This window comes from Felis catus, chromosome B3 (assembly GCF_018350175.1).
Source record: "Felis catus isolate Fca126 chromosome B3, F.catus_Fca126_mat1.0, whole genome shotgun sequence".
In the NCBI taxonomy this organism is placed as follows: domain Eukaryota; kingdom Metazoa; phylum Chordata; class Mammalia; order Carnivora; family Felidae; genus Felis; species Felis catus.
In genome coordinates this window covers 90,432,152-91,316,793 of record NC_058373.1, presented here as the reverse complement: position 1 = coordinate 91,316,793, position 884,642 = coordinate 90,432,152, and the positions used below count along the sequence as shown (strand labels likewise).

The 884,642-nt window shown below is 35.1% G+C and overlaps 1 long non-coding RNA gene and 3 pseudogenes across 1 annotated transcript; 1 reads left to right on the top strand and 3 right to left on the bottom strand.

Annotated features, from left to right (window-relative positions):
- Nucleotides 1–32,412: 32,412 nt before the first annotated feature.
- On the bottom strand, nt 32,413–33,631 carry LOC123386057 (annotated as a pseudogene).
- Nucleotides 33,632–245,744: 212,113 nt separating this feature from the next.
- Nucleotides 245,745–245,925, bottom strand: LOC111561260 (annotated as a pseudogene).
- A 59,700-nt stretch (nt 245,926–305,625) lies between these two features.
- LOC123386056 lies at nt 305,626–843,118 on the bottom strand. The gene is made up of 4 exons (XR_006599552.1): nt 842,684–843,118; nt 549,794–550,043; nt 312,342–312,458; nt 305,626–305,764 (listed from the first exon to the last, which is right to left on the bottom strand). It is a non-coding gene; the product is annotated as an uncharacterized LOC123386056 (long non-coding RNA).
- Nucleotides 394,691–394,791, top strand: LOC123386383 (annotated as a pseudogene).
- Nucleotides 843,119–884,642: the final 41,524 nt, after the last annotated feature.

Sequence of the window (884,642 nt, the reverse complement as noted above, 5' to 3'; positions counted from 1 at the left end):
ATCAAAGAGATAGTGAGGGATGGTTGACCAAACACTTTGCAATTGGAAGTGATATGTCAGAATAGATAATATTTAAGATTTAAAAAAATGACTTACACACACACACACACACACACACACACACACACACACACACACATCTAGAATTAAAATTCACCATAAAAAATGGTGGGGAATAATTAGTGAGAATATCCTAAAACTCTTCTCTTTTTAGTAAATAAGTGGTATGGGCATCTACTATGAAATACATGTATAAATGATTAGAAAATAAAAATAAAACTTATACAGATTTTTTCATTAACTTTTTGGAGTATTTTCAAATAACTTCTATTACAACAAATGTAAATGTACCAAATTCCATTCTAAGATTTGATTTAAATAATGTCTGTTGTTCTTTATAAGAGACATCTATAAAGACTAAGTAGTCAAGGAAGTTGAATGTGAAAGTATGATATAAAAATATGAGGCTAATAACAGTGAATAAAAAAATCTGTGGTTTAGATATATTAAGATTATATAGACTTTAAAAATCAGTATTAGGAATAAATAGGGTTATTATATCATCAAATTTTTAATACATCAAAATTAGATAGAAATTAAAAATATGTTGCAACAGAATAGATTCATCATGCATGAAATAAAATTGATAAAATTAGAGTAAAAACTGGTAAGTCTATTAAACAAGACATTTTAATTCACATCAGCCATTTATGGATAGGTTGAATAGAAAAGGTAGAGACAAGAAACAAACAAATAGAAATGTACAAATAACCTGAACATACAGGGAGAAATATAGAATTTTGCAACCAACAATCAGAAAGTAAGATTCTTGCAAATACATTTGTAAAATGTACACAATTTTGTATGTATTAGGCATTATCAAATAGGTATCATGGTGCATGGTTGGGGCTACTGAAGTTTATGTGTTTGTAGGTATATTTGTGCATATTTTATAATCACATATATATTTTATTTTTCCTAACTTATTCGGACCTCATATTTAATAAATATTTTTAATAATATACAAATGTATTTATAATAGTTGTTTACATTTTAATGGTGATTATTTTTAGTAGCCTGCTCAATTGTTATGTTTTTATGTTTAATATTTTTTCACTCTTTATGTTGGTATATTGTTGTAGTTACTGATTTTTGTCTATTTTAAATGGTTAAAGATTTGGTACCAGATACGTTAATAAATCAAAATGTTATAATTACATAGAAATTTAAATACATTAAGGAGATTAGCAAAAATTTCAAAGAAATAAAACAATATAGAAAATAAGCTAGGAGGAAGTAATATAGCAAAATATCAGCTATATTAGCAATATATGGGGAAAGTAAAATACAGAAATAAATGAATCCAAAATTCATTTGCAGCATTGAAAGCAAATGAAAGACACTCTCCTGTGTATCTAACTGGAACACTTACTGTAGTTTTGTTTGTTTGTTTGTTGTTTTGTTTTTTATGGTACAAAACCAATGGAGCTGAATTATGTGTCCAAAATTGAGGTGGGAAGCTGACAAGAAAATACCAATGATACTATTTAACTCAATCTGCATTGCAGATATATAAATAACTATGAAAACAAGCATTTTCATAGTTTACATTGCTTCCATATCAATTTAGGTGATAGATTTAAAATATAAAGTATGTAAGTATGAGTTTTGTGACCAATGTAGTTATTTAGAATAGTTTATGCAAAGAAAATTTCAAGAATGAGGCTCTGCCAGTCTATTTTCCTGCTCAGTCACTTAAATTAGGTTACTACAATATAGCATTATTCTCATCACTATGACCAAAACACCTTATTTCAACCATCTTTCTAACGCTTCCGGTATGTAGTCAGAAGCTCTCCAGAAATGAAGCTTTTTTCCCTTGGTTATAGAAATCAAAGCACCGGCAAAAAATATTTTTGAAAAAGTCTTCCTGTTTATTGTCAGCAAATAAATGATAGCTTGGCCCTACGAGAAAACTGAATTCTGCCAACAATCTGAAGGAAGAAACAATTTCTTCTTTTTTCTTTGTCAAAAAAATATTTTTATAGTAATAACACAATGCTTTTGTCCTGGAATAACCAGTATTATTCTAAAGATTTATTTCCTAGTGACATCGGAGGGTGAAAACAATAATGAGATGATTGACATCTGTAAGGGGCAACAGCTATCAGTAAGTAAAGTAAGAACTTCTACAAGGCCATAAGTGCATTGAATTTAAGTCCTTAGCTCAAAAATTAATTACTACAGGTACTAACATGTATAAAATAATGAAGTACTTATCGATTTATTTTATTTTTTAAGTTTTTTAATGTTTATTTATTTTTGAAAGAAATAGAAACGGAGTATGAACAGGGGTGGGAAAGAGAGAAGGGAAAGACAGAATCTTAAGTAGGCTGGAGGCTCTGAGCTGTCAGCACAGAGCCTGATGCAGGGCTCAAATCCATAAACCACAAGATCATGACCTGAGATGATGTCTGACATTTAAGGGACTGAGCCACCCAGGTGCCCCAGTACTTATCTGTTTAAGTGAATTGCTTTTTTCACATTAGCTTTAAATCCTTAGCTGAATTATCAAAACAAAACTTAATATTTTAAAAAACTTTAGAAAGAGGTTTGGGTGTTTAGAAAAGGTTATGGATCTTTCCATTGTTATTATAAAATACTATTTAATGTTTATCTAAGATTTACATTATTTTTATATTATATTGTTCAAATCTCTTATCTTTTTTTATTTTTTTTACATTTATTTATTTTTGAGAGACAGAGACAGAGCACAAGTGGGGGATGGGCAGAGAGAGGAGACACAGAATCAGAAGCAGCCTCCAGGCTCCAAGCTGTCAGCAGAGAACCCAACGCAGGGCTCAAACTCACAAACCGGAAGATCATGATCTGAGCTGAAGTGGGATGCTCAACTGACTGAGCCACCCAGGTGCCCCTCAACTTATTAATACAGCTGGATACAAGGGCAAAAACAAAGGATATAACACACAATCCAAGGAGTTATTTTTAGATTCAGTTTCTGGAACTTGTAAAAACAAGTGCTGAATAAAATAATAGGCATGCATATTCTTAAATAGTTCTATTTTAGTTAACAATTGTTTTTCATTTGAGTTACTTGCACAGTTATTTGAATACTCCAGAGAAATTTCATGATCTTTATTCCCCTGAATAACAATATTTGTAAGTACTGTTACAGTAACTATAAATTGTTACATTTTGTTAAAATAGTGATGTTGGATATCAACAAGTTCAACCTGAATTATAAGAAAGCTAGTAAGTTTATGAATAAAATTGAATTTTAAAGTAGGTGTTTTAAATAAACTTTAATTTTATAATTTTCAGACAGGCTTATGGTCAAGAAAGTGGTAAGACACATTCAGTAACAAGAATCATGTATACTTTAACGAATGGCTTCACTTTCTAAGAACACTATGAGTTTTCTGTGCTTCTTTTATGATATATGAAAGGATATTGTTTTGTTGTAGACAGAACTAATGAATAGCATTGCAAGAGAGTTCTAAAAATATTTAAAATGAGCATCGGATAAATCAGTTAACATATCATTTTAAGAAAAGTTATGGGGTGCCTGGGTGGCTCAGTTGGTTAGGCATCCTACTTCAGCTCAGGTCATGATCTCATGGTTTGTGAGTTTGAGCCCGGAGTTGGGCTCTGTGCTGACAGTTGACAGTGAGGAGCCTAGAGCCTGCTTCGGATTCTGTCGTCTCCCTCTCTCTCTGTCCCTCCCCTCTTCGTTCGTTCTCTCTCTCAAAAACAAAACAAATCAAAACAAAATACTTAAAAAAAAAGTTATGCCATTTGGAGTTTGCAGTTCAGTTTTTTGCTTTCTATGCTGTGACACATCAGTCATTTTGACACTTAACTGCCCCATGATCCAGAGAAATTCTTTCATCCCTTCCTTTATTTTCTTGTATTAATGACTCTAAGATCCCAAGTCTCCTATTTCTTGCTTACTCTCTTATTTTTGAGGAGTGCATGTTCTTTTCATTAAACATGCACTTCAGGGACACCCGGGTGGATCAGTTAAGCCTCTGGCTCAGTTTTGGCTGAGGTCATGATCTCACAGTTGTGAGTTGAGCCCAACGTCGGGCTCTGTGCTGACAGTGCAGAGCCTGCTTGTGATTCATTCTCTCTCTCTCTCTCTCTCTCTCTCTCTCTCTCTCTCTGTCTGCCCTTTCCCTGCTTGCACTCTCTGTCTCTCTCTCAAAATAAATAAATAAAAAATGCACTATATTCCACATACTTTATATATACTAAATCTTGTAATCCTTTAAACCTTATGAGATAGGTAGGTTTAATTATTATTGATAATCATTCCTATTTTACAGATAGGGAAAATGAGGATTACAAAGTGGACACAACTTGTTCAGGTTCCCATAGTAAAAAGCTGGCAGGGCCAATTTCTAATGCAGGCAGAGAGCATCCTAAGGTACACTTTAAACCCATATGAAACTCTGCCCTTAATTTTGTTGGAGGGCTCTGATTCATATATCAAAATTATTTCATGCCATTATCTGAACTGTCCCTATTATTATTATTCCGGTTGAATCTGTCTAATGGGAGAATTAGTGTTCTCACATTTAGTTGATAATTCACATTTTGGGGTAAAGTTCTGGGTTTGTGGATACTTCAGAAGGAAATATGAAAAAAAAAGTATACTGGGATCAGAAGGATGCTTTTTTGATCCATAAAGGAAAAATATATTTATTTTATTTTTTTCTGAGTGAGTGCACATGTGAGCACAAGTAAGCAGGGAAGGGGAAGAGGGAGGGGGGGAGAGAGAGAGAGAGAGAGAAAGAGAAAGAGAGAGAGGAAGAGAGAGAGAATCTTAAGCAGACTCCATGCCCAGTGTGGAGACCAAACGCAGGACTTGATCCCACGGACCTGGGATCATGACCTGAGCAGATCAAGAGTCAGATGCTTACCTGACTGTGCCACCCAGGAACCTCCAAAAAATATCTTTTTAAATAGCTTTTATAACTCCTATATTTATGTATCTTGTATAATTTTTGTTGTGGAAATTGTTTGAACCTACTTAAAATTTAAAAAAAGATTATAGGGAAATTACAGGTAAATTAATACTTTTAAATATACCAATGCAAGAGAGTTTCTTCTGGTAATGGGACTATACAGGTTTGTTCAAACTTTCAGTTGAGAATAATTAGAAGAGCATAGAAAGATCATATCCTTGAAGCGACTGAAGAACCACCAGGTTGATAAGAAGTTGCTGGGATAAAGTTTAGGAAAGGAGTAAATAACTGAGTCTAGAATTGGTAGCTATTTCTCTAGAGACAACAGCTGATTCCAAATTGGTGGTGGAGGGTTTGGGAAACTGGGCAGAGAAGCAGAAAAACTTAGAGTAAATTAATTGGGATGGGGGTGAGGGAGTAGTGGTGTATTTGAATTACACATATTGCTAAGAGGGGGCTCCAAATAGCATCTTGTAACCAATAATAGACTTCGATTTAAGTCTCAGAATGGTGAAGTGTGAGCTACAACTACACTAGCAAGAAACAGAAAAGAACTTTAAATCATTTAGCTTCCTAAATGTATTAAAGTGATATGATATATTAAATGCCCCTAGCACAGTTCTGGCAAGAATCAAAAAGGAAAAAAATGAATAATATTCATAGATTCAAGTTTTCTGTGTACTATTTTTACATACAATTTTTGGCATACTTTGTGAGGGATTGGCATCTGTGATAATAGACTCTAATGTGGTCTTAATGATCTTTGCCTGACGGACTTCATCATCTTTTATAAGCACATAAAAAATAAAGCCCAAGGTAATAAGAAAGCCTGAATGATTTACCAGTGTAGATAAAATGAACCAGTTTTAGATGTATACAGTCTAGCACTTATGTAATCAGAGGAAAGAAGAATATACCAATGGTGCCAGCTCCTATGATTCTAAGAATCTCACCAACTAAAAACATGATGCCGAAACAAAATGGGCTAGATGACTACAACACAATTTGCTCTATTGCTGAGGAGGTGATTTTAGTCTGCAGCTAAGCAGCCATTTTCTTGACGTCTAATCCACGGGGTCATGACAAAGGCATTCAGGAACGACTAAGATAAGCTGAAATTCAAACCTTTGTCTGTAAATATGCAGGCAAACTCTCTAGGGGACCATGGTAATATTATTCCTCTATAATGTCAAAATTAGATGTTTACACATAAGAAAGTATGATGTATTTTGGGACTATATAAAAATCAAAAACACTTCTGCACAGAAAGGAGTCAACAAAATTAAAAGGCAACCTACTGAATGGGAGAAGGTATCTGCAAATTATATATCTGATAAAGGGTCAGTATGCTAAATATATGAAGAACTGATGCAACTCAACACCCAAAAAGCAGTACAATTTAAAAATGGGCAGAGGACATGAACAGACATTTCTCCAAAGAAGATATCCAGATGGCCAACAGATACATGAAAAGATGCTTAACATCACGCACCATCAGGGAAATACATATCAAAACCACAATGAGAGATCACCTCACACCTGTCAGAATAGCTAAAAAAAAAAAAACAAAAAACAAAAAACAAAAAACAAAAACACACACACACAAGAAACAAATGTTGGTGAGGATGTGGAGAAAAGAAAAACCTCTTTCATTATTGCAAAGTGGTGCAGCCACTGTGGAAAATAGTATTGGGCTTCCTCAAAAATTTAAAAATAAAACATTACAAATAAAACTGCCCTATGAGCGAGTAATCACATTACTGGGTATTTATCCCAAAATTACAAAAAACTAATTCAAAGGGATATATGCACCCTTATGCAGCATTTTTTACAATAGCCAAATTATGGAAGCAGACCAAATATCCATCAATAGATGAATGAGTAAAGATGTGGTATGTATATTCACCCATAAAAAAAAAGAAATATTGCCATTTGCAACATGAATAGAGCTGGGGGTATAATGCTAAGCAAAATAAGTCAGTGAAAGACAAACACCATGATATCATTCATATGTTGTATATAAGAAACAAATAAAGGAAAAAACACAGAGAATAAAACCAGAAAGAGATTCTGAATTACAGAGAACTGATAGAGGAGGGTTGAGGGGAGGGGTGAAATAGGTGATGAGGATTAAGGAGTGCACTTGTCCTGATGAGCGCTGGATGATATATGGAATTGTTGAATCATTTTACTGTACATCTGAAACTAATATAACACTGTATATTCACTGTATAGGAATTAAAGTTAAAAAATATAAATTTTAAAAAGAAAATGCATTTATTTTACTTGTTCTTTTCTTTAAAAAAAGAATTAAAAAATTGTAGAGGATTTCTACTTCTAGTAAAGATGAAGTACCTTATATAGGACTAAACATCTGTATATAACACTTATAAATTTAGGATTAAAATATTACCAATAACTAAATAAGCAAGAAAATTTGGAAAAAACTAAAAGTAAGTGGACACTCAGAAGAGAAAGATCTGGGTAATTTTCTCATTCTTAAAGCTTTTCACCTGAGGGTAGACCTCAGCTTGTGCTACGTGAAGAAACTAAGAGTACTTCGGTCTTACTGATTGACAGAAAGAGGTCAGAGTTTTGAGTGATCTCAGCAAGAAAGGAAATCCAGTGAAGGAGAGGTTCTGAATAAATAAACTACTCAAATCACTGATTGACCCTTGAAATACGAAGGTGAAGGACAAAGTCCATCAAGAAGCACAGCTGAGACCTCTCCTAATCTCGTCTCCATCTTTCACAGACTTTTCAACTTCTTCCTTTGCTGTTTTTAATAACTTGGCATTTTCTGTATAACTTTATACCACGCAGCACAACCTAACTTTCTTAATTCCCTAGAGTTAATGAACAAAGGCTGTGGGTAGAATAGATCCTACTAAATATTTAGTGCAGGGAAGCAGAATATAGTTCAGACTATTATAGGAAAATTATTTGTATTACTTAAACACTTGCTTTAAGTAGTTTCTTATTGGCCATTTTTTTTCATCTAAGTCATTCATTTACTTCCTTTTATACTTTCTGGATCCCAAGCTCCATGCTAATATGTGGGATATGATGCTGACTAACAAAAATAGCAATAAAGTTGATCATGTCCATAAAGGTTAAATTCTAATGGAGAGAGAGGAAAGAGACAAACAAAAAGAGCTAATTTGTCAACAGCATAATTACATACAAGTTTAGATAAATGCCATTCTGATTACACATACAGAAATAAAATAGTTTCAAGTGGGAAATAAATTAACAAATTTACGTGAACATAAAATTATGAAATTATACACATTAAATTAATTGAGGATATAAGGAAAGGAAATAAAAAAGCTATTTTAAGAATTATGTTCCAAGTGAAAATTATTTTTACCAGCACCAAAATAGATACACATAAATACTTAAAGCATGTTAGAATTTGAAAATACAGAAATAACATTTTATTTAGAGAAAGGTGGAATGGGCAGGATGAAATAAAATCTTAATTAGAAATGTTGATTCTAACGAGAGCTACAACTACCTCCAACTCTGGGATCAAGGAACTATGGATGGACTCTAATATCAACAACTGTCTTGAACAGGAGGCGCCTGGGTGCGTATAAACGCATGTATATGGATGAATATATATATTCATTCCTATATGTAAGAAATTCAGTCCTATATGTAAGAAATATAATCAGCATGTGTGCATTTAGGTAGCTTTTATCAACCTAAATATTCTTTTCATGTCCACAAAAAGTCAGAGAGAGGAAGTTTATATTTAGATTTCCTCTGACATCAGGGAAAAACCAGACTAAACCAGCTGCGAGGTTTCATATGGAAAGAAATTATATCACCAACCAAACAAAACACAGTAGTAATTTACAGACAATAATTTCTCCTCAAAGACTGTAAACACGGTAATTGTACTTAATTTTTCATTTAATATTAGAACATTTTCTATAAAACCTAAATTTAAACTAATTTTCTTTGATTTAAAATTTGTAGGGGCACCTGGGTGGCTCAGTCAGTTAAGCCTCCAACTTCAGCTTAGGTCATGATCTTGCAGTTGGTGAGCTGGAGCTCCACGTCGGGCTCTGTGCTGACAGCTCAGAACCCCGGAGCCTGCTTCGGATTCTGTGTATCCCTCTCTCTCTTCCCTTCCCCTGCTCACACTCTCTTTCTCTCATAAAAATAACCAAACATTTAAATTAATTATTTTATTTGTAAAATATTAACTTATCTTTCCTCAGAATTTTTTTTTCTTTTGGAAGACTAATTCACTTGAAATATAAGCTTTTATGTTTGCAAGTTTTCATTTTCATTGGTATACAAATTGTTTTATATATGTAATGATGTAATTTAGACACATTTTATTATGTAGCTGGTATCACCTATATCCACTTATATCATTTACTTATGATTATAAGACTATTTTGCTCATCTTAATCTGTGTCATTTCAACTTCCTAACCTGGTAAAACTCTTTTATTGACAACAAAATATTGTTTTTCTTAGTTTTGCATATCTTTGCCATAACTTAATAAGTATTCTAAGATAATGTTGCTAAAATACATCCCTATAGTTTTCATTTGAGTTTACTTATGGAGGTTTTAAATTATTTATTATATAGGCTCATGAAAAATCTGTTGTATTTAGAAATTTTAGAGGCAAAATAAGTTTTGTGTTATATCTCTCTAAATTACATTCCCATTGGCTATTTTTAGTCATAATATAAAATCAACCACAATTTTATACTGTAGCAGCTGTCTCATGTTCCAATCAAGAATAGTTTTCCTCTCAAAGGGATAAAAATCTATACATAGGGGTTACAAATATTTTAATTTTCAGGTACTTATCAATGTGTCAACACACTGAAAAATTTTGACAGAAATTATTTTAACTATAAATCCTTTATTCTAAGCCAAAGAACATATCAACTTTCTCCTAATTTATCACAAGGTAATTTTCACATTCAACTTTCGTGGATTTGAAGAAGGAAATGAATTATGACTTTACTGAATGAAAGGAGAAATACAGTATACTTCTATTTGAAAATGAAGTGTACATCATTACATCTCTTTGTAGAGACGTGCTAGAGATTGACTCTTTCAGAGTGCAATAATTGCTACAACTTGCAGAATACTACGTTTTAGTCTGGTAAAATGCACTAAAAATGGGAGGATCAGAGAGCAGAAGAAGAGCTACGTTTAGAGATGCTAGGGAAAAAATGCATGATCTGAAATTGTACATAAAAAGGACTTCAGGAATATTGCCCAAGGTGGATTCTGCTTAAATTTTGCTCAAATGGACAAATAACAAATGTCCTCATTGTCAAAATATGCCTGTTTCGACAAAAGAGTGGCTTTTTTATGTTTGTTTCAGACTGTATATCACACCTAACATGGCTAACACTGCATACAGTAACTCACTCCCTGAGTTATCACTGGATTGCATTATATTTTTACAGTGTACAATGCATAACTTCAAGAAAGAATTATGTTTTCAGATGGAAATGATCATATCACGCTTAACACCACTGTATCTATAGGCACTGTATTTTAAAGACTTGAAGAGATTCTGTAAGCATCAGAACAGCAAACTCCCTGAACCTTATACAGGAGGTCACAATGAAGAAAAATGTCTAGAAGGCATTTCTAATTTAAACGAAGAAAAGTGCACAATTCTATTGTCAAGAAATTAAAGAAATAAATGGCCAGTGCATAGAAAGGTTAGGTTATATAGCAGAGTTGTAACTGCTCTGTGACATTTCTACTGCAAGCAATAGTGATACCAACATTCTTTTATTTTTCATCTACCTCACCTCTGCATCCCCAGAGATCAATTTTCAAGATTCTTTTTACCAAAAATAGAGATGAAAGGTTTTTTTCTGGTCAGCTAACAGAACTTATTGTTTCTAGACAAAAATATCTTAACTATAAAATGTATGTCATATGGTTTTTCATAATTATAAAACCTGAGGAATGGTTTTCTTGGATTCCATTATTTCCTAAAAGTATTAATCATGTGTGGAGCTTTCATTAACTCTTATACGCCAACCAAACACTGAATCACTCTTCACAAAATTAATCAAACCGTTAGTCAAGACCTCTTACAATAAATGCATCAGGGGCGCCTGGGTGGCGCAGTCGGTGAAACGTCCGACTTCAGCCAGGTCACGATCTCGCGGTCTGTGAGTTCGAGCCCCGCGTCAGGCTCTGGGCTGATGGCTCGGAGCCTGGAGCCTGTTTCCGATTCTGTGTCTCCCTCTCTCTCTGCCCCTCCCCCGTTCATGCTCTGTCTCTCTCTGTCCCAAAAATAAATAAACGTTGAAAAAAAAATTAAAAATAAAAAAATAAATGCATCAAGCACAATGCAGACTATTGTTACCACTTGTAACAAATGGTATCCTCATGTCCTGATTTAGTTGAACTTTATTAGCAAGTAAATAAATGAATATTTAATAAGCAATTACTTGGCTAAATTACTATACAAAAATATATTTGTAAATATTTTTAGAGTAATCTCTCTGTAATCTCAGAATTAATAATAAAATGCAGAAAACCAATACGTTAAAAGATCCATAAAGAAAAAGGGATATAGCAGGTAGGGAAATGCAAGTTATTTAGTGGACTAAAATTGATAACCATACAAAAAATGATTCAGTGGCATTTCATGATCAAAGAGCAAACAAATAAACAAAAAACATTTTTGCTGCACTAGAATCACATACAAAGGGTCACTTGGGATCCTGAATGAGATAAATCCTAAATGTATGGCCTTTATTTTACTACTTTCCATATTGCTATAGTTAAAACAATGCATGGCACAAATTACACATTCAACACCATATTGGATATAGTATCTAATTTAAATCTAACAAGGCCCTGTGGGTATAACTGGAGGAAGAGGTAAATATTAACACATTATTGATAGTAAGACTGAAATATCAGGTTTAATCAAGACTATGAATGAAATTCCACATAATTTTGAAAAACTGTTGAATAATTTCCAATAGAACTTAACCAAAGGTCAAAGATAACAATAATGAGAATAGAAAGAAAGAAAATGATGAGGCAAAGAGTAAACCAATTACCCATGCTGAATAATGTATCAACAGAGAAGATGGAACAGTAATGATGAATTGCAGAAATAAATAGAAATTGAATTCCCAGGACTTAGTAGTTGGTTGTAGGGTTGAAAGATATGGAGAAACAAGTAGGAATCCTTATCAATATGGTGACATAGGAGGCTTCTGAATTTGTCCTCCCACAGATGAACGAAATATAAAGCTACACATGAGCTGGTTCCCTCTGAGCAAAATCCAGAAACTGGTTGACTGACTCCTCCACAAGGGGCAAGTGAGAACATACAAACATTAAAATGGGTAAAAATGACTGAGACACACACTCGCCATAAACTCAAGCCCAGAAGGAACTCTAACTACCTGTTTCTCTCTAAGGAGTGAAGGGTTTGGACCACATATATAGCACCCTAACCTTTAAGGCTGCCACCTGAGACATGAGCCCTCAAGTCAGCTAGCACTGAAAACCAAAGAGGCTGGTGTCCATGAGTCCCACAGGACTATAACTTTATAAGAGGGAAAGAAGTTGCTAACAGTGTGAGAACACTCCCTGCAGCTCTTCCCTCCTCCTCCTTGCTTAATGCAGAGATTGCAGACAAAAATATCAATCTCACATTTTTTTCCCCTGGAAAGGGTTTGAATACTCTACCAGCTGCTTGAAGATCCAGTTTCTGATTAGCCTGTGTTTAAGGATAAGAAATGAAGAGAGAAGACTCAAAGAAATAAACTAAAATGAAAGAAGAAACATTACAATTAATAACATAAAAACATTAAGATCATGAGAAATTGATATGAAAAATTATTTGCCAACAAATTAGAAAACCTAGAAGAAATGGTAAAATCCTAGAAACATATAACCTACTAAGACTGAATCATGAAGAAATAGAAACTTGAATAGGCCAATTGCTAGCAAGGAGATCAAACAATCAAAACATTCCAAGAAGGGCCCAGGACCAGAAGACTTCATTGGTGAATTCTACCGAACCTTTATAGGGTAATTAAAACGTTTTCTAATTCCTCTAAAAACCTCAAGAGGAGGAAATATTTTAAAACTCATTTTACGAGGCCAGCATTACTCTGATACTAAAAGCAAACAAAGACACACACACACACACAAATTACAGGCCAATATCCCGGATGAACATAACATAAAGATCCCCAACAAAATATTAGCAAACCAAATCAACAATAAAGAATCATATAACATGAGCAAGAGGGATTTTATTCTGTGATGCAAAGCTGGTTCAACATATGCAAAACTATTTTTATTTATTTATTTTTTTAATTTTTATTTTTAGCATTCATCCTGCCATTTATTTATTCAGCACCACCTCACTGGAGAAAAACATCTTTACTATATCAAGAACACAAGCAAAGATTTTTTTTTCAAAATTCTCAATTTCTTTTTTAATATGAAATTTATTGTCAAATTGGTTTCCATACAACACCCAGTGCTCATCCCAAAAGGTGCCCTCCTCAATGCCCATCATCCACCCTCCCCTCCCTCCCACCCCCCATCAACCCTCAGTTTGTTCTCAGTTTTTAACAGTCCCTTATGCCTTGGCTCTCTCCCTCTCTAACCTTTTTCTTTTCCTTCCCCTCCCCCATGGTCTTCTGTTAAGTTTCTCAGGATCCACATAAGAGTGAAAACATATGGTATCTGTCTTTCTCTATATGACTGGAACTGGAGAGTGTTATGCTAAGTGAAATGAGCATAACTATTTTTAAAAAGGTGATATGCCACAATAATAGAATGAAACATAAAAATCATAAGCTCCTCTCAATAGATAAATGATAAAAATTCTCAAAATTAAACATAGATGAAATGTATCTCAACATAATAAAGGCCATAGAAGACGGTCTCACAGCTAACATCAGACTCAACAGTGAAAACCTGGAATCTTCTCCTCTAACACAGGAACAAGTCAGAGAAGTCCACTCTCACTTCCTTAGTAGAGCAATTATATAAAAATAAAATATCAAATATAATAAAGAATTATATATAATTGTCTCTATTTGAAGATTGACAGATTATATTATTCCATATAAATTTTGTATGTTTTCATATTACATATAGAAAACTCTAAAGACTCAGTCAAAAACTGTTAGAATAAACCATTTAGTGATGCCAGAGGATATAAAATCAATGTATAAAAATCTGTAGCATTTCTATATAATGATGAACTCTCCAAAGGAAATTGAGCAAGCAGTCCCATTTATAATAATATCTAACATCAAAAACAATAAAATACTAAGGAAAACAATTTAAGGTGAAAGCTCTATAAACTGAAAACTGTTTAAACACCAATGAAAGAAACTAAGGATAACACAAATAAATGCACAGATATTCATGCTCATGGATTGGAAGAATGCCTATTGTTAAAATGTCCATACTGCCCCAAACAATCACCACATTTAGTGAAATTCCTGTCAATATCCAATGGCATTTTTCACAGCAGTAACAACAAAAAATTGTACAATTCCTGTGGAATTACAAAAGACCTTGGAATAGCCATAACCATCTTAAGAAAAAGGAACAAAGCTGGAGGCATTCCACTTCCTGATTTCAAACTATATTACAAAGCTCTAGTAATCAAAGCGGTACGGTACCAGCATTAAAACAGAGACAAAGAGTGGCACCTGGGTTGCTCAGCTGGTTAAGTGCTGGGCTCTTGATTTCAGCTCAGGTAATGATATTACACTTTGTGAGATCAAGCCCATTCTAAGCTCTACACTGAGAACATGGAGCCTGTTTGGGATTCTCTCTCTCTGCTGCTCCCTGCTTGCATGCATTCTCTCTCTTCAAAATAAGTAAGCAAACATGAAAAACATTAAAAAACTAAAAGGGGGCACCTGGTTGGTTCAGTCAGTTAAATCATGATCTCACTGTTGGCGGGGCCCAAGCCCCACGTCGGGCTCTGCGCTGACAGTGCAGAACCTGCTTGGGATTCTCTCTCTCTCTCTCTCTCTCCCCCCCGCCCCCACATCCCCTGCACAAGTGCTCTAGCTCTTTCTCTCTTTCTCAGGAATAAATTAATCTAAAAAATGGAGCTATAGATCATTGGCACATAATAGGGATCCCAGAAATAAACTCATACATACATGGCCAATTACTTTTCTTTTTTTAATGTATTTTTAAGTTTATTTTTACTTATTTTGAGAGACAGAAAGAAAGAGAATGAGCTGGGGAGGGGCAGAGAGAGAGGGAGATAAAGAGAATCCCAAGCAGGCTCTGCACTGTCAGCACAGAACCCGACTTGGGACTTGAACCCATGAACCATGAGATCGTGACCTGAATCAAAACCAAGAGTCAGATGCTCATTTGACTGAGCCACCCAGGTGCCCCTATGGTCGATTACTTTTTGATAAAAGAGCCAAGAATATACAAGGGGGAAATGATAGTTTCTTTAATAAATTGTGTGGGGATAACTAGATAGTCACATGCAAAGGAATGAAACTGGGCCACTATCTTACATCATACATAAAATTAAACTCAAAATGGATTAAAAACTTGAATGTAAGACTTGAAACCATAAAACTCTGGAAAAAAAAAACATATTGTGTAAGCTATTTGACATTGGTCTTGGCAATTACTATTATTTTTTTTTTTATATTTGACACCAAAAAACAAAGCAACTAAAGCAAAGAATCAGCAAGTGAAACTACAACAAGGAAAAAGCTGGGAAAGAACAGGAAATCAAATCATCAACAAATTAAAGGCAACCTATGAAATGGGAGAAAATATTTTCAAACAACATACCAATAAGAGCTTAATATCCAAAACACATAAGAAACTCACAAAACTCAAACAACAAATGAAAAGTCTAGTTAAAAAATGGGCAAGAACCTGAATAGACATTTTTCCAAAGAAGAAATTATTTTATGAGGAGCCTCCATACTGTTTTCCATATTGGAGCACCAATTTACATTCCTGCCAACAATGTCCAAGGATTCTTTTCCCACAGCCACATCCAGCATTTGTTATCTTTTGTCTTTTGTTAATAGAAATCTTACAGTGTAAGATTATATCACTGTGGTTTTGTTTTGCATTTCACTGATGATTAATTATGTTGAGCATCTTTTCGCCACATGTTGGCCCTATGCATGTCTTCATTAGAAAATTGTCTATTCGGGTCCCCTGCCCCATTTCTCTTTGTCATACCTGATATTATTAATTCATTTATTTGGTTCAGGGGTCACAAACTATTTCTGTGGTTACATACTGTACATTTGTTAAATTTTGCTGGTCATACCAGCTCTGTTGCATTTATGCTAATCTACTGTTGCAGCGTGATAGTAAGCTATAGCCAATATATAAAAGAGTATGTGCCTGTAGTCCAGTGAAACTAATGGACACTAAACTTTTAACTCCTTATTTTTTTTCACCTGTCACAAAATGTCTTTTCATTTGATTTATTTTAAGCATTAAAAATATTTCTGAAGCAACATAAAAACTGGAATTTCTCAAAACGTTTGATGACATTTTTTTTATATATTGCAGATTGAGTATTTCACAAAACTCAGTGCTAAAGTGTTGCTCATTTGAAGATTTCTCCCTTGTTGCAAATCTAAAATAATGCTTTTATTTTGTAATGACTTATATATTTTCATTTGAATAAAAAACTTAATTTAATTTATTCAATAGAATTAGTGGGTGATTATCAGGAAAATATATTCTTTAAAAGATATTAATAAGAACTATAAACCAAAAGCCAGATTTAGTTTAACATTAATGTAGCCTCATATATATCACTGTATGCTATTTAATTATCGGAACCATTATAGAAGACTGCAGATTTCAAATGTATTGACATGACAAATACGAGGGGAAATACTCTTAAAAATGACAATTCCCAATTTTCCTTGGAAGGATACAGTAACATTAGTCTAGTAATCAATAAATAGCCTAAAATGTATGAAAAAACAGTAAAAAGTAAAAGTAGAAAACATGAATGAAATAGAAAATCCAGTATTGTAACCTGTTAAACAATATTTCCAATGTTGCAATTATTATTGTTAAATAGAATCCCATTACACTTTAAAACACAAATTTAATAATCAAACATAAAGATATGTATTAAAATAAGAAAATATACTGAACATTACAAAATAATGGATGGTGTATTTTAACAAAACATAATTCATAATTACTGGATAAACTAATAAAGTAAATTAGAGGAAAGTCATACTTCATTAGCTACTCACAGTACTACCAAAATATGAAAGGGTTAACTTGAGTAGTAAGCACAATCAGTTGATGAAGGCAGTAGCCGGATTTTTGCATTGACTTCTGATATTCTACATATCTATAATTTTTCAAATACTATAAAGGCTTTAGGAATGTTATGATATATATATATATATATATATATATATATATATATATATATATATATATATATGGTCATGTTATGTGGCCCACATATATAATATGAAGATAGTGTTTTTTTTCTCCTTATCCATAATGGAGAGGACCATTAGCACAGAAACTCACAACGTAGAAATTATGCTTTGGAAAAGTAACTGAAGTTGGTAAAACTATAATGTTAGTATCCACTATTTCACTTCCACTATCTCAGCTTTTTGGAAAGAATGACTTTTCATGTGATTTGTCGTAAGGGGCAGGCAGAGTGACAGGAATCTGAGAGAGAGAGAAAGAGTAAGAAAAAAAAAGTCTCATCCATCTAATAATAGTCATTTCCAGAAATTAGTATACATAGTGAAGAGGTCATAAGTTTTAAAACTGTGCTTATTAAAAGCAGAAAATATTCAACATATTATATTTTTCCTTGTATTTTATACTTTGATACAAGGGGTACGTGTGTGTCTATGTGTAAACTTTGAATACGAAAGCTACAAATGCCAGTTAATGCAAGTATGTTTTTTTTTATTTATTTTTATTTTTTTTTTAATTTTTTTTTCAACGTTTATTTATTTTTGGGACAGAGAGAGACAGAGCATGAACAGGGGAGGGGCAGAGAGAGAGGGAGACACAGAATCGGAAACAGGCTCCAGGCTCTTGAGCCATCAGCCCAGAGCCCGACGCGGGGCTCGAACTCCCGGACCGCGAGATCGTGACCTGGCTGAAGTCGGACGCTTAACCGACTGAGCCACCCAGGCGCCCCAATGCAAGTATGTTTTATGAATGATCAAATACTTCAGAAAGTATGTTGTCATCATTTGTACTATATTCTGAAATGACAACTCTTTCAGAGAAAGAGACACTGTGTGCATTTACCCAATATTGTATTCTTGAAAAAAAATCAGTATGCATTAAAACAGTGCAAATAAGTGTTATCTTTTATGTAAAATACAATCAGATAATACCATCAGACAATTACAAATGTATTTGACCTCATGATTCTTGACGAGGATTTCAAAATCCGGACAGGACACAAAAATCTTCCATATATTGCACCAATCTGTGTTCTTAAAACATGAAACATAAACAGCTCCTGCCTATAATATTTACATAATTATTATGACAACTGAAAACACCTCCATATGCTTCTAAAATGCATCTTTGTGGGAAATACTTTCTCCATTGACAAACATGTGTAAGATTCTGAGATTCGTAGTTATTAAATACGAATATTGGATTTACTGTAATTATATCTGGACATCATTCTATATTAGTACAGAATAACAATTATATGTACATGATTATGAATATAACATATACTCATAAACACTTATACAGATACAGTTTTCGTTTTGAAAACTGCCACATAGATCCATTATATTTCAGATGCGCTTAGCTTGAAACATCACACTAAGTATGAGGAACAAAGGCAAATAGAGAATAAGAAAGAAATGAGTAGCATTAATCAATGTTAAATGAAAGCAAACAAATCATAATTTTAAAAGGGTTTGAGTGCCTTTTGAATGAGTTTCCCTTTTGATAAATGTTTTAGACTGCTGCAAAGCCTGTTAGACATAGAACTCCTAAATTTGGTAAATATGATTAATATTGTGCTTTTATTTCATTATATACTTCTGGATAAACTACAAAATTGGAAACAGGTTTTCTTTAGGGTTGATTAAAGGAAAACAAGACTTAGACCAGGTCTTTGTACACACTGATTTTAGTAATCAGAGTAATTTCAAAAAGGATACACATAATTCTGAGTCTTCTTTGCCTGCTTCTTTCATTATACCAAAAGCAAAACTGCTGCTGTGGAAAGAATTGGCATCTCCTACAAGGCTCTACTCAAAGGAGAGCCTGGAATCAGAACCCCTACTCTTTCCTCAGTAAACTAAAGGAACATTGATTATTGCAGTTTCTTTGTGGCACAGGCCACAGGCAGACCAGAACAATGACTAATGTTCCTCAGCGCAATCATAGGATGCCATTATGCTCACAGGACAGGGCCAAATCCTTCCTAATGAAGGGACTGTTCTTTCTTCAATATGCCACAGAGAGAAAATGATGCTTTTTGACAGAGGTCTAACTCAGAGGATTGCGTAAAGAGGTTGGCAGAAATACCTATCATTCTCCGGTAGGGTAGCTTTGGGATAGAACTCTTCACTGACTAGCATTCATAGGCTGCTTTGGTCCTTTCCATCTTTTGCAAATGCACCTTAAGACATTTGATGTTAGGTGAGAATGAGAATTCTGATAGGAATTACAAAGCAACACTTTGTCCTGTAAATAGGGGGTGACTTGACTAAGAGTAGGAAAGTATGTTTTTAGACTGAGAAAGGCTTCAAGGTGAGGAGAGAGCCAAAGAGGTGTGTGTGTTGGTGGGGGGGATGCGGACAGAGGGAGAGAGAATATATCCAAGTATGAACATTTGGAAAGAAGAATGAGATAAGGAGTTAAAATGAGGTTCATAGATAAACACATCTCTGGATGGTATTTAGGTTTGAACTACCTTCCCTTATATAGAACAATAAAAGTCTGACTTTGTTGAGAACTTCAACTTTGTTCTTTCTAATCTTAATTCTTCTCTAGGGACTGCTCTAGCACATACACTTTCAGTTTATAATTTTTCTATGTTCATATCACTCCTTTGTATTTATAGTCTTCTAAAGGGAAATGATAGTTAGAGAATCATTTTGGTTTTTCTTCAGAGGTCAAGGTCATCACCCCCTTGAGGGAACTATGATCTAGAATCCCCAATGACTTTGAGGGACAGTTGCCCATCTCAACAGAGATGTCCCATCTCGTCCATGGCAGCTAAGGGAGGGAAATATATTGAGAGGTAGAACCACTAAGTCTTCATTATGTTCTTGAAAGGAGCAAAGAGAAAAAAAATAATGGACCCACCCACATTTGGGCTACTGAAAATAACATGTGAAATTGTCTTCAAATCATTGGGGCATGTTACATAAAAACTCATGTTTGAGGTAGTAGTCACATGCCATGTCTAATCCTTTTTTTCTTCTTCTCACAATCCTAGACATTTTGTGCTCTAATTATTCTAATTATTACCTTATTTTTTTCACCTTCCATTTCCTTCCACAATCTCCCCTCTACCCCTTAAAAAGAGATGGAATACAAAAACAAAACCTATAAAATATGTATTTTCTTATACTCTAATAAGGAACTGATGTCCTTGTTACTTGTATTCATTAGGGTAAAACAAATTTTATGTGCCTTACTTAATACCCAAGTATAGTGACACATTTACTGACATCGCTGCACAATGGGTCAAGGGTATTGACAGAAGGGCTATAAGGAGGTCAGTTAATAGCACGACTCATGGAATTGTACATTACTGTCACAGTGGACTGAAACCTAGGAGATATAGTGCTGCAGGCATGGGTTCAGGAGCTCTACTCATGAGAGCAGTAAGTCTGTTCTGAGAATTTGAACATCTAAAGTGTGCAAATTCAAGAAATGGCAGACCCGGGCACCTCAGTTAAAGATTTCAAAGCATTCTCAAATAGCTTGCTACACTGAGTGCAACAACAGACATTTGTGCTAAAAGGCAAGAGTATGCATGTATAATACGTTGATGACTTAAAATAAGGATTGGCAGTTTTTATTAATAAAAATAAATTGCTTATATTGATTGTATATTTATCATGTAATAGCCACTGTGATGGTTTATAAAAATTACGTCCTTTAATTTAACACCAAAAAAATCTATGATCAGAACCACAATCTCATTATATAAGCAGTTGGAAAAGTAATATTCATTTTTTTAAGTACAAAAATACCACAAGGTAGATTTTTCAGTAGCTTACAGCATCCCAGTTTATGATTAGGTGCTTCCCACTGGTGCCAATTTAGCAAGTGGAATCATTGCCTGCTCCTTAATCCTGATCCAGGAAAAGTTCTGGAAATGAGTAAATCTCTAGACCCAAACTTTAAGTGTCCAGCCTTCCCAATTTCTAAGTCACCTCAAGACTCAATGGGTCCATCAGGAAGGCGTCTCCATCCTGATAACCATCTATAGGAATACAGAGAAACATCTTTATATATAACTACTATTCACTTCTCAATGCACTTTACTAAAAAGGAGAAGGTCTTATAGGCATGCCATATTACTCTCCTAGAAAATTTCAGAGTCCACGTATCTACATGCTGCAACTGAAGCCATTGTTTTGGGGTGAGAACTCAAAGAGGGGTGAGCACAGTAGCACCTTTATATCTGTCAATCTCTGGTCATACTTCATCATGCAGAGCATTTCCTACAGATTAGATCCAGACACCCTCCATCTTACCTAATATTTGAGCAGCTCTTCACTGACAGTACCACAGTGAAAGAGTTTTCTTAATATGGAGATAAGGAAAAGCCTAGTAACTGTCTTCAGTGCCATATTAGACTTTATTATTCTTGTGATGTTTCCCTATTTTCAATTCATTACATTATCCTAAGACCATATTCAGTTTGGTAGCAAATAGTATCTGCCAGATGCCCTAAACTTAGTGACTTCTTCACTGTAGGAAATAGGTCCTTGGTTTTATATGCTTTGACAGCCAGAGGACCTATTCAGCCCAAGAATTCTTTGGATACATGAGGTAGATAAAGAAATTCCAAACATGCTTTGCTTGGCTTACCATCTTATTTTCTGCATGCCTCCACACACATTACATTGTGGAGAAATCACTTGCTCCTAATCACAGGATAGTGATTACAAAGCACTTCACATGCATGGCTTTTCATCTGAAACGTTTAATTTCTAATTGTATGCTGCATAGCCTTTAATGTCGATTACAAAACACTTTCTATAACTTCATCAGATTGCAATGATATCTCATGAGGTATGAACATAGCCTGAGCTGCGATAATTAATACGCTCCATAATCAGGTATTTAAAGTTTGTCAGTCATAATAAAAATATTGTCCAGGCTTAATTCTAGGGTAGTAATTACATTAAAGATGGTTGTTTACAACACCAGGCTCAAGGGATCTCAGGTGCATAACCCAACTGTCAGCTCCAGTACCTTGTCCTTTGAGATCCAAATGTAATTTGTTCAAAATCCATTACGTGTGCGGTGGGAAGTCCTGCCTTCTTGATATCTCTGTTTTGTTTGGGTCTATGTTTCTGTTCCCACTGAAGTAGTTCATTTTTGGAATTATTTCACTAGCTTACCTCTGTGTTAGTTCATGTTAGGTTTAATTATATTAAAAATACTCCCTTCATCTCAATAACCTTTTAGACACTCTTCCCTCAAGATCTCTCTGTAAAATCATTACTTTGACATAGCCACTATTACCAATAAGATCAAAGTAACTATTTTTCTGGATCACACCACAACTACTGAAAAAAATGCTCCATGAAATTTTCACACAGATGTAAATTCATATGAGAAGAAAGAATACCATCAAAGCAAACTGTATGCCAGTATGTGCAGTTCTGGAATTATTTGGAAACTCTTTTGCAACAGGGAGGTATTATAATAATGATGTGGTAAAATTAAAATGTTAAGATGAAAACTCTTGTTGCTCTAGTAAATGCTAAAGCAATTCAAGCCAAGATACTATAGTTACTCAAATATATTTCTGTAAGCGGGATTTTCTGTTATTTTAATATTTATGATTCTGTATGAAGTGTTATTTGTAACAGATATAGCACAAGATAGTAAAAGACAAAAAGGGTGTACTGACTCCAGCTGCTTCCAATGTCAGGAATGGATTGTTTGAGGGATAACTCAGCTCATGGACTTGCCCTATAGTGAGAAGTTGCTAAGATATTTCAATTTGTCAATGTGGCAACAGATTTAAATTTACACACATACATACATATTCTGAAGCCCCATGTTGGGGGTTGTTTATACTTGAGAAAGAGAGAAAACAACAACAACAACAAACCGCTAATGACTGCCAGTAGCAAATGGCCTAGAACTAAGAGATAGGACACAGTGTTCTCCTGATGATCAGATACTTTTGCAGAATACCAATATCCAAGAAGGTTATTCATAATCATGATGGAGAGAGTTAAAACAAGACAAATTATGTCTAAACACAGACAAGAAGAATCTATGAAGACCACAAAACTCTCTGATATATCTATCTATATCTATATATCTATATATATTTCCCAGCTTCTTTACTAAATTCAGCTTTAGCCCTACTTCATTCCTCCCACTTCCATATAAAAATAGGAGTATTGATTCTGTTTTCTAGCAGTATTTAACCTAAAGGTAAACCATGCCCCCTTAAACCTTTCACCAGTATCACTTAACACAATCCCAAATCTCCTCAATATCTCTCAGAGGCACTCCATGAGACAATATATTGTCAAAAGGGAGAAACTCACTTTTTTGGTTTTATGAGAGTTTAGGGACCCTTTCTACAGACCACGTTGCTCTGACCAAATGCCCTCAATTTTATAAGCCATTATGATGAGACTGAGGCTAATAGGTAAAAATTATTATAAAATTCCACAATCTTGAAAAAAATTTATTCCAGTATATTTTAGTAAAATTACTTAGGTGACTACTCTATGTTTTAACCACATTAACTGTATGCCCCTGAACTATGTTTTCGTAATAAATTCTAGGGCCAGACACATTTATGCTTCCCACTTATTTATTATTGATACTAGGGTTTTTACTCTTGCTACATCAGACAGAAATCTTCTTTTTCCCTTTCACAAGACTTAACACATTCTATACCTTATCTTTAATATTCTGATTTCAAACACTTTGAGGTTATCAGATTAAGTCTGATGTTCTAACAAAATACACAAGTAACAAACTACCAACATAACAAGTAGCAGATCTGAGTTAGAGGAAGAGTACTTCAGCTAACTTAAGAACCAAGAAAATATGCCTGGTCATTTTATCACTGGGCGAACTTTGGTAAGGATTGTGGTTTTACGAACAAAACTAAATTTAATGCACTATTTTTTCTGTTTATTTTCTTTTAACAATAAATATTTGAAGACCCATTGCATCAGGATACATTTGTTAATAATATTAATGGATCTTCACTGATTTTGAAGCATGCAGGATACCTCCATATACTTAAACACATATTCCAACAAGCACAGACTTGTGCAACTGTATCTTGTAAGTATCTCTTGGATCTCTTTCCGCGTCTTCATTTTCAGTGCATTCTGGCTTCTTAAAGTAGATCCTTAAATGGGCTCTCATGGTTTAGTCTTGTTCTACTATCACTGATTTTTATTTCAGCTTTGGTTATATTTCTAAAATGCAAATCTTATAATGTTTCTCCCTTGCTAGAAGCCTTCCAGAAGTTTATTACTCTGGTAATAAAGTCCATCCTTTTATAACACCTTGTGATCTGTATTTGTCTTGGTCTCCATCTTTCTCTCTTACTATTCTTTTAATAAAAATGTACACTACATAAAATGCTTATATTATGGCATTTTTTTAGAATTACATTTTATGAATTAATGGTGCTTCAACAAGATGTATAACAATTAATTATCCTTTCTGTTTTCACTGTTGTTGACTTTTATATTAGATTTTCCCATTAACACTCGAGCTTTTTAAAAACTATTTGTCATAGTAAATCTTCATGTATTTTTTTAAATATTTAAAATTTTCATTTTTATAGACATAATTATATTTTTAATTCACACATGTTTGTTAGACCCTTGTGTAACTGAAAATTTGATAATGACTGTTAAAGATCAGCAAATTAGATTTAAAATCCTTGAATGAAAAAAACTTATGTTCTTTTAGCTATATTTTTTCTGTGCTCAAAAGTTTCTCACAATTTATTTGAGGAGTGCATGTTTTGAAGTGCTTTCTAAAAATGAGATCTTAAATGTGTTTCTGAAGGCACATATGGTTTTTCTTTATCCTTAGACTTGCAAGAATATTGCCTAGTTCCATATAAGTATAAACAGGTTTTAGTTCTTTTAGCCAGTCTACTTATGACATTTTTGTTCAATTCAGAGTCTTATTTCAATCATGTTCTCAAGTATAGTTCCCCTTCCAATGGCTCAGCTTTTACTTTCTTCAAAGAATCAATAATCCTTGATTACGTGTCCACATATACTCGGTGTCAAGTCAGTAACCTCTTTTTCATTGCTTTAAGGTCTTTGTTATCTTCCAACATATCCAGTTTTTCACATTCAATAGTCATGCTTCTGTTCTATATTCCTCCATATGAAGCTGAAAACATCCATGTCAAATCCCTCCCTTTATTTGCCATTTTTCTTATCTGACCTATTTTCAGGTGCTTTGCTGGACTCTCTCCCTACTTAACCAAAAGGAAAACCAGGCCCCCTTAAATCTTTCACCAACATCACCTAACACAAGGCCAAATCTCCCCAGCATCTCTTTGAGATGCTCCATACATCTTAGGTGTGTTTCTGAAGTTCTTGACTGGTAGCCACCTGCTATGTACTGAATGCTTGTGTCCCTTCAAATTTTATATATTAAAATTCTTCCCCCTTCACCCCTGCAAGGTGATAACATTAGGAGATGGAACTTTGGGTGGTGCTTCCGTCATGAGGATGGAGCCTTCGTGGATGGGATTAGTACCCTTACAAAAGACACCCTAAAGAACTCTGGAACCCCTTCTGCCTTCTGAAAAGAGAGTCATCTATGAACCAGGAAGCAGGCTTTCACCACACACTGAATGAAGCCTTCAGAACTGTGAGAAATAAATTTCTGTTATTTATAAGCCAGCCAGTCTATTCATAGCATCTCAAATGAACTAAGACAGGATCTATACACCTTTGTAAGATAATTGCTAAATCCCAATACCAAGGCCTTAATATTAGATTAAAACATTTTCTAGCCTTCTTGTTAAGTATATGGGTGTAGTAAATTATAAAACATGGATACAAATTTTGTATCCTTTGGAGTGTCCTTCCATCTGATCTGGGCTAATTTTGTGAACTTATTTTGGCAATGAGACAGTAGGAAATGACACAAAATGACATTTGTAAAGTATTACTTTGCAGTTGTTCTCTTGCTGCTTTTGGAACCTACTTGCCAGGTGAAGAAGCCCAGCCTAGCCTGCCATCAGCATGGTGAGACACACAAGGACATGACCAAGTTAATCCCATCATCCTAGCTGGTATTGGGCCAACAACAAAATAGAAGAGTAGTCTGTTCACACCATCCCGTTCCTATACAGCTGAGCTGGTCTAAACTGATATAAATACTCAAGTAAACCATAAGATTGTGAGAAATAACACATGCTTGTATTTTAATCTGCTAGTAGGTATGGGATGATTTGTTGCATAGGAAATTTAACTAGTAACAGGCAAGACAGTGTTAACTATAAAAGGAACCATTTAGTATGAAAACCCTTGAGTAACACCTGCTCTATTTACGTAGAATGGAAATTATAAGCCTGAGAATGAGATATCCGTAATGCATTAAGAAGTCAGTTAAGGAAATGGAGGTGGTTCTTCAAACAAGGCAGAAACTCCTATGTGCCCTTCATTTACCCCGAAAGCCATGGGCCTCATGGGACCAGCCTATCCATGTTGTATATTTCAAAGATAAGCATACTAACCAGGAATATTTCACCTGAGGATAGCATATTTGCCTCTATGTAGCTGTTCCTAGTGATATTAAACTTTCCTTGCATATCCTTTGCAAATAAACTATGCAATGGCTAAATTGTGCAGTGAAGAAAATCTCATATTTCAATCAATTTTAAATAAAGTTAGAATTTCTTGTGTCCATATTGGGCCATCAATTAATTCATTTTTCTCCTAATGGTTGTATTACCAAAAATTGTGATTCTTTTTTTAACAGCTCTACAATACTTTGTATATTTAAATTTTCAAAAGAAAAATTAAAACATCTGAGACAAAGATTGATACATAATGAATGTATGTTCAATGAGAGAAATTCACTTTTCAGTTTTAGGACAGTGTTTGTTTACTCTTTCTACAGACCATGTCATTCTGACCAAATACACTCAATTTTATAGGTCATTATAATCAGACTAAGACTAATAGGTAAAATTTAGGTTTTGATATAATCATCTCACAATATTGAAAAAAAATGCTAGTATATTTCAGTAAAGTTACTCAGGTGACCACTGTAAGTTTTAACTTATATCCCTGGACTGTGTTTTGCTAATAAAATCTAGGGCAAGACCCACTAATGCTCCCTACTTATTATTGATAGTATAGTTTTCACTCTTACTCTATCAGAAAAGGAACCTCCTTTTCCCTTTCACAACATATTCTGTATCTTTAGTATTCTGAATTCAAACACCGATTCAAGTTCCTGCAGTTATCAGATTAAATTTTATGTTTAAAGTCTTTGTAATATTTCAACATATTCAGTTTTTATTATTCAATAGACACACTTCTGTTCTATATTTCTCCACATAAAGCTGCAAGCATCAATGTCAAAACCCTTCCTTTCTTTGCCATTCTTCTTATCTGGCCCTTCTCCCACTGGTTTGCCATACCTTCTTCCTATAGGTCCCTCTGATTAGATATAGCCATTTCCCAATTGTCAAAATACTACATTTACTCTTACAGGAAGATAAGTAGTGATTATTATGACTTTTACATTCAGATGGTGGCTTTGGTTCTAACACCCTTTTTAAAGTTTATGTTTCCATTATTAAGGTTTGATTAATTCCCAGCAGGAAAACTTTCCAACCATTGGTATTATTAGTACTATCCAGCAGTTCTGTGTCATGCAACTTCATATTTAGGCCTCCCACTTTCCTATTTACTTCATCAGCATGTTAGGTTTCACTTTAATATCCACGTTAATTTACAGATTTATTCATTACACATAGAAAGTCAATCGCTTCTTGATATTGATATTATTTGTAGCAAAATGGATGATTTTTACTTTATAGCATATTTAGCAACTCTCTGTTTCAGGATAACCTTAAATAAAAGACAATGTAGTCAAAATCACATTGTATATTCAAACAAGTTGACATTTGATAATTATTACATATTGTCTGTTTGTAAAACAAAAGACTTCTCAAAGTTTAACTATTATTTAAATAGTAATATGAAAAAAAAAAGATAGGACCAGTAATTAAAATTGGGTTGAAGGGAATCAAAATATCTTTATAACATACGCAAACTAAAGAAGAAGTGAGACCCTAAAAATCATACTGTTTATAAAATTGAGTAGCTAAATAAATTCATGTTGTAAAGCTTAATGGCATCCCTGTGATGTTCCCCGTGGGTATACAGAGTATTGCTCTCTAAAATAGTATACAGTCATTATGCTAAACAGAGGAATTAACATTTGCAGAGAACTTGTGCTATGTAAAACCCATTACCTAATTTATTTTAAAACCAATCCTGTCATGTAGATATCACATTCCCGTTTTACAGGTAATGGACTAGGCCCAGACGCAGTGAATAACATATTCTGTTTTAGTCAGACCTAACGGTGCAGAACCCAATGTTCATGTGTGCACAACCCAAGGAAGCATCTTCCTCCATCTCTGTTTCCTCCACCACCAGGAAGTGTACCTCCTTCATCTCTGTATAGATCATGAAACTTCATCATGTGAATAACTCTACAATGCAGGGAATACCATGTACTACATTCAATTATAATGCAATCTACGATTATAAAGATGCTACTTAAAATCACCAAGAAATATATTTCTATATATGCCTTTAAATCTTGTGACCAACACAATTTTTATAAAAGGGTTCCATCATATTTGATCATGAAATATATTTAACTATTAACTATCAAATTTTAAAATATATGGTTTTACTTACTCCATGATTGCAGATATAATTCAATAAAATATTTATTTGTAATTATTTAGATAAATGTAAAAATTGCATGGGCTAAATTACTATTTTATTTTTTTGTGGTCTAAAATATGGTGCCCATTAGACATATTTTTTTCTGTTGAGTTAGATTTAATGTGGTTTTTGATAGAACAAAAAAAGTAAAATAATTTGAATAATAAAAATAAATTTTAAGTTTAGAAGCCTTTATAAAGGCTATGGGAAAAGATTTAATGGAAGTCTGAGGAAATAATACCTAAGATATTCTGGAAAAGGAAACATTAAAATTTTCCACTCTAACATCTTTCACATTTTTTGTTTTAAATTTATATAGACAGGGGCGCCTGGGTGGCTCAGTCGGTTAAGCGTCTGACTTCAGCTCATGTCATGATCTCACAGCTCGTGAGTTTGAGCCCCGTGTTGGGCTCTGTGCTGACAGCCCAGAGTCTGAAGCCTGCTTCTGCTTCTGTGTCTCCCTCTCTCTCTGCCCCTAACCCACTCACATTCTGTCTCTGTCTCTCTCAAAAATAAATAAACATTAAAAAAAAATTAAAAAAATAAATTTATATAGAAAACAGAAACGTAACTGAAAATAAAAATGCATATTTTCAAAAATATTGGCATATTCAAATAGATATAACTCTAGATTCTTTATTTTTCAAAAACATATATATATTCCATGAAAGACATTTATTAATTTCCTCAGGAGTACTAGTTCATCTGTGAGAAAGAACTAGCAAATAATCAACATTAGCCATTGGGAACATTTATGGTAGCATCGCCTGAGGCAGGTTCTCTGAAGATTGCTCACAGAGAATTTCTGGAACTCATCAGCAGACAATATTCTCTTTAAGTTGTATATTAATAAGGGAAAAAGAAAGTTGTATCCAAGTTTGGTTGTCAAGAATAGTTTAGGATTTATTATCTGTAGCACCTTAAAAGAAGGGGCTTTAAGTGTGCTTATCACAAATTGGGGATGATTAGAATGTGTAATTAAAATATATACTTTGGAAGTAGGCTAATACAATGGAAAGCAAAACATTCAATAATGCAGTGAGTTTGGCAATGAATGCATTGTTTTATGTGCTGAGTGTGGCTGACCACCTGAAATAGATCAGAAATAATTTTGATTATAGGAAAACCACAGGATCCCAGGAAGACAGAGTGAGATCTTCTGGGAAATATTTAATTGTAGCCATGTGGCAAACATACTTTAATATTTGGCTGACTGATTAATTTCTGTGTGTATTCTTTAGTAGAAAACAGATCTCACTAGGGCTCAATCTAACACTGCATTCAATTCTTTCATGCTTCTGAAAAGTTTCAGCTGTATATTTTGGATGCAATTCTGTCAGTTGCATAAAGAAATACAGATGTGATCACTTATCATGAGAGAAAGCTGGTGCTGGAAAATTCCCAGGGAAGATGGGAGATAAGTCTCACCTTGCAGAGTATCCTGATGATTATCAAACACCATATGGCACAAAGACAAACAAATGGTGTTAAAACAACATAACCATTGTTCAATACTTTCAGACATTTATGTCAGTATAGCAAGGAGGAATGATAATAAGGATGGTTGGTGGAGATGTATGCATGATGGTGTGAGGCAGAGTTGTCCTAAAACATATTAAGACATAACAGTATTGGAACAACTGGATTGTAGTTCTCTTTGACTAACTACCTGTGTGAAGTTTACCAAATCACTCTTTTTCTGGGTATCATTGCAAAAATCCAAGACTGAATAATTAAATGTTTCAAGTTTCTTAATGACTTCAAAAATCCATTTATTTAAAAACAATCTCAGTTTTCACTTATTTATGTTTTCTGGTGTAAAAAAATGATTCTTTACTTATAAAATAAGTTATGGTAAAGCGAGGTACAGCATGGTGATTACAGTTATATTGTGTATTTGAGAGTTCCTAAAAGAGTAGATCTTAAAAATTCTTATCATAAAAAAATAACTATGTATGGCAATGAATGTTAACTAGACTTACTCTGGTGGTCATTTTGCAGTATTTCCAATATTAAAACCTTATGTTGTGTACCTGAAACTAATATAATGTTTTAGGTCAATTACATCTCCATTTATATTATTTTGTTTACATTTTTAAAAATATTTGTATTTTTTTTTGAGACAGAGAGAGACAGAGCATGAGCAGGGGAGGGGCAGAGAGAGAGGGAGACACAAAATCCAAAGCAGGCTCCAGGCTCTGAGCTGTCAGCACAGAGCCCGGCACCAGGCTTGAACCCACAGAGTGTAAGATCATGACCTGAGCTGAAGTTGGATGCTTAATCGACTGAGCCACCCAGGCGACCCTACATCTCCATTTAAAAAAGAAAGAAATCTTTTTCTTTAACCATAAAAATTAGATAGTAAGTTGTCTATTCAGTAGATTTAATGCATTTTAATACTATTTTAATTTATAATTCTTTCTTATTATTATTTCTTTCAGTTGAGTTTTGGACTACATTTATTTTGACATTTTAAGTAGGCTCCACGCCCAAAGTGGGACTTGAACTTATGATCCTGAGATCAAGAGTTGCATGCTGTACTGACTGAGGTAGTCAGGTTCAACTGGACTACATTTTTTATAACTAAATCTGCCCACCCCCACCCACCCCCACCCCCCACACACAAACACATATTCAGAGTAGAAAATATTTCTGGCTACATGGTAAAATAGCAACTAATAAAAATGTAAGTAAATCTATATCTATTTTAAAGTTGCAATCATAGTCAATTAATATGTCTTTTAAAGTTCTATTAAAATGTATTTAATAATTAATAGATTTTGAGTAAAAGGAAGACTAACACTTTGATTGAAGATGATTTTTTGGTCTTGAATAAGTGTGAATGGTGTCCTTGAATTGTGAACAATGTTAAGTAGTTAATTTATTTTTCTTCTTTGGAATCTCGTAACTATCAATTCTATTTCCAAAGACTATTCACAAATAGGGTGTATTATCACACTCATCCATCAAATTCAGTTACTATCCAACCAAGTAGTTGAATTAGGTGTTGCCTATATTGGATATTGATTTTTTTTTAATTTTTTCTTTTTCTTTCTTTTTTTTTTAACAAGAAAAATATTTATTTAGGTTTGGTCAGTATAGGTAAGATATACTGGAGGGCCACCTGGGTGGCTCAGTCGCTGAAGCATCTGACTCTTGATTTAAGCTCAGGCCATGATTTCACAGTTGGTCATGAGACTGAGTCCAGCATTAGGCTCTGAACTGGGCATGAAGCCTGCTTAAGATTCTCTCCCTCTCCTTCCCTCCCCACCTCTCTTTCAAAAAAGTTAAAATTTTTAACTACTATAGGACTTCATCAGCAAGTCCAACTTTTAGTGATAAAACTACTGTACTGGGCAAAGTTAGCAGTCAAAAACCCACATCTACCCTAAGTACAACAGCATGACCGAGAAGGTCCTTACACAACACAGATTCTAGGATAAACACAGATTTCTACAGACATCATTGTGTTACACTTTAAGGAAAGCTTTCCATTCACAACTGCACATTAACTCATATACAAATAACTTGACCCTACATAAAAATGTCCTTTCAACAACATTCAAGGTAATTAATTGTCACAATTTTCAAAGTAGCAGAGGTATTAAAGAAAGGAAAAAAAAGAAAAAAAACACACTCACAAAAAGGTAAATTGTGACAAAAGTACGCGTTAATTTTCTGGACAGTATCCTGTCTCAAATTAAATGACACTATATAAAGTTTGCTGGAAAAAATATTCCAAAACTGAGCCCTGTACATTTACACTTGAGCCTGAGCCACTCTGAATGTGGCAGGAACCTGTAGTTCAGTTACCTTTCCCATGCACTTTTTTCTCCTCTTGAGGGTCATGATTGCAGTCTGTGTCGTTTGAGTGGTGTGTGAGAGAATTTTCACTGCCCGCGGGAAAGTCTACACTTACGTACCCCCACACTGAGTTGGTTTCCATAACTACTACTTCCTCTGCAGGTTCTCTCCTCTGAGCTCTTGGAGGATTTATTACCATTCCCCGGAGGAAAAAAGCTATCTTCTGCTGTGTCCCTCCCCCTGCGAAATCCAGACCTAGATGTGCTCTGCCAGGAGGAACACCCATTACTTGGACCGTTGGCCAGCCGACTGCAGTCTTTCCCTGTGGCCTCTGCCTGTCCTTCAGGCTCAGAAGTGTAGTCTTGCTGGTACTTGGGCTGGAACCTGAGATTGCTGCTATTGGTACTAAGCCAGCTGCTGGCGTGTCCCTGTCAGTTGCTGCTGAAAAACTAGCCTGGTGCTCAGCATGCCCTCTACTTCTTCCTCAAGTTGAATGATGAAGTCATTCAGTGCATCCTGACTGCTTTTAAGTTCCTCGCTGTTTTCTTCCGTAAAGCCAACTCTGCTTCAAGTTGTGCGACACGTCCCTGTGACAGCTGACTTCGAAGCTCTTGAAACACTTGGTTAAGCATTCAACACTTTGCCATTCACACTTTGCCTGTTTGGCTCATTCGAGTGTAGACCCAGAAGTTCAAGAGTCACAAAGTCCACATTCTTATTGGCAAAACTGATACACAGTGTCTCTAAGTCACTATGCTCATGGTTCGGAGCAATGCATGTTCCCTTTTTACAGTTTACTGGACTTTTACGTGTTCAAATCACGATTTTAAATCTCTATGTTTTCATTCCTCCAAACTATCTGAAGACACAGTGTGCCACATAGACTTGAGACTTCGGTTTTTCTATTTGCTTCCAACAGAAACATTTCTCAAGTGTCTACATGCTCTAGAAGGGGAATTTTGGGGAGGTGGCTACTTCTTTGGAATAGTCCCATACCATCAGGACTCTGAAGCAAGGGGAGGGTAAAGAGAAAAAAGCTAAAACACAAGGTTCATCTGATAAGTTTTACATTAGTCATGATAAGCTGAAAGTGTAAGATTGTGGCTTTGTCTCGAATAGCCCAAGTCTTGCTGTGAAAGTACTTGGCTGTCCTACTATAGCTTTTTCCTAGTGGGATGGTCATTCAAGTCTTGGCTGGGGAGAATGATTTGTTTACCTAGCAGGCATAAACTTCTAGGCACTCAGTTCATTTGGGACTTGCTCCAGTTTGCCTTAAGTCTGTTCATTTTTAGGAAAAACAGGTTGATCACTGGGTCTCAGATCTTGTGGATCTCAGTTGGGTACTGCTAGGCTGTTGGATTTGCCTGAGGTACTGCATTTGGGTAGTTCGCTCTTGTGTCTTTTGCTCCTTGGTTGCTAGTCACATTACAAGGATGTCTTCCATGAGTGCAGGCTCTTACAGCTTTAGTTTTTCATCAGACTTCCTTAAGCCAGGTCCATCATTATAATTAAAATCTGGAGTGCCTGGGTGGCTCAGTGGGTTAAGCAGCCAACTCTTGACTTCAGCTCAGGTCATGAGATTGAGCCGCATGTCAGGCTCCATGCTAACAGCATAGAGCCTGCTTGGGATTCTGTCTTGCTCTCTCTCTCCACCCCTCCCCTACTTGGAGGTGCTCAAAATAAATAAACATGTAAAAAAAAAAATCTGTGTACTTGCCCTCCAAAGCCTGGACAAATAGTTCATATTGTTTTCATCTTAAAATTAACTCATTTCCTGCATTAACTATGAAGTCTGTTTTACTCAAACCTTTTTGGGAAGAGGTTCCTCCTTGGTCAGCTTGAATCGTCTCCAGACAGAGGCTGTGCCAGTGCCAGTCACATAAGCCAAGGCCGTGCTGCTGGCTTGCAACCCAGGCTGCCAGGCCCTGCTACCTCTGGCCTCCCAACTCCTCCTCCTGCTGCAGCCCCTGTGCTCCCGCTCCCCTTTCTATATCATATTTATTTTTGGTGTCTCTGAAACCTTAATTTTCCCCTGAAAATTAAAAGTTCTTATTATATATAGATGGATCCTCCTAACACTGGATGACACGAATGAAGACACTGTTAGTCCACACTTGTGAACCAGATAATACTATACCAATTAGATCAATTTTGACAAATTTTATTTGACACTATGACACAGATTTTCAGTTTATGTTAGCTAATTATATATAATAGTTGTGCATATATGCATGTATACGTATATATACACACATATTTGCATACATATATGGTCATACTTACAATTTTATAGCTATAACTTGTGAAGTCATGGATGTTTAAGGATCATTCTATAAAGCAGGTTATATTCAAACACAGTATTACAATTTTTAAAAGTAATGTACACAAATTCCAGAATGTCAGGATTTCCTTGACAGATTGCTGTAATAACGAAGAGATATATAGGACTGCTGTTTCTATAGTAACAGGATAGAGTCAGGTAATCAAATACAGGATATATATATTTTTAAAATTTATACCCACCCATCCCCATCCACATACATGATAAAAGTTTCTTCTTTGTCTATACATTATTGGTTATACCTCATAACCAATAAATTAAAAAAAAAAGTCTTGACCATATTCCTCTAATATTTCTAATAGGTTACATCTAAAATTTTTGAAATGACAGAAACTGGTTTTCTGATTACTTGCTCTTGTTTGTGTTATGGTTTGATTTTCATGAAATACTGTATTATAGACATAGGATAGATAAATGTAGAGATAGAGATTTATATTTTTCTAATTTTATATGCAGATTAATTCTTACCATTGAGAGAATTAAATTAGATCTCTCCAACTCAGATGTGAATGCCTATTTATGTATATCTGGGTTCTCAACATTGCCATAATTGACACCTGGGACTAAATAATTCATTATGGGAGGTAGTCCTGTACAATGTAAAATATTTAATAGCATCCCTGGTCTCTGTCCACAAAATGCCACCAACACTCCCAGTTGAGACAAGCAATGAATGCATACATCTCAGGCAATGTGTACCAAAGATGTCTTCAGTTCTTGCCAAATGTTCCCTGGGAGACAGATTGGCCCCTGTTGTGAAAAGCTGGTCTAATGTTTTAAAAGTATTCATTACCAGTCCAATACATATTAAAGATGATCAGGAATAAATTGATTCAAGCATTTGAACTATATGAAAATTAAATACAAAATTTTGAGTTTTCACAGACTCTTCTAATCATTCAAATCCTGGGTCTTTAAAATATTAGCTACATCAGTAAATTTCTTTCCTAAAAAAAAAAAATAAGTTATTTAATAATATGTAATAAAAAAATCACACAATGTATATGTGATTTTTAAAGGAAATTTAAAAGGTGTAAGATTTTGTGCTATGTACAAGCTAATTAATTTGCTTGCCATGTTTTCATGTATGCTGGTGGATGACATGAGATTCCTAAGTCAAAGACAGTTTATTGCCAATCAATAGCAGTAGCCAGATTATCTGATTTATATAAGTTCCTGAAGTCCCATTTTTTTTACAGGGAGACACAAAGAGAGCCAGATGATAACTACATACGTAGGGTGGATTATATTATGGGAGAAAAACTCTGAGACTAGAGAGTTCAAATCTCATCTAATGGGGAATTAGTATACTGTCCCTTTGTTCTAAAGGTGACAGTATATCTTTCAAGCCTGTTTACTATGAAAATATCCTATGAAAAAAGTCTGGAAGAAAGACAGCCCATGCTTTGCCCCAAGATATACAAAAACATGAGACCCAGGGAGAATTGTTTCTCAACAGGTCCTACATACAGGTAGATTACATCAAATATAAACTCAAATTTAATTACTGCAAAACAAACGTTGAAACACTTTGAAATAAAGAAAGACTGGCATATACTGACTTTATCACCATTATAAAAATATAAAACCTATGTAAGATGTGTAATGGCTGGCCCTAAATTTTAAAATAAAATTAACCATGCTTTTAATCGTCTTCCTGTTTTCCACTTCCAGAAAGAGTGTCCTGTGGTAATTACAGAATCATATTTGAGAACTAGCCTGCCTAGATTCAAATTCTGGGTTAGGTACTTACCAGTGATCCGACTTGAGAAGAGTTTTCTTTTTTTAACTGTTCACTCAGTTTTCTGTAAAAGAAAGATGCCAATAGTTGTCACATCAGCTGTTTCTAAAATTATGAATGGTAATTCAACGTATACTGCATAGAAAATAAATTCTCAATAGATACTATTATTTTTCACTGTATGAGTGCATCCAGTTTGCAAGTCACTGAAGCAAGCATTGAAATGCCAAGATAAATAAGACACGATCCTTGTCTTCATGAAGATGATGGTTGTTAGATGAGAGAAACATTCACCAAAAGTTAGTTATGTTATCTTTAAATATGGTAAAGTTATGTAGAAAATATTATACTTTCTATTAAGGTCTTTTTATGCTATATAATTAAAGAAAATATGAGTATAATTTATAAATTAAAAAAAATTATTTTAACTTGAAAAGTGAGTTTCCCATATCTCAAATAACCATATATAAATATACAAATATACAAAATAACTATATTTTGTATCATGGTGTTTGGAGGTTGAATGAAAATTAAAATGCAATAATATTATTGCTTCTTTAAAAAAATTTTTTAGTGTTTATTTTGGAGAGGGAGACAGAGAGTAAGCAGGAGAGGGACAGAGAGGGAGAGACAGAGAGACAGAATCTGAAGCAGGCTCCAGGCTCTGAGTTGTGACCACAGAGCCCGAGGCGGGGGCTCGAATTCACCAACCGTGAGATCGTGACCTGAGCTGAAGCTGGACGCTTAACCAACTGAGCTGCCCCCATTACTACTTCTTTTAAACCATTTAACATAGACATGGATATAATATTCATTTTAAAACATTGGCGATGTAGTAAAACATTGCTATATTTTAGCAGTCTAGTGACATAAGAGATGGCTCTAACATTTATTACCATTTCCTTAAAACACTTTTAAAGTTATTTTTAAGTTTTTTAATGTTATTTATTTTTGAGAGTGACAGAGCATGGGTGGGGAGGAAGAGATGGAGAGAGGCACAGAATCCCAAGCAGGCTCCAGGCTCTGAGCTGTCAGCACAGAGCCTGATGCGGGGCTCAAACCCACAAACCGTGAGATCATGATCTGAGCCAAAGTAGATCAACTGACTGAGCCACCAGGTGCCCCTAAAGTTCTTTACCTTCTACATACAATTTCTAGAAAACTAAATTTATCTCAGATTGGGCCTTAAATTTTTGTTTCTCTGAATATTTTTGTGATGTTTCTGGGTTTAATTACAGGCTATTTTTTTTTAATTTCTAACTTTTCCTTAGCATTAGTATTCCAGAATAGACAGTTAGACTCATATTCTTGATATTTTCTAATATCGCTTCAAATTTTCTTTGTCTTTGGCAATTTGGGATGCTGTTTCTTTTACTTGACTCATCCTCCACGTCCATGATTCAGTTTACATACTAACTCAGCAAAAATTCTCTTTGATCTTCCTAATGAAAAATTTCTGTAACATGCTTCTATCTTTCACCCATTATTTTTTTTTTCTAACCAACATTTGCTGCATTTTATGGGCCAAGCACTCTACAATGTGCCTAAAAGAGAGATTAAATAGGATACCACTTCTTCCTCTCCATGAACATGAGGTTTAGAAGTGAATATTGATTTTTAAACTTACTATTTTCATTTCAGACAATGACTTTCTGTAGCCTGTTAGCTACACACAAAGGTGGGGAATAAGCTCATACTTGAAAGTACTAGGAAACATCTAATGAATAAAATAGGAAACAAATTCTAAGGAGAAGAGGGGGGGAAAAGAGCATTTTAAAACCAGGGTATTTTTTACTGAAATCTTACGTTTGGTAGGCCTGGAATACAGGTTATGTTACAGGTGAAAAGCTGATGTAGTTCTTTGGAAACGTAGATATTAGATCAGGACAGGTTCAAATATTTAAAAAACTCACACCAGGTGCTACAATTGTGTTAGACTTCATTAACTCTGACAGTAACATAGACACCATATATGAGCTAATACTAGTTAATTAGAATGAGGATACCTCTGTTTGACGTTATACTGACTAGTGCAAGAAAAAACTGACAATTCCCCTCAAGATTTGTTTTCTCAGTTTCTCTTTATGTCCATGTTATGTCCTTCTTCCCTTTGACTTTTACCTCTTTATAGAACAGAAACAATGGGGAAACCTGAGATATTTGAGAAACGCAAAGCTTTCCATGTGGCTGGAGTGGACTGAGAAGTGGGAACAATGGAAGGTAATGAAGTCAGGGAGTTAATATGCAATTAATCATATTTTGTATCCTTCTATGGATTAAAATACATTTCCAAAAAATACATTTAAAATTTTCAATAAAACTTTTAAAATATGTGAATACGAATAGATTTCTAACAGATGACCTCCCTGTAGTCAATACCGTGGAGGTTCCCCTCAAGAGCACACTATTTTCTTAAGGGTTGGTTATCAGTTTAGAGATTTTGTTATCACTACTATAAATGCAAATAGTATCTGTGGATTTTCAATTCATAAGGATTTCTAGGATCCACACTGGAATGAAGTATGTTTAATAAATTAGCACAAAGAATAGAAATACGAAGTTTTCATATTCAATTATTTTTGTTTGTAGTATTGTGCCAGTTAGTGATAAATTGCCCTCCCGCTCCGAAATGACCCTGTTAGATTGCTCTGTGAAAATGATACTTGCCTTTCTGCAATTTTTTTTTTCCTGTTCCAGCTGGCAAGAAGTTTTGTCAGTTGAAGGGACTGAAGAGGCGTTCCAGGAAGTTTTTCTTCCCAGTTCGCTTCTGCTCACCCACAGCAGTCGACTTCTGCAAGCGTGGGCACACCTTCAGGGCCCATCCCTGGGGCTGCAGCAGGGCAACACAGAGCAGGCAGCAGCTTGCCCAAGCGCCCAGCCCCCTCCGCTTCCTAGCGGAGTCTCTCCAGCTCCGCCGGCGCTCGCTTGCAGATTCTTCTACTCCGGGCTCCTGCAGTGCACACCTGTGCGCACTCCCCCGAGCACGCAGCCCCCTCCGCCTCCTAGCGGTGTCTCTATGGCTCCGCCAGCCCTTGCTTGCAGATTCTTCTACTCGGGGCTCTTACAGTGCGCACCTGTGCGCACTCGGCTGCAGGCGCCTTCCTCACTGCCTTCCCACACCACCGTGAGGTTTTATGGCAGAGTCCCTCAGACCCCTGAATCACACTAGGCTTCCCCAGCGCCTTCCTCCTCCAGTGCGTGGCAGCCTACAGCACCCACAAAAGGACAGCTTTCCCTGTCACCCAAGAGGGCAGAGTTTTGGCAGGTTCTACTACAGGGTTAAGGTTAGAATTAGGGGTAAGAGAAGGGTTAGATACTTCTCTACCATTCGATGAGCCACAGCTGTGACTTCTCTAACAAGGCCCGCATGTCAGCCTGGGGGGAAGGAGTCTCCTACAGGCACTGGGTCTCAGCCCTAGAGCTAGTGACTGCTGTTTCTATATTTAGAGTTCTCTACTTCTTACTAGCCAATCTCTTCTTACTCTAATCTTCTATTATTTTTTTTATTGTTTACTTATTTATTTTGAGAGAGAGAGAGAGAGAGAGAGAGAGAGAGTGAGAGAGTGAGAGAGAGAGAATCCAAAGAGGCTCCGTGCTGCCAGCACAGAGTCTGGAGCGGGGTTCCAAGGGACAGACTGTCAGATCACGACCTGAGCTGAAATCAAGAGTCCTAGGCTTAACTCACTGAGCCACCCAGGTGCCCCTGATCTTCTGTTATAATTAAAATTATTTATATTAAATTCCCCTGTCGAAATTACTGTACGGTTTCTTTCTCCTAATTTGACATTAACTGATATAATGCAGGACAATGCAAAAATCATAGTCCACAATTCCATGTATTGATCTTACTCCGTAAGTTTAAATTTGACAGTCTCCAATATTCTAGCATCATCAGTATTACTATAAGCCTTAACCTTCATTTTGTAATGAATATGCAATATGAAGCTGGCACTGTTTTAGTACATTCATATATGTGTCAAGTCAGTGAATCCTTACAAAAACATATAAGACAATATTATTTTCCTATATTTAATGGATGAGTTAACCGACACTAAACAGTTTAAGTATCTTGTTCAGTATTGTATAACTCAGTTAAATGGCAAAGCTGATATTCACATACGGTGTTTCTGGCTACAGAATCTATGTTACTGTCATACCCTGTTAAGGTTTTATTGCCCTCAATATATGCACATCTCTCTCAAATAAGAACACACTTGTGTTAGTTGTATTAATAACACAGATAAATAATATGTAGAAGTATCTTGGAATATTTCTACAAAAGCCAAGGAAGATGGTGAAGCCTTAGCACATTGCTGTATAATCTCAATTACCATTAATTATAGGTACTGATCATATCTAAACCTGTATTAATGATAGACATTTAACCAGACACAATAAGTAAGTTTTCCAGAGCAATAAACTGTCTTGTTGCCTTTATATTTTAATTAGATTTTCATCCAGAATTAATTACTTCAATTATTTTTCTCCTTGTAAATATGTGTTTATTTTCATTATTGTTATAAAATATCTGGAAAAAATGTAGTGTGTCCAAATTTCACAAGTCACATTCTCAAGCTCTCTGAATAGCAAATTCTTAATGTCCGGGATTTTCCTTACTGACACTTATGACTTATTAGTACCTGACTTGTATATAGGTAAATAAATGTCATCAGCCTCATCTCATAGAATATAAGCTACTTCTGGGGAAGAGCCATGTCTGTCTAATTCTTTAAAGCTTAGCACAGAGGCAGTTTGTATTGAATGAATGAATACATAACGAAAACTAAAATAATTCTCCCCAATTTTATTTTTCATTTAATACCTTTAAATCTGGGATGAGCTTTTCTTGGGGAGGAAGGGAGATCTGTTCTTATACATATAAATAATTTAAACCACATTGCGCTTTTAGTCCTTCCCTCTTTACCCATGTATGTTAACATCATTCTCTCTTTTTTTAAGTTTATTTCTTTTGGAAGAGACGGGAGGGGCAGAGAGAGGAGATAGAGAATCCCAAGCAGTTTCCACACCAGCAGCAGCAGCACGGAGCCTGACACGGGGCTCGAACCCACTAACCATGGGTCATGACCTGAGCCAAAACCAAGAGCTGGATGCTTAACTGACTGAGCCACCTAGGCGCCCCAACACCATTCTCTTGAAAACAAGTTCTATCATTCTACTATTAAGTCCTGCCTCTTTTTGATAGGTTCTGAACACTTTGTGCTTGGTAAGAGTTGATGATGGATTCTTTCAACTACAGTTTCTAACTAAACGAGGAAGTATAATGATGTAACACAATGCATTGCATTTTCTAGGTGTCAGTGTGTGGAATTATGTGCTTCCTCTAATGATGCTATGTTGAGGAAATGGAATGTAAAGTATCATTTTGAGCCTGTAAATGTGGCATGTTGCATAATGAAAAAGAAAAAGTGGCAGTTGTTCAGAGATATGCTGGTGGAGCCTTACTGCAGAATTATAACAAAGAATACTGAGGGTGAGCTAGAGGATATTTTAAGCTCTGCTTTCATCTTTTTTATTTGTTTCTTCTCCAGTGCTATGTTTTAATTAAAAGAGTAAATTGAAACAGCCTGAATCTTTTAGCACCAATGTTCTCTAGGGATGTTACACAGCCAATTGGGTTAAGAACCAGGCATCTGCAACATAATTTTCAGCCAACTAGTCAATGACTAGCACTCTGGCCCTGGATAAATCTCATAATCCCTTTGTAACAGTTTCAATACTGGCAAAATGTAAGGACAAGTTTGTCAGCACATAGTTCCACTCACTAGGAATAAAATGACTCTAAGGCAACACTCAGGACTAAGGGCTATTGAATTCACTCCAAACCCAGTATTACAAAGGGAAAAAGTTGACAGATCTTGATGATTTACTTCAAATCATGATACAAGGAATTAATATTTAAGAGGAAACTGAAACATTTAATCAAAAAAATAATGAACATGCAATATGTAGTTTGCACAGGAGACTTTTGCATATATGCCAAATAGATTATTCATTTCAGCAGACCATTTGACTGCCATTTTTTCACTTTCACTTACTTATTTCTATGTAGTCAGTTAGTGAGATTAATAATTTCAGATATAGGGGCACCTAGGTGGCTCAGTCGGTTAAGTGTCCGACTACAGCTCAGGTCTGATCTCACAGATCATGGGTTCAAGCCCTGCATCGGGCTCTGTGCTGACAGCTCAGAGCCTGGAGCCTGCTTCAGATTCTGTGACTCCCTCTCTCTCTCTCTCTCTCTCTCTCTCTCTCTGTCCCTCCCCTGCTCATGCTCTGTCTCTGTCTCTCAAAAAATAAATAAACGTTAAAGAAAAAAAATTAAAAAAAAATTCAGATATAAATGTGGCTTAGAATATCAGGTTGGACATTTAGATTTAGATTTAGGCAGCTATGGACTTCATAAAATTGAGGTACACACACATTGCTCTTTAATAGACTCAAGGGCCCAAAACAAACATAATTAACAATTAAAAATAAACTCTATCAAAACAAAGTGGATACTCTGATAGAAAAAAGCAACAAAGCATTCCCGCCAATTCCTTGTTCTGGTGGAGTTGCACATGTAACATTCAGGGAATCAGAATTTATATTTTCAAGATAATCTGCACAGAGAAATCTCTGTTTAACAAGCATATACAATAACACCTTATTTTGACTAAAGTCCTGTCACCATTCCTGAGTGAATTCTCTTAAATTGCAGATGCCTAATATTAACACTCTGAATTGGTATTAAAACCAATGGTAGAGGGGCGCCTGGGTGGCGCAGTCGGTTAAGCGTCCGACTTCAGCCAGGTCACGATCTCGCGGTCCTTGAGTTTGAGCCCCGCATTGGGCTCTGGGCTGATGGCTCAGAGCCTGGAGCCTGTTTCCGATTCTGTGTCTCCCTCTCTCTCTGCCCCTCCCCCGTTCATGCTCTGTCTCTCTCTGTCCCAAAAATAAATAAACGTTGAAAAAAAAATTAAAAACAAAAAACAAAACAAACAAACAAAAAAACCAATGGTAGAGAACTGGAATGATCTCTACTCTTTCCTGTCCTTTCCACATACTTCAAATTGTTTTTATTATTCATTTCTGTTTCTTAGCAAACATTGTGTGTATGTATTTGTGTTAATGAGAAATAAAATTTTGTTCCAACCAGAAGACTAGATTGAGTTTAACAATCTTGAATTCTTAGAATTGCTACAAGACTAAAGAAGAAAAAAAATGAAAGCAAAGGAAAACAGACATTATTAAAAAAAAAAGAAGAAGAAGGAAATTAAGAAATTGAGAAAGAATGAAAGCAAGGGGGGAAAAAGGAGGAAGGTAGTGGAAAGGAAAGGGGAAAAATGGTATCACGATCCCTATCAAAAGGAATTTGATTTTATATTTTTAAACATTTGAATTGTTTAAGTGATTGTTTACTAGTCTAGAATCATTTTCTTTGAGACAAAATGTGCTTGTGAATAAATGGATAGTTAAGGGAAAGCTCAAGTGTTGTTGCATTATAAGTCACAGGTAGCTGAGTGTGAGGTATTTTCCTTTTTGGTGTAAATTTTTGGCTCCATCTAGTTTGACAGCATGGACCCCAGGCTTTCGCCACACCAAGTCAAGCCAATTGCACACTCCCACTCTTTATATGCTGCTATCTGGAGGGCTGTTCCCATTTATCATGAACTAACTTGGGCTCATCCGTCAGATGCTATTTGATGCGACACTATGAATCGAGCTTCCTTTGCACCCGCAAATTCAGGTCAGACATCCTACTTCTGGGATTCCATAAAACCTAGTACTTCCATGCAATATCAATAACACAATATATCTTTGGTGTCTATTGTTTTTCTCTCATTCAATTGCAAGCTATGCTCTAAGGCTACAAAATATGGTTTATGATAATATATGTCTTCTATAAAACTTCCTTTATGCTGAGCACTGTCCTTTACACAGATTATAATCCTAAATTCCTTATATTTATTTAATTCTCAAAATGATCCTGGAAGATAGGTGGTATTACCTTCTGTTCATCATTAGAGAGAGAGAACCAAATAGAGATTAAAGAAGTTTTCCAGGGCATGTAGTAGGTGATTAAGTCAGGGTTCTCACACAGAAAAACTGGTAACAAGACTTTCATCTAATATTTTTTCCCACTATTTTAGCCCTGAGTTATAATCTGGAACATAATATGCACCCAGCAGATAGTGCTTAAAAAATGATTGTTCTACTATTTGCACAACTACATAGAAAATAAATCTACTATTTTCAGGTATTTTGATTTTATTGCCAAAATCCTTATACTGACTCTATTTGCTCTACTGGCATTTTGCTATCACAAATGAGCAATGAATTATTCCCCCCTTAAATAAATATCTAAGAGGTTTCTGTTCTGTTTATCTTGCTAATTATTTAAACTAGAGGACAAGCAAAAGAATATCAAAACAGCCTTTTATATAGAGGAGCTTTCTGTAGAATTGTGTATGTGGTGGTTTCCTCTGAAAAAGAAATAAAGTTACAACATGTTTAAAGTCCATTCATCCATCTACTAGTGCATAAATCCATTATAAAAATATTAGCTGAATTCCTACTATAAGCCATACACTGTGTTAGACCTTGGAGTTATGATGGTGAGTTGTAAAGCATAGTCTTTCCCTCATGAAACTTGGTGGATGAGTGATACAAATAAGCATAAACAAAATAAGATATGCATGTGATTCCAAACCCTGACAATGCTTTGAAGGGGAAATACACAGAACTGACAAAGCATATAAGCAGGGATCCTACCTCAGAATGTGAGACCAGGGAAGGTCCTAAGTCAGGAAGAAGCAAGAGTAACTGACCAGTCTGGAAATGAACTTGGAGAGAAAACTGGAATCACATGACTAATAATAAAATTATTAATTTTATTTTTATAGATGAGGAAACTGAAGCTAGGGTGATATGTAGCTTGCCAAATGAAAATTTAGGTAGCGGGCAATTTTGTCTGTCTTAAAGCATCACAGCCAGATGTTTTGCCAGTTTAAATAGAAGACAGGAGTTACTTGAGTGTTGTCTAGGAGGTAAGACATGCCACAGTGGTAGATTGATTTGGGGAAGGTCAGAGTGGTGAAGGTAGAGATGATGCTCAGGTTTATTACTTGTGAACTAGATGTAAATGGTCCTGCTCATTATGATGAAGAAGAGAAAGTAATTGTACAGAGAAGATCAAATTTTCAGCTTTGGATATAGTGTTTTTAGATGATTTGGGGATGTTGAAGATGCCATACCAGTGATTCAGATGTAAGATCTGTGACAGAGGAGGTACTAAGTATTTGGGGGTCCTAAATACTGACAGCAGTTATTGCCAAAGGCAGAGGCATTATCCCCTTGAAGACAACAGTATCCACATAAATGTAGCAGGGCCTACATTTTTAGAAGTTCCAGGATAAAAGGTAGATCTGTAAGTTCTAAAAGAAGCCTGAGGGAAAGTGGCTATACTTGTAAGGAAAGCTTGGGGAATTATGGATGGAGAGTGTTTCAATCTGGACAAATTGTCAAATGTGTGATGATACACACAAATGATGATACAAAGTTACATAAAAAAAAATCTTTAAATTTCGGGGCGCCTGGGTGGCGCAGTCGGTTAAGCGTCCTACTTCAGCCAGGTCACGATCTCACGGTCCATGAGTTCGAGCCCCGCGTCGGGCTCTGGGCTGATGGCTCGGAGCCTGGAGCCTGTTTCCGATTCTGTGTCTCCCTCTCTCTCTGCCCCTCCCCCGTTCATGCTGTCTCTCTCTGTCCCAAAAAAAAAAAAAAAAAAAACGTTGAAAAAAAATCTTTAAATTTCAATTAATAGAGGTAATTGCTGACCTTAATGATAGCTCATTCAGTGTACGGATAGAAACAGAGGCAAAGTAAACTGAGAAGTGTCAGATGAGAAAACTGAACCAGAATTTGGGGATCATTTAGGCTGTTAAGAGAATAGCCAGAATAGCAGGAAGATAGGGAGTGAAGTTGAAGGAGTATGTTTGACATTTTTTTTTTTAAACAAACAAAAATGACTTGTGTGGGAAATCAAATAGCTATATCCTGGGTTAGGAGACTATAGAGAACACATTGCAAAGCAGAATACTGCTTTCTGGCCTTGCTGAAAACAGCGGGACATGCTTCATTTATCTAGTTAATGTATATTTACGGGGCACTCACTTCTTATCTCGTTAATGTATATCTGGAGGTTTGGTCCTGCCGACCATGTTATCACATGGAATATGCTTACCTTGTCTTGTTTTTCTGCACATTTTCTATATGTTCTTACTGGCACATAGCTCCCTGAGTATTGAACAATGTTTCCTTAAATGTATGCTCAATTAATACGGGAGCTTGGGAGCAGTTCAGGGAGACTTCCCTTAGCCTCCCCCTCACCTCTCTTGACTTGTGGAGTCCTGAGTAATCCTTTCTGCCATCTCGGCCTTGCTTGACAAAGCCAAAAGCCATACTCACAATTGGTGACCTTGATGTGACAGTGATAGCCTTGGGAGGAAGATTTTCAGGCAGCAGAATCAACATGTTCAGGAGAAGAAAGTGAAATGTTCAGGAGAAGAAAGCGAAATTGTCCTCACTTCAGACAGACCTCATCCCAGTAAGGGACAGCAGTACCCACTGGGGATAGCTGCCAACATGTCTAGTTTTCAGTGAGAGTATTTCTTCTCTCTTTCTCTACCATGGGCCAAAACATGATAAAGGAACTGCTATTATATTTTAAAACTTTACAGCAGCTTTTAAAGGTGGCTCTGTCTGTTAAGAAAGATCAATTAAGTAAATTGTTATGAACAATGTGAGATGCCTGCCCCTGGTTTCCTGACCATGGTACAGTTGATTTAAATCTATGGAAACAAGTGGAGAAAATTTTAACAAGAAAACATGAAAAGGGAGAGAAGGTTCCCACTTCATTTTAGTGACCTGGAGTTTACTCCATCTGGCATTATAACCATTAATGTATCTCCAGAGAAGGAACAAATTAAGAAAGAAAGCTTAACACCTGCCTCCCCCCACTTCCTCCTGTCCCTATTCCTCCTGATCACTTAAAGCCAATACCTATATTGGAGGGACATAAACCATTAGCCATGCAGCAACGTTTACAAGAGGGATATGCTGCTGGGGTGTTTCATGCCTTCCCCATCATTACCACTGCTGGACATCAACATAGGCATGAGTTCCTTCCTTTTATTGTCTTTAAGGAATTGAAACAAAGGGTTGCTGAGAACAGTGTCCAAAGCTCCTTTATAAGTCTATAATTGAAGCAAAAGGAAATGGATATGAAATGACCCATTGCGATTGAAAGGCCTTAACAAAAAGCATGCTTTCCCCGCGGCTCAGCATGCTGTTTGGACTTTTGAAATCAAGAGGGATGTGCCACACAGACAATTCATATTCCGATAGGGGTAGAAATGCTACAGGGCTCCGAGTCTTTTTCATCAGGACTCTGAGCCGGTGCAAACTTGATGACAAATTTTTCTTTTCTTCTTTACTCTCATGTTAGGGGCTCTTCAAGGGGTAGGGTCTTATTGGAACACTTTCTTGTCAATTGCGCAGGCTGCAATCCTCTTGCCCTTGGCTACTCTACAGGGAGGAGGAAAGCCTGCCTTTTGGCTGGAAGTTAGTGCCCTGTTCGGAATGGTAATAAGACCCAGAAACTTGATACCCTCTCTTTATTCCTGTCCTTATACAAAGTTGTCTGTCTTGGGCACAGGACAGCCACCTAAGTCACCAGGACAGCTGTCAATCTTAAGACTCCCAAGTGAGGTTTCCTCGTCATGGGTCTAATGTGACCTCCTCCACATCTTTGGTCTAGCCACTTCTGGCCTCGAGACCTCCACTTGGAGCCAGCCAAAACCAGCATCCAATTAAATTAAAACCCAGTCAGGGACTTTTACCTAGGTAAAGACTAGATGTGTTGGAATGTCACTTAGAGCAACACAGATTTCTGTCTTTACTGTTTTCTCTTAATGCCCTCTACCAACTACCTAAATTACAAAATTGGGTAACTTCCCCTGTAAAACTTTTCCAGTGTTTACTATGGGTTAAAAATGGCAGTTTCTTCTTGGCCTTCTCAGTAAGCCCTCTCCCTAGGACAAGCATGGGAGCTTCTCTTCGGTGCCCAAGGATGGACTCTTGGGATGCCTTTTTTAACCCACTGGAAATAATTCGGGTTGCAAAATGTAGAAAAGGACTGATCTGTAATACTGCAGGGCCTTGTGAACAAGGCCAATGAACAGAGGTACCTAGGTCCAGGCCTTCACTGTTATAAATCAGGACGAAGACCTAAGGGTCCCTAGCAGAACGTGTTTGGTCAGTAACCAGGCCAGAAAGCAGTTCTCTGCTTTGCAACACATTCCCTATAATCTCTGAACCCAGGGCATAACTGTTTGATTTCCCACAGACTTGCATTTAAATTCTATATAAGAAGGATCAAGAAGCCAAGGTGAGATTAAAGACAGAGAAAAGAGGTGGGAAGGTCAGAAATATACAAGTCATTAGAGGGCCAGAGAAAACATGATTGTGTCTAAGAGGAGGGACACTTTCTCACTGAGAAACAACACTAAATAATAACCATGCCTATGTTTAAAATAGAGAGTTAACTAAAGAGAAATTATAATATGTGGTGTGATTATATTAGGAGCATGCTTTATCTTCTAAATACAAGTAAACTCTATAGTATAGCCTCACCAATTTAACATATTTGAAAACATACTAAAGAGAGCTCTACACTTGTAGAATTCTCTTCTGAAAGGTGGAAAAAACTAACCTAGAAGGATGTGTGAGGGACCCATTGCTTAATGGAGAAATAAAATGGAAATATGTGGTGTGAGTTCAGATGGCAGAAATTTTGTAGGATATAATGAAACTTGTCCATGTCACATTTTAAGACCAAATTCAAAACTCATTAATTTCTAGCAAGGGAGGCAAGCAAACCACCTGGAAATCAATGCTTATAAGCAATCCTGTTTCTTGATCCAAAGAAATTAGCACCAACTTCCATCTAGACCTGCATGATATACAGATTTTGAAACTTCTTTTGGGGCCTTGTGTAGGAGAGCAGGGAGTGTGCTATTCGTACCATGGCTTTTTCCTATGCTTTGTTTGCTTATTTGCCTTTTAAATATTTAGTTATTGGCTTATAACACCCAGACATACTAGTCTTTCATCCCTCATAGAAGGCCCAGTATTGAGTACTCCATTAACATATGAAGGTAGGCTATGAATAATTTGCATGGGGGTCCTTTCATTTGCATTGCTTAAAAATCCATCCTCCTGTAGGAAGAGTGGTGGCCCTGAAGGAAAAGCCATGTATTTTTACAGGATAAAGGTAGATGAGAAGAACGTGGTAGTTTCTAAGTCTTACATGTATATTTACAATAAAACAGGCTTATGATAGGACTAATAAAACATGTAGTTTTTATATGATGAACATAATTTATAATGGACATAACCCTACCAAACTAGATTTCACTGCAAATCAACAAATACTGTGGGAGTCTGAGGATACTCCAGTTGATAAGTTAAGAAACCCTTTTAAAGGCATATATATCTAATTTAAACATATTTTAGAAATGCATAATGTACATTTTCGCCAAGATTTTTATAGGCAAATAATTCAATTAAATATGTTTTTCATTATAATAGTTCTCGGGCAAAATTCTGGAAGAAGACATATCCAAACTTCATCTACTGATATTTTCATCTTTAAATTATTTCTTTACAAATAATCAAGAACTTAACAACAAACAAATGAAAAAGAACCTCAAAACACTTGTGAAATGATGTGTGCATAGAATTCTTTTTTTTTTTTTCATTTTTTTCATTTTAGACAAAGAGAGAGAGGTGGGGGGTAGGGGCAGAAGGGGAGTGCGAGAGAATCCCTAGCCGGCTTCATGCCCAGCACAGAGCCCAACATGGGGCTCAATCCCATGACCTTGGGATCATTACTTGAGCTGAAATCAAGAGTCAGATACTCAACCGCCTAAGCCACCAAGGCGCCCCTGTGCATAGAATTTTATAGTTTTAATTATTTTTTCCATTATATACTTGGCATATATAGCTAATTTGAAAGTCTTTACAAATTTTAAGAATATTTCAAAATGATTTTATAGAAAAACACTCTTTCCTTTTCAAATTATAATTTATATAATATTTAATAAGATGGTTTTAAAATATTTCATTAAATAACTACCATAAGTAAAACTAACAGATTTCAGAGCACTCAGGAAATTCACACTTAAACTAATGGTTTTAGAAGAGACCATGAAGTAGCCCATCATATGTGAGTCTTTGAAGTTCATAAATACGACTCAGTATGTTTAGGCAAGGGACAAGAGTGCTTTAACCACTAGTCAAAAAAGTGTATGTTTATTCTTCCACTCATTAATGAATGTATTCATTAAAAATAAATATCATCAACTGACGAATGTATAAAGAAGATGTGGTTTATATATACAATGAATACTACTTGGCAATGAGAAAGAATGAAATCTGGCCATTTGTGGCAATGTGGATGGAACTGGAGGGTATTATGGTAAGTGAAATAAATCAGTCAGAGAAAGACAGATACCATATGTTTCCACTCATAAGTGGATCTTGAGAGACTTAACAGAAGACCATGGGGGAGAGGAAGGGGAAAAAATGTTACAGAAATGGAGGGAGGTAAACCATAAGAGACTCTTAAATACTAAGAACAAACTGAGGGTTGATGGGGGTTGGGAGAGGGGGGAAAGTAGGTCATGGGCACTAAGGAGGGCACTTTTTGGGATGAGCACTGGGTGTTGTATGGAAATCAATTTGACAATAAATTATATTTAAATAAATAAATAAATAAATAAATATGCTTGTTTTTGTTTGCTTGGTTTTTAGGTGTTGAGTCTTATAAGTTCTTTATAAATTTTGGATATTGACCCCTTATTGGTTACATCTAATTAAAAAAATGGGCAGAGGACCTGAATAGACATATCCCCAAAGAAGACATACAGATGGCCAAAGGACAACATGAAAAGGTGCTCAACATTGCTAATCAGCAGGAAATGTAAATCAAATTTAAGAAACAAAACAAATAAGGAAAGGGAAATTTTTAAAAAAGAGAGAGACAAAGGGAGGCAAACCAAGAAAGACCTTTAACTATAGGGAACTAATGGATAGTTACCAAAAGAGAGGTGGGCTGGGGGAAGGGTAAAATAGGTAATGGGGATTAAGGAGTACACTTGCTGTGATGAGCATCAGGTGATGTATGGAAGAGTTGAATCTAGTATTACCTGAAACTAATGTTACACAGTATGTTAACTTGAATAAAAAAAAAAAACTTAAAAAACACAAAAATCCATAATGAGATGCCATCTTCCACTTGTCAGAATGGCTAACACCAAAAAGATAAGAAATATCAGGTGTTGGCAAGGATGTGGAGAAAAAGGAATACTTGTATAATGTTGGTGGGAATGTAAATAGGTACAGACACTGTGGAAAAGAATATGGAGTTTCCTCAAAAAAATAAGATAGAAATATTAGATGATCTGAAAATTTCACTATTGGGTATTTACCAAAAGAAAACACATACAGTAATTTGATAAGATATAGGTACCCCTATGTTTATCACAGTATTATTTATAATAGCCAAGATGCGAAAGCAACCTAAGTGCCCATTGATAAATGAATGGACAAAGATGGTACGGTAGGTATGTGTATGTATACACATGTACACACACAATGAAATATTATGTAGCCATAAAAATGGATGAGATTTTTCCATTTGCAACAACATGGATGGACCTAGAGGCATTATGCTAAGTGAAGTAAGTCAGAGTTACAAAGACAAATACGATTTCACTCATATATGGAATCTGAAAACAAAACAAAGAACAAGCACACAGAAAGTAGAACCAGAGTCGTAAACACAGAGATCAAACTGATGGTCGGTAGAGGAAAGAGGGCCAGGGGAAGGGCAAAATGGGTGAAAGAGAGTGGGCTTCTAATTAGGGATTAAAGAAGTCATAGAAATAAAAGGCACAGCATAGGGAATATAGCAAATAATAACATAATAACATTGTACGGAGACAGATGGTAGTTACACTTATAGTGAGCATAGCGTATCATGTAGAGTTGAATCACTACACTGTACACCTGAAACAAATATAACTATGCCAATTACACTCACAAAATAATAATTCAAAAATAAATAGGGACATCTGGGTGGTGCAGATGGTTAAGCCTCAGACTCTTGATTCTACTCAGGTCATGATCTCTCAGTTGGTGAAATTGAAACCCATGTCCGGCTCCATGCTATCAACAGAGAATCCCAGACTCTTTGAAATTCTCTCTGCCACTGCCCAGTTCACACGCACTCTCTCTCTCTCAAAATAAATAAACAAACAAACAAACAAATAAATAAATAAATAGGAAGAAATTTAAATGCATTATAATATGATCCCAGTGAGTAGATTGAGTTTTAAAAGTTTTATCGTATTAAACAAAACTAAATGATTTTTGACAGAATTGCTAAATATATATACTGACATATCTTGAAGTTATTAGAATGTTGAATATGATGTTAGATATAACATTATGCAAAATTTATTCAAGTTGATTGGGACATGAACACTGTCATGAAGACTGACTGGAAAATAGCATAATGTTTAACAATAAGTGGCAATGTGTCAAGTATATGAGAAGACCTCCAGCTTAGTGCCACAGAATCTGTAACATTTCAGACATGCTAAAAACTGTCATGGGATCCAGAAGAGAAGTAATAAAATAACAATTACAGATGAATTCCAAACTTTCAACTTTGTGGGTTTTTTTTAGTATGCCATGTTGTTAAAATAAAAATCCATAAAACATGTGGATATATTCCACTGTACATACTTTATGATGTATCTCTTTTATCTTCTTCTCAGAACTTTACAATATCAGAAAAATTCTCTGCGAACTTAAATTTTCATTAGAATGAACAAATAAAATATTACAATAAATGAGCCTTACAACCCATATTATTACCTATAAGAATTTCAATTTAAAATAATTATAACTTTTATCCTGTCATTATTTATTTTGTATTAGTGGTAAGAAGAAACATTACGTAGAAAACATTTTAGTAAGTGCCTATAGCTACATTTATAACAGTAACTATATTCAAATATAAATTACATGTAACATCTTTGACTATTTATAAATAAATTTCTATAAGAAAAATATGTCAAGTTTTCCATTATCAAAGGAAGAAATACTATTATATATTAAGTAATAAAATCATGCCCTTTTTTCTTCCTAATATTATTTTCTTTTCACTTTTTCTTGAAAAATATTATTGGAGATTTATTGCATAGATTTTGGAAGGTTTTTTTGTTAACCTCTTACAATCTCTTCACTTGTGTTTTTCTATATTATGATTTCTTCTCCTGTTATTATTCCTCCTTTATAGTTACTTTGATTAATTTTTATAATGTTATTGAATTATTCAGTAGAACATGTTATTAACTGAATATTTGTATTCTCACCAAAATTTATGTTGAAACCCTGTTCTTCAATGTGATGGCATTTAGGAGACAGAGTTTTGGGAGTTAATTAGGATTAGATAAATTCATGAGGATGGAGCTCTTGTGAATGGAATTAGTGTCCTTCTAAGAGTCACAAGAAAGCTTGCTTCCACTCTCTGTTTTCTGTCATGTAAAGATATGAGAAACTGGTAGTAACCAAAAAGAAGATTCTTTAGCCTTCTTTTAATTCTTATAACCAGAATTGAACCATGCTGAAGGGTACCTGGTGACACAGTTGGTTAAACATCCAACTCTTGATTTCAGCTCAGGTCAAGATCTCATGGTCATGTGATCAAGCCCCAGGTAGGCTCCCTCTGGGTATGGAGCCTGCTTAATATTCTCTCTCTCTCTCTCTCTCTCTCTCTCTCTCTCTCTCTCTCTCCCGCTCCCTCTCCCTCTCCCCCTCTCTCTCTCTCCCTTAAGAATTCTTAAAAGTTCCCTTAAGAATCTCTCTTGCTCTCTCTTAAGATTCTGCCCCATCTCCCTCTCTCTTTCCTTTCTCTCTCTCTCTCTCTCTCTCTCTCTCAAACAAACATATTTATCTATAGGTGTGTATATGTTCAACAACTTAGGAATTAATGGTCCTATAAAATAATGCAACTAAATATGCTAAAAAAGTCCCTTTTTAGCTCAGATAAATATTCCATTGCTCTCAGTTATTTTTCATCATTTTATTTTTTTTTTAATTTCTAGAATTCCTATTATTTGCCTCATAGATGTGATACATCTTCCAAGTCTCTTCTCTTTTCCCTCCTTGTTTTATAATTTCTCTCAAAGTTGCCTAATATTTCTTCCACTTTTATTTTAATTTGGTTCCCAGCAGTTATGTTACTCTATTTTAGTTCATTAACCAAATGTTTAATTAAATTTAAAAAATATCCTGATTGCTTATCTGGTGAGCTTCAGAAAGTATTTTTATTCTTTAGTCAGAATTTTCTGAGTTCATATTTTACTCCATTTTGCACCTTATACTCCCTTCAACATATTTCAATAGCCATTAATTCCATAATAAATATTCAGCTTGACCCTTTTTCCATTAATTCTGCAACTCAGTATAAGTAAGTTTTTATTTTATGGCATCTTAATATCTACAAAAAGTCAAGCTATTATTTTTTAACCAGAGCAAACTTGTAAGTGCTTGAAAATGGAAACTCACAGTTGCTAATTATCTATGTTTATCAAAACATAAAATGTGTATTCTTTTTTTTGAGAGATAAAGTTGTTCTCTGTGTAGATCCCCTGAAGTGTTAATTGCATTCTTTTCCTAAGCAACAAATTTAGAAGCTAATTCTTCTGACAAGGGAACTCTTATACAAGTAAGCTGGGGTCAAAATGATCTGGAAGACCTTTCCAGGCATACTGAATGTAAATTAAATATTTTCTTAGGCTTTGGAAGATTTCTGTGTGTCAGGCACTTTCATGGAAGCATAAAACCTAACCTAAAGGCTTAGAGGTAAGATTCCTCCCCATCTTTTTTTTTTCCTTTTTTGTGCTATAAGCTTCTAGTCCCTCATATGGCTTTAAGGAGAAGTATGTCTCATATGTCTTCCTCATCCATGAGAGTCTGCAAACCCAGGGGTGCCTGGGTGGTTTAGTGACTTAAGCGTCCACATCATGATTTTAGTTCAGGTCATGATCTCATGGTTCCTGAGTATAAACCCTACTTGGGTTCTCTCTTTCCCTTTCTCCCTTTCTCTCCCTCTCTCTCTCTCCATCCCTTCCCTGCTTGCAGGCACATGCGATCTCTCTCTCTCTCTCTCTCTCTCTCTCAAAATAAATAAATAAACTTAAAAAAAATGTGCAAACTCAAGGAGTAAAAGACATGGGTTTTAAATTGAGAGACTGAAGACTTGGAGAGATTTGGTTTTGCCCTGTGTAACTTCTGAGTATATCCCTTCATCTCCATTTTACACTCCCCACTTTCTAGGAAACAGCTGTAAAATCTGGCCAATCTCTTGTTAGAAAGATTGAAACAAGCCTCCTTCAACATAGAAGTTATCTCACTTCTAAATATTGAGAAATTATGAGAGATTTTTTTTTCTTTTTTCTCTTATTGTGTCTTTAAAGTACGTAGCAGGGGTGCCTGGTTAGCTCAGTCGGTTAAGGGTCCGACTTTGGCTCAGGTCATGACCTCACAGTTTGTGATTTTGAACCCCACGTCAGGCACTGTGCTGATAGCTTACAGCCTGAGTCTGCTTCAGATTCTGTGTCTCCCTCTCTCTCTGGCCCTCTCCTGCTTGCACTCTGTCTCTCTTTCTCTCTCTCAAGAATGAATAAACGTTAAAAAAGTTTTTATAAGTATGTCCCAGAGCACCCCCCACCCATGCCTCTAGTGCAGTTCCCAGAAATTAATAAATGTCCACTAGGTAAATCTGACTAGGTGTTTGGACCTCTTCATATTCCTCTTGTGTCAAATTGGATAAGAAGTCTACTATTAATTTTTACCTTTGCTCCTTTGTATATAATGTTTTCTTTTGATATCTTGCTGATTTTAAGATTTTCTCCTTATTGCTGGTGTCTAAATAAATGGACTATGATATGTATTAGGAGTTGCACTGTGTCCCCTCCTCTCCAGAAGTTTATATGTTAAAGTCCTAATGTTTAGCACTTCAGAATATGAGCTTATTTGGAGACAGGGTCTTTTAGGGGGTAATAAAATTAAATGAAGTCATTTGTGTAAGCCCTAAATAATATGACTGGTGTCCTTACTGAAAAAACAAAAGTTGGGACCAAACATGTACAGAGGGAATACAAGGTGAAAACACAAGGAGAAGATGGTCATCTTAAAGCCTGAAGCAGATCCTTCCCTTAACAGCCTTCAGAGGAACCAACCCTACTAACACCTGATCTCAGATTTCTAGCCTCTACAACCGTGAGAAAATAGATATCTTTTGTTCATACCACTAAGTCTGTCTGTGGCACTTCGTTCCAGCAGTCCTTACAAACTAATACAATTTGCCTTGGGCCATTTTCTTCATGTGTCTTTTCCTTGAGGTTCAAGTTTCTTGGATCTGTGAGTTTATAGTTTTTATCAAGTTTGTAAACATTTGATCACTGCATTAAAAACACCGGCTATGTTTTGAGACTTCCACTTTCCAGTCCAACATTAAAGGAGCTTGGAAGTTATAACTCCAGTCTGTGCACAACAACAAAAGCTAAGCAACGTGAAAACCAACAACTCTTCTTAGATCCATGAGCACTGATCTCACAGGACAAACTGTGGTGCTGAAAATAAGAGAGGCAGGCTGATAGAATCACAGCTTGCTGGAGTACAAGCTCAGGAACAGAAACCCTCTCTGCACTGAAACACTGTTCCACCCATTCAGTTATGTGTTATTAATGGCCGTTTTCACACCACAGTTACAACAGGTCCTCCATGGCTCACAGAACTTAAACAACTGAGGAATTGCTGAGGGGTCAATGTAGCCAAGTTTGAGAGTTAAAAATTCCAGTAGTTCTTAAAATTAGGAGGGGGGCACCCACACATTTGTGAATTTTACCTCCAGAAAACCTACCAGGTTTTCACAGTGAGGATCAGAAAGAAAGAAAAAAAATATGAATATAAATATATATATCTGAAATATATATATGAAATATATGTGTATATATGAAATATATATGAAATATTTTTGTGTATATATATGAAATATGTATATGAAATATATGTGTGTATATATGAAATATATGTGTGTATATATGAAATATATATATGAAATGTATGTATGGAATATATATGTGTGTATTTATATGAAATATATATGAAATATATGTATGAAATATATGTGTGTATATCTATGAAATATATGTGGAATATATATATGAAATATACATGTGTGTATATCTATGAAATATATATATGTATATATATTTCTCCTTGTGCTTCCAGTGGATGGAGGGAAAAAGTATCTTTAAATATGTCCAGAGCATTCTATACTATTTTTAAAGTATATTTATTTTGAGAGAGAGAGAAAGTATGAGGCAGAGAGAGAGGGACAGAGAGAGAATCCCAAGCAGGCTCTGTGCTGTCAGCACAGAGCCCAGTGTGGGACTTGAACCCTCAAACTGTTAGATCATGATCTGAGCCAAAGCCAGATGCTTAATCAACTGAGCCACCCAGGTGCTCTCAGCATTCTATACTTCTTAACATGGCCCGGCCTCATGGGAAATCATTGTCCCAGTGTCTAACTGAATGGGGCTGTTTGAGTGTGAGTGACTTTGGGAAAGGGAAACCCCAAACTCCAGCCTCTTCTGTCTCACCTAGCCAGGGGTGGGGGTGGGGGGGTGGTTGGAGTACAAATCTGAGAAACACTTGTGAAGGTCACACGCCAGGAGGGCAGAGGCACTAAAACATTGAGGACTGTTGCTAGAATAATCAGACCCTTCTCCTCCCCCCAAACCTTCCCCTCTTATAACAGGGAGTACAACCTAAAGTACTGCACATGGCAGACCTCACTTAAAAAGAATTCTCTAGGGAGACCTCAAGACAGCACAGGAGACCAAGTAAGAACATCAGGGGACATTTTAGCCTCCGATAGTTGCAACTACAGCGAAAGGTAAGAAGAGCCTAACTCCTAGTCAGATGAACAAAAAACCTCACTCTACAGGCCTATTTAACCTAATCACTTGTACTGAGTGCATCATGCCCAGCTTTGTCTGTCAGCTTGGGCTGTCATAACAAGATGGTACATTCTGGGAAACTTAAGCAACAGAAATCTATTTTCTCATAATTCTGGAGTTCGGAAAGTTCAAGCTCAAGAATCTAGGTGATTTGGTGTCTGGAGAGATCCCCCTTTCGGGTTTCCAGATTGAGATCTTTGCACATTTCTCTACACGGCAGAGAAAGAGAATTCTGGTGTCTTTTCCTCTTTCTATAAGGGTACAAGCTTAACCAACTGAGCCACCCAGGTTCCCTGGAATATTAGTAATTTAATTTTTAAATTTAATTAGTAATTTAACTAATTTTAATTTTAATTTAATTTTTTAGTTAGTAATTAGTAATTTAATCAGTAACTTTAAAGATTTAGGAATCCATAAAAATGGGTTGCAATCCATTCTATGTATTTTATAACAAGAGATTATATACACACTTTTACTTTTAAATAGTTACTGAATTTAGAAATCTTATTATGAACACAAATCCAAATAAAAGTATAGCCAGTAATTCCAAAGATTATATATATATATAATTTGTTTAATTTCTGAAAAATAATTATTTTTGAGGGAAATTATATCATCAAATATCTAAATTTTACAACTGCTATTATAAAACCTTATTTTCCTTAATACAATTTAGAAGCTATATGATTAGTAAAAATATTGATGATTGACTGAATAAAATATTTTAAATTAGAATTTTAATATAATTCTTATGGTTTGTAATGTTTACCTTTACTTAAATATTAAATTTTTATTATCTACAAAACCTTTATTATGTTGAAATAATATTTTAATAGTTTTACTTCTATTCTGCTAGTAGTCTTCTATTGAATTTGAACATGAAAAAGTAAGATAGTTTTTCAAAATAGTATTTGTTAATTTATTATGGTCATTTTCTTTTTTTTGCTTGGTTAAAATGTAAGTAGTTGAATTACCAAAGTGTGGCAAAATCATTTCAGTTAGCTTTGTTTATCATACAGTTAATTATCAAACAAGGAAATTTAAAGTTCGTTTTGCAATTGCAAAATTATCAAATAATTGCATACATATTTTTCTGCTTATCAATCTTTTTTTTGTAAAACTTGAAGATACCCTTCAAAAGACATAGTAGTGTATCAATTATCGCCTTACTTTAAATATGTTTATAGAACTAATGTAATACTTGTTTGTTTTTAATGGAAAACAAAGTTATTTAATAACATCTCTTATTTTTCTCATTTAACAGAAATACTCATTAAACAACAGAGACATGAAGTAATTTAGAACAACCAATAGCCCATCACTTATCAGTACACACTCTTCTCATAATCAGATACGCCCTTCTAGAAAAAAAAACAGCCTTTAAAATTTATTTAAAATATCTCCTAGAAAGCACTCTTACAATCCAAGTTTCATTATGAAAATAATTTTTATCACATAATTGTCATGGCTTAAAATATGGATTTTATAATGAAAGTGCTAACATAGTCTTAACTGCAGTGTTACAAATATGACACTATAAGAGGACTAACCTGGGATGAATTACAGTTACTTGCAGTTATGTGTAGAAATCATTATGTATTTATAATGTCAAAAAATGAAAATACATACTCAGTTATAAGACAGTACAGATTGACTTATTTATTACAGTTGTCTCTATCTCCAAAACACATTGATTTATTTGATAAACTGGAAGATTATCATTTATGTGGTGATAACAATTTGTTACTTCTGGTTTGCTGCTAATTATTTATTCTCACAATTAGCTATTTATAAATTAAGTAGGACATAATTATAGATCTTTTGATATCACATCGGAAAAGCAAATGTTATATTATTATCACTTTATAATATATGATGTCAAATGCTTAACCTTCCCAAAAATTCTCAAATATATGTAAAGGTCTTCAAAATTAGTATCAGTTGGGAAATTGGTGCTTCCTACTTTTATATGGAGAATGGCATTCTTTTACACCTCTCATTATCTTTGTAAAATAAATATATATTACAGCTCCTTGACATTGTATTTTATTTGAAAAACTGCTTAAAGCATCAGTTTTCTCACAAAAATACATACTGATATTATTTGTTATAGACACAAATTCATAAGGTGCATTTTTGTTAGAATTTTCCATACATATTTTATGATAAAAATATTGAATTTCTAATCATAAACACATGATGTGCTCACTCTCATTTTTGGTGGTTACATTTAAATGTCAAATATCTTAAGGAGAAAATACATTAGTAATAAAAGAAAGAATATTAGGTAGATAAATCAGGTAATATTCAATGGAATTATGATGTATGTATTCTAAAGGCATTTATGGAATAAATTGTTGAGTTTTAATAAAATATATCCAATAAATATTTGGTTTATTAGTTTATGTTTTCCAAGACATACATTTGTCTCAAGTAGAGCATTTAAATACTAAAGAACTGTCTGTTAAGTATCTGGAAGGATACCAATAACATAATTAAAATGATTTAACTTGAGAAACAGTAATGAAGAAAATATTCCTAAAGGTATTAGCAGGATAAAAGAAATATATATGAGGGTTAAATATCAGTCACAAAAGCAACTATGAAAACTTATGTTCCCCCAAGGGTAGAGAGAGAATAAAGTTACAGCCTTGGAAAGCTGAAGCTGAATCAGGTATTAGATAAACTAGTGGATCTGAAGAGGATTTTATAAACCAAACAATACTATAAAGTGGGAACATATTTTAGGCCATATGGAGACATACAGAAGTTTAATGACTTGTTCAGGTCACATGACTGAGAATTTGATAGAAGAAAAATTTGAACCCAGATTGTCTGACTTGTAGAAACTTTGCTTGGTTGTCTAATAAAACCTACCTAGTTATTTCCAACTCCTGGGAAGGGATAGAAGCCACAATATTTGTAATAAAGTTTGTTATTAAAAATGTAATTTGAAAATTGATTTTATTTTTGTTATTATTTTATCACATATGCCCTTAATTTTCTCTTTGTGTACTTTTAAATGATTGAATATTTCAAAACAGTATAGTATTTTTGAAATTTATAAATTTTATCCTCAATTCCATAAATGGAGGATTTAGTTAAGTACTATGATATGTTAAATGGCAATTATTGACCAATTCTTCAATGGAAATTAATTTTCAAATGTGATTAAAAAAAAGAGAGGGAGAAGACAATTGATTTTTTTCTGTCCTATATAGAACACAATATCAAATCCCTTTTGCTTGATTATAGAACTGAGCACAGTTGTCAATAAACTCACTGTTGTTTAATTATAAACATTCCGATAAAAAATAGATATGACATTACATCAAGAGCTTCTCACTATAAAACACTCAGTAAAAAATGTTTGTTTTTCCATTCTTCTTAGAAGTTAAATATCTTCTAAATTCCTTTGTTGTTTATTGTAAATTTTTCTCCTGTCTCTTTTATCTTACTTTGTCAAACGATTTGGGGCAGGTTTACAAAAAGAGTAACTTAGTGATTTGGTAAAGAGATTCAAAATAGGCTGTTATTAGGAAGCAGGGGTGAAATGATCTAGGCTGTGTTCCACTCCTTCAGATATTGCTAGGGCGTGTAAAGCATTATCAGACTTATTACTAGCCTTTAAAAAACTGAGTATTTTGTATTTCTAAGTTATATAAACAATATATAATACATACATTTAAATATCACACTTATGTGTACACATATACACATATACACATAAATACAACGTGTGTGTGTGTGTGTGTGTGTATATATATATATATATATATATATATAGTTTATATATACCATTATAGATGATATATACATTACTCCAGATTAACACAATTCATTACTTATGTTTTAATAAATATTGACATTGTACATTGTAGTCTAAATTGAATTAATCTGGGGATCTCTCAGTTATGCAGTTGGCTTCCTGATACATAGTGACTCATCCATACATGTTTATTTTGAGACTAAGTTCATAATGATTGGGAATCCCTGGAGCTCATTTTGTCTCAAATCTCTGTGGGACTCCTCATTCCTGCCTTTAACCAGTAGATTCAAATTGGCAAAGATAATGATTATAAAACAACAACAACAACAACAACAAACCAAAAACCTAAACTAAACTAAAACAAACAAAAAAGGTGACTGCAATTCCATCACTTAGAAGACTAATGGAGATTTCATCTGTTTCTAAAACGTAAAATAGTGAAAAACAGTATGAATCTTGGGACACTATTTTTTGATTGGTAAATTACAAATTTTAGTTCACACATGAAATATTTTACTGGAATTCATTAATGTCTTTGAAATTTATTTTCTTTTTATTGCTAATTGCTTGAAAACTAAAGAATGAGTCATGAAACTGTAGTTATTATTCCTGATAAGACTATTATTGAAAATAATTTTGCCCATAGATGGGGGGGAATGTTAAAAAACTATGCACTCTAGGTATCAAATGCCCTACACCTAATCCTGAATATATCCATTAAAAAATGTGTGTCTCAGCTCTATGATGTATGTGATTTTTTTCCTCATACTGCACAAATTTTATGGATGATCTCCTTCCTAAATTCCTATATTATATAATTACTAAGCCAGCCAATTCAATCTCTTAAGTATCTGTCAAATCCAGCTACATCTCTAGAGTCTTGCTGCTACCTCCTTGGATGGCCACAGTATCTTTTCTAAATTATCAGACTTCCTTAAAACTTATTTTTCCTATTTTGTGTTTTATGTGGCTACTCTATATTTTTACCTGTTAAAATGATCATTCTAAAATTCAAACATTATTTGGCTTTCTGTTGCTGTCAAGATAAAATAAATAATTTTAATATGCTACCCAAGCTTCTAAATGAACAAAGCTCTCTCTTCAGCTCTTGACACTTCTACAGACTCAAGCCACATGGGACTATGCTCAGCCATTTGCACATTTAATTTTTTGAGGTTTATTTACTTCTGAGAGGGAGAGAGTGGGGTAGGGACAGATGGAGAGGGGAGAGAGAAAATCCCAAGCAGGCGCTTCACTGTCAGGATGGAGCCCAATGTGGGACTCAATCCATGAACCATGAGAACACGACCTGAGTTGAAATCCAGATTCGGATGCTTAACCTGAGCCACCCAGTTGTCCCTGAGCATTTAATATTTGTATTATATCTCTGTGCATTAAACATTTTCTACCATCCTTCCTTCATCTGGGTAGTATCTATTTATCTGTCAGGTTTCACCTAACTTGTAAAAGACTTCTCCAGCTCCTAACATCAATTATCTTCTATTCCTGTATTTACCATTTTTAGTACCCTGCACTTCCTTCATTACATCTGGCACAGGCTTCCTGATAGAAAGATCCTCATTTTAACCTCTGTGCCCAAGTTACATAAGTAAGTGGCTTTCCATCTTCAAGAAAAAGTTATATAAGTGATGCTTGTAATATGTACTCAAAATGAATGGAAATGTGTTAAGAGAGTAAAAGTAAAAATGATAGGAGGTTTGGATGTGGGAGTTAGGGGTAAAAGATGAAACTATTGGGGCACCTGGGTGACTCAGTGATTATGCATCCAACTCTTGATTTTGGCTCAGGTCATGATCTTGTGGTTGGTGAGATAGAGGCCCTTATCAAGCTCTGTGTTGACTGCACAGAGCCTACTTGGGATTCTCTCTCTTCTCCTCTTTCTGTCCCTCTACTATTTGTCCTCTCTCTTACAAAATAAATAAATAAACAGTAAAAAAAAAAAAAAAGAAACTATTATAGTTGTATCTGAAGCAAATTCTGATCTTAGGTCCTTTAGAGGAATTCTTGCCTATAGGCATTGAGACCTTGCTCTTAAGAGAGAGAGAGAGAGAGAGAGAGAGAGAGAGAGAGAGAGAGAGAGATGTAAACAACCCAAATATCCCATCAGATTAAATGGATAAATTTTGATACTTTTACAATAAGACATCATATAGTACTGGGAAATGAGTAAAGTATAATGACTTGTATCATCAGGAATAATCTGGGGTAAATCATTATATCACTTGTGGAAACAATCAAGTATAATAAAGCCACTAATTTATGTACTAGGCTGACACATACTTATTTTAGAATAAATATGGCCTCTGTTAGGAAAAGGAAGACATTGGGATCAGGATTTCAATTCTGTATACAACATTTTATCAATTAAAAGTAATGATACAGTTTTTATATATTTATAGTCTATATAGATTTTATTAGACAGTTAAGAGATTGCTTAAATAAAAAATAAAGAAAAATCAAATCCTATGCTGTATGATATGTAAAATGCAATAAATACAATAAATATAATAAAATACAATGCTAGAATATATGATATAAAATATGCAACAAACTATTTACTGAAAAATGGTTTAATCTGTAGTGAATATTATTGAGATAGTAACTTCCATTAGTGGATTAAGACTAGAATGATGTTATAGCTACAGTTACATTATTTTTAAAAAATTAATGATAAAGGACATTTAAAAAATGGGGCTTTATTGAAATAGAGACCAAGATAAAAAAATAGCTATGTAGAGCAAAGTATTCCATATCATGTGTACAAATTGGCCACTTTGATGACATAAATCTTAGGCAAGTCTATTTTGTATACTAAGACCACCATTTTTTATTCTTGATGTTCCCTTACTATTTATTGCCAGTCTATACACATGTATCTCTCCAACATAAAATCATCTCTTGTCTGCATTATAAGCTCTTGCTCCCAAAGTAACCTTAAATTTAAGAAGTTGCTATGAAATTAAGTTCTCAGAAGCCAAAATAAAATGAATTATTTTACATTTCTCTTTTCTCTCAGATGGTTGGTAAACATAATCGGTGTAATATCATCTTTAATTGTTGATTATTGATTGTTGATTGTTGATTGTTGATTATTACCTCAGCTCTGCCTCCTTCCACACCTGTGAGAAGAAGCCTGGGCAATCAATTTGTCAAAATTCCTCGAGAGTAGGTTTCTGGGTTAGATTCTATTTATGAATGTCGTTCATAGGTGATTTGGAAAATGAAAAAAAGAAGACTATTATTATACGGTAGAAGCTGCCAAAAAGCTTTAGATGGCAAATTCGTAGAAACTTCTGGACAAGCTCATGCTAATCAATAACTGGATACTACAAGCAAGTGACATCATTCATAGAGTCTTCAATGAGAATCCTATAATTGATTATTGAATGACATGGTTTTCAGGTAATCCATGCTTATGGAGACACTAGCTTCCTGCATTAAATACCTTCTTGATTAAAATACTTAGAATGGAAACCAATTTGTCAATAAATTTCATATAAAAAATAAAATAAAAAATAAAAAAAATAAAAAAAATAAAAAAATAAAATACTTAGAATGGCCTTTGCTCTCTTGACAAAATCTTGATTAATCAACTAGAACTCACAATTGATTATATCTGAATATCTATTATTAATAAAGTATAATGTGTCCTTTAACACGATGTGTCTATCTCTCAAAACCAAGTGACCAGTCACTAAAAATGATGCACACTAAGTTTATCGCAGGTTATTAAAGTAATCAAAATTATAAATAACTAGTTATCATACTGAAGTTCCACAATATCAACTAACATTGTTCTCATTTGAAGGAATGAGCATGAACTAAAGTACAAAGAGGAAAATTATGGCCTGATATATATTATTTACAATAAAAGAATATGATAAAAAATTAACATAGCTCTACATTTTTTTATATTTCTAAAAAACGTGTTTTTAGTTAAGTATACTAACAAAACAATTTGTATATAGGCACACACACATTTCAAATTAGTTGGATTCTATACATATGCTGCAAACTGCATCATGAACATATGCAGCAGTATCAAATGCTCTAAATCAAAACATTTTTTATTTTTTTGTAATGTTTATTTTTGAGAGACAGAGAGAGAGAGAGAGAGAGAGAGAGAGAGAGAGAGAGACGGGGGAGGGGCAGAGAGAGAGAGAGAGAGAGAGAGAGAGAGAGACATAGAATCTGAAACAGGATCCAGGCTCTGAGCTCTCAGCACAGAGCCTGATGTGGGCTCGAACCTACGAACTGTGAGATCATGATCTGAGTCGAAGTTTGGAGGCTCAACCGACTGAGCCACCCAGGCGCCCCTAAATAAAAACATTTTTAAATGTAATTTCCAACAAATGATGCACCACACTTTCTTATATCATCCATTCACTTTTTTTCCAAATATCAGATATAAGAAATATCAAAATAGACATTTTACATTTATTAAAAATAAAACCAAACAAAATATAAAAGACTAAGCAAAACTATGCTCAACACAAGTTTGGATATTTTTCTTGAGATAAATCCTAAACTGGACTTTCTGTGTCAATATATGAATAACTTATATGTGCTTTACCAAATTTCCCTTTAAAAATTTGCACTGAGTAGTAATAACTATATAGTAAGAAACTGGACAACCTGGAAGAAATGCAAAAATTCTTAGTCACATACAACTTGCCAAAACAGAATCAAGAAGAAATAGAATATCTGAATAAACCGGTTATTAGTAATGGTGTGGAATCTTTAATAAAAATATAAAAAAATCTCACTACACAGAAAAGCCCAGGACACGATGGCTTCACTGGTGAAATTTACCTCTAATTTAAAGAAGAATTAACACCAGTCCTCACACTGTTCCAAAAATTTGAACAGGAGGAAACACTCCCAAACTCATTTTAGAAGGCCAGAATTATCTTGTTATCAAAAGCAGAAAATAACACTATGAGAAAAGAAAACTACAGGCCAATATCCCTGATGAATATAGATACAAAACTGTCTATAAAATACTAGCAAATTGAATTCAGCAGCACACTGAAAGGACCATTCACCATGGTCAAGAGGGATTTATCCCTGGGATGCAAGAATGGTTTAATATATTCAAATCAATCAATGTGCTATTTCACATTATCAGAATGAAAGAAAAGAATCATAATAATCTCAATGATGCAAAAAAGTATTTGACAAGATGTAACTTCCCTTCATAATAGAAACTCTTAGAAAATCACCCCTTTAGCCCTTCCCCCACCCACCTCTCCTCCAACAACCCACAGTTTGTTCTCTACAGTAGAGTCTGTTATTTGCCTCTTTTTCCCCCTATGTTCATCTGTTTCATTTCTTAAATTCCACATGAGTGAAATCATATGGTATTTGTCTTTCCCTTAATGACTTATTTCCCTTAGCATAATACTCTCTAGTTCCATCCATGTTGTTGAAAATGGCAAGATTTATTCTTTTTATAGCTGAATGATACAAATAATACTAATAATATCACAACTTCTTTATCCTTTCATCAGTCAACGGACATTTGGGTTGTCTCCATAGTGTGGCTATTGTTGATGCTGCTGCTATAAACGTCAGGGTGCATGCGTCCCTTCAAATCAGTATTTTTGTATACTTTGTGCAAATACCTAGTAGTGCGATTGCTGTATCATAGGATTGTATCTTTTACTAATTTTTTTTGAAACCCATTTTAATTAAAAGAAAATATTCTAACTTTAGAAAAAAGTAGGAATATACGGGGCATGTGGGTGGCTCAGTTGGTTGAGTATCTGACTCTTGATTTTGGCTCACGTCATGATCTCACAGTTTATGGAATGAACCCTGTGTCAGGATCTGTGCTGACAGTGTGGAGCCTTCTTGTAAACCTCAAAATAAATAAATAAACTTAAAAAAAAGAAAAGAAAAAAGTGTAACTATAATAAAATATCAAGTATACATCATGTACACTTTGTGTCTCTATTTTGCTAGCAATAAACACTCTCCTGAAGTTCGTATATTTCCTTCCTTTATTAGGTTTTGTAATTTTACCACATATACATGCTTTTATATAACAAGTTATGTTTTTGGATTGTTTTCCGATTTTATGTTTATGATGCCATTCTCTACACGTAAAAACTATTTATTTTGTCCACTGTATAGTGTTCTATACTAAGTTTTAGGTCGCCCTGTCACTAAGGAAACTTTTGATATAAGTTGATTATAATATGTGATATTATAAAGAACACCATAATGAAAAATCCCTTCTATGCGAGTCATTGTTACTAGGTGTCAAAGAGTGACTTAGAGGTGAGTTGCTACACCACAACGTGTTAAACTTTTTCAGTGTCCCTTCTGGTCCACCTGTTTTTACTTACCCTAGCTGTTTTGGCAAGCAGTCCCATTGCTCTCACGTTCTGCCCTGGGTCATCACCACGGCCTTCACTGGGATGACTATTGGAACCCACTCGGCAATTCTGACTCATGTGCAAATCTAGACATGTAAGGGAGTTAAAATGCAGTAAGATGAAACTCTGCTTGATACATATATACTCAGGCAGTCAATTCTCAGATGGATTCTATGTGACTCCTTAAAGGTGTCAATGGGATCAAGCCCTTGTTAGCTCAATAACCCACAGTTGGATTAAGCTTTTCTCCCCAGTTTTACAGTCTCCCACTGCTGCTCCTTGGTGTCACCTCCCCAAGAAGACTGCTTACATGCAAACCCTTGACTCCAGCTCTTTTTCAGGGGGCAAGCCCAGGCTACAACTCTTAGTTATAGTTGTGCTAAAAAGTATAATCTAGGATGGAATTCTGAACTTGGTAATTACTGATTGGTCAGATGGTAAGAAGAAACTTATTGCTTGTAGAAAGTTGGAAAGTAAACAAAAACAAACAAAAAAACCAGTTCTTGTTTATAGCAGCACTTTACTGAGGTGTGTATACAGAAAGTAAATCATTGACTTTAGGAGGTAGCAGTATTCTCACCAGGGACTCACTAACAAGCCACAATAATCCATTTTCCAGCTCTGATTACAGGTGCTGCTTGCCACCAGAAACTAAGGCCAGATGCCAGGAAGCCATAGCTCCAAACAAGCCCTCTATCACCCTGTTTTCAATCACTTTGATCCAGTTCAGATACCTTGCTAACCCACAGATCACCTTGGGATCATTACCATCTAATTGTAAAAACAAACAAACAAAACACACTTACCAGTGCAATGGCAGATCACACTGCACCTTAGAAGAAAAGAAGTGACCCTCAGATTCTGAGAAGCCACTTATCCCTTCCATGAAAAACTAGACATCAGCTGGTTTATCAGATCACCCTAACCCCCCAAAAAACCCTGACCATGAGACCTAATGGGGTAGGAGTTGCCTTTAGAGCATGATCTCCCCTTCTCCATTCTAGGGCCATTGAATAAATCTGTAACATAAGAGGGTAACTGTAATTATAAGAGCTGTAGATTTAGAGGTTTTGGTTAAGGGCTTTAAAAAACTCACAAATTGTGTAAATTCAGGATAACCAAGTAACAACTCAAGGCACACAAGAAAGAGAGTCCTCAAGCTGTTATCAAAGATGTCTTTAACTCCTATAGCCTCTGTGCAAACTGTGATGGAACTCAGACCCAGGATTTAATTTTAAGTAGGAGATGCAGAAGATAAATACGGAGCCTCAATAAGGCTTCTAAACAGAAGTCAGGGTCCCCATAGAGAAATGATGAGATCTGAGTCCTAGGACAGAGTCATTAGTGTGGAACAGTCTGAGGATCTTCCAGCTCAGATTTCCTTGAAGCCTCCAAGCTGGTAGCAGCAGCCTCTTTCCTCAGCTAGAAAGGAAAAGCCTTTGTCATGAAGACCCTAAAAAAGCCTAATCGGAGGCAGTTGCCTCACAAGATGATGTTTCTTCTGCATAATGTTTACCCCTACTTTATAAATACCATCTTCAAACTAACAACTAGGGTAGAATCACAGCCCAAGCCTCTGCCAGGGGTTTTGCACACATCCAAAGAGCCACCTCACTGATATGTGTGGGGGAGATCTGGAGGGCCCTGGAATCTGGTGTGGGAGGTAAAACTTGAGGCTAGGTAAGACAAATTTGTTGGCATAAAAGTACTCTCTTGTTTTTTGTGGTGTAATGTCCTATACAGGACACTGGTTTGGGCATGATGATATCCTGCAGTAAATAAGGAGGTGATGTAGGAACTGCCTTGACCGAGTTATAAAGAAAAAGAAACAGACACTGCAGTGAACCAAGAATATCTGGGTGGAATTATCTTGTGAGCCCAAAAAAACTGCCTCTTAAGTATAATCTCTGAAGAAACAGAAAGCAGATTCTGCTATTCTTCCCCCCCACCCCCCCGCCAAGGTTATTTTTGAGAGAAAGAGAGTGTGTGCATGAGCAGGGGAGGGACAGAGAGAGAGGTGGACAGAGGCTTTGTGCTGACAGCAGACAGCCTGATGTGGGGCTCTTGAACTCATGATCCATAAGATCACGACCTGATCCAAAGTCAGATGCTTAACAGCCTGAGCCACCCAGGCACCCCAGATTCTGCTATTTTTGACTCATATTATCCTTATTGATATCAAAGATCTTGGTTGCAAGACAACAGCTCTCATTGTGACAGTGGACTACAGCAGAGGGTCAATGCAGATCTTCTCAGAGACCCTATTTCTCCTCACTAGTATAATCTCATTGTCATGGGGAAAGAAAGGCTCCCCAGGCAATAAAACCTGAGGAGAAATTAGAGTGAATTCATCTGTAGTCACTCAGAGCAGTGGCTAGTACATTAATGTATAGAAGTAAAATGATGGAAAATGAATGATGTGTTACTGGATTTTATGACCTAGAAGAAAAGGAAACATCTGGAAAGCAGCAGGCTGCCATCAGCTGCCTCAAAGGTGAAGGTAAATGGTAATCTCTAACTCAGTTCCCAGACTAAACATCTTCCCATACTCAGAGGCTATTGTTTGAAAGAGATTGTCAGGTTTTTTGCGTGTTTGTTTTGCTTTGAAGTTGGCTCTACAAGAATACAAAATATCTAATACCTAATTCTTCCCCAACTAAACCTGAGTCCATTTATGAGAATACATGTATACTTGGAAAAGGGTAAATCTCACACCTCCAAAAAAGCTGTTTTATATAGTGAATTAGCTGACAGATTAGTAAACCCAAACATCACCATGACACTCATTTAAGACTAGGAACTTATAGAGGTCAATTGACAAATTGGCTAATGGCTCACATCTGTGCCAAAGTGGGTCTGTGGACTCTTCTGTGGTCATTTTTCTAATACCTGAATACAAATAAGAATCTACATATTATTTCCTAACCAGTGAGTATAAACAACTACGGTGGGAATGGCAATGTGAAAATACTTAACATTGATTACCTCCCATCCCTTAGCAGAAACCCTACCATAATTTTTGAGGATTTGCAGATTAATGCCGAAGGATGCAGAGTTGTAGCTCACATCATATCCCATTTCCATTTACCTAACTGTTGCCTGTGAGATACAGAAAGATCATGTCAGCCTATCGTCACTTAACAAGATGGTAACAGTAATGGCAGCTGTTGTGCTATCTATGGCATTCTTACCAAAACAGCCCAATCTGCACATCCCTTGTGGGAATACAAATCTGACAACTATGCTTTTTCCCCCTACATCCTATCCGTAAAAATAGTTTGCTTGTATGTAGGAAGGATGCTGGAATCTACTCCCTATTTTGCCCAAGGGATATTTTAAATTCCCTGCTTTCTGTCACTAAATACTACTCAGGAATTTCTATCATTAGCTGAACGTCAGATTGGTCCAGTGTAGTGACGACATCATGTTGATTGGATCTGGTACACAGGAAAAATGAAAATGCTCTAAATTGCAAGAAACAGATCCCAAGGCATGGGAGAAGAACTTCACAAGACACTGCAGATGACATATATGTAAACTTTCACATGATATTCCCTGTAACGTAAAAGATAAGGTTTTGCATCTCATATACTATTAAAAAAAATTTTTAACATTTATTCATTTTTGAGAGACAGAGACAGAGCATGAGTGGGGAGGGGCAGAGAGCGAGGGAGACACAGTATCAGAAGCAGGCTCCAAGCTCTGAGCTGTCAGCACAGAGCCCAATGCGGGGCTTGAACTCTCCAGACAAGAGATCATGACCTGAGCAGAAGTCGGATGCTCAACTGCCTGAGCCACCCAGGCACCCCTTGCATCTCAGGTACTATTAAAAAAGAGCCACATTGCTTGGTGGGTGTACTTAGCAGTACTGATCAGTCTTGGGAATATTGCCAGTTCTAAGAGAGTCCCAGAGCTCTGGTGTGATCAAGTGGGTGGCAAGCTTATTAATTCCCAGACCTTATTACCCAGCAGATCCTGTGCCGTTTTCTGTAATGGATTAAAATGCTGGATGGTGTTCTTACCACCCTAATATGAGAATAGCAGTGTACATTTTTAGGGCTATGGAGCAAATATTCCATATACTGTAAAAATTACTCACTGCTTGTAAAGTAACATCTTTCATGATATTGATTGAAACTAATTATCAAACCATTGGATATCAAGTAACTCTGACCAGAGCTGCCCTACCTGAGCTGAAATTTATTTTATCCACTGAGTCATAATTTTGTGTGACTATGATAGCAATCCATTATATGACAGAAATAGCACATTTGGCATTCTGTCTAAGAAGGTCCAGAGGGGACAGTTTGGTTATTAAAAAAAAACAAACAAAAACAAAGAAACAAACAAAAAACCCTGCTCTGAGGACAGAGATAATTAAAAAAAAAAAAAACCTTAAAAAATGCCTTCACAATTTTTAAAAGTTAATGTATGCATACAGCAAAAAACAGAATGGATAAAAGAGAACTCAGAGCAGAAGAAAAGCATTTTTAACAGAAAAGAAAACTGGGTAATACATGTCTTCTCCTTTCTATAGTCTTCCTTCAGAAAAAATACCAAAACAGATTATTTTAAAATGTTTTTAATGTTTAGTTATTTTGAGAGAGAGAGAGAGAGAGAGAGAGAGAGAGAGAGCAGGGGAGGGGAAGAGAGAGAGAGGGAGAGAGAGAGATTCCCAAGCAAGCTCTGTACTGTCAGTGCATAGCCAGACGCTGGGCTCAAACTCAGGAACTACAGGATCGTGACCTGAGCTGAAATCGACAGTTGGACGCTTAACGAATTGAGCCACCCAGGTTCCCAGATTTAGTTTATAACAGAAAAAAATTTAAGCAACAAACTCTTTGTAGCAAAAAAGCAATCATATGCCACAAAGAGTTTGTTGCTTAAATTGCTTATCATTTCATTTTATGGTGAATATTAATTATGCATTTTTTTCTAATCTAAGCACGGTGGCTTTTTATATTCAAAATAAGCTTATAGTTGAAGAGAAGGCACTTTTTATTATAAAATAAGATGTGCATTTTGTCACCTTGATATTAAAAAGACAGTGATGAGAAGGAAAAATTATCCTGCATAATAGAGATTCAAGGATACCTACAAAATACAGATTTGAGAAATAGCGAATTTGAAGGAGTAAAATTTCTGAAAATGTTTCTCTCTCAAAATAACCAATTAAAGAAACACTAATTGTATATCTGAAAGTCTCAGTCACAAAAGGAGGAGAATATGGGAAGGCGATGGTTCACACAGTGAGCTAAATTTTTTCCTCTTTCATTGTCTGGAGTCAATCTAAAAGTATTAAGTCAATCTAAAAGTAATTAAGTATCTCAAGTTTCTAAAAGTAATAAAAATAGAGCTATAAAAAAGTATTAACAATTATGAATGTGGTGACATGAGCCAACAGGCTTTCTTTTCAGTTTCATTCTATTCTCAAATACATGTATCAGTTTTATAATAATTATAAAGATAAAACAGAAAGCCTTAATATTAAGACACTTGTGTTCTTTATTGGTCATGCTGTTAAAGATTAAAACTGTAATAACATACTTTTTGTTGATTTTGGTAAAGAAACAATGCAAATTGGATACAGCTCTAAATAGGTCCTGAGAAAAGGAAATTTTAATTTTGCTAATTCAGCTGTTCCTAGTATTTAAAAATGAATAGTATTAATAAGACATAAATAGTAATACTCTATGTTAATACAATGGCTAATTGAAACCTTAGTTTAGTCAAATTTGGTACGTACTTGCATGCTTGGCATTTCTAATATTAATGTGACAAAGGAGGCAAGAATACACAATGAGAAAAGACAGTCTCTTCAACAAATGGTGTTGGAAAAACTTGACAGCTGCCTGCAGAATAATGAAACTGAACCACTTTCCTACACCATGCACAAAAATAAACTTAAAGTGGATTAAAGACCTAAATGTGAGACCTGAAACCATAAAAAATCCTAGAAGAGAGCACAGATAGTAATTTCTCTGACATCAGCCATAGCAACCTTTTTCTAGATACGTCTCCTGAGGCAAAGGAAACAAAAGTAAAATTAAATGATTGGGGCTACATCAAAATAAACTATTGGGGCTACATCTGCACAGTGAAGGAAACAACCAACAAAATGAAAAGAATGGGAGAATATATTTACAAATTATATATCCAGTAAGGAGTTAATATTCAAAATATATAAAAAGCTTATACAATTCAACACCAAAAAGTCACAAATAATCCAATTAAAAATGGCCGAGTACCTGAATAGGCATTTTTCAAAAGATGACATACAGATGGCCAGAGATACATGAAAAGATGGTCAACATCATTAAACATTAGAGAAATGTAAATTAAAACCACAATGAGGTATCACTTCATAACTGTCAGAAGCAATCCAAATGTTCATCCATAGGTAAATGGATAAAGTGGGTGTGAGACATAGACAGAGATAGATAGATATCTCTATCTCTATACCTCTCTTTCTAATCTTATCTGTCTGTCTATCCATCTATCTGCAATGGAATATTACCCAGCCATAAAAAGGAATGAAAACCTGCCATTTGCAACAACATGGATGGACTTGTGAAAATATGTTGTTAAGTTAAATAAGTCAGACACAGAAAGACAAATACCATATGATTTCACGCATATGTGTAATTTAAGAAACAAAACAAATGAACAAAGAAAAAAGAGACAAAAGAATGAACAAAAAACTAGACTATTAAATACAGTAAACATACTGGTGGATGCCAGAGGGGAGGTGCACTTGCAAATGTATAGAACTGCTGAATCATTATATTGTATACCTAAAACTAATATAACACCGAGTGTTAATTGTACTTGAATAAAATAAGAAATGACATAAAAAACACTTTATCTGTTATAATTGCTTGCAACTTAATTTTTTTTTCTAAACTATTCCCATGCACTGAATACTTATGTCCCCTGAAAATTTATGTTGTGCCCTCATCTCCAAAGTGATGGTATTTGGAGGTGAGGCCTTTTGGAGGTAATTGGGTTTAGATTAGGTTATGAGGATGGCACCCCCATGATGGGATTTAGTATCCTTTTTAAAGGAAGAGACCAGGGCCTTTTTCTCCCCTATTCAAATCAGGAAGAGGTCTCTCACAGAACCAAACCTTGAGGACCCTCTGATCTCGGACTTCCCACACTCCTGACTCTGAGATATAACTTCGTGTTATTTAAGCCACCAGTCTATGTATTTTGTTAAAGCACCCTGAACTAAATAAACCATATATAAGTCAAATGAAAATAATAAAGGGGTTATGTCAGCCAAAAGCCCATGTTCTAAATTTTCAAATTTTGCTTTCTGAACTTTCACCCCAAAGCATTGTTATTTTTCCTGCTGGACAACACAGTTAAGTTTATTTGCATCAGCTAGCTGAGAACAGTAAAGCATCTACGTTCTGAAGCAGAAACTTTTAAAAATTGTTTCATACTGGGGCGCCTGGGTGGCTTAGTCGGTTCAGCGGCCGACTTTGGCTGAGGTCATGATCTCACAGTTCGTGGGTTCGAGCCCCACGTAGGGCTCTGTGCTGACAGCTCAGAGCCTGGAGCCTGCTTCAGATTCTGTCTCCCTCTCTCTCTGCCCCTCCCCCACTCATGCTCTGTCTCTCTCTCTCTCTCTCTCTCTCAAAAATAAACATTTAAAAATTCTATTAAAAATTGTTTCATATATCAAAAACAATATTTTTTAAGCTTCTATTTTTATTTCATCAAGAGTGCCTACTTTTGTTTTCTAAACTCCTTTTACTCATTATATCAATTCCAAGTTGTCTTTATGAAAATGACAAGCATTCCTCAATGCTTTGTAGCATGAAAAGAAATTTTTTTTTATTTGTTGATGGAAACTTTAATATCCTTAAAAATATTTATTCATTTAAAAAAATTTTTTAATGTTTGTTTATTTTTGAGAGACAGAGAGGCCATCTGCAAGTGGGGAAGGGGCAGAGAGAGAGGGCAACACAGAATGGGAAACAGGGTCTAGGCTCAGAGAGCTGTCAGCACAGAGCCCATTGCAAGGCTGCCACCCGCAAACTGTGAGGTCCTGACCTGAGCTGAAGTCAGAAGCTTAATCAACTGAGTCACCCAGGCACCCCCTTAAAAAATACTTTAGTTAAAAAAAAAGTGCACCCATTTCCTTCACACTCCACCCCATGCCTCTGGCAACCACCAATCTGTTCTCTGTATCTGTAAATTTCTGTGTGTGTGTGTGCCTAAATATATGAATATATTTTATTCACTTATTCATTTAATCTAACTTTCTTGTATTTCAATTATATGTTCCCTCAAACTGATATGCATTTTCTCAGTTACATTCCACATTCAAAAACAAAAAACAAAAGACTTGAAATTACTAACCAAGAAGCAATTAACCGAAAAAGAATAATAAAATACACCTGTCTCTATTACTCAATGTGAGTGTGGAGGATAGGGAAGAACTGATGAAAATATATGTAGCATTCTGTATTTTCATCTCTGTGTTCCTCCATGCGTCATGTGCCGAGATGTAGCTACGATTTTATCATCAGAAGTAGATGACAGCATTAGATTTTTTCCTAATCTGATAAACTCTGTTAGCTGGTGATTATAACACTTTCATATTTGTTGTAGTTTTTAAATATTTGACTTTGTTTCTATCATGTTCATTTTCCATTTCTAATCATCCTTAAATTTTACAATGCTTCTTTGGCTCCTTTGTGGCTTATGCATCTGACTTTGTGAAGACACCGCTTGTGTTTTAACTTCTTGTAATTGTTGCTGTTGTTTGTTTGCTTGCTTCTCTGTTGATTATTCCACACAGTTTTTCTCCTGGTAAAAAATTTAACACTTTGATTCTATTCTTTCAGCAATTAACCTTAACATCCTATCATATCTCAATAGTAAAATGTGGTTTTCTTAAAATTTTTTAATGTTTACTTGGAGGTGGTGGGGGGAGAGAGTGCATGTGCACATGCACCCAAGTGGGATAGGGACAGAGAGGGAGAGAGAGTATCCCAAGCAGTCTCCATCACTACTGTCAGCACAAAGCCCAATTCAAGGCGGGAACTCACTGAGATCATGACCATGATCAGAGTTGGATGCTCAACCGACTGAGCCACCCAGGCACCCCATAAAATGTGTTTTTCTGACAAATATGATTTCCAAAATCAAAGTTCCACTTGATCTTTTTTCATTCACCTAGACCATGATAATCTTTTCAGTTTATAGTCTTTTCTTTAAAAAAAAAAATCTTAATGATAACACTTTATTTGAAATTATATTTATACTGTGGTTCTTAATTTTTCCTCTATGAATCTTTTTTTTGGGGGTGGGAGGGGGCTATATTTAAGTTTAATGCTTTTTCTTGTATATTCATATTATCCTCAAATATTTGGTGATTAGATGACTGTTCAATTTGAAGACACATAATTATATTTATGTGTAATTTAATATGGGTCTCAAATTATGCTGGCTTGCTTTATTGATATTTTGGTAAGACAAAATGAGACCTGCTTCCTGTAACAAATGAAGGTAGCCCACTTATCTCTCTAATCTTTAAATGCTCATAATGCATTAAGACATTGACTTGCGTCTCCAAGCCTGACACCCATGGTTAAAGTCACCAGTTTCTACATTCTCATTTTGGACAATTCTAGGAGTAACATAGATATATGTAAGAGATAACTATTCCCATCCTCCTCCTCCTTTTTGTTTTTTTGTTTTTTTGTTTTTTCTGTTTTTTTTTGTTTTTTTCTTTTTACTTTTAATGAAGGCATTTTCATTTTCTTTGCATTTACTGACTCTGTGCTTAAAGTTTATTACAACTATGGCCCTTTGTTTTGACCATGTGTTCCTTTTTCCATTATTTGGATTCATTATTTTTCCATCTTCCAAGAATTCTTCAAGACATTTGGTAAACTGGTGGAAATTTTTCTTTTTTATCAGTACTTTTGAGGAGGGATTGCCTAATTTTGTGGCATTTCAAGATATTTTAGTTGTTTAGTTTTCCATTTTCATTCAAACTTAAGCCTTTTTATTTCAAATATTGTATGATTTTATGGCACTAGTACTGTTGAATACACTTTTGTAATTAGATTTTGAAATTTATATGTCTAATTTATTATGCTTATAAAATAGCTCATAGCTAACCCATTTTTCCAGAAAACATATAAAAAAGTTGTTGAACAGTAAGAAATTATTTAATTTCTCTAGGTATTAACATTTTGTACTCTAACTTCAAAAAACTTGTTCACTTAATAAAATGTGATCGAGTTAAATTACTACTTTCTCTTTTAACTCCATGATTTCATATAATTTTAATGTGATGGTATAACGTATTTCTATCAGCAGTTTTCTGTGGACATGTTGCAACTTCTCAAATAATACTACTGCCAATTTCACTGAGTGTTAGTAGTTGAATGCTATTTTTTTATCAACACAATCATATTAATTTAATTTGACAAATATTCACACACACATATAAGATGCCAATTTCAAATGAATTTCATTTTTTTTTACCATATCCATTGTGGTCTACTCTATAAAGAACTGTAGCACAGCTTAGGTGCTATGTGAACAGTTCTTTATAATGGAGTTAACAACAATATTGTTATGAAAGCTCTATGAAAATACAGCATTAGCTTCTTGATGAATGTTTTAAATATTAAATGACTTGGATTTTGATTAATTCAAAAGTATTAAGATAAATCTAAACTCCTTATTAAATCCAATCAAGATGGAATTGGAGAGATTGAGACAGTAAACATAATTAAAATCACGGTTCCACCTAGAATATCAATTCCAAAAGGTCTGGTACTGTTAAGTTGTATTTAATATAATTAATCAACTCCTCTATTTTTTTATTATGCAATTGAAAAACATAGCTGTGATGGTCTTTTTTAAGTTTATTTTTTAATCTAAAGGAATTATACACACTCTAATTTTAAAGTCACCTTCTGACCTCTTGGTTCATAGAAAGAACCTTAAAAATAACAGATTAAACTCATAAAACATTTCCAGTATAGTTATAAAACAGATTAAAAAAATAAAATTTTGATAAAACTTACAAAAATAACACATTTTATTTAAACTTCATTCTTTTTCTTTTAATCATGAAGTTTACCTAAAACTTTATTCTTATCCTAAAGTTCATTAGAGCATTCTATATTATTTAATTTAAAAATAATACTGTCACAAGATGGGAGTAATACACTGTAGGCCTGACGATAATCTGAATATATATCTGGTTCCATGGCTATTCCACATCTTCTAATATGTAACTGGAATCCAAAGTAAGTTTGAGATTTTGACAGAGGAAGATGTGTGTGATCAAAGTTGACCTAAAGCAACAGAAAAAAACCTACTTCAAATCTAAAGACAGAGGAACATTTCAAGGAATGAATTTATAAGTCCCAGATAGGTTGTAGTATTTAATTCCATTTTTAAACATTTTCTATTTAGAAAAATAAATCCTATTATTACAAATATTCCTAAATATTACATAGACATGGAGAATTAAGTTTATATACCAGAATTTTAACTTTTAATCATAATGTAGGTCCTCATTGTTCTGGAGAGAGGTAATGCCATTTACAGCGGAGGATTCTACATGATTTATAAATTAGCTCCCGTCATGATAATAGATACTTACTTGACGAACTTGGTAGTGTCACAGCAACCAAGTTGTTAGATTAAACATGTCCATTATCAATCCATCATGGCATGGAGTGATGTATTTGGTACTGAACATGAGCAGGGTCATGGGGCAGAAGATTAATACTGTTAAGATTGAAATAATCCCCAAATTACCTATAGATAGAGACTATGTACAGAATAGGAACTATTCCACACAACATCCACAGGAGGGGTGGTGAGCCTAGATGCAAAAAGCACAAAATCAAAAATAGTTTCAGGGGCACCTTGGTGGTTCAGTTGGTTAAATGTGGGACTCTTGGTTTCGGCTCACATCATGATCTCAAGTTGGTGGGTTCGAGCCCTGCTTGGAGCTTCACAATGGCAATGTGGAGCCTGCTTTGGATTCTCTCTCTCCTTCTCTCTCTCCCCCTCCCCTGCTTGCGCGCTCTCTCTCTCTCTCTCTCTCTCTCTCAAAAATAAATAAATAAACTTAAAATGAGTAGTTTCAATATTCAGCCTTTAGACTAAGACAAGGTGTCTGGCCTTGTTCCAAACTGATTAGGAGCCAAGAAACAACTGAATCATGGCGCATTGTAATATTGTCTATTAATAAAAATTAGTATATGGGCCAGGGTTAATTATCTTAAGTACACATAACAAATACCCTCTGTAATCCTTCCTGATTTCTTCTGTGATGAAATGGAATTGTGCCATGATCTAATTGTGATATGATGTAACACTGGCATTGTTGTAAAATCTATAAATAAGTCCCATGATACATAATACTGATACCAACAAAGCATTGGGAGATTAAATTAAAAGCTTTTTAAGATGTAATTGTGATGGAAAATTACTGGCCTGAGGAAGAACTCATTTTAGCTAAACATTGGCTAATTTCTATGCTAAATATTCCCACATAAGTATATCGGAAGGTATAAAGATCAAGGGAGAAGTGAGTAATTAAATAGCACAAAGATAGGAAAATATATGTAATAGCTGTATAGAATTGCTTCTTTAACTCTATCTCTACACTACCTTGGCTCCTCCAAATGATAGGAACTTTAAGTCTACGGCCATACCACCCTGAACAAGCCCGATCTTGTCAAATGATAGGAACATTCGTGCCGTTACTAATGTTGTATCTATTATATCAATGCTATACTAAATGTAGAAACCCAAGAAAATATAATAATTTTTGCTACAACAGAATTTAGTCAAAGGCCAGAGGTTGACTCTGCAGGAAAGAATGAACTCCTCATGGTTTGTTCAAACCCTCCCATTCCCAAAACAAACTTGTCTTAGGATGGGCCCTTTCCTGGCTCCTGAGATAAGAGCTGTAAGCCCATTCAGTATTATACTTGGTAAGAGTGCTTTTGTGTGCCTAAGGCTTAGTAGCAGCACTACTGTTTGTTCAAATCGTTTATGCTAACAATATGATTTAGGGTGAATTCTGTTTTTATATGCCTGAAGCATTCTGCCGTGTGGTATCAGCTTGATCAGATAGTTAATACTAACAATTTAATTTATGGTGAATATTTTTGTTCTGAGGGGCTGGAGTCTGAGTAGCTGAGGTCAGTCATTAAAAGTGCTACATGCTTACATATACGAACCCTAATAAAACTGCTTGGAATAAAAATTCCAAGACTTGAGAGGGCTCCCTTGGTTGGCAACAATTTGCATATACTGTCCCACACAGTTGCCGGAAGGAATAAGTGTGTTTGTGCACTACCACTGGGACAGTTGGAGCTTGTCCCTGGTTTCTCCTGTTGCTCAACACGCTTTCTCCCTTTGCTGATTTAAATCTGTATCCCTTCACTGTAATAAACTGTAACTGCGTATAACTGCTTTTCTGAGTCGTGTGAGTCCTCATAGATTCTAAGGTTAGTCTTGTGGGCCCTCAGCCTACAGCTCCTCTCTGATAGCTTCTGATTAATGGCAAAACAATGTTACAGTTCTCATATTTACAATTCAGTTTAGACGAAAAATAGGTCATTGTTCTTTGGACTTTTTACAATGTAGTATCTAAACTAGAATTATCATTAATCTTTGCGGCCAAACAATGCAGGTTCTAAAAACAAAGTCACTGTTCTCTAGAATTTAAAACGTACCAAAGAACTAAGTATGTGGATAGCAAGGATTGATACAAACCCTCAGGATATGCCAATATGCAGTCAGCATATTTTAAAATAAAATTTAGCTCCAGATTATTTTTATATAAATCCAATTTAAGCAAACATATTTTCAGACTCTCAAGGAACTCAGGAATATTTTGGGGAGGAATTTCTTATTGCTAAAACATACTTTTTTTTTATTATTGGAAAAACTGTTGATCCTCACAGTAGAAATAATTAATTATCAAGTTGAATTCATACTATATGTCAGGTCCTGGGCTAAAGTCTTCACACCTCTTTTAATCATTTGCTCTGGAAAGGACCACGTATTTGGGGGAGAAAGAAATAAACATACAAACAAAATTTTCAAAAGTTCTTCAAGAGCCACATCACTAGTAAATTGTAAAGCTGAGTCTATAGTCTGTGTTTATTACACATGCACGCTTGCGTTCAATAAACACCATATCCTGTGTGAGTATGTGGTGATGATGTAAAGTGCACACTTAGGCATATCTTAGACAATCAGAATATTTCAAATTCCTTTGGAAATAAAGAAATGCAGTATTATAAATCATTTCCCCTGTAAAATTTGGCACTGACTTCTTTGACTTATTACAGAAGAGGAAGGATACCAAATTAGAAGTTTACTTGAAGAGGAAAGGCAATTAATTCGTGTTCTTAGTTCTTGACTACTAGTCAGTTCGGTACTAATGTTATGTCTTTCTTTTTATGTAAATGAGAATACACTTTTATCCACATGGAATAAATAAGTAAAAGGTTAGTCTTTAATTAAAGGCATAGCCACTCTATATCTACATATTTGTTGAAATAACATTTATTTGGTAACTACTGTTTATGGATACTCTTGTGGCAAATGGTAATGCGATAGTGAAATAAAAATGGTAAATGGTATCAGACTTTTTGAAAAATAGTTTTGTGGAGTAGGTAAATAGAATTTATATACAGGATATATCAGTCAAGAGGGAACCTCAAATGTTTAAATAATTGAAAAAAAGTAAGCGAAAGGGCAGTCAACCTGAAATGCAGAAGGCATACGAAGGATTTTAGTATTTAATGAGAAATTAGGCATCTTACTTTATGTCATGCCATATATGTTGGCTTTCATAGCCTATTTACCATTATGCTAAAAGCCAAAGGATTCATATAAAGTGTTTCAAACAGTGTCATAATTAACTTGCATTCACTCACTCAAATAGATATTATCTACCACATTCCAGAATATATGTTAGTTTTAGTAGTAAATTTAAAAATATACAAGCCTGGTGTTTTTCTCTCTAAATTGGTAATTAACTTTTTGCAGAGAAAAATCATTAAGAGATTAAACCTGGAGATTATCATTCAGACCAACCCCAAGGTCAAGTTGCCAATATAAATGTTGACTAGAATTTCTTTATTTTATTTTTATCTCTTTAAACTTTTTTAACGTTTATTTTTGAGAGAGAGAGAGATAGAGATAGAGACAGAGAGAAGGAGGGGGGGCAGAGAAAGAGGGAGACACAGAATCTGAAGCAGGATCCAGGCTCTGAGCTGTCAGCACAGAGCCCCACATGGGGCTCAAACTCAGGAACTGTGGGATCATGACCTGAGCTGAGGTTGGAGGCTTAACCAATCGAGTTACCCAGGTGCCCCTTGACTAGAGTTTCTTTAAATGTGCTCTTTTCCAAGTCCAGGTTGGCTGGTTTGGAATGCCCCAAGTAATGTTTTCTATAAATTGAATATTAAGCAGTTATAAATGTGTTCCTATACCTTCCTTACTCAGTGTTTTGCACCCACAGCCCTTGCTTTTCTTAAAGTGATCATAAGGTTTTTGAAAAATTGACAGTATCTTTTCTTCAAGAAAACATAGGTAATGACTCTATCCAATTTTTTTTTTTTGATAACCGATATTAATTCCTTAAGAAGACAACCCAAGGGGCTGTGGTGGTTTCTGGTTTCCACCACCCCCCTCCCCCCAGAAAGTAGCAGCCAAAATTCATTTTCAGGAAATTGATAAGATGTTTACTGCCACACCTCATCAATAGAAGAAAATTGAAGACTACCATAAAGGAAGAGCAAGGGGTAGGGAGTATTGTCAAATTCAGCTTTGAGGCCAGAATTCTAGCTCTAAACATCAAGTTAGCTTACAATTTTATAGTGTCTAGTTATATAATTACAAGAGAACAGTCTCAACTTACAAAATCCAGACAGAATGAGATCTCCTTTTGCTAGGCTAATTATAACTGCTATTTAAGGATTTTTCAAATATACATATCTCTAGATAATTACTTGAAGACACTTCCAGATTCAGAACATAAATGAAATTTGTTTTTTTTAAATGGCGTAAAGGCAGTTTTATGGTTTGCTTCTTATTTTTATATTCACAAGATGAAATCAAGCTCCTTAAAATTATGTACTTCATAGAAATAATGGTTTTCTGACTAAGAGTCTTCTATGAATAAAGTATGTTTTTTCTGCTCTCACTTAACAATACTCATCCTGAAGAATTATGTGACACAATTTAACCAGGCACACTGTAGAATGAGACAAAAATATTCTTGCATTTTAACCAATCTGCCTGTGTAATTCTTTGAATCCTTTTCATTTTTCCATTATTAGAGATAAGTGCCTTTGTAACTGTGTTCTCAGAAAAGGTAATGAACACCTGTGCCTGATCTGAATTATGAAAAGTCTGTTATTTTTCTCATGAAAAATATGAAAAGCACAGTGGAATTCTGTTATAATAATCAACCCGGGCAGTTTAGATGAAGCATTGCTCTTTAGTGATCACTACATGCCAGTAGCCCCTCACATTCTAATTTTTAATAATTCAGGCACTTCTAAAAGAGAAAATTGCAAGCAGAATATCTTATATAGAATAGGAACTTACTAGACAAATTATTATGAATTCTAAATTAAAGTCTCAACACCTGTAAAGACCATATAGCTCTCAAAAGTTTTAATATTATCACAGAAATAGTCAAGAATTATCCATATTTTTTTAAATCTTAACTAGCTAGGGAGTTGGCACTCAAGTGTCTAAGGCAACATTTGGGAAGAAAGAGGCCAACACTAGAAATCAAGTAATCACCAGAAAAATACCTGACTTGAACTTTTTGTTATTCTTGGCAAGGATATTATCTACTTCAGCATGTAGAATAATGTGCAATTTGTTTTTAAGGAATTCATTTTAACAAATTCCTTTCAAGGAATTGTTTTAGAATAATAAATGTTAAGTTTCCTCAGTTGAATTAGCTATCTCGTTAGGAAGGAGAACTAAGGGGAAAGAAGAGAGAAACAGAGTATCCTTCCACAGAAATTGCCCTTCAAGGGAGGAGAGTGGATGTTCTTTATGACTCAGCTAGGAATCAAGGAGGAAGGACAATGAGTGTTGTCCATATATTGACATCAGATGATACATGATTGAAATGATACAATAAGTAAGTAGAAGAGCTAGAAATCAATTTATCCAATGATCAAATGAAAATCTTACTGCACTATCATAATGAAAAAATCAGTATCTTATTGATGACAAAAAATGAGACAGACTACTAAAGGACTTTGGATACAGTTAAAATAACATATACTGACATGGAGGCATGATGACGGTCAAGGCTACTTACATATTTCGGGTAGAGATTTCAATATTCAGCGTATTCAATTAGGGCCTGAAATATTAAGGATACAATAACTATAGGTTGAATCTAGTGAGATTGATGTCAGTTGGGCCAACAATTTAAAGGAGAAAACAATGATGCAAACTGATAAAGTAATTGGTTTGCTGTGGAAACATTGAGATACTTGATTTTGCTGCATAAATGAAAATGGGATGCTGCAAATGGTTCAAGAGTTAATACACAAGATGGCAGCTTCGTAAGAATATATAGTTGAGCATTTTTACCATTCTAAATACCTCACAAAAGTGGAAGGAAACTTGGTTTCTTCTTTCTCCCATTAAGGAACATTGCATAATGCCCAGATTTAAGCTATTCATTTGTGTAAAAGTGTTTGTATGGACATAGGTTTTCATGTCTTTATGGAAAAAAATTAGAAGTGGAATGCCTGGGTTGTGTGGTAGGCAAATTTTTAATATAGGCCACTGTTTGTATTAAAAATATAAGAGAATTTTGTGTATTAACAATGTATCCTGCAACAATTAAGTTCTTCCTTCCTCTAGTAAGTTTCTTTTATAGATACTTTGAATGTCTCTACATAGATAATCATGCCTATCTCTCATCCTCCTCTTGACCCAGCAGGTTTGTCTGTGAACATCCTTCTCATGGCAATGACAGAAGGGCAAGAGAGCAAACAGCCACATACCAGGCGGAGCCAATGGCCAGGCATGTGGATGACCCCATCTTGGTTTCTCAAGTTTCAGTTCATGTGCCAGAAGAATGGCTCAGCTTAGTCAAGCACCCATTCCAACCCCCCAAAATCTTAACACATAATAATAATCATTCTTCTAAACTGGAAAGTGTTTGGGTATTTTATGCAACAACTGGTAAATAAGCCAAAGACCACTTCAGAGTATAAGTTATTCAGATAGCTAATTTTTTTAAGTGGGGCTTGAACTCACAAACTGTGAGATCGTGACCTGAGCTGAAATCACACACGTCCCCGACTGAGCCACCCAGGCACCCCAAATTATAGATACTTTAGAAAACATGTAAAAGAAAGTGCCATAATTACTAAATATCTTAATGGATCTTTCTATTTAATAAATTCTATCCTATTGACTTTACTGTCAGTAAATAGGAAAAATGTTTTATTCTTTCTATTTAGATAGCCACAAGTGAGGGGCGCCTGGGTGGCGCAGTCGGTTAAGCGTCCGACTTCAGCCAGGTCACGATCTCGCGGTCCGTGAGTTCGAGCCCCGCGTCGGGCTCTGGGCTGATGGCTCAGAGCCTGGAGCCTGTTTCCGATTCTGTGTCTCCCTCTCTCTCTGCCCCTCCCCTGTTCATGCTCTGTCTCTCTCTGTCCCAAAAATAAATAAACGTTGAAAAAAAAATTAAAAAAAAATAGATAGCCACAAGTGAGATAAAAAAATAAACTATTTCTTCAGGGTTCCTAGGTGGCTTTGTAAGTTAAGCCTCCAGCTCTTGATTTTGCCTCAGGTCATGACCTCAATTCCTGGGATCAAGCCCCACTTCTGGCTCTGTGCTGACAGCCGGAGCCTGCTTGGGATTCTTTGTCTCCCTCTCTCTGCCCCTTCCTGTTCTCTCTCTATCTCAAAATAAATAAACATTAAAAAAAATCCTATTTCCTCTTATCCCATAACTATTTGGCTTTGCCTCACAGCAATGATTAACCCTTTTCTCATTTATTTTTTTTTTACTACCCATTTAACTTAGCAGTGTCACACAAGTACACTGTAAGTAATCTATGAATTTAAATGTTTACTTTCCTGGTAGAATTTCCAGTCATTGATGTCATAAGGAGTAAAATCTGGCCCCCTCAAAACCTTATAGCTATCAACAGGCATAAAAACAAAGCACTAGGCTCAGTGCACAAGTAACTGTACCAGATGCTTTTTATTGCAGAGATCAGAGAAAACTCAGCCAAAGCAGTAAAGATGGAAAATCATGATTGTTTGAAGGCTGGTTTGCAATGGCTCAATCAAGTTGTCACTTTGTGTATAGTGTGTCCTTTGAACCACTTCCACCTTTGGAACAGACAGGCAGGCTTTTAGTGGTCTCAATTTTGATGTCAAAGGTTAAATTGATTTGGAATTATCTGGTGCCCTGGAAAGCAGAGTTGTAAAGCCACCATTGTGAAAGTGAGGAAGATAATGCAACATGGGGAACGGCACATATAATACCTGATATTTAGGAAAAACTGTTTCTGAAAATATTTGGCCTTTTAAATGTAAGCATCGTGCCTCACTACTTTAATCATATTATAAATATATACACAGTATATATCATCTCAACAGGAACAAGAACTAAATGCATATTAAAGAATAAAAAAAAATTTAAGCTTTTAGTTCTTTGCAAAGCTGAAACAGAAATTATGTTTCTAGTTGGGGAAGGTGTAACATTAGTTCACACCCAAATACAGGAGTAGATCATGCAGAGCCAGGATCACAAGACTCAAAGATTCACAAAGCTGAAAACTGGACAAGTTTCATTTTCACAATGGATGCCCATCACCTATCACTGTACATGATAAATAGCAATTATGAATAAAACTTATTGCTAATGAATGACTTCAGTGAGAAGCAAGGTTTTATTCATTTTTTTTAAAAATAAATCTGATAAATACCAGTAGGGAAGTTTGGCTTTCCTCCTCTTTTTAATCAATAGAGGAGAAGTTTTAAAGTTCAAGACATTTATTATTATTTTAATTCTAATTTTAAAAATAAGTGTTACTCTTAACTTTTAAAAATAGTTCTCATAGATACAATGGAAGTATAGACCTACATGTAAATCAAGTTGAAATAAGCGAAGATATATTTGTTTTGTAGTTTCATCAAAATTCAGTTGTAAGAAATGATGTAGGATTCAGAGCAATAGCCTAGATCAATGATGAGTATGTATATACCTTGCTATCCATATCTGTATCTCTATCTTTATCTGTATTGTATCATACTTACCTACCTAGCTAAACATGTATATATATATGGGATATATATATGATATATATATGGGATATATATATATGATATATATATATATGGGATATATATATATGATATATATACTTAGAATATATATTAATATTTAAAGCAATATAAATTATCAGTAAGTGACAATAAAGTAACTTATGTTTTAATGTATTTTTCATTTTCCTAAAGGCATCTCTAATGATATTATTTCAATAGACTTAGGAATATCATCGTGGTCTTTAAAAGGATAATTCCATTCTTTAGTCTCTGACATAGTATTTCTATAAATAATTGAAAAATAATATAAAACATTTTAAGTTGTAAAAAACTATTAATGTAAAAAATAACTAAATTAGCATATTCAATTAGTAAAGTTAATTAAAACAGGAATTTATAACAAAGTGTCACAAGCAATGACAGAAGGACTTATGTCAAACGACTATTCCAAATATTTGGTAGGCTATGCCCCTTTACCTAATAAATTTAAGGGATAAGGACACCTGGGTGGCTCAGTCAGTCGAGTGTTAGACTTTAGCTCTGGTCATGATCTTAAGGTTGGTGAGTTTGAGCCCCACATCGGGCTCTGTACTGATAGCCTGGAACCTGGAGCCTGCTTAGAATTCTGTGTCTCCCTCTCTCTGCCTCTCCCCTGCTCATGCTCTGTTTCTCTCTGGGCTCTGTCTCTTTCTGTGTCTCTCTCTCAAAAAATAAATAAATAAATAAATAAATAAATAAATAAATAAATAAATAAATAAATATTAAAAGAAAAATTAAAAAAAAAACATTTAAAGGATGAAATATTTTCCATTTGGTAGAGCCTGGGTGGCTCAGTAAGTTGAGTGACCTGACTTCTGATTTTGGCTCAGGTCATGATCTGAAGGTATGCAGGATCAATCCCCAAATCAGGCTCTGCACTGATAGATTACAGCCTGCTTGGGATTCTCTCTCCCTCTCTCTCTCTGCCCCCCTTGTGCATGTGTGCTCTCTCTCTCCCAAAATAAATAAGTAAACATTTAAAATTTTAAAAAAACCTCCAGTGGTTTTCCCAAGCACCAAAATTATTAACTAAATATGTCACTCAAAAGTATCAAAATATTTTATTCTTTCCATTTAGAGAGCTACATGTGTGCAATATTAAAACTCACTATTTTCGGGGGCACCTGGGTGGCTCAGTCAGCTGAGCATCTGGCTTTGGCTCAGGTAATGATCTCACGGTCCATGAGTTCGAGCTCTGCATCAGGCTCTGTGCTGACAGCTCAGAGCCTGGAGCCTGCTTCAGATTCTGTGTCTCCCTCTCTATGACCCTCCCCCATTCATGCTCTGTCTCTCTCTATCTCAAAAATAAATAAAAATTTTAAAAAAATCTTAAAACTCACTATTTTCTGTTATCCTATAGGTGACTTTGCCTCACAGAAATTATTAACCCTTTTTTTCATTTGTCAATTTCATCTATCTTCTCTCAATATATTTTCAGAAAACAAAAAAATTAAATCAAGCAATCATTTTGAGTGTAGAAAATGTATAAATCTTTAGATGGCAATATAATTGGTAGATTATTCCTGCGAAAATTTCAAGGCCTATCAACATTTTGCTCTTTTAACACAAAGCAATATTTATTCTTTTTATTCTTGTTTGATGCCAGAGAAAAAGAACCATGGTGAGAGCATTAATAACAAACATCCAATTTGATTATCCATTGTGTTAAGAGTATTCTCTCCACAATCTCTGGAAACATTTTATATGAGGAGTGACAATTGTAATTGTAGTGCTTGACCTGATGTCACTTACATTGTCAGAGGTGATATCCTCTAAAACAGACATTTGTAATAGAAGCACTAACAAGAACTATGGTTGTTGCAAAGCAGAGATTTTACCTGAAGTGATCTTGCTGAGCTTTTGATAAATCAATTTCAAGATTAGAAATGGAAAATTTTCCATTTTCAAAGCATAAAACCATATACTTTTAGCTATATGCCCATGTATCCACTGAACAATGAGTAGCCGTGAAAACTATTTCGAAGACCCACAAATAAGGTATCATTTTGTGCTACTTTTTATATCTATCTATATACATAAGCAAAAAGGGAAGTTATTTTCAGAAACTGTAAAACAGGAGCCAAAATACATTTCTAAACATCAAGATTAAAGAAGGTTTAGCTATAAAGAGCATATTACTTTTATGTTATTAAAAATAGACCTACTGTGCTCAATAGAAAATCCCAACATAAACATAGGTACTTCTTTGAACAACAACCAAGATGGACAGTATTGAAAAATCTACCGGGTCATGATCTCACAGTCCGTGGGTTCGAGCCCCACATCAGGCTCTGGGCTGACAGCTCAGAGACTGGAGCCTGCTTCCTACTCTGTGAATCCCTCTCTCTCTGCCCCTCTCCCACTCGTGTTCTGTCTCTCTCTGTCTCAAAAATAAATAAAAACATTAAAAAAAAAAAAAGAAAAATCTACCTGTGTTTTTCACTTGTGCAATTAACTCAACATAACCAATACTTTGCAACTATAGTTTTTAAGATTCTTTCAGGTGATGATCCAAGTCCAGTATTTGCATACCTATCTCCCTTGGCAAAAAAAGGAGACAGGAATAACTGACCAAAATAACCAATCTCCTCCTAAGCCTCTCTGTCAAGAATGCACAGGATCATATATCAGTTCCTACTCCTCAATGTCTTCAATCTCTTCTTCATATTATAAATAGCAAACACAACCACAGGACACTTCCATGAAAGTATCTTGTATTATTTTTTAGTCAAACAACATGAAAACTTCACACAGTTTATCTCTGAAGATATCGACGTTTTCATATATACTATGAACATCTTTTGGTATTGACATTAAAGAGATATCTTACAAGAAAATGTTATATTTTGTTCTATTGTGTAAATGAAAATATCATATGGCATTTATATACCCTAGAGTTATATTTTATTATTTTTTTTAATTTTTTTTCCAACGTTTTTTATTTTATTTTTGGGAGAGAGACAGAGCATGAACGGGGGAGGGGCAGAGAGAGAGGGAGACACAGAATCGGAAACAGGCTCCAGGCTCTGAGCCATCAGCCCAGAGCCTGACGCGGGGCTCAAACTCACGGACCGCGAGATCGTGACCTGGCTGAAGTCGGACGCTTAACCGACTGCGCCACCCAGGCGCCCCTAGAGTTATATTTTAAATGAAATTTAAATATTTATTAGTATTGCTCAAATAGGGAAAAAAAGTTGATATTATTATACTCTAAAACTACCATATTTTACTGACAACAAATGAATGACTGTTGTGCCTTAAACAAATATTTGAAAGGCAATTGTAGAAGCCCCTAATAAATTACATGGCACAGAGCATAAACCAGTCTTTTGAATACTGAGAAGTAGCCTCGTTTAATTAAAACTTTAAAAATCGTTGGTCCATAAAACTCTAGACTCAGGAATCAATACTCATATGTATGATTTATTTTTAAAGCCACACAGAAAAATTGTTTCCCAAAATGTTATGTGAATTTAAAATGCCTGTATAGGGAAACATATTGTGGCTAATTAAAGGAAATTTCCAAAAAAGTAAATAAAAACTCTTTCTTAACCTTAAAAAATATATAAAAAGACTTGGCAAGGTGTTAACCCTCTCATTGCCCTATTCCATGAATTGATGTAAATAATACCCTCCCCATAAAAGTAGAGAGAACTTATAACAGCACCAGATTTTTAACAAAAAATAATATGTATTTTCCACAAATTCAAGAAATATATCTTAAGCATGACAGTAATGGACTACACTGAAGCTAGTTACCCAGGCCAAGAATAAAGTCTTGTTAGGAAATGTTTCATTTTAAAAGAGGTAAGTAAAAGACTGTATTGATGCGATCTCAACAAAACTCTTTAAGCAAAAACAGACCAAGAAAAACATGGGCATCTATTCATAAGAGATTTTGTTTTAAATTGTAGATCAAGAGCACTTGTAAATTTCTAGAAGGTTTTGGCTGGAGGCATAATGAGCCACTCTGTAACACTTTCTCAAGGGCATCTCTTGTCCATCTTGTCAGAGAGGTTTGCAGCATGGTGTCCCCCACTCTCCTGCCCACACTTGCTAAAACAAACAAGGTATACTTTAAAGCAAAACTTTTAATATATCCATATTAATAGCGGTAAGTAATTTTAAACTATTTATTTTTGAGAGAGAGAGAATGAGCAGGAGAGAGACAGAGGAGAGGGAGAGAGAATCGCAAGCAGGCACTGCACTGTCAGAACAGAGCCCCACCCAGGCTCCTTTTCAAGATCATGATATCACATTCTGAGCCAAAATCAAGGGTCAGATGCTTAACCGACTGAGCCACCCAGGTGCCCTTCAGTTAAATATTTTAGATTAAAACATTTTTACAGATAAAAAAGTTTACTATAAAATGATAAATGCATTTTAAATATGCTGTACTCAAAACATAGCCTGAATATGTAAAAAGTAAACATAAGTAGAAGTACACAGATAATTGGGATAAATACTTCCTTGCAGTGGGAGATTTAAATATACTTTCCATAAATTGACAGATGAAGCAAAATTAGCAAAACAGTATCGAACAACATAATTAAACAAGTTTGATATTGCCAACGTGTAGAATTCTGCTTTCAGCAATTATACAAGCTCCTTATTTGCAAGCACATATAGAACACATACATGCATTTGTTATAATGCAAGTCTCAGCAAATTTCATTGACAACTTTTTATATATACTCTATTCTCTAACTACAAGGCATTTTTTTTTTAATTTTTTTTAACTTTTTATTTATTTTTGAGACAGAGAGAGACAGAGCATGAACGGGGGAGGGGAAGAGATAGAGGGAGACACAGAATCGGAAGCAGGCTCCAGGCTCTGAGCCATCAGCCCAGAGCCCGACGCGGGGCTCGAACTCACGGACGGCGAGATCAGACCTGAGCTGAAGTCAGACGCTTAACCGACTGAGCCACCCAGGCGCCCCACTACAAGGCAATTTAATTGGAAATTAATTTCAAAATGATACATGTGATCCTCAAAATGTTTGTAAACAAAATACTTTATGGAATCTTATAATGAGCCATTAAATAAATCCTATATTAAATATGAATTATAATCTGCATTTTAAAATATTTAAAGTCAAATATATCTAAAATACTATTTGACAAAATTATCTTCTATTATGGAGGTAAGGTTTCACAGGACATTCACAGCAACAAATGCTATTTAGAAGGAGGAAAATATAAATATTCTTGATCTGTCAGGCAGAGTTTTTAATGCAAAAAAAAAAGTGATGTAAGTAACTGAAGATTAAACCGGAAGTAGGTTGAAGGAAGCCTTTTGTAAGTATAAAGCAGGAATAAATGAAAAAGAAAACAAACAAGAAAACCAATGAAGCTAAAAGTTTGTTCTTTGAAAAGTATCAAAAATAGTTTTATCTATGATTAAAAAAATTCACACAATGATTACAAATTAAAAAAAAAAAACATGTGTTTTGTCAATTAGGAATAAAGGGAACTCTTAGAAACTATGCCTTTAATCTCATTAATTTAGGAGTCTTTGAAAGCATTCCATTTACAGTAAGGAAGATAATAAGATGATATTTATCACTAAATTTATTTAGCATTGTACTGAAGGTCCTAGCCTATATAACAGGAAAAAAAATTAAAAGTATAAAGATCATAAAGATGGAAATAAAAGTGTTATTATTTTCCAAATCATATGACTACCTAGGAAGCATATCCAAAAATATTTATAGTTAGAATAATATTAATCAGTAAACTTAACAAATATCTCAGTTTATGGAGTCAGTTATATCTCTACATAATGAAATTGCTAGCCAACAAAAAATTAGACTACATAATTTTAAAAGTCACACTTTACTATGCCAAAAAATCTGCATAATATATAGAATTATGGGGTGCCTAGGTGGCTGTACTCGTTAAGCACCCGACTCTTGTTTTCAGCTCAGATCATGATCTCAAAGTTTGTAAGTTTGAGCCCCAAACTGGGCTCTGAGCGGGCAGCTCAGAGCCTGCTTGGTATTCTGTCTCTGTATCTGCCCCTTCCCTGCTTGCTCTATCTCAAAATAAATAAAAATAAACTATAAAAAATACATATAATTATTTAAAAGAATTAAAAAAAAACTCAATATAAAATTATACAATTTTACTGAAAGGCATTAAAAAGTTTTACACAAATGGAGGGGTGCCTGGGTGGCTCAACTGGATGAGCATCCAACTTCAGCTCAGGTCATGATCTCGAAGTTCATGAGTTCAAGCCCCACATAGGGCTATGTGCTGACAGCTCAGAGCCTGGAGCCTGCTTCAGATTCTGTGTTTCCCCCCTCTCTCTCTGCCTCACCCCTGCTTGTGCTCTGTCCCTCTCTGTCTTTCAAAAATGAATAAACATTAAAAAAAAACTTTTTAAAAAGTTTTACACAAATGGAGATATCCTGTGTTTATTAAGAATATAAAATATAAAAATCTTGGGCGCCTAGGTGCCTCAGTCAGTTAAACGTCCAACTTCAGCTCAGGTCATGATCTCATGGTTCGTGGGTTTGAGCCCTGCATCGGGCTCTGTGCTGACAGCTTAGAGCCTGGAGCCTGCTTTAGATTCTGTGTCTCCCTCTCTCTCTCTGCTCCTCCCCAACTCTCACTCTGTCTCTCTCTCTCAAAAGTAAATAAAGATTAAAAAATAATAAAATAAAATAATATCTAAAAATCTTAATGTATTTAAACTGTTATACATTTTAAAAATTTGACTTAAATCCCATCTGTATTTTCGTACAATTTAACATGTTAATTCTAAAGTATGTATTATAAAGGGTTATGAATAACTAGTATGCTATATTCATGGTAATAAAGTAATTGTGAGGAAAAGTATATATTGTACCAGATACAAAGATATAATAATACAAATAATTTATTATTCCTACAGTGGTAAACAATTTGAAATGGAATAAAGGCCTCAAAACCAGATCTACTGTTATATCAAATCTTAATATGAGTCTGAGGTAGAGAGGCAGATTGGAAAGGAAAGGAGAAACACTTTAGTAAACTCAGCTAGTTAAATTACTCAGTCATATTACAAAAACAAAAGAGATTTCAACATATGCTAAAATCAATTCTAAATACATTAAGAGTTGGGGCTCCTGGATGGCTCAGTTGGTTAAGCATCCAGCTTCAGCTCAGGTCATGATCTTACTATTTGTGAGTTCCAGTTCCATGTCGGCCTCTGTGCTGACAGCTCAGAGCCTGGAGCCTGCTTCAGATTCTTTGTCTCTTCCTCTCTCTGCCCCTACCATGCTCATGCTATGTCTCTCTCTGTCTCTCAATAATAAATAAGCGTTAAAAATTTTTTTTAAATAATACATTAAGAGTTTACATAAAAGCTCTTATAACATCAGAATGTTTGATTTTTTTAAAGAAAATATACTGAGTGGGGCACCTGTCTGGGTCAGTTGTTTGAGCATCTGACTTCAGTTCATGTCATGATCTTGCAGTTCGTGGCTTAGAGCCTCACATAGGGCTCTGTGCTGATGACTCAGAGCCTTGGAGCCTGCTTCAGATTCTGGGTCTCCCTCTGTCTCTGCCCCTCCCCTGCTTGTGCATGTCTTTCTTTCTCTCAAAAATAAACATTAAAAAATTTTTAATGAAAGTATGAGATTTTTTTCTGATTTTATAAGTAAGGGTTTGTTAAACAGTATGCATAAAACATTGAAGTATCAACAGCATTAAGTTTAAGAACAAAATGTAATCAAAAGACATTAAAGAAAGTACAATGACCTACAAAAAGATAGAAGACATTTATTTTTCAAGTTTTTTTATTTACTTTGAGAGAGAGAGAGAGAGAGAGAGAGAGAGAGAGAGAGTATAAGCTGGGGAAGGGCAGAGAGAGAAGAAGAGAGAGAGAATCTCAAGCAGGCTCCACACTGTCAGCACAGAGCCAGATGCAGGACTGGAGCCCAAGAACTGTGAGACCATGACCTGAGGCGAAATCAAGAGTCAGATGCTTAACCAACTGAGCCACCCAGTGCCCCAGGATAGACGGTATCTAAAACAAATGTAAAACCACCCTATAGCAATAATTCCATACAACATGAAGAATTTTTTAAATCAACAACTGAAAGTGTAAGGGCAAATACAAATTAAGAAGTTAGATCTTAAAAGTTCTCATTAAAAGAAAACATTTTAACTATGTGTTAATGGATGTTAACTGAACTTGATGCACAATTATTTCACAATATATACATATGTCAATTAATTATGTTGTACACCTAAAACTAATACAATGTTGTATGTCAATTATGTATCAATTTTTATAATAAATAAAAATAAGATTAATTACCCCATTTAAAACAAGGGGAGAGACATCCAGTTCCTAAAAGTGTTTAAAAAAAAAAAGTATAATTCTAACTTCTCTTTCTTTTTGACATGTATGTAAATCTTAAGGATCTGTAAGCCATTTCGTTGAAATCTAATCATCAAAGAAGATAAAACCATCACCTCCCTGCTTCTGTGGGAGGTAGGAGCCTAACTTCTGTGGGCATTTAGCTCCCAGGGGCAAAACTATCTCCTGTCCTAAGGATATGAGAGGTTTATTTCTTCTGGCATAAAGCCAAATGGCTAATACAAATAGCCACCCAACTACTAAGTAAATTTAGGATGAACTATGATGAATGATATGTCAAGTCCTCTTACCTGAGGACTAGTTATTGTTTATCTTGAGAACATGGGATTGTATTTGCTTGGTTTCATAAAAAGGTGAGGTTTCTTTCTGTCTTTGAAATTTCTTTGGTAGATTGTCTGTCATGCCCTTCACATTCTGGCTTAGCGCTTATTCATTAATAAAATTGTTTTCTTTCTCTTCTACCTTGGTGGTATGTTTTTGGAGTTGAAAGGAGACTATTTAGAATTATATTTTCCCAACAATTCTGGTGATGAAGACTGAATCTGGCAGTTCCTGAATTAAGTAAGGACAGATGAAAGTCTGTGGCCATACCACGGCCAGATAAGAGACCCTGAATTATAACAAGTCTCCCTTCCAGCTCTCCACTGTTTTGCAATACTAGCTGGAGAAACCACTCTTTCCAAATGTGAGATTTTACTGTTGAATAAGCATGAGTCACAAAGGATGTAAAATCCCACCAGGATCACCTTACAATTGGAAAATAGAAGCCAGGAACATCGTCTTCAGGCTTCTCTCTTAAAAAGCTATTGTCTGTCATATTTGAAATGAGTATGTGAAAATTCAGTCTTGCAGTGGCCAAAGGCCTTTTTTGGCTTTTATTGTTTGAATGAATTTTTTTCGCTGGGATTCTTTTACTACAGACCTCTTCCAAACAAATAAATTACTGGTATTTGTGTAATGAGTATCATTCTTGAGAGAAGGTGACTTGGCTTAGTCAGAAAAAAAGATGAAGAAAATAGAAGAGGAAATGCAAGAATGAAAGATGGTGTCCCTTTCTCAGAACCTACCTTTTTCTTTCTCTGCTGTCCCTGCTCCCCCTGTTTCTCCTGCATTTCCTTATCTCTCTGGGCTTCAGTCTGACTCGAGGAAAGGAGGAGATGATGATCTTCCAGGTAGTGATACCCTTCATTAGCACATTTCCCTGTGAAAAAGGGGTAAGGGCACAACTTCTTTACCTGGTAGTGAATTAATTGCTCTATTTGAAAACACAGGTTCACGTGCCTGGTGACTTAGCCCTGAATCCACTACATCATGTCTTAGCCCAGATTCCACCTCCATGGGTCCCTTTGCATCCACACACCATGTAGCTAGAAAAGCAGATATGATAAAGACACCTGATCAGGGACTAATGGAGAGCTTAGATAAAAGTGCCTCCATAAAGGCCACAGGAGGAAAAGGTGTTTTACTAGTTACTTGGAAAAAGGCAAATGAACAAGTCATTAATCTGATGAATGTAAACAAGGAAGGAGAGAACTGAGTGCCATTTGATTTACATTGTTTTCATTTCAGTGTAAAGAAAACCAGTCCCATTTAGATCACCAGCAAAACTGATGCCATTGAGAAGCTACCCAAGACTCAAGGTCCCTCTACTTATTATCTATGTGAATTTAAAATAATTGAGCCTAATATGAAATATTGGAATAATAATACCTGCTTCAGCATTGTTGAGAGTTAATGAGATAACATATGTAAATCTCCTGATATAATTTTGGCACACACAGGCATTTATTTAATGATAGATCTTATTAAGGTTGTAATTATTATAATCGTAATTCAGCAAATGAATCACATGTAATAAAAGCATCAGACTCAACATTTAACATTTAATTAATGTTATAATCTTTCAAGAAACATATACATCACTGTCAAAAACAATTAAGCTATCTTTTATTGTGGAAATAAAATACTAACAAATCAAGTCTAAGATACAGCTAAAATTTAAATATACCCCTTTGGGATCTTTTTACAGATCCAAGTGGGGCAGGATAATTTATTGAGATATTAGCTTCTGTTTTTTTATACCAACACTCCTCTTTCCCCTTTCAGACAGGTAGTGAGAATGTGGGTTTCCTTGCCCTAGGAGAGATTTGTGTTGCTAGGCCATCTAAGAATAGCATGAATACAACTGTGTTCCTGTATGCATGTATGTACATATGTATGTATTTTTATTTCCAGGTGCCTGATGTTCCTGAGGGTACCTTGTTAACATAGAAGAGAAAGAGGTGGGGGCTTTTAAATTGGGGAGAAAGGGAAAGGAGATTCCCCCACAACTCTAGATAGATGCCAATGTGGAAATTACACTATGGCTGGCTCCCTTTAGACACACTAGGATGAAAATGTCTGAGCTTGGACAGAAGGACCACAGAAATTCAGAGATTGGACTCTATGGCTCTCACTATTTGCAAAGATTTCTAGGCCCATGTCTGACTCATAAGCAAAAGAACCAAAAAATTCAAGAGTCCTCATAATCTGGAAGATTAGAATGCAGACAACCATGATGACCTAAGAATAAAGACACCCTCTTAAGTTTCTAGGCATTACTTAAGACTCCCTGATTCTTGTGCAAAGAACCTCACTAATGACTGACAGCGATTGTCCTAACAGGCTGTCAACACATACGTTGTGAGCCATATTCAATTTGATGAACAACAATAACAAAACAACACCACAGATTTTCTCTGATCTATTATGTCCAGCAGGATAAGTTTTGGTAGTAAAGCTCACATACACATGAGTTAAATATTTTCATATAACAATCTATCACCTAAAGATATCAAAGTATAACAATCTTAAATGTTGCACACAGCCAACAAATTTGCCAATATTTAACACTTCTTGCTACTCATGATATTCCATTCATTTTGATTGGAAAAATCATTGCACTTCATCTTGATTCTCTTGTTTTAACTGGACAGTAAAGATAAGAAGCCCCGTACTTCAGCCAGCTTCCACAAACATCCCTCAATATACATGAGCAATATGTTCTACCACACTGCAGTAAAGGCCACCTGGGCCTGTGATGTTGATTTGTCCTGGGCCCAAGATGGGAGATAATATGGACTTTGTTCTTTGATGCTACCCCTTCTTTTTCAAAACATCTATCAAAAGCCTATATTTAAAGTGTTTGGTTTAAAACTTGATTCAATTGAATTAAACATCAAGGCTGGAAAATAAGAAAAAAATAAGTTATGTATAAAATCCTCCAACTAACTTGAAATATATCCCACAACATAGATGTCATGCTGAAGGGCTGGTTGATTAGCTCAGACATTTTGGGATCAGTGATCCAGCGGCCCCAAGGAGCCGAGAGACAGAGCTGCCAGTGTAGAAATGCACTTTCCTCTCTGGCTTACTGAGTAGTTTAAGTGCTACACTGCCAGGGCTCTAGTTTCACCATTTTTGATCACCCTTCCTCTAAAATGCTGGTAAGGTGTGGCTTTTCAGGTCTTCCCAGCTCTGTTTGGTACCTTAGGAGGGAGGAACCACAGAAGGACCAGCTTTCTACTTGGTTTAGAAATTGAAAATTGCCCTAAGCTTCCAGCACAGCTGCTGCTCAAAGCTGTGGATTTGCAGACTAAAAGTTGATCCAAATGGTTTATCTCCATCTGTGCCGTGACTTACTCTTGTTCCTCCAATTAGGTTGCGTTAAGTTCCCGCTTGTGTCTCCTCTTGCTGTTTGCTCAGGAAACAGAATTGTATGTTGGATATATTGTGTCTCTAGCCCTTCTGCATTTGACTATGAAAAACACCATCACCATCAACAACAAGAACATAAATTTGTCACCTGTACAATGTACTGATTCTCTTATTTTTTTTGCACATATGTAGGGTATTTATAATTACTTATCAGTAATTTCAGTGTACAGGTGGTTGGAGCAAGAAATGGGCAAATGACAGATCCCTACACAAAAGTACGTATTATGTTTATTTTTATCAACATACCAAATTGTTTAAAGCAGTATTTTAGACAGGTGATCCCTGACCACTTAAAACAATCAACTTTAATCAACTTTAATCAAGAGTATATCATTCTTTAGATAAACATCAACTCTTGAATAGGCTGGCTACCACATCAAGGGAATCAATATTGCTGAGGCACATCATTCTGAGAAACTGTGTGAATAGAAATTATAAGACTTATTTCTACCTGTATTTTTTTAGCTTACATTCATATTATCGACATTTAATGAATGTTAAATTATTGAATGAATTGATGAGTAAATCAATTAACCTACAAAGTATAGAAGGGTAGGAAAATGGTAATAGGATGAAAAAGTCTTGTGGAAAGGAAATCATTGAATTTGATTCCACTGGACAGGTCACTGAAATAATGAAGGAAATAAAACCACAGGGACAGGTAACAAAGATATTTTTATGTACCCTTGTGGCATAAGCTAATTTTTTTCCATGTAAATTACTTTAACATTTTAAATGATCATGCTTTATATATCATCGATCTTAATTTTTTAATGATTATTTTTGACAGAGAGACAGAGAGAGAAAGAACAAGTGAGCACATGAGCGGGGGAGGGGCAGAGAGAGAGGGAGACACAGAATCCGGCTCCAAGCTCTGAGCCATCAGGACAAAGCCCAGTGTGGGGCTTGAACCCATGAACCACAATATTGTGACCTGAGTTGGAGTCACATGCTTAATCAATTAAGCCACCCAGGCCCCCCTGTATCATTAATTTTATATTAAATAAAAGCTTTTATGATATGAGAGGAAAAAATTCCTGGACAATATTCATAATTAACTGTTTGCAACTCTTATTCCTGAATGTTCATGTTGGAAAGGATTAATTCTGGTTTCTATATATAACTGCATTTCAAGAAACAGTGGCTATTGTACTGCAGGTATAAACCTGAATCAGCATCTTCCAGTTCTGACTGGTAATTTTTTTATTCTGTCTAAGATAAATCTTTTCCCCTTGGAGCAGCCAAGGGATACATACACTTTCTATTAGGTAGAAAAGGAGTAATGCTTTCTTACTATCTGAGCTCCGCAGCAAAGAATTCTGCAATTACAGCAGGAAGAAGAAGAAGAAGAAGAAGAAGAAGAAGAAGAAGAAGAAGAAGAAGAAGAAGAAGAAGAAGAAGAAGAAGAAGAAGAAGAAGAAGAAGAAGAAGAAAAAGAAGAAGAAAAGAAAATAAAAGCTTGCCGCAGTTTCATTTAGAAGCACATGACTTGTGTTCAGTTTTTCCTGAAGAGATACAGGTGAAGTGCATCTTCTATATGCAGTCTTTTGAGACAGAATGATAAATCTGACAGATAAGACAGACTAGTAGGAAAATCAGAGTTAGAGACTAGAAATTATGGAAATTGAGATGAAGACTCAATTGTTGACGTTAGATCAAGTTTTAATTTCAAAGAACCTCTTTAAAAAAAAGGGAAGGTATCACAGAAAAATAGATGATCCACCTTAATTTTTATTCTTATTTATGACTTTTTTTTTGTTCTACAAAACATTTGAGTTAGCGATACACAAAACACATAAAAGATATAAATGCTGAGGGGTGCCTGGGTGGCTCAGTCGTTAAGCATCCAACTTCAGCTCAGGTCATGATCTCACAGTTCATGGGTTCAAGCCCCATGTCAGGCTCTCTACTGTCAGCACAGAGCCTGCTTCCAATCCTCTGTCCTCTTCTCTCTCTGCCCCTCCCTGCTAGTGCTAGCTCAGTCTCTTTCTCTCTCAAAAATAAATAGATATTTTCAAAAAAGATATAAACATGAATATATATTTTTTTCTGTTATTTAAAATGCTTAACTTCCAAAATAATGTGGCATGGCTATTCCCAATAGACTGGATTTTAACATAACTTTATAAGTTTTATGTACAGTAAGCAGAGATAGCTTTGAATCACTCTCTAATATTTTACTTAAACTTAGGTGTATAAGATGTACAAAGCTCTAATTTATTAGATGATTATTTGCAAGTAATATTCATAATAAAATTTGGGCGAGAGGGTCATCCACATGGTTTCTCAGATAGTGGTGTCCCCGGACAATCCTGACTTCCCTGGTGTGGTAGTTAGCCTCCAAGATGGCACCTGGTAATTTCTGCCTCTTGGTATTCACACCCTTTTACAGTCCCTGCAACCTTGGTAGGGCTAGATTCTGTGAACAGTAGAATATGTCAGAAATGATGATATGCCCCTTTGAAGATTAGGTTATAAAAGACAGTGTGACTTCTGTTTTGACTGCTTTCTCACATACTTTTTCTTTGAGATCATTTATTTTGGGGAAAAACTATCTTGAGCAGAAGCCCATGTGGAGAGGAACAAAGCCTCTAGACAACAGCTGGTGAAGAGTTTGGGTGAGAATGGACCCTCCAGCTTCCTTCAAAGCTTCAGAAACTATAGCTCCTGCCTATAGCTTGTAGAATCTCATGACAGGCTGAATTCAGAGCCACACTGTAGCATTATGACTTTCCTGGGCCCTAGGCACTTTTAACTTATTTTTAAGTTTGTCTTTGTTGGCTCCTTTCTCCATCAAAATACATCTTTATCTAAATATAAATCTATCCCTGTATCTCTGTCTCATATAGTATTATGGTACCTGTATCTCTACATCATGTATATCTGTATCATCAATCTTTATCTCTATATCTCTATTCCTATACCTATATTTATACCTCACATCTGCATGGGACAGAAGAGAGAAGAGTAGAGATCCTCGCACAAAAGCATGTATTACATTTGTCTTAGCCACATACATAATTGTGCAAAACTATGTTTTAGCTATATATAGTGACTACATTGTTATAATATATATATATATATATATATATATATATATATATATATATATATATGTTAAAATTTCTCTCTGGCCTAAAGTTTTGTTTTCTTCTGATTTAAAATAAATTAAAATATTTCATGTGCCTTAAAAGTAAAAATATTATGACCCTAGGACAACTGTATGTTAATGAAGTTAATGTTTTAGAGAAGCCAAGCTACTCCTGAATCCCATATTCTCAGAAACTGAATGAGAAAATAAAAGACTGTGGTTTCATTCAAGTATTTTGTTATACAGATACTAGTACACTTGGGTAATTTTTTTCCATTCTATATTCAAGAATAAATGAATCAGTTTTCTGATTCAGTTATAAAATAAGAAGAAACAGACTGAAAAATAACAACCAAGATTTATTATAACTTTGTCATTTCCTATGTATTTTAGGACTATTTTCTTCTTCTATAGAAACATTGCTGAAAACGTTACTTTGTAAACTCCATAAACCTTAGCTGGGGACTTTGTTTGTTTTCTTTCTTTTTTTTTTTTTTTTTTTTTTTTTGAGTTTATTTATTTTGAGAGAGGAGAGAGCACCAGCGGGGGAGGGGCAGAGAGAAAGGGAGAGAGAATCCATGAAATCACAACCTGAGCCGAAACCAATAGCCAGTCGCTTAACCAACTGAGCCACGTACATGCCCCAAGTGGGGATTTTTCAAGGCATGTTATTCATTATCATTTTACTTCTGCACCTCTTCCCAAGTTTCTGGGATATTTACAAAAACAAGCTTATCAGTCTAATTTTGTTAATTGTCAAGGAATTGCTGTCTGAGGAGAGGTCGCAGCTAGAGCCTACAGTGCAAATTCAGTTTGCTGCCTCTTTTCGTAAATAAAGTTTCATTAGAAAACAACTATCTACATTCAGTCAGTTACATTTATGGCTGCTTTTACTGTAAAACAAAGGCAATAAGTAATTGAGAACCCATGACCTTATTTGGCCTTTTCAGAAACACAGTTTATAGATTCTAGGTCTAAGCCAAGTCAAATAAATGTGTAGTGACTTTAATTTGTCCATGTTGAAATTATATGAAAATAATGTAGAAGACATTCTATGGAAACCCATTTCAATAAAATTAACATTTGTGGTATGTTCTTTCATTCCTCCCATCTAAAGCTAATTACTAATACTTTAATAGAGTAATAAAAATTATCTGTAACTCTAAGGATTTCAAACTACTACTTTTTTTTTAGGTTTATATATTTATTTTGAGAGAGAGACAGTGCATGTGGTGGAGGGACATAGAGAGAGGGAGAGAGAGAATCCCAAGCAGAGTCCACACTGCAAGCGCAGAGCCCGATACGGGGCTCAAACCCACGAAACTGTGAGATTATGACCTGAGCTGAAACCAAGAGTCAGATGCTTAACTGACTGAGCCACCCAGGCACCCCTAAACTATTACTTTAACTGGGGTAAAATTTTGTTCTTATTCTTATTTTTATTTGGGTTCATTTTGGAATACGTGAAGACACAAGTTATAATTAAATTTTTTATATCACTGAAATGTCCCCAAAGACATTATTTAAATAGTTATTTTCTTTCCGAAGAGTCATTCTTCCAAACATTTTAATATTGTCCTTCATGGGTAACTAGATAAAATCTGTTCATATGTTTGATGTGTATCATGAGTAATGGATAAACAAATTCTTTAGCAAAATGTTAGGTTTTGAACCATACAGATATCATCTTTATGACACAAAACTCGCATGTGTGTATTTATTCTATAAGACCTAAAATTCATTTATTTCCTGGATAATAAGATTTACAGGTTTTATGAACTTGGGTATTATTATGGGGTAAGCATACTGCATGCTTAAATGATTATAAATATATAAAACTCGTACTTGAAATACACTACATAAATATATGTCTGACAAATATTTTCAGTATTTCATTCCATTTTACTTCTAAAGTATAGGCCAATTATAATTACTTCAGGTTACTTCTATTTATTCTTTGATTATTGTATTTTTTTTAAAATTTTTTTTTCAACGTTTATTTATTTTTGGGACAGAGAGAGACAGAGCATGTATGGGGGAGGGGCAGAGAGAGAGGGAGACTCAGAATCAGAAACAGGCTCCAGGCTCTGAGCCATCAGCCCAGAGCCCGACACGGGGCTCGAACTCACGGACCGCGAGATCGTGACCTGGCTGAAGTCGGACGCTTAACCGACTGCGCCACCCAGGCGCCCCATGATTATTGTATTAATATACACCCATATCATTGGTCTAATATACTCTCAAATGTATAAAGTCTACACAAATTTTTCAAAATTACTAATATTAGCAATAAGTGTGTAAATTACTAGCATAAACTACTCTTGTAATATATATGCTGCATGTATTCTCTCAAGAGACATTATAGGCATACAGGGGTGCCTGGGTGGCTCAGTTGGTTGGGTGTCCACCTTCAGCTTAGGTCATGATCTCTTGGGTTTGTGAGTTCAAGCCCCGTGTCAGGTTCTGTGCTGACAGCTCAGAGCCTGGAGCCTCTTCGAATTCTGTGATTCCCTCTCTCTTTGCCCCCTCTCTGCTTGTGCTCTCCCTCTCTCTCAGAAATAATAAATGAGTAAGCTTAAAAAAAAAAGAAAAAGACATAGGTATATATGAATTGTGGGGTAAAAAGTAAGATGCAGATTTTTATTGAATATTTATAAAAATCTGAGTTTTTTTCTCAGTATTAGTTAACCAGAAATTAACTTAATGTTAGAAATGTTTTAGCTGCAACAGAATATCTTGCAAATTAAAGTATAAAATAGGAGAGCACTTCTAATTTACTCAAGAGGTAGAGAGACAGGCAATCCGGGCTATTCAGTAGCAGCGCAAACATAGCAGAAAACTAGCTTTCTGCTTTTCCCATGTCAATGTCTTAGCTTTAGTCTTCATATCTGTTTCAAGATTGTTATCACATCTGTAGATGTAATCTATTATTACTAGCACCCAAGTATGAAGAGGGAAAGTTCCAAGTTTTTTGTCCTCTTTTCCCTGTTTGTCAGTGAGACTTTCTCAGGAGCCTTTAGATATTCTTGCCTTTCTTTGGCTAGATCTGAATCATGTAGTAGCCCCTAGTTGTAAGAAGCTGGGCAAAGACATGTTTGAGAAAAGGTAATGCAATTAATTTGACTGGATTAATTGATAATGGTTACCTTGGAAATTTGGGCACATTGTTTACCTACACATAATTGAGTTCTATTTGTAAGACAGAAGGGGTCTGGGCATGGTTGGGGGTGAGGCAAGGATAGCTACAGGTTAGTCAATATACTGTATCCACGTCAGAAGTACAAAATAGGAAATATATAATGTTTACTTGTTTTGAAGCTTAATTATGAAATATTATAATCTTTAATGAAATCTAAGATTAAAAGCTGAGGTTACTTTCAGTAATTAAGCATTCTCAGTAGATTTTTTTTTTTTTAAATTTTTTTTTTTCAACGTTTATTTATTTTTGGGACAGAGAGAGACAGAGCATGAACGGGGGAGGGGCAGAGAGAGAGAGGGAGACACAGAATCAGAAACAGGCTCCAGGCTCTGAGCCATCAGCCCAGAGCCTGACGTGGGGCTCGAACTCACGGACCGTGAGATCGTGACCTGGCTGAAGTCGGACGCTTAACCGACTGCGCCACCCAGGCGCCCCTCTCAGACAGTAGATTTTAAAGTATCCTAGACTGGGGCGCCTGGGTGGCTCAGTCAGTTAAGCGTCTGACTTCAGCTCAGGTCATGATCTCACAGTTTGTGGGTTCAAGCTCCGGGTCAGTCCCTGAGCTGGCAGCTCAGGGCCTGGAGCCTGCTTTGGATTCTGTGTCTCCTTCTCTCTCTGCCCCTCCCATGCTCATGCTCTTTCTCTCTCTCTATCTCAAAAAATAAACATTATAAATAAATAAATAAATAAATAAATAAATAAATAAATAAAGTATCCTAGACAATTCCACTTAGTTCCTTAATGGATTATAATATACATGGAATACACATGATTCCTCAGTTCTGACTTTAAAAAGCAAATATGTTCTTAAACTAATACTTTTTCAAATAACTTTAACTGAAAAAATGCTGACTGCGTTTCTATTGAAACTTTACTTAAATCTTAACTATATATTTCTATAATAAATACAAATTTTAAATCAGGTGAAAGGGTAAGTCCTTTCTTTTTTAAGACCATTTTTTCTGTTGCTAAATAAGTTTAGTCAGCAATACTCTCTGTACTAGTAGATAAAATAATGAATATTTCATTTAAATATAATGTTGAAATTTTCACCAGCTTTCAAATAGCACCAGTTTTGGATTAAAGCCTAGATGTTTCTTAACATTCTAACCACTACAATCAGTATAAAATTGTGAAGAAGGATGGAGGTAAGGGATAATCACAAATTATTTAATAATCACAAATTATTTAATTACAACTGTTTATAAAATAATAACAACATATAATTTCTAAGGGAAAATGGTTTAAAGTCAGCTGAGATGAAGTAGGAAAGAAAATAGCCAAATCTTAAGTGAGTTCTCCACCTAGGGTCTCCTTGACGATCACAGAAATGCCTCTCTCTGGTGAATAATGAACTCTCGGGATGGTGAGGATCTTTATTCAGGGCAATAGGGGACAATTCAAGTTATTATTCCAGGCCTTATTTTCTATTTCATTTAATTTATTTCTAATAATCTACAGTCCCCCTTTGGACCAAAAACATATAGATAAGTCTCAGAGGCATGACTTATAACTTTATAGTAGAATGTGGCTAAGTGGCCCCAATAGGGTAGAGGTACTCATAGGTTTTCTTTACTTGTGGGCCCTGCAGCATCTACCCAGGTCAAGTAATGAGACTTAATGGAAACGTTTTGTTTTGCAGGTCATAATCACATGTTCTAGAGCCCGTGTTGGGCTCGATGCTGAGCATGGAGCTTGCCTGGGATTCTCTTTCTAGCTCTCTCTCTGTCTCTCCCCCCTTTTCTCTCTCTCAAAATAAATAAATAAACACTAAAAAATAAGTAAAATAAAATAAAATAAAAAGCATCTGATGATGTGAAAGTTTTACAGAGAGGTTGGCTATCAGTTACCTACTCACAAGGTGAATCAAAACTAAAATAATAGAAACTTCCTTGCCAGCCCATCCATGTCACATTTCTCACTCCATTTATCTCTTGTCCATTTACCTAGTAAAATAGGAGTATCTTAATCTGATATTAAAATATGAGAATTAGTTGACTGTGGGAAACAGAACACCAAAATGACCACAGGCACATATTCATTCAGGTTCCGAGATCTCTGAGAAAACTCAAGATCTTAAGGTTAACAATAACCTGAAAGGACTTGAGTGAATTGCCCTTGGGAAATGTGGTCTGCTCTTTGGTAAGCAGAGAGGGATGTTTTGCTTAAAGGAAGCCAGCTGTATATAGCACAGTGCATTCACTCCCTTCTTTGTCTTTGCTTCTATTGTAAAGATTATCGGAACGTATGTATCTGCAAGACTGCTCTCGTACTCAAGATACATAGGATAGCTGAATTGGATGTACATTGTTGACATGCTTTGCTAAGCTTCTGTTTTTAATCATTGCTGATCTGTTTTTCCTGAAAATGTGTATGAGAAGATGTACAATAAACCTCGGGCCTCGGGCTGTTGGCTCAGTGTCCCCTGTGCCTCACTGTACTGTCCTCTCTTTTTCTCAGTTCCTTCACCGCTCCAGGTCCATGGCCCTTTGAGGCCAACAGTTAATGTTTACCTTTAACTTATTAACTTATTAACAAAGTTAATGTTTAACTTTAACTTATTTAAGTTAAATAAATAGTGAGTTCAATGTCATGATAAATGTTAAGACCCATTCCCTTCCCTGTGAGAATGAAAGCTGCCTTCAAAATGTTGTGGGTCAGATAAAGCAGAATTCTTCCAGAAGTAATGTGTGACTGATACTTTACATAATGAGCTTCATGGATAAATTTGTTGGTTGAAAATAATTCTCTTAACTTGAGAAAAAAATGTTAATGTTTATTTATTTTTCAGAGAGAGAGAGAGAGAGAGAGAGAGAGAGAGAGAGAGAGAGAGAGACAGCAAGAGTGGGGGAGGGTCAGAGAGAGAGAGGGAGACACAGAATCTGAAGCAGGCTCCAGGCTCTGAGCTGTCAGCACAGAGCCTGACGTGGGGCTCAAACTCACAAACTGTGAAATCATGACCTGAGCCGAAGTCGGCCACTCAACCAACTGAGCCACTCAGATGCCCCTTTTCTCTTAGCTTTTTACCTGGAATTGATATCCAGAATTTTAATCCAGAATTGCATCTCAGCTGGTAAACTATATATCGTATTGAGTCACTGTATTGATCAGGGTCAAGTCAGGGAACACAAACCATACTAGTTACTTTAACAGAGATCATTTAAAATAAAGCATTACTAACATAAATGTGACAACATGGATGAACCTTAAAGACATTATACTATGTGAAATAAGCCAAGCACAAAAGGACAAATATTGGATGATTCCACTTACATAAAGTATGTAGAACAGTTCAATTCAAAGGGACAGAGAATTGAATAGTGGTCTTTAGGCACTAGAGTGAGAGGAGTAAAGGGAGTTATTGCTATATGGGTACAGCGTTTCAGTGTGTGATGAAAAATTCTAGAGATGGAGAGTAGTAATCGTTGCAGAAAAGCATTAAACTCATATAAATGTACTTAATGCCACTTGAACTGTACACTGTAAAATTATTAAAATGGTAAATTTTGTCATATACCATTGCTATAATAATAAAATAAAATAAACAGAATTGTTAACTAGGGAATGAGGAAAGGAAATAAACAATAAAGTATCTTGCAGGTAATTACTGCAGAGAGAAGTCGCCAATCAGAGGGTGTGGGAACAAAGAGACAAGGTTGGCAACATTAAAACTTAGTATCTTACAGTAAAAGACACATGGAATTTATATGAAGATCTTTCAGGACAGACAGTACTTAGCTAAAACTGATCATTAAGATCTCGGGAGAATAAACTCTGTGAAACTGAAATCCAGGAATATAGAAAGTGTACTCTATACAGGAGGTACTGATATCTCTTAGAGGACAATATAATGCTGGTTTTGAAGTTGCTGTTAAAACAACAAACTGAAACCTAGCGTTGCTAGTAGAACAAGATGCTATCAATAATTATTCTGAATGTAAATGGACTAAATGCTCCAATAAAAGACACCGGGTAACAGTGGATAAAAAATAAACAGATAGATAGATAGATAGATAGATAGATAAATAAATAAAACAGTGAAAAAAAAAAGACCCATCTATATGCTGCCTACAAGACCTCACTTCAGACCAAAAGACACCTGCAGATTGAAAGTGAGGGGATGGAAAAATATTTACCATGCAAATGGATGTCAAAAGAAATGCAGGTAGCAATACATATATATATAAAAAAAAACAGAGGTTAAAACAAAGACTATAATGGGGTGCCTGGGTGGCTCAGTCAGTAAAGCATTTGACTTTGGCTCAGGTTTGTGAGTTTAAGCTCTGAATTGGCCTCTGTGCCAACAGCATAGAGCCTGCTTTGGATCCTCTGTTTCCATCCGTATATGCTCCTCCTCACCTCTTTCTCTCTCTCTCTCTATCAAAAATAAACATTAAAAAAAAAGAGTATAACAAGAGACAAAAAAGATGCTACATAACAATGAAGGAAACAATACAACAAGAAGATAGAACAAATGCAAATATTTATGCACCCAATATGAAAGCACCCAAATACATAAATCCATTATTAACAAATACTAAAGAAATTATCAATACTAAGACAATAATAGGAGGGGACTTTACCAATCCACTTATATTGATGGACAGATTATGCAAACAGAAAATAAACAAGAGAATAGTGGTTTCGAATGAAACACTGGAGCAGAAGGAATTAACAGACATAATCAGAACATTCCATCATTAAAAAAAAACAGAATATGTACTCTTTTCAAGAGTACAAGGAAAATTCTCCAGAATAAATCACATATTAGGCCACAAAACAAGTCTCAACAAATTCAAAAAAATCAAAGTCATACCATGCATCTTTTCTGACCGCGTACCATGAAACTAGAAAGTCTACATATAAAGCAATCAATCAATTAATCAATCAATCAATCAAATAAATAAGGTGTTTTACCTTATGATTAACCTCTCTCTCCCAAACAAACAAACAAACAACAACAACAAAAACCCAGAATGCTGTTGTTGATGTGAACAAGTACTGTTGGAGTAACCTTGGTAACCTTGGTAAGAAAACAGGAAAAAAAAATGAAAACGCCAGTCCCTTTCTTGGCTGATTCTAACAGGGACCCAGTTGGCCAGAGAGAAATGCAAGTCACAGAGCTGACTTAAAGATAATACTTAGAGCAGTACCTGGCTGGCTTAGATGGTAGATCATGCAACTAACTCTTGATCTCAGGGTCGTGAGTTAGAACCCCAGATTGGGTGTAGAGATTGCTTAAATTAATTAAAAAAATAATAGAGACTTTTATACTCCAATCAATAATGTACAGAAACCTAGGAAGAAAATCAGCAAATACATAAAAGACTTGAAAAACCCTATCAATTAACTAGATATAACAATAAATCTTATAAAATGCTCCATCTAAAAACAGCAAAATACATATTCTGAAGGGCACATTGAAACAATCTCTGTGATAGTCCATATGTTGGACCATAAAACCATCCTCAATAAATTTAAAATGAATAAAATCATACAAAGTATGTTCTCTAAACACAGTGGATTTAATCCCAAATCAACAACAGAGGGAAATTTGGGAAATTTACAAATAAATGGCAATGAAAAAATATAGCTCTATATGACAAATGAATCAAAAACAAATCACAATGGAAAGTAGGAAATATTTTGTGATGAATTTAAATGAAAACACAACACAGAAAAATTGAGGGACTTCAGGCAAAATGGATTCAGAGGATATATAGACTATAGGGTCTTTAAAAAATGAAGAATCTGAAATCAATAACCTAATCTTCCAACTAAAGGAGCTAAAGAAAACATTGCAAACTAAACTGTCAACCAAGAATTATATACCTAGCAAAACTACACTTAAAAACATAAAACTCAAATATAGATATTTCCAAATTTCATTAGATATCCTGAACTTCTGCTAACATATTTATTTTATTTTTTAAAGTATTTATTTATTTTTTTAAAATTTAAATCCAAGTTAGTTAGCATATAGTGTAATAATAATTTCAGGAATATAATTTAATGATTCATCACTTACATATAACACCTAGTGCTCATCCCAACAAGTGCCTTCCTTAATGATCCTAACCCTTTTAGCCTTTCCCCCTATTTTAAAAGATATATTAAAAAACTACTTCAAGCTATAAGGAAGTGACATTAGATGATAACTTGAATCTGCTGTAGAATACCAGAAAAGGGAACTATGCAGGTAATTATAAAAATATATATATATTCTTATATAACATGGTGTGTGTGTACAGATAAATAAATTTTGTCAACTTTATCAATTTTAATTGTATATATTTGCAAATTTCCCATATATATAAGCAGAAGCAAAGAGAGTGGGAATGGGGATATATAGATACAAGAAAATGTACCAGGTACTGAAATCAAACAAAATATTCTTTCTTCTATGAATTTGTAATAATGAAAATCATCCAAAAGACATAATTATTATATAATTCAACATATTTGTTACATTACAGCCCACATAACAATGGCAAAGATGCTTTTGTAATAAGGAATTGATTAGATTTAATTTCCTCATTAGAAAATAAATATAGGGGCGCCGGGTGGTGCAGTCGGTAAGCGCCCGACTTCAGCCAGGTCACGATCTCGCGGTCTGTGAGTTCGAGCCCCGCGTCGGGCTCTGGGCTGATGGCTCAGAGCCTGGAGCCTGTTTCCGATTCCGTGTAGCCCTCTCTCTCTGCCCCTCCCCCGTTCATGCTCTGTCTCTCTCTGTCCCAAAAATAAATAAACGTTGAAAAAAAAATAAAAATAAAAAAAAGAAAATAAATATAAATCTTACATAGCATTACACAAATCCTACACATTGTTAATTATAAAAAAAAATCTACTGAATATCAATATAAACACCAGAAAGGGAAATACAAACATCATTACACGTCACTTTGTTGGGTCATGTAATATGAGTGTGTGTATATGTGGTGAAGAGTGTCTCTATTTAAATATTGACTTATTAGCCATCTGCCATTGCTTGAGTTATAACAACTACCTTTCTGTTTTCTCACATATAAAATGTGCATAGCAATATTTCCAAACTTATGAACTTGTTGTAATGATGAAATGAGTTAATATATTCACAATATTTGGAACATTAGCTGAAAAATTCTTTTTTTTTTATATGAAATTTATTGACAAATTAGTTTCCATACAACACCCAGTGCTCATCCCAAAAGGTGCCCTCCTCAATACCCATCACCCACCCTCTCCTCCCTCCCACCCCCCATCAACCCTCAGTTTGTTCTCAGTTTTTAAGAGTCTCTTATGCTTTGGCTCTCTCCCACTCTAACCTGTTTTTTTTTTTCCTTCCCCTTCCCCATGGGTTCCTGTTAATTTCTCAGGGTCCACATAAGAGTGAAACCATATGGTATCTGTCTTTCTCTGTATGGCTTATTTCACTTAGCATCACACTCTCCAGTTCCATCCACGTTGCTACAAAAGGCCATATTTCATTTTTTCTCATTGCCATGTAATATTCCATTGTGTATATAAACCACAATTTCTTTATCCATTCATCAGTTGATGGACATTTAGGCTCTTTCCATAATTTGGCTATTGTTGAGAGTGCTGCTATGAACATTGGGGTACAAGTGGCCCTATGCATCAGTACTCCTGTATCCCTTGGATAAATTCCTAGCAGTGCTATTGCTGGGTCATAGGGTAGGTCTATTTTTAATTTTCTGAGGAACCTCCACACTGCTTTCCAGAGCGGCTGCACCAATTTGCATTCCCACCAACAGTGCAAGAGGGTTCCCGTTTCTCCACATCCTCGCCAGCATCTATAGTCTCCTGATTTGTTCATTTTGGCCACTCTGACTGGCATGAGGTGATTTCTGAGTGTGGTTTTGATTTGTATTTCCCTGATGAGGAGCGACGTTGAGCATCTTTTCATGTGCCTGTTGGCCATCCGGATGTCTTCTTTACAGAAGTGTCTATTCATGTTTTCTGCCCATTTCTTCACTGGGTTATTTGTTTTTCGGGTGTGGAGTTTGGTGAGCTCTTTATAGATTTTGGATACTAGCCCTTTGTCCGATATGTCATTTGCGAATATCTTTTCCCATTCCGTTGGTTGCCTTTTAGTTTTGTTGGTTGTTTCCTTTGCTGTGCAGAAGCTTTTTATCTTCATAAGGTCCCAGTAATTCACTTTTGCTTTTAATTCCCTTGCCTTTGGGGATGTGTCGAGTAAGAGATTGCTACGGCTGAGGTCGGAGAGGTCTTTTCCTGCTTTCTCCTCTAAGGTTTTGATGGTTTCCTGTCTCACATTTAGGTCCTTTATCCATTTTGAGTTTCTTTTTGTGAATGGTGTGAGAAAGTGGTCTAGTTTCAACCTTCTGCATGTTGCTGTCCAGTTCTCCCAGCACCATTTGTTAAAGAGGCTGTCTTTTTTCCATTGGATGTTCTTTCCTGCTTTGTCAAAGATGAGTTGGCCATACGTTTGTGGGTCTAGTTCTGGGGTTTCTATTCTATTCCATTGGTCTATGTGTCTGTTTTTGCGCCAATACCATGCTGTCTTGATGATGACAGCTTTGTAGTAGAGGCTAAAGTCTGGGATTGTGATGCCTCCTGCTTTGGTCTTCTTCTTCAAAATTCCTTTGGCTATTCGGGGCCTTTTGTGGTTCCATATGAATTTGAGGATTGCTTGTTCTAGTTTCGAGAAGAATGCTGGTGCAATTTTGATTGGGATTGCATTGAATGTGTAGATAGCTTTGGGTAGTATTGACATTTTGACAATATTTATTTTTCCAATCCATGAGCAGGGAATGTCTTTCCATTTCTTTAAATCTTTTTCAATTTCCTTCATAAGCTTTCTATAGTTTTCAGCATACAGATACTTTACATCTTTGGTTAGATTTATTCCTAGGTATTTTATGCTTCTTGGTGCAGTTGTGAATGGGATCAGTTTCTTTATTTGTCTTTCTGTTGCTTCATTGTTAGTGTATAAGAATGCAACTGATTTCTGTACATTGATTTTGTACCCTGCAACTTTGCTGAATTCATGTATCAGTTCTAGTAGACATTTGGTGGAGTCTATCGGATTTTCCATGTATAATATCATGTCATCTGCAAAAAGCGAAAGCTTGACTTCGTCTTTGCCAATTTTGATGCCTTTGATTTCCTTTTGTTGTCTGATTGCTGATGCTAGAACTTCCAGCACTATGTTAAACAGCAGCGGTGAGAGTGGGCATCCTTGTCGTGTTCCTGATCTCAGGGAAAAAGCTCTCAGTTTTTCCCCGTTGAGGATGATGTTAGCTGTGGGCTTTTCATAAATGGCTTTTATGATCTTTAAGTATTTTCCTTCTATCCCGACTTTCTCAAGGGTTTTTATTAAGAAAGGGTGCTGGATTTTGTCAAAGGCCTTTTCTGCATCGATTGACAGGATCATATGGTTCTTCTCTTTTTTTTTGTTAATGTGATGTATCACGTTGATTGATTTGCGAATGTTGAACCAGCCCTGCATCCCAGGAATGAATCCCACTTGATCATGGTGAATAATTCTTTTTATATGCCGTTGAATTCGATTTGCTAGTATCTTATTGAGAATTTTTGCATCCATATTCATCAGGGATATTGGCCTGTAGTTCTCTTTTTTTACTGGGTCTCTGTCTGGTTTAGGAATCAAAGTAATACTGGCTTCGTAGAATGAGTCTGGAAGTTTTCCTTCCCTTTCTATTTCTTGGAATAGCTTGAGAAGGATAGGTATTATCTCTGCTTTAAACGTCTGGTAGAACTCCCCTGGGAAGCCATCTGGTCCTGGACTCTTATTTGTTGGGAGGTTTTTGATAACCGATTCAATTTCTTCGCTGGTTATGGGTCTGTTCAAGCTTTCTATTTCCTCCTGATTGAGTTTTGGAAGAGTGTGGGTGTTCAGGAATTTGTCCATTTCTTCCAGGTTGTCCAATTTGTTGGCATATAATTTTTCATAGTATTCCCTGATAATTGTTTGTATCTCTGAGGGATTGGTTGTAATAATTCCATTTTCATTCATGATTTTATCTATTTGGGTCCTTTCCCTTTTCTTTTTGAGAAGCCTGGCTAGAGGTTTGTCAATTTTGTTTATTTTTTCAAAAAACCAACTCTTGGTTTCGTTGATCTGCTCTACAGTTTTTTTAGATTCTATATTGTTTATTTCTGCTCTGATCTTTATGATTTCTCTTCTTCTGCTGGGTTTAGGCTGCCTTTGCTGTTCTGCTTCTAGTTCCTTTAGGTGTGCTGTTAGATTTTGTATTTGGGATTTTTCTTGTTTCTTGAGATAGGCCTGGATTGCAATGTATTTTCCTCTCAGGACTGCCTTTGCTGCATCCCAAAGCGTTTGGATTGTTGTATTTTCATTTTCGTTTGTTTCCATATATTTTTTAATTTCTTCTCTAATTGCCTGGTTGACCCACTCATTCGTTAGTAGGGTGTTCTTTAACCTCCATGCCTTTGGAGGTTTTCCAGACTTTTTCCTGTGGTTGATTTCAAGCTTCATAGCATTGTGGTCTGAAAATATGCATGGTATAATTTCAATTCTTGTAAACTTATGAAGGGCTGTTTTGTGACCCAGTATATGATCTATCTTGGAGAATGTTCCATGTGCACTCGAGAAGAAAGTATATTCTGTTGCTTTGGGATGCAGCGTTCTAAATATATCTGTCAAGTCCATCTGATCCAATGTCTCATTCAGGGTCCTTGTTTCTTTATTGACCGTGTGTCTAGATGATCTGTCCATTTCTGTAAGTGGGGTGTTAAAGTCCCCTGCAATTACCACATTCTTATCAATAAGGTTGCTTATGTTTATGAGTAATTGTTTTATATATTTGGGGGCTCCGGTATTCAGCGCATAGACATTTATAATTGTTAGCTCTTCCTGATGGATAGACCCTGTGCCTATTATATAATGTCCTTTTTCATCTCTTGTTACAGCCTTTAATTTAAAGTCTAGTTTGTCTGATATAAGTATGGCTACTCCAGCTTTCTTTTGGCTTCCAGTCGCATGATAAATAGTTCTCCATCCCCTCACTCTCAATCTAAAGGTGTCCTCAGGTCTAAAATGAGTCTCTTGTAGACAGCAAATAGATGGGTCTTGTTTTTTTATCCATTCTGATACCCTATGTCTTTTGGTTGGTGCATTTAATCCATTTACATTCAGTGTTATTATAGAAAGATACGGGTTGAGAGTCATTGTGATGTCTGTATGTTTTATGCTTGTAGTGATGTCTCTCGGACTTTGTCTCACTGGGTCCCCCTTAGGATCTCTTGTAGGGCTGGTTTAGTGGTGACAAATTCCTTCAGTTTTTGTTTGTTTGGGAAGACCTTTATCTCTCCTTCTATTCTAAATGACAGACTTGCTGGATAAAGGATTCTCGGCTGCATATTTTTTCTGTCTAGCACCCTGAAAATCTCGTGCCAATTCTTTCTGGCCTGCCAAGTTTCAAAAGAGAGATCAGTCACGAGTCTTATAGGTCTCCCTTTATATGTGAGGGCACGTTTACCCCTTGCTGCTTTCAGAATTTTCTCTTTATCCTTGTATTTTGCCAGTTTCACTATGATATGTCATGCAGAAGATCGATTCAAGTTACGTCTGAAGGGAGTTCTCTGTGCCTCTTGGATTTCAATGCCTTTTTCCTTCCCCAGTTCAGGGAAGTTCTCAGCTATTATTTCTTCAAGTACCCCTTCAGCACCTTTCCCTCTCTCCTCCTCCTCTGGGATACCAATTATGCGTATATTATTTCTTTTTAGTGTATCACTTAGTTCTCTAATTTTCCCCTCATACTCCTGGATTTTTTTATCTCTCTTTTTCTCAGCTTCCTCTTTTTCCATAACTTTATCCTCTAGTTCACCTATTCTCTCCTCTGCCTCTTCAAGCCGAGCTGTGGTGGTTTCCATTTTGTTATGCATTTCGTTTAAAGCGTTTTTCAGCTCCTCGTGACTGTTCCTTAGTCCCTTGATCTCTGTAGCAAGAGATTCTCTGCTGTCCTGTATACTGTTTTCAAGCCCAGCGATTAATTTTATGACTATTATTCTAAATTCACTTTCTGTTATATTATTTAAATCCTTTTTGATCAGCTCATTAGCTGTTGTTATTTCCTGGAGATTCTTCTGAGGGGAATTCTTCCGCTTGGTCATTTTGGATAGTCCCTGGCATGGTGAGGACCTGCAGGGCACTTCCCCTGTGTTTGGTGTATAACTGGAGTTGGTGGGCGGGGCCGCAGTCAGACCTGATGTCTGCCCCCAGCCCACCGCTGGGGCCACAGTCAGACTGGTGTGTGCCTTCTCTTCCCCTCTCCTAGGGGCGGGATTCACTGTGGGGTGGTGTGGCCCGTCTGGGCTACTTGCACACTGCCAGGCTTGTGATGCTGGGGATCTGGCGTATTAGCTGGGGTGGGTAGGCAAGGTGCATGGGGACAGGAGGGGCAGGCTTAGATCGCTTCTCCTTAGGTGATCCTCTTCAGGAGGGGCTCTGTGGCAGCGGGAGGGAGTCAGATCCGCTGCCGGAGGTTTGGCTCCGCAGAAGCACAGAGTTGGGCGTTTGCGGGGAGCGAGCAAGTTCCCTGTCAGGAACCGGTTCTCTTTGGGATTTTGGCTGGGGGATGGGCGGGGGAGATGGCGCTGGCGAGTGCCTTTGTTCCCCACCAAGCTGAGCTCTGTAGTCAGGGGGCTCAGCAGCTCTCCCTCCCTTTGTCCTCCAGCCTTCCTGCTTTCCGAGCAGAGCTGTTAACTTATGACCTCCCAGACGCTAAGTCGCGCTTGTTGTGGGAACACAGTCCGTCAGGCCCCTCCGCTTTTGCCAGGCAGACTCCGGGGCTCTGCTTGGCCGGCGAGCCGCCCCTCCGCCCCGGCTCCCTCCCGCCAGTCTGTGGAGCGCGCACAGCCTCGCAGCCCTTCCTACCCTCTTCTGTAGGCCTCTCGTCTGCGTTTGGCTCCGGCGACTCCGTTCTGCTAATCCTCTGGCGGTTTTCTGGGTTATTTAGGCAGGTGTAGGTGGAATCTAAGTGATCAGCAGGATGTGCGGTGAGCCCAGCGTCCTCCTAAGCCGCCATCTTGCCGCTTCTCTACATTAGCTGAAAAATTCTAAACACTATTTTATTTTCATTATTATTTAGAGTTATATCAAAGTTTTTGTTTAAGCAAATAAAATGAATTTATAAGTGATAAATTCAATTTTACTGAATTTTATTTAAAAGGAAACTCCTAAACATTTCTTTCAGCTTTATGTATTGATCTGAATTGTGACATTTAATAATTCAAAGCATGCCAGAGAAAGTAAGCCAGAGAGTTCCAGATGATGTTCTGTCCTAAAAATGACAAAAGATAGAATTACAAATGCAGAGCAAAAAATGGAACTGACTTTGGACACAAGGACTAAAAGGAAACAACAAGTACTGTATTGATTCATGGGGCACCTGGGTGGCTCAGTCAGTTAAGCGTCAACTTTGGCTCAGGTCATGATCTCATGGTTTGTGGGTTTGAGCCCTGTGTCAGGCTCTGTGCTGACAGCTCAGAGACTGGAGTCTGCTTCAGATTATGGCTCCCCTTCTCTCTGCTCCTCCCCCACTAACACTCTGTCTCTCTTTCCAAGATAAATATTAAATTTTAAAAAATTTAAGAGGGCATCTTTTGGGATGAGCACTGGGTGTTGTATGGAAACCAATTTGACAATAAAATCATATATTAAAAATAATAAAATAAAGAAAATAAAATACATGGACAAAAAATGTACTTTATTGATTCATATTTTTATACATTGCGAAAGATGATAAGTTATTTGCTTTGTATGTTAGATATCTAAAAATATGCATCAGCTATATAAAATCAGTAAAAGTTATGGAGTGGCGCCTGGGTGGCTCAGTCGGTTGAGCATCTGACTTCGGCTCGGGTCATGATCTCACGGTTTGTGGGTTCTAGCCCCACATTGGGGTCTGTGCTGACAGCTCAGAGCCTGGAGCCTGCTTGGGATTCTGTGTCTCCCTTTCTCTCTGCTCCTCCCTTGCTCACACTCTGTCTCTCTCCCTCTCTCAAAAATAAATAAACATTTTAAAAACTTTAAAAAAAAGTTATGGAAAGAAGATAGAACTTTCTCAATATAGTGTTGTTCTGAATAGTCTGTTTGGAGGGACAATGGAAAGAAAGGGCTGTCCCTTCAACAAGACATCTTTTTTCTGGTTTCTTTCGTTTGTTAATGGCATCACTATTGCCCTTGGATTTCCAGGCTTGAAACCTAGAATATTTGATTCAAACTACTTCCTCACTCGATTTCATCTGTAATGAGATTATTTTTCTTTGACAAACTGTGCAACACACTTTCCAATATCCAGTACTGGCTATTCCACTATCTTTCTATTTAATTCAAAAGCCATTCTTTCTTGTAGTTTTGGTTTGGCAAATTGGCACAGAAGTTCCCTGGCTTCACAGTGACGTGCTAGAGACCATATGAAGCTCCAAATTAAAGATAGCACACCGTCACGAAAGTATGAATTCATACTCTTTTGTTAAAGCAATTGGATATAGTATGGGGTAAAATACAAATTACTGTGAAAAAAGTACAAAGCAAAGGATATTCTACCTCCTAGAAATGTTCTCACTCCTAAAAGAGAATCTTGTTCAAACCCTACTTTCATTAGGATAACTTCAGAGACAAAGTACTCTACCTCTTTTACTTTAATTTATCCTAAACACATCATGAATTTAATCTTTCTAATTGCTATTTTATCATGTTACTAACTCACTGAATGACCTACAATGACGTCCTATTGCTCCCAAATAATGTCTTAATTTCTTAAGTAGACATTAAAATGCATTGCAATTTTCTCACAGCTTCGTCTTCTGGCTGCATTTTTGACTTCTGTATCAACCTGCTTTTCCTAAACATATTCATCAGCCTTTTATATTTTTATTTATAAAAGTATCAGCACTTTCCTTTCCCAATTCAAAAGTCATTTACTTCATGGAAGAGCTTATCCTATTCCTAAATTCTTTTCTGTTTTTATACAGCCATACTCATTTACATAAGAATTATTTAATAATTACCATTGCTTTGGCACCTTTTATTTTTATACAACTTATATATTAGTTGCTCATGATTTAAAAATAAACTTATAGATTCTGAGCTTCTCAGACAGTTGACACACTTTACCCCAAAATATTCTCTTTAAACTATGTCACTGGGGCAGACTGAGGGTCCACTTGTCATTTTGTTTATTTATTATATCCATAGTTACATACTTTGGCATGTAATAAACAAATTTTGTCAGATAGTTACCTGACTTCTTCAAACTTCGACTCTGTTAATGATGGTAGTCACAAATAGTGCCCAAATACAGACACAAGCCTACTCTTAGCTGGGCAGCACCACCTGGGTCAGGTGTTCATATAAATACATTTCCATTTGATCTATGTGCAATTAAATACATTTTGTTACCATTACTTAATACTGAGTTTGCTTAACATCTTCAAAAGTACTGAATTTAACTATTTAAATCATCCTCAAAAGTGCTGAACTAAAGTAGTCATGGTAAAAATATCAGATAAATTCATCAGAAGATATTCTACAAGGTACCTGTTTAGTATGCCTCTAGACTGTTAAGGTCATAAAAACCAAAAAAAAAAAAAAAAGACTAAAACAGTTTTGGAGACCGGAGGACCCAAAGGACCCATGACAACTAAGTAAAATGTAGTACTTTAATTGGATCTTGGGACATAAAGATGAAAGATGATATTGGAAAAAAACTGGTAGAATCTAACTAAAGGCTAGATTTTAATTACTAGTGATGCAACGTTATCAGTGTTTTCTTAGTTTTGATGAATATAAGATGGTGATGTAAGTTACCAGCTGGAGAAACTGGATGAGAGGTAATGGGAGTCTCTGTGTTATTTTTGCAACTTTTCTGTAAATCTGAAGTCTTTGAAAGGCTTTTAAAAAGTTTATTAAAAATATTAGACTCTGGTTGGTAACTGACATGGAAAGATTGTGTGCATGAAACAGACCATTAATTTGATGATATAAGCAAACACTCATTATAGAAGAAATTATGGCAATTCCCTATTTCCTTCCAAGCCAACAACTAAGTGATTTAAAGAAATCTAAGAATGGCCAGTGGGTAGAAAATGATGTATTAATACTTTACTAGTGATTTATGTGAAGATGAAATACTTGTCTGTCAAAACCACACAACTGACGGCTGAAGAAATTGACCGGTGTTTCCCAACAGACAAAAGGAATGTGGAAGCCAGAGTGAGAGCTGGTGTAACTAACTCATGCTCTGCACAGAGTAACTGAATGTCATTTTGTCTGAAACTTACTGTTAAATTTTTGATAAGATGCTTATATTCTGGAAACATTCAACTAAAGAAAAAGAGAAACTAGAAATTTTGTCAAATTAAATAACATCAATATTTTTAGAATGACTATTGAATTTTGAATTTTAGGTAAAATGCTGAATCACTAAAACTCCTAGAACAAAGAAAATATTGTCAAACACATGGATATCAACAATTCTGAGTCAAAAATTATTCAGAAGGATAAAATTTTACATTAATAGGCATTTTAAGAATTTGTAAAATCATTTTGCAGGATAGATTTTATGTTTATGTATATATGGCAATGATAATATGACTAAATCTAAATAAGGAAAAATTAACTTTATGTATAAAAAATTCTAACTGGAGAAAAAACATTAGTACTCTATTAACTTTCTTTGTGGTATATGTCATATTTTATATAGACACAGCTATATAAATATAATACACATATATTCATATATGTATCAAAATATACATAAACACATATATTCATATATATCTATACAACACGTAAAATATATATATATATATATGTATATATGTTTCTTTAAAATGATAGTATTTATTAATTCTTGGCTAATAGAGAAGTTTCCACTTGCTTGTTTTTTAGTATATAAAATATATTTCGAAATTTTGTATTCAGAAATGTTAGTTGGGGCACCTGGGTGGCTCAATTGGTTAAGCATTCAACTCTTGATTTAGGCTCAGGTCATGATCTCATGGTTCGGAGTTCAGCCTCCTATTGAGCTCTGCACTGATAGCACAAGGCTTGCTTGGCATTTTCTATGCCTCTCCCTCTGCCCCTCCCCTCTCTTAAAATACATACATAAATAAATAGATAGATAGATAGATAAATAAAAATTTAAAAATGGTAGTATTCTATATATTAATTTTCTAGTAATTAATAATAGTATTTTTGAGAACTTTCAATAATTTTATAATTTTAAAATGGTTGACAATATTTTTTCTTTGTCATTTTATACATTTTATCTTCCATTATTTTACTTCAATGACTCATACCTAAAATAAAATTTTAGACAGATATGGTTCTCAAACATAAAATATAAATCTTTCACTAATATTTTAATAATCAATAGATTATCATTTTTCCCAAACTTTTTTCTACATCTGCTATAGTAACTACATAATTTTTCTATTTTAATTGTTAATGTGCTGTATTAAGTTTCTAATGTTAAATTAGTTTTTATTCTTTCTTTCACAGTTTTTTTCCCCTTTTTAAGGTTTATTTACTTTTGAGAGACAGAGCACAAGCAGGGGAGGGGCAGAGAGAGAGGGAGACACAGAATCCGATGCAGGCTCCAGGCTCTGAGCTATGAGCACAGAGCCTGATGCAGGGCTCAAACCCACAAACCGTGAGATCATGACCTAAGCCAAAGTTGGATGCTTAACTGACTGAGCCACCCAGGTGCCCCTCACAGTTTTTTTTTCTTGCACTCCATATATCTTTTGAGAAGAACTTATTATTAGGTTTTATTATTTTACAGAGTCTAAAAATATTTCTTCTTTATCTGAATCACTTGGTCTATTTACATGTATCTAAACTGTTCTTTTGTTGGGTTATATTTATCATCTATTTAAGTGCTTTCTACATGTGCTGCCCATTCTTTGTTCATTTTCTCTTTCCTCTTTTGTCTTCTTTTGGAAGGATGAGTTATTCTTTTTTACCATCACCCTTCATATAAGAATATGAAAGCTACAATCTCTATTTGTGTTCTTTTAGTCATAATTTCTTTGTAGAAGCCAACAGAGTATTCAATGTATAACCAGAAACATATCGGATCCTACCTTCTCTGTCAGCCTTGTTTCTAGAGTGGGGCATGTAGTTTAGATCACCCATCCTGTTTGCAATGACTGTGGTGATGTGAAAAGAAAACTTTTGGTTGTTATATGCCACTAAGATTTTTCGTTTATTGTTACTGCATCATAACAATATATTCTAATATATAAATTATTACCAGTGATTAAATATTGTCATATAAAAGTCAAAAGTGTATATGTTTGTGCGTGTCTGTGTATTTGTAAGTAAATTGTTATAAAAGTCTGGAAAGATGATGATCCTATTTCTATAGTAACATATTATTTGGTTAGCATGTGTCTGTGGAAACTGGAAAGCATATCAGGTATGTAATTCATTTGGAGCTCTAGAGGAAGAGTTTACAAATACACTGCTACTGCTATGATTAGATTTTTGTGGTCCTACTTGGTAAAGGAATACAAGGTAATACAAGCTATAAATCAATCAAAAAAGAAATGGCTAGTTTAAAAGCAAGAATGGAAAAGACTAGAAGAAGCCCACAATTTGGCAATTTGCAGGTTTGGAAATGCCATTGTTCCTAATCCCAAATAATAGAAGTCAAATTTGAGAAATGATTTCAGTGATAATTGCCAATTAAACTCAGTGCTGTACTGAGGACCAAATGAGGTATACTATGGTCATACCCATTAGTTATAATCACTAAATCTGTATAAATTTCTCAGAGGTAAGGTTCAGTTAATGATGTGTCATGAAATAAATTACTTCACTTAGACAAAGAACTTAGTGGAAAGGAATTAACTTTCCTACTAAAGTCCGATAATTAAACATAATGATAATTAATCCAAAAGACAGTCATATGGGAAGATGGTAAAAATGTAAACATATATTTGATACAGACCTAACTTAAGAACCAAAACTATAGGTCTCTAAAAAATGTAGGTTAGACAATGGTCACTTAGATATAATACCCCAGTAACTCAAACAGAAAATTATGAGTTATAGTTATTAAGACTTTGTATATTTCAAACATATCACCGAGCAAAAAGGTTGTTCAGTGACTAGAAGAAAATAGAAAGAAAATTGTTTCAAATAATATATGTGATAAAGGACTTACATTCAGACTATATAAAGAACGCTTACAACAAAAAAGACAAATGACCCACTTTGAAAGTGGACAAAAGTTTGGAGTAAACAGATCTGTATACAACTGGCCAATAAGCATTCAAAAGCTTCACAGCATCTTAATGATGAGGGAAATGTAAATCAAAACCACAATGAGATGTCATTTCCCATCCACTAGAACGGCTATTATTAAAAAAAAAAAAGGCAATGAGTTTTGACAGCAATGTGGAAAAATTAAAAACCTCACGTATTGTGACTAGGAATGTAAAATATACCAGTATGTTTGGAAAATAGTTTGACAGTTTCTAAAAACATCAAATGTAGAATTACCATATTACCATATTATTCAGAAATTCCATTTCTGGGTACCCAGGGAAAATATGGGTCCACTCATAGACTTATATGCAAATATTTAAACTTAAGCTAACTTAAATTTAACTTAAAGTTAAAAAATAAATTTTATTTAAAAGAATTACTGTGATGAAAACAAACAACTATATGGAGCCCCAAGCTTCACATACTAGGGTACTAAGTTCTTTGATTCATGAAAAAGGCCATGTTAGAAAAGGTAGCATAACAAAAAAAAATTTACTGCTATTTCAGGCATCTGAGACCTGTACTATCCCAAGTTCTGTTAAATATAGTAAATCTGAGAAAATGCTCTGTCAAAAACTAAGAGAAAAGAAGACATAAAGCCTTACAGTCTACATGATATAGAGTTTTAAGTTAAGTGATGCAGGAGGATGATAAAGGAATGTGGAGAAATGGTAATGCCCAGTGAATGTGGGACTCAAAGTCACAAACCTGAGGTGAAATCAAGAGTCAGATGCTTAACCAACTGAGCCTCCCAGTGCCCCTACGATTTTATTTTTAAGTAATCTCTACATCCAACATAGGGCTTGAACTAAAAATCCTGAGATCAAGAGTCACATGCTCTATCAACTGAGCCAGCAAGGTGCCCATCAAGTAGAGAATTTTGTGTGTGTATCCACAGTTTGGGATAAGAAACAAATGAAAATATAACCAAATAGCAACCTAAACATAGTGTGGGGTTTGAAAATAAATTAAAGCTAATTGATAGTAAAAAAAAAAAAATTAAAATAGGGGCACGTAGGTAGCTCTGTAAGTTGAACATCCAACTGACACTTGATTTCTGCCCAGGTCATGATCTCACAATTCATGAGATCAAGCCCTGAGGGCTCTATGCTGACAGCATGGAGCCTGCTTGGGATCCTCTCTCTCCCTTTCTTTCTGCCCCTCCCCCTGCTCCTGCACATGTGCATGCTCTTGCTCTCTCTCACTCTCTCTCTCAGAGTAAATAAAGAAACATTTTGAAAAATGAAAACAAAACATAACAACCCCACCCCCCTACATACACAAACACTTCCACTCTTAACCTAATGTGTCAGAATTTGACACTGTCATTTAATATTTATTATAAAAGCAATAATTATGCCTCTTTGTTAAATTTATTCTTGAATAGTTTCAGAGGTCACACACCCAAATGTGCAGTGGATTCACCTGAAAGAACCAGATAAATTACACTGCACAGAAATGCACCTCAGAAAGCTTAACCCCAGATTAATTTTATGCTGGCTTCTAGAGATGAAACCCAAGTAGCAATGGAACAAAATGTTCTTAACTCTATCCCTATAGGTTTTCTGTTTTAGCTTTCTTCTGATTGTTTTGCTTTTGTTTCTCCTTTATTTACAGTCAGGTTATTCCCTAGTAATGGCAACAATTACTGGGTTATTTGTAAGATGTGACCATTTGATGAACAATAAATATTTGTTCTCTATTGGCTAAGAGATGGCAGAAAATCTGGCTCGTAGTCTTTACTTGATTTATTTGTCAGTATTTTAGCTCTTCAGAATATAATGTTCATGGAAAAGAAGAACATCCCTTTGATGATCTAGAATAATGAATTTTTGTTTTTTTCTCTATTATTCTCCTGTCTGAAGTCACGGACATGAAACCATAAGTATTCTATGTGACCATAATACAGAAAGCCACTACCTCTTACTGGGAAAATTCAAAATATTTTTCTCTATCTTCGGGAGTATTAATAAATTATAAACTCTCCTAATTAGACATTATCTGGTTGGCTTAGAGAAATAAGTAAGCACACATATGTTTCTAAAATTATCAAAAGACAAGGAAATTAAATCTTTAATATATTAAGGACCATAGACTTAAAAATAATATTGAGGACTTTAAGAGACAAAATAGATGGGGCACCTGGGTGGCTCAGTCAGTTGAGCATCCGACTTCAGCTCAGGTCTTGTTCTCACATCTCGTGAGTTTGAGCCCCGTGTCAGGCTCTGTGCTCACAGCTCTGAGCCTGGAGCCTGCTTCAGACTCTGTGCCTCCCTCTCTCTGCCCCAACCCACTCACATTCTGTCTCTGTCTCTCTCAAAATAAATAAACATTAAAAAAAAAAGAGAGAGACATAACAGATGAACATAAGGGAAGGGAAACAAAAATAATATAAAAACAGGGAGGGGGACAAAACAGAAGAGATTCATAAATATAGAGAACAAACTGAGGGTTGCTGGAGGGATTGTGGGAGGGGGAATGGGCTAAATGGGTAAGGGACATTAAGGAATCTACTCCTGAAATCATTATATCACTATATGCTAACTAATTTGGATGTAAATTAAAAAAAATAAAAATAAAATTAAAAAAATAATAATATTGTTACTATAGAAACTAACTCATAGATACTTTATGTATCCATTTCACATAATTAAAATGAATTTTCAGTAAACTAATTTAATAATTCTGATATTTTAAAAAATCTATCTTTTCTCTAATTTATCAGTATGAAATATTGTACAAACATACATTTTATTCTACCTCTTTTTAGCTTTTCTAAGTTTATAAAGACTTACTGGCCAAATAAATTAACATTATTTCTACATAATTTTTAAGATTATTTTAACACTGGGGCACCTGGTGCCTCAATCAGTTGAGCATCCAACTATTGATTTCAGCTCAGGTCATAATCTCACAGTTGTGAGATCAAGTCCCGAGTTGGGCTCCATTCTGAGAGTGGAGCTTGTTTGGGATTCTCTCTCTCTCTCTCTCTCTCTCTCTCTCTCTCTCTCTCTCTCTCTATCTCTCTCTTTCTCCCCTCCACTCAACAACAACAAAAATTATTTCAAGAGTAATCATATTTTATAATGCAGCAGCTTGCTGATAATTTCCAATATATTTAGATAATTTAAAACTCTAGATTGATAGATAAATGGATTTTAATTAACAGATAATTATTGAATACCTAAATAATTTCTAATAGAGAATTCCAAAACATTCATTATAAAACAGATTTAAGCTTGTATACTTTAGCCCCTTCTTTTTATATTCTGGACAGATTATATCTTTGGGTAGTATTACTGATGTTTATTTTTGCCACTTTAAGATGAGAAAGTTATATGTGGCTGTATGGTTTATGTTACGTGTGTTTAGGACTTTGAGTTTGCTAAATGCTTAGGCATGCCAGACAGTTGTCAACTGTTCAGCCCACTCTCCACTTTTCTCTGTGAAATAGAAGTTAATTAATTTGGATATTATGAATTAATATGAGTAGTTGCATTTATACTAAGAGCAATAGTGACAGAGGAATACAACCATGCATATGCTTTTTTTGTTTTTCATGGAATTAGAACACTTCATTCTATAGCATTGAATCTCAGATTGATGTCTAGCCATTGTTATACTTTAGGACTTAATAAACTCCTACAGAGCTGTTGTCTATGTGGTTTACAGCCATCAATGTTTATCTTGGTAAAAAGTAAGCCATAAAATTTTTAAATATATATTTTGTCCATTCATCTGAAGATAGCAGTGATGAACATGGTATATCTTAACAAAATAACATCATGATATTATTGTGGTAATGGTTTTGACTTCATGAATTCCCTGAGGGAGAACTGCTGATCTAAAAATAAAGTATTTGTTTGTTTCCGAATAATAAGGGATAAAACTTAGTAAGGGACTTTTATTTATTTTGTTTATAATTACTGGGTTTGTAAAGAATAAAATGTATTCAAATCAAACAACTTTTTCTGAAACTTGATGGGCTTGCCTCCTTGGTTTAGTGATGAGTAATATTGACTATAATACATGAGAAATTTCTTTACCTTATATGTAATCTGTCTTGCCAGAAACAATTCTATGCCTTAGAATAAACTTTGGTAGAATGAAATCTTGCCATTTGCAAGATTCAGGGATGGAACTATGCTTAGTAAAATAAGTCAGAGAAAGACAAACACTACATGATTTTACTCATGTGGAATTTAAGAAACAAAACAGATGAATGTGGGGGAAGGGAAATAAAACTAGAATAAAATAAAAGCAGAAAGGAGGGCACACCATAAGAGACTCTTAACTGTAGAGAAAAGCTGAGGGTTACTTCAGGGGTGTTGGGTGGGGGGATGGGCTAAATGGGTGACAGGCATCAAGGAGGGCACTTTTGATGAGCACTGTTATATGAAAATGTTGAATAACTAAATTCTACTTCTGAAAACAATACATACACCATATGTTAACTAAATTTTTATTTAAATAAAATCTTTTTTATGTTTATTTATTTATTTTGAGAGAGGGTGAGCGAAGACAGGTGGGTCAGAGAGGAGAGTCAGAGGGTCAGAGAGAGAGGGAGGGAGAGAATCCTAAGCAGGCTCAGTACTGTCAGAGCACAGCCTGATGCAGGGTTTGATCCTATGAACCATGAGATCATGACCTGAGCCAAAATTGAGTGGACCACTGAACCAACGGAGCCACCCAGGTGCCCCTAGATAAAATATTGGAAGAAAGAAAGTATAAACTTTGTGCTTTATGTTGACTTTTTTCTAGTCTTATTTATTAAAAAAAAAAGAATACTAATGATATCTCATGCATGGACGAGTTAAGGTATTTTCAACCATCTATGCTTATTTTTTAATGTTTTACTACCACTTTCTTTCAAGAGTTAACAAAGTGTTCATTATCCTATATTAAATTTAAAATTCTCCATTGATAAAAATATTTTAAACTGCTCTTCAATATAAATATAGAATATCCTTTATAAAACTCTATTTTTGAAGTGTTCTAGAAGGCCCTTAGAAAACCACATTTTTTTTTTTTTACTTTCTGAGAAAGATTCTGGAAATATGATAGTTTGATTTTGTTCCTATTGTAAGCATTGCATGGGAAGAGCAGTCATAATTGGAAGAGGTCCTTGGCCTCCCCTAGGTCAAAAATGTGTTGGTAGAATATTGCCACTATGAGTGTTTCAGAGAGTCTATGTTTCTTTGGAAGTCCTTAAAGATTTCAATGTTCTGGGGTGCCTGGGTGGCTGAGTTGGTTAAGCATCTGACCAGCTCAGGTCATGATCTTACACTCTGTGGGTTCAAGCCCCATGCCAGGCTCTGCACTAAAAGCTCAGAGCCTGGAGCCTCCTTCAGATTCTGTGTCTCCCTCTCTCTCTGCCCCTTCCCTGCTCATGCTTTCTCTCTTAAAAATAAATAAATGTTAAAAAAATTAATAAAAAACAAAGATTTCAATGTCCTCACTACCCATATGTTTTTAATCTCACAATAAATGACTAAAGGTACTATATAATAGTTAGGTACACACCTTGACAGAGAGTTTCACTCTCTTCCATTCTGCTAACGTTGGTTACCTTGATATATTGACTTTATCCATTAAGTGTTTGTCACCTACAGCTAGTTTTAAATTTACTCTGATTCTGGCCTGACATCTCTAAGTTATAGGACAGAGTTTTTTGTTCTTAACAAAGAGTGAAAATCGCAGACCCTCATGGAAAAACATTGTATTGGGTATTTAAAATTATTGCAGCTTCAAAGAATAGATTACTGGGGACAAGATTCTGAAATAACATAACTTAGAAACTTTCAGATTGTCCCTGTGGACTGAGTCAGGATTTCCAGAGTATTGTTAGTCTAGAGAGTTCCTGAAAGCAGACTATTCATCCAAGATTAATGGAACAAGAATTAATTATATAAAATTATAAAACTGTGAAGAAAACTTTATTATGGTATTTGTTTGGAATATTGAAATTATTTTAATGTTCTTTTTTAATGTATATATGAGAAATCCATTTCTTTGCCATGTTAAACTCTAGGTAACCCACAGAAGCTTAGTAAACTCTGGTTGTGTAAACTAAAATATTTTTTTTAATGTTATCTAATTCTCAGTGACACTTGAGTATTCAGAAGCTAATGGGCCTTCTCAATTTACATGGAAATACACTTATTTGCAAATGTTCAATAACCATTTACCCACACATTTGCTAAGACAAATCAATTGAGTAACTGAGATCTTAGCTTAGAAGGTTGTTCATTTAATCAGGTGGAACGGACCACTTTTAAGGAATAAATGATAGCTGTACTTAGGGAGCCAGTACGTACTGAAGAAAACTGGCTGGTACATGGGTTACAGGTTCCACCTTGACTAGTAAGGAAGGTCAGGTATTGGTAGTTCAAGAACTTTGGAGGAGCACCTGGGTGGCTCAGTAGGTTAAGAGTATAATTTCGGCTCTGGTCATGATCTCATGGTTTGTGAGTTTGAGCCCTATGTTGGCTTCTGCTCTGTGTGAAGCCTGCTTGGGATTCTCTCTCTCTCTTTTTTTCTCTGTCCCTCACCCTACTTTCTTTCTGCTCCTCCTCCACTCTCTCTCTCTCTCTCTCTCAAAATAAGCAAATAAACTTAAAAAAAAAGAACTTTAAAGATACTGAAAAGAGGAATTCGCCCAAATTTATAAATATTGAAGGTGAAACCTGGTAGAGTCTCTTAAGTTTGGTTTCCAGCAAATATTAAAGGCTTTTATGAATCCAATTCAACTTTCTTTATGAAATATTTTAGATAGTTTATTAGTCAAATCTGTATCTTGAAGGGTGACTGTTCAATATTATGGGGCTCTAGATTTGCAAAGCAAACTCAAGAAAGAATGTACAAATTGGCACCAATTGCCAATTGGTGATTTAGCATTCCTGTCGCACTTACATATAAATAATCAGAACATAACAGTGGCAGAATTTTGTGTTTTGTTTACTATATTAAGAGTAATCTTTGTGATCATTATGATCACAGGTAAGACTATTAGGAAAAATAGTAAAACTTTGAAACAGACAAAAACTATTAATATATCCAGGGTTTTCTCCTGAGCTATATATAACTCTGTATGCTCTAGAATAATGCGATGATAATGTACATGATTCTTGCCCATTGTAATGCAAATAGATTTTATACCATGAATTGCAACTGATATTTGCACTGTAAATATTGATAAATTTTACATCTATTTGTAAATTAATTTCAGCATTTGTTTTGCCTAATTGGCTGAAATATCTTAACAGTTCCTTTATTGACTAATTATATCAAGTTTGACATGTGTTTCTTATTAATAAAAAAGGTGTAATTTATTGCTTTTGATGCAATAAATATCAAATATATTAATCATGTCGTCATTGTTTTAAGAAAAAAAGGAGTGTAACCTATCAAATATACTTATACATCAGTAGAGAAAGCAAAAGAACATGCTCAGATTATACGAAATTAAAAAATAGGTTTCTAGTGAGTACTTAAAAAATTAAGTATTGTTTGGTACAATATTACTCTCAGGAAACACGGAAATTACTTAAAATACTGGAAAATCTAAATTATTCTTTACATAATTGTGCATATAAATCTAAAGGTGATAATTATTTTTGAAATTAAAAATAATTACATATATTAAGACTTTAATAACAATAATCTATTAGATTATAGCTATAATTAACAAATACTAGAAGAGGGATAATAAAAATATATTGTGATCTATAGAGACTCAAGTGACACTATGGATTTTGACAATAAAAGTGAAGTAATATGTTAATAGTCTTAAAGAGAATATTAGGTTGATCAGAAATTTGTGTGTATACATCCCTATAATACCGCATAATACCAGATAAATAAAACATCATCTATATAATTAAATACAGGAAATTTGGGATAAGTAAAACAAAAAGTAAAAACAAAAAGCATTGAATAAAAACGTGGCATATGGTCAAGGTGGAATTCATAATTAATGAGTAAAGGCTTTATTTTTCAATAATGTCTGAGTTGCCATTTATTTTTTATTTGTAGACAAAGTATACCAAATTATCTTATTGTGATCAATTGTGTTTTATCATTCTGAAAAATAAGGATACAACTTATTTATGTCACTGTGGGCCTTTCCACTAAGACACATAGATGCTGGTAAAATAAAAAAAGAAATATAGACCAGCCTTGAAATTTACCTGAGCAGACAAAATCAATTAAGTCACACAAACAAAGCTTAAATAAGTGTATTTTGCCAGACTAACTTCACCTGTGCTATTTCTTGCCTTTGCAAGAATCACAAGCAAATTAAACCTTTTCCCAAGATTGGTATGAGATAACCACTAAGTCCCTGCCATTTAAGCAAATTCTAATATTATAACCAATCACTGTCAAGATTAAACACACAACTTTCTCACTAGATAAGCTGCTTTATAACAATATGCCCTTGAGCCTCATTCCGATTTGCTTTGAGTGCCCCCAGCTAGGAAACTGTCATTTTGGCGTGTGCGTAATAAACTTTTAATAATTGCTTCTTTGGTGATTCATTGATTTTACTTCTGTTATTTCTGAAATTTTAACATGCTAAAAGTTTTATGTATACTAATGCAACTTAGCTAAAACAAACAGTACACTGTGGAAAAAGTTAAAACTTGTTACAGATGAAGGATGGGAAATAAGAGGGTATTTTTTAAGACAAAAGCTTGTGTGTTTTACTCATTTTTTGATATTCACGCCTTTTTTTTTTCTTCATAAAAGTGCCAGACACTTTTTTGCTTTTAATGGATTTAATTTATATACATTATCTTGGTTATTTTTGTTCTGAGTGGAATATCCATGAAAGTAAATGGTACTTGTATTAACACTTTAATTTCCACTAGTTTTGCTTCTAGGCAAAAGGCACAATAAAATCATCATCTTAAAAGAAAAGTAATATTACAGCACTAACTAAAGATTTTGGAAAAAGAGTAAATGTGGTCTCCACTTTGCACTACTTTGGAGAGCAATTTATTGTTGTTTTTTGTCACCACCTTGGAAGCTGAGCTTTGTGCTGTCACTCTAGAAGGCAATTCTGGATAGCTACCATAACCTGATTCCAAAATGATTTGTTAAACATTTAAACTTAAAGCACCAAACCACACACAAATTGAAAAATGTGAAAGAATATACACTTACATAAATTTAAAGGCAAATAAATGGATGGAAAATGTTGGAATACATGATGAAAAGTTGCAATTGTCAGTCAAAATACAATTAAAAAGAAAGAGAAATTAAGAAATAATTCCATTTAAAATTGCACCGAAAATAATAAGATACATAGGGATTAACTTAACCAAAGGGGTGAAAGTTCTATACTCTAAAAACTCTGACATATTGATAAAAGAAATTAAAGATGACACAAATAGAAAGACATTTTTTGCTTATGGAATGGAAGAACAAATATATATATTTTTAATTTCTATACTGCCCAAAGCAGTCTACAGATTTACAGCAATCCCTATCAAAATATCAACAGTGTTTTTCATAGAACTAGAATAAATGTATATGGAACCACAAAAGACCCCAAACAGCCAAAGTAATCTTGAAAAAAAAACAAAACTGGAGGTATCACAATCCCAGACTTCAAGATATACAATGCTATAATAATCAACACTGTCTAGTATTGGCACAGAAATAAATACACAAATCAATGGAACAGGACAGAAAACCCAGAGGAAAAAAAAACCCACAATTATATGGTCAATTAATATTCAACAAAAAACGCAAAAATATGCAATGGGAAAAAGTCTCTTCAACAAATAGTGTTGGGAAAGTTGGAAAGCTACATGCAAACGAATAAAACTAGATCACGTTCTTGTACTATGTACAAAAGTAAACTAAATGTGGATTAAAGACCTAAATGTTAGATCTGAAACCATAAAAATCCTAAAGGAGAATACAGGCAGTAACAACTTCTACTTTAACATTAGCCATAGCAACCTCTTTCTAGATATGTCTCCTGAGGCAAGGGAACCAAAAGCAAAAATGAACTATTGGGACTACACCAAAATAAAAAGCTTTTGCACAGCAAAGGAAACAACCAACAAAATACAAAGACTACATGCTGAATGTTTGCAAAGGACATAACTGATAAAAGGTTAGTATGCAAAATATAAAAAGAACTGATACAACTCAACACCAAAAAAGCCAAATAACCCAATGAAAATGAGCAGAATACATGGAAAGACATTTCTCCAAAGAAGACAGCTGACAGACATATGAACAGGTACTCAACTACTCGTTATCATGGAAATCCAAATTAAAACCACAATGAGATGTTACCTCACATCCCTCAGAATGGTTAAAATTAAAAAAAAAAAATCACACACACACAAGAAAAGACAAATGCTGGCAAAGATGTGGTGGGGAAAAAAACCACCTCATTTTACACCCTTGATGGAAATGTGAATTGGTGCAGCCACTGTGGAAAACAGTATGTAGATTCCTCAAAAATATTAAAAACAGAACTACCATATGGTCCAGTTAATTCCACTGCTGAGTATTTATCCAAAGAATACAAAAACACTCTTTCAAAAAGATATATGCACTGTTGGTTATTGCAGCATTATTTACAACAGCCAAATTACAGAAGCATTCCAAGGATCCATTGATAGATGAATGGTAAATATGTACACACATACATACACACACCATGGAATGTTACTTAGCCACAAAAAATACTGAGATCTTGTCAGTTTCAACAACATGGATAGACCTAGAGAGTATAATGGTAAGGAAATAAGTCATACAGAGAAAGACAAATACAATATGATCTCACTCATATATTGAATTTAACAAGCAAAACAAACCAACAAAGAAAACGAAATGGAAACCAAAGAAGACTCTTAACTATAGTGAACAAACTGATGGATACCAGAGAGGAGACAGATGGGGGCATGGATGAAGTAGGTGATGGGGACTAAAGAGTACACTTATCATGATAAGCACCGAGTAATGTATAGAATTGTTAAATCAGTATATGTACCCCTGAAACTAATATAACATTCTATTTTAATTATACTGGAATTAAATAAAAAGATTAAATAAATAGACAAACAAACTGACAACAAACAAACCCAGAAGTGCCTCTACATAAAGGAATATTTAAATGGAAGCATTTAAATAATGTAATAAAAATATTAGATTACTAAAACAGTGTGTAATAGTTATAGAAAATATTTTGCTAAGATTTTTCTGAGTACATCCATAGGATTTTAAAAATTAAGCAATATTTTCAGCAAGAATGTGAAGAAAGGAAAATAAACTTATCTATTGGATTTCGGTTTTAGAAAGGTATAGGGTACCCATCTTTCCAATGATCTCCCCCACTGTCCCATGACAAGATACTCCCAGGGACTAGGCATTTGTCTTCTCAGAAGAAATGTAGGTAATGACAACTAAATGGTCATTAGGCTGTCTCAGTCCTTTCTGTTCTCTTACCCCTCCCTCAAGTCCTGTTTAGTGTGAGGGAAAATTCTATTATTATAGCACTTTAAAACCTATCAGCTGTGTAGCATAAATTAAGTAACTAACAGTATTATTATTGTCTATCCCTTTCTATTTTCAAGCAGGTCTGGCCTTTATTTCTTAAAGCAGGACCAAATTTTTAAATCAAGTGTATTGCATTTTATTAAGTGCTTTTATCTGAATACACTCTGGTTATCCTAGTTTTCCTTCTGTCATCCTTTAGAATGATGAGTTATATAAACTGAAATTTCTAATATTAAACTATCTGCAAATACCAAAGTAAATCTTTCCTGGTCAATTTATATTTTTATTTTTTACACTCTAATTGATTCAATTTGTTAATTTGTTAATATTACATTTAATATTTATGATACATAAAAGTGAAAACTATCTCAGTTTTTCTTGTTCTGATTTTATATTGGTTGGGCATTAAGTTGAAACATCTGTCATCAACTGATTGAATGAGATTTCTTCATTTTCTTCTTAGATTTTAATACTATGAAAATAGAGAGGAGAGAGGTACTAATGACTGTCTTACTAAGGATGGCAATTTGGCAAATCAAGTGTTTTTATGAAGTGATCGCAAAGAGTAATATAAAGTTATTTGAATTTCAGCCTGCATGTTAAACCAAAATACAACCAGTTTTTGAAGTAAATATAATCCTTGTAGTTTCTTAAACCCCTCTTTCTCAAGAACAGATGACATATTAACCAAACGCACTTTTTCCCTATACTCTAATTCTCTTATAATTTTTGAAAATATGTTTACTTTCAATAATACATATTGATATTTACACTAATATTTTTCAAAATGCTTTACCCTTAGGGTTTGTACCAACAACAAAATTTGAAATGTATTTAATTCTCCTATTTACTAATACCCTATGTATTTTGAAAGATATGTACTTTACACTTAACAAGAGGAGCAAATGGACATTGTCACAGCTTCACATTATGTATTTTTTGATATCACAAAATGTAATCTATTTAAATGTGTAACATGCTAGTAATCCAAATGATATAAAATTATCTACATAGTGATTTTAATACAAAAATACAACATACTGGTGCATACATCATGTGTTCTAATTATACATTTCTCTCTTGCCTAAAGAGATTAGTGAAACACTGCATTTTCAGAAAGAGAAAGAGTATTTAAAATTTACAATGCCTATGTGATTTTTATATTTTTGTACCAACATGTATACTTGGAAAGGCAACTCAAATTTTTATAGAACAAATTAAAAATATTATAGCATATGAACATTTTTGATTTACATATAATTTAACTGAAATTTATGCACAAATGAAGCTGATATGTACTTACTAAAAAAGAAAATCATTGAGGCATTGTAGTAGCAAGAATACCTTGCTATTTATTTGCCCCATAGGTGAAAAATCATTGAAAAAATTACCTAGCAAAAAGCATATACTTTAAATCTCAAACTGTGAGAATTCATTACATTGTATCCTTCACATAAAAAGTATGTGAGGTATTTGACAAAAGCTTTTGAATACATGTTGCTAGCTTTTTGTATAAGTTTTGAAAGTAGCTAATTTTTAGTTATTATTTTCTATTTTATGTTGCTTTTTGTCACATACATGTTAAGTATTTAGATTTTAAAGTCAGTTTTATTACAGTCAATGTAGACATCATGAATAGGATCACTACTTAATTTTATTCAATTATTCTTAGTCTGATATTCTAAGTTTATGTTGACTAGTTTTGAATTTCTCTAAATTATAATAATCTCTGGTTTTTCTAAAGCATTATTCATTTTACAGTTCTCTAATGACTAATAAATTGACTGGCTAATTAAGAAGAAAAAAATTTTTGAAGTGAATCATACTGCTTTGGGGCAGACTGGGAAATTTCTAGGTGTGTTTTTTCTTTTTTATATAAAGTTTATTATAAATCTTGATTATATTAGCCCTACTATCAATAAAAGGAATTTGGTGATTATTATTTTTCTTTTCTTTAGTATTTGCTTAGGGTAAATATAGAAATATTATAAGTATTCAGGGATTCATTCTCTTTCTCAAATTTATTTACTGATGGCCTATATTTTGCCAGAACCTTAATAAGTTTTTTTAATGTTTATTTATTCTTGAGAAAGAGAGACAGAGACAGAGAGTGAGTGGGGGAGGGGCAGAGAGAGAGGGAGACGGAATCCGAAGCAAGCTCCAGGCTCTGAGCTGTCAGCACAGGATCCGAAGGCAGGGCTCAAACTCACAAGCCATCACATCATGACTTGAGCCAAACGAAGTTGGATGCTTAATGGACTGAGCTACTCGGGCGCCCCCCGCAATAAATATTTTTAATGTATGCAAAATAGCAAGACGCATGGGTAACAAAACAGGCAAAGGCCCTGTCAAATAAGGGCCCATTAGGGAAAGAAAGATGATAAGAAAAAAACAAATACATAGTAAAATTAGTGGCTGCGTTTTATTGTGTGAATAAAATAAAACAAACTAAAATAGAGCTTATCTGAGTATTAGTGGGAGGATAGCATTTTGTACAGTGCAATATAGTAAGGTCTTTGAGGAAGTTACACATGACCAGCAGTCCTAATCATAAGGACAAAACAACTGTGTGACAATCTGAAGGAAGAGTTTTACTGGCAGTCAAAAAAAGAAGTATAACTGTCCTGACTTTGAATGATGCTGTTGTGTTTCCGAGATAGTCAGATTCTTTAAATGTAGTAAAGAAAGATTTGCAGAAAAAATTCACAAAGCAGTTAGGAACTGGATGATGTATGGCTGGGCGAGCGATAGAAAGGATTTGAATATTGTTATAAATCCAGTGGAAAACCATTGAAATGATTTGAGAAGTAAAATAATATAACCAGAATTTTTTTTAACACAAAGAACAACCTGATTACTAAAGGAGGTACAATTCTCTTTGTCAGAACAATCAAAACAATAAGGTTATTAAGTAGACCCTAAGAGAAATGAAACTGGTTGGTTAGTCAATAGTGTTAAGAAGAGTGAGAGGTGAACTGATTTGGGATATACTCTCCAGTCAGTATTTGCTAAGGGATTGGCTGATACGGTAAGCAAAATATTTTAAAAAATGAGATCAGAAAAAAGTAATTAGATTTGAGCTATTATAAAGACTGACCAGTAATCAATATGATCAATCAGAGTGTCATTTTTACTCAAAGGAAATACACTTGATCTTAGACAAAAGGCCGAGAAACGATCTACTCAAAGGAAATAACCTTAAGGTAACAGCCTTCCCTCTAGAAGAAGTCCTGTTCTTTTGAGAAACTGAAAAGTGCTCAAGTGTGTCTAGAGTGCTAATCAGGAAATAAGAGGAGGATATTCAGAGATTGGTAAAAGCTAGATACAGAAAGTTGTCATTCATATTTATAATATAGAAGTAGCAAGAGCAACAAAAAAATGTTGGCTTAAAATTTTGTTGGCTGAAAGTCAGAAAACCTAGAGATAACTGGTGTAGGGGTGGGGGACAAGAAGTTTAAAGATTTGATATATAGATTTTGGAAGTGATGTCCAAGTTCAAATATGTTCCAAGAATTCTCTATTCAGGGGCACCTGGGTAGCTCAGTTGGTTAAGCGCCTGATTCTTGACTTTGGCTCCAGCCATGATCTCATGGTTCATGAGTTCAAGCCCCCTGTCAGGCTCTGTTCTGACAGTGCAGAGCCTGCTTGGGATTCTCTCTCTACTCTCTCTGTTCCTCTCTCTTTCTCTGTTAAAATAAATAAACTTTAAAAAAATTTCTGTTCAAATTCTCAAAAGGTATGAAAAAACTGAGATTCTGTTAATCATTTGACAACTTATTGTTTACCTTTTATATAGCCAGAATTGTTACAAGTTTTGTTTGTTTTAGTGCAGCATGTTCATCTCTTCATGTAAGGCTTGAGACAATGAAGGAATCTGGTGAGAGTAATACATTATGTTCTTGGTGAGAATGCCTTATGATTTTTTTCTATTCTTAATTACATCATTATAAATTATTAGAACAGAAAAACTTTAGATAACATCTAATGCAAACCACTAATTTTATAGATGAAAAAAATAAGGTTTGGAGAATTCACGTGAATTTACTTTACTTAGTGACAACAATATATTGAATTTAGAATTAAACACCTGAATCCTAGCTAGTGATTGTTCCTGAAGGCCCAAAAGTTTAGTGATATTCTCATCTCGATTTTAAATAAATAGTAAAAGGATGTAATAGTCATATTCTTTCAAACAAGACTTTTTAGCTTATAAACAAATGACATACACATATTCCTAAGTACACACATACTACCTCATGTAAGAATAATGATCCTATTTTGAAGGAATTGTGTTGGAATTTGTTGAATAATATTAATTATTCAATAACGTAATTAAATCAAAACTCTTGACACATGCACCCCGATATTTATAGCAGTGCTATTATATAGCCAAATTATGGAAAGAGCCAAAATATGGAAAGAGCCAAATTATGGAAAGAGCCAAAATATCCATCCACTGAAGAATGGATAAAGAAGAAGTGGTATGTATATACAATAGAATAGTACTCACCCATCATAAAGAATGAAATCTTGCCATTTGCAATGATGTGAATGAAGCTAGAGTATTACACTAACGAAATAAGTTAGAGAAAGACAAACACTATATGATTTCACTCATATGTGGAATCTAAAAAACACAGCTGATGAACATAGGGGAAGGGGAGGAAAAATAAGATAAAAACAAAGAGGGAGACAAACCATAAGAGACACTTAAATACCAAAAACAAAAACAAAACAAAACAAAACAAAACAAAACAAAACAAAACAAAACAACCTGAGGGTTACTGAAGGGGAGGTTGGAGGGATGGGCTAAATGGGTGATGGGCATTAAGGAAGACACTTGTAATAAGTGCTGTGTGTTGTATATAAGTGATGAATCACTAAATTTTACTTCTGAAACTAATATTACACTCTATGTGAACTAACTAGAATTTAAATAAAAACTTTAAACATCAAAAAACAACCCACCTTTATTGTATTGTAATATCAATACTGATGTACCTTGGATCAAATAAAAATATCTCATGCAAATTGTCAGTGTAAATAACAAAACATATACTTTATAGAGAAATGGCACTGGGTTTTTTTCAAATGCATATTAATGGAATAAAAGGGTAACTTTTACATTAGATTCTCTATTTCAATGAGGAATAATGTTCTAAGACGTATAGCAGTACAGGGACTAGTACAGGGATTAATAGCAGGACCCATGCTAGCATAGGACCTTTTAGCAAGATAATGGTGAAGACCATATGAGTGTATCCATTCATTTGCATGTCATTTATGCTGATTCTAGTGACATAAAAATACATTAAAGTAAATTTACATTCCTTTTATCTACTGCATTTTGTCTTTACAACTGGTAAAAGTTTTAAGGAATTTTATGAACTATGATTTAGCATTTGTGAAGCGAAACATACCTCCTCACATAGAATTTTTGGAGTATAATATAGTACTATATATCAAAAGCTGTAACAATGTTAATGCATTTTGAACTAGATATTCACCTTGTAAGAATTAAATAAAAAATATGTATACACAGAGGTATGGATTCATCAAAACAGCAAGAAGGAATGTCACTTAGTTAACATTAAATCCCAAGCCTTTTCCTAAATTCATTAACATTTCTTGATTATCTGATTATATTTTTGATTAAATAGATAGAATTGACCTCATTTTGTAATATTCTGTATCACATAAGCACTTATCACTATAATAGTTTTCCTTCTCCTGCGACTCAACTAATTAAAAACCCATGGTTGAGAATCTTTTCTGAGGCTGATAGATGAGCACCATAGAATGAATACTATTATACACAAAATCTGTGTGTACATGCAAATGGAATTGATAGAGATTTCTGACTTCAAGTTTAAAAACATTAAATTACTCTTAACATAAGTATTGCTAAATTTATTTTTTAAATTTTTTAACATTTATTTATTTTTGAGAGACAGAGACAGAACACAAGCAGGGGAGGGGGAGAGAGAGAGGGAGATACAGAATCTGAAGTATGCTCCAGGCTCTAAGCTATCAGCACAGAGTCTGATGAGGAACCGTGAAATCATGACCTGAACCGAAGTCAGACACTTAACCGACTGAGCCACCCAGGCACTGAAAAGTATTGCTAAATTTAAATGATGTAAGAGCTTTTCATCTTGGAGCACATTTGGCTCAAAGTATAGTTCAAGTCCATCATTCCTTATTAACAACATGTCTGCATTTTCATTGTAGAAAGTGGTGTTTTGAAGTTCTGCACCATTATTTCATACTATCTATTTTTGTCTTCAAATCTGTTAATAATTATAAAATGCCCATACTACCACAAATGAACTGTAGACTCAATGTAATTCCTGTCAAAATTCCAATGGCATTTTTTTCAGAAATAGAAAAAAAAGGCCCTAAAATTTGTAGGAAACTACAAAAGACCCTGAATATTCAAAACAGTCTTGAAAAGGGAAAACAAATGAAACTGGAGACATCACCCTCCTGATTTCAAGCTACATTAAAAAGCTATAGTAATTAAAATACTATGGTACTGATATAAAAACAGGCACATAGACTAATGAATCAGAAATGAGAGCCCAGACACTAATTCACAGTTATCAATCAACTAATTTTTGACAAAGGCACGAAGACTACACAATGGGGAAACAATAATTTCTTCACCAAATGATGCTGGGAAAACTGGATATTTACATGTAAAAAAATGAGAGTGGACCTCTATCATACACTAGTCACAAAAATTAACTTGAAGTGGATCAAACAAATGTAATACTTGAAACTATAAAAATTCTAGAAGGAAACATAGGGGAAATATCCTTGGCAATGATTTCTTGGATAAGACACTGAAAGCACAGCAATGAAAGCTAAAGAAAACAAGAGGGATCTGTTTAAACTAAAGAGCTTCTGAACAACAAAGGAAATATTCCATAAATTGAAAAGGCATCCTACAGAATAATAGGAAATATTTGAAAACCATGTATCTGATAAGGAGTTAATTTCATATAAATATTTATACAACTCAATAGCAAAAAAAAAAAAAGTAATCTAATTAAAAATGGACAAAAGTCCTGAAAAGACGTTTTTCCAAAGAAAACATACAGATGGCCAGAGGTACATGAAAAGATGTTCGACATCACTAATCATCAAGGAAATGCAATTCAAAATCATCATGAGGTATTACTGCACACCTGTTAGGATGGCTATTATCAAAATTATAAGAGATAATACATGTTGGAGAGGATGTGAGAAAAGATAACCATTATATACTGTTGGTGGGAATGTAAATTAGTATATCCACTGCAGCCATTATGTAAAAGAGTATGACTATTCCTCAAGAAATTAAAAATAAAACTATCAAATGATCCAGTAATTATACTCCTGCATATATATCTTAAAGAAATGAATAATTATAATTATAATTATTATGATTATATAATATGATATATATAATCATAATAATTATATATTATATATAATTATATATATATATTATTCAGACATAAAACAAATACTGCCATTTGCAACAAATAGATCAACAGTGAACACAGATGGCATTATTCTAAGTCATATAAGTCAGAGATAGACAAATACTGTATGGCTTCACTTATATATAAAATCTAAAAGAAAAAAATAATTGTAAAATATTTCTATTATTTCCCTCCATTATATAATTGGGGCCCATGATAAAGGAGATGGTATAGAACAAAAGTTATTTTCAGTTTATATATTACCATCTTTAAAACGGACTATTGGAAGAAGAGCATCTTCAAATATGGCTAATAATTTCTCATCCCTGTCTGAGCATGCCTCTACTCCCGTCAAAAGGTAGAGTATATATCCTCTTCTTTTAAATAATGATTGGTTTTATTACATACTCTTTCCAATAGAAAATGACAGAAGTTATTTTTCTTAGACTTCTGAGCCTACCTATGTCTTAAGAAAACTTCTGGGTCACATTTCACCCTTGTGGAACCCCGGGCCACTGTGTAAGAATTCTGCCTGCTGTGCTGTTGTGTTCTGGCTAGATCCCAGCATTTCTAGGTACCCCAGAAGGGGCTCTGGAAAGAATAAAGTCATCTTAAATGTTCCAGCTCCAGTCAATCTCTCAGCTAAATTTAGCCACATAAATAACCCCAAGTGACACCATGTGGATTGAGCCTAGTTAAGCAGTCAAGGATTAACCATACCTAAGAAAGGCTTTGTCTTTGCCCTGGCTCCTGGAAGGTAACTCTAAACCTTTGAAACCTCCTGCCTGATAATCATACCTTTGTTATCCTGGGGGCCTTTGGTCATGTTAGACAGTCCATGTTAACAACATGATTTGTGATAGAGGCCCAAGGTATGGGCCATGGGGTACTAGGAAGTTTCTGTAAGGGCTGGAGACTAAGGTTATCCATGCAGGTGGTCAGTCATGTTCACACAATCACTTCCCTGTAAAAAACTCTAGTCCTAAGGTTCAGGAGAGCTTCCCTGGTTTTCAATGCTCTATGCATATTGTCACACATTGTTGACAGAAAACAAGGCACTATCCGTATGGCTCCACTGGAAAAGCACAATGGGAAACTAACTCTGCCTGAAGTCTCCTAGACCCTTCATGTATGTTACTTCCCTTGGCTGACTTTAATCTCTATCATTTCACTATAATAAACCATAACTGTGAGAATAACATTTTTACTGACCTTGGTGGGTCCTTCTAATGAATTATTGAAGCGAAGGCTGGTCTTGGGTACCCCTGCAGTTGTATTTAGTATCAGAAGTGAGCATGATCTTGGAGACCCCTGAACTTCCAGTTGATGACAAAAGTGAGAGTAGTCTTGGGGACCCATGAACCATGCACCAGCCAACCCACAGGGATATGAGTAAGAATAACTTTAAGTCATTCAGTTTGTTGCAACTTGTTACACATCAATGGATAGCCAAAACACAATTTAAATAAATTCTTTAATTTCCAAGATAACTGAGCTAAGATTATTCAAGTAGAAACCAAACATATGCTCATCAGGATAGATCCATTTTTCTTTCTTAGATATGTTAATGTGGAAAATATTGCCTATAATATTTATTGAACTATATATATTTGAAATTCATCATGCTTAGTTTATTTTTATTTTTTTTTGTTTTACTTACTTCCTATGTGCAATAGTGTGTGTATATGTGTATGTGTGGCCATGTTTGACTTTGCATGTTATTACTTTTTAGCTAATTAAAAGGAGATGAATAAGATATATCTTATAAAGTTTTAAAATGAGCATATATAATAGCTTAAATAAAATTACAGAAATTTAGAAGAAAAATATAAGAAATAATTTAATTGAATCACTTTATTTTTAGTCGATAAGGTTAAAAGATGTAAAGTATAAGTGATTTACCTTAGGTCACAACTTCTACCTCACAAAGCCAGAAACCAAATCCAGTTTGCCTGAATATAGCGTTTTCTCCACCATTCCATGTTGCAGGTTAACATAATTTCATAGCAAAATAAAAATATATTTTAAATAACTAATAAAAAACCCATAGACATTGTTAAGGTAGGTAGTTAACTACCTCAGAGTTAAATGAGGCACTAAACAAATTGGATATCTGACAACCTGAGATCAACGTTCTACCACAATCCATGCTACTACCACTACTAGAGTGACTTAATTTGCTTTTCCCAGTTATGAAATATGAAAAATGAGTAACTCTTTTGTCTAGCAACTAACATGTTTTGTAAGTATTATCAAATGAGAAAAATCACACGGATTGGGGCCCCTGGGTGGCTCAGTCAGTTGAGCATGGGACTTTGGCTCAGGTCATGATCTCACAGCTCCTGAGTTTGAGTCCTGCATTGGGCTTGCAGCTGTCAGTGCAGAGCCTGCTTCGGATCTGGGTATATTTGTTAGTACAATGTAGCCTACAAAGATTACTGTATAAATTTGTAATGAAAACAACAAACCAACATATTTTAAAAATTATGAGTATTTAATAATATCATATTATTCAAAAGAAAATAGTATCTGCTTATAGATATCAGATAGACTGATTTTGAAGACGGAAGAGGAGATCACGATAAGTAACAACATTTTTAGTAAATATACTGTGTACAATAACTTGAGAAGCATATCAAGTGACTACTTAGTACCTCAGGGAGAGAAGTTTGGGAAAAGTTTGTATGTTATTGAATATTGACTGTTGCTTGCTGTGTTTAGCAAGATATTATAAGAAAGATTATTCGTTCAGGCAAGAATCAGTCTGTTTTCAAGCAGAGATGAAACTAAGTTACATCTATAAATGTAAGACTTTTCAGAGTGTGAGAAGCAAACATCTTCCGGATCTAAACAACAGGAAATATGATGGAAACGTTTCCGAGCAAAGAAGCTTCATTATGAGTTCTCTGCAAACAACGGGACTTGGCCTTGAGCAAAGCTCTGATTATGTTGACTTCCCACACCGGCTATTGTTTCACCTGGTTCAAAATGTTCTATTAAATTAAGAAAAGAGAGAGAGTAATAAATCAAAGACAGAAAGTTGATTTAGTACCTTAAGTTCAGGAGAAAAGTGTGTGTTATTAGAAACACATGCAATAGAAAGCAATAATAACAGAAACAATTTTTTTAAAAATATTTACTTTAAAATAATTTTAGATTTATAGGAGAGTTGTAAAGATAGTCAAGACGGTTCATTTATATTTTTCAAGCAGCTTTTCCTAATGTCAACATCTTATATAGACATTGCACATTTATTAAAGCTAATGATTTAGTATTGATACAGAACTATTACTAAACTATAGATTTTATTTTTGATTTAGCTGGATTTCATTCCATTAATGTCATTTTTTTTCTGTTCTAGGATATAATCAGGTTAACAATTTGTCAGCCTTGCTTTGCTTTTCCTGATCTTTATATATTAGAAATATACTGGTCAGGTATTTTTAGAATGTCCCTCATTTGGGGATAGCCTGATATTTTCTCATTAGCCTGGGGCTATGGATTTGAGGGAAAATATCACACAGGTGAATATCTTTCTCTTTGTATCATGCAAGTGGGAACATAATAGCAACATGAATTATCATGGTGATGTGCAACTTCCCTTAGAGTTAAGGGAACTCCCTGCCAATTTTTTTTTTTACTATAAAGTCATTATTTTCTTTCTCATATTCTAATTTATCAGAAGAAAGAGATTGTGGGGCGCCTGGGTGGCGCAGTCGGTTAAGCGTCCGACTTCAGCCAGATCACGATCTCGCGGTCCGTGAGTTCAAGCCCCGCGTCAGGCTCTGGGCTGATGGCTCAGAGCCTGGAGCCTGTTTCCGATTCTGTGTCTCCCTCTCTCTGGCCCTCCCCCGTTCATGCTCTGTCTCTCTCTGTCTCAAAAATAAATAAACGTTGAAAAAAAATTAAAAAAAAAAAAAGAAAGAGATTGTGTCCACATTACCCTCAGGAAGTAGTGTAAAAAGTTAAGACACATCTCTGAAAAGAAGAATATCAAAGAATTTGTGGACCTATGTTAAACTCATGGTAATTAATATTTTTAAGACATAGTGTGAGGCTATGCAAACACCTTGCTTCTCAAAGTCTCACACATTGATTTTGGAATATATCAGTGGATCTTGCCTAAGAGCAATGATTACTCAAAGTCCTAATGTTGATTTTCCATTTCCCTCATTATTTCTCTCATCCTTTAGACTTATTCAATAGGAAGATGTGTTCCTTCTTCCCCGTTTATTTTACATATATACCATACATACATATTTACCAATTTACATACATATTTACTATACATACAATTTACCAACTTACATACATATTTACCAATATGGATTTATGGATTTGCACATATATTACTCTTTGAGTTATTATACAATACAATAGATACTCATTTGTTCAAACTATGCCAGTTTCTCCATTGGGAGGTCTTTCACTCATCCATCTCCTGTCTTTCTTATATCCTCCTATCCTTTCTTTGATTGCTCTTGTCTTTTTCACCATCACAAGATGCTCCAGATTTATCTTGTATATATGCTTCCCTAGCCTTAGATTTAGTAATTTCTCCAGGGAGAACTGGTTCCTTTTATTGGAGAATAGTATTTACAATCTAAACTGTGGGCCTTACCTCTGGAAAACAGGGTGTAGATTCCTCAAAAAAAAAAAAATTAAAAATAGAACTACCCTATGACCCAGCAATAGCACTATTAGGAATTTATCCAAGGGATATAGGAGTGCTGATGCATAGGGGCACATGCACCCCAATGTCTATAGCAGTGTTTTCCGCAATAGCTAAATTATGGAAAGAGCCTAAATGTCCATCAAATGATGAATGGATAAAGAAGATGTGGTTTATATATACAATGGAGTACTACTTGGCAATGCGAAAGAATGAAATATGGCCATTTGCAGCAATGCAGGTGGGACTGGATGATATTATGCTAAGTGAAATAAGTCAGTCAGAGAAAGACAGATACCATATGTTTTCACTCATACGTGGAACTTGAGAAACTTAACAGAAGACCATGGGGGAAGGGAAGGGGAAAAAAAGTTATAAACAGAGAGGGAGGGAGGCAAACCATAAGAGACTCTTAAATACAGAGAACAAACTGAGGGTTGATAGGGGGTGGGAAGAGGGGGAAATGGGTGATAAGTAATGAGGAGGGCACTTGTTGGGATGAGCACTGGGTGTTGTATGTAAGCGATGAATCAAGGGAATCTACCCTCCAAACCAAAAGCACACTGTATTCACTGAATGCTAGCCAATTTGACAATAAATTATATTAAAAAATTAAAAATAAAATGAAATTATTTTTAGAAAAATAAAATATAATTTGGGCCTTAGTATGATCATTGCTACTGGTTTGTCACTACTTTTGATCCCTTCAGTGAAAGCAGTTAAGAAATATACCTATGTATATTGACTCATATATGCACCTATCATAAATAGAATTTATTTGTGTGTATATATACATGTATATATAAATAAATAAATATATACATGCCTGTGTATATGTATGTGTATGTATTTATATATAAAATGAGTTCATATTGATATTCCAAATATAATTAATTTACATGGTTTATTCTAGTATTACATCCTTGCTTATTTTAAAAAAAATTTTGATGTTTCTTTCTGAGAGAGAGAGAGAGAGAGAGGGGCAGAGCATGGGCAGGGGAGGGGAAGAGAGGGAGACACAGAATCTGAAGCAGTCTCCAGGCTTTGAGCTGTCAGCACAGAGCCTGTGCAGGGCTCGAACTCAGAAACATTGAGATCATGACCTGAGCCGAAGTTGGGATGGTTAACCAACTGAGCCACCCAGATGCCCCACCCCTGCTTATTTTATTATAACTGTTTTCTGACTGTGAGAAACTTGATTACCATTTATATAAATACATATACACATATTATATACATACACACATATATGTGTGTGTGTGTATTTGTTCAACTGAGCATACACATAAAGTAGACTCAGAATTGCTAATTCATTTACCACATGGGCAACAGATTTATTAGCTAGAGTACAGCATTTACTATAGTTCTATTGTAACTTTATATTTAGAGTATATTTTTATATGGCTCTCCAAAATTGCTTATACAGTTCTTTTGTTAGTCCTTTTCAGCAAGGTTACATTATATATTTGTAAATATGGTTAGATTCATTTCTACAGTCCATATTCCATAACTTCATCCCCCAGTAAACTGGTTGATTTTTTTATTATATATAATAAAAATATTTTTGTTGTATACATATATGGTTTTTGATACATGCAGAATCATATTTGCTTACCACAATGCTATACATACAGCTTTGTCATCCAAAAAATAGACAAGTGCAATCTCTTTCTAGTCAATCCCTCTGCCTTCCCCCATCTCCTGGCAACCTGTTTTCTGTCCCTATAATTTTGTATTTCCCAAAACAGCAAATAAATAAAATAATGTAATATGTAGATTTCTGAGTCTGACTTCTTTTACTTAGCAAAATACATATGAGTCATTGTAATAGGTAATTTTTAAAATTGTTGAGCAACATTTGATTGTAAGTATATACCTCAGTTTATTTAGCCATTCAGCTGATGAAGTACAACTTGTTTATTTCCAATTCTTAGTGGTTGTGATAAAAGCAGTTCTAAATATTCACATCCATGTTTACGTAAAATAAAGTTTGTAGTGCACTTGTGGAAATACCTAGAAGGATTGTGGGTTGGATGGTAAGTGTAACTTTATAAGAAGTTACCTAAGTTTTCAAAAGTGGCTGTGCCATTTTATAGTCCCCACAGCAGGTGGAGTGACTTGTGCTGGTCTTCTGAGGGATGTGCTTGGAGGGTGCATTTGGGAGGGGCCTGGCATAACAGCTTCATTCTTCACTAGCTGGCCCTGCCTAGCTTACTGGGTTGGGTCATTGTGGCATGCATGAGCATGCACAGGAGAGGTGGAAATGGTTTCACCCAGCTCCCAATTCTGTAGCACAGAAACTTTGTGCTCTCACCAACTTGTGATCAAGAACCCCACCTTTGTCTCAAGCCTCTGTCGACACCCCATCTCTACCCTGTCTCTGTCCAAGCTGTCCATCTGCCAGGTGACACCTCCCTCCAGAGTTTTATCTCAGATGAAGCTGTGTTTCAAAACATCATGCTTCAGAGACCCCTGTGGCTTTGACCTGTGCCGACTCTCTTGTCGTGGGTGGGGGAGTGGTATCTCTGCTGAGAAATGGCCAGGTGCCAGCTTCCCTCAGTAAACATTCATGTGATTGCACAGCAGTAGGGGTATAGAGATTGTGAAACAGGAATGTTCTAGTTACTCCACATTCTAACCTAAACTGACTGTCTGCTTATTTGAATACAGCCCTTCTCCTGAGTGGGAACTGGTATCTCATACTATTATTTCTATTTCCTTAATTATTAATAATATTGGGTATATTTCATGTGTTTATTTGCCACCCATTCATCTTCTTTGGTAAAAGTTCTGCTCAGGTCTTTTGCCCTTTTTAAAGCATTTTAAAACTTTATTTTGGAATAATTACAGATACGTGAGAGATTGCAAAGATAGGACAGAGTTCTCATGAACCTTATATGCAGTGTTACCAAGGTTATAGCTAATATAAATATAGTTCAGTGGTACTTTAAATATAGTTCAACATCAAAACCAAGGAATTAACATTGGCAAAATGTGAGTATATAATTCTATGTCATTTTATAGAATTTAGAGAGTCATGTAATTCACTACTGCACTTAAGATATGAAACTATCAAGGATCTCTTTCAGGCCATTCATTTATAGCTTCTCATTGTTTCTAGCCCCTGGCACCCACTCATCTATTCCTCATTTCTATAATATTGTCATTTCAAGGCTTACACAAATTGAATTAAACATATGTGACCTTTTGAGATTGGTGTTTTAATTTAGCATAATTCACCTAACGTACCTCTTGGTTGTTACATTTATCAGTAACTCAGTCCTTTTAATTGATGACACTGGGATAATTTGTAAATTTTTACCAACTCTTCTCTATCTGTCCTCTGATGTTCAGTTTACGTAAAATCTCATGATCAATTCCCACAACAACTCTATTTATTACGGTTTATTTTTGTCCTCATGGTATAGATAAAAAATGAATTTTAGAGAAGCTGAAAAAAATAATTGTTGAATTATATTCCATAATATACATATATCACACCTTGCTTCATTTTTTTCTAATGTTTATTTACTTTTGAGAGAGACAGACGGACAGACAGACAACATGAACAGGGGAGAGGCAGAGAGAGAGGTAGACAAGAATCCAAAGCAGGCTCTAGGCTCTCAGCTGACAGCACAGAGCCCAATGTGGGGCTTGAACACAGCAATTTATCATATGTCATTTGTATACAACCGTGGATTCAATTTTCTCATATTATCTTAAAGACTTTTGGATTTAATTTTAGGATAGACATCCTTCTTTTATTGTCACGGTTTGGTCTGATTTTGATACGAGGTATTGCTGGCCTCAAAATGAGTTGAGAAACTTTTTATTCTCTTCTATATTTTGAAAGAGATGGTGCTAAATTGCTGTTAATTCTTCTCTAAATGTTTGGAAGGCTTTTGTAGTGAAGTTATCTGATATTTGTTTAACAGTAAATTTTTAATTACACATTGTATTTAACGGGGTTATAGGACAATTTGGATTATCTGTTGAATTTTGATTTAGTTTGCTAGCTTGTAGTTTTGAAGGAATTGACCCATTTCTTCTAAATTGTCGAATTTGTGAGTGAAAAGGTTGTACCTACTATTACCTTATTGTCTTTTTAATAACTGCAGTGTCTTCAGTTCTGTAGGAATGATCTTCTGTCAATTCTAATATTCATGATTTATTTCCTTATCTTCATTTTTGTCTTTTTTAGTCTCTTTACCATTTTGTACTTCCAGTTCTCATTTCTGTCTTTATCTTTTTTGGTCATTGGGCCTTATTTAAAATTTTCTCTACACATGGCTAAGTCCTCCTCACCTCCGCCGTCCCCCTCCTCCAAACCCCCGCCTCTGGCTACTCTCTAGAGGGAATCTTTTTTCTTGCAGTTTTCCTTGTTGTTCCCATTATTATTTTTACCTGATTCTCCTTGCCCTGGTGGTAGGGGTTGGGAAATGGAATATTCTCTGATATTCTGACAAAAAATCAGTCATAAGTAGGTACTCTAAGCCTGTTTCCTGTGAGTACAGACTTCATAAGGGACCCTGTCTATATGAGCTTACCATAGCAACTACGGCAAAACACCACCAAATGAGTGGTTTAAAGCACCACAAACTTCACTTATTTCTTATTCTGAAGTTCAGAAATCTGTACCTGCTAACTCATTGGTGTGACTGTATTCTTTCTACAGGATTCAGGGAAAAATCCAGTTCTTCAACTTTTCTATTTCCTAGAGGAATTTCTTGGTTGCTTCTTCCACCTTCAACATTCATCATTCTCACTCCTGGTTCTGTTATCATAGCTCCTTATTCTGACTTTTGTACTTAAAGAATTTAATTAAGTATATATCACAATCATATGGTATGCTGGAATATCTAGAGAAATTGTCCACAAAAATTTATTTAAAAAATGGTGGGTATTTCTGTATTAGTTTCCTGTTGCTACTATTAAAATTTATCACAAATTTAAGGGCTTAAAACAACATAAATTTATAATGTTATAGTTCTGGGGATGATATTCCAAAATGGATCCTGTGGGCTAAAATCAAAGTAGGGTGCCTGGGTGGCTCGGTCGGTTGAGCGTCCGACTTCAGCTCAGGTCATGATCTCACAATCTGTGAGTTCAAGCCCCATGTCAGGCTCTGTGCTGACAGCTCAGAGCCTGGAGTCTGCTTCAGATTCTGTATCTCTCCCTCTCTCTGCCCCTCCTCTGCTCATGCTCTGTCTCTCTCTGTCTCAAAAATAAATTAAAAAAAAATTAAAAATTGAAAAAATAAAATCAAAGTATCAAGAGTGTTGTGTTCCTTTTGAATATGACAGGGGAATTCTTTACCTTTTGTAGGTACTAGGTCTTCTGCATTCCTTAGCTTGTAGATCCTTCCTCCATCTTCATAGTGCACTATTTTATCCTTTAGTCATGTCATTGAATCTTTTTCTGACTTTGAGTCTCCTACTCTTTTGTTAAAAGGATCTTTGCAATTATACATGGCCTACCCAGAGAGTGCAAGATAATATTCATATTGCAAGATTAATTTAATTACATTGTCAATTACATGATATGCTATCATTTAAGGTAACATATAACAGTGTCTGGGATTAGGATGTGGACAATGTTGAGGCCATTATATAGCCTACTATGGTGCTCTTCCTCCAGATACAATACCAGAACTAACACATATACTTTTCCATAGGTTATACCTACTTTCTTTTCCTGTTCCTGTCCTTTCTTGCAGCTGCAGTGAGTTTCCAAAAGTGTCCTCAGGCTATAATTCTATTTCCATTGATTACCTATATTATGTATTTCTTTCTTTTTCTTTTTTCTTTTTTTTTTTTTTAACCTAGGGGAAATATGTAACATAGGTTTGGGCAGAATTTGCTTGTTGTTGTCAGTCCTCTCCCTCAACTGTAGTAAGGAATCACTTACAACGTCAGGAAGCTATTTTTTTACTTGCTTTTTCCCCCTGGAGATTTAAATTTTAGTTTCATATGGAGGAGTTGTTTTGGATGGAATACTGTCAATAGCTTCTGTTCCCTTTCTTCAACCAATATCATGGTAGGCACTACTCAGAATTTTCCTCACCCTTTGCTATGAGTAGATGGTGAGCTTCCCTGATGGAAAAGGCTAGAAAAGGGTAACAATTTCCCTATACTCATGCCCTGCAGAAGTTTTACACTTTTAGTTTTGTCCTTAGCAATTTTTTTAAAAAAATATCTAGCTAAACCTTCTAAGAGGGTTATATGGTGTTCTACAATGTTTGACCCATGTAGGCAAATGCTTCACTCTGTTTCTCCCTATATGTGCTTGTCTGCCTTTAATTTTCAGTTAGCTTGTTTGCCCCATGACTGAAGTTCTCTAAGGGGTTCAAGATTATTCTTTAATTTGACCCTTTTATAGCTTTTTCCCCTGTTTGTTTCAAGAGTGGGAATAATGATCTCTCAAGGTCTCTATCTCTTTGACTTCAACCCACAATAATATATTTTCACTTATAAAGATGTTTTTTCAAAAACAAATGAGGTGTAAAATAACAACAACAAACATAATTTTTAAAACAACACTTGAGCTTCTCAAATTTGACCCAGAATAAAAGTGGACTGTGAAATCTGTATATTTGTATAGCCCCAGAGATGTGTAATCCCTGGTGACCATGTTATGTGTAGCTATAAGAGTTCATGTACAAGAAAATTTCATCGAGAAAAAGATTCATGTTATATGACCTTTTCTGATCAAGTGTTCCTTAGTTCTGTCCTTGGTGGATGGGAAATGGGAGGGGAAAGAGCTTAATTTCTTTATTTCAGGATATCCAATTGAATGTATACTTACCAACTTTATAAAGTGACATATAATTGTAAATTGCTATATTTATCTAAGAATTACATAATTTCCAACAACAATAACAACTAAGAAATAGATTCATGTTGAAATCAGGAGTATCTTCCACTGTAATGCAAAGACTCTTCATAATTGTTTACCAACATTATTTCACAATTGCTATGCATTTCTCAGTTGATGAAATTTTTCTTGGAGATTTACTGTCACTGTTATGATCATTGTTTAGAGGTTGTATGTGTGTGTGTGTGTGTGTGTGTACGTGTATATATATGTATATAACCCAGTATAAGGAAATTGTCCCTGAATTTACAGATAAATTCCTGAATATTACTAACAGTTTTGAAAGTCTTGACTGTCTGTTCCAAACTTTCTACTGTACTGCTGAGCTCTACCATGTTGTAGCACTGTGTAGACATTGAAATCTTTGTGGAAAATTCCAGGTAGCAGTTTTCTTCTGTGACTCCTGTGTCACATTCCAAGCATGAAGAGCTCAGGAGTTGGCTTGGACTCAAGGGGCATTCCATATATATATTTGTAACCCCCACTTTGGCGCCCCCACTCTGTTACCCACTCTCAAATGCCCTTGTTAACACCAATCTTTAATTTCTGCTTCTTTCTTTCCAAATACTTTTTTCCCTTAATTTTGCCTAGAATCTATTTCTCTGCTATAAGATTTTGATAATACCTTGCAAGAGTGAGCTAAATTGAATGTGGAGTTAAACTCCTGTGCTTATTTTTCTCATGAAGATTATGTGACATTATGTGGAATGTCTCAAAAGAGTCTTTGTATACAATTCTTTGGCTGTTATATTTGTTTACTATATTGAGCTACTCCATCATAACTGGAAAAGTATATGAATGAATTTTTAAAAGAATTGGACAGCTGCATGCAAAAGAATGAAACTAGACCACTTTCATAGACCATAGATGAAAGTAAACTCAAAATAGACTAAGACTTAAATATAAGACCTGAAACCATAGAACTTCTAAATAAAAACAGACAGTAAACTCTTGGACATTGTTTAACAATATTTTTATGGATATGTCTCCTCAGGCAAGAAAAAAAAAAGCAAAAGTAAACTAAAAAGACTATACCAAAATAAGAATTTTCCACAGTAAAGAAAACCATCAACAAAATGAAAAGGCATCCTACTAAATGGAAGAAGATACTTGCAACACATACATCTGATAAGGTGTTAACATCCAAAATATATAAATAACTCACATAGCTCAACACCAACAAAAAATCAATGCAATTAAAAAATGGGCAAATGACCTAGACAGATATTTTTCCACAGAAGACAGGCAGATGGCCAATAGGCACATGAAAAGATGCTCAACATCTCATCATCAGGGAAATGCACATCAAATCCACAATGAGATGTCACTTCACATGTGTCAGAATGGCCATCTCAAAAAGAGAAGAAACATCAAGTATTGGTGAGGATGTGGAAAAAAAAGGAACACTTGTGCACTGTTAGTTGGAATGCAAATTGGTACAGCCACTGTGGAAAACATTATGGAGGTTCCTCAAAAAATTAAGTGTAGAAATATCATATGATCTGGTAATTCCAATTCTTAGCATTTACCAGAAGAAAATAAAAATGTTAATTTGAAAAGATAGACATACCTCTACATTTATTGCAGTATTATTTACAATAGTCAAGATACAGAAGTAATTTAAACATCACTGATAGATGAATGGAGAAGGAAGATGTGGTATATATATACAATAGAAAATTACTCAGCCATAATATAATATGCAATTTTGCCATCTGTGACAACATAGATGGATCTAGAGGTTATAATGCTAAGTGAAATAAGTCAGATAGAGAATGATGACACCATATGACTTGTATGTGGACTCTAAAAAGACAAACAATACAAAACAGAAACAGACTCATAAAAATGGAGAACTGATAGTTGCCATAAAGTAAGGGCTTAAGGGGATGAGTTATAGGGGATTAAGAGGTATACATTTCCAATTATAAAATAAGTAAATCATGGGAATGTGAAGGAGGCATAGAGAATACAGTCAATAATACTGTGATAAGGTTTTATGATGACAGATGATACCCACATATACGATGGTCATTTTGTAATGCTTATAAATGTCAAATTACTGTGTGGTATACCTGAAACTAATTTAATATTATATGTCAACTACACTTTAATTAAAAATGAACAAAAAGAAGAAAGTGTATTTAGACAATACATAATTAATGGATCATTCAACAAATGAGATTATTGTGGCTATTTAAGGAAAAAAAGTGATACAGGGGTGCCTGGGGCGGGGGGGCTCAGTTGGTTGAGCAACTGACTCTTAGTTTTGACTCAGTTCATGATCTCACAGTTGGTGAGAGTGAGCACCACGTCAGGCTCTGTGCTGACATCATAGAGCCCGTTTGGGATTCTGTTTCCCTCTCTCTCTGCCCTTACCCTGCTTGTGATTTCCTTCTCTCTCAATAAATAAAGAGTTGAAATTTAAGAAAAAAATCCTTATTTGTCTAATCTAGTTAAATTTAATGACTAAATATAAAAAACAAACTAGAATTAACCAGTAGTGAATAGTTTCCTAATCTTGTCTGGGAAATATCTTTCTAAGCATATAAACAACAACAACAAAAATGAAAAACACAAAATTCACTAGACTTCAGCAAATAAGCATTTAAATAACTTTTTAAACCAACACCTGAAAAAGAAATAATCCAGTGAATAAATTGGCCAAAGACATGAATAGACACTTTTCCAAAGAAGAATCCAGATGGCTAACAGACACATGAATAACTGCTTAACACAGCTCATCATCTGGAAAATACAAATCAAAACCACACTGAGAAACCACCTCACACCAGTCAGAGTAGCTAAAGTCAACAACTCAGGAAAACAGATGTTGGCAAAGATGCAAAGAAAGGGAAACCCTCTTACGCTGTTGGTGAGAATGAAAACTGGTGCAGCCACTCTGGAAAACATTATGGAGGTTCCTCAAAAAATGAAAAATAGAACTACCCTACGATCCAGCAATTGCACTACTAAGTATTTATTCAAAGGATACAAAAATGCTTATTTGAGGGGGTACATGCACCCTAGTGTTTATGGCTGTGGTACCAAAAATAGGCAAATTATGTAAAGAGCTTAAATGTTCATCATCTGATGAATGGATCAAGAGGTGGTATATTTATAGAACAGAATACTACTAGGGGATGAAAAAGAATGAAATCTTACCATTTGCAACAACATGGATGGAACTAGAGTACATTATACTAGAAAAATAAGTCAGGCAGAGGAAGACAAATATCGTATGATTTCATTCATATGTGAAAGGTAAGAAACACAACTGATGAACATTAAGAGAAGGGAAGGAAAAATAAGTTACAAACAGAGAGGGAGGCAAATCATAACAGACTCTTAAATACAGAGCACAAACTGAGGGCTTATGGGGGTGGGGGTTAGGATGGTGGGGAAAATGGGAGATGCGCATTGAGGAGGGCATTTGTTGGGATGAGAACTGGGGGTTGTATGTACCTGATGAATGATGGATATCCACTCCCAAGCCACGACTGCACTGTATACACTGTATGTTAGCTAATGTGACAATAAATCATTTTTAAAAAATGAAGAAAATAAAGTACTGGAGAAGTAAATAAATAAATAAATAAATAAAACTGTTATAGTCAAATTAAAACACACACATACACATATGCAATAACAAAGGGTAAACACAGGTATAGTATGAATTATTCATGATCCTCTCACATTCCAGAAAATTAATAAAAAGTATACTATTTTTCATAATAATGTTGATAGACATGTCAAATATTAGAGAGTATTAATGGTGTAAGATATTCTAAATAATTCAATAAAGAAATCTAACTAGGAATTATCACACTTAGAAATAAGTAAAAATTCTTTAAAAAGCTAATGGTCAATATTATAGGGAGTTGAAAGAGGGTTTTTTTTTTTTTTTTTTTTTTTTTTGAGACAGAGCCAGATAGAGAGAGAGAACTGGGAAGGGGCAGAGAGAGAGGGAAAGAGAGAATTTTAAGCAGACTCCACACTCAGCAGCCGAAGCAGAGCTCCATCTCACCACCAGGAGATCATGATCTGAGCAGAAATCAAGAGTTGGATGCTTAACTGACTGAGTCACCAAGGCGCCCCAGACTAGCATTTAATTAGAAATGCTTCTTTCAGGTCTTCTGGGTGGCTCGGTCAGTTAAGCACCAGACTCTTGATTTTGACTATGTATTGATTTCATTGTTTGTTAGTTCGAGCTCCAAGGCGAGCTATGCTGAGAGTGCAGAGCCTGCTTGGGATTTTCTCTCTTTCTCTGCCTTTCCCCCACTTGCTCTCTCTCTCACAATAAATAAATAAATGTTTAAAAAATGAATCAATAAACATATAAATGCTAATGTGGGCATGAAATGACTTGACTTCCCCAGAAATAAATTTATCAGTATTTATTATGTCAACAAAATTCAAAATTCTAAATATCTAAAATATATAATGTATAGGGGCGCCTGGGTGGCTCAGTCGGTTGGGCGTCTGACTTTGGCTCAGGTCATGATCTCAAGGTTCCTGAGTCTCTGAGTCCAAGCCCCTCATCGGGCTCTGTGCTAACAGCTTGGAGCCTGGAGTCTGCTTCAGATTCTGTGACTCCCTCTCTCTCTGCCCCTTCCCCACTCACACTCTGTCTCTCTGTGTTGCAAAAATAAATAAACATTGAAAAAATTAATAAAATAAAATAAAATAAAATATCTGATGTATAAGCTAAGCAGTAATAACCTGTGAATAACTGAAATGTTCAAACACAAAAACATCTACATAACTCATGTCTCATTTACTTGAGAAAATATCATATACAATCATATATAATTCCCTAGCCATACTATAATGGTAAAAGGATTTATGATTCAATAATTTATATAGAAAGTAGACCTCAAAACAAAAGAAAATTTTTAGTATCTGTGCTTGTCTATCTGAGATGGGAGGTTCAAAAGGAGGAAAACAAACCTCTAACAAAACCTATCAAAAGGCAGCAGAAATACAGGTTTTGTATTCTGCACATAATTTTTTCAAATTTTAAAATTTCCATCATAATCCTATTTTTATAATAGCATAACATCTATATTATCTTAAAATACTGTCATAAATATTCAAAAATAATTATGACTATGTGGTCCAGTTTGGATGGTATTTACGTTTACACATTTTCAACTTTTCAATTATGACAAAAAATAAATATGTGAAATGAAATGGACATAAATTAGGGCCGAAACATTTTGTCTGTTATTTACAGCATCTTATTTGCAGTGTATGTACAGAGAGAGATAGGATATAAGAAATAATTTATATAGTATTCTATATAGAGTACATGAACTATGTAGAATATATACAGTACATAAATGTAGCATATATATAAAGTTGAATGTGGTAAAAGTTTCCATTCAGAGCATATTTTTATGTTGGAGGTAAGGAGCAGTAGACAACAAGAAAAATGAAAAATGGATGGAGCATGCAAATTGAGTTATCTGTTCAACTAAAATACATTAACATCAAATCCATCTATAGAGAATGACTTCAGTACATGATATACTTTATGACAAAATAACATTCTCAAATGCTTGTACCAAATGGGGAACATCAAGCCTGGAAAAGTGACCTAACATAATTTAAGCCTTAACACTTGTTCCAGAATTGCCACTGGGTCCATCAACCACCTGTCCAATCATTTCAACAACTGGTTGTGTCATAATAGAGATGCAGCTGTTTCTTTTCATACTCCCTTAGGCATTAAAACCATGTGAAATCCAAGAAGCAAAATTTCAGATTTATAATAGATCAGTCATAAAGTTTGGACTTAAACTCTCAGTATGTCCATAACCGTTTACTGAGCACCCACAATGTCTATAGCAATATACTAAGTGCCATCAGAAAAATAAACAAGCAAAAAGGACAAATTGAATTCCTATACTTCAAAATAGAAAGCATGCACTTGAAAATTTGAGATCATTTACATACAGCATATATCAGTAATGAACAGTATTAATACATGAATTTGAGCTTTGCATTATTTAAACAACAAAAAATCTGAGTGGAAGTAAAAATCATTTTTAAATAGCATACAGTATTCCAGTATGTGAACATTTTAGAAAATAATTTTATAAAGTAACATAAAATTCTGTGTTTCTAAAAATCAAATTTCAACCCAACAAAGTTTAAGTCTTTGATAGTTGGATAGAAAACTAGCATTTGGGACACATGGGTAGCTCAGTGGGTTGAACGTCCAACTCTTGATTTCGGCTCAGGTCGTGATCTCACGGTTGATGAGTTCAAGCCCTGCATTGGGCCCTACACTGGCAGTGCAGAGCCTGCTTGGGATTCTCTGCCACCCTCACTTTCTGCCCCTCCCCCCTCAAAAATAAATAAAGAAAACAAGCATTTAGAGAAGTATTGAGGAAGACATAGTTTAGGTGTTAATTGATAATTGCATTCATAGTCAAATTTTTTAAAATTTTTTAAATGTTTTTATTTATTTTTGAGAGAGAGAGAGAGAGAGAGAGAGAGAGAGAGAGAGAGAGAGACAGAGAAAGAGCACAAGCCAGGGAGGGCCAGAGAGAGAGGGAGACACAGAATCCGAAGCAGACTCCAGGCTCCGAGTGTCAGCACAGAGCCCAATGTGGGGCTCAACTCATGAACTGCCAGACCATGACCTGAGCCAAAGTTGGATGCCCAACCAACCGAGCCACGCAGGTGCCCCATCCATAGTCCATTTAAAAAAATGAAAACTATTAAAAGAATGGACATCTACATTTGTAATCCCTTATTTCTTTACACTTTTGTTCCTTTTTTTAAACCATGTACCATTAAATAACTCTACCATTGATATGCTGTACCACTGCTAAAACTTTGGGATAATTTTGGAGTAATGGCAGTTCCATGCAGCAGATCCAGCTTTAAAAACAAAACAAAACAGAGGTGCTTGGGTGGCTCAGTCAGTTAGGTATCCAACTTCGGCCCAGATCATGATCTCACAGTTCATGGGTTTGAGCCCCATGTCAGGTTCTGTGCTGATAGCTCAGAGCCTGGAGTCTGCTTCAGATTCTGTGTCTCCCTCTTTCTCTGCCCCTAACCCACTCGCATTCTGTCTCTGTCTCTCTCAAAAATAAATAAACATTAAAAAAAATTTTTTTACAAAGATGTATGTAATATTCCAATTACATGATCATAATAAATATGATAACTTCTAAATTACTATCAAAATATAAACAACATTTTCACAGAACTTAAATAATTCTAAAATCCCAAAGACCCCCAAAAAGTCATAGCAATCTTGAGAAAGAATAACAAACCTGGAGCTTTCACAATCCAAGAGTTCAAGTTATATTACAAAGGTGTGGTAATCAAACCAGGCTGGTAATGGCACAAAAACAGACACATAGATCAATAGAACAGAGTGGTGAGACCAGAAATAAACCCACAGCTGTATAATCAACTAATCTACAACAAAGGAGGCAAGAGTATACATCGGGGAAAAGATAGTCTTCTCCACAAATGGTGCTGGGAAAAGTGGAAAACTACATGGAAAAGAATGAAACTGGATGATTTTCTTACACATGCACAAAACATAAAGTCAAAATGGATGAATGACCTAAAAGTGAAACCTGAAAGCATGAAGATCCTAAAAGTAATGATATGAAGTCGTTTTCTTTGACATTGGCTGTAAAAACCATTGTTCTCAACATGTCTCCTAAAGCAAGAGAAACAAGAGCAAAATTAAACTACCGTGCTATACCAAAGTAAAAGGCTTTTGCATAACCAATAAAACCATTAACAAAACAAAAAGACCACTTACTGAATGGGAGAAGATATTTGCAAATGACATATCAATGAAGCACCTCATATATATATGACATCTATCTAAAATATATAAAGAACTTAATTTAACTCAATACCCCAAAAATAAACAAGCCAATTGAAAAATAGGCAGAGGACCTGGATAGACATTTCTCCAAAGACATCCAGATGGCCAACAGGCACATGAAAAGATGCTCAACAACACTCATTATCCGGGAAATACAAATCAAAACCACAATGAGATATCTCACCTCACACCTTTTAGAATCCCTAGTGTCAAAAGGACAAGTGCTAGTGAGGATAAAGAGAAGGAACTCTTTTTTTTTTATTTTTTTTAATCTTTATTTTTGAGAGAGAGAGAGACAGCATGTGAGCAGGGGAGGAGCAGAGAAGAAGGGAGACACAGAATCTGAGGCAGGCTCCAGGCTCTGAGCTGTCAGCACAGAGCCTGACACGGGGCTCAAACTCACGAACTGTTAGATAATGACCTGAGCCGAAGTTAGACACTCAACCAACTGAGCCACGCAGGCGCCCCAAGAGAAGGAACTTTTAATGCAGTGTTGATGGAAATGTGACTTGGTGCAGTCACTGTGGAAAGCAGTATGGAGGTTTCTCAAAAAAATTAAAAATAGATTTACCATATGATCCAGTAATTCCACTAATGGATATTTACCCCAAAATGCAAAAACACTAATTTGAAAAGATATATGCACTTCTATGTTTACTGCATTATTTACAATAGCCAAGCTATGGAAACAACTCAAGTGTCCATTAACAGATGAATGGATAAAGAAGGTGTGGTATATATACATAATGAAATGTTACTCAGCCATGAAAAAGAATGAGATCTTGCCATTTGCAACGACATAGATAAACCTAAAGGATATAATGCTAAGTCAAGTATGTCAAACAGAGAAAGACAAATATCACATGATTTAACTCATACGTGCAATTTAAGAAATAAATGAACAGAGAAAAAACAGGCAAACAACAACAGAAGACTCAACTACAGAGAACAAACTAGTGATTGCTAGAGGGGAGGTGGGTGAGAAGATGGGTGAAATAAGCGAAGGGCATTAAAAGTACACGTATCTTAATGAGCACTGAGTAATGTAAAGAATTTTTAAATCATTATATTGTACACCTGAAACTAATATAATACTGTGTGTGTGTGTGTGTGTGTACACACACACACACACACACACACACACACACACACACACAGTATATATATAAAATAACTTTCAGTTTTGGAGTTCATTTTTAAAGTCTCTTCCATGTGTTAGTCACACAGCAGGTATCTCTCTTGCTGATATTCAGTTATTTATTCCATATAGGAAATAGGTCAGAAAACACCATGGATTTTTTCCTTTTGCCAGCCAGTACTTTTAAAGCACCCATTTGGGGATCCATAACCAAAAATATAGTTGAGAATACCAACACTAAGTATTGTTTCTAATGCATATATTATATCCTACAAAAGTTAATATTTCCACGGTGATAAGAAACAATATCTCAACTACTATTAGGAAACCAGCATTGTAGATATGCCTGGAATGAAAAAAAATAAATAAAAATGATGGTAGCAGCAGTTTTTGCCATACCAAATTTTGCTTGTTCTCAGGTTTTCCAGACTCCCAAACATTTCCCAAGTTGCAACATAAGTATATTGAAAATGGCATGTAATTAAAACTGCAAACGGAAAGAACCAAGACATGAGGAATTCTATGAAGCCCCTTACCACTCTTTGGAACACATAATTTTTTCTTAAGTACTTATCTCAAATCAGTTGATATAGAAATCATTCAAGCAATTAAAATATAGAAAATGGTAAAAGTCACTTTCATAAATTATTTTCTTATAATTTTACCAATTATGTATACACTTAGAAAAGTAAGTTTTGATTGTTTTGCATTTTATACATATGGGATTATATTAGGTTTGTGGGTTCCACAAGATAGAATATGTCCCATCTTGCTGAACCAATTAGGGCATAGCCTGTTGATTTGGGCTGCATTCAATAGATGCTGATTTGGGATTTCACTGATTTAAAGTACCAGGGAGAATGCTTAAGTAAAGCGCATAATATCTCAGGTATCCAATAAGCTTTTTTTTTTAAGTGATGGGGTCTAAAAAACAACATCTTTTTTTTTTCCTGATTGCCAAAAGGATTAAAAACGTGATAGGCACGCATAGTCACAATCAGCTTATTTGGTGAACAACCTCCTAAATTTCACAAGGTATTTTCAGCTATCTCTACTGGTAGAGGTGAGATAGTATAGTCAAGGTGTTTGATATGGACTCTTCTGCCTTACCAGGCAATAAGGCATCACTTATTTAGTGAAAGCTTAGAAAATCCGAGGACAGAGGTGCTTACACTAAATCCTGACCTAGCTATTGGAGGCAAATGGTAAGGGGGCTAAATATTCTTGAGAGGGTATTGAAGGCATATATTGGAAGTCTTGCCATGTAAATGTGAATTAATAACAGTCTTTAGGTGTCAGTAGGTTAGAAAGGAAGGAGTTGGAAATTTCCAAGATAGCATAAAATGTGTCATGCATTTGTCCAGTGGATTCAGTTATAACACTAGGATCTGGAAAAACAGGGACTAAGAGATCAGTATAGAAATTCACTGGTGATAATACCCAATAAACCTCCACCTCCATCTGGCTTTTCACTGGTGATATAGGGCTTTTATATTGAGATATGTTATTTTACTACATCTGTAAAGTTTAAGCTCTAACTGGAAACTGTGATTTTCCTTTCTCCCTCCTGGGATTCTATATTGCTTTTGTTGGACTACCTGAGAGTGAGGTGAGAGATAAATTGTGGAGCTATTTATGTGTCCCATTAGCACTTTCATGCATGAGTTCTTTCTGATCAAAAGAATCCTTTCTATCAGTTAATACTTTAAAAGAGAAAGCAAGCAAAACATCAATACCACTATACATTCAGCAGAAGTGGTTAACACTATTAACTGAGTTGTTCCAAGGGGTGCCACCCACAAGGTCGTGTTAGCTTTCCTTGCACCTTTGTCAGTTAAATCTGGGATCCTCCTTCCTCAACACTGAATAGGTTGGTGATTTGGACACCTGCACCCAACAGATTCATAAAAACTTGAGTCCCTTCCCTTTCTGAAGTTTCCAAGCTTAACCAGAAGGGAGAGTTCATGTTGCTTTGGTCCCTGTTGCGGGGCAGTGAAATCTCAGTCCCACCTCTCTTGCTTGCATTTATGCAAGCTCCCTCCCTATCTCTGTCTTATGAAAGCAGTTAATTAGGAAAGAGGAAGAGATTAGAGGACATAGGAGAGAATGACTCCATTCCATTAAAAAAGGTGCATTGAGGGGTGCCTGGGTGGCTCAGTCGGTTAAGCATCCGACTTCGGCTCAGGTCGTGATCTCGTGCTTGCAAGTTCAAGCCCCACGTCTGGCTCTGTGCTGGCAACTGTAGCCTGGAGCCTGCTTCGGATTCTGTGTCTCCCTCACTCTCTGCCCCTCCCATGCTCATGCTCTGTCTCTCTCACTCTCTCAATAATAAATAAACGTTAAAAAAATTTTAAAAAGATGCATTGACTTTTGGTTTCCAATATCATGGCAACTGCTTGTAGCTCAACTAAATGGGCTTGTAATTTTTTGTCTACCAGAAGCTCTGTATCATGTGGCATAGCTGTCATTACTAACACCCTTTTGTTTAGCTTTGGAAACTCCTTTTCTAAAAATCCATAGTCACATGCTTTCAGGCCAGGGCTGTGGGATTTGTACCATTTGGCTGACATCCGATCTGCTTGACTCACAGAATGGCAACAATTTTTAAGGAGTCTTTTAAAAATATTTTTAAGTTTATTTAGACAGAAAGAGAGCGAGCGCGTGTGTGCTCATGCACTTGTGCACAAGTGGGGGGGGGGGCAGAGAGAGAGAGCAAGAATCCCAAGAAGGCTCTGCACTCACAACTGAGACTCAAACTCACATGAGGCTCAAACCTGTGAGATCATGATCTGAGCTGAAGTCAAGGACTGGGTGCTTAACCTACTGAGCCACACAGGTGCCCCTAAGGGGTCTTTTTAAATATGGGGCATCATGCTCTGGTTTCTCTTCAGATCGCATAAATCTTTTGCCTTTTAAATATGGGACATCTGCTGCTCCATTCTCAAGACTGTATCTCTGAAGTTTTTATCCATTTTCAACATAAAGGGGTACTACTTTCTTGCTCTCCAATGCGTTCCCTTCATCAGCACTGTAAACCCAATCCAGAGTAGCAAGAGCCTAAATTCTAGGCAATCCTTCTGTGTTTCCCTGTGTGAGTTCATCTGTCTCCAAGAAAACTCCTTCAGAAGATGAAAGCTTTCTTAGTCCAACTAAGATGAGAATTTGCATTGCCACCTCCAAAGTGATCTAAGGTTGGAATCATGAATGCAACCCTAAGCCAACACACTTGTTATCTTTGTTTCTTAACAAGCATTACACCTGCATGGTTCCAGAAGGAAACACTATTTCTATCTTTCAAGGCTGTAAACAAACTTGCTCTATTCCCCCGGCCCCCACCAGGATACACTATGCCTTTCAAAACTGTTTGCTATACAAATATCCTTGAAATGATAGTCCAGAAAATAGCAGTGCTTTCCTCACAAAATGTTCAGAAATGCAAGAGATCCATGGAGAATGATCTCCTAACAATATATGCTCACCGATTATTGCTCTGTTTGTCTTAACATTTCTTGAGAGATGTTTGTTAAAATCCCTCATTCTATTTTTAGGCTTTTGCACAGTGTATATTTTAGTTCTGACGATTTCTCCTGGCCCCACCTTAGTCTTGTATAAATACAGTTTAACTTGGATAAAACAGTCTTTCTCATACTGTGCTGCTAGATTAATTCCAATCACCTTCCTCCCAAGAGGAAAAAAAGGAGAAAGACTGAATCTTTTAAATGACTATACTGTTGTAGTATATGCTTCCAGTGGACATTATGTTTTATATATCTTCTATCATTTAAATCACAGAATGATCAATATGCCAACTATTATTTTCTTCAATTTGGAGAGGAATAGCCTGACATTCAGAAAGAGAAAATAATGTACATATGTTATCCCATATCACCATCCGATTTTTAACTTGGGTCTGTTAATCTTAAACTTTTCTGTATAATTACATGTCTTCAGGCAGAAACCCTTTGTTTGCTATTCATTAATAATCTTGTTTTCATTGTTTATTTCTCTTTTTATAAATATCAAAAATTCTTTAAGGCAGGTTTTGGCCATAATAACAAGTTGTTCTTATAGACAGTTTTGGAGTTAAAATTTTTGTCATTCTCATATAAGAGTTTATAAAAAAAGACAAATTACTAAACTCTAAGCCTCAGTTTCCTCAAGTATAATTTGAGAATATATCCTACTTCCCAGATTCTTGTAAATATTAATGAAGAATACAGAAATGACATATATAGTTCAATATGGGAGGCATAGTATACCTTCAGTTAATAACAGTTTGCTATCACTTACAAATCTCTGTACCAAAAACAGAAAGAGGGAGGGAGGGAGGAAGGAAGGAAGAGAGGGAAAGAAAGAAAGAAAGAAAGAAAGAAAGAAAGAAAGAAAGAAAGAAAGAAAGAAAGAAAGAAAGAAAGAAAAGAAAGAAAAATAAAAAAGAAAGGAAGAATCCAATATCTACATTTAAAAAGTACCATCCACACTTGGTTAACTGGGAACTTTACTACCCAGAACACCAAGTAACTTCAAGAAGATTCATCTGAGACTAATAATACAGGTTAAAATTATATGATTTTATATACTAGGATTACTAACAAGCCAGTGTAGATCACATTAAGTACATTGGAAGACAAATATTTTGCCTTCCCATGATGGGGGAGGGGGGGGCAAATGGCACCCTAAAATACATACTATGCAAACATTGCATGCATATAAAAGGCTTATGCACCCTCCCCAAATCATATTATTCATTATTTTAAAATAAGAGTTAGTACTTTTAAAACATTCTCAATATACTTATTTAAAAAAAAAAATCGGGGCGCCTGGGTGGCGCAGTCGGTTAAGCGTCCGACTTCAGCCAGGTCACGATCTCGCGGTCCGTGAGTTCGAGCCCCGCGTCGGGCTCTGGGCTGATGGCTCAGAGCCTGGAGCCTGTTTCCGATTCTGTGTCTCCCTCTCTCTCTGCCCCTCCCCCGTTCATGCTCTGTCTCTCTCTGTCCCAAAAATAAATAAACGTTGAAAAAAAAATTAAAAAAAAAATCGCTGAATTGTTCTGTTCCAGCCCTTTAGTATATAGAAAAAAAAAAATCAATTAATGCTGTCTTTATTTCCTTATTCACAATGTGTGCTTTGAGTGCCTGATTATAAAAATGCAGTAAAATGTTTCCTGCCAGGTGATTTTTATAAGTGCTTCCATTCTTTTCAATTGCTTTTGCAGGCATGCCAGTAACAATGTGTTTTAAAGTTGGCGTAACATACAGAAATGAAGAGCAAGGCTCTTCCAGGCAAGGTATTTGTCAGCACTTGATTCTAAACAGAGTATCAATCATAAAGGGTTCATCTGCAGCCATATCTGAAATATTCCATGTCAGTGTCAGTTCAGTACCTTTGTTTCCAAATCTAGCCAGTATAACAGTAAACATTATACTTTTGGACCACATAAGTGCATGTTTCTGCCAAGCAATTTCAATCAACTGTAACTTTTTTGTAAGTTTTCCCTAGTGCCAGCTGAAACTGCATATGCTCTACCATCTCCATTAAATTCTCATACCCATTAGGGCATGAGATTGATATGGAAGCCAAGCACTGTATCATCATAATTTCCATTTGCATGGCATTTTTTATTTGAAATGCATTGAGGATCTCAAAAGTTTTTACATTATTTCTTAAAGTAAGGTTTTAGTAATTTTAATAAGCGGTCACCTAATCCTTGGAATGACAGAAAAGTTTGGTACCACTGAGAATTTTGAATAAAAATGAAACAAAAATAAAAGAAGGTTATAGTGGATCTTTGTTTATCTCAGAAAAATGACCTATTTTTAGATATACCTGACTGCCCTAGAAATAATAAGGAAGAAACAAAATTTACAGATTTAAATTATCACCAGAAGTATTTTTAGCAAATTTTTTCACATAATTTAATTACTTTCTACATATATTCTGAGATATAATTAAGGCATCTAATCTATTATGTTTTTGTTATAATTTAATGTTTAATTTCTTTTTTATTATTTATTTAGAATTTTTAGAAATGCCCCAAGAGACTCATTTTAAGGCATATGAATATTGGGATTTTTATTTTGGTTGTCAAAGATTCTAATTAGACAAAAAAGTAATTAACATGGTTAAACAGGTTAAGAATTATAATTCATATGTAATATAGAATAAAAAAACATTTGGTTTACTCTAACCAACTGGAGAATCTTAAAGATGAAACATCTGTAGATTATGAAATATTTACAGGAAGTAGATAATTTTCTTCACTTTTTATAGCATGTGGTATATAATATGATATGTGGTATGCTATAAAGGCTCATTTATACTTATTGATTTATTATTGATGGATATAAGAACCACAAAAGTTCAAAATTAAGACAATAATACATATAGTTAATTTATAACTACACTATATAAATTATATTAAATTGAATTTAGGTGATTTGTGGCTGATGGTCCCTGGGAGGCAACATTCATAACCACTTCTTACAGTGTAAGAATTATTTTAGAAAATGATCAACATGCCTAGTTAGAAAATATTTTTAGTTTATGTAGAATAGTGGTCTTAGAAAAAATATTTAGAACTTTTTGACATTATGATGGTTTACTGAAAATGCCTTAAAAAGGCTAGGTAAATAATGCAGGCTAGGTAAATAATGTAGGCTAGGTAAATAATGTAGCCATATAGACCTTTTGCACTCTGATTTTCAACAGTGTATTGTATCTAATCATAGAATATTAAGTCCACATTTGCTCCCGTGTATGTGTGTGTGTGTGTGTGTGTGTGTGTGTGTGTGTGTGTGTGTGTGTGTATCTTTTCCAGATGACAATAGGAAGGGGTAAAGTGTGAATCGAAGTTAAATCTTATTCCCCCTACAACACGGAATCCTCTGGGGTTTATTATCTCAGTCACTGCCTACCTAAGGTCTTAGAGTTGCCATGACCAATCATGAGGGAATTCTATAATTATTTATTTCTTATTTTGAATTTTGTAATTTATAAAATGTCAGCTGAAGGAATACATTTCTATTAACATGAATCAGACCAGAAAATGGAGAGGAAAACTAGTTGTATGTGCCAATAGAGGGAATTTACTACTGAACTAGGCAGGATGATAACGAATCCTCCAATTAAACAATCACTATAGTTTAGCTAGCTTGTTTTTCAGCTTTCTAGTACATAGATCACTCTCTAAACTTAAGGGTGACTACTGTGAAGTGATCTGGAACAGCAGCTGGGTAGGCCATCACCTTAATCTGAGTAACTTGCTCTGAATAACTTTAACTGTAATTTGATTAGCCCTGTACATTCAAGCTCTTTTTAAGTTTAATTTTTTTTTTTTTTACTTTTTAGGTATAAAAGTATCTCTTTCAAAATATGCCAGTCCCTGAATTTATGTACCTTTTTCATTGCCTTTCATTTTAAAAACAATTATTGAGGTATAATTGACATCTAACATTATATTAGTTTCAGGTGTACAATATAATGATTCAATATTTGTAGATATCACAAAATGATCACAATAAGTCTAGTTAACATCCATTATCATACATAGTTACAAACTTTTTCTTATAATGATAAGTTATAGTATTTATACTAAACAACTTTCAAATATGCAATACAGTATTATTATCTATAGTCATATTCTATCTATTACATCTCCATGACTTACTTAATATATAATTAGAAATTGGTATATTTTGATCCCCTTCATCCATATAATATAACATAATACAATAGGCTTTTTAAAATCTAGATCTACAAGGGAGTATTATGCTTAATAATAGGCTATAGGATATGACATCAAAATAAACTTTTGAATATGAGTTTATATGAAAATTATGGAGGATTCTGAATATTACTGTACATTTAAATTGATTTACATTTTTACATATGGACAATCGAGCTGTTTTCTATTTACACCTGAGTGCTATGGTTTGTATATTTGAGTTCCTCAAATTCATATGTTGAAATCCTAACCCCCAAAGGTGCTGGTATTAGTGGGTGGAGACTGGGAAGTGCTTAGGGGTGTGATCTTGAATGTACGGGATGGTGCCTTATAAAAGAGGTTCCCTTTTGTTCCTTCGCCCCTTCCACCACGTGAGATACCATGAGAGGTCTGTAACCAGGAAGAGGACCTTCACTTAACCATGAGGGCACCCTGATTTTGGACTTCTGGACTCCAGAACTCTGAGCCATACATTTCTGCTGATCATAAGCTACCCAGTTTGGAGTATTTTGTTACGTCAGCCCAAATAGACTAAGACACTTAGGAAGATCAGTCATAAATACCTTTACTTTGTCCTCTACTCACAAAATATTCCCTACTAACCATTATTATATATGTTGTGAGGTAAGCAGAATTACTACCATATGAAGAATGAGAGAAATGAATGGGGAGGGGGCTATAAAGAATTATTAACTAATAACCAGAGATTAACTATTATGGGGTAAAGGTTAATTCAGAAGAATACGATGATAGCAGAGGTAGAAGGATGTCATGGCCTCTAGGGCTAAGGAAGAGTATGTAAGGCAGGAACCAATTTCCAAAAGCTTCCTTAGCTCCCATTAAGGCTGAGATTCAAACATTAGTAGAGAGGGTATTAGTGTGGCCCACCAGAGAGTAGAGAACTTCACTGAGGTGCTGTGGACAGGGGCTGACAAGAAGGAAACTGCTTACCCTCACTAAGAAGCTACTTGCTGGGCTATTGATGAGTGTCACAGGAAGTTGACCAAATACTCTGGGAAGTTGCCCTTGGGGTCATTGGTGGAATTTGCTGGGAGCTGCCTGTGAGGACGACACTGAAAGTGGCTTATGAATCTACCTGTGAGATACTCTGAAACTCACTGAGGAGTGAGCACCTTTAGATGCTATACATACAAAATATGCCACCAGCCACTGTGAGCTGCAGACCAAGAAACAAACAAAATTTGGGAACAGGTGCACCTTTGCCCTGCCAGGTACCTCTAGCACCTTCTAATGACAAATCCTAACATTGCACAATCTGGCAAAAGAACAAAAAAGTTCAAAAACGGCTGGATTTGCAGTTGAGACATTGAAAATTATCACACCTTTGATTTGTAATTTCTCCTGAATGTTAGTAATATTGTAAACCTGTTGAGGGAAAGGACATTGACAAACTTCTTCCCCCACCCCTCATGGTATATATAGCCAAAAAGACAAAAAAAAATTAATAAAAAGAAAAGAAAAAGAATGAGCGGAATAATATTTACAGATGATATGTACATATACAAATCATTTAGCCTCTTCAATTTGCTGTTTCTACAAAGGACTGTGGTCTAGCATTTCCTCTTTAAAGAAGCAAAATTTGAATAAGGAATAGTGAGTAAATTTTAGGAGATGTGATAGTTTAATTTCACTCAACTCTTTGAACCATAAACATTAAATAACTCCTTCCTCCCTCCCTCCCTCCCTTCTTTCCCATCTCTGTATCCATCTCTCCCTCTCTCTCTCCACTTCCCTCTCCTTATCTTCCTCCTTCTCTCTCCCTTTCTTTCCTGTCACCTGTATGGCTTTTCAATTTATCCGCCACCCCCAGTATTCCACCTGAGTCATGGGCTCCCTTAATGAATCTCAGTAGAAATCTTAATATCTTCATTGGGTTGGGTTGTTAAATTCTCTTGCTGTGGCTTTTAAAATTTAAGGTAATTCATTATAAAGCGTAAGTTTCATAGTCAATTCAAAGCTCTTCTCTAATGTACATCAGATGTGTGTCTCCAGTGGTCTGAGGGAAAGAGGAGGGGTTAGGGGCATGCGAAGCTCTTTCCCACTCACTTTCTTGCCCGCCACCTATTTCCTTGGTGAAAAGACTAAGAAAAAGGGGGAGGTTTAAATAAAAGATATTCCTTGCATGAATATTTATTTGCATGTGTATCAATTGACCATCATCTTTTTTATTAGTTAAAATAGGAATCACACAAAAACAGAAGACATCAAGTTGCTACCCATTCCAACCTGTCATCATAACTGACCTAAACTGTTGTGTTTAGTATTACCATGGATAAATACAGGCTGGAGCAGGCCCTGCTGATTCAAGCTCAACCACATGTCTCAAACATCGGTGCATCAGAGGACACTTAGAAGAGTCAACGTACTCCATTTGACATCTAAGAAGAGAGCCTAGTGGTACATTCCTAATATGCCTGAAACTCTGAATCACACTCTGCCAGTCTCAGCAAATGTGTAATTGACAAGTAGATGTGTAATCTGACCTCCAAGACCCCAACGCTGGAGTTTATGAATGGGTTTTTATAGACAAGGGTAACAGCCATTTTATGCACCTCTTGGGAAGTGTACATGTAGAGATTTTCCTTTCCTAATCTTGTCTGGCCATAATGCTTTCTCTCTAATACATCTGTTGCTTACCATGATCCGGCATCAATTCAATGTCATATGTGGAAGTCATTAGGGCCAATGGCCAAGCAGTTATCTTACTTGGGAAGTAGATAATCATGCCTCCTTTCAGGCACCCACAGATACTACAAGCAATTCTCCAATGACTACTACATGTTGGGATGGCAATGAGAACCAGTCAGTTTCCCATCCTTGAGGATCACTCCTTTTCATGATCTGTCCTCCCTAAAATGATCACCTGTACTCCTGTACCTCAACTCTAGTTCTCCTAAATAGAGGAAGGCAAGTGAGAGAGGATTGTAAGGACTGTTTTGTTAAAATTGTGCCTTTCATTAGGCTCTGGTCTCACAGCTTGCTGTTCTCTCAATTCAGAATGTAGGATGCTGACAGTTTGTTTTTCTCTGTCGTGGACTATACTAGTCAATTCTACGAAAACTAGTCAATTTCTCTAGCTTGACAATTGAGTCTACCATGATCTCAAAATTTAATGTGTTCTGTCATTAGGATTCTAACGGATTGTAAAGATCAACATTGCATCTGCTTCATGAGACAGAACTATACTGAGAGGGAGAAGGGCACAAGAAAAAAAATAAGATGTATTGCACTTGCTGTTTTTACTTTTCCACACTCTTTGAATTTCATTGAGCAATAATCTCTCTCACCATACTTTATTTTTAATTTTTTAATGTTTATTTATTTTTGAGAGGGGGGGAGGGGGAGAGAGAGAGAGGGAGAAACAGAATCCGAAACAAGCTCCAGGCTCTGAGCTGTCAGCACAGAGCCCACCGCGGGGCTCAAACTCACAGACTGGGAGATCATGACCTGAGCTGTAGTCGGATGCTTAACTGAGCCACCTGAATGCCCCTCACCAGATTTTAAACTCTGCTTTATGTTTTTTACAGAGTCATCTTTCTTCTGAAGAATTAAGTTATTTGGGGGAAAAGCTGGGCAGGAATTTTCAAAGCTTTCTCAAGCTTCAATATTTAAAGAATGACTGTAATGCTTGTTAAAAAAAAAAGATTCAATGAGTGTATTCAAAAGGGATCTGATATAGGAACACTAAGGTGGAGACTAAGGTGGAAACAGGAATCTACTTTTAAAAAGCAGCTTAAATATTTCTAATGAAGATTAGTAGACTACAACTTAAGTAAAGAGGGCTTTCTGTGTTTCTAATAAATTTTAGCATGTTTTATGGAACACTAAAACTTTCAGTCTCAGTAAATTTAATGATCTCTCTAGAACTATATTCATAAAATTCTGCTGTTTTTTCTTACATATGAACCAGAGCATTGAAGAAAAAAAATTGAAAAGGGTCAAAGAGAGAAAAGTTACAAACTTTTTATATGACTATAACATAACTCCATGTAAATAAAAATACCAATTAAAAATGTTGCTTTCCCTAAGAACCACTGACAAATTGCAGCACTAAAAATACCATAGTTTGAGAATTAGAAATAATAATATTTCAGGACATGAAAACTGTTACTATTTAATATGAGTCAATTGTTTGATGATATGAAATCTGAAAATTTCACAAAGCTGAGGAGAATTTCTCAGCGTAAATGACATCTCTTATAATATAATATTTTCAAGCCTGGCCACTTCCACGCATATTGTACCTATTAGGAAAGAGTGCAATGGAGGACGTTTGTTCTCATAGCCCCGCACCTGGAAGGAATTCTCTACTGGAGTTTTGACTTGGTATTTACAGGTATGAGGGATTTCTCATCTGTGAAATATTTTTTTTAACAGCTTGGATCCTTTTTCTTTTTACCTTTTTCACTATTAACAAGTCTGCCTTCTATATTTCCCTATCACTCACTTGCTCTGCATTTCTATAGACCTAGTTCTAGTTTTGCCTTTTGTTTCCTTCTGTGGGAGTACATTGGGATATCATGAGAGATTAAAGAGAGAGAATTATGAAGGACAAGAGCTAATTCCTGGATCTTTTTTTTCAACCTTATACTATGTAATGCTATGCAACAAATTTAAAAAAAATACTTGTTTATTTTTTAGTATATGAATCCACTTTATACACATTGTCTAATTTCATCCTCATAGCATCTCAGGAGAGAGTAGGCAGGTGTAAATGGCCTCATGTTCCTGAAGAGAAAAATGAAGCTAGAGAGAGAGTTTCATTCCTATTTTCTAGTGAGTAGAAGTGTTGTTATATCAATATTACCTCTAATGCTTCTATTATTATGATTCCTTATGTTTATGTTGCTTATAGATCAGGAATGCTTTTTCCTTCCTTCTTTCAAAGTATATTACCATGCACAAAAGAGCATTTAAGCACTTACCAACTTCAATTAGGAAAGAATCAATACATTTCTCACGAAGGACTTCAATGGGAAACAAATTGGAAACCCCTGACACAGTGTGAAAAACATAATTCTGGGCCACCTGGGTGGCTCAGTCGGTTAAGCATCTGACTGTGGCTGAGGTCATGATCTCACAGTTCGTGAGTCCAAGGACTACGTCGGGCTCTGTGCAGACAGCTCAGAGCCTGGATCCTGCTTTGGATTCTGTGTCTCCCTCTCTCTGCCCCTCCCCTCTCTCTCCTTCTCTCTCTGTCTCTCTCCCTCCCTCACTCTCTCTCCCTCCCCCTGTCTCTCTCTCTCAAAAATAAGTATTAAAAAATTTTAAATCATAATTCTGACTAGAGTTTTTAGGATGGACAAGCAGAATCTAACTGAAATACAAGGGCAGGTGCTTTTTAATTTACATTTAAATTGTGGAGCCAAGCTCCAGGTCCTAGAAATCCACAAAAGGTGGGATGGAGAATTTAGGGTCATGGTTTTCTCCTTGAAGGTAGACATCAATTTGGCTCCTGAGAGATTTCACATGAGGCTAGGAAATAACCAAAAGGAAAATAAACCTCACTTTGTTCTTTAGGTCACAGGAAACAATACAAAAGGCAGAAAAATCAAGCTAGAGGCAAGATGTTAATCCAAAAAAAATCGGATATTAAATTAAGAAAATGGCATAATATTCTGACTTCAGCATAGTGGGTAGTACCTATGTATTTCTTAAGACCTAATCTGTATGAAGACTTTCTTGGTTTCTAATAGCTAATTTCAAGATTTCTGAAAGGATAATTATTTACAGTGTTTTCTTTTGCCCTTTCAATTGGGTAAATCAAAATATCTTTCTGAACATGTTCCAACTATTTTACTATAGCATACAAAATGTGAAACTTCTGTTTTTGACCTTTTGACCAGAAGGTTCTGGAAGTGTGAATATTGCTATTTCTTTATCTCATGAAGTATTTAGCTTAACAGAACAATGTTGGTCTTGCCTTATTTCTCATCAAGGATTTGTTGGGTTAAGATAGCGAAGCCTGGCAAGTTCACCTTGGCCCAGTACAATACGAAGAGTTAAGTGTTCTTACTTTAGATCAATTAGCTTGCAGAAAAAAAAATGGACAGGGCATTCCCTGTATGAGTACAGAAAAAAAAAATTACCTAAGACAGCGAATTTTTTTTTTTTCACTTTTCAGGAACAAAAGAAATATCTAACATATGTCTTCAATGAGTTCCACAGCTAGACTGAACAAAACTCCACCGGCACACTACTCTCAGAATAACATGACAAGAAAATTCACAATATAGAGTTGCCACATCTTGGTGAAAAAAATATCCTCCAAAGCACTGTTGTTCAAAATGCGATATCACTTGGGAGCATGGTGGAAATGCAGATACTTGTGCCGTGCTCCAAACCTACAGAATCAGAATCTGCATTTTATGAATGAAGATTCACAGGAGATTCTTATGTTAAATCTCTTAGAGAGACATACTGTTCTAAAAAAAATTGCATTTTAGGATACATAGTTTGATGTACAGTTTAACTGAACCTCTAACATAACACCACTAGTTAGCAAGGCATTTTTGGAGACACTTTAGAATGAATATCTGTTTTTGAATCTCTGACTTGTAAAGCCAAATCTGCATAACATCAATCTATTTAGCTGATGTCCTCATAATCGAATTTCTGTTTAACTGTTTATAGGGACTTCACATAGTACCTATGTATACATGATTATATTCAGTTTATGATACATATTTCAAAGATAATGATAAGTATGGCCCTTGTAAATATATATATGCATTTATATTGCAACGTGTTTTGATGGAAAAAATAAACTGAGTGAAATATATTGATGAAAATCAGACTTGTGGAGCGCCTGGATGGCTTACTCGGTTAAATATCCAACTTCAGCTCAGGTCATGATCTCATGGTCTGTGGGTTCAAGTCCCGCATCCGACTCTGTGCTAACAGCTCAGAGCCTGGGGCCTGCCTCAGATTCTGTGTCTCCCTCTCTGACCCTCCCGTTTGTGCTCAGTCTCTCTCACTCTCTCAAAAGTAAATAAACGTTAAAAAAAGAAAAAAAAAATCCAGTCTTGGTGGATATATGATGCTTGATTATAGCAAAGTTTCTCAAGGGCAAACAAACTTAATTAACAACAGTCAAGAACAAAAGTAAGAAAATGCTCCTAAACATGTCTAAATACCTTGAAACAATCTCTCCCAAAGGGCAAACTTAAGAGCAATGCATACATTGGAATCACTTCCCTGTTTTCAGTGCAAATACTTAGGCTCCCCCACAAGCCCACTGAAACAGCGTTTTGTGTGGGATCCCTGAACTCTCTATTCTAACTTCCTGGTGATTCCTTAAGCCTGTGAAATTTGACAATCATTGACTAAAAAATAAAGCAAACATATTTTACTGATATGTTATACAAAATAAACCCAGTCACTTAGTTACTGATAGTCACTGGTAGTTGTTTGAAAGAGAATTATCTCAGCCAAAAATGATCCAAATAAGTCTTTAAAATACCTCAGAATACCACTTCAAAAGGCAAGCCATGATCTCTGCCCTTTACGAATTCTGATTCTTTCTAGTATATTCGCTTTATGAACGTTACGGGAATATACTGCTCTGTGACTTCCAACTGGGAAAGACAGAGCATGCCTGTCTGAGTTCTTTCCTTTTTTACGACATTTACTCTTTCACAACCCTGCTTTCATTTGGATGAACACTGCAGGAAAATTATCAGAAGTACAATATCCTCCTAGACCAAGTAGTTTTTAGAATTGGCACTTAAAGGGGGAGAGAATAAAACTATGGAAAACGTTAGAAACTTAGTTTCAGTTCCAACTTTTCTGTCAATTAATGTAAGCTTGGGGAATATCACTTAACCCTTCACATCCCAATTTGCAACATGAAACAGCTAGACTAGAATATCCGAAATGTCCCTTCCACTTTTTGCAGCCTCGGATTCTAAATAAAATGTATTTAAACATTGATTCTGAGGGGGCGCCTGGGTGGCGCAGTTGGTTAAGCTTCCGACTTCAGCCAGGTCACGATCTCGCGGTCTGCGAGTTCGAGCCCCGCGTCAGGCTCTGGGCTGATGGCTCAGAGCCTGGAGCCTGTTTCCGATTCTGTGTCTCCCTCTCTCTCTGCCCCTCCCCCGTTCATGCTCTGTCTCTCTCTGTCCCAAAAATAAATAAACGTTGGGAAAAAAAAATAAAAAAAAAATAAACATTGATTCTGAGAAATCATTTTTTTTTAAATAGACTAATTCTGTTAACCAAATAGTGGTTGTTTTTCTCTATATTTTTAAAATAACTCACCAAAAAAATTCTTTTAGGATGATTTATATTACAAACTTTAGGTACAGATTTTTTCAGGTATCTCCACTTGAGCAACATATTTACATCCAGTTACTGCTCGGGTTAGGAACTTTCCTTGGAGCTGAAGATGCTGAATTCCTCCAATAACCATCTCTGCGGTTCACATAAAGTGCAACATTGCAACTTCACAGCTATAGACCACAATATAAGGCTTACGGTGGATTGAGTTCCTTTTTTTTTATGCCTTCAGATTAAAAATTCTTCCAATAATCCAGGCACAGAGTTCTTTGAAGGACAGAATTTCAGCAAACTCATCCACACTGAGGGAGATTGGGCTATATATTTTTCTTATTTTATAAATAATTTATCATCTTTACTCCCATTGCAATTGTGATCTCATAATACAGTCTGAGAAATAGTTATTGTTTTTCAGTTTCCTGAAAGTTAATTGCAAGATTATTCTAATTTCTTGGTTTAAAAGATGCCTAGGGACGCCTAGGTGGCTCAGTTGGTTAAGCACCTGAATCTTGATTTTGGCTTAGGTCATGATCTCACAGTTTGTGGGCTCAAGCCCCATGTTGGGCTCTGTGTTGACGGTGCAGAACTTGCTCGGGATTCTCTCTATATATACCCCTCCCCCTGTCCTCCCTCTAAAAATAAATAAACTTAAAAAAAAAGATGCTTAGGGTACCTGTGTGGCATAGTTGGTTAAAAGTCTGACTCTTGGTCATGATCTCCTGGTTCATGGGTTCAAGCCTGCAACAGAATTGAAGTGGGGTATTTGCTGATGGTGAGGAGTTTGCTTGGGGTTCTGTCTCCATTTCTCTCTGCCACCACCCCGCTTGTGCTCATTCCCTAAATAAATAAATAAATAAATAAACAAACAAACTTTAGAAATTAAAAAAAATATATATGGGTAGATAATTATGACACAGGGATTTTCGTGATTTACTTCCTTTAATCTATGTGAACATTCAAATTTCTTATTTATTCTTGCTTATATTTTGGTAAGTTTGCCATATATACATACTCTCACTTAGCTATTAACATTTTAATCATGGCTTGTTAGTCATGGTATCTACTCTTGAAACTTCCACAGATTCATTCCAAAATGAATAGCCATGGCCTTTAGACTCCATTGGGACAGTTGAAACAAAGTGTGGAGGCCTCTACACAAGGGTGGTACTCCTGTAGGGGCCTCAGTTTCGAATTCTTGCCTCACGTGGACAGTCTTGATCTCTTATCTCTGCATATGTTTTAAAACCTTTTGGTTAACTCCTCTCTCTTCCCACGACTATGGCAACATTGGCCTACATGCCCAGAATGCAGGTTTTCTCTACTTTGTTACCAGCACTGAGTTTTCTATTTTTCGTGTAAGTCCAGACGTGATTTTAAACACTGCTCTACGTTTCCCAATATTTCCAGCTTTTTGAAACAGAGGCATTTGCTTCCTCTTTATATAAAGTACCCATTTAAAATTTTGCATATATTTATACAAATTATGCATTTATACACACCCTAATATAGAGAAAGATGCACACAACACTCTAGGGTATAAACTCCTGAGGAGAAAATTTGAAGATAAACATGGGATAGTGACTGTACTTGAGATGTGACAGTTTTACATCATGTAAACTGTTTATAAACAGAAGTACTTATTGAAATTTTAATAGAATTTAAATACAATCAATGCAGGCATTACAGTCTTATAAAACCAGAGTAGAAGCATATTGAAGAGGAAATGTGTGAATTCCCCAATTTAAAGGCAATATGTTAGTTATGCTTCATAAAATAATCATACCTGGAAAGGAATAGAAAGATCATGAAACCTAATGTATTCAAAACTGTGATTCACTGTTTTAGAAACCCTAGTGAAGATTAAGGAAGATCAGATCTATAGATATTTGTCCCTTTCCCTTTCAATTAGCATAGTCCCATTTAATCTCTCCCACCTCCAAGCCTTCTATTATATACGACCTGAGGAACAAGGTTATGGCTAAACTGGAATTTGAAAATCATTTTGGTAGATCAATGTTAGAGGATACTGTTTTTCTCCTTGGACTTACACTTCTATTCTACTTTGACAACAAGATCTGCTTCAATGTGATAGGTATTTCTGAAAGTCTGACTATGTCCTCATATTTCTCCACAACAAAACCATGACTACAAATGAACATTTTATGTATTTATACTGTTTTGCTCATTTCTAATTTTTTTCTGACTTCAGTAATCATTCTAATAATTATAAGTAGCAAGCAATTTATCAAGACATTATGACCTTAACACATTTAGATAAATGGTTAATGTCTGAAGTTCAGATTTATTGGAGGCAATTCACTTAATGAAATGGATGATGGGCATTTTTCTCACCAGTTTCTATATTTAGATGATCATTTCTAAATTCTGCAGTGAGTAAGCACCAAAAAACTTTTGAACATAAATAATTAAATGTAAATAAAATAATTTTTCCACAGGAAAATCACTCAATACTTTAAACTTCTTCTGATTCATGTGCCAAAAAAAAAGAAACCCAACAAGGTTATTTATCATCAAAAATCATTTTAACGATCTCTCCTCTGACAACTAGATTAAGTCTTCTTCAATTTTATTGAAATAAAAAAGCACTGGGGACCACCTGACATGCACATTGATTTGTTACTCTGGGCTTAAAGTAAAATTAGACACTGGCATTTTGATTTGCCCCTCTTTTTCTTCCTTTTGCATCCCACTAAGTGTAAGAGAACAGTGATAATTAAAAAAAGTCTTGAAAAGAAAATCAGACTCATGCTTTCCTGTATCATGGGAATTCCCTCTTTTAATGAGTCTAATTAAGTAATTACACTTACTATTGAAAAAGATTTTTGTTTGTCTTGTTTTCTAATGAATATATGTTTGTCTTTCACATTTCTAATTTTCCTTTGATTTTTTTATGTATAAACTTCCCCTACTGTGTGTGTGTGTGTGTGTGTGTGTGTGTGTGTGTGTGTGTGATAGCATACAGGCACACATGCATGTGCATGTACACACATACACATTCTGTTCAGAACTATATTTGATAATTCAGAACACTTTATATTTTACATGTAGCTGTTGTTCCTTTATTTCAGACTTTTATGATCAGCCATTTCTGTTTCAGGTAGGCCATTGTGAAGGATATAGTTTGTTCTTAAGAATTTACTGCTTATATCTGATTACCTTAATTCCTGAAAATGCCTTTAGGTAGTTCCAGTCCAAAATTATAATTAGGTGCATTAAAAATAAAAGTATTATTATGTTTAAGTATGACCATATTTTATATAAAGATGGAGTTAAAATGGCTTATTTTTTCCTCTAAAAATGACTTAAAAACACAAGTTCAATTTCTTGAAATATAAATAAAATTCAAACCAACATTATTATTGCCAATCATCTTCTGAACAATAGTAAGGAAGAAGAGGGAATTTGTTTGGGTGCAGTGGCAGGCAAGGGAAGAGGGTAATACAAGGAAATGTTAAGTAATATGGCTTTTTACCATCCCTAGAAAGTTTTAGTGATGCCGAGTTGGGAACAGTCATTCTCACAATCTATGCATCATCACAAAAACGTGGTATACATATCCTGTTGGTTCTGTTTTTCTGGAGAACTCTAATACATGGCTGTTTCCTGGTTGCTTAGAGAAGAAAAAGCACTCCTTCAGCAAGTTACAATATATGAAACAACCAAATGTGAATTCTATTGGCCTCTTTTTTGGGACCATTTGATTGCAGTCTTAAAAATGTCTACAGGATGGTAAGGTATTTATCTGATTTACCAATTAATCAAATTAAAGTTACCTAGGCATTCAGGTGTTGAACTAAGAACCAGTGATGTAGTAATGAATTTCAAACATATAGCAAAATATAAATCAGCATTTACATATCAAAGAAGTTGTAGTGTTTAAGTAAAAACTGCCAAATTACTGCCAATTTCCTCTAGTTGTTTTATAATTAAACTCTATATGACTGAAATACTTTAGATCACAAATGAGGAAATAAATTAAAAAAAAACTCATTGCAAAATGTGATCTATAGCTCAAGAGCGAGAGATGGTTCAGTAGATAATTTGCAAGAAATAACCATAATTATTATTGTATCCATGTACCTTCATTTGCAGTTCTTTACACAAAAAGATATTGTCTATTTCCTAACCCCTTGAAGCTGGGTTTCAGCTCTCTCTCTCATAACACTGCAATTACCACCTAAGTTCTGGCCAGCCTACTGGGTAGAGAGAAACTCTTGCAGGAGAAATGAATTATCAATCCTGAGGCTTTCTTAGGCATCTTAACCAACCCCAACTAACCTAGCAGCTGACCACAGAAGAATGAGGTAGCATAGTTGATAAGAATGGTGTGGCTGAGCCAAACACAAATTACCAATCTATAAAATAGTAAGATAAATATTTTTGCTTAATCCCACTAAATTTCTGGTCAGTTTATTGTACTCTTCTATCAATGGCAATACATATCTGATACAGAGAGGCTTTTTCCACTGACCAGGTAACAAGACAAAGGCCTTGTTAGAGGCCTTGTTAGAGTTCAGAGGTTAAAAGATACCCCCACACTATTACTGTCCATTTAGAAGGACTAGATATACAATGAACAATGTAATTTGAATTGATAATTCAATTGACAAATTGAATTAAAAATCAAATAATGAATTAATTTTATACAATAAATTGTTTAAAAGTATGGGAGCTATGCAAAAAATTATAGCAAAATGGAGAAAAAGAGAGAGAAAATAGGTGCAGAAACTAAGATGAATAAGATGGGTGAAGAATGTATTCTGGAAGAAATCTTCCTAGTTAAAATAGTTAGAAAACAGAAATTTTGTAGTCCATATAAGCATATGAAAGAAAATTGGCAACTTATGGGAAATGTGACAAAGATGAGCTTATATGATTAAAAAAAAGGTTTTAGAAAACAAATTGCAGTAATATTATGCAGCCATAAAATAGGATGAGATCATGCAATTTGCCACAACATGGATGGACTTTAGGGTATTATTTGAGTGAAATAAGTCAGACGAAGAAAGATCAATACCATATGATTTCACTCATATGTGGAATTTAAACACAAATGGATAAACAAACAAACAAAAAGCAGAATCAGACCAATAAATACAGAGAACACATTGATAGCAGAAGGGAGGAGAAGGGCAAAAATGGGTGAAGGGAAGTGGGAGATACAGGCCTCCAGTTATGGAATGAATCAATCATGCAAATAAAAGGAACATCACAGGGAATATGGTCAATGATATTTTAGTAGTGTTAAATGGTGGCCGGTGGTAGCTACTCTTATGGTGAGCAAAGGATACGTCATAGAGAATTTGAATCAGTATGTTGTATACGGAAAAGTACTCTAACATTGTGTGTCAACTATACTAAAATAAAAAAAAACAAATGAAAAAAGATATTGTATTATTTAACACTGGGACTAGTAACAAAAATTATATTAAAATAGTTGTAGTATTTAAATTAGAAAGTCTGGTAATGTAACCATGGTAATATTTTTTCTGGAAATTCTAATTAACTCCATATTAGATTAAAAATAAGAGTCTAAATATTGGAAAAAAATAGAAATCAGAAGATTTTCAGATAATATGAGCAAATATTTAGAATATTAGAGTATTATGCTCTGGTTTCTCTTCAGATCGCATAAAGCTTTCGCCTTTTAGAATATTAGAGTATCAACACATAAACTATTGTAATCAGCACAAAAATTCAATAAGTCATTTGCATACAAATTGATGTACCAAATTTTGTAACATTTATATATACAAATACAAATCATAAAATATACTAAAAATCTTATGGTAATATCAGGTGACATTAGACAAGCCCTGCTTTAAGTGCTTTACATAACTCATAGGTCTTATAATAAATATTTTTATTATCCTTCATTTAAAGTGAAGAATCTGAGGGCTCAGAGAATTAAATAAGCCATCACCACATGACTGTTGAGGTGGCAACAAAATCCTTATCACAAGCCAACTGATTCTAAACTTCCTAAACTGTCCCTTGATCTCAACCAAGGAGGCAACACAAAATATGAAATACTAAAGCCAAACTTAAGAATTTTTCAAGATTCATCAAGAAAAAATAAAATGGCTCATAAAAGCACAACCGGAAACATGGAAGTCAGAAGCCATATCACTTCTGTTTATTTGCCTATCATTATTGGCACAGTGTTGGGCACATTTATTAGCACTTAATAAATGTCAGTGAATATATGAACTAATAACACTTAATACTACAGCAATGTAGGAAAACAAGTATTATCATTTGCTGTTGGTAGAGTGTAAATTTGCATAACCTTTTGAAGGAAAAATTTACATTAATGTTTACAATGGAAAATGTGTATGCTCTTTAACTGGGAAATCTTCTGTTTAAAATTTCATTCTACATAAATATTCTGTACTGTGTAAGAATGCCTTTGGCAGCAAAGAACTGAAAACTTGATAAATCATGCCTTAAAAATTGAGGTTCATGTTTTCCACATATAATTGGACATAGGCAATGTTTGATGTTGGTGAAACAGTTTTACAATCTAACTAGCTTTGAAGCTCTATCTTTCTTCTCTGACATCCTTAGCATCTTGTGTTTTTCTCCCTCTACTTGTTTCATTAAGATTTCAAAATGCCAAACTCTACTGCAGGTACCAATCTGTTTCCAGAGAGGAAGAAGGAAAAAGGAGCAATGTACTCTCTTTTTACGCCTGCCACTTAAAGTTGAAAGTAAGCCATCGTTCCAAGTAGCCCACCACGGATTTTTTTTATGGTCTATATTGAGAAATGAGTTACTCTAAATGCAAGAATTTATCTTTCAGTTCCCAGTTGATAACTGTCTACCTACCACATTCTCACAATCAATGCTGAAATACATATGTAAAGTAGCTAGCCATTTGCCATCTACAGGATAAGAAAAAAGCTAGAAAAACACCTCAGTAACTATTGATAGGACATTAACTATCATATGGCCATATCTCCTAAAATTAGGAGAATATAATAAGGTATTGAAATGCATAAAGGATATTCTCATCTCATTGTTGTAAAATGCATTATTTTCCATTAATAGGAAGACATCCACATTTCAGCTCTCAGGAGTGCAAATATCAAAACCACCTCCTAAGAATCTGGGAGCTAGTATGGTCTAGTCCTTGGCATACAGCCCAAAGACCCAGTGTCACAAGCTACTCCACATAGAGAACTGCTACCTCTAATAAAACATTGGCACATATACTTCTTTTTCTCTCATCTTCCTCACCCCAAAATTGTTTTTTTTTTTTTTTTGGTTAGCCAGGATTTTTAGCTTAATGTGCTTGCCTGCATGCATATTTGCATTTTCTAGTTTTAATCAGCAGTATTTATTACTTCAATATTTATAAACTAAATAGAACAAAGAAGCATACAATGTTCCATTGCTGCTTTAAAAAGTTAAAGCTTTTCTCCTATCTATAAATATTTCAACCCAAGCTGAACTAGTTATAGAAAGATAGATTCTTAAATCCATATCTCAGCATCATAAATTGATGGTAATCTGAGGCATGGTCCATTAGATGTGATTTATGCTTCTCATTAAACATAGCTATAGCAATATATATACTTTTTGCAAAGAACAGTTAATAGTAAACAAGTTTACACTGAAGAAATTTAGATTCTCTATAAATAACACTTCTATGGGACTTCAGCACTTCTCCTTCTGTAATGCTAATTAGTAGACCAACTCATGGTATGTGGTGAAATATCTAACAAACAGCTTGTTTAATATTGTTTATCGCAAACTAAAGCAATGCAAAGAAGTTATAAAAAGCTGGTTAAAATCTCATTAAAATCCTGAAATTAAAAAAAAAAAAGCCTACGTTTGAAAGAAACATAAACAAATGTTCCTTTTTTAAATGAATGGCATGATCCTGACAGTAGTCGTGTCTAAAAACTGCAGGTACTTTTCACAAGGAAAATTTAGCTGCCTGTAGAGTCATATTTACATATTATGTTATGATTCAGAAAATATTCATCCTCCTCAGCCCCTTCTGTGGGAATACTTTATTTCTCTATCCTGTGGATGTTGCATTTGGTTATGTGATTCACTTCAGCCAAAAGAATGTAAAGGGATATAGCATATGGATGCATCCAGGCAGAGGCTTTATCTGTCCTTGCATGGATTGGTTTGCTCTCATACTCTTGTCCACAGACATGAGAATTTCCCTTCCCAGATAAGGTATGATCTTTCAGTTAGGATATGAATATATTTAGAGGTAACCAACATTTTGGAGGTAAACCTAACTGAACCACTACAGCTTAGCAAAGTCAAACCAAGATGCATCTGATCCATATGTCCATGAGCACAAAATGAGTGGTTGTGCCTTCAAGCCACTTAATTTGTAGGTTGTTTGGTATGCAGCACGGCTACAACAAAAAGATAACTTACACAAGTGGTTAGCATCCCAGCTTGGTGAATAAGGGAAGCATATATAGTCAAAATCATCCTTGGAAATTCTTCATCCATTTATTACTAAAGTAGTTTTAGGAATAAAAAACAAACACATTGTAGTTTTATATAAACACCCCCATAATATGTCCAAATAAATTTATACTCAAAAATATGTAAAATAATGTATATACAAATAATAATTTTATAGTAGTGCATTTTAAACATCAGAAAAGCACATCCTATGGAAGAAACCGTAAGTGATAATAACCATTGAGGAATAGCATGACTTTGTCTCATGAACACTCCTGTAGATGTATTCATTTAGTAGGATTGCCTCCCTAAAATAAAATGGCTATTTTCCTCTTTTCCTCTTTTTCTTTTTTTGCCTGAGTGTACTTTAAAACTCCTCTAAGTAACTTTGCAACCAAGATCAGATTAGTATATATGTATTAATACTTTCACCATGTTTTGTGATTCTTAATTAAAACTATGTATATGGGGCACCTGGGTGGCTCAGTCCATTAAGTGTCCAACTTCTGCTCAGGTCATGATCTCCCAGTTCATGAGTTCCAGCCCCGTGTCAGGCTCTGTGCTGTCAGCCCAGAGCATGGAGCCTGCTTCAGATTCTGTGTCTCCCTCTCTCTCTGTCCCTCCCCACTCATGCTCTGTCTCTCTGTGTCTCTCAAAAATGAATAAACGTTAAAAAACTTATACAGGTATGTACATATTCAATTCTGTAATCATAGTTTTATTAATGGGTATTACTGCCCAATTTATAATCCGTGTACAATTAAAATTTAGATTTTATTCCTAAAAACATTTTTTCGTCATATTCCATACTGATCTGTAGACAGAATATAATTTCTATCAAAATCATGATATGGTATTTCATGAACCTAACAAGCTGATTCTAATATGTTTACAAAGATCAAGAGAAAGAAGAAAGCAGACATAAGAATTTCATAATCTCTCCAAATGAGCAAGTTGCTGGTAAAGGGACTCTTTATAAGATATAATGATATTATAAAGATCTAGTAAAAAAATGTGGTATTGGCACAGAGCAATAAAATAATAAATTGTCTAAAACCAAATCCTTTCATATATATATAAAGTTGATTCAACAGAGAATCCATTGTAGATCAGGAGGAAAGGATAAGTTGCTCAATAACTTTTGCTGGGTAAATTGGTTATCCATAAAGAAAAAAATGAATTTGAATCTCTGTATATTTTGTCATATAAATTTAGATGGATATAAGAAGGAAATATGGAAGACAATGTTTTAGTGTTTATAAAGAAATATAATATTGTAATGACAAAATTACTATCAAAAATATCAACCAGGACAATGTAAGCTAAATAATTTCCAGAGCTCAGACAGGGTGTAGAGATATTTAATCTCCAGACAGCCAAACCTGGGAGTGGAGATTTTTATTGATCATCTGAGGCATTCAGGAAAATGTACACACACACATCACACATTAGTAGCAGAGCTAAACTACCACTGGAGTCAAGCTAGGGCAGGGACGGATCTGGAGTACCTTTACTCTGGGGGTAATTTTTTGCCATGCGTCACACTTTGCATCCATAGTTTATTTTTATGCAGATACTCAAAGAAATCCCCATGTAGACACCTGGAGTTATTCTCCTGCCCCCTGAGCCAACTTTGGCCGCAATCTCAGTTTCCTCACCTCAAAAGCACCACCACCCTGGAATTCCCCCCCTTGCACTGTAGTCCAGAATGTGTTCCTAGAAAGAAAACTGGGGAAGCCACTGGGTTCACCTCAATTGTGTTGTTTCTCTCAGAGATCACAGTTCTTTATGACTATTATAAAATGTCCAAAAACTTTTCTTTCACATAGTTTTTAAGATTTTTTTAAGAGAGATAGAGTACTCAAGAGGGGGAGAGAAGCAGAGGGAGGGAGAGAGAATCCCAAGCCATCTCCTCACTCAAGCTCAGGGCCCAACACTGGGCTCATCCCGCGACCCTGGGACCATAACCAGAGCCAAAATCAAGAGTCAGATGCTCAGCCGACTGAACCACCCAGGCTCTCCTGTGTCACATTCTTCATACAGCTTTCCAATTGTTTTTGGTGGTAGAGAAAACAAAATGTTTACAAAAATGATTTTCTCTGAAGGAAAAGTAAGATGAAGAGGGGAGTTTTATGTAACAGATCTAGTACAGGAATTTGATGAGTTTATGAAGGTACTTTTATTTTCAAAATTCCTATAGCATTTATATAAATACACATATATACACTCATATGCTGTTTTATCAAATATTATAAAATGTGAAAGAGTAGAGTCAGGATAACAAGTTTGATGATTACAATATGGGAGACGTAACATTGATTTGGACAGTCTAATGGAGGTGGAGGTGATTTATATGATGCTTTCATGACCTAATTTTAAGGTACAGTTTCAAAAGTGGTCAATAAGATATATAGAGAGAGTTTAGAGAAAGATAACTACAGGGTTCTGCCCTGCAAAAAGAGGGTTAATGTTTATGCTTTTGCAAATTTATGAAAGACTAAGTCATGCGCAGTTTTGAAAAGGGAATCAATCAATACTTAGATTTTACAGGGAAGTTTGACATGCTCATTAGACTTCAAAGTAGAGATACAGTAGAGATATTTTTGAGTGAACTTAGTGTAAAGTGTTATTTTAGAAATATTTGTGCATAAATATGATTTAAATCTAAATACCTAGGTAAAATTCTCTAAGGAATAAGAATAATTACAGAAAAAATGATGTAGTCAGAGCTCAGAGAGTTTCTGTAGGGTGAGGAGTTAGAGGAAAAAAAAATGGAAGAGAAGAGGGCCATATAGAAGAACAATTAGGAGAATATAGTACATTAAAAGTCTGAAGACAGAATAGAAGTTGTTAAACAGTTATCTCCGAAAACAGATAATAAGCAAAGATGAGGAAACTAAATAAACTATACACCATTCTATGCTAGTCAATTTGGCCTATCAAAAAAAAAAAAGCCAAAAAAGATATTCAACTGAAGTGCTAAACCTGTTTAAATGTGGTGATAGAGCCAGTAAGACAAGACAAAAATTGTTTTGAAAACCATGTAATTTATTATGTATATTAGAATTTAATTTTGTAAACATAATAATTTATCGCTGATGGTGCTTAAATTTATTTATTTATCATCTTGAGCTTTGTAAGGAAGCCAATTATTCACAGAGACAGGCTCCATGCATTATTATATAACTTTTCCGTTGTAAAGTGACTTTGTGAAATGGAGCCGGTCATTCAGATTGCCAACTTATTCGCCAGCATAAAATCTGTTTCCCTTGGTAGTGCTAATAATAACACAACTATTATCCTAGGGAGACAAGCAGATTGTGCAGTCATTTACTTCTGTCTCTATTAAAGGATGCTACAACACCTGTTGTCTCCTACCTGAAATATCCTAAAGAAAAAGTTTTCTGTCAATTTTAAAATCTAAAGCAACAGTTCATTGTTTTTATCTATATGCAGATAAAGCTCATTCTCTCAAGAGCCTATTTTGGTTTATTGGAATAATGACTAAAGTTTATTAATTTACAAATAAACTTCAATTATTTTTGTGGTCAACATACATGCCTACTTGAAATGTTCAACACAAAGGACATTCAAGCTAAGAAAGTAGAAATTTACTTTCACTCATTATATTGTTATACTCCTTGCAACTAAAATGTTAGCCTTTTAGCACTTTTTTTTTTCTGTTTTAAAAGTGGCTTAGAGATAGTATCTTACAGACTTAAAAATCAATAGGGGAGAGTGACATATATAAGAGATTATGAGCTCCTGAAAGAAAAATTAAATAAAAAGACTAGACAGCTGAGGCACTTAGAAACAAAAGCTCAGAATCTCTACCCAGAATGGTGAAGGTATTTCCCAATCAAAGCCAGAGAGAAGTGACTGTTTCTTCAAAGTTTGCAGACACCAAAACAAAACTACAAAGAACATGAATATTTGGAAAACATGACACAATTGAATGGATAAAATAAATATCTAGTTACCAAGCCTAAGGAATTGGAGATCTAGGAATTATTGACAAAGAATACAAGTAAGTTTCAAGCTAAGTGATTTCTAAGAGAACTCTGATTACAATACCAAATAAAATGAAGAAAATTATATACGAACAAAATGAGAATATTGATAAAGAGAAACAATTAAAAATAACCAAGCAGGGGCACCTGGGTGGCGCAGTCGGTTAAGCGTCCGACTTCAGCCAGGTCACCATCTCGCGGTCCGTGAGTTCGAGCCCCGCGTCAGGCTCTGGGCTGATGGCTCGGAGCCTGGAGCCTGTTTCCGATTCTGTCTCCCTCTCTCTCTGCCCCTCCCCCGTTCATGCTCTGTCTCTCTCTGTCCCAAAAATAAAATAAAAAAACGTTGAAAAAAATTAAAAAAAAATAACCAAGCAAAAATCCTGTTATGAAATGATAATCAAATGATAGCAGACAAAATAGACTTCAAGTCTACTTGTCACAAAAGACAAAGGAGGCTATTATGTAACTATGAAGGAACCAATTCATCAGGAATATAATAATCATAAAAATATATGTACCAACATCTAAGCACCAAATCTGTAAAGCAAACATGCACGTATCTGAAGGAACAAATAGACAACAATACAATAATAATAAAAGACTACCACCCTATGTTCAATAGTAGATAGCACATTTATAGAAAATCAATACAGAACAGTAAACTTGAACAACATCATAGCCCAAATGTACCTAATAGATATATACAGAGTATCCTACCCAACAGCAGCAGAATACACATTCTTCTCAAGTGCACATGGGACATTCTCTGATAGATCACATGTTATGTTACAGAACAAGTGTGAACAAATTTAAAATGGTTGAAATATCTAGCATCTTTTCTGACCACAGTGGAATGAAACTAGACATCAGAAGGAAAACTGGAAAATTCACAGGTATGTGGAAATTAAATAGCATGCTCTTCTATGACAATAGTGTTAGTGTAGCTCTGCCAGAACCTTGATTTTAGCCCCATAAGACCCATATGAGCTTTTTGACTTGTAGAACTATAACACATTTTTTAAGCTACCAAATCTGCAACAATTTGTTAGAGCAGTAGTAGGAAACTAATACAGAGATACTACACATGCATTGCCAGGTTCCCATGTTATGGAAAATTTCTCTAGTAAACCAGGCATACTATCTCATTGCAGTCAGAGGTCTCCACCACATAAAAATTGAGGATGCTCCCATGACTTGTTAGCTTCATCATAGAAAGATGGGATATTTTATTTAAGAGTTTTATTGGGAAAACAATATATTCTTTTTAAGAGCTTTAATTTCACAAATTTTCTATGTATTAGAAAATAAAAACAACAGTAAAATTCCTTATCCTAAAATGAAATGTACCAGAGAATGGAGAACATAATTCTAATTTGACAAATCCTCTAGCCAAAGTACAACGAGCCATCCTATTAATAAAATAGGTCAGTGTGGTCTTTTTGCAGATGCTAATGCATATGGTATCCATATCATGTACTGGGAACCCAAGCAGCTTTTGGAACCATTCCATATAAAAATGGATGACTGTATATTCCATATTTAAGGCTCATACTCAAGAACATCACTCATATCTTTACTCAATCACTACAGGTCATTGCAGCTGGTAAAAAAAAAAAATGGAACTTTCTCTTGAAAATTTAACATTGCCTGATGTCTTGCATGATAATCTCCTTCATGGGCCCATACCAAAATGTAGAATTGCTGAAAAATAATGTATGGCATAGCATGCTTTAGAAAATCATCAAGCGGTTTAGTAGAAGATAAATAGGAAACCAATGCAAATCTCCTACAGTATGGGACACTTTTTCCATCGCTAGGCTCCTGCAATTGGGACTTCTCTCTGGCTCCTGTAGTCCATGGTAACCAACAGCATCTACCACCTGTCAACTTCCGTCAACAACTCTTTTGGAGTGCCTGAGATAACATATATCCCCCTGAGTGCTTTCTGTTGCAATCTAAATATGAACTTGCATCAATTTGCACTGGTGTGGCACCATAGTGATTTATCTTTCAGTGAGTCATGGCTGTACTGTCAGCATCATTGTCTAGATCTCAGCATGGGGTAAGGAGCTCTTCCTTGGGCATTCTCCAAGCCCTAGTGTAGTGTGGTTCCTGTATTCTTTAGATGTCTCTTTACTTCTTATGAGTCAATTCATTATTACTCGAGTTCTCTCTTAATATTAACAATTCTTTATATACTAAACTTCCTCTGTTCAAATTACAAGGTAGTTTCTGTTTTAGTTGGACCAGAACTAATACATCATCCCAGTGGTTAGCATGCCCTAGGACCTCAAGTAATATTATTGAACAAGTAAATGGATGAATGAGGTATGTTCACTAATTTTCAAACCTTCAGCAGACGGTGGGGGGGGAGGGACAACAACAACAACAACACTAAGAACAACAACAAATCTCTTCGGCGTGATTAGGAAAGGCTCATCAACAGGGCAATGCTGCATGTTGCACAAATTTTATAGCTATTTCTGAGAAGAACCAAGGAAATCAGAGATTGATAGCACCATTGCTCCATTATGCTTCTTTTCACCAAGATTTGGCAATCATTTCAGTCAATTTGTGAGTGGAACAGCTACCAGCTGAAAACCTGGCATGAAAAGTTACATCTAAGGAAGGATCATCTTTAATTCTAGGTTAAAACCACTATTACAGTGCAATCACTGAAACTGATCTGGAGGAAAACGCTTATTTAACTACACCTAACAAATTATATTTGAATAAGTTTTTATTGATTTTTTTTTCTGTATTTGAAGTGTAATCTCAACTTCTGTTCAGAATTTCTGAAGCATCCAACTAGTTGGCTTTAACTACTAAAGTTATCTGGGCATCTGGATACCTCCTAACATTTCCAAATGAAATGAACATGAATGAACATACTTGTTGGCCTCAGGCTTACAAAAAGAGAGGTATCTCTAGCCTCCCACAGAGTTAAATGCTTTGCTCTTCAGTGTCATCTTGCAGCATAATACATTTTAAAAGCTCTGTCTCTAACTATATTGAACAGTGATTTATCAAGATATACCCTACTCGTTTGTTTATAAATATTTAAGGGTAAATTTTTCCAAATAAAGTAAAGCAACAAAATACACAAGAGAAAAAGAAACAAATTTGCTGTGTATTTGAAAAAGAAAAAAACAGATGAAGTCTCTTCAATATATTAAAAATTGACAGATAATATCAATAGTTAAAATCATGTCTTTTTCAATGAACAAATCACAACTATAATAAAGGAATGACTGAGGTTGTTGACGTCTAAAGTTTGAAATTGTTGATTGTTTTTATTTCATATATTTTCCTTTATATTTTCAGTGTTACATTAGCTTGCTGGTAACAGGTTTCCTTTGCTATCAGAAAGTAGAGCACTCCTATGAAAACCTCCATAAGCAAAATGGTGTAAAGCAAGGAAGCAATTATCACTAATTATATGAAAAAAATTTTGAACATTCTCAGATCCTATGAAATAACCTTTCTTGGGCTTTTCTAATACTTTAGGACACATCTTGCTAATAGATATACAAAATATATATAGTATAATAGATATACAAAATAGGTGTACAAAATTGAGATAAAGCACAGATGCTCAGACACAGTTCAAAGTGATAGAGGCTTGGTACTGAGATGCTGAGTGTAATTTCTGGATAAAGAGCTTGGCAGGGCCACTCTCACTGCTCAGAATACACACCATTTCTTTAATGGCTCACTACAAAAAAATCAAAAATCAAATACTGACCTCTATTTTTCCTTTTCCTCTATTTTTCATAAAAGCAAAGAAGTTTCTTTGGATTTCTTTAGGTTAGCCAAAAAAAAAAAAAAAAAGAGTTACTAATGTAAGCCTTTTGCAAATGTAAAGTGGCATAACATGAAGTTCCAAAAACTAGGGAATAGTGTATAGAGATTGTTGTTTTTCATTGTCTTGGGACATTACTAATAGTTCAATATGAGATATGTCATCTATTGGTGAAAGGTCTTCTGCATGTCGCTATCCAGTTTTCTCAACACCATTTGCTGAATCAACGGTCTCTTTTTCCATGATATATTCTTTCTAGCTTTGTCGAAGATAATTGGCCATACATTTATGGGTCCATGTCTGGGTTTTATATTCTGTTCCATTGATCTATGTGTCTGTTTTTGTGACAGTACCATACTATCTTGTTGCTTACAGTTTTGTAATACAGCTTAAAATCTGGAATTGTGATACCTCCACTTTGTTTTTATTTTTCAAGATTGTTTTGCTATTTTAAGTCTTTTGTGTTCCCATACAAATTTTAGGATTCTTTATTCTAGTTCTGTGAAGACTATCGCTTTGCATCCTCACAACAAAATTTGTGTAAATTCAGAGGAGAGGGCATTTCTTATTAAATGTAATTTTTACATTAATATTTTAGGAAAGCACTAAATTTGTTACTGCTGCAGATATCTTCTGAAGGGCTAAGAGACATAATTATTATGTTTTCTCTTACAACTACATTATAGCAAGGAAGAATATAGGAGATTATTAGAAAAAGGTGTTATTCAAATGCAGAAATATAATCTATATTAAGGTATATGTTATGATTTACAACGTTCTGACCTAAGCAAAGAAGTTAAAGTTTAGAATTTTTTTCTCCTATCATTACTTTCAACTATGAACATTAAGTCTCTACTTACTGATCTATAAATATGTATCTGGATAATCTCAAGGTTATTATTCACTCTTTCATATTAAGTATTAAAAACAATTATGTTTAAAAACCCAATCTTAACTATTGATTTAATCATATGCAATCCACTTCCCTCAGAAGTACCCAGTTTCTGATAGCAGTTGGAGTTGGAAAGAAGAGAATGGCCACTTTTACTTCTCCTCCTCCTAACCCAGAACCTGGCATATGAAGAGAGTGGGTGTCATGGTCTGATTCCGAGATAGTCTTTCTCTCTGTTTTGAAGAATCTTATAACTATGGGACTGAAGTTGAAAAGCATAATAGAATAGGCAGGTAACTTCATTTATAATCTGTTCATTTTGTTTAGTAAGAAGATATCTATGTTTTCATTCTGGCTTGTTTTTTTATGCCTCCTACTAATGGCTTCAGCCCACCATGATCAAATTCTAGGAACAATGTTAAGCTTTGCTCTGTTCCCTCTGTGAGGAGCTCTTTATAAAGGAGCATGTTTGTCTAATATGGCTCTAGTAGTAGTCCACTATAAGTCATCTCTGGGTAGTGTGCCACTTTTACTGGCACAGCAGACCCTTGGACAGTCCTATGAGCCATCTCTAACCTCCATGTCCAAAGATGGAGCCAAAGGAACCACTAAGTAGTTCTCACTGCTTTTTTTTTTTTTGCAGAGATGCCATAGATTCTTTCTTTTTTAAGTTTGTTTGTTTGTTTGTTTATTTATTTATGTATTTATTTATTTTGAGAGAGAGAGAGAGAGAGAGAGAGGGAGAGAGAGAGAGAGAGAGAACATGCACAAGCTGGGGAGGGGCAGAGAGAATCCCAAACAGGCTCTGCACTGTCAGCTTGGAGCCTGACGGGGCAATGAACTCACAAACCATGAAATCATGACCTAAGCCAAAGTCAGACCCTTGATCAAATGACCCACCCAGGCACTTCTAGATTCTTCTTGATTGTTTGCTTTAGGCTTCTATCTCAAGCTACATCGTCTTCAATTAACAACAATAACAACAACAACAACAAAGACACTAAACACTGAGTTCAGGAACATGTGTCAAATTGCCCAAAGAGTTCCCATATAGTAGCATAAATATTTTGAGACTTAAGGTGCAGTTATCTTCCTGTCATAAAATAAGATACCAGTCTCCTACCTTGAAGAAACCTTCAATTTCTATGTCTATAAGGTGGATCTATACTTATAAATGTTTACTCTGCTTGGTGAGGAAAGAATCTCACTTCTTTCCCAACAACAAGGGTAAGTAAAACCATTTTATTTACCATCAGTGATAGCACAGGACTTTCTCCCTTTTATCCCCCCCCTCCTTAGTGATTTGATTACATACACTAGAGCGGTGCATGACGGAATAGGAGAGTGAGGGGAAAAGGAGTCCATTGTGAAAGGCATGGTTTGATCTGATTTTGTAAGCCCTGGAAGATAGTTCCTGGCTCTATTTATGAGTAGACTTTTACAAAACATGTGAATCTAGAGTTCATTGTCTATGACTATGGACTCCAGTGCTGTTTTGCAGGGCATAAGGAAAATTCTCTACTCAATATCCTATCACATACATATCTCTTGAACTTATGCTACGTTAAATGTTTTTAAATGTGTGACTTCTGTTGTTGCTACTCCCTAAACTGTCTTTCCTGTCTTGGTGAGTAGTAACTTTACTTTACAGTTTTTCTGGACAATTTAGCAATAATATCAGTCCTTTCAATTTTCACATCAAAATTAATCAGCAAATATTCTCAAATGAACCTTCAAAATGTACAGAAACTGAAGATTTCTGATCTGCAACACCCCTCCTTTTCTAAACTGTTCTTTAAGTTATCTTTAACTCTCTTCTGAATTATTGCAATAGCCTCCTAACCATCCTGGTTGCTGAAACTCTAGCTTTTCATCCTTCAGCCAATTCTCTACAAAGTAGATAAAGTAATTCTTTCAAAAGGTAAATCTCATCTTCTACTTCATTAATACAGTTTGAGAATCATCCAGTGACTTCCCATGTAATTCAGAATGAATCTAATGTCTTTAGAGTCTGTCTCCTTACCTTCCTTAGCCATTTGCTATTCCTTAAGTGTGGTTGGCACATTCTAGCTGCAGGACCTTTGCACTTACTCATCTTTTGGCATGGAATTACATCTCCACTGATATGTACATGGCTCATTTCCTCAATAGCCTCCAATCAATATAAAACCATCAATATAAAACCATTCCTGATTCCCTTATTTAAATTTTATTTCTACCTTACCATCTTCATTCCTAGACTTTATCACTATTTTGTTTTTATCTATAGGACTGATTTTCTCAAGCCCTTTATTTACTTAGCAGAGGAATGTTACATATTAGTGATTGCTTAATAAACAGTCACCAAATCTCAGTGGCATCTAAAAATTAAATTTTCCTTTTCATGTGTCTATGGTCAGCCATAATTTGACTTTCTTGCCTACTTTTCATTGCCATTTATGTTCTGGTCTACTATGAATTTTAATTTTGCAGCCCATGTTGGAAAAGCAACATTTACCTGGAAGAAATTTATCTTGGTAATGGCGGTGACCTAAAAGCTCATACTTTCTAAGTAGTGTGCATACTGACTGCACACACACATTTTGAACATCTATTTGCATTATATTAACTAACATTTCATTGTCCAAATTAACTCATGTAATTAAGTCCAAATTCAAGGGTGGGAGATGCATATGGAGTTGCATATAGTCTGCCCACAGATAAAGAAGAGTGTTACTTCTGGGGGGCTTGGTCATTTAAGCATCTGACTCTTGATTTCGGCTCAGGTCATGATCTCATGTCTCATGAGTCAGAGCCCCACATCGGGCTGCATGCTAACAGTGTGGAGCCTGCTTGGGATTCTCTCTCACCCTCTCTCCCTCTCTCTGCCTTCCCCCGCTCATGCACACACGCGCGCGCTCTCTCTCTCTCTCTCCAAAATAAATAAACTTAAAAAGTTTATTTAAGTGTAGATGTTTTAATTACTGAATGTATTACATATATGCAAATACAATTTAACCAACAGCAATAGGTGAAAATATTTAGATTCCACAATTATAGAAGTATTCTATTTTCCAATATATTAATCAAACTTTATCCAATTAAATAAGACAAATATAAAAAAAATTAGGTTTCTATTAACATTTCTAAAGAGACTACTTTTTGACCCTGACATTGGTACTTGGTGTCAACAGATGCATGGGGTTTAGAAAAGTGAAAGAGAAGACAGAAGAAGGACTTCAGGTAGAAAGTTGGTTCAGAGGTTCAGAGGAATAAAAACACAAAAGGGTTTCAGATAATATCTAAGTTCTCCTTTACTCTTATTTTCCAAACAGTTCAGACCCATACTGTTAGATAAGACTAGGAGGCACAGGCTTTACAAGAGCCCCAGTAGGGGAAGGATGTCTATGTGGGAAAGCAAGACCATATATTCGATTATGTTGGAGAACATTCCATCCTGGATTTTTAATTATAGTTTCCTTACAATTTCTTCTTTTTCAACCATGTTATTTGACTTTATGTCAGTACATTTCCTGATAAATTCTGCTTCTTGTACCTTATCACTTCATATATTTTCTGATTCATTGTTTTGCTTTAAGGTTACTCTTTCTCTGTGTGTTTATGTAGTCTATATAAAATCATAGGTGAACTCTACCTTAGGAAGTCCCTTGATACTCAGAATATTCAAAAAGATGGAATGTTTTCTGTTCTCAGTGTTCTGAAAGTAAACAGCCAACCTCATGATCTCAGAACCTCATAATGTGAGAATATATTAAATTCTCCTGCAAAATTATTTCATTAACTTCACTGGTAACTGTTTTAAAAGCAGCTCAATTGCAGGATGATTATGTAGTCTGCTGGTCAGAGTAAGAGGTGGCTGTTTTGAGGTCCAACAATGTTTCCTAGTCTAATCATTAAGTTGTAGTCAGATAATTTGGTACAATTTGCATTATCCATTTATCAGGGATCCCTCATGAGATAGTTGTAGCCATGCCAGACAGTCCAAAGCTTCAAAGTAGGCAGAATAACTTCCAGATACATTTGTACTTCAGAACCTTAGCAAATGTCCACTCTATTCCACATTCTATGATTCTTCTCTGACACAGAAATATTCCCTGCTTCTCTTGTTCTCCCCATGATTCTTCTCACGCAGATTTTGCAGTTGTTGCTCTTTAAATCATGACTATATCTCTCTCAAATATATTAGTTCAAACTTATCCTTTGTCTTTTAGTTTATTTTTAATAAAAGTCCTAACTATATTGAACTACTAAAAATGAAGATATACTAATGAATATATGAACACAAAAATTGTTACCTTTGCTCATAGATCATAGAAAGAGACTATAAGTACATTATTTAAGTTACTTGGCACTGATAATAAAAATTGATTATATTCTAATTTTAGAGGGGTGTAAGGAAAAATACTGAAGTGGATGCAGGGGATGTTAACTGCAATTTGATCTTGGTCTCTAAAGAAACAATGTTTTAGGGTTCAGGGGCATTTTAAGATTTCTCAGTCAATTTTGTAAGTTTTATAGTAAGGATCAAAGAAGATAAGTTGCTTACTCTAGAGTAATAAGCTCATTGCCTTGACTCCCAGACTTTCTACTATACCATTAACGTCATTAAATTGTTGAGTTTTTTCATAAAGATCACAATTCCTGATCTTAAGCCTGCAAGATAAAATTTAATTTGATTTTGGTTGTCCTTCTTAAAGTATATGATTCTAGGAATTTAATTGATTTCATCATCCTCTAAGCCCATCTTCATTTGGCATAGTCTTTAATTCCTCTCATATGGAGAAAAAGAAAACATGCACTGAAAACACCCTAGAATCTATCCCAGCAGTTATTCTTCCATTGCCAGTATCCTAGGTAACACTTATGGAGATTTTTTATACATGACCTCTTCCTAGAGTATATAAAGTACATTGCTGCTTATAGTTTTATACAAACAAATTCTTATTGATTTTTCTGTGTGATGGGGTACCCCATTTGTGTCATCTTTCTTAGGTTACCTTATGTATTCATTTTCCCTTTATCAATTTTCTCACATCAGAGTGAAAAAACATTTCTAATCTGGGTTGGGAAACCTCTCCAGTTACATGTCTAACCCCTGTCACTTTTCTTTAGGTCCATTGTAATATTCTTATATTTGTCTTACAAAATATCATTCAAAACATGTTGGATGTAGTAGCTTCTGGAGTAGCTGTTGAATAAATTCATGTTTTGGAGGATTTTTAGCTTAATAGGTAGAAGTGAACCAAGTAGCAATCTCAACTCTCGCACATGTTCACCATCATTTTCATATTAAGCAAATGAGATGAGGAATTTTAAATTGTAATAAAGTTTCCTAGAACAGCAAAATAAAACACAGTCACTGAAACTAAGTGTTATTTCCTGACTAAATGCTAATTGATGGGATTTCATAAATGTAAATTTTATTCTGGTAAAATATTCATAAAACCATAGGTTATAAAATGTTATTCTGTGATCCATGAGAATATTTAGCAATAGGAAAAAGTGACCTCTGCCATCAGACAGAAGAAAACATTCAGAGATTTATCTCTCACTATCCCTTCAACAGATAATAAGCTAACATTTATATAGATCATATCACAATAGAATTTCAAGAGAAAAGAGAACTTTAAAGATTAATCAGTACAAACCTTCATGTTACTGTAAGGAATATGAAAACTAGAGAGGTAATAAAAATAATAAAATTAACAGAGAAATACTATTGGAAACTAGTGTTAATTAAATAACACAATTACACACTTAGCATGTATTATCTCATTTTACATACAGAATAATCCTTAGAGTAAGTACCATTATTTTTTAAATATTTTTTTTAACTTTTATTTATTTCTGAGACAGAGAAAGAGCATGAATGGGGGAGGGTCAGAGAGAGGGAGACACAGAATCTGAAGCAGGCTCGAGGCTCCGAGCTGTCAGCACAGAGCACGACATGGGGCTTGAACTCATGGAGGGCAAGATCATGACCTGAGCTGAAGTTGAATACTTAACCGACTGAGTCACTCAGGTGCCCTGTAAGTACCATTACTTAAAAAAAAAACTACACATTAACACAATGAAGAATTGGCAGCTGGGTTTTCAGAATCTCACCACAGTGTTACTCTTTTAAATAACTAGTGTACATCATAATTATAAATATTTTTGAATCATTAAAGTATTTTGGCAGTTTCTGTTGATTACATAAGGCATTTATGCTAAATATAAATAGCCTATGTCATATTAAAACTAAAACAAACCATTATTTACTATAGGGTTGATTTGCAAATACAAAACCATAATGACTAAATCTTCTCTTTAATGAATTTAGTGGAAGAAAATGATTCTAACAATTACCATTCAAGCTTACAGAAAATCTATCCTACACTTAGCTCAGGCACAGCCACATACATTTCTGAAAAATATAAAGTTGTAGCTCCCAGTAAGAAAATGCTATTTAAAAAAACCAACTCTTCAAGATATTCATGACTGTCTCATACCAATGATATTTTAATTAACCATAGAATAATTTGGCAACTAGTAATTTGGGGAGTGTGAAATGCAGATACTTTTGGCTCAAGCCAATCAATTATGCTAATTGATTCATCCAAGAGATAAACTACATCTAAAAACCCATAGTTAAATTTAATTTAGAGTTCTGTAATGTGCTAGAAATAAGAAAAAAAGATAGAAAGGATATAAAATAAGATTTCTAAAAATTCAACACAGAGCTTTTAGATTTAATTTACTTCCATTGAACTTATTTGAAGCAAGACCTATTCTTGTAGTTTTATCTACTAAATCTAGTTTATAATAAATTTTCATTTTCTAAAAGATAAATTTCAAAGACAAAATTCACATAAAATGTGATATAAATGTGGTTAGTAAGTACCACTGAAATGATTTATACATCCACTTACTGGCTTAACACTGTTTGATGAAATCTATAAACACTAGAGTATGATAATTACAGTGTATGTGCACTATGGAAAGAGAGAGATTGTAAAAAATTGGGTGTGTGGGGGGGAGCTCATATAGGTGAGATACAGTCCATGCCCTCAAGGAGCTTACATTAAAGAGGGTGGGTTAAAATAACTATGCAGGTAACAATTATACAAGTTAACAAGTAATACATGGAATAAGAGAACTATGGTATAATAAAAATTTGTAGAGATAAGATAGTCTGCTTCACATCATGAGCAACTCTACAATTTCTGTGTATGAAGAACTTAGTGGTGGAATTTTGTGTGCTTAAGGAAGATGATAAGGTCAGGGTGGGTTGGAGGCTTATCTAAGAGATGTTTCCTATAGCAATTGTGACAGGTATGTCAGCTAATTGTAGATATCTGAGGAAATTACAGGAAAGAATAAAGTGATGGGAAATAAAAGGTTATATTTTAGGAGAAATAACTTCACAGAGCCATAAAGATATAAGAAGTGCTCTTTTAACAAAAGAAATTAAATTTCTTCCATCTTGGAAAAATATGAGGCAGGCCTAATCCTAACCTTTGCAGGGTCTTGCACAAGAATTCAAAAATGGATTTACATATCATATATCCAAAAATATAAGTGTATAAATGTTATAAATATATAAATGTTATGTAGTACTATATATGCTCTATTATTGTCCCTTGATAAATTTATCTGATAGTTTATGTTTTAGTGTATTACCTAGATTGATTTACTGGATCCCTCTTTTTTCATGGAAGCAGGGAAGGAAGAGCCATTTCCTAACCCTGGTCCATACTGAGTCTTATCTAGCCCCACAGGGATCTCACATATGTCTGTGTCGACATCTTATCCCACAAGGGTAAATTCCACCCAAATGCTTACTACTTGAGCTTAGCAGTACACAGAGCAGCAGTAATTATGAACTTTGGGAAGATAAATTTGTGGAAGAAAACTGAGAAGATGCTAGACGTTGACCTGAAATAAAATGAAATTATTGGAAGTATTCTCTTGCCCATATCCAAAAAAATAGGATGAGAATTAGATATTCTAGAAGAAGAAGCTTAGATATTTGGTAAAGATATAAACAGATTCAGAGAGACCAGTGTGCAAATGTTAGCACATTCAGTATAATTCTAGAAAAATCAAGTGTCTGTGACTTTAATATACAGGTAACTTTATACTGCCTATGAGGTATCACTATTTATGTCATTTTTTCTGATATTTTTATCATTCAACCATCATTCCTCTCCCTTCATTTATCACACTTATTTTGAATTAAGTAAAATGATAAGTACTAAAAAAACCTAATTATTTTCTGAAACAATGTATCTGACTGTTGAGATTAAATCATCTTTATTGCCTATAAATTTCCAGTTAACAAATTATTTTTATTTTATTAAAATATCTTTTAAAAAGGCTAATTAAATATCTTATTAAATATTTTCCATGTTTTATGGGAACAGGGTTAACTACTAAATCCCAGAAATATTTACTAACTTAAATACTTTTCTTTAAAAAGCTACTGGTTGGAAAGGCACCTATAAGATACATTATGGCAAGTTATAACTCAAATACAAATTCTTGGTTCATTTTTCATCCATTTGTAGAGTTAATAGCACAGCATGAAAAATCAGGTAGATTTGCATTCCTATCTACAGTTGGACATATTCTAGCTGTGTGATATTGGTTAAGTAACATAGTCTATATAAGCAGAGACTGTTAACTAGTCTTCACAGACCATTCTCTTTTTGTCTATAATACGCATATATCAAAGAACCTGACTAGAATATATTTAGTACTTCCTCAGCATAAACACAGAGCCACCTGCCGCAAGTAGCACAACTTGAACACTGGCTGCCTAAATTGCTACACCAAGCCCCATCCCCCCTGCACTCTGGTAGGACTGTCCTTCTCTGTCAAGTGTGCCTTAGGCCCAGTGTGGCAGGCTTCTCCCCCAGAAGACTAGCACAAACCCCTACCCACACCATATTTCCCTGCCACAGTGTTATGCTGGGCTGAAACACTGGTGGTGTTGGTGCCAGATCTCATTTCACAAGCAAATCAGAGCACATCTAGTTAAGACTCACCACATTCAGTCCCGGGACCCAACACTGTCCACAGCAGTCAAGGAGAGCCTCTGCAGATGACTGTCCTGAAGGATAGAGCAGCCACAACACAACAACAGAGCACACACAGCACACATCAGAGGCAATCCCTGAAATGAAGGCCCCTGGGTACTCTGTGATCTCTTCTTAAGAAGGCCATTACTTTCAGGAAAAGGAGACATAACTGTCTTTTCTAACACAGAGAAGAAAGCAGAGATGTAGACAAAATACCAAGAGAAGAATTTTTCCCAAGTGAAAGAACAAATTAAGGCCACGGACAAAGATCTAAGCAAACAGATATAAGCAACATGCCTCGTGGGGAATTTAAAGGAGCCATCATGGAGATCATGGAACACCTGGGTGGCTCAGTCGGTTAGGCATCCAACTCTTGATTTCAGCTCAGGTCATGATCTCATGGTTCATGAGATTGAGCCCCACATCCAGCTCTGCACTGACAACTTGGAGCTTGCTTGGAATTCTCTCCCTTTCTCTCTACCCCTTCACCCTTGTGACCCCCCCTCTTTCTCTTTCAAAATAAATACGTAAACATTTAAAAAAATTAAATATAGCAACAATCATAAGGATACTCATTGGGTTTGAGAAAAGAAGACATCAGTAAGACCCTTACTACAGAGATAAAGGTGTTAGAATCAATCAGAGATGAAGATGCAATAAATGAGACTGGAAACAAGCTTGATGCAATAAATAGCAGGCTGGAGAAAGCATAGGAACTAATTACTGGCCTAGAAGAGAAAATAATGGAAAATAATAAAGCTGAACAAAAGAGAGAAAGAAGAATTATTCCATATGAGAATACACTTAGGAACCCAGTGATTCCATCAAATGTAATAAAATTTGTATTATAGTCTCAGAACAAGAGATAAAATGGGGCCAAAAAAACATTAAAAAAAATAATAGCTAAAAAGTTCCTAATCTGAGGAAGGAAACAGACATTCAGATCCATGAAGCACAAAGAACTTCCCCCAAAATCAACAAAATCAGGCCAACACCAAGATATACTATAATTAAATTTTCAAAATATTGTGAAAAAGAAAAAAAAATCTTAAGCAGAAAGACAAAAGAAGCCAGTAACTGATAAGAAAAGACCCATAAGACTAGCAGAAGATTTTTCAAAGGGAATTTGGCAAGCCATAAGGGAGTGGCATGATATATTCAAAGTGCTAAATGGGAAAAATATGCAGCCAAGAATACCCTATTCATCAAGGCTATCATTGAGAACAGAAGTAGAGATAAAGAGTTTCCCAGACAACAAAAACTAGGAATTCATGACCACTAAACCAGCCCTGCAAGAAATATTAAAAGTGACTCTTTGAGTGCAAAAGAGAGACCAAAAGTGACAAAGACAACAAAGGATCAGAGAAAATCTCATAAAATAATGACAAAACAAGTAATTAAATGGAATTCATATCTATCAATAATTACTTTGAATATAACTAGACAAAATGCTCCAATAAAAAGCCATAGCATTTCAGAATGGATTAAAAAAAAAAAGACTATATGCTGCCTACAAGACACTCATTTTAGACCTAGGGACACCAGCATATTGAAAATGAGGGGATAGAGAAACATTTATCATGCAAATGGGTGTCAAAAGAAAGCTACAGTAGGAATACTTATATTGACAAACTAGACTTTAAAACAAAGACCATAACAAGAGACAAAAAAGGACACTGTGTAGTCATAAAGGGGAATATCCAACAAGAAGATATAACAATTTGTAAATACTTATGCACTCAACATGGGAGTACCCAAACATATTACAATTAAGAAGAACAAATTGATAATATTACAATAATAGTGGGGGACTTTAACATTCCACTTACATCAATGGACAGATCATTCAAACAGAAAATCAGAAAGGAAACTGTGGTTTTGAATGACACTCTGGTCCAGATGGGCTTAACAGATACATTCAGAACAATTCATTCTAAAACAGCAGAATACAAATTCTTTCAATCCACATGAAACATTCTCCAGAACAGATCACATATTAGGTCACAAAATAGGACTCAACAAATACAAAAATATTAAGATCATACCATGCATCTTCTCTGGCCACAATGCAATGAAACTAAAAGTCAACCACAGGAAAAACATTGGAAAGACCACAAATACACAGAGGTTAAAGAACATGCTACTAAAAAGTGAATGGGTCAGGTGGGAAATGAAAGAAGAACTAAAAATACATGGAGAGGTGCCTGGGTAGCTCAACCAGTTAAGCTCTGACTCTGGATTTCATCCTGATCATGATCTCATGGTTGGTGAGATCCAACAGCATGGAGCCTGCTTAGGATTCTCTCTCTCCTCTCTCTCTGCCCATCCCACTGCTCATGCTCTCTCTCTGTCTCAAAATGAATAAATAAACATTTACAAAATATATTTTGAGACAACTGAAAATGAAAACACAATGGCCCCAAATCTTTGGGATGCAGTAAAAGCAGTCCTAAGAGAGAAGTATACAGTAATATAGGCCTACATCAAGAAGCAAGAAAAATCTCACATATGCAACCTAATCTTATACATAAAGGAGATAGAAGGGGCACCTGGGTGGCTCAATCAGTTGAGCGTCCGACTTTGGCTCAGGTCATGATCTCACAGTCCATGAGTTTGATCCCCGAGTTGGGCTCTGTGCTGACAGCTCAGAGCCTGGAGCCTGCTTTGGATTCTATGTCTTCCTCTCTCTCTGCCCCTCCCCTGCTCATGTTCTGTCTCTTTCTGTCTCAAAAATAAATAAAAACATTAAAACAAAAATTTAGAAAAAAAGGGGCTAGGAAAACAACAATAAACAAAGCCCAAAGCCAGCAGAAGAAAGTAAATAATAAAAAGGAGAAATAAGTTATACAGTGACTAAAAGCAAAATAGAGCAGGTCAATGAAACCAGGAGCTGGATCTTTGAAAAAAATAATGCAATTGATAAATCTCTAGCCAGAGTTATCAAAAAGAAAGGAGAAAGGACCCAAATAAAATAAAAAATGAAAGAGAATAAATAACAACAAACACCACAGAAATACAAATAATAATAAGAGAATATTATGAAAAACTGTATGCCACCAACTTGGCACAACCTGGAAGAAATGGATAAATTCTTAGAAACATATATACTATCAAAACTGAAGCAGGAAGAAATAGAAAACTTGAACAGAACAAAAAACAGCAAAGAAATTGTTTCAGTAATCAAAAAACTCCCAAGAAAAAAAGTCAGGGCCATATGGCTTCACAGAAGAATTCTACCAAATATTTAAATAAGAGTTAATACCTATTTTTAAACTATTCCAAAAAACAGAAATAGAAAGGAATCTTCCCAACTCATACTAAAGTCCAGCATTACCTTGATTCCAAAATCAGACAAAGAACCAACCAAAAAGAGAATTACAGGCCAATATCTCAGATGAACTTGGAGCAAAAATTCTCAACAAAATACTAGTAAATCAAATCCAACAGTACATTAAAAGAATCATTCACCACAATCAAGCGGGATGTATTCTTGGGCTGCAAGAGTGGTTCAACATTCACAAATCAATAATACACCACATTACTAAAGGAAAGAATTAGGACCATAAGATCCTCTCAATAGGTGCAGAAAAGCTATTAACAAAATATAGCACCGGTTCTTGATTAAAACCTTCAAGATAAAGGGAACATACCTCAATATCATAAAGGCCATATATGAAAGACCCACAGCTAATATCATCCTCATTGAGGAAAACTGAGAGCTTTTCCTCTATGTTTAGGAAGAATACAGGAATGTCCAAACTCACCAATGTTATTTAACATAATACTAACAGTCTTAGTCTCAGCAATCAGACAACAAAAAAGAAACAGAAGGCATCCAAATGGTCAAAGAAGTCAAACTTACACTCTTTACAGATGATTTGATACTCTAGGTAGAAAACCCAAAAGACTCTCCCAAAAAATTTCTAGAACTGATATATAGATTTAGTAAAGTTGCAGGATACAAATCAATGTACAGAAATGGGTTCCACACACCAATAATGAACCAGCAGAAAGAGAAATCATGGAATTGATCCCATTTATAATTGCACCAAAAACCATAAGATACCTTAACCAAAGAGATATAAACTTAACCAAAGAGATAAAAGATCTGTACTCTGAAGACTAGAGAACACTTATGAAAGAGACTGAAGAAGATGCAAGGAAATAGAAAAAAAAATATTCCTTGTTTGTGGATTGGAAGAACAAATATTATTAAAATGTCTGTACTACCTAGAGGAATCTATACATTTAATCCGATCCCTATTAAAATACCACCAGAATTTTTTACAGAGGTAGAACAAGCAATCCTAAAATGCGTATGGAGCCACGAAAGACCCTGAATAGCTAAAGCCATCTTGAAAAAGAAAAGCAAACTGGAGGCATCACAATTTTGGACTTTAAGTTATAGTACAAAGCTGTAGTCATAAAAACAGTATGGTACTGGCACAGAAACAGACACATAGATTAATGGAACAGAAAAGAGAAACCAGAAGTGGACCCACAATTATATGGTTAACTCATCTTTGACGAAACAGAAAAGAATATCCAATGGAAAAAGGACGGTCTCTTCAACAAATGGTGCTGGGGAAACTGGACAGTAAGTAACATGCAGAAAATTGAACCTGGACCACTTTTTGATACCATACACAAAAGTAAATTCAACATGGATGAAAGAACTAAATATGAAACAGGAACCCATCAAAATCCTAGAGGACAATAAAAGCAGCAAGCTCTTTGATAGGTTGTAGAAACTTCTTACTAGACACATTGCTGGAGGCAGGGGAAATAAAAGCAAACATGAACTATGGGGACTTCATTGAGATAAAAAGCTTTTGCACAGTGAAGGAAACAATCAACAAAATTAAAAGGCAACCTTTGGAATGGGAGAAGATTTTTGAAAATTACATACTGATAAAGGGTTAGTAACCAAAATCTATAAAGAATTTATCAAACTCAATACCCCCAAACCAAATATTTAGTTGATTTTATATAATAATTTCACCGTAGAGTGTTTTCTGTTGTCATTTTGTTTGTTTCATTTTCCTCTCTCTACAGGCTGTCTGGCTGTCAGTGGGAATGGGGATAAAACGAATGATAAAGATTAGGCACTGTAATAGAAATATTTCAGTTATATACGGTATATAATTCAGTTAGTAAACACAATACTGACATGATTTAAGGAAAACAAATTGTGCTAATAAGTGGCATTTTTCTCTCATGATTTATCATTAAGTATGCACTAGAGAATACAGTTTGAAGATCACCCATATTTTATTTCATAATCTTTAAGATTTACTTTGAGAAGAAATTTCAGCCTAATAGCACAACTTCTTCCCATACCTGTGGATTTCCAGCTTGCTCCTGATTTTCCCTTCCTTAACGGCCTCCTGTATAGATTTCAGACTTGCTTAGCCAGTCATCACAAGTGTGTACACAGAGTCATTCTAATAAAATGTTTCAGATAGAGAGATGAATAGATACATAATTAGATGATAGGAGATAGATGGTAGATGATGTATGATTGATAGAAAAATGATAGATTACAGAAAGATACAGACATGTATGAATATATTTATAGATATATTTATTTAAAACTTAAAATACATTTAAAATATTTATATATATATATGACTATGCACATGGATGTATCTTTCTGCACATATCTGTATACATAGTCATATATATATAAATATTTTATTTATAGAATATATTTGTTTATAGATATAAAATATTTATATCTATATGACTGTATATTTAGGTATATATTGTTATGTATATGTATTATGTTATATATATGTATATTTATGTTAAATATATTATTCTATTTATCATATATTGTGTATATATGACTATAAATAACATTTTTATATCTATATATGACTACATATGCACATATCTATATCTTTAGATATGGATCTATCCTGCTAGTTCTCTTTCTCTGGCTGAATCCTGGCATACAGATTTTGGTACTGGAGGTCATTTCAGAGAAGAATATTAAAAAGAAGTTTTCTAAATTGATTTTGGGTTTTCTATAATTCATTATGTAATCTGGTTAGATTTAATGGCATTAATTATCCTGCTTCCACTGATACTTCATGGCATAAGAGTTACTAAAATAACGACTTTTGCCACCTGCAATTGGGAGTCAGTTGAAAGCAAGGGCTGGGCCATCAATATTTGCTCTCTTACAATATTACAGCCAAAATAAGGAGTATAAAGGGGTTGGTTTATTGCTTCTAACTGCACTGATGAAAGTGAGGAAAGACTAGTACAGTATTAAATTACCCACATTTCTTTGATAGAAAGCAAAAAAATCTGAAATAGTACTGCAATATAAGCATGTGTCTATGTGTAAAGTAGGATGCTTTATGACTACAAATTATCAAACATACTTCAACAATGCCAGTGGCAGTACTAAATTACCTTTTTATTATCTATGTAAAAATAATTTATGAAATATTTGTCCCATAAAGTGATGATCAAAAATTGTGAAGTAAAACATAAGACAGTAGATACCAGGTGGTTAATTAATGAATATATTGTTTTATTATTCTGAATTCTGTGATTTTTTTTGGTATTTTCATCTTTAATATATTTGCTGTGATTTATCATCTTAACTAAATATTTGTTTTCATAACTATTATATTATTGGAAATTTTGTATTCCTTTTCTTAGTGTGGACCCACAAAAATTATATCAACTTAAGGCCTCCACAAAATCTGTATTTACTCCTTTCTATGCTTGTATATGAAGAATGGGAACTAAGGAAACAGTGTATGGTAAAGTGTAAAATCATGCCTTCGTCTGAGTTTGAAACTCATTTCTGGCATTTGTTAGCTACGTGATACTTACAAGTGATGTGACCTCTGTGTCTGAATTCCTTCATCTGCACAGTGAGAGCAGCAACGAAGTTTACCTAATCAAGTTGTTGCAAAGATTATATGGAGGGTTTAGAACATAAGTGCCTAGCATATATGAATATTTTCTGGAATTCCAGTGAGTGTTAAATTTCAATGGGAATTCTCTGTGGCATATTTATTGCCGTGAACTAGAATATATTTTACAGATCTATCTATGCCTTAGACTCAAAAAGTAATCTAACCTAGGGGCACCTGGGTGGCTCAGTCGGTTAAGCCGCCGACTTCGGCTCAGGTCATGATCTCGCGGTCCGTGAGTTCGAGCCCCGCGTCGGGCTCTGTGCGGACAGCTCAGAGCCTGGAGCCTGTTTCAGATTCTGTGTCTCCCTCTCTCTGACCCTCCCCGTTCATGCTCGGTCTCTCTCTGTCTCAAAAATAAATAAACGTTAACAAAAAAAAAAATTAAAAAAAAAAGGTAATCTAACCTAAAGAAATAAAAAAATAAAGAAAATAAAGATAATACTATATAATTCAAATATTTTGATGGACAAAATGCTAACAGCTTCAAATGATAACATAGTGGACTCAGACATCGATAGCATGCTTTATTCTGTCCAACAGAATTACTGCTAAATATTTTTTATACTCGTGTGCTGTGCCTGAGACCATCTTTGGTGTTCATGTCTATGATTTAGTACACCACATTTGCTATTTCAAGTACTGATATGACATGAAATCAAAATATATATTGGAACTTCAACAAAAGCATGAGGATGTAGGCAATACATTAAGATAGAAAACATCTTATTTTGAATAATTACAAACAAATTACATGTTGTTTTTTAGAGTAAAAAAAGGTAGACTTTAGGGAAAAAATGTTTACTTAAATGAATAATTCAACTGAACTTTAAGCTTCTAATTTCTGAATATAAGTTATTCTATTTTTTCCTGAATATATATATTATTCTTAGGAGTTGACTTCAAATAAATTGAAAGCTATATAAAACTATCCTGTTATCCCAATGTCATTTTTTATCAAATTAGAGCAATTTGAAAATACCAATTAATATAAAAATACTAGATTTATAATGCAGAAAAATTATATCTCCAAAATTTGTTACATTTTTATCCTGGATGCTTTATAAACAGTATGAATTATAATAGCATAATAGTAATGCTAATAATCAATAGAAAGACAAAAATTAGCTAAGCTATAACTCTAAGACCAATTGATATTTTTATTAAAAATATGTCTTCCTTTTTTGTAGAAACCCTTTTCTGGAGAGTGTAACCCCTAAAATGTACAAGACTCTTAAATCTGATATGACACAATGAGCCCTTAGGAGAGGACTTCTACTCATCTTTGGTACTGGCCCTCTTCCCATTACCTCATTACCTCTCTTCAACTAGAAACTAAGTACTTGAGAAACATGCCAATACTGATAAAACATAATTTCACGGTGTAAAATTAATCCTGATATCTTCCTCTGAACTACATTTATTCATAGTAATTTTCAAAATTTTATTCCCTTCTCAAAATTCCTTACATACAATTAAATACATATATAATATAAAATATATACAGTATGAAGTTCCATATATATATGTATATGATGTGTTGTATGTGTATAAACACCCCATACACATGTATATATTCCTGTACCAGATTATATTTGCATAACATTTTTTTTAATCCCTAGCATTTCAGTGATATGTTTACAACGAATATAACTTGAACTATCTTTCCTTTTCTCCTAAATGGGAAAACAAAGAGCAATGAACACTAAAACACTTTTTTTCTCTTTCCACCATGATAAAAATGGAAATGTAATATGCCTTTAATAACTTGGATAAGCTTAAATGCTCTTTAGAAAGCATTGATAGTTTTTTTTAACATTCAGTGTTTTTGTGTAAATTTAAAATCACCATCAAGTTTACAAATCTCATTATAATTTCATTAATTACTCTCAGATCTGGATTAAAATTGTGGATTTGGTGGTGAGTGTGAGGCTTTAAGACAATTTTGCAGAAATGTCTTTCATTTGTTAATTATCATAAATTTTCAAATAATAATCTAATAAACTTAAATTACTTGTAATTAAAATCCTTATTATAATAACTATGTTACAGTGTGGTAAAAAAAGAGAACCACTCAAAAATTCTAGTTCATGGTTTTCCATTTCATATTTTAATTTCCAATGTTAGAGATGTGATTTATATGCCCAAACTAACAATGTATATACTTTGTATTCTTTCTAAAATTACCTATCACATATTATCTCAATAATATGGTATAATTGTGTATAGTCTAAATGTTCTATGATTCAGAAAAAAATTTAAATATATTTACAGAAATTATTGTGTTGGGAAAACAACTATTTTATTTGTAAATGTCACCAGATTTTGTTTGTTTAGGACTACTTTTTTTAGGTATATTTATTTATTTTCAGAGAGAGAAAGATAGCACAAGCAGGGGGAAGGGCAGAGAGAGAGAGAGAGAGATAGAGACAGAGAGGGAAAGAGAATTGCAAGCAGGGTCCACCCTGTCAGCGCTGAACCCTAAGCAGGGCCCAAACTCATAATCCTGAAATCATGACCTGACACAAAATCAAGAGTTGTACACTTAACCATTTGAGCCACTCAGGTGCCCCAGACCTACTTTTAAACATTAAATCATAGGTGTATAAATTTTATTTCACTGTTCTTTCTTTTTCTTCCCTTAGCTTTTTCTGTCTTTTACCAAAGCCATTTTTAGTTCTTACCGTGTGACCAACACTTTGATAGGTATTCTCTGCCCTCCTTCAACTTACAGTAATAAGCTGGACAAATGTATAAAATAATCAGGATTCATACATAACTCCATAAAGCATAATTATAACAGTATATGATTACAAGTCTATAAAATATGTGCCACTCCTTTTAGATATAAAGACATAAGGGGTACAAAGAATACTGCAGTGAAGCTAGAATGACAAGTAATATCTTATGCATGGGAGAATGGCATGTAGAACTAAGGACATGCAGGAAAATTACAAATCTTCACATGAAAATTATGAAGATCAAATTGTCAAGTGAATATGAAAATACTAAGGGCCCCTGGGTAGCTCAGTTGGTTAAGCATCCAACTTTTGATTTCCACTCAGGTCATGATCCCACAAATTGTGGAGATCAAGCCCCATGTTGGACTCTGTGCTGACAGAGCAGAATCTGCTTGGGATTCTCTCTCTCCCTCTTTTTGCCCCTCTCCCCACTGGTGCTCTGTCTCTGTCTCTCTCAAAATAAATAAGAATTAAAATATACTCTATTAAAATACATGAGATTATCAGGAGGAATGATTATAGCTAATTAATCTTAGTCTTCCTGTTTTCATTTTTCCCATTTGACATCTGTTTGTAGTTATTTACTAAGCCCTGTCATTTTCCAAGGCTGCATCCACCCTGGCACATTTTGACCAGCCTCATCGTATGACTGCACAATAAAAGAATGTCTAAATAGAAAGAGAAACATTCCATTTATGTCATAGAAGATCCAAATTTTTGGTAATATCTAATAAAGTAGATGGTTAATCTCTTTCTGAGCACTGAAGTTAAATTGGAGGAAAGAGGGTTTGATTGAAAGGAGATAGCAAGCCTTGTCATCAGCAAGTCGTAAGTTTGTACCTAAGCTTTTTCCTAGCTACTTTCTACTTTGGCTACTTAGGATAAGTTTTTAAATGGCAAGATTCTGATTTTTCTTTAGAGAATTAAGAAAGCAATTCACACAATGGTTGAGAGTACTATATGAGATATATGTGTAAAATCTAACACTGATGTGAGAAATAAATTATTTTAAATACATACAGTGCTGAATATAATGCAGGACACATCCAATACCTTTTCATTTCCCTTTATTTCCCAACATATATTAGAAGAAATATTAAATACTATCAATGTAAAAAAATAAAAAAATGAATGAAATAAGGAGTTCACTGTTTTGTGTAACTGATTTACTTTTAATTCAGATTATCTGGTGTTCCCTCAGCCATTTTTTGGTTCTAAAACATTTGCATTCTATATCATTGCTCCCCTTAGCTCTCGTTTTCACATGAACATTAAGATGGAAAGGGACTGGGGCACCTGGGTGGCTCAGTTGGTTGAGTGGTTGAACATCCAACTTTGGCTCAGGTCATGATCTCACATTTGCGGGTTTGAACCCTGCATCAGGCTCAGAGCCTGGAGCCTACTTTCAATTCTGTATCTTCCTGTCTCTCTGCCCTTCCCTTGCCCACTCTCTGTCTCTGTCTCTCAAAAAATAAATTGAAATGTTAATTTTTTTTTAAGATGGAAAGGGACGCTATTTGGTACTCATCTGCATTTAAATCAAACTAGATATTTAAACATACTGAAATTATCTAAAATTCTTAATGTCTTCTTTTTGGCACAAGTTCTAAAGATTAATGTGGCTAAATGATCTGTGGAAATGGCAGATTTGCTACGAAAACACTACTACATTAAATACCAACATCTTAAAAAACTTAGGGCAAGCCTAAAAGAAAGGTAATATAATCTGCTTTTTTAAAAAGGCATAATTAAATATAATATTAATAGAGGCATTGTAAGAGCTTTTAATCTTTTCCTAAGGAAGAGATTTCTCCTAGGTAGGGGAGAAAAATTTATTTGACTTTCAAAAATAATTGTGTAAGTGTGCTGTCTTCAAATGTATCTACTGTTGCTGTTGAGGGTAGAAGGAAGACTGGACCATCATTTTAGCAGGAAATAAGAGTTTACAAAATAAGATGATTAATAATAGCTAATTACTGCTTTCAGAAGCAATCATGAAAATGATAGTTAACACTTACCTTTCACTTACAATATACCTAACTCTAGACTAAACATGTTACATGACTATCTCAGTTAGCTCACTCAACACCCTGGGAGACAAATCTCTCTAGTATTAGACTGTTTTTATACAGTAGGAAACTGAAAAGTAATTGTGCCAACTACTATGGCTACTAAGGAGTTAAAATTTTAACAAAAACAGTGTAAAAGTGTTTAATTGGAAAATTTGAGCACATTTGCTTTGTATCAAAAAATAAATTGCATTCTGATCTCATATACAGAAAGAAAACAAAATAACCAGTTTTGTAGGCAAATATGTGAATGTGGTCCAATTTACATGATGTTTATTTATCCTACAGTATCTCAAGCTGGTTTCTTGACATGTCATGATTTTGTAAAACCAACTTGGAAATAAGCACATTCTTTCCTGTTCATTTTACATATTAACTGTTTGCAGTGCAGAGTCATTCAATTATTGAAAAGTATTTACTGTATATTTTAAATGAAATACTGAAAGAAAATTCGTTCCTCTATGAGAACATTATGCTATTTGAAGTAGACTAGATGAAGTGGTGTTAATTAAACATCTGGCATTCAACCTCATTTTACTGTTTTCCCCTTATCCAAACTACATTTTGCAAAGGGAACTGAGTACTTTAGAAGATCAATGAGTAGAAGTACCATACAAAAGCATGAGAATTTCATTACAATGAAATTTTAATATAAATTTTAAGTTATCATCATTATTAAAAAAATTTTTTTTCAACGTTTTTTATTTTATTTTTGGGACAGAGAGAGACAGCGCATGAACGGGGGAGGGGCAGAGAGAGAGGGAGACACAGAATTGGAAACAGGCTCCAAGCCATCAGCCCAGAGCCTGATGCGGGGCTCGAACTCACGGACCGCGAGACCGTGACCTGGCTGAAGTCAGATGCTTAACCGACTGCGCCACCCAGGCGCCCCAAGTTATCATCATTAAGAGACTAATTTGCAAGGTTTTGCCCTTTTTTGTGCAAACACATAAATATATTTCAAATAGAGCAGTAACTCATTAATCTGATACTATTATCTTTGAAAAAAGAGGCAAAAGTGATTTGTAAAATAATAGCCTAATAGGCAATAATTAGGCACTTATTAGTGTCTTTTAGGACTGTATAACATTAGAAATAGAACACATGAGATTATCTATCCATACATGGGTATTTTAGCATATGCATAGCATAGAAATCCTGTGATCTAGTTAATCAGTAAGTAGTATGGTCAAATATGAGTGCTTAAGATTTAACACACAAAAAAGTTATTTTCAAATTGTGCAAAATTATTTTACATTTTTTTTAACATTTATTTATTTTTGAGACAGGGAGAGACACAGCATGAATGGGGGAGGGGCAGAGAGAGAGGGAGACACAGAATCAGAAGCAGGCTCCAGGCTCTGAGCTGTCAGCACAGAGCCTGATGCGGGGCTCGAACTCACGGACCGCGAGATCGTGACCTGGCTGAAGTTGGACGCTTAACCAACTGAGCCACCCAGGTGCCCTGAAAATTATTTTAGATTAAATAATTGCCTCTTAGATAATGACATAGTACTGAAAATCAAGTTTCTCTTAGATTTGTTGTCTGGTGTATGATTTTAAATCATCTAATTAGTGAGATCTCTGAACTATTGGTTCTGAACCAAATGAAAACAGATAAAGGAGTTCAGAATGGTAGATTAGACACAGGGAAGCACACAATATATCTTCTCATGAAGGAGCATAGGCATTCTTCTGGCCTTTGCCCTGCAGGCCACAGAATTTGGAAAGTCAAGTCTGGGCTGTATTTCAGCCCTTAGTAGCCCTAGATAAGACACTTGGTGTAGGGCAAAATGGCACAAATGTGACTGCCCTGCTTTGTCATAAGGCCAATGTGGGCCTTCTAGTACTCCCTACATCTTGGTAAATAAACTTCTAGTACTATGACTGTCACAAATAGAGCAGCTAGGAAAATGCAAGCTCTCCTAGCAGTATGGAGAAGCCAGCACCATTGAGAGCAAGAGTGAAAATAAAAACAAGTGCTGTTTTAGGAAGGTAGATCCTAGTAAATGAAATGGAAGAAGAGTCTGAACTCCAGAGGCCGATGTATTTCTGGTTCGCTACAGTTAGTAGAATTTCTCCAACTTGAGGAGGAACAAGTTAGGGATGTGGAGAAAAATTAATGCAGGTAATGATCTTTCAATATTTTTCCTTAAAGGGTAGTGTAATTAACTATTCCTCAGTGAAAACAAACAAACAAACAACAAACAAAAAACCCAAAAAACAAAAAACACAAAACACTTTACCAGGAATAAGAACATGTAAATATGGAGAGTGATGTGATTTGCCTTAAAAAAAGGTCACAGTTTCAGGTGAACAACGTGTCTTTTAGTTAAATAGATAAATGTTAATATCATCACTACTACAATTAAATTAAAATAAGCTATCTGAAGTAAGGGATAAAGTGTCAGGATACAGTAAATGACTCTTTAGGTTAATCTTTATTGACAAAATAATTTTACAGAAAGGATAGTGACCTTTCATTGATATACATGGTAGTTAATAAATCATTTCTAAGAATTCATCTCAAACTGCAAGCCCATCATTCTGGCATAAATTCAATAAAATAATTTTCTTGTGCATAAATGCTGTTTTGTGTTTTGTGCTAGTCCTAGGCTATGCAAAGATATGATTTATAGCTTATGTCTTCAAAGATCTTATATTCAAAGACCAGGAGACTGACAAGTTGATAATTACCAGAGGATGTCTCAAGTGTTTTAATGGAAATAACTCAGCATAAGGGAAAGTATTCAAGAACTTAAACTGAACATTCAACAGAGACTTGGTAGTTCAGGTAGGTTTCTAGAGGAGATAATAGCTATGGTGAACTGTGAAATCTAAGTAGAAATTAGCCAGGAAAAATAAGAAGGGTTAGAAAAATAGCCATCATGGAGATATGCACATTAAGATAGGAAGGAACCTAGTAATATGGGAACATAAAATATTTCAGAATCTCTCAAGGTAAAGTGAGGAAGAGGCAGTGATGACGGATAAAGCTTGAGAGAGTGGAGTCAGAAGATAAAAATATAATAATTTTCTATTTCTCCCATAATAAATTGTCAGAAATTAAGCAGCATAAACAACACACAAAGTCATTATCTCACAGGTCTACCAGTGAGAAGTTTGGGTTGACTTGACTGGTTTCTCCGCTCTGGGTTTTAGTAGCCCCATACCAAGGTGTTGACCTTCTGAGCGCTCATCAAGAGGCCATGGGAAGAATCTGCTTCCAAGCTCATTCTGGTTGGCAGAATCCAATTTGTCGTGGTTCTAAGACCGGGGTACCATTTCTTTGCTATCTGTCACACTTTGCTCCTCTATACTGCCTACATTCCTTCTCAGATTTCCCATATCTCCCCCATCAACAATGGAGGGTTCAGCTTCCTCAAACTTTGACTCTCTCCAATTTCCCTTTATACCCCCCCTTTCTATGAGCGACTCATCTGTGTCTCTCTTCTGCCTTTTCTTCTTCTTTTAAAAGTTCATGTGATTAGATTGGGACCACCATGATAATCCAGGATAATCTCCCTATTTTAGGGTCAGCTGAATGGTAATTTAGGCCCTTCATAGCAGTGCATAGATTAGTGTTTGACTGAATAGCCAGAGGATGATCTTGGGGAAATATATTTACAATTCTAACTAGCACAGAAAGTCAGGTTTTTTTTTTTCATGTAAAATTAAATATATCATCTTTATCTTAAAGGAAAATAATTCTGAGAAATAATTCAGCACGCGGAAGAAACAGAATCAACCCCACATTTGAGAAGTTCTCTTTGACAGCAGTGTACAGTTTGAAATATTAGGGGGCAGTGATTGGATGGCTTCAGAAAGACCAGTTGGAATGCTTATTTAGTAATTAAGTTTAGAGGTAAGTGAGTTGGATCATAAGGCAGTGAGTAAGAATATATCAAAGGGGATACATTTTAATTGCACTAAGAAAGTAAAAACTGCTGTACTTTGTTCCTTACTGGACATAAGAGAATAGATGCAAGAATAACTCTCAGTTTTGGTTTAAGTAACTAGATCAGTAAGATGAACATTTACCATGTGTGAATAATATCCAGAGGAACAGAATTCAGTAGAAATTAAATACTGTATTCAGGTTTAGAGAAACTGATTCGTTCTTGTTTAGAAATACTGATTTTCATAGGGCACCTGGGTGGCTCAGCCAGTTAAGCATTGACTTTGGCTTAGGTCATGATCTCATGGCTTGTGGGTTTGAGCCCCGCATCGGGCTCTGCGCTGACAGGTCAGAGCCTGGAGCCTGCTTCAGACTCTGTGTCTCCCTCTCTCTCTGCCCCTACACCACTTGCACTCTCTCTCTCAAAAATAAATAAACATTAAAAAATTAGAAATATTGATTTTCATATGCCTACAGGATTAGACAACTTCTAATCAGTTTCCAGATACACAAGATTGAAAATGAAAAGTGGATAGAATTGACTACAAAGATTTGTGAGTAATCAATAATTGGCACTTCAGAAAATATACATCCACTGAGAATAGGAATCAAAATTATAGGGGTGCCTGGCTGACTCAATTGGTAGAGCATGTGACTTTTCATCTTAGAGTTTGAGTTCAAGCCCCATGTTGGGTATAGAGATTACTTAAAAATAAAATAAAATCTATAAAAAAGAAACAAAGATCATAATTTTCTGAAACATTAGAATAGAGAGAAAATAAATAAAAGAAAAGAGTGGACATAGTGGAGGATGAGAAATGAAAAATAGGAGAGTAGTTTATAAAGTATAGTTTTGGAATAGTATGCAGGCATTAAAAATTATTACCTATTTTATAAATGATAAAACAATTGACATACAAAATCATCAAGAGATAATTTAGTTAAAAAACAAAATTTGCTGCAGAGGATATATATTTATCTATTCATGTTAATAAGGAATTATCCCCACATGCACACATAGATATTCTCAAAATACTTAACTCTGTAGAGTGGGAAAGGAGGCACTTTTTATTATTTTTGTGTCCTTTGAAAACAAAAACACAACTATTTGCATTATTTGAAAATGTTGTAAAACAAGAAGGGATATATGCACATCCATCTGATGTTATGAAGTTATCTATTGAAGTGCTTATTAAAAGGATATTTCATGACATGAGATAAATTCATGATCTATACTAATAAAAAGTGTATGAACAACATTATCTAGACTATAGTGTGAACTTTGTGACATGTAATATGCACAATAAAGACAAAAATGTTTTTTAAATTATTTTCTTTATTTTTATTTTTAAAATATATTTTTTTAAAATAGGGAAAATCACAAATCTTAAAAGTGAGACAAAATATATGCAATAGATGGTAATACATGAAGAGAGAATGAAATCGATGGTGTAACATGCCTGAGAAAATGAGAGGAGATGAGATTGAAACAACAACTGCAGTTATTGCTGTCTATAGCAATAACATTCCCTCTACCAAAATGGGAAGGAAGGGTATAAGGATGATTGATGAGCGGATAAATTTGGAGGTAGAAGCCCTGGGAGCCATTATGTTCTCTATTAGGTAGGACTTAAGGTATTTAGCTGAGTGTGATGTGGACAGTGGCCAGGGAAAGGGCTTTAAGGAATGTATAGTGATGTTTCGAAATAGCTATTGTATGGAGAGGATGGCGATTAGGAAAAAAGTACTAATTGTCTGCTCAGAGTTTTAAAAAGTTTCAAGAACAATGATAGTGCTATAGTGATTAAGACCATTTGAAAATGCTGCAAGAATAGACAAAATAGTGACATATAATAGAAAGTCCAGAAACAGACCCATACACATAAATACCTTACGTGAAAGGAGTGGCATTCTACAGTGAGTAAATTGGGCTTTTTGATAAATAATATTGGGACAAGTAGTTATCCATAGTTTAAAAAATGAAAATGAATCAATTCTAAGGATATAAAAAATTTACATTTGAGAGAAAAGCTGTAAATAATTTAGATGTTATTATGGAATAATATCTTCCTAACTTTAGGATAGAAAATTATTTATTTTAATTTAAATAGAATTAATAGAAAATAAACTCCATAGACTTTAAGTGTTCAACATGTTCTGACCATCATATATACCTGTGTAATTGTTACAATCAAAGTATAGTATATTTTCATCATTGCAGAAAGTTCTCTTGGGCTCACCAATTCCCAGTACCTACACTGATTAGCAGCCACTTTCTGGTGTAAATCATTATAGTTTAGTTTAGGCTTTTCTTGAGCTTAACATAAGTGGAATCATAAATTATATAATTATATGCATCCAGCTTATCTTGTAGCAGCTATTTATTCTTTTTTATTGTTGGGTAATATTCCATCATACAAACATACCACGATTTAGCAATCCATTCTCCTTCTACAATCCAACTTCTTCTACATTTCTTTTGTGAACAAATATTTTTATTTTTCTTGGGTAAAACTAGGAATAAATTGAAGGGTCAAAGTGTAGATGCTTGTATAAATTGACTAAGCAGTTTTCCAAAATGAATGACAACTTTATACTCCTCTTAACAATATTGAAAGGCCCAGGTATTTTTAAAAACTTGTAAAAACTTAGTATTACTATTTTTTTTAATTTTAGTCTTTTTTATTAGTTTATAACTACCTCTTATTTTAATTTTAACTTACATTTACCTGGCAGCATTATTGCATTGCACATCAGATTAATATCCTCTTATGAGATGTATAAAATCTGTGCTTATCTTTTTCTTATGAATTTACAGGGGTTTTTTATATAATCTGACACTAGATTTTTGAAAGATACATGTATTGCAAGTATGAGACATTCCTTTGCATTTTCTCATCTGTGTTATTTATTTCATGTCTATATAATGGTTATTGTAAAATATCTGTCCGATAATGTCTAAATTTGGCCCATCTCTAAATGTCCTGCTATTGACTCTTCTCTGAACTGTGGTGTATGTTTTCTTGTTTTCTTTTAGATGTTTTGTAATCTTTGATTATATAATGGACATTTATTATAAAAATAACAGTAGAAAACTGTGAATAATATTTACCTCCACAAAAGAGTATACATTTTTTTCTCTTAGGTCAGTATAGTGGGAGCTGAATCCCAAGGATCTGTAGATAAACTAAATATGGAAGTTGTTTATGCTTTAGTTTTATTTAGCTCATCACTGGATTAAATTTTTTGAACATGGAATCTACTTTCCTGTGACTAGTTCCTGGTATTGGAGCACTTCTCTAATCCCAGTGTTCTGTTTTATAACTTAACTTCTGGAACTATTACTGATCTCTCCTTCTACGAATATTGGTTACTAAGTTTTGAGGATGCTATGGGTTTTTTTCTGCTCCTGAGTTGCAATCTCCATTGTCTGTGCATTGAAATACTTTGTTCGGCTCTGTTGTATCTACTCAACCTTTGCAAGCCAGCTGTCCTATACTTTATCAAGACCATGAATGTCTCATATGTTTTCCTTCACAACCTTCCCACCCTGCAGGTTTTGAAGGACTTGTGAGAAATCTTAGCTGGCTCAGGAGATAGATTGCTTTAGTTTTTATTTTTTGTCCACACCACTTGAGATAAAGTTGGTGACTTGGCACAGAATTACTCTGTGTGTGGGATCTCTCCACATTTTCTGAGGTTTGGTTTATTTAGGGTTCATGGTGTATTCACTTTTTTTTAAATGGGTTTCCAAATTCTGATGTTTAATGTATCTAGTTTGTTATTTATTTTTCAAAATTATATTTGTTGCATTTGTCTTTTTATTTTTCTTTGAACTATACATGTACAGGTTAAATTCTATATGAAATAAATATTTCATATTATAAAATGGATAAAGGAATTTATAACTAAGGCAATTGTTAACTAGATATTCATTAGCTGCACAAATATTAAATAATTACAATGTTCAGAGGCAATCCTACTCCAAAAAAAAAAAGGAATTCAGTGTTTTTACAGTTGTAGACTTAGTAAAACATATCAAGTCCTTTCAAGTACTCTGCCATTACATTCTTACATTCTATTTCTTCATAACTTGAACCAACCGACATCTATCTGAGGATCCATCAATAATGCACTATATAAAATCAAGTAATTTACTTAGATAAAAGGCCTATAAGAAGTTTTAAACCAAAGAATAAAAATTCACCATCAAATTTTCAGTAGTAATTAGTTATAAATTTAAAACATTTTTTTAAAGTTGTACTTTCTCACTTGTACTCCGAAAACTGTAAAACACTGATGAAAGACACTGAAAAACACACACAAAAAAAATGGCAACATTCCATGTTTATGGATTTCAAGAACAAATATTGTTAAAATGTCTATATTATCCAAAGCAATCAACACATTTAATGCAATCATGATGGAAATACTGGCATCATTTTTCACAGAACTGGAAAAAGCAATTCTTTATTTTTATTTTTTTTAAATATTTATTTTTTGGGAGAGAGAGAGACAGAGCATGAGCAGGGGAGGGACAGAGAGAGGGAGACTCAGAATCTGAAGCAGGCTCCAGGCTCTGAACTGTCAACAGAGAGCCTGACGCAGGGCTCAAACTCACGGACCACAAGTTCATGACCTGATCTGAAGTCAGACGCTTAACCATCTGAGCCACCCAGGAGCCTCAGAAAAAAAAAAAAATTCTAAGCTTTTATGGAACCACAAAGCATTCCTAATAGACAAAGCTATCTTGAAAAAGAAAAACAAAGCTGGAGACACCACAATTCTGAACTTCAAGTTGTATTACAAAGCTGTAGTGATCAAAACAGTGTGGTACTGGCACAAAAATAAACACACAGATTAATACAACAAAATAGAAAACCCAGAAATAAACCCACAGCTACATGTTCAATTAATCTTTGACAAAGAAGGAAAAACATACAATGGAAAAGAACAGTCTCTTCAACAAATGGTGTTGGGAAAGTGGAGAGTGACATGAAAAAGAATGAAACTACCATTTTATTACACCATACACGCATATATCAAAATGGATTAAAGATCTAAATGTGAGACCTCAAACATCAAAATCCTAGAGAGAACACAGGCAGTAATTTCTTTGACATTGGTTTTAGCAACTTCTGTCTATATAGGTCACTTCAGGCAAGTGAAACAAAAGCAAAAATAAACTATTGGGACCATATCAAAATAAAAAAGCTTCTGCAAGGTGAAGGAAATAATCAACAAATCTCAAAGGCAACCTGAAGAATGGAAGAAGATATTTGCAAATGACATATCTGATAAAGGGTTAGTATACAAAATATATAAAGAACCTACTCAACTCAACATCCAAAACACAAATAATCCAATTTAAAAATGGGCAGAAGACATGAATAGACATTTCTTCAAAGACATCCAGATACTAACAGACACATTAAAAAGATGTCTATCATCACTAACCATCAAGGAAATGCAAATCAAAACTACAATACAATATCACTTCACACTTGTCCAAATGGCCAAAATCAACAACACAGAAACAACAGGTATTGGTAAGGATGTGGAGAAAAGGGGACCCTCTTGTACTTGTTAGGAATGCAAACTGGTGAAGCCACTGTAGAAAACAGCATGGAGCTTCCTCAATAAGTTAATATAACTACCCTACCATCCAGAAATTGTATAAGAATACAAAAATACTAACTCAAAGGGATACATGCCCCCCAATGTTTATATCAGCATTATCTACAATAGCCAAATTATGGAAAGGGCCCAAATGTCCACTGACTGATGAATGGATAAAGAAAAGGTGGTATACATATAGATAATGGAATATTACTCACCCATAAAAAACAAAATTTTGCCTTTTGCAAAGGCATGGTTGAAGCCAGAGGGTATAATCCTAAGTGAAACAAGTCAGTAAGTCAGTGAGAGAAAAACAAATACCATATGATTTCACTTCTATGTGGAATTTAAGAACAAAACACAAGAGCAAGGGAAAAAAAATAAACAAAACAAAACAAAACAAAAAAAGAAACCAAGAAACAGACTTTTAACTTAAGAAAACAAAGTGACGGTTACCAGACGTGGCAGGATGGGTTAAATAGGTGATAAGCACCAGGTGATGTATGGAAGTGTTGAATCACTATATTGTACACCTGAAACTAACATAACACTGTATATTAACTAACTGGAATTAAACTAAAAACTTGAGAAATAGTTTGTGCTTTCTCCTTTTCTTAAGATCCAGGATTCTATTAAATGCTACTGATATTCCATCACTTTGGATCATTCTTTTTGCCAAATTTTCTCTCATAAATACAGGAATTTACACTGACTCCATTGTAGTCGTTGAGATTCTTCATACACAAAATACGTTTATTGATGCTAAGTTCCTTCTTGTTTTACTTCTCATAATCAACTACTACTAGATTCCTTATTCTACTGAGTCCTTGCCTTTGTTACCAGCTTTGGGTGCTTCATGTTAACTGCTTGACTAACCACACCCAAGTTGTGTTGTACTTTCTTTTTAGAATGTGAAGAATGGTTATACTTTCCATGTCATGCTATTAAAGTCTTCTCATGATACAGAGTTAGTCAAAGTTTAAGTTCTTATTTCTGTCACCAATATTCTTAGAGGTAAATATCCTTGCCTTTTACTCATTTCCTAGTAATGAATCTTATTATATTTAGTTTTGTTGTCAGTGATTTGGTAGGTTTCTCTTCAATAATTTAAAAATTTCTATCCTAAGTGGTTGTTTATAGGAAGAAATTTTATTTTTATTTTTAGGGGCTTATACCATTTCATTTATCCCTGGAAATATAAATATACCACTGAAAATGCAAGACAAGCTTGTCTACCTTGTCTAGGTGCCATACTAATGAGTAAAGTTGATTTTCTATGTATGGAAGGATGAATAGATTCTGCTGGCTTTCAAAAGGAGCATATCTATCAACCAAAACAATATAAATTCTATGTATTTCTACCTTATGTGTAACATGGCAGGAAAAGGGAAAATAATATCCATTGAGGGATATTCACATTACTCCCATGTGAAAGTCATTAGTAAAAGTCTCTTGAGAGTCATCTCCTTCTGTCCTTGCAAAAAATAGTGTGTACATTTTACAGTGATTTACTACATGCAAAGGTAAAACGTACGTAATATTAAGCAAATTCTATTTAAATTATATAATAATTTGGCTAGAAATAGAGTGGATAATAATTTGCAATGTTTCTTGGCCCGGTTTCAACAAGCAGACTTGGAGCCACAGTTGTCAATGTGATGCTTATCAAAGGCAATGCAGCTCAAAACTTTCTGGAAGATCAAAAATGGTCGACATTAAAATTTAATATGCTATCCTCCATATTTGCATTATAAGTCTGAATTCTCCTTTTCTCACATATGAGCTGGTCATTTTAATACTACCCTATAAAAGAAGACAAGATGTTTCCACTTTTTGTCACGTCATTTATATTTACCACTTCAAAGGCTGGCAAAAGCCAGGATCTAGCCAGTTAGAATCATCTCAAATCTCTCCTTCCTCAGTGTTTCCAGAAATAATCAACACACTATCATTCTTTTAACATTCTTTAAAAGAAATAATAATGCTGGTTTATGCTGCCAGTACAAGTAATGTATCATTGAATACTGACAATATTTTTCTAGACCATACTACTCAATTTCAAGATATTCATTAAAAACCGAAAGTTGGAAACCAGATATCTAGATTTAGATGCTACTGTTTAATCTGCTCAGTTTGATGACATATAAAATCTGTCTGGAGATTAAGCCATTAGAATTAATGCAAAAGGTGTTGATAACTCTTTAAGATGAATAAAGGGCCTTTAGAAGATGGAGGAAACTTTTCAACTGAAAAATGTTATTATAAAACGTCAAAAATTTTGCCCCTGAATGTAATATGTGACAATTTGTATTTATATCTGATTTTATGTATCTTTTTTAAAACTTGGATCCACAGCTGTGTAAGTATATAGATGTATAATCCAAATAGTAATACAACCTGCCCACATGAGGCCTGATTAGGCTATTCAGACTAGTTTACACAAAAACGATGTAAAGGAAATTTATGTGTACAAATGACACTTGACTAAATGATTAGTTCTCTGGAAGGTCCATCATGGAAAGGACATGTACATCTTCAACAGTTACTGCTATTTTAAAAATCAAATGTGATAAGCTAAATGAGAAACTTCTTTTAAATATTGTGATTTTTAAAAATATTCTTAATGTCTACTAATTAATCCACTGTTTCTTCTATTCAAAAATGACTTAGATTTCCAAGATATATTGGTTGTATTTTGTTTCATTTTTAGCACTCCCTAGAAACTATCCCTAACATAATGTTTCCAAGTGTTTACATAATTGAAGCCCTCTCATAAGTGGCTCTGTTTAAATATCTCCAAATTGTGCTAGATTGTACACTTAATTGAGTTGCCAAAGTGTGATCTTTGGAAAACCATAACTCTATAATTGATAATCATTACTACAGTAAACACTCAACCTGCAAGCTATACAGGTTTTAAAACACATATGCACCTTGATAAAAACCCTCAAGGAAGTAGGGATAGAAGGATAATACCTCGAGATCCTAAAAGCCATATATGAACGACCCAACGCTAATATCATCCTCAATGGGGAAAAACTGAGAGCTTTCCCCCTAAGGTCAGGAATGAGACAGGGATGTTCACTCTCACCACTGTTATTCAACATAGTATTGGAAGTCTTAGCCTCTGCAATCAGACAACACAAAGAAATAAAAGGCATCCAAATCAGCCAAGAGATCAAACTTTCACTCTTCGCAGATGACATGATACTTTATATGGAAAACCCAAAAGATTCCACCAAAAATTGCTAGAATTGATTCATGAATTCAGCAAAGTTGAAGAATATAAAATGAACGCACAGAAATCGGTTGCATTCCTATACACCAACATTGAAGTGACAGAAAGAGAAATCAAGGAATCGATCCCATTTACAGTTGCAATGAAAACCATAAAATACCTAGGAATAAATCTAACCAAAGAGTTGAAAAATCTATATGCTGGAAACTATAGAAAGCTTATGAAAGAAATTGAAGAAGACACAAAAAAATGGAAAAAGATTCTATGCTCCTGGATAGGAAGAACAAATATTGTTAAAATGTCGATACTACCCAAAGCAATCTACACATTCAATGCAATCCCTAACAAAATAACACCAGCATTCTTCACAGAGCTAGAAAAAACAATCCTAAAATTTGTATGGAACCAGAAAAGACCCTGAATAGCCAAAGCAATCTTGAAAAAGAAAACCAAAGTAGGAGGCATCAAAATCCCAGACTTCAAGCTGTACTACAAAGCTGTAACCATCAAGACAGCATGGTACTGGCACAAGAACAGACACTCAGATCAATGGAACAGAATAGAGAGCCTGGAAATGGACCCACAAACGTATGGCCAACTAATCTTTGAAAAAGCAGGAAAGAATATCCAATGGAATAAAGACAGTCTCTTCAGCAAGTGGTGCTGGGAAAACTGGACAGTGACATGCAGAAGAATGAACCTGGACCACTTTTTACACCATACACAAAAATAAACTCAAAATGGATGAAAGATCTCAATGTAAGACAGGAAGCCATCAAAATCCTTGAGAAAGAGGGAAAAACCTCTTTGATCTTGTCCGCAGCAACTTCTTACTCAACATATCTCTGGAGGCAGGGAAACAAAGGCAAAAATGAACTACTGGGACCTAATCAAAATAAAAAGCTTCTGCACAGCAAAGGAAACAATCATCAAAACTAAAAGACAACAGATAGAATGGGAGAACATATTTGCAAATAACATATCAGATAAAGGGTTAGTATCCAAAATCTATAAAGAACTTATCAAACGCAACACCCAAAAAACAAAGAATCTAGTGAAGAAATGGGCAAAAGACATGAATAGATGCTTCCCCAAAGAAGACATACGGATGGCCACCTGACACATGAAAAAAATGCTCAACATCACACATCATCAGGGAAATACAAATCAAAACCACAATGAGATATCACTTCACACCTGTCAGAATGGCTAACATTAACAACTCAGGCAACAACAGATGTTGGCCACGATGTGGAGAAAGAGGATCTCTTTTGCATTGTTGGTGGGAATGCAAGCTGGTACAGCCACTCTGGAAAACAGTATGGAGGTTCCTCAAAAAACTAAAAATAGAACTACCCTACGACTCATTAATTGCACTACTAGGCATTTATTCAGGGGATACAGGTGTGCTGTTTCGAAGGGACACATGCACCCCCATGTTTATAGCAGCACTATCAACAATAGCCAAAGTATGGAAAGAGCCCAAATGTCCATGGAAGGATGAATGGATAAAGAAGATGTGGTGTATATATATACAATGGAGTATTACTCGGCAATCAAAAAGAATGAAATCTTGTCATTTGCAACTTTGTGGATGGAACTGGAGGGTATTATGCTAAGTGAAATTAGTCAGTCAGAGAAGGACAAAAAGCATATGATTTCACTCATAGGAGGACTTTAGGAGACAAAACAGATCAACATAAGGGAAGGGAAACAAAAATAATATAAAAACAGGGAGGGGACAAAACAGAAGAGACTCAAAATATGGAGAATTGAGAGTTACTGAAGGGGTTGTGAGAGGGGGGAAGGGCTAAATGGATAAGGGGCACTAAGTAATCTACTCCTGAAATCATTGCTGCACTATATGCTAACTAATTTGGATGTAAGTTTTAAAAAATAAAAAATAAAATAAAATAAATTATATTAATAAACATATTAACATAAAAAAACACATATGCACCTTGAACTGATTAAGTCAGATATTGCCAACCTTTCGGTGGTGGTGTTGCAGATGATAATTATGTGCCCTCTGTGCTGAGAATCATCTCCTGGCACCACTTCTCATTTTTAAACACATTTTCACTGAGAGCCTTTTTATACTTTACTAGTCCTCTTTTAAAACTAAAGATCCCCAGGAAGAACATTACAACTTAACCTATTACTGCAAAAGCAGAGGTCTGTTTTTATCTCTCCAGCCCCATCCCAGTTCTCCTGAACAGAGGAAAAAATCCTAACATAACGGCCCCTTGAACATGTGGTGGGGCCAGTGCATGTTTAAAGTTCCCATATTTATCTCTCCATAGATGCTCTTTACTCTTTCTTCTTTTTGCTTCCTTGCATCCTCTCTATGTACCCACTTTATGACTTGCTCATCAATGGTTTCAGTTTCTAACCCAGCTGATGTTGGGGTAAATTTGGCTAATGAAGAGTATATGGTCTCACTTAGACTGTGATCCACGTTGTTTGGTCCAATTCAACGTTTAGCACTGACGGATCTGTCACTGAAGCACTTTTTCCTTTAGTTCTTATTCCTTACATGTAAAGGCCTCAGGAAAATAATTGATCAAGGTGTTTTTTTTGTTTTGATTTTTGGTAGAAAACAACGACTACCACATGCTTCACATTTTTTTCCTCAAGTCCTTCATGATGCCTCTGCTGGTAGAAACCACGCTGATGCTTTCTTTTCTAGAGAGTCTAAGAAAAACATTTTTTTTTCCTTCATTCCCTGTTGTATGGGATGACAAGCTAGACTCAGATTTGAATTTGCAAGGAATATGCCAATGTGCAAAAAGTTTTTTCATGGGCCAAGCAAGACACAGATAATCTGTGTTCCTTTACTAAATACACTTTTAAAATCCCACTTATAGCCTTACTTCATTAATATTATCTTTCAACATATGGACAGCACTTGGGATCAACCTCTATTCTTATTTATCCCACTGTGAAATGTATTCCTGGTCATATAGTGAAACATGATGAAAATAATCCTCAGTTATGTTGTGAGATGCAAGTACATTAAATTACAGGTGGGTATTTTTAGTGAATAGAGGAAAATAAGAGTTCTTATATAAAGATCTACATCATTTTCAATGAAAAATATGGGAAATAAAATTCTTAATTAACATGTAATTTTTAAAGCAAGGAGTAAACAGGAAAATGAGAAAAAGTGTTCCAAAGCTCTCATCTTAGAGCTGGAATATTTCCTTAAAGAAAAATACTGTTTTGCAGTTAAAATAGCAAAGCTTGCCATATAAATGGAAACTTAAGACTGACTTCATGAGAGAAGTCAAAGCTTAGAACAGTAGGACTGTTCAGTCTTTGAGACTAGTTGTTTTGATCTAACATCATTCTTTTTAATTCAGTATCAATTAAAATACTTGTCTACACTATGGTCATATTTAAATAGAGCTAGTGGGGGCGCCTGGGTGGCTCAGTCGGTTAGGTGGCCAACTTTGGCTCAGGTTATGATCTCACAGTTTATGAGTTTGAGCCCCGCGTCGGGCTCTGTTCTGACAGCTCAGAGCCTGGAGCCTGTTTCAGATTCTGTGTCTCCCTGTCTCTGACCCTCCCCCGTTCATGGTCTGTCTCTATCTCAAAAATAAATAAACGTTAAAAAAAATTAAAAAAAAATTGAAAAATAAATAGAGCTAGCAATGAAAACTTTTAAAAGTCTTATTTTAACAGACTTTAAAATAAGTCTATTTTACTAGACTTATCTTAAAAATTGGGATAGGAAAGAGGGGTATTCTCCCATTCATTGTAGATAATGGAGAGGTATGAGTACCTAAAGAGAATGAAAGAAGAATAAGAATACATTGAGTGGATATTTTGAACAAACTCCAAAGGGGATTGGAATAAAGAAATCAGTTGGGGCACCTGGGTGCCTCAGTCGGCTAAGTGTCTGACTTTGGCTCAGGTCATGATCTCACAGTTTGTGGGTTCAAGCCCCACATCAGGTTCTGTGCTAACAGCTCAGAGCCTGGAGCCCACTTTAGGTTCTGTGTCTCCCTCTCTGTGCCCCTCTCCTGCTCGCATTCTTTGTATGTGTATGTCTCTCTCGTGCGCTCAAAAATAAGTAAACTTTTTAAAAAATTTTAAAAAAAGAAAAAGAAAAAGAAATCATTGAATGACATCCCTGAAATATGTAGGAAGGAAACCAATAATTAAAACAATTAAGCATAGTCTCTTTTACTGAAATAACTAATCTTATGGATAAATGGGCATTTGAACATATTTGAAATACACACATAACAGACATATTTGAAATAAACATATGTAGAATTTTACCATGAAAGGCTTCCTAACATGCTGGCCATTATTTTGTTTCTTATACTATGCAGGTAGCTGAAGGTTGGTGACATTTATGGTCAGACATAGGCAGTCATTCATTCTAGCACTTGCATGAACCCAGATTTAAAAAGGAAATGTTATTTTTCTTTCCTCTCAATATTACATGTTTATTTTAGAACTTCAAAATTATTGAGTATAATGGGGATGAGATGGGGGAAGTGTTCAGTGCAAGATTATGATTCATACTTTTTTTTTGTTCCTCCAGCCAAATTCTATTACAAATGCTATAGCAACTACCTCCTTAACCCATGTTTTCCGGGGTCAATAAGAATTCTAAATTTAAAATTGATTAAAAAGTAAACAATTTACTTCCCCCATGGTTACTATTCAATTGAGACCATAACCAGAGCAATGAGCTGCCTGACTTTGGGATGACATACTTTCCTATACCTGAAAGTGATCTAAAAACAGGAATGACATTACTTTGAATGTAGGAATGTGATAAAGCTTATCATAGGGCAGCAATCAAAATGTCACATGTAATAAAGAGAAAGTCTCAATTTCAAGTTCCCACATCTGTGCAATCTGAAAAGAAAGCCCATTTTCCTCTCTCTCCTTGGCAACTCTCAAAATTTCAAACCACACGAGACCCAGGTCACAGCCCATGCTTTACCCCTAAACATAATGAAAATTGCAAAACCACCTACCTCCCCCTGACTTCATCATCCTGTCCTCACCTCACTTCATATCTTGTTTAACTCCCTACTGAATCTGAGCCCTTATTGAGGAACCCTTTTTAACAAGAACTTTATTTTTATATATGTTGGTGCCTTGTGCCATTCATAAACATTCATATATTCTTTTTTTTAATGTTTATTTATTTATTTTGAGAGAGAACGAGAATGTCAGTGCAGAGCCCACTTCAGACCCTCTGTCCCTCTCTTTCTCTGCCCCTCCCCTGCTCATGCTCTCTCTCAAAAATAAACATCGGGGTGCCTGGACAGCTCAGTTGGTTAAGCTTCCAACTTTGGCTCATGATTCAGCTCAGGTCATGATCTCACGGTTGGTGAGTTTGAGCCCTGCGTCAGGCTCTGTGCTGACAGCTCAGAGCCTGAAGCTTGCTTTGGATTCTGTCTGTCTGTCTGTCTGTCTCTCTCTCAAAAATAAATAAACATTTAACAAATTTAAAAACAATAAAAATACTAAACATTAATTTTTTAAAGTCCTTATTAATTCAATATTTTGCATAGATACCATTTAGGCAAGTTGAGCTTTGTTGTCAGGGCAAAATGACTATTTTTAGGAAATTCATATTGTCACAATAACTGATTTATGTTGAGTCCTTACCATTTCACTTGGAAGAGAAGGGTTAAAGAAATTATATGAAGAAAGTTAATGGACTATCTAACATATATATATATATATATATATATATATATATATATATATATATATATAAAAAGCACACACACATGCGTAACATATATAAACATGTACATAAATATAATCTCAAATATTTAACATAAAGACATATGTAAAAAGTCTGAGATTATGGATGTGAGTGTAGTTTGCTTCTTCACAGAGCAACCACATTGAAAACAAAGAGCAAGCAGAAAAATATCCTGTCAAAACTGATGGATAAAGGTCAGATTTTCATGCAATTAGACTTGTTACTGTTTTTAATTTCATTTGTGTATATTTTGCTTATTTGTTCATCCAGATCATTTCCAGAACTTTCACTGCTTTCTTCCCACAGTGTTGTTTGAAGCAACAGTAAATCTGTAAATGCTTTTGGGAAGCCTGGGAGTTCATCTTTCTGTGTTGTGTACAGGGGAGGAATAATACTCAATGGCGCAATTGTTGAGGGCGATATAAAATGTTTGTTCTTTGTGATTTTGTTTCCATTACTGGTCCATGGATACCAGTAAACATACAGTGCAGAAAACCCAATGGTTTTAATTACTCCCCCATCTCCCCCGCACACAAAACTAGTATGACTGGGTAAGGGCATTGTGTACTTGAGGATTTTAAAACTGTTAAAACCTAAGAAGAAAAAATAGCAAAAACATGTTTTTCAACTGTACAAGTGTTTGGGTGCTACAGCATGGCTTTTTTTGACATCACAGTAACTATAATGTTTGAATTCAGCTTGACAGTTGATTTTCCCCAGGCATTCCACTTTTGCATTCATCATATAGTGTTGTGCAGCATAAATAAAACCCAGAATTTAGTAACAAGTAAACAGAAGAATCTGGCCTTCTTATAATAAAAATTTAAACAGAAATTTTCAACCAACTATTTACAGATGCATTTTCTGCCCCTGATTAGACACGGATTAAAGTGTCAAAATATTTGCCCCTTAATTCTGACTTTTTATTTGCCACAATTACAATTCTGATTTTGATTTCTTTCTTCAATTTTAAAGTTACGTAAATACAGATACAGGTATAGATTTAATAGAATGATTAAAAATGAGATATAAATAGATATAAAGACAATGGTGGAAGTAGAGATAGAGAGATAGAGATATGAGTTCTTGCCCTCTTGCTAGATCACGTACTCACATCAACAATTGATGTTAATCTGGCTCAGCATTTTGAGGATGCAGATAAATCAGGAAAGAACAAAGTTCTGGGACTTATTTTTGAATTCCACCTTCATTTTACTGTAAACAATAGGCATTAGTAAAGTATAAATAGGAAAATGTTATTATTACTTTAAGATTGTGAAAATGTTAAAATTGCTCCAAGAAGCCTATCCCAAATAATACATATTATTTCTTGCACATTATTTACTAGCCATGAAAAATTTGAGTCCTAAGACCAAGTCAACCCATCATTATTCAATGATGAAATAGTGAAAACAAGCCAGTTTACATAAAATATTATCCTTTAAGATTTTACATATATCTGATATTGATGCCAAGGATATCTTAAAATGTTAAACATCTTAAACATTAAAACGGCCAACATTATTTGGGTATATATCACCACATATATTATCACAGAGGCTTTTTAGAATCATTTTAATATCAATTTTATGGAAATAAAATATAGATATATAGATGTTTGACTATATTTTGCATTTTTCCCTTTGAACTATAATAAAGTTCCCTTACAACTATGTTTCATAAGTTTTTCCTCTATATATAATTTTTTAACAGTACCCAGAAATGTCCAGATCTACTCACACTATATGGGTCACAACATATTTTACTGAATATCTGAGGGAGAAAATACTAACTTGTCTTGAGTAAAATCTAGAAGGGATACAATGCAAAGGATATATGGATGGAAAGAAAAAGAGATAGAGGAAGGGAGTTTGAAATACAATGTCGAGTAAGGTACACAGTTAAATCATTTTCATGGTAATTATAATCTTCTCACTAACTCCCTGTCTTCAGTGAATCACAGATTACTTGCTCTCAATTATACGGTGTCTCTCCACATAGGAAGAAAATATTTTTCAATTTACTTGCACTCAGGTATAGTCATGTGACTCAATTTACTTTGGACAATGCAATATGAGCAAAATGATGGATCATTTCTTCAAAAAAAGATTTTTAAAATTAAAAAAAATATTTTGAGAGGGTGGGGAGAGGAGGGGGGTGCAGAGAGAGGGAGACAGAGAATCCCAGGGAGGCTCTGAGCTGCCAGTGCAGAGTCCAACTCGGGGTTTGATCCCATGACCATGAATCCCATGACCTGAGCCAAAATCAAGAATAGGTCAATTAACTGACTGAGGCCCCCAGGTGGCCCATGATGGATCATTTCTGACTAGATGTCATGCCAACCAGGGTGTGCTTCATTCAGGTCTATTCCCTTTTGCCATTTGAAGTATTCTTTAGGAACAATAGGAACAATTCTGACAGTTTGCGTAGAGGGGGAAAAATATGTAATAGAATGGCAGCTGACCAGAGATAAGCATTCAGCATGGATTAGAAATGATTTTGTTGTTATAAATCACTGAAGTAGGAGGATCACTTTTTCCTGAAGCATAACCTATGATAAAGACCATAACGACCTAATAGATATTTTATTAGTGTGTGTGCTTACTTGCTTCATAAGTTGAAATCAAGAGGTTGAGTACCATTTTTCTGGCAAAAATCGTAGGCAAGGTGTGCACAGCATAAGCAGGATGAGAATATAATCTGTAAACTAAAGCAAACATGTAGAAGACAGAGAACTCACAATAGTCACAGGAGATAGGTCCCTCCATGACTGATAGAATTAGAAAGGAAAGGGATGTTTTTGCAACTTACAGAATGGTAACTGGAATAATTCTTAGTAGTGAAGGCTGCTCATATTACAGCTATGAAGCTCAATAACTGATTACTAAAAGTAATTATTTCATCTCTATTTGGATGGAAATGTTTCTGGCAAATTTTCAATAAAATCCTCACAATTGCAATTTTATATCAGTCTTTCTCTTCTAGTATCTGGTATGATTATCTGATTATCTCAACATCCATTAGTAAATAAACTTTCTTTGTTAGCAAAATTAGTGGTTTATGGTACTTATAGTATTTGTTTATTTCTTCTGGTAGAATATTTGTAACAGTCTTTCCAGGCATTAAACCATACAGTATGTTAAGTTTACAGTGTTATTTCAGAATTACAGGTAAGCTTGCTAAAAGCATTTTTGGTATCATTGATGTTATAAATCTTCAGGAAGAGGCAAAATATAAAAAATAAAAACAAAACCTTTGGTCTCTTTAGAAAGAAACTGTATAATTTATTTTTCTAAACTTACAAAAAGATTTTGTAAACATGTAAGAATGATATAAATGGTATATAAATCCAGAGAAATTTAGATAAGCTATTAGTAGGAGTTTCCAGTTATTATTTATTTTTGACTGTTCATTGGCGTCATGTATAAAATGGAATTATATCTTACACATATCAAATTTTAATATATACATTCCCTATTATGACCTTTGAAGCAACAAGGATATTAAAGAAAATCAAAAATATTTACAGCCAATCACAAAGTTATAGCCAAACTAAACATAGATATAGTTGGTGTTAAAATGAGTTTCTCCACATCCATTGTTTATAGTGAATTATAACTACTAAGCCTAGTCTTTGCTATACCACATTTTGGTTACAGTTACATCAAAACTATGTAGCCCTAGAAGAAATCTCATAGATCAAGAAAGAAAATGGACCAAGAATAGTCTGTGAAACATCTTAGCAAGTTTTGCTTGCCATTGTGGAGTTGTCTATTACATAATGACCAGAGAACAACTTGTTTTAGGATTGAATAATATTTAGAAATACTAGGAAAAGAATGCCTCATGGCAAAGTAAATATAATTATTTTAGGAAACAGAAATTTTATAAAATAAGGTTCAGTTTTACATGTAACCATATTTGGGCTGAGATGGAAGACAATATAAACAGATACTTAAAGAGTGAGAGGCAAGTGAAAAGCTGGGCTTAACATAAAGGGAATCTTTGAAGAATAAATGGGGGGAAGCCTGGGTGGCTCAGTTGGTTGAGCATCCAACTCTTGATTTCAACTTATGTTATGATCTCACAGTCATGAGATTGAGCCCTGCATCAGGATCCACACTGATGTGGAGCCTGCCTGGAGTTCTTTCTGTCCCTCTCCCTCTCTCTCTCTCTGCCCATCCCCAGCTCCCTTGCTCATGCTTTCTCAAAATAAATAAACATTTTTTTACAACAGAGAAGGAATGCAATGTTCAACTTGATCCCCATAAAATTATCTTTGGTGAGGAACGGTGGAAAATCAATTTATAGCTGTTGGTTAATGTGCCTATTAATGAGGAATGTTTCAACTGGTGTTTTTAATACATTTCTGTTTAACTCCAGCATCCTCCTCATCTTTATCTTTCTAATCTCACTTAAAAACTTCACCATCTCCATTTCAATTGCTTCTCCAATTCTAAAAATTTACCTTTCCAAATAGAATGGTATTTGCAATAGCATACAGTTTCCAAGTTTTGTTACAAAATGTGGCTCTGCCAGAATTTCACACTGGCTGAAAATAGAACTTACATTTGGTAGTTCTGCATGCTATGTAGAGCAATTTTGATTATAGAAAAGATTAACAGCCATTCACCTGGAGAACATGTAAATTAAAAATTAGCAAATATATTAACATATAAATTAATAATACTAAAATGCCTTTAGCAATATTGCTTCCTAAAATAATCATTATGCTGTTTTAAAATTTAAATAATAGCTACAGGAATTTGGATGATTTTTTTTTTTTTACTGCTTACTCAATCTGCTAAAAGATAAATGTTAAATTTCAGTGAAAAGTTACTTTGGAGACTTAAATATAAAGGATAGATAAAATGGCAAGTGCTTTTAAATCTCTTGTGTCACACAATGTATACACTATAATTCGTAACTGAAAATTAGTTCTATACTAACATTTCACATGTTTTTTATGTAAATGATAATCTGTTTCAGAACCACCAAGCCAATAACTCATGCTATAAATATTTATTAAAATAGTGCATTTGCCCATGTTAAATATGTACCTTTTATGTTTCCGACTATTTCTCTTTTGGAAAGTAAATTACAGTGTTTGAGGTGTGGAGAATTCATTAATGTTACTTAGGTTTTGTTATTGTTGGGCAATGCCCAGATTTTTCTCTACACTAAGCACCAAGCTGACGAATTTTCATACCTTCTCACATATCTGATCTAAACTTGGATTTCCTATGAATTTGCTTGCAGTCTAATCACTGAAAAGGAACCTTATCAGACAAGAATATTTGTAAGTTTCCAAAAGTATAAATTTATGCGCAACTTAAGTTCCATGAAGGTAATGTTTCTTAATGAAGCATTTGGAAATAAATTTGGGATAAAAGTTTTTTCCCAAGCATTTTCCCTCTATATTCAGTCACTTTTATATATATAGCTCTGTACTTAATTTCATTGTGTTTCATTGTTTTATTTTTTCTCTTTTCCTATCCTCCTATTTTTAAGTTTCCATTAATAATCTTAAAATTCTCCCTAAAGACCAGACTAAAAAAATCTGCCAAGTGTATAATTGTGTTATCTTACTGATTTCTTTATTTAGCTCTCCTTAGCTAGGAACTGCTAGAAAGGAATGAAAGAAACTATAGAGAACACATGATTTACTGCTGCTAAAAATCACATTATCCAAGGTGAGTTTGATGTTATTCTAATTGTTTCTATTGTTGCAATGGATATTTTGGAGCAATCCTAAAAAAATTGTTTTAGGCTTCCAATCGTTAAGCACAATGTTGGTGCCATTAGTTTCTGGCAAAGTCTCCCGTTCTTCATTAATTGTTTTCTCTGTTTTGTCCCAAATTCAGAACAGTTAATGGCAGACCCTTGTCTTTTGTGTAAACATGGATAAAGTGAGTGCCAAAAGACAGTGACTCTCAGAATGGACAAGCTTACACATCAAAGAGTCCTGTTAAAAACACCAATTTTATCTCCTTCTACTTTAGAAATACTTTATCCATTGAGGCTAGCGTGTGGGGTAGGATGCTGGGTAGTAATGGCCATAAGTTTATGGGACAAAGCCTGTTAATTGAGAACCTTTTTTTAGTATTTTTTAAAATTTTGTTAATATTTATTTATTTATGAGAGAGAGACAGAGATGCAGGGCAGGGGGAGGAGGGGTGGGTGGGGAGAGGCAGAGAGAGAGGGAGACACAGAATCCGAAGCCGACTCTAGGCTCTGAGCTGTCAGCACAAAGCCTGACATGGGGCTCAAACCCATGAACTGTGAGATCATGACCTGAGCTGAAGTTGCACATTTAACCAACTGTGCCACCCAGGCACACCAAGAACTTTTATATCGGTCTATACCCATGCATTTCAATGAATTCCTTATTTTTACAGTATCTACACTGGATCTTAGCCAAAAGGCTGAGAAGCGATTTTATTTTTACAGTATCTATAATTGATCATTCTTCCTTATCCCAGAGCCAGTATGCTTGTCAAGGTGCTACTCTTAATACATGAACTTGTATACATTTGTATTAATTAATCCATCTTCTTGTCCTGAATATTTCCTCTTCCATAGTTCTAAAAAATTCTGTTTTTTTTATAGGTAAAGCAGGTAGATTATTTACTCACAAGTTTAATGACAACGAATATTAGTAAAACCATAATAGGAGATTTTTGATGATTAGATAATCTAGATAATATAGTGTTATAACATAGTAATATTTGTTATATATTGTACGTATATAAATATAAATTCACAAATAAAATACAACCTCGTTATATACATAATGTTGTATCCATACCTGTATGAAGCTATATAAATGTATGTGTATATATATAAAACAGAAATATGAAGAAAAGTAGATTCTGTAACCTTTTATTATAATTTTGACATTTTATCTTCACACATGTTATCAATTCCACTTTTTATCATAGGCAATGGTTGTATTTTTCCTGAACAGGAATATGTTATTTTATTTAAAACTAAATCCAACTTGACATTTCTATGCAGAAACCTTTTCATGTGTTTATGGGATGTGCTGATCTCATTATGTCTGGGGCAGCTGTCACCAAACAGTGTCAGCAGTAAAAGTATACAGATCCCTGACTGCTAGCACGGGACCGTCAGTCTAAAAGTACTGTACCTGATGTCCAGAAGCCACCATATGGGCAGCAAGGGCATGCCTCCAGATTCTTAGTACTGCAGACATTAACAGTCTCTTGAACTAAAAGCTGACTCGGCAGCAGGGAAATTAGCCCCTGGGAATAGAGGCAGGTGGCAACCATTTCCACCAAACCGTGTTGATGGAAGAAGTGCCCACATTCAAGTAATTTCTGAATCTGAGCCAAGAACTAGCCGTTCCTTTTGCCAGCTAACCATTCACTGTTCAGCCTTCTCACCGGCTTCATTCTCTTGAGAGCTCTCCCTGCAGTCCTCACCAGCTGCCCTGCTGGCGATGGCTCTGCTGTGACACCAGAGAAAAGCTAGGCTAAGAAAGTAGTGAGTGTGAACAACCAGGTAAATCAGTGTAAAGGTAAACAAAGGGCTTTTCTCCATTTTTTGTAGTCTTCTAGAAAAGAATAAATACATGAAATGGGCATGAGCAAAAGTTCTTTAGAACAGAACCTGTGTTTTTAGGAGCTTTTTGTACACAAAAAATATAGCAAAGGCTAATTAGAATACCAATTTCACATGCAGATGTTCGTTAAGTAAAGCCGGTAAATACAAAGACTCACACTCATCAATATTCTTTAAAGAGTATCCCTGTCTCTGCTAGCTTCTGCTTTCTCTTACTTGGTTCTTTCCTCCCTTGTCTGTTTTCTTTGTTTTTCCTCATGACATAGAGATCAGGAGCTACCTTTTTCTTGCTCAGCAACCATCTTTAGTCTATTTCTTGTTACATAACGTATTATTCATGGACCAGTAGCATTAGCATCACCTGAGAACTTTCAGAGAATGCAAAATATCCCAAACAACTCTAACCTACTGAATCAAAGCCTGCATTTTTATCAAGACACCTATACTTTTCCTATATATGTTAATGTTTGTTAATTATTCGGTGTCAGTGATTCTCAAGACAGGAATCACATTAGAATCACCTGAGGAGTTTAAAAATTACTAATGCCTGGGACACACTTCCAGATTTTGATTTAATTGGTCTGGGAAAGTGCCTCAGAATTACTGTTTTTCAAAAGCCCCTGAGGTGATTCTAACTCACCTTGGAGAAACAAAGCTGTACATGGATTCCTAAAATGTATTTTGAAAGCTTAAATCTAAGGATACATTAGAGAATTCAGTTCGTACAGAATTGTAAAAATAATCTCCAAACATAGAATAGAATTACAGGAATGAAGAATTTATTTATGGTAGAGGAAAATGCATTTCATAGTTTTCAGAAGAATTGTACACGGGAGTTTTAACTATAAATGATTATATATGTTCAAAATCAACTATGCTAAGTATTGATTTTGAAAAGACACATCATTTGGATTGATAATAATGCTACATAACTCCTTAAGAACTATAAAAATAAATGGATTTTAAGCTAGACTTTTACACTGGTGAGAATTTCTTAATCTTTAGTAAAACATTGTAAGGATAAGCAAATCATCGTTGTGTTTTCTCACTTGCCAATTATTAGATGAGATTACGGCATTGTATTTATTAAAAAAAATGACATCACTCACTCTACTAGGAAATAGAAAAAAACCTATTAGAAATAGAATAGTTTTCCAAGAATCTGTTGAACTTAACTCTAAACAAATAATAACAGTAACATAATCAAATTCTAAAAGAACATGCACAAATTAAGAGATTACAAAACAAAATATAAAACAGTACCACCTTTCCTTTTCTTTTTTTTAATTTTACCTTGTGAAAAATTGCACTTTGCACTATTGCACTATTTACCTTGTGAAAAATTGCACTTGCACTATTATAGCAAATATGAAAGAATTACTAAAATACATTACTTTAAATTTATGTAAAATAGGAAGTATTGGTCCAGGGTGGTACTAATGAGACCAAAATTGTGTCCCTTTGAGAATCATTCATGAAGCAGTATAAAGACAAGGGACAAACTGATATTAGCTGAAATGCTGTTAGGACATTTTTATTTCTCATTTAAAGAAATTTAAAAATACACATTAGTCTCTATCATAAATTTTACATGTTTACAGTTACTACTGACAGCAAATTAAAATAAAATTGAAAAAAAATTGCATACACTTCTGTGGGTTTAAATAATGATGGATTATCCCAAGAAAATGATGAAATGGATCTACTAACTTTATATCTAGTATTTAAATCTGTACTACAATACCTTTCATATTTTCTTTGAACTCAAAATATTATCACAGGAAATTTATGACAAAAATAATATTGATAACTTCTAAATTTTCAGGTAGGGATAGTCACAAAGTACATTTCTATAACCCCCAATGTAAATATGATCAATTTACAAGTGCTGGGATTTTTATATAGTACTCAAAAACATGTGTTTAAGCTATAACTAATTTTTGTCAAGAAACAGATTTGTTGCCATGTAATTTGCTAAATTTTTTATATTTTATTCATTACACATTCAGTCTTTAACAGCACAGTGTTTTCTCGAAAACCTCAGCTTTTGGCAGTTACTAATATAGTAGTGGGTGAAAACTGAGAAGAGAATATTAATGAAGGTAATGCTTAGAAAAGCCAACTTCAGCAAATCTAGAAATGAAGCTTTGTTAAGACACTGAATTTATCCTGAGATTAATTTAACTCACTTGAAAATATGGTGTTACTTTTGAGAAAATATCCTTTCCAGGAAATGAAGCTGCTTAGAAACACAATTCTACTCCACTTCAAGAAAAACAAGAAACCAATCACCAAACAAAATTATAGCTACAAAGCATTTGTACATGCACTCAAAAATAATTTTTGCAAAACTACTGTGTGCCAAATACTGTTCAAAATGCTTAATACAAATGCAACAGGTACAAATGTTAAGAAGCTTATATTCTCTCAGGGAAATAAAAAAAGTTACAAAATAAGTTAACTTCAGAGTGACAGATGCTATGAATAAGAGGGGTGACAATGCTAATGTGCTACCCATGGACATCTATAGGTTGGATTTGTGGTGTATCTTTCATCACTTGATAAATATTTTGGTTTATTCCAGTGTTAGACTATTACAAATAAAGGTGCCAATATTTGTGTGCATGTCCTTATGTGTGCATATGTTTTTGTTTCTTTCGGCTAAAACCTAAGAGTGGAGGGGTGCCTGGGTGACTCAGTCAATTAAGCATCCAACTCTTGATTTCGATTCAAGTCATGATCTCATGTTCATGAGTTGAAGCCCTGCATTAGGTTCTACACAGTGTGGAGCCTGCTTGGGATTCTCTCTCTCTCTCTCTCTCTCTCTCTCTCTCTCTCTCTCTCTCTCTGCCCCTCCCCTATGTGCTAAATAAATAAATAAATAATAAAACTTAAAAACTATAAAATAAAATGTAAGAGTGGATGAGTGAGTCCTATGATGGGAGTAACTAATATAACTTTTGCCTTAAGAGTTACATTCTCGGGGCGCCTGGGTGGCGCAGTCGGTTAAGCGTCCGACTTCAGCCAGGTCACGATCTCGCGGTCCCGGAGTTCCAGCCCCGCGTCAGGCTCTGGGCTGATGGCTCAGAGCCTGGAGCCTGTTTCGGATTCTGTGTCTCCCTCTCTGTCTGCCCCTCCCCCGTTCATGCTCTGTCTCTCTCTGTCCCAAAAATAAATAAATGTTGAAAAAAAAATTAAAAAAAAATAAAAATAAAAAAATAAAAAAAATAAAAGAATTACATTCTCAAGGGGCATCTGGGTGGCTCAAGTGGTTAAGCATCTGATTCTTGATTTCAGATCAGATCATGATCTCATGGTAGAGTCCTGTGTCTGGCTCTGTGCTGACAGCCCAGTGCCTGCTTGGGATTCTCTCTCTCCTTCCTTTTTACCCCTCCCCAGCTCACCCTCTCTCTCAAATAAATAAATATTAAAAAAAAAATAAACTCTCAAAAGATGCATAAACAAAGCCTGAAGACAGAAGTTGAAACAAGTTTGGTGAAAACATATATAAATGGAATATTTCTAAAATATTCAGATAATCTTCCATGTTGTTTTTAAAAGAAAGATAAAGGACTCTCAAAAAAGGAACATAAACATACGTTGTCAGACATGTAAGAGAACTCAGTCATCATCTTTACCCTTCAGAGTCATCTCAAGGTGGCTAATGGTAAATTACGTCCATAATTTTGACATATATAGCAAAAATTATCTCCATCTCAGTTTTATTTTACATTTTACTTTAATGATAGGTAAAATATATATAAAAGATTTCACACATTTACTTAGATATTTTAAATCTTCAACTGTAAATTTTCCTTGCTAAAATAGTTAAACTATACATCGTTACTCTAATTCTTATTGTGGTTAGCATTTTCAATGATCGGATATTATTCTTCTAAGGGAAAATATCAGCTTTTCTTTTTTTTTAATTTTTTAAAATTTTTATTTATTTTTGAGAGAGAGTGACGGAGTGTGAGAGGGGGAGGAGCAGAGAGGAAGACAGAATCTGAAACAGTCTCCAGCATCTGAGCTGTCAGCGCAGAGCCCAACACGGGGCTCAAACTCGTCAACTATGAGATCATGACCTGTGCTGAAGTTGGAGGCTTAACCAACTGTACCACCCAGGCGCCCCAACATAAGCCTTTCTAAGCATTGAGCACAATAGTACCATTGGAGAAAGAAGGTCATTCTAATAGGAATAGGTACAGAATGCAATACAGATAGCAATATTGAAAACTTTATACTATATTTTGTGGAATAGGTCTTTGATATTTGTATGCTATGTTGAAGATCTAAAACTATTTTGGAGGAAGTAGTAATAAAAAGTCTGAAAACCTGTTCTTGATGGAAGGTTTGCTGTCAAGAATAAGTTGTGGAGCCTGCTTTACAATAAAAGAAAAAAGACTTTGGGCATTTAGGGGAGAATTTTTTTTTTCTATTTAAAAATTTTTTTTAACATTAATTTATTTTGAGAGACAGAGACAGAGACAGAGCATGAGCAGGGAAGGGGCAGATAGAGAGGGAGACACAGAATCCGAAGCAGGCTCCAGGCTCTGAGCTGTCAGCACAGGGCCTGATGTGGGGCTCAAACCCACAAACTGTGAGATCATGACCTGAGCCATAGTTGGATGCTTACCTGACTGAGCCACCTAGGAGCCCCTCTATTTTTTTTTTTACTTAATCAGTATTGGAGTGTTCGGAGAAGTTATCTCATTGAATAATTCAATTGAAGTACTGAGTTTCTTGCATTCTAAGGAGGGCATAGTTCTTGATCGAAAGAAAGAAAGAAAGAAAGAAAGAAAGAAAGAAAGAAAGAAAGAAAGAAAGAAAGAAAGAAAGAAAGAAAGAAAGAAAGAAAGAGAAAGAAAGAGAAAGAAAGAAAAAAAGAAAGAAAGAAAGAAAGAAAGAAAGAAAGAAAGAAAGAAAGAAAGAAAGAAAGAAAGAAAGAAAGAGAGAGAGAGAGAGAGAGAGAGGGAGGAAGGAAGAAGAAAGAAGAGAGACGAAAAGAGAAGAAAGGAAAGAAAAAGAAAAAAAAAGCCTTTCGTGTTGATTTGTTTCAGTTCTTACCTGTCTCTGTGGGAAGAGTTCTCGAGCCAATTAGGACTTAAGATTATTGAAAAATACAACGTAGGTGATTTTGCAATAGGCCTTGAAAATCAAATCAGTGCTACCATTTGATATGCATTATGCAGATTTAAAATCTTCATCATTTTCCTATCTCATTGATATTTGCCCAATTACAAGATCATTCTGCAACCATCAGGGAGCCTTAAAAACAAAACAAAACAAAATACCTGTGTCCGAAGTCTTTAACCAACTTTTATTCCAAGCTGTTTATAACACAGTATGACTTCAGATCAACCTTTTTAAATTAAAAAAAAAATGTAAAACTACTTTAAAATATCTGATACTATTGATATGTGTAGCTCAAAAGAAATTTCACTAGTATTACCTGCAGAGAAAATAGACTTAAATCTTGCTTGCTCTATGGCAAAACATATATTAAAAATGTATTTGAAAATTTAATTTTGATATGATATGAATCATAGAAACACAGCTTTTCCAAAAATCAGACTGGGTTAAACTGAAGAACGCGTTAAAAATACAGACAAGTTTAGAATAATGTTAGAGTAAAAATTAACAAAAATAAATGACTAATGGCTCAAAATGGTTAAAAACAATAGTAACATGTAAAGCAAGAATGACTGAGATATCGTAAAGCTCCTGAAAAAAATTATAATTCTCAGAAGTAACTTCAATTTGCAAAATGAAATTGAGAAATTCATTTTGTTGTAATAAATAATAAGAAAATTGTGTCTTAAGGTGTGATTTTTCTATTTTCTTGTATATGTTCACATATAGAATTAGAAATCAGTGGTGCCTGGGTGGCTCAGTTGGTTAAGTGTCCAACTCTTGGTTTCAGCTCAGTTCATGATCTCACAGCTGATGGCGCAGAGCCTTTCTGGGATTCTTTCTTTCCTTCTCTCTCTGCCCCTTCCCTGCTTTCTCTCTCTTGCAAAAATAAACTTAAATTTTTTTTTAAATAAGAATTAGAAATCAGATACTAAGTAAATACTACAAATATAGCATGTCTTGTATTCATTTAAATTATTCAAGGAAAAAACATAGATATATATTTCTTTTAATTATGTTTCATTGCTAAACTAGTAACTCACATGGCAATAATGCATGGTTGGGAAGTGGTCCTCAATATTCTCCTTATAAATAAATCTAATCCAAGGCCCAGTATTCACAAATCGACATAGTTTTATTCTTTACCTGTTATCATGAATAGAGCTTCTAGTGAATTGACAAAAACGGTGTTTCTCTTTGGCACATAGTCCAAAATATCAAGAAAAGAAACAAACCACAAATAAACAAACAAACAAAAACCGAGGAGTAAAGAATATTGAGAAAGTATTGGTTCTTAGATGGGCAATAGTCCTATACAGCTTGAAAGATGGTATGTCCTTAATATATCTAAAGCTACTTCACAGTGATGGCCACAATAAGTAGAGCATATGCTATTATTTTAAAATAATAAAAATTATGAAGGGTCCTACCAAGTGTAAAAATTACTCATGATAAAAGATGAAGCTTTTAGCAAAAGTTGAAAAAAAACACTAATTATGTAATAAAAGTATATGCATATGGACACTTGAATCAATATGACTATAATTTTGAAAAATACCAATCTTAGATACCTCCATGAAGTTTTTAGGCAGAGATGAGGCCACTGAAGTGAATATCACTTTGAGTAAATGTTGATTTGGATATTACTGGGGAGATATTTCTTTAAATAAATTCAAAATATAAGAGAATGGCATTAATTTAACTATGTGTCACAAAATTATTTCCAATAGATATAAGCATACCCATAGGCAAAAAGCGTTATCACTGGAATAAATGTTCAAATCAATGAAAATAGCCTTATGGAATGTAATGATGTCTTGAACATATATTAACACAAAGAGGGGAGGGGAATGTCAGGATTTAATTTGGCAAATGACATTTTCATTAGCTACAATCTATTAATTAAAAGAAACACACATGAAATAATATTGGCCTTGGATTTCTATAGGGTATTTTGTAGAGAGTATTATAATTGTAAAAGACAGCTACCAGTCATTGTTTTTTTTAAGAAAAACCCAACGATACGCATACATCATCCCTTACTGGTACTCTTGACTAATCAGCAAATTAAAGGAAGGAATACTATGCCACCTGGATGAAATCACCTGTGTTCTATGGCTAGTTTCATTATAACACTCATTCAAATAGCTGATTTTTCCACATTTTTTATCCAATTAATTTGCATTTATTTATTTATTCATTTGTTTTTAATGTTTACTTATGAGAGAGACAGAGTGCAAGCAGGGAGGGGCAGAGAGAGAAGGAGACACAGAATCTGAATCACAGGCTCCAGGCTCTGAGCTGTCAGTACAGAGCCCCACACAGGGCTCGAACTCACAAATTGTGAGATCATGACCAAAGCCAAAGTTGGATGCTTAACCAACTGAGACACTCAGGTGCCCCAATTTACAGATATTTAGATATAAAGGTAAGGGTTAATATTACTAGAGTCACTCTACAATTCCCACTATTAACTATATTTAGAATTCTTCAATTGATTAAGATTGTAGCTTAATTTTTATTTATGGGCCCATTAACTATATTCCATTGTTTAATGAGGGTGCAGAATTATAAATATGTTATTTGGGATATTTTGATATTTGGAAATGTCTATAGAGTCAAGCATATCCTGATAAAAAGAACTTCAACCAAATGAGTTCAGTGAATTGGGGGGTAAAGAGAAAGATAAGAAACCTACAGAATATTCCAAATTGGAGAGATTAAATTAACAGAATCACGAGAATTAGTTAAGGCAAGATAGACAGACAATAGAGGACAGATAGATAGATAGGCAAGCCAGACAGCCAGCCAGTAGCCAAGGTCAATACAACTGTCAGTTAACTAGGATAAAAGTTAATAGTGTATAGTAGAGTCATAAAATTATCTTATATAACATTTTTATATGAAAAGCAGAGCCTTAAAATTTAGACTTTAATGTCATCTCTGTATTTAAAGGGTGCATTCTGGACACTTGCTATGATGAGTTAAGTGTTTATTCTGAGAAGCTAGGAGAAAAAATCATTAATTAAAGCTATAAAATATACGTACATCTGAAAGAACAAAGAACAAGTTGTTGGTCTGAAAACAAAATGTGGCATTACTCTCAGCAATTAGTGTTAATTTTGAAACCAGGTTTTCAATTGAGTTCACATTTTTTTTTAAATGGCATATTCTGCTAAGTCCAAAATTGTTGCCTCCAGCTTTATATGTCACATATTGCCAAGTGCAAGCTAGGGGGAAAAAAGGGAACTATCCCTGGCCTCAAGATGTCATGAACATGGTTCTTGACATCACAGAGAGCTGACTCAAAGCATCTCAACTCAATGACCTACCTCTCCATGTCACTTAGGGCTGGAGCTCACTGACATCTACCTAGTTTCTTTGATATTGAAGTGTGACTATTTGTGCATAAAATGTGCCACTTCAAATAAAGTTTTCAAAATGAAACGCTGGTAGCCTTCTAGAATGGTGGCATTAAAAAAATACCATGACTTTCTAAAGCTGAAGTACAACAATTTTCTTTGAAAGACCAGACCCCTATTTTTGCATAAGGCAAGCAATTTTCAGATAAGTGCTTCTGAGGTATCCTGTTGGTTTTAAGCATAATTTCCCTAGAATCTAACACATACAATTATGAAGTGATTATTAGATAACTATATGAAATCCACTTGTGATTACAATTTAAATATTCATTTGTTTTGGATACAAACAAAATATGTATCCCCAGTTGCAGTAATTAATGTGTAAAAGTACATAAGGGGAAGATCAACCAAAATACTATGGACAGGTTTCTATCAATACTCATTCTCACAGATAATAGTGTACAGGACCTGGAGCACCGGGGTGGCTCAGTCAGTTAAGTGTCCAAGTTTGGCTTATGATTTGGCTCAGGTCACGATCTTGTGGTTTGTGGTTTCAAGCCCTGTGTAAGGCTCTGTGCTGATGGCTCAGAGACTGAAGCCTGCTTCACCGTCTGTGTCTCCTTCTCTCTTTCCCTCCCCTGCTCATGCTCTCTCTCAAAAATAAATAAAAGCATTAAAAAAATAGAGTACAGAACCTAATTAAAAGCCATTGTCCCTTGCTTAACTATTGACATTCATGGAAACATCCTCAAATGAACCAATTTTACTTATCCCAAATATCTATAATGGAAAATGTATATACATTTATATTATTGTGTTGCAATCCATCTGGATAAGTAGATCATAGATAGATGTATTCCCCTGAATTATTATTTTTGTAACTCCAGCAAGAGTTACATTTATCTCTCTTCATTAGGAATTCTAAAGTCTAAATACTGGCTAGCTTAAGTTATTCTGTTTTTCTTGCAGGCTTCTTGGGAAAATCTTTGAAAGGGGATTTGGGACTGACAGCACTCAGAACAAAGAGATGAAAACTCTAGTGGAATTATGGTCAAAAAGATAATAATGGGTACTGAAGAAATTGCTCTTTCAGACATAACAATAAGGGTACATTTCAGCTGCATTAGTACCAGTTATTCAAATTCCTTCTTTTGTAAAATAAAATGAAGAAATTTTAATATTTTGGGGAGTAGCTCAGAGAGTGAGAAGCTGTAAACTAGGGAAAATGAATGAGAAAAACCTTATAGTTTTAGTGGAAAAGGGACTTATAATTATGGTGATAAGGTTAGAGGTGTGACTGTTAAAAGAAACAATCCGGACAGTAAAAATTACTTAGGAGTAAATGACCACTCGATTTGTCAGTCTGTTTGCTTCCATGTTTTAGGGCCAGACTAATATTTAATTGTAAGATAGTGTAGCCTGCACTCATTTATGCTGTAATCTCTAAAGGTTTCCTCCAAATGTCAACAAATAATGCTGAAAAGTACTGCCTTGGTTAGCTTACCTTGACTAAATTGAAGAAAAGAAGCTTCATTTCACACTCACGTATTAAAACAAACAAACAAGCAAAGCAAAACAAACAACAAACATAGTTTGAAAGATCCAGAGTTTAGATAAAATAAAAAACTCAGCAGAAAAAGTACAAAAGCACATGAAAATATGTAACCTCTCCAAGATCTTGAAATCATTGAAATTTTCACAGGGTTTCCCCCAGCATATGGGATAGAAACTCTTATTATCACACCCAATGGAGTAGTATGTATTAATACTGTGGAAAAGAGGAACATCCGGAAGTTTGGGAAATGTCCAGGAAATTGGTATTTAGAAGGAGTCCAAGGAATGCCATGAGACAAAACTGAAGCCAGTACATCAGCATATCTGCAGATTTGCTCTTCTGTTAACACATGAACCAGCTTTTAGTTTCCACTACAATCTAACCTCAGCTTGAGTACTGTTGTGAATTGCCACAGCTCCATTTATCATCCCAATGACACATGAATTATGACTGGGATCCTTGCTGCTAATGGACTTTTTTTTAAGTGAACCAAATCCAAGTTCTCACAAAACAAATTTGACTAAATCAATGTTTTGTATTCATCTCTGGTTACATAGAGTGTAGGCTATAAGGCAAGATCCCTTATTGAAATATCATCACCCAGGACCACTTCTTAGATGTAACTATGGGTGGGGAAGGATCACTTATTTTTTATTTTATTTTTTACTTTTATTTAAAAGAGGAGAGAGACAGAGACAGAGAGTGAGAGAGAATCTGAAGCAGGCTCCATGTTCAGCATAGAGCCGATGCAGGGCTGGATCCCACAACCCTGGGATCATGACCTGAGCTGAAATCAAGTCAGAAGCTAAACCGACCTGAGCTACCCAGGTTGCCCCAGGAAATATCACCCATATAAACATATGACTGAAGAAGCAATAGCTAGTATCTTTAGCGATGATAATTTTACAGTTTTTGTATAAAATTCCAGGAACTCTTAAAACAATGTTGAATTTGGAAGGTTTTTTTGGTTTTGTTTTGTTTTGCTTTTGCTTTTGTTTTCTAGAGAAACTGAGATGAAATTTTAAAGAAATTATTCATGAATTTGGAGATCCAAAAACAAAAATAGAGTAGTACTAATTACCCATTTTGTTTTCAATCAAGTTTATGATTATTTCTGAGGGTGATTTAAGTAGGGAAAAACAAAGACTAATAGTATTGCACAAGGTCATAATAAAGCATCCATATCATCTCCTACTTGACCATGAATCCTCCTGAGAAGTAATGAATCTGAAATCATCAGAGAATGAAACAAGGCCAGAGAGTACACCCATCTGGATCTTTAATCTTTATGCAAAGGTAATCTTATATATGGAAAAAATAAAAACTGTACAAAAAAGTGTTCATAAAAACGTTTTAGAATACTTGCTTTATTGATCAAATACTATTCAGAATATTTACTTTTCACTATATTCTTACGTTATTGTACAAATGAAATGTAACAGTACCCATATTGTCAAATTACACTTGAAATCATTAAATAAGATTTGTTTTAAGTTTGTTTATCTATTTATTTATTTATTTTTAGACAGAGTGTGTGTGCATGTAAGTGGGGTGAGAGCAGACACAGAGAAAAATCCCAAGCATGCTCCACACTGCTGGTATGGACCCCTACACGGGGCTTGAATTCACAAAGCATGAGATCATGACCTGAGCCAAAATCAAGAGTTGTATGCTTAACCGACTGAGCCACCCAAGTGCCCCATGAAATAAACCTTTTATCTAACTTTTCTAAATAGCAGTGTTTTTCTCTGCATATAACTGAAAGTATTGTATATGGTTATAGAGTATATAAAGAAGAACTATCATGATCAGAAGAGTCGAAGAACAAAATTAAAGAAAACTTTAAGTATATAGAAGAAATCACTAACTCTCTGCCAGGAGCCATTCTATTCTCAGATTCTATGAGAATAACTGATGACCGTGTCATCATCTTCTCTACAACCCGCCACCCACCCACTTGACCTTCTTCACCTCTGCTCATCTGCCAGGCTGAAACGATAGGAAGAACATCTGGGCATCTTGCCTACCCAAAGTCTCCAGGGCTCTCACTGCTGCTCTGAGCTTAATCTTTATTTAACCTCTGTTTTAACGATGAAGGATTGTCTCTCTGTCAGCAGTTCTCCACCTACAGTACACTTTGTCACTAGTTCCCAATTAAAACACGTAAGGGAACAGGAAGTGTGACTTTACCAACCTGTGTAACTTTTTTTCTGTTTTCTTCCTCAAATTCCATTATAGCTTCATCTGTCGACCTTATATATGAGATCGAGTCAAATTCTCCTTGTGCATAGATACCCCCTAGGCATCAATTTGGCACCATCAGACGCTGCCTTACCGTCTAGCACATCACTATGTCTTTTACCAGTCATACTTCAGATGTTGTGAATACTTCAACTTTCAAAAGTGCTGATGACTCATTTCCAGAGGGCTAAAGCACAGAAAACTCTTACTCTTTCAGCTGAACTGACAGTTTATTCCCCACCTATATTTTAAAAAGCATGAATGAGAGAAACAAAGCCTTTCTGGTGCATGTACCATAAAGTTCATGTTATTAGATACATTTCTACAAATGTACACAACATAGAAGCTAAGAAGAGTGCTCACTGGGGTAAAACAGGGAGGCAACTTGGTGAATCACGTTTGCAGACAGTGGAATTTGTTAAGTGTTCTTCAGTGAGATGTGAACACATGCTGGGTATTGCAGCTTATGTAGATAAATACAATTTCTGTTAGTAAGCATTTAAGAAAACTAAGGATGGTTAAAAAAAATTCCAAAAAGTGCAAAAAAATCTGCAACGAAGTTGTAAGTAATTGTATATTGTCATGTTTTTTTCTCATTATGTCAACAGCCAGGACATCAGCTGGAAGAAAGAAACAGCACTGGTATGTGTTTACCTTGGGCAGAGTTCATACTTGATCAGCAATGATAAAAGCCTCTGAGAAAATAATTGCTTCATGCCAGATAACTCAAAAATGCCAGACTGCTCAACACCCAGACATAGGAGCCATAACCTCTATTGATTAATGTCAGTTCACATTATCACCATCAGTTAAGCAACAGCTATTTTCAAATTCATGTATATTAACAAAGTGAAATGAAAAATGTTTCTAATCTGAATTTCCATAACAATAATATAAACACATCAGCTTTTATATGGAAGGGTTATGACAAATAGGAAAAATACCTGGGGAGGATATGGTAGCACCACAGAACAATCAGCTGGGATAAAAATGATGAAAGAGATCAATCCAATACACTCATGTCAGGCTATAAAATTACTTCAAAATACTTCTCTGATACACCTCATCTTCTTCTCATCCAGATTACACCCCTTCCCATTCTCCTGGAACAGAACCAATGACTCTCTACCTATAGGTCAGTACTTATTTTAGCCCCTCAAAGATCTGCTACTTATCCTAACCCTTTTCCTTGACGTTTGGCTATTCACTCTTAGACATTTTTTTTTTCTGGAAATCCACTCTTCTAGAGCAGGAGTTCATTTTTATTAAGTGATTTCTTCCTGATTCAGCTACTAACCCTGCAAGACCACCTCATCCACTCTCCTCATAGGTAAATGGCCACACCAATCCAGTCTCTCAGCAATGGTTAGTAATTCAAATGCATACAACATTTGGTAGGAAATTAGGAAAGGAATAGAGATTTCTGACAAATCTGGTAGATTTCTGACAAATTCTGGTAGAGCCGTGGCCTATCCGATTACTTACTGATAGTGGGTTTGCTCTGATGAGAGCACTGATTTGCATCCAGAGGGTTCTTATGCTTTGTGTCCCAATCTGTATCATGGGCTTTTGTGATTTTTATAATAATATGGGCAAGAACTTGCTTTGGCCTTTCTAAAATGTTATATCCATAATGAATAATACTGAATTAATGTTGGTGCACCAAAGCTAACATCCACACGCCTAACCCTATGCCCATCTTAGAAAATTTGGTACTGTATACCCTCTTTAGAATATAGACGTCACCTAAAGAAAAAGGAAAGTGGTATTTGCATTTAGTTTTCAAATGTCCTGAAATTTAATTTTGGACAATGAGGTGCCCTGAAAGTCTTTACCAACTGAAAATAAGTTTCATAACTGGCATACTTATATTTTCAAACTGAGATTTATATTCCCTCTAAATCAAAATCAATTAGCAGGTATAACTTCATAACCATTATATTTTCCTGGATTTTGATATTATATTGGATCATTGATGTTATTTTTCACAATAAGATCCATGTTGAGAATTAAGGCAGATTTTCACTTATTTTTTTATTTACAAATATTATTTTTCCTGGATATATACCACAGAGACTTCAAACCTCTCAAACTGATGTTTATGGATTCCAAGATCTGGTTCAAGGTAAATTTCCAGGTACATACTTATTATAACCTTACACTAATTCCCCTTAGATCAGCTAACCACTTTCTTGCTCAGGTTTGGCCCAGCCTTTTTCTTTAATGGTGACTACATTTCCATCACTTCAAAAACATGGAATTCTTATATTCAAGGCATGGGATTTTTATATTCAAGGTAATGATGCTAGAGTTAATAAATGCAGGCAAGTATCAATACAAGCACTGTGATATCTATCTCTATACTAATCTCTCTCTCTCTCTCTCTCTCTCTCTCTCTCTCTCTTCCACAATTTTGAACTGTAATTTAAATTACAATCTAACTCTTCTTAATTTATTCTAGCCATCTCCCTTACTTAGTAACCAACCCCTTTCTCTAAGGATATAAAACTTGGCGCTCATTATCCTGCATAGGTTTACTTACTCGTTCAGTCTTTGAAAGTATATAAAATAATTTTAGAATTTCTAACACATAACTCTACATAAGCACAAATTACAAAGTTCAGTATTTGTATGCAGTACTCGGTATTCTTTAACTTAGAGTATATCATCAAAATCCTGTTTTTCCATTGTTACTTTTATCTAAACTAGTAGTGATTTTAACCCTCACCCCCATATTTTGATTAGGTGGTTCATTTGTTACTTGTTTATATTGCATGCGGATCCTCTTATGGGCTGAATTGTGTGCCCTCCAAATTCTGTTCCCCTTTGTATGTTGAATCCATGACCTCAGTTACCTCAGACTATGTGGAGATAGGAGTTTTAAAGAAGTGATTAAATTAAAGAGATTCTTTTAGAGTGAGCCTGAATGAAATCATCACAAGAAGCAGATATTTGGACACACAAAAAAACAGCAAGGATACATGCATATAGAGAGAAGACCATGTGAGGACACAGTGTGAAAGGGTGGCATCCTGTCTGCAAGCTGAGGAGAGAGGCCTTTGGAGACACCAAACCTACCTACACTTTGATCTTGGACTTCTAGCTTTGCAAGCTGTGAGAAAATATATTTCTGTTGTTTAATCCACCAGTGGTGTTTTTTTTACGATAGCCCTAGCACACTAATACAGGTCTCCCCAAACTAATACTGGTACACACTTAACAAACTAAGCTTGCTTAATTTTTACTGTATATATGACATTCAACATAAAATTTGTTTATATAATGAACTCTCCTTTAAGCCTGGAGTGACAATTTCACTAGTAGTCACTCTGTAAATGTGGGGAGCAATCAGAGAATGTTGACAGAGTGAGCTGCCCTGTAAATGGTCTTTAAAAGAATGCCCTGGATTCTTCCTTACAACAGACTTGAGTCCTCTGTGATTGCCAATCCAGAGTGTACAGCTTTCTCTAGAATTTTACCAGGAGGGACATTACCCCTTTTGTTTCACCCTTAAGTTTTTACCATTATTACCCATAAAAGTTGGATTTTGTTTAGTTTAACTTATTTAGCATTGTTTAGATTAATAACAGCTATCAACCACTATCAAATAAAAAGTTTATAAGGGCACCTGGGTGGCTCAGTCAGTTGGGCATCTGACTTCATTTCAGGTCATGGTCTTGCAGTCTGTGAGTTCAAGCCCCATGTCAGGCTCTGTGCTGACAGCTCAGAGCCCAGAGCCTGCTTACGATTCTGTCTCCCTCTCTCTCTGCCTCTCCTCTGCTAGCACTCTGTCTCTCTCTCTCTCAAAAATAAAACATAAAAAAAGTTGAAAAAAGAAAAAGTTTATACAACTAATGGGGATGAATAATAATTTTAGGGACTTCATCAGAAATCATTTTAATAATCTGACTTACATAAGACAGTCACAAAGGACTTTAATTTTGGAAACTTATATTTTCCCACTGTTTGATTACTGATAATCAAAGTGATCACTCTTCTTAATGAATGCTAGGCAAAGAACATCTTAGGGAAAAGAGTCTGGAAACCCTGTGCAGGGTGAGTTGTACAGGTTTAGAAATCCAGTCTCCAGCATATGACCTCTAAGTTCAATGGGTGAGTACCAATATTCATGTGTTATATTAATTAACAAGCTGTTATAACTGAGGAAACCAGTCAGATTCTCTTCAGGGACTTTTGACTCTTCAAGACATGGAAAAAAAATCAGTTAAGAACTATAGATGTGAAGACAGAGGCTAGAATATTATTTAGAAATATTATTTGGCTATTTCTAAAAGGCAAGATTACTTACTTTCCAATTGATCCATTGGAATTGGACTATTAGAATTACTGTAGTGATTGGAATAAGCAGCTATTTGGAGGAGACACAGCTGCATGTTTATCTTTCTTACATCTCTAAATAATCTTAGACAAAGCACACTGAACTGAAATGACTAGAACATAACACTTTAAAACATTTTAGGGGGTGCCTGGGTGGCTCAGTAGTTTAAGTGTCTTGATTTCAGTTTAGGTCATGATCTCACAGATGTGAGATTGAGCCCTGCACTGGGCTCTGCACTGGATGTGGAACCTGCTTAAGTTTCTCTCCTTCTCCCTTTGCCCCCCTCCTCTCTCTCATAATAATTTGAAAAAATAAATAAAATTTAAAAAATAGTCTAATACCACTATTCTATCTACAGAAAACAATATCTCAATTGTTTCATTCTGATGTGGGAGAAGGTTTATATTGGCAGAGTCCAGAGTACCTTGCCATTGGAAATTTTGTACAAGGAAGATAAGAAAATATAAACTTCGTGAGATTAAATTAAAAAATGTAGACTGTATTCTGCCAAATATTCAGTGTACTGAGAAAAAATCAAGTTACAATTTACCAAATATCTACTATGTCGATTATCGATTTAAAGAGATGCCTATTTTTTTTTCAATTTTAATATGAATCAATCATCAAGTCTTCAAAGAACCCACCAAGGGAAGCATTTGAATAAGACACAGGGAGTGATTTTAAGGTCAGGCTTGGCTTCATCATAACTCAATTAACATCTAGCCATTTTAAAATCAACTCATAGGTAATAATTTTAAAAGATAATGTTTCATGTTTCTGATATACAGCAAGCACTCAAGCACAACTATCACATTAATTTTTAAATGACAATAATATTCACCTCATATGATTTTTCACACAATAGCTATAATTTTATTTAAAGGTCTTAGAACAGTGCTGGTAAAGAGTAAACATTAAATGACAAGTATTAAAAATATATTTTACAGATTATATAAATACTCTAGGTGCTTAAGTACATTGTGTATGAGAATAAGGAGATTTTAAGAATTTGAAATTTCCTTGATGAATTGAAATTTTAGAAGTTCAGTGATTAATCAGTTTTGTACATAATTTGTATTGTTTTTCTGAAAGCTCATAAATGGATAGTAGGCGTGCTTTTTATGTAAAATAATTGTATTTCTTCACACAAATTTTCTATCTGTACTATTGAAAATTTAAGAGAACTCTAAGTTTATTTTGGAAAATAAAAAATATCCCAATTTCCTTACCTATTATCAGTCTTCAAATATACAGGGAGAATAATTTCATCTTTATTGTAGATTATGTCCCTTACTATACTCTATACATCCAGTAATATCTTATTTCAATAGCTTGAACACAGTTAAAGCTCAGATGTAGATACACATATTCACTTGAGGTCAAAAATATCACAAACAAACTCAAAGTGGATGAAAGACCTCAATGTAAGACAGGAAGCCATCAAAATCCTCAAGGAGAAAGCAGGCAAAAACTTCTTTGATCTTGCCTGCAGCAACTTCTTACTCAACATATCTCCGGAGGCAAGGGAAACAAAAGCAAAAATGAACTACTGGGACCTCATCAAAATAAAAAGCTTCTGCACAGCGAAGGAAACAATCATCAAAACTAAAAGGCAACCAACAGAATGGGAGAAGATATTTGCAAATGACATATCAGCTAAAGGGTTAGTATCAAAATCTGTAAAGAACTTATCAAACTCAACACCCAAAAAACAAAGAATCCAGTGAAGAAATGGGCAAAAGACATGAAGAGACACTTCTCCAAAGAAGACATCCGGATGGCCAACCGACACATGAAAAAATGCTCAACATCACTCATTATCAGGGAAATACAAATCAAAACCACAATGAGATATCACCTTACACCTGTCAGAATGGCTAACATGAACAACTCAGGCAACAACAGATGTTGGCGAGGATGTGGAGGAAGAGGATGTCTTTTGCATTGTTGGTGGGAATGCAAGCTGGTGCAGTCACTCTGGAAAACAGTATGGAGGTTTCTCAAAAAAACTAAAAATAGAACTACCCTACGACCTAGCAATTGCACTACTAGGCACTTATCCACGGGATACAGGTGTGCTGTTTCAAAGGGACACATGCACCTCCATGTTTATAGCAGCACTATCAACAATAGCCAAAGTATGGAAAGAGCCCAAACGTCCATCGGTGGATGAATGGATAAAGAAGATGGGGTATATATATACAATAGAGTATTACTCGGAAATCAAAAAGAATGAAATCTTGCCATTTGCAACTATGTAGATGGAACTGGAGGGTATTATGCTAAGTGAAATTAGTCAGTCAGAGAAGGACAAAAATCATATGACTTCACTCATAGGAGGACTTTAAGAGACAAAACAGATGAACATAAGGGAAGGGAAACAAAAATAATATAAAAACAGGGAGGGGGACAAAACAGAAGAGACTCATAAATATGGAGAACAAACTGAGGGTTGCTGGAGGAGTTGTGGGAGGGGGGATGGGCTAAATGGGTAAGGGACATTAAGGAATCTACTGAAATCATTGCTTCACTATACACTAATAAATTAGGATGTAAATTTTAAAAAATAAAAAAATAAAGTTAAATTACAAAGTTAAAAAAATATATCAATAAAAATTTTTAAAATGACTTTGTGAACCTTCAAAAACATACTATACATGCCAATATTATTTAGGCTTGGTTATTGTCTAAAGATACGTAGGGACACCTGGGTAGCTCAGTCAGTTAAGTGTCTAACTATTGGTTTTGGTTCAGGTCAAGATGTCACGGTTTGTGAGTTTAAGCCTGCATTGGGCTTCAGGCTGACAATGTGGAGACTGCTTGTAATTCTCTTTCTCACTCTTTCTCTGCTCCTGTCCCACTTTCTCTCTCAAAACTAAACTTAATTTTTTTAATAAAAAATAAAAATAAAGAAGATAACAGGCTAAGGGATACCCTATCTTCAAATAAAAATTAAAAATAAGATGGGGCGCTTGGGTGGCTCAGTCGGTTGAGCACCCGACTTCAGCTCAGGTCATGATCTCACGGTCTCTCTGTCTGTGCTGACAGCTCAGAGCCTGGAGCTTGCTTTGGATTCTGTGTCTCCCTCTCTCTCTGCACCCACCCCACACTCTGTATCTATCAAAAAATGAATAAAAAACCTTAAAAAATTAAAAAAAAATAAGAATAAGAAACATAGACAGCACTCTATTGCATTGTGGTGGGGAAATACTTTTTCCTTTCCAATAATGTGAACCAAAAGCTATGTACTTCCAAAATTCACACTTAGCATCATTGTCATGGCTGGCATCAACTCAGCAGCAAAATAATCTGATGACAGGGTCATTTAAAAAAAGGTGCTGGAAGTGGATGATATGACAGCAATTTGCTAAATTTCAAATAGTGACATGATTATTGGTCTGGAAAAAAGTGCTAATAAGGTGCCTGCTCTCTGACTCTTTGCCTTACTTTCATGGATCTGTGGTTGGATGCATCATAAGCCTCATACAATGATGAACATTGTGGTACAAATGTGGAACAAAATGACTAAAAAAGTCAAAACCAGACCCATTAAGCAAAGTGACTTTAGAGGCTAAAGTGCTAAATCAAATGAAAACATCTTATTTGGATTCAAAAAATTACATTACATAGGAGTGAAGCTGTCACATGAAAGAATGAGACGAAGCACAAGAATATAATAGGCACTAATCCTTGGTTTTATAAAAATCAAGGGCATCTTGCATCTGTGTAGATCATGCTATGATGATAACATAAAATACAAAGTGAACCTGACTTTCAAAAATACGTGTAATGCTAAGTACATTTACTTGCTTATAGTGAGTAAAAAAAAAAAAAAAAATTCAATGATAGGAGTTTAATTGACAATCACATTGATTATTCCAGTTGGAAAAATACAATAACTGAATGGAAAGTCTGAAAGAAAATTTTTACAAGTTTTTAAATTAATTTAAGACAAAAATCCCAGTTCATAACTTTATACCTGACATTTTACATACCTGTTGAACTTTGTATGAAGTAGTGATTTATCTTTAAGCTTTAATTTTAAATGGTGTTAACTGAAAAGATACTTTAAAGAATTAAATACAATTTAAATTTTTATAACACGAACACCTGGGTGGCTCAGTTGGTTGGGCATCCAATTCTTGGTTTCAGCCCAGGTCATGATCCCAGGGTCATGGGATCAAGTCCCAGGCTGGACATGGAGCCTGCTTAGGATTCTCTCTCTCTTCTCTCTCTAAATAAATAAATGAATAAATGAACAAATAAATATTTAAAAAATAGTTTTTTTATTACAAAAGGGAGCTTGCTTTTCCACAAATGTAAAGGGGAAAAATACATTTGAATGAATACCACAAAAAAGACTTTTTCTAAAATATTTAATATAAATACTTTATTATTAGATTTAAGTTAGTATGCATGTGTATAAACGTTTTCTAATGGTAACCTATTGTCTTTAAATAAAAGTGAGTTGTTAGGAGCAATTTAAATCCAATAATCAAAATCATATTTTTTAGTTAGTATTTTTTTCTACTTTTATTCTACTTTTCTATCCTTGATTATTGCTTTTTAAATTGTACACTTTTGGGACACCTGGGTGGGTCAGTCGGTTAAGCATCTGACTTCAGCTCAGGTCATGATCTCATAGTCCGTGAGTTCGAGCCCCACGTCAGGCTCTGTGCTGACAGCTCTAGCGCCTGGAGCCTGCTTCAGATTCTGTGTCTGCCTCTCTCTCTGCACCTCCCCCTGCTCATGCTCTGTCTCTCTCTGTCTCAAAACAAAAAAAAAATTAAATTGTACACTTTTATCAAGTTTACAAATGAGGAATTGGTAACTTAGTAAATGCATCAGATTTAATTAAAAAACCTATTTTTCAGAGCTACACATATGTCATCTTTTATAAGGCAATATTGAGATGGCTAATTTTATGTCAGTTTGACTGACCAACAGTTGCCCAGATTAAACATTATTTATGGGCAGGTCAGTAAAGCTGTTTTCTGAAAAGATTGGTAAATTGGTAGATTCAGCAAAGTAGATTGTCCTCCCCAATGTGACTGAGCATCATCCAATGCACTAAGTGCTTAAACAGGACAAAAGGCAGACAAAGGCAGAACTCCTCCCTTGATTCATCCTGCTTGATTGTTGAGCTGGGACTAGGAGCTTCTGCTAGATCCTGTGCCCCTAGTCTTCAGACCTTCACATCTAGACTGTAACCTACACCACCGTGCTCCCTAGACTTCCAGCTTACAGAGGGCAGAGTGTGGGACTTCTCAGTTTCCATAAGTGCATAAGCCAATTCCTTACAATAAATCGCTTCATATATATTAATTATTAATATATAATTATTCATATGTCTATTGATAAAAATATTTATGATGCATTATCAAAATATTTATAATATATTTAATAAAAATATTTAAATCCCTCTGGTAATCTTTGGCCCTATATAGATCTCTCTATATATAAATATTCAGTTATTTAGTTATGATAGGCAATGTTTCTTCTTTTTTTATAAGCCAAATACAGTAGAATATCTCTAATAAATGTGTATCTTAACTCCTCCAGAAAATTTAAGTATTGGTCTGAATTCAATTTATTCTGGAGATTGAATTTCTGCACATTAAAGTTTTAAATATTTTAGAATTTTATGTTTTAATTTTTATTTATTTTTGAGGGAGTGCAAGGAGGAAGGGGCAGAGAGAGGAGTAAAGGGGATCCAAAGCTGACTGTGCGCTGACAGCAGCAAACCTGATGTGAGCCATGAACCCATAAACCCCAAGATCATCACCTGAGCCAAAGTCATTCACTCAACTGACTGAGCCACCCATGTGTCCCTAGAATTTTATGTTTTAAGAAAAAAATAAAACCAGTTTTTACCAAATAGACAAATAATACACTCTCAAATTGCTCAATCATTGAAAGATGAGAGATTAAGGAGATGGTTTAAAACACAGATTTCAAATTAAAAATAATGTGCAGAGAGAAGAAACATTTCCCACTTTCCTAGAAGCCCTGGAAGCCAAAGCAAAATGGGGAAATTGATAAGGACAGGGATTAAATCACCACAGGCATATTGACTATCCTTAGGTAGAATAATGGAGTAGACTTGGCATAGGAATTCTCATTATATTCCTTATTTGAGAGAAGTAAAGACTGAGGAGTAGATTTTAGTTATGATGCACTGAAATAAAGGGTGTCCTTTTTGAGTTTTAGACTGTGTAAAGATATTCTCAGAAAAAAGCAGTTAACAAAATATCAAGGTAAAGCCTAAATTGATATTTATCAAGGATAAACATGCAGATTTTTAAGAGATAAGATTTGCTTTTTTAGAAAATAGGGAAGTGCTAACATTTTTAAAAAGACAGAATGGCTGAAGGCCTTTTACCCACAAAATTACTAAAAGCCCAAGGAATCATTTAAAATTAGTACCTGGGACTAACTGTAATATCAATTTAAGTGATGAGACTATCGGCACTTGCCTCACAGTCTAAAGTAGTGATTCTCAAAACAGTGTGCATTAGAACATATGGAAGGCTTGTAAAACACAGAGTGGGAAAAACCACAGAACTTCTGATTCAGTAGGTCTGGAATGGGGCCTGAGACTTTGCATTTTTAACAAGTGTCCAGGCAGCACTGATTTGGCTGCTCTAGACAACACCCTTTAAGAAACACTAGTTTAGATCTTGATCAGCTTATATTAGAAAATATTAGTTGGGAAGAGAAAACATAATTAGGGAAGGTGATCGTACTTGTGAAAGTGAAAAAAGAAACAATAGACCCACCCCCACCTATACTTCAGCCATCCCTACACACGTGTGCAATTTTAAGATTGAAAGCTTAAGTCAATTCATCCAACAAATGTGACCAAATGACTGTTATTCATTAGGAAGGAAGGAGCTATGATAGCTAACTTGAGATCTAGCTATTTTCCAATTTTCTGGCCTGGGGGACAGGGATACTCCTTTTAAAAGAAAGGAGGCAGGTAACCCAGTCTGGTCACCTTGAAAACATGCTGGTAACTAGCTCTCATAGAAAATAGACTGATGAAATTAAAGAAAAGTCCACACCAAAGAAATTACCTAAGTAGGAGACATCATTCAGGATTGCTTATGATCTATGGGTTTATAGGACTAAATCTTTAGAGAATATAATATAAAATAAGTGATCACTTAGAATATAATATGAAAATGTTTCATTACCTAAATGTTCCTTTCTCTATGTGAGTGATGAAAGACCTCATCAGAGACCACATCTGTTACCCTGAATCACTAATATGGGAAGGAAGGACTTGAGAAGACGTATGTATTACCCTAAATTCTTTCTTCCCATATTATAGATATGACTCACTAGGAAGCTTCACTAATAATTTCAAAGATACACATGAAGATGCACATGTGTTAGTGAAGCTTTATAGTAAGATCTGTTCTGTTCTTTAACATACTCAGCAACAAAATAACTCACTCACCCTGCTGAGTTTAAATAAGACATGAGAAAAGACTATTTAACCCTATTTAAATATGGGGGAGTGTTTTGAATAGACATTTCTCCAAAGGACACTGGCCAATGAGCACATGAAAAGATACTCAACATCATACGATTAGAAAAATGCAAATGAAAACTATTAGATGCCATTTCACACCCACTTGATGGCTATAATCAAAAAGACAATAATTAGTGTCCATAAAGATGTGCAGAAATCAGAACCTTTATATACTACTGGTGGAAATGTAAAAATTGTATAGCCACTTTGGAAAACAGTTTGGAAATTACTCAATAACACAGTTGGGGAATCTTGGTGGCTCAGTTGGTTGAGCATCTATCTGACTCTTGATTTTGGCTCAGGTCATGATCTCACCAATTGTGAGATTGAGCCCCTCCTCAGGCTCTGCACTGACAGTATGAAGCCTGCTTGGGATTGTCTGTCTCCCTCTCTTTCTGCTCCTCTCCTGCTTGTGCATTTGTGTGTGTCCTCTCTCCCTCCCTCTCTCTCTCTCTCTCTCTCTCTCTCTCAATCAATCAATAAACAAACAAACAAACAAACAAACATTAAATATTTTATGTTTATTTGTTTTTGAGAGAGAGAAAGCATGCGCACAGGGGAGAGGCAGAAAGAGAGGGAGACAAGGATCTGAAGCGGGCTCTGTGCTGACAGCACATAGTCCAGCCCAATGTGTGGCTCAAACTCATGAACTGTGAGATCATGACCTGAACTGAAGTCAGACGCTTAACTGACTGAGACACCAAGGTGTCCCAATAAATAAACATTAAAAAAATAACATAATATAGTTACCATACTACTGTTTCCATAGTTGACCCCAAAATTCTACTTCAAGGTAGATATACTACGTCTATACCACATGAAAACATATGACCATGCAGAACTTTGGATGTGAATGTTCAGAGCAGCATTATTTGTAGCAGCCAAAGTGTTTAAGCCACCCACATGTATATCAACTAATGAATGGATTAACAAAATGTGGATGTCTACACGTTATAGGTTAAATTGTGTTCCCATAAAGATATGCTGAAATTCCAACCCAAGTTACCTGTGAATGTGACCTTATTTTGAAATAGGGTATTTGCAGATTTGTCCAAGTAAAGATGAGGCCATTATCAGGTCCTGATGCAATATAATAGGTGTCCTTCTAAGAAGAGAAAAACACTGTAAAAACAGGCACATAAGGAGAAGGCCATGTGATGACAGAGGCTAAGACTGTAAGCTTTCCCTGTAAGCCAAAGGAAATAGAGGATCTACAGACAACAGAAGCTAGGGCAAGAGGCAAAGAAGCAGTCATCCCAGGGTCTCAGAGGGACCGTGGCCTTGGTGATATCTTGAATTCAAATATCTAGCTTCCAGAACTCTGAGAGAATACATCACTTTTGTTTTAAATCCAATTTGTGCTACTTAGTTATAGTAGTCTTAGGAAACTAATATAATGTATACTATATCATACAATAGAATATTCGGCCAGAGAAAGAAATGCTGCGCTGATACATACTATAACATGTATGAATCTTGGAACAAGCCAGATGCAAAAGGGCAAATAGTGAATGATTCCACTTAAATATTGAGAAGAGACAAATCCACAGAGAAGACAGATTAATGGTTGCCAGTGGCTGGAAGAAATGATGAATGGGGAGTAACTTGCTAGTGGGTATAAGATTTTTTAGGGGTGATAAAAATATTCAGTAATTAGATATTGGTGATGATTGTACAGCTTTGTGAATATACTAAAACCCACTGAAATTTATATTTTAAAAGTATTATGATATGTGAATTAAATCACAATTAAAAACTAACAAGGTGTGAAACAAAATAGTCAGGATAACTTCATCCTAATGGAATTAAGTGTTATACTGTGTATAAATGATGTTGGTAATGAGACTTTAGATACAATATTAAAAACATGATCTATGAAAGGAAAAACTTAGTTGGATTTTATTAAAATTATTTATTATTATTAATATTAAAAGGCACTGTTAAGAGGATGAAAAAAAACCATTTACAGGCTGGGAGAAAATATTTACAGAAAACATATCTAAAAAAGGACTTTAATCTTAAATAAGGACTCCTAAATTCAATAATTAGAAAATAAACAACACAATTTAAAAATTATATATATATATATATATATATATATATATATATATATATCACAAAAAGAGATATTCAGATGGCAAAATAGACACGTAAAGAGACTCCAAATCATGTTATTAAGTAATGAAAATTTAAAATACAGTAAGATACCACTAAATTCCTATTAGAACAATTCTTTTAAATGCAAGAATACTTTATGATTAATTTTGTAAACATTCTGACAATAACAATTGATAGAATAAAGAGCAACAGGTTGATTCTTTCATTGCTGGTGGGGTTAGCAATGGGACAGTCATTATGTAGACACTTTCAAATTCATTATTTTATCTATGATCCAACAATTAAACACAATTTTAGTTTCTTGCCCAACTGATTTACAAACAGGTCCACACAAAAACCTGTGCAGGAACGCTCATAGGGGCTTTATTCATAATTACCAATAGCTAGAAGCAAACATATGTCCTTCACCTGTGAATGGATAAACAAACTGTGGTGCCTCCATACAACAGAATACTACTCTGCGATTAAAATACATGAACTATTAAGCCATTCAAAAACAGGGTTTGATATTAAATCCATATTGCTATGTGAGAAAATAGTCTGAAAACACTGCATAATGCAAATTCAAATCTTAGTTTCCAATACCATTCACTAATAAAAGAGACCACCTTCCCTTAGAGAACGGGCTCATTCTCAGCCTAGGATGAGGAAGACACAGCACAGAATGCTTTGCAGTGTCACAAAGCAAGATCAGGGTTGGGAAAAACAAAACAAAATGTAATAATGGATGGAGGTTTGTCAAAGGAACACAGAAGCCAGATGCAAGAGTTTCCAGTGCTACAGGTACCTGCGTGGTTCAGCCAGTTGAGTGTGTAACTTGGGCTCAGGTCATGGTCTCACAGGTTCATGAGTTTGTGCTGACATGCTGACGTCGGGGGCTGACGTGCTGACATCTCAGAGGCTGCAGCCTGCTTTAGATTCTGTGTCTCCCTCTCTCTCTGCTCCTCCCCTACTTGTGCTCTCTCTCTCTCAAAAATAAATATTAGGGGCGCCTGGGTGGCGCAGTCGGTTAAGCGTCCGACTTCAGCCAGGTCACGATCTCGCGGTCCGTGAGTTCGAGCCCGCGTCGGGCTCTGGGCTGATGGCTCAGAGCCTGGAGCCTGTTTCCGATTCTGTGTCTCCCTCTCTCTCTGCCCCTCCCCCGTTCATGCTCTGTCTCTCTCTGTCCCAAAAATAAATAAACGTTGAAAAAAAATTAAAAAAAAAATAAATATTAAAAAAAAAAAGAGTTTCCAGTGGCCAAAGCTGGAACAATTTGAGAAACATAATAAAGAGGTATCATATTATAAGCAAAAGTATGAAATCAATATCCATGAGCCCATACTGATATAAATAAGCTGATATGAATACATACATAAGCGAGAGATAATAGATAAATCTTCGGTACAGAATAATTCTAAATAATTTATGTAGAAACCTTGCCCTCAGGGAAGTGTGGGCTGTGCACTTCTTTCCAAAGAGCACAGAGTGGAAAGAGGGTGTGAAGAGAGTAATTTTATGGTGTAAAATCTAGCAAACACTACTTCATGCAACCATGTGATCATGGTCAACATCAACAGTAGTGAGTCATATTGACAGAAAGCATGTACCCTTGATGTGTTGTAAAGAGATAGATACTTAACCTCCGCAGCCTTCACCTCCAAAACAATAGCACTCATGTAATAATGAGGCAAACATCAAATTCCAAATGAGGAATATTCAATAAAATGCCAGCTTAGTTCTCAAAATTATCAAGGTCATCAAAAACAATAAAAGCCTGAGAAACTCAAAGCGCAGAGGAGCCAAAAGAAACATGAATACTAAATGTAATGCAGCATCCTGCTAGCATGTTGGAACAGAAAAGACATACAACAGTAACTATAAAATCTGAATAAAATATGGACTTTTTGCAAATAGCATTGTATCAATATTACTTTTTTATTTGTGACAAATATACCACTCTTGTATAACAAATAGGTAAACTGTGCAAGTTATATGAGAATCCTCTGTATTATCTTTGCAACATTTCTGTAAATCTAAAGCTTTCTATCATAAAAAAGGTTATTAGATTATGTGATTGGTGATCAACTATGACTGATAAAATACTGGCAACTAGGAGTATTCTCTCTTGAATACTAAACTAGTACAGATTGACACGTATGATTAAAGATTGGTAAAAGCTACTCAATATGATAGCCTCTGGGTTCTTTACCCACAAATATGTGGAACTGAAAAAGAATTAAGGCATAGCATTTGTAATTCTTCTGTTTAAGTAACAAAAACTCCCAGAAACCTATCTTACCGAATACTGTTTTAGAGGATATGATTTAGAACTAACAAGTTAAGGATAATTGGAAGTACTGGGGCGATCGTTGGGTGTAGTAAACAGCACTTTCCTAGTCAGTCACATGACAAATAGTGAGGGCTGTTTTACAAATCAACAGAATAATGTAGAGGAGAATCATGAAAAATCAGTGGACAAACATAGATTATATTTTTTAATACAGTGACCCCGAGCCAGTGGTTAACTTGGTATTATGGGGTTAACTTAGCCTGTCAAGCTCTCTATCTTTCACCAGATATCTCAATCCCTTACTGGGAAGGAATAAATAAGGGGTGAGAAAAAATCTGCAATTGTTTCCTCTGATACTATACATTCCTAACCCTGAAGCAAACCACTTCATTAAAAAAATGGGGACAGGAGCTAAAGATATTGGTGACTACGAATGGATTAGCATTCCATATAAGAAATAGTCATCTTTCTGTTTTTCTTTTGTATAATCTGTATTCTTTTTTTGGTAAAATGTTCAGTAAAATGATTTGTAAAAGTGTTTAGGAGGAGAAAACCATTAATATAATATATATTGATCTCTGTGTGAACTAAACATAGGCCGTTGAATGTCACACCGATGTTTTCCTGGAAGTATATGTGCACGACCTTGATGTCCATGGAAATATCATGGTTTCTGATAAACTAAAACCGATACACCAGAGGATTTCAGTGTCTGATAATGTAAAAAAAAAATCAGTAATCATAATTGATCTTCCAGGACTCTTAAGGAAGTACAAGAAGTGTCTACCAACAAGTGTACTACCCTCTCACCATATACATTCCCCGTTAATTCATCTTCTTACAACAAGGGGCCACTGCATGGGAATGCTGATAAATATGAGAATTCTTATTACAATACAGAATATTGATGTACAGCTCTTAATCTATATTTCTTTACAATCTTTTTCAAAGACTGTTCTCATTATGGAAAGTGTTTCCAGGATTGCATAGTGGGGTCCCTGCCAGAACTCAATCATATGGCCCCAACTGCAAGTTGGCTGAGAAATGTGGAAGTGTACATGAATATTCAGTGAGTGTTCATTGTTTCTGACACAGACTTCAAGAAGCAGAGTCATTCCATGGCTGGGTGTTTCTTCATCGACTTTTCTCAAGGAAACTAAGATTAGTGATATCTGTATGCTCTCACTTTGCCAAAGCCCAAAAGATGCAACCAGTCCAATGTATAGTTCTTAGGTTTTTAATTACTTATTTTATTTTTAATTAACCTATGATTTTAGCTATGCAGCTCAATAAAGGCTACTCCCAGGGTTTTAATTGCCATGTATATGTACCATTGCAGAGATCAACAAATCCCTGTCACTAGCCCATCCATTCCAAAGCTTGCTGGATATCTCAACCAAATCTGAAATATGCTTCAAACTCAGCATGTCCAACAATAACTAAATCATTGTCTTGGCCTCAGACCTATCCCTTTCCTTTTGTTTTTCATCTTATTAAATGGTATTGACAGTTTCCTAGCTGTTCAAGCCAAGACATGAACATTATTTTTATTTCTTGATTTTTTTCTGTCTTTTCCCCATTAAATCAATCAGCAAGGTGGACTGATTTCATCTTATTCTATCTTATCTCCATCTATATTTCTCCATCCCTATGCCTCAACTCTGGTTCAGGTCAATAGTGTCTCTTTGTTTGGTTGAATGATCTCTAATCCATTCCTTACACTACAGAGTGACTTTAATAAAAGACTAATCTGATTATATCAGTTTCTTACTTAATGGTAGTCAAAGACTCCCATTATCTTTAAAAGAATTTCCAAATACTTAATGCTTATAAATTACCTAAAGTGGTCTTACATGTGTCAGTCATTACTGACCTTCCTCCCTTCTCTCTTTCCTCTTACATTTCTGAATATTCCTACACATCATTTTTACACTTGACTGATTCTGCCCTCTTCACCCCACTCACTCTCAACATTTGTCAGGCTAGTTTCTACCACTATACTGTTCCTTCAAGTCTTCCCTTAACTATGATTGTCCCCAGAAACCCTTAATTCATTCTTTTATACCAGGTAAGGTATTTCATCTATGCATTTCTGTATCTAAAGTATATTTAATTATATTATTTTTATTTTTTTAATGTTTATTTTTGAGAGAGGGAGAGAGAGAGAGACAGAGCCTGGGCAGGGGAGGGGCAGAGAGAAAAGGAGACAGAATCCAAAGCAGACTCCAGGTTCTGAGCTATCAGCACAGAGCCTGACATGGGACTTCACTCATAAACCGTGAGATCATGACCTGAGCTTAAGTTGGATGCTTAACCGACTGAGCCACCCAGGCACCCCTATTTAATTATATTATTAATTATACTTGTATACTCCAATGAATAAATCTACTTACCTTGTTCACTATTCTTGCCAGTGAATATTATTTAATTGTAATCAATTCTAATTTTATTTTATTATTTCATTTTAACTGATTTTGATGCTATATTTTCTCTAATTTGACTATATATATATTTATATATATATTATATAAATATATATATATATATATATATATATATATATATATATATATATTTGGTTTGTTTGAGAGGGAGAGTGTATGCATGTGAGCAGAGGAGAGGGTCAGAGAGGGCTAGAGGGGGAGAGAGACAGAGACAGAGAGAGACAGAGAAAAGGAGAGAGAATCTTAAGCAGGCTCCACGCTCAGTGCAGAGCCCTACATCGGACTTGATTTCATTACCATGAGATCATGACCTGAACTGAAATCAAGAGCCAGGTGCTTAACCAACTGAGCCACCCAGGTGCCCCATATTTTCTCTAATTTAAAATCCCATGCCTGCCTGGGTGGTATAGTCGGTTAAGGTTCTGACTTAGGCTCAGGTCATGATCTCACCTTCCATGGGTTAGAGCCCCACATGGGGCTCTGTGCTGACAGCTCAGAGCCTGGAGCCTGCTTTGGATTCTGTCTCCCTCTCTCTCTGCCCCTCCCCTGTTAGCGCTCTCTTTCTCTCTTAAAAATGAAATAAACATTAAAAAATAAAGAAATCCCATGCCATAAAATTCTCACTTGTTGAACAGCTATATTACATTGAACAGCTCTTGAATATATACTGTTTGACAGCTTTTTAAAATCTGTATACATCTGCTTTATAAGTCACAAGCATCACTGGAAAAAAATTGCAAGAGTATTCATATTAACTGTTCTAAAAATCCTGCCCGAATTATCATTACTTGAAAAATCGCTGTATCAGGACAAATAAAAATTAATGTATCCCATATGACCAATAATTCTGAAAAATGAGCTTTACCTTATCAGTATTTGTGTACAAGTGGGAAAACAAAACACAATATGAATCCTATCTTTGAAATTACCTTTCTGAATATGCAACAATGGGAAAGTTGTACCTACTATATTTTCTAGAATATGAGTGGAAATACTTTTATAATATAAAATGTGGCCCATGTTCTTCCTGGTTAATCACTGTACATTTTATGAATGTTTATAATGCTATACATCCATTGCAATAGTTACTTTGATAAACTTTCAAAAATATTTTAACATAAAAACTGTCAGATATATTTTCTGTAATGTGTAATATTCATGGTGCTAATTAGTTTTCAAATAAGATCCAATTTCTAAATATATCTTGAGACAGTATGGAAGGAAACTAGAAGAACTGGAAGATAAAATTATTATTTCTAAAGGAAAAATGATAATTAGGTATTTGCCATGTGACTTTAAAATGAAATGTTCACTGTAGATGTAAAGGTTGGGATTGAAACAGAAAGCCTAACATGCTTAATGTAGCCTAAATGGCAGGGGAATCTTAATATCCTTAATTTCCTGTAAGACAGGTTCAAAGCCTGCCACAAGCCCTCTGTGAAACTAAGTGCCTTCTCATTATTTGTTAATAATTCCCTTTTGGTTGCTATTTTCCATTTATGCCTGGCCATGAGTTTTACCTTTTGCTGGCTTCTCAAACTCCATCTATGTGCAGTGGTCTAGTGCCAATCCAATTTGGTGGCATCAGGTTATCTTTGTTTCCTCCACCCTACATCGTAAATAATACTGTTGAAAAAAATATATCACTGGCTGGAGATTCAAATATAACTATAGAAGATCCTATAAGACAGCATTCTACAGAAGATAGTTTTCAAATGACACTCAGTTCCCAGCTCTTAAGAAAGGTCTTCAGCTTCACTTGTTAACACAGACACCAGCCTTCTCTTCTTCCCATATATGACATTTGTTTTCATTTTTAATTTGTCACATCCTTAGATGCCTGTTCACTTTTTACTACACAACTTAGCCGAACATTTACAATCTCCTCACACCTCATGCCCAAGCACCCTCAGCCTATAGCCCTAAGGGACTTAAAAATACTTCCCTAATCAAAGGGAGTTACTCAACAAAAACAAACTTCGATGTGAACTAGTTTGAGTTCTTACTCCCAGTAAACTAATTCTTCCTAGTGGGCACGTTGATTAACTCAGCTCTCCAAATATATGTAAATTAATTACAAGAAATCCTTCTCAATTCTGTTAATTTCTGTTCCAGGACTATTTATCATAATGCTTGGCAGACAGCTGATGCTTAAAAAATGTTGGGATGATGGATGGAAGAATGAATAATTAATTAATAAGAAAGATATAAATAAAATGTCCCCGGGGATATTAGAGACATTTATTCTATGTAAAAAATAAAGTATCTGCTAGTTGCAGTCCTTTTAGGAATCAGAGAAAATGAGAATGGAAATTCTGCTAATAATGTTACATATGTAGCTGCAGCATAGATTGTATCTTTATAATGAAAGCTTCTGTAATAGGAACAGTACTTTCACTGTGTGTCCAGATCCAGCTCAGTTTTTATGCTGATTATTTAATACTCTATATAGAGTGGTTACATTAAAATATAAAAGAAACTTGGAACTTAATTTTGGAAGTTTGGGTAGTATTGGTATTTGGTAGTCAACTGCAGGTTTCTGAAGTCCTTTGTTAGCTTTATTGTTAACTGCTGATTGAATTGGGAAGACAATTTTCAAAAGTTAACTAACTGCTTTTCTAAAATCTGTTCCTCCAAATATGGCTATGAATGTTGCTCTTGTTCAACTGTAGAATCCTATATTCTTAAATTGCCCATACGAGTCTTCCAAGACTTACCCTCCCATATTTTCTTTTATTTTTTTTAATGTTTACTAATTTTTGAGCGACTGAGACAGTGCACGAGCAGGGGAGGGACAGAGAGAGGGAGACAAAGAATCCGAGGCAGGCTCTAGGCTCTGAGCTGTCAGCACAGAGCCCAACATGGAACTCAAACTCATGAGCCGTGAGATCATGACCCGAGCTACAGTTGGATGCTTAACTGACTGAGCCACCCAGGTGCTCATTACTCTCCCATGTTTAACTTTGATTTCCTATGCCTGCAGTTCTTCCACATCTTTATGTTTGAGCTGAACACACGGGTCTGGTTCCTCTTGGTCAACCTGGCCCCATTGTTCCTCACCTTCCAAACCTGCTTCCTTATACACATTTTATTCTCATCTGCTTTCTACCTCTAACCACAATTCTTATCCAGTAGTTCCCTACTTTTCATTCCCTTTTCCTTTCTCTGTAGTCTGTTTTCTTCTGACTTCTATTATTTTTCTACATTTGTTTATATTTATTCTTGTCTACATTTTTAACTTTTTCCTACTTATTTTTGGTTCATTTTTCCCCTTCAACACACACACACACACACACACACACACACACACACAATCTAATCTAATAGTAGTGGCAGAAATGGTTCTACACATTCTATTTCATTAGAAATTAAGTGATTTAATATAGTATTTAGATTATTTGAGAAATTAAAAGGAAAAAAGAACCACCTCAGAGGCCTAATATTGTCCATACTAAAACTTGTTTTTGACAAGCTGTGGTGCGCAATTCTTGTCAATTCATTGATTACAAAGTAACGTGAGATTTCAAAAAAGCATACGTTTTAAAACTTTATACATTTAAGTTCATAATATAAAATCTTTAGCAAAATGTTGATGGCATAACCTATCAAAAATTGTTTTAATAAAACACTTGTGGTTTCTAATAGATAGTTAAATTATAAATAAACAGATAGGAAAGTAGACCTTGATGCTTATATTATTGATAATAAGTGAACAATACTATGATTCTACCAAAGGAATTCTCAGAATTTTATAAATAGAAAGTGGGAATCCTCAGGGCTTCATTATGGAAGCAGACAGACACAACTACTTTAGAACCATAGAGGTAAGGCATTTATCTTGTTATAAATATACCAAATACTGCATAAACTTGTTCAAGATATATATTTTTTAATTTTTTAAAGTTTTTAAAATTTATTTGAGAGGTAGAGCATAAGCGGAAGAGGGGCAGAGAGAGAGGGAGACACAAAATCTGAAGCAGGCTCCAGGCTCTGAGCTGTCAGCACAGAGTCCAACTCAGGACTCAAACCCATGAACCATGAGATCATGACCTGAGCCGAAGTCAAACACTTAACTGACTGAGCCACCCAGGTGCTCCTCTAGATAATATTATATAGGAGAAAACATAAAATATATATATATTTATATCCTCTTGGAGAAAGCTTTGGTTTATGAAATGTTTTATGAAATAGCCTTCCTTGTATCAAGAACACAAATGGTCAGGCCCATTTCATAAGGACATTGTCAAGTGATGTAATTCATTGTTGTAGCTTTACACAACATTACCGCATAATGCATACTTTTGAGCTCAAAATATTATAGATGCAATACCACATCTTACTTCAACTAAAGTGCACCTGACTGATTATTGTGCTTAAATTGATTTCTTTATCAAAAACATTATTATTTCTACATTTATAGACAAAGATGTCACTGCAACCTTTCACCACTACTCCCTAAGACCCTAGCTTAGGAACAGTAACATTGCAGTAAAAGAATTTTTAACATTAGAGTCACTCAGTGTATTCTGAACAGAAAGATCATTCTAGGGGGTGTTTGACACAATTATGTAATCATCTGGTTAGGACATGTTACTTATGAGCACTAATATCACAAACATAAGAAATTCATGAGCTCAGAAGATTTTCTTTAATAAGGTATGAATATTACTTCATAACAACAGAAAAGAGTTTGTAATAATTAAATCACAGAGAATCTGATTTTTAAGATAATGCATAGTGTAATAGCAGCAGACAGAAGTTTACTCAGAGAGAAATTTAGCACAGTATTTTTTTCCTCACCTTTCTTTCATGAATTTCTTTCTTTCATGAACATTTTCTGAATGTTTTCAGAAAATAATTCTAACATAAAAAAAAGTGTCTAGTGAAACCTAAGGCTTACCATATTTGGTTTACTGTTCTAAGAGTATGTTTATACAAAAAAAAAAAAAAAAAGGTAAAAGGTAAAACAGGAAATACTTGATAGTTTTCAGCACAAAGTCCTCCAATCTGTATCTACTAGGAATATGATTTGGTCTCTCTACTGCCTGATACAACTCATTTTCTTGCTTTAAGCCAAGCTTTACTAATCAAAACTGATGTCTACTGTCAATAAATGTAGAGTATCATGAATTAATGTTGTCATTTAACAGTAGTTCAAAAGACTGAATGTTAAAATCCATATTAAAACCAGTTTTTGTTTTAGTTTACTATGAATTTTAGTTCTTCTCACAATTGGTTTCAACCAACCGTGGGCATACAGTTTATATTATCTATTTTTACAGACAAAGCACTGTTGAAAAACAGAGAAATCATGTGTTATTCATAAAACTGACAGAGCTCAAATGCAAATCAGCCCATTTGAGGCAAAGTAAGTCTCCTTCAGTGTTGTATACTGGAAAGTGAATATTTCAACTCTTTTAGTAAATGTCACAGTATTTTTATTAATAATATATATTTCTCTATGATCATACTCCTACTTTCAAAAAATGAGACCTAATTTTGCATCTTTTTCTTTAATAAATGTGTAAAGTGGCAATAATATATATTTAATGAGGGTGATTTAAATTCCCACCAAATTTTTTTTTAAAGGAGGAATCGAGATTCTCTCTCTCCCTCTCTCTCTACCCCTCACCAACTCACTTTCTCTGCCTCTCTCTTAAAAGTAAATAAATGGGGGCACCTGGGTGGCTCAGTCGGTTAAGCGTCCGACTTTAGCTCAGGTCACTATCTCACGGTCCGTGAGTTCGAGCCCCGCTTTGGGCTCTGGGCTGATGGCTCCGAGCCTGGAGCCTGCTTCAGATTCTGTCTTTCTCTCTCTCTGCCCCTCTCCAGCTCATGCTCTGTCCTTTAAAAAAAAAAAAAAAAAACAAAAGGAAGAAGCTAGCAATTGATATTATCCTCTATTTTAACTGAGTTCAGTTACTTCCACTGAAACTACTATATCTAAATCTCTAGAGCATAACAACTGCTGCTTACACCAAAATTGAATCTTTTACCTTTTGTAGAAAAAATTTGGTGGGTTGTAGATTTCAAAATAAAATTAAATTGTATCAAATGCTTTGTTCCTAGTTGCCATCTTCAATTCATTAAGTGGCTTAAAAACAAACAAAAAAAGCCAGGAAATAACTTCAGTATGCAATGACTTTTCAGATAAATGAAAGTAAATGGAGTATGTTACATTTGACTGTGAAGTCATGTATAGGTGTTTGACCAGCATAAAGCATCAATTTAAAATTGTGTATCAGTGATGACTTTTAGGAGGAAGAATTTGGCAGAAACCCAAAAGAAAAACTAAAACCACAATGGCCTGCATCTGAGTTATAACAGTTGCTGTTCAACTGCAATGTTTTCAGTTAATTAAATGATACTGAGAATAAAATCCAAACCAAATAAATTTAATCAGAAACTAGACTTTATATACTGTCCCATAGTGAGTATGTCAGATCATTCCCAATAGAAATGGGGTTGTTGAACTGCCTCAACTACAATGTGTTTTCTGACTTAAGTTTTAATTCTACCAAATATTCTAACCTAAATATTTGAGTTGATATATTTTAATGTTAGTAATATTGCATTAAACCTTTTCTTTATGTGCTTAATTTCCTACAAAGTATATATGACTATTTGCATGTTCCTTTGGCGGTAGGTATACTTTAAATGATTAGATAATGCCTCAACTTTATGACAAATACACACCAAATATTTAATAAACCTATTTCTAAAGTGATTATTCTTCTCTCTGGATGTCTGTAGTGATTATTGCTTTCAGCATTATTTTGATTCCTTCGGTCCTTGATTTTGTTTAACTAATGAAGTTTATAAATTACTTAACCTACCAAAACAACTGAAATCATTGAGGAATTACTTATTTCTATATATTTTTTTATAAAATAGACCCATATTAGGATATCTTGCTAAGCATATTGCACAAAATAGATAATTTCTAACTATGTATTCCTATGTTTTATCTTCATCTTCAAACGCCAAACCCCAGTGGTGATAGGGACTAGCAGTTTGTATATTTACTTGAAGAACATTACTGTGATAACAATTTTTCTATACTTTATTTTTATTAATGAAAAGCTAAATTACCACTGATCTTAAGTTTTTATATTTTACTGATCTCCCCCCAAATATATCATCATGCTCATTATTGCTGCCACAACTATTTAAATAAGTAGCACAGAGCTGTACAACTATAGAGGAAACTCAGAACTTCAAGAATTCACATAAATCAACAACCTGGTTGATTAAAACAATGGTAGAAATTTGTCAAAGAGAATAGCTTTGATTCTTTTTGACCCAGGCTTAGAACTGCTTCTCTTGGCATAAAATTTTATATATTAGGGTTATATGTTTCTTTTATTAAAGAATGGGAGTTAATTCTATATTTCAAATAGATCTATTTATTTTTAATAATACAGGGTAAAAACCCTGGATTCTCAACCCTGGGTCCGAACTATATCAGCCCATGAAACCATTAAGTGTTCATTTCACAGCGATGATGATGATATCTTCTCTGGCAAAATTAGGGAGACAGTAAAAAATATCAGTGACTGCCAGAGGTGATGTAAGTGGGGGAGGAGGAGATGAATAGGTGGAGGACAAAGGCTTTTTACAGGAGTGAAAATACTCTGTAAGATACCATAATGATGGATACAAGTCATTATTTATTTGTCTAAGCCCACAGAACCCCGTGAGTGAACTCTAATGTAAACTATGGGTGATTATGATGTGTCTATGGAGGTCCAAACAAATATACTACTCGGGGTAGGAGATAATGATAATGGGGAAGGCTATGCATGTGCAGGGATGGGGGTTTACAGGAAATCTCTGTACCTTCACCTCATTTCTGCTGTGAAACTTAAATTCCTTAAAGAAAAGTCTTAATTTAAAATAAAAAGGGGGGCAAAAAACCAGTAACAGAGAAAAAAAAAAGAAACAAGTTACGCTGAGGTTCAATAGACTATGTTATCTAATCAGGTAAACCAATACTCCAATTGCTCTGACTTACATTAATATATAAATCCTACAAACTATGCACTCAGAGGCACTGCTCTGTTTAATTAATGGTATAAACAGATTTTCTTGTGTTCAGGAAGAAATTTGTGATCAGAATCTTCATAACCATTATCCCAAGAGATTAATTTTCAAAATATGTCCTTTATCATACCCCCCAAAAAAGCATGTCCATGGTAGGTACTAATTAAAATTATTTTACTTTGAATAGAAACAGACTCAATTTATCTTCATAATGCTAAATTATCTCATTAAAACAAATATTACTGAATCCCATATATATATATATATATATATATATATATATATATATATATATGCCGAGCCCTTGTCTACTTAATATATGTGTATGTTTTGAATTAATGAAGTATTATCTTTGGTATTTATTAGTATAGTTAGCTACTTGTGTCTTTATGAGCACTATATTACTCTCTAGGCCTCAAATCAAAAGCCAGTTAACTTTCATGCAATAAACATCTACTTAATACTACAGCTCTCTTCTTTTCACACCACTTGCCTTCTATACTATAAAGCCGCAGAATCTAAGGCTGAAGATTCCGTACAAAAGCTTATGAAATACTCTGTGGAGGGCGCCTGGGTGGCGCAGTCGGTTAAGCGTCCGACTTCAGCCAGGTCACGATCTCGCGGTCCGTGAGTTCGAGCCCCGCGTCAGGCTCTGGGCTGATGGCTCGGAGCCTGGAGCCTGTTTCCGATTCTGTGTCTCCCTCTCTCTCTGCCCCTCCCCCGTTCATGCTCTGTCTCTCTCTGTCCCAAAAATAAATAAAAAACGTTGAAAAAAAAAAAAAAAAAAATTAAAAAAAAAAAAAAAGAAATACTCTGTGGAGAAAGAACAGCATCTTAAATTTAGCAGCATTTCTGTTGCTTTACTTTGGAACAGGCCATTCATAGCAACATCATAATTGTTTGCTTAAAATTCAAATAATTTACAGTTTTATATCTATTTTAATTGCATTTAACTCAGGGAGGATGGAGTGGGAGGAGAACTAATTACTTTATGTAGTTTATACTAACAAAAATTATCGATTTTATTTCCTTTAATATTCCTAAAGAGTATATTTAAAATACACACTTAAGATAAGTGACAACATGCCATCAAATATCTCGACAGATTGATATTATTCATCACTTAAATTGTTCCAATATCTTTCTTCTTAAAATAAAAAAAAAGCAGATAAATAGCCAAATAATAACCAACTTGTACAAAAGCTCTTCTTTAATTTTGTTATTATTCATTCTTTTCCTTTCTATTTTCACCTTCTTGAGAAAAGTGTTTATTTTCAAGATATTCACTGTCTCGGTTCTCAATCAAATAATACCAATTGACTTCTAATAAAAAAGATCAATGAGATAATAATACCATCTACCTCACTGGATTATTATGAAACTTCAAGAAGAACACCATGATATCTTGGCTGTAGAATACGTTACTTTCAATGCTTTCTGATCTGGTATTTCTGGAGTGGTGTACACAACTTTCTTCAAAACTTTTCTTTTCTGGGGCACCTGGGGGTGGGGGGGCTCAGTTGATTAAGCATCAGATTTTGGCTCAGGTCATGATCTCTTGGCTCATGAGTTCAAGCCCCACATTGGGCTCTGTGCTGACAGACAGCTAGAGCCTGGAACATGCTTTGGGTTCTGTGTCTCCCTCTCTCTCTGCCCCTCCCCCACTCACACTCTGTCTCTCTTTCAAAAAAAAAATAAATAAAAAATTAAAGAAATTAAAAAGAAAAAAAAAAACTTTTCCCTCTTTTTAACCCTTCTGTCTCTCTTCTCACCCCCACTCACCCTGCCCTGTTTTCTCTTCCTGCAAGGGTAAATGCTTAAGTATGAATGAATTTTGTTGGAAATAAGTACATCAATTTCAGTATGTATAAAAAGTTCACAGATGTCTCCACCTTTCTCTCAAAAGCTGTTTAACTTAAGGATTTTGTTCATGGTACCAGTTCTATTTTGGTTTTTATTCTTTCCTATCTCTTGCTCCATTTTCAAGCTGCCTTTACTCTTATCGCTTCTATTTTTTTTTTTTTTGCGCTTTTTTCTTCCCTTCTTAAATTTATATATATCCTAGGAAATTTCACCTTAGTGACTTCAGCTACCAACTATATTTTTAATTTTCCACATCATTATCATGAAGTTTAAACTATACCTTGACCTCTATATCACCTGCTCTGTATCTTGAAATTAACATATTGAAAGCAGATCTTATATTCTCTTTCCATCTATATTCTGCATTCTCTGTTCAGAGAATGAAGTTGGCATCATCCAAGGGACTGAAGCCAGGTGAGAAATCATCTCCATTTCCCTAACTCCTAAATCCCTATGGTCTACTAGTAAGTCATGCTTCAATTATGATCCCCACTTTTCCCATTTCTTCATGACTCTAGGATACTTCCTTGATATAGAGCCATCAAGCTAATGAATGATGGACTTATTGCATAGAGTCCAGAAAACCTGATATATAATAGAGTAATCTAATGTCATTTGTTAGGTTTGACTATGTATGGGGTGTGAATTCTGGGGCAAGATCATTTCTTAAAGTGTTATACAAATAAAATTCTAGGATAGCCTAGGGTAGTGAATAATATTGCAACCAAACACAAAAATGATATAAATGAGTAGAGATTTAAAAATGGGACCAAACAAAAAGGGTCCTAAAAAAACAGGAAAATACAGGGGACAAAAAGAGTATTAGAATGAGCAAGAGTTGATGAGTCTAAAGAGGAAATCACCAGAGGGACAAGAGTTATAGGAAATAACTAGGGAACACATTATTTATGAGCATTAACTATACTTTTGTTTTTGTATCCTCCCATAAAATCCTCCAATAAGAAGACCAATTTTTAAAATCATTCTCCATATGTGACATAAAAGGTTTTAGTACTCAGCTGAGTATACAGAGAATATTCAATAAAGTGAGTTACTATTTAGTGGTCTGTAGAACCTATGGGAGGCAGCATAGCTTAATATTTAGGAAATGAGACTCCCATCTAGATCCCAATCCCAGTTCCTCCATTTTCTGAAAACATAAAGTTTCCTTATTTGCAAAATGAGATAATAATACCATCTACCTCATGGGATTATTATGAAACTTCAATGAGTTATTCATTCAATAATTGCAATGGCATGAGAAGAATACCTCAAGCATAGTAAACACATATAAATAAAGAATACCTAAGAGTTAAGCTTCTGGAATCAGATTTCTTGTTTGAGGTGAAGAGCTCCCTTCTCTATCTAGGTAAAATTGTTGCAGTTACGTAGTCTCTGCAAACTGTGTTTTAAAATCTACAATTTGTGAATGCTAGGCCATGATTTAACTAGGAGTATTAATTGAGATGATGCTTGTTTAGGGTTCAGAGCAAAGTAAGCCCTGAGTACATCAGATTTACTGTCATCATTTGCCATTTAAACTATTTCTTAACTGTTCCCTATTACTGATTTTTGGCACTGGATCCTTGGAAAAGACACTTTATGTCATTGTATTCTATCTTACAGCTATTAGAGTATGGCATAAATTATAAAAAAGAAAATCTCTTTTGGAATACCTGTTAATACCTGAAATTTAGTTACTCAAAGGCATATTTTCATAATTAATTCTGAACAATGTAATTAAATTAAGGCACCTTAGGCTAAATAAATTCCTAGAAGAGGCACTATTTCTCACCATTAGTCACTTTAAAGTAGGCAATGTATAATCTTTAAGTACAATCAACTTTTTGACACCTTAAAGTTAAGTGTAATGTTGCAGCAAGTTCCTCTTTCAGTTACATCAGATTTATGTCAAGGGAAGAAATAAAAAATATAAATATAAATAACTTTGACATATAGCAATTAAATTCTTACCTTAATCGGAACTAATGCTGGCAATAATACAAAGTACAATTGCCAGTCAAGATTCACAGAATCCAAAATAACATTGTTTACACACAGTTTATTGCAGAAAAAAATATGAAACAGCAAAAGTATTAATGGAGGGACATGAATCACAACCAAAGAGCTGCCTCATAACAAGAAATCTGAACTGATCTGGTATGATTCCCAATTGCCTTATGTACAGGTTGTACCAGATGTTTTTCTCTCTCAAACCAAGAATCACTGACATGGGCATACAACATTCTGGAACCAGGACAGGACAATTTGCACACTGCTGGGCACTTGGCATATTGTTTTTATGTAACCAGCGCCAAAAGCAAAGCCCCCTGGGAATCTTACAAGGACCAGGTGTAACTCATGAATCTCACTGTTATCAATAAACAATGCTGATAAATTGGTACAAATTACCCCCAAGTTATTTGGCAACTTGGATAAAAAGCAGTACTATTAACCAGTCTATTTGTTCCAGACAAGGGAAAATACTTTAGTTTAATAAAAGTTCATAAAATCAATGGAAAGATAATCAAAACTCAATAGACAAATGAGCTGTGTAGTATATACATATTCATAAAAGGATAAACACACAGCAAAAGACAATTGAAATTCACAGAAGTCAAATACATCAACGCAACATCAATTTTGTCCTCTTCACGTTAATTTTATCAACTTTCAAAAAATAAAGTTCACAAATATTAATATGATTAGCAAGAATTAAGTGGGATAAACACTCTCATACTCTGCTGATGGGATTACAAATTGGTTCAAGTCAATTAGCCTGAATTTGGTAACCAGATATCCACATTAGCTGTATGGTTCAAACATCTGTCTAGAATAGAAATTAGGACTTTGAACTATGTTATTCCATAACTTTAAAGGTCTTTACTATCTCTTTGAACATTTCAAATATAAGTTACAAAAATCTTCTAGATAGTTAAATAGATTTATCTTCTTTCATTTGGTTAAGCGAATATGAATTTTATATATAAATAATTGTAGGGTTTCCTCTTATGTAAGACATCTCTGGTACTAAATATTTATCCATCAGGGCCTCATGATGTATATTAAACAAATGATATATCAATGTCTTCTAAGACATTCACTATTGTTTCCTATATAGTTAATTTTAGTATCTATTTGAGGGAAACTGACATTATTTGTATTTCGAATCAGAAGACTCATGTTCCAATATAGTTTTGTCCCAAGCTTGTTATATATTACAACTTATTCTTCCAGTCACTTGAACAGTTAATTCAAAATTCTTTCACAATTCCCAGACTCTGATCCTTCCTCCTTCTTCTCCCCACCTTCCCTGGCTCCCTGAGAAAACAGAAATCCTCACAATAGAAAACACGTCAGCTTTCTCAGTCCACACCCACATGCACCTGCACAGTTCTCTATTTCTTGGTGGCTGGCTCCCAGGCAGGTCTTCTGGCCTTCTGGAGATATCTTAGCCATTGAGCCTCCCTGAAATCTCGTACACCTTCTTAATTTCCCATTTAAGCCTGATCTCCCTTTACTATTTACGTAACTAAAAATAAAACAAAAGTTTTCCTACTTCTTTACTTTTCTCTCTGAATAGTCTAGCACCTTACCATTTTAGAGCAAAACTGTTTGAAAAATTACTTCCATTTGCTACCTATTGTTAAGGAATTGGGGTGCCTGGATGGCTCAGTCAGTTGAGTGTCCAAGTTTTGATTTCAGCTCAGGACATGACCCCAGGGTCATGGGATCAAGCCCTGTGTAGGGCTCCATGCTGAACATGGAGCCTGCTTAAGATTTTCTCTCTCTCTCTCTCTTTCTGTGCCCCTCTCCCCAACTTGTGCTCTCTCTATTAAAAAAATAAATAAAATATTACTTAAAAAAGAATAAAAAATATTCAATGCACTTGTTAAGACATGGTAAGGAAGACTTTATCCAAGGAAGTGGGCATGATTGATATAGGTATGGGGAACACTAAGACTAAATTTTGCATTATGGGGAAGATATCAGGCTCAATTCTGAGGACAGCATGGGCAAGTGGAAATGTGTAGCCAAAGAGCAGGGTGGGGATCAGTGGATGGAAGATTACTAAGAGGAAACATCAGGGGTTGGGGTGATTCTGGCTAAATAGACCCAACAGGATTCTTGCTGAACACAGGCCAGGGTGGTCAGGTAAGACCTGGAGGATACTGGAGGATAAGGAACCTGATCAGATAGATATTGAGGATAGGTATTGTGGCTACACTAACTTAGCAAGAATTCTTGCTAAGCCTGAATTTTAAAAGGCAGTACACAGATCACAGATGCCAAGAAGGTGGTTCAGGAGCCTGAGTGAAGTTTGGTCAAGCAAAGAATTTTGTCACTATCTCCTTATGGTCACCTCACAAGAACTATCCTAATAACTTCCATCTACATTTTGCTCCCTCAATCTATGGAAATCACTCTTTATTAAAGAAAAGAAAAGAAAAGAAAAGAAAAGAAAAGAAAAGAAAAGAAAAGAAAAGAAAAGAAAAGAAAAGAAAAGAAAAACTACATGTATGCATGTATGCAAATCTAACATAAACCTAATAGACATTTTTCACCTCGTGTTCATTCTATTTTCTCCCTGTTGAGAGACTTTTCTCCCTTATCTTTTCTGGATTTTATCCTATGTGTAAACTCTTTCTGTGCCTCATAGTACTATTTTTATTCTTCTGTTATTACCCTTCCTATTATTAGAGTTATTCAAAGTGCAACTCTAGGTCAATTTCCTTAATATATTTCATTCTCTATGGTTGCAATTACATTTTATATGCAAATGTATATCATACACTTGTATTTGTAGATTACTTCTCTCCTTTAACACTCCCTGGTATATAATAATCACTATATCAGAGTTTTCTAGTAGTGTTGATATCTGATTACTTTTAAGAGGCTCTCCCGAGTGCCAGGCCAACAGAAGCAGTGAGATACAGTGGAAAAAGCTCTACAAGAACAGATCAAAGAACAGAGATTTTCTTCTGTTTCAGAATAATTAGGTTACCTTACACAAGTAATTCAACTTCTACTGACTTTATCTGTTCCCTTATCTATATGCAAATGCATAATCTGCATTATTAAATAATCTTTAAGGTCCTTCTAACTCTGAAGTTTTATTATTCAATTTCAACTTGGCTGGCTCAATGATCTTGATATTGATACTGGTAAGTCACAAGTCACCTTTATTGTAAAATGTTGTTAAGGCATAGTATGTATATGAATAAGAGGAAATGCATTTAAGTTGCATGAAGTAGTTTATAATGGCATTTATGCTCCTAACAGTATACTCAGATATGGACTTGTTAATAAGATATTGTAGAAAGAAAGATAAAAGTAAAAGCCAGTGAATTAGGATGAAGCAATTAAACAACAAGAAAATTAAATATGCAAGGACTAAGGCCAAACATGATAGAAAACAAAATAGCAAGCTAGGAATCATAAAATAGAGAGAAGATGAAAATGCTAGAACAAGGTAAGAAGACAAGGAAATTGCCCAGAAGTGAACAAGGGATGCAGAGAAAGTTCCTTCTCCCGTGTGTGCCTATGCTAGAAGTAAGGACCAGATATCCTCCAAGGACAATTGTGTCTCAATTCACAATGTACTCTAAAATAGGTCTGCCACACTGCAAATTGGAATCTCCTGGTTGATTCCAATAGGTGAAAAGAACACTCTTTAACAACAGTATCTCCCTAGTCATTGTCTCATGCTCCAAATTTTTTTCTCTGCTCCCTATTATAAAGATTTTCTATACCAAACTCCAATTAAAATGGCAATACTGCTAATAGGTACAACTATCTAATAAACTTACAACCTACACAATAAATCTAAAAGATTACTGAATATAATAAATGAGGCCACATCACTTTTATAATACGGATAATGAAGATGAAGTACATTAAACTGAGAGACCTAAGTAGACAAATTCAAAACTAAAACAAAATCTAGTTCAAAATACTCATTTCTTTCATTAGTTCATTCATAGCCATGTTGAATGAACAAATGTGCTAGTCACTAAGATAACAAATATGCGAATTACACAGTTTTGCTCTCTGACAGATAGGGTTTAGTAGGGAACATCAATGTGAAACAACCAATTACACTGTAATGGAGGTGCACAAGAAAAATGGTGAGGATACAATGTTTGAACAGATTTAACAAAGGAAGTCTGACCTTAAGAATCATTCCTCCAAATCAGGTGGATGGATGTGAAGTGAAAGAAATTGTGAGATTGGGGTGAACATTTTAGGATAAGGGAATAGTGGTTGCTAAGAGACACAGCTATGACACAGAATAGGATATTCTTGAAATAGCAAGTAGTTAGGTAACTTTGAATGCTAGTTTTCCATTGTTACATAATAAATTACCACAAATTCAGTACTTAAAGCAAAAAATTATTAACTCTGATATTTTTGCACCAGGAGTCTGGCACATCTTACCTGTGTTTAGTGCTCGGGGTTTCACAAGGGTGAAATCTAGTATCATTCAGTCGTGTTCTCATCTAGAGGCTCAGGTAGGGAAAGATAGGCTTCTGAGCTTCCTTAATTTCCTGGCAGAATTCAGCTGCTTCCTGTTTTAAGGCTCAAGATCCCATATTCTTGCTGGCTATTGGCCAGGAATTATTCTCAGCTGCTTGACATTGCTCTCAGGTCCTTGCTACCTGGCCCTTTCCATGCTTAGATTAGGTCAGGAGGACCAGGGCATTTTTTTTTTTTATTATTATTAACTCAAAGTCAGTGGATTAATGACCTACACAGGACTGACATTCCACCATATTCACAGATGCTGCCTGCCTTCAGGGAAATAATTATACAAGACATTCACACCAGGGGGCAGAAATCTTGGAGGCCATCTTGGAATTATTAATACAACAGGTTGGATTTTAAGAAGTAAAGTAATAGGATGATGTTGGTGAGCAGCAACATTTTGATCTGTTTTTAATACTCAATTGATGATTTGTGAAAGATATTCAATGTCATAATAAAAATCTTGGGCATTATTTTGTGAGTAATATGGGAATTCCCTAGAATGCTTAAAAATGAAGTGATATGATAAAGGTGTATTTTACAAAGAGAGCTCTGGTAGATTAGAGGAGGTTGCGTTGAATTTAGGTAAAAGTAGAAACAGAAAAAAGCAGATTTAATTATGCTTATAATATTTTAGGATAGGACTTCTCACCAGGTGAGAGATTCTCCCTGGAAAGGATATTTTGAATATCTGCAGTAATACAGTTGATTGTTAAATGGTTGGGGTGCTGCTAGTGGGAAACTTCTGAAGACAAAAATGTGACCATCCTAGACAACAGATAATGATCCTGAGTCCCAGGAAATGTTTGAATGTACCACAGGACATTCATGATCAAAACATTGTTTACAATTATTTGGGTCTATATATTTTGCTTTATGAAAACTATAAAATATATTTTTACATTATTTTAATACACACTAACATTTTCAGAAAGGCAAGCATTTTGTATAGAGTGACAAACTTGCATTTTGTTTTGTTTGCAATTGTACAATAAGTTGTACATAATTTTGGAAAGTATGTCAGCAAGGGCAACACTATTCATATTTCAGTTCCCAATTCAACATCTGTGATGGTCTGTGTCACTGATTATGGTTCAATGCTGTGTTGTTCTTCTGCACTTAGGTACTAAAAATGCATAACACTTTTTATAAGTTCATTTCCTTTTGTTTTTCCTTTATGTTACTATGTTACATACTATGTTACATTAGTATTTTTTAAATTGTTTAATGCATTATATTTTCTATAAACTTTGTTCAGAGGAGTAAAGTGAGTATCAGAAACCTTGTTGTGAAAATGGAGTTTCAGTCTGACAGAGCTGAGAATCAGTGATTTAGCTTATGGCAATACTTGAAATGGGGCAATAGTGTGTGGTATGAAAGCAAAAGAGGCTTTGAGTTAAGCAGAGACAGCCAACTTGCTGATTGTTTTAGGTTGAATAGTGACGGACTATAGGTTATTAAAACCTACCCATATCCCCATGACCTGTATCTAATAATTCACATTCAGCTATTATAAATATTTCCTATGTATTCAGTTACTCCTGTGTCTTAGCTTCTCTGACTGGAGAATTTCTCCACTACATAAAAAAGTCAGTCCACCTTAAAGAAGATTGGATGGATAAACAGTTAAGATTTCTCATCCCTCAATGGGACAATTCTGAGATACATTCTCCCCCAATTGTACAGGGTCCCCAGTTGTCTACAGTGTAATCTGCTCCATAGTTCACACTTTTTAGCTTTTCTCCCATCCCTATATAATTTTCCTACTCTCCATTCCTGCTTTCTAGGATTATTTCCAAATAAAACCCCTCCACCAATTTTTCTCCCCTCCAGTCTGCTTGAGGTGGGGATGGTAATGGGGACCCAGAGAAAGGCAAAGAAAAATAATATATAAAAGAACTTTAAAACGCTGTCATTGCTGTTCTTCTGCCTAGACAACATTTTCTCAGTAACTTGCATGGCTTGCTCCCTCTACTCTTTAAATTTTGTTCAAATATCACTCTATTGATGAGTATTTCCCTGACTACACAATTATACTATTTAAATGTTTTCTTATTGCTAAGTATTGCTAAATGGGTCAAATTATTTTGCCTTGAAAATGTATACATACATTTCATATATATATCATGTATATATATACATATTTCATATACATATATATGTATACATGCAATGCATGCATATATATGTATGTGTATACATATAATGCATACATATATACATATGTATGTATACATAAAATGCATATATTTGATATACATATATATGCATACATGCAATGTATGCATATATATGTATATATGCATAAATGCAATGTATACATATATACATATATGCATACATGCAATGCATACGTGCATAGATGTATACATGCAATGCATACATACATATATATGTATACATACAATGCATACATACATACATATATATGTATACATACAATGCATACATATATATATATACACATGAAATGCATACATATATTTTGTATATATTTATATTATATTATATTATGTTATATAATGTTATATAGTAATTTATATTAACAATATTATATATATGTATATGAAATTTGTTATAAGGAATTGCTTCACACAATTATGAGACTGAGAAGCACCAAGATCTTGGCAAGCTGGAGATCTAAGAGATCCAACAGCATAGTTCCAGTGAGAACTACAGTACTGAGAACAAGAAGAGCTGATGGTCTCAGTTCTAGTCCAAACCTGAGTTTAAAAGCAGCAGAAGATTGATATTCTAGCTTAGAGACAATTAGGCAGAGAGAGTTTTCCCTTACTTTTTTTGCTGTATTCAGGCCTTCCAAAAGTTAGATGAGGCTCACTTACTTTGGAAAGGCAATCTGCTGTACTCAGTCTACATATTTAAAAAAAAAATAATGTTTATTTATTTTTGAGAGAAAGAGAGAGTGTGAGCAAGGGAGAGGCAGAGAGGGAGACACAGAATCTGAAGCAGGCTCCAGCCTCTGAGCTGTCAGCACAGAGCCTAATGCGGGTCTCAAACTCAGGAACAGTGAAATCATGACCTGAGCCAAAGTTGGATGCCTAACCAACCAGGTGTCCCTCAGTCTACATATTCAAATGAAACACCTTCGAAGACACACGCAGAATAATGTTTAGCCAATTATCTGGGTATCTGTGGCCCAGTCAAGCTGACACATAAAATTGACAATCGTTAAGTCCACCTCTTGTCAACTTGGCACCCATATGTACCTCATTAAACTATACTTCATTTTCAAATAAAGATAATAACAAGGCCATAATTTTGCCTAAGATGATGTAACTATCCTGTATACTACCAAAACACATTAACCTCTTCCCCAGAAGAGGAGGTAAAGTCTTAGAGTGATGTTTACACTTTTGCTTACTATTCTATAACCCAAATCCTATTAAGTAAAATAAAAATACTTAAATACTATGACATAAAGTCAATACATGTTATGTTACAGGATAAGTAATAAGAGAGAAAAGAAAATGAAGATATTAGATATATATTTGTACACAAACATTCATAATTAAATAAAGAAGAAATATTCTTGACAATTATAATCTTTGCATCTGTAACTGGTCAATTGGTAACTACCTTCTTTCTTTCCATTCTGTATTTCCTTTGCTATCAGCAAACATCTCAGATAGTTGTGTTTCTTTACCTGATGATGTGGCCCATACCATCATTCCTGAAGGGTCTGAGTCACTAGTAATCCTTCCTGGATTGGGTCATTATAGTTTTACATTGACCTTAATCATGGGGCATGGTAATACCTTATTGTTGACTTCAAATTATCAACCTATTTTATAACTTAAGGAATTAGAGAAAGAATGACAAACTAAATACAGAACTGATAAAAGGAAAGGAATAATAAAGATTAGAGATTAATAAATAGAGAATAGAAAAACAGAAAAATCAGTGAAACCAAAAGTTGATTTTCAAAAACAAATAAACAGGTAACAAATATGTAGCCAAAATGACTAATAAAAAAGAAAAGGTTAAAACTCCTAAGATTAAAAATGAAAGTGGGGACATTTTTACTGATTCTTCAGAAATGAAAATGATTATAAGAAAGTACTGTGAAAAATTGTATGCCAACTATCTTATGCTGCTATGGCAAGATACCATAGACTGGGTGGCTTATAAACAACAAGAAATTTATTTCTCACAGCTCTGAAAGCTGGGATGTTTAAGATTAGGGTGGCAGCTGATTCACTGTCTGGTGAGGAATTAATTTCTGGTTCATAATCAGCCACATTTTTGCTGTTCCTCACATGGTGGAAGGGGCAAGGCACAAATTCCCTAAGAGAGGCTCTTCCTTTATGACATAATCACCTCTCAACGACCCCATCTCCAAATACTATCACACAATGAAATAGATTTCAACACATGGATTGTTAGGGGTAACAGGAGGCATGTCTATTCAGTTTATAGCACCAATACTTTGAATAACTTAGTTTAAATCGACAATACCTAGAAATAGAGAACCCTCTATGATTAAATCACACAGAAACAGAAAACATCTGAATAGACCTGTAATCATTGAGTGAATAAATAATCAAAAATCTTCCATAACAAACAACTTGGACCTGATGGCTTCACTAGTGAATTCAACCAAATATTAAAAAAAACCCAAAAAACAAAAAACAAAACAAAAACAAAAAACCATGAAATAACAATTCTTCTACAAATTTTCCCAAAAAAAAAAAAAAATGAAGAGGAGGAAGAGGAGGACACTACCAAAAAAGAAAACTACATAACATCATATCTTAACAACATGGATGAAAAAATAACAGCAAAGTGAATTCAGCAACATATAAAAATGTTACATATACAACATGACCAATTGGAATTTATCCTTAGAAAGCAAGGATGTTTCAACATTTGAAAACCAGTCAATGTAACATTGTAACATTCACGGACAGAATAAAGGGGGAAAAAACCAAACATGATCATCTCAAATGATGCAGAAAAAGCATTTGACAAAATTAAACACAATTTGTGACAAAAACACTCAATGTACTAGAAGAAAATCACCTCAACCTAGTAGCAGCCATAATAACAAGCCCACTGCTAATAGCACACTCAGTGGTGAAAGACTGAAAGTTTTCCTCTATGATCAGGATCAAAACAAGGATGCCTACTTTCACCATTTTTATTCAACATAGTACTGGAAGTCCTAACCAGAGTAATTAAGCAGGAGAAAGAAATAAAAGGAATCCAAATTGGAAAGGACACAGACCCTTACCTAACCTCGTATTAAAAAACAGTACTCAAAATGGATCAAAGACCTAAACACAGAGCTAAAGCTATAAATCTCTTAGAAGAAAATATAAGGCAAAGCCTTTACTTTGTATTTACTATTCGTGTCTTAGCTATGATACCAAAGACTGAGGCAACAAAAGGAAAACAAAATAGAGAAATTAGACTTCATGGAAAAAAAAAAGTACATCAAAGACACTATCAACAGAGTAAAAAGGAGACCCACAGAATGGGAGAATATACTTGCAAATCATATACCTGATAATGGCTTAACATCCAGAATATAAAAGGAACTCCTAAAACCCAACAACAACAAAAAAACCAAACAACCCAATTCAAAAATGGGAAAGGACTTAAATAGACATATCCTGAAGGAAGACTTATGAATGGCCGATAAGTACTTGTGAAAAGATGCTCAACATCACTAATCATTAAGGAAATGTAAATCAGAGCTATATTGAAACCACCTTAGACCCATTTGGATGGCTATTATTAAAATAATAACAAAGCCCAGAAAATAACAAGTGTTGGCACAACACAAAGAAATTGGATTCTTGTGCACTGTTGGTGGGAATGTAAAATATAGCTACTGTAAAAAAGAGTATGAAGTTTCCCAGAAAAGAATTAAAAATAAAATTACCATATGATCTAACATTTCTGCCTCTGGGTATATACTCAAAAGAATCAAAAATAGGGTCTTGAAGAGATATATACACAACAATATTTGTAGCAGTATTCACAATAGCTAAAACATGGAATCCAGCCAAATGTTCATGGACAGATGAATAAACAAAATGAAATGTATACATACAATGGAATATTGCTCAGTCTTAAAAAAGAAGGAAATCCTGACATGTTACGACATGATGAACCTTGAGAACATTAAGTTCGGTAAAATAAGCTAATCACAAAAGGACAATATTGTATGATTACATTTATTTGAGGTATTTAGAATAGTCAAAATAATAGAGACAAAATAGAGAATGGTTGCCAGAAGCTTAGGGGAAGGTGGATTGGGAGTTATCTTTTAGTGGGTAAAGATTTTCAGTTTTGAAAAATGGAAGAGTTGAGTGAGATGGAGGACAGTGATATTGTGCAATATTGATGTACTTCATACCACTTAAAAATCATTAAAATTATTAATTTTATGTCACCGCATTTTACCAATTGTACCTTATTTTGCCACAATAAAAAATGAAAACAGTAGGGTGGGAACACCCTGGCTAGAAATGTAATTTGGCCTAAAGTTTAGAAAAGCAGTTAGTTACTTTGCTGCTTCTGGTGCTTTTTCAGCTTTGCTTTTTTTTGGTGAATTCCAGTAAGTCCACGGACGTCTAAATGTGGTGCAAATTTAAGATCTAGTTTGCCCCAGAGGGGCAAACTTGGTTTATGCTTGGTTGTGCCAATGTCAAGTATAAATATTAATAGAATGGCTTTCTAAAATTATTTCTTGATACGTTCACACTGAGTAACGGACGTTCTCCATCATTTAGAAGGTGAAAAAAAAACAAAGTTCTGTCTCACAATATATTACATTGTTTACCCTGAAGGGGTAGCATGCAGATTTGCTTACATTTGGAGAAAACATATTCTTTTATGTGGCCCCACAGACAGGGTATTCAGCTTTATGTGTGTGAACATATACATACACATACATCTGATCCAGTAGGTTTTGACCTTGACACTTGTCTGTTAATGAAAACCCCATGTGATTCTGATAGATCATCTGTTTTCAGAAAGGTGACCTAGAGTGGCTCTGTTTTTGACCTCACCTGTATTTAGCAGATGTAAATATCTGCATGTTTGTGTGTGACGTTTGTAATTATGCATTTATTAACCAGACAAAAATCCACATTCTTTATTCTCACACAGATGAGAAAACAGCTAGAAGTATTAAACTGTGAATTAAAGCCTAACCTGAAGTATTTTATTGGATGTTTCCCCTCTACATCATTTTCCTCCCTTTTCTGGCAATAATCTATAGTGAATAATAAGGGGAGAAGGAAAGCCTGTGTGCTTGACACAATATTTCAGGTAATGTTAGTACAGTTTCACTTGGTGAGGTTTTAGGGGAAAAAAGCATTCCAAAAAAGAGGAGTGGACTAAACATAAAGTTAGAGAATTAGGCTCTATCTAATAAGTAATCTTTTAATGTTTTAAAAGTTTTAATACTTATAAATATATTTTTTAGCAGGATGGATAGTTATATTAAGTTTACACTTTATTCTTTTAAAGGAAACAATAAAGTTAGAATTAGGATAGCCAAAAGAAATAAAAACATGAGGGAGTTTTGATAATAGTGGAATTGAGCGATTTTGTGACTACTTTCCAACTTATGGAGCCTGCTCTGAGAAATGCCCCAAACTCATTCTTACAGACCCTTTAGCATGTTTGTATTATGTAAAGTCTTCTGTCTGCTTTCCTCTTCATTCTTACAAATACACATACACACGCAGTAAATTGAGGAAGAGATACATTTCTACCCAGGGTAACTAAATCTAAAGGTTTAAGCTTATCCAATTAAAATCTTGCTTCTTGATGAATAATATTCATAATTATGCTGTAATGGAACATTCTCACCTCCTCTATTTTTAGCTAAATACCTCCTTTCACTATCTTTATAGGTTGTATATGTTACTATAACCTTTAAGCTCATATTCTCCCAGCATCTCAAATGGAAATTTTTACTGATTAAACCATGAGAAAGGAGGGGATGAAAATTAGTTATGGCCCTTATTAGAGGCAATGTGGTTCCTACATAAAGTGTGGCATTTTAGTAAACTGTTGCAGATTGAACAGAGGGAAAGAAGATATAAATACATGTCACTTCTGGCTTCTCTAGAAGCATAAATTCCAATGCAGAGGCTTGAATTCTCACTTGATAATGAGTTCATAAAAATAAAATAATCCTTTAATAATATAAATAATATAGAAGTATTAAAATGAAAGTATTGGTAATTATAAGTAATTGTATGTAGTTATAAATGAAACAAAAATTAAAAATTTTCTTGCCTCTTAATAATCTCCTGATTGTCTTTTAATTATAAAACTGCCCCCTTAACATTACTGAGGCCTTTAACTCATGAACATATCTCTACATTTGTGTAGGTATGCTTTAGTATCTCTCAGCAATATATTAATTTTAAGTCAAATTTATACCTAAGCATTTCATATTTTTGTCTTTTAAAATTATATTGTTTTTGGGCACCTGGGTGGCTCAGTGGGTTAAGCGTGAGACTCCAGCTCAGGTCATTATCTAGCTTCAGGAGTTCGAGCCAAGTGTCAGGCTCTGTGCTGAGAGCTCAGAGCCTGGAGCCTCTTTCAGATTCTGTGTCTCCCTCTCTCCATCTGCTCCTCCCCTGCTCATGCTCTGCCTCTGTCTCTCAAAAATTAAATAAACAAACAAACAAACAAACAAACAAACATTAAATTTTTTTTAAAGTAAATAAAATTATATTGTTTTAATGATTTCAATTTGTAATTTTTCCTTGCTAGTTGATAAAAATACAATTACATTCTGATACTGATCTCAAATCCTTCAACTTCTTTTCTTACTAATTTTACTATTGACATTTTAGATTTTATTTTCTAGATAGGCTATCATGCCATCTACATACAAAGACATGTTTTCATCTTCCTTTTCAATATACAAAGACATGTTTTCATCTTCCTTTTCAATGCTTTTTCTTGTCTAACTACAGTGACTAAAACTTCTAGTCCAGTGTTTTATTGTTTGTGCTTTTATGGAAATATCAAATAACTAACTGCCTAATCTAAGGACATGAAGATTTTCTTCTGTGTTTTCTTCTAAGTGGTTTATAACTTTATTTCTTACTTTTTAATTTATGATCCAATTCGTTAAATTTTGTGTATGGTTTGAAGTAGGGTTCAAAATTTATACATTTGCATGTAGATATCCTCATTCCATTCTTTGCAATCTATTTGTGTTGTTATATTTAATGCTTGTTTTCTAGTTGTAATCATATATTTGGGCCTTACTTTTTCATCTAACTGAAAATCTCTGTTGTTTACTTGAGATATCAAGAATTTTACAATGTTGTGATCACTGATATATTTGGATTTAAATCTACCAATGTGTTTTTTAACCTTTATTTGTGAAATCTACAATTTATTTTGTCTTTAAAAATTGACCTTTTTTATTGAGCTTTTTAATGATTAATTTTATCTCCACTTTGTCATATTAACAAAACTATCCAATTATGTCTTAGTCAAAAAAAGATAGATTCTTACTTAATCTATGCAAGTAATAATATTGTCATTAAGGTAGGGATGTTTACTGAGAATTTCCAACCTTTGGAAAGGTTAGGAAGGAAGAATAATATATCATTTAAAATGTTTAACTTCAGCTTACAAAAGCAGAGTCTGCTCAATTTGAAGTTATAGGTATCTTGAACAAGAAAGTTATTCCTTATCTATTCAGAAAATAAGACGTTAAAGTATAAATCATATTTCAGACAAAAATCTTAATTACCCCTTGTTAGTTCTTTTGGTCCTACGTAATTGTTTTTCTCCTTCATTTTGGGTTCATGGTCTTATAATCCCAACTGATTCTTGACTAGAATTCTGGAAATTCTGACTCATCACCCTGTTATAGCCTCAAAGTTGTTTAAGTGATGCCACCAGAAGCTTTTATACAAAAAATATTGGGCAAATTCCTTTTTACAAGGCACTGAGACAGTCCTAGGTTGAATATGAATCAGTACAACCTGAGTGCTTTTGGGGAAGCATCATATTAAAACAAAATCTATCTGTTGGTGACAAAAGATTTAAATGACTGTGGTTAACTTATTGATGATAAATTTCAAAAGAGAAAGATCTGATGAACGTTCATAAAAATAATAGTGCAATTAACAAAGAAAGTTGGTTAATTATGTGGCAACCAATAATGAAGTTAATCCAAAAAATTTTAGAAAGATCACCTGTAAACATAATGATTGACTCAATTTCAAAAGTGGATATTCAAAAACTTGATAAAGGTAACCATTACAAAGAAAACAATCTTCAGCTATAATAAATAATAATCACAGTCATAATATAACATGGCTATACTAAGCATAGAGTTAAAATATATCAAGAAAATATCAAGTTAAATTCCAGATTCAGTAAGTCTGGAGATCCTAAACATTTGTATATCAGTAAAGCACCATAGGTAGGTGATGTGAATCCACATTTGAAAACTATTGGCCTCTAAGATGTTAAATTTAAGCCAAGGAAGTAAAGTTGCAACCAAGTTAAAATTTTAGAAAACAACTAATATGATGATTGATACTCTTTTTTTCTTGACTTACATCAGGTAAGAGCAGCACCAAGACTGATGATTAAAGTCATCATGGAGAAGAAATTGACAATTCTCTAAAATTGACATATAGCATACAAAGTCTGATTTATATTACTACATTTTAGCCATTTGAACAAATTCCATCTATGGCAGGTTAAGATCTCATCTAACTTGACAATACCTCTAATGAAATTCATCAGTATAACCTATAATATAGAAGAAAGTAAACAGTAAATGAAGGAAACAGCCCATGAAAATTAAGCTAATTTTACTAAGATTTTAACATATTTCATAGCTTTTCAATCTCAGGTGTGGTCAATCAAGGCAGATATAATTACTTTTCAAATTTTGCTTTTATTATGTTCTTTTATGTTCTGCAACAGACCAAAACTTTATTTAGGATGATCCAGGAGTACACGAGATCAGAACCAATTTAATAACATTACTAAGATAGTATTAGCATGCAAAGTATTTATCATTATTATTTTCAAATTAGCCAATAAATAAGCATTCTAAAATATTTAAATTTTATTTTCTAATAAACTAAATATCAATATTGGTAATGTACAAAGAAAGCTCCCTGAGGTTCTCAAAAAACATGAAGAGAACAAAGAGCTAGGGAGACACAAACAAAACAAAACAAAACAAAACAAAACAAAACAAAACAACTCACTCCTCCCAGAACAAAACGTTCTCCTGTGAATAAAAGAAAAACTTAGTTATATTTCTCTGAAATCAGTGCTGTTAGGTATAGTCTAAACTCCATATTACTTACAACTTTTAGCCAAACTAACTTCTATTTCACAGAGAAAACTGGGAAGGGCTGCACTACATTATAGGAGCCTTTTGTAGCAAATTTGCAGAGCTCCTGAAAACACATAGCACAGCTTTCTACAGCCAGAGATATCATTCAGACAGTTCTCAAAGAGGCAGAAATGAAGGTTCATTACATACCTAAAGGTATAGTCTGTCTGTGGCATACAAAATTAAAAGACAAAAGTATATAAAATCAAATTAGACTTAAAGTATATAAAAGGAAATTAAATTGTAGCATTCACTTATTTAGAAATGATCTAGACAACTAATAAATAGCCATTAACTCAGATTACTATCAGTCCAAGTTTGGAGGTTACCTAAGTTCTTTGAAATGTTCTTCCAGCCGGCACACTAGAAAACATACTCATTATTATAATAGTTTGTTAGAACAATGATTCAGTTTGGTATAAAATGTTTACATTTCTCACATTCACAAATATTAAGTAGAGGTAATGCTAGCTTATTGAACCAATAAACCTGTATAAGTTTAGGGAGAAATACCTAAGTAAAATAAAAATTCATATGTATGTTATACTTAAAACTGATATCTCTAAAAAAAGAAAAAAAAAGTGTAGCTTTCTTACAGAAGAGTGTAATTTGTGAAAACGATACAAAAGCTATAGTACAGCATCACAGAGGGAAAAAAAAACAAAAGCATAACTATTTTTATTAAACCAAAAGCTAATATGGTCTGCGAAAGATTTACCTTAATCATGTGAATTTGAATTCTTTTTTTTTTTTCAACGTTTATTTATTTTTGGGACAGAGAGAGACAGAGCATGAACGGGGGAGGGGCAGAGAGAGAGGGAGACACAGAATCGGAAATAGGCTCCGGGCTCTGAGCCATCAGCCCAGAGCCCGACGCGGGGCTCGAACTCACGGACCGCGAGATCGTGACCTGGCTGAAGTCGGACACGTAACCGACTGCGCCACCCAGGCGCCCCCGTGAATTTTAATTCTTAAAGACTTTCAAGTTAGTTTCTTAAAGGAACATTTTTTAAATCTAGAGCACTGCAAGTCTTAGAAGTTCACTTTCCTAATTAAAAAAAAAAAAAGGAATTGGGAATATTGTATTTATGTAAATTCTATTTATCTCTAAGCTAATCAGAATATAGCTCCTTTATGAGATTTTATAATCTAATTTGATAATACCATCTAGAGGTAGGAAATAATATACTTATGAGTGGTAAGGACCTCTGAATTATAGACATAAATGTACATATAGTCACATATCAGGGCTTATGAGTTCATTCTAAAATCCCCTCTCTGGGTCAAGAGTAATCATAGATATACAAAACTCACAGATCAAAGATCTGTTCTCTTCCCAGTAGGGACACATTCTTAATTAATTTGTGCTCAAAACAAACAGTAAACAATAACCAGATTATCTGTCCTCCCTTGCCCAATAAAGCTAAGAGTTCCACAAACCATTCATCTGTTTATGGAGAGTAGCAAATTGTTAGACCATAAAAACCAAATGGCTAATGAGGGATAACCTGTTGGCCATGAACAAACCAAAAATAAAAGAAGAAACCAGCACCACATTCCAAGTCAGTAGTCAAAAATAATCAAAACCAAATTTTTTTCCCTGCTACAGGTGAGCAAGACTTAGAAGCCCAAGATCTTTCTCTTGGGTCCCCATATCAGTAGCCAGAAAAGAGAAAAAGGCATTTTTATCCAGGTAGAGTAAATGAGGACTTGAAAAAGAAGTCTGATCATGACTCATGGCATGGAAACTGGGGAAAATGCATTGGACAATTAAGAAGACTATTTTATGCAGGCTATTTCAATGGGAAGGAAGTTCATTTCTGCAGAAAAATATCTCAGAGTAAAGGGAGTCCTACGTTTTATAAAGGCAGTTAAACAAGGGAGTCACAAAAGAGACAATAGGGAAAGGTGGTCCCTTACAGTTAAATGTGCTTCCAAAGATAAAGTTGTGAGAAATTTCTCAACCAATATGCATTCTAGGTGCACAGATATCAAAGTTATATACTGCTAACTCCCTCTGTTCCTGCTTCTCGGCAAGGAAATTCTCAAGGTAGTGACCAAGATCTTCAAGACGTCTCAGCTGGACTAAATAGACAGGTTCCTTGCTGCCTATAGCCCTGACCTTCCTTTTCTTAGAGCATTTACTTTAGAAAATATCTGCCTCTTTAAAATAAGTATGAATCTCCTTAGAAGCCTCACTTTTAGGACCCAGGAAATGTCTTCCTCAAGGACCTGAAAATCATCTTTGTATTGTAAACGTCAAAGTAGATTGTTCCCCAGTCTCTCAGTCTCTGTGGGAGGGTGAGAAATGAGGCCTCTTCACAAAGAAAAATATGTGCAAACTCAGGAATATTGCCTATTAATTTCCAATAACTCCCATTAACTCACAAATGACAAACCACTGATCAACATGATGATCTCCTCCAGTACCTTTCCAGCAGCTCATTCCAGTGCTGAAAATCCCCAAGAATTTTTTTTGGAAGCATAGTTGAGTTCCAGTGTCTCTTCTCTATTGAAATAACCCTGAATAAAGTCTTGTTTGCCTGTTAAACTTTGTATGGTGCAACGTTTGCTTTGACAGATATAAGCTAGGCAGTCATAAAGCTCACATCATTTGTTTTCATCTCACAAGAATCACTGTCATTCATTGCCTGAAGTACAGTATCTTTGCTGGAAGCAGAAATGTGTCATACAGATTAGTTTCGACTATTAAGAGAAAAAATAGTGTCAAATTAGATCAATTATATTGAATTAGGCTCAAAGCTCATTGGTTGGATTCTTTCAATATAATTTTTAATAGATTGAATAGATTCATTCCATAGCATAAGAAAACCTAATAATTGAAAAATTATCTAAAATGTTTAGGTCTCTTTTTGTTCAGATAATCACACTAATGTTAAATCTATGAATGAAAAAGGCTTCTCTTCCTGCAGTCCTCTGATTGTATCAAGTTTTTTCAGCTTTTTTGTGTCTCACCATGGCAATTTCTCAGTATGAAATGTTTCAACTCTTCGGTTGATTGTCTGGAACTTGACTTTTAAGATTTCATTGTCAAAGGACCTTGAGATCACACGTATAGCTCTGTCTCCAGTAATTCAAGTTGTGAATAATTAGACAAAGAGAACTAGAACTTGGGAACATCAAAGGACAGAATGCTGCAATGACAGATCAGGAGAGGTAGAGATAAAAGGCAGATGAGACAAACCCAACCCCCTCAGAGTTATTTGTAACAGTCTCAAAAAAGAATTGAGCTAAAACTTGTAAAACATTAAAGGAATGAAGTTAAAAGTGATATGCCCTATTCTAAATGGTAAACGTTTGCATAAAATTGTCATGGGCAAGTGTGCCTCAGTGGCTCAGTTGGTTGAGCATCCAAGTTCAGCTCAGGTCATAATTTCAGGGTTCCTGATTTTGAGCTCCATGTTGGGTTTTGTGCTGACAGCACTGGAGTCTGCTTTGCATATTGTTTCCCTGTCTCTCTGCCCATCTCCCACTTGCATGTGCACACTCTCAAAAATAAACATTATTATTTTGTAATTGTCATGGGCAGAACTAAGATGAAATTGTATAGCTATACAATGGAATGGGAAATGTGGGTTATCACTTCTCTGGCAGGCCAAGATTCCTTTAAGTATGGATTTGAACAATAGCCCAGAGAAATTAAATTTAAAAAACCCACCAAATTTAATATTTTATAATACACAAAATTATATCAAATTATTTTCATACATTTATTTTAATCTCTTTTTCTCATTACAGTTTTAAGATTTCTAATCATGGCATTTTTGTACAATGTGGAACCAAAAAGAGACACTTTTTTCTGTGTGCATGTGTCTTAATGGGCTCTCCCTATAGAAAGTGAACTTGTTGGGAATAGGAGTAATTATTAATCATCTATCTATTTCCAATGGCTAACACAGTGCTTTAGGTACAGTAGAAATACAATAAGTGCTCAATAATTATAAGCAAAAAATATACACATATATGTTCAACACGGCATCAATGATAAAAGCTAAAACAACAAAATGAGAGTTCCTATGGTTGAAATAGTTTTCACATGCTAGATCATCTGTTAACTATATAGTATAGATAGCAAAATCGGATTTACGAAAATTACGCAGGAACATGGCTAATTGTAACATTAGGCAAAAAACTGTGATAAATTCTTTGTATTACATTTTTACATTAAAAATATTGCTGTTCTTAATAATTCCTTCAAATCACGTTTGAGAACATACATCTTACCACCAGTGAATTCACATCAAAGGGATGTGAAACAAGGAAAAATACCTAAGACAGTATCTCATTACCATCAAGCCAAACCCATAACCAGCAGATTATGGAATTAAAAATTACAGTTTCACGGTATCCAAATACAGCAGGGACAGCAAGTTTAAGCTATTTTACCCTTACATTTCAATGTCTTTAAGAAAAAAATCTACCCAAACACTGTGGGAAATGTACTGTAATCCCTAACTGTGCACATGTACAAAGGCCTTTGGTTGTCATTTTGGTTACAGAGTAAATAGGATGTGTGGGCTATTTAAAGAATGAAACAGTTCAGTGAACAACAACAAATTAGAATTTGTAAAGGATACCTAAGGGCCAGAGACAGCCTTTTATTGTCATTTTTTTCTGCCTTTTTTTCAAAGTCCTCCAACAAGACAGCAAGTCCTCGACTTTCTGTGCCACAGCTCTTGTCCTTTATTCTGGAAGACCCTATTAACAAACCCATCTATACATTCTTCCTACAATAATTTCTGAGAAAATACTCTTCTTCATTTATCCTGTTTATCCCAATTTATAGCCCTGGTTCCTATTAGAATGGACAAATTAACATCACTTTTGGGTTTTTCTTTTTTTTCAAGAAAACAAGTGATTTTCCTTTTCTTTGGGAAACAAAATGGTAACAAAAATGATATTCAATGTAAAAAATATACATTTTAAATATCTGGTTGAGAAAACACTTAATGTACCTTTTAGCTTTATGCCTTCAACACTTTAAAAGATTGTACAGAATTACTCCTGATTTCCATACTTTTCCAAAGAGAGTCACATAAAACCCGCTTAGCCTCAGCAAAGAGTACAAGGCAACAACAAACATTTACGTTCTTTATGTTGTCAGGTTGCATTTGTATTGGGTGTTTCTACTTTTCTTTAGTGTTTGCTGAGAATATGATACTGTATAACTGAGTCATATCCACCTGCATCTATAGGAACTGAAACCTAAAAGCAGCCACCATGTTCACACTGATCACAAAACAATCACATATTAAACCAGAAACTTAACTGGATCAAATAAGAAGAAATGATGCAGGATAATCCATTTGAAAATTAACATTATCCCTTGCAATATTTTCAAATCAAAATAAACCACCCAGTATACTAAACATATGAAACACTTACCTTGTGACTCTCATGTGCACTTCTTTAAAAGAAATTTTTTTAATGTTTATTTTTTTGAGAGAGAGACAGAGAGAGCATTAGCAGGGGTGGGGCAGAAAGAGAGAGAGAAACAGAATCTGAAGTAGGCTCCAGCACAGAGCCTGATGTAGGGATCGAGCTCATGAACCATGAGACCATGACCAGAGCTGAAGTTGGACATTTTACCAACTGAGCCACCCAGGCGCCCTTCATATGCAATTCATGAATCACTGAAAGAAATCTTTTCAAATGTAAACTAACACAATTTTGATGGACATATTTAATTTTTGATTTTTGTTGTTTTATCAAATAGAACACCCTGATACTTAATTTCTTCAAAGGGACCCAATGCTTAATGAAACTTCTCACCATGTATGTGTTTAAATATAAAGATATCCACAACTAAAGATAATACATATTTTATATAAATTTTAATTCATGCTATTTATATGCAATGACAAAATAATTTTAAACAGTAAATTTATGATTCAGATATACATAACATATGTCAACAATTTCATTTTACTCTTTAATTATTAAGGAAATCAGGAAGATTTTTTTTTAAATGGTTCAAAGGAGAAGACAAAGAAAAGACACATTTCTAGGCAATTTGGACTATAAAACTGACTTATTTCACAAATGAATTCACAAAAAGGGATGAGAAAGAATGGCTGATTCCAGGTGCCTGGGTGGCTCAGGTGGTTAAGCATCTCACTTTGGCTTAAGTCATGATCTCACAGTTTGTGGGTTTGAGCCCTGTGTCAAGCTGGGCTCTGTGATGACTGTTCTGAGCCTGGAGCTTGCTTCAGATTCTGTGTCTCCCTCACTCTCTTTACCTGCCCCACACTTGCTCTCTCCTTCTCTCTCTCTCCCTCTCTTTCTCTCTCTCTCTCGAAAATAAATAAACATTATCATTATTACTTTTTTTTAAAGAATGACTGATTCCATTAAGGAGGCCAAAGAAAATCTAAGCATCAGACCCAGAGTTAATAGCCCAGCAACTCAATATAAAGAGAGAGGAGTTCAGACTCCCATTCTGACTTACCACATCTTCACAGTTAAAAGGAGAAGGGATCTCTGTGGGTACTGTACTTCGTTGAGGGCTGGAGTCTATGGCCATGGGTATTGCACACTGGGTGAGTCTTAGTAGGACTCTCACTATCTGTGGAAATAAACAAAGGACCACCAAATAAGAATAAGAAAGTCTATTTATTCAGAGCTTGCTATAGTAAGGGGGTTAGCCACCATCACTTGTGTTTGGTACGGCCTCAAAAGCACGTAATGGAATGGGAAAGATTTACAGCAAAAAGAAGAGAAATTTTCAGGGTGTGCCCTAAAGCTTGGAAGCCACTGAGATAGAGAAGCTATAGGGGGGCTAACTAGAAGTAGAAAATTCTATATGAGTGGCTAGAGGTGCATATTTAGCTTTCTCTGTTTGGTCTTAGGTTGGAAACTCAAACAAAAATTAAGGGTCAGTTATTGATTAAGGCCTGGTCATTTTGAGCTGATCTTACAGAAGGTGTTTAACTTCCTGGATTGTTATTGAAGACAGCAGTCTGACTTTTGACAAGCCTTAAACACAAGACTTACTACACTGGAACCCTGATAGGTTATTATAGATAAGGGTTGGTTCTCAAGGATATTAATAAGTGTTAATGTCTATCATTTATTTAAATTAAGAATGACTGAAATACATCTAAAAATATTTTCCTATTAAAAGTCTGTCCCAAATTTTCAAGAGTAGATAAATAAGATTTAATATACCTAACACATCTGTACATGTAGTTAGAACATGCATAATACATAAACTGTATGTGCTTATATATGTGTATGTGTGCATATGTACATATTTATGAGTGTATAATGTACATATATTTAAATGATTATTTATTTATTTATTTATTTTGAAAGAGAGAGAGAGTGTGTACAAGCAGGGTGGAGGCAGAGAGAGAGAGAGAGAGAGAGAGAATCCTAAGTAGGCTCCACACTGTCAACACAGAGCCCAATGCAGGGCTGGATCCAGGAAACATGAAATCATGACCTGAGCTGAAATCAAGAGTTGGACACCTAACTGACTGAACCACCCAGGCATCCATATATACACATATGTATATACATATACATACATATACATATATAAACATATATATGGAGATATATCTATCTATCTCTATATCTATGTCTGTATTAAACCATTAAAATTATCACTTTTTATTTCCCTCTAGAGTTTTCAAGGAGCAAGTCAGCATTTAAATTTAAATTTCATGTTCTTACTTAATGATTTCTTATTTCCTTTGACCCAAACACTTTTTACCCATGTCTTTAAACTAGTTATTTCTAGGGGCTCCGGGGTGGCTCAGTTGGTTAAGCGTCCAACTTCAGCTCAGGTCATGATCTCATGGTTCATGAGTTCAGGCCCCATGTGGGTCTCTGTGCTGATAGCTCAGAGCCTGGAGCCTGTTTTGGATTCTGTGTCCCCATCTCTCTCTCTTCACCCTTCCTGCCTCTCCCCCACCTGCATTCTGTCTCCCTCTCAAAAATGAATAAACATTAAAAAAAAGTTTTTTAACTAGTTAGTCTGAGTTTAGAGGACAGAATGGGAAAAGATTTGAACTTTACCAGCTGGGTAGTAGCTGTTGTTGATATTTTTCATTTAGGTAACAATTAAACGTATTCTTATAATGTGAAATAATTTTCCTTATATTTTTCTACTATGTGTTTCTAGAATGGAATTCTAGGAATATAATTGTGCCACTAGGATTCAGGAAAAATGTGCAGTGCTAATTAGGTAATGACAATGATAGCTCTCAGTTATGAAAAGGCATGGGATACTCTGTGCCTGTGACTGTTCTAAGTGCATTTCATTACCTTATTCCATCCCCACGAGAACAATGAAAACTATACCTTCCTTCCTGCTTTATAGACAATTAAGATGACTAAGAGTTGTAGAGATTTAGATTAACTTGCCTTTAGTCTCCACTAGTCTTGGAGCCAGGATTTGAATCCAAGTATCTAGTTCTCTGGTTTGTGTGCTGAACCATCCTAACACACTACTACTATATAAGAAGGTAATAAATGGAGTACTGTTTCCATAGGACTGTATTTTACTTAGTTTTGTATTGACAATAAAAGTTTGTTTTCCTCAGTAAAAAATAACAGACCTCATAACCAAAACATGTTAATCAAAGAAATGCATACTTCTATAAAGATTTAGTGCAAGGGGCACCTGGGTGGCTCAGTCAGTTAAGCGTCTGACTTTGGCTCAGGTCGTGATCTCACAGTTCGTGAGTTTGAGCCCTACATCGGGCTCTGTGCTGACAGCTCAGAGCCTGGAGCCTGCTTCGGATTTGTATCTCCCTCTCTCTCTGCTCCTCCCTGATCACACTCTGTCTCTCTCCCAAAAATAACTAAAGATTAAAAAAAAAGATTTAGTGCAAGAAAAGGTAAGTAATTGAAACCTTCAACAATGATTCACATATAATTCATTCTGAAATCCTCAAAATACTATCCTTTAGTAGAGTGTGGCAAAGGGAGAACACAGACTGTACGGTGATAATTAACTTTTATAGGAGACTTACTTCGTGCTAATCTTATTACTGAAAAATTTCCCTTGCTATGTCTCATGTAATGGTCATAGTCACCCTATGAGGCAGATGCTAGTATTGGCCCACATCTACAGACAAGAAAGAGAAGTAAGCTAAATGAAGTAAGAGAAATGTTATCAACAAAGAGATGACTCAATCCAGGGTTGATTCCAAAGTTTATACTTTATGGGGAGATCTGGGATTACTTTCAGTCTAGTCACATATCCAAATGACTACCCTAGGCAATTAGTTTTCCTCAGACTCAATTGCCCTCTCTCCTGTGAGATAATAATATCTCTTTCAAAAGATATTTTTTAAGGACTATAAATTTTAATGTCCCTGCCCTATAATAGAAACACTTAAATAAATGGTGGATGTTAATATTTATTAATATTCTCTAGCAGAGTGATTATCATATAAGTATATTTATTTCATTTGTATTGAATAGTCCATAATGTTTCCTTATAGATTAATAGTAACTGATGACCAAGACAGCCTTAAAGCATCTCTACGTTTGACAAAACCTTAGATAGGGTCCTTTCCCTTTAGACAGGGACAATAGTTCCCCGACCTCTCTTTTCTTAGAGTGTTTACTTTAGGACACTTGTAACTGTAAATTCTTTCTCTGCTTCTGTGAAATATATGTAAATCTCTCAGCCTTTTGCCAGTTTTGCCACACAGAACATGTCTTTCCTGAGGACCTTGGAACTCTCTCTTTGAAACGGAAACTCAGACAGAGATAGCACCTCTATCTCCCAGGCTTTGTGAGATGTAAGAATCTTATTTCAATGGGAGTAATTTAGCAAACACAGATGGCCAAATCGCAGAGAACAACATCTACCAACTCAGGAATAACACACCCGAAAACAACATCTACCAGTTCAGGAATAATACACCCGTTGGTCAGCTATTCACTGATTCTCTACTGAATATCCTTCAGTACCTTTTCATTGGCTTACCCCAGTGCTTAAATCTCCACCATCACACCAGGCTTATTATAATTTCCCCCCAGTGGAGCTGAGTTCATTCTCCCTCTCCTATTACAGCAATATCAGAATAAATCAACTACTTTTTCTTATCAGGTGCCATTTTTTTTTCCTTTAACACCTAGAAGCTATTTTAATGTGGTGTTACCTATGAAATAGCTTCAATACAAAGACTTTTACTTAATTACTAGCAAGTGATATGAAAAACAGGTACATCTGCTGTGAGGATCATTGTTTAGAGGCTGGAGCTTTAATGTAAACATATAAGAATGGAAACTGTCTTTGCAGCACATTGGTGTTATTGCATTTTAGGACACACGTCAGAATTGACAAGCTCTAAGGTGTTTTCTAGAATGATAAAATATTTAATAAAAGTAAAGAAAAAGAGACACAGGAGACCTCCGTAGCTCTTTTGCCCTTTGAAATACATTACTCGCCTGAAAGCTATTAGCTTAATACTCCTTTCTAGTAAAAAAACTATAATTCATCCTCTAAAAGCCAAAGAATTTCATTGGATCTGTAAAATTTCTCTTCATCTTCATTCAAGGTCCAAGACCTGATCTAATATAAAACCATCTCTTTGCATGCACAGGGTGATAATGTGAGGGACAAGGTATTACAATAATGTCATTTTCCCTATCAACTAACAATCAACAAATCTTCAGTGCTAAAAGGACAGCAGTAACTTGGTCAATTACCTCCCAATTCTGTGCACTGATGTGAAGAAGGCTGAGATGAGCATACCACTGACCTTATGAGGTTACTCTCCCATGAATTGTTTAATGATTATCTTCACAGAATGATAGTATCCCTGGGTCATCCATTTCATTTTTCTTAAATAAAAGCGAAAGCCATGGACTGGCCAAATTGTGTCACTAAAGCAGGATCTCCAGAATGGAGAGTCACATTGTCAAAGCCACACTTGTGAAGAGCAGTTCATTTTTCTTTAATGTTTTTTTATTTTCACAGGTCTTTTTTGATACTACCTAAGAACCAAGAAAAATGACTAAATATTAAGATTCTTTTTGAAGAAAAATATTTCTGTCATACTACAAAACCAAGTTTTGAAACGGTACCAAAAAATTATTCCAAAAATTAACTACATGAAAATTTGTCTTTTCTAAACCAACTGATAAATTTTATGTTAACATTTTTTAAATGGGCTGATCCACTCGTTTAAAATGTTTATGGACTTATTATATTCATGTTTAGTTAACTTAAAAGTCATAATGGTTTGAGATTTCCATTTTGAAAATTTGATGATAGATGCAGCAATGAAAGCAATGTATTAAGCAGCTACTATATGGCAGTAGTTAGGCCTGCATTATCTAATACTCAACAAATCTATGAGGTAGGTACTATTTTTATTTATCTCTTGCATGTAAGAAAACAGAGTTATAGTATATATATATATATATATATATATATATATATAAATATATAAATATATAAATATATAAATATATAAATATAAATATAAATATAAATATATATATATATATATATATATATATATATATATATATATATATATATATAATTTAGCATAGTTTTCCCAGGTAGTAAGCAGCAAAGTTGGAGTTTGGAACTGACCTAGTTCTATCTAATTACAGAAGTGCCTTGTGCCTCTCGGGGGGGGGGGGGGGAATGTTTCCATAGCATTTCCATTTAACTTGAAAGAAGATAATGCTGTTATTTCTTGTCTTTCTTTGTGTGACTTTCCAATTAGTGATACTTGTTTGGGTCCTTGGCTTTCCTATTAACCTGATTTGAAAGGTTTTGTTTTGTTTTGTTTTGTTTTGTTTTGTTTTGTTTTGCAGTGGAAATACAGAGACTGAGATAATCTTTATTATAGACTATCATATTGATTCATATGATACCTTTTGATGAAGTATACAGTCTGGGCTGTTTGACGGAAAGAGCTAAGTATTCACCAATTGATTGATAGTAATAACCTGGCAATGATCAAAATGGGAAGCTCCTAACCCAGATAGGACTGAAGGGCCATTTCTAACCCAGCAACTCATAGATGATAAATGCATTTTCTCATGGTGACTGTATGTCTGTAAAATAATTATTTCTGATGACAGAAACAGGAGAGTATTTTCCCTTCAACAGATAATCAGACAAACATAAGGCCAGAGGAGATCTAGCCTTATACATCATAAAAGCAGTCAATTATCAAGGAAGCTTTCATGGGATCAGTAAGATAGCTTCTGCTATAAAGGCTGGCATAATGCAATCTCCTGGAAACAGTTCTGAATTGTGATTCAAGATGGGCAGTTTAGGAGCTCCAAACTAAGAGTCAGTATCATGAGGTATTAATAGAATAACCATATCATTTATCATGTAAATTGAAATACCTAGGAGATTAAAAAGGGATAATGTGAATAATTATGTTGGAATGACAGGTGTAAACTGGGCCTCATACCGGAGCATCTAAAAATTTGAGATTTCAAGCCATAGAACAATAAGTATGAATTTTAGTTTTAATATTGCTTCTTATAAGTTCTGACAAGTTACTTAATTATTGTACATTTAGTTCCCTAAGCACATGACAGTAACTAACCTCAGGAAGTTGAGTATGCAGGTTATGTGTGTTAACGTGCATCCAGTGCCAAGGACCTGGCCAGTTGTTCGGACCTCAGTGTGTACAGATCCATAGTTCAGGATTAATGAAGTGGACTGTGAAGCCTGAAAGCCTAGGTTTCGCTACTGCTCTGCTAAATACTAGTTGTATATCCTTGGATTAATGATGTGGGCTCCCTTTCCTTATCTATAAAATTGGCATAGAGCAGTATGATTTACCTTAGAGTATTATTATAAGAATTAAGTCAGTCCATACACGCTCACAACATTTAGTAGAGTTCATTATCCATAGTTAATATTATATTATTGCTATTTTTATTCTTAATTGAAATTCCTTACAATATTTTTGTTTATTACATTGGCATGCTTGTCCTCTTTCAGTGTTTTGGTTAGAAGGAGATAACAAAGATAAAAAAGAAGAAAGGAAAAATGTCATTAAAATGAAAGCCATAAATTAATCATGTCTTTAAATTACACTGTATGTTTATCGAAACAACTAGATAATTATTTCTCTTCCGATGTTCTAGGAAAGATGTAACAAAAGATTTTTTGCTTTTTTATATCTCTTCACAAATTTCAAATTATTTGTGCCTAATTATTTCAAACTGTGAGCGAATGTGGGAGGTTAAGGTGACATTTTTTTTTTGTCAGGCTGACATTTCTAACACTGTATATATTTTTCCAGTTTAATTGAGAAATAATTGGCACACATCACAATATAAGTTTAATGAGTATAGCATGATGGTTTGATTTACTTATATTGTAAAATGAGTAACAATATGTTCAGCTAATATCTATCTTTTTATATAGATACAAAAGAAAGAAAAGAAAGAAAACAGAAAAAAGGGAGAAAAAAGTTTCTTGTCATGAGAACTCCTAGGATTTATTATCTTAACTTTCTTATACATCATATGACATGGTTAGCTTTGGTCATCATGTTGTACATTATATCCCTGATTACAGTGTTTAAAGATTATCTAATTATTTTCAGTTTGTTATTTTTCTTGACAAATTGATTTAATATAGTTATTTCCTCACATTTAATACACCATTACCAACAGAAAGCTATCTATGAATACTGAGCTCCCCTTATATCATCTCAGAATTGAAAAACCTTAAACTCTACAGAAAAAAAGAATGTTAATAAAAGCAACATGGTTAGTGTTCATCAAGTAACTAATTTAATGATCATTAGTAATTAAAACCAAAGGTAAAATGCAAATTATAAAAACTGTCACGTACGCACATGCAAATGTGCGCAATTTCACTACACATGATATAAATAAAAATAAAATAATAATCTGGTAGCAAAATTTCCGAGAGACAAGAATTTGGGTGGTTTTGTTCATTATCAAATTCTCATAACCTAAACTAAGGCCAGACACAAAGATTTGATGAATAAATATTTGCCCCAAAGATATGGAAAACTTGTATTTTGAAAATATTAAATGTTAGCATATGTATATAGCAGGAGTATAAATTGACATAGTTCCATTATTGAGAGAAAACCTTGTAGATATTAAAATTAAAATTTTATATATCATCTACTGAGAAAATACATTATTCACCAAACAACAGCTTGCTTCCCTCAACAAAGGTATTTAGTTGATTCATTGTTTATTAAAGGCAAAATAACAGTGACAACTATGATTTGAAAATGGCAAATACTTTTGTAGTTTTGACATTACCTTGAGCTGTCTAAGAAATTTAAGAAATTTAAGAACACTATAATAAAATACTTAGTAAGAAATTTAAGAACACTATAATAAAATACTTAGTAAAAGGGTTTATTTTGTTATACAATTAATTATGAATTGATACAATTATGACACTTATTCATGAGATTGTAGTTTTTTTCAGAATCTAGTTTTTAGAGAAAAAAATTACTACAGAAAGTATTGCAAATTCTATCAATTCTCCCCCCCACTTAAAGTAAACCTAAACAATGATACAAAATGTGTCTTAATCACTCTCAAATTGAAGTATATATTGTCACCTCAAAGAGAGTTGCAAGGAATTTTTTTTAAATTCCTTAATGGCGGTACTGATTTTGAGGTACAAATTTTCCTCCCCATGTTATAAGGCTGGTTTTTCATTGGGTGGGATATATGAGGGGTAATTTTTCCCAGGAATTTATTCTGACTTTTAAACTAGATAAATCATTTTCCGAATTAAGACATACGTATCACAAATTTATCATTATTTCCACTAGCTACATTTTGTTGGGAAAGTTATAGAACATGTTTACAGCTATGAATACATATCCCAACTAAAATAAGCATCTGTTTTAGTTATACAGATGGAAATAAAAATGATTCCCTTCAGAAAGTTTTGCTCACTAAAGGGTTTGTCTCAGGAAGGGACAACACTGCAGGGTGAAGCCACTTGGGGCAGCCAGCTTCAAAAACAGTCCTGAGCCTTTTCCACATGTCCTGGACTCTTCCAGAGCTGCCTCCCCAGCTGGCTGGGGCTTAGAGGTCTGTGACTGCAGTCAGTCACTACTGCCTCCTGTCCTTTAAACCACTCAGCTTTCCATTGCCTTGTTCTACCTATAAATTAATCTGACCCATGGCTAACTACCCCCTGACCTCCATGATCCTGAAGCTCTGGCCAAGTGGAACTTAGGACTCCACCCAGCCTCAGGTTTCTGTCCCATGCCCATGTCTGTGAGTGCTCTGAAGAAGGAAGACAAGGAGCAAGATTAAAACTCATCTGGAGTTTTGAGTTGTTCTTGAATGCTGAATGTTTTTTTAAATTAAACCTATTTTGAGTAAACAGCAAAAAAAAAAAAAGATACAGATTAAATAACATGTCCTGAACAACAGGTCAATGAAGAAATCAAAAGAGAAATATAAAATCTTTGTATGGAGACAAATGAAAATGGAAACAAAATATACCAAAACTTACAGGATTCAGCAAAAGCAGTTCTAAGAGAGAAGTTTATGTTGATAAATTCCTTCCTTAAGAAAAATAAATATCTCAAATAACCAAACTTTACAACTCAGGAAGCCAGAAAAAAAATGCCCAAAGTTAACAGAAAGAAGGAAATAACAAAAAATACAACAGAAATAAATCAAATAGAAACTAAAAGACAATTGAAAAACTCAATGAAAAAAAGAGCTTGCTTTTTGAAAAGAAAAAAAAAATAGACAAACTGACATCTAAACTTACCAAGAAAGAGAAGAAACTCAAATTTAAAAAATTAGAAACAAAAGAGAAGACACTATAATTGATACCAAAGAAATACAAAGGATCATGAGAGATTACTGTGATCACTCATATGCTCACAAACTAGGCAACCTACCAGAAATAGATAAATTCCTAAAACATTCAACCTACCAAGACTAAGTAATAAAGATACAGAAATCTTAACATACTGATTACCTGATAAGAGATTGAGTCAATAATCAAAACCTCACAAAAATGTCCAGATGGTTTCACTGATGAATTCTAACAAACGTTTAAAGAATACCAACCTTTCTCAGATACTTTCAAAAATTGAAAAGTGGGCAACATTTCCAAACTTATTTTACAAGGCAAGCATTACCCTAACACAAAAGCTAGAAAAATACACTAAAAAAATTATAGGCCAATATTCCTGATGAACATAAGTGCAAAAATTCTCAACAAAACATTGGCAAATGGAATTCAGCACACTAAAAGGATCATGTACTATGATCAAGTGGCATTTATACCAAGGATGCAAGAATGGCTTAGCATCTGCTAATCAATAAGTGTAATGCATCACATTAACAAAATAAAGTTTAAAAATCAGGGGATCATCCCAACAAATTCAGAAAAAGCATTTGGCAAAATTCAACATCATTATAGTCCTATAAAACTGTGTATGGAAAGGTCTTTATTATTTTTTTTATAAAGTACCAAAGAAAGCTGACATAGCCCATAGCATTTGTGTAATACATGTTACATAATGTTTTGATACCTATAATAGGTTTTATTTTTTTTATTTTATTTTTTTTAATTTTTTTTTCAACATTTATCTATCTTTGGGACAGAGAGAGACAGAGCATGAACGGGGGAGGGGCAGAGAGAGAGGGAGACACAGAATCAGAAACAGGCTCCAGGCTCCGAGCCATCAGCCCAGAGCCTGACGCGGGGCTCGAACTCACGGACCGCGAGATCGTGACCTGGCTGAAGTCGGACGCTTAACCGACTGCGCCACCCAGGCGCCCCTATAATAGGTTTTAAAACATTGATAAGATTCATAAAGACGATCATTTTTCTATAGCAGTGTTTTCAACCTTGGCCATACATAAAACTATCTAGAGCTTTTTTAAAATTCTGAAGTTCAGTCCTCATTCTCAACAAATTCTAATTCATTTAATTTAGGATGAGTCCTGGATGGACATCATCTTAAAAAAAAAAAAAAATCTCCCTAGCTCATTTTAATGTTTTAATGTGTAACCAAGGTTGAAGCCCACTATTGTTTCCTAAAAAAAAAAAAACAAAAACAAAAAAAACAAAAACAAAACAAAACAAACAAACAAACAAAAAAACCCCAAAACTGTGTATGCAGGGAATGTACCTTAACATAATAAAGGCTATCTATGACAAACTCACAGCTAACATCAAAATCAACTGTGAAAAGCTGAAAGCTTTTACTCTAAGATCAGGAAAAGGATAAGGATGCCACTTTTATTCAATATAGTATTGAAAGTCCTAGCTAGAGCAATTAGGCAAGTAAAAGAAAGAAGAGACATTTAAGAGGAAAGGGAGAAGTAAAACTGTCTCTGGTTAATATGGCATTGTGTTACGTAGAGAAAACCCTAAATCTCCACCGAAAAAAGTTAGAACAAATAAATTCATTAAAGATGCAGAATACAAAATATACAAAAGTGAGTTGCATTTCTTTTTTTTTTTAACTCCCTTTAAAAAAAATTTTTTTTAATGTTTATTTTTGACAGAAACAGAGACAGAATGCAAATGGGTTAGGGGCAGAGAGAGAGGGAGACACAGAAGCAGAAGCAGGCTCCAGGCTCTGAGCTGTCAGTACAAAGCCTGACGTGGGGCTCGGACTCACCAGCTGTGAGATCGTGACCTGAGCCAAAGTCAGACGCTCAACCGACTGAGCCACCCAGGCACCCCAAAAGTGAGTTGCATTTCTCTACACCAATGATAATCTACCAGAAAGAGGAATTTTAAAATTATCCCATTTACAACTGTATCAAAAATAATAAAATACTTGGGAGTAAATTTCACCAAGGAAGCAAAAGACCTATATACAGAAAACTGTAAGACATTGATAAAAGAAATTGAAAAAGGCACAAATATATGGATAAATTCCATGCTCATTGGGAGAATTAATATTTTAAAACTGCTTATACTACCCAAAGCAGTCTATAGATCCAATGGAAAATCCTACCAAAATTTCAGTGATTTTTTTTTCACAGAAATAGAACAAACAAACCTGAAATTTGTATGGAACCATAAAAGGTCTCAAACAACCAAAGCAATCTTGAGAAAGAACAAAGATGAAGGCATCACATTTCCTGATTTTAAACTATATTACAAAGTCATGGTAATCCCAACAGTAGGGTACTGGCATAAAAACAGACTCATAAATAAATGGAACAAAATAAATAGCCCAGAAATAAGTCCACATGTACATGGTCAATTAACTTATGACAAAACAGCCAAGAATATACAATGGGGAAATGATAGTTCCTTCAATAAATGGTGTTGGGAACAATTGAGAGCCATACACAAGAGGATGAGAGTGGACCACTATCTTATACTATACACCGGAATCAACTCAAAATGTATTCAACACTTGAATATAAGACCTGGAACTGTAAACCTCCATGGGGGAAACATAGTGAATAAGCACCTTGACTTTGGTCATTGCAATGCTTTTTGATTTGACACCAAAGATAAAAATAACAAAAGCAAAAATAAACAAGTGGGAATAAAAATCTTCTGTACAACAAAGGACACCATTAACAAAATGAAAAGGCAACCTATAGAATAGCAGAAAATAGGGGTGCCTGGGTGGCTCAGTCGGTTGGGCGTCGGACTTCGGCTCAGGTCACGATCTCATGGTCCGTGAGTTCAAGCCCCGCTTCGGGCTCTGTGCTGACAGCTCAGAGCCTGCAGCCTGTTTCAGATTCTGTGTCTCCCTCTCTCTCTGACCCTCCCCTGTTCATGCTCGCTCTCTGTCTCAAAAATAAATAAACGTTAAAAAAAATTTAAAAAAAAAGGAATAGCAGAAAATAGTTGTAAATTATGCATCTGATAAGAGGTTAATATCCAAAATATATAAAGTACTCATATACTAAAATAACAATACACTAATAATATTAGTAGTATAATATTAGATTATGAATCCATTAGTATTTAAATATAAATATATATAATATATAAATTATATGTTATATTATAAATATAACTCAGCACTAAAAATAACAATAATCCACTTAAAAATGGGCAGACGACACGAATAGACATTTTGCCAAAAAAGACATATAAATGGCCAAAAGATGTGCAGAAAGATGTTCAATGTCACTAATCAGGGAAATGAAAATAAAAACTGTAATGAGATTACACTTACACCTGTCAGAATGATTAGAATATAAAAGACAAGTAATAACAAGTGTCAGCAAGAATGTAGAGAAAAAGGAACCCTCATGCAATGTTAATAGGAATGAAAACTGGTGCAGCTGTGCTGGCAAACGGTATTGAGTTTCCCTCAAAAATTAAAAAATAGAATTACCATATGATCCCATAATTCTACTACTGGAGATTTACTCATAGAAAATGAAAAAAAAACTAACTTGAAAAGTTATATACACCCCTAATAATTTTATTTATTTATTTCAGCATTATTTACAATAGCCAAGACATGGAAGCAACACAAGTGTCCATGCATAGATGACTGGGTAAAGAAGATGTAATATATATACATATATACACACACAATGGAATATTACTCAGCCACAAAAAAAGAATGAAATCTTGCCACCTGCAACAACATGGATGAACCTAGAGGTTATAATACTAAGTGAAATAAGTCTGTCAGAGAAAGGCAAATACCATAGGATTTCACTGATAGGTGGAATTTAAGAAACGAAACAAATGAACAAAGAAAAAAAAAAGATTCAAACAAGAAAACAGACTCTTAAATAGAGAGCACTGGTCATTGCCAGAGGGAAGAAGGGTAGGGAGATGGTTGAAATAAAGGAAATTAAGACTACTCTTATTGTGATGAACACTGAGTAATGTAGAGAATTGTTGAATCATTATGTTGTACATCTGAATTAATAACACTGAATGTTAATTATACTCATTAAAAAAAATTAGGCAGAGGAGATGAATAGTCTATTTCCAAAGAAGACACACAAATGGCCAACAGGTACATGAAAATTAGTCAATATTACTAGCCATCAGGAAAATGCAAATTAAAATCATGATGAGTTATCATCTCACAAGTATTGGGATGGCTATTATCAAAAAGACAAAAAATGACAAATGTGAATGAGGATGTGGAGAAAGAGGAACACTTGCAAACTCTTGATGAAAATGTCAACTGGTGCAGCCACTACGGAAAACAGTATGGAGGTATAGAGGTTCCTCAAAGAATTAAAAATAGACCATATGATCCAGCAATTCCATATCTGAGCACATACCCAATGGAAATGACATCATTATCTCTAAGATATATCTATATTCTCATGATCATAGCAGCATCATTCACAATGACCAAGATATGAAAATAATCTTAGTGCCCATCGTGGATGAATGAATAAAGTTTTATACATATATATCAAACTACACACACACACACACACACACACACACATATACAACAATGTAAGGAGATATATATATATGTATATATATATATATATATATATATATATATATACATATATATATATGTGTGTGTGTGTGTGTGAACCTAGAGGTTATAATACTAAGTGAAATAAGTCTGTCAGAGAAAGGCAAATACCATAGGATTTCACTCATAGGTGGAATTTAAGAAACAAAACAAATGAACAAATGTGTATATATACACATACACACACGTACATATATGTATATATACACATTGTATTGTATATATACATATATGTACGTGTGTGTATGTGTATATATACACACACACATACATACACACATTTACAAAATGGAATATTATTCATCTTTTAAAGAGAGAAATCCTGGGGCGCCTGGGTGGCGCAGTCGGTTAAGCGTCCGACTTCAGCTAGGTCACGATCTCGCGGTCCGTGAGTTCGAGCCCCGCGTCAGGCTCTGGGCTGATGGCTCAGAGCCTGGAGCCTGTTTCCGATTCTGTGTCTCCCTCTCTCTCTGACCCTCCCCCGTTCATGCTCTGTCTCTCTCTGTCCCAAAAATAAATAAAAAACGTTGAAAAAAAAATTTTAAAAAAAAAAAAGAGAGAAATCCTGTCATGAGACAACATAGATAAACCTCAAGGACCTTATGTGTAAGCGAAGTAAGCCAAAGAATGAAAATAGGGTACAGTATCATCTCTATGTGGAATTTAAAAAAAAATAATCAAACTCATAGAAAAAGAGAATAAAAAAGTGGTTGCCCGGGATAAGAGTGGGTAGGGAATATAGGGAGAGGTTGGTAAAAGGGTATAAATTTTCAGTTATAAGATAAATAAAGATTGAGGATCTAACATATAATATGATAACTGCAGCTGATAACACTGTATTATATTAGCAAATTGAAACTTGCTAAGAGTAGAAATTAACTGTCTTCATATATGTAGTAATAGAGATATTAACTAACTCAAAGGGGAAATCCCAGTTTATAGCTATATCAAATCATCATTGTATTGCACACTTTCAATATCTTAGAAATATATTTGCTAATTACAACTTAACAAAGAAAAGTTTAAATTAAAAATTTTTAATGTTTATTTATTTTTGAGAGAGAGGGAGAGACAGAGACAGAGACAAAGAATGAGCAAAGGCGGGACAGAGAGAGAGAGACACATACAGAATCTGAAGCAGGCTCCAGGCTCCAAGCTGTCAGCACAGAGCCCTACACAGGAATCAAACCCATGAACCATGATATCATAACCTGAGCTGAAGTTGGACACTTAATCTACTAAACCACCAAGGCGCCCCAAATTTAAAAATTTTAGGTTAAAAACCAAAAACACAAGCAGGTCAGACTTAAAAAAACAATTATTTATCTATACGCTTGAAGTAACAAATATATCAGTAGGAAAACATTTATTCATTTATAATAATAAATCTCATCAATATCAATATAAATAGCATTATAACAAATGATAGATGAAATCAAAATACATTTATTTTTATCCATGGAGTTGTTTATCTTAAAAAATAAAAATGTTTATTTATAAAATGTCAGTGCAATGAAAGGAGGGCTTTCCTAGCCTATTATAAAGAGTGAATAAATAAGCACTTTTTTTTTTTTTTTTTTTTTTTTTACTGAATTGTGCTTCCCAAAGTGCACTTTTGGAGAGCACCAGCTCTCCTGAATTTAGTTACATCATTTTATTATGCATACTTAAAACAATTAAATGCAGATTGCTCTCATAGTAAGTAAAATATAATGAAGTCACATTTAAAATGAGGTAGCATTAGAGGAAGACCCAGTGTTTATACTCCGCACATCTCCTTAGAAGAGACCAGGTCAAGAGAGTAGCTAGTTATAACTATGAGCTTCAGGTATCACACCAGAGACCTAAAAATGAAAAGGTAGACTTAGTAAATTCCACTGGGTAGTGGTAATCCCTAAATTTGTGAAGAAAGCAGTTAACAGGTGCTCTGATAATGGGATATAGTAGAAAATCATTTTGAGGAAAAAAAATGAATGAATAGATGCACGTAGAGAAGTTGTAATTTCTAGGCCTTAGTTTTAAATTTGAAGAATGAAGTAATTGGAGTAGATTCTATTAACTCTTCTATCAATTCTAAAATTCTACAAATTAAGATTTTAATGAATAAAATGGTGGCTAAGAGAATGGAAAGTCATGATTTTTATATACACTCTGATTCAATACAATATCAGTTATTTTCTGATGGTACATAAAACAACCATTTAATCATTCAAAGTCAATCAAAAGGTGACTGACAAATGAATTATGAAAATGTTTAACATAAAATTATAATCACAAAATATTTGAAATTTTGTGAAAGTCTAATTAGATGAATTCTAGTTAAGTTTACCTATAGACATTCAACTAAATCTTTTGTATGTATGTCTTTATTTATTTATTTATATTTTTATTTTTATTTTAGAGAAAGGAAGAGGGCAAGCAGGGAAGAGGGAGAGGGCGAGGGTAAGAGAGAGAGAGAGGGAGAGAGAGAGAGAGAGAGAGAGAGAATATCTTAAGCAGGATCCATGTTGAGAATGGAGTTCTATGTGGGGCTTGATCCCACAAGCGAGGGAGACCCTGGGATCATGACCTGAGCTGAAATCAAGAGTCAGAGGCTCAACCAAGTAAGCCACCTAGGTGCCCCTAAACTAAATCGTTTAGAAGCATATAAAATGACTGTTTTGTATTCTACTCTTATGAATAAGTCAAATGAACTTACGCTCTAAGACCTGTGCTCTTATAACATGCGTGACTTGACAAAATAAGAGTCCTACTTGTCTATGGGGCTATCAAAGGAAGCGGAAAGCAAGAGCAAGGAAGCCTTAATGAATTACATTCTAGAGAGAAATAATTAAATTCTAAAGAGTGTTACTTCTAGAAGTACATCAGAAGAGGGTCCTGGAAGTTGTGGACCACATTCATGGGGTGGCAAGTAAACCAGGGACTGAGTAATCTGCAGGGATGAAAGGAATCAAGCAGGTCTCAGATCTCATTATGAGACTGTGAGATTGAGTAGAGTCTGGAAAAAACCCCAACATAAGAGTGGTTTCCTTGGTCTGCTAACCTTTATTCCAACCACACTAGAAACAAAACAAAACAAAACAAAACAAAACAAAACAAAACAAAACAAAACAAAACACAAAACAACAGCAAAGGCAGGCCTGGTAAGGAGGGGAAAAGTGCAGGTAATACTCTTCCAAATTAATTACTACAAGGATTACAAAGGCCTCCACTCAAGGATAGGGAGTTGGTGTAATTACAAGGGAAGTCTATCTAATTAAATTTGAAATCCTGAACCAGCTGACCTTGACTGTAAAAGGAGTGAAAATGATTAGTACCTTCCTCCACCCCCACACACACTAATACCCAGAGATGAAAGGACCTAAGCTTTCTGGGAAATAAAAGAAAACACAACTATGCTTCAGTTTCCAATGAATTCTTATATACAATGTGTAAAATAAATTAAAATTGTGGATAGGGAATTTAGGGGATGTATGGATACTCAGAAAATATATCATTAAATATAGTCTCTAAAATAAAAAAAAACAGGCATAACAGCATATTAGAAATGTAGAAGAATCAATAACCTAAAGATTGTAAAATAGGATTTTTTTCAACGTTTATTTATTTTTGGGACAGAGAGAGACAGAGCATGAACGGGGGAGGGGCAGAGAGAGAGGGAGACACAGAATCGGAAACAGGCTCCAGGCTCTGAGCCATCAGCCCAGAGCCCGACGCGGGGCTCGAACTCACGGACCGCGAGATCGTGACCTGGCTGAAGTCGGACGCTTAACCGACTGCGCCACCCAGGCGCCCCAATAGGATTATTTTTAATCAAAGCAGAGAGAGAGAGAGAGAGACTGAAAACAAAAACAAAACAAAACAAAACAGATCAACAGAAAAGTTCAAAGCAGAGAATATTTTCAACTGGAAAGACTTCAACCATCCATTTATCTTGATAACCTCTAATGGACAGAATGCAATTTCCTCATTTGCATGCCCTATGCCATGTACTTAAGGATATTTCTAGTGGAATATTGTCTTAGTCCATACATCACATTCTTTTTTATTTCCTTTTTCCATATCTAACTTATTTGTTGGTATATTGTACACTCTGCTAAATATCTGAAAGTATTTGTGACAAGCAGCCTGGCAGATGGCTTCCAATGACCCTCAACCTCAGGGGAGTATTTCTTACATCATCTCTTTCCTTAGAGAGCAGACTGTGCCTAGAACTCATTTCTAACACAGAGTGTGGTGAAAGTGATGGAATGCCATTTCTGAGATTGAGTTACAATAATACTGTGACTTCTGTCATGTTCACCCTTTCTCTTTTTCTCTCCTTCGGTCATTCTCAGGGAGGACTGCTGACATACTGTGAGCTGGCTGAAGAAGAGGCTTATGTGGCAACACACTGGTATCACCAGCCAATGCCTGGCAAGAACCAGGGGCCTATCAGTAGGCATGCAAATGAGCTTGGACACGATTTCTCCACCAGTGAAGTCTTAAGATACTTGCAGCACCAGTTAGCAACTTGAATGCTGCCTCATGAGACATTCTGAGCCAGCACTAAGCCCCAAGCCCTGCCCAGGCAGGTCCAGATTCCTAACCTACGGGAATTATGAAATAACAAATGCTTGTTATTTTAAACTGCAATGTTGGTGGGTATTTGGCTATATAACCAAAAGTACATAGAAGTGGAGTGCTTTCATTGCAGATGCCTAAAATTGTAGATGAAGGCAAGAGGGATTTTGAGAATCACGTAAGCAGGAACATAAGTGGACTTAAACAGACCATTAATAGAAACCTGATTTTGAGGATGCTTCTAAAAAGGAAGTAATAGGGGCACCTGGGTGGCTCAGTCAGTTAACTGTCTGACTCTTGCTTTTGGCTCAGGTCATGGTTTCATAGTTGGTGAGTTTGAGCCTCGTGATGGGCTCTGCATTAATAGCACGGAGCCTACTTTGGATTCTCTGTCCCCCCCCCCCTCCCCTGCTCAGTCTCCATCTCTCTCTCGCAAAAATAAACAAACAAATAAATAAATAAACAAATAAAATATGTATACTTAAAAAGGAAGTAATAAAAATGGCTAAAAAGGAAATAAGGAAAATCTCATTAGAAACTAAAAACAAACAAAAAAGGCAGGGCACTTGGGTGGCTCAGTGGGCTAAGTGTCTGACTTCAGCTCAGGTCATGATCTTGAGGTTCCTTGCTTGGAGTGCCAGTAGGGCTCTGTGCTGACAGCTCAGAGCCTGGAGTCTGCTTCTGATTCTGTATATCCCTCTCTCTGCCCTCTCCCCCTCCCACTCTGTCTGTCTGTCTGTCTGTCTCTCTCTCTCTCTCTCTCTCAGATAAACATTCAAAACATTAAAAGAAAAAGAAACCAAAAAAAAAAAGGGGAATCCTTTTGTGATGAAGTGACAAAAGGGCTTAACCAAACTGTTGTCTGCTATTGTGCAGAAACTTAAAACATGTCTCACGAGTTTGGTGAGCTAGTTAAGGGGGATTCCAAGCAAAACATTGCAAAGGCTGTCTGGTTTCTTCTTGCTACTAATGTAACATGTCCTTAAATGGCTATTTTAGATCTGAAGAATTTTACTTCTCTGGAACAGAAGCAGGATTCTTTCAAAGTCTACCCAACCACTAGGTATGCATCTAAACATGCAACATTTTTTTTTTAATGTGCTGCGTTACTCTAGTTTCTGAATCTATCAAGTTAAAAATTTTGGAATCAATATTCCATTCCAAAAATCAATGAAGTATGGATGGTTATGTTTTAATATGAAATGAATCTAAGCAACAGTATCTGTGATGAGATGGTGAAGTTAAATGGACTTCGAATTATAAAATCATACTCAACACATAAATAAAAGAAAAACAACTAAAATTAAAGTTTCCTTAGAAATCTATTGATTTCCAACGTTTAATTTTGAAGAAACAGAATGATAAGCAATCACTGATCCAATTAGAAAAAAAAAAAAAAAAAAACTATTGTTAATTCACCTTGCTAAATGATCACTGTCTTTTCAGCACACCACTGTCTTTCCTTCCTCAGATCAATCTCCATTTTGGCCCTAAGGAATTTACTTAATCTTTCTATGCTTCAGAGCATCCCGGATAATAACTGCTTCACAGCACTGTTGTTTAATCGACACATTGGTGATCACACTTTGCATTAAAATTTGGCAAACAGTAGGAATTGAGTAAAGGTCAGTTGACTCTGAATCAGTATAACTGCCAAGATACTGAGATATGACAATCTTACTTTTTCAGATGAACCATGAATTTGCATAGTTTTTCCACTGATATACTGACCTGAATTTCCTTTAGCAAAATAAAAACAAATAAATGAAAAGCCAGACTGAATAACCTTATATAAAAGTGCCCTTTACCCTGGGGGTGCCTGGGTGGCTCAGTCAGTTAAGCATCTGACTTCGGGTCAGGTCATGATCTCACGGTTCATGAGTTCTAGCCCCACATCGCTCTCTGTGCTGACAGCTCAGACCCTGGAGCCTGCTTCAAATTCTGTCTCCTTCTCTCTTTGCCCCTTTCCCTCTCTCTCAAAAATAAACACTTTTTTAAAAGTACTCTTTACCCTGAATCCTCTTCCACTCCTAGATCCCATTTATCTGGCTCCACTTTTTATCTGTAATTTTATCATCTTCTAATTTAAGTTTACTTGTGCATTATGATTATTTCTATTATCTAACTCTTCTATAAAGTAAATCCATTTCTATGAATGCAGGGTCTTTGTTTATTTTGCCTACTGATGTAGGCAAATATGTAGATGTTTCAAATATCTAGAAACATGTCTTACAAATAATTAATTACCAATAAATAATTGTCAAATGATGAATAAATAATTCACCAATTTTCCCTAAGAGCTAATAATTATTCAAACTATGGTGTTTAAGAATTTAGAGGAATTCAATACCTCCCAACCAACAGGACCTGACAAATTACCTACCTGTACCCTAAATCCTGAAACACAATTTAGCTTATCTCTAAGAGAAAATTCTGGAAACTAAAGAAGGGTCTTGACTTACACTGTGGCTAGAAGCTTGCACAAGCAAAGACATTTTAACAATATGTGTTCTTGTAGTCCATGGGCACAGAATGTTTTTCCATTTCTTTGTGCCATCTGCAATTTCTTTCATCAGTGATTTACAGTTTTCAGAATACAGGTCTTTCACCTCTTGGCTCAGGTTTAATCTAAGATATCTTATGTTATTTGATGCAATTGTATATGGTATCAATTCCTAAATTTCTCTTTCTGCTGCTTCATTATTGGTGTACAGAAATGCAGCAGACTTTTGTAGGTTGCTTTTATACCCTGGGACTTCACTGAATTCATGCATTAGTTCTAACAATTTTTTGGTAGGTCTTTTGGGTGTTCTATATAGAGATTCATGTCATCTGCAAATAGTGAAAGTGTGATGATTTCCTTGCTGATTTGGATGTGTTTTATTTCTTTTTTGGTCTGATTGCTGAGGCTAGGACTTCCGGTACTATATTAAACAACAGTGGGTACAGTGGACATCCCTGTCTTGTTCCTGACCCTAGAGGAAAAGCTCTCTGGTTTCCCCATTGAGGATGATACCCAAAGCAATCTACACTTTTAATGCAATCCCTATCAAAATACCACCAGCAATTTTCACAGAAGAAGAAGAAACAATCCTAAAATGTTTATGGAACCACAAAAGACCCTGAATAGTGAAAGCAATGTTGAAAAAGAAAAGCAAAGCTGGAAGCATCGTAACTTTAAGTTATATTACAAAGCTGTAGTGATCAAAACAGAATGGTATTACCACAAAAACAGGCACACAGGTCAATAGAATAGAATAGAAAACCTAAAAATGGACCCACAATTATATGGTCAACTAATCCCCAACAAAACAAGAAAGAATATCCAATGGGAAAAAGACAGTCTCTTTACCAAACTGTGTTGGGAAAATGGGACAGTGACAGTCATAAGAATGAAAGTGGGCCACTTTCTTACACCATAAACAAAAATACTCAAAATGGATAAAAGACCTAAATGTGAGACAGGGAAACATCAAAATCTTAGAGGAGAACACAGGCAGTAATTTCTTTGACATTGACCATAGCAACTTCTTTTTAATTTTTTTTTCAACGTTTATTTATTTTTGGGACAGAGAGAGAAAGAGCATGAACGGGGGAGGGGCAGAGAGAGAGGGAGACACAGAATCAGAAACAGGCTCCAGGCTCTGAGCCATCAGCCCAGAGCCTGACGCGGGGCTCGAACTCACGGACCGCGAGATCGTGACCTGGCTGAAGTTGGACACTTAACCAACTGCGCCACCCAGGCGCCCCGCAACTTCTTTTTAGATATGTCCCCTAAGGATAGGGGACAAAAGTCAAAAATAAACTATTGGCACTTAATCAAGATAAAAAGCTTCTGCACAATAAAGGCAACCTATGGAGGGGCACCTGAGTGGCTCAGTTGGTTGGGCATCCAACTTTGGCTCGGGTCATGATCTCACAGTTTGTGAGTTGGTGCCTCACATCAGGGTGTGTGCTGACAGCTCAGAGCCTGGATCCTGCTTTAGATTATATGTGTCTGTCTCTCTCTCTCTCTCTGCTCCTCCCCTGCTCATGTTCTGTGTGTCTCTCTCCATCAAAAATAAATAAACATTAAAGAAAATTTAATGAAAATTTTTTAAAAAGGCAACCTATGGAATGGGAGAAGATATTTGCAAATACCATAACTCATAAAGGGTTAGTTTACAAAATCTATAAAGAACTCATCAAACTTAACACCCCCAAAATGAATAATCTAATTACAAAACGTACAGAAGGCATGAATAGACATTTTTGTAAAGAAGATATCCAGATAGCCAACAGACACATGAAAAGACGCTCAACATCACTCATCCTCAGGGAAATACAAATCAAAACCACAATGAGATAATACCTCACATCTGTCAGAAGGGATAAATTCAACAACAATGGAAGCAACAGGTGTTGGCAACGATGTGGAGAAAGGGGAATCCTCTTGCATTGTTGGTGGGAGTGCAAACTAGTGCAGACACTCTGGAAAGCAGTATGGAGCTTCCTCCAGAAGTTAAAAATAGAACTACCCTATGACCCAGCAATTGCACTACTAGGTATTCACCCAAAGAATATAAAAATACTGAATTGAAGGGATATCTGCACCCCATTGTTTATAGCATCATTATCTACAATAGCCAAATTATGGAAAAAGCTCAAATGTCCAACGACTGATGGATGGACAAAGAAGTGATATACACATACAATGGAGTATTAGTTATAAAAATGAATGGAGTCTTGCTATTTGTAATGAGGTTGATGGCGCTATAGAGTATAATGCAAAGCTAAATAAGTCAGTCACAGAAAGACAAATACCATATGATTTCACACATGGAATTTAAGAAACAAAACAGATGAACATAGGGGAAAAAAAGAAAGAGGCAAACCAGAAAAGAGGCTTTTAACTATAGAGAGCAAACTAAGGGTTGTGGGAGGGTAACTGGGTGGGGGGATGGGTAATTGGGTGATAGGTATTAAGAGGGCACTTGTGATGAGAACTAGATAATGTAAGTGATGAATTATTAAATTCTACACTGGAAACTAATAATATTAAACTATATGTTAGCTAACTGGACTTTAAATAAAAACTAAAAAAAAAGGAACTTAACATTGGCAAACTCTTAATTACTGACACTGAAGCTAGAGAGGGCCAACTGACAATTTCAATTTCTAATATGGAAACATTTAATCAACAATGGTAAACAAATTGCTGTATTTCTATTATGCAGATTCTACACTGCAAACACATATTTGCTTCTTTGGAAAACCAACATCTTTTAATAACATGATATTATGAATTCCTTCAACTGCCTAAATTCCCAGTGTGGATTGTTCCCCATAAAATCTTTTTATTTTTGAAATCAGAAAATACTTTCTAACGTAAGAACCATAGTTTCAAGACCCTCTGGGTTATACCACTGCAAACGCAGACAGTTCTGTTACAACCAGCAAATGTGGCTAGTGGGTGCCATGTTGTTTGCCTTGGCAAAACAAAAGCTTTGTACTTCCCTCATCTAGCCATTTTCTTGGTAGTCTAATGCAAAAACAGAAGTGTGTTCACCTGTGGCTCATTTTTTTCTAGTTCCTGTCTAAGAACATATTTGCCTTCATCATCTAAACTAATACACTGTGGTATTGAAAACTAAGCTTTACACTTTAGGGGCGCCTGGGTGGCGCAGTCAGTTAAGCGTCCGACTTCAGCCAGGTCACGATCTCATGGTCGGTGAGTTCGAGCCCCGCGTCAGGCTCTGGGCTGATGGCTCGGAGCCTGGAGCCTGTTTCCGATTCTGTGTCTCCCTCTCTCTCTGCCCCTCCCCCATTCATACTCTGTCTCTCTCTGTCCCAAAAATAAATAAATGTTGAAAAAAAAATTAAAAAAAAAAAAAGAAAACTAAGCTTTGGTTTCTTCCAAATAGTTTAGGAAAATATTAATATCTTTCAGTCCCTTGCCTGAAAATTCCTGAGCATAAATATCTCTTTAACTTGCATAAGTCCCAAAATTCTTTCATCAGGAGAAAAATACTGTCTTTACATCAACTGAGTAGTTAAATGTCTCCTCAATATTTAGCAGTATTGAAAATAATAAAATCAGAATAACACAATTAGAAAAAATATGTTAATGGCATGCATATTACAATCCTTATCATTCATTTATTTTTAAAATTATGTCATCCTACAAGTACTACACAAACAGTAGCATGGAGCAGACCCTTCATCAGCATTTAACTCAGACACATCTATGTAATTCAAAGGAGCTAATAATATTCCATTTTGTTTATGTACACTGATTCAATCATGTTGGTTAAATTTTTACCATTTGTATCTTTCCTTAGGTCACCAAAAATAATTTGTGTAATTGTCCAAAGTAGTTATTTACCTTACAGATATTATGGGGTTTTGATCATAAAAGTATTTCATATTGTCCTGGTTCAGCTTCCAGGTATTTAGTTTAAAACAAACTTAAAAGAAAATAAAAGCTATTTCAATTATTTGTATGATTCCTACTCTCCTTTTTTGTGGTAAATATTGTAACCATTTGCGTAGTTTCTTTTCCACCTAGCAGTTAACCCCTGGAAGTCAATTAAAAAAGAAATTTCTTAACCTACTGGTCAAATTAAGGAATTCTTGGCTCATCACTGCTCTGGTCTTCTTAAATGGAAACTTGTTTTGACACTAATTTGTTTATACAAGAATTAAGAGACTGATAAGTCTGTTGTGTGTGTATGTATGAGTATGGTTCATAGAAACTAATCTCAAAATATTTATTGTGAGTCAACTTGCCGTATGAAAGTTCATCTTCAAAATATATGAGAATAGAAGGATACAAAATCAATGTACAGAAATCTGTTGCATTTCTATACACCAATAATGAATCAGCAGAAAGAGAAATTAAGCAATCAATACTGTTTACTACTGTACCAAAAATAATATATCTAGGAATAAACCAAACCAAAGAGGTGAAAGACCTGTACTCAAAAAACTATAAAATACTGATGGAAGAAATTATAGATAACACAAAGAAATAGAAAGACATTCCATACTCATTTAATGCAATCCCTATCACTTAATACAATCCTTTATATTTGATACAATCCCTATCAATATACCACCAGCATTTTTCACAGAGCTAGAACAAACAGTCCTAGAATACGTATGGAACCACAGAAGACCCCAAATAGCCAAAACAGACTTGAAAAAAGAAAAACAAAGCGAGAGGCATCAAAATTCTGGACTTAAAGTTACATTACAAAGCTGTAATGATCAAAACAGTATGGTGCTGACACAAAAATAGACACATAGATTAATAGAACAGAGTAGAAAACCCAGCAAGGAACCCAGTATATGGCCAAATTACCTTTGGCAAACAAGAAAGAGTATCCATTGGAAATAACACAGTTTCTTCAACAGTGTTGGGAAAACTGGACAGCGACATGCAGAAGAACGAAAATAGACCACTTTCTCACACTATAGAAAAAAAAAATTCAAAATGGAAGAAAGACCTAAATGTGAGACAGAAAACCATCAACACCCTAGAGGAGAACACAAGCAGTAACTTCTTTGGCATCGGTCATAGCAACCTCTTTCTAGTTATGTCTCTGAGGCAAGGGAGACAAAATAAAAACTACTGGGATTTTATCATGATAAAAAGCTTCTGCACAGTGAAGAAAACAATCAAGAAAACTAAAAGGCAACCTATGGAATGGGAGAAGATAATTGTAAATGACATATCTCATAAAGGGTTAGTATACAAAATCTATAAAGGACTTATGAAACTCAACACCCAAATAATGAATAATCCAATTACAAAATAGGCAGAAGACATAAATGAACATTATGGCCAACAGACACATGAAAAGATGCTCAACATCACTCATCATCAGGGAAATACAAATCAAAATTACAATGGGATATCACCTCACACCTGTCAGAATGGCTAAAATTAACAAAACAAGAAACAGGTGTTGGCAAGGATGCAGAGAAAGGGGAAACTTCTTGCACTGTTGGTGGTAATGCAAACTGGTGTAGTCACTCTGGAAACAGAATGGAGCTTCCTCCAAAAGTTAAAAATAGAACTACCCTTCAACTCAGCAATTGCAGTACTAAGTATTCACACAAAGATTACACAAATACTGATTTTTAATTTTTTAATGTTTATTTATATTTGAGAGGGAGAGAGAGTGCACAGGAGCGAGCAAGAGAGGGGGAAGGGCTGAGAGAGAGAGAGAGTGACACAGATTCTGAAGCAGGCTCTAGGCTCTGAGCTCTCAGCACAGAGCCCGATGAAGGGCTCAAACTCACAAACCTTGAGATCATGACCTGAGCTGAAGTTGGATGCTTAACCTACTGAGCCACCCAGGTGCCCCAACAAATATACTGATTTGAAAGGCTACATGCTCCTTTGATGTTTATAGCAGCATTATCTATAATAGCCAAATTATGAAAAGAGGCCAGATGCTCACTGACTGATCAGTGGAGAAAGAAGAGAGGTGTGTGTGTGTGTGTGTGTGTGTGTGTGTGTGTGTGCGTATATATATATATATACATACATATATACATATACATATATATATATATATATATATATATACGCGCACACACACATACATATAGGGTAGGTGGGTGGTGGGGATGGGTTAAATGGTGATGGGGATTAAGTAGTATACTTGTCATGAGCAACTGGATGATGTATGGAAGTGCTGAATCAGTACATTATATATCAGAAACTGGTATTACCCTCTATGTCAACTACCTAGAATTTAAATAAAAATTAAAAAATATATAACTTGAGAATATTTTCAATATGATGTCTAGAGACCAGCTGAACACTTACTATTTATCTCAAAAACCAATGAAGTTACCCCAAATGAATTTATATATAAATATTGAATTGAAACACCACAAACAGGTACCACCAGAAAGTCAGCATTTTTAACAATTTTATGGAAAATGTAAAGCTTATGGGAAGTCATTGAAGGAGAAACATCCTGTTTGGCTTTGACCAAATTTTGATTCATTCCTTCCAAAGGGGAAAAAAACAAAAATTGCTAGTAAAAAAAAGTCGTTGATCCTTTCTAAGGGTCTCATAGACAAAGTTCACGTCATAGCTCAATGCCACAGAGCAAGGACCAGACACAGGAGAATAAGCAGAAAGCCAAATTTTCAGGAACTGCCAGAATGTCATGCAAATGTATTTGTGCTTTATTGAGTGGTTCGCCTCAACTCACATGCAATGGAGTACAAGGTAAGTGACTTTGACACAGCTAGCCACCTTTATTGGTGAGGAGGGGCAAGTAGAGAGGAGTACAATTCCCCAACTAACTTTAGGAAAATTAAAATATGTGGACTAAAATGATTCAGCATTTCAGATTTCTCTGATATGCTTGGCTTCTCAGAAAATCCTTCCCTAGTCGTCAGTGTCAGATGAATGCCAAAGGGATACATGTGGGGCACCAGCAGCAGTTTGCTATGAAATGTTTCTTAATTACTGAATGGGTCATTATTAATTCATCATGTTGATGTTTGAGAGAACTCTTCTAATAAAACCACTCTTTTACATGCTGGTTTTGGACTAATTGAAAAGTAAGACATAAATAATAGAGATGGAAATTAAAATCTCTTAAAATGGACATTTGTAAGTGAGCCTTACTCATAAGGTCAAGTGATCTTCTGAATATCAGAATTAAACAGTGAATATAGAACAGCTATTCATAGTAGATTAATACATACCTCTCCCATAGGCAAGGCCATATCTCTACACTCACCTCATTACTGTGAGTGATTGAAAGAAAGCACATTCTCCAGGCATATCAGCTTCTAAAATATAAAGTGGCTGGGTGATGCATTCCTGATTCGTCTACCAACCTTACCGATAACATAGGTCATTTCATCAAAAATGAAGAAGCCCTTTTCCTCAAAATCTCATTTCTACTATAGATTTCTCATAAAAATTTTATTAACATTGACTGCAACAATTATCTTTTTAACCCGTAGATCCTCAGTTTGTAGACAATATATACAACCTTGTAGCTGGCTAATATATTTATTTCGTGTTAGTAACTGATTATGAATTTTAATATAATAGTAAGTGAAACATACACATTTTCAATTTGGTCTCCAAGATTAAGTATTTTCTCTTAAGCTTTTAGTGCATTTTATAGTATTATAAAACAGTGAGTCATTATTTTTCATAAACACAGGAAACCACAGGTTGATGAGTCCATCATTCATTTGGCAAAACAATGATATCATGGCCTTAGGTTACCTTCTCTTTTGATGTTCCCTTTACATTGCAAAATGACTTCAGCAGATCCAAGCTACATTTACAATGAGTCAAAATCATCTAAATTCAGAAATGGGAAGAGAGGAGTTCTATTTTTGCATCACTTTTTTTTATAAGAGATTACAATTTTCCCTAGAAGCACAATATATGACACTAACACCTTCTCTTTCTTCACATAGGCCTGCATTTAATCACATATCTGGTATTCCTACCTTCAACAATAGCTAAGAAAGTGAGTGCCTGGCATTTTCCTATCTACAGAGGGAGACAGTCATTCCCAGAAAGAAAGAAGAGTGGGAAGTGGGCTTTTCGTAAGCAAGCAGCATTGTCTGCCACTGTCTTTGCCTATTTTGTATATAGAAGCAATTACTTACCACGGTATTCTTGTGCTCATGAAAAATGTCATAGTATAGATCTAACAAGCTCACACATACACATACATTTGTAACATAACTGACCTATGTAAAATAAGAAAATAGATTTTTTTAGGACTGTCGTTAGTGCAGATAATGCTATGGCATGAAAAGTACTATGCAAAGAGAGGCCCATATATTTGACCGAGAAAGCCAGCAAGAAGGGAATCTAAAAGATTCATTCAGGAAAAGCCCTCATGAAAGTGGGGGGAGAAAGTGAAAGGAAGAAAATAATATGATAGCAGGGAAAATGTCAAAAAATTTCTCCCATCCCATAAAGAAGCCTACTGACTTCTGTTGTTCAACGGGTGAAATCTCTAAGTTCTAAAAGTACACAGATTAGTACATTTTGGGGGCAAGCAGTATCAGTAATGGGTGGAGAGGAAATATCAGATGTCTGAGGACAGATATTAGAAATTTAGAGACATGAACATAAAAAAGATATAAAAACTACATATTGAGTCATTAGGAATGAAATGTTTGAGTTAGTACCCATAAGACCTTCCACCTGAATACTTGTGCTTCATACGGTTTTGGATATTGCAAGAAATTATATATATATATATATATATATATATATATATATATATATATATATATATAGCATTTGTTTCTAAGCTTTCCCTTCTGTTGATAGACCAATCAACTCTGTATCTAGTTTTGTAGGATCTGACCTATGCTTTCAGTTTCTAAGTAGGTCAAGGGTCTCCAAGACCACAATCAGCCTTCAGGATTCACTAGAATGACTCACAGGACTTAGAAAAGCTGTTATATTCATGGTTACAGTTGCTTACAATAGAAGGATCCATGCAAAGAGAAAATACTCATGGGAAATCAGGTACAAGCTTCCAAGGGCCCAATCCTGATGGAGTCTCACAGATGCACTCAAATTTCTCAGCAACAATGCATGACAGCATGTGTGAAGTATTGCCCATCAGGGAAGCTCATATAAGCCTTGGTGTCCATGGTTTTGACTGGAGGTCATTCATGTAGGCACACAACACCCAAGTAACTGATCTCAGCTACTCAGAATCCAGGTTTCAGAACAAAAGCATGCATTCACCGTATATTGCACTGTTTGCCTAAACTATTTGATTAAACTGATACCATGTGGCTCAAGGCCTCAGGCAGTATTCAGGGAGTATTAGGCAGAAGACTGTGGACTCAGAGCTAAACTTTCAGGAAACAGCCAAGGACCAGTGGTGAAGACAGGCCTTTCTGAGGGAATGTGCAAAATTTGAGTGGGCACAGGTTACCGAATCAAACCTTTTCTTCACAGTTCACTGCCTCTATTCAGTGAGCCAGGTTATCTTACAGCAAAATGATCAAAATATTCTGAGCATCTACATCTAGTGAAGCATTTATATTACAGATAACGAAATAGTATCAGTATGAATATGCCTAACATTTGGGGGAGCCGGTATGGGGTAGGGAGAGATTTAAAGAAACAACAAATTCATTCTATAAAACCATTACATTTATATATTTTTTATATTAATTTGATTATTTGCTGCTTCTTCTGATCAACAATTACTTGTATTTTAAGGTAAATTTGTGCAGAACTACTAAGCATAGAAAATAAGTGATGATTAGCTAAATTCAATTTTTCCTCAGGCCAGTCACTTTCAATCAGCATTACATCCTGAAGAGGCTTTAACTTGACCCCAACATATTTGATCATGAGTAAGCCATTTGAAGTTTTCCCTGGCTGTACTGGGGTTTTTTTTATTGATTTTTTTCTTCCTTGTTTCTTTTGTAACATCCTCTGTGATATCTTCCGATTCACTAATCCTTTCTTCTGCAACATACAATGGACTGTTAAAATTAATGTATATTGTTCATCTAACACATCATTGATTTCATCTGTTTTGTCTTTTCAACATCCAAAATTTCTGTCCATTTTGAGCATGTGAAATGAAACTAGAATAACTGTTAATGTCCTTATATGCTAATTCTACCTGTTTGTCAGTTCTAGTTCTATTTTGATTGAGTTTTGACATTTTTTATAATTTTTTATTGATTGTCGGATACTGCATATTTTACTTTTTTGGGATGTTAGAAAAGTTTCTATTGCTATAAGTATTCTTGATCACTATTATTGTTAACAATGCTTCAGTGAGCATGGAGGAACAGATGTCTTTTCAAGATACTTATTTCAATTCTTTTGGATAAATATTTGAGATTCAGTTATCTGAAACTTCTACAAGACAGTTGTTGGGCTCACCTCATTTGTTTTCCATATTGCAGGGAACACTGCTCCTCACTGCCTGATCGCAGGTGTTCAAAAGTTTCATCACATACATTATGTTTATTGTTTGTTTCCTCTTGCATTAAATGAGGGAGAAAATCTGATCTCTGTTTCTCCATGTTGATTCGAAATTAAAGTTCTCTTTTCTCTATTTTAAAGGGTTCTTGTCGCTGCTGTCATTGTTGTTTTATCATTGTATTCCTGTGATAACAAATAAATACAATTTTGGTTTCTTGAACAATAAAAACGTATTACCTTACATTTCTGTTGGGTAAAAGTAGAACACAAGTCTCTGAACTCAAGTGTAGGTAAGGCTACTTTCCATTCTGGAGTCTGCAAGGGAGATCCACCTTCCTTCCTTTCCCAGATTCCAGAGGCCACCAGCATCCTGTGGTTCACTACCTTCCCTCTCCATATTCAAAGACAGTGACTGTTCTTTTCACAGAGCATCACTCTGATGTTTCCAATTTTACATGAATTTCTCTGGCTCTGACTCCCCACTGGCCTCCCTCTTCCACTTAAGGACACTTGTGAATTCACTGTGCCCTCCTGGATAATCCAGGATAATCTTTCTATCTTCTAACTAGGAACTTTAATTTCATATACAATCATGATTTCCTTTTTGCTATTTAATATAACATAATCATGGTTCCAGGGACATTTTTGGGGTCCATTATTCTACATACCACAACAAGATAGAGTTAGGTTTTGCCTTTTTTTTTTTAAGTTTGTTATTGAAAGAGAGAGATATCGAGTGGAGGAGCAGAGAGAGGGAGAGAGAGAGAGAATCCCAAGCAGTCTCCACACTGTCAGTGCAGAGCCAGATGTGGGGCTCAAACCCTCAAACTGCGAGAACATGATCTGAGCCAAAACCAAGAGTCAGACAATCAACAGAGTGACCCAGGCACCACAGGTTTTGTCTCTTTAATCCACTGTTAAAATTTATATATTTTTTTAAAAAATTTAACTTTTATTTATTTTTGAGAGACAGAGCATGAGTGGGGGAGGGGAAGAGAGAGAGGGAGAGACACAGAATCCGAATAGGCTCTAAGCTCTGAGCTGTCAGCACAAAGCTCAATGTGGGGCTCAAACTCACCAACCATGAGATCATAACCTGAGCCAAAGTCAGACGCTTAACCGACTGAGCCACCCAGGTGCCCCTAATATTTCCATTTTTAACTGAAGAGTCTGGACACTGTACATTTAATGTATTTATATAGTCATTACATTAGTTTACAATCTTCCTGTTTTCAATTTTATTGTTATTTTATCCAATTTATACTTTAATAAAGTATATTTTAATTTCATTTTATGTCTTCCAACATGATACTATGTGTTAATCTGAGTTCACTTCATTTTACTTACTTGTTATAGTTGTTGCAACTGTCATATTGACTAATTTTCCTCCTGCTGATGGGTTACATTTGGAATACTAATTTGTGGAGCACCAGGATTTTGTTGTGTTTAAGTATTTTGATTTTTTTGTTTTAACAGTAAGTTCAGTTGCATGTAAAATAGCTTAGTATTTTCAAGCCTCAATTTCAAGCTTTATTTTTTGGCAGAACTAGAAAGATTTTGTTCTTGAGCTAGTTTAGCTCAATTCAACTGATTCAGTCACATTATTCATTATCATTCTGTTCATAATTCAGTCTTAGTGAGCTGTATGTCTCTAGAAACACATCCATCTATTCATGATCTTTGTTGATGAGAAGACTCTGGGAATTGTTTTACTCACAGCTTTGCAGCTGTTGCTTTCTCCAGTACTTGTTCTTTGCTTGGCTTCATGCATTCTCACCTTGTGCATGAGCAGCTTAGTTCTCAGCCAAACGAACTCAACTGCTCATGTGTAGCCCCATGTACATTTCAAGAAATACTTCGCTGCATATTTCCCTCTCTGTGGTCCTCTGCTCCACAAACTCCAGCTATATCAACTTCTCCAAATTCCAATCTCCATCTTCTCAAATCAGCAAGAATGTCACAGTTGGCTTGCTTTCCCACTTCTTGTACCTGCACGCATGGTATAGAAATGGCCTCTAGGCAGGAAGTGATGTCATTGTAAAATTTATCTTGCTTGTTTTCATTCTCTCAGATTTCTATCTTGTTCCACCTGTTGTCTAATATTAAAGTAATGTTTCATTTTTATTTGTAGGTCCTCTTGTTATTTACAGAAGAGGGCAAATCCTGTTGCAGTTATGTCATTATGAACACGATCATTTTTTGATCTTTCCAGTGTTTTCTGGTTAATCAGTGAAAATTCTCAGTTTCCTATTGTATTCCAATGATATCTTCACCAAATCATGGTGCCTCATAGAATATTTACATGTACGATACTCCAAAAAATCTGCTACTTGTGGATCCCTGATATAAAAGCAGAGTTGTCTCTATGATTTTTATGTCACATATTTGTAGAATAACTTGAAGTATTTATGTTTGATAAACAAAATGTATAGCAGGCTACTTTAACAATTTTTGGCTAATGTGAAAACATTGGGCTTTAAAACATGCTTTCATTTTATGCCTAACAGGCACATGATGAAAAAATCTAAATTGTCATGATATTAATTAAATGTAAAATGGAATAGACAAGGTTTCAAACTGAAGATGATAGTTTTGCAAAACATAACTATACTGTATTCATTTATTTAATGATTTTTAAAATGCTCTTTTAATAGCATGCTTCCAGCCATCAACTGAGTTTCAGTTGACACTGATCTAATCTACTGATTATTCAGAAAGCAAGACTAATCTCACTTCTTAAGGAATGGAATTAGTCAATCATCCAGCAGCAATGAAACATAGATTTGGAAAACATTTCCCATTTGGTTATTTTTCCCAAGAGAGTTCACTGACATACAAAATCACAATAATAAAATGTCCATCAAAATATTTTTGGAAATAAATGTCAAAAATCAAAAATTATATTAGGAAGCAAATGACTGTAATTCACGTCATACCACTGATTCTCTAATGAACATTTATTTAAAAATTTATTTAAAATTTCTCAAAACAACACTATCTCAATCTTATTCCTTTTGTTTGTCGGTAAGAATTGCCCAACATCTACGGAGAATACTTCCTAATGTAGCAATATAAACAAGAAAAACATTTATTCTCTCCAAAACTTGTACAAGTGAAAATATGAATGAGCATAAGACTGAATTTTTCCATGATGAAGCAAAATCTGATTCATTAGACAAGTAAATTTTATAATAATAAAAGGAAAAATAATATACAATACGGTTCCATTTCGTGATGCTAAAGATAAAAAGAAACATTAAAAGCAATCTAAAATATCAGATATGCAACAGGCTTCTTTCACTATAGAGTTAGATTAACAAATGCTTATGAACAAAAATGCTTATTAAAAATAACCATAGGTTATGTAGAGTTATTTTTATTTTAACATTTTATCACATTATAATCTGTACGAATTCTGACCTTGAAAGAGATCTTGCTTTAAATCCTTTACGTTAACAAACCTTTTATAATCATTTGATATTGTAAAAAACTAAATTTATGTGGTATCCAAATTTACATTTTTATAAGTTAAACTTGATAATTGTATTACATAACCCTCTGTTTTTCCTTAATTTTATTAAATTGAGCAACTAAAATATAACATTTGTACATTAAATCTACCAACCTTAATTTTATTCTGTACATTTTTCATTTTTTTAAATTTTTAAATTCATTGTTAATTAGTTTTCTGTTTTGAATAAATGTTTTTCATGTATAGCACCGCAATGTCTTTTTATCTTGTTTTCTTCCTCTGGCTTTATAAATTTAAAAATATTTTGTAGTTAAATTTATATATTTCCCCTTGATTTCTTTCTTCAAAATTTTTATGTCTCACTTAATACCTGCTTTTGAGTTTTATTATTTATATTTAGTGGGGTTTTGCCATAATGTTGTTTTTCTTATAATTTTAAATTTTGGGATCGTTCCATTTTAGGTATTTTGTAAGCAGTATAAACTATTAATTCCGTTTAAATTTTTATTACATTCAATAAAGTAACAATTACTAATGTTTCTTCTGTTTCATGGCTTACATTTTGACATCTATTTCATTTTTTTTAAAGATATGTACATTTTCCTTGATATGGTTATTTCTGATGTTTTAAAAATTATGGATTTTGGCTTACATCTAAATTTTAAAGCATTAACCAAAATATTTCTTAAATTTGGAGTTAAGAGTGTAACATTATCTTTAGCATTTTCCTAGCTATAGCATATAATTAACAAATCTGTTACCTTACTATCTCCCTGAACTGACTTCTCAATCTTTTTAATGTTTTCCACATATATTTTTGTTATTATGCTATTTTATACCTTCCATATTTTCTCTTTCAAGAAGGCTGCTGAATCTGGATTGAGAATTATAGCCACTTTACAAATATAATATAAACTTTTATTTATTCTGAATTGGCTTTAATGTTAACTTCCAGCCTTCATATTCCTTATTTCTTCTGTTTTGAATTATATCTTGTTTCAGGTTGGAGCACATCTTCCAGTAACTTCAGAAGATAGTGACGGATATATTTGCTGATTTTCCAACTATTAAAACATGTTTACATTATTATTTTATACATGAAATTTACTTTGAATAATTTAAATCCTATGTTGTTATACACAATATATTTTTAACTACTGTCTACCCTAAAGTTGTAAACTTGCTTGATTTAGTTGCTATGTATGTATTTCTGACTATTTTTCCCTCTTGCACCTTGTAATAATTTTTCTTTATTATTGTGTAAACCAGAACTCCTGATTTTGCCTAAAGCTTGCTCCTCCAGCACTTTTCTGCATCTTGACTATAGCCCAGGATTAATATTTGAGTATCTCTTTCTGTCTCACCAAATCCTTCCATCAGGTGTACATTAAACATATATGCATTGCTCAACACCTTTTCACCAGTTTCTCTGCTATCACTCTGGACCATGGCAACATTGCCTGGCCTAAGTCACAGCCCTACTGCTAAATTAAATGTCTCACTTGAATCTATGTTTGAAGCAGCAGGCACAGTGATTCTACTATAACGTCAGATCATGGCTCCTCTTTGCTTCCTACACTACTCAGACTAAGAAAGATACTCTCTACAGTGGTTAACAAGGCCCCACAGCTTTTGCTGCAGTTATGTCTCTGATGTCATGTCCTGTAATTTCACTCAGCACCCTTTTGATAGGATCCTTGAATTCCTGTTATTTCTCAGACACTGCAGGCACTCTCCCACTGCAAGGCTTTTGCAGTAGCCTTTCCACTTGCACGGAACGTTCTTCCTCCAGCTACTGCATGACTCACTTCTCACCTCCTTCAGATTTCATTTCACTATCACATTTCGATTGGAGAGACTCACCCTATCAACGTTCACTAACTCCTCTTTCTAGGGTTTTTAAAAATAATTGATTCGAAATTTAGTAAATAAAAATAATTCACAATAAAATGTTGATGATATCAAACAGAACTAGTTATTTCTACTAGGCTTCCTTTTATAAATTGAAGGAACAAATATTTTCATGTGTGGCAATTTTAGGAAAATTTGATAAAACTTAGATTTTTTTTTTAATTTTTTTTTCAACGTTTATTTATTTTTGGGACAGAGAGAGACAGAGCATGAACGGGGGAGGGGCAGAGAGAGAGGGAGACACAGAATCGCAAACAGGCTCCAGGCTCTGAGCCATCATCAGCCCAGAGCCCGACGCGGGGCTCGAACTCACAGACCGCGAGATCGTGACCTGGCTGAAGTCGGACGCTTAACCGACTGCGCCACCCAGGCGCCCCAAACTTAGATTTTTTTAAGGCCATTTCAACAAGTTTTTAATTTGTTTTTCTTTTTCTTTTAATTCTGAAAGGCCAAAATTTTGGAAAAACACAATAAAGTAGAATTGCCAACGAAGACAAAATACACACAAAAATCATATTCTTCAAGGGCAAAGGAAATTTATGCAGTTAATAGTTTTATAATATACAATGACTAATATGTATATTAGTAACCTAATGTTATTTTCAAAATTAATAAACTTTGTAAAAATTAAAGTTCAGACTTAATAGAAAATCTGGGTAATAAAAAAGTAATTTCTGTAATCTGGCTACAAGGAAACTTGATAATTTTATAAAAAGAAAACCAAATTTCTAACAGTACTTTTAAATATCTACCATGTAAAAATGTAAAGTTTAGGGTCCAGAAACCCTTTTCTTTAGTAATATGTGCATTAACATTGAAACAACTAAATAACCATTTTTAGGAACTAAAAACACAGATTCCACATTCCTTAGATATTTGACATTTACAGAATGTCCTCAAATTTGTGTACTTAAAAAAATTGTTTTAATATATGTTTATTTCTGAAACAGAGACACACAGAGCATGAACAGGGAAGGGGCAGAGAGAGAAGGAGACACAGAATCTGAAGCAGGCTCCAGGCTCTGAGCTGTCAACACGGAGCCCAGTGCAAGGCTTGAAGTCACAGACAGCGAGATCATGACCTGAGCCTAAGTCAGATGCTTAACCGACTGAGCCAACCAGGCACCCCTCAAATTTGTGTTTTTATCTATTGTTATAAACTTTCAAAATGATGTTAATATACTCTAATATGTATGTTTAGATACAAATATGTAAGTATGCAATTAACATTTAGTTATTTAAATTCTGCCTAAAATATAATTACCTTTTAGCATATTAAATGAAATGATGCATGCATTCATATTTATAACTTAATTTACCATCTTAAAAAGCCAATAGACATACTTATTATCTTGTGTTTATTTTCAATTATCTGTCATCATTATACTGAGTGTTATGTGAGCCATTTATATTAATTACCACCATTAACCAAAGTAGTCAATTTTTGTTTTATTTTGGACAGAAGCATATATTTAAATCAGTTTACGTAACACCTAACAAATTTGAAAGTAAAGATGTGTAAAATATTACTTAAATCGCTATTGTTTTTATATAGCTTGCCTATGTTAAAAAAAAAAAAAAACTCCACAATATGCGTAATGTATAGCTCTAATAACTGATGTTTTAATCCGTATTTTGTCCTGTATTACATGATGTGGCCATGGTCTCTTGTATATTCAGTCTCTCAGAATAATGATTTATCCTGTGCTAACTGCTAAGGACCTAGTTTTAAAAGACAGCTGACACATATATACACAAAGTTTATCTCTTCTTCTTTACCTTTCGGTTTCCCGGAACATGAATGTATCTGAAATCATGAAGCCTTGGCCACCTGTGTGATGATGGAGCACACGCTGAATATTGTGTGGTCCCTAACAAAACTGGGAGTAGATCACACCATGACTGCTTATATCCAGACCCTTTTATGTGAATGAACTTTTTTTTAATAAATCACTACTATCCTTTTGTTTTAAGATTTTATTTTTAAGTAATCTCAACACCCAGTGAGGGGCTCTAACTCACATCCTCAAGATCAAAAGTTGCATGGCCTATCAACTGAACCAGACTGGGGCCCCAGTCAGTACCATTCTTGCTATTCATAGCCAGACTTTTAAAAACTTAGAAGGGATTCTTTTTATTAAAATCATTACAGCGGCTTTGGGGCACCTGGGTGGCTCAGTCGGTTAAGCATCCGACTTCGGCTCAGGTCATGATCTCGCGGTCTGTGAGTTCGAGCCCCGCGTCGGGCTCTGTGCTGACAGCTCAGAGCCTGGAGCCTGTTTCGGATTCTGTGCTTCCCTCTGTCTGACCCTCCCCCATTCATGCTCTGTCTCTCTCTGTCTCAAAAGTAAATAAACGTCAAAAAAAATTAAAAATTAAATCATTACGGCACCTCCAAAAAAGGCCAGCATCTACTGAAACTTACACAAAACCTTTCATGTGAAAACCTGATGCCCCCAAAACACAAAACACAGAATTGTATTCTTTGATTATTTTTATCGTGTATTGTAAAAAAATGAAGTTTCTGTTGTCTTTAATTATTGAGTATGAAAGTTTATCAGTACACATAACTGGTATAAACCTCTGATTGAGCTGTGCTTATGAACAAACTTTCTATTGATCAAACATGCCTGCAAACTCCAATGTGTTGAAGGCACATTGAGATGACCACAAAAAGAGATAACATAAGGGGTCACAAGCTTTTAATTTGTCTAAAGTGAAAGTTATGCCCATCTTTTTCCCTTTTAAGAATGTTCAGAATCAAAATCTCCAGATGTGGATAAAATTGTATCCCAGAAAAAGAAGAGTAATCAATTTTCTTTCTGGCATATAATTCATCTTTGAATCACTTTGGAAGAAATTTAAAATCACTGCAATTTATATTCCTATGGGATTCTCTTAAACCGAGGTTCTTAAACTGCCCTTAATGTTTCAATATGCGGTTTGGATCCTTTAAAGGAAAATCGAGCCAGGTATTTGCTACATACTCTAAGTTTCCGAATTGCTGTGCCAATTATATTATTTATATTATTCCTGTGGATCATAGTTATATCAGAAATGTATAAGTATCTAGTGTCAAATCCTAAGGAAATAAATAGAAAGCCGTACATTAATGGAATGGTGAAAAGCAAGAGATTTCTGGCTGCTTTCATACTTCTGAAGAGACAACTTAAGTGACAATGCCTCCAAGTTTATTTATCCTAGGTCATTATTTCTTTTCTTCAGAAGTAACTACTGAAGGGTGCCTGGGTGGATCAGTTGGTTCAGCATCTGACTCCATTTCGCTCAGGTCATGATCTCACTGTTCATGAGATCGAGCCTCGTGTTGGGCTCTATGCTGACAGTGATGCAGAGCCTGCTAGGGATTCTCTCTCTCCCTGCCCCTCTGCCACTCATGCTTGTTGTTTTTCTCTTTCAAAATAAAAAAGAAAGGAAAAGAAATAGCTATTGAACCAAGACAGCAAACTAATCTTCAGGTTCTGGAACTATTAATTGTCCACAGCTATGATTAGAAGGGTGGATTGCTATATGCTATATTTCGGGGGCGCCTGGGTGGCTCAGTCGGTTGAGCATCTGACTTCGATTCAGGTCGTGATCTCACAGTTTGTGAGCCTGACCCACACCCCCACCCAGCGACGGGCTCTGTGCTGACAGCTCAGAGCCTGGCACCTGCTTTGGATTCTGTCTGTCTCTGCCCCTGTCTCTCTCTCTGCCCCTCCCCCACTAGTGCTCTGTGTCATGCTCTGTGTCTCTCAGTCTCTCAGTCATAAATAAATGTTAAAAAATATTTTTAATAATATAAAATAAATAAAATAAAAATAAATATATAATACATATATATATGTGGTATTCCATATGTATTGGTAAAGCAGTAAAAGTATTTTCCTCTGTGATACAAATGATGGTATATATAAACTGAATGAAATATGTTGTCACTACAGGTAGGCTATTACTAACATTAAAAGATATCTTTTAAAATAATTGAAATGTGTGAAATAAGTGAAGGATACATCTAACGTACAGAGAGAAGCAGCTTAGAAAAAATACACATGGTTTAGAAAGCACAGCATTTTTTTTTATGTTATTTTTTAATTTTGAGAATGAGAGAGCGTAAGTGGGGGAGGGGCAGAGAGCGAGGGAGACACTGAATCCAAAGCAGGCTCCAGGCTCTGAGCTGTCAGCACAGAGCCGGTCTCAGGGCTCAAACCCATGAACCATGAGATCATGACCTGAACCTTAAGTCGGACACTTAATTGACTGAACCACCCAGGCACCCCAAGAACAGCGTTTCTAAATTCTGTCTATGCACATGCTATTCTAAATGTCCATAGAGGCCTGATTTAAAATGGGTGATGTTTCTTTTGTGTCAGTGATAAAATCAATGATAGATGATTTGGAAATTAGACTCTAATACAAAGCAAATGACAGAAATGTTAAAACTAAGAGCTATAATTAATATCTAAAGTCACAAGAAAATGTTTCTTATTTGATGATTGTTGTGATTGAACTGGATTTCTGAATAGCTAATGAGTAGTGGCAAACAACTGTTGGCATTTTAAATTTTAGGTGAGCTCCTGGTAAGATACGGTCATCTACTTTCTACTGCTCTAGTCGAGACATCAGCACCCAGTCTAATTTCACTTTTGAGTAGGAGTTACTTTCAATATCCTCTCTTTCTGATTTGTATTCTGCCCTTTTGGCAAAATACATCTAAGGGTTGAGTTATCCTGTTTAATATATGTTGTACTTCCCATATCAATACATTTTTTTTTACTTTCTTCAGTTCTCAAAAATACGATTACTTCTTCATATGTTGCCTCCTATCCATTTCTTTATTCTTTAGAGATTCTAGTTTAAGAAAATGTCAGAACTACTCATTATATCTCCCTATATTTTAAGTTTACTCTAATAAATTCCAACTTGTTTCTATTTCTGCTGCATTCTTGGTAGTTACTTATGATCCAATTCCCAAGTCACTAATTCTCTGTTTAACTCTGTCTAGTTTATTGTTCAATCTATTCATGGAGTTATTTGTTATTTGTTACATTTTAGTTCATTTTTTTAAATTTCAAAACTATGGGCTTTAACCACTTGAGTCATATCTATAGTTTCCTATGGTTTGCTCATTTTTTGATTCTCATCTTTTTTTTCTTTAAGAGCTTCATACATGATTATTTCAGAGCCTGGAGCCTGCTTCAGATTCTGTATCTCCCTCTCTCTCTACCCCTCCCCAACTCGTGCTCTGTCTCTCTCTGTCTCTAAAAAATGAATAAATGTTAAAAAATTAAAAAAAAAATCACTACCTGCATGCATATGTGAGCTAGTCTATGGACTTTACAGGTCAGCAGTCCAAAAGTTGAAACTGGTCACATAAATTACAGAGATGATCTGTTCATTAATTTGAATATACATATGCATTCTCTTAAGTTGATAAGAACTCCCCAAGTATTACAGACTCAGACAGGATATCAGGGAGCTAAGAACATTTATAGATGACCCTTCAGATTTGGGGGTTCTCCCTCAGACTTAAATTGCATTATATGAGTCTCTGTATTCTGGTTCTGTAAGTCAGAGCAACTGAATTCTGCCCCAATAGCACCAAATATTATTTTAGTGACATCTTGTTATAGCTCTGCATGGATCTCCTTAACCTAAATAAACTCTTTGCTTATGCTGATACACGTGAGACTTGTATTGTAGTATTGTAAAATGGTCTAAATATGCATTCCCAGTGATATTGTACAAGTTCACACAGCTCTCACACAACAGAAGCATTATTATTTGGATCTTTTAAAATACCATCTCCTACATGTATGATGATTTATTATCACAATGACAGATCTATTGCATAATGATCTATTTCCATAGAATCACATAATTTTTGGATTTTTTGTTTATTGCTGCCCAACATATTTATTAAACCCTTCCTATACATGATGGTAAATCCCTACTCTTCACATGTTAACACGAGATACTGAATGCTATTTTGTGGAAGAATCGATTGCTTTCATTGGATAATTTTCTTTTAGCCCTATTCTGTGGATTGCCTAAAAAATCAACTGGGGTTTCAATTATATGTTCATCATTGGATTGTTTTCTCTATTAGGGTACTTTTTTTCCCTTATAGTTTTATTTCCTTGATTTTTTTTTAAAAATGGAACCTCTAAATACCATTATATTAGCTGATATTTAGAGAAAAGAGAGAACACGGTATCACTGTAGTGACTTGATATATTACTTTGGAATCACTTCAATTCTATTCAGTGTCTCATCACATCTGTTTTTAGAACAGTTGTTTGTTTCATAAAATGTATTTTTTTCCTATGGCGACACCTTATACTTGGTTGTGAAAAATAACCATTGTTGGTGATGTTTACATACTGTATTGTCACTAACAAACTCTTAGTCTATGTATGGAAACTAAAAATGCAAGTACAAAGATAGTCAAAAATAAAATAATGGGATGACTTAAATCACATTTATGTAGAGTTTGAAAGACAGAGTTGAGATTTTTTTATTTTAATATTTATTAAATCTAGGACCAAGTTTAATCAAATCTAATTTAATTTAGTAAATAAATTTATGCATAGAGGTATGAAAACTGGAGATCCATTCTACCGAAAAATAAAACATATTCATTAATGAAACAATACAAACTTTGCAAAATGCTACTATGCTAAGGAATGGGAGGTATTCCTGTTTAAATACCTTGCTTTTACTATGTTCTAAAACTGTATCAGTCTTTCCCATCAAATACAGCACTATAAAGAAAGGTTAAGAGTAAGTAGCATCTGCTTCCAATCATGAAATCTGTAGAGGAAAAAGGGTTTTATTCAGAAATTTACATACTAACATAAGCCCTACAACTTGAAAGATGTTAGGTCAAATTCATCATTCTTTAAGGGTCCCTAAATGTTGTATATATAAAAAAGTAAAGACTGCATTTATTTCCATACCAACTTCCACATGAAGATTCATAACTCTGACTGTCACTTGCTGTGCTTTCCTTCATTTTCTCTTTTGAAAAACAGGAAAAAAAATCCTATTAAAACACCTACTAAACCACTTCATAGGTTTTAACATAAATCTAGGCTTCAGCAATAGGAGTATAACATAAATTATTCAAAAAAACCCATAAACTTGTAGTTTATTACTGTTAAAAGTAATAAATCTGCTATGTTATACAGGTCCACATGCTGAGCATAGCATTATTATTGTGGAGAGAGCTGGCAATATAGGATGCTATTTAAAATGCAGCTTCTTTTCCTGCTGACTAAGTCCTGGGTATGTACACTAGTATTTGAAGTGTATTAGATGCTTAAGAGAATAAAAATAAAATAGAAAGTAGAAATTAATGTGTTGAATTGGAAGAAAATATTCTCACCTGATTCAGTTTTCTCATCTGTAAATTAGAGATTTAGACTAGAGAGATTAGACTAGATCTTCTCTAAGGACTCTTCTGCCTATTAATTATTATGACATATGTTTCAGTATGGGGGAGTGAAGGGTGGAAGGAGTCCCTTAATTTCATAATACACCAAGAATGGCTCTATTTAAACAAGATGGATGCTTTCATTACCACTGTGAATTTTCAACGTAAGAAAAACAAGCTTGCCCTAAGTAGAAATATAATCCTGTCATGAATGTAAAAATTATGTAGTTATGGTTATTCTAAAACACAATCTTTCTCATTGGTGAATCACCAAGGGAATATATATAGAATGGGTGTGCCTGTGTTCAGACAGCTGTGTTTCAGCGATACATATTACATTTATTTAGTAGCTTCTGGGTACAACCCACATCATTATTTGGGCTTAGGAGAAAAATAAAAGTAAAAAGAATTGAAAGAGCAAGATAAAATTCTTGCCATCTAAATTTAATATCTGATTAATTTCATTAACTTCCTTTTGTTTTGCCTTATATCTATACTGTAGTGCTTATCTTTCTAAAACACAAAAGAAAACTAACATTTTCCTTCTCAAATAATAGCAAGATTTCAAAAACCAAATTCCTTCAGATGAATTTAAGTTTCTTTCTAATCTAGTCCCTATGCATTTTAACTGTAATATCTAGTTCCCATTCCCAACTTATTCTCAGCCTCCAGAGGTTAACTTCCTCCTGTTAGGCTCAGCTCAAATGAAACATCTTCAAAGAAAGATGCCTTAATTTCCCTGGTTGCAAATACTTGGTCTTCTTTTCTTCCACAGTATAGAATCTATTTTCCAACAGATACGCCTTTCAGTTTTTTTCTTATACCAATTTATTTATTATGCCCCCAGCACATTAAGATTCTTGGCAGTTTCTCACTAAATTATATTTATGTGTTTATTTCTTTATCTCTGGAAACACAGTAGGCACTCAATAACAGATGTTCAGTTGAATGTCTTAATCCCCCAAAAGATATATTGGTCAAATTTGAGGGGAAATGATGGTGTATGAAGTCAAAGATTGTGAAAGTTAATCATTTAAAAAAGACCATCTGCTAAATTGTACCTATACCATGACTCAACTTGTGATTAAATAAGAAAAAAGTCACAAGCATGTGTTTTAAGATGGTAATAAGCATACTCAAAACCTGGATTATGAAAAAGCAGTAATTCTGTCTAAATGAAGCAGACACAACTTCTGTAGGTCGTTTTATTGCAGCACCCATAAAATCCATGAATCGAGGATGAGAAAAATGAGCATACTATGGAACAACAAGGTTTCCAAAGTTAAAATCCATACTGTTTTACAAGATAGTAATAGTCATTCTGCTTATGCTCTTAACTTGTATTTTAGCAATCTTCACTTGAGTCTAGGAGATGAGGGTAGAATATTGAAGAATTCAGTAGGATGCTGGTCTGTCTGGCAGGGAGAACTAATCCAGACATAATAAAGAGCCAAGCAAGTTTCTTGTAGTTACTTACTTACAACACTACATTATTAAGGGAGGGGTAATCTGCACCATATTGTCAGGACTCTTAATCAAATACATATGTGATCCAAACTCCTACACAAATGTCTGAAATCTTGAGGGAAAGGGGTTGTAAGTACCTTTGAAAATTTCTGTTCCTTAAACTTTAAAACTTATCCAAGCACACTTGCAAGACTGAATTACAGAGAGAAGTGAAGAAACTTCCTATACACCTCAGTGCTCTTGACAGTATAATCAATGCATTGGTAGTGGGCTTTCTGGAGCAGCAGCAGATGCCTGAGAGAGTGGTAACCCATGGGAAAATTTCCCTCTCTTGGCTCCTGGTTAGGAAATGGTAAAATACCAGCTTTACTCCGTGAGATTTCAAAGACAGGAAAGGATTTAATTCTTAGGATGAATGCAGATACTTTGAGTACCTGAGGGAAAATGTTGGGAAGGGAGCCGATGATTCTCTAAATTCCCAATAGGGTCAGTTAAAAGAATGATATTAAGATTTTAATATTCCTTTTATACTAAATTCCAATCAAAGACAAAAGATGTAAGACTGTAGAATTTAACTCCGACAAATACACCCTTTCATTTTTTAATGAAATATTTGACATTATAAAAAATGTATATAGAACACAGTAAGCAACCATATACCTACATTTAGTAAAAAGCAAACACCAGCAAACTAAGTTTTACAAACAGCCAACGTCTGAATGGAATATCCACAAAGCAAAATCAAACCCAGGGCTAAGCACAGTGAAGCAACACCTTCAATCATTCCACACTTATTTTAATGCAGACATTTTAAATTTTTTCCAGTGTTCAGGAATCCTGGCCAAAAGATGTCCATTTGGGCTTTAGAGATCCTCCCAAAAGCAAGCATACCTGGATATAGAGATAGGATCTGGTGTTTTGTATATTATAGAATAGAGGAATAAAGAGAATAATTCACTCTGTAGGCAGTTTACACTATTTAGGAAAACAAAAAAGCAGGGTTAGGTAATAATGCATAATAAATAATTTGGTTTGCTTTTGTCCTGGGCTTCTGAGAGAGACTCTCTAATTCCTTGTATCTCCCCATATGAGAATCTTTATTGTTAATGATGGGCCCCTCAGGCCACACCTGAATTTATGTTAAGATAGTGACTTATGTAGGCATCCAGAGAGTTTCAAGATGGTAGTTGGCCATGCCAAAAAAAACAAACCATGTGATTACCAGGGTAGCCCTTGGGTTATATAAACTGGACATCCAGAGAAGTGAGGAGCTGGATATTGAGTTCAAACAAGCGGCCATTGATTCAATCACTCATGACCAATCATTCAATCACAAGATGAAAACCCTATAAAATATCTGGATACCTTCAGGTCAATGAACTTCCCTCACTGGTAATCACAAATGAATGGGCTGGGAGGGTGACATGTATTGAGGACATACAAGCTTCATATGTGGAATCCTCCTAGGCTTTGATCTATGTTTGTTTTTTTTTTTTTTCATTTGACTAACCCTTATTCTTAACCATTATAATAAATATGTAATTACAAATATGACCCTTTTTTGAGTTCAGTAAATCCTTCTAACAAATTACCAAACTTGAGGAAGTAGTAGGAAAAACAAAATTAGCATACAGTTTGTTAAAGTACAGGTAAATCTTTGAATCCTGTAGCTTTGCAGTTGGAGTCCTAAATGAAGGCAGTCTTGTGGGCACAATGTCCTTAACCTGTAATATCTATGCTAACTCTGGTTGCTTAGTGCCCTAACTGCAATGCAGGTAGTGTTAAAAATAATTATTCATAGCACTTGTTAAAGATAGTAAGACCTTATTCAGGACCATTGTGATAGGTATGGGGTCACCTAGGATAAATTTTTGTAGCCAATTAGAGAGACCATATTCAAATCCAATTATAAATTCCATGTGGGAATTTATAGCCAAAGAATAGGGTAGGTGGGGGTCAGTAGCTAGAAAACTACTAAGAGAAAATATCAGGGATAAAGGAAATTCTGGCTAAACCCACCTAACAGGATTATTGCTGAAGACAGGTCATGGTGACCAAGTATCACCTGGGGGGGGGGGGGGGGGGGGGGCGGGCAGGGGGCCTGGAGGATAAGAAATCTGATCAGATATTGAGAGTAATTAGATACTGAAAATGGGGAATTTCTGGTTAAGCTGACTTACAAGGATTCCAGCTAAAATTAGATTTTATAAATAAATGCACAGATGGGCCTAGGAGAAGCTTTAGAAGGCTGACTAAAGTTTGGTCAAGCAAAGAATCTTTGTCAATAGACAGCCTCCAAATGATCAGCAATGATCCCTGCCATCTGGTATTAACACTATTGTGTAGCACCCTTTTGCAATGCATGATTGCTTTGCATGACTGACCAATGAATATGGCAGAAGTTATGATATGTCACTTTCAAGATTATTTGAGTATAAAAAGCACTGAAGCTTTCATTTGTTCTGTGTGTGTGTGTGTGTGAGAGAGAGAGAAATCATTTGCTGTGCTGTTGAAAACAGATGTCATATTGATGTTGTGAGCAGTCCTACAGAGAAACATATGCAGTGAGGGAATAAAGCCCTCTACCAAGAACCAATTGCATGAGTTTAGAAGAAGATAATTCAGTCTAGTCAAGGCTTCAGGTGATCACAGTCCCAGCGACTTATTGATTAGAACCTCATGAGAAACCCTGGATCCAAAACTATTCAGCTAACTTGATGTTAGATTCCTGACACTGTGAAAATGTGTGGATGTAATAAATTGTTCAATACTTCTACAGTTCAAAGTCAGTTATTATGCAAAGGAGATCATTGAAACACTGGGTAATATTATATATACACATATACACATATATATGTATATGTATGTATGTGTATGTGTGTATGTTTGTGTGTATATATATATATATATATATACACACATATATATACACATATATATACATATATATATACACATATACATGCTTTCCTCTTTAGGAAAGATGAAGAAACACTACCAGTTGCTATTCCTGAAAGGGATAAAAAAAAATATATATATATATATATATATATATATATATATATATATACACACACACACACACACACACATATATATATGGTATATATACACATGTATATATATGGTATATATACACGTGTATATATATGGTATATATGTGTGTATATATATGTGTGTGTGTGTGTGTGTGTATATATGTGTGTGTGTGTGTGTGTGTGTGTGTGTGTATATATATATATATATATTTTTTTTTTTTTATCCTTTTCAGGAATAGCAACTGGTAGTATTTCTTCATCTTTCCTAAAAAGGAAAGCATGCAAGTCAGAGGACAAGCTTGGGCCATTGTGGTATATGGAACATTTTCAACATGATAAGAAGTCACAGTAGAGTGAAAGAAATGTTCCTCCTCCCACCGCAAACTGATTAAATTATAACTGAATGCAATCACACATTACAACATGTTGAAATAATACCTTAATGCAATTTCTCTAAATAAAATAGAGATCATGATTTTATTTTCACTTTAAAATGAAAAAAAAAGAGTTGCCAAGCAAGGTGTAGGGTAGCTAGCCCTCATAATTATTAAAACAAAGTGTTGTGTGTTCAATCATAAACCTGGCACTATTCACAATTATGTTAAATCTTATTTCAGCGAGGTTTTTTTTTTTGTCTGTGGTATACTATTATCAAGAAAATATTCAAAAGACAGAAAATTGTTCTTGGTTTACTTGTCTAAATGTAAATTGGCAAAACCATTCAAAAGAGACAATGTGTTTATCATTTTTCATTTTGTTGTATAGAAAGCATGTCAATTTATTTGTATACTGGTTTTTCTTTTAATCATATATATTTTATATAATTTGGGGTCACCCGTTTGACTTGGGTTTCTATAAATCAAGGGGTATATCTTTAATATGCTTGGTCAAACTTCAAAAAGACCTACATTTTGATTTTTTAAAATGAAAACTCCATTACATGATAACAATATTTCAAATTCACTAACCAAATAATGCTTTCTTATTTTGAAGCATTCCATTTCATCATGTAAGTATCATCTGTGAGAGTAAATATTTTAAAAACAATAAAATGAGGCACTAAATTCAAGGTAATTGATGTCAAATAGATTTTTGGTTGGTTTTATCTCTTGCAGAGAACATTGTAGCATATATTAAGATATTTTTATGTCAAAAACTGAATTTTGATGTATACATAATAAAAATTAATGAAAAAACCAGTATATTATATGATCCAGTAATTCCACTTCTGTGTATTTACCCAACAACACAAAACTACCAATTTAAAAGATATACACACCCCTATGTTTACTGCAACATTACTTACAATAGCCAAGATATGGGAGCAAATTAAGTGCCAACTGATAGATGAATGGATAAAGATGTGATATATATACACACACAACAGAATATTACTCACCTATAATAAAAAAGAACACAATCTTGCCATTCACAACAACATGGATGGACCCAGGGAATATTATACTAAATGAAATAAATTATACAAAGACAAATACCATACGATTTCACTAATATGTAGAAACTAAAAATAAAACAAACAAACCAAAAACAGAGCAGACTCAAATACACAGAACTGGTGGTTGTCAAAGGGGAGGAATGTGTAGGTGTCAGCAAAATGAGGGAAGGGGATTAAGAGGAACAAAATTCCAGTTATAAAATAAATAAGTCGCAGGGATACAAAGCAGCACAGAGAAAATAGTCACTAATATTGTAATAACTTTGTAAGGTGACAGATGGTTAACTATGCTTATTGTGGCATTTCATAATGTATATAATTGTTCAATCTCTTTTTTGTATGCATAGAACTAATAAAATATATGTTAACTGTACCTCAATTAAAATAAAAATAGAGAAATTCTATAAATAAACATATATGCATTTGACAACTTAGGTAAAATGATCCACTTCTTGAAAAACATTACAACACATGCAACATGAAATAAAGAATTTGAATAGCCTTATTACAAGTAGGGAATTGATTTTGTAAGTAAAAACATCCAAAAGATAAATTAGCCAGAATTTTCAGGACAGAATTATTCCAAATATTTAAAGAATGAATATCACTGCTACCAAATAAATACTTCGAGAAACTAGAAGAGCAGAGATCTCTTTCCAATTCATTTTATGAAGCTAATATCGTCTTTATACCAAAATCAATGCAAGGCAAAATAAGGAGTACTATAGTTTAAAATCTCTCATAAGTAGGGATGCAAAAATCCTAAATAAAATATTAGCAAATAAAATTATTTGCAATATTCTTTAAAAGATAAACCATACACTGGAATAAAATATGTGCAAATCACATATTCAAAAAAGGACAAATATTTGGAATATATTAAAAAATTCTCAAAATAAACACTATTTTGTCACATGCTTTTTTTCTCATCTTTTTAAATAACCGTATATTAATCTTTCATTTCATTAGTGTGGTGTATCACAGTTATCAATCTGCTCATGTTTAAACATCCTTACATCCCAGAGATAAATCTCACTTGGCCATAGTACATGACACTATTAAGGTTTCTGAATACAATCTACTAATATTTTGCTGAGATTAGTTGCATCTATATTCACCAGGGATATTATATTTTTTCTTATATTTTCTTTTCTTATCTGACTTTGATATCAAGATAATACTGGCCTCATAGAATGAGTTTGAAGTGTTCCCTCCTGTTCAATTTTTTAGAAGAGTTTGAGAAGAATTGGCATACATTCTTTAAATGTTTGGTATAATTCACCAATGAAAACATCTGGTCCTGGGGTTTCTATGTTGGGAGATTTTTGATTATTGGCTCAATCTCCTTATTCATTATTAGTCTGTTCATATTTGTATATTTCATGGAATTTATCTATTTCTTCTAGATTTTCCAATTTGTTGGTATATAATTTTTATAGTAGCCTCCTATGATCCTATGTATTCCTGTGGTATCAGTTGTAATGTCTCCTTTTTCATTTCTGATTTTGTCTTTTCTTTTCTTAGACCAAAGGTTTGTCAATTTTGTTTATCTTTTAGAAAACTCACCTCATTTGCAAATGACATATTGGACAAAGGGCTTGTATCCAAAATTTATAAAGAGCTCACCAAACTCCACACCCAAAAAACAAATAACCCAGTGAAGAAATGGGCAGAAAACATGAATAGACACTTCTCTAAATAAGACATCCAGATGGCCAACAGGCACATGAAAAGATGCTCAACGTCACTCTTCATCAGGGAAATAAATATCAAAACCACACTCAGATATCACCTCACGCCAGTCAGAGTGGCCAAAATGAACAAATCAGGAGACTAGAGATGCTGGAGAGGATGTGGAGAGACAGGAACCCTCTTGCACTGTTGGTGGGAATGCAAATTGGTGCAGCCGCTCTGGAAAACAGTGTGGAGTTTCCTCAAAAAATTAAAAATAGACCTACCCTATGACCCAGCAATAGCACTGCTAGGAATTTACCCAAGGATACAGGAGTACTGATACATAGGGGCACTTGTACCCCAATGTTTATAGCAGCACTCTCAACAATAGTCAAATTATGGAAAGAACCTAAATGTGCATCCACTGATGAATGGATAAAGAAATTGTGGTTTATATACACAATGGAGTACTACATGGCAATGAGAAAGAATGAAATATGGCCCTTTGTAGCAACGTGGATGGAACTGGAGAGTGTGATGTTAAGTGAAATAAGCCATACAGAGAAAGAGAGATACCATATGTTTTCACTCTTATGTGGATCCTAAGAAACTTAACAGAAACCCATGGTGGAGGGGAAGGGGAAAAAAAAGGGGGTTAGAGTGGGAGAGAGCCAAGGCATAAGAGACTCTTAAAAACTGAGAACAAGGGGTGCCTGGGTGACTCAGTCGGTTAAGCGTCTGACTTTGGCTCAGGTCACGATCTCGCAGTCCGTGAGTCGAGCCCCGCGTCGGGCTCTGGGCTGATGGCTCAGAGCCTGGAGCCTGTTTCCGATTCTGTGTCTCACTCTCTCTCTGCCCCTCCCCCATTCATGCTCTGTCTCTCTCTGTCTCAAAAATAAATAACCGTTAAAAAAATTAAAAAAATACTGAGAACAAACTGAGGGTTGATGGGGGGTGGGAGGGGAGGGGAGGGGAGGGTGGGTGATGGGTATTGAGGCGGGCACCTTTTGGGATGAGCACTGGGTGTTGTATAGAAACCAATTTGACAATAAATTTCATATATTGAAAAAAAAACTCACCTCTTAGTTTTGTTAATCTTTTCTATTGATTTCCTCGTCTCTATTTCATTTATTTCTACTTTGATCTTTGTTATTTAATTCCTTCTGTTAACTTTGGATTTAGTTTTTACTTATTTTCTAAGTCCTTGATATGTAAAATTATGTTGTTTATTTGAGATCTGTTTTCTCAGTATATGCATTTATAACTTCTCTCTCAGAATGCTTGTATAGCATCCCATATTTTTGGTATGCTGTGTTTACATTTTCATTTGTTTGTAGACAACTTTTTATTTCTCTTTTGATTTGTCTTTTGAACCTTTGGCTGTTCAGGACCATGTTGCTTAATGTCCATGTTTGTAAATTGCCCAGCTTTCCTCTAGTTGATTTTTAGTTCCATACCATAATGTTTGAAAAGATACTTGTTATGTATATTCTGCTGTTAACAAATGTAACAACCTTTGATGGAAGACAACCTTCAACAAATTCTGTATAAAAGGAACATACCACACATAACAAAGGCAATATACACAGTACTCTAGTTAACATTATACTCAACAAGGAAAAATTGAAAACTTTTCCCCTAAGATGAGGAATAAGACATAGGTGCCCACTCTTAACTCTTAGTCAACATCACACTAGTAGTCCTATCTAGAGCAATTAGGCAAGAAAACAAAAGACATCCAAATCGAAAGGAGAAAAGTAAAACTGTCATTCATGGGAAACGACCTTATATGTAGAATTTCGTAAAGGATGGAACCAAAACATCTTGGAACAAATCAACTAATTCAGTAAAATTGCATGATATAACCATACAGAAATTAGTTGTGTTATTGTACACTGACAACAAAATATCTGAAAGAGAAATGAAGAAAACTATCATATGCACAGTTGCATCAAAAACAATAAAGTTCTAGGAATAAACAGCCTGGGAAGTGAGAGATAAGTACGATGAAAACTAGCTGACTTTGAAAAAGAAATTAAAGATTACACAAAAGGAAAGACATTTTATGTTTAGAAAAATTGATATTGTTGGGGCATCTTGGTGGCTCAGTTGCTTAAGCTTCTGACTTCATCTCAGGTCATGATTTCACAGTTTGTGAGTTTGAGCCCTACGTCAGGCTCTGTGCTGACAGCTCAGAGCCTGGAGCCTGCTTTGGATTCTGTGTCTCCCTCTCTCTCTCTCTCTCTCTCTCTCTCTGTCCCTCTCCTGCTTGTGCTTTCTCTCTTTCTCTCTCTCAAAATTTTTTTTTTTTAAAAATTTTTTTTCAACGTTTATTTATTTTTGGGACAGAGAGAGACAGAGCATGAACGGGGAGGGGCAGAGAGAGAGGGAGACACAGAATTGGAAACAGGCTCCAGGCTCTGAGCCATCAGCCCAGAGCCCAACGCGGGGCTTGAACTCACGGACCGCGAGATTGTGACCTGGCTGAAGTCGGACGCTTAACTGACTGCGCCACCCAGGCGCCCCTCTCTCTCTCAAAATTAATAAACACTTTTTAAAAAGAAGAATTAATATTATTAAAATTTCCATACTACCTAAAGCTATCTATAGATTCAAAACACTTCCTATCAAAATTGCAATAGCATTCTTCACATAAATAGAAAGACAACCCTAAAATTTGTATGGAATAGCAAAAGACCCCAAATAGCCAAAGTATTTTGCTCTTGAAAAAGAGCAAAGTTAAAGACATAGAACTTCCTGATTTCAAAAGTTATTACAAAGTACGGTATTCAAACAGTATTGTGCATAAAAACAGACATTTAGATCTGTTTTCAGATCACAGAGCCCAGAAATAAACCCATGCATATATGGCCAATTAATTTTTGACAAATGAGCCAAAGAGAAACAGGAGAAAGAATAGCATCTTCAATAAATGGTGTTAGGAAAACTGGAGCACCTCATGCAAAAGAATGAAACTGGAGTTCTAATTTATACCATACACAAAATCACTCAAAATTAGAGAACTGAATGGGAGAACCAAATTTGTAATGAAATCATAAAAGCTCTAGAAGAAAAAAAAAAAAAAAGGGGTGTGTGTATATGTTCCTTGATACCAGTCTTGTCAATAATTTGATTTTACACCAAAATCAATAAAAGCTAAAATAATTAAGTAGGTCAACATCAAACTAAAAAGCTTTTTTTTTTTTCTGTATATGTAGCAAAGGAACCCATAAACAACAACAAAAGGACAAACTTTGCAATGGGAAAACATTTTCAAGCCACATGCCTGATAAGGGGTTGATATCCAACATACACAAAGAACTCAAACAACACAACAGCAAAACAACAACAAAAACAAATCAGTCTGATTAAAAATGGGCAGAGGAAGTGAAGACACATTTTCCCAAGAAAGAGAAACAAATGGACAACAAATAGGAGCTCAAAATTCTTATAGTCAGAGAAATGTAAATCAAAACCACAATGAGGTATCACCTCACAAATGTTAGAAGGGCTGTCATCAAAAAGAAGAAAAAACAAGCGTTGATAACTATGTGAAGAAAAGGGAATTCTTGTGCGCTCTTGAGGGGAATGAACGTGGGTGTAGCCACAATGGAAAATAGTATGGCGGTTCCTCAAAAATTTTAAATGGAAATACCATATGACCCATCAATCCCTCCTCTGGGTATATGTACAAAGGAAATAAAAACAGGATATTGAAAAGATATCCACACTTCCTATTTATTACAGCATTAATTATAATAACCAAGATATGAAAATAACTTAAGTGTCTGTCAGTAGATGAATGAATAAATATGTGGTAGGTATACACAATAGAATACTATTGACATGAGAAAGAAGAATATCTCGCTATTTGAGACAACGTTGATATACCTTGAGGTATAAAGTGGAATAAGTCAGAAAAAGACATATACTGTATGATCTCATATGAGGAAACTAAAAAAGCTGAACTCAATGAATAGAAATAGAATGGTGGTAACCAGGGGCTGGGATATGGGAGAAAAAGGGAGATGTTAGTCAGAAAGTACAAATTTTCAGTTACGATAAGTTCTGTGGATCTAATATGGAACACAGTAATTATAGTTAGTGGCACCTTATTATGTACTTGAAAGCTGCTAAGAGAGTGGATCTTAAATGTTCTCAGCATGAAATAAAAATCTTAATTATGTCATGTGATGCAAATGTTAACTAAAGCTATGGAGGCAATTATTTTTCAATGTGTAAGTATCAAATTAACACCTAGTACTACTTTAAACGTATACAGTGTTGTATGAGAATTAGAGCTCAATAAACCTGGGAAAAACAGAAGTGAATGGAGATCTAAAATCAGTAAGCTTCCACCTTAGGACACCAGCAATAGGAGAGCAAATTAACTGCAAGGTAAACAGAAGAAAAGAAATTTAAAAAAAACAGAGCAGAAATCAATGAACTCAAAAGCAGAAAATCAACAGATAAATCAACAAAATCAAAAGCTTGTTCTTTGAAGAGGTCAATCACATTGATAAAGCTCTAGCTAGGAACTAAAAAAATAGGAAGGGAAAACACAAATTATTAATACCAAAAATTGTGTATGTAATAATATCTACTCTTTCATTTCAAATTTGTGGGCAGAGGTTGGTTCATAGTTTTCCTTTAGTATTTATGCCCACAAATTTGATAACCTAGATAAAGTGGACCAATCCCTTAAAGTTAAAATTCATCTAAACTCACATAGGAAGAGACAGACAACCTGAATAGGCCTCTATCCATGAAATTAATTTAGTCAACACTCAGTAACTTTTCAAAACAGAAGGAGCCATGTCCAGATGGGTTCACTGGTAAATCCAGCAAAATTTTAAAGAAGAATGTATACTAATTCTCTACTACCTCTTTTAGAAGATTTGACAATGGGAATACCTTTGACGTTATTCTATGACCCAGGTATTATTCTAATATCAAGTCAGACAAAAATATTACAAGAAAACTATAGACCAATATCTACCATGAACATAGATGCATAATTCAAATTGAAAGAATTAAGATTAAGCATCTCTATCACGACAATAAATGCAAATAGTTTAAACTTCCACATACAGTGATGGTTATATAATAGAGATAGAGGTTATGATCTTATTCATGTGATTTTTACTTTTCACTATTTACCAAATGTTTCATATAGTATATCTTAAATAACTTTTTATGTGAGCATCTGATACACTCATAATAATGTTTTCATGGCCACTTCAATCTTTAGACCCTAACTGCCGTATGTGTACCAATGCTTTTGTTTGTGTTTCACACCTCATCATTATCCTTAACCACTAAGTAGTTATGCCACTTGGTCACTGGGCCACCTGGTCTTATGGACCCTTGGCCAAGGAATGAGTGTAATCACATTTTCTCTGTTGGGAATACTGAATTGACCTAAATGCATGCTAGCTCTGTTTGAACTGTAATGGAAGACGTGTAAGCTGAGTTAGCATGAAATGATACTTTCCCTTCAGTATAAATTGAAAAGCAGAAAATGCAAATGTGGAGCAAAAAAAAAAGTTAAAAAATAATCAATACTTCTCTACAGGAGAAATTACCTAAATTTCTGAGAATTTGTAAATCCTGGTTTTAGTCCCCTTTTAAGGCTTGTGTGCAATACCCACCATTGAGTTGACAGAGAGATAACTCATGTAACTACACCCATAATAAATATTTGTAGCCTTACTATGTGACAAACCATTCAAGATTGTGGTGATAGAACAGTACACAAGGAGCTGCTTCTGCCTTCATGGAGCTTCCCATCTAAAGAGGAAGAAAAGTATTAATGTAACAGCCAACAGATTAAACAGACAAATAGTGGCATTTTAGGTCGTAATAAGGGACATGAAGAAAAATCAAGGTGGGCACGTGGGTGGCTCACTCGGTTGGGCGTCTGATCTCCTGGGCCATGAGTTGGAGCCCCGTGTCAGGCTCTGGGCTGACAGCTAGAAGCCTGGAGCCTGCCTCGGATTCTGTCTCCCTCTCTCTCTCTGCCCCTCCCCCTTTCACTCTCTGTCTCTCTTTAAAAAATAAAATAGAAACATTAAAAAAATACTAAATTTTTTTTGAAAAATCAAGGGATGTCTGGGAAGTGTGTGACTGGTTGTGGGGGACCATTTTAGGTGATCTTTGAGGAAATGACATTTGAGCAGAGACCTGAATATTATGAAAAAAGCATGTCATATAAAGACTGGAGGAAAGCATCAGGACAGAAGAAACAGTTTATACAAAGAGAAAAGGACAGAAAGAAAATAAAAATATATAAAGATAATAAGCATTGCATGAAACCATTTTAATACATTTTATGCATGAAATGATAAAAATGAATATCAGAATATTAGTTGATACTTATGTTCGAAAGGAAGAAATTATATCTCAAAATTATGGTATTTTTTTTTAAATTTTTTTTTCAACGTTTATTTATTTTTGGGACAGAGAGAGACAGAGCATGAACGGGGGAGGGGCAGAGAGAGAGGGAGACACAGAATCGGAAACAGGCTCCAGGCTCTGAGCCATCAGCCCAGAGCCTGACGCGGGACTTGAACTCACGGACCGCGAGATCCTGACCTGGCTGAAGTCGGACGCTCAACCGACTCCGCTACCCAGGCGCCCCGCGGTATTTTTTAATTTTAGAAGAATATTGTGGGCTCTTGGGTTCTTCTTAATTTGTTCTCTGTAACTTGTTTTTTTTGTTTTTGTTTTTGGTTTTTGGTTTTGGTTTTTGTTTTGTTTTGTTTTGTTTTGTTTTGTTTTGTTTTGAATAACTGGCCAGGAATATGCTTAATTGGGTTGAGAAAAGCCAGAAGGCGAGTGTAAATAAAATACCTTCAACAAGTAGAGTAGTCAAAGATGAGGCATAGGAAGCAAAACAGGACTTAGAGCAAACAAGGCTTGAAAAATCCAGCTGAAAATTGTGTCTATTACTCTAACTGGGGTAAGAAGACATTGGTATGAAGTACTAAGAGACACGATGTAAGTTATGTTTTTATAACATTGAAGAAATTGAGGAAAACATTTTCGTATAGTCCAATCTAGGTGGATATCAGTTCATGGAACTGTGTTTTACTGTTCTGGGAAAAGCACAGGAATGGAGAGTAAATATTTAGAAACTTGTACAACGCTGTGATATAGTAGCAAGAAATATAAAAGTGTGTGATTTCTTTTTCAACTAATTCACTTTCACTGTATCTTTCAAAAGTAACAGTGTGCGATAAATTCGAGGTGGGGCGGGGAGGGGGGGGAGTGTATAATTCCCCAGTAAGCACTTGAGAAGCACTATTCCAGAGCGCAAGTATGGAATTCTGCAGAGAAATCAGAGTTTTACTGCAAGAACCCCAGAACTGTAGACACATATTGAAAATTAAGCCAGCAGGGCTTACCAAAGAACAGGTCCTATCAGTGTGAGGAAAGAGAAATCATGTATAGACACCCCATCTTGACAGTAATTCTGTTTGTATTAATTATGTTGAGTAGGTTGAAGTTTATCTAATTTCAGCTAGGAAAGTAGAAACAATTATAGTGCCTATTTTGTAAATATTAAAATGGAAACTTAGAGTGAATGAGTCACTTTGGGATAACCCAAATAGCACATAGCACTGTTGTGATTTAGAGCGAAGTCTATTATAAAGAAAACCCAGACTCTTTATGCTGTATATTATTTTCTTCATCTGTTTTTAATATTAAGATAATTTTAAGATATTTTACTCTTAATATGATATCAGAAAATACTATAATTTTGCCTTTAAATCTATTACCACATTGAATAATATATATCCTTTAACACTGAATTTTTCAGAAAAAAAAACACTAAGGCAAGATATATAATTTAATGAGCAGTTAAACTGTTCCACTATTTTAGTTACAAATTTTGTGTTGTGTTAGATTGGTCTATAACATTTTTTAAAGTTATTTATTTATTTATTTTCAGAGAAAGAGAGAGAGGGAGGGAGGAAGAAAGGGAGGGAGAGAGGGAGAGAGGGGCAAAGAAAGAAGAGAGAAATAGAATCCCAAGCAGGCTCCATGCTGTCAGCACAGAACCCAGGCCTAGATTCCACAAACTGCAAGACCATGACCTGAGCAGAGATCAAGAGTCAGATACTCAACCAGCTGAGCCAGGTAGGCACCCCTGGTCTGCAGTATTTTTTTAAGCAATCTTTATCAGCCACAAGTATCTAAGTCATACTACTTCATAAAGGAACTTGGAAGCTTTCTATCTTTTCTTAGTTTCTGAAGTTACTTATTAATTTTTTTTAAAAAATTGATTTGGAAATGGAATTTTTGAAATTTTCATAGAATGTTCCTAATAAAGTCTCTTGAACTGGTAGGCTTTTTTCTTTCTTTGTTATGTTTTCAGAGTAGTTCTTTGATATCTTTTTTTATTATTCCTTGGAAATCACTTTGTTTAAATGGTCTGTCTCTACTTTTTTTTAATTTTTTTCTTGATCCTTTATTTATATTAAATCCTTCATATGCATAAAAATTTTTATTTGTCATCATATGATTTCCCCCCCTTAAGCATATCATTTTTTTCAATATATGAAATTTATTGTCAAATTGGTTTCCATACAACACCCAGTGCTCATCCCAAAAGATGCCCTCTTCAATACCCATCACCCACCCATCCCTCCCTCCCACCCCCCATCAGCCCTCAGTTTGTCTATCTCTATTAAAAACATGTAGTGTGACTACTGAGTTCACAGTTTAATCATAGTCATATAATGAGACTCAATAGTTTTAAAAACCTAAAGCATTCCACTCACTAGAAATCAATTATAAAAGTAACATTAAATAAATATACTAATCATAACCTCAACCGAACTAGGTACCGACAATAATGTATGAAATTACAAAACACTGTTAAGTTTGTACAACTAAATAAGGATTTCTACTTTGTCAATGTTGTTTTTATTTAAATCTCTCCCAATTAATCAGCAGTATTTATTTTGTTAAATACCCAATGGACTTTTCATAGATGCAAACAAAACTGATTCTAAAATTAATTTAGAAACAAAGTGATCAGCAATATTTTTTTTAACTAAAGCTAAATTCAAATTTAAACTCCAAATGGGTGATGGGTATGAAGGAGGGAACTTATCATGATGAAAGCTAGGTGTTGTACGTAGGTGATGAATCACCAAATTCTACAATTGAAATTAATATCACACTGTAAGTTAACTAAATGAATTTAATAAAAATTTGAAAAAGAAAAAATAGAATAGAAAATATGCATTTCCCAACCTCTAAAAAATTCAAAACTAACATCAACAAAATAGACATTTTATAAAATTTATATTAGACATCATTGAGAAAAGATAAACTATTTCATAATAAGAAAAATGTCTTGATAAATGGAAATAATTTGAAGCCTCATTATATATATCAAGCAAATTCCAAATGATATAAGGACTGTATGTGGAAAAACAAATAAGAAAATTTCTTTAAAACTATTCAAATAAATATAGAAAATAGATTTATGGGTTTCAAGTAAAAAAGAACTTTTTATACAAAAGGCAAAAAATCGTGACTAATAAAGAAAATATTGACAGATTGAAACATGTGAACATTAAAGACATTTTAAGATAAAATAAAACTTAGCCAGTGAAGATTATAAAAAAATAATAGTGACTCTATTAAATGTTTCTACAAATCAGTAAAACAAAACAAAACAAAAACAAAAACAAACACCCAACAACAACAACAAAAACAAACAATGGGAAAAGAAGGTAAGAATTTAGGCTATTTGTATAAGCAAAATCTTGAATAGCTAATAAGCATTCAAAAGGCATAATTAGAATTATATACATGCAGATGAAAATAAACATGAGATACAATGTTTTCCTATCAAGGATGCAAAAATTGATAATGCCCATTTTTGGGGAGGATGTGAAGGAGCACAGACTCACATCAATGTTAAAATTGTAATTTTCATCTCTCTTTCAAAAGACTTTACAAAATTTATTAAAGTTAAAATTTTAATATCTGATGATTCAACATTTAACTTTAGATGTAGAAAAGTATATGACTATGTGTAACAGAAGTTATATACAGTGATGTTCATTGCTTATAATTTAAATAACTGGAAAAAACAAATATTCAACAGTGTATTGTTGAGTATGTCAGTCTACACATATCAATATATGGATATAAACATAATATTGAGTGAAAAGTAAGCGAAAGACAGCATTTGTTCATGGCCTCAAAGAACATACAAAACACTATATTGTTATATAGAAAATATTTATAAACTATAAATATAAAAACATGGAGAAGATATATATTAAATATATATTTGGTTACCTGTTTGGAGAAGAAAGGGTGCACAGAATTGGAGAGAGAAAATATCCATTTTATTTTCAATGTATTATTTGTTTTAAATATAAAATAAAATATGAAGAAATGCATATTATTGTTTTAATATTTTAAAATTCTGGGTGGTGAGGTCTAGACCCTTTCAAAGTAAAAGAAAAAAAAAAAAAGAACGTCAAGTACACAGATCAAGCACCAGATGCTGGCCAAGAGGCACAAAGCTGCACTTGTGGGTAAAATAAATCTAGGGAAATAATGCTCTTTATGATAGCTTAGTTAATACTGTATTGTATACTCAAAAAATAAGATCCTCTACAGAAAGGAAGGGAGGGAGGGAGGGAGGAAAGAATGAAGGAAAAGAGAGAAAGGAAGGAAAGGAAGGAAAGGACAGAAACAGCAAAAAATGCTCAATAAAATTGCCAAGAGAGAAAACGGACACACTTTACAGCCTGGAAATAACTGAACACAGGACAAAAACACTTTCCTGCTTGTTTTGTTTTAGCTGCTTACTTTTATGATGTAAACATGAGTATTATAAAAATGGTAAATGGTACCTGATTTAGTGGAAAATATTTTTTTTTAAGATTTACCACTGTGAAACTACCTCATCTGGACCAGGTGCAACTCCTCAATCTCAGTTAACGTCCAGCATGAAATAGCATGATGCCATACATTCAGACATCAAATCCATCCTTTGCTCCTCCCCATTCCCTGCCTATGGGTCCTAATTCATTCCTAAAACTGGAGTGGAAGACAAGCTTAGGAGTCCTTAGACCAGCTAGGTAGCCCATGTACATCTTGAAGTTGAATTTCATTTAACACCAGCCTGAACCATTGTCCTTGTCTTTTTAAAATAGCTGAATCCATCACTGCCCAGAACTCATTTATAAAGACAAAATTTCTACCTATATGTGGTGAATTACTGATACTAATTGAATAACTATAAGCACACATACATATTTCATGGCAGAAGACCTTCACATTTTTCTTCACCTAAGAATTTTATTAGTTTGACACAGTTTAATATCTGAGGTGGATAAATATTTTTAAAAGCTTAAGATGGGGTTTTGTAATTATGCATAGCCACCTGCTCTGAGTCATATATTTAGTTTAGAATGCTAAGCCTACAGATTTACAGTTTTTCCATTTGGACTCTGAATTCTGGCCTGAATCTGTCACATAATTTCTAAGTAGTTTTAAACACAGAACAGCCTGAACCACAGTCCAAATCACTGAGAACAAGTCGACAGTCATGATGGAAGTTAATGTCTCCAAGTCAGAAGGGCTGTTACCTGCTATTTGTATCACAGCATGTCCAGGCAGAGACAATAGAGTATTTCCCTAAAAGTGAAGTGGATAAGCATATTCTATTTGGGAGATAATGGCCTTCATATGTACAATTTTATTTGGTAATTTACTGAGGTATAGTTATCTTCTTTCCCTGGCAAAATACAGAAAGGAAGCTTGAGACAAATGTTAATAGAGAAATAGATTACAGTTTTACCGCTCTGTCTTAAGTCACCAATAAGTCCTGGAATTATTTACTTTCAAAATAAGTTATTAACTAGGAAATACAATTTGAAACACAATATATGTAGAAAATATGAGTGCTGAAATGGGGATGATATATGTGAAAACTGCTAGTTTGACAGTTCTCTGGCATTACATGGAAGTACAGATGTTGCTTTTTGTAAACGTGAATAAGCCCTCAAATTGCTTTAATTGAAATAGTTTCCTTTCTTTTCAGAATTTTACCTAAATCAATGGAGCTGAAAGTATAAGCCATGTCACTAGTATCCACCTGCTGAAGGTGGATGCTAAGATTTCCATTTTATTTTAAATGCTATTTCAAAGGTAAGGTCGTTTTAACTGAACATACAGGAAAGTTGAGGTGAGGTGATGATGTCTTTAGTAATGTGACAGAAAATAATAAAAATATATCTGACTCCCAATCTTTATATAGGCTGAGCCTCCCTCCTTTGGTCAAATATACCCAATCTGATCTCAAAAAGCAGCATCAAGGAGCCAGTTTCTAATTTAATACCACAGGGATACCCGCAATCTTTCATTTTAATGCACTTCGTGTTAAATCTTAATGTCATCTGTAACTTTTTCGAAGGCAGAAATGTCATCGTTATTTGTTCTCATTCAGCGCCCTCCTGCAATGCAGCATTATCTGTGAGTAATGCTTATACGTGTTGTCCAGGATATTGTAGTTAGATGTAGCCCTGTGGCAAAGAGGTAATCATATTGATTTTTCACTACTGCAGCAAATACTCTTGTGTCCAACTGCTAAGCTTTGGCAAAAAATAAATAAAACCACAACTATCAGATCTGCTGTTGAAGCAAGATTTCAAGTGCCTCCAAATCATCTGCTGCAAGGTCATTTCAGACAGTATTGCCCTCATAAGTGGGATGCACTGGGTAATATTTGCAGCTCTCCAAGCTTTTCCACCGAGTGGTTATTTTGGACTATTTCCTTCCTATTTTTTATAGGTGTCAACACAAAACGTTAAGGAGGAACTTGTTTTATAAATCAAGATATAAGCAATATGTTTGTTATTCTGAGTGTTAGGGAAGTAATTAGAGGTGATAAGAAAAATATGTGCTCTAGTTCTCTTCAAAATACTAACAAAATATTTTACAAGTATTAACAAAGTATAACTTAAGAAAGGGAGGTTTTTAAAATGTTTTAAGAAAGTCTTATTTGACATTTACTCAGTGAAGATGTTGGTTTTTTTTTTAATGTGTGCTTATTTTTGAGGGATAGAGACAGAGTGTCAGTGGGGGAGGGGCAGAGAGAGAGAGAAAGAGAGAGAGTGAAGCTCTTTTTTTTAATTTGTTGATCCCAAATGTTTGTTTTATTTCATTTTCTGTTGTATTACTGATACTTTTGTCCAGAAATATAGTAGATAAAATCATCTTACTTCCCTCTGACTGGAAATTATAAATTATTTTAGCAGTTACTATATTTTTTTAATATTGTATATGACTAAATCTAACAACATAGTTCTTATATTAGACTTTATTCAGGATGTAAGTAGCAATATAAAATAACTAAAATAACTTGAGTTCTATTTTGAGACCTCTGAAACTACTTATATTCATTCATTCATTCATTCATTCATTCATTCATTCCCTAGTTCAAAATGTACATTCTGAGTGCACAGGATTCTCTGTGCATTTAAAGAGCATCACGTGTGGAAGGAAACACAGACATGTAGAAAACAATAGTGCAATATTAAGTCATACTGCAAAATAGAGATATATCATAATGATGAAACATCATTTTGCTTCTGTTTAACACCTTCTGGTGTTATGCTACTTAATGTCCATCTTCCATAAAGACCCACATGATTGTCCATGATCTGGACCTTGTTTACCTCTTGTTATTGCTACGGTAATTATAATCCAGCCACAGTGACATTTCTTGTCTGTGTCCTCCATGGGTGACTTTTTGTCTAATTGTTAGTTATTGACAAAAAAATGTTAGTAATTCAAGAGATTCTCTTGAATACAGCCTTCAACTCTCCATTCATTATTGCTTTAAACCTTTTAATTTCTTCTACAGCATTTAAAATCTATGAGAAGATTGTCTCTTTCTCTTTTTCTGCACAAAACTGTCAAATATTACCTGTCCCTAAACTGAAATGTAAACTTCATAGGATCAGTACTCTATCTGGAATGTCCGTAACTCTATCATTTGTGTCTAGAGCAGTGCTTGGCTCAGAGTAATTAATGAATATTTGTTAAATAAATCAATAAGTAATATTTTAAAACAATGCTTTGCATCCCTAGTGCCAAATATAGTACTTTTTAATTATAGGAACTCAATAAATCATAAATTATTGAACTCTTTCATATTATACATGAAAGATAAGCCACCATTTCAAATTTGACAAGAATGGCCAATAAAAGATACAGACATAAAAGGAAGATGAAATAACATACAGAAATATAGAATGATGAATGATGTGTGTAATTTGAATCTATACGTTAACTTGATAGAGCTGGAAAGGACAGTCCAATTTCAGGGTTAAACAGCGCTGGATAACAGACTATGGAGTTAGAGAATTAGTTACAGAACATGGATGTAAACATTCTAATACACAATGCAAGTAAACTTGGTGGATTTGTCTGTTAGATGACAAGGATTCATAAGTACAGAACAGAGGAGAAGGATCAGAGTTTTCTTTAATTTGTTTTTCTAAGGAAAAGTTAGAAAGATCATTCTACTGGCTTTTTAGAAGGGAAAGAGACAAGAGGAAGCGAGAGCAATTACAAGTACATCATAGCAGTCCAAGGGAAAGAAGGAAAGATCTGAACTGGGGCTTTGACAGGAGAAGGATTTGGATATTAGAGACACTTCCAAGGTAACATTATAGGAAATGGAAAACCAATTACGAAATAACAGAGGGAGAAAAAAGTCAGAGATGAAACTCATGAATTTGGTTGTGTTATTGGATATATTCGGTGGCAATGAAAGGAAAATATTTAAACAATAAAGGATAACGAGACTGGTCTTAGCTTGAGGATCTGTTGTCATCTCAAATGAGGATGCTTATATAATCAGTAGGTACTGGACACATTAGGAAATAAATTCCATGTGAAGAGGACCATTCTGCTTTGAGTCAATATTGTCATGGCATCATACATAGGTCATGGGATATAATATGGATTCAATAACTGTTTATTGGGTGTACTTAATTACATAGATTTTGCAGGGGTAAATAAATCACTTCAGCAGATCATATAGAGTGAAAAAGGAAGAACCATGTAAATGTTAAAAATACCTGCATCTGTATTTGGACCTCTAAATAGGCATTCTATCAATGGTTATTGCTGATCAAATATTTGGCAAAAATAAATTAAAGTAAGAATAATTTTATTAAGTTACAGTATAACTTACCTTTTCGTGAAACATTTTTAAAATATTTTCTGGCTAAGTTATAAAATTTAATGATATTAGTGTGTTTTTATTCAAACGCTACCATACAAAACATAATTTATCATTCAGTTTTACATAGCAAATTAAAGAACAGTTAATTTAATGTCCCTTAACTCTGAATACTTCTGAATTTGATGTGGATAAAGTTACATTCTAATGAGATAGAAAAGACACATTAATGTGTACAAAAACATACAGCTAGCAAAGAGGTTACTTTTTCAACTTTGTTACTTATATTTTAGAAGGAGTTTATTGCCCAAATGATGAGACTATCGCTTTATGGAAACTATCCTTTTTTCATCCAGACATTTTCTTTTTTTTAATGTTTGCTTGTTTGTTTGTTTGTTTATTTATTTATTTATTTTGAGAGAGAAAGAGGGTCGGGGAGGGGCAGAGAGAGAGGGAGACAGAGGATCCCAAGCAATCTCCTCAAGTCAGCACAGAGCCCCATGCAGGGTTCGAATCCACAAACCGTGGGATCAGGACCTGAGCCAAAACCAAGAGTCAAGTTGGACACTTAGCCAACTGAGCCACCCAGGTGCCCCTCATCCAGACCTTTTCAACTGGCTCAATACCTGCCTAATACTGACTCAAAGTCAATTTAATTTGTGCAAGTCTTCTGAAGAAATGCCAATAAGAAAAATAATAGCTCCATGACCCTCATCATAAAATAACTTTGCAAACAGAAAGCTACAAGGTAAATTTCAATTGATGACTCTGGGTTGTGTTTTTCTTCAGTTACACAAAATCAAGAAAGTCACTGCGAAAAAATCATTTGGTGTAAGAAAACAAAAAGCTATAACCTTTATTGTCCACTCTAAAATCTGATTTGTAATACTAATCTGTACAATAAATGTTGGAAACTCATGATTTATTGATTTAAGTTTTATTGAATCTAACCATTTGATTGAACTGAGGTAAAGCCTATAACACTGTGTCTTATTTTATTCCATACTTGCCAGGCTTCAAATTTGTCTTGGATTCTATGGGGATATAACCCAAGACTGCTATTATAGAACATATTTTAATAGAAAATAAAAACAAGAAATGTATACTAACCAGTTGAAAAGCATCATATTATAAGCATCATTTAATCATGAATTTCATTGTCAAAGGATTTAAACCATTCCGTCTATTGTCTTCTTGAGCTTTGTAGTACTTCGGCAGGATGAGGAATACCTTGGACAATATGTACAGGTAGAATATTAGTCCTCAAAAGTTATATATTTTGGAGGAGGGCACGGAAGGAGTCACTTCTGATTAAAATTATACCAGTATCAATTACAAAGATAAATTGATGGATACATTTATTTTTTTGTATGAACAGATAAAGAGGGAAAATCCCTGGTTGTGAACAATTCCACTGTTTAATATATTTTACAGAAATAGTGCTTATGTGTACCAGGAACCATATACAGGAAAGATCACAGAGAAGCTGTTCACTGATAGTTGTCTGGTTGAATGATGAATGCTATCATTACCAGCGGTATACTATGCAGCAATAAACATGAGTGACTGAAACAGTTACATACGATGATATGGATGTTTTATAGCATAACATTTAAAATAATAAGGCAGATACACAAAATAGCATATACATAATAATAATAGAGGATTCCATTCACATAAAATTTAAAACCTGAGAAAACTTAGGAAATTTTAGGAATCCAACAGAGTACCTGCTATGGACTGAATGCTTGTGTCTTCCCAAAATTAATATGTTGAAATCCTAATGGCAGTGTGATTTGGAAATAGGGTCTTGGGAAGTAATTAACTCATGGGAGTTGGACCCTCATGATGAGAATACTACCCTTATAAGAAGGGGTATGAAAGAATTGTTTGCTCTAATGCCCTCTGCCATGTGAGGATATGATAAGACATCTGCAAACCAGAAAATGGGCCCTCACCAAAATCTGAATCTCTTGCACATCTTAGACTACCCTGTTTCTAGAACTGTGAAAAATAAATGTTTGTTGTTGGGGCCATCCACTCTATGGTAATTTGTTACAGTAGCCTAAGCAGACAAATACAGTATCCTAAAATGAAAGGTTGGATGCAACCAGTCAGGGGAGTTAGTTTTAGAAAATGGGCTCCTTTTCAGGAAGGGTGACATGCCAAGGGCAGATTTAGGGTGCTGGCAATATTCTATTCCTTGGCCTGTGTAGCAATTATATAGCTGAACACTGTACAGTAATTTATTTTTTTTTAATTTTCTTGATGTTTATTTATTTTTGAGAGAGAGACAGAGACAGAGCATGAGCATGGGAGGGGCAGAGAGAGCTACAGGGAGACAGAATTCGAAGCAGGCTGCAGGCGCTGAGCTGTCAGCACAGAGCCTGATGTGGGACTCGAAATCACAAACTGCAAGATCATGACCTGAAGCAAAGTCGAACATTCAACCAACTGAGCCACCCAGGGACCCTGATTTCTTAAACAGTACATTTATGACTTTATGTACTCATCATGTATTATACTTCACAACAAATCTGGTTAAAAGAAAAGAAGAGAAAAAGACAAACTAAAAAGATAACAAGATAATATTTTTAATGTTTTATTTATTGTTGAGAGAGAGAGAGAGAGAGAGAGAGAGAGAGAGAGAGAGAGAGAGAAAGCATGAGTAAGGGAGGGTTAGAGAAAGAGACAGACACAGAATCTGAAGCAGGCTCTAGGCTCTGAGCTGAAGGCACAAAGCCTGATGTGGGGCTCAAATTCATCAACTGTGAGATCATGACCTGAGCTGAAGTCGACACTTAATGGACTGAGCCACCCAGGTGCTACAAGAAGATGATAATTTTTTAAGGTAATATATAAGGGGGGGTTGGAATAATGTTCAAGGAAGTGTGTAGGCTTAAATACAATAAAGTAGAACTAAAAATTATTTGGACATGCTTTCCATCTGTAGACTGTTTTGTCTTAACAGGTTGCACCCAGCTTATTGCTTTGCACATAAGCTAGTTAGCTAAAATATAATGCATGCTACAATGACCAAGATACTAAATGCAGAGGACTGGTAAGACACATGGCTGACAAATATATAGTTACTTGCATCAATTAGTGAGAAAAAAATAAAGAACTATAATAGGAAGGTAAAGACAATTAATCAGAAAATGCCTGTGCGGGGGAGAAAAAAAAAGAACAAAAAAGTTGAGTCAAAACTAATTAATGTAGTTTACCTTTAAAATTAAGAGAGTAATTACAATGCCCTTAATTTACAATGTTTATATATTTACGAGAAATTCTAAGAATGTAATTATGTTCGTAAACCATGGTATATGCTTTTGCAAATATAGATGATTAATATTTCATATGTCACATGATGAGCACTTCTTACATATCTGGAGAGGAAAAAATATCACAGGTTGGTGTTTTAAAATATGTTTTTTACTCCTAGCATGAGAAAAAATAATTTCTTGATTTCTCAGTGTTCAGACTTATTTTCTATTGTATGAGACAATTTACCAAAATAATTCTAGGATGACTCTGAATAATGAGGCCATGTAAACAGTTTGCCTCCTTCTTTATTACTTGTGCATTATTAAACTTACCAGTTAAATAATCAGAGTTTCTAAATAGTATGTATACATGAAACTGCTTAGTGACTTGTGACAGAAAAAGTATGATTAGGGAGAAAGCCAATGAAGTGTTTGTCTCCACAGCTAAAGTGAAGTGAAGAGTTTAGGCAATCACTTGCTTAATTCAAGCATTAAAACTGTTTTTGCTTCAATTGCCTAGATAATCAAAATCAAGCTGCTGGGAATTTTGCCTAAATTTTCTAAGCAGTTTGTTCCGTCTTTAAATGGAATTGGCCATAGAAATGTAACTTCTAAATTTTTTGGTGCTGATATTTATAGGGAAAGCAATAAAACTTGCCACTCTCACCAAATATTGGGGTAACAGTGGATTAAATGAAAAAAATGAAGGGTTTTCAAACTTTTGTTCTGAATTACTCAGGTTACTGTTTGTTCTTTGCCTATGCAACCTGCCTCTCCCTTATTCTGTCTCTGATTTCTTCTATTTCTAACACATACATGTTTGTGCACTACTCAAATCTTTCAAGAAAGTTAGGTCATTAACATATGCATTATCTCACATTTGGAGGTAAGCATAGTTGGTGAAAGAATGCAAGCTTAGCGACAAATTGCCTGCTGAATGAAGAAATATTACAGACAAGAGCTCATTGGAGTCAGGCAAAAGGAGAAGAAGCAACTCTCAACCAAAGCACTACAACATGTTCAAGCATCAGTAAGACATTCACTGTGGACAGAATACAGTGATGTTTGCAGTGCAGGGGTTGATAGAATGCAATGGTGAAATGTCAAGAGATGATCATGGAGAACGGTAAAAGCTTGTGAATAAACTGTGTTGGACTTCCTGGTCTGTTCAATAGTGTACCACCAGAGTTCTTTATGCAGGAAAGAGACAAAGCCAGACTTTTGAGAAGATCACATAGGCAGCAAAGAGAATGGGCTAAAGCAGAGAGAAAAGAGTAACTGAGAGCCAATTAGAAGATGGATGGGAAAGCTCATGGTTGCAATAGCAATTGGAAAAGAGCAAAGAGTACAGATTTTTGCAATAACTCAGAGGGGTAATATATGGAAAGTGTAGCATATCCATTACAGGAGATCGTCTAGGGAAAGTGTATATAAGAAAGAAGTAAAGTACAGCAAGATCAAAATTCCTGGAATCAGGATATTATAATGAGGCAACAATGATGGAAGTACTAATGAAGTAATGTTGAGCATCTTTTCAAGTGTCTGTTAGTAATCTGTATGTCCTCTCCAGAGAAATGTCTGTTCACATCTTATGCCCATTTTTTAATTGGATTATTTGTTTTTGGGGCATTGAATTTTATAAATTCTTTATATATCTTGGATATTAACCCTTTGTCAGATATGTCATTTGCAAATATCTTCTCTCATTCTATAAATTGCCCTTTAGTTTTGTTGATTGCCTTCATGTTGTGCAGAAGCTTTTTATCTTGATAAAATCCCAATAGTTTACTTCTGTTCTTGTTTCCCTTGCCTCCAGAGACATATCTAGAAAGAAGTTGCTGTGACTAATATCAAAGAAGTTACTGCCTGTGTTCACCTCTAGGATTTTTATGGTTTCAGGACTCACATTTAGTTCCTTAATCCTTTCTCCTAGTTAAATTTGCAAAATGTAGAAAGAAAAAATCTTAAAAAGCATCAATACAAAAGAAGTCTATCTCTAAATTACAAGGGAAGACAAATAATCCTAACAGCAGATCTCTCCAGAGAAACTTGTCAGAGAAGAAGGGAGTGGCATGATATATGCCACAGGCTTAATGGGGAAAGGCTATAACCAAGAATACTCTATCCAGCAAGGCTATCATTCAGAATAGCAGAGAGAGTTTCCCAAACACTAAAGTAGTTTGTGACCACTAAACGAGTCCTACAAGAAATAGTAAAGGGGATTCTTTGAGTGGGAAAGATAGACCAAAAACCACAAGGACTAGAAAGGAACTGAGGAAATATCCAGAAACAACAACAAATAAAAAAATGGCACCAAATTCATATCTATCAATAATTTTCTGAATGTAAATGGAAAATGCTCCAATCAAAAGATATAGGATGTCAGAATGGATAATCCATTTTGAATTTATTTTTATGTTTGGTTTAAGAAAGTGGTCTAGTTTCATTCTTTTGCATGTTGCTGTCCAGTTTTCCCAATAAACAAATAATCCAATTAAAAATTGGCCAAAAGGCACAATTAGAAAGTTTTGCAAAGAAGACATACAGATGGCTAACAGACACATGAAAAGATTCTCAACATCACTCATCATCAGGAAAATACAATCAATGAGAGGGGCGCCTGGGTGGCTCAGTCGGTTAAGCGGCCGACTTCGGCTCAGGTCATGATCTCGCGGTCCGTGAGTTAGAGCCCCGTGTCAGGCTCTGTGCTGACAGCTCAGAGCCTGGAGCCTGCTTCCGATTCTGTGTCTCCCTCTCTCTCTGACCCTCGCCCGTTCATGCTCTGTCTCTCTCTGTCTCAAAAATAAATAAACGTTAAAAAAAATAAAAAAAAAAACTACAATGAGATATCACCTCACATCTGTCAGAGTGGCTAAAAGCAGTATCACAAGAAACAACATGTGTTGGTGAGGATGTGGAGAAAGAAGAACCCTCTTGCACTGTTGTTAGGAATGCAAACTATTGCAGCCACTATGGAAAACAGTGTGGAGGTCCCATGAAAAGTTAAAAATAGAACTACACTACCATCCAGCAATTGCACTAGTAGGTATTCAACCCAAAGAATATAAAAATACTAATTCAGAGGGATACATGAACTTTGATGTTTATAGCACAATTATCTACAATAGCCAAATTATGAAAACAGCCCAAGTGTCCACTGACTACGAGTGGATAAAGAAGAGATGGTATTTATACATACAATGGAGTATTACTCAGCTGTAAATACTAATGAAATCTTGCCTTTTGCAATGAGGTGGATGGAGCTAGAGAGTATTATGCTCTTATTATGAAATAAGTCAGTCAGAGAAAGACAAATACTATATGCTTTCACTCAAATGTGGAATTTTAGAAACAAAATGAGCAAAGGAAAAAGAAGAGAGAGAAAAAAAGAGAGAGAGGCAAACCAAGGAAAAGACTCTTAACTATGGAGAACAAACTGATGGTTACCAGAGGAGAGGTGGGAGAGGAGGATGGATTAAGTAGGTGCTGGGGATTCAATAGTGCATTTGTTGTGATGAGCACTGGGTGTCCTATGTAAGCGAATCACTAAATTGTACACATGAAAATAATACTGCACTATATGTTAACAAACTGGAATTTAAATAAAAACTTAAAAAATATATACACATTACCCAAGCCAAATAAAGTAATGCTATCTCTAACCTTCCTAATAAATTGTATTTCAATATGATTATTTTGCACTCCTGGTCTTTAAAAAATGTGTTAAGATAAAAAAAAGTTAAGGTTTTTTTTTCTTTTGATTTATTAATCAGAATGATAGTAACTCAGTCATTACTAGGTCCTCAGAGGTCTTTAATATCCAGGTTAACTCTAGACTTAATATCGTTATTACCTCATAAACAAGAAGCACCCTCCATTATCATTTAATTCCTATGGTACCTGTACTGGAAAGGTTTCAATTATAAATAAAAGTTGCTGCTGATCAGAGTACAAACAACTTTGCTAGACAAAAATCCAATAACAAATGAGCAACCCAATTGCTAGCATAATTTCCCTAAGGAGCAATCCTTTGCATGATGCTAGCCAAAGAGCTCATGTCTCTTTCATGTTGTACCTGTATTCTATAGAAGACTACTGATTTCTGTATTAACTCTCAGAGAGCCTGACCTCCTTATAACAGTGCACGTGTGTTTCCATCTGAAGTGCCACTGAGAGTGGCTATGCACTTGAATCATTTTCTCTAGTTCCTCTGGGTTGTCCTTGAGAATAAACACACATACATATGTATGATGTGGCTTCATTCATTTAGAAGTCAAAAATAGCTGCATAATAAAAGCAATGACGTGTTTTAAAATGAATAGTAAATCCTATCGTTCTTAATACAAATGCATGTTGTTAACCCTAAATCCTAAACTTTTATGAAAGCAGACTCCTCTTTTCATTCTCATAGAATAAGATATTTAACTTTGTGACTACTAACCTGGGCCTAGAACACAGGATGTAAAAAAAAAAAAAAAAAGAAAAAAAGAAAGAAAAACATTATACTGAGATGGTCCTACTGTATATTCAGCTCTGAATTCTGCCATTTTGTCTCTGTCATTTGTACATACGGGTATATTAATAGAAACATATGCAAAATGAATTCAGCATTAACCAGAAATGTGAAGTCGGCCATTTTATATTTTTTCCCTTTCCTCCATACTGTGACACTTTGATTCTGCATGACCATCTCTTCCTGCCATAAGTACACAATAACACCAAGCTGTATCTTTGAATACTTTATCTCATTTAAGTGTTATATGAACCTAATTTTGTTAGAAAATTAATTATTGGGAAGTCTCCTACGGTACTCTTTACAAAGTTATTTCATTAGCAAAGATTTACTACAAAATAAGCTAGAATGTTTGAATTTCAATCTTCAGGACCAGGATAAGTAGTAGTTGCTGTTGTTACTGTTTCTGGTTCAGTGAGCTATTCTCAAGTAATTACACATATTTGAACATATATCCTTAAGCCTCACTGGGTCCCATTATCCCTCAACATCTTTCTGAGCTCAGAGAGGGGTCAGTGCCTCTTCTAAGGGCTTTTACCTGATTAAGTCAAGATCACTAATCTTTTTGATTAACTCAAAATCAACTGATTCAAGACTTTAATTATGTTTGCAAAATCCTCATCTTTGTCTTTTATTTTATTGGCTAGAAGGAAATGACAGCTCTCATGAAGAGAGTCACATTCAAGAGGAGGACATTAACATAGAGCATGAGCACCAGGTGATGAGGGTCACAGGGGGTAGCTTAGATGAAAGGGCAACCATACCAGCAGAGTCAACCAAGATTTCTAATAGATTAAATAAATGGTTCAATGTAAAATAGAGAGTTAAGCGCCAACCTTTAGATTTTTGCCTGAACGAAAGTAGAAATGTTGAGTTGTGCCATTTATTGAAATGGGGTAACTAGAGGAAGATGTAAATGTCTGTAGAGGACAAAAGAAATCAAACGATCTGTTTTAGACATGTTAAGTTTAAAGTGTAAACTGGACATCAAATTAGATACTGAGAGGATCATTTACTGTGCAAGTCTGGAAGTCAGAAGAAAGTTCAAAAGGAGAGCTGTAAATTTGTGGATATTACAATAGAGATAATAGCTAAGGCCCACTGTCTGGATGAGCTCCTTGAAGAATGGGTCAAATGGAGAGAATAGGACTGAATGTTGAGGACTGAGCAATTCCAAGATATTGAGGGATAAAAGAGAAGGATACAGAGACACTTAAGAAAAATGGGCTGGAGCCTCCAGTGAGATCTGAAGAAGGTAATCACGATTCTACTTGAAGCCAAATAAATGAGCTTTAAAGTGTGGAATGAATGATCAACTGCTTCGACTATCATTGACCAAAACCAATGAAAATTTGCATCAAATATGATAAGGAAGAATTAAAAATATCTTTTGTTTTGCAGATGAAATAATACTATATTTAGAAAACTCAAGAGGAGGTACCTGGGTGGCTCAGTCAGTTGAGCATCTGACTCTTGATTTTAGTTCACGCTGTGGTCCCAGTGTTGTGGAATCAAACCTCAATTTGGGCTCCACACTGAGCATGTAACCTACTTGAGATTCTCTTTCTTCTTTTCTGTTCCTCTCCCCCACACTGGTGTCCTCTCAAAAGAAGGAAAGAAGGAAGGAAGGAAGGAAGGAAGGAAGGAAGGAAGGAAGGAAGGAAGGAAGGAAAAGAGAGTGAGAAAGGAAACCCAAAAGACTCTACCAACAAATTATTTAGAATAAATGAATTTAGTAAACATGTAGGATTACACAATTAATGTACAGAAATCTGTTGTGTTTTAATACACTAATAATGAAGATTCATAAAGAAAATTTAAGAAAACAATTTCGTCCCATTTAAAATTACAATAAAATAATAAATACCTAGGAAGAAATTTAACTCAGGAGATGAAAGACCCATTCACTGAAAACTATAAGAAACTGATAAAAAAAAAAAAAAAAAACACCGAAGACAACAAAAACAAATGGAAAGGTATTTAGTGTTCACAGAATGGAAGGATATTCTTAAAATGTTATACTCCCCAAAGCAATCTACAGATTTAAGGCAATTCACTTCAAAGTATGTATAGCATTTTTCATACAACTCTAACAAATAATCCTTAAATTTGTATGGAACCACAAAATAGCCAAAGCAATTTTGAGAAAGAAGAACAAAGCTGGAGGTTTCACAGTTCCAGATTTCAAGAAATACTGCAAAGCTATAGTAATCAAAAGAGTATAGTAATGGCACAAAAATAGACATGGAGGTCAATGGAAGAGCATAGAGAGTCCAGTAATAAACCTATAATTATATGGTCAATTAATCAACAATGGAGGAGGAAAGAATACACAATGGAGAAAAGACAGTCTTTTCAATAATTAGTGCTAGGAAAACTGGACAGATACATGCAAAAGAATGAAACTGGACCACATTCTTACTTACACTACACAGTAAAATTAACTTGAAATGGGATAAAGACATAAATGTGAGATTTGAAACCATAAAACCTCTAAAGAAAAACATAGGCAGTAATCTCTTGAACATCAGTCCTAGCAATACATTTATTGATATCACTCATCAGACAAGGGAAACAAAAGCAAAATTAAACTGTTGGGACAATACCAAGATAAAAAGCTTTGTACAGTGAAGGAAACTAACATAATGGAAAAGCAACCTATTGACTGGTAGATGATATATCAAATAAATTGTTAACATCTAAAATATGGAAAGATTTTATATAACTTAACACCAAAAAAATTCAATTAAAAAATGGGCAGGATAGAGGCATCTCTGGGTGGCTCAGTAGGTTGAGCATCTGACTTCGGCTCAGGTCACAATCTCACAGTCTCTGAGTTCGAGCCCTAAATCGGGCTCTGTGTGGACAGCTCAGAGCCTGGAGCCAGCTTCAGATTCTGTGTCTCCCTCTCTCTCTCTCACTGTCCCTCTCCCACTCAAGCCCTGTCTCTCTCTGTCTCTCAAAAAATTAATAAATATTAAAAAATTAATTGAAAAATGGGCAGGATAGATATTTTCCCAAAGAAGATATATAGATGGCCAACAGACACATGAAAAGATGTTCAACATCACTATCATCAGGGAAACGTTAACCTAAACCACAATGAGATATCACTTCACAACAGTAGAATGGCACTATCAAAAAGACAAAAAAAAAAAAAAGAAAAGAAAAGAAAAATGAAATGAAAAAAAGAAAAGAAAAGAAAAGAAAAGAAAAATGAAATGAAAAAACAAAGAAAAGAAAAGGAAATAAAAAAAAAGAAATACTGTTGAGGGAACCCTCCTATGCTATTGGTGGAAATGTAAATTGGTGGAGGGATTGCGGAAAACAGTACGAAGTTTCCCCAAAAAATTAAAAATAGAAATGTCATCTCCAGTCATTCCACTACTGTCTATTTACCCACCTACCAAGAAAATAACTCAAAAAGATAGATGCACCCCTATGCTTACTGCAGCATTATTTACAATAGCCAAGAATATGCAAACAACCCAAGTGTTCATAGATGAATGGATAAAGAAGGTGTGGTATGAATGTTTTCCTTATTTTATTATTTTTATACCTACACATTACTACATATTTTTATTCTGTGGGAGTGAATGGTTACAGAGTAAAAAAAAAGAGTGTACTTCAGAAGAAGAGGACTTACATAGTGGAGAAAAAAATGCTATTCATTACAAAACAGAGAAGTTGTACTTTAGGTAAGAACAAGGAGGATTCATTCAGTGAACTGATAGGGAAGACCAGCTATTCAGCAAAGATGAAAGGTAGACTAAAAGTCTCGGATACAGGTACCAAGCAGGGTAGGATAATTTGCACTGCCTATGAACACGATTAATGATCTATAATTTGGCTTTCAAAGATTATTTCCTGTCATGAAAATCTATAATTCTATGACCAGAAAGAAGGCTTGCATTTTTTAGTCATTTATATTATAGCTTAAGGGAAGTATTTTCTAGAACAATGTTTTGGATTACTGGTCATTAAAAAAAATAAGCTTTATTTATTTATTTTGAGAGAGAGAGAGAGAGAGAGAGAGAGAGAGAGAGAGAGAGAGAGAGAGAAGGAGAGCATGAGCAGGGGAGGAGCAGAGAGAGGAGGGGGAAAACCCCAAACAGGCTCTGTGCTCTCAGCTCAGAGCCCAACATGGGGCTCAAACTCACAAACTGTGACATCATGACCTGAGCTGGTCAAAAGTCGGAAGCTTCACCAACTAAGCCACCCAGGTGCCCCACTGGTCATTTATTTTAACTCTACTAGTACAAACTCTGAGCAATCCTTTGCATTTGTCCTTCTAACACAATCTAATTCACCTATGGTATGTAAAGTGCTTTCTAGAGTTTGCATATAATACAGCAACGGGTAAATGTATGATTTCTGATCTCTTGTTGCCATACTTCAAGGGTGGAGTAAAACATAATATAATGACTTAATAAAATCCAAATAAAGGTAATGTGTCTATGATAATTTTAGATAAATTCATCTGAGGCTTTATTTCCTATTTATGAGTTTTCTCATTCTTCCTTACTATGTATGAGATAGGAAAACTGAATGGACTTCATTTTAGAAAGCTTCCATGCCTGCTGTTTCCCTGCTAGGCCCCATTTACTCATGTTCTGTATTTCACCTTGAATCCTAGTAAACCAAAGAAGCTATGTTCCCACTCCAAAGGAGAATCAAGAAAGTTGATTATTCTCTGAGTTTCCTCCTAGGTGCCCATACACCTGACAATATCTAAGAATAACCAGATCCCAAGCATGTACCAGGACATTAGCTTTGAACAAGCTTTGGTCTACACTGGCCTGTCTTTGATGATGTATGTAATAATACCTGATGGTCACCTTTGATTGGACCCTACCCTGGATGCCTGAAACAAACATGTACCCTGGACCCCTTTCCAATATAAACTTCTAACCCCAAGTGACAGAGAGACTCACTTTTCTGAACTTCCCATCACCCCATCTGGTATACTCTATAACTTATGCTACTTAATAAATTCTGCTCTCACTTTCTCCTGGATAAAGTTTGATTTCTATTCTGCACAAAGCCAAGGACTCCTTTGACTGTCCCTTGGACCTAGTCTAAGTCATATATACAATTGTCTACAATAAAATCCTAGAGTTTATGGCAAACTTTGATGAAGATTCCAACCTATATGTTTTATGTTTTATTTTTTAAAGAAAATCACTATAATGTGTTATAAGAACAAATCTAAAAACATATATCTCAAAATGATAAAACATACAAAAGAAATATACGTGTTAATTGCATTTTCATAATCCACTCCTCAAATATTACATCCTGGAGTTACTGTAAATATAAATATGTTAATGAATTCATCCTTTCCTTGGAGGTCTCTAGAAGCAAAAGCATTGCCAGCTTTATTATAAGCCATATGGATTGTAACTTTCATGTTTACTGTTTCACATATATCTCTATCCATATTATACTATCATCTTATTACCTTGTCTACATCATTTGATTTTAGCAGTTACAATAATATATGGTTAGAGGTGTATTTTAAGACTCAAATTATGAAACTGATAAATTTTATCTGGATGGTCTCTAACTCTAGGTGAATAAATTCTTCATTTTTAATTATTTACTAAGAACCAATAACATGGTGGATGAAGTGAGAGAAAAATATGGATCTGTGAATTACCTTTCAGAGGGAAAAGGTTTCTATTACCAAGCTTTCCCTATTTATATTTCACATAATTAAAATGCTCATACTCAGAGAACAAATTGGATCCCATTATTAAATTAAGCATTATGATGATGTAGAATTGCAAGAAGTGTGTACTGCCAGTGGGCATTTCAAATTGCTAGGCTCTGATGACATTCCAGATAGTAAAAACATCCAAAATAACAGCTATGTGGAAACAATGTATTTCTGGCAAGTGTGACTCAAATTAATGTGTTCATTTGCAAACTCTAAATAAACATAATTCATTATAATTTCATTTTTTTGTACAAAACTGACCCTGTGTTGAAATAATAGTCCAGTCAAAACACAGGGAAGAATCTGGTCTGAAATCTCTAGTGAATTAAATGGTTTAGAATATCATCTCTGAAGAGATATGAAAGGCATATGACAGTCATACAAGGAAGTTTGGATTTTAAAGTATGAGCATGACTCTACTAAAGTTTCCTGGAAAACTCTTCTCTATGTGTACTTAATTGATCTGAAATTATTCTAATCTGCTATAAAGGTTTTAGTATTTCATTTGGTAGAGTGGTTCAAGACAAAAATAGACAAAGTAGTAAGGACCTACCTTTTCCAAGCTTCAGTGAAGCTGGAGAGAAGAGAAAACTTCAGTGATTTTTAAATACATTCTTTAACCTCAAACTCTGAGTACTTGGAAGTGACATATTTCCAGATCTATTCTATCCATATGGGTTATAAATGTATTTTTATTATGTGTGCTAAAATTTATAAAATTATACCTTTTTCCATATCTTAAAAAGCTCCCAAATTAAGTTTCCAAACTATCATGTTTCCCATCAAACTATACCTAATACTTGGTATAGAAATTTTTCTCCTCTTCCTCCTTCCCTTTTTTTTCCTTTCTTTTTCTTCCTTTCTTTTTCTTTCTTTCTCTTTCTTTCCTTCCTTCCTTCCTTCCTTCCTTCCTTCCTTCCTTCCTTCCTTCCTTCCTTCAAGACCAAGAGCAGGAGAGGGGCAGAGGGAGGGAAGGTGGTAGGGAGAGGGACGGAGGGAAAGAGAGAGAGAGGGAGAGAAAATCTTAAGCTCCACATCCAGCACAGAGCCCAATGAGGGGCTCAATCTCATGACACAATGGTGAGATCATGACCTGAGCTGAAATCAAGAGTTGGACAATTAACCAACTGAGCCATTCAGGCGTGCCTCTATTATTTCTAAATATTCTATAATGTAAAAAAAATTATATATATATTTTTTTTTTTCCTTACACTCACAGTCAATATTTCTCAGTGCCAACTCTTTGAGAAGTGTGTACAGGGCCTGCTTGGGATTCTCTGTCTCCCTCTCTCTGCCCCTCTCCTGGTCACACATTCTCTCTCTCTCTCTCTCTCTCTCTCTCACTGTCTCAACATAAATAATTAAACATTTTAAAAAGTATATTAATAATGCATTGTTTCTCTGCCTAGATCAGTAGTTTACTTCTCCTAAGTATTTGATAAGTATCTAATCTCTTCTGTTTCTCCAAAATTTAGTTTAAAATACTCAAATATTTAGTTAAAACATTTGCGATTAAGAACAGAGTGAAAGTGAAGTATAAATATTCAGTGGAAACTAAGCATTTTCCCGGTGATGAAATCCCACCAAGAACTATAGCACTACAGTACTATTCTAATCATCTACATAATGTAGGCTTGTGCTTTTCAGAATCTATGTGACATGATGGTATCCATATGGCTTTAAAATCAAAGGGCAATATCGCTTCTCGGCCTTTTGGCTAAGATCAAATGTAGTATCTGTTCTTATCAGTTTAAAATCAAAGGGCAACCACTTTTCTGACCAAAAGGACATACTCACTAAAAAAGTCTCTATTGCAAAAATTTAAGGCACAGTAATATCAAGTTTTATGGAAGAAATTATCAGTATGTAATAAAACTTCTTTCTGAAATTTGCCTTAAATGTTTAAGGAAAACAGAAAAATTTAAATATAATTTACAATTTTTATAGTAAAAATTTCTATGTCTGCTTCAAAAAATTATGTAACTTCTCATAAATGTGAGTTTTTTACACAAAGTTACACATAATTACTATATTAGGGCCATTATAATTAAGACAATGCTTTCATTTTGAAATTCTATATAGAATAATGATGAATAGCTCCATTACGTAAATTCTTGTTGTAAAAATACTAAATTTTATTCATCAAAATATATTGCTTTACTTCCAGTCATGTCCTTATGGCAAGCCCATATCTGCATCCCTAAACACAAAGTGTTTAGCATTTAAAATCGTTAGCTTTTAAAATCTAGACAAGTCTAAATTCGAATTCTGATTTTGCACATAGTTTAAATATCTGCTATCTTCCTAACTCAACTCTGACAAGTGTCAGGGGGCTAGAAGGGAAAGTGAGGTGAGAGATCATGAAGATTAGCTTTTGTCCTTACTCTGATTTCAATTCTAGGGGCACCTGGGTGGCTCAGTTGGTTAAGCACCCAACTCTTGGTTTCGGCTCAAGTCATGATCTTGTGGTTCGAGCCCTGCATTGGGCTCTGTGCTGGCAGCATGGAGTCTGCGTGGGTTTCTCTCTCTCACCCTCTATTTCTGCCCCTCCATATCTGTCTCAAAATAAATAAATAAACTTCTTAAAAATTGAAAATAAACTATACTAAATTATACTTTCTACTGCTCCTAGGTTTCTCCTTAATCCCTGTTCACTTATTTCCTTCTTGTCAAGCCTGACAAATTCCTCATCCCTTGGCAGTTGTTGCCATTTTCTTTGTCTTTCTCCAGTTTCTATGGCTCTCCTGACATGAAAGATGTGTACGCACAGGAAGGGCAACCTGTGTATTTAACGCACGACAGGAGTGGTAAGTTTGGGTACGATCAGGTGCTCTATTCTGGTATGTGTCTGTTTACCCAACACATATATAAAATTAAACATAATATCTCTTATTAAGTATTAACTTGTTTTATAAAATCCTTTTTGTCTCTAAAGGACGTTTTCACTTTATCTACTGATACTATTTCTTCAGAATGAATACACTGACATTGTGGTAAGTGAGCATTTACCTCTTCCTTCCCTGTATTTGGTATAGATATTATTTGATGGATTTGTGAATCAGAGAGCTAAAATAGGTTCAGGGACCCTATAGATAAAGTTAGGTAAAAGGCAATAAGGAGGGATAGGAATGTATCCAAAAGAGAGTATATTTTCTACAGGCAAAAATTACCAAACCAAAAAACAAACAAACAATAAATGTTAAACACTGGTAAACACCAAATTGAATTTGTCTCTCTACTATTGGTTTGCGACCACAGTCTTGGAGTTATAATGTAAACCAGGCATACCATTTTTGGAATACTTATGTAGTTTCATAGTTTTACATTTTTACATCTGATCTATATAGACATTTTTGCAATACATTGTGTAGTATATAAATGTAATATCTACTTCTTGGTTGTCTCAAAACTCTTCATTAAGACTCCCACTTGGGGAGTGCCTGGGTGGTTTAGTCAGTTAAGCATCTGACTCTTGATTTCGGCTCAGGTCATGATCTCACAGTTTGTGAGTTTGAGCCCCGCATCAGGCTCTGTACTGACAGCTTGAAGCCTGCTTGGGATTCTCTTTATCTCTTTTTTTCTGCCCCAAACAGTGCTCATGCAGTCTCCCTCTCTCTCAAAATAAATAAATTAAAAAAAAAAAGACTTCCATCTTTTCATGAGTTATTTGAGGGGCCACATGTGACATAAACTTTTATATGTACTTTAGCATATTGCTTGCCTTTCTATTCAGTTCCATTGGTAATGACTTTTCAGACAGGACAACCATGCTGTTTTAAGGAAAGCTTGTACTTCAATTTCTTATTTTCTCCCTTATTTTCAATGTTTTCATCACCCTCCTCCACACTTATTTGTCCACATACAAATTAAAATTAATTTCTCTACCTAGGAAGAATAGTGTTACTTGAATGATATTTAATTTTTATATAAACTTAGAAATAAATGACACATTTTGACGTTGAATGTGAACGAAAGGGAGAGGACAGAAAATGGGAGACATGGGAAGAGGGCAGTTCACACCTACTCAAGGGACCTACTCTACAGACCTTCACCAGTGCTCACAAGACAGTTGGGGTGAGATGGGAGATGGGAGAAAACCTCTGTACTGTTGGTATACAGTGTAGAGGAGTGTAGCGGCCAGTGCTACAGGAATGGCACAAAGTCACCCTTAGACACTCCCCATACAGAAAATAAGCCCTAAGCCCCTGGAGAAAAATCAGTGATATACATACTCCCAGGGTATAGATGAGGACACTGCAGGTGGCAGAAGGGTAAAAGAAAAAAAAAATCCATCAACAATGTGGGTTGAGTGTGTCCGAAGCCTCTAGCAAGGCTATAATAAGTCCCTGAACTTTGAGAAGACTATCAGGAAAATCTCAATATAAATCCATAAATGATACAAGGCAGAGTTTGGCTACAATGGAAAGGAGAGGCATGGTCACTGAGAAAGCATATTTGAGACCTAGGAACACAGAGCCTGCCTAACACTTAAGCTGGACAACATAAAAGAGAAGAGCCCCTGCCTACCGTCATCACACCAGCAAACACCAGGAACAAGAAATAGTGAACTGCTAGTGGAACAGGAGCAAGAGGATGGAAAGAGACCTTCTCTAAAGCACAGGTGCACACGACAGACTGAAAGCCAGGGAGACAGAAAAGGGAGAAAACCCCTCCATAAATCCAGCTGCAAAATAAATGTAGAGCCATTAGTGCACTAAAATTAACCACAACAACCATCAAACACAAACTCAGCTTAAACCATGAGTGGATTAATAATTTACACGCCAACACTAGCAGCCTAGTATAAGACACACATAACCATTTCCTGGTAAAAAAACACTATCTGAATCTTTCCTGTTCTCAAACTGATTTATGCATGCAATCAAAAATTATGGAACACACACATACAAACATTGTCAACAATAAACACAAAGACTTAGAGGGGACTCAGATGTTTGAGCTATCAGATAACAAACTGAAAATAACTATGATAAATATATTGAAGTCTCTAAAGAATGAGATGAGGAATTTCAACACAGAAATGGACCCTATAAGATAAAATCAAATATTTCTACCTAATTTATACCTAAATATTTTAGTACTTGTGATGGTCCCCATACTTTAGTCAGATTAATCAGCCTGACTCGTTTATCGAGTATTTACCAAGCATTTGCAACTTGGTCTTAGACTGATTTCCAGACTAAGATAGCATCATTATTTTATCAACATAACTAATAATAAATACAACCTTAGTTTCTTTTCCCTGAACCATAACAACAAACACAATAGTCTGAATTTCTCTGTAAGAGAACAGTAAAGTATGCATTGGAATCCTGCCCAATGTGAAAGTAAAATGGCTTTTTGAGAGAAACATTCCAAAGAATGTATTAGCCAATTAATCACAGAATAACAATCTCCTTCTGCTCAATGTACAGCTTGCATCAACTGACACTATTGGAAGTGTGACGTTATTTTGTCCTATATAGCGTGCCTCTAGGATCAATCAGGTTTTCTGATAGACCATATTGAACAATTATGAGTACGAAATTTATGAGTATGAGTACACCTGCATCTATCATATCCTTTATTATTTTTTGATGTTTATTTGAGAGAGAGAGAGAGAGAGAGAGAGAGAGAGAGAGAGAGAATATGAGTGGGGGAGGGGCAGAAGAGAGGGAGACACAGAATGTGAAGCAGGCTCCAGGCTCTGAGCTGTCAGCACAGAGCCCTACACAGGGCTTGAACTCACAAACCATGAGATCATGACCTGAGCTGAAGTTGGATGCTCAACCGACTGTGCCACCCAGGAGCTCCTAATGTATCCTTTATTAAAGTTGAAATTCCTTGTTTCTAGGAATCTGATGATGGTTTAAATTAACCAGTTGAAAGACTTTAGGTAATTCTAAAGATTTGCACCTAGAACAAACAACTAAAATAAGATGAAAAGAGTAATTGGAGCTCATCCAGTTCCCAAAGTTTAGTTAAAGAAGAGTCTCCCATTCATACAATTTATCATTCTGTTGATACATTTTGGTAAAAATGAGGCAACAGCCTCACATATCTTCAAAAATCCTCAGTAAATGATGTGTACCTAAGATCAGGATCAAGGAAAGAAAGTTTGTTTCTTAGCATTTCTCTTCATTATTGTACTGAAATATAGTAGTATGGCGTTCAAAAAGAAGTAACAGTCATACAGACCAAAAACAAAAAAGTAAAATTGTATTTATTCAAAAAAGACATAATTGTTTTTATACAAAATCTAAGTAGTCTACAAAAACTAATAGGTGAGATAGTAAGTTTGCAGATTAGAAGATATTCATAAAAATGAATTGTACTTCTATATTATAACAAATAAAAGGAAATTAAAATAAACAAATTATGTAACCACACCATAAAACACTTAAGATATGTTTTAAAAAGATGAACAAAACTTGTGCACTGAACTCTTCCAAAAATTCTTGAGAGAAATTAAAGACCTAAATACGTGGAGTAGTATATGATAAACATGGATTATAAGATTCAATATCGTGATTTTGTCAATCCTCCCAAAATGGATTGCAATTCTGATCAAAACCTCACCAGTTTTGGTTGGTAAGAAAGAGCAAGCTAGTCTATAGTTTCTATGAAAAAGGAAATGTTCTGGGGCACCTGGGTGGCTTAGTCAGTTAAGCGTCTGACTTTGGTTCAGGTCATGATCTTATGGTTCGTGAGTTTGAGCGCCACATTGGGTCTCTGCTGTCAGCACCGAGGTACTTCAGATCCTCTATCCCCCCCCTCAGCCTCTCCCCTGCTCCTGTGCTCTCTCAAAAGTAACTAAACATTAAAAAAAATAGAAAGTTTCTATAACAGCCAAAAGAAAAAGTTGGAGGATTTCTGTAACCTTATTTCAAGACTTATAAAGTCACAGTAATTAAGATACTGTCTTATTGGCATAAAGATATATATATATATATACAAAGCTGAATAGTGTACAGAGTCAAGTAATGGATCCGCAAACATATCTGATCAACTGATTTTGAAAAAAAAATGCCAAAACAAATCAATGAGCAAAGAATATTTTTTTAACAAAATGGTGATAAAATAATTGGATAACCTTTTTAATTCTCTTGCATTGCTTAAAGAAATGAAAAAAGGCACAATCACTTTGGAAAACAGTCTGGCAGTTAAGCCTATAGTTATTACACCACACATACACACACACACACACACACACACACACACACATATATATATATATATATTCTTCTTACTCTTGGGGGCTGGACAAGAGAAATTAAATGTATGTCTATGCCAAGACCTAATATGAATGTTTATACCAAGTCTGAGCATCTAATAACACAAAACTGAAAACAACCTAAATATTCATCAACAGGTGAATGGGTAAACACTGAAATACTACTCAGCCTAGGGAAACAGAAAATGGATATATGTAACGTGAATGGAACCAATTGTGTCAAATGAACAATGTGAAACAAACAAGGAAAATACCTACATATTACATGATTCCATTTATACAAAATTCTGGAAATTGTAAACTGATCTATTGTGACACAAAATGACAAGTGGCCATCTGGGACAGAAGACAGCAAAATGGCATAAGGAAACTCTTAACAGACCATGATTATATTATCTTCATTGGAGTGATGCTTTCCAGGTTTATACAAATACCAAATTCATCAACATATACACTTCTGAATATGCAGTTTATTTTATAAAAGTTACACTTTGAAAAATTAGAAAATAAATTATACTTCAAAAAAGCTTTAAATTTTTTTAATGTTTTATTTTTGAGAGAGAGAGAGAGAGAGAGAGAGAGAGAGAGAGACCATCAGTGGGGGAGGGGCAGAGAGAGAGGGAGACACAGAATCTGTGTCAGCACAGCTGTCAGCACAGAGCCCGATGTGGGGCTCGAACACATGAACCTGAGCCAAAATCAGATGCTCAACTGACTGAGCCACCTAGGTGTCTCCCCAAAAAGCTTTAAAAAATAAAATTTACCCAAAACTCACTCTCTTCCAAACAACCAGCCCTAGGGGATTATTACGCTAATATGAAAGGTCAAATGATTCAGCTTCTAAAATACAACCTTGCATAGTAAAGTTCTTCCTGAAGAGGACACAAAAAATGCTTACCATTAACAAAACTACTAAATTGACTAAGGTATCAAAAGATACCATTAAGAGGGTAAAAAGTAAATCCAGATAATACGAAAAGACATTTGCCTCATATTTGACTAACAAAGAGCTATTACCCAAATTTAATAAGCCCCAAAATATCAATAAAAGATAACTCAATAGAATAATGGGGAAGTCTTGAATATGCACTTCAAGGAACACAATATATAGAACAACCAATAAAGTTATAAAAAGATGCTCAAACCATAAAATCACACTGTGAAACCACTTTATGTGTACCACTGAACATGCAGTGGAATGACCAAAAAAGTCTGAAGGTCAAGTTTTGGCAAAAGCAATGGAAACTAACACGCTTCTGCTCAGACTATAAATTGCTAGAAGTTTTGTGGAAAATTATTTGGCACCTTCTAGTGAATTAAAAATATACATATTCTGTCACCCAATTATTGTATTCCTGGGGGACAATATCCAGTGGAATTGCAGACACGTATGCATCAAAGGGCATATATAGATTATTCATAATGATGTTCTTCATAATAATTAAAAACCAATAACAATTCAAAAGTATGAAGGATATATAAATAGTATTTTAAACAATTAAATATTGTATATCTCTATATAGATACTATATATATCTATATATAGACTACTATATATGCATGAGCTAAACATGCAAAACGTAAATGAATCTCACAAACAATTTTGTGCAAAGAAAGTCAGACACAAAGAACACATGCTGTATGATTCTATTTATATAAATAGACAATCCTGGAAAAACAAATCCACAGTGATTGACACACAATTTTGTGTATATATGCAATTTTATACATTTATAAAATATATTGCAATGACCGTATTACATTAAATGAATTGTAATAATAGAACGGAAGAAGGGTTAATGGTTGAGAGGGACTATATCGGGAAACTGGTATTTCATTTCTTGGTTTAGGTTTTAGTTATTTTTATTTTTATTTTTTTTAATTTCTTGTTTAGACAGCTTCATGATAATTCATTGTACTGTACATTTATTTTTGTGTCCTTTCCTGATGTGTGCTATAGTCAATAAAAGTTAAATAAACCCATAAAACATTTTAAAAGAGGTATGCTAATTTACGAGATATCAGGAATACAACAAACGATGAAGTTATGCCTATTTTTTTTGAGATAGCGTAGGGAGAACTTAGGCCAAAAAGACGAGGAAGTGGTCCCCACAGTGGAAGTAGTCTGTCTCTTGAGTCAGCAAGAAATAAAACAATGTGGAGTGTAATCAAAACTATTTGTAATCAAAATGTAATAAAAAAATATTTCCATTCTGAGCACAAGTGCAATATACCTGAAGTGTTCTTTTTTTTTTCCCTCCTCTCCCAATATTCATTAACTCCTTACTCCACACATTTATCTTCCTCTTACAGTTATACTAAATCCGCCCGTACATTTTGAGACTGAGATGCCCTGAGTTCTTTGCCTAAATCGATTATGGATTGAGTTATATCATTATACCAAACTCAGTTTATTCTTTATGCCAACTATGCCTCCCTGCCACTCTGACAAGCTTTAGCCAATTGCCTTACTTCTAGGCCAGAACAAGTCTTCCATTGGCTCATGCCATCCGGTAGTTGAAAAGCCACTGCTGCTCTCTGTGACGCTGTAGTCACCATGGAATGAGAAGCCCTCATATACAGTGCCAGCTGACAAAACAGACTGCTCTGTCTCTGACCATATTGCACACACACAAGCTCTGACTTCTTCCACAGTACCTGGAAGGGCTATGCAGCAGAACAGAGAAGTGCCAGGGAGGCAGTGTCTCACGAGGTATCTCTGAATAAATGAGAAGGGAATGTAGGGTCATCCAGAAATTCAGTGGTTCCACAATACATCTCTGGAGACATGGCATTTAACTGAGAAGCAGATGTGTTTATTGGGAAGCTATAGCCAGCTGGTAAACACACCACATTATATTTGCTCTTCCCTGCCTTTCTTTCCAATTTTTAAATCCATTTTTCCAGGGATTGCATCCCTCCAATAAAGCATGATCATGTAAGCTTTGGCTTCAGACACTGTTTTGTTTTGGTTTATTTTTCTTTTCTTTTGGGGAGACCAGGTTAAGTCATCATTCATGCCATTTTTCTCTAGCCTCTCCTCTAAACAATGACAACAGGGTTAATGGGTAGAGTTTGTTATGTTAAAACGGATATTTTATGTTTTAGAAGCAAGTTAATCTATGCAGTGATAAAATAGTGACCTTTTTGTTCATTATCTCATTAATCATCTGTATTAGGTGACTAAGATAAATGATTCAGCCAGTTGTGAATAAAATGTTAAAAATAAGATAACGGAAAGAAAAAAATCCTAGTGCTTGCCAAACAATTATTATGGAAAGAAATGCATAAATAATGAACCTTATGGCTACATCTTTTTCATGTTTGTTGCATGTTTCCTGATAGTTCACCATTATTGTTAACCCCAGAATATCATAGAGTCGAACATAATGTATTACATTACATAATGCGCTATTTTTAGCATAAGCACATTTTACTGGACAAACTTGGGTTAAGATATTAAGCACATAACTTTTATTGTACTGTCTTTTTTTAAGGTTCTCAGAGCATTAAGAAAATGTGCTGACCCAGGCAGACAGAGATGACATAAGGATCAGTGGCAGCTCACTGGCATTAAGTCATTTATCACATTCTGACAAATTAGTGATAATTTGTATTGATTTGCTAGCTGGGCTTAGTGAACTGAAAAGCCAAATCCAGATACACAGTGAACTGGAATTGGAAACTTGACTGCTTTCATCAAATCAAAGTCAAGTTAAGCTGAAACTTTTTCTTCTTTCTGTACATTCAGCTCTGCATTTTCCATTAAACTTGAACAAAACACTTGGTATAATTACTGTAGATACAAGAAAGTTTTTGCTCTTAGAGACCAAAATTTTACCAAGAATTTTCTGAAGTTCCAGACGACTTCAACTTTGTAATTTGAAATGGTACCTTTCTACTAAGGCCAACATTTAATTACTTGAAACTAACAAAATTTCCCTTAAGTATAATTTCAAAATATACTTCTTGAAATTCTTTTTAATGCATGCTATAAAATGATATATTTAATATATTACATAATTTATTGAAACAAGCTCACACATTTTTACCCAATAATCTATTATTTCATATGTGCCATAAGAATGTACAAATATTTTGTATATCAGATCAGGTGATATAAAAGGATACATATTCCTGGATTCAACAGCTACAACACAAATCCATAGGTATTCACTCCACATTGTAGGGAAGACCCAAGCTCTTAAATTACTTTTATTTCTTAAATGAAAATAAAATAAAATAAATATTTATCTATTTCTAGAATGCCACCAAAACTTATCCCTTTTCATTTTTACTATGCTAAGAAAACACATTTAAAGAAAATATACACTAAAATGTATATTAAAATATTTGTAGCTATAGTTATTCTCTTCTGTGTGAACATTTCTGGAGATGTCTCTGAGAATGTACTTTATATTTGAAATGTATTAATTACTTAACATGAATTACTGTTTATACCAATGAAATAATTAACACCTGTAGAATTTGGTTCTTTATTTTCCAATATAATAAACAAATACATTGCCTTACTGTTCTTCATTTAGGTTAATAAACATGCTGCAAAAAATTCAGAAATAGCAAATTTTAAAACACTAGATTAATAAACTAGTATTTAGTAAGTCTAGTGTGCACATAAGAACAGATCATGAACTGCGTGCTTTCAAATCTAAAACCGCTATGAAGTTAAGGCGCATGATATTGCAGGAGGGTTTAAAGGCAAAATGAGGAAGTAACTTAACCTTTATAACAACTGGTTATTATATCTGGGGTTTCCAGTGGAAGAGGATTAGTTAAAAGTAATTATCTCATACCATTTTAAAAAGATGACTGAAGATTATTTTATGATTATCAGAAACATTTATAAGAAATCACCTAATTTCACTTAGATTCATAAAAAAAGTTAGATTTAGTTTTTCTTACATGGCTTAAATAGTTTTATCTGCTTAAGAGATTCTCAAGCCTGTTCTCCACTGAGTTTTATTTTAATAATATCAAAAGGTTACTTGCTAAAACATTGGATTTGAATGACTGAAAATTAAAGCAATGTCTTTATTAGTCACAAATCTTTAAAGCTACTAAACCATCTTCAATTCAAAATAGAAAGTCTTTAAAAAAGTACAATGTACTAATTTTTGCATGTTAAAGGAATCACAGACTATTTCAGAATGCCTTAATCTTCACAAATTTGCATGTAGTGATATGATACTGTTTGCTTTATTGGCTCAGAGTGTCTTAAAGTAAAATAAGGTACTGTTTTCTTTAAAAAGTAACTCATATAAACACAGGTCAGATAAAACTTAGTATTGTTTGACCTTATTAGGGAGGGAATATGCTCTCCACAAGCCATACTTGGTCAATTTCACACATTGGCATCACCTGCACGGACTATTAGGTGTGATACAAGACTTGTTTAATTTAAGGGATGGTTGTGAGGTGTGTATAGCATTAACTGTCTTTTCACAAAGGGTAAAAATAGCTACTATCCTTTGAAGTTATTTTTTTAATTTTTTTTTAATGTTTATTTTTGAGAGAGACAGAGACAGAATGCGGTTGGGGCAGAGAGAGAGGGAGACACAGAATCCGAAGCAGGCTTCAGGCTCTGAGCTGTCAGCCCAGAGCCCCACGGGGGCGGGGGGTGGCTCGAACTCATGGACTGTGAGATCATGAGCCGAGCGGAAATCCGACGCTCAACAGACTGAGCCACCCAGGCGCCCCTGAAGTTATTTTTATGTTTGAAATATTTAATAGAAAAAGTCCATTCATTAAATGAGCTTTTAATGTCATCAGGGATTTAGATTATGTATCTCTAAACTTCTTGACATTTTTAAAATTATATTTTCGTTGAAAATAGGAACTATCTCAAAACATAGTAATGTTTATAAAATTTAGAAACAGTGCTTACTTTCCTGGATAGGTGGGCCCTTTGAGGGCTACTATCTGTCTGAGGTTTGGCTTAGGTTAAGGAGGAGGCTTTTTTTGGAAAAAGAGAAAAAACATCCATCAGGTCAGGAGCGCGAGGATACCCCAGTCTCCAAACCACTCACTGAGAGGGGATGTCAGGACCAGAGCAGCCACTGGATGTGGTATGGATTTCGTTCTAGTGAGTAAGACCCTTTTCCACTGTGAGCTCCCTCTTAAAATGGCTATCGAGGGAACGCTAATTTGCTATTTGGAGAATATATTTGCCGGTCGACATTGGACAGTATCAATTTAGGTGGCAGATGTTTACAGGAATGTCCTGGAAAGTCAGCTTGTCTGCACCTGGAGACTGGATACCACTCAGGGCATTGGAGCCCATGTGTGTAACAAATACGTCCTGAGCTAAAAAAAGTCAAGAGAGTTGTGTAAAAGGAAGCTTGAGCACCAATCCTGCGGTTGGGAGACATGGGGCCCTCCTCCTGTCACCTTATGTGAAGCAACTCAAGATGCTTGCATAAGTTCATTTTGCAGAACCTCTTGTTCCTTTGCAAAGCAGTTTTTCTCACTTGATAAGCACACAGTCGTTTTAAAAAGCTAACCAACAAAACTAAACTCTGGAGAGACTTATTAAGTACATTTTATTTAATTTATTTTGACCTTTACAAAATAGCTGATGATTCTAAACACGATTGTAAAAAAAAGAGAAAATATTTTGAAGTATATTAAGCTTGACTAGTTTCTTTTAGAAATGCTTTGGAAATATAAATACAGTTATAAATACATTTTATGAGAGTTATGCGTTATTTTTTTTAGCTTTGTGATCAATGACACAATACTGCAAAAACTTTTAAAAGGAAGGCTGCTATACACAATTTTAGGGAAAAATTTATTTCAGAAAAATTTTCAATGAGTTTTGTATTCAGTTTACAAATATCCCAGATATTCATATTATCACCAGTCACTGGGGGTTGATATATAAAGAAATAGCTGAGGCATCATATGAAAATACCACTCTTATTAAATCAGAAGTTATATCTTTACTATATCTCTCTTAAAATACGCAGATCCGCATAGTCATATATGTTATGCTGATACATGGCGCTCAAAGTCATTAGGTCACTATAATTTTTTAAGATTACAGAATTATCCTTCAGATCCATGCCAACATGCTGAATTACCTTCAGAGTCCTATTATTTCCATTTTCACTAGATGAAGAAAATATTTATCTTTAAATTTCAGAATTCAAGTATTTGTCTTTGAAAACTAAGGAATATAATAGAAGATACTCAATACCTTAGCACCTTAATAGCTTTTGGTTTGATTTAGCAAAATACTATTGTTTTCGATCATAGGTAGGTTTTTAATAAACAATCAAATGGCAAAAAGAGCACAGAGAACAGGGGTGCTTGATTGGTTCAGCTGGTTAAGCATCAGACTCTTAATTTCGGCTCAGGTCATGATCCCACTGTTCATGAGTTCGACCCCTCATTGGGCTCTGCACTGATGGCATGGAGCCCGCTTGGGATTCTCTCTCTCTGCCCTTCCCCTGCTCGTTCTATCTCTCTCTCAAAATAAATAAATAAACTTAAACCAAAAAAAGCACAAAGAGCAAATTATAGCAGTGTAATTTTCTGGTCTGTTTTCTAGGGAATTGCTACTTTACATTTGGATTTTAATTTGATGAACACAAACATTTGAATTATAAATTCACCTACTGATAAAAGATATTCTCTTTAAAATAGGTTTTGGGTTTCTTTTTCTTTAATACCCCATGCCTAGAACTATATTCCAGCTCGTGCAAAATGACAGCTGTTTCACTCATGGGTTTCTATATAAAATCCATGAGAAATGAAAGAGCCCTGACATTTGGGCAGAGTTTAGTCCAAATATATTTCAATGACAAGGACTCTTACTTTCTGTTCCTGTTGACACCAATGATGCAGAGGCACGATCCAGTCACATTTCTTTAAATAGAGCATTCATGTTCACAGAATACCAGAGTCTATGTGTGGTCGGAGCAATTCCATGAACCGAAGCCATACGCCCTGCAGGCTGCCGCCTCAATAACTGCCAACGTTTTCCAATGAGCACAAAGTTCCAGGTGCAAACACATTACATTTCTAACTCTATATCAATCATACGGGGGGAAAAAATCCCAAACTCCTCCAATTACCTTTCATATTTGCTACAATTATGACATCTTTTCCTTGAATATTCAAGTTTACCTCAAGAAACCAAAATATGTATATTTAAAACTTCTATCTCAGATAACCCTATCTTTATTAGCTATTAAAAAACAGGGGCACCTGGGTGGCGCAGTCGGTTAAGTGTCCGACTTCAGCCAGGTCACAATCTCGTGGTCCGTGAGTTCGAGCCCCGTGTCAGGCTCCGGGCTGATGGCTTGGAGCCTGGAGCCTGTTTCCGATTCTGTGTCTCCCTCTCTCTCTGCCCCTCCCCCGTTCATGCTCTGTCTCTCTCTGTCCCAAAAATAAATAAAAAACGTTGAAAAAAATTTTTTTAAAAAATAAAATAAATAAATAAATCCGGGGTGCCTGGGTGGTCTAGGTGGGTTAAGCAGCTGACTCCAGCTCAGGTCATGATCTCACGGTTTGTGAGTCTGAGCCCCATATCCGGCTCGGTGCTGACAGCTCAGAGCCTGGAGCCTGCTTTGGATTCTGTTTCCCCCATTTGTGTGCGTGCGCTCTCTCAAAAATAAATAAATTTTTAAAATTTTTTAATAAAAAAATAAATCCAAGACTAGAAACTTAGTCTATTATAGAATATTTCAATAAACCAGATACTCTACTTTTTTTCTTTTTTTTAACTGTTAGGGGAAACTTTTTTCACCATCTTCTACAAAACTAGACACTATCATATTTTCTGGCCAATTATTAATAATTTTTCTAAAAGCAGGGGTGCCTGGGAGACTCAGTTAAGCATCTTACTCTTGATTTCAGCTCAGATTGTGATCCCAGGATCATGGGATCGGCCCCTGTCAGATGCATGCTGAGCATGGAGTCTGCTTGAAATTCTCTCTCTCTTCCTCTGCCCCTCTCCCCAGCTTGCTCGGTCTAAAATAATAATAATAATAATAATAATAATAATAATAATAATAGAATTTTTCTGGATGTAATTAAAACCTATCATAGAGCATAAAAAGAAAATCATGAAATCCCTACTTTCTGAAAACCTCATGCCTAGAAGCCTGAAAATGAGACACCAAAAATATTCTAGGTAGTGGATTTTAAGCTCAGTCTTAGAACCAAGTATCCACAACATCCTGAGTGTCTTACAGTTCACTTGTATTATAAAATTTGCAAAGCACTTTTATATCATCTAATAAAAATCCAGCAAGAATATTAAAAGGTAAGTATAAATATCTAATGGATTCAAGAATAATGTTCAGAAAGGCTGTTTCTCTTCTAAGGTCATAAGGTCAATTATTAATAAACAAGATAATACAATCCAAAGTTTTAATTCAAAGCATTTTTCTCTTTGTATTCTTTTTCCACTTTCAACCTTTATTCCTGAACATTTCCCAGGCAAGACACAAAAGTCAATTTATTTAATATTAAGACATATCATCTGCTAGTTTTCAATCATTCCATTTTATGTAACTTTTCTTGAATTCCTATGTTTAAAGTCTTGGCTAACTCCCAATGGTGCCTTTTAAGTCACAGATTTCTACACTCTCTATATGCTTTGCTTCTAAGAATCTGGCTAGTGAAGAATAACTACACCAGGATAATTCTGTACAATTTTCAGGGCCTGTCCTCTCTATGCACTACTTCTTTGATCTCTATGGCTGATTTCTGCCTTTGATATCATCACTCAACTATATTACAAAGACCTTGTAGAAAGTCATACACTAATCTCAGAAATTTGGTAATAAATGAAACAGGAAGAATGATAATGTCTTAACTAGGCATTTAACTCCCAATAACAAGTGTTATTTAAATAACTTGGAGAGACACTAACAAAACCTAAATTCATGAATGGATGGGGGTAACAAGATTGGGTGGAAAGGTTTTCAATGATTACAATTACTATAAACTGCCTCCATAATTCCAAGCTATTGAAGATGTTTTTACCACGTAGATAAGATTTCAGACAATAGGGACACTCCTGTTTATTTGCCTTATGCGTATTAGAACACTTACGTTTGGCTCTTCCTGTAGAAAGCTTTAAAAGTAGAGACCCCTCTTGTCTCCTGAAGCATTGGACTTCAAATATACCTGATTGTCTCAAAATCCTGCTTGATCTTCAGATATATGTATTTGAATCATTCTTTATTTCACATGAGTCTATATCATAATGTATGCCCAGCATTTCAAAACAATTTCCTGTCCTGTGTGTTTGAAATGTGATCTTTTCCCACTTTTTCCCTTACACATATACTAGAAACACATTCAGGTTTAGTGATGTAGAAGGCAATTAAGTTTATTTGGACTCTGCCGTAATTTATAATGTTTCCTTTTAATATTTCTCAATCTCTCTATCTCTCCATCTCCTTCTCCATTACCCCTTTCCCTCTCACCGCCTCCTGGTCTCTTTCTCTCTATTCTCTAGTATGTCTAAATTGGGACAAAATAACCTAGTGAATAGTAAGGATTTAAATTCTGACTGTGCCATTAACTTCTTATTTGGCCTTTAGCAAATCACTTAACCTCTGGATGTCAGATTTTCTTCACAACTATAATGAAGAAAATAGTATCACTTTATTTGAAAAGTGTTTTGCAAATAATGACTAAGAATTATGCCTACAAAACATAAAGCAAATTATAAATAATAACTTGTGAGCTGTAGCTCTTAAATATCCAAGTTGTATCTTCAAAATCAAACCATGGTTATTGTACAAAATTATGTCACTATACTGATGAATGAAGTTAATACTGAATATCACATATTAGAATAAGAAAAATCTCCATATTTCCTTTAGTAATAACAAGACATTAGTTCATTGGCTTGCAGGGACTCTATAGTGAAGTAAAGGAAAATACAGTCTTTGGCGTGAGACAATTATTTTTAAATTCCAGGAGGCCACTTTCTGTTTGACCTTGGAGAAGTGACTTTAAATGTTACAGTTTATCTTTTTTTTTAAGTTTATTTACTTATTTTGAGAGAGAAAGAGCAAGTGGGGGAGGGGCAGAGATAGGGACAGAGAGAACCCCAGTCAGGCTCTGCACTGTCAGCGCAGAGCCCATTGCGTGGCTCGAACTCAGTAGTGAGATCATGACCTGAGCTGAAGTCAGACACTTAACCGATAGAGCCACCCAGGTGCTCCTACAATTTCTTCACCTTTAAAACAAAGAGGGTATTGCTTAGACATGAAAGAAAATGTGTAAATCATTTCTTTTTTTTTTTTAACGTTTTTTTTTTTTACTTTTTATTTTTGGGACAGAGAGAGACAGAGCATGAACGGGGGAGGGGCAGAGAGAGGGGGAGACACAGAATCGGAAACAGGCTCCAGGCTCCGAGCCATCAGCCCAGAGCCTGACGCGGGGCTGGAACCCACGGACCGCGAGATCATGACCTGAGCTGAAGTCGGACGCTTAACCGACTGCGCCACCCAGGCGCCCCGTGTAAATCATTTCTAATAATGTAGGCCCATAATATTGAATGACATATACTTTATAGAAAAATAAACGCCTCTGATTTCCTAAAAATAAATGTTTCTTATATGGAACTAAAATACTATTCATTTTGAAATATATTATTTTTGATAGACTACATTCCTAGACTCTTGGACCTCTTTGTAAAATTTGAGAAGGTACTTTTGTCTGGCCCACACAATTTTGATTTTGTTAGTCCTTGTTATTCAAAAGCTACATTTTTAAGGGAGAATGAGAAGAGATTTTGTATTCATACTAGTACATACCAGACCAGTAAATGAAGCCTGGAAGTTTTATAAATAGCCTCATCTATCCAGTCAAGGGTTAGCCCTATTTTCTTTAAATACCTGTTTTGGCAGTGGAACACGCACCACAGCCTAACAGCATGTGCAGCAAATATAAATTATCATAATTTAAATATTCTCTTTAAAAAAAACAGTTAAAAACTAATCCATGGATGAGATGAAATGGGGAATAAATAGAATAAATTTGAAGCACTGAAACCACTTTTAGTAACCATTAAAATTTAAACTAGGTTTAAAATGTTTCTAAAAATCCTCTAAGATTGAACCAAATATAAAAGAATATTGCATTGGTGAATGTGCCATATCTAATGCATCTAATGTCAATTTTTAAAAAAATAGCCAATTTTCATAGAATATTCCCTCATGAACTAGAATGACGCAAAGTCATTTTTATGTACTACCCATTGAATCCACAAGCGGCTCATTTTTAGATGAGGAAAGTTAGGTAGAAGATAAGGTCATCCATGTTACTCTCCATGTGACCAAGCTGGACAGCAGGAAGACCGGATTTAAATTTAGATCCATCTGAATCCATTGACTGTGTTATATGTATCATCCACAGATCAAGATAATTGTAGAATTTGGTTTGAACGACCTCCTTTTTGTAACTTCAGCCTAATACCACTAGGCTAGCAAGATTTTTTATGGAGCTATATTTTTGTAGTTTTCATTATATAAATATTACTTTTGTATGTTTTATATTTTAGAGCATTATTGTAAAATTCAAAAACCTCTTCCAAATTACATCTCCTTCCTTCACAGCACATCCTTTTGAAAAACACTATGTGCCAATTTTGTGAGAATTAGCACAGCCTGCTTCACTTAATCTATGAATTGAATTTAACTATGATTAAACTAAGACTTAGGTTCAATTTCCTCCTTAGTTCATTAGGAAATTCTAAACCATCATATGTCATATATCCCCCACACTTTTGTAACTGTAAAGACAAATAACCATTAAAGGACAGTTGGTAATTTTCTCCAAAATATAAATAGTGAAATTAAGAGTCTCATGTTCTACCAACTGAGCTAGCTGGGCAGTTTAAATAGTGAAGTTAGAATACATTTGTTATTGTTTGAATTTCATTTTTAGTAGAGTTCTTACTAATGTGTGTATAATGTGCTCACTAGCTAAAGTTATATGGAGCAATTAAAGCATCATTGACCTTATCTATTATTTCTTACTATAAAAGGTAATTCTAGAGATATGAATTGGCAATATTTATCATATTCATCCTACTGCAATATTGTCATTGTTTTTAGAAAATAAAGGATTATAATACATAACTTTGAGTTCAGTGTCCCTTTATGTAAGTTGTTTAAGAACCAGTGTGATTCACAAATAAAAAGTCATGCAAATACTAACATTTGTGCCATAATCGTGTGTGTGTATATGTGCGTACGTGTGTGTGTGTGTGTGTGTGTGTGTGTGTGTGTGTGTGTGTGTGTATTCATTTGGGAATAAAGAGCACAGATATTATTATTCCAATATTATTCCAATATCCAACTGTAGTTCTCAGAAAGAATTACAAACAGGCTCCACATATTTGATTTCAATGACCACAAATGTATTTCATGTTACAAAATTAACATTTGAATTTTTCTCGCATAGCTGAGTATATGTTTTTCTTACCTCTGAACTTTACATTGTGTTTAGGAATAAAACATTATGGCTTGTGTTTTAGCCTCTCTGAACCCAGGCTGTCTGTCTTCCATAAATATATTAATACAAATTATCATGAGGAAGTCTATGGAACTGTGTTAACAATCTTGTTTCACATCCAACTATAAGTAGAAAATTTGCCATTTATTTATATATAAATGCATGGTACCTTAAAAAAGCCGTCTTTATTACTAGGTAGTGTTATTTTTTCCTAAAGTATCCCTGTTTAAAGCACTGAAACAAAACAGAAAACAATCTATTTTATATGTAAGAGTTCTGGAAACATTTAAAATTTCCCAGAAAATGGGACCCTAAAATCAAAAGATGCCAAAAGAAAATTACCTTCCGACAAATAGGAGTATAAAGGAAAGCTATAATGCTGTTTTCATTAGGAGATTGTTATCCAGGAAAATTATTTTCTCACACTGATGGTCACTCTGAGCAAGCAAGCCTTATTTGCTTTCCAATAAGTATATTAATATTTCTATCTTATGACTTGTTCAAGAAGCACAAAATAAACTAGATTATTAAGTATAATAATTTAGAAAGACTACACATACTGAAAATTAAGTAAAAATGTATCGATGTGTTATCTTTCTAAGGATCACTGTTTATTGGTAGGTGTTTTCAACGAATTTACAAACCTGTTCCTAAGAAAATGGCTATTAGATGGCATAGGTATGTTTAAGATTATCTCTACTTTTTACTTATTCCATTTCTAAAGGAACCTTCCCAACAGCATTAAAATATGCTGAGTTCACTTCCATTTAAAACAAGAAATTCCTCCTATGATCCCAGTTCTCCCTTCCAGAACTCTGCTACATCAGTCTCATTCTTCTATTTCTTTCATTTTTACAGAGACTGCTTTCCTTGAATACAAAATCAAGGAGGAAGAAAAGGAGAACTCTGTGATGTTGTTTCTGTTTCCTGTTGCTAGTAAATGTGTAATGTATATACCCGTGTAAATCGATATATGCATATGCTATTTATATTAATTATTGTAATTAATTGCAGCCAAGCTTTCTAAAGTGCATTTTTGGGCTATTCCTTTTATTTATTTATTTTTGTGAGTTTTGATCACTAGTTATAAATACCAGAGTGCTTACCTTTTATACAGGTCTCTTTTAAAGTTCTGATTTCAAGGGAATGAGAAAGTTCATTATTCACAGTAATTTGTCATTGTCTGAACAATTGTCCCTCCTTCTCATTCTTTTTTCCTTAAATATTTTTTAACATTTATTTATTCATTTATTTTTTGGGAGACAGAGAGAGACAGGGAACAAGTGGGGGAGGGGCAGAGAGAGAGGGAGACACAGAATCCAGAGTAGGCTCCAGACTCAGCTATCAGTACAGAGCCTGAGGCGAGGCTCGAACCCATGAACTGTGAGATTGTAATGTGAGCCAGAGTCAGAAGTTTAACTGACTGAACCATCCAGGTGCCCCTTGTCCTTATATATTAAAAAAATAAATAATGTTTATTTATTTTTGAGAGAGAGGGAGAGCATGAGCAGGGGAGGGACAGACAAAGGGAGACACAGACTATGAGTCAGGCTCCAGGCTCTGAGCCATCAGCACACAGCCCAACACAGTGCTTGAACCCATGAACCATGAGATCATGACCGGAGCCAAAGTCGGATGCTTAGCCAACTGAGCCACCCAGGCACCCCAATTCCTTAAATATTTATTGAACACTTTCTGTCAACTACATGTGGAGGTTACAGAGCAAACTCCTTCACATTTTCCACTGTCAGCAAGTTTATTATCTGGTTAAGAAAACCATTTTAAATTTCAAGCTACAGTATGAGTATTGTTTTGGAGAAATTCTTCTGGCAACTTTGTAGAGGATCGGAGACAAACCTAGATTCTCGGAGGCCAGTTTAGTGACTAGTGAAATTATTTAGGAAAACATATAATGCAGGAGGGGTAGGGAACAGGATAAGAAAGCAGCTAGAATGCGAAGACAAATCAAAGAGGAACAACATGGACAGGACTATTACAATCATCTAAAAGTGGGCAGAGGGAAAAACAGCCTATGATAAAAACCTGGATTTAATGCTTATGGTGTAGGAGGAGAAAAATGATCAAGAAGTATCCTAGAAGCCAATGGAGATGGCAGAGAAGCAGATTTACAGTGTTAAACTTATAGTAGGTAAGACAAACACCAAAATATTCCATTCAGTTTGGTAATTAGTGGTATTGCTAATTTTGTCCAGAAGTAGTTGTGGTTATTGATGTTTTAAGCCTGGTATTACACTATTTTCAATAGTAAGTGGAAGGTGAAAACATAAAGACAACGTAGTGTGTGTCAGAGGAGAAGTGAGTAGAGAAGCTAAAATATCCCTTTCTTGGAGATGAAAAAAATGGACTGTTTATAAGCTGATTTTTAAACCTCAGCAAATGTTAACTATAAAGAAGGTATTAAATAAGTTGTCATTCATTTAAGACCTCTTTATTCTGGTCCTACGATGTGCCTCATTATGTGCTAGCTGCTGAGAGCGGCATTCATAGAGCAATGAACAGGAGGAGGAGCTCACTGTTTTCATTAGAATAATTAAGAATAAAAGTTAATGCACCACACAATTTCAAAAACTAATAAGTGCTGTTGGAAAAATATGGTAGAACTTGACTGGGAAGAAGGATAGTTCAATTTGGTGATCTGCCTAGGGCTTAAGGAGCTGATGTGTGAGTGAGTAGGAAACAGTCATGCAAAGGTCTTGTTCGTGGCCTTCCAGCCAGAGGCAATAGCAAATGCAGAGGCAAACATGGTATGTTGGAGGAACAAATGAAAATCATCTTTCAAAAAATAAAATCTACTCTGGAAATCAGCATGAAAGTTCCTCAAAAAATTAAAAATAGAACTACCCTATGACCCAGCAATTGCACTACTATTTATCCAAAGGATACAAAAATGCTTATTCAAAGGGGCCCATGCACCCCAGTGTTCATAGGCACTATCAACAAGAGCCAAACTATGGAAAGAGCGCACATGCCCACTGAGTGACGAATGGGTAAAGAATATGTGGTGTGCGTGTGTGTGTAGGTATGTGTGCATGTGTGTGTATCTATCTATCTAATGGAATATTACTCGGCAAACAAAAAGAATGAAATATTGTCGTGTGTAACAATGCAGATGGAACTAGAGTGTACTATGCTGAGAGAAACAGTCAGAGAAAGACAAGTATCATATGATTTCACTCATGTGGAATTTAAGAAACAAAATAGATGAGCATAGGGGAAGGGAAGGAAAAATAAGATAAAAACAGAGAGGGAGACAAACCATAAGAGACTCTTAAATACAGAGAAGTGAAAGTTGCTGGAGGGGTGTTGGGTGGGGTGATGGACTAAATGGGTAGTGGACATTAAGGAAGGTGCTTGTTGCGATGAACACTGGGCGCTATAGGTAAGTGATAAATCACTAAATTCTACTCCTAAAATCATATTACAATATATGTTAACTAACTGGGATCTAAATAAAATTTAAAAATTAAAAACAATGAAAACAAGAAATAAAATCTAGATTTTTAGAGTTTCACAGTGATGCCTCTCATTTCCATAGCTTTTAAATGTGATGTTAACAATATTCATTTACCAACACCTTTACATATATATCAACACTGGGAGCTCTGCACAGATCAGCTGAGGGATTAACAGTTTTTACCACTTCCTCAGCTGCTTGTTAGCTTAATGACAGAAAATGTGTTAAAACTCCCCAGTGAAAACTTATTTCACTAAAGCTTCCTTTCACCACTGAAAGGCCAGTGAAGTAGAAACAATTGTCCAGTACAAAGGCATTCCACCCCCAGGTTCAGGGAAAGAATTTCTGACCCGCAAAAGTGAGAGAACCTAAGAGGAAATATCACTTTTCCAGTGTTCTTTAGGTCTATTGTCATTTTTTGACAAAAATTCTAGCTCTTCCTTCCAGATTTACTTCAAAAGAGGGCCATAATAAAAACCAGAACTATTTACTGATCATTCCTTAAAAAAAAAAAAAATGGAGATATGTGTTTTCAACCAAACTGTTTTTATTCCAAAGGACACTTTCTTTTTTCTAATTAAGTTGCTTGTGAAATTTTTCATATGTTTTGGAACATTTCTATTCTATGCTCCCACTTACTCTACAATCACCGTTTCTCACGTTAAATATATGAATCTTAGTTTGAATACATTCCCTTTTAATACATGAAAGAAACATCTATGCCTAAAATTTCCACTCCTCTTTTTTTTTTTTTTTCCTCATGTCAGGTTGAAAACCACTCATGAAGGATGACAATGGCTTACACCTCATTACTCCCTATAGTAAATTATCTTTTTTTGTCTGACTCAATTACAGAGCATAACTGATCATAGTTGGTCATTCCCTATCTCATGATAATTGTGTAACCCACACAAATATGCCACTTGATGTCCCTTCAAGAAAGGAATGGTTGCCCAGCAGCTGTGAGGAGTGAAAGTGGCTGATAGCCTCCAGCTGTTAGCTCCTTCGGCTGATGCTCTGCCTGAATAATCCCTGGCCAACAACTGACAAAGCCAAAAATACAGAGCCAAATCATGTATTCCCAATATGGGACTCCACTGGGACGCTTGGGTGGCTCAATTGGTTAAGCGTCCAACTTCGGCTTAGGTCATGATCTCACAGTTCATGTGTTTTAGCCCCACATAAGGCTCTGTGCTGACAGCTCTGAGCCTGGAGTCTGCTTTGGAGTCTGTGTCTCCCTGTCTCTCTTCCCCTCCCCTGCTTCCACCCCTCAAAAATAAAAAATCATATATTATATATATATTATATATATATATACATATAATGACATATATATATATATATATATATATATATATATATATATATACACACACATACATATAATGACTCCACTAATAGGCAATCTTTGCTCCAAAGCTCAGCAATGGGCTGGCTATCGTTTCCTTAGGTCCATATCACAATCAGGCATCACCCCCTGCACAATCCTGCTTCCTCTACTTCTTCTTTCAGAGATATTATTCCCTCTCAAAAAAATGTTTGAACTCCTAGCTCTATCCAAGTGTCTGTGGCCCAACCTGCATCAGTAACCCACTTGCCTGCCATCCACTGGTGTGCTTGCTAGTTTGAACAGACTCATATGATTCTTAAATTTTCATGTATTTTGTAAGCCACTTATTGAAAGTAGACATTAAAAAGTTAAATTAGGAACATCTGGGTGGCTCAGTCAGCTAAGAGTCTCAGGCCATGATCTCACGGTTTGTGAGTCAAGCCCCCCGTCAGGCTCTGTGCTGAAAAGTGCAGAGCTTGCTCAGGATTCTCTCTCCCCCTCCCTCTCTGCCCCTTCCCTGCTCTTACTCTTGCATGCTCTCTTTCTCAAAAATAAATACACTTAAAATATATATATCTATATATGTTTAATAAAAATAAAGTTATGTAAACGTACAAAAAGTAAATATCAAAACAAAAGTAACGAATACTTAAAACTTATCAGTCCTGAACATCACACTACTATTATACTCTTGAGGTTGTCTACGTCAACTGCCTGTGTATGGAAATTGTATTTTATATGTTAGAGACATATGCTATATGTCTCTAACTCTTCCTTCAGTGATACTGTTTCCATAGTTTGAAATAAGCCATAGAGGGAGTGTTGGCATCCCAGGAGCCGACAAACCCTGCAAATCACCTCTCCTCATGCCGGCAAATCAGTTGTTAAACATTTACCATCACACTGCTGCTCCTAATTCTCTAATTGTGCCTTTCAATTTACTTTTAATTTTTCCTTCTCTACTATCAGACGTCTCAATGTACCCCTAAGACTTTGCTTTTTTGCCCTCCCTAATTCTGCTTTCATGTTAGAGCTTCGATCTTACTCCATAATAGACAGATATAAAGATAATCAACTCTCTCCGGCAAAATTCCCAGCAATTTCTAGTAGCTTAGAAAATGCTTATGTCCTGGGACAGGAGAACCTGATGCTTCACAGCATCCACTTTAATGTTACTGAGATATGCTAAGTTTATTACCATATCAGAGCCTTGACATGTGCTTTTCTTTCTTTGGGAACGTTTTCCTCTAGATCTCTATGTGGCTACTTCCTTTCCATCTTTCAAGTCTTATCTCAAATACCTCTAATAAAAGATGTTCTGCCTTTCTTGCCCTTCCCAGCTAAATTAGCACCAGCTCCTCTTCATCCTATTTTTACTTCTTTTCATTTTTTATTTATACTTTTGTACGTGTTAAATTATAAACAGTGTTGGGATGTTTATTGTCTGGTGTGTTTGTTCCTGTAGAACATAAAAGCTTTAAGGATAAGGCCTGTATCTTGTTTACTACCTCTCCAGTGCCTAGTTGAATCCTTGGAAAATGTCAAGAATTTAAAGCAATGAATTGTGTAATTAATATAATATAGTATTATAGAAGCATTCGCCCAATAATTCTATTGCTTCACACTACAGGTATCAACCCACTGTTTTTAGAAAAGATTATTAAGTGACTATCACTGAACCATGAACCAAAGTATCATCAATAAAATTCTTAATATTTTTAATAGTAGTGTCACTGCTTTAGATTTTCAATACTTACAGGCAAACCCAACAATTACGCTTACACAGAGTTTTTGTACTATAATTTTACAGAAAGGGAAAAAAGCTCTTCGTAAAGAAATTCTCTATCTCTAAAGATTATCTCTGCCATTCCCTTTGATTTTCTGATGAAATTAATGTGCTTAGGCAATTGAACTGGATTCCTGAGACAAACCACAATAATTCATCTGGTCAAATTAGAAAACAATTTCTCACAATTTCATAGTTTTCCTTTGCCAGTTAGCTATACATGTCACATGAGGTAATGGGAATTGTTCCATAGTATTGAAGATTACTTTAATCACATAATTGTTATAGATTTGCACTAACAGAAATACAGTTAATGTTTGAATAGTCGGATATGTTCTAACTGCTATAATTGCCTTGAAACTAGCATAGCTTGAAATGGCTATCAGCCAGTCAAATTGTTTCATTTGTTTTTGCTATGCTCCATTTGGTATCCTACTACAAGGTTACATATTGTCAACTTGTAAATATGCCATTTACCTGTTGAAGGAAAGAAATGACCTTTTATAAGGTTATCTCGAGGGAAAGAGAAAATTAGGGCACGGCAAATCAATAACCATGTACCCTCTGCAATAGAACAACAATTATGGGACTATTTTGACTATATCATTTTTTCATTGCAGCAGGGAAACTTTTATTGGCTACAAACACAATGTGAATACTTTGACATGCCATATTGACAAAATTATGAAATGTCTTAATAGGTATTTTTAAAGATAGAATTGAAAAACAAAAGTTAGAATGAAGAAGAGATTTATACTCGTGTAGAACTCTTATGCAGTCTATTCAGTTCAGGGTGGTGCTGTTGATAACACACTGGATTTTGCTTTAAGATTTTTTGAGTTATTGTGAATGGCATGCTCTTCACCATGTATATTATCATGCTTTTTGGGTACCGTGAACAAGAGAAAGCTCACTACCAATCTTTAATTCTATAGACCAGAAATAATCTTAATATGGACACATTTTACAGCAAAGGGAACATAGCCAATACTACTGTAATAGCATTGTATGGTGACATTTGGTAGCGACACTTGTGGTGACCTTAACATGACATCTAGAGACATTGAATCACTATGCTGTACACCTGAAATGAACGTAACAATATATGCCAGCTATATTCAGCAATATATATATATATATATATATATATATATATATATATATATACACATACATACATACATATGAACACATTTTATAACACATTCAAGTAATAAATTGCAAAAGTAATTATTGAAAGTAAAAAGGCATAATGAGTAAAATCTCATATTTTGAGCTCAAAGCTTTATTCTAAGGTTGCAGTGTAAATAATCTTTTTGTAAAATTATTTAAGTCAATAACACTACATGTTTTAATATTTAAAAAATTCTAGCCTCATTTAAAATATAAGAATATATGGGGCGCCTGGGTGGCTCAGTTGGTTAAGCATCTGACTTTGGCTCAGGTTATGATCTCACTATTTGTGACTTCGAGCCCCACATTGGACTCTGTGCTGACAGCTCAGAGCTTGGAGCCTGCTTCAGATTCTGTATTTCGCTCTCTCTCTCTGCCCGTCTCCCACTCTCATTCTGTCTGTCTCTCTCTCCAAAATCAATAAACATTTAAAAATAATAAAAAATAAAATATAAGAATATAAATATGTACATAGAGCTAATCAAAAAGTTTCAACTTTAGAGAGAGTCAATCTTTGTATTTCAGTGAGAATTAATTCTGTGTTTTATCTGGAAACAAATTCTGCTTATAAATTTTTTATTTGAACTTGTGAACGATTGTATTCTCCCATAGCCTGAAGAATTCACACCAACATCTGGAGACGTGATAACAAGTTGCAGTAAGGACTGAATCTTTGAAAATACCACCCTATTTCTTTGGCAAATACTATTTCTGCCACTCTTTCATGTTCCACCAAAACGATGCTTTTTAAAAGAAATACAATGATATCCAGTCCTCTCTCTGACTTTTCAGTTCATCTGATAGACGGACATAAGTTTTAACTCTTTGAGCATTAGGAGACGACTGTGTGTATCTGTTGTTTTCTCTCCATGATACTTTAATACCTATTCCTTGAATATATAAGCCACTGATTTTTGTGTCATTATATAAAGGATATTTCCTTAAGTTTTTCTGTGGTTCTCTTATGTTGGAAATAATCAAAGGTAACATGAATATTAACTTTTTTTTAAGTTTATTTTGAGAGAGAGAGAGAGAGCGAACACACAAGTGGGGGAGTAACAAAGGGAGGGGGGAAAGAGAGAGAATCCCAAGCAGGCTCCACACTGTCAGTGCAGAGCCCAAGGCGGGGCTCCATCTCACAAACCACGAGATCATGACCTGTGCTGAAATCAAGAGTTGGATGCTTAACCAACTGAGCCACCCAGGCGCCCAGACAAATATCAACTTTTAACTCTGAAAATATTGTTTCTATTTTCCTAATCCTGAAAAATAGAAGCGGAGCCCACATTTGTATGTTCTAAAGGTAAGTCAATCCACAATGCAATTGAGGTACATCAGTCATGGTCAACTCATTCTGACTAGAGCAATTATTTTACTTCTTGGGCCAAATATTATCTCCCTAATTGATATAAAGTAGCTAAGCCCATGTAAAGTTGATCTCAGTTTATACCACCCACATAAACACTAACAATTCCTCTTTTAATGTCTTAGTCTTCCAGGAGACAGTTCACTGGAGAGCTACTTTAAAATATTAGAAATTACATAAGTGAATATAAGACCCTTTCTTTGCAACTATTATATTTTATTCCTTTTATTTTACAACCTATACACATTCCTTCTTCCTCTCCTTCTCACAAATACACATTGCAGATTTTAACATACTTAACATATCTACTGAACAAAAAATGTATCTAAAAGATATATTAATGTTTTGATATATATGTATATATTTAATTATATATAGTTTATATATAGTTAAATATATATATGTAATATATTTAATATATACATATATATATCAGAATCAAGTGTATGTTTCTTTTTATTTTTTCCTTTCATTTTTTTCCCCTCCCCTGCCCCCCATTGCTTGGTTCATTCTCTCTCTCCACTCCCAACTGTGCTCACATGAGTCAGTTTCCAAAACACTCAATCTTTGTTAACAAATTAGTATGCATTCTTCACTGTCTTTTTTTTTTCTTTCTGAACTCATATTACTCTATTCACAGGGGGAGTTTCAGAAGCTGTTTTTTGTACACAAAATAAGATCAGTCTTTTAATATCCACATTTCTCACACAATAACACCATAGAGAAAAATTTCCAAGTTATTTGAAAATATTCTATTTCACTTTAATTACATCATAATATGTTGTAATGTACATACTACATGTAGCCCTTTCATGGGTATGTATTTTATTTCAATTTTTTTCTTGGCAATATTTAACAAATATTACTGCAGATATGTCTTTACACGATGGTGCCATTATTTTTAATCTAGAGGTTCCAAGAGTTGGAATAGACCAGTTCACACACTGTCTAAATTTTTAGTATCAAATTTAGTTTTTAACAGACATTACTTAATTTCAAAATAACTGTGTCTGCCATATATGAGAATACTTTCTAAGTCATGTCTCTGGGAGAAAAACAATTTTTGTTTCATTATTCCCAGTCCGATATATTGAAAGAGCTACAGTTTAACATAATTTACTTATCTCTTGCTACTAATGAATTTCCACATCTTTCCACAAGATTGTTGTGTTACACCTTTTGCTGCCATTCATATCATAAATCTACATTTTGCCATGTCTATGATTTCTTTGGCGAGTGTTTTATAGTATATTTTGCCATACATAAGTGATTTTATGAATAAAGATCTAGATGGAGTTATAAATATATAACACACATTTTTAAGGCATAATTTTATTCCACCTAAGTTTTTGGTGTGACTTGTTATTAAGTGCTAATGATCCTTTGTAAATAAATCGAGGAACTTAATTCCATAAGAGCTCATCAGTATTAAATGACTAATTAAGAGGTAACGGTAAAATAGTTTTTAAGAAGGAGAATTATTGGGAGCACCTCGGTGGCTCAGTCGGTTAAGCGTCCAACTTTGGCTCGGGTCATGATCTCATGCTTTGTGAGTTTGAGCCTCACATCGGGCTCTATGTTGACAGCTCAGAGCCTGAAGCCTGCTTTGGATTCTATGCCTCCCTCTCTCTCTCTGTCACTCACCCACTGACACTCTATCTCTATCTCAAAAATAAACATTAAAAAAATTAAAAAAGAAAGACAATTATTGGTATTTTACCTTGTTTAAAAAATACATAAAATTAGCTTAAAATGCTAAAATATAGAAAAATTAATAATTATCTGTGCAGAACCAAACAACTGTAATTTAGATTCTCACCTTCAAGGTCATCCCAAGAAATGAACTGATGACCAAAATTCCCAATATTCTATTATTCAATTATATTGACCAAATAAGTGAATAAAACTCCCACTAAAATTCTCTGTTCACAAGGTTTTCAGCACAGTGAATAAGAATTCCCCAAATTCTGTAACAAATATCATTGTGCTTGAAACCTCATTTAATGATTAATTATTTAGATGAATTTTTATATTTGTATATGCTTTACTAAAGCAGGTGGTAACCAAATGTAAAACAAATCCCCAGGGAAACTCTAAGCATCCGATATTTACAATTTATTTTTCTATCAGACCTGAGTAAAAAGTACTTTAATACTTCTGAAACACATTTTAAATGACAAAATTGGAAAACAGTGAGGTTGATTTTTCATGAAATTAAAATACTTGTCAATAAGTATTAAAATACTTGTCAATACCAGGAATAAGTATGGGGCTAATAACCCAATCTAATTATGAAAGCTGGTAATTAAAGACTTAGTTTAATTATGATAGATTATTATTAAGAATTTCTCTCTTCAAATAATTTAGATTCTGTTAATATCAGGGCTTGTCATAAACATTTCTTTATATTACAACCAACTATAATCAATTCTACTCCTGCCTCTGCAGGTATCTTAAAAATGATTTTGTCACAATCATTCTCTATGCCTTAACCAAAAAATTACTAAGAATAATGAGAGGGAATTACATTTTCAGGCATCAACAATACTCCACAGTGATATTGTAAATAAATTGTTGTGGTTATAAGACATAAGTAGGTTAACATAGCAAAAAATAATTCATATTTATTCTCAGACATATTTACTATATGTACTGTATATACATATATTATCTATACATATATATTAAATTTAAATATATTGAAAGTTGTATTTCACATGTGGGGGAGAAAGTTGTTGAACAACTTGTCCATTTTCAGGCTATTAATTATACTTCCTTGAACCTACTTTCCTTTATCTTTCAACTATGATTGAATATGATTTGAACTAGGACTGTTTATTTGAAGGATAGAAAAAGTCAAATGACAATGGAAAGAAAGAAAGAAAGGGAGGAGGGGGAAGGGAGGGTATAATGTTGGCTCTTAACAACACTAAATCCCTGGGAATAAGTTTCCTTTAAGTGCATCTCAATCAAAACGGACATATTTTGGTACAAGATTCCGCTCTTAAAAAAATGAATAAACAAACAAACAAACAAAAGAATCAGAACTATAAATACAGAAAACAAACTGATGGTTGTCATAGGGAAGGGAGTAGGGGGATGAGCACAAGGGGTGAAGGAGAAAAGAAGATACAGGCCTTCAGTTGCAGAAAGAGTAAGTCATGGGAAAAAAAGCAGAGCATAAGGAATATGGTCCACGATATTGTAATAGTGAAGTAATGGGGCAGATGGTAGCTATACTTGTGGTGAACACAGCGTAACGTATAAACTTATCAACTCACTAAGTTGTACTCCTGAAACTATTGCAACATTGTGTATCAACTTCACACACACACGCGGGCGCGTGCAAGCACGCATGCACGCAAAAATTTAAAAGGTGAAAAAAATACATACTTTGGTATCTGTTACCTAGACTAGAATAATGCCTGGTACATAGTAGGTACATTTATTTCTTATTTTTCCCTAGGTACATCATACTCCTAATCACAACTAAGCAGCATCACTTTTTTTTTAATATATGAAATTTATTGTCAAATTAGTTTCCATACAACACCCAGTGCTCATCCCAAAAGATGCCCTCTTCAATGCCCATCACCCACCCTCCCTTTTAAACACATTGTCACAAATCCCAACATTTGTGGGATTCATTTGACAAGTTAAGCAACAAAAGCAATGGATGATCTGAGAATTCAAACCAATTTCCAAAATTCATACAGCAACAAGTTAGTGGAGTTCAGACCTGCATGATTTTCTCATAGCAAACATACTAGAATTACTGATGTATACTGCTTATTATATTAAGAGAAGATATAGAAATTCTAGTGTCTGTAAAGAAAATGATTGGCCCTACAATAAGAAATGTGGCTTTTAAAAACAGAGGTATAAAAAGCTCCAAAACAAATTAAGCCAGTTTTCATTTACCAGTTGATAAAATGAGTATAAGGTTTTACCTTTAAATTAAAATATTGCTGGAAGAGAAAACACGATCATCATTACACCTTCAGTCCTGAAAGTAAAAGAACAGCATATGGGTGATATATGGAAATAAGAAAGATGGTTTGACAACTGTCAATAAAAAAAATAAAGGGATGTGGATTATAAATATCAAAGTGTCCATATTCAGCTAATGGGCTCAACATTCTAATAAAAAAGACAGAAGATGATAGAATGGATAAAAAAGCAAGACCCAACTATATGGTGCCTACAAAAGACTCATTTAAGACCTAAAACCACATGCAGCTTGAAAGTGAAGGGATGGAGAAGCATTTATCATGCATATGACTGTGAAAAGAAAGCAGGGATAGCAATACTCATATTGAACAAAGTAGACATTAAAACAAAGACTGTAACAAGAGATAAAGAATGCCATTATACAATTATAAAGGGAACAGTTCTACAAGAAGATATAACAATTGTAAATATTTATGCACCCCACAGGAAAGCACCCAAATACACAAAGCAAAGAGTAACAAACATAAAGGAAGTAACTGATAGTAATACAATAATAGTAGGGGCCTTTAATCTCCCATTAACATGGATGGATATATTATCCAAACAAAAAGACAACAAGGAAACAGTGGTTTTCAATGACAGACACAATGGACCAGATGGATCTAACAGATATATTCAAATTATTCCATTCTAAAACATCAGAATATACATTATTTTCAAGTGTACATGGAACACTCTCTGGAACTGATCACATTTGGGGCCACAAAACAAGTCTCAACAAATTCAGAAAGATAGAAGTCATACCATGCATCTTTTCTGACCACAGTGCTATCAAACTAGAAATCAACGCTCCCCCAAATCTGGAAAGAACACAAACACACAGTAGGGTAAATAATCTGCTATTAAACAATGAATGTGTCATCCAAGAAATCAAAAAGGAAATCAAAATATAAATGGAGACAAATTAGAATGAAAACACATTGGTCCAAAATCTTTAAGATGCAGTAAAAGTGGTTTTAAGAGAGAATACAGACCTAAGTCGATTATCAAGAAAAATCTCAAAAAAACAACTTAACTTTACACTTAAGGGAGCTAGAAAAAGAACAAATGAAAGCCAAAAACAGTAGAAGGAAGGGAATAATAAATATTAGAGCACAAATAAATGAAATAGGTACTAAAAAATAGAACAGACTAATGAAACCGGAGCGGTTCCTCGAAAAGATCAATAATATTGATAAAACTTTAGCCAGACTTACAAAAATTAAAATGAGGACTCAAGCAAAATCAGAAATCAAAGAGAAATAACAACTAACACCACAGAAATACAAAATATTATGACAGAATATTATGAAAAATTATACACCAACCAATTGGACAACCCAGAAAAAAATGGATAAATTGTTAGAAACATGTAACGTCCTGAAACTGAAGCAAGAAGAAACAGAAAACTTGAACAGACCAATTACCAAATGAAACTGATTCAGTAATCAAAAAGCTCCTATGAAACGAAAGTCCAGAACCTGAGAGCCTTCATAGGTGAATTCTACCAAACACATAAAGAAGAGCTAATACTCAGTATTCTCAAACTATTCCAAGAAACAGAAGAGAAAGGAAGGCTCACCTCAATACCCCAAAAAACAATAAATCCAATTACAAATGGGCAGATGACACGAACAAGTATTTCTCCAAAGAAGACATCTAGATGGCCAACAGACACATAAAAAGTTGCTCAATATTACTCATCATTAGGAAAATGCAAATCAAATCCACAATGAGATATCACCTCACATCTGTCCGAATAGCTAAAATCAAAACACAAGACACTACAAGTGTTGGCCAGGATGAGGAGGATAAAAAGCACCATGCACAGTTGGTGGGAATGCAAACTGGTGCAGCCACTGTGGAAAACAGTATGGACGATCCTCAAAAAATTACAAATGCAATCACCTTATGATTCAGTAATTCCACTTCTGGGTATTTACTCAAATAATATGAAAACACTAATTTGAAAAGATATATGCACCCTTATTCTTATTGCAGCATTATTTACAACAGCCAAGAGATGGAAGCAGCCCAAGTGTTCATCCATAGATCAATGGATTTAAAAAAGAGGTGATCTATATCACAATGGCATATTATTTGGCCATAAAAAAGAATGAAATCTTGACATTTGCAACAACATAGATGATCTACAGAGTATAATGCTAAGTGAAATAAGTCAATCAGAAAAAGACAAATACCATGGGATTTCACTCACATGTGGAATGTAAGAAACAAAATAAAGAAAGAATTAAAAGAGAGACAAACCAAAAAACAGACTGAAATGCAGAGAACAAACTAATTGTTACCAGAAGGGAGGTGAGTGAGGGGATGGGTTAATAGGTAATTAAGTGTATACTTATCTTGATGAGCAATTATTAATATACAGATTGTTGAATATTGTACATATGAAACTAATATAGCATTGTATGTTAACTATAACTGGTTTTTAAAAGAAATTTAAAAGTGGAAAAAAACAACTGTCAAAAAACCCTCCACAAAGTGTCCATATTCAAACTCTAATACTATCACTTGTAGATTTTGTAATTTTGAAGTGTAGATACAGCTTACGAGTATCCTATTTCTAAGTTGAGAAATAAAAGTGACATCAAGAAGTTTTCAGGGGATTAAAAGAGTTTATGTGAGCACAGACCCTGTTATGAAGGCATTTACCAAAAGTCGACCTTTAATCCAACTATCCATTTATCCCAGTTTCTCCATAGGATAGTAATACTTTCGTACTTATCAAGTTCCCTTTGGAAGCTGTACTCAAATGGTGGCAGTTACCCATAGTAATTAAGCTATAAATTAAAAACATAAAACTTCTGGATGAAAGCTGTAAAACAGTCCTATTCTAACATTGTAACATTGATTTTTTCCAAAGCTACTTATTACTTGACATAAGGGAAACACCATACCTATAAATAAAGATTATATGTATTTTCTCTTTTTTTCTTGTTGATAGCCGAAGAAATTTTTATATATAAAATGCCTGGATTATTTTCATAGGTATTGTTTTCATTTACTCAGTATTGAAAAGAATAATATATCTCTATTGCCAAATTCATTAATATTTCATAGAGAAAAGTCCAAAGAAGAGTATACTGATTTTATGAAAGGTAAATGATAGCACATCTATTTCTATTATGCACAAAAAACACAAGGTGAAGTTTGATAATTCCCTTAAGATACTTTCCTGGTTTTGAATATGACAATGCACACAAAATAATTTAAAAAAAATAAAAATAATTTTGGTTTTGGGGCGCCTGGGTGCTGTAGTTGGTTAAGCATCGGACTCTTGATCTCTGCTCAGGTCATGATCTCGTGGTTTGTGAGTTCAAGGCCCACACAGGGCTCTGTGCTACTGGTGCTGATTCTACCTGGGATTCTGTCTCTCCTTCTCTCCGCCTCTTCTCCTCTTGTGTGTGCACACATGCATGCTCACCCTCTCTCTCTCAAAATAAAATAATTTGGGTTTTATTTGGCAGTGGCAAAAATATTACAGTACCAGAAATGGAAAATAAGTAAACTCAGATCTAAGGATACTTAAGTCCATTTGAGAGCAAAACTACAGGATTTCACTTACATGTGGAATTTAAGAAACAAAACAGGTGAACATAGGTGGCATAAAGAGAGAGAGAGAGAGGCAAAACATAAAACAAACTCTTAACTATAGAGAACAAACTGAGGGTTGCTGGAGGGGAGGTGGGAGGGGGGAATGGACTAAATGGGTGATGGAAATTAGGAGACACTTGTGATGAGCCCTGGGTGTTATATGTAAGTGATGAGCTACTATATTCTACTCCTGAAACTACTGTTACCCGTATGCTAACTAACTAGAATTTAAATACAAACTTGAAACAAAAATGAAAACAAAAATAAAAAGAAAGCTAAAAGGTCACCAATAAACACAATGTTTTGAGCTTTAAATATCATACCAATTTATATTTCTTTCGCTGTATTTTATTAGAATGCTGGTAAGTTACAGGCAATCATGAACTTTAAGCTGTAATAATAATCTCAAACAACTTAGAGAAATAATTGTGAGGAAGTAATTCTTAAAAAGCCTATATCCCTCTACTTAATAAACTTAATGAAGATGTAGGCAAACGTAGAAGATTTTTACCCAGATGCCAAAGCTGAAATCATTTTCCAAAAAGACAAAATAATTACAGTGCTTAAAACTAATGACTATCCAATAAAACGAATTGCTGGTGTAAGTAGAATATCTCTTACTCTACAATATATTTTGCCAATTTTAAGTTGAAGATATTAAGAAACAAACTTACTTGAAAATATTCCCTATGTTTGCTGAAAAAGATGAGGCATAAAATTGTATAGAAACATCAAAACTGAGATGAGAAGGAACTTGGGTACGCCAGTGGCATGCTTATGAATGGAAAGAGCAAAAAGCTATTGAAGTGTTTAAGGACATGGGGATAAAATGAGATCTAACAGGGAAGGGCAAAGAACTGTACTGAAAGATGTTCCCAGCTGAAAAACATCATTTCCAAGTGAGTTTTATTTTCCTCAAATCAATACATGAGATTGGAGAAAACATCCCATAATAAAAAAATTTTTTTTTAAGTTTCCACTCGTTAACAAGTCTGGCTAATGAATGTTGATGAGCAGTTGAGGGCTATTTGTTATCCTGGTGATGAAAAATGTGGGAAAAAATGATTCACTGTTTGTGGAAATAAATGGAACAAATATGCCATTCTAAATATTGCTCTTAAAATATGTTGTTAATATTGTAACATATGCAACTTTGAATATTGACTAAGAATCATGTTATACTGAATACCCTATTATTTTTAACTATAAAAATTTAAACTCTTTGGGATGTTCTCACCTTATTTTTTTTTAATGTTTTATTTATTTTTGAGAGAGAGAGCAACTCAGGGAGGGACAAAGAGGGAGAGGAATAAAAGATCTGAAGCAGGCTCTACGCTGACAGCAGCAGGCCTGATGTAGGGCTCAAACTCACGAAGTGTGAGATCATGACCTGAGCTGATGTCAGAGGCTCAAGTGATTGAGTCACCCCGTGGCCCTGTTCTACCCTTTTTTTAAAAATATATCCATTACTGTAATGTAGTAAAGTTTTTCAGTTTGGTTTTCAGTTTGAATCAAGAAATATTATGGAGCACTAAGGTATAAAATGAGTATTGCTGATTACGTTGGTCTTTTTGCTATTCATTGAACAAATATTGAGCACCCGCTTGCTATCCTAACAGTACTGAGAATGCAGCACCGGAAAAAAAAAAAAAAAGACGCATGATAGCTTGCTCTCATAAAATATACCATCCGGTAAGAAAAACATAATCGGAGCTAATGGTTGTCCACACTTATTACCACATATGTCTCTGTGCCAGAGTTTAAGGGTCAATCCCTGTGAAGCACCTCTCCCTCCCCTTGAAACACTGATATAGGATTAATCATGTCCAATTTTAAACTTCAATGCCACTTGAAAATATTTGACATAGATTTATAGCACTTACAATTCTGTAACATACTCATTTACACATTTCTCTTTTAATTGATCTCATCATTTACAGCAGTTCCCATATTTTAATGACCTTTGATTTCCAATGTAGTATAATCTGAAATGTAACAGTTATCAAAATGCACCTGTTATTTAGGCCTGAGTAAAGCTGGCATATAGGAGTACACTAAGTTGTTTTTTTTTTTAATGACAATATATCAGTTTATACATATCAGAGGTGAAAACAAAATTGTTCTTCCTAAGAAACATAATATATTCAAATTTCGATAAACAGATTTTTAGATGTAGAGAACCAGGATTCAGAGAGATATAATGCCTGGTCTAAGTAATAAGTTTATAAGCAAGACACCCTGACTCAAATTATGTGTTTTGCAAATAATTAAGGGGAAAAAAAACCAAAACTGGAAATAGGCCAAAGGGACCGTGGATTGTTCTTTCAGTTTCTGCTGGATGTTATCCAGCAGGACCAAATGAGGATTATCTCATTCTCTAGGAGTGTGTATCTTTTGTTTGATTTTCATTCACTGGTATTTACTTGTAGCAAAGCAACTGATTCATGCCCATAATAATGTAAATGACTCTTGTCTAGTAGAATGATACCCATAAAGGTTATGATTTATAACACTATAAGACATTAACTGTAAGTTTCTTTATTTAAAAATATTTGTGGGGGCACCTTGGTGGCTCAGTGGGTTAAGCATGCAACTTTGGCTCAGGTCACAATCTTACGGTTTATAGGTTGGAGCCCCACATTGAGGGTCTATGCTGTCAGCTCAGAGCTTGGAGCCTGCTTTGGATTCTGTGTCTCCCTCTCTCTCTGTCCCTCCCCTGCTCACACTTTCTGTCTCTCCAAAAATAAATAAACATTAAAAATAAAAAATATATATATATTTGTGTGTCATTTTTTCACTTGCATACACATGGTTAACATCATTTTCAGTTGAACCTAGTTGTTCAACTTCTTTATACATTATGTTTTCCTCCCCACAAGTGCAGCTACCCTCTGTCACCATACAATGCTATTCCAATATCACTGACTGTATTCTCTATGTTGTGCCATTTTAATGTAGTTGTATGTATCTCAGCTTTTCATTAATATCTGAACCAGCTTTACCATATACTAGTTTACTCAGCGAGTTAGTTAATAAATAGTTGACACATGTTTTATCAGAGTCATGCTTCTAACTTTTGGAGATTTATACTTTAACATCACATTCATCTGTCCAGGAACTGCTCCTTCACCATCCAATCATGAGAATGGGATATGGGGGTGGCTACTTTCCTAGTATCCTTCATCACTGGCCATAAATTTGACATGTTCCAGGACATTATAGTTATACTACCACATTTCATTACTAATAGTGCCTTAGTAGTGTCTAAATATTATTGAATAGTGTCTAATAGTATTTTAATATGTTAAATTAAGACATATCTTTATCCTTCTCAAGATACGGTTTTTTTGTTTGTTTGATTTGGTGGTTTTTTTTTTTATGTTAGGAGGTGAAGGAAAAGGCAGATTTGGTGACAGAGCTAGTTGAATGAGAATAAAAAGTTGTCAACTACATTTCTCTCCCCACATTGAGAAGCAGAGGAGAGAAAAAAAAGAGAAATAATGGATTTTGATGTTTTCTCTAAGTTCCTGCATTCAATTTTTCTTGAAAGCACATTATTTTTATCCTTCCCAAGTGAGGGCTAAATTATGTTTTTGTTTAAGGGAGTTTGATTTGTTTCTCTATTTTTTATTATAACAAAAGAATCCTAACTAAGGATTAAGCAATGGAAATATTGAAACATGGATTTAGAAAAGAAATAAAGCAAACAGTGACATAATTTACATGAAAGAATAAATGCCTAAGAATCGTAGTAAACTTTAACTTACTATAATTGTAATACTTTGGGGAAATATTGAAAATGTACATGTTTTCTACATTACTGATTTTTGACTGGAACCTGTTCAGCCCAAAAGTAAAATCACAGATGAGACTGTATTCATAACTCAGTAGTAGAAAATATTACTGAGAATTAGAAAACCCAATGGCAATAATATAAATCAAAACAACATGTGCTATTACTCATCTCTTAGACTTATTTAGGTGCAGGTTTGTAGCTTTTTATTTCCTTTATCTATTTCATTCACTCCCCACCCCCATTCGTCTCCCCCCTGGAAACTACCATAGGAAAAATAATCAGGAACATAATAACTCCGTATGGTGACATATGTATGGTGACTATAATTATCATGGTGAGCACTGAGTAATACATAGAATTGTTGAATCAATATACTGCATGCCTAAAACTAATAAAACATTGTGTGCCAATTATATTTCAATAATAAAAAAATACAAGTGCATAATAGTTGACAGCTCAGGAATTTTCACGTTTGTTGAAGATCTTCACATTGGAACCTAAATTGATAGATTGACATTTTGAATGAAAATATATTCAGTCATCCTAATAAGTGAGTATGTAGGAAACTTTTGAATCTGTAGTAGTACAGATTTATTTAGAAAATATTTGTTATAATGTCAAGTAAAAATAAAAACATACTGTTTAAAATGACCATGAAGACATGTCTTGTCCTCTCAAAAGACCATTTTCCTTGTATTAAAAAACTTCGAAGTAGTAACTGATGCCACCTTAAAACTATTTATAGAACATCTTCTATCATCAGAGAAAAGGGATGACAAATTCTACCTGAGAAAAAGATTCAGTAAATGAGTTCTTTTCCTTAAAATGATTGAATATCCCAGAGCCTTAGTAAATGCCCTTCATGTCTTCTTATTTGGGCCACAGGGGACTCCTTTTTTACTCATTACAAATACATGCTGGAACTGTCTCCTTTGCCCTTAATTTGTGGCTTTTCTCACATATTGCATGTAGGCTTTCCTACTAGAGAGTGGTAAAGTCAGAAGTAGAGAGGGAAGGAAAAGCTTCAATCACTAAAATCTTTATGTTTGGTGTTCTTATAATCATAAAACATTTGCAGACTGTTAAATTGAATGCACTCCTCTAAGACTTTGGTTTTGGTATAAATACCCTCTAAAATACTTGAAGTGTATTATATTGATTACTTTAGATGTAGGACTTGCACTACATTTTATTACATTTCTAGAGAGCAAAGACAATAGGTATTCCTCATTTTTATCTACAGGGCCAAGTACTGTATTACTAAAAAGGATTAAGTATCTATTGCCTGCATCTATTTAATTAACAGGACAGCTCCTAAATTCACTTTTCTATGACAGAGTGACTTCTTTTTTATTAAAGTTTATTTTTTAATGTTTACTTGAGAGAAAGAGAGGGACTGAGAGACTGAGCATGAGTGGGGCAGAGAGAGAGAGAGAGAGAGAGAGAGAGAGAGAGAGAGAGAGAGAGACAGGGAGAGAGGGAGGGAGACACAGAATCTGAAGCAGGCTCCAGGCTCTGAGCTGTCAGCACAGACCCTAACTTGGGACTCAAACCCACAAACGGTGAGATCATGACCTGAGCCGAAGTCGGACGCCTAACCGACTGAGCCACCCAGGCACCCCTGACAGAGTGATTCTAAATAAATACAGTGAGTTTGTATTTAACCCCAAGCAATTCTGTTGTATATGCTTAACTTTTTTTCAGGCATACTATTGGATAGTTGATAGACTATTTATATAGTATTGCATAATTTAAAAAATAATTTTACCTGTTAGAAGTTTTTATTGTATTTTTATTTTTTTTAAATTTTTCATTTATTTTGAGAGAGAGAGAGAGAGAGAGAGAGAGAGAGAACAAGCAGGGGAGAGGCAGAGAAAGAGGGAGAGAGAGAATCTCAGGAAGGATCTGCACTGTCAGCGCAGAGCCCCTTGAGGGTGTCAATATCACAAACTGTGAGATCATGACCTGAGCCAAAACCAAGAGTCTGACACTTAACCAACTGAGCCACTGAGGTGCCTCACCTCTTAGAAGTTTTTCAACCACTGTCACTCTGGTATACTTCCTAGAGTTTTTTTCAACTTCATCTGAGAGCTGTGCAGGGTAAGGAGAGGGTAGGTAGACCTATCAGTTGGCCTTACAGATACTCTTTCCAAAAGCTCAGGCTTATTAAACTTGTTTAATGGGGTATTGAGTTTTCCTATGATTCTGATAATGGTTAATACTCTTTCACAATCCACAAAAAATATGCATCCTAAGAATTTTACCTCCTTGCAATAGTTATATCTTTTACCTGTTTTCATTTCTCACAGATTAAAATTTTGGCTTTCTACTGGACATCAGTATATACTATTTACTTTTTTAACTTGATTTTTTAGTTTAATTTTTTTTTCTGTTTTAAATTTTACTTAAATTCTAGTCCTTAACATACAGTGTAACATTGACTTCAGGAATAGATTGATTCATCACTTACATATAATACTCAGTGCTCATCACAAGTGTCCTCTTCAATGTCCATCACCTATTTAGCCCATCCCCCAACCATCTCCCTCCATCAACCCTCAGTTTGTGGTCTATAGTTAAAAGTCTCTTACGTTTGCTTCCTTCTTTTTTTTCTTCCCAAAGTTTGTCTCTTTGTTTCTTAAATTCCACATATGAGTGAAATCATATGGTACTTGTCTTCCTTTCATCAACTTATTTTGCTTAGCATAATAATACACTATAGCCCCCTCTTGCAAATGGCAAGATTTCATTCTTTTGATGACTAACATTCCAGTGTGTGTGTGTGTGTGTGTGTGTGTGTGTGTGTGTGTATACACATGTTCTTTACGCATTCATCCATCGATAGACATATAGACATTTGGGCTCTTTTCATAGTTTGGCTATTATTGACAATGCTGTTATAAACATTGTAGTACATATGCCCCTTGGAATCTGTTGTATCCTGCATTGTTGTATCCTGTATTATTTACTTTAAAATATTCACTTTAGGGGCGCCTGGGTGGCTCAGTTGCTTGAATGTCTGACTTTGGCTTAGGTCATGATCTCACCATTCTTGAGTTCAAGCCCCACATCAGTGTCTGTGCTGACAGCTCAGAGACTGGAGCCTGCTTCCGGTTCTGTATCTCCCTCTCTTTCTGACCCTCCCCTGCTTGTGCTTTGCCTCTCTCCCCCTTTCAAAAATAAACAAATATTTAAAAAATTAAAATAAAATAAAATAAAATACTCACTTTAGGATAGCATACATTATCAAATCAGAAACATATGGCTAATCACTATAAAAATATAAATGCTTACATTTGGCTTTTGCACATTATTTGTATCTGTTTTATGGCAGCACCTATGTTCTTATAAACACAGAGCATTATATATATTTTTGAACTCACTTTCTACATCTACATGATGCTTAATATATTGCAACCAGTTATGTACATTATCTCCTACCTGGATTTGTAAGTGTTCTTCTTTGTTGCTACAGTCACTGTGTTGACAATGAAAATATTCGATGCAGCTAACACATGTGTAGACTCTTCTATGCAATGGTGAAAGTTAGTTCTGTAAATGTATATTTTCCTCCTTAAATAAGCAAACCAGAGACTAGTAGCACTACTCATGCCTTCTTGTATTTTCAAACTGGCCCCATTTCTATATTTAAGGAAAAAAGTCAGCTGGAAATCAAATGTTTTACATGAGATTGCATTACAAAATAAGCTGTTACTCCTGAGTGAGGTATATTAGAGAATTTAAAGACAGAGCAGATATTGCCTTAATGTAGTTCCTCCAGTGCACTGAACTTTATATAGGTGCCAGTGGACTCAGGTCCATAATGGACTCCATATATCCAACAGCTCTCTATTACAAACAAAATAACAGTTTAACATTAAGTAGATACGGCATTAAATATAAGAATTTCAGGTAACCCTTCAAGTGAAAGCAGTTAACTTAAATTTCTGTAAGTCTATTAAAAGTTGTCACCCCTCCCTCACCCCCCACAAAAAAAAAAAAGAAAAGAAAGAAAGAAAAAATCTATTTCAACCACTTTATCAGCCTTAGAGCAACACACTACTCTGGAGTGAGCAACTGAAGTCGGTCCTGCTTCTGCCACTAGGTGTCACTTAACCTCATGGACTGATTTCCTTCCTGTAACTTAAGTAGTTAGGATTCCCTTTTATCACTAATATTTATGATTATGTAACTAGAGATAACAAACAGAAAAATATCACAAAGTTTCATTTCATTGGATGGATAAGTGACCTCCTCCAGGAAACTTACTCTTCTCATTGGACCCACTCTTGGCAAATCCTCTGTTCTTTTTGCCTGGAATGTTCCTCCCTCATATTAGCCACCTGGCTAGCTTTCTCACCATTCTCAAGTCTTTGCTTATTTGTCATCATCAAAATGAGGTCTGTTCCCATCTATCTTACATAAGACTGTAACTTGCCCTCAATCCCTACCAATATTCTCTATTCCCTTTTTACCCTACTTGACCATTTTTTTTTTTAATTCATGGCACTTTCTCCTTTTAACACACTTTATTATTTACTTATTTTGCTCATGTTGAAGTATTCATATTCCCTCTGCCAGACTATAACGTATCCAGGGCAGAACTCTTTAATTCACTGATGTACACGTGACACCTACAAGTGTGCCTGCACCTACTTATCATCAAATAAATATCTGTGGAATGAACAAACTGCTTAGAAACCCATTCTGGCATATGTTAGTTTTTTTTTTTTTAATTTTTTTTCAATATTTATTTATTTTTGGGACAGAGAGAGACAGAGCATGAACGGGGGAGGGGCAGAGAGAGAGGGAGACACAGAATCGGAAACAAGCTCCAGGCTCTGAGTCGTCAGCCCAGAGCCCAACGCGGGGCTCGAACTCACGGACTGTGAGATCGTGACCTGGCTGAAGTCAGACGCTTAACCGACTGCGCCACCCAGGCGCCCCTGGCATATGTTAGTTTTAAATCATCTGAACACAAGTTATGTGTCTTCAAGATAAACCCATGCTCTCTCAAATAAAAGAGACTGAAAACTATAGAAAAAGCATATAAGCTGCTGTGAAAAAATAGGGGAAAATTCATGAATGATAATTTCAATCTAAATTTTGGAAAGAGAATCCCTCTTTACCCACAGAAAGTCCAGAATAAAATCTAAGGCAGCAAAAGAAAAAGGCAAAAGTAGGAGAGGGTTTAAAACAAAACAAACCAACCAACAAACAAACAAAAAACAGGCTCTCAGGATTGGTGTCAGTGGAAGGCTGATCTCATGTATTTATCACTTCATCCACCACCACCCTACCATTCAAGGAGGTCCTTGCAAGTTCTAAAAGAGCCGAGAATGCTAAGCCACATAATGTGAACAACCTCATTGTGAGAATGATGTACTAAGGCTAGAGCCAAAATTGACTAAAGATAATGATGGGATAGTTATCCAGAGTCAGATTTTGATGCATTGTATAGGTCTGATTCAGTGGATTATGACTTTGTCTTAAAAGTACAGGGGATTAGGAATGTGATTTGATCAATCATAGCAATCCAAGTGCCATAGCAATCAAGCAAATGCTATTCGCTAGAAATGCATATAGCATTTTGTAGGTATGAAAACTGGTGCAACCACTCTGGAACACATTATGGAGGTTCATCATTAAAGACAGAAATACCCTATAATCTAGTAATCACAGTACTGGGTATATTCTTAAAGAATACAAAACACTAATTCAAAGGGATACATGAACCACTATGTTTATGAGAGCATTACTTACAATTGCCAAGATATGCAAGCAGCCCAAGTGTCCATCGATTGATGATGGGTAAAGATGTTACACACACACACACACACACACACACACACACACTGAATTATTATTCAGCCATCAAAAAGAATGTAATGTTACCATTTGCAACAACATGGATGGAGATAGAGAGTATTAAGCTAAGAAAAATATGTCAGAGATAGATACCATATGACTTCTGTCATATATGGGATTTAAGAAACAAATGAACAAAGGGAAACAGAGAGAGAGAGAGAGAGAGAGAGAGAGAGAGAAATCAAGAATCTTAACTATAGAGAACAAACTGATGGTCAGCATACCCATACAGGGTAGGAGTATGGGTGGATGGATTAAATAGGTGATGAGGATTAAGGAGTGCAATTGTTATGATGAACACTGGGTAATGTATGAAATCGTTGAATCATTATATTGTACACCTGAAACTAATATAACACTATGTTAACTCACTGGAATTAAAATAAAACCTTAAAAAAATAAATTAGTGAGGTATCCATGAAAGTTTAGGAAACACAGTTTACATGGAGTATATTGTGTATTTCTAACTTGTTGAGGTGAAATATGCAGAAAAGAATCACTCTTTTCCTCATTTAGATTTCCAGTAACCATATCCATTGCATGGCTCTCTATCAGAGTACAGTAGTAATGTATCAGCAACAGACTGGGAAATTTATCTCACGTCTTAGGTCCTAATGTTACAAAATAAATAGGTACATTCCAGCCTTTGAACCTTCCAAATCACTTACAACTAAATTGACACAGAGACCAAGACTAATTCACATTTCCTAAAGAGCACATACACTTGCAGTGAGATTTTTATTCTCTTAGCATTTGCTTGGTCTGCACACATACAAATGAGCTGTGACTCTGCTAACTATTCAGTCCGGCTACCTTCGTGGTCTGTTTGGGCTACTGAATGATTGATTCAGTATCAAAACTTGTATAGACTGCATGGCATGACCAATATAAAACCTAAATTACCTACTGTGGTTTTGAATCAAAACAGTTCTGGAGGTTCAATGCAATAGTAAGCAAAAGTGCTGCATTTATACATTTTCTTAGAAAATATTGCAACATTATTTTTTCATGTTTATTTATTTTGAAAGAGAGAAAGCATGCATGAGTGAATGACCAGGGGAAGGGCAGAGATACAGAGAGAGAGAATCCCGAGCAGACTCCTTGCTGTCAGCCCAAAACCTGCCTTGAGGTCATGACCTGAGCGGAAATCAAGAGTCAGACACTCAACCAGAAGCCACCCAAGTGCCCCTGGAGCAATGTTATTTTTATTGATATCCCTTTTAATACAAAGAGGTCAATTGTGTGAATTGTCATTCAACTCATAAAATTTAGTGTGAAGAATCACTGGACCTCATGCTAAAACAAAAAATGTTAATGATTAACAGTCACATCAGAATCTTCTCTAATCTGTGTTTAAGAAACGTGTCTGCAAAATGGAATACTGATGAGAATTTCCTTGTTCAAGAAGTCTATTGACTTCTTTCATACTCCCTCAATGGTTTATGTAAAACTCAAAACTCTGCTTCTTGTACAGTTCAAGGGCATACTATTGACACATACAGCATTTCAATTAAAGTTGAATATTTCTAATTCATGTATTTAAAGATAACTTATTCTAACAATAGCATCCCTATTTATTAATCTAAACTGATGGTGTAACAAGTCTGTACATATGTTGTTAATTGTAAAATTATTCTTATACAGATGTTGCTTAAGTTTAGAAATTATAATTACCAAAAACAGGGAGAAAATGCCACAACATGTACCAGAGAAATGGAAAAAGAAATAGTATAAACATACAATGAAGACGGTTAACAATTAAAAATTAATGGACTAATGATAGCCTATAACATCTTCTATGAACCTCAATACCATTAATATGGGCAAAAGAAGTCAGGCAAAAAGGAACAGAGCAAAACTTAATCAAAATAAAATAGATGAAATGTTACTATGGTTGGTAGGTATTGCGACAGGGCTGTGGGGTTTATCAGGGTATAGGACTTATTGTAAAGTAACATGAAAATATTTTTAAATGATTGATGAGAATATCCTGTATCTTGATTTTGATTGTCATCCCATGGGTTTTACATTTGTCAAAACTTATAGAACTATATTTTTAAACTATATGGATTTTAGTGGGTATAAATTAAACCTGAAAAAATGATAAGCATTGTGAAAGTAAACACTGTTAACATTAAACTGAAAGTCTTCTGAGGATTTGGGGGAATTTATAGAGAATAATGAACAGCAAATGTTGCCAAAAAGTGTTTTTACCTGTCTTCAAAATTCTACTTTTTCTGACAATCTCCCAAATCACTCCTTTTTCTCTAAAATTCTTTTTTCTTAAACATTCTGGTGTACAGAAGAGTTATCTCTTTATTATCCATCACCTCCCTCAAACCCCAGCCTCAACACTTCTCATTAATTCAACTTTTCATTGTCTGAAGTAAACCAGTGTTTTTTGGTTTCTCCCAATTGCCAAAAGGCACACACACACACAAAATTAAGATTGAAAAGAATAAAGAAAAAAAAAGTTGAAAGTAGAGAGGAAGAAAACTGAGCATACAGCCTAGTATTTTATTTTTATTTTTATTTAATTTTTTAAATTTACATCCAACTTAGCATATAGTGCAACAATGATTTCAGGAGTTGATTCCTTAATGCCCCTTACCCATTTAGACCATCCCCCCTCCCACAACCCCTCCAGCAACCCTCTGTTTGTTCTCCATATTTAAGAGTCACTTCTGTTTTGTCCCGCTCCGTTTTTATATATTTTTTGGTTCCCTTCCCTTATGTTCATCTGTTCTGTGTCTTAAAGTCCTCATATGAGTGAAATCATATGATGTTTGTCTTTCTCTAATTACGCTTAGCATAATACCCTCTAGTTCCATCCACATAGTTGCAAATGGCAAGATTTCATTCTTTTTGATTGCCGAGTAATACTCCATTGTGTATATATACCACATCTTCTTTATCCACTCATCCATCGATGGACATTTGGGCTCTTCCCATACTTTGGCTATTGTTAATAGTGCTACTATAAACATTGGGGTGTGTGTGCCCCCTCAAACCAGCATACCTGTATCCCTTGGATAAATGCCTAGTAATGCAATTGCTGAGTCTAGGGTAGCTCTATTTTTAACTTTTTGAGGAACCTCCATACTGTTTTCCAGAGCGGCTGTACCAGCTTGCATTCCCACCAACAATGCAAGAGATCCTCTTTCTCCACATCCTTGTCAACATCTGTTGTTACCTGAGTTGTTAATGTTAGCCATTCTGACAGGCGTGAGGTGGTATCTCATTGTGGTTTTGATTTGTAATTCCCTGATGATGAGTGACGTTGAGCATTTTTTCATGTGTCAATTGGCCATCTGGATGTCTTCTTTGGAGAAGTGTCTATTCATGTATTTTGCCCATTTCTTCACTGGATTATTTGTTTGTGGGGTGTTGAGTTTGAGAAGTTCTTTATAGATTTTAGATACCAACCCTTTATCTGATATGTCGTTTGCAAATATCTTCTCCCATTGTCAGTTGCCTTTTAGTTTTGCTGATTGTTTCCTTCACTGTGCAGAAGCTTTTTGTTTTGATGAGGTCCCAATAGTTCATTTTTGCTTTTGTTTCCCTTGCCTCCAGAGACGTGTTGAGTAAGAAGTTGTGGCGGCCAAGGTCAAAGAGGTTTTTGCCTGCTTTTTCCTCGAGGATTTTGATGGCTTCCTGTCTTACAGTTAGGTTTTTCATCCATTTTGAGTTTATTTTTGTGTATGGCATAAGAAAGTGGTCCAGGTTCATTCTTCTGCATGTCGCTGTCCAGTTTTCTCAGCACCACTTGCTGAAGAGACTGTCTTTATTCCATTGGATATTCTTTCCTGCTTTGTCAAAGATTAGTTGGCCATACGTCTGTGGGTCCATTTCTGGGTCCTCTATTCTGTTCCATTGATCTGAGTGTCTGTTCTTGTGCCAGTACCATACTGTCTTGATGATTACAGCTTTGTAGTATAGCTTGAAGTCTGGGATTGTGATGCCTCCTGCTTTGGTATCCTTTTGCAAGGTTGCTTTGGCTATTTGGGGTCTTTTCTGGTTCCATACAAATTTTAGGATTATTTGTTCCAGCTCTGTGAAGAATGCTGGTGTTATTTTGATAGGGATTGCATTGAATATATAGATTGTTTTGGGTAGTATTGACATTTAACAATATTTTTTCTTTCTATCCAGGAGCATGGAATCATTTTCCATTTTTTTGTGTCTTCTTCAATTTTTTTTCATGGCCTTTCTATAGTTTTCAGTGTGTAGATTTTTCACCTCTTTGGTTAGATTTATTCCTAGGTATTTTATGGTTTTTTGTGCAATTGTAAATTGGATTAATTCCTTGATTTCTCTTTCTGTTGCTTCATTGTTGGTGTATAGGAATGCAATCGATTTCTGTGCATTGATTTTATATACTGCAACTTTGCTGAATTCATGAATCGGTTCTAGCAGTTTTTTGGGGGAATCTTTTAGATTTTCCATGTAGAGTATCATATCATCTGCAAAGAGTGAAAGTTTGATCTCCTGGCCGATTTGGATGCTGTTTCTTTGTGTTGTCTGATTGCAGAGGCTAAGACTTTCAATACCATGTTGAATAACAGTGGCAAGAGTGGACATCCTGTCTTGTTCCTGATCTTAGGGGAAAAGCTCTCAGTTTTTCCCCATTGAGGATGATATTAGCATTGGGTCTTTCATATATGGCTTTTATGATCTCGAGGTATCATCCTTCTATCCCTACTTTCTTGAGGGTTATATCAAGAAAGAATGCTGTATTTTGTCAAATGCTTTTTCAGCCTCTATTGAGAGGATCATAGGTTTCTTGTCCTTTCTTTTACTGATGTGATGAATCACATTGATTGTTTTGCAGATATTGAACTTAATATTTTCTTTTTAAATAATTATCATTGTGTTACCTTTACCATTTATACAAATGATATATTTGTGTATTATATGGTATATATGTATATTTATATACCATTTATACGAAATATATAAACATAAGAAATTTGGCTTTTTAGAAAGGGGAACCACATGACACTTAACAATAGAGAACAAACTGATGGTTGACAGAGGTGATGGTTGATAGAGGGAGGTGGGTGGGAGATGGGCTAGATGGGTGATGGGTATTAAGGAGGCACCTGTGTTGAGCACTGGGTGTTGTTTATAAGTGATGAATGACTGAATTCTACTTCTGAAGCCAATATTACACTGTATGTTAACTAAAATATAAATAATTTAAGAAGAAAAAAACTTAAAAATATTGCAAGGTAATCATTCATTGTTAGAACTTTGCTGTATTGTTTTCCCTCCTTTTCTACAACCTGAGACTTTCTTACTGGGGGAAAGCTGTTTTGTTTATATTTATGTCACCAAACCTTATTACCAGTAAATAAATTATAAACAAATGTGACCATGGGGATTATTTCAGGAGGTCCTCAGCATGTACTCCTTATCCTCCTGCCTCTAAACACAGCTAGAAATAATTTCACCTAATTTGTCACTTGCAATTCTATTATACTACTAATCACAGCATGCCTGATCAAGGTGAGCATCTCCTAAGGTAAGTCAGAGTAGTTGAAACCAATGTATCATGCTTTCTGACTGCAATGAACCTGAGGCTTAGATACACTAATGACCCAAATCTGATCAAACATTCTGATTTACATGGGCAAAATGAATGAGTCTGACAACACTGTCTCCTAGATTTAAGCAGTATATTTTTAAATATACAAGCAATGGAAAGAGGGTTGCAAGTAGGGATAACAGGACTCATAAACAACAGCAAAATTACTTAAATTAGGAACTCTGGTATGACTCAGAAGATTTAGCAAAATTGTGTAACAGATTGTTACAGATTTGTAATAGCACACCTGATAGGCCTTGTTAATTTTAGCACATGCTTTTCTTACAGCTATGCTATAAATCTCTCACGTATTTTTTCTTTAAGTAGATAATTATCTTTAAAGGAGATTAAAAATGTAAAAATGTCTTATATATTTACCCACATATTTTCCAACTCTGAACTTTATTTATTTATTTGCATGGAGCCATGATTCCATTTGATATTATTTTTGTTTGAGCTAAATAATTCCTTTAACATTTCTTGTAGTTCAGAATCAGTGTTCAAAGCGGATTCTGTCAACTTTTATATGATACTTTATTATTTTGAAAGATATCTTATTTGCATATAAAAATCTAGGTTGACTTTTTCCCCCCTCCATTTCAATGTGCCTCAGTTTTTAAAAAATTTATTTGGGGACACCTGGGTGGCTCAGTTGGTTAAGTGTTCGACTCTTGATTTTGACTCAGGTCATGATTTCAAGGTTCATGGGATCTAGCCCTGTGCTGGACTCTGCACTGACAGCATGGAACCTGCTTGCAATTCTCTCTTGCTCTCCTTCCCTCTACTGCTCTCCCACTCTTGCATACTCACTTTCTCCCTCAAAATAAACATTTTTTAAATAAATAATAAAAACTTTATTTTGAAATAATTATGGTCTTAAAGGAAATAACCAAAAAATGTACAGTGAGGTCATGTGTACCCATCATTCAGTCTCTACCAATGTTAACATTTTGCATGTCTATGGAACAATATGAAAGCTAAGGAATCCACAGAGTATAATCAGATTTCACTAGTTATAGAGTCACTGGTATGTGTTTGTGTGTGTCTGTGTATGTGTGTGTGTGTGACAATCAAAGAGAAAGAATATCTGTAATTGTATTATGTGTAGCCTCATGTAACTACCACCACAATGAAGATATTAATCTACCATCATTGAAGGCCTCCCTCATGATTTTTCTTCATAGGTATCCCCACCTACCCCCAATTCTAATCCCTAACAACCACAAATATGCTTTCCTTTTCTATAATATCATTTTATGCATAGTATATAAATGAAATCACAAAGCATGTATTCACTTGAAATTATCTTTCACACATCACAATTCCCTTAAGGTTCATTGAAGTTGTTCCCAAGTTTTAAAAGTCAGTTCCTTTTTAATTGTTGAGCACTATTCCATAATGTGGTTGTACCATATGTTTGTTAAACAATAGAATCCTAGATAGATTTAGACCATTTCGTTAATCTTTAAGAATTTCAAATATGCAATTCTATTGTTTTCCGGATATAGTAACATTGATTTTGATAAGAATATTTAGTTTTCTAATTTTCCTTATCTTTTTCTGAACATAATGTGCCTTTTTATATTTTCTCTTTAACTCTATTATTAAAAAACACCCTTTATCAATGGTTTCCTAGAACTCATTTATGACATATATTGATGTGTGTGTGTGTGTGTGTGTGTGTGTTCATTTCTTGAAAATGTTTATCCAGCTTGGGATTTACTATCCAAATTAGAATTATAGGTTTAAAGATTTTTCATCTAATTTGGAAACTTATTGGTGATTATTTTTGCAACTATGCTTTCTTTCCCTGAGTGGAGAACAACCTTTCTTTCTGGATTCCAATTACACATGCGTTACAACACTTAATAATGTGGCACAGGTCACCAATGCTGTTAATTATGTTTTCAGCATTAAGATCAGATAATCATTTTTTATGATTTGGATAATTTCTATTTATATATCTTCAGTTTCACTGATATTAACTATGTGTCTAATCTGCTAATATTAACAGATAATTTTTATTTTAGATATTTGGTTCTTTTCTATATGTTCGTTTCTCTCATATTTATTATTTTCTTTGTACCTTTGAGCACATCTTTATGAATTTATGATTATGAATCATGTCTCTATCATCTATTTTCCTTCTAGAATCATATTTTCCTGCTTATCAGTCTGATTAGTAATTTTGATAGACAATATTCTTAAAGGGGTGCTTGGGTGGCTCAAATGGTTAAGTGTCCGACTGTTGGTTTCAGCTCAGGTCATGATCTCATATTTCCTAAGGTTGAGCCCCACACTCTGTCAGCATGGAGGCAGCTTGGGATTTTCCCTTCCTCTCTCTCTGCACATTCACATATGCATGCTCTTTCAAAGTTTAAAATAAGCTTTAAAAAAAAGAGAATATTCTTAAACTTTCTCAAAAGCTGAATTGAAAAAAAAATCCAGTGCTTGGATGCTTGGGGCTCAGTGGGTTAAGGGTCTGGCTCTTGATTTTGACTCAGGTCATGATCTCACAATTCATGGGACTGATCTTTTGTGCTGGGCTCTGCACTGACAGCACAGAGTCTGCTTGGGATTCTCTCTCTCTCTCTCTCCCTCCCTCCCTCCCTCCCTCCCTCAAAATAAATAAAAATAAACTTCAAAAAATCTAAGGAGTATCCAGCTTTGTTCTGACAGATTTATTTATTAAGCTATAACTTTTGAGTCTTATTTACATACATATTTTAGGACAATTTTTTAAGTATATATTTTTTGAGAGAGAGACAGAGAGAGAACAAGTGCAAGCAGAGGAGAGGCAGAGAGAAAAGGAGACAGAATCCCAAGCAGGCTCTGTGCTGTTAGCACGGAGCTCGATGTGGGGTTCAAACTCCCCAACCATGAGATCATGACCTGAGCTGAAACCAAGAGTCAGTCACTTAACTGACAGAGCCATGAAGGTGTCCCTTTAGGGCAGTTCTGCAGCAAAGTGCATAGTCTACTACTAAGAAGTGAATGTTTCTTATGTCTAGTGAATGCCCTATATAGTCAGAAAATTGTTCCAGTCTGACTGGCATGAACTTGAATGTTTCATAAGCATTTGACTGAACTGCTTCATTCATGATTTTCCAGAAATTATTCTTTCCTGCTTTTGTTCTTTGCCTGAATTCATGGAATTTTACCCTGTGGATATAAAGGTTGGCATTCAAAGACACAAAAGGATGCTTTACGGATTTCTGAAGCTCTTTATCTGCATATTCCTCAATCCTAACACTTTGCCCTGAAAATTCTAGTTGAGTCTGTCTCCTGGAACACAGGTGTTTCTCTCTTCAATTCAAGAAGACCACTAGGCTCTGTCTCTTGCCCCTTTCCAGCTCTGTAGTCTGGAAATTGTCTCCAGGTAGAAGGCAAGGGATTTCCATCACCTTCTGCCATTTATTTTGCTTCTCTTAGTGATATATCTCAGTTCTTTGTTGACTGTTGTGCAGTGTTTGAAAACCATCATCTGAAAGTTGCACAGTGTCCAGGATTTTTATAATAGGAGGATAAGCGTTATTTTTATCAAAAATCAGATTTGCATTTCCTTTGAAGGCATCTCTTTACTGTAGTTGGTTCAAACAAAAATGTAACTAAATTTATCTAGATTATAATAATTAATATCAGTGATACAGTAACCAGTAACAGTAATAACTACTATCAATGCAATCATTATTTACATTAAGCCATTGGTAAATTATATTTTATTTTCTCAGTGACATTTTTATTATTATAATATTGTAGTCTTTCCAAAGATGAAAATACTGATGCTCAGGTTACTGACAAGATTATGATGTCACATATGTAAGAAATAGCACCTCTGTACTTTTTCATTCTTTTATTCAACAATTATTCTTGAATGCCAACCAAGCCAGGCTTGAAGAACATAGCAATAAAACAAAGCAAAAGCCCACTGGCTTACATTCTAGTGGCTATGTGCAGAAAAAAGCAATAATAATGAGTAAAATCTATAATATTATAGATATGGTAAATTCTACAAGAAAATAAAGCAGGATAATAGCATAGATAATATCTGAGAGTAATTAAAATTCAGACAGTGTAGCTAGGAGATGCTCTGTGAGTGTCTTTCGCATTAAAATATGAAGACAATGAGGAAACCTGAGGAAAAAGTAGTAGGGGATAGGATCAAAAAGTTAGGGTGGGGTGGAGGGGGCACGGAGAATCTTATCAATTTTTGTAACTTACTATAGTAAACAGAATACTCATTGGAGTGTTTTCTACACAGGAGAAAAAAAAAGATCTTTGTTTTAAAGAAGCATTCTGGATGTAATGTTGAAAACATAACTAAGCAAACAGGCACTGAAGCAGGAAGAGGTATAAGAGGCTACAAGAGGCCAGGTTTGAGATGACTGAGCTCTGTATCACAGTAATAATAGGTAAAGTGCTCAAATTACACATGTATTTTCAACCCTGATATTCAAAGACAGGCCAATCTTACGCCAAAATCTATGTGGCTTTAAATTTTGTACCCAACACTAGAATTTCGCTCTAATTACCCAATGCAGTACCCTTTGTGCACAAGTACCTAGTGTATAACATGACTTTATTAATATTTAATGGCGCATTGCAAAATTCTCTGGATTAAATGCTTCTTGAAATACAGACAATAAGCTTTGTTTCGCACACACGCATGCAAAATTAACCATAATGAAAATCAAAGGTCATCATGCTTTTAAAATTGTTAATGCAAATCATGCTATGCAAAAGAGAAAGCAAACTCATTGGAGGCAACCAGTGGAAATGGGCTGGAAAAGCAGGACATGTCTGAGAGTCCATGAATGGTAAAATATTTAAGTATGAGTAAGTGTTGAGAATCTAGAGACAAGGAATAATAAATAAATGTGACATCATACCCTAACATCTAAGAAGGAATGCATTACTCAGAGGGAAAAAGAGGTCACTATGCTTATGTTTACTTTATCCTCTACAACATATCTTCTACCATTTGAAACAAAGACTTAACCAGGATGATGAACAGGAAAAATGTGTACTCCTTTACAAGATGAAAAAAAGAGGTTGTTTGGTAAAGTTTCAAGAATAAATTTACTGAGACCTTGAAATCCTATGTATGGATTGGAGGTATATGCAAAAACTGAGGCAAAGAAATATTATGGGACTGATTTATTTATCCTAATCTATCTGATGTCTTCCTTTTCTGATAAACAAGACCGGAACAAGCAACTTCTCATTTATGTTTCATAATAATCTTCATTTGGGCATAAAATCCTCTATTAAAACTTTGCCAATATTTATGAAGCTCTTCCTGCTCTCAGATAGAAAATGGAGTGACAGATCATGCTATTATCATAGTCAAAATTAAAATATATAAAAAGTATGATCTGTCCCTCTTTAATTCAGATCTTGTAAATAGGATACATAATTCTGTGATTAGCTAAAATAATGTATAGGATTCTCCTCCTGGAAAAGTCTTCTGCTAGTATGGAGTACAGTGTTAGGGTAATTCAGTCCATCTAAAGGGACAGTTTTTAAAAATTTTATAAAGACAATTTGCATTTGTAAAATTCATACTTCTTATTCACTAGACTGCATCTATTACTGTGATTCCACCTAAATTCCTACAAACGTGATGGTGTAACTCATTATATTAATTATTCTTCATATTTCTCTGTAAGTCTCTGTAGATAATTAAAGGGGATTCTTATGTCAAATCACATTAGTGAAGTAATACATCAAACATTTCTCATAGCAAATCCACAACCCAATAGAACAAAATTCCAAATATAAAATGAATAGAGGGGTGCCTGCGTGGCTCAGTCGGTTAAGTGTCTGACTTTGGCTCAGGTCATGCTCTTGTGGTCTGTGAGTTCAAGCCCTGCATTGGGCTCTCTGCTGACAGCACAGAGCCTGGAGACTGCTTCAGATTCTGTGTTTCCCTGTTTCTCTGACCCTCCCCTGCTTGTACTCTGCCTTTCTTTCTCTCTCTCTCTCTCTCTCTCTCTCTCTCTCTCTCTCTCTCTCTCTCAAAAATAAACATTAAGCAATTTTTAAATGAGGTCCTACTATTTGCAACAAGATGCATAGACCTAAAGAGAATTAAGCAAAGTGAAATAAGTCAGAGACAAATATCATATTATTTGACTTATATGTAGAATCGAAAAAACAAATGAACAAAAAAGTACAGAGAACTGATGGTTGCCAGAGGAGGATGTTTGAGGGGATGAGAGAAATAGGTGAAGGGGATTAAAAGGTGCACATTTCCGATTATAAGTAAGCCATAGAGATGAAAGAAAAAGCATAGGGAATGTATCAGTAATATTTAATAACCTTATACAGTGACTACACACATCATGGTGAGCTTTTAATAGCCATTAATGTCTCTTTATGTATGTATTTATGTGAAAGTATTAATATATGAGAAAGTCTTGAGAGATGAATCCAGGGCCCAGAAAAACTAAATAATTGCCATTCAACTCAGCATGATTGGATGGTAGAAGGAAATTTGTTATGTGGTTAGAAAAGAGCCAGTTTTAGATACAAAGTAACTTCTCATTATGGGACACATTTTGTAAAGAAACATGAGCTACTGTAAGATGGAAAGTCTAAATTCCCTTCTGCCCTTAATGTTGTGATGTAGTATATCTCTAGAGGGACCCTGTTCAAAAGTAATATTATCAGAGAACGAAAACGATTAGCACATTTTCATAAATTATGTTTAAACAGTTGCTGTAAAAAGTTATAGAACTTTCAGGGCTTATACTAAGGCAAATCATGACAAGGGAATGGAGAACACAATATGGAAAAGTGCTCCAAAGTAATTCATACTAGGGTTTTCCCCTGTTATATCAGGCTATATTTCATCAGAGATTTATGTGCTTATGCAGAGTGGGATCCCAAGGATACAGAGATTCTGAAGATTAATTTTCAAACTTTATTAAGATCATCCTTGAATAGAATACATCATAAATTCCTCTTTTACTTTTGATATATAGACTTAAAAACACTCAAAGCACATATACACTGTTGAAATAAAGCATTACAAAAATACCAGTAACTAAACATGTTCCTTTGTTTTCTGTATGAACTAAGGAACATAAAGAAAGTGACCTTACGTACTTATTCTCTACCATCAAACATAATTTTGCTGAAGTGCACAGGGGATGCACAAATGTCAAGATATAAAAAAAAATATTTTGACAAGTTTAGCTTTATTAATAAAACTAACATCCTTGAAATCTACTCTCTTCCTTCATAGTTCTAGGCCCAATCACTTCCGGGGACAATAAACCATATTCCTTTCTCCAACCTCTTAGTCACACTAGATAAAGTGGAAAAATTGAAGAAGGAGGGTCAAACACCTGTGAGGGTTTTTTTTTCTTTTTACTAATCCATGTATGAATTAAGAAAATGGCTTTTTGAGTACTGTTTAATCTATTTCCATAAAGGTAAGGAAATATAGCAGGATGAATCCAAACAGGTGTAAACCAGGACACCAAAGCCAAAAAATAATGAAACTCCAATGCTGTTTACAAACTCATTTCTAGTTAAGAATCATGCAATTTGATCCAGATCTTAGCTGCCAAACTAAGAAAAATAAATAAATAATAAATAAATAAAAACAAGTAAAACAAAAGGATCCAGCCTAGAATAAATCAGGTTTTTCAAAAAAAAAACAAAAACAAAAACAAAAACAAAAATTGGTGATTAGCACAGAACTTAAAAAAAGAAAAATCCTAGTCCAAATAGAAGAAGGACCAAAATTTAGGGTCAATGTTAGGGGTAGGGGGCATATTTATGTTAAAGTTACTTAACGACTACCTTATTTAATTATATTTAATATTGAGGTCAAAAGGAGAAGATTGATGTTTGTAGAAATTAATGTATTAATGTGTCTACTCTGTGGTTGCCTTTATGTTCTGTGTTCTACAAACTCAAGTATGTAAGTGCCCATTTGTTCCGCCATTTGATACAGTCCAGAAATTTTCTCAACCCCTACTCACATGTATGGTATTTTTCAGAGGACCACTTCCAGTCAAAGGAAAAAGCAAAAATATCAAGAGCAACAGAAAAAAACTTAATTAATATAAAATCTAAGACAAAAAATGGAGAGAATGTGATTGGTTTCTCTGTCAGAAAGGAGACTGAAATACTGAGTTTTCTTAAACAGACCTATATAATGTTCCAATTTGTATCCATATCATAATTGCAGTAAGCAACTAAGACGAGATTATTTCTCTCTGAAAGCACCTGCATTCAGTGACCAAGTGACCTTCAGAGCATATGGGGGTGAAGTAGGTAGAGTAAAAATTATTTTGAGTTAATTTTGGAGAAATATATTCCAGGGTGCAATAATAAAAGATATACCTACAGATGACAGGAAGTATGGAAGGACCATTGAATACCCTATCAGCCTGTTATTGAATTGCTTTTGTGATAAAATAATATCATTGTCAGGTTGTAGATAATTAGTAAAGTAGGCAAAAAAGATACAGATTAGTTTCAAAGGGCACCATATTGTGACTGGGGTCAGTCGGCCACTGGAATAGTAACAGTAACTTGGGAACGTACCAACAGTGGTAAAACATGATCTATAGCCCTGAGCTGAGGTCCAAGCCCCAATACACTCAATCTGCAGTATGGAGCAGACACTGGGAAACACCTACCACAAGGAGACATCCTTCACTGGGAGGAACTTGGTATAAACTTTGGCAGAAGTCACAGGTGTATCATACAATGATAAATGATAGCTCAGTTTCCTAAGGATGTATGTGTTTCCATGTATGATATCATGGTTGACCTAGGCAGTGATCTGAGGAGTACAGCCTTGATCAGCAACTTAATTATAATCAGTTCTATCAAAGAGTGATATTCTACCATGGACATCCACATGAGTGACCCAGACATTTTCACAAGCAGCCATGATTTGTTTCCACATTTTGTCACCCCAAAGAGGAGTGTCTGTATTTGCCAGTCTTTATCTTCCAAGTGGCACACCAAACAGGAAAGAAATTGGAAACAGCTCAAGAATCAGAGGGAAAATATGCCAAACTTAATCTGGGCGAGGATTGGCAGGAGGCTGGAGATGGCCTTGAATTCTACACATCGAGCGGGGCAACTACATCTGTTTTGGGATCTGCTCAGCGGGCAGTGAAGCAGAACAGTTCGAGCAGTCCAGTGAGCAATACTGGTCCTCAGCTGAGCCAAATCGCCAGTGCTTTTTCTCTGTTATTTAGCATGTCTTGTAAATTTTTGTTGAATGTTGAACATAGTACATGAGGCAATAAGAACCAAGGTCACTAGATTTCTAATGTGAGGTTTTATGTTAATGTGGTTTGTTGCTGGTATGTTCAATGGTTGTTACAAGTGTAGATGTCTAAGGCTTAAATATCCTCACACGGGTTTCTTTTTTCCCCCTCCCCTGTTGTCTCTTAGTTTCACTGAAACCTCTTAAATAGAGTATGTGTTTTTCAGCTGTCAGGAATGCACTGACAGTTGGTTTGGTGGTGAGGAGTGTGGGAATGGGAAGCAATATGTAATTTTAAGAATACATCTTAGATTTTTATGGGGATCACGTTCATGAACTGTGTCTTTCAGTAGTTTCCCCAGCCCCCCCCCCCCCGCCACACACACACACACCCCACCCCCTTTGAGTGAAATAGGAAGGCTAGAGCTTTCTATGTGTTTTCCCCCAGGTTGTAGAAGTCTGAGTAAAGTAATTTCTCTTAGAAGGAAAGCCTTTGTTATAGAGAACTCCCCGGTATATTTAAACTTTGTTCAGCTGGAAACACGAGGGGGATTTTTCTCCAATCTTCATTTTCAGAACCTAGTAGAGATCCTGAAGGTTAAACCTACAAAAGTCCTTTTAGGAATGACAATAGGGACATTTAATTAGAAAATTTTTAATAGCAAAAGATACAAAATGTTTTGTGAAATGCAGTTTTCCTTGTTTTTAAATGACCTTCTTTATGACAATTTACAAAAATCAAGCAAGGATAATGAATAATCCTATAATGTATGCCATATAAAATTTTAAATGTTTGGCAATTAATTTCCTAAAATCATTACAAATATAAAAATTCATTTTATAAAACAAGCATACCTTAAAACCAATATTTTCCATGATAATCCTCTAAAACAACTATAGTCCTGTGGGAGAGCCCTTCCGTAAGGAATGTGGTGAAAACCTCAAGACAAGGGAAGGCAACCTGGCTATGTGCACGTTTGTGGGATATTCCTCATGACTCTGTAACATAGAGCACCCATTCAGACTGTATGTTACCATATATGGGAGACAAAGGAGCAAAAATTGTACAAAAGGTAACACCCTGCTGCACTCAGGGCTCAGCCTTTTGGGTCTTAGCAGGCTGAGCCTGTGCCAGCACAAACGAAGCTGCTTCCTGGAAAGAAAAGCCTCAGTGTCCTGATTCTCTGTGTGTCAATCACCACTCCAAGACTTGTACACAGAAAACTTGACATCAGATTTCAGAAGTGGAGTAGCTATTGCAGGTCTGTGAACCAATTGGTAAAGTTATCAATGAATGATTTAGAGAGTTAACAGGAAGTCAACAGAACACAAAGGAATGAAAGAGGGCCAGTAGTGCCTAATGATGCATATTTAATATGTCTTGTTTTGGTGTCTAAAATATTTCAGAGGGTGACATTAAATATTTTACCTTAAGTATTTAGTCACCACGTTATCACCAGGATAAAGTTTTTGTTGATAACAAGGTACTTCTAATCTGCATCTTATTTCTTTGCATAGAAATTTCCCTCAGGGATCTCTTGGAGAATAGAGCTTAATCTAACAAAAGACATGTATATTCTTGGAAAAATATCATTATGATAGGTAATAAAGAGTGACTTCAATTTTTAGTTTTGATTGCCTACAGCTTTAAAGCTCCACACTCACCTTCTCTTTCCACCCTATATCTGGGCCAACTGATAAAAGACCCTGAGTGTTCTTTCCTTTGGCCTGAGGCAACCTTTACAGGAGAACCCTCAACCCATTCCTACCCTCTAACCACATTAAAACCAAGCCAGTCTCCCTTCCATGCTATCTCAAACCATCTCAGACTTGCTTGGGAGTCAGCCCTGCTTCTCCCAGAAAACTTCATTGGTAAAGGTTGGTAGAACTTTGTCTACCCCTTTGACACATCATTGCTAACATCAGTCTTGCTAGCCATACTAGGTTTTGTTTAGGGTGACTATCACACTACTTTGAAATGATCAATTGATGGAGGTGTTGTTGATCTGCTCTGAATTTTACCTAACATTTTTGTTTGTGTGGTAACAGCAATTCCTGAAATATCATGATATGAACATGATGGCCTGCTCAATTGTGGCATATTTTACATGCCTAATGAGAAATTAGGCATATAAAATAATCATAACATATTTTCTCTCTAAAAGAGTCATCAATTTCATCAAAATGACTGCGGCATGCTGAATGACACTACCCCCACCCTCCAACTCCCTCCATCATCCAGGAAGTCTTTTTTTTTTTAATCTTTTTTTTTAATTTATTTTTTAGACAGAGAGAGACAGAGTATGAGCAAGGGAGGGGCAGAGAGAGAGGGAGACACAGAATCCGAAGCAGCTCCAGGCTCCGAGCTGTCAGCACAGAGCCCCATGCAGGGCTTGAACTCACCGAGTATGAGATCATGACCTGAGCTGAAGTCTGACACCTTACAGACTGAGCCACCCAGGCACCTCAGGAAGTCTTTATCCTAATCCCCCAAAACTGTGAGTATATTATCTCGCAAATTAAAAAGAACTTGGCAGGATCTTGAGAAATATTATCTTGCATTGTTAGGGCTAGCTCCATACAATCACAAATTTCCTCTAAGAGAGAGACGCAGAAAGATGAACTTGAGGGAAGATATGAAAATGGAAATAGAGGTCAGGGAGGAGAGATAATACTATACTGCTGGTTTTGAAGCTGGAAGAAGTGGTCATGAATTAATGAATGAAGATGGTTTCCAGAAGCTTGAAAAGGTAAGAAAACAGAGTCCCTCCTACAGCCTGTAGGAAGAGCAAAGACTTGTAGAGACATTTTTTACTTCTGAATTCCAGAACTATAAGAGAGTAAATATGTGTTGCTTGAAGCCACTAAGTGTGTGGTAATTTGTTACAGCTGCAATAAGAAGCTAATATAGTGACAAAAGGAAGGAAATTACTTGAACTGATTTTTTTTCCAATGTTGCCTTCAGAAAAACATGTTGATTCATTACTGAAAACTGAATCCTAATAGCTGTTCTGGCTCGTGTGCCTTCCAAAGTCTGTTTTTTTTTTCTTTTTTCCTTCAGTACTTTAAGCTACCTCATGTACTTACAATGAATTTGATTTTTAATCAAATTAACTGTGTTTGTTTTGAATTTCCTGCTTTTAAAGAACCATAACTATATGATCTACTTTCCTGGAGTATGTCTAAAGTAAAATGAGATAAAGCAAGCAATGTGCTCAATAAAATATGATTACTGCTACTTTTATTAATGTTATTAATACTAATGTTTTGAATTTTTCTATTGTGAAGTGTAAAAACATAATGCTAGAATTTCTAAGTATCCTTTCTTTCATCCAATACTTATCATCTCCTTTATAAAAGTAGTCACGAGCCAGATATCAAAAATTCCATTAATAATTGTTCCTGGTTTTTTTAAAGTCCTAGAATAGTCAAAACAACTTTTTTTTACATTTTTTTAATGTTTATTTATTTATTTTTGTGAGAGAGAGAGGGAGAGACAGAGAGAGAGCAGGGGAGAGGGAGAGAGGGAGACACAGAATCTGAAGCAGGCTCCAGGCTCTGAGCTGTCAGCACAGAGCCTGACGTGGGCCTTGAACCCATCAACCATGAGATCATGACCTGAGCTGAAGTCAGACATTGAACCGACTGAGCCACCCAGGCACCCCTAATTGTTCCTGTATTTGACATTATATAAATTGAATCACATAATATATATCTATATCTAGTTTTACACACATCACTGTGTTTGTTAAATTCTCCCACGTTGATGTATGCAAGTGGACTTCATTTATTTTTATTGCTGTATAATCTTATATTGCATAAAAAAACATAATGTTTTATCCATTCTTCTATTGATATACAACCTAAATTTTTTCCATTTTTTGCCTCATATGGGTAATGCTTTGTGTGTATCTTTTGGTAAATACGTGCATGTATTTCCATTAGCTATATTCTCAGGAATATATTTTTTTAAGTCAAAGGACATTAATATATTAACAGTAGTAAATAATGACAATAAGCTTTCCAAAATGACTGCATAAAATCCAATTTCCATAAGCAGTGCCTAAGAATTCTAACTTGTCAATATCTCCACCAATATTTCTTAATTTGAAGTATTTGAACTTTAATCATTCTTGTGAATAAATAGTAATACCTCATTGTAATTTTAATTTGCATTTCCTTGATTACTCAGGAGATTGAATAAACTTTCATATATTTATTACCTATTTAGATATTCTCTTTTGTTAAGCCTGTTTTAAGTATTTTACATATTTTCTCTGTTGGACTTATAATTGATTTTTAAGAGTCCTTTTTATACACTGGTTCCAAATCTTTCATTAGGTATGTGTCTTACAGATATCTCCCCTGATGTGTGCCCTTCTTTTCAAATATGTTAACTCCACCTTTTGATGAACAGAAATTATTAACTTTAATGTATCACTCTCTGATTTATGGTTATACACTATGTTCCTCATTTAAGAAATCTTTCCTAATCCTAGGGTAAAGGATAGATCTATTATCTTGTTTAAGTTTGGTTACTTTCCTTTTCTATTTAAATCTATGCTCAGGGTGTCTTGGTCAGTCATTTAACTGTCCAACTCTTGATTTCGGTTCAGGTCATGATCTTGCAGTTGTGAGATTGAGTCCTGCATTGGGCTCCACACTGGGCATGGAGACTACTTGGGATTCCCTCTCCCTCTCCCTTAGCCCCTCCCCCCACTCATGCACACTCTCACACATGAGCATTATCTCTCTCTAAAAAATTAAATAAATAAAGTAAATAAATCTACACTCTACTTGAAATTAATTTTTGGCATAAGGTAGGGATCATGCAAAGAAAGAGTTAACATAGCATGTCTGTTTATTCCTTGCTTATCCTCAAAGCTGCCTGGAACCATGATAGACCCTGGCCAATTCCTGAGAATGTGTTAAGAAGGTTCATTATGTTAATGGCTAATGAATCTTTACATTTGGAGTAATAAATTGTGCCTATCAAGAATTGCTTTGCACAAACACCAAGGTTAATGATATATGATAGGTTTCATTTTGGGGGTCTGAGTTTCAGTTACCATGACTAGGCACAAAACAGGATATGTTTAAGTGACTAGCACTCCATTAAAGCCCTGGACTCATGTTCAAACATGCTTCCCTGGAAAGGGACACTTTGCATTTGTTCCTGAATTTCACAATTAGAAAAATGCATTCTGTCCAATATCAGAAATGGAAGAACATAGAAGCCTGTATCTTTTTTTGTCAGAATTTGCTCAATGCATATATTTTTCCTGTTTCTGTTATCTTTTGTTGTGATAAGTCTTAGCCATATATCAAACCTGCTATTGCCTCTCTTGAGTATTTGTAGCAAATTGTCAAATTTGAATGTGGGGGTGAGATTTCCAAAACAAACCAAGATTCACTTTCTTTTGTATAGGCATCCAAATGACTCTGTACCATTATCAAAAGACCATTTTCCCCAGCAGGCTCTGTCCAAAATGAAAACTATATATACATAGTGGGCACTTAGCATACTAATTCTTTTCAACTGAATTTTTTCTATTACTTACTCAATACTATGTTATCTTAAATACTGTTTTGTTAGTCTATCAAATAATGTTTAACTTGTTCATGAATCAAGGAGTACTTACAAATTCATTCTACAAAGTCAGCATTACCTTGATACCAAAACCAGATACAGATACCACAAGAAAACTGTAGACTAATAGACTAATATCCCTGATAAATGTAGATGTGAAAGTTCTTAAAAACAAATTAGCAAACTGAATTCAAAAATACATTAAAATATTGTATATAATAACAAATTAGATTTAAGCATGGTTCAACAATGTAAGTCAATAAATGTAATATATCAATAAAATATAAAAATCACATGATCATCACAATAGCCATTTGACAGACTACAACACATTTTCATGATAAAAAATCCTTAACACACTGGGTAAAGAAGGAACATAAGTCACCATAATAAAGGCCATGTATGACAAACCCATATGTAACACTATGATCAATGGGGAAAAACTGAAAGCTTTTCATTTGAGATCAGAAACAAGACAAGGAGTCCCATTATCACCACTTCTGTTCACTATTATACCCAAAGTATTAGGGAGACCAATTAATCAAGCCATAAAAAATAAACAAACAAACAAATAAATAAATAAATAAATGGCATCCAAATCAGAAAGGCATAAGTAAAATTCCCATTTGCTAATAATATATAGAAAATCTCAGAATCAAATAAAACACTTAGAACTACTCAACAATTTCAGTAAAGTGGCAGGATACAAAATCAACATATGGAAATAAGTTGCATTTTTTACACTAATGATGAAACACTTGAAAAAGAAATAATGAAAACTATCTTATTCACAATAGCAACAAAAACAATACAATACTTAGGATTACATTTAATCAAGGTAGTGAAATATACATAAAATGAAAAGTATAAGACTTTGTTGAAAGATATCTAAGAAGACATAAATAGAAAGACATCCCATGTTCATGGATAAGAATATTGTTAAAATTCCATACTACCCAAAGCCATCTCCAGATTCAAGGCAGTCCCCATCAAAATATTAAAGGTATTCTTTACACAAATAGAAGAAATAATCCTTAAACTTGTGTGAAATAACAGGATCCCAAATAGTCAAAGTAATCTTGAGGGGGGAAAAAGCCAAATGTATCATACTTTCTGATTTCAGACCATACTACAAAGCCATAATAATAAAACAGTGTAGTAGTAGCACAAAAATAGACACACTGACCAATAGAACAGAATACAGAGCCTAGAATTAAACCCTGGCATATAATGTCAACTAATATTTGACAAGGGGGCAAAAACATAATGAAGAAAAGATGGTCTCTTCAACAAATGGTGCCAGGAAAACTGGAAATTGACTCTTATTCAATGCCATGAATATTAACTCAAAATGGATCAAAGATTTAAACAGAAGACCCAATGCCATAAAATTCTTCAAAGAAAAACATGGGGAAGCACCTCCTCTATATTACTTTTGGCAATGTTTTTGAACATGGTAGCAAAAGTACAAACAATAACAACAAAAATCAACAAATTGGACTACATCAAACTCAAAATCTTCTGCACAGCAAGAGAATAAAATGAGAAGACAACGTACAGAATGGGAGAAAATTTTTGCAAACCACATATCAGATAAGGGGTTAATATCCAAAACATATAAAAAACTTATATAAATTAATAACAGGGCAAAAACTGATTATAAAAAAATAGAAGGACCAGATAGACATTTTTGCAAAGAGGACATCAAAATGGTCAACACATGAAAGGATGCTCAACATCACTAATCATCAGAGAAATGCAAATAAGTAGCATAATGAGATATTATCTTACAACTGTTAGAATGGTTATCATCAAGAGGACGAGAGAGGTGCTGGTGAGGATATAGTGAAAGAGAACCCTCATATACTGTTGTTGAGACTGTAATTTGGTCCAACCACTGTGGAAAGCAGCATAGAGGTCACACCCCCAAAATTAAAAATAGATCTACCATCAATCTGGCAATTCCACTTCTGGGTATATATCCAAAGGAAATAAAAAACAGATTTCTGAGACATATGTGAGCCCCCATGTTTATTGCAGCACTATTCACAATAGCCAAGATATGGAAACAACCTAAAAGCCCATCAGTGTATGAATGAACAAAAAAATATGCAGTATACATACAGTATAGAATAGTTTTCGGCTATAAAACAAAACAAAACAAAACAAAACAAAACAAAACAAAACCCAGTATCTTGCTATTCACAACAGGAATGAGCCTTGAGCATATTATGTATGCTAAGTAACATAAGTCAAACAGAGAAAGACAAGAAATGTATAGCATTTTATTGTAGAATTAAAAAATGTTAAATTCATGAAAACAATAAAATTGTGGTTACAGGGGGATAAGGGTGGGGAGATTAAGACTGATGTTAAGGGAACAAACTTGCAGCAAGTAGTAAACAAACCATCAAGATCTAATGCACAATGTAATGAACAAAGACAACAATATTGTACAATAATTATATAACTGGCAAATATGCTATAGTAGCAATCATATTATAACATGTAAATGTATCAAATAACACACTCACCTTTTAAATTTACATAATGTTATATGTCAAATTCAATAAAAAGGTGTTTGAATGTTTTCCTGGCCTATTCTCTAGAAGCACTTGCATGATTTGGAATTAATTCTTTAATTATTTAGTAGAAAAAAATGTGTTATATTATTTGGACATGGAGTTTACTTTGTAGGAAGATTTTTAAATACAGACTCAATTTTTTGCAGATATCAAGCTATGCAGGATTTCAGTTTTTCCTTTTGCTTTGATGTTATATAACTCAAGGAATATGATAAAGTATAAATTTTTTAATTTGTTAATATCAAGTTTTATCTTTTTAATACTACTTGCAATTATAGCCCTTTCTGCTGTTTGATCTTGATATAGGATATTTTTGTCTTGACTTTCTTAAGAAAGCATATACACATGCTATTATTAGTCTTTTTAAGATTCATTTGTATTGATTCTCTTTGTTGTTATTTATTTCATTAATGTCTGCTCTATATAAACATCATGTTCCATTGTTCTAATTTATTATTTAATTTGAATATCTTTTCTTTAGTTGGATACATAACACACTAACATTCTAGACTTTCTTATTTTTTAGCACATAGATTTATAGCCATAAATTTCTTTAACAATTGATTTGCTTGGATCCAATAAGTTTTGGTGTTTAGTTTTTTTTTTTTTTCAAATAAGTATTTTTCAAATATCCATTGTTAACATTTTTTATTCAAGTAATATTTAATAGTACATTTTTATACTGCCAGATATAAAAAGTTTTCTGATCAAAGACAGTATGCTATAAAATTTTAGTTCCTTGAATTTTATTAAGATTTCTTTTGTGGCTCAGCATATAGTAAATTTTGAAAACTGTTCCATGTATCCTAACACAATTTTATCTTCAACTGTAAGCACAATATTTTATATGTATCTATCAGATTATGTTTGTTCATGAACTGGTTAAACTTTCATGATTGCTGTTTGGTATGATTCATATACTAGTTACTAAGTGGTGTATTAAAATCATGCATTATAGATTATTCTTTTTAGTTATGTTTTTCTGATGAGTGTACCATTAATCATTATCAAATTGCCCTCTACTTAGCAATGCTTTTGTATTACTATCTACTTTGATATTCTGACTTGAAATTTTGCCATTGACTATGTAATTAATATTTTTCTTTAGTCTTCACAACTATAAACTTTTGAGATAATATATGCACTATCTTCACTGCAGGAGTAATTTTAATGAATGTCACTATCTAAAACATTACACAAGTACAATACAGATATATTTCCTAGGATGATAATATATTACTTATGTATCCTTTTGGGATGTTTATATGGAAATCTTCCCACAGATTTACCTTAGCCTGCATCGAACTATGTATCTGTAAGTTTACTGGTAACAAACCTTCCACGAGTTTATAAAATATGAATACTTACCGCTATTGTGCCTTTATTGACAGCTGTGTAGAATGGAAACAGACTTAACTGAATTTTTGAAGGACTTGTAAATGGAATCTTGACTAGGTGGGGAAACAAATGAAGGTAGATGGAGTCTATAGATAGTGAGCTGGTGAGGGACACAATGTTGTAGAGTGGTTAAGAAGAGCTAAATTGAGTCAAAGCAATCCTATTAATACTTGAAGGGTAAGACACACTAAATCACAAAGGAAGTTCCTCAAGATTTTAAGTAGTCTCAATATTAGTTTAACTTTCATTGTGGTCTTCCACATTGAGATAAAACAAAATATAACTGAAATTCACAGGAATCAAAAGTTTCAAGAAGTCTGTGGCCTAAATATTAGGGGGAAATTACTTTTTTTAAAAAAAGACAGTGAATCTTGTAAGAATAATTTCTTGACAAATTAAAAACTAGGCAATTGTCTGAAATCATTACTGAAGAGAGATGTGTATCTTAAAAGCATAGGAAGTAATAACAATAAGAAGAGGAAAGTGGATAGCATGCATTTTAAGAGTAAAAAGCTTTTTAAAGGCAGAAGTACAATGCCTTCTTGTTTAATTCAAAGGAAGGCTATATTGTTCACCAAATTATTCACAAAATTTCTCTTTGATTTTGGAGAAGTACAAGTAGGAAGAGTCTTTAAAAGAACTGACACTTTATTTCTTCTGAGAAAAACTACATTCCATTCCAATGAGATGAAATACTACTTAAGTAAGAATAGACAATCTCTTCTTCCAAAATAGAATATATGATGCACAAACACAATGAATGAGGTTAAGAGGAGACAAATGATAGCACTGTGAGGAAAGATAAGAATGAGTGGTACTGAAATAAAGGCACAGGGTGGCATTAGGAAAAAATGAAATGGGTATGAATGTAGCTGAAAAGTAAGAAATCCCATAAAATCACCATGTGGGTGAAGATAGAGGAATGTGCAGAGTTGGCTGAAATAACTTGCTGTATAATTTTAATCACGTCTTATATTGCAAGTTACTGAACCAGGAACAATATTAAGTTCCTGGTGGTAGAGAAGACAATATTTGTTACATTTTAAAATGTTTCCAAATAAGGCAACTTAAAAAAAATCTTTAATTTATTTCTGGGACAACAATTACCTCTCTGCATACAAGTGTCCATACACTTTTTGTCAGCAATGGTAATATTTGGACCAGAATATTTTCTCTTTCCATTTAGTAGAAATACAGTGTTAAAAATATATCCATTTACAAAGAAGCTTTAGCTCACATTCCAGGAAATACTTGCTGATTCTAAGACATTCAAAGCAAATTTTTATTTTTCTTTCATTCCTTGCTATCCAATTTACCTTTTATCTGATGTTGCATAAAATCCTTCTTGAAACACAGAGAATAGATTCAACAGTTTTCCAACAAGTTGTTTACTTGTTCACTTGTTTTTCTTTTTTCCCTCTATTCTCAACTTCTATTATATTTTTAAAATCAATACATTTTCATGTCTATGCTCTTTACCATACAGTTTATGCAGTTTCCTTTGGTTCTGCAAAATTAAATGTTTATGAATATATATATGCTAAGAGTCCCAGTCTGCCTACTGATTCTGAGGACAGCTTTAAGCAGCGGATGAGGCCCAGATGGGAGAGAATTCAGGGTTGGCAAAGACAGTAGTAGAGGGCAGAGTTGACAGCCACTTGGGAGCTGTTAAAAAGAAATCCGCCAAGATCTGGAGAGACCTCAGAAAGGGAATCAAGGAATGAACTGGGCAAATGTGTCAGTGGAAATCTGTTCAGTGTGCGAAGTTAAGAAGTCTAGCTTTCTGATTCATGGATCATGTATAAAACACTTATAGGAAAGGTAATGCAGTGACAAAACACCATCAATTTGCTAAAGTGTAGAAGGAATATTGTGAATCTCAACTATACCCTTGCTTTAATAACCTGCCCTGCTACTCATATTAGAATTCAAATGTAAAAAGTTTTAAAAGAACCTGGAAAATATTTTAGGAAAACTGTTCAAAGCTTATCCATATTAGGAATCCTAATAAAATATACTGGTTCAACATAGAAAAACTGGAAGTGTTAGAATTTTCTGAAATTGCTCCTTGATTACACTGAATTTTGAATGGCCATTATCCCATAGACAATATGTGGGTAATAAGTCTCAAACTGGCTATTTTAGGGAAAAGACTGAATATGTGCCAAATATGTTGGAGCACATCAAACATACATAATATTAATGAGTAAAAATAGTAAATCAAAGAGAAATGTGTAAATTAATTATGATAGCTTCTCGTGAAATTTTTCTTATATACTTGCAAAAACTTCAAAGTAGTTTCCATATATATATTTGATATATTTGTTTTTACATCCTTACAATTGCTTCGACATATTCAATTTTCATGTTAAAGGATAACATCACTCACATGGAAATCTCTAGTTTTCACTGACACACACACACACACACACACACACACACACACACACACAATCATTCTGTAACCAGAGCTACATTCTTTTCTCTACAAATTTCTCATGGACATTTCCAACATTGAATTTATTTTTTAAAAACTTACAGTGGACATGAAAGTGAATACACATTTATATTTAAATATTTCTGTACATTCCAATATATCCATAGAGAGGTCTCTCTCTCTCTCTCTCTCTCTCTCTCTCTCACACACACACACACACACACACACACACACCTGTCTTAAGAAGAAATATATTTTTAGTTTTCTATCTAAAACTCAATGATAAAACTCCAGCATCTGTTTCTGATAAAGATTTACATTAATTTTTATAGGAGTTTGGGATATGGAAGAGTAAAAGTGCACACCATTTAGACACAGAGTAATTTATCATTTATCAGCACTGTGGAATAATATAAAGGTATTGCACTGAACAATATAGTAAAGTTTCTATTCTCATCATATTAACCAAGATTTGACATCTCCTTATCTGTGACTTAAAAAAAGATTATTTTTTTAGCCTACCACTTGAGAAAGATATATTGCCCCTTTGTTGTTTATCAGACTTCTTTTCAGTGTGATTTTCACAAACATTTCCAGAAATAAGTACTCATAATAATGTAAAGTAGCATACATTTCCCAAAGTGTTTTTCAGCCAGCACTTTAGGAAAAAAATAGCCAATGTTTAGTCAGCATGTTACAGAAAAATTTAAAAAGTAGAACATTACTTCTAGTAACAAGAATTTAAATCAATGTTTATACATTGAGGAATGGTTAAATGTACATAATGGAATAATAGCCATTAAAATCAATTAGTTATATCTCTTCCATGTGTCTAGGAGATGTATTTCAAAAAGAAAATGAATAAGGCATATTTCTCCCTCTTGAAGTATTCCTCCAAGTCATATGGTAGAAGTGTAACTAATTATTTATAATGCTATCTATATTGTAAATATATCATCATTTATAAGCACACACGTTTATCTATGTTTTATATATCTGTATTAGTATATAATGATATATGTCAATATATCATTACAGGAGCATGTAAGTACTGAGGATAATAAAGGACCCATATTACTACCTATTAGGTGGCTAATATACATTATTTTGAGTGGGTAGTTATATGGAGGGAAATAAGTGTAATAATGGATACATTGTTGATTATTAAACATTTATGTATTTACATAAAACACATGTATATACATACATATAAAATTAAATAAAATTATTTAAAAAGAAACAATAAAACAAGAGGGACAATCTTTTTGTCCATAGCATTCTTGAATGTCTCCTGATTCTCACTCAAGGTGCTTCCTTTCTGTGAAACTTGTCTGTATGAAGAATGCTGGGAAATTGTTCCTGAGCAACATATCTTATTTTTGTTTCTGTTTCTGTTCTTGTGTGATTGTTATTTTACTAAGGCTTTAAAAATGAGAATCAAAATTACTCGAGATTTTTGATTTGGGAACAAACTATAAAATCAAAGCATTATTTTTCTCAAATAACTTTTCTACAAACCGTAAGATGCTGGTTCTAAGTTTTCATTTCATTCATTTATGCAAATATATCTAAAATTTAATTCAGCCATATACTCAGATCTTCACAATCCAAAGTAGCTATGTATCTGTTTGGTCTCTTCGACTTACTGTACCATTAGATCAAAGCATAGCAATAGTTGTCCACATATTTACATATTTTCTGAACTGCTAGGAAATTGATCTGAGAATTAACAGAACAATCTGCGTAATTTGAGGGAGATAATAGGGTAGGTACATTGTACAGAGAGACAAATTGGGGGAGAGAAGAGCCTCAGTGCCACAGAGGAGAGGGAGACATTTTCGCAAAGAGGAAAAAGAGAGAGGTGGAGAGAGAGCATTGCATCAGGTTTGCACAAGAAAACACTCCCCCCCCCCGCCCCCAGATAGCAGCTGGGTAGAAGGTGACAACACACTCTGGGGACTGCACAAGTAAACTGTTCTCCAAAACCACTGATGGGAGAAAAAGGAGAGGGTTTCAATAGTGCCAGTTTCTTATAAACAACAGAGCACAGAGTCTGACCTTTCAGAACTCAACTCCTGGTTATTCCCTGGGAGGAAGAAGGGCAGTGCCATGGGAGTGGGCAGCACAGTCTGAGGGTCCCCTGGGTTGCTCTGGGAGAAGAAGTTCCCCTGCTTGGAGTGCATTTGGCAGAGGTGATACAGCCTCTGTGTGGGCTAAAGACCTGGGCAGTGCCATTGAGCTGCCATGTTCACCAGTAGAGGAACAAAGACATTGGTTGAAGGCTGCAAACTCCAGTGCTTCCTGTGTGTTGAAATTTACCAAAATTTTGGAGCTGCTACCACGTGTGGCCGCAGGATCATGGCTTGGGACAAGCCAGCACCAGCCACAGCATGGGAAGACCCTTCCCTGGAGGGTCATTGCAGGCCCAAACCACAGCGGTCTCCAAAGTGTGTGGGGCTTTGAAACATAGCTGCACCTGAGATAAAACTCTGGAGGGAGATGCTGCCTAGTAAGCAGATAGCTCAGACACAGAGGGGAAAGGCAGGGAGCTGATGGAAGCATAAGACACAGGAGGGGTGATAATCATACATCTGTGAGGGCAAACCCATTTTGAAAATTAGCACAACACAATCCACCCTAATGAGCTAAAGAGCACTGCCAAGTGGAGAATGGAGCCATTACACCCAGCCCCACTCTCTGCACCCTCCCAGGCACATCTCCACTAAGTTGACCTGAGAATCAGAGCAGCAGTTTCCTCCTCCAGAACACCAGCACAAATCCCGTCCACAAGCTTAGTATACGGACCATAAAATGCTGCATAGTTTCAGTTCTAGGGGAAACTGAATATAGCTTCATTTGTGTTTTGTTTGCTTGTTTGTTTGTATGGTTTTTGTTTTTGTTTTGTTGTTTGGTTTTATTTATTTTTGAAAGATAGTGTGCACACAAGTGGGGAAGGGGCAGAGAGAGAGGGGTACAAAGGATCAAAAGTGGGCTATGCAATAACAACAGAAAGCCTGATGTGGGGCTGGAACTTCCAAACTGTGAGATCATGACCTAAGACAGATGCTTAACTGACTGAGCCACCCAGTTGCCCCATTGTTTTAATTGTTTTTTTTTTGTTTGTTTTCTTTTTCTTTTGTTTCATGGATACAGAAAGAGCAAATTTTTTAACTATTTAAATTTTTTTTCATTTTTAATTTTTTTCTCTTCCTTTCTCTTTTCTCTTATTTCTATCAACCTTCTCTTAATAAGCTTACCAAAGCACACATAGGATCTAGCTTCCTTTATTTGCCTTTTTTTGATGTTTAAATTTCTATTTCATTTTATTAATAGTATTATTGTTTTTTCTTACTCCAAAATGACAAGACAAAACAAAGGAAGAAGAGGGCCAGGGATTTAATCAAAACATATATAAGATATCTAAACTAGAATTTGAAGCAACAATTATAAAGATACTAGATACACTTGAAAAAAGCACAGAAGACACATGAAAATCCCTTTCTACTGAGATAAAAGAACTAAAATCTAGTCAGGCCAGAAATGAATAATGCTATAATGGAGATGCAAAACCAAATGGAGGCCATAAAAACGAGGATGGAGCAGGCAGAGAAGCAAACTAGCAATATAGAAGATAAAGTTGTGGAAAATAAGCTGAAAACAAGAGGAAAGCAAAGGTAAGGGATCATGAAGACAGACTTAGGGGACTCAATACTTATTAAAACATAATAACATTCATATTATAGGAGTCCCAGAAGATGAAGACAGAAAAAGGGGCAATATGTTTATGTGAGCAAATTATAGTTCAAAACTTCCCTAATCTGGGAAGGAGACAGACATCAAAATCCAAAAAGCACAGCGAACTCCCATTAAATTCAACAAAAGCTGTCCATTGCCAAGACATATCATAGTCAAATTCATAAAATACACATACAAGGATATAATCATGAAGTCAGCAATAGACCAAAAAAAAAAAAAAAAGTCCTTAACCTACAAGGGAAGACAGATCAGTTTCACAGCAGATCTGTCCACAGAAACTTGGCAGGCCGGAACAAGTGTCAAGATATATTCAACATGCAGAATGGGAAAAATATGCAGCCAAGAATACTCAACTGAGCAATGTTGTCATTCAGAATAGAAGGAGAGATAAAGAGTTTCCCAGACAAACAAAAACTAAAGGAGTTTGCGACCACTAAACCAGCACTGCAAAAAATTTTAAGGGGGAGTCTGAGTGGAAGAAAAAAACAAAAACAAAAACAAAAAACACAAAAGACCAAAAGCAACAAAGACTAGAAAGGATTAGAGAACATCACCAGAAATACCAACTCTACAGGTAACACAATGGCACTAACTTCATACCTTTCATTAATCACTCCGAATGGAAATCAACTAATGCTCCAATCAAAAGACAAAAGGCATCAGAATGGATATAAAAATAAGATCCATCTATATTCTGCCTACAAGAAACTCATTTTAGACCTAAAGACACCTGTAGATTGGAAGTGAGGGGATGGAGAACCATATCATGTTAATAAACATCCAAGGAAAGCCAGAATGGACATTTTTCCAAAGAAGACATCCAGGTGGCTAACACACACATGAAGAGATGCTCAACATCACCTATCATCAGGTAAATACAAATCAAAACCAAATGGGATACCACCTCACAGCTGTCAGAATGAATAAAAAGAAAAAAAAACAGATGTTGGTGAGCATGTGGGGAATGGAGAACCCTCTTACAGTGTTGGTGACTGGTGCAGCCACTCTGGAAAGCGGTATGCAAGTTCCTCAAGAAGTAAAAAATAGAACTACCCTATGACTCAGAAGTTGCACTACTAGATATTTACCCAAAGGATACAAAAATAGAGATTTGAAAGGGTACATGCACCCACTGTTTAAAACAGCATTATCAACAATAGCAAAACTATGCGGTGATCCCAAGTGTCCATTGAGTGATGAATGTGTAAAGAAGATGTGTTGTGTGTGTGTGTATATATATACATACACCACACAATGGAATAGTACTCAGCCATCAAAAGTAATGAAACCTTGCCATTTGCAATAATGTGAATGGAGGTAGAATGTATTATGCTAGGTGAAATACGTCAGAGAAAGAAAAATACCATATTATTTCAGGTCACACATGGAATTTAGGAAATAAAAAAAAGATGAAAAGTTATATGGAAAGTTATATGGAAAGTTGAGGGGGAGAGAAGAGAGGGAAACAAACCACAAGACACTCTTAATGACTGAGAACTAACTGAGGGTTGATGGAAGCAGGTAGGCACGTGGAGGATGGGCTATATGGGTGATGGGTACTAAGGAGGGTACTTGTGATGAGCACTGGGTGTTGTATGTAACTAATGAATCACTGAATTCTACTTCTAAAACCAATACTGCACTGTATGTTAACTAAATAAAATTTTAAAGGGAGGGAGAGAAAGAGAGAGAGAGAAAGAGAGAGAAAGAAAGAAAGTAAAAGAAAGAAAGAAAGAAAGAAAGAAAGAAAGAAAGAAAGAAAGAAAGAAAGAAAGAAAGAGAAAGAAAGAGAGGGAGAGGGAGAGGGAGAGGGAGAGGGAGAGGGAGAGGGAGAGGGAGAGGGAGAGGGAGAGGGAGAGGGAGAGGGAGAGGGAGAGGGAGAGGGAGAGGGAGAGGGAGAGGAGGAAACTATGAAGACTGGATTTCCTGGCTGGCTCAGTTGGTGGAGCATGGGACTCTTAATCTCAGGGTCATGAATTTGAGCCCTGCGTTGGTTAGAGAGATGACGAAGGAGGGGGAGGGGGAGTAGAGGAAGAATGTATGAAGAGAGATTCACCCACAGCCATATTCAATGGACATGATGTGGTGACGGTCTCCAAGAGCCAAAATGTCCTCTTCCACTCTTTCAGAGATGATAATCATGATTTGTGATGCCTAACTTACTGTCCTTATTTGTTACTCTACCATGCTTCATTATGAGGCAACTTTCTTGTTGTTCAGGAAAAGATAAATGTTTGCAGAATATCTTATGGTTCCATTTACATGTCTCATTGTCTTTGATAAAAGGTATCACATACTAGAAAACATAACGGCAAATTATTAAGCTGAATTTTGTCTTTTCCAACCCCCCCTCCCCACTGAGATAAAGAATCAACACTGGGCATATAAGTAGCCCTCTACTGTGATGGATAACACAGAATGTTCCAAAGGTCTTTGGGCACATATACCATCTTTTTCTCTTGCATTTCCTTCATAAATGCACCTTGTTATTAACTACTTGGCAAGGATGGCCTCTGATATCCTTCCAACAAAGGTTTTGAGGTCAATAGAAAGTCAGGAAACAAATTGTTTTGGCAAAAGAAAATTGCTCTTGCCTCTCTATTAGAAAAATGGAAGCATTGCCCTGATTGGTGAAGCTTTCAAAATTATCAATCTAAGTTGATATAAGAGTCTTTAACAGTTTTAAGCATTCAAGATATTCCCCTTCACATTCCAAAGTGTTCATGATAGATGAATATTTTGAGTTCAAATCTTCTTTGTGACAAATGATCTCTTGCTCTTGTGATGCACCAGCATCCATGATGCAAGGGATAGTTTATGATAGAAATGATTCTAATGTCTTCTATTATTTTCTAAAATATGTATGAAGTAAAATATTCATGGAAAAAGTTTAAGCATACACTTTAATGTATTCTTACAAACCTAAAATGTTACTAGCATGCAGATAAAAAACAACTTTAGTAGCAGACCTGCAGCACCCCCTTATATCCCTATTCAGTCACTACATACTCAAGGGTAAAAAATTTGATAACTTCTACTACCACAGATGTGTTTTGTCTTTGAAATTTATATAAATAAGAATATACAGTGTATAACTTTTCTGTCTGCTGTATTTCACTCAACATTACATGTGTGAGATTCAAAAATAACTATTGTGTATAATGTAGTTCATACATCCTCAACGCTGTATAAAATCTTATTCTGTGAATATATTACATTGCATCCACTGAATTTTGATAAGAATATATGTGTAGTTTCCAGTTTGGAGCTGTTAGAAATAACTAGCAATGAATGTGTTTTGGTGAACTTCTGTTTGTAATGTTGTGTATACACCTAGGAAGATAGAATTCTTGTGCAAAAAATTGTGTACAACGGCATGCATGTTGTACTCGTTTCCTGCTGCTGCTGTATCCAATTACCACAATCTTGGGAGCTTAATGCAACACAAATTTATTCTCCTCATTCTAGGTGTCAGAAGTCTAGAAATGGCTCCTCAGGGCTACATTCCTCCTGAAGGTTTTAGGACAGAATCCATGTCCTTGCCTTTTCTGCTTCTAGACGCCATCTATATTCTTTGGCTCAAAGCCTCTCCTGCCCCCTCCAAAGCCAGCATCCTCTCTGCTCTCTGCTTCCATCCTTACATTTTGTCTCTCTAACTTTGATCCTCTTGATCCCACTTAATATGAACTTTGTGGTTACACTGGGCTCACCCAGATAATGAGCATTATTTCACATCTCAAGATCCTTAATTTAATCATATGAGCATAGTCATTTTACCATGTAAGTTTAACTTGTTCATAGATTCTAGGGATTAGGATATTGACATCCCTGAAGACATTATGCAGCTTAACACATATATGGTCAGTTCTAATGGATAATACTGAACAGCTTCCCAAAGTGGTTTTATCAATTTACACGTCCACCATCAGGGTACGAAAAATTTGGTAGCTTCAGACTTAACACAGCCTTATGAACATGTAGTATCACCTGTATTCATTTTAGCCATTCTGCAGGTATACAAAGGTATCTATTGTGGTTAATTTACCATTTCTTTGTGACTAATAAGGTTGAGTATTTTTTCATTTTATTTCTTAGGCATTTGGATATTTTATTTTGTAAAGTGTCTATTCACATTTTTGTTTGTTTTTATTGGTTTATACAGTTGAATTTTTCTTCAGAGCTAATTACAGTAATTAAGTAGGCAAAATAAATTTCAAATATATTTTCCCAGCCCATGGGGCATCTTTTCATTCTCATAAGGGAGTCTTGAGATGAACAAAGTTTTCAACCTTAATAGAGTCCAGTTTATTAAAATTTTATTCTATGGCCAGCCCTTGTTATATTGAATAATTATTTACCAACTTCAATATTTGCCTACTCCTTTGTCATAATCCTGATGCCACTTTATGTGTATGTATCCTTCTGGGCACTCAGTGTGTTCCATTGATATGTGTCTATCATTTACCTAATAAAACACTTTTGGAATTTCTATGACTTTATAATTAATCATTCACCTTATTTTTACTTTTGGCATATGTGTTCTGTTTCAGATAGGTATGTGTGTCATTATGTCTGAAACATTTAACAATACTGTACTAGTTGATGTGTACTTAAAATAAAAAAAAAATACTTGTCCATGATTAACTTATGGTCTCCTTAAGAGGTTTAGAGTGTGATATATTTTTAGGAATTACAAAAAGTTCTAGTTGACCATGATCTAGTTATAGAGAATCACTGAAAAATTTTATAAGCGAGAGGAAATATATTCTGATAAGTATTATGATATATTATGCTAGCAGCTTGATAAAGGACATATAGAAATAATGCCAAAGATAGGAATCATGATTGAAATATTTTGCAGGATGTGAAAAGAACATGTGGGTTTCAAGGGGAAATTAATATTTAATTATCTGCAAATAAAGAGAAGGTATGACAATACTTTACTCTTTTCCCATATTTTCCCCAAAAGTAAGATGAATTCTCAAGCAAAAATATATATAACCTTTCAAGCTGAAATCCTACATTTTGTCAGATGGAGCCATCATAGATAGTCACAATTTTACTTTCAAACTGTAGCAGCACAATTAATTTAACATTTAAAATCACACACACACACACACAATCAGGAAATAATAGAATATATCATACACACACATCACAAATGTGATGGCAGTTTTAAGGAGAATAGGCAATTGAAAGTAGACTATTAGCAGGTAATCATTACAAACAGCTACAGAGTTGGGCATAGAACTGTTCTGTATTATTTATTTTTATTTCTCCTTTTTCCTTCTATTTTATATAAAGAACGCTGGTGGTGGTTACATTATAACTTGTTTTATATGGGAGTTTGATATGACAGAACAATACTGTAATAAATTAGAAGTTTATGTGATTTTCTATTTCCTCTGGTATTCTACACACCACACACACACATACACACACACACACACACACACACACACACACACACATACACCTATAGATAGAGAGAAAGAAAGATGATAGGTAAGTTAGAGGCAAAAGTAAATAATCATTCTGGTTGCTCTTTATTCCTACCACTTCAATCAAGTTCCATTCTCTGCCCTGGATTCTGATCCCCAATGACTTCTTTGTCCTCATTCTTCAGGCTGGGTGAGGCCAAAAGAAATACTTCCATGAGATATGAAGGCAGCCTTACTAAAATGTCAGGCATGTCTCATACTCCCTCTCAGCATCACTGAGGTTCTGACAGTATCTATCTCTTTCATTCACTCTGGGGTCTAAACACATTATCTCCTTCCTGGTCTTTCAAATCTAGGAGTGATACAGCTTTTAACTATTACTTACTTTTTAGTTTCTATTGCTGTTATGTACCTACTCTGTTCACACTACAGTAAATTGTCCCTACATTAAACTCTCCTTTCAGTTTTAACCTACTTAGTGTGTCATTTCTTAGGGGGAATGTTATAAATATTGTAGACTGAAACTATCTGCAAGTATCCAAGACCTCTCCCAAAGCTCAAGAGACAAGGAAGACTAAAGAATATATTTGGGTGGTGTCAGTTTATTCATGAGTTGGGTTTACAGTTCTAGAAGACATTACCAGGGACATTGTTCAGTACAAATACATTATACAAGGCAAAAAAGAGATGCAATGATTGTTCTTCATGATGATATTAGACAAATGGGAAACTAAGGGTCGGGAAAGTTACTTTCTGCGTGTGTATTTCTGCTATTTCTTGTTTCTGCTGCTTCTCACACTTGTCTGCCTGTAGAAGAATTACCACTTTACATTCAATTCCCCTTTTGACGTTTTTCAAGTGGTAAGATTCTGGAACTGCTCGAGGGCTGGCTTGTGGGAGTGAATTAGAGATTTTTCCCTCCACATAACACTAAGGATGACAAGTTACTTTCCTATTCATCTCCATGTAGTGGAGTTTCTTTTTCACACAACCTTACACAGAAAAGTATAAGTTTGTTTAAATCCCCAATTTATGCAGAGGTCCCTGATTGGAATTCTCTCCTTTACGGACCTTGTATTTACCTTTTATACCCTTACTGCCACCATTACTAAACAAAACAAAACAAAACAAAAAACAAACTCAAGTTGTACAGATTTTGTTAGAAAACCTCATGGTTAAAATTCAGCTTTTAAGCTTAATTCCAGGGATCCTATTTTAATTTCATATTTTGGACACTGTGGCTTTAATATCTCTGTGTTAGCTTGGCAATGTGAGAAAATATAGATAGATTGATAGTATCATTACACTATTCTAGCTGTTTCATTATGGGATTATTCACTGTGTCTAAATATATTACAATCCTACCTTTAATAATATTTTATTATTAGATCAGATTTATTAGGTAAAAGGGAATCCCTCAGGATTTGCAAAAAGTGTTGATTGTGAAATATGTTTTTCCTACTATAGCATTTGAAAACTTACCAATTTATGGATGTTTAGAAGTGAATTACTCCAGCCATTACTGATGAAATACACTGGGTAGACTTTTAGGAGATTTTTTTTTAATGTTTTATTTATTTTTGAGAGAGACAGTGTGTGAGCAGGGGAGGGGCAGAGAGAGGAAGGCCAAAATCCAACGCAAACTCCAGGTTCTGAGCTAGCAGCACAGAGCTGAACAGGGTGACTCGAACTCATGAACCCTGAGATCATGACCTGAGCCGAAGTTGGACACTTAACTGACTGAGCCCCCGGCACCCCTAGGAGCTATTATTCAGGTGGAATTATTGACTGTATCACACTAGCTCTTTATTTACCTTTTAGGAATAAGCTAGAGGTGGAGCTCTCACATGTTTAACAGACTCAGTTTACCTGTAGATCTTTTTTTTTTTAATGTTTATCTTTATTTTTCAGACAGAGAGAGACAGAGCATGAGCGGGGAAGAGGCAGAGAGAGGGAAACACAGAATCAGAAGCAGGCTCCAGGCTCCGAGCTGTCAGCACAGAGCCCCACGCAGGGCTTGAACTCACAAATCCTGAGATCATGACCCGAGCCGAAGTCGGATGCTCAACCGACAGAACCACCCAGGCGCCCCTGAAGATCTCTTTTTAATAGAGAGGTACAGTATTTAACTCAATCTGGAATATATCTTCAAAATTTTAAATGGTTTTAATTTTTTTTTAGGTTACAAACTCTTTGTTTTTGTAATTTCAACATGAAAATCCTTGGTGATTTTTTTTTCTCTTATGTGAAAATGTAATAATGTTCAACATACAAATGGCAATTCTTTTTCTTTTTTTTTATTTAAAGCTTAATTATTTATTTTGAGAGAGTGTGTGTGTGAGCAGGGAAAGGGCAGAGAGAGAGGGAGAGAGAATCCTAAGCAGGCTCTGCACTGTCAGCACAGAGCAGAACACCGGGCTCGAACTTAAAAACAATGGAGCCAAAATCAAGCATCAGACGCTTAACCAACTGAGTCACCCAGGCGCCCCAGCAATTATTTTTCTATGTTTAAAATTCCCTTTGTTTTAGTAAAAAAATTATGTTTGGGTTTAAAGTATTTGTGAACATTTTAACTTCTACATATTTATTGAAGTTAGGTTTTTATTTATTTAACCTTAATCATATATCCAATGCCTTGCAGTAGTCAACTTTTTAAAGAACTATTATTATGTTTAAATATGTCTTAGTTTTCCTATGTATGTATAAGGTAAAGTCACATCTAGTGCCCTTTGGTGAAAGCATCTTTTATACTCAATCCACTTGGAGCCACTGTTTTCTTATTCTGTCCTAAGTTCCTAACTTACTCTACAGTTGGGCAAAAGTTCTTGTGAAATTCTTATTTGTCTACATTTGAGCAGCATAATTTAACAATTGTGGAACAAAGCGGTAATTCACAAGCACTGATGATACGTTCCTTGTTCACCGGGTAGAAATTGGTTATTTTATGCATAATTTAACATATACCACATAAGTCGATACATACCGTTAACACAGAGAAACGATGAAAGAAATGCCTTTAGAAGTGAAAAAAAAAATTAGAAATGGCCGGCCCAGATTTTATTATTCTACAGTAATTATATTTTTTTCTAAACAAAAATACTTTGGGAAAATGATAGTATTTCAAAACATCCTACAATTTCAATAGGCTACGTCACTAACACATTAGAGAAGACAGTAAATGTTCTTTAGACTTCATAGGGAATCTTCTTATCAGCTTTTCCTAAAAATTATCTTTAAAATTTCTGCATGGATAAGGACACTGGAGTTTCATTTAAAAGTTATGCTTTTTCATAAAACATTATCCACACAGTACATGGTAAAGGCTAAATATCATTGAGGAAAATGTCAAATTAACATACTTTGTTTCTGTGAAATTGGCTACATTATGCTGGTAATTTAAGGCAAATCAACCTCCTTTATCCCAAATGGCTTCATAATAAAAAACAGTGTTTATGGGTCAATTTTGGGTGTCTGGGGGTGAACAGTTTCTTGAAAAATAATTTGGAGGTTTTAAGTGAGAATCATTAGTTACTTTATGAAAGATGGAGGGATGAAGGTGAGATTATCGTAAATTAAAAAAAATGATATAGCAACATAGATTACATGTTTTTCACTGTGTCTTAGAGTATAATGTTTCAGGAGATATGATACACTTATCCTCCACTCAGGATGAAGAAGCATTTCTAAGTGTTGACATTCAGGGTTACTCCATAAGAGCTGTCCTCAGAAGGCCTCGGCAGGATAATATCCCACACTGTGGGGGAGATACCTGTTGGAATCCCTACCTCATATTCTTGTTGTTCCAGGAACATTTCTTACAGTTCTCCAAAACACTTATACTCTACTATTTTGGTTGGCATAAAACATGCTTTTCTGTGATCTTATCCATCTTTATTTGGAGGCAGTATTGAAGGTTAAACAGAGTCAATTAACCTGTACTTGTTCAAAAGTTCAATGCTAAAACATTTTCATAATCAGAGAGAAAAAAGTCAGCACAGAGTCTGCTTCTGATCCTGTCTGCCTCTCTCTCTTACCCTCCTCCGCTCATGTGTGACACACGTGTGTGTGCGCACATACATTCTCTCTCTCTCCCTCTCTCTCTCTCAAAAACAAACTTATGAAATATGAAATTTACTTCCTTTTTGTCCAATTCTTTAAATGTTATTTACGGGAGGTAGGTGGGGGGATGGGCTACATGGGTGATAGACATTAAGGAGGGCACTTGTTGGGATGCACACCGGGTGTTATATGTAAGTGATGAATCACTTTCTACTCCTGAAACCAATATTACACCATATGTTAACGAGAATTTAAGTAAAAACTTGAAACAAACAAATATGTGCAATTTCACTTACATAATGCCACCTACACAATGCCATTTGCAGACTTCCACTAGGAAAGGGTGGAATAATTTTGAAATGCTATAATTTATAAACATACATTTGTTTCTATAAACTTGATTTTATCTTTAGTTAGTTTTATTGTTACTTTTTCAAGAAATGCTACTTGAGGGTTCCTCATAGAAATAGGAAATCATAATTTATAGAATCTTAAAATAAAGGCTCATGTTACATCTAAATGGGAAAGAAAAGCCAGATATGACATGGGCAGAGAAGGCAATCACTGATGGAAAATGTGAGCACCACAGTATAAGTATTTTATTTTAATTTTTCAAATATAATTTAATGTCAAACTGGCTAACATACAGTGTTTACAGTGTGCTCTTGGTTTTGGGGGTAGATTCCCCTGGTTCATCACTTACATTCAATACCCAGTGCTATCCCAACAAGAGCCCTTCTCAAATTCTATCACCCATTTTCCCCTCCCCCCCATTAACTTAATGTTTTTAAGTTTATTCATTTGTTTTGAGAGAGAAAGTATGCGTGAGCTGGGAATGAGCAGAGGGGACTGGGGAGAGAAAGAATCCCAAGCAGGCTCTGAGTGTCTGCATGGAGCCCAATGCAGGGCTGGAACTCACCAACCATAAAATCACAACCTGAGCCAAAATTAAAGAGTCTCATGTTTAACTGTGTGAGTCACCCAGGGACCCCCACAATATAAATTCATGTTAACAATTAAAATAAGGCAATTCAGGAAAGGAAGCAATGAACAAAATGAAAAGGCAACCTATTGAACTGGATAAAATATTTGTAAATCATATGTCTTATTATGGGTTAATATCCAAACTATATAAACAACTCCTACAACTCAACAGCAAAAACAATAAATTATGTGATTTAAGAATGGGCAAAAGATCTGAACTGAAATTTTCCCAAAGATGACATACAGAACACCGACAGGTACATGAAAAGGTTCTCAAAATCATTAATCAGGGGAATGCAAATCAAAACACAATGAGATGTCACTTCACATCTTTTAGAATGGTTATTATTCAAAAGATAAACAGTACCAAAGGGAGGCAATGATGGAGAAAAGGAAACTCTTGTGCAGGGTTGGAAGAAATGTAAATAGGAGAAGCTACTATGGAAACCAGTATTCAGAGACCTCAGAAAATTAAAAAATAATTACCATACATAATTCAGTAATTCCACTTCCCGGTATTTATCCAAAGAAAATGAAAACACGCAAAAAAAAATTTGCATCGCACGCTCTTGCAGCATTATTTACAATAGCTAAGATACAGAAACAACCTAAATGTCCATCAATGAATAAATGAATAAAGAAGATGTGGCGTGCACACACACACACACACACACACACACACACTGAAATACTACTCAGCCATAAGAAAGAGTGAAATCTTGTCATTTGCACCAATATAAATGGATCTCAGAGGCATTATGCTAAGGGGAATAAGTTGGATGCAAAGATACATAACATATGATATCTTATATTTGGACTATTAGAAAAATGACCAAGCTTATATATACAGAAAAGATTAGAAGTTGCCAGAGGTAGTGGGTAGAGAGTTTGGGAGAAAGGGTTGAAGGGAATCAAGAGGTACAAACTTTAAGTCATAACATAAGTAAGTTCTGGGATGTAATGTACAGCATGGAGACTACAGTTCCTAATACCATATTGTATATTCAAAAGTTGCTGAGGGAGTAGATCTTAAAAGTTCTCATCACAAGAAAAAAAAAAAATATATATATATATATATTTTAACTATGTAAGGCGTTGGATGTTAACTAGACTTAGTGTGGTGATCATTTCACAATGTACGCAAATATCAAATCATTATGCTGTACATGAACCAAATATGTTACATGTCAATTATACCTCAATAAAAGATTAACAAAAACAAAAATAAATACAAAAGCTTCAAAATAGAATCACTTATGCTGAACCCCACATCACAAAACTGATACTTAATTACAGTTTCCACTCTCCCAGAAATGGAATCGTAAAACAGTCAATCAGGAATTTCTTGATGAACACTGGTTAGATAATGTGTCTGATAGACTCATGGCATACCATAAAGGAAAACAAAAAAAAAACAAAAAAAACAAAAAAACTTTGCAAAAACAAATCTGCTTTTTGCCTAGTGTAGCTTCCTTGTTCCTGCTGCCTTCTGCCATAGTCTTTCCTTTCGTGCAGCTCTTCAGAGCTTCTTTCTAACTGCTAGACTGGATGTTGCCCGATTCATGAATTACTGAACAAAGCCAGTAATATTGTTAAAATCTACTCAAGTTTTCAACAATAATAATTGAACAGTATGGTCCATTATGTAAAACTAAAATGAATACTGTTAATTTTATTCTTATATTAATACATGTAGTCATTTTATTTTTTAAATGCTGAATTAATCATTTTCTAATCATTTTAATATTATTGCTTGATGCTCCATATTTTAAATTTTCAACACATTTTTACTAAAAGAGGTGGTCCATTCTTTCTCACTCCCTTGAATGTGTGGCTTAAAAAATGTCACATTTTCTTTATTAAAATCGTAAAACTATTGATTTAAGCATACAAAATGAAATTGAAATGTTTACTCAACCATTTTTGAGTGCCTAGTAGGTGCATGACAGAGTAACAAGCATGGTGGAAAATTAATCCTGCATGGAGGTTGTCTTCAGACATTGAGAGTTAGGCTATAAAAGATAAAATAATACATTGATCAAGTACTCAAGAAAGAGGGGAAGATGACTCTGGTAGTAGTAATTAATTGTTAAGTTTACAGGAAATTGTCACATATAGTGTATATGTATTATATATATATGTGTGTATATATATATATATGTATATATATATATACATATATATATATATGTATGTATACACACACACACACACACACACACACACACACACACACACACACACACGGGGCTCCATCCCAAGATCATGAGATCATGACCCGAGCTGAGCCAAAATCAAGAGTCGCACATTTAGCTAACTGAGCTACCCAGGCGCCTCTATCATAGGAGTATTTTTTTTCATTTTTTTCATTTTTTAAATGTTTGTTTATTTTTGACACACACACACACACACACACACACACACACACACACACACACACACCAGAGAATCCAAAGCGGGTTCTAGGCTCCAAGCTGTCAGCACATATGTGGGGCTCAAACCCGTGAACCCCTAGATCAAGACCTGAGCAGAAGTTGGAAGCTCAACTGACTGAGCCACTCAGGTGCCCCCTGTTATAGGAAGTTTTAAAGGAAGAAATTACTTCTACACAGAGACTCTAGTGAACAGTTGATCATGAGTCAGTCTTTCAAGATTATAAAATATTTGCATGACGAGATATGAGAAAGGTTTATAAAAGTATATGTGAAAGCACTAGTTTTATTTAAATACCAACAGTTTACTATAATATATGTAAATTAACATATTAGTGGAGAAATTAAGAAAGGCTATATGATCCACAATTTCAGTTTGAGGAGTTAACCCCTGGACTCTTTTGATAATGTAGAACTGACATTTTAATATGTCTGAGTAGGAAGTGATGTAACTTGAAGGAGAGATTAGAAACAGGCTGGCAAAAAATAATCACTTAACAATTTAACTCCTGAAAAGTAATTGTAATACATATAAAGCAATATCACCAAAGAATAATTTTACCATATTATATTGGGATATCAGAGTGTGAAGACTAAAACTGACAGTTCAAGAAAAATAATTTTTAAAAGCTTGAAGTTTATAATCACAATGATGAAATAAAAAAAATTGAAAACAGATACAGAAAGGAAGATGGACATTTGATTGAAGGATATTAAAATTTGAGACTGGACAAAAATCTCATCTGTTTAGAAATTGCACTCTATGGAGAGAATTTGGAATTGGTTCTTGAAAAAAAACCTATGAGAATCACCTACAACCACATGTGTTAGTTGAAAGTATGAAATTAAGAAGAAAAGGACAGATTTAGAGAGAGAAAGAATGTGAAGGACAAAACTTTAATGATGAGTAAGAAGTACTAGAAGGATACAATAGAAAAAAAGTCTGTGATGTAATAAAATCAGTAAGATAGTACAACCATGTCAAAAACTAAACAAGTTTTAAAAATGAGAAGGTAGCCAACAATGTCAGAAACAGAAAAATTGAAAAAAGATTTCTAATATTATACCCACATCTATAAAATATAGATACAAACAGTGGCATTAAATACCATGAATTACTGAATTCTGATCATAAAAAAGACACAGTGCAAAGAGCTATTTATACATATAACTATGAATCCTCACTACAATCCTTGAAACTGATAAAGCACTATTTTGCACAACCTATGTTAGGGAATATCAGGCTGACAATCCAGCTACAGGTTTCTCTGACCCAAGACCTTCACAGTCTTCCCAAATACAGAACTATTTACCTTTTGTGAGGCATTTGTGCGTGTATACTCATACATGTATATATACAAGGTTTTCCACTGTCTAGTATCTATGTATGTATGATATATATACAACTTGATACCCATTTCCTCAAATAAACTAAAAAGCAATTTTTTTGTTGAATCATCTGTATTAATTCTTTCTGCCAGTTATAGCAGCGAAGATTTATGAACCAGCTATAACATCCTATGGATCCTAGTTTGTCTTGTTTTGTAAGAGCATTGTTCTTAAAATCAAGAGATCACTCTCTGCTAATAATTAGTCATATGAGATTTAAGTCACTAAATCTATCAGTTACCTTATTTTAATAAATTTGCTTTACTTGTTAGAAACTATAATGTTATGAGTTAATATTTATGAGTTAAAGTTTCTTTTGTTGTATCTACAACTCTTCATTACTTCTTTAGAAAGAATTAACATCTACTCTCAGAGGTCATACCATATGTTCCCAAAAAGGCCCTTGCAATTTCTCTTTTGTCAATAAAACCTTGAGTATACTTACATTAATTTTACTTTATGCACAATTCCCAGATGTACAAACACATACATATATACATATAGAGTAATAGCATAAAGTATTGAAAAATTATCTTACAGTAAGAAAATGAACTTAAATGAAATAACTTAATGCACATTTTCATAGAGTTCATTTACCTTACTTTATTATTCAACTTTTGTGACACTGCAATGATAACTCTAATTAAGTTTAATTGTAAAATCCATTTGAGCTATTTTAAAGTTTTTGGAGATCATATTCAATGGTTAAGCAAATTAAAGTTCGGTAATTTAATTTGCCTATGAAAATAAGCTTGCTAAATTAATCCATAGCTAGCATAATTCAACTAAATAAGAAACAGGTTATAAGTTTTAATGTAATCAACTTAATTAAAGTTCATGTAATAAAAAGCTCCATCAGCATAATATTGAATTTATAACCAAAAGATAGTCAAGTATCTCTCAATTTTCTCTTAATCACTGATGTAGTTAAGCCTTTTTATATTGTAACAGGCATTTAAACCAAAACCTTGAGGCTGAATCTAGAAAGGAGTTAGAACTGCTCTAGTTTATTTTTAGTTGCTATATTTAAAATTACCCTTTGCTCTGAGATATATCATAGCCTAGTAGTAGATTCTATAGGTTGGCACATTTGACTGGAATTCAAAGCATTCAAGACTATTTGTCTCTTCAAAATAAACCTTATTCTCTAATGAATAACATAAGTAATAATTGTACCTAACCCTATGGCTTATAACAGAACTGTGTAAACTATCTATGCCTTTCTTTCTTCATTAGGAGCATACACAATATTTTGAATTATATAGCCAATAAATTAAAGCTCACTGCAAAGAATTAGATACAAAGTAGTGAAAAATTTAAGGAAGATTCTCTTACAAGTATCTCATCCTAACACAGACCTAGAAACAGCAATTTACAGCTCTGTTTACCTTGATTATGAAGTCTATAAAACAAATATAAAGCCCTGATCTAGACAGAGACACAAACACAACTTTACTGAAAATATTGTCTGTAATGACATGCTAAAACTTCTCTGGACAACTTCCTCCACAGTTATCTTTCCACACTGTGGAATAATCTTTTCAGCTAGAAACATTTCTCTAAAGAAAAAATTAAGCATTACACATGGTTTTTTGACTCACCGAGAGGAAATGTAAAGAAAAATGACAAGATGTGTTATGTAGATTCATGGAATATAATTTGCAAAATTACTTTACAGTTGGATTCAAGCATTCATACATAAAGTAAAATGATTTTGTATTTCCCTTAGGATAACTAGCTAAAAATCTATCTATCTAGCCTTACCCTAATCCAAGCAGCACCAACTCCACACATATAATAATGTCTAGGATCAAAATATCCAACTGCTATATGGGTAAGAAAAAAATCACAATGAGTAAAATAAAACTCTACTCTTAATAAAATCTCTTTCTTTTATTTGCACATTGTAAGTCAGAGGAGCTTCACAAAGAACCGTGTTTTGCAACATATCAGCAAGGAGATATGATTTGTGCTAGAGGTGCAGGGCCCTTGCACAGAAACTCTTTCATTGGTAATGAAAAAACATCCATCTATCCATCCACCCAAATTTTCATTTGAAAGAAATTTAAATCATTGATTTCAATTAAGTTTGGTGACATTTGCATAATTTATTGGACTATTTAGAAAGATTGAACTCTACCTGTCAAAAGCAATAACTGTATAAAGTGTATGTATATCAACACAACCTTTTCTATTCCAAAGAAAACAGGCTAAAGATCACTGATAGGGCATTGAAGGGGAAACATATACTAAAAAGTAGGAATAATAATCAGTTACTGACTGGCTGTGGGATCCCTACCAATGTGTGTCAAAATATTAACATGAAGGTACTAATCTCTTAAAGACACACCATCGAGGCCTTCCATTACATTGGCAAATTTGTAATAAGGATTAGGTTCTTAGTTTCTAAGTGATTTGCCATCACTGCATTCTTTTCAATATAATTCAAGTTTGCTATTTGCCAGAGGAAACATCAAAGGATTCTGATTTTTTGTAATCGCTCAGTCAACTCATTTGAGGAGGAAATGATAAACTATTGCTGCCAGAATGCCTGTCAGATTTACAGCATCTTTGTCGCTTCTAAATCAAGAGTGAAGCATGCTATGATTCTATAAATTTCAAGTAGAAACATGCCTTTCACAGTCTGATTGCATGAATGAACATTCTTGCATTATCTATGTGAAACCAGAGGTGCTGTCATTAGTCAATCTTATTTTAGTATCCATTAGTCAAAAGTAAATTAGAATTACAAAAGTCTACATTAAAGATCATCCTATTCCTTCAGGAAAATTTTACTTCTCACACCCAAGTCATTCACATATACCAATAATGGATATACTAATTACCAGAAGTGCAACAAATGATGTTTTTACAATGGCTAAAACTGAAAAAAAAAAAGTTAGGTATTTCTAAATATCTAAACTTACACCTCTAGAATTTCTAGATTTTTAAACTATCACTTGAAATGTCTTTCTCTAAGTCATGTCTTTCTCTAGTCATTCTGAGTATTTCAGAAGTCTTTAGAATGAAAAGTTATGTTTGACATTAGAATGAAAAATAATGAAGTTGTATCATTAGACTAGTTAAAAGTGTCATTAGAATTTAGACATTACAGTTAATCCCTTTTTCAAACATATGGTCTTGGTTTTTCTTCTTTCAGTGTTAAACATATGCTCTTGATTTAGTCAGAAAATAAAGAAGCATCTAAAACTTGAAATGGAGAATAGGGTTAATATCTCTATGTGAACTGTGAAGTCCCAATTCTACAAGATATAGCAAGATGTTGTTTTAAAGGACTGCTCTAGGAAATCACTCAAAATAACTGGTCATATTTAATAAACTGTTTACTTGAAGGCTATCAGTTAGATAATATCTTAAAATAATTATTTGGCATCCAGTGCATTTATTTACTTAATGAAAAAAAATATTTAATGTTTACTTTCAAAATGTTTATATATTGTATTACAACAAAATGTGAAGATACAAGGAAAGATAAAATTTACTTCTAGACTGAAATATAAGTCTTAAATGACGAAGAATAACAGATAAATTCGAACAAAGAGAAGAAATTTTGGAGAAAAAAGAACAGTGAGTCATGAGAGACTAATAATACAGATATACTGATGTGAATTCTCAACAAGCAGAAATCCAGAAAGGGATTATGTTACAAATGTTATCACAGGATACAAGTTATAGATATCTCTCTATATAGATATATTTTATTAGATATATTTAGCACTTACATAACAAAAAAGATTAACATTCCTGGCAGTTTAAGATACCAATTCTAGTGAGAGATACTTAACACATAAAAAAAAAAAAAATCAGAGGACCTAATACAATTGTAAAAATCGGCAGTGAAATCTGCATCCCTGGGAACCAACATGGAACCTCCTGGTAAGAGTCTATATCACCTTTACCAAGTCGCTTAATTAATTAATTAGGCTAACATTTTTTTACATATGCCAATGCCATTAATAGTTGTTAAGAGCTTTATCATCTGAAATGGCAAGAATTGCTAGATAGATAACCATATGCAATATTTAATAGTATGGGCATGAAAGAAACAATCAACAAAACTCAAAGGCAACCCACCAAATGGGAGAATATATTTGCAGATGACATATCAGATAAAGGGTTAGTATCCAAAATCTGTAAGGAACTTATGAAACTCAACACCCCAAAAACAAGTAATCCAGTGAAGATATGGGCAGAAGACAGGAATATACACTTTTCCAAAGAAGACATCCAGATGGCTAACAGATACATGAAAAGATGCTCAAGATCACTCATCATCAGGGAAATACAAATCAAAACCACAATGAGATACCACCTCACACCTATCAGAATGGCTAAAATTAACTCAGGAAACAACAGATAGTGAGGATGAGGAGGAAGGGGAACACTTTTGCGCTGTGAGTGGAATGCAAACTGGTAGAGCCACTCGGGAGAACAGTATGGAGGTATCTCAAAAAATTAAAAATAGAACTACCCTATGACCCAGAAATTGCACTACTAGGTATTTATCCAAAGGATACAAAAATGCTGATTTGAAGAAGCACATGCACCCCAATGTTTATGACCACACTATCAACAATAACCAAATAATAGAAAGAACCCTAAAGTCCATCAACTAATGAATGAAGAAAAAATAAGTGGTACACACACACACACACACACACACACACACACACACAATGGAATATTACTCTGAGATCTCAAAGTGTGAAATCTTGCCATTTGCAACAACATAAATGGAGTTAGAATGTATTATGCTAAGCAAAATAATTCACTCAGAGAAAGATAAATACCACAAGATTTCACTCGTATGTGAAATTTACGAAAGAAAACAGATGAGCATAGGGGAAAAGAAGGGGAAAATATATAAAAAATAATATATAAAATCTAATAAGATAAAAATATAGATAAAATAAGATATAAAAAATAAGATCAAAAGAGAGAGGAAGGCAAAACATAAGAGTTTTTGTTTTAATGTTTACTTATTTTTGAGAGAGAGGGAGAGGGAGAGCATGAGGAAGGGAGGGTCAGAGAGAGAGGGAGACACAGAACCCAAAGCAGGCTCCAGGCTCTGAGCTGTCTGCACAGAACCCAACAAGGGGCTCGAACTCAAGAACTGTGAGATCATGACCTGAGCAAAAGTCAGACACTTAACTGACTGAGCCATCCAAGCTTCCTAAAATAAAAATCTTTTAAATAGAGAGTACAAACTGAGGGCTGCTGGAAGGGAGGTGTGTAGGGGTTGGGCTAAATGGGTGATGGGCATTAAGGAGGGCACTTGTTGGGATGAGCACTGGATATTATACGTAAGTGACTAATCACTAAATTCTACTCCTGACCAATACTATACTATATGTTAACTTAGTTGAATTTAAAAACACACAAAAAAAAACAAAGAAACAACGACAAAAAAAAAGCATGGACATAAGATTGCCAGTTTTTATGTCTCTACCATTTGTAGTTTCAAAACCTCAGGTAACTTGAGTGTATATAATCATTTATAAAAAAAATTAACATTATATCTTATATGTATGTGCAGGCTTAATTTAATTAATATATCTAAAGCTATTAACATGATGCTTGTTGCATAAAATAACACCTATTATTATAAAGTAGACAGGTGATTTAGTGTAACATATTCAAATAATAAAGACATGGGCTGAGAACTTGTCTTCTCTCTTAATAACTACCTTAATTATATTATGTAGACATAACCTTTTTGTATAAAAGGTAAATATGCAAACATTGGACTTAGTGTAAGAAGTCTTTGATTAACACTGCTAAGTATTAATTTAGAAGAAAATGTCAGGTTCCAAAGAGCTAACAAGTGATGAAAAGAATGAGAAATTCCTACTACTCAAACTCTTTAAGAAATCATCTTCTCCAATAAACATATTTCAGACAAAAGTTAAGTATCCATAATAAAGATACATGACCGCTATGTTATATTTCATTTTGGATTACTTAATATCTTTCTAAGCCACTCTAATTCTATATAATTATGTTTTTAATATCTGCAAAATATAGACAAGTTTCCTACTGCTACTTATGAAACACCATGTAAAAAATTTTGCCTTTTAAAAAAGTCAGTTCTTCAAATATTAGACATTTCTATCAATTTTTACGTAGTTTTTAATAAAATTTTAGATATGTACATTTGTAGGGGTGCCTGGGTGGCTCCATCAGTTAAGCGCCCGACTTGGGCTCAGGTCACAATCTCACGGTTTGTGGGTTTAAGTCCTGCATCGGGCTCTGTGCTGACAGCTCAGAGCCTGGAGCCTGCTTCAGACTCCTTGTCTCCCTCTATCTCTGCCCCTCCCCTGCTTGCACTCTGTTTCTCTTTCTCTCTCTTTCAAAAATAAATAAAACATTAAAAAAAATTAGAAATGTTCATTTGTAAGATTCTTTTATTTAAAGGAAATTCAAGTTTATCAAGAGGAAACAGAAAGAAAACTAGCAAATTTTCAAGGTGTAAATATGTAAATTCATTAAACGTCATGTTCTTTGTATTTTTTAGATATTGAATATGCAATATATAAATAGGATTATGTGTATTTCCAATGACATATCTAGGATGTAAAATAAAATATTATCATTGCAAAAAAATGTCTGGTTGCTAGTTTGACAAATATTAGAGTTTACCACTTTGTGGTTAATTACAATATCATAGAAAACATTTTTAATGGTCAGCAAAAGTATATAAGAACAAATAAGCATTTATACTTATATTTGCATTATATATATGTATATAATATATAATTTATATATAAATTATTTGACAATCTCTTATGTTTTCTCTCCCCTCCATTTTGATTGCCAATCTCTTATTTTTTTAATGTATTATTTATTTCTGGGGTGTTTAGTTTGATAATTTCTTTATAGATTTGGATACTAACCTTTTATCATATATGTCATTTGCAAGTATCTTCTCTCGTTCTGTATGTTGTCTTTGAGTTTTGTTGATTATTTCCTTTGCTGTGCAGAAGCTTTTTATCTTGATGAGGTCCCAACAGTTCACTTTTGCTTTTGTTTCCCTTCCTCTCAGAGATGTGTCTAATAAAAAGCTGCTATGTCCAAGGTCAAACAGGTTACTGCCTATGCTCTCCTCTAAGTTATTTTATGGTTTCCTGTCTCACATTTAGGGTTTTGATCCATTTTGAAAATATTTGTATGTATGATGTAAAAAAGTAGTCCAGGTTCATTCTTTCCCAACAACATTTGTTGAAGAGACAGCCTTTCTTCCATTGCATATTCCTTCATGCTTTGTCCAACATTAGTTGACCATACATACAGATGGCTAACAGACACATGAAAAGATTCTCAACATCATTCATCATCAGGGAAATACAAATGAACATCACGATGAGATACAACCTCATACCTGTCAGAAGGCTACAGTGAACAACACAGGAAACAACAGATGTTGGTGAAGATGCAGAGAAAGGGGAACCTTCTTATACTGTTGGTGTGAATGCAAACTAGTCCAGACACTCTGGGAAATAGTATGGAGGTTCCTCAAATTTTAAAAATACAACTACCCTATGACTCAGCAATTGCACTATTTGTATTTACCCAAAGGATACAAAAATACTTATTCAAAGGGACACACATACCCTGACATTTATACAGAATTACCAATAATAGCCAAATTACAGAAAGAGCCCAAATGTCCTCCAACTGATGAATGGAGAACGAAAAGGTAATATATACATATACGATGAGATAGAACTCAGCTATCAAAAAGAATGGAAACTTTCCATTTGCAATAACATGGAAGAAGCTGGAATATACTATGCAAAGAAAATAAGTCAGGTAGAGAAAGACAAATAACATATGATTTCATTCAAATTTGGAATTTAAGGAACAAAATAGATGAACATAGGGAAAGGGGAAAAAAGAGAGATAATCCATAAGAAATTCTTAACTGTAGAGAACAGAGTTCATGGAGGGAGGTGGGTGAGGGATGGACTAGATGGGTGATGGGTATTAAGGAGGGTACTTGTTGTGATGAATAAGGAGTGTTGTAGGTCAGTGAGCAATTAATAAATTCTACGGCTGAAACCAATATTATCATATATGTTGACTAACTAGAATTTAAAAACTTTAAAAAAGCAAATCTAGTATTTCTGCCTTTCAAAATTTTTCCATAATACACTTTTTTTCTTCTTTTCTGCATCTTCATTACCCTCATCCACCACTTTAAAACTTCATATCTTGCTTATTCCAATAGTATCTGAGATACTTTTCCAATCTCTAACTTTCCAAGTTCAAACTCACCTCAAATATATACTTAAAACAAGTATTTCATGTATTTACATTATATCATTTCCTCATTTGAAATTACTGACTTGTAACATATCAGTTCTTGATTTTTGAGTTTAACTCTCAAGGCTCTCCATAATTTGGTCTCCATTCACCCTCACAAGTATATGTTATCTATCTCTTCAGCTATGTAAAGCTGAAAGTGTTTGAGTGTGCACAAGTATGTGTGTGTCCACCATATATATGTATAAATGTTATTTTATATCATATAAATACACATAGACATGCATTTTTATGTGTGTTTACTGCAAGTAAACTCTTATGGCCATAGATTTACTTTTCTCCGCATATGCATTGATTAGTCTCATTTTTCACTGATTTTCACTGCTTTGTATATGATTAAAGTTTATTTTGTTAATTCTCTGATGGGCATTTTTAGACCTTGTATTTCCTTGAATTCAATTAAATCAAATATTTTTACTTTAAGTATTTGAATCAAAGTTTTGTGTCTAACAAAAAAAATAACAACTCATTATTATTCAAACCACAACCCATAAACATACTAAAATTAATATAGATGTACAACAATAGAAATGTGAATTTTCACTGGATTCTACTTTTAAAAATGATTACATAACTGGGAAAAGACTAGCATACCTGCCACAAACAAATGTAAAACCGGAGAAATGTCAGTTTGTTCTCTCTATTTATTGGTGTGATTTTGGTTTCTGTTTCTTTATTCATTTGTTTTGTCTTTTAGAATCCATGTATAAGTGAAATTGTATAAGTGAAATCATGTAATCAGAGTCTTTCCTTGCGTAAAATACATAAAACAAATTTATTCACATTCTGTAAAACAAGAAGTGCAAGATTATTTCCTCTAAGAGAAGAGAAAGAGAGGGAATGTGAACATTAGCACTACCTGAGGTATGAGCCTAAAAATTCTTTCTTAACTGAAATATTAGGTGATGGAGCTCAAGCAGAGCACACAGATCTCCCTGAGGTTAGGAGACAGAGGTGTGTTGTTGTTATTGTTGAAGTTATTTATATATTTGGCGGGGGGGGGGGGGGGGGGGGGTAGAGAATCCCAGGCAGGCTCCGCACACCAAAGCAGAGTCCAACACAGGGCTCAAACTCACGAATCATGAGATAATGACCTGAGCTGAAACTAAGTGTCAGAGGCATAAATGACAGAGCCACTCAGGCACCCCTGGAGACATAATTTTAAGCTTGGAGCTCAGACTTCTGGTTTCTGGTTTGGCACACAGGCAGCTCACAAGTAGATACTCCATTGTAACAAAAAGTAAGAAGTTGAAAAAACTGAAAAATTCATAAAAGAAATGAGGTCATGGGGCAAACTGTTTCCCCCAAAATTGAAGAGACCAATGGAATACAGACAATCACAATTTATTAGAACAGAAAATGAAAAGTAACATCTCCATAAGACCAGTGCAGGGTGTATTGAGTCTGGGTATATTCCCCCAAAAAAAGAAAATAGAGAGGGGTGGGGAATTTGTATGACATACTAAAAGGCAAAAACAAAAACAAAAAACAAAAAACAAAAACAAAGAAACAGGTTGATGAAACAAAGTAAGCATCAAAACCAGACTCAGACATGACACAGATAATGGAATTAACAGAGCAACAATTTACTACAACTATGATTAATATGCTAATGGCTCTAATGGAAAACTACACAACATTCAAAATAAGCACTATGAGAAGAAAAACAGGAATCCTAGAAAAGAACCTGCATGCTAGAGATCAAAATAGCATGGTAAATGAAATGAACAATATCTGTGAATGGCTCATCAGTCGACTGGGCATGGAGAGGAAATTTCAGTATTATTAAGAAATTATTAAGAAATATTAAGGGTATTTCAGTAGAGACCTTCACAACTGAAAAGCATAGGGACCAAGAGCAGAGGGAAGACTGGAAAACAACACATCCAAGGACTATATGACAAGTACAAAACGTGTAACATGCATATAATGAGAATACCAAAAAGAGAAGAAGAAACAGAAAGGAACAGAAGAAATATTTGCAATTGAAAATCTCCTCAAACTAATATAAGACACCACATCATATATCCAGAAAGTTCAGAAATTCAGAAAACAAAAAGATACATAACAAAACTAGAAAAAAAATCTATGCCCAGGCATAACATTTTCAACGCATGGAAAATCAAAAATAAAGAAAAAATCCTGAAAGAAACAAGAAAAAAAGAAACTTACTTAGAGAGGAACAGAGTAAGAATTATGTTCAAATTCTCCTCAGAAACCATGAAAACAATGAGACACTGGAGTGAAATATTTAAAGTGTTGAGAGAAAAAAACAAAAATAAAATACTAATCTAGAATTCTATACTATACAAAACTATCCTTCAAAGGTAGTAGAGAAAGACATTCTAATACAAACAAAAATTAAAGTACCTTTTTTGCCAATAGATCTTACCTGAAAGGAATGCTAAAAGTTCTATAGAGATACATAATATAGCTTAGAAATTGGAATCTACATAAAGAAAGAGAATCAATAAAGAAAAAGATGAAAGTAAAATAAAACTTTTTCTTTTTCTTACATTTAATTACACAATAGCTAACTGTTCAAAATATCAAAGATGTTTTTGATAATATACACTTGTATATGAGTGCATACACACACACAAACCTACATGCCTGTATTTATGTATGCTTATGAGTAAGTGAAACAAATGATACAAGGGACAGAAGGGAGGAATTAGGATTTGTTATTATAATGTACTGACACTAAATGTGAAGTGATATATGCTATTTTAAAATGGACCTTGAGGGAGGAGCCAAGATGGCAGAACAGCATGGAAGCATTCTGTGTGTCTCAAGTCCATGAAATACAGCCAGACGAACACTAAATCATCCTACACACTTAGAAAACTGATTGGAAGATTAACACAACAGTCTTCACAACCTGAACCACAGAATTCAGCAGGTATGCGGCACAGAGAGCTGAACTTGGGGAGCAAGAAGCTGAGACAGGTAGAGAACTGCTTTTCAGGGAGGAGAGAGGATGGAGACTGGGGAGGTGGGGAGAATCTGGGAAAATCACCTCTCCCCAAAAGTAGCTGGAGAGAAAGTGGAAAATTGAAAACAGCCATGGGGACTAAACTAAAAATGGAGAAAGGAAGAAGGAGAGGGTTTACATTCCATTAAGACTGTAAACAAGGGGAGTGCAAAGGTTGCAACCCCGCAGCTTGATACCTGGCGGTGCTTTGGTGGGAAGGGCAAATCCCCAGGAACAGAGTGAGGTCCGGGAGGTTCTCAGGCCAAGAGGGGAAAAGCGGTTCCACTGCTGGAAGGACATTTGGTAAAGACTGTTGAAGCAACCTGGTCCCAGCAGACTCCAGAAGGCGGCCACATTCACTGGTGCTGGGGCAAGGTTGTTAAGAGTGAAACCTGGTGCCAGATATATGTTGTGATTTTCCATAATACCTGAGATACTGCTGCACACCGCTCCCGAACATTTTCTGGGACGGGCTGGCACCTGGCCGCAGTCTCGGGGACTGGCAACAACAGGGTCCAGTGGGCATACCTGGGTGCAGGTGTTATTCAGCCATTGTTCATTCGGTCATTGCTTGGTGAGACCCATCCACAGAGGGGCGGAATGGGTTGAAGCCACAGTCCTTGGGAAGTAAGGGGCCGAGGAAAACAGCCACATGTGAGACAAAACTTGGGAGAAAGGTACTGCCAGGGGCCTGGTCATGGAGAGTGAAGAAGCGGTGAGTGGATGAGAGCTAAAAACAGATGACGGGTGCAAGATTGTGATCTGCGAGAACAGACTAGGTGGTTGGGTGGTGCCATTTTCACCGCTCCCACGCATGCTCATACGCACCTACAAACCCCGCAAAAATCCACCCCAGTAGGCTACAAGTGCCATCTTACTGGAGAGTGGAGCTCTTACACTGAGCCCCGCCCAACTGGGCCAACTTTGCTCTTCAGGAATACAAATATCATTGCCGGCTTGGTTTATGGACTATAGAGAGTTACATAGACTGACTTCTAGGGGAAAACAAAACAATTTCAGCCCTACTTCATTCAATCTGTTGGCCGGTTCATCTGATCAATTTCCTTTTTTTTCCTTTTTTCCTTTTTCTCTTTTACAATTCTTTTCTTTTTCTTGAATACAAAAAGATAAAGAATTCATTTTTATTTTCAATTTTTATTAAAAATACATTTCTTTAATTTTTATTACTATATTTTTTACTTTTCTGTAATTTTTTTCAAATTCAACTTTACTTCTATCATTTTATTTTAGTCTACTTCAGTGTACTTTGTACCTTTTCAAATTTTCAATATCCTTTTTTTTCTCTTTTTCATTTCTTTTTCTTGAATGCAGAAAGACAAAAACTTCATTTTTACTTTCAATTTCTATTAAAAATATTTTTAATTAATTTTATTACTATATTTTTTGCTGTGATGTAATTTTTTTTCAAATTCTAATCTACTTCCATCATTTTATCTTAGTCTACTACAGTGTATTCACTTTTTCAAATTTTCAAACTATTTTTTCTTCTTTTTTCTTTTATTTATCTTTTTTCTCTTTTTAGTTTTTTCTTTTTTCTTACAGAAAATTAAAAAATGAAAAAATCATTTAATTTTAATTTTTATTAAAGATATTTTTCTTTAATTTTTTTCCACTATATTCTTTACTTTTGTGTACATGTTTTCAAATTCTACTTTACCCCCATCATCTCATTTTAGTCCACTTCAGTGTATTCATTTTTTCAAATTCTCAAAAGATTTCCTTTTTTTTCTCTCCCCCACCCCCCCATTTTTTTCTCTAATTTGTCAAACCACTTTCAACACCCAGACCAAAATGCACCTAGGATCTATCATCATCTATTCAATTTGTGTGTGTGTGTGTGTTTAATTTTTAATTTTAGTATTTTTTAACTTTAATTTTTTTAATTCCAATTTTTCTACCTCATTAATTCCTTTTCTCCCTTCAAAATGACAAAATGAAGGAATTCACCTTAAAAGAAAGAGCACAAAGAAACAACAGCCAGGGACTTGACCAACACAGATACAAGCAAAATGTCCGAACCAGAATGTAGAACCACAATAATAAGAACACTAGCTGGAGTCAAAAATAGATTAGAGTCCTTTTCTGCAGAAATAAAAGAAGTAAAAAATAGCCGGAATGAAATTAAACATTCTAAACTGAGCTGCAATCACGGATGGATGCTGCAGGGGCAAGGATGGATGAGGCAGAACAGAGAATCAGTGATACAGAGGACAAACTTATAGAGAATAAAGAAGCAGAAAAAAGAGGTAGATTAAGGCAAAAGAGTATGATTTAAGAATTAGAGAAATCAGTGACTCATTAAAAAGGAACAACATCAGAATCATAGGGGTCCCAGAAGAGGAAGAGAGAGGAATAGGGGTAGAAGGGTTATGTGAACAAATAATAGTGGAAAACTTTCCTAACCTGGGGAAAGACAATGACAGCAAAATCCAGGGAGCACAGAGGACCCCCATTATATTCAACAAAAACTGACCATCAACAAGGCATATCATAGTCAAATTCACAAAATACTCAGGCAAGGAGAGAATCATGAAAGCAGCAAGGGAAAAAAAGTCCCTAACATACAAGAGAAGACAGATCAGGTTTGCAGCAGACCTATCCACAGAAATCTGACAGGCCAGAAGGGAGTGATGGGATACATTCAGTGTGCTAAATCAGAAAAATATGCAGCCAAGAATTCTTTATCCATAACAAAAATTAAAGGAGTTTGTGACCACTAAACCAGCCCTGCAGAAATAGTAAGAGGAACTTTCTCAGGGGAGAAAAGATGAGTGAATAGATATGTACACACACACACACACACACACACACACACACACACACAATCTAAAAGCTACAAAAGATTAGAAAGGACTAGAGAACATTACCAGAAACTCCAACTCCACAAGCATCATAATGGCAATAAATTCATATCTTTCAGTACTCACCCTAAACATCAATGGACTCAATGCTCCAATCAAAAGACATAGGGTAACAGAATGGATAAGAAAACAAGATCCATCTGTATGCTGTTTACAAGACACCCACTTTAGACCTAAAGACACCTTCTGATTGAAAGTAAGGGGATAGAGAACCATCTATCATGCTAATGGTCAACAAAAGAAAGCTGGAGTAGCCATACTTATATCAGACAATCTAGACTTTAACTGTGTCAAGGGATGCAGAGGGTATTATATCAAAATCAAGGGGTCTATAGACCAAGAAGACCTAAAATTGTAAACATTTATGGGCCAAATGTGAGAGTACTCAAATATATACATCATTAGTAACAAACATAAAGAAACTCATTGATAATAATACCATAATAGTAGGAGACTTCAACACCCCACTCACAGCAAGGGACAGATCATCTAATCAAAAAATCAACAGGAAACAATGGCTTTGAACGACACACTGGACCAGATGGACTTAACAGATATATTCAGAACATTTCATCTGAAAGCAGCAGCACTTCTCCAGTGCACATGGAATGTTCTCCAGAATAGATCATATACCGACACACAAATCAAACCTAAGTAAGTACAAAAAGATCAAGATCATACCATGCATATTTTCAGACCAAAAGGCTATGAAACTTGAAATCAATCAGAAGAAAAAATTTGGAAATGTAACAAATACTTGGAGACTGAAGAACATCCTACTAAGGAATGAATGGGCTAACCAAGCAGTTAAAGAGGAAATTAAAAAGTATATGGAAGTCAATGAAATGATAACACCAAAACCCAAAACCTCTGGGACACAGCATAGGTGGTCATAAGAGGAAAGTATATAGCAATCCATGCCTTCCCAAAGAAGGAAGAAAGATCTCAGATACACAACCTAACCTTACACCTTAAGGAGCTGGGAAAAGAAAAACAAATAAAACCCCAAACCAGTAGAAGACAGGAAATAATACAGATTAGAGCAGAAATTAATGCTATCAAAACCAAAAAAACAGTAGAACATATCAATGAAACCAGAAGCTGGTTCTTTGAAAGAATTAACAAAATTGATAAACCCCTAGCCAGTTTGATCAAGAAGAAAAAGGAAAGGACCCAAATAAATAAAATCAAGAATGAAAGAGGAGAGATCACAACGAACACAACAGAAATAAAAACAATAATAACAGAATATTATGAGCAATTATATGCCAATAAAATGGGCAATCTGGAAGAAATGGACAAATTCCTAGAAAAATATATACTACCAAAACTGAAACAAGAAGAAATAGAAAATTTGAACAGACCCATAACCATTAAGGAAATTGAATTAGTAATCAAAAGTCTGCCAAAAAACAGGAGTCCAGGGACAGATGGATTTCCAGGAGAATTCTACCAAACATTTAAGGAAGAGTTAATACCTATTCTCTTGAAACTGTTCCAAAAAATAAAAATGGAAAGAAAACTTCCAAATTCTTTCTATGAAGCCAGCATTACCCTGATTCCAAAACCAGAGACCCCACTAAAAAGGAGAACTATAGACCAATTACCCTGATGAACATGGATGCAAAAATCCTCAACAAGATATTAGCCAGCTGGCTCCAACAATACATTAAAATATTCACCACGACCAAGTGGGATTTATACCTGGGATACAGGGCTGGTTCAATATCCACAAAACAATTAACATGATTCATCACATCAATAAAAGAAAGGACAAGACCGATATGACCCTGTCAATAGATGCAGAGAAAGCATTTGACAAAATACAGTATCCTTTCTTAATAAAAACCTTCAAGTAAGTAGGAATAGAAGGAGCATACCTCGAGATCATAAAACCTATATATGAACAACCCAACACTAATATCATCCTAAATGGGGAAAAGCTGAGAGCTTTCCTCCTAAGGTCAGGAACAAGACAGGGATGTCCACTCTTGCCACTGTTATTTAACATAGTTTTGGAGGTCTTAGCCTCTGCAATCAGACAATACAAGGAAATAAAAGGCATCCAAATTGGCCAGGAGGAGGTCAAACTTTCACTCTGTGCAGATGACATAATACTCTACATGGAAAATAGAAAAGATTCCACCAAAATACTGCCAGAACTGATTCATGAATTCAGCAAAGTTGCAGGATAAAAACAATGCACAGAAATCGGTTGCATTCCTATATGCCAACAATGAAGCAACAGAAAGAGAAATCAAGGAATCGATCCCATTTACAGTTGCACAAAAAAACGTAAAATACCTAGCAATAAACCTAACCAAAGAGGTGAAAAATCTATACACTAAAACTATAGAAAGCTTATGAAAGAAATTGAAGACACAAATAAAGTGGAAAAAGATTCCATGCTCCTGGATAGAAAGAAAAAATATTGTTAAAATGTTGATACTACCCAAAGTAATCTACACATTCAATGCAATCCCTATCAAAATAACACCAACATTCTTCACAGAGCTGGAACAAATAATCCTAAAATTTGTACAGAACCAGAAGAGATCCCGAATAGCCAAAGCAACCTTGCAAAAGGATATCAAAGCAGGAGGCATCACAATCCCAGACTTCAAGCTATACTACAAAGCTATAATCATCAAGACAATATGGTACTGGCACAAGAACACACTCATATCAATGGAATGGAATAGAGAACCCAGAAATGGACCCACAGACGTATGGCCAACTAATCTTTGACAAAGCAGGAAAGAATATCCAATGGAATAAAGACAGTCTCTTCAGCAAGTGGTGCTGGGAAAACTGGACAGTGACATGCAGAAGAATGAACCTGGACCACTTTCTTATGCCATACACAAAAATAAACTCAAGATGGATGAAAGACCTAACTGTAAGACAGGAAGCCATCAAAATCCTCGAGGAAAAAGCAGGCAAAAACCTCTTTGATCTTGGAAGCAGCAACTTCTTACTGAACACGTCTCCAGAGGCAAGGGAAACAAAGGAAAAATGAACTATTGGGACCTCATCAAAATAAAAAGCTTCTGCACAGCAATGGAAACAATCAGCTAAATTTAAAGGCAATCGACAGAATGGGAGAAGATATTTGCAAATGACCTATCAGATAAAGGGTTGGTATCCAAAATATAAAGAACTTATCAAACTCAACACCCAACAAACAAATAATCCAGTGAAGAAATGGGCAAAATACATGAATAGACACTTCTCCAAGAAGACATCCAGATGGCTAACTGACACATGAAAACATGCTCAACATCACTCATCATCAGGGAATTACAAGTTAAAACCACAATGAGATACCACCTACACCGGTCAGAATGGCTAACATTAACAACTCAGGCAACAACAGATTTTGTCAAGGATGTGGAGAAAGAGGATCTCTTTTGCATTGTTGGTGGGAATGGAAGCTGGCACAGCCACTCTGGAAAACAGTATGGAGGTTCCTCAAAAAACTAAAAATAGAACTACTCTATGATCCAGCAATTGCACTAGTAGGCATTTATCCATGGGATACAGGTAAGCTGTTTTGAAGGGACACATGCACCCCCATGTTTATAGCAGCACTATCAACAATAGCCAAAGTATGGAAAGAGCCCAAATGTCCATCAATGGATTAATGGATAAAGAAGATGTGGTATATATCCAATGGAGTATTACTTGGCAATCAAAAAGGATGAAATCTTGCCATTTGCAACTATGTGGATGGATCTGTAGGGTATTATGCTAAGTGAAATTAATCAGAGAATGACAAAAATCATATGATTTCACTCATATGAGGGCTTTAAGAGACAAAACAGATGAACATAAGGGAAGGGAAACAAAAATAATACAAAAACAGGGAGGGGGACAAAACAGAAGAGACTCATAAATATGGAGAATAAACTGAGGGTTACTGGAGGGGTTGTGGGAGGGGGGATGGGGTAAATGGGTAAGGGGCATTAAGGAATCTACTCCTGAAATCATTGTTTCACTATATGCTAACTAATTTGAATGTAAATTTAAAAAAAAATAAAAAATAAAATTAAAAAAATTAAGTAAAAATAAATAAATAAATAAATAAATAAATAAATAAATAAATAAAATGGACCTTAAATAGTTGTAAATATATAATGCAACTCTATGCCAACTGAACACACAAAAAAATTTAAATATGACTGATACAAAACATTTAAAATAAAAAAAACAGTAAATATGACTAATATAATAACAAAGCAGAGAATTCTCAATTAGAGTTAAAAAGGCAGAAATTGATCAGAAGTCTTAGAAAAAAAAAGTTGAATGTTTACAAACAGAAAAAATGACCTTTGGAAGATGGAGGAATTCACCCCCAAAAAAAGAAAGGACAGGATGAAATGACGGCCAGGGATTTAATCAATACAGATATAAGTAGGTTGTCTGAACTAGAATTTAAAACAACAGTTATAAGGATTCTAACTGGTCTTGAAGAAAAACATAGAAGACACTAGAAAATCCTTTACTGAAGAGATAGAAGAGCTAAAATATAGTCAGGCCAAAATAAAAAGACTATAAGTGAGATGCAAACCCAAATGCATGTCATAACAGGATTGATGAAGCAGATGAATGAAATAGTGATATTGAAGATAAAATTATGGAAAATAATGAAGATAAATATAAGAGGGAAACAAAGATAATGGTAACAGATTATGAAAGCAAACTTAGAGAACTCAGAGATGTATTAAAATGTAAATACATTTGTATAAAAGGCATCCCAAAGGATAAAGTGAGAGCAAAAGGGGCAGAAAGTTTATGTAAGCAAATTCTAGTTGAAAACCTCCTTAATCTGGGGGAGGACACAGACATCACAATCCAAGAAGCACAGAGATCTCCCATTAAATTCAACAAAACAGGACATCACCAAGGCATATCAGTGGCATATCAAATTCACAAAATATACAGACAAGGAAAGAATCCTGAAAGTAGTAAGGGACAAGAAGGGACAAAAGCAAGGGAAGACAGATTAGGTTGGCAGCAGATATGCCCACAGAAACTTGGGAGGTCAGAAGGGCATGACAGGATATATTCAACATGTTGAATGGAAAAAATATGCAGCCTAGAATACTTACCCATGAGACTGTCATTCAGAATACAAGGAAAGATAAAGAGTTTGCCCGACAAACAAAAACTAGAGGAGTTCATAACCACTAAACCAGCCCTGCAAGAAATTTAAAGGGAGACCCTGGGTTGTGGAAAAAAAAAAAAGACCAAATACAACATAGAATAGAAAGGAACAGAGAACATCACCAAAACACCAACCTTATGGGTAACACCATTAAATTAAAGTCATATGTTTCAATAATCAACTTCAATGTAAATGTAAATGGACTAAATTCTCCATTCAAAAGAGATAGAGTATCAGAATGGATTAAAAGAAAAAAAAAACTATATGCTGCCTACAGGAGACTCATTTTGGATCTAAAAACATCAGCAGATGAAAATTAGGGTATGGAGAAGCATGTATCATGCTAACTGATACCAAAAGAAAGCTGGAGTAGCCATACTTACATTCGAGAAACTAGATTTCAAACCAAATACTGTAACAAGGGATGAAGAGAGTCATTATACAATAATTAAGGGGTTCATCCATCAAGAAGATTTAACAATTATAAATCTTTATGCCCCAATTTTGAATGACATATATAAATCAATTAATTTAAAAAAGATGAAACTTATTGATAATAATACAATAATAGTAGAGAACTTTAACAACCCACTTACAACAAAGGACAGATCATCTAAGCAGAAAACCAGAAAGAAAACAATAGCTTTGAATGACACACTGGACCAGATGGACTTAACAAATATATTGAGAAGTTTTCATCCTAAGGTTAAAGAACATCCTACTAAAGTATGAATGGGTTAACTGGGAAATTAAAGACAAAATTAAAAAGTACATGGAAGGAAATGAAAATTAAAACACCACAATACAAAACCTTTGGGATGCAGCAAAGTCAGTCCTAAGAGGGAAATATGTTGCAATTCATGCCTATCTCAGGAAGCAAGAAAGGTTCCAAATGCACAATCTAACCTTAAACCTAAATGAGCTAGAAAAGGAATAGCAAATAAAGCCTAAATCCAGCAAAAGAATAGGAATAAATAATAAAAACTAGAGAAAAAGTAAACAATATAGAAAGAAAAAAAAAGCAAAACAGATCAACAAAGAGCTGATTCTTCAAAAGAATTAATAAAATTGATAACCCCCTAGCCAGACTTATCAAAAAGAGAAAGGACTCAAATAAATAAAATTATAAATGAAAGAGGAGAGATCACAACCAACACCAAAGGAATGCAAACAATTTTAAGAGAGTATTATGAAAAACTATATACCAACAAATTGGGCAATCAGGAAGGATGCATAAATTCCTAGAAACATACAAATTACCAAAACTGAAACAGGAATTACATAAAAAATTTGAACAGACTCATAACCAGCAAAGGAATTGAAACAGTAATAAAAAATCTCCCAACAAACAAAAGTCCAGATCTGGATAGCATCCAAGGGGAATTCTACCAGACATTTAAAGAAGAGTTAATATCTATTCTTCTCAAAGTGTTCCAAAAAAATAGAAATGGAAGGAAACTTTTTTAAGTTTGTTTGTTTGTTTGTTTGTTTGTTTGTTTTGAGAGAGCACGCATGAGCATGAGTAGGGGAGAGACAGAGAGAGAGGCAGAGAGAGAATCTCAGACAAGCTCTGTACTGTCAGCACAGAGCTTGACATGGGGCTTGAACTCACAAACCATGATATCATAACCTGAGCCAAATCCAAGAGTCAGATGCTTAACCAACTGAGCCACCCAGGCAACCAGAAGGAAAACTTCTAAACCCATTCTATGAGGCCAGCATTACCTTGATTCAAAAACCAAAGACCTCACTAAAGGAGAATTACAGGCCAGTCTCCCTAAGGAACATGGATGTGAAAATTCTCAGCAAGATACTAGTAAATCAAATCCAATAATATATTAAAAGAATTATTCACCATGATCAAGTGGGATTTACTCCTGGGCAGCAGAGATGGTTCAGCATTTGCCAATCAATCCACATGATACAATACATTAATAAAAGAAAGGATGAGAACCATATGACTCTCTAAATAGATGTAGAAAAAGCATTTGACAAAGGCATCAATTCATGATAAAAACCCTCAACATAGTAGGGATAGATGAGATATACCTCAACATCATAATGCCATATACAAAAGACCCACAGCTAATATCATCCTCAATGGGGAAAAGCTGGGAGCCTTTCCTCTATGGTCAGGAATAAAACAGGGTTGTCCACTCTCACCATCACTGGATAGAATAGATGACTTAGAAAAGTTACAAAACATAAAATCAATATACAGATATATGCTACATTTCTATACACCAGGAACGAAACAACAGAAAAAGAAATCAAGAAATTGATCCCATTTGCAATTGTACCAAAAAAAAATTAGATACTGAAGAAAAAGCCTAGTCAAAGAGGTAAAATATCTGTGCTGAAAACTGTGGAACTTACGAAAGAAACGTCCACAAAGAAATGGAAAAGGATTCCATGCTCATACATTGGAAGAACAAACATTATTAAAATGTCTAAACTACCCAAAGCAATCTACACACTTAATGCAATCCCTGACAAAATACCATTTTTTTCAGAGCTACACCAAATAATCTTAAATTTGTATGGAACCACGAAATACCCTGAATAGCCAAAGCAATCCTGTGGGGGGGGGGAGGTGGGAGGGGTGGGAAACTGGAGGTATCACAATTTGGGATTTCAAACTATATTATAAAGCTGTAGTCATCAAGACAGTATAGTACTGGCACAAAAACAGACATATACATCAATGGAACAGAACAGAAAACTGAAAAATGGACCTAAAACTATATAGTCAACTCATCTTCTACTAAACAGGAAAGAATATCCAAACTTTTCAACAAATGGTGTTTGGAAAACTGGACAGTGACATGCAAAAGAACAAAACTAGATCACTTTCTTACACCATACACAAAAATAAATTCAAAATGAATGAAAGACCTCACTGTGAGGCAGAAAACCATCCAAAATCTTAGAGTTGAACATAGGCAGCAACCTCTTTGAGATCAGTCATAGCAAATTCTTTCTAGATATGTCTCCTGAGGCAAGAGGAACAAGGCAAACATAAACTACTGGGACTTCATCAAGATAAAAAGCTTCTACACAGCAAAGGAAACAATCAGAAAAACTAAAAGGCAACTGACAGAATTGGAGAAGATATTTGCAAATGACATAGCTGATAAAAGGTTAGTATCCAAAACCAATAAAAAACTTATCAAACTCAGCACCCAAGATATAAAATGATCCAATTAAGAAATGGGAAGAAATACATTAATAGAGGACTTTTCTAAAAAAGATACCCAAATGGCTAATAGACACATGAAGAGATACTCAAGAGCACTCACCTTCAGGGAAATACAAATCAAAACCATGATGAGACACCACTTCACACCTGTCAGAATGGCTACAATGAACAACACAAGAAACAACAGATGTTGGTGAGAATGTGGGGAAAGAGGAACCTTCTTACAGTGTTGGTGGGAATGCAACCTGGTGTAGCCACTCTGGAGAACAGTATGGAGGTTGCACTAGAAGTTAAAAATAGAACTACCCTATGACACAGCAATTGCACTACTAGATATTTACCCAAATGATACAAAACTAAAGATTCAAAAGGGTACATGCACGCCAATGTTTACAGCAGCATTATCAACAATAGACAAACTATGGGGAGAACTCAAATGTCTGCTGAGTGATGAATGGATAAAGAAGATGTGGTATATATATACAATGGAATAGTACTCAGCCACCAAAAAGAATGAAACCTTGCCATATGCAATGACGTGGATAGAGCTAGAGTGTATTATCCTAAGGGAAATAGGTCAATCAGGGAAAGACAAATACCATATGATTTCACTCATCTATGGAATTTAAGGAATGAAACAGACTTAGAATATATGAGAGGAAAAGAAATAAATGACCAGGAAACAAACCATAAGAGACACTTAAAGACAGAGAATAACCTGAGGATTGAGGGAGAGAGGGAGCAGGGGGATGGGCTAGATGGGTCATTGGCATTAAGCAGGGCACTTGTTGTGATGAGCACTGGGTGTTGAATGTAAGTGATGAATCACTGGATTCTACTCCTGAAACCAAAATTGCACTGTATGTTAATTAATTATAATTTAAATATTTGAAAAGAAAAAATATTAAAAATTTAAAAATCACAAAGGATATAAGAGTACAATACAAAACTAAGAACAAAGAATAAGGACAAAAAATAGAAAACGATAATAAATGTGCTGGATATGAATCCAAATATCTCTTTAATTACCTTGAATGCCAATGGTCCAATGTACCAATTAAAAGACAGATTGTCAGAGTGGATCAAAAAACAAGACCCAACTATATCTTGTCTACAAGAAACCAAATTTAAATATAAAGTCACATACAGATTAAAAGCAAATGGTGGGAAAAATAAAAGTAAAATTAAAACAATTAAGAAAAATAAAGAAAATGGATAGAAAAATTATACACCATGCTAACAGTAATAAAAAGGAAACAGACTTATTTATATTAATTCCAGACAGAACCAATTTCAAAGCAAGAAAATTACCAAGAATAAGGAGCAGGAATGCATGATGACAAATGGTTCAGTTCTTGAAGACAAAAGAATATTCCTTAATGTATATGCCCCTGACAATACAATGTCAAACAAAATGTGGCAAAAAAATACTCAAAGAACCTCAAGGATGAATATATGACTATGTTATCATAGTTGGAGACTTTAACTTATCTTTTGCAGAAATGGACAGGTCCAGCAGGCAGAAAATCCATAAGGACATGGTTAAACACTATCAAATCACTCAATGTAATTGGCATCCATAGACTACTTCTTTCAACATAGGTGAATACACATTCTTCTCACACTTATAAAACATTAACCAAGACAGACCACATCATGGCTTATAAACAACACCTTAACAAATTTAAAGAAATAGAATTCCCACAACACCTGCTATCAGACCACAATGGAATTAAACAAGAAATTAATAACAAAAAGATCGTGGAAAATCCCACACTACCACTCTGAATAGCACATGGGGCAAAGAATAAATCTCTAGAGAAATTTTAAAATATTTTGAACTAGATAAAAATGAAAGAACAGTTTATCAAAGCTTGGGGAACACACAGATATCAGTGTTTAGATGGACAATTACAACACTGAATATATTTTTAGAAAAGAAGAAATATTTAAAATCAACAATCTAAATTATCCTCTTAAGAAACGAGAAAGAAAATTGCAAATTAAATCCAAAGAAAGCAGAAATTTGAGGTTCCAGACATCTCACAGAAGCCTCCTAAGTTGTCTAAATATTAAGTTGCACATCACAAGTTGAGACCCTCATATCCTGGCAGACAACAGACACTAAAGAGCTAGGAGATAAATGAATATTTGAAGATCACACCTTCTTGGAAGACATGAGATTTCCAAACACATATAATAGAGAATTCTTACAGAATAGGCTTTGTATTCAATTAAGATACCATAAAGGTCACAACTTATTGGTGTTTCTATACTAGACTTAAATAAAAAGCTACTCTAGATGCACTTTAAGAAAGCAAAAAACAAGTCTAATAGGAATTGATATTCCACTTATATAAGCAGCCTCAATTTTTGCTTACAATAATCTCAAGAATCAGGTGCCTTTATTAGTTCCAATTTCACAAGTAAGAAAACTTGAGTCTCTAAACAATTAAAAGACAAACCATGGTTACCTGGTTAACTCAATCAGGTCATTCAAAAATTTAGGTGAATTTGACTACAATTAGTCTTTGCACCAACATTGTAGTTTTTAAATATTATTTCTCAGGAATGATTGAAATAATGCTTATATGTTGCTTTAGATGATGAGATTTTTTAAATTCTAATAGGAACCCTTAGATTTCTCCTACCTCTCCCTACACAAGGATACAAAACTCTTCTCAGTCTAAAAGTATGTAGTATCAATCAATAAACTTAGAATATCTCATATATATCTAAAAATATTTTAACATCAGAATATTTTGATAATGGATAAGCATTATTGAGTGCATGCATTTAGATAGAATAAAAAACATCTTGTTAGTATCTAGTACAGTTATTTATTTGTATTTACTCATTCATTCAACTTATATTTGTTAAAAGACTACACTGTGTTAGATGCTAAGAGAGAATGTTTTATAACCAACTCAGGTATTTTAACAAGACCAATTACCTTTTAAAACTAATCCTAAAATTGAAGTATAAATAAGGCCACCTTTATTACTAGCAATTAAATAAGATAAATTAATTGAAATAATACCTTATACCCAGGATGTATCCATGGATATGAGTTGAATTTTTAAGTTATAACTGTTATTCATAGTTACATTATATTTCTTTGCAAAATAGATTTCTTCTTTGCCAAATGGAAATGGACATATTATGCTATTATACTTTTCTGAACTTATCAAGTTATCTTTACATGCTATAGAAACATTTTACTAGTGAATAGACTGTCCAAATGGACCTTGCTCCTGATAAAGATCTGAACAATTATTTCTGAGTTTCATTTCTGACAATGTATAAGAAAATATTTGAAAATAAAAATATATGCCTACACTAGCTTTATCATTATCTATTAAAAACTACTTGTGTGTTATCTACTGGAAATAAGCATTTATATTAGAATATATTAACAACATTACTGAATAATTTGAACTGATCCAAATTATAATTGAGAGGATAAAAGGCTAAGAAAAATATTTGACATGGAAGTATACTATATTTTAGAAAAGCACCAAATTTGCACATACTGTGATTATATACAATTATATAAAATTAACCTATACATAAGTACAGTGTCTAAAACATAGCTCAGAATAAGAATATAGTTGTCTTGGTATAATATCTAAAATCTTGGGTGCCTGGGTGGCTCAGTGGTTCAGTTGGTTAAGGGTCAGACTTTGACTCAGGTCATGATCTCATGGTTTGAGTTTGAGCTCCTCATCAGGCTTTGTGCTGACAGTTTAGAACTTTGGATTCTGTGTGTGTGTCTCTCTCTCTCTGCCCTACCCCCACTCATACTCCTGTCTCTCTCACTCAAAAATAAATTTAATTTTTTTAATTAAAAAATGTATTGGGTTCTTACTGTGAATAAGGTAAATTCTAAATGATTTAATCTTTTAAACAATATTACAAGGAAGGTGCATTAGTGGTCCCAAATTGTACAAAAACGTAGTCCAAAGAAGGAAATTGTGGAACCAATATTGAATATCAGTCATCTGGTTTAAAGACACAATCTTAAACAAAATGTAGTAAAAATTGGTAGTTAACTCATTGGTTCTTTAAAATAATTTTTATAAAAATAGCTTATAGTGTTTCACTTATAATAAGCTAAATTTACAAAATATAAGTCATTATAATAGTTCAGATATAAGTACTATGAGAACAGCTATCAGTTAATTTATAAAAAAAATGCAAAGAAACCAAAGATAATTAAATATATTTCAACCAATGTGGATCAAAATTAAATATTATATTTCTGATCATTACATACACACAGATAAATTAGAGACAAAGTTATTATATAGATGAATTTCAAATCAAATTATTTGTTTAATAGGTCATAAATACTACTGGAAATATACATGTAAAATAGGAATGGTAAAACAGATAAACATTTATGTAAAATTGAAAAAATAGGGGAAGGGCCAAATGGCACAGTAGCATGGAATATTTTTTGCCTCTCTCATTCTTGAAATGCAGCTATATCAACACCAAACCATATTGCACACCTAGAAAACTGATCTGAGGATTAACACAACAATCTGCACAACCTGAAACACAGAACTCAGCAGGTACACAGCACAGAGAGGTGAACCAGGGGAGAGAGGAGTTGTGGAGGGTAGGGAGTTGTTTTTGCTTGCAGAGAGAGGATAAAGACAGGAGGGAGAGTACAGAACCCCCCCCCCCACAACTGAAAGCAGATGGAGAGAAAAAGAAAGAGTGGACTGAACAAAAAAGGGAGAAGGGGACTGCAAGGGACTGAACCAAAAAAGAGAGAAAGGAGAAAGGAGAAGGTTTAAATTACATTTAAGATGCTATAAACAGGGGAGTGCAGAGTCTGATACTCCACAGCTCAATACCTGGTGGAGTTCTGGGGAAAAGGTAGAATCCACAGGAGCAGTGAGGTCATGAGGTCATCAGCCCACATAGAGAAAGTCAGTTCCCTTGCTGGGAGAACATCTGGTAGAGGCTATGTGGCCTCCCCATAGGAAAAGGTCCCAGCAGACCGCAGAGAAGAGTCACATTAGCTGGTGTTGGAACAAGGATATTAAGGGTAAAGCCTGGTGTGTGTTGTGATTTACCATAATCACTGAAACAGCGCTGCTACATAATCACGTGAACTTTTTCTGGGGCAAGCTGGCACCCAGCCACAGTCTCTGGACATCTGCAGCAGCACAGTTGCACAAACATTCCTAGTGGCAGCTGGCACCGGCCATTGCTTGCAGAGACCATCCCCAAGAGGATCTGAGTGGGCCAAAACTATAGGGCCCTCAGAAGTGAGAGGTTTGGAAACACAGCCCCATGTGATATAAAACTCTGGAGGGATGTGCTGCCTGGAAGGCTGATGGCGTGGTCACGCACAGTGTAGAAGTGGGAAATGGATGGAAGCTGGAGACAAAGACGGGGGCTTGATTGCCGGTTGGCAAGAGCACAGTTCTGATACTAGAGACTGGGTAAGGGGTGAAGCCATTTTCACCCCTCCTGCAGATGCGCATACACACATATATGCACCACAATGATCCACCCCAGCAAACTAAGCGGTGCCATCTAGTGGAGAACGGAGCCACTACACCAAGCGCTGCCCAAGTGGGCCAACTGAGCTCTAGAGGAACACCATAAATCTCTCCACCTACTTAGTTCACGGACAATAAAGTGCTTCATAATTTGACTTCTAGGGGGAACTGGATGTAATTTCAATCGTATTTCATTCTGTGCCCTGGTCCATCTATTCATTTTTTGCTTTATCTTTTCTATTCTTTTTTTTTTAATTTTTTTTTCAACGTTTATTTATTTTTGGGACAGAGAGAGACAGAGCATGAACGGGGGAGGGGCAGAGAGAGAGGGAGACACAGAATCGGAAACAGGCTCCAGGCTCTGAGCCATCAGCCCAGAGCCCGACGCGGGGCTCGAACTCACGGACCGCGAGATCGTGACCTGGCTGAAGTCGGACGCCTAACCGACTGCGCCACCCAGGCACCCCAATCTTTTCTATTCTTATTCTTGAATATAGAATAAGAAAAAAATTATTTTCCATTTTTATAAAAAATATTTTCTTTAACTTTTTTCAACTATGTTTTTTACTTTTTTATAAAATTTTAAAATTCTATTTTACTTTCATCATTTCATTTTATACTATTTTATTGTATTCATTTTTTTGAATTTTCAAACTTTTTTTCCTTTTCTTTTCTTTCCCTTTTTTCCCTATTCTATCATGCTTCTTTTGAACAACCAGACTAAAACACACCTAGGAGATAGCATCCTTTATTTGATTTTTTTGTGTTGTTTTAATTTTTTTAATTTTAACTTTTAAAATTTATTTTATTCTATTGCTTCCTTCAAAATGATGAAATGAAAGAATTCACCCCAAAAGAGAGAACAGTAAGAAATGACAGCCAGGACTTAGTCAACACAGACACAAGCAAGATTTCTCAACAGAATTTAGAATCACGATAACAAGAACACTAGCTGGGGTTGAAAAAAGCATAGAATCGTTTTCTGTGGAGATAAAAGGAGTAAAATCTAGTCAGACAAAATTAGAAATGGTATAAACTGAGATGCAATCTTGAAAGGGTGCCATGGCAGCAAGGATTGATGAAGCAGAGCAACGAATCAGTGATAGAGGACAAACTTATGAAAACTAATGAAGCAGAAAAAAAAAGAGGGAAATTAAGGCAAAAGAACACTACACAAGAATTAGAGAACTCAGTGATTCATTAAAAAGGAATAACATCTAGGGGCGCCTGGGTGGCGCAGTCGGTTAAGCGTCCGACTTCAGCCGGGTCACGATCTCGCGGTCTGTGAGTTCGAGCCCCGCGTCAGGCTCTGGGCTGATGGCTCAGAGCCTGGAGCCTGTTTCCGATTCTTTGTCTCTCTCTCTCTCTGCCCCTCCCCCGTTCATGCTCTGTCTCTCTCTGTCCCAAAATAAATAAAAAACATTGAAAAAAAAAGGAATAACATTTAAACCATAGGGATCGCAGAAGATGAAGAGAGACATAAAGGGGTAGAAGGTTTATGTGAGCACATCATAGCAGAAAACTTTCCTAACCTGGGGAAAGACACAGACAGCAAAATCCAGAAAGCACAGAGAACTCCCATTAGATTCAACAAAACCCAACCATCAATAAGGCATATTATAGTCAAATTCACAAAACACTCAGACAAGGAAAGAATCATGAAAGCAGCAAGGGAAAAAATGTCATTAACCTACAAGTGTAGACAGATCAGGTTCACAGCAGACCTATCCACAGAAACTTGGCAGGCCAGAAAGGAGTGGCAGGAGATATTCAAAGTGCTGATTCGGAAAAATATGCAGCCAAGATTCTTTATCAGCAAGGCTGTCATTCAAAATATAAGGAGAGGTAACATTTTTCCCAGACAAACAAAAACTAAAGGAGTTTGTGACCAGTAAACCAGCCCTGCAAGAAATTTTAAGGGGGATTCTCTCAGGGGAGAAAATATGGGGGGGGAAAAAGACCAAAAGCAACAAACACCAAAAAGGACCAAGGAACACCCCTAGAAACTCAAACTCTACATGGAACATAATGGGAATAAATTCATACCTTTCAGTGCTCACTCTAAATGTCAATGGACTAAATTCTCCAATCGAAAGACATAGGGTAACAGAATGGATAAGAAAACAAGATCCACCTATATGCCATTTACAAGAGACACATTTTAGACCTAAAGACACCTTCAGATTGAAAGTAAGGGGATGGAAAAGCATCTATCATGCTAATAGTCTCCAAAAGAAAGGTGGAATAGCCATACTTATACCAGACAATGTAGATTTTAAAATAAAGGCTGTAACAAGAGATGAAAGGCATTATACCATAATTAAGGGGTCTATCCACTGAGAACACCACACAATTATAAGCATTTATGCTCCAAATGTGATAGCACCCAAATATATAAATCAATTAATCACAAACATACAGAAACTCATTGATAATAATACCATAATAATAGGGGACTTCAACACCCCACTTACAACAATGGACAGATCATCTAAACAGAAAATCAACAAGGAAACAATGGCTTTGAATGACACACTGGACTGGATGGACTTAACAGATATATTCAGAACATTTCACCCTAAAGCAGAATACACATTCTTGTCGAGTGCACATGGAATATTCTCCAAAATAGATCACATACTGGGACACAAATCAGCCCTCAACAAGTACAAAAAGAATGAGATGATACTGTGCATATTTTCAGAACACAATGCTATGAGTCTTGAAATCAACAACAAGAAAAAATTTGGAAAGATAACAAATACTTGGATACTAAAGAACATCCTACTAAACAATGAATGGGATGAGAATTCAAAAGGAAGTTAAAAGTACATGGAAACTGGGGCTCCTGGGTGGCTCAGTCGGTTAAGCATCCGACTTCGGATCAGGTCATGATCTCGCAGTCCGTGAGTTCGAGCCTTGTGTTGGTCTCTGTGCTGACAGCTCAGAGCCTGGAGCCTGTTTCAGATTCTGTGTCTCCCTCTCTCTCTGACCCTCCTCTGTTCATGCTCTGTCTCTCCCTGTCTCAAAAATAAATAAACGTTAAAAAATTTTAATAAAAAAACAAAACAAAAGTACATGGAAGCTAATTAAAAGGATAACACCAGAGCACAAAACTTCTGGAACACATCAAAGGCAGTCATAAGAGAGAAGTTTATAGCAATCCAGGGCTTCCTAAAGAGGAAGAAAGGTCTCAGATAAACTACCTAACCTTACAACTTAAAAAGCTGGAAAAAGAACAACAAATAAAACCCCAAAACAGCAGAAATAATAAAGTTTATAGCAGAAATCAATGCTATTAAAACAAAAAACAAAAAGACAAAAACAAACTAAAAACAAAAACACAGTAGTACAGATCAATGAACTCAGCAGCTGGTTCTTTGAAAGAATTAACAATATTGATAAACCATTAGTCAATTTGATCAAAAAGAAAAAGGACCCAAATAAGCAAGAGTGAAAGAGGAGAGATCACAACCAACATAGCAGAAATACAAACAATAATAAGAGAATATTATGAGCAATTATATGCCAATTAAATGGGCATTGGGAAGAAATGGACAAATTCCTAGAAATATAAACTACCAAAACTAAAACAAGAGGAAATCGTAAATTTGAACAGATCCATATCCAGTAAAGAAATCGAATTAGTAATCAAAAATCTCCCAAAAAACAGGAGGCCAGGGCCATATGCTTTTCCAGGGGAATTCTACCAAATATTTAAAGAAGAGTTAACACCAATTCTTTTGAAGCTGTTCCAAAAAAATAGAAATGGAAGGTCAACTTCCAAACTCATTCTATGAAGCCAGCATTATCTTGATTCCAAAATCAGAGAAAGACCCCACTAAAAAGGAAAACTACAGAACAATTTCCCTGATGATATGAATGCAAAAATCCTCAACAAGATACTCACCAACTGGATCCAACAATACATTAAAAGAATTAATTCACCACGACCAAGTGGGATTTAAACCTGGGATGCAGAACTGGTTCAATATCCATAAATCAATCAATGTGATACATCACATCAATAAAAGAAAGGATAAGAACCACACAATCCTCTCAATAGATGCAGAGTAAGCATTTGACAAAATACAGCATCCTTTCTGGATAAAAGCCTTTAAGAATGTAGGGATAGAAGGATCGTATCTCAAGATCATTAAGCCATATACCAAATATCACTGCTAATATCATCCTCAATGGGGAAAAGTGGAAAGCTTGACCCTAATATCAGGAACACAACAGCGATGTCCACTCTTGCCACTGTTATTCAATATAGCATTGGAAGTCCTAGCATCGGCAATCAGACAACACAAAGAAATAAAAGGCATCCAAATCTACAAAGGAGGAAGTAAAACTTTCACTCTTTGCAGACATGATATCCTAAATGGAAAACCCAAAAATTTCCACCAGAAACCTGCTAGAACTAATCCATGAATTCATCAAAGTCACAGGATATAAAATCAATGTACAGAAATCTGTTGCCTTCCTATACACCAATAATGAAACAACAGAAAGAGACATCAAGGAATCAATCACATTTATAAGTGCACCAAAAACCATAAATTACCTAGGAATAAACCTAACCAAAGAGGTGAAAAATCTATACACTGAAAACTATAGAACGCTTGTAAAAGAAATTGAAGATGACACAAAAAATGGACAAATATTCCATACTCATGGATGAACAAATATTGTTAACATGTCAATACTACACGAAGCAATCTACACATTCAGTGCAATCCCTATCAAAATAACACCAGCATTCTTCACAGAGCTAAAAACAAACAATGCTAAAATTTATATGGAACCAGCAAAGACCCCAAATAGCCAAAGCAATCCTGAAAGAGAAAAACCAAAGCTGGAGGCATCACAATCCCAGACTTCAAGCTGTATTAAAAAGCTGTAATCATCAAGACAGTATGTACTGGCACAAAAACAGACACTCAGATCAAAGGAACAGAACCCAGAACCCAGAAATGGGCTAACAAATCTATGGCCAACTAATTTTTGACAAAGGAAGAAAGAACATTCATGGAATAAAGACAGTCTTGTCAGCAAATGGTGCTGGGAAAACTGGACAGCAACATGCAGAAAAAGTAACCTGGACCACTTTCTAACAAAATACACAAAAATACACTCAAAATGGATGAAAGACCTAAATGTAAGACAGTAAGCTATCAAAATCCTAGAGGAGAAAGCAGGCAAAAACCTCTTTGACCTTGGCCACAGCAACTTCTTACTCAATATGTCTCCAGAGGCAAGGGAAACAAAAGCAAAAATGAATTACTGGGACCTCATCAAAACAAAAAGCTTTTCCACAGTGGAATAAACAATCAGTAAAACTAAAAGGCAACCAATGGAATGGGGGAAGATATTTGCAAATGACATATCAGATAAGGGGTTAGTACCCAAAATCTATAAAGAAAGTATCAAACTCAACACCCAAAAGACAAATGATCCAGTGAAGAAATGGGCACAAGACATGAATAGACACTTCTCCAAAGAAGACATACAGATGGCTAATAGACACATGAAAAATGTTCACCTTCACTCATCATCAGGGAAATACAAATTAAAACCACACTAAGATACTATCTCACACCAGTCAGCATGTCTAAAATAAACAACTCAGGCAACAAGAGATGTTGGCAAGGATGTTGAGAAAGAGGATCTCTTTTGCGCTGCTGGTGAGAATGGAAACCAGTGCAGCCCCTCTGGAAATAGTATGGAGGTTCCTCAGAAAATTAAAAATAGAACTACCCTATGATCCAGCAATTACACTACTAGGTATTTATCCAAGGGATGCAGGTGTGCTCTTTCAAAAGGGCACATGCACTCCAGTGTTTACAGCAGCACTATTGAAAATAGCCAAAGTATGGAAACAGCCCAAATGTCCATCGTGGATGAATCGATAAAGAAAATGTGGCATGTATATGTGTGTGTGTGTGTGTGTGTGTGTGTGTGTGTGTGTGTGTGTGTGTGTAACAGAATGGAGTGTTAGTTGGCAATCAAAAAGAATGAAATCTTGTCATTTGCCACTACATGGATGGAACTAGAGGTTACTATGCTAAGTGAAATTAGCCAGAGAAAGACAAGTATCAAATGACTTCACTAATATGAGGAATTTAAGATACAAAACAGATGAACATAAGGGAAAGGAAGCAAAAATAATATAAAAACAAGGAGGGAGGCAAAACATAAGAGACTCTTAAATGCAGAGATACTGTAACAAACTTCAGGTTAATGGAGGGGTTGTGGGTGAAAGGCATTAGGGAGGACCCTTGTTGGGATGAGCAATTGGTGTTATACATAGGGGATGAATCACTGGAATCTACTCCTGAAATCATAGCACTATATGCTAACTAACTTGGATGTAAATTAAAAAATAAGTAAATAAATGAAAAAAATCTTTATAAAAAGCTGCTGAAAAAAAGAAAAAGAAATATATACTTGAATTTACTGAACAGAATTATTGCAAACTCTTAAGCATTTGAACAGTGAAACATGCAATTATGTTGCTATAATATTTACCATGCAGCAGAGATACTTAGTTGACACTATAAAATAGAGCAGTTTATTCTAAGGTTAAGAAACAACATAGGTTTTTATTTTTTTTTAATGTTTACTTATTTTTGAGAGACAGAGAGAGAAAATGAGGAGGGGAGGGTCAGGGAGAGAGGGAGACACAGAATCCAAAGCAGGCTCCAGGCTCTGAGCTGTCAGCACAGAGCCTGATGTGGAGCTTGAACTCACAAGCCATGAGATCCTGACATGAGCATAAGTCGAATGCTTAACCCACTGAGCCATCTAGGCTCCCTGAAGCAGCACTGTTTTATAATTAATCAATATCTATGTGTGGAACTTTAAAATATAACTTAGTTTAAGTAGAGCAATAAATAATCTCATCCTTTGCCTGCCTTTCTGAATAAAATGTTTTGGGTAGATCAATTTGACAGAATAGGATTATCTAGCACTTATTCCCTCACAGAAACATCAACATGAAAAACTACCCATGTGGGAAAATACCTTCACAAAAGCTAGACATCTCAGGTAAGGAGATTACAACACCAAAGGGAAACATAGAAATAGTAAAAAACACATAGAACAGGGAGAATGGAGGAAGATAGATCTGCTTTGAGACCACAATGGAATTAAACTAGAAATCAACCACAGAAAGCTAACTGGAAAATCCTAAGATAAATGGATATTAAGAATACATTTCTCATTAACACACAGGTCAAAGAAGAATCTTCAAGGCGGATTTAAAAGAAATATTATAAACTAAATGAATATGAAACACAACTTACAAAAATGTGTGATATGCAGCAAAAGCAGTGCTTAATGGAAATGTATCATACTGAATACATATATTAAGAAAGAAAAATATCTAAAATAAATAACCCATGTTTCCCTTAGGATATTAGAAAAATAAGGCAAATTAAATCCAAAGTAAGCAAAAGAAAAAAAGAAATCAATAAAATTGAAAACAGGAAATCAATAAGGATAATCAACTACACCAAAAGTGGGTTCTTTGAAAAGATCAATAAAAGCAATAAACTTCTCATCAGGCAAGTTAGAAAGACACAAATTACTAATATGGTAAATGATAAATAAAAAAGGAGCACCTGGGTGGCTCAGTTGGTTAAGTGACCAACTTCGGCTCAGGTCACTATCTCATGATTCGTGGGTTTGAGCCCTGCATCAAGCTCTGTGCTGAATGCTTGCTCAGAGCCTGGAACCTGCTTCAGATTCTGTCTCCTTCTTTCTCTGCCCCTCTCCCACTTGTGTTCTGTCTCACTCTGTCTCTCAAAAATAAATAAATGTAAAAAAATTAAAAAAAAAAAGGAAATGAAAAAAAACAGGTGGGGTGTCTGGGTGGCTCAGCTTGTTGAGTGTCCAACTTTGGCTCAAGTCATGATCTCATGGTTCATGGGTTTTGAGCCCCACATCAGGCTGTGTTGACAGCTCAGAGCCAGAAGCCTGCTTCAGATTCTGTGTCTCTTTCTCTCTGCCCCTCCCCTGCTTGTGTTCTATCTCTGTCTCTCAAAAATAAATAAATTAAAAAAAAAAAGAAAGACATGAAAGAGGGGACATTACTACAGAACAGATGGACATTGAAAGAATAATAAACAACCACTATGAACAATTATATGACTACAAATTTGATAACCTAGAGGAAGTGGACTTATTCCTTAAAAGATAAAATTTGCCAAACATAACACAAGAAGAATTGATTATTTGAATAGTCCTATATCTTTTAAAGAAATTGAATTAATAATTTTACAAAAAATGTCAGTACCCAGATGATTCACTACTGAATTCTACTGAACACGTAAGTAGAAATCATACCAATTCATCACAAAATCTCTGAGATGATGAGACAGAAGAAATACTTCTCCACTCATTCTGTGAAACCTGTATTACCCAATACCAGAAACAGACAAAGACATTACAAGAAAACTACAGACCAGTATCTTTCATGAACACAGATGCAAAATCAATAAAATATTAGCACATCAAATATAACCACCTATGAAAAGAATTTTACATCATGACCAGGGATTTATTCTGAAATAATTTGATTTATTCAAAAATCAATTAAGGAAACCTATGCTCTCAAGAGACTAAAAATGGAAAATCACATAACCGTATGAATATGTGTAAAAACAAGTTTTACAAAATCCAACATTCATAATAAAAACTCTTGGTAGGCTAGAAATATAGGGGAAATTTTAAATTATTTTTAAATTTTATTTTAGAAAGAGAGAGAGCAAGAGGGGAAGAGGGAAAGAGAAACAGAGAGAGAGAGAGAGAGAGAGAGAGAGAGAGAGAGAGAGAAAGAGACAGAGAAAGAGAGAAAGAATTCCAAGAAGGCTCCACACTCAGTGCAGAGCTCAATGTGGGGCTCTATCCTACTTCTCCAGAATCACCATCTGGGTCAAAGTCAAGAGTTGGATGTTCAACTGACTGAGCCACACAGGTGCCTCTATAGGGGAACTTATTGAACTTAATAAAGAATATATACAAAACCCTACAGGTAATGTGATAAATAATGGTGAGAAAATAAAAGTTTTTCCACTAAGATAGCTTTTGTATAACTTTATTTTATTGCTCATTAAGGAATATAATTTTCAAAGTCTTTTTAGGTATTAAAAACAAATATTTGCTTACCATATGCTGACATTTCAATATGAGACATATTATCTCTAATACTTTATTATTATTCTATAACATATGATAGTGCAAAGGAATATTTTGATAGTCAACTTAAGATTCTCCTGAATTAACTGCTGAATACTAAGTCAAATACAAATATTTATGATGAAACTTTGTGAAGTTGAGAGAATTCCAAATAGAATGAGGTAAATCAAATAATTATTAGATCAAAGAAAGAACCAAAATATATTTGAGCTCTGACCAGTCACAGAAAGTACTTTAAGAACATGAAGAACATTTAGTAGAGAACTCAGATGGGTCAAGGATCCACTTACTGGTAGAGTTAAGGCTACTTTAAGCCCTCCCTAAGACACCATTGAAAATAAACCTCAAAATAATAAAGGTGGTATTCAAGAAACTTAACTCCTTATAAGAAAAAAAAATCAAAATTTTGAAGGCTTAAGATAGCTTTAACGCTATTAGTAAGGGGATAATTATTGGTGAGTCTTGACTTGTCTGAGATCTCTGCTAAATGTCCTTCATGTTCTTCAAGTAATTTTTACTTCTAGCATAGAAGAATATAAAATCATAATGTCTAGTAACCAGTGAGAAACTACCACAGAAGAGAAAATCGAGGGAAATGTGGCTAATCAGCATAAGAAAGATATATCCATGGAAAAAAATGAAACAGGAAATGACAGACATAATGTATAAGAAATTTAAATCCCATTAAAAATAGGTATGGTATGTTCAGTGATTTAAAGGAACAAAATATAGAAACAGAATAATCAAAGAAAAAAATCTACAGATGGAAAAAAAATCTGAAAGAAAGAGGTAATTGGTCAGATTAAGAATAGAAGAGAATCTGTGGAAGATGAATAAATTTAAAGACCTGGCACTAAAAAACTATTCAAACTAAAGCACTGAAAGGAAATATGAAAAAAGAGAAGACCGAAGAAGAGGGGGGAAGGGGAGGGGAAAGGAAGGGAAGAGAAAAGAAGAGAGAAGAGACAAAAGAAAAAAAGAAAAAGAAAAAAAAAGAAAAGAGAAGAAAAGAAAAGAAAAGAAAAGAGAAGGAAATAAAAGAAGAGAAGAGAAGAGAAGAGAAGAGAAGAGAAGAGAAGAGAAGAGAAGAGAAAAGAAAAGAAAAGAAAAGAAAAGAAAAGAAAAGAAAAGAAAAGAAAAGAAAAGAAAAAGAAGAGGGCCTCAGTGACTGCTGGAATAATTCAAGTCATCTAACATTTATGTAGTTGAAAATTTTGAGGGAGACAGGAAACATATTACATAAAAGAGTATTAAATTCCAACACTCGATGAAAGGCCTAAACTCAACAAAGAAACTCAGAGATTCTAGGGAAATAAATACAAAACAACCAAAGAAGAAAATATCAAAATTACTGGAGAGCAATGATAATGACAAAGTTACAAAAGAACCGAGAGAGATGTCACATCACATGTTGTAGAACAAAATAATTACAAACTTCATCAGAAACTGTGAAAAATAAAAACAATGAAAGAATACCTTCCAACTATCAACCTAAAATTCTATATATATTAAACACATCTTCCAAAAAGTAAAATACACATTTTTTTTTCCAATCAAAGAAAAGCTGACAGAATTTGCCAGTAGCAGACTTATACTACAGGAAATAATTCAGACAATATTTCAGGCTGAGGGAATATGCTACAAGATGAAAATTTTTTTAAAAAAGGTATAAATAATATCAGAAATGATAAATATATTTTAATTATAAAGGAAAATTATTTCATTTTTATTTATAAGTACTTAAAAATAGTAAAACATATGGCACAATAGCACATGGAACAAGTGGCAGCAAAGAGAATTCTGTAGTTTTCTTGTGTTAAATGTGATACGGTATAGTATTACTTGCAGATAGACTGTGAAAGTTAAAGATGAATATAGTGAATCTTGGATAAAATACTAAAAAATAAAAATGTGGGTGTGTGTAGTTAAAATGGGCCAGGTACATAATTTGTGAGTTTCAATGCAAAACAAAAACACTGAGCTCTTTCTTTAAAGGGCAGAATAGGAAACCCTTCCACACTGTTGGTGGGAATGTAAATTGGTAAAAACACTATGAAAAACAATATGTTGCTTCCTCAAACAATTAAAGACAGAACTGTATGATCCAGCAATTTCACTTCTATGTCTATATCTGAAGGAAGTGAAATCAAAGTCTCAATAAGATATTCATGCCCCCATGTTCATTGCACCATTATTCACAATAATCAAGACATGGAAACCATCTTAATATCCATTAATGGATGAATAAAGTAAATTATGTAGGTGGGTGTGTTTGTTTGTGTCTGTATATCACACAATGAGATATTATTGAGAAAAAAAAGGAAGGGAATCCTGCCATTTCCAACAACAGAATGGATCTTCAGGTCATTATTCTCAGTGATACAGGTCAGAGAAATGGTGAGATGTTGGTCAATGGGTACACACTTCAGTTAAAGATAAATACGTTTTAGAGAGCTAATATCGAGGATAGTTGACTGTAGGTAACAATACTGTATTATACACTAGAAAGTTGCCAATACAGATCTTAAATGTTCTCACCACACACACACACACACACACACACACACACACACACACACACACACACAAAGTTGTAAATCTGTGATGCAATGAATTTGTTAACCAACCTTGTTGTAGCAATTATTTTGCAACATATATTTGTATCATATCATCACATTATACACCTTCATCTTACATAACATTATATGTCAATTATTTCTCCATGAAGTTGAAAAATATTAAAAGTAAAAGGACTTAAATAAATCAGAATATATTCTTTGTAAAGAATATCAATTTAATAATTAGAAGTAGAAAGTCTCCTGGAAAATCCTCACTTACCTGAAAATTAAACTTCCTAGTAAATTACTCATGGTAAAAGAAATCACAGACAGTATAAAATATTTTGAAATGAATTCAAATAAAAACATAAGACAACCAAATCTGAAGTATTTGTATCTACAGAACAAGTTTCTAGTAAACTATCACTCTTGAAAATAACAACATAGACTCCGGCCAACATACAAAATACAGCCACATGAGGATTCCATACGGATGAACAATGCAGGCACATTTTAGAAAGAAAGCTGTAATTGGAGGAAATGACTACCAAAAAAATGAACTTTCAGGGTGCCTGGGTGGCTCAGTCAGTTAAGCATCTGACTTTGGTTCAGGTTATGATCTCCCGGTTTATGATTTCGAGCCCTGCATGGGGCTCTGGGCTGACAGCTCAAAGCCTCTGGAAGCTCCTTCGAATTCTATGTCTCCCTCTCTCTCTGCCCTTCCCAGACTCCCACTCTCTCTTTCAAAAATAAATAAACGTTAAAAAAAGAAAATAAAGTAAATGAATTTTCTATTTTTGTGGCTTTGATTTGGGGGCAGATAGAATCATAGATATATTTTGTGAGGTACCAAAAACTGTGAGAGAAAGGCCACCATCTTTCTGGACATAATTACAAGAGGAAGAATCCTAATGCGATAAGAACCATTTGAGAATGAGAGGGAATCACTGGCTAAAAGTGAACTGACAAAATGTAACCTCAGATTCTTCATATAAACTGTCCAAGTCTCTTTCTGATCATGAGCCCATCACATGTGAGGAGACTAAAGTAACTTTAAACTGGAATCTGAACAGCACCTGTCCATAAGTGTAACAAAGCTTACAGTTTGGATATGTTAATTGCATGTTAAAACTAAAACATCAACATTTTGGGAGAAATGCATTAGTACACGGAGTTCCCACAACATAACATTCCACAATGGTCAGGATTCAATCTAAAATGACTTAACAAATTAAATGTGACAGGACTCTAGAGGGGAAAAAAAGAAAATGTCAACAGATAACAACCCTGAGATGGCTTAGATGTTGGAATCATCAGACAAAAGTTTTAAAGCATGTAGTATACCAATGGCCAATGATGTAAAGAAAAATAGAACATACTTATAATAATAAAATGATAGAAATGGGTGATTTTTATTCAGGAGAGCCCTTGTGATGACCACTGGGTGCTGTAGGTAAGTGATGAATCACTAAATTCTACACCTGAAACTAATATTATACTGTATGTTAACTGGAATTAAACAAGAACTTGAAAAATTAATAAAATGTTAGAAAATCTAGCAAAGAGATAAAAAATTTAGAATTAAACATTTTGATGACTAAACTGAAAAAAATTTCTGAGTGAATTTAAAAACATGATGGAGTTGGGGCACCTGGGTGGCTCAGTTGGTTAAGCATCTGACTCTTGATTTCAGCTCAGGTCATGATTTCATCATCATGGGATCGAGCCCCATATCTGACTCTACACTGACAGCATGGAGCTCACCTGGAATTCTCTGTCTTTCTCTGCCTCTCCCCTTCTTGCATACATGTGTGTGCTCGCTCTCTCTCTCTCTCTCTCTCTCTCTCTCTCAAAATAAATAAATGAATAAAAAGAATAATAGAATGGCACTGACAACAAGAAAGAATTTAAAATTTTAAAGACAGATTGATAGGAATTATACAATAAAAAAAGTGGGAGACATATTTAAATATGACTAAAACCTAAGAATCTGTGGGACAATGTCAAAGATACAATGTACATGTACTTGGAATACCAGAAGAACCAAAGAGAGAAACAGGCAGGAAAAAGAAGTTATTGTGAAAGAAACTATCCAAAATTTATAAAAGAAAAAAAAAGTATAAATTCAAGAAGCTCAGTGAACTCCAAATAGAATAAATACCATGAAAATTCTATGTAGGTAACTTACAGTCAAGCAGCAAGAAAAACCAAAGATGAAAAGCAGCTAGAGAAAAATAACACATTATATATAGAAAATAAATAATTGAATGTGGTCTTCTTATCACAAACCATCATAGACCGAAAGGCAATGGAATATCATTAAAATATTTTTGGAAAAAAATTGAATCCATAATTCTTTATTTAGTGAAAAATATATCAAGAATGAATGCATAAGGGTAATGACTTTAAAAAAAAGAATGAAGGCATATTTATGAGAATTTCAGGTAAAGACAAGAGATACTCTCATCAATGGACCAGCACCCTAAGGAATGCTAAAGGGAGTACTTTTGACTAAAAAGAACTAAAACCAACAGAAAGCAAGAGCTTAAGAAATAAAAATCTTTAGTAATATTTATTCTATATAAATTTTGCCTCAATAAAGGTAATTTTAAAAACTGAATGTTAAGAGATGCTTAAAGAGAAATCAGCCTGACACAGAGTGTCAAAGAAAAAAAGTGCTTATGAATTTAAAGTAAATCTGTCAGTACTGTCAATTTAATTTCCTTTACAGAATTTAGAGAGGAGGTGGAAAAGAGTTTTGGAATTTTCTGTCTACCAAGTGGATTTATGTCACCTATACACTAAAGAAATTAGAGCTACAATTTAATGATATTTCAGATAATATGTTAGTCATCTTACAGATGGTGTGTACATTATAGTTTCAGTGAATAGGATCAATCTCCTCCAACACATTCATTTTTATGTAACAGACTCCTAAAATAAGAATGTAATGGGCACAAAAAGCAACATTCTACAGGCTAGCAAAACATATTTTTTCTAAGAACGAATATCATAGGAGAATGTTTGCTTTTTCTGCAAAATTCATTTTCATAATGACAAAATATTTATCATTAAAATAAATTTGGAAATTCATTAACCACATCTCCCATAATTTTGTTATTTGAGTTTTTATGGTAACCGATTTATTAATAGTCTTATTAATACCTTTATAATGTTAATTACCAATCCAATCTCCAGCATTCTTGAAAGTACTCATTAAGCAATTTATATTCATAATTTCCATTTAATTTTATTATATGGAATTATATGTGCCATTTGTTATATGTTATATATGCTGTGTGTGCCCTCTGCCTTATCTATTAAATAAGAGGAATATCAACTTTTATGTATTTCTAATTTTTCTATGTTTGGTGTAGTTGACTTTAGCTACCTTTAACAGTTAAAATATACTAGGGGTGCTTGCATGGCTCAGTTGGTTAAGCGTCCAAATCCTGATTTCAGCTCATGTCATGATCTCATGCTTCATGGGACCGAGCCCCATGTTAGGCTCTGTGCTGATAGCATGAGCCTGCTTGGGATTCTCTCTCTCTCTCTCTCTCTCTCTCTCTCTCTCTCTCTCTCTCTCTCTCTCTCCCTCTCTCTCTCTCTCTCTCTCTCTCGCTATCTTTCTGCCCCTTCCCCAATCATAGATGCACACTTCTTTCTCTCTTTCTCTCATTGTCTCACTCTCAAAATAAACAAACTTAAAAAAAAAGAGTTAAAATATACTATAGCTGTATTTGAGTGCCTGAAAGATTGTCAAAGAAGAGAGATTGAATGTATTTTCTTATATAGAAACACCTCTTTAACTCTTTTTTTTTTTCAACGTTTATTTATTTTGGGGACAGAGAGAGACAGAGCATGAACGGGCGAGGGGCAGAGAGAGAGGGAGACACAGAATCGGAAACAGGTCCCAGGCTCTGAGCCATCAGCCCAGAGCCCGACGCGGAGCTTGAACTCACAGACCATGAGATTGTGACCTGGCTGAAGTCGGACGCTTAACCGACTGCACCACCCAGGCGCCCCAAAACACCTCTTTAACTCTTAAGAATATCCCAAAATGGAAGGGACTGACTAGAAAGATGTTGAGGTAGTCATCATTATCTACTATAAAATTATCTATTATATAATGATATGTTATATAATTATCTATTATATACATATACATTATACTTTATATATTGTTTAACATGGCCTTGAAACATTTGGAGAGTCTCTGAATATGGTAATATATTCTAAATAAAATTTCTGAAGGTATGGGATTGCCAATTTAAAAGTTCTTAGGGTGATAATTTATGATTATCTAACAAAGCACTTGCTATATCATATAATATATTCTGAAAAGGCATTGATTTGAAAAATATGTATGATTTATTTGTATTTTAAACTCTTATGGAACAATTCAAAGCCAAAGCAATTAAAGTATCTGTAATACTGCATCAAGTTTTTCAATTACATTCTCAATTTCTCATTACTGCTTTCATCATTTTATTAGGAATTTATTAATCTCTATTTAGTTATTAGAGCTTCCCCCTTCTACTTATGTCATATTCTTTATTCTCCTCTAAATATGCTAAAAATATTCTAGAGTCAAATCTTCTAGAGTCAAACTTGTTTGTCCCACTCAACAGTAAGACCCTCTTGGAGCCTCGTGGCTGGCAAAGAGTATGCTTTGTAAGCAAATGTGTGCTTATTAAATTTATACAGTTTGTCCTTAAGGAATTCCACATGGTTCTCATTTCAGTTTGTTCACCATAGACACTCATTGTGCATAGGAAAGCAGATTGTGTCCCATGGTACATAATGAATCATTGGCATATAGGCACGCCCACTGACTTACATACCGTCTATGGCTGCTAATGGACTGTGATAGCAGATAAGGAATAGTTGCAACAGATATATATTGTGCCCAAAGACTAAACTATACCTGGACCTTTCCAGAAAAAGCTGGCCAACTCTTCTCAAAAGTTACCAGTGGCAATCTAGTCTTTTAAGCCAAAGGGCATTTTTTTTTTCCAGTTTTGCTTCACTCTTTAACTTTCTTCTTCTTCTTCTTCTTCTTCTTCTTCTTCTTCTTCTTCTTCTTCTTCTTCTTCTTCTTCTCCTCCTCCTCCTCCTCCTCCTCCTCCTCCTCCTCCTCCTCCTCCTCCCCCTCCTCCTCTTCCTCCTCTTCCTCCTCTTCCTCCTCCTCCTCCTTTTCAATGTTTATTTATCTTGAGAGAGATCAAGCATGTGAAGGGCAAAGAGAATAGGAGAGAGAGAATCCCATGTAGGCTCCAGACCCAGTGCAGAGCCCCCAATGAGGGGGTTGATCCCATGAGCATGAAATCATGATCTGAGCTGAAATCAAGAGTTGAATGCTTAACCAGCTGAGCCACTCAGAAACCCCTAACTCTTTAGTTTTCTTGTGAGACTAAAATGCAGTGAGGGAGCAGTAACATTTGTAGTTAAGCATTCTGCTTCTAGAGTCATATTATCAGGATGTTATTTCAAACTCTTACCCTTGCTAGCTCAGTCTTGTTGGATCAGTTCCTTACCTTCTTCAAAACAGGGTGTAATATATAAAATAGTTAATAACATTGACTCAACAGTTTTGAGTATTTGATGAGATGATCCATATTAATATCAATTGCTTGGTACACAGTAAAAACTCAGGACATTATGCTAATACATGAGGACTTGGAGGTTCCCTGAGTTTAGAAAACTTATCAGAGATAATAGGATTTAGGTATTAAAAGACACAGATTAGATCCTGGAATTTAAGCCTCTCAAGCAAATGCAAAATCAACTACTTCCATCCTTTCTAGATTCAAATGCACTATTTGAGGGAAATATCACATTGGTAACATTGATGTCAAATATAGAGAATGCAACCTCCCATGCATTCAACCACCTCATACTGGTTCTTCTTTCTTGCACCCTTCAACCTTTCCTACTTTCTCACTTGATACTCTCACTTGTAGTTTACTTAAAAATCATCTGTGAAGAGAGGTGCCTGGGTGGCCGAGTCAGTTAAGCATCTGACTCGTTATTTCAATTTAGGTCATGACCTCACAGTTCATGAGATTGATCCCCATGTTGGTGTTCTTGGGATTCTTGGGATTCTCTTTTTCCCTCTCTCTCTTTCCCTGTAAAAAATAAATAAACATTACAAAAATAATCTCCAAGGAAAAAGAAAACTCATCTTCCCACCTAAATGCTACAAACACGCATGTATTTGTGTAAATACTCTGTGTATTTCATACTGTTAATATGATCTTTACAATTTCTCCCCTTGAACTATGGATCCATTCCCTATTATCAATATAAGGATTTTGATCCAGCAATTAACACAATCTCTACTACATTATTTTTTCCTTCACTTGAATCATTCCCATGACCATAAACAAAGGTTGAGGCATGTTTCAGTGCAATGAGAAAAAAGTCTATGTATCTCTTCACTATAATCCATTTTCTTCATAGACCTTTATACCAAAATTTCCCTAAATTCGTATACACATAATTCTTTATGTATTTTCTTTTAAAATGACTTAAGGCATTTGTTACCAATGCCGCTGATCATTTTGTTTATTGTCAACAATGACTTAGATGTCACAACATCTAACGGACAATTTCCATTCTTTACCATATTCAGCCATGCAGTATGTATTATACTTTATTATTCCTTCCTTCTTAATATGTGTTTCACTTCACTTTATAGAACATCCTATTTTACTGGTTTTCTTCTGCCTCAGTGTTTCTTCTCATTTCTTTTGCTGGATTATATTCTTTCTCATTATTAAAAGATACAATTCCCCAAGACTAAGTCTTCAGAACCCTTCTCTATAAAAAATGTCTAGCTGTATAATCTAGCCAAATTTCATAGTTTTAAACACTGTAGACTGAATTTTGATCTAGAGCTTCCATTGCAGAGGGGAATGCTAACATGCTGCTTAAGGGAAAACCACCTATATGAATGATGGGAAGGGTAGCTTTGTCATAAACCTATGCCCTTTCTGCCAAATTCATATTAAGCATCTTCATTTTGATGCTAGTAAGCAAATCAAACCTGTAGCACCCCTGATATTGTCTAGCTCAATAAATAGCATTTGCTCAGACCCAAAAACTCCAAAAGGAGTTATCCTTTAATTATCTCTTTTTCATAGCCTTTATCTATCTAAACTTTAGGAAGTCTTTCCATCTCTACCTGTGAACTGGACCCCAATGTAATCATTTCTTTATAATTTTTAGGCTATTATATTTGACCAAGCCCAGACCTCCTTCATCAATAATCTAAAATTTTATTAAAATCAGATCATGTTATTTCTTGTTTGAAAATGTTCCATTGATTCCTATCATCCTGAGAATAATATCTAAGGACCTACATGATATGACCCTGGTGTTTAAAATTATTTTCTACTTCTTTTGAGTTGCACATTCTGCTCCATTTACAATGGTCTTTTGGTTTCTCACAATACCATATTAATTTCCATCTTGGCATTATCACTTGCTATTCTACTGACTGGAAAACATGTGTCCTAGAGATCCTTGACTCTTGTTTCCTCACTTTATTCATCTCTTTGCTAATTTTCAATGCCTCAGAGGCTTTCCCTAAATACTTTAACTGACATTAACACTACCCTCTCATTACTTATTCTACTTTTTGGTCTGAATAGGACTTCAGACTTTCTAATATGATATTTTATATTCAGTTATTTTTTCTATTATCTATCCTCCCCTCAGAATGTTAGTAATATTCTTTCTTACTCACCATCATATTGCCAATACATGGAGCAGGAACATAACAGCTTTTGAGGAAAAAAGTTGTTCAGCAAATAAAAATTCTCTTTGCTGACAGAAAGAGATCTCATGAGTCATGGAGAGAACTCTAATTATACTTTAATCAATGTTAAATATAATATTTGAAACATGCTTTTCAAAAATATCCAGATTAAGAGGAAAAAATCTTTAATTCAACTGAGAAAACCTGGTATTGGTGATATAAAAATGCAGAAATATTTTTGTCTATTGTGAGATAGGACATTATTTATTTTGCAAAATCCCTTTTGAAAGTTATGAGAGCCAAATAATTCTTTCCTATAATTATATTTGCTTTTTTTTTTTAGCATTAATACCATGCCTTCAAAATGACTAAATTGCTCATTTGCATTGACAAAGTAAATTGATAAGAAGCCACATGCTTTACATGACATAAATCCTTTGCCCTAAATATCCTACTACTTTTGATGGACTTTGTACATGTTTATTCAAAATTGATCCTTTTGTGAAATAAATTATTTCATTAGTTTGACATGTGCTTCAATAATCCTGATTCATCATAGTTATTTTCCTTTTTAATGTTTTATCTACTTACAGAAGAAAAGATGTCCAGGTACAAAATCTATAATAAGCATTCTTCTGCAGAGCCTATCATGAATACTATTACTGTCAATAAAGACTCTTGAAAATGATGATTGAATTACTTTAATCAGAAAAATAAACTTGATGTTTTTGAGACCTCTCCCAATAAAGTAGGTCACTGTATTTTCATTAAATTTTTCAAAAATTATTTTTAGCTCTGATCCACTGGGGTAGAGAAAAATAAGGGCTTCCTACAGATATATGATAATTTGCAACCTCTAAATTAACTTTTACAACTTGTAATAAATGACTAACTTAAAGTGAAGCTTTAAGTCATAGTTCAAGTAGAATTACACAATTGTATATAATTCATCTCTTCCTTAGGAGACTAAAAATATTCTACAAGTTCTGGTTCCACATGTCCAATCACTTGCTACAATATATTCTTGAATGATCAACATGCTTAAATTAGACTCCTATGTATCCCCATGGCCAAAATGTCTGACCTTCTTCCTCTTTGGAATTTTTTATGTCTCTTGTCAATCAAGCTCAAAATTATGAGTCATTTTCAAGCTCTATCTTGATAGCTAATATTTTGCTAAGTAATGTAAAACACTTGAAATGTATCCATTAGCTATGCTTTGTTTTCTATTCCCACAGCTACTTTTCTAATCCAAGCTCTTATATTTCCTTGTTCCTAGACTAAAGCAAAAGCCTCTTAATGTTTCCTTGCCTCTAGCTTTCCTCCAATCTTCTCTGCACATTGCTAATAACTTAATATTGTTAAAGGACAGGTTTTTATTCTCTACTTCTTCAATTAAAACCATATAATGAGTAAATGAGTAAGATTATACTCTTTAGTCTGAGATTAAGTTGCCTTTATATATATATTTTTTTCTTTTTGAGTTTTGTTACCAACTCTAACCAACAACTACCTAAATCAAAGGAACATACTCTTCTAAGCACCTTTGCTTATTGAAAATCAGCATATTTAGCATAGATTTTCAGTGATTATGACAATACAATCCACGTTAAACCTCAGAAAATGATCTTATTTACTCAGATTCAAACTTTTATATTTATAAATTTGTTGTTTCAGAGCATTCCACAAAAAATCTACCAGGTTCCTTTAGTACATTTGGAAATCAAAATTTTGTCAGGTGATACAAATGATATACCAGTGATATTAGGATTTGCTTTTAAATATTTTGAAATTTCAATTTTTAGCCAAAAAATCTATATCTATCAATTAAAATTATGTACTCTATGGATGTGTCAAAATTATTAAATGAAAACATTGTATACTATAATGTAGTAGGGCAATATATTTTCCACATTGTGCCCACATTACAATATGAAACAATGACTACACTGTAAAAATTAGAATTTTAATAAGCAAAGAAAATTAAACTTATCAACACTTATATAATAGTGCCACATCTCAGTCATGTATTGTAATGCCCTGGGAAATTACTATTTCTAAACATATTTGTGTACATGTGATTTGGTGGAAAATGTCACACAATATGACACATGGAAAATTAGACTACTAATTTATAGATTTAAATTTATTTCACAGATTGGTCTAGTTTCTAACAACATATAGCTTTTTAAATAATACTAAAAAAAGGATGGTTTTTAACATAACATTTTTTCTTATTTATGAATCATCTTAAAATTTTCAAATTCATATCTAAAATACAAGAAATTATTTTTCCTAAGGAAAGTCACAATATTACATTTAAATTTAGTTTTATGGATATGCTATAACAAATGAAAATACAGTATTTCATTACAAAATATTATATGGCATACATCTCCTGTGGGGATTAAGTCCAGAGTTTTCACAACAGGCAAAGGTTGTTAAAATAGAAATACAGATAGAGTCACTCAGTGATTCTTAGTGATAGTAAAAATTTTATATCTCTTGATTGATAATAATTCCTTAAAACACTAAATATTTTAATAAAATATTAGATTTTCTTCTCTTACCATATATGAGAATATTCTTTAGGTGTTAGCAGTGTTTCCTTTACAACTATGGAAAACTGTCATGCTGACATTTTAATTTTTTAAGGACAAAGGCTGTCTCTTTAGGCTACTTTGGTAAGTGCAAGCACAAAGTGTAATGCTTACAAAGCACAAAATCAAAATCTGTTGTAACTTTAGCATTGCTGATGGGAATGCAAACTGGTACAGCCACTCTGGAGAACACTGTGGAAGTTCCTCAAAAAGTTAAAAATAGAACCACCCTATGACCCAGCAATTATACTACTAGGTTTGTATCCAAAGGATATGAAAGTGTTCATTTGAAGGGGCACATGCACCCCAATGTTTATAGCAGCACTATTGACAATAGCCAAATTATGGCAAGATCCCAAATGTCCATCAACTGACAAATGGATAAAGAAGTGGTGTGTATATATTTATAATGGAATACTGCTTGGCGATCAAAAAGAATGAAATCTTATCATTTGCAACAATGTGGATGGAACTGGAGTGTATTATGCTAAGCAAAATAAGTCAGAGAAAGGCAAATACCATAGGATTTCACTAGCATGTAGAATTTAAGAAACAAAACAGATGAACCTAGGGAAAGGGAAGGAAAAATAAGTAAAAACAGAGAGGGAGTTAAATCATAAGAGACTCAAATATAGAGAACAAACAGAGGGTTGCTGGAGGGGTGTTGGATGGGGAGATGGGCTAAATGGGTGATGGGCATTAAGGAGGGCACCTATTGTGATGAGCACAGGGTGTTATATGCAAGGGATGAATCACTAAATTCTACTCCTGAAATGATTATTATACTATATGTTAACCACCTTGGATTTAAATAAAATTTAAAAAACTAATAAAAATAAAAACCTGTTCTAATATAGAGTGAATGATTATCAAAAAAACTCAGATGACACTTATAGAACTTATAATTAATGCAATAAATAATTGGCATAGGTGGACTTGTTTTAAATGATATCACCAATGAGAAAATCCATTTTTCCGCTCTTGCTTTCACTTCTGAATCCACGATCTTATCATGTCTAGTCTTACTACAACTCTCCTTTCTATTTACATTATTTTCTTTAGCACCCTAGCCTGATTAGCTGAAGTGAATCTTCTTTCTCCGTCAAATATTTAGCAAGACACCTAATCGAAGTCATTACTGCATTTTACCTAACATTTTCTGTGGTTCCCTGATTCATCTCCCATGGCATAATTACACTTGTCTTTAGATGGAGCTGTTTGGTCAGTGATGTACTCTCTTTCTCTGTCAAACAGAAACTGTCAATATTTGAGATGGTAGCTGCTCTATCAGCTCGGGTCCCTAAATGCTTCTGTACTGATTGGTGATGACAAGTAGTCTGAGAAAAAAAACAAAAAACAAAAACAAAAACTAAATACTTTAAAAAATATATTTATTTATTTATTTTAACAGAGAGAGAGGGTGGGGAGTGGCAGAGAGAAAGAGAGAGAGAGAATCCCAATCCAGCACAGAGCCGTATGTGGGGCTCGATCTCACGAACCATGAGATCACAACCTGAGCCAAAATCAAGAGACAGACACAAGGGGTGCCTGGGTGGCTCGCTTGGTTGAGCTGCGGACTTCAGCACAGGTTATGAACTAATGGTTTGTGGGTTCAAGCCCCACACTGGGCTCTGTGCTGACAGGTCAGAGCCTGGAGCTTGCTTTGGATTCTGTGCCTCCATCTCTCTCTGCCACTCCCCTGCTCGCTCGCGCGCGCGCTCTCTCTCTCTCTCTCAAATAAATAAATAAATAAATAAATAAATAAATAAATAAATAAATATTAAAAAAAATAATAAGAGTCAGATGCTTAACTGAGCCACCCAGGAATCCCTAAACTCATGTTATTTTTAATTTTTTTTTTTTTTGAGAAAGAGAACACAAGTGGGGGAGGATCTGAAGTGGGCTCTGTGCTGACAGCAGAGAACCCGACATGGGGTTCAAACTCACAAACCTGGAGATCATGACTCAAGCAGAATTTGGATATTTAACCTACTTAGCCACCCAGATGCCTTAAACTCTTGTTCTTTTAAACCACCATGAATTTCAGGGCTGTCCTTTATTGTACCATAAGCTACCCAATCCAGACATATGAACCCCCAACAAATAATTGGCAAACGCATTCTGAAAAGTAATTATAATCCATTTTTCATTCATTCATAATTTTATTTGATCAATTAATTCTTATTAAATATATATTAAGTTACAGGTTTATCTTGGCACCAGTTAATGAATGCTGAGATCGTTGTTTTTTTTTTTTTTTTTTTTTTAAATAATGTTTACTTATTTTTGGGAGAGAGAGAGAGAGAGACAGAGCATGAGCAGGGAAGGGGTAGAGAGAGAGGGAAACACAGAATCTGAGGCAGGTTCCAGGCTGTCAGTGCGGAGCCTGCTGCAGGGCTTGAACCCACAAACTGAGAGATCATGACCTGAGCTGAAGTTGGATGCTTAACCGACTGAGTCACCCAGGCACCCCTGAGATCGTTGTTTTTTTACTTCACTGTTCTACTTCCAACATCTACAAGACAGGCTGTCCCATTTTAAGTATTTGATAGAAATGTTTTGCCTAAGTGGAAAAAAAGCATGGTAATGAATGATGGATGGAACAGACATCATGAAAATGACCAGAGGAAAAAAAAATTATAACTTCTCTTTAGTATTTATCTTAAGTGAGGAAGATGATGGTTTTAACAAGCCTTAATGAATCATTTTCTAAGGATATTTATCTTAAATCTCCCAACAAAAACTGTACCAAGAAACAATTACAATTCAAATTATCAAATTGAGGAAACAACTTAAAAGTTAAAATTAAAACATGTGTGTGTATGTATATATCTATATAGATCTATACAGATATATAGATATTTATATCTGTATAGATCTATATAGATATACAGATAGATATTTATATAGATATATAGAGAGATACAGATATATTAGTTTTGCAATACTATAATGTTTGTATATATAGCAACCCATTGTTTCCAAACTTGGGCTATTTCCATTTTGCTAGGATACCATTCCATTTTAAATATCACTAAGAATTATAACTGCACCAAACTTTTCAGAATAACTGTAGTCATTGCTAAAAACCTTCAAGCGTAAACATCATTCATCGCCACTCATAGCTCCCTTCTAAATCACACATACCAACACTTTAGATAACTTCTAACTACCAATGAATTCAAGCCTATGTGATCTCTGTGCTGAGCATGAAGCCTACTTAAAAAACAAGAAACTCTTGGGGCACTTGGGTGGCTCAGTCGGTTGTGTGTCCGACTTCAGCTCAGGTCATGATCTTGTGATTTGTGAGTTCAAGCCCCACATCGGGCTCGTGGCTGTCAGTGCAGAGGCCACTTCAGATCCTCTGTCCCCCTCTCTCTCTGCCTTTTTCCCCACTCATGCTGTCTCTCTCAAAAGTAAAAATTAAAAAAAAAAAGACTGAAGTGTAGAGAACTAAGCATTGATGGATGGAGGTGGGTGTGGGATGGGCTAAATGGGTGATGAATATATGGAGGGCACTTGTTTTGAGGAGTACTAGGTGTTGTATGTAAATGACAAATCACTAAATTCTTCACCTGAAACCATTTCTACCACGCATGTTATGTAGAATTTAAATAAAAACTTGAAATTAAAAAAAAATGAGTAGGTCAAGGTTTTGGATAGGTTTGCCTGTGTCTGCTGCAGAGGGACGTTTGTCAGGGGCTGTCCATGTATGGAATAGGGAGAAAGGTTCTGAGGTTCTTCATCCCTTAAATCCAAACTTGTTACTAGAAGTGTCATGTCAAAACATATCCCAAATGCACCAAAATACCTGTCTTTTTCTCTGATCATTGAGCTCTGCTTCAACCAAAGACATTTTCTGCCACCAAAATTAATCTGTGGAGACCTCTGGTGACTGCAGAGTATTTGTAAAGGAGGTGCGTAGATAATGCACCTAACCACACAAGGCCCAGTGAAAATTATCGTAAAGATGCATCTTCAGAGTGAAGGCACACCCAAATTTGTACTCACCCAGTCATGATTGACATGAACAATACAATCTGCCCTTCTACCTACCAGGAACCAATATAGAAATGGAGTGATTAGGTTTTGAAGTGTGAGGTCTCAACAGTACATCATTCCCTTCCCTGATTTTAGAATACCAACCAGAGTAGAAAAGTTGTCATGGGACTTGGCACCATTTTACAAGTGCAAGGGCTGACAGATCAGACTCCTCAGGCCTAAAGATGTCACTGTTGTGGTGGTTTGTGCAGTTCTTCACTGAATAGCAATACCCTCACTAAAAATACCAGCAAAGTTTACAAAAGGACCTTCATCAAATGAGAGATCAGTCACACAGATCTGAAGAAGATGCATGCCAAAAGGGTGATTTTGCTGCTCATTAAATTATTTTCAGAGATCCTTGCTACAGGAGCCCTTGTTTTGCCTGTCCGGTGATTGAAGGCACTTCAATAAAATTACTAGATGGGCAGTGTTCTGCCTCAAAATATCTTGGGAATTCTTTTTGGAAGTTGGATTTTAACAAAATGTATCAGAAATGGCTCAAGACAAGTTTGGGTCAATAATGGTGGTAGCGGGGACCAGGGACTGATTAGAATAGGAAAGAGGACCAGGGTCAGTGTGGAAGACTGCTTTTCAAGCTACCACACCTTATCCTTTCAGTTTGCAATAATCATCACACAAAATGTCACTAGAACATTAACTTGACTGCCTATACCTCCATCCAATGCAACAGGAGAGCTCCGCCTCACAGAAATACATAAGTTTTGGTGTTTTTGTTGACTGGAAAGCAAATTTGATTCTTAGTTTTCCATTGAGGAGTCTATTTCTACCAAAATTTCAGTTTGGAAAGAAATGCTTTAATGTAACAATACCTTCTTTATTAGTAGCAATGCAAATAACTACATTCTTTCAAGAACACACATCAATTTGAAGTAAAGGCTTAAAATGATAAGCCTGACATTCTTAAATTAGCCATTCTTCCTTTACTTGAAGAAGAGAAACATAACACTCTTCAAATTGACTTTCTTTTCCTCCTGAGGATCAAATAAATTACTAAAACTTATATTTTACAGAAATTTAAACTAGTTTCTGAATGCTAAGATCTTTCAGTAGATAAGCTGGAAAACTCACTATAAAACCTATTTTAAGATAAGGGCTTTGTCTTCTTTTGTTAAATAAAACCTTGCAAATAAACCTCAAATATCATGTGAAAAAATGTAATTCCACTATTTTTACTATGCTACTCTTAATAGCATTATTAGTTTCTTTCTTTTTTCTTCTCGGCAAGATAAATTTCCCATAAGTTTACAATTATCATGAGTTTAAAATACATTCATTCAACAGGTAAACTTTTTTTATTTTTCTAGATCATTCTGGTAAATAAGCTTTAATGCCAAAACCTTACTTGAGAGTAAATCACTCCTGTCTACAGCCATACCACCCTGAACACGCCTGATCTCATCTGACCTCCGAAGAGTAAATCACTCCTGCTCAATTCCCACATGGAGAGGTGAACCAAGCAACAGGCAATACACACTAAGTGGATAATTATCAAAATGTGTTATACATGAATCAGTAACAATCTCTCCCATGTTTACAACTTTCCAGTGCTTAAAACTGTTAAGACAAAATCCCAGTGTTTATGGATTAAGATGAATGAGCTTGTTTATTTATTGAAATTAGACTTTTTATGTTCAGTAAGAAAAATCTGCTGACTTTGTTCCTTGGTAATGAAGTTCAAATTCTGTATATTGTTTTATAGTGTGATCTGATAGGAGCTTACTCTCAAGCTTTTCTTCTCCCTGAAAACCACACCAATCTACAGGTCATTCTGCCCTGAAACCATGCATCTTTGTGTATGAGTTTTCTCAGTTTGAAATACCTTTACTGAACACACCCGTCTGGGACATGAAATACTTCTTTCTTCTCAAGCCACAGAAGTCTTTACCCCTGGTGTGAAACCTTTCTTGATAATAGAGTCAGACAGTATCACTTTTTCCTCTCATTCTGCCTTACAGGTCGATCCTTAAATGTATTTTAAAATTAATCTGCTGGATCATTTATTTTGCTTATGAAATTTCAACCACCTCTGACAAGGCCAAACATAAAAAGATTAAAAATATATTTATTTCCTGAGCCAAAGAATTGCAGGTCACAGTGTTAAGTATATTGATTAGTAATGTCTGAGTTCCATAAACTTTTTCAATGTATAGAAAGATCAGTGTAAATAAAATTTAAGTTAATTTTACTCAATAAACTTTCTCTTGCAATACCTTTAGTCAGTATTTTAGCTAAAATTCCTGGATAGAACAGAAATAAAAACAAAAAGCTAAAGGCTGAAATATTTCCTTACAACACTACAATTATATTTAGGACACTACAATTTTTCCTAAAAAACAATGATAATTAAAAATATTTTTTCATGAATGAAAAATAAAATACACAGTTTTTATTTTTATTGTGAATATGTGTTTGACATACTTCAACTTTTTATCTTCACTGGTGTAAAAGAGAGTGCATGAAATTATACCAAAGTTTCAAAGAATGACTACAGTATCTTGTTGCATTTTTTTTTTTAGAAATGATACCTAACATGATTACCATACTCTAAAAATATTATGAGCCTAATTAAAGAAGTTGAGGGAATAATGCAAATATGTTTTTTCTTTGTTTTGAATTTTATATGAAATATTCATGCAGCTAACTTATATCCGGAATGTTTAAACAGTATCATCCTCAAAATAGACCATATTGTGACTGCTCGTATCCTATCCCTTTCCATTCTCTTCTACTTTCTAGGATAAGCCTGCTTTTGTTTGGGAGATATTAAACACAGAAACAGTACTCAAGTACTCAATGTAACAGCCTCCCTTACAGTTAGTGATGGCTGTATGAGGTATTTCAAGATAATACTATGTAACAGTCTTTTCTGATTTCTAGGAAGGGTTTCTAGGAAATGTCTAAGACAGGTAAGCAAATTAAAGTAGGTAGCACCTCTAGATGCAATACCAAATGAAAACTGTCTCTAGGAAAAAAAAAAAAAAAAAAGCAGACCCATTACAGTGAGTTTAGCTAAGTATGAGCTATACATAAACAAAATTAAAACTTAAAAACAAATAGGATTTACCAGATATAATTTAAAATTATACCTCTAGAGACAACAAGTATTGCAATTTAAAAATAGAATGTAGGGGCGGCTGGGTGGCTTGGTCGGTTAAGCGTCCGACTTCGGCTCAGGTCATGATCTCACGGTCTGTGAGTTCGAGCCCCGCGTCGGACTCTGTGCTGACCGCTCAGAGCCTGGAGCCTGTTTCAGATTCTGTGTCTCCCTCTCTCTCTGCCCCTCCCCTGTTCATGCTCTGTCTCTCTCTGTCTCAAAAATAAATAATCTTTAAAAAAAAAATTAAAAAAATAGAATGTAATATATATGCGGTAATTTAAATTCTATTTATATATATTATATATATATATATTATATATATATATATAATATATATATAATATATATATACATATAATCTAGATAAATGTGATTAAAAAATGACCAAAGACCAAGATGCTATTAAACGTAACAAGGTAGATTTATTTAAATTTCATTTAATGAAAAATATAAGCATTACTACTATAAACTTGATGAATAGTTTACCCAGCAAAATGAACATAGGTAGAATTTCTTTTTAAATTTTTTTAAGGTTATTTATTTTTGAGAGAGGGACAGAATATCCCAGGAAGGCTCTGTGCCATCAGTGCAGACTCTGTGATGGGCTTGATCCCATGAACCTTGAGATCATGACTGGAGTCAAAATCAGACTCAACAGACTGAGCCACCCAGGTAACCCTAGATAGAAAAGAATATGTTTCCCATAATGTAACATAGAAAGGCAAGGATATAGAAAATATGACTAAAAAGACACAAAATTAAATACCAAAAGATAATGAAGTGATAATAAAGTGATTTTTTTTGTTGTTTTTTCAAAAATCTTCTAATTAGCCATAATATCTTTCAAATGTAAAAGATTGGCATAGGACTTGGACCTGGAAAAAAACTGAAGACAGGGATCAGTGGCTATAACTGCCTGCTTTAATGTCAGAGGAAGGAGACTAGACTGTAAAGAGCCTGCTTTCCCAAAACTTGGAGGAAGATAGTAGCTTAGTAGTTTCTCAGTTTTGAGATACAGATCCCACAGAAGACAGCTGGACGAGGTCCATTTTGTGAAGAAGTTGAAAGACAAGAATTGCCTGGATGGATAAGTAACACTATACAAGGGATGAATCACTGGAGACCAAAGGTGGAAGACGAAGTAGTAAGCCTGAGAATTTAACACTATGTAAAGAGAATTTGTAATGAGAAATTCTCAAAGGAGTAAGGTGACCTCTAGGAGATCCCACAAGAGAAAGAGCAGAAAATTGTGCAATTATAGCATCCAGAGGATACTAACAGCAAATTATTAAGGTCAAGGATGTTCTGAGTCTCCTCCTACTTCCTCTGCCTTATAGCTGCAACTCTCTAGAGGTTCCAAACAGTGACAGTAAAGGCAGGAAAATGTGGACTATAGCTATATTTCCTACTGCAGATTTTTCAGACTTGAGGTCAACCTGAACTAGGAAAGTGTATAAATTATAAAATGGATGAAATTTTGGAGTTCATGTGATCATTGTTTTAGACTAGACTTTAAGAAGGATATAGAGGACTTTTTAACAAGTGACAGGGAAATAAGTATCTAGGAGACGCTAATAGAAACTAGAGAACAAGAATACATTGTTTTCTGCCTGTACCCTATCTAGTATAATAAATTCTTCATCTAGGGTAATGAACTGGTTTTTTTACATACCATCCATACGGTGTTGGGCCAAAGAAGTTGATGCAAGCATAAACAAAGTACCAAGGAAACAATGTAAACTTTTATCCAAACCTTCCTTTTTTTCTCTTGCAACTTAGTAACCTGTATTTCAATCATTTATTCACTATTAGATTATAAGCATTTCTGCTTTAGCACATACATTCTGACAAAACTCAGAAAACAGTGGTATGCATTAGTCTTTAAACTTTATCCCAACCAAATCCAAAGAGCTGTTATTTAAAATGAATGAAATATCATTTCTCTAAATCACTTTTGGTAATTTTCTGTTACACTCAATAGTTTAGAATTTAAAATTGTTAGTTGAAGGAGAGTTTTAACAATTATTTTTGTAATAATCAAAATGATACGTGTGAGGCAAAAAAACTGGAAAGCCCAGAAAATCAAATGGCTGTAATTTCCCAATGGTTCTAATTTCACCAACCAGAAATAAACAATGTCAAGAGTCTTGGAATAAATTTTCCTCAAGTTCGAAATGCAATGCAAGTTTTATACAATCCTATGAGACCATTTTATAGTCATCTCTTTTCTCTTACCTATTTAACACCATTTCCCCATTATATAACACTTCAGCATGATTTTACATTAGTTTTATAGCAGTTCATTAAACTGATACACCACAATTACTCAACCAAATATTTTTTGACCATTTAGGCTTTTTCCACTTTTTTCCATAAACATAAATCCAAATACGATAAATGTCTTCATTACGCATCCTTGGTGCAGTTGTCTCCAGATCTGCAAATTGACCCATATCGTACAACTATCCCAGTAACATGCAAGTCAAAGCCAAAAATTTGAGAATAAGGAAGACTTTCTGAAATAAACTAATTTAAATTTTAAAAGACAAGTAAACATTATAATTCTGAAGTGGATTTAATTCAGTTTTACTTTCAAATAAGACAGTAAGATTGAAAACAGATTTTAAAAGCTGAGTCCTAAGCAAGGAACTGAAATATCTTATGTCTGTTGTCTTCATTTTGCATGACATAAAAATAGTTCTTTGTAATCTCCTCTAAATTGGTGACTTTTAATATCCCTTAACCAGTTTTTCCAAGAACTCTTTTTCGCTCACCGATTCATTTAAAAATTTATTCAAATACAATTTTCCCTAAAAGAAATCTCTTTATAAGATAGTGTTCCACATTTCTACCCTTACCTATTTTTTCTGCACTCAAATTTAATTCCAGCAACTCATAAAAGTGACAGTGTAAGTGCTTTCCACTGATATAGGATCCTCAAATTTCATTTTTAGTTCACTGCCTTACCAACTAAAATTCAAATGAAGTGTTCATATTTTCAACATGTCTTTATTATTCTTACACAGCATTGTATCAATATCCCTGAAGATATTTTAAATTACCTTGCCATTAGCAAATATTAACAAAGTAATTATTGTAGAGTTTGTGCCTTTAGTAAAATTAATTCATTTTAGTTCAGCCTTATGCAAACTTTATAGCAAAGAGTATTTTGGAGCAGTGGTTCTCAAATTTTTAGCATGCATAAGGATAAGTTTGTTACAATACAGATTCGATAAATCTGGGTGCAACCTGAGCACGTGCATTCCTAAAAAACTTCCTGGTTGATCCTGATATTTCTCCTCTGGGGACTACAATTTTAAATTCTAATACATGTGGACACAACTCTCACATGATGCAGATTTTTCTATATGGATAATGTAAATATAAGCCAAATATAAACATTTAAGTCATTTATGAATTCATATCCTCACTATACCACTTACCAACTAATGAGCAAGTCATTTAAACTTGGAGCCTCAGAATCCTTATGTATAAAAGGAATGGTAGTATTATATATAAAACATAATACTATTCATATTTATATATCATAGGATATTATACTAGAAATTCAATGGAAATAATTTATGTAATTATATATAATAAATGTAATATTAATAATATCTACCCAATGGGTTGTCATGAGAGTTCAATAAATCACATATATACAACTCTGAAAAAAAAAAAAACTCTGAAAATAGTGGCTACATATTGTCAGCGGGGGTCGAGAGAATGATCTTAAAGAAAAGAAAAGGAAACAAAAATGTTGTCATTTGAGTCAACAATAGAAGTAACCACTGGGGCGGGGGGGGGGGGGTGGGGAACAGTGGACAATTTTTTTAAATTTTTTAAAAATCCTGAATGAAAAGGCAGTGAAAAATGACAACAGGTGCAGGTGAAGATACTTAAAATAATAACAAAGAGGAAAGTAAGACACAAAAGAATACGCTTTATGATTCCACCGTACACAGATCAAAATGAGGCAAAACAAATCTGTTATATTAACACTGCATATACTGGTTACTGCTGAGGAGACAGAGCGTATGGTGTTCCAGAGTTATCACAAACAGACCTTTTGTGATAATATTTTTATTCTATTGCGCAACCTGGCTGGAGGTTACAGTGTGTGCAGTTTTATGATAATTCATTGGAATAAATATTTAAGATTGGTGTACTTTTCTGTAGGTAGTTTTAATTCAATAAAAAGTGTAAGATGGGGCACCTGGGTGGCTCTGTGAGTTAAGCGCCCACTCTTGATTTTGGCTCAGGTCATGATCTCCGGATAGTTTGACCAAGGCCAGTGCTGGGCTCTGGGCTGACAGCACAGAGATTGCTCGGGATTCTCTCTCTGTGCCCCTCCCCTATCCACACGCTCTCTCTCCCAAAATAACATTTTTTTTAAACGTGAGATATTTTAAAATACATTTTAATCTATAAATCACATCATAAATTTACTTTAGCCCCTTATATCAAATGCCTTAATTGGCATCCCCACTTCTACCTTACATAGTAAAATTATCTCAAACTGCTTTTGCTAGCTCCCTTTTTAATCACTCAGGACTACACATCAGATCATTTCTGTTTTTGAAACACTTTATTATTTTTTTTAATGTTTATTTATTTTTGAAACCGGGAGAGGCACAGAGTGAGCAGGTGGGGCAGAGAGAGAGGGAGACACAGAATCTGAAGCAGACTCCGGTCTCTGAGCTGTCAGCACAGAGCCTAACATGGGGCTTGAACTCAAACTGCGAGATATGACCTGAGCCGAAGTCAGATGCTTAACCCACTGAGCCACCAGATGCCCCCAGATCATACTTATATTTGCTGTCTCTGTAGGTGACACCATTATCTACACAGTTGTCCTTGCCTAGACATCCTGTACTCCACCCTTTCTCACTCCCGTATTAATTACCAGTTCTCCAGTTCTCTTGGTACTTTTCCTCAGATTTTTCAATTTCTTTTCTGTCTCCCAACTGTATCATTTTGCTTCCTGCCTCTCGTTAACAGACAAAACCAGCAACAAGAAACTACTTAGATCTCCTGTTGACATTCCTTTGCATATGTTGTTTCTCTTTCTAGAATGTCCTTCCTTCTTTTCTCTACCAGGTGATTTTTATTTATTGCCAAATTCTATTTCAAGCATCGTTTCCTCTGCATTCCAATTACAAAGGAAAATAATCACTTAATTCTCCTGTTATCTTTTGGCCTTTTCACAAACTTTTCAAAAATCCAACAATGAAGGATAGCATGTATTCAATTCTTTCATGATCTACTTTTCCTCATCATCTCCTTTCTCTGCGTGCAGATTGAAAATGTAAGAGTCATAATGCATTTTATTCACCACATCACTTTTAAAAAGCATACCCTTGTTTACCAGCCATGGGTTCAACATACCATTTTCCTTTTCCTTATCAACTGCACATGTTCAGAGTTAAAAGCTGCATCAAAATCTTTATGCAACAAATGCTTGAGCGTTAGTATATTTTTCTGCTTTCTATTCCATTGACTGGTACCTAGTTCAACACTAAATTTGATGAAAACTAATAACCTGACATATTGTAAAACAGAATCCCAGATACATTGTTAGATGGCTGCTCTGACCTCAGATATAAGCACTCTATTTTGTTGTGTCTCCAAGCACTATTGCTCCTAAATTAATGACGTATGTGGTGATATGTTTATTTCTTGTTATTTTTTGTCAAATATATCACCGCCAGAGATAACAAGTCAAAACTTCAGTAAGTCCCTACAAATATCTGACAATTTGTGTAGAGTGGCTGGTGACACTAGGGAAGAAGAATTGCATCAACAGTAGAGCAAGAAGCAGAACAGACTTTATTCACTCCTCAAGGGAGGAGAGGGGACAGACATTAAGAGAAATGTTGGCTTTGGGTTTTTGTCAGGCTGGGGCTTTTAAAGGGTTTTGAAGGACATGAGAGAGGGCTGCAGCTGTGCCCATGGCAGGGGCTGGGCATGGGGACAACTCTTGGCCAGGCAGGACAGGAGGTGAAAGGTTTTTCAAGGGGTTCTGTCTTGGACTCGTCTGGGATGTGGGTTGTGGTCAGTCTAGCAAAGGAGATGCTTGTAGTTGGAGTCTACTTTCTGAGAATGTAGGGCCAGATGCAGACACCTGACTTTTATTAAGTGTGTTAAGTGTGGCTCGGGAAGGCTTTGAATAGATTCTTTTCAGTTTCAATTTAATTTTTTGTTGAACTATCATTAATATTTAATATTTTAAAAAGCCTCAAAATGCACTTTCCCTTTTCTTTTCAAAATAATATTTTGTGTAGATTTGGAGTTGTCAAATATGTCCACGTATATTTTGATTTTCTCTTTCTCTAAAATGTAATCACATTCAAAACACTTGCCAAAGGTTAACAAACAGCTAGAAAGATCTTTACTCAATTGACTGAATGTGTCCCATTTCTGTGGGAATTTTAAAATGTTCTTTACTTCCTAGGGACAAATTTATGCTTTCCAGCCTGTGAGTATTATAACATAGGAGAAGGAAGCCATATCATGTGAATAAAATTAACCATACTTTAGTTTTCTGCCTCCTGCATTTTCAATGATTAAATTAAGAGATGCATATTTAATAGTGTTTGCCAATTTCTGGGTTTGTTTTGACATGCCTATCTTTCAAAGCAGGCATGTTTTTTGAATTGGGTTTGTCTTCCTGTAGGAGTAAACTTTTGGAAAAATAAATATTCCTTTATTGGATGCATATTTGTACTTAGGAACCTTACTTTTACGAAAATTGATCATTTCTGGCCTTAATTTTCCTTTAGTAACATCAAACTGGCCTCTGTCCCTTACAACTCCATTAAAAACAATCTTATTTGATGTTTTATAGTATTCCACCTCCTTCACTTTGCTTCATTTATTTGTTTTGGTGGATTGAAGACAGATTTTTCATAGTATACAATTATTTTTATGGTTTTCTTCTTTTACTCATGCTTTCACTGTTAGTAAGCATTTTCTTATTACGTTTTCTCTTCCTTTTCCCACAGGTCCCTCCTATATTACAGCTTCACATGAAAACTTCCTTTTTTGTTCTTTTTTTTTTATTGCAATTCCATCACCTTTTTATTTATTTCCATTCCTCGAGATCATTAACGCTTCCCTTTCCCAGCCACCTCCATCACTTTTGGTAAGGCTGGGGCAAACTTGTCACTGTGAGAGAAGTAAGGTCTATACAAACTAGAAGGACTAGTTTCTCTCCAAACTTACCTCTTACTGACCAATACAAAATATAAAGCTTGCTAGAGAAGAGAGATTAGTCTTTCTTCAACATACTGGTTATTTATTCCTTTATAACAATATTTTCAGAAATTTAGGTCCTTAAAAACACTCACATTTATTAGCTCACAATTTCTGGGGATCAAGATTCTGGGCACTGCTTACCTTGATCCTTTGCTTCAGAATCGCATGAAGTTGAGATCTAGATGTCTGGCATAACTGAGCACCATCTGAGGCTTGAGTTTGGAAAGAGCTGCTTCTTGCTGAAGAAAGATCTTATTTTCTTTGTTGTTGTTTTGTTTGTTTCTTGTTTTTTCTTTCTTTCCTGGTTGTTGGTCAGAGAGTGTCCTCAGTTCCTTGCCTCATGACCCTCTCCATGTAGATGTGGACAGCAGACCAGTTTGCCTCTACAAGTCTGATGGGGGAGAGAATTTCCTGATAAGATAGGTGAAAATGTACTGTAATCATGTATACATCCCTTCACCTTTGCTGTATTCTCCTGGTTAGAAGCAATTCAAAGATTCCATTAACTTTCAAGGGTAGGGCATTTCACAAGTGTATGAGCACCAGAAGGTAGTAGTCATGGGGAAAACCTTTGAGACTATCTAGCACAATGGACACAGAATTTCCGGATATTGGAAATTTGGGTTTTTTTTAAATACTTTTTTCTCCTTGAATGTGTTTGTATTTCTGGTGAGAAAAATAGTGATTAAGAGAAATACCCCTGAAACTTGGGAGTATGCCTGAACAAGGGGTTGCCTATTTTTTATCCGGAGATTTCAGAATGTAAAAGGGTTGCTAAGCTTGGAGGTTTATTACCACACTTCCATCTTGGTCCCTCCTCATGATCTAAGGAAAGAGAGGAATGGAAACAATTCCTGATGGTTCTATGTAAGGGAATAAAGCATTAACTAAGGAGGAAGAGTCAGGGGGTCTGCCAGACATTTACCTGGAAAAGCAATGCTAGTCTAAGTATATCCAGAGAAGATAGGACATGTATCACTTCCTAAACATAAGATAAACATAGATGATCTCAGGAGATTTTCTAGCACAGTATTTGGGTTAAAGTGAATGCCAAAACATATTTATATCACTAAGATGCTCCCATCTACAGGGTTCACCTAAAAAGACATTATGCAGTATTTCATTATCATCAGAGTAGGATGATAGGGAACAGAGTAGGGAACAGTAGGGAACAGAGTAGGGAACAGAGTAGGTAACAACCAAATAGTTAGATAAGCAAAGAAATGGCCTTGACAAGCTATGCAAAATCCTTCTTCCACCAATAATCTATGATCTTTTTAAGAAGTTTCTTCTGTTTTATTATCCTCATTGTAAGAATCCATGTGGGGGTTGAGTCTCAGATAGAATCAGGGAAAAAAGAAAACACTTGTAAGTGTGAAAGGTAAGAGTGTAAGACAAGGATAGAGATGGTATTTCTTTGAATAATTGCCAAATGAAATTCTAATAAACATATAAATTTAAAATTGCTGTACTGGTGATATTACCATATGATATTAAACTGTTTGACAGCAACAGAGCTTAGGAATTATTAAGGAATAGTACATGAACTTTTAAGAATAAAAATGTTCATGTTTACTCATATTTGAGTAAATATGAAATTCTGATAAATTCTGATACAAATATATGACCTTTGAAATTGACCTGAATAAGGTTTAGTGGTCATACATCAGTTTCCTCTATTTTCGATGTTACAAATCCATGCTGATATAGAAACCTCTTTCAAGTAGTCTTCCTTGGGCACAGGTCTATACTTAAGTATGAGGCACATTTACTTGACTCTTCAGTTTATATATTTATGGCTGCTGTCATGTCACTAACTATACTTATGATCGGTTTTCTTTAAAGGGTATTAGTAATGAGCTATTAACTTCCTCATTATGTCATTTTCCTACAATCACACTGGAAGTCTCATGAAAAGGAATGAAGTTGATCTCTTTAAATAGGAAGTTGTCATCTGAGGAAACAACAAAATTCTAAATGGGTTAAATCACTTTGCCTTGCCCTGTGTAATGACATTAATGTCAACGTAGACCACCTCCAGAATTAAAAAAAAATCCTGTATATTTTGAATCCAATCATCTTCCTTCTAATACTCTTTTAAACATATGCATAGACTTCTACAATTAACAGAATGCTCTCCCATACCTAGGATCTGTTAAAGGCATTCACAATACTCTTCAAATTACCCAAGGATCGATCCACTGCAATTTTCTCTGATGTGTTCCAACAAAGAACTGCCTTTGGATGTTCTCATGACTTGTCTGCTCCTCCTGTATGGGTCTTTCTTTTCTCAACTCATCTTTTCTTTTTTTTCCCCCCAGATGAGAACCAACAGGAGCCAACCTATTACCAGGGAGATCAGCTTTCTGTTAATGCTACCTTTTCCCACACTCACACTGCCAGTTCTTCCCACACCTTTCTTAGTTTGAAGTTTTACCCTAATGTGCCTAAAAGTACCTAGGCAAAAATGAGTCCCAGGTTCTGTCCTCTCCTTTGAAGCACAGGATCTGCTGATGTTCCTTCTCACCTCCCCCACCCTCTCATTTTTTTCTTTCCAGAATGATCTTTCTGTATCTCAACTTAATATTCTTTACTTTTACTTCTGGCTATTATTTCCCCCTTTTTATCTCTTCTCTCACAGGTGGTACTTAAGTCTTCCAAAAAATAATGGAAAAATTCATTCCATTCTTTTATACAAGGACAATTTAGGTCTAGAAAAAGTTGTTTAATTTACAATGTTTCTTAACTAGCAAGACCAGGTGCAAATCATAGATCCTTGAATTCTCAGTTCCATTCAATTTCAATTTGTCAGTGCTGCTTCCTTCTTCATTATACTTCACAGCACTCCTGTGAGAAAGCTGAATTACAAGCAATAAGAGAGCCATTTTCCAAACAGAGGAGTTGAAGCAAAGGAGTTAATTGACCTATGAGTGGAGAAACCACAGAGAACATAATATTCAATCATCCAAACCACACCTTCATAGCAGGCAAGAATGAATTTTGATTAGTGAGAAAATTGGAATGAATTTTATAGCAAGAACCTCATTAATTCATACTAATTAGAAGCCAAAAAATAAAGATTTTTGGAAAGTTTAAAATTATAGAATGTTCAAAAGAAATTATTTTCAGCTATTTATAACTTAAATTCTAATAATGTTTTGTCAATATATATTCTTTAGGCCTGCTTTAATTATTTGGGATAAAAGTATAGATTCATATCCAAATAGCTGCTAAATGCTTCATATAGTAAGCAAGTAAATATCACCAAGCACATACTAACACAATTTTTAAATTAATGCAGGTTAAATGAGTGCATACATCAGTGAATACGTCATTTTAATTATAGACACATACAATTAGCACACAGTAAAGGCAGACTAATGATGGCTGGATTTCTTCCATGCATTACAGAAATGCAATAGTCTACTAGAATTCAGAGAATGAGAGTCCAGATAGCAAAACAATGTCCTGTCAAAGTCACATGTATTGTGTTCCTTCTCTTGTAGGGCACATCACTGATAGGCTCCCATTTCCAACCTCATTGCCCTAAATACTCCCCTCATTGGAGATAATTCTAGTACTTCATGATGACAGTGTCTGTGCTTCCTCCTATGATCCTTCATACTGGTCCCAGATTGTAATCCTAAATTTATGCTTGATTTAATTGCTTGCAAATAAAAACATTTAATAGTTGATTATTACATAAAGAGTGAAATTAAACTCCTAAGTAGAATATTACAGGGGTGTCTGGGTGATTCAGTTGGCTAAGCATCTGACTTTGGCTCAGGTCATGACCTCACAGTTTGTGAGTTCGAGCCCCACACTGGCTTTGTGTTAATAGCTCAGGGCCTGGAGCCTACTTTTGATTCTGTGTCTTCCTCTCTTTCTCTTCCCCTCTCCTGCTCACACTCACTCTCTGCATCAAAAATAAAATATTAAAAAATTATTAAAAAAAAAACCCAAATATCTAAAAAGAACATTACAGTGTCATGATAATCTGATTTCACATGACCACTGTATATCTTAAGAAAACAAAACAAAACAAAAATACCATATTTTATTGTCTAGTGATTTTTAAACCAGTTCTATCATATTAAAAATTATTTCCCCATTTCTAAATTTCAAAATTGTACCCATCTATTCAGATCTACTCTTTATCATAATGAAAGCAATTTTTCTGATATCTATTCTAACTTCCTAAAATTACAAACCACTTTTTAGTGCTCTAGATGACTCTTTCTCGCCTAGGAAGAATGTAAGTATTATCCTCTCCATTTCTATCTATTCCCTTTTGAACTCAGAATCAGTCTATTTACACTGGAAGGAAGTCTAAGTAAATGTTGTGGTCACTCCTCTTACAACAATCAAATTGATTTTTACTTTGAGGAAGCTCAGGTTGACTTATTCAGGATACTGCTTTTAATAAAGAACTAAAGGAGTTGAGAAGTTGGAGAGTGTTCCTATAAAGGTCAACACGGGAAAGTAGAAACAACTCTGAGTATTTTAAAATTGAGAAAACTTAATTCAGAAAATTGGTCTCTAAAGATAGTAGGCTTCCAATTAAAGAAAAAAAAAGTACCCTAATAGCTGCAAAACATAACTGAGAGAAATTAAATTAGACCTTCAAAAACGGAGAAATACACCCTGTTCATGGTAAGAAGATATCATGTTAAGGTGTCAGTTCTCCTGAAATCAATCTAAAACTACGTGAAATTCCAGTCAAAATACCAGCAGGCTTTTCTATAGAAATGGGCAAAATGGTTCTAACATCCATGAGTAAATTAAAAAAAAAACAAAACAAAAACAAACAAAAAAAAAACACCTCAAAGAACTGAAACAATTTTGAAAAAGAAAAATGAAATAAGAGGAACGCTTAATCTGGAGACATTATAAAAGAATGGTTTAGGCATGAATGCAGCAAAATAGATCACATAGAGTACAGAAATATATTCACTCATACTTAGACAATTGTTTCTCAGCTAATATGCAAGAAAATTTCATGGACAGTGATAGACTTTCCAAAAATTTATTCTGGAGTAACTGGATATCCATGTGAAAACACAAACACGAAAACAACATAAAACTTTGGCCTATTACCTACATAAAAATTAACTCAAAATAGATCACCCTAATTGTAAAATCTAAAACTGTAAAACTTCTAAAGAAAATACAGGAGAAAGCTTTTGTAGCCTTGGGGTGAGAAAAAAATTTCTAAGATAAAAAAAGAGGAACAATCTATAAAAGAACGAATTGGTAAATTGGGAATTATAAAACTTAAAAATTTCTGCTCTTCAAAAAGATACTATTTGGAAAGACAAGCCACAAGCTGGGAGAAAATATATGCAAATTATATATGATAACATAAATTCAGAACATATAGACAACTGACTGCAAAACTCAATAAGAAAAACAAACTCTATATAATAAATGAACAGAAACACACACACACACACACACACACAATGGAATATTACCAGCCATAAATAAGAATGAAGTCTTGGTTAAAAAAGAATGAAATCTTGCTATTTACAATGATGTGGATGGATGTAAGTGAAATAAGTCAGTCAGAGAAAGAAAAATACCATATTATTTCACTCACATGTGGAATATAACAAACAAAACAAATAAACATAGGGGAAATAAAAGAGAGGCAAACCAAGAAACATACTCTTAACTACAAAGAACAAACTGATGGTTACCAGAGGGGAGGCTCGTGGGGGTATGGGTTAAATAGGTTATAGGGATTAAGAAGAACACCTGTGATGAGCACCAGTTGTTGTAGGTAAATGTTGAATCACTAAGTGGTACACCTGAATATTCTATTACACTGTATATTAACTGGAATTTAAATAAAAAAAAAAAAACTAAAAGAAAAGAAACTATCAAGACAGAAAACATATGGAGGTATCTTAAATGTATGTTGCTAAAATGGATAAAGTCAATATGAGAAAGCACTATATTATATGATTGCAAATATGCGACATTCTGGAAGACACAAAACTACAGGCACAATAAAAAGATTAATGGTTGCCAGAGATAGGGGGTTGAAGAGGAAGATTGGATATGCAGAACCCAAAGGAATTTTACAACACTGAAAATATTCTGTATGCTATGATAATGATAGATATATGTCATTAATTCATCGGTCTTAACAGTAAGAGTGAACCAACCATGGATTTTGAGTGATTATATCATTGTAAGTTCAACCGTGGTTAAAAAAAACTGCCTGCAAAATTAGGGGTGAGTTATGCTGACAGTGGATGAGGGTATGCAAGTATGAGGGCAGTGGGTATATGGAACATCTCTGCCTTCCTTTCACGTTTGTTGTAAACTTGAAACAACTTTAAGCACACACAAACACACAATTAAGTAAACACACACTTCTTAAAATGACTAAATTAAAAATTTTTTTTTCAACGTTTATTTATTTTTGGGACAGAGAGAGACAGAGCATGAACGGGGGAGGGGCAGAGAGAGAGGGAGACACAGAATCGGAAACAGGCTCCAGGCTCTGAGCCATCAGCCCAGAGCCCGACGCGGGGCTCGAACTCACAGACCACGAGATCGTGACCTGGCTGAAGTTGGACGCTTAACCGACTGCGCCACCCAGGCGCCCCAAAATGACTAAATTTAAAAATACTGGCCAGAGCAAGTTTTGGGTAGGACATAAAGGCACAAGAACTTTCATGCACTATAGACAGGAATATAAAATGGTAGAGCCACTCTAGAAAATAGTCTAGCATTCTTAAAAAAAATTTAAATATACCCCATTCCACTATAGTTACCCAAGAGGAATGAAATTTATATTTCTACAAAGAAATTATACCAAAAACATGTTCACTACAGCACCTAAATCAATCAAAATGTCCATCAACATGGGAATGGATTAAACAAACTGTGTCATACATGCAAAAGAATACTACTCAGGAATAAAGCTATTAACTCTTGAAATGCACAACAATATAAATCTTAAAATAATTACACGGAGTAAAAGAAGCTGGACAAAAATTAGTGCATATTCTATGATTCCCCTCATTAAAAAATTCCAAGAAATGCAAACCAAGGTCTAGAAATAGAAATTGTTTTCAGAATAAGTTTGAATAGCAGGGGGCAGATTCAAGAATACAGGGGAAGATTACAAAGATTACAAAGGCATATGAGGAAACTTTTAATTGTGATGATGGTTTCATTGACATATACATGTCATAACATACTGTTGACAGTTTAGGTAAGCTGCTGCATAGTATTGCCACAGCAGCATCCATTTCCTTTGACCGAGTGAGCTTGGGAGAGGGGTGGTGCTGACACCTTTATATAGTGCCTCATGCAAGTGCATGCCCTACATGCCAACCCCAGTCACAAATAAAACTAATTTCCTGATATGACTTCTCCAACAGTCCTTGTGTAAAGTCTCTGCCTTCCAGGTCCTTCCCCTGTGTGCCCTTTAGGTAAGACCCCCACATTGCTTACCCAGAACACCTCTCTCTTTGTTTTGAATGGACAGGTCTGGATATACCTTGGGAACTCCAAAGCACTCCAGCCACAGACCCTCATAAGGGTTTATGCCTCAGGTTTGCCTCTCTCTCAGCTTGCACTCTGTCACCATCTCCCCATGTGGCACCTCATAGCATGCTGTGTACCTCCCTCCAGGATCATGACCAATAAACTTCTCTATTTCAATTTCTCTTGCAGTCTTTTCTGAGAACTGCCGCTCACCATCCAGCACCCTGAGGTTGTACTTAACAAATGCTGATTCAACAAAATCCTGACACATCAAAATGCACACTGGAAATATGTGTCACTTACTGTATTCCAATTATTTCTCAATAAACATATTTTTTAAAAACTTATCCAAAATGTAAGTAATTTAACCAAATTTAATAAATTAAATTTGATTATTAGTTACCATATATTGAATAGCTATTATACTCTAAGTTATATACCAAAAGCTCATAATTTTGTTATTAATATCTCTACTCTTAGATGAAGAAAATAAAGCATGACAAGATTAAATGACTTGCCCAAAGTCACACATCAGTAAAAAGACTTAGGTTTCAATTTTTTTAAAACTTTGTTTAATGCTATTAATTTTGTTACTACCAAATGATAGACAGGTATCTCTCCCTTCACTTCTAGTATTTGTTTTTCTTTATTTTGTATTAATCAGGACAGTAATAATATCAATGTTATAGCACTTGTACTTATTTTAATATTTTACTATTTCTAATTTCATTTTAGTGTCTTTATACTTTTATGATTTTGTATCTTCTTGACTTTGGCCAATTTTGATATTTTTATTCTTTTCTATATCCAATAGTTTGATTTACTGACACTTATATTAACAATATTTCTCATATTGGTATTAAGACTAGCTACAATATTTTAATGCCAATCACTTTAGGAAAAATTTTAATGGTATTATCTCAATCTTGATAAGAACCCCATGATGAAGATCTATTTATGAGTATTATTGGACCAAAGGAAGACTGATGAAGGTCAACAGATTAAGAAGTTTAAACAATCATACTTCTCTTTTATGAAAATTTGAAAGAGGAGAAATATGAAACTACATTAACCATTTGGGCACTGGCCTTGTTGGAGCATGTAACATAATGCTCTACTTTGACACCAATGGCAAATCAGAGCAATGAGCAGATGGCAAGGAGAATGGAACAGACATTCAGAGAAAACAAAGCATCAAAAAAATAAATAAGGGGCGCTTGGATGGCTCAGTTGGTTAAGCATATGACTCTTGATTTCAGCTCAGGTCATGATCTCACAGTTGTGAGGTAGAGCCCCATGTGGGCTTCCACACTGGGCCTGGAGCCTGCTTGAGATTCTCTGTCTCCCTCCCTCTCTGCCTCTCCCCCACATGCCTTCACTCACGCTTTCTCTCTCTCTCTTCTCTCTCTCAAAAATACATAAATAAATATTTTTGTATGTATGTATATACATATATATGTACTTTCTTTTTCTTAGTTTCTGTTAATGTAGAGAATTTTTATTTTTTAATGTTTGTTTATTCTTGAGAGAGAGAGAACAGAAGAGGAGCAGAGAGAGAAGGAGACAGAATCTCAAGCAGGCTCCAGGCTCTGAGCTGTCAGCACAGAGTGCAATGAGGGCCTGGAACTCACTTGAGATCATGACCTGGGCCAAAGTCAGATGCTTACCTGACTGAGCCACCCAGGCACCCCAAGAGTTACCTTCTTAGCAAATTATTTTTGTTTTCAACTCTTAATAATGTAATATTTAGTTTTTAACATGGAAAAAATGTTTAGAACCATCAACCATGTTTTTATGCAAGCCACAGTATTAATTTACTAAACCTGGTAATTTCCTCCTTTATGTTTTAAAAACAATCTCTACTTTCTTTTCCCTTATTCTATTTTTTTTCCCTTCAGCCATTCATATAAACAGTGAGTTTCTAAAAGGTTCTAAAGGGGATTTCTTCCAGAAGTTGATGGCATTTATAAAAAAAAAAATATATTGGATCATCTCTGATTCAAACAGGAAATAAACCTAGTTTCTTCCAAATAATATTCTCTGTTTACAACGTTCAGTTTTATCACACTGTTACATTTAAAAATAAAGTATAAAATATGAATTCAAATTCAGCAATTCATACTGAAAAATTAATCCTCATCTAAAGAAAGGGAGAAAAATGTGTTAAGCATCACTATGTGCTATAAACAAATATGTCTTTAATTTCTTAAGAACAAATCTCTACATGTCTTCTATAAATGTCCTGGAAAGTAGATTTTATTCTTTTAAAGGAGTTTGTCTTGACCTTTTTACATATTAGGTGAAACTTAAGTAAACATGCTTTGTATTATGCTGGCATGATAAAAAAAAAAAAAAAAAAGATTTTGCTTAAAAAAATTTTTTGCTTTTAAAGAAAAATTGCTTGTTGTGGGTTCATGTATAAGGGGGGGGTATAAAAAGGGATGATAGCAATGTCAGCAGAATTTTCTTGATATTTCTAAATTATAACCAACTTTGAAAATTTATTAAATACTCTTCGTTAATTCAAGGCCAAAGAATATTTCAGACATGTACTCTGCCCTTTCATCTCTTAGATTCAACAGAGGAAAAATGTAACTATTTCTGGCATGTTAATAATCTTAAAGGCCCTAGTTATAGTTATACTAAATAGATTCCATTTATAAATGTAAAAACAGATCTGAAGTATGCGTGTGCACTTACACACACACACACACACACACACACACACACACACACACACACACCAAACTTGAGAATTATACTTGAAAGGAAATGCATCTACAATAAGTAAATTTTGTATCAGAGAATAATAATTGCTAGAATGGAAATTACCATGTCCACAGACACTAAAGGACAAGATGAGTCTGCTTGAAATAATAAAAGTCATACTGAAAGCAATTTGTGAAATACCTGTTTATTTTGAATATCCACCATCCAAATTGTTTTGATTAACATAAGCTCTTACTCTTTCTATAAGTATGCAAGACATTCAAGAATTATTGCTATATTGAGTTGTGATTTTCATAAAGGATGATCCTTCCTATTCAAATTTGCACATACTCTGTGGATTAAAGGATATTTTCTAAATTTCACTGATATTTGGTAAACTTAGTTCAAAGACCTCAGAGATAACATCCCATGGAGCTTTAAAATTAAATATCAATGGTTCTGTAAATTATTGATTAGGACCTAGAGATTTATTATGATGAATTGAACGTGTCCCTGATGTATTTGCTTGGATTTTCTTTAGTGCTCAGAAACCCAGGTAAAAAAAGATAGATAGTTGATAAATTTATGATTGTGTTTTCTCAGCAGATATGAGAAAGGGCAAGGAGACAACAGAGTTGGAGGCATTTACATCATTAAAATTAAATTTGTGTTCTTTAGTCTACATAGAGAAGAAATTTAAGACAAGGAGGGCAGTTTACAATGGGAGAAAATCAAGGCATCAAGTAAGTGATGGTTTGTGGGGGATAAAATAATAAATGCAATTGGAAAAGGTTGGTAACAAAGCAGTTATAGGTGGTTTTGCTGATGCTGTTATGTTTGGAGAATATAGCTGTGGGTTTGAGTAGCTGAAATCAAGTATATCTGAAATGTTTGGATCTAAAGAAGTAAAAAAAATGGAATTCACTATGCTGTTAGGGTTTCTATAAGAGCCTACAAATCAACAGGGACAATATTATGACTTGAGATAAGGAAGTACAGTTATGCTATATATCAAAATCTTCCATAAATATGTAAAATTTTACACATAGCAACAGTTAAAGTGGGTAACCAAATTTTATATGCCAAGACCGAGAAAGGAGGTTTGTAAGAACATGAAAGACAAGTGATTTGAAGGCAGCACTGGGAATCTAGATGAATTACTCTACTTCCTGGCCCTGTGTGAAAATGAAAGATTTATCCTTGACAAGTTATGGATATGACATGGAAGAAAGGACTCTGGAATGGTGAGGGTATGGAAAATCTGGTTTTCTATTAAACTAAGGACTGGCAAAATATAGGAGGAGGAAGAAAGGAAGTAGTAATTTGGATCTGAAAAAAAGAATAGAGAAAACTAAGGATTAAAGAACATGTGACCTGAAAAGGCTAATGTTTGGGTAAGGTTTGCTTATGTTTTGTTTGTGAAGAAATAGCAAAATTAGCTTTGAGCTTCCTCCTACCAGACATACTTCCAAAAAGTTAAATTCTCTAAAGCAAGACTACTTGTGACCCATGTAAAAGAATTCAAAGGCCCTCTACTCATCTCAGGATCAAATGTAAATCTCTTTTACTACACCTGAAATGCTCAGAATAGAGGCCTTTTCATCATAATTTGCCAAACACTGTGTGTCTATTCCAGCCATATCAAAACTCTTGCTCTGTTTTTTTTTTTAATTTTTTAATGTCTATTTATTTTTGAGACAGGGAGAGACACAGAATGTGAGCAGGGGAGGGGCAGAGAGAGAGGGAGACACAGAATCTGAAGCAGGTTCCAGGCTCTGAACTATCAGCAGACAGCCCAACACGGGGCTCCAACCGCGAGATCACGACCTGAGCTGAAGTTGGACGCTTAACCAACTGACCCACCCAGGCACCCCAACTCTCTCTGTGTTTCTAATGGAATGCTGTGGACCCTTAATATTCTAAATAACTTTCATACAAGCTTCAAATTTTAGCATTTATTTATTCTAGGAAGGCTGTCCAAAAGGGTCTTACTTTGAGATATAACTCTCCATCAATTTTTCACATTTCTTCGTGTCTAAGAATTAAGTCCTTGAGCTCAGATTTATCTAAATTCCAGACACAAAACAATCATTCTTGGATATTCAAAGATAGTCTAAAAATAAGCAAAAACTCTCTAATTCTTCTCTCTGAATGTTTGCTTATCATCTAGGATAGTGAAGATAATGTCTCTGCAGAGGGAAGCATTGAAAAGTTTTCCAGAAGCACTGCAAGGAGATTTGGGTTTTCCAGAGCTCAGTGATCCTCAGCTGTGACACAGACCCGTTGTGTACACAGCACCCTCCCCAGTCTGCCTCTGCGATTGCTCCAGTGGGATCAGGGATTGGGGAAATGAAGCAAACAGAAAGCTCATTCTTCCTGCTGTGCCATGGTAAACTCTCTACACCTGCTTGAACCCCTTGTCCCTCATAAGCCAAATATATGGGAGTGTGGCAAGCCAACCTGTCAGTTTCCAAGTGGCTGCTTAGAAATTGCTCAACAATGACACACATCAAAAAGTGTATGTCCCAAACAAAAAGAGAGTGCATCCCTCCTGTGTTTCCACCATACACCGTATTACAATTATCCCAATTACAAAATGCCTTTCCCACTATATTGAAAATATCTTAGAAGACTGCATTTTCACTTATTTCTACACATTTTACCAAGATGACACTAGGTACAAAAATATAATCACGGCAATACGGTGATTATTATATACTATGATACAGTGCCAGATAATTATAGAGAAGTACTAGGCCTATCTTACAGAGAAGTAGTAAGGGATCCTGGCTTAGATGTGGGCATTGCATTTAGAGTATTTAAGTTCAAGTCCCAGTCTCATCACTTACCAGTTGTGTGATATTGGGCAAGATGGTTAATCTCTCTGTGCTTCAGTTTCCTCATGTACAAAAATGAAAACCATAGTATATATCTGACAGGCTGTTGTGAGGATCAAACAAGTAAGTGTACTTGAGGAATAATTTTGGCCTAATTAAAATATTCAGTATTTTCTACCCATTATTAATGTCTCAATACTGCAGATAAATATAAAAAGTAGCTAAAGATCATTATGGAAGTCAAGAACATTAATGGAAACTCTACAAGTGATGATATTTTTAAAACTTTATTTTAGTAATTGTAAACATTCTATGTAATACTACCTGATATTATGAGCTCTTAAGAGATGATAGACAAACTAAGTGTTTCTCTGGTTCTCTGGAGAACCTTAATGCAAGGTCCAAAAACTACTTTTGAAAAAAGCTAACGAGAGTAAAAACCTGCTATATTTGGAATGATACTCAAGATCGGATTGGCCCGACGCAAAACTCATATCATCTACCCTGTAGACATTGTAAAATGTCATTGAAGGGTCTTATAAATGCCTAGAATTCTAAAATACAGATAAGAAATAGTATCTTAAAAGCAATTTTAATATTTCCAAATTTATTAACATTTATTTTAATCATGTGTATTTTGATAACAATTAAATTAACAATGTTGGATAAAAATTGCCCAACTAGAAATCAAAAACCAGGATGTATTCCTCACTTCCGTATTTATACACTGCCCAGTTTCACTCCAGGTCTTCATAGACAAATCTCCTTACTATGAATCCATATCAAAGCCTCAGGTGGAAAAACACCATGGGTCTCCTCACAGATAATACCAGTCACCCCTCAGATAATAGCACCATCTGAGATTTTACAGAGATAGTTTAGATAGAATGGATTAGATTTTCAGCCTTGTGTACAGTCTATTAACATGTTAAAGGCATTGTTTTTATAGGGATGGATAAGATTCCCCCCCCCCCTTTTTCTCCACTCCTTAGAAAAAAGTTAAAGCAAACAATAGAGAATAGAGCAGTTTCACAGTTTGTATCATTTTAGTTTCAGATTTTTGTGTTCACAGATGTTTACTGTACATACCTAGATGTAGAATTTAATAAGAATAAATTCCAAAGTAACAGAAGGGGTTGTCATTAGCATTTCAAACACTGTCAAGTTGCCTAAGGTATTTTAGCACTGTTCTTGACATCTTCACAATCAGTTTAGCCCTCAGGCTTTTATCACTGGTATTGGAATTAAACTAATTCCAAAGGTGATAACTAAAATACCCATCTCTGTTATGTTTTTTAATAGATTTTATTTTTTACAGCAGTTTTACATTCACAGCAAAATTGAGGGGAAGGTATAGAGATTGCCCAATACACATTGCTTCCTCACCTGCACAGCCTCTTCATTGTCAAGGTCCCCCCTGCCCCCAGACCAGCACGTTTGTTACAACTGATAAACCTACATTGATACATCACACCACCCCAAGTCCATAAATTATATATATATACACAATTACATTTTTAGAAAATGATGAAAGATAACTTGGTTTGACTTGAAAATTCTGGGTTTTTGTTGTTGTTTTGCCTAGGGCATTCAGTCTCCAGTGTAGCATATTATGAGAAATTTTAAAATGATAATACATATAATTTCCCTATACCTATGATAGGGGAAAAGAAAAAAAAAGGGAGAGAGAGAGAGAGAGAGAGGGAGGCAAACCGTAAGAGTTTTTTTTTCTTATGTTTCATTAAAACAAATCATTAGGAATGTCCTATATTTGGAAATATTAGTTTCAATAATTTTGTGATATTAATTTGTAAGAGTCACATATTTTGAAAAAAATATAAACACAACTTCTGGTGTCTTAAAACATATTGAGATTCACATGAGTTGACATGAGCTTTAGTTTACATGTACCTGCCCCATTTAAGTTTCTAAATTGGGGATAGTAAGGACAACAAAATATATACGTGTCTCCACAACATCAAAGTATTTTAATGTCTAAATCAGTAATTCATTTTACTCCCAGGTATTCATTTACTAGACTTCACAATCACTTTTTGATTTTCTAGCCTAGAAAAAGAGAGCAAAGATCAAAACTGAAACTCTGAACTTGTCAGAATATATGTATTCATTGAATAAGTACATACTCAGCAGTTATAAGCACTAGAATGGATATTTAACAATTAACAAGTGAGTTCAACTCAAACTTCTCTCAAAGTGAGATTTGGTAAAAATAACATTAATAATGACTTATATAATCTGCAACCACACACAATACATGCACAAATCCTGAAAGCTAAGTAGTGTTGGGGAAACTTAATAAAATCTCATCCAAACCCAGGAAACCACTCAACCAAGGTAGAAGAGAAGAGAATTTTTTCATCGAATAAGCATGAAACCAGAATGTGACGTGACGTGCATCACAGGCAATCTGCTAAGAGACTGCAAAGACAGAAAGAAATCTCACCCTTTACATAGCCAAGCAGATACAACCCATTACACACATGTTCTCAAGATAGAGGACTGGTTCTCAAGTAAGAGGACTTGACAGCACTACTTTTTTACAGAGAGTTCATCCTAAATTTACTTGGTAGTTGGAATTACCATCTGTGTTAGTTAATTGGGTTTATCCAAAGGAAAAATAAATTCCTGTATCTTTATGAGAGGGGGCAGTTTTACAACATGAAACCAGGGACCCTGCCAAAATGAGACTGAGAGCCAGGAAGACTGGGAGATAGGAGCACTGTCTTTCTTGATGATGACATTTCAAAGAGATAGTTCTTCAGAAAGATATTCCAGTGTCTTAAAGCTGGCAAAAGACTCAAATAGCTTTTTAAAAGACTTACACACATTTCAGATAGGGAAAGAACTTAAATTCCAAGTTTCATAACGTAAATGCTCTAAGAAAAAAGAAAAAGGGAATTTCTTCCCTTAGTTTTAAGGAGGCAGAATTTAGCCTCTTAATTTAATTTGTATTTGATCTTCAAGTACTCATTATTTTACAGGGAAGAAACTCAAGTTTAAAAAGTCTAATATACCCCCAGGGTACCTGGATGGCTCGGTCAATTAAGAATCCAACATCAACTCAAATCATGATCTCGTGGTTTGTGAGTTTGAGTCCCACACAGGGCTTTGGATTCTTTCTCCCTCCCTCTGTCTCTGCCCCTCCCATGTTTCTTCTCTCTCAGAATAAAAAAAATAAATAAATAAACTTAAAAAAATAAAAATAAAATAAAGTCTAATCTACCCAAGTCTTCATAGTCAGCAAGTAACGGATCTACTTCTATCAATTAGACGCCTTTTATATGGAGGTAAGAGAATCCTGTACACTAAAAGGGGGGAAAAAGTAAATTTCACTGATAGAAGTTAAAAATCTATCACAAAATACTAGATATTTTCTAATCCCAAGGAAAATTGAATTCTGAATAAGTTGAAGACCTTCATTTTCTTTCTTGCATCTGTGTATTTCTTTGCATTTGTTTAATTCTTTATTCTTGCTAAACTTTTTCTTTGTAAGTCATGGAGGTAGAAATTTGGCTTAATACTTCAGTTTAATTTTCAATAGCCCATATGTCAGGAGAGAGGCTGTTCTAAGCCACACTGTATTTGACTGGCAATCCTAAGGAAGGGAGTAACTGGGGCACCTTGGATCTTAAGCTGCAGTGAATGCTACCCTGTGCTTCTCAAATATTCTTTCAGGGCTAAGAATGGTGTTTTGCAAGCCTAAGAATTCTGTAGTCTGTAGGCTAATGTGACATCTGCTCAAGGGAACTGTCTTACCCAAATCACAACCCATTCTGGGGACAGCCTAAATCCAAGACTGGTAGAGGGGATGGTATAAAGGCCTGGTCCTTAATTCCATGTCCAGGAAGATCTAAATTCATACCCAGAGCTGTGTCCTGCATGTGATGGTATCTTCCCTCTCTGCCCACTACTACTTCTTTCTCTTCTGTCACAGGTATTGATCACATAAAGGTCTCCCTAATAAACTTGGCACCCAGAATTCTATTTCAACATTGACAAAGACTCATTTAGTCAGGATCCTCTGAATCCCTCTTTTAACTAGACCTCACCTTGACCTCTATCCTTGGCCTATTAATTCAGTTTTAGCAATAATTCTGCTAGATCTGTCAGTTTAGCTTCCTCACCCTTGGTATCTGATCAAATTTCTCACCTCTTAACTTCAGTATCTTATGCCTTACAAAGAATCCTGCTAGGTCAGGTTAAGAATTACCCTAAAGCCAGATTTTTTAAGTTGAACTTAATCTAGTAAAAGATGAAAACTTTACAAACCCATGAGTGACATAATCAGAACAAGGCTTCTAGATGATTATGTAAGTGACATATAAAAAGTGACCCAGATGAGGGCAGTTAAGGAGAAACTGCATATACACCCACACACATATACACACAAAAACACTTCTACATGTGAATATAAGGATATATACATGTGCATATTTTTGATATTTATGATGAGCACATATCTATATTAGAATATTTAGAGCCACAGAAGTACAGTATTATAAACATTTTAAAATTGAAATTGATGCTGATATAATCCAATGACCTTGGTCTGATTTCACCATTTTTGTATCTACTGGTATGTGTATAATTGTGCACGTTTGGTTCTGCTGTAGTATAAGAACACTTAACATGAGATTTGCCTGTTTAAAATATTTTTAAATGTATAATACAGTACTGTTAACTGTATGCAAAATGCTTCATGGCCGATCTCTAGAATATTCATCCTGCATAACTGAAACTTCATACCCATTGACTAGCAACTCCCTATTTCTTTGTCAACTCACACCTTGGCAGTTAGCATTCTACTCTCTTTTTCTATAAATTTGACTTAAATGAGGCTTCACATAAGAGGAATCATGCAGAATTTGTTTTTCTATAACTGGATTATTTTGCTTGGCATAATTGTCCATGTTCATCCACTTTGTTATATGTGGCAGAATTTCCTCCTTTTTTAAGGGTAAATAATATATATAATGTGTTTTGTGTCATAGTTTCTTTAACTATTTATCCATTGATGGAAACAGGTTGTTTCCACATTGTGGCTATTTTCAATTATGTTGCATAAGTATCCTGAATTGGAATTGCTGTTCCATATGGCAGTTTTATTTCTAATATTTTGAGACACCTAACTATTGTTTTCCATAGTGGCTGTACCATTTTGTATTCCCATTAACAGTGTACCAGTTTTCTAATTTCTCTAATTCCTCACCCAAACTTTAAGGTTATTTATTTATTTTGAGAGAGAGAGAGAGAGAGAGAGAGAGAGAGAGAGAGAGAGAGAGAGAGAAAACGAACCAGCAGGGGAGGAGCAGAGGGAGAAGGGGACAGACAATCCAAAGCAGGCTCTGTGCTGACAGCAGACAGCTTGATGTGGAGCTCAAACTCTCAAACCATGAGATCGTGACATGAGTTGAAGTCGAACTCTTAAACGACTGAGCCACCCAGGCACCCTGAAATTTTTTTTTAAATAATATTTATCCTAATATAGTATCTCATTGTGGTTTTGACTGCACTGAGTAACAGTGACATGGAACATCTTCCATTTTATCTGTTGATCCCTGTATGTCTTTGGAGAAATGTCTATTGGCTCTTTTGTTCAGTTTTAATTGAATTATTAGATTTTCTCTGCCATCTAGTTGTAGAAGTCCCTTATATATTTTGGGAATTAACCATTTATCAGATGCAGGTTTTGCAAATATTTTCTCATACTACACCTGGATTTTCCTGGTGTTTTCTTTGCTGTGCAGAAGCTTTTTAGTTTTATGGGATCGCATATGTTTTTACTTTAGTTGCCTATGCTTTTGGTATCCTATCTATGAAATCATTGCCATGACCAATGTCATGAAGCATTTCCCTTAACCTTTCTTCTATGAATTTTATCATTTCAGGTCTTTAGTTAATTTGGGTTATTTGTATACAGTGTAAGATAAGGGTCCAAGTAAATTCTTTCACATGTGGATATCCAGTTTCCTGACATTCTTTGTTGAAGAAACTATCCTCTCCCCATTGTGTATTCCTTATCTAGTTTAATGAAAAAAGAGAAGGTTCAAAATATAAAAAATAAGTGCTTAAATACTACAGAAATAGAAAAAAAAATAGTAAGATACTGCTGTACATATTTATATACCACAGACTAGATAACCTGGAATAAATGATTAAATTATTAGAAATATATATCCTACCAAGACTATTTCATGAATAAATAGAACATCTGAATGTGTTTACAAGAGATTAAATTAGTAATTTAATAAATTTAATGAATTTATTTATTATATATATATATATATAATATATATATATATATATATATATATATATATATATATATATATATATATATATATAAATTTAATAAAAACCCTCCAACAAAGATCATCCCAGTAGCAAATGGCTTCATGGGTTAATTCTACCAAACATTTAAAGAAGACATAATGGTTATCCTGTTTAGTCTTCCAAAAATTTTAAGAGAAAGAAACACTTCCAAACTCATTGTATGAGGTCAGCACGACCCTGATATCACAGGTAGATAAAAGATACCACAAGAAATGAAAACAAGTCAATATCCTTGATGGGTATAGATTGAAAAATCCTCAACAAAATACCAGCAAACTGAATTCAACAATGGAATAAAAAGGTCATACACAATGACTAAGAGGGATTGACCCCTGAGAAACAAGGATGGTTGAACATATATAAAGCAATTTTTTAATATACTACATTAACAGAATGCAAGATAAAAATCACGTCATTATCCTAATAAGTACTTTAGAAAATTTGATAAAATTCAACACCCTTTCATAATAAAAACCCAAAAACTAGGAATAGAGGGAAATTGCTTCAAAATAATAAAAGCAATGTAAGAAAACCCTACAACTAACATCTTATGCATTGGTGAAAAGTTGAAAACTTTTCCTCCCATTTAAAGAGCATGTCAAGCATGCCCACTCTCACCACTTCTACTCAACATAGTACTGGAGGTTCTAGATAGAGTACTTAGGGCAGAAAAAGTAAAGGTATTCAAACCAAAAAATAAAAAGCAAAATTGCTCCTGTTTGCAAAAGACTTGATCTTAAATATAAAAACCTTAAAGAGTCTTCATCCTGCACCCTAGCCAAAGAAAAACCTGGTAACCAAATTGAATAAAGTAGCAGTATGTAAGAAAAATCAACATACAAAGGTCAGTTGAATTTCCACACAGAAAGGATGAATTATCTGAACAGAAAATTAAGAAAGTAATCTCATTTACAATAGCAACAAAAATAATAAAATACTTAGGAATAAACTGAACTAAGGTGTGAAAGACACATATACTGTAAACTATTGATGTAAGAATTTAAAGAGAATAAAAAATGGAAAGACATCCCAAAATTCGGGCCCACAAAGGTAACATAATGATATGCCCTGATTCAAGAGTCCCCTCCAAAACAAACCACCAGAGTCCAGAGTCAAAGCCAAGCGGCAAGGGTCGTTTATTGCAGGTTCGAAACCGGTCCTCCGCGCACTCCTTGCGGGTGACATTAAGAGGCCCCGAGCAAGGATCTTACAGCTTCTTTTATAGACAGGCACAAACAAGTTAGGGATTTTTTTGAGGTTACAGAGCTGTTATTGGTTGACATTTAAATTTGAACACTCAGCAGAACTCGATTGGTTCCCGCCTTTATTTCAAACCATTCAGCAGAACTTGACTGGTTCCCGCCTTTATGTCAGACTACAACTGGGCGTGCCCTGGCTGGATTCGGGAATGGCGGGGGGAGGGGAAAGATCTTTTCTTTGCAGTTGTGAGTACACCTGGTAATTTTTCTCTTAGCCTCTCAATAGGAGGCTCCTGAACTCACCTCTTCCACAGACACACCAAGTATAGACTCCTACACATAAGGTAAAGGAGAAAATACCTACAACCAAATTAATAGGAAAGTCTGGGACACACTATGCCCAAGAACCCCACCCACATCCCAGTGACATACAATCTGGAGAGAATTTCCAACTCTCTGAAGAGCAAAAATATTGGACCCAAAGTATAGCACCCAACTTTTAAGACTTCCATCTGAGAAACAGGCCTCTAAAACATCTAGCTCTGACAGCCAATGGGTCTTGTATCCAGGAAACTTACTAGACTATACAAAATAATATAACACTACTTAACAAGCTCTCAAGAGCTTCCCCCAGGGCTCAGTACAAAGGCAGCAGATGGAAACTCCCAGCCTTTCCTTGAAAGAGGCCTATTTCCATACTTTAAAAGCTGTTGCCTGAGGGTAAGGTATCTTGTTTTGCACACATTTAGGAACTGACAGCAATCTTCCCTGGACACTGGTGAAATAAGTGTTTCCACATTCTTCTGGCCTGCTCAGTGGGTTGCTGATACTTCTCTGGAAGGAATTGTGCACGTTTGGGGACCCAGCTTTTGCAGGTGCCACCCAGAGGATGCATCTCTCAATTACCAACCTCTGGTGGCCAGTGGTGTTCTCATTTTCTGGTCCTACAGGGCTATAGCAACAAAGAAGCATGTCTTAACCAGCTATCCCCACTGGGGTTCACTGAAGAGGGAGTAGATAGAAATGCTCATCTACCAGTCTTTCCCCCAACAGAGTCCTGTTTTCACACAGTAAAAGCAGCTGCCTGAAGGAAACACTGCTAATTTTGCACTCATATAATGCCTAATTACCCTCCCTCCTGAGACCAGGGAAGCTGACACTCTAACCAGGTTCTGCCTCTGGTCTGCTTCATGTTGCCAGCATCTCCCTAGAAGAAATCTGTGCATACTTCTGGCACCCCACATTTTATGGTTGCCACCCAAGGGATGCATCTCTAGATCACCGGCTTCTGTTGGTCAAAGAAGTTTGTGTTAGCTAGTCCCATAAGTCTGCAACAAAGAGGCAGTTCTTAAAGAGCGATTTCTCCAGGGTTCAGTACAGAGAGAGCAGATACATTCTCATTTCCCAGTCTTTCCCAAGAGTCCTATTTGCATTATAAGAACTGCTGCCTGAGGGTCAAAGTTCTAATGTAGCACACATCTGCCAGCTGACTTTAATTCTCCCCCAACAAACTCACTATCTCCACACTCTCCTTGTAGTCTGTCCCACATCACCTACATTCCTATGGAAGGAGCTTGTGCACATGACGGGTGCTTTGATCTTACAGGTGTAAGCCAAGGGAAACATCCCTTGATAACTGACTTTGGTGATCAGTGGGGGGCTGCATTTGTTGGCCCCACAGGACTACAGTAAACACAAGAAACAGTTCTTAACTGGCAAGGACTCAGTACAGAAGGAACAGACAGTACTGTTCATCTCCCTATCTTTCCTTGAAAGAGATCTCTCTATACCTCAAAAGCTGCTGCTTGAGGGTCTGGTTTCCATAGAGACTATATCTTAGGGCTGACTGAGGTTCTCCCTTTTGGGACCTTTACAGATCTTGCCACATCCTCAACTAAGAGCAAAGAAAGTGGAATATACAATCACAAAGCTTTGAGAAACAACCAAGAAATCACGCTGGGTCGAAAGCACTATTCATCTCCTACAAAAGACCTCTCTGTCAAGGGGGGGGGGGGGGTGGTGGTGGCTGTTTCAGCTCTTATGCAGAAATTAGTACAGAGAGTAGAGGGAAATGAAGAGTTACAGAAATGTGTTTCTAAACAAAAGAACATAAAACTCCAGAAAAAAAGACCTTAATGAAACAGATATAAGTGGTTTCCATGATAAGGAGTTTAAAGTAATGGTCATAAAGATGTTCACTGAGGTCAGGAGGACAATGCATGACTAAAGAATTTCAACAAAGAGACAAAAAAATGAAAGAAAGTAAAGGACCAAACAAAAATCATAATGCTGAAAAATACAGTAACTAAAAAATTGCATAGAGGGATCTAATAATAGACTAAAGCAAACACAAAGACAAGGCAGTGGAATGCATCTAATTGGAAGAAAAAAATGAAATGAGTGAAAAAGAGTGAAGATAAATCAAGGGATTTTGAGATACCAACAAACAAGCAAATATACACATTATAGATAAACCAGAAGGAAAAGAAAGAGAAAAGGGGGCAGAAAATTTATTCAAATAAATTATGACAAAAACTTCCCTAACCTCAAGAAAGATATATCCAGATCCAGGAAATACAGAGAATTCCAATCAGGATGAATCTAAACATACCTACACCAAACACACATTATAATTAATTTGCCAAATGTTGAAGACAAGGAGAGAACCCTAAAGCATAAAGAGAAAACAACTTGTTATGCAAGAGAACCACCAGATTATCATCGGCAAATTTTGTAGCAGAAACTTTACAGGCCAGAGTGAGTTGGATGATATTTTCAAGGAACAGAAAGTAAAAACTGCCAATCAAGAACATGTTACCCAGCAAATATATCCTTCAGGATTAAAAGACAAAGAGTTTTCTAGACAATTATGCTCTATTCTAATTGGCTTAAGAGACATAAGCACCGATATAAGTTTAAATATTCCTAAAACTCCCAGAAATATAGGAACTAACTCAATGCTTTTCAAATTATGTGTAAAGATCAGTTTGATATTGTCAGTTTAATAAGAACAGGTATGTCTTCTGAGTTATCATCATTAAGTATAATATGAGCATACACTGTTATTCCACTTGGATTTATTAGTTAAATACACTATCTACTAGATGTTTAAGATCATACCAATTATAAATCAACCTAAGAACAAATTACAAGTAAATTTGCAGTAAAAATTAAATTTTTGATACCCATTACTTCATGTATATCAAGTGCAGCAACAAAACAAAACAAAACAAAAAAACATGCATTTAACTTTCTTAGGGCTTTTGCATATGTCATTTTTTTGATAACTGCCTAACATGCTTGTGTTATAGATAGTTAACAGGGAAATAATTTGATGATGTCTAGCTTTGCTTAATGTCTAATGAAATCTTCATGAACAATCCAAGCAAACTGTTAAGAACATGTGTGTCAGATTGTTGATATAAATGAAATAAACATATTATATATGGGTGGATTTTCTTTAATAATAATTATGTTTTATAATATATACATCTGCCTAAAAATAGTTTTGAAAATCTTTTTGGTAACTTGCAACTTTAATGTTATGATAAGTTAAGTAATAAATATTCATTAAATATCTAAAAAAAAAGACAAAGAATTTTCTAGACAATTATGGCTGAGGTGGTTCATCACCAATAGACTAGCCTTATGAGAAATATTAAAGTGAATTCTTCAAGGTGAAATAATGTGAATTAATAAGAAGAAAATATTAAAAAATCAATCTCACTAATATAGTAAATACAGAGTTAAATTCAGAATACTCCAATATTGAAATAGTGTTGTATAAATCACTTATAATTCTATTATAAAGGTTAAATCTCAGAAGTATTAAAATAACTATAATTACAATAGTTTGTTAATGATACACAAGGTAAAAATGTGTTAATTATAAAAGTAAAAAAATAAGACATGGAGAGAAAGAATACAGAACTTTAGTATGTGTTTAAAGTTAAGTTGCTACCAATTAACAAAGACTATTACAAACATTTTATGTAAGTCCAATGTAATGCAAAGCAAACACCTATAGTGGTTACACAAAAGATAAAGAGAAAACAGTCTAAGAATTCTACTACTGAAAATCATGAAATCAAAAAGCTAAATAGGGAAGGGAGGAAAAAAGGAAGAGAATAATCACAACAAACAGAAAATAATTAACAAAATGATAAGAGTAAGTCCATACCTATCAACAATTACTTTAAATGTAAATGGACAAAATTCTCCAGAAAGGGACAGAGTGGCTGATAATAATACAAGACCCAACTATGTGCTGCCTATGTGAGATTTACATTAGCTTTAAGGACACACACAGACTGTAAGTGAAGAGACAGAAAAAGATACTGCATGCAAATGAAAACCTAAAGAAAGCTGGAATAACTATACTTAGAAAAAAAATAGGCTTAAAGCCAAAAAGTTGTAATAAGAGACAAAGTTTATTAAATAATTATAAAGGAGTAAATCCAAGAGGATATAACATTTGTAAATATTTATGCACCCAAAATAGATTCTGCTAAATATACAAAGCAAATGTCAGGCCTGAAGAAGGAAACAGTGATAGGGGACTTCAATACCAAACTTTCAATACTGGATAGATCATCCAAACAGAAAATCAGTAAGGAAATATTGAAATTAAACAGCATGTTAGACCAGATGGGCTAGACATTTACAGAACAATCTATCCAAAAACAGCAAAATACACATTTTTAAGTGCAAATTAAAAAATACTAAAATCATATCAGGTATCTTTTCATAAGACAATTGTATGAAATTAAATCAATTACCCAAAGAAAAAAACAAAACAAACAAACAAAAAACTGGCTCACAATACATGCATATTAATCAACATGCTACTGAACAATCTATGGGTAAAAAAATAAATCAAAAGCAATCAAAATTATCTTGAGACAAATGAAAATAAACATACTAAAACTTAGAGGATACTTCAAAAGGAATTCTAATAAGGGAATTTACAGAAATAAATGCACACATCAAAAACCAAAAAGAGTTCATATAACCTAAATTCACACCTCAAGAATTTAAAGAAAGAGGAGCAAACTAAGTTCAAAGTTAGAAGGAAGAAAATAAATTCAGAATGGAAATAAAGACATAGAGACTAAAAAGACAATAAAAATAACAACAAAACTCAGAGCTGTTTTTTTAAGTAAACAAAATAGACAAACCTTTACCTAGAATAAGAAAAAAGGAACTTAATAAAAATTATAAATAAAAGATGAGGCATTACAACATACCACCATAATACAAAAGATCCTAAGAGACTACTATGAACAAGCCTATGCAAATATTGTAAAACCTAGAATGGATAAATGTCTAGAAAAATGTAACCTATGAAGACTGAAACATGAATAAATATAAAAACCTGGACAGATAAATTATTGGTAAGGAAATTGATCAGTAATTAGAAAGTTAACCAAATGTTTTATAGTAATGGCTAAATGAGAGTCTAGAGAAGAAAATGTACAAAATGAGTCTAGCACACTTATTTTACCAGAGATCAAAGATGCTATCAAAGAGTACCAAGGTCATGTTAAGAGAACTCTAAGAATGTACTGTTTAATAAGGAGAGGAATAATCATTGGAGGATTCTTCAAAATTCTAATTTCAAAATAAATGGTAAATAAAAGGAAATAATGATGTATTTATTCTGCCTCTCCTACCTCATCTATTCATACGGTAACTAAGCAACAAATGAAGACTAAAGATTAAACAAGTTCAGTTTAAAATCATTGTAGAAACATACTACATAAGAAATCATTCTGAAAGAATACAAAAACACTTAGATAAAATACAAATGAGAAATTTCATAAATGGATTCACATAGTATGTGGTCCCATAATGGGATCACATAGTATCATCTAAGAAGTATCCTTGTCAATAATAACAAAACTCTGAATCTAAACAAGTTTTTAGATCTACCTAACAGATGATGGAAAAGGAAGATATTAAATAATCCTATGGAGATATGATCAGTATAATCTAAATATGTTCTAGTCCATAGGACAAATTATTCGCCATTTTTGTTGTGTTTTGTTTTGTTTTTCCCACAAGTAGATTATTGGATACAAAAGGAGAGGGAAGGACCTTTAATTACAAGAGGCAATGTGGAATCAACCTAGAAAATAATAAATATACTGATGAAACCTAAATACAGTAAAACCTTGAATTGCAAGTAACTTGTTTTGCAAGTGTTCTGCAAGATGAGAAAACATTTCTATTAATTTTAACTTGATAAATGAGCAATGCCTTGCAATGCTACTAGTACATGATGCCAAACATCACATGATCACGACTGAGCCAATGGCTCTTCTCTCTCTCTCACTGTGGGATTGTGAGTGCTCATCAATGCAATGTCACATTTCTGCAAAATCCTCTAAAGGAGGCAAAAGCAAGTGTCATTGGGTAGATTCCTTGTTACAGTTGCATGAAAATAAAAAGATTCCATTGAGCCAATAGACAGCGGCAATTCCTTTAGTGATAGTGAAAGTCGTTCTACATAATAACCATCCTCTTTCTTGTCTCCTTCACACCAGCCGAAGGGTTCAGAGGAAGTGCAGGTTAATTTATTTTTTTTAATATTTTTTATTTTCTTTATTGTTTTGTATTAGAGTAATCATTTTGTCTATGTTTATTTACTTATTTTGAGAGAGAACGTGGCTGGGAGAGGGGCAGAGAGAATTTGAAGCAGGCTCTACTCTTAGCACCTAGCCAGATGCAGGACTTCATCTCATGATACTGACGTCATGACCTGAGCCAAACTCAAGAGTTTTATACTTAACTGACTGAGCCACCCAGGCACCCCACAGCAATCATTTTATATGAATATTTTTGGGTGGTAGAATGAATCATCTGAATGTCCATTATTTCTTAAGGGGAAATTTGCTTTGATATACAAGTGCTATTGATTGTAAGCATGCTTCTGGAATTAATTAAGCTCAAAAACCAAGGTTTTACTGTATTAAGGGACAAAGTAGATCCAACAATCTATAAATGGGAAATCTCTTGCACTGTTGGTGGTAATGCAAACTGGTACAGCCACTCTGGAGAACTGTATGGAGGTTCCTCAAAAAGTTAAAAATAGAACTACCCTATGGTCCACCAATTGCACTACTAGGTACTTACCCAAAGGATACAAAAATACAGATTCAAAGAGGTACATGCAACCAATGTTTATAGCAGTATTATTAACAATAGCCAAACTGTGGAAAGAGCCCAATATCCATCAACCAATGGATAAAGAAGAATATTTCATATACAATGGAGTATCATTAAGCTATCAAAAAGAGTAAAATATTGTCATTTGCAACAACATGGATGGAGGTAGAATGCATTATACTAAGCAAAATAAGTCAATCAAAAAAGACAAATACCATGATTTCACTCATATGATTTCACTCATATTTGTTTAACAAACAAAACAGATGAATACATGTGAAGGAGTGGAAAAAAGAGAGGGAAACAAACCACAAGAGAGTTAACTATAGAGAACAAACTGAGGGTTGATGGAGGAAGGTGGGTGGGGGATGACCTAACTGGGTGATGGGCATTAAGGAGGGCACTTGCTGGGATGAGCACTGGGTGTGGTATGTAAGTGATGAATCACTGAATTCTACTCCTGAACCCAATATTGCACTATATATTATCTAACTAAAATTTAAATTAAAAAAAGAGTCATGTTAGAAATTAGATTTTTTTAATTTTTATAAAGGTATGTAGTACTTTATTATTTTTTTGTAATGTTTATTTTTATTTTTGAGAGAGATAGAGGAGACAGAGTGCAAGTGGGGAAGAGGCAAAGAGAGAGGGCGACACAGAATCCAAAACAGGCTCCAGGCTCCAAGCTGTCAACACAGAGCCAGATGTGGGGCTCTAACCCACAGACCAGGAGATTGTGACCTGAGGTCAAGACAAATGCTTACCAACTAAGCCACCCAGGCACCCCTGAAAATTAGAATTTTAAAGTGAACGACATATCAAATATGTTTCAAAATTTATGGGGTGCAGTTAAAACTATACTCACAAGGATATTTATAGTGTTAAAGAAATTTGTTGAAAAGAAGAGTGACTCAGTGCTAAAATTGCACACCTCTGTAAGTTTAAACAGCTCCAACATACTGTAAGTATAAAAACTATAAGGAAATAGAAACAATAAATTAGTAAAATTGAAAGCAAATGTCTAATAGAACCTTTTTAGTTACTATTGAATCTTCTAAAATATATTTTTAAAATTTTAGTGTTTATTTATTTTTGAGAGAGTGAGAGAGCACGAGTGGGGAAGGGGCAGAGAGAGAGGGAGACACAGAATCCAAAGCAGGCTCCAGGCTCCAAGCTGTCAGCACAGAGCCATGAGATCATGAGCCAAAGCATCAGAGCTGAAGTCAGACACTTAACCAACTGAGGTATCGAGACACCCCTAAAATATTTTTTTTTTATCATCAGCTCTGGCAATACCGATCAAGAAACAAATAGAAATGGAACTGGAGAGTGTGATGCTAAGTGAAATAAGCCATACAGAGAAAGACAGATACCATATGGTTTCACTCTTATGTGGATCCTGAGAAACTTAACAGGAACCCATGGGGGAGGGGAAGGAAAAAAAAAAAAAAAGAGGTTAGAGTGGGAGAGAGCCAAAGCATAAGAGACTCTTAAAAACTGAGAACAAACTGAGGGTTGATGGGGGGTGGGAGGGAGGAGAGGGTGGGTGATGGGTATTGAGGAGGGCACCTTTTGGGATGAGCACTGGGTGTTGTATGGAAACCAATTTGTCAATAAATTTCAAAAAAAAACTGTAACAGGAAGATGAATAAAAAAAATATCACTCTAGAATCCAAAAAAGGATTATATTGGTAATAAGGGTGTATTTTAAACAATATTGTGCCAATTGAATAAAAAATTAGGTAAAATACAACTTACCAAACTGATTAGAATTTAAAATCTGAAGAATTATATATGTAATATTATAAATGTAGAGAAATATTTTATTATGATCCATTCAGTAATCATATGCGTTCAAAGCAAAATCTTCAAAAAAGAATAGAGGATAGAAAAAGAAAGAACACATTCAGTTAATTTTGTTAGATAAGCATAAATTTGATCTCACATCCTGAAAATAGTGATTGGAAAACAATGTAGCAAAGACTCTAATAGGTTTATCTTCTGAACATAAATGCAGAGCATCGGAAGCCTAATATAAGCAAGCTGAAACCAGCAATACATCAAATGCATAATGATCTTGATCAAGTTAAAATTTTTCCAAGAAAGCCTGGTATATTTAATATTTTAAAATGAATTTTAATAATACCTACAATTAATAAAGGAGAATAACCATATTTATTTCATGATTATCTTATTTCTGATTATTTTAGAAGAATCATTTAATGATTCTCACTTATGATGTTAAAAACTTTAATTTGATTAGTAATATGAGGGAAATTAGTCTCTTAAAAGAAATCTACAAATAACTTATAACAAACATCACTTATTTCTGAATTATTTGAAAGCTAGTTGATGAGATCATAAAAGAAATAAGGATGCTTAATCATCATTTCTATGAAATACTTTGCTAGAATTGTGACTACTAAGTTTAAGGAACCATGTTCCAAAAACTCTAAAACCTTTCTTACAATTAAGATTAAAGAATATTTGACTTTAACCAGGGAATATGCTAAGTTCATAGATTTGAACACCCAAAGCTGTCACTTTTCTCTCTATGGATGTATAGATTCAGTGTGATTATAGGACGATGCTGTTGTTGATGATGTTCTGATTTTCATGGAAATTGACAATTCTAGCATTTATATGGAAATGTCAAGGGCCGAAAAAAAGGAAGACGACTTTGGAAAAGCTAAAAGTTGGAGAATTCACATATAGGATATCTACTACTACTAGGAAAACTACAGCAATCAAAACAGTGCTATAATAATAAAAAGAGGGACAGAAAGATCAATACAACAAAATGAAAAGTCTTAAAATAAACATATAAATATATAATCAATCTATTTTTAAATAAGCTGAGGCTGCAAACAAGTTGGAAAAACGGTCTTTTCAATAATTAGTTTCTGTTGAACTGGATACGCACACGCAAAAATGAAGCTTGAATCCCACTTTACACCATATTAAAAAACAAATTCCAGATGATGCTTTAAATATGACAGATAAGGGGTGACTGGAAGGCTAAGTGGGTTAAGTGTCCAGTATCAGCTCAGGTCACAATCTTGCTGTTTGTCAGTTCAAGCCCCACGTTGGACTATGTGCTGACAGCTCAGAGCCTGGAGCCTGCTTCAGATTCTGTGTCTCCCTCTCTCTCTGCCCCTCCCCTGTTCATGCTCTCTATCTCTCTCTCTCTCAAAAGTAAACTTGTTAAAAATTTAAAAATAAATAAATACATACATACATACATACATAAGGCAGATAACACAATCTTTCAGAAGACAATGACAAATACTTTATAAACTGGAAGGGGGGAAAAGTCATTTAAATATGACTCATCATCTGTCCACCAAAAAGGGAGAACAACCAATAAATTGGACTAAATTATAAACTTGTTTGGAAATTAAAACTGACCCTTACAAGAATTAAAAGATAAGCCACAGAATGGAAAGAGTATTTTGCAATACAAATGGCCACAAAACCTCAACATAAATATGCAAAAGAACTGGCCAAAAGGATGTCCAAATTGTTAACTTTATGAGTGACCATAGTGTCTTTAGGGGAAGATAGCGGTATAGGAGGGCACTGGGCTCACCTCGTCCTGCTGATCACTTAGATTCCACCCACATCTGCCTAAATAACCCAGAAAACCACTGAAAGACAAGCAGAACGGACTCTCTAGAGCCAAGCACAGACAAGAGGTCCACAGAAGAGGGTAAGAAGGGCAGAGAGGTGGTGCGTGCTACATGGACTGGTGAGAGAGAGCCAGGCGGTGGAGGGGCAGCCAGCCAGGCAAGGCGGAGCCCCCAAGGTCTGGCTTGCAAAAGCAGAGGGGCCAGACTGCGTGAGTTCTGACAGCCAGCAGGACTTAACATCTGGAATGTTAAAAGTTAACAGCTCTGCTCTCAGAGAGTGGCAAGGGTGAGGATGCCAGGAGGGAGAGTTGTTGAGCCCTGGGAGACAGAGCTCAGCTAGGCTGGCAAGTGCCATCCCCTTCTCCCATCCCCCAGCAGAACTCCCAAAGGGAACCAGTTCCTGTCACCAAATTTGCTGCACCCCGCAAATGCCCACCATGTGCTTCTGTGGATCCATCCCTCCAAACTGCCTGCCTCCATCCTGGTGCTACAGGGCCCCTCCCACAAAGAGAGCTAAGCCTGCCCCTCCCACCCCTGTGCACATTGCAGATCCACCCAGTCTAATATGCCCTTGGCCAGATCCCATCAAAGCAGCACCACAAGCCTGGCAGTGTGCAAGCAGCCCAGACAGGGGCCACACCACTCCTGCCCCAGGGGCCAAACCAGTCCTGCCCCTGGGAGAGGGGAAGATAAGGTACACACCAGTCTGACTGTGCCCCGGCGGAGGCTAGGGGCAGACATCAGTCTGATGCGGCCCACCTACCAACACAACTTTCTCTGGACAGCACAGGGGAACTGCCCTGCAGTTTGGAGCTACTGCAGGGACTACCCAAAATGACTAAATGGATGAATTCTCCTCAAAAGAAACTCCTAGAGGTAGCAACAGCTAACGAATTGATCAAAAACGATTTAAGCAATATAACAGAACAATAATTTAGACTAATTGGTATAAAATTAATTGCTGGGCTTGAAAAAAGTATAGAGGACAGCAGACAATCTATTGCTACAGAGATCAAGGGACTAAGAAATAGTCATGAGGAGGTGAAAAATGCTATAAATGAGGGGTAAAATAAAATGGAGGTGACCATATCATGGAGTGAAGAGGCAGAGGAGAGATTAGGTGAATTAGAAGATAAAATTATGGAAAAAGAGGAAGCTGAGAAAAAGAGAGAGAAAAAAATCCAGGAGTATGAGGGGAGAATTAGAGAACTAAGTGATGCATCAAACGCAACAATATCCATATTATAGGAATTCCAGAAGAAGGGAGAGAGACAGGGGTTGAAGGTGTACTTGAACATATCATACCTGAGAACTTCCCTGATCTGGGGAAGGAAAAAGTCATTGAAATCCAAGAGGCACAGAGAACTCCCTTCAGAAGTAACTTGAATTGATCTTCTGTATGACGTATCATAGTGAAAACAGCAAAATGCAAGGATAAAGAGAAAATTCTGAAAGCAGCTAGGGATAAACATGCTCTAACATATAAAGGGAGACCGATAAGACTGGTGATGTTTCTCTCTACTGAAACTTGGCAGGTCAGAAAGGAATAGCAGGAAATCTTCAATGTGATGAACAGAAAAAATATGCAGCCGAGAATCCTTTATCCAGCAAGTCTGTCATCTAGAATAGAAGGAGAGGTAAAGGTCTTCCCAAATAAACGAAAACTGAAGGAATTCATCACCACTAAACCGGTCCTACAAGAGATCCTAAGGGGGATTCTGTGAGTGAAATGTTGCAAGGACCACAAAGTACCAGAGATATCACTACAAGCATGATACCTACAGATATCACAATGACTCTTAGCCCATATCTTTCAATGATAACACTGAATGTAAATGGACTAAATGCTCCAACCAAAAGACAGAGGGTATCAGAATGGATACAAAAACAAAACCCATCTATTTTCTGTCTACAAGACTCATTTTAGACCTGAGGACACCTTCAGATTGAAAGTGAGGGGATGGAGAACTATCTATCATTCTACTGGAAGTAAAAGAAAGCTGGAGTAGTCATACTTATATCAGACAAACTAGACTTTAAATTAAAGGCTGTAACAAGAGATGAAGAAGGGCATTATATAATAATCACAGGGTCTATCCATCAGGAAGAGCTAACAATTATAAATGGCTATGCACCGAATACCGGAGCCCCCAAATATATAAAACAATTAATCACAAACATAAGCAACCTTATTGATAAGAATGTGGTAATTGCTGGAGACTTTAATACCCCACTTACAACAATGGACAGATCATCTAGACACAGGATCAATAAAGAAACAAGGGCCCTAAATAATACATTGGAACAGGTGGACTTGACAGATATATTTAGAACTCTGCATCCCAAAGCAACAGAAAATACTTTCTTCTCGAGTGCACATGGAACATTCTCCAAGATAGATCACATACTGGGTCACAAAACAGCCCTTCATAAGTATACAAGAATTGAGATCATACCATGCACACTTTCAGACCACAAAGCTACGAAGCTTGAAATCAGCCACAAGAAAAATCTCGAAAACCTCCCAAAGCATGGAGGTTAAAGAACACCCTACAAAGAATGAATGGGTCAACCAGGCAATTAGAGAAGAAATTTAAAAATAGATGGAAGCAAATGAAACTGAAAATACAACAATCCAAATGCTTTGGGATGCAGGGAAGGCAGTCCTGAGAGGAAAACACATTGCAATCCAGGCCTATCTCAAGAAACAAGAAAAATCCCAAATACAAAATCTAACAGCACACCTAAAGGAACTAGAAACAGAATAGCAAAGGCAGCCTAAACCCAGCAGAAGAAGAGAAATAATAAAGATCAGAGCAAAAATAAACAATATGGAATCTAAAAAAAAAGGTAGAGCAGATCAATAAAACCAAGAGTTGTTTTTTTGAAAAAATAAACAAACTTGATAAACCTCTAGCCAAGCTTCTCAAAAGGAAAAGGGAGATGACCCAAATAGATAATATCATGAATGAAAATGGAATGATTACAACCAATCCCTCAGAAATACAATTACCAGGAAATACTAGGAAAAATTATATGCCAAGAAACTGGACAACCTGGAAGATGGACAAATTCCTAAGCACCCACACACTTCCAAAACTCAAACAGGAAGAAATAGAAAACTTGAACAGACCCATAACCAGCAAAGAAATTGAATCAGCTATCAAAAATCTCCCAACAAATAAGAGTCCAGGACCAGATGGCTTTCCAGGGGAATTCTACCAGACATTTATTCATTCATTCATTCATTCATTCATTTTTAAATATATGAAATTTATTGTCAAATTGGTTTCCAAACAACACCCAGTGCTCACCCAACAGGTGCCCTCCTCAATACCCATCAACCACCCTCCCCTCCATCCCACCCCCCATCAGCCCTCAGTTTGTTCTCAGTTGGTAAGAGTCTCTACCAGACATTTAAAGCAGAGATGATACCTATCCTTCTCAAGCTGTTCCAAAGAATAGAAAGGGAAGGAAAACTTCCAGACTCATTCTATGAAGCCAGCATTACTTTGTTCCTAAACCAGATAGAGACCCAGAAAAAAAAAAAAAAAAAAAAAGAACTACAGGTCAATATCCCTGATGAATATGGATGCAAAAATTCTCAATAAGATAGTAGCAAATCAAATTCAACAAATATAAAAAGAATTATTCACTACGATCAAGTGGGATTCATTCCTGGGCTGCAGGGCTGGTTCAACATTTGTAATCAATCAATGTGATACATCACATTAATAAAAGTAAAGAAAAGAACCATATGATCCTGTCAATTGATGCAGAAAAAGCATTTGACAAATTTCAGCATCCTTTCTTAGTAAAAACCCTCGAGGAAGTCGGGATAGAAGGAACATACTTAAACATCATAAAAGCCATTTATGTAAAGCCCACAGCTAATATCATCCTCAGTGGGGAAAAACTGAGAGCTTTCCCCCTGAGATCAGGAACACAACAGGGATGTCCACTTTCACCACTGTTGTTTAACATAGTGTTGGAAGTCCTAGCATCAGCAATCAAAGAACAAAAGGAAATTAAAGGCATCAAAATTAGCAAAAATGAAGTAAAGCTTTCACTTTTTGCAGATGACATGATATTATACATGGAAAACCTGATAGACTCCACCAAAAATCTGCTAGGACTGATACATGAATTCAGCAAAGTTGCAGGATACAAAATCAATGTACAGAAATCAGTTGCATTCTTATACACTAACAACGAAGCAACAGAAAGACAAATAAAGAAACTGATCCCATTCACAATTGCACCAAGAAGCATAAAATACCTAGGAATAAACCTAACCAAAAATGTAAAAGATCTGTATGCTGAAAACTATAGAAAGCTTATGAAGGAATTTGAAGATACAAAGAAATGGAAAAACATTCCATGCTCATGGATTGGAAGAATAAATATTGTTAAAATGTCAATACTACCCAAAGCTATCTACACATTCAATGCAATCCCAATCAAAATTGTGCCAGCATTCTTCTCGAAGCTAGAACAAGCAACCCTAAGATTTGTATGGAACCACAAAAGATCCCGAATAGCCAAAGTAATTTTGAAGAAGACCAAAGCAGGAGGCATCACAATCCCAGACTTTAGCCTCTACTACATATCTGTAATCATCAAGACAACATGGTATTGGCAAAAAAACAGACACATAGACCAATGGAATAGAATAGGAACCCCGGAACTAGACCCACAAACGTACGCCCAACTCATCTTTGACAAAGCAGGAAAGAACATCCAATGGAAAAAAAGACAGTCTCTTTAACAAATGGTGCTGGGAGAACTGGACAGCAACATGCAGAAGGTTGAAACTAGACCACTTTCTCACACCAATCACAAAAATAAACTCAAAATGGACAAAGGACCTGAATGTGAGACAGGAAACCATCAAAACCCTAGAGGAGAGAGCAGGAAAAGACCTCTCTGACCTCAGCCGTAGCAATTTCTTACTTGACACATCCCCAAAGGCAAGGGAATTAAAAGCAAAAATGAACTATTGGGACCTCATGAAGATAAAAACCTTCTGCACAGCAAAGGAAACAATCAACAAAACTAAAAGGCAACCAACGGAATGGGAAAAGATATTTGCAAATGATATGTCAGACAAAGGGTTAGTATCCAAAAATCCTAAAGAACTCACCAAACTCCACACCCAAGAAACAAATAATCCAGTGAAGAAATGGGCAGAAAACATGAATAGACACTTCTCTAAAGAAGACATCCAGATGGTCAACTGGCATACGAAAAGATGTTCAATGTCACTCCACATCAGGGAAATACATATCAAAACCACACTGAGATATGACCTCACACCAGTCAGAGTGGCCAAAATGAACAAATCAGGAGACTAGAGATGCTGGAGAGGATGTTCAAGAGGAACCCTCTTGCACTGTTGGTGGGAAGGCAAATTGGTGCAGCCACTCTGGAAAACAGTGTGGAGATTTCTCAAAAAATTAAAAACAGATCTACCCTATGATCCAGCAATAGTACTGCTAGGAATTTACCAAGGGATACAGGAGTGCTGAGGCATAGGGGCTCTTGTAGCCCAATGTTTATAGCAGCACTTTCAACAATAGCCAAACTATGGAAAGAGCCTAGATGTCCATCAACTGATGAATGGATAAAGAAATTGTGGCTTATATACACAATGGAAAACTATGTGGCAATGAGAAAGAATGAAATATGGTCTTTTGTAGCAAAGTGGGTGGAACTGGAGAGTGTTATGCTAAGTGAAATAAGACACAGAGAGAAAGACAGATACCCTATGTTTTCCCTCTTTTGTGGATCCTGAGAAACTTAACAGAAGATCTTGGGGGAGGGGAAGGAAATAAAAAAGTTAGAGAGGGAGGGAGCCAAACCATAAGTTTATTCTTAAAAACTGAGAATAAACTGAGGGTTGATGAGGGGAGGGGGAATGGGAGGGAGGGAAAAGTGAGGGATGGGCATTGAGGAGGGCACCTGTTGGGATGAACAATGGGTGTTGTATGGAAACCAATTTGACAATAAATTTCATAATAAAAAATAAAATAAAAAAATGAGTGACCATAGAAATGTACATTAAACCACACATAGTCACAAAAATGAGAAATATCTTTAAAGAGTGGTAAAACTACAAGTATTGTTGATGTTACACAGAAACTGAATTTTTCTTACATTGCTGCTGGCAGTACAATTTGTTACAAACACGTCAGAAAAATTACTTGGCAATATACTAAATTTCAATATACACATAAGGTATTATCCAGCAATTGTCTACTTGTAATACACGCTACAGAAGTTGTTACAGATGTGGGAAACTTGCCATGATAGAAATCAAAACAGTTGCTACCTTTCAAGGGAGGGGCTAGAAGAAAGATTCTGGTGAATAATTGATATTCTATTTATTGAGTGATAGTAGTTTACTTTAACAGTTTATTAAGCTGTATGCTTGTAATTTATATATCTATTTCAAAAATATGTCCATTAAGGAAAAAGAGATGAAAACGTGAGACATTAAGTACAGTGTTGGAATTTGGGTCGTAATTTGAAAAAATCAGCTATTAAACATTTATTAGATAATTGGGGTATATTAGAACAACAAATTTGAAGGTACTAAAGATAGTAATTTTTAAAAAGTGAAAATGGTATTATATGATAGTTTTATTCTTTCTTTTTCTTTTCTTTCTTTCTTTCTTTCTTTTTTTTTTTTTTTTTTTACTTTTGGAGCACATACTGAAATACTTCAGGTTGAAGTCATGTTTGGATGTGCTAAAGCAATTCCATTGAGAAGATGGAGTGGAAGAGGTACAGATGACTAAAGATTGAGTAGGACTTGGTAACTGATGAACTGGTTTCTCAGTTATAAGAAGGTTCATTATTTATTATTCTATAATTTTCCACGTACTGGAAATGGATAAGGAAAAGTAACAACTGAGTTTTGGGAAATTATGCACTCAAATTTGTGCCTAAAATACAGTTTCCTAGGTAGAATATGCCAAATTAAAGTACAACACTTGAGAGACTCTTTGTATTCATATATCTGTATTTCATAATTAATTCCATGTTTGTCTTTTGGATTTGCTTCAGTATTTGTATAGAGATAGGGAAACAGTATATATCAGTCTGGCAGAGATACTAAAGAAGTTTGATATGCCAGTCAACACTCTGGTAGTCTTTGGTTCAGACCATGCTGCAGCCATGTTAAAGGGGAAGGAAAACATGGTTTTGTTTTATCGAGTCTCAAAGCAATACAGTCCAATCTTGTTAGCAATGGCTGCCCCAACCACCTGGCATATATTCCCCCTGCTTCTAAAGAAAAGGCATTCACAACTCAGGTTAAGAATTTCATCTTTTTATGGCAACTCCAGAGACAGGGGACACTAAAGTGTATTGCAATATTTACTAAACCTGAGCCACAATAGCTATCAAATCAGCTTCCCTATGAGGTTTTGGTTTACAAATAAATCCTAACACGAATGGCAGATGTGAGGCCTCCCTGCAAGTCACACTCTTTTAGTTGGAAACAACAGACCACCGATGTGAAAAATGAATGAAAACCTCAAACTCTTGTTTTGAACCAGCAGACGCAGAAGTTTCAATTACTGGAAATGGAAAAAATGGAGATTTTGCATATGAGAGAGAGCATGCTGATCTCTGAGAAAGATTAAAAGAGACCAAGTGCCCCAAGAAGAGGAAAAGTAGGACAGAACTAGTGGAAGAACTGGACTTGTTAGCAGATTTCTGTAACTGAAGAGGTAGACTGTAGGAGCAGGTAGATTTAAGATTCTAGAAGACTCTAGAGTTCATTGCCTGAAGATGATAAATTTCCATCCAGTTGCTTTGTTTTCCTCAATCATTTGTGAGGCTGAGGGTAAGACAGAAAACATACCACAGCATGTAAAATTTTGGTTGGCTTTTCCCCATTTCACTTCAGTCACTACCTAATGTATTTCAGAGTCCAGGCTGTCACTGAAAGTTGGCATGAAAAAACAATGATGGGTGGCATTCATGTGAGGGTTGTGGGTAGGGCTATGCCATGGAAAAGGCTTTATATTGCAAAAATCAATGGAACAGTAAGCTTTCTTCTGTGCATTTTACCTAAAGATGCAGAAGAAAATTTTGAGACTGAGCGTTAATGTGAACTGAAGGCAGGGGGCCCACAGGTTTTGAAAATTATCGTCCAAACTGCTGAAAAAACTGAAAAAATATTTTTACAGGAATTCAGATCAAAGTGAGAGTTTAGGAACAATTTCATGAAAAGGATATTTTTTTTTCTATGTGCTCTTATAAAGATAACATTGTTATCCAGTGATAGGAGTTCAATTGTATCAATTAACTGTTTGTATTGACATATCTCTTCGAAAAGTAGTTGAAAATACAATAGTAACCAGTGTCTTAAACATTAACTTGTTTGTAAATTTAAATCCTCATTGTATCATAAAAAACCTAATTTATTTTATTTCTAAGGGGTTTAATCATTGGATTTTAGTTCGGCAAAGCACAGAGGAAATTGAGGTTTAACTTCTCATTAAACAGATGAAAAAACGTAAGTGTACAGACGAGTGACTTTTACAAGTTCATGAGGAGTAAAAGATAAGGTCTAAGGTTTCTTGAGTCTTACATTCATGTTCATTCCCAAACTACAATATTTACTTTTAAATGGAAAGAGGGGTGATGTATAGAGTTAATGCATTTTTATTCTATTTTCAACCAGGTATAAAAGGTCTGGTTCTTAATATGTCCTCCTCCAGTTCTGTATATCTTGCAGAGGAGAAACTTTTTCAGTAGTTTTACTTCAGTATACTTAATATATAGAGAGCTTATGCATATATTTAGTATGTACTCTGATGAATTTGGACATAGGCAAACATCTGGTATATCATCACCACAATCAAGGTAATGAGATCTATTACCTCTTTTGTGTTTGTGTGTGTGTGTGTGTGGATGGGGGGATCATATTTGAGATCTATCCTCTTAACAGATCCTTAAGTGCACAATACAGTATTGATAACTGTATGCAAAATGTTGTATTTCATGCATAACTATAACTGTATCCCACTGAACAATGACTCCCTATTTTCTCCTCTTCCGAGCCTCAACAACCACTATTCGATTCTGTGCTTCTATGAGTTTGACTTTTTTTAGCTATCTCACATAAATGAAATTACAAAGTATTTGTCCTTCTCTGACTAGTTTACTTTACATAGCATAACATCGTCCATGTTCATAACTGGTTCTACTTACTTAATTTTGCTATTCCAAGTTCAACATGTGTGTGTAAACATGGGCCACATGACACAACAACATATTTGGATTTATTATATAAAAATAATTGGAAAGCTTCTTTATATAAAATATTTGGATTTGTTTTACTTTTGAGTTAAAGTGTTTCAGATGATATTTCTAGAAAACAGTGTTTGAGTTCTTTGATTTCTAGCTTTTGAATAACATCTAAATATCCTTTTAAAAAATTCCCAAAACTCATGAATTGATACTGTGTGCCTTTTAATTTGTTCCTTTTTGCAAGATTGCACCTATTATTTAGCTTTTAAAAGTGAATGAATCATAGACTGAAGATATAAACTATCACACCATGGAGATTTTGGGAAATTTAAGTGCTTCAGAAGCAAGAGGTAATGAACTAAATTTCACAAAAAGTATCCTCTGCTAGAATTCCATTTTCATTCAAAATGACTTTTCTGTCTTTGGGGAGGGGAAAAAAAGCATATTAGAAAGCAATATCATAATGACAGAATCAATTTTAGAAATGGCAAGGATAGAATAAATTCTAGAACCTCCTTTCATTTCAACAAATATTTATTCAGAACCTTCAACGTGCCAAGTAGTCTGTTGTGTTTTGTGGATACATAAGTAAAAAGGGGAAAAAGAATCAAAAAGAGAAAAAAAAACTGTTTTCACAGTGTTTATTACATATATACAGAAGAGGGATAATAAACAAAAATTAACTAAAGTACATGGTTCCCCCAAATGCATTCAGTATAATAAATGTTTTCTTTCATCAATGACTATGACACATAATATTTACTCAGGTAACATTAGGGCTAAATCATTATAATGTAACAAAACACTGCAGTCCCAACAAACCAAGAGTTCTGAGAGTGTTTAGCATCCTTCAGATATATTTGCATCCTGGCTGTAGTTTTACATTATTGGGTGGCAGGTGTCCATTCCAGCTTTTAAATACTCACTAGGAGGATTGTGGGTAAGACTGCCTTATAACTTATTTCAAAGCATGAGCAGTTTTTATAATGAAAGGGTAAAAGGTGGTTCTATTAATGTTTTTTTTAATTATTTTGAATATTTATTTTTGAGAGAGAGAGAGAGCGCGCGCGCACGCGCGCGCGCACGAGTGGGGGAGGGGCAGAAAGCGAGGGAGACACAGAATCCAAGGCAGGCTCCAGGCTCTGAGCTGTCAGCACAGAGCCTGACTCGGGGTTGAAACTCACAAGCGGTGAGATCATGACCTGAGCGAAGTCGGATGCTCAACCGACTGAGCCACCCAGGCGCCCCTCTATTAACGTTTTATACCAAGACCACTAACATAAGCCAGGATTCTGCAGGAATGCAAAGTCAGTCTAATTCTGTCCTGGTGGCTAGTATACTTATGGAAGCAGGAGCAACTCCAGGAATCCCTACACCTCTTTGAGATGGGCACTCATGTTGAAAGCCCCATTCTAGGAGACTAAGCTAGAGAAAGTTTAGGAATCTGAGGACTCACCAGTTTCCTGAGAAAACAGTTGCCTGTCACTTCCCAAATGTGTCATATCATCCTAACCATGAATCCTCTACAACTGAGGCCAGACAAAAGTCAGTTGACAAACCCTAGTCACTGTATTTCAATTACTATTGTTACCATGCATTATATTATTATTAAATAAGAAAAAATAGGGGAGAAAAGAAATCAGTTTAGGGGGACAGACAGTAGTGTGTCTAATTTTAAATATTGTAGCCACAGAAGAACTGTAGGAAGTGAGGAGTCCAGCCAAGTATCTGGGGAAGTGTGTTTCAAGAAGTTTGAGTAAAATAGGTGTGTTCAAAAAAGAGAGAGAGAGATTAATGTGTCTGGAGTGGAGCAAATTAAGGAGAGAGAAACAGGAGATGAGGGGAAGCATTGAAGAAGTTGAAAGATTGGGATTAGACCATGTAGAACACCATGAGGTATTGTAGGATCTTTTATTTCTATATGGAGTGCAATGCAAAGGGTTCTCTGTGGAGGGGAAAGATTTGGTTTTCTTTAGAAGTCATCATTCTAACTGCCCAGTTAAAAAGAAACTCTATGGAGGAAAGAGAAGGTGAGAGATCAGTTAGGGTATTGTAGCAGTGAGGAGATGGGGAATAGTAGCAGTGGTATAAGAAGACACGGGAGATTGAATTTGTGCGTGGATTTCAGATTTAATTAGGCATGTATATGTATATGCACAAAACAAACTTTGATTATATAAATTTTCAAATATACAAAAAAGTATGGACAAAATAATAAACTCCTGTGTGTCCATCACTTAAGTTCAATCTTTGGAATATATAAGTACTTTACAACGTAAGTCTAATTTTTAACATTTCATTATTACTAAAATTAAAAAATTATTACTAAAATCATAGTCATCAGTATCATCCAATATTGTCAGCAAAGTTTTCTAATATTCTCATAAGTGTCTTTCTTTTTTTAATGTTTATTTATTGATGTTTGAGAGAGAGAGATGGAGAGTGAGTGGGGGAGGGGCAGAGAGAGAGGCAGACAGAAAATCCCAAGCAGGCTCTGCACTGCCAGGGCAGAGCCCAACATGGGGCTTGAACTCATGAACCATGAGATCATGACCTGAGTGGAAATCAAGAGTCAAAACGTAACTGACTGAGCCACCCAGGGGCCCTGTAAATGTCTTTCCTTTTTATATTTATCCCCATACCTTTTCTTTCATTTTATTATTGAGATATAATTCACATGCTATAAAATTCATCTTTTTAAAATGTGTAGTTCAGTGGTTTTGAGTATATTTACCATATTTCATTTTCCCATTCATTCCATCCTGTCCCCTATCCACACCTAATATTACACAAAGTTAATAAATTAGTTAACTTTAACTCTATACTGGGTATTGTGTCTTACACTTTACAAATATTAATATATATTAATATACATATACAGGCACTTCATTTATGGATGATGGTATTAAAACTTTGAATATGAGTCTTTCTTTTTTTATACTGATTTAAATCAAGACCTACACCATATAAAAAAAAAATCTGAGTGTATTTTTAAGTACAGTGAACAAGAGCCAATCAGCAAACAAAAACACACCTGAAGCTCTTAAACAGGGAGAAACAAATATAAAGAACTCTTCATTAGAAAGTGAAGAACTGGGGGCGCCTGGGTGGCGCAGTCGGTTAAGCGTCCGACTTCAGCCAGGTCACGATCTCGCGGTCCGTGAGTTCGAGCCCCACTTCGGGCTCTGGGCTGATGGCTCAGAGCCTGGAGCCTGTTTCTGATTCTGTGTCTCCCTCTCTCTCTGCCCCTCCCCCGTTCATGCTCTGTCTCTCTCTGTCCCAAAAATAAATAAACGTTGAAAAAAAATTAAAAAAAAAAAAAAGAAAGTGAAGAACTGAAAGGGGAAAACAAACAAAGATTTCAAAGGGATCACATAGGAATGGGGCAGCTACCATACAGCTGGGCTAAAAAAAAAAAAGGTTAAAATTATTGGAACTTAGTATCTTGGGGGAAAGGGACTACAACAGTCTTCTTGGGCTGCAATAACTAAATGCCATAGACTGGGTGGCTCTAATGCCAGAAATCTGTTTTCTCAATGTTCTAAATGCTGTAAGTCTGAGGTAAGTATGCCAATCTTCTGGGTTCTGGTGAGAGCCCTCTCCTTGGCTTGCACATGATGCCTTCTTACTTTGTGTTCACCATGCACCTAAGAAAGAGTCATTGAGGGTCCTGGTTCATGGATCTTAGCACCACCTTTATGATCTCATTTAACTTTTATCTCCTCTTGAGAGGCCCCATCTCGAAATAAAGTCATAATGGGTGTTAGGGCTTCGACATATGACTTTGGAGGAGACACAAAAAGTGTCATAGCAAGTCCATGGATCTGTAACCTGTACATCTGAGAATATGTTGCTAAACAGTGGTTCTTTTTATCTTTGATCATGGAGGGGTCCCTCTATACTAAGATGCCAATTTTGGAAGAGAGTATGATAATTTGTGCTGGTGACTCTTAAGGATTATAATGAATATGGTTTTGCATGCATTAGAAAGACTGCAAATTGACTTTAACTACTGTCAGTCCAATGACCTGCCACTGCTTGAGTGAAGTATTACTGACAGGAGTGTGAAAGGGAAAAGACCTTTCATCAAAACAGAACAACACCCTTCTTTCTCTTGCCTTTCTGTGTCCCTCTAGTTCTTGCTACTGACAGAAACTAACAGGAACAAGGTGGCAAATCAACAATATGACTTGCTGAGTTCTAGACCAGTACTACAAAGCAGGGTATAGAACATTTTGTTTGGAGGTGAGACATCTATAACATGCTTTAATACACTTCTTCAGACTTTAAGTCAATTAAAGTTGATGTTTCTATATGGCTAAGAGCTTCCTGCCTTGAGTGACCATGTGTCTACTTTACCAGGGTAGAGTCCACCTTATACTTCTTGTCTGACATCATCTACAATGTGTGCTCCTGTTCACCATGAAATGTGTCCACGATTGAATGGAAAATTACATGCTCACTCTCAACCAAACTGACACATTTGAGTGACTTTAGGCAATGATCTAATTTACTTCTTAAACACTATTAATTCAAAATCAAATACTTAAAGTCCAAAAATAAAGTGTACTTGCCTTTGTTATAAGTCTGGATCCAAAGGAATGGTGTAATGATTAAGTCAAAGATTTAGTATTGTAGTATTAGGAAATTGTACAAATTTTACTCCAGTTTCACTTTAAACAACAAAATCTTCTAGGTTGCATTATGCCTGCTTTCTCTTAATCATATTGCCCTTGGAGTCCATACAATATGATTTACCTTTTTAAGGCATATCTTAGGGTAGGATTTATAAATATTATTGGTAAAATATCTTCAGAACTATTAAAAAAGCAAAGAACATCCCCCCTTCATGGGAAGCTGGGTGAAAGGAAGGCATCATCAAAAGTTTATCTCAAAAACTTGCCAAAGACACCCTGGAGTATAAGACAGGATTTGGTAAGTAACTCAAACTAGAAACCAAATACCTCAAACTCACTGACGCTGCCACATGCTGATGAAAGGGAGAAAGGGCTACGTTGAGAAGTTGCATTTTACTTTACAATAGGGTGAGGGTTTTGGTTATGATTCATTTAAAAAGGGATTCCTGGAGACTTTGGTTTCTGGTTCTGCAGGTCAGGGGCTTAAAAGATACCATGTTGTCCTACAACAAGTAGGTAAAGTGACTTAAAAAAAATCAACAACACTTCTTGCATCCATAGAGGGAAAGCTTCAGGCAAACCTCTATTCCCATAATTACAGAGACAGAGAGCTGAATACAGGGAATTGTGGATTAAGAGAGTAGAGACTCATGAGCAGACAATGCCACTTGAACCTTAACCAAGTTGAAAAACCTGAACTATAATTAACAGGTTGTTGGAGACTCTGTATGGGTAAGACTAAGATTTAAAAATTCCAGGAGGACCCACGTGTAGGAGGATCCCCACAATATTCTGACATTTATCTCAAGGAACTCAACCAGCTTTTCACAGTAAATATCTAAGATAAATCACCTCTGGTTTCTAGCAAGGGGAAAGGAAAAGGAACCAGTTTGAATTATGCCAAACATTCTGTTCTTAACAAGGCCTAGAGAAGAGAAATACCAAAATCTAGTCAGCAGTAACTTCCCCTTTGTAGGAAAGGAAATACCCAACTCCAGCCCATTGTAACCATCCTGTGTCACCTTAGAGGGAGGAAAAAAAAATCTGAAAAATACCAGTGAAGTTCACAGTCCAGAGGCATGGGCTCACTAAAAGACTGAGACCTAACTACAGCATATCAAACATTTCCCCTCTTGTACACCTCACCACCACATCACTCAGGGAACTTACAAAAGTTCCTTTTACCCAATATATCATATTCAGCTTTTATGAAAAAAAAATTAGAAGGCATACTATACAACAAACACAAAACGAAATGTAATTTGAAGAGACAGAGTAAACATTAGTACCAGACATGGATGGATGTTGGAATTATCAGACTGTGACTTTAAAACAACTATGCCTAATATGCTAATGGTGCTCATGGATAAAGTAGATACCATTTAAGAAAAGATGGGCATGTAGGAAGAGAGGTGAAAATCCTAAGACAGAAGCAAAAGAAATGCTACAGGTAAAAAACAAACAAAAAAAGCTAAAAAACAAAAAGAGATAAAAAAAGATAAAAAACAAAACAAAACACTAACAGAAATGAAGAACACCTTCAGTTCACCTATTTGTAAATTGGACAAGGTTGAGGAAACAATCTCTGTGCTAGAGAATCTATCAATAGAATCCGTAACACTGAAAAGCAAGGAGAACAAAACCCAAAAATAACAATATCCAAGGATCGTGAAGCAACTATAAAAGGTATACCAAACAGGAAATGGAAATACAAGAAAGAGAAGAGGGAAAGGAACAGAAGAAATATTTGAAACAAAAATGACTGAAAATTTCCCCAAATTAATATCAGACACCAAAACACAGATACAGGAAGATCAAACACACAGCAGGAAAAAATACCAAAATCCTATACATAGACATATCATTTAAAAACTACAGAAAATCAAATATACATATTTTTAAAAGCCTTGAAAGAACAAGAAGAAAAACAACAACAACAATACCTTACCTATAGAGGAAAAAAGATAAGAATTACATCTGACTTCTACTGAAAAACCATGCAAGATAGACAGTGGAGTGAAATATTTAACATATGGAGAGTAAACAACAGACAACCTAGAATTCCATAATTTATAAAACATTACCCTTCAAAGTCAGGAGTATATACAAAATACAGCATCTTTTCTTAGTAAAAACCCTGAAGAAAGTCGGGGTAGAAGAAACATACTTAAACATCATAAAAGTCAATTATGAAAAGTCCACAGCTAATATCCTCAATGGGGAAAAACTGAGAGCTTTCCCCCTGAGATCAGGAACACAACAGGGATGTCCACTCTCACCACTATTGTTTAACATTGTGTTGGAAGTCCTAGCATCAGCAATCAGACAACAAAATGAAATCAAAGGCATCAAAATTGGCAAAGAGGAAGTCAAGTTTTCACTTTTCACAGATGACATGATACTATACATGGAAAATCCTACAGACTCCACCAAAAGGCTACTAGAACTGATACATGAATTCAGCAAAGTTGCAGGATACAAAATCAATGTACAGAAATCAGTTGCATTTTAATACACAAATAATGAAGCAACAGAAAGATAAATAAAGAAATCAATCCCATTTACACTTGCACCGAGAAGCATAAAATACCTAGGAATAAACCTAACCAAAGATGTAAAAGATCTATATGCTGAAAACTATAGAAAGCTTATGAAGGAAATTGAAGAAGATACAAAGAAATGGAAAAACATTCCGTGCCCATGGATTCGAAGATTAAATATTGTTAAAATGTCAATACTACCCAAAGCAATCTACACATTCAATGCAATCCCAATCAAAATTGCTCCAGCTTTCTTCTCAAAGCTAGAACAAACAATCCTAAAATTTGTATGGAACCACAAAAGACCCTGATAGCCAAAGTAATACTGAAAAGGGAAACCAAAGCATCAGGTATCACAATCCCAGATTTTAGCCTCTACTACAAAGCTGTAATCATCAAGACAGCATGGTATTGGCACAAAGACCACTGGAATAGAATTGAGAACTCAGAATTGGACCCACAGATGTATGGCCAACTAATGTTTGACAAAGCAGGAAAGAGTATCCAATGGAAAAGAAAAAACAGTCTGTTTAGCAAAGGGTGCTGGGAAAACTGGACAGCAACATGCAGAATAATGAAACCAGACCACTTCGTTACAACATACATAAAAATAAATTCAAAATGGATGAAAGACCTAAATGTGAGACAGGAAACCATCAAAACCCTAGAGGAGAAAGCAGGCAACACCATATTTGACCTCAGCCATAGCAATTTCTTGCTCGACACATCTCCTAAGGCATAGGAATTAAAAGCAAAAATGAATGATTGGTACCTCATCAAGATAAAAAGCTTCTACACTGCAAAGGAAACAATCAACAAAACTAAAAGGCAACTGATGGAATGGGAAAAGATATTCGCAAATGACATATCAGATAAAGGGTTAGTATCCAAAATCTATAAAGAACTTACCAAACTCAACATCCGAAAAACAAATAATCCAGTGAAGAAATGGGTGGAAGACATGAATAGACACTTTTCCAATGAAGACATCCAGATGGCCAACAGACACATGAAAAGATGCTCAACGTCACTCCTCATCAGGAAAATACAAGTCAAAACCACACTGAAATACCACCTGACACAGGTCAGAGTGGCTAAAATGAACAGCTCAGGAAACTACAGATGCTGGAGAGGATGTGCAGAAATGGGAACCCTTTTGCACGGTTGGTGGGAATGCAAGTTGGTGCAGCCACTCTGGAAAACAGTGTGAAGGTTCCTCAAAAAATTAAAACTAGAACTACCCTACAAACCAGCAATAGCACTACTGGGAATTTATCCAAAGATACAGGAGTGCTGATTCATAGGGGCACATATACCTCAATGTTTATAGCAGCACTTTCAACAATAGCCAAATTATGGAAAGAGCCTAAATGTCTATCAATTGACAAATGGATAAAGAAGATATGGTTTATACTTACGATGGAATACTACTTGGAAATGAGAAAGAATGAAATCATGCCATTTGCAGCAACATGGAAGGAAATGGAAGGTATTATGCTAAGTGGAATAGTCAGTCAGAAAAAGACCTATATCATATGTTTTCACTCATATATGGAACTGGAGAAACTTAACAGAAGACCATGGGGGAAAGGAATGGAAAAAAAATAGTTACAAACAGAGAGGGAGGGAGGCTAACCATAAGAGACTCTTAAATACAGAGAGAAAACTGAGGGTAGATGGGGGGGATGGGGGCAGGGGAAAATGGGTGATGGGCATTGAGGAAGGCACTTGTTCGGATGAGCACTGTGTGTTATATGTAAGCATTGAACCATGGCAATCTACCCCCCAAAACAAGAACACACTGTACACACTGTATGTTAGCCAATATGACAATAAACTTTACTAAAAAATAAATAAACAAGCAAACAAACAAACCTTTAAAAAAAAAGGTCAGGAGTATATAAATGTATAAAGAACTTATACAACTCAATAGAAAAAAACTGATTGAAAGATGAGTAGAAGATCTGACATTTTTCCAAAACAGACACACATGGCCAAGAGGTAAACGAAAAGTTTACTAAACATCATTACACATCAGGCAAATGCAAATAAAAAGGAAGATGGGTTATCACCTCACACGTGTTAAAGTAAATATAATCAAAAAGACAATAAATAACAACTGTTGGTGAGAATGTAAAGGAAATCTTCATGCACTGTTGGTAGCAATGTAAATTGGTGCACCACTATGGACAACCGTATGGAGCTTTCTCAAAAAAATTAAAAAGAGAACTACCATATGACCCACCAATTCCACTTCTGGGTAAACATGCAAAGAAAATGAAAACACTAACTTGAAAAGACATACACATCCCCATACTTAGTGCAGCATTATTTACAATAGCCAAGATTTGAAAGTAACCTAAGTGCCTATGGATGGATGAATGGATAAAGAAAATGTTGTATATATACACAATGAAATATTACCCAGCCATTAAAACCAAGGGTATCTTGCAATTTGCTACAACATGGATGTACTTTGAAACCACTATGCTAAGTGAAATAAGATAGAAACAAATGCCATATGATCTCAGTTATATGTGAATCTAAAACAATTAAAAAAAAAAAAAAAACAGAGTTGCCTGGATGGCTCAGTTGGTTAAGCACCTGACATCGGCTCAGGTCATGATCTCACAGTTCATGGGTTCAAGCCCTGCATCGGGCTCTGGGTTGACAGCTCAGAGCCTGGAACCTGCTTCGGATTCTGTCTCCCTCTCTCTGTCCTTCCCCACTTATGTTCCATCTCTCTCTCAAAAACAAATAAACATTAAAAAAATATTTAAATAAACAAACAGAAAAACTCCACCCAGTTCATATACAAAGAACAGACTGGTAGTTGCCAGAGGTGGGGGATGGTGAAGCCTGGAAGCACTGAAGGGAGTAAAAAGGTACAAACCTCCAGTTATAAAATAAGTCATTGGGATATAACGTATAGCATGGTGACTATAGTTAATTCTATACTGCATATCTGAAAATTGCTAAGAGTAAATCTAAAAGTTCTTCCGACAAGAAAACAATTTGAAACTATATATGGTAAGAGATGTTAACTAGAATTATTGTGGTGATCATTTTACAATATATACAAATATCAAAATCATGTTGTACACCTGAAACTAATACAGTGTTATATATCAGTTAGGTCTCATTTTTAAAAAGTAAAGGAGAAATCGAGACTTTCTCAAGCAAAAATTGAATTTATTGGTACCAGACCTTTCTTTACAAAAAATGTTAAGAAGTTCTTTAAACAAAGTAATAGGTCAGTGTAATATCTGAGAAAATGATCTGAAATGATCAAATATGTATTTCTTATAAATCATTATATCATACTGACTTATTTTTGTTTTGTTTAAAGTAAGTCTCTTATATTTCTTGTAAAGCAAGTTCTAGTAGCAATAAATTTGGTCTTCATCAACAGCTCCTGAAAATGCTTTGGTCCATGAACGTAAAAAGGGTGACCTGTTATTAATGAAGGTGACTTCTGGATCTTACTAAGGAAAGAGATGGATTGCCGGAAGGACCAACCATGTGGTTATAAGGTTACAACGTTCAGTTCTACCTCTTACCATATGCCACTGGACTGGGCCCGATGCTCCATGAGGTCAGACGCTCCTTTGTTTAGGAGTGTTCTTTCATCTGGTTGTTAATTCATATTATTTATCACATCTGGCTGTTTATTAAAAGATGTGATAAATGATACAAATTAAGTGATAGACATAAAATATTTGCCAGGGTTCTGTGAGCCATTCTAGCAAATTAATCAAAGTCAAGGAGGAGGTCACTGGAATCACCAATCCGTGACTGGTGGTCAGAAACACAGGTAGCAATCTGGGGCTTGCTAACGGCAGTGGAAGTGAAGAGTGGGTAGCAGTCTTGTAGACCAGAACACTTACCCTGTGGAATCTGATACTATCTCTGCATGGATAGTGTATGAATTGAGCTGAATTCTTAGACACGCTGCTGGTGTCTGAGAACTGTTTGATATGGCATGTGAGAGAACTGCCCGCCATGTTGGAACTGTGTCTGGGATCCCTAAATCAGTCAGAAAATCAAAATCTACAAATAAATGAAGAATATCAATACAGGAAAACATGAATGTAAAATAAATTTTTTTCCTTAGTTGGTCGAACACATAAATTTGTTCAAAATAATAGCAATTCATTCAATTCATATGTGCATGTATGGTTATATTTAAGCAGAGTGAAAGAGAATGCTACAAGAGATAGAGGCAGATAGTAGGATTATTTTGTTATTTTAAAGTACTCATACCTTATGTAAAGAGATTTAATGTTGCTAGAGAATGGACTTGGATTAGTTTTACACGTATATTGCAAATTCTAGGACACGCACTAAGAAAAGTAAAAGAAAAAAAAAGAACTGTAACTGATATGCTAAGAAAGGAGATAAATGGAATCATAATGCTAATTAAAACCACAAAAGGCAGGGTCATCTGGGTGGCTCAGTTGGTTGAGTGTCCAACTCTTGGTTTTGGCTCAGGTCATGGTCACACAGTTTGTGGGTTTGAGCGCCAGGTCAGGCTCTGTGCTGACAGCATGGAGTCTGCTTGGGATTCTCTCTCTCTTTGCTGCTCACTTGCTCTCTTGCTCTCTCACTCTCTCAAAATAAATAAATACACTTTAAAAAAAAGGCAGAAAGAAAGAAATATAAGAACAAAGAATAGAGGCAACAAATAGAAAACAGTAATAAATATGGTAACTATCAATCCAACTACGTCAATTCTCACTTTGAATGTCAGTGGTCTAAATGCACCAAGTAAAAGACAGCTTCTCAGAGTAGTTAAAAAAGTATGAGTAGCCTCTAAGTAGAGTACAAGAAACCCTCTTTAAATATAAAGACACATACAGGGGCACCTGGGTGACTCAATCAATTAAGTATCCAAATTTGGCTGAGGTCATGATTTTGTGGTTCCTGAGTTCGAGTCCCATGTCGGGGTTTCTGCTGACTGCTTAGAGTCTGGAGCCTGCTTTGGATTCTGTGTCTCTCTCCCTTTCTCTGCCCCTCTCCCACTCACAGTGTCTCTGTTTCTCAAGAAATAAAGTATTTTTAAAAAATTTAAACATAAAGACATATATAGATTTAATGTAAGTGGATAGAGAAAAATATACTATGTAACAATAATCACAAAAAAGCATGAGTAGCTATGTTAATTTCAGAGCAAACCTTAAAGTAAGGAAAACTATTTGCAATAAAGACATGGCATAATGACAAAGCGATCAAATGTCCAAGAAAACATCTCCTGATGCGTATGCACCTAACAACAGAGCAGCAAATGATTTCATGTGTATGCACCTAACAACAGATTATTAAACTACTTGACACAAAAACTGATAGAATTACAAGGAGTAAATCAACAAAGACAGAGCTGAACTGAACACCACCAACCAACTGGATAAAATTGACTTTTCTAGACTCCTTCATCCAACGAAAGCTGAAATGACATTTTCGTCAGGCTTACATGGAGCGTTCAACACAACAGACCACATTCCAAGCCATAAAACACACATTAACAGATGTAAAAAATAGAATTATTTAGACTTTCAAGCAACAATGGAAAAAAAAATTAGAATTAATGGAAAGACAACTGGAAAATACTTCAATTTATAGAGATTAAACAACACACTTTAAAAAAATATTTGAGAGAGAGAGAGAGAGAGAGAGAGAGAGAGAGAGAGAGAGAGAACGAGTCGGGGAGTGGCAGAGGAAGAGAGGGAGAAAGAATACCAAACAGGCTCTAAGCTCAGCATGGAGCCCAAGGCAGGACTCGATCTCAGGACTTGGAAATCATCATCTGGTTGAAATCACGAGTCAGATGCTTAACCCTCTGAGCCACCCAGGCATCCTTGAAACAACATGCTTCTACACAACACACAAGTCAAAGAAATATCAAAAGAAACTAAATGAGAATAAAAACACAACTAACTAACCAAAATTTGTCAAATGTAGTGAAGGTAGTACTTAGAGGGAAATTTATACCATTGAGCATATATATTAGAAAAGAAGATATATAACTAAAAATCTAAGTTCCCACCCTAGGAAACCACAATAAAGAAGAGCAAATTAAATTCAAATAAACAGAATAAAAATAATAATTAGAGCAACAATCAAAAAAATTCTAAGCAGAAAAACAATATATAACATCAATGAAAAACAAAGGTTTTTTTTTTTTTTTTTTTTTTTTTTTACAGATAATAAAAAAAAAAACCCAAACCTCTAGCCAAGCAAACCAAGAAGAGTAGAGGACACAAATTACTAATATAAAGAGTGAGGGATGCCTGGATGGCTCAGTCAGTTGAGCATCCGGACTCTTGATACCGGCTCATGTCATGATCCCAGACATGTGCTGGAACCCCATGTTGGGCTCTGCACTGACGTGAAGCTTGCTTAAGATTTTCTCTCTCTCTCTCTCTCTCTCTCTCTCTCCCCCTCTGGCTCTCTCCCCTGCCTGCTCTCTCTCTAAAATAAAATAAAAAAAAAAATGAAAGAAGGGACATCACTACAAATACCATGGAAATTAAAAGGATAATAAAGGAATACTATGAACACCTTTAGGCCTACAAATTTGGTAACAGATAAAATGGACCAATTCTTTGAAAGTTGCAAAGTGAAAAAAAAAAGAGGAAATAGATTATCTGAACAGGACTGTATATATCAAATAAATTGAATAATCAATCTTATAATACAGAAAACACAAGGTCCAGATGGATTCACTGATGAATATAACCAAACATTTAGGGAAGAAATTATACCAATTCTCTTTCAAAGTATAATCTCTTTCAAAGTATAGAAGCAGGGGGAATACTTTTCAATTTTTATATGAAACCAGCATTACCCTAGTACCAAATGCAAAGACATTAGAAGAAAACTACAAACTAATTTCTCTCATGAACATAGATGCAAAAATACTCAACAAAATATTAGCAAATTGAACCTGATAAAGCATAAAAATAATTATATGCCACAATCAAGTGGGATTTATTCTGGGTTTGCAAGGTTGGTCCAACATTTGAAAATCAATTCATCCTTGTTCAGCTTGTTGACTACATCAGCAAGCTGAAACAAAAAATTGCATGATTTTATCAATAGATGCAGAAAAACAACTTATGAATCGTGACAGACTCTTAGTAAATTAAGAATAGAGGGAAACTTCCCAACTTGACAGATGCTATTTACAAAAAACCTACAGCTAACATTATACTCAAAGATGAGAAATTAAAAACTTTTCCACTAAGATCAGGTAGAAGTCAAGAATATACCTCTCATCACTTCTTTTCAACATTGTACTGGAAATTCTTGCTAAGGCAGTAAGGCTAAGAAAAGGAAATAAAAATACATACAGATTGGAAAGGTGAATATAAAACTGTTTCCATTCTCAGAAAATGATAGTTATCATATATACTATATGGCATAACGTTAATATACAAAATCAATTGATTTCCTACATACTAGCAATGAACAGGTGGGATTTGAAAATAAATATGCAGTATTTACGTAAGTACTCCAAAAATGAAACACTGAGGTATAAGTCTAACAAAAATATGAAAGATCTAGCTGAAGAAAACTACAAAAGTATGATGAATAAAATCAAAGGAAAAGCTAATAATTGTATGCATAACCATGTTCATGGAGAAGAAGATTCAATATTGCCAAGATGTCAATTTTTCCCAATTTAATACAAATTAAATGTAATCCCAGTCATAATTTATCTCAAGTTTTTTCATCAATATTGATAAACTGGTTCCATAGTTTATAGGGAGAAGGAAAAGACTCAGAATAACATAATATTAATGAAGAGAAAAGTTGGAGGACTGAAACTAATTGACCTCAGAGCTTACTAGAAAGCTACAGTAATCAAGAGTGTGTTATTTGTGACAGAATAAATAAATGGAACAAAATAGAAAGTCCTGAAATAGACATGAAAAATTTAGTCAATTGACTTTTTAACAAAGAAGCAAAGGAAATGCAATGGGGCAAAGATAGTTTCTTTAATAAATGGTGCTAGAAGAACTGGACATCTAAATGCAAAATGATGAATCTAGAGACAGACCTTATGCTCTTCACATAAATTAACCCAGTGGACAACAGGCCTAAATATAAAATTCAAAACTCTAATTCTCCTAGAAGACAACATACAAGAAAATTTAGATGACACTGAGTGTAAGGTTGACATTTTAGATATAACACCAGACAAGTCATGAAAAAATAATTGATAACCTGGAGTCCATTTAATTGATAACTTCTGCTACTCAAAAGACAGTATCAAGAGAATTAAAAGGCAAGCCACAGACTGGGAGAAAATATTTTCAAGATCTCTTTCATAAGGGGTTATTATTCCAGAAAATACAAAAACCTCTTAAAACACAACAATAAGAAAATAATCATGTTTAAAATGGGCTAGATTCTATATAGTATGGTATTGGCACAAAAACAGACACATAGACCAATGGAATGAAATAGAAACCCCAGAACTAGACCCACAAACGTATGGCCAACTCATCTTTGACAAAGCAGGAAAGAACATCCAATGGAAAAAAGACAGTCTCTTTAACAAATGGTGCTGGGAGAACTGGACAACAACATGCAGAAGAATATAACTAGACCACTTTGTTACACCATTCACAAAAATAAACTCAAAATGGATAAAGGACCTCAATGTGAGACAGGGAACCATCAAAACCCTAGAGGAGAAAGCAGGGAAAAACCTCTCTGACCTCAGCCAGAGCAATTTCTTTCTTGACACATCCCCAAAGGCAAGGGAATTAAAAGCAAAAATGAACTATTGGGACCTCATGAAGATAAAAAGCTTGTGCACAGCAAAGGAAACAATCAACAAAACTAAAAGGCAACCAACGGAATGGGAAAAGATATTTGCAAATGACATATCGGACAAAGGGCTAGTATCCAAAATCTATAAAGAGCTCACCAAACTCCACACCCAAAAAACAAATAATCCAGTGAAGAAATGGGCAGAAAACATGAATAGACACTTCTCTAAAGACATCCAGATGGCCAACAGGCACATGAAGATGATCAATGTCGCTCCTCATCAGGGAAATACAAATCAAAACCACACTCAGATATCACCTCTCGCCAGTCAGAGTGGCTAAAATGAACAAAACAGGAGACTATAGATGCTGGAGAGGATGTGGAAAAACAGGAACCCTCTTGCACTGTTGGTGGGAATGCAAACTGGTGCAGCCACTCTGGAAAACAGTGTGGAGGTTCCTCAAAAGATTAAAAATAGACCTACCCTATGACCCAGCAGTAGCACTGCTAGGAATTTACCCAAGGGATACAGGAGTACTGATGCATAGGGGCACTTGTACCCCAATGTTTATAGCAGCACTCTCAACAATAGCTAAATTATGGAAAGAGCCTAAATGTCCATCAACTGATGAATAGGTAAAGAAATTATGGTTTATATACACAATGGAATACTACTTGACAATGAGAAAGAATGAAATATGGCCTTTTGTAACAATGTGGATGGAACTGGAAAGTGTTATGCGAAGTGAAATAAGTCATACAGAGAAGGAAAGATTCCATATGTTTTCACTCTTATGTGGATCCTGAGAAACTTAACAGAAGACCATGGGGGAGAGGAAGGAAAAAAAAAAAGGTTAGAGAGAGAGGAAGCCAAACCATAAGAGACTCCTAAAAACTGAGAACAAACTGAGGGTTTATGGGGGGTGGGAGGGTGGGGTGGGTGGGTGATGGGTATTGAGGAGGGCACCTGTTGGTATGAGCAATGGGTGTTGTATGGAAAGCAATTTGACGATAAATTTCATATTAAAAAAATAATAAATAAAATGGGCTAAAAAACTTAACACACATCTCACCAAATAAGATATACAGATTGCTAAATATCATATCAAAAGAACCTCCAAATCATTTATTATCAGGGAAATGAAAATTAAAACAACAATGAGAAACCACTACAGATATTTTGGAATGGCCAAAGTTGAGAATACTGACAACAAATGATAGTGAGGCGTATAACAACAGGAACTCTCACACAGTGCCGATGGGAATGAAAATAGTACAGTAGCTTTGGAAAACAGTTTGGTGGTTTCTTAGAAAATTAAATATATTCTTACCATATAATGCAGCAGTCAGAGTCCTTGGGATCTACCCAAAGGATATGAAAACATATGTCCAGACAAAAATCTGCACACAGTTGTTTATGGCAGCTTTAGTCATAACTGCCCAAACTTTGAAGCAAACAAGATACCTTTAAGTTTTAAATGGATAAATCAACTGTGGTATATCCAGACAATGAAATATTATTCAGCATTAAAAAGAAATGAAGTATTAAGCCATCAAAAGATATGGAGTAAATTTAAATTTGTATTACTAAATGAAAATATCCAATCTGAGAAGGCTATATAGTATGCAATTTCAATAACATGACGTTCTGGGAAAGGCAAAACTGTAGAGATAATAAAAAGATCAGTGGTTGCCAGAGGTGGGAGAGGTGAATAGGCAGAGCACAGAATATTTTTACTCAGTGAAAATACTGTGTGGTAATATAATAATGGATACATATCATTATATATCTGTCCAAAACCATGGAAAGTGTAAGACCAAGAATGAACCCTAAGGTAAACTATGAACTCTGAATGATTATAATGTGTCAAAAAGGGTTCATCATAGGTAAATAAATGCACCATTTTGATGAGTATTGTTGATAGGAATGAAGCTGTCCATGTGTGGAGACAAGAAGAAGGTGGGGAATCTTGGCATCTTCCTCTGAAGTTTGTTGTAAACTTTAAACTGCTCTAAAATGTTAAAGTCTTAGAAAAACAAATAAAAAAAGGATTCCTGGTAATGGTGATTCCATGCAACCAGAGACTTGATATGTTCCAAAATATAAATAGGTAAGTGAAGAGTAACTGATATGATTCTTTTAAAGACAATTACTATATGTTGATTATAAACCTGACACATTATTAAATTCATTTATTAGTTATAACAGCTTTATGATGGAGCCTTTAGGTCTTTGGATGTATGGTATATATATAAACATGTTATCTCCAAACAGAAATTATTGTACTTGTGATTTTAGTGTTTTATTTATTTTTTCTGATTCCTAAACACTCTGACTAGGACTTCCAGTATTCTGTTGAACAGAAGCAGTGGGAGAGAGCGTCTTTGCTTATTTTCTAATTCTTGAAAATCCTTCAGTTTTTGGGATTTTCATAGACAGATTTTATTGTGCTAAGTTCTTTCTATACCTAATTTATTGATAGTTTCTATTATAAAAGTGTGTTAAATTTTGTCAAATGCTTTACATGCATCTATTGACATGATGTGATTTTTATTTTCAAATTTTCATTTGACTTCTAATTAGTTAACATATAGTATAGTATTGGTTTCAGGAGTAAAATTTAGTAATTAATCACTTAGATGTAACACCTAGTGCTTATCACAAGTGCCCTCCTTAATACTCATCAGCCATCTAGTTCATCCCCCTGTCCACCTCCCCTCCAGCAACACTCAGTTTGCTCTTTATAGTTAGAGTCTCTTATGGTTTGCGTCTCTTTTTTTCTCTTACTCTATGTTCATCTGTTTTGTTTCTTAAATGCCACATATGAGTGAAATAATATATTTGTTTTTTCTCTAACTGACTAATTTCACTTAACATGATATACTCTAGCTCCATCCATATCATTGACAATGGTAACATTTAATTCTTTTTGATGGCTAATATTCCTTTTTGTATATGTGATGCATGCATGTGTGTCTGTATATGTGTGTATATATATGTAGACACCACCACCTCTTCTTTAATCATTCATCAGTTGATGGACATTTGGGCTTTTTCCATAATTTGGCTACATATACTCCTTTGGTTCAGTATTTTTGTTTCCTTTATTAAATATCTAGTAGTGCAATTGCTGGGTCATAGGGTAGTTGTATTTTTAACTTTTTGAGGAACCTCCATACTATTTTCCAGGGTGGCTGCATCAATTTGTATTCCCATAAATAGTGCAAGAGGGTTCCCCTCTCTCCACATCCTCACCAACATCTGTTGTTTCCTGTGTTGTTAATTTTAGCCATTCTAAAGGTGTGAGGTGGTATCTTATGATTTTGACTTGTATTTCCCTAACGATGAGTGATGCTGAACATCTTTTTGTGTATCTGTTAGGTATCTGGATGACTTATATTTAAAAATGTCTGTTCATGTCTTCTGCCCATATCAGATCATGAGATTTTTAACTTGCATTATCTTAATGTGTATCACATTGATTGTTTTGTGTGTGGTAGACCATCCTTTCTATACACTGACAATGAGCTATTTGAAGATGAAATCAAGAAAACAATTCTACTCATAATAGCAACAAAAAGAATTAAACATTTAGGAATAACTTTAGCCAATGAGGTGAAAAACTGGTACACTGAACACCATAAAATATAAAAGAAAATTTAAAATACAAATAAATGGAAAGGTATCTTGTGTTCATGATTTAAAAGAATTCCTATTTTTAAAATGTCCATAGTACCCAAAGCCATCTTCAAATTTAATGCAATATTATGAAAATACAGTGTCATTTTACAGACAGAATAAAAAAAATTCTAAAATTATTAGAGCATAAAAGACACCAAATAGCCAAAACCAATTCTGAGTAAGAACAAGAAGATGGAGTCATTCCATTTCCTCTTTTCAAAACATTAGAGGGGCACCTTGTTGGCTTAGTAGGCTAAGTGTCCAACTTCAACTCAGGTCATGATCTCACCGTTTGTGGGTTCGAGCCCTGCATTGGGCTCAGTGCTGAAAGCTCAGAGCTTGCAGCCTGTTTCAGATTCTGTGTCTCCCTCTCTCTCAAAAAAAAATAAATAAATAAACATTTTAAAAGTGTTAAAACATATTTCAAAGCAGTAGCAATCAAAACAGTTTGGTAATGGTATAAAAATAGACATTTAGACCAGTGGAAGAGAACAGAGAGCTCAGAACTCAATCCACACATGTAAAATTAACTGATCTTTGACTTGGGAGTCAAAAATACACAATGGGGATTGGACCATTCCTTTGAAAAATGGTTCTGAGAAAACTAGATATCTATTTGCAAAATACTGAAATTGGACCCTTAACTTATACCATATGCAAAATTCACCTCAGAATGGATAAAAACAAACAAAAACAAAACAAACAAAAAAACCTCTAACCTAAGACCTGAAACTGTACAACTCCAAGAAGAAAACATAGGAAAACATTTTCTTGACAGTGACCTTGGTGATGATTTCTTAGCTATAACACCAAAAGTAACAACGAAACGACAAACAGACAAATGGGATTACATCAAACTAAAAAGCTTCTGCCCACCAAAGTAAATAGTCAACAGAATGAAAAGGCAACTTACAGTTTGGTAAAAAAATATTTGTAAACCATATACCTGATAAAGGATAAATAAAATATACAAAGAATTCATACAACTCTGCTGCAACGACAAAAAAAAGAAACAAAAAACAAAAAACAAACCAAAAAAGCCCCACAAACCCACAAATAACTCAATTAAAGAATGAGCATAAGACCTTTGTAGACATTTCTTCAAAGATAGATAAATGGCCAACAGGTATATGAAGAGGTGCTCAACTTTACTAGTCATCAGGCAAAGGCAATCAAAAGTATATTGAGATGTCATCTCACACCTGTTAGGATGACTATTATCAAAAATCAAATACCTTCATACTTACAGTATATAGGTAATATAAACTATTATAAGTCATGTACATCATTTGATCCAGTAACTCACTAAATATGCCCTTTTGTTGGATACAATCTTAACCTAGAAGCAATTTTAGAAGACATCTTGGCAATCTTCCATCCATTATGAGACCATTCTCCAAGTTTGACAGATAGGAAGATAATGATATCTCTTGCCTGATATTTATAAATATCATAAAATCTTTGTACTAATAGAATACCTGATTATCTTTTAATTCCATCTGTTTTTACTAAACCCTAACATTGGAACCACACATCCTTTATTCGTTTGACAGTCATTGAGCTCCTCTTCCACGTAGTTCGATTGAGAGAATGCAATGATGAACACACAAATAACACTCCATGCTCAAATGAAACTTATAGGGTATGTGTAGGGAAGATAAATATGATTTCAATAATAAATGTAAAGTTCTAATTTTTATGAATGTATTAAAAAGTACACGATGCTATGAGAGTGACCATCACAAGGCTTTCCAGAAAACTTAAAACTCTTGCAAGTATTGAAAAGAAGCATTATATCTTTGCAGTATTTCATAAGTGGTCTGTTTCTTTTTTAATTTTTTTTTAATGTTTATTTATTTTTGAGAGATGGAGAGAGACAGAGTGTGAGCGGGTGAGGAGCAGAGAGAGGGAGACACAGAATCCAATGCAGGCTCCGGGCTCCAAGCTGTCCGCACAGAGCCCGACGTGGGGCTCGAACTCACAAACTGTGAGATCATGACCTGAGCGAAGTCAGACGCTTAACCAACTTAGTCACCCAGTCGCCCCATAAGTGGTCTGTTTCTTTGCATGATACTAAAATAACTACAGTCTGAAAGGATTAGGGAAGTTACGAATGTGTGTGTGTGTGTGTGTGTGTGTGTGTGTGTGTGTGTGTGCGCGCGCGCGCGCGCGCATATGTGTTGAGAGAAAGAGGTTGTTTGTGGATATCATTTTGCCAATCAAGGTAACTTACCTTTTAATTTTCCCTGCCTGCACATAGTACAGAATATATTTAAGGGAAATCAGAATTTTTCAATGAAATAACTTTCATAGGGTATTAAAAAATAAGAATTCATAAAAAGGATAAAAGTGATTATTTTATGCACTGCATCTGTAAGTGGTGCTTAGTTTAGCTTCTGTTGTCAAATTTTCTTCTCCCAATAATTTGTTATTTCCTTTATGCTAGTTTTATTGCTTCGTGTTACTTTGGCAGAATTTCAAGATTAACATAACTACATACAGATCTTCCTTGATGTATGATGGGGTTATGTCTTGATAAACTCCTTGTAAGTTGAAAATATTTATGTTTAAAACATATTTAATATACCTACTGAACATCATAGCATTCCCTAGCCTAACTTAAACATGCTCAGAGCACATTAACCTATGGTAGGACAAAACCATCTAACGCAAATCTGGTTTTATAAGAAAATCATGAATATTTCACCCAACTTACTGTATACTGAAAGTAAAAACAGAATGGTTATATGGATTTAGAATGATTTTAAGTGTATTTGCTGTTTATACTCATGATCAAATGGCTGACTGGGAGCTGGGGTTCCCTACTTCCTAGCATCACAAGGGAGTATTATACTTCTATCGCTAGCCTGAAAAACACCAAATTCAAAATGTGAAGTACAGTTTTTTTTCTGAATGCATGTCACTTGACCACTCTCATAAAGTTAAACAATTGTTAACTCAAACCACCACAAATTGGGGACCAAGTCTAGTTTGTTTTTGCACCAAGAAAGTTGGAACTAACAGAACAGCAAGAATGAAAAAAAAAAAAAAATCAAGGCATGAGATACATATTTCAGTAAAGTATATAACTACAAGGTGCCAAATGAATTATTGTAACTTTAAAATGAAAAAAAATGACTATTTATATAGAGCCAAGGCTGCAGCAATCCTTTTATCTTGTGCATTCATCTACATACAAGAAACCAACAGAACATAAATTTTAAGAAGTGGCTACTTTGAGAAAAATTGAGTAATAAAGCACCTGTTCGAACACTAATTTTACATGGGAATACATCATTTTCAAAGAAAGTTTCAAATAATTGAGACTATTCTGTACTGAATCATCTGTATGCATGCACAAAAATGTATTTAAGTCTCAAAAATACTAATATTTGATCAGTATCTGAAAATTTTGATTAATGCAGAGAAAAACTGAACAAATTAGGCATAAAAATACTTTACTAAAGCAGCAGAATTTTAGGATGAAACTCTTGAAATAATCTAATCCATCCCCCTTATTTTAAATTAAATTTTTTTAAAATTTATTTTTGAGACAGAGAGAGACAGAGCATGAGCAGGGGAGGGGCAGAGAGAGAGGGAGACACAGAATCCGAAGCAGGCTCCAGGCTCTGAGCTGTCAGCACAGAGCCCAACGTGGGGATCCAACTCACAAACCACGAGATCATGACCTGAGGCGAAGTAGGATGCCTAACAGACTGAGACACCCAGATGCCCCATCCCCCTTATTTTATAGCTGAGAAATTGGAGCCCAGAGATTTTAGACCAGAGCTTTCACAATGTCATGAATCAAAAATAAAACAAGAGAAGAAACTAAGTTTTGCCAGTATAATATTAGTCCCCAAAAAACTAAACAAGGGGCACCTGGGTGGCTCAGTTGGTTGAGCCTCTGACTTTGGCTCAGGTCATGATCTCGTGGTCTGTGACTTCGAGCCTCGCACCGGGCTCTGTGCTGACAGCTCAGAGCCTGGAGCCTGCTTTGGATTCTGTGTCTCCCTCTCTCTCTGCCCCCCCCCACCCCCCGCCTCACACTCTGTCTCTCCTTCAAAAAAATAAACATCAAAAAAATAAAAACTAAACAATTTGTTTATTTTTTAATGTTTATTTATTTTTGAGACAGAGCATGTACGCGCAACTCAGGGAGGGGCAGAAAAAAAGGGAGACACAGAATCTGAAGCAGGCTCCAGGCTCTGAGCTGTCAGCACAGAGCCCAACAAGGGACTTGAACTCACAAACCAGGAGATCATGACTTGAGCTGAAGTCAGACACTTAACCAACTGAGCCACCCAGGCACCCCAACAATTTATTTTATTTAAAGGGATTAATTTATTCACAGTTATTATCTGCTAATGCAAAATGGAAAAAGTACAATTTAGCACACATACACCCATTTGCCAGTTGCACTATTAGACTGATTATTAATCATTTTACTACTTACAATAAAAGCCAATAAATATTAGCTATATACAAAGTCATAGAAAATCAAATATCTTCACATATGGAATAATGCTATAAAAAACAGATTTCTGTATTCTTGGGGATGCCTATTTTTAAATGTTCAAAAAAAACTGTAAGTTATGAAATAATTAGTAAAATCTGCCCTAATTTTCTTAGTAATATAAGATATACAGTTTTGTTATACTAAGTTTACTGCAATGATAAATTACATTAAATTACCTCAGTTGTCCCACCTATTCCCATGTATGTGCTCTGCTATCTGTTTTTAGTAAACTCAGAATATTGTAGCATGTGGACATAACTGACATAGACCTCAAGGATATGGAGTTTTAGCTAAATAAATCTGTCTAAATGTACTTAAGGAATAAACTCAACTACAGCACAAATTCTGTAATACTATGGAAGGAGTTGGTTACAACCAGTCCTTTGATTTTCTCTACTTGTGTTCCACATTCATCATGGGGAACACATGCCACTAATGTTGATTTTTCCTAAAAAGGGAAGTTTGACAATTGTTGTAATTTCCTCTCTTCTTTCCCTCATAATATTTACATTTTGAAACATGATTTATGGCAGATTACTGCTCAGATCTAACATATTAAAGGAACCAACAGGAAGTTGTAACTGTATCAATCAGGGTTCTCCAGAAAACAAACACTAGAAGATCTGCATAGATGATAGACAGGTAGACAGATGATAGATAGATGGATAGACAGATAACTGTTTATTTCTCTGTAAATAGATTATTCTTGTAAATTTGAAGGTAGTCAGAAGAGTTTCCTCTTGCTCAGGGGAAGGCAGCCTTTGGTTCATGTCTTCAAATGACTGCTTTTCTTAATATGTGTCAGCCTCATCCAACCTGTGTTGCTCAATTTAGCAATTTAAATATTAAACTCATCCCCAAAACTCTCACAGATAACAAGAATAATTTTTGACCAAGTGTTTGTATAGACACATTAAGGTGACCATTATACTGCCCAAAAGCCAAAGGTGGAAAAGGAGTGCATAATACTGAATTTCAGCAGACTATGGAATAGGAAATATTTCTGGTATCAGATCCCACCAATGGCTTTGTACTAAAGAATTATATGTGTTCTTAAAACTTATATTCATATACTAAAGAAAGACCAAAACAAATTTAAAATCTATCCGCTTTGAAGGCAGATAAGCACACTTGCTATTGTTTCCCACCATGCCTCACCATCCTCAAGCATATGGAGTTAGGTTCACTACGGGGCTATACAGCTCTTTAAATACTACAATGAAGATAATTACAATCACAGCTTTCAATTTTTATTTGTCCATCTCTCCAAAGCAGTGAACATACTGAGGGATGGAGTTGTGTGTGTTTTCTTCATGGATATATCCAGTACTTAGTACATATATGCACTCAAATGTGAACTCAAGAAGGAGTTATTAGTAAATGTCATACATTTAAGAGGCACCGAGTAATTCATAAAGTATTTAATGACACTTTATTTGACCCACCAGGATTCATAGCAATTGTAAAATGGCTCTCAATGCAGGAGATTTTTGTAGGTCAGCAAGTATTTTGCTGTTCAAAATTTAAATCAGAATTCTGAATGTGATCTGGGTGAAATAAAGCTTCTAAGACAGCTCTACAACTGTCCAAGTCTTTACTCCTCTGTATCATTGAACCCACCACTTCAAGACAGTTTTTCTTTTCTTTTTTTTTTAAACAGGCAAATAGTGGGGCGCCTGGGTAGCTGAGGCGGTTAAGGGTCCAACTTCAGCTCAGGTCATGATCTCACAGTTTGTGAGTTTGAGCCCCACGTCGGGCTGTGTGCTGTCAGTTCAGAGCCTGGAGCTTGCTTTGGATTCTGTGTCTCCCTCCCTATCTGCCCCTCTCCCACTCATGCACTGTTTCTGTCTCTCAAAAAATGAGTAAATGTTAAAAAAAAAAAATAAACAGCCAAATTGTAACTATTTTAGGCTTTGTGGGCCATACCATGTCTATCACAACTACTCAATTCTGCCATTATAGTGTGAAAGCAGATAAAGACAATATGTAAGATAATATGTGGCTGTGTTCCAGTAAATTTTTATGTACAAATATAGGTAGCTGTGGACATTATCTGGCCTATGGACTATAGTTATAAAACCCCTACTTTAAATAATCAACAGCAGCTAAACATGAAGACACTTTTACAAGGCCCCTTTGGTTCTACTAATTCTATAAATTAGAAACAATACTATTAAAAATACCCTACCACTGGGGTGCCTGGGTGGCTTAGTCAGTTTAGCATACAATTTTGGCTCGGGTCATGATCTCATGGCTCATGAATTTAAGCCCCGCATTGAGCTCTGTGCTGACAGCTTGGAGCCTGGAGCCTTTGTCAGATTCTGTGTCTCCTTTTCTCTTTTTCTCCCCCACTAATGCTCGGTGTCTGTCTGTCTGTCTCTCTCTCTCTCTCTCTCTCTCTCTCTCTCTCTCAAAAACAAACATTAAAAAAAAAAACTTTAAAAAAAAAGAATATCCTACTATCAAGAATGAGATGAGTTTTCTTTCCCCAGGAAGCTAACTTTATAAATATTGCCATATCACATTCTTAATTTAACCAGGAAAACTTGGTTGCTACTATAATGCTCTCATAGCACTTTGCCCATGCATTTACAGCACACTGATGATGCCAAAAGGATTACTGAAAGTCATGAGAAAGTAAGAATTCTCTCTCAAAGCTAACCTCATTGATCTAATCATAGTTAATATGAATATCTTTCCATGAGAGCAAAATTAGATATTTCTGTAAGTTTGTTGCTGAATAGTTCAAAAACACCTACCCCAATTAAATTGTAATCTCAGGAAAACACAACTGTATGCAATTATATTTTAGAGAGTAAAAGCCTAATCAATTGAAACATACACAGTTTAGAGATCTAAATGTTAGCAGAAAGGGGATGGTTAGTGATCAAGGGGGCAACATTTTCCTGTATGAAGTTCAGGGGAAATGATTAGACTGCTGTGATTTACTTTTTTCTACTCAACTGTAAAATCCTCTATTGATTTGTAAGGAAAACATTCTCCTAAACTTAAATTTCTTGCATCATGGAAAAAACTAAAACAAACAGACCTAGGTCTTTAGCAAGGGGTAGAGCACATGAACAACATTCAATTCATGTTAATGATTAGTAGCTTTTATTAATACAAGAATAAAAAAAACTAAGATCTTCTTTTAAGCCTCTGAAGTCTTAATATCTAAGATTATTTGACAAGCCTGAAAATGAAATGAAAGCCCCTGTTAAATTTTTAATTCCTTCAATGTTCTACATTAGAAGCAACAAAGGAGATTACACTGAACTAGGTTGAGCCACAAGAAATCATGATATTTGATCTTTGTGATCTAAAATAATGGTGGAATTATGCAAGTCAATTTATACTCTTAAGTAATGCTTGAGAAACCTTACATAAGTACTGATCCCACTTAATAGACAAAGACAATGATGCTGAGTAGATGACTTACCTAAGCCTACTAAGAGAGCTAGTGACAGTCCTGAAAACCAAAATATTTTGTAATGTTCAATGCAACTGATACTAAAAACTTAAAGTACACCAAGAATTTCCCTGGGTATAAGTAGATCGGAATAAATTCGACTCTACCTTCAGTTATCTAAGAACTCCATTTTACATGTGTTAGCTCTTCTAATCCCCTGGTCTAACATATCTCTGAAGAAAAATTGTTCAAAACTTATTATCATTTGTATCCAAGGATGGTCTTATAGACACATATTCCTTCCTTGCCAAAGTCCAGTGCCTACACTTTTCAAATGTGAAAGGGTACTTTTAAAAGTTGATTTCAGAGTTTATAGTTAAGCAGTCCTTATTCACCTTTCATCACTGATCTACCATGTAAACAAGTATCCAAATGGGTGGAAATCAAACCTGAAAATCATTAACATCTTCCACATTAGAAATGTGCTCTTTGTTGCAAAGTAACTGTGGGTGCTCGCTAACCTCTGTGAGGTCCTTTAATTCAGCACCCCATCCTTCCCCTCCCTCTGGGTCTCAGGAGAATGACCTCTATGGAATATTTTCAAGTAGAGTTTGGCTGACAAGAGGCTTCAGCTGAAGATTTGAAGGTGGCAGAGAAAGGTGTTGTTATATATTCCTTCAGAAACCTTCTCTACAGCCAACAATCTTTTGGCAGTGGTTGTCTTATTACTGTCAAACACTACAGCTCTGTTTGAAAGTCCCTGTGATTTCAGTGCTCTCTGAAGTTCCTTTACTCCTGAAGTTGCCTTTTTTTGCTGTGTTGGGACAGGGGTGGTTATAACTTTATATTTTTACTAAGCCCCGGATGCGTCATCAAACCTGATTGGCTCTCTCATCTCTACTTATAACACTTCACTGAAACTCTCTTTAGTTACTTCTCTGACAATAACAACCATTTCTTGCAATAACCCTATTACGGAGGAAATTTTAAAAATACGTAAGAACTCCCCAAATTGACATCATGTATGTTGCTAACCCATCAAACTCAAAAGAAACTGAAATATATAATCATATATATTATATATATATATATTATATACATATATATATAATATATATGTATATATATATTATATATATATTATATATATATATAATATATATATATAATATATAACCTATATATATATATATATATAATATATAACCTATTTACTCATTTACGGAGAAAGATACTTTCATGTCCTGACTAAAGAATAGTTCTATTTTGGAATTCAACTTTGCCAACATCTAATTTGAAACTCTAATACATATTACCAATGCACTTACCCCATGGTTTTCTTTTCAATCTTTCAAAAACAGATCTTCAAGAATTTCTTCCTTTTTAATTTGTTCAATTAATATTTATCAAAGTGGTGATAAGAGTAGTTGCTGAACAACTTGAGAAAAAAAGGTAGGGACAAAAGAAAAAAAGGAATAGCTAAAATGTTGCTCATTAAAATAAGGGATAAATAGCTTTTATTTCTTTGAGAAAAGAGCATTTATAGTCTTAAATTCTTTAAGTGAATATTTTTCCAAACACATTATTCTGTTCATAGCTATTAAGTAACTTCCTCTTCTATATAAAGACAAGATGATTCCTAGTAGTTGTGAATCTAAATGAGTGACCTATATCACAGTCACAGCCTCATAAAGAAAAGTCAAGTACTCTGCAAAGAGATACATAGTTATTACACAACTGGAAATAGGAATTCTTGCACATAATTCATCTTGCTATATAATCACCTAAATCCTGAGAGGATGAGAAATTACTTCATGTAAAAGAGCAGGGCACAGCACAAAAGGGATACACAATTATCACTTATCTTCTAGAACTAAAAAGAAGAAAAAGATTCTATGATTAACAAGTACTATCAAGGTGACATTTTTATGATAGTGATGAGTATCCAGACACCAATGTAATTGGCCTTTGTACTTGAATTTATTAAAAAGAAAGACTAAAGTGTAGAGTAATAAAGACTTCTGCAATTTTCAAAGACATATAATGGGTTTTGAGGTTTTTTATACCTCTTATTTGGGTGATGAAGCTCAAAAGTAACAGAAAAAAAAACAAGTTATAAGGAAACATGAAGAAGAATGTGGTGTTATTTAATTTACTCATCCAAGAGATATTTACTTATCATGTATTGTCAGGTAGCACACAGGCACTTGTGATATAAGGATTAATGGTATTGTCCTTTTCATGGAGACAAGTGTGTAAAGAATCATAATCTAAATTGTAAATGCTATCATAAGAAGATAACTATATGCTATTAGATTATAGAGTGTCATTAGCACTGACAAAAAGTTTGACAGTTTTCTGAATAGTCACAGAAGAATTTGTAATTTTGAAAAAGTAAATAGGATAAATTTACATTCAGGGTGATGGATCTGGGGAGCAAAAAAAGATGAAAAGAGAGATGTAGATTAGGGTTAGATTATAAAAGACCTGAAGACTAGGTTTTGGAATTTTTTTAAGTGAATTTTCTTCCTCTGTAGGTCATGAAAAGGAAAGATTAAGAGCAAATAGGTGGCATAATCAATGTTCTGATGTGGCCTTAAATAATTCTACCCCTTTGTACTTGTGAACTTATAAAATAATATCACATAACCGAAAAGATCACAGTATTATACATAATTTCTGTTGAATTTGAAGCATGAAGGCTAAGGGCTTAGAGCTATTTTACAGTTTCACTCTAACTTAATTTTCATATCTCAAGCTCTACCTGAGTTTTCCCTTCTACAGAAAAAATCCTTTTAATGAAAGTATTTTTTTCTCTAATAGGAAGTAACCAATCCTAATAATTTTTTTTCAGTTTTCCATTTTGCATTTCTTAGGTATTTTCCTTTATCTTACCATTTTATTCTTCCTCTATATTAATAAATCCTATATAACCATAATAATTATTTACCGGGTGATAATGCATGAATGATCTGAAGAAAATTAGTTAAAAGTAGGAGAAACTGTGGATTACTGGAGAAGATGGCGGCGTAGGAGGACGCTGGGCTCACTTAGATTCCACCCACATCTGCCTAAATAACCCAGAAAACCTCTAGAAGACCAGCAGAATAGACTCTCTGGAGACAAGCATAGATGAGAAGCCCAGGGAAGAGGGTAGGAAGGACAGAGAGGCAGTAAGGGCTACACGGACTGGCAGGAGGGACCCAGGGTGGTGAACGGGCAGCCCACTGGGCAAGGCAGAGCCCCTGAAATCTGGCTTGCAAAAGCAGAGGGGCCGGACTCTGTGAGTTCTGACAGCCAGTGGGACTTAAAATCTGGGATGTTACAAGTCAACAGCTCTGCTTGGAGAGCAGGAGGGTGAGAGGACCCTGGGAGGGAAATGTGTTGAGCCCTGAAAGACAGAGCACAGCTCGGCGGGGAACAAAGGCACTGGCAAGCACCATCTCCCTCTCCCATCCCCCAGCTGAAATTCCAAAGGGAACCAGTTCTCCTCACGGAACTTGCTTGCACCATGCAAACACCCAACGCTGTGCTTCTGTGGATCCATCCCTCTGATGGGTCAGCCTCCCTCCAGGTGCTGGAGGGCCCCTCCTGCAGGGGACCACAGACTGAGGTGAACCTGCCCTTCACGCCCCTGTGCACCTTGCAGATCCACCCCCGTGAATATGCCAGATCCCATTAAAGTAGCACCACAAGCCTGACAGTGTGCAAGTAGCCCAGACAGGGGCCACAACACTCCACAGTGACTCCTGCCTCTGGGAGAGGGGAAGATAAGGTACACAGTCTGACTATGGCCCCAGTGGTAGGCTGGGGACAGACATCAGGTCTGACTGTGGTCACGCTCACCAACACAAGTTACTCCAGACAGCACAGAGGAAGTGCCCTGCAGTTCCGCACCACCACAGGGACTATCCAAAATAACGAAACGGAAGAATTCTCCTCAAAAGAAACTCCAGGAAGTAGAGGCAGCTAACAAACTGATCAAAAACTATTTAAGCAATATAACAGGACATGAATTTTAGAATAATAGTCATAAAATCAATCGCTGGGCTTCAAAAGAGTATAGAGGACAGCAGAGAATCTATTGCTGAGATTCTCTCAAATGCAACAATATCCGTATAATAGGAATTCCAGAAGAGGAAGAGGGAGAGAAAGGGAGAGAAAGGGTGTACATGAACATATCATACCTGAGAACTTCCCTGATCTGGGGAAGGAAAAAGGTATTGAAATTCAAGAGGCACAGAGAACTCCCTTCAGACGTAACTTGAATTGATCTTCTGCACGATATATCATAGTGAAACTGGCAAAATACAAGGATAAAGAGAAAGTTCTGAAAGCAGTTAGGGATAAACACATTCTAAAATATAAAGGGAGACTGATAAGACTAGTGACAGACCTATCTACTGAAACTTGGCAGACCAGAAAGGAATGGCAGGAAATTTTCAATGTGATGAACAGAAAAAATATGCAGCTGAGAATCCTTTATCCAGCAAGTCTGTCATTCAGAATAGGAGAGATAAAGGTCTTCCCAAATAAACAAAAAACTGAAGGAATTCATCACCAATAAACCAGCCCTACAAGAGATCCTGAGGGGGATTCTGTGAGTGAAATGTTGCAAGGACCACAAAGTAACAGAGACACCACTACAAGCATGAAAGCTATAGACATCACAATGACTCTAAATCCGTATCTTTCTATAATAACACTGAATGTAAATGGACTAAATGCGCCAACCAAAAGACAGAGGGTATCAGAATGGATACAAAAACAAGACCCATCCATTTGCTGTCTACAAGAGACTCATTTTAGACCTGAGGACACCTTCAGATTGAAAGTGAGGGGATGGAGAATTATCTATCATGCTACTAGAAGTCAAAAGAAAGCTGGAGTATCCATACTTATATCAGACAAACTAGACTTTAAATTAAAGGCTGTAACAAGATTGAAGAAGGGCATTATGTGATAATTACAGGGTCTATCCATTAGGAAGAGCTAACAATGATAAATGTCTATGCACCGAATACGGAAGCTCCCATATATATAAAACAATTAATCACAAACATAAGCATCCTTATAGATAAGAATGTGGTAATTGCTGGGGACTTTAATACCGCACTTACAACAATGGACAGATCATCTAGACACAGGATCAATAAAGAAACAAGGGCCCTACATGATACATTGGAACAGGTGGACTTGACAGATATATTTAGAACTCTGCATCCCAAGCAACGGAATATACTTTCTCCTCAAGTGCACATGGAACATTCTCCAAGATAGATCACATACTGGGTCACAAAACAGCCCTTCATAAGTATACAAGAATTGAGATCATACCATGCACACTTTCAGACCACAATGCTATGAATCTTGAAATCAACCAAGGGAAAAAATCTCGAAAACCTCCAATAGCATGGAGGTTAAAGAACACCCTACAAAGAATGAATGGGTCAACCAGGCAATTAGAGAAGAAATTTAAAAAAAGTAGATGGAAACAAATGAAACTGAAAATACAACAACCCAAATGCTTTGGGATGCAGGGAAGGCAGTCCTGAGAGGAAAATACATTGCAATCCAGGCCTATCTCAAGAAACAAGAAAAATCCCAAATACAAAATCTAACAGCACACCTAAAGGAACTGGAAGCAGAACAGCAAAGACACCCCAAACCCAGCAGAAGAGAAATAATAAAGATCAGAGCAAAAATAAACAATATAGAATCTTAAAAAAATGGTAGAGCAGATCAATGAAACCAAGAGTTGTTTTTTTGTAAAAACAAACAAAATTAATAAACCTCTAGCCAAACTTCTCAAAAAGAAAAGGGAGATGACCCAAATAGATAATATCATGAATGAAAATGGAATTATTACAACCAATCCCTCAAGCAATTATCAGGGAATACTATGAAAAATTATATGCCAACAAACTGGACAACCTGGAAGATGGACAAATTCCTAAGCACCTACATACTTCCAAAACGCAAATAGGAAGAAATAGAAAACTTGAACAGACGCATAACCAGCAAAGAAATTGAATCAGTTATCAAAAATCTCCCAACAGATAAGAGGCCAGGACCAGATGGCTTTCCAGGGGAATTCTACCAGACATTTAAAGCAGAGATAATGCCTATCCTTCTCAAGCTGTTCCAAAATATAGAAAGGGAAGAAAACTTCCAGACTCATTCTATGAAGCCAGCATTACTTTGATTCCTAAACCAGAGATCCAGGAAAAAAAAAAAAAGTGAACTACAGGCCAATATCCCTGATGAATATGGATGTAAAAATCCTCAATAAAATAGTAGCAAATTGAATTCAACAGCATATAAAAAGATTATTCACCAATCAAGTGGGATTCATTCCTGGGCTGCAGGGCTGGTTCAAAATTTGCAAATCAATGTGATACATCACATTAATAAAAGTAAAGAAAAGAACCATATGATCCTGTCAATTGATGCAGAAAAAGCATTTGACAAAATTCAGCATTCTTTCTTAATAAAAACCTTCGAGAAAGTCAGGATAGAAGGAACATACTTACACATCATAAAAGCCATTTATGAAAAGCCCACAGCTAATATCATCCTCAATGGGGAAAAACTGAACGCTTTCCCCCTGAGATCAGGAACACGACAGGGATGTCCACTCCCAAAGCTGTTGTTTAATATAGTGTTGGAAGTTCTAGCATCTGCAATCAGACAACAAAAGGAAATCAAAGGCATCAAAATTGGCAAAAAGGAAGTCAAGCTTTCACTTTTTGCAGATGACATATCATACATGGAAAATCCTATAGACTCCACCATAAGTCTCCTAGAACTGATACATGAATTCAGCAAAGTAGCAGGATACAAAATCAATGTACAGAAATCAGTTGCATTCTTATACACTAATAATGAAGCAACAGAAGGACAAGTAAAGAAACTGATCCCATTCAAAATTGCACCGAGAAGTATAAAATACCTAGGAATAAACCTAGCCAAAGATGTAAAAGATCTGTATGCTGAAAAGTATAGAAAGCTTATGAAGGAAATTGAAGAAGATATAAAGAAATGGAAAAACATTCCATGCTCATGGATTGGAAGAATAAATATCATTAAAATGTCAATACTACCCAAAGCAATCTACACATTCAATGCAATCCCAATCAAAATTGTACCAGCAGTCTTGAAGCTAGAACTAGCAATCCTAAGATTTGTATGGAACCACAAAAGAACCCAATAGCCAAAGTAATTTTGAAGAAGAAGACCAAAGTGGGAGGCATCACAATCCCAGACTTTAGCCTCTAATACAAAGCTGTCATCATCAAGACAGCATGGTATTGGCACAAAAACAGACCATAGACCAATGGAATAGAATAGAAACCCCAGAACTAGACCCACAAATGCATGGCCAACTCATCTTTGACAAAGCAGGAAAGAATATCCCATGGAAAAAAGACAGTCTCTTTAACAAATGGTGCTGGGAGAACTGGACAACAACATGCAGAAGAATATAACTAGACCACTTTGTTACACCATTCACAAGAATAAACTCAAAATGGATAAAGGACCTCAATGTGAGACAGGGAACCATCAAAACCCTAGAGGAGAAAGCAGGGAAAAACCTCTCTGACCTCAGCCAGAGCAATTTCTTTCTTGACACATCCCCAAAGGCAAGGGAATTAAAAGCAAAAATAAACTTGGGACCTCATGAAGATAAAAAGCTTCTGCACAGCAAAGGAAACAATCAACAAAACTAAAAGGCAACAACGGAATGGGAAAAGATATTTGCAAATGACATATTGGACAAAGGGCTAGTATCCAAAATCTATAAAGAACTCACCAAACTCCACACCCAAAAAACAAATAACCCAGTGAAGAAATGTGCAGAAAACATGAATAGACGCTTCTCTGAAGAAGACATCCGGATGGCCAACAGGCACATGAAAAGATGCTCAACGTCGCTCCTCATCAGGGAAATACAAATCAAAACTACACTCAGATATCACTTCACGCCAGTCAGAGTGGCTAAATGAACAAATCAGGACACTATAGATGCTGGAGAAGATGTGGAGAAATGGGAACCCTGTTGCACTGTTGGTGGGAATGCAAACTGGTGCAGCCTCTCTGGAAAACAGTGTGGAAGTTCCTCAAAAAATTAAAAATAGACTTCCCCTGTGACCCAGAAGTAGCACTGCTAGGAATTTACCCAAGGGATACAGGAGTGCTGAGGCATAGGGGCTCTTGTACCCCAATGTTTATAGCAGCACTTTCAACATAGCAAAATTATGGAAAGAGCCTAAATGTCCATCAACCGATGAATGGGTAAAGAAATTGTGGTTTATATACACAATGGAATACCACGTGCAATGAGAAAGAATGAAATATGGCCTTTTGTAGCAATGTGGATGGAATTGGAGAGTGTTATGCTAAGTGAAAGAAGTCATAGAGAGAAAGACAGATACCCTATGTTTCCCCTCTTTTGTGGATCCTGAGAAACTTAACAGAAAGCCATGGGGGAGGGGAAGGGGAAAAAAAAGGGGTTAGAGAAGGAGGAAGCCAAATCATAAGAGACATTTAAAAACAGAGAACAAACTGAGGGTTGATGGGGGGTGGTAGGGAGGGGAGGGTGGGTGATGGGTATTGAGGAGGGCATCTGTTGGGGTGAGCACTGGGTGTGGTATGGAAACCAACTTGACAATAAATTTCATATTTAAAAAAGAAAGTAGGAGAAAAGGTATTGAGGGCTATCAGCAATATTATTTTGCCTAGACTGAGTTGCAATTGCACATTCTAAATGCTATGAGAAAAGAAAACCAAGCCTGTTGTTCATAGATTGTTTTTCTTTAAAACTTTCTATATGAATATACAAGGGGAAAATAAATATTTTCTGTACATTTTGAAAGAACGAGAAAACTTCTGACAGTAATAGCTTCAAAATAACAAGAATGGTTTTCACTGGACTTCAGTTATTAGCATAGATATATTTTTAAATAATCATTTGATTCCATATGGATTATCTGGCTAAATGAATTGAAAGACTGAACTTCCTTGACAGTAAGATTAAATATTAGGGTTACTGTTGTCTAGAATATATTAGGAATCAGACTTCACGCAATGTGTCTAAGAGAAAATAGTTAAGAATGCAGATACATTCCACCTCTTATTTAATCCACTGAGGGTTGTCAGTAAGTTACTAAAGTTTCCCAAATTCTCTTGTTGGCATGCTTCATATGAAATAAATTTACTCCACTATTCCTCAATCTACAATAATCACAGTCATGTTAAAAAAAGACATCTATGGTTACCACTAGAAATGTACTAAATTATCTATCAGATAAACTATAAATTTTATTTTTTAAATGTTTATTTTTGAGAGAACACAAGCATGGAGGGGCAGAGAGAGAGAGGGAGAGAGGCAATCCCAAGAAGGCTCCATGCTCAGCGTGGAGTCTCATGCAGGGCTTGATCTCACAACCACGAGATCATGATCTGAATTGAAATCAAGGCTGCTCAACCTAATGAGCCACTTGGGTGCCCCTAAACTGTACGTTTTAAATGTTTTATATTTTTACATAAATATTGAAGCATATTTTTTGGCTTTTGCTTTCATTCAACTTCATTTATATGATATAGTTGTGGTAGTGGCTCAGCAAATAATTGAAGAGATAAATGTGTCTTATCCTGAATATTACTTATGCTCTTATATACAACTTTAGGGCAAAGAAAAAGTAGTTCGGATTTCCCCTTGGCAATTAGTTTTCTAAAGTTTTCTACTAAGTTTCAGGAAGGATAAAAATAAAAATACCCTCCTCCTATATTCTTCCACTGATAACTTGCCTTTACTATTAATACGTAATCTAAAAATCAAAACCAAAAACTTCTAGAATCAAAGAGAACAGCCGTTTTATTAATATAAAATTATATTCACTTAATGTTGACCACATAGAATGCTCCAGCAGTTATTTTTCCCCCTTGAGATCCAGTAGGAGTTCGAATTTTCTTTTAGGAATTATAAATTCATGATGCATTAGATTTTTCCTGATTTCTAAGTATGTGCACACAGGGAACGAGCAAAATATCTTTGTAGTCAACATAATTTAAAACAAATACTTTGTCGATAGTAACAATTTCCAGAATGCTTTCCTTTGTCACAACCAGAATTTTCCTGTCAACATTTAGGCATGCTCAGCTGTTTATGTATTGCCAGCATCCTCGCCCAGTTTGCTCGGTCTCTAACTTTATTGGCGAATTCATTTTTAGCACATATGCATCGTTTTCTTAAATATCCTTATTATTTTAAGTTTATATTCTTTAAAATTATTTTCACATGATAGATCATTAGAATCATAAAGCCTTACTACCTGAATATTAATGAAATAATATTCATAGGTATAAAGTTTATTCTTACAATTGGCCCTTGAACAACACAGGGGTTATGGGCATTGACTCTCCATGCAAGTGAAAATCTGCATATAACATCGGACTCCCCCAAAACCTAACTATTAAGAGTCTACTGTTGCCTTAGCGATAGCAGTCTATTAATACATATTTTGTATGCTCTGTGTTTCATATACTGTATTTTTATAAATCTAGAGAAAATATTAAGAAAATCATAAGAGAAAATGAATTTACAGTACTGCTTGAAAAAAATTCCACTTATATATGGACTTGCACAGTTCAAAACCTGTGTTATCATATGTTCTTTGGAAATGCTTCTATCCTCAAGCACCAAATCCATTTGTCTACCCTCATTTTTAACAGAACCTCACTTGTGGTGTTATAAAATAGTGAAGCGCCATTTACTGCAAATTCTTTGGCTTCACTTTTCTCTGCACCTCATTCTCTTCATATTTAACCCACTGGCACATTGTCTTTGTTCAGGGAAAAGAAGTATTCTTTTCAGGGCTAAGTCTTCTAGTGTGCATTAACTCTATCTCCCTATAATCTCTCGAGAAGCTTAATTCATCAAAGATTTTTTCACATCGTCACTCTTTCCCTATACTTTCTGCTTAGGTAAAAATCTCGGATCTTCCGGGGCGCCTGGGTGGCTCAGTCGGTTGAGCGTCCAACTTCAGCTCAGGTCACGATCTCACAGACCGTGAGTTTGAGCCCCACATCGGGCTCTGGGCTGATGGCTCAGAGCCTGGAGCCTGCTTCCGATTCTGTGTCTCCCTCTCTCTCTGCCCTTCCCCCATTCATGCTCTGTCTCTCTCTGTCTCAAAAATAAATAAATGTTAAAAAAAAAATTAAAAAAATAAAAATAAAAAAAAAATCTCGGATCTTCCAAAATAATATTTAACTTAAAGTTAGCATCATTGCTATTCTTTTGTAAAATTTTAATAAGTAAATTTCATTAAAAGAAGTCTACAATCACTACTCAACTTCCTCATCACTCATTGTTGAAGGACTTAAAATGCTTCCCCATCCCCCCACTACTTACTCACTGAAAGTTTCCTTTAAAGCATTACCATTCCTGGAATTGAAAACGTGCAATGGCCTTTCCACAGGCTTCATCTTCTTAAAAATCTGTTTAGCAACGTCTGTTCCATCCTCCTTTTCTAGAAAATATTTTTATCTTGAACATCATCATTATTTTCTTATTTCTTTTATATCCTTCGATGACTATCATCTCCACTTCCCTGTTCTAAATGTTGACTTGTTTGTTTTATTGTTGGCCCTTTTCCTTCACGAAAGTCACTGATTTTTTAATCATTATCTAAACTGAGGAAACTACACGACTTCCTCTTTACCAAGATAACACTGTTTTTTCTATTAATCTTCTATTTGTGGATCTTCACTTATTTTCGCATGTAAATACAGGTCTGTTTCTCTACTTAGAGTGCAATCATTAAGATCAAGGTCTTCCTATTTTTCTTGTCTATAAACATTCCTGAGGAGTTTTAAAGAGTAGGACCTTAAAAATGCATTTCCTGAAATCTATTCATAAAATTGTGTGTTTGAAACTCACTGGTCCTAACCCTAACTTCACTTTAATAACATATTAAATAGCAACGCTAGACAAACTGTGCCTAAAACAGCATATTACATTTAATCATCTGCTTTTCAAATGTAGGGCTTTTACTCAGCTGGATGTCACTCAAATACTTTCAATTGAAATTTTTAAACATAAAAGTACTGCTGGTAGAGTAAATATATGGTTTACAATTTATTTCCCAGCATACAATTACAAATACATATAAAATATATTTACCAAATCGTTTTCCATAAACAGCAAGTGCATTCAGACCTCATGTGTTTTATTCTTAATGATTTTCATGGTTAAATATATAGGGAAAGTATTGTATCTTATTTATGCATTTTGAATAATTATACTTTGATTAAAGTTCTATCATCTTTAAGGAGCTTTTTCAACATTTCTTGTACCTAGCATTTCTCAAATGCCTTTATTCCATAAAATATTGTTTTAATGGTCATCTCATATATCACAGAAATGGTGTTTTGCTGATGGATACCTGTAATGTTGCTTTACATAAAAACCATAATACAATGGGTATTTAACAAAATGAATGTTTCATATTTACTGTAATAAAATTTTCAGAAATATATGTAAAGGACTTACAATATATATAAACATATAATCATAAGACCAGTTAATTAATTCAATATGCAAGATTCCTTTAAATAATAGCTTTCTCTCCTGGATAGATACAAAAAAAAAAATTGTTAATGTTTATTTACTTTGGAATGAAAGAGAGACAGAGGCTTGATTTTTGGGGGGCTTGGTGGGCAGAGAGAGGGAGACATAGAATCTGAAGCAGGCTCCAGGCTCTGAGTTGTCAGCACAGAGCCAGAAGTGGGGCTCAAACCCACAAACCCTGAGATCATGACCTGAGCTGAAGTTGGACACTTAAATGACTGAGCCACCCAGGTGCCCCTGGACAGATTTTTAAAAAATACTTTTAAAGTATCTTTCATTTCAAAGAGGTGTAAGAATTGTATTTGTGCCTTTGCTCTTAATTTACTTTCTGCGAGTTCCTAACTAATCATTATTACTTTTTATCCTAGACGTACTATCACATCCTGAATCTAGGCATGAGAAATAGTTTCTTTAAGGCATACTAAAAGCATGGAGTAATAACTCTTAAGTGAGGCAAGTTCATTCCTTAAGATTCTATATTTAAGGTGGAGTTATAATCAATCAGACCAGGAAATCAGGTCATTTGGAAATGAAGAATATCACAATAGGAAATCTGCCTCCATTCACTTTGGCTAATGCCAAATTCTCTTCATGAAGCAAAAATTTTGAATATTCTTAATATGATACATTAAAGGCAGCAATTTCCACATTTCCCCCCTCTCTACCCCACCACCCCACTGCCTACAGATGTCAATTTCCAATGAATTCCTAGTTATAGCCCACTTAGTAAAAAAGAAAAAAAAAGCCTATTTTGACAAATCCACTGATGTAACAGTATTACAGGACTGAAATGATCCAGGTAATGTATTCAAAAGAGAATGAATGCAGAAAGGTAAACACTAATGATTACAAAATTAACTCCTTCAATTAAAACCAAATACACTGCAGGAACACTTAATAAAATGAAAACTAGATAAAATTATTTTACAATCCAATTAAATCTCAATGAGATTTGCTGAGGTTATAGTGGTGTTTATTAAATTATCATTGAAAATGTTATGCAAATCCTAACTAGACCGGAATATGCTATGCTAATGATGAGCTGTACATTGAACAATTGTAATACACTAATAAAACTGAACACAACTTTTGTAAGGTCTTCTGTTAGGGAGGAACACCATATTATATAAAAATGCATGTAGAGGGTTAATTTTGTGTTGAATAAAAGTTTCTTTCAAATAGAAGAATTCATAATTGTCTTCATGTCACATTCTGCTTAAGAAATTCAAGTTTAAGGGAAGCCTGGGTGGTTCACTTGGTTGAGTGTCCGACTTCGGCTCAGGTCATGATCTCGCAATTTCTAAGTTTGTGCCCTGCATTGGGCTCTGTGCTGACAGCTCAGAGCTTGCAGTCTCCTTCAGATTCTGTGTCCCCCTCTCTCTCTGCCCCACCCGCCCCATGCTTGCACTCTCTCTCTTAAAAATAAATAAATATTTTTTAAAATTAACAAAGAAAAAAGAAAAAAACTCAAATTTAAGATAAAAGTACTATGTTTATTCTGACATAATTTCACTGCTATTCTAAATGTAAAACTATTTTTAATTGTCAGCAAGAAAACCAACAAACACACACACCAACCCCTAGTCAAGTTCATTAACTGATCGAATATTTACATTTTCTAATGGCTTTAAAATTTTATATAAAGACTTTCTTAACAACGACTCTAAAGAGAATGACTGCATTATTACCCATTTTAATGGGCCTGAGAACAGGGAGACAGAGGACAAGCGATTTTCTCTGGTTCTTTAAGTACAACAAACTGGGAAAGTATTCACTCACCCAAACCTTTGTGTTGTCTATCTTGTAATTGGCTGGCACTTTACGATGTTTGAAGTGAGTATCTCTTAGCCATTGATATGGGGTTCAGAAACAGTTTCCTCAAAACTTATGAACAACCTAGTATATTTCTTTCACTTGTCAATGATTAAACATTATTTTAAGAAACTGGAGAAGCAATTCTAACTAAAAATGATTCAACTAACAAAAAAAACCCACACAGGTACAATGTATAGAGCTGTAGCCAGAAGATTTAGGCTCAAATTTAAAATACTGAGTGCTGGGTGTATTGGGGTTTGTTTTTGAGCATTTGCTTCCATTAGACTAGCGACATAAAAAATGGTTAAATGTTTCTCAGACTGAGGCAAAGTATTAGCTGCTTGTGCCCTAGATCTGCAAGACGAATAAAGAGAACCAAAAGGGTTATAAAAATGGCCATTTATAATCTGTTTATTCCATTTGCTTAAAATACATTTGATTGTTTAGTGCAAAAGTAGTATGTCTTTTTAACATGTAAAATACAGAACATCAACATTCTCACAAAATGTGGGAGACAAGTAAAAATTACACTATTATAGGGGTACCAGGGTGGCTCAGTTGGTTAAGCATCCAACTCTTGGTTTCAGCTCAGGTCATGATCTCGAGATTCATGGGTTTCAGCCCCGTGTTGGGCTCTGTGCCAACAGTGTGAAGCCTGTTTGGGATTCTCTGTCTCCTCTCTGTCCCTCACCTGCTCATGATCGATCTCTCTCTCTCTCAAAAATAAACAGTAAAAAAAATAACAGTATTGTAAATTTCTCATGTTGTTCATAACATCATATATTTGAAGATAAATCAGGGAAGATATGCATACTATATTTTCCACATCAGTAAGAATATAAAAACACATATAGCTAAAAATTCAAGAGTAAGAATGAAATATTTGTATACACACATACAAACACAAGTGAGGACATATATTTGTATATACATTTTTATGTCATCAATCCATTCAATGTATACATACAAATACATTTCCACATTAGGATGTGGAAATCTTAGGGGGACATTATTCTCCTACCATGAATACATACACATATATACACACATGTGTGTGTGTATGTATGTGCACATACATATATGCAAAGAGAAAGATTCTAAAGATCTATGTTGTAACATTAATAGTATGTGGCTTTTTTTTCTGGACTCCAAAACCCTTAGGAATATGTAAATGTAGTGATCCTAAAAATGCCAAAATAATCTTAAGACTTACAACAATGTTGTGGGGCACCTGGGTGGCTCAGTCAGTTGAGCATCCGACTTTGGCTCATGTCATGATCTCACAGTTTGTGGGTTTGAGTCCTGCGTCAGGCTCTGTGCTGATAGCTTAGAGCCTGGAGCCTGCTTCAGATTCTGTGTCTCCTTCTCTCTCTGTCCCTCCCCTACTTATACTCTGCCTCACTCTCTCAAAAATAAATAAATGTAAAAAATTTTTTTAATTAAATAAAAAAGAATTAACAACGTTGGAAGACTTTCAGTGCCAGATTTTACCAATCCTATGGCTATAATAATCAACATTGGGGTATAGTGGACTAAGAACAAATAAATAAATGGAATAGAATAGAATTATATGCTATTTACATGTTAAATCAAATGGTAAGGAAATTAGTTTTCATCCTTTATGATATGATACAGAAAATTCAATTTGTGGAATGAAATTATAATTAAGTACCATAAATAGATTGGCAAATAAACTAGAGTGTGAACATTACATCACATTTTATAGAAAACTTTATAAGGATGATATACATATATCTATGATCAGAAATACAGGAAATTGTTCATAGCATAATATTAGGTAAACTAAAGCATATTTTACAACAATAATCAGTACTATATAGGTAACATTATTCTCTATGTGGGCTTGTCAAGTGTATGAACCCATAATGTTTCAGAGGATGCTCATCAAAATGTTAACATTAACAACACAGGAATAAACAGATGTTGGCAAGGATGTGGAGAAAGGGCAACCATCTTACACTGTTGATGGGAATGCCAACTGGTGAAGCCACTGTGGAAAACAGTATAGAGGTTCCTCAAAAGTTAAAAATATAACTACCCTACCATTCAGCAACTACTAGGTATTTGCCCAAACAACACAAAAATACTGATTCAAAGGGGCACATGCACCCCGATGTTTATAGCAGCATTATCAGCAACAGCAAAATTATGGAAAGAGCCCTAATGTCCACCAACTGATGTATGGATAAAGGAGAGGTGGCATGCATATGTATATGTATGTATGCGTATATGTGTGTGTGTATGTGTGTGTATGTATGTGTGTACCTAGGAGTGTAAATACAAAATGGAATATCACATAGCCACAAAAAAAGGAATCTTGCCATTGCAATGACACAGATAGAGCTAGTGAGTATTATGCTAACTGAAATAAGTCAGTCAGAAAAAGACAAATAGCATATGACTTCACTCATATATGGAATTTAAGAAACAAAACAGATGAACACAGGGAAAAGAAAAAAAAAGAGAAAGGCAAAGTAGGAAACAGACTCTTACTCTAGGGAACAAATGGAGGGTTGATGGAGGAGAGGTGGATGTGGGGCATGGGTTAAATGGGTGATGAGTATTGAGGGCACTTGCTGTGATCGACACTGGGTGTTGTATGTAGGTGAAGAATTACTAAATTCTACTCCTGAAATTAATATTACACTGTATGTTAACTAACTAGAATTAAATAAAAATTTGAAACATTGAAAAAGAAGTGTTAAAAGGAATAACTTTGAGTGGAAGGTTTCTGAGGCAGTTTTATTCTTTATGATTTTAGTTTTGCTTGATAATTGGATGAATTGTTTTTTTTAATCTAAAAAAAAAGAGAAAGACTTTTAATCTGGGTAAAAGTCCAATGCTTTTAGCATATGTATTATTTTATTTTATTTTATTTTATTTTATTTTATTTTATTTTATTTTATTTTATTTTATTTTATTTTATTTTATTTTATTTTTTCAACGTTTATTTATTTTTGGGACAGAGAGAGACAGAGCATGAACGGGGGGGGGGGGGCAGAGAGAGAGGGAGACACAGAATCGGAAACAGGCTCCAGGCTCTGAGCCATCAGCCCAGAGCCCGACGCGGGGCTCGAACTCACAGACCGCGAGATCGTGACCTGACTGAAGTCGGACGGTTAACCGACTGCGCCACCCAGGCGCTCTGTATTATTTTAAAGGAGAATAGATTTTTTAAAAAGATTTTTCTACATTTATTTATTTTTTGAGAGAAAGAGCACACGTTGGGGAGGGGCAGAGAGAGAAGGAGACACAGAATCCAAAGCAGGCTCCAGGCTCTGAGCTGTCAGCACAGAGCCTGATGCCGGGCTTGAACTCACAAACCGTGAGATCATGACCTGAGCTGAAGTCTGACACTTAACCGACTAAGCCACCCAGGCGCCCCTAAAAGAGAATAGTTCTTTTATTGATAAACATCATATACTGTTTTATATCAGAAGCTATTTGAACCATTTCTGAAAAGTGAACTGCTCTGTCCGGCTAGAATATATTTGAAAAATAACTAGGTGTGTTTACATTTCAGCTGGCTGGAATCAAGTGGACAAGAGTCTACACACAAAACAGATTTCAAAAAAGGACCAGGTAAAAGTTTAAATTATCACATAAGTTGTCTGAATTCCACGTATGTTGAAATGCAGAAAATATCCCATCCAAAAGGAGAAAACAAAATTAAAACAAAAAAAAAAAAACAAGTTTTAAATAAAACATCACACTTCAATTTACACCATTTATAGAACCTCTAGTAGTTTTCTTCTTCAATCTACAGTTTTTTATTAAACACAAAAAAACCTGGGGCGCCTGGGTGGCGCAGTCTGTTAAGCGTCCGACTTCAGCCAGGTCACGATCTCGCGGTCCGTGAGTTCGAGCCCTGCGTCAGGCTCTGGGCTGATGGCTCGGAGCCTGGAGCCTGTTTCTGATTCTGTGTCTCCCTCTCTCTCTGCCCCTCCCCTGTTCATGCTCTGTCTCTCTCTGTCCCAAAAATAAATAAACGTTGAAAAAAAAAATTAAAAAAAAAAAAAACCTAAGCTAACATAAAAGCTAACTTCTGATTATAAACTCCACGTTCTTCTATAAAGAATATCTCATCTTCTATTACTCCAAAACTCTCTACCACATTTCTAGAACTGATATATACAAGTCTTCTTTGAGCATAGCTGTTAAATATTTAGTATAATGAGTATAATGAAATAAGCCAATATTTTTATTTAGAAAACACGCCAATATTCATTTTTGACAACTCTATAATATTTTTTACAAGGGGGAAAATAGCACATTTTCTCTGTAAAAGTCTGGAGGAAAGTGATCTTACTAGTGATAACACACCGAAAACAATCTAAGGACATACCCATAAGTCAGAGCTTTTCCTTACTTAAAAGACTGAAGGGTGGGTCATTTTAGGTTGTAGATATCACAACACAGAGATGGTACTAAAGTAATTCCGCCTTTTTGTTCTTCAATTTGAAACAGAAACATGACTTGAGTTTCAGGAAAAATAATTCAAGAATCTAGGCATGTTGAATAAGTACATATTTTGTGGTGTGAGTAAATGAAAAATAAACCTTATCCCTCCCTTAATCCAACTAGACACTTTTATTGTGAGAAACAAAATTTGGACAAATGGAACAAACATTCTATAGCCAACATTTACCCGTTAACAGTCCATAAAAAGAACACTCCTTGTAGCTGTTATAAAATAAGAAAATGTCTCCATAATTAAGACTATCAATTTAATAAAAATCATTTCAAAAACTTAAGTCAAAACTCACATTATTCTCCATATTGTATTTCTCTTTGCCCACAAAAATTAAAATAATTTCTCAATGTCCTTTTTTATGTGTACATAACACATTTAAAATGCTCATATGTAACATTTTATGTGAAGCTTTCTGGCTAAGCCAGAAAATAGATGAAACTTTTCAAATATAGTTTTATGCAAAAAAAAAAAAATCCTTATGTTCTCAAATTTCTTTACAGAGACAAATGATAACTGACATTACCACGCTGCTGGGAAAAGCTAGAGCTTTATAAGGGGTTAGAAATCTTGTTTGAATTAAAGATGATAAGTTGCAGAATTTTTATGAAGCTCATATTTCATCTATATTCAGAAAACAAGATTAATGTCAGATCACTATTCCTGAATGAAGCTGTCCTAATTAAGTACAAAATAAGATTAAAATGGATAATAAATAACATTTACTCTGCCTCTTCCTAATCTACGGTGAGAAAAGTATCTGTTTGATATATTTCTACTGTAATTCACTCAAATAAAAGCTATATCAATAAATATGAATTGAAAGGCAGATCTTGCTAACACTCTTTCATTTATCATTGAGTTAGAATTTTGTAATCGATGGCATTGTGAGAGAAATAGCAAAATACATCCATTGAAAAACAGGAGATGCAATGGAATGTTATTTTTAAATAAAAGAGTGCATGGTAATCCATTAAACACCAGAAAAGAATGAACTACTAGACTTTATTCTTTTGGTATCCATTATTTTTCATTACTTGTAAATATCACATTATAAGCCATCATTATATTTCTTTCCTTTTTCTTCAAGAGGGTATGTGTTTTGCTCAAAATATAATTTGCAATTGGAAAAATACTGAAAAGTATTGTCTTGCATTCTAATCAATAAATTCACTTTAGCAATTTCACATGTGTTGAAGGCCAATTAATAAAATGAAAAATATGCCTGCTATGGCTGATATAATATAATGGCTGATGTAGCCAATATGTCTGATTTTCCTCCAGCTTTCTCTTTGCTCAGAGACCAGTATCATGATTTTCTCTGGATTGCAGACATTCTGGATTTGGAGTTTCTTCCTCATGATGATTCTGCACAGTGTTTGAGCTGGCCTTGCTACTTACCACATGTAACAGTACCATTTCCTAAAATCATGTCACTAGGATGATTTTGCTGAACAAAAGTACTAAATTATGAGAATTCTTGAAGTTATTTTTTAGGTGAAAGCCTTTTGATTATATTCCCAGTCTTCCAACAAATCAGTCATACTTACACACTACAGTCTGTATATATATATTTTTTCAGACAGTACTCTAAAGGATTGTGGACAAAATTAACATAACTAGGATTCTTTGATGAAGAGCTAGAAATATCCATTTATACATGAGTTCTTTCACATTGTAAGAAAGAGGTTCATTTAGGAAGTGTATTTCATTTAGGAAAAACAGAAAATGTAAGGAAAACAGAGAAGCCAATCACTCCCTCTGCAACAGATGCATCACATAAACGTATTGAATATTTTCTCACTATGTGTTCATTACAGGAGCTCCAGTTACATGCCTGCTATCCAAAGGACTTGTCACCATTTTTCCCCTTCTGTTTCTAGTTTACCTTTGTACAAAGCAAATAATCAGTTGTATCATCTGAAATTTTTTCTCACTGGGAGAATTTCACTTTGCCACTATTTTTTAGAGCCACCTATGGATGGTGCTGTAGGAAAGTAGCCACTCAGTTCTGGTTAGAGATGGCATCATGTATAGATCTATCTTTAAACTAGAGCTATTACTGTCCTCCCATGAACTATTTAGAGGCCAGGGGTCTGATTAAGAGAGATATAGCAAATCAGTAGAACTAGATATCATATAAATAAACCACCTAGTTGTGCGCTGTGCCAGTTTTAGCCTGTTATTTATGTACCATTTCAATTTTATAACGAATGTCATTACACACAATTTTATGGTTTGAGGAGTTATAAAAATCCAAATTAATGATGGCAGTATTGGTTGCATAATTACATGGGACCCCATGGTCAGCCATTTAGATTTACTATGGTCCAGTAGCAAGCCAGGAGTTGTTTTTGACACAGAAATGACTAGTAGGGAACAGAGGGATTGGCTCTCTTCCAAAACCCAAAGTCTGCATAGTATTTTTCTACTGAGGTTGTCAGAGGATCCATAAAGCACATCTCTCTGCCCTAGCCACCTCCACTACCAATGCATTTGATAGAATAAGTGGTCCAATTGAGCAATATGCACCATTTATCTGGGCCTCTTTAAAAATCGGTAGTCATACAAATTGCCAAGTAAATGACTGAAGCAGCTTGCCCTAATAGGTTATTTATAGCCAAAAATAACAAGAGGCCTGCACCTCGTCTCTCCCTTTAGAAAATATATCCCAACATGTCTCAGACCTGAAAAGCTCAATTGATAGTTTTAGCCAAACATCCATGAGGTATATCTTCTACACTCTGGCACATATCTTACCAAATCACGTAGGATATTTGCAACTTCATTCTTTCCAGGCCCAATTAGCATACTATTATAGATCAGCTCGGTATCGTGCACTGATTTCTTTCTGCTCAGTTTCTCTACTGATTGGGGATAGAAACATAAAACTATTTTCCTGGTCAAAAACTTTATGCCAGTATCAGAGATTGTGGATTCCCCTATTAAATATGTATACCTGTAATCACAGGTTTAGTGAACATCACCGTCTCATTACATTCACAATGATCTACTGCCATTTTCTATGACCATCGGGTGAGGGAATATAGTCTGTGGGAGGAGTTACCTCCCTGCATCTTTCAAGTCTTGCTGGTGGAACAAAACAATACTTCCAAATGTAAACCACATTGTAAGAGTTGGGAGTTTCAGTAGTTTCCATTTGCCCTTCCTATCATAAAACCCTACCATAAAACCCAGTTCAGAGATTCATGTGGGGATTCTCCCAGTCACAACATATATTTTGAAATTGGTCAAAGAGCCAAAATGCAGCTATAGTCTCACTAGAGCAATAGGTCATCAACTAGAGCCAAGACTTCATCCATTGCCCAAACTCCTTTAAGCTTTATTTTCAAATCAGACCACTATGGTGAATTTAGTCTCCAAGGATTACCATCACTTCAGGGCTCAAATCAAATAACCTACAGAAGGCATGAGAATTTTTCTTTTCTGAAGGCACATTCAACCTAAACAAGTGGCTACTGATGCCTTTGAATATGGCTTGCAGGAATATTCATGCATATACACTTGTGGACTCATTGCCGTGTATGGTTTCAAAGAGATGGAAAACCCTCACCCTGCCACACACACACACACACACACACACACACACACACACACACACCATTTAAAGAGCTTAGAGTCTTCCAACTCTTTTGGATTGAACACTGAATTTCCACTACAGCATGCTACCTCAAAGACAGGTTTCATCCACCAAAGCTGCAATTTTCTTGCCTATAAACGTCAAATAAGCACCTTAACAGAGTGCCCAGCTATTTCATTTCTAGGGGTCTTATAATCAACTAAATATCACCAGAAATTTTTGTATATCAAAACTCTGATTACGATTATTGGGATAATTGTTCCCATCTTGTCTCTAAATATAAATTATGTATATGTGGCTTCTGCTGTTGCATCATTCCATTCCGAGATAAGGAAATACAATTCCACTGCATCTCAATTTTCATCTTTACCCTACACAGGACACTGAGAGATTTTTCTAGAAGGCTGGTGATACATTGCCAAATCAATTTCTTAGCAAAGTGACAGCTTGATATACCCATACAGGACTGTAGACTTTGACTCAAAATACCTGTAATTTCAGTTGTAAGCTACCAATGAATTACATTTATCATTTACAATTCATTGTTTTGTTACAAATAATTTATATCATTCAAAAGAATGAACGTGCTTAGGCCAGTTAACACTGACATGGTGTACGTGTGAGGGTAAAGGAAGTTTGGAGCATGGGTTATCATTTGTCTGAAAATATAGCCTGACTCAATGAAATCTTGATTCCACTTTCTAGGGCTCTCAGATTGGTAGTTAGAGTTATATATGTCATTGACCTTGCTCAAGTATGTCCCGACATAATCATAAGGCACACAAATGAATAATATTGGAAATAAAACACGATCAGTTCTTACCTGAAAAACACACCCTTTTGAACAAATTTAGAGAATAATTTTCAATTTATGAAATCTTTCCGGGTTAATCCTTTGAACAATATGTGTTTGGAAGTTCTTTTTTTTATTAAAAAAATTAATGTTTATTTATTTTCTGAGAGACAGACAGACAGACCGTGAGCAGGGGAGAGGAACAGACAGAGGGGGCACAGAATCCAAAGCAGGCTTCAAGCTGTCAGCACAGAGCTCAACATGGGGTTCGAACTCACAAACCATGAGATCATGACCTGAGCTGAAGTCAGACGTCTAACCAGCTGAGCCACCCAGAGGTTCCTGATGGAAGTTCTTAAAAGCATTACATGTTTCCTTGTTTTCTTACATAGAGTGTGAATATAATCCCAATGTTTCTTCATGCATACAAGTAATAATAAATAGTATTATTTTCAATTTTTACCCAGCAGTGGTACTCAAGTATGGTCCTCAGACCAACAGTAACTGGAAAATTGTTGCAATACTAAAGCTTGGGTCCTACTCCAGATCCACTGAAGAAAAAGCTGCAGGTGATTCTGATGCCCACTAAGGCAGGAGAATATTGATCTAGGTATAGGGCTGTTTTTGCCTCTGCTCAAGCACAAGTTTTAGAGTCAGACACACTTAGGTTTAAATCTAGATCCTATCAATTCTTAACCAAGTGATCTTGGGAAGTTATCTAACCTACCCAAAGCCCAAATTTGTCCTATGTAAACTCAACTCTATACAATTGTGAGGATTGTATGAGTGATTATATGTATAGGTCTTGGCAAAGTGCTTCACACAAACCAGGAGTTTAATGAAAGGGTGGTTCAGCTGTGTTAAACAATTCTGTTTCTGATAGCTGTTTTATGCAGGTTTACCATAGCTTTTAGAAATAAACATCCTGGGGCATCACCCAGGCTCATGACACTATGACAGCATGGAGCCTTCTTGGGATTTTCTCTGTTCCTCTCTCTCTGCCCATTCTACTCATACTCTCTCTCAAGTTGAAAAAAAGAAAAAATGTATATATACACATCCCTATTTAACATATAACACTCTCATTAAAATCTTAAAGTTGCTGGTTTTAACATGAAATTTTTATCAAAGAAGAACTAGACTAGAATTTTTTAGTACTTTAAATTTTTTTACCTTACTCCTAGATAACGGAGGTAATCAGAAATCTTAACTCTTAACTGTTTTTTATTAAAAATAATTTCATCTAGAATATTCAGTTTTATACTACAGTCTATTCCTGATTAGGCATATTGGAAAAATATCTTAAGTGAAGCGTGATTTCTAAGTATGCGACAGTAAAGAAGAAATTAATTTTAATTGCAGAATTTTAATTGTTTTTTTTTTACTGCATTCTTACATGTTCAAAATACTTGGAAAGTACAAAAGTTAAATAAAGGAATCATTTTGCAACCACCATCACTATTAATTAGGTTTCCCTGAGGAATACAGAGTTAAAAAAGAACTTAGCATGCAACTATAAAACGGATTCCTTTTCAGCAGGTGGAAATAGAAATATGTACTAAAACTCAATGGTGAGAAGAAATTAAACTTCTTTAAAATAAAAACCAAGGAGATACTATGGCTTCAATTATTTTCTATCCTGGATATCCAGAGATGAGCCTTGCCATCAGTAATTCTAAACTTTTAAATATATTAGATTTTTGTATCAACTGTCCAATAAATACGGAAAGTAATTCTATAACCATTCATAATTTCATAGCTGCAGATTAATAGCCATTATTCCTTTTCATTTACAAATTAAAAACCACATTAACTGTGAAGGATTTCCAATGGTGATTTCACAACGCCTTGTATTATACTGAATACTTAATAGGTACTTTAAAGGACAGTAGCATTACAAATTCATCCCATCAAATGTATTTCATTTCAGCTTGAATTGATGACTTAAAGAAAATCTTAGGTGGAAATCAAATATTTGATAACATGTTTGGTCTTTTATTTATTTTTCTGTTCAGTGTTCTTCTGTTTTGAAAAAGAATAAATAAGTAGATGAGCAGGGAGGTGAAAATCATAAAGATGGTTATACTACCATTCCCATTTCTGGCTCCGTGAAAATATCAAGACTAGATTTCTTTGCCATGAAATAATTGGCGCAACCCAGCCTAAAAAAAGTCAGTTGTGCCTTATTATACTTTCCTTATTAAAAATCATTATTTATTCCCTGCTTACTTAGTATAAAAAGTTACCCATATTTAAGTAGCCTTTGATCAGCCTACTTACAGCCTATTTATTTTCTTTTCCTTGTATCCATGCTTCTAAAAAAAATGTCCTTCTCTCTACAGAGACTTTCCTTAACACTCCTTTCGGTTCACCTCTGTAGTCCATCATTAATAAACAGAAATCCACTGAAATTCCTCACGTGATAGTCAGCACAGGCTACATTATGCTGCAGTAAAAAAAATAATCCTGAATACTCAGTAGCTTAAATTAGCAATACACACAAAGGTGGTAGGGTCCCAAGTTGATAAAGCTTCACCCATTTATGAAATTAATTTCTCAACATTCACTGCGAAAAAAGAAAGGAACATAAAAATTTCACTGGGTTTTTTAAGTGCATCAATCTGAGAGTAAGACTCATGTTCACCTTTTGTTGAACAAAGCAAATGACTCCTTATAAAAATGCCTGAGGGGAAAGCTAAGATTAAAAAAAATAAAACTTTAAATAAAACATAACTAAAACAATGATTGTGAGAATTCAACCTACCCGCATGGCCAAAAGACACTAAAATTAAGAAATTGAGGGTCAGGAAACCATTTCCAGAGGAAAAGTCAAAGATGTGACCGTACCACATTTTGCTAAGATTAAAAGTATAGGGTATTATATTATTTAAAAGGTTCTTTGAGGAAATGTGAGCATCTCAAGTTTAACCTCTGAAACTAACCAGTGGTCTTGAGGAAACTTGAGGGAATTTTCCTTTTTTAGCCATCTCAGTAGCAGCCAAATAGAAATAGTATTGCCTAGTAAAGATGTTATGTTTAATGGCCCGAATCCCCATGACATATAAGGAGATGCACGAAGTGACTGAGAATTACATAGCAGCAGAAACACTGCCAGTGTGGACTGAAAGGGACACAGTACAAAATGAAAGATCTTTGGACTCCAGAAATTCTACCTGCCGGAAATAGAATGATGTAACTCTTCAACTACAACAACCTGCTCTCCTCTTTCATGGAAAAGAAGGATGACTAAGAAGATGTAGCAGTGTACTCTGAGGGTGCAATCAGTAACCAGAGAGAATTATCTCCAGGCCTTAAAACCAAATGGGGTTTTCACAGGTGGATTTCACAATTGCTTGAAACCAGTGACTCTCTTTTTCCTTCCATTGTATCCCTTTTTGAACCAGAATGTCCATCAGTGGTTTTCTTCACCTGCCCTGCCATGGCATTTATGGAACAAATAACATGCTCCTTTAGTTTCTTGCATGGATCAAAAGATGGAGAGGAATTAGTCTCAGAATACCCAGAGCTTCATCCATACCTAATTTAGAGGATTTAGATAGTAAAATTTGGGAGTTTAAATCCTATAATATTTAGTTAAGATTTTGTACTTTGACTTCATGCTGTAATAGAATCAAACCTTGAGGGACCTGGGTTGGGGTGAATCTATTTTGCATATGCTATGGATGTTAATCTTTGGAGACAAGAAGGTGAACTGAAAAGGGCAGAATACAGATTCCCCAAAATGTCTACACCCTACTCCCTGGAGTCAGGGAGTAGGTTACCTTACATGGCAAAAGGAACTCTGCAGATAGAATTACGGTTGTAATGTTAAAATAGATTATCCTGGATTATCAGATAAACTCAATATAACGACACAGTCTCTAAAAAATGAAAGAACAGAAGGCATAAAATATGTGAAAATGGAATAAGTAGCAGGAAACATTCAAAGTGTGAGAGGAACTAGACTCCTTTTTTCTTGCTTTGAACACAGAGAAAACAAATCATGAGTCAACCAGTGTGAGTGGTCTCTGGAAGCTGAACACAGTCATCAGTTGACAGCCAGCAAGAAAACAGGACCTCAGTCCTACAACCACATGGTATTGACTGCAAACAATTTGAACTGCAAGGAAACAGATTCTCCCCCTAGAGCCTCCAAAAAGAAACAGAGCCCTGCCAAAACCTAGATATCAGATTTCTGAGATGTATATATGGCCGCTGACCTACACAACTGTTAGCCATTTAAAACAGCACACATTTATTACCTAAATTTGTGTGTGTGTGTATACACACACACACATATATGTATACATATACATATGTGTGTATACGTATATATGTGTATACATATACATGTGTGTATATATATATATATATGTATACACACACATACATATAGTACCTACAAGCACATGTCAGTATATATGTGTATATATATGTATACACACAATTATACATTATAAATGTAGTTTTGAGAACATTTTAAATAAACTTTTTGTTACTAGTATATGACAAATAGCATTTTTTTTTTTTTACCATATTGTTGCAATGGAGACATCTATAGATACTGGGGGTAGTGGTTTTGACATTTTTTTTCATAGAACCATTATAACAAGTACTCTCCTCAGACGCAGAATGCTGATCATATTTAGAATTATGGATAATCTATCATTATCGATCTCTGACACTGGTTTCATCTCATTACTTTCCTGTCTACATCACAGAAAGTATTACTACAGCATCTGAGCTTATTTTTAATTAATAATTCCACATTTTTTTGCTTCTTAGAAAGAATTGTGCATAGGACAGGAATATTGAAATTCATGGCAGGAGGCAGAATCAAGTTTCCGAGTTGGTCATAAATATCACAAGACCATATATCAGTATATAAACTAGTGACTATTTCAGAAACAAATTTTTTTATATAGAAACAACTATTTCAAAAACAGCTTTTTTTGTTATAGAATTGTCTTATGTCTTTACAATTTATTTGAAGATCTCTGAAGTTCATTTCTGACCAATTTCTTTTAATAAACATGAGACTGTGTGGTATTATTTCACTCAGAGAAATAAAGGTGCAGGATTATAAACTGTGACTTAATCTTCTTCCTGAACACTCTCCAATGTGACTTTTTTAGAGGTATTTTTCTTTTTATTATGATAGAATTGAAAGACAAAAGGGCAGTGGCAATCTATCACTTCTATGAGAAAAACCCAGTAATAAGAAAACTGTAATAAAATAAGTGTAAGAAACCCTGAGAGCCTTGCTCTACAGTAATAAAGATAAAATAAATGGGCTTGGGAAAGATAAGAGTTATCTACTTTAGTAAGCAAGAAGTGGTCACAACTGACAAGCCAAGATGGAAGTCTACATGGAGAATTAACCTCAAGTTTAACAAATAGAAAATTGAAAAAGTTTACACAAGTAGAATAGAAATTACAAAGCTTGCCTTCATTCTGTGTCAAAAAAAAGAGTAATAGTTGGTCTGGCATGCTTTTCCGGAGAACATTTATTTTTCAAATCTAGGGTGACAATTAAACAGCAAACATGCAGATATAATAAAAAGCGACCCTTTATTTAAAAACTCATTAGTTTTGTTCCAACATATTTTTCCCCAAATAATCAGGGGAAATTTTGCTATATATGTTTAAGACATTCTTTTATATTTCTTTTTTAAATTTATTTTTATTTTTTATAAATTTTTAAAATTGTATTTATTTTGAGAGAGAGAGACAGCTAGCAGGGGAGGGGCAAAGAGAGATAGAAAGAAAGAATCCCAAGCAGGCTACGCCCTGTCAATGTAGAGCTTGACATGGGGGTCTGAACCCATGAACCATAAGATCATGGCCTGAGCCGAAGTCGAGAGTCAGAGGCTTAACCGACTGAGCCACCCAGGTGGCCCCCTCTTTTATATTTCTTCAAGCAACTGGATTTGAAATGCACAGTTTAATTTCTTTTTTTAATCCAGATTTGGCCAAATTTATAATCTCATATATAACTATTAAATTTTCCAGTTTTAGCCACTATGCTTTAAAAATAATCGGAGTGTCACCATATTAAAGGGAAGTTTATAAGGTGCCAATTGCTTATCTCAAAGGGCTAGATTTTTATATATTTTACCAAGGTTTTTCAAGGGTATTTTATAAGATAAAAAGAAAAGTTTTCTTCCTGATAATTTATTGCACTGTTGAAGTATTCCTTCTCCCCGGACTAAAAGAGGAAAAATAGCATTAAATAAAAGAGACACTGGTTTTCTGTTCTCATGATTAATATATTTCATTGTTGATAAGAGTAATATCTCCCATAATAAAAGTTGCATTGGTCTAGAATTTATGGATAGTCAAAATATACTTTGGACAATCTATTGTTCTGTATATGTTAGACCAGACAACAGGAAATTGATACATCTGTTTGCTAACAGACTCTGGTCAAGTTGGTTGTCCTTTTAAGGCTCAGGAAACTGTTATCCAAGTATACTACCGATGTTACAGGAAATTTAATTATCCTATATTTAGGGGTATGAGAAAATTTTCACTAGGGGAACAGAGTCCTTCCATATCCATATTATGCTAGCAAGAACTACTTCATTACTAAATATGAAAACTAATAGACATCATTTAATCAATACTCAAGTATTTAAAATTATTTATATATTAATTATAAATTATATATTATATTGTGTTGTATTGTACATTATATATTATATTATATTATATTATATTATATTATATTATATTATATTATATTATATTATATTATATTATATTATATTATTACAAGCTTAGAAATCAAGTGATGCATTAACATAATTACATCTTCATTCATTTTTCTTCTAAGCTCTTATTCTGGTTCTTACACATTTGCTGAAGCAGCCTGTTGGGTAATGATATTTGCCAATTCATGATATGATGATACAATGTGTCATCTGAAAAGGCTTCTCCATATATTCCATCAATGCAAGTCCATAACCTCCAAAAATGTGATAAAAGAAATCCATTTTCTGTGTGTATGTGTGAGTGCGCCAGGGAGTGTGTCTCACTAGAAACACTGTAACAATTGTTGTTGGACACTTCACCACATGCATTACAGAATGATTAACACTTCCATTCACTGAAAGCACACTGTGGAACACAGCTTGTAAGTACATTTGTTACATATACCTTTACTGCAATTGTTTTTTAACCTTTCACTACATGCACTACAGAACACGTGTCACTTCCATTCACTGAAATAACACTGTTGTATTCAGCTTGCAAGTAGACTGTTTGAAACATCTAAGTGTTCTTTGCTTTTTTTTTTTCATTATTCAATTTATGTAAACTAAAAAAAAAAAACAGTTCATTGGTTTCTTTCACTGTTTAGCATCTCCTCTGGCAACTATCAACCTGTTCTCAGTATCTGTGAGCTTTAGCTGTTTTTTTGTTTGTTTTGTTTTGAGACTCCACATATAAGAGAGATCATACAGTATTTGTCTTTCTCTTACTTATTTCACTTAACATAGATGTCTTAATGCCATTTTGATACATTATTTTAAAAATCTTCCCTGGGTATTCCACTAGTCACATTTCTTAAGACTTATTTTCAACCCACAATAAGCTAAAAATAACAAGTGTATTTCATTAATTAAGATGACTTGTTCTCTTTTTTTTTTCTGGCAGTGTTAGATGCTTTCAAAATATAAGCGGAACTAGGCATTTCAATCTATAAACTGTATTTCAAAATCCTATGTTATACTTCAACAATTTTATTCATTTTATTAAATATTATTCTACTTAGGTAAGTAACACTGTAAGATATGTTCAACAATCCATGCTTGGGCAGAATCACAGCTAGTATTTAACACCAATAGTATTAAACATGAAATGGAGGTCATAGTCCCGAAAGAGCTATAAAAAGCTATATCCAAGTTAATTGTTTTAACACTACTCTAATATAGTTTTATATTGTTGTCTGGGAGAAGAATATTCTGAATGCTACAGCTAGAACTCACCTTCTGTCCCAATTTACATATACATTTTTATATAAAAAGTATACATAGTATTTTGGAGAGTATTCCAATAGGGAAAGCCTCTATGAAATATGTTTATTTGTTTTAGCATATTGGAGACAATGTTTCTTGTTTATGGAATCATGGATCCCAGTACAAAAGACATAAAAGATGGGTTTACCCACCAATTTTAACCTTAGTATTGGATCGTTCCAATTTTTGAGGTCAGCAATTAAGATCTTCTACTACCAAGCTTTTAAATGTTGAATGTTAATATACTAGTGTGAATTGTAATAAAATATTAACTTTTCATCATTTATAGCTCAAAATAAATCCATGTTATAAACACTGCAGATAATAAAAAATAAATTTATACTATATCAAAACTTTGACTTTTCAATTTTATTACAATGGTATCTAAACTTCAACCAGGCCAACCTACTTGTCAACCGTTCCACCTATTTCTGAGAATATGTTAACACACTGTTTTATAACTGTTGCTTTTATTTAATCCATTGAAAGAGAGTCTTATATCCAAGTGTCACACAAAAGAAAATCTATCGATTCAGTGGTCTTTCAGAAAATGTAGAAGTTTCACTAATTTGGCATTTAATGGGTTACTTTCAATGTAGGATGGTTTATTGCAGTAAGCACAATAAAATATTTGGAGAAACTTACATTCAGAATCTATCAAGAAAATAAGTATTAAATTACAATAGTGATAACATAGAATGCTGTATATTCTGCATGTATCTGTGAGTAAAATTGAACAGATGTTTCTTGGAAGAAAGAATTGGGTTCGTTGTAATTGTACATACTAATAATCCCTGAGAATTTAGCTATCACGCACCTTACAGGGTACTCACTCATGGGATTTAGGGGTTTATATGACTCCAGGAACCAAAATGTCTAAAGATGAATCCATGAAATATAATCAACAAAGTAAGGCTTGTAATTTTAGACTGTGAAGCTATGCAACATGTCAGGCACAAAACAAATAATTCACATTAGGATCCAAAAGTCAGGATTATTATAGAATTACATGAAAATTATAACCAACTTTCTATGCCATTGATAGAATGGCAAATTTATATTCTAAGAGTGAGTGGAGGTATGTTGCTATTGCTTATTACCATTTTGTCATATACCATTTTGTCAAAATACATGACAGAATTATAGAATTAGGTAAAAAAGAAAAATATGTCAACAATGAAATCAGATAGGCCTGGGTTCAAATCTCAACTCTAGTATTTCAATTTGTGAATGTGGGCAAGTTGTTTTTCCTTTTTAGCCTCAAGTTTCTTCTCTTAAAATAAGAAAAGAGTTAAAATAACTATCTCAACACATTGATAAACATGAAAATAGATACATTATATAAAAATCTATTATAGGGGATAGTCAGAAATTAATAAATACTTGTCCTTTTATTAACTATTAATTTCTTTAACTTGATTTTACCTCTGGGAAGTTTCTCATCTCTTTTATCATGACCCAATTGACTTCAACTAGTTTGTTAGGTTCACAGTAGGGTCCCCCCCCCCACTCTGCCCACTCCTGGTTTCCACAGAAGCTCTTACCTATTTGAGAGACATTAATGAAAGCCATTTGGGGTTCAAGTGCTGGAACTATGTGTCTGGATTCAAATTCTGGCTGCATAATTATTAAAAGTAATTAAACTCTGTGCACCAAGATTTATTATATGCTTACCACATTAGTTAATATGTGATTAAATCAGATAATTGCATGTAAATTATATATAAAATACTAATAGCGCCTTGTTAAATGTGCAACAAGAGTAGCTTTTATCATTTCTTTAAAAATTTTTTTTTCAACGTTTATTTATTTTTGGGACAGAGAGAGACAGAGCATGAACGGGGGAGGGGCAGAGAGAGAGGGAGACACAGAATCGGAAACAGGCTCCAGGCTCTGAGCCATCAGCCCAGAGCCCGACGCGGGGCTCGAACTCAGGGACGCGAGATCGTGACCTGGCTGAAGTCGGACGCTTAACCGACTGCGCCACCCAGGCGCCCCGCTTTTATCATTTCTAACAAAGCTGGGGCTTCCTTTGCATGGCACTTGAACTTTTTAAATTTTTTTTAAATTTTATTTTATCTTTTAAATTTACATCCAAGTTAGCATACAGTGCAATAATGGTTTCAGGAGTAGATTTCTTAATGCCCCTTACCCATTTAGCCCATCCCCCCTCCCACAACCCCTCCAGTAACCCTCTGTTTGTTCTCCATATTTGAGAGTCTCTTATGTTTTGTCCTCCTTCCTCTTTTTATATTATTTTTGCTTCCCTCCCCTCGATGACACTTGAACTTCTAATGTGCTCTTTAAGATACAAATATGTTGACAAAATTAGATGATGAACATCAAGTGCCACTTCTGCCTTTACTCACCCTATGCCATTTTTCTCCACAGCTCTTTTTCTCTCTTAACTATGCTCAACTTCTTCCTGTCTGTTAAGTCCTTCCTTTATTGTATATACATCCGCAAATGTTTAACATTAAAAAATAAGTCAGCAAGGAATGATGTCAGTATCATGGTGACAATTCATTTCTCTTTTCTCACACCCATACTTTATTATTATTATTTTATTGTTATTTTTATTTAATGTTTATTTTTGACAGAGAGAGAGCATGGGTAAGGGAGGGGCAGAGAGAGGTGGAAAAAGAATCCCAAGCAGGTTCCATGCTTTCAGTGCAGAGCCTGATGTGGGGCTTGATCTCACAAACCTTGAGATCATGACGTGAGCCAAAGTCAGATGTTCAACTGACTGAGTGAGGCGCCCTCTTTCTCCTTTTTTAAACTTAATTAAGCATCCATAACTGAACAAAAGTGCCTCTGCACCTTATACCAAAAAAACCTAGGAGGATTCTAGCCCACGTGAGCACCAAAAAATAAACAAAACTTCAGTAAGCACCATAGAGTCAATGGATCTGACAAATATGCTCACCCTCACTCTATGCAATCAGAGGGAACAAATGGACAGAAATAAATCTGCACAGAAACCCATGGAGGAGAAGGAATTTATAGAAGTCCCACCTGCCTGAGGAAACATTCCAGCACACCATGGGAGTAGAATAGAGACAAGTCTCATGGCAGAACAGTGAAACTCAACAGGGCTGCCTACTCCCAGGGGTGGGGGAAGCTAGGGTTAAACTGTGTAATAGCCATAACAGTGTCAGCCTCTTCCACAGAGGAGGCAGGAATCATAAGTAGTGAGTGACTACTACGCTCTCCCACCAATGTGGGTTGTGGCTGGAGAAACCTGATCTCTCCAGCAACACTTAGATATCTGAGGATGGACCTCTATCACTGGGGAGAGAGAGGAAAAGAGAAGGAAGCAAATAAATTATCAAAAGGTATTCAGGGAATGCATTTCCTGTAGTCTGCTTCAAGGCTTCACCAGAAAGTCTGCTTATAAGCTCCTGGAGGTACCCTAAATCAAGGATCTTCCCTCCAGGCCTGCAGGTACCATCAAAACCCCAAATGCTAAAACCATACCACCCTATACTCTTCTACTGGCTTCCTGTGTGTGCTCTCTAGGGCATCTATGAAAGCATCCACAGATCAAGCTCACAAAAGAGACCAAGTTTGGACAAGGGACTGAAAACAAAATTGAGCTCTATCACTACCCTCTGGAATACGAAAGAAAAGTTTCTGATAGGTAAATTCTAAGAATCATGGAAAATATAAAAGCTTGGTTAAGGATGTATCGGCTGCTTCAAATGCAAAAATAGAAGTGCATACTTACAAATAACATGAAAAAACCAAGGGAATATAGTATCACAGTCATAAAAGGATAATTCTCCAGCAACCAAACTCAAAGACACAGAATATTGCAATCTAACAGATGAAGAATTCAAAATAACTGTTAAAAAAATTCAATGAGAAGATGGTGGAGTAATAGGATCCCAAGCTCACCCTATCCCATGAACACAACTAGGTAACAGCTGTATCAGTGCAACCAACTCAGAAAATGACCAAAGAGTGGCAGAAGAGACTTTCCACAGTGAGTACTAGAGAGGAGCCACACCAAAGAGGGTAGCAGGGGTGGAGATGCAGTCAGAAACCAAAGTAACCTGTGAGACTAAGAAGAGGGAAGGACACAGCAAGCCTGAATAAGGAAGGCAGCAGACCCCACACCAGGCATCCCAGCATTGCGAAGATGACTCCCCGTAACATTAGGTTTTGAAAATCAGTGGGGCTTACCTTCATGAGTTTTTACCATCAGTGGGGCTTAACTCCAGGTACTTAAAAATCAGTGGACCAAGATCTGGCAGAGCTAGAGGATGGCTAGAAATAAAGTCCCTGCCCTTAAAGAGCAAGTCTAACAACCCCACTGAGATACAGCATAGAAACAGCCGTTTGAAAAGCATCTAGGGTATACACGAAGATTTATTTAATAATCCTAGAACACGTGCTGGAGGGGGGCAGGGGTCTTTAAGAGACTTCCCCAAGGACAATAGAGCTTAGATACCCAGACAACTTCAGAAACCAGCATGAACACTCTCCACCTGTTTTGATAACACCACGTACCCCTCCCTTGCCTTCTATGAATCTACTTATCCAACCTGCCCTACTCACCAGGCATCCCTCCAAAGCACCTCCTGCCACATCTCATTCTACAAGCAGCCCCTACAGGGATGAGCACCACTCCAAAGTGAAATCAACCCTGTACAGAGGGGGATATAACCACATACCACACACACCAATGCATGTGCAATTCAAGCAGATGGACTGGGGGGCAGGCAACTGGATTGACTGCAGGCCCTGCCTGCCTAGGGAAGCTTCTCAGGGGACAATACAGGGATAGTGCCCTGTACTTCAGTGGGGCCATAGCTCAGGTAGATGGGCTGAGGGAAGGCATCTGTTCTGACTGCTAACACTGCCCAAATACAAGCACAAAACAGCCTTAGACTGGCACCTTAACAGCATAGGAACCAAACACTGACACTAATTAGACTAAGGCAAATGTGGTTCACCCACAACAGTAGGGCACACACAACCTCCACAGAAGACACCTCTGATACACTTGGTTCTGATGAAGAGGGACATTTCACTAGAGGGCACCACAGAACCTCTTCTTCACAAGGGCACCCCTTTAAAGATCAGGAGACATAGCTGACTTTCCTAATATATATAAATAAGCACAGAGAGTTAGACAAAATGAAGAGACAGAGAAACATGTCCCAAATGAAATAACAGGACAGGAGTGTCTGGGCATCAGATAGTTAAGCATCTGGCTCTTCAATTTGGCTCAGGTCATGATCCCAGGGACGTGGGACTGTGCCCCACGTCAGGTTCTGCGTAGTGCATGGAGCGTGCTTAAGATTCTAGTCCTCTCCCTCCCTCTCCCTCTCTCTCTCACTGCCCTTCCTCCCCCCAAGCAGGCTCTTTCACTCTAAAATTGAAAAAAAAAAGAAAAAAAAAAAAAACCAGAACACAACCACAGCAAACAGACTATGTGAAACAGAGATAAGCAATATACCTGTTAAGAATTTAAAGCAATGATCATAAAGACACCTACAGTACTTGAAAGAAAGGGGAAGATCTCAGTGAAACTTTCAACAAAAAGATAGAAAATATAAAAACAAATCAATCAGAGGTGAATGACTCAGTGATTGAAATTAAAAATGCACTAAGGGGAAATCAATAGCAGATTAGCAGAGACAGAATTGATCAGTGAGCTGGAAGACAGAGTAATGGAAAGCAACCAAGTTGAACAACAAAAATGAAAAAGAATTGTAAAAAATATGAATGGTCGAAGGTAGCTCAATGACATTGTCAAGTGTACTATCATTAGCATTATAGGGATCCCAAAAGGAGAAGAAAGAGAAAGGGGGGAACAAAATGTATTTCAAGAATAATAGTTGAAAATGTCCCATTTCTGAGGTAGGAAACAGAAATCCAGATCCAGGAGGCACAGAGAGTCCCAACAAAATCAACCCAAGGTAGTCCATACCAAGGCAAATAATAATTCAGGTGGCAAAAATCTGTGACAAAGATATAATTTCAAAAGCATCTGGAGAAAAGAAACCAGTTACACACAAGAAAAACCCAGTTTTCCCAGCTGTCAGCTGATTTTTCAGCAGACACTTTGCAGGCCAGAAGGGAGTAGCTTGATATATTCAACATGCTGGGGAGATAGGTAGGGGAAGATTAACAACAAGAATATTCTACCCAGCAAGATAGGAGAGATGAAATTTCTCAGATAATCCAAAGATAAAGAAGTTCATCAGAACTAAACGAGCCTTGCAAGAAATATTAAAGGGACTTGTCTGAGCAGAAAAAAAGTCTATAATCAGGATTAATAAAATCATAAAAAGAAAAAATTTCACAGGTAAATACAAGCAAAATAATAGATTAGTCACTTATAAAACCAGCACAGAGATTAAAGAACAAAAGCAGCCAAATTAAGGAGATCTATAAAAATCAGTCACGTCAGTCACAAAATTTAAAAATGTATAGTATATAGTATAACATCATATTCATAAAATCAGATGGGGAGTAAAAATTTAGCTCTTTTAGAATGGGTTTGATCTTAAGCAACTATTAAAAATGTAGACTATTATATCTATAAGACGTTGCAATATAAACCTGAAATAGATACAGAAAAAATTAAAGGAATTCCAAGAATATCAATTTAAAAAAGCCATCAAACCATAAGGGGAGAGAGCAAGAGACAAAAAAAGGAACAGATAAAATACAAAAAGAACTGTAAAACAACAAAATGGCAGTAAATACTGTCTATCAATAATTACTTTAAATGGACTAATGCTCCAGTCAAAAGATATAGGGTGACTGAGTGGATAAAAAAGAGAGATCCATTTATATGCTACCTACAAGAGAGTTACTGCAAACCTAAGACACATGCAGATTGAAAATGAAGGGATGGAAAAACATTTACCATGCAAATGGAAGTGAAAAGAAAGTTGGGCTAGCAATACTTATTTTGGACAAAATAGACTTTAAATTAAGACTAACAAGAGGCAAAGAAGGACACTACATGATGATAAAAGGAACACTCCAATGAGAGGATTTAACAATTGTAAATATCTATGTACCCAATGTGGAAGTACCAGATGCATAAAGCAACTATTAATAGACATAAAAGAAAATATTGATAGTAATACAATAATAATATAGGACTGCAATATCCCACTTTCACCAATAGATAGATCATCCAGACAGAAAATAAATAAGGAAACATTGGCTTTGAATTACACATGGAGGGCACCTGGGTGGCCCAGGCAGTTAAGCGTCTGACCCTTGGTTTTGGCTCAGGTCATGATCTTGGGGTTTCATGAGCTCAAGTCCCACACTGGGCTCTGTGCTGGCAGCACAGAATCTGCTTGAGGTTCTCTTTCTCCCTCTCTCTCTCTGCTCCTCCCCCACTCACACTGTCTGTCTCTCTCAAAATAAATAAACTTTTGAAAGAAATTTGAATTACACATTAGGTAGACGGACATAATGCATATATTAAGAACATTCCACCCCAAAACAATGGAATGCACATTCTTTTCAAGCGTACATGGAACATTCTCCAGAATAGATCACATATTAGATCAAATAACAACATTCAATAAATTCAAAAACACTCAAATTACAACATGCAGCTTTTCTGACCACAATGGTATGCAATTAAATCAAACACAAGAAAAAAAATCTTGGAAGACACAAATACAGAGAGACTAAGTAGCATGCTTAAACAATGAATGGGTCAACCAAGAAATCAAAAGGAAAGTAAAAAATACACGGAGACAAATAAAAATGAAAACACAATGATTTAAAATCACTGGGTTGCAGCAAATAGAGCAGTATAGGCCTACCTCAATAAGCAAGAAAAATATCAATCTAACCTCACACCTAAATGAGCTAGAAAAAGAACAAAGCCCTAAACCAGTAGGAGGAAAGATATCAAAGATTAGAGCAGAAATAAATGAAATAGAAACTGATAAAAACAAAGAACAGAACAATGAAACCAGGAGGTATTCTTCTAAAAGATGCACAGAAGTGACAAGCCAGCTTCATAAAAAAGGGGGGGATGATGACTCAAACAAAATCAGAAAGGAGGAAAAATGAAAACCAACACCACAATAATACTAAAGCTTTTAAGAGAATATTTTGAAAAACTATATGCCCACAAATTGGACATCTTAGAAAAAATGGGTAAGTTTCTAGAAACATAGAACCCTCTAAAACAGAATCATTAAGAAACAGAAAATTTGAACAGATCAATTGCCAGCAATTAAATTAAATCAATGTAAGTGATGAATCACCTAATTCTACACCTGAAACTATTACACTGTATTTTATAACTGGAATTTAAATAAAAACTTGAAAAGTAAACAATTAAAATTTAAATTATAAAAACTTCCAGCAGAAGTCTAGGACCAGATGGCTTCACAGGTGATTTCTACCAAACATTAAAGAAGAGTTACTATCTATCATTTTCAAAGAATTCCAAAATATAAAAGAGGAAGGACAGTTTCCAAATTAATTCTGTGAGGCCAGCATTACCCTGATGCCAAAGCCAGACAAAGGTACAACAAAAGAAGAAAACTAGAGGCTCCTAATGAACATAATGCAAAAATCTCCAACAAAATATCAGTAAAATGAGTCCAACAATACATTAGAAAAAAATCATTTATCACAATCAAGTGGAATTTATTCCAAGGATGGAAGGGTAGGTCAATATTTGCAAATCAATTAACATGATACATCACATCAACAAGAGAAAGGACAGACACACCTGGGTGGGATCAGTCTATTAAGTATCTGACTCTTGATTTCAGCTAAGTTCATGATCTCAGTTTGTGAGTTTGAACCCTACATTGGGCTCTGTGTTGACAGTGAGGAGCCTGCTTGGGATTCTCTCTCTCTCTGCCTATCCCCTGTTTGTGCTTTTGCTCTTCTCTCTCAAAAATAAATAAACTTTAATTCAAAATAGAAATGACAAAGATCATATGATCATTTCAATAGATGCAGACAAATTATCTCACAAAGTGCAATATCCATTGATGATACAAACTGTCAACGAAGTAGGTTTACAGGGAACATACCTCAACATAATAAAGTCCCCATATGAAAAACCCACAGCTAACATCATACTTAACTGGGAAAAACATTGCTTTCTTGCTAAGATCAGGAATAAGATAAGGGTGTCCACTCTCACCACTTTTATTTAACCTATTACTGGAAGCCCTAGCCAAAGCAATCAGATAAGAAATAAATACCATCCAAATTGGTAGAGAAGAAGTACAATTGACACAATTTGCAGATGACATGGTATATAGAAAACCAAAGATTCCATAAAAACGCAACTTAGTACTGCTAAGTAAATTCAGTAATGTCACAGAATACAAAGTAAATATCAGAAATATTGTACTGAATAGAATAAAATACCTAGGAATAAACCTAACCAAGGAAGTGAAAGACGTGTACACTCTGATAACTATAAGATATTGATGAGAGAAACTGAAGATGACACTAACAAATGGAAATACATTCCATCCTCATGGAAATATTGTTAAAATGTCTCTACCACTACCCCAAATTTAATGTAATCCCTATCAAAATAAGAGCATTTTTCACAGAACATGAAGAAATAATCCTAAAATTTATATGGAACCATAAAAGACACTGAATAGGCAAAAAACAGTCTTGAAATACAAGAACAAACCTGGAGGTATCATAATCCCAGAGGTAGAAAAATACTACAAAGCTGTAGTCATCAAAACAGCACTGTACTGGCACAAAATTAGTCATATAGATCAATGGAACAGAATATAGAGTCCAGAAATAAGCCCACTCATATACTGTCAATCTTTAACGAATGAATCAAGAATACACAATGAGGAAAAGACTCTCTTCAGCAAAGAGGGCTGGTAAAACTAGACTGCTACATGCAAAAGAATAAAACCAGATCACTTTATTACACCATTCACAAAATGAACTCAAAATGGATTAAAGGCATCATGTGAGACCTGAAAACATAGGCAACTAGAAGAAAACATAGGCGGTAATTTCTCTGATATAGGCAATAGAAACATTTTTCTAAATATGCTCCTAAGGCAAGGGACACAAAAGCAGAAACAAATTATTGAGACTATGCCAAAATAAAAACATTTTGCTTAGCCAAGAAAAACCATCAACAAAACAAGAAGGTAACCTATGCATGAGAGAAGATATTTCTAAATGATAACACTGATAGGGGTTAATATCCAAAATATATAAGGGACTTGTACAACTCAAAAAAAAAAACAAATAATCAAACTTAAAAATTGGAAGAATAGACATTTTTCTGAAGAAGACATATAGATGTCCAACACACCATGAATAGGTTCTTAACAATACTAATCAAAGAAATTCAAATTAAAACCAGAATATATATCACCTCGCCCTTTTCAGAATAGCTAAAATCAAAAAGACAACAAATAACAAGTGTCAGCAAGGATGTAGAGAAAAAGGAAAACTTGTACACTGTTGGTGAAAATGCAAATTGGTATATCCACTGTAAAAAACAGTATAGAGGCTTCTCAAGAAATTACAACTACAATTACCACGTGAAATAAAGTTACCATAATTCCACTACTGGATGTTTACCCAATGAAAACAAAAACACTAATTCAAAAAGATATATGAACCCCTATGTTGACTGAAGTATTATTTACAATAGCTACAATATAAAAGCAACCCAAGTGTCCATCCATAGATGAACAGATGAAGATGTTACATGTGTGTATACACACACAGAAATATTACTCAGTCATAGAAAAAAAAAAGAATGAAATCTTGCTGTTTGCAACAACGTGGCTCGAACATGGGGTTTAATGCTAAGTGAAATCAGAAAAAGACATATCATTTCACTCATATGTGGATTTTAACAAACAAAAGAAAACAAAGAAAAAAGAGGGAGAAATCAAGAAACAGACTCTTAGAGAACTAGTGATTGCCAAAGGGGTGGGGGTGGGCAGACAGGGTGAAGTATAGGAGATTAAGAGTACACTTATTTTAGGGGCACCTGGGTGGCTCAGTCAGTTAAGCATCGGACTTCAGCTCAGGTCATGATCTCATAGCTCTTGAGTTCAATCCCTGGGGTGGGTTCTCTGCCGACAGCTCAGAGCCTGGAGCCTGCTTCAGATTCTGTGTGTGTCTCTCTCTCTGACCCTCCCATGCTTGCACTCTGTCTCTGTCAAAAATAAATAAACAGGGGCGCCTGGGTGGCTTAGTCGGTTGGGCATCTGACTTCGGCTCCGGTCATGATCTTGCGGTCTGTGAGTTTGAGCCCTGCATCGGGTTCTGTGCTGCCAGCTTGGAGCCTGGAGCCTGCTTTGGATTCTGTGCCTACCTCTTTCTCTCTGCCCCTTCCCTGCTCATGCTCTGTCTCTCTCTGTCAAAAATAAATAAATACATAAATAAATAAACATTAAAAAATTTTTAAAAAGGAGTACACTTATTTTGACTAACTCTGATAAAAGAATAGAATTGTTGGATTATATATTATACCTAAAACTAATATTACACTATATGTTAATCATACTCCAGTAAAATAAATATTTAAAAAAAGAAATTCAATGAATTACATGAAAACTCTGCTTCACAATTCAGTGAAATCTAGAATAAGACTCATCATGAATGGGAAGAATCTTCACCAAAGCATTCAAGTTATAAACAAATAATCAAATTCTGGAGTTGAAAAATTTAGAGATTGAGACAAAGAATGCAAAGGAGAGCACCTGTAGTACTGCAGGGTAAATGAAGAAAGAATAAAGGAGTTGTAGGTAGGACTATAGTATTAATAGAGTCAGAAGAGGGAACTTAGATTCGATTAATAAGAGTGAAAGAAGGCTATGAGAGTTAATAGATTCAAACAGAAAGGCAAACATTTGAATAATTGGGATTCCAGAAGGAAAAGAGACAAGGATTGGGACAGAGTTTATTTAAAGAAGTAATAGTTGAGAACTTCCCAATCCTAGGGCAAGAGTTGGACATACAAGTCCACAAGGCTAAAAGACTTTCTATTAATGGAATACAACACGTTTTTTTTTTCCTAAAACATATTATAACAAAACTACCAAAATCCATAGTAAAGAACCTGAAAGCTAGGGCAAAAGGGAAAGAAACCTAAAAATGAACCACCTTTATGTTACCAGCAGATTTCTCAGCAGAGACTCTACAGTGAATTGGAGACCAGAAAGACATACTCAAAATGCTGAAAGATAAATATTGACAGCCAAGGATAATTTATTGAGCACATTTTTCCTTAAGATATGAAGGCAAAACAAAGGCTTTTCCAGATAAATAAAAGCAGAGCTAGCTCACCACCATAGACCTGCAGTGCAGAAAATACTGAAAGGAGTTCTTGAAGCTGAAATAGGAAAACCCTAATTAGCGACATGAAAACGTGAAAATATGTGAAGACATACTTTATAGAATTAGAAAACGCTATATTAGGATGGCATATTAACATCAGTAGCAAAAAGATGAAATGAAAAGAGGTTTAAAAACAGCTATAGCTACTGTATTTTTTTAATTGATACAAAATATAAAAACAGATAAACTGTGACCAAAAAAATACATGAGGAGTAAATGGTAGAGCCTTATAGTTGAATGAAAATGAATTTCTATTACAATTAAATTGATTGTTTTATCTACAAGATATTTTATGTAAGCCTTATGATAACCACAAGGAAAAAATCTAGAGTAGATCCACATGATATGCTTAAAAGGGGGGGGGGAAGGAACAAAATATGGCACCATGAAAAACCACCAATTTATAAAGGTAAGCAGTAAGAAGGAAAAAAAAAAAAACGATGGATATATAATACAATGAACAATCAATAAGATGGCAGTAGTAAGTCTTTACATATCAACACTCATATTAAATATAAATTCATTGAATTCACCAATTGAAAGTACATAATGGCTGGTTGGATAAAAACAAAACAAAACAAACAAACAAACAAAAACAAGCTCTTCCTATATGCTACCTATAAGAGACTGCCTTTACGTCTAAAGACAAATATAGGCTCAAAGTGAAGATATGGAAGATTTCCCATGCAAATAGCTACTTAGAGTGTTAATAGCCATACTTCTGTCAGACAAAATAGGCTTTAAGACAAAACTGCAACATGAGACAAAAAGATTATAATGATAAAGCAGTCAATACATCAAAAAGACATAATAATTATAAAAACATACATAACCATCATCAGAAGACCTGAACACATTAAGCAAATACTAACAAACCTGGAGGGAGTAATATAAAGGTAGATACTAATAGTAAGAGACTTCAGTACCTCACTGCCATCAATGGAGAGATCATCTAGACAGATAAAGAAGGAAACATTAGAATTGAACCATATTTTATAGCAAATAAACTTTACAGACATCCATAAAACATTCCATCCAACAGCAGCAGGACACATATTCTTCTCAAATGCATACAGAACTTTCTCCAGGGAAGATCTTATGATAAAATACTCTGTAATGGTCATAAAGATGCTCAATGCACTTAAGAGAAGAATGGATGAAGAGTGAAAACTTCTACAAGGGGAAAATGTAAGAAACTACCCAGCTAAGTCACAGAGCTGAATACAGTAACTGAAAAACACACTAGAGGGACTCAACAGAAGTCTGGGTGAATCAGAAGAATGGATTCGTACCCTGGAAAGCAAAACAATGGAACTCATGCAGACAGAGTAGCAAAAGGAAAAGAGAACATTAAAAAGTGAAGACACATCAAGAAACAGATTTGACAACATTAAGTACAATCACATACACATTTTATAGATCCTAGAAGAAGAGAGAAAGGGACAGAAAACTTGTGCGTTGCTGCTGGAAATGTAAACTGATTTGAAGAAATGATGAGAGAAATGAACAGAGAAAGGGACAGAAGACTCATGCATTGTTGCTGGAAATATACTGATTCTAAAAATGACAGGTAAAAACTTCTCTAACTCTGGGGAAGGAAACAGACATCTATCAAGGTCCAGAAACCCCAGAATGTTCCAACTAAGATAACCCAAAAGATCTACCCCAAGGCATATTATAATTAAAATGTCAAAAAGTTAAAGACAAAGAGAGAATCTTAAAAGTACCAAATGAAAAACAACTTGGAATGTACAAGAAAACTCCATAATAATATCATATTTTTCAGCAGAAACTTTCAGGCAATAAGAGAATGGGACAATATTTTCAAAAGAGTAAAATGAAGATACTTACAAGAATACTCTAATTAAGGAAAATTATCATTAAGAATAGAAAAAGTCAGTGAGGAAATGGGCAGAAGACAGGAATAGACATTTTTCCAAAGAAGACATCCAAATGGCTAACAGACACATGAGAAGGTGCTCAACATTGCTTATCATCAGGGAAATACAAATCAAAACTACATTGAGATACCACCTCATATGGGGCAGAGTGGCTAACATTAACAACTCAGGAAACAACAGATGTTGGCAAGGATGTGGAGAAAGGGGAACCCTTGTGCATTGTTGATGGGAATGCAAACTGGTGCAACTACTCTGAAAAATAGTGTAGAGGTTCCTCAAAAAATTAAAAATAGAAGTACCCTATGACCCAGCAATAGCACAAAAAGGAATTTATCCAAATGATACAGGAGTGCTGATTCATAGGGGCACATGTACCCCAATGTTTATAGCAGCACTACCAACAATAGCCAAATATGAAAGACCCCAAAGGCCCATCAACTGATGAATGGATAAAGAGGATATGGTTTATATATGCAATGGAATACTATTTGGCAACGAGAAAGAATGAAATCTTGTCATTTGCAACAATGTGGATGGAACTGGAAGGTATTATGCTAAATGAAATAAGTCAGTCAGAGAAAGACAGATATCATGTTTTCACTCATATGTGGAAGTTGAGAAACTTAACAGAAGACCATGGGGGAAGAGAAAGAAAAAAAATAGTTACAAACAGAGAGGGAGGCAAACCCTAAGAGACTTTCAAATACAGAGAACAAACTGAGGGTGGATAGGGGTGAGAGGATGGGGGCGGGGCAGAGAAAATGGGTGATGGGTACTGAGGAGAGCACTTGTTGGGATGAGCACAGGATGTTGTATGTAAGTGATGAATCATGGGAATCTACTCTTGAAGCCAAAAACACACTGTATACAATAAATTATATAAAAATAAATAAATAAGTGAGTATAAAGTCATGTACCTCAGTATAAAAAATGCCATATATAACAAACTCATAGCTAGTATCATATTCAATGGTGAAAAACAGAAAGATTTTCCTCTAAAATAAGGAATAAACCAAGAATGCCCACTTTTGATATTTTTATTCAATATAGTATTGGAATTCCTGGCCACATCAATTGGGCAATAAATAAATGGCATCCAAATGGAAAATGAAGAAGAAAAATTGTCACTATTTGCAAATAACATTGTAAATTTAAAATCCTAAAGACTCCACCAAAAACACAGGCTAATAAATGAAATCATTAAAGTTACAGGATACAAAAATTAATATACGAAAATCTTTTGGGCTTCTACACACTAATAATAACCTAAGAGCAAGAGAAATCCCATTTACAAATTCATCAAAAAGAATAAAATATGTATGAGTAAATATGACAAAGGAAGTGAAAGATTTAGACACTAAAAACAGTAAGACATTGAAGAATGATAATGAAGACATATATAAGTGAAAAGCTATCCTATGCTCATTGTTTGGAAGAATTAATATTATTAACATGTCCATCTGCCCAAAGTCATGTACAGGTTTAATGTAATCCCTATCAGAATTCCAATGGCATTTTTCATAGAGCTAGAACAAATAATTATAAAATCTGCATGGAACTACAAAAGATACCAAATAGCAAACAAACAAACAAACAAACAACAACAACAAAAACAAACAAAAAAACCTTGGGAAAGAAGAATTCCTGAGGGATCATGCTCTGTGTTAGCTACAGTATTCAAAGCAGTGTGGTACTGTCATTCAAAAGAAAGAAAGATAAGAAGGAAAAAGAAGGAGAGAGAAGAAGGAGGAAGAAGAAAGAGAGGAAGGAGAAAAAAAGGAAAAGGAGAAGAAGAAAGGTAGAGGAGGATAAGGAGAAGGAGGAGGAGGAGGAGAAGAAGAAGGAAAAAAGGAAAAAGAAAGAGAAAAAGAAAAAAGGAAAAAGAAAATGAACTTTCAGATGACTGGAACAAAATAGAGAGCTCGGAAATAAACCCATGCATATGCGGTAAATTAATTTATGACAAAGGAGGCAGGAACATAGAACGACAAAGAACAGTCTCTTCAGTAAATGACGTTCAGAAAACTGGACAGCTACATGAAAAAGATTGAAACTAGACCACTATCTTCTACCACATAAAAAAATAACTCAAAATGGATTGATGATTTGAAATGTGAAACTCCCAGGGAAAAAAACAAACAAACAAAAACAAACAAAAAAACAAACAAAAAAAAATAGGCAGTCAACTCCATGTCCTTGCTCTTAGCTGTTTTTTTTTTTTTTTTTTTTTTTTTTTTTTTTGTGGATCAGACTCCAAATGCAAGGGCAATGAAAATAACAAAAGCCAAAATAAACAAATGGGACTATGTCAAATTAAAAATCTTTTGTGCAGCAAAGGTAACCATTCACAAAATAAAAGGAAATTTGAATTGGAGAAAATATTTGCAAGTCACATATCCAATGAAGAGATCATACCCAAAATATATAAAGACCTCATGCAACTCAAAATCAAATCAAATAATCCAATTTAAAACTGGGGAGAAAATCTGAGTAGAGAGTTTTCTGAAGACATGCAATTGGCCAACAGACACATGAAAAGATGCCCAACATCACTAATTAGAGAAATACAAATCAAAACTACAATGATATATTACTTCACACCTGTCATGATGACTATTATCAAAAAGATAAGAAATAAGTGTTGGCAAGCATTTGGGAAAAAGGGAACACTCATTCACTGTTGCTGGGAATGTAAACTAGTGCAGCTACTATGGATAATAGTATAGAACTTCCTGGAAAAAATTAATAGAATTGTCTGGATGTGGAATTGCCAGATCATAAGGTAACTGTCTGAAGAAAACAATAACATTAATTTATAAAGGAGTATGTATCCCTATTGTGTTCAGGCAGTATTATTTACAACATCCAAGATCTAGAAACAATCTAAGCATTCACCAATATATGAGTGGATAAGAAAGAAGTTACACACACATACACACACACACACACACACACACAAATGGAATACTACTCAATCATAAAAAGAATCCAATCAAGTCATTTGCAACAACATGGATGGGCCCTAAGGGTATTAAGCTAAATTAAAGTGGAGAAAAACAAAACTTCATTATTGCACTTTAAGTAGAATATAAAAAAAGAAAAAAACAAAAAACATACAAAACAAAATCCTGACTCAAAGAGACAAAGAACAGAATTGCTTGCCAGAGCAGACAAGGAAGGGTTGAGGATGAAATGGGTTAAGGAGATTAAGAGGCACAAACTTCCAGATATGAAGTGATTTTAAGGCTTGTGGCTGTATTGCACACCACGAAGATTACAAACCATTTTCTTCATCTGTAATATCTTGAGTGTTCAACAAAATCATTTTAAAGCCCAAAGTACAGTGCCCAGCACAGAGTAAGGACTCAATAACATTGTAATGTCAATAATATAGTAATGACTTTGTATACTGACAGATGGTAACCAGACACTGATTGTGGCCGTCAGTTTGTATGTATACAAATTTCAAATCACTATGTCATACACTGAAACTAAAAATACTATTGTACATCAATTAAACTACACTTTTTAATGGGGAGAGGAAATACACTCTTTTTCCAAAGAAGGCATCCAAATTCCCAACCAGCACAAAAAAATGATGGTCAACATCACTAATCACGAGGGAAATGGAAACGTAAAGAACAATGAGATGTCACCTCACACCTGTTAGGATGTTAGATAAAAAGTGCCAGTGGGCTTATACACTTTTAGTGAAAATATAAATTGGTTCAGTCAATATGGAAACAATATGGAAATTCCTCAAAAAATTAAATATAAATCTACTGTATAATCTAGCAATTCCACTTCTGGGCATATATCCAAAGAAAATAAAAACAAAATGTCAAAGAGGGCTATGTACTCCTGTGTCCACTGCAACATTATTCACAATAGCCAAGATACGGAAACAACCTAATATCAGTTAATAAATGAATTACTCAAGATATAGTATACATATGAAAAATGGGATATTTTTTTCAGCCATGAGGAAAAAGAACATTCTGCTATATGCAACAACATAGACGGACCTTGAGGGTGTGATGCTAAATGAGTTAAGTCACACAGGGAAACACTAACAACGTATAATATCACTTGTATGTGGGTTCTAAAAAAGCACAAATGAGGACAGTTGGGTGACTCAGTTGGTCAAGCCTCCGACTTCAGCTCAGGTCACCATCTCACGGTTTGTGAGTTCGAGTCTCACAACAGGCTCTGTGATGACAGCTCAGAGCCTGGAGCCCACTTCGGATTCTGTGTCTCCCTCTCCCTCTCTCTCTGCCCTTCACTGCTCACACTCTGTCTCTCCTTTGAAAGTAAATAAACTTAAAAAAAAGGTTTTTTTTTTAAAGCCCAGCTCAAAAGCAGAGTAAAATGGTGATTACCAGGGGATGAGGGGTCTGGGCACAGGAGTTGTTTAAGGGTACAAATATGCATTGAAAAGCAAATAAGTTTTAGAGAACTGATGCTTACCAGAATGAATATAGACATTATGCTATAATCCAATTTGCTAAGAGACTAAATCTTAATTATCATATGCACTAAAAAAATGGTTATTATGTGATGTGACAGAGATACTAATTATTACCGCAATGACAACCATATTACAATATATACATGTATAAAGTCAGCATATTGTACACCTTGAATTTATGTTATGTTATGTGCCAAATAGAGTTCAATAAAATAAAATTAAGATAATTCAGCCAATTACGAAAACAAAAGTTTGTTCAAACTTGAATTCTTCCCTTGATACCATATAATGGAGGCAACAATAATGAAGAATGTATACCAAGGAGTCATCTGAGGTTCCAGTCCTGACTCCACCTTTACTGCCTGTGTAATCTTGAGCAATTGGCTACACTTTCTGCAAACCATTTTCTTCATCTGTAATATTTCGAGTGTTCCACAAAATAACTTTAAAGCCCATAGTACAGTGTCTGGCACAGAATAAGGACTCAATAAATGAGTTGTTTTTATTGTTGCTATCTAATTTCTTTCAGTTTTCATCTAAATATTACCAAAGAGCCACTCTTACTTATTCTAATAAAAGAATTTTTAATACTTTTTTTTAAATATTTTTTTTCAACGTTTATTTATTTTTGGGACAGAGAGAGACAGAGCATGAACGGGGGAGGGGCAGAGAGAGAGGGAGACACAGAATCGGAAACAGGCTCCAGGCTCTGAGCCATCAGCCAAGAGCCCGACGCGGGGCTCGAACCCATGGACCACGAGATCGTGACCTGGCTGAAGTCAGACGCTTAACCGACTGCGCCACCCAGGCGCCCCTTTAATACTTTAATTTAGAGGTATTTTTAAAGCATCTTATAAACGCTATCTTCCTGGGAAATACATATATGAAAATCAAACAAAAAATCTACATATATATTTGGGGAATTTACAAACCCCTGACATCTTCCCTCTACTTGAAATGTCAACCATAGTTAATTATTTTATTAAAGAGACTTTGATCATTAGACTTAGCAAAGAGACAGAGAGATATTGTTGTTTATTTGATGTTATTCTTTCTTCACAGTTGAGTCTATGACACCCCCCACATAACACCTCGCAGTCATTAGTACACTTATATAATGCTGGGGGTCATATAATTTACCATCCAAACACTGCATCCTATTAGGAATTAAAAGAGTCACTATTAATCACATCAGCAAATAGGCATAAATAGACATTGCCCATTTGTAGAACTTATAGTCATTCTATATAATGCATTTATAGGTCACCATTGAAAATACAGAAAACTGACATTCCCTATCACTTAAAGTGATCTGCTAATTCATATCTTTTATTATTTTCCCTTAAGTTCAATACTAGTACTTGTAAAAGCACATATTGACTAGGCCGGAGATAAGCCTTGAGTAAAGTATGTGTGAAATTAACCAATGTTTCTATCTAAAGGCTTCTCCATCTCTGAGGAGATAAAATTCTCAACTGTAATATAATATTTTAGAAACTACTTTACCAATATCAATAGTTGGAAAAAGCCTAAGGTAGCTTTTTGATATGTCCTCAGTTCTGCATAGAACATGGGAGCCCTTTGGGAAAGAACTTAGAAGTTATTTTAAGAAGGGATCAAATATATGCTACTAACAAGTCTGACTGGCTGGTGATGACAAGCACAAAGGAAAGCCTGTGATAGCAATCATGAGTGAGAAAATTCCCAGAACAGCTGGCCAGGTGAGGAGAACAGCCAGGAAGTCAAGACAACAGCAATTCCAACGTAATTAATTACCACCTGACCTACTACAGGCACACCCTCCCCTTTCCCAACTATTTACTTCCTGCTTTCTGAATGCCTATACCTCTGTGAGGAGCATGACTGTGAGATCTAAGTGTACATGTGTCACTAGGAACATGGAGACATTCAGAAAGTAAGTTCCCATGGGCACACAGGTAATGGTGGCTTTGAACCAAAGTTTGCTCCTTCTGTAATCCCTCTATCTTTTCAAGATATGATGGCATTATCTATGAAAAGTTTTCCGAATTCGCTCTCCCATATTTCAATCATAAAATGTATTCAGAGCAACTGAAGAAATCTTGTTTACCTTGTATTCAATTCCATCGCCATTCTACATATTGCTGTATTCCCCCAAAATTCTTATTACAACAAAACCATAATTAGGTAATGTCGGTTTACAAAAATCCAAAGCTTTCCAGAGTCTGTAGGATAAAAGTTAAAAAAAAAAATCATCAAGACACAGGCCCAGAAACCAGTACAACTCCATTACCTCTTTATTACACTGGTTAAAGCAGCCATAGAGGACTCTCAGATCCTAAGAGAGGGAAGCCCTATCTCTTGGTGGGAAGAATGTCTACGTTTATGATCTGTACAGTGTATAGTACTAGTTCCAATGCACAGGCTAGAGAGACAAACAATAGCTCAAAGCCAAGATGTGGTACTCATTAGATGTGAGATTTTAGGAAAGTTATTACATTGAGTTTTAGTTTCCTTAATAATCCATAAGATCAAGGTGAAGATTACATAAAATAATGCACGCAACATGCTTAGCCAATCCTTTGCCAAAGAATGTACTCACTAAAACTTACTGCAACCTACGTTTCAGCACCATTCCTCACATATTTTCCATTGAGGCCCAATTTCGTCCCCAGGAGCCATGTGACAATGTCATTTACAGGTGACAAAACCAGAGGGTGCGTGCTACTAATGGAGACTGTGGATGCTAAACATCCCACAATGTGCAACAGAGCACACAACAACAACATTCTGACCCCAAATGACAATAAAAACACTCCTTCAGCAAAAATTTAAAAATCGTCAGAAATGTACTCAAAGCTTTCCGGTTTCCTTTTTTTGACTCAAAATATTTATCTGGGTGACAACTCGTTCTCCTACTTAACACAACCAGAAATGACATGTGAAAGGTTCAAATCAAAAAGAATGTTCTTAATGAAACCTTCACTTTTCCTTGAACCGGAAGAAATTTTTCCATCTTCTCTACTCTCAAAGTATTTGATACACTGATGCCAAGTCTCCCTCAATATTGTGTTTGTAGTTAATTTTCTGTGGAGTTTTTCTGTTATAGATTTGGAAACTTTCTTAGGCCAAAGAGCATGTCTTAATTATTTGTAAATAAATCCTTCACCATTTTTCATTGCTCATAATGTTTGAATGAACTAGACAATCAAAAGTATAATTGATTTATTTTGGAGAATTAAATCACACATTGAAATTAGAGCAGGTGTATATGTTGGTGGCAATGTAAATTGCTATATCCAACGGAGACAATAGTACAAAGTCTCTTCAAAAAATAAAAAACAGAATTCCCGTAGTAATTCAACTACTGGGAATTTACTCAGTAAAAACAAAAACACTAATTCAAAAAGTTATATGTACTCCTATGTTTTCTGCAGCATTATTTACAATAGTCAAGATATGTTAGTAAATCAAGTGGGGCGCCTGGGTGGCGCAGTCGGTTAAGCGTCCGACTTCAGCCAGGTCACGATCTCGCGGTCTGTGAGTTCGAGCCCCGCGTCAGGCTCTGGGCTGATGGCTCAGAGCCTGGAGCCTGTTTCCGATTCTGTGTCTCCCTCTCTCTCTGCCCCTTCCCCGTTCATGCTCTGTCTCTCTCTGTCCCAAAAATAAATAAACGTTGAAAAAAAAATTGAAAAAAAAACATACATGGGTTTTATCAGATTGATAAATCAGAATGTTAGTTAGCCTGATGGGGAAGATGGAATTTGAAAAGTATCATTTAAATAAATATAAAATTGCAACACACATGCAGACAGAGAGAAATATCTTAGAGTGTCAAAGAGGGCTTGCTGGGGAAGTAAAAAAAAAAAAAAAACAACAAATCAAGTATCCATTCAAAGATGAAAAAGGAAGATGTGGTAAGTCTATGTATATATTATATACACATACACAGTGGATTATTAGTCATAAAAAAGAATGAAATCTTGTAATATGCAACAAAATGGATAGATCTAGAAGCTATAATGCTAAGAGAAATAAATTAATTGGAGAAAGACTAATACTCATCTGTGGAATTTAAGTAACAAAGCAAACAAACAAATGAGACAAACCAAAAGACAGACTTTTAAATACAGAGAACTAACTGGTGATTGGCCATGGGGAAGGGGGAGGGAGAGGGACACTTTATCTTGATTAGCACTGAGTAATGTATAGAATTGTTGAATTGTTATATTGTACACCTACTAATACAACACTATGTTATACTTCAATTTAAAAAAAGGAAAAAATTACAATTGAAATGTCATAGCCTAATTTCATTCTGTAAAGTGGAGTATATATTTGAAAAAATAGCTTAACTGATTGCTTCTTGTGACTGGCAATATTTTAAGTATTTATAGGTATGCATACATTTAGATATAGAACTAATCTAGAACTGATAGAAATCAACCAGGATTTGTGGTGTGGATATTGACATACTTCTGTCTGCTAAAATTTAATTTTTTCTCTACTCTTATATGAGTGGAGAAGATGGAGTTTAGGGAAATTATTTGAAAATCTTAAACTCACAAACAGCTTTATATTAGATAATTTTTTTCCATTATAAAATTGTGCCTTATTATCATTTCAGTTTTGTGATGTTTTAGCTTTCTCTATACATCTGGCACAAAGCTGACAACAATGAGAATTCAATACTTGAAATAGCTTTCTAGTCACTCAGAAAAATAAAGAATGCTTTCTCTGATTGAATTTCTAGAATGCCTCATACAGAATAATTTAATTTCTAAATAGCTTAATAGAAGATAAATATCAAGATCAAATGAGGAAAGACTAGCATAATAATCATTGAATTTATTTTTATTAATATGCAACTGGAATATTCATCTAAAATACATTTATAGGCACTAAATCACTTCCTGGACATCTAAAATTATTTAGAAAGTAATTTTCAGCATGTTTCTAACTGTATTTAAATATGGTTATAAGCAGAAACTTAAATGAGATTTAAAAGTGATCTGTAAAGGGAAATATTAATATCAAAAAAGTAGAACTCTACTACATGCCTTTTTCTTAAAAGCATTGTCGTTTAGGAAGGTACAAAGATAATTTTCCTTTGGTGGTGCATAGTATACTATTCAAAAACCATGAGAGGGCATTTCTTTATGGCCCTATCATTCATACACAACAACTAGAGGTATGACAAAAAGCTATAAATTAGGTATTACACTTGAGAGCTGTTCAATCACTCAGAAATACGTGTTTAAATATCCTTGTTAGTTGCAATGTTTTTTCATAAAAAGTGTGGTTATTTTGCAGCTTATTTTCTCGTGTACTTATTTCTAACTAATTTATAATTTATTTCAATTTAGTTTTATTTCTACATACATCTTATATTTCTAGATATACTTTTTGTTTTCTTTTTGAAACTATCCTTCACACTCCATCTGCAGATTGCTTTAGTGTAATTTACTTATAAATTATCTCTTTCTTCTACTCTTCCTCTTACTGCTAAAGACTTCACAGTTTTAAAGTGTGATATGCATTTCTGGGATGCATGTAAGTACTACTGATCTATCATTCTGTATTTAAATATATGGAAAATAAGATGGTTAATGATAAGCCAATTAAAACATTTATAAATGAGTATAAGTTATACACAATGTTATCTGTTATCACCTACTTAATGATGCTGAAAAAAGACATAATTTCTAAATGTTTTAATGTTTACTTATTTTGAGAGAGATTGTGACTGGGGGAGGGGCAGAGAGAAAGGGAGAGTGAGAATCTCAAGCAGGTTCTGCTCTGTCAGCTCAGAGCCTGATGCAGGGCTTGAACCCACAAACTGTGAGATCATGACCTGAGCCAATATCAAGAGCCAGATGCTTAACTGACTGACCCACCCAGGCACCCTAGCAGTAGACACAACTGGTAGCAAAAATCAGACAGAAGTCCAGGCATAAGACTTGAGGGAAAAAACACATTGTAGTGTGGCAGTATGAAACCTGAAAATGAATTTCCATGGCACACAACAAGTGACAAATGTATCTCTACATTTGCATGCCTTTATGTTTACTAAGTTTTTATAAAAAAAAAAATCTATGTTTTCTGGACCAACAAAAGCCACTTTGAAAGTCTTATCAAAGTGTGTCCTGGAATACACACTTACATAACATTTACATGAGACACAGATACAAAGTTCAAAACAAATATAAATTATGTGTGTGTAGTGAAATTATTTGTTTAAATGACATTCGTAAAAAGATCAAAGTTTATTTTTTTCAGAATATTGACAGAGCAGACCAATGTTTTTGACAGGAAATATAAAAGTATGAGTAGAGGGGCACCTGGGTGGCTCAGTCAGTTAAGCGTCCGACTTTGGCTCAGGTCATGATCTCGCGGTCTGTGAGTTCGAGCCCCGCATCGGGCTCTGTGCTGACAGCTCGGAGCCTGGAGCCTGTTTCGGATTCTGTGTCTCCCCCTCTCTCTGACTCTCCCCTGTTCATGCTCTGTCTCTCTCTGTCTCAAAAATAAATAAACGTTAAAAATTTTTTTTAAATAAAAGTACGAGTAGAATGATTATCAGCTGTTAAAAACAATGCTCAATAATTTTTTTTGACTTCTGTGTACCGAAGAGCATAACAATGGTTCAACATGGAGCCATAATTTGGTCCTGTTAATTTCAAACGTGTCTGGAAGTCTATAGAAAGGTGGGGTAGAATCAACAGGGGTTTCGTTAGAAGGCAAAAACTTTCTGAACAAAACAAACACTGCACAAGACTCTAATTCAAAGATATTGAGTGAAAAACTTGAGTGAAACAAGGGTTAGTTATTGAGATTTCTAGTAAAACGTGTTTAAACGTACACAATTACTTTACTTCCATATGTAGGTATGTTTATAGAAGACATATAGCATACATGTGGGTGTGGTACAAGTGCACATATATGGGTATATATGAACGCACAAGAAAGCAGATAGGAACATAGGAATAAACTTCAGAGATAGAGTATTTGAAATCCCATGTGGAAAGTTTAATACTCCTCAGCTTAAAACCTCTCTCAACATAAACAGACTAACAGAGGAGTAGATTCATCAGTAAAATAATAGCAAAAAATAGTTCATTCTCCCAGGAAAAGAATTCAAGCGGGCCTCACTCACACACACACACACACACACACACACACACACACACACACACACTATATGTATGTATGTGTATATATATATATATATATATATATATGTATACATTTTTTAAAAAGACAATGAAATGTATACTCATTATATTTGAGAAAGTAAGTTTGTCTGTATATTGTAAAGTTTGGAAATTCCTAAATACTCTTCAGGCTGGGAAGAGACTGCCTCTCCAGGGACTAGGCAATTCATAGAGAGAAGCCAAAGGCCCTGAGCGTGACTTTGATACGCAAAGTAACCAATTCAAAACAATTTGTCCCTTACCTGGCCAGTGCATCTCATATTCCTCTGTCTTACTCATCCCAGGGCCAGGCAGGCAACAGGCAACCAGGTAACCCCCCTATAGTTCAGAGCCTGCTAAGATTATCAAACTAGCCAATCCTTAAGAGTTTATCCTGCCCTGTTTTGCTTTTCCCATGAAAACCCTCCTGAAAGCTCTGGCCTCATGCTTTTACTCCTCTCAACCAACATGGTGTGTTTTCCTAGCCCTTCATAGGGTGTCATGCCTCCTGATTCTAGGACATGTGAGTATTTTACAATTGTTTTGTGAGCCAGTCCTTGGTCTTACCTTGTTACTATATCTGACTGACCATCATACAAGAATATAAAACAAAAGATACAGAGAAAGTTTCAAAGGTATTCTGAAGAAACAGAAAGAGGTATTGTCTTTCTTTCTTTATGTCCAGAGAGGAAAGTCTGCCACAGGAGATTCAAATGAATCTGAATAATATTGAATTATTACATGGAACAGAATAGCACAGTCATGCCAAACTCAAGTAAACCTCTATCATACTAGTCAGTAATATATTCAGCTTGAAGGTAGGTATATTGAAGAGATTCTGATTGTACCAACTAAACTGGATTATTTTATTAGCAATAAGGACAGGAGGAAATACACAAAGGAAAGTTTTTATAAGTATACTAGTCCAGATAAATAAATAAAAGTAAGGCAAAATATCTTCAGAATTCTAGGGGGAAAATGTCATTATTTCAATGTTTGTAAAGATGCCTGTTTCAAATTAATAGGAAAACTGAGATAGTAATAAGTAAATGTCTTGGGGGACAATTGAGTGTCTAATTTAAAAAATAAGGAAGACCTTACTTTATATAACTCTGATGAATAAATCAATATAAATTACTAATATTACAATAAAAACAAATAATCTATGAAACAAGCTTGAGGATTTTAATTTTATTTTTCTAGTTTTTTAAATTTACATCCAAATTAGCATATAGTGCAACAATGATTTCAGGAGTAGATTCCTTAATGCCCCTTACCCATTTAACCCATCCCCCCCACAACCCCTCCAGCAACCCTCAGTTTGTTCTCCATATTTATGAGTCTCTTTTGTTTTGCCCCCCTCCCTGTTTTTATATTATTTTGTTTCCCTTCCCTTATGTTCATCTGTTGTGTCTCTTAAAGTCCTCATATGAGTGAAGGCATATGATTTTTGTCTTTCTCTGACCAATTTTGCTTAGCAAAATACCCTCTGGTTCTATCCACGTAGTTGCAAATGGCAAGATTTCATTCTTTTTGATTGCCGAGTAATACTCCATTGTATATATATACCCCATCTTCTTTATCCATTCATCCATCGATGGACATTTGGGCTCTTTCCATACTTTGGCTATTGTTGATAGTGCTGCTATAAACATAGGTGTGCATGTGTCCCTTTGAAACACCACACCTGTATCCCCTGAATAAATGCCTAGTAGTGCAATTAACGAGTAGTAGGGTAGTTCTATTTTTAGTTTTTTGAGGAACCTCCATACTATTTTCCAGGGTGGCTGCACCAGCTTGCATCCCCACCAACAATGCAAGAGATCCTCTTTCTCCGCATCCTCGCCAACATCTATTGTTGCCTGAGTTGTTCATGTTAGCTGTATCTCATTGTGGTTTTTATTTGTATTTCCCTGACAAAGAGTGATGTTGAGCATTTTTTCATGTGTTGGTTGGCCATCTGGATGTCTTCTTTGGAGAAGTGTCTACTCACATCTTTTGTCCATTTCTTCACTGGATTATTTGTTTTTTGGGTATTGAGTTTGATAAGTTCTTTATAGATTTTGGATACTAACCCTTTATCTAATATGTCATTTGCAAATAGCTTCTCCCATTCTGTTGGTTGCCTTTTAGTTTTTTCTGATTGTTTCCTTCACTGTGCAAAAGCTTTTTATTTTGATGAGGTCCCAGTAGTTCATTTTTGCTTTTGTTTGAGGATTTTTTTTATTAGGGATTTCTACTCTGGATCCAATGTGTAGATAAATAATTCACCGATTATTGGACTTCTGAAATTTGTATTTATATCAGAATTTGTTCTGGTTTAATATTTTTATAAGAGTAATGAAAAATTTATACATTTTAATTTTTATATATTTATCATAATAAAACTAATTCAATTACACACACAGCTTATTTTTTAATCCCTTTAAAAGCATTTATACTGACCATAATAATTATATGGAATATTGAAATGGTCCAAAGGAAAATCTAGAAATTTATGTCTGGACAGTCAAATTTATGTTGGTTGTAAAATGGATATAAAGAAATACTTTAAAATGTCCATTCATCCCATATCCTTTATTGTGTTCTTCATTAAGAATGTGCCTCCTTAAATTAAGACAAAGTCTCACATATACGTGTAAAAACTGGAAGTTGAATAAAAAAAAATCCAACATTAGCCAGCTTAAGCAGAAGGTGAAATACATGAAGCCTCCTAATTAGGAAATGCACAATGGGGTCTGAGTACAGGCATTGCTGTATCCAATTGCTCAACATGAAACATGGACCTCTTCTTCCTCCCTTCATCTTAGCTCTGCTCGCTCCATTCTTAGATAAACTCTCCAAGAAATTGCAAAATTGGTCACTTCATTTATAGTTTAACTTGTCCTTAGAGCCTGTAACTCACTGTTAAAGTATAATTCCCTCCCCCACCTCAGAACTCAAACTAACCACTGGGAAAACCAACAATGCCAACCAAAAAATCTCTACTGCAGCTGGAGTTTTGTGCCATTTCTAGAGAAGAAAAATGGATCCAACTGATAAAAATGCAAACAAAAAATGAGATCATGATGGACATTTGGGCTCTTTCCATAATTTGGCTATTGTTGATAGGGCTGGTGTAAACATCAGGGTGGATGTGCCCTTTTGAATCAGTATTTTTGCATCCTTAGCAATTATGCTAAGGAAAGTAAGTCAGAGAAAGACAAATACCATATGATTTTACTATGTGGTATTTAAGAAACAAAACAGGTGAACATAAGGGGAAAAAAAAAGAGAGGCAAACCATAACAGACTCTTAAGTATAGACAGCAAACTGAGGGTTGCTAAAGCAGAGGTGGGTAGAAGGATGGGTTAAATGGGTGATGGGCATTAAGGAGGGCACTTGTGATGAGCTCTGGGTGTTGTATGTAAGTGATGAATCACTGGATTCTACTCCTGAAAACAATACTATACTATATGTTAACTAACTAGAATTTAAATTAAAAAAAAAATGGGGTGAGTGAATTGCATTTGCCAAAAAAGGCAGGCAGGACAAAAGAAAGAAATGTCCTCTGCAATATATAAAAGGGGGAAACTAAACAGTAGACTCAACCTTTGGGAAAGCATGTGATTATAACACATGGTGAAGAATTGGAAATGTGGAGAAAAACTCCAATTTGTCATTAGATATTCTTATTTAAAATTGTGTTATAGTACATGCATACCAAGATAATACTATACTAACTCATAGGATTAAGAACTGTATGTATACAAATTCGTAGGAAGATAAGTATGGAGTTTCTCCGATACAAAATGGGTAAGATAATTCCTTCCATGCCCCTTTTCTTTGGGCATTTACTTTAAATAACCTGTCAGTGTAAATGCTTCCTCTGCCCCTTTGAAATGTAGGTAAATATTTTATTTATTTATTCATTCATTCATTCATTCATTCATTCATATGTTTATTTATTTATTTCGAGAGAGAAAGAGAGAGAGACAAGCAGGGGAGGGTCAGAGACAGAAGGAGACAGACAATCCCAAGCAGCCTCTGCACTATCAGCACAGAGCCCTCACGACCCATGAGATCATGACCTGAGCCAAAATCAAGAATTGGATGCTTAACTGCATGAGGCACCCTTTAAATAAATCATTTTTAAAGTTAACTAGACCTCTTGCCAGCTTTATAACCCAGAAATCTTTTCTTCAAGGACCTGAGAACCAGCTTTTTGAAATGTAATCATCAAAAAGACAGTATCCCACCTCCCAGTGTTCCTGGAAGGGTGGCAGCCTAGCTTCAGCTGGGGCTGGGCTCCAAGTTGCAAACACACCTACTTGAGTAACAGACAAAAATTTTATTTTTCTTTCAGATATCGGCAGTTAGCAATCACAGGCGGCTATGCCAGTTACCAGGTGAATTGAGAATGAACAATATGTGACAAGTGTTGCTGTCCCTCTACTTAAAGACTAGTTACCGTTTGAGAATACATAAGAAATGAGTGGCACCTACCCCCTTATATGAAAGAATGAGACTTTTCTATCTTGGAATCCCTTTAGCAGATTTCCTGTGATGTGCATCACATTCTGATTTCTTGCTTTTTCAATAATAAAAGCCGTTTCCTTACTCTTCTATATTTGTGGAGAGGTTGACAAGAGATTTGTTTGAAAATTGTTCTGTCCCCCAACAGAACCTTATTAAAGCTAAAAAGTACCAAGGTCTTAAGAGTGCAAAATAGCAATGCCCAATGGAATTATAATGCTAGCCACATGTATATTTTTAAGTTTTCTATTGTTTTCTATTTACCACGTTAAAAAGTATAAAGAAAAAGTTTGAAATCTGGCCAGTATTTTACACGTACGGCACTTCTCAAATCAATGTTAAATTTTCCTTGGAAATAACTGACTGTATTTAGATTTTGTTGTTAAATGTGCAAGTGAAAAAGTAGATTCATATAATTAACTTGTTCCAAGCATACTTAAAGGTTTTTCAATCATTCAAAGATCACTTTTTAAATTGAAATTCAGAAAAATCTGTGTCACAATAACCCCATTTAAAGTGCTCAATATTCAGGGGCGCCTGGGTGGCTCAGTCGGTTGAGCATCCGACTTCGGCTCGGTCACGATCTCGTGGTCTGTGAGTTCGAGCCCCGCGTCGGACTCTGTGCTGACTGCTCAGAGCCTGGAGCCTGTTTCCGATTCTGTGTCTCCCTCTCTCTCTGACCCTCCCCCATTCATGCTCTGTCTCTCTCTGTCTCAAAAATAAATAAATGTTAAAAAAATATATAAAAAAAACATAAAGTGCTCAATATTCACTTGTGGCTGACCAGTAACTACCATATTAGATAGGTATATAAATAGGTTCAAAACTTCACTAATTGGTACCAGCAGCAGTAGGTGGTATAGACAGCTGAGCCCATGCCAATAGGAAAGGAACAATACCACAAGCAACAGAGAAACCAGAATTGTAATTAGGCAAACTTTGATGGGTATTACTAACCTACATTTTTGGAATTGTTGATGAAGAGAGACATAACCCAGTAAACTGCAAAGAAGGAAGACAGAGACACATACTTATATAGATAGATAGATATAGAGATAGAAATATAGAAATATGGAGATACAGAGATAGAGAGACCTAAACTGAGATTTCGGAGCACATACAAAGTGCTCCTTCAAGGATTCATGGCACTGATTTGGGAAAAATTAGAAGGGTCGCCAAGGAGAATACTGAAGCTGTCTTAGAAATAGTGCTTCTATAAAATGTTCTTTTTCTGTCACTTTGTATTCAAAGCAGTGTAGTGTAAATGACACAAATGTTAAAGAAACATTTCTTTGAGTGAGAACTAGTAGAAACTGTGGAGGCGTCTAAACCAAGAAAATAATACATGCACATTCATTTGATCTTTTGAATAAATGTTAACATTAATAGCCCTGTGATGAGCTTACCATCTGCTTTTCTGAAAACAATTATTTTCCTAAATGTGCCACACTTATAAGCATTGCTACAATAAAGAATTTGGAAGAATGATGTTTAATGGTGTAGCAGTTTATTAATATCAAACTGTCTTAAGTATAATGAATGCAAAGATTAGACTACAACAAACTTCTTGGGGCCTATATTCGAATGACGTGAAGTCAGGAAAATTGGTATACTTTAAGGTCAAAAGTGTTATGCTCAAAAGAGTGATCTAACATTCCCTGCTTATGGAGGAGTCTTCCCTCAAGTGTCTTCCTGATGTTCAACTCGAATCCACTTAAGCTAAAGCATAGGTCAGATTTTTCCTTATGCTCTATGGCCCAAGCTGATAATCACTAAGACAGCACACACAGAACAAAAATACTCTCAAGTATTATGTTAAACCATCGGTACTATTCTAGGGGGTTGGGGAAGCAGGTGCCCTACCTAGCATCTACTCAGCCCAAAAGGTCTCTAAATGCAGCCGCATTTCTGACTTTTGCCTCTAGTACTCTGCCTGGGGGCTCTCCTTTGACTCACAGGCAGACTGTCAATTGGGAATTGGTGCCTTGGGGATAGAGTCACTAAATTCCAGAGGGATTAAGGTCCAGAAAATCACAGTTGACGCTGATAACATCCAGTGTCTAATACATATTTGGAGGGTCCTTTACTCTTCCTTCTCACTGTCCTAATGCCCTACCAGTGTTCTCCAATAAACAACTTGTATTCAAATCTGTGTGTCAAGGTCCACTCCAGTAGGAACAACAAAAACTAAGCAAAAAGATACATTTAGGGACTAGAAAACTCAGATTCTAGTTCTCTGGCCAATGAACTGACTTTTATCAAATTCTAAAGAATAAGGATCAGTGACAAGGATAGTACTACGCACACAATCTGTTTAGAAAGATTTTGTTTTATTTTTTTAATTTTTTTTCAACGTTTATTTATTTTTGGGACAGGGAGAAAGAGAGCATGAACGGGGGAGGGGCAGAGAGAGAGGGAGACACAGAATCGGAAACAGGCTCCAGCCTCTGAGCCATCAGCCCAGAGCCCGACGCGGGGCTCGAACTCACGGACCGCGAGATCGTGACCTGGCTGAAGTCGGACGCTTAACCGACTGCTCCACCCAGGAGCCCCAGAAAGATTTTGTTTTAAACAAATCAGCTGTCAGTAACTGTTCCCATGAAATCATCTATGTAACAGTTCTAAGTCCACACACACACACACACACACACACACACACACACACACAGACACACACACTCACACACAAAGACACACACCATAAGGCCTAGAGATCATAAAATTTTAGAACACACACCAAGGATAAAGAACATAAAAGCTTACAGAGAGAAAAATAATTTGATTTTCTCTGGCCAAGACCCATAAAGCATTAGATATCATAACTTGAAATATCAAGAAAGTGATTTAAAATTTTCAGTTAAACATTATTGACTATGACCTATATTTAGCCAAACTACAAAGATAGGTGTTTTATATTCATTTCTCAAGGAAACAGTACTTCCCATTCACTTGTTCTCAGGGAACTCTGGAAGATTAATTAGATTTTCTCCATCAAAAAAAAAAATAGGATACAAAGGATCTAGGAAACAAGGAGTCTAACTGGTGAGAGGAGAAGAAAATTCCTGCCACAATGACAGCCATGCAGCAGGCCCACAGAGAAACCAATTTAAACTGGAGGAAGAGGTGCTCTAGGAAAGATGGCTCTTTGGGGAAAAATGAAATAGACCTTCTCATGCATAAGAAATATACATCTTATGTCTCATATATGCATATAATGTCTCATATTCATATTTTTTAACAGCACCACAGACTGGCAATAGCTATCATACACTCTTCCCACATTCATCAACAGAATTAAAAACCACAATTAAAAATTTACACACACACACACACACACACACACACACAAAAGAGGGAGTATATGTATATCTTTTTAAGATTTTAAATGAATTTTACGAAGATTTTAGGAGTGGGTATCAAGGATTCTTTAAAAGAACAAAACTGATTCAAAGTTTATATATGTAGTATAAAATATACACATGTATAGACATAAAATAAGACTCTAAAATTTTTGTATGTGTGTGTCTGTATATGTTGCACAAACTGTCCAGTTAAAGAGGACAGGTTCTTAATTTATCTTTGCCATATGTACATATATCAATAAAAAGTTGAATGAATTCAAATTATTTATTCCAGAATTTTAAGGGATCAGAACAATTTACCATTTAAAGGGTGTTCCACTGTGGTTTGAAGAAATTTAATCTATTAAACTGAAGGTTAAAGATAGGGCAAGGGGCACCTGTGTGACTCATTCGGTTAAGCATCTGACTTCAGCTCAGGTCGTGATCTCACGGTTCATGAGCCCAGAAGGGTATGGAATTAAGCATTGCTAACCCGTATTACTAAGAAGTTACACTGGGCCCAACATTTCTTAAGAGTCTCAGAAGACATAAGAAATACCGTAACTTTGACCCGAGAGTCCTTTCTATTATTCTGCAGTAAATAAAGATATAAGCAATGAAATTGATTACAAACACCTTATTTGAAATTTTATGAGAGTCACATCAAGATTATGATAAAAAGCCAACAGTAAGAAAATGGTCAAGTAAATTATAGTACATATAAAAAGGCCAGCTTTATTTTTTACTCAGTATTTTATATGCAAAATCTAATTTACAGGCACATGTGGGATTACAGCCTTTGCTCGGCAAAGGAAACAATCAACAAAACTAAAAGACAACTCACTGGATGGGAGAAGGTATTTACAAATAGAAGGGTTATTATCCAAAATACATAAAGAACTTATACAACAACCAAATTATCCAAATAAAAAATGGGCTGAAGACATGAATAGACATTTCTCCACAGACAACATATAACTGGCCAAAACCTAAAAAGGTGTTCAACATCCCTCACCATCAGGAAAAGCATAAAAACCATAATGATATATCACCTCACACCTGTCAGAAAGGCTAAAATCACAAACACAAGAAACTACAAGCGTTGGCAAAGATGCTGAGAAAAAGAAATCCTCATGCACTGTTGCTGGGAATTCAAACTGGTGCAGCCACTGTGAAAAACAGTATGGAGTTTCCTCAAAAAATTAAACACAGAACTACCATATGATCCAATAATTCCTCTATTGGCTATCTACCCAAAGAATATGGAAACACTAGCTCAAAAAGATACATACAACTCTATGTTTATTGCAGCATGATTTACAATAACCAAATTATGATGGCAGCTCATGGATCCATCAATAGATGAATGGACAAAGATGAGGTGGTTTATACAATGGAATATTAGCCATAAAATGAATGAAATGTTGCCATTGGCAACAACATGGGTGGAGCTAGAGAGTATAATGCTAAGTGAAATGAGTCAGAGAACAAAAATACCATACGATTTCATTCATATGTGGCATTTAAGAAACAAAAATGAACAAAGAAAAATAAAAGACAAACCAAAAACATACTCTTAACTATAGGGAACAGATGGTTACCAGAGGGGAGATGGCTTGGTTGAAATAGGAGAAAGGAATCAAGAGTACACTTACTGTGATGAGCACTGAGTAGAGTATAGAATTGTTGAATAACTATATTGTACATCTAAAACTAATGTAACACTGTATGTCAATTACACTGGAATTAAAATTTTTAAAATGATAATCTACCATACGTGTGATTATGTTTAGTCCATTAAAAAGACTAAAACATAAAACTGTACATTCTTTTGTTCCATACTGACCTAAATACCTGTAATATCTTTTTTTCTAAAACCAAAAAAGCCCATTCTGATTTCTTCTCTGCCAAGCATACTTGATGAACTTTTCCTCTTTTGTGTACCTAATTTACAAATTCGCAAGCTCTTGACTTTCCCGAGTGCTATCAGATTGAACTTTGGCCGCCTGATACTCTACATAGAACGGCAAAAATGTTGGGCAATGCATTATCAATTTCCTAGGCTTCAGGGATAGATGGACACAAACATGTAAATGCCATGGTGAAATAATCGGTAATTGTCTTGCTAATGCTTTTAGAGAAACAAGTGCAATCATGCTGACAGCCTGTAGTGCTGATAGAGAATTACAGAATCAATCTTCTTGTCTGGGAGACCACTCTTCTGAGTTCCTTTGCACACTCCAGGAACTTACACTCTCAGCAGGAATGCCATTAACAGCCTGGAAATGTTTCAGTTTTTATAATTCTTTCTTGGTACATTCATTCAAGGCTGAATGAAAGCTTTGCTCTTTTCCTCGCTGCTTTTCAAGAACTAATCCCTCTCTCACCTCCCCAGAGATGATGTTTCTCTTTCTGAAAGACAGCTCACAATGTAGCTGTTTGAGGCAAAGCCAGCTCATTGGTTTGGCTTTATGTCATGGAGTATATATGCCTCGCCAAGGTAAACCTACTGAAGATTGTGCACTGTCAGGAATTTTCAATACGTACTCCCTCAGTCTCAAACTGAATTGTTCCCGTTTGTTGTTGTTGTTGTTGTTATTCCTCAGAAATCCAGTATTAATCTTACATATATAGGTAATTTCTTTCTCAAACACTGTCACAGCATGAATCTGTTACCACACAAAGTCCAGAGGAATTGAGATATATTTTCCAGCTAAATTTACTAAGAACAAAGACCATAATCACAGAAAATGATGGGAATAAAATTTTCTACTTGGCTGAATTTTTAAGCTTTAAGCACCAATACTAAATCCCAAGCAAGCAAATATGAGACTTCAAGCAATAGAGAACCACTATACTTGAGGAAAAATCAAAGTAGCTTACATTTGTAAATAATTTCAATTCCAGTTTTTCAGCTTTTGTGCTCAGTTACCTTCTGAAAATCTTAAATGCTCTAAATTTCTTTTTCGTCTAAGTAAGTAAAAATATCTGTATATTCTATCTCAAAAAAATTTACAGCCCCCAAAATAAACCCTCCTGGTGCTTAATATGCACATAATGAAAATTTTGTTATTTTTAAGAGTATTGCACAAAACAGGTTATTTAACCTGCCATCTTAGTTGTTAATCGTTAACATTTAATGATCTGAGATCAATGATGTATCACTTTACTGCTTGTGAAATTTTTGATGCTTTCATTAATCTTATAATATGAGTGTTTAGTTTAGCTTTTCTAATTTCTACCCTCTGTTCTTGCTATCACTTTCTTGGCTTTTACATTTTACTACTGCCAACCTGCTTCCTATGACATTTCCTTTCCCCTGTTATGCTATGATTTTTTTCGAGGTGGGGGGTGTAACATGACTACACTGGTTTAATATACAGAAAAGAACAAGTGGTTTCACGTGACTGCACAAAAACCCTTCATCCTTTAAAAAAAAAAAAAGATACACACACTATTATTTTAGAGTCTCAACACTGTTTTTGCCCTACTTTTTCTACCTGTTTTATGGATACCTAATGTCAACATATAGTTCAGATACTATTAAAATTGAGACAAACACTGCAATTGATAAGAATAAAAACTAACAATACTGAAGGGTCATATTTATAGCCATGGCTCTTTTGAAAAGTTTTATTTCTTTTTTATCATCAATTGCAAGAAAAATCTTTATTTTTGTTTCTGAGATTAACTTGATCATGTAAAATATGAGAAAGTATATTATTACATGGAGGTTTAAGGGTCTTTTTCAGACATTCCTTCAAACTAGGACGAGTGGATCATTTTAATTGTATGTGCTCAAATTAACTAGAAAATAGAGTTAGTACTTCTGATTTCAGAGGTCTTTTTTAAACCACAGATTTGATGTGAAAATATTTATATTTTATTTGCATCATTTATCTCAATCATATTCCACTTATTAAATTTTATTTGTCTTGAGGGGTGCCTGGGTGGCTGCTCAGTCAGATAAGCGTCTGACTCTTGATTTCAGCTCAGGTTACGATCCCACATTTTCTGAGATGGAGCCCTGCATTGGGGTCTGTGCTGACAGTGTGGAGCCTACTTGGGACTCTCTCTCTCCCTCAATTCTGCTCCTCAAAATAAACAAACGTGAAAAACATCTTATTGGTCTTGAATTTTGAGAGAATTGTATATTCACATGCAGTTTTAAGAAATACAGACAGATCCTGTATATTCTTCATGCAGTTTCCTCCAATAGTAACATCTTGTATAATAATATATAACCAGAAAATTGCCATTGATACAATTTACCAGCCTTAGGATTTCACCAGTTTAACATGCACGTGTGTGTGTGTGTGTGTGTGTGTGTGTGTGTGTGTGAGAGAGAGAGAGAGAGAGAGAGAGAGAGAGAGAGAGAGAGAGAGACAGAGAGAGAGAGAGACAGAGAACATACTTTGACTTGTCACAATCGGTGTGATACATGATAGTTGTTCATTGTTATTGTTTTAGCAGCTCCTCACTCTTGGTTTTAAAAGGAAATAATTTTGGAGTGCTACAATATATCTTAACGTTGCTTTGTTAACTAACCTAAAGCCTTGGTGTTGAGTTTATGTGCATTGTTATTCCTCATCAACTGAAAAATCCCCTTACTCAAAGCCAACCACACCAGAGAGTTAGCACAACTCCAGTCATGCCATTCTACCAACTGATTAGGAAAGCCATCTTACTATAGAATAGTTAGAAAACAGATTTGGCATAAACCAGTGTCATTGATACTTCTATTAGTAAATTTTGAAAGTAATCATATTTTTATCAGACTGAATAAAATAACTAGCATACAATTAGCTATTTTGCAAATAATAGAGTATTTTTAGATTTTGTTGGTTGCTATATAGCAGCTGTAATTCAGATTAAAAACATGGAGAATCTACTCAACTAGATGGACACACAGAAATACATGGGATTTACTTGCTAGAAGTTAATGTAGGATATTTTTAATGAGTTGCTTTAAACCAATTCATGTTTGTAATTATTAACGCACTCTATAAATTATGACTCGCTATATTTACTTTTTCTGGGGAATTATATATTTTGATGTAATAAAACCACCTAGAAGGTATGCAATAAATTCTTATATTGAATTCTTCTAAAAATATAAAGTTAAAAAATAAGACAGTCCACAACTCATTTTTGAAAGATCAACACAAACATGATACCAAACTCTGACAAGGACATTTTGAAAACCACAGGTCAATGTTATTCATGAGTATTGATGAAAATCCTAAATGAAATCAGCAAACCAAACCAGTACTATATAAACCAGGCCACACTACATTAATTCTAATGAGAAAACAAAAACAGACTTGGCCATCCTAGACCTGGCCTAGTCCTGTCATCTAGGATTTGACAACAGATATCCTGGGTGGCTCAGTCCATTGAGCACCCAACTTCAGCTAAGGTTATGATCTTGTGGTTTGTAGATTCGAGCCCCACATTGGGCTCTGTCCTGAGAGCTCAGAGCTTGGAGCCTGCTTCACATTCTGTGTCTCCCTCTTTCTCTGCCCCTCCCCCACTTGCACTCTGTCTCTCTCAAAAATAAACAAACATTGGGGCGCCTGGGTGGCGCAGTCGGTTAAGCGTCCGACTTCAGCCAGGTCACGATCTTGCGGTCCGTGAGTTCGAGCCCCGCGTCAGTCTCTGGGCAGATGGCTCAGAGCCTGGAGCCTGTTTCCAAATCTGTGTCTCCCTCTCTCTCTGCCCCTTCCCCGTTCATGCTCTGTCTCTCTCTGTCCCAAAAATAAATAAAAACGTGGAAAAAAAATTAAAAAAAATTAAAAAAACATTAAAAAATCTGAAAATAAATCCTTTCATATCACATCAACATCAGACAAGGCCACTCTGCAAAATAAATAAATAAATGAATGAATAAATATCTCTCCATTCTCATACCTAGCACATATTAATCTCTAATTTCATCAAGTTGCATATATTAAACACACACACACAGCTTTTTTATGTCAATTATCCTTCAATAAAGTAGTTTAAAAACAACATTGCTCATAGAACAGAATAGCCAAAATTTGCCTGAGATTGGTTAAGGTGCATTATTGCCATTCCGTTACAACGACAGAAACAAAACAAGGCTAAATTTTTCACTTTATAGATAGAATATATTAAAATACCCAATCACAAAATTGCCTCCTGTGCTGAAAGCATTCAACAAAAAGCAAATTCTGGCTTTCTTGAATACTACTAAAAATCACCTAACTCTTCCAAACTCTATACATTCTAACAGCCCCTTAGTAAGACATTCTGGAGTTTTCCATGGTGTGTTTTCTCCCTTGCTGTAAGAATCAACAGACCCAAACTGTTAAAATATAGAGGTCTTCGTGGTGGTTTTTGGCTTGAGGCCATTGACATCAGAAAGGCAAGGATGACTTCACACACTGCAATTTAATACATACAATTAAGAAAAACTATATGATAATCTGAAAACATGAAGAAATTGATTAAATTTAACAACCATTCATGAGCTTTATTTTTTTTAATTTTTTTTAACATTTATTTATTTTTGAAAGAGAGACAGCATGAGCCAGGGAGGGGCAGAGAGAGAGGGGGTACACAGATTCTGAAACAGGCTCCAGGCTCTGAGCTGTCAGCTCATGACCTGAGCAGAAGTCGGATGCTTAACCAACTGAGCCACCCAGACACCCCTATTCATGAGCTTTTTAAAGTATTATTAAGTTTGATATAGTTTTATTAGATATACTATTGGAAGGAAAGCCAAACTACCTAATTTAATAAAGTTCACATACAAAAAAACAATTTTAAACATATAGTAAACATACAGAATAATGAAATGCTAAAAGCTTCTTCTCTGAGATGAAGATTCAAATAAGGGATGCCCACAATGACCGATTTTAGTATATCTAGGACTGAAGGCCCTGTGCAATCAGATAGGAAAGAAATAAATTCTTTAAAAAATTAAGCAAATACTGTGACACAACACATAATAAAAGTGCTGTAGATAAAAATCAACTATTTTATACATATGTAACAAACACCATTTTTGAAAATATATCACTTAATATAGCATAGAAGTACCCATTAATGCTAATGAAAGATGTACAAGATTTCTATGAATTATGAGATGGTATTGTAGGGGCACCCGGGTGACTCAGTCAGTTAAGTGTCTAACTTCAGCTCAGGTCCATCATCTCATGCTTCATGAGTGTGAGCCCCATGTTGGGCTCTGTGCTGACAGGGAGCCTTCTTCAGATTCTAATGTCTCACTCTCTCTCTCTCTCTCTCTCTCTCTCTGCCCTCCCTTGCTTGTGCTCTCTCTCTCAAAAATAAATAGACAGTAAAAAAAAAATTCAACAGAATCGTAAGAAAGTAAAGAACACTAAGAAAGAATGATATACCTTGATATTGGATTGGCTTTGTTTAATGTCAATTCTCTCCAAATATAGATTGATTTGTACATTTGATGTTATAGATTGACATTTCTGGAGAACATAATCCAGTTCTATGATTTATAAGGAAATGCAAACCACCAAGAATAGCTAAGACATTTTTGGAGAAAATTTTTAAATGAACATACTAGCAGCGATATTAAAATTATAAAATCAAGATAGCATACTATTGGTCCAAGGATGGGTAAAGAGATACATGGCAGAGTGGCAAGAACCTCACCAGTTCCTGTTTAAGGATTTGAGTTATGAAGAATTTAGCACTACAAACAAGTGGGAGTAAGAATGATATTTTCAACACCAGTAGGGGGACCATTTTATATCCCATAGAGGAAAACTATTAATATCTATTTCACACCACAAACAAGTATCGGTTCCAGGCCTAGTATTGATAAAATCCTGAGAAGAAAAACAACAAATTGTTCATGAAAGAACATAGAAAAATATCATCAACTTGAGTTGGGTAAATATACTTGGGGATACAAAATAAGGTTCCATAAATGAAAGATAAATTGTACTCTATAAACTTTTATTCATCAACTGACACCAGTAAAGAGTGAAACCAAAGTTGCTAAGTAGAAGCTGACAATGCATTAAACAACATATTCACATCTCAACTAGCTATAAACCAGTAGCATAAAGATAGGAAACCCTAAAGAAAACAGATTGGAAGAAGCACTTCACAAAAGATATCCATATAGCCAAAAAAAAATGAAGAAGAGATGAATATATTCTGAGAAAATGAAAATTAAAACCACAGTAAGATACCACAACACATTATACAAATATTTAGTCCAGAATATCTGCAGTTAAGATGGCTTTGAAAAATCAACGAAAGACTACAAATAGCCAAAGCATTCCTTCCTGAAAAAGAAAACAAAATTGGAGACAACACAATTCTGGATTCCAAGCTATAGTCATCAAGAGAGTATGCTACTGGCACAGAAACAGACACATATATCAATGAAACAGAAAAGAAAACTGAGAAATTGACCCACAACTATATTGTCAAGTAACCTTCAACAGAGCAGGAAAGAAGAGCCAACAGAAAAAAACTCTTCAACAAATGGTGTTGGGAAAACTGGATGGCGACATGCAGACTAATGAAACTGGGCCACTTTCTTACACCATACACAAAAATACATTCTAAATGGAGGAAGACCTAAATGTGAGACAGGAAACCATCAACATCCTAAAGGAGAACATAAGCAGCAACCTCTTTGACCTTGGCCAAAGCATGTTCTTACAAGACATATCCTTAAAGGCAAAGGAAACAAAAGCAAACATGAACTATTGGGACTTCATCAAGATAAAAATTTCTGCACAGTGAAGGAAACAATCAACATCACTAAAAGACAGCCTATGCAATGGGAGAAGATATTTGCAAATGACATATTTGGCTAGTATCCAGAATCTATAAAGAACTTATCAAACTCAACACACAAAAAATAATCCAGTAAAGAAATCATCAGAAGACATGAACAAACATTTCTCCAAAGAGGACATACAAAAGGCTAACACATGAAAAAATGTTCAACATCACTTATCATCGGGGAAATACAAATAAAAACCACAATGAGATAACACCTCAGATCTATTAAAATGGCTAAAATGAACAACGTAAGAAACAAAAGGTGTTGGTGAGGATGCAGAGAAAGGGAACCCTCTTGCACTGTTGGTGGGAATGCTAATTGGTGCGGCCATTTTGTAGAACAGTATGGAGGTTCTTCAAAAATCAAACAAACAAAAAATAGAACTATCCTAAGATCCAGCAGTTGCACTACTATTTATTCAAATGATACAAAAATACAGACTCAAAGGGGTACATGCACCCCAATGTTGATAGCAGCATTGTCAACAATAACCAAACTATGGATATAGCTCAAATGTCCATCAACTGATGAATGGATAAAGATGTGGTATATACAATGGAGTATCACCCAGCCATCAAAAAGAATGAAATCTAGCCATTTGCAATGATGTGGATAGAGCTAGAATGTATTATGCTAAGCAAATTAAATCAATCAGAGAAAGACAAATTCCATATAATTTCACTCATGTATAGAATTTAATAAAAAAAAAAGATGAACATATGGTAAGGGATGGGTAGATAAGAGAGGGAAACAGACTACAAGAGACTCTTAATGATAGAGAACAAACTGAGGGCTGATGAAGTGAGGGGGTGGGAGATGGGCTAGATAGGTGATGGGTACCAAGGAGGTCACTTGTGATGAGTACTGGGTGTTGTATGTAAATTATGAATCACTGAATTCTACTTCTGAAACCAACATTGCACTGTATGTTAACTAAAATTTAAATTAAAAAATAAAAGATTGCTGAGTGTATCAAGTGTTACTGAAGATATCCATCAACAGAAATTCTCATATACTCGAGGCAGTTGGGAATATAACTTAATACAACTATTTTCAGAAATGGTTTGCTGTTAATTCTAAAATTAAATCTATGTGCAACACAGAGAAATTTGTTGCATTTATATACACCAATAATGAAGTATGAGAGAGAGAAATAAAGAAAATTGATGCGATTTACAATTGCACCAAAATCCATAAAATACCTAGGAATAAACCTAACCAAAGAGGTAAAAGATCTGTACTCTGAAAAACTTAGAACACTTATGAAAGAAATTAAAGACACAAAGAAATGGAAAGACAATCCATGCCCATGGATTGGAAGAACAAATATTGTTAAATTGTCTATACTACCAAATCTTCAGTGCAATCCCTGTCAAAATAACACCAGCATTTTTCACAGAGCTAGAACAAACAATTCTAAAATTTGTATGGAACCAGAAAAAACCCTGAATTGCCAAAGTGATGTTGAAAAAGAAAAAGCAAAGTGGGAGGCATCACAATTCTGGACTTCAAGCTGTACTACAAAGCTGTAATCATCAAGACAGTATGGTACTGGCACAAAAACAGACACATGGGACAATAAAAACAGAGGACCCAGAAATAGACTCACAACTGTATCATCAACTAATCTTCAACAAAGTAGGAAAAAAATAGCCAATGGGAAAAAGACAGGCTCTTCAACAAATGATGATGGGAAAACTGGGCAGCAACATGCAGAAGAATGAAACTGGACCAGTTTCTCATGTCATACACAAAACTACATTCAAAATGTATGAAATACCTAAATGTGAGACAGGAAACCATGAAAATCCTAGAGGAGAACACAAGAAGCAACCTCTTTAACCTTTGGCCAAAGCAACTTACTAGGCACATCTCTGGAGGCAAGGAAACATGAACTTGGGACTTCATCAAGATAAAAAGTTTCTGCACAGTGAAGGAAACAATCAACAGAACTGAAAGGCAGCCTATGCAATTGGAGAACATGTTTGCAAAAGACATATTGGATAAAGGGCTAATATCCAAAATCTCTAAATAATTATCAAACTCAATACACGAAAAATAAATAAATCAGTTAAGAAATGAAAAGACATAAACAGACATTTCTCCAAAGAAGACATTCAAATGGCTAACAGACACATGAAAAAATGCTCAGCATCACTCATTATCAGGGAAATACAAATCAAAACCGTAATGAGATATCACCTTACACCTGTGAGAATGGCTAAAATTAACAACCCAGGAAACAACAGATGTTGGTGGGGGTGTAGAGAAAGGGGAACTCTCTTACACTGTTAGTGAGAATGCAACCTCATGTGGCCACTCTGGGAAACAGTATGGAGCTTCCTAGAGAGTTAAAAATGAAACCACCCTATGACCCAGCAATTGCACTACTAGGTATTTATCCGAATAATACAAAGATGTTGATTTGAAGGGACACATGCACCCCACTATTTATAGCAGCAGTATCAACAACCGCCCAGATATGGAAAGAGCCCAAAATGTCCCTCAACTGATGAATGGAGAAACAAGAATTGCCATGTATGTATGTACACATGTATGTACACACACACACACACACACACACACACACACACACACACACACACACTGGAAAATTAGCCATCAAAAAGAATGAAATCTTACCATTACAATGAAAAAAATTGAGGGATGGAACTAGAGCGTATTGTGCTAAGCAAAATAAAGTCAGAGAAAGATAAATACCATGTGATTTCACTCATATGCGGAATTTAAGAAACAAAACATATAAACATAGGGAAAGGGAAGGAAAAATAAAATAAGAAAAAAAAAAACAGAGAGGGAGGCAAACCATAAGAGACTCTTAAATACAGAGAACAAATTGAGGGTTCCTGGAGGGGAGGAGGGTGGGGGAAATTTAGCCCATTTAACCCAATGGGCTAAATGGGTGATGAGCATTAAGGAGGGCACTTGTGGTGAGCACTGGGTGTTATATGTAAGTGAGGAATCACTAAATTCTAATCCTGAAACCAATACTACACTGTATGTTAACTAACTAGAATTTAAATTAAGTCTTGGAAGGAAAAACAAAGGCTATTCCTGGGAAAAATAAATAAATAATGCACATCAGTATGCCTTATAGGAGTAATAAAAATAAATAAAATTGAATCTGTATATAACCTATGACACAGAAATTCCATGCCTACATGTATTTCCAACAAAAATGCAAACACATGTGACCAAAAAACATGTACAAATTCATTAAAGAATTTTCCATAATCACACCAAACTGGCAACACCCTGAATGCCCAATCAACCCAGTAAGTTGTCATCAATTATATGATGGAAAATTCCCCAGCAATGAGAATGAATCAGTTAAAGCTACATACAGGAAACATGTACCATACTCCCAAATGTAGTATTTGTTGAAAGGGTCTAGTCACAAAAACACTGTATCATTCAAATAAACTTCAACAATTGCAACTAAACTATAATCTTAGGAGAAAGACAGAAGAAAGTAGCCCCTGCACAGAGAAGGAATAAGTATGCTTCACAAAAAGAGTGATGATTTAAGACTTAACAATGAACACCTTGCTGGTGTGTTGAAGGACTGCTCTGAGAATGCTGCTGGCAAATAATAAACAGTTTTGTCCTTGAGCAGTAACAAAGTTAAGATCTTCCCTGTTAATGTTGAACTCTGAAGACTATCTTTCCATTCTACTTCTTCAGACTGAGCAGCGGAGTTCAGTTTAGTGAAGAAGAGTGCAAATTAAACTCAAAGCCTGTTGTAATTGAATAAGCTAATGAGAAATGTGATATTCCCTGTTAACCTTCTGTTACTTCTTGGGGAAAAGACACTTATCATGGCATGCAGGTGTCTTTGCTCCTTCTCTCTGCTTATAAGTGGTTCCTGATTCCATGTATATTACTTGAGAATAAGTTTGTAGATAGTCTTGAATACTATATTTATTTCCAAAGAATGTATTTATAATAAAATCATTGTAGAGGAGAAAAAATGTGGGAGATGCAAAGGTAGATGCATATCTTTTGACAGCACTTTCAGCCTCATGATTATCATTTATATGAATGTGAAAAATTCAGTCCTGCCGAATGTGTGCTAGTAAAGCAGACAAGGTAGCTTTTTTCCATGCCCCTTGTCTTTTTTGCCTTTCCCTTTTAAAAATTCTCCAGGAAAGCCTGTATTTTTGACAAAGTCTCTAAACAAAATTATTGCAAAACAAAAACAAGCAAAAAGCTGATTTTGGAAAAGAGTGCTTTTTATTCACAAAAGAAAAATAATAGAGGAATAACCTGAAGTTAATCAGCTGGAGACACAGGAATTAAGGTGGGAATCTAGGGGACAAGGAAAGAGATTTACGTGTTTGCTACCTTTTTAGGACCAAATGAGGGTTAGCTGGATAATCTGATCTGATTTAATAGCATTTAAATGCAATTAATAAACTTGGTATCAAAATAGTTAAACTTCTGGAGCACCTGGGCGGCCCAGTTAGTTAAGCATTTGACTCTAGGTTTCAGCTCAAGTCATGATCTCACTGTTTGTGAGAACAAGTCCTGTGATGGCCTCCACCCTGACAGCACTGAGCCTACTTGGAATTCTCTCTCTCTCCCTCTCTCTCTGCCCCTCCCCTGCTCACACTCTCTCTCAAAATAAATAAACCTAAAAAATAGTTAAACTTCTCAGTATTATCTTCTTATCTAGATATCTACAGTAAGGATTATTTCTCTTGTTTTGAACTAATGGAATGGAATTTCATATGCATGGGGCATGCTTTTTCAAATTTATAGTATGTTACTAACATTCTTACCAAATTATTACAATTAATCTGTATACATTAGTATACCATCACTGTTTGTTTCATTTTATCTAGTGATTATAGTTTATCTTTTTCACCTGGTAGGATATCAGTCTAACCATGAATATAAATTTTAACTTGACTTTTTTTAATGTAGAACAATTACATTACCATGTACAAAGGTATAACGTTTATTTTACAACCTCCAGAAAAAGTAGGTCACTTTTCTAAATTGTCAGTTACAAAAATAGCACTCAGAGAAATAAAGCAAAATGGTAGATTTGAAATGTTTTTCACTTCTCTAGGTTGAAAATTACATATGCTTTTAAATCAGGAAGACAAAACTGTATTTGTCTTTGTCAATTGTAACTTAAAAAGGTGGCATTTTATTCTTTCTTTAATGTAATAAAGGTGTATTTATAGAGAGATAATGAATATTTTACTGAATCAGCATGTATTCATGTTAATTCTGGCTACTAGTAAGTAAAGACGGAAGATATCTATTTCCTCACTTCACCAGTAACTTCCTAAATAGCTTTTCAGTATAGAATACTATACAATATAATTGTGCCATAAATAGGGTATACCCTGGAATAAAGAGTTTGATAAAGCAATGGAATCACATTTATTGTTCTTAAACAGAATTCTTAATGAATACTATGTGATTGAATAGTATTAAACCCATAGTATGTAATTGCTAATCATTTTAACCTGAAAAAACATTTTGAGTAAGAACTTTTTAAAAAATGTTTATTTTGAGAGAGAGAGAGAGAGAGAGAGAGAGAGAGAGAGAGAGAGAGAGAGAGAGAGAGATTGTGATAATCCTTTCATATTTATCACCACATAGTAACTGTGTGTGGTGATAATACTTAAATTTATTCCCTTAAATTTTATACAAGACAGTATTTTAAATTATAATCACCTTACTGTATATTAGAATGACAGAACTTATTCATCTTATAACTGAAGGCTTATGTCCTTTGACTTGCATATCCTCATTTCCCCATTCCTCAGTCTAGGTAACAACTATTCTACTCTGTTTCTCTGAGTTAAGCCTTTCTCTTTTCTTGAGATTCCATACAGAAATGAGATCACACAGTATTTGTCCTCCTCAAGTAGGCTTATTTCACGTAATGCAATGCCTTCTAGGTTATTACCCCTTACCCACTTATATCCCTAGCAGTATTTTCACTTTAAACATTTTATTAAAATATTCATTTGGTTTCAAATCTTTGTCTCCCAGACACAAGAGGATGACCGAAAATGTTGCTTATTGTTCCATAGTTCATGCTGCATTTTGCTGCCATCTCTTTGAGAATATTTTTTTATTCTCGTCATTAACCCTATTACCATGCTAGTTGAGACCTTAGTTGCTCAGGGGCATTAAAATTTCCTATTACACATAAAATTGCAGAAATGCTTTAAGATTCACGATGTATCCCCAGGATGAAAAGAGACATTTTAAAAATTGTTTGTTTTACATTATTTCAGTATTTTTCCTTCCTTTCAAGCAGTATGCTAGTGAGCAATCTTGGCTAGTAGATAATCAGTCATTAGCATATATTTTCACTTTTATTTAGGAAAGTTGAAGCTTTTAGTAGATATGCATCCAAAAACACCTTGGTTAACACTACTAACCAAAAGAAACACTTCTAGTCACTAGAAAAAATGTGTGCATACTATTTATTCTTGGTGAAAAGAAAATCAAAGATAAACCTGATATAGAAGGTATTTTAGGTTTTCTTTAGTACAATAAAATGTGTATTTGTACTTTATATTTTCAAAATGAGTAGAAAACACTTACAACTGTATGAAGATGTGATGGCATTCTAGCTTTGGAACAATTCCAGACCTCCCTTTATTAGATGATTCAAGCCTCCACTAATTTTCCTTGCTCAGGACTGCATGAATTTAAGTTACAAAATGGTATAAATTTGCTACGGGGTTTTGCATTGGGACAAAAATTCTGGTAAGATGAGGATTGTAGTTGGCTTTTGAGAAAATATTCAGTGATGTTTTTGGAGTGATGTTCTAGGGGCTTAAGGTCTAAGTCATTAATAGCTTTAGTTTGAGCGCTCTTCTCATTTCTTCTCTATTTGATTTCTCTATGTCTCTGTTTCCATGCATCTCCTGTAATTTCTGCTGTCACCATATCATATACATATATATATATATATATATAATATTCCAATATTATATATAGGAATTCATAAATGCATTATGATAATTTTATTTTATTTTAGAGCAAGCTCACACAAGCAGGGGAGGAGACAGAGAGAGAGACAGAATCTTAAGTAGGCTCCATGCTCAGTACAGAGCCAAAATAAAGAGTCAGATGTTCAAATGACTGAGCCACCCTGCATTATCATAACTTTAAACTTAAATATGCATGGGGTGCCTGGATGGCTCAGTCAGTTAAGCTAAGCTTCCGACTCTTAATCTCAGCTCAGGTCATGATCTCACAATTTGCTTCCTGAGTTTGAGCCCTGCATCGAGCTCTTCACTGACAGTGTGGAGCCTGCTTAAGATTCATTCTCTCTCTTTCTCTTTCTCTCTCTCTCTCTCTCTCTCTCTCTCTCTCTCTCTCTCTCTCCCTCTATCTCTGCCTCTTCCCTGCTCTCTCTCAAAAAAAAAAAATCCTCACTTAAAATAGTATCCTTCTGGGGTGCCTCGGTGGCTCAGTTGGTTAAGCATTTGACTTCAGCTCATGTCACGATCTCATGGGAAGTCAGGTCATGATCTCTTGGTCTGTGAGTTCAAGTCCCCGCATGGGGCTCTCTGCTGACAGCTCAGAGCCTGTTTTGGATTCTGTGTCTCCTTCTATTTCTTCCCCTCCTCTGCCCATGCTCTGTCTCTGTCTCTCTCTGTCTCTGTCTCTCTCTCTCAAAAATAAGCAAACATTTAAAATAAACAAATAAAATAGTATCTTTGCTTCCTTTTCTTCTGGCATCCAATGTCATCTGATGCCAGGATAAGGTCTGCAGTACTTTTACTCCCCTGGACTTGACACCATGAGTAGTTACTTTTCATCTGTGAGGAGCCAAGCCTCTACTTCTTGCTTTTCTTTCAAACACTCCAGTGATCCAACAACATATCCTTCTGCAGAATCCTATTTTTCAGTGAGGCTTGTCAAATATTTTGTGGAAGAAATGTTCAGTTTCCTGAGAGTAATTGAAAACTTCAAGGCACATGTTTTCAGATATAGAAGGAGTCATCCTCTGCATCTACAGTAAGCAGAAGTTATAATTCATTACACTGCGGTGTTTGCAGGCTTGTTTCCTACAGCTGACCTTTTCTAGTTACTTACTTTTCTTTGAGGCATATCTGAAATACAATAAACACGTTTATTTCAAAGTCTTTGCTTTTACAAAAAGTCCTAAAATAATGCTGCACACATATGCCTCAAAAAAATAGGCCATTTTTAACTCCAGCTTTAGTCACAGTGAAAAAAAAAAAAAAACATTACAAATGTCATCCAAGGAATTAAACTCACTGATTTTTTCAGTTAATAACTAAGTTCAATCCCTAAGGCACAGAGTTCAGGAATTTTATGTAAAGGCCAAGGCTTACAAACATATTCATGAAAAATTCCAGTCTTTTAGTGTATATTTCTCACGTAAATTGATCAACTTTTTTCATTCCTTCAGAAACCTAACTACGTAACCCCAAGCATAAGCACCTTCTCCTGCCTGCTCTCATCTGTCTTTTAATATAAATCTCCTCATACATATTTTTATTTTACATGATGCCTTTCTGGAGCATCATATAAAAATAATGAGTCAGGTATTAACTTTATAAAACTGTCACAATGACCATTCAACTGTATTTAATAATTAAAAATATCCCTAATATCTCAACCACCACATATATGTGTGTGTGTGTGTGTGTGTGTGTGTGTGTGTATATATATATATATATGCATATGTGTACATATGCAATACACATGTAACTTATAACTAGCATTATTTTATACTAAATTTTTGTGGAACTAGTATGAATATTTTCATTTTTCTGTGTGGTCAGGGCTTTCTGAGCAAAGACAGTTGGTTCTTGGTTAAAGGGTAGCTGACGAGTAACCCTGAGATAGGAACCTCAGGAGAGAGGTTAAGAGGCCTTTCTTTTTCTCTCCCAAAGCTACTTCTGTGCACAGGAAAGGGTTCTACAACTGGGCTTCTGTAACCATTCTTCCCCAAAAAAGTCTGAGGCTCTTTCAGCTTTAATCTGTTATTATACTGGGGGCCTACAGATATAGAGAAGAGCATAGGGAAGGTATAGAGAAGAATGTTCTGCAATTTTTTAGTTAAATCTCAGATAGCCTCAGTCAATGGGCCTATATTTTAGGAATGTCACATTTGCACGTATTTCTTCAGTTGTACGACTGTTTTCTCTCCCAGTCTCTTACTTCCTTCCCTTGATGTATTGTCCTCAATCTATGTATGTCCTTGAAGCCCTGTCTCTTGTTGACTATGTTTTTGTTTTTGTTTTGTTTTGTTTTGTTTTTTCTTCTGAAATGAGAGAAGACGACTGGAGGGGAGGCTATCACAGGAGGAATTCCCTTCTCCCGCCTGGGATCAGGCTCTAACACTGGAGTGTGTTATGGACAAGATTCACTGTATTTCACAAGGATTTTTTCTTCTCCTCCTGCCACAGCCAGAAGGGGATATTTCTTGGATTTTCAGTGTGAGAATATGGTGGGATTCCTACAGGTAAAGTCCCACGAATACGAAGAGACTCCCTTAAAACTGAGGACACTAGAAGTGTCTGACTCAACATAGGATATTCTCAGCCTATGGCAATTCATCAAAATTGCCATTTCAATGTTCCTAACTAGTACATGATCCCAGAGTTTTCTACTCTAGTAAGCAGATATCAGCTGTCTGTCTAGATAGACCTGTCTTTCCAGATTTGGGTGATGATTGCCCGGCAATCTCATGTTTTGATGGCTTTAAGAAAAGTGGCTCTTCTGAATTTTTCTATCTTTTTTGGCTGTAAGGATGCAAGTGAGATCTTCCAAGATCTTTGCTTGTTAGTGCTGATGTCCTCTTCAAATACATTTAAGCACCAAAGTGGAGAATAGAGGTTTCAGCAAGGACAGTGCTGGTAGCATCTCCTAGAGATTTTGAAGCACAAATTCCAACCTCTAAAAGACCTGGTTAATATTGACTAAGATGGGAAATTGAGGCAATTGAAAAGAAGGGGAAATTCTGCAGATCAACATAAGATTTAGTCAAAATACCCAGGCAATGAGTAATAAGGAATTTGGAACTATCTAATGAGGAAAGTAGGGCCATGAGATTTTGTGAAACCAAGGGTATCCAGTGGAATCTGACCCTTGCACTCAGGGGTCCTCATCCCAAGATTGATGAATGTAGATAATTCCAAAAAGAGCCAACATTAATACAGGAGCCTATTTCTTGCTCTACTCTGGATTTCCACACTAGATAAAGGACTATCATTTCTCATTCATGATGTCCCTCTAATGCCTAGCTTGATTTATTCTAGCCTACTGGCCTCACTTCAGCATTTATGTTCACCTATGCTTTGACCTTTAACAACTGATTTATCTATTGATTAATGTTATCATCTTTCTTATTCAACAAATATTCTCTTTTCTATAGATTGGCCTCACTCCACTTTTTAAATCTAATTTTAGATGCATTGGGTGACAACAAATGAAACCTTTAAGAAACCACAAAGTGATTGGAGACATCATTAAAGAAGTTTCAATAACCAAGAATACCACTTCCCATTTTTTCCATGTTGTCACATTAGGTGGGGAAAAAAGTAAACAACAACAACAACAACAATAAAACTAACCAGAGATGAATCAGTTCTCATTTATATGCAGAAAGGAAGAAAAAGGAAGAAATAAATTATCAATTTATTCAGGTTCTATGAGATAGAAACTAGGACAGTAGAACGCTTTGGTCTAGGTCTCAGGTTGACAGTGGTTTCAAGTTCTGACTGCTACTCAGTTATGGTTAAAAAAATGTCCTATCAAGTAACTTGGATTTTTAAATCCTAGAATTTCTGAGTGCAAGGTAGTCAGCTTTAGAGACTCCGAATAATAATATATCCTTCAAATACCTGATAGGAGGTGTAGCTAAAGGTTATTTTAAACATCAGATATTTTACTGTTACAATCATGGTACTATTGTCATTTATTGAGGTTATTAAGTACCTTCTATAAATGACCTTAAACATTTATGTGATATTATTGGAAATTTTATGTTATTTTATAACTTGAGTTTTTCCTCCAATATTTTAATGGTGTCAGCTCTTACATTCCCAATAGCCCTACATCTAGGGAACAATACATCTCCAATTCCACACTACATTAATGGAGACATAAAAATAAACCTTGTTAGGAAATAATATAAGGGCAAAATTGATAATTTAAGGGAAAACCTGAGAATCTTTCCTTTAAAGAACTTTATATTAATAATAGTATATAAAGTATGTCTCTATCAGTTTAACTGATCATAAAAATTCTCTTTTCTTTTTCCTGAAAGGGTTACACCTCCCCCATTCAGTTGGCTTAATGTTGAAAGCATTAGGAGAAGGATCAAAAGTGCCTTTAACCTACAGGCTAGGGACTAGGGCATATGGTCCACACATATGGTCTCAAATTCTCAAACAATTTGGGGGAAAAAACACAAAAGTATGAGCAAACTCATACAAATATATCTATATACAACTATCGGCCTATCAATATTATGTATATGCCTTTGTATACACAAAATCCATAAATATGAGAAAATAATTACAGTCATAAGTGATATTGAATTTTATATTAAGATTTATAAAATACAGTATTCATAATATTAGACCTGATGTGACAAGTGTGATATGCATACGTGCATTTTTACCTGGATTACCATTTCCATCTCTCTAACCTCTACCATAATCCTCCTCCCTACACCGAATTTATTCCATGTGAACATTTCCAAATGCCAGTGATAATCCTGGTATCTCACATACACATTTCAGTCTATAAAAGGTACATATAAACCTTTGTGCACCCATGTCTTACAAAGTAAAACTAAGGAAACCTTCCTGCATTTTCTCTAGGTAGTGGTTCTATTTGGACACAGGGTAGAATAAAATTCTAAATCTAAAAACAGTAAGATATTTTCAGGGTATTGAATACCCCTCATTCCCTGATGATTACTTTAATGGGCTTTTTGTCAATTTGGTTATAGAAGACTACAAAAATGTCTTCCTTTCTCCAATTATGAGAAAGTAATAAATGAAGACAGAGACAATTCACAAGTACATGTGGGATAATAACTACCTTTCCAAGTAGACGCATAATAAAAGTTCAATTGTTTGACGGAAACAAATTGCTTGCTTTACCAAAGAGGTCTTCAGGTAAAGGTCAGAGAAAAAAAAAACTTTAAAGACATTAAACTGGTAAAATTTCCATAAGTGATTAGACACAAGGTTCATATTATCATTTACAACATATTTCTAATATAGAAAAACTTTTAAAACAATTTAAAACCAAATAAAACATATTTAGGGAAATATTTTATTTACCATGATAATTGCTCCAATATTATATTTGTGTCCCTTTTTATCTGTATTAATATAACTTGTATTTTTTCTACTTTAATCTAATGTCATCCACCACCCCCAATTTAAAAAAAAAATTACATTCCAAACCTGATTATTTTGGATGATTATTTAAAAAATATGACATATGCTTAGCCACTAGAACTAGAAAATATTAGATTATGTCTAATATTCCAAATTCCAATAAAAATCTGATTCCAAATAAATCTGATTCCAAATAAAAATCTGATCCTATTTATAAAAATAAAAATCTGAAATATCTGTGTATAAACTTCCCGCTTCAAATATTCAATAAAATTTACCTATGACTTTTATATAAAGTCCTTCATCTGAATTAAACACTTAAATACATTTGTAACTAATCCTAATGATCTTATGCAAACAATTCTGTAATTATTTAGGTTTCGCAAATGACAATTTTGAGGCTTGCAAGGTTTGAGTAATATTTCAAAGTTATACAGCCAGTAAATGACAAAGATTGGACAACTGACACAGGGTATCTGAGACTGAAATCCGGAATGACTACAATTCCATACTGCCTTTCCACTGTGACTTACACCATCCCAATCCCTCACATTGCCTATAAGGCCCATGATTTTGGGTTGACATCATTAGCCTCAAGTCTATCTTTCTCTGCCCCAGTTTTAGCAATATTGATCTTTTTGTTTTATGGATACGCTGTCTTTTCCCTGTCTTAGGCTCTTTGTATTTGTTTGTTCCTTCTGCTTAAAACTCACTTCCTATGGCTAACGCCAATCATTCAAATACAGTCATAAATGCAACTTTCTAAGAGAATTCTTTGCCTTTCCCACCCCTCTCAGGCCACAGCAAGTCTTGGGCTTATTATTTCCTGATACTTACTAGATTAGCATCCAATATTTTCTCATGGCATATTTAAACGTATTTAAAGAAGTCCCTATGTAGTTGCTTAAAATTGGCAAATAGATGTTAACATCAGCCTCATGAAAGCAGAGGCTACATAGTACTGTTCATGGTTATATCCCTGATGTCTAAAGGGGTACCTTGTACAAGCTAAGCACAGAATAAATATTTGTTAATAAATGAATTAATTAGCAAGCTATAGGATTCTCTTTGGTATTTAAACTAAGTAGACTATATTAGAGATGTGTAATTTTTTTTTTAAGTAGGATGTTTTTCTAGGCCTGTAAGATAAGCCCAAATGCAAAAAAAAAAAAAAAAAAAAAAAAAAAAAAAAAAAAAAAACCAAAAACAAAAAAACTAAAGAATATTTGATTTGATACTAAGGGAGTGCAGGATTTCTCAAAAGTCAAAGTAGGAAAAGCAATCATCCTTCTGGAATTCCATACGGTAGCTAGAATTATCATATAGAAAAACAAATGTAATCAAATTTCCCCTGCACTTGACACACAGCAATAGCTTCCAAACACATTTAGAATAAATAACACCTTCTACACAGGAGTCCATCTGATCATTATCTCGATGATAGCACCCCCTGCTGCAGAGCTGTGTGTACCAAACTCAACTGGATGTCATTAAAATTTGAAATATTTCTCTAATTTCCTTCTTTCTAAATGCATACTCTCCAAGAAACTGAACCAAAGCCAGGTAATTTTTCCTCAAACTTACCTGACCACACGCCCCATGATAAAAACACTGCTAGGATATCAAAAGTCATAACATGGCAGCCTCACTTCACAGCATGCTTCCCTCAGCTTCTGCACTCCAGTAAGTAAGGCCTTTTTCAGTAACTATGCCCCCTTTCTGCCACAAGACCTATTATGCACATGTTATTTTCCTTTTGACTAAAATACTTTCCCTCTCCACCTAACTAGGTTTTCTTTGCCTCTTAGCATCATCTTTTCTTCCTTCTGAATGCCTACTTTGGTTTCCCCAATTGTTTCCACCTTCCCAAACTGTAACACTCCGTAATTCTCTATATTATAGAAGTAATTATATGTGTATTTCTTAAATTAATAGTTGTCTCCTTCACTTAAACATGAGCATCATGTCCACAGAGATTGTCTGTTTTCTTGCTTCCTTAATGCCTAACACAGTGCCTGGCATATAGCACTTCTGTTACATATTTGTTGGGAAAAGTGAGGAAAAAATAAATGAAATTAAATGCAACAGTGATAGGTGAACCATAATAAAGTTTACCTATAGGGAGGAAGAGTGTTCTACTAGTTTTTTGAGACTATCTGCTCTACCTAAGAATTGTCTTAGAAAAGTAAACTAAACTCCCTTTCTAGCTGTAACTCTTCTATGTGGAACCACTTGTCAGTGAACTATAAATTGGTTTTCGTTTACAGAAGAATTGGGCAGCCAACAACAGGAAGGTATCTACTACAAAGGATTTTGTGCACTAGCAATGCTAGGATGGCAAACAGGTTCTCTGCCTCCTATATTTAACGTGGAAAAGACAGAAAAGTTGAGAAAGTTGCATACTTAATGATTAGACGTTCCAAGAGAAAAGAGGCTCAGTGGAAATGACAATATGCGATACATAATTAAGGCATATGGGTACCAATAACAGTAAAAATAACAACAACTAAAAAGTATTAAGCGTTCTCCACATGCCAGGCACTAGGCCTAAGAAAGCAGCTAATTCCCAGATTAGAATATAATCCCAGGTTCCCAGCTCGAGTTTCAATTCACTCAGTCTGTGTAAGCACACTACAGTTTAGGGATCAAACATGCAAATATACTGATTTATAATAAGGATTTAAAAATGACAATGCTTTTTTCTTCTAAAGAAAAAGAGACTCCTTTAGCATTTAACAATAAGCTTGCTTTTATGTAAGGGCCCTGAATGGGCCTCTCTTCTTTGGAAAAAAGTAGTATTATTCTTACATAAAATAACAAATGAGCTCTGCAGAGTGTGTGTGTGTGAATACAATTTCTTAGGCAACAGGCTGAAACAAGCATCTTGAATCAGACCAAATGTGACTGGGTTTCTATACTAAAGTTTTAAGTGAGATATCAGGATTTAAGTTGTTTGGTAGCCAATAGTCTACCTTCATAATTCAGCATTTATTCAGTGCCTCTATACTTTGTGGGGTCAGGTACTTCTAAGTGTTGAAATGCTTACCACAAATACTTATGAATGTCACATTTCTATGCTTCAGAGCCTTAATACTATCAGAAATATTTAGTCATTTTTTCCATATTAATTTTTTTGAACAAATTAATTTTTAAAAGTGTGAATATTTGTACAACCACCTAAACAAAGAGGTTAAAGAGCTGTATTCTGAAAACTATAAAACACTGATGAAAGAAATTGAAGATGACAGAAAGAAATGGAAAACCATTCCATGTTCATAGATTGAAGGAATAAATATTGTTAAAATATCAAAATGCCACCAGCATTTTTTAACAGAGCTAATAATTTTAGTGATTGTACAAGAAATTATGGCTTGCATTCTCAATCACCTTAAATTAATGAGTTTCTAAGACACTATAAGGACTTTAGAATATCCGAATTCCATGAATTATTCCTGCTTTTCATGTTATTGTTTGGATGATTCAATTTCTTCATTTATTTTAAAACACAAAATCCATTATCATCTCTGTACACTATGGTGAATATCATGACTTATTTAAAAATGGCTTTATTTTGCTTTGCATTAATATTTTCTTTCTTCTGCCTGAAAAACTAATTTTAGAATTTTTTTTTTTTTTTTTTAGAATTCTGATTAGCATTTCATTAACTCAGTGTTCTGGAGAACTCTTCTCATTTCCATTTTTAAGAATGCTTTTTTTCTTGGCGTAATCTTAAAGGTTCATGTTGATATTTCTTTTGCACTTAAATCTAGAATTGAGTTTTTTTTTTTTTTTCAGGTGCCGATAGTTTCCAATGAAAAATAATACCTTAACACTTTAGGTAGCACCTTTCAAAGATGTTTTTTTCATGAATGTCTTAAGATTTAAGATTGTCTTTTTGTCTTTCGTTTTTAACAGTCATTTTCTCATGCCTAGATGAGATTTTGTTGTTGTACTGGTGGTGGCTGCTTTTATCCTGATTCAGTTTAATTGTGGACCCTAAACACATGGCTTCACAGCTCATTTTCTGAAACTCCTTGGGCATTAGGTCCTCAAATATTTCCAGACAAATGTCATCTCTTCTCATTACTGGACCCCATATTATATTTATGGTAGAATACTTCATTCTCATTTTTATATATACATTTCAATCATCTTTTGCTTTATCAAACCTGTATATTAAGTATATACTTTTAGTTTTTTTAATTATTTATGGAATTTCCATTGCTTGCATGTTTACATTCCTGTTTTTTTTTCAGTTTATTTATTTATTTTGAGAGCGGAAAGAGAAAGAGAACAAGTGGAGGAGAACCAGAGAGAGAGAGAGAGAGAGAATCCCAAGCAGGCTCCGCACTGACAGTGCAGAACTCAATGCAGGGCTCAAACTCACAAACCATGAGATCATGACCTGAGCCAAAATCAAGAGTCAGACACTTAACTGACTGAGCCATCCAGGTACCCATACACTCCTGCTTTTTGATAAATTATACTTCATCTTTTTTCTTATATTATCCGATAAAATTTAACTTGTTGGTCTGTTTCTATTTAATGATTTTCCTCCTTAGTCCTATTTATTTATTGGTTTGGCTAATTGCTTTGCTGTTTCAAACACATCTCTGATCAGCATCAAGCCCCTTTGCCATGGAATTTTAAAGTTCCTCCTACTAGAAGTTGAGTTCACTTCCTCACTCCATTGATGTAGAGTTTGGCCATGTGCTTTTCCTTGGCCAAAACAATGTCTGTGTGGATTCTTAGCCTAGATTTTGAGATAGCATACATATCCACTTACTTGCTCCTCTGGGAATTTCTGAACTCCATTAAGGAAAGAACAAACCCTCATTCTAAGAGAAAGAAAGGCACATAAAGCTGATATAAACCCAATCTCCAGCTTAAAATCAAGCCAAGCTCAATCTAGCCAAAACAAATTGAAAGACAGTTGATGAACAGATTTAAAAAAAAGGCAAGTAACTTGAAGTAACTTGTTTAAAGGCTCTGAAATATTAAGATTGTTAGTGCAGCAAGATTACCATGCCAATAGTTGAATAAGACAAAAAAATAGTACATAGAAGTAACTATAGCTGGAAGAATGAAAAACAAACAAGAAACCACAAAACAAAACCCTAATACGTGGCAGTGACTTTAGGAATAGGAGCCAACAGTAAGGAAATTCTTCTTAAAATTTGGAAAAGTATATGTCATAAGGAAATAGTTATAGATAGTTGAAGTATGTGATGATCTCTATCATGTACTGTTAAATATTTGGTACTACTGTCACCTGTGATAATCTCAAAGTCAGAAAATATACCTAATTAACTTATTATGTGGGGCGAGAAGTTTTTGAGGCAGAATGGTCAATCTATGAGTTGGCTATTGCCAATCACATTTTACAAGGAACCACAAGAAACAGATGAAGTAAGGGAAACAAACTAGCCAATTTACAAATAAAACTTAGAAGGAATTAACAATGTCCAGAAGATGCATTGGAAAATTAATCTGTTTCTCACCAGATCAAGACACTGATAGCTTCAGTAGGGGGTAAGCAGGGCTCCATCACTGAAAGATGCTCTTGGCGTGGGTGGTGCCTGGGTGGCTCAGTAGGTTAGGCCTGCAAATTTCGGCTCAGGTCACAATCTCACAGTTCATGAGTTAGAGCCCTGCGTTGGGCTCTGCGCTGACAGCTCAGAGCCTGGAGCCTTCTTTGGATTCTGTCTCCTTCTCTCACTCTGCCCTCCCCAACTCACACTCTCTGCCTCTCAAAAAAATGAATATTAAAAAATTTTATGAAAAGAAAGATGTTTTCAGGGTAAACAGATAAGTACTTAACTAAGTGTGTGACTATAAACTTCTTTGTTAATACTTTTGAGAAAATTCAAATTTTGTCTAGAATGTTTTACCTAAATAGTTTCCAGAAAATAAAGACATAGCCACATGAAATCATTATGTTTCCCAAATATCCACAAATAAATCTAGAAAGCCAGCTTGAGAGTAATTGTGCATGTGGCTTTGACACAAGGGGTTAGGTCAAATCTCAGAAATTAAAAAAAAAAAAAAATATATATATATATATATATATATATATATATATATATATATATATATATATATAAACAAACAGAGCATGACTGAGATGTAAAGAGACCTTTGGGATCCCACCTTTTCACTGGCAGGTAGCAGAATGACAGAAAGTTGCTCAGCTACCAAGCATGGCATTTTCTCCCAGCTCATTTTCAGAGGTAAACAAGGAAGATAGTGGAAAAGAAAGAATGGATGAGGAAATAGAGAAAACAATGAACTAAGAGCCATCACAGGAAGCAAAAAAAGGTCTATTCTTTAACTCCAGATCAGGGGGCCAGGAAATATTTTTTCTCCACAAAATTCAAGAATGGTTGTGGACTTGCTATATGTTCCTCTTGCTCTTCTCTTTCAAATGAGAATGTTTGTTACGGCTATCCTATCCCTGTTCCAGAATCTATTTTTTGGGGGGGTGGGTATAGGGGTGAGGGAGGAGGGAGGAGGTATGTGTAACAAGGGATAGAAAACTTGCCGTTTTACTTACTAGTTCTCGACATTAAGAAACCTCATCCAGACTGGATACAAACAACAACATTTTGGATTGGAAGCATAATACCATGACGAAACTTTTGAGGATTTGGGGATGGATTTGAGTGAATTTTGATTGTGGTAGGTATGGGATAATTGTAAATAAGATGGTGGACTTTGGTAGACAACATTACTTGCTTAATTCTCTCTTCCCCGAATGCATGCCCTTAGCCATTTGACTTCACAGCTCCTTCCACACCTTATGGGTTACACTACCCCATTTATAGGAGGCTTGTTCTCTGGCTCTCTTTAGCCAATATATTCCCAGTGGAAGTTACAATTTCTAGTATTATAGTCTAGACTTTAATGGACATCATGGGTCATTGCTTGATTCTCTGGTAACTACCTCCACCATGAGAAAAACTTCCTTTGGGTATCTAATACTCCTTTACCAAAGGCTCTAGAACAAACACACATAGTGTGGAGTTGTTCTATCCAAACATCAAACAGAAACAACTTTGCCCCAATTAAACTACAGATGAATGAACAAAAAGTAAATAACTGTGATATGCTACAGAATTTGGGAGTAATTTGTAATCCACTATTTTGTGCATTTTTTATTAAACAGTATAAATTGTACATAAAATATTCTAAGGTCTCTGAATGATATTACCTTATTCCAGAATAGTTTCACCAATCCTCTAGCAAGCCATAAAAATGGAAGATCACCTTAATCTAATCAATAATGAGGCTGCCTGATAATGGTTTTCAGTCTTTGTAAGGCTCCATGTATCTTTGTTTTTCTACCTCTCAATGGAAATAAACCTAGAACCTGGAGTGTATCATAGAGCCTCTCCAGTTTTGATTTTCCAAACTCAAATTTTTGTCTACACAGTAACAAAACACTGTAGGAAGTTTTACTCTGCTTTTCAGCCTTTTTCTTGGCTTCTTACATGGGCCAGTTCCAAGAATCAGTAGGTTTTTGCCCCTAAGAAATGCCACAAAGAGGATGGGTCACCTGGGTGGCTCAGTCAGTTAAGCATCTGACTCTTGATCTCAGCCCAGGTCACAATCTTGTCAAGCCCCATGTCAGGCTCTGCACTGACAGTGTGGAGCCTGCTTGGGATTCTCTCTCTCCCTCTCTCTGTGCTCCTTCCCCATGCTCGCTTTCTCTCTCCCTCCCTCCCTCCCTCCTCCCTTCTCTCTCTCTCTCTCTCTCTCTCTCTCTCTCTCTCTCTCTCGGAATAAATAAATAAACTTAAAAAAAAAAAAAGGCATGCCACAAAGAAGAAAGTGATAGTTGAGAATATTGGCTCAGCTCTTACAAGTTCCCTTCTTCCCATGATGTCTGCCTACCTTGGCAAATCTTTGATGTCCTGAAGCAAATATCTTTGGTATTTTATCCAGCATTTCTGGTCCTTAGCAAGAGCACTAGTCCAATACAAGCAATTCTATTGAAGCCAGAGGAAATATCCCAAAATAACAGCTTTGGTTTTTACATATTTATCATTCATAATTTTCTCAAACTTTTCATAGAGACATTATACTTTTTATGTAGAAACATAACATTTATTCTCATATCCAATTAAATGATTTGTGAGAAATACTGCTTTTATTAAAATTAGTGCTTTAGGAAATTTGTTTATACCATATTTAAATAGTCAAGAGTAGTTACAAAACTTGTCTAGCATTCTTTAGTTCCTGGTTCTAAGAGTTCATTTGTCAATTAACAAACCAAAGTACGTAATATAAACTGAATTCCATTTTACCAGATGGTAAGTGTTCTCATTCATTTTAAAACATATTTGCAAACATATATTTTCTTTTCAACTTAGAATATACATCAAAAAGCTACTATAAGAGTTCATTAATATGCTGAAAACTAACTTTCTTTTCTTGTATTACGTTAATAGATTAGAAATGGTTTCATGTTATCTTAATATTTAAAGGAAGCGAAAATATGTTGAGAGTATTATTTAGTATCATCCTTTTTTTATTCTGTGGCAATAAAATGTTATAATAGACATTCACTTTTATTTTTCCCTCAGAACAATATGGATTGCTAGTCCTATAAAGGATAGTGATGGGTAGATTTATTGGATGTGTTTCTACGTGCTGCTGTTTAGCAGGGAGAAGTGTTTTTGCACCATATTCTTCGGTATGTTTTGAATGAAATTTCATTACAAGAGTCTCTGTATCCATATTGCCAAGTATTATATTATTATTATGTTCAATTTAAATTTAATTAGAAAGTGATATCCCCATTTAAATTTAACTTCATTTTCAAATCTAATTCAGTTTATTTTGAATAGGATAAATGCACAATATATTCTTATTAGAAGTGGTAAAATGGATTTTTTTTGTTATTCATATTTCTTTTTCAAGACATCTTAGAAATAAAACTTGTATAACAGCTTCAGTATCACTTGCTTTTCTAATTATATATTTTACTCACAAATTATTGTGGAAACGTTTGGACACTAAAATGTATTTGGTTAAAATTCAAATGTAAGGAGTACTCATATGTAATGAATAAGATGTCAACGGTTATTTCTTGTTTACTCAAACTATACACATAGAAAACATTGCCATTGATTTTATTTGTACTTTTGTCCATTTGTTCATTCATTGAAACTATTGAGCATCCACCAGGTATAAGAGTAAATGTATGTGTGAGAATAATGAATATAAAGCTAAATCTGGTCTTAACTGAGCTTATAAGCTAGAATTTTTAACTAAGGGAAATCATTTGAAATATTTTTTTAAACCAATGCTAAAGTTATCAACAATCATTATTCACTAATGCTTACTATTCACATTCTATTTAGCTGATTTTTACTCCTAAGGTAAGTCTGAAGAGAACATGGAAAGATTTCTGGTCTTCCAAAATCAATCAGTCTAAAATGCATACATTTTATCCTCCTAAACCCATAAGGAACAACTTGTTCCCATGTACTATTAACATTGTAGTTCTATTACCATCTTATTTCCTCATCAGTTAGTAGATGGAAGTAAAATCACATTGCCATTAAGTATTATTTGTGAGAGATTACACAGATTTAAAAGCTACTCCAAAATCTGCACAAGTTATTAGGACTTTTGATAGTTGAGATAGTTTTTGGAGCATGGATACCAGAAAGATTGCAGAATAGGAAGCCCTAGACTTTCCTTTGCCCTACAGAAATACTGATTCAACAATACATGAATACATTTCCATTATAACTAATAAACTAATTGGCAGGCCCCTGAATCCTGGGCAACCATAAAACCAGCCACCTCAAAGCTAGGATAACTCAAGACACCTCTCTCCATAATCCATACCCTCAGTACAGTGTCATGCAATCAGGAGGAAAGCCCTGGCTTCCAGATTCTCCCTGGAGACAAAAATAATTGGACTACAGGTCAAACATTCTGATTTCTTCAGGGCTGTCCAAGGGATTTGCTTCTATATTTCCTATCTTGCTATGCTGATGGGTCCACACATACACCAAATACCTGGAAATGACTGAACAAAGATGGCAGTTTGAACTACCATGCAAGCAGTCACCATAGCCCGTTCACCCACCCAGTGGAGAGTCAGAGTAAAATATCCCAGATCACAGCTCAGAATCTCTCTGGCAAGGTAAAGAATTGGAATATTACATCTAATATTCCTACTTTCCCAGAAGCTGCCCAAGCAACTGGCTTCTATCTTGCTGAACTCTGAGCACTGGTGAAACCTAACATACCTGGACCCCCAGTTGCTGTTAAGAATAAAGGCAATGATTTGGATTAGCACAAAATCTTGAGAAGCTCCCTGAGTATCTGAATGGCTGATTGATGAAGGTCTTCTGTACCAGAACATGTTAAAACTAAGGAAACAAAGTTGTTTTTTCCTAATGCACAGATACCAATGCAAAAAGTCAAGAAATATGAAGACGCAGAAAAATATGTCCAAAATGAAGGAACAAAGTAAGTCTTCATAAACCAACACTAATGAAATATAGAGTAAAACCTTGGTTTGCAAGCATAATTTATTCCAGAAAATGCTTGTAACCCAAAGCACTTGTATATCAAAGTGAATTTCAAGAACCATTGGCTCAGTTGTGATCATGTAATGTTCAGCATCACATACTACTCATGTTGCAAGACATCTGTCGTTTATCAATTTAAAATGTATTAGAAATGTTTGCTTGTCTTGCAGAACACTCACAGAACAAATTACTCACAATCCAAGGTTTTACTGTATGTGTTCTACCTGATAGAGAAAAATAACTATTATAAAGATGCTCAGTGAAGTCAGGAGAACAATGCATGAGCAACAGGAGAATTTCAACAAAAACAGAAAATATTTTAAGAATACCAAATAGAAGTCCTGAAACTGAATACAACATTAACTGAAAAACTCACTAGAGATGTTCAACAGCAGACTAGATCAATCATAAGCAAGAATCAGTGAACTTGAGGATAGGTCAATGAAAATTATGCTGTCACAGGAACAAAAAATAAAATGAAAAAATCTAAATGAGTGAAGAAAGCTTTAAAAAAGTATGAGACACCATCAAGAGGACAATATACACATAATGGAGTCCCATAAGGAGGAAAAAGGGGGCAAAAAATCATTTAAAATAACAATCGCCAAAAAACTCCCTAAATCTGAGGAAGGAAAAGGACAGTCAAATCCAGGAAGCCAAATGGATGTTAAATAAGATGAATTCAAAGAAATCCTCACCAAGCTATGCTATAATTCAATTATTAAAAGGCAAAGGCAAAGAGAATTTTAAAAACTTCGAGAGAACTCCTGTAAGACTACCAGCACATTTTTCAGCAGAATCTTTGAAGGTTGATGTACTCAAAGTGGTAAAAGAAAAATAAAACAAAACAAAAGCCTTTCAACCATGAATACTATTCTGATCAAACCTATCCTTCAAAAATAGAAAAAAAAAAAACCTTTTCAAATTGTAACATCAGAAACATGAAGTGGAATATGAAGTTGGGGGTGGGGGGAGATAAGTAAAAGTGTAGTTACTGTATGCTGTTAAAGTTATTACAATAGTGTATTTTAAGCCATAACTATAAGATGTTTTATGAAAGCTTTGGTAACCACAAAGAATATACATATAGAAAATAAATAATAGAAAAAGAGAAAATAAAGCAGATCAATACCGAAACACACACACACACACACACACACACACACACACACACACACAACAATGCAATATGAAGAGAGACATCAAAGAGAGACAAAAGAATTAGAAGACAGAAGACAATTAACAATATGGCAATAGTAAATTCTTCCCATCAATAATTACTTCAGATGAAAATGGGATAATCTTCTCCAAAAACACAATGACTACATGGATTAAAAAAGGAAAAGTCCCAATTGTATGCCTTCTACAAGAGACTTAGTTCAGATTTAAGGACACACGTAGCCTCCAAGTATAGGGATGGAAAAAGGATATACCATGGGAATGGTAACCAAAAGAGCAGAGATAGCTGTATTTATATCAGAGAAGATAGACTTTAAGTCAAAAACTATCACAGAGACAAAGAAGAACATTACATAATGATAAAGGGTAAATTTACCTGGAAGACGTAACAATTTTAAATATATATATATATATATATATATATATATATTATATTACATTACAAGTATAGTTATATAAATCTATATAAACATCACATATATATATATAGAGAGAGAGAGAGAGAGAGCAAATACAGATTAAATATATATACAATCTATATATAGAGCAACTACAGATTAAACTAAAGGAAGAATAGGCAGAAATAAAACCCTACTTTCAATAATGAATAGAGCACTCAGACAAAAAAGTCAATAAGGAAACAATGGACCTGAACAACACTACAGAACAAATGGGCCCCAGGGATGTTCAGAGCACTCCACCCAACAACAGAATGAACACTTCTTTCTCTCAAGCTCACAGGAAACATTATCCAGAACAACTTATATGTTAGGTTGCAAAACAAGTTTTAACAAATTCAAGATGATTATAATCATACCATGATCAGTATCTTTTCTGATCACAATGGGATGAAACTAGAAATCAATACCAAAAGTAAAATTGGCAATTTCCACCTATTTGTGATTTTTAACATTTTTGAACACTAGGACAAAGATTAAATTAAAAAGTCAATTAATAAATATCATACAAATGAAAGCAACAAAACACATAACACACCAAAACATACGGGATACAGCAAAAGCAGTACTAAAAAGGAATTTTATAGCCATAATGCCTACATTAAAAAAGAAGATATATCTCAAAGCATCTAATTTTACTTCTCAAGGAACTAGAAAAAGAAGAACAGACTAAGCCCAAAGTTGGGAGAAAAGGAATAATATAGTAAAAATAAGTGAAATACAGAAAAGCAATTAAAAAAACAATGAATCTAGGGGTGACTCAGTGGCTCAGTCGGTTAAGCATCTGACTTCAGCTCATGATCTCATGGGCATGATCTCATGGTTCATGAGTTCAAGCCCCACATCAGGCTCTGTACTGACAGCTCAGAGCCTAGAGCCTGCTTCAGATTCTGTATCTCCCTCTCTCCTCCCCCCACCCCCACTTGCACTCTTTCTCTCTGTCAAAAATAAACAAACATTAAGAAAAATTTAAGTATCACTGAACCTAAAAGTTTTGAAAACAAAATTGACAAATTCTTAGACTAAGAGAAAAGAACAAGGTAAAAATTTAGAAACAAAAGAAGAGGCATTACAACTGAAGACACAGGGAGAATAAAAGGATCATAAGAGACTAGTATAAACAAATTATACTCTAACAAATTGGACAATCTAGAATGCCAGAAGCCGAGCTATCCAACCAGCCTGAGGGTGGTGGATGGATCGGGACTGCAGGGCAGTCCACCGACAGTGAAGCTTCTTGTACTCCCGCTTTTATGTAATTTGGCGTTAATAAAACTACCTGGGGAATTTTCTGTTGGGGAATTGACCTTGACAGGCCCCCTGGGAAAAGAACCATTGGGGAAAGAAATAAGGTTCCACAAGGAAATTGTGCAGCCCTACATTAAGCCCTTGCCACCCCTTATAAAGACTCCTCTACCTAAAGGAAGGATAGCTTCATATATTTCTCAGCCACGGAAGGAATGAATGGGTTTAAAAGCCCCACTCCGTCAACAAAGGAGTGCATGTTTGGGCACCAGTTGCTCCAACTCCTAGGCCCACTTGACTCCCAAGAGGCATTCCAGATGATGATTGAACCTAGTCGGTTAAAGCACAGAATGATTCATTAGTTCCTAGGTGCATTGTCTCTCTGAGAATGCATAAGGCATGGGTTCCTAAGGCCTTCTTGGCCCCTCCATGACACCTCGGACTGAGGCGAACACTTTTGTTCCTCAAACCACAAATGGTTCGGGTAAACAACTAAGAGGTCATGTCCCTGTAACTGTTCCATTTGAGATGTTGAGAGATAGATGACCTTTCATGAAAACAGCAAAGCAAATGCTTTATAGATTATAGATAAATGTAGATACATAATGAAAATAATGTAAGACATTAAACAATAAGCAAAGGGCAGGAGGAAACATTATGAGAAAATAGCCATGTTATTCCTTAAAGGGTGATTACACATAGGAACATTTTAGAATTAGGTAATGCCAGAAAACATAGACGATGCACGCTACAAGGAAATTACTAACAAATATAATGCCACGTTTGCCACAATAAAGCAGCCAGTTCAACACACTGCTGTTGTCTGTGTCCATTTTTATTTTTCTTTTATTTTGTTTTATTTTCACTTTTTCACCAACTCTGTTCATCCTTCGGGAACCCCTGGACCTGGTGGAGCTGGACTCTGGCACTAGAAAAAATAAATTCCTAGAAATATACAAACTACTCAGACTGAACCATGAAGAAACAGAAAATCTGAACAAAACTATAACCAATACGTTTGAATCAATAATCAAAAAACATCCCAAAGCCCAGAATCAGATGGCTTCACTGTTGAATACTAAAAAAAAAAGTGAGAAGAATTAACACCAGTTCTCTTCAAACCCTTCTAAAAATTTGAAGAGGGAATACTTCCAAACTAATTTTATGAGGACATTACCCTGATATCCAACCCAGGGAAAGACATTACAAACAAAGTACAGACCAATAACCCTGATGAACATAAATTCAAAAGTTCTCAAACAAACACTGGCAAACTGACTCAAATAGCATATGAAAAGGATCATACACCATGGCTACGTTTTGATGATTTATCCCTGGGATGCAAGGATGGTTCTGCATATGAGAGATCAATGCGATGTACTGTGTTAATCCAATGAAGGGTAAAAATTGCATGATCATCTCAATAGATGCAGAAGAAGCATTTCACAAAATTTGACACCATTTCAGGATAAGACTCTCAACAAACTAGGATTACAAAACCCCATACCCCAAGCCCATAGTTAACATCAGACTCAGTGGTGAAAAGCTAAAAACTTTTTCTCTGAGATCAAGAACAATGCAAAGAGACCACCCTTGCCACTTTTATTCAATATAGTACTGCAACTTCTAGTCAGAGCAATCGGGGAAAAAATAAATGGCATCCAAAACAGAAAGGTAAAAGCAAAATTATCTGCTTGCACATGACATGATCTTACATGTAGAAAATCAAAGATCTTTTTTAAAAATGTTAAAATTGGGGCACCTGGGTGACTCAGTAGGTTAAGCATATGACTTCAACTCAGGTCATGATCTCACAGCAGTGGGTTCGAGCCCCGCATCGGGCTGTGTGCTGACAGCTCACAGTCTTGAGTGTGCTTTGGATTCTGTGTCTCCCTCTCTCTCTGTTCCTCCCTCATTTGTGTTCTTTCTCTTTCTCTTTCAAAAATAAAGATTTTAAAACTTTTAAATAAAAATTAAAAAATTAAAAATGTTAAAATTAATAAATAAACTCAAAGTTGTAGGATAATAAATGATCTTACAAAAACCATATCTATATAATTGACCATCTGAATAGGAAATTAAGAAAAGAATCCCATTTGCAAGATAATCATAAACCATAAAATACTTTGGAATAACTTAAAAAGGTGAAAAACTTGAACTCTGAAAAGTGTGATACATTGATGAAAAAAATTAAAGACACCAATGGGAAGAAATCCCATATTCATGAATTGGAAGACCCAATAAATGTTAAAATGTCCATACTACCCAGTTCGATCCACAGATTCAGCACAACCCCTGTTAAAATCTCAAGAACTTTTTTCATAGAAATTTTAAAAAATTCAAAACTTTGTATCATACCACAAATAACTATAATAGATAAATTTTGATAAAGAAAAAAAAAGCTGGAGACAAGACGCTTCCTGATATCAGAATATATTACCAAGCTATGGTAATTAAAACAGTATAGTAGTGATATAAAAACAGACATACAGGAATGGAAAAGAATAGGCAAGAAATAAACCCACACAATATGGTCAATTTATTTTTGCAAGGATGTCAAAATATACAATAGTAAAAAGATAATTTCTTCAACAAATGGGTTTGGGAAAACTAGATATTCTCATTCAAAACAGAGATTCAGCCTTAATGTGATGCTATACACAAAAATCAACTCAACATAGATTAAAGACTTAAATTTAACAGATAAAACTAAAATACTAGAAGAAAATAGACAAAACAGAAACCCAAAAAACAAAAAACAAAAACAAAAAACGCTCCTGCACAAGAACCTCCTTGCATTGCTGGTGGGAATGCAAATGGGTGCAGCCACTCTGGAAAACAGTATGGAAGTTCCTCAAAAAGCGAAAAACAGAACCACCCTCTGACTCAGTAATTTCACTACTAGGTATTTACCCAAAGGATACAAAAAACTGGATTCAAAGGGGGCACATATACCCTGATATTTATAGCAGCACTATTGACAATAGCCAAATTATGGAAAGGGCCTAAATATCCATTGACTGATGAATGGATTAAAAAAAAAAAAAGTGAGATGTAAACACAATAGAATATTACTCAGCCATCAAAAAAGAATGAAATCTTACCATTTGCAATGACATATATGGAGCTACAGTGTGTTATGCTAAGTGAAATAAGTCAGAGACAGACAAATACCACATGATTTCACACTCATATGTGGAATTTAAGGAACAAAACAGATGACATATGGGAAGGAAAAAGAGAAACAAATCATAAGAGACTCTTAACTATAGAGAACACACTAAGGATTGATGGGGGGATGTGGGGGATGGGCTAAATGGATGATGGGTATTGAGTATACTTATTATGAGGATCACTGGGTATTATATGTAAGTGATCAATTACTGAATTCTACTCCTGAAACCATTTTTACACTATATGCTAAGCAGAAATTAAATAAAAATTAAAAAAAATGAAAAATACCTGTGCACCAAAGGAAACATTTCAAAGAGTAAAAAGTCAACCAGTCGAATCTGAGAAAATACTTGCAAACCTTATTTTTGATAAAGGGTTAATATCTAAAGTATTATAAGTAACTTCTACAAATAGAGGAAAGCACTTGATTAAAAACTGGCATAAAAGTTAAATAGCTCTCCAAAGATGACATACAAAATGTCCAAAAATATATGAACAGATGCTCACGACCATCATGGAAATGATGATCAAAACCACAATGAGGTATCACCTCAAATGTGTTATAATGGCTGTCATCAAAATACAAGAGGTAACTAATGTTGGTGTGGATAGGAGTAAAAGGAACACTTGTACAGTATTGGTGGGAATGTAAATTAGTGTGACCACTATCAAAAACAGTATTTTGAGGTTCCTCAAAAATTTTAAAATGTAACTACCATATGACTCAGAAATCCCACTTCTGAGTATTTATCCAAAAGAAGTGAAATCACCATCTCAAAAAAGATATTTGCATTCCCATATTCATGCAGTGTTATTCAAAGTAGTCAATATGGAAACAACCTAAATGTCCATGGATAGGTAAATGGATTTAAAAATGGTAGATATAAATACAATAGACTATTATTCAGCTTCAAAAAAGATGGAAAAAATGACAGATGTGATAGCAGTGTGTCCTCAAATTTCATCCATTTCAAGTGAAATAAACCAAATGCAGGATGAATGTAGTGTGATGTGACTTATATGATGTATCTGTAACAGTCAAACTCATAGAAGCCAATACATTCCTCTGATCGTTCCTTTGACGGATAAAACTATCAAGAAGGAGGCCAAATTACAGTTTAAGATATTTCTGTCAAAAAAAGTAGTGGTATGTAAACTATTCTATTTCCACTATCTACTGGTTTGAAGTGTTCTCTTCTACTGCCAATAGAGAGTTGAACCACATGCCTTAATACAGAGTTCATAAAATATGGTAACAGCTATGTAGAATTCTTGGATACTTATAATTCAACTTAGATTTTAGTTGAGCACTATCATATAGGTAGGAAATAGGGCTATTTTAAGGGGCAAATAAAGATACGGAGTTTCTCATTTCTGCATTTTGCATTTGGATCTGTTGTCTAGTGTATTTGAAATTTGAGATTATCAAGATTATTTTCTTTCTTAGACAACCATTTCCTATAAAAAAACTAAGATTAGAAAAAAAACCCAAATGAATCTCTGCAATTATTAAAAAAGACAGTTATCTATAAATGATTCATATTAAACTGCACATAAAAGGAAAATTTGGTTTCTATTTTTAGAAATTACACCAAATCTAATATTATTTCTCCTTTGAAGTGATTACTTTTGAAAGAACTAAAACTCTAATATCTAATTATTCATAAACTTATGCTCTAACTCTGATATTTTTACCAGACTAAAATATAAATTAGGGGCGCCTAGTGGCTCAGTTGGTTGGGCATCTGACTTCGCTCAGGTCATGATGTCATGTCTTGTGGGTTCAATCCCTGTGTCAGGCTCTGTGCCGATAGCTCAGAGCCTGGAGCCTGCTTCAGATTCTGTGTCTCTCTCACTCTCTCTCTCTGCCCCTCTGCACTCATGTTCTGTCTCTCAAAATTTAATAAATATTTAAAAAAATTAAAATATAAGTTAAAGTTATGTGTGTGGAAGACTGAATTCAAGAAAATGTACATTAAATTTGATATTAGTTTTCTGTAGTGGAATGATTAGATTTGTTTTGAAATGTCAGTATTCATCTTGTGCCTTGGTCTTTTATTTTTAATTTTTTTAAAATTTTTTTAATGTTTATTTTTGAGAGAGAGCATGAGCATGGGAGGGGTAGAGAGAGCCAGAAACAGAATCTGAGGTAGGCTCCAGGCTCTGAGCTGTCAGCAAAGAGCTCGATATGGGGCTCAAACTCATGAGCTGTGAGATCATGACCTGAGCTCAAGTCAGACGCCTAACTGAGTGAGCCACCCAGGCACCCTACACCTTCGTCTTTTAAAAAAATATGAGCATATAAAATTTAATATAGTAATAATTAAAATATCACAGTGAAAATCTTCAGGTATTTTATGGTTCAAAATTTGTACTACATTGAGAACATTCACATAGTTGAAATACATTGATTTGAAATTAATCACTACGCTTTTTACAACATAGAAATGTATTCCATGCAGACAGAGCGAGAAGTATTTCCTCTATCATTACTAGTATAAAATGGAGTGGTCACGGTGGGTGTGATCATTCAATATACACACTTTTGTGAGAACTGATTTTAAAAGAAATGGCTATAGATCTGCAAAACAGAGTTTGAATGCCTAGCTGTACTATGGATTTTTTATAAACACTTTAGGTCCATTTATGAGTGAAATTCCTCATTTTGGTTAATCACATTATCATGGATTTTATTACATAAACCATAAACCTAGATTTTAACTCTAGTTTTCTGTTTTCTATACTCTGTACAACCAACCACTTAGCAAATCCACCATGACCATTGACTTATGCAGGCACATGTACTGGTGGGTTTTGGGTGTATTTGTTTTTGTTGCATGTTTTGTGTGTGTGTGGAGAGAGAGAGAGAGAGAGAGAGAGAGAGAGAGACAGAGACAGAGACAGAGACACAGAGAGAAGTAGGGTATTTGGAGGAGTTTTCTCATAATTGAACATAGGTTCTGCAGTTGGCTGATTAATAGCCCCAAAAGATATACAAGTCCTAATCCCTGAACTCTGTGGGTGTTACCTTATAAGTAAAATTGACTTTGCAGAGATGATTAATTTAAGGATTGTGACACTAAGAAATAATCCCAGAATATGTGGATGTATCATAATTTTAATCACAAGCATCCATATAAGGTGATGGCAGTGAGAGATTTAACAGAGAACAGGAGAACGCGATATGGGCAGAGATCGGAGCAACATCCTTTAAAGACAGAGGAAGGGGACACAAGCCAAACAATGTAAGTGGCCACCTAAAGCTAGAAAGAAGGAAGGAAATGGAGTCCCTCCCCCTGTCCAGAGATGGCAGAAGGTACCTACAAGGCACCTTTGGACCAATGAAACAGATATTGGACTGCAGACCTACAGAACAGTTAGAAAATACATTTATGATGTTTTAAACCACTAAATTCAATAATGTATTACAGTGTATACATTGCTAATAATATATTACAGCAGCAATGGCAAAGGAAAACAAGTTTCTTGTCTTGATTCTAAATTTAGAGTCACTCTAAAATGCCAATCTAATCATTGAATGGTTCCCAAGTACCTAGCAAGGAAAATGCACAAGAGCAACCAAGACAGTCATTCATTCTGCCTCTCTGATCTCTTCCTTGGGGTCCCTGTTCCTTATCATCTAAAAATACCAAACTTTGCATTAGTCTTTAAGGTTTTTCATAGTTCCTGAAGTCTCTTGGCAACTTTTCCCTCTTCTATTACACTGATTACATACATCTGTTATGGTAATTAACACATGGTCTTATAGTTTTTAGCTTTCAATTGGCCTTTTCCTCTAAAATTATGAACTCATCGAGGACTCTCACAGACTAGCTCAATGCCTGATACATAGAGCTACATAAATGTTTCCCAAATAAATGAATATTAAATCCATAGTTCTGCTCATCAAATATCCAATATAAAGGTTTTTATTTGGTCATTTATTTTTATGTATCAATTATGCACTATGGTTACTTACATTGATTCAACTGTCTCCACACTACAACAATCTTCCACTAGTAATGTTATAGTTAAAACAAAACTAAACTAAAAACACATCCCAAATATCCCAGGAATTCACCACCACATGTATTAAAGCATATTTTCACTTTGTTACATTTGACTGTAGCAGTGAGTTAGACACAGAGAGTCAGGACACAGAGGCTTTTCTTTCTAGGAAGCAACTACATTCGCACCAGCACAAGCTCAGCATGCTAAGATCCCCAAAAGGCTGAGCCCTGAATGCAGCTGGAGGGGAGGGTGTTGCCTTTTGTACAATTTTTGCTCCTTTGTCTCCCATATATGCTAACATACAGTCTGAATGGGTGGTCTATGTTACAGAGTCATGAGGAAGGTCACGCACGGACACATAACCAGGTTGTCTTCCCTTGTCTTGAGGTTTTCACCACATTCCTTAGGAAGGGGCTCTACCACATGATCTCTGAATTTACAGAACCTCAGCTCTTTCTTCTAGGACCTCTTCACCTCAAAGGCTTAAGAATCTCTACACCCAATGCTGAGGTCTCACTTCCTTCTTTGGAGCCCTTAGTGGCTATGGTCTCTGGTAAGTAAGCTGTAGTTTTTCAATATTCACATGTAATGAATGGTCAGCAATTATCTTTGAGGTGTTGAATGCCCCCTCCTTCAACATATGATCCCACAAGAGATCTGCCTTCACTCATAAAGGCCATTTTCATGGTCCATATACTTCTTTGTTTTCTAGAGAACACCCTCATCATGGTGAGTCATATGGGACTCGTTATTTTAAGTAGCAATCATCACACTCTTCTACCAGCTCTTAGACACTACTACTCAATCTATCTCATTCTTTATTCATTCACTCATACAAGCCTTCATTCAGATATTTTCTCCTTTTAAATGATTTTGTGTAATACTAAAATAAAAACAATTGTATTTAAAACTTTGAGCTTATTAATGTCAATAACAATATTTCAAATAAAATATAAACATGTTAAGGTACTCTCATAGCTTTGTCTTAAGCATTTTCTCAAAAGCTTTATATTTTCACTGAAGGAGACTTTCAAGGATTCCATAAAAAATGCCACTTTTTAAAGATGGTTTTACAAGAAGTACCTTTTCTTAGTACTTTTTTTTCCCCTCAGTCATCTTTTATTGGGTATTAATTCTCAATCCGGATATGAAAGGATTCACGGGTGCCAGGCAAAGGTCATGGTAAGGAATGCAGAATGTCTTGGCACATTTTCTAACTAGCTAAAATATTTCTTAGATATCTCAGTAATGCTCTTTGTGATGTAAGAGGGGTCTATTGTCATTTCACAGGTGGAAGAAGCAGCCTAAGAGGTTAAGAGAGGACACAGAACCAGCAGAAAATCCAGGAATGGAAATGAGGTCACTAATATATTCTAAATGTAGATATGTGTTTTTGTCTTGGATAGAGAAGATCATGGATAGAGAAAGTCCTAAGAGTCCTTTTAATGAAGCTGTTGCAATGTGACTATAGATATTAGACTTAAACCATGTCCTAACTTTAATGTCTTATTGTGTTTGTGGTTTCAGCAGCCTAAAATATTTTAAATAACCTAATCAAATAGGTTGATTATTCTAGTCACCATGAGATCTGGGGGAAGTCTGCAAACACGTTAGCACAATATTTGATATTTTCCCTTTCATTAAGAAGGTTATTGCTTGAAATTAAAAATGACTGATCTCTGCTGCTTGAACTGGGTTGAAAGACACTAGTAAATTTGTATAACATACTCATGTAATTGAACACATGCCAAAAAACCAGACTCATATAGGTTAGACATATAGGTTAGTCTCTCCTTAAAAAAGCAAACCTCTTCTCAGTGGGACCAAGTTTCAAAATTGCAGATTATGCCATTCCAGAGGAGCCCAACAGAAAAAAAAAATAATCACTTATGTCTCAGGAGATATCAGGCAGGAATGTAACAGTGAGGAAGCCTCACTTTTAGGGGTAGCATTTGAGGAGTAGGTAGAACATGGGTGCTTGAAGAGTTTAAGTATTGAGACTCCTTCCATTTCCTGTGCAGTAGGGTCTGGCTTTCAATGTCAGGATTCCAAGTAACCCATTAATGTTCATTCAGTGAATGCATGAATGGTAAGAGCAGATCAGCAAAGCAGTTTAGAAAGAATTAAGGAATCTGGGGACCTAGAGAGTATGAGACAGTTTACATATTTGAAATTGGTAGCATTTTTATACCTCTCCTTTGTTTTAGATCTTATGTATTATAATTAGTTGCATAATATTTATCCCAGCACATGTATTAAATGTAAAAATAATTAATAAACATAAGTATTCTGGTTTTATTACTAGAACTGGGATAAGGCTCAGAGGTTTGTTCCCAAGAAATGAGGCCTTAGTCCAACTGCTAAAATGAGAATCATTTTTGAAAGCAAATCTGAAGAAATCACTGAGCCTGAAGCCAAGGGCCTCTTTAATTTCCTCTGAATAAGAGAAACATTAATCCCTGAAATTCGGTTGACATTAAGTCTTTAAGAAGGAGGATCTGTTTTGTCCCCAGTGTTCAATAATGAAAAGTGGATGCTAGACAGAGTCATATTTTTTGGTAGCAGAAAAAGAACTGGACTTCGAATAGAATTCCTGGGTTATAATCTATCATTTCCTTGCTGTTTTACCTTAGGGGGGAAAGGTTATTTGATTGTCATGAATATCAGTTTATTTACCTGCAAAGCAGGAGTTAAAATGACTTTAATTTTCATTAAAGTGGACAGGAAGTGGTTAAAACTTACACCTTGATCTGTTACTGCCAAAGAGAAGTTTAATGCCAAGAAAGGAGACGGCGCCAGAAAACAGGTGATCTGATTTCAACTCAGATTCCAAACAAGAAATGATTCATCTCTACAAGGGAGAGTTTGAAATGCCGCTCTTGTTGCCCTAGCACACGGAACGCTAATTGAAGCAGAGAACGGAATTGGCAGAAGCACACTCATGAGGACAGGAAATATTTAGGCTAGAAGGAGAGAAACCAATCTCCAATGTGATCAAGTAAATCCTATTACTAGAAATTAGATTTTCTTTACTTTTTTTTTTTATGTGTTCTCATGTCAAAGTCATAGAAACTATTTGAGGAACTTGAACTTTGTCTGCCTACCTTAGAATTAGGCCAAGCCAACTTTTACCACATGTGCCAAAGCAATGTTACAAAAATCTAAACATTCAGAGTACGTTGAATCGAAACACAGCCTATATAGGATGAGCACTTTTTTTTAAAATGTTTATTTTTGAAAGAGAGCAAATGGGGGAGGAACAGAGAAAGAGGGAGCCAGAGTCTGAAGGAGGCTCCCTGAGGAAGACCCAACGCGGGACCCCAACTCATAAACCGTGAGATCATGACCGGAGATGAAATCAAGAGTAGGATGCTTCACCGACTGAGCAACCCAGGCACCTCAGGAGGTACATTTCCAATCATTTTAATCATTTCCAGATGTAAAAGACGTTAAGAGTTCAGTAATCAAGGGCAAGTAATACACGAGCATCCAAGCCGATTTTATAGATCCCAAAAAAGGGATTTGAGCAGTGTAAAGATTACTCTATTATTCCCACCGATAAAAACATTACCAGTGATTCCTTGAAGTGCTGAGAACCTGGATACTGGGATTGAACTCAGTATGTATCGTGGGAACAATATTTAGAATGCATGTGGATGTCAAATAGTTCTTATTTCAGAACAAGGCCTCAAAGAACTACAACAAGTAGTCTTGCTCTAATCACTTATATAAAATTCCAATTTATTTATTTAATTCCAAATTCCAATTTAAAGAAGTCATGATTTTACTACAGATTGGTTATTTGGTAGAGTGAACTCAACATAATTTTGAGGATTCAAATAAAGTGCGTAAAAGTATCTTTCTCAGCACATACTAAGCACACAGTAAAATGAAATGGAGTTATAATAATTTAAAAATGTATCGTTTGTCCTTTTTGTTATCCAATGGCATGAGATCAAGTCTGTTTTATTTAGTAGGCAATGGAAAAACTACGTAAAACTTGTATTTGAATGTGTTAATTTTGGAAAAGAGGTGGGGGGGGGGAAGAGAGGGAGCCTTGACCACTCGATTACTATATAAATATAGGTAATAGTATTTATTAGTCATCCTCTTTTTTTTTAATTTTTTTAACATTTATTTATTTTTGAGACAGAGAGAGACAGAGCATGAACAGGGGAGGATCAGAGAGAGGGAGACACAGAATCGGAAACAGGCTCCAGGCTCTGAGCTGTCAGCACAGAGCCCGACGCGGGGCTCGAACTCACGGACTGCGAGATCATGACCTGAGCTGAATAGGCCGCTCAACCAACTGAGCCACCCAGGTGCCCCCAGTCATCCTCTTAAAATAGAATTCCATGCTGTCGATAAATGGAGTTGTAGACCAATATTTATTTTCTTGAAAGTATTTTTGTGATATACTGCTAAACTTTTCAAGAAATTGGTTACAGAACAGTAATGTACAGTTAGCCCTTTGTTAAAAATATACGTATGTGTTTGCAAGCATATTGTGCATTTTCTATGTATATATTCTATGCAATATTATAAATGTCTTAAAAGATATAAACCAAGTCTAATCTTGGCTTATTTGATTTGCATAATTACTATGCTTTTTATGAAACATACTTTCTAAAAGTTATTAGAAGCTGCAAAATAAACAATATAAATTGATATTCGCACATTTTAGCACTCACATCTTATTTTCAAATGTTTTGAAGGCTTTATTAGAACAAAAGATTTAGTATGATTCAAAAGATAACCTACTTAGGTCTCTACTGTAAGATACTAAACTTTGCCAATATTTTCTGCGTATTTAAGACTGCTGATGCTTGAGAATAAAGCTGTGATAATATGTTTAAGTCAAAATTAAACATTTTACTGCATATTATAAATACTAATTTCTAGTTATATTAATCTTGTATTACTATTTGTAAATGTCAAATATCTATTCATACATGAGATTTATTTGCATGTAAAAAATACAGGAAAAGTGTAAATATGTCATCATTACAAGGCTATGTTAAAAATCCAAAAGGCTCATAAAATAGAATTTCTTAATCTAATAAAAATTCATTACATACATTATCTGAATTACAAAAAATTACTTCATATAAAATTTTATTTTCTTTGTACAATGTTAGTTTCACATTCTTAGTCTTAACAGAAAAGTCTGGGAGAAAAATACTAATAAAAGATTAGCATTGGGGCGCCTGGGTGGTTCAGTCAGTTAAGCATCTGACTGTCAATAGTGGCTCAGGTCATGATCTCAGTGTCCTAGGATTGAGTCTTCCATTGGGTTCTGCACTGAGCATGAAGCTTGCTTGTGATTGTCTCTCCCCCTTTCTCTCTGCCCCTTTCCCCTACTCGCTCTCTCCTCTCTCTCACCTCTTTCTCAAAATAATAAACTTAAAAAATATTAGCATTTACTTATGTCAGAGAAGTCAAAATGATATTTTTAGAATCACTTTCCCTTAAAAATATTGCACTGCCCTTAAAGAATAGAGTCCTAATCTTTATAAACTGGAAATAGGTAAACTTTCTATCCTATCTATATTTTCTCTAAGAAAATAAGGTCTAACTTGTAAGGAAAACGTGATATTTAGTAGAATGCTATCAAAAGAGTTTAAATTATATCACCTTTTGGTACAGCTTCAACAAAATTAGAGATTCTATGAAATAAACTTAAATTTTGTAAAGCAGTTAATGTTACCCATAACTGAATTAAGTTTGCTCTTCATTGATATCAGTTTGAAATCCAAACTCCTTCACCTAATAAAATAGTTAACCAACTGGATTTACTTTCTTTCATCTCGTACCATTTTTCTTCTTTCTACTCTAGACTAGAAACATTGATCCCTCATAATTTATCAAACGTTCAGATCATCTGCCAGCATCCGGATCTTTACACGTGCCATTCCCTTAGCCTGAGGCTTGGGGCATACATCAAAACCTGTTTCATTTGGCTAACAGCTTTACCCTCTCATTTCTTACTAGTTTGATTTCATTTAGAGATGGCATTTTCTTTGCAGAATCTTCCTTGACCCACCAACACTAAAGTAGGTATTCTTTCTACCTGTACTTAGAGCCCACTCTACTGTGATTACCTACATTCTTTCTTATTCTCCACATAACAGATCCTGGATTTCAGGATTTCTGATCGTCATCCCCGGTGCCTGGTATAGTACCTTATGTTAGGCACTCAACATCTTGGATGAATGGATGGTGTATATTAATTCTGGCATATGGCTCAAAAGCACTTACTGCCAATCAAATTCATGAATTAAGCTTTCCATTCATACTCCTGTTATGACAATTTATCTTTTGATAGCTTAAATTAAACTACATGGTTTGTTCATAACTGTAAACATATGAAAGTATTTATTAAACCAAATGCCTATTGTGGTAACAAAAATATTTTGGATTCAGTAAATCTCTTAGTTGATTCTAACACACAGGAAATTAAATTTTCCAGCCTCCTTCACAGTTGGGTGGGACCAGAAGACTGACTTGCAGTGAATGGAATGTGGGCAGGGGTGACAGATGCCCTGTGCCATGCCAGCCTGGCCTCTAAAAGTTCCCTTCTGATCTTTCACAACCTCTTGGCACTTGCCTCTATGCCAAATGGAAGAAAACAGTCTAAGTATGTTAATAACCACGTAGATTCCCCCAGCACTGACACCAACTTGCTTTAGACCATGTTTCAAACAAGAGGTAAAAATGTGTGTTTTTAGCTATTGAGACTTTGGCATATAGGAATTAGTCTGGCCAGGTTCAAACAGCAATTTGCAAAGTTCTCTCCAAAAGAATAGGGTGTGCTTATAATACTTGTGAGGAAAATTTGATAATTTTAGCAATAAGATGCTATCAAGAGGATTTAAACTCCAAAGACTCTTTGAATCAAAACTTTAACAAAAGGTAGATTTAAATTTTAGAAAAAAATGTATGTTATTTCAACATCCCTCTTTGTCATGTTTTGTTTGGGAAACTTATCAGCATATACAAAGTAGAAAGTTATATAATGAACCCAGGCACCTATTAGCCAGATTTAACAGTTATTAACAATTTTTGTATATTGTATAATTTATTCCATGACCCTTTAAGGTTGAATCCTCTCAGCAAATCTAACATACCATGCCATTTCACCCTTAGATACTTGATGTATCATGTTGACATTTTTTATATAAACCATACAGTTTTCACATCTAAAATTTTTTTACTTAAAAATCTCTTAATACTACCTAAGTAGTCAATACTCGCGTTTCCCTCATTATCACACTATTCTTTTTTCAGTTGATTATCTACCAGTCCTTTGAGTTATAGCTCAAATTTCTTTTACAGCCTTCAATTTTTATTTTCCATGCCATTCATTTTCTGGCAAAGTAAATATTGTCCTATAGATGGTCATCTGACAAACCTGTTTCTGTGTACATATACAACTTGATTCGTCACTAAGTTCATTTGGCTGGCTGATAGAGTTGCCTTGGAGGTAGAACACGTACTACAGAGTGTTACAGCAAACTCTATACTGGAATCAGCGGCTGCTGCTGAAATACATCAAGTCTGGAGAGATGAACATTGGTTGGAGAATATTGTTAGGTAAAGGAGGGAAACATGAAAAAGCATTTCTTCCATCTTCGCCCGCCTTCCAGTCTCCAAAAGCATCCCTATTCTGTCTACTTCTCTTGAGTTGCTCTGGTTATAGGTTTCTTCTTCCTGTTTTTTTTTTTTCCTTTTCACCCCTAGATAGGTTTTATTAAATAGACTCATGAATTTTTTGCTCTTCAATTTTGGAATATATATACACATACATATGTATATACATGCATTCTCCACATCGACACCCTTATATAGAATAAAAGTTCTCAGGGATGCAGTATAGTTGCTTGGAATGTGTTTGATCATTTTAAGACTTACTTTTTAATCTGTTAGTGTAGGTTCTAAACAGTCTTGATTAGAACTAATTTGGCTTTAGTATTATTTATTAAGGGTATTTGAGCCAATACCCTTCGACAGATTCTATTCAATTCCCCGTGTATAAATCGGTCTGTTTGCTGTGGTTCTTTAAAAAGTGGACTATTCAAACTTTATACGATCTCTAGAAATTGTTTTACTTCCCCTTTTCATACTTTATTCCCCTGACTTCCCAGTGTTTTATTACCTGTATATTCAATCAAAGACTTGGGAAACTCCACACTGTCCTGTGAGTCTCTGGATCTTCCTTCCTCAACACCCTCCTCTCCAGTGCTTGCCCTGACAAATTGAATCTGCCTTGGCATCCCTGAAGTCTGAAGCATGTCTCCTCAATGCGGTGATATCAGACAGCTTTGTACGTGTCCCTATTCCCTGTGCTACAGCCTGAAAACTGTCTGCAGGGTAGGGAAAATCATAAAATTTACCTCATTTCTTTCCCTTCTCTTGGAGACTGTTGTCCTACCTTGCCTGTCTTCCAGTGTTCAAAAACTATTATTTCCTATATTTTGTCTAGTTTTTCCTTATTTCCTTATTACAGAAGGACAGGAAGTCTGTTTCCTGTTAGTCAGTCATACCTGGGGGCAAAAGACACTTCCAGTTTCCTTTTACTTAGTGTTTGAATAAAACTGTTTTCATTATTTCACTTTAATCTTTATATTTAAAGTGAATTTATTTTAAAGAGAATGGGAATTTGTATTTTATTATAGTCTGACAATCTCCACATTTTAATTGCAACTTTTGGACCTTATATTTAATAAGATTATTAATACAGTTGTTAAAATCTTGCTTGTTTCTTATTTGTGACAATTGTTCTTGGTTTTTTGTTTTTTTTAATATATTTGACACACAAAACACATTATTACATTTACTTCAGGGGTACAAAATAGTGATTCAACTTCTGTATACATTAGGCTATGCTCACCACAAGTGTAGCTACCGTCTGTCACCACACAACACCATTACAATATTACTGACCTATGCTGTACCTTTTATCCCAGTGACTTACTCATTCCATAACTGGAAGCATGAATCTTCCACTGCCCTGCACCCATTTTGCCCACTCCTGTTTTTTCTTCTCTTTATTTATACCCAGTTAATCCAAAATAATACAATCTTTTTTTATCTTCACTATTGGCTTATTAGCTATACCTTTTTATTGAATGTGATATTGATTCTAGAGTTTATAATCTGCATCATTAACTTGTCACCAGATACTATCAAATACTTTTCATATAGTTTAAGACTCTTCAACAGGGTACTTTGGGTGTTGGAGTGTGTGTGTATTGTCACACTTTTTATTTCTGCCTATTTAGTAAACAGCCATTCTTTTCATTATTTTTCATAATATTTTGAAAAACTTCTGTATGTCACACTTCTATCTATCCCATGTTTGTCATTTGTGATACTCATTTAGATTCAAAGTTTTTATATTTTGGGGCACTTAGGTGGCTCAGTCGGTTGAGCATCTGACTTTGGCTCAGGTCATGATCTCATGGTTCATGAGTTCAAGCCCCGCGTTGGGCTCTGTGTTGCCAGCTCAGGGCCTGGAGCCTGCTTTGGATTCTTTGTCTTCTTCTCTCTCTACTCCTCCCCTGCTCATGCTTTGCCCCTCAAAAGTGAATAAAGATTTTTAAAAAAATAAAGTTTAAAAAAATAAAGTTTTTATATTTTATCTGAAAAGCCAGATGGTAAATTGTTTAGGCTTTACTGGCTATAGATATAGTTTCTGTTAAATATGCTTTTTTTTTAAATAGCATTTTAACAACATAAAACATTCTGACCTCTCAGGCTGTTAAAGAGAGAGAGAGACGGACACATCCTAGGTCAAATATGGCTGCAGGCTTAATTTTACCAAACCCACATTTAGATGCAAAATTTCATCAAGCGTCATTTTTCCCATGTGCTTTTTTTCACATTTGTCACAAAAGTCTGATAATGAAATTTGTCAACTTTTGTTTGCCTGAAAAGTCTATCTTCATTTCTAGCATATTTTTTGCTTGATATTTGATTTTAGGTTAACATTTTTTTCTTCTTTGAGTACTTTAATGAAGTTGTGCCTTATTGTCTTCTGGCAAGTTTAACTTCTGACCAGCCTACAATCATTATTATGTCTGCTTTTCCATGTATAAGTGTCTTTTTTATTCCCCTGGATACCGTTTAGATTTTTTTTCCTCAAAGGTTTTTTTTTTTTTTTTTTTTTTTTTATTAAAATGTTTTCTAGTGTGGCTGATTTATTCAGGATGGTTTTGCTGATTTGTTTTATATTTTCTCACAAATTAACCAACTGGCCATTATCTCTTAAAATACTATCTAGACTTTTTTGTATGCTCCCCCAATTAAATATTAGCCTAATTAATATTGTCTCACTGGACATGATGATCAGCTTGTGTAGTCTTTTTATCCAGGATTTTTCCTTTATTGTTTTCATTGCTCCATTAAGTTCATGGGTCTTTCTTCCATGTCTGTTATTACTCCCATTCAGTGTTTTGTTTTTTGTTTTTGTTTTTTTTTACATTACGGATATTGAATTTATTTCAAGTAGTTTCATATGGGTCTTCTGCACCCTCAATTATTCTTCACTGAATGTTCATGCTTTATGCTAAAATTCTGATCACATTAGACATAAAATTGTTCCTTTAAACTCCTTGTCTGATGATTCCAGTTTTGATTCTTCTGCATCTGTTTTTAATGATGGATTTGTCTTCTGATAATAGGTTCTATTTTTCTACTTTGTATGCCGAGTAATCTTGATTGTATAGTATTTGTTGCAAATCATTTGGTTTAATGTTGGATTTCCTTCTACTTTTTTTAAGAAGATTATTGAAATTTGTTCTATCTCACAATTTATTTACATTCCTTCACTTTATTCCTTTTGATGCTTGATTTCAGTTTGGACAAGTTCAGAGTCCATTTGTCTCAGGGTTCATTTAGTCTAATAACTAAGGTGGGACCTTAGTCCCACTTTTGGCCCCTACATTATGCCCTGTGTATTAATAGGTATTATTTTTATTTGGGAAGATGAAATTGCCTCTTGTTTTCCACCCTATGTGATCTCCATGAATTGTTTTGCCTATTGCTTCCCAGCAATTCCATCCCTGGCTTCCTTGGAAAGCTGGTCAATACTCAGCCAAATACTTGAGGAGATCCCTTTCTGCAGGTCTCCATAGCACACCCTCTTGTCTCCTCCCTACTTTTTCCTCTTCTATTGATCTACCCACCCACCCACCTACCTACCAATCCTAAATCTCCTAGATTTCCAGTATTTTTCACTGAAAGTTATAGTCACTTTGGTTTCTGCAAGTAACAGTCTACTTTCCCAACTCAACTGAGTTATGTTTGAGTCCCCACTGACATTTTCTGTGACATGGAAAGAAACATTCTCTAGGAAATATGCTAGAAATCATAGATATAATATTGTTATTTCCCTTCTCTCATGGATCACAGACCTATGCTACCTACATTTGATGTTTGAAAACAGTTATCTCTTTCCCTACCCCCTTGATTTTCTAGTAGTTTACAGTTGTAGCAGGATGATTCTCATTGCAGTTAACCCTCTAGGGGTGAACACAAAACTGAGAAAGCACCTTTAAATACACAATTCAGTGTACTTATTTTTGTGTTAGCCTAAGCTGACCACCACCCCAGTCATGAATCACAACCTTTTATAATATCACCTTGACTGCAAAATCTGTAATTTGCTTCTAATAAAAGAATGTGGCACAAGGACTTTTCATGCACTACCCTAATGAATTTACCTTAGGTCAATCAAAAGAGATTATTCTGATGGCCCTAATCTATTCAGGTAAGTCATTTAAAAGATGGCCTAGAAGTCAGAGATTTGGAGTAGAAACTCTTGTTGATCTTAAAAAGTGAATTTAAAATGCTGCAAAGAAGTCTTTACCATATTGAAATGAAACCAGTCAGCAACCTGAGAGCAGTTGCCAGGTGGATCCTTGCCTATTGAGCCTTCAGATAAGAATGCAGCCAACCAATACCATGATTTCAGTCTTGTGAGACTTTAAGTACAGAGCTCAGATATTCAGTTCCCAGCCTTCTGACCTACAGAAATGGTTACATAAAATGATTGCTGTTTTCAGTCATTTAGTTCATGGTGATTTATAAGGCAGCATAGAACACTAATTAATTAAACTAAACATAATTATTCAAAGGATTCTAACTATTCATTAAATGTAGCAGCTACAAATGGAGACATACCATTCACTAAATTGTCACAAGTTAGTATTGTGATCTAATTTTCCAAATGGTGCCTCTCATTGATCACCACTTCCTCTATTCACAGACCCCTTCTTTAGAGAACCTAGACTCCAACCTCCTTTTGACCTTTTCAGGACTTCTATTTCATTTCATTATCCTTTGTCACCTTTACATCTTTCTTCTTCTCTTATACAGCTTAAAACATAAGGCTAAATATAAAAGTCACTCCCTCACAAATATCCTGGTCTCACTTGTCCCTTTCTAGCTTTGCCATACAGTAGGAGGAAAACCTGAAAGCTAGAAAAAATAACTCATTCCCAGTTTTTTGTTTGACTCATCAAAAGTGTCTAGAAAAGCAGTATCTGGGCCAACTCTTGATTTGAGCTCAGATAATGATCTCATGTTCATGACATCAAGCCCCGTGTCAGACTCTGCATGGAGTATGGAGCCTTCCTAGGATTCTCTCTCTCTGCCCTCCCCCAACCTCTCCTTCAAAAATAAACATTTAAAAGAGTGTCAAAAAAAATGAAAACAAAACTTAAAACCAGAAAGTCTCCTGCCATGGTAAATTTCTGACAACATTACCCTAAATTACTATGGCATATTTTCTTTTACTCTCTCCTCACCAGACTCACTTAAAGCTTATGACCTTCTCTTCTACTTTGCTGAAAAAAAGTTGAACTCACAAGAGAACTTCCTCATACTTTTATCCCACATTAGAACATCTACTAGTATCTGTATCTACCTGTCTCCCACATTTATGTTTCCACCTAAGGCCTAGCAATCCCTCATTTTCTACACTTGTCTCCATCCCCTCTAACATACTTATGGACATTATTGCAGAAATTTCTCCCTTTTTCTTCCACAATATCAACATGTCCCTCTATTGGATTATTCATCTTATTGTAAAACCATATTATTTCACACATATTTTTCCACCAGTTATAGTTTCATATCTTTGTGGATTTTTGAAAATAATATTCCTCAGAAGTATTTCCTGGAATCTCTGTTGTGAGCTGTCTTAGGTCTACCCCCTCTCCTCAACCTCCAGTACCTAACGATGTTACTGGAATTGAAGAGGGTATTCTGAGCACTGAAACAGTAAACAAGTTAAAATTAAGACACAGAGCTGTCACACTGGTGGGCATATAAATTAGGGCTACCACCCTGGTGGACCCAAAGGACAGAGCACAGAGCCCAAGAGAATTATTTTTAAGCCTTCAAATCATAAAGAATTTTCCCTGCTATTTTTCATACTTGCTTGGGAGAATGGAAGGGTCTGTCTTATACCTGTGCCACAACTGTATTTTGGAAGCAGATAACTCATCTGGCTTCACAGGTTCACAGCTAATGATAAACTTGTTTCAGGATGAATCATACCTTGATTCTTAACCATAGCTGATTTAAAGGATATTTAGATGAGATATTGAATTTAGAGTTAATGTTGGAATAGGGGGAGACTTTTAGGGCTGTTAGGATAGGGTGAATATATTCTGCATCAAGGCCATGAATTTTGGGGGATCAGAGGGCAGAGTGTTATAGGCTGAATTATCTCTTTCCAAAATTCATGTCGAAGTCCTAATTGCAGGTATCTCAAATTGTGACCATATTTGAAGACAGGATCTTCAAAGAGGTAATAAAGTTAAATTTAGTTAGGCACAGTTGGTCCTAATCCAGTATCACTGGTGTCCTCATAAGAGGAAGATATTAGGAAATAGACACAGGGAGGAAAGACCACATGAAGGCAAAGAGAAAAGGTGTTCATCTACCAACTAAGGAAAGACGCCTAAGAATGAAGTCAGCCCTGCTGATACTTTGCTCTTGGATGTACAGCCTCCAGAACTGTGAAGAAATGAATTTCTGTTTCTCTAGCCAACCAGACTGCATTTTGTGTGGCAGCATAGCAAACATTCTCTCTTTTCTCACTTAGTCAAACTCTAATTAGGCTTTTGTCTTCATTATATAATTAAAACTCGTATCGTTAATATCAATGAACTTCACATTGTGAAATTAAATGTTCCTCTTTCATATTACACATCCCATTTGACCAATAATCCACATTCAACACAGATGATCAATATCACTTCTTTGGTAGCTTTTTATTTTTAACCTGGCTTCAGGACCTTACAATTTCTTGGTATACTTTCTACTCCACTGTTTTTTTCACCCTGACTTTTTAAGGTTAGAGTGCACCAATCCTTTGCCTTTAGCATTTCTATATAGATTTTAGCATATATTTGCTGTATTAGTCTGGGTTCTCCAGAGAAGCAAAACCAGTAAAGATCACGAGACATTGAAAAGTAACTTTAATTTCAATCCAGGGGTGCCTGGATGGCTAGTCAGTTAAGCATCTGACTTTGGCTCAGGTCATGATCTCACGGTTCATGAGTTGGAGCCCCGCATCGGGCTCTGTGCTGGCAGCTCAGAGCCTGGAGCCTGCTTCGGAATCTGTCTTCCTCTCTCTCTGCCTCTCCTTTGCTCACACTCTCTGTCTCGCAAAAATAAATAAAATGTTAATTTCAATCCACTATTCTCTTCAATCCATCAATTCTCTTCAAGTACAATAAAGAGAAGTGCTATCCCTGTTAGGACTAAAGCTTGCAAACAAGAAATATCAAACGTCTGTATTCTATAGCCGTTTCTTCACGTGTTTTATCACAACATATAAAACCAAAAATAAGACTTATGTTTAACTGCGGGCAGTTATAATGACCATTAATAGTTCCTCAGGTGGAAGTAAATTATTGGGACAAGAATATAATGGTAATTAAGCAAACTCTCATCTTTCTCGTTGAGAGGCTCAAATCTAGTACATAAGACCATTTATAAGACTGCAATAAAAATAAAAAATGCATCAAATATTATGGAGAATGAAATATAATCTCCTTGTCTAGGGAATGTATAATAGTATTTATATGGGAAATAGGAAGGAGTGGGGGTGGCATGGAGAGTTTTCAGAACTCAATTTTCAGTTAATAATAATGATGGCACTAATACCTTTGCTTCTCTACCCATTCACTTCCCCCATCAACAGGTCCATTTCAAACAATTGGGTATTCTCTTTTGTATGTCACCTTATACCTATGGGTTTTCTATAACGTGCTTATTAATATATTCCCATTCTTTACTCTGAGGCTTTCCCTCGCTAGATTTTGAACCCCTGGATAGCAGTAATTATTTTCCCATCACTATACCATTGTTTCCTGAAATTAAGCTTCAGTAGCTGGAAAAATGAAGTCATTGAAATTGATGTGTATCAACTACCTGATTCACTGGCTAGATATCTTACATATGTGTTTGCTCACTGGATCAAGATAATGCTCACAGAAAAACCTGAAAGTACAAATTTGCTTCCTGAAGTGTATTTTCGGTATGTTCCACTGGAGTCATATTTTTTTTTCTTGTCTATTAGGGATGCTATGTCTCCAGTGAGGTTAACTGAATTTTAGAGAGTAGCATGCTACTATCAATCTTGGGAGCAATATTTTGAGTGTGCTACAGAGGGATACCATTTACCAGAGGTAACTGAAAACCTCACTGACAAGATGGTCCTACAAAGGACAAAATACCAAAATAATGATGCCCAAGCAACTGCGCATTCACATGGAAATGCCAGGCAGAGCACTCTTGAACCAACTGACAGAATAAAAGAATAATTTACTAAGGTATTTCTTATCTATTGTACCTCACCCCTAAAAACACATTGAAGCTATGTTGAAAACGACATTACAAGTTATTGCTGCCCTGAGCTTCAATAACTTGTAAAATGCCAGCAATGCACCTACTATAAACACATTGAAAAAGCATCTTAATACATTACTGCCTCCAGGAGTGGAGAACATGTTTATGGAATTGGGAAGTTATGACCCCATCTGTTATGTATGTCAAACAGCTTACCCACGGTAAAAAAGACTGCCATGCAACTCCACACATATCAGGCAGAAAGAGTGGTACTTGGCAGGGTGAATAAAACAACAACATGTGTTTCCTATCTCATTTCTTTTATTTAGTCCAAAATCTGGCTAATATATTGCTGTTAAAATAATATCTCACATAAAGTAGTAACCATGCTACTTTGCTTAGAGAGTTTTCTTAACCCATGTTCAAAGACAGTATTAAAAATTCACTTAAATGTAAAGCATGAAACAAATGAATCACTAAAAAGGGGCAAAAGTTCCTTTTATGAATTTAAAAGGTCAAACTACTGCTTCCTGCCATTTCCCATGATTAAAACAACTCTATGTGCATTACATCCTGTCTTCTAATAGAAGATCCCACTGGCTGGCTATTCACAGACAGGCTACCATAACCTGGGAGCTAACTAGAAATGCAGATTCTCAGGCTCCACTCCAGATCCAGTGAATCGGAAACAGCAATTCAGTGAGCTCCCCAAATGATCAACATTCAGATTAAAATTTGAGGAGCACTCTTTAGGGTCAAAGTAAAATTGAAGAATTAACTAAGAATGAGGTATCACAATCTGTGATATCAGTGTCTGCAGAGATTCAGGTTGGTATTTTCTTTTAATGTTTATGTATTGTTGAAAGACAGTGTGAGTGGAGAAGGGGCAGAGAGAGAGAAAGGGAGAGGATCCGAAGCAGGCTCTGCACTGACAGAGCCCTTATGTGGGGCTTGAACCCATGAACAGGATCCCCAAACCCTGAGATCATGACCTGAGCTGAAGTCAGATATAAAACCAACTGAGCCACCCAGATGCCCAGCAGGTTAGTATTTCTTAAGCGATGTATGTTTCAGTAGGTTTGTGAAATGTTAGACTAAATGAAATAAACAGTTGTCCCTATTGTTAGACTGACAGTCTACAGTGAGTTCATGTGTATTGTCATTCTCCTAGAGAGGTACAGCGTATGCAGGGGTTTTTTCCTTAAAGAATGTAGAAATATCCAGGTGTGCCTAGGACAGTTAAACATCTGATTCTTGATTTCTGCTCAAGATCTCAATTTGTGTGTTCGAGCCCCACATAAGGCTCTGTGCTGACAGTGCAGAGCCTGTTTTGAATTCTGTCTCCTCCCCCCTTCCATCTTCCCCTGCTCTCACTGTCACACATGCTCTTTCTCAGAAATAAATAAAAAATGATAAAAAAAAAAAAGAATGTAGAAATATCAAGCCACTCAAGTGAATTATCGCATGCCAACTATATACTAGGCCTAAACTGGTAAAAGCATATGATTATTTTGAAAAGAAATGATATGGATTAATGTATTTCTATTATTATTTCAGTAATGTAGACTTCTAGCCATCTATGTTATTAACAAGGAATTACAGATCTTCCTCGACATACAATTGGGTTATATGCCAATAATTCAACTTTAAGTGAAAAGTGCAGCTGACACACACAACCTACTGAATATCATAACTCAGCCTAGCATACCTTAAACATGCTCGGAATGCTTACGTTAACCTACTTTTGGGCAAAAATCATTTAACACAAAGCCTATTTTATAATAAAATGCTATCTCATGTGACATATCAAATTCTGCACTGAAAGTGAAAAGCAGCATAGTTGTCTGGGTACAGAGTGGTTCTACAGAAGTTGTTTACCCCCGCAATCATGTGGTTGACAGCCAGCTCTGACTGCCACTGCCCAGCATTGCAAGAGAGTACCATACAGCATAGTATCCTACCATCTCAAGAAATGAGCACAACTCACAATGTGAAGTATTGTTTCTACTGAATGCACATTGTTTTTACAACATAGTAAAGTCAAAAAAACAATTGTAAGTCAAACCATCATAAGTCAGGGATTGTAGATATTTATGTTCTAATGTGGAAAGATGTTTATGATATATGAAGCGAAAAAAAAAGTAAGCCAATGAACAGCATGTATCAATTGTTATAAAGTATATGTGCCATATGTTTTATGATATATATGATACCCACATAACATACACACAAACAGGTATGGGACTAGAAAATGTACAAAAAACCTTAGTGGTTTATTCTGAGTGCTGCAATGAGATACTTGGAATGGGATCTTTCCTTCTTAAAATTTCATAGCAATGGTATTGGAACTGATATTCACTGTGTGGAGTCCCAAGAATTTTCTAGTTAAAAAAAAAATGCTTTCTTTACCCAAATGTCACATTTCCATTGTTAAGTAGCTAATTTCACTATTTGCCTCTTACCTTTTAAACAGGTCTTTTAGCCTGTCCTGTAGGGACCATCTCCATCAGAAAAAATAAAGTAGTAGGCAGAAGACAAAATAATCTTGGGCACCTGGATGGCTCAGTCGTTAAGTGTCTGGCTCTTGACTTTGGCTCAGGTCATGATCTTGCAGTTAGTGAGTTTCAGCCCCACATCTGGCTCTGGGCTGACAGCACAAAGCCCTGCTTGGGATTCTGTCTGTATTCTTCTCCCTCTGAACCTCCCCCACTCATGTGCTCTGCTTCTCTCTCAAAATAAATAAACTTTAAAAATAAAAAAAAATTTAAAAACACAAATAATTTCTTGACAATGACTCAGACATGTTTGGCAGGAGGAATATTCTAATAGACTCAGGTTTCAAAAATTCTCTGTATAAATTACTTTATCCTTCTTTAAAGTCAAGTTAACACCATGGACTCTTGTGAAGCTTTAGTTGATCAGGAATTGTGCCATTAGGTGCCATCTATTGCCCCATCTCCATGGATGAGTCATGATTCAGGAGAAAATTCTACCTTTTTGCTTAGGAATCACAGGGCCGTCATTGTTGCTCTGGCGCCCCCTGGTGGAGAAAAATCCGGCCGATTACGAAAATTGAGGAGTAACCCACTAGGAATCCGTTGTCTGGAAGATAAATGTGTTGCATCTTTCAGGTAACTTCTAAGATTGGAGCACTTTGGGATGAAAGTACATTTCAGCTACATTGATTTAGTGCTATGGCCTTCTGATAAAGGCACTTCCAGGCCCTCTGTGGAGCAAGCTTCTCTGTGCTTCCTGTGGGTTTTTAATATTTAGTATAGCAGCTGTGCACAGTCAAGTTCAATATCCAGAGATGTACGAGGTAAGGCCACAGAGAAAATCTTAAATGCCAAACTCTTGGGATTTAACACATATATTTGTGTGTGTTTGCTTCATATTTGAAAATTGTGCCCTATATTTTGTGGGGGTAATCATAGAGTTGCCCAGAAGAGGTTTATTATAAAAGGTATAATTGAGTTGCTATGGGCAGTCTTTGAGTCAGATGAATATAGACTGTGTATATACTGTAGTAATTATGTATACATTGGTGATCTCATCTAGGAGGTACAATGAATTGAATCCACATGTATTTAAGAGAATTATGCAGTTTCAAAGGCAATGCATGTACAGAAAAGCACTTAGTATATATGAAGCACTTAATAAGTTATTGATACACAAATGCTTTAGAATGAAAATAAAAAATTTTTAGTTTTCTTTAGTTTTAATACTATAAAACTGCAGATGTCTCTCTTCTATTATCTGAAAATCACCCTGCACCCATAGTGAAATATATAGATAGATGTTTTTGCACAACATATCATCCAGCAGGTTTCAGTTACTCCAAGTTATTGATGGCCTAGAATATACTATTTATTCTGATAAAATACTGATCATCCCCTTGATCATCTCTTAAACGGGAATGCCTCCCACCCCTAGTATTTCAATTTGACCTAACCTGTGGGAGATAGAAAATACTCTTAAAATCTTAGATTGGGAGATCTTTCACAACTTCATCTCTAGGTGATCATTCAAGGAGGCGAGGGAAGAAAAGAGCCCCTCTTCCAGGATTCAAGCATGCGGTTTGATGTTGCAAAGCTTTAGTACAGCAAAACCTTGGTTTGTGGGCCTAATTCATTCCAGAAACATGCTTGTAATCCAAAGCACTTGTATATCAAAGCGAATTTCCAGAACCATGGACTCAGTTGTGGTTATGTGACATTTGCCATCATGTACCACTTGTACTGGAAGACACTGTTCGTTTATCAAGATAAAATTTATTAGAAATGTTTGCTCACCTTGCAGAACACTCGCAGAACAAGTTACTCGCAATCGAAGGTTTTACTGTAATTGGAGTCCCAAAAGTACTGATTCCGCCCAAGTGGCAGCCAAGGAGTCATGGACGGCCATCTGTTGCAATTACACTGACAGCTGCAACCTCTTCACTGAACAAGCACACCTGAAAAGTTAATCCTTTGTAGACCAGCTGCATCAGGTTCCCACTGCAGCATCTTCTGAGAGGACTGGTGTTTATCCAGGCTTCTCAAGTGCAGTTTTTACTCCCCTTGGGTCCAAGTCAAGGCCCTTTGCTGTGCAAGCACCGCTGTGCGTGCCAATACTTCTGGGGCTTTCTCTAAATCTAAATTGGGTGTCTCCCAGCTAAAGTTCTGTCATCTGAACTGAAAGCACTATTTGAGGGAAGGTGTTTTTCCTGTCACCATTTAACCACTCAGAGGCAAGCATTACATTCACAGCATTATATCTAAGAGCACTGGCCGACCGTGAAGGCAGCTACACATACCATCTACTTCATATACTTATCATTTTGTCCCTATGTGGTTATGCCAAAGCCTCAGTCGCTTTCCATTATAGTGTATATTATATATACTACAGGTTTATACCATTTTTAATATGTTTGTGTAGGCTCTTTTCAGGTATATTACAACTGAAGAATAGGGACAATTCTTTAAATTTATTTTCTATCTACATGCATGTGAAGTATTTGTAGGAGGCACTGAATTCTTCTCAGTACTTATTTAAGTATATATGTAGATATTATACGAAAGCATATATATAGTGATTATAAGCAAGATACTCTTCTGATTCACACATGTTAACTTTTTATAAGTTTATTTATTTTGAGGGAGAGGGAGAGGGAAAGGGAGAGGGAGAGGGAGAGGGAGAGAGAGAGAGAGAGGAGGGGAGGGGCAGAGAGAGAGGGAGAGAGAATATCCCAAGCAGGCTCCACACTGTTAGTGCAGAGCCCAACATGGTGCTCAAAATCACAAACTGGGTCACCATGACCGGAGTCAAAACCAAGAGCCACCCAGGTGACCCACACATACTAATTTTTAAAATTCTCCTGGAAGCCCTACTACATCCTATTGCTGCTTTAACAAGTTACCATAAATTTAGTGGCTTAAAAAAAGTACAAATTTATTATCATAGTTCTAGAAGTGAGAATTCAAAAATGGATCGCCCTGGGTTAAAATCAATTTGTCAACAAGACTGTGCTTCTTCTGGAGGCTCAAAAGGAAAATCCATTTCCTTGCCTTTTCAAGCTTAGAAAGGCCACCCACATCCTTGGTTCATGGCTCAATTCCACCACATGCAAAGCCATCAGTGACCAGTCATGCCTTTATCATGTCACATTACCCTGGTTCTCTGCTTTCTTTGCATTTCCTACTCTGAATTCCTGCCTATGTCATTTTTAAGGATTATTTCTCCATCTCAAGATTCCCAAGCTCATCTGCAAAATCCCATTGGCAGGGGAAGTAGCCATGGAAAGCAACATATTCAAGGAAATGTACATCCTTAAGAGGCCATCATTTGGCAACAACACCTACTATAATTATCCTCATTTTACATATGAGAAAACAAACTCAGAAGTTGAAGAATTCGTCCAACATCATAGAGTTAACTGGTAGCAGAGTTTGGATTTGAACATAGGCAAGTTAGCTTCAGAGTCTCAGCCTCTAACAACCACAGTTTAATACTTGTGGACTGAAAACAGAGAATGAAGGAAGAAATGGACCAGAGGATCTATTTTTTATCTCTACAACCATATACAATACCAGCTGGAATTTAATGAATTAAAATATTACTTTCTGTTAAGTAATTACAGCAACAAACAAACATAGAAAAGAGAACTTAAAGACAAAAGAAACAATGCCCCAAAATAACAATTATGGGTCAGAGACTGATCATGTTTGCTGCACCAACTGCAAGAGAAAGGCTGAAAGATACTAGGACACAAAGAATCACAGTAAAAGATGGATTGTCTGTTAAAATAACAGACAACTTTGAAAAGCAGAAGAAAGTGAGGAGGCTCTGAAGGGGAGATCAAAGATGTCTGATAGAGTAGAAACCATAAAATTTGTATTTTCATTGATAATCCAAGAGTGCATATAAAACAGGAATCCCTTATCCCAAGGTTTTCACTGCCAACTACACAAAATAACCAAAGTCATTCAATGTAGGCGATCTTCTGTGTTGTGTTACAATATGTTGGAACTCTAAGTTGAACTCCAGTATGGGATCCTTGACCAATTTAGAGATGATGAACTGAAACCAGGAAATCAAGAAAAAGTAATATACACCCAATAACATTAATAACTTTGAAACTAACCTCACTAAAGTCAGGATTCAAATTCATAATCTTCTGTTTCATAAAGGTAAAGACATGGTATATGCACCCAAACAGGACAGCATTCTGAGCACCACCGGGTAGATGTTATGTGTTAAATTTTCCAATCATGTACTCCTTTTCAGAAAAACAATCAAATGAACAAAAAAACCTGTTCTTTTACCAAACATTTTTCCATTTATTCACTATTTAGGAACTCTTATACCGTATACATTGTATTAAGAGGCATAAAGGACCATATGGTCCCAGTCATATTCATGTGTTTAAGATGTGAGAAGACTATTTTTAGAGAGAGGGAGAGAATACAAATACAGGGAGAAAGAGATAGAATCTTAAGCAGGCTCTGCACTCAGTGCAGAGTCTGACACAGGACTCGATCCCACAACCCTGGGTCATGATCTGCACTAAAATCAAGAGTTGGGTGCTCAACCAACCGAGCCATCCAGCTGCCCCTATGAGAAGACTATTTTAAATGCAAACACTTATAACATTGATTTATCTTATTTCCAAAGCAATATGTATTCAGCATAGACAGCTTAGGAAATCTACATAAGTAAAAATAAAATAGGAATCTATTACTCTAGCAATAAACAAAACATCTTATTAATAAATGCTACTATTTTGAGTTGTTTCTATGGACATTTTGCTCATGAATGTATCTGCACTTTTAAGAAAAAAAAATTGAAAGTAGGTTCTAAAGTTTATTCAACTTTTTAAAAATTTAACAATGTGTTTTGAACAAAATGTTTATGGACATTTCCCCCTATCATTAAATACCATCTTGTCTAATGGCTACATACTATTCTGTTGTAATGCACACCATAATGCATTTAGCTAAGCCAATTTTATTTGCAATTTAGTGAATTTAGCCATGGAACTGTAAATTTCTCTAAAATGTTTCTCCACCATCCTTGCAGTAATGCAGTTCCATGATACTTATCACTACTTTCTGTCCAAGTGTATTGTAGCATTACCAGTATCTTGAAATTTCATTGCGATGGGTAATATCTTTTCATTAAATATAGATCGTGGAAAGAGTCTTTAAAGTCCTGTTTTTAACATGTTAGGCCTAGAAATATAATTGATAACTATCAGTTTAGAAAAAGTTATTAAGACATGATTTTTCATTGTTTCTCATTGTATTTACATGTTTTTTCTAAAATTGACTATAAAATATTCTATATTTTTCCCTTTACCTCCACTACAGTTTCCTCAACTAGTGAAAAATACCATGAAAAAAAAAATGTGTCCTGTAATTAACAGGTTATTTTCCATGAAAATATTTTTGGAGTACTAAACAGTAGAATTATTCTCAGCAGTAGTTAGGAATGGAATATATCCCATGATAAAAAGCTTTACATCATTAAATATTTATACTGTTGTCACTAATGTTGGAAGGTTTGGGGCAATGAAAATTCATAAAAGAGAATCAACAAGTGAAAATACTCTTTTACAAAGAAAATAATAATTTATTTTGAGAGAGAGAGAGAGAGAGACAGAATGCACCAGAGTGTGAGCAGGAGAGGGACAGAAAGAGGGAGAGAAAGAATCCCAAACAGTCTGTGCTGTCAGTGCATAGCCCAATGCAGGGCTCTATCTCACAAACCATGAGACCCTGACCTGAGCTGAAATCAAGAGTGGAATACATAACAGACTGAGCCACCCAGGCATCCCTGAAAATACTCTTCAAGTGAATTCTTTGTTGCCTGGTTGCCTTATAACCACGAAGCAATTTGGACCCATAAGTAAACACTGTGATGACCCTAATGTCTCATTTTATATAGTGGAAATAATCTTCACACAAAAAAACCCAAGAGTGTGTGTATTTAAGTTTTTATGATTAAACCTAATTGGTACATACTAGATTCATCATCTTTTCCCTTAAAAATACAAGGATTTGACATACTTTTTTTAGACTAACATTAATTTTTCAGAAAAATCACACAAGAGGGGTGCCTGGGTGACTCAGTCAGTCAAGCGGCCAACTATGGCTCAGGTCATGATCTCACGGTTTGTGAGTTCAAGCCCCACATCTGACTCTGTACTGACAGCTTGGAGCCTGGAGCCTGCTTCGGATTCTGTGTCTCCCTCTCGCTTTCTGCCCCTCCCCCATTCAAGCTCTGTCTGTCAAAAAATGAATAAACATTTAAAAAATTTTAAAAATAAAAAAAATCACACAAGAGCCTTAAGTACTCAAATTTTAGATTGGAGTTAACAATACAAAGAATGTGATTAAGATTGGTCTATTTTTATAGATCATTTATCTATCCACATAAGAGATTTTAAAATATAGAGTTCTAAAATCTCTCATGGAAAAATACTTCAACTCCTAATATTGATACTTCAAATATCAAGGTACTTCATGGTAGGCTACTTCAAAGTAAAATTAAGGTACATAACAATACCAATGAACTGTGATGTTAAAATATCCCTGATTCAAATACTAATGAAACCTGAAAGTGACATTTCACCATTAAAAGGTGAGGGTACTGGCTATGATTTTCAGCCACTTCTCCCAGCTCTTTGTAGAGGGATAATCCTAGAGTAATCCAGGCTGTGAATTTGTTTTGTGTAAATAGAGGTTTTAAAATTAAATTAAGCACGCTCTCTAGTACACAGGAACTTTCACCATTACTCTTCAATATTCCAAGCACCAGAAAACAATATATTTTGCATATCCTGAGTTTATCTTTCCTTCTAGTATCAGACAGACATAGAAGGACAGGACTAATGAAGTAATTCCAAGAGCCCACACCAAATCATTCTGCCAGCACAGCCACCTTGACTGCTTTCACTAATCCTCAGGCTCTTGTAAATAACCTACACTTTCGGGGCACCGAGAGTGTGACAGAAGCTGTGATAAGTGCTTAACACACATTGCCTCTGATGTATCTTGCAACACCGATTAGAATTTTAAATACATTCAGAGCGAAGGCTTATGGAGGTGGTTGGCTCCAAATCTGCCTGTTTTCAAGGCCTGCCACTTCACCAGGACACATGACCTCTCTCCATTTATACAAACCATCTGTTGTGTTCATTAAAGCGATGTGTCTGTCCCCTGTTAATAAAAATAAATACTCTAGCTTTGGGAAGCTGGCTGGATCCCCATGTCAGGTCTTCAGCTCCCACCATACTCTTCCCACTCACTATACATCAAGTACAATGGAGTAACTTCAGAGTCTAACCTTGCGTGCTACTCTGCAAAGCCACCTCAGGCAGCCTTACATCCAAATTTTCTCAACTTCAGCAGTACCTTATCCAATCTTTTCCTAAATGTTTACTCAGTTATTTTGAGAGAGGGAGAGAGAATTCCAAGCAGGCTCCACACTGTCACTGCAGAACCTGACACAGAGTTCGAACTCACCATGAGATCATGACCTGAGCTGATATCAAGAGTTGGACCCTTAACTAACTGATCCGCCCAGGTACGCTTCCAGTATTTCTTTATAACTATACAACTTCACATTGTAATCATTTATATTCCTGTATTTATATTAAAATGCAAGGTACTTGAAAATATGATCCACACCTGCAATCCTGATGCTCCCAGTTCTTAATACATTGACTGGGAAGGAACAGGTATTAAATAAATAATCACTGAATGAATTACTGTGTCTCAAGAAAGATGATTTACTGTGGAGGGATGTAAGCTGCCCCCTGGCAGGTTTTGTCTAGAAAGGATGTCTGACACTGCAAATTGTTGCTTAGGGCAGTCCTAACTCCTATCTAATTGCTTCAGCATTTCCCACTTAATCAATATTGTCTTATACGTATATTACCTCATTCAATCTAGCCATCTCACATTTTACTTCAGCTCTAATAGAACTCTTTCAAAATACCCCGTCTACAATTTGGTGCAGATTACAATATGGGATTTGATCCTTGTAGATCTGGGTCTATGATGGTCAAACTTCATTGGTAAGAGTCCAAGAGAACAAAATAAATTGTCTAAAAGTTTTATGGCTGATTTAAATGCATTGCTGCTGCTGCTGCGTGTGTGTGTGTGTGTGTGTGTGTGTGTGAGAGAGAGAGAGAGAGAGAGAGAGAGAGAGAGAGAGAAAGAGAGAAACACTTACAAATAAGCACTGGGATGGGGCAGTGCATACAGCAACAGTAAAGCAGTAATGGGTTTTGAAGATGAGTGGTGGAATTAGCCACAAATAGCCCCAAGAATTGAGAAGTCTTATAATGGTGTGACAATGCAGTAAAGGTAAAATCTCCAGTAAAGGACAGTATCGGGAAAAGATATAGAATTAAATTGTAAAAGTAAGACTGAACTAAACTTCTGGAGTGATTAGCAGATATGCGAAAGTATATTCACAAATCTTTATATGAAACAGGGACCTCACCATTCCCTGTATGATGAAGCATATCAACATTTCTAAGATTCTTCTATTTTTAAGGCATCTATATGTTTACAGTGTAACTAGATATCCTCAACTGAAAAGAATACAGCAGTGTATTTTTAGTTATATTAAGTCGTGCTTAGGGATCTGGGAAGGCAGAGAACTAGAAAAATCAAGCGAGTTAGGTTCTATACAATTATGTAGGCTTCAACAACTTTTCTAGTACCTCTACTTTTATTCATTTTTTTTTTCTATTAGGTTTCGTGCTAGGCCTTTGGGGAATGAGATACTGTGGTTGCCAAAATGAGGAAACAAGTAGAAAATAAGATCTGAAAATGAATCTATCCACAAACAGAAAAAAATGAAGAAAAAAAATAAGAAACAAAACTGAGTATTTAAAACAGAATAGCTATTACACCAGTGATGGAAGAGCCTGAGAACTCAAGCCAGTTTCAGGGAAGCGATGCAGGGAACAGCTACTGCAATGAGCCTCTGCCACATGCCCAGGCTGGAAGGACACAAGGCAGAGATGTGCTACAAGAACTCAGAACTGGGTCACCTGATCTCTCCCTTCCATTGTGTGGCTTCACCTTCCCTGCAAATCACACTTTTGGACTGACCTTTAAAAGATCTTTATAGCTCTGTAAAAAGATCTCGAGAAGATGCTGATAAATTCAAGCAAGCTTTCCCACTTGTTTCGGAAACCACCACTGTGGCAGGGTGGGAGGGACGTCCTGATAATTAAGGCATGGCTCATAGGTCATGGGCTAACAAGTCTATGTTAAAGACAGGGATAGGAAATAAACTCTAACAAAACCACTAGATCTGAGATTCATGGAATGGGGGAGGGAGGTAGTTGTTCTCCGAAAGACAGGATTTATCACACCGGAAACATTCACATCCACTCTACAAAGCCGACATTACCTGAGAGTTCTACTCTGTTCATGGCACAATGACTCCACTCCTTCAAAAAGCATACTGGAAAACAACTGAAATATTGAATTAGGGATTACCCTATGTTTCCCAAATATGTAAGGTTTGTAAAGAACATTATAAACCTTTGCTATTTAAGTATTAGGAAAGCTTTGTGATATTTGTATATAACATGTACTTGTATATGGAGACCCACAATTGAAATCTGATACTCTAGGGAGGCACGGAACAACTCCAAGTCTTTTCTCAGCAATATGAGCATTAGCTAGTGTTTGCACTGCCTGATAAAGCATCCCAAACTTAATGTGGAGGGAGGATGAGGAGAAGCAGATTCCCAGGCATATCACTGGCTTTAGCAAGCAGCAGCACCAACTGCCAATTCAGAAAAAGGGAAGGAAGATCAAAAAGGTGGAAGTAGGAAGAGCCATCTCTAGCGTGACCAGAGATGGCCTTGGTGTAGGACAAGGAAAAAGAGCTTCCCTGGTTGTACCAGTAAAAGCTGGGTTTTCACCCACCTGGGCAGTTAGATTTGTGTGCAAGATGTTTCCAATTCAGGTGATATATACCAAGAGGTATCAGCTGGATTAAAGCTTTACCTCTGCAAAATATGTGCCAAATCCAGTGTTATGAAATTATGGCTCATTTTCTAATATTGTAGAGTTTGTCTTCAACAGTATTAGGATGAAAAATTGAAAAGCGGCTTCAAAAAGTGATTAGAAATCAACACTACATTACAGGAAAGTGAGCATAAAGTTTGCCAACAGCTTTTCATCACCTCCATCACACATAAACACCACAATAATAATACACATGACAGAGTATCTGCTTAGTTATCACAATATTGCAATACTCAAAAGTTTTTTTTTATTCTAAATTTCATTTCAGAGTAATATGAAAATACAGCAGTAAAATTAAATAGCAGTGGAAAATAACGAGAGAAGGGAAAGGCATTAGTTACGTGAGCAGGAAAGAGAATGGTTTTAAGGGAGATTAGATTTGCAATACATAATAGGCCAATGAAGCAAATAAAGAAAAGTTGTATTTAAAGGCAAGATTTCAATATTACATGTAGGCGCAATAGGTGGACAGAATGAAATCTACAACTAAAGGAGATAGGAAGAGGAAGTAATTGTATTTGAAAGCATAGGTTGACATCTTGACTAGGATTTAAAAAATAAAAGATCTCCAAAAATGAAATCATCATTAGTTACCTAGAGTGCAAAGTATTTTCAAACCAGTATTTCTCTATATTGTCTAAACCACTGCCTGAAGACATTTAACATAGAAATCCTATTGAAAAATAGGTCTGAATTTGTAATCAGTCATCAGCTTTGAACTCTCGCAGTATTCTCTGACTCTATGTCCAGATGTTTAGAGACTATATTCCTAATACTTATTTGAATTCATCCTGTTTGCTGCAACTGAGTTATTGCAGAGGAAGAGAATTTCTTTCACACACAGGAAAATAGGTAGCGGACACCAAACCAAAAAGGCACTGGTAAATGAAAATCCTTCTTCATAAGATTTGATGCCTGTTTTGGAAAATATAACATAGAGATCGTAGCACACCACACTTTGAATCTTATTTGAGTTTTCTCTCTGTGCTTACCTGATAATTAATAAACGTTAGAAGTAATACAGATGTTTAAGGGAAAGGTCCAAATCTAAGGAACAACTACATGATTCCTGGGTGCTTCAACATGTAGTCACGTACTTCTTTTATCCTTGTCCATATATTCAGGTCAGTATTTGTCCATCTCAGTAATCACCTACATGCCAGAATTCTAATTTTTGACCAAGTAATGTAATAGTATTTGCCAATCTCTCTGCCACCTGAAAGTTCATTTCCTATGCCAGACAAAAATCTTCAGAGTCTCTTCTCTGAGGAAAAAACATAACCCAAGGTGGAAAATAACTATGTATCTCTTTTTGTTTGTTTTGTATTTGTTTTTGCACCAATACTTTCACAAATGGAGTCCTTAGTCTCCCTGATCAAATGTTCAGACTTGAAATTTCGTCCCTCAAAATAAAACTTTCCCCCAGATCTTTGTTATTGCAAGAATACAACAAGCAAATACAGAATGTAAAATATACAAAAGTCCAAAATATATAAAAGATACAAAAAGCATTCTTGGTGTACATTTATGTGGATAGAATTTTACAGAACACAGAAAAAGTCTAATATTTATTAGAAAAGTCAAATGCAAGAAGGTTAAGCTGTTACTAAATTAGATTTACGTTCCTCTGATGTCAGATTTTGAGAAATTCCATATAGACAAGTAACTTTTCTGAGAGTCCACATTTGATATTTCAAGGAATAAAACTAGTTCTTAAATAAAAGAGCAAGCTACTGAACAGTGTGCTAGAAATGACTTTTGTAGGATACACATATTTTCTTTAACAAGTATATGAATAGCACTAACTTGGGTTTGGTAGAGAATTTAAAAGTCTGAATTAAAAAAAAGTGGAGAAAGATTTGTAAATGCAATTTATGATTTTGAAATAGAGAGTGTTATTGTGCATTGCCCATGGGGTTAACCAATTTGATATAACTCTCTCTACATAGCCACATAAATCTGTTAATTTTTAAGCAATAGGTACATCATTTTTAGTCGTCTATAAAAGGCAGATAATGACATTATCTAAGTCAGAAGAATGGAACAGATATTTCTGGGTATTAGTCATTCTATAAGCAGTCATTTTAAGAATTGTTTAATGAAGTTATACAAATAATTTACAATAAAGACATTATTTTCATATAGAGATATTTGTCATTCTAAGTGGAGGTTTTTAAAGTTATGGTTTTTTTTTTAGTTTATTCAACATCTATGTTGCTCTCAGGCACGGCTTTAGGTGCTGGAAATAGAGTAAACAAAATTAATATGTATTTGCCATCGTGGAATTAATTATGTGAGTCTGAAAATATATAGAGAAAATATGTAAACAGGTAGTGAGAGGTCATCTGAAAAAACAATTTTGATGACTGTTGAGTGCCAGAGTGCTAGATTGACGATTTAGGTGACCTTGGAAGAATCTATGGCATGAGAGAGTAAACTGTGCTTGGCACCAGAAAGAACACACCTTGAATAATACTTGATCCAAATGGATCATGAAATGATCCATATGGCCCTAAAATCCATATATTCAATTAGTTGTCCAAGGTAGATGTGCTTAGATGACATGGGAAGGTAAACTAGCCTCAGAAGAGATATATGGGGTAAAATAATTTTCATCCTGAGGACTGGAAAATTTTTAGGGAGGCCATGGCATTGGGAGGACACATACTGGAGAATATGTGGATGTAATCAGGGAATTTAAGGTGAAAAAAGCCATACGAACAGAAATACGGATATGAAAAATAAAATCTAGAGCATCATCAGTAGTAACAAGCCTGTATTGTTGAACACTGATTTTATTTTTTAGAAGTGACCAGTTTGAAGCAAACCAATTCTAGCTTAGAACTTCTCTACTCAGAATTAAATGTGACAAAAGCAGAAACTAGATTTCCCATGTAGTCTCTAAGTGAATAAAAATACATTCTCGGGGTGCCTGGGTGGCTCAGTCAGTAGAGCGTCCTACTTCGGCTCAGGTCGTGATCTCATGGTTTGTGGGTTTGGGCCACATCAGGCTCTGTGCTGACAGCTCAGAGTCTGGATCCTGCTTCAGATTCTGTGTCTCCCTCTCTCTCTGCCCCTCCCCTGCTTGCACGCTGTCTCTGTCGAAAATCAACACATGTTAAACTTAAAAAAAAATACATTCTCTAATCATGTGCTTGTTCTTCTGTCCCCTAGATATAGTCATGATGAGAAAAGATATCACATGTGGAAAGAAAAAAAAAGTGGTAAGGAAATATTTTTGTGTTAAAAGTTACAGAAATAACCATAACTAGGAGTAAAGATAGATTCTTAGGGTTTGCTTTGATGGCAAAAAGTGTAATGGTTAAGGGAATGGTACTCAAAATCACATTGACTTACTTCCAATTAAGAAGGAATTTATTTATCTATATTCAGGCCTCTAGAGACTGCAGTTAAACTAAGTGACAGAGTCATAGGGCTCTTTAAACTGTACCGGAGTTTGGTTTTCATGAAGATACCCTAATTTCAGAGTTCCTCTCCCGTGACACAGCCCAAGGCATTTGCAGACATCCATCTAAACCCATCAGCATCACCCTGGGGGACTTGGGGTGAAAAAAGCTGCTGCAGATGTGATCATCATTCTGTTTCGATGCCATGAGTAACCAAGTCCCTAGTCTCTGACCCAGGAATCTCATCTTTTGCCGGTATCCATGAAACTGTGGCAGGTTCACTCATTAGCTTGCAAGTAAGATAAAATATCAGCCCCTCGACATGGACTTAAGAGAGTAAGTGAATCGGTTCAAAAGAGTTAACTGGATACACCACTCCATTCCATACCCACTAATCAGACTCCCCGGGACTAAACCCTGGGAATTTGAATTATTGCCAAGCTCCCCGAGTCATTCCTACAAACACACTCTTTCAGAACCCCAATTTTATTACATTATTCATTACATCAACTATTCAAATAAGGTAAATATCTTTTTCTATCCCAAGTGGAGAAAATCAGTGGATGCAGACTGCACAGAGGTTGGTGTATTACAGACTGCACCACCACAAGTGAGATCTTCTCTGGTCCAGAGTTTAAAAATTAAGTTAGATTTCTCTTAGCTAAGGGCTTTCCCTAAGGCTCTTGTCTTCAGAAGGACCTTCTAGGGGTAGAGCTCTTAGACTGATGTTGAAAATGCTCACTTGACAGCTCTTAGATAAGACAAGCTCATTTCTCCATCTACGTTGACCCAATGGCCAGATAATACCAATTTGATAGAATCAAAGTTTTTCTCATTTAATTCATTGTTCTTTTCTCCTCATTTCTTCTTCTCTCCATTACTTTCTTTCATATATTCCTGCTTCTCTGGAGTTTAATCACCATTTTATTTTTATTTCCTCCAAAATACTTTCTGCCCTGTCACAATTCAGTGCTTTGCATATCTATTTTTATCCATTATGCATATTTTGCTCATTTATAGAAAATGGGCAACACACATGTATAACAAATCAATATAATCTGTTCATCAAAAGCAGGAATAGGAATTCCTCTTATCTATCAGACTTACCTGGAGAAGGTACAACGGATGTTGTGGAATCATGTGCAAAGTTATTGTTCCCAAAGAAAGACCTGGGAGGTGAATACTGGCTATTGTCTTAATAGAAAACCAATCTATTCAGTGCCCTGGATATTCAAATTGCTTCTTCCAACAACCTGGTATGTCGCCCCCAATTCACCTATAGTTCTTTTTGGTTTCAGTGACTTCAAAATTAATAGACTGTTAACAAATACATTTGCAGTCTGCAGTGGATAAAAAGGGATAATTTAAACATGATATATTGGAAAAGAAACATTTATGTAACATAATGTGATAAAGCACTGTCTCTTAGTGGGTTCTTGCCAATTAAGTTGATAATAAAGGTCACAGTGGTCAATTTTGATATATAAGGAATTTTAAAACCATGGAGGGCATTATCCAGTATGGCCAACCTTCTGGAGAACAGGATAAATGGATCAAAGTGGAGGGGAAAATCCTGGGATAAACTGAAAATACTTTTAAGACAAAATTGTTTCTGCATAAGCTCAATTATGTATTTCTTTTTTACCACCTACCATGTTGTAAAGTTCAAGGCCTGATTTTTTTTAAATAATGCCTCATATTGAATGAGAGTGTATCCATAAAAGATAGAAATGAATGAGAGTGTATCAATAAAAGAAAAAAGTAACAGACTTTTGTTATTCTATCTTCTTTTGAAAGATTACTAGGCCTTCCTTAATCATTCATGAATCATTCAGTATTTATCCTTTTGGCAGAGAAAACAACATCACTGGAGTTTAAAATTAACTTCTTGGAAATAAATGATCTTTAGCCCTCTTTACATCCTATCTAGACAGGTGAAAGGATAAAGTAAAGAGTTATCAATGTGTGATTTCATCAGATTTATAGCTTTCAAGTCTGGTATAGTCTGCAAACAATGGCATAGACCATTGGATATTTTTAATTCAGCCTGGAGTTCTATGATAGATTAATCACATTTTCTCAACTAGGAAAGTGAGGAAATGGAGTCTTACCCTAAAGACTTTGGTAAGTCATGTTCACTCTTATTGATCTGTAGTTGGTGTCATTTTATTTTATATAAAAGCATCAAAAATACAATTTATGTCCCCTACACCATGTAGGAAATATTTTCCATTAACTTTATATGATTTTAATATATGTCTATCATGTCTTCTAGGATAACAATGGTTACAATGTGCTCTAATTTTAATTCAATAACTTTCCTTCATGAGTTAATTACCCACAAATCTCATTATGCTTTTGTAAATAAAATCCTGTACTAACTAGAATGCATTGGAACCAGTATATACACATTACAGCATTGTTAAATCTTGGGTTTTAATCTATTGGCATTTAGATAATGAGTCAACTGATTTTCCCATTTAATATAATTCAATCCTGTTAAGAAAAATCAATTTAGATAATGTGAGATAATTATTTTTAAGAGGCACTCATTAAAAATACATACCCTCTATTAATATACATTTATTCATTCTAACTTAGTTTTATGAGGTCTGCTAATATTTTTGAAGTATACTAAACTGAGTTAAGAATCTTTGTGTGATGTCAGAGGTTATTTCAAACAGTCATTTTATTTAATAATTGGGAAAACTCAGACATATCACTTAAACTCTGAGTTTCAGTTCTCTTATCTGTAGAGATCGTGTAAAGGGGAAAATGTTCACTACCAAAGGTTGTTTTAGAATGATCCCTGTGTGGGTGCCTGGATGGCCCAGTTGGTTAAGTGTCTGACTCTGACCTAGGTCATGATCTCTCCATTCTGGAGATCGAGCCCCGCATTGGGCTCTGTGCTGACAGCTCAAGCCTGGAGCCTGTTTCAGATTCTGTGTCTCCCTGTCTCTCTCTGCCTCTCCCCTGCTCGCGCTCTCTCTCAAAAATATAAGATAGATAGATAGATAAAAAAATAAATAAATAAATAATAAGAATGATGCCTGTGATCACTGGAGATGGCAAGAAGTTGACCACAGTGCCTACCATTTGACAATTGTTAACTATCATCAAGTGTTATTTTTAAGCTCTTTTAAAATGTAGGAGTTTTGTGTTCAAGAACAGGTTTTAAGTTTATGTTTTTAACCATTAAACTATAAAGTTTATATATTGCATTTTTATTTAATAATTTGGATAGAAGATTCTTAGTATTCCATTAAAATTGAAACTACAAATTATAACTTAAATTTACAAGGTTTCCATTTTGTTGATCGTGAGGATTTTTAATAAGACACTTTTAAGTTTAGTATGGCTGAGTTTGGAAATAAAAGAACATTTATAGAACGTGTTCCTAGGTAGAATTAGTATTCCCTTCCTCTTCACTTCCATCATGCATTTTGCACACTTTTATCACATGCTTTAGCACAAGCTTTATCACTTTTTAAGTACAGTTTTCAGTTTACGGATTTTAGCACATTGTGAATAATCTAAGGGAAAAGGTCTTATTTGTATTAGCCCATATTCAATGTTACCTTCAATATTATAGATGTTCAATCAGTTTTGTGGTACAAACGAAGTGGTTTGGATTCATGACATTAGAAATTGAAAAATGACAATTGTCATGTTGCTGCTCTACTCCTATGGCCATTGTTAATATGTGTTTAGCCAAACACTTTAAGACACATGGCAGGTTTGTAATTGCTGTCTCTCTGGTGCCTGGGGTGATCCTTTTAGTGATAAGAAGACATGATAGAGGTCTATGCTAAGGTTTTGGTTGTCAATAGAATATGTTTTTGTCATGGCAATCAGCAATATTGTGTACAGTACTGCTCTGCTTGAGACCCCGAGGACCTGCAATGAACAGAGATCCTTTATTTTAGTCTACTACAGAGTATTCACTTTTTCAAATTTTCAAACGATTTCCTTTTTTTTTCTTTTTTGTTTCTTTTCTTTTTCTTGAATACAGAAAGAGAAAAAATTCATTTTTATTTTTAATTTTTATTAAAAATATTTTTAATTTTTTCTACTATATTCTTGAATTTTGTGTAATTTTTTTTCAAATTCTATTTTACTCCCATCATCTCATTTTAGTCTACTACAGTGTATTCACTTTTTCAAATTTTCAAATGATTCCTTTTTCTTCTTTTTTCCTTCTTTATTTCCTTTCTTTTTCTTCAATACAGAAAGAGAAAAAATTAATTTTTATTTCTTTAATTTTTATTAAAATATTTTCTTTGATTTTTTCTACTGTATTCTTTACCTTTGTGTAAATTTTTCAAATTCTATTTTACTCCCATCATCTCATTTTAGTCTACTTCAGTGTATTCATTTTGTCAAATTCTCAAATGATTTCCTTCCCCCCCTTTTTTTCTCTAATCTATCAAATCACTTTCAACACCCAGACCAAAACATGCCTAGGATCTAGCATCATTTATTAGATTTGTGTGTGTGTGTTTATTTTTTAATTTTAATATTTTTTTAATTTTATTTTTTTTAATTTTAATTTTTCTACCTCATTAATTCCTTTTCCCCCATCAAAATAACAAAACTAAGGAATTCACCCCAAAAGAAAGAGCATGAAGAAACAACAGCCAGGGATTTAACCAACACAGATACAAGCAAGATGTCTGAACCAGAATTTAGAATCATGATAATAAGAATACTAGCTGGAGTTGAAAATAGATTAGAATCCCTTTCTGCAGAGATAAAAGAAGCAAAAGATAGCCAGAATGAAATTAAAAATGCTATAACTGAGCTACAATCATGGATGGATGCAGCAACGGCAAGGATGGATGAGGCAGAACAGAGAATCAGCGATATAGAGGACAAACTAACAGAGAATAATGAAGCAGAAAAAAAGAGGGAGATTAAGGAAAAAGAGCATGATTTAAGAATTAGAGAAATCAGCAACTCATTAAAAAGGAACAACATCAGAATCATAGGGGTCCTAGAAGAGGAAGAGAGAGAAATAGGGGTAGAAGGGTTATGTGGACAAATCATAGCAGAAAACTTTCCTAACCTGGGAAAAGTCACAAACATCAAAATCCAGGAAGCACAGAGGACCCCCAGTAGATTTAACAAAAACTGACTATCAACAATGCATATCATAGTCAAATTCACAAAATACTCAGGCAAGGAGAGAATCATGAAAGCAGCAAGGGGAAAAAAAAGTCCCTAACATAAGGAAAGACAGATCAGGTTTGCAGCAGACCTATCCACAGAAACTTGGCAGGCCAGAAAGGAGTGGCAGGATATAGTCAATGTACTGAATCAGAAAAATACACAGCCAAGAATTCTTTATCCAGCAAGGCTATCATTCAAAATAGAAGGACAGCTAAAAACTTTCCCAGACAAAAAAATTAAAGGAGTTTCTGACCACTAAACCAGCCCTGCAAGAAACTTTAAAGGGGGACTCTCTGAGGGGAGAAAAGATGAAAAAAAACTTATACATACATATGTATATGTATGTGTATATATATATATATATATATATATATATATATATGTATATGTGTGTGTATGTGTGTGTGTGTGTGTGTGTGTATATATATATATATATATATATATATATATATATATATATACATAAAGCAACAAAGATGAGAAAGACCAGAGAATACCACTAGAACTCCAACTCTGCAAGCATCATAATGGCAATAAATTCATATCTTTCAGTACTCACTCTAAACATCCATGGACTTAATGCTCCAATCAAAAGACATAGGGTAACAGAATGGATAAGAAAACAAGATCCATCTTGTATGCTGTTTACAAGAGACTCATTTAGACCTAAAGACACCTTCAGATTGAAAATAAGGGGATGGAGAACCATCTATCATGCTAATGGTCAACAAAAGAAAGCCAGAGTAGGGACGCCTGGGTGGCGCAGTTGGTTAAGCGTCTGACTTCAGCCAGGTCACGATCTCGCGGTCCGGGAGTTCGAGCCCCGCGTCAGGCTCTGGGCTGATGGCTCAGAGCCTGGAGCCTGTTTCCGATTCTGTGTCTCCCTCTCTCTCTGCCCCTCCCCTGTTCATGCTCTGTCTCTCTCTGTCCCAAAAATAAATAAAAAACGTTGAAAAAAAAATTAAAAAAAAAAAAAAGAAAGCCAGAGTAGCCATACTTATATCAGACAATCTGGACTTTAAAATAAAGACTGTAACAAGAGAAGCAGAAGGGCATTATATCAAAATCAAGGGGTCTATAGACCAAGAAGACCTAACAGTTGTAAACATTTATGTGCCAAATGTGAGAGCACCAAAATATATACATCAATTAATCACAAACATAAAGAAACTCATTGATAGTAATACCATAAGAGTATGAGACTTCAACACCCCATTCATAGCAATGGACAGATCATCTATTCAAAAAATCAACAAGGAAACAATGGCTTTGAATGACACACTGGACCAGATGGACTTAACAGATATATTCAGAACATTTCATCCAAAAGCAGAATATACATTCTTCTCCAGTGCACATGGAATATCCTCCAGAATAGACTATATACTGGGACACAAATCAGCCCTAAGTAAGTACAAAAAGATCGAGATCATACCGTGCATATTTTCTGAACACAATGCTATGCAACTTGAAATCAACCATAAGAAAAAATTTGGAAAGGTAACAAATACTTGGAGACTGAAGAACCTCCTACTAAAGAATGAATGGGCTAACCAAGAAGTGAAAGAGGAAATTAAATATATATGGAAGCCAATTAAAATGATAACACCACAACCCAAAACCTCTGGGATGCAGCAAAGGTGGTCCTAAGAGGAAAGCATATAGCAATCCAAGCCTTCCTAAAGAAGGAAGAAAGATCTCAGATACACAACCTAACCTTACGCCTTAAGGAGCTGGAAAAAGAACAGCAAATAAAACCCAAAACCAGAAGAAGACAGGAAATATAAAGATTAGAGCAGAAATTAATGCTGAAGAAACCAAAAACACCCAAAAAAACAAAAACACAGTAGAACAGATCAATGGAACTAGAAGCTGGTTCTTTGAAAGAATTAACAAAATTGATAAACCACTAGCCAGTTTGATCAAAAAGAAAAAGGGAAAGACCCAAATAAATAAAATCCAGAATGAAAGAGGAGAGATCACAACCAACACAGCAGAAATAAACACACTTATAAGAGAATGAGTAATTATACACCAATAAAATGGGCAATCTGGAAGAAATACACAAATTCCTAGAAACATATACACTACCAAAACTGAAACAGGAAGAAATAGAAAATTTGAATACACCCATAACCAGTAAAGAAGTCGAATTAGTAGTCAAAAATTTCCCAAAAAACAAGAGTCCAGCACCAGATAGCTTTCCAGGGGAATTCTACCAAAGATTTAAGGAAGAGTTAACACCTATTCTCTTGAAGCTGTTCCAAAAAATAGAAATGGAAGGAAAACTTCCAAATTCATTCTTTGAAGCCAGCATTACCTTGATTCCAAAACCAGAGACTCCACTAAAAAGGAGAACTATAGACCAATTTCCCTGATGAACATGGATGCAAAAGTTCTCAAGATATTAGCCAACCAGCTCCAACAATACATTAAAAAAATTATTCACCATGACCAAGTGGGATTTATACCTGGGATGTAGGGCTGGTTCAATAACTACAAAACAATTAACATGATTCATCACATCAATAGAATAAAGGACAAGAACAATACGATCTTCTCAATAGATGCAGAGAAAGCATATGACAAAATACAGCATCCTTTCTTGATAAAAACCCTCAAGAAGGTACAGAAAGAAGGAGCATACCTCGAGATCATAAAAGCCATATATGAATGACCCAACACTAATATTATCCTCAATGGGGAAAAACTGAGCTTTTCCCCTAAGGTCAGGAACAAGACAGGGATGCCACTCTCACCACTACTATTCAACATAGTATTGGAAGTCTTAGCCTCTGCAATCAGACAACACAAAGACATAAAAAGAATCCAAATTGGCCAGGAGGAGGTCAAACTTTCACTCTTCACAGATGAGATGATACTTTACATGGAAAACCCAAAAGATTCAACCAAAAAACTGCTAGAACTGATTCATGAATTCAGCAAAGTTGCAGGATATAAAATCAACGCACAGAAATCGGTTGCATTCCTATACACCAACAATGAAGCAACAGAAAGAGAAATCAAGAGGTCGATCCCATTTACAGTTGCACAAAAAAAAAAAAAAACACAAAATACCTAGGAATAAATCTAACCAAAGACGTGAAAAATCTATAGACTGAAAACTATAGAAAGCTTATGAAAGAAATTGGAGAAGACACAAAAAAATGGAAAAAAGATTCCATGCTCCTGGATAGGAAGAACAAATATTGTTAAAATATCAACACTATCCAAAGCAATCTACATATTCAATGCAACCCCTATCAAAGTAACACCAGCATTCCTCACAGAGCTAGAACAAACAATCCTAAAATTTGTATGGAACCAGAAAAGACCCTGAATAGCCAAAGCAATCTTGAAAAAGAAAAAGCAGGAGGCATCACAATCCCAGACTTCAAGCTATACTACAAAGTTGTAATCATCAGGACAGTACGGTACTGGCACAAGAACAGACACTCAGATCAATGGAACAGAATAGAGAACCCAGAAATGGACCCACAGACGTATGGCCAACTAATCTTTGACAAAGCAGGAAAGAATATCCAATGGAATAAAGACAGTCTCTTCAGCAAGTGGTGCTGGGAAAACTGGACAGCGACATGCAGAAGAATGAACCTGGACCACTTTCTTATGCCATACACAAAAATAAACTCAAAATGGATGAAAGACCTCAATGTAAAACAGGAAGCCATCAAAATCCTCGAGGAGAATGGAGGCAAAAACCTCTTTGATCTTGGTCACATCAACTTCTTACTCAACATGTCTCTGGAGGCAAGGGAAACAAGAGCAAAAAGGAACTACTGGGAGCTCATCAAAATAAAAGTCTTCTGCACAGTGAAGCAAACAATCAGCAAGACTAAAAGGCAACTGACAGAATGGGAGAAGCTATTTGCAAATGACATACCAGATAAAGGGTTAGTATCCAAAATCTATAAAGAACTTTTCAAACTCAACACCCAAAAAACAAATAATCCAGTGAAGAAATGGGCAAAAGACATGAATAGACATTTCTCCAAAGAAGACATCCACATGGTCAACTGATGCATGAAAAAATGCTCAACGTCACTCATCATCAGGGAAATACAAATCAAAACCACAATGAGGTACCACCTTACTCCTGTCAGAATGGCTAACATTAACAACTCAGGCAACAACAGATGTTGGCGAGGATGTGGAGACAGAGGATCTCTTTTGCATTGTTGGTGGGAATGCAAGCTGGTGCAGCCACTCTGGAAAACAGTATGGAGGTTCCTCAAAAAACTAAAAATAGAACTACCCTACAACCCAGCAATTGCACTACTAGACATTTATCCACAGGATACAGGTGTTCTGTTTCGAAGGGACACATGCATCCCCATGTTTACAGCAGCACTATTAACAATAGCCAAAGTATGGAAAGAGCCCAAATGTCCATAGATGGATGGATAAAGAAGATGTGGTATATATAGGGGCTCCTGGGCGGCTCAGTTGGTCAAGCGTCCAACTTCAGCTCAGGTCATGATCTCACAGTCCGTGAGTTAAAGCCCTGCGTTGGGCTCTGTGCTGACAGCTCAGATCCTGGAGCTTGCTTTGGATTCTGTGTCTCCCTCTCTCTCTGCCTCTCCCCCCCTCATGCTCTGTCTCAAAAAAAAATATATGTGATATATATATATATATATATATATATATATATATATATATATATAAAATGGAGTATTACTTGGCAATCAAATGAAAGAAATCTTGCTATTTGCAACTACGTGGATGGAACTGGAGGCTATTATGCTAAGTCCTCATATGAGGACTTTAAGAGACAAAACAGATGAACATAAGGGAAGGGAAACAAAATAGTATAAAAACAGGGAGAGGGACAAAATATAAGAGACTCATAAATATTGAGAACAAACTAAGGGTTACAGGAGGGGTTATGGGAGGGGAGATGGGCTAAATGGGCAAGGGGAACTAAGGAATCTACTCCTGAAATCATTGTTTCACTATATGCTAACTAATTTGCATATGTTTTAAAAAATAAAGAATAAAACAAATTTAAAAAATAAATAAAATAAAAAATAAAAAACAGAGCTCCTGCTGACACTGTGTGCGACCATGCCATGGTAGAGAGCAAAATACTTTGTATTAAGGTGCTATTTTTAGATTTTCTCCTTTTAGACTGTCCTGTATTCTGAAACAATTCTCTATCCTTTCAGATGGAATTTTTTAAAAAATAAATATGACTTATGCTAATTTTTCCCCAAAGAATGATATGGAGGACAAATATGGATTTAGGAAAAGGTCTATACATACAGAATCCTAAGTACTTGAATACTTGTTCTATGAAGGCCACATGTTTACTTAAAAGAATGATATTATCCTTTGTCGAATGGCAAAATGACTTGGAGACCTTAGTGTTTTTTAGATGTGACTTTGAACAATTATCTAAGCATAAAATACAAATATGCATTATCAAATTATGTATTTTCAAAAATAAACATTGGATAGAAATACTTTAAAAATTCAGATATGTGTGTATATTAGAAGATAATCTATAAAAATGAAAATAGATGTGTTAAGGTAATGATGCTAAGACTGATTTATCTACTGTCATGAACTTTAGGTTATTGCTTTTCTTAAATAATTAAAATAAAAACAAATTTCAGAGCCCTCTTAACTGATTCCCAAACATTTGTAAAAGATCTTTCAGATATTAGAAATCTTAAATTATACATTCAATCTTTAGAAAAGATGAGTCTTAGATGGACAAGGCCCTATTCTTTTAACATTGAGTTTTAGCTACATTAAAAAGGACTTACCAGAACCCAAAGAAATCTGTATTTGTTCTAAGGAAATGAATGAATGTTGATGTGTCTCACATTCAATAAGGGAGAAAAGATTAGCAAAGCACCTGCCAAACTGCATTTTATCTGTTTTCTATTCATTAGTTTAAAGATATTGCAGATCATAATTATGCTTCCTAGGCATTTTCAATTCATTATTCCATTTGGGTTTAACACAATATATAAAGTTATATAAAAGAGAAGTAGAGTCAGAAATCATGTATGGTAATGTTTTCATATAATGTGAGAAACTCCCTTATTAAAGAGGAATGAATTAAATGTGTTCAGGCAACTATATATTTTTAGCCTATAAATCTGCTATAAAGTGTATAATGCCACATTCCCAGTTATCTACTGCTGTGTAAAAATGTACTCCAAAACAATGGCTTAAAACAATAGCATTCACTTATTTTGTTTATGATTCTGTGGATTGACTAGACTTAGGTAGGCATTTCTCCCTCTGGATGGCTCACGCAATTGCCATCTGAAGGTGGCTGGAGTTGGGGGACATCTTGAAAACTTTTCCACACCCATTTCCGGCATCTGACTTGGGAAGACCAAAAACCTGGAAGTACTGGTAGGGCTTCTCTAGCACTTCTCTCTCTATTTGGTCTTAGCCTGTGGTCTCTCCATGCAGCTTCAGGGTAGCTGAACTGCCTAAGTGGTAGTGAGGCTCCCAGAGCAAGTGTCCCACGAGAGACCAACAGAAATCTCCTACAGGACCCTATCCTCCCTGCTCTTGGAAGTCACCTAGCATCACTTCCACTGTATTCTATTTGCTGACACTGTCAGAAAGGCTCACTTTTCAAGGGTAAAGGATTCTGTTTCTGTCTTTTGATGGAAGGATGTCAAAGAATTTGCAGACATGTTTTTAAACTACTTCTGAGATACAAATCAGCATTATAGGATTAGATAGCCAGTATAATGAAAATGTGAGTTTGTGGCAATCCACAATCCATACTTCAAGAATTGCTTCATTTGAATCAAGTCACTAAACAGCATTGTTCAATTTCCTGAAGCAGGATCTTCCTAGTGAGATCAAGAGATGGTTGAACTCCTCCGCATGCAGCAATTTTACTGAGCAAGCAACTTTGTATCACCTGATGCTTCCTCTGCTTCCTCAGCAGCTGAGGCATCAATTGTCTTGAATTTCACTTCCATTCAAAGCAATAATGTGTTATTGACAGTGAGACATGCATGCTTGGCATTTAGAAGTCCTGCAAGGCAGCTGTTTTGTTTCTTCCAAACATTAAACTGATTACAGAAGATTAAATATAATATTTGTTTGAGACCAAATAACACGGGACTTGGCAGACTGTACAACCAGAGTTTGGAAACAAATGATTAAAAGAACGATATTATCCTTTGTCGAATGGCAAAATGGTTTACAAAGTGGCTTTTTTTTTTTTATAATTCCACCAACATCTGAGCAAAGCAGCTATTGATTTTTTTTAAGTTGGCTGCCATTTAAATGGGGCAATTAAAGACTGAGAATAAGCAAAATCTTGCAATGCTACTGCCATTGGTGCCCTATGACTAATTTAAATCTTTAAGAAGACACAGATTCTAAGTCTCTGGAGAAAAAGCTCAGAGGAAATTTTTTCAGGGCTGCTGTGCCTAAAGTTACAGGAGAAAATAAGCTCCCTCCAGATCTGCCTTTTAAGGCTAATAACATTCTAATTATAGAGAGTATGGTTGCCACTACCAGCTGAAAGCCTTTTGTGGATTTAAAAAGCAAATTGAAGTGAAGAAACACAGCTAATGTAACCGTAGCATCTGCGGTTCTCATAGGTTTACTCAGCCAAAACCAATATATCTGTCAAGGTGACCCAGACTCTGAGGAGGTTATGTTATCTCAGGTATGTTAATAAATCATTTCACAAATGCCTATGAAATATTTATTCTTCAAGTCCTGGAAACTATCAAAAACTCCCAATCCCATCAAAAAATTTCTAGAAATGCCTCTCTTAAGTGCTCCCTCCCAAGAAACTTAATTTTTTCTAGTATTGCCTCCTTTTGTACATCTCTTACATTTGGCAAGTTGAGGTAATTACCTGACTAGCATATTCCTCATTACCTCTTGAACCATAGTTATTTTTAAGTTTTATTTATTTATCTATTTTGAGAGAGAGCTCAAGCAGGGGAGGGGCAGAGAGCAAGGGAGATAGGGAGAATCCCAAGCAGGCTGCATCCAGTCAGCACACAGAGCCCAACATGGGGCTCTATCCCATGAAACCAGGAAATCATGATCTGTGTTGAAATCAAGAATCAGTGGCTCAGCTGACTGAGCCACCCACACCCCCCATGAAGTTATTTTTTAAACAGAGTTTTCAGAGGCACATGGGTAGCTCAGTCAGTCCAGTGTCTGACTTCAGCTCAGGTCATGATCTAACGGTTCCTGGGTTCAAGCTCCACATCAGGCTCTGTGCTGACAGCTCAGAGCCTGGAGCCTGCTTCCAATTCTGTGCCTACCTCTCTCTCTTCCCCTCCCCTGCTCATGCTCTGTCTCCTTCTCTCCCCCAAATAAAAACATTTTAAAAAATGGAGTTTTCAGGACTAGAAACCTTTCTGTGCCCAATAGCACTGCATTCTAAACCTTGCTGGGCAGTCTGGGACTAGGACTTGACCTTCTGACTTCTGTGTACCTCATAATCTGTATGAAAAAAGTAGTTCTAAACTTCACGATTGGCTTAAATTTTCATCATTTTCAAATGAAAATAGTTATTAATAAAACAGCTTAAATATTGTAAATGCTTCTTCCCTTTAAATAAGACCTTGTAACATGAAAGTCTATACTCTATGGACCAGGAAGGACATGGGAACCAAGGAGTAATTTCTCAAGGAACAATTTACACATAATGCTTGTGAGAATTAAAGGGAAACCTCACTGAAGTGGCATCAGGAAGACAGAAGAGGAAGCCATACCCCTCAGCATTAAAAATAAATAAATAAAAAGGAGGAATTGCCAGTTAAAGACAGCAACAGACATGTCAGTTACAGACCCCAACAAGATAATCGCTTACTGCGAAGAATCAATTATAGGCTCCAAAAGGGAGAGATGTGGATTGCACCTCCTACAAGAAATAGCTGCCCCTACAAGTCAGCCAATGGACAACTAGCATTACCCTGAACTCCTATTTTTCTCCAGGGCACTTGTATTCAAAAGGACTCTTCCCAGCTTCCTCCCTCTCTATAGAGCAACTTTCCTCTCCCTTGTTGGACTTGCCTATGGTTTTGCCATAGCTTGTGAGTTCTGAATTACAGTCCTGTACGAAAGCCATTTTTACTGGTAAAATAAGTTTTACTTTTAAAGCTCATATGCCTTTACCTTGTAAAATGGCTTTTTGGGTGGTAAAAAAAGACAGCAGAATTGAGGCCATGGAGCCTTTTCTAGGGAAGCTGAAAGGCAACATGGACAAAAAGATTCTGGTAAAGTTCTGACACTTCTGACTTCCTTCTGTTCAGAGTTCAGCATTTCAAGGATACATAAGATTCTTTATAGATTTTATATGACACATTTCAAAATTCTCTACCAAGCAGTATAATTTGATCACAACTTTTAATGATTAGAGAATATATCCATATTGTTGAGGGGAATCAAATTTTAAAAATCTTATAACCCAGAAAACATCTCCATGAAGATAAAGACAGATTCATTATTGAATAAGCCCAGAATGTGAGGCCCACCAAAGATAAGCCACTACAAAGATTGCAAAGCCAGAAAGAAATCTTACCCTTTTATATAGCCATGCAGGTAACAGTCATTACATGTATGCTATATATGTTTTCAAGATAAGCAGGTGGTTCTCAAGTTAGCTTCACAGCACCATTTTCACATACAGTTCATCCCAAATTCACTTGGTAGTTGAGGTGGCCATCTTTTATTCCTCCATTTGGTTAAAGCCAGTTAGTTAACAAACCTTACAATTTTATGACAGGAAGTCATTATGCAACTTGGAGTAAGGGGTCAGCCAAAGTTAGCCTCCTACACAACCATAGAGACTGGGAGTTAGACGTGCTACATTTCAAAAAAAAAAAAAAAAAAAGGTTTCTAGGTCCTTAAGAAAGATATATCTGAGTCCTAAAGCAGAGACATCGTTAGCTTTTAGTAAGATTTGCATACATTTCATAAGACTGGGGAAGAACTTAGAAGTTTTCTTAGAAAGCTCTCTTTGTAGACCATTTACTTATTTTAAACAGGGAGAGAGAATTAATCCTCTTGATTTGTATTTCTTCTTACTGGGGAAAGTATATTCTTACAGCTGAGAGAAAAATGACCAATTATATGGTGCAAATTAATCCTTTATGGATAAAAGGACTAAGAACTGGAGTATAAAAATGACATTTTTGAAGATAGGCCTTGATCCTTACTCCAGTGTGTTTCCATTCACCATGATTGCTTCTGGAAACAGATTTCTCAACCATGGAAGAAGTAATATGCCTAGAGTAAACCATTCCTTTTTAATTCGTCACTTTCCTTCCTCTTTTATGCCTGTTTTTCACACATGAGCTCCCCAATTTCCAACACTTACATCTAACGCTCATGGTGACAGTAACCAGTGGGTGGACATACTTAGGCTAGGTCCATTCTTCCATGGGATATGGCAGTAAAATTCCACATACTGGTAACTCTCCAGGTGAGCTTTACAATGTGGGGAAGTAATGAAATGGAAAGTCATACAAGGTTTTCTGAGTCATATAGACTTATTTTTCCCCACAAAATAATGTCACACGAATTATTCAACTTCATCCTACCCTGGGTAGAAAAGTTTGTGCTCAGCATAAAAGACTGTTAAAAACTGAGAACAAACTGAGGATTGATGGGGGGTGGGAGGGGGAGGGTGGGTGATGGGTATTGAGGAGGGCACCTTTTGGGATGAGCATGGGTGTTGTATGGAAACCAATTTGACAATAAATTTCATATATTAAAAAAAAAAGAAAAGTTTGTGCTCTCTCCTCTTGTGATTGCCTCACCACAACTCTGAGTTGTCATTCTCAGAGACAAATTCTAGTCTTGTCTCAGAGCCAAATTCTCAGAGACAAATGCTAGTCTTGCTAGCATTATAGAAATAAATGTAGGTTACCTGTTTAACTGTAAAAAGTCTTTACCTATCCTTACCACTTGGTAAATAAGAGGTAGAAGTCATAAATTTAGAGGATTACATCTGACTCTTTTTTTGAAAGCTCTATTTCATCTTGACTAAATGTGTTTAAAAGCCATAATTGTCATTTGTTTCAAGGCGTCACAGAAGATTTTCTTAACTCTCTGCCTAGCTACTGGGCTATGTGGCATATAATGCCACCAAAGTCACTAATGTGGAACAAATTTACCTTAATTTCTCAAGTGTGTATCAAGTCATTTAAGCCATCTGCCAAGAGAATGATAGCTCAGGAAAGGACTGATTTTATTTATTTATTCACTGATTTTATTTAAAGTGAAAAACTGGTTCCATTGCCAAATAGCCATAAAAATGAGAGCCAAAAGCAGCACTGGATGACAAACCTAATAGGTAAGAAGTTGGAGGGATGTGATGGAGGGCGATGAGCCAAGGAATACAGGGAGTCTGTAGAAGCTGCAAAGAGCAAGGGGATGGACTTTCCCCTAGAGCCTGCAGAGGAAATGCAGGTTCGCTGACACCTGGATTGGAGCCCTGTGAGCTCCATTTCAGACTTCAGACCTCCAGAACAATACAATAGATTTGTGTTTTAAACTGTTGAATTTGTGGTGATCTGTTCTAGCAGTAATAGGAAACTAATACAGTAATGTGTCCTATATTGAGCACATTAAAATTAGCAGGCTGGTTGCCACCATAGGCAACTGGCCCTCATTTCCACTTAGCATTCTAGAGCCAAGACAGAACATGTATATTAGCATTCTTCCACCCGAGCAAGAGTGATAGGTGCCAGGATATTTGTCGACCGACTTCCAGAAATCTTTGCTTGAGGATTGTTGCTGGGGCAGGTGACGGTGTGGCAAGTATCCCCCTGTAGACGGACCTGTGGTTTACAAACTAGATTTTCAAGGTCAGAAAAAGCCCTGAGACAAAGTAAGGCAAGGGCTGACTTTGGAAAATGGGCCACTATATATTAAAATAATGAAGGTACACACAGCGTTTAGATCCACTCATACCCAACATTAACTTTACTCTATCCTGTCATTGATTATTCAAGGTAGCGGCTAGCCACAATTTCTTTAAGAAAAGAAAAAAAGACTTTGGAGGTTTCATGTGACAAATTATATTCTCAGTTCTGTTGTTGTTACCAAGGTCACAGATGATATCATCTGTCTCCTGCAGTATCCTTTCTGGGTTGTTTTTACCCTTGATCAGCACTTCTGGCTACTCTAGATTGCTCTTCTGGGAGGGAAACCCAGGTCTACATCCCTACGGAATTTGAACTTCTGTTTACTCTGTCACTGTCTGGCCATGACTGCTACAATTTCCATTTATAGTTGTAACCAGGCATGAAAGTACCCAAAGTACTCCTGGTGAATCCTCTGAGCTCCAGATATAGTCATTCTTGATCCCATTAGGGGTCAGCAATTTTAACTCCTCATGAAAATCAGGGTTATTTATCCAAGGTAGTGTAAGAACTCCTTTGCATGCTAATCTACAGTCCTAAAGTGTCCAAAATGACCTAGCAAAAGACGGGATTAGGATTAGTGAGATTCTTGCTGTGCTACATGATAGAAGCAACCCTTCTTCTTTTCCAACAACCAGACCTCTGGCTGAGCAGAGCTGAAATACAGAGGGATGGGAAGCCCAGTGTCAAGTGAGTAACTAGTGATTTCCAATACAGTCTGTTTTCTACTGCAAGGGAAGAAAGTTTCTCCATACATGGTCATCAAGACCTTCTGGCTTTTACCTCAGACCCTAGGCTGTCAATTCCTTCTATCCATGCATGCATCAATGACATTGAACAACAAATTACTCAGTCCTTACATTCACTATTGCCCTCATATCTCTAAAATGCTAGACATATTACATAAACTGATGTATCTTATTTATTAATATCCAGAAGTGAGAGTCATTTTAATTTTGTTCTAACAGTATGGCAGGGCATGGCATACAATCATTTTCTTACAGCCTCTGGCCAGTCAGGGAGTGATGTGATCCAATTCCAGAATTGCATCCTGAGATTCTGTTTTCTATATCCAGTTCCAATAAAAATGATCTTAGTTTGGGTTCTCCAGAAGCAGATCCTCTGACAGACACCCAGAGGCAAGTTGTTTATTTGAGAACTAATTCCTGGAAACATGCAGTGTAATAGTCTGGAAGTGAGATGGGGAGGGGAAATGGGGAAGAGAAAGGAAGGCAGCTACTAAAGAATGCAATGACAAACAGGTTACCTCCATGGGCAGGTTGCATTATCCAAGTGAGAGACTCTGAGAGCCTGTATAGAACATATGACGCAGGTTATCCCACTGAGGGGCAACTGCTTGAAGTCTGCTGAAGACATCATTAATTCTCTGACACCCTAAGCAGACTAAGCTTGAGGGGGGGGGGAACGGGGGGGGGGAGACCTCTAAATTCTAGAAAAAAAATTTTTTTCAGGTAAATGGAGTTTGTGTTGGAAGTTAGAAGGTAGGCCAGTGTGCAAGGAAATGTTCAAATATGAGGGAAGGACTCTGACCAGGTTTGCTATAGCCAGTAATATTGCTTCCTGAAACCCACCAGTGTAACCACTTCCTTCCCATGGTGATTTTTCTTCCTCCGACCCACAGCCAACACATAGGTAATAATTAACTGATATACTGCTCATGAATGCAGATATATTTTTGGCTTTAATTTTCTTGAAATTCCAGATTCCACCTGGACAGGTCCTGAGTCCATCTAGAATTAGAGACCACCATTTCCCGTCCATTTCTCTATTAGATTTTCAGGGTAGCTACATCAGTACAGAAGTGTGGAATCTAATCTGAAGCATACATGCTGATATGAGAGTCACCAGTTGCCTGTGTTTGCCTTGGAATCCCAGGTTAAAATGATACCCGAATTTATCTTTACCAAGTTTCTTTGCTCCTTTTGCCAACAGTTGCAGGCATCTGAAAAGTTTTCCTTCTACTTTCCAAAGAGATTTATGGTTACAGAGTTTATACTGGCTGGGACCTATTTTGGTTACTATGTCAGAAGCATAGCATAAGTAACTCTTCCTTAGGAGATCAAGATTTTACCAATTTTTTTTTTTTAGTTTAACATTTGATATAATAGCAGCAGACTTCCTGGAGTGCTATTCATCATGGTGGCTACTGATTCCAGTCCTTTTTCAAAAGCACTAAAAGATACATTCACTGGTTGTCAAAAATTCTTCCTTTTCAAATATTTTCCCAACCTTCTGAAACCTCAAAGCAAATATCAATAACCTACAAATACACAGACATGACCTTTGGAGAGCTCAAAAATTAGATGTTTATTTTTCATGAAAGATTTTCAACCAGTTTCATAAGGTTGTTATTCTGAAAAAGGATCTTATCCTTTCAATTTGTTCCTTAATGCATATTTAAACTATTTTTCTCTATTTACATGTTAAATGTATTTCCAAATACACATACAAGAGACTAGAAAAAACATGTTTTTGTTCATTTGGAGATGATAAATAACTTTCTAAAAATAACCTCGGTCTATCTCAAATCAAATTTTGGGTTGAGAGAGTTGATTCTTCTTCCTGAAACATTTTTCTTAAATACTGAAAAATACAAATACAATAAACTATATATAAAAATATAAATTTATGGAGTTTGTTTACGGACTCATGATAATTTTTCCAGTTCAGCTAATATTCAATCAAATAAATATAGGTGGGTGACAATACCTATAGGCTAACACCCAATAAACATTTGAAATACAAATTTTAAAATGTAATTACTGATAGCATATGTGGTAAGCCAAATAATGACCCACCAAAGTATCAAGATCCTAATCCCTAGAACCTCTGAATGTTACCTTAAATGCCCATCAAGGTCTTTGCAGACATGATTTAATTGAGAATCTGGTGACGTTGAGATTATCCTGTATTACCTAAATGCAGTCATATCATAAGTGTCCTTATAAAAGGAAGGCAGGAGGAGATTTGATTGCAGAGGAAGAGTAAATGAGATGCAACAAAGGGGTCAGGAGCAAAGAAATGCAGGTACTTCCAGAAGCTCTGAGCCAAGAAAACAGACTTTCCTGTAAGCCTCCAGAGAACCACCCCCTTAATGCCTTGCTTTTAGCACTGTAAGGCTCTGGCCTCCAAAACTGTAAGATAATAAACATGTGTTCTAAGCCATTAAATCTAATAATCTGTTATAGCAACCATAGGAAACTAATACACCACACAAAGGCATTCTGAAGGAACAAAAACAAAGACAATAAATCCATGGAAGTGGAGGGTGGGAAACACAAGACTTTAGTTGCAGAACATTTTTCACAAAGGTAGGAAGTATTTATGTGAATAAAAATGACTCAAACTCTGAGAACAACTTCAGATATGGAAAGCCTTCATATTTAACTTATCTCTTTAATGCCCCATGAATGAAACGTTAACACCCTAAAAGTTAACTAATGTCCTAAAACCTGATTTTAGGCAAAATCATAAAAATTGATTACATATGCCCTCTACTACCTTTTTTGAGCAATCTTCTCTATAAAGGCTATGTGGTCCCCATTCACTCTTTACTTGGCCTCCTGCTAAGAATGTGATAAATTTATTCTCCATAACATGCAAGTTAATGGGGGCTAGCTTTTATTTTAATATAGGTCATAACCTTAGCTCAGAGTGGTAGAATGCTTTTCATTTGATTATGAAGAAGAGGCAAACATCTATGATTAGAGTGCTTTTCAAGGGTCTCCAAAATCACATCCAAAAATAAACTGCCAAATCCACATCAACTCAACACCACATATGGCCAGATAAAGTAGAACCAGCTGACAGGAGCCTGGGTGATCCCGAGTACTAGAGATGTGCTCCGGTAACAAACAAATGAAATGATAAAGCTTTATATCAGAGGCTGGTATCTGTCCAGTAAGTTACAGAATCCTGACATAGGTCTTTCCTTCTTCCCAAATGTATGCCCCACATTCTGGACTAATTTGGATGTCCCACCTGAAAAAGAATACAGGTATATTGTGAAGGACAAGGATGACAGCGGCTGCTTCTCAGGGCTAAGCTACAGACAATGCTGTCTCTACCATGGAGGCATGATCACGTGCCAGACCCAACACAAGTGTTTATGACAAAACCAACAGTTTCACTTCCTTTTTAGTTCATAGCCAATTGCACTGAAAGGTAAAAAGGGACTCGGAGAATTCAGTGTGGGAAGGCCAAGAAAGGGAGAATAACTAGGAAAATAAATTCTAAGTAGGCTCTATATTTTGTGCCTTTTGTGATAAGAGACCGTGAATCAGTCAGCGCCTCAGCTTTTACATACATGGGACTCCTAATAGATACCTAACACAAGAATTATGGAAAATTAACACCCAACGTGCCAGTTATAATCAACCTGAACCTGAGGGAATGAGATTTCTCCTACATTTCTTAGGTTCTAAGGGACAAACAAAAATAGACTCTTAAATATAGACAACTCATGGTTACCTAAGGGAAAGTGGGGGTGGGAGTGGGGAAGGGATGAAATAGGCGAGGGGATTAAGAGTACACTTATTGTGAGGAGCACTGAGTAATGTATAGAATTGCTGAATCACTATATTGTACCCTGAAAACGAACACTGCAAATTATTCTGACATTTAAAAAAAATTAAGCAAAAGCACAAGAAACAGAACAAAAAAAGATAAAACTAATTTCAGATACATGAATAGAAGGAATGAGAATCAGTTAGGGAATTGGGGGTACTCTGGGTTGAAACGAGGGTAAGTTGTTCTAAAGGCATGGTTTTGGGTGTAGGGATTCAGGAGTTTTCTGAAGATGGTGTTCTAAGAAAAAAAATGCTTTCATTTGGAAAGTGGAAACTGAAGAATTTCAGAGACAAGAGACAAGTTGGGGATTCTATAATCAGGAATCCACATGGATCTCATGTTAATTAATCCCTGAGCCCCACTTCTCAGTTTCAGTCTAGTTTGCTAGAGTCTGTCCTTTAATTCCCAGTGATTATTGTCTGGATATGACCACTGGAGAGGCAGAGTAGAATAAAAATAAAGGGCCGAGTACTAGGGAAAGAATAATATACTAAGAACTAGTATACTATATAGTATACTATATATTATATACTATATACTATATACTATATACTATATACTATATACTATATACTATATAGTATACTATATATACTATATAGTATACTATACTATATATATACTATATATATATATAATAGAATAACTAGTATACTAGTATAGTTCTAAAGCCTTAGTTCTAAATAAAATGAAACAACTACTTACTCACTCATTGATCTCTGCTAGGTATTGGGTTCTACACTCGCATGAAAGGTTTATTCCCCTACAGAATCCACAGGGGGGTTATGAGCTTGAAGTAGCAAGTGTATTGCTAAATGCCTCCATACATATGAAATATAAGCTCAATGCTGTACATTCCAGCACTGAGACTGCAATTATTTGTTCCCCAGTCACAGATGAGGCGTTAGATTTTTTAGAGAAGAGTGCTGTAAAGAAGCTCCAAACGGGAAGCAGGTTCAATTGCAAAGTGCTGTAAGTCAGAATAGAGGCCAGGAATGAAACCCAAAATGACTAAATCAAGAGCCTAAAAGCCTAGTTGTAATTCAAACAGTTGGAGGAAGAACAGCCCTGGACAGAACATTTCTCCAAATTTCTACAAAAGTCTGTATAAAGATATAAAGGAAAAAAATCTAAATGATACTAAAATGAAAACCTTTTACTTCCAACCCACCTATGTATGAATTGTAGCATAGTTTATGAAAACAACTAGTGTTATATTCATGCTTCATTTCACCCTATGAAGGTAAAAATGCATTTAATCTCCCCATTCCTGTTTCTTTCCCCAACCACTGAATATTACACTAAGGTTTCTGAAGATCAACAAAATTAGCAGTTGTGTATTAGCTTCTTGTGAAGTTATATGCATGCTATTCTCATCCACTGTTCCCTAACTTCCTAAGTTCTGCTTCCTAATGTTCAATTTCCAGGAGCAAAAACTGGGTTAAAAAGCTAAAAGGAATGGTTTTATTATATTTTTGGAATAAAATTACTGTGTGTGTGGATATAGAGAAAAAAATCTTTATATCAATCCTCACTAAGAATGGTAGATTTCATCAATATGGTTGGAAATTTGAACTGGAGCCACGTATATCAATTCATACGTCAAGCACACGAGTAGCAACAACTAGAACGGAGACGCGCGTGCGCACACACACACACACACACACACACACACACACACACACCTCGCAAACACTGTTTTGGGGTGATCTCCTCTCATTACAAAATAAACAAAGTATTCCATAAACTATTGTGCCTGTAGCCAAAGCAAAAAAAATCAGCATCCTACAAAAGAGGCAGGCACAGATTACCTCAAAAACTCTGCTGTAAATCTGTAAGGATTATGAGGTACAAAGGGAATTCAACCAAATCAGCATGCATTCCCTTTGAGTCCAATTCTTCCCAACTCAGTGGTGTGTATCAAGTTCATAAGCATCCAGTAAAGTTGCTCAGTGTGGTTTTAACAGTAGCCTAAGAGTGACTAGTCTATTTACTCCGCGTTTATATTGCACAGAGAAGATGTGATGTAAATGGTTTGGTTCTACTCATAAAGATCTATATTAAACACAGCTTGAAGCTGTTGTCAGGGATACTAAAATAGCATATTTTGGAGTACTCACATTACGAACGATCTTAACTCTTAAACAGCCACCTACTGTTTAAACTGGTTTCCTCATGGAGAGACGAAGAGGGAACACCCATGCAAACATATGCTCTTTCTTATCAAAGAAAACTTAAGCCTAGTTTACTGATGAATCAACTGTGCCCGGGACTTTAGGGGCTCCTTATGCCTAACCTAATTTTGGCCAAAAGTCTAAAGCACTGCACAGTTTAAGGTGGCTGACATTCCCCGCTTAAACTAGATCCCCAAACTGGGTCAGTCACTGTTTTCATAGAAGAAGAAAGTACCCAGTCATGGTAGGGTTAGGACCACTGACCCTCCATACTGTCACAAATCCACAAATAACTTGGCTCTCCAAAAACTTAATAGCCTACTTTTCACTGGAAGCCTTTCTGATAACCAAGTCAATTAACACACATTTTATAAAACAAAACAACACCAAAACAACCACCCATTTTGTGTATATATTATATATTCTTACAACAAAGCAAGCTAAAGAAAAGGTAAGAAAATTCTAGGAGAAAATACATTTATAGTGCTGTGCTGTGTTTATCAAAATATCTGCACATAAGTGAACCCTCACAATTCAAACTCTTTGCTCGAGGGTCAACTGTAAATCCAAAGAAAAGCAGAGCTGACATATCTGTTTCAGGAATTCCTTAGAGAGCTAAGCTTTTGCTTTATTTTCTCAAGAGAAGCTGGCAGAGAGGATCTTCTTACAAGCAGGGCAGGGCCACCTTTCTTTCTGCTTCCACACCCCAATTTGGTCATTACCATTGTATTCCCCATCTAGTCCCCTATCTATTGGGTGCAAGGCAGACTTTATCCCTCTAGCTCAATAAACGTTTCTGGATTTTACCAAATCTTCCAGATACAGCACGCTTGGGAAAGTATAGGAAGTTTCAACTGCAACTGTTAACATGCAGATCAGATTCAACCTGGGTTGTTGCTGTGCTCATTTCTAAGTAGAGAATGGGAACTTGTGGGGACAGAACACTCCACAGAAAAACAGAAATACTGTGAACCTTTCTATGGGCTACTCTCTCTGGACACTTGAATCCAGTTTAGGCTTATGAAATGAACCATTTAGCTCCCCAAGATATTTTGACAATGTCTTAGTGTTTTCCCCTACCCAGAGACCTTTAAAATGGATCAGAGTGGGATATTTTTTCTATTTAGTTTACCTCAAGACCACACTTTACAGTCAACTGAGTGTTACACACCTTTTTGTTTTTCATTTCAAATTCTATCAGCTAAGCAGTATAACACACTCACAAGGTAACACAATGAGCACTAGATTGCCATATAACTGAAACACAATCTACCTACATAACTTGTATCAAATGTGAAATGTCTCAAGTTCACTAACATTTTGTAAATACATAATGGGAATTCACTTTTTGATTCTCATGTAGATCACATTCTTGGTGATTTCATCTATTCAATATGCCAAAAATTCTGGAAATTATATCTCCAAACCAGACAACCCTATTAAAATGTCAACTCTTATATCCCACTATCTCCTTGACATCTATACTTGCATGCCTAATAGACCTCTCATAACTAATGTGCTCGTGCTATTTAGCCTCCGAACCTCCAAAATGGCTCTGGTGAATTACAAAATGGCTCTCGAAAAACTTAATAGCCTACTTTTCACTGGAAGCCTTTCTGATAACCAAGTCAATTAACACACATTTTATAGAACAAAACAGCACAAAAATATTTTGTATGTATATTATATATTCTTGCCCATTATTCTTGCCTTTGGACACCACTGCTACATTGAGTGGGATTGTGTGATTTGTGTAATCCAATAAACGCTGAGGAAGTAGGTGGTACAGGTTCAAGTTCCAAGCCTTATGAAGGCCTAACAAGTTCAGCTTTTGGTGCCCTATACCATCATTCAAGCAGTTCAGCTACTGTGCTAGAGAGACTAAGTAGAGACACCATATGAAAAAGCCTCATAAAGACAGAGAAGCCACCTGGTCTCAGTGTCCTAGATTATCAACCATCCATATCAAAAATGCTAGACATTTGAATAAAGCCATATTGGACATTTCAGCCCTGGTCAACATCTGCCTACATCTTTATGAGGCTCCAAACGTGACAGTCCAAAACCATATAGTCTTATATCATCATTTCTAAGAATTATTAAAAATAATAATTATTGCACACTAGCATGATTGGGGATGTTATTTATGTGACAATTGATAACCTCATCTGGATGCCTAAGGTACATTGTCATTTGAATGCTTAAGAGACATCTTAACATGACATGTTCTTCTCACCCAAACATTCCACACCCAGGCTTTCTCATCACAGTTGATGGCAACTCTATTAGTTTTCTGTTGCCTTATTTCTCATTCTATATGGTCATCTGTCAGATTATTCTTTAGTCTCTGTTTTCAAAATGTACCCAAATTCTAACTACTTTCTGTCACATCCCGACCTAACACTCTTCTCTAACCCATCATCATCTCTACCCTGGATTACTGGAACAGCAGTTACAGATTCAGAACACGGAAATTCTCACAAATTTCCCTGCTTTTGCCCTTGCCCTGCTACAATCTCTTCCCAACACACAGCAAAGTAATCCTTTTAGTAAGCAAATCATAACATCACTGCCCTTCCAAATGTCTCCTTTCAAAAGCCCAAGAGTTTATTATTGCTTAAAAGCCCACATACCTTATTGCCCACCTCCAAACTTCCTGGTCATTTTTCTTATTTGCCCATATTCACTCTGCTCCAGGCCTACTGAACTCCAATATTCTTCAAACTTGTCTGGAGCGTTCCCAACATAAGGCCTTTTTACCAGTTTTTCTCTGTCTGGAATGCTCCTCCCCTAGATATCTACAAGAGTGACTCATTCTTATCCTTCAAACAATGGTTCAAATGCCTCCTTCTGAGATCCATCCTGAATATACAATTAAAAGCGCAACTTATTCCCCCTAATACTACAGATTCCCCTTTTACTACTTTTTTCTTTCCCCCATAACACTCATCCAGTATACTAAGCAATGTACTTACTACAGTGGTGGTGTTTTAGTATCCCTTGCTAGAAAACAAGCTACCTAAGGGCAGAAATATCTATAGGCTCAATGATATATCCCTCACACATTCCATGGCACATAGTATGCAATCAACAAATATTTGAATTATGACTCAATGCTTATATTTATGAAATTATGGTGTTTCCCCCACCCAAGCATTCCCCCACCCAAATTTCTCACTATGTAGTTAATAGCCAGAGAGATATCACTCAGATGACTGAATTTCAACCTATCAATGCATTTTTTTAAATGTGAATAAAAAGATAATTTTTGAAAGACTATACAGGAGATGTTTTCAGCCTATTGTCAGATTTTTCCCCTAAACTTGAGGTATACTTTTTTTTCTTATAAAATTAACTATTACTGGGAAGAATGTAAAACAAAAATTTTCAGTTTGTAAAAGTACACCGGTACGACATAATGTAAATATATACATATATACAGTAATTTTTTTTACAAATCATAGATTTCCTAGACCTGACCATCCATGAAGGCAAGAAAATATGCATTTCAGCTCTCCCCAGAGTGAATGCCTTAATTTCCCCCAGATATAAACATTCTTAAATTAAAAAAAAAATTCCTGAAATCAAAGACTGAATAATAGTCATGTACAGGGGACCATGCTATTTACCCTAGGATGTATGGCACCACGAATAAGACATAATTATTAAAAATAAAAGCTGAAGTACATACATTTTAATATGCAAATTTACTTTTTAAAGATTATGTTTTTGTACTTTTTTTCATGTATTGTCAAATTCACCTAGTTTTAATATCATCAGAAGTTCAATGTATGTGCTATTTTAAAAATTCAGAGAGAAGTGTGAAATGTTGTATGTATTTTTATTGAAGTGGACAAAAATAAAGTGGCCAGATCATGAGTACAGCTCAGTGAATTACAACAGGAAGAGAACCCAGAGAGCATAGTCAGGTGGAGTCATGGAATGTTACTAGAACCCTAGAAGGCTCCACGGTTTTACCTTTTTTGGACTTTATATACATAGAATCACAATGTTTTCTATTGTGTCTGGCTTCTTTGTCTCAGTATTCCATATGCAGTTGAGTTAGCTGTAGTTTATTTTCATTGCTAAGTACTGTTTAGTAGCAGGAATATGTAGAAATCTATTCATTGGTTGACACTCATTGTAAATTTTGTGAAGTATAAATCATACTGCTATGAACACTCTCACACAGCTGTGGTGCACATGTACACAAATGTCTGCTGGGTATTGCAGTGGCTACAATGGTGGGCTGGCCAGGTTCCCTCTTCCAAGGACAGACATGCTTATTCTGCCAATTGCTGTAAGAATTGGTAATGGACAACTATCAGGTGAATTCTCTGACACTTGCCATTCATTGACCTGACCTGTCTCCTCTGAGGTCAGGCCCATTTTTCAGCAGTCTGCATCCAATGATTGGATGATGCGTGATTATAAAAGCCTGGTAATATAAGTCAAATTCTGCACAACTTTGAAGGGCAGCACATTACCAGAGCTCTACATGTGGTGAAGTGGAGGGCTTTGTTGCAAGTCTATTGTAGTTCCTCTCCTCCTGTGCCCTTGCACGTTTCCTTTGTGCTCCCACAAATGTTAATATAAAAGCAATTCTGATGAGACTTCTTGCACACAGCCAACCATGTCAGAGTGGGCTTCCAAGGGAACTCCATTCCTAATAATTGTATCAATCTAACATCCCTCAGCCATGTATAATTCTATTTTCTCAATCCCATTGCCAATACTTAAAACTGGCTATTTGTCTATTCATTGTAGCTGTAAATGGCATTTTTTCTGATTACTGAATATAGTACCTTCTTCATGTTTCTTCACTGTTTAAAAAATCTCATTTGCTGTGTGTCCTTCCAGAATCTTGGCCATTTTTAGTCATTTGCTGGACAGTATTTCATATATGTACAAATTTGCAAGTCTAATTGTTTAAATCTTACACACACACACACACACACACACACACACACACACACCAACTCTTCTGTCTGCATCTTTAGTGGCCACTGGGAAATTTGCTAACATACCCTATTTTCTTATAAATGCTGTGTATTTTGAGACATTAAGTGAATAAAAGCATGTAACCATTATCATTAACTCTCTTTATGGTGATGTTCCTTTCCTTAAAATTTACTTTGTATGCTATTGGTGTAGTGATAGCAACATTCCTTTGGATTTTTTGGTCTGTTTCTTTTCACATTTATACTTCAATCCTTTTCAAATCTTCATATTTAAGGTCTATCTCTTGAAAACAGTTCAGAGTTTCATGTATGTGCATTTGTGTGCATGTGTTTCATGTTTTTCCTATTCTGAGAATCATTGTCTTGATCAGAATGTTTAACATTTTACTTTTAATGTAATTACAAGTATTAGGTTTTAAATCTGCTAGTTTATTGTTTTTATTTGTCTCTACTGACCTACATTTCTTTTCTCCTTTCTTATTTTGAATTGAATATTTCTCTTAGTACATTTTCCCTTAGTACATATTAATGTGACATTAAAATATTTACTGTTCCTTTTATAGTTGTTCTAGATTTTGCAATATGCACCCCTAATTTATAAAAGTCTAATATAACCATTGTTTTATTCCCAATAGGCAAGAACCTTAGAATTCAAGTCTATACATGCCTCTTCTGACTTACATGATAGATTTTTTTTCTTTTTAGTTTACTTGTTTTGAGAAAGAGGGAGAGAGTGCTCATGAAAATGGGCAGGCAAGGGAGGAGCATAGAGAAAGAGAATCCCAAGCAGGCTCCTCACAGCAGTGCAGGGCCTGACTTGGGCTCCAACTCACAAACCATGAGATCATGACCTGAGCTGAAATCAAGAGGAGGGTTAACGGAGCCACCCAAGTGCCGCTAGATTTGTCTTTTAATTTATTACGTGTTTTGTAAAAGATCATGCCTTGTTTTTGCTTTATAAAATGGAATCATTTTTACATTTTCTAATACATCCAAGGTTTTTCTTTCTTTTTTTTTTAATTTTCTTATACACCTCTGAGTTTCTATCAAGGAAATTTTTCTTTCCTGCTGAAGAACATTCTTCATTATTTCCTTCAGTGAGGATTTTCTGGGGATAATAATTGTTTCATTTGTCCAAAAATGATTTGACTATACCTTGTTAAAATTTTAACGTATATGCAGTTAAAAAAAATCCACATCTCTTAGATATACATTTTGATGAATTTTAATTTATCATACTTCGTTTATATCTAGCACCCAAATCACAAAATAAAATTTAAAACCGAGCATTGCCAGCAACCCAGAAACCCTACATGTTTTGTTTTGTTTTTTTTCAGTTGCTACTCTCCTTGGGAGTAGTGAGTGCCTTAATTTCTCATACCTTAGTTTGCCTCTTGTTGAACTTCATAAAATTGGTATACAAGATCTGTTATTACTTCATGACTAGCTTTGACTCTAAATTGCTTTGTATAATTCACTCATTATATATGTAGTTGTAGCTCATGATTCTAATTGTTATACAGTATTTCATTGCGTAACTATAGCACAATCTATTCTACTCCTAATGGAGATCAAGTAATTTTCAGTGCAGATATTGTGTTGGTTTGTAACAAATTGTTGGATGGTGACTTCAACAACAGATTTATTTCCTATAGTTCTGGAGGCTGGAAATCTAAAATCAAGGTGCCAGCAGGTTTCATTTCTCCTGAGGCCTCTCTCCTTGGTTTGAAGATGGTCATTTTCCAGTTGTGCCCTCACATGGCCTTTTCTCAGCACACACATCCCTTGTGTCTCTAACTTATCTTTTAAGGACACCAGTCATATTGGATTTGGCAATACCCTTATGACCCCATTTAACTTTACCTCTTCAAAGGTCCTATTTCCAAATACAGCTACATTAGGGGTTAAGACTTCAATACAGTAATTTGAGAGAGAACACACTTTAGTCTATAAAATTACAAACTGTACTGTGATGAACATTTTGTTACATACTTTGGTGATCATATGTATTTGTTTCATGTGTTCCTAAAAAAAGAAATTTATGGATTCTATATCAATTTTCAGATTTTTTTTCTATTTTCAGATTTAATTGATCTTCTTAGAAACAGTGTTTCAAAGTGTCTATAGCAATATACTCTCCCACCAGAAGCACATGAGACTTCTGGTTGTTACACATCCTTAGTCTACAGTCTTGCTATATCGTCTTTGCTACTCTGATTCCAATTATACTTGTTTTAGCTTTTTCACTATATTCCTGTGGTAAACAGACTTCTAAGATGGCCCTGTGATTCTCACTGCCCTTTATCCACACCTTTGTGTAATTCTTTCCTTTTGAATGGATGTGGAAATAGAATGTGTCAAAGGTGAAAGCATAGTCACTCCCAAATTATGTGACATAATGTAACAGTCCACCTTATCAGACAAGAGCAAAAGAATCTCCTGCTGGCCTTCACAAATTAAACTCCCACATTCTGAAGAAGAGGGCCATGGTAAGGAATTGCAGAAGATCTTTAAAACCCGAGAGCAGTCCCTAGCCCACATTCAATGAGAAATTAAGGACCTGGGTTCTAAAAACACAAGGAATGGAATTTTTCCAATCACCACATGAGCTTGAAAGAGGACCCCGAGCTTCATGAAAGAAGACAGCTTGACCAACAACTTGAACACAACCTTGTGAAACCGTATGCAGAGGACCCAGAAAGGGTATGTTCATACTCTGACCTATGGCAACTGCACAACATCATAAACACATGTTGTTTTAAGGCACTAAGTTTGTGATAATTTGTCTTACAGCAACCAATGGGATTCCATATTCCTCTTAACTTAAAAAAAAATATTTTTACAATTTACCAATTTACACTTCATAATGCATATTATCTTTTAGTAGCCTTTGAGCTGTTTGTATTTAGTTGCTTGGTTTTCTTAAGGATGTGTTAATGGGTTATATAACTTTAACTTGCCAACTATTCTCCTGTACATCAAACATATTAATCTTAGTCTGATCTCCACTGTTTAAGGCATCAGTCCAATCTCATTTTTGTACCTTCAGAATACATCATTTTGTTTTTCGTGCTTTTAAGATTTACTCACATTTGGTTTTCATAAGTGTTGATATTTGATAGTTTGCAATTCTTTCTTCCCATTTTCTCTTTATATCACTTCTGTCTTCTTTCTCCTCTCCTTCTAGGCCTCCAGGTACATATATTGGACTTTTTGCCTGTTCCCCATATGTCTTTTGTACAATTTCCTGTGCTTTTTTGTACTTTTAATCTGGATATTTTCTTCGGATGTGTCCTTAGTGTACTCACTTGCTTTCTAATTATAGTTAATCTTCTACAGCATTACCTGTTCATTGAGTTATAAATTTCAGTTATTTTAGTCTTCAGTTCTAGCCTCTCCATCTGGTCCTTTTCAATAGTGTTCAGCCCTTGACTTAAATTATCAATTTTGTCTTACTTCTTTAATCATCACAAGCATTTTTATCCTGAAGTCAACATCTGGATTCATTGGGGTTTTGGGTTTGCTTTTTTACTGTCTATAATGCCTCTTGATTTTCCAACTGAAGCTCATGTTTCTACACATGCCTGATTATTTTTTTTTTTACTGAATACACCTATTGTACATTTTTCTAATGTAAAGATAATGTGAAATTTTTGGATGAAGTTACCTTCCTATTTTTGGGCAAGCAGCTAGAGTAGGAGGTTAACAATGACAGAACACACTAAGCCTACTGGTTAGCAATGGCTGTTCCACCTTGGTGGGCCTTGAATTCCAAATTCTTCCCCACAGATCTCAATCAGTCTCTCAACTTTCAGCCATGATTGTGGAATTGGAAAAAGGCTTGAACTGGACGTAATTCTAAGTGCTAGAGTTCTTTCCCTCTTTGTGCTACCTTGTTTTCACAATTTCTCAGTGATTTGTTAGCTCCTCCAAAACCTTTAAGAAAAATCTTTAAAAATTAACTTCTTCCAACTTCCCTAGCTATTCTCAAGAGGAGGTTTGTTTGAAACTACTACTGTCAGGAGAAGAATCTTAATTTAAGCATTTTAAATAACTCTATGGCCAAGTAATTATTCTTAGGAAAAGCTACATGTTCCAGCATAGGTGAAATAATTGGCCCGGGCAAATAAGTAGCTAAAGCACAGTGCAAAGGAGAGAGAAGCTTGGGAAAGACCTTCAGGTCTTATAAGGAAAATAAACATTCTAAGTAAGAAATTTGAAGCTGTTGAAGCAACAGAATTATCTGAAATCCTTGTATGAAATAAAAAACATTAATATAGAATACAGCTCATCTATTTGTCTTCATAACGTTCTACACATTTAGTCCGGGCTAATTTATAAACACTTCCAAGAAAAAAAGTTCTCCAATATACCTGAGGAATCTTTTCCCATTCAAAATACTATTTATGAATAATTGGAATGTTTTATTTGAAACTTACACCCATTGTAGCCAGCATCAGACCTATCATCATGGGGAAAACACAATGAAACTCTGATTTTTTTCCCTCTTAACCTTGTATGCATATCAAAGCTACATGATACAAATAGAAAGAGAGGCAAATAAAGTATTGATCATTTGAGGGCTTGAAGGATTCTAAAGTGGATAGCTCAACATTTGATGGAATAATTCCCCAAGGCATGACAAAAAATAAGTGAAGTGGCTGCAGGATTTAGCTGTGTTCTTTTTTTTCTTTGATAAGTGGCCTGTTCTTTTGTAATAGTAACACTTTGAACTGTTTCAGAGCAATTTAATAGCTATTAGTTCTTTTTTATCCTCAAGGTAGGAAGTACAAGTGTTATTATCCAGAGAGGTTAGGTGAATTGAGAAGATCACAGAGCAAATTAGTGCAGAGACAAGAAACAAGTTCTTCTGGCTTTATGCTTTTCCATTATACTACATTTCTCCCTTGTGATGTTATAGGATACACGACACATATGTATACATATAATGGTGAGAAAACTAACTTTTCCTTACACACAAACTCTACTGTTAAAAATCACTTCAATGCTTGTAAGCAAAAAAATATATATGTATATACATATATGTGTATGTACATACATATATGTACATACATATACATATGTGTATATACATATATGTATACATACATATATACGCATGTATATGTGTATGTATACATACATATATATGTATGTGTATATATGTATGTATACATATATATGTGTGTATATACATACATATACATACATATACATGTATATACATATATATGTATGTATGTATATATCAAGAGATGCAGTCGATTAAAACTGCAGTAAGTGTTGTTCTCGGCACAAACAGCTGTTCAAATAGTATTCCAAAGGGACAGGCAATATCACAGAGACACTCTAGAGTAACATGAAAGGAGAGATGAGGGAGGCAAATGAAGGAGCTGCTGAAGCATGTCAGCAAGGCAAGAAAACTTCAGGGCCAATAGAAAAGCTAGAAATTTAATGCATCAGGTCTATACTATGTAGACTGCCAAAGAGGCTACCTTTGGGCTGTTCAGATTCTCGCAGTAAAGACCTTTATTGGTATTTTTACATTTTTCAATATATTTATCATTCTCCTGAACTATTCAAATGCATTGGAAGGATTTTGTTTTTTAAAGGCCCCCCTCAATTTTTTTTTAACAATGCCATTGCTCTAGGCATGTGGGACATACAAACTAATAATTGTTTAATATTCTATCTTTTAGCAAACCACAAATTGGCCATCGTTATCATATTATCATCATGACTTTATAAAGTTAATATTTGCCTTAGTCTTGTAATTGCTAATATTTTGCTATTTTTTTCCTTGCGTCTTAGAACTTCCAAATGCAATATTTTTTTTAGTTTTTATTCAAATTCCAGTTAGTTAACATACAGTGTAATATTAGTTTCAGGTGTACAATATACCAATTCAACACTTTCATAGAGCACCCTGGGCTCACCACAAGTGCATTTCTTAATTCCCAATACCTATTTCACCCATCCCCCACCCACTTACCCTCTGGTAACCATCAGTTTGTTCTCTATGTTGAAGAGTCTGTTTCTTGGTTTGCCTCCTTTTTTTTTTTCTTTTCCTTTCTGCTCATTTGTTTTGTTTCTCAAATTCCACGTGCAATATTTCTTCTTACATTTAGAAGATACTGTATTGAGCATTTGGTCGACCTAAAAATAGTTTCCACTACAATATTAAAATAGTTTTCTCAATATATAGTTTCAGCAAGTTTTTTTCTTATACCTAAATTGTAGATACTACTTCCTGTGTTTGTTGTTGTTATTGAGAAATTAAATGTTAGTCTAATTTTCATAGGCCATTTTTAAGATCTTCTCTTTACTTTGATGTTCTGTTGCTTGACCAGCAATCATAGTCCATTTAGATTATTTTCTAATTATATTTTAGTTCTAGAAGTTAGTTCTTTTTCAAATGTTTGGCTATTTATGAGCTACTACTTATTTTATACCTAATTATTAAAATATGACATATTTTATTAAACTATAAGTGAATTCTATACTATGGATGCAATAATATGTATGCAATCTTTTGTGCCTGAGTGTGCAGTTGGTTATTTCTCCAGACTCAGTCATGGTGGTTGGTTTTCCCACGTGTTTGTGGTTTTATTGTGAGCTTATCATCCTTAAACTTTTATCTGTTGGGTTCTTTAAAGCCTGAATGTGAAATAACTCCATTGAGGATTTGCTTCTGTTTGGTAATTGAAGCCACTTTCAGTTTTTGGCAGTGCACAGCTTAGGGTACAGAGAAAATATAAATTCCAGAATGTTCTGTTTCAAAATGATGATAGAGGAAGATCCTGAATAGACCTCCACCCACAGACACACTGAGCCTATAGCTATATAGGGAAAAATTCCCTCTTTAAAAAAAAAACGCAAAGGCTAAGTGACAAGTACACATTGGGCAAATGCAAGAAAACTGCAAAGTAGCTTGAGAAGCCAGGACAGAATCTCACCATAAACCCTACTCCTGGCAAAGACCCAAAACCTACAGTGAACTCAAAACCGGGAACGTCTCCCTGAGGACCCTAGGGTTCAAACCCCACATCAGGCATCTCAACTTTTAAGATACACACTTGAGAAACAAGCCTTAAACACATGTAACTCCAAAAACCAACAGGTCTCATATCGCAAGACCCACAAAACTATAGCATCTGAGTCGTGTTAAGAAAAGAAACTGAGAAACTGCTCTTAAAGGGCTCATATATTCAAACTCACCCCACTCCAGAGCCCAGCTCAGAGGCAGCTGCTTATGGCCGTGGGTGTAAAGGGAAGGAGTTTTACCTGTTTATATTAAAGGCTTAGCCTGAAGGGCAAGCATCTAATTTGACACACAAATCTAAGAGCCCTCTGGAATGTTCTCTGGGGATGGAAACTGGCAGGCATCATCTTCACACTCTTCCTTAGCCGTGCTCCAGAAGACCAATATCTCCCAGAAGAGAGCTTTTACACACATCTGGTGCCCTGATTTTTTAATGGCTGCCACCTAGGGGATGCTTATTGATCACCTGGCTCTAGAGGCCAGGAGACTTGGCATTCCTGATCTAGTGGACTGTAATAACTGGTGTCACCCAGAAAGTAACTCATACCTTTGTTTGGGGCCCTTATTTTTGTGACTACTGCCAGGGAGACACCTCTCCATTGCCTGGTTCTGGTGGCCACTTGGGCCCCACAGGACGGTAACCAATAAAGAGTTCTTAAGCAGCTACAAGAGACCCAAGAGCTCAGTCTTTCTGTGAAGGAGCCTGTTAGCTAACCACTAGGATTGTGGCCTGAAGGGAAGACTTCTGATGAAATACACATCCAGGAGCCAACTGTAATCCTTTCCAGAGAACTCAGAGGGCAGGCACTATCTTCCTCCTCACCCTCCACTATATTCCAGAACATCACTGTCTCCCTAGAGGGGAGATTTACATGTTATCTGGTGCCTTGGTGTTTATGTCTGATATCCTGGTTGTTGGAGCTGCTGCCTAGGGAATGCCCCTTGATCACCTGGCTAAGGTACTGTGAGGGTTTGCATTTCTGCACCCCATAGAACTGTAACAGCTAGAGATGGTTCTTGGCAGGCTAACACCACCATGGCACTAATAGAGGACTTAGGCTAACTTGCCTGCCAGTCTTTCTGTGAAGGAGGTTTCTTTGCTTGTTCTAGAGCTTCAGTTGGTCACACATTTAGTGGCCAATGAAGCTGCCCTCAGGGAACAAAACAAAATGGCGATCCACTGTGTGAGAGAAGGTATTTGCAAATCCAATATTGCAAATCCAGATATTGTCCAATAAAGGGTTAATATCTAACATATAAGAACTCCAGCTCAGTAACAAAATCTAAAAAGTGAACAGACAAATTGGACATTTTCCCAAGGATGGCATACAGATGGCCAACAGGCATAATAAATGATGCTCCATATCCCTAATTCAGGAAAATGAAAATCAAAACCACAATGAATAGCTGTTCTGAGAAGTGTGAGGTGATATATATATCAAAAGACAAGAAACAAGTCTTAACAAAGATGTTGAGGAAGGGGAACTCTCATGCATTGTTGGTGGGAATGTAAACTGGTGCAACCACTACAGAAAACATTATCAAGGTTACTCAGAAAATTAAAAAGAACTTCCATGCTATCCAACAATTCTACTTATGTGTATTTATACAAAGAGGATGCAGCACTAACTCAAAAAGATACATGCACCTCCATCATCACTGCAGCATTATTTACAACAGCCAAGGTATGGAAACAGCCTGAGAGTATATTAATGGATGAATGGATAAAGAAATTTTGGTATGTGTACACACACACACACGCACGCACGCGCGCGCACACACACACACACTGATTAGACAAAAGAATGACATAGTGTCATTTGTGACAACTTGGATGGACATCAAAAACATGCTGAAGTCAGAAAGGCAAATACTGTATGATTGCTCTTCTATCAGATCTAAGAAAAAATTTTAAAATCCCTCATAGATATGAAGAAGAAGCCAGTGGTTTCCTGCTTCCCTTTTATTTGAAACCAAAAGAGACGGTCTGTTTCCAGCTCACTCACTGGTATTCTGGCCCTTGTAAGTCATTTTTTTTTTAATGTGGGGTGTTTGATCCAACTTTATTTCCTGGAACCATGGCTTTTCCTCATTTCCTCTCAGCTCCAGATGTTTCGTTTTGTTTTAAATATAATTTATTGTCAAATTAGCTAACAGCATATACAGTGTGTTCTTGGCTTCAGGAGTAGATTCCCGTGATTTATCGTTTACATACAACACCCAGTGCTCATCCCAACAAGTGCCCTCCTTGTTGCCCATCACCCATTTTCCCCTCTCCCCACCCCCCATCAACCCTCAGTTTGTTTCTGTATTTAAGAGTCTCTTATGGTGTGCTTCCCTCTCTGTTTGAAACTATTTTTCCCCTTCCTTTCCCCCTATGGTTTCCTGTTAAGTTTAGCTCTAGCCGTTTTAAAATTCATATGCTACACTATCAGATACTAGCAGATTTTCCCCCCAAATAAGCAACAGCATACTGGCTGGACTTGTGATTCCTCTTCATTTGTGGGATCTGAGTATTGCATTACTTTCCTTTAGCCCTGGAATATGTTTTCTAATTTTTTTTAATGTTTATTTTTGAGAAAGACACAGTGTGAGTGAGGGAGGGGCAGAGAAAGAGGGAGACACAGAATCTGAAGCAAGCTCCGGGTTCTGAGATGTCAGCACAGAGCCTGACGCAAGGCTCAAACTCATCAACAGTGATATCATGACCAGAAGCGGTGTTGGACGCTTAAGCAACTGAACCACCCAGGCATCCCTGAAATAGGTTTTTCTTTTTTAAAATTGACTTTGAGGGGTGCCTGCATGGCTCAGTCAGTTAAGCATCTGATTTCTGCTCAGGTCATGATCTAGCAGTTCATGAGTTGGAGACCCATGTCAGGCTTACTAATATTACTAAGTTCTGAGAAATGCCCACAGGGATACAGATAGTCCCCACTTTTTGGACATTCACATTGTGCCACTCTTTTTTTTTTTTTGCCAAAGATCTACATTCCTATGGTAATGGCTTTTTTCATACAAGCAAAAACTCTCTTCAGATTCATTAGTGGAAATAAGTACTAACGTAGGTCTTTCATAAGTGTTAAATGGTTTAATGCAAACTTTCAGAAAGTGGAAATACTCTTTGTTTTACTCCATTCTGGCTTATTAAAAGTTTCATAGGAACGCTCTACTTTCAGATAGTGGGGGAAACTTGTACCTCTGGAAAACTGTGATAAATTCTGGTTTAAATATCCTAAGTCTTGAAAGACAAAATGGAGTTAGCGCCACACACATTCTGCACTCTGCACTCTGTGTTGATGACAAATCAGAAGGTTTTGGAAAGGCCAACCTGTGCCTAGAGTTCCAGAATGGGACTCGGCTCAGAGCATCAACCACAGCCGCAATTTCAAGACTTACTTTAAGACGCTGGTGAATAAAACTTCATGGCTAGATCTTAGTATGCCATTCACATTATGAAACCGGGAAAGTGAAAGCAATGTGTGCTTAAATAATCTGTACATTAAAGCAGATAATATTTATAGCACACTCGTGTATGGAGAAAATAAAGAACTCAAGATTATATCTACTTATGTTTAGTGTATTACTCATTGTAGTAGAAGAGGGAATACTGGTGAAAATACATGGATGTGAAATATGTATTTTAAGATTTTGCTTTATCACAATGGCCTATGTGACTTATTGGTGTTGTGATACTTATTAATCTTGTACAGTTTTCAGTAGGCTGTGCTGAAGAGTCTGTTCAGTTATACCTCTCCAAACTCTAAGCATATGTATTGAAATATTTTTAAAGTGTGTATATACCATTAAATTTTACAACAGTAATTTTTTTATTTTTAATATGAAATTTATTGTCAAATTGGTTTCCATACAACACCCAGTGCTCATCGCAACAGGTGCCCTTCTCAATGCCCATCACCCACTTTCCCCTCCCCCCATCTCCCATCAATCCACACTTTATTCTCAGTTTTTAAGAGTCTCTTATGGTTTGGCTCCCTCCTTCTCTAACTTTTTTTTTCCTTCCCCTCCGCCATGGTCTTCTGTTAAGTTTCTCAGGATCCACATAAGAGTGAAAACATATGGTATCTGTCTTTCTCTGTATGACTTATTTCACTTACCATAACACTCTCCAGTTCCATCTACATTGCTACAAAAGGCCAGATTTCATTCTTTGTCATTGCCAAGTAGTATTCCATTGTGTATATAAACCACAATTTCTTTACCCATTCATCAGTTGATGGACATTTAGGCTCTTTCCATAATTTGGCTATTGTTGAGAGTGCTGCTATAAACATTGGGGTACAAGTGCCCCTATGCATCAGTACTCCTGTAACCCTTGGGTAAATTCCTAGCAGTGCTATTGCTGGGTCATAGGGTAGGTCTATTTTTAATTTTTTGAAGAACCTCCACACTGTTTTCCAGAGCGGCTGCACCAGTTTGCATTCCCACCAACAGTGCAAGAGGGCTCCTGTTTCTCCACATCTTCTCCAGCATCTATAGTCTCCTGATTTGTTCATTTTGGCCACTCTGACTGGCATGAGGTGGTATCTCCGTGTGGTTTTCATTTGTATGTCCCTGATGAGGAGTGACGTTGAGCATCTTTTCACGTGTCTGTTGGCTATCTGGATGTCTTCTTTGGAAAAGAGTCTATTCATGTCTTCTACCCATTTCTTCATTGGATTATTTGTTTTTTGGGTGTGGAGTTTGGTGAGTTCTTTATACATTTCGGATACCAGCCCTTTGTCTGATATGTCGTTTCCAAAAATCTTTTCCCATTCTGTCGGTTGCCTTTTAGTTTTGTTGATTGTTTCCTTTGCAGTGCAGAAGCTTTTTACCTTCATGAGGTCCCAATAGTTCATTTTTGCTTTTAATTCCTTTGTCTTTGGAAATGTGTCAAGTAAGAAATTGCTGTCAGAGAGGTCTTTTCCTGCTTTCTCCTCTAGGATTTTGATGGTTTCCTATCTCACATTCAAGTCCTTCATCCATTTTAATTTTGGTTTTTTGAATAGTGTAAGAAAGTGGTCTAGTTTCATTCTTCTGTGTGTTCCTGTCCAGTTCTCCCAGCACTGTTTGTTAAAGAGACTGTCTTTTTTCTATTGGATATTCTTTCCTGCTTTGTCAAAGATTAGTTGGCCGTATATTTGTGGGTCCAATTCTGGAGTCTCTATTCTATTCCGTTGGTCTATGTGTCTGTTTCTGTGCCAATACCATGCTGTCTTGATGATGACAGCTTTGTAGTAGAGGCTAAAGTCTGGGATTGTGATGCCTCCTGCTTTGGGCTTCTTCAAAATCACTTTGGCTATTTGGGGCCTTTTGTGGTTCCATACAAATTTTAGGATTGCTTGTTCTAGTTTCGAGAAGAATGCTGGTGCAATTTTGATTGGGATTGCATTGAATGTGTAGATTGCTTTGGGTGGTATTGACATTTTAACAATATTTGTTCTTCCAATCCATGAGCATGGAATGTTTTTCCATTTCTTTGTATCTTCTTCAATTTCCTTCATAAGCTTTCTATAGTTCTCAGCATACAGATCTTTTACATCTTTGGCCAGGTTTATTCCTAGGTATTTGATGATTCTTGGTGCAATTGTGAATGGGATAAGTTTCTTTGTCTTTCTGTACAACAGTAATTTTAAAAATTCTTTTGTATTTGTAGTTCAAAGGGTGAATTATTAATTCAAAAAATACTTACTGGGCAACAGTTCTGTCAGACACTAAAGACCAGGAAAACATAACAGTTAACAGAACAACGGTCTGTTCCACAAGAGATTTCATTCCAGTGAGGAGGTGAGAAAATAGATCTATAATTCATCAGGTGTTCATAAGTGCTAAGAAAAATTGGTCACAGGACTAGAGGTGATACGTTCTATTTTAGATACCTCATTAGAGATTACCTCTCTGATGTCAAGTAAAAACTAGTAGTAGCCAGATGAATTTTCTTTCAACTTGCTTTGAAAGAATTGTAGTTTTTGTGTAGTGTTTTGATGCATGTGAACTATATTCATGTAAGTTAACATTTTCTTTGTAATAATAAATTTTGAACTTACCCAATTGTATCTATCCTTTGACTCCGATTATGATAAATGACATATTTAGATCAAAGGTTTTATCTAGGGCAAGAGACATGATTTATTGACATAGAACAGAACATATTTACTTGGCTTATATCAAATTACCTCATTAGCACTGTGCTTAACAAATTTGTTTAGGGGCGCCTGGGTGGCGCAGTCGGTTAAGCGTCCGACTTCAGCCAGGTCACGATCTCGCGGTCCGTGAGTTCGAGCCCCGTGTCAGGCTCTGGGCTGATGGCTCAGAGCCTGGAGCCTGTTTCCGATTCTGTGTCTCCGTCTCTCTCTGCCCCTCCCCCGTTCATGCTCTGTCTCTCTCCCCAAAAAAAATAAACGTTAAAAAAAACAAACAAACAAATTTGTTTAAAATATATAACGAAATCAAACTGCAAAATAGGTTTTCTATAAAAAAAATATGTAATCAGGGTTAAGGTGTTATGTTACGAGTGAATGAACTGAAGCAACATTACATTGTTTCTAAAGATGACTGGATTATACTTCTTTTTTTAAATGTTTATTTATTTTTGAGAGAGAGAAAGAAAATGAGTGGGGGAGGGGCAGAGAAAGAGGGAGAAAGAATCCAAAGCAGGCTCCATGCTGTCAGCACACAGCCCAACGTGGGGCTCAAACCCACAAACTGTGAGATCATGACCTAAGCCAAAATCAAGAGTCAGTCACTTCACTGACTGAGCAACTGAGGCACCCCTGGCTGGATTATGCTTGTTATTAATTAGCAACCCAAGAGCCAACACTAAGAAGAACATAGGCATAGACTGAGGTGGTATTTCTGTGTTTTTTTCCAAAAAATCTTTAACTTTTAGAATTCTTAATTTTCTTGGATTTTCTTTTACTCTGCTGAGTTAATACATTTACATCTGGGACATGAGTTGTAAGAGGGACAAGGAGTTCTTTCTGTAACACATAATCTAGATAAAATGACTGTCATCTTGTTGATTGCTATGGGGCTATTTTTGCTTCAAAAAAAAAAAGACCAACAGAGGTTAGGCTTATATACATATTTTTCCATATAAACCTTTGTTGAATTTTTAATAAAATCATTTCCAGAACAGACAAGTGTGTAGTACAACAGAAGGAAATTTACTCAAGATTTATATGAAGTTGTCAATTTTATAATCTATTCCTTTATTTTCCAAATAAAACCTAAAAGATATTGAAAAACAAGATGAGTTTATCAATAAACATTCATGCGATCAAATATGCTAAATCTGTCCTAACTTCCTTCTTGTTCCATTTTGCAATTCCTTCATATATTACATAAAGTTAATTTTCCAAAAATTGAAACCATGCAGTTATGCTCACACATAATCTGGAAAAACTGTTTTCAAAGAAATCAGTGAGTTAATTTTTAAAATATGACATTTCTAAAATAATATTTTTATAAGCTACATTATATATAGTTCGTGTTTACAAAGATTATTAGAGTCCTATGGAACTCTTGAGATTTCTAATATCTAAAGCTTAGAAAATATTTTCACATCAATTTTCCATGTTGCTGCAAGTTACTATTTAGAAAATGGTTTATTGTCACCAGTCTTTTTAATCTTAATTTTTATTGTATCTTAAAGTGTTTAACATTTTCTCTCCCCTTTTGTATTATTTACTATACATTGTTTTTATTCAGGTTTTTTTTTTTCTTAGAGTTTCAGGTCCACATTCAGCTCTTTCTTTTCAGCACTGGTTACTAGAATCTTTTTGCCTACCATCCTATTCAGAAAGAGCCATGAAAAAATCCCGTGCTTAATTTTAGATTATAAGGGACACTGTTTCTGTTTGTGATGATGAATGAAAAGATAATACCATTTTTTAATTGTTTAATGTTTAGTTTTGAAGGAGAGCGAGGGAGCCAAGCATGAGTGGGAGGGGTGGAAAGAGAGGGAGACACAGAATCCAAAGCAGGCTCCAGACTCTGAGCTGTCAGCACACAGCCCAAAGCGGGACTCAAACCCGTGAATCGCAAGATCGTGACCTGAGCCCAAGTCGGACCCTTAACTGATTGAGCCACCCAGGTGCCTCCTAATACCATTTAAAAACTTGTTTGCAAACTTTCAGTTATATATTAATATGCTGTCCTATTATATAAAATATTCCTTGAAATTAGTTAGGCTTTCAAGTATAAGGTATATTAATTAGGACTTAAGAACTGAATGGACTGAGGAACTCCTACCAGATAATACTTAAAATTTATTTCCCATGTCTTTAATTAAAAACATACACGTGTTCTGATAAGGTTGAGAAAACATAGCACATATAGAAGAAATAGATTTCCAATACTAAAGATTCATTATCTTTACCTCAACTGAAAACTATGAGCAGGGGGATCAAGTCCTTGTCCAATCACACTGTATCTTCAGCCCTAATAGTGGGAGCGGAACACAGCTGGACTAAATGTTCATCCAAATAATAGACTGCAAGTTATATACATTCTTCCTTTTAGCTTCCTGTCTTTACACACACACACACACACACACACACACACACACACACACACACGTCGGAGGGCTTTCTCTATATAAATGTTATATGCCACACTTCTCAACGTATTAAACTCTCTCCTATCCTATCCCTACTGCCTCTAACATCACTCCTTCCATTCTTAGCTGGTAATCTTATGGACTCTCACCTTTCAGCTACTCAGTTGATAATCAATAGAGAAGGTATTCTTTCTTTTTCCATCCAGCCTGAGTTCAGTCAGCCCTCCTCTTCTTGCCTAATGATTTTTCCTTTCTGAAGCGTTTGGTCTCATGACTTCCTCATCTATTTGTCTTGCTCTACTGATGAGAAACCCCTCTTCTGGAACTTACCATCCAACAAGCAAATAACCTTAAGGTTCAATTTGCTGAAACAAAAACAAAAGATAAACACTCCAGTAACTCCATTTCCTTTTCTAGCCACAACTCTCTTGCTGGTTACGTCACCATAAAGCTTCTTGGAACTTAATCCCTTCTTTGGTTTTATGTTTCCTCATTTTCTAGTTAATTCTCAATCACTGCAATTTTCTTTCTGCTTTCATAGTGTTCTTTCTTATTTTCAAAAACATCAATAGGTGCCATTTGGCAAATTTACCAGACATTTCTTATTATCTTATCTACTATGACAATGACAAGTGTATTTTCTTTTGAAATAATCATAAAAAAGCATGGTTGCACTTCACTCTAAATTTAAAACTAAAAAAACAGTGTTTAGGGGCGCCTGGGTGGCGCAGTCGGTTAAGCGTCCGACTTCAGCCAGGTCACGATCTCGAGGTCCGTGAGCTCGAGCCCCGCGTCGGGCTCTGGGCTGATGGCTCAGAGCCTGGAGCCTGTTTCTGATTCTGTGTCTCCCTCTCTCTCTGCCCCTCCCCCATTCATGCTCTGTCTCTCTCTGTCCCAAAAATAAATAAACGTTGGAAAAAAAAATTAAAAAAAACAAAAAAACAGTGTTTATTAGGAAAATCTTTATAATTAATCTTATCGCTTAACTTCCATTCCCCTTCTCTGAAGAAACCGGTATTTCCAGCTTAGGTATTCTTCTAGACCTAGTTTACATATTCACACTTGTAAAAAAAAATGTTTATTTTTTAGCTTTTATTACATGACATGAGATTTCTGAAAAACTACCAGATTTTAAGTTGATTATAAACTTGTCCTTGACAGAAGGATGTCAAATCCCTGAAAATGACTTTACAAACGAAATGTATCAACTATTTGGAAGACATCTTATTGACGTTTTCAAGAATATGTAAGAGGACGTGACATCTGTAAAGATAAACAAAAAGTGATAATGAAAAATGGGGAAGATGGCAGAGACACAAAGCGTAGTAAAGAAAAAATAAAATCAACCAACTTCCAACTGTGCAATATTGTAAAATAAATAAATTTAATACTGCCAAAATGTAATTGAGTATACTGTATTCTTCATAGGGGCTTCTAGTATACTGGACAGGGGAATAGATCACATTTAGTAGAAATAAAATAAATTTATGAGAGAGTGCAGTATGACTTTTATAAAGTTAGATAACACACAGCATCCTAGGAAACTGAAAAAAAAATTTGTAGGGGTGCCTGGGTGGCTCAGTCGGTTGAGCGCCCGACTTCGGCTCAGGTCACGATCTCACGGTTTGTGGGTTTGAGCCCCGCGCCAGGCTCTGTGCTGACAGTTCAGAGCCTGGAGCCTGCTTCGGATTCTGTGTCTCCCTCTCTCTCTGCCCCTCCCCGATCATGCTCTGTCTCAAAAATAAATATAAACATTAAAAAATTTTAAAAAATGTATTTTGCACTTCTTTATCTATAGGAGCAAGGGGGATTTGACCAAACAGTAAAGATGCTTATACATTTTGCTCCAGGGCATTTGTGATGTGGGAGCTCACTCCAACATGCTGCCCATCGTGGAGAGGTCTTTATAAAGTAGGAGATGATAGGTAATATTTTGATACATAATTCAAACATTTCGATATTTAGGAATAATTCAACCTGCATTCCTAGAAACTCCTTAAACATAGCAGACCTGCTATAACCCTTGAGTTTCGTCACCTGATGGTGAACAGACTGATGAAGAACAGACTGAAAATATGTTGATTCCTGCTGCCTTATAGCAGCATGATGAGAGCACTAAATGGTAGGCTATGTACTTAGTCACTGATCTGGAGGAAATCTGAGAAATATATAGGAATATCAATCACTATAAAAAGCTGATTTTTTTTTTAAATTACACACATGAAAAGTAAAGAGTGAGGGCCTAGTTTGACAAGCACCAGTGAACAAATGAAGGAACAGAAACAATATGATTAGAAATAAAATAAGAAAATTTCCCAGATGAAACATAGGCCTGTAAATCAAGGATCAAGTCATGAAGACCAAGTTCTAAAATTTCATATATATATATATATATATATATATATATATATATATATATATATATATGAATGAAAACAGTCTATAGTTGAATATCCCGGTAAAAAAAAATAAAACAAAATAAAGGAAAATAAGAAAAGAGCAACTCAAGAATTAGACAAGGAAAAATATGTTAGCTCTTCCAAGGGGCCTCAGAAATTTCCTTTTCAAAACTATGGACCAAGATGATCTTACCATACTATCAATATTTTCACCATGAGGGATATGAGGAACTCAGAGAAGACATGAGAAGATCTAGTGTATACTAACGGGGATATTAAATCTGTTTAGTCAAAGATTTAAATGTCATCTCAGAGGAATATATTTTACCTAGGTTTATACAGAAAACAGTATTTTTATCCCGTCATTTACAGAAAACAGTTTCCTGTCCCTTGCCTTCTCATTTTCTGTCTTCTGTAGTATGTATACAGCACCCCTTAGCTATAGACAGAACTCAGATCTAAATAATTCCCTTATTTGGGAAGACATTAACTTATATGAGACATCGATAAAAGGAGAGATCAGCTGACCTAGTATGAGCCGTGAAAACTGACACACACACATACACACACAAAGAATTGAGAGACAAATGCATCCAGACAGTCACAGCTGCTATCTGCTTATCTAGAGATGCTGAAGTCATAAACTGGAAGAAACATTGAAATGAAACAGACAAACCTAGAATCAGAGAACTGATGATTACCAGAGGGGAGGTGATGGGGGGGGGGGAGATGAAATAGGTGATGGGGATTAAAGCGTGCGCATATCATGATGAGTCCTGAGCTATATACAGAATTGTTGAATCACTGTACTGTATAGCTGAAACTAACATAACACTAGCATGGCCATAACTATATTGGAATTAAAACAACAACTTTATTAAAAAAAGAAACCTCTCTGTATAGTCTTTGCAGTTAGCTTGCTGGCAATCTATAGTCATTTCAAAATAAATGGAATAATTTAAAAGAATAATGTTCTCTACCTATGGAAATACACACTCCTTTTAAGTATCCTATAATCAAGACATAGAAATCTCTTCATCAAATATTAACAAAGTGCTTTTCATCTGATATTGAAGGCCAGTGTGTGCCAATTCCTGGCAGTTAACATTCACTAATCACTCATTTACAGAGAATCGCCTGAGTGCCAGACATCGCTCCAGTCACCATGTCAGTCTAATTGGTTAACGAATATCATTTGGTTGTTTTCACATTGAATCCCTTGGCGTTAACTATTTTCAGTACTGTGAGGCATATTTCTCCATCTTGACTCCTGGGTATTTTCCCAACTAATTGACTTTCAAACGGTTTTTCTTTGACACTTACACGGACCACAGAATGTCTCAAGGAAGAGTTAACATTTAAGTTACATGGTGAAGAAAGGCTTTGTTGTTAAAATAGAAAAATAAAACTGCTTTAAACCACAAATGCTTGCAAAACTACTTTCTGTCTGATAACTGCTTTCCTCAGAGAGAGGGAGATACAGAAATGAAACGTGTTATCTGTCTTTTAGCCCTCTTCTGATTCATTCCCCTTGCCCTATCTGGCAATTTAGTGTCTGAGCCATTTTCAAATACCTCTTTTTTTAAACTATAAGCACTTTAGATAATGCAAAAACTGAATAATGAACTTTTACCGGATGCTAAGTTTCATCTTACTATTAGTATGTAAACCAAAAGGGGTTGCCATTAGTTGCCTAGGACAGTAAGATTTCAAGTCCTGGATCACTGAAATGAAGTCCAATAAAAACTTATGAGATAAAATTAGATGCTCAGGAATCAGGAGAAATAGTGGAATTTGAAGCGGGCAGTAGATGAGGAGGCAGGACAGATAATGGATAGAGGTCTATTTCTGGATACAATCAGAATGGTTATGATGTTTAAAGCTCCTGAAGGGGAGTCAGCCCCTTTGTCAGACACACACAGATCAAGCTATAAACATCTAAGCACCTTGGATCACAAGCTGCTATAAGGGATAGATTTTTAAATCTTCAGTATCACTGCTTTTTGAATATCTTGAAAGTTTCCAACTCGATAATAATAGTATTGAATATAGTAATAGATATAAAATATACCTTGCCTTCCACTCAGTAAAGTGTCTCAAAATTAAAATAGATCAGCCACATCTAAGTTTCAAATTGAGTGTGTAAGATAGTAAGTTATGTTATTTTCTCACATAATGGGAGCAATAACAATTCAACTCAAACAATTATCTCAAGAATAAAATTATAGACTTAAACTTTTTAAACTATGTATTAATTTAATAAAGTTAAGCATTGGCTCTAAAGGTTTCAGAGTGATCTATACCTTAAACTTGTGTGGAACTTACATACTCATATTTTAAAATACACCTAAAATATAAAATGTTTTACATTCTATAAACCTAAAACATTTTTAAGTAATTATGTAACATTTACCAGGCACTTTGCTATTTATAAAGAAGCGCTCTCACTTCTTTTGTCTCATTGGTCAGAACAAACTTTTGAGGGAGGCATAATTAAGCCCATTTTAGAAATGAAAAATGACTGACTCATGAAGTGGCTTGCCCACAGACACACAGCTAGAAAATGGTAAATCCGACCCAGGGTGTCATTCTTATGCTTGGAATTCTCACATTCTTTTTAGTCTACCCAGATAAGTAAATTATTGTTAAAAATGAAAATCATTAAGGATGTAATGTCAATGAACTATGGCTTTACCTAATCATTTTTAAACCCATTAATATAAAATCAATGTCCTTTAATGTACACAACAGCATAGAAAATTTGATTAGAGAAGTCTGGGTAAAATTAAAAAAAAAAAAAAAAAAAAAAAGCATGTGTCAGTTAGCCAAAACTTGCCTGTTTAGCAAGCTTGTTTTTTGTTGTGGTTTGCAAGAACTTTAAGTGTTCCAGGTCTGAGACTATAACAAGCAAAATGAATATTAATGGAGGAAAAAGTAAACGCATAACAAGCGCTAATATATCCTAGGGATCACAAATATTGAGCCTTGTGGCTCAAAGAAATCAAAATATAAAGTATTATTTTATCTAAGGTTGAATGTCTTCAACACCTTTTTTTGGTTCGGCAATTCTGACAGATTACCTTTAATTTCTTTCTCTCACAGCATTGTTCTCATAGATCTTCCCACCTTAAAACCTACAATTCAGACTGAATTAAAGAACTAAAGACACAGTAATGCCATTAGAGAACAGTATAGAGAACAGAGACAGAGATATTTTAAGAAAGGAAGAAAATGAGTTAAATTCCACTTCCATATTTTACCATACTGAGCAGAGACAGAATTAAACTTCATCCTTACTGAATGGGAAATGTCCACAAAGCTAGGATTTTAGCAATCGCATGCTCACTGTATAGGGAACATGGCTAAAAGGAGAAGACTGAAAACATCAAGAGTTTTGTTTTAAAATCCTTTGTGATCAGTGATCTCAAGTAATCATCCCCACATTACTTCTCAATCAGCAAGTATGGTACAGTGTGATGATAATCTGTATTTCACGATCAGATTACATGGGTTTGGATCATGGCTAAAATAGTAAAAAATCTAAGGGAAATGAAGTGAAAATCTAGGTGAAACTGAACATATTTTAAATTTGTTTATTTATTTTGTGACACAGAAAACACAAGCAGGGGAAGGGCACAGAGAGAGAGGGAGAGACAAAATCCCAAGCAGGCTCCAAACTGTTAGCACAGAGCCCAACACGGACTTGAGCCCATGAACTGTGAATTCATGATCTGAGCTGAAATCAAGAGCTACATATTTAACCAAATGAGCCACCCTGGCACCCCGAAACTTAACATCTTTAATTCTCAGTTTCCACATTTGTTAATGTCCATTAGTTAAACTTATGGATACAGTGCACTTAGCAGTGACTGGTACAGTGCTTGATGATTTCTCTAGCCATAATTACCAGCAGGAATGCATCTTTGTCAAATAAGAGGACTATTATATAAAACATTAAAAGTTAAAAGCTAAATACAGCTACTTTTTCATCTAAAGGGATGCTGTAATAGGATTAAGGATATAAAATATATTTATTCACTTTCCCTCTAGCATAGTGGTGAATAAGGAAAAAGTGAACATTTCAAAATCTTTATTTTTTGTCCTGTAGCCAATGATTCATCATCAGTATAGTACATTGATGAGTTCAGAGGTACATAACAGTGAGCAACCATACTGTGTAGGAGTGGAAAAGTTAAATTGTTCTGTGAAATGAAGACTGTGGAGTTTGAGAAATCTTCAGAAAGATCAGGCTCCAGATAATTGGGAAGAAAATACATAAAGGGAGTATTAACAGGGAGAAAATAAGTCAAGCAATATATTAATGGATAGGTCTGCAGGGTCCCCAGTCTCAAGAAAATTTTATCCATACACTCACATGCATGTGTGCCTTGGATGACTGAGGTTTTCCAAGGGAAATCAGAGGGAGGATTTGGGTCTCATCTGGAATCATCTGCAGTGAAATGGGTACACAGTTGGGGGGAGGATTCAATGATGTATTCACTGACTCCATTTTGTAGAAGCAGATATTTAGAATTACAAGAGGGTAAACATTTTCTTCATTGCCTTCCCCAACTCCAATCTGCCGCATGAGTGGAAGATCTCCAGGCACCCACTAACATGAAGTAGGATTGAAGCTTGACACTCTGAGGAAAGAAAGGTGTCTTGGGGCACCTGAGTGGTTCAGTCTCTTGGGCATCTGACTTTAGCTCAGGTCATGATCTGACAGTCTGTGGGTTCCAGGCCCGCATCGGGCTGTGCGCTGACAGCTCATGGTCCGTGGGTTCGAGCCCCGCATCAGGCTTTGTGCTGACAGCTCAGAGCCTGGAGCCTGCTTCGGATTCTGTGTCTCCCTCTCTCTCTGCCCCTTCCACACTCACGCTCTGTCTCTCTCTCAAAAATAAACATTAAAAAATATTTGCTTTTAAAGAAAGGTGTCTCAACTGGCATCTGAATTTTACTATCATAATTGAGCATTTAAAATAGCTCATCTTGGGGCACCTGGGCAACTCATTCGGTTGAGCTTCCAATACTTGGTTTTGGCTCAGGTCATGATCTCATGGTTTCATGTGTTCCAGCCCTGCATTAGGCTTTGCACTGACAGTGTGGAGCCTGCTTGGGATTCTCTCTCTCTGCCCCTCTCCCACTCGCTCTCGGTCTCTCTCAAAATAAATAATAAAATAGCTCATTTTCTAGCCCTCTAGTCAGTCATCTGTACTCTTCTTTGAAAAGCCACTGGTGGTGGTTGATTTTTTATCTCCATTCTGGTTTTTGTATCTGTCCGATATTTTCTGAGAAATGTTAAAGATTTATCCCTGTTTCTATGTCTCATTTACTCTTGTTGCAAACTTTTTACATTGTCATTTTCTACTTAGATAATACCAGAATATATGATCTCTTTCCAATATATTGGAAGATTTCTTTAATTCATTTTTGTTCAACATCAAAACTAAGTTACAAATCACTATAGTATTCTCTCAATCATTCTTGATTCACATAAGGAAGAGAAGTCAAACAGAAAAAAAGGGGGGGAGAGAAGTTTATGTCTCTCACCCTCTGCTAATTCATCACCCAACAACCTAATCTCCTTTATTGTTGATAGTACCTCCTTAACTTTCCTCAACAGTTGTTCTTATCATTAAGAAATGAAATACAATATCCCTTTCATGCTCGTAAGTAACAATACTGTTAGAACAGGAACCCAAAAGTTTTGCTGTCGCTTAGCCCAGCTGTCCAGAGAGAGAAGGGAAGGGAGTGTAGACCTGCAAACCCAGGGTAATCAAAGCAACAAAAGCAGAGATACAGTACCAGGCAAGAGCAGGTAGTAGAGAAAGATTAGTCAGGCAGAAAGAACAACAAATCTAGCCTATGGGAGGATCATGGGTAGCATGAGTCATTTAGAGAGCATGGCCTGAGCTTTAGGGAATCCACTCTCTAGGGAAATTCATTAATAGCAATATAAAACTGCTTTGGTTCATTTGATTTCATGAAATATTGGCAAGAGAGATTCAGGTACAGAAGAACCCTTAAAACTTCATAGGTTTAAGAACTGAGGTCAAAAGTGTAACATCCGTATTTACTGATTCACAAGAGGTGAATTGACCATGTATTATGTTCTAGGAACTGTTGTAGAATCTTAAGCACAGCAGTGAACAAAACAGATGGGAACAGATAAAGACTCCTGCCTTCATGGAAATTATACTCATTGGAGATAGAAAAGGGGAGAAGAGTAAAAAATCCAGAGCATATTAGATGCTGTGAAATAAAAAAGAAAAAAAAAAGGAAGAGAAGGAATGTTGGGGGTTCATGTGATTGTGAATTGAATGAATTCTCTGACTGAATACTTGTCTAACTCTTAAGTGCTGATGCTTGATTATTACACATCTTCTGTTTTAACACATTTCTTAGAAGTGTTTACATAAGCAAAATTATGGTCACCATTAAGGTATATAAGTAGGGAACTGAACAAATAAAATTTGTATTTTACAAAAATTGTTAGATATGTAAAACTAAGGGCTAGAAAGGGGCTATATTGAATATGAGAAATGAGCACACAGAAGAGAAGTGCAAATAATAGCCAACATTGAACAACAGAAATGAAAAATAGAATCCTCAAGACAGAGATGTAATGGCCAGAGCATTAGAAAAATACCAGCACCAGAGGGACAGGGAATCACCAAGGGGAGGTAAAGTTCCAAAAATGAGTGAAGAGACTCAAACCCTGAAGCATGTTGAATAAGAAAAAATGGCTATGAAATAGAAATTAACTCATCAAAAACAAAGTAAACAGGATCATTGAATCCAGTAACATCTTATTGGAAACCCTAGGAAGAATGTCTTCAGTCACGTTGTAGGACTGAAAGGCGGACTGAAAGGCAGACTGAAAGGCTGAAAGCAGAATGAGAGGCTAAAAGCATAAAGTACCAATTCATATAACCAATGTATGGCATCATTCAGTTCCCCAGAATAAAGAATTTTTATAAAATCTTTACACATCAATGAGTTATCCCTTAATGGTACCTGTTTAGATTTAACTTCCAAATTGTTGAGCAACCACTACATGCTGTTCATGTACATGTTCATGTACATACAGTTCAGGACATGAAGATACAGAAGTCAATGAGATACAGGCTCTGCTTCCTGGGTACTAATCATAGCTAGCCATTATTGATAAAGATGAGCAAAGAGCAGATTATACAGTGTGAAATAATAGCCACACAGAGAACACTCCAGGAGCATCGAACAATGTGCTTAATATTTGTGTGTGGTATGAAAAAGTAACTTTTAAGAAATGTGTTAAAACAGAAGATGTGTAACAATGTTCTTTGAACAATGTGTAAGATTTTTGCCAGGCTTAGAACATGTTAAGAAGAAAAAAAAAGTGTACACAAATAAAAATGCATTGAGTGTTTTAAAATGGCCAACAGTGTAACTAGACCCTCTGTGAGGCATACGATGTATGTGTGTATATGCACATGGGCCTGTGCACATGTGTATTGGGGTTATGGTTAAAAGCAATCAGTAGAAGCAAAATGAAGCCCCTTGTTTCAAAGTTTGAGTGGCATGATAAAGTAACCAATCTGGTAAGAAATGGGAAGTTATGCATTGTTTTGTTTTTAATCAGGGAAATTACATGACCAGAATTATGTTGTAGAAAGATCCTTCTGGCAGCAGCTAGGAAGGAATTGAGGGAAAGCAGAAGGTAGGGCTGCACTGGAAGAAAGGAAACCAGTTGGACAGCTATTTTAACATTCCCACAGAAAACCAAGAATACTCTGAACCAAAGCAATAGCAGTGGGAGTAGAAAGCAGGGAACATAGGCTCTAAAAGGTATTTAGAGCTTGAAGTCGAGTGTCCTGGCAACTGACTGAATGATGGGGTTGAGCAGCAAAGGAAGATTAAAAGAGATCTGAGGTTTCCCACTTAGTCCGTTAACAGAAGAAAAAATATAAAGGCATGCTTGCCAAAAGTCAGGACAAGATTATGGAATTGCATTTGGATAGTTTTCTTCTGATTATAAAAATCACTTGTCTGATGTTGAATATATATAATATAAAATGGAAAAGAATCATAACCTGACTCCCCCCAAAAAAGTCACAATGGCTAACATATTCAATCCAGCTATTCTCTAGTATGTAACTTTGGTTGACATGTTTAATCAGTCTATTAGTATATAACTTTTAAATACAAAGCCTTGTAGCAACATGTATCATGTTTATTTACTTATTTAAGCATGGCCGCAATGAGTCTTGGCAACCATGCCTGCTCAATAAACTAGGTTCTCATTCGAACAGTAACAGGAGAATCTGGTACATAAAGCTTTACATTCAACACTAAGCTTCAAGATTAAAGATGAATTCCTAGAAGTCAAATTATCCAGACAAAGAGTTAAACACAAATGAGGCTTGGCATAGACACAGCTATATTTTTTCCTGGAAGTAACCTCCTGTTACACAACCCACAGGAGTTCTTTCTAACCATTATTTTCCCTTAATGATTAGAATTTTAAAAAGTCATTAGTTCAGTATTTTGACATTATATGTATTTTAAACTGTATTGATTTGATGAACTTATTCACATTTACTCAATTTTCCCAATTATCTTATTTTTTCCTGTTTTTCTATTTACTTGAGTGTTTTGTTAGATCACTATGACCCATTTATTCTTTTTTTATATTTTTTAATATTTCTAAGGATGAATTTTGAGGTTATTTCCATTAGTTTTAATAAAATGCGAAGAACAAAATCTATACCTTATTTAAATTTGAATTTTGAATTTTCTCAACTCATATCTACTTGGTAGTAAAGTGTTAATTCACAGAAGCCATACATATTAAGATTTGGGGTTTAGCGTAAACGAGAAAGGCTTTTTATGCACATGCATTTTTTCTTTCAATTTTAAAGGATTATATTACTTTTTAATGATTATGGATTCATTAAGCATATAATTATTTATGTTGACATCTGTTTATTTAGATATTAATATATCTATTTATTTAGATATTATATAGTGTGCATTAGACTCCATAATTAACTTGGGGGGAAAAAGATGTATAAAAAGATGGATTCCTACTTTATAGTTCTTAGACAAATTAGGAATTTTGTTTTCATGCATTTCACCCTATCTACAGATTACAGATATGGATACAAACAATAGATTAGGTCAAATAATATACAGTTCCCGTTATTTTAACTCAAATGGAAGTTGATATAGTATGAGTAGAATGTTTTTGGAATTCAACAAAGTTTATCAAATTCTGACTGCTTATTAGCCTTAGGCAACTTATATAAATGGTTTAAACCTCCATGTCTCAATCATTAAAATAGTAACCATCTTTGAGAGGTTTTTTTTTTTTTTTGAGGATATTAAGTTTATTATGTATAATAACATAAGACACAGCAGTTATTCAAAACATTACCCTCCTATGATATTTCCTCCCTTCTCTTTCCGTGCAACATTCTAGCAAGGGATGAAGAACATGAATTCAACAATAAGGGATTACAAGAGGAATGTAAATTCATCAACAATTGTCTAATTTATTTTTTTTAAACAGTCAATAACCATACTATTAAGCAATATGGGCATCTATTTTGCTTATGATTTATCAGTGTCTTGAATTTTAGTATCAGATATTGAATTTTAGAAGCATAATTAAAACAGATCAATAATACATTGAAGAAAAACTATTTAATGGTCATGTTCCTTCTCATTCTTCCTCTCGTCGCCCGCAATCCATAGAAGCATTGGTTCCTTTTCCTATCATCCCAGGAATCCAATCTGCCCTTAAATTTCTCTTGACAGTTGACACTACACTCCATTCTTGTTTGATTTACCTTTACTCTTTTTTAAAACCACTGTACACATGATTACAGACAGTACATTCATTTTGTTGAGTCAGTAACTGATGTCCAGTGGAAATAGTTTTAGGATTTCTTCTGTAGGTGGTAATACATCAACTTTTCAAATGTTGCCAAAGCACATGTTTCATGTTACCTGATCCTTTTTCTGCCATATTTTTCCAACTTCAGAATAGAGTGTTTTATTTGCCTATAAAAGTAAAAGTGATAAAACTGCACTGCCCTCTGTTCACTGCTACATGTAAGAAAGCACATGGTATAGAAGAAAGCAGCCTCAAATCAGAGCCTGCTGTGACCAGTGCAATAAGTGGAGTCCAGTGTGGGGGGTGTGTGTGTGTGTGTGAATTTTGCTTCACCCCTCCCTTTTGTACTGCCTATTAAACTAACAGTAAGGGTAAGTTACATTAGCCTCATTCCTAACAAGAATACCAAGTACTTCTCAACTGCTTTTGGCAGTAAGGAAACTCAAAGTTAGATTTGGAAGTTGTATGATCAAATGAAAGCAGCTGAGTAATGTGAGTGTTATGAGAGGAGGTATACACAATCTTAAGTTCAAGCCAAAAATGGTTTATCACCTGAAATGGAAATGCAAAACACTTCGAACTTTTCTAGATATGGGAACATTTGAAAACAGCACGTTGTTTCTCATTACATGATCTTTCTGAATACAGAATTTATTCAACTTTTAAGATGTTTCATAAATGGTGAAATATTTCTATGATTAACAATTTAGTTGGGTAAATTTTTTTATTGTTGGTTTGACCTTTTGACTTTTCTTCGAATTGATTTTTAAACAAATATATGAGGTACACTTTACATAAAGATTCAACAATGTTAAGTGCCCATTTCAGTTTTGCCAGTAGAGTGGAGAAACCATCACAGTAATCATGACATTGAACATTCCCATAACTTTCAAATTTCCTTTGAAACTCTGTCAATTTCCTCTCTTGCCTCTTGACAACCAGTAATCTACTTCCTGTCATTGTAGTTTTGACTTGTCTAGTATTTCCTACCAATGGAATCATACTGCATTTTTACACCTACCTTCTTTCATTTAGCATAGCAGGCTTTTGGGATCCAGTGATGTGATTAAGTATAGCAATAATCTGTTCCTTTTCATTGCTGAATTGGATTTCGTGGCTGTACCACAGTTTGCCAATGCAATAACCTACTGATGAACACTGGGTTGTTTTCAGTGTGCAATGATCATGAACAGATGTTCCGGGTATTTGAGCACAAGGTGTTTGTGTGGAAATATGGTTTCATTTCTCTTGAGTAAATACCTTAAAAGCAGCATTGCTAGGTCCAGTGGTAGGTATCTGTTAAGCTTTATAAATAGTTTATAAAGTTTACAAATGTGAGCTTTCTAAATGTGAGTTTGCAAAGTGTGTATCCTCTCTCCACTGAGTGGTGAAGTTTACAGGGCTCTATGAGTAGCAAATCAAACTTATAAATTATGTTGTTCCAAATCTTTACATTTGTTGTTTGTTATTAATCTCTTGTCATAAGTGTCAATTAAAATTTGTTTCATAGTTCTATGATTTTGCTTGATATATTCATAGGCTATATCATTTGATGCATTAAAGTTTATGATTGTGATTATTTGTGGTGGATTTCTTTCATCATGTAGATCTTTCTCCTTATTAATAGCTTTCCTACAATTTTATATAAACAGTAAAAGTTCTAGCCTCACAGAGTTTTAAAGTATAACTATGATATGCTTAAGAGACTAAAAAAAATATATTGGATGCTGCTAGTTACTAAGGCAAAAGGTACGGTGAGAAAGAAGGGAAGAATTCTGGAGAGGAAAGTATATGCAATTTAAACAATGTTGCTAGAAAAGGCATCACCGAGTAATTGTATTTGAAGTAAAGATTTTAATGAAGGAATGAAAACTTCAGATAAGGGAACACTTAGAGGGAAAAGCAGATGAAAAACCCTGAGTGTTTGATAAATTAATAGGAGTCCCAACAAGTTAAGTGAGCCCGGAATGAATGAAGGGACAGAACATAGAAGATAGTGAGAAGATACATCAGAGATTCATCAGAGATGGGATTCATCGAGTGTGGGGCCTGGAAAAGCCTTTGTGTTTAGGTGAGAACGACAGGAGAAGTCACTGGAAATATTTCAGTAGGGAAATGGGATGAGATGATTAAACTCTTAATAGCGTTTTCAGTGTTGAATGGAGAATATGCTGAAGCAGTATACTGTAATCATCTGAGTGCTGAGGATATCTTGGACCAGAAGTTTAGATAAACAGAGTTAAAAAGAAGTGATTGGAAAGTCTAGCCAAGATTGGCTGACAGATTGTATGTGGGTAGGAGAGTAAGACTGACCCCAAATTTTGACTTAAGTGAATGTGAAGTTGCCATTAACTTAGGATAGGTAGTTGGAGCATGGAGAAGATTATGAGCCTAATATTAGCCACATTACATGTACATACAAAAAAACACATGCAGACATATACAAGAGAGAAAAAGTGTGGTTTTTGTTTTCTTTTTGCGCTCAGAAGAAAAATCATGGGCTTTGACATCAAAACAGCTAGACTATAATTAATTAACACTAACTTTGTGACCGCAAATGAAACTTAAAAACTCTGGTCCTCACTTAACTGATCTGACAGAAGAATCTAATGAAACCATGGGTTTCTGTATATAGTAACAACAATGAATTATGTTTATTAAAATTTACAGTGAATCTGCAGTAATATATATATTATATATTATATACTGTATATTATGTATTGTACATTATATACTGTATATTATATACTGTGTATTATACATAACGTATGTATGGTGTATGTGTATGTACGTGTACATGTGTGTGTGTATGCAGAATAACCCCCCAATTTCTCCCCTTCCTGACTATTCATACTCTTTTGTAGTTTCTTCATACTGTGCCAGGATTAACCTGCATGATCAACTGTATCTAACAGAAGTGATATATATTTGCTTTTGAAATTAGGATATAAAGACTTTGGCTTTTATCTTGGCCTCTTGGCCACCTCTTCCTCTACTCAAGAAAATAAAATAACAATCAAATGATATTGTAAAAATTAAAAAACTAAAAAAATGCTAGTTGAAATAAAATGTTCCAGGGGCGCCTGGGTGGCTCAGTCGGTTGAGCGTCCGACTTCAGCTCAGGTCACGATCTCACGGTTCATGAGTTCGAGCCCCGTGTCAGGCTCTGGGCTGATGGCTCAGAGCCTGGAGCCTGCTTCTGATTCTGTGTCTCCCTCTCTCTCTGCCCCTCCCCCATTCATGCTCTGTCTCTCTCTGTCTCAAAAATAAACATTAAAAAAAAATTAAAAAAAAAAAAGAAATAAAATGTTCCAAAGTGCCACTAAAGAAAGGATAAAGAAACCTCCCAAATGCTGTGATCTATTGTCTGATTACTCTCTTGCAAAATTGTTCCATACATTTTGTTTAGTTTTGCCTTATTTTTAAAAATATACTCTGATTTTACTTCAGCCTCTTTCCTAACTTTGTCGATCTCACACAGCCATCTGTATGCTGTTGGCCTGTGCTATTAAGGTGCACTCAGCATTGTTTCTGGACTGATAGGATTATCACATCATTTGGGAGTTACTGAAGATAACTCGTAAGAATATAAGGTAAGCAGTCAAAACTGCCAACAGCAAAAGTACAGAACCAGAGGCCTTCACTGGAATTCTAACATTTAAAAATTAATATCAATCCTCGTCGGACATTTTCCAAAGGCTAGAAGACAGAATAGTTCAGAATTTGTTAGAAATAATGCAAGCTAGCTTGGCCCTGATACTAGTTCAAGAATGTCACAAAAGAGAATTACAGGCCAATATCCCTATTGAACATAGATGCAGAAATCATCAACAAAATACTAACAAACCAAATTCAACAATATATTAAAAGGATCATAAACTGAGATACGATTTATTCCAGGGATGAAAGCATGTTTTAATATCCATAGAAATTACTACACATTAACAAAATGAAGAATTAAAATATTTCAGTAGATGCAGCAAAAGCATTTGACCAATTCAACATCCTTTTATAATGATTGAGGCCATATCTGACAAACCCACAGCTAACCTCTTAATAGTAAAAAACTGAAAGCTTCTCCTAAGATCAGGAATAAGAGATACCCACTGTCACCACTTTTATTCAATATCAAAGGGCTTGTCTAACTTTTGATTCATAGTAGGTTTAGAATAATTTATTGAATAAACATAGAATTACATTTCTGTGATAACATCAATAGAATTGGGAGTATTCCTAAAATATTATATGACAATAATAACCTTCTAACATGTTTATATCCATGGGAATAAACATACAGTCAAGTGTCTGTTTTACAGGTAAACATTCAGAGGGTAGTTTCATTTGCAGTTGGCCTATGTGCTTACCAGTGTTCAGATTTGCATTATTTCTAACAAATTCTGTGAAGACTTATAGGCCTTAAATTTTAAAATTTCACAAGTTTAAATACAAAAAATTCATATGGTAACAAAATGCAATGCATAGAACATAGATCATAGATAAGCGTTGTTAACATTTGGCATATTTGATTTTACAAACATGTAGTACGCATTTAATATGCCTAATTAGTACAAGATTTTGCTTTCTTTCTTAAGAATATGGGCATTATATATAAATATTATCCTTCAACTTCCATTTTCCCTCCTGACCTGAGCCTCATACTCTACCAAGTATAGAGACATCATTATAAGTTTAGAAACCTATTTTTTCAATGTATTACATTATTATAAGTCCATATTTATATGTGTATACTAGATATGCCATAAAACATTTTTGTTCAGTTATGTAAATGATCTACATTTTAAACATTTACCTTTGTACTGATTATACTTTTGCATTCTTCATGTAAACCCATGTAGATTTTTTAAAGTTTTATGGTTTGTCATCTAAATGTAATTATCTATCCATTAATGACCTTTAATTTCTATATAACATTATATATATATATATATCAAGTGATATTGTAATTAACTATTTAAAATATCAAAATTGTTATAATTTTACTCAAAATCAGAATTTCAAATAGTTTGGAACAGCTTACACTTAGCATGAGTAAATTAAGAGATAAATTTAGAAAATTAGAAAAAAAGAGATCGTGTATTCATGGGGCTTTGATTAATGTAGTGAATCAAAACAGGTGGTAAATGCCTTGGCAATCTGTTTTAAATTTGCCACAGATTTCGAAGTGACTAAAAAATTAACTTTAAACCCCAAATAGCTGCAACGCATCATAGTTAAAGGTAGTTTTTAACCACCGTGAAAAGCACAGAGATACCAAAGTCTAAGTAAAATGTATCTGCAAGTCTCTTCAACAATTTTGTATTTAAAAGTGTTGTCCTTAGTACTATTTTAAAACTTATGTGTGATGTTCAGCAATGCACACAGCTTGGTCTCATTTTTCTCATCTTTAAAGAGACTAAGGAAGAGGTAGAGATTGCACTGGAGAGTTTTGAAGACACCATTAATCCCTATCGTTTGGTGACAGGGACCAGTTGGCTGTCTAAACGTTATACCAATGCCTCAGTAAAATCATGCAAAACATACAAAGAAAAGTTATAGCCCATTTTCAAATCCGGTAATCTGATGAAGATTGAAAACTCTACGTTGTGCAATTAAGACATAAAGTGGAAAAAAAAAAAGAGAGAGAGACAAAAAGTGAGTCCTGTTCTTCTCTAGATACCTAAAAATCATGCTTGCCATTACATTGTGGTCTCTGGCTTTATATATTTTATGATGGGATAGTAAAAGGAATAAACTAATGGAAATAAATATAGGAAACGTGGGATATCAGATTTTTTAAAACCTTTCAGTAAACGTATTAAATGTTTGTCTTCAGTGACTACCATTTACAATTCATTCCCTAAGCTGATTTTGTTGAGGATAAATTTAATTTTGTTAATACTATCCTTTTAGCTATTGTGGATCTCTAGACATTACAGATTCCTAAGTTTGCTTAACTGTAGAAGAACCCATTTCAGGGTACATAAACATGCCATGTACATATCTACATATGTTTTTGTGCATGCACATACATATGTATGTTTCACGCTTATGTTTAAGTATATTCCACACCTCCTAGGTTTAAAATATGTTAACTAAGGGGTTCCTAGGTGGCTCAATTGGTTAAGTGACTTCAGTTCAGGTCATGATCTCATGGTTGGTGAGTTCAAGCCCTGCATTGGGCTGTGTGCTGACAGCTCAGAGCCTGGAGCCTGCTTCAGATTCTGTCTCCCTCTCTCTCTGCCCCTCTCCTGCTCGCTCGCTCGCTCTCGCTCTCTCTCTCTCTCTCTCTCTCAAAAACAAATAACCATTAAAAAATAAAATAAAATATGTTAACAAAAAAAGAGGGAAAAATAATTTTAACATCTGTAACAGAAGTTAGCATTCAGAATTTTTTGAACCTCCACAAACTAGTAAGATGAAGACAGATTACACAGGAAAAGCCTGTGAATAAGTAATTTACAGAAGATAAATGTGAAGGACTAAATATATCCAAAAAAACAAAAACAAACAAACAAAAAAAAAACAACAGAAAATGCAATTTCATTAATTTGGGTGAGATGTTAACAACTGTTATGAACTCTTACCCCAGACTCATGGGGTCTAGAATATAACCCTTCACCTTTCCCAAATACTGTCCTTCAAAATACAGCAATTTAAAGTAGATGTGCAATGTTAACTCTTCAGAATAATCATTCTGTTTATTAAGATGGTTTACTGTGAAATTCCTGATAAAATTTGCCTCTGTACTAGCAACAATGAATAAGCACCCCAGAAGGCTAAGTGCTTATATCAGGAATATTTTTTATAACTAAGGCATCCTGTAATAGTGTAGAAATGCCTTACAACTATACTGGAGATGTTGCAACATGTCTGGATACAACTGCTATCTGGCTAAGTGCCGAGTTGCCATTTTGTGTCCTTTGAAGACAGTAAAACCAGTGTTGGGTTCATACTGATAGTATTTCTATCATAAACTGGAGACAAAATTACATTGAATCAATGGCCATTCATCACACACCTAGGAATCACAACATACTATAACAATGGAATAAACTCTTGAAGACATCAGTCACTTTCAAGTGTTAGGGATCTGGGGAAGATTAAACTCACATATAGTTATGGTACAATCATTTTCAATAGAAACCTCTGATATAGACAAAACAAATACTACAGCATTCTATTTCCACACATATATCTACAAATAATGGTTTCCACTGCTCACTGTACATTGGACATCTTAGGAGTTATAAGGAGATACATAGACATATACATAGGATCTGCCACTTGGGGAAGAATCCTTGACCCAGCCTTGGCAATAATTTTTTTTAACTCTTTAGGTAATTCTAACATACAACTATAGTTAAAAACCTTATCTATAATAAATTTTTCCAAGTGCCCAAGGAGAGATTTACAAGCCTATTCACTAGGTAATGTTTGTAATTAATGGCCTCAAAATGGAAGACAACTGAAAGTCCCTTATAATTAAGGGGGGGGGGGGAATGTTATATTCAAAACATAAAACAGGCAAAATAAGCTAATCTATTCAAATAAATACAGATAAATCTCAAAATAATGTTAAAGAATAAAAAGATTACAAGATTAAAGAAAAATTTTAAAGTTTGCATTAAAAGTTAGATACACAAAATATGTTTCTTTTATGACTACATATAGGAATTAAATCATGGAATATTGTACATACCACCATTTCTGTAACGTAGTTGACTCAGACAGTAGGATGGAGAAATTTTGAAAATATGTATGAATATAAGGGAAATTCAACCTTATCTGTATTGTTTTATATTTTGACAAGAGATACAATGTAATTGTGAAAATATGTTAATATTCATTATTTGTAATACATGAGTTGTTGGAATAAAATTTGTATTTCTGAGTTGTTCTAAAAATTATTTATGTAATCTGTTTTACAGAAGAATTCCAAAAACATGTGGTAGTTCCCCCTGTAAGAGGTGAAAGTGGAGTTTAAGCCCCTTTCATCCTTTGAGGGTAAGCTAGGCTCTATTTCTAAGAATACAGTAGCTATAAGGAACATTATTATACTTGTTAGTGTAGAGAGCTGGCAACACTATATTATCCAAGTGACGAAGCTTAACATCACCAACCACAGTATGTGGATACCAGGCAATCTCTGATATAAAGTGAGCAACACGGTATTTCAATTCCAATATTCTTTCCTCCCCCCAAAATCTGCAACTTAAGTCTAATCATGAGAAAAATATCACAGAAGCGCAGATTACAGGACATGCCACAGAATATTTGGCCATTACTCTTCAAGACTACCAAGGTCATGAAAAATAAAGGCAGAGAAACTGTCACAGTGGATTGGATCCTTGAACAGAAAGAGGAAATTGATGAAGACATTGCCAAATTCCAAGTAAAATCTGAAGTTAAAATCCAATAGTAACATACTAGTAGCAGTTTCTTGGTTTAGACAAATATACTATAAAGTGTAAAATGTTAAAAAGAAGAAGCTATGTGAGGGGCAATACTTTATAATACTCCCTGCATTATCTTTGCAACTTATCTATGAATCAAAACATATTTTAAAATAAAATGTTAATTCAAAAATACTTATGACCCTAATTCTAAACATAAGTCTTTGTTCTTCTTACCAAAGAACAATTCCTGTTCAGCTTTCTAAAGCTGTTTAAAACTTGAAGAGTTCTATGTATATTGTTTAGAATGATATAATCATAAATTTTACTATGGTAAACTAAGTTATTTGTACAGGATTGGCTTGCATTCACTATAGTTTGGAAAATTACTAGTATTGGCCTCAATTTCTTTGGATTTTCAAAAGCTTGAAAATCCTTGGGATTCCACACCTTGCACAACCTTACTCTTGTTGAAATCATGAAATAGATTTCACAGTTTTTATCTTAAAAGTTTTGGAGAGGGGCGCCTAGGTGGCTCAGTCAGTTGAGCGTCCAACTTCGGCTCAGGTCATGATCTCACTGCCCATGAGTTCGAGCCCCGCGTCAGGCTCTGTGCTGACAGTTCAGAACCTGGAGCTTGCTTTGGATTCTGTGTCTCCCTCTCTCTCTGCCCCTCCCAAACTCACGCCCTGTCTCTATCAAAAAATGAATAAATGTTAAAAAAAATAAAAACAAAAGTTTTGGAGGATCTGGGCATTTACTGAAGGCAGTAAAGTTTTGAAATTATCGGGAAGCGCTAATTTTAATTCAGTTCTAGCATATTACCTCTTACATATGCAAGGCATATAAGCACACAGTTTCCTGTCAACAAATGGATCTCATTATTCATGCTCTTGTTTTGAGAGTAGTTGTCAGTCCTATTAAAATTTTCCTTTTGCAAACATAGCCAGTCTTTTTTGACTTATTTTTTTTAAATCACGTTTTTGACTTTCTATATTCTTAATTCCAACATGCTAACGAGTCCTGGGTTTTAGCATCTTCTACATCCATTCATTTCTTTTCATTTCCCCATCTAATGTCATCTGTGTGTTTATCTCTTTATGTTTTTCCAAACCATCCTGTATACCCTGTCACACTAGTTTTCCTATGGGATTTCAATAATTCTATTATATATTTAAGATCAATGATAAAAAAAAGTAAACAGTCCAAAACCCAGGGATCCAAACTGGTGTTATGAGTCTTACAAGTAAATAATTCTGCATTTTTAAAAATAATGTCATTGAACAAATCATTTAACCCATTCTCACAATTGTACAGGGAGAAGGTTGAGCCAGCTGATATATGAATTTTTTCCTGCTTTAAAAACACAACTAAATGATTTACAAATCATCTGCTGTTCCTAATACCGTTCTCACCTTTCATATAAAGATTAAACCTTAAGTACGAAGCTGATTGCACTTTAGAAAAACATTGTGTGTGTGTGTGTGTGTGTGTGTGTGTGTGTGTGTGTGTGTGTGTGTTGTGTAGGACTATGTGTGTGAAATAGTGTAACTCAACCTCCTTACGTGGCAAATCCTCTTTGCCAAATAAATAAATGCTTGTTTTAATTCAGTTCACTAAATGTTATGTAACTAGATGGCATTATGATTTATGCATTTCTTCATGTTGTACAAAGGAACAGTCCTCAGATAATTACCAATACTTGTTTAAGCAAGCAATTGCTTCATTGTCTGTATTGAAATCTACTTTCTAAAAGAATGATTTTTAATAGAACAGTACATAACCTGAATTTTGTACTTTATAAACCATGCATAAATAAGCAAAGTTCTATTCTTTTTTGTCTTGTTTTGTTTTTGGTGTTAAGAAAGGAATGATCTAAATAAAGTTTAAATGATACAATTATTTCATCAGTCATCTGGTAAATTCAAAGCAGGTAACATAGCATTGATGTGGAGAATGGAAAGTAACTCAATAATTTTATACGCATACATTAGTAAAATCAACTGGCGAGTTACTCAAATACCAGTATCTTTTCTTCCCTGTACAATTGCAGTTTCAATACCTGTCTGGCATAGTACTAGATAGAATTGGCCTAATCATTTTGCTTATTTGGACAGAGGGCATAATACATTTGCAATACTTTTCAGCTCCCTTTCATTAAACTATTGAACTGATTTTAACTCACCACATATTTCAGAGAAAAATATGGATCTTTGGAAATCAGATCCTTTAATTACTCAATTTGAATAGATACACAACCGAGTTATCATTTTATAATTGCTCTTCACTTTGTATTAAATGAAAAATGCATAATGTTGAGGACATAACACCTAATACAGAAACAAATAGTGGTAAAAAAAAAAAAAGTGGGGCCTTGCACAGAACCATGAGGATAATGTGCCATGAATAGAATAATTAAGCCAATCCTCTGCACCTGAGGTCCAATCAAAAAAAAGCGGGGGGGGGGGGGGCGGGGAACAAAAATACTCAGCCATATTGAGACATAGGACATGGAGCTTAGTGTTGCTAGTATCTAAATTATGTGGAATGAGGCAAAATACGGCCTCGTATAGAGCCTGTAGTCCAAAGGCTAATGATATTGTTCTCAACGTTAGCTGAATATACCACATGTGTACTGTATTATCAGTGTCATACTCTTTTGGGTCTAAGTAAAAGAATGACTTGGTGAGGAACATGCAAACCTGCAAACATACAAAAAACCCTAAAGTCCAATATTTTGTCAGTATATGTTTATTAAGAAGCTTATTCTTAATGTACTTAGACCTTATTTGCAAATACATTATTCTGCTTGCTATGTAGCCTATGTAACTTAACAAAATGCAAAAAAATGAAAAATCCAAATTTTCTGTTCACTCCAGATCTGCAAATCTCCTGTTCACTCAATGGAATTGATCAATAACATTTTTAAAAATATAGCATTTACTAGCTGGTATATACCAAAATTTTCTAATTTCATCTTTTACTACTTTTCCATCTCTTCACGTAATTCTGTCAAACCTACTCCCTTTTTCTCAAATATGCCAGACATTTGCATTGGTTATTCCCTATGCCAGAATACAGCATGTCTAATTTAACATTTACTTCAAACTTTGCTCTAATATACCTCCCCTCAATAAGACCAACTCTGACCTCCATATTTAAAATTTCAAATTTTCCCAATGCTACATTTTTCATTCCACCATGTTGATTTACCTTAGTACTCCTCACATTTTAACTTCTCATGTGTTTACTTATTCATTGTGTTTATTGTTATTTATCTGTCTCATCCTGCCAGATTGTAAACTCACCATGGTCCATGATCCTGTTATGCCAATTACTGATAGGACTTTAGAACTTAGAAATGTATCTGGCAGATCAGTACGCACTTGGTAAATATTTGTTAAATAAAAGATTAGATTTATTAGCAAGAAACTAAATTGGTTTATTTGAAATATATTCCTTGAACTTTAATGGATTTTCTTCATGTAAATTTGTTGTAAAATTTGTCCCTGAGAGATATACGTATTTTGTTTTTTGAAAGCATTATTGAACACTTAAAAACATGAGGAAAAAAAAAGTATAAGGGATATTATCTATGTGTTTTAAATATTTTTCTTTTCAGTACTAGATAAGCTGTTATAGTATACAAAACTACATGATTTATCCAGTTTGAATATTCAGTCCAAAATCAGAAATGCTTATTTTCTTAAACACCATCCCTAAAATAGAAATGTAAGTATAGACTAATGACATAATAATTGATTTGCCAGCCTAATTTCTTATTATCTGAAACAATCTTTTCAGCATTAGAAAGGAATATCACACCAGTCTTCAACCTGAAATCACAGAAGTTGCTATTTCCACAAGATATTTAAGGCCTTCAACAAAGAATCTATTATTGCATTGAAGTTGATCACATCTTGTAGAGTAACCAGGTCTAAAGCTATGAAAATAGGTACAGGGTGAAAATAAATTACCCTAAAAGGGCAGTGTTATGATTGAATTATATCCCCCAAAGTAATGAAACTCATGTGACTATATCTGGAGATGGGGCCTTTTAAAGAGGTAAAGTTAAATGAGGTCATAAGGGTGGGTCCTAACCCAATATGACTAGTGACCCCATATAAAGAGGCACTAGGAGAGTTGTGAACAGAGCAAAGTTCATGTGAGGGCACAGCAAGATTGTGATCTTCTACAAAGTAAGGAAAGAGACCTGTGGAGAAAACAAACCTGAAGACATCTTAATCTTGGACTTCTACCCTCTAAAGAGGGAGAAAATTAATTTCTATCATTTAACTCACCCAGTCTGGGGTATTCTGTCATGGTAGCCTTAGCGGGAGAATCTAGGGAGAATGAAAAGTGTTTTATTATCTGACCTTTATTTTGTAAATGACAAGAATCATGTTCATACCTTTTTATAGACATTACATTGTTGTCCATTATTTAGAAATTGCACTTTTTTTTTACATCCATATTGTAATGTCTCAAGAAACTTTGGCTCTGAGAATACAATAAGTATCTGCCTTCCTGTGCTAAGCACTTTCCGATATGTTATAGTCTAGAATAATAAGTAGCACATTAAAAGGTACTCTTTAAATCTCTGCTAATAATTCTAATGAATACGCACTTTAGTTTTACATATTTAGGACATTCTCATTGCACTGGCTTTTGATCAATTAAGTTAAATGTACATAGGCTTACAGTTTATCAGAAGTAATTTTTTCAGGTAACATAGGCAATTTGTGAGCTGGAGTATTACTCGATTATTTTACCTGCTTGTCACAGTATCATCATTCTGTATAAAGTTATCGTCTGTAGAGAGATACAGCCCAAAATGTACGCATCCACAAGCTTTTCTACTGAACACACATGCACCCATACCAAAGTTATATACCACTACTGACACAAATGACTTGTACAGTTGGAACCAACATGCAAGACTGACCTTCTGTGGAACATGGAAAATGGACAACAAGGGAAACTGATTGCTGTGATCTACCAACTTTGGGCAACATACAAAATACTTTCATTTGGATATCTTTTACTACTTATTAGGAAACTGTATATGTGTTTTAATATGGGAATTATTACACAAAGTTCGCTGAAGGAAAAGATTCAGGTGAAAGGAAGGAATTTACAATGGAGGAAGAAAGGCAACAGAATTTGATAGACAATGGTAAATAAAATCAGCTGACTCGTTTTATTAATAAAATAATTATACCCTGTTAACTATCACGTTGGAGTATAGGGAGAACACTTGGAAACAAGTCATTTTTCAATTATGTGAGCAAAGACATTTTACTGACATTTTCAGAGCAGGGAGATCACCTTTTATTCTGAAACAGTACTTGCTAAAGAATGTGTTTTCCTTTCTCTGAGGATTTAATTGAATAAATTTATTTTAGACATAGCCTCTTCATTTTCTTCAACTCAAATAACCACCTGTCCACTGAATTATAGGAGTGAACTTCCGTGAAGAGATTTGTCAGATGCTCATAAACTTAGTCATTCTCTTTATTAGTGCACTCACCCATGTGGGCTTGGATATGGCTATCAGAGGTTCATGCAGCGATAGAAACCAGAAAAAAAAATAGTAGTCAATGAACAACAGGGAGGTTAAATGACTGGCATGAAAGTGAAACTGAGCCCAGCAGTTTTTCAAAATATTTTTATAACCACTATTACACTAAGGTCCCCAAAACACTAATCAAGTTTCCTTTAGTTATTAGGTTTCCGGAGACGGTCTTTTCATCGATGTCTGATTTTGCACATCCTAATTCTTCTGGTACTGATGTTAAGCTTTCCTGATCTGCTGCCATTTATTCAAGTTTTCTAGATCGACTCAATGACCTATACTTTGTGAAGACACTTTCAAGGTGAATTATTCATTTTTTGCGCTCAAGACCATTTATACATATTTCTGTTAAGTATATGTCATTTATTCAACATTGGATTTCAGTATTTGCCTCATGCAATTCATTCCGTCAGAACACAGTATCTTATTCATTTAACAATGCTTTTGTTATATAAATATATGCTGTGAATAGTCAAATATGAAATACTGTTTGCTAATTCAAATGAAATAATGAGGAAATATATTCCCAATGAATTCACTTAGCTACACTCTTAAATTGCAGATATATAGATTAGCTTTAGATTTAACCAGAACAAACATGGTATACTGAGGAAAAACAAAAAGCATATATTCACTTCCAGAAGGACTGAAACCAGAGCTAAACAAAATGACATTTTCAAAGAATATAGAATCTCATAGAAGTTTTACAGAGAGCCATGTGATAAATCAACTTAGTGAATTCAATTTGAGAAAGTTTTAGAAAGTTAGTGAATTTTAACTTTAGAAAAAATATGCATCAGATAAATTTCTTTAGATTAAAAGGAAGTATTGGACTCTGAGAAGCAAAGGTGGATTTAAAGGTCTGCCAGTGATAATAACTAAGTGGAGAAAAACAGAAAACTGCCTCGCCTGTAGACTACAGTTCTCTTATTTTTGAGTGCCCAAGACTGGTGGTAGCTGGGGCAGGGGCAATACCACTTATTACAGAACTCCTAGGAAGTCAGATATTAGACCTCCCTCCTCTCCTTCAGCGATTCCTAAGTTTTATGTCCCAAATCTTAGAAACAGAGACCCATTTGAAGAATTTGAATCCAGAATGAAACCATGCAAGGAACAAAGAATCATTTTAAAATCCGTATGATTGAACTGTATTTCCTTCTACTCTTCTGAGTTAGTCACATTTCTACTTCCTGTCTTCTATTTATGAAATTTTAGTGCACTCCTACCAGCTGTATCCTTCTGTATAGATTAACGTATTTCATTGCATTTTGGTGGGGGTACTGGTAGACAGAGGAGATAAATATGTATGGGAAATCAACTATGATTAAACTCTCCAATATTTGAAACTTCTATCCTGATTAAGTATATTCTGTTATGAATAAAAACTCATTGTAAGATTTAATATTACAAATGGATTTAAATATTTTACTTAAGCTACTAATATTAGAAATTTTATACGGTTTCCAAAATCTTCCATTAAATTAGACATTAAAAGGACTATCATACAGAACAAGTTTTTTTTTTTTACATGAAAGTTCTCTTATAAAACAAAGCATACTGTAGGTTTAAAAAAAATACAAAGTGAAGGTACCAGGAGGACATGCATAATTGAATTTTGATATATATTGCCAAATTTCTTCCTAAGAATTTTGTCATTTCCACTGCCACCCTAACAAAGTGCTGCTGTGATCACTTTGTAATGTGACATTACAAAACTCTAGTGGAGCCATTCCCATCACAGTCTGTATCAATGGATTCCCCTGGAGACAGAAAATTCCCACATAGAATTATCAGATCAATTTGTGAAGTGAACACCTAAATTGAAGATTTCTTTCTAAATAGATAATCAAATGTCATAGAATCATCTATTGAATATTTCTCTTGCCTAATAGAACTTGGTCTCTTTTTTTACTTAACTTACAAAAAAAAAAATAGGATCTTTCCTGGATGAGTAAGCAGAAATGATCCCCAAAGATGCCTGTGCCTTTAATCACTAGAACCCAGGAATATGTTACTTTACATGATAAAAGGGGTTTTGCTGATTCAGTTAACAATTTAGAGAGAAGATCATCATGGACTGTTCAGGTTGGCCCAATGTAATCACAACAGTCCAAATAAGAGGAAGGTGAGTCATAGAGAAAGCTATAAATGTGGCAGGTGGGGTTGGAAGAGGTTGCAGCATTGGATTTGAAAATGGAAGTAGGAGCCATGAGTCAAGGATTACAAGCATTCTCTAGAAGCTAGAGGAGACAAGATAAAGATGCTCTTAGAGCATCCTCCAGAAGGAATGCACCCCGCTAATCCATTCTAGACTTAACTCTGGAACTGTAAAAAAGTTTGCCTCATTTTAAGTCAGTAAATTTGTGAAAATTTATTTTACAGCCACAATATGAAACTAACACTCTGCATTGCTAATTCCATTCCATTAACCAGTACTGCCTAAGTGTTTTGAAGGCACACTATGCTTCTCCCATCATTGGCAATTAGTACAACAAATGTTAATTGCTATTTGCTTTTCAATACACCCAACTCTCAACCACAAGAAAAGCAATAAGCTTTTTTTTTTAATTGTTTCAGGTTTTTATTTAAATTCTGGTTTGTTAACATATAGTGTAATATTAGTTTCAGGAGTAGAATTTAGTGATCCATCACTTACAAACAACCAACACACTGTTCCATCTCAACAAGTGCCCTCCTTACTACCCATTACCTGTCTAACTCATCCACCCTACCCCACTCCCACTGCTATAGCCACCCACCTCCCCTCCAGCAACCCTCATTTTGTTCTCTGTAGTTAAGAGTCGGTTTTATGGTAATGGTAAGCCTTTTGAAGCAAGATCTTCTTCATTCCCTATTGTATTTTCAATGCCTAGTAAATTACACATTGGAAGCAAGAACTATTGCATGAATTGATAGGGTTTTTTATTGATCCTGTGAAGGAGGTCTTTTATAATTTTATTTCAAATTTGTATTATTCATCCTGAAGTATTACTAACATGTACCATTTCAAATGTTTTCCAAAGAGGTGATCGCTACAAAATATTTAGAGAGGAACATTTCAAAGATTCTGTATAGACCCTAAGTTTTATCATTAGGGCAAATAAGACCATCATAAAGCTTTGTAATTACAAGGTACATTTGGGGCCTTCCCAATGTTTTCACTGATTTGACTTTTGTTTTAAATTAGGGAGACTATAAAAAATGAACTCATGTAAACTTTTCCCACATATATTACTACAACAGTGTCTCTTGCTCTTTCATTACTAAGAAAGTTTTTGCTGCCCTTGGCAATGTTATTGTGTGCTAGTCTGTTGCATTCTGCTTGGGGTTTCTCTGGCACAGAGGAAATCTCCAAGTGATCATATTTCCATTTCAGTTTTCCACCATGGAAGATTATATCCAGTCTACAGGAACTATTTAGGAACTAGTCATTTGTTGAATTACAAATGTAGGGTCACATTTTCCTGAACCTTCATTTTACATTAAACTACGAATGTTACAGTTATTCAAGTAAAATCATTTATGGCCCAAAGCAGATTATAAAACAGACTCCAAATAGACTATAGGTAAAAAGCAAAGCTTATGACATCTGTAGTTTGGCTTTTACTTAACCACTTTACCAGATTCCCTTATTTTGACAGTTTCACATTTTTTAGATATACCCTTATACTTACAGAGTAGAATAATCTGTCTGACTTCATTAAAAATTTATATGCCTTATTGATGTTTTATGTCACTGTTTTAGAAGAATTTTTATTTTTTTAAAGTTTGGGTCATCAGAGTTTTACTATTTTTTTATGTTTATTCATTTTTGAGAGAGACACAGTGCAAGTGGGAGAGGGGCAGAGAGAGAGAGAGAGAGAGAGAGAGAGAGAGAGAGAGAGAGAGAGAGAGAGAGAATCCAAAGCAGACTCCAGGCTCTGGGCTGTCAGCACAGAGCCTGATGCAGGGCTCGAACCCATGAACTGCAAGATCATGACTTGAGCCAAAGTCGGACACTTTGAGCCACCTGAGTGCGCTGAAGTTTTGTATTTTTAAACTAATAATGAAAGCAAGGGCGTTATTTATAGCACTTGTATGTAAACTCCTTTATGGACATTCATTCCTACTGCAAAATATTTATATATTTGAAATTTATTTTCAATTTTAAGTGTTGTTATATTTCAAATATGAGCTCAGAGGGTGGAGGAATGAGGACTATTTTATTCAACAAACATTTACGGAGCTCAGATCAAAAGCCAATGACTGTCCAAAAATTATTCAGATAAAATAACTATCACTTTCAGGGAATTCAGAATACTTGACAATCACAGTCCAGATTGCCGTGATCCATGTTACTGAGAATGCATCTCAGAATATGGTTCTAACCCAGGGCAGTAGGAAGGCAAGAAGTTTATAGGAAAACTTTTTCTTTAATCTATTCAGTTCACATTTGTATGTGTCATCTGTACTCTCCACAGTAAAAGGATTCATTAACAGATATTAAAATTGTATTGTAGTAAGTTCCCTGAAACAAAGCCTAATATTTTATAAATCATTGAGTGTTTATAATTGCAATAAATTGAATGCTTAAAAATCATTCTATCCTTAATGATGTTATATAGAATGATTTGCCAATTATCTGTCTTGATATCTTTAACATGAAATGAGCATTTCTTGGAATTAAACCAAAGAAAACAGATACCACTGCAGCTTTACAAATGAGGTAATTGTGGATTAAGGAATTGGGTACTATGACCAAGGTTACATAAAAATTGGAGTAATTTATGCATTTATATTGAACCATTACCACCACTCTTAATATTAGTTTTTTTTCCCACTTTATTTTGTTTACAGTTCCCAAGTACATAGCTGTACCTAAATACTTGGTCCTTGAGGAATTACATTACATATCCATCTAACATTAAATATTGGATATACATGTAATATACTATAAACACACAAATTTTAGATCTAAACATTTCCAGTTGAAAACTATAAATGTAAAAACTTATACAAAACTGAATTCATTTTCTCCCCCACACCTGAGCTACCCAGTTTTTCTTGTCTTGGTTACTAGGCAATTCCTTCACTTGCTTAGGCCAAAATTTGAGTCAACCTTGATTGTCTCTTTATCACATAGCTTGCTTTCTTTCTACCAGAAAATTGTAGAGACTCTATATTCAAAATGTATCAATCTAAACACATCTCACGACCCTGGTCCCCCACCATAGTTTATCCTCAATTTCACAACAACAGGGATCCTTAAAAAAAAAATCTACTGAGATTGGGACATTCCTCTGCATACAACCAAACTCAACTCCCTAATTCAGTCAAGATAAAAACTACTTCAAGGCCCTGATCTTTCCTCCCACTACTTCTGATAGCATTTCCTACCACTCTCCCAATGGTTCACTGTTGCAGCCATAATGGCTTTCTTACATTTCCTGGGACCAGTCAAACATCCTCCCACATTGGGGTCTTTGTACCCATTCTAGTTCTGCCTTGTACTACTTTTCTCACTGATAACCGATGCCAATTTCCTCACCTCTTTCAAATCTTTACTCAAATATCAACATTTTAATCCTCCTATGTAACATTTCATCTATCTCCCATTCTATTTCTATCTCTTTAGCATTTTGTTATGTACTAGGAGATGTATAATTTACTTATTATAATTATTGTATGTATCAATTCGAATGTAAGCTTCTTAAGGGCAAGGATTCTTGTTTGTTCCCTTGACATAGCCCAGGATCTGGATCATGCCTGGCTTAATTAGGTGTTCTACCAGTATTAGATGAATGAATTTTAAAAGGTGGGATACTAAAACAATGTAGCGTCATATTGGAATCATTTCTGAAATAGAGAATGTCTTAATAAAAGTAGGATAAAGAATTGTTTTCAGATAACTTCACTTTATTGAGAAAGTACATTTGAATCAAGTATAGTCCTTTTAATCTTAAATATACCAATTATACTTGTCAGATATTTCAAAAGTTTAACTTTTTATATTCCAATAAATACACTTTGCACATATTTCATGTTATAACTGGTTTTTCCTTTTTAATAATACAAAATTACAACTGTATAATTTCTAGTTTATGTCATAAATATACTGTTTTATTTATCTTTCCACGGTAGAGTTTCCCGTTTCCAAACTTTTGGATACAAATACCAAACTGAAAAACTCACATTCAGCCTTGAAAAAAAAGACCCCACTTAGTCCTTTGGATCATATGATCCTTGACCCTGTAGTTTCATGTAGTTTCAGTAGCCATATCTGCCAAACTGAAGATTGAAAACCAATTCTACCTCCTGCTGTTGCTGCTCAGGACTGTATCACTGAGCATTTGAAAAGACACCTTCTCAAAAACAGCATGGAGTAAACTGCTTTCTAATATGAGAAAAACAACCTTTACTCTGAACATCACTGGAGGGTGAATCTCATTCTCTGAGCTCTTTGCTTCATTTTGAATGAGTTTTCCAGACAGAGCTCTAGATATTATCAAACGCTCTCACTAACATACACACAGCAAATACAATTTTCTGTAACATTGCCTCTAACTTTGCATTTTAAACCAAGTACACAAGTCTTAAAACTTGGACACAAATCTTCTCTTCCTTTTCTTCCCCCATTTTGTAACCAGAAGTAACTTGATTTAAAGACCTTAAATTTATTCATGACTGCAACCTCTGATTTACACTTTGAAGTACGTATTGGTCATGGTTGCCGCTATAGCTGAAATACCGACTTTGCTCTGGTTTCGGTTATGGTTGTTTCCTCCTCAAACTCCATCATAATCATGCAGCTGTGTGCATGTGTCTTCCACAGCAACACATACTGCTTTTCATTCGAGTCATTTTATAAGGAATTATTTGGCACAATTTAGTTGTTTGACAGTCATCAAATGTTCAAAGGCAGTGCTGTCCAGCAGTTAGTTTTTAGTTTTTAAAAATATTTTTTCTGTATTTAGTATTAATAGATGATTAAAGGCCACTTGACAAAACCCAAGACCTATACTAAGAAAAATTATATGAAATATACAAATAAAGAAACTGATTCAGTAAATGCAATAAAAATCAAGTATCTTAAATGAGAAAACGCTTATAGCTTTAACATTAACCAAAATTTTTATAGAGTATCTGGCTTCAAGATAAATGCTTAAAAAAGATCAAAGTTTAAAAAAATATTCTGGAAAAATACACAAAAATGGCAATGGAAAATTTTCTACTTTAAATTGTAACCAAAGTTAAAATTTTACAAATTTTACAAAATGGTATCAATTTTACAAATATACAGGGGATCTATATGAAGAATGACATTAAGAGACAACAGAGAATCTGAATAAATGGAAAAGTATATGTTTTTGGATGGGAAAAATCTAAATTTAAGAACATCAAACCCCCATATAGCTTTACACATTACAGTAAATGCAACAGTGAGAGTCAGTTTGTCACCTTATGAAGCCACTTTAATGTCTTGATAATGGCAAAAGCATAGTAAATTAAACACAAGGGAATGGATGGCACTTCTTGATGATAATGTTACTCAATAACTACAGGAAAAAAAAATGACTGAATATTTCAATCTTAGATCACATAGAAAAATATATTCCAATATGATTAACAACTTAGATGTCAATAATTGAATAAAAATCTAGCATGGAAATTTAAAAGACTAAATTTATTATATAAGGACGAATACCTCACTTCAAGATGACAAAATTGTAAACTACAAAATGAATATTTATAAATTTTCTTTTAAAATGTTTAGTTGTAGGAAATATACAATTTCTGCATTGGAAAAATATTTTTAATACAGAAAGGAGAAAAAGTAATTTGTATAGTTTGTGGAGAAAAAGCCTTCACTAGATGAAAAAATACTATGAATAAAAGAGCAAATTCAAATGGTCAAAATGTATGAAGATGCTCAATCAATAGTCAGGGACATACAAATTAAAAGTGAATTATCAATTTATGTCTATCAGACTGGCAAAATTTTTAAATAGCTATGCAACGAGTTGCTTAAAATGCAGATGAATTTTGTACCTCACTGATAGAAATGTTCCATGTCAAAGTCTCTTTAAGACTATCAGAAAATATCTATTAAAATTTAAAACTCTTAAACCATAATACACAGCCATTCCAACCCTAAGCAGCTGCATGCAGCACAAGAATAAAGTGTCAATTCTTATGTACACATATGGAGAATGGACATTACAGCACTAATCTTAGACAAGAACAGGAAACAATGGATGATTAGCTAACCGTATTGTGATCTATCCAGGGAATGAACTACTATATATTTATGTAAAAGAATCCATGGAGTTTACAGATGTATTATGTCTAACAGTGTTATGTTGATAAAAGATGCATAAAATGTGCTTAAATTATGCCCTTTTTATCCCACTTTTTAAAAATATTTTTAAGTTATTTTTGAGAGAGTGAGAGTACACGTAGACACATGGGTAGGGGAAGAGGAGAGAGAGAGAGAAAGAGAGAGAATCCCAAGCATGACTCAATCCCACAAACTGAGATCATGACCTGAACAAAAATCAAGAGTTTGATGCTTAACTGACTAAGCAACCCAGGCACACTTATTAGTTTTTTAAACATTCTTTTAAAAAACAATGAGGGAATGTATGTGGTATATCTAAAAATGGAATAAGGAAGAGACATATGAAAAGTGCATTTAGTAGACTGTTAAACATGGCATAATGCATAAAAACACGTCATGGCTCTTTATATGTACATTATACATACATGTATTTTTATGGATAAATAGATCTGTGACAGTATCATACCAAAATATTTACGTTGCCATTCCAGGATGTTACCTAACCTGTGCCTAAAATTTTTATATTTCATATATATATATATATATATATATATATATATATATATATATATATATATATATATATTATTAACGTTTTATTTTTTATTTTTGAGACAAAGATAGAGCATGAACAGGGGAGGGTCAGAGAGAGAGGGAGACACAGAACCTGAAACAGGCTCCAGGCTCTGAGCTGTCAGCACGGAGCCCGATGCGGGGCTCGAACTCAGACTGTGAGATCATGACCTGGGCCGAAGTCGGATGCTCAACCGACTGAGCCATCCAGGCAACCCTTCATTTATATTTTTTCAATGAATATATTATGTAATCAGGATATACGAAGATATTTTCATTGTAGATGAATCAGACTTACAATTAAGCTAAATGTTTTAATTTACTATTAAGTGGTTTCATTATTTTAATGATGTAGGAATAAAACTCTCCCCCTACAATTAAATATCAAGATAAAACCAGTACCTCTTAAAAAAAAAAAGACGACGACTTTTCTTTCCTTTGAATTCCTCTGCTTTACTTTATACTGCTACTTTTAACTACAAGTCTATTTTAACAGGTAATTTAGAACTCTAATGCTATTATAACATGTCATAAAATGTAACTTGAAGGAAATAATGTAAGAGAAGTTATTAATATTGAACACATACTTCAACTAGTTTTTAGCAATCATCATCATGAGACTATAAAGAATCATTTAGTGCTCATTTCTAGTAAATAAAAAAAAAAAGGTAAGTAGAGAGTATAGACTTTCCAAACATTAAATACTTAGTGATATTTATTGTTTTTTTCTGTGAGCATTAAAAATTACCCTCCCCCAAAAATTCCAGAAACATTTTCATGGTACCATTTATAACACCTATAATGGATAAAAGCCAGAAAGAGTACTGACTCATCTTTCAGCACGTTTATAGTAAAGCCAATATAAGTACACAAACTTTTAAGACAATTAAGTTTCATATTCCTTAGTCTGAGCCTCAATATTTTTATTTTGCTCCATTTAAATATATCATTCAGCCTCCTAAATAAAGTTCTTCCATCTGTAAATTGAACAGAATTCTAAGTATATATTCAGTTAGGTGGAGATTTCATTATCAAATCAAGAGATTGATTTACGGCCATCTCTATATAGACATCCAAACTACATCTGAGAGAGTGAGCTGTGGCAATCCTAGTGAATAGGGTAGATACGTTCATCTTGTTAAATAACTTTAAATGCTAACACCATACTAATCTTTTATTGTATCTCCAGCATGACCCTTTTCTGACCTTCAAAACTTTTTTTAAATTATTTTTAATGATTATTTTTGAGAGAGAGAGAGACAGACAGACAGAGACAGAGCATGAGCAGGGGAGGGGCAGAGAAAGAGGGAGACACAGAATCCTAAGCAGCTCCGGGCTCTGAGCTGTCATCGCAGAGCCTAATGCTGGACTCAAATTCACACAGGAGCCATGAGATCATGACCTGAGGCAAAGTTGGAGGCTTAACTGACTGATCCATCCAGGTGCCCCTCTGACAACCAAACTTTAATCCAACTGACTGTTTATATCTACACTCAGATACCTTTAAGAAATATCATGTCCACAATTGAACTTCTGATAGTTCTCCTCTAAAACAAAACAAATAAACAAAAACAAAACCAAACCCAACTCATTCCTCAGATTTCCACATTTCAGTTAAAGGCAACTGCATCCTATCAGTTGCTTAGGACAAAAATTTGAAGTCATCATGTTTTTTTTTTCTTTTACATACAATCTATCATATTCTGTTGGTTTATATTTAGATTCCCATGTTTTACCACCTCAACTGCTACCATGCTTGTCCAAACCACAATCCTCTCTCTCCTGGGTACTCAGAGCAGATACAAGAATTCCTTCTGACTCCTCCCTTTAGAGTCTATTGTTTTGTTTTTTGAGTGGGGGGGGGGCAGAGGGAGAATCTTAAGCAGGCTCCATGTCCATCACGGAGCTCCGATATGATGGGCTCCATAGCATGACAGCGATATCATGATCTGAGCCAAAATCAAGAGTTGAACACTTAACCGTCTGAGCCATCCAGAGGCCTCTCCAGTCTATTTTCAATCTATCAATTATATCATTCTTCTCATAACCATCTTTTCGCTCAGGGTAAAAGGCAAGGTTATAGAAGATCTTAGGTGATCTGGTTTTCTTTTTCTTCATTATCATCCTGATTTTATCTCTCCATGTTTAATCTATACTGGGACAAATCAGATCTCATAGCCATTCAACTATTTTCTGTCATGGGTTCTCTTCCTCCAGCTATGAACATGGCTCACTCCCTTAAGGTTTTCACCAATGTTGCTTATTCAGGGAGGCCTATTAAAATAACCCAGTTTAGAACTGCATGTCTGCCTCTACATATTATACTTGTCCCCATGTTTACTGTTGGAAAACTAAAACCCATGTAAATTTTAAAAGGAAATGTAAAAAAAAAAAATAGTACATCTCTATCTCTATTTGCTCTAGGAAAAGAGGTCATGGGATTATTAAACTTTAAACCTCAAGTTATAAAAGAAAACAACTTAGGCATCATAAGTATTAAAGATTATATGACAGATTCCATAAGCTAAATTAAGATACATTAGACTTTTTACACCAGTTATAGAGGAAGTATTTATAACCACAATTTGCAAAGTTAGCTTTCAAAATAAAGGCTTTTTTCCAATAGGGAATGGACAGATGTCATAGGTAACTCATAGATTAAGACAAACAAAAAACCTATGAAACACAAAGGCAATATAGTCCAGAAACAACCTAACTCCATCCCACAGAAGTAAAATCCTTTTGCAAAGCTTTATTAACATGTATTCATGTGCATTGCTAGTTTTGGAGAATAAACCAGGAAAAAAGTAAATACCATTAATAAGCGAATATGTAAATACATTTTGGTAGGTCTACACTAGAGGATATTCTACAGCCATTAAGAGAAGTGACTTATTGTTTAAATTGACTTGGTAGAGTTTTCATGAGGTTTTGTTGAGTTAAAAAAAATGTAAGATGTAAAATACATGATTCCAGTTTGGTAAATTAATGGCCAAAAATCCTATTTGACTGTGTATATACATATACTTGTATATATAGGTATTATATATATTTGGCATATATGATATTTTATTGTATTTTATATACACCACACATTAGGTAGCATTATATAATCATGGAGTTATTACGGAAGTATACATATTAGATTAACATGGGTTACACAGGATTATTTGGAGTTACTAAGGAAAATGGATTGCTAATAAGGTGGAAAGTAAAGAGAATAAAGGGAAAATAAGGGGAAAAATATACCCAAACACAGCATGTATAGTATGATTTTATGGATCCATTTTTCTAAGCACAAGTATGTCTATTTGTATGACATTTAAATTATTTATTTGAGAGAGAGAGCACATGCATGAGCAGAGAAGGGTCAGAGAGAGAGGCAGAGAGAGAATCCCAAGCAGGCCTCACACTGGCAGCACAGGGCTGACACAGGGCTCGAACCCACAAACCATAAGATCATGATCTCAGCCAAAATCAAGAGTTGGATGTCCAATGGACTAAGCCACCCAGGAGCCTGTGTATGACGTTTTAAAGTAAAAATTTACAACACAAGGGGAAAATTAGGCTTAGAAATAAAAAGGAAGTATTATCAATTATTAGGTGTTACCAGATGATCTTCCCCACTGTTTAAAGTATTCCTCTTGATCTACATACGAGTGAAAACATATGGTATCTGTCTTTCTCTGACTGATTTATTTCATTTATCGGAACACTCTCCAGTTCCATTCAGGTTGCTACAAAAGGCCAGATTTCATTCTTTCTCATTGCCAAGTAGTATTCCATTGTGTATACAAACCGCAATTTCTTTATCCATTCATCAGTTGATGGACATTTAGACTCTTTCCATAGTTTGGCTATTGTTGAAAGTTCTGCTATAAACATTGGGGTACAAGTGCCCCTATGCATCGGCACTATTGCTGGGTCATAGGGTAGATCTATTTTTAATTTTTTGAGGAACCTCCACAGTTTTCCAGAGTGGCTGTAGAAGACCACGGGGGAGTTACAGAGAGGGAAGCGGGCAAACCCTAAAAGACTCTTAAATACTGAGAATAAACTGAGGGTTTATGGGGGGTGGGGAGGGAAGGGAAAGTGGATGATGGGCATTGAGGAGGACGCCTGTTGGGATGAGCACTGGGTGTTGTATGGAAACCAATTTGACAATAAATTTCATATTAAAAAAATAAAATAAAATAATAAAGTATTCCTCTTGATCAAATGTTGTAAATAAATAAAATAATGAACAGATTGCAAAGATCAATTTGAAACAGGGGCTAAGAGTACATGAAAGTATGTGAAACACTATGAAACCAACAGACAACGATACAGACTCAGCATGAGGACAGAGTGTAAGTATTCACACACCACATTTCATAAAGTGTTCATCAATATTGTAATACATAAAAGCTGATAGTGCTTAATCTCACCCAGACATGTTATTATACACACATAAAATATAGTTTATATAATTTTTACAGAATATATAATTTTATTCCAGAGAGTGTATTTCGTTATTTCAAGGAGATGGATCTAGTTTTATAACCCTCAATTCTGAATTGTAAAAATGCTTCAGCTTAAGTAGGACCTTACTACATGCACCAAATGACCTCTGTAGTCACTTCCTCTTTGTCTTTTTTAAGTCACACATGTAACTCCTTAGATATGTCAAATTCAGTGAATTTATCTTTAAAAATATCTTATGTTCACACATACACATAGATTTCTCAAGGAAACTGGATTATCATTTGAGAAGTCATATACTATTTTGAATATGCATTTGCCTTAACTCCAACTCAACAAATTCTCCATATACTTAAGTGACAACCTGATTGTTTCTACAACTCAGGAAGACAGAAGATGATTGGATTCTGAAGACGTCAGTCTGACATATTGTTTAATTAACATGATACTGAAAAAATTAGCAAGATGTAGTATCACATGTCTTGTTTAGGTAGTTGATTTCATTGCAAAATACATATAACAGAAAGGTTTATGCTGAAATACAATTTTCCACAATACTCATGAACTCACTTAACCCAGTTGCCTACTAATGATTAATTACCTAAAAGACACAACACTATTAAAGGTCACATTTGATTTTTTAAAGTAATTTAAAGTTGAAGAGAATCTAAGTCTCCTTCCCCATATTTCCCATATATTATAATCAATATTAAAAAATGTTACCCACTGACACAACTCAATGACTATCCATTGTGTGTTCCTTTGAGTGAACTCTGCAACCAAACATTCACTACTCTGGACAACTACAAACTGCTATTGCAATCTCATCCCCACTGTTAGATTTCATTTACTTATTATGCATTGGTCATACCCTATTTATTTCAGCTTTTTAATCTTCATATGGGGAATTACTCAATGGGATGAATACCCTCTGTACCTAACCCTACTTATCTCAGCAGCTGCATCTTATTATTTATTTCAAAAGCTATTTTTTGCCTTTTGACCCATTGCCAACTATCAATAACCCCTCTCCTTTTTACTCCAGTATTTCTCTCTTTTAAACCACGTCTCATATTTTCTTCTTTTATCAATGTAATTACATTAGTTTACCCCAACTAGACCATAAGCTCCTTGAACAAAGTTATCATATCTTACATAGGTTTGCATCTCATAAGGGCTAGTGCAGTGGTTTTCTTTTACTCAAAAGTCAGTAATAAGTGTTTAGCCTCACTAACAGAAGGGCTTGTATTCTAGAATGCCACCCTTAATCTGAGGGTGAACAGAAGAATGGAAATTGAATACGGGTTCCGAGTTCCTTAGCATGAAGTCTTTTTGTGTATTGCTGTTTTGTGTAATATTTTCTTGTGGACAAAAAACATTTACATAAACACCTATAAATTGGTAGATTTTGTATTAGAAGTGTAGTCTCCTTACAGCCTCTACATAAGTGTTTTCCTGTGAATTTAGTTCAAAAGCTAAATAAATTTGAAGATATTACTGTACTAAAAGTAGAATAAGAGATAATGTAGGCTAGCCAAAATGGATGCAGAATGTATTTCTCCCTGAAGGGACCAGAGTAACAGAGGAATGAGAATTTAAACGAACTTAAAATCATGACCAAATTATACATATATCAAGTTTTAATAACAGGTATGTGTACAAGCCATGTCACATATTGTAGGGGTAGGGAAAAGAGATGTATTAGGTATCATGCCAGATACTAAAAGAGGCCTGATATTATTGTCTAATTGGATCCCCACAAAAATACTATGTAATGGGTATTTTCTATCCTTTTGCATATATGGAAAAGGGCAATTATATCCATGTCACGCAACTAATGACTAGCAGAGCCAGGATAAGATCCCTCGTCAAAATCACGTCAAACCTTTTTTGTACAGTTCTTAACATGCCTGGTCTTTGATCTTTCAGACTTTTAAGAGAATTGCCACCTAGTCAGAGAGACCCTCTCTGGCCACACGGGTTAATATAATCTCTACCAATGACCATGGTTCCTTTCATAATGTTCACCACATCTTACTCTTTTGGTGTTTTATAACAAAATATCTCAAACTGAGTAATTGATAAACAACAGAAATTCATTACTCACAGTCCTGGAGGCTTTAAGTCTGAGATCAGGGTGCCAGCCGATTCAGGTCAAGACCCTCCTCTGAGCCAGTCTTTTCTGATCCTCACCTGGTAGAAGAAGCACAGACGCAGCTGAATCTCTCTTTTATAAGGATATTAATCTTATGCTCCGCCCTGATGACCTTATCACCTCCCAAAGAATCCGCCTACTAATACCATCACATTGGGCATTAGGCCTTAAACATATGACTTTCAGGAAGACACACATATTCAGACCATAGCAATGACCGTCTGTATCTTTCTGATTTATTTAGTTATTTGTCATCTGTATCTCCCAAACTAACATAATATTCACGAGGGTGAGGACTCTTTCTTGACCACTGCTACACCTGCAATGCCTAGACCAGTGATTCTCCTGACCAGCAGCATAGCATCACCTGGAACTTGTTAAAAATGCAAATTCTTGGGCACCACTCCAGCTCTACTAAATCAGAACCTCTAGCGAAGTGACTGAGTAATCAATGCCTGCTGTTCCAAGCCCTCCAAATCATTCTAATACATGCCAAAATTTAAGAAATGCCAGCCTAGAACTAGGCTTTTAATAAATACGTATGCACAATAAAAGCATACGAATGATTTTAAATAGTAAGTAAAAATTTAAAACTTATGTAACATAATAATATAAATGAGATTAAGAAAATAATACAGTAATATAAAACAGATAAAATCATTTGTGTTTAATTAACTGAGATGAATGATAACACCACATGTTAATTTTATTAATTTGTTTTTCTCTCTTTAGCCACTGGGAGTTCTGAGGAAAAAACTTTGCATCCTTATAGGTGATTTATCCTAACCTGAACAGATAAGGTTAAACATTTAATTTTGGGTTCCAACTCTTGTTTTTGGTTTTCTTCCAAGAAGCATGAAAGTTATGTGCTTCAGTACTGAATGCGAAAAAACTAGAAAGACTTGCTCACAGTTATCAGCTGGCATTTGAAAGGACACTGTTCTTGAGAATGTTGAAGAATTGGAAAGGAATACCTGCATATGCATTCTTGAAGCCTGAATTCTGAGGCAGAGTGAAATCAAGTAAATATCCAGATCCAACAAGACTTCTATGATTTTGTGGCTCTCCTTGAAGCACCAGATTTCGATTATGATAAAATTAGTTGAATTTCAAGTTAATCAAGCAGGTCAATTACAAGATTATGGGAACAGATGATCTGACCCATCCTTGGAAAGTAGAATGAAGTTAGCCTTATAAATGATAAGAAAAATGATAGAATGTTTCACTTCTGATACACAGAGCCCTTGAAGTTCAGTGCTGGTCTTAACCAGTATGTCTTTACTAAATGATGCAATAGGATGTAATTAACTTTCTCTTAAATCAATGTTATAAAGACCTTGTGTATCACAAATACAGTACAGGATTTTATGTCTAAATTTAAGATAGACCTTGAAAATAAAAGCTTAAACAAGAATCAACGTGCCAGAATTTGAACCCATATTTGTCTATTTCTCAGTAACAACTAGGCACTGTAAATTGTAAACAAAAGGACAGATCACTGTCATCTTGAGTCTGAAAATAATTATAAATGATATTGATGTATAATTCATTTAAAATGCCTAATAAAATATTTTATCATTGTTTTCAAAAGAATGCCAAAAAATCATCCAGTTTACTTTTATTAAATAAAAAATGTTTAATTTTTTTTAATTTTTATGTTTTAAAATCATATCTAACAGGTTAGGTCACTTTTTGGAAAAATCAATTTTAAAGTACAATATTTTTATTTCAGATTTTATGTTCAGTGCTTTCTTATTGTTTAGAAAGTAAATTTAACTAATTTTGGAGGAAATTTATTTAACTAAGTTAGGCAATATCTTATCCCACAAATGGCTTGAAAAAATGCATCTAGTCTGTCTTTGGGTATGAGATGGGAGTTTGTGTATATATCAAATATGTGTTTGTGTGTGTGTGTGTATGTGTGTGTGTGTGTGTGGTCCACACAGTGATGATATGTATACATTTTCCATGTTGGTGCTGAGACAGATGAAGGGATCTCCCACCAGTAAATTCAAGCATATCTCAGCTGGTATACCTACTGTATCTATGTATTTGATTTTGTAAGGATTTTCTATCCCCTTAGATCTGCTATGATATTTTTAAAGTTTGCTGCATTATGGGTGCTCTACCTGATCCCACTAATCAGCAATCCTTCAACATGTCACATCTCTAACAAAAATAACCTCAACATCCCAAAGGCACACAGTCCATTTCACTCAGAGTAACAAGGTCTAAAGATATTTGAGAGGCTTTTCCCCTCTATTTCTAAGTTTATTTATTTTTGAGACAGAGAGAGACAGAGCATGAATGGGAGAGGGTCAGAGAGAGGGAGACACAGAATCTGAAACAGGCTCCAGGCTCTGAGCTGTCAGCACAGAGCCCGACGCGGGGCTCAAACTCACGGACCTCGAGATCATGACCTGAGCCGAAGTCAGCTGCTTAACCGACTGAGCCACCCAGGCGCCCCTCCCCTCTATTTCTAATGGGAAATACACTGTAAATTGTTTTCTATGAAGAGTATTTTTACTGTTATCTAACATTTATTTATCACAAACCCCTTTTCTTCTTCACCACACATATAATTTCTGCATGTCCACCCATTAAGTGACCAAGTTTTAAATCCCCTACACCTTCAGACAAGAGGAGTTGGCTGATAGAGACAGTAGGCCTTCAGGCAAATTCAGGATAACACAAAGGTACTGATTTTATTTCTTTCTAAAATACTTCACTGCCAATTTGGATAGACTGAATATTATATGATGTCAGGCCTTGCTAGATTATTTGAAAGTTCATATCTGTCATGGAATGTATTAATTTTCAGCTTTTCTCATTAAATAAATTTAATTGAGCTACTTGCTATCAACTTTAATACTCATAGAAATGCAATACAAATCATCTTCCAAAGATTCATGTTTTAAAATGAGCTGTCAACAAAACCTACCCTATAATCTACTTAAATAGATTATATATATTCAAAAGAGTTAATGTAGTCAACATACTTACAAAAATAACACTAAGTATACCAGCCTGAGATACACTTGAACTTATTAATGGGAGATTGCTTCATCTGTCTCAGCACCAACATGGAAAATTTACAAATATCATTACTGTATATGGATCACACACACACACACATACACACACATATACACATTTGGTATATACACAAACACCCACCACGCACCACTGTCACCTAAAGACAAATGAAATGCATTGCTTTAAGCCATTTGTTAGATGGATGCTGCCTCGATCAGTTAAATAAATACATCTCTCCTAAAATTGATTAAAAGCAGGCTTACTTTCTAAACAATAAGAAAGCATTGAAAATAAAATCTGAAATAAAAATATTGTACTTTAAAACTGATTTCTCCAAAAATGATCTAACTTGTTAGATATGATTTTAAAACATAAAAATTAAAAAGAAATTAAACAAAGAATTGAGTAAGGACAATTGGTATAAGATAATTGGCAAGTATATGACTACATCAAAACTATTTGTGGTGCAAAGAGACAATGTTTTTCGGGCTCTTAGTTTTAGTAAACATCGAATTCACACTTCTGTTAAGTGCCTATGCCTGGGGAATACCCTGATGATCAAGATTCACAGGTTTCCTTCCTTCATTAATCTTATGGTCCAGTAGGAAAGAGAGAACTACATAAAGCCTTCTAAATATCCCTTTATGGAAGTAGATGGTATTAGTAAAAAGGAAAAAAATAATAACTAAGAAAACAAACATGCTTATACCAATTAACAAATAAATTTGACCTGAAAACATAAAATCCCTAGAAGAAAATACAGGCAGTAAGCTCCTTGCCATTGGCCCGTTCAATGATTTTTTTTTTGGATTTGACACCAAAAGTAAAGATAAGAAAAGCAAATTAATAAATGGGACTATATCAAACTGAAAAGCTTCTGCAAATCAAAGGAAAACTTATCAAAATGAAAAGGCAACCGACTGAATAGGAGAAAATATTTGCAAATCATATACCTAATAAGGGGCTAATATCCAAAATATATAAAGAACTCATAGAACTCAATAGCAAAACCAAACAAACAACATGATTAAAAAATAGGCAGAGGATCTGAATGGACACTTTTCCAAGGAAGACATACAGATGGCCAAAAGGTATGTGAAAAGGTGCTCAGTATCACTAATCATCATCAGGAAAATGTAAGTCAAAACCACAATGAGATATCACTTCACACCTGTTAGAATAGCTATTGCCAAAAAGATTAAAAAAAGAAAAGTGTTGGCAAGGATGTGGAGAAAAGGGAACACTCATGCACTGTTGGTCGGTGTGCAAATTGGTGCAGCCACTATGGAAACAATATAGTTATCCCTCAAAAAATTAAAAGCAGAACTCCATATGATCCAGCAAATCCAATACTGAGAATCTATCCAAAGAAAACAAACACACTAATTGAAAAAGATATATGTACTCTCATGTTCATTATTTGCAATATCCAAGGCATGACACAGCCTAAATTTCAATGATGAATGAATGGATTAAAAATGTGATAAACACACACACACACAGTGGAATATTATTCATCCATAACACAGAAGGAAATCTTGACATTTAAGACAACATGAATGGAACTTGAAAGCATTATGCTAAATGAAATAATAACACAGAAAGACAAATATATGATTTCACTTATTTTGGATTCTAAAAACAAAAACAAAAGCTAAAGCAAAACCCCACAAAAATATAAAAACAAAAACACACCAAGCAGTTCACAGATACAGAGAACAGATTGGTGGTTGCCAGAGGCAACAGGGGTCAGAGTGGATGCAAAGGGTGAAGGGGGTCATAAGGTACAAATGTCCAGTTACAAAACAAAAATAGTCAATGGGATGTGATGTCAAGCATGGTGTCTGTCTATAGTTAATAATGTATTGCAGAAGGGGCCAACATGGCAGAGAAGTAGGGGGCTCCATACTTCAGCGACTCTCAAACAAAGAAGTGCACAAGCCAAAAAGTACTTTGAACAGCAGAACCTGGGAGGAAAAGAGACTGAATCTAATAGGAAAAAAATGGGGAAGCTGGAAAGAAGATAGGTGGGTAACTGCAAACTGGGGGAGATAAAAAATGGCTGTGTGGACATGGAGGAGAGAAAAAGGGAGAGAAAAAGGGAAGAGAAAGAGCGGCAAGGGAAGTGCAGGACCGTATCAGGACAGGAGAAAGATCTCAGAATGAGACTGAGAGGGATCTGATCTCTAACTGCAGGGCTTTCTTCTGACTGGAACCGGCTCCCTGTTCCCTGTTCGTGCACCTGGGGAGAAAGGGAGCCAGCCCTGGGTGCGGTGGTAGGTCGGGGGCTTAGTCCCAGCAGCTGGAGAAAGTGGTTCCCTCCCTGGAGGGCTGCGCGACAGTACAGAGCTGCCTGTGTCTGCCACCCCCGGGCACAGTGGCTGGGCCCAGGGCACAGTCTTCAGGAGGATAGGGCCACCATTTCCCTGGAGGGCTGTTGGAAAAGACAAAGCCTGCCTGCATCTGCCACCGTGGGGCTGGAGGTGAGGTCAGCGGCTGAGTCCACAGTAGAAGTCGGTTCTCCCTGAAGTGCAGTGGCACAAGCCAGCCAGAACCACATATCTCCACACTGAAAGGTGCTTCTCCAGGGCCAGAGCACATGGAGCTGGACTTTGAATCCTAGCCAAACACAGGGTCAGAGCTGGTGAAGCAAGAAGGACCGCCCTGTCTGTGCCTGTGGCACAGTGAGGACAACTCAAAGGGAGTCCACCAGATCAGCTCCATTGAGAAGAGACTGGTGGGTCACCATTCCCCCCACACACACACACCACCACCACCAAGTCTCAGCGCCCATAGTGGAGATTAGTTCAGATTACGCCAAACCACAGCCCCCACACCCCTTGCACAGGGTAACTGTGTATCCACCTGAGTGGCACAGACCGTTTGGACAGCTACTATCTACAAGCAATGCATCATTGCCTGGATTAACTCTAGGTCAATTCTGGATATATAGATATTTTCTACCCCCCACCCCCATTTCTCCTCCTTATATATTCCCTCTCCTAGGCTGGTTACTCTGGTTACTGGTCTGTTTAAACAGACATATTTAATCCATTGTCTTGATACATGTTCTACACCTCCTTCTTTATACTCCTTTCTCTCTCTCTGAAATAATCAAGCCATGTAGTTTGTCTGGGTAATTTTATCTTCATTTCATCTCATTTTCCCTGCCTCCTTCTTTATTTTCCTTCCTCTCTCTCTCTGGATTAAGCCTTTTAGTCTCTCTGCCTAGTCAATGCTTATTTTTTCTCCCCACCCTCCCCCGACCATCCCCCGCTCCTGTCATTTCTCTCTTTGTATGTACTCTTCCGTCAGCACTGCCTCCACCCTGTTCATTATTTGTAGTCCCTGTTTTGGGGTTTTTTGTTTTTAGTCTTTAGTTTTTTGTTTTTGGTTGTTTGTGTTATTTTTGTTTGTGTGTGCTTATCTCCTGTTTGTCTATCTGTTTTCCTTTACAGGGCTACTCCAAGGAACAAATCAAAGCACACATGGTGGAGCGTCCAAAATATCACTACGAGTAGGGTAATAAAATAACCAAACACAACAACAGAGAGCAAGTAACAATCTCCGAAAAATACCTCCTGGAGGTCCAGGCCCTATGACACTCCTTTAATACAGCAGTGTTCACAGGTGCACAGCACAAAACAAGCTTTTAAAATGCATAAGTGATAGAAAACTAGCGAAGGTGATGAAACAGAAGAATTCTCCTCAAAAGAAATTCCAGGAAGTAATGACAACTAACAAGTTGATCAAAACTGATTTAAGCAATATAACTGAATAAGAACTTAGAATAATAGTCATAAAATTAATTTCTGGGCTGGAAAAAAGCATAGACAGCAGGGTATTTATTGCTACAGAGATCAAGGGACTAAAAATAGTCATGATGAATTAAAAAATTCTATAAATGAGGTGCAAAATAAAATGGAGGTGACCACAGCTCAGACTGGAGAGGCAGAGGAGAGAATAGGTGAATTAGAAGATAAAGTTATGGAAAAAGAAGAAGCTGAGAAAGAGATAAAAAAATCCAGGAGTATGAAGGGAGAATTAGAGAACTAAGTGATGCCATCAAATGGAACAATATTCGTATAATAGGAATTCCAGAAGAGGAAGCAAGAGAGAGAGGGGCTGAAGGTGTACTTGAACAAATCATAGTTGAGAACTTCCCCAATCTGGGGAAGGAAAAAGGCATTGAAATCCAAGAGTCACAGAGAACTCCCTTAAGACATAACTTGAATCGATCTTCTGCACGACATATCACAGTGAAACTGGCAAAATACAAGGATAAAGAGAAAGTTCTGAAAGCAGCTAGGGATAAACACACTCTAACTTATAAAGGGAGACTGATAAGACTAGTGACAGACCTATCTACTGAAACTTGGCAGGCCAGAAAGGAAGGGCAGGAAATCTTCAATGTGATGAACAGAAAAAATATGCAGCCAAGAATCCTTTATCCAGCAAGTCTGTCATTCAGAATAGAAGGAGAGATAAAGGTCTTCCCAAATAAACAAAAAACTGAAGGAATTCATCAACAATAAACCAGCCCTACAAGAGATCCTGAGGGGGATTCTGTGAGTGAAATGTTGCAAGGACCACAAAGTACCAGAAATATCAGTACAAGCATGGAAACCTACAGACATCACAATGACTCTAAACCCATATCTTTCCATAATAACACTGAATGTAAATGCACTGAATGCTCCAATCAAAAGACATAGGGTATTGGAATGGATACAAAAACAAGACCCATCTATTTGCTGTCTACAAGAGACTTATTTTAGACCTGTGGACACCTTCAGATTGAAAGTGAGGGGATGGAAAACTATCTATCATGCTACTGGAACTCAAAAGAAAGCTGGAGTATCCATACTTATATCAGACAAACTAGACTTTAAATTAAAGGCTGTAATAAGAGATGAAGAAGGGCATTATGTAATAATTACAGAGTCTATCCATCAGGAAGAGCTAACAATTATACATGTCTATGCATCAAATACAGGAGACCCCAAACATATAAAACAACTAATCACAATAATAAGCAATCTTATTGACAAGAATGTGGTAATTCCAGGGGACTTTAATACTCCACTTACAACAATGGATAGATCATCTAGACAGAGAATCAATAAAGAAACAAAGGCTCTGAATGATACATTGGATCAGATTGACTTGACAGATATATTTAGAACTCTGCATCCAAAGCAACAGAATATATTTTCTTCTTGAGTACACATGGAACATTCTCCAAGATAGATCACATACTGGGTTACAAAACAGCCCTTCATAAGTATAAAAGAATTGAGATCATACCATACACACTTTCAGATCACAATGCTATAAAACTTGAAATCAACCACAGGAAAAAGTCTGTAAAACCTCCAAAATCATGGAGGTTAAAGAACACCCAACTGAAGAATGAATGGGTCAACCAGGCAATTAAAGAAGAAATTAAAAAATATATGGAAACAAATGAAAATGAAAATACAACAATCCAGACACTTTGAGATGCAGCAAAGGCAGTCCTGAGAGGAAAATACATTGCAATCCAAGCCTATCTCAAGAAACAAGAAAAATCCCAAATACAAAATCTAACAGCACACCTAAGGAACTAGAATCAGAACAGCGAAGACACCCCAAACACAGCAGAAGAAGAAAAAAGTAGGATCAGAGCATAAATAAACAATATAAAATCTAAAAAAAAACCAGTAGAGCAGATCAATGAAACCAAGAGTTCATTTTTTGAAAAAATAAGCCAAATTGATAAACCTGTAGTCAGGCTCCTCAAAAAGAAAAAGGAGAGGACCCAAATATATAAAACATTAGTGAAAATGGAATTATTACAACCAATCCCTCAGAAATACAAGCAATTATCAGGAAATACTATGACAAATTATATGCCAACAAACTGGAAGAAATGAACAAATTTCTAAACACCCACACATGTCGAAAATGCAACAGGAATAAATAGAAACTTTGAACAGACCAAAACCAGTGAAGAAGTTGAATCAGTCATCAAAAATCTCCCAACAAATAAGAGTCCAGGACCAGATGGCTTCCCTGGGGAATTCTACAACACATTTATTTATTTTTTTTGAATATGTTTAAAATTTTTTTACGTTTATTTATTTTTGAGAGAGAGGGAGAGACAGAGCATGAGCAGGGGAGGGGCAGAGAGAGAGGGAGACACAGAATCTGAAGCAGGCTCCAGGCTCTGAGCTGTCAGCACAGAGCCTGATGGAGAGCTCAAACTCACAAACCATGAGATCATGACCTGAGCCGAAGACGGATGCTCAGCTGACTGAGCCACCCAGGTGCCCCAGAATTCTACCAGACATTTAAAGCAGAGATAATAGAGAAGCGGCAAGATGGCGGCTTAGGAGGACGCTGGGCTCACCGCGCGTCCTGCTGATCACTTAGATTCCACCTACACCTGCCTAAATAACCCAGAAAACCGCCAGAGGATTAGCAGAACGGAGTCGCCGGAGCCAAACGCAGACGAGAGGCCCACGGAAGAGGGTAGGAAGGGCTGCGAGGCGGTGCGCGCTCCACGGACTGGCGGGAGGGAGCCGGGGCGGAGGGGCGGCTCGCCGGCCAAGCAGAGCCCCCGAGTCTGGCTGGCAAAAGCGGAGGGGCCTGACGGACTGTGTTCCCACAACAAGCGCGACTTAGCGTCTGGGAGGTCATAAGTTAATAGCTCTGCTCGGAAAGCGGGAAGGCGGGAGGACAAAGGGAGGGAGAGCTGCTGAGCCCCCTGACGACAGAGCTCAGCTTGGTGGGGAACAAAGGCGCTCGCCAGCGCCATCTCCCCCGCCCATCCCCCAGCCAAAATCCCAAAGAGAACCAGTTCCTGCCAGGGAACTTGCTCGCTCCGCGCAAACACCCAACTCTGTGCTTCTGCGGAGCCAAACCTCCGGCAGCGGATCTGACTCCCTCCCGCTGCCACAGGGCCCCTCCTGAAGAGGATCACCTAAGGAGAAGCGATCTAAGCCTGCCCCTCCTGCCCCCGTGCACCTTGCCTACCCACCCCAGCTAATACTCCAGATCCCCAGCATCACAAGCCTGGCAGTGTGCAAGTAGCCCAGACGGGCCACACCACCCCACAGTGAATCCCGCCCCTAGGAGAGGGGAATAGAAGGCACACACCAGTCTGACTGTGGCCCCAGCGGTGGGCTGGGGGCAGACATCAGGTGTGACTGCGGCCCCGCCCACCAACTCCAGTTATACACCACAACACAGGGGAAGTGCCCTGCAGGTCCTCACCACGCCAGGGACTATCCAAAATGACCAAGCGGAAGAATTCCCCTCAGAAGAATCTCCAGGAAATAACAACAGCTAATGAGCTGATCAAAAAGGATTTAAATAATATAACAGAAAGTGAATTTAGAATAATAGTCATAAAATTAATTGCTGGGCTTGAAAACAGTATACAGGACAGCAGAGAATCTCTTGCTACAGAGATCAAGGGACTAAGGAACAGTCACGAGGAGCTGAAAAACGCTTTAAACGAAATGCATAACAAAATGGAAACCACCACAGCTCGGCTTGAAGAGGCAGAGGAGAGAATAGGTGAACTAGAAGATAAAGTTATGGAAAAAGAGGAAGCTGAGAAAAAGAGAGATAAAAAAATCCAGGAGTATGAGGGGAAAATTAGAGAACTAAGTGATACACTAAAAAGAAATAATATACGCATAATTGGTATCCCAGAGGAGGAAGAGAGAGGGAAAGGTGCTGAAGGGGTACTTGAAGAAATAATAGCTGAGAACTTCCCTGAACTGGGGAAGGAAAAAGGCATTGAAATCCAAGAGGCACAGAGAACTCCCTTCAGACGTAACTTGAATCGATCTTCTGCACGACATATCATAGTGAAACTGGCAAAATACAAGGATAAAGAGAAAATTCTGAAAGCAGCAAGGGGTAAACGTGCCCTCACATATAAAGGGAGACCTATAAGACTCGTGACTGATCTCTCTTTTGAAACTTGGCAGGCCAGAAAGAATTGGCACGAGATTTTCAGGGTGCTAGACAGAAAAAATATGCAGCCGAGAATCCTTTACCCAGCAAGTCTGTCATTTAGAATAGAAGGAGAGATAAAGGTCTTCCCAAACAAGCAAAAACTGAAGGAATTTGTCACCACTAAACCAGCCCTACAAGAGATCCTAAAGGGACCCTGTGAGACAAAGTCCCAGAGACATCACTACAAGCATAAAACATACAGACATCACAATGACTCTAAACCCATATCTTTCTATAATAACACTGAATGTAAATGGATTAAATGCACCAACCAAAAGACATAGGGTATCAGAATGGATAAAAAAACAAGACCCATCTATTTGCTGTCTACAAGAGACTCATTTTAGAACTGAGGACACCTTTAGATTGAGAGTGAGGGGATGGAGAACTATTTATCATGCGACTGGAAGCCAAAAGAAAGCTGGAGTAGCCATACTTATATCAGACAAACTAGACTTTAAATTAAAGGCTGTAACAAGAGATGAAGAAGGACATTATATAATAGTTACAGGGTCTATCCATCAGGAAGAGCTAACAATTATAAATGTCTATGCGCCGAATACCGGAGCCCCCAAATATATAAAACAATTACTCATAAACACAAGCAACCTTATTGATAAGAATGTGGTAATTGCAGGGGACTTTAACACCCCACTTACAGAAATGGACAGATCATCTAGACACACGGTCAATAAAGAAACAAGGGCCCTGAATGAGACATTGGATCAGATGGACTTGACAGATATATTTAGAACGCTGCATCCCAAAGCAACAGAATATACTTTCTTCTCGAGTGCACATGGAACATTCTCCAAGATAGATCATATACTGGGTCACAAAACAGCCCTTCATAAGTTTACAAGAATTGAAATTATACCATGCATACTTTCAGACCACAATGCTATGAAGCTTGAAATCAACCACAGGAAAAAGTCTGGAAAACCTCCAAAGGCATGGAGGTTAAAGAACACCCTACTAACGAATGAGTGGGTCAACCAGGCAATTAGAGAAGAAATTAAAAAATATATGGAAACAAACGAAAATGAAAATACAACAATCCAAACGCTTTGGGACGCAGCGAAGGCAGTCCTGAGAGGAAAATACATTGCAATCCAGGCCTATCTCAAGAAACAAGAAAAATCCCAAATACAAAATCTAACAGCACACCTAAAGGAACTAGAAGCAGAAAGGCAAAGGCAGCCTAAACCCAGCAGAAGAAGAGAAATAATAAAGATCAGAGCAGAAATAAACAGTATAGAATCTAAAAAAAACTGTAGAGCAGATCAACGAAACCAAGAGTTGGTTTTTTGAAAAAATAAACAAAATTGACAAACCTCTAGCCAGGCTTCTCAAAAAGAAAAGGGAAATGACCCAAATAGGTAAAATCATGAATGAAAATGGAATTATTACAACCAGTCCCTCAGAGATACAAACAATTATCAGGGAATACTATGAAAAATTATATGCCAACAAATTGGACCACCTGGAAGAAATGGACAAATTCCTGAACACCCACACTCTTCCAAAACTCAATCAGGAGGAAATAGAAAGCTTGAACAGACCCATAACCAGCGAAGAAATTGAATCGGTTATCAAAAATCTCCCAACAAATAAGAGTCCAGGACCAGATGGCTTCCTAGGGGAGTTCTACCAGACGTTTAAAGCAGAGATAATACCTATCCTTCTCAAGCTATTCCAAGAAATAGAAAGGGAAGGAAAACTTCCAGACTCATTCTATGAAGCCAGTATTACTTTGATTCCTAAACCAGACAGAGACCCAGTCAAAAAAGAGAACTACAGGCCAATATCCCTGATGAATATGGATGCAAAAATTCTCAATAAGATACTAGCAAATCGAATTCAACGGCATATAAAAAGAATTATTCACCATGATCAAGTGGGATTCATTCCTGGGATGCAGGGCTGGTTCAACATTCGCAAATCAATCAACGTGATACATCACATTACCAAAAAAAAAGAGAAGAACCATATGATCCTGTCAATCGATGCAGAAAAGGCCTTTGACAAAATCCAGCACCCTTTCTTAATAAAAACCCTTGAGAAAGTCGGGATAGAAGGAACATACTTAAAGATCATAAAAGCCATTTATGAAAAGCCCACAGCTAACATCATCCTCAACGGGGAAAAACTGAGAGCTTTTTCCCTGAGATCAGGAACACGACAAGGATGCCCACTCTCACCGCTGCTGTTTAACATAGTGCTGGAAGTTCTAGCATCAGCAATCAGACAACAAAAGGAAATCAAAGGCATCAAAATTGGCAAAGACGAAGTCAAGCTTTCGCTTTTTGCAGATGACATGATATTATGCATGGAAAATCCGATAGACTCCACCAAAAGTCTACTAGAACTGATACAGGAATTCAGCAAAGTTGCAGGATACAAAATCAATGTACAGAAATCAGTTGCATTCTTATACACTAACAATGAAGCAACAGAAAGACAAATAAAGAAACTGATCCCATTCACAATTGCACCAAGAAGCATAAAATATCTAGGAATAAATCTAACCAAAGATGTAAAGGATCTGTATGCTGAAAACTATAGAAAGCTTATGAAGGAAATTGAAGAAGATTTAAAGAAATGGAAAGACATTCCCTGCTCATGGATTGGAAAAATAAATATTGTCAAAATGTCAATACTACCCAAAGCTATCTACACATTCAATGCAATCCCAATCAAAATTGCACCAGCATTCTTCTCGAAACTAGAACAAGCAATCCCACAATTCATATGGAACCACAAAAGGCCCCGAATAGCCAAAGGAATTTTGAAGAAGAAGACCAAAGCAGGAGGCATCACAATCCCAGACTTTAGCCTCTACTACAAAGCTGTCATCATCAAGACAGCATGGTATTGGCACAGAAACAGACACATAGACCAATGGAATAGAATAGAAACCCCAGAACTAGACCCACAAACGTATGGCCAACTCATCTTTGACAAAGCAGGAAAGAACATCCAATGGAAAAAAGACAGCCTCTTTAACAAATGGTGCTGGGAGAACTGGACAGCAACATGCAGAAGGTTGAAACTAGACCACTTTCTCACACCATTCACAAAAATAAACTCCAAATGGATAAAGGACCTAAATGTGAGACAGGAAACCATCAAAACCTTAGAGGAGAAAGCAGGAAAAGACCTCTCTGACCTCAGCCGTAGCAATCTCTTACTCGACACATCCCCAAAGGCAAGGGAATTAAAAGCAAGAGTGAATTACTGGGACCTTATGAAGATAAAAAGCTTCTGCACAGCAAAGGAAACAACCAACAAAACGAAAAGGCAACCAACGGAATGGGAAAAGATATTCGCAAATGACATATCGGACAAAGGGCTAGTATCCAAAATCTATAAAGAGCTCACCAAACTCCACACCCGAAAAACAAATAACCCAGTGAAGAAATGGGCAGAAAACATGAAGAGACACTTCTCTAAAGAAGACATCCGGATGGCCAACAGGCACATGAAAAGATGTTCAGCGTCGCTCCTTATCAGGGAAATACAAATCAAAACCACACTCAGGTATCACCTCACGCCAGTCAGAGTGGCCAAAATGAACAAATCAGGAGACTCTAGATGCTGGAGAGGATGTGGAGAAACGGGAACCCTCTTGCACTGTTGGTGGGAATGCAAATTGGTGCAGCCGCTCTGGAAAGCAGTGTGGAGGTTCCTCAGAAAATTAAAAATAGACCTACCCTATGACCCAGCAATAGCACTGCTAGGAATTTATCCAAGGGATACAGGAGTACTGATGCATAGGGCCACTTGTACCCCAATGTTCATAGCAGCACTCTCAACAATAGCCAAATTATGGAAAGAGCCTAAATGTCCATCAACTGATGAATGGATAAAGAAATTGTGGTTTATATACACAATGGAATATTACGTGGCAATGAGAAAAAATGAAATATGGCCTTTTGTAGCAACGTGGATGGAACTGGAGAGTGTGATGCTAAGTGAAATAAGCCATACAGAGAAAGACAGATACCATATGGTTTCACTCTTATGTGGACCCTGAGAAATTAACAGGAACCCATGGGGGAGGGGAAGGAAAAAAAAACAGGTTAGAGTGGGAGAGAGCCAAAGCATAAGAGACTCTTAAAAACTGAGAACAAACTGAGGGTTGATGGGGGGTGGGAGGGAGGAGAGGGTGGGTGATGGGTATTGAGGAGGGCACCTTTTGGGATGAGCACTGGGTGTTGTATGGAAACTAATTTGTCAATAAATTTCATATAAAAAAAAAGAAAATTCAAAAAAAAAATAAAGCAGAGATAATACCTATCCTTCTCAAGCTGTTCCAAAAATAGAAAGGGAAGGAAAACTTCCAGACTCATTCTATGAAGCCAGCATTACTTTAATTCCTAAACCAGACAGAGACCCAGCAAAAAAAGAGAACTACAGGCCAATATCCCTGATAAATATGGATGCAGCAATTCTCAATAAGATACTAGCAGATCGAATTCAACAGCATATAAAAAGAATTATTCACCATGATCAAGTGGGATTCATTCCTGGGCTACAGGGCTGGTTCAATATTCACAAATCAATCAAAGTGATACATCATAATAATAAAATAAAAGGATCATATGGTTATGATCCTTTCAATCAATCCAGAAACACCATTTCACAAAATTCAGCATCCTTCCTTAATAAAAACCCTCCAGAGAATCGGGATAGAAGGAAAATACTTAAACATCATAAAAGCCATTTATGAAAAGACAACAGCTAATATCATCTTCAATGGGAAAAACTGAGAGCTTTCCCCCTGAGATCAGGAACACCACAGGGATGTCCACTCTCACTGCTGTTGTTTTAACATAGTGTTGGAAGTTCTAGCATCAGCAATCAGACAATGAAATCAAAGGCATCAAAATTGGCAAAGATGAAGTCAAGCTTTCACTTTTTGCAGATGACATGATACTCTACATGGAAAACTGGATAGACTCTACCAAAGTAGATAGACTCTACTTAGCTAGAACTGATACATGAATTCAGAAAAGTCGCAGGATACAAAATTAATGTACATAATACAGTGGCATTTTTATAAACCAATAATGAAGCAACAGAAAGACAAATAAAGAAACTGATCCCATTCACAATTGCACCAAGAACCATAAAATACCTAGGAATAAACCTCACCAAAGATGTAGAACATTGGTATGCTGAAAACTATAGAAAGCATATGAAAGAAATTGAAGAAGATATAATGAAATGGAAAAACATTCCATGCTCATGGATTGGAAGAATAAATATTTTTAAAATGTCAATACCACCCAAAGCAATCTACACATTCAATGCAATCCCAATCAAAATTGCACCAGCATTCTTCTTGAAACTAGAACAAGCAATCCTAAAATTCATATGGAACCACAAAAGGCCCCGAATTGCCAAAGAAATATTGAAGAAGACCAAAGCAGGAGGCATCACAGTCCCAGACTTTAGCCTCTACTACAAAGTTGTAATAATCAAGACAGTATGGTACTGGCACAAGAGCAGACACTCACATCAATGGAACAGGATAGAGACTCCAGAATTGGACCCACAAATATATGGCCAACTAATCTTTGATAAAGCAGGAAAGAATATCCAGTAGAATAAAGACAGTCTCTTCAGCAAGTGGTGCTGGGAGAACTGGACAGCAACATGCAGAAGAATGAACCTGGACCACTTTCTTACACCATACACAAAAATAAACTCAAAATGGATAAAGAACCTGAATGTGAGACAGGAAACCATCAAAACCCTAGAGAAGAAAGTAGGAAAAAACCTCTCTGGCCTCAGCCACAGCAATTTCTTACTCAACACATTTCCAAAGGCAAGGGAATTAGAAGCAAAAATTAACTATTGGGACGTCATGAAGATAAATAGCTTCTGCACTGCAAAGGAGACAATCAACAAAACTAAAAGTCAACTGACAGAATGGGAAAAGATTTTTGCAAACGACATATCAAATAAAGGGGTAGTATCCAAAATCTATAAAGAACTCACCAAACTCCACACCCAAAACACAAATAATCCAATGAAGAAATGGACAGAAGACATGAATAGACTTTTTTCCAATGAAGACATCCAGATGGCCAACAGGCACATGAAAGATGCTCAACGTCACTCCTCATCAGGGAAATACAAATCGAAACTACACTCAGATACCACCTCATGTCAGTCAGAGTGGCTAAAATGAACAAATCAGGAGACTATAGATGCTAGCGAGGATGTGGAGAAATGGGAACCCTCTTGCACTGTTGGTGGAAATGAAAACTGGTGCAGCCACTCTGGAAAACAGTGTGGAGGTGCCTCAAAAAATTAAAAATAGATCTACCCTATGACCCAGCAATAGCACTGCTAGGAATTTACCCAAGGGATACAGGAGTGCTGATGCATAGGCGCACTTGTACCCCAATGTTTATAGCAGCACTTTCAACAATAGCCAAATTATGGAAAGAGACTAAATGTCCATCAACTGACGAATGGATAAAGAAGATGTGGTTTATATATACAATGGAATACTAGCTGGCAATGAGAAAATGAAATCTGGCCTTTTGTAGCAACGTGGATGGAACTGGAGAGTTTATGCTAAGTGAAGTAAGTCAGACAGAGAAAGACAGGTACTGTATGTGTTCACTCTTATGCGGATCCTGAGAAAACTCAATAGAAGACCAGGGTGGGGCGGGGAAGGGGGAGAAAGTTCCATATAGGGAAGGAGGCAAACCGTAAGAGAATATTAAAAACTGAGAACAAACTGAGGGTTGATGGGGGGTGGGGGAGATGGGAAAGTGGGTGATGGGCACTGGGTGTTGAATGTAAACCAACTTGACAATAAATTTTATATATATATATATATATATATATATATATATATACACACACGTATCTATTAAGTATATTAAATATATATATATATGTGTGTGTGTGTGTATACACATATATATAATAAAATTAAATAAAAAATAAAAATTACAATAATAATAATAATAATAATGTAATGCATATTTGAAAGTTGCTCAGAGAGTAGATCTTACAACTTTTCATCACAAGGAAAAAACAAAATTACATATGTAAAATACCAGGTCATTTCTACAATAAATCTGTTGTCATGATTTGAAAGGAAATAATTTTTTTCCTAGAAAAAAAAAGAAATTTAGATATTTCAGAACAAAAAAAATAGGGGTAATTTATGTACATCTCAAAAATTATTTGGTATTTTTTTACATCAGTGAGGTACCCAACTACATTTTAAATGATTCATTGGCCAAAGTGACTATACATACAACTCCTAATAAATTCATATAATGGTAAAAATGAGATACACCTGGAAATATTATGAAACCACCATTTTCCAAAACCATCTCATTTCTGTTTGAGAAAAAATATTTTTTGGGAACAGTATATTAATGTACAGAAACTGCATAAAACATAAATTATCTTTCTTTATTTGATTTGAGTCAGCTACATAGGTTTTCAGTAAATAGCTGAGGTAAGTGAGAAAATCCTTTCCACAAATACTAGCTCAAATGATGGTAGCTTGCTTCCTTTTACCCAGTAATACAGAGAAATTATCATGAGAAAAGAGTTGAAGTATCTATCCCGGTACAGGAATAATACTGAAAAGCTTCTGTGAATAAAGCCTGGTTCCTTTCAAGAACCATATAGAAAAGTGAACAGAAAAATCAAGCAGTAATAGGAGGGAAGATACAGATTAGTTTTCAAGCTGCACTATAAAGGATTTGAGAAAAGATAAAGTTACCTGTAAAATGCATTTTCTCTATTCCACTTCCTTTCTAATCTACAAAATAATAATATATAGGGTATTTTAAAATAAATATAAAACAAAAAACATGTACAAGTGTTTAGAACAATACATGATATAAAATAATGGCTATTTACTGACCATTTAATGAAATTGTCAACATCCACCCAATCCCTTTTCATCCTCCCTATCAGACATCTGGCTTTAATAGGGCAGTCCACACTTCACTCCCTATCTTTGATTAATTTCTTTTGAGGTGACCAGTTCCATCTTTAACCTGATGGGTGACTGCTGATCTAATGTTTTCATGGAGTTCTATTTCCCCAGCAGTGATTGGAATAGCTAGAAATAAGGAATAAAATTGCGGTTAATGTAATTCTAGGAAAAGTTTATTCAGTCTTAAAAAGGAAACATTGGGAATGCATACCTCTGAGTAGTGTTGATTCAGTAGGAAAGGCCTTGATTTTTTGAGTAGTAACATTGCAAACACAGGAGGATATATCTTTTGATGGAATTTCTGTTGCAGTTGCCAAAATGGATAAATGGAAGGAACTTGGGACTTAATGACATAATTAATTGTACCACCTTCTACTTTCAGTTGTGTAAAACAACACATTTCCTATTTTATTAAGACAGTCTTAAGTGGAATATAATTCTGCCAACCTAAAACCACAAACATCTAAAGTAAAACAGTATATTAGCAAAAATATACACAATATACATGAAAATTAGGCTATATCCCTACATAAATAACAGATTTTAGTAGCCTTCACTTAAAGAGATAGCATAAACATAGTACTAGGATTTTCATTAGCCTGAATCCTTAAAATAGTAGTATATTAAAGCTGTTGAAAAACGTCTATGTGTTTTAAGTAGGTTCAGTTTACATTAATGGTTACATTAATTACATAATTACAGTTACATTAATTACATAAATTAATTACTTCTTTAAAAGTACAAAATCCCGGGGCACCTGGGTGGCTCAGTCGGTTGAGCTTCTGACTTGGGCTCAGGTCATGATCTCATGGTCTGGGATTTTGGGCCCTGCATCAGGCTCTGTGCTGATGACTTAGAGACTGGAGCCTTCTTGGGATTCTCTCTTTTTCCCTCTCTCTACCCCTCCCCCACAACCTGTCTCTATCTCTCTCAAAATTAATAAGTAAACTTAAAAAAAAAAGTTCTGAATACTCTCCTTATTCAAAAAGATTATGTTCAATGAAAAGAATTCACTGTTTGAAAATAAAGGAAGAAAAGTTTAAGAATTGTACTGTTCATAGGTGAGAATGAATGATTTCCAATAGCAGCACAGAGCCCCACGCAGGGCTCAAACTCACAAAACCGTGAGATCATGACCTGAGCTGAAAGAACACTTAACCAACTGACCCACCCAGGCACCCCCAGTATTCAGAACTTCTGATGAAGACCATGACTGGATCTAAACTGTGCATTATATAGTTTGGTTCACCAAGTAATATTCAATTGTATTTATATATCAAATATTCTTTATCCATTCCATAATCAATGGACATTTGGGCTCTTTCCATAATTTGATTATTGTCAGTAGTGCTGCTATAAACATTGGGGTGCATGTGACCTGCTTGAATCAGCATTTTTGTATCCTTTGGATAAATACCTAGTAGTGCAATCGCTGGGTAGTAGGGTAGTTCTATTTTTAATTTTTTTGAGGAACCTCCATACTGTTCTCCAGTGGCTGCACTAGCTTGCATTCCCATCAACAGTGCAAAAGTGTTTCCCTTTCTCTGCATCCTTGTCAACATCTGTTGATTCCTGATTTAATTGTAGACATTCTGATAGGTGTGAGGTGGTATCTCATTGTAGATTTGATTTGTATGTACCTGATGATGAGTGATGGTGAACATCTTTTGAGTGTCTGTTAGCCATCTGAATGTCTTCTTTGGAAAAGTGTCTATTCATGTCTTCTGCCCATTTCTTCACTGGATTATTTGTTCTTTGTTGTTGAGTTTGATTAGTTTTTTATAGATTTTGGATAGTAGCCCTGTTTATGATGTCATTTGCAAATATCTTTTTCCATTCTGTAGGCTGCCTTTTAGTTTTGCTGATTGTTTCCTTCTCTGTGCGGAATATTTTTATCTTGATGAGGTCCAAATAGTTCATCTTTGCTTTTGTTTCTTTTGCTTCTGGAGACACCTCTAGTGAACATTTGCGGTGGTCGAGGTTAAAGAGGTTGCTTCCTGTGTTCTCCTCTAGGATTTTGATGGTTTCCTATCTCACATTTAGGTCTTTTATCTATTTTGAATTTACTTTTGTGTATGGTGTGAGAAGGAGGTCCAGATTCATTCTTCTGTATGTCACTATCCAGTTTTCCCAACACCAGTTGCTGAAGAGAGCGACACTTTTTTTTGAAACTACTCCTTTTCCAACATTTCACATTCTTCAGGATCAGACTGCAACATCAGTGTCTTAACTTCTGTGTCACTTCTAGATCATCACTTTTCTACCCTTTTAGAAACCTCTGCTTCAAGACTTCCACTTCCAGCTAAGATAATGTAGCTTGCAGCAAACCAAGGCTCCAGGAGTATAGGGGAACTTTTGCAATTTGATAAAGAACATCTACAAATAACTTAGTGAACTTTATTCCAGTGCCCCCAGTACTGCAAGTCTGAAAACAATTTTATTGGAAACTAAAAACAAACAGAAAGCAAGAGGCAAAACAACAACAACAACAACAACAACAACAAAAACAATGAGAACTAGGAAAACACCCAGAAAACTACTGAAAAATCTGTGATAAAAATAATTGGAAATGAATTTCGGATTATATGAGATTGTCTTTGAGGCTGCCAAAAATTGAGAAGACTGACTCTTAAAGAAGAAGGAGCCATGAAGATGTGAATCAATTTGCAGCCATTTGTTTTCTTCAACGCATTCACCATATCTGGACATGAGGCAAGAGTCTGAGGATCTGGGCAGTGAGCCCAGGAAGAAAGATTATACTAAGAGGCAGAGAAAACAGCAGGACTTTGGCAGTATCACAGAACTAAGGACATAAAAATATGAGACTGGAAGTGTTAGGATCATGGTGGAAAAGGAGAGAAAAATACCTAAGCCCAATGTTATCTGATTGTCCCTTCAGGATTTCTACTGAGTTCTGAAACTGTATGATCCACCAAGCTAAGAAGCCAAATGAAAAGTCTTAGAAGAGCAAAGCAAAAATGTTGGGAGTTTTTGGTACTGGGGGGTAGGGTCGGGAGAGAGAGGGGAGACAAGGAATAGAGTTCAGTATGTTGTTTATCAATATTCCTTATCAAATTTATCAAACTGTAAAACTTTCCATTTATAATCTTAAATTTCTGAGAATTTTTATAATGAATGAATGTTGAATTTTGTCAAATGCTTTTGTTTGCAGGGGTTGATATAATCATATGATTTTTTTCTATCTTGTTAATATGGTAGATTACATAGATGTGTTAATATTGAACCAGTCTTGCATCCCTGGAATAAATCCTATTTGGTCATGGTGTATTATAATTTTTTGATATTACTATATAACATGTAATAATATATGTTACTGAATTCAATGGTTTGTATCTTTGAGGACTTCTGCACTGTATTATTCAGGAAAATTGAGATGTAGGTTTACTGTTTTATCAGGTTTAAGGATCAGGGTAATAATGGTCTCATAAAATGATGTGGGAATGGTTCCCCTCTCTTGGATTTTCTAGAAGAGACTATGGACATTTGGTGTTAATTCTTCTTTAAACATTTTGTAGAATTACCCAGTGATAATATCTCAATCTGGAAAATTCTTCTTAAGGAGTTTTTAATTATGAATTTAATTTCTTTAATGGTTATGGCATTATTCAAAATATCTTTTTCATGTTGGGTAAATTACGGTAGTTTGTGCTTCTGTAGGAAATTATCTGTCTCAACAAAATTGACAAATTATTTGTATACAGACTCTTTCAGTATTCAGCCATTCACATTTTCATGTCTGCAGGTCTGTAATGATGTCATATGTTTCATTTATTATATTGGGATTTTGGATTTTCCACTTTTTTTGTCAGTCTTGCTAGAAATCTATTAATTTTATTGATACCTTTAAAGAACCATATGTTTTTTTCACTCATTTTTTCTATTTTCCTATTTTTCATTTCATTTAATTGTTTACGCTTTTTATTCCCTTGCTCTTCTTTTTCTACTTTCTTGAGGTGAAAGCTTAGATTATAGATTTGAGACACTTATTATAATATGAGGATTTAATGCTATACATTTTCCTTTTAGCCAATAGAGATAAAGCAGGCAAGAGTTATTTCATTTTTTAGAAAGATTTTCAAACTCTTTCAAATTTTAAACATCAACATTCTAAGATTGCTATTATATTTTAGAAATAAAATAGAACTTCGAAATAGATTAGCTGATGAAACTTCCATTTAAGTACACTCAACATATCAAAATAGGAAAGAATGCCTACTATATTCAGAACATCCTTGAACACATAATAATTGTTTCTGCCTTTAAGAGACTATATTAACTCTGGTTTGTTCACCTCCAAACTACATTCATTCATTTCTCTATTAATATCACTCACATAAAAATCTATAATAGCTTTTTAATGGTTTCCACTGCTTCCCTATTGTCTATTGCCCACAGAGCAGTGACAGTGTTCTTAAAAAAAGGGGGCGGGACAGAGGGGGAAGTTGAGTTATGTCATTTCTCTGCCTTAATCTTGTCGATGACTTCATACATTTAAGATAAAAACCAATCACTACCTTCAAACTAATGAAGCACCCACAAACTGGATCTTGCCTTTCTCTTAGAAATAATTTCTTAACATATCCCCTCCCTTTTTATTTCTCTCACATGGAAAGTCCTTTCACTTTTAAAGATCCTTTAAATCTGCTGTTTCCTCTGCTTGGAACACTCTAACCTCTGGTATTTGCATTCCTGGCAACTTCTTCCATTCAGGGGTCATCTCACCTCAAACACTTTTCTTTTTAGCGACGCCTTCCATAAGCATTTAATCTAATTAGGCCCTTTAAGTTATCTTCTACAACATAAAATGTTTGTGTATTTATAATAGTTATCAGCATTTTATTTTTTTAATTTTATTATTTTTATTTATTTATTTAAATTCAAGTTCGTTAACATACAGTGTAGTACTGGTTTAAGAAGTAGAACCCAGTGATTCATCACTTACATATAGCATCAAGTGCTCATCCCACCAAGTGCCCTCCTTAATGCCCATCACCCATTTAGCCCATTCTTTCACCCATCTCCCTTTCAACAACCTTCAGTTTGTTCTCCGCATTTAAGAGTCTCTTATGGTTTGCCTCCCTTTCTGTTTTTATCTTATTTTCCCTTCCCTTCCCTTCCCTTCCCCTATGATCATATGTTGTGTTTCTTAAATTCCATATGAAATCATATCATATTTGTCTTTCTCTTATTTTGCTTAGGATAATATATTCTAGTTGCATCCACATTGTATTTTAAATCATTTTTTTTCATTTAGTGTTTAATTTCTTTAATTATGTCTCTTCAATTTCCTATTTCTATCTTTTTCAGTGCTGTGTTTTCAGAACATAAAGAAGTTCAGCTCCTGTTGTGAGATTAATACTCAGTAAATATTAAATAAAAATATGATGTAGAATAAAGATCCTATATAAAATATAATAATGTGAGGCAAAATGTTATAATTAATATAAATGCAGAAGTTTGGTTAGGGGTGTGGGCTCTAGAGCCAGACTGCCTGGGTTTTAGAATTCTAGAGCTGTTACCATTAGCTGTGACCTGGAACAGATTAATGAATTTCCCTCTGATTTTGTTTCCTCATCTGTGAAAGTGAGATATTAATAGTAATTACCTCATGGAATTTTGAGAAACAGGTACAGTTTTACATGTGAAGCATATGGAACAGTCACTGGAATTAATAAGACCTCTACATAAGTATCAGATATTATTCTCAGATATTATTAACATTAAATTATTATATTTATGATTATCATTATCATTAATGTCATCAAAAATGGAGGGATCTTTGGGATTGAGTAAATTGGAGTTTCACAGAGTTTTCTGCAACTGAAGATTATCTAAAGGTTTGGTAGGAAGATTATGGTCATAAAAGGAAGTATAAATGAATAATTAATGAATAAATTATATTATATATGACATGTATATATCTATATATGTATATTTATAGGTTTCATGTATGTATATCTACATTTATCTATCATATGTCAAAGAATACAAAATGCTATACAAGCAAAACATTTCAATGAGTTCACTTCTATTCAGGTAAATTCCAAGAAAAAAGATGAAAAAAGTATATTCATAGATTGGAATTAGTCCATCTGCTCTCCAGGGAGAGGAGGGGAGAATCAGAAGACAGAGAGTCTGTTAAGATATTTCCTTACTATAGAAACTTGAGCAAGTGACTCAGGCACTAAGATGTTTGGTTTCATTATTTTAAAAATAAAACAAAATAGCACTAATAAGATGTGCCTCATGAGATTACTGTAGAGATAACAGACACTGTACAGGTTAGGGGAGCCTGGATGGCTCAGTTGATTAAGCGGCTGACTCTTGATTTTGGCTCAGATCATGATTTCATGGGTCCTGAGACTGAGCCCTAAGTGCGGAGCCTACTTGAGATCCTCTCCCCGCCCCCCGCCACTCCTCTGCTCACTTGCTCTTTCCCTCTAACTAACTAACTAACTAAATAAATAAATAAATAAATAAATATTTAAAATCATAAAAACCCTGTATAGGTAAAAAAAAAAAAAAAATGTAATAGACGAGTGAATGACCAAACATGAACATGGTATCAGTTTCACAGATGTAAATATATACTAACCCTAGTAGCAGATAAAAATTAATAAAATATTTATTCCATTTTATAATAGCTGAAAGATTACCTATGATATAAATTGCTATGTATCTTCTCATATGATTCTGTTATGTATTAATATTGCAAAGATAAAAGGGAGCAAAGGAAGAAAAGATAGACAAAGGCATAGAGACAAAGACAGAAAAAAATAGAAACAGAAGATAAGAGGAGACATTTCCAAGTATGCTCTTGAGACAGACAGGAAAAGATAACCTGGTACATAATGAATGATCAATAAATATATAGTATTATTTTTTTTTATTTTGTCATCGTATTATTAGAAAATTTCTCTGGTCTTAGTAAACATTCATAGTTTTAAAAAACACTATTTGGGGGCACCTGGGTGGCTCAGTTGGTTGAGCATCTGACTCTCAACTTCAGCTCAGGTCATTCATGATCTCACAGTTCCTGAGTTGGAGCCCCATGTTGGGCTCTGAACTTACACTACAGAGCCTGCTTGGGATTTTCTCTCTCTCTCACTCTGCCCGCCTCCCTTGCTTGTTCCCTCTTTCTCTCTCTCTCAAAATAAATATATAAACTTAAAACAAAACAAAACAAAACAAAACAAAAAAAAACCCCACACTATTTGTATTGTGACAATTACTCATTAAAGGATACTTATTTCCTTTTGAATTATTTAGGGAAATATTACAGATTTGTGTTTCAAACCATTCACTTTGAAAAGAAGCTACAATAAATAGCATTCTACTTTTGAGAGGATGAAAATAATGATAATGCTCTGACTTAATATCCTTATTTATGTTTTCTGTTTATTTTGTCATCTTTCTTTAACTTTGGAATGATGACTGCCAATGCAGAAAGAAAGCATGTTTTAAAGGCAATATATTTTCAACAAAGTATTATGTCATAATTTTTAAAGTTATGGCTTTATCATTGACTAAAGTGAAATTGTCTTCATTCAATGTAAGGGTATGAAAACTTTCTAAATTTTTTTTTTATTTTGGTTAATAGGACTACCAAAAGTAAATTCTGTCATCTGAAAATGGTATTGTGAAGGAATATGGCCAAATTCATTCTGATTACGCTTTGAGTTATGTAAGCAATACTATGTAATAATTTCATACAATTCAAGATCAGTGTCATATTCTCACTTGAATTTCAATATGAACAAATAAGGAATGGTTTCATAATATTCAGATACTAATATAATGGTTTTCCATGGAAATAATTAGATTATTTGGAGAGTAAAAACTCTGAGATGAATTTATATATCTCAAGATGTATTTATGTATTTGCAAGGGCCACAAATATAGTATGGAAAACAAAAATAATATTTATAATTACTTAGCAATCATGTAGTAGATTGGTAACATACAAAAATAAGATTATAACTTTCATTTTGTTTTTCTCCTAATTTTATTGGCTTGTACTCTCAGTGTTTAAAAAATAGTGGTAAAAGAAGGCACATTGTTACATTTAGTGGCTATCTTTCTGGTATTATACTATTAAGTATTTAATAATTCGTGCCCAGAGAACCTTAAAAGTGAAAATAAATCTCCTGCTTTAGAAGGTATACAAAGGAAGTCACCTTTTCCCCATTTCTTCCTCCAGTTCAGTGCTTTGAGTTTTTAGACCCACGGCTCCATGCTATATTTCACCTTACTAATGGAACCATATAGCCCATCCAGGAAAAGAGTTAGGAGAGAAATTGTGTGATGCAGGACAAAAATCCCTTGGAACAAACACAAATAAATAATTCTTTTCCATGTTTGAAATATGAGCATTCTCTTCCTCAGAACTTCATTCTGAGCTTACAGTGTCTGGGTCTGGTAAATTCCTCAGACAAAAACTTCACTGTGTAGTATCCTCATGTCTGCATCTGAGGATCTGATGAGCTCTCTGGGGAGCAATACGCATCAGTTTAACCAACATCTCAGTGCTGACTGTTCAGCATAGTTCTCCTTTCAAATAATTCATTTCTGATTTTAACAGGTGTCTTCTGGAGACAATGCTTTATACAGAAGAAGGGACTTTATCAAAACAATGTTTTTGGCCAATTGGCAAAATACTTACAACTGTCTCTGAAAGCCAGCCACACAGTTGGCCACCTACTCCACTTACAGAATACTTCTCAGTTGCAGAAAAAGTAAGCTCTCTAAAAAGAGACAAGGGGGTGTTTATACATGTTCAGCATCTTTGTGTCAGACTCTGAATTCTAACTTTGCTGCTTTTATAACTGTCATTTATTCTTAGGCCAGAGTAAATCCTGAATGGATATTATACATATCTAAATATTAAAAATGAGTTTGTAGATTTTGAAATTGTCTTAAGTGACAAAAGACAATATATATATGACATCCCTTTAAAGCCCTGGTTAAGCTGAAAAATAAAAAAAAAAAAAACAGGCTGCTATTGAAGGTTAACAGAGTGCATATGAATTTGGATTCCCATTGTGGTAAGGATAAATACTCTTTATTCCCAATTTTGATGTGAAGTAGGACATTTTTTCTAACTTAATTATAGTGATTATGATCTGGTTCTATAGTACCAACAAAATAACCAGCAGAGGGATTCTGTCTGTTGCTCTATTTGCCAAACTTCGCTATAAATCTCCCTCTGCAGCCATCTCATTGTGTTTGTCATTCCTGCATCCTGACTGCAAAACATTAATCTTCTAAATTAGAAATAAACACTTTCAGCTATAAAATACTAAAATGCATTTGAAGTATCTATGCAAAGCTGGTACTCTGGCACAATTATAATTAACACTTTGTCTTTTTAAACAAGTAAAGATGAATTAGATGATTAAAACAATGCACATTATGGGTAAAAAAAAAACCCTCACTATATAAAAGCGAGAATTAAAAACAAATTACCTACCTTCAAATTCAAAATTTTGTATGAAAATTTCATTTCCAATTAGAAACTGAAGGTTTAATGTTGAAGCAAAATTCACTACACTAATGTGAATCTCCATCCACCCTCGTTTTTTTAAAATTATAACTTCATATGACATATATAAATTTAACACAAAGGTGACACATTTGGATATATACTTTTCAAAATAAATGTTAATTATAAAAAGCTGTCATGTCTCAGGCTCTTACTATATTTCAAGTACTGCTTTAAAACCTACCTGCATTTCTTTTTTGAATATCCTTTAAAAAATAGGATGTATGCTATTAATATGCTAGTAAAGATGAGGAAATTGAGGAATGCAAATGTATAAACATTAGGTTAAGCCATATGATACTGGTATTTTGTAAATTAAAAAATCCAAATATCAGCAATTTCACATGGCTCAATCCGATACAGTAATCAAGCCCACTCAGGCTGCAAATGGCACAGTCAGGATGGAGACATGGGCAGCCTAGCTTCTGACCAGGGTCAGGCCTTCTATCTTGCTTTGAGTACATTCCCACACATATTTATTGAATATTGATAAGTTATAGGAAACTATAGGGAAGTTCATTAGACTTTAGGATCATATAGATCTTGGTTAAAATTTTTGCTTTGCCATGGGCCTTTGAGAAAATTATAATAGTTCTGACCTTCAACTTCATCAGCTATAAATTGAAATTCATAATGCCTATTCTTTAAGGCTCTGTGAAGTGACGTTAAAACACAAAACAGGAGCGCCTGGGTGGCTCAGTCAGTTAAGTGTCCGACTTCGGCTCAGGCCATGATCTCGTGGTCCGTGAGTTCAAGCCCCATATCGGGCTCAGTGCTGACAGCTCAGAGCCTGGAGCCTGTTTCAGATTCTGTGTCTCCCTCTCTCTCTGACCCTCCCCCGTTAAATGCTCTGTCTCTTTCTCAAAAATAAATAAATGTTACAAAAAATGTAAAAAAACACACACAAGACAAAGCCATAATAAAAGATATTGCATAGTATTGTTGTGCAAAAAGAAAAAAAAAATCTAATGGAGCAAAGAGAGGCCTGACAGAATGATCCTTAATGTAATTACATGATATATATGATATACATGACCCAGCAATTATATGATATAAAAAGACCCAGCAATTCAGTGGTGAAAATACAGACTGCTCAGGACATTGGTGCTTGAAATACTGACTCATTACATAGGGACAGAGCTGAATCGCTATCTATTATCATATACAAGAGTGCACGGTAAATGGGCCAAAGACCTAATGTGAAAGAAAAGTATATTTGCAGAAAAAATAGTATCTGGAAGAGAACTTTTCAAAAATTTTTCGAATATACAAATTATTAGAAAATAGATAAATTTCATTAAATCATGATAATTTCTGTTCTATAAAATACCACTACCAAACTTATAGAAGATGATAAAGAAACTACTTTCAATATTTTATATAGCACATGCACACATACACACACACACACACACACACACACGAATTATGTAAGAATAGTGTGCCAATCACAAGGAAAAGGCAGCATTATCAGTGAGAAAAATAGGATAAAGTTACAAAAAGACAAGTACAAAAAATGATCTCTTAAAAATAATAATAACGATATATGAAAATAAGTGCAAAATTAATAGATAAATGAATGGTAAATAATGGAGCAACAATGGGACTATACCGAATGGACTTGTTAAATTAAAAACACTGTAATGCCTGGTGTTGGCAGGATAAAAAGCCTACAGGAACCATCATGATCTGCTGCCCAGGGACACTGAGTAGCCATTCTGAAGAGCCATCTGGACATACTTGATCAAATTGAATACAAGTATATCAGATGGCCCAGCAACTCTGTACGAAGACATATTTTTGCTGAAAGAACTCCTACGTGGAACCTTAAGAGAACATGTTTAATATTCTTATTACATAGTTCTAGCCCACCTTGCATTGAAATGGGACTACGTGGTTTATTCTAACCATTGGAATGCAGGTAAAAGTGCTATATTTCATTTATTGACCTGGCTTCTAAAGTATGCATGAAATTCTCTGAGCTATTTCTTCCCTCATCTATAGGACAGATGCAGGAGATCCAGTGAAGGGTATGAAGATCTACTAGCTATAATGAGCTACTAGAAGGACTTTAAAGACCTGCTAGAGGAAATCACCACCACCGGGGTGCAAAGCCACTCACCAACAATCATCTAGACTGTAGCGTGAGTTATCTGAGTCAATAACATTTAGGATATTGTTACCCCTGAACAGCCTAGCCTACTTAATAAACATGGGCATGGGAGAGAAAACCCTGTAAGGAAATAATATGATAAAAGCAAGAGGCAGAAATATTAAATGAAAATACTTTTATGATGATAAACACAGAGCAGAGAAATTTTGGACTAAAGGGACAAAGGCACACTATACACACTTGGTGATATTTAAGTTATAGCTTACAGAATAATTAGCCTTTGGAATTCTTGCCTCTGGAGAGGGTTTTAGTTCAAGGCAACAGCTTTGTAAAGGATATAAAGCATGCAGGTTCATCGTAGAAGGAAGAAATAACAAGTACACCAATATTGGTCTGTACAATTGAGAGAAGTTCAATAAAGCAAAAATATTTGGCTGGAAATCACAATTTGTCCAGATCACAACAAAAATGTTAAATTATTTTTTTAAAAATTCTTTGCCATTGCTTATCTGTTGCTACAAAACAAACTATGCTAAAATTTTATACAGCCATTTTATTTTGTTCACAATTTAATGAGTCAAGAATTTGGGAAGGATGTGATGTGTTTGTTCATATCTAATCAACATAGGGTCAGGTGGAGGAGCTTGGACTGCAGGATGCACTTCCCAAGTCTCTTCTTTACTCACCCTTCTGGAGACTAGATGCTCTCTTTCTCATGGTATTCTTCCTTCAGGGTCTTTTCATGTGCCTCAGGCTTCATAAAGCATGTTCATTCACACTTTTTACACAGCAACTTGTTTTCAAGAGCCAAAAAGTATGTAATTGTAAGCCAGTTAAGGGCTTCACCAGGAAGTAGCACAACATCAAGTCTACTTTCTTAATGGGTCAAAGCTGTAATGTGTGCCAGATTCAAGTAGGTGAAGAAGGAAACTGATTCTTGGTGGAGAGAGCCAAAGTCAATAGCAGAAGAGCATGTGACAGGAAAGATACTACTGTGTAAACACTTCTGAAAAAGGGCGAGAGATATTAATGAAGAAGATACTAAAGGTTTTTCAGGATATATCAATATCATAATACTTACGTTTTAAAATTAATATATCTGGTTAATTATGACAAAGAGACTAGAGGCAAAATACAGAAACAGGAAGGAAGGTAGGAGTCATGAAAGAAAGCAGGCAAATTAAAAGGCTATTACAGGGGCGCCTGGGTGGCGCAGTCGGTTAAGCGTCCGACTTCAGCCAGGTCACGATCTCGCGGTCCGTGAGTTCAAGCCCCGCGTCAGGCTCTGGGCTGATGGCTCAGAGCCTGGAGCCTGTTTCCGATTCTGTGTCTCTCTCTCTCTCTGCCCCTCCCCCGTTCATGCTCTGTCTCTCTCTCTGTCCCAAAAATAAATAAACGTTGAAAAAAAAATTTAAAAGGCTATTACATTATATTCTAGGTGGAATGTGATGAACGTCTAGGTTAAGGCAAAGACCACAGGGAATAAAAAGTGTGGGTGTAGGATCAACTGTGTGGGAAAATAGAATTTTTAAATAGACTCAACGTAGAAAAGGTGGAAAAGTTAAAGTTAATTTAAATTGTATTTTATAATCCGGATGATTAAAAGAATGGTAGTACAGTTGATTATGGTGGAAACACTTGGGAAAGAACAAGTTTTCTAGAATCTGAAGTACCACTTGAACAAAGTGTACTTCTGTCAAATCGTGCAATTGGAAACAGATCCACAGTTCCTACCTAGGGACTCTGAGATGAAAGCCATCTGTAAAGGGGTGACAGTTAAAGTCATGAGACTAGATAAAATCTCACATGGGTAGATTTATGAGAAAAAAGACAAGGCCTAAGGACAAAAAGAACAACTAACTGAACTATTTCAGCCTCTGCTTCAAATGGAGGCTTTGAAGTTCTTTAAGTCATACTAATGCTGATTAATTTAGACATCAATCAATTCTCGGCTACACAAAGTGTTTTAGTTCTAATATACATGCCAGAGGTATTGTCATGTGAAGTTATTTTGAACTCAAATAACATAAACATTTACCTTTCAAATGTTATTATTTATGAATCCAAGGCCCTGTTATACTTTAGAAAAATGATACTGGGACATCATTATATTGACTTTTTAAACTAATTCTTGCATTTGGATTTGGATTTCAACAAGATGAACTGGAAATAACACACACACACACACACACACACACACACACACACACAAACTCACTGGCAAAAAAAAAAAGAGCTAAGGTCCCAGATCTTGTTTATTATGACTCATGCAAACCCAGAGCAAATAATAAAAATTTATCATAAAATGCAGAAATTATAAACTTTTGAAGATTTTTATATGGAAGTGTGTCAAGGTTTTAACTCCAATTCATGAATCAAGAAAACTTCATTTGCTCACCTCTCGCATTATAGTTTCATCTTACTACAGAGTCTCATCTTACTCTGAGAATTGATGTTTTAAAGAATTTTCTCTGTATGTTTTTCCAAGCATTTCTCTAATGTTGTTGGAAGTCAGTTCAGAGAAAAATAGATGTGAAAATTAGCCAGCATCATGTATAGTGGAACTTCAAAGCAGATGCATTGAAGTGTTGAACTCAATTTTATTCTTTTATTGGCCATGGTTTTTAAAAATAATTTTGATTATAACTTATACTAATGGTTGTTTCAAATATATCAAATACTTTTCCCAACAGAAAGGGAACTGTGTATACAATCTGGGACCAACTTGTCTAAATTTCAGAACCGTGAATAAAGACAAGATGAAGTACATATATATGTGTGGTTAAAAATGGTTTCTCAGAATTTCTTAGAGTTGTAGGTTTTAATGTTAAAAATGCATAATTTACATTCTACTCCAGGGATTTGGTGATAGTATGGAAAGATGGAAAGGGATTAGTGAAATCATTACAGCAGTTACACTGATAAAATGTGAGGACATACACCTATTTGAATAATGCAGAGAATACTACTTGAGGTAAAAACATTGAACTTATATTGTTTTTTTTAAATGTTTAATTACTTATTTTGAGAGAGAGAGAGAGAGAGAGAGAGAGAGAGAGAGAGAGAGAGGACAAGCAGGGGAGGGGCAGAGAGAGACGGAGAGAGAGCCTCCCAAGCAGGCTCCCTGATGTCAGTGAATAGCCAGATGTGGGGCTTGATTTCACAAACCATGAGATCATGACCTGAGTCAAAATCAAGAGTCAGTCGCTTAATTGACTGAGCCAACCAGGCGCCCCTCAACTTAAATGGTTAATGAAAGTTGCCAGTGTAAGAAGAATTAGTAATTCTGGTTCAATATGATTAATTAAATATGTTGAATGTTCTTTCTAAAATGAACACAAACAAAAAGTCATAACATTGGAAGCAAAACCAATGCCACTAGCAAAAAATAAGATTGCTCATCCAGAAAAAAAAAAAAAAAAAAGCTCAAACGCACTAAAGAAAAACAACTAGTCTGCAGGCCTTTTCCTTGCTAAAACACTGGAGATAGGGGCATGATCATCAAACCCAGCACTCCTAGGCATTCCCAAGTGAGCTAAGGAAGTATTATGTTCTCCATTTCCTTATATAGTAACCCTCCCTTATCCACAGGGAATCTATTCCAAGACCCTTAGTGGATGCTTGAAATGACAGATAGTACTGAACCCTATGTATACTATGTTTTTTTTTTTTCCCTATACATACATACCTATGTAAAGTTTATCTTATAAATTAGGTAGAGTAAGAAACTAATAACAGTAACATAATAAAATAAAAAATTATAATAATATACTATAATGAAGGTTATGTGAATGTGGTCTCTCAAAATATCTTACTGTACTATACTTATCCTTTTTCTTGTAGTGATGTGAGATGATAAAATGCCTATGTGATGAGATGAAGTGGTGTGAACGACACAGGCATTATGATATAGCACTAGACTACCATTGACCATCTGGTAGCACATTAGAAGGAAGATCATCTGCTTCTGGACTGCAATTGACTGTATGTAACTAAAACCATGAAAAGTGAGACCATGGAAAAGGTGGGACTACTGTATTGTTCAAATTACAGATCTGAAAAGTCAAAAATTGCAATACATATGATAAAAATCAAACAGCTAGAAGGAAACCCCATGAATTCAATAAAGTCTTAACTCCTAAAGCAAAATAATAAACCAGAAAACAGGAGACAATTCTAAAATAATTATAATTAGTAATTAATACTCTCAGAGACTTCTGAGTAGCTATCATACAGAGAAATGGAAAAGTCTTCTCAAAAGAAGAAATGCAGCAGTTTTTGGAAACTAAAGATCTGATTGTTGAAATTAAGACAGTAACATTACTTTAAAAATGTCCTGACAATAATAATTAATACAGCTGGACATCATTTAAAACTAAAATGAGTAGGGAAAGTAAAAATCAAACTAAGGAATTTTCTAATGATGCAGAATAAAAGAAGGAAATTAAAGTATGAAATAAATGTTTATAAACAGACACAGAGACATAGAGCCTAAAATTCCAACAAATACCCTTTTAGTAGTTCTTGAAGGAAACACATGAGATAGAAGAGAGAAAATAAAGTAGTAATGTAGGAAGAAAACAATGGTATGCTACACAAAGACCAAAAAACCCCATCAAATCTCAAATATGGGGGTGCCTGGGTGTCTCAGCCAGCTGAGTGACCAACTCTTGATTTCAGCTCAGGTCATGATCCCAAGATCGTGGAATTGAGTCTCAGTTGGGCTCCATGCTGAGCATGGAGTTTGCTTAAGATTCTCTCTCTCTCCGTCTACCGCTCTCCCCTACTTGTGCTCTCTAAATAAATAAATAAGCAATAAAAATTTTAAAAATATATCAAATATAAATATTCATAAATTATCCTTATTTTGGTTCATCCAGGTGAAATTCCTTAGCTCCAAAAATAACGAGAAAATGTATTGAGCATGCACCTACTTTAATAGCTATTCATGTAGATAAAAATATTCTTAAAAAAAAGGAGCAGAAACATAACCTATGAATAATGAAATTAAAGATGGTACTATCTTACATTTTTGATTAATTTATTAAAGCTTCACTTTAAATGTGCCCATTGTTGTTTTATAATTTGATGAATGTAAACGTCTATTTAAATTCTACCCTAAAGAAGACTTCTATTTCCATCTCATCAAATTATTTCTTCATGTTCCCTTTAGTTGGACCCTTCCCTATCTCTGATCACAGGATATCACTGATGTTTTTTTGTCTCCAAAGGTTACCTTCTAGAATTCCATCTAAATTGATCGCAAAAGATGGGGTGCCTGGGTGGCTCAGTTGATTGAGTGTCGGACTTCAGCTCAGGTCAAGATCTCACAGTTCGTGAGTTTGAGCCCCAGCTATCTGTGCTGACAGCTCAGAGCCTGGAACCTGCTTCGGATTCTGTGTCTCCCTCTCTCTCTCTGCTCCTCTTCCGCTTGCGCTCTGTCTCTGAAAAATAAATATTAAAAATAAATAAACAAACATATAATCTTTTGTGTGTGAATTTTTTCACTCAGTATTGTATTTTTTTAAATACCTCACTTATAGTAGCCTATATCAGTAGTTAAATTTAAAAAAAAATTTAACATATATTCCGTTGAGTATACCATGGTTTGTCCATGCACCTGTTGATGGATATTTGATTTCTTCCTAGTTTTGAGGTCTTATAAATAAATAGGGCTTCTAGAAAAAATCATTTTGCAGGACATTTTCTGGAAAAATACTTTGTCTTAGATATTCAATTGTCTTAAGAGTAGAATTGTGAGTCATACAGTAAGTTCATGTTAATTTATATAACTACCAAAATGGTTTACAAAAAATGTCTGAGTCCCAGTTGCGCCATAGTCTCATTAACACTTGCTACATCAGTCTTTTTTTAATTTTAAGGAATCTAGTAAGTGTGTACAAGCATTTTAGTTTTAATTTGCATTTCTCTAAAGACTAATGGTGGTAATTATCATTTCTGTGTTTAATGGCTATTTTTTATCTTTTATGACATATATGTACAAACCTTTATACATTTTTAATTGTGTCATGTCTTTTTCTTATTGAGTTACAAATTCTTATCATATTGAATAGAAATTCTCTGATATATATGCCTATATAATAAATATTAAATATTAAATTAATATAATTACAAAATAAATATTAAATATATGATATTAAATATATAACAAATATTAAATTTACAGTATGGTATGTGAAGGTATGAAATGTGAAGTATACATGCATTTTCATACTAAGGGTATCTTTCAAATAAAATATTTTTTGTATTGATCAAGTTCAACATAACATTCTTTTTCTTTTATGATTAGTGTTTTTGGTGTCCTGTTTATGAAATCTGTGCTTATATAATCAAGTCATATGAATTGTTTCTTATGTAATCTTTATCATTGGTTTTATGCTTAGGTATATATCCCACTTGAAGTTACTTTTTGTATATGGTGTGAAAATATCAGGATCTAGATATTCCAGCACCTATTTTTTTTAATTTTTTTAATGTTTATTTATTTTTGAGACAGAGAGAGACAGAGCACAGGGGAGGGTCAGAGAGAGGGAGACACAGAATCTGAAACAGGCTCCAGGCCTTGAGCTGTCAGCACAGAGCCCGACGTGGGGCTCGAACTCACGGTCTGCGAGATCATGACCTGAGCTGAAGTCGGCCGCTTAACCGACTGAGCCACCCAGGCGCCCCAAATGTCAGGTATTTCTTAATTTTATTTCTTTTTAAGTATATCCTCTAGAAGTTATTTTAGTATTTTTGTCTGAAAATACATCCTTTAGAACAGTTTCTTTTTTAAAGTGGGTTCTGAGCATATGGAATCGCTGAGACCATTTTAGGAGGGCTTCTCAACTGTTTTCTGGCATTTTCATGCTTTCTTACTATGCCATCATTTGCACTGATGGTGCAAAAACAATGATGGGGATACCTTGGCAAAAATCAAGACATTGGCACCAAATTGTTCCAGAAGCCATTGTATTCTTCACTACAATACACTGCAGTAAATATTAAATGATAGATTCGCTTAAAATGTTCTTGATACAGCATTCAGATATAAGCCTCAGTTTTCTCTTGAAACTACAAAAATGTTAACAATGTGCACAAATTAAGGCATTAACCAACAAATATAGAGAACAGAAGAGGATGAAATAGCAATAAAACTATGAAATTTAGAAAACAGATAGATATGAGGGTGCCTGGCTGGCTTAGTGGGTTAATCATTGGACCCTTGATTTTGGCTTAGGTCATGATGTCCCAGTTTGTGAGACTGAGCCCCACTTTCAGCTCCATGGTGATAGCTCGGAGCTTGCTTTGAATTTTCTCTCTCCTTCTCTCTCTGCCCTTCTCTTATCTGCACATGCTCACTGTCACTCTCTCAAAATAAATAAATAAACTTAAGAAAAACACAATAAAAAAAAAGAAAGTAGATAGATATGTAGAAACTCTCTTAGGGAACAGTTTTTCTATCTTTCCTTTTCTTTCATGGCTTTGACAGTTTTGAAGGGAACTAGTCAGTTATTTTGTAGAATATTCTTTAATTTTGATATGTGTGTTTTCTGATGGTTAGTATGGGATTATTTATTTTGAGCAAGAACTTTAAATTCAATGCACTCTTCTCAGTGCATAAATACATGATATCGATATGTTTTATTTTTGGTAATGTCAAATTTAATCACTTGGTTAAGGTGGTATCTGTGAGATTTATCTAAAATGTTATTATTTTCCTTTTGTATTTAATGATCTTGTGAGAAGATACTTAGGTTCTATGTAAATACCTTTTTTCTTTCTTACTTTTGACAACAGTTTTATCATACAATGATGGATTTTGCCTGCAACGATTATTACTGTGATATTTGCCTAATGATGGTTTTCTATGTGTAATTATTTCTACATTTATTAATTGGAATTTTATTATAAGGAAAACCTATTTCTACTTCACAATTTATTTATTGATTGACTCAATTTTTTAATATTAGGAATAATTACTTTCTGGGTTCCATTTCAATTCTTTTTTTAAAAAATTTTTAATGTTTATTTATTTTTGAGAGATAGAGACACAGATTGTGAGTAGGAGAAGGTCAGAGAGAGAGGGAGACACAGAATCTGAAGCAGTCTCCAGGCTCTGAGCTATCAGCACACAGCCCCATGCGGGGCTCGAACCCACAGACTGCGAGATCATGACCTGAGCTGAAGTTGGATGCCCTACTGACTAAAGCACGCAGGCTCCTCAGATTCCATTTCAATTCTATCATTATTTTGTCGCCAAAATTGTTCCAGTTTGGTCATTTGTTACCCCTTCAAATTTGATCCTGAATCCTTTATACATGTTTCCATCATTTTTGGAACACAGCATTACCTGCTAGCACTGAAAGATATTTTAATCTCATCATGTGTTTCATTGACCCAGCCCTGGAGATAAGTATTTTCTCCAAAGAATCCTCATCAGTTATTTGAGAATGGCATTAGGCACTGTGCATGTTCATTGCTACTGGCTTTTCTTGCCCTCTAGGCCCCTCAGTGGACACAACTAGGAAACATATGTATGTATAACACATTAACACATTCATGTATACACATCTACATTTATAGATCAATCTGTAGCTGGAGACAGAGAGAGATGGAGACAGAGCATGAATTTCTATCAATATCTCCAATTACAAGCCCAAACCACAGGGTTCATTCTAGCCTTCCTCTTTCCCTATTTGTTACGTTTTCTGCAACATGACTCTCATTATTTAGAACTTCATCTATTTCTTCATTCTAATACACACATAAACTAGTTTTAGAATTGTTAACCCATACACCATGAGAAATAAATTTAACAAGTAGATCATAATATTTTTATACTTATTTTTGTCTTTAGTTATGTAGTCTACTCAAAATACTACTTGCCTACCTTTCTTAGGCTTATTCTTTTCTTCACCACTCCCTTTAGTGTGTATGGCATTCATTTGTAGCACATTAGGTTCGTTTATTTTTTGTTTATATTCCATTTTAGGTTCCCACCCCATCCTGGCTGATTTTAATCATTTATTTATTTGGGGAAGTATGGGAAACATTAACACATTTCTAAGAAGCAGAACTATATAAAAAGGGATAGTCAGATAAATGACTACTCTCATTCCTGATGCACTGTTTTCATTCCTTCATTCTTTCCACTCCATACCACCTCACTTTGTAGGTAACCAATATTGTTATTTGCTGGTTTACTCTTCTTGAATTTGTTCTGCTCATTTTTTTCTTGTATCCTATTTTTTTTCATTTAAGAAGAGAAGCATTCTATATATACCCCAGCTTTTTACGCCCTAACAATATATTCTGGAAATCACTCCACATCAGTTCCTAGAGAACTTCCTCATTCCTTACTATAGGTGCATAGTCCATTGTGTGGATATGTCATAGTTTATCAAAATACTATCCAATATGAACACTTAGGTTATTTAAATTATTTGAAATCTCCTCCCAAAAATATGCTGCAATGAATAATCTTTCGTTGAGAATGTTTATTTTCATATTTTGGGAGGTATATCATCATGGTAGATTCCTAGAGGTGGAATTGGTCTGTTGGGAAGAAGTGCATATGTAGGTTTCTTACCTATTGTCAAATTCCACTTGAGAGGGTAATACTGCTTTGTATTCTAACAAGCAATGTATAAGAGTCTGTTTCTCCAGTAAAATGTATTGTCATAATTTTAAATTTTTCATTTTTGTAGATGAGATATCATATTTTACTAGTTTGATATGCATTTCTCTGTAAATTTGAAAATTTTTTTCATGTTATCACTCTAATACCTTTCATTGAATTGTATTTTCATATATTTTGATCATTTTCCTGTTTTTGATCCTCTTTCTTTAATTTTTAAGAGTTCTTTATTTGTTAGTAATATTAGTCCTCTTTCTGTGCCATATGTTGCAAAGATTCTCTCTCAATATATGAGATGTTTTTTTGTCTTTGTTTATGAAAGTTATGCTGCTGTTGTTTTTCCATGCATATTTTTGTGTCATCAAATTAATCAATTATTCTCAAAATCTTTGGATTTGAGACATACATAAGCATTCACCTATATTTTCTTCTAGTAGCTGTATGGATTTATTTTTTTAACATTTAGCTCCCTAATAAATTCATAATTAATTCCTGTGCATGATGTGATTCACAAAACTATTTTATCTTTTTTTTTCCAAATAGCTACCCAGTTGCCCCAATACCATTTACTACAAAGCCCATTTTTGTCCCAGTGATTTGAGGATTTGAGTTAACTTCATCATATGCTAAATTTCCATATGTACTGAGAACTATGCCTTTTTAGTTTTTTTTTTCTATTCTGTACATATATTTGTAGCTTTAGTATAAGTACTGTTCTGTTACTATTATTTTAAAATTACATATATATACATATATTATACAACATATATTTAATTAAAAATGGAACTAATTTTGAAAGCCAACCCAACCAACTAACAAAAGCCAGAGAACAACTGTTTTTCTAAACTTAGGTAATGATATATTAAAACAGTGTTAAGAATATGTTAACAATGGACTTCTTTCTGTATTCATATTTTTTTTCAAATGCCTCCCTGTTTCTAATCTGAAAGAGTGATGTGTATTCATTTTCAGAAGATATTTTCTCTTGTTTACATGATATCATTATTTAGAGCAACAGCAGCTGGTCTTACTGTGCTCACCTGTGCTAAAATTCTGAGCATATGGCAATTTGAACTGCAAGATTTATTTTTTAGACTGGAGCACGATGCATATAAATGGACCTTTTGGAGAATAATAGAGCATAACACTCTCACTTCATTAGAATCAGTGGGACCAAATTATGTTTTCGCCATCCAACATTAGGGATTAAAGCCATGTCTGCACATGCAAACTGAAGGAATTAAGCAAATATCTGGATAATTTAAATGAAAAAGAAATGTTACCTGAAACAAAAGAATATTCTAAGAGGGTTTTTGGTAAAATCTATGGGTAACTGCCTTAGCTCTATTTGATTTAGCACTTGCAGACATAAAATCACAGAATATGTTTGTGTAGTTGGTTAATTTTATAAGTTAAATCTTTAATACTGGCTTATATATTTTGTTTTTATTGTTGTTGGAATTGTTGCTGGTATTTACACCAATTAAAATACACTGAATTTACTAAAATATATTCAGGGAAAGATAATATTAATTTTACTTGTGTATTATAAATTAAAATTACTCTGTC